General features: G+C 37.9%; 4 protein-coding genes, 1 non-coding gene and 4 pseudogenes across 20 annotated transcripts in view; 4 read left to right on the top strand and 5 right to left on the bottom strand.

Moving 5' to 3' along the window:
• Window positions 1-1,040: 1,040 nt before the first annotated feature.
• LOC123835298 (U1 small nuclear ribonucleoprotein C-like) lies at window positions 1,041-70,807 on the bottom strand (annotated as a pseudogene).
• Window positions 70,808-71,831: 1,024 nt separating this feature from the next.
• Window positions 71,832-584,302, top strand: MCTP1 (multiple C2 and transmembrane domain containing 1). Of its 12 annotated transcripts, none has more exons than XM_054512926.2 (23): window positions 198,171-198,331; window positions 297,503-297,617; window positions 337,677-337,819; window positions 346,208-346,287; window positions 350,262-350,373; window positions 360,237-360,275; window positions 368,937-368,996; window positions 374,385-374,462; window positions 379,492-379,662; window positions 382,649-382,779; window positions 398,217-398,403; window positions 403,391-403,484; window positions 423,016-423,118; window positions 424,860-424,962; window positions 425,301-425,402; window positions 425,762-425,836; window positions 427,889-428,008; window positions 488,344-488,463; window positions 509,737-509,790; window positions 566,616-566,725; window positions 570,823-570,932; window positions 580,531-580,628; window positions 582,235-584,302. In XM_054512926.2, exons 2-23 carry the CDS (start codon window positions 297,557-297,559, stop codon window positions 582,304-582,306), a joined length of 2,223 nt encoding a protein of 740 aa, XP_054368901.1. In that variant the 5' UTR covers window positions 198,171-198,331; window positions 297,503-297,556; the 3' UTR covers window positions 582,307-584,302. The 12 variants fall into 12 exon arrangements, with proteins under 12 accessions (XP_045754668.1, XP_045754674.1, XP_054368901.1 ...); XM_045898726.3 differs by lacking the exon at window positions 198,171-198,331 and adding an exon at window positions 244,233-244,552; XM_045898745.3 differs by lacking the exons at window positions 198,171-198,331; window positions 425,301-425,402 and adding an exon at window positions 244,233-244,552.
• LOC123860111 (small nuclear ribonucleoprotein E-like) lies at window positions 89,684-89,962 on the top strand. The gene has a single exon (XM_045898782.1). The coding sequence runs from the start codon at window positions 89,684-89,686 to the stop codon at window positions 89,960-89,962; it is 279 nt and encodes a 92-aa protein (XP_045754738.1).
• LOC135365463 (small nucleolar RNA SNORA63) lies at window positions 120,961-121,091 on the bottom strand. The gene has a single exon (XR_010413393.1). It is a non-coding gene; the product is annotated as a small nucleolar RNA SNORA63 (small nucleolar RNA).
• A 9,747-nt stretch (window positions 584,303-594,049) lies between the features above and the next one.
• SLF1 (SMC5-SMC6 complex localization factor 1) lies at window positions 594,050-677,136 on the bottom strand. Its single transcript, XM_045898672.3, has 21 exons — window positions 676,943-677,136; window positions 665,478-665,591; window positions 665,247-665,322; window positions 663,843-664,083; window positions 658,714-658,876; window positions 645,848-645,991; window positions 642,984-643,130; window positions 641,960-642,100; window positions 640,970-641,092; window positions 639,523-639,576; window positions 638,397-638,555; window positions 636,631-636,794; window positions 628,175-628,306; window positions 627,220-627,385; window positions 618,987-619,134; window positions 602,486-602,631; window positions 601,334-601,497; window positions 600,433-600,566; window positions 598,434-598,526; window positions 597,839-598,021; window positions 594,050-595,227 (listed from the first exon to the last, which is right to left on the bottom strand). Exons 2-21 carry the CDS (start codon window positions 665,589-665,591, stop codon window positions 594,746-594,748), a joined length of 3,174 nt encoding a protein of 1,057 aa, XP_045754628.1. The 5' UTR covers window positions 676,943-677,136; the 3' UTR covers window positions 594,050-594,745.
• LOC123836133 (U4 spliceosomal RNA) lies at window positions 636,487-636,617 on the top strand (annotated as a pseudogene).
• Window positions 677,110-975,175, top strand: part of KIAA0825 (KIAA0825 ortholog) — a 403,169-nt gene continuing 105,103 nt past the window's right edge. The window contains exons 1-20 of one of the 5 annotated variants that reach the window (XM_064596374.1): window positions 677,110-677,214; window positions 701,349-701,501; window positions 726,797-726,928; window positions 739,480-739,648; window positions 742,636-743,305; window positions 782,956-783,117; window positions 793,045-793,139; window positions 796,583-796,810; window positions 798,481-798,746; window positions 800,153-800,303; window positions 804,548-804,738; window positions 807,287-807,469; window positions 818,259-818,369; window positions 834,021-834,160; window positions 850,929-851,108; window positions 856,736-856,960; window positions 864,773-864,959; window positions 868,949-869,108; window positions 873,392-873,550; window positions 875,336-875,430. In XM_064596374.1, the coding sequence (XP_064452444.1) occupies window positions 726,798-726,928; window positions 739,480-739,648; window positions 742,636-743,305; window positions 782,956-783,117; window positions 793,045-793,139; window positions 796,583-796,810; window positions 798,481-798,746; window positions 800,153-800,303; window positions 804,548-804,738; window positions 807,287-807,469; window positions 818,259-818,369; window positions 834,021-834,160; window positions 850,929-851,108; window positions 856,736-856,960; window positions 864,773-864,959; window positions 868,949-869,108; window positions 873,392-873,550; window positions 875,336-875,430 (3,503 nt within the window). In that variant the 5' untranslated portion in view covers window positions 677,110-677,214; window positions 701,349-701,501; window position 726,797. Of the gene's footprint in view, window positions 677,215-677,271; window positions 678,007-701,348; window positions 701,502-726,796; window positions 726,929-739,479; window positions 739,649-742,635; window positions 743,306-782,955; window positions 783,118-783,379; window positions 783,774-793,044; window positions 793,140-796,582; window positions 796,811-798,480; window positions 798,747-800,152; window positions 800,304-804,547; window positions 804,739-807,286; window positions 807,470-818,258; window positions 818,370-834,020; window positions 834,161-850,928; window positions 851,109-856,735; window positions 856,961-864,550; window positions 864,960-868,948; window positions 869,109-873,391; window positions 873,551-875,335; window positions 875,431-975,175 lie in introns of those variants that run through there. The other 4 variants (XM_064596372.1, XM_064596373.1, XM_045898686.3 and 1 more) reach the window with 4 other exon arrangements.
• Window positions 690,148-691,750, bottom strand: LOC123835292 (MARCKS-related protein-like; annotated as a pseudogene).
• Window positions 725,010-725,653, bottom strand: LOC123860070 (small ribosomal subunit protein uS10-like; annotated as a pseudogene).

The following is a 975,175-nucleotide window of genomic DNA, read 5'->3' as shown; positions in this document are numbered from 1 at the left end:
CCGCCCAACCAACTGAGCCACCCAGGCGCCCCTGTCCGAGTTTCTCTTAAGGCGGTTTTGGGCTAAACTTAATTATGCTTTTTATTCTATTGTTTACTTTAAACCTGGTGATGAATAAACTATACTACAAGAAATGGCTAAAGTACCCTTGGTTAGAAAGTACAATTTAGACTAGGAAATGGACAAAGCAGATTATTTCATTACCCATCCTTGCCAACACTTGGCCTTATTGGACACCGTTGTTGAAGTTGTCTGTTGTCAGGGAGACCCAGCCTTCCATCTGCATCTTGCTTCCTGTTAAATGCTGCAAACCTGGTGGTCACGTGCACTCTTCACTCGTATTACTAAGTCCCACGGAGGGTCTGTTGATTCTGGCTCTAGCCACAGCTGAGGCCAGAGTAGTATTCACTGGGGAGGGGACCGTGTGGGGCTGGGAAATGCGGAAGGTGGTAGAGGGGTGGCAGTGAGAGGTCCGATGCAGAGCTGGCCTGGCCTGGTCAGGCGACGGCATGGGAGTGTCTGGGTGAGCCTGGGACCTGCGTGTGAAAGCACGCTCTCCACCAAAATGTCTCCAGTCCCCTCTGTCTCAACCTTTAAACCATGTTTCATACTTACTTTTTAATATTCGCAAATTCAGTTTAAGAATACAATTTTTGAGAGACAATGCAAATGTAACCTAACATTAGGTTTTTAACAATGAATAAGTGAATCTATGTAAATAACACTGAGTAAAACTTGACTAATTCAAATTCATTGTGTGGAATCTGGGATAGCTTATGAGGGTTGGATTGAAGTCTTTTTTTTTAAATTTAAATAAAACAGTAGACAATTTTATTATCACATTTCACAATACAAATGAAAATTGCTTTTTTTTTTTTGTCCTACTACTCCCCTGCAAAAACTATTCTCTCTTTGCTAGGAAGGGGGAGCAAGTCTTCCTTGTCCTGCTGTGAGAAAACACCCAGAGTCACAGCACTATGATCTCCTGGTGAAGTAGAATAAGTAATGTAAAATGAATATAAAGAGGTTCCTGTCTCTCCTTATCTTTCTGGTCGAGTCATTCCTGGCTGAGTGGGCACCATCATGGGACAGGCAGGAGGTCTCATCATTGGGGGCCCTACCATCATTGGCCTATGGCTTCCTGTAGGAGGCCTCATTCTAGGAGTAGGTCCCATTGGCATCATCCCAGGAGGAGGAGGGCCCATCACTGGCATCATGGGAGGGCCCCCCATATGGGGCGCTGACCTCATACCGGGCAAGGAGGTGGTGGGATCATTGCGCCTGCAGGAGGAGGATCAGAGAATGGAGTAGGAGGTATCTTTCCTTGTTGAAATGCAGCGGTTGTTTTGTCGATCAGACTCTGAGCCTACTCTTCCACCCATTTCTGATAATAGTCTTTCACATTCTCTGTGCTTCCTACCACTGCAGTGTGTCTTTCTCACAGATGGAGAGTCATGGGTGAGGAATGGGTCGCAGTAGTCACAATAAAACTTAGCTGTGTTGCTCTGCAGGCCATTGGCCACTTGTCCCAAGATTGAACTTTTTTGTTTTTTCCCCAAGATTTAATTTATTTATTTGTCAGAGAGAGAGAGAGAGCACGCACAAGCAGGGGGAGCAGGTGGAGTGGCAGGCAGAGGGAGAAGCAGGCTCCCCGCTGAGTAAGGAGCCTGATGCGGGACTAGATCCCAGGACCCTGAGATCATGAATTGAGCCAAAGGCAGATGCTTAACCAACTGAGCCACCCAAGTGCCCCCAGGATTGAAGTTTTAGATAACTTTTTTGTAAACTCTTTTTAAATAGGTTAAGAGCCTAGATAATAATACTAATGGTATAAATAAAGTTGAAGAAGGATATTGAAGATACTTATGAGGAAAAGCCTCACTACTTTGAAGAAAGAAGAATGGATTTATGTATGTATATCTAGTATGTACATATTTACTTATTTATTTTAAAATCTCTTCAAAAAGTCCTTGGGAATTCCACTGGATAGTTCTTTGTTAGCCTAGTTTGTTTAAGTAATAAATGAGTAATACATAACTACAACTGTATGCTTAATAGAATAAAACTACATGTTCAATAAGGTAGAGTTTGAGTGTATTCGAATTGAGAGAAAGAGAACACAAGATGTTCACATTATAACACTTAAAATGTGTAATAGTGGAACTGAATAAATGATGAAAGCTGCAGAAAGTCATCCAAATATCCAATAAGAGTTTGTTCTTAATATCTCTCCAGGTGACACACTGCAGTGGAAGGATTTGGAACCCAATGCCACACTTGGTGGTGGAGTAGAGGATGATATTGTCTCACGCTAGCCCTCAGTCCCTGCAGGGACCCTTCTCCTGGTTGAGTGTGGTGAGTATGCCTCAAGGTTGAGCAAATCACCTTTTAAAGGAAAATGCCTCCATTATCCACTGGGGACCATGCCCACTAGTGCCCTGGCTTTTAGTCCCCTCCCACAGGAGGGGAAAAGCCAGTGAGGGCTGGTTTGTTCCAGAAAGGGAGGAAAATTGCTGGGATGTGTGTGGGAGATTGAGAGAAAATTTAGGGCTTGAGGTGACCTGTCCTTTGCAAATTGTTAGTCCTTGCTAGATTCCTTAAATGCTGGGGGAGAATGGTATTTTCATTTGCTTGTTTGTTTGTTTATTTTTGGAAACCAGTGAATAGTCAGGGTTTTGTGACTGGTTTACACTGGTGGAACAGAGATCCAGGCACAAATATAGGAGCTAGACCTAAGAAGTAAGCCCTGTAGTTTTCACTCGATTCAATTTGTCACAAAAAGTTGGAGGTAAGGACTCCAGTCTTACGACGGAGCAAAACCATGAAAAGTAGGGCAGACAATGAAAACATTAGATCCTGGGTGACTTCACGGAGCACTAAGTCAAGCATCTTTTGAAAACTTCCCTATTTTAGACTTTTCAGTTTTATGAAACAATACAATCCCTTTATTTTATAAATCAGTTGGAATAGGGTTGTCTGCTACTTGCAGTAGAAACATCCTAACTGATATAAGTAATAAAAAGAGTATTACCACCCTGTGTGTAGACCATACTCTTCAGATCTTAGGTCAGGAAGCTGTGAGTCAGCCAAATGGTTCTGGAAGAAACTGTTTCAGACTGGGAGGGGGTTCAACCCCACTGGTCACAAGTAACAACTAGGTAGAAAGAGCCTAAATGTTCCATCATGGAGATGGCTGTGCCTCCCATCCCCAGAGGCCACCTGATTGTGCTGACTCTATGCCTAGTCTCTAGGTTACTCCCCTTATTAGAATGACTTACTAATAAGGCATGATAAGGAAAGTAACAAAGTGGGACATTCTGTGACCAAGACTTGAAGTTCAAAGGGATAGAAAGAGGAGGCTCTGGGGGTTGTTGGGAGGTGCTGAAGGGGAGGAGGGAGGAAGGGGAGGAGCCAGACTCCCACTAGATCATTATCTTGGCCTGGCTCCAGCTGCTTCCTAGCTCCCTAGAGACAAGAGTGGGAATCACTAGAAAGGAGGTTCTGTTATTCTGACTCTGCGCTCTTACCAGGAAAGACTGTGCTCTTACCAGGAAAGGTGCTTTGAGAACAGAATGACCAATCCCAGTTTGTTCAGGACCTTCCCAGCTTTTGTCCTGAAAGTCCTGAGTTTTGGAAAGCTCCTCAGTGGTTGGTTGCCCTAGAGTCCTTTGGAATTTGAGGTGGGGTTAGTGGTTAGGGACCTTGCAGGAACTGGTGCTCTCTAGGACTCAGTATTAGTACCAGGGCAGGTCCAAGGAGGCACAGTGGAAGCAAGTTTGGAAAGTATGTTTTACATAAGACATTGACTTTTCTCTCATTTCAAATTGGATTCCAGGATCCTTAATCCAGAGAAAGGACAGAGCTGTCACTACTAAGGTTCCCGATCCCACCGAGGTATCAGGAGGCCAACAGACATGACTTCTTGTTCTGGGGACAGAGATAAAGGGATTAGAAGTATCAGGTGTAGTGGGGTGGTCGCAGAGGCTTGGCAGGGGAGTAGGTTTCTTCTAACCCCCACCTGCCACAGCAAGAAACTGGCTATCTAACTTGACTTTCCCCTGATAGGAAGCAAAGCACATTCCATAGTTCCTGATGGAAGAGGCCGGAGAGACAATTAAATGTTACAAAAAAAATTCCACTGATTTCAACTCAAAATATGTGTACATGGGGGAAAGACCCCTGGGGAAAGGTATGAAGAGATAAAGTAGCACCGTGGAACACATCAGGAGCAGCGACCTGTCCTCTTGCAGGAATTAGGAAAGAAAGCAGTTACACTCTTTCATTATAGTAAAGGCCTTCCAACACATGGGGTGAATCCCTGCCGATGTAAATTCGGAAAGAATAGAGCTGAAGGGGTAGAAATATCTACAGAATTGTCAGTAAAAGCTGTGGAGGTGATGTTGGAACAGGACATAGAAGAAGGGACGATTGACCTTTGACCTTGGCTTTAAATCTTCATTGGGACATTTAATAGTTTTGTTTTTTTTGAAGGAAGATACGGTCATGGTCAGGTAAGTTTGGGAACCACTGCAACCTTTTCTTCCCCCTCTTCAGCAGGTATTTTAGCATGTCGAACTGCTCACCTTTGCTTAACCATTTCCAAACATTATATAGTTAGGTAATCTTATTTTATTTTAAATTGAAAAACAATTATTATCATCCCAGGGTAATAGTGAACCACTTTCAGAAATACTGCCTCAGAAAGTTTGTTTTTGAGAAGCGTCCCAGTGAAAAGCTCAGAAATTAATTTCCTTGAAATTTTTTAGAGGTAAACGGCATCTTCATTGGTGGACTTGCGTAGTGTAGCTCCCTCCCCCAACCCAGGGATGGGGCCAGGATCAGCACCAACTGCTCAGGAGATGGGTTCTTCCACTAAGACTCAAGATGGACATTGGAATACCTGGCCTTTCAGAAAAGAAGCATCGTCTTATTTCACTGGAGCTCTGCATGACTGAATCTCTGTGAATCTTCTTTTTGAACAGACACTTAAAATCCAAATCTTTAGAAATGCTGCCAAGAGTTAAAAAGGCAAGTGTGAAAATTAAAGTGGCCATTTGAAGATCAGAATATTTCTTTTTTTTTTTTTTAAGGATTTTATTTATTTATTTGACACAGAGAGAGAGAGAGAGAGAGAGAGCACAAGCAGGGAGAGCAGCAGGCAGAGGGAGTGGGAGAAGTAGACTCACCACTGAGCAAGGAGCCTGACAAGGGGCTGGATCCCAGGATGCTGGGATCATGACCTGAGCCAAAGGCCACTTAGCTGACTGAGCTACCCAGGAGCCCCCAGAGTATTTCAATTAAAAAAAAAATGTATCACGCAAAACAGGTGTTGAAATTCTTTCTAAAATTTGGATGGAATTAAGAATAAACATTATCATGTTGAGTAATGACCCATTGGGAAAAGACTGCTATTTGTTTGGGAAAATGGTCAAACTGATAAGATGTAAATGTAGTTCCTACCCAAACACTACACTATGCTTACAACTGCAAACTTGTTGAAAGGGCAAAACGTAGGAAAATTACTTTATAAATATTTTATAACTGGAGAACATTTTAGCTGAGCAACCTAAATATAGCCTTGTAGATTAGAAGCAATATACTCTTTTTCATATGATATAAATAGGTCATCCATCATTATTTGAGAACATTGTTTTAGCGCTGAGTTAAAAAAAAAGGGAATTTTATTCAGATGAGAGGAAACAACAAGCATTGATTAAAAATATTTAGAAAAAGGGTGTATTGCATTTATCTTTGAAGAATTCTTATGAAGATCCGTTTTGATTGAATCACCCTAAGTTAAATGAAGCACTGAAGATGTTTGTTATCACTTGACTGAAGTTCTAGAAAAGTAGCTTCTCAGAGTTATGAGAGACAAAGAGGTGAGGGCATGTGTTAGCCTTGGATGAAGCTATGCGCTCTTTCCGAGGCAGCCACGTCTATACACGGTACAATGCCTGGGAAAATGGTGAATGGTCAGTTTTTCTTGGGGATTTCCACATCTCCCAAAATATTCCTCCTGCCCATCTTAGTATCTCCATAGGGGCCTGGGGGCTTTCAGTTCTCCAGCTGGCGAGGGCCCTTCTTGGGTACCTCTTTCCTATTCCTAGAACAAAATGTTGGAAAATTATAAATGTAAAAAGTAAGAAAAGGTAAAAAATTTAGTCTGATGAAACACAAGTCAATCATTAAAATGGTGATTTTGTTCTCTAAAGAAATGTTAAGTGAAAAAATACATAAATTCTATGTGTTATATACTCCCTATATAGAAATTCTCTCTATATGTATATTCTGTTTTCTCTCTCTCCATATATATATTCAAGTTACTTGTAATTTTATTTATTTATTTTAAAGCTTTTATTTATTTATTTGAGAGAGAGCACGAGTGGGGGTGGGGTGGGGTGGGCTAGAGAGAGAGGGAGAAGCAGACTCCCCACTGAGCAGGGAGCCTGATGCAGGACTTGATCCCAGCACCCCGGGATCATGACCTGAGCGGAAGGCAGATGCTTAACTGACTGAACCACCCAGGGGCCCCACTTTTAATTTTAAAATACACTTATTTGAAAACAATGAAAACATTCCACTGAGCACGTTTAACCTGAATACCACATTTAACCTGGATACCAAGATGATCTCAGGATGTCTCATGCATGTGCAAAAATTTTGTTACAAAATAGTCTTTATACACACATAATGCATATACATGTACACACATTAAAATGTTAATAGCACTTTTCTCTTGGTATAATTATAGTTGATTTTTGTCCTTCTTATGAGTTTTATTAATTCTAAATTCCCTAATACAAAATGTGTATTAGTTTCCCTAGTACAAAAAATAAAAAGCTTAGAAATAATAAAACTATTTTCACTATGGTCCATTTTTTTGAATGTCTGGTTTTTGCTAGAGGAACTAAATATATTTGTGCAATTATGTTAGTATCTGTTGCGCAGACCTTCAATTTTGTGTCAAGAAGTCTGAAGACTAGACCTCGCCCTCTGCTGTGGACGCATTCCTTGGCTTCTCTGGGCCTCAGTGTTCTCATCAACACAAGAAGAGGTTTGGAGGAGCAAGATGCCCCCTGAGGTAATTCTCTGGTGAGTGTGTGGCTGTGACTTCCCCAAGTAAGATATGGTCATTCTAAGGGGCTTGTGCATTAATTCCAAGGAATACATTTAAACGATAAACATTTTCGTAACATAACCAGCAGTCTTGTATAAGCATATTTTTGGGCTTGTGGGCTTTGCCAGGCCCTTAGTTATTCCTCTGGGATAATGGTTCTCAAACTTGAGCCTACATCAGAATCACCTGGAGCCCTGTTAGACTCTGGAAGGCTGGCCCCAGCGTGAGTTTCTGATTTGGTGGGGCTGGGGTGGGGCTGGGGTGGGGCTGGAGAAACTGTGTTTCTAAGAAGTTCCAGGTGCTGCTGGTGGTCTGGAAAAAACCTACCTCAAGGAAATATCCCGGTTAGGAGAAGCAATTTCCAATTTCTGTAAGTGTTTTGAACTTCTTTTTTTCCCCCTTTCCAACATTCTTAGAAAGGCGTTGTGAAGGTTTCTCAAGGATACCTTCGAGTCACTTTCAATTTTAAAACACTTTTCTTTAAAAACAATGAAAACATGATTCCACCAGTTGCTGTAAGTAGGATCAAATGGGGAGATTGACTGGAGGCTTGGGTCAGCCGGAGGACGCCCGGGGAAAGACAAAGTGTATTGTTTCGGTGGGCTGGAGTCCGCTACACAGAGCACGGTTTCTCTGATGAATTAGACAACAAAGTGAGAGGGCTTTTTCTGTGAAGCACGTTTATTTTTTATTTATTTATTTATTTATTTTTTTTTTTTTTTTTTTTTTTTTTTAAGATTTTATTTATTTATTTTTTGAGAGAGAGAGAATGAGAGACAGAGAGCAGGAGAGGGAGGAGGGTCAGAGGGAGAAGCAGACTCCCTGCCGAGCAGGGAGCCCGATGCGGGACTCGATCCCATGACTCCAGGATCATGACCTGAGCCGAAGGCAGTCGCTTAACCAACTGAGCCACCCAGGCGCCCTATTTATTTTTTAAAAGATTTTTTATTTATTTGAGAGAGAGCAAGCGAGCACACAGGTGAGGGGGAGGGGCAAGGGGAGGGTGAGAAGCAGGCTCCCCGTTGAGCAGGGAGCCCGATGTGGGGCTCGATCCCAGGACCCCAGGACCATGACCTGAGCCAAAGGCAGACGCTTAACGACTGAGCCACCCAGGCGTCCCTGTGAAGCACCTTTAACCTGAATACCAAGATAATCTCAGGATGTCTCAGTTACTTGCTTGTCCGTGGTAAGCCCTCACAGATCGTTTCCCTTTTTTGTTACTCAGCTTACCAAATCGATGGCAGCCAGTAGTTGTTTGCCCGAGACTCAAGCAAACCCAGACAGGGATGCTGACAGGGCAGCCTCCTCTGCCTGTGGAACCAGTCCACATCCCAGAAATAAGTCATGAATTGTCACTTCTCATATCCTTTGCACATATCACTCCGTCTGCCCGGAATGCCTCAGACTAAGTGACTTTTTTTCTGTTCTGCCCTCTGTAAGTGGCTTCACTCTAGGACTTAGCGCATCCTACTGTCACTGCCACGCTGTGTTGCTTCCTCCGTGGAACCGGAGATATCTTGGGTACACAGCTGGCCTTGGGTTCATCTCTGCATCTCCAGCACCTACCAAATGTTTTCTGTTGAAAATAGGTCCATGGATATCCACAGGCAAAATTTTATCTTTAATATAAGTGAAAGGATCAATAAAACCAGACCAAACTCAAAAATAATGACTTTAAAACACTGTTCTTGGGCGCCTGGGTGGCTCAGTTGGTTAAGCGACTGCCTTCATCTCAGGTCATGATCCCAGGGTCTTGGGATCGAGCCCTGCATCGGGCTCCTTGCTCAGCGGGAGCCTGCTTCTCCCTCTGCAGCTTCCCCCTGCTCGTTCTCTCTCTCTCTCTCTCCCTCAAACAAACAAACAAAAACCAACCAAACAAACAAAAAACCACTGTTCTTTATTCTGGTCAGTACTAATTCTTAATAATATGAGGCTGTGTTATTTTTACAATTGCTCTCCCCAAATAATTGAAGAATGTTCTGCCTCTGTAAGTATTGAGAAGATCATATGCCTCATCTCATGTCAACCATGGATTTATCTGTCCTGTTACTTAGAAGACACAATTGTAAAGGTGCATTGAGTCAAGTTATCAAACTCCTAGAGTAGAAAAGTGACTTGTATTTATTTATAGTAGTTTTGACTATCGAAGTCCTGCTGAGCTGAACCGTGCCTTTTCAGTCTGCAGTACATGAAGCGTTCTTTGGGGAATGATTCTGACACTATTACAGGTAGATCAAGGAGTGAGTTATTTCAGGCAGCCGAGGTGGTTCTGCCTTTAGTATGAGTTAAAGCAATGATGTTTGCCAAGTTTTCCTAAAAGTGGCATGTAACCTCAGAGATGAAAAATAGAGCACAAGGTGGTCATGACCTGATTGTTCTCCAGGTGAGACATGATGCTGTTCTAAATATGCTTGGCAAAGAATCTTTTAATTTTTTATCCGGATGACTTTACGGGGTTTTGATGCTGCTGTAGGCTAGCTATATTAGTCCTTGCTAAAACAGGAAATTAAAATGGAAGTTGTGGGATGAACCCTTAGGTGATAGGTAACACTCTGTGAGCCATAGCATCCTATAGGAATTTCCAAGTAAGTGTCCCAAAATCAGTTACATATACATGAGTTATAGGATTCTATATCTCATCCACCTCCAGGATAAAAAAGAGTTAGTTGTTTAGGATCAAGGAGAATTTGTGAGGAGGGTGTCCTTAGAGACCTAGCCCCCAAGGGGGAAAAGTTCTATGTGTGTAGGTACTTCCTCTGTAGGCCAAGCCAAGAGAAAGATGCTTCAAGACTTCCATGCTATCTATCACTTGGAGAACTTGGTATGTGTCCCCTAAAGTTAAGAGGACATAGTCGGCTGGTGTCTGACTCCTACCTAGGAAATGTTTAGAGTGAGAGATGGGCTGGCTGTGTGCTACGGTCTGACCGAGACTATGGGATGGGATCAAAGGCACAAGTCAGGATGAGAGGGAGTGAAGATGACCTGAGCTCCCTCCCTTTGGACTGGTGGCAGAATGCACATACCTCAGGAAGTGAAATCCCAGAGCAAACATCCCAAGGCTCAAGGACAATAGTTATCCCAGTACTAGGATTCAGTCTACACCATGGCCTGCTCCAAACCAGGAATGATGGGGCTAAAGGCAGGATCAGAAAGCAGGTCAGTCAGGTCACTAGTTTTTAAGGTATGTTAAGATATAGTTGGGATAAGTCAGAACAGGTTACTTCAGGTTTCCATATGCAGCCTCTTACATAATGACCGAAACATTAATTAGTCCCATTCCTGCTGAAGAAAGCAGTGACCTTGAGTGGAAATTAAAACAACAGCAATCACAGCATGGAACCAAACAACCAATAAACCAAAACTGCATGCGGGCAGATGACACATCACTAAATGTTGAACAAATTTAAGGAGGGTCAATTAGGATAGGGGCCACATGATTACTTTGACCTGTGACACCCACATCCACAGGTTGTGGTTTAGCCTGTGCCTGAGACCCGTCAACTCACATGGTTTGGCTCTAAGCTCATTCCTCCACTCTTCCTAACACCTTATCCAAAAGTCTTATTTGCTTGCTTCACAGGGAAACACAAGATTGGAGTATTTCAACCACAGACCTGTAAAATTAGAAAATTATAATCCTTTATTTAAATCAAGTTTGGTTAAATAAAAAGTATAACTGAATTTGATGGATTTCCAGTTCCAACTAGAAATTATTTATAAAGAGCTGGGAAAGAATGGGAGTCTGTTGATGCATGAGATTTGAGACGACAAGACTTGAATTGTCCATTACATGTTAGATGGATAAGGTGAAGGTGACAAATATTTTCAAGACAGTGACTATAAAATATAAGTTGAATATAAACTTATTCTATATCTTATCATAAAAATGTATATTTGTTTCTCTTTGCTGCGAAGGGCATTCAGCTTTCCTAAAATATTATAATGCTGATTTGAGTAGTTTCAAAGATTATTGATTTGTAGTTCCAGAATCGACTATGTTGTATATAGAAACCCAATTTATTAGAATGTGTGTTGCAGAAAACTGGTTTTTTTTTTCCACTTGGATTTGTAAACTAGTTTTTCATGAGAGGTTGATTCACCATAGGAGGTTAAGTGTCGGTAATAATTAACTGATGCTATAATTAATCTAGCTCAGATTAACCCAAATAGCAAAAAAAAAAAAAAAAGACTGAGTAGATTTTCTTAAAATTAGGAACATAGTTAAAGGCACAACTTTTCTTTTTGATATTTATTTGCAACTAAAATGAAAAGTCTAACATATTAACTATGAAACACTTTGAGAATCTCAATTTCTTTTCTATGGCTTACGGTAACCTTTACCACTTTTGATTCAACCAGGTCTACCTTAAGAGTGGGACAGTAACAGATCTGACCTAGAGGTTTCATTGACTCATTTGGGCTTGACTACTTGTCAATTATTCAGAATTCTTCTTTGTTGCAATTTATAGATAATTCAACTCAAAATGACGCAAGCATAAGAGTTTATTAGCTCCCACCACCATAGTCTAGGCAATATATGAGGTAAGATCCAGTGTTCATAGAATGCCATTAAGATTGGCTCTCTTCATCCGGAGCACCTTCCTCCATGTTGGCTTCATTCTCAGGCTTCTCCCCTCGGGATGGTGGCTAGCACTAGCAGGTCTAGACTTTAATCTTGGCGGTTAAGCAATCTCAGTGGAAAGAAAGCTTCTTTCCCAGTAGTTTCAGTAGAAGTTCTGTATCTGAAGGATTTGAGGTTCAGCCTGGCGCAGTTGGGGTTTCTCAAACCAATCACTTTTCAGAGGGATTCAGTGCTCCAATCGGCAAGGCCTACCTAGGTCACATCTCCCTTCCCCACCAACAGATGGAGGACCACCTCCACTGGTCAAATAGACCTAGAGCGCATATAAGCAGATTTGGGGGTGGAGGGGGTGTTTTGAGTATAGACAAGCTGTCCCTCATATGTGGACAGCCTTGTCAGGTCTGTCCCTCTTTTATTCCTTTCTTCCTGGGAGGGGTTTGTCAGTGCGCACACACTGTGCCTTCACATTGGACGCCTGGCTCCTATCTTCTCCATTCCTTTCTCCTATCTAAACTCTCTAGCTTCACAATCATAGCCCCATGTTGGAAGTTACAGGAGCACTTGGACTTTAAAAAATACTGGTGCTGGAAAGAATATCCAGTGGAAAAAAGACAGTCTCTTCAACAAATGGTGTTGGGAAAACTGGACAGCCACATGCAAAAGAATGAAACTGGACCACTTTCTTACACCATACACAAAAATAAACTCAAAATGAATGAAAGATCTAAATGTGAGACAGGAATCCATCAAAATCCTAAAGGAGAACACAGGTAGCAACCTCTTTGGCCTCATCCACTGAAACGTCTTGCTAGACATGTGTCCAGAGGTAAGGAAAATAAAAAAAAATACTGGTGCCTTAGCCCCACCCCCAGAAATTCTGATTCAGTTGTCTAAAGTAGAACACTTTCAGCTTCCTAGGTGATTTTGATGTATAGTCAGCGTTGAGAGCTGCTCCTTCAAGCTAAACTTGATGCTGGGAAGAATCTGTCTATCCTAAACACAGAGGAAGATGAAGTTTGAATGCTAACCTGCCTCAGGGGTGTTGCATTTTGACCACATCCAACTGCTAAAGGAATGAAGCACTGATGGTGACATGTCTGTCATTTACCAGGACAAAGAAAGCATTTGGAGGAAGGTCAAGGTCTTCTCATGACTCCTGAAACAATATCAGAAGTCATCCCTCATTTTGCCCTCACCCATGGTTCACCCAGTTTATAATTAACCTGGATGAGATGAGCCACCAAACAGATGCTGGTCATTGATTTTTAGAATGAGAGATGTTTCAAAGTGCAGGAGCGTGCACGTGTGCCTGTGTGTATTTCCTTCACCAAAAAATGATTCACTCAGAGAGGAAGAGATCTTCTTTACCTTTGGGTTTTTATACTGATTGTTTTTGCATTTTCTCTGCCATGGGATGGAATTGTCATTGCTTGGCTCTCAAGAATGAAGTTGTATATTTTCTGCTACATGAATCATTATAAACAATAGCTTTGGGAAGGCACTCTAGGGCCAGTAATTATACTGATGAAACAGAAAGACTGTATTCCAAGTGAGGTTAATTTTAGCAGAAGTCAGATACAAATGTTGTCAGCTCACAGCAAACATGCTGGCAAAGGAGCCAAAACCAATGGTGGCAGTGACTGTCCTTGTCTGGGCCGAGCAGTTTCCAGGGTCACCACAGAAGGCAGACTGGACCTCTTGGTAATCCCCACTTGCTTAAATTTTGAGGTAGATATATTAAGCTGATTATGTAATAAACCTTAGAAATCACAAGTGGAAAGTAATCCGGAGTTAGAAATGTAACTAAGAATATAGAATGCTGAAAATTTAAAGAGTGTGTGTGTGTGTGTGTATGTGTGTGTTGGGGTGGGGAGAGGCTCATAGATCTATGTAACTGATAACTGATCCAAACTGAAGACGTTTATTTCTCCATGGAATAAGCTTGTCCGTGAAGAAGACCGCTAAATGGAGAAAAATAATGTTGCACCTTATGATGAAAGTAATTTTGATGTCTCTACACACACACACACACACACACACAAAATCCATGTTAAATTTTGTTGAGAATTCTGTTTTCTACAAAGAATATACAGCTCTTTTAAGAAACCACTTTGGCTCCATGTAGCCAGTATCTCAACCCAGTTTGCAGAAATGAGTGTTAGTGGATGATTAAGCAAATGAGTCCTTCCAGAAAGAAAATTATGGCTAAAAAACCAAAGGTATTTGGTAAAGAAATCTGCCACTGAGGAGAACTGTGGCACAGGAGGAAAGGTGTTGTTATATTCTCATTGGAAAGATGCCACATGAAGCCTTTTCTTTTCCTTTCTTATGTGGAGAAAAGCAGCAGAAATTCTAACCACAAAAAGCTTGAGTGTAAAATAAGGTCTTCCCTATGATTCATTTGAATCATTTAAGTCTGAGTAATACACTGACCTGGCATCTGACCTAGAGATTAGAGATCAGTTGACAGATAAGCAATTTCTGTCTGAAAAAAAAAAATCCCCGTTCAAATTAGCTTAATTAATAAGAGAATGAATTGAATCATGGTACTGAGATGTTCATGGGTGGAGACACTATTTCAGAAGCTTCTAGATAAGGGAATTTTAAGGATATTGCTAGGGGTGTGGCCTTCCCCACTCTCTCCCACACACCTGTCCATTCCTTGCTTCTAATTGTTGCAGACTAATTTGAGTCTGCTTCAATCTCTTTCCATGCGTCAGGCAAGAGGGCCATGCATAGCATTTTTGATAAACAATCGTGGTAGGAAGAGAGAATCTCTCAACATCCACATATCAACCTTAGAAGATTCTCTCATTGTCTCTGATTGGGCTATACGCTCATTCTTCAAAAACCTCTGTGGTCAGGGCTATTGGTATCCTAACTGACCCAGTGTGGTAGGCTGAATTCTGGAATTGGTGAATGTGTTACCATACTAAGCAAAAGGACTTTGTAGATGTGATTAAGGATTTTGTGATGGGAAAGTTATCCAGTGTTAGTCTGCTAGGCCCAATGTAGTCACAAGTTCCCTTATAAGGGGGAGGCAGAAGAGGTAGAGTCAGAGAGAAGGTGATGTGACAATGGAAGCCAAGTTCAGAGTGAGAGTGAGATTGGAAGAGGTTATGCTGCTGGCTTTGAATATGGAGGATGTGGTCATGGGGCAATGAGTTCAGGCAGCCTCAGGAAGCCAGAAGAAGCAGGGAAGTGGATTCTCCTACAGCCTCCAAAGGAATGCAAGCTGGTGACACCTTGACTTTAGAAGTTCTGATCTCTAGCCTTGTAAGAAAATAAATTTGTATCGTGTGAGCCACTAAATTGTAGTCATTTGTTACAACAGCAATAAGAAACTAATATACCTAGTCTGTGACCAACCCACCAGGGTTAAAGGAACATAATGATTGATAGATAGCCCAACTAGGAACACATGAAGGGTAGGGGAGAGATGATTTTCCAGAGGGACACTGGAAGACAAAAACAACATATATATCCCATTAAGCAAGCAAAATTTGATGCTGAGCAATCTGAAAGTTGGAGAAAGAATTCTAGAAGTACAGTCAGTAAAAGAAGGAGGAACTGGTATCTTTTCTAATAAAATTAACAGAAAGAGCTTGTTCTCTCAAGTCTGCCCATCTTTTTCTCCTGTCTTCCCCTGGGAGGGAGGATCTTCTGGAATGGTATGTATTATTTTAGTGGACATCTTAGGAGGAATCAATGATACATATCCTTGCAAGACAGAATCAGTCCATACTATCCTTGTAAAGCAATTCTTTATAAACTAATAGATTAAAATAAATAGCTATTCCTAAAGTATTTGTTTCCTATGCAAAGTGGTTTGGAGAAGTAAATTCATGATTGGCAGATACGTTTATTTAAGGTAGTTTGAAAATGCTAACTGACTTATGAACTAGGGACTAAGATGAGTAACTAACTTATATTTTGAATAAAGCCAAGAAAGGAATCTCTCTCCCATTTCTCTATTTGCCTGTGATCTTTTTTTTATTTCAGATTTTCAAACTTCAGTTATTTGTGAAAGATAGCAATGATTTTTGCCACATCAAAGCACCGGCTTTTCTCTCATTAATGTTTTTCTTTAAATCAACTCATTTTTAAACTTTCCACAAAGAAAAGATAATTGTACAATCAATACATAACTGTTAAAAAAAAAAGTCTGTCACCTCGAATCATTTAATGTACCACCAGTTTTCAATTAAAAATTTTTGAATACTCTTTTAGCTTACAGATCAACTTTAATTAACTTTTACTTTAGCTATACTTGCCATCTAAAAGCATAGATAGACATCAACCTTTGGCTTCTAATAAGGACAGAAAGGGTAATTTGGACTAATACTCCCATTAAGAACAATTAAAATGGGTGGACAGAGTATGAAAGTGGTCTTTTTGAAGGTATCAGAGAACCACTGAGGCTGCAAAGAATTGTGGGACTCAGATCCAGGATAGGTAAACCCAGAGGGTTTACACTCTGAATATTTGGGCTGCATTTTCCACAATGATGCCTGCCACATTCAGAAATGTGGGTTGAGGACCTGAAAAGCTGAGCAAATATTTAACAAACTCATGGGGCTGGGGTGGAAAATGAAAAGAAAAAGGTCTCTGACAAACTCCTAGGCATTGGGTTGGCAGCCCATAGTTGCATGCATTACTCGAGTAAGGGTGTATGGAAATTAGACCAGTGCTCTCGGGGACTGAAGCCCAGATCATTCAAATAATTTTAATCCCTTTTTGTATTAAGCAAATCTAAAATTGCAGTGTTCATGATCTCTACCAGAAGTAAAAGTGAATTCTCTTAGGAAAAAGATAATATTCTAATAAGATTCAAGTTACATTTATTATTTTTAATTTCCAATATCTAGCACTCAGTAAAAAATAAAAGACATATGAGGAAACTAGACAATACAACTAAAAACTACAAACAGATTCACAGAGAATCTAGATAATAGAATTCAGAACAATGTGTATAATTTGATTAAAGAGATTAGGGGTGCCTGGGTGGCTCAGTCAATTAAGCATCTAACTTTGGCTCAGGTCATGATCCTGAGGTCCTGGTATCAAGTCCTGCATCGGCCTTCCTGCTCGGTGGGGAGCCTGCTTCTCTCTCTCTCTCTCTCTCTCTGCCTGCAGCTCCCCCTCCTTGTGCTCTCTGTCTGTCATATAAATAAATAAAATCTAAAAAAAAAAAAAAAAGCGAGAAAGAGAGATAAAAGACAAGATCAAGAACCTTTGCAAAGAATTGAAAGTTAAGTGAAAAGAAATGAGAAATACAATATATAAAATCAATGACACAAAATTGGACGTAGAAGATCAGATACTACTGAATAGAGAATAAACAGTGATAGGTCAGAGAAAACATCTAGAATGAAGGAATAAGAGGTTGGAAATACTGAAAAGAGAGAAAGATTAAAAAAAATATAGAAAAAAGTAATACATGTTTCCTTGACATCCCAGAAGAAAAGAAAAAGATTGATAAGGGCAAAAGAAATATTTGAAGAGATAATGGCTGAAGATTTTTCCAGAACTGGTAAAGAGACATCAAGCCATAGATTTGAGAAGAAATACAAGCAAGTTTAATGCAAAGAAAATCACACCTAGACACATCATGCTATAATTGGTGAAAAGAAATGTCAAAAATAAAAATGTCTTACAAAGTGGGGTGCCTGGGTGGCTAGGTTGGTTAAGCATCCGCCTTCAGCTTGGGTCATGATCCCGGGGTCCTGAGATCGAGCCCCGCATTGGGCTCCCTGCTCAGCAGGAAGCCTGCTTCTCCCTCTCCCATTCCCCCTGCTTGTGTTCCCTCTCTCACTGTGTCTCTCTCTGTCAAATAAATAAATAAAATCTTAAAAAAAAAAAAGTCTTACAAAGTAAGCAGAGTAAAAAGACAAAACTTAAAAAAAGAATAGACTCCAGAACACAGTGGGGTAGCATTTTCCAAATTACTGAGATAAAATAATTTCCAGCCTAAAGAAAATGGGGATAAAATACTTTTTCAGACAAATAAAAACTGGCAGAATTCATCACCAGAAGATCTCCACTAAAGAAAATACTAGGTTTTTGGGTAGAAAAGATCTCAGATGAAATCTTAGAGATGCACGAAAAAATCACAAGCACCAAAAAGGGTAAATCTAAATAAATGTTAACAGTATGAAAGAATAACACTATATAAACATGTAAATAAAATACACATATTTTAAAGTCCTATAAGACAACAACAGTATTTTACGAGAAGAAGTGAATGGAATAAAATTATTTTAAGGTCCTTGCATTGTCTGGAAGAAGATAAAATACTCTTCTAGACTTAGGTCAGTTAAAGATGATTTTGCAAACTGTAGTATAACTACTTTAAGAACATTAAAATACTGTAAGTAAAGCTGAAAACTAAAAATTAATGAGAGTGGAGTTAGAATTTAAAAAATCAATTTGAAATAAGAATGGAAATACAAAAATAGAAACAAACCATTCTACAATACCAACCCAATAGCTACAAGTACTTATAGCTCTCAGATAGTGATTTTAAGGACAATTTCCCACTAAAGGGACAAGAATGTCTTGGAGAAATCTCCAGTCCAAGGAAATATTGAAGATTTGCATTGTCACAACAAGCAGGAGTGTTATCAAAGGCTACTGGGATTGTGGCAAATGAACTCAAGAGCCAACTTGAAATGATTCTCCCTAGTTTAAGGTCATAAAATTTGATAATGAGAATAATAAAAGCAAATATTTTTAAATCCATGTATTTAAGACCATAAAATTAAGAAAGCCTCCAACAAACTCAGAGATTGCCTTTTGAGGACACAAGGACACCAACTCATTATAAATACAGGGAAAGAATCAAGCAGTTCTTCTAATTTTCCTATAGTACTCTATCTCCAAGTAACCAAGTGGTTGACAAAAGTTCCTTCTTATGTATTTTAAGTAATCAAAAAGAAATGATAGAATTAGGAATTCATCATTTTTACAACCCGTAATGAATTAATGGATCTGTGAACCAACCATCAGTGGTTCCTAACATCACATAAAAAGGCACTCAGATATCATGTACTTCTTTATGGAAGTTTACAGTAACCCCAGTAAAATGGTCTTGCAAAAAAGGAAAGAATCAAACCTGAATGTGATCAAGCTTCTAGGTATTACCATCAATTTAAAGGAGAAGAGGAACATGTTGAAAGACATATTGAGAATACAAACAGCAGAAGTCAGACCATGGGGAAAATCCATGAGACAAACAACCTGGTTTCTTTAGCAATAAAATTGCAAGGAAAAATAATTAGATATAGTAGGAACCTATAAATTATTGAAGACTAAAGAGTCATATTAACTAAATATAATTATGGTCTTTGGATCCAAATTCCAATAAAAGAAGCTTTAAAAATAATATGAACACAGAATGAGTATTTGATAATATTAAGGAATTATTGTTAATTTGTTTAGGTTTAATGATGAAATTATAGTTATATTTTAAAAGGAACATCTGTATTTTGGAGATATGCAGTGAAATATTTGTAAATAAAATGGTCTGATGCTTAGGATTTACCTCAAAATAATCTGATGGGGGTGGGGAAGTAGGAAGAAGTTTAGAAGAAACAAAAAACTGTATGATAATTTTTGAAGCTCTGTGATGTGAGTGGGGAAGCCTAGTACATTCTACTTTAGTACGTGTAATGACAAGTCTGACTCCGTATTTTGGTGTTTGCCAACAACCTTTATGTGTCACCTTCCCTCTTCCTGTTGTGCCCCACATCTACGCCAGCTGATAAGAAAGCCTTCCCTCCTTTGGCACTTGCAGGAGATTCAAGCCCCTAACGGCAATAAAAACCCGGGCCAGTCTCCTTTCTTTGCGCTCTCAAGCCACTTCAAACCTGCCCGAGAGACCTGTCCTTCTCTCCCCCAGAGAACTCAAGTATATAGCCAGTTGGTCAGAAAGTGCGCGTGGCCTGGGGACTCCACTTACAGCTGGTGAGTGAAGTGTCTTGTTAGGTACTGGGCTCTTTAACCTGTGGGGTCTGTGCTAACTCTGGGTGGCCAGTGTCAGAATTCACTGCAGTCTGCAGGACACTGGTTGGTGTCAGAATAACTCCTCATTCACTTCTTGCACAGAGACATCATCATATCCATCTTTTTCATTTCTAAATATACCTCATAGAATGACTGGGATGTTTCCTTTATAGAAGAAAAATATGAAAATTTGGGTAGATCAGAAATCTTAAAAGCAATGAAATGATTCTAGAAAGCAAGCCATCTCTGGAGAAACAAGAGGCAGTTTCTCAGAGGAAGAGAGAGTATCATTACACTGACTCAAGTCAAGCACTGATCACTCTTAGAGGTTCCTGCTTTCTCTCTGATGAGCCTAAGCTATTTTATGCACTGAGGATTTCAATTGCTAAAAGTAACTTGTAGCTGAAAGCAAAGAAACATAAATTAATCCAACCATGGAACATGTATGTACATACGTATGTATGTATGTATTTTTTAATTTATTAAAAGGTTTATTTTGGGGAGAGAGAGAAAGCACATGCAAGTGGGGGGAGAGGCAGAGGGGGAGAATCTCAAGCAGACTCCCTGCTTAGTGTGGAGCCTGATGTGGGGCTTTATCTTACCACCCTGAGATCATGACTTGAGACAAAATCAGGAGTCAGATGCTTAACCGACTGAGCCACCCAGGCGCACCACAACATTATTAAGTGTCTACTATGCCAAACACAGTTGTCGGCACTGGAGATCCATGTGGTCAAGGCTAAATGTAGCCTCTGCCCTTATGCAGCTCATAGTGTAAAAGGGGGCTGGGTGGGGGGAGCTAGACCCAAAAAAGTAAGCTAATTATTTAACATCGAAAATTGTGATAAGTGCTATAAAGAAAATAAAAAAGAAACAAAGAGAATAACTAGAAATGATGACCTCAGTGATGATGAGCCAGCTATGTAAAGAGCAGAAGAAAAGTGGGGCCAGTTTTTGTGGGTGTAAGACCTGTTTATTTGCTCAGGTCCCCAAGCTTAGAAGGGTCCCACGCTTGGTGTAAAGCTCTGCTGTCACCATATTGAAATTATTAATGAGTTTTGAATAAGAACACCTGATTTTTAATTTTGCAGTGTGCCCTGAAAGGGTGTAGCTGGTCTGGGGAAAAGCATTTCAATTAGAAAAAAAAAAACAACCAGCGTGTGCTCAGACTTGAGGCAGGGAAGAACAGGTTGTATGAGGAAAACTGAAAGAAGGAGTAAGGAGCAGAGTGGCAGAAAGTGAGGTCAGGGGGAGGCAGAAGATCTGGCAGCTGAGGAAGTAGACTCTGCCCCTGCCATAAACTCAAGTGTTTCCATTGGCCCCAGGACCACTTCCTTGAGAAGTTCTTCTGGAGCAGGGGGTGCTTTTCAGATAACCCATTACCAAACTGTGGCTCAAGCCTTGGGACACAGGTCAACAAGGGATTACAAGGGTTGGAAGACAGCTAGTGACTCAAGGCTTGCTGTTGATGTTCTCCATGTCCAGGCAGAGGGCACCTGGATCCAGAGGTAGAGCTCGCTGGGGACATTGCTGGGATTTAGCCTCCGAAGCCTATCATCAGGGGCTCAGGGAAGTATACAGATCAAGTAGAGGAGTCTGTAAAATGCTTAGGAATTGTTTTTCTCTATGTTCTTGCTTTAATATAATATTTCAAGTCCAGTATTATTTCTTTGTAGAAAACCTGGCATTTTAACAGAGTCTACTCTGGTGTGAAGACTAAGGCATTTATAAAGCTGGTTGGCTATTCCTAAGTTACAAATAGCAAATAGTGCCATTAGGTGATGGGCACCTGAAATCGTTTGTAAATTCCAAGCGTTTTGCATTATATCTCAAGCAGGGCACTCTAGACCTTTTTATTGTGTTAGAAGCAGCTATTTTTATTTCTCGTACTTAATTCTCACAACAAATCAAATACGTAGTTATTATCCTTCTTCTTCTATAGTTGCTAAAAGTGAAGCTCAGAGAGGTTAGGTAAGTTATCTAAGGACTTAAGGTCTTAATGCCAGTGAATAGCAGCCTAGAATTTGTACTCAGGTCCTCCTGACGTCATAGTCCATCCTCTCAATGATTACCCCATTTCTTGTCAAGGTTAAGCCTCTTCTCCCACTTGCCAGAGAGCTGGAGCAGAGCTAGGGCAAGCAGTCAGCATTTTGTCATCTTCAGACTGGCTGATTCCTGATTGGCCCAGTGCTTACAGGAAGCAGATGGAGCAGACACCAGGATCCTGCTGAGACAATCGAACCCTGCTCTTTCCATCTTTTTTTATATGACATTTTGTTAGTTTGAAATGTTATTAAAACCAGGGCGCTCAAAGGCAAAGATGAGTGCAGCCTAATTCAATTGGTATATGCATTTAAAACCTAGATTGGGTGTATTGTATTCTTAAAATACTGGCCAGTTCTGCACAATGGGTTTTGTTTTAAATACCAGATGGCTACAAATACCCAGCCAGATTCTCTCAGGGTATGCAGGATTTCTTGGCAGTAAACCAGATATTTGGGGAGGTCTATTAACTCTTCCTGACCACTGGCGGGGTAGCGGATGCTTTTAATACATTGACTCTCGAAAGGCTTCTCTAGTGGTAAAGACAAACTCCTTCAGAGAATTCACAATGACCTAAATGCATAAGTAAAGTAAGTCATAATTAAAGTTAAGAAGTAAGTGACTTAACCATGAAACTGAAATGGTGCAGTAAATGAAGACAAGAAATAATGTCTCTGAATTGGGTATTTACAGAGATCAGTGAAAATAATGACCTAACCACACCAGTCTCCTTTTTAGCCTGTGACTTTGGGGAACTTTTTCCAGCCTCCAGACTTTTGCATATGTGTTTCCTCTGCCTGGACGTTTGTCCCCACCCACCTTCATAGCATGACTGCCTTTTTCTCATCCTCTGGTCTCAGCTGAGATGTTATGTCCTGAGAGATGACTTCCATAACAGTGTTCTCCATCAGGCACTCTCTAGCTTTTGACCCAGTTTTTCTAACAATTGTGTTGGTGTTTCTTTCCTGCTCCTTCTTTGGGATATCATCTCTGTAAGGGTAGGAGCTAGTGCTTGGTTCTGTGCTGTGTCCTCAGCTCCCAGAGCACACTGACTGACACATTCAGGGAATCAATAAGTATTTGTTAAAAGGATGAGTGATTGGTTATCCCTTGATATATTTTTCAAAGATTTTATTTATTTATTTGTCAGAGAGAGGGAGAGAGCACAAACAGGGTGAGGGCAGGCTGAGGGAGAAGCAGGCTCTCCGCTGAGCAAGGAGCCCGACATGGGACTCGATGCCAGGACTCTGGGATTACGACCTGAGCCGAAGGCAGATGCTTAACTCACTGAGCCACCCAGGCATCCTTATCCCTTGATATTTGACAATACTTTAAAAGTATCAGATCTCTTTAGAAAAAAACTCTAAATTTTTCCATACATTTAATTTTCATCTTAATAATTGTGAATGTTTTCAGAATTTCCAATATTTCAACAACAGAAGTTGACCTCACATGCTACAATACATTAGAAAAAGCAAGTGAATATGTGGGACTATAGATTTTTTCTTCTCGTTGAGGGAAAAAAAAAATGAAAGAGCAGTGTTATGTGGTGATTCAGGGCAGAGATAACCTTGAAGTAATAAAGGCAGAAGTTGGCCTTCACATCTGCCTGAAAGAGATGAATATGGACAGAAAGAACAGAAACAAATCCATTGCTGTGTGGAGAAATCATATCGAAGGGCTCTTGACTGAATTAATGATAGCAGAGATGAAAAGAAAAATACCACATAATGGAGAGTGATATAGTTTTTATCTGTACCAGGTTTGAAAATTCTTCATTGTCCACTTATTTCTGGAGGTATATGCTGGGTTACCTTTTATGAGACTTGGCTAGATTGTTGAAAAATAGGAATATAAATCTAGCCTTCTTGTATAATTAGGATAAAAGGAACTAAAATGATGGCATAGGTCTTTCAAAGGATTTGGAGATACTAAATTCAAAAGAGCTTAGATTGAAAGCCTGGAACTTTGTACTAATCTGGGTAAAGTAAAATTTAATGATACATTTAATGATATGAAGAATCACCCATTTAAGAAGGAGGGGGGCACTAGACTGAGGAGGAAAAAAATGATGTGGCCTTGATGATACTAAGGGCTGAATGTCTTTGAGTCTTGTCTCGCAGATGGACTGATACTAGTAGCATATAAAAATACTATGATAGATGGAGAAACCGAGTTTTTAATTATCCCAAATTTATTTCATTTGTTCTTATGCTCCAAATAAAAACCAAAGCTCACATTTGAAATTAGTAAGCCTGCCTAAGCCCAAGAATTTGGGCATCTACATCTATCTTCATATGGATAATAGCACATTTTGGGAAATATGTGCCTGATTGATTATTATTCATTTACTCTTTGATCTTCAAAGTGCTGCTTTGTAAACTGATTCTTCTACACTTCGTTTTCTTTTAAAAAGATTTATTTATTTTAGAGAGAGCGAGTGAACGAGGGAGGAGGAGGGTCAGAAGGAGAGAGCTAATCTCAAGCAGACTCCGTGCTGAGCACGGAGTCCTGGGCTCCTGTGGGGCTCAATCTCACAACCCTGAGATCATGATCTGAGCTGAAACCAAGAGTCTGACCCTTAACTAACTGGGACACGCAGGCGCCCCCTCCCCCATTTTGTTTTAAATCCCACTGATAAGCTGGGCAGAATCCTTGCTTAAGGTCGTCGGCAGCATTATGGCACCCAGCTGTGAGGAATACCGTAGGCTACTATGAATATTCTGTAAGCTTCTTCAAATCAGATTGCCCCAGTTACAAACAGGATTTCAGTGCTGGAGAGGCATTGGAATTTGCAGTATCTGTTGTTTTGGCCTTGTGGAGCTTATTCTCTTTCCTTTGGGTAATAGAACATGCATATTTTTCCTTGGGGACGCAGCCTTGTATGTGACCCAGGCATGGCCATGTAGCCCATCCCGGCCTCTGGGTTGCAGTGTTTGGTTGGTGGTGGGGACATGATCCACGCTGATCTGAGCAGAACTGATGCTGGGACTTGTCAAGAAACGACAGGAAGCTAGGCTTTGCTCCCCTCTGGACCTGGAACTATGCTCATGTTAGCTTGGAGGAATGAGGCCCACCATGAGAATTTACCCTATTGGAAATGAAGCAACACAGGATGGCAGAGCCAGGAGATGGAGAGAGGCTGCTTCTTGACAACTTTATTTGAGCAGGTGAATTCAGCCTGTTACTTGAGTTCTGATTGAGTGGAAAATCATCTGTCCTAAAGTTCAGTGCTTAGTCAAGGGCCAGTGACTGTCTATAATGAAGTTTTCATACATTCATGGTGAAATGAGAAAAAGCAGGTTCAAGGCAATGAGTTTTTCATGAAGCTAGCTTTTCAATCTGAAGGACTGTTCCAGTTTCTAAGATTGTATGCTTCCTATAATTTTGATGTAAAAATGTCCTTTCTTTGTGATAGGAGATGGTATTTTTTAAATGTCTTTACTTGGTATGTGACTTATGGTAAGTAATGACAGCTGCTATAATCCCCAGATATCCATGGATTAAACCCAATAAAGTTCATGTCTTCCTCAAGTAAAATCTGAATAAAAGAAGCATTACTCACATTCACTCAGGGACCCAGGCTCCTTCCATCTTGTGGCTCTGTTCTCAATTAGATTCCCAAAGTCTCCTTTCTCCAGGAGAAAGAGAAGGAAGATTTCAGGAGCGAGGTTTTTACTGGCCATGCCTGGAATTGGAGCTCATCACTTCTATTCCCATTTCATTGTCCAGAACTCACTATGTGGCCAAACTTCTCAGCAAATTAGGCTGGGAAATACAGGTTAGCTATGTGCTCAGGAGGAAGAAGCAGCAGGATTAGTGACAAATTAACCAATCCCTGCCACATTTGGCAAAATTAAGTTTCAAGCCTTCTTTCATGTCTCTTTTTGTTCTTTGAAATTTTAGTAGTTCACAGAATCTCAAAAAAAACACAAAAATTGTAACCATTGTTCTAATTTAATTTCGTTTTATAAATGAGAAAACGTAATTGCAGAAGGTTAACCGACTTGCTCAAAATAGCACAACAATTGGGGCACCTGGGTGGCTCAGTCGGTTAAGCATCCGACTCTTAATTCAGGCTCAGGTCATGAGATCGAACCCCATGTCAAGCTCTCTGCTAAGTGTGGAGCCTATTCGAGATTCTCTCTCTCCCTCTCCCTCTGCCCCTCCCCACCTCTCTTTCTCTCTCTTTCAAAAAAAAAAAAAGTTAAAATATAAAATGATTTTCCTTGTATCATCTAAAATCTTTTAGTACCTCCAATGTTACCTGGTGCACACTTTGGGAAATACTGCCCCACACTGATAACTCCTGACTGAATATGGTTTATTTTTATTTTAATTAATTAATGAAAAATTTTCTGTTTCCCAAATGTGATTTAGATTTTCCATTCTCCACACCTTCACTCACAATTTCTCCCACCTGGGATGTTCTCACCTCTTCATTCCATTATCCAAATTCTCTAGTACCCAACAGTGTTACTTCCTTCATGAAATCTTTCCAGTCCTTTCAGACCACAGTGACTTCCTCCTCTATGGGCCTCTAGCACCTACTGTTCTCATTCTTTTGACTTTTATGGCAGACTGCACTGCTTCACCTTCATCGTTCTTGTCTGGGATTATTATTTACTCTTCCATTGTCCTATGTCATGTACATCTCTATATCCTTATGCACATTTTCATGATTAAACACTTATTGAGCAGCAAAAGCATGATGGATATAGTAAATGAAATCGAAAGAAAAAAACAAGTGATATCACAATCTATTTTTTTTTTGAAGAACCAACCCTTAAAGATGGGAAGGAACTGAAGAGGCAGGTAATCTGAGAATTGAAATAGAAAAAAACCACCTGAGCTCAAACCTATCTAGCATCTTAGGTCTCCAAAAGAATTCTAAAAATGGTCCATGGAACACAGAGGTCAAAGATGGTAAGTTGTAGGTAATGGCAATTGCTTTAATCATATAGAAAAAGTTAATAAAGTCAAATTACTTTGTCCTCCCAAGTACTTGGGTTATTGAATTTTGAGCTTTGTTGGCATCTTCCCTTTCCTGGAACATTTCCTTCCCCATTGGTGCTTCAATCAGGGAATTTCTTTTTGCTGCTTGAAAGTGGCTGTAAAGGTCAGGTGGGAGAAGAGGCTGAATTCAAAGGATGATGTGGCTCAGGCTCTGCAGGAAGAGAGTTCACCTTGTTCCCTTTGGGGAAAGAGGTACAGAGGTGTTTGAGCTTGTTCTCTCATTTCTAATGTCCTTGAGTCTTGAGTTCACTTTGGGTGTGAGATGGTCCTTTGTGTGTGTTCTTGTTTTTTTTTTAAAGAATCAGAATCTGCTGAAAGAGTGTTCTGTTTCATTTTCTGCAATTGATGTCATAGGGAAATATGGATTTTTTTTTTTTTTTACCTGGCAGACTTACTGTTGATTTTATTTAAACTAAAAAATTGTGGGGCAGCTGGGTGGCTCAGTTGGTTAAGCAGCTGCCTTCAGCTCAGGTCATGATCCCAGAGTTCTGGGATCGAGCCCCGCATCGGGCTCCCTGCTCAGCAGTGAGCCTGCTTCTCCTTCTCCCTCTGTCTGCTGCTCTGCCTACTTATGCTCTCTATCTCTGTTAAATAAATAAATAAAAATCTTAAAAAAAAAATAAAATAAAGAATTGAATTTCTGAAATTATTGGGTGAAATTGGTAAAGGGTTAAAATTTACACATTTAGTTTAAAGATAATTTAGGTAGAGAGGAGCAGGGAATGAAAGCTAAGAATTTTTGAGCATTTATTTTATGCCTGATATTGTGATTCATCCATCCATCCATCCACCCATCCATCCATTCAACTTTATCAAATAGGTGATGTATTTTGTTGGTTCAAAACTTGGAAGGTCCAGAAGGGTATGCAGGGTGCCTCCCCTTCCCTCCCGGGGTCCTCCAGTTGCCCTCCTCAAAAGTCACCAAAGTGATACGATCCTGTGTGTCCTTAGAGAAATATTTCATGCATATTAAACTAATATTTTTTCTTTAAAAAAAAAACACAAATTGTGGTATATTGCATACTTTTCCTTTTGGACCTTGGTTTTTCACTGAACAAGTTATCCTGAAGATGATTCCATATACATATACAAAGAACTTCCTCACTTTTTTTTTTTAACAGTTTTATAATTTTGTATTGTATGGATGTGCATTATTTCTGTGTGTTTAGATTATCTCTAAGCCTCAGTAATTATAATCCTATAATAAACAACCATGCATGTCTTGTCATTTCCTAATTGTATGAGACTGTGACAAACTTGTTGAAGTGGGATTTCTTGTTCAAGGGATATGTCAACTTGATGTGATGGATGTCGCCATGTATCTCTCCTCAGTTGCTATACCAGTTTTCATTCCTACCAGCAGAGTAGTAGAATTTACTGTTATATGTTAATTAATCTTTCCCACAATCCTATAAGCCTAGTATTATTATCCCATTCTACAGGTGAAGAAACAGAAGTTCAAAGGAATAAGTGTACTTGATAAAGATGACACAGCTAATAACAAACAGCCAAGGTTTGAACCCAAGCTTGTCTGGCTATAAATCTACCTTCTTTCTGCCCCACTATGCTCTTCTATCTTTTTAGTTTTGTTGAATTACAGGTACAAATTTCTTTTTTTTTTATATGCATACATTTCTTTATAAATGTTTATTAAATTCACATACTTGTAATAAGAATACTTATAATAGTATTCAACTTTAATATGGCACTTAACTCTTCAAAATGCTTTCATATTTGTAATTATATTTCATAGGTCCAGGGAGATAGGTTATATCTGTGAGTGTTTTGACACTGATAAATTTTTTAAAAACCCCACAAAATATTTAATTACTTGCATAAATTCACACAGTGAGCTAATGTTGGAACTGGGTCTAGAAACTTGCCTTTTGACTATTTAGCATTCTGCGAGACACAAGGTATGCCAGGGGCTGACCCTGCCTTGAGCTCTAGTCGCAGGAAACAGGCAGGAAACAAACAAGAGCACCCACTGCTCTTCTCATTAGACAATGATGATCCTCGGGCCTTTGAACTCAGGATAGGGAAGCACTTTTGAATTCGTAATGCTGTTTAATTAAGGATTTAAAAAAAAATGTTGGTGCATATAGTTTGGGTTTTTTTTCCCCGCTAAAAGATGATGACAGACTCCTAAATATGGAGTGACGGGGGAGACAGGCTATGGTTACAGCACAAGATATGAGAAACAGTCAAGTTCTAGACATTTTTTATTTTTTAAGATTTTTTATTTTTATTTATTTTTATTTTTAAGCTCCTTTTTATTTCTTAAGATTTTATTTATTTATTTATTTAGAGCACATGCAGGGGGAGTGGCAGGCAGAGGGAGGGGGAGAAGTAGGCTCCAGATGCGGGACACGATACCAGGACCCTGGGACCATGACCTGAGCCAAAGGCAGTTGCTTAACCAACTAAGCCACCCAGCCACCCAAGACTAGAAGCTCCTTAAAGTAGAAATCGGCTGTTCCTTTTAAAAATTAGTATTTGATACATCAAAAGAATGTAAGTAAAGTATGTGTATGTTATAAAACACAGAGAATGAACACCTGAGGACCTACCACCCATTCCAGAACTCCGACACACCCACATCAGTGGGAATACCTGTATAATCCTCATCCTTCCCATCTCCTTACCTCCCCTAGAGTGTTACTATTTTGAATTTGGTGGGTTTTAAAATCCATTTAATCACATATATATGTATATTCCTAGACAATACACTATTTAGCTCTTGAGAGAGTTTCTTAATTCCTGGGACATTGTATGAACTTTTTTTTTTTAAAGATTTTATTTGTTTATTTGACAGAGAGGGACAATGAGAGCGAGGGAGGGATCACGAGTAGGGGAAGGGGCAGAGGGAGAGGCAGACTCCCCACTGAGCAGGGAGCCTAAGGCGGGAGCCCAAGGCAGACACTCAACTGACTGAGCCACCCACGTGTCCCATTCTATGAACTTAATAAACCCTTGAACACTTGTTGAAAGAATGAATTAATAACAAACAAGGAAACTCGATCCATTCTTTTTCTTTCACCAACTGTTGAAATTACCAAAGATGTAGTACATCACTAAAACCTTTTGTCCAAACAATGTTCTTTGATACTTTTTATGTATATTTGTCAATGCTAATAAAAAGGGCTCCTGTTAACCATTAAGAGTAGGAGGGTGGGACCCTTCAGACTAAAGCAGGACCCTAATGCAAAACTCTTTTTCATGTCTTGTAAGCATGAAGATGGATGTTGTTGAAGATTGTGTTCTCTTAGGGGATCCCAGAACTTAGTAAAAATAAAAGGACTTTATGTTTTACGTGTATAACAAAACTTACCTCTTGTGAAAATGTAAATTATTTAAGTTAATTAAATACTGCAAACACTTATTACATTTTTCAAATAAAATGGCTGGATGTACTGTAAACACCCTAAATATATCAAGTACAATATACTTCAAAAAGAATTAAGAATTTAGAAACTGCCAAAATCTGTAATGGGTATCAGGTCATTGGCAAGTATGGCTAATTTTATCCCATTGCCATGGTGCAGTCCTAAGGCGACAGGCTAATCAGAGAATGCACTTTCTCTGTGTTGTATCAAGAACTGAAATGACGGTTTATTTCAAGGTCTCGGTTTAAAATGCAAACTCATCAACCAGCAACACTGTAATTAAGTCCTCAAGAAGTAGCAAAGTTCTTTTTAAAAAATGGTGTTAGTACAGCTTGTTCTAGCAAGATAGGAACAAGCCAGATGAGTTAAATGTTCAAAGCTAAAAACAAAACATTCTAAGAAGGTACTCCAGGCAATTTAGGACTTCAAAGGTATTAATCCTTTAGCAGGTATGGGCCTTGTGCTGTTTAAGTGGATCTAGGAAAAACATATTTGGAGTATGGTTCTCAGGTAAAATCTGGTGACAAAAAAAATGAAAGAGAAAGGTAAATACAAAACAACAATGAAATAACAATAGCAACACTTAACATTGAGCACTTATTGTGTGTCTGGCATTACTCTAAATATTGTATGTATTATCTCATCTCATTTCATTAGTCTCATTTTACAGATAAAGAAATGGGAATGGAAAAATTAAGTAACGTTCCCTAAGTCCACCAGAGGTAAATGATAGTCAGGATTTGAATGATGTCGTCACTGTTAGTTTTCTACTGCTGCCATTAACAAATTGTCACAAATTTAGCAGCTCAAACGACACACGATTCTTACCTTATACTTCTGTAGGTCACGAGTCTGACGGAGGTCTCACTGGACTAAAAGCAAGGCCCTAGGGGAGGATGCTTCCGTGCTTTCTCCAGCTTCTAGAGGCTTCCTGCTTTCCTTGGCTCCTGGCCCCCTTCCTCCAACTTCAGAGCCAGCAAAGGCAAGTTGAGTGCTCACACTGCAACACTCTTACCTCCTTCTTTGTCTCCCTCAGATATTTTGAAGGGCCCTTGTGATAACATTGCCTCCCTGTATAAACTAGGATACTCTCCCTATTTTAAGGTCAGCTGATTAGCGATCTTAATTCCATCTACAACTTTAATTTCCCCTTGCTGTGTAAGGTAACACCTTCACCGTTTCCAGCATTAAGACATGGACTGTTATTTTGATATGTGTGCGTCCTCTTCTCTGATTCCAAAGTGCATGCTCTTAACAATTTCACTCTGCTAGTAGAATGCAAAAATGTTGTTCATTTATTATTTTGGGAAAACTGGTTTGCAGATTTTTAGTTATATATAGTCCAAAGTGAATATCTCTTCCGGGAAAACTAATTTGAAATAATTAACTTGGTAATTTTACCTCAATGTTACTTTATTTGGAAATGTTGCTTTGTTGGTAGGTATCTAAGCATTAACTGTTCTCTGAGTATAATCCATTAAGTATATAGAGATGGAGCCCTCACCACTGAATAGAAAAGCCTGGGGCAGGCAAGACCTTCTGTGTGTAAGTGGCCTGTTTGTCCACCTGAGCAAGAGCAACCACACACAGCTGAATAATCGAGGCTCCAACCTTGCAGTTTCTTGTGGTTTGGCTGGACTGAGCGCCCTCTCTACGTCTTGCCTGGGACTTGCACCCAGCCTGTAGGATACATTTAACCGTACACATTTGTCCTCTCCCTGACTCGGCCACTACTTGCCACAAACCCACCTTTACTTTCTGGTGTTGGCAAATAGATTCTGTTTAAATAATAGACCTCCCTCCCCAGCATCCTCTGCCCCACTCCCACATACACGATTGCCTCTGTTCAACCCTTATTAGGTCCTTCCACTAGTTTAGCTCACTACGTGACTGAGCATTCAATGTGAACATGACACGTGCAGACTCTTTTACAAAAAGTTTGGACTAAAAAAGGAGAGCAATAACTTGAAGCTGTAATTAAAGGGATTGGGATCAACCTGGTTGTGTGTACCAAGAAAGGAGCCAGTGGAGAACGACAGTGACAGAATCTGCAGAAAGATTGAAACTTTGAGATGCAGGATGGGATTAAGTTAGGAGGGTAATTCTAAGAAAGACCAGAAAATCAATGTGGCTACAGATATGGGAGGGGAGATTAGGGTTGAAGCCAATGGAAAATATGCTGGAAGGACCAGGATATTTCTGAAATAGGGGTGGGGGAAGATCATCTGCAGAGAGGGAAGGGAATGGGAGAAGAAGTTGACTAATGGCAAGTGGGAAATATTTTTGTCTCAGTTTGTTCTTGCTTGGTAACAAACCATCCCCAACTTAGTGGCTTAAAAAACAGCCATGTATGATTTATGATTCTGAGATCTGGGCTAGGCTCAGTTGGGCAGTTCTTCTTCATACGGTATCAGCTGGACGATCCAAGATGGTTCCCGCACTGCTGTGTCTGGTGCCCCAGCTGGGATGCCTGGAACAGCGTGGGCTTCCTACAGCATAATGGTCTTAGGACAGTCAGACTTCCTACATGGTGGCTGGCCACCAAGAGGGAGAAAGCAAAAAGCTGTTGCAAGGGCAGGCCCAGAACTGGCAGGGTGTCCCTTCCATCTCGCTCTGTTGGTCAACACAAGTGATGAAGCCAGCCCAGATGTAAGGGGCAGGCAAGGAGATGGTGCCTGTTGAAATCATGAGCTGCCGGCACGTACAGGGAGGAAAGGAACTGAGCAGTGGTCTTTGAGGTCTCTCCACCACAATTTCTGAGGGTTTGAAGGGTTTGAAGACTCACCTAAGGTTGGAAACTGTATCCGCTTTCTAGTGCCACCCAAACATATTACTACAAAGTTGGCTTAACGCAACACAATTTATTCATTTACTTTCAAATAATGTATTCATTTCTGACCACAAAATACAGGGAAGCAGCAGGGGCAATATCTGTACCGTGTGTGTGCCCGGTCTACGACTGGGAATGCCTTTGTGCAACCCGAGGCTCCCTCCGCCCCACCAGCATGCTCCCTGACAGCTGCAGAGTGTAGTATCCGACATGTGGGAAGTGGAAACAGATGTCTTGCTCACGACGCCTTGTTCCAATTAGTTTTCCAGCTCACTTGGGCAAATATCAAAACTAAAGTAACTGGTTGTCCCTATTCTCCATCTTCTAAAACTCCCTCATGAACTGGTAGATCGTAGGTGAATTTTGTCTGTGCAACTGTTAGAGCTGTTTAAAGTACATTTAAAGTACATTCGTAGAAGACAGTTCTTTTTAAAACAGGAGCAGCGACCAAGGCCCCTTCTGTGCTTCAGCTAAGTCCCACGCTGTCTTGGCACCTGGATGGCTACCTCCAGATCCCCTCCATCCAGGGCAGGGATGGAAAAGAGCAGGCCAGGCCAAACATGAAGGATAAACAGTTTTATCATGCTCAGGCCTGGCGTCCATGGGTCTTAAAAAATACCTCTGTGTGTGGGGTGCCTGGGTGGCTCAGTCATTAAGCGTCTGCCTTCGGCTCAGGTCATGATCCCGGGGTCCTGGGATGGAGCCCCGCATCGGGCTCCCTGCTCCGCGGGGGGCCTGCTTCTCCCTCTCCCCCTCCCCCTGCTTGTGTTCCCTCTCTCACTGGGTCTCTCTCTGTCAAATAAATAAATAAAATCTTTAAAAAAATACCTCTGTGGATTTATCGATTTTCTCCCCCCCCCCCCCCTTTTTTTTTTGCCTGTTTCCATAGCCTCATGAGCTGGGGGTTTTTTCCTCGCAGTAATGGATCTTGGCTTTCTCCTTCCTCTTCTCTTCCGGGGTGGCTGGCACCCCAGGTACACCCAGCCAGCCTCCTGGCTCCGTATGGCTAGACCTACTTTCACGTAGGCTTCAGAGGCACAGACTCAAGAGTAGCAGGAGCTGCCACCCACTTTTACTTGTCATAAGGTGATGGGGTCTCATCAAACACCTAGTGGTGGCACAGGGCAGCCTGGGCTTCGAGGGTTCTCATGGGGCAGCACACCTCAACGGGTCCCTTGTTTCTGTAGAAGTTGCCAGAAACGTGGATGCCCTCCTAGTGCAGGAGTACCACCTTCCCCCCAACAGTACCTCCTTGGCCACGATGTCTGCAGGGCGGCCAGGAGATGGTATTGGTCACCAAGCACTAGGATCTGCCCCCTGTCATTTTTGGCAGCCACCTGGGAAGGCCACATGTTTATTGCTTTATGGTTCTGATTTCAGAAATCTAAAATGAGTCCTGTGGGACTAGAATCAAGGTGTCTGCAGAGCTGTGTTTCTTCTGGAGGATCCAAGGGAGAACTCGTATCCTTGCCTTTTCCAGCTTTCTAGAGGACTCCTGTATTGTTTGGTTTCATGGCCTCTTCCTCCATCTTCAAAGCTTATCACCCCATCTCTCTAGGTCTGTTGTTCACCTCTTTTCCTTTGATCTTGACCCTTGGGCTCACTTAGATAATCCAGGATAATCTCCCAATACTGAGATCCTTAACTTAATCACATCTGCAAAGTTCCTTTTCCCATGTAAATTCCCATATTCCCAGATTCTGGGGCGGGGGGAGGGACGTGAGCATCTTTGGGGAGGCCATTATTCTGTTTACAGAAACTTAACCTATGAATTACTGCCAGTAGATAAAGTTTTGAGATTTCTCCAATAGTACCCAACTTCATAGCAGCGATGGTAGAGAAAGTAAATTGTTGAATTGATACTAGTTTAGGGATTGGTAGGGTAGGGTTAAGATACAAGGACAAGAAACTAAATGAAAGAAGCTGGTAGGAAGGAAAGTAAACGCAGGAAGCATTTGGTAGCTTAAGAGAAGAGTGAGCATTTTCTTCAACTTCTTAACTCTATTTCCTTTTTGATATGGCTTTTACGTTTTATTAGCTTCCCCCTTGAAGGAGTTTCTGAAAGGCCACAGAGAAAGCACTTTGATTTCCGTTACAGAATCTTTCCTCTTTGTTGGTAACATCCAAAGATTGCTGTATTCAGGTTATAACAGCCAGTGTTTGAACTCATGGGTAATTTCTATGGCAGGTCATATAGGATGAGAGATTATGTACTCTAGTCAGTACAGATCTCACTGTGTCCCAAGAAGAACTGGGAGCATCACACAGGGGAACGTAAATTCTGCTGCTTGATTCACAATTTTTTTCCTGAATAAATAAAATTATTTTTATCACTCTTATGAGGAAATCCAGTGAAACTAGAACACTTTGGCACATGTTTTGTAAATCGTAAAAAATCAATTTGCTGCCATTTTCTCGTAGGTCTTGACCAAGATGGCTTTAAAGTACCCTTTAGCTTGACTAACTTCAGATAGGCTTCTTCCTGACTGTAAGCCCCTGACCTCCCTTTTCCTAGAGCATTTACTTCGAAAACTTGTTATTGTGTATCCTTTACTCTGCCCCTTTGAGATGTAAATCTTTCAAATAGCCTCTTGCCAGTTTTACAACCCAGGAATGTCTTTCTCAAGGATCTGAAAGCCACCCTTTGAAATGCAATTATAGTGCCCCGCCCCTCTGTCCCAGACTCCGTGGAGGGGAGGAGCCTCACTTCCTCCACCTCCCTGCTTCGAGTTGTAAAACTACTTTTGTCATGAAGATGTGAGAAAGTTTACTTTTCTTTTGGGTGAGGACAATTAGCAAACAGAGGTGGCCTGTGATCTGCCATGCTAACTCTTAAATTTAAGTCTTTTCAACCCTTTTCTCTGTGGACCTAGGGATCTTAGACTTGGTCGTTGCTTTTTCCCCTCTTGTTGGCAGAAGTATCAGAATAAAAACAGCTCTGCTCATCTTGTCCAGTTTTTTTAACAGTCTCCCAGGAAAGTCAATTCAACAACTATAAGAGAGGAGGGTATGAAGAGCGCAAGTGGTTGAATTCGCTGTAAGTAACGACGAGGTGGTAAAGAGCTCTGATTGCTAATTGTTGTCATCACTGTTTTCAATATCACCCCTTATAATTTACTTTCACAATCAGCACCTCATTTTAATCTTCAGAGCAACCTCATGATGTAGGGAGGACAGACTATTTTATCCTATTTTACAGATGGGGATCAAGAAGGACCAAGTTTAAGGAACTCATTTTTCCAACTAGAAAGAAGCAGAGAAGAGATTTTAATCTGAATCTTCTAGCTTCAAAAGTCACTGCTATGTCTACCATGCAATATATGCTCCATCTTGACCAGCCCTAGGACTTCAGATGGTAATATATGAAGGAAAAAATTTGAAAGGTCCTGGAGTCAGAACTACTATTCAAAAAGCAATAGAAGAGTGCCCAATATTAAATTGTACAGTGTTTTTTCCTGGCAACTCTGTTCCAACTGATTGTCTGTAATGACTCCAAGAATAATATCATATTGCCCAATAAATGGCTGAAGCTGAAATTACTGCAAATTTTGTGTAAATCATTGCCCCAAATGGTAGGAGGAATGCATACATTTTGTCTTTCGATTGTATTTGTCCATTTAAGTTATCTGGAAATTAAATCTGTTTTTATAGAAACTTAACTGCTCTATTAGATTTGACATACTGAACAATTTTTCTACTTGGTTACCAGTCCCAAAAGGTGAGGATTTACCAAGGCTTGTCCTTCCCTTTGGGCTTGCATAGATTGCAAAGTGTTTTTCATTCCTCACCACTGATGAATAGATTAATAGATAATTGGGGCCCATGGATGAATGTCTGAAATGTAACTTTTAGTGGTGGGATTGGGCTCCAGAATCTCTGTCATGAAGCTTTTCAGGAATATAGATCGTAAATGTTTAAAAATCCTTTTGCTATTTCTCAGGGATGATTATTTACTAAATTGACTTGAATCCGGGACATCTTAACCAATTTGATAAATTTCTCAAAATATTAATGTTACCCAATTCATAGCCACATACTATGTCAATCATTACACTTAGAGTCTTAATAATAAAAAAGGGTACCCAGTTCTTTCACAAAAAAACAGGGTACTTTTTTGTTTTTAACAATTCCAAATAAACATTTATTGCATTAGGATTGGAACACCATTTGTCCTCAAGGCAAGCATCCTTGGATAAATGAGTTATTGAATAAATATGATAGAGCAGTTTTTATGTCATTTCTATAGTCTGTATTTTTTGTTGTGATAAAATGTGCATAACAAAATTTATCATTTTAACTATTTTAAAGTATAAAATTCAGTGGCACTTAGTACGTATACAATCTAGTTCCAGAACATTCTCATAACCCCAAAAGGAAACTCCATCCCCATTAAGCAGTCACTCTCCATTCCCCTACATCCTAGCCCTTGGCAACCACTAATTCCCTATTCTCTCTATGGATTTACCTATTCTGGATATTACATACGATGAAATCACACAATATGTAGCCTTTATATCTGGTTTACTTCACTGAACATAATGTTTTCAAAGTCTATCCATTTAGCATGTATCAAAATTTCATTCCTTCTTAATGCTGAATACTACTCCATCGTATGTATATACCACATTTTGTTTATACATTCATGTATTGATGAACATTTAAATTGTTTCCACCTTTTGGCTATTGTGAATGATGCTGCTATGAATATTGGTGTATACATATCTGTTCGAGTCCCTCCTTTCAATTTTTTTGTATATATACCTAGATGTGGAATTTCTGGGTAATATGGTAGATCTGTATCTAACTGTTTCAAAAACCACCGAACTGTTTCCATGGTAGCTGTACCATTTTACATTCCCTAGCAGTGCATGAGAGTTCCAATTTCTCCACACACTCATCAACACTTGCTATTTTCCACTTTTTTTATTATAGCGCTCCTATAATACAGCCAATCTCATAGTAAGTGTGAAGTGGTATCTCATTGTGGTAAGTTTCTGTTACTTCTTATTGCAGAGAAATTTACTCTCAACTTCTACCCTGAACTAGCAAAGGGTCAGGGCATGTGAGCGGGCCCCTGAGTGGTTTCACTTGACAGGGGGACCATCTAAATGTGAGGGCAAATGGAAGATGAAGCTGAAATATTACATTACAGCCAGGAAGAACAGGGCCTTGAACACTAAGCAGAGGCACATCAGAGGGTGAAAGGTAGTTTTTAAGGAAAGAGATACCATAATGGAAGTTGGGAATTAGACTGGTAGAGAATACCATGATGTAGGCTGAACTGGGAAGAACAAAGGTTGGGAATGAGTACTCCACTGTTGTGGTGGTTCTAGAGCTCTAAATAAATATATTAATCACTCATGTATTATGAGATAGCACCTTATACTTTTTCAAGTTAGCCAAAAATGGTGGAATAAACAATGTCATATTGTCCCCAGTTGGGTGGAGATAGATGTATTTGGAAACATTTTAGGCTGTGAGCAGTTCCAAACTAAGAATTCTTGAATTCTTTGAGTCTAAGTAGAAACCTTCTTTGAGGTGATGGTAAGCTGATGGTCTCACACAGGGAGAATTTTGTGGTGAAAGGCTTGAGACTTGACATTTGACAGACCTTGACTTGAATCCCCTTTATTCACATACTGATCCTGTGACCATGCTCAAGTACCTTACCTTCTCCCAGTATGATTTTCTGTCTTTGAGATGGGTGTACTATCTATCTCATTGTGTTTCTGGGAAGATAATTGAGAGGACACACGTAAAGTGATTATACATGTAAAGTGCATAGCAGAGAGCCTGGCACGTGGCTGGTGCACAGTGCATGCACCACAAACAGCCAAAACTACTTCGACCACACCTCCTTTTTAGACAAGTGCTTGGGTTATGGTTCTGCGAAAGGTCTGTAGGAGTAGGAATCATCTTGGAAATGTAAAAAAGGAAGAGAGACAGGGGGTGAGGGTCTCTTTCCTCAGAGAAGGCCTTGGGTCACTTTGATGTGAGGGTTACCTGGGAACAAGGAGTAGGCTGGTGGGACCTGATTCAAGTCCACCCCCTGGTAGTCACCTTAAATTTGGTTCCTTTTTCACTGACATTAACTCATTTCATTGGCATTAACTGACATTAACTCATCTGTCAGTTTAAATGATTTGCAGATTATCCATAGACCAACTTTGGTTTCATTGGGAAATTAAATCCTTATAAAAGTGTGACTGCAGTTTATTCTCAGAGCAGATACATGATGGCAGGCAGTGGATTGCAGAAGCGTGTAGCACATAGCTGGGCCTCAGTCCAGCTCGGTTCTCCTCTCTGAGAGAAAGAAGTAAACAACATAAGCAAGATAGAACACCATCCCTTGCTGTTGGGGGGTAGTGGTGATATATTTAGCTCTTGGGTGTGATGATTTGCCTAATATTTCTAACTGTGTATTTGCCAGAAAATATAGCATCCAGGGCCTCAGGAAATGCAGTTCCTGGTGCCAGAGTGTGGGACCCTCAGCTTGAGCCTGGCACATCAGCTACTGGCTGTGGGAGTTGGCTCATATACCCAAGTGATGACATTATTAATTATTCTTTCCAATGGAAATTTGTCATGGTTATCTGTTACCTTTTGGCAAGTGTTATGCTGGGCTTTGACATGTAATCTTAATAATAACCACATGAAGTAGATGAGTAAACTGAAGCTCAGATAAACCAATTGGCTTACACACATTCATGCAGCCATTGCCATGGACAGGAAGAATGCAATTCAAAAAGATGACTAGAGTCATTGATTACCATTCTAAGATAGCAATAAAATTAATTTCAGGGGAGAAGAGCTTGTTTTTGGTTATGTGAAGGGACAACACCAGTCTAGAATAGAGTTTAAGAAACTGAACGGCTCTGCATGATAAAGGAACAGAAGTTTTTAGACTGCACACTAGTGATCGGAGAGAAGGACAGGATTTCTGGAAGACAGAGGAATGAATAGAATGGAAAGTGCCCAGTATGTCACCTAGTGCCTAGGTCACTAGTATGTCCAGTCACCTAGTAGCAAGTCAGAACCTGAGGAAGAAAAAGGCCTTCTGGTTGGAAATGGTATTTTTGGGGGACAGGGAGATCTGCTTTTAATTCAAAGCTGTTGTTTATACTGTGTGCAGTTACTCTTAGTGGCAGTAAAAGCTCAGTGAAACCTTGTTACCCTTCAGAGTCTTGCATCGATAGCATTTTGGTTGGGTGGCCCATGTTTAGGGTGAAGTGAGGAAGAGAAAGGAAAGCAGGTACAGGAGAGAAAAATATGAGGAGGGATTGAGAATCAACCTTGGAGCAAGAAGGAATGGAAACCTAAAGGTCCCTCCTCCTAAAATCTTCAGAAATACTGGGGAGGTGCTGAACCTCTCTCTGAGTGTGAATCGTTTTATTTAGATAACAAAAAAAAGGAGAATCCCTGAAAGTAAGAGTCTTGGGGCTCTTTAGTCATATTACTTGGTGACAGAGAAGAATCTTGAGGCCAGGTGTACTTGATCCTAAAGCCCAGCTCCGTCCTAGTTGCTCACTGCCCTTGCCCTGTGCTGATAGCATTAGCACAGGATGAGAGGCAGGTGATTCATTTGTGCCGTCTCATACTTTGCCTTGGTGTCCAGGGTGGGGTGGAACCAACACCAGGGCTTCTCCTTTCCCTCCTGGCTTGTGAGAGCTGTTTTTTCACCCACTACTCCAACATCGATTTTAATTAGAACAACTTTCTGGTGTCAAAGAGTATCTATTGGAGAGCAATGAAAAACCAAAGAAATACTCAGAGCTTAACCGCCACAAAGTTCTCAGAATAGCTAAAGTAGATTTCTTCACTAAATGAGGATTTCCTGTCTGTGAGAAAGTCCTCCTTAAAAGCTAAGTTTTTTCCATTATATTTCTAGCAGAATCCATGTATCTTAGTAAGTACGAAGGAGGGCGCCTGGGTGGCTCAGTTGGTTAGGCGACTGCCTTCGGCTCAGGTCATGATTCTGGAGTCCTGGGATCAAGTCCCGCATCGGGCTCCCTGCTCAGCGGGGAGTCTGCTTCTCCCTTTGACCCTATCCCCGCTCATGTGTTCTCTCTCATTCTCTCTCTCAAATAAATAAATAAAATCTTAAAAAAAAAAAAAGTAAGTACGAAGGAACACAGCCATATGCATGGATGCGCCAAGAGGATGAGGATAACTTGATGATAGTATTGTAAGGATAACAGATAATTTCCTAAGAGTAGGGTTGATGACAAATATGGGAGGGATATTATGAATTAATGGCATATTTTTATGAAGATTTTACTAAAAATCTTGGTAAAAAATTAGCATTCTCTCTGTAAAGGAATATTATGTGGCAATGCCTTTATGGCAATGTCCTATCAAAAATTTAATAGATATCTTTTATATTACATGTTCTCCAAGTGGCTATTGCAGTTATCCCTTACTTATTCCACGTTTATGTAGAAAATATACTTCTTTGAAGCCCAGTTGGGAGACAGAAAATAAAGGAAGCAAGGCATGTGAGTAGCCTAAATCCACATGACTCAATCCTTTCCCCTGAGGGATGGTCCAGAGGAGAAGACAAATATATGTTGGCTCAGTGAAGAAATTCCTGAACAGGCCTATAGATGCACTTATTTTAAAGAGAGTTGTAAATAACTTGCAGATTGATTTTCCCAGTCAGCAGGAAATGAGAAGAAGCAGTTTAGAAGGAACTAAAGGAATTAGAAGACTGTGAGGGACAGGTATACTGAAAGCTGACCAAAAAAAAGGGGGGGAAGCTGAGTTCCGGTACTGAAAGACTACAGCATGAGGACCTAAGAACAAAGAAATAGCAGAACACTGCTATTTGAGATCACCATGAAGTATATATAGGGCATGTTTCTCAAAGTGTGGGCCCTGGACCAGTGTCAAGATCATTTGGAAATGTAAGAAATGCAATACTCAGGCCCCACCCCAGAACTACTCAGTCAGAAATTCTGAGGGTGGAGCTTGGCAATCTAACAAACCCTCCAGTGATTCTGGTGCCCACTACAAGCTGAGGTCCCCTGGTGGTTAGGTCCTCTAAATCCAGAGGGCATCACTGCGTTTCAACACAGTGAAATGGATGTTCATGACTTGGATCATAGTGAAAAAGTTACTTTATATAGACTACCTCACCCAGGGTGCCTTGGTGGCTCAGTCGGTTAAGCGCCTGCCTTCAGCTCAGGCCATGATCCCAAGGTCCTGGGATGAAGCCCTGCATCAGGCTCCCTGCTCAGCGGGGAGCCTGCTTCTCCCTCTCCCACTCCCTGAGCTCCCCTCTGCTTGTGTGTTCTCTCTCTCTCTCTCTGTCAAATAAATAAATAAAATCTTAAAAAAAAAAAAGAATACCTCACCTAAGAAGATAGGAAAGTTACCAAGCGTGGCCATATATCTGGTTTTCGTGGGACAGTCTTGGTATAAATATATTGTCTAGCACTGTTAAAAATATTATTTCCTTTACTCTTGAAAGTATGCCCATTTAGTTGATAAATTATACAGTCACTCTGTTAATAGCTTGGAAAGATAGCAGTCTTGTTAAACTTGTTAAAATCAAGAGATGTATTGGAATTTAAATGAGAGTTGAGTTATTTGGTAAATTCCCACCCCTTATTCCTTGATAGTTGACAAGTTTGTCAATACTTTTCTTGCTCAGACTCATTATCACCTTTCTTTGGTTAAAGGTGGATTCTCACCATTCTCCAAGCTGGATTTTAAGCTGTTCTTGTCCTTTGCTGAACAGGACCTAGAGACCACCATGCCACATGGTGCAGATTTGTTTCTCACCGAAAGTCTGGGTTTCCAGCCAATTTGCCTTTACTTTCACCTTCTTGGTTACTCACTTTTTAACCCCTGATGGGGCAGTACTCTTTTTTTCTCTTTCCTCATCAAAATGTTATCTGCGGGAAAGGGTCTAAAAACTTAAGTGCAGTGAGGAAAAAACTGAATATAGTTTTATCTTGGGATGTTTGCATTTGGATAGAAAAGATTATATTAAATTATTGAAATAACCTGCAAGTGTCATTCAGTGAGTGGAACATTTGCAAGACTCAGGAAGTGATGCAATAGGTGGGGGCACAAAATGGTGGGGGAGCTCCTCGACTGAAGCTCTAAGCCTAACCTTCTAACCTACATAAAGCATCATGGGGCCAGTGATGGGATCTAAACTTGGTCAGGGTCCCACCATTCAAACCCAGTGTCAGTGATGGAGAAGGACCACTAATGAGTGCATCTTGCCAACCTCAATTAGTTCTAGATCCCAATATTAATATACTTTCTTGCAAGTCAACATATTCACTGAATTCTTCTTTTCTCTCAGGTCTCCAGTCTCATACTCTGCCTGATAAATTCTTCCTAATATCCAAACCAGAGATTAACTTGATTGAATCCGTGAATGGAGTTGTTTCACTGACTTGGTTGTCAAAAATTGTTTGCTTTAGAGTTATGGATTTTTATAGCTGTAGGGGTGGCACTTAAGGATCAAGTCCAGTGCTTTCATTTTGCAGAGGTGGAAACTGAGGCACAGAGAGGTCAAGTGACTTGAACACACAGTTGGTTGTTTCAAGAATTAAGATGAAGACCCAGGTTTTCTGATAAAATTTCCTCTCTTTTTGCTCTTACTTGGGTATTCAAAGAAGGGGTAGGGATCGTTTCATAATTAACTCAATTTTGGTTTAGACCTTAAAATGAGGAGTAAAATATTGAAAGTGGAAGCTGTGGGACTGCTTTTATGAGTGAAAATATTGAAGCCTCTTTTGGGGATGATAAAAATGTAGAAACCATTACATAGAATCTTATTTAAAAAAAAAAAAAAAGAAAAACCCAGCTGTTGCTTTACCAGAACACACTCCGTAGTTTAATAAACTTTCATGTTCAAGTGAAACAATAAAATCAGTTTATTTATACACACATTTACATCTCCCTCTACAATAACAGACATCTTATTTTTGTCAAAGCTTTTTTTCAAATGAATGAGCAGCTTCTTCCTACTTCAGGTGAATTAGGAGACTGCCTGGTTCACAGTCAATGCTGAGAGCAGGATGATTTGGTACTTGCGATAGTGATACCACTATGGAGGGGGAGGTCTGGGGAGGGGGAGGGGCAACTACTCCTCGAAAGACTAGTCACTTTGGGTACTTCTCCCCACAGGAGGTACTGGACAATGCATGGGTGTCCCTCTGCACTAATGGAAAAAAGAGAACCAGGAGCAAGGATGATGATAAAACATATCCAAGGTGCAATTTTATATAGCAAAATTTTCTATTTTGTTTTATGAGAAAATACAGATACTGGGTTGAAGTTTAATATATAAAATTTGAACCCTCATTAATGACCAAGAAGTGTTACTATTGTTAAAGTGCTCATACTTCATTCAGCTTTAAAATACCAATAATCTAAAAAAAAAAATGTATGTTTAAATAATCATCTAATATTCAAGGCAAGGAAAGTTTCTTTCAACGAAGTACATTTTTCAGGGGCCCCTGGGTGGTTCAGTCAGTTCTAAGCATCTGATTTCGGCTTGGGCCATGATATCGGGGGTCCTGGGATGGAGCACCCTCCCCCTACCCCTACCACCTCACTGGGCTCCCCACCTGCTTCTCCCTCTCTCTCTGCCCCTGCCCTATTTGTGCTCTCTCTCAAATAAAATATTAAAAAAAAAAAAAGGAAGTAGATTTTTCAGTTAGCTTTTTTTTTTTTTCAACAGAAAGATCACTGGTTAAAGTATATTTTGTTGTTGCATTACTCTGTGCTATGTTTTATAATTTCTTAATACATGCCACAGCAATATAAATGATTGTATTTTGTAGGATGTATTCATCTGAAGACAAATTTTGTATCTGCAGGGAAACTTACAGCTCATTCATTCAATCTCTTCTTACAGAAATAAAACAAAACAAAATAAAGAAAGCCAGGGCCCAGAAAGGTTCAGATTTATGTGCTCAACCTTGGAGAGACCAAGACAGAGCTGGGATCCATGCTAGGACTGTGACACCCAAATATGACATGACTAGATTTCAGTGTAGTCGGGATTGTTAGAATCCTTTTTATTCCTATCATTTCCCCCCCCAAAAGATTAAAAATAAGAATTTATTTAAATTTAATCCAACTTCTCTAAGTTCTGTATAAAATATGATGTAGAGAAGAATATGAAAACGAGTAATAACAACAGGAAGGATAGTGAAAAGCTCAGAATAAAGAATGCCTTAGGTTCTAATTTGCTGGCAACAATATAAACAAATTAGTTATTCCTTCTTATGAAAATATGTTAATTTTTCAAATATAGAGAAAATAGTGAAGATTAGTTATTACTACATATGTTGAAGCAACTCAGAAAACATTAAAAAAATATCAGAAAATAGCTAAAAAGAGGCCAGGATACTGTGAGCATGAGGACAAGGAAACCAGCCCTTATGACCAAATCTAGTAAGGAAAAGGCCAAAGAATGACAAACATTCTCACCACCACCTATAAGATAGTTTCTCATGGAAGTGAATTAAAAAAAAAAAAAGAAAGGAAGAAGAAAAGTAAGATATAATATTTTAAGATATAAAAATACTCTAAAATCTGAATTCAATTTTACTCAAGAGGAGAAAGGCAATTTTAACAGAGGAAACTAAAATAGTCCCAAAGAAATAGAAAATTACTCAAAGTAAAAATAAGAACTTATGATCAGTGTCTTGAGTGTAAACTTTATCTTCCTGACACATCATGCATTATGCAACTATAAAAAATAGTGAAAGAGTAACCAGGGAAGAGTTGCTCAGGTCAGTGTTTTATAGTCCTCAATTTAATGAAGATAAATGAAAAGAGAATTGAACTATATGTACCAAAACCCAGCAGGAAGCAGACTTGAAAATACAACAAATCAGTTAGTATGCTTTGAGGTGTATCTGCAATATCAACCTAGTGACTTTGCAACAAAGGAGATCGAGTAGCCCTATTCAAACCCTTTAAAATAGTCAATGGCCAATATATAATGAGTATTATATTTATTAAACATTTGTTATATAGTTGTCACAGGCATTGTGATAAATGTTTTGTATGGATTATTCCCTTCAGTACATTCAATACAATTCTTTGAGATAGATACTATTATTATTATTCCAATTTTGTTGATGAGGTAACTAAGCCCAAAAGAGCTTCCTTAACTTGTCCAGAAATTATGTGGCTCATAAAATTAGTATTTGCACCAGGCAGCCTTACTCAAGAATCTAAATGTTGAGGCACTGTTCTAGCAAACCTCTGATTCCTATACTATGATCCCTGTCGTCCTAGAGCTTAAAGTCTAACAGTTTTTTTTTTTTTTTTTTCATTGTAAAATTTAGAGCAATAATAGTGAATGAGACCTGCCCTTTAAGACAGGCTAGAAATTAAATCATGGATCTCTCACAAGCGTTTTTCATATTAAGTATGGTGGAAAACTGCATATTTTAAATTTCATGGAAAGGATGTGTGTTAACCCTGATATCAGAGGAAAAACAAAACCACTCAAAAGACAAGGAAAAAGAAAAAGAAGAAAGGAATAGTCTGCAATTGAAAAAGTCAGAGAACTCAAGCAGATATAACCAGTGAACATGTTGGTGTTCGGGGGATGCCTGAGACTGCTGTCAGTGTGGTAGTTTTCCTGCAGTGTTTGCATGATCTGGAAATGAATTGCAAGGGATGCTGGGGAGGGGGGTGGGGAGTTCTGTTGTCAGACACATTGGACCACCTTAAGTGAGGCCACTTGACCTCTGGCTGAAGGAGACCAAACCTGCCCATTGTCTCTCCAGCTGGATTCCTATCTGAAGTCCTTGTTTTTTCTGTTGTTTGGGTGTTGTTTGTTTGTTTTTATTATGTTATGTTAGTCACCATACAGTACGTCATTAGTTTTTGATGTAGTGTTCCATGATTCATTATTTGAAGTCCTTGTTTTGACCTTCAACCACGCTACTGTCCTTTTTCTGTTGTTTCCCTGGTGTCAGAAGGATATATATGGGAGGATGCTGAACTTTCTCACAGGGTTTTGTTCATCTCTCAGGTTTCCAGATGCCAAACTGACTTCTTCAAAGGAAAATGATGCTAATTTATTAAAGGCAAGAAACAAACCCAGGGGGACTTAGTGATCTTGTACACAGTTAAATATATTAGAAGCTTTGAGTCATTTTCTTCTCATACTTAATTTGACGAATATGCAATTAGTATAGAATAAATGCCAAGACTGTAGTGATAGATGTTTTAGTCTCACTTCTCTGGAACCCTTTCCTTGTGTTAAAATACTTTGCTGAGGTATTGAGAATCCTAGTTCTTTTTTGTTTGTTTTTATTATGTTATGTTAATCACCATACATTACATCATTAGTTTTTGATGCAGTGTTCCATGATTCATTGTTTGCATATAACACCCAGTGCTCCATGCAGAACATGCCCTCTTTAATACCCATCACCAGGCTAACCCATCCCCCCACCCCCTGTCCCTCCAGAACCCACAGTTTGTTTCTCAGAGTCCATAGTCTCTCATGGTTCATCTCCCCCTCTGATTTCCCCCCCTTCATTCTTCCCCTCCTGCTAGCTCTTCTTCTTCTTCTTTTTTTTTAAAAACATATAATGTATTATTTGTTTCAGAGGTACAGGTCTGTGATTCAACAGTCTTACACAATTCACAGCGCTCACCATAGCACATACCCTCCCCAAAGAACAAGAGGCAGTACTGACTGCCAGGGACCTAATCAATACGAACATTAGTAAGATGTCAGAACTAGAGAATCCTAGTTCTTAAGAGCTAGAAACATTTATTTCTTCTTAGTTGTTTCAGATTATTCAGATAAATTTAGCACTCAATCCGATTTGCTCAGACAATTGTAATTTCCCTTGAAATGTGCTGTGCTTTGTTGGAATCAGGAAAAGCTAGTTTCAGCAAAGGGGGAATAATAACCCCCAAAGTGTGAAGCAGGCACTAATCATTATTAAGGACATTTTTTATAGAGAGGGAGGTTGAAACAGTTTCTTATATATAATGGGTTCTCATGTTTGCTGGTTTAGATTGGTGGAATTTACATTCCAGAAGAAGGAACCAGAAGCCAAAGAATTGTACTGAGATCAATGTCCTTAGTCTTCTGATGTTCAAATAACGTACCCTAGAGACACTAGTCTTATGAGCTCAGAACCTGTCTCCTGTCTCAGTGAGACAACTTCTTTCATTAAACTATTTTGGGCATTTTCCATGAACTATGGTTGAAAAATATTTCATCATGTACTTGACTTTACAGAACAAACAACTCATGGAACATAAAACTTTTTATTTCACGAAATTAACTTCTGAGTTTTGTCAGTTAGATATAAATGTTTACATAGTTGTACTTTATTTCTTTACTTTTAAAATTTCTTCTAATTTATATCTTCTTGTTATGTGCTAGACAGCCTTCAAAGTGACCAAATATTTTTTTAAAGAAGGCAGAGTTTAAATAAATAAACTATAATAATTTCAAGCAGTATGTGCATTATATTTTGTAGTTGCTTTTAAAATGAAGACCATTTTGTATACAAGTTTATATTTATAATATTAATATAGTTTACATATTTGTAATTTTAATGAAAATACTGTGTGTTTAACCATCTTCCTTCATCCCATGTGAAAGCCCAGCTATAATACACAGGTTTCATGAAAAGAATGATTATTACCATTAAACATATTATCTGGCATATTTAATCTTGAATTATGTGCTTGAATATTTTTTTCCATGATGTGCTAGAAGCAAAGCCACCATGCGTAGATCTTCAGCAAGGGAAGATAAAACGCTTGTATGCTTGTATGTGCTCCTGCAGATGGAATGGTCCTGTTTCCAATTCTAAAACTCAGACATGAAGTGGCTTAATAGTATTGCAGGGGGAAAAAGTGAAAGATAAAAGTAAAATAAGACTCTTGGGATTATTTCTCAAGAGGAAACTACAGATACTTTTCAAACTGAACCAGGGAAACTGAATGTTTTTTTTTTTTAATTTTATTTTATTATGTTATGTTAGTCACCATAAGTCATCATTAGTTTTTGATGTAGTGTTCCATGATTCATTGTTTGTGCATGACACCCAGTGCTCCATGCAGAATGTGCCCTCCTCAATACCCACCACCAGGCTAACCCATCCCCCCACCCCCCTCCCCTCTAGAACCCTCAGTTTGTTTCTCAGAGTCCATAGTCTCTCGTGGTTCGTCTCCCCCTCCGATTCCTCCCCCTTCATTTTTCCCTTCCTACTATCTTCTTTTTTCTTTTATTAATGTATAATGTATTGTTTCAGGGGTACAGGTCTGTGATTCATCAGTCTTACACAATTCACAGCACTCACCATAGCACACACCCTCCCCAATGTCTATCACCCAGACACCCCATCCCTCCCACCTCCCACCACTCTAGCAACCCTCAGTTTGTTTCCTGAGATTAAGAATTCCTCATATCAGTGAGATCATATGATACTTGTCTTTCTCTGATTGACTTATTTTGCTTAGCATAATACCCTGTAGTTCCATCCATGTCATTGCAAATGGCAAGATTTCATTTTTTTTTTTTTGATGGCTGCACTTGGATATTTACCCCAAAGATACAAATGCAGTGATCCAAAGGGATACGTGCACCCCAATGTTTATAGCAGCATTGTCCATAGTAGCCAAACTATGGAAAGACCCAAGATGCCCATCAACAGATGAATGGATAAAGATGTGGTATATATATATACAATGGAATCTGAATGTTTTTGAGTGAAAGTTTGTGGGATGTATATACTCGAGAGAAAAATGATTCTTTTTATCTTCCCTGAAATTTATTTCAAATTTTTTGATGATCTATGATAAATAAACACAGGAAATATTTTAAAGGAGATGAAAATTATTTGAAAAAAATTTTAAGGTTTTTATTTGAATTCCAGTTAGTTAACATACAATGCAACATTAGTTTCAGGTGCACGACATAGCGACTCAGCGCCTCCATACAGCACCGGGTGCTCATCACAACAAATGCCCTCCTGAATCCTCATCACCTATTTTTAACCCATCCCCCATCCACCTCCCCTCAGGTAACCATCAGTTTGTTCTCTATAATTAAAAGTCTTTTTCTTGGTTTGCCTCTCTCTCTCTCTCTTTTTTTCCCCTTTGCTGATTTGTTTTATTTCTTAAATTCCACATATGAGTGAAATCATATGGTAGATGTCTTTCTCTGACTGATTTCGCTTAGCATGATACACTTGAGCTCTATCCATGTCGTTGCAAATGGCAAGATTTCATTCTTTTTTATGGCCGAGTAATATTTCATTATATATATATATATACCACCTCTTCTTTATCCATATTCATCCATTGATGGACACTTGGGCTACTTCCCTACTTTGGCTATTGTAGATAATGCTGCTATAAACATCAGGGTGCATGTATGCCTTCAAATTAGTATTTTTGTATTCTTTGGGCAAATACTTAGTAGTGTAATTGCTGAATCGTAGGGTAGTTCTATTTTTAACTTTCTGGGGAACCTCTGTACTGTTTTCCAGAGTGGTTGCACCAGTTTGCATTCCAACCAACAGTGCAAGAGGGTTCCCCCTTTTCCACTTCCTCGCCAACACCTGTTGTTTCTTGTGTTGCTGATTTTAGCCATTCTGACAAGTGTGAGGTGGTTTTGATTTGTATTTCCCTGATGATGAGTGATGTTGAGCATCTTCTCATGTGTCTATTGGCCATCTGTATATCTTTTTAGAAACATGTCTATTCATGTCTTCTGCCCATTTTTAAATTGGATTATTCATTTTGGGGGGTGTTGATTTTTATCAGTTCTTTATATATTTTGGATACTAACCCTTACCAGATATGCCATTGCAAATATCTTCTCCCACTCAGTAGGTTGCCTTTTAGTTTTGTTGATTTTTTCCTTTGCTGTGCAGAAGGTTTTTATTTTTATCATTGGGAAATACTTCAGTGCAAGGGAGTATGGATTTACTTTTTAATTGTACATGGATTTGTTTCATTAATTGTTTTCATTTTAGCAACCATCAACATTATCTTTGTGTTGCTATATAGAACTACAACATTATTCCAGGTTAATTGTGGGGAAAGTACTGTCCTACACTTAAACAAATGATAAACCTTAATGGCAGGAAGGGGATTTTTGTAGGAAAACAACAATTATTGCCAGGGAAAGTTTCAGCTGTGTGAAATCAATCAGTGAAGGATGAGGATGGCTAAGCTCCTTTCGAACTGAGGCGTTGGGCATCCTATGAATCAAAAGGCTGAGATGCAGTCACAGAGAGATCTGGGAAAGGAGTACCTTTGTGGCCAGTAGGAAAGAATTATTCGCTTGTTTTCATACTGATTATGCGTGTTCATGCCCAGTGATTTTGGCATCAAGAATGGGAAAGGCTAACAATTTGGTATAAAACTATTCCATATCCCATTATATTAATGTGTTCTCAGTGTTCAAGTATCTAGTCCAATTTCAAACTAATAAAATGATCAGTGGTGTTAGTTGTTCACTTTCTGATCAAACTCCTGCAGTTAGATGAAGAGCTTCCAGACCTTTCTTGCCTCCTTGGAGGAAAAACCATCCCTCCCCAGTGAGCATCAAGAGTGAGACCCAGGGGTCAGAATGAGCCCATTCCTTCCCATGCCTCCAGGTCTCTATCAGCAGGAATGAAGAATGGACCTCACCTCCTTTCTACCACACTTTCTACCCTTCTTTTCTATACCTCCTCAGTACTCCCAGTCTTGCCACTCTTTGCCTTATGACAGGTAGACTGTGCAACAGAATTACCTTGGGGGCTTGTTCCAAATGTAGATCCCAGGTCTCTGTAAGATCATTGACTAGGAATTTCTGGGTAGGGGTCTCTGGAATCCACAATGTTACCAAGCTCCCCCATGATTCTTATATACACTGAAGTCTGAGAACTGCTGTTTCAAGAGTCTTAGACACAGAGAAACTGTAGATATTTCCTTGCAACCATATGGCATAAAGTTTGCAAAGTGCTTTTATACAGCAGCTCATTAGATCCCTAGAATGAAATGAGATAACAAGAAAGGTATTGATATTTTATTTTATAAGTGGAGATAATGGGTACCTGTAATGCCCAATTTTTTTTAAAGATTGATTTATTTACTTATTTATTTATTTTAGAGGGGGCAGGGAGGAGCAGAGAGAGAGAGAAACTTAAGCAGACTCTGTACTGAGTGCAGAGCCAGACACGGGGCTCGATCTCATGACCCTGGGATCACAACCTGAGCCAAAACCAAGAATTGGACACTTAACTGCCTGCACAACCCAGGTTCCCCTATAATGCCCAATGTCTTGGTCAAACCATAGCAGAACTCAAAAACTCTTAATACAGCATGCTGCCTATGAATGATATTGGCTGTGGAATGATGAGATTTATAGTTTACTCCTTCTCTTACATTATCTCATTTATTCTTCCCATAAACCTGTGACGTAGATAAGGCAAATAGTATTAAATCTATTTGACAGAGGAGCAAACTGAGACTCAGAGGGTTGAAGTGAATTGCCCAAAGTTGTAAGCTAGAAAGTGGCAGAACCAGGACTCAAACTCAGGTTTTTCAAGTCCAAGTGCTGCCTGCTGTCTACTTTTTACTACTACTGAAATGACCAACAAATGAAGTTTCAATGAAGTATGAATATTTTTTCAATTTTTGATTGCTTACTATTTAATAAATCATGCTTATATCATAACACGTTTCTTATGTTTATCTGGCTTTCTCACTAGTGTAGCAAATAAAATCATTTCTTGATTCCACTGTCCTATTTTTATAACTGAGCATCATAAAACTTCTTATGAGATAGTTTTAAAAAAAATTTTATTTATTTTATTTTAAAGATTTTATTTGAGAGAGAGAGCAAGAGAGAGCACAAGTGGAAGGCTGGGGGAGAGGGATAGGGAGAGATAGACTCCCTGCTAAGCAGGAAGTCCGAAACTAGGCCGATCCCAGGACCCTGGGATCATGACCTGAGCCAAAGGCAGAGGTTTAACTGACTGAGCCACCCAGGTACCCCAAGATTTTATTAATTTGAGAGAGAGAGAGAGAGAGCACACAGGGGAGGGGCAAAGGTATGGGGAGAGAGAGAGAGAGAATCTCAAGCAGACTCCCTGCTGAGCACAGAAAGACTGATGCAGGGCTCAATCTCACAACCCTGAGATCATGACCTGACTGGAAACTAAGAGTCAGATTCTTAACCAATTGAGCCACCCAGGTGCCCCAAGATAGTTGTTTTAAAAGCTGTGGCTTTTAAGGTCATAGTAACTTTTGAAATATAGTAACCCAGTACCATTTCCCCATCCTTCTCCTCCCCTCCTCTTCCCAGCACTTGGCACTGTTGAACACCCCCCTTTCTTCCTGAAAACTTCTTTCTATGAAGTGGCATGCTCATGATTCATCTATGCTTCACTGGGTCCTTTTTATCCTTCCATACCAAAGATTTGTCTGTAGTTGCCTTCTTTTTGCCTTCATGGATTTCTGCTTGGAAATACATACAGTTCCACAATATCAGTTATTAGAATTATTCTGATCACTCTCAAGTGTATCTCTCCAACTTTTCCCCTGACCTCCAGATCTATTCAGAATATTGAACATAGTGAATACTCACTAAATATTTCTTGAATTAAGTTTCCATTTGCTAACCATCTCATTTCCTGGGGAAAGATTTACTGAGTGTACACTAGATATCAGGTAATATTCTTAGGTGCTTGGGTTGTATCAGTGAATAAAACAAATTTACCCTTCCTGATGATACTTACTTTTTAGTGGCAGGAGACAGACAAACCATAAGCATAAAACATATAACATGTAGATTGTATGTGAGAAGCACTATGAAAAAGAAGAGAAAAGGACAGGATAAAGAGAATCGGGAGTGTAGTTAGCCAGGGTGGTAACAGGACTAGTGGTTGCGTTCTTGCATAGGGTGAGGGTGGTCAGGGCTGGCCTGGCTCAGGCAGAAACATTTGTAGAATTCTTAAAGGATGTGAGGGAATTAACTTGGAAAATATCTGGGGGAAATGCATTTTAGGCAGAGGAATAGCCACTGCAAAGACCTTAAAGCACGAATATGTCTGGTATACTCAAAGAATAGTGGTAGGAGAGAGGGTCAGAGAAGAAATGAGAAGTCAGATTGTTTAGGGTTTTGTCAGGCTTTGGCTTTTATCCTTTGTGAAATGGGAAGCCATTGGAGAGTTTTGAGCAGAGGAATGAATGGCGTATTTTACAAGTTAATGGGTTATTCTGGTTACTGTGCTGAAAACAAGGTATAGGGTAGCAAGGATAGCTCTGAGAGACCAACTATAAAGCTATTTTCCAATCTGGGCAAAGTGTGATAGTGGACCAGAATGGTAGGAGTAGAGGTAATGGGAGATGGTCAACTTGTGGGTATATTTTGCATAGAGAGCCATTAGAATTTCCTGATGTATTAGCTATGTTTAGCCTGAACAACTAGAAAAATGGAGTTGCCATCAGTCGAGATTGGAAAGGTTGCAGGTAAAACAGGTTCAATGGGGGAGGATCGGGGGATCACATTTGGACACGATAAATTTGAGGCATCTATTTGATGTTCAGATTGGATAGGATTCTGGGATTCTGGAGTGATATTGGGCTGGAAATATGAACATGACTGTTGGTGCCATACAGATGGTGTTTACAGTCATGACCGGATGAGACCACTATGAGGATGAGCATGGATGGAGAAGACAAAAGGCTTAAGGACTGAATCCCAAGGCACAACAACATTACAAGTTTGAGGAGGAAAGGAAGAACCAAAGAAAGGAGACTAATATGTTTATCTGTGGGGTAGGAGGAAAAGCAAGAGAGTATAAAGTTTTAGAAAGTGAAAAAAAAATTATTAGGGTGGAGAGAGAGCATGGTTGCCTCCAATGCTGTTGTTAATTTAAGATGGTTGACCATTGGATTTAACAATGAGGTGGTCATTGGTGACCCTCACCTGAGCAGTTTTAGTAAAATAGCAGGGATGAAAGCCTGATCTGAGTGAGTGAACAAGCGGGGTGAGAAGAAACAATGCATATTGATTCAAACTCAAAGTGTCTAAAACTTGACTATTATCCTCTTTAAGCTATTCTTTCTCTAGGATATTTTATTTTTATTGGTGGCAACTGCATTCTCTCAATCACTCGTGGTCAAAGCCAAATCTTTTACTCATTTATTTCTCTCTTATCCCCCCACATTAATCAACTAACGAGTAAATTTTACAGAAAAGTACACTAGAAAAAATATGCATTTTAAAATCAAACACACCTAGTTAGCAAATTATTTGATCTCTTAGCCTCAGTTAAGGGGGATAATATTATTTACCACCTGGGATCCTTGTGGTGATTATATATATGTAAAATATATATAAAAAATAAAAATATATGATATAAAATTATATATATATATGCTCACATATAAAGCATCTAGAACAAAACAAGAGCTCAGAATGTGTTGTTTCCCTCCTGTGTGTCACTCAAAGGGTTTTAAGATATCTTCCTTTTTGCTACAACCTTAACCCAAGATGCCAAGGCCATTATTACTTATCTTTTTGTCAATGTAATCTATAATATTTCCCCCAGCTTCCCATTTTGCCCTTGTCCAGTACACTGTCAGACTAATCTCCCTAAACCACTGCTCAAACCATGTCACTTCTACAACTAAAAAAAAATTTTTAGTGACTCTCCATTACTTAGAATAAAGTTCAACATACTATATAAATAATGACAATATTTTGCTTCTGCATAATAGGTAGAGCTCCCCCCATCCCCGCCCCAGAATTTGCCACAGTAGTTGGGCAAATGAGACCATTTGTTGATGCTTGTGCACGATTGTACATTGTGCTTTTGCTTATGTTCTTCCTTCCATTTGGTATTCCTGCTCCTCATCTCTACCTGTCAAACAGAACCTTATCCATTTTTCAAGGTTACCTCAAATGCTATGTTGGTCATGGAAACTTTCTGATCCACATCACCTATCCCATCTGCCAACCAAAAAATCTCTCCTCTACCTATCTATCCCTAAAGCATCTTGTATTTCTTTTAAAGAACACAAATCATTCCTTACTGTTTAATAATCATTTATGAATGTGGCAAAGCTCCCTTTCTAGAATATATGCTCTGCAAGGACAAAGATCAGGTATGATTGATTTTTGTGTTCAGTTAGCACTTAGGACAGACTCTGTACTTTGGAAGTATTCATAATGTGCATGTTGAATTGAATTATTGGGTCCCTTTATTGCATTTTTGGCTTTAAAATTGAAGTTATTGTCTTAAAAGTTACTTACGTCATTTGATCTTTAGTTGTTCATATTACTACCAGAGAGAATAAATCCCAAGAATAATCCAAAACTATAAAAAACAAAAATGCCTTGGCTGAAATTGATGCAACCCCCCTTCAAGCCTACTACAGTAAAATAGCATAGTCTTCTCTAATTCAAGTTGACCAAGTGATTTTGAAACTGAAATGCCTTTTCAGTCATTGTTTATAAAAGTTATATTGACAGAAAACCAGTATGTTTCTATTGTTCTCAATGGGTTCAACATAAGTATTATCTATTCTCTCTTACCCTTTATCTCCTTACTATTTATTTCATCTTTCACTGCCAACTTAATTTAGTTGAAGGAACCAATAAAAAATAGTTGCTCCAAAATTGTTTGCAATTGTATCATAAACAAAAATTGTTAAAATACATTTAAAATAAATATTTTAACACCAAAGTCAGGTTAGTCAATATTTGAGTGAAATTATATGATACCAATTCCATCATCTTTGATTTACAGATTCAAGCTGGGAATGCCAGGATGTGAGTCTGGCAATAACTAGCAAATCCAAACATATCCCAAGAGCTTTTCTTTTTTGATGACATACACTAGTTTGATATATCAAAACTATTGTTTGTTCACAGGACCACTGACTAATTTACTAAAATGAAATATTTACCTATCTTGGCTGATTCTGAGGAGGGAGCAATATGCTCTCATGGACTGAATGTTTGTGTCCTTCCCCAAATTTATACATTGAAAATATGACTCCGGGACGCCTGGGTGGCTCAGTCGGTTAAGCGTCTGCCTTCGGCTCAGGTCATGATCCCAGGGTCCTGGGATTGAGCCCCACATCGGGCTCCTTGCTTGGCGGAAGCCTGCTTCTCTCTCTCTCCTTCTGCCTGCCACTCCTCCTGCTTGTGCTCTCTCTCTCTCTGTCAGATAAATAAAATCTTTAAAAAAAAAAAAGAAAATATGACTCCTACTGTGATGGTACTTAGGGGTGGGCCTTTGCAAGGTGATTAAGTTTGGGTGAAGGCTTGAATGTGAGGTCCTCATGATGGGATTAGTGACCTTCCAAGAAAAGAGACCTGAGTCTTTCCCCACCTTGTGGGGAACAGCAAGAAGGCACCCATGTGCAAACAGGAGAACTCTTGTCAGAAACAGGATCTCCAGGCACCCTGACCTTAGGCTTCCACTATGAGAAATAAATGTCTGCTTTTTAAACTACCCAGTCTGAGATATTTTGTTAAAGCAGTCTGAAGTAAGACAGTATCTATCTGTCATTTGTCTTCCAAACAAAGGCACTCCTATTGTCTTTTTCATTTTCACTAAAAACTCAGGCTAGTGAAGTCATCAGTGACTGCACACCCTTCACATTCAGCCAGTATTTCCTGAGTGCTTATCATGTTCCAGGCACAAGCTAGATGCTTTCACATGCATGAACTCATTTAATTGTCACAGGATTCTGGGAAGTGGGCGTTGCTACTCCCATTTTACAGATGGGAAAACTGTACTGCAGATAGGTTAAGTGATATAACTAGTAGTTGTTGCCTCCATAAAGGAAAGATCTGTTTTGTTTCATTAGTTGCTAGAATTTTAGTAGCTAGCACAGAGGTACTAGTATCTTAGTAAATACGGGTTTGATAAATTACTGATATTTAGTACGGGATAAAGCTGAATTCAAACACAGATCTTCTAATTCCAAGCCTTCTAATGCCCAGTACATTATGTCCTATATTAATATAGTTGATATTAATTAATGTGATAGTAATTAATGTTAATATATTATGTGTCCTATATTAAATTCATTATTTTAGAAATATTAAGGCTTTCCCATATGGTTTTAAAAGCTTAATCAGTTACTAAATGGTTTTATTATAAAGCCAACAAATGGTTGTAAAGATCTGATGGCTCAAAATTGTGTGATGTGAGAAATGCTCTGTGCCCCATATCAGAAGTAACTGCTATTTAGAGTTAGGTATATTTCCAGGGTCTCTGGGTGGCTCAGCTGGTTGAGCGTCTGACTCCTGATCTCAGCTCAGGTGTTGATCTCAGGGTTGTGAGTTCAAGCCTTGTGTTGGCCTCCACGCTGGGCATGGAGCCTACTTTAAAAAAAAAAAAAAGAGGTGTATTTCCTTCTAGACGTCCTAAGTGCACACATGGGGTATATATTTACCTACCTATACATTTTTAAAGATAAAAAAATGACATTCTCATGTTGTTTTGTGATTTTCTTTTAACTTTAAATCTATATTATAGTTATTTTTTATATCTTGCAGTTTATTTTATGACTATGTTGTAGTTCCTTATTTTTAAGCATTGCTATTTAACCAGACCCCTACTGATGAATAGTTAGATTGTTTTAAAATTTCACTATTATAAACATGCTGTAATGAATACACATCTTTGAACATTTGTGACAGTATATCTGTCAGATAAATTATTTAGAAAAACTTACTGTTAGAGGAGGTCATAGGATGTGACTGCTGGTTGACCAGAGAGGTGGTCTGTCCTTGGAATGTATATTCTACCTACTATTGTATGACAGCTCTCTTGTACCTAAAATGTATGTTTTGTCTACTATGCCCATACTAGCAGCAGGCTGTTTCAAGGACGCAGCCTTCAGAGAGTAAGGCGTTGAGACCAGGTGCACTGAATATGTGACTGAGCCCAGTTAAGGCCTCTCTATAAACTTTTGAGACTCTGGCGGGTGGGAATGGAGACTGATTATTCTCGTGGCCACTTAAGACAAGCCACACAGGTTCCTTTGCTTTTTGAATCTGTGTAGGGGGGGGCCGATTTGATATTATCTATAAATAGTAAAAAATTTGAATAATAAATTTCATCCAGGAAACTCCCCAAGGTGATGAACCAACACTGTGTCAAATGGTAAACATTTTTAGCATTTTGATATACATTGCCAAATTACCTTAACAAATGTGTTCCATTTTATATTTCCACTAATAGTGCATGAGAACTCCTTTTTAAATAAGTAACACATGTGAACACTGGGTACAATCCATTTATCTTTTCCAATATTATTGGTTAGAAAATGTGGCATTTAGAAAACTTATATTTAGCTACTTAACGATGAAATTATTGTTGACCGTCTGTATTCCTTTCTCTGTGTATAGCTTATTCTCTATCCACTAATTTCTGCCAAGTTTCCTATGGGGTTGTTGTTTTAGCATTGATTAGGAAATTCATTCTGAATGTTAAGTTTGTCTTTTGCCACTCATATATGTTTTTTATTTATGGGAATTTGGCTGAATGGACAAGTTTAATTTTCATTTGACCAGGTTTATCAATCTTTACTCCCCCCAGTGGTTTCTGGATTTCCTTTTACAATGAAAAAAGACCTTCCTAATTCAAAGATTTTTAAAAAAGATTTATTTATTCATTTGAAGGGGGGAGGGACAGAGGGAGAAATCTCAAGCAGATCCTCACCTCCACCCCACGGAGTGCAGAACCCCACATGGGGCTCATTCTCACAACCCTGAGATCATGACCTGAGCTGGAAGCAAGAGTGGATGCTTAACCAACTAAGCCACAGAGGTACCCCTCTAATTCAAAGATTTTTTTTTTAAGTCATTTATATTTTCTTCTGTAGTTTTTATCTTTATTAATGTTTCAGACTATGATTCATGTATTCATCAAACAAATATTTATCGTATACTAGCTGTGTGTCAGGCATCTTACTTTGGTGGATAAAACAGGCAAAAATGTCTGCATTTATGGAATAATGTTTGATCCACTTAGATATTCTTTTAATATACTCAATTTGCTATGATATTGTTAATTATTTTAGCATTGGATTAGTATTTGAGCTATATGAAATTTACTTTGATAACAGGAATGAGGTAGGAATACATTTTTGTTTTGTTTTTCTTTATAGGATTAGCTATCTCAACTAATTATTTTATCTTTTACTGTTGGTTTTCAAGTAGCACCCTTATGAAAAAGTAAATACCTGTAGGTACTTGGGTTTATTTCTAAACTCCATTCTGAACATTGACCCATAGTGTCTGTTTCTGAGCCAATACCATAATTTTAAAATTACTGTAGTTTATATAATAAATTTTGATTTCTGAAGGAACTAATTTCCCCTTGAAAGTCTTCTTTGACAGATTTATTTTCTGACTCTTACAACATACATAGTCTTCCAAATGAACTTTATAACTATTTCATCATGTTTTAAAAATTCTTGGTATTGTGATTGGGATCACATTGACTTTATGGATTCATTTAAATATAAATGATCACTATTCAATACTGAATCTCTTCACCCAGCTGGTTTTCATTTATTCGAGTCTTCTCTCATGTCCCACAATAAAGTTTTAAAGCTTTCCTCATATAGCTCTTGGGTTTATCTTATTTTGTGCACTCAGTTTTTATATTTTGGGTATTATTTTTAACAATATTATTTTTTCTATTTTATAATCTCTGTAGAAAGAACAACTATTGACTTTTGTAGATTAATTTTGTAACTTACTCCATTACTGTTTTTCCTTATTGTTTTTATGTTTTTTTCTTTAGTTTTTCAAGTACTCAATGATTGTCATCTATAAATAATGGAAAAATTTGCTTTGTTCTTTCCACTATTTACACCTTATTTTATTTTCTTATTTAAATGCACTGGCTCACTCTTGCAGAACACTTATAAATAGTTGTGCCATTATTTGGGATCCTTGTCTGGGTCTTGACTTATACAGAATTGCCTTTATTACTGCTTTGCTATGAATATTATTGCTGGCTTTGGAGTTTATGCATATATTATTATATCATGTTAAAGAATTATCCATCTCTCTTTTTTTTTAAAGATTTATTTATTTATTTGAGAGAGAGAGAGTGTGTGTGTGTGTGACCAAGGGGAGGGGCAGAGGGAAAGAATCTCAAGCAGACTCCCTGATGAGTGTGGAGCCCCACTCGGGGTTGGATGGCATGATCAATGAGATCATGACCTGAGCGAAACCAAGGGTTGGATGCTTAGCCAACTGAGCCATCCAGGTGCTCCTGCATCTCTTTCTATTTCACTAGGGTTTTTAAATTAGTAAAAGATGTCAAATTTTGTTACGTGCTTTGTATTACTTGATCTCATTTGATTAATAGGCATACTATTTTAGTAAATTCCCTAATAGTAAGCTATTATTATTCCACTGTGGAGATGAATCTAACTATGTTATGGTGTATTATTTTTTAATGTACTACTGATTTCTATTTGTGAATTTATTTATTTATAAATGGAAATATGCTATTATAGCATAAATATTTATTTGCGACTTGCTTTTTTTTGGACTCGGCAATGTTTTGGTGATCTTTCTTATGTGAACATATTGATCCACCCCTTTCTTTTTGTCTGCTGCATAAAATTTCATAGCACGGATAAATTGCAATATATGTAATCACTCCTGTGTTGAAGGACATTCAAATTTTTCCTTTTTGGTTTTTATTTGGCTATTACTAACCATTATTGATATTTCTAACAATGCTGCAATGTGATCCTTACACATATAGCCTAATCTATGTGCAGAATTTGGGGGTGTGGGTGGGGAAGATGCTGAGGATTAGAATTCCTGAGTAATGAATTATGTGCATTTAAATACACATTGCCAAATTGACCTCTTCTTTTAAAAGAAGATTTTATTTATTTGAGAGAGAGAGAGAACGAGCCAGAGGGGAGGGGCAGAAGGAGAGGGAGAAGGAGACTCTCAGCTGAGCAGGGAGCCTGATGCAGGACTTGATCCCAGGAGCCTGGGATCATGACCTGACCCGAAGGCAGACGCTTACCTGACTGAGCCACCCAGGAGTCCCCAAATTGACCTCTTAAATGGCTATAATAATTCACACTGTCGTTAGTAATGACTGTGATATCTACTCCCTACACCCATACCAAAGCTGATACCCTCAAGCAATTTTATATTTTACTAATCTCTGTAATAAATTTTTTAAAAGTATCTTCATTGCATTACAATTTGCATTTTTCCTTTTTCTATTTTGTGAATTTCGCATTCATGTTCTTTGCCAATTTTTCTATTGGGTTGTTTGTCTTTTTTGTATCAATTTGAGGAGTTCCTTATAACCTCTGTATTTTAATCTCTTGCCTGTTATATATTTTGCAGTTATTTCCCCTTCCCCATTTTGTTTTTTATCTTTTACTTTATGATGTCCTTTCTTATAAATAGTACATGCTATGTAGTCTTTGGAAAACTCTGCTGTACACTTGTAGGAGACTATGAAAAAGGCACATGACATCTTAGAATTATTGGGAAAATAGCTTTGGCCCGAAAGGATCTCAGGTCTCCAGGTCAGATTCTGAGAGCCACAGCTCTCAACCTTCCCACACCTTTGAAAATAATTATATTTACTAAATTTATATCAAAATCTTCTTACTTGAATGTGGTATCTATTTCCTGCTATAACCCTGAATGATGAACCTATCCTGTCTGGATACCAAAGGACAGTCCAAGGGGATGGAGGGAAGGCAGGGGACATGGGATAGGGATAGGGAAGGAGGGAGGAGTGGGGAGAAGAGAGAGAGAGAGAGAGAGAGAGAGAGAGAGAGAGAGAGAGAGAGAGAGAGAGAGAAAAGAGCAAGTTCTCTTTAGTCCCAGAGGACAGAGCTGTCGCAAACCCATTTAGGGTGCAGACGCACAAACAAAGGCTAGGTGGCGCTCTAGAGCTGGCAGGAGAAGGCCCTGACCTTCAGCTTTTCTGAGCCTAACTCATCTCTTAAGTTATGGATGCCGAGTCAAGTGCCAATGGGCCTAGGTGACCTCACAGTAGAAGCTTAGTATGAGTAATTGGGCCCAGGCTGGATAAGAGAAATGACAGATAGATGTCAGGGGCCCCGGTCAGTGGGAGCCAACGAAATGTTGAGTCATCTGGGAGCTTTTTTTTGGGATCTGATTAGGATGGGAAACACCGGGTCATATGAGTGCAGACTTGCTCATGAATGGTAGCAGGCAAAACAGGTGGACAAGGGACATCTCTCCCAGAGCAGAAGAGGCAGATGACATTGCCCCGGCTGTTTCCTGCTTTCATGGAAGATGTGAAAGACACAGCCTTTCCCCAGTTACCCAGATACCTTCTTAGGGAGAGTAACGAGGGGAGAGAAGCCTACCTGAGAGACATTTTGTTCCAGGAAGACCATAGGCATTTCCTAAAGGGACTGTCTAAATGATTAAATCTTGATGATTGTCAAAGTTGGGTTGGATATTTCATTCTTTTTTTCTCCATTAACTTCTGGTTGAGTGACATTACTCTAAAGGAAGACCATATTAGTTACAGAAAATATAAAGGAGCTATATTTTTCTCTCCATCTGCACAAAAGTTCACCATACTGTGGTTTTTTTTTTATTCCAATACTCTCCTATTTGCAAAGTCAGACTCTCCCTACAGTCCCTAGCCCTCTTGGCATATATCCAATCTCATTAGCGCTCAGAGGTTTTATTTATAGATGACAGCCCCCATAAATGGTGCCTCCATTTTGTTTACTTATGGCAGCAATTTTCTGCCTCAAATTCATTTCTTAACCCCAGGGCAGAGTTTCCAGGTGCTGCCTTCCGGCTTGAGCCAAGACTTTGCAGCACCAGACCTGATGTCTTTGGAGTTTAGGCTATGGTCTGATGCATCCTGACAGAGACAAACAATTCTTGATCTTGGAGTGGTTAAATTGTGCTTGGATCCAATCTGCTGAATCGTAGAACTGAATGAGAAATAGATCCACATACACTGGGAGTGGTGGGAGTAAGGATAGCCCAATAATTACCTCACTATAATTACCTCACTAATCTCAGCACTGACTTTATATGAGACCTGGGCCAAGTCCCCGTATACCTTGGTTTCTTAGGTGTTCTGTCAAAGGTGGAAAACAATACCTGTCCTACCTACGTAATTATATGGACAGAATTTAGAAGTTTAACTGTAATGGTGGCAGATGTCAAGATTAAAAACAAACCAGGCGGATGGACTTCCAGGCTACAAATCAGGGTCTGGGAAATCTATTTTAGCCAACGTAGTTTCATTCGAAGTAATTTTCTTCATAAAATGCATAATACTTGATTTTATTTTTCCAAGGATGATTGTACACATTTAGCTACTCCATCTTTCCTTCCTTTTCCTACTTCCCCTATGGGATTCAGACAGAAGTTCATCTCAGAATAAAACTCCACAAAACTTTTTTCTAACTAGTTCTTGCTCATGTATTCCCTAAACAAGCATTTTTAAGACAGAGCTTGCCAGAAAGGCAGCTCAATTTTTAGGCACCGGTTTGAAATCAATAATGTGTATTTTTTAAATAACCATTTTAGCTCAGAGAAAAACGTGCGAGTTAGGGGATTGGATTTGAAATAAATCCAAAACTGATTGCAACCTGGGAAAGCATGCTGTTAGGTGAAAATAAGGGAGCAGTGTGATTCTCATTAGCAGAATGACCAGATTTGAAATAACACAGCAGAGAGGAAAGATCTACCCTGTTTAGCTGTCTCTCAGTGCTCTTACCATTAGTGAATATTGATGTGTCTCAATTCTTTGTAACACGGAGCCAGTTCCTCTAATGCCCTAGTGTGAATGAGGCAACCTGGGAGATGTATTTTTTCTTCTGGTCTACAAATCTAGATAAATTAATTTCCTGCTTAATAATTAATAAACAGCTAACTACATAAAGACAGGAGCAGAGTTAAGGAAGGCCTCAGGGATTGACTGACTGTGTAGCACAATGACATCCAGAACTGAGGCTGTTTCTCTCTCCTCTGCCAGCGTCAGTGTCCGCTTCATCCTCAGATTCAGAAGGAGATGGGGGCAGCAGTTCCAGACGTCACACCAAACATCGAAACGTGTAGATAAAGAAAAGAGAACATTTATTTTGTGCCCTTTCTTTATGAGTGCAGAAGCCCTCAAATGACTACTCCTCTGTGTCAGAGTCTGCTTGCTGTCCCCCAATATCTGCCTGCCCCTTCTTCCTCAATAATGAAACCCCAGATTTCTTAGCTGGACACATGACTGCCCAGAATAAAGATTTTATGGCTAGACGTGGCCATGTACCTGAGTTCTAAGCCCTGGGATCTGAGAAGAGTTGGGAAGGAACTTTAAAGGTGGGGGCAGACTCTTCTTTACCTTTTTTCCTTTGGCTGGAAGGTGAATGTAATGAGTGCAGCTCGCTGATGATGGTGAAGCGTGAGTGACTTTGAGAATGGTAGGTCTATGCGGCGGAGCAACAAGATAGGAGTGCCCCACTCAATCTGAGCGATGACCTTCCGAGTTCTTGAACATTTTTTTTCTTCTAACCTTTTACTTAAATTCCAGCTAGCTAACATACGAGCTGTATTATTAGTTTTGGGTGTAGAATTTAGTGACTCAATACATCCATACAACAGCCGGTACAACCCTATTGTCTACTCTAGGAGGTAAATCATAGATGAAAACTCTGGTTTTCAAGGGGTCTCACTTTCAGGGGATAGATTGTAGGCTGGGGGGTAAATTTTGTCTTTATAGGCCCCAGGTTCCCTGTAAGAGAATTGTACGGCCCAAAGGAATCTTGCTGGAGAACATTACTTTTATTCTCATTGAATGGTCAAATCGGGAACCTCATTGGCTAAAGACTGAAATGTCCATCCCATGTGTTTTAGTTTGGGTTCCCCCAGAAGCCCACTTAGCGATAAGGACTCAAATACAAGCAGTTTCTTTTTGAGGTGCAGGGCGCAATGTTAGGGAAGGAGGCATGTGAGACAGGAAGGGAAGGAAGCTTAGAAAGGGTGTGTTGTCAACCCAAATGGCACCAAGGGCACTGGAACTAGGAAGAAGATAGAATCCCTCCCTCTGAGTTATCTTACCTGATTCCCTCTCTGAGGGAGAGCAAAATATCTATACATCATCTCCTGGAACTCATTGGTTTAGGACACTTGAGGAAGGTGTAGTAGAGAGATCATATACCCACTGTGAAGTGCTGAGGCCTGAGGGATAGGAGTAGGGCCCTGGGAGCTTCTGTGATGTGGTATATATTCAAAGGGGGTTATTTGCATGCCCATCCAGTAATACCTGCCTTTGTATATACCAGCGAAAGTAGGACATCAGACCAGGAATGAATAGATGGATTATATCCTACACTGGAGAACTGTTTCAGAAGCTTACATAATTTTTAAGCTGAAAGGGGCCTTGGAGGGAAACTAGTTCCATTTCTTCATTTTGCTAGTGAAACACTGAGGCTCTAGGGGCTGCCTGTGGTTACAGAGCACTTAGGTGCAACACCAGGCAAATGCCCACGTCTTCTGACTCTGTGCAATGTAGAATTGGCCTTGAGAGGTGGGCAGCAGAAGACTTTTCTCTCCCCAAATCGCCACTTAACTCCTTCTCCTCTTCTTTTATAAGGACAATTGATTTAAAAAAAATATTATGCAAAGACAGCTTCAAACTCCCCCCTCCCCCATTCAAGCTACATGACAGTCCTATGCCCTTCCAACATAGACATTCCAGAGCATGTCTTGGTCTAGGACCCTAGAATTTTTAACACTCTGGTTGAGAAGAAAATAGGAGGTGGCTTAGGTTAAACAAAGTTAACAGAAAGAGCTTCTCTGAAGTTATTTAAGCATTAAACTGCATTTGAGAACTGTTGAGAAAACTTGCAGGAAAGAAAAAGGCAAAAACTAGTTCACACCTGAGCAGGCGTTTATTCTGTTGAACTGACTATAGTCAGCAGCCGTCTCAACATGTGGAACTGTGATGACCGGGTTCTTGCTTTTAAAAGGTTCACAATGCTGCTTTCCACACAGGCAGGGTTTTTCCATGTAAGTTGGAACAAGTCGGTCTGGTAGTTGTTCTTTTTTTTGATTACAAAGTGATGATAACATCTCTCTTGTAGACAGGCTTTACTCATCAAAACCGCTGCCTCCACTGGCTTTTAATTGGATCCTTGTGAGGTGGGTCAGGCCCATAGACATTCTTATCCCCATTTTAGAGACTGAGAGAGGAAATGAGGGCATGAATGCATCTGGCCCTGGGCTGGGAGCTGGCGGGGACAGCAGCCAGAGCTCCATTGACAAGAGGGCTCTTTAAGGGCCATTTAGTTGGCCTTTAACTCAATTAGTCCCCCAAGTGTTGTTTTTTATGCTTGCATTTATGTCCTTGATCTCACCAAGTGGAAATTGTGGTTCTGTCCAGGACAGTCTTGTTGCTCACCCAACGCAAGGACATGGACCCATGCATCTTTTTGAAGCCTCTTTCAATGATTTTATTCCCTATATTTATGCGTACATCTTAAAACTAAAGAAGGTTTGTGGCTTCAGAATCCCTAGACCTGGGATCTGCTAACTACTCAATGAGTGACCTTGCGAGATCAGGTCACATGCCTCAGACTTGGTTCCCGCATCTATAAAATAGGGTTGCTGTGAGAATTACAGATAGTAAATGATGCAAACCATTTAGCACAATGCTTGAGTACTCCATATCTAGACTATGGCTAGTCCTGTTGCTTCTATCCTCCAAACATCGTGTATCTAGAATTTAACCACTCTCATCACTCCTCAGCTAAAGCTTAAAGCCACCCTTGTCCCTCGGGTATTATAGTGAGTGACAGCGCCTATCTAAACTTTGTTTCTGGGGAGCCTGGTGGCTGAGTCAGTTAAGCATCTGCCTTCGGCTCAGGTCATGATCGCAGGGTCCTAGGATTGAGCCCTACGCCGGGCTCTCTGCTGAGAGCCTGCTTCTCCCTCTCCCTGCTGCATCCTCCTGCTAGTACTCTCTCTCTGTAAAATAAATAAATTAAATCTTAAAAAAAAACACAAAACTATTTCCACCCATTCCCTTCCTCCACTTTATTGTCAAAAAAAGACCAGAGTGAATCTTTTGAAATGCAAATTAGATAATAAGGAAACTCTCCTCAAAGCCCCCTAGTGGCTTCCCATCCACCCAAATCCAATGTCCTCACTGTTGCCTACAGAATCCTACAGGACCTGGCCCTTAGCCATCTCTGCAATGTCTTTCCCTCCCCCTCTCCTCTTGCTTTCTCTGTTCCGGCTACTTTGTCTTCTTTGCCACATCTCAGTCTGAGCAAGTTCCTGCCTCAGCCTCTTCACATTTATTTATTTATTTATTTATTTTTAAAGATTTTTATTTATTTGACAGAGACACAGTGAGAGAGGGAACACAAGCAGGAGTGGGGGAGGGAGAAGCAGGCTTCCGGCAGAGCAGGGAGCCTGATGGGGGTTGGGGGGGGCGGACTTGATCCCAGGACCCTGGGCCCAAGACTGATGCTTAACGACTGAGCCACCCACATGCCCCAGCCTCTTCACATTTAATGTTCCCTCTTCCTGGAAAAAAATTTCCTTCAGATTCACTGCCTGGTTCACTCCCTCACTTCCTTTGGGTTTGTGCTGAAATATTACCTTACCCATCCCCTTCCCAACCTCCTGTATATCAGTGTGTGATGCATCTATTAATTTCCTATTAATTCAAGCAACAGATGCTCTATCAATATTTAAGATGGTTAGTAAATTATAATAAAAAGAACAGCTTACATGCCATGAATTTTGCTTTCCCTGGTGGGTGGCAATCTATCTTCTTGGTATACTCTGTCGCCTGCAATAGATCTTAGCTCAGATGATGCCTCCAGCAAGAAATCTTCCTTGATCAGTCAGGGCAGAAGTGATTCTTCACTTCTCAGTGATCAATTTGTACCATTCCCTTTTGCCTTGCGTTGTCGTTTTTATAAGTATCTTCTCTTAAACATAATAAGACATCGGACATATCATGTACAACTTTATATAATGCAATATTTGTAGGACAACCTCTCTTGTAATCCACTTTAGATATTTAGGAAAAGTTACATACGCAAGTTACATATACATACATATTCAAGTTGTATAAATGAATTCACATTGATGAGTAAGTGTTATTTGGGATGGGTCATAGAGCCCAGAACCCAAAATCTCAGAGTTAGTATTTTCAAGGAAAAATTAGGTGGAGGAGAAAAATGAAAATATTAAACTACAAAAGTCAATTAAATGTATAATAAAAAAAAAGACTATATGAATATAAGGCTGAATTGTATGGAGCTATCTCCATGGGTCCACAGATCTATGTCATATAAATATGACAAACTGACATATTTATAAAGAGTTTTGGTAAGAAGGTCATTTCTTCTTACTTCTTTACAGTAATTCTATGTTTCTTATTTTCTCTATGCTTTTGTTTACTATGTCTTAGAAATATTAGTAACAAAATAATTTTCCTGTGCTATAGAGAAGAAAGACTTGTATATTGCAGTTCTTTTTGGACTATCATGGTAGTTCTATATTGATGTAATTTTTTGTGATCATGGTACTTTAAGTTTGATTGTCTTGTGTGGAAAAGCCTCAGGCACTGACCTAAGTCCTTTTTCACTTAATTCTTAAAACAGCCCTATGGGGCAGGTAGGTATTAGTTAATCACATCATGTTACTCTCATGTTTAAAAACCCTCTAATGGCTCCCCATTTCACTTACAGGAACCTCAAACTCTTACTGTCCTTATGGGACCCACCCGCCAGGACCCTGTCCATTTCTTCTACTCCGTCTCTTATCGACTCTTTCACCTTGCTTCACGCTATATGGCCTGGTCTCCATCTGTCCTTGAACATGCCTAAACAAGCTGCTTCCTGACTTGCCTTGCTGTTCCTTCTGCCTGGAATGCTGTAATCAGACCTTTCTGTGACTATCTCTTTGTCCTTATTAAGTTTCACCTTAAATTTTAGTTTCTCATTAGACTTTTGTTTTAAGAAAAAATAGCAACCAAAAACCCTTTGTATGGGGTTGTCAGATTTAGCAAGTAAAAAATACAAAACCCAGTTAAACTTGAATATCAGATAAGCAACAAATGGCATTTTAGTGTGTGGTGTACAAATTCTGGACATACCTATACTCAAAGAGTATCTGCAATTTAAACTTAACTGGATGTCCTGCAATTTATCTGGCAACCCTACCTCCAGAGCCACTCTGTTATGGTACCCTGTTTAATTTTCTTAACCAACTGAGCCACCCAGGCGCCCCTCCTGTTTAATTTTCTTCATGGGACTTTTCTTTTTAGAAATTCTGTTTACTGTTCGACTCTCCTATCGGAAGATGGGCTCCATGAGAGTGGGGCCCTGTCTGCCCTGTTCACAGCTTCATCCTCACAGCCTCTCATATTGCCTGACACATAGTAGGTGCTCAATAAATATTTGTTAAGTATTTGTTATAAAGATTTAAAAAAAAAAAAGACTAAAAAGCCAGGATGGTAAGATCTCGAGGGCATACTGTTAGCTAGAGGAGACTGGAATCAGACAGTATGGTGCCAAAGCCCAGGGAACTCTTCCGTGTTTTCCACATTTAATGGTGTGGAGGGCAGTGGACGAGGGAAGGGACACGGTGTCACCTGCTTTTCAAGAAGCACTCTTAGTAGAATCGGAAGACCCTTGGATCAGTAGATTTAGGGAGAAGCAAGGTCTGAACGAGGAAAACAAACCCTTTTCCATTTGCCTTGCAACGAAGCAAAGGAAGTAAATGCACTTGGATTTAAACAAGATTCTCTGCGTTTGGAATGGTGTGAGAGGTAGTGGACATCCTCCATATCCTCGTCCACCATAAACTCCCTGCAACTTTAGGGCTGGCTAATTTACGGTCAGACTCCGGAAACCTCTAGACCTGGATCACAAAAGGAACTACCGGTGTACATGCAAATAAAGAGCAAGGAGGCTGGATGGGATGAAGTCAAGACAGAAGAAATCAAACTCTCTTGTTGGATCCAGGACACGAAACGGGGCGGGAGCAGCAGTGTTCAGCCCCAGAATTCGGTCAGGTTCACCTTTCGGTATGGACGCTCTGTGCCCCACAGGACCCACCCAAGGCGCATAATCTTCTCTCTAGCTCACTTCATTGGACCAAGACACTAGCCGGCGCGCGCGTCCAGCCATCGGCCCAAAGAGAGCTACGTGGGGAGCTGTGGCCAGATCCTGGGGAGCAACCTGGCGCTGGTCCCTACCCATCTCCACCCGGCTCTCGCCTGCCCACCCTCCCACCCAGGAGCTGGAGGATGGTCCCGGGGTGCTCCCGCGGGGCTGCTGGTCGCGCCTGTCTTCAGCGCAATCCGCCCTGTTGTGTGAGTGGCGCGCGCGCCCAGTTGGGAGGCAGCCGCCCCCGCCGCTGACAGGTGCTGCCCTGAGGGCGCAGGGTGCGGTCCCTGGCGCAGCTGGACGCGCACGCTCGTGCGCTTGTAGCTTCTCCAGCCCAGAGCCCGCGAGGAGAGGGAGCCAGGGCGCGGCCTGGGGGACTCCAGGGGACTGGAGCTGCGGAGCTCGGAGCTAGAAACTTTGCGGGAGCGGCGGCCGGGATTCGGTGGCAGCGCCAGCCCACCCCGGCAGGTGCAGGAGGAAGAGGCGGCGCCGGAGTCCGGCGGCCGAAGAGCCTTGGAGGCGGCGGCGGCGGCTTTCCCCCGCGCTGTCCTGAAGCCGCCGGGCACTCCCGGCTTCTGCTGCTGCGTCCGTCGCCGCCGCCACCGCGGGGCTCCTGGAGGAGGTGCAGCCGGAGAGGGCGGAGGAGAAGAAGGAAGAGGAGGAGGTGGCGGAGGAGTGGAGAGGAGGAGCAGGGGGTGGAGGATGGAGCCCCGGGCAGCCGCGGCGGGGTCGCCCGAGCCTGCGGCGGCGTCCTCCTCCTTCCAGGCCCGGCTCTGGAAGAACCTGCAGCTGGGGGTGGGCAAGAGCAAGGGCAGCGGGGGCGGGCGCGCAGGGGCCCCAGAGCGCCGCACTGCGGACACCCCATCGCCCTCCCCGCCACTCCCGGGGGGCAGGCGGGACGCACTGGCCGGCGTGGGTGGCGCGGGCAGCAGGTGGAGCGGCTTCAAGAAGCGCAAGCAAGTGCTGGACCGCGTCTTCTCCTCCTCCCAGCCCAACCTGTGCTGCTCCTCGCCGGAGCCTCTCGAGCCCGGCGGCGCCGGCAGAACCGAGCAGGGGTCCACCCTGCGCCGCCGGATCCGTGAGCATTTGCTCCCCGCGGGAAAGGGGCCGGCGACGACCGCGGGAGCAGAGGGAGGGACGCCTCCTGGCGGACGCTCCCCGGACTCGGCTCCCTCTTCGTCCTCCGCCTCATCCTCCCTGTCCTCCTCGCCCCAGCCGCCCGTGAGGGGGGACCGCGCCCGAGATGAGGGTGCACGGCGTCGGGGCCCCGAGGCGCACTTGTGCCATCAAAAGAGTTCATCCCTGCCGGGCACTGCCTGCCTGGAGCAGCTGCTGGACCCGCCGCCGCCTCCCGCGGAGCCACCTCAGAGCCCGGTGCAGCCGCGGACCCCGGAGAAGGGCGAGGAGCTCGGCAGCAGCCAGGTGAGCGACCGGTGCGCGCGGCGGGAGACTGGGTGCGCGGGACACGCCTCCGGCTTCGGGCGGTCGCTACCCGGGGAGACGCGGGGGGAGTGGAGGTGCTACCAAGTAAATCAAATAGTGAAAAGAAAACAGTCCCGGTCCTGCTCAGTAAAGATACAGTTCTGACTTGCACCCTGACGTTACTTTTGGTAGAAATAACCCCTACTACCAGAAGCTCTTTGGGTAGCTCTATGCGTTGCCAATGAAAATGGAGCTATTAATAGTAGCCAAATGAGAGAGGAATAAAGTTAGACATAAGATGGGTACTTTTTGGGGGGGTCTCCTAGAAGGGCTGCCTTAGGTAAGTCTCACCTCTAAAGAAAAACAAATCCAGCAACTTAAAAAAAAAAAAATTACAGCCATGTATGAGGGTGCGGAGGGGCCACCATTGGAAACAACTAGAAACAAATGGCTTGCGGGAAGGAACAGTGATGCGGGGAGGTGAATCGTTGGTAAACGTGAGGCCGTTTATTGGGGAAACCCTTAAAGCAGAAGTCTGCTTGTTTTCTCGCACTCCCTTCTTCAAAGTTCCGGCGGCAAGTCGATCGCTGCCCAACAAGTGGACTGCGTGAGCGTCTCAGCCGAGTTCGTCAGACTCGCTCCTATGGCCTTTTCCAAGTTTCAGTAGTCATCTGAAGCGGTTGCGTCTCAAGTATGCTGCTTTATGTACATCGTGTTGCCTCTTTGTTCAGGCAAGAGTTAAGTTTGGTCCGACGAGAGTCAAGTAAAAATGAACTTGTAGGATTCTTAAGGCGTTCCACGGAGCAGCTGCTTTTACTCCCTCGGTTTTGGAGAGGAGTTGCGCTCCTTTTGTTAATACTTAAAAATTGTGTTAATGCTAGCAAGTATTTTGAAAGTTCCAGTCTGTCAGTGACCTCAAAGAACTCTTTTCCTCCAATACATCTTAGCTTATTTAAATTCTCATTATTTTGACTCTAATTAGTCTTTAATTAATTTAAAGGTTAATCTTTAATTAGATTAAAATTTGAGCTACATAACCTTAAGGCCATGTTTTGAACAGCAAGATACAGGAATAGATGGCCTCTCAATTGAAAATTTTTGTCGTTTGTTAGCTAATTACTGTGGTTTCAGAAAACAAGCCAGAATACAGGTGGGTAACCTGATGTTACTGATGCTCTAGAAGACACCTGATGTTCTAGAAAAAGTTCCTATTCGGAGAAGAGTAGGTAGAGATAACATTGACAAAGAGTCTAAACTCTACTTTTCCTTTTATCTTGAAAGGTAACTGAATAGAACTCCTGTTTCTGGCTTCAAAAGTAAAAAGTGTTTTTAAAAGGATGTTTTAAATTCAGTGTAGAGGAATGCTATATATTTTAATAGAATTTACTTTTGAATGTGTACATAAATCTAAGGTATAAGAACTTCAGAGTTGGGGTACTGTTTACATTTGTTTTTATTAACTTCTATGATCAGGAATAATACAACAACCAATAATTGAATTATTCTGAAGGTAGATATATTACTTAACCCCCCAAATTCTTTGCAGTTCATCGAACCAAGATTCTCAAAGCAAAAGCAGAGAATTCTGAATGAATCTTTGTTAGTTTTTACCAAAAAGTTTTCTGACACTATCAAGCTTTAAAAAATACTGCCATGTAATTATGAATTTTGGAGAGCACATTACACTACCATTGTGTGTGCCCTCACCATATGCCTTACAGCCTTACTGGATTAGAGCCTCCCAGCACCCCTACAGGACAGAAGTTCTTGTTGCCATTTTATGGATTAGGAGACTGATGCTCAAAGACATTAAATAACCTTTCCAGGGTCACATGGTTAATAAATGACCAAGGTTTTACACTAAAATTCTCCAGAGTCTTTTTACATTACTATAACCCTTTGACAACTTTTAGAGCTTGTGTGTTTCTGAGATGACTTCAGTCCTAAGATTAATGCTTGCAAGTTTACATACATTCTGGGGGGTTTCCCCCTTCCTAGAATCAGTTCCATGATGTATTAGCTATATTAATTTGTTCTTTTCTCTGTGATACATTATTTCATAACTATGACATCACATTTACAAGTGACATTATTAATTATACCATCTAAAGAAGCTTTTCCTTATAAGGAACCAGCATTTCAACAAAGACATAAAAGGAATAACAAAGCTAAAACGCCTTTCAAAGAATAGGTGAAAAGTGGGGTGTAGGCAGAACAGTAGCCCCAAGGGGCTTGTTTGAGGCCACAAACAGTCCTAGGAAGAGGCACCATTGCTGGTTTCCTGCATCTGCTTGCTGCTCATGGAGTCTGTTCCTTGAGAAGTGGACAGCCTTCTGTTAGGAGTCACAAATCTGGCTTTGAGCAGCACTCTCTCACCAGTGCAGAAGCAGGATTCCTTGGTCCTCCCATGGCCCCTCTGCCCAATTCCTAGAGCCCGGCTGGCTCACCTTGTGATGAAGAAGAGGAAGAAATAGAGTTGGAAGCTGGAAGTAGAAGAGGACTCCCTGAGGTGTCCAGGAGTAGGTTGAGCTTCATGCACCCTTGCAAGCTTCCTGCATCACTCAGAGATCTTTCCTTGCTCCCCCAGGCCCTGGCCTCACAACATACTTGGGCTGGGGTAGGGAGAGTGTAGCATGTGCAGATCCCTGTGTTGTACACCAAGCCAAATAGGTACACATGAAAGCAAAGGCAATAAGAGCACTGAATACATCTCCAGATTGCCTAGATAAAAAGAACTTTCAAAGAAGAAAGAAAATTCATTGCAAAAATAATGCAAATGTCTCAGTTTTTCTCTGCTTGATCCTGGCATTAGCCCTGTTCTCCAACACCTCCCTACCTCTCCATTTCCCCCCTGCAGCTCAGCATGAGGCCACAACAACATATGTGCATAAACTCTGACTCTGGGTGGAGGTGTTAAGCAAAAGCAAGAAAACAAAACAAAACAAAAAATAAAAAAACAACTACATCAGTTTGAACTGCTGGGGGAAAGGGATTTGGAAATCACTGAACTACAATGATTAACACTGAGCAAACCATGCTGCCTCCCATCTCCCTCTTGCTACTCTGTGGTCTTCAGTCCGATATACCTCTGAAAGGCACTTTAACAGAGTTAATAATGCCTTGTTGTTAGGGCATGTACATTATTTAAAATGTTCTGCTTTGAGAAAAAGAAAAAAAAAACACATTTCTTCCCACTGATTCTAGTTCACGTGCTTGGCCATATTGTCATACCAGATGCATTTCATTTTCTGCAACACAGTTGGGAAAGATGCTTTCTGAATTTGTGTGCATATCAAAAATATGCCAATTTTATGTATTCTGTCTTGATGAGTTACTAAAATTATATTTTGCTAGAATCAGGAAGCCAGTATTTTAAGATAAAGAGTGAAGAATGAATATGTCCCATTTTTTTAGGGCTTTAACAAAAATGTGAAGTTTATGAATGTTAAACTTTTATTGTTTTTTCTTTTAAATTCATGTTGTTAAAACTGCTTCCATAGGGAAGCAAAAAAATTTTTGTAAAAAACGTGGCTACATTATTCAGGGTATGATAGAAATGTTTCAAAACATAGTAAGAGGAATATTCATTCATTGGGATAAAATTCCTAAGATACATCTGTAAGCTCCAACAAAAAGTAGAAAAATATTTTCTAAGATGAAGTCTATACATGAAGTGCAGCTTGGTTCATTAATTATCTGACCTTTTAGAGAAAGCTTATGTTTTCAAAAATGACTTAAAAATGTGATTTGGGTTAATTTTTGCTATTTCCCAGGTGTCCTTAATATTACTTGAAAGGACATAACTTAATCTTGGGGAAGACACAAATGTAAAGAAATGTAATTCCTAATATGAATGGCTTAAAATCACCAAAAAACAAACACTCTCAAAAACAAGCCCTAAAAGCAATGTTAATAACTTTTTCCAAGCTTTTTCAAAGTGAGAGAGGAAGGATGAGATCTTAGGACATTTTGGAACAGGGCATGAAGTTTGATGTGTGATAGCATTCTAAAAAATACTGGGATCATCAGCTTATTGCAGAGGAAGAGAGTAAACAGTGACAGGCTTACTTTGGAGTGGAATTATTTTCCTATGACTTTTATGTTCTATCCTGTGTATCTGGCAGATTTGAGTACAGCTATGCATCTTGGGTATATGGAAATGTTATCAAGTAAATATTATGGGAGCTCAATAAGCCCTAGCAATTGCTAGTGTATTATAGTATAACTGTATTAAAGTTTTGCCACTGCCAAAATTACAAATAAGCGCGTAGCTGAAAAAAAATTAATGGGAACTTTGCTGGTCCTCCTCATTTAAGATGTAAATGATTTTACTTGCATGGGTGGCAAAAGTAGCCTCAGATTAACCAAGGTGGTACTGATGACAGTATAATTTCACAGAGTAATGAAAAACCTTATATTACTTTTGGCAAGTGTGGGCACATTATTCTGGAAAAGTGAAATAAATACTTAGAGAAAATAGGATTACTAGATTCATAAAGATAATAGGATAAGCACTCTCCCTTTTTTCTTTTGCCCCGTCGTTTGGAAATAAGGGATGATTTCACAAAATTAAAGGTTAATAATATATCTTTTGTAACTCAGAAACGTAGTGTGGTTTCTTGGCTCGTGATGGTTATCAAAATGTTGGTCAACTCTAGACTGACGAAGAGTAAATAGTCTGATAATTTTGTAAGCATTGACAAAATCTGCATATTCTGAAGTTAGGTCGTGTGTTTTCTTGTTAATTCATACCATTTGCAGTGTCATAGTCCTATGTTTTAGACAAACAGAAATGACGTTTTTGAATCCTGAAACGTTTTGGTTTGACTTCTTTTTTTTTTTTCCTGGAAAACTCACGAAACATGATATATTTCCTTGCCTCAATAAGCCAAGAGTCCTAAATAAACCTGCTCTTGGTAACTGAGGCTTATTGTTTGAAAACTGGCTTTTTTGTTTGTTTAATGTGAGTGAAGTAAATATTGTGCTAGAACTTGCTTTAGATAAACTTGTTTGTTTTTCATAAAATTATGGTATGGGATCTATAGAGGACAAGTTTATCTTTCTATAAAGTTAATTATTGAAAGGTGTGAGGCACCCTTCCTCATGTCATTTTTTTCTGTTGCCAAATAATCTCTACTGTTTTTATTGGTGATTTTTGATTTGTTGGAACTGTCGACAATCACACTTTCTTTTTCCCTGCAAGATTAGCTTTATGTGCCATTTTGCTTTCTTTGTCACTGTCAACCATTTCTTCCAACTAACATTGCTTTTTATAAATCAGATGTGGAAAGTGATGACTATCCCTCAACAACTGAAGATTTTATGCAAATAGTTTCCCCCTCCAATGTAGACCAGTTTCTTACATGAGAATTTTTTTTTCAGCGGAATATCAGGCCATGATTTTCCTCATGTCTCCAGATATATTTGTCTTTAACATCAATCTGAATGCAAGCAACACAAAAAACCCCTATATTTTCAATACAATGAGATTTAAAAGTCCTGCATACTGTCTTCTTAGAGAACAATAGTCCTGTGAAGTCTTTTGAGATATTTTATACCAGCCTGATTTCTCATCCTTTTGGGAAAAATTATAACACATGATAGACAAATGGACCTCTGGATGTGTTGGGATCAATGCGTCTTCCTAATCTCACAGGTTTTATCAGTGAGGCCCCGTCAGTATGAGCAACTCACCCTATTTTGCTTAAGCCTGGCTCTCTTCACCAGCACTGCTAGAGTAGAATTTGGCAAGCCTTAGTACAATCGACCTGTCTAATCAGCATTGTAGAGGGAAGACTACTCACTAAGTGGTTGCTGAGTGAATGAAGGGATGAATGGAAGGGCTAGAGCTATTCAGAAGTTCTCTGGAAATGTTTCAAAAGCACTTTTAGTTATATAATGATGTTCCTGCCTTCTTGTTTCCAAGTCCTTTTAAGTCTGGCAGATGTATCTGACCTTCTCCTCTTCCCTAGCTGGTGGCTTGGCTTTTCTCAGCCCGTACTTCAGTTCTTGTTCGTGCTGGCGGGTGTGAAGGGAGGACATGACACCTACTAACTGGCCACCATATTGTATTCACGTGGAGGATGGAGGAGTGATTTCTACTTCTGAGGTCTCTGGCTCAGGGATGCATTTCTTGGTGCCAATCTCTGACTCTGGGTACCCTTTTTTGGCACCCAAGTCTCGTTTTCTGACCCCTGATGTTGCACCCCCACATCTGGATTCCAACACCTTGCTGACATAGTCTTACTCACTTATGATCTCTAAGTCTTGATCTCTGCTTGGATCTTAGCTCAAGCTAATGTCCTGCCTGCATCACTGTCACTTCTCCTCAAACCCATCCCCTTGAACCAGATTAAAATCCCAGCCTTGATCCAGAATCCTGTCCTCACTAGCCTGGTCCACTCTGTTGCCTCTTGAATGCCAAGTGTGTGAACTCTGGGTCAGACATTTGGTCAATTGCTTTTCACAGTGACCACATGTCTAATGCTGAGCCTATTTAGGAAATGCTAAAGCCTCCCTCCAGAAAATCTGCATTGCCAGTTAATTACATTTGCCTATAAAGGATGTCTTTATACCTGAAGTGCTAGACTACAGCTGATCTTTTTGGGGAGCACTGTTCATTGTCTCTGTGATCCTGCTTCCTTCCATCCTAATTTGAAGTCCTCACCATGTCTAGTCTTTAACGTAATCACCCTTTTCGTCAGTCCTGCCTGCTTTCCTCTTTCCCCTTAAAATTCTCTCTCCCTCTCTCTACTTGCAAGATCATTTTCATAGTGAATCATTAAGCATCTGGAGCTGTGCTGTCTCAGATGGAGCCACTAGCCACACTTGGCTCTTGAACGCTGGAAATACAGCAAATTTGAATTGAGATGTGCTATAAGTGTTCGATGCACACTGGATTGTGAAGGCTTAGCACAAAGAAAAGAAGGTAAAATATCTCATTATTAATTTTGTATGGTGCTTGTACATTAAAATAATATTTTGGGTATGTTGGATTAAATGGAATATAGTATTAAAGTTCCTTTCCATTTTTTAAAAAAATATGACTACCTGAATATTTAAAATTATGTACGTGGCTCACATTTTTATTTCTAGCAGACCGCACTGATCTAGGACAGGGATTCAAACTTCACTGTGCACAGGGACCATCCAAGAAAAGAAAATGAGCAGAGAGGGTTTGATGGGGTTCGTGGTGAACAAGGGAGCTCTTGCCCCATTGAAGGGCAGCTGCTCTTCAGCTTCAACGGGTTATTGTCATATCGTGAAAGAGGCATTGTTGCCATAATTTCTGGATTCTTTAATACAAGCCAGAAACCTGGATTTTCATGTGAAATCTCCAGGTTCTTGAACTTTTGGCAAATTATTTGAAAAAAATTTTTTAAACTATAGTCCAAATAAAATATATCTCTGGGCTGAGTTTAGCTATCAGTTTGAACTTCTGGCTCAGAGAGCTCAGGTCTGATTTCTCCTTTCCTCTCCCAGTGCCAGGCATATGTTATCTGCGACATAGGAGGTGTCAATGCATTTTACCAAATAATGGAATCAGGAGTGGTGGAATTGAAGCCAGAATGCAGTGGGCTGAGGGGTGTGAGAAAGAGGAGCCGGGGACAGGGAAAGAAGCCAAGCAGTTTGGCTCTTTAGGGGATAAAAGAAAGTGGTAGTAGGAGGGCAGGAACCATGTTGGGATGGGCCCTTTGGAAGATTTTTGGTTTTTTAATGGGTATCACCTGAGTGGGTTAATAAGTAGGAGCCTATGGAGAGGGAGAGGTTGACATTTAAGGAGAACAGGGGGATAAAGGAAGGGGTGAGCTAACTCAGGGCATGGGTCAGAGTGGGCCACAGAGTCTAGGGGATGTGGTAGCCTCAGCCAGAAGAAGGGTTCCTCTTCCATTGCAAACGGAAGGAGACACTGTGGGCATGGATGCAGGTAAGCAGTAGGTTTGGTGTCAGCAATTTAGGGGTGTTCCCACCTGATGGCTTCTGCCTTGTTTTGGAGTGTGGTTAGGATTTGGCCACAGGGAGATGGTGGTGGTGGCAGGGCAGGGTGGGGGGTGGGGGGCAGGGGTGGTTACTGCCACAGCCACGGATGTGAATAAGTGTGCTGTGTATTCAAAACATGGGAGTCAGTGATGGGTCTGAGGCCTGTGCTTCAGGAAGGAGGGTATGGGAAGTAGAGGTGGAGATGAAGCTGTGGCCAGACTGGGGGGCCGAGCAGTGCATCCAGGGCAGCTGTAGGGAACCTTGGGGGCATCTGAGCAGGAGAGACAGAGTCAAGTGAGCATCAGACGGAGAAGTTAGCAGCAGAGACCACAAGAGTCCTAGTGGGAGCCTGAAGCTGGGCAGTCACCTGACCTTGGGGATGGGAAGAGAGGAGATTTGAAAGACCAGGGATTTGGCTGAACCTTCAAGGAAAGGGAGAGTGGAAGGAAGTAATCACACCACGTTTTCCCCTTTACTTATGTCTTTGGTTTTTCTTGGTTATGTTAAAAAAAATGCTTTTATTGAAAAGTCTTTTTCTGGGGAAGGTTGAGTTTTGAATTTGCATTTATGGTGGAGGGTGCCAGGCTCCTGAGCACCAGATTGTCACCTATTTACCGCAATAGCTCATATTCTTTATAGTTATTTTGAATTCTTCCTGAATGAAATAGTTTTCCTTTTCTCTGCAGCATTAGACACTGAAAATAGTGTTGGTGGGGTAAGAGAAAGGGTAAAACAGGTTTAACATGTTTGTTAAAATCAGGTAAAACAAGAAAACCTCCCACATGACTCGGTTTCATAGATTCTTATGGACCTGATTGATGTCAGAGTGGCTAAATATTTGGGGAAATAGTTAAAATGAAAAGTTTTAGAATCCATGGGCTCTGTTGGAAATTTTCATTCTTGAGGCATTTTGTGCCTCAAACATATTAAAATATGCTTTCTTTCTCAGACGAAAGATTGATCTGTGCATGGCAAATGATCAATTTCTGAAAATTGCAAATAGATATCTTCTCAAAATAGAAACCATATTCTATCTAGACCCTTAAGCCATATTTGGCTCCTGTTCTTTTATTGAAATGTAAAATAGCTTTTCATAACAGAAAAATGCAGCATTTCTATAGTTGCTTTTAAATAGTATTTTCACCACACCAAATTAGAAGTCTGAGTGTTTTCCTAAAGTATCTTTTGAGATTGGAATAGATTTTGGAGAGAGGATCTCTGTCACTACAGAGCTGTTGCCAAGCCTCATGCTCCCTAGAGGTGGGAAACCCTGACTCAGCATGCCCCCCCCACCCCCGCACCTTCTCCATCTCCTTTCTTTGTTTCCCTCTGCCTTTTTTTTTTTAAGATTTTATTTATTTATTTGACAGAGAGACAGCAAGAGAGGGAACACAAGCAGGGGGAGTGGGAGAGGGAGAAGCAGGCTTCCTGTGGAGCAGGGAGCCCGGAGCCGGGAGCCCGATGCGGGGCTCGATCCCAGGACACTGGGATCATGACCCGAGCTGAAGGCAGAGACTTAAGTAACTGAGCCACCCGGTGCCCCTTCCCTCTGCTTTTAAAGAGAACCTGGAGCTGAGGGACAGGGATGGAGTCCAGCTGTGATTGTGACTGGCCTTGCATATATGCCAATTCAACTCTGTAGTTTCAAGTGAAAAAACCATTTACCTAACCATTTTGGTTGTCACCCCTCAATCCTTTCCTGCTCCCTTTGTCCCCCCAGACAGCATTCATTTACTCTAGACCCAGCTGGGGCTTTTGTGACTCTCTGGCCTGCTCTGTGGGGATCAGCTGAGTGAGGCCGGGGACCAGGCGGAGAGTCTTTTCCTTTTCCAGTTTCCCAGGCCCCATGCCCTCTGCCTCTTTTCAAGGAAGATACAGCTTTGTTAAGTGATCTTATATTTATTCCTCTCTGCCTGACATTTTCACTTTCTCTGACTTGAACTTTTTTTCTCCCTGGGTATATGCCAGAACAGGAGGAAGAACTATATGGAACTTACTAGGAAGGGATTTTTGTGTATTTTGGATTATCAACCATGGTTAGGCTGTTTACCTCTCACAGGACTTCCCCGGTGGGGTATTACGTGGGTCTTGGCTCTTCATTCTCTGCCCTACTGCTCCCTGCCTTTCAGCTGTTTTACTTTTCTTTCTTTCTGGGAACATGGTCAGGGAAAATAAAAAAGGAACGTCAGGCACTTTTTTATTAGAAGTTTTTATAATTTTTCTTATAGTGAGGTTTAAGTAATTAGCTCCTATGATGTTTTGACATTTTGCACTGCTTTGACATTTGCTGTACACACACCCACACAGTTACGTCTTTACCAGGTATGTTGTATATACATACCTAGTCTTTCACACACATACTATTTTCCCCTGGGGCCAAAGATGACCACAACGCCGATATTCTTCTACTGCTTTATTTTATTTTATTTTTATTTTTATTTTCAGTAGGCTCCATGTCCAACATGGGGCTTGAACCTGATGACCCTGAGATTAAGAGTCATATGCTCTACCGACTGAGCCAGCCAGGCACTCCAATATTCTTCCACTTCTAAATTTAATGTGGCAGTACTACCTTTCAATGATAACTTTGTCTTTACAACTGGCTTAAGTCTATGTAGTCTGAGTAGTTGTATAATAACCAGCTCAGCCAAAGAGAGAGAAGAAAAAAACCAATCAGCAATTTTCATGGTTTACTGTGGGGTGTGTTCTGCAAAGGGAATGTGTAATCTTATTTTGAATTTGAACTAATGTATAAGGAATGCCTTTTCTTCAGCAGAATGATTATTCTTTCCTAAGTAGCTATCTTATTTATAGCCACTATGGAAAAGAATCATTCCCTTAAGCTTTTGAAACCTAGAATTCACAATAATCAGTATCTACCGTTAGTATTTTCAAGCTGGGCCTGGCATTAGCCTCACAAAGACATCCTTAGAGCTAAAACTAGGGAGGTGTTTTGGCGAGCTTCATTATTGATATAGTTCATGTTTTAATTAGAGAAAAAGTGATACCTTTAGGATTGTGAAGATGTATTCTCATCTGAGGATATTCCTGATACGCATGAGGAAGCTCATTTTGTGAAATCACCTCAAAAGACAAGTCAGAGAATAACTGAGTTAGGCCTTTGTTTTTGTTGGCTGCTTAAAAAATGTTCTGTTTTCTGTTAATATTGCTACCGATTCTCATTGACTGTTTTTGAAAATATGTTCTTATGCCATTTTGTTACTTTTTTCATCCTCTTAATTTTATCTGGATAGCATCCCGAGTGGTGTATTTATTTGTGTCCATTTCATATCTTAAAATCTATTCTTTTCTTTTAGGCATATAAATCCAATGTGAGTTTTCAGTAGCTACACAAATTTTGTTTGTAAAATGGTGCTAGAAATTGGTCATGGAAACTAGTTTTGCTTAAGTGCCCATGAACTGCTTTCTAGTGGTACGGCTTGGCTTTATGACCCTGCATTTGAATTAACTTTTGTAAAATCGCAGTACATGTTCCAGCTTCTGAAGTTAGGTCACATGAGGGAGGACATGCTGAGTGTGGTCCTCCCTCACCCACCTGCGCTGGGCTCTCTTTGTAATTGTATCCTTTCACCTCTGACCTTTGGCCCACCAACCACGGGGCCTCTCATCTTGGTGCCATTTTAAAATGACACTTTATACCTGCTCTTAAAAATCACTAAACCTACAGAGTATTTATTATGTATTGGCACTATTCTAGGTGCTTTACATATATTAGCTCATTTATCTACTACAATACTTTCTGAAGTAGGTTTATTACCTTTTGCATTCTCCAGATGAGGAAACTGAGTTATAGGAGATTAAGGGACTGCTCCAGAGTCACACATCAGTATAATTTGGATTCTACAAAGGAAGGCTCTCTGAAGTAGGTTGTGCCCAAGGAGCCCAGCCTAGGGAAATGGAACTCCAGGGGGAAGTTTGGATGAAGTTTTAAAGCCTTGTCTTTGTCCCCATCTCAGTAGTAACATCACAGCTCTTCGGCCATTTCCTTCTTTTCCTTTTCCAGTTTCCCAGGCCCCATGCCCTTTCTTATCTGAAGGTTATCTCTTAACAAGTACAGAATGTAACAGAAGATTTTGGTGTCAGGCATAATCCTAGCTCTCCCACTTACTTCTTACTCTTAAGTCCTCTTAGCTCTCTTTGATTGCTAGATAAAGATATTGCTAGCAACTTTTGAACATCCGTCTTACTTTAAAAAAAATTCTTCCTCATCAGGTAACCCTGCTAGATCATCACCACTATTTCTGTTATTGATATTGTTATTAGGAATGCTTTGTAAGGGCGCCTGGGTGGCTCAGTTGGTTAAGCGACTGCCTTCGGCTCAGGTCATGATCCTCAAGTCCCAGGATCGAGTCCTGCATTGGGCTCCTTGCTCAGCAGGGAGTCTGCTTCTCCCTCTGACCCTCCCCCCCCATGCTCTCTCTCTCTCTATCTCATTCTCTCTCAAATAAATAAATAAAATCTTTAAAAAAAAAAAGGGAATGCTTTGTAAGTTATGAGACCCTTATAATTATGTATTATCTATATTTTACAGCCTCCTCGGCTTCTCTCATTAAGGCTTTCTTATCCTGTGAAAGGCATGATATTAGAGAAAGGCTATGAAATGAAGTAGATTTATTTGCTGGGCATTGTTTACATGGTATCTCAAATAGTTGTTATAGATTATGTGTATTATCTCACTCAAAACCTCACAGCGGTTTTTACAGAGAGGAATTATCAGTGCATTTTATATATGGTAAATGATTAGAGAGGCCAGTTTGTATGCAGTCCAAGTTCTGTCCATAGCTAGTCAGTGGAAGAGCATGGGTAGCAGACATCTGATTTCTGCCGGGCCATAGTTTCTGGAAACCCCCCGCTCCACTGGTTAGCGAGGCCACATCCGTGCACCAGTGCCGGGTACATGACTGGTACCCAAACCACTGATTCGTGGTTGATTCTGACATTCCTTTAACACCAGTCTTACCAAAGGGCCTGAGTCTTAACTTTGTTTTGGAGAGACAACTGGAAGAATGTGCTATTATTGGTTGGAGGAAAGTATCCAGAAAGAGTGAGTGTGAATGGGTTAGTTTGTCTATTTGCACACTCAGTTCTGAGAGCTCATAAGTGAACATTTTTCAGATCATTCTTGTTGTGAGTTCCATACATGTATCTGGACTTCCAATCATGTTGTTAAATGCCTTTGAAGAATAAAGCTATGCATCCTGCAGTTAGTCTATGTGTTAGGATCTCTGGGCAGGAAAACAGCTTGTTGTCTAAGCAACTAGTTGTCCGTGACTATGCCTGGTTAGGGTATATTCCTTTAGCAAGAAAAAGGCGAGATATATCTTCTGAATTTGGTAAGACTTCTAATGTTTCTTGGTAATAATAATAATGGCACTAAAGTCTTAGTCGTGAGTGCTTTGCAGGCATTACTTCTTCTAGGCTTTGAGACAACTCTAGAAGAGGCCAGAATTCCTAGCCTCATTTTATAGATAAATCAGTGGAGGCTCAGAAAGGGCGAGGAAGTTGCTCGGGTCACATAGCTGGTAAGTGGTGGAGCTGGGATTTTTGTACCTGAGTAAGTTAAGTGGTTGAATGCCATGATGCATGGCTTTCCTCCACACTGAAGTTGCTACATCTGCTCACGAGCGCTGGCTTTTCTGGATATCTTGGAATGGTGAAAAGATTTGGTTAAATGTTTTCTATGGTGAACCAGCCCCAGATGTATATATGTAGCTGGAAGATCTCCTTCTGCTACCGTACCAACAATTTTGGGACTAGATCTCTCTTCCTTTCTCTCTCCCTTCCTCACATATTTATGAAATATCCTACACTATGGTAGACATGGTATCTTGTTAATACCTTGATAAAGAAGACACATCAGTTCCTGCTCTCCGAGAGTTTATGGTCTAGTAGGAGAAATTTCCATTACAGTTTTTAAAATACACAAATCATGTTCCATTATAATTGTAATAATGGATTCAGAGGAGTACAGAGAACTACAGCTAATCAATCGTAAGTGGTCCCAGCCTAAGCTTGCAGGAAGGAGAGGGGCAGGGAAGGCTTTCCTGAAGAAGTGACATTTAAGGTGCAAAGAATGAACAGGAGTTGGCCAGATTTGGGGGAGCAGAAGGAAGTAAGGGATGTGGCAGATAGTTCTGGGCACTGGACAGTACAGCAGAAGGCACTTAGAGAAAGTTTGCCCGGGCAGCCAGAGTTCAGTAAGAAGAAAAGTATGGGGGATCAGTCTGGAACTGTTGGCCGGGGCCAGGTTATGCAGGACCTTGTGGGCCATGGGGAGATGTGGACTTTCACAAGTTCTGAAGCCATCTTGAGAGCTCTGATGCTCCTCTGTGAAGAGGAGAACCATCTTCAGGGAGTTCGTGACTTTGGTCTGGGAATAGCTGTTCTTTGCTGCTACCTGTGGAGCCACATTGTGCTCACAGATGTGGTTTGTGAAGACATAGAAATGTTAGTTGGGGCTACTTCCCTCTCCTAAGATGTTGTATTTTAAAAATGTCTGTAAGAAATAGAAATATCTTTCCCCCTGGAAAAACAAGCCATTTCATTCTTCCTATTGCCTTTTTATTGCGCACTGTTGGAAGGTAAATGAAGGCAGGAAATGCAATCTAATCTCCCCTTGTCAGTACTCAGGGGAGAGATTCTCAGAGACAGCACATTTCCCAGCCTAAGTAGAGATGAAAATGAGATAAAGCCCAGTGATTTAGATGTTACAGCGGTAAATTATGGAAGACATCTATTTTGTGAGCTTCCTATTTCTTTCCTGAAGTTAGGATGGGGGAAAAAAATGAAGAACCTTGGGAAGGGATTCTGTAAGGAGGTGTATATTTAAATCTGTATATTTTGTTAACATAATCATGGGTAGTTAGGAAGACTGCTTGTTGAACAGATCTGAAACATGGGCAGAGAGATTTAAGTTTTATGTTTTCCTATGTATTTTCTTAGATATAAAATCTAAGTTTTATATATTCATTTACAGCCAATATTCACCTTTGGGAAACAGATTGGCTGTAGTGCCTAAGCAACAAGGAAAGCTTAAAGGGTATAAAACCTCACCATGGTATTTATTATACAGTGTTGCAGTAGGGAAAAAAAAAAAGGAACTATAACAACTCCTCTATGAGGCTCTAGTCCATCAATCAAACCTGAAGTAGTAGTATCAGCAGCCTATTTGCTACTTTATGAAAGCTCAGGGTATGGATTCTAGCATGTCCAGCAAATGAGGGCTCAGAAATTATACCAAGACCTGCCCAAGTGAGGCCTGCCAATCAAGCTTTGATCTCTCCAGCCAACCACAGTGATGACCTGCATTCTCTTCATAAAGAAATACAAATGTACACAAATCCATTATTACTGATTCACCTTCAAGCAAGGAAATCAGTGACTTCCAACCCATGGACTCCAAAAACCTCCGTTAGTACCCTTGGGTTAAAAGGAAGACTCAGTGATAGCTCTCATGAAATAAGATGGCCCCATTAGCACTACAAAAAAAAATCAAAACCCGAGTCTTTGAATTTTCAACCATGACCTTTTATATTTATTTATCCCAGAAACTTGCAGGGGAAATGGATTGGTTCTCAGAAGGACAGAACTATAGATTGGCTTCCTAGAAAGACAAGCAGATGTGCCCAGAAATAAAAAGCTAGTTGTGGCCTGTAGCATTTACTGAGACCAGTACATAATTGGAACCCTAATTTGGTCACAACTGGAGTTTATTGTTAATATTGGGTTCTGTTGCCTGAAAGTTGATTTCTGTTCCCTTGTATAGAGTCGTCTTTGGGACTGAACCACTGAAAAGCAAGATTTCTTTACTAGAGGATGTGATGTGGAATCCTGTTAGTTCTCCTCCTCAGGAGTCAACATTTGCTGCCTATGGGCTACACTCACATGTCTCTGTTCTAGCTTCTATGGATCCTTGCCCCTGCCCTCCAGAGATTTGTCCTCTTAGTTGGGGAAATAGTAAAAATACACAAAAGATAAATGTCACTATCAGGTACTGTAGACACCCACTGTTAAGTAAATGAAACCATGGGGATTCCTCTTCATAGGAGATACAGAGGCTCAGTTACCTCATGGTAACTGCTGTTGGTCTAGTTTGCACCAGCACTAGTGTGAATGACTTCTATCCCCTCAGCTCTCTCTACTAGTTTTCTCTCAGTGATCCCATGGCCATGGTTTAGAAATAAATGTGCTAGAAAAGGTAAAAGCCCACACTCTGGAGTCATTTGAAGAAAGAGTTTTTGTTTAAGTTAGAAGGCAGTTCTCAAACCTAAGAGGTGGCTAATTCAGAGGGATGTGGACCTGTGCTGTGTGCTCTGGGCCTTGACAAATGGAATCATCCTTAATTCCCTCTAAAAGAAACCAGCCATAGACCTAACCTGGAGCTCCCTGCCTCGAAGCCTGATTCTCTGCTTGGGACAGCAGCCTATGAGAAGAAGGGCAGGTGGAGCTGGGGGTTGGGGGGAGTGTGAGGGCCTGCTGGACAACTGATGCCTGGTGTGCCAGGAGCCAGGAGATACACCTGCTACTGAGGCTGGGCCTGTGGGTTCTGCCAGGTGGGCCAGGCTCAGGAGCACACAGTGGTTCCCATCATAATGGAACATCTGGGGAGAAGTGGGCAGGAATGCAGATGTCTAATGAGATGAATGGAGCCCAGACAGAGATGTCTTATTAAGGACTCTTTCCTTGTAAGTGACAGAAGCTCAACTCTTCCTGGCTATGGCTACAACAGAGGGTATATTGGCTCACCCCTGAAAAGACCCAGAGCAGGCTGGACGCAGAGCTTCAAGCAATACCATCAGCTCTCTCTGTCTCTGCCCCTCCCCTCCTTCTCACCTTCGCTCAGAATTCCTTGACTCTGGGCATCTTCCCTCTCAGGTTGTTTCCTCCGGCAGCCTTTGGTGCACAGTTCTTTGGAGGGAGTCTCACTGGAATGATTGGGCTCTTACTCTACTCCTTGTGGCCAGGGGATGAGGTGCTTGGCCAGGTCATGGGTGTACCTTGGAGCCCCAGAGTGAGGGGAACCCAACCTAAACCATGGGGATTGAAAATGGGAGAGAAGCAGGTCCTTAAAGGCAAATCAGATTGCTGTGGGCATTTTCTGAGATAGCATGTGATCTTTGTCAGCTTCCATCATGGCATACAGTGGCCAGAGCCAGAAAGCACAGAAGGTGATGGCGCAGCCCATCAATCGCATCTTCAGATACTTGCAAAATAGATCTCGGATTGAGGTGTGGCTTTATGAACAAGTGAACATGCAGATAGAGGGCTGTGTCATTGGTTTTGATGAGTACATGAACCTTGTATTGGGTAATGCAGGAGAGATTCATTCTAAAACAAAGTCAAGAAAACAGCTGGGTCGGATCATGCCAAAAGGAGATAATATTACCCTGCTCCAAAGTGTCTCCAACTAGAAATGATCAATGAAGTGAGAAATTCTTGAGAAGGCCATGTAGTTTGTTTTTTTAAATGTTCTTTTTTGGGAGTATAGTTGTAAAACATTTGTTCACATTGTTTTGATTACCTTCATGTTATTACTAGATGACAATAAATGCTATGGGATTGTTTTCATTAAAAAAATATTGCTGTGGGCAAGCAAAAATTTCCCATGTGCACTTGGGGTTGTGTCAATAATCAGCAGTTGGGAAGATGAATGATCAGGCACCTAGAGCATTGATCTGTGAGCTGCTGGATCTAGTTACTGGCCTGGGGCACAGGGCTCACACCAGCCCTGCAGGAGAAGACTGTTTTTCCTGTGTTTTTAATGTAAAATGAGCATAGTGTATAGAATAAAAAAGTATGTCAGATTCCTTTTTTAATGCCTTTCTATACTATTGTAAAGCCATAGTAATGAGATGAGTAGTTTTAAAGTCAGCTTTGGTACAAATGATAACACTTGAGTTAACTTAAAGCCTCTCTCATTAATTGAGGCCTAGAGTGTTGGAAAAGACCCTATAAATCATACTTTCCATAGATAGATACTGATGCTTGGGGATAAATATACTGAGGAAGTTAAAATACTGTCTTCTCGGGGCGCGTGGGTGGCTCAGTCGTTAAGCGTCTGCCTTCGGCTCAGGTCATGATCCCAGGGTCCTGGGATCGAGTCCCACATCGGGCTCCCTGCTCGGAAGGAAGCCTTCTTCTCCCTCTCCCACTCCCCCTGCTTGTGTTCCTGCTCTCGCTATCTCTCTCTCTGTCAAATAAATAAATAAAATCTTTAAAAAAAAATACTGTCTTCTCCTTTTACAGAGTCTAGTATACGAGCAAGTCCTGATTTACATCCCACTTAGAAGCAGTTTCATTTATACAGATATGCTTTAGTAGTATTCATCCATCACTGCCTTAGTTTCTCTATTGTCCTGACTGTCACACTCTGGAAAAAATTTGCCTTTCGAGGATCTCTAGTTTCAGTAAAAAGGAAGAGAAGGAATCGTGCAAAGGAAGAACGGCTGAGGCAAGCTGTCCACCCCTGGGGTGAAGACCCTACTGGTTGACTTCACCATGGCAGAGAGAGGACTGGGCAGAGTGTCTTCCGGAGCTCACTAAGGTGCTAGCCCCTCCAAACCCCACATTTCTCTTCTGTAAAACTGGGAGAATAACGCACTTACCCGATGGTGTTCTTTAGAGTGAGTTCCTGCCACGTGGTAAATGCTCAATACATATTCATTATTCTCCTATGCTGCCTGCCCCCCCCCATCACTGTTAATAGGCTGTTATTCTCCAACATTTGACTTAACAGGTATTAATTTCCTTTAAAAGTTACACCCTTGTCTTCTGGAGCCTTAAGGACTGATCATTCCTACTTTAGCATGAATTAATTCACTTAGATTCTTTCCTCCTCATTCCTGGATAGAAAACTAAATTTTGATGGAGGTGGGTGAAGTTGGCGGGAGTGGGATGAATTAGCTTGATCTGTCGAATTTGGGGCGGTGAGCTGGGCCTGAGGGGCTGCTGCAGAACTTAGTAGTCAGCAGGTGTGCAAAGAGGCTGGAAAATAGTAAAGCTTTGAATGGAGGTGTGCGGGAAGGGAGAATGCTGTCTGAAGACTTTCTTTGATCCCGAGCTTTGCTGCAGAATGACTGGATCTGGCAAAGGAGTGAGCAACCTACCGTGTTCTCCTCCCGTCCCTTATAATTTCTTGCCCCCAGAACTTGGGCTGGAGCTGCTAGGACTGTATTAGGAGGTCTCATCTGGAAACCAGCCCCATTTGTAACATTGCTTCCCTGGGCCGATGAAGTCAGTAAATAGCTTTCTGGAACCTCACCAGTTCAGGAAACCCAGGGGCTGCCTGCACTTTACAGATAATAGTTTTGTAATGAGGCCTTCCTACACTTGAAAATGTTTCTTCACCACAGCCCAAGTGGAGTGTCTCCTCCGAAGGGGCCACTTTTAGTTACTCCCTTTGCTGAATATATGCCTTGCACATAGTAGATACCCCACAAATGTGAAATCAAATTGAATAATTAGTAAATAATTTTTCTATTAATTGAAGAAAAACTTCTAACTTTTATTTTTTTTAAAGATTTTATTTATTTATTTGAGAGAGAGAGCAAGCAAGAGAGAGCACAAGCAGGGTGAAGGGCAGAGGGAGAAGCAGACTCCCCACTGAGCAGGGAGCCTGATGTGGGACTCGATCCCCGGACTTGGGATCATGACCTGAGCTGAAGGTAGATGCTTAACTGACTGAGCCACCCAGGCGCCCCAAGAAAAACTTTTAATTTTTAAAGTATTAGGAGAATAACTAGGATAAATGATATGGTATGACATAAATGAACTTTATCTTTTAGTTTTCTGATATTTATTGAATAGCTTTGGTCATTTATTAAAAGAATATCTCAAGGAGCTGTTTAGCTGCAACTTTTAAAAAAAATATTTACCACATCTTTATCAATTTCTTAATATTATTGCAACAGTGAACTTTTTCAAATAAAACATTGCATAAGTCCAAAGTTCTGTTTTTAAAGAAAGGATTTAGTTTTACCATGTTATAAATTGTCAGACTCAGAACAATTACATAAAGTCTGGAAAAAACAAACAGACAAATAGATGAACCCAACATAAGAAAGTTAAATGCAAACTTTTGTTCACAAAGCCATACGTTTTTGAGTTAGGCTATCTCTTATACTCCTGAGAATATCCCACATTGCTACAACTACTAGAGGGATTTTATTTTTCAAGGTTACATAGACAAAAATCATCAGTTTCTCAAATACAGATTTAGAATGTGATTCCAAATCTTTCTGTGCTCACAGCTCTGCACATAGTCCTCCCTCGGGTTTTTTGCTGAGAACTGATTTAGGCATCTTCATCTCATTGTTGGTCCTTTTATATTATTTATATTTTTATTTTTGTGTGTCACTTCCTTTCCTTCCTAAAAGCGGGTGTAATGCCTAAGAATGGTGGTGCTTTTGGTATCCTCTGAAGGTATTTTCGGAGTGCCTACCTAGGCACTGTGCTAGGAGTAGCATGCAGGGCTGCCCCGCTCTGCTTCACCGTTTCACAACTGGAACGAACTACAAGCTCTCAGAAGTCTCCTTGATTAAAAAAAGTGTCTGTGGATTGTAGACTTCATTTTCAAGAGCTTGATCCTCTTAAGACCTACTGGCAAGAGTAAATGAGCAGGCAAAGACTTAGTGAGAGCAGAGCCATCGTGGAAGCTTCAGTGCTCCAGCCATATCCCCTCCTCTGGTGACGTGCCCTTCCTCCCACCTCTGGGGCTGTAGGTTGTGTGGCTTCACAGCTGTGTCCCTCACTGGGCATTGCCCTAGACGGTGGGAAACTGCCTCTCCCAAGGTTGGCCCCCTCCAAGAGGATGCTCAGAGCCAATGACTGCTTGATGAGAGGTTAAAGGCCCAGCCCTCCTGTCTCCATTTGGGGCATCTCTGCAGTCCAGGCTCCAATGCTCCCAGTGGGATCTATTTCAGCTCCGGTGAAACCACACTGTGGGTCACCTTCTCCCTCCCAACCTTCCCCCCTCACGTCTTTACAGGGGCATCTTAAGGGGCACTGCCTTCACCCCAAAAAACCATCTGCATGCAGCTCTTCATCACAGAGAATGTTTCTAAGAAACTCATTCTAACAGACACCATTGTTGAATTTCTTGAAGTGATCTCTAAGTTTTTGGAAGAAACAATTAGATGTCATGGAAACAATGGCAATGGTTTTGAAGAGTTTGGTGATACATGGACATTCTGAAGACAATCAAGGGAAATTTTGCTGGTGTGGTTACACCCAGGCTTAAAATAACATTTACGGGAGGATGAAGAAACACAAATGTGCCAGAGGGATGGGCATTAGGTGGCACCAGAGGGCAGTGAAGTTAAAAGGAGATAGACAAATACTACAGGAAATCATTTATTATAGAGTAAAAATTTTAAGTTCTTAAGTAAGTATTTTTAAAAATATCACCAAATGCTAATGTTGGAGGAATCTTTTTTAGCTACAGAATCACACTGTGGCCTGGAGATTCAAATGTTGCAAACAATTAGTTGAAAAGCGCCTACCACTTACTATTCCTATACTATCTCACTGCAAAGATCAGGAAATGATCTTTAGCTGTCAAATTAAGAATTCTGTGAATTAGGTGTTTTTTTATTATTTCTAAAATAATAAGGTCTTAAGGTGGTTAAATGTCATTCCTAATAGTACATTTGCCTGGAATATAGCAGCTACTCAAGTGTTTATTGAATGAATGCAAGAATCGGTGGATAAGGCTGGGAGTTGAATACAAATCCTGGATTTTTTTTCACCGTTGAGAGGAATGGAACTTACTTCAGAGAAGCTGCACAATCTAATGGGACTTCCAATACTTTTGGTTATTATTGCAATTAGGTAAATATGTCATCTTGACTTTTTTTAAAAACATAGAATGAACTTCTAGGAATCTTTGCTGGACATAATCAAAGGTATGAACCAAAATCTCCATGTAGATAATTGTTCATCACTCTGTTACTTTTAACAGGGAAAAATTGGAAATGGCTCAAATATTCAACAATAGGGAAATGCTTAAAGAATTTAATAAACTCTGTAGGTTATTATGTGATAATTTAAAATATTTTCAAGACATTTATTAGTATGCATTTTAAATGAACTTTATTTTTAGAACAATTTTGTAATTACAGAAAAATGACAAAGATGGTACAGCAAATTCCCATATATTCAGCACTCAGTTTCCCCTCTTTTTTTTTTTCCAGAATTTATTTACTTATTTATTTGACATAGAGAGCATAAGCAGGTAGAGTAGCAGATAGAGGGAGAGGCAGAAGCAGGCTCCCCGCCGAGCAAGGAGCCTGATGTGGGGCTTGATCCCAGGACCCTGGGATCATGATCTGAGCCAAAGGCAGTCGCTTAGCCAACTGAGCCCCCCAGGTGCCCCTCAGTTTCCCCTCTTGTTAACATTTAGCATCACTATGGTACATTTGTTACAGTTAATGAACTGACAATATTATTAACTTAAAGTCCATACTTCATTCAGATCTCTTTAGATTTTACCTAATGTCATTTGTCTGTTCTGGGATCCATCCAGTATACCAATTATATTTTGTCATGTTTTCTTAAACTCCTATTGACTATGACAGTTTTTCAGACATTCCTTATTTTTGATAACCTTCATAGGCTTGAGGAGTATGGTCAGACATTTTGTAGAATATTTCTCAAATGGGATTTGTCTGATGTTTTTTTTTTTCTCATTATTAGGCTGGGATTATGGGGTTTGGGAGAAAGACCACAGAGGTAGAGTGCCATTCTCATCAGATCTTATCAAGGGTGCATACTATCCACCTGACTTATTACAGTCAATGTGATCCTTGATCATTTGCCAGAGGGGGTGTTTGGCAGGCTTCTGTAAAGTTATCCGCCCACCCCCACACACTTCCCATACTGTATTCCTTGGAAGGAAGTCATTGTGCACAGCTTACACTTAGGGATTGGGAAGTTATGTTCCGCTTCTGTGAGGGTGGAGTATTGACATAAATTGTTTGCAATTCAGCAGGAGCGATTTATCTAGTCTCCCTATTATTTATTTATTCAATCATTGATTTATAGCAGTATGGAGTCATGGATATTCATTTTATGTGGGTTATAATTTTGTGTTATAGCCCAACACTAATTTATTTACTTTTTCACTCAGATTGTTCCCGCTTTGGCTATTGAGAGCTCTTTCAATTGGCTGCTGTGTCCCTTTGGCTTATTCCCATCTTTGTATGTGTATTTATTTACTTCAGTATTTCCTTACTTTCTTACTATAAGATGCTCAAGGCTTATCTGTTGTTTCCTGCCCTAGCCCTAGAAATAACCATTTCCTGAAGAATTCCTAGTTCCTTCTATTGGAGAATGGTATTAGAAACCAAGATTTGGACACTAGGTGTGCTCATTGCTATTGGGAAACATTTTTAGTGGCATAGGACAATGTTTATTATAATGTGAAATTTTAAAAACACATGAAGTTAGATAAACAGTGATATCAATAGTGTAATGTAAAAGCTATAAATATAAGTTCATAGAAAAATAAAGAAAACAATATCAATATAGCAACAGTTCATTTATCAAAAGATTGTAAGATTTTTATATTTTTATACTTTTCTTCCCCCCTCTCCACCCCAGTTCTGGATCATGAATCATACATCTGGCAATTACAAAAAGAAACAACAGCTAGTGTTTTTTTTTAACCTTAAAATTATTTTTTTAAAGTAAAAGGAGGCACAGAGCACCTGGGTGGCTCAGTTGGTTAGGTGTCCACCTCTTGATTTCAGCTTAGGTCATGATCTCAGGGTCGTGAGGTCAAGCCCCATGTCCAGCTCCATGCTGAGCACAGACCCTGCTTAAGATCCTCTCTCTCTCTCTCTCTCTCTCAAATAAATAAATAAATAAATAGTAAAATGAGGGAGATCTTGTTAATGTTACTCATCTCCTCAGACTGTATTTTACCGATCATTAAGCAACATTCTCAGGGTAGATACCATGAATTGAACCAGAAGCTGTTATCAACATCTGTTCTGAGGAGAATTTGAGGACAGTTAATGTAATGAGGGAAATTTTCCAGTGACCACAGTGTGGTGAAATGTCTTACCAGTATTAAAATAATTCAAAAACATTATTCTTATGTCAGGGTTTCTTAAACTTCGTAATTCATAGTTTCTGCCATACCTACCCACCACCTGTACAATATGTATTTAATGGTTTTCTCTAAACTGATTTTTTTTTAAAACTCTAGGTACACTTAAGAAAATTTTTTTCACTACCCAAAATAAAAATCTCCTATCATGAATAGAATGTGAACAGAAAACAGATAACATTGAAACAAAACAATGTTATTAAAGGTAAAAAAGTAAAGTAAAGGATGTGCTGATGTAAAGTCAGCATGTAAAAATATGGCCTAAAATTTCTTTATGGTTTTGGACCCTACTTCAGCACCTCATCTTGGTTTTTCTTGCTCCCTCCAAATAAGCTACATTCTTTTTTTTTTCTTAAAGATTTTATTTATTTATTTGACATAGAGATAGACAGAAGAGCACAAGCAGAGGGAATGGCAGAGGGAGAGGGAGAAGCAGGCTCTGCACTGAGCAGGGAGCCCGATGCAGGACTTGATCCCAGGACCCTGGGATCATGACCTGAGCCAAAGGCAGACGCTTAACCATCTGAGCCACCGAGGCGCCCTACGCTACACTCTTCTTAATTTAGAGCCTTTTATTGGTCACAACCCTCCCCGTTATGCGTTTCTTCTGCCTGGAACATTTAGTTCATGTCTGCTCATTTGCCAGCTATCAGCTCATCCTCAGGGAAGCTGTTCTCTGTCTTCCTGACTTGATCAAATCCCCAGTTACAGTTCTTTCCTTCATATATTCTGCTTTGGAACACTCTTTCCAGTTGGGATGTTATAATAGTGAGATTATTTGAGTGCCCATCTTTTTTAGTTTCCTCCATGAGGCTGTGGATCTGGTCACACTGTTGTATTCCAAGCATGTTGGATTGTGCCTGGCCTATAAAAGGAACTCACTAAATACTAAAATGTATGAATAAATGAACATTAACACTCCCTAAGTGTTTGACATTATGATTGGTGAATTCCAAACATTCCTTGTGAGTGTAGTATTTTTCCTCTCTACTTAATTTGTTTTTTTCCCAGGTCATGTTGAATTTGACTAATAAAGAGGGATAGGAATAGACACCAATTAGCTTTTCGTGTCCCTGAGAAGGATTTTGAGGTTCAAGCCTTGTCCTCCTCCCTACTCATCTCAGACTCCTGCTGGCAAGTTTGGCAGCTTGCACCCATCTGGGTTCAGCAGTGAGAGGTGGGTAGGAAGAGAGAAGCCGGAGTATTTCTCCTGACACCGCTCTGCTTCTTGGAGAGGCTCTGGCCAGGGTAATATGTCTCCTATGCCTCCAGGCCCCACACCCCCAACTCATTCCAGTGTGATACTTGCTTCACTGGGTGACCTCAACCACTGGGCCCCAGTCACCTCCTCCCTCTGTCCATCCTAAGGGCGACAGTCACTGTCTGCTTTTGCCAAACTCTGGGTTGCCTTGTGGTCCCCTGTTTGGCTTCTTGGCTTTTCCACCGTCCGTGCAGCCAATTCCCCATGTTATATACTCCCTTTGCTTCAAATACCCAGAGTGGTGTGTATTTTCCTTACTGGACCCTGACTAATATAACTCTTCAGAAATTGGGCTAAAAAGAGAAGGAGGAAACAAACAAGCCTGTACATCACTGTGATTGTAATGAAAGTGATTTCTTTAGTAAAATAAATACATAAATAAAATCTTTTGCAACAGTCTTTCACTATCAAATCCCAGGAGTCAGTATGGCCCACAGCCTAATATGTAGACCAGTATGGGTGTGCTGGGAATGGTCTGCTGGCGGGCAGGCCCTAGACCAGCCCTGATAGTGTTGCGTGCACTCCAGGATAGTTTCCTAACACCTTGCTAGAAAAGAAACCCTCATTTATTTTCCTTCTTTTTTTAAATTTAATTTTATTTATTTACTAAATTTATTTATTTATTAAAAGTTTTTAAAAATTTTTTTTATTATGTTCAGTTAGCCAGCATATTTTCCTTCTTTATTTCTTTATTCCTTCTTTCTCTTCTTTCCTTCCTCACTCTCTTTCATCCTTCTTCTTTTGAGAAATATCAAAGAGTAGATCAAGGAACAAAGCAAAAGAAGAAAAGTGTAAGGCGACTCAAACTAGGGTTCTGCCCATTTAGGTACCATGTGGCAGAACCTGACGTGGAATTTTACTAGAAGAGTTCCATGAAGTACAGTTTTTAGCCCTTTATTTAAGAGCATCTGATGTTTCCGATTAGCCATCGATGCCCTGAGCTGCAGGTGAACCACCTTCCCTTGCACTGGTTTATGGCTAAACTTCCTGATTTAGTGCTAGTATGCACACATTGCTTAGGGAGGGCAATGACTCACTGATTTTTGGGGAAGAATCGTTGAGAAGTTCTGGAGTCCAATCCTTAAAGGCAGGCTGCATTTTGATGCTAGGGGAATTAGCCTGCCTTTAATTCCTGGTTCTCTCTGACCCTCTGCTTTATATGTAATAACTAACCTTTGTTCTTTGGGTTCCTGTTTAAAATAGGAAGCATAAATCACAACACTCTAATTTTATCTTTTCTGAGAAAAGGGTTAACACCAGCTCTTCTTAGTGTCCTCAGTGTACTTTCTAGCCTCAGGCCCTAGGACCTATAACTTTCCCATTCTTCTTAGGGCTGGGGGTGGGGTCAGTGCACTGCGGGCGGGGAGGGGGGATACTATCCTGGCTCTGCAATGTCATTCAGTTTATTATCTTCCTGCTCTTGAGTAGAAAGCTTTTAGTCTTATTTCCGTCCCAGCCCTAGGATATGGTCAGGAAATGAAAGAAGGAATTCTAGGAAGGACCACTACTCAATTCTTTGTTATTGAAATCCTATCAGTTCTTTAAAATTGAGGGAAATGCTAATATCCTCAACTGTGTCTGGTTATTTCTATTTAGCAGTGTAGCTCTCCATCACATGGTGAAGACTGGCTCTTTGTCAGGCACTGGGCTAGAGCTGAGAGTACAAACAGTAGTGGTGAGATGTGGTTGCCACTCTTGAGTCGACAGCCTGGAAAGTTGTTTGTTCACCTTTGGACAGATCTGTATAGGAACAAGAATGTTTAACTCATATAATCTCCTACAACCTCTGTAAGTTTGGAATACAACATTGGCCTTCAACTGTTCATGATTATGCCCATGTTAAGAAATACATTTTACAGCAGACTCTGTACACACACCCATGTACACACACACGGTTTAAAATTCAAGAAAATTCACAAAGTAACCTCTGATGTTTTCCATTCCAGTCCATTTTTTAATAGAGTTGCCGGTTTGACCATTTTATTGATTTTATGACCCACTGATAGGTTGTAACCCACAATTTGGAAAAAGCTGATGTCAGTATAATTTGGAATTGTTATATAAATTAGTATAACAATGCTCCCAAAAGATGATTAATTGACTTGGCTAGATGGGAACTGAGGAAGCAACATCCTGGAGTTTTCTCTCCTGCCTCTAAATTTCAGTAGCACCTATGTAGATATTTAACTTGGCAATTAATATATGCATTGGGTATTGAAACATATCTTTCTATTGTCTTAAACACTAATTAAATTTTTTTTTGGTTATTACTTTGTTTTTTTTTTCACTATATTTTAAGCATCTGAATATATAGCATCCATGTCTGTTTCATTATAGCCCATGTGACTCACTATAATAACTTACATAGAAGAGTCAATGTTAATTTTATTTGAGATTAGATACTGAAGGGCATCATTTGTAGATGATCAGAAAGGACGACAGGCTTTATTAATTGTTAAACTTGAGGTTAAGGTATAAGCTCTGGATCTAGTCTTCATGGTTGGAATTCTGGCTTCACCATTTACTAACTGTGTGCTCATTCATGAAATGCTTCAATAGTTTATGGTTTGGGAGACTAAGTTATTCACATTTTTATTGACTGAATTTTTAACAGGTGTAGTAAACTTGTCTAGCGAGTTAAAAAATCTAGGGATTTATTGCTGATTCAATACAAAGTTAATATAATAATAGTATTTTATGGCCCAGACTACAAGTATGTTTAGTAATCATGAAAATTGCAAACTAAACAGTAGACTGTCTGATGTTAGGATATTGGATTACCCTTTCAAATGGGCAGACTTACAATTCTCCGTCCCCACCACAGTGTTTCATATGCAATGAAATGAAATGTCTTCTTTTCAGAGCCTTTAATAGTCCTTTGTGTGTTGGTTTAGAGTTACACATTTATTATTTTCTTGGTACATATACCTTTATTTTATTCTAATGATGTGTCCTGTGGTTATAAAAAGGATATATGTCAATTTGGCCCTTTCTTTAGAATTCTTTTCATGAATTTTCATTGGGAAAGAACAAAGACAAAGATTCACTGTGGCAGGTTAATATAAGGTAGGTACTTAATGCATCATCTGTGTTTGGAGTACATTGTTTAATTGCATCTTGGTTCATTTTCTATTAAATTTGAACTGTGTGGGCCATACACTACCCCTTCTGAAAGGAGTTGTTAAACTTACTGTTGTCAGTGGGAACTTCAGAAATTATACCAGGGAAGTACTTATCCCATGCTCTGGCAATGTTCTTGTACTTGCACATAAAAATTCTTGTAGAGTATATGGATACAAAATGGATATTTTAGAAATAAATCTTCATTTCTAAAAAAGGTAATGATGTTTATATAGATGAAATTTTAAAAATCATCTCATGTGTTCTCACCCCTTAGTCTCTTGGATATTCTGCTAGTTGCCTTATAATCTGCCATATTTACTGTACTAGCTGGTGATTTTCATTTTTCCAAACATGCCAAGTATTCTTTCCTTGAATGATTTATATGTTAGTATGGTACTTATAAAAAACTATTTTTAACAACAATCATCTAGAAGGTACACAAAATGACCTTATTTTTCTGTTCTGCCAAGGTTGTTAATGCATTACAAAATGGAAAGATTGCCAAATTATTGATAGAATTGCACTGCGTTTGCTACAGTGTTTAGTCTTTGGGAATTAAGTCCATCCTGTTGACAGTATGGGGTCCAATGTTTATGATGTAGTTGCTCCTCACATCTATTATTTGTCAAACTAGAGGCAGAAACAAGTAAGAATTAGGAATGCAATTTTATATATGGGAAAAATAGGAATGGAATTCCTAAGAAATTAAAAAAAATATAAAAGTACAGATCCTAGACCTAGACTGCGTAGGTTCAGGTCCCAATTACAAAACTTATGAAAGGGTAAGTGCAAATGAAAAATTAGAGGCTTAATTCTCCTTAAAAGTAACAGATGAGACTTCTACCTCCTGCCTTTTCTTAGAATATTTACTTTAGAAAACTTGTAAGTTCTCTGTCCTTTTGAAATGAGTGCAAATCTTTTAAAATGCCACATAAAACTTTGCCCCCTTGAAGACCCAGGAATATCTTTCTTGAGGACCTGTGAAGCATCTCTTTGAAATGTTCATTTCAGGGAGGATAGCACCCCTGCCTCCCAGTTTCTGTGGGAGAGGGGAAGCCTAATTTTGGTAGGTTGTCTAGTCCCGAAACTACCTTCTGTCATAAAGATGTGAGAAGTATATTCTTCCTCTGGGTAAAGCCAGTTAGCTAGCCCAGAGGATCACCTGAATTACCAGGTGAGTTTAGGATGAACGCTCTGTGACAAATGGTACATCAAGTCCTCTAACCTGGGGCCTAGTTATTGTTTATCTTGAGAGTGTGTATGTAACGGGCTGTATCTGTTTGGCTGGATACAAGGGTGAGATTTATTTCTGTATTTGCAGTGTCTTAGGGGAATGACTGTGGTGCACATCACGCTCTGGTGTGATGCTCATTCAGTAATAGAACTGTTTTCTTTCTTTTCTCCCTTTGCAGAAAGGTTTTTCTATGGCTGGCAGGAGATTTTGTTTTTAATTACATTTCCCCGGCACTTACTAGATATGTGATTTGAGGCAAGTTTCTGAATCTCTGTGTTCCTTATCTGTTTCCTTATAGTTTCCTTATCTGTTATTGTAGATAATAGTAGTACTTGTTACTACTGTTTTTACTAGGATTGTTGGGAAGATTAAATATAAAATGACTATGTACATGTAAAGTACTTAGAGCCAGGTAGTAGCAGGTAAAGTATGATGAGTACTAGCTGTTATTATTACTATAAGTAGAGATTTAAAGTGCTCATTAATATTTTAAAAGGAAGTTTTGGCTTTATTTAATTCTGGTTCCTACTCTAATACGCTGTATTTCCAGAAGATTTTCAATGAAAAGGCCGTTAAACTAAGAAATCCATCAGCAAGACATAAAATCTCAGCCCAAATTTCACCATCCACATGGAAATTGTGGGGTTAAATACTTCCCCTAAATTTGAGAAATCTGTGAAATATTACTCTTTCATTGGTAATAATAGCTCATGAAATCAAAATCCTTACCACAAAAGCTTGCATGGCCTTTGTCTACTTCTGCAACCTTAACCTCCTACCATTCTTTCCCTTGGTAACTAGAAGGTAGTCATATTGATATTCTTTAGTTTCCTCTAACAGCCAAACATGTTTCACCTCACGGCCTTTGCACTTGCTTTTCCCTCTGCTTGGAAAGCTCTTCTTTCACTTTTTTGCAACTGCTGGCTCCTTCTCATCATTTTCTCACTTGACCCTGTTGTGTTTTACAGCAATTGTCACTATCCAAAATTCTTGCCTGTATTTGCTAAATCTGTGATTATGAATATAATGGATGGGTCAAAATTCAAACTTATATTGGTCTGACTCAAAATCTTGTTTTCTTTGTATGGCACTGAAAATGAAAACCCCCTCTTCTGTCAAAAACTGTAAAGGGTCTGAGATTTTACTGCTCTTGCTAGTCAACCAGTTAGTTGCCACAGTTTCATGGATGTTGACAGAAGACACTAGAACCCTGGGTGAGAGACAAAGGACTTTATGACTTATGACATAGCAGATGAGCTTTATTATATATCTGTTTTCTTTTGCTATTCACAAGTGTCGCTGATTCTTCATTGCTCACACAATAAAGTCAAAAGACCTTAACAAGAAATATTAGGCCTTTTGTGATGTGACCCCTGCCTACCTCCTCTCTCAACACTTCCTTAGTCAAACTATGCTCCATTCATACTGTAGTTCTCCCTGCTTACTCATTTCAGGTGTTTCAAGTCTCCCTCTGCTTGAGATGTACTTCTCCCTTCCCTTCCATGTTTACCTCTGTCTCTCCTTTAAGTCTTGGTGTACATATCACCTCTTCTAACACAAATAAGCCTTAACCTTCCGTCTATATTTTCTGTACCTATCCCTCTCTCAGTACTTGGTGAGGTTATTCTAGTTTCCTTTTCATTATTTTTAATTCCTGGAGGGCAGAGATTATCTTGTGTTTTTAGGTATATGCCCAGGACCAGGACAGAGCCAGGTCCTGAGTTGACTCTCACAGCGATTTGGTGAAAGAGCAGATGGTTGAGTAAATAATGGAGTAATTCAGGTGTTAGTGACTGAGGACTTCCAGACTGGGGAGAGCAAGGATGACCTAACTGTTATAACATTTCATTTACGTTTGGATAGCTATATGTATTCCAATGGAAGAAATGTAGTAATGTCTTGTAGTATTGTTTTTATTCCTAATTAGTTTTGTTTTAGAAAAAAAAAAAGGGTTATCACACTTCCCCCTATCATATATTCTTAAGTTTAAAAGTATGTATCTGGAAGGTCAAGAGAGCTGAAGTCAAATAGTTATTGTCTACCAAGCATTGTGTTAGGGTTTCTCCACACTTTTATAATTCATTTAATCTTTGTAATAGTCCTAAGAAGGGATGCCTGGGTGGCTCAGTTGGTTAAACATCTGTCTTCAGCTCAGGTCATGATCCCGGGGTCCTGGGAATGAGTCCCACATCAAATTCTGCACTCAGTGGAGAGCCTGCTTCTTCCTCTGCCTGCCACTCCCCCTGCTTGTGTGCTCTCTCTCTCTCTGACAAATAAATAAATTTAATTAAATCAATATAATAGTCCTAAGAAGATAAAGTTAATTTCCTCTTCTTCCTAATGAAGAAATTGAGGCTCAGATATGAACATAAAATGCCCCAAGTCACATGATCAGAGTAAACCTTTACTAAGTGCTTATGACAAGTCAGGCATTATTCTAAGCACTTACATATAATCATGTACTCTGAGGTAGGTATTATTTTTATCTCCATTTTTTAGATGAGGAAACAGAAACACAGAAAAGTATAGTAACTTCCCTGTCAGCTCACTCCTTATTGCCATCTGTTCCTTTAAGTCCTTGAATATATTTATAATAGTTGCTTTACAATCCTTGCTTAATAATTTTAACACCTGAATCATCATTTCATGGTTTGTTTCTCTTGACTGCCTTATTTCTTGGCTGTGGGTTGTGTTTTGCTGTTTCTTCTTATGTCTAGTAATTTTCTTTTCTTTTTTTTTTTTTTAAAGATTTTGTTTATTTATTTGACAGAGAGAGTGAGAGAGCACAAGCAGGGGGAACAGTTGAGGGAGAGGGAGAAGCAGGCTCCCCACCAAGCAGGGAGCCCAATGCGGGGCTCGATCCCAGGACCCTGGGATCATGACCTGAGCTGAAGGCAGACGCTTAACCATCTGAGCCACCCAGGCGCCCCTGTCTAGTAATTTTCTTATTGTATGGTGTACATCATAGATGATATATTGTATGCAGTCTGAATTATCTCCTTGTCTATTCTAGAGCATGCTTTTTAGTCCTAAGGCATGGGGTCTCAACTGAATGCCTAAGGTTTTTAGCAAGATCTCTTCATTCTGGTTTCTCCAGAACTCATATTCCAGCCCTGTGCAAACTTTATACAACCTTGTTCAGCTCTCACCTCTGTATCAGATGATGTCTGCTAGGCTTTCTTATTTGTACCGAAGACTCATTATAAATCCCCATAATGACTTCCAGCCTGCTCTCTTCCCACCCCCTGAAGCTTGGGATTCTGTTCTCCCTGCCTCATTGGCTTACTACAGTCCCAGCCCCTCTTGGTATCTGTTATCCTGCACTGCCCCAGTAAAGGCCAATCCTGGACTAACTCCAGTTTTCTCTTCTTTCCAGAACCACAGTTGTATGCTACCTGTTCTTTTGGGTTCAAAAATAGTGCCCTCTTACATTTTTCCATTTTATAGTTGCCCCTTCCTTTTTCTGTTTTAAACCAGTCCCATCTTTTCTTATCATGAGAGATTTTCTATGAGTTTCATTTATCCATTGCTTTCACAGTCCCTCATTACTACATCATCAAGAGGTGCATGTTTAATAAAACTAAATTTTCCTTGTTCTCATAATTATAAGGGGAATCAAGGTCCTTATGTTATATAGTATATATATTATCTATCTATCTATCTATCTATCTATCTATCTATCTATCTATCTATATCTCCTTCTCAGAGCTGGGATTCATCTTGTTTATTGATTTACACATACTCAATAGCTGTAGTTGTACTTACCTCCATTTCATTAAGGGTTTTTATTTATTTTTATTTTTTTTAGGTTTTATCTTGTCCTTTCATTTGGAACATCTTTCTCTGTTTCTTCATTTTGCCTGACTCTCTGTGTTAGCTTCTATGCATTAGATGAATAGCCACCTCTCTCAGTCTTGAAGGAGTGGCCTCATGTAGGAGATGAACCTTATCATTCAGCCTTGCCCTAGATCTTGGTTGTCTTTTAAACCTTTGTGATGATGATCCAAGCAGCTCATTTTATTTTTCAGAGCTCCCAGTAGTTGAGGATGCCAAGTCCTTCCCCAAAGGGGAAGATTTCAGTCAGCACATAGATTCAGATTGATTGAAAGCCAAACTCTCAAGAAGCAACTTTTAAGTATGCAAATATATACAGTCCTATGGGATGAAAAGCGTAAGCCCCACTGGCCACCAGTGCAAGGCAATCTGGAGCTGTCCCCTGGGTAGCATTCACAAAGACTGCGGCTCCAGATGAGTGTACAAGTAGAGATCGTGCCCGCCAGAGGAGAAAAAAAGAAAGAAAAGGAAAAAAAAAAAGGCTAGAGGTTTTGTTTTGTTTTGTTTTGTTTTGTTTTAAGACGGAGTCCACTGGCTGGAGCAAGACAGAAGGAGAGTGTAAAGGTGGTGCCGACCAGTCTCTATCCCCAGAAAGCACCCCAGAAGGCCCCCCAAATATGTGCAAATCAGATGCTTATCGCTCAGGCTGATGTTCCAAGACATGCAGTTGGGCTGTTCCCACACAAAGTCCAGGCCCTCCTTGATTATGACCATGCTGTGCCCTGAGGTGGGTGAGTCCAAGTGTACAAGCCCCTTAAGAGCCATTTCTCAGTTTGTTATAGCCTTGTATGTCTTGTAGATGTGATCCCTGTTGGGTTTCAGAGTTGATGTTTTGGGGGCTCATCTCCCAGGTACAGGTTTTAAAAATTGGGGTGCCTGATGTGGGGTTTAAACACTTTGCTCCTTGGGGAGGAGTTCGGGGTTTTGAGTTCCCTCTCGATTCTGGCTCGCTGCACTCGAGGTTGTTTATGGTGAGATGTGTGTCAGCCTGTCCTACTGCTTTGTTGTGTGCTTTCTCTGGCTCACCCAGTACATAGGAGTTGTTCAGTTGGTTCTAATTTTTTTTCAGAGAAGTTGTTCTGTATGTAGCTATAGATTCTGTGTATTTGTTGGTGGGGGGAGCAGGTGTATTCAGGATCCTCTTACATTGCCATCTTGACCTGGAACCACTGGAAATTCTAATTTTGACAGGAACTTCAATGACTTCTTTTTGGGAGTAGTATTTCATGACAGATTTTTTTTAAACAGATTTATTGCAGCGTAATTGTCATGTAATAAATTTCACATGTTAAAAGTATATACAGTTTGGTGAGTTTTTGAAATATGTATACATCTGTAAAATCTTCATTATAATAAAGATAAAGAACATTGCCATGGATCCAGAAAGTTTCCTTATGCCACTTTTTAATCCCTCCTTTCCTTCATACCCTTGCCTAGGCTACCACTGATCTGATTTATGTAATCATAGCTTTAGTTTGCATTTTCTAAAATTTTATGTAAGGAAGATCCTATACTATTCATTTTGGAGGGGCCTGGAATTTTTCACTCAGTATAATTTTGAGATCTATCCATGTTGTTTCAAGTATTAGGAGTTAATTCCTTCTTATTGCTGATTATATGGATATATTTCAGTTTGTTCATCATAGTCCATCTGTTAGTGGACATTTGGGTTATGTCCACTTTTGAGCTATTACAAATAAGGCTGGAAATGTAAAATCTATTATTTCTTCCAGTAGAATAGTCTGTGATTGCTTCTCACAATTTAGTAACTTAGGGACTCTTGCTTTAAAAACTAGCTTTTAAAAGATTTCAACCCAAGCTGACCAAGGCCTTCTAGTATTTCTTGCAAGGCCAGGCTACATAGCCTCATCCTGCTTGACTCACCTGTCTCCTGACTCCCTGACCAGTGCAACATCCATTGATGGCAACAGGTCACGTTTTTGCACCCTGGCTCAGAGCAGCAAGTCTGGGACTCTCCCTTCAGGAACCCTGGGGCATACCACAGAAGTCTCCTGTTGAATGACCCTTGTTGCCCTGGTGTAGAACCCAGCCCCTCTTCCCTAGCACTAACCTGGGAGGTACATAGGGCATTGGGCTAGAGTAAGGGAAAGGGGCAGATCATGTGGGGAGAGGACTTTGATCTTGATTGCTCCCCTAACCTTGACCTCTAACTTGTGATTCCCCTCAGCTCTTGGGAGAGAGGTCCTAATATCTCTTAGGGACCCAGACCCCTAAATTATCCCTCTCCCTCATTTTGGCATGAAGGTGGAGAGGGCATGTATCCCTTCTCCCTAATCCAGGGGTCTGTAGATAAGGGATAAGAGGTTGTTGTAATGCCTATGGTGCCTCTACCGGACTCTCTACTTATCCCATTGCAAGGGTAGGGGACTTGGGGCTGGGACTCCATTCACCAAAGCTGGTATGGCCTCTCATTCCTTCAGATCTCTGAAGGGTTTGGGCCTAAATGAATGTGTGTCAAGGGAGGCTTGCTGGTGGGTTAGTGGTCCTCAGGATGTGATAGAAACATCCAGTATGTAAAATGGAACTTGGAATGGAATATAGTAGACAATGAACAGATATGAGGGAAGGATTGGAGCTGGGGCAATAGGAAGGGGCCTGGAGTCATTGGCTGCACTAACTTTCGTAGCTGTCTAGCTACGTCTAGAGTGGAAGGGGGAGGGAGATAAGCTGGGGCAGGCCTGCTTGGGGCTTGGCATGGGGTGGGAAGGCCTATCTTGGGGGGGGCTCTGACTACTGTGTTATGTGTGAAGGGTGCCCTCCTGTGTCCCGCAACTTCTGCTGTAACGATAAACTGTAGAGGAACTGAAAAAAAAAGATGTCAACTATTAGAAAATTCTCAGAGTCCCAATTAAATCTCCAAATGACTGAGTTTACATAGTACTTTTCTTCTTTGCTTTTCCTATCTTTTTTTTTTTTTTTTTATTAGTGCCTCACCAGAGATAAGTGGGAAACAAGGGGAGAGAGAGAGAAAGTAAAGAGTGATATAACAATTTAGAAAAATCTAGTTTTGTTGGCTAAAGATGAACCTCTTCATTTCTTATTCGAAAATAGCCTAGCCCCAGGGCTGTGTTTTAAATGAATAAGGGTCACATCATTTGAGTGAAATGATTTTAAGCATTTCCCTGAGGACTTCTTTTTCTCATTAAGCCTTTTGCATAGGCATTCTGATTCATAAAGGTGTTGATGTTCATTAACCTTATAGTTGACTTACATTTTTATTTTCTCTACCTATTTTCACTCAGTGAGAGACTGTAGTTCAGCATTTCCTTTTTTTGTTAAGTACGTAACTTTCTAGCTCTTCAGTCCATTTTGCTTTGCGTGGTTGTGCTTTAAATCTCCTCCAGAAGAGGAAATGACTCATTTCTATACAGTAGCATGTAGGTGTTTGATGAATGTTGCTGCCAGGTAGAAATAGACTGTAATGCCAGCGTAAATGGAGTTTTACAGCAATGAAAATCTGAAGGATTTAAATTTTCTTAGGAATTTAGATTGAGGGAAAATAACTTCAGACATCGATAAGGCCTTGATGTTCTTTGGGCAAACTAAAAAGTGGTGCGAATATTAAGAAATCGCCAATGGCTTAATGAAAGAATGGCATGTTCTTTGAGATGTTTTGCCCCCTGAAATATTGTTTGGGGACTGTGCAAGTTTGGGCAGGATGATACCCCAGGTGTATTATGGGCCTGATGTGTCAGATCAACCCAGATCAATTTTTTTTAAATTTAAATTCAATTATCCAACATATAATACATCATGTTTCAGATGTAGAGTTCAATAATTCATCAGTTGCGTATAACACCCAGTGCTCATCACATCACATGCCCTCCTTAATGCCAGATCAATTTTTAAGATTTCTGACTGTTGTGAATTCACAGAAATCTCTAAGTCTATGTGTTCTTCAGACTGCTGTGGTATAAGAAATGAGGAAGTGAGTCGTCTAGTATCTTCCTCTGCAGGCTTCTTAATGTTCTAAAAAAAATGACGTTGTCCTCATTTTAGAGACCGTAAGAAGTTGAGTTGCAAATAGTACATTGTCCTACAAAACAGCTACCATACTGAAACACAAGAATGGTCTTTACCCGTGTGGAAAGACTGTTGTGAGTGCTTTTTAGGCACAATTCCCACATGGATAGGGTTTGTTAGATATGAAGCACAATTATATGTAGTAGATCTCTGCTTAATTACATGTTTTCTCAATTTATGGCAGTGCCTAGAATAGCACCTTACATATAATATGTACTTGATAAAGTTTCATGAAAATGGATGAATTCCAAACTGAAAGATGTGTGCAGTAAACTCTAAAATTGTTCTTTGAGGTATGATTGTGAAACTATGTTTTAGACTTTGCAATCCGTGGAAATAAATGTAACCCTTTTGATTTTTTAGCTTGTTATATGTTTATTATTTTGATCACTTAAAAACCGTGCAATATTGCACTGTAACACCTCCTCAGATTGTGAAACTTGATCAGGAATCTGTATTTAAGAACAAAGTGCCAAAAAAGGGGAAAAATGGAATATCTGGTTGATTTAGAATCAAATAAAATAAATAATACTTATAGCATAAAATATCCTAGTAGGATGTTTTCTAACATGTGCTTTAATCAACATGAAGAAAGCAGAGAGTATGTGTTAGACAACAAAGAAGAATATATTTAACTGGTCAGAATAGAAGCTATAAGTATGAAAAGAAAAGTAGATAATAAAAATGATGAGAAATTGTAAAAGTAGAGAATTGTTTTGATTAGATGTAAAATGGTACATTGCCAAGACTTCAATGTCCATGACCAAGTTAGAATCTGCCTAGGTATATGCAGCTAACAAAGATCTTAGAAAAATAAGCCTGCACTGATTTGATAGGCTAGTTTATCGAATATTCAAAAAAGCTTTTTTGAATATTCACTATTTGTCAAACACTATCCTAGATGACTGATGTAGAGCATCTGCCTTCAAAGGGTTCATGCTGTGCTGGGGGAGATAGAGAACCAGACCAAAAATTGCAGTCTAGAGCTTAGGGATCTATCACCATTCAGCCTTGGCCTCACTATTCAGCCAGAACCTGCTGCCAGGTCTGAGCCTCTGTACAACTCAAGAGGAAACGCCCACCCTAATGTTGTTTCTGTCATCCCCGAACTTATGTGTGAACACCAGGTTAGTATCATATCTAATCCGTACAACAATATCTCTTAAGTTATGCGAGGTATGACATCATACTTAAGGTTAATGTCTGAATGTTAACTTTTCAATACAGATAAGTATTGTACATATAACTTAAAATGATAATATCCTTGTGTGCTTTGTTTTTTTAAAGATTTTATTTATTTGAGAGAGAGAATGAGCGAGAGAGAGGGAGAACACAAGCAAGGGGAGCAGCAGAGGCAGAGGGAGAAGCAGGCTCTCCACTGAGCAGGAAGCTGGATGCAGGGCTTGATCCCAGGACCCCGGGATCATGACCTGAGCAGACATTTAACTGACTGAGCCACCCAGGCGCCCCTCCTTATGTGCTTTTTATGTTGAATGTTGAATTTCAAGTAATTAAATAAATAGAAAAATAGATGGACAAATAGCACAAATACTAAGATACTGTGTTAGCTAGATGACTTTATGAAGAACATTATATATTTTAAATAAGTAAGTGTTTATAAAATATAGTTTATATATAAATATATACATTAGGGAAATTTAAATAATACTACATGAAAGAAGAATACAGATTAAGTCACATATTTCTAATCTTTGTAGAATTCTAATATTTGTAGAAAACATTAGGACTCAAAATTTCGTGAGGAAGAAAAATTATACAATAATGTGTAATAACATCCACGAGAAATCTTTAATCAGACATAACAGATATATACAAAGTATGAAATAAAAAGTATTAGAAAGAGTGGTGTACCTTAAAATCTCAGTTGAAAGTGAGCATCTGTTTAGTAAGGCAGATGTGTAGCATGGTAGCATGGTAACTGTAGGGGTAATCTAATGACTGACAGGGCTGAGAAAAAATGTAAAATAATTTTTACATGAAATTATGATAATTATAATGCCAATTACCATATCTGATAAAGTTTCACAGTTATTTTTACTGTCCATAAACTTGTGAGATTGAGGTGAAATTGACTTCAGCCTCAGCTTTGGCTAAATGTGGATTTTGGGACTCAGCCTCCATTGGATGGAGGTGCACACAGGTATTAGTAGAACATAAAAGGAAGATCTTTGACTCAGTTTGGGTCAGGGGAGTTTTCCTGAGTTGTCTTGAAAGATGAGTGGAAGTTCATGAGGTAAAGAAGGGGTGTGGTGACTACAAGGAAGGAGAATGGACCCCCGGATGCTTAGCATTATTGAGGCAGAGCATGAGGCTGGGATTGTGGCTGGTGAGACTGGGGAGGAACTGGGTCATGCAGGATTGCTCCGCCAGGCTTGATGGTTTAGGCTTTCTATTCTGAAAAAAACATAAGGAGAGGAGTGACTTGCTCAAAGTTGTATCACTCTTGATGGTTTGAGTGACAACAATGTGAGGTTGGATTTGACAGAGTTTAGGAAGCTACTGGGATAGTGAAGGGGCAAGGTGAGGAGAACCCAAATGAGACTTTGGCAGAGTTGAGAAATGTTTCAGATGTAAAACCAGTAAATGTGATGCTTATTGGGTTTGGGGAGCCCGAAGGGGTTCTCAGAAACTGCCTCAGCTGTGTAGAGGAGTAACCAACTGAACTGTGGTAGGGTTAGAGATGTGAATGCAGGGGGAGGTGAAGTCTATGGTAAGAGAAGGTGTGATATTGAGCTTTGTGCCAGTGAGTTATCCAGATGGAGGCCAGCAGAAATCTGGATGCATGCATCTAAAGCTCCTAAGAGTGAGGCACACCCTGAGGGAGTTGTAGGTTTGAGACCCATCCCCAGGTGGGTGATGGATAAAATGACGGAAGAGGGTGGGATCACTTGAGGAGAGCAGCAGAGTGTTAAAAGGTGATAAGTGCTGTGATAAAAAGAAAACCAGAACATGGTCAGGAGAATGAAGAGGGCTGGACTTGAGGGAAAGAGTTTGATGTTTAAATTGGGTAGACAGGGTAGGCTTAATTGGGAAGGTGAGACTGGAGCACAGATTTGAAGGATGTGAGGGAGTCAGCCATGCGCATGTCCAGGAGAAGAGAATTGCAGGCCAGAGGGGACAGCCAGGACAAAAGCCCTGACTTTGGAGTGTGTCTGCAGTGTGGTAGGAACATGGAAGAGGCCAGGGTGGCTGGGAGGGGTGTGTGAAGTGTTGCAGGGTTTGAGCAAAGTAATGGCATGACTTGCCTTAGATTTTAAAGGAATCATCATAACTGCTGGGCTAGGAATAGACTGGAGATAGAGACAACAGTGTAAGCAAAGACCATAAGGAGGCTGATGCAGCAACCCACAGAGAGCTAGCCTTATCTCCTGCTGAACCCTGGGCTCATTGCATATATGCCCCTCTCCCACCTCAAGGCCTTTGCCCTTGCCGATCTTCTTATGAACTATCCTTCTCCTTGCTGTTCATTTTTGCCTAACTAACCCTGCCTGCTCTTTCAGATCCTCTTTAAATACCACTTACTCAAAAAAGAGGTCTTCCCTGACCATCTCTGACTATATTAGGTTCCCACTGTTTTTTTTTTTTTTTTTTAAGATTATTTATTTATTTATTTGACAGAGAGAGACAGCAGGAGAGAGAACACAAGCAGGGGGAGTGGGAGAGGGAGAAGCAGGCTTCTCGCGGAGCAGGGAGCCCGATGCGGGGCTCGATCCCAGGGCCCTGGGATCATGACCTGAGCCGAAGGCAGACGCTTAACGACTGAGCCACCCAGGCACCCCTAGAGTCCATTGTTATATATTCTCAAGACTCTTAGTGATTTTCCCTCTTGGAGCTTGTTTGTAAGTGTGTGATTAAATGAGTCTACATAGATTCCTTGGAGTCTTCACTCCATGAAAAATCTATACTTTATGAGGACAGACACTTACGGCACTCAATAAATATTTGCGGGATAAGTTGTGAATGAATAAATGCATGATTGAATGGATGAAATAATGAGATGGAAGGAAGACTCTAAGCCTCTGACCAGCCATCAAAAGCACATGTCCTTTGCCTCTCTCTAGCCCCTTAGTCCTTTAGGAACTAGAAAAGCAAAGCAGAGAGTTGTAAACATGAACCCAACAGTCCATGTAACTCAATGCAGGAAAATACCTATGGTAAGGGAAAATAATTAGCAATTTCATTGAACATCTTTAACTTAAGCCAAATGTTCTCTGAGTTGAAACATTTGATTACAGACCTCTAGCAGTGACTGCTGTTTGCATTTTATGTTTGATTTGCACAGGTGTTGTAATTCAAACCTGGAACAAGACTCACCAGATAGGTCTTGTGACACACCTTTAATTAAACTCTTTATTAAAACCTACAACTGTGAACATAAATAAACCTCAAAGCACAGTAAATAAATGAGAGGCGTTCTGAAAACCTAAAACCCCTAAATTGACTTAATTTTGTCTATTGTCTTTCCCGTTATCTCTGTGAGAGTTCTTTAGGGTGCTTGGATGTGCCTTGTATCATTTTCATAATTTTACCACTGGAGGGCTCAATGGCCCTTTTCATGTCTCTTTTAAGAACCAAATGTTATGTTTGTGCCACAGTAGACTTGGAGACAAAAAATTTTCTCCCTCTTTTGAGAAAATCTGTTTTCTTTAGGGAGGGGGTACCTTTAGGTGCCTGTGTGTGTGTCAATTCGGCCAAAATGCTTTCATAAATGCCCTCAAGGATGGAAAGTCTTGCCATTGCTGTGTGTAAACTGAAGTCAAATAGGCCACACTAACCTCTCTCCCAAAGAATACAAGGGAACCGGGATCACACTGAGCAAGATTTTCAGTGTGTGTGTGTGCCCCGGTGGTGTGCTTGCGTGTGCATGCTGGTGGCAGTGTGGAGGGGAGGTAGGGGGCTGCTGAGAGCTCTGCACGCCCAGGAATCATAGGATTAATGTAGTTGGGGTGGGAGTGGGAATATTTTTAAGGACTGATTGAAAGGATATAGGAGTGAGTGGGAAATAGTGCTCATGGATGGTTCCAGTACTTGTTGGGTGTTTTGTTGTAAAGACTGAGATTGCAGTTCTTTCCCTGGATGTGTTATATGCATATGTGGTCCAGCTTCTCTGAGGCTGATCCTGGAGCGTAGACTGAGCAAAGGAATTCTGACGTGAGTGCTACATCAGTTTGGCATGTGCGTGATTTTTTTGGGCAGTACTTTGGAGACATCCCGGGAGTAACAATGAGGCATTATGTAAATAACCTAGAGACAGTGTTGGCCCCCAAGTGAAAGTATAAAATGAACACAAAGCAGAGAGATGGAAATATCAGAATGGCTCTCCCAGTCTTGGTAAGACTTAACTACAAACTGATTGAAAAATTCACATATTTAAAGAAATAATGTGCCAGTTGGAAGGGAGATGACTTCGCAGCCTGACACCTATACAGGATTGGAGGAGAGTCTGAGAAAGAAACTGGAGCAGGCCTGGCTCAGAACTGCTCAAGAAGGCTGGCATGGCAACTTCAATCCTTTTGACTTCCCCACCACGGCAATGGATGGTTGTGCCCCTATGATTTTGAATTGTCGGTGAATTCTCCTTGTTCTGATGTCATGCTTATTCGACTACATTTGGTCTATGATTTGGCCTTTCATTGCTTTGCCTGTTGCAGAGAATGTACTGGTCATATCAATCTGAGCATTCAGATCCACGTGTCAGGTCTGCTTTTCACAACAGCTCAGCAGCCTCATGTGTGGTGTGCTGAAAACAATCAGGGTCTGAGCCAGCAGAGGTGAGACCAAGGCTCTGGGCCGCGGCAGGTTCACCAAGGTGTATGGCACGTTCTTAGGCCATTTGCAGCTTTCCCATGGGCCTGTCATGGGGATGCTTCTCACCTTTCCTTCCAGTCTCTACACATCTCACTAAATATTTCACAGAGTAAATCAGAAAGAAAGGTTGAGACCCGAAAAAACTAGTCTTAAAAAGGAAATACCAAGCATTGTAAAATTTTAAATTTTCTTAAAGTATTTTATTCATGAATCAAAGAAGGAGTTTAGTGAGCATTTACTATGTGCTTAACATTGTGTATTTTTTGCCCTTGTGTTCCACTGCGGTTTGCCGAGAAAATAAAGTGGAATATCTCTCTTCCTTGGAAACCCGACTTATTTTTCTATGAAACAGCAGCTAGAGCTTCTAGTAGAGGCTTCTTGTGTGGGCAGAGAATAGCCCTCAAGGGGCTTAGCCATCAGGCTCCCTGCCTTGGTCATGCTGAGAGGAACTGAAGCAGTTCCTTTACTCACCGATTTTGAGTCCATCCTAGAATTTACTCTCTTCTGGGTGGAGTCCAAGCTTGCTCCAACTCACTGTGTCCCTAACGGCCTGTTATGAGGCCACCTTCAGCAGGTGTTTCTGGAAACTTCCATCTGGGCTCAGCAGTGGTGCCTGCTGGTTCTGGGGAAAGGTTAAGGGGCAGAGAGGTGGCAGTCATCATCTCCTCTAGACTGCCTGTGTATGGATATCTTGCCTGGCAGAGTGCCACCTTGCCGACCCTTAGAGGATCTTTGGGATTTCTGGAACATGCCAAGAAGAGGGACTAGAGATAATTACTACACACTAAACATTCCTAGGAACTTTCTGGGGATGTTACCTGATATGAAAGTGACTTAGATTGCATAGGTGGTAAGGAAGCATCAGAATAGCCAGCTAAAAATGGCTTCAATAAGAAGGCCATTTTAAATCTCACTTAACGGGGAATTTTGAGACTCCAGGGTCGGTTTGGCAGCTCAACAGAGTCTTCAAGGATGAAGTTGCTCTTCATATTTCCCTCGGGATCATCGGCATGTCACTGAAGTCTTCTCTCATGTCGTAGGATGACTCCAACAGATTTGATTATCTCTTGTTTGTACATGTGTTATATGCAGACGTGGTCTAACCTCTGTGAGGCTGATGCACAGTACGGATTGAGCAAAGGAATTCTGACAAAAGTACCACATCAGTTTGGCACCTGCATACATTTTTGTTTGTTTGTTTTGGTGATTTTTAGGAGGGAAAAAGTGGTGTCTCTCTGCATCTCCCTTTTTACCAGGGAGGAAAATCTTTCCCATGATCCAGCAGGCTACTTGTTAGGTCTTTTGGTCAGAACTGGATTGCATGCCCACCTTTTATCCAGTTACCAGCCCAGGTTATATATAGCTTCAATCTAGACCAATCACTGTTGGCCTCCTAGGAATAGGCACATTGCTACTCACCAGTCTCATAAGAAGTGAAGGTTGTAACATAAAAGGAAGATAGCCGGCTGTTAACTGTCTTTTCCAAGGTTGGAAAAAGGAAAATTGACTTAAAAGACATTAAAGAGAATTTAGAATGCCTCTAAAGGAAGAATGTGCAGACAAGAAAGTGGTATTGGGCACTGGATCATATTATTGGCAGTGAGCATGTTTATCACTAAAGATTTTCTGAAAATAGAATGAATGGATTTTGACTAGAACATAATTTGGCCTTGCTTGGAGTTTGGAAGATGAATTAAGGTATCTTAAGAGTTTTCATCCTGTTGATAAGGAAGAATGTCATCAACAAGGAATGAAATAAGAGCTGTATTCAAACCCTTAAGTGGGTTTGGTCTCTCAAGCTTTGAAAAGCAAGTTCAGAAGTGTAACCTTTTTCATTTCCGTGATCATGTTCTTCTGGTTTGATTGGTCTCAAACTTTACTGTGTACACAAATAAATTGAGAGCTTGTTAAATGCACAAATTCTTGGGCACCACTTTTCAGAGATGTTGACTCAGAAAGCATATTAATTTTCTATTGCTGCACAACCAATGATCAAACTCAGGCACATAAAATGTTACCTACTTACTATTTCACTGTTCTGTAGTCAAAAGTAGTTCTGGTGGGCTCACGTGAATTTTCCACGTAGGGTCTTGCAAGGTTGAAATCAAGGTGTCAGCTGGGCTGGGCTCTTAGCTGAAGGCTCTGGGTAACTCTCTGCTTTCAAGCTCCCTCCTGTTGTTGGTAGAATTGACTTCCTTGTGGTCATACTGAGACCCCTGTGTCTCCCCAGCTGTTGATTGAGGACCCCTCTCAGCCCTTAAAGCCTGCTCTCAAGCCTTGCCACATGGCCCCCTCCATCTCTATGGCACAGAATCTCTCTCATATCCCATCTCTCTCACATTTCAACCTCTGTGACTTTCCCTCCAGCAACTAGCTAGAGAAACCCTCTGCTTTTAAAGGGCTTGTGTGATTAGGTTAAGCCCACCTGGATACCCTCTCCAGTTTAACATAACTGAATAGTAACTTTAATTACATGTGCAAAATCCCTTTCACCCTGTAACATAATATTATTGAGTGTGTGACACCAGGGGATGGATGTCATGGGGGACATCTGAGAGTTCTGCCAACCACAGTATATCTGGTGTGGGACTCCTATATCCTCATATTTAACAAACTCCTCATAAGGTTCTGAGGCAGCTCACAAATTGGGTAACGTGCTCTTGCTGAAACATGGTCACAGCTATTCTTGGGGATTGAATCAAACCCCTTGGAATTAGAAGTCTTAGAAATCAAGGCAAAAAATATGTATAAAAAAAAGTTAATGTGTTGATGCAATTTTGAGTCAAATAGCTATTGTAATGTAAGTGACGAATGATCACTTACATTTCCAGAGTCTGGAGAACGTAGTAGTGGGTCAGTCCTGTGGTAAGAACTGTCTGTATGTTTAACTCTGGGGTAGACTCTGGACTGCTTGATAGCTACGAGGAATCATGTTCTATTTTTACTCTTTTTTTTTTTTTTTCCCCTGTAGGTCAGGGGGGTGTCCTTAGAAAACTGACTGGTTTATTTGGTATGTTTCTATGAAATAAACACAGGGTGTGTGGTGGAAGTGTTTGAATTTGTAGCAAATACCCTGGGATTTTACCTAATAACCATTTTCCTCCTTCTTGGCTGCAATGAGGATAGTTTTCCTTTTCTTTTTTACATTTTTGCTCTTGTTCTGGCTTCTTTCACTGACCATGATTATTTGCGATTCATTCAGGTTGCCTGTATCAGCTGTTCATTTCTTTTTATTGCAAAGAGTATTCTATTGTATGGATGTACAACAATGTTTTTATTCATTCACTTGTTGATGGACACTTGGGTTGTGTCCAGATTTGGGCTATTACAAAGCTACTGTGAGCATTTGGATACACACCTTCGTATGGACAGAGGCTCTCACTTTTCTTGGCTAAATACTTAGGAGTGGCATGACTAGATCGTATGATAAGTATATATTTAAATAAGCTATGAAACTGTTTTCCAGAGTGGTGCAGCATTTTACACTGCCTGCAGCATGAGAATGCAGGAGAGTGCTTCTTCTCCACACCCTCATCAGCAGGTGGTCTGGTCACATCTGACCTTTGAGCTGCTCTGATAGGTATGTAGTGGTATCTTGTGGTTTTAACGTGTATTTCTCTAAAGACTAATTATGTTGGGCATCTTTACATACACATATGTGCCATCCATATATCTTTTTTGCTGAAGTGTCTGTCTTGCCCACTTTTTTAAATACAAGTTTAAAAAAAATTATTATTGAGTTTTGAGGGTTCTTTCTGTGTTCTGGATTCAAGTCCTTGATCACATACATGACTTGCAAATGTTTCCCCCAGTAGTAGTCTTTTCATTCTTTAAACCATGTCTTTCAAAGAATAGGAGTTTTAATTTTGATGCAGTCCAGTTTATCAATTAAAAAATGTTATGTATGATATCTTTATTGTTGTACCTAGGAAGTCTTTGCCTGACACAGGTTCACAAAGATTTTATCCTGAGTTTTCTTCTGGAAGTTTTATAGTTTTAGATTCTACATTTAGGCCTATAATCTATTTCTAGTTAATTTTCGCATGTTGTACATATGTCTATCCAGTTGTTGTAGCACTATTTATTGAAAGATTATGCTTTCTTCACTGAATTAATTACCTTTACACGTGAAATATTAGCCTGGCTTGTAAGTGTGGGCTGTTTCTGGATTTTCTATTTTAATCCATTGATCTTGTTCTCTATTTTTACATCAGTACTCTACTGTCTTGAGTACTATAGATTCATGGAAATCTTGAAATCAGATAGTAGTAGTCCTTTAACTTTATTTCCTTTTCCAAGTTGTTTTGGGTATTCTAGGTCATTTGCATTTTGATATGAATTTTAGATTCAGTTTGTCAAATTCTACAAAAAATTTCCTGCTGGAATTTTGATTGGTTTGTGTTGAATCTCTAGACCAGTTTAGAGAGAACTGGCTTCTTATCAACATTAAGTCTTCCCACACATGAAATCAGTTTGCCTCTCTATTTATTCAGATTTTTAATTTCTCTCAGCAGTGGTTTCCAGCTTTCAGTGTTAAGGTCCTGCTCATCTTTTGCCAGATTTATATCTAAATATTTCATATATTTGAGGCTATTGTTTATAGTATTCTTTTAAAATTTCAATTTCCTTTTGCTTGTTGCTAGTGTATGAAGATCACAATAGATTTGTGTATATTGATGTTGTATCCTGAAGCCTTGCTAAACTCTGATATTCTGTCCAGTAGCTTTTTTGTAGATTCATTGTTTTTTTTTTTTTTTTTTAAAGATTTTATTTATTTATTTGACAGAGAGAGACACAGAGAGAGAGGGAATACAAGCAGGGGGAGTGGGAGAGGGAGAAGTAGACTCCCCGCTGAGCAGGGAGCCCGATGTGGGGCTCGATCCCAGGACCCTGGGATCATGACCTGAGCCGAAGGCAGACGCTTAATGACTGAGCCACCCAGGCGCCCCTCAAGTCAGTGTTTTACTTGGTAAACATGTCTGAGACCATGCATCCCTGGCTGCTAAGCACCATGGCGGACAGGGCTAGAAAGGTAACAGCTTTAGTTTGAGCAGGGGGCAAAGACAAGGCAGCACTTTACAGCTACATTGTAACTAGATCCTGCATTCATTGTTTTTTTTTTTACATAGACAATTATGTCATCTATGAATAAGGACAATTTTACTTCTACTTTATATTCTGATGCCTTTTCTTTCCTTATGCTAGCTTGAACTTCCAGCAAAATACTAACTAAAAGTGATGAGAGTGACCGTCACACTTGTCTTATTTATGATCTTAGGAGGAAAGCACTTAGTGTTTCATCTTTATGATGTTAGCTGTAAGGATTTTTAGTTTAGTTTAGTTTTGTTTTGGAAATGCCCTTTATTAAGTTGAGAGAATTTATTTTTATTCTTAGTTTGGTGAGAGTTTTTATCAGAAATAAATGTTGGGTTTTTGTCAATTGCTGTTTTTGCATCTACTGAAATTACATTTGTAGATTGCCTCAGAAAATAAAGTATGCTTTCTTGATGACCTCAGATAGAAAATGACCTCAAATTAATTTTCTTCTTTGCTTCAAATTCGTCTTAAATTTAGTGTAGTTTAAAATGAGATTGCACTCCAAAAGCAAGTTATTAGGTTTTGGTGGATACTTGGAATTTTTTTGAAAAGCTGCATCTTTTTCCTCAACAATAAGTATTTTCACAATTCACAAGTAAAAATAATCCCAAATTTACAAAACTTAACAATATTCTTTCATGGAAAGTAGGGGAAGGAGTTGAATATGTGTTGAGTTTCGAAAAAGGAGTGTTTTTGAGGGTGTGACAAATGGTGAGGGAGGGATTCGTTAACAGGGGGAATAACTGTGGAAGGTATGTACTATGGACATATAGGCCACTGACAGATCCACTCCAAGCAAGAAAAGGCCTGCATATGTCACACAGAAATTCTTGAGCCTTTGGTGCTGATTTGACAGCCTACAAAATATTTGTTGGTGTTGCTTTGGTGGACTGGAATATTTGTTCAAGGCAGGAGGTGGTAAACTCAAAAGTGGAGGAAAGGTTCTCTTTCAATTAAATAACTATAAAAATGACATAGCTGTGATACTCTACTGGAATATATACAACATACTTTCCTAAAGACAACAATAAGAGCAAACACATTAACAATAAAAATGTCTCAGGTCCAGGTGATGACCAAGTAAAAATGGTGGAGAGAAGAGGGAAGACAAGGGGAGATGGAAGGAAGAGAAGTTGGAGAGGGAAGGACCCATAGATATGGAGAACAACGAAACCAAACCCTAGGAACAGAGCAAGGCAGATTTAGGGGGGAGAGAGAGAACCCTGAGGAAAGAAGAGAAGGCAGTAACAAGCACTGTGGAGTCTCAGTGGAATATAAGGTGGGAGTGAAAGGCTGAAGTGTTCTTTCTCGCTTGAACTTGGAGCATTTACCACTCTTGGAAATGTTAAGAGCTAATTAATGGTGTAGGAAAAATATATGTATATTCATTTGCTCCTGGGGTGTTGAAGTTTATACATGCCTGCTGGCAGCCAATCTCTTTTGGAACTGGTACCTTAAAATTCCTTGTATGCTCTCGCGTCCTAGGTCAGAAGCCATCACCACCTTACGTGGTCACCCAGCGCGTTGTCAGAATTTTTGTTCAGAGGGATATCAGTTGAATTATTCCAACATCGCTAATACCTGTACCACTGAGACTTACATTGGGTAGTGAATAACCTGACCTTTTAACTGCTGTGTTTTCTTATGGGTCTTTTCTTAATTAATTAATTAATTAATTAATTTTTAAAGTAGGCTTCATGCCCAGCATGAAGCCCAATGTGGGGTCTAAACTCATGACCCTGAGACCAAGACCTGAGCTGAGATCAAGAGTCAGCCTGAGCCACCCAGGCGCCCCTATTTGCTACTTTTTAAATAGTAGCAAATAAACAGGCTGTCAGCTGTTATGAACAGTAGGAAGGCTGAGTTCATAGGGAAGGCAGAGGATCCATTCCCATGTAAGAGCTGCATTAGTCTACTGGTGTGAGACGCCATGAGCTGTTTTGGCACATTTATCTGAGAAATGAGGAAAAAGTTCTTTTGGTAAGCTAAAAAAACCTGTAGTTGACTGGCTTAATTTTCAGATTTTAATTTACGTTCTCTTTCTTGCCGAAGCCTTTTGATATGTACACTGCCATTCAGGAGCATGTTCTGATGTATGTTCTCATTTATACGCAGCAAAGAGGAAGTTGAAAGAAGTAATTGCATGTCTTCTCAATTGAAAAGTTAAAGACCTATGTTTTTCTCTTTAAATGTTTGAGTACAGGAGGTGATCAGGAAGAGGACACATGACTTGGGAGTATTACAGAGGCAATTCACATACCAGACAGATGTCCTCAGATGATGCCACTAAGATTCCATCCAATTCTGAGGGTCCGTTTGTACACATTGGCCATTTGACAGTGTCTTTTCTGTATTTGTGATTATTATAAAGTAGTGATTCTCAATTCCATCAGAAAATGCCCTCTTTTTTTAATAACAAGTAACTTGTGAACTCATTTAATATGTTAAAATGTATACTTTCAAAAGATTAATATGGTCTAACTATTATAAAGGAGAAATAAGAGAAAAGCAATTTATGGTAAAGTATATATACTAATATCTAAATACTTAATCACAACTATCCTGTTACCTCCAAATGCACCCTAGGGGGCGATGCTACCCTCCTTAAATTTGGAGCTATTGTAATAAAGTAACATTTCACACAGCTGTGCTTTCCTTGTTGCTTTGTCTTTGGTATCTTTCTTATTTCTGTTATCATTTGTTTCATTGTGTTTCCTTGTAATTGCTAGAAAATGAGTATAGGAATAGGAATAACTAAGTTTATGCCATCTACTTCAGAATGATTTCAGCTGGGGGTTCAGGACATAGATGACTAACCCGACACACACCCCCTTTGTATGCGGTTTAGACCAAAGTCATGCATTTCTGTATCACGAAATTTGCAGTGATGGCATAAGATATTTATGGTGGATCTAGATTCTTTACCTCATGGCATTTTATTACCAATACATTTTCAGAAAAAATAAGTTAATTTTTTTCTCTTAATATGTCACTGATTAACAGAATACAAAACCTCCTCAAAGATACCTTTAAGACAAGGCAACATCCCGGGCGCCTGGGTGGCTCAGTTGGTTAAGCGACTGCCTTCGGCTCAGGTCATGATCCCGGGGTCCTGGGATCGAGTCCCACATCGGGCTCCCGGCTCAGCGGGAGGCCTGCTTCTCCCTCTCCCACTCCCCCTGCTTGTGTTCCTGCTCTCTCTGTCTCTGTCAAATAAATAAATAAATAAAATCTTAAAAAAAAAAAAAAAAAAAAAGACAAGGCAACATCCCTATGATATTTATTGAGGTGAGATCTTCTGACCTAGAATGTCAGAAGTCTTGCCCAGAGTATGTATGAAGTTACAGTATTTTACGGGAAATTAAATTTGGATTAATGCTTTCAAGAATAAATTTAAAAAATAAAGGTTAGGTAGCTTGACTCTAATAGGAAATTAAGGAGCAGATATGTACTTGATAAACAAAAATTAAAAGTTGAGTTGAAAAATTAGGGCCATACAATGAAGGAAAAAGGAAATCATACTCGTGGGCATGTAATTAATTTTAGAATGTAAATTTACAAAGCTGTCATATTAAAATAGAATTGTGGTTTAAATATTCCTGTTAATACGTTTTTCACTTTTGAGATACTACAGATCCTGTGACAAAGCATTAAATGTCATCTATTTTTCATCCTCTGACCAACCACAGCTACTGTAACTTTTCTGTCTATAGAGGCTGTATGGTAGGGAGGTTAAAAGTGAGCACTGTGGAGGTCTGAATCCTTGGTCTTACCGCAGATTAGCAGTGTGAACTTGGACAAGTCACTTCTTTGGCCTACAAAAAAGACATAATGATAATAATATTCACCTCTCATGAAGTTGTTGTGGGGATTAAATGGGTTAATGTGGATAAAGCACTAATAGCCATACCCAGCACGAAGTAAATGCAGGTATGGGTCACTTAGGATTCTTATCACATGTGAGTGAGGACAGTGACCTCTTATTTTTTATCTATGTATGGATTGTTCATATCTGTCTCTGGATAATTATCCCCACGTCCTTGAGTGAATAGGCACAGCCCCTTGTTTTTACCCAGATGTGTCCCAGCATGGATGCCTATCTGAGGCTGTGTTCCCTAGAAGCTGGCCTTGACAGGATTTGTTTCTATGAACATTATTTATTAGGAAGTTTGCTCAGAAAAGCTGGTAGGATGTTGGGAAGGCAGAACCAGAAGGGCAGCGGGCCCAGCAAGGCTGTGACATCAAGCAAAGTCTGGGGGCACCGCTGGCTCAGTCTGGCAGGGGGCCCTGGAGACAAAACAGGCCCCGCTCTGGAGGTTCCTATCAGAGCAGGCAAGCTGGTATGATCATACTCCTCCATTTTTTGGGCATTGGTTAAGTGTCCCTCCTGGGGAGACATGAATTCCCAGGCACTTTTATCTCTGCTTATGGGGCCTGAGCAGGAAGAATTTTTGTTTGCGTTGTTGAAGATACTAGATACTGTTGTTCGAGGCCATGCAAAGTATTAGGTTTCTATATTCATAACGAATGAGTTGACAACTTTCATTTTGCTTCATAACTGCTGGTCACTTCTCAAATGCCTCTGTGGTTTGCTTTTCAAATGGATCCTGAAAAAAAGAAAGGAGCAGATGATTGCATTTAGTTTAACTTAGGCGCCTGGCTCTAGTGAGCCTGGGGCCTGGGTGGGGTGAGCCTGGGGTCTGGGTCAGGTGCGTCCAGGGCAGAGGTCTGGTAAGCCTGGGGCCTGGGTAAACACTCTGTTTAATTTGGCTGCTTAGTCTCTCTGAGCTGGCACAGGAAGTTTCACCCCAGAGGTTCCAGTGGTGCTAAGAATCTTGCTTCACAAGTGATGAGTGGAAAGTTATACCAACTAATATGTGTTCAATCCTGTGTGCTTGGCTCCTGAAAGTGCTACTTCATTTAGTCCTTTTCACATGCATGTGAGTTGGGCATTACCCTAATTTTAAGTCAAAGGAAATGGAAGTTTAGAGAGGTTAAAGCTTTACACCCAACACTGCAGAGCTAGACTTACATTTGAAGTCCAAGTCTGTACCCTTTGCTAGTTCCTATAACATAGGCAGTAGGGGAAAGCTTTATATCCTGATTTCAGTTGGCATCTGGAGACACAGAATTTTCTGTCTTTGAACCGTTATGGCTTTTTAGTGTTACTGAGCCATGAGGGAGTAGGGACTGTGTGTGTGTGTGTAAAAGAGACACAGAGAACTGAGAGATATGGAGAGAGACAGAGATACATATAGCGAAAGAGAATGAACATAATTGATAGTTGTTCATAAATATTATTCCTCTGAGCAGTGAAGACCACAATGGTAAGTTGTATAGAGCATTGTCTGGAGGTCGTCCGCCTTTTTGTTAATTGGGGTATAAGCACACAGATACTGCTTTTCGATTTAAAGGGGTCACACTCTTTGGACATGAGAAACAGTAACTGGGTAAGGGATTAAGAAAAAAATTATTTATCTCATTTTACTTTGTCGAAGGCAAAGTAAAACTTGTGCCTTCCTTTAGACCAATCTGTGTGCACCCGAAATTGTGCTAATTCAGGCTCATTGACTTCCTTGGTCGGTTTAGACAGTTATTTAAATGTAGGGAAATTGGACTGTGGACTGATTCTTTGGATGCCTGAGTGCTGTGCATGATTTACCAATAGCAGAATCTAAATATCCCCGTAGATGATTAGGCAAGAGTGAGTCTTGAAAGTTCTTTTGGTTTTATCAGGAAAATGTCTACAAGACGAATTCCCATCCCTGAGGGGCTTGAAGAGCTGCTGTCCACATAGAAACCTTATTCCAGACAGCAGTGGCTCACTTGTCTCCAGTCCTGCAGGAACTTGGTTACGCTGGAGAATGAAACTTCAGAACACGCTCTTTACAGTAGCTGATGCTTACCTCACCAGAGCCGTTGCATTTCTCGCGTTGCTAAAAATCAGAATTTCCTTTATTTGTCCTGTGTTTCCCAAAGTTTACACATGATTTCCTGCTATTTAGATACATTTCTTAGAAATGTTTTCAAATAGCCTCATTGTTTATTATGAAAAAGACCTAGAAAAACAGAAAAGCATTTCTATTCAAGCTGATCATAAATGTTTGGTATGATCTTTAAAAACATGCAGATGAACAGTTTTTAGGCAGAGTATGCAGAATGGCTTAGAGATTTTAGAAATGAATTTTAGACTTAGACTCAAGCTAACTCAAAAGAGGAACTGTGACACCGGAAGAAAATTCTTTCTGATTGTTGCAGTGTTTGATATTCCTTTCACCTAAGTCCCCTAGTGAATTTTTCTGAATTTAGACTTTCTATTCCTGCACTCATTTTTTTTGTTTGTTTCTAGAAATATGCAAGGGAGGCTTGTGGAATCAATAACTATTAAATAATAACTAATACAATTATTAATGCCCCGATTAACAGTCATAACCAACAATGAGCCAGTTGTTAAGCAGAAAGTACCCGGTTCACTCCCCCCTGAAAGGAGGCTTCAATGAAGAGTTGTTCATATAATGTGATGTGCTATATCTAAAAGAACAGTGAATGTATATGAATTATATACTTATGAAACATAGGAAGATACATAAAACTGTTCAGTGTGATGAAAATATTTAAAATGGACCTAACTAAAATGATTATCTTAACGGGTCCCAGATTCCACCTTAAAAAAAAGGTAAAGGCTGTAGCAGAACAAGGGAAAGCTTAAAGTTTACCTTTTATCATTTTATAAACATTTTTCATTTCCCCTTGCATTTTGTGACAGTTTACATGAAGACATCGCTGCAGGACAGCAACTGTAAACCCATGCAGCAGAGTTCTTTAAAAGTTGTGAAAAAATAAGCAATTTTATTCATTACTAAGCTCAAAGAAACAGTGATGAGTGAAGAGTCGAGAATCAGCGCTTATTTTGTTAACCAAGGACTGATGATGTTAGATGAATCTTTAGCATTACCAGACTTTGAATGTTAAAATATGACTCTTAATTGAAACTCATTCTTCTCTAGAATCCGTTCTCTCGTTCTTACTCAGTAAGAGACATACAAGAACCCCTAATATCTACCTGCTACCTGGGTGCTTGGAATAAAGACCTTATTTTCCAGACAGCTTGCAGCAAGCCATGCTACATGACTAAGTCCTGTTTGGACATGACAGTTAGAACACAAACAGCCCTCTTGGACTGCGGGGGGAAGCGCATGCCCAAGATGACAAAGCAGCAGAGCAGGCAGAACCTGGGTGCTTGACGACATGGGATGCCGTACCAGACCCTGCCCGATGATGGCCTCCAGTCTTTCTCTTTTTTCTTTTTTAAAAGATTTTATTTATTTATTTGAGAAGGAAAGAGAGACAGAGACAGAGAGTGAGAGAGAGCATGAGCAGGGGGAGGGGCAGAGGGAGAAGGAGAAGCAGACTCCCCACTGAGCAGGGAGCCCGATGCTGGGGCTAGATGCTGGGCTTTATCCCAGGACCTGGAGATCATGGCCTGAGCTGGAGGCAGGTACTTAACGACTGAGCCACCCAGGCACCCCGCTTTTTTCAATAGAAATAAACTATTATGTTGAATCTGCTCATTTTCAGTTACTGGATTGAGATCCCTTTTTAGAGTCCCAGTTTACTGAAGTTAACTTTGGAAGATACATCAAATTATTTTTCTTTTTGATCCCTTGTGAGATGATTTTCTGTGCAAACAGATTCCCCAGGTTAATAAAATTCAGTGGCACGTTCCCAGATCAACAACAGCTTTGAAGGCCTGGTGTACAATAAGACTTCACGTGTCAGTCCTCAATGATCAGAAAACTCAGTTGGCTAGAAGAGGTGAATGGGTCTGGCTCCTGTAAAAAGAACCTACAATGAGCTCATCAAGACTTTATATATTCGGCAACTATTGTCTGTCACCTGAACAAATGCAATGACCAACACATGTATAAATATATTTTGATATTAAAATGTTTCCATATTAGAAATGGGTCTAAACTTCCCAGAAGGCACAGGTCAGAGTCTAGAGGATAGAGGCGTGGTGATGGTCATGGTGTCAGCGTCTTTGGTGTCTGCTTTAGTCTGTCATCACTCTTACAGATGGTATTTCTTTTTTTTTTTTTTTTAAAGATTTTATTTACTTGATAGAGAGAGAGCACAAGTAGGCAGAGCGGCAGACAGAGGGGCGGGCAGAGGGAGAGGAGAAGCAGGCTCCCCGTGGAGCAGAGAGCCCGATGTCGGACGTGATCCCAGGACCCTGGGATCATGACCTGAGCTGAAGGCGGACGCTTAACTGACTGAGCCACCCAAGCGCCCACAGATGGTATTTCTAACTGCATGTCTCAGATGTACTCCATTGGTCACCATGGGAAGTAGAGGACAAACTCAAAGCCAAGTGTAACCCTAAGTACAGCTGTCAAGAAGCATTATTTCTGTTTTGGTCCATATGCAAAATCTGTCCAAACAGATGGCTTTGTCTAAATGGGAGACAAATTTAGTCTTATAAAAATGCTTCGGATAAAGCAGATTTACTTCCTAAATGGAATCTTGTATTCTTTCAAAGTTATAAACATACAAACCCGAACTTCTCATTGGCACTTTCTAATGAAATCACCGTTTTTTCCCCCCTGTTTATGATAAGCTTTATATTTATGTGACTGCCAGTCCCCCTGCAAAGTATACTGGCAGGTTAGCTGAGCTTGAGGAGTTGAAAATGGTTCTGGCTTCTATGTTTTTACATGCTGGTTGTAGCATCTCTGACGGACAGTGTATTTTGGGCTCTCTAAAAGAATGTCACTTTCTTTCCCCCATAAAATTAAAAATATCTTGCTTTTATTTAAAGCATGTTAGGTCTCTGTTGCATGATTTTTCCTGCCTTTACTGATGTTTGCAACACTTCTCAATTTAGTACCATCTGTGAATCCATCAGCTTGCTATTTACTGCCTCTTTTAGATCATTAAGGGAGATGTTGTGGCAATAATGCTTTATTTACATGTCACTTTTCCAGGAAGCTCAAAGTATATTTATAAAGTTATTGTATTAAACAATGACACCCATGTGAGGTAAAGAATTTTTACAGTTAGAGAGCATTTCAACACTTGTGTGACTTATTTCAAATAGAAGGAAATATTTCAGGGATGGTAGAGTGTAAGTATGTCTGTTCTTGTATGTAGGTATTCTTGTTGCTTTGAGCTGTGAGGAAGTTGTTGCAGTGCTTCTGCGAGGTTGTATAATGACATGAGAGGTGGGAGTCATTGTCTTAAATTGATGAGTGAGTTTTACTTTTTTCCTGTTCCCTCTTGGCCCCAGAGTCAAAGTCTTAATTACTGTGAAGTGGCAAAAAGCCAATAATGTTAGAGGAAGAAGGAGAAACAAAAGAATCAGATAAAATGAATTCTTAAGGATGATAAAAAGTTTCACCATATTGCCTCTCTTTCTTTCAAATTATGGCATCATCAATGTTAAGACATCCTTCCTGTGGCCTGAAGACCAAGGAGTCCTTTGTGAAAATGCAGAAAATGAGAATCCAGTTCCATTACTGAATGTGTATTATTTTGTTTTATTTAATTTTTTATTTTATTTTAAGTAGTGTTGTACTGTGGCAATCTCGTTGTGCTTGGTTAGCACAAAAAGCTATCTCTTCTGTAGTTCCTTGTACTTTTACTGACTACCCAATGGCCTAGACCATTAGCAGGTACATAAGGAACCTCAGTTCTGGGTTAGCCCCCCCCCCCTTTTTTTTTAAAGATTTTATTTATTTATTTGAGAGAGAGAGAGAATGAGAGAGAGGTAGAGCATGACAGTGGGGAGGGTCAGAGGAAGAAGCAGACTCGCCGCCGAAACAGGGAGCTGGATGTGGGACTCGATCCAGGGACTCCAGGATCATGACCTGAGCCGAAAGCAGTCACTTAACCAAATGAGCCACCCAGGAGCCCAGGGTTAGCCCTTTTTTTATGCCTAGTTTTGAATGTCAGAAATGAAATGTCCTCTGTTAGCAACTCATACCACATCTGCAAGTTAGTTCAAGAACTACAGGCTCCCAATTTAGATGATGCAGGTTTTTGCTGAATTGAGTTTGAGATCTATCAGGTACTTATTATGGAATTAAAGTTAGGATCATCCAAAAGAGTGTATGGTGTTTAACAGAATTCTGGCTGATATTTGACTTCGAAATTTATATTTTCTGTTACTTTTTAAGTTCATTCATTTGTTTAGGATTTATTTATAAATGAGCTTAATAGTGGAGAATCAAATGAATAAAAATGAGGGGGCAGCTACAGGCATCTCTCTCAATAAGAATATAAAGTTTATGGCAAATTTTGGAAAGTGGAGTTTCTGTATTTTCATTTAAGCTGCTCCCCAGGAAGTTGAAGAATACATGTGGATTTGTTTGATGGACTTTTGTCTCAATTTGCTGTCTCTGCTGGGTGAGGCAGAGGCTTCTGGACCTAAGGCTAGTCCAAGTGCACTGAGAGAGGGCTCAGTGAGAGCCACCTAAAGCTGACGTTAAGTTTTTGTTATTAGTGAGCAGTGAGAGCTAAGGCCCACAAGAGGCCCAAGGCCATTAGAATAGAGCTTCCCAAATTTAATTCATTTGAGTATTATCATCTCATTTTTGCCATATGTATTTGCAACCTTCATTCTTAACCTACTCATTCTCCTTTAAATCAACATGGTTTGGGGACTTAAATTATTTTAAAAGGAAATTTTATATTACTACCACAAATCAGAAAAATCCTCTTTGAAAATAGGTGGTAACTATAAAAATAAATAGACTGAAAACCAAAAAAAAAAAAAAAAAAAAAGCATATGGTTCTAGCTAGATGATGTTACCTGGAGGCTCAGTGACTGAGAACTTCTTTCTTCTATTAAGACAAGAATGGAGAGATGTTGAAGACCTGCTAGCACCAGGCTGAGATTTTTCTCCTTGATATTAGAAAATTGAAAGGTGAAAACCTTGTCAATTCCTGAATCAGAGTTTTTGTTGTTTTTTTTTTTTAAGATTTTATTTATTTATTTTGACAGAGAGAGACACAGCGAGAGAGGGAACACAAGCAGGGGGGGTGGGAGAGGGAGAAGCAGGCTTCCCACCAAGCAGGGAGCCCGAGGCGGGGCTCCATCCCAGGACCCTGGGATCATGACCTGAGCTGAAGGCAGACGCTTAACGACTGAGCCACCCAGGCACTCCCCTGAATCAGAGTTTTTAATGTACTGTTACCATCTAAAATGATATCGCAGATCATGCTCTGAGAAATACAGGATTTAAAAAAATCAAATAAAGAACATGGATCTAAAAGCCTAATGAACTCAATAATTCATTTATTCTTTCAACTTATCATGTGCCCCTAAACTGAGATGTAGTTGACCAAAGCACACAAATCCTTGCCTGGGTGGACTTACCACGGAGCCAGATCTTTCCTTTCAACCTCTTCTATCATGCATATAGTCCTATCCACCCCCCCACCCCCACCACGTCCTTTTTTTCTGCCCTAGCTCTTCCTGCTTATTACCCTAGTCCAGTGTAATTTTACTGTGGGGACTAGAAACTCCTTATCTCTTCTGACATCAGTCTGTTCCCTTTGTCTAAGGCTCAACCTTAGACAAAGATCCATGGGCAGCACTTCTCCAAACCTCTAACAAATCTAAATATTTCAAGTTTCTTATGCCATTCCTGCAATTCCTATAGGTCAGAAGAGTGAGAAAGCCAGGAGACACATCTAAGAAATATTGTGAGGTCCAGGTTCCTGGTCATTTTTTTCTTTTTGTGCTACTCTTTGATAGTGAGTTGGTTTTAATCCCAAAATGTGCTCTGGGGCCTAGACTAAACAATTGGGTCACACAAAGTATCTAAACATTGCCTGGTAAAATTACTTCACTGAAGGTGGTTAATATAAAAGACATTTATTTTATTAACATGATTTAGTGTACTAGTAAGTACTTTTCTAGGTTTCCATGTAAAATCTTGCCTTCGGTGTTATTACCAAGCCTGAGAACATCTTCAGAGTCAATATCTGTGATCTCCCCAGTTCACTGTCCATTTTCTCCATAGAAATTAATCTCACTGTAGATAAGCTGATATCATGAGAACTTAATAACAAGGATTATGGCTTCATGTTCCATTTGTCAGAGGAAAACAGTTACGGCCAAGACCAGCTGTGTTAATAGGTCCCCCTCATCTTTATTGGAACAAATATAAAAAGTTGTCTGTAGTTAGAATGTGGAACCTCCAAATTCCCTTTGTTGTTCTGACTAAACTTCAGTGTAATTATAGAAAGTGCTTTGAGAAGGGGGTATGGTATACCTATTCCATTATCCTTCTAAATTTAGATATGATAAATTTTGGCATCCTCTAGGGGAAGAAAAATCTTAAAAACTCTGATGAAAGCAAACCCATGAGCAAATTTAATAAGTAATGGCAATGGTAAATTCCAGGAAAGAAAAGCTATTTACAGTGTATGCTAGAAATATTTGGAAACAATACTAGGAAATATGAATGTGCTAGAATGCATGAGTAATACATATTTTTTTAAAGTTTGCAGTGGCATCAGTGAGCATATATCTGTTGTCTTATTGAAAGCGAACCTGTCTTGTTGCTTTTTGAAAGCTTTACTGTGTGTGCCTTCAATTGTAAACTCCACTAGGGCTGTGTATAACCGTATACATCTGCTCACTAGAGTCATGTACCCCTCAGGGTAGTCAATAAAAATGCTAACTGAGAAGAGTTGAATTGCTCTTTTTATCTTCTCTTTTTCTTCCAGAGATAGCTTCAGGAGAGATGATACAGGCTGCCCTCTTGTACTTTTATTAAATTTGGAGATGAAGTCTTTTCTTGGCATGCAAGACAACAGGGAACAGTCACACAGCTTAGATTGGAAAGACAATAAGTATGTGTTTGTTTGCTGCCAGATTATCCATCAGCTTAATACAACTCTGCAATGTCTCACTTTGCTCTAACAGTGTGTTTAAAACAAGAATTTATAATTCTGCCATCTCACTCCTCAGTGTGTGTGACCTACATTTCTTGCAATGGCTGCTTCTGAGTGGTGGGGTTTTGACATCTGGTGGAATTTCCTCTAAACACCGTAAGAGAAACTCATGTAGGCATTTCTTTTGGGGCATCCCAGCAGGTACCTGTCAGGCTTGGGAGCCTCGTGCTCTTTTGAGCTGGAAAAATGCCAGTAGAACATAGTGTCAGAGGAATACTGCCAAGAAAATATTCTCGCTATGGATAGCTGCAAAAAAAAGGACAATCTGTAAGATGGAGTACTTTCTTAGTAATTCTCTGGAAAGGCAAGGGATGATTTTTCCAGCACTAGTTCTTTGGACTAAAACCCAGGCTTCCTGTGGACATACCATAGCAAGAATTCCTGGCAACATAGCGGGGTCTCCAATTATGCCAGCATACACATAGATGTCAGAGACATCTATGAATAGGAAGGACATTGACACAAGGGCATTGACAAAGTTATGACTATTTTTAGATAACATCTAGTGTGTGTATTTTCTCATTGGAAAAGGATTCTCTATTTACCATAGGCTTTCTTAGACTACAGTGAAAAACGTGTTAACAACAAATGCCAAACAAAGATCAAAAGAGTTAATTTACTGGTGATTTGTTTCCATTTAAATCAAAGAAGGTAAATTCTTGATTTATCAAATTGAGAAGTATGTTAATGTAATTAAATTAATAAACTATTATATTAAATATATTAATCTGAAAATTATTTGAAATATTTAATTTCAAAGACATCAAGAAAATATTGAATTGTTCCAAAAATGTCATCCCTTCGGGTAGTGTAAAAGTTTTTGTTTATGCTTTTTGTTTTGCTTTTTAATTCTTTAGGTCTTAACAGTACGCACAGGCTCCTATTAGTCAAGGTACTGAGGAATTCTCAGTGTATATACTCCTCTTTATTTAAAAATAAATATCATGAGCATGTAAGAATTTAAATTTGGGGTATTGAAGATGGTAGTTGTTGATCAAATGCATCTGGGGCTAATATGCACTGAAAGTGAGGTTGGGTGAGTTCAGGAGAGGTCTTGGCAGCAAATTAACAGTGAATTATCGCTGTCATTTGTCTTAAACATTTTTCAAAGAATCCTTCAGTTGTCCTTGATAAACCATCACCAGTAAGGGAGTTGATTGAAGGATGGGAGAAGTAAGTGAAGTCTGGGGCAATTTTAATTTTTATTATCAACACTGTTCCATTGTATTGGACTTGAAGCCTTGCTTTCCGTATTTCTTTATAATACCTGATATTCCTGGGAGGGTAAATAAGACAACTGAGTTATGAGTTGAGCTACAATTTGAATTCCAAGGTAGAAATCTTACCCTAAAGCAAGTCTGAAGTTAAGATTGGGGAGAAGCTAATTAGCATCTGAGTTGCCCTTTCTCAACTCTCTTAATAGTAAATAACTCTGAAAGTAAAGGAATAGAAAGACTAGCTCCACTAAGTTGGGACATGATCCAGGTAGTTTGTGCTGACTTAGGCCTGTTCTGTCCCAACAGGGATATACATAAGAGGAGCCATGAACCAGTTAGGAATTGTGTTCACATAATAGACCCCTCGAACCCCCTCCACTCCTACCAAACAAAAACCCAGTGGCTTAAAGATTATAGAAATTTTATTTTTCTCACCAAACTAAAAGCTGGGAGTTAGGTAGTTATTAGCTCAAGAATTCCAGAGTCTAGGTCCTGCAAATCTCTTGCGCTTTTCTTTGTGGTCTTATGGTTATAAGACAGCTGCTCCATCTCCAACATCACATCCATTTTGCAGGCAGAAAGAAAGGGAAGGAAAAAGTTAAAGGAAAAAGTTAAAGCTAACTTAGCATGAGTTTACTCCCTCTTTGAGAAACTGCTCAATCTACTTGTATCTCATTGGCCAGAATTGTGTTGCAGGACATCTTCTGCCTCCCAGAGAAACTGATTATTATTTTCTGGATGAGAACATTACTTGTCCTCACTTGCTAAGCTGACGTTCTCTTAGAAAGGAAAATGGAAATGGTAGGAAATTAGTCTGTTATAAAAATCCTATTATTAATGTTACCTCAAATAATGCTCAAATCTATACATATTTCTTTATTTCCCTGTTACCATATTTAACAAATTAGAGAAGATATCCATTAACTGGATTGATCAGAGAGTGAATCATGAGGATGTGAGACTTGAAGATGAGTTTTGGGGTTTAGTTATCATTTGGAGAAGAAAGCGGCATGTGAATTCTAAGCAGAAGGAAAGAAAGAATAAAAGCCCCAGGATGGAAGTGATCATCGTACATATGAGTGTGACTATGGTTATGGGCAAAGAGCCAATTAGATCAGACTTGCATGAGCTGAGATGTTCAGAAAATCTTAGAGGTATTTCTTTAAAAAGTAGATTGGATGGAAAGAACAGTGTAGGATACTCAGATCTGATTGTTATACAGCATTATGGAGAAGCATGAAGCAATCCAAATTATACTCTCAGAGAAGCTCTAATTCTTACGGTCTGAAAAAGAAGGAAACTCATCACTCAGTGTAGCCTCCATCAATAGCTACTTAATATGCATTTTCCACTTCTATACTCATCTTTGAGGCCACCTTGAATTTTCTAAGTTTTTAGGGTAATTTATATTTCATCACCTTCCTGGAACATAGGAAGTACTCGTATATTTACAAAATCAAATTTAACTGAATTTCTGCCTGCTCACCAACGTTCATGGGAATGGCCCATGGCTCTTGCTCAAGGGTCAGGCAGAGGCTGCCATGCTGGTTCCTCCACACAAGTCTTTTTTTCATAGACCACCTGGGTCAAAGGAAACTCATTCACAGTAGATGATGTGAACCAAATATATTTTCTCTTGAGAATTTAAGGATTTCTGAGAGTCTTCATAATTTCACTCTTAGTAGCAAAACTACCTGTCTGGAAATAGGGTCACTGACAAGCAGATTCAAAGGGGAGGGGAGGCCATAAATCAGGAATAAGCAGAGGAAGCAGTTCTGCATGGAGAAAAAGTGCAAAGAGAAGCAAATAGGAAGGTGTCACACCAAAGATGTCAAAGTTTCCAGTTCTTAGAGGTTTGGCTTGACTTCACTTTTCCTTCAATGAAAATCTAGTGTCCTTTCAGTAAGTTTTCTTTTCTTAGACTGGTATGTATGGGTTTCTCTTTCTTGCTATCAGTTATGCTTGACAAAGAGAAACGTATTTTAATAATATTCCTCTTTATCCCTATTAGAGGGATGAGATTACATTTAAAAGAGGAGGCACTATTGATACATTGTATCTTTTTAAATTCCAATAATAAGATTCCAACCATCTTATTCTTGCATGGTAAGCATCATCACTCATGTTTGAAAATTGTAGAATTGATAGTGAAGTCTTTTTAAAAATGAAAGTTCTTGTCATCTCTGAAGTTCATGTAGACTGTCATAATCTATTATTAATTACATATTAGTTTAATTAATTATCACAATTCATCCAATCTTAGAAGCTCTAATAACATAGGATAGGAAGGACATAGTGGATTTCCACATTTTTTATTGGGAAAGTTAGAAGGTTCTTTAGGGACCAATCAGAAGTGTGTTTAGTAAAAAAGACCACAAAACCATGGTTATGAGCTTCCTTCTCTATTGTTCTGAGACTTTTGGTCTTACCACAGATATCGCAATCACTTCCTTGGTCTGTTGGATGAGAATTAACTCATGAGCCAAACCTGACCTTGAGTGGTTCATCAGAGTGAATCCAGAGATGCTGCAAAGCAAGCACTAATCACAACAAAAGGTGTTGCCCCCACTGCTGGGGTTAAGCAGCTGTCTGAGAGAATGAATGAAGGTCAAAAGAACTGCCATCAACAGGGTCGTATAACTTGGTTTGGTGTGGTTTTGCCTTATGGAAGTCCTCTCTGTAATAGTATTACAGATGTTTAGATGAAAAGGACTTTTTTGAACTCTGATTAATTTAGGAAATCCTCCATTGGACAGTTTGAATATTGTCTGTGGTAACCTATACTTGTGACTGAGTCATAGCCCCTTGGAAAAGTGAGGTTTTAAGAAGTAGTGTGAATGGATGCAAACCTCCAGTGTTCTGCCCCTGAACACGGTAGAGCTTTATGTGGGTGGGGCGGGGGTGGAGAGAAAGGACCTAGCACTGTCCTTGGATTGGGTAAGGAGCATCTAGAGGCTTCAACTCAAGGGGATAGGGAAGATGTGAGGACCTGAGATGTATTGAGGAGATGGGAATTTAAGGAACAAGAAGAAATTCTCCTTTCTCACAAAATCCTTTTATCCCCTATCCCCAGGCCCCCCACCCCTGCCACTGTGTTCTGCTTGTTTTACTAAAGAGAGATGAAGAATTGTTGTGTATTGAGCACCTACTACAGCACAGGCTTGGCTTTACGCTATTCCATGTCCAATGCCAGCCAGTCTACCAACAGTCTTGGGAAAACTTAGATGACCCTGTGCAGCAAGGTTGTCCATGGTGGTCTAACTAGTGTGAACTGCCAGTCATTGGTGAAAATTAGCCCACATGATTGTAGAATCAGGAAAGTAATTATCCATTAGAAGGACTTAGAAATAACAAGTAGAAAAGTTGTTATTTCCTGTGGCTGGGCACATTTATTTTTGATAATTTATACTGAATTTAATTTTTTTCTATTCCAAGAAGTTTTTTCAAAAGAGAGGCAGAGAGAGAATGAATTTCTGAAAACCTTAAAAGTTATTTCACTAGTGAACACTAAGAAGTGTCAAATTTGGTTCTCAGATTGGAAGTCCAGCATTTTATACATGAATCTGATCTGTTTTCTGCCTACTAGAGGGCTGAGCTGCTGATAATTAGTCTTACGCTGTAGGAGTTCTAACTCTGCATCAAAATATATGTGTGGTGTTCCTCTGCATGCAGTACAAGTGGGTTATTTGGTTGTAGGAGTTAGCAGTTTAGTCTGTTTGCTGTAAGAAGAGGGGATGGTTATCCTCTCCTGGGAGGGATCAACTTTCACCTATAGTCTATATATATATATATATTTTTTTTTTTTTTAAGATTTTATTTATTTGACAGAGAGAGACACAGCGAGAGAGGGAACACAAGCAGGGGGAGCGGGAGAGGGAGAAGCAGGCTCCCCGCGGAGCAGGGAGCCCGATGTGGGGCTCGATCCCAGGACCCTGGGATCATGACCTGGGCCGAAGGCAGACGCTTAACCGACTGCGCCACCCAGGCGCCCCAGTCTATATTGTTATAAATCTTTTCTTTAGACATAACATATATTGAGTACCCATTTGTATTACAGTGTGCTTGTAGAACTTAAAAGAACTTTACTGCAGAGTTTTAGGTTTCTTATTAAAATTAAAATTTATTATAATTTACTAAGCATAGATTATAGTGTGATAATTATCTGTCTTAGAAGTAATATATGAAAGAAGATATTACCAAAGTTAGCTCTTTATTTACACTTTCTTTTATGGTTTTTATTTTCTTTCATTTATTGAATATTCTGAAATAATCCTTAAAAATTAATATGCTTTGTTGAGAGATTTAAATAAGCACCTAAGAAAATCTATTTTTATATTAGAGAACAGATATTCTGGTTATGTACTTTGCATTCAGAGAATTTATGAAGGATAAGGTTTTAGGCATGTTTAAATTTCTTTTTAATAGGAAAATGAGGTTGATTTCCTATGTGAAGACTTAAAAGTTTTTATACATGAAGAAAATTATGCAACAAGTGGTTTGTTATTTTAAGAATCATGTTATTTGGAAAGTGGACAAATAGATGAATAACATTATCTCTGACAAAAACACTAAAAATAAAGGTAATCATCAAGCCAATGAACTCCTTGTAATTCAAAAGAAAAATCTGCTATGTAATTAATTTATAATAGATAATTTAACATGAATTACTTCATTGGAGTGTTAGTTTTTCTCTGGTGGTGAGTTATTAGTAGAGTTCATTCAAATGGTGATTGATTAAAGGAAATTTATGGAATTTATGCCAGTGATATCTTAGAAATTCATAAATTTATATTTCTTGATGAGAAAATTAACACACTTGGTGAGAGTTTATTCACTTTTTCTGTAGTAATAACTTTATAATATCATTTGATATAGCAGAGGGTTTCAATTCTCCAAATGGCCACAAACTAATGGCAATTAGCTTGCAATTAGTCTTTTCCTTCTTCAAACTGGTACAAATTAAATTTCTTTGAATTTGAGAATCAGACATGTATAGGACAGGATGTTCCTGTTTGATATTTTGTACTTTCTCATTTTCATGCACTGCTAAGATATTTTCTTGTGCTTTTTTGGCAAAGGGAGAAGTTAGCATAGCACAACTATTTTTTTTCTGACCTCATTTTATTCTTTTAAAAACTCAGTCTTTTGCAGCATCAAAGTGGCAAAAATAGAAGGATCTTAATTCACGTTTATAAGGTCTGTAGCAGATCTAGAAAACATCCCTGAGCACACACATCAGAAGTCGCAGGTTATTGAGGGAAATTGAGCAGGGGGAGTCAAGCTTCTAGGACATACTACTGATTATGTAGTTGATGGTTGTGGCTAGAAACTTTGAATAGAAACAGCGTCATAATTGGTCTTCTTTTACTCCCTCAAGCTTGTGTACTCCTTACAGAGCTCATTCTGATGATGCAAGTAGAACAAAGATGGTTACTTCTTTTTTTTCCTTGTAACTTCTACTACAATAGGCAGTTTAGTCAATTCAATGTTATGTAATATCATATGCTGTCAGCTTATTGATTATTTTTAAATTTAAATGCTTCTCACTGGGTGATGCCACAATTCAGTAAACATTTGTGCAACATTTATATGCTAAGAGCTATGTAGAATAAAAAAGGAGATTGTAATTTAGTAGGGGAAATGCCTATATTTGGTGACTGTAGTATGAAAAAGTATGGGTAAAATGAGTAAAAAGGCAAACAAAACAGACATTTAAGAAATATAGCATTAATTTTGACTGAGGCTTTGGGGTACCATTGACATTAAAAGGAGCTTCCCAGAGGGAGTAATTGTTTAAACAGGACCCTGAAAGATAAGTAGGACAGGGGTGGGAGCATTCCAGGTGTAGGTTGGTGGTGAAGTGTGGCTATCGGTGTGTTCTAGGTATATTCGGAAGCATCAAATAATCCGTATATTGGTAAATTGAGGCTAGACTATGCAAGGGGCTGAAGGCTGTGCTGAGGAATCTCAACTTCATTCTGTGACTATTAGGGATTCTCTGAAGGCTTTTGAATAGAGGAATAATCTTTAAGGACAGTAACTCTGATGGCAGTAGGAAAGATGTAGATGAGAATGAGAAAGGAGGGAAGAGGGGCCCAGGCACATGGAAATATTTCTTAGGAGGCTACAGGTAGTTCAGAGAGAAACAGTGGATTAAAATGAGAAGTTCATGGTGATAATGGGTTTTGGAGTATTATAGCTGGGGTTTGTTTGATGGCTGATTGGCCATAAAGGAGAAGGGGAAAGGAGGAAAAGAGAGGAGTCAAAAATTTTCTTCTTAGCATTTATTTGGACTTAGTCCCTGGGAGCTCTTAGCTAAAGGTGTGACTTTTGGAAGACAGTAGCTGAATAAAAAATTCCATTTTGGTCATGCTGTACATGGGAATTAGTGGTATGTCCTTGTTAACAGTCATGCATTGTGATAAAAATAATAGTGATAAAGATCTAGATAAGTTAAATGCCTTCTGACAATTGAAGAAAACACACATATACATAGGAACCAATTACAGCAAAACAAACGCAAAGAGGAGATGACAGAGAACAGGGTCATAAAAACAAGGAACAGTTCACAATGATGAATGCCATAGATCGGAAGAGTGGATTGAATTTTGAGAATTCATTGACTTTTCTGATTAATAGATCATCGGTGCCTTATAAGATAGTAATTTTTAGGTAAGCAAGAACATTCCAATTAAGGATGATAAGTACTTTTAGATTTATTTACTAATTTAGGAAAGTTTCAAGATGAACAGATTTGGTACCTATTCCGTGTCTCCCAGTGGTTCTTTGCTGCTGACATCCATTATAGATACATGGGTTTAGGAGTGGCTAAGTTCCAGATCCTCTACTTGTATGCTCCTGTTCATGATATTTAAACTCTCAAAGCCTAAGTTTCTTCATCTGCTAAATGGAAATAATGTAATGTCTACCTCAGAGAATATTGGGAGTGATTGATACAAGTGAAAGCATTTTATGAATTGTAAAGGAAGTCCTATACAAATGTTGTTGTTACAAAATCTGTATTGGCTTTTGATGAAATGGTGGATACAGAATGACAAACTATTAATCTGTTTCTGGTTATTGTTTCAAGGAGTGATTTTTCATTTTCTTACTTTTGGATGTGTTAGAAAGTGATTCCATATCTTACTTTGTGTAGGAAAATTTCTGGGGTTGTGTTTCTGGTCTCTTCCATCTCCTCAGGTTTTCTAATCATTAAATTTTGTTCTTTCTCTTCTTTTACTTTCATTCTTATTTTTCTCCTTCACTTTCTCTCTCCTCTTCAGTCATATTTTTATTAATGTGTTCGGTAAATATTTGTTGAACATCTATACGCTAGGAATTCTTTTTGGGATCTGAGCATATACTAGTCTGCAGTCTTTAATTTATGTGTGTTTACCAGGCAGTTTTATGAGAATCTGCATTTACCCCTCGTACTTACTCTATCTCCCTCGGACAGAGCTCATTATTCATACTGTAGGGCTTCAGCTTAGTTCAGGTTTACTATTCCTGATCTACTTCATTTTGTCTAAACTCTGATCAATTTAATCAGAATTAGCAGAGATACTTAAATAGCATTCTGAAGAATGTGCAGAAACTTTTTAATATCATCTCTATAGTGATTTTCATTACATCAGGGTACACACAGCTCCGTATATGTGTTGTCAGAATTTGAGGAGAGTAAACTTTCAAAATATATATTTCAGCCTGAAAGTTGTTAAACTTCTATCTCCTTTCCTTATTCCAGAAGCATGTTTTCTACTCCCCACCCTCATTGCCCTGAATTGAGGAATGTTTCTGATGGAAATGGGCCAAATTCTTCAGTGTGTTAGAATTAGTGAAAGGGGCGCCTGGGTGGCTCAGCCGTTAAGCGTCTGCCTTCGGCTCAGGTCATGATCCCAGGGTCCTGGGATCGAGCCCCGCATCGGGCTGCCTGCTCAGCGGGAAGCCTGCTTCTCCCTGTCCCACTCCCCCCGCTTGTGTTCCCACTCTTGCTGTCTCTCTCTGTCAAATAAATAAATAAAATCTTAAAAAAAAAAAAGAATTAATGAAAGAAAAAAGGCAGAGACTCATTGGTCTCTTGGATAGAGATAATATGATGTGCATATGTTAGTGAGTATAAATATGTGATTTGATGTATATAATGAACATATTCCTGAAATCACAATATATTGACCTTTAGTAAATTAAATACTTAAATTGTAAATGTAGATACAATTCAAGTTCTCTGACCTAATGTAAAACCCTCCAAGTATCTTTTTAAAAATAATCATAAAATGAAGGATATAAATGTCCTTTTATCTCTGTAATTCCGTGATTGCTGGTAGTTAGGGATTCTTCCAATTTTTTTTTCTTATAATTTTTTTCTTATACTAACAGCTTCATTGAGATATAATTTACATATTACAAAATTCTTCCATTTTAAACGTAGAATTCAGTGGTTTTAATATACTGATAGAGTTGTCTATCATCATAATTTGGGAACATTTTTATCACCCCCAAAAGAAATCCCATACCCATTATCACTCCTGCTCCATTTTGTTCCAACCTCCTGACCTGTAGGCAACCACTAATCCACATTCTGTCAGTATAGACTTCCCTATTCTGTACTTTCCTGTAAGTGGAATTATACAGTATGTTGTCTTTTGTGTCTGGCATCTTTCATTTATAAATCATTCCAAAATTTATCCATGTTTTAGCATGTATCAGTATTTCATTAATTTTTATTGCCAAATAATATTCCATTGTATGGATATATCACATTTTATTTTTCCATTCATTAAATGATGACCATTTGAGTTGTTTCCACTATTTGGCTATTATGAATAATGTTGTTCTGAACATTTGTGTTCATTTGTACATACATTTTCATTCTCTAGGATATATAACTGGGAGTAGAATTTCTGGGTCATATGGTATATCCATGTGTAAATTTAAAATTCCCATTTTCCCAAAGTTATGCATCATTTTACATTCCCACCAGCAGTGTATGAGGATTCTACTTTCTCTACATCATTGCCAACATTTGTTATTATCTGTCTTCTTGATTATATGGCATCTCATGTGTTTTTGATTTGCATTTCCCTCATGGATAATGATATTATGCATCTTTTCATGTGCTTATTGGTCATTTGTATTCCTTCCTCCCTCCTTCCCTCCCTCCCTCTCTCTATTCTTTCTTCCTTTCTTTCTTCCTTTCTTTCTTTCTTTCTTTCTTTTTTCTTTCTTTCTTTCTTACTTTTTCTTTCCTTCCTTCTTTCCTTTCTTTTTTAACATCTTTCACAAGTGTGACTTTATTTTATTTTATATATATATATATTTTTTAATTTTATTTTATTATGTTAATGTTAATCACCATACATTACATCATTAGTTTTTGATGTAGTGTTCCATGATTCATTGTTTGTGTATAACACCTAGTGCTCCATGCAGTACGTGCCCTCCTTAATACCCATCACCAGGCTAACCCATCCCCCCACACCCCTCCCCTCTAGAACCCTCAGTTTGTTTCTGAGTCCATAGTCTCTCATGGTTCGTCTCCCCCTCCGAATTCCCCCCCCTTCATTTTTCCCTTCCTAATATCTTCTCTCTCTCTTTTTTTTTTTTTAACCTATAATGTATTATTTGTTTCAGAGGTACAGGTCTGTGATTCAACAGTCTTACACAATTCACAGCGCTCACCATAGCACATACCCTCCCCAATGTCTATCACCCAGCCACCCAATCCCTCCCACCCCCCACCACTCCAGCAACCCTCAGTTTATTTCCTGAGATTAGGAATTCCTCATATCAGTGAGATCATATGATACATGTCTTTCTCTGATTGACTTATTTTGCTTAGCATAATACCCTCTAGTTCCATCCACGTTGTTGCAAATGGCAAGATTTCTTTTTTTTTTTAATGGCTGCATAATATTCCATTGTATATATATACCACATCTTCTTTATCCATTCATCTGTTGATGGACATCTTGGCTCTTTCCATAGTATGGCTATTGTGCATATTGCTGCTATAAACATTGGGGTGCACATACCCCTTTGGATCACTACATTTGTATCTTGGGGTAAATACCCAGTAGTGCAATTGCTGGGTCATAAGGTAGCTCTATTTTCAACTTTTTGAGGAACCTCCATACTGTTTTCCAGAGTGGCTGCACCAGCTTGCGTTCCTACCAACAGTGTAGGAGAGTTCCTCTTTCTCCACATCCTCACCAACATCTGTCATTTCCTGACTTGTTAATTTTAGCTATTCTGACTGGTGTGAGGTGGTATCTCATTGAGGTTTTGATTTGGATTTCCCTGATGCCGAGCGATGTTGACCACTTTTTCATGTGTCTGTTGGCCATTTGGATGTTTTCTTTTGAGGGGGCTTCTCTGTGCCTCCTGGATTTTGATGGCTGTTTCCTTCCCCAAATTAGGGAAGTTCTCTGCTATAATTTGCTCCAATATACCTTCTGCTCCTCTCTCTCTTTCTTCTTCTGGGATCCCAATTATTCTAATATTGTTTCATCTTATGGTATCACTTATCTCTCGAATTCTGCCCTCGTGATCCAGTAGTTGTTTATCTCTCTTTTTCTCAGCTTCTTTATTCTCCATCATTTGGTCTTCTATATCACTAATTCTCTCTTCTGCCTCATTTATCCTAGCAGTGAGAGCCTCCATTTTTGATTGCACCTCGTTAAGAGCCTTTTTGATTTCAACTTGGTTAGATTTTAGTTCTTTTATTTCTCCAGAAAGGGTTTCTCTAGTATCTTCCATGCTTTTTTCAAGTCCAGCTAGTATCTTTATAATCGTCATTCTGAACTCTAGTTCTGACATCTTACTAATGTCTGTATTGATTAGGTCCCTGGCAGTCGGTACTGCCTCTTGTTCTTTTTTTTGAGGTGAGTTCTTCTGTGTTGTCATTTTGTCCAGAGGAGAACAGATGAATGAGAGAACAAAATGCTAACAGGGTAACAATGACCCTGGAAAAATATACACTAAACAAATCAGAAGAGACCTGAAACTTCAGGAAAAGAAAGGGAAAGAAAGAAAAAAGAAAAAAAGAAAGAAAGAAAGAAAGAAAAAAAAAAGAACATGATCAAATATGATCAGGCTGGTGAATATATCAGTGCCACACACTAGATTTGGGGCATATTTTGGTCTGTTAGAAGAAACTGCCTCCCAAAATTTTAAAGAAAGAAAAACTTATGTATGTACAAAAATAAGGGTAAATACGATGAGGGTTAGAATATGACTGTAAAGATGAAAATTAGAAAGATTTTATAAAAGGAATTAATAAGAAGTTGGTTGAAAAAAGAAAGAAGAGAAATTTAAAAAAGGGGGTAGAGAATGTGATCAGGCAAGAGACTAGAACAAAGCCATACACTAGAGATTTAGGGTATATTTTGGTCTGTTAGAAGAAACTGTATCCCAAAATTTTAAAGAGAGAACAACTTATATATATACCAAAAATAAGATTAACTACAATGAAGGGATAGAATATGACTCTAAAAATGAAAAATAAAAAAGATTTGTTTAAAAAAAGGATTGATAAGATGTTGGTTGAAAAAGGGAAAAAGAAAAAATTCAAAAACAAAATAGAAAAAGAAAAAAAAGAAAATTAAAAAAATTAAACTTTGAAAGACTAAAGAATCAGGGGGAAAAAAGCCATGAATTCTATGTGCTGTATTCCCCTAGCACTGGAGTTCTGCCATTCTCATTGATCAGTAAACTTGGTCTTGGCTGGCTGTTCTTGCTGATCTTCTGGGGGGGGGGGCCTGTTGCCGTGGTTCACAAATGTCTTTGCCAGGCCCAATTGCCCCGCCCTTGCCGGTCTGGGCTAAGTAATCTGCTCGGGTTTGCTCTCGGGAGCTTTTGTTCCCTGCAAGCTTTCCGTACAGATTTGGGGGCCAAGAGTGAAAAAGGTGGCTTCCCAATCTCTGCCCCAGAGGAGCCGAGAACTCGGGGCCCCACTCCTCAGTGAGCCCCAGAGAAAAGCAATCAATCACTCCCATCTCCCCAGGCTCCAGCCGCACTCTGTACTCACCTGGCCTGTGATGGCCTGTGACCCAGTGTTTCTATCTCTGACTCACGACCCTATGTGGAGTCTCCAAACCCAGCAGATCCCTGCGGTGCCCTCCTGCGCTGCTCCTCCTGGGGGAGGAAGGGGAGTCTCCCCAATCTGCCGCTTGTTGGGTCCCTGCTGGAAGAGCAGTGGCCCGACTGTGCCACGGATCATGGTTTATGGCAACCCTGAGCTAAGAACCCACTCCTCGGCTCTGTCTCTGCAGCCGGCTTCCCCACTCCAATACCTGGGAGCTCTGCTGCACTCAGGCACCCGCAGTCTTTCTGTGACCCTGAGTGTCCTGAGACCACACTGTCCCATGAGGGTTCCACCCCCGCTTAGCCACTGGAGTGACATCCCTCATTAGAGCAGGCTTCTAAAAGTTCCGATTTTGTGCTCCGCAGCTCTATCACTTGCCGGTAGCAGCCGATGGAGGCCCCCTCCCCCGCCGTCTATCTTCCCGAATATCGCCTCGGATTCACTTCTCCGCTCGTCCTACCTTCCAGAAAGTGGTCGTTTTTCTGTTCAGAGAGTTGCTGCTATTCTTTTCTTCCATCTCCTGTTGAGTTTGTAGATGTTCAGAATGGTTTGATCCCTATCCAGCTGAATTCCTGGGACCCCACAAAACTTAGATCTCCTACTCTGCCATCTTGCTCCTCCCCCCTTTCTTTCTTCCTTTCTTTCTTTCTTCCTTTCTTTCTTTCTCTTTCTTTCTTTCTCTCTTTCTTTCTTTCTTTCTTTCTTTCTTTCTTTCTTTCTTTCTCTTTCTTCTTTCTTTCTTTCTTTCTCTCTTTCTTTCTTTTTTTCTTTTTTATTTTTAAGTAATGTCTCCACCCAATGTGGGGCTTGAGCTCACAACCCTGAGATCAAGAGTTGCATGCTCTACTGACTGAGCCTGGCACTCCTTGTATATCTTCTTAGAGAAATCTTTGTTCATAGCCCCTGCCTATTTTTACTTGGCTCATTATCTTTCTGTTATTTAGTTTTTATTATTGAGTTATAAAGTTTATTTCTGTATTCTAGATACAAGTTCCTTATCAAACATATGATTTGTAAATATCTTTTCATCTTCACTTATCTTTTCACTTTCTTGATGTTATCTTTTGAAACACAAAAGATTTTAAGTTTGATGAAGTACACTTATTTTTCTTTTGTTGCTTATGCTTTTGATGTCCTAAGAAACCATTACCTAATCTAAGCTCATGAAGATTTATACCTGTGTTTTTTTCTAAGAGTCTTATGGTTTAGCTCTTACATTTAGGTATGTGATCCATTTTGAGTTGATTTTTGTTATATGGTGTGAGGTAGAGGTACAATTTTATTCTTTTGTCTATAGATATCTGGTTACCCCTGCACCATTTGTTAAGTAGACTGTTTTTGCTCCTGTCAAAAATTAAGTGACCATAAATGTGAGGGTTTATCTCTAGACTCTCAATTCTATCACACTTAACTGTATTTCCATTAGAACAGTAGTACACTATCTTGATTCCTGCATCTTTGTAGTGAGTTTTGAAATTAGGAAGTGTGAATAGTTCACATTTCTTCTTTTTCAAAATCATTTGGATATTTTAATTTATTTGAATTCCCATATGAATTTTAGGATTAGCTTATCAATTTTTGTGAAGAAGCTAACTGGGATTCTGAAAGACATGGTAATGAATCTCTAGACCAATTTGAGGTATATTGCCATCTTAACAATACTAATCTTCTGATTCAGGAACATGAGGTATCTTCCATTTATTTAGGTCTTATTAATTTCTTTCAACAATATTGTATAGTTTTCAGAGTATAAATTTTGCATTTATTTTGTGTATTTATTCCTAAGTATTTTATTGTTTTAGATGCTATTGTAAATGGTACTGTTTTCTTAATTTGATTTTTGATTTATCATTGCTACTGTATAGAAATACAATTGATTTTTATGCATTAATCTTTTATTCCAAAACCTTGCTGAACTTATTAGTTCTAATAGTTTTGTTATGAGTTCCTTAGGATTTTCTATATATAAGTTCATGTCATCTACAAATTAAGATAGTTTCACTACTTCCTTTCTAGTTTGGATGCTTTTTATTTTCTTTTCTTGTTAATTGTTCTGGCAAGAATCCCCAGTGCAAAGCTGAATAGAAGTAAAGAAGAAGACATCCTTGCTTGTTCCTGATCATAGGGGAAAAGTATTCAGCCTTTCACCATTAAGTGAAAAGATCCTAAGAAGGAAACTTCTAGTAATGGTTCTAGCTATGGGTTTTTCATAGATGCCCTCTATCATAGTGAGTTTGTTCCCTTTTAATCCTGGTTTGTTGAGGCTTTCTTTGCTTACTCTGCCTTGAATGCCCTTTCTTCTCTCTTCTACCTCCTGAATTTTCTCAAATTCTCTAAGACCAGCTTAAATCTGGTCTTAGAGATTCATTGAATAATTCAATAAAGCTAATCCTCTCTTCTTTTCTGCTTCTGGCTTATAGGGTTCTAAGTCATAAAGGAATGCAAGAAATTGACTTTGAGGCACTTTTTAAAAGACATTTTTCATTTGGATAATGTCCAATTTTGAATTCAAGTCTTGAAGATCACAGAGTCCTCACAGATAATTCCATTAAACCTGTCATGTGATTTTCAAGCACAAAACTCAGACAGTGAATTTGCATAAGCAGGAATGCATTTGCAAAGTACAAATTGATACACATCTGTTTGTGTAGTTAGTAATCAATGCATTTGCAAAAATCTAATAAAAATGTTTCCTGGACATACAAGATCTAAAATGATAAATATTGAATATCCTTCAGTAGAAAAGAGATTGTGAGCTATCTGATCCAGTGACATAAATTTTTTTAGTAAGATGCATATTAATTGAAACCTGAAGATTAATGATTTTTACATGCCTGCATATTAAGTCACAATTCACTTCTGCCACTTTTCTTCTCAAATAGTAGAAGTGTTGAGTTTTCCTTCACTTGGGCAGGTTAGCTTTTAACATTGTTTTACTTGTTTTCTTTCACTCACTCATTCATTTACTTAGCAATTCATTTGTTCAATTAATTTTTAAAGTGTGCATTTATACTAATTTCTACAGGAGATGTAAATAAAAACAGAAATCCTTATTCTGCAGAAATTTATAATTTATTAGAGAAATTAACATAATATGACTTGCAGTTCAATATGGCAGCCTAAGTACATGTGTCAGCTTCCCTTTGCCCCAACACACACACACACACACACACACACATACACACACATCAGCAGAAAGAGGAGACAAGCTGGGAAAACAAATACAACATAGAATAACTTTAAGTTTGTTACTGATGCTAACCAGTAGATTCTGTGACTCATAAACATAAATGGACACAAAATATTACTGTATTCTTGAAAAGCCAGCAAAATGAAAGATGAATCAGTAGAAATGATTCCAAACCAAAAAAGATAAGTTAGGGGGCGCCTGGGTGGCTCAGTTGGTTAAGCAACTGCCTTCGGCTCAGGTCATGATCCTGGAGCCCCAGGATCGAGTCCCGCATTGGGCTCCCTGCTTGGCAGGGAGTCTGCTTCTCCCTCTGACCCTCCTCCCTCTCATGCTCTCTGTCTCTCATTCTCTCTGTCTCAAATAAATAAATAAAATCTTAAAAAAAAAAAAAAGATAGGGAACAAAATAGAAATGAAGAATATTCAATTAATATCTTCTAATGGTTTTTTAATATCCATAAGGTAAGGCAAATGTGATATGGTAAAATTAAGAAAATAACCTGGGAATTTAAATATATAGAAATAAATTACAATAAAATTTGAATTGAGTAAGTCACAAGTTGCTTATAGTGGAAAATAAAATAAGAATCTGAAAGATAAAGCCAAGGAAACTATATAAATTTCCTAAGAATAAATTACTACAAAGTCAATGCTGAAACAACAGAATTTTATTCCTTCACAGTTCTAGAAACCAGGAGTTTGAAGGCAAGGTGTCAGCAGGGTTGGTTGGTTCCTTCTGGAGGCTTCCATGTGTCTCTCCTAGCTTCTGGTGGCTGCTGGCAATTCTTGGTGTGCGATGGCTTGTAGATCCATCATACCAACCTCTGCCTCTGTCTTCACATGGCCACCCCCTATGTGCCTGTGTATGTGTTTCTCTTCTCTCTCTGAGGATTTGCCATTGAATCAAGGACCCACACTAATCCAGATTAGTCTCATATTCACCTTAATTACATCTTCAAAGACCCTTTGCAAAATAAGGTTATATTCTGAGGTTCCAGGTGGACATATCTTTTCATCCATTACAGAAACATATCACAGAAATGGAAAATATATGAGATCAAAAGTCTTTAAGGAACCAAAGAATAAATCCAGTTGAAGTTACCATTGAAAATATTTAACCCATGGTGTGGCATAGGCATAGATTGATCAAAATGGAAAGCTATCCAGTCAGAATTGATGCTAACTAAACATTAGCCCAGGATTGCAAAGTGGATTATAGGGGCTGTGGAGCAGAGCAAATAATCAAAGAATTAGTAGAAGAAAATTTCTTCAGGTTTAAGAAAGGTTAATTCTTAATTTTGAAGGAGTCCAGTAAATGTCAAACAAGATATATGGAAAACAAAAACAAAACACTTAGGAGAAATTCATTTGGTTACTTCCTAGGAGAAATTCCCTAAACCTGAGAATAAGGGAAAATCTGAAAATCTTCCAATGAAAAAAAATGGTTTACCTACCGAGGAATGTTGGAAATATGAATCAGATTTTTATCCTAATATCAGATGATAGAACTCAAAATAGTAGTATCTTCAATTAACTACCAGAAAAATTAGGGGAAAAAGTAATAACAATAAGGAAGAAACTTCCTATTCACAGTTTCTGCAAAAGGAAACTGGAGTAGGTGGTGGAGAGGAAAACTTTTCATTTTATGCCCCTTTGTATTTTGTTGTTGTTGTTATTGTCATTAAGAACAGTTTTAGATTTACAGCAAAATTGAGAGGCAAGTACAGAGATTTCCCATATACTCCCTATCCCATCTATGCAGAGCCTCCTCCACTTAGCAAAATCTAAAACTCAAAAAATTACAGGCTAGTTAACTTTAATTCGTTGGTAAAAAATGAAATATAGCAAATTAATTTGTGGCAAATTGAAGGTATATTTTTTGTGTAGAATTTTTAAAAACATACTGTTTTCTTTTTAATTATATGAGTAATGTAGAAATTCATTATTTTTGTAGAAATAAGTAAATGGGACAAAGGTTCCTTTGAATACTTCCCTAGCCCCAATCTCTATGGATTACATATGTATGTATATGTGTTATGTATATGTAATATACATGTCAACAGAGAGATCCCTAAGTAAATACATTCGGGGATGCATGTGAGTGTTTGATGTTTCTGTATAACTGGTATCTTACTACACATATTGTGCAACTTGGTTCTTTTCATTAACATGTGTTAGAGATCCTTACTATGTTAGTCCAATAAGATTTGCCTCATTGTTTTTAAATGCTACACAGGATCTCTGCCTGATGGATGATCATTTATTTTGCTCCAGCTTGTGCTCTTAAACCTCTAATCTGCGTTGAACCTTTTTGGGCATGCTCCATTGTGCCCACCTATGTGGAGATTTCTGTAGGGTAACCACTGAGTAATAGAGTATAATAGAGATTGCTCTGTTATAGGTCATACACCTTTTATGTTTTGGTAGACACTTTTACATTGCTAAATTAATTTGCTTGTCCAGATCTAATCCTATTGATATTACAAACTATTAAATCTTCAAAGTGGGCCTTGTGAAAAACATCTTGTTCCTGCTCATTTTAATTTCCTCAGTCACAAACTGTAGCCCTGTAGATAAGGGGGAAGAAAGAAAAGCAATATATTGGAAACGAAGATTTGGATTGGAATTACTTAGTTTTCTTACTAGTGAGCATGGGAAAACTGCTTTGAAATATACAATGATCAGCTACTCAATTAGCTGTGGTACCAAAACAAAAAACCAGTAATCAGTAACAGCATCAATCTAAGAGACTTCTTTGAAGTTCCTCTGGTTTGATACTCTTAATTAAAAAAAAAAAAGTGAATGGAATAGAAAGCAGACTTAATAAAACTGAACATAGTTTAAGAATAATGGGGACGTTGGGCTGTTTTAAAAAAGTCACCACTGTACCTCTGAAACAAATAATACATTATATGTTAAAAAAAAAAAAAAGAAGGTAGCAGGAAGGGAAAAATGAAGGGGAGGAAATCGGAAGGGGAGATGAACCATGAGAGACTATGGACTCTGAGAAACAAACTGAGGGTTCTAGAGGGGAGGGAGTTGGGGGGATGGGTTAGCCTGGTGATGGGTATTAAAGAGGGCACGTACTGAATGGAGAACTGGGTGTTTTATGCAAACAATGAATCATGGAACACTACATCAAAAACTAATGATGTAAAGTATGGTGATTAACAACATAATAAAATAAAAAAATAAATAAAATAATCCATTCTCTTAATAAAAAAAAAAAGAAGTCACCACTAAAATGAGGATCTTCCTCACTGGTGGTACTATCCAATGATGCATTCCAAGGATGTTTAGAATGAATTCAGTCAGCTGGTAATTGGCTCTTCTGGCTGGATACTTTCTACCCCTAGCTCTCCATAGCTTTTTTTACTCACCTATGTCCCAGTTTCCTTATCTGTAAATTGGGGCTGTCTACCTTAAAGGCTCCTTGGGGAGGAATAATTTTAATATTTTTATTCTTAGCACAGTATAAACAGTGAAATGATAACTGCTATTATCATGGTTATTGTTGTTGAAATATAGTTTAAGAAGAAATATGTAAGAAAAACTCTTAAGACTAAATAAAAGGATAATTTATTATAAAAATGTGACCAAAATTTCCCAGTCTTTTTTATTTTCCAATATAGAGAATAGATGTGAGTTACTTCTGTTTTCATCTAGAATAAGCTGCATCTCTCTGCATTTATTCAGCACAGACTTAGAGAGCTCAATGTAAAATATGGTCAGGGGGTGCCTGGGTGGCTCAGTTGGTTAAGCGTCAGCCTTTGGCTTAGATCATGATCCCAGGGTCTTGGGATCTAGTCCCGTATGGGGCTCCCTGCTCAGAGGGCTGTCTGCTTCTCCTTCTCCCTCTGCCTCCACCCCCCATGCTCGCTCTCTCTCTCTCTCTCAAACAAATAAATAAAAATCTTCAAAATATGGTCAGATTACCAAGATATGTGTTTAATCAGTCACTATAAAAATTTGACAGAGGGCACAGCACTTACTCTTAATAGTGATGAAAATACCTAGGAGTGAGCCAACACACTGAGCTCAGTGGTCTCCTCTCTGGCCAAATGCAGAGATTTCAAAAAGATGAGGGATCACATATAAAGGAGACAACTGAACGTTTTTCAGACTGTGATCTCATGGCTAGCATTCTCATCTTCCCACATCTTTAATCTCCCTTTCAGAACTAACTCATATACCCCTCTAACTTTTATAGGCATAAAATATTCTTCCCACCATGAGTCATACTGCTACCATTGAAATCTGGGTCTAGGAATTATTATTTACATCTGAGCGTCGTCATTTTTTGCCTGCTCTTCTCCATGTCATTTATTTCAGAAAGCCACAGTGCTCTGTTAACTAGACATTTGGATCCAAACCTGTAATCTTTATAGTGTCTTCCTGTCAAATTGGTACTTAATGTACTATCTGCTTCTAAACCCTTTTCTGGTCCCTCCTTTTCTTTTCTGATTTTATGTGCATCCTTTAATTCTCTCCTTCCTTCTGGAAAAATACAAGTCACTGGTAGAGAGGCGCTTTCAATGATCATGCTGACCAGGGAGCTCCATTTCCTATGCTCCCCTCCATTGCTGAACATCTACTTTTTATTTCCTTTTGTCTTCTGTCACAAAAGTTTCTCTTTCTCTCTTTCTCCTTCTCTCTCTTCTATTAGAAATAGATATGAAATGTTATCTCATTCTTTTTTTAAGAGGGAATTTTTATTGGGGTGCCTGGGTGGCTCAGTCAGTTAAACATCTAACTATTGATCTCAGCTCAGGTCTCCATCTCAGGGTCGTGAGTTCAAGCCCTGCATCAGCTCCACTCGGGGCATGGAGGCTACTTAAAAAAAAAAAAAAAAGTGATTTTTATTTCCGCATTCCCTCCGAGCTTCCACGGATGGTGGTAAAAGGAAGGCAGATAGTGTGTATTGAAATTGTCTCCTCCAGTCAAGCTGCCTCTGGGGCAAAACTCAAGATTCTGTGAGGCTGCTGTGTCCCAGATCTTTCCTGGAAATGTCATAAGCAAGACCTTCTTCTCTGTCATCTGTCATTCTGAATCCCTGGAGTGTATTCTAGAATGTGCTGTAAATAAGGATGCTCTTGGTGCTACCTTCTGCACTTTGGTAGTCTGCCATCTTTCTAGTCTCAGGATTCAAGGTCTTGTAGGCTTGGCTAGACTCCACTTTGTACTTCTCCTGTTGGTGCCAAATTAACCAATCTGCCTTTCTATTTTGAACCTTCTCTGAAAGCTGTCCAGCAGTTTCTTATTGCCAAGGTCTCTGTCCCCAGTTTTAAAGCCTTAAGGCCCATGTTTTCCCTTTTATGCCTCTGGCCTCATTGACCACCCTTGTGGCCAGGACCCTGTTTCTTTGGATGCTTTTCTACCTGTTTGGAAGTTTCCTCTCCATGCCATTCACCTTCTGCCCTGTTTTCCAGTCCAAATGTAGGACAGGCTATTTTGGTTACTCTTTCCCCTTGATGGGTTCAGGACTAGGTATGACCCTGGACATGTTTTTTTGGGTATTTGGGGTTTTTTTTATGTGGGTGTCATAAGAGTCATTATTAGCTCCATGATATCAGTTGAACATTAGCATGTTGGATAGTGACTGTGCATGTCCCCGAATACCTGCATCAAATAGAGGATTTTTGAAAACAGATCCTAAGAAGGAAACTTCTAATAGTGGAAAGCAAGTGAGGTGAATATTTTAAAGAGGTGTCTTTCTTGTCTTTTTCTCAAATCATGCTTCTGGATACCATCTGATCATAAGATCAGCCCTGTCCTCCCTTTTCCTTCACACAAATTCCTGTTCATAATAATAGATAATTTCTCACGGCAGAAGAGTGGGGTTAGGGGCAAACCTGGGTTTGCATCTCATCCTGGCCACTTCTTAGGTGTGTGATCTTGGCCGATGTTTCTTCATCTCCATTCCCTAGTTTCCCCCATGTATAAAATGGAATGACGATAGTGCCTCCCTCTCAGGGTTCTAGTAGGGATTACATAAGTTAAAGCCTATCTTATTATTATCTTGAACCAAAAACTAAGTGATAAATTATGCTTACCATATTCATCTGAGCTTGAACTGATAAAAGACTAAATTTTTTCCTGAAGTTACATTTATCATGTCTTGATTCTCTACCTGTACACTCCTAGTATGTTTGTCCATGTTAAGGCCTTATAGTTTATCTTAGAGCACAGTGATCTGTTGCAAATATTACTTAATAAAAGCTTTTCAGTGAACTTGATAAACTGTTGGGTTTGCAAAGCTTTCAAAATCCTAAACCCTAGGGTCTTAATCAGCCTGATTTAAGTGTTTGTATATTTGGTCTCCTTATGAACTGCATCCTCTGCTTTTTATGTGAATGTAATCTGTTCTCCCAGAATGGTAAGGCATGAGCGAGGTCATCTATAAATGAAAATCCTTTGTAAACAGAAAAATGGTATGCAAATATAAAATATATTAATAGTAAGTAGTTTTATGGACTCAAAAAATAGTTGTCTTCAGGTGAAAATAAGGCAGTTGTGGTTAGATTCACATAGTTAAAAAAGGCTTGAAGATGATAAAAAAAAAGTGCATGAGATGTTTGCCTCTAATTTGGTGATCAATGACTACAATTACTTACTTGCTTCTTAACTATCTTTAGCTATTTATCAAATTTTAATCATGCTTAACATAATTTTTTAATATATTGAGATTACTAGAGCATAATTTTATTGCCCACTAACTTTGATTAGGGTACAAATTTGTACAACTTTGTACAACTTTGAGGAAAAGCGGTGACCCTTCCTCTCAGGTTCAAGGTAAATCCACTTACATAACAGGTGAAATGTTATATGCTTTACATTTGGTAATTCTTTATTTTCTAGTTTCTCACCTAGCCTACCTTCACCGTCAGAAGATCTCACCAGCAAATAGCAATTCATTCATTCAAGATGTTCCTGCTGATGTGGAAAAATAGGAAAGAAATGTCACTGGAACCCTAATAGGCTTTTGTAAATCTTGGTTTCAGTATTGTACAAACAGACTTTGTGCTCTTAAGTCCTCTGATAGTCTTTAATTAAAGGTCTCCCAGCCCTCCCAGGAGGCCTGAAAATGGCAAATATGTAAGCTAAAATAAAATGTACTATTTTATGGAATGTGGTTTTAAATGCTTTTTCAAGACGTGTAAGAGTATTTGTCAACTGCTGTTAATTTTTACTAAAATCAGAACTTACGCCCTTCATTTTAACATGTGTGTACGTATGTATGCACTTGCATTGTATCCTACCAGTTCCCTAAGAGAGATTTGAAAAAGAATATGATATATAACATAGGCACAGTAAAGCTAATGAATTGTAATAAATATTACTCTAGAACTTGGGAAAGAAAAAGAAGCAAATTTGTTCAAGAGGCTAATATAATTATGTAACGAGTAGCTGATTTATCTCACTTTCAGGTTCCTGGAAGCCAGGGAAAATATGGAAAGAGGCTGAAATATAAATTCTCAGTATCATAAAGGAAAAAATATGTCAAATTCTTAGTGTACTGTATTATGAATGTGTTTATACATACATGATTCATCACACATGGGAAAAGACTTGCCAACACAAAACATATGCCTCTTTTACTATTTATATTTTTAATTACTTCACTTAGGTTGACATAAAAGCTTTTTTCATTCCTTGGGCATATTCTCTCTGTGCACACAGTTTTGGGTAGCAGCAGAATATGGGTGATAGGGAAAATTTTGCTGTAGAGAAAAAAGTGAAAATTTTGAGTTTATCTAATTCTTAGAATATTGGCTGTATAATTAGGAGTCTGACTTGTTGCACAGTGACTAACTATATCAATAATTGGGAAGTAAAGTTAAAAAAAAGAAATTAATTTCAAAGTTTGGAATTTGTCTAGAAAGTGAAGACCTTTATTTTCACTATAGCTACTTGGAGTTTGATTCCCAAAGCACAAATCCCTTTAAAAATCTTAGCCTAGGAAAAATTTGTTAAGCAATAGGAGGGAAAGATGATGGATTTCTCAACTATAATAATGTAACTTGGAACAGGGGTTCGAGTCGGAAACATATATTCTTTTTGGTTGTTAGTGACATACACTGACCATTTGAAAAAGAATAGTAGAGAAAATATTTTCAAGCAAACCAATATACTTATTTTTACCTTTCTAAAAATGTTTGAAAAAATGAAGTAAAGGAAAGCAACTCATAGGGACTCATAATTGAGAGCCATGAATTAAATGAGTAAGTGTAGGGGTAGAAAATAAAAACAAATTTCTCCTCTGGGTAAAAGGATGAAGACTCCAGCAGATGGCTTCTTAGATTAATGGCCTCCTTTGCAGATTCAGATGTAGAATAGAAAGCAATATACAGATTGGCATATACTGTTGTATTTTTGTCAGCATTATTAAACTTCTTTTGGAAACCTAGGGGCATTTAGAAGTTTTAAAAAAGTTTTATTCTGCTTAAATTAGGTTCTAGTCTGAACACAGACATTTTTAATGTGAACCCTTTGTACAGGTATTTAAATAGTGTTCCGTGGCATATTTTAATATATCATGATGAGTAGATTTTATGTTTTCATTATGAAAAGTAGAATAGAAAAAATAGAGAACATTTACTTAACAATTTATATTTATTTCAGTCTATTATGTACTTTGATCTTCAGAGTCAAATAACTTATAATAAAGTTGTGGAAATTCATGAACTAGCTGGAAGCTATTTAACTGTACAAGACTTTGTGTTTCATGCTGGTTTCACACCATTGTCATACTCTATAAAACCAAATATGTAAGTTAATTTTCAACTCTATTGGAATTTTGAAGATTTCCAAATTTTAGTCCCTGGGGGAGTTTTATTTATTTTTGGTTGCTTATGTTGTCAAAACAAAAGTTAATTCTCAAATTTTATCAAGTATCCATATGGTAAATCTATCTCTTCTGTCAAGTTTTTCCCCAAATATGTGTCAAATAGCACTTATACAATACTTAATACATGGAACATGCTTTGCATTTTATTTGTTTGATCCTCCAGTCTTGTTAGGAAAATAGGGAAGTAATTATTTTTATCTCTGTTTTTCCAGTAAGGAAACTGGGGAGCAGATAGCTGGTAAGTGTCATGTATTTCAGGTTTCAATAGCTCAACTCTTTCCTGGGTTCCATATTGGAATGCCCTTAGCAGATTTCCTCCCAATTTTGAATGGGAGGAGATTAGAAAGTCAATATCTGTAGAACATAAATGTCTAAAAAGAAGAGGTTGAGCAGAAAAAAAAAAAATACAAAAAGAGCTTGGTGTATTGCTTTTATGGTGAATAATTGATCCTCTTCACTAACCAACTCCAGAATAACTGAATGCTATCTTTATACTCAGCATCTCAGGTGTCTTTCCCATGTCTGAATTTTTTTTTTAATTAAGATGATGATGTTATTTCCTAGAACTGACTTCTCTGCAGGCCAGTTGCAGATTCCAAATATCTGGGTGTCAGAATTCAATGCCAGTTCCAGAAGATGTAAAAGGTAGAGAGCTATTTGTATCCTTACTAGGTTTCCCTTCTGGGCTGTGGTGTGCTGCTGGTGTATGTGTGTTAGAAACACATCCTGGTGCTTTAAAACCACAGCAAAAATTGAGGCAGTTGTGGCCATTAATAAAAGGCTGATAGCTTCATCTTTAAACTTACTTTTCTCTAACAGGTACTGCAGTGTCTTTGCATAGATGTCACTCCTGCCAGGTATGGATATCAAAGCCACCAATCACTATTGTCCATGTCATTTAGTCTCCCAGTCTATTTGTTGATTCTCTGAAAGTGCTTGGTAATCAAAAGTGCATAGTCAAGGGAGGGCGTGTTAGTTAGATGTGTTCCTGAATTGACAAGTTTATTTAAACCTTGAACATAACACTGGTTAAACGTCTGTGGAAAAATGCAAATCAAAGCCTGTGCAAATTATGTCACCATCAGCAGTCTCTCACGGAACCGTAGGCTTTAGGGTTTCCCATTTCCCCATACGCCCTATGTTGTGGAAAGGTAACAGCAAAGAGGCTTTATCTCTGACTGATTTCCTGCCTTGTTTTTTTCCCCTTCCAAGCTTTATTGAGATGTAATTGAGGTATAACACTGTGTAAATTTAAGGTGTACAGAGTGATGATTTGATACACATATCTATTGCAGTATGTCTACCATAGTAAGGTTAGTTAATACATCCTTTACCTCACATAATTAGCATTTTGTTGTTGTGACAGTGAGAACATTAAAGCTCTACTCTCGTAGCGACTTTCATGGTCTTGTTAACTACGGTCACCGTGCTCTACATTAGATCCCCAGAACTTACTCATTTTATAACTAAAAGTTTGTACCCTTTGACCAACATCTCTCCATTTCCTCAAGCCCTCAGCCCCTGGTAACCAACCACCATTCTGCTTTATGTTTCTATGAGTTTGATATTTTTAGATTACACATATAAGTGGCATCATACAGTATTAGTCTTTCCTTGTCTCACATATTTTATGTGGCATAATGCCCTCAAGATCTATTCATGTTGTCATAGAAGGCAGGATTGTTTCTTTTTTATGGCTGAATAATATGAGTGTGTGTGTGTACGTGTGTGTAACACTCTTTATCCATTCATCCACTGATGGACACTTAGATTGTTTCTGTGTCTTGGCTATTACAAACAATGCACTGGTGTAGCCTGTCCTTTAAGGCCATCTAACCAGCATATAAGATGCCTGCGCCAGGACCTCCCCTAATACTTCATTGCTTCTTTTTTTTTTTAATTTTTTTTTTATATTAACCTATAATGTATTATTTGTTTCAGGGGTACAGGTCTGTGATTCATCAGTCTTGCACAATTCACAGCTCTCACCATAGCACATACCCTCCCCAGTGTCCATCACCCAGCCACCCCATCCCTCCCACCCCCCACCACTCCAGCAACCCTCAGTTTGTTTCCTGTACTTCATTGCTTCTATTCAATTTCCTAACCTCCTTTTCTGTCTGTCCTACAACCTACAACCTACAATACTTATTTTTAAAAATAATTTATTGAGGTATAACTGGCATACAGTAAAGGCTCAGATCTTAAGAGTACGGTTTTGTGGTTTTGACAAATGTGTATACACGTAAGCAGCACACTAATCAAGATGTAAAGTATTTCCATCATCACAGAAGACTCCCTCCTGTCCCTTTGCCATCGCTTTACTCCTCTCTTTCGTTCAGGCGTCCACTGATCTAATTTTGAGCACAATAGACTAGTTCTGTTTGCTCTAGAACTTTATATAAATGAAATGCTGACCTCTTTCATTCAAAATAATGTTTGTGAGCTTATCTATGGTGTTACATGTATAAACAGTTTCTTCCGTTCTATTTCTGAGTGAGATTTCATCATATCACTCTACCATAAGTTGTTTCTCCATTCACCCGTTGAAGGACACTTGGGTTATTCCCAGTTGGAGACTCATATAAACAGTGCTATATGAGATTATGTATACAAGTCTTTTTGTTTTAATAAAACTTTTTATTTTGAGACAATTGTAGATTCACATGCAATTTTAAGAAGGAATATGGAGAGATTCCATCTACCGTGTATTCAGTTTCCTCCAGGGGTAACATCTTGCAAAATTATAGTATGTTATCACTACCGGGGAATTGGCATTGATATAATTCACTGATCTCATTCAGATTTCCCAGTTTTACTGATTTGTGTGTGGGGGGGTGTGTTTGTGCATGTGTGTGTGCATGTTCATGTTGCATTTATTTCTAGGCAATTTTATCCCGAGCGTAGTTTTGTATATCCACCCCGGCAGTCGGATGCAGAACAGTTCTATTACCATGGAGATCTCTCACATTGCCTTTTTATAACCACAGGCATCTCCCCCATCCCTAACCCCTGGAAACCACTGATCTGCTCTCCATCTTTATAATTTTGTCACGTCAAGTATATTATATAAATGGAATCACACAGTATGTAACTTTTGAGATTGGAATGTTTTACTAAACATAATTCCTTTGAGATTTATCTAAGTTTTACCTTTACCAGTGGTTGTTACTTCCTACTGGACGTTGTTTCCAGTTTGGGGCTATTGTAAATAAAGCTGTCATGAACATTAGTGTAGTGGCTTTTGTGTGAAAATAATTTTTCATTTCTGTGGCATAAATGCTTGAGAGCACAATTGCTGGGTCATGTGGTAATAGTAAGTTTAGTTTAAAGAAACTGCTAAACTATTTTCTAGAGTGTCTGTACCATTTTCCATTTCCAGCAGCAGAGTATGAGTGATGCAAAACGTCTACATCCTCATCAGCATTTGATGTTGTTACTTTTTAATTTTAGCCATTCTTTATTTCGTAGTGATATCTCATTGTGGTTTAATTTATGTCTTTAATGGCTAATGATGCTGAACATCTTTTCATGTGCTTATTTGCCATCTGTTTATCTGTTTTGCTGAGGTATCTCTTCATGTCTTTGATCCATTTTCTGTTTGGAGTTTTTGTTTCCTTACTGTTCACTTTTGGGAATTCTTCATATATCTAGGGACTAGTCCTTTATTGGATATTTTCTCCCACCTATAGTTTGTCTTTTCATCCTCTTATAAGGGTCTTTCACAGAGCAAACATTTTTAATTTTAAACAAGTTCATTTTACCAATTTTTCCTTTTGTGGATCATGTGTTTGGTGTCAGGAAACTATTTGCTTAGCTCTAGATCTCACAGATTTTCTCCAATGTTTATTTCTAAAATGTGTTTTTTTTTTTTACATTTAAATCTGTGATCATTTTTGAGTAGATTTTTGTATAAAGATGTGTGTGAACCTTAGTCAAGTCTCATTTTTTTTCTTTTTTTTTTTGACTAAAGATGTCCAATTGCTCCAGCACTGGTGGTGTGTGTGTGTGTGTGTGTGTGTGTAAATGACTCTCCTTCCATTAAATTTCATTTGCCTCTTTGTCAAAAGTCAGTTACATATTTTGTGTGTCTATTTTTGGGTTCTCTATTCTCTGCCATTGAGCCCTTGTCTTTGCCTCCACCAATAGCACACTGACTTGATTATTGTGGGTATACAGTAAGCCTTATTATCAGCTAGAATGATTTTTCTCCTTACTTTATTCTTCTTTACCAAGACTATTTTAGCTACTCTAGGAGCTATAATTTTCCATATAAGTTTTAGAGTAAGATTGTCAATGTCTACAGAGATGGAATTTTGATAGGAATTCTATTAACACTGTACACCAATTTGGGGACAATTAACACCTTTAATATGTTGAGTTTTCCAGTCCATAAGCAGGGTATGTCTATTTATTTATTTATGTTGTTGTTTATTTCATCAGTGTTTTGCAATTTAAAAAAATATATATATATTTTTTAAGATTTTATTTATTTATTTGAGAGAGAGAGAATGAGAGAGAGCAAGCACATGAGAGGGGGGAGGGTCAGAGGGAGAAGCAGACTCCTTGCCGAGCAGGGAGCCCGATGCGGGACTCGATCCAGGGACTCCAGGATCGTGACCTGAGCCGAAGGCAGTCGCTTTAACCAACTGAGCCACCCAGGCGCCCCCCCAAAAAATATATTTTTGAGAGAGAGAGAGAGAAAGAGCACCTGTAGGGAGAGGTAGAGGGAGAGAGAATCTTAAGCAGGCTGCATGCCTGTCATGAAACCTGACGCAGGGCTTGATCTCACAACCCTGAGATTATGACCTGAGCTAAAACCAAGAGTTGGACACTTAACTGACTGAACCACCCAGGCATCGTGTGTTTTGCAATTTTGAGCATGAGATCCCATACATGTTTGTTGATTTTATACTTAAGCATTTAATTTTTTAAAAAGTGATCCTAAATAGTGTTATTTTCTGAAGAAAAAAAAAACTATCAGAAGACTTTTGCACAGTGCTTACCTTCTCACTGTATAACCTATGATACAGAGTGAGCATCTTTTTATATATTGACAAATTGTCATGTTCCTTTCTAAGTTTAGATCAGCTTCCAATGTTTTAATCTGTGTACCTTTAATGTCATAATATATCTCTGAGAGTAATTTTAAGAGGAAGTTTTTGGCAAGGGTGACTTCTGGGACATCATCACCTTTTCCATCAGAACCACTTTTCTCATTTATCTTGAAAGTTCCTCCCTGTGCTTATCTAGTTTCTTGAATGATGGCAGTGTCTACATTCCCACCATTGAGTATTTCTTCTATAACCTCATTTACATTTGATTAAATTTCAATTCCAGTGTTGCCATTTTTTGATCTTTAATACTTTTTCATCTTTTTTGGCCAATTCTCTCTTTCACTTATCCATTTTTATAAAATAGCGCTTGTGTTTATCAGTGGGAGACAAGGAAACATCACAAGTCTATGCTTTGCTTCTCGTGATAAAGATACACCATGACCAATCACTGATTTAAACAGAAGTGATGTGATCAGTTATTGATTGTCATCTGCATCTGTTTTTTATATAGTGATTTGTGGACTGAAGGGCCGACAGCAAAGTTTGTACTTCATGCAATTACTTACAATTCATCTATATGGTAACTAAAATTTGAACTATGTTGTTGAGGGACTGGTGTTTGTAACTAAACCATGACTGAACCCCATGCATACTGGAAGTGTGCATACTGCCTGTGTGTGTGTGTGTGTGTGTAATACCATGCCAAGATGTGTGATAATTGCCATGAAGTAAAATGAAGAATGAATGGGGATATTGAGTGTGCATGAGGAAGTGCTGTTTTATATAATTATGGAAGTCCTCGTGATGAGCTAATGTTTGATCGAAGACATCCAAATGAAGTGAAGAAATAAAGCATTGCTAAGATCAGGATGAAGAAATTTTATGTGGAAGGAATAGCAAAAGCCAAGCCCCAGAGGCAGGAATGAACTTGCAGTGTTCAGAGAACAGAATGTTGGCCAGTGCAGCTAGTGTGAGCGAGAGGAGAGTAATCAGATTAGCTTGGAGAGGTATGCAGAGAACAGATCATACAAGGCCTTACAGGCCATAGTAAGAACTTTGGATTTTATACTTTGTGTGATGGGAATCCACCAAAGTTTTAAGCAGAGGAGTGATATAATTTTATGTGCGTTCTTAAATCATTCTGACAGCTGAACTATAAAAATTGGCTACGGGGCAGCTATAGTGGAAGCAAGGAAACCAGTTGGGAGGCTTTTGCAACAGTTCAGGTGAGGAAAAATTATGGTTTGGGTCAGAGTTTTAGCAAAAGAGAGGGGAGAAGAATCCAGCTCCAGGATATATATACATATAGATAGATAGATAGATAGATAGATAGATAGATAGATAGATAGATAGATATACACACACACACACACATACATATATATCCTAAAGACAGAACTGAGCAGATTTGTTACTAGATTGGGTATGGGCTATGAGGAAAAGACAGGGATTAAGGATCATTCCTAGTTTTTGGCTAGGGCAACTGAGGGTATAATAATATCGTGTACAAAGATGGAGAAACAACAGATGGAAATGGAGGATACAAAGTTCTCTTAGACATGGTAAAGTGAACTGCCTGTCATCACCTATTTAGAGACCAGGGAAGGGATGTGAGCTAGAAGTACAGATGTGGGACTCCTCGATATAGAGATGTTACTTAGAACCCAAACCTGGATGAGGATCCTGTAGGGAGTGACTAGAGAACAAGAGAAGGTGAAAGACTATCTGAGGCCACCAACTACACAGGTGAGATAGAAAGGGAAACTCCAGCTCAAAAGAGATGATCAAGAACTGCCCATGAGGCTGTGGGGAGACCAAGAGGGCACAGTGCCCAGAAACCAAATTTTGATAGTGTTTCAAGAAAGGGGAAGTTAACAGTTTTGTTAAAATGCTCCCAGAAGGTCAAGTAATGTGGGCTAATTAACCATCAAATTTGGCAGTATGAACAGGGGATATTTTGGCAGAGTGATAGGGCGTAAAGACCAGTTGCAGTGGCTGAGGATCGGCCGGGTGGTGAGAAAATGGAGAGAACAAATACTGACCACCTCTTTGAAGAGATTTGTTATAATGGGGAAGAAAGAAAAATGAGATACTATTTGGAGCAAGATATTAGGTCTAAGGAGAAGTTATATATATATTTTTTTCTTTTTTCCTTTTCAGAATATTAGGTTTATAGGCCTGAATTTAGTTACCACAGGTTAGTTAAATAACACTGGACCCTCAACAGCACTGTTCCAATTTCAATATTATTAACTGTGACTAAAGCACAGACTTTGCTGCTACCTTCCCAGTACACAAATTGTGATGTAATTAATCTGTGTGCATCTTGAACAGTGACAGTCATATTGCTTCTTTCAAAGTGTATTAGTGACTGTGAATCTGGTATTTGGCTCATGCACAGACTGCAAAGCATAGAGGTGGGTTGCTTATCTCTCAGTGATATACCCATACACTTGGGTTTTTAAAGCACTCTTCTAAATGAATGATGCTCCAGATAACCCTGATCCTCTTGTGGACTTGAATAAAATGTGAAAGTTTGCTCTTTCAAACACAACTTCATTAATTCAGCCAGTGGACCATAGAACTAGTTCAGTGTCCAAAACCTCTTATCTTACATGGACTTTCAGACAGGGTATTGAATTAAGATCATGCAATTTTTTTTTACTGAGTTTTGGAAAAAATAAGACATAATGCATACAACTGAAAGTATTCAAGTATCATGGGAGGAAGTAACAGTGAATAAAATGCGGGCAGCATGGCAAAATCTTTTAACTTTACAAATAACTCTGCAGTATTTGAATTAAGTGTAAATGTAGTTATAGAAGAAAGGACTGACCTGGAAATGTTAACACTGTTTATAAGTGTTAACGCTATCTAGATTTGAGGGACTCTAGATATGCAGCCATTTAGTGAATGCAGACTTATCCACACAGATGAGAAAAGTGGCTGTCATGTATGAAGATGTCCCATAGGAAGTGATGCTGGCAAAAAACTACATTGAAGCAACTCTGGGGGGCATTTCATGACTTTGGAAAATGCAATGGATAAAATGTTGGAGGCTGATCCAAACTTAGAAACAAGTATGACAATTTACCAAAGCACAGAAAAGATGCTTGCTTTGTATTCTAAGTCATAACAATAGGAAGGAGGCAAGTTTGAAACGCAGTTCGAATTACTCTTGCTAGATATTTTTACAGAGAAATAAAACACTTGAAATTCTCAATATTTCTAACATTTTAAACTAGAGTATACTAAATAAACATTAGTTTTACTATTTTTTTCCTTTCCCTATACATTTATAACTGACAATAGGAGAGTTTTTTTAATGTTTTGATTAAAAAAATTTTAAGTCATGGACAATTGTAATTTTTTCTATTGATTATTAAGATAGTTTCATATGGTTGCAACTTTGCATGTTCCTTTTCATGGTCTCACAGTACCATGCCAAGCAAGGACTGCATATATTTATATAATGTGATGGTTAATTTTGTGTGTCAACGTGGATGGGCCATAGTGCTCAGATACTTGGTCAGTCTTCTGGATGTTTCTATGAGGGTGTCTTTTAGACTGACATCTAAACCACTGAACTTTGAGTAAAGCAGGTTACCTTCCATAATGTGGTAGGCCTCATCTAATCAGTTGAAAGTCTTAATGGAACAGAGACTGACCTCCCCCAAGTCAGAAGGAATTCTGCCTGCAGAATGCTTTTGGACTCGTACTTCAACTCTGCCTTGAGTCTTCAGCAAGCTAGGCTACTTCATCAGATTTTGGACTTGCCAAGCCTTCACAATCACATGAGCCCATTCCTTAGGATAAATCTTTCTCTCCCTCTCTTTCTCTCTCTCTCTGCACACACACACACACACACACACAGAGTCATCTAGTTTGTTGTTTCTCCGGAAAAAAGATAATATATATTTTATGTATAAGTATGTATAATGTATAAGTATGTATTTGTGTCTATATATGTATATGTATATGATGTGTGTGTGTGTGTATGTGTGTCTATATATATATATTTTTTTAATGGAAGCTCATTGGAGACAAAGGCTTTCTATTGGTCATTGTTATGTGATCCAGACCTAGAACAGAGGTGGGCATACTAACAAATATTTGTTTAAAAACACAAATTTTGGGGCACCTGGGTGGCTCAATCAGTTAAGTGGCTGCCTTCGGCTCAGGTCATGATCCCAGGGTCCTGGGATCAACTCCTGAATCCAGCTCCCTGCTCAGCAGGGAGTCTGCTTCTCCTTCTGCCTGCCCGCCACTCCCCCTGCTTGTGCTCTTTCTCTCACTGTCTCTCTCTGTGTCAAATAAAATCTTAAAAAAAAACATAAATTTTATCAATTGGAATAACAAAGACAGTTTCTGAGTCCTTTCACATCAACTAGCTCATTTGGTTTTGTCAAAGATGCAATAAGGTATATAAATAGAAACTACCACTACTTTACAGAGAATAAATGTAGACCTGGAAAATTTAAATCAGATTTTGGTGCTGGAACTAGGTTTCTTGCCTCTTAATCTGTGTTACACGACAAAGGGAGATATAAATGTCAATTTTTCCTGTTTTTGTTTGGTGTTTGAAAAGAACTTCTTTTTATTTTGGGGGCGCCTGGGTGGCTCAGTCGGTAAGCGTCTGCCTTCAGCTCAGGTCATGATCCCAGGGTCCTGGGATCGAGCCCTGCATCAGGCTTCCTGCTCGGCGGGAAGCCTGCTTCTCCCTCTCCCACTCCCCCTGCTTGTGTTCCTTCTCTCGCTGTCAAATAAATAAAATAAAATCTTTAAAAAAAGAGAGAAAGAAAGAAAACTTCTTTTGATTTTTATCTGTCAAATAAATAAAATAAAATCTTTAAAAAAAGAGAGAAAGAAAGAAAACTTCTTTTGATTTTTGTTTCTCTTGGGCTGAAATAAATTTGCCAAAGGTATTGTGTGGTGGATAGGATTGTTGCTGGTCTCCCCCAGCAGCATCCCCTCAGGTAAGAGTGGGTGGGGCCTCTGCAGACTGTCCTGAGGATACCTTGTTTCTGTAAGGGAAATGTGGCTGCAGAAAGCATTTCCCCTTTATCCATTCATCTGTTGAAGGGCATCTTGGCTCCTTCCACAGCTTGGTTATTGTGGACATTGCTGCTATGAACATTGGAGTGCTTGTGCCCCTTCTTTTCACTACATCTGTATCTTTGGGGTAAATACCTAGTAGGGCAATTGCTGGGGCATAGGGTAACTCTATTTTTAATTTTTTGAGGAACCTCCATACTGTTTTCCAAAGTGGCAGCACCAGCTTGCATTCCTACCAACAGTGTAGGAGGGTTCCCCTTTCTCCGCATCCTCACCAACATCTTGTTAATTTTTGCCATTCTAACTGGTGTAAGGTGGTATCTCAATGTGGTTTTGATTTGAATTTCCCTGATGGCTAGTGATGTTGAGCATTTTCTCATGTCTGTTAGCCATTTGTATGTCTTCTTTGGAGAAGTGTCTGTTCATGTCTTCTGCCCATTTCTTGATTGGATTATTTGTTCTTTGAGTGTTGAGTTTGAGAAGTTCTTTATAGACTTTGGATACTAGCCCTTTATCTGATATGTCATTTGCAAATATCTTCTCCCATTCTATCAGTATTCTTTTGGTTTTGTCAACTGTTTCCTTTGCTGTGCAAAAGCTTTTTATCTTGATGAAGTCCCAAAAGTTCATTTTTGCTTTGTTTCCCTTGCCTTTGGAGACGTGTTTTGAAAGAAATTGCTGTGGCCAATGTTGAAGAGGTTACTGCCTATGTTCTCTTCTAGGATTTTGATGGATTCCTGTCTCACATTGAGGTCTTTCATTCATTTTGAGTTTATCTTTGTGTATGGTGTAAGAGAATGTAAGTGAGCAAGTAAGAGAATTTCATTCTTCTGTATGTAGCTGTCCAATTTTCCCAGCACCGTTTATTGAAGAGATTGTCTTTTTTCCATTGGATATTTTTTCCTGATTTGTTGAAGATTAGTTGACCATAGGGTTGAGGGCCCATTTCTGGAGACTGTTCTGTTCCATTGATCTATGTGTCTGTTTTTGTGCCAATACTATGCTGTCTTGGTGATCACAGCTTTGTAATATAGCATGAAGTCAGTGGCCAGGAGGCAAGAGAGAAAAGAAAGTGGAACTGGGACTGGACATGATTGCTGGAATCAGAGTGTAGTGTGCCTTATGTACCCAGATAAACAGTTTAAGCTTTATTCTGTAAACACTGATAATCTAAATGACGTTCATGTCAGGTGAGTCTTTTGCAGTTACTCCCTTTAAAGATATTATTTATTTATTTATTTTAAAGAGATAGTGCATGAGAGAGAGAGAGAGAGAGAGAGAGAATGTGTGCTCACACAAGTCGGGGGGAGGGACAGAAGAAGAGGGAATCCCAAGTAGATTGTGCCACTGGGTGTGGAGTTTGTTTCGGGGCTTGAGCTCAAGCCCCTGAGATGATGACCCTGACATCATGACCTGAGCTGAAATCAAGAGCTCCGTGCTTAACTGACTGAGGCACTTACTCCCTTTAGATGCAAATTTCCGATCTTTGTTCCATTGTCTCATAAACATTTCTTCCTGGCTATGATAATAGTTTAATATTAGTGACTAAATATTAATCTATTGCTCTTAATTGCTATATCTATTGTAATGTAATTCATTCTTGCATTTTGTTTTTGTTTTGGGGTTTTTTTCCCAAGATTTTATTTATTTATTTGACAGAGTGAGCACAAGGAAGGGGAGCGGCAGAGGGAGAAGAAGAAGCAGGCTCTCCACTGAGCAGGGAGCCCCAGCAGGGCTTGATCCCAGGTCTCTGGGATCATGACCCCAGCCGAAGGCAGACACTTACTGACTGAGCCACCCAGGCCCCTCAGTTCTTTCATTTTGAATGCAAATATCAAGTGACAACTTTACCCAGTTTTACTGTTGCTGTCTAGGGAAGTGCTGAGTTCTAATTCACTGAAATCATTTACAGCCTCATTGGCCCCAGTGTCAGTCACTCAACAGTGTGTATTTTCTGGGTATAAGTTTTAGTGACTAATTTAAAAAAGGTAATGTTGTCAGTCTTTGTTCCATAGTACCTAATAACTTTTATTTGTTCAAAGTACAATTGGTTCTTGTACAATATGGGAGTTAGGGGTGCCAACCCCCTGCACAGTCAGAAGTCCACATAGAGCTTCTGACTCCCCAAAAAGTTAACTATGAATAGCCTACTATTGACTGGAAGGCTTACCGATAACAAATAGTCAATTAATACACATATTTTGTATGGTATATGTATTATGTGCTATATTCTTACAATAAAGTAAGGTATAGAAAAGAATATGTTATTAAGAAAATCATAAGAAAGAGAAAATATATTTATAGTACTGTACTTATATTTATTGAAAAAAATCCACATGTAAGTGGACTGTGCAGTTTAAACCTATGTTGTTCAAGGGTCAATTACAATTCCAGGTAAAATAAGTGACAGTGTTCAGTTCAACAATTTATAGAAAGAGAATACCTCAAGACACAATTTATTTTCCTTGAGAAAAAGGGCTGAAAAAATGTTTCAGTACGTGGTATATAATTTGTGTAAATTACCACATGTGAACAATGTAGAAACAAAGTTCCTGTTCGGTGAATATGGACACATTTTATTGTTAGGGTCTGAGGCTGTTTATTGTGGTCTCTCAGAGCCCTTTGCACCCATAAACTTTTGGAGATTTGCCCTCTGGTAATAGTGCCCCAACCAATGGAGCAATAGGGTTAAGCAGTGGGGTCTTCACCCTCAATGTAAGGAGATACACACAGTAGCCCAGAAGGTCCCATACTTCTCTCCATTCACTTCGTTATTCATTCAGCACAGTTACTTTGTGTAGATTATTGATCAGGCACCGCTAACCAAAGGCAAATCTTACGTGTTGGTAAACCTCTGCAGTTCTTCCTATAGAACCAGACAGACATGCACCAAATACATACTGGATGATGAAGGGTGGTGATCCATCCGTGCCTGTGAAGAAGGTCCAGGGGGGCTTTCTAGCACTCTAGCAGTTAAATAGAATAAAATCCTCAGTGAAGCTACCAACACAGGAGAGAGTCTTAAAAGTAACAAGAATTATGAGCTGCTTTTGACAAGAGAGCTAAGAATCTAGCCAAGGGACTGTAGAATGGTGCAAGAGTCTACTTTTTAAGTGTTTTCGTGAAAAACACACTTACTTACATTTTGATTACATTACTATTGGGAGGAATGTTTTGGTCTAAAGAAATGAGTGCTTATAGAGCAGGCTCACCTCTTTGGAACACTTAAAGCTCTTACGAAAAAAGAAAAATGAGAGAGGAATTCCTTTAAGTGGCATAGAGAAAAGAAAACACACTGATTCCATTTTCTCCTTGGGGGAAAAAGTGTAGAAAGCCAGATCTTGAGCAGTCTGAGCAATTTTCACTTCTGTGTTAGACTGGCCCTCATTGTTAGTGGCATAGAGAGCAAGAGATGACCTTCTGTCATTTCTCATATGTCAGGAGAATGCTTTTATAAAGGCTTAATTCAGGGAAAGCGGTTTATCAACAGTGGCTATAGATTGAATATCAGTGTGTACGGGGACGGAAGCTACCAAAAGAAATGGTAAAGAGTGGCGTTATGGACACTTTGAGCAGGAACCCAGTTACAAGGAAAGGGGTGTTACTGTGGTCCTTATGAGTCCTGAAAGGGAGGCAGGTGAAATGCAAAATTCTGGACCAAATGGGGAGGTCAGAGGCAGTGGGTAGAAATCCAGCATGGGCAAAGACACAGGAAATAGCCAGACAGAATCAGAAAGTATAAAACTATGTTGTATATGAGCAAGCAAGTAAGGGACTGAGTCCTCAGAGGTAGAATCACAGAGACTCACAGGTTAGGACACAAAGGCATTGTTAATCCTGTGGTTGAGTTTCTAGCTGCCTTCAAGGGCTAACGGTTGTGTCACAAGCCAGTGAGGGAGGATTTGATGGCTGGTGGTCTTTGCAGCAGAAACCTAGATCCTCTGAGGAGTCTGCAGTTGTAACTTGCGTTTTGATTTTATGTATGAGTGGCATTTGAATTTCTCAAGGCAATTCACACCTATTATCTTGCTGATTCTCATGATAGATCTTTGACATAGATTGGTGTAGATACATAATCATGATTTTTTAGTATCAGGAAAAATGATTCCACACAAAACCATGAGCTTGGCTAGCTTCCTTTCTACTCTTAAATATCATAGATTCTGTGCTACTTATGCAAAGGGGGAAGGCTCCAAACATGTTCAGTGTTTTATCTTTCCAGAGTACAAAGTAGGATGGTCTAGGGTGATTGTTGTGTTTATTTCCTTTGGTTTCAAACTGAGGCACAAGTGACAAACTTTTCACCAAAATGTCATCTCTCTCTTTAATTATGTAGAGTTGTCTCTGGCAAGTCACTACTCAGCAAGAAATTTTATTTCTCAGCCTTTGTTTATCTAGGTGGGGACATATGACTACTTCCCACCAATGTGACCTGTGAGTAGAAACTATGTCATTTCTGGGTCAGGGCAGTTAAGAAGTAGGTGTGCCTTATCTCTCCTTTTCCCTCTTTCTGTCATCTGGATGCAAAGGATTCCCTCTAAGGCCCTCAGGATGGCAGAGCCACCAAATGGGAGTAGCCTGGGTTCTTGAATGACCACCTAGAGAAAAGCCACCTGCCAATTAAGAACATTCACATTAGAAAGTGAGAAACAGATTTATGTTGAATTAGGCCACTTGGGGTTTATGTTCAGCATTTGTCATCACCCTATGTATTTCCTTTTACCAATTGGAATTAAAAAGAGTTGCCAGATTTAGTAAATAAAAATATAGGACATTAAGTGACTAAAGCCACAGGCATGAGCAAGTGAAGATCATTAGCATTCTCTCTCTCTCTCTATATATATATATAGGGTCTTTTAAATATATATTTAGAAACTGTAACTGTAAAAGGCATTAAATCAAGCAGAATACTGAATCATCAAATGGTGATATTCAATATGTAGTATATCAAATTGATAATAGATTTGAGAATTTACAGCATTCAGATATTTAACCATTCTTATTTAGGTAAAATATTCTCAATCTTAAAACAATATCTAGCTGTTATCAATGTAAATTTAAAGTGAAGTATGCAAGTCTTTATATCTTAATGCAGTAACATAGAGTATTTAAAAAAATGGAAATCCAAAATTATTAGATTATGTCAAAAAGTGTATTTATAATAATGTTCCATTTTTTTATAAAGTGAGAAAGTTAAAAAATACTTGATTAATTATTTTAAACAGGGCTTACTGAGCATGAATTCCCAATCTCTTTGATTGGGAATTCATGTTATAAAATAACAATATCTTTTATTATGGTAATCATTTATAAGAATAAATTTAAGTATATTGTAAATGGGAAAATGTTGCTATTATTTTTGTAAACAAAGATTCCATAGTACTGCTGGAAAACAAGAAAGGGTATCAAGAGTAGAAGAGAAATAATGATAAATTTGTAAAAGTTACTGAAGCAGATTGGGTTCACCTCTAATTCTGACTCTCAGGAAAAGGTGAATCAGCATGAGCTACTTACTGGTTTCCCCTCCTGGAATTAGCTCTGTAGAAACTATAAGGAAACAAGGAAACAGAGTAGGATGATATTTGTGTTTCAGTGCATTTTTTTTTAAATTCTAGAGGATATCTTTCAGGGTCACTTGAGTCTGATTCTATGAAGTCTAAATAGTTAGAACTCTTTACGTTACAGATGACTGATAGCAGTGCAGAATAACTACAGGCAGGCACATTCTCTTCTATCCAGGAGAGAATTGGCTTCTCCCCTGTGGAATAGTTTTTTTGCCTATGGCATATTCATTTAAATACTCCTTACTCCTTTCATCTTTAAATGTGTCTCTCAACAGATTCGTTTTTTTTTAACTGAAAACTTTATTTTATTAGAGTGGTTTTAGGTTTAAAGCAAAATTGAGGTGAAAGTAGAGTTCCATCTCCCTGTCCCACTGTACCCCTTTGAGAAACTCTGCTAACATCCCTCACCAGAGTGATACATTTGTTTTAAACAATGAAGGTGCCTTGACATACCACCCTAAGTCCATGGTTTTTATTAGGGTTCACTCTTGGTGTTGTACATTCTATGGATTTTGACAATTGTATAATGACATTTACCTACCACTATTGTAGTATCATACATACCCTAAAAAACCCAAAGTCAAACTATATATATATACATATATATACATAGTATATATACATAGTATATATATATACACACACACACACACACATATATATACACATAGTATATATATATGTATGTAGTATATATATACAAACTATATATACATATATATACATAGTATATATATATACACATAGTATATATATATACAAGCTACATACATATATACATAGTATATATATATATATGTATGTAGCATGTATATATATATGAATGACATCCAGTTAAATTCAGATTTTAGATAAATAGCAATATCTTTTGCTATAGTAATCACTTATAAGAATAAATTTAAGTATATTATAAAAATTGCATGCGTATTATACTGAAACTTTATTCACTGTTCATCTGAAATCCAAATTTAACTAGACATCCTGTTTTTTATCTGATAACCCAAGAATTATGAGTCAACAAATTAAAGAGTTGGTCAAATAATTGTGTTTAGATCATTAAGTATGACTTTGTTGTATGAAACCTTTTCTTTTGGAAGAGATTTGTTTATTAGCTAATGTTTTCTTTAATCCTACCCTCTATAGTGGATTTTGGAGTTTAAAACCCTAAGGCATTTACTGTTGCAGATAATGTGAAGTGAGAATTTGCTAAGGGGCTGCTTGTAAAGCTGTCCTGAAAATGAATAATAAAGGAGAGTGGTAAAAAAAAAAAAAATGGAAATTAAACATGAGTTAAATGTTTTATACAAGTAGATCTTTTTTCTTTTTTTTTGATGGAGACCACTTTAGTTTGATACTTTTTTTTATTTTTTTATTTTTTTTTTAAAGATTTTATTTATTTGACAGAGACATAGCGAGAGAGGGAACACAAGCAGGGGGAGTGGGAGAGGGAGAAGCAGGCTTCCCCGCGGAGCAGGGAGCCCAATGTGGGGCTCGTTCCCAGGGTCCTGGGATCACGACCTGAGCTGAAGGCAGCCGCTTAACGACTGAGCCACCCAGGCGCCCCTAGTTTGATACTCTTTTGATGGAGATAAAGAAAAAAAGCTCACTGTATTTTCAAAGCAAATTATTCAGAGCTCAGGAACACCATCGCTGCATGGTGGGCTGGTTCCTTTTCTGCCTCACTACGAAGTCATGGAAAATAGAATATATGAATTCACATGCAGAAGTAATAAATCATAGATACAAAGAATTTCAAAGAGTTACCAATTAGAGAAAATAAAAATTGATTGACTTTATGGTATCTTAATCAAAACTTCTTAACATAAACTAGAAAAGCTGTAAGAAAAGTGCCTTTTCATAATAAAAGTAGGAGATAATGAATGTGACAGATTTAAATTAAGAGAAAATTAGTGATTCTCTACTATCATTTAATTAAATGCCCCCTTTTTTACAGACAGGGAATGGAGACCCAAAAAGTTATGAATATGCCTCAAGACACACAGCTAATTAGTGCTGCAAAACCCAGCCACGTGCCTTTTTTCTTATGTTCATCTCTTTCTCCTACAGAGAAATTCCTGCAGTGGAAGCAAATGGGAAGTAAAGACCAAATTCTGTTTCATCAAAATTTTATTTTATCATTGAGGACAATACCTACATTTAATTGCCTTAAAGCACAAAAGTACAACTTCTGTGATATGACACATCTCTCCAATAAGAGTGGCAAATCATACAAATTCTAGATGTTTAAATGTCAAGACAAGGGTGCCTGGGTGGCTGTCATTAAGCGTCTGCCTTTGGCTCAGGTCATGATCCCAGGGTCCTGGGATCGAGTCCCACGTCGGGCTCCCTGCTCAGTGGGAAGCCTGCTTCTCTCCCTCCCACTCCCCCTGCTTGTGTTCCTGCTCTCGCTATCTCTCTCTCTGTCAAATAAATAAATAAAATCTTTAAAAAAAAAATGTCAAGACAAGGTTTGTACAGGACTGAATACACAGTATTGCTAAGGAGTACTACTACTCTATATAATGATAACATTTTATACGTCGGTGGTTTTTTTTCCTTTCATTTGAAACAGTGAAGAGATTTGCTCTGCAAGAATGAACCAAAAGAACATTTAGAATATTTCCATAATAAAGGATGGAGATTTACTGTTAGGTTAATGCCAACTAAGAAACATCAATACATGGTGTATATATTGGGACTCTAGCACAGTTAACATACAATATCTGTCTAACCCAAAAGGTCATGTTGTATCTATCACGTTGGCAACTGAGGCCATGTTCATTCAATAGTTATTGATCATCGACTGGGTAACAGGCACCGTGCCAGGCCCTGGCATAAACGTGGGCTTTTCTCATTCTTTCAACTTCACTGTACTAAATCTTTAACTCCTTAAAAATAAACACAAAATTAAGATCTTTTGGGGAAAATAGTAATTAGAAAAGTGTACTTGGGGTAGATTCAAAGACAGAGAAAACAAATTTTGATATATACATTTTTAAAAACACAAGTATATTTTAATAGTCAATAAAATTAAAATTCTGAAGGTCTGGGTAGCATAGCCTTGTTCAAAGAGTAAGAATGATATTGCTAATATTGCTTTCTGGTTTAGGCCATTTTGAAGATGTGACTTAATATTTAACCCTCCTTCCTGCTAATTTTATGCCTTTGCTGAGTGCAGCCAGAAAATGGTCCCAGATGATGCAGTCAGGTTTATATGTAAATCCTCAGGGAAAAGCACGAAGTTAAGTAATGTTCATACTTGACAGCTAAATGATAATAGTGACAAGGAATCTCACTGTTACTGGATGAAGTAAGCTATTATTGAAGCTGGGAGAAATGAAAGTAATCTAAAATTTCCCCTGCTACCAAGATGATGTGGGTACAGCTTTCAGTTTCTGATTGGATCATGGCATTCCATTAATATTTTGGCTGAAGTGTCTCATAGCAATATAATGAGTCTTTTAAAAATAATCCTTTAAAAATATTTTGATAAAATCTTGCTGACATAACAGTCTGTAGACTTAGCCACATGTGTGGTAACCTGACTGTTTCCCTCCTAGCCCATAAATGATCTGAAAGAAGTCATATCGCTTTGTTTTCACTTAACCGTCTTTCCCCTCATGGCTTCCCTCTCCTGTAAATTTAGGCTAACACTAAGTGTTGAAAAACCCTGTCCAGTAATTGTTTCATTTCTTTTCCAAAAATAGAATTTTTATAGGCAGGCTTATCCAAGAAATGAAATTCTGTTTATCATGGAATGTATGGAGAAATAGATATAGATCTATGTGTATCTAAATATAACCTTACATTAGAAACATGGGTTTACCTTCCTCTAAAATATTATTGATGCTCTACATAGGCTACTTCTCTTCTCCTGTCACACATTCTTCCTCGGCACCTCCTTTACACGAGGAATGTCAAACTGCCTACATATGAAATGACTTCCAACTCTAAATGCCTGGAGCCCAACGAACCTCCAGGTGCACATTCTCAGCTGCCCGTCTGACATCTTAACAAGTCTCCCAAATGGACCACAGCACCTTTCCTACAAAACTAATTCTAATTCCTAAATTCCCCTATGCTTCTCTAGATCATCTATATAAGGGAATATAGCAGAATGATTAAGAGCATAGGCTGTGAAATCAGACTGTCTGTCTTAAATTTTGAAGGTGACGGTGACCTTGGGCATTCAACCTTTCTGTCCTCACTTTCCTGATCTTTAAAACAGGTGCAATACCTGTCTCTGGGTGTTAAGTGAGAATTGAATGGACAATCCTAGAACATAGCTTATGTTCTCTAAATGTTAGCTTTTATTACTGTTTCCAATACACACATAATTTAGTCAGTTTCTCAAATTAGAAACTAGTAAATTTCCTCTTTCTCTTTCACAATTTATTTTATCATCTGGATACCTCCCTAAAAATCTATTTTATTTGTCCTTCCTTTTCCCCCTAACATGACCATTTTAGTTCAGGTACTCATCATTTCTCACCTAGAATAACCTGTCTCCCTGCTTCCATTGAATTCTCCTTTACTATTTGCAATTTATCTAATAATGTCACTTCCTCGATTACAAAACTTCAGTAACTCCCTTATGGTCCACAAGATAGAATAAAAATTTTTAGCAGTGTGTACAGGGTCCTTCATAGTCTGGCTTCTTCTGCTTGCTTTTCTAATTTCTTCTCCTGGGCTTTCCCTATGCATGCCCTCCATCCAGCTATTTGCAGTTCCCCAAACATACCATGATGTTCTCATGCTTTCATTTTTTTACACATGGATTATCTCTTTTGCACATGAGCTATGTCTGCCTGCTTATCTGCTTGGTGCATTTCTCATTTATTAAGACTTAGCTTCAAGGCTACTTCTTCACAGAAGAGCTCTCTGATCTCTCCAGGTAGAATTTGCTGCTTTCCTTGTCTCTCCATTTTTATTCCGGATACTTTCCTTATTTCTTTACTCTATGGTGCATCTTCCAGACAAATGGCTCTCAAACTCTTTACGGAGCACAACTAGAACTTGCAGAAATTGGGTCCTATCATCAGAAATTCTGAACCAGTGGATCAGGTTGGAGCCACACCTCTGTATGTGTATGAAATCCCCAGATATGTCTGTGCACATCAATGTTTTAGACCATTCTTCTGTTTTACTCATTACTTTATCCTTAGAATCGAGCATATACATAAGGATATATAATGGTAGTTAACAAATGCTTGTTGGAAGTAAAATACAGCATTCTGTTTCTGTTGAGCTAACATACATAGTGGTAGAGCAGCTAACATATCTGGCACATAGTAGGTCATCAGAAGGCGTGTGATGTTTGGCCATATAAATGATTGAGTGAATGAATGAATGAATGAATGAATGAAAAGAGCTCAGAGAAGCTAGGGAAACTGTTATCAAAGCCCATTGAATCTCTCAAATATTGCAAACGTCAGGTATATTATCTGAACTTTAGTTGAGATTTGAGGTAATGGTTGATCTCTCTGAAGGCATTATTTGGAGACATGGTATTGTGGTTTGGAATTTTTTTTTTACAAGATGAACAGACAGATTCTTTTCTAAAATTGACAACCTATCATAAAAGTCAGGTACTCTGACTTGAATTCTTCTCTAGACATGGTGTCATTCTTCTTTCACATGGTTGTAGACTGGGATGGTCGCATACAGGTAACATCAGATACTTTTTCAAAAAATAATAATTTCAAGGATATGGATAAATACTCATCGGAAACTCAAAAATTCTACACTATAAGAAAAACGATATATTTGAGTTTTAATTATTTGCTTTTGAGTTTAGCCATTTATCTAAAATTACATGTACTGTTTAAATTATACACCTTTTGGAAAATGCTGGGAATAGGTTTGCCATAATTTTTTTTTAAGATTTTATTTATTTATTTGAGAGAGAGAATGAGACAGATCATGAGGATCAGAGGGAGAAGCAGACTCCCTGCTGAGCAGGGAGCCTGATGCGGGACTCGATCCCGGGACTCCAGGATCATGACCTGAGCCGAAGGCAGTAGCTTAACCGACTGAGCCACCCAGGCGCCCCTGCCATAATTTATTTTTCTGGATCCCTGACAATAGTGTCCTTAGAACATACTAGATTTAATATTTATTGCAAAAGTATATCCTATAATGTCAAAAGCTAACATGGGCTTTTTAAATTTCTACTTACACTCTGTTTTTTATTCTCAGCCAGGTTCTAGAATTAATTTGTACACAGAGGGTTATAAAATTTTTATACACAGCTCTATTACACAGAGGTGTGTGGAAAAGTGAAATCCATCAAAAAATGTCTCATGACTAAAATCTCCAGATGAGATTTGCAATAAATAAATGATATGTAATGACCAAAAATACCAATGGGATGTGTTTACTGCTTTACAAATTTTTACCAAAAAAAACAAACAAAAAAACAAGATGTCACAGTTCAGATGGTTTGGGTCTTTGTGGAATCAACAGCTAGGCTCAGTATATAACCTGTTAATTTTGCACACTTACTGTCAGTTCCACTTATTTACTTCACCAAGGACTTTCTTTAAATTGGATCATACATAATTTCTTCTAGGTATCATAGGTATAGAAGATACAGGCTCAGACTAAATGCTAATGTTTGACGAACTAGAAGAGGGGTCCGCATTTTCTATAAAGAGTCAGATAGTAAATATTTTAGGCTCTGCAGGCCACTCAGTCTCTGTCATGACTGCTCAATTTTGTCCCAGTTGCAGGAGAGCAGCCCCAAGCAATGCATCAAGGAAAGGGCATGGCCATGTTTCAGTATGGTTTTATTCTCAAAACCACGCAGCTGGCTGAATTGGCCATGAGCCATAGTTTGCTGATCCCTGCTCTACATAATCATGTTTTTGATTCCAAAAATGAGAAACCAGGATAAGCTGCGGTGGCAGTGGCTTTGTCTGTGCATTGTCTACTTATCATAACTAGAAATGCTTCTTTTTTTCTGGTATTTTTCATGATGTATTATTTAGTTGTTATGTCTTAATTGGAAAAATAGATTAAATGCTAATCACTTGCTTCTTCTAGCCCCATCTGCATCACTGACCATGGTTAAAGGGCTAAAGTTTTTTCTTCCTGGGGTTTCTATATGGGCAGTTGAATTACTTTGATAGGATAATATACACTAGAAAATTAACTTTCAATGTCATATTTATATCTAGAGGCAATGCAAGTAAATTCAGGAAGTATTCAGTTAATCTGCAGGGCACCCTGGGGCCCAGGGCCTTTATCCTGTTTCTTAGCTCTCCAGGGCCTTCTATGGCAGCACCTTCTTCTAGCAAGACAGAAGCTAGTCAATTGGTTAATATATTCTAATACCTATCACCTATTTTGTAATGTATTTGGATTTGCATAGGCTTTCTTAAGGTAATTTTAACTCCAAAAAAGGTAGAACTCTCATTTATTTATATAAGTATTTGTTCTTATTTGGAATTTTCACACATTACTTCAAAAAAGTATTGGGGGCACAGAGTCCATCTTTATGTTAGCAACACTGGGCACCTTACTGAGGTAGTATGAGAGCTTTATGGTTAGCATTTAGTCATTCTTCAGATCAAACTTCCCAGTGAGCTTGGCTGCTCTGGGAAGGCAGAATGCATGAGAAAATATGAATTAATAAAGGACCAGCCATGAATGCATGAGCGTATGTGAATTATTAAAGTTTTGGGAACATATATTTTATTGCCAAATCAGAGTGCTGAAATATTTGGTTTTGTGGCTTTAGCTGACCAGTGACATGGATATAAAAGCCTCAATATTTTTTTGTACAAACATTTATAGGTAATTACAGGAGGAGGCAAAGACGTTGACAATAAATGTACAGATTGTGACAAAAGCCCAAGTTTCTCAAATTGGAATCTCATTGGGAATGTCTTTGTTAGTGAGTCATTTAATCTACCTCTCTTTGTTCTTTATCTTCAGAACCAGTATGAGTGTGGCTGTGAAGAAATCAGATGAGAATTTTAAGGAAATATTGTAAAATATACAATGCCAGGAAAGTAGTGTTTGTGAACAAGTCTGGTTTGAGCCGAGACAGGTGGAGAACAGGAATTGTTGCAGAAACCAAAGCTTACTTATCTACACTACCGTATAACGCATATGCAGTATAATTAAAACCCACAAAAGAGGTTTCCAAACTGGTTCGGGCATGTGATTCAGAATATCTCTAATTCACGTTGCAGTTCATCTCATCATTTAGGAGTTGTGTTTGTTGGCCCTAAAAGGTCTCATGGACAGCCAAGTGTTGATCATTAGGTTTCTTTTGCTATGTAATAAATTATCAACTTAACTTAAAACAATACAAATTTATTACCTCAGTTTCCATGGGTCTGGAGTCAGGCTAGCTCTTCTCAGGGCCCTCTGCTCAGAATCTCACTAGGCTGTATGAAGGTGTCAGCTACACTGTGGTTCTCACCTGGGGTTTGGGGTACTTTTCTGGATCCAGTGAGGTTATTGACAGAATTCGGTTCCTTGTGACTGTAAGACTGAGGTCCCTGCTGCTTTGGTGGCTGTCCCCCGGGGGTTGCTCTCAGCTCCTAAAGACCACCTGAGGGCCTCGCCACAAGGCAGAGCCACAGTCTGGCGGCTTCTGTCTTCCCTGCCAGCCAGGGAAAGCTCTCTGCAATCTGCTACTACCAGCCATGTGTTGTGTAACAAGAGCAAGGAAGGGAATGACTCTCTCCATCCCCTTGGTTGGATAGTGCAACCAAAGCAAGGGCAAGCCTATTCTGTCATAGTCACAGATCTCCCACACTCAAGGGAAAGGCATTATGTGGGGCATGAGCACCAGGGGGCAAGAATTGTGGGGGCCATCTTACAATTCTGCCTACTACAGTTAATGTGCAATTTTGGTCTCCATCCGTGGCTTTGGGGTCTGTGCAGTTTAATGGGTTCTACCCATCTTGTTTGTAGGTTGCGATCTTGGAATATGGTTAAAATCCTAAACTTGATTGCCAGTCTTTACTTTTTGTCTTTGTTACAGGCTCCATTGGGGGTTCAAAGTTAAATATTTTAAGGATTAAGGAGTCAGTTTGCAAAAAATAACTTGTTTCTACCCTAGTTTTCCCTCTTAGCCATTAAAAAGCAAAACAATCATAATCATACACATACAGATTGGTTTCAAATGTTAAATATATACTTTAGCAAATTTTATATGCAAGGTGATTAGGTGAATAAAAGTTCAACAATCTTGCCAAAACTCTTCCTTAGAACATAGGAATGTGCTGAGCCTGATTTTCCATAAATTATATGCTATTTCCTGCCTTCCCCTCCTTATAACATTGACCTCTGCAAAATGCCTTTTTTTTTTTTTAAGATCTTATTTATTTATTTGACAGAGAGAGAGAGAGAGATCACAAGTAGGCAGACAGGCAGGCAGAGGGAGAGGGAGAAGCAGGCTCCCCGCAGAGCACGGAGCCCCATGCCAGCTTGATCCCAGGATGCTGGGATCATGATGTGAGCAGAAGGCAGATGCTTAACCAACTGAGCCATCCAGGCGCCCCTGCAAAATGCCTTTAATTTTAGCTCAACATCTCCTCACCTGTGTCTTTATATTCGAATCATGCAATCCTTGCTTATCTTTCTAATCATTCTTCAATATACACTGCGTATGAGTAGAACTCTAAATAGCTAATATTTTTCTTTAAAGCAAAGGCTTAAAAGGAAAATTTTATTTTATTAATAATTAATGGTGTGTTTATATTCCTAATGCCATCTATTTTGTTTTTATTCATATTCATTGGGTATATTAACTATAAAATTATGCAGGCTTGTACTTTCTATTTACCAAACATAGCTACCCAACATAGTGCCTAAATTGTGATGACCTCTGCCTTCTCTATAAACGCCATTCAACTCATCATATTTACATTTTAGCCAACTTTCCTTTATGTATTGAAAAAGAGAACTCTAAGTAGGATGTCACCATCAAGATTTCCCCTAATAAATGATGGGAAAGACAGAATTTTCACAAAATGTATTCATCATGGTCATACTCTTCATTAAAAACAAAAAAAACAAAACCAATTCTGGTGTTTAACATTATTAGGCAAGGTACATCACAGTTAATTTTTCTAATATTCTGGGTACTCTAAATTTCATTATCTTTCTTTGTTGTTGCACTTATTTTAAAAATTGCTCTGTGTAGGAATTTTGGGCAACATCCTCAGACTTTTAGTTACATGATTGAATCAGTTGTTTGCCATAATTGTGCAGAGTCCAATCTTTTGGTTTTTAAAAAGTTAGGATCCGGCGTAATTTCATTTTGAGGAAGTTAATTTTTGTAAGCCAAAAAATACTTAATTAGTATGTAAATGTAGTGGCAGCTGTCTTATTCTTTGTGTTGGGCGCTAGAATTTTAGAGCTGAAATGGGACTTAACAGTTTGTCTAATTCTATTCCTTTATTTCACAGATGAAGAAACGAATCCCAAGGGAGTTAACATCTAGCAGAAATGCATTCAAAATGGTTCCCGGCCTCAGGTTTCTGTTGGCATAAAAATTTCATTTTGCTGCTTCAGTGTGCTGCACTTTCACTTGTATCACCCCAAACCCTGCAAGCTCCTTTCTGTTCTAAAAGATGCATCATGGTTTAAGTTACTTTTTCCAATATTCCTGGCGCTCTAACTTTCATTAGCTCTAATTTTCATTAGGTGCTCTCATTTTTCTCGCTTCATAAAAAGAAGCTGGAATAATACCTGTTAGCAAGAAACAGCTAAGTCCTAGGCATGCTCCTAGCTCACCTTCGCGGGGGGGACACAGTGTGTCAAATATCTGTTGGTGGCCGAGTGACACAGTATGACAAGATGTGCACAAAAACATCATCAATAAAGCAAAAACAATAGCAACCACACCCATCCACAACTCAAAGGTTTCTGTTGACAGCATCATTGTCAACAATTTGCCAATTGTATTTCTTGCATCATTAAAAATTATTTAGTATTTCTTTCAGGCATGATTTTCAGAGAAGAGAGATAAAAATATAGTCTCTTAATTTTTTTCAAAATACAACAAAAATCTTTGATTTTAGGAAGACGAGCATGGATAATTCAAAGACCTCTAATTACTGATTCTCTTTGGAGAGGGAAAAAAAAATCCTTAAGCACAAAGGCTGCTCCTAATGAGGCTTCACAATCCTGAAGACCATTCTGGCAACTGAGAGCTCCATTTCCTCTTCATGGGAAGGCATTTTGGCTCAGTACCTCCTGATCGCTCCTCAGAGAGAGAACCACGGGGCAGATTTAGGGACACATTTTTCACTGCTTCAAAACTTTATCTATTGCCGGGGCGCCTGGGTGGCTCAGTCGGTTAAGCATTTGCCTTCGGCTCAGGAGATGATCCCGGGGTCCTGGGATCGAGCCCCACATCGGGCTCCCTGCTCCATGGGAAGCCTGCTTCTCCCTCTCTCACTCCTCCTGCTTGTGTTCCCTCTCGCACTCTCTCTCTCTGTCAGATGAATGAATGAAATCTTTAAAAAAACAAAAACAAAACAAAACTTTATCTATTGCCATTACAGAGAGCTTTTCAGACTTATGTGCAAACTTTGATGTTTGGGAGCATTTTCTCTCATTTCATTCTCTCCCTTCATGCCCACCCGCAGGTCCCTGAGGGTCAGGTGGCCAATTGTCAGGACCAAGGTCGCTGAGACTGCTCTGGGGGCTCAGTTCACTGTGTTTGGCCTGCTGGTTAGTTGAACTGGCCAGGATTCAATTTGGGTTCCTTGATCTTCTCCTGTGTTTACAGTGATGACTAATGGCATATTGTTATGTTAACGGATGTGACTAGGTTTTCTTTTCTTTCCCTTCCTTGGAAAGTTATCTTTCCCCAGCTACCCTGCTCTGAAGGACTATTTGTCAAAGGAACAAAACAAAGGAATAGAATTGAATTGCAATTGTCATTAGTGAAGGTGAATAGGTCTAGACTTAGTTTCTGGGTTTAAACTTACCCACTTTGCAAGTTAGTATTTTTTTCCCCGTGTCTGGCAACATTCCCTAGTTTCCAAATGGAGAATTATCCTAGATATTATCTATATATCTTGTGATGAACCTCCAAAAAGAATAGCTGAGAGTTAAGGCCCAGGATATGTGAGAAATTTTGTACCCTTCATATAGAAGGCATTTCTCTGGCTTTTGGCTTTCAGTCTGCTGTGCCTGAGACTTGCTGCCCAAGCTCATTTCCCTTGCATGCCTAATTTGAAGATGCAAAAATAGTGGAATAGAATTTGGAATGATCTTGGTGTTTTGATCAGATTTAAATGAGGAATAAATCCAAATCATCTCTCATTTTTGAATTTCCATTGAATCTCACTAGGGTGGTGGAGGGCAAGTGACATTATCTTTAGGCTTTGTTTCAGTTTTTCTTTCGTTACTCTTTTGACTATATCAAATGATTTTAGATTTTAAAAACTGCTGTAAATTGCATTCATATCCAAAGCTTTTTTTTCCCCATACTGTTTAAAGGAAAGATAAATGGCAAAGTGTTATCTTTGGCTATAACCTAGAATATTCATCAGTAAAGATCTGAACAAGTGCTGGTATTTGAAATTGCTGGTTGTCTAGGGAGGGAGACTAGGGATGTTTTGTGTGTGTGTGTGTGTGTGTGTGTGTAAGTGGTCTGGGGTCGTTCTGGGAGTGCTGGCCTTTCTGGCTGGAGGCGCTGAGTCAAAGGATAGAGCAGAGAGGAAATGTCAGTTAAAAGACCACTGCTGGTGAGCAGAAAGGATTTTGCCTGAACATTAAAATAAGTGGCAAATGGTGGGATGTCTTAATCCTAATAGCTAATCCAGAAGGGAAGGCACGTAGGTGGGAAAATGGGGTGACAGCATTAGGGAAAAACAGCATTAGACAGAGTCCAAGGTGATGTCAGTAATGGGCTATATTTAACTCTTAGATCCTTCTGTAGTGGAGCTGTAAAATAATGGTCCCTTCAGATGCTATCACATGATAATATGTTTGACGCAATAATATTACATTTGAATATATATACATATATATATTCCTCCTATGGCATCATTTTTAGATCCTATAACCTTAGACATATGAAATAGAAATTCAATTAACTTGAGTGGTTTTTTTCTTTTTTTTTTTACTTTCTTAGAAGAAATGCTAAATAATTCTAATACTTTTGTGGTAATCGAAAATGATGTGGTAATCTTATTTCCTAGTAGAATAATATTCAGTTGGGGCGCCTGGGTGACTCAGTTGATTAAGCGACTGCCTTCGGCTCAGGTCAAGATCCTGGAGTCCCGGGATCGAGTCCCGCATCGGGCTCCCTGCTCGGCAGGGTGTCTGCTTCTCCCTCTGACCCTCTTCCCTCTCGTGCTCTCTGTCTCTCATTCTCTCTCTCAAATAAATAAATAAAATCTTTAAAAAAAAAAAAAAGAAGAATATTCAGTTTAGTCATAAATTGGATTTTGTTGTTCTTGTTACCTTTACGTCTGTGTTTTAATCCAAAAATAGTTGGAAGACGGCTAATGAGAAAACCTCTCAGCTAAAATCAAAGTTTCTACTCTTAGGCCTCACATATGATTCATGGATTCTTTTTTTTTTATTATTCTTATGTTAATCCCCTACATTACATCATTAGTTTTAGATGTAGTGTTCCATGATTCGTTGTTTGTGTATAACACCCAGTGCTCCATGCAGAATGTGCCCTCCTCAATACCCACCACCAGGCTAACCCATCCTCCCACCCCTCTCCCCTCTAGAACCCTCAGTTTGTTTTTCAGAGTCCATCGTCTCTCATGGTTCGTCTACCCCTCCCGATTTCCCCCCCTTCATTCTTCCCCTCCTGCTACCTTCTTCTTCTTCTTCTTCTTTTTTTTTTTTCTTAACATATATTGCATTATTTGTTTCAGAGGTACAGATCTGAGATTTCAACAGTCTTGCACAATTCACAGCGCTTACCAGAGCACATACCTTCCCCAGTGTCTATCACCCAGTCACCCCATCCCTCCCACCCCACCCCCAACTCCAGCAACCCTCAGTTTGTTTCCTGCGATTAAGAATTTCTCATATCAGTGAGATCATATGGTTGAAAGACCTCAATGTGATTCATGGATTCTTACTTAGGGATCCGAAGTATAGAATTTAATTACCTCCTTTTCCAAAGCTGATCGGAACCAGCAGTGTAGAGGGAGACCATCCTGCTAGAGGTTGGCTCCTTGACAGCTGAAGGTACAGTCTAATATTGAGGGAAAAGAGAAAGCAGAAAGCAGAGACATCATTGTTGCCTTAATTACGAAAATAAAGAAAACATGAAAATAATAATGCTTACAACATTCCAGCCATCGACAGAAGTTTGAATTATCATCATTAGGTTATATACTGAAAACAAATATTGAGAAGGGATTTTCCATTTTAGGACGCTTTCATCAAAAATGATTAAAACAAAGGGGCGCCTGGGTGGCTTAGTTGGTTAAACTTCCGACTCTTGATCTCAGTTCAGGCCTTGATCTCAGGTTTGTCAGTTCAGGCCCCATGTTGGCTCCCAGCATGGAGCCTACTTAAAAAAAATGGTTAAAATATGAAAATACTCCTTTTTGTGACCTGAGAAGTTGAGGTCCTGTTTCCTAGAACTTTTACTTACTTATGTTGAACAGTTCATTCTAGAAATTTATAGTAAAATGTGTTTTTTGTGTAGAGAATTGGGCCAATTTGGGGCCTGTCAAACAGAAAATTTGTTAAAACCTATGAGCCTGTTGGTGAGGATGGAGCCCGTCACGTGTCCTGAGCTGCCTCTGGTTTCTCTGTGTGTCCTTCTGTCAAGGGTGAGACAGAGTGTCTCAGTGGGTGGACATCTTGAGCAAGAAGGGACTGCCTCTGATACATGGGAGGCCCAGTGGGCAGGGGAAGGAACATTCTAAGTAACCCATGGTTTTGCTGCTTTTTGACATTGGCCCTTATCTTTCCTTTTAGAATTTTAATTTTCTTGTTATTAGGAAATAGACTGCCTTTCATTTGCACAGTGATGTTTGTAGTTTATATTTCTCTCCCACGTTTCATCGCACTTTAAGCACTAGGTTTTTCTTCAGGAGCTTGGGTCACTCCATGACTTGAAGCTGCATAGTTACTATCATTTACCTTACCATTGCTCTTCTTGCTTTTTTAAAGATTTTATTTTATTTATTTATTTGAAAGAGAGAGAATGAGAGAGAGAGAGAGCACATGAGAGGGGGGAGGGTCAGAGGGAGAAGCAGACTCCCTGCTGAGCAGGGAGCCCGATGCGGGACTCGATCCCGGGACTCCAGGATCATGACCTGAGCTGAAGGCAGTCGCTTAACCAACTGAGCCACCCAGGCGCCCCTCTTCTTGCTTTTTTAAATGTTATTTCCTGTTGGTGGATTATCAAGTTTTCATGCTGTACACACTGGGCCCAAGGTCAGTGATCCAGAGCAATCCTGGATCAGGACCCAAAGAGCTCTTTACATTCTCATTGGTTCTATGCAACTAGATGCTGAATTTGGACTGGAAATGGTCATTTGGAAAAATAAAATAAGATAGAAACAGAGAGGGAGGCAAATCATAAGAGACTCTTAACTATAGGGAACAAACTGAGGGTTGCTGGAGGGGAGGTGGGTGGGGGGATGGGGTAATTGGGTGATGGGCATTAAGGAGAGCACTTGGTATAATGAGCACTGGGTGTTATATGTAACTGATAAATCACTAAACTCTACCCTGAACCTAGTAATACACTACATGTGAACTCACTTGAATTTAAATAATATATAAAAAAAATGGAGGGGCGCCTGGGTGGCTCAGTCATTAAGCGTCTGCCTTTGGCTCAGGTCATGATCCCAGGGTCCTGGGATCGAGCCCCACATCGGGCTCCTTGCTCCGTGGGGCGCCTGCTTCTCCCTCTCCCACTCTCCCTGCTTGTGTTTCCTCTCTCGCTGTGTCTCTCTCTGTCAAATAAATAAATAAAATCTTAAAAAAAAAAAAAAAAAGGAAACAGTCCTTTGTTATTTTTTCCTTAAATGGAAGTTAAATTTATAACTTTTAGTGACTGGTGTCCTTGGCCCACAGTCCCTGCTTATATTTATTTTGTTTCTTTACCCATAGTGACTGTAATAATGGAAAAACAATGACAATTTTCAGTTTTCCAGGAACTAAAGGCTTTGATTACATATGTCTGCAAGGAAATGTGACATAGGGTCTAATGTGGAATGAAATTTCCAAGCATGCTGAGGAGTTGTTCCTTGTGTAGAAATCTTATGTTTGATTCCTAATTATAAGCACAAGTTCTATTTTAAAAAGTTATCATTTTTCCTGTTAGCTTTATTTCTTGGCAGGGAGTTCAGATTAGTAGTAACAATAGGGACACATGATAAACCTCGATTCTTGTTAACTGGAGACTTGGCAATTAGGAGAACCATGTGGTGCCTTTCTGGAGACAGTGACCAAGCTAAAGTCTGTGTTATGAAAACCCCTAATAACCAGAGTTAACTCTGTACATGAGATCTGTCTTAGAGATTTTGGACAGTTACCTAATGATAATTAAAAAAAAAAAAAAAGATGAGGATAATTCTAATGACAAATCATTCTGAGTCAATGATGAAGAAAGAAATTTTGAGTATACTTAAATGAAGTTTGGGACACCTGGGTGGCTCAGTCGGTTAAATGTCTGCCTTCGGGGCGCCTGGGTGGCGCAGTCGGTTAAGCGTCTGCCTTCAGCTCAGGTCATGATCCCAGAGTCCTGGGATCGAGCCCCGCATCGGGCTCCCTGCTCAGTGGGAAGCCTGCTTCTCCCTCTCCCACTCCCCCTGCTTGTGTTCCCTCTCTTGCTGTGTCTCTCTCTATCAAATAAATAAAATCTTTAAAAAAATAAAAAAAATTAAAAAAAATAAACGTCTGCCTTCAGCTCAGGTCACGATCCCAGAGTCCTGGGATCGAGTCCCACATCGGGCTCCCTGCTCAGTGGGGAGCCTGCTTCTCCCTCTGCCTGCTGTTCCCCCTGCTTGTGTTCTTCCTCTCTCTCCGATATATAAATAAATAAAATCTTTAAAATAAAATAAATGAAATTTTAGTTCCTTTAGTCACAGTAGCTCTTGTACAAAAACATTTTTTTAAGTGTGCAATAAACAACTGTGGTTATCTATTAGTGTTGAAAATGGAGACTAGCAAATACATAACATCTTACTGTGTTTACTCAGGTAGTTTTTCTTTTTTTTTTTTTTTTTTTAAAGATTTATTTATTTATTTGAGAGAGAGAGAATGAGAGAGAACACATGAGAGGGGGGAGGGTCAGAGGGAGAAGCAGACTCCCTGCCGAGCAGGGAGCCCGATGCGGGACTCGATCCAGGGACTCCGGGATCATGACCTGAGCCGAAGGCAGTCGCTTAACCAACTGAGCCACCCAGGCGCCCCTCAGGTAGTTTTTCTTAAAGTCTTCACCAATAATTTTTTTAAAGAAAAACCTTTTAGCTGGCATCTTACTGCCTCAAATAAGTATGTCTGATCTGGTCTAATCAAAATATTGATTTAAATGAAGGTAAAAGTTAAATTCTAATATGAAAACCAGCACTGGTATCTGTCCCCCGGAACTCTCCCCCCCCCAAAAAAAAACTGAAAGAAAGGAGGAAAGAGGGGAGGGGAGGCGGAATCAGGAGGACAATGAGGATGAGCAGAAGCAATGATTGCCAGATCCTGGGAGGTGAAGAAACTCTCTTGACAATTTGGTATCAGATGGCAAAAAGGAGCAAAACACCAGCCAGATGTATGGGCCTCTGCTCTTTAAAAAAAAAAAAAAAGGCCAAACTCAGTCCTTGCACACTATTAGCTATGATCTAAATTGACCCAGGATCCAAGGGTCCCCCAACCATGTGAATAAGTGCTAGACTGTGGGAGGTGTTATCAAGTAAAACAGGTATCTTTGATTTAATCCATAAAGTAATGTAGGCAATTAGTATGTTTCAAAAGTATTGGGGGAAAAAAAAAAAGACTTGTTCTTTTGAATAACCAGCAAATATCCATTACAGTCCTCTTATACTTTTTATTTGCTTGGTCAGATCCTTTCAAATGTCCATCATGAAAACAAAGGTTAGCTTTCCAATAATAGATTCCAAATTTGTAGGAACCAAACTAATGAGATTTTATTAAAATGTCAAATTGTCAGGTTTTAGTTAGCAGGCCTAAGTCTCTGTGAAAAAAAAGTTTCAACTTGGTACAGTCCCATCTCTAAGGTTTTTAGGAAAGAGAAATTGCAAGGGTAAACAGCTCTGCCTCAGTATGAAGGGCAGCGAGCGACTTCCTTAATAAGCTTAGATAACCTAGGTTATCTTGTGCTTTGTCTCGTGCTTCCTCTGTGGGAAAACACCTCCATTCTGAAATTGCAAGTCATGGGAGGTATCCATAGTTTTTTCTAGCACATTCTCATTAAATTGTTCTTAAAGCAAAATCATAGTCCAGAGGTATATTGTGGCAACTGTTTTTCAGATTTCCCCACTCCAAAAAAAGTTTTTACTTTGTGAAGATTTCAAATCCTCAATATACTAGTTTGCTTTAGAAGTTTGTACATAGAATAATTTCCTGTTTGACGAAAGATTCCTTTTGTCCTCTTAAGGTTTCTTTTGGAGTATAGAGAAATAATAAATGAACCATTTGTGTTCACGTATTTTTTCCTGTTACTTATTGGCCTAGAGTACCTTCCATATCACCTGGCCAGGGCCAGATTGCGGACAAGGACTTGAATATAGCTAGTGCTTTCAAAAAACAGGACTGGAATCAATGGGACGGCTTAGCCAAAACACAGTTTTGGCAAATATCAATTTTTTTTAAGGAATGTGTGATTATCCTCCTGAAGGCAGAAGCCTCTCTGTCCTTTGTAGACATGAGACAGTTTTCTGCCATCTCAAATCATCGGTGCATGTGGGAGCAGAAGGGCTGGAAGACAGCAGAAGGCCAGGCCTAAGTAGAAGGTGATATAGCTCTTGCTGAGGGGACTGCGTTGAAGAGGAGTCTGGGCCAAAAGTCCCTCCAAACATTCAATTTGGTCATTTTAAAATATGTGCCTATTCTTCTCCAGATTATCTGTTTTTTAAGCCAAGTTTCTAGATGTGAAAGTTGATTAATATTCCCTTATACATTTATTATTCAACTACTTTTTTACATTATATTACTTTCAGATATGCAGCATAATGATTTATTAAGCCCTACTATGTGTCAGCTTAGGTGCTAGATAATAACACAAAAGTTAATGATAATTTCACTTCTGAGGAGATCTCAGTTAGTGGGGAGTGTGGCTGATAAGCACTTAACGTTGCCCCGATGGAGACAGCTTCTGTGGATCGGTAGCTGTTTAGTTTTTGGCCTGTGCCCCTGGATAAGGAGCTACAAATAGGAATGTTTTGTCAAGAAACTGATCTGTGGGGGCACCTGGGTGGCTCAGTTGGTTAAGAAACTGATCTGTGAGTAGCAAGAATTCCTCTTATCTGGTATCGGGCTCAAAGTATCTTTAACTTTTTTATATCTTAATAAGGTTCATTTTGAGAGTTCTTTTAAAATTCCTTTGACTTAAACTAGTTTGGGGAAAAAAGAGAAAAATGTAAAAAGAAGCTCTCCTGTCCCCAGGGCAAGAGGCATGGGTCCTGCAACAGGCAAATCACGCTCTCACCAGCACTCGTTGTCATTGGACATGCTGCAATTTCTAGATCTTCTTTTTTCCTTAAGAAATTTGCATTTGCCAGAAAGAACACCATGCAAATATCTCTAAATCTCTAACCGCATTTCTTCATTTTGGGTATATTCTCCAAAGGTTCTGAGGTTACCAAGACTTTAAGAATAATATAGTGTGGTTCTGTTTTCTTTGTTTTGAGCAGCACGTTTCTGGCTATTAGCACACATGAGTTCATTCTTCTATTCTCGGCATTTATATTTTGGGCTTTGACATGAAGAGCTACCTTTTTTGGTGAATGTATTAAATCACAGTTATATTTCTTAATTGATACTCAAATAATATGGATATTGAAAGAAAGAATTCTAAAGGTTTTGAACAAGTGCTTATTTTTTAAATTTTATTTTATGTTAATCACCATATCTTATATCATTAGTTTTTGATGTAGTGTTCCATGATTCATTGTTTGCGTGTAACACCCAGTGCTCCATTCAATGGTGCCCTCTTTAATACCCATCACCAGGCTAACCCATCCCCCCATCCCCCTCCCCTCTAGAACCCTCAGTTTGTTTCTCAGGGTCCATAGTCTCTCATGGTTCATCTCCCCTTCCGATTTCCCCCCCTTCATTTTTCCCTTCCTACTATCAAGTGTGAAATTTTTAAAACTGTAATCTTAAGATCACACTGTAAACATTCTTAAATACACACACACACACACACACACACGAGAAGATATAAATGAAAACTCTGTCAAATTCAACACTCCAGAAAAGGGTCTAGTTGAAAATAACTGACAGTAGAATTGTCATTACAAGATACTAGACAAAATATACTCTATTATGTTGTATATATCGTATAATGTACTCTACATTACTTTGTCCAGATATGTTACAGATGCTAGTCAAAAACTGTCATCCAGATAATAGGCAAGTTCTAAATTTCACACTCTAGAGGCAGTGCTGGTTAAAAACTCAAGTGAGAAATAGAGAAGATAATTATGCGTTGTGATGAGGACTCAGAAGAGTGATAATGATAGGGAACGGCTGGTGGGGTTGAGGGCAGCATGAGGACAGCGGCTTGATGGATTGTCAGAGAAGGTCTCCATGAAGAGGTGATAGTTATTTTGTGAGCCAAGAGGTAAGAAAGCTGACTGACTGTTCATTCTTTTTTTTTTTTTTTAAGATTTTTATTTATTTGACAGAGAGAGATACAGCGAGAGAGGGAACACAAGCAGGGGGAGTGGAGAGGGAGAAGCAGGCCTCCTGCCGAGTGGGGAGCCTGATGCGGGGCTCGATCCCAGGACCCTGGGATCATGACCTGAGCTGAAGGCAGACGCTTAACGACTGAGCCACCGAGGCACCCCTGACTGTTCATTCTGTTAGCAGACCTTTTCCTAAACTTTTCAGAGGCCCTGCCAGACCAATGTACCAGTTCCATGGCATTTCTATTTAAATGGTTTGTTTGTAAAATGAGGCATTTTAGAAAGGAAACTTGAACTGGAAGAACTGATGGTCTTTTCTTTGTCTATGTAACTAATCTAGTGTTCTGTCATAATATTCCTGCTCTTCTAGAAAGTTACAGATGAATCTAGTGAGAAGCTAGTGGATGGGGACTGAGAAACCATTTTCTTGTTCAGCTCTGCTGCTACAATCCTTGTATCATAGAAACTCCCTGGACCTTATCTAAAAGTAATACAGCTGGCTTCGATCCTTTCTCCATTCCTATGCAGCCCCCAGAACATCACCACTATCATGAGGGTATAACAGAAAAGTCTGTGCCCGCGTCATTCAACCATGGTGAGCTCACTAGCAGACATAGCACAGATCTTCTCCTGGGACAATGAGGATGGGATACTAATTGAAATTATTGTGAAAAGTGTCTAAAAAATGGGGAAAATGCTTCTCATTAAAAAATAAATTCGAAGAAATTTGAAAATATTTAAACCTGCATTAGTATTATCTAGAACTGGAGTTTTAATGTTTTCGATAGAACTTTCATTACCATAGTCCCTATAATTCAGTATTCATGTATTAATTCAGTGAACATTTTCTAAGACCGTATTGCATACAGATCATCACATTTAGTCTTCTTGTGGGGGGACCAACACGTTACCAACTTTAGGGGAACAGTCTTTCCCGGTGGTTGACCATACATACAAACAAACAAAATTACTTATTATTTCTGTTTTACCCCACAAACATTTGAAGCAGCTTACAATAATGTGTGTATCAATAGGAACAAACAGTGGATGAAGTGAAACATAGATGGAGGAAAGCGAAGTTCAATGAGGGGTCAGCAAGCAACAGAATTCCACAGAGCTGCCAAGCTTGAGGTGAAATTTCAGCTCTGGACTTAGTAGCGACCAAAGCTAAAAGAGAAGCTCCGTGTCCATGAAAAGAAAAGTGCGTCGTCTCTTCAGAAGAGGCAAAGCCTTCCCTAGAATACACATCTTAAAGTAATTGCATGTTACTTTTGAATTGGGGGATACTGTTTGGTGAGGACATTCATTGAGCACTTTCTATGTGCTAGGCGTCCTAAGTGTTTACAAGCATTTTCTCATATAATCTTCACGACAACTCTGTGAGCTAAGGACTACCAAGGCTTTGAGAATCCAATAAACTTTACATGCCACATAGTTCCTAACAGTTGAGGTAGGGCCGGACAACTGCAGGACCTCTCTTTTTCATCATGTTATACATCCCCTGTGCAGTGATGCCTGCCTTCCCTAGCTGGGAGCAAGGTCGTGACCAACAAGCCGGTGACAAATACAGCACTAGACTTCATAAAGCTGTTGCTTACAACACCTCTGAAGGTAAGTGGGGGGCATCGTGCTGAAGGAATTCAGGAAACATTTCTGCTGCAAACTGAGAATGAGTATCAAACATCTGGCTTAGAAAGTTTTTGTTCACTGAGGTTTAAAATCTAGGCTATTTTGAGAATAGATGGAATGTACTTCACGAGCAATCTTTGCAAAATGTAATCTCTCTCCATGTGGGCTTGATGGAATTGATCAGGAGACGGGTCCAGGCACGAGTCTGGAGTTACCCTGTTGATTCAAGGGCAGATCAATGTGAGGCAGAAGACTTAGTGGCGATTTCTCTGGCTTCAGGGTTCTAGACCTTTATAAATTCTCTTGCCCTGCCTTTTCCTAACCATCAGATTCTGGTACTCAATATCTCAGTTTCTTTATCCATTATATAGGGATAATAATAATATTTACCTTACAAGATTATTATAAACCTTTACAAAACTAATGTATGTAAAAACTAAGAGCTGGGTACATTGTAAGCTCTCTGTGAGCTGATGCTGCTTCTGTTCTTCACTTCTCCTTCTCCCTAACTTCCTTCTTCCTAGACTTTCTTCTTTCCCCACCAACCCCCTTCTTGATCTTCTTTTTCCCTAACTTCCTTCCTCCCCACCCTTTCCCTCTTGTCAACTTCCCATTTTCCATCTTCCCTCACCTCCTTCCTCCCAGTTCATCCTCCCATCTTCGACTGAGCAACTAGCTGACACCTTGTCATGAATCTGAGGTGTCTAAGCTGGGCTCTTCCTGAGTGGACAGAGCCATCCACCCAGGAAAGCAGCCCAGTGGGTAGCAAGAACCATCTGGGAGGACAGAGAACCTACAGCACTGTGGGAGCACACGGAAGTGGGTGAGCATTTATCTCTGCTTGGGGGCATTCACCCAGGAGGTGACATTTCTCTGGGTCGTCAGGAAGAAAAGAATTGATGAGATTGAAAAGAGAGGGAAGGGATGTCAAGGCATAGAAATCAGGCTTATCAATACCTATACATGTGAAAGAATCCAGTGTTTTGGGACAATAAAATAGGTTAGGGACAGATTTTTGAAACCTGCTCCAGTCACCCTGAAATCCACTCTAATTGCAAATTCCAAGTGGATGCTTAAGCCTTGATGCTTAATATGTTTATTTTCTGAAACAGCAAATGTTTAATAAACTGGTTTGAAACAGGCTATAATTTTTTCTTGGTTTATTGAACCAGAATACTATAACGTTCACTGAAACCAATGATATTTCATTTGGCTTGAACTTACTCATTTCACAGGATTTTTTGAACTCAAATTATAAACATTAAGTCATAATTGTCATTAATATTCTCAGCTTACCAATTTAATATATATTTTTCTTTCTTTCTTTGTGATCTTTTGGTATTTATGACCCCTGACTGAAAAGTTGAGAATATATATTATTATTGACTACCTTTTTTCATAGTAATAGAAACCGTTCATATTTGTTCTGCAAACATAATTTTCTCTTCATTTCATTTCTCCACATTGGTATTGGAACTATGCTTGATCTAATGAAATATTGATTTTCAGATCCCTCAGTGTCTGAGTCTAACCTTTTTTCTAACTTGGGGGGAGAAAAAAGGATATTGTCTTTGCCACAGGCAAAAGTGAATTAAGATCCCAGACAAACAATGTAACATAGAGGTTATAATAAATGACAATTGCTGTCTTGGAGAATGCTTGCTATTTAGTCAAAGAATAGCAGCAATGGTATTTTGAAAACTGAGAAGAAAGGTTATTTTAATTCATTTTATTCTGTAGTAAATTGTTACAGTGATAGCTTCCAATTAATCACACCTCCCTTTATCAATGCGCCACTCCAACTTTGAGCTTGACCATGTGATTTGCTTTGATGACTATGGTATTAGCAAGGTGTTGCTAGCAGGGCCTTGAAAGGCACTCGGGGTTGTCTTTTTCTTGCTGCTTTTGGAATCCATCTGCTGTGTGAAGAAACCCTGGCTAGTCTGCTGGAGATCTGTGGCCCAGCTAACAGCCCTCACCAATGTATGTGAGTGAGACCATCTTGGACTATCTAGTCGCAGCTGAAATGCTGTGTAATTGCAGCGGCTTGAATGAGTCCTCCCAAATAACTGCCTAGCTGAATGCAGTCCAAATTGCCAACCCACTAAGTTTTGAGCTAGTAAGGCAATTGTTGCTTTAAATTACAAAGTTGGAAGGGCTTGTTTCACAACCATATTTAAAAACTGCTTGCCACTCTTAGACGTAGTCTCACTTATGCCATGAGAGTATAGATAGACATCAGAGTTGAAACTAGATTAAATCTTTAAGTGCTTTTAGTGGAATAATATTTAATAACTCAAGATATGAAAAACATAGTTTCAAAAAGCATATACTAAAATAATTAAAACACTTGACGTTGGAAAACTTAATTATCTAAAAAATATTTACTTACTATTTATAATCTCACCTATTTACAGAACAGAATTGAAGCATTTTGCTGTACTAAAACTTGCAGACACAGGTAATTAAAAACAAGAATAGAACAAAAATGAATTGGGTAGAAAAAGAAACAGATAAAAAATAAATACCAAGAAGGTACTAATTATTATCAGAAGCTTAACTTCAGCCTGACCCCATGGATAGCCTAGAAAATGTAAAACATTTTCAGTTTATACGGTTCTTATTCAAGTAGGAAGCACACAAATTCACTGAAGAACAAATTTTTGTTTTTTCCCCATAGGAGAAATTTAGTACATGGACCTTAGATGGAGACAGTGGAATTTTTTTTACTTCTATTTTGCAGAAGTTACAAAAATATTATTCTAATGGACATTTCTTTTTTTTTTTTTTAAGATTTTATCCATTTATTCATGAGAGATAGAGAGAGAGAGAGGCAGAGGCAGAGGGGGAAGCAGGCTCCCCGCGGAGCAGGGAGCCCTCTGCGGGACTCGATCCCAGGACCGCAGGACTCGATCCCAGAACCCCGGGATCATGACCTGAGCCAAAGGCAGATGCTTAACCGACTGAGCCACCCAGGCGTCCCTCTAATGGACATTTCTTATGTTGTCTCTTGTAAGAAGTTTAGAATACATGATCAGATCTTAAATCAGCGCATGACTTCCTTAGAGTAATTAAGTGTGATGATTTTCATATAAGTCAGACCTTGATCAGAATGCAGATATGTTTATGTCCTCTTTTCCCAGCAGCTCCCCTGATTTCTGGCAGGCATTCAGCACTTAAGGAGTGTTGCAGAATGAAGGAATGTATTTATGGAGCACCTGCTCCGGCGGGGCTCAGCAGGGAGCCCTGGCGGGACTATGGTGAGCTGAACGGCCTGCCCCTCCCTCCTGTTACTTAGGTAACTGTGGAGACAGGTGTGAATCCAAGTCACCCAGTATATAACCACCCACTGTGACAGTGCTTCAAAGCCAAAACACAAGGGACCTAACCGACCTGGGAGTGACAGAAGGCTCCGTCGTGGAAGCAGTGTTAGAGCTGGGATCTGCTTGCTCAAGGGGTCCCACCAGATGAAGGAAGGGACGATGGGGGAGAGCACACCTGGCAGAAGAGAGAGCCTTTTGCAAAGGTGCTGAGACAGCAGGAGTACAGAGCAGTCGGGAAGAAGGGCAATGTGCCTGGGAAGCAGAGAGCGGGAATGCGGTCTGAGATGAGGCCTGAGTCCATGGTCATCAGGCCTTCCTCACACTTATTTCCTGGACACAGAGAAGTTCCATCAAAACGCTATTCTGTTTTTGTGTGTGTATCTTTTAAGGTTTCTCCATTAAGCGCATCATACTATTTGTATTGGGGAAAAATTGTTTACAAAAGGTAGCCCCATGAAATATCTTGTAAAGAAGTGTCACTTTGCTAATTTTTCATGGCTTTGCTGCTTGTTGTACTTAATGTCCTACCCGCTCAGAGTACTTAATTTAAAAATTCAATTAAATCAGCAAGAGATGACAAAACACATAGATATAAAAGAACAAACACGTTGTCAAATGTGATCATCCAAATGTCTCTTAGGAGCAAGAGTTATGTGTCCTGCCCAAAATGTTTTATGCAGTCTCTGCTGACATTAATAGCATGATAGGGTGTTCCTGGGGTTCTCTTTCTTCAATTCTGCTGATTGTGCCGTGAGAGATGTTGTTGTTGTTAATTCTCTATGGATTTGTCACAAATCTTCATCTTTTCAGGTAGAATTTTACTTGGAGAAAAAAAACGAAGTCATTTAGAATAGGGTTTAATAAAGAAGATAGATGATTACACTGAAAAAGCATAATTATATTGAAAAATAAAATATAATTTTAAGGTAACAATACTAATCTCTTGTGTGGCTCATAAACCACAGCTTAAGAAATTCTAAATGTTTTTTTTGTTTTTTTTTTTTATAAAGATTTTATTTATTATTTGACAGAGAGAGAGAGCACGAGAGGGAAGAGGGTCAGAGGGAGAAGCAGACTCCCCGCCAAGCAGGGAGCCCGATGCGGGACTCGATCCTGGGACTCCAGGATCATGACCTGAGCCGAAGGCAGTCGCTTAACCAACTGAGCCACCCAGGCGCCCCTCTAAATGTTTTTTGAATAATGGCATAGCTGGAAAGAGGATAGAGCCCTGTAGGATATTTCAAGAGACTGTATGCTTATACATAAAATTATGAATTCTGGGATGCATGTTTACAAAATTAACTTTATTTAATGAAACTCATATATATTTATTCATTCATTCATTCAACCATTCTTTTTTTTTTTAAAGATTTATTTATTTGAGAGAGAGAGAGAAAGAGAAAGCATGAGTGGGGGGAGGGGCAGAGGGAAAGGAAGAGAGATAATCTCAAGCAGACTCCCCGCTCAGCACAGAGCCCGACATGGGGCTCAATTTCACAACCCTGAGACCATGACCTGAGCTGAAACCAAGAGTTAGACATTCAACTGACTGAGCCACCCAGGTGCACCATCTATTCTTTATTGAATATATACTATGAGACCAGTTTTATTCTAGTTTTATTCACTGATACATCAGTGATACACAGTTTTATTCACTGATACATCAGTGAATAAAAAAGGCAGAAATCCTTGCTCTAGAGGAATTTACATTTTAGGGTAGTATAGATAGATAATCAAAAGTAAAAGAAATTAAATAAATTGTATAATATGTTAGAAATGATAATTACTATGATAAAAAAGAAAAAGTAGAGCAGAGTAAGGAGATTGGGAATGTACCTAGACCAATGTACCGACAATTATAAAATTGTAAATGAGACCTAAATCATAATAAATAATGAGATTACTTTTTAAATTTATCTTTATCATTAAAAAGCCTGACCCTGCTTGAGGGACTTGCCTTATATTCCATTTCATGATCACAACCTTGGCCACTAATTAGTCAAATTCTGGGGTTATACTAGCAGTTCTCAAAGTTTTTTGATCCAGTGACTGAGGGAAAAGCCTTCAGCATCAAAACTGAGTCACATGAATAGAAATAGATCTCTTGAATCAAACCCATTCCCTAAATCCCATTTTCTGGAGCTCAGTCTGCCTTGTTAATAACCCTGTCTCTCACATGCTGGGCCTTGGCCTTTCCCTCTTCTCCTCCTGATTGCAGTGTCTTAGATTTGAGAGTTAAGCAGAAGTGGTATGAGAAGGGCAGGGTTTCCTTCCTCATTTTTAGAGGCAACTCTGACAACATCAAGATTTGGAAAAGCAACTCTATTTGTTCCTCTGTTATCCCCGGGGAGCACGAGAGCATTTCAGCAGGGGAAAGGGAAATAATTGACACCAGTAGTTTGCCAGAGTGGGTGGAATATAGAGTGAACATTGGAATTAATTACAGTTAAAACTGTAACAACAAGAACAACAAACAAACCCAGAATTTTCCTCAAATTTAAAGATAATAATTTATCTTTTAATTTTTAAAAAAGATTTATATAGTTATTTGAGAGAGAGAGAGAGTGTGGACCGGGGGGAGGGGCAGAGGGAGAGGGAGAATCTCAAGCGGACTCCCCACTGAGTGTAGAGCTTGATCCCAGGACCCCGAGATCATGATCTGAGCTGAAATCAAGAGTTGGACGCTTAACCAACTGAGCCCTAATAATTTATTGAATGAATAATTTGTACCCTTAAATTCTATTTCCTGGTACCTAGCCAAAAAGTCTCTTCCCGGTGGAAACAGGCCACCTATGCTTTGCTTATGGCCCATCCCAGATCAGTTACCTCAAAGTGTCTGAGGGGAAAACACACTTCCCCACAAAAAGATTGGAGATCCCAGTATGCTGTGCCTTTTATTTTGTAGATTAGGTAACTGTTCCTGATAGAGGTTAAGTGAAGAAAATTGTGATGAGCCATCTAGGAGAACACACTGCAGTTAGTGAGTTTATTGAGTTAACAGGAATCTCATGCACTAGATGAGAACTGTGAAACTTGCAAGTTGTGAGCTGAAAAATACAAGCCCAATAACTGGTCCTTTCTGTCCAGTACTCTCTCTCTCTTCTCAGATGTTCCTAAACTAGTAAGGAGGATTTCTTTGATCTTTGGAAGAAAGTGGACACTTTTTTTTTCTTTATAGTGCTTCGTAAGTATGGATATAATTTTGTAATCCCAATAGAATAAACATGAGCCATCATTTTTTTTTAGACATTTTTCACTCTTGACTTCTGATCGTGTTTTCCAGGTGGCCACTGTAGGGCCACCTAACAATGTTTTTGTTGTTGTAGGAGCTCTTACTGTTTCTTTTTAAACAGCTTTATTGAGATACACGTCCTATACCGTACAATTCATGCATTTAAAGGATACAATTCAGTACCTTTAAATGTAATCACAGAATTGTGCATCTGTTACATGATCAATTTCAGAACATTTTAATTAACCCAAAAAGAAATCCTGTGCCCCTTAATCATCACCTCTGGGCTCTCCATCCTTCCTACTTCTCCCCTTCCCAAACATCACCTGCCACCCCCTGGCATAGACAACTGCTAATCCACTTTCTGCCTCTGCAGATTTGCCTACTCTGGATATTTCATATAAATGGAATTATGAAATATGTAGTCCTTCATGACTCACTTGTTTCACTTAGCATAATGCTTTCAAGATTCATCCATGGTGTAACGTGTTAGTTCTTCACTTCCTTTGCTAAATGATATTCCATTCTATGGGTATACCACATTTTATCCATTTACTTGTTGATGGACATGTGAGTTTCCACTACATGGCTATTATGAATAATGCTGCTCTAAACATTCATGTACCAGTTCTTGTATGGATATGTGTTTTCCCTTCCCCTTGGGTGAAATTTCTAGGAGCAGGATTGCTGGGTCATACAGTAACTCTACATTTAACCATTTGACCCATGGTTTGAAGAACTGCCAGCCATGTTTTCCAAAGCACTCATCCACTCTTGTGGTTTGAATCATCATAACTAGCTGTGGGTGATTGTCATGGAGCTTTAGGTAAGTGCAGGGTACTCACTGCTAACCACACTTTTTCCTACCGGGCCAGCCTTTCCCTCCTCAAACCAACCCTTGCATAGGCACCAGAGTGAACTGTCTAAGATATGTCTAAGCATATCTGATTGTGTCATTTCCCTGTTTTAGCCCTCCAGTGCCTTCCTATTATCACCGGGATAAGCCCAAGCCCTCCATAACAAGGTGTACAGGAGTGCCAACCATCTGCCCACTGTCCATATCTCCAGCTTTGTCTTGCTCCACTTTCTGCTTCCCATTTTAGGTTCCAGAAGCACCTGGTGGCTCTGGTTCTCCTCAAATATCATGCTTCAGTCTTTGGACTTAAATCATACATGTCTACTGCCTCTAGGCCCAGTCTGGGTTATTTCTATCCTGGGGTTTTGGATGTTCAGTTTGACTTTAAAGATAAAGAATTGAAGGATACTTACAGTTTTTAGATCTGGAGAGTAGTTGAAGAAGATTTGTTGATATAGAAGATAAAGAAGATTTCTGGATAATTAGACATTTGGTATGCATGAATAGATCGATGCAGAATGAGTGAATTGAATACAGATTTTCCAGGCCTAATAATTTCAAGGCAAGTTTAGTTTATGTATATTGTTTTATTCATTTGTTAATTCATTCACTGAGTTGATTGAGCACCTACTATGTGCCAATTGCTATTTTAAATCCTGGGGATATGCCAGTCAATAACACAATATACCTGTCCTCATGGGGTTTACTTTTTATTAAGAAAAACAATAAACAATGAGTGTGAGGAGTAAAGCAGGACAATCTGATTTCATTGTGTCATTGCATGGTGGTAAGGAAAACTTAGATGGATAGAGAAAACCTTGCTGAATTGGCCAACTTTGAGTTGATATCTAAAAGATGAAGAGACAGCCAGGCAGAGAACTAGAGCTACGGAATTCCAGGGAATCAGGGCAAAGGTACTGAGACTCAGGTGGCAGCTGGGGTTAATTAGTTAATTGCAGAGAGTTAGATTTTGATCATATTATTACTCTGTCTTCAATGTAACAATTTATATGTTTAAAATTGTTTTATAAGAACTCCAACCAGACAGTTGATCTACCTGGAAGTAAACACATATATACTTGTATTAGTCTGCTTGGGCTGCCATAGCCAAATACCACAGGCTGGGTAGCTATAATGACTGAAAATTATTTTGTCACAGTTCAGCAGGCCTGAAGTCCAAGATGAAGATGCCAGCACATTTGGTTTCCAGGAGGAGCTCTCTTTCTGACTTGAGGAAGAGTCTCCTTGCTGTGTTTTCACATGGTCTTTCCTCTGTGCATGCAAAGACAGGGAGCTCTCTGGTGTCTCTTCCCCCGCTAAAAAGGACACCACTACCCTTGAATTAGGGTCCAACCCTTATTACCTCATTTAATCCTAATTACCTACCTAAAGGCCCCATTTCCAAATACCATCATATAGGAGGTTAAGACTTAAACATAGGAATTTTGGGAGAACACAATTCAGCCCATGACAATACTTGAGTCATTTGAACACCCTAAAAAGGTAACTATATCAATTAAGCAAGCAGTTAGATTTGGAGGGACAAAATCCAAAATTGCACGATAGAATAATTTCTTAGTAGTTGATGGACATTACTCCCCTCCCTTCCACACAAAACATACACATCCTAATGTCTAATGTATGTGCAATTCAGTGTTAAAAAGTTCTTTAAAAAAAAAAGATTTTATTTATTTATTTGAGAGAGAGAGCAGAAGCAGGGGGAGGGAGAGGTGGAGGGAGAAGCAGACACCCCGCTGAGCAGGGAGCCTGATGTGGGGCTCGATCCCAGGACCCTGAGATGATGACCTGAGCTGAAGGCAGATGCTTAACTGACTGAGCCACCCAGGTGCCTCTAGTGTTAAAAATTTCTTAACCTTTTAAAACATTTGCTTTCCAAGGATAAAAGTCCAATGCATTCAGATTCTTGATTGCTGACCCCTGAAGGATATTCAAAGAAAGATCTTATGAATTAACTGTAACCTGTTCTAGGTGAAGTGATATCTTTAATATACATATGGAAGCACTTTTAACTTCTAACAAAATAAAATAAAAAGACATGCAAAAGGTGAAAGCAGAGTTGGAAAAAATTGGGATAAATATCTTTATGGTCTCAACTCTTTAGATTTTTATTAAATAGTTTGACTAAGTGGTTTAGTCATCACAAAATCCAGGATAGCAGAATCATATATTTGTGGGAGATAATGCAGTGTGTAAGTTCTACAAATATAGGGATTATGCTCTCGCTTTCTGATAAACACTAGGAAAATACTTTCAGCGTATGCATTGTAATTGATAGCGATGGAATGAGTAAGGATTGCAAACACTGTAGGGTCATTTTAAAGGGAAAGGAAATCAGAATGCAGTTCTGGGATCTCTCGAATTTAAACAAGGAAGTACTGCATTTCAGAACCTAATGCCTAACAGACATTCAGTCACTGCTGGCTTGACATACATTCTTAGTTTGGATATGCCTCTAGTGTTAATTTATTTCAAAAAGTCATCATATTTGGAAATCTCACATTCCAGGATGAAAATAAATGCTCTAACTGAATAATAAACATTTCTATGCAGTAAAGAAATAATCAGATTCTTAAGTCAATATATAAGTTAAATAGTAAATTTTTAACAAATTATATTAAAATGTAACTGTTGAATACATGGAGAATACAGGAGGAATATGTATTTTCTTTTTATGAAGCACTGGAAGTGCTTTTGAAAGGATATTTTGGAATAACACAGACTGGACTGGCTATGGATTTGTAACTACAGATTTGAAATAGATGCTCAGCACTGCCAGGTGATCCTTCTTTCCCTCTCAAATAAAGTCAACTCCTCTGATACAAAGTTTTCACTCTTAGCTCTTTCTCCTCAAATCTTCGGCAACTTCTCTTAGATTGTTTCTCCAAATACTTACAGAGAAAATAAACAGAGTTGGGCAAGGTATACTTCTTCTTCCACTACCAAAATCTATTGACCTTAGCCAGCAGCCTCATAGAATGGCAGTCATATTCCTGCTCCATCTAAGGCCACATCTGCCATCGGGGCCCTGGCTCCCATCCACAGCTCAGATGCTCAGTCCCTGCAGTCATCTCTCTTCTCTCCTGTTTCTGGATTTTTTTTCCTTTTTACTGGCTAATTCCCATTTGGCATGTAAACATGCATTCATATCACACATTTATAATTAAAGAAGCAAAAGCCCCTCTTTCAGCCCTTGTCATCCTCCAAGAACTTTCCCATTCCCTTCACACCTTAAAGTGGTTTTATTTTTTGTTTTGTTTTATGCTTTTCTTCATCTCATCCCTTTTTGATCCATTTTAAGCAGGTTTTCATTCTTACTGCTCCACAAAATGACTTCTATCAAGGTCAACATCTTCCCAGTGCCAAAGGTAATGCTGATGATGGTGGTGATAATAATAAAACACCTCTATAAAGTTTACTATGTGTCAGGTACTATTATAAGTGCTTAATAGATACTAACTTGTTTAATTTTTACAACCACCTGTATAAGGTAGGTACTATTAGAACACCCATTTTACAAATGAGGGCACTTGAAGGTTAAATAACTTGATAAAGGTCTCACTTTCGGTAAATGGTGGAACCAGGATTTGAACCTGAGCAGTCTGGTTCAGGATTTCTTCTCGGAACACTTACACTATTATCTATACCCTACTTCCCATATCAGTGGCACTTAACCTGATTAATAGTATCCTGCATGAACCTCTTCATCTCTAGGCCTCTGAACTCTGCAGAGTTTTAAAGTTTATTTTAATTAATGAATTTTAATTTCTTGCTTTCTTGGCTGTTGTCTCTGAGTTGCATTTGCTGCCTCTTCATCCTCCATCAGCCCTTTAAAAGTTGTAGTTCCCTAGAGTTCGGTCCTCAGCCCTCCTCTTTTCTCACACCTTAGCCTCATCGCATAAAATACCATCTCTACACTGCTGACTTTCACATGAGCATCTCTAGGCTGGCCTTTTCCCCTGAGATCCAGACTTAACAGAGTCAATAGCCTACCCAGCATCTGTACTTTGATTTCTGATAGGGATCTGAAACTTAACATTGGCCAAGACAAAACTATTGAGTCTTCCCACTACCCATTCCTGCAAAACCCCCCATCCTGCAAGTATTTCAAGTCTCAATTAATGACAGAAAGGCCATGGAAAGTACATAACTGTATTCAGTGAAAATTGAACCATATTCTCTTCGGAGTGCTATTTTGGGTTCCTGTGGTCAATCTTCGGATAGATTCTGAAAGCCTATAGAGGTGTCCTGGTAAGAGAGCTAGAGCGTGTAACATAGGAACTGGCTTTCTGTTGTACATACATGTCCCAGCCAGCTACACACGTACATGCTTGGTCACAAGATCACAGCAAACGGTCAGGAGGCGACTGGGAAGCAGAAGCTGAGCATAGTTTTTAAGGTAAAAGGAAAGTTTTAAAGCATCGTTTTTGAGTTTAATCCTTTGTTTAATCCATACATTTTTGAATCAGATTTTCCCATTTTATAAAGTGCCTTTTTCCATTTTATAAAAGTCTGACAGATAGTATGTGCTTTCCCACACAAATCTGTCAGTTCCCTCATCTTTATCTACCACACCCACCCATGGTTCAAATTTGAAAACTTTCTGAAGCAGAGAATGCCAGTCAGCTAGAGGCAGTTGGGTGAAAACTCAAAAGTAAAAGTAAAAATTCATCATAAATCTTCATTTATCTGGGATCCTAGGCTGCACCATATGAATAACTGCTAGGTGGATAAAGCCCAGGGCCTTTGTGGCATCTCTCAGGTTGGGTACACAAACAGGATAGATACACACAAACTCTTAAATTTGTATATGTGACCATTAAAAACCTTTCCTCCTCTATGCATCTAGATATCCAAGAATGTCTCAGAATACCTTTATTTGTATGTTGCTACATGGCTTTATCCTAACAGATGAGATCTTGTTACAATCCGAATGCTTTCTTGGAAAGTAAAAGTACAGTCTTGTCCTGAATGGTAAATTCTGCCTCTCTTAAAGAAGCTCGATGATGTCTTTAGTGAAAGGGGGTGACAAACATTTCACATGCAAAGAAGTGAGTGTTTTTCTTGCAAATCCCAAGATAGATGTCATCTCTTAAAAGAAAAGTATTTTCTCTTCTGAAATACACATTATAGATCCTCACTGATATCTAAACTTTGGCTGAAGCCTACAGTTAGTCTGAGCTCATAAATTTTGTTTAGTTTTTTTTTTTTCTAAACCAGTAAATTAGAAAAATCAAATTCTTTATATGTTACATTCTATTCCTCCAATAGTTCAAAGAGGAAAGCTTATTTTAATGATTTTAGTTATTTTTGAATTGTAATTCCAGTATAGTTAACATACAGTGTTATATTAGTTTCAGGGGTACAATATAGTGATTCAACAATTCTATACATTACTCAGTGCTCATAGGGATAAGTGTACTCTTAATTGCCTTCACATGTTTCACCCATTGCCCCACCTACCTCCACTCTGGTAACCATCAGTTCGTTTTCTATAGTTAATAGTTAAGTCTGTCTTTTGGTTTGTCTCTTTTTCTTTATTCGGTTTTTTTGTTTCTTAAATTCCACATATGAGTGAAATCACATGGTATTTGTCTTTGACTGACTTATTTCACATAGCATTATACTCTCTAGATCCATTCATGTTGTTGCAAATGGCAAGATTTTATTCTTTTTTATGGCTGAGTAATTTATCTATCTATCTATCTATCTATCTATCTATCTATCTATCTATCTATCATCTATCTATCTATCTATCTATCTATCTATGGTAAATACCTAGTACTGGAATTACTGGATCATGTGGCAATTCTTTTTTTTTTTTAAGATTTTGTTTGTTTGTTTGTTTGTTTATGAGAGAGAGAGAGCATGAGCAGGAGGAGGGGCAGAGGGAGAGGGAGAGAGATCTTCCCCAGCAGACTCCTTGCTGTGTGGAGCCCAACCTGGGGCTCAAGTTCACAACCTTGAGATTATGACCTGAGCTGAAATCAAGAGTCGGATGCTTAACTGACTAAGCCACCCAGGCATTCCTGGATCATGTGGTAATTCTACTTTTAATTTTTTGAGGAACCTCTCTACTGTCTTCCACATTGGCTGCAGCAGTTTGCACTCCCACCAACAGTGAATGAGGGTTCCTTTTTCTCCACATCCTTGCCAACATTTGTTTCTTGTGTTGTTGATTTTAGCCATTCCAACAGGTGTGAGGTGATATCTCAGTGTAGTTTTGATTTCCATTTCCCTTATGATGAGTGATGTTGAGCACCTTTGCATATGGCCCTTGGTATGTCTTCTTTGGAGAAATGCCTATTCATGTCTTCTGCCCATTTTTTAATTGGATTATTTGTGTTTTGGGTGTTCAGTTGTATAATTTTTTTTTTTGTTTTGGAGGGGTTGTCTTCTTTTGGGTGTTGAGTTGTATAATTTTTTTTTTTTTTTGAGGGGTTGTCTTCAAGTGCTTTAATAGAACTATGTACTCAATTGCTTTTTGGCAAAGGGATTCTCCAAATGCCTGACTGGATTAATAAATGCACAATCCCTTCTAGATAGCCTCCCAAGAGCTTAATTCCTGAATTCCATGGCAGGGAGGAGGGGGCAGCACACTATTCCTAAAGGAATCCAACGCCATCTGTCAAAGGCAAGTGCTTCCTGGCCCCACAGTGTTGGCAGTGAGGGTCTGACCTCACGGGCAGACCTGGTGGTGCTGGTGACATTGTAGGAAGACACCCATGCTGGACCCCTGCCTGGCCAAAACCTGGATAGACCTAGAGGAAAGTAGTACATCCAGGTGGCATGGTGCCTACCTGTGGCCATCCTCCTACTAAGCCTGGGTCTGGATGGTGGACACCATGGCAGAAAGGCAAAAGAAGCCAGGCTGGGGTCCTTGCTGAGCTTCCAGGGACACGCAGAGGGGTGTACCCATGTAGGTGGACACCTAATCCAAGGGAGGGCTCAGGTTGGCGTGCTCTCTGCTGGGGTAGGGTCGGAATGAGGTGGGGTGATGAAAAGAGTTACAGTAGAGACTCAGATAAATGTGCAGGCAGTGCCAAGACTGTCTTTTTTCCATTGCATATATTTTCCTCCTTTGTTGAAGATTAATTGATCATATAATTATGGGTTTATTTGTGGGCTCTCTATTCTGTTCTATTGATCTGTGTGTCTGTTTTTGTACCAGTACCATACTCTTTTGATTGTTACAGCTTTGTAGTATATTTTGAAATTCAGTATTGTGATACCTCTGGTTTTGGGTTTTATTTTTTTCCCCCAAGATTGCTTTGGCTATTCAAAGTCCTTTGTGGTTCCATACAAATTTTAGGATTGTTTGTTCTAGTTCTGTGAAAAATGCAGTTGGCATTTTGATAAGGATTGCATTAAATCTATAGATAGCTTTAAGTAGTATGGACATTTTAATAATATTTATTCTTCCAATCCATGAGCATGGAACATCTTTCCATTTTTTTGTATGTCATCTTCAATTTCTTTCATCAATGTTTACAGTTTACAGAGTATGGGACTTTCACTTCCTTGGTTAAATTCATTCCTAGGTATTTCATTCTTTTTGTGCAATTGTAAATGAGATTATTTTCTTAATTTCCCTTTCTGTAGCTTCATTATTAGTATATAGAAATGCAATGGATTTCCGCATATTGATTTTTTATCCTGTGAAACTTATTGAATTCATTTGACAATCCTAGTAGATTTTTGGTGGAGTCCTTAGGGTTTTCTATATATAGTATCATATCATCTGCAAATAGTGAAAGTTTTACTTCTTCCTTACCATTTTGGATGCCTCTTATTTCTTTTTCTTGTCTAATTGCTGTGGCTAGAACTTCCAGTACTATGTTGAATAAAAGTGGTGAGAGTGGTCATCCTAGTCTTATTTCTGACCTTAGGGGAAAAGCTCTCAGTTTTTGACCATTAAGTATGATGTTAGCAGTGGGCTTTTCATATATGGCCTTTATTACGTTGAGGTCTGTTCCCTCTAACCCTACTTTGTTGAGGGTTTGTATCATGAATGGATGTTGTATTTTGTCAAATGCTTTTTCTGCGTGTATTGACATGATCATGTGGTTTTCATCCTCTCTCTGGTTGATGTAATGCATCACATTGATTGATTTGTGAATATTGAACCATCCTTGCATATGGGGAATAAATCCCACTTGATTGTGGTGAATGATATTTTTAAAGTATTGTTGGCTTTGGTTTGCTAGTATTTTATTGAGGATTTTTGCATCTATGTTCTTCAGAGATATTGGCCTGTAGTTCTCTTTTTTGTGGTATCTTTATCTGGTTTTGGAACCAGGGTAATGCTGGCCTCATAGAATGAGTTTGGAAATTTTCCTTTCTCTTCTATTTTTTTGAATAGTTTGAGAAGAATAGATATTAACCCCTCTTTAAATGTTTGGTAGAATTTACCTCTGAAGACGTCTGGTCCTGGATGTTTGTTTGTTGGGAGTTTTTTTATTACTGATTCAATTTCATTGCTGGTAATTGATCTGTTCAAATTTTCTATTTCTTCCTGATTCAGTTTCGGGAGATTGTATATTTCTAGGAATTTATCCATTTCTTCTATGTTGTGCAGTTTGTTGGTATATAGTTTTTTCATAGTATTCTCTTATAATTGTATTTTTGTGGTTTTGGTTATTTCTCCTCTTTCATTTCTAATTTTGTTCATTTGAGTCTTTTCTCTCTCTCTCTCTCTCTTTTTATGAGTCTGGATTGAGGTTTATCAACTTTGTTGATCTTTTTAAAGAATCAGCTCCTGGTTTCATCTGTTCTATTGTTGTTTTTTTCTTTTTTCATTTCTTTTTTATTTCTGCTTTAATCTTTGTTATTTCCTTTTTTCTACTGGTTTTGAGCTTTGTTTTTTCTTCTTTTTCTAGCTCCTTTAGGTGTAAGATTGAGTTTTTCCTTTTCTACTTCTTGAGGTAGATCTGTATTAGTACAAACTTCCCTCTTAGAACAGCTTTTGCTGCACCCCAAAGAATTTGGACTGTTGTGTTTTCATTTTCATTTGTCTCCCTGTATTTTTTATTTCTTCTTTGATTTCTTACCCAGTCATTGTTTAGTAGGATGATATTTGCCTTCCATGTATTCGTGTTCTTTCTGGATTTTTACCTGTGGTCTATTTCTAGTTTCATTAGTGTTATGGTCAGAAAAGATGCATGGTATGACTTCATTCTTTTTGAATTTGTTGAGATTTGTTTTGTCACCTAATATGTGATCTGTTTTGGAGGATATTCCATATGTACTTGAAAAGAATGTGTATTCTGCTGTTTTAGGATGAAATGTTCTGAATATATCTGTTAGACTCATCTGGCCCAATGTGTCATTCAAAGCCCCTGTTTCCTTGTTGATTTTCTGTTTGGGTGATCTATCTGTTGCTGTAAATGAGGTGTTAAAGACCCCTACTATTACTGTATTACTATCGATTACATACTTTATCTTAATAGGTACTTTATGTATTTGGGGGTGTTCCCATGTTGGGTGCATAAATATTTACAATTGTTATATCTTCTTGTTCATTTGTTCCCTTTATGATTATATAGTGTCCTTCTTTGTCTCTTGTTACAGTCTTTATTTTAGAGTCTGTTTTGTTCAATAGAAGTATTGCTATCCTGGCTTTCTTTTCACTTCCATTTGCATGATGAATGATTTTCCATTCTTTCACTTTCAGTCTGCATCTGACTTTAGGTCTGAAATGAGTCTTCTGGAGGCAGCATATAGATGGGTCTTGCTTTTTTTTTTTTTTTTATCAATTCTGTTACCCCATATCTTTTGATGGAGAATTTAGCCCATTTACATTCAAAGTCATTGTTGATAGGTGTGTACTTATTGCCATTTTGTTACTTGTCTTATGGTTTTTTTGTAGTTCTACGCTGTTCCTTTCTTCTCTTGCTCTTTTCTCTCACAGTTTGCTGGTTTTCTTTAGTGATGTACTTGGATTCCTTGTACTTTATTTTTTGCCTATCTCTCAGCGGTTTTTGATTTGTTGTTATCATTAGGTTTGTATATAACATCTAATGCAGATAACAGTCTAGGTTAAGTTGATGGTCACTTAAGTATGAACCCATTCATTACCCTCTCCCCTCCCCACATTTTAGGTATATGATATCACAACTTAATCCTTTTATTTTGTGACTCCCTTGACTGATTTTTATAGATATACTTAATTTCACTGCTTTTGTGCTTCCCACTTTTCTTACTCTTACTTAAGGTCTTTCCTTTCCACTCAGAGAGTTCCCTTTAACATTTCTTGTAGGGCTGCTTCAGTGGTCATGAATTTCTTTAACTTTTGTTTGTCTGGGAAACTCTTTATCTCTCCTTCTCTTCTGAGTAGTACCCCTGGTGCAAAGTATTGTTGGCTGCGGGTTTACTTCTTTTAGCATTTTAAATATATCATGTCATCATGCACTGAAATAAAGTTTTCAGACACCAATCTGAGCAGCCATGCAGGACTGCTTTTGCAAGGGAGAGAGCAGCAGCAGCTGGATTCTGCACATAGCTTTTATTTTATTTTTTATCAGAAAAGGAAGGACAGATGCATCAAAGTGTGGGAAAGGAGTACATAGGGATGGTAACTATCTTGAAGCCGAAAAGCAGCCTTACATCCTCCCCTATGCACTGGCAGACAGGGAGGCAGTCATGGGATAAGGGAGGGGTGGGATGTTTGTGCTAGCAATCACTAGCTGCAGGAAGGGGGACTGAAGGTTATATTCTTTCATAGCTCTTAACCTATGCCCTGCCCCAGAAGATCATGGGATCCTGTTTGTACCAGGCTACTGTATTCAGGAATGCTGCTGGCATTTCAGCTGCTTCTACAGTCTCCCCCCACCCCACCCCCGCTCTTAGGGCTTACAATATACTTTCTAAGAATAACTCCACATATCATGCCTCTGTCTTCTGGCCTGCAAAGTTTCTGTTGAAAAATTAGCTGATAGCCTTCAGGGGTTTACCTTGTATGTGACTGTTTTCTTTTTTCTTGCTGCCTTTAAAATTCTCTCTTTATCACTACTTTTTGCCATTTTAATTACTATGTGTCTTGGTGTGGACCTCCTTGGGTTGATTTGGTTGGGAGCTCTCTGTGCCTCCTGGATCTGGATTTCTGTTTCTTTCCTCAGATTCTGGAAGTATTCAGCTATTATTTCTTCAAATAAATTTTGTGCCCCCTTTTTCTCTCTTTTCCTTCTGGGATCCTTATAATGCAAATCTTATGCTTGATGGCATCACCAAGTTCCATAAGTCTATTGTTATTTTTTATTATTTTTTTCTCTCCTTTTCAGCTTTATTGCTTTCCATTACTCTGTCCTCCAAGTCGCCGATTCATTCTGCTTCTTCTAATCTACAATTTATTCCATCGAGTGTATTTCTAATTTCAGTTACTGAGTTCTTCATCTTTGATTGGTTGGGATTTTTTTTAATGTTTTCTTTTTCTTTGTTAAGGGTCTCACTGAGTTCCTTCACTCTTTTCTCAAATCCAGGGAATATCTTTATGACCATTACTTTAAATTCTCTCAGCTGTATTACTTACCTCTGTTTCATTTAGCTCTCTTGCTGTGGATTTTGTGCAGTTTTTCATTTGGGACATATTCCTCTGTCTCCTCATTTTGTCTAATTCTCTGTGTGTGTTTCCATGTGTTAGGAAAGTCAGCTACATCTTCTGCTTTTATAAGTAGTGGCCTTATGAAGAAGAGGTCCTATAGTGTTCTGCAGGGCGATGTCTCCTGTTCACCAGAACCTGGAGCTTCAGGGTACCCCCTGTTTGTGCTGTGTGTACCCTTCTATTGTGGCTGAGCCACTTTTGCCTTCAGTCCAGTCATCTGCAGTGGCTCTCTTTGCCTGTTGTGGGAGGGCTTGGTCCCTATTTTGTTAGTGGGCCAGTCTTGGGACACCTTGAACTTGAGTTGAGTCAGACTTGGCATTTGCCAGAGATGCAGCAACACTAAACTGCAGGATGCTTCCCTTATGTTGTCCCTTGAGAAACTTTTGTCAGTGGGCAGGGCCTGCAATCAGACCAGATGTCTGCCCCCAGGCCACTGCTGGGGCTATTGTTGGACTGGTGTGTATGCTTCACTTCCCCCTCCCCCAGGACAGGAGTCACTTTGGAGTGGTGCTGGCCCCTGTCAGGGCTGTTTCCACACTGGCAGGCTTGTGACACCACTTTGGATGGGCTCCAGCCAAGGGTATATAGGAGGGGTCAGGTCTGCAGGAGAATGCTGAGTCAGGATGCATGGTGTTAGTAAGCTAGGTAATGAACATTTGTGCTACACTGGTTTCCATAGGTGTCCATGTGTCTAGGCTGGGGTGTTGGGAGGGAAAATGGCACCTGCCAGCTCCTTTGTTCCTGGAGGACTCTCCCAATGATCCCTGCCTTTCCAGCACATGCTCTGAGATTAATAAACAAATCTCCCTCTCATGTACCTCAGATATTTTTTCAAACTGCTGTTCCTTTTTTTTTTTTTTAATATTTTATTTCTTTATTTGAGAGATAGAGTGAGAACAAGAGAGAGAACATGAGCAGGGCGGAGGAGCAGAAGGAGAGGGAGAAGCAGACTTTTTTGATTTTAAGATGAACTTTTTATTTCATATCTTAACATTCCAGAAATTAAAATGCTTCTTGTAATTGTCATTTTAGAAATAATTGGCAATGTTTTAATTTCTTAATAGAACAATAAATAATGGTATGACACAAAATAATTATGTTTAGATGGACTATGATATTTTGTCATGTGATTTTTTTTAAATATAAATGACAAATTGGAATTATGATGGGTAAAACAAATGAAGAGGTGGTTGCTAGGCTTTATTTAGACCTCCAAATGAAAATTGAAAACATTTTAAGGTTTATTCCCAGTTATTTATTGTTTTTAGACTTTAGGCTGTGTTGTGATGGAACTAGCATTTTAAAAATACAATATTCTGACTTTCAAATGTCATTGCATGATGTAGACAAGGAAATGCCATGGAGTAGTTTAAGCACAATGTTTAATGAGGTGATTAAATCTATATAGTTTTTAAATACTAGTGTTTGGGCATTTATTCTAGGTATAGTTCCACTGAGGTTAACTTGAGACCTGGCTTTGACATTATTCAGAGAAGAGTTTAGTTATTAAAAAATGTCCAGCAGCACCTCCACTGTAACTGCTTTGTTGTATAAGGTGCAGAAATTATATCCTCACCTGTATTGACATGCGAACATGAGCTTTGTTTCCTTAAGATATTACAGCCAGGAGTCCATGGACAGTGTTCGTGGTGCGTGTGCTTCTTCTTTTTTTTTTTTTTTTTTTATTCATGAGAGACAGAGCGAGAGAGAAAGGCAGAGGGAGAAACAGGCTCCCAAGGAGCAGGGAGCCCGATGCGGGACTCGATCCCAGGACCCTGAGATCATGACCTGAGCCGAAGGCAGACGCTTAACCATCTGAGCCACCCAGGCGCCCCGTGTGCTTCTTTTGAAACATGTTTTGTGTTCTTTTTACATGCCTGGCATTCTGGTAGGTACTGAAGTACAGGAAAGATCAAGGTAAATCAGATGTGGATGCTTCCTCAGAGCTTGAGTCTATTAGCATAAGTAAATAGTGTGTAAAGTGTATAAATAGCTAGAAAAACAAAATAGATAGTAATCGGTGCCATAAAAGGTACATAGATAAGGAAAAAGATACTACACCCATCAGAGAAAGATAAGGAAAGCTTCATGAAGAAGGTGTTCTTATAAAACTGATTAAAAATTAACACAGGAAATTAGTTATTTGGTCTCAATTATTGGAAAAATCCATTTCATTGATTTTTCATGTTCAGCTCAGTTGAAATAGGCCCCTTTCCTCAATAATAATGGTATCTTTAGTATGTATGGTTTTAAGTAAAAAGTTATGTCCAAATCAAAACACTCTCTGGGTAATCTCACCTTGTTATTTGACAAGTATAATACAAAGTTAAAATGTGCGAAATTGCTAAAAGGTTTGATAGTGTGAGCTATGTCAGCAACATCTGAGACTAAGCAACCACAAACTAAGCTGAAAACACAATTTTGGCTTCATACGAAATAAAAGATCTCAAATTTCATCATGTTGTCTGTCCCACAAGCTCTGATAAAAAACTTTGTGGGACTCTGTGCTTCCTGTTTGTTCAAGCCTTTGTTTTTCAGCATGCCACTGAAAAGAACACACCTTCATGATCACATTTCCCCAATTTAGTTCATAATCAATGTGTAGCTCTAGTGCTCTCCTTTTCTTTTAAGAAGGCACCACCATCACCAGTTACTATAAAAACAGGTGCAAAATAGACAGTAAACATTTCCACTGGAATTTAACTCATCATTTGAACAAAGATTTATTGGCCATAGGAGATTTATACCGCATGTATTTTTTGTTTTTTTAATTAAAAAGGAGGTACATCTTTTTAGTCAGAACCTTGGACATTTGAACATGGTTTAGGACCTTTCTTATTGCAGACTGTCAGGTGTCTCCAAAATAATCCTGCACCTTAGGACTAGGAATTGATACTGTCTCCTCCTTAAAAATCATATGTCCTCTCACATAAAGCCTGCGGATGGGGAGTTGTTTTGCTGAGATCTTAAAGAATACCAAGTCCCCTTGGGTTTCAGACACCTCCTGAGACATAAGTGACAGCAGATATCTGAAGTCAGGGGCCATCGCAGTAAATCTTATTACCCACCATATTGGTAGAATAAAAAGTCCTTTTAAATGCTCAGCTTGACCATAGAACTTTTGCTTTTGGGTTGAACTTAGCTTAGCCTAGTCAGCGACTGTGATCTTCGGAGCAGGCTAGACAGAGGGGAAATTTAATCATAAAAATTATATGTTCTGTGCCACATTTATTGGCAGTTACTATCATCTGGATGTCTGTTTTGCTTATGCATCTATCTAGTAAGGTCAGTGTGTTACTGAGGGTTTTGCTAGTGGCTATAAAAAAATAAACTCCAAAATTTCAGTGGCTTAACAAAATAGAATTTTATTTCTCTCTCACACAACATCCATTATATAGTGTGTTTCTGAGCTTTCCTAGAATCCAGGTTCCTTCCATATCGGGACTGTGCTATTTCCTAGGAGTCTTGGAATCCTTTGGGTTCAGGCAGAAAGAATGAGAAAGGATGGAGAAGGGAAGATACAACCTCCTTACATCCACCCTGGCTACTAAATGACGCATGTCTCTTGCATCTACATTCCACTGGTGAAAACCAGTCATACGGTCTCATTTTGATGCAAGGGTTGCTGGGAAATGTCACTGCCAGGGCAACTGCTTTCCAGAAAAACACACAATGAAAGAGTGGGTAAGTTTTGCTGGGTTTACAGGATCTGTATTATGGCAGAGAGCCCATAAATTTTGTGAGAGGGTAAATTCTGTCTACCCAAAGTTGATCACACCAGATTAAAAAAGATGCTGTGACAAGTTCTGTTGTAATTTGTTTTGAAAAGCTGTGCTTCTTTGGGAAAAAATATTTTACACCCATCAGTTGACTGGTTGTAAAAATTCCTTGAAAGTGATACCTAGGTAATGATGGTAATAAACACTAGTCTACCACACAGAAATTACTGATTTACTTGTTATAGGCATAGTCTGTGAATGGTTCTGTTGGGTGATTTTGTGAATCCAGTAAACCTACCTACTTTTTTCTTTTTTAAATTTTGCATATCCCTTCTAAAAGGAAATGGGAATTTATGCAAAAGTACTTTTGACTTGTTTTGCTTGTCTGCAAACATTTGAGCTGATCAAGTATTGATACAAGGAGATTGTCTTCTGCTAAATGTATTAACCAGCAGCAGAATGTAATGAGTAAGAATTGTTGGGTTCAGAGACACAGAGTAGGTTTATAAGAAATAGTTCCCTCATTAAGGTCAGTAGATTTATCTTCTTCTCTCATTTTCTGCCTCTTTGTGACCATAGGCCAGTCCTTATCATCCTCAACTGTAAAATAAGACTTAAATCTGGTGACCCAGCTCTGACTCTTTCTGTACCTAAAACATTTTTTCAATCTATAGTTTGAAGATTCTGGAATCTAAAGAGGACAGAAGTCTTATTCTAGAGTTCATTTTATAGGTAAAAGCCTCAAGAGTTAAGAGTAAAGAGAATATTGCTAGCATATCAAGTACTTCACTTGGTGAGCAAAAAAGTCCCCAACTTCTGAGAATTTATATTCAGAGAAAAAGATATTTAAAATCTAAATGAATGTACTTTGTAATTATCTCTGAGTTTGGAGGACTTTTTAGAATTTTATTGGGCGCCTCAGCATTGTATTGTTCTTACCTTTCCAATGATATCTTGCTTTGCTTTTGCTTAGAGTGCACTCCTATATTGGGAAATAACAGGTGCCCATTTAGGGCAAACCTAAGCGCTCAAGACTGAATTTGCTGAACATGAATATCCCTGAATTCTGGATGGTCCATGTCAGCGGCCCAGCCCCCTGAAGGAAAAATGACATTGCCCTCAGGGTGTGTGTTGATTAGTTCAGACCTTTGTAAACTTACAAATAATGCTGAATTTGCCCTTATCAGGTAACCCTCATGTACCAGGTTTTGATTAGTTTTACAATGAGAATAATTTTACTTCTATTTAATACTACTTTTTTTGGTGACTTCTTTGAATGACATGTTAAATATTATTTTAATTTTTTTTTTTAATGTACTGTCTGTTACGTAGTAGATACTGAATAATAGGTAGCTACCTATTTTTTTCTACTTATTAATATTTTTCCTGGATTTTTATCCTTTAAAGGCTGTCTTGATTCTGGATTCCTTTCACCCCATGCTATGACCCCTTCACAAAAATTTATTAGCACCCACTATGTAAGGAGGACCTAACTACATGTATCAGTGATATTATGACACATAGGGAAGAGTATCAGATGGTACAATAGGGAAAGATGTCTGGATATGGGTGATTTACCGGTTGTTGGCAAAGCCAGCTTTCCTTTATGACAGATGGAATTAATGTTATGAAATTAAATTGATTTGAGGGCCTTATTGGTCTAAAAATTTTATAAGCTAAGCATTTGAGATTTCATTGTACTATTCCTTCCCCTTGCTTTGCTCTTTTAAAATATATTACTGGCTGGTGTTTGAGCCATAACACATTAAGCTTGTTATTAATCATTAACACCTCGCTGTGAATTATTTTTTGAGGTTGCTCTGTGCCGGTTAATAAGGTGTGTCAAGGCCTGGGACCTGGCAGGAGGGACCGGTGCTGACTTTTAGCAAAGGTTCTCGGTTTCCATCTGGTCCTCCTCGTGGGGTCCAGAGTCTGGGGGGCTGTTCTTACAACTGTACCTGGAACAAAGAATACTTGAAGGGAGTCTGAAAAAATCTTTCATGTAGGGCAGGTCGCATAAGGCTTGGTCTTTTAAAGAAATTGTTACCAGGAGACTGTGGAGAAAGGAAAGTAAAGAGCAATGCAGAGTACAGATTTCCTAACCTTCTTTTTTTTTTTATTTTGTTATGTTAATCACCATACATTACATCATTAGTTTTTGATGTGGTGTTCCATGGTTCATTGTTTGCGTATAACACCCAGTGCTCCATTGAGTATGTGCCCTCTTTAATACCCATCACCAGGCTAACACATCCCCCCACCCCCTCCCCTCTAGAACCTTCAGTTTGTTTCTCAGAGTCCATCGTCTCTCATGGTTGGTCCCCCCTCCAATTTCCCCCCTTCATTCTTACCCTCCTGCTTTTATTTTTTTTTAACATATAATGTATTATTTGTTTCAGAGGTACAGATCTGTGATTCAACAGTCTTACACAATTCACAGTGCTCACCACAGCACATACCCTCCCCAATGTCTATCACCCAGCCACCCCATCCCTCCCACCCTCCACCACTCCAGCAACCCTCAGTTTGTTTCCTGAGATTAAGAATTCCTCCTATCAGTGAGGTCATATGATACATGTCTTTCTCTGACTGACTTATTTCCTAACCTTCTTAATGGCATTGCTTGCTCAGATGGGTTTGGCTGATTCCTTGACCTTGACTTCAGTGTGTCATTGGGAGGTGAACCCCAAAATTCCTGTTTGGCACAACTCTGTCATATTGACTCTGAATGGGGAGACCAAATAGACTGAAAATTGACTGAAGTTTTCCTAGCCCTGTCCCACTTCAAGAAAATTGCTTTTCAAGCTCTGTGTGAGCTCATTCTTCCCTGTTGGCACTTGGACAAAAGGAGAGAAGTACCTTTAGAATTTGGAGAACTTCCAGATTAATGGAGGTGAGAGGTATATGGCACCTGAAGAATGGTTTAACACAACCGAGAGCTTAGGAAAGTGAGAAGCCAAAGCTTTACTTACTTCTCAGCTTTACTTAGGGTTTGCTCTACACGACAGCCTTGAGATTCCTACCAGATTTATTTCTATAAAAGTGAAATGCAAATTCTATTTTATCTTTTTGTTATGACCTACTGAAAACACTTGTAACGAAGTGTTACTTTTATTTATAACTGGTGAGTGAGGCCAAGAGGAGATCTTCAGAAAAGGTCACTTTTTTGACTCCTCTTAGGGTTCTCATCTAGTTTTATGAAAGGTGTTGCTATATTCTCCTGAGGAAATGTGACTCTTCACTTGTTAAAAGTAAATGCTCAGCAGCATTTCAATACCGTGTCCTCCAGAATACCTGTGTTGTCATACAATGCACCAAGGAACACTAAATCTGTTAGAGAAGGTAAATTTCTTTCCTCCTGTATTTTTGGGTTGAAAATGAGTATTAATTAATGGTATCAAAGTACATTATTTTAAATACAAAACTATTAGAATGAACTCCTAACTTACCGTGTAGCCATGTTTCATGTTCTTTCTGGGCTCATTTCTTTTATCCCCATCATTGTTAACACTCACCTAAATTTAGCATGAGTTTATTTTTCTACATTGTGATTTTTGGCACAGTAAGCTTTGGATAAAGTATTTACTATTATGTTCTAGAATACTTTTTTTGATGATATTCTGATTCTCATAGAATAGCTTCTCAAGGATCATTTTTTTCTTTGATTATTAGTCTGTAAAAATATACTGCCAATTTTATGGTTTGTTTGTTTTTAAAAAAAGCTTACCAGTTAGGTGTTATTCCCTTCCTTTGTCCTTCCAAATGACTGTTCTGGTCCAGTGAGGCTGTTCTGGTCAGGACAGAGATCCATGGATCTATGGTTTCAAAACAGCACGTGGCCTGCTAACCTGTAGAGAATCACCAGAAGTTAGATTTACTACCCAGCACAGAACGCTCATGAGATTAGCAACTGTGTTTCATTCATATTTATAGCCTAAGCAGGTAGCCCAGTGCCTGGCCCTCAGTAGGTCCTCAGTCAATGTTTGTTGAATCTAAGTAAATAGAAATACGGGCAAGTAAGTCAAGGTTCTCAGGTTTTCAAGTGATAGAAAAGCCAGCTCAGGGGCGCCTGGGTGGCTCAGTCGGTTAAGCACCTGCCTTCTGCTCAGGTCATGATCTCATGGTCCTGGGATGGAGCTACACATTGTGCTCCTTGCTCAGCGGGGAGCCTGCTTCTCCCTCTCCCTTTGCCCCTCCCCCCATGTCGTTCTCTCTCTCTCTCTCTCTCTCTCTCTCAAATAAATAAATAAAACCTTAAAAAAAAAAGAAAGAAAGAAAGAAAAGAAAAGCCAGCACAAGCCAGCCTATACAAGGCAGAAACTTATTGGTTCAAATGTCCGTGATATCCAGGGATGTACATGGCTTCAGGCTTGGCAGGATCCAAGTGGATCCCTAGTATCATCAGAAACACTCTGCTTTTCCCTTTCTCTTTCTGCTCCAGACTCTACTGTCCTCTCTGTTGGCAGACTCCCTGCATATGGAGGCAAAGGAGATTACCAGCAGCTTCAGACTTACGTTGCCCTGACAGCTCACCTTCTCAGGAAGAGACGTGTTCCTGCAGATATCTTCTGCTTAAGTTGTGGGTCTGATCCTCTGAGTCTCAGTGGTGTGGCTTAGGTGGCTTCCCCATCCCTGAATTGACCACTTTGTGCAGGGGAAATAGTGTATTGTGGCCAGATCTGGGACAGGGACAGCCCACCAGTGGTCATTTCCACCCAAATCATATGTTCTAACAATGGGGAGTGGTGGTTCCCCACAAAGATGCCAGCAAATGAGCACCACCCCAGGTAAATGAGGAATGGTAGCACTTGGCAGCAGATCACAAATTCAAAACATACTAGAAGTCTGAAACAAGATTAACCTTCCTTTGGGTTAAATACTTCTGGTAGACTAGGTGTTTTAGGGACTCAGTAGTAGATGTAAGTAAGCCTCCTAGAGCTTCTGGGTCTCTAAACCTACAACATGTAGTAGGAAAAATGTATTCACTCTCCTTGAAATGGTATATATGAAAAGCTTTATATTTGTCCTGGACATAATGCCCCTTGGTGACCGAATTATTTTTCTCTTAAAAATGAATCATGCTGGAATAGACACCACCTGGCACAAGTTTTGTTTAGCCTAATATCTGTTCCTGCTCCTCCTAATGGTAGGTAGCTTGTAGGAGACAATTCTTGGGTTTTCCTCTTAGCCATGCTACCAGGGTCCATCGTAGTGGCAGAAGCTCCCTGCCTGTCCCATTCTTCCCAAGAGGACTCTCCTGGAGTGTTGAGTAGAGATGCCTTCCTTGCCTCCCAGCCCAAGTCTCTAGGGCACTTGGAAAAAGTTCCTAGTATTCTTTTCAAATGTCCTTTTTTGGGTTACTAATAGTCACATTCAAATTGATACCCATGGATGGGTCCCAGAGTTCCCCAAGACAACAGACAAACGAGGCCCTATAATGGAACCCAAGTTTCACAAGAAAATCCATTTCTGAGTTAACACTACACTAAAATCTCCTCGCAAGGTACTGCTGGAGGTTCATGAGGTGAGGCCAAGTAGAGGCTGAAGCTTGCTAGTCATATCAAACCTCTTGTAACCCTAACAATGTACCTTCCTCTTCCCCGCCTTGGTCCGCAAATACAAGATGGCCTTGCAAGCTGTCTGAGGCCCTGTTACTCCCGAGACATTGCTACCCGGTGACTTTGACCTGTATTATGTTTTTGTGAATGTCTAGAGAAATAATACTAATTAAGAACATTGGAAAGTAAGATTCTGCTCTGGCAGAATATAATAAAAATTTCAGTGAATATTTAAAAAAATCATGTTTTCATTATAGTGAAATATTGAGTAAATTGACTTATCAGTATGCTGCTCTTATTTCATTTTATGAATATTTTTATTTATTGGAGAAGAATAATTGATCTTTAAAGAATTTCATATCAATTATTACTTGAATAAGCACTTGAATAAGCACTCACCAACTGTGATGGAATATATATTTATAACCAAATAATATTGTTTTATTTATATTCTCATCTAAAAATTAACTTTCTATATATTCATATCCAAATTAAAGTAGTAATACATTAGGAAAGTTTTCTTTTAGCAAATTAATTCACATGCTAGGCAAGCACCTTCTATGTTCCACAGAACTTTTCCCATAAAATCGATACAGTGAGTCTTCATATTGGTACTTGAATTCATACATGGGTGCATCAAGACCCATCCGAGGATATGGTTGTCAAATGTGTAGGGCTGGGTATGCCTTCTATGAAATAAGGGATTCTTGCTGTTCCTTGATTATCAGTATTATTATTTTTTGTTTGTTTGTTTCCTAGATTTCTTAGAAGGTTACTTGAGCTTCCACAGTATTTCATCTTAACATTCAGCATGATATTCTTCTTTTATTTCTTTGTGGAAGATCTAATTGAGTACTATCACTTTTATACTATTTCATCATGGTTCAAAACTGCTCACTAAAACAAAATAAAGGGCCGTAGTAGATCAAAGAGAACATATGCCAGAAATACAGCTTTTATCTTTTACTTTCTTAATTCACTTGCAATATTTTGTCTCTTTTTTTGTTATTGTTTTCATTTTTTTAATTTTTTTAATTATCGAGGATACTTGTATATGTCACAGATATATAAATCTATCACAGATATATGTGTACATACACACATATATCTATATATTACATATGTATATCTCAAGTCAAACAAAAATAATAATAGCTAACACATACTACTTCACATGTGTTAGGATATCAGCCTCAGTTTCAATGGTAGTGAGGCATATAATGTGGTGGTGAAGAGCACAGACTCTGGAGCTAGACTGGCTGGGTTCAAATCCTAGTTCTGTAACTTACTAACTGGCCAAGAGCTGCTAAAGAGGCTCTCATTCACTGAGAGTATTCAAGTATGAGGATCACACAGAATATATACAGCATATTGGAATAGATTGTTCCAAGTCTATTTTTTAGGAACCGTTTTTAGTACCACTTGGAGTAGCTTTCAGTGGGGCACATGAATATGTAGAAATAAATGTTTTCATGATAGATCATAGTAAAGAAGCTGAGAGGATTTCAGTCATTGAAAAGAATATTATTTTATATTAATCTCATCGATAGTCCTCCCTATCTAAATGTGCATTTGATGAGAGAGACTTTACAAAAGTAAGAAGGGATCAATAGATGTTGAAGGTGATGGTTTAACTTTCCCAACATAGTCATAAATTTGATAACTGCCGAGAAAGTTTTCTTGTGTTATCAGAAAACCCATAGTATCTCTTCTTTAATGTGTACCTGTTCTTGCCGTGGATTTTGGCAGAGCAACTAAATTGAAGGCAATCAACACAATAAAAGTGCACATTGTGGTATAGGTGAACACAGACTGAACACAAATATAAATCTTGAAAATACAGATCTGTTGGTGAGAGTGCCACATATGAAGGGTCACTGTGTGCCGCCATCTGTGGAGGCTGCTTAAGCCTGGGGACTGGTTGCTCTTGCTGAACCGACCATAGAGCCCGTATAATAATAAAAGTTAATCAAAGTTTTTCATGTTGGATTTTGCTTCTTAAAAGTGTTCACTATGGATTTCTATTTTACCAAACCTTCAAATTTTATGGTATAAATCATAATATGGTTTTTAATGTGTAATCTAACATTGAACAAAATCTCAGACTTATGAAATTGAGAGCCACGGGGTTCAAAGTAATCAGCTTGGATTTTTGCTGAATCGTGTGGTTGGTAATAATATGAGTTTTAGAGAGCTATTGTAAGTTTGGGTCCCATTAACAAAAGGGAAGAGTTGCTAACTTTCTCTTCTGGGACTTGGGAATGAGGTAAATCTAAATATGCACTGTTTGTGATTTAATTCTGTTGGGTCCAGTTTATATAATATTATAAATAATTGCATTATTTATTTGATAATTGGTGCCTAAGGTATTCACATGGGTAATGGCAGGCAGCAGATACAGAAATGGAAATGGTACTCCGACATGATGGAGAGGGTTATAGGAAGGGGGTGGCCTGTAGAGAAACTGGAGATCCCAGGAATCAACAGAGACAGGTCATTTTTCATACTGAAATCTTACCTCCAAAAGCTTTGTCCTGAACATTCCTGACGCTCTGCATCTTCCACAATTAGTTGTCCTGACCCATTATACCATAGAACTTGATTCATTTCCCAGTTACAGCCTAGTATATTGAGTTGTATGTAGCCTATGCTTCCGAGGCTGTCTTACCTACTAGCCTGGAGACCCTCTGAGAGCCAGAACTGGATCTTATTATCTGGATTCGCCTATACTGGAGAAGTAGTGATCTTTTTTTTTAAAGATTTTATTTATTTGACAGAGAGAGACACATCGAGAGAGGAACACAAGCAGGGGGAGTGGGGGAGGGAGAAGCAGGCTTCCCGCGGAGCAGGGAGCCTGATGCGGGGCTGGGATCATGACCAGAGCCGAAGGCAGACGCTTAACGACTGAGCCACCCAGGCGCCCCGAAGTAGTGATCTTTAGAAGGCATCCAAAAATTACTGTTGGGGAAAGCTGAATAAGGGAAATGGTGTCATCTTACTCCCACTTAAATAATATTTTGATTGTTTTCTAAGAAGACTGCTGCTTACATCAAGTCTAAATAAGAGGCAGCATGGCTCCCCATTGCCCGCGGCATGAACTCCAAACTCTGCTCTACAGGTGAGGTTCTTCATGACCCAGCTCCTGCTATTCGCTCTGCCTCATCTATCCAACTAATGTTCCTGGCACATCGTATTTTGGTCAGATTTGGCATTTGTCATCCCCCGTATGTGCCAGACAGTTTCACAACACGTTAAATTTATACTTGCTGTTCCTTCTGCCTGGAAAACCTTTTCTTCGCTTTTATTTTATTAATTTGATTTATTACAGAAGCACAGAACAGAAAGATTCAGGTCAAGACTTTGCTTCTTTTCAAGGTTAACATATATATTTATAGTGTTCAGCGATCACTTTATTTTTCAAAGATTAATTTTGTACTTTGTTGAAATGTATGTAAATCCAAAGAAATATGTGCCTACGGTAACAAGACAACAAATGCAATAATAATAGGCTTGATTAGGTAGCTAGTACGTGCTGGCGCTGGGCATGCACTTTACGTAGGTTATCTTATTTATTGCTCAGAACACCTCCACGTGCCTAGCGCAGCTCAGGTCCTACTTTGCGGATGAGGAAACGAAGACTCCGAGGGGAAGTGAGAGCCGAGGGCCACGCCGCTTGTGGCGGAGCCACACTAAGTTCCTCATCTGCCCCTCCCCTTGCTGCGGTCCCCTTTTCCCGAGCAGTTTACTTTGTAGCCTTCTACACTTTTCTGTCTGTTTGTACAGCACGCACGCACAACGCCACTACTTCGTCTGGTCACTTTGCCATTTTTTTAAACGCTTAGCCAACGTCTCACCTCCTCAAGGAGCTCCCGCTGACCCTGCCCCTCCTCGGGGGTCTGGGCATCTCCCGGGTTTTCCTGAACAGACCGCTAGCATACGTTGCTACAGTATCTTGTGTAAATACCACCTAATCGTTAGTCTCTTCCCCTTGCCCGATGACTCTTTGATGGCAGAGAACACGTCCGTTCTCTCTCTGTCCTCCCACAGGAGGACACTCCTGTGTCCTCAACACTGTCCCACAGTGTTGGCACAACACTGACACACTATGGGCATTACAGTCGATGGGTTATTCAACAACACATGTATCCAACTTTTGATGTGTGCCTTCTAAATGCCTGGTACTGCGGTAAACACTAGGAATGGTAGGGTAGCATGTGGCTTTTACTACCTGATAAACCAGCCCTAAACTTTGTGGCTTAAAACAATAGCCTTTTACTTAGCTCATCATTCTGCAAGTTGGCATTTTGGCTGGGCTGGGCTGGGCTTTTCTTCTGGTGCTGACTTGGCCCAGTCATGCATCTGCAGTTAAGACGTTGGGTCCACCGAGCCTGGCTGGACCAGAATGGCCTCCACTGCTAGTCTTTGGTCTAAGTGGTCCGGTCCTCCAGGCAGCTAGCCTGAGCTTAGTCATGTCAGCGAGTTTGTAAGAGCGTGAGCTTGGAACTAGCAAGGCATGGCTTTTGATGCGTTTTATCATTCGAAGCAAGTTCACAGGCCAGCTTGCATTCAAGGGGTGGGCAGATAAATTCCACCTCGCAGCAGGGGGAGCTGCAAAGTCACATTGTTTCCTATGTGAACACAAGGAGGAGTAAAACATGGTAGCAACTGACCACTTGTGGTGAGAACAAAAGCTAGTCTCTGGCCCAAGAGAGCCTACAATCTAATGGATGAAATGCTGTTATTTACTGTTTTTTTGTAAGGTCACACAGAGCAGCTCTGTTTTCCATCAATCTCCTGAAATTAGAAACCACTGAGGCCATTTCTTTAGTCTTTCAAAGGGGTTCCTCAGACTCTGGCTTTAGTCTGCTCACGGGTACTTCAGGTTTTCATTCTCTCCCTTGACACGTATGGCCAGCAGAAGGCATTTCCCATGGGAAACCTGGAAACTGGGGGAAGAATGGCATCACCTCCCGACACAGCTTCCATCTGACTCTCTAGGTTCTTTCTCTCTGCCAAGTGGACTTCTGCCTCCACCACACCCTGCCCTGGGCACACACACTGCCTGCCACACACAGTCAGGACCAAGCTGGTGAATGGACGGGGTCTTGGTGGGGATAGCGGTGAATCAATCATACCCCTGGTCCTGGCTCAGAATCTGCATTAGATTTGTCATACTGACCACAAAACATAAATACAAGAAAATTATTACTTTGGTTAAGGGAGGAGGCTCTGTATCTGTGATGTGCCTTGCTTTTCACTGGACTGAACCGAAAAGATGTTTTCTCCCTATATATATACTGTTTTATATCTTGACAGGAAAAGCTATCTGTTTTTTAAAAAGACAGTTTTGTTTCACAATATAGAGTCTTTTTTCAAAATATGAATTTATCAAGTGTAGACTTTTTGTTTTAATTTTAATTTTAAAAAATTCTAGTTCAGGTGCCTGGGTGGCACATTTGTTTAAGTGACTGACTCTTGATTTTGGCTCAGGACATGATCTCAGGGTCCTGGGATGGAGCCCCATGTTGGGGGCTGGGAAGGGGGGGCTCCCAGATCAGCAGGGAGTCTGCTTCTCCTTCTCCCTCTGCCCCTCCCCTCCACTTGCACCTGCTCGCTCACTCTCTCTCAAATAAATAAATAAATAAATAAATCTTAAAAAATTTCTAATTCTATCATTCCTTCTGTGTTTTTTGGCATTTATCCTGTTTGGTATTCTCTGAGCTTCCTGGAGCTGTGTTTTAGTGTTTGACATTAACTTGGGGGAAATTCTGTCATTATTGCTCCAAATATATCTTCTCTTCCTTTTTCTCTTCTCATTTTGGTATTCCATTTACACCACACACGGGTTATATTTTTTTGTAGTTGCTCCACAGTTATTGGATATTGTTCTTCTTCTTTTTTTTTTCTTTAGTCTTTCTCTCTTTGCTTTTCAGATTTGGAGGTTTTTATTGACATAGACTCAAGCTCAGAAATTCTTTCCTCAACTGTGTCCAGTCTCCTAATGAGCCCATCACAGGCAGTCTTCATTTGTTCTACAGGTTTTGATCTCTGACAATTCTTTTTATTCTGTTTTAGAATTTCTACCTCATTGCATACATTGCCCATCTGTTCTTTGCATGCTGTTTACCTTTTCCATTAGATCCCTTAGCATAGGAATCGTAATTTTAAATTCCCAGTCTAATAATTCCCACAACTCTGCCAGATTGAGTCTGGTTCTGATTCTCTGTATCTTCAAGCTGTGTTTTCACCTTTTAGTATGCTTTGTAATTTTTTTTGTTGAAACGTAGGCATGATTTATTGAGTGAAAGGAACATCAGTAAATGAGACTTCAGTGATGTGGTAGTGAGCTGTGAAGGACTGGGAAGCATTCTACAGTGCCATGATTCAGTTTCAATCTCTTTTTTTTTAAAGATTTTATTATTTATTTATTTGAGATAGAGGGGGTTATGAGCAGGGGTGAGGGACAGAGGGAGAGGGAGAACTAGGCTCCCCGCTGAGCAGAGAGTCCAATGCGGGGCTTGATCCCAGGACCCTGAGATCATGACCTGAGCCGAAGACAGATGCTTAACCGATGGAGCCACCCAGGTGCCCCGCAGTTTCAATCTTCTAATTAGTCTGTGCCCCTAGACTTTGGACTCCTCAAGTGCTTTTCAGTCCTCCTCTAGCCCCTGAGATGGACAGGATGGCTAGAGTGGTCTGGAGCTGGGTATTTCCCTTTCTCCAGGTTGCCTAGGCTCTGGTTAACTAGTTGCCCCTGAGGGCAGGCCTCATTAAGAAGAACAGTGTGCTCTGACGTATTTCAAAATGGTTCCTTTTCCCTTCCCCCTGCTGGAAGCACGTGGGGATTTTTCTTTAATATTCACTGTAAAAAAATACTGGAGGTAAAACTCACAAAACCGTGTGGCCCCCCTATGACTAGACACCCTTGAAATTTTTTAATTCTAAAATTAGTTCACACTGAGCCTCTATTAATTCATCAATTCCAGCTTAGGTGTTCCTATCCTTACAGACGTTCCCACAGAGGTTTCTGCTCATGGGGTTTGCTCTAATAGGTTGTGATTTTCTTTATTTGTCTGTCCATCTCTCTAGTTTTTGAGTCAGTGTTTGGCCCTGTGACCTCACTTCTCTGCCAGATAAGAAGAACTGTTGATTTTTCAGTTTGTTCAGCTTTTTACTTGGAAGGGCATGACTTCCAAGCTCCTTACATGCCAAACCAGAAACCAGAAGTCCCCCATCTGTGTTAATTAGCTGAAAGTCTTTGGCAAAGGAGAGCTTTCTCTTACCTCCTTTCTCTTTCTTAAACACCACTATGGACTCATCTTTTGGGGGAAATTCTTTTCAGCCTGTTCAAGCTGGATCTTTTATTCTTATGGCATGATCTTTCACCACTGAGGCATTGTTGTTTTCTGGCATAAAATGTCCCAAATTATCTTGTCCTTTCCCTGCTTCATACCTGGAGTCAGTCACTCATTTAGGAATCCCTGGTTCCTTTTAGTGGAAATATTTAGAATAAATGTTTGCCCTATGTGGCCATTTGGTCTATTTAATAAACCATTAGTTTGTTTCTATATGTTTTGAATTTTAGTTCTTGCTCTTTTTCATTTCTTGGTAGGTTTTGTTTTGCTTTCACCCCTAATGGATTGATTTGATGTTTTAAATTTATTTATTTATTTATTTTTAAAAGATTTTATTTATTTATTTGAGAGGGAGAGAGAGAGAGTGCGTGCGTGTGTGAGAGAGCACGAGCAGTGGGGAGGGGCAGAGGGAGAGGGAGAAGCAGACTCCCTACAGAGCAGGGAGCCCTGACTGCCAGAGTTGATCCCAGAATCCTGGGGTCATGACCTGAGCCAAAGGGATGCTTCATCTATGGAGCCACCCAGGCGCCCGGTGTTTTAAATTTATTTGATGATTTTATTGATGGGATATGTAGTGATAAAATGACCACATCACTTGTGCTAGGTGCCATGACCTGTTGAGTAAATTGGAGGTGAAATTCCTGTGAGACAGAGCACTCAAAAGTGGAAGTGCTAGGAAAGATGCAGTTATTTAATGAAAGCAGACAATCACATCCCTAAGACCCAAACCCATGAAAACCCATTTCATAAATGATTGACTTAGTTTCAAATAGGTTGAAAAAGTAAGGACAAAAAGTAAATATTGGGATAGCATTATAGTCACAAAAAATCATGAAGGAAAATAGTAATAAATCTGCGTAAAAATAAAACACTTCTTGTATAAGAAAACACCAAAAACAAAATGGAAAGGTAAATGACAAATCAAAATTGCATGCAGACCGAGGGTTATTATTCTTAATATAAAAAGAAGTATGTTTTTTATTTTTATTTTTTTTTAAACTTTATTTAAATTCCAGTTAGTTAACATACAGTGCAATGTTGATTTCAGGAGTAGAATTCAGTGATGTATCACTTACCTATAACACCCTGTGCTCATCCTATGAAGTGCCCCCTTATTGCCCATCCCCCACCTAGCCCACCCCCCACCCACTTCCCTCCATCACCCCTCAGTTTGTTCTCTATCTTTAAGAGTCTCTTTTTTTTAAAAAAAAGATTTTATTTATTTTATTTGAGAGAGAGAGAGCAACAGGAGGGGCAGAGGAAGAGGGAGAGGGAGTATCTCAAGCAGACTCCACAATGAGCATGGAGCCCATCACAGGACTGGATCTCATGACCCTGAGATCATGACCTGAGCAGAAACCAACATTCAGATGCTTAACCAACTGAGCCACCCAGGTGCCCCCTTTTAAGAGTCTCTTATGGTTTATTTCCCTCTCTCTTTTTTCTCTTTTTTTCCCTCCCTCCCATATGTTCCTCTGTTTTGTTTTTAAATTCCACATATGAGTGAAATCATAGGTCTTTCTCTGACTGGCTTATTTTGCTTGCATAATACAATTTAGGTCCAACCACATCGTTGCAAATGGCAAGCTTTCATTTGTTTTGATAGCTGAATAATATTCCATTGTGTATGCATACCATATCTAAGAGAAGTGGGTTTTTAAATTAATGGGGAAAACCACAGATACACACATTTAAAAAAAGGCACAGGAGCCAAGTCAGCCATAACAAAAGAAGAAATAAAAGTGGCCAATGGGTATAAATATTGTTCAGTGTCAGGATCTGGGTTATGTTTTTGATTAGGAACAAACTTACTTTTATTTATAATAAATAACATTACACTATTTTAAAAAAAAGTAAACCTAGCATTGACCTCAAAAATAGGACCCTAAATAAACAATGAAATCAGAAATTATTTAGTTGGATAAAGAAAAATATGTTAGAAATCTCAAATACCAATTACTATAATTTAAAGCTAATTGTGTTTCTGAGCTTTTGATTAGCTAATCAAAAATGGGAACAGTTTTGACAATGTATTCTTACTATGTGATAAAAGCACTTTTATATATATGAAATTTCACTACTCAGTAAATAGAACCAATTTACGAATTGCTTAGACCAAAAGCCTAGGAATCATCTTTGATCCCCTTTTTCTAATCCCTTTCTTTTCTTTATACTCTATTCTATTAGCAATTTATATCCCCTTTACCCAAAACACATCCTGAATCTTATTACACCTTCATCCAAGCCACCTGGATTCTGCAACAACCTCCTGACAGGTATACCCATGTTTACCCTTTTGTCTCCTTGATCTAACCTGCACATAGCAGTAGGAGAGTTCTTTCTAAAAGAGATCATGTGACTCCCATGATGGAAATCACACCAAAATGAAGTCCACATTCCTTTCCATTGCTTCCAAGACCCTACAGGATGAGGCCCCCCACAGCTCTCCAATATTCTCTCCCTCAACTCTGCCCCTCTTTCACTATACTCTAGCCTTCTGTCTCTCCCACACCAGAAGATCGTTTCTATCCCAGGGACTTTGGTTGTGCCAGTCCCTGTTCCCAAAACAATCTTCCCCTGGATCTTGCCACACTTGCTTCCTGATCATCATAACACACAAGTGTTACCTTGTCAAAGTGACCAACCCTTTCCTGCTAGCTTAAGCTCTTCCCTCTTCCTACCTGTCATTTACTCACTATCACATTAGCCTAATTTATTTTCCTTATATTATATTTTAGTGTTTAATATTATTTATTTGTTTATAGGGTTATTTTCTGTCTTTTCTCATTTAGAAGGATGGAAATTCTGTGTCTTTATTCCAAGACAAGGGCCTCGCGCAAAGTAGGTGCTCAAAAAATACTTATTAAGGACATAAGTTAAGAACATATGTTAACATCAATTATTTGTAAGAGTTGGTATTATAGACAGTTTTTTAAATCTATACTTTTTAGAATTTTCCTAATATGTAAAAATAAACATTGATTATCACTATAATCAGAGAGAAACCTTTAAAATAATGATTCACCATCATAGAAGACCCTAAGTCCTACCACATATGTGTGTTTGAACAATTATAATGCATAATGCATTTGAACACCATGAAAAAGCAAAACCATGATGGAATTATGCAAAACTACATACCAGGGGCTCCTATTAGAGCTATTTAGAACAATATTGTATGTAATATATATTTTAGAATGATACTAATATTCATTGATGGGTTGGGAAGTTTTCTGAAGATTCAACTAATTCTTTTTCTGCCCCATTCAGTAGTCATGAAAAGACTTTACAATTAAAATCTTGCCCTTGATAAGAAAAGAAATTTCAGGACTTTTATGGTATTTAGTTTTTGTTCCTGAAGTTTTGCTTCCATTTATCTCCTCTAACTCTGTAAGACACTAAAAGCTTTTGTGCTTCAGCATACTGCAAGAATTAAAGCTTCTTCCATTTATGGAAACTCTTTTAAGCAGACCCATTTTCTCAAGCAGATTTTGAGACAATTCTTTGCTTTTCCCTTTTTTGCTTTTTTTTTTTTCTTGCTTCACATGTGTTCTCTATCTTCCTTTTCCTCGCTACTCTTAAGGCTCTCAGCAAAGCAGAAGCTGAGTGGCCTATAATCACCGCTCTTAGAAGTTTCCAACAGAAGCTATATTGGTTGTAAGAGGTTTATTCCTTTTGTAAATGTATAAATGTATCAAACTGAACATGCACTTAAGAATTTCATTTATGCCTGCCAGAGGATGAAAAGTTCTTTGGTGTTTTGCCTACCAATTCTTATGCGGTCATTAATACCCTCTTAAAGAAGCTGCTGAAATACTTCAAACTGTTGCTGTTGTTGTTGTTGTTCCCTATTGGACATTTCTCTTAGAAAATCACAATCTCCACAGTGGAAATACTGGATAGTTCTTGTGTGGCCCAGATGGACCACTGAGTGTTCTACATTTGTTTTGCGGAATATGTGGCCCTTTTGAAGGAGTCTTTGCCCACAATATCAGTGTGTGATAAATACCACTTTTCTTCACTATCTTTAAAGCAGCCTAGTTCTAACTCTCAGTCCCCATTCAAAAGTGTCTGGGGTCCCACTTTCACAGATGTGACCTGCCAACCTTCCTCTTGGAAACCCACAGAAGTCTCTTCACTGTTTCCTGTGCCTCCTTTTATTTCAAATGCACTGTCACCTCCCCAAGTCATATATCAATTAATTTCTTCAATAAATGTAAATGAAGAGAAAGTCGTTGACTTCAGGCTGCTTCTGCATTTACTTTTGTCCAAATCCAGCATAATTTACAAAGAGCAGGGGCTACTACTCAATTTCTAATCAGTTGTCTTGACACAAACAGAAGAGACAGGCTAAAAGAGGGTAGCCTGGAACTAGGGATCCTGCAGTCAACTTAAAAATGAGAATTTGGGACACCTTCTTTTCCCAAGGGTAGCACTATAAAGTTGACTGTGGTTTGAACCTAATTATTTTCACAATTCCCTGAGATCTCACTATTCTACAAATAAACCAATTCCTATTCACTTTGGGCCTTGCTGCTCAGTCCCCTGCTCTGTGATCTTTTCCCCTAACTTTGCTGTTGTTTTTCTTTGCTGTTTCAAGGTTTGGAAGATGTCATTAAGACAAACAAAATACAAAAAAAAAAAAAAAAATCCTCTGTATGCCAAGCACCTTAAACTCCTTGGAGGAAGTGGGCTTTATAAAAATTTAACATGAACAATAAAAAACAGTTTGCCTTAGGAAGAAGTAATCACTAAGAAAGAAGCAAAAAGAAAAAGAAAAAAGTACAAATACCAAGAATTTGTTACAGAGGGAATTTGGGAGTAGTTGCGTACTAACAGATGGAATAAAGGAATATTCAGAAGAAAGTATATAGTATTTTATGTTAACAGAAAATTTGGAAATTCTCAGAAATGGTAAGAATAAATATTATACTTGGGATCCTAAGAGCAGCTTATAATTTTGTACTTTTATGTGATAAAGCGAAACTGTTTTTGGACTTAGCAAATCAGATTATTAAGGTTTAGGCAAAACAGTCCATCTTCTGCTTATAAAGAAATATGTGTCAATTTTTCACACCATATTTTCTTTGTCATAAGATGTTTTCATCAAGGATGTCTCTCGATTTATAAGTACATACTATTTTAACATTTGAAAGTGAATTCTTTAAATTTTTTCCCCTTATGCTCATTAAAGGGAAATCAGCAGTATTGTTAATTTGGTAATTCAGTTTCACAAAATTTATATGTTACAAGTCAAGACTCCAGTTTAGATCCTATTTAAGTTACAGGAACAAAACATTTTGATAATTGATTTATTCAGTAAATGTTTTGTGTGTGTTTGTGTTTTAAGTATTTTTATTTATTTATTTTTGAGAGAGAGGGAGGGAGAATGAGAACTAGCGGGGGGCTGAGGGAAGGGGCAAAGAGAGAAACAGGCTCCCCGATAAGCAGGGAGAGCCCCATGCAGGACTTGATCCCAGGACTCTGGGATCATGACCTGAGCCGAAGGCAGACACTTAACCGACTGAGCCACCCAGGCACCCTATTCAGTAAATGTTTAATGCTACTATAAAGTTAAGCAATCATTCATGACCTCGGAGTAATTACAGTTTAGTGGCAGAGATCCTAATGGCAAAAATAAAAATAAAAATAAAGGTGGGGGGGATTCTAGGACATAACTTGATCAGTTTTATCTTCTAGAACATTCATGGGCAATGAGGAGAAATAGAAGGCAGCATGCAAGGAAAGCAGTAAGAAGGTACTTCAGTTATATATTGCTGCAGAACAGACCGATCCAAGGTTAGTGGCTTAAGACAGCATCAGTCATTTATATTGTTTATCAGTATGCAATTTGGGCAGGACTTGGCAAGATCAAATTGTTTCTGCTCCCTGCAACATCACTCAGTTGGGGCCTAGAAGGTCCACTTTTCAAGATGGTTTATTCAAAGCTGGTGCTGCCCATTGGCAAGGAGCTTAACTAGGGGTATAGGCCTAGTTTTTCTCCATGTGAGCCTCTCCATGGGCTGCTTGGGCTTTCTTTTTTTTTTTTTTTTAATTTATTTATTAGAGAGAGAGAGAGTGAGAAAGAGAGCGCAAGAGGGGGAAGGGTTAGAGGGAGAAGCAGACTCCCCGCCGAGCCGGGAGCCCGATGTGGGACTCGATCCCGGGACTCCGGGATCATGACCTGAGCCGAAGGCAGTCACTTAACCAACTGAGCCACCCAGGCGCCCCTGCTTGGGCTTTCTTATGGTATGGTGGCTGGATTCTAAGAGCAAGCCCTCCAGGGACCCAGCAGGATTGTGAGCCAGGTTTTATGGCCTATCTCCAGAAGTCCCATAACATCATTTCTGCTATAGTCATAATTCTGTTCAAGGAGAAGGAACCTCCCATCATCTCTTGATGAAAGGAATGTCAGTCGCATTGCAAGAATAGCATGTGGAATAGGAAAGATTTTTTTCCCCTAGTTTTATTGAGGTATAATTGACAAATAGAAATTATATATATTCATGGTGTACAATATGGTACTTTGATACAGGTATACATTGTGAAATGATTACCACAACCAACCTAATTAACATATCTGTCACCTCACCGTTACCACTTTTTGTGTGTGGGGAGAACATTTAGGATATACTCTCTTAGCAGATTCCAGGTATACAACATAGTATTAACTATAGTCACCATGCTATACATTAGATCCCCAGAACTTATTCACCCTGCATAACTGAGACTGTATCCTTTAACCACCATCTCCCCCGCTCCCCACAAAACCCAACTTTCAGTGACAAGACACACATAGGTAAACTGCTGTTGACTCACCCATTTAAAATGGTGGGAGCGGGGAGCAGGAGGCATAAAGTAATCACTGGCCCACTGCAATCAAGAGATCCATCCAGGGCACCTGGGTGGCTCAGTTGGTTAAGCAACTGCCTTCGGCTCAGGTCATGATCCTGGAGTCCCGGGATCGAGTCCCGCATCGGGCTCCCTGCTCGGCAGGGAGTCTGCTTCGTCCTCTGACCCTATCCCCTCTCATGTGTTCTCTCTCTCTCAAATAAATAAATAAAATCTTTTAAAAAAAAGAGAGAGAGATCCATCCAGGCTCATGCTGCCAGTTTCTTCATTAGGGTGTAGTCCTGCTCCTGGGAATTGTCCTTTCTGGCTCTTGCTTTCACCTTATAGGTTCTTGGCTCTGCCCTCTGAGTCAGTCTTTATACTCCACTAAGGACAAAAAAAAGCTTTATTTGCAACCAAATAGCCTCCTCTCTCGGCCTGTGTACTGTCTGTAGTGCTGGGGGTTCAAAGTCCACTTTTCACTCTGTACTGTGTCCAGTTTTTTAATCCAATTTGGTGGTTCCTACTCCAGAACAATTCTCTTAAAAACTTGTGGGTTTCCTATGAGTCCACAAATGCAAGTATACTTTTTCTCTACTTTAGAATCCCTATGAGATCCCTCAAGGTGACATTCTTATGATTCATAGAAGCCCAGTTGTTTAATGGAGAGGATTTGTAAAGCATACTCTTAAGATGCTTAGAGGGCCTTTGTGTATCTAAAAAGTTCTAGGAGCCACTGCCTTAGATTCTTCTGAACTCCTAACGAAGGATTTTATAATTCAGCTCTGGATTATTATTTGCCCTAAAGCCATTTCTCAAGTTGAGAATTGTTTACTCAATTGTTTACTTATTTAAGGAAGGAGGCACTAAAGAAAGGAGGTTTGTGGTGGGAAAGGAGCAAAGGAACAGGAAGCATGGGGTAAGGTGGCAGTGATAAATATAATTTCAAAGAAGCCCAGTTTGAGGGGGGCTGTGTTGAGAATTTTATAAGACGTAAGACTAGGGAGGCATATTGCTAGGGGAGTTAACTGTGTTTGCTTATCGGATTATATAAATTGTATTAAGCAAAGAAGGTTGGATTGTTTGGGAGAATAGATAGCTGAAAGAAAGAAAAGATTATAGGTATTTTTCCTTTTTGTTCAGTGCCATTTTATGAACTGGTTAAGTAGCATGTTCTGTCCTCCTCCAAGATGATGGTCCCTGGAAAGAGTTTATGAACTAAATCAAACAGCAGAGACTTGTAGGGGAAAAAAACAGATCCAGGACTTAAAGAGACTACTAAATTCAGGATGGAGCTAACTTTTTAGACCCTGGCTCAGAAGGCCTAAATTGGATTGTTTAATTGGTATAGGAACCAATGAAAGTCTTTTCTCATTATTTAAATAGAAAAGTTCCCCTCACATTTACAGTATGAGTCAGAGGGTGTTATTTTTACCAAATCAATTCCTAAGTATTATTCTTAATAAAAGTCTATAATTTATGGATCTGAAAGTTCCATTTTAAGTTGAATGGAAAGCTTAGTTTAAAGTAGGAGGTATCTAGAAATAACAAGTGTTGGCGAGGATGTGGAGAAAAGGGAGCCCTCACACATTGTTGGTGGGAAAGTAAATTGGTGTAACTACTATAAAAAATAGTATGGAAGTTCCTCAAAAACTTAAAAATGAAAATATCATATGATCTAGTAATTTGACTTCTGGGTATTTACCTGAAGAAAACAGAAACACTAATTCAAAAAGATTTATACACTCCTATGTTTATTGCAGCATTATTTACAATAGCCAAGATATGGAAGCAACCTAAGTGTCCATTGATAGATGAATGGATAAAGGGGATGTGGTGTGTGTGTGTGTGTGTGTATTTATATATAACGAAGTATTACTCAACCATAAAAAGACTGAAATCTTGCCATTTGTGACAATATAGACTAAAGGTATTATGCTAAGTGAAGTAAGTCAGACAGAGACAACTACTATATAATTTTACTTATATGTGGAATCTAAAAAACAAACAAATAAGCAAACACACAATAATAACAAAAAATGTGGAAACAGACTCATAAATATAGAGAATAAACTGGTGGTTACCAGAGGGGGGGCGTGGGGGATGGACAAAGTAGGCAAAAGGGATTGAGAGGTACAGATTTCTAGTTATAAAATAAATAGGTCATGAAGATGAAAAGTACAGAGTGGGGAATATAGTCAATAATATTGTAGTAACATTGTATAGTGGCAGTAACATTATGATGGTGAGTACTGAGTGATACAGTTATCAAATTACTGTGTGTGTTGTACACCTGAAATCAATATTGAAACCAATATATTATATTATACCTTGTCTTCCTTTCTTTCTTTCTTTCTTTCTTTCTTTCTTTCTTTCTTTCTTTCTTTCTTTCTTTCTTTCTTATCAGAATGAGAGAGAGAGAGAGAAAGAGAGCACAAGGAGGGGGAGCAGCAGGCAGAGGGAGAAGCAGGCTCCTCACTGAACAAGGGACCTGAGCCCAAAGCAGACTCTTAACCGACTAAGCCACCCAGGCGTCCCAATAAATACCTTGTCTTAGAACACTTTTAAAATATTGTATTGTTTGTCAAACTGTAGCCTAGATTCTATATTTAATTTATTTATTAAACAATGTTCATTATTATTATTTTAAAGATTTTATTTATCTGACAGACAGAGACACAGCGAGAGCAGGAACACAAGCAGGGGGAGAGGGAGAGGGAGAACAGGCTTCCCGCAGAGCAGGGGGCCTGATGCGGGGCTCCACCCCAGGGCCCGGGGATCATGACCTGAGCCGAAGGCAGACGCTTAACGACTGAGCCACTCAGGCACCCTGGACAATGTTTATTAAATTCTACTATGTATTCATCACCATGCCAGAGATAGGAGATAAAATATTGACTATGAGGTCTCTGCCCTCAGGTTTCTTATAATATTGTTAGGGACCACAGACTATAAAAAAAGTAAACGAATGAATAAAGGAGAAAATCCCAGGCTGTGGTGAACTATGAGGGAAATAAAAAGCATCAGGAAATGGAAAGTAATTAGGGAAGGTTATCTCAGCTAAGGTGGTAAGGAAAGACCTCTCTGAAGAGAGAATGTTTGCACCGCAAGTTGAGGATGAAGAGTGAACCCCAAACTCTAGACCTATGCTGCCAGCTACAGTAGCCACTAGCCACATGTGGCTATTGAGCATCGATGGTCCTCAGTTTGAATTAAAATGTGCTATAAATGTAAAAGGCACGTTGGATCTCTAAGATCAGTTCAAAAATTGTAAAGTAATAATTTTTACGTTGATTATGTGATGAAATTGTAATATTGCAGATGCGTTGGGGTAAGCAATATTAAAATTAATTTTATGTATTTCTCTTTACTTTTTTAACATGACCACTGAGAGTTTAAAATGACATATGTGGCTTATCTTACGTGTCTATTGCACAGTCCTACCCTATGTGGTTTCAATTTGCTGTAAATGACATGTGCTTTTTCATCTTTTTGTCCTTGATCATGCCAATGGCAATTGAATTTATGTAGTAGATTTTTCTTCGAGGATCTAAATCTATAATATTCATTGACTAAAGTGTATAAATATAATAATTCAATGTGTGATCAAGCCTAACACAGCTCAGAGTTAAGAGGTAGTGGGTGGTAGAGAAAGCACAGAAAATTGCCATTTACTAAAGGAGTTGTGTCATTAGTCATGTTCCTTTAGAAATGTTCACAAAACAGATAAAGGAGGGCTCTGGGTCGGAAAGGTAGGCAGAGCAAGCTTCACAGGTAATGACAGCGTGGGACAGGATTTCTGTGGGAATCAGCAACAGCGAACCACAAAGACCTATTTCCATTCTCTGCTTCGTGAAGAAGATTCTGTTGCGTTGTATAGAACTGCCATTTCTTGCATATTAAAATAGAGCTTTGTTCTACACGTTGTTTTTGAACTGATGGGAATGTTGGTGACTTTCGTGCGCCTCTTTGTTGTCTCTCTGTCAGGGCGATGCTAGCAAGTTCACACACATATAATAACGTTACATTAATTCCCTGCAGAGAGCAAGCGGAAGAGTTTTCTTTGTGCCAGGTTATTCTCATTCCCATTTGTGGCTTGTGCCACGGGGAAGAGGTTAATTACTTTAAAAATGCACGTTTGATTTACGAGCCGAAATGTTTACGTTTTATAGTTTGCAAACAGTTTCGGACCCCAAATGTGATGGTTGTTACATAATCTGACAGTTTTGTGAGGAGAAACTCTACCCTTACTGGTTTGAGAGAGAGTTGAGTCATATCCTGTGAATGTGAAGCCACGGTATTTAAGCATCACGGGTTCCTCTTACTTTCGTTCCGAGGGGCTGCAGTTCAGAGCAGTGAGTGCTCTCTGTGGAGAGGCTGTTATTGGCCCTTGGGGGTGAGCAGCCTCTCTCGTGAGGATTTGGGAAAGAGAGCCGAGTCTGAATATGCAGTTGTCTCACTGGAATGAAAGATGTTCTGTTTATTTCTAATCAACGATGCTAGACACCTGCAAGCTCAAAAGTGCCTGCAATTTGCCATTTGTTTACAATAAGGTGAGTTCCATATTTTGGTTTATTCATTGCATCGGGACAGCCTGGAATGAACGTGGCAGTTTTCGTATCTGATTATGCTTCAGAAAATGCCTTCTCACAAGTATTGAAGGTGGCATTTGAGATTCTAACACAAGTCATTTTAAACTTACAGTACAATCCATTTGCGAGATACTTAATTTAATAGATTGATAGTTCCTTTGTAATAGTTTTTTTATATAAAAAATGCAATACTTGAGAGGCGGAAACATTTTAGTAGTTTTATATTATTTTAGTTTCTTTTTTTTTTTTTTAAAGGATTAAGTAGTACCAGTCTTTCTCTCTCTTTTTTTTTTTTTCCCTTTTTGCTATTTTCTGATCTTGGTTAAAGGTGAAACATGCATAAAATTCATATGATTATGCTTCGATCTTGCTCTAAATAACCATAGCTTGACAACTGTATTTCTCCACTGAAATAAAAAGTGGTATTAATAATTATTAGGAAGTTTGAAGTTGAAAAATAATGAGAGCCTTTCGCCCTTTCATATTTGGCTTCCTATATAAGTGAAAGGCCACCATATTCATAAACTTCTGACTGATGTGTTAGCTTTAAAATGTGTATGAGTTTATCACAAGCCCATCTCCTCAGTTGCTCTTGGAGACACTCATATATAAATTAAATTATATGGATAGAAAAATCTGTGGATAGAAAAGTGAATGAGAGGTCTGTTTCAAATTCTTTAAGCTTGCTGCTGAGAGGTTGGGGTGAATGACAGGAATGCTGTCTTGGTTTTTTATTGATTAAAGAAATGACATCAAATCAGAACTAATGCTGGTACCTGGTGTCACATAACTTTGGACGTTCATATTTAAAGCCTATGAATTCTTTTGAGGTAGAAAAGGTGAATTTGATTTTGAGCTGTGAATAGCTGTGAATTTGTAAGATATTAATGAATCGAGGGGTTTTTGTATGTTTAATGACAGTTGGCATTAGACTACTTTCTTCTTGATCGACCCACTGTCATGCTTATAGATTGTTTCATTTCTATTCAAAATTACACTCATTACAAAACTGCTTAATTCTAACTACGATGCAGAAATTACTTTTTGTTAGGTATATACTGAATAATTTGTTTCCACAAAGGTCAGGAGGTCAATGAGCTAACGGAATGCATGTAGTTTTCCTCTTCTTTGAAGGGGAAATTAAAATTAGTCCAAATTCCAGGGGCGCCTGGGTGGCTCAGTTGGTTGTCTGCCTTCAGGTCAGGTCATGATCCCGGGGTTCTGGGATTGAGTCCTGAATCCTTGGGCTCCCTGCTCAGTGGGGAGCCTGGTTCTCCCTCTCCCTCTGTTCATCCCCCACCCCTGCTCGTGCTCTCATTCTCAAAAAAATAAATAAAATCTTAAATAAATAAAGTTAGTCCAACTTCCACACATCTTTGAAGGCAGTATTCCAAATTGAGAAAATAAAGAACTTTAGGGAAAATGACTTAGCACTGTGAGAGCCTTTGGGAACTTGCATAGTGAAAAAGCACATATCCCAAAAGATTAAAATCCAAACTATTATAAATAGAATATTCTGATACCACATCTGTATCAAACTCTACCTTTTTTTTGGTCTGGGCAGAAAGGGAGCTATTCTGGTTGGTTAGGAATTCTGCTTGAGAATTTTTCCTTATACTGTACGTGAATTACTAAATGTCAACAGAAAGAACAAAATGCATCTACTTCAAGACAGAAACATGTGTTATGACACTTTCCATAGTTTCAGATTCTTAAATATGGATTATAATGGCCACACAAACTGTTGTTATGAATTAAAACTCAGACCGACAAAATGTTGTGAAATTAAGTCTTTACAGTCTGCTCTGTTTCAAATATGGACTTAGTCATTTACGACATTGTACAGCCAGCTGGTAATTACCTGGTTAGATAATTGAGACACCGTGTTTCCCTTCCTTCCTTCCTGTGGTCCCCATTCTTTGGCTATATTCTTTTCACTTCAAGAAGGGGTGTGGGAAATGCATGGAGAGAGAGAAGGAAAGAGAGCAAACACACATAGTGTACTATTTCTATTTCTCACCTCTCTCTCAAAATGGTTTTGATGAGGAAAGAGGTCAGGTAGATAGCTAAAACGAGTCTTTCGATAACCTGTGGATCTTAGTTACTCAGGAAATCCCTTGACCTGTGAAATGAAGAATAACTGGGAGCTTGCTTGAGAAAACCTTTTTGGCCTTACAGGATTGCTTGCAAAGACGAAATAATTTCACACCTGTTGCTGTATTTTATTAACTGTAAAGTGTGAATCATATTTTTTGAGAATTTTGTTCCTTTGTCTTCCTATAGTAAAGGGGCTGACAAGACATCAGAGATATTCAGAATTCCACTCTGGATTCAGAATATTTCTTTTCAGTAATAAAAGGCTCCATTTTCTCCTCTTTGTAAACTATTTTACTGGTTAATTTCCAGTTTATATAAAAATATTTTGCAAGGATGAGCTCCAGAAATAAAACCCCCAAATCCAATTTTACCTCAGTCCTAGTGCTCCTTTAAAATTTCAAATACCTCAAGGAAAATCGTCCTCACTCAAAAGATATTTATCAAGTGGCAACTAAATTTAATTTTCAACCTAAAGCAACATTATGTCCCTCAACTGAGGACTGCATCAGCAGAAGCACAAAGCATGACATTTTTCCTTTGTTTTTAAAGATTCTTCTTTTAAGTAAGGCTTTGACAGTTTCAAAAAATTTTTTTATAGAGTACTTATTCTGACTCCTGAAAACTAAATCTTTCTGGAAGATGCTTTAGATCCTATTGTCTCTAGTGAATCCTGCTGGATATCAAAAGTAACACACTTGCTGGTAAAAAGAAGCAGTGCTAACTCTTCCACCTACCTCTGAAAATCAGTTTTGAGGATCAAATGAGACCGTTGTTGTGAGAGGCCTGGTAAACTCCACAGAGCTTACAAATAACACTATCACAAAGTAAAATATACAAAATTATGTATTTGGAACAGAACTTGATGTCATCTTACAAATTCTCATTTCACAAAGAAGGGAATTAAGAGCCACTAGAGTTAAAATGGTGCTTTGCTTCACTCAAGCTAGTATCTGAGTCAAGACTAAAGCCTGGGTCTTTCTCTCTGCTCAGTTAGCTAGAAATTGATCAGAAGACTAGCTATTTCTTGAGTTTCACTATTAGGGGTTTTTAAAAAAATAAATAATATTTTTCGAATATTGATGAACATCTTTATTGGAAGCTATATCCCTGGAGAATATTTTGCAGAAGACATATGGCCTTGTGTATAGGTTTCGTGGGCTGAGGATTCTCTGTTGGATCTAGTTTAAAGTTTCGGAATGATTATCAAACTATAACATCTGACCCTTGCAATCTCTTAGCTTCTGCCAAAGTGTCCAAGTCTGTGTACTCATAAAAAGTACACATATGTAATGGATAGGGGTAGATTTTGTAGCTTTTAAAATTGTAGGTAGTATGGTAGATGGTTTTGATATGTTTGTTGAAAGTGGTTAGCAAAAAGAGATTTGTCCGGATGCTTACCCTTAAAAAGAGATTAGGAAAATTTAAACAGCCAGTAAGACTTGCAACGATTTCTGTTAGAGTTGACCTGGCTGTTTTACATTTATGAAACTCTTTTCTTTATCAGGGACATGAGATGGGAGAAAGATGACTTTTCAAGTTACAAAAGTTAATGACATATATCTTACTATAGCCAGGAACACAATGAGTTTATAAAGAAAATTTTTCTTTAAAACCTCTTAGTATTAAGATTGAAAGACCTGGTAATTAAAAATTTTGTTTTGTTGTTGGTATTAATAAAAGTTATATTTTACCCCAAAGAACCAACACATGATCATCATTTCTTTTAGTAAAAGTGTAACTTATATGAAAGGTGCATGCTATCTGCATATCTTATACTCCAACTTACAGCTTCAGTAAATAAGTGAAATTTATCATCATGCTATCTTATGAACAAATCCTAGCCCTGCTTGGAATAAAGTTCACTGCTTACTTTGATTCCTAGAACTGTATGAATCTGCTATATAGCTATTAGGAAATAAAGGAAAAGAGATGAGCTAAAGAGGTAAGGGTCTTTAAAAACTTTAAAAAGAAATGCAAGGTGATGGTGTGTGGTTTAAGGGACAGAGCCCTTGGCACTAGGAGTGTAGTGGCAGGAATCAATGCTTCTTTGTGATATTGACCCCTCCCATGGTTTTGGAGGTAACCATCTTCTTTTGGTTTTGTTTTTCTGTCTGCAAAGCTCAGGAAACACAAGAAAGCCAGACAATCATTCCACATACCCTGTAGGTGCTTGGTAAATATTGATTAATGATCCTGTGAACATCAAAGTGAGTGAAACACTTTGAACTCATTTGAAGAGTCTATCGATGTGCCATTGGTATAAATGCCAAGGTTTATAAAACATCCCCTTGGGAGAAGCCCAAGGAAGAAAGCTTTGGAGTTGGTTTGTTGGGTTTTAGTTCCATATTAATTGAGAAGAGATGCTCAAATTAGTCACTTGATCTTCCTTTGCTTGAGTCATTTCACTAGTAGAATGGGATTAGTAATATTTATTCATGGCAATTTATAGCATCCGCAAAAGTAATAAATCAAGTTCTATATTCCTCACTCCACAAGTGATTTTGTCCAAGATGAAAACCACAGTAATGGCTAACATTTAATTCAGCCTATATAATACCTTTTTATGAACTATCTAAATTAATTTCTTAAAACCACCTTATGAAATTTGGACACTATTATTATTCCCATTCTCCATCTATCAAAGATAGAGAAACTGAAGTATTTAAAGTGATTCATCCCTGACATCATACAAATGGTTGTAGAAGGACCAGAACTGAACCAAGGCTGTCAGGCTTCAGAGCCACATTACTTGACTACATTTTAGGCTACCTCCAGTTAGAATCCCTTGATCCCAGTAATAGGAAGTGACTGTTATAAAGTGCCACAGAGAGGAAAAGAAATCTTTTTAATGTTAATGCATTTAATCATTTTGATGACTCTAGCATTCTCATTCTTAGTGAAACCCAGACCTTTTGAACCAGAAATATATTAAATTTACTCAGGAATTCATGTAAGATGAGGCTAGCAATAATGCAAAATGTGTCTGGAATGAGTGGACATAATGGAGAGTTCTCCTAGGTGATCCTAGTCTTGGGCAATATGAAAAGATTCCCTTTTTTTTGAGGTGTAGGGGGAGACAGCTTTCAATGTACACATAATCAACTTATACAGTCCCAGAAAAGCTTGTGGAAATTTTTGTGTTTTGAGGGAAGATTCATGTCATGTCTCCTTTTCTCTGTACACTCCATAGTCATTTCCTTAGGGAAGGTATTACTTGGGGAAGGAGCACGTTGAATGAATAGTAGAAGGAGTTTAGGTCTATTGTGCAACTAGGTACATTTTGATCTGCTTTCTCCAGAGACTCCACAAGTTATGCTTGAAATTCTTGGGTGGTTTTCAAACCTTCATGTTTCTTTAGGTTTTGTAAACAAGGACTTTCTTCACAATGTTGTGTACCCTTAGTGCTAGTATGATGACTAGTACATAGTAGACTGTCAGTAGGGCTTTCTTGCAAGTTAGTTGGATGGATGGATGGATGGATGGATGGATGGATGGATGGATGGATGGATGGTAGGGATGGACTGGGACTTCTCCAGATCTGCTCTGAGTCATGACTCATGTAGCTGAGACTGGATTGGGACCAGACTACCACTGTGCATGTGGACACAAGGGAATGAGTTTATCCCAATTGATCTCATACTTTATCATCTGATAATTTTCAACATGGAACTGGTATAGCCATAATTCATTTCTTGCCACAAGCTTTTCTCACTGTTTCATATTAAAGTTTCTTTAATTACACATAGGAAGCATCATTGCTTTACTCCCTCCCTTCGAAAGCTAAATGTATGCAGATATATACATATACAGAGAGAAATTAGATAAAATCAAAAGATCAAAATAATTTTAATTCCTAAATTAATGGGTATTGTCAAAGTTGGACTATCTTAGGATTTATTGTGAAAAATAAAATGCAGAAGAAACAATTGAGGCAGAGTATTGAAGAAAAGAAAGGTATTTAAAAAATCATTTAAAAATGCTTATTTTCCTATTTCTTTCAATCTTAGAAGAGAAGCTTTGTTTTTCCCACAAAATTTCATTAAAGAGCTCAAACTAAGAAGTCTGGGAACCAAAATTTATTTGGTATCACCAGTCACTTGTGAGGGATGTTTTCCAAAATGAGGATAGTGACTAAGGAGTTGGGTTAGGGAATACTGCAGATTTCGGGAGAGGGTATTAAGGTGGTTATTGTTTCAAGTTTTCCAAGGGGGAAAAACACAGAGAAAACTTTCCTGTAAAAACATTTGATCAAATGCAAAATACATACAAATTTTAGACAATGGGAACAACTCTATTGGGAAAATTACACATTTGGCCTTGGCCCAAAGCAATCATTAAAAATGAAACACACACACACACACACACACAAATCCCAGTCTGCACAAAAAAAGTCATTGGCTGGATTTTCTTTTTCCTGGTCCTAAACACAGCAGCATATGTTCACTATCTGAGGAAATTCTATTCCTTGGTGTACAGGTGCCTTGTGTTACTTGAAATGCATTTGATCCCTATGACTCACAGTTACTGGTGGTGATTTTCCTACCTTAGAAATAGCGTGTTCCAAGTCAACAGTCAATGGAAAGCATTACCTTGACCACAGCTGACCTGAATTCTACCCCATACAGTCTGGGCTTCAGTTTTAACATCCCTCAAATGAGGGATCCTCTAGCCTTTTCTCGTTTCCCAAAGACTAGGAATTATTTTTGGAGAGGATTCTTTTCTTTCTTTTTCATTTTCAAGTCAGTGGTTGCTTTTTATTTTCGGATCAATTCTGAAACAATTACTTCCAACTTTATCTAGCCAAAGTGGCTGAAAAACTTCTGCTATAAGTTCATGCCTAGAGTTTGAGAAATGTTCATGCTATAAATAGATATATGGATGGAGAGATAAATGAATTAATGCCTCATGGCGACTGTGTACTCCGTATGTGTAAATTGCTACAAAAAATCATGAATACAACAGACATAAGAAGATTTGTAGCTTTATTACCTCTTTTAAATATTCGATAAATTACACAATATATTAATGTTCAAAAAGTTTTTGAAAAGTACATTGCAATTCCAAAAGTATGCAGATTACTACCAGGACGCCACTGATGTCGACACGAATATGACTTCTTATAGTTATTTTTAGGAGAAGGAATTAAGGTGATCATTGTTCCAAGCTTTCCCAGGGAGAAAAGAACAGAAAATTTTCCTGTACAAATACTTGGTCACACACAACTTTTAGGGTCAAAATATGCAAATTGTAGACAGTGGAAACAAACCTATTGGAAAAACAGTTCTGTTCTTTGGCTCCTACGTGGCAGGTGCTTTACAACAAAGGGCAGAATCCCCATTTGGATGTTTTTTATATATCAGACACTAATATGTGTATTTCCAAAAATCGACTAAAGTCTGAAAACTATATTTGGTGCTTAAAAATCCTTTTCTCATCATATCTTGAACTCTTTTTCACTACATCTATTATTTTTGTATGTTTTCATAAAAGATTACTATTATATTTTTCTATTCTAATTATATCTTTTAAACAACACATAAGGAGAAAGTTAATTAAAAACTGAACATCAGTTTTATTTAAAAAGTATAGGTAAGTGAGTCAAAGTAGTTCAAAGTATTATACCACCTGTAAAATTTCCACAATTCCTCCCTTTATCCAAGCAACATTATATTCATATTCACAAAATTTTGTAATTGAAAGGTGCCTTAGAGATCAACTAGCTCAACTCTCTCTTTTTGCAAATGAAAAATATTCTGGCACAGGCAAGTTAAATGACTTTTTCAAGGTTATATACATCCAGCTCCTGACAGCCAAGCTGGGCACGGGGTTCCTAACACACAACTCTGCGATCTTTTTACTTCACGAGTCAATGCGAGCATCATGATCTGAATTTAGTATTCAAATAGCACAATGGATTTGTGCCTCTTATTAAAATGTTAGTTGTGCACAGCATAAGTCAATTTAAATTTGGCCTAATTTCCTTTTGACCACTAAGCAGTTTTCTGGGGGCCATATTTTTTTGGAAGGGCATATTTTAAGCACAGAGGCTACACGGAAGCTTTTCCTGACACCTGAGAGTTTATCTCTACTCAGTTGGCATTGCAGATGCACTTGTAATTATGGGGATAGGTCACATTTAACCACCTGTGTGCAGCTAAGTTGTACTTTTCCACACCCTCCAGTGTTCCAGATCTTCAAAATGAATGCCTGCATCAAACTGACAGAAAACTTCATAAATGCAAATTATTGTGTTAGTAAACAACATACATATTTACTTGAATCGTTTTACCAAATAAGTGGCAACAATTACTAAACAATGCTGTGTCCTAATTTCTACACTTTTGTCCTTAAAGTGAGTAAGGCATTGGAAGCCCCAGCCTCCTTGCCTCTCTCTTGGTGGTTGCTGGGGAGCTTCGAGGCCACACCCAGGCAGCAGTGCTCAGGTGGGAGGTCCCTTTAGAAAATAGCCCAGATGCAGGCCCTGCCGGGTAATATGGTCTGACCTCCTTCTTTTTGGATAAGAACCAGAACAATTGTGTCTCATTTGGCTTCTCATTTGCAACTGCAGTGAGGAATGAGGAAGGCCGATTTTTTTTCCAGAGTATTCTTTTGGAATGCTAGCTCTATGAAAATGACATTCTGTAATCAAATAACTTCGGGAAATGTGATATATTGTGTCCTCTTTTTGCATATTCACACTGGAGGCAAAAGGCAAGCACTTTAAATGCTTTAAAAGGGGGATTTGTTTAATATACTCTAACCTGGTATTTCTCAAACAAGCCCGTTTTTAAAATATTACCTACTCCTATCGTGGAACACTCTGGAGAAATACAGATAAACATTCCCCTCAGTGACCGAATGTCCTAAAAAGAGGGTCAATTGGGACATACGAATTTGCTGTTCCCTTGGGGTCTCTGTCTCTACAAGTCCATACCGTGAGCTCACTACTGGTATAACAAGTGTTTAAACAACAGTACTGCGTAGTTATATTCTCTGTGTCTGTGTATACATACATACACATATTACTGTGTTTGTCTAAAGCAAACTGCTTACTTCATGAGTTATTTAAGGAATTTTTAAGGGTAATTTTGACTTTGAGATTTTTACCTTATTGAATGATGTCAGAACCATCTAAAATACTGTATTTCTGAGCTGGTATGTTCAAGAAACAATGGAAGCTCAAGGCAGGGAGTGATGAAACTCTGAAGCAGGAAGTGCGGATGATTTCACAGGAATGCTCCTTAAGCTGGATCTAGAAGGATGGGTTGTCATTTTCCCAGTGGATAAGAGCACAGGTACAGAGGGATGGCAGCATGCCAGTTTAGGAACCTGGTTTAAAAGAACAAAAAACAGTATTTTTGGAGTCTAAGGTGGATAGACGGGAATGGCTGATGAGGCAGGTTAAAGCAGGTCAGTTCATAAAGGTCTTTCAATGCCATGTTACAGAGCTTGGCCTTCACCTGAGAGGGCAGTGATTTTTCAACTGGATGGTGCATCAGATTCACCAGGAACCTTTTCCAAACTATGTGTACCCGGGCCCTATGCCCAAGTGATTCTGATTGTTGAAGTTGTGGGTAGAGCTTAAGAATGTAAATCTGAAAGAAAAGCAAAGCTGGCGGCATCACAATTCCGGACTTCAAGCTCTATTACAAAGCTGTCATCATCAAGACAGTATGGTACTGGCACAAAAACAGATACCTAGATCAATGTGATTGAAAAAATTGAAATTGTCAGAATTGAAAAATTGTCAGAATTGAAAAATTGAAAAAGTCAGAATAGAATGCCCAGAAATGGACCCTCAACTCTATGGTCAACTAATCTTTGACAAAGCAGGAAAGAATGTCCAATGGAAAAAAGACAGTCTCTTCAACAAATGGTGTTGGGAAAATTGGACCATTTCCTTACACCACACACAAAAATAGACTCAAAATGGTTGAAAGGCCTAAATGTGAGACAGGAGTCCACCAAAATCCTAAAGGAGAACACAGGCAGCAACCTCTTCGACCTCAGCCGCAGCAACTTCTTCCTAGAAACATTGCCAAAGGCAAGGGAAGCAAGGGCAAAATGAACTCTTGGGACTTCATCAAGATAAACAGCTTTTGCATAGCAAAAGAAACAGTCAACAAAACCAAAAGACAGCCAACAGAATGGGAGAAGATATTTGCAAATGACATATCAGATAAAGGGCTAGTATCCAAAATCTATAAAGAACTCATCAAACTCAACACCCAAAGAACAAAGAATCCAATCAAGAAATGGGCAGAAGACATGAACAGACATTTTTCCAAAGGAGACATCCAAATGGCCAACAGACACATGAAAAAGTGCTCAATGTCGCTCAGCATCAGGGAAATCCAAATCAAAACCTCAATGAGATACCACCTCACACCAGTCAGAATGGCTAAAATTAACAAGTCAGGAAATGACAGATGTTGGCGGGGATGCGGAGAAAGGGGAACCCTCCTACACTGTTGGTGGGAATGCAAGCTGGTGCAGCCACTCTGGAAAACAGTATGGAGGTTCCTCAAAAAGTTGAAAATAGAGCTACCATACGATCCAGCAATTGCACTACTGGGTATTTACCCCAAAGATACAAATGTAGGGATCCGAAGGGGTACGTGCACCCCAATGTTTATAGCAGCAATGTCCACAATAGCCAAACTGTGGAAAGAGCCAACATGTCCATTGACAGATGAATGGATAAAGAAGAGGTGGTATATATCTACAATGGAATATTATGTAGCCATCAAAAGGAATGAGATCTTGCCATTTGCAATGACGTGGATGGAACTGGAGGGTATTATGCTGAGCGAAATAAGTCAAACAGAGAAAGACATGTATCATATGACCTCACTGATATGAGGAATCCTTAATCGCAGGAAACAAACTGAGGGTTGCTGGAGTGGGGGGTGGGGTGGGAGGGATGGGGTGACTGGGTGATAGACACTGGGGAGGGTATGTGCTCTGGTAAGCGCTGTGAATTGTGCAAGACTATTGAATGTCAGATCTGTACCTCTGAAACAAATAATGCAATATATGTTAAGAAAAAAAAGAAGAAGATAGCAGGAGGGGAAGAATGAAGGGGGGAAATCGGAGGGGGAGACGAACCATGAGAGACGATGGACTCTGAAAAACAAACTGAGGGTTCTAGAGGGGAGGGGGGTGGGAGGATGGGTTAGCCTGGTGATGGGTATTAAAGAGGGCACGTTCTGCATGGAGCACTGGGTGTTATGCACAAACAATGAATCATGGAACATTACATCTAAAACTAATGATGTAATGTATGGTGATTAACATAACAATAAAAATTTTTTAAAAAATGTAAATCTGGTGAAAAGCACCCAAGTGATTGCAATGTTCACTCCAAGCGAAGCAAATCTGAGGCACCAAAAAAGTGTTTCAAGGAGGGAAATATTGTAATTGGAATTTTGAAGGCTTTGAGGAGGAAGGTTTGAGAGGAATGATTTCAAAGTCAGGGAAACCCATTTGGAGGCTCTTACATCAGTCTGGACAAAAAACAACTAGGGAAACAAAGGCAATAATATGGGAGTGGAATGGAGAGGATGGGTGCCCCAGATTGGGTGTAGATCTGCTCTGTCTGGTGTTAGGTGGCTGACCATAAGGGTGAGTGAGAAGAAGTGTCTAGGTTTCTGGCTTGCTGTTGCCGACAGTCATGGCAGGAGATGCTGAAGGGTTGCACGAGAGCTCCTGTTCATTCTTCACTCTTCCTCTTTTACCTCCAGTTTTGCTACCTTGTGTTATGTCTAGCGTGCTCCCAACTCATTGCACTGACAGCTTCTTCCGTAACTTTGCAGTCATCAGACATTCTATGCCACTGAGCACCTCCCCGTTGAGAAAACACCAGAGAGACCCTGATCTACTGGCAGAGCTGTCCTAGGACCAAGAGGGCACCTGGGAAAACCTGAGTATGAGAATAACCATTTGGGGAGACAGAGGTGGATGAAGTATGTTTCGGAGAACTCACAGAATACCCTGCCCTGTGAATCTAGTTAGGGCTGCCGTCAGCCACTTCCCTACTCTATACTCAGGGAGGTTCAGGAGACAGGGCAGTCGGGAGGTGTGAGAGAATAATAATCACAAAATGTAGCCATGAATGGATGCCCTCAGTCCTGAGTCAAAGGGTCCCAACCAAGCCTAAGCAGCAGAGGGAAGTCGAGCCAGGAGTCTGGATGAAGAGAAAATGGATGAGGTGAAGAAGCTGAGATTCTGCTGAGTAACCAAAAATACCAAAAATAACTTTGGCAAGAGCCACAATTCGGGCTTGGCCCTTCTCTGCCAAGGCTAGGAGAGAATTAAGAGGCCCCCTTGTGTGGGGCTTGGGGAACTCCTTAAAAAGGATGATGGCCCAGCTGTACAGCATTGCTGGGCATGATCAAAGAAGGCCTTGTGAACTGTGGCATGACCATGGGGCAGTGGGACAAGCTATAATACTGAGGGGCAGAAAGGGTATGGGGAACAGGACTTGAGAAAGAGTCTCTCAGTACATTCCATGAAAACAGCTGGAGCTAGAAGACCTGGGTTCAAATCCAGACCCCACCACATACAACATGACTTTGAGAACATTATTTGGCATCTCTGGTTTTCCTGCTCCTAAAAAGAGAATGAAAGTACCTTCTTTGGAGCTAGTTAATATAGGTCAGGTGTGGACTGTAACGTGGACCCCCTCGTGCTGCCAATATTCCCACCTCATCAGGGCCCAGGCCCTTTCAAGTTCTTATAATACAAGCATATTCTCGTCTAGTGGTCTGTGGAACAATCAATTCAGATGAGACAATCTTGGGCAGAAATTGAAAAAGGCTCTGCTATGCAGGGTAAATTTAACAGTAGAGTGATTGATGGGACTCTTGTTCACAAGCTCTTGTTTATATTTCCTCAGCCTTAGATAATTTGTTGTGTACAGGATTTCTCCAACTAGGATTCGGAAGATGGGATTTAATGTACTGCAGAGCTGATCAAATGCTTCTTGATACTGGTTTTACCTGAACACAAGAGCAACTTGATAAACTCTGTTCTCTCTGTGGGAATGGGAATGGAGTCCATTGGTACCTCTAGAACCAAATGCTTAGTATCAACATGCCAACCCACACTGACTGTTCCCCGCAACCTGCACACACAGAGGAGAACCTTAATGAATAGTTTCACATTAGTGTAGCTGAGAAGTCCCATAGTAAAGAAACCTGTGTATCAGTTAAACACATTTACTCTAAAGAAAGCCTTATTTTTCTCATGGACCTATTGAAATCTCTCTTAACAGTTTTCCCAACAGAAATAGTGTAAGTGAGTACAGTAGATGGACTCCCACAAGTGCATATTTCTGTCTATTCTTTTTTCTTGGAAGTCCAACAGAGAAGTAAAATAATAAAATTCATCTCTCATATAATTCCCAGTTTTTAGCAAAAACCTAGTCAATGTTAAATTTTGAATTTTATTTAAAACAATCTCAGGATGTCTGGGTGGCTCAGTGGGTTAAATGTCTCCCTTCAGCTCAGGTCATGATCTCAGGGTCCTGGGATCAAGTCCCTCATCAGGCTCCTTGCTCAGTGGGAAGCCTGCTTCTCCCTCTGCCTGCCGTTCCCCCTGCTTGTGCTCTCTCTCTCTCTCTGACAAGCAAATAAATAAAATCTTAAAAAAAAAAAAATCTCATTTACATGAAGATGAATGTCATTCTGACTCTTAGATACATTAGTCCATGCAGTGGCCACAAGTCCATAGAGGGAAACTTTGAACCCACGAGGGCCTCTGGAGCTCACATGAAAGTCACTAGGTGCTTCCGTGCATTCCTTTCCAGGTAGTCAAAGGTGCAAAGATCTTTTCTGAGAGCCTGTGTGCCAGAAACTGTGGGGACACATTTCGCAGAGAAAATGGAACAATGTATGCTAACAAGGAGCTTTAATCACTCTCATGAATAGCAAATTATAAGCTGTGCTGAGTGACATGAGATGAGGAAGAAGGTAATCGAGAGTCTAATGGAGAAAGTTAGTTTAGATAATGGGCTCAAGGAAGTCTACTCTGACAATGTGACTTTTAAGCTGAGACTAGTGAGATGTAGAGTTAATTTTGGTGTCCCCGTTGTGTGAAAGTTTGTGAGGATTAGGGAAAATACATGTCAAGTACCCAGCATAGTATTTGGCGCCATAGTTATTCAGAAGCTTCAGACCGATCCTGTTTCCTGAGCTCTGACTATGCAGGCAGAGGGCCTTAGCGGCCAGCTGCTGTGCTGCCTATGCGGCCTTCGGCCCTGGGTTTGGCCAGTCGTTGGTAAGCCCTGGGTTTGCTGTGCACCCAGCTTGACTCACAGCCTTTCTGGCCTTTACTTCCACCGAGCATGCTCTGTGTCTGAATTCCACACAGATCTGCTTTGTTCAGCATTTCTCTGCAGAGTCGAGCACCCTTCCCTCCCTTACTCCGTGTTCCAGTCCATTCAGCTTTTCTCTGATTCCCTGCCTTCTCTCCTTGGAAGTAGGGCCTTCTCCTGGAACCCCAACCCTGTGGAACTTCCCTGAACTAAGACATTACCATCTTCCCAGTGAGAGAGGTCAGCCTCTTGCCCTCCATCCCCTCAGACCACTTTACCCGGATCACAGCCCTTCAGTACAGTCCATCGTTCAGATCGGAATGAGCTTTATTTGCCCCTTAGACTTTGTGGTTCCTCCTTGTGCATCATTCCTGCCGGGGGTGGGGGGTGGGGGTGGGGGTGGGGAGCGTCCTCTAATGCTGCATGAATTCATAGGCTGCGTGAAGCCACCGCCAACTGCCCTTGAGGACGCTGCCTTGAACATAGAGTCTTGTGCAGTTGGTAAAGACCCAGAGTATTGCTTCCTGGGCCATGGCAATCTGGGTCAACTCCCACTGCGGAGGAACCAACCAGTCGCAGGGCTTAGGGCTTAGATTGGATCATCCCATACTGGGCTTCTCTGGGGAGAATGAAACCATCACCTGCAGTGGGCTGGAAATGGCTCTGGTTGAGTTAGTTGTCAGAGGATCCCAGCGTAATTATGAAACAACCAGAGTTACTGTGGATGCTGGGGGGTTTGGAGCTCCCTGTAGGTATTCCCCAATCTGTACTTAGGATTGGAGTAGGCCCCAGCCCCTCCCCAGCAGAGAGGAAGGGAACTAGAGGAGAGGGAGTGGGCTTTGTGGTCAGCAGGCAGCAGAGAGCGGGGGTGCCTCCATCAGATTGCTCCAGCACCATCCCCCTCTCAGGGAAGAAGCAGAGCTGGGATTCAGAGTGTCGTGTTGTGAGAGCAGAGCTGGCTCACAACTGCAGCCGAGTAGACCTTTCACAGATCTGGTGTTGGCAGATGTGTAAGAAGAGAGCTTAGGTGCCAATCAGACAGTGCCTTGACAGGTGTGAAAATGACAAACGCCACCACGAAGCACAGGAAGACAGTTCTCTCCTCTCTCTGTGGTTTATAAGGTTCTGTCATGGAAGACCACAGAAAGCCAGTGAAAACTGTGATCTGCAACGTTAGTGCATAAGAATGCTTAGACTGTGAGGACTTTAAAATGATTTTATGGTCACTGTCTGTGATCACTGTTCTCGTTCACTGACGTACCAGTAATATAGCAGAGTTCTTGCTGTTGCATGAATACTTCCCATCACATCACCCCTTTCTTTCTGAGCAATCCCAGTGGGCGATGACATAGGACACATTTGAGAGAAAATAGATGACTATACAAAAGACAAGTGCATTTCTTTGGCTGTCAAAATTAGCTATGAAAATTAAGAATGAGAAATCTGTTTTAATTATGTATGTAGCACAGACTGTTCTGTTGTTTCACAGTTTCTCTCGGGGGGGGGAAAAGAAAAAAAAAAAAAAGAAAAGTTACCTGCTAGTCTCTCATGATCTCCTAAGTCTAATTTGCTTTTAGTTATAAAATGCTACTATTGATATTAAATCATGTTCTGACATGCAAATATGTAAAATTTTTATCATTCTTGTTGTAGAGCCTGCATTAGGTAAGATTGGAGAGGACAGACCAAAAACAGTCAACATAAATTTCTGCATAGGAATGACTGCCAAAGTACGTTAGTGCAGTGTGTAATTAGGCATAGAAGCTTTATTTTTTGACCCAGTTGTGAAAACCATAATAACGCAAACTGACACCCAGAAAGCTGCTGGGAACAGCAAAGGAAATGGAAGTGCACTAAGTAAAAAACAGATTCCAGCTGATCGGCCAGTTGAAGGTTTGAAATATTTACCACTCACCAAGTGTCCCCAGAGTGCTGGACGCTATAGGAGATTAACCCGTAAATCCACAAGGGCTAGTGGAACCGCCACCTGCCACTGGGGCTGTTGACATGTTAGACTGGACCCCCTGGTTTTTTTGTTTTGTTTTCTTTGATTTTCACTTCCTTTTAAAAAATCATCATAGCCTAATTCCTGCATTTACTATTCCTGAGAATGAAATGTTTTCCTTCTTCTATCCACATAGTCTCTCTCTCTTTCTCTTTGCTGTACGTTAAATCCATGTTCTCTCACTGGATTTTTTCTTAGGGCGAACCTACCCAAGACCTTCTCTCTCTCTTTGAGAAACTTACAGTCAAGTGTGGCTCAGTTCATTTTCTGCTCTTGTTGACAATATAATTCATTTTAATTTGAGTTAAATAGAATAGTAATGAATTTAATAGAATAATTGCCTTTTTCTCTGTCATAAGAGAACTTATTGAAATATTAATGATTTATTTTTTTAGTCGAAGCTAAGCAATTGTTTAAACTTTATTCTAATAAAACATAGATGTCATATATTTTGTATTTCGTTTTCACCTTTACCCCTGTGGTCAGTACCTCTAGTAAAATGTTGAAGTGATGATAGTGAGCATCCTGTCCTTTTCCTGATCTCAAAGGGGAAGATTTCATGTTTTCCATGAAGTACAATGATATTTGTTAATTACTTTTAGGAGGTTAAGAGAGTTTTCTTCTACTGCTGACTTGCTATCATTGTTTTAAAAATTAATAGATACTGGGGTGCCTGGGTGGCTCAGTCGGTTAAATGTCGGACTCTTGACTTTGGCTCAGGTTGTGATCTCAGGGTTGTGAGATCGAGCCCCATGTCAGTCTCAGTGCTGGGCATGGAGCCTGCTTAAGATTCCCTCTCTTCCTCTCCCTCTGCCCCTTCCCACCAAAAAATAAATAAATCATAGATATTAAATTCTATCAAATGCTTTTTCTATATTTTTTGAGGTGATCAAGTGAATTTTGCCTCTAATACTAACTGGTGAATTATATTGTGATTTTCTGATGGCAACCTGTCTTTGAATTCATGAGATAAACCCATATTGGTCATAATGTTTTATCCTTTATATACACTGCTGTATTTAGTTTGTTAATATTTTGTTTGGAATTTTTGCATGGATGTTTGTGAGTGACATTGACCAGTATTTTTTCCTTTCTTATAATCCTCTTGTTAAATTTTGTTATTAAGGTATTGACCTCCAAAAAATAACTGATTATTTTCTTAGACTCTGGAATAATGTATAACCCTGAAATGATTTCTTAGATATAGGAAGATTTTAACTATTGATAACATTTCTTAAATGGTTTTAGTAATGTCCAAATTTTCTAGTTCTTTTTGAATTCATTTTAACACATAGTATTTCCAGACCTAAGTCCATTTTGTATAAATTTCAAATGAATTGGCAATACTTTGTAGAAAATGAAGAGACATTGAAGATTTTTGAGTAGAAAAAAATGGTACTGTATTCAGAGATGTTATGCAAGATGAATTGGATTAGGACTGGAAAATATAACTCTTCGTTGGTCAGCTATTTAAATGGCAACTGTCAAAATCTTTTCTAAAATGGTCATACTCAGCTTCATCATCTCTACCCATTAACAAAATTATTGAATTTTTTTCTAAACTTTATTAACTCTATAAAATTTCATCTTATAAGATGGTTGCCTGTTGGTTTAAAATGTCTTGTCATATTTTAAAGGAAAGTTCCCTGGGTGGTTCCATATTTCATTGTTATATGTCATATTGGTACACCTATGGGCCTTTGTATATGGCCCTACCTCAGAGTTTCTCCAAGTAGAGTCTATAGAAACCATGATGGACCCCAAAGATTCTCCACATGGACTTAGAACTTATCCAAAATACCAGACCAATGTTTTTATTCTTAGGGTCAAATAACATTCATTTTTATCTACATATATGGGGTATTTACTAGTAACCCACTATGTGAGTTATTAAGGGAAACTAAAATTTGGTATTTGTAAATAAAATTAACATGTTATTATGTTACCAGATTCTGAGTATACAAAATTAGTCTAATCCAAAGAAGTCCAGCTATTAACACCACAGCTGGCAGCATTGCCTGGTTCCTACCGTTTACACACATAGAGTCTTCACAGATTTCTGGAATGAGTATTAGTATTAGTGTATCTTTTTTTTTAAGATTTTATTTATTTATTTTTGAGAGAGAGAGAGCATGAGCACCGCGGGGCGGGGAAGGCAGGAAGAGAGGGAGAAGCAGACTCCCGGCTGAGCAAGGAGCTCGATGAGGGGCTCAGTTCCAGGACTCTGGGATCATGACCTGAGCCGAATGCAGATGCTTAATCGACTAAGCCACCCAGGCACCCCAAGTATTAGTATTAGTGTATAATTAATGTCATTTTTACTTGATTATGTTTGGCTGTTGCAGCTATTCTTACATAAACTGGCATCAGTTTTGCTTCATGTCAATTCCATTTGTAGTGGGTTATCTGGTTAACCCTGTGGTGTGTAAGATGCATGTATAAATAGCTGTTAGGAGGCTTTAACTTTCCAATAGTTAGACCTTAAGACATGTGCGGTAGTTTGAATATGAAGTATGTATGCATTTAGTGTGAAAGTAGATGTTTACACAGTTCAATCCACTGTGATGTTTTTATCAGTCTTCCTTGCACTTCCATCTCCCTGTCTCCCACTGGAAAATGGGAATGGCTGATGTCGGTTGATTTTGGAGCTATTTGCCTTGTTATAATTGGGCCAAGATAACAACCTTTTCTGGATTACAATTTAGAAGACTATAGGGGTACCATCCTATGATAAAAAATGAAGTGGTTACCTGTGAACATCTTTCAGAGGAAATTCTTTTTTATCTTCTCTTAAAAATACAGATTAAATGAATGTTTCCTTGTGTCTTGTCTCCAAAAGTGAGGCTTCTTCTGGAATTAACTTCTGTGCTAATGTTTAATCTTTTGATTTGGACAGAGAAGTTGGGAATCCTGCAGCTTAGACTTTTGTTAAAGGAATGAATGGCCATATCGGCACTACTGATGAGTTTGCTATAATGAAAACAGATTTCACAGGAGAAAGAGAGCTCAATGAAGTGGAAATAGAGACAGAAATGAAAGTGAAAATATCCCTGATCTCTGGTGTTGAGGATGAGAGGGTTGACTTCCCCAATACAGTCATATTCCACAAGATAATGCTGACGCACATCTTTCTTCATTGGCAGGAGAGCTCATTTCTTATAAATGTTGGGGAAACTTGTTTTTTTTTTTTTTTTTTTAAATGAGAGACAGAGAGCATGAGAGGGAGGAAGGTCAGAGGGAGAAGCAGACTCCCTGCCGAGCAGGGAGCCCGATGCGGGACTCGATCCCGGGACTCCAGGATCATGACCTGAGCCGAAGGCAGTCGCCTAACCAACTGAGCCACCCAGGCGCCCTGGGGAAACTTGTTTTAAAATTATGCAAGGGAAGTTCTTTTTAAAAGATCAATTCCTAGACCCAGAAATAATAAGATAACATTGTCAAGACAGTCACCATCATTTACAGTGCATATTAGAATTATTTGCATGTGGGTGGATTTTTCTGGCTTTGAGAAAATTTGTAATTACTGAAATTAAATAATGCAGATGCCAAAAGAATCTGTGGGGGATGTTCAGTTCTTTTGGCCCATCTTATGCTGAGGGGACTCTTGGATGGGATCAAGATACCAGACTATTCTTCATCTTGTTCCTACTACTTGTAGGTTTATCACCTTCTGGAAAGGAAAGTGAGTCTGAGCATGGGGTGGGGTGGTGGGGGGACTATGAAGCTCTTCTTCTTGTAGTTTCAGCTGGCCTGGATGCTGCTCTGAGCCTAAAGACAAATATACTCCCAACCAAGAGATAGCTGCCAACGGAGAGTTGAAGGTCAGGATGACATCAGTGTCATTTTTAGTTGATTGTGTCTGTCAGTTGTAGCTCCTTGTGTATAAACTGCCATCAGTTTTCAGTTCCACTTGAAGTGGGCTCTCTGGTTCGACTACATGAAGACAGTAACTATGATGGGTTTTCTAGTATCTAGGTTTTTTCATCAAAATATATTATCTTCAATAAAAACCATAAAGGCATGGATTCTCTAAAATCTTGCGGCAGTGAAGTTTTAGTCTATAAACACATCAGAGGCCGAACAAAATCAATTATTATGGAGAATTAAATAATACTGAATCAGTGCTGCAACCACACCCCATTCGTTGATCAAACTGGGGGAAATGGTCATTCTTAAATCCAAGTCTCATGGTCATTGATGGCTTTACTTCCCATTTTTAGTCTGAAGTTGCTAACCACTAGCTGGAGTAAGTAAATCTAACCTCTCTGAACCTCATGGTCTTCTTCAGGAAACAGGGTTAGCACAGTGAGGAACTACACAGGCTCTGAAGTCTGCCTGCAGTTGAAGCCCTACTCCCTGCCCCTTACTTGGGGCTGTTCAACCTGAGGCATGTTCGCTTCTGTGTGACTCAGTGTCCTTATGTGTCAAATGATAATTGCCATAAAACTGCCTCCTGGTGCTGTCATGAGTTTCAAATGAAACAGCAGGTGCCAAGCACTAAACACAGTGTCTTCTACAAAGAAAAGCCCTCAGTAAGTGTTATTAAAAACCACCTAGAAGAGGGTTTGTGAAAATGGATATGGAAGTATATTGGACTGCTTTGGAAGGAGAAAGGCCATCTATAAAGAGAGCCCAGGAATCATTTATCAATATGACTTTGAAAACCCATCTCCATTTTTAAAAATTCTCTTTTCAGTTACTATGTTTTTCTTGATTTGTATCTTTCATCAGTAGTTATTCCCTGTTTATGTGCATTCAGCCATGATTTTCTAATCTTTTATTATTCTGAATTTGGCATAAAGGGAAAGACGAAGATGTCAGAGTTCGTTTGGCTATATCCATGTCATCCATCTTTCATGACCAGCATGTACCCATCATTTGCCTAATGAGTTGTGAGACAGTGGGAAGGGGTAACAGCGGCCTGATGACCTTTTGCTGGGAATTAAGAGTGCAGAAGCAAACATAGGTTTAAGGGTAGATTCTTCTTTAAATTCTATTTTAATATGTCATCTGGAATTCTGCATAGAACAAAGTCAATTTAGGTAGAGCCATCAACTACCAACTAAGGGCAATGATTTTTTAATTATTACAAAACAAGAAAAAGATTCATCTTAGTCCTTTCTTTATTCATAAGCTTTGATACACCTGCAGATATGGCCCTTTGTTTTTTAAATTTTTTTCTTTTTTACTTTTTTAGCCTTCGTGAGTTTAGAAGTAAATTATGCTCTGTAAGGTTGTTTATTAGAAGTTAGGGTGCATTTTCCAATAGAAATAATTTTATGAATAATGACCAAATTCCCCAAGTCTGTTTAACCCACCAGTAGTTAACTGGTGAGGTTCTAACAGCTCTGTAGGAGCTGGCCAACCAGAATGCCAGAGATGCCCTGCTAACACAGGAATGGGGTCTTTACTTCACTTCCCTTGAGTAGCAGGCAGATCAGGTGCCCCTCCAGCTTCAGGAACCTGGAGTAGATGTTCCAAAGAGGCAGGGATGAGACAGGGGAGAGGAGTGTGACTGCTGCTCTGACTGGGGTGCTAAGGAAAACAGGGAGCTGGAGAGCGGGGTGAGCATACACAGAGAATAGCCAGGGGCTTCGGACCCAAGGCCTGCAAAACATGCTCCTTATTTCTAAACTACCCCCTCTTTTCTGTTCCACCAGAGATCCTAGGGTTAGGACACCTATTTCCTTTTCCATTGCCCTTAATTTCTTTCTTTTGACCAGGGTTTCCCTCCGTCTTGGGCTCACAGAATAAAACAGTCTCTCAAGTTCCCTCTCCCCTGCCTTTTGAGAAAGAGTAAGAAATTTTATTCCAAGTGATAAAAGAAAGCTGACTAGAAATGAAAAAGTGACCTTGTTATGCTTATCCTCCCCTCTCCCTGTCCCATGACTGCTCTCCCCACCCTGTACATCTCCTCTTTTTCTCCTCTCCTCTCCTCTTCCCTGTAATCTGCTGGAAATAAGTCTCCAATAATAAAACTTCGGGTACAAATTGGACTCAACTGAGATTTCTGCAGGATTTCAGAGAACCATCTGGACAGTCACATGCATATGCCTATCACCGCAATGGCCAGAGTTTCTGAGTCACTGGGTCCTAATGAAGAGGGTGGACCCAGACACAAGGGTCTGGGATGGGAGCTGTCAAGTGGGCTAGCACCGGGATCAAAGAACTATGGGCCTTTCCAGAAGAGAGTGTCAAAGAAACTCCAGAGCATATTGCTCTTCTAGTCCCCCGAAAACCCTGTTTGGAGTTATCCCTGAGGTAAGGTACACAGGAATAAATTGTCCCAAGTAGCAGGATGCAGCATATGGAAAGAAGGGAAAACCCCTCAATCTTCCCTACATGGAAATCTTTTATCCCTACCCTTTCATTTATTTTTATTTAAATTCCTGTCGGAGTAGCTTATTTTAAGTCTGCATAAGGCCTAATAGTTTCTAAAGTACTTCTGTACAGAACCTCATTAACAGTTATAAGGTAGGCAAAAGAGATCTTAGAAGCCTTATTTTATTAAAGACAAAAGGGACCAGAAAGATTGAATTGCCCCAGGTCATACACAGAGGATATGGTATAGACCCAGGCAAAGAATTCAATTATTTGCTTAGTGTTTTCCTTCGCATTAGAGTCTTTCTCTTAGTACTGGCCTTGACTCATGGGATCAACAAAACTACAGGAATGTGAAAATATAGGAAGTTTAGTGTTTTATGTTTCATGAAAATCTTTAAAAGTCAAATCTGAACTATGCACAGCCTAGACTAAAGCAGGAATGTATTTTTCCTTCATTATTTCTTCTTTAACATTGCAACATTACATTAAATTTTACCGTTTTCTAAGAATCAACGTACATAATTTATGTTTTTGAATTATTTGGAAGAGCTTTAATAGAATAAGAGAAAAGAGCTGAAGCCTCAGCTAATTTATTCTATTAGAATATGAATAGTGAACCAAAGGCTATAAAAATTGCTGGGTTGAAAATGATTTCGAACTGAACACTGATCTATCTTGAGAGGTCTGGTTTTTTTTTTCTTGAGACTTAATTAAAAGAAACCCAGTTAACAGAAATAAAGTTACTCTTTTATTGTAAACAAGCTTCTAGTCATTGAACTAAGTCCCGTGAAATGGAGATGTACAATAAATGTTGTTCAGGGGACATTATCTAGGTTTGATTATCTCTGTCCTTGCCTCCCATTCTTCTTCATTTGACATTTCGCTGCTCATTGGTGCTCCAGTGGTTGAGAAGGGGAAAAAAAAAAAAAAAAAAAAAAAACGAGCCCAGGATGAAACAGAGCTCAGAGAGCGGCACTCATCACTGCATTGACTGCTCTCAAGAAGAATTTAGGGGTGGGGGCACCAAGAGCCACCTAAAGGTATATACTAAGATGAAGTTTGGAAGCATTTGTAATTTGAGCCCATCCCTGTCCCAAATTATCAAAAAGTTTGGGAGTTATCTGCTAAACAAAACAGTTATTAACTTCTGAGAGACTGTCTCAATCTCTATTTAAGTATATATATATATGTTTTTTAATTCATTTTTATTGTGTAAATTTCTGTTCAATGCCTCTCTTATTTCTAAATGACTTGTGTGGCCTGCAATCTGATATTAAATTTTTTGGTAAATTATATCTGATAAAGAGGTACTAATTCTAACTCATAACAACTAGATTATTCTCATTGACCTCTACACTGCCAAATGATTCATTTCCACCTTGCATCACAGTGCAGAATCAGTTTTCAAAAAGAAAAGAACTTTTTCTTAAAATAGTTTTTACTACCCAGCTGGACATTTTTAACTTCAACAACACCTGTGACATAACTGTAACTTGCACACAGGTTTATTTTATTCTTTTTTTAAAAGACGTATTCAAAATACAGAAAATGCAAAGAATAACAAGCGCCTATGTTTCCAGTCTTTGTAATTAACAAATGTTAATAATATTTTGTTATATTTCCTTCCGGTCTTGTTTTTCCACAAGAAGTAAAATATTGTAGATACAATCAGAGACCCCTTGTGGCCATGAGTCTAGGATTCTTTCAATCACCTTTTCATCTTTTTATATAAATATATATGTGTTCATAGGTAAAACCTAGTATATAAATGAAATCGTACTACATATTTTCCTGTAACTTGTTTTTCATACTCACTAGTATATCTTTGCAATCAGTCTCTGGAAGGGGGTGGGGAGGGATGAGGGAGTTCACTCCTTTTAATGGAAACCGTAGAGCAGAGCAGGAGTATTTGGGGATTTAGGAACTGTACTTCCTCAGAGAACACTCAAGAGCAAGGCCACTAAGCTAGAAATTATTACCATCAAAGCAGGATACAAGCATACAGACCCCAGTGCTGGAATTGGATTGCTATGTGAGACAGTGTGTCATGACTAACGTAGACGTGCACTCACCAGAGAGACTCAGAGACCCACATTTGTCAAGTGGGTGATACCCAGTCCTCCAAGCTGTAAGTAAGAACTGGAAGGATTTCTGTTTTCTCCCTTTTTATGGCTTCTGCAGGATCAAGTACTCTCTCCTGCACAGAATAGATAATGATTGCTAAATTGAATCATGATTTATTCTTTTTTAAAAATCCCGAGAAGATGATCTTCCTCATGGCAATTCTCTGCTTTAAAATGATTTTATTTAGTTTTATAGTTATGATGTATTGAGTTTGCCTTCTGGAAACACAGAAAAAAGTCCTAGCTCTACTAAAACGAACTGGGTGGTCTTGGACAGGCCCTTAGAGCTGTGGGAGCCTTACTGTTCTCATCTGTTCTATTGTGTCTTATTCCTCGTGCATGTTGGAGCAGAATGAGATTAAGCTTTAAATATTCAAAATTCCTAAAAGCAAAATAAAATAAAAACCCCATATTTTCTGAACTTTGAGAGTAGAAGAATGATCAAAATCAACCTGGGATGATTCAGCAGGTCAGGTAGAGCGTGAGAACTTTACTCTACCAAAGGGCCCAGATGATTTGTGCAGTAGGGCAAATTTGGAGCATATAATCATGGACATAGAAGACAGTTGGTTTTTATCCACTGCGTAATATCTTCTTTAATTTTACATTCAATATTATTATCATTGCATAGTAGTTTCCCTCAGTCTTCTTTTTGAGGTTCTGCTTTTCAGCCTCAAACATTTTGCGAGCAGTTGACAGTCTCCTTGAATTCTCCTGTCTGTTGAGTTGTGGAAGCCACCCTTGGGCATGCCATCAGTCAGAAAGGATTGAGTCAAAGTCCACCACCTGTGCTTGGCACATAGTAGGTACTCACTGAAGGTTGTTTTCCTTCTTTTTGAGTTTCCTTTAGTTTCTCTGCTCCTCCTTTTCTTTCTGACACATAGAAAACAGGTTAGAGCTTTGCTTTTTCAAAATCTAAATGGCATGGGAACTCAGGCCTCAGCCCAGACCATGAAATCCCCAACTGCATTTTGACTAGGTGCCCGAGATTCCTGTGCACAGTAGGATCGGAGAAGCAGGAGACAGAGACTGGATGGTGGTGTTCGCAATTCTCACTCCTACTCCAAAGTGCCCCGAAGCTCTGGATTTATGTGCAGTCATAGATTTATATTCACATGTGAACAGCTCACTCATGAGCTCAACAACGCCTTGAATTAATGTCTACTTTGGAGTGGTTTTATAAGGACTGAGAAGCCTGTCATTCAGATTTAAAGGGGGTGGAGATATGCTTACTTAAACCCATGAAAAGAGCTTATGCTTCATATGCTCTTGTTAATATCTGGAAATAATTCTGTCATTTCAAACTTTGGTCTGCAGGCCTCCTAAGTATCATTTTATTTCCCTGATTTACATGTAAAAATGTGGAGCATTTACAAACATACTCTTTTGTGTCTAAAAATAGATCCATTGCTTTTTGAATAATAAGCAGAATTATTTTAGGATTATAGGTATTTCTTTGTCACATTTTACTTGCTGTAGTAACATTCTGAGGTAAAGAAAGCTGTAAAGTGCTTTTCCCTGTTGAGGCGTTAGCTTCTTTTTATTTAAATGTTGCACGGCCAGAATTGAATTTTAAATGTTCAGGATGTTGTCCTAGTACTAAAACTAGGTTCAACTGGACAGCCACCTTCATAAAACAAGCTTAGTGAAATTTTATGTGTTTAGAAACCACACAGTAAAATGTCTATAGCTCAGTATCATCAGTTTAACCTGGGGCCCCTAAGCAAACACGTGGAATAGCACTTTCTTTGTTCATTATTCACTTGATCCCTGGAAACCATGTCCCACCAAAGCCATAGTCCTTGGGTCTGGAGCCCCCTCAGACCCCTGCTGCCACTAGAAGCAGAGGACTTTTAGAAGAGCTTTAGGTCATAAGATTATAGCTCTTTGGGGACTGGAAAATAAGAATCCAATTTGTAAAAATGTAGAAAAGGAGTGATAGCAGAATGTTTGGAGTTTAAGTCAACCACCGAAACTCTTTAAATTATTTCAAATCTCACATTTAATATGTGGATAAATCCTTGGCTCCCATCCTCCAAGAGTCTGAATGACTCAGTAGCTCTAAGGTAGAACCCGGGACATTGCCATGGTAACAAGCCAATGAAGTCTTCGTGGATCACATTTTGCGAAATACCTGTTTAAAATGTTTGGAAGTAATCTGACTTCATATTAAGACAGATCCAGAGGGCGCCTGGGTGGCTCAGTTGGTTAAGCGACTGCCTTCGGCTCAGGTCATGATCCTGGAGTCCCGGGATCGAGTCCCGCATCAGGCTCCCTGCTCAGCGGGGAGTCTGCTTCTCCCTCTGACCCTCCTCCCTCTCATGCTCTCTGTCTCTCATTCTCTCTCTCTCAAATAAATAAATAAAATCTTTAAAAAAAAAAAAAAAAAGACAGATCCAGAAAGTGCTGAATTGTATTTCAAAACGTCATAGGATTGACTTAGCAAGTAACCCACCTATTTTGGCAAATTTTCAGACAAAATTTAATATTACACGTAAATGCATTGCTTTTAGGTTACTCTCTTGGAGTTCCCCTCTTTATCTTTCAATCTGTGCTTTTTTGATATGTGTAGAAACATGTTTCTCAAATATATATTTTATCATAGGTCTACTTAAAGTAGAATAGGCCACTTGGTCAAGGATAGGAGATGGGTGAGACCAGCTCATAGACAAAACTTCATAGAACAGAGAGCTGGAGAGGTCACATGTCCATTAACCTAAGGAGGAAGTGCTGGTGATTAAGGAAATGCTGGCCGGGAGGTCCTGAGTTAGGCAATGGGTGGTCATCTCAAAAGGTGGAGAGATTCACTGTCACAGGATTGACATAATATAGATATATAGAGTATTTAGATTTATGAGCTGGTCTGTACTTTCTAAGTGATTGGGGATTCAATAGGACCCCACGTTTTGAGAATCTCAAGTACTGAATATATGCAACACTTCAGGCCTGGGATGAGATTGGATAGAACTGGGGTACAAGGCATGCTTTGGCCAAAGCAATTAGCCCAGAATATAGTTCCTTTAGCCAAAGTAAAAATGGAAAAAAAGAAAGAAAGAAAGAGAAAGAACAGAAAGAAAAGAAAGAAAGAGGGAGGGAGGAAGAAAGAAAGAGAGGGAGAGAAGGAGGGAGGGAAGGAGGAAGGAAGGAAGGAAGGAAAAGAATGAAAGGAAAAGAAAGAAGACAATAGAATGCTGATTTTGTATACATGTTAGTTTCCTAGGTCTGCCCTAATAACATACCACAAAATGAGTGCTTTAAACAATAGGAATGTATTGTCTCACAGGGTGGAGGCTGGAAATGCAAGATCAAGGTGTTAGCCGAGCCATGCTCCTTCTGAAGGCACAAGGGAAGGATCTATTTCGGCTTCTCTCACAGCTGCTTGGTAGTTCCTTGGCCTGTGAAGAATAACTCCAGTCTATGCATGGTGTTCCCCCTGTGTGTATGTGTCTGTGTCCAAAATCTCCTTTTTAATGGACACAAGTCATATTGGATTAGGGGTCCATCCTACTCCAAGAAATACGGTTGCCAGATAAAATACAAGAATCCCAGTTAAATTAGAATATCAGATAAACCACAAAATATACATTATTTTACACAAATATACATTACACAAAATATACATCGTTATAAATATAGATTTATATTTCAGTATAAGTATTTTCCAAATATTACACAGAAAATGCTTATACTAGAGAATTATTTATCTGAAATTCCAGTTTAGTTGGGCATCCTATTGTTCTAAATCTGGCACCTGCCATCATGTCATATTACCTATGTCTTCTTCAGTTATAAAAGGAAAATTTAATGCTAGTGCTATGGAACAATGTCCCCCAGATGTTACTTTGGTGGCATAAGGACTGCCACAACATCTGGATGGCTGCCTAACATTTTTGAGGGGTGGGGAAAAGGGTCCTCTGGAGCCCGGCCTGCTCTCCATCTCTCTGAGGGTCTTAAGAGGGAACAGTGATGATGTTTTTCAAATGTTTATTTTGAACTTGAATATTCTTTTTTTTCTACTATATTTATTTGGATTTTGATCTGTGTGACTTAAGACAGAAGACTGGGTGCTAAGGGAGTTTTTTTTAACCTGGCAGTCATGGCTAAGCTATTTTATCCATTTTCAGGTGGGATCAGATGAAGGGAGGTTTATTCTTCTGGATTCTTTTGTTCTATCTGGTCCTAGCATTAGTGTCCATTTGATTAATTTGAAAATAGCATCTTTGTGTGTTATGGTAAAGGACAACATGATTAGATAATTATTAATGAATTGCTGAAAACCATATAGAAGGATGAGAAGTGAGGTAAGAAATTTCTTTTCACCAGGGGAACTATTTAAATACAGTGAAGGGAAGGAAAAAATCTTTTCTAACCTTCAGGGTCTTCAGCTGGACTAAGAATTAGATTTACATGAGACAGAGTAACAGGAGGAAAAAAACCCTAGAGTTTTGTTATATGCACGCAGGGGCCCAATAATAAAATTGAGACCTACAGAAATGACCAAGGCAGGCAGTTTTTATACATACTTTTTAGACAGTAAGACAATAAATCTTTGAGGAACTGACCAAAGAGCACTTAACTTTGGGAGCTTTAAGTAATAAGGAATGCTAGACAGAGTTTGGGCTGGGGTAGTAAATTACTGAAAAGGAGCAAGGCTTGTTTACACAACCTCCTCAGCTCTGCATGTCCCATCTGCGGGATAAGGATGTCTCTTTACCTCCTGCTGCAGGTACCTTTTACAGGGGAGGTTTATTTCCTGCTTTCAGGGAGACAGAGAAGGGTCTCAAGCTATCTGCACAGGCTGTCTCTTAAGTAACTTTTATTTAAAATAATCAATATGACAAAGTGACCCATGTCGGGGTGGCCTGCCCTTGGCCCCTACAACAGAGTAGATCACCATTCTCCTGGGAAGCCAGTCCTTTCCTGACCACTCTTCTGCATTTAGGCTTTTTAGTTTCTGTGTCTCTGGATATAATTTTATTCCTTCTTTCTCTTTCTCATTTGATATCATTTCACTTATTTCAACTACTTTAGAACAATTCTGTAGCCTTTATGCTATTTCAGATTTTGATTCGTTCATCTGAGGTTTCTGCTTCAACAAACTTTGCTCTTATTAGTGGGCAGTAATTCAGACCTCCTCAAAAGAGCCTTGGCATCCAACTGTGAGGTTGTTTTCCTTGAATGAGAATGTTGCTCCATAGGAGGCAAATACTAAGAAACTTAATGGGAAGTGCTAAACTCAGAAGTGCCTTGCTGGCATTTTCTTGTTTTGCAGAGAAATGAGCTAATGTTTAGCCTCAGCATTGTGAGCTCCTCGCACTTGAGTTTGATGAGGAAAATAAGACTCTGGGGATTCAGATGCAACACTGTTTATGCCATTAAAGATTTTAGAGTTGTGAGAACGAAATGGCTAATGCCAACACAGGAAGCTTTGCCACCGATGACTTGTAGAATTCAGTATGTTCCAGTACACAGAAGGATTTTCCATTAGTGCCACTTCCTGACTATACCTATCTCTTTTCCAAAGACTATACTGAGGTTCTTTGGAAGTAGACTCAAGCAGCCACCATCAAGAGCTCTTTACTATAATATTTGACTTCCTCTTTCTGTTTTGCAAGGAGGAAGATGGTAACATTAATCCTTTGTCACTCTTCCTCTCTCCAAATCTCCTGCCCTTTGATAATGGTGGATCTAATTGCAGAATTCTGTTATTATATCTTGTTACAGTTAATACTCTTCTCAACTGAGGAAACTGAATTGGACACTCCAGTCAGTCATTCAGTGAGCACCCCTGTGCTTCAGGTCTTCAGGCCAGGTGATCTAGTATTTGGACTATTCCTAAGTATTTCTTTGGTGTTAACTCAGTTGCTTAGTAAGTGGGATATTAATACGTGTTTTGGGCAATGGTGAACTCTTACTTCTGACAATGATTTATCTATTTTAGTAGCTTCTCATCTTCACTCAGGGGAGGTAAGTGACATTCTGACTAGAATCCTTAACAGTATTTATCATCATTATTTGGTGTTCTCAGCATGACAACAGTGGGCATAAATTCTTTATGAAATTAACCCCAGTGACAAAGAATTTGTCATTATAATGATCTATGTCTTTTCTTCCATAGGGTGCAAATTCTAGCAAATATTAAGTCAGTCAAAATAATGTTTTTCATGTACAAATTTTTATACAAACCATATGTTATGCTTCTTTGCCATCTTTAGTTTGTGGCAGCAGTTACAACTAATGGCAGACAAAGATTAAAAGTACATCAGTACATTACTCATACTCTGCCTCCTAAATAATCTAATTTAAAAAAAGAACGGCAAATTCTATTCCTTTGATGTGTTGGAAAGAGAGGAAAAGCAATTATGCTGCAGTTATGTTAGTCCATTTGTGTAATTCAAGCACAAGTATGAAGAGTTCCCTGTACTTAACATATTTTATATGCAGTCATTATCAGAAAGTTTCCTTTGAATATATTATGCAATTTAATAACTTTCTGCTTAATATCTCATTACATTACAGTAACACCAAATTTATGTGTTCCCTAATGGATGGGAGCCATGTCTTAATCTATTTTTGTGTATCCATTCCCAGATGGATGGATGGATGGATGGACGGACTGATGGATATGAGAGAGAGGTAGGAGATGAGAGAAAAAGGAAGAAAGGGTGGATAGGCTGTTTGGTACTCAGAAGTCCTATTCCTCAGAAATAATTATATGAATTCCTTGATTCAGTGTCAAACTACTAAAATGCCACCATCGTTAATTTTATAGAGGTACAGTGTTTTCACAGGAAGAGAAAACTCAATAGCGATGGCCTTTTATTTTCTTTATTCTTTGAAATTTACATTAAATTATTATTGAATCAAAAGGAACTAGTTTTTATTAAAATGGAAATGTTTCTAAAGTTCCTTATTTTTACTAATGCAATGACATAATACTTTGAGAGTGGTCAACCAGTTATGACATACCATATGCTACCAGTTAGGCACTCAGGGAACCAAATGTCCTCCTAGGACTTGACTTTCAAAGGATATATTTTCCATGTCAAGGAGAAACATTCACTGCTTGTAGGGAACAGTTGAGTCTGTACCATGGTACCCACGTAGTGCCTCATGGACCATTTAACCAGGGTTATATGAGGCACTAGGAGGAACAGATGTCGCTGAGGCCGTGGTGGTACCGGCCCAGGCCTCACTTTGCAGCCATGTTAATGAAAATATCTCTCCAGTTGGTGCCACTTGATACTGATTTTTTGAAGTTCTCTTCACACAATCAATAGGAAAGTAAAAATGTGAAAGAGGTCTCCAACAAAAGGGACATGGTGCGCAAGTTAATTCTGCTTTCAACAAGCAGATCCTGAGTTTTCAACCAAGACAAGTTCGGACAACTGGTGCCAATTACTAACCTACAAAGACAACAACATGGCGGCCTGATGCCAAGCTGGCACTTAGTTTTTTTGAAGGCCTTGGAAATCCAATCTAGTCTTGGGAATAAATAAACCAAGCACTGTACCCGCAACGAAAGTGTTAAACGAAACACTTTGTAAATTTGAATTCTCATAACTTATGCATCTCTGTGCTGGACTGTATTCACGTTCATAGATGATCTACACATTGAAATGGAGATTAGTCCACGAGGAAAATAAATGGTCTCATCATCTACTTCCATATAGTTGTTGTGGCCTCTGGTTAATTCTCAGGCCTGTTCTGATACAGGATCTATAAACCATAAACCATAAACCTACTACTTTAGGTGATAGGTGTCTCCTCTCTTCACTCCCTTAATATATATCGAGGGCCCCACCATGTCATATACTGTTCTAGATACGTAGTGGAGTGAACCAGACAGAAGTTACTGCCCTCGAAGAGCTTCTCTCTCAGTAGGAATGCCATTTGAAAGACTGCGTTAGTGTCAAATATTAAACATGATTATAGTCTTTCGTGAAATTCAGATCACTCTGGTAAACCTTCATCAGGGTACCTGCAAAGATGAATCAGTCTTGGTCATCATACCTAGGAATCCACAGTCTAGTGGGGTAAACAGATATGTAAGAGTTAAAATACAGTGAGCCAGTAACAAAGGGAGACACTGACATTGCGCAGAGTGGAGGGGAACTAGCTTCTGGGAGAGGAGGAATCCAGCAGAGAGGATGTTAGGATAGGGATGGTCAGGAGGACTTCTGCAATGTGACCCTGTCTGCTGAACTCCTAATCATCCTTTAAAACGCTCCTAACTCTGGAGCACTACCACGTGATGGGAGAATCGGCAGAACGTGTAGGATCTTACTGGAAATTGGCAATCTCTATTGTAATTTTGTTCCTGTTTATTTTTACATTTTCTTTTTGTTTCACTGGAAAGGAAAGATGATGTTCAGTTTTAAACGTTAAAAGTGTACAAGTTACTTGGTTAAAATAAAACCAAATGTGGGGGCGCCTGGGTGGCTCAGTCGTTAAGCGTCTGCCTTCGGCTCAGGTCATGATCCCAGGGCCCTGGGATCGAGCCCCACATCCGGCTCCCTGCAGGGCGGGAAGCCTGCTCCTCCCTCTCCTGCTCCCCCTGCTTGTGTTCCCTCTCTCGCTGTGTCTCTCTCTGTCAAATAAATAAATAAAATCTTAAAAAAAATAAAAATAAAAATAAATAAAACCAAATGTGTACACACAATAAAATAAAATAAAAGAAATAGAACAGTCATAACTTGACACTGTAAAGTAAAAGTGGTGAGATAGTATTGATGCTCGTGCTCTTATTCATTCATTCTTTCATCCTTGAATATTTTAGCATTTCTTCCCGAGGCTTGAGAGAAATGAAGAATAGACTTGATCAATAGGGAGACTATTCAGATAATGAAGTAACATCCAAGATAAAAGTTAATAAAATAGGCACATTTATTTTTAAGAGTTCTCTCTCTGGAGGTATCGAGGGGGAGTCAAATTGTGAAATTAGCTGTTACAGCTGATACAGGTTTCACATTCATTTAGTTGGCCGTAGCTTTGTACAAGGTTTCTGTGCATCTTCTAAATTAGCCTTTCAAATGAATTCTTTTCAAGGTAATAATAGCAATGAAATTATAGCATCTCTATCTGTGCAAATTTTCAAGAACTGCTGCATGTGGTTGGATCCACAGAATACTGTATTGCTGGGAGACATGTTCTCAGAGTTCATCCGCTCCAAATACAACCTTTCCTGCTGTTTCTGGAAATATAGCAGTAATAGCTAACATTTCTATAGTGTTTACTGTATACCTGACCCTATCGTAAGCGCGGTGCAATTATTAACTCCCCACATGCTCACAACCCAATGAGGCGTGACCTGTTACTATCTCTATTTCAGAGAAAGGAAAGCTGAGGTATAAAGGGGTTAAGCCACTTGCCCAAGGTCCCACAGCTAGAAAATATCAGAGCCAGGATGCAAATGCAAGCAGTCAGGCCACAGAGTTTTCTTCTGAACCATATGTCATGCTGTTTCAAGCGTTCTTATCATGGTATTATTTTTGAGAACTTTAAATATCAAAAGTGACCATGTACCATGTATCAGATGTTAGGTATGTGTTTGCATATTAAATACAAATTCCATATCCGATGATGAGGCCACTATAGCTTTTGAATCCCATTTGGCTCATATACAACCACTGACTACAAATCCCTTTTACTGATGCTCCTGGTTGACACATGACTCAAGCCTTACTTCCCTAAATCCTGAGACACTTCATCAAATACTGAGGCTTTTGTTTCCTTCTTAAACTATGCTTTCCTCTTGCTGAGGGCTAGTCCTGTGACTTTCACTGCATCTACGAACCATTCTTCATTCATTCATCCATCCATCAGAAGTATATTGAGTACCTCTGTGTGCCAAGTACTCTGCTAAAAGCAGGAGTCATGAGGGTAAAACGCACAGAGATGTAAAATCCACGAAAACCAGGTGAATTCACAAATAAAATATTTCCAAATTACGATGAGTTACTTGAAGGACACAGCTGGTTACCATGGTAAAGAATAGCAAATGGAGGGGGAGCCTGGGTGGCATAGGGGGCTAAGCAGGGTAAGCGTCCGACTCTTGGTTTCTATTCAGGTCATGATCTCAGGGTCCTGAGATCGAGCTGCATGTTGGGCTCCACACTCAGCGCAGAGTCCGCTTGAGATTCTCTCTCCCTCTCCCTCTGTCCCTCCCGCTCATGTTCTCGCTCTCTCTCTCAAATAAATAAATAAATCTTAAAAAAAAAAAAAAAAAGAAAAGAACAGCAGAGAATTCTTTCAGTGGGTGGGTCAGAGAGGGCTTCTCTGAGATGGTAGGAGCTGACACCTCCAGGATGAGAAGGTAGTCATGCAAATAGCCTGGGGAAGAAGTCTCCATGCAAAACTAAAGCCTGTATAAATCTCCTAGTAGACAAGAGCTTAGCCCAGACAAGCACCTCACACAGGGCTGGTGTGGCTAGCAGGTAGTGAAGAGAGAGAGAGTGGCTGGAGATGACTTTGGAGAAACTGGTGTTGAAGATTGTAAAAGATTTTGTAAGCCATGATAAGGACTTTTCAGTGTTTGGAAATCCCCTGAAAAGTTTTAGGCAAGGGAGTAACGTGATCTTTTTTTTTTTTTTAAGATTTTATTTATTTATTTGAGAGACATAGCGAGAGAGGGAACACAAACGGAGAGTGGGAGAGGGAGAAGCAGGCTTCCCGCCGAGCAGGAAGCCTGATGCGGGGCTTGATCCCAGGACCCTGGGATCATGACCTGAGTCGAAGGCAGACGCTTAATGCCTGAGCCACCCAGGCGCCCCAATAACGTGATCATTTTTATGTTTGATGATCACTTCAGCTGCTTTGGCAGACATGAGTGCAACATCACTAGAAGGCTCCTGGGCAAATTCAGGTTAGGGATGATGGGGCATGTACTTGAGGGTGGTGGTGATGGGTTTGGAAAAGAAGACAGAGTTATGACACATCTTGGAAGTGTACTTCATCACTTGCTGATGGGTCTGATGAGGTTGAAGAGAAAAGAGAGGAAAGGATGCTGCTGAGCTGCAGGATGGATGGTGACTGCTTTGCCTGAGTTGAAGGATCGGGACACGTCGAATGGGACAATCAAGAGATGATTTTAGACATGTTAAGTTTGAGTTGCCCATGAGACATTCAAATAGAAATGTCACGTAGGTGGTTGGCTGTGTGGGCCTGAAACCCAGAAGAGTCCACCCCAGGGCATGGGTGTTATCTAAAGCCGTAGAAATTGATGTACTGGCTCAGGGACAGAATGCCAAGATCAGTGTGAAGCAGGCTGAAGATCACAACCTGTGGCACTTTTTACACTGACATTTGGATAGAGATGTGCTTTCCTGAGCACAACTGCTCTTTCTCTGTTGCCTGCTGGAAAGGCAGAAATGGCCAGGCCATCTGTCCTGCTCTTTGCCTATGGCCTCACACAGCAGAACACCAGCTTTCTACACCCCATGTAAACGTACTGGGAATTCTACATGCAACGCTCCCAGCTACGTGTGTGAGCTCGGGTTTCTCTTTCACAACAGGATGGTGTGTGATGCTATTATTTCTTAACTCTGGTGTTTGCTTACCTATCACCATCCATAAACCATGACACCAAGTAGACAGCAAATTTCTGGATCTTCCCACTGTTTTCTGGCCATATGATATAATTTCTATTTGTTTCGTGTTCAGAACTGATAGTTTCATAGGAAGCAGCTTGAATTGCCAAATACCCTTTGTACAGCACTTCTCTGATACACTGAGTGATGCATTTATTGGCTCTGTAAATAGACCTTATACCTATTCGATTTAGTTGTATAAACAAAGTCCTTCAGAGTAGCATTGGAAAACAGATCCCTGGCTGTGAAAATAAGCATAGGTATGCCAATTATCAATAACTGGGAACTTCTCAAAGTACTGCGGTGAACCAACAAAAGCAGCTCATCTAATATCTCATGTGATGAGGCAGTGAGATCCAGAACCCTCACTAATACCTCAGGTCTTCAGACTTTCGCAATTGGAACTAGCACTCCTGTGGCAAGTGAGATGCTGTGCTCACAGGTAGCCTTTTCAAGTACGACAAATGGGACAGATTTAGCTGAAAGCATGGAAACTTATGAGCTTAAAAAAAATGAACAACATTTTTCTGCAAAATGAAGGGGTGCGTTTTCATCTTTGGGATCTAAAAATAATTTTAAAATTGTATATTCTTCTTTGGGGAAGATTCTTTTCTGCACCTTCTGGATAGAGAAAGTTATATATGATTTCTGTACTACATGAATTGGTAGGAAGGTAATATGTGTAATTGTAGTCTCTTTACTAATTATAAATGCCTGAGTTGTATATACATTGAATAAGGATTTTATCCTGAAATAGTAGTATCCAGCTATTTCATCTAGTTAATGACACCAAAGAGGTTTGATTAGAAACTAACAAACAAATGCCCTACAGACTGCTTAAAGTAATAGAAGGCAGAGAAAAATATCTTTTCCATAAGAAAGATTATGAGTCTGTGATTTAGAAACACTTGATATTAAAAATTTAAAGTACAGGGTGCCTGGGTGGCTCAGTCGGTTAAGCGACTGCCTTCGGCTCAGGTCATGATCCCAGGGTGCTGGGATTGAGTCCCATGTCGGGCTCCCTGCTCAGCATGGACCCTGCTTCTCCCTCTGCCCCTCACCCCACTTGTGCTCACTCACTCTCACTCTCTCTCAAATAAATAAAATCTTAAAAAAGAAATTAAAGTACTTTTTCTTTAACCACAACCCACCCTTTCCTTTTGACGTGAAATTTTAGTTAAGGAAACATATAATTAGGGTCTGAGCAGTTAAAATTGCCATGTAGTTTCAGATGTCTTGTTCACTTTCTGAATTTTTTTTTTTTTAATATGGAGGAAATATTTGTGTAGTGTCTGAGGGCATGGGCTTTTGGTATTGATCAAGTTTGAATCCTACTTCTAGCACTTTCTAGCTGAAGCAAGTAATTCATCCTCTCTAATCCTCAGTTTCCATGCTTGTGTTACTAGGGTAATAAGAGTAATTATTCCTTCGGTTTTTGTGCACAATAAATGAGACAATGTTCGTGCTGCATCAGTGTTATAGCTATGTCATCAGTTGAAATACTTTGGTTGCAAGTAACAAAAAGCACAACTCAAATAGACTACAATTTTAAAGGGAATTTATTGGCTCATATAACTAGAAAATCTAGAGGTTAATTCAGTGGTTTAATCAAGTCATGAGAATTTAGTGTATTTCTATCTATCCACCTAGCCTTCCCCATTATTGGCTTCATCCCAGGCTAATTCCTCTCATGAGCCCAACACGGCTGCCAACACTCCCACAATCAGCTACATGTTTTCTCATTCTCATCCAGGTGGAATGATTGAGCCTATTCCATCATTCTCAACCAGGACCAAAGACTTCCCCTGATTGGAAGAGCTTCGGTCACATTCCTAACCCTGAACCAGTCATTTAGTCAGGGTGTTGGATTAGCCTAATCTTAGTGACATTCTCCACCCTCAAGATGAAGAGCAAGTTAGTTTCCCACAACCATAGTGATTACCAAGAGGAAATTGAGGGCTATTAGGAAGAGAAAAGTGGAAACCCCTGCTTGGAAGGTAATCAATACATGTAGCATTGTGATCACTGTTGTCCAGCCACCACAGAGAGGGCTATCCACTGCCCAGGCAGGAAGTTATCTGTGTCCCTGGGTAGGCTCAGGGAATACTTACACCAAAAAACACTTGTTAAAATTTTTATTAGAAGCAGAGTCATTTCAGAAAACATACATGCACACACACACACACTCACAACTGCTTGCCAAGGGGAATAGTATATATTTCTGTAATAAATCAAAGTTTCCCTACACTAGATACCTATTACTGAGAGACATTTGACCATTTTGGATTTTCAACTTAGTGCTAAGCTCTGAGGAAGTTTTAAAAAATCAAAGTGACAGCCAGCATCATTATCTACTCATATGGTATCACTCAAGTTTCGGCAGTTTAGAAGATGTCTTTTTTGCAATTAGTACTGAGGACACCTAAGCTGTTACTCACTTTGTTCTAGCAATGTCTTTGGAACACTTAAAGAATATCAGTTAATTGAATAATTCAAACTAAGCATTTATTTTCATTGCATTTACTTCACTGCTACAGTCAACTCTTGATTTCTAGGATTTACTATTTATAGCGGATCCTGCTTTAATGTTTATTAATCCAATAGATTTTATTTATGTATGGAAAACCCTCATAAAATACCTTTCTCTATGACAGACTATGTGCCAAGTAAATAAAATTAACAGTCCTGTGGTAACATTTCAGAATTTGAAATCTCACAAACAAGTGTAAAAGCATATTGCAAAAGGAAATAGAAATGTATTTTTGATTTCTTGTCTTTCTTATTATTCATACCTCTGCTCATAGCCTTCTCACCCACTGTAAGAATAATTGCAAATACATTTTCATCACAAAATCATGCTCAGATCAGAGCATTTTTATTCATGGATGAAGGATTCTGAAAATCTGTGAAAATTGAGAAATGTCCATATTTATCCCTGACAAATGATTTCCTGCAACTGCTCAGACTTTGCTTCCTTTGTGAATGTGTCTTAAGATCTCAACTAGATACAATCTATCTTTCATACCATTTAGTTTATGTCCTTATCTGTAATCAGACTGTCTTCTTAAGAGTACAAAGGCAGGGTCTAAATATTACATTTTTAGCACAAGATACTGTTTCACACATATTATTTTATTTAATTTTCACAACAACTCTATCAGGTAGGTGCTATTTTTATCCTAATTTTGTAAGGTAAGAACCTAAGCTATTGGATGATGGAAATTAAAAGGAAAAAAAAAATCTGACTAGAATCTGCTCTCGTTCCCTTTGAAAGTGAGCAGGAAATTTGGAATTAACAGTCATACTACAAAATTACTTTGATTAAACATAATTAATATATAACTGTATCCTTTACGCCATCATTCTGTTTTCTCTGTGAAATGTGGGAAGGAAAAGGGATGGTGAGGCAGGTTAGATTAATTTATCACTAATGCCTTCTGGGAAGTATATCATTATACTTACTAAGCAAAAACCAAATTAGAATAGTTGCCCCCTACCAAGGACTATCTTGGGGTTATTTACACAAAAGAATTAGCTGTATAAAAACTTTTTAAAACTTTTCACTTTAGAGTATTTTTAGATGTACAGAAAAGTTATGAAGATGATTCCCATATATCTCACCCTTGATTTCCCCTGATGCTTACTTATTACATTAATTACTATGGTACATTTGTCCTAGCAGATGAACTGGTTTTGATACATTAATATTAACTAAAGTCTAAACTTTATTCAGACCCTTAGTTTTCACTGAGGGTCCATTTCCTGTTCCAGGATCTCATCCAGGATACCACATTTCACTTATAATATTTTCATGTATCCTTAGGCTCCTCATGGCTGTGACCATTTTTCAGACTTCCCCCGTTTTTGATGACCTTGATAGTTTTGAGTTGTACTGGTCAGATATTTTATAGAATATCCTTCAGTTTGGGTTTGTCTGGTGTCTTCCTCATGGTTAGGCAGAGGTTATATGTTTTGGGAAGACCACAGAGGTAAAGTGCCATTCTCATCACAGACTACAAGGGAACATGCTGTCAGCATGACTTCTCTGCATTAATTTTAACCTTGATCCCCTGGCTGAGGTAGTGTGCATCAGGTATCTCCTTCTTCTCCTCTTTGGAAGCCACTCTATGCAGCCCACATTTAAGAGCTGGGGTGTTATGCTCAAACTCCTTGAGGAGCAGTATCTACGTAAATTATTTTGAATTCTTTTGCACCACAGATTTGTCTATTCTCCCCATTTCTTTCTGTCTTTTTTTTTTAAGATTTTGTTTATTTAGGAGAGAGAGAGAGAGAGAGAGCACAAGTTGGGGGAGGGGCAGGGGGAGAGGGAGAAGCAGACTCCCTGCTGAGCAGGGAGCTGGAGGCAGGAGTTGATCCCAGGACCCAAGGATCATGACCTGAGCCAAAGGCAGATGCTTAATCCACTGAGCCACCCAGGTGCCCCTCCCCATTTATTTCTTTATTCAATTATTTATTCAAATCATTTGTTTATATAAGTATGGAATCGTGGATATTTATTTTAAACTTTGCATTATAATCCAGTACTGCATTATTTATTTTGTTGCTTGAAAACTCTTAATAACTTCTTCTGCCAGCGTATGCAAAGAGGGAAAATAATGAAATAAAATCACAGTAATCACTGAGGGCCCCTTTGTGCCAGAATCCACTGAAGTTCCATGTTTGTGCTTTGGTCTTACCTGTGAGGAACGCCTTGCTATTTGCACAGCTGAGCGTAGGAGATCCTGCTTCAACCACACTGGGGCACCTGCAGCCATGAGATTGTTTAAAAGTGATAAAATATACATGAGTTTCATCTTAACTGTAAATGGGAGTGGCACATAGATGTGCTTTACCTCATGTGAAGGCATTTATTAAATCAAAGCAAGTTTATAGAACTCCATTCCGTTATCAAAGGGTAGAAAGAGCAGAAATCAGTATTATTTCTAAGTCTTTGAATTATTAGATCAATAATACTATACATTTGTAGGAAAATTTGAAAACTTTTGAAAAGCAGGAAGAAAGTAAAATTGCCTTTCATATCATTTTCCACAGGAATAACCCCAATTAACATGTCATATTTCCTTCCTGGATCTTTCTCAATGCATAGATATATTTAACCTAATTAATATCATTCTGTATGCATGTTTTTTGTCATACTTTCCCCCTCACAGCTTTTTCCTAAGCATTTGCCCATACCATTAAAAATGTTCCATAAGAATCATTTTAAATGACTCCATGAACAGAAGAAACTAGAGTCTGAGAGCAGAAGGGAAGTTATGGAGGTTGGCCTGTGCAGTAGATAAAACATGGACTGGAGTGGTGGAAAAGGTTGACCAAAGAAACATTTTTAAGAGGTGATAGGATTTCATGATTGTCCCCTGCAGGTCCAGGAGTAATAAGTGCAGGTTTTCTAGCTTAGATGGCTAGGCATTCCATAATGATGCCTCAAACCCAAGGAAAAGTAGTAGGTTGGAGGAGGAGAGGACTTCTCATTTATTGCCATGAAACACCTTGTCTTGTTTTTCCATGGTGGCATTTAAACTTTACATGCAAAACTGTTTCGATGGTAATCTTTGAAAGCAAAGACTATAATCAAACATCTGTGTTCTCCATAACATTAATTCTGCTCTGGGCATCCAGCAGGGGATTAAATAAATAGTAGGTGAGGGAAGAGGGGCGGGGAGGGAGGGGATGAGTGAGGGAGGGAAATGCTGAATGAGGGTGAGACCAACTTTGGGCGTTTGGGGGAGTGTGTGGTTGAAGATTAATTACTAAAATTTGTTAATTTCCCATTCAGAAAAAGTACCATCTCCATGCTTTTCTCCCAAGAAAACTAAGTTTTGAAATAAAGAAAGTAGAGTTCATGTTGCCTAGAGGTTTTTATTATTCTTTGGAAAGACTCCTATATAATTTTACTATAAGGATTGATAGGCTATTCCCACAAAATTGATACCTGATAGAAATACTAAAATATCACTCTGGTTTTTTGGTGTTTTCTGGAGTTAACTTCGAGAGAAATAATAGAGTTCTCAAAAAGAAACCCAAATAAAAAATGCTTGTGAGCCACAGAAAAAAAAGTAAAAACTGTAGGATGGTCCCAAAAGAAGTAGAGATATGCTTCTAAGTCTATAGGAAGTTTTATTCATCCCATAAAAGCTATGAGGCAATGGATCCCTGCACTACCAGTTTTATAGATATGAACAGATAGAAACACTGCAAGTATTTTCTCAAATGTTTAGCATCAAGCATAACATCTGTTACACAAGCTGCTGTCTCTCAGTTTGCTGGAATCTCAGAAATTCAAGTCCTCTGAAACAAAAAGTTTTCCTGTGCACATTGCTCAAATTCTGGAAATCATAGAGCTGGTCTAATTTATTAAAACATTTATTGACAAAAGTATTCATGGCAAGGAAGATAAAATCACTAAACAATTTGTTTATTGATGCCTTTTTCTTTTTTTTAAAGGATTTTTAAATTTTATTTTATTTATTTGTCAGACAGAGGGAGAGAGAGAAGGAGATGATCAGGCTGAGCAAGGAGCCTGAGGTGGGGCATGAATCCAGGACCCTGGGATCATGACCTGAGCCGAAGGCAGACGCTTAACCGAGTGAGCCACCCAGGCATCCCATGATACCTTTTTCTGACAAATCTTTTCTTCTCGGAGCTGGTTTTTTTGCTGGTAGCTCCACACTTTAATGCAGCTTGATTTTCTTTGGGGAGGAAAGAGTATGCTTGGGAACTCACCAAAAGACGAAAGTTCAGAAGAGTTAACACAAATAAAATCTACCATGCTCTCAGGTTTGACAAATATTTCGATGAAATAATAACGATAACGGTCATCCAGTAATAGCACTGAAAGCAGAAGAGTCACCCTAAGCCTGATGTACTTTTTTTTTAACATTTTATTATTTATTTGAGAGAGAGAGAAAAAAAACATGAGTGATGGAGGGGCAGAGGGAGAAGCAGGCTCCCTGCTGAGCACGGAGCCCACTGTGGGACTCGATCCCAGGACCCTGGGATCATCACCTGAGCTGAAGGCAGATGCTTAACCAACTGAGCCATCCAGGCGCCCTTAAGCATGATATACTTTGTAATCGCTGATTAGCCATCAGTTAACACTAAGCAGTAGTACATACACAATATATATTATAATTTTTAAAAAGCAGGAAGAACCCTGCTTTGCTTTTGTAAATCACTTGATTCTTGACAAACACTGTAAATTACATTATTTCCTTTCATTTTCACAAGGTTCTTTTTTTAAAGAAGAAAATGAGGCCCCTAGAGGCCCAAAACCTTTTCCTCTGCCTCAGAGCAGAGTTAATAGTATAATTAGGCCTGTGTACAGGTCTTTGTGTTTTCACTCCTGTAATCTTCCCTCGTTTTATAATAGTTCTCCTCACCTCCTGCCCCCAAATAACTACTTACAGTTAAATAATTTCTTACACTTAACAAAGCACTTTTACATATTTTATCCCATCATTGAAACAGTCCTTTGTAAGGTATATACTGCTCCATGTTAAAGAGAAAACAAAGGTGCAGAGGGGATAAGTATCTGGGGCTCAAGTTAAATAGTAGACCTCACACCCGTCCCTCATCATCAAAGTCTGCATCTGGTTAACAGAAAGGCTGGTTACAGGATCTGATTCCAAAAAGGAGTGGTCCATGTATATAAAGATTGAGAAAAGAGAATTTTATTTGCTTTCCTTTGGCTTAAGTTATTTTATATGCTGTATGTATGGGTGGAAAAAGTTATCTGCAATAATGAAGTGATGCTCCACAGAAGTCAATTTAGCAGACAGGTCAAGGGTGAGTAATCAGTGTTGTGGGAGTCCCAGAAAAGACATTCCGGGAGTACTGAGTTTTGTACTGTTTTCAATAGTGGTTAAATATTGCCATTTTGTGGGCCTGAGTATTTATAGGCCCATTTCGTTTGAATTGGACTGTTGCAAAATCAAAATTCCAGAATTCAACCCAGGGTTGTAGTTCAGTTCTAAAACGAACTGTCGTAAAGCTTTGATGTGACCAGATGATCAGCAGAAAGAAGCTTAGTGTATCTTTCTAGTTAACCCATGGCTAACTTGTTAAGTACTATAACATGCACCGTTCTTTCTCTGAGACAGTTTTCTTAATGCCTGGTTTTGCCTATAATTATTAAAAGCACTCCCTTTGACTCTCGGTTTCGATGATAAATTATATGATTACCTTAACCATAAGACTTTCCCCCCAGTTCTTGCTGCAAATATTAATAAAAACATGACGTTATCCTCACTTTGTAATTGCAGAGCATTGACCTTATTTGGCCCGTGGGTGGAGAGCTAGCATCTCAGGGGCATCAGTTCAAATCAGTTAACACTGCACAGTATGGGGAAGGAAGAAATTGAGGCATGGGGCGATTTCTATCTATCTGCAGCCTCTCTGTGCAGCTCACTTCCTCCTGTATTACTGCATTCTGAGTGTTCATGGATTTCCCATGCTACCTGACTGCTTTCTTATTTCTGTGCTCGTTCTTGTTGCTCTTCTCTTTTCTTTTTCTTTTTTTTTTTAAAGATTTTATTTATTTATTTGACAGAGAGAGGCAAAACGAGAGAAGGAACACAAGCAGGGAGAGTGGGAGAGGGAGAAGCAGGCTCCCCACCGAGCAGGGAGCCCGATGCAGGGCTCCATCCCAGGACCCCGGGACCATGACCAGAGCCGAAGGCAGACGCTTAATGACTGAGCCACCCAGCTGCCCCGCTCTTCTCTTTTCTTGATCTATTGTGCTGTAAGAGCCAAGGGCTTCTTTCACCTGTCTCGTGCAAAGCCAAGGAGACCATAGCCATACAAGAGCACAGAGCCCGGAGCAGCTGGCCCTTAAGTCCCAGAGCCACTCCAGGACTTCAACAGTAGTAACTCATAGATACTCACTCCCCTTTTTAAAAAAATATTATTTAAATTTGATTAGCCAACATAGAATCCATCGTTAGTTTCAGGAGTAGCGTTCAATAATTTTTCAGTTGCGTATAACCCCCAGTGCTCATCACATCATGTGATATTCACTCTCCTGCCCAGCCATTGTCATACTTGACTTTGGTTAGTTGGTCTGTTTATATGTCCTGCTACAAGGTGGCATTCCACTTTCTACTGTATGTACTTTTTCTGCCCTGTACTTCTGCTTAGTTATAGCACCACCTTCTTGGTGTGGAATTATACACGGGTTATCATGGCCTCTCCAGTCACTCTGTCATGACCCTTGCGTTTTAGCAGCCACTTTTAACTTTCTCTTCTCTTCAAACTTGGTACAAACAACCTTTGCTTAATAACTCCTATGTTACAACCTATCATTGACTAGCCTGGCATTGTCTGCCCTTAGCTAAGAGAACCAGCTACAGATCTAATCGGCTAGGAACAAGAGGCAAGGAAATTAAGTTCCCATCAAGCATAAGCTGCTCTTTCAAGGTGGGCTGTGGATTAGTCAGACACTGTGACTGACATGCCTGGTAGGGCATGTCCATTGGTTGCCATGGATTTCCCCATTGTGTGGTTTCGATTTCTAAAATCATTTAATCCACTGACCTCCAACTAATCATAATGTTGCCATGGTAAGTGAATCAGGGAGCTTCACTGAACTGAGAATACCTCAGGGGCTTTTGAGTTCTGTTTTTGAGAATTCAGTTTTTAAAATTTTTGATTTCCATATGACGGAGATTTCCACTGTGCAAATATCTTCAATGTCATAGAAACTAGGAGAGATGACTAAGTAGAAAATGGTAATGACTAAGTAGAAATCCTCAATGATGCCTCTTGATATCCTTGACAAGGTTGTTAAATTTGCAAAGTTGAAAATGTAAAAGCTTTCATGAAGTTCTAACTTTAAGTGGATTTTGTTGAGAGAAAGTTAGAGCTGCACGGAGCATGGCCTGAGTGTATGAAATACATACTGAAAAACCGAGCCAATCTGCCATCCACTGTGCATGGCAGTTCTAGGAGCATTCAAGAAAATCTCCTAGAATACAGACATTCTTCTCCCTCCTTGTACACTGCTACAATATCTCCACTTCCTATTGATGATGATGATCAACCACCCCAGCTGTCAGAGTAACCCCATTTTTTTGCCTCTAATGAAAATCTCAAAAAATCAAAGTGGCACTCTCAAGTTTCAATCCATCAGCACCATTATATCTTCTGGTGGAAGCTTTCTTACCTGGGTAAAAAGGCCTCCTAAGCAGCAGAGCTCCAAGTAAGAGGGACCCTCAGATTGATTCCCCCATGTATTTTGCAAGTGTTTCATGATGTACATTTTAGAAGTCTGGAAATTCTTTGTAGATAAGCCTTCTCAAAGACTTGCTTTTATAATTAGCACAATGGGCCAGGTTAGGCTGCATATTGAAATCATCTAGGACCTGTAAGAGAAAATACTGCTGCCTGGAAATAGTTTCCAGGTGCCCAGCCAAAGCCTTCAAGGTTGAGAACCACTAATCTGTTTAAATGAGGGAAAGAAGGGTTGGGAAATTTGACATTATCATTGATGGTAACTGCCTGGCTTCAGGCGAGCCAGGAAGATGGAGGAAGGGCTTCTGCAAAGATAGTGGCTGGGTGGAGTAGAAGACGGGGGTGCTCTGGACATAATCCCTCCAAATGCTTCCTTTCAAATTCTCAGAGACCCTCTCTTCCACATTCTTTTTCTGACTTTCCCATAAGTGACCTGATAAAGTTCTGACTTTTACTCAAAATGTACAACTTCAAATATTGCATCTACTTTTGGCCTTATCAGTCCCAAAACTTTGACTGTTGTCACAGAAACCTCCCTAATCCTCTACCTGTGGCTAGAAACCTGAATTTCAGACTCTGAGCTAGGCATTTATTTTACATTCCCACCAAAGGTGTACAAGGATTCCATTTCTCCATATTCTCACCAGCATTTGTTATCTTTTATTTTTTTTAATAATAGCCATCCTAAAGGCATGATGTGAAATCTCATTGTGGTTTTGATTAGCTTTTCCTGATAGTGATGTTGAGCGCCATTTCATATATTTGTTGGCCATTTGTATGTTTTCTTTGGAGAAACGTCTATTCAGGTCTTTGCCCAATTCTTAATCAAACTAGTTTGTGTGGGTTTTTTTGCTATCGAGTTGTATGAGTTCCTCATGTACTCTGGATATTAATCCCTTATTGGGCATATGGTTTATAAATATTTTTCCCATTCCATAGGTTATCTTCATTTTGCTGATTGCTTCTTTTGCTCCGCAGAAGCTTTTTTTTTTTTTAAATTTTTTTTAATTTATTTATTCATGAAAGTCAGAGAGAGAGAGAGAGGCAGAGGCAGAGGGAGAGAAGCAGGCTCCCCGCCTAGCAGGGAGCCCGATGCGGGACTTGATCCCAGGACTCTGGGATCACGACCTGAGCCCAAGGCAGACGCTTAACTATCTGAGCCACCCAGGCGCCCTGTCCGCAGAAGCTTTTTAATTTAATGTAGTCCCACTGGTCTATTTCTGGTTTTGTTGCCTGTGCTTTGGTGTCATATCCAAAAACTCATTGCCAAGACCAATATTGAGGAGCTTTTTTCCATGTTTTTTTCTGGGAGTTTTACAGCTTCAGATCTTGTAATTAAGTCTTTAATCCATTTTGAGCTGATTTTCACATATGGTGTAAGATAAGGGTTAATTTCATTCTTTTGCGTGTGGATATCCAGTTTTAACAACACCATGTACTAAAGTGGCTATCCTTTCCCCACTTTCTGTTCTTGGTGCCTTTACAGAAGATTAGTTGACATTGGGTTTCTTCTCTGATGTATGGGTTTCTTTCTGGGCCTTTTATTTTGTTCCATTGGTTTATATATCTGTTTTTTTGCCAGTACTATACTATTTTGATCACTGTAGAAAGTGTCATGCCTCCAGATTTGTTCTTTCTCAAGGTTGTGTTGGTTATTTGGGGTCTTTTGTGATTCCACATGACCCAGCAATCACACTTCTGGAGATTTGTGCAAAGGAATTTAAGTCAAGATTGCGAAGGGATACCTGCATTCCCATGTGTATTGTAGTATTCATAATAGCCAAGATATGGAAATGACCCAAATGCCCATTGATGGATGAATGGATAAAGGAAAATTTATTGTATGTATACAATAGAATAACATTCCATGTTTTAAAAAAAAAAAAAAAGAAGGAAAATCTTCCATTTGTGACAACATGAATAGACCTGAAGAACATTATGCTAAGTGAAATAAGCCAAACATAGAAAGACAAATACTGTATGATCTCACTTACATGTAGAATCTAAAATAGTCAAACTTATAGAAGCAGAGAATGGTGATTGCCAGGGGCAAGGGAGAGGGGAAAATGAGGTGATAATGGTCAAAGGGTACAAAGTTTCACTTACGCAGGATGAATACATTCTGGAGATCTGCTGTAGAGCACAATGCCTCTGGCTAACAATACCGTGTCATATATTTAAAATTCTCTAAGAGGGTAGATCTCTTAGTAAGTATTCTGACCACAAACAAACAAATGATAATAAAACTAAAGGAGGTGGGAGGAAACTCTGGGAGGTGCTGGATATGTTGGCAGCCTTGATGACAGTGATGGTTACACAGATGTATCTTATCCCCAAACTCATCCAATTGTATATTATGTATGTATAGCTTTTTACACATCAGTCGTACCTCAATAAAGTAGTTTAAACAGAGCAACTAAGTGTGGAGCATGACAGTTTGGGGAGAAGAAGGATCTATTTGAAGTTCCCATAATAGTCACTAAATAAGTGTTAAATTTGAAAAAAAAAATGTTTAAAATGACAAAGCTTGTTTTAGAGCTGTATATGTACCTAGCACTTCAAATATCTCTTTCCTAATACATGTTAACATTTGGGGACTTAATAAACATTTTTAGAAAGATACTTTACAATAAAAAAAATGTATTTCTAGTATCTCCCTATAATTAGCCTACCAGTTTTCTTCTGGGAACCACTTCAGTGAGCCTGAGGAGAGATGACTCTCTAGATCTTCTTAAGTTCTTGGCATCCTTCTTTTAGAGAGTTGGAGGTCTCCCTGGAAGTTTTCCCTGTGGTGGCTTGGAGCTTGCTTCTCCTCTCACACTGCTGGCACCACCATTCTCCCAGAGGCTCAGCTCAGACTTCTGTGTGACTCATCCATCCATTGCCCTTTCTCCCACATCTTGTCAGATGACAAATTTAGTTGATTGAATCTCCTCGATATCTCTCAAATTCACTTTTTATTTCCATTACCACTGACCAGATCCGGCCCTTGTGACTTAAACTTGACTGTTATAAAACCTTTAAAAAGGGGCGCCTGGGTGGCTCAGTCGTTAAGCGTCTGCCTTCGGCTCAGGTCATGATCTCAGGGTCCTGGGATCGAGTCCTGCATCGGGCTCCCTGCTCAGTGGGGAGCCTGCTTCTCCCTCTCCCACTCCCCCTGCTTGTGTTCCTGCTCTCACTATCAATCTGTCAAATAAATAAATTTTTAAAAAAATCTTAAGAAAAAAAAAAACTTTAAAAAACTTCTATATCCACAGGATTTCTCTTCTGTCTTCTATCCTGTGGAAAGAAAAGGCCTGGTTTTGATTATTTCTGAAATCTAAGCACGTAGGCCAGAGCAGATAGGCAATAAGTGTTTGTTAAACAAGGCCTGGTTATTACTGCTTCTCTCTTCAAAACCTGGGATGGTTTCATGTTGCCCATGCGTTGAAACTCTCCTCAGCCTGGTGTCACAGTACACGAGTCTTCCTTTCTACCTCATTTCTCACACTATCCAGTGATGCCCCCTCTGGTCCATCCTCCCTTCTTCCAAATCTTCACTTGTCAAACTCCTACCCATATTTCACACCTTGATCCATTGACCTCTCTCTGAGGTCACCTCAGATTCTTCTCACATTATAATTGGTCTTTTTTTCCTGTTCTCTCAATGACTTAATAACTCCACTGCGGCAATCTGTCTTTAATTATAGCTCTTGAGTGGACAGGGTTTCATTTTAAGTGCCAATTTTGACTAATTGGTAATGGCAGCCTATAGCACTATATATTAGAAAAAGATTCTAAGGGTATACTTATGTTCCTCATGACAAAAGGTGCCAAAACAGAAAAAGAGAGGAAACAAACCACCTATGAAACCCAACTTTGTCATTTATCCCCATGTCTGTGTCTGTTCAGCTAGATCATGTGTCCTTAAAGACGTCAAAAAAAAAAAAAAAGACATCTTTCTCTTTTCATTGCCTCTGTCATGATTTGTTTTCAATTTGATTCTCTAACACTCTATTCCCTGATTTTAAAAGTTTACAATCTAAAATGACAAATATGACATTTGAGATGGAATGTGATAATGAACAAGAAAGATATAAGTGCTAATGAAATGAGCCTTGAAGACTGGGAAGGAAGACACGGAGAACAAGAGGAGGAGGGCAGGTATTTATTCAAAGGAAATGAAATCAGTATCTTGGAGAGAGATCTACATTCCCAAGTTCATTATAACATTGTTCACAATAGCCAAGATAAAAAACAACCTAAATGCTTATCATTGGATGAATGGATAAAGAAAATGTGATACACACACACACACACACACACAGAGGAATATTATTCAGGCTTTAAAAAGCCAGTAAATATAAGTCCAGTGAAGTTATCTCTTAACCAAGTATTAAATTCTAAAACAACGAAAGTGAAAAACCTAATATAGGTAAAATTATCTTTGAAAATTCCTTCCTTGCCCACATAGTATAATACACATTTTAAAATATTATACCAGGTACCCTATAAATTATTAACTATAAACTTCAAGAGGCACTGCATAGAACAATGAAAACTACAAAATATGCGGCCATCTGAACATCAAGACAATCATCTCACCTTTGTTGCTCTCTTGTCGAAGGCCGGATCCAAATTAGGGGTAATAGGAATTAAAAGAAAAAGAAGAAGATAGCAGGAGGGGAAGAATGAAGGGGGGGAAATCATTTGAGTGAAGCTATATATGGCCCCCACACAAACCATGAGAGACGATGGACTCTGAAAAACAAACTGAGCGTTCTAGAGGGGAGGGGGGTGGGAGGATGGGTTAGCCTGGTGATGGGTATTAAAGAGGGCACGTTCTGCATGGAGCACTGGGTGTTATGCACAAACAATGAATCATGGAACACTACATCAAAAACTAATGATGTAGTGTATGGTGATTAACATAACAATAAAAATTAAAAAAAACAATTGGGAGATGGAATGGTGGTGGAAAGGGAGTGGATGGGATTTGGCAACTTTGTGCATGTGGTGGAGAGGGAAATGAGGAAGTCAAGGGGAGCTCATTGATTTCTAGCCTGAGCCACTGTGGGAACCACGTAGGAACAGGGGTACCATGAAAAGAAGTGGAATCTTTCTTATTGTTACCAGAGGAGAGATGAGGAGTTTGGGTTATCTGTCAAAGTTGTGCTCCTTCTTATTTTAAATGATAATTGCTCCTATAGGAAAGCTGCTTTCTTGCTCTTGAAGCATGGGGGGGAAAGAGCTGCTTTATAATTGTATTTCATATGAACTGTAGAATTAGAAGAGCCACACCAGCATCTAAATTTTTACCTTATCCATGCATATGATTCCAAAACAAAAGAATATTTCTTTTTGAATTGGAAGAAAAATTATAGGAATTTAAAATCATTTCCATATGTAAAGAAAAGTCAGTTTTCCTGTTGTATTCAAAGTGGCATAAAGTATAAAATGTGACCTATACAATTTTTATTGTTTCTTTTGTGTTGTTTTAATATAGCTATTCCCCTTAAAAGTGTTTATTTAACTTAATGCCTGTAAATTAATAGTATATTGTTACTAAAGATATCCTATAGGGATAGTCTTGCAAAAATGTTTAGTTCTAGAAATAGCTTGTGCACTTTTATTCTACAGAAAGCAGCATTAGAAATTTAGTCCCACTGAGTATTTATTTCTTGCAAATACTGTCAAAATACTGGGTAAATTTATTTCTGTATAATTACATCATATTTTATGCTGGGATTGAAATAGAAATGTGTAATCCATCAGCATGACCCTTTTGCATAGATAAATGAGTCAACACAGTTACCTGAATAAATCACTTTAATTATCAGCTCACTTGTATGGAAATAAACTGTTCTTGCATACCTTTATTCTCCATTCATCACTGATTGTATTTTTACTTCAGACACTATTCCTATGTAGTCTTCCTTAGTTGAATTATGTGGGGCTATCCATGGGGAATGTTTTTCATATTATATTTGTTATCTTAAATCTGAGTTAAAACAAGAATTCCTATAAGTGCCATGTTTTTATTTTGAGTCTAAAGAACTTCATGAATTTAAAAACCTTCAGAGAACTGGGTGATTATGGCATGGTAACGCACAAGATGATTCCTTTTATTGACTACTTCTTCCAGTTTGAGTGAAGCTATATATGGCCCCCACTAGAGGAAATAGGAAAGAGATAATAAATTTAATATTTTGTATATTTCTTGTTTTTCAGAAAATAAATACTGCTGGAACCAGTAATGCAGATGTCCCCTTGGCTGATCCCGGAATGTACCAATTGGACATTACATTAAGAAGGGGTCAAAGTTTAGCTGCCCGAGATCGAGGAGGTAAGAACATAAGAACACAACCACCTAGAAACTTATTTTATGTGTTTTTTGACAAATTTTGTTTTCTTTACGGTTGCTTAAGTGTAAAAAAAAAATCACCTTTAGTATTATAATTTTTAGAAGGTTGGGTTCAGCAATATGGTTTGAAGCTTTATTTACTCCTGTGATCACAGAGAAAGAGGTTATGATGCAAATTCAAAAACTCTGAACTGGTCCTGACCCAAACAGTATGGTCCCTACTAAACTGCTGACATATTAGACTCTGCCTTATATATTATCAGTGACATAGTTGGTTAGTAGATGAGGCACATATTTGGAGTCATATCAGAAGTAACCATTTGGCAGACCTGAAGTTCTTGTTACTGCATAGATTTGCACAGTTGAATCTGCTAACATTGCAGAATCCAGGACAGACATTTCGCCAAAACTTTGGAGATTCCCACCAGTGATTTTTCTGAGGCTTGGTTGGACCTGGCAGTAGTCTCATGGTAGGTCTTTGTAGTCCATGATGAAAGAAGAGACAAGGAAAACACTCTCTCGTTTCTGGTTTCCAAATCTCAAGGCAGTCTCCTGGTGAACTAGCCTGGGCTACATTAGGGATTCCTTGAACCCACATGAGAGGCAGCCCTGGGATGGACGCTAGGTAGACTGTGGAGCATCCTGTTCACAGTTCAAAATACTAGCTATTCAGAATGTGGAGACCTGAGGGGCCTGACAACCCACAATTCCAATTCCATAGGAAGCTGAATTTGAGTGTAACTCCTCCAACAAGGAAGTGGGGAGAGCCCCTAAGCCTCTAACAAGTGTCAGACAACCTGAAAAATGCTTCTGACATCATGCAGTCTTATTTACCTGCTCCCACCCTATTTGACATCCACATTTAGGGTTTGGAAGGAGCCAAATTAGGACTACAGTTTATAATTCTATCTCTTGTCTCTACAAGAATAAAATGGAAAAAATAATTTAGTATAATAGTGGGTTTTTAAAGACTAGAAACTGTACAACTAATAGATTTAATTTTTTAGTAAAAACTAGTGAATGAAGGTATGATTAGAAATGTAGAATTTTAACACACTTAATTTTCAAAATTAGCCATCTGGTTAAGTAGTCAAGGACAAGTTTTTATTGAACTGAACTGCTTGTCTCAAAAGCAGTTACAATTAGATTAGAGAAAGAAAATAATGCTATTGGGCGCCTGGGTGGCTCAGTTGGTTAAGCGACTGCCTTCGGCTCAGGTCATGATCCTGGAGTCCCGGGATCGAGTCCCGCATCGGGCTCCCTGCTCAGCGGGGAGTCTGCTTCTCCCTCTGACCCTCCCCCGTCTCATGTGCTCTCTCTCATTCTCTCTCTCAAATAAATAAATAAAAAAAAAAAAAAAAAAAAAAAAAAAAAAAAAAAAAGAAAATAATGCTATTAATACAGTATTATTTGGTTGTATATATGTATACTACATTTTTTAGTTTGAGGAGTACTCTTAATTACATTCTGTTGCATCATTTGATTTAAAACAGAATTGAATCAGCCATCAGGAGATCAAAATTTTAGTCCTAGATATGCCCTCCCAACAATATTAAATACATATGCACATAATTATTTAATACAACATTGTTTGTAATTATAAAATGCCTATTCATAGGCGAGCTGGTTAAATAAAATATGGTACATCCACATGATGAAATATTGTGCAGCTATAAAATAAAGAATAAGGAAAATCTCTAGGAATTGTTATGAAAAGAGTTACAGGGGGGTGCCTGGGTAGCTCAGTCAGTTAAGCATCTGACTCTTTATTTCGGCTCAGGTCATGATCTCAGGGTCGTGGGATTGAGCCCCTCATCAAGCTCCTCACTCAGCAGGAAGTCTGCTTGAGATTGTCTCTCTCCTTCTCCCTCTGCAACACCCCCCCAAATAAATAAACAAATCTTTAAAAAGAAAAAAGGTAAGAGTTACAGAATATTATTGACAAGGCAAAGTATAAAAGATTATTGACAGTATAGAATGTAAGAAAGGGGGAGTATAAGAAATTCTGCATTATATGTTCATTTATTCAAAAAGAAATATTGGAAGTAAAATCCAGAAACTAATGAGATTAATAACATACATAATATAGGTAAGAACAGGTGTCAAGAATGAGTGATGGGAATGGGGTAAAAAAGATGAGGAAGTGATTTTTCTCTGAGTAAAACTTGTATAGTTCTAACCCTTTGGTTATGGCAATATTTCAGAACCAAGCTAACTAAATAAATAAGTAAATAATGATTAAGATGTAGGAGGAACCCAAAATTAATGGTAACTATAACCATACCTTAGGGGGATGAGGAATAAAACAACTAAACTAAGTGATCATATGAAACAATATTTGGATTATATACCATAAAACTCAAGACAAAAAAGCACTATACTTGAGGTACTCTAGAGCATGACTACCAATTCTGAAACTACTTAATGTGTATACTGGGACTGAACAAATAAGTAAATATATTGTAGATAATGACAGCCAGTTTTTCCATTGTTGGAGAAAGAAGTTACAAAAATAGAAGAAGGAAAAGCTGCAAAGAACCTTCTGGTTTTAGAGGGGCATCAGTATGAACTAATGGTTTTTAATACATATACAGATAGACCGAAATTATAATACATAGAGGTGTGTGTGTGTGCGTGTGCGTGTATGTGTTTCCTACATCTATCTGCTGAGAGGGCCTAGAAACAATTGCAAATGTGTAATGACAGAGTAGCAATCGACACAGGTTGGGCCCAGAGTTTGGTTTCTAAATACAATTTTCCCAAGAAAAGTAAGCAGTGCTCCTGGAGAAATGGTTGATTACAGATCTGGGCCAGGGGAAGTGCAAGCGGAGCCTGGAATATTTTGCAGTCCCAGAAAGTAAGGAAGTAATAAAAAATCGATGGCATGATGTCAAAACAACATAGAAGCCAACTTAAAAGAGCTCCCAGGAATCAAAACTTGGACAGTTTCAGCAACAAAATAAATGATGATAATAATGAATTCTAATCTATTGAATAATACGAGTTCATGCTGGTAAGTAAATAACTGAATAAAATAAATAAGTGGGAGAGAAGGTGCAGCTTTTCCTAATGGTAGAATTCCAATGAACAAATGTAGAAAGGAAAATAAGAATAGAAAACCACCTTTTAACAAACAACACAGTAACATTTTTCAGGCAAAAATCATCAATTGATGCTAAAATTACATGTGCAAAATTATGATGAGAAATGGGATATTTGCATCATTTCAAAGTATTTCCTAACAATATACATATGAATTACAGAGGAGGAAATAGTAACTTTACAATGGAGAGACTTGGAAGATACAGCCTTACCCAAATGTAATGAGAGACAGATATCATGGACCTCCTGATAATGATGCACTGAGCAAGGCACATCATTTCTCTGACATTCTTGTCAAAAAATGCATAGAGTCAGTGTGATCATGAGAAAATATCAGACATACTCTGACAATATACGATGCTAGTTATCTGACCTGAGTAGCAGCTGCCCTGTGGACAGGGGGCCCACAACCTCGTCCCACGGTTCCATGTCTCCAGAGTTGTCAGTCTGGATGGCACTGTCCACACACACTGTCTTTCCTACAGCTGCAAATTTCTCTGTGTGGTTGTCTCAGCCACAAAGAGGAATTTTTTGAAGTAGAACAAGAGGACCATATTCTTTTTTTTTTTAAGATTTTTAAAATTTTATTATGTTAATCACCATACAATACATCATTAGCTTTTGATGTAGTGTTCCATGATTCATTGTTTGCGTATAACACCCAGTGCTCCGTGCAATACGTGCAAGAGGGCCATATTCTTAAGAAAAATGGGGAAAAAATATTTTGTGGAAGTGAAGAATATCCACGTGTGTTTAAAATGCAAACTCCAATCCAGCTTCACCGTTTTACTTACTTGGCCTGACATTTATGACTTTTTTATTGAGTAGATATGAGAGGAGATATTTAAACAAAGGAAACAACTTAAGTATCAGATTGATTAAAATTTACCTTAGACCCACCTCTGAATGGCAGATGTGTTAAGCATATGACTGGATAGGTCGTATTGGGTGACTTTACACTTGTGAATTTATATACATCCAGGACAGTTAAATGGGGATGGGTAGTTCAAAGTGAGAAAACAAGCTAGGAAATGCTGCAGGCATATGGGAGTATAGTTTTGAGGGCCTGAATTGGGATTATGGATGGGGAAATGGAAAAGGAAAGGAAAATATGAGAGGTGCTTCAGGAGAACGTCTGGTAACATCATGAATGACAGAGCTCAAAAGAACTATTGAGATTTAAGGGTCATGGTACCTGGGAACCATATGGCTTTTGGAAAAAGGTGAATGTCAGCAAAAATATTTTTATAATGATTAGACCTAGCAGAAATTGTACTTTTATCATTTATTACATCAATGCCCTCACCTACTGCCCAGCAAAACCAAAATGGCTATGCCCCCTCTATCCCTTATCACCCTTGCACAGAATAGTGGAATGGGAAAACACTTCACCATCACCACCATCGCTAGAATGTTCTTTTCATCTCCAGAATCTTCCTTCATACATAATGGGCATGGAGTTGGGCTCAGCAGTCAAAACTGGCCGTAATTCTTCCCTTTTTTTTTCTTCACAATGAGAACATTTTATTTTATTTATTTATTTTTTAAAAATTTTATTTTATTATGTTAATCACCACACATTACATCATTAGTTTTTTTATGTTATGTTAATCACCATACATTACATCATTCGTTTTTGATATAGTGTTCCATGATTCATTGTTTGCGTGTAACACCCAGTGCTCCATTCAATACGTGCCCTCTTTAATACCCATCACCAGGCTAACCCATCCCCCTTCCCCTCTGTTTTTCAGAGTCCATCATCTCTCATGGTTCGTCTCCCCCTCCGATTTCCCCCCCTCCATTCTTCCCCTCCTGCAGTCGTCTTCTTCTTCTTTTTTTTTTTTTAACATATATTGTATTATTTGTTTCAGAGGTACAGATCTGTGATTCAACAGTCTTGCACAATTCACAGCGCTTCTAACATTGTTATAGATAGAGTCACAATAAACAAGTTCACATGGATCACTTTTTTTTTTCTGCAGATGATCCAATGCCTCATTCAAATGTTATTGCCACAGTTTACTTTAGTTCTAAGATCTTCTTTAGATAACATAAAATATGGATCACTTTTTTGATTATTTAAATTTATTCCTAGTATTTGAAGAGAATCAGTTGTCCTCTGTAGTGGAATGACTTGGGTTCTCCCAAAGATACGTCTAAGTCCTAACTCCATGCCTATGAATGCAACCTTATTTGGAAATAGTGTCTTTGTAGATGTACTTCAGGTATGAATCTTGAGATGAGATCATCCTGGATTCAGGGTGGGCCCTAAATCCAACGACTGGAGGAGTGGGGAGAGACTGGAGACTTGGAGACACGGAGGGAAATGCCCTGTGAGGATGGCAGCAGAGGTCGGAGTGATGCTGCCACAAGCCAAGGAATGTCTGGAATCAACAGAAACTAGAAGAGGCAGGGAAGAACTCTTCCCAAGAGCCTTTGGAGGGAGTGTTCCCCTACCACACCCTTGACTGTTTGACTCCTGGATTCCAGAGCTGTGAGATAATAAATTTCTGTTATTTTAAGCCACCAAATTTGCACTAAATTGTTAAAGCAGCCCTGGAAAATTAATACATCTTCCATGGTACAAATTACAAGAAATCAAATTGTAGGCAATTGCTATCACCAGATGTAAGTACACAGATTGCTCTTACTTTTCTAACAATGCAAATAATCATGTCAAGACATTACATTCAAATGTGATAGATTATAATATGGTCCTGAAAAACCCAATCCAATTAAAATATAAATGGCATTTTTCTAGTAATAACTAGACATGACGATTGTCACAGGGCTGCCAGATAAAATAAGGAACTCAGTTAAATTGAAATTTCAGATAAACAATACATAACATTTAAGTAAAGTATGTCTTAAATATTATATAAAATATATTTATTTGACAAATTTTTATTATTTATTTTTTTATTAAATAAAGTTGACATGTAATATTGTGTAAGTTTGAGGAGTTCGGCATGTTTAAATTTATAAATTGTCACATGTTGTCATTGTAGCAATACCATATTACATAGTTATAGTACAATATTATTATATATATTCATTATACTGTGGATTAGATGAGATATATTTATACTAAAAGTAATGTGTTGTTTATCTGAAATTCACATTTAATGAGGTATCTTGTATTTTTATTTGCTAACTCTGGAACCCTACGATTGCAGCAGAGAGATTATACATATTACTCCAAACCACATAGCTAATAGAATGTGGAGCTTGGCTTTGAAATTATGTGCATCATACTCTTCAAGATCATGTGTTTCTAGTTCATAGACACAATAAAACTTAGCACAATGCAGTAGCATTGCAAGAAGTCATCTACTTGTTCTGTAAAAAAGGTTATAAAAATGGAAGAATGTCTTATTTGTTTCAGAGGTACAGGTCTGTGATTCATCAGTCTTGCACAATTCACAGCACTTACCAGAGCACATACCCTCTCCAGTGTCTATCACCCAGTCACCCCATCTCTCTCTCCCACCCCACCCCCAACTCCAGCAACCCTCAGTTTGTTTCCTGAGATTAACAATTCCTCATAGCAGTGAGATCATATGATACATGTCTTTCTCTGGGGGGAAATCGGAGGGGGAGACAAACCATGAGAGATGATGGACTCTGAAAAACAAACTGAGGGTTCTGGGGGCGGGGGGGATGGGTTAGCCTGGTGATGGGTATTAAAGAGGGCACGTTCTACACGGAGCACTGGGTGTTATACACAAACAATGAATCATGGAACACTTCATCTAAAACTAATGATGTAATGTATGGGGATTAACATAACAATAAATTAAAAAAAAAAGAAAGAAGTCCCTACACTGAGTAGAGTTAGAGAACTCCAGTCACTCTCCTCTGTGAGTCTGATGTGTCACCGCCAAAGAAAGTGTCCAGATGCTCTGAGAACAGTGTTTTCAGGCTGGAGTAAGAATTATAGAAACCTGGGGATGGGAAAGGATCTAGATGGTTTTCCCCTGCAAGCTTCACTCTTCTCACAGTTTAATGAAACCTCTCTAACCAAGACCTTATATCAGTTACAGACAGCCAGATCTGAGGAAATGATTGGAAAGCATTTTTTTCCCAAAATAAATTCAATTTTATAAAACATATTCTGTATTCTAAGTATAAACAAGCCCTTTTCAAGTTGGAGGGCCTGCCAGCAATTTTGTCATTAGATGTAATTTATGAGAACTTTTCAAGAGAGTTATTCTCTGAGTGTGAATTATGCCTCAGGGATGATATTTGGTGTTTACATATATTTCCTCTAATCTTCACAGGGTTGGCTGTAGGGGCAGGTGCCTCCCCAACACATCCACGCATCTTTCAGTGTTAGGATCCTCTTTGGTTTTGACCCTTAGGAATTTCCTCTATGGTAGAATGGCCATATATCCTGGCTTGCCTGGGGGCGGGTTTTTTTTTTTTTTAAACTGTTAATTGGCATAATTGTTAATAGTGGTTCATTTCACTCTCAAAAGGGTCCCCATTCTAAAGACATACTATGTATACTGATGCTTCCTAGAAAAAATTCTAGTCCCATTAAAGTTGATCAGAAAATTAAGTGCTGTAAGCATTCCTTTTTTCCCAGAAGGAGAATGCAATTTGTATCATCAGAGGAAGGTTTATCTGAGCAGGTTTGTTTTTGTTTTTTTTTTTTTAAGATTTTATTTATTTATTTGAGAGAGAGAGAGATAGCGAGAACAGGAACACAAGCAGGGGGAATGGGAGAGAGAGAAGCAGGCTTCCCGCTGGGCAAGGAGCCGGATGCGGGACTCAATCCCAGGACCCTGGGATCATGACCTGAGCTGAAGGCAGACGCTTAACGACGGTGCCCTCTGAGCAGGTTTGAGATGCTTTTTTTTGGCAGCTCCTTCTTTAGATTTACAGGCTTTAATGAGCTACTGTGATCAAGAAAAGGTCTATCATGTTACCTTTTTGGGTTAAGATGGTGAATTGAATATGTTTTTTAGTCAATTGGTTTTTTTTACATTTCTTACAAAAGGTGGAATCAGGTATAGCTTGTTTTACCCAATACAGACACAATCACATATATGCCTGTGAAATGTCATTCCTTTCACCAGTTTCCTACTGTTGGGGAATTAAAAAAAAAAAATCACACTGACTCAGGGTTTTAATAATAGCTATTTCACATAGTCTATGATCTGAAGTAAAGCTATATATATACATACACACACACACATGCACATATATACATATATTTTATACTATATAAGCTTCTGCAGAATACATATATTCTGTTCTGTTTTTCCTATCTTATTTTCAGAGGTGCAAAAAACATCATTCATTGACATACAAAGATTCCCTTGCTATATGTTAATATAACTAAGGCCATACAATTACTAAACCCTGAGAATGAACTTCTACCTGAGATTTTGTAAATGATTCCAAGACTGCACCTTTGTCCTAGAAAGCTTTTTGCACTGGTCTTAACACTTCATTTATTCTGAGCCAGAGCAAAGGGTTTAGTAGCTCTTCTCCAGGCTGTCTGCAGTGCTTCATACACCAGGGTATTCCTTTCTTCAAAATTCCCAAGGTTGGCCAAGAGGTGACATTCTATACCAAATGAAAATCTGAAACTCCTTAAGACACACAGCAACTACTATACCCATCTCCCGAAAAGACTCTGAAGGTGATGTTTCCAATATATGAAATACAGTCCTATCACACCTAACTAAATAGTATTTGCTTTTAAATGTGCTATTTCTTATATTATTATGGCTACAGATTTACTTTGCTTAATTATATTTAGTTAGAAGAAGGACCAACTCTTATTGAACCTTTGCCAATAACTGCATGCCATGAAAAGTAAAAGGACCCAGGAAAGGCAGTGTGTTCAATATCTGATGTTGTTCTCAGGAGTGTATCAACAAGGTCAATCAATATGCATCATATTTCCTTCAGAATCTGCATAGACTTTGCCAGTGGTGGGTTTTTTGGAAATATGATTTTATTTTCTCTAGATGAATTTGATTTAGAATAAACCTAATTTAATTCAGCATCTGTTAACAAAATGATGATTTTAAGCTTAAGTCATTTTAAAACTGCGTCTCTGAGTTCCATTTATTAGACATTGTCCTCAATTCACCAGAGGTTAGTTAGCTTATATTCATGGCTTTCCATATTTAGGCTTCTTACAAATTATGTTCCTTCTCAATATAAGCATAAAGGAAATTTTATGTGTTCTTGCATCTTGATGTATTGTGCCCATTGAGAGAAATATTCTCAGGAATTTAGTTATATACTCCCTGAAATTGGATCATGTGAAATATACAAAATTACCCTTTCCACAAATTTTGAAATGTCAAATTGGCACAGCAGCCCAATTAAGAATGAGTGTACATTTTTGGTACACCTGTTTGGTATAGCCAAACCTTATAAGGTTATAGGCCCATTGATTAAGATTATTTTAAAAGAGGGCATTCCTTCTAATTAGCACTAATTTAATCTTCTAAATGTGGGGTTGAGAGGAGGAGACTAAAGGAGCTTTATCATGTGCTTCTTGTAAAATAAGCCATTAAAAAGAATACCAATATTTATAGCAATATTTAAAGCAGTGTCTGTTCACTTTCCCAAGATCCTATTTCTTCTGCTGATTTTGGTAACCTACTTGGTAATCTACTTTCACAAAATCATCTGTCTTTGGAGCAAAACAGTTCTGTAAATCCCAACTTTTAAGTCCCCTGGGACAGTTGATGAGGTATTTACTCATGGTGGCAGTTTCAGCTTACATTTAGAAACCTGCACCCACGGGCTGATTCTTAGCAGCCTCAGTAGTCATTGCCATCAAGTTCTGGGACTTAATGTGTCATTTTCCAGAAGATGTCTAGTCTTTAGCTTACAGTAGGGACCTTGAGACAAGCATGAGGGGAGAACAGAGGCCACCAGTTGATGACATACTGAATATCACATACTTACGTGGTAAGTTTATTATAGAAACCAATCATGTCAGTATAGAAGACAGTAGAATCCCCTACTGGAAGTGATAACATAAGCAACTGGGGGTAACTATAATTTAGGTGATGATTACCCTGAGGGGAAAAATGTTTTATGGACAACAAAGACATTGGCAAATTTCCAAAGCCTTACTTACAATCAGTACAGTACTGTGTGTGCCAAAATCATCTCCAATTGATAAAAGTATTTAAAACTACAAATAAAATCTTCCTAGAAGTCAATTTATTGACATCCATTGTGTCATGTGCATGACTACGAACAGGCTTCCCCTTACCCCAATAGGGCATGTAATAGCATATTGAAGAATAATACTTTATCATCTAAACAAAATGGGCCTTGGCTAAGTTAAGTTTTCTTTTTGTTTTGAAAACTTTTCCCTATCCCAAAAAACAATATCCCATGCCCAATATGACCTTTAGGTTCAGCTGAACATCAGGCTCACAAGGCTATCCAAGGCCTTACTTGATACCTTTTCAGGAAGATACAGGGAAGGGACCACAACTCAACAACAGGATAGCATCAGCTATCCCTTGTTGCAGTCCCTGTGGCAACCCCCACAGCCATCTGGGAGTTGTCTTCCTTGGCCCGCCAGGTAACACAGGGCAGGTGAAGAAGACAAGATCACACTGAGCAGGCGTGAGAACCACTCTGGTATAAATGCCTCATTTCTCACAGGAGCCAGTATCTCTTATAACTACTTCATAGATGTAGCTTTTTTTTTTTTTTAAGATTTTATTTATTTGAGAGAGAGAGAGCATGAGCCCAGGTGGGGTGCGGGTGGTGGGCAGAGGTAGAAGGACAAGCAGACTTCCCGCTGAGCGGGGAGCCTGACTCAGAGCTCCATCCCAGGACCCTGCGATCATGACCTGAGCTGAAGGCAGACGCTTAACCGACTGAGCCACCCAGGTGCTCCGTAGACGTAGCTTTTTATGGACATGCCCAGTTACAAGAATCGTTACACTCAGGGGAGCCAAAAGATACAGCTTCTGTTCACGTGTTTCTATTTCTCTCACGCCAGATGAAATCCGCCAACTAGGAGATCATTTTTACCATTTGCTGCCTAGCAACATAGTTGACATACTATCTATTCAGTTTAGCAGAGAAAGAGAGTAGCCGAAGGTCATATTCTCAAGAAGAAGGGGCAAGCATTGAGAAAATTAAGAAAGTACAGGGTATTCCCCTTGTGCCTAATTGTACCAGACAGTCCCTCCTTGCTCGTGAGTGCCCAGGAAGGGGTTCAAGGCCAGGTGATTCCAAGCCTTTGGAGCTCCCTAGGAGCTGCTTAGGAAACACCAGAGTCAGTATAAAAACACCTTGTCAGTTTTATTAGTCTGAATTTAGGACCTGACCCTGGAGAACAGCAAAATCAAAAGAATTTTTGCACTGACACACAAGTACTCAGAAAGGTTGAGAAGTAGCTACAGCGTTACCCGTATTATTAACCAAAGTAACAGCACTTTATAGCAACCATAACAACAAAGGTAGAAGAACAAATCATTTAGCTGTATTAAGTTGTCTAGACATGACCACCCCTTACTATTCTTTCTGTTTGCCTTTTTTTTTTTTTTTAAACAAGTGACCATGGTCATAAACTACTCAAAGCAGAATAAAAGCAGACCCTTTTTGAGAGATGTGTTCAGTTTGGGTGAGGCAAACCTTCCATCTATCCAGAAAGTCAATCATGTTTTACTACCTTGTGTTGAGAACAGACTCTATACTAAGTGACCATTTCTCTTTCTGAATTACCAGTCCTCTATTACACAAAGCTTTTTAATGAATAATTGTATTTAGTTTTTTTTTCAAATTATGTTTATTGAGGTATAATTTACATAGAGTACAACTTCCAGTTTGAGGAGTTTGACAGAAAAATACAGTCATAACTAGCACCAGACCAAAAACATAGAACATTTCCATCACCTCAGGAAGTTCCTTTATGATCTTTTGTGGTTAATTTTCTCCTTACACTTCTGGCAACAGTTGATCTGGTATCTGTATAAAACAATTTTAAATTTCCTCAATATGTATGTATCTTAAATGTACATATATATGAAATGATAGGTGATATATTTTAGAGATTGAATATAATTTTGTAAAGCATAAGACATTGTTTATACTGCATTGATGTTATCCTTATAATTTGAATGCTATTTACATTTCAAATATATTTACATGTTGACAAAATATGTAAATAAAAACTACTCAGTGACCCTGATGGAAACTATGGACTCTAAGTGATAATGATGTGTCAGTGTAGATTCACTGATACGAATGTACCACTGTTGTGGAGGATGTTGATAGTGAGGAACGCTAAGCATGTGTTGGGAGCAAAGAGTATAAAGAACTCTCTGTACTTTCCAGTCAACTTTGCTATGAAACTAAAACTTCTCTAAAAATCAAAGTCTATTTTAAAAAAAACAACACTACTTTGTGGAGATAAAGTATCTTTGCTCTGTCTCCATTTTAATTTAGCTTAAGTATATAAAATAATACAGCTATGGTGGATACTAAAAACTTACCGGAACTGTAAAATTTTATTCAAGGAAGAATCCAATGGAATAGCATGCAGCATTGTCTGAAGTTTAAAACAACTATACTTTAATCACTAATTATTAGGGAAATACAAATCAAAACCACAATGAGTTATCACCTTACACCTGTCAGAATGGCTGCAATAAAAAAGATAAGGAATAAATGTTGGCAAGGATGTAGAGAAAAAGGAACCCTTGCACATGGTTGGTGGGAATGTAAATTGGTGCAGCCACTGCGAAAAATAGTATGAAGTTTCCTCAAAAAATGAAAAAATAGAACTACCATATGATGCGATAATTCCACTACTGGATATTTACTTGAAGAAAACCAAAACATAATTGAAAAAGATATATGCACCCGTATGTTTATTGCAGCATTATTTACAATAGCTAAGATATGGAAGTAAATAGATGAATGAATGAATAAACATGTGATATACATCTATAATGAAATACTACTCAGCCATAAAAAAATGGGATCTTGTCATTTGTGACAACATGGATGGACCAAGAGGATATTATGCTAAATCAGACAGAGAAAGACAAATATCGTGTGATTTCACTTATACGTGGAATCTAAAAAACAAAACAAAGAAACAAACAGATGCTTAAATACAGAGAACAACCTGGTGGTTGCCAGAGGGGAAGTGTGTGGGAAAATGGGAGAATATATAAAGGAGATTAAGAAGTATCAACTTCCAGTTATAAAATAAATAAGCCATGGAGATGAAAACTACAGCATAGGGAATTTGTTGATAATATTGTAATAACGTTGTTTGGTGACAGATGGTGACTACACTTATGATGACCCCTGAGCAATAGAATCATTGAATCAATAGGGTGTTATAACTGAGACTAATATAACACTGTATGTTCATTATACTTCAATAAATAACATACATACAAGAACATAATACAAGAAAACAAAGAGATAGAAATTCTGCAACTGGGATTGAGAGATGTGGGAAAAGAACAATAAATCTAATTTAGGAATTTCCATGAGAATAGAGGAGAAGAAATAGTTGCTGAGTTAATGGATGATAATTTTTCAATTCCGACAAAGGATATAAATCCCTAAGTACCCAAAACATGACTTATAGCAAGCTTGATAAATAACAGAACTCTGGATCCAGATACATTATAGTAAAACTCCAGAACACAAAATATTTTAAGAGCAGCTTAAGAGAAGAAAAGATCTACATATGAATGACAGTTTGACTGCAGATTTCACAACAATGACTTGGGTTAGAAAACATAGTTATCAATAATCTCTTTGAAGGGCTGAAGGAACCTATCAATCTGAAATTAGAACATAATTGTCCACTTTGAGTTATCTACCTAGCAAAATAATCTTCCAAGATTGAAGTCAGAATAAAGCTATTTTGTAATTAGTATCTGAGAGAATTTGCCACTGTCGAGCTTCACCGAAAGAGCTTCTGAAAGATTACTTCAGGAAGAAGAACCTCAGATGTGAGATGTAGTGAGTAACAGTGAGCAAAGGAATTGGTAAACCTACAGGTAACATTAAATAAGCATGATTTATATGAAGTAAAAATTGTTATAATGTCTTGTGTGATTTTTAAAGGACTAAATGAAAATACTGGGTAACAACTTATGAGTCAGGAGTGGAGGATTTGGAAATATTCTACAATGGGATGTAATGAGCACTGGGTGTTATATAAGACTGATGAATCACTGAACTCTTCGGCTGAAACTAATAATACACTATATATATGTTCATTAATTTAAATTAAAAAATGAAAAAAAATATTCTACAGACTGTATTACTCAGCAGGGGAACAGGTATGAACTTCAGAATTGTTGATGTATGGAGGCATGTTAAACTTGTCAAGAATAACTAGTAAACAAATGGAAATAGAATGTAGACCTGGGGCACCTGGGTGGCTCAGTCGGTTAAGCGTCTGCCTTCAGCTCAGGTCATAATCCCAGGGTCCTGGGATAGAGCCCCGCATCGGGCTCCCTACTCAGCAGGGAGTCTGCTTCTGCCTCTGCCCCTCCCCGCTGCATGTGCGTTCTCTCTCTCTCCCTCTCTCAAATAAATAAATAAAGTCTTTAGAAAAATGTAGACCTTAAAAATTTGCAGAGGTAAAATGAAATTTAAAAAATACAAGAACAAAAAATCCCGTATTTTTTAAATGAAGATACTACTTATTCTAATTCAGTTTAATTGCATACATATTTATATCCACAGTCTTAAATTTTAGTGATAATCTACCTGTTCTGTAAGACAAGTGTACAGATTTTCCAGTTAATTAGACCTATTATAAAATCAATCTGATTTACATTAATTGTTATGTTATATATCTTGCTCTGATACAAAGAGAACACATTTAGCTGTCTTTTTAGCCAAATTTAACAAACAATTGAAGTCTTTCAACTATTTTTGGTGATCAAGCAAATTAAGAGTCCTCGATTAAGTCAACTTAAAGAACTTTTTTAATCAGATAAAGGGCTAGTATCCAAAATCTATAAAGAACTCATCAAACTCAACACCCAAAGAACAAAGAATCCAATCAAGAAATGGGCAGAAGACATGAACAGACATTTTTCCAAAGGAGACATCCAAATGGCCAACAGACACATGAAAAAGTGCTCAATGTCGCTCAGCATCAGGGAAATCCAAATCAAAACCTCAATGAGATACCACCTCACACCAGTCAGAATGGCTAAAATTAACAAGTCAGGAAATGACAGATGTTGGCGGGGATGCGGAGAAAGGGGAACCCTCCTACACTGTTGGTGGGAATGCAAGCTGGTGCAGCCACTCTGGAAAACAGTATGGAGGTTCCTCAAAAAGTTGAAAATAGAGCTACCATATGATCCAGCAATTGCACTACTGGGTATTTACCCCAAAGATACAGAAGTAGGGATCCGAAAGGGTACATGCACCCCGATGTTTATAGCAGCAATGTCCACAATAGCCAAACTGTGGAAAGAGCCAACATGTCCATCAACAGATGAATGGATAAAGAAGAGGTGGTATATATATACAATGGAATATTATGCAGCCATCAAAAGGAATGAGATCTTGCCATTTGCAACGACATGGATGGAACTGGAGGGTATTATGTTGAGCAAAATAAGTCAAACAGAGAAAGACATGTATCATATCACCTCACTGATATGAGGAATTCTTAATCGCAGGAAACAAACTGAGGGTTGTTGGAGTGGGGGGTGGGGTGGGAGGGACGGGGTGACTGGGTGATAGACACTGGGGAGGGTATGTGCTCTGGTAAGCGCTGTGAATTGTGCAAGACTATTGAATGTCAGATCTGTACCTCTGAAACAAATAATGCAATATATGTTAAGAAAAAAAAGAAGAAGATAGCAGGAGGGGAAGAATGAAGGGGGGGAAATCGGAGGGGTAGACGAACCATGAGAGACGATGGACTCTGAAAAACAAACTGAGGGTTCTAGAGGGGAGGAGGGTGGGAGGATGGGTTAGCCTGGTGATGGGTATTAAAGAGGGCACGTTCTGCATGGAGCACTGGGTATTATGCACAAACAACGAATCATGAAACACTACATCTAAAACTAATGATGTAATGTATGGGGATTAACATAAGAATAAAAAATAAATAAAAACTTAAAAAAAAACTTTTTTATAACTGCTTAATATTTATTTACGAAGTAATACTATCTTTAACTCTTGGTTTAAAATCTTAAAAGACAAAAACTTTTCTTAATTAAGGCTGTGCCATTAGCATAATTTTTGTTCTTTACCTTATCTTAGTGACCAAGACACCATGAACTAAAACTCTGCCATTCCCTTTGAGCACTTTTTTTCTTCCATTTATGTGGAGGGAGGTTTTGAGACTCCTTATTCTAAATTTATGTGCATCTGTTTATCTCAAAGCCAATCAAAATATGAGCTCTATTAAATTTGAGATATTGACGATACAATCTTGTTGATTTCCCTCTGGAGGCAGGCAAAGATACCTTGTCAAAAAAAATATCAAGTGTTAACATTGTTTAGGGGATAGCTCTTTTGCCCTTGGGATAAAGTTATCTTGCTCAATTGTTTGTTTTGTCTTTTTAAAATGAGAACTATTTCTGGGGCACCTGGGTGGCTCAGTCAGCTGAGCACCCGAGTCTTGCTTTCAGCTCAGGTCATGATCTCCTGGTCCTGTGATCAAGCCCTGCAATGGCTCCATTCTTGTTCCCTCCCCTTCTGCTCCTCCCCCTGCTCGCTCTCTCTAAAATAAATAAGATCTTTAAAATTAAAATAATAATAATAGTAATAAAATCAAATTAGAACTATTTCCTTAGTTCATCGTCTGCAAGGAAAGTACACCTTTCTTTTTCAAGTTCTTGTGAAATTAGCAATCAGATTCTCTCTTCTCCTTTCATTTTTTAAGTAGACTTACTCCTTTAGCTGCATGTTCTTAAAATGTGCATAACCACCCTTAATTTTTAGAGATGCTCTTAAAAAATGGGTAGGTGTGGGTATAGAGCAGTGGTTCTCAGTTTGGTCCCCAGAAGAGCAGCACCAATATCACTTTGGAACTTGCAAATCTTTGGGCCCCCACCCCAGACACCCACTGAATCATAAACTCTGAGTGTGGGGCCCATTCATGTGTGTTTTAAGAAAACTAGGTGATTCTGATACATGCTCAAGTTTGAGAACCATTCATATAAATGTCCTAAGAATCTCACTGGCCACACACACACACACACACACACATGCACACACACACGCAATCACTTACAGTCACACTCGGAAAATCACCCCACTAACTGCAATTGTTAAAAAGCCCAACATCAACCAAGTAAATTTGAAGATCTAATCGGCTTTATTCAACAATTCATGAATCAGGCACCATCCTATCTAGCAAGTAGAGAGCTGTTCTGAGGAGTTGTACAAAATAGAAGATTTTTATGGGAAGGAGGGTGGGGCAAGAAGTTATTAGCAAAAGAAACGATCGTTTCACCCAGGACCTCTTTTGGGGGGAAAGAAAACAGCAGGGTTTCTATCATGCCGAGGGCCATACAAGTGCCAAGTGGGAAATTTCAGATTCACTCTTAAAAGGTCACATTCCTGGAGTAGGTTGAAACTATATCACCACCAACCACATTATTATTAGCATGATATTAACTGAAGTGTTATTGGTTAAATTAGTGAATATTTCTGAATGAGAGCTGCAAGAACTTTTTTTCCCATTATTTTTATTTAGTATTATATATTCTAACTGGTTCTGGCATTCAGCTTTAGAGTTTTTGTTTTTTAAGGATTTCTCTTTTATTCAGTTTATGCTGTTGACAGTCTGCTTGTTGTATATTTTTGTACTATTTATTCCAGCACCAACGACCACTGTGCCTCATAGGGAAAGAAAAGCAGGGTTCTTGCTAAGAATCGAAAAAGGCAATTGCTTTTGTGATGCTGAGGATATTTCTCATACTTTTTTTTCTGACTTTTAAAAGCACAAAGCTTGTATTTTCTCCTTAAATACCATGCTCATATTTCCTTAATCATGTTGGGATTGAATTTGGAGATCATTAAAAGGTAATTCTGGAAAGGAATCTATCAGTTTTCAAGATGTCAAGAAAAATAAAGCTAGAGAAAGCAATTCGTACTTCAGAGTATTTAAAGTTATTTGAAATTTATTTTTACTGATTTCAGTTTCACTATTCTGATTCAGTAACCTTGAGAAACAAAAATGTTCTTTACTGTTATGAATAATAGATGTCATAGAGGAAGTCAATAGGTTTTTCTTTTTACTCCATCACATGTATCAAAAAATCAGTAGAGAAAAAGGATAACACATCTCAAATGGATAATTATTACTCTTGAAATATATTGATGGAGAGTATCAGTAATGGAAAAAACTGAACAAGGTTAACATTTTAATTTTTCACAAGAACATAAGGAATTGTTCTTAAAATTTTATTGGCAAAAATAAGAACATTTTAGGTTTACCATTGCTTAATAGTGCATGTAATATCACTTCATAGATTTCACACTTGTGATACATTGATGAGGCTCCTTCTTCCTATGCTTTGATGTATAATTAGGTGTCATGCTTGGGGGTGGATGGTAGGATCTGGTTTATGGCCTTGTGAAGACAAAGCATTGCACACACTGCTTTTAAAAAGTCCAGCATAACTGGTAGGAAGAGTAATAGGGGAAGTCCCTGGGGAAAGCGACCTGGGCCATGCCAAGGAGGGCCTCAGGTTGGTAAAATTCTGTAATTTATCGGTGCTTTGGGTCTTTACCTGGAGAGCCTGTGATGAGATCTGGAAAACAGTAAATTATGCAATGAACCAATGTCTGTTCTAATTTCATGTTTACATTTGTGTACATCTTGATCAGTTCTAGTCCAAGAAACTTGGAATTAAGACATGTGGTGTAAGCAGAATTAAATTGACCTGAAATGATCCATGTCCTTGTATTAATTCTCTCCCTGTTAGCATGGGTGGAATCTGTGGGTATGAGGGGATATCATGCCTGTGATTATGGTATATTATGTTATACAGCAAAAGTGAAGGGATTTTTTGCAAATTTAGTAAATGTTTCCAGTCAATTGACTTTAAGTTAATCAGTTAAGGTTTATGAACTTTAAGTTCATAACTGAACTAAAACTAAAGTTCAACTATAACTAAAGTTCAACTGAACTTTAAGTTCAGTTTAGGATTATGATCTTTGGTGAGCCTGGCCTAATCAGGTGAGTCCTCTAAAAGGAACTGGAGCCCTCCCTGAGATAATGAGACCCTATTGCTGACCTTGAAGAAGCAAACAGCCATGTTGTGAACTAACAATGGAGAGAAATGACTTCTAAGAGCCAAGGGCTTCAGCCTTACAACTGCAAGGAACTGAATTCTACCAACAACCAAAAGATTACAAGGTCCAGATCAGAGCTCAGCCCAGCTGACACCTTGATTGCGCCTTCTGAGGTCCTGAGCAGAGCTCCCAGTTAAGCCAAACCTGACTTACAGAAACCTCAAGACAACAAATGTGTGTTGTTTAAGTCATTATGTTCATGGTAATTTGTTACACTGTAAGAGAAAATTAATACCCGGTCTAAGTTAAAAAGAGACAAAAGGGATCTTCTTTGTCTTTCCACCGAGAGTGTCCATCAGCTTTCCTGGAAAATATTACTAAAAAAAAAAACACTCTCTGAGCCATTGGACTTAATCAAATCTTAAATAGTTTCCCTTAATGAGGTTAGAAGGTAGAGAACCAAATAAATGAACATACAAAATTATCAGATGCCAAGTTGTTTTCAAAAACCTACTTCCAAAAACCATTTTTACAACATCCAATGCACAAAATTGCTAAAGAGCACTTTCATTTTACTAAAGCATTAGTATTTGGAAAATATATTCATTAATTCTTGAGATAGCAATCATTTGAATGCAATAGAAATCAATTGTCACATTTCTAAGAGGAAATGGAGAGGTTAGGGAAGATTGAAATGACTCAGAAGATACGTTGCTATTCTGTGAAGACTTGTAAATCAGCCCAGAAAAAAGCAAAAGGCCTCAATATCTTTTAACATTAAGGTATTTTTAAAAGCTATATCTCTATCTCAAGAATAAATGTTAATATAAACCTTCAGTGCTTTTAATATCTATGAAAAGTAGATTTGCCTTAGCTTGGAAGAAACTACTTTAATAAATTTATATGGAAACAACTTTAACAAAAATAAATAAGTTGAAATATAAAAATAAACACACAGCACTGGCCTAGGAGGACAATACTGCTGGAATTTGAATGGAATTCTTTGGCTTCTGCAGAGCTCGTCACAATGTATAGTGTCTCTGTCAAACAGGATCAATGTCTCTGACAGCAAAAAGAAAATCAAGTTTTTTGGACTTTATAATTTTACTTACTTTCATAATGAGAATGTAATTAAATGGGAGAGGCTTAAGCCAACAGAGCAAGCCCATAAAACTCCCTGTGAAAACTCACACTCAGCATTAAGAAGCTTTCTAGGCAGTCTTACATTTAACAGGGAAAGCTTTTAGGCTTTCAAGGAATCATGAATGTGACTTATCAAAAATAGTGCACTACGTCCTAAACACAAATAATGGCATGTAGCTCTCATTTTCTATGCATACACATTAAGTTATTTGTTCAGTTTATGCAAATGGTCTTGGAGACATCCTGAGGAAGTCCCAAGGTATACCCTGAATTACTCCATCATTAAAAGACTTCTGTTGTGCTCTTTTGCCCCTGAAATATATATATATATTTTTGAGATTCTATTTATTTGTCAGAAAGAGAGAGAGAGCACAAGCAGGGGGAGCGGCAGGCAGAGGGAGAAGCAGGCTCCCCGCCGAGCAGGGAGCCTGATGCGGGGCTTGATCCCAGGACCCCGGGATCACGATCTGAGCTGAAGGCAGACACTTAGCCGACTGAACCACCCAGGCGTCCCTTGCCCCTGAATTATTATTCTCTGTTCCAACCTAAGACAGATTCTATTTTCAGTTTGTACTCCCTTTTGAAACTCTATAAATAATGCCTTTTGCAGAATTTGTCTTCAGCCTAAGTCAGAACTCCTCAGAACACCAGAGATATGAAAAGGAACACAGAAAAGCACAAAGTGCACAAGTGTTAAAAATTCACATCCGTGAACGTTTACTGAGCAGCTAGCCGGCGCAACACCTAGCACGTTGCCAATTCTAGGAAGCCACTGAGTTCTGCAGCTCGGCAGCCCTGCAAAGTCCTGTGTCGGTAGTGATACAGACGACGGTGGTGCTGGTGGTAATTGCAACTATCAGTTAGAGAATATGTAGTATGAAATAATAAGAGAATGTAGTATAAAATTATTTTGAGGATTTGGTGAGTTGAGACATGTAAAGTGACAAGGACAATGCCTGGCCCATAGAAAGCATGCAACGTGTGTTAACTTCTCAAATAAAAATAACAAATACAAATGGACCTAATCACAGTGCTCGGGTGCTCTGAAGTGTGAACTGCTGGTCCTTAGGTATTATATTCTTAGTAAAGCAGATCCTGATCAAAGGACTGAAGTTTGGCCAAGGTTCCGATAAGTCAAACAGAAGTGGATACTTTGATACAAGACATGGAAAACAGAGAAATACTGTACACCCTAAAATGACACAATTATATCTCAGTAAAACGGGGGGGGGGGGGGGCGGGGAGAAGTAGCTGTCTTGGACCAAAGGTCAGAAGCCACACGTTGAGGATGGCAAAACTGTTACACTGGCTTAGAGTTACTTCTTGCTCTATGGTTTTGCAAGAGGGGAACGAATTTCTCTCTAGTTTAATCCACTGTATTTTTCTGATTGCTTTGTTATGCATCTTAGCCTGCTAGCTAATACACTTATACTCTTTTTAATATAAAGAAGGCTTTTATTAGGTTCAAGTAAGTTTCCTTCTGGCTTTTTAATTTTTTTTTTTATTTCTCTGCCTATACCATAAATATATTTTTCAAGGTAGACTCATTAGTTTTCCATTGCTTTGTAACTAATGTCCACAAGTTTAGCAGCTTAAAATAATACCCATTTAGTAGTTCACAGGTTCTGTAGGTCAGGAATCTGGGCTCGGCATGACTGGGTTATCTGCTCAGTCTCACAAGGTTAAAATCAAGGTGTCGGCTGGGCTGAACTCTTATCTGGAGCTCAGGGTCCACTTCCAAGTTTATTCTTGGTACTGGCAGAATTCATTTCTTTGTGGCTACAGGACTAATGCCACTCCCTTCTTGCTCTCTGCCAGTCAGGGTTTTCTTTCAGCTGCTAGAAGCTAGTATCAGGTCATTTCCATGTGGCCCCCTTTATCTTCAATCCAGCAATAGCACATCAATAACCCTCATGCTTCAAATGTGACTTTCTGCTACCAAGTAGAGAAAACCCTGTGCTTTTAAAGGAAATTAGATGAAATTAGGTCCACCCTGACAATCTCCCTTTTGGTGAACTCAGAGTCAACTGATTAGTAACCTTAATTACATCTGCAAAATCCCTTCTGTCCTATAAGCAGCACAATCACAGATATGAGATCTCATCATATTCACAGTCCAGGGATTGGGATGAGAAATCTTGGGGGTACATTTCAGAATTCCTCCTACCCCAGCAGGGAGAACATTTACCACCAATGTCCAGTAATGACTGTCTCATGATGTGCTAAGCAGACCATTAACGTTGAATGAATTCTCATTGTCTTAAATATGATAGTCTAGTGATGAATGTTGGTTGTCAAATCTATTTTATTTTTATACTAATATCAAAATAAGATAATATTGACATCAACAGGAGTCATGACAGAATCTGAATATACTCTATATTCAATTATATTGTATTAGATATAAGTTAGAAATCTAAATTTTAAAGGAGGTAGTGTAGACACGAAGATGAGAAGTATAAAAATTCACATTTGTTTTACATTCATTATTAACCTTTAGGCTGCCTTTGTCAAAATATTTCAGACTGGCTGGCTTAAATTTAAAAATTACTTTGAGTAACTGAAGAAAACAATGTACTTGCCCTTTTATAATTGGCCCTTTGAGTACATCCTATTTTTCAGGTGTTGGTGTATTCTCTAATCAAAGACTGGTCTTTTGACATCAGACAAGGCAATCTTAAATGATTTTAGTGTACTTATTCACTTGCTCTTCTGTTTTAACTCACTTAAAGAAAAACTCCAAGTCCTTACCAAGTTTCTGTAAGGCCCCACAAAGTCTGTTGTTTCAATAAGCTCTGATTTCATCACCTCCCACTCACTTTCTAGGTCACTCACTCCATCCATACTAGAATTCTTCAGAGCCTCCATACTTGCTGCTTCCTTTGCCTGAAATGCTTCCTTGTTGCTTCAGGTTCCTTTTCAAATGTTTCCTTACAGGGCAGGTTTTCTGTTGGCACCCTATCTAAAATAGGAGGCCCCTCTGATCACCATCCCTTTACCCGTGGCTTTATGTTGTTGCATGGACCGATCACCACATAACATATTACCCCCCACCTTCTTAGCATTTTACCTCCCCTAGAATGAAAGCTCCTTGGGAATAGAGACTTAGTTTTCTGTTCTACTGAATTCCCAATGCCTAGCACATAATAGACACACAGTAAATATTACTGAAAGCATGAATGTATTTCAGAAAAGGAAAAGTATACCAGCTGGGGAATTCATTCACTCTGCAAACCAGCTCAAATCTTTTATTAGGAAAAAGCCCTGCCTTCATTTAAAAAGTAACAGAATATTAATGGAAGTGGAAAAAATAGCAAGTTTGGCAGAAAGGCAGAAGGCAGGAAAGAGTGGATCATGGGGAAATGTTTGTGTTTAGGTTGGTTCTACAGTTTTTGTGAAACTTACCAATGCAGACCATGGACTTTTCCACACCCTGACAGAGAACTGAAGGGGAGAGTGTTGAGGATAGGAAAAATGATGCACAACACCTGCTACTGTCCTGTATCTGCCATCTTTGCCTCTGTTGGTGATGACCTGCTTTAGCAGGATAATTGCAAGTTTTGAAGTCACATTAAGCACTTAACTGTTTTTAGCATAAGGGGTGGAGGTTTTTTCATTGTTCCTCAAGTATTTTAGTTATGTTGTAGGTGTTAACATTTTGTTTTGCTTATCTTTTTTACTTGCTTATATAACTTACATAACTATTGACCATATCAAATAATATGATAATTGAAGAAAAGCCTTTAATTGATAATCCAGGGATATGGACACAACTGTAATCATTCCTTTAAAACTTGTACTTTGAAAATAAAAATCTTTCCTTTTCATTGATTACTTGTGGAAGCTTATCCTTCAAAAATTCTCTCACTGAAAAATAATTGATGAGAAGATTAGCTTATTATATCTTTATTTTAATGACCTTAGAGATATAATTGTGCCAATGAAAGAAGTATTAGGGACTGCATATGCTTGGAAGGAGTATTTGTGAAACAGGGACTGGCTATTTTCTTGTAGCTCTAAGGATTCAGAGGAAGCAGGTTAGCTCTGTAACATACATTTTGTAACATTTTATAACCTGGTCAAAATGAAATACTATATCACACAGTGTATGTGTTCCACAAATACTGAATTGCTGAGCTGAAAGTATTCTGACTACGTCTGCATTCCATGACCATCTGTCATCTGTCAGTTTTGTAGCTGGGATTCTTGTTTTCAGGGAAAGACTGGACAAAGTCCCCTCCAATTCTAAGACTTCATTTTCTATAAGACTATTATCATCACTCAGTTTTAAAGGGAAAACAGTGCTGAATGGCAGTGATTTAACATAATAGAATCTTATATCTGGCTCTTATCATAGCCCAATAGGGGTCAGCATTGGAGAGTGGGGCCCCAACTCTGCTCCACACGGTCATTAAGGGACTCAACTTTTTTTCCCATCTAGTATTACTAATTCCCTCTGTAACCAAACCCAAGTTCATCTGCCTGATGCACAGTGAAGCCAATCACTGAGACTTCAGGTACTCAGTAAGGAAGGGGTTTATTCCAGAGGAAGCTAAAGGAAGAGACAGGAGGACAAGCCTCAAATCCACCTCCCTGAAGGGAGAGAGAACAAGATTTTTTATAATCCTAGGGTTTGAGATTACATACATACATACTGATGAAAAGGACCGGGAAACTTATGACTATTCATGAGGACAGATGGAGCATGCCCATTGAGCAAACATATAGGAAATATGTATTCCGTGTTCACTTAGGGTAAAGACAACATCAGAATGAATCCAAATCAGCTTCTGATGTGAGGAAGTTATCTTAGGACAAGGGAAGGGGCTATGGGCATGCTCTGAGAGCTGATATAAACTGGATGGAGTCTTAGGCTCATTATCTCAGGTAAGGAATGCAGGGTCTTGCTTGTTATAGGCTGGAATCATACCAACGCAAGTTGACCTTGGGTCCAGACTTCTGTAGAGACAGCTAGTGGGTTTGCTAGTGGGGTCTGAAAAGACACAATAGCTGATTAGGGAAAAACAAGCTTTATCTTTTCTGTTAGTTCAATCTCATGGGGTGTGGTTTCAATCCCTCCTGAGTCTTGACCATTCCTCAGTCTTAAAGGAATTGAGATGATGACTTCCTTATCTCCTTAGGTGAGGAAGGCTTTGGGTAAAGAGTGGTTTTTGCAAATCTCACCTGTAAGCAAAATTCCTTCCACTAGTTAACATGCCTACATGCAGGGCAAAGCAGAAGTTCCTAAGCTATAGGTCACAGCATCAAGGGGAATAGAAGCAATGTGGATTCAATTGTACTAGATTTCTCCCTTTTACACCTTTTGGTCCTCAAGTCTTTTCAGCCCGTGGATGAGAAAATAGAGAAAGAGTCACACATGGGAGGTTTTTCATATGCCAGGCTTAGAAGTGACACATCATCTTCTTGGCTTATACTCAATTGACCAAAATGCAGATACTTGTCCATTCCCAGTTTTACAGGAGGCTGGGAGCTATAAGGCCAGCTATGTGCTCAGGAAGAAGAAGAAAACATGTAGATAGCTAAGCAGTAGCAGTACTGGCTGCATTCCACTTTTCTGGTCACCAAATATCTGGTCCACTCTTCCTTCCGCACATAGAAGACATTTACCCTGCCCCAAGGGAAACAGCCCAGAGTCCCTTGTGGTCACTGTATCCAGCTCCAAGTCCAGGATCTCTGAATGAAAGGAAATCCTTTATTGGGTCCAAATGGGGTTCTTTGTAGCCCTTTGAAATATAAATCTGCCTACCACTTCCCCATATACATCCAACAGATAATGACCAAAATGAAAAGCATGGGAGACACATAGCAGTTCCTTGTCCATAGCAATTCTGAAATCTCCATGGACAGACTTTATGAAGGCTACTTAGCTGGAGGGTAGGGAAGTTGCTTGAGTAGAATTCTACTATCTGGGGAGAATCCTCTTGCTTATTGTTCTCTGTAACACTGTCTCCACCATCTGAGAAGTTCTTTATTCTCTGTAGCCAAGTCTGAAATGGATAGGAAGTAGACTGATAATCCTGCTTCCTGCTGGTGCAAGATCAGGTATCTCAACCAACTAATGTCTTTCTCTCAAAAACTTAGTTGTCTTCCCAGTGCCAACAACCCTATGTAGTGTTCTTTCATAGACTCCTCAGGCATGATTTATTTCTTTGCTTCTCCGTTTTAACACAATGACAGGTACCTTAAGACTGTGGTGCTTGCATGGGAAGGCCAATGTGACACTTGTCTTTAGGCTGTCTTAATGAGCTTTTGTTGTTCAAAGGTTTTTTTCAGTATTATTTTCTATTATTTGGGGTCTAAAAACAGCCTTTTCAGTTCTTCTCTTCGATTCTACTTGCAAATCAGCCTCTTTTCATCTGAACTCACCTCTTTCTTATGATTATTTACTAAAGCCAATCAATTATGGAAAATATACACCTGTATTCTGGCTCTTCCCAACCATGTCCCCTCAAGCTTAGGTTTGATAGCAGGTAGTTTGCCTTGCAGGTTATCACAGGAACAGTTTTACCAAATGCTGACCGTGGCCTAACAAGACTCTCCAGCCTTTCAGCGTTACCTTGCTGCCCACCACCTAACCACTAAGTCAATGCCACATATTTTAGGGATTTTTTTTTTTTTAATGGCAGCACCCATTCTTGGAATCAATTTTTGTATTAGTTAAGGTAAGTAGTGTTAGAACCTGAAAAAGATGAACGCCCAAATCTCAGTGGTTTAATGAAATAAAAATTTATTTATCACTTCATAGTCCATTGTAGCTGGTGGTAGTGCTGCTGGTTCATTCAGGAACTCCAGACTCTGTCTATCCTGTGGTCCTGCCCTCATCTCTCCTGTGGTCCTGCTCTCTCAGCATTGGGAAAGAAGAGAGAAGATTGCACATGGGAAGATGTCATGGCTAGGCTACAACTTCAGCTCTCATTCCTTTGGCCAGAACCCAGTCCTTAGTCACATGGCCTCACCTAAATAAAAAGAATAGAAAATGTAATTTAGCTACTTACCTGTAAAGAAGAAGAAAATAGAGATGTCAGTGAAAGGTAGCACTGTCAGCCATAAGTTCTCTGTATACAGAAAAAAAATAACCTTTCTTCTAAGTACTTTGCATGAAAATGTGGCACTGCTTACTGTATGTTTATTATATTTATTGGACATTTGACATAATCATAGAAGACATATGTCACAAGCACATCCATCCACATTCATTCTGGTATGATTTCTAGTTGATTGTTCTGAATAAATCCAAATCAGTCTCTCTATCAAATAAACACTCTAAGCAGATTGCTACTAACACAAGATTGTCTAAAAGCACTTTGTAAAACTGGGATAGCCTGACCATCTTTAGGAATTACAGTGACTGTCCATCGCCATAGTTGGGGAAAGTGGCAATGCAGAATGCTTACTGGGGTGGGAGTGGTGGCTCGATGCTGCTTTGATATTAAACTCCTCATAGTTTAGATTCAGTATTTGAGAATAAAATCCAAATGAGATTCTTAGGATGCTAGTGAATAAGGGAGCGGGGAAGAGCAGGAAATAAAGATTAGACAACTTACATACTGGTTCCCTTACTAGTTTCTGTGTTATTTTGACATGAGACAGACATTCCTTTATTCAGGTGTACATGAGTGTTGTCAGTCAGCCAACAGTTCTTGATCACAGATGATGACCCAGGAGTCGTGCCTGAAACCAGCCCTCAGAAGTTAACAAGTCCTCACTGCGACAAGTGCTGTTGCAGAGGATATTTGGGAGCATAAGAGAAGGGCCAGATAGGGGCATCTGGGTGGCTCAGCCCTTCAGCATCTGCCTTCAGCTCAGGTCACAATCCCAGGGTCCTGGGATCAAGCCCCGCATCGGGCTCCCCGCCCAGCGGGAAGCCTGCTTCTCCCTCTCCCACTCCCCCTGCTTGTGTTCCTTCTCTCACTGTCTCTATCTCTGTCAAATGAATAAATAAAATCTTAAAAAAAAAAAAAAAAAGAGAAGGGCCAAGTAGTGTCCACAGGATGGCAGGAAAGATGTCTGCACAGCAGGGAGACTCGCATTTGGTACCAGAAGAGGACTGAGGATGGTGGAGACTGTCAAATTCAAGGCAAAGGGAAAGAGATGAGGAGGGGCACAGGCTTGGGAAAGAAGCTGTGAATTTGAGGCGCTGCAAGTTTTATTCTGGCAAAACAGGAGTCTGGAGAAATTCACGGAGAAACATTTGTATGACCTGCCAAGGCATTTGAACTGTATTCTGAAATCAGTGAGAAAGCAATGAAGAAGTTAAAGCAAGGGAGTAACAGCAGACTTTTGTGTCCAAAAAAAAAAAAATTCTAGGCATAGGATTGTGGAGAATGAGTTGGAGTGAGGAAGACAAGAAGCAGGGAGACACATAGGAGACCACTGACTTCTTTTTTCTCAAATTGAATTTGTGGATATGCCAAGGAACATATAATTCCATGACCATGCATCTGTGATGCATTTTAATCATACTGCAATATAGTTGTCTTGAAATTTGTTCAGTTAATGTTGGTAATCTATCAACAAGGGTCATAAAACTATTTACATTGCTGTTATTTATGGTTTTGATTGATGAAGAAGATTTTGTTTTCTTCTTAGGGTTGTAATAACTTTTGTTTTGTTTTGTTTTAGTGGTTATGTCTTATGGTCTTCAGTTATTTTAATGTCATATTTTATGATACTTCCTTATACTTATGTTTATTCATGGAATGTTTATAATTATTTCTAGGCTAGTTTTTCTTTTTAAAAAAATCCAATAGAGTTGCTATCTCTAACATAACTGGGAAGGAGAAATCCCTGGAAAATCATCGTTACTTTTCTGCTGTGTGTTTAATGTATTCTTAAATGATTAAGGAAAGTAGCTAACTTGTTAACTGTTATCTCAACTGAAATGAATTATTCCACATGGGAATTCAGAGATTTGATATCCATTCTGATATGTTTGTAGTTCTTTATTTCAATTTTGTTATGTTCAAGTTTTCAAATTGTGATGTAATTATGTTACTTTGTCTCCATGTTGAATAAGATTAATTGCTAATTGTTATTGAATGTTTAGTTTGTGCCAGTAACTGTGAAGTACTTTATACGGATTCAGTAATTAAACTGTCACAATGACCTTCATCAGGTTTTATACCACCTTCAGTGTCCTCTGAGTTAGGTGTCTTTTTGCAATTCACACAGCTAGTAGATGTTAGAGCTGACATTAGAACCCAGGCTTTCTAACTTGGAGGTCAAGCTCTCCACCACCACCCTACATGGCACCAAACCACCTCTGCTGTGGATGCAGTGAAAATAAGCTTTCATCCCCTTCAAAATACATTAAAAAATTTTATACTTTTTGATTAGATTTTTCTGCAGAGCACCATTGGACAATTTCCTTCTTTACAGAGAACCCCAGTTTTAGGCCTCTGAATAAGTGCCCAGCTCAGCAAAGCCAGTATATTAATGGTAAGGTATGTTATTCATACAAGTCAACAAATATTTATTGATCAGTTGAGCACCTGGTAGGTTCATGGTAGGTTCTGGGATGCAGAAGAATTCTTGCTCTCGTGAGATTTTCTGTCAGATGGAGGCAAAGGACACTAAATGAATCAGCTCCCCAGTCACATTCACCCATACTTGTCTAACTGCGAGTCAGCCGTGATTATGGTTCGGAATTAAAGATTGCCAAGTTCAGTGAGCTCTGTCACTTCCTATCTCTGATGGGGCTACCATATGGGAGGGCTGAGCTCAAAAATGGTAGTTGAGATAGGTGGGACATATCAGTTGATTGGAAAAGCTTGCGGTAGGTAGGCATGCATCATGGTGTAGTGGAGTACATTTGGAATCTAGAATCAAATAGATCCCATAACCAGGTCAAGCAGCCTAACCTCTCTGAGCCAGTTTACTCATCTGTAAAGTACTAAGAATATCAGTTTATTCAGCAGACATCTTTTGGATGCCTCCTATGTGCTGGTTTAACTCATCTCACAGGGCTAGAGTTAAAACTAAATGAAAAGTCCCAGGCATCTAGTAAGTATTCAGGTAAGTTGGTTCCTTCCCACCTCAACCTTTTTTCTTTTCTTGACTAGATTTTATCTTCCAGTTCTGAAAGTGAGAAGTCCCCAGGCTCAGGAATGGCCAGGCTGTGGGAAATGCAAGTACATATCACCTGATCTTATGAAATGGATGGACTGGACCTCAAACAAGATTGATTAGCTGTATAAAGTCAAATAAATCATTATAATAAGAAACATACTCAGAAAGGTGTCTTAGAGTGCAAGCCAAGCTTCTGGTAAAAAGAGACCCATAGGTACAGAGGCTTCAAAAAGATGTGTTGTCCTACACTGAGTCCAAAAAGGAGAGATCAGGGGCTGATGAAGGGGCTCTGCCTGCATCACCTCATGCTTCCTCCTCTGATTCAAAGCAACTGCTCCAGTTTTCACCGGAAGATCCAGAAGTCGTGTGTCACTTCTGCTCAAATTTACCAGCAAGGACTTATCATGTGGCCAAACCCATTGCTTAGAGGATAAATTCTCTAATGAGGGGATCATATGTGCTGTTAAACTCACAGAGGCTCCATTACTAAAACAAAAATTAAAGAAATGGATGTTAGGGTTCAGTCTGACACAGAAGCCAAATCAGGATCAGAAGGCCCCATAGTAAGAGTATAAAATAATAAAAATATACCCAGTTTATGCCAAATCCCCTGGATAAGAGAAGCTTTGAAAACGAACCCTGAGCCTGAGTGCTGGGGCCTGGGTTTCCCACAGCAGTGCTTGTATGGGGAAGATGGAGTAAAATGGAGTCTCAGATGAATCAAGTGGCCAGATTTGTGTATGACAGAGAGAACTCTGGAGGCACTTGGGGAAGAGATTTGAAGGCAAGCAGGGAGACCAGGCAGAAGGCTCTTAGAAGAATCTAGATAAAGAATGGTGAGGCAATGCTGGCCGAGTTGATTTCTAGAGAGATTTTAAGAATTAGAATCAGAGGGGGGTGCCTGGGTGGCTCAGTCGTTGAGCGTCTGCCTTCGGCTCGGGTCATGACCCCGGGATTCTGGGATCGAGTCCCACATCGGGCTCCCTGGTCGGCGGGGGGCCTGCTTCTCCCTCTCCCACTCCCCCTGCTTGTGTTCCCTCTCTTGCTGTGTCTCTCTCTGTCAAATAAATAAATAAAATCTTTAAAAAAAAAAAAAGAATTAGAATCAGAGGGTTTAGGAGCATTTATCAGGTGGGACAGGCTAAACAGTGGTTGTAAGTCGATTTGTAATAATTAGAATTCACAAGATGTAGGTATCTGTATTGGTTAAGGTAGGCTGAGCTGCTGCTATAAACACACCCTTAAAATATTTAATGGCCCAAATGTAACAGAAGCTTTTTCCTCACCCACATAGTAGTCCAAGGCACATGCTTCTCGTTGGCAGATGGCTCCCCTCCACACAGAGATCCAGGAACTCAGGCTCCTTACACCTCAAGTCACTTTTGTTATATTTTAAGAACCACTTTTTATTCACTGGCATATATAATAACAGAAATATTACTGTCATTGAATTTATAACAACTCTAAATTAAAAGAAATAGAGCAAACTAAGAATATATAGAATATATTACACATTATGGAAATACCCCATGGCAGGGGGAGGGGGGCTTTCTGTGATAAATATCTCTCTGTGAGATATCTTCTGACTTTAAGCAGCATTCCCTTGGGAGTTCAGAAATTGAAAGATTTCTGCCAAGTTTCACCAGTTTTCTACAGAAGATTTAACTTAGTTATCCTAGAACTTTAGTTACAATAAATTTTAGAAATATTTTCTTCAAATGTATTAATAAAACAGGTCTTGGTGTTTGACATGGCAATTTTTAGTTTATGGAAAACTCATTTATGTGGAATGGTTTGTTCTCTGTCAATGACATGTAAGTGAAATCTTGTTAGAGATCCTTTGTTCTCCTCAGAGAAATTTGGGAAATCCTCTCACTTTAAAGATCAAAAAACTATAAACCAGAGAGGTTAAATGACTTTGCTAAGACCACACTGCCTATAAAAAGCAAAACTGACTGTGGCGGATATTCTTCCCACCATAGGACTAATGTGAGTGGAGTCACAGAATCAGAAAGAAAGGAAGGGAAGGGAGGGGGAGGGGAAAGGAGAGGAGGAAGAAATTCCAGTCAGTGGAGTTAACTACATTCAGTGTGACCCACAGATAGAAGACTAAGAAAAGCCCATCGGAATTGGTGGTTAAAAGTTACGGGTGACACTCAAGGAAACAACTTCAGGAGAGTATGGGGATAGCCAGAAGAAAAAAAGATTGAGAATAGCACAGAAACTTTAGGGTCTAATTTTTTAATATTCTGATTTTTTTTAAATAGGAAAGTTAAAGTACTTAAATTTTTTTTAATTTCCTTCTATTTGATTTTTTAGGGAGTTATGATGGCTGAATAAACATAGTAATATATTCTTGTTCAATTCCAGGGAAAACTGTGTCCCTCTGGGGAAAAAAAAATAAAAAGAATTGTGAATGGTGAAGAATATTTATTGTATCTAGACAGTGCATTAATTACTGCTCAGAGAGGGAGCTCCCAGAGGCAGTGGGAGAAAAGCCCATTGAAAAAAATGACGTCTAGGATACTCCTCTATTGTGGTTGCTCTTATATCACAAATTAATGTATAATTTATATTCAAAATTAAAGCATATTTATCTAAAGCAGTGTGAAAAAAAAATGTGAGTACCACCCTTCCATATTTTAGTCTACCTGTACTCCCAGACGTTATCAGGAAATTGCATGTAGATACCCCTGTAATTTACACCACAAGTGAAAGGGAATTGAGCAAGCTGTATTTATCCCAAATATGAATGTAGAGTTTTTTCTCACATACCCTGCTCTGCATTTATAAGAGAAAAACGAGCCAAAAAAAGTACTCATATAAATCAATAGCCTATTCCTGTCACATACACCTTCTCTCTATAGTGTGTCTTGAAGTACCTTCTACTCTTCAAAGGAAGAAATTTACTTAGTTCAGCCCTGTGCTGTGTTTCATCACAGTATTATTTTTAATTCATCTATGGGCCATATCATGTAATTTCATTAGCCATAAATTTCAAAATCATTGGAATATTCATAGTACTTATTATGAAAAAATGTTAGTTTATTCTTACTTTATTACCGTATGCCATATGCTATTAGAAACCTCACACATTTGAATTTTAATAGTTTTAGTTATTTTACCCGATATATGTCAATTGTAGGGCATTCCAAATCTCCAACAAAAAAATGAAGGAATGGGAGAGCCTAAGGAGATAATTTTTTTTTAAGATTTTATTTATTTATTTGAGAGAGAGAGAATGAGAGAGAGCACATGAGAGGGGGGAGGGGCAGAGGGAGAAGCAGACTCCCTGCCGAGCAGGGAGCCCAATGCGGGACTCGATCCCAGGACTCCAGGATCACGACCTGAGCCGAAGGCAGTCGCTTAACCAACTGAGCCACCCAGGTGCCCCTAAGGAGATAATTTTAATATGTAAATAAGATCTCTATTTTGCAGATTTTTAAACTATTAGTGAAAAATAAATGTACATAAAGACTCAACCTATTGCTCTGAGTATGCTTTGAAGATTACTTTTACAGGCATCTTTCAAGTGTGAAGGACATTTTTGTACAATACACACTTTCTTTGTTGCATTTGGGCAGTAAAGATGGCTAGCTAGTACCTTCAGGAAGGTCCAACTTAAATTGTTTTTAACTGTCTACACTCAATATTTATGTTTACCTTTCTCTGTTGTCCTCTTATGCTCTTTTTTCTCTTCCTCCCCCCTTCCTTTTCTTTCCCTACTTCTAATATGAGACTGAGTTTCGATTTGGCGCTGTTTTTGATTAGGGGTGAGCATTATTGAATGACTATAGGTCCCCAAAACAGGAGTAGCTGTTTCTGTTTCTTTACATACTAGGTTTGGGATAAGATTGATTTAAACTTGTTCACCAGGAGGCTCACTTATTCTGAGGAGGAAAATCAATATTTACACTGAAGTATCTTTAATACTGTTTTAAGGGAAGAGAGGCTGCCATCTTGTGTACACTGTGCTTATTGCACACAAAAGTGGACCCATTCAGTTTTCTGTTAGGCTTAAATTACGCTAAAGTCTAAACAATCACACAGAATGTTGAAGGGCTCATCAGTGACCTGTGACTCAAAAAAAAAAAAAAAGAAAAGAAAGTATAGCACTGAGGACATGTGTTCCTTTACTACCTGAGAAAACATTTTACACACCATCTAAATCTTCTTTTTGAAACAATTTGATCCTAAGGTTCAGAAATAATTAATAATCCCTAGATCTAGAATACTCTAGAATTTTTATTTTTATTTATTTATTTTAAGAATTTATTTATTTGACAGAGACACAGTGAGAGAGGGAACACAAGCAGGGGGAGCGGGAGCGGGAGAGGGAGAAGCAGCCTTCCCACTGAGCAGGGAGCCCGGCGCAGGGCTCGATCCCAGGACCCTGGGACCATGACCTGAGCCGAAGGCAGACGCTTAACGACAGCCACCCAGGAGCCCCTAGAATACTCTAGAATTTTTAAAGCATAGAATTTATAATTATAAAATAAAAGGATTAATGTTGAAAAATAAATTCTGGAGTTAATGCTATCTGATAAAGCGCATGTGTGAAGAAGGTTGCTCTTGACTATGACATGAATAACAATAAAACCTGAATTTTATTTTAGGGCTAACACGTCCTAGTTTCTTCTCCCATACTTATTTGCCCTGTTTTCATTTCATCAGTGCCATAGAAAATGTTTTAATGAGGGCCATGGCTCAGTTAACAACAGCAAGCACAGGTGGCTAGAAAATGCCTGAAAACCACAAAGTGTGTATTTAAGAGGCCTTAATTTTTAATAGAACCACAGGCCTCACAACAATTTGATAAGTGTTAGTGCCATCTTGTGGTTGAATGCAATATTGCAACAAAGCAGCACCAGCACAGGAATTTAAGGAATTCTGTGGCCAAGCATATTTAGAATATTTAGCATATTAGAAAATGCTGGTTTAGAACAAAATTAAATAGGTTCATTTTCTATCGCCTTTAAATAAGTGAATGTGCACCATGACTCTCCAATAAGGGGTATGACATGCAGCATTTTCCAGGCTTCTTTGACCATGGGGCTTTTTTTTCTCCAGTGCAACTTTTCTTTTCTTTTCTTTTCTTTTCTTTTCTTTTCTTTTCTTTTCTTTTCTTTTCTTTTCTTTTCTTTTCTTTTCTTTTCTTTTCTTCTTCTTCTTCTTCTTCTTCTTCTTCTTCTTCGAGAGAGAGAGAGAGAGAGAGAGAGAGAGCCTAGTGTAACAATTAATTCAAGCCCCAACATCCTCGCTGTGTGACTTTGGAAAATTTACTCACCTGTTGCATGCTGTGGTTTCTGCAACTGTCACCTCAAGATAGCAGCTGAAGTCTTCTCTCAGGCTTGTTAGGCAGTGTGTTGTATCTGGTGTTCAGCACGTGTTAGCTCGAGTGATCTAGATTTCCTTTTGTGATTTAAGCTCTACCATTGAGCCCTTAGGACCACCCAGCAGGATTCCAGGAACTGGGTGTATCTAACTCTGAGGGAATTTTGACAGTTGACCTATACAGCTGGTGAGGAAAGTGTTTCTGGGAAGGTCAAGAAACAGATTGCTTCCCAAAAGGATTTACTTTTGTGTGTATGGTCTTCTGTGCTGAATCACTGGAAGTTTTGTCCTTTTACAGAATAGCCAAACCAAATGGAGTGAGACACTACTTAGAGATACAAGGCCAAGTTTCTTGAAATCACTTTCCTTGTAGAAGAGTTATTCTTTTTGAACAACAGAAATCAAGCATTGTTGCATCCTGAAATGAGTGTTTCATAATGATGTGCCGGAAAAAGCACTAACCAGACTGGTCTCCAGATGTGAGTTCTCATCTGACTTGGAATAAGCCACTTAACCTGTCCTGGTTTTCTCATCCATAAAATGGAGACAACAGTAGACTCACAGAGACGTAGGGTGGTTAAACAAATAATGAGTGTGAGTGTTCTAGAGACCAGAGGAGGCTACTTGTTAATATTAGTATTATTTACAGTATCTACTGATTATTGAACACCTTTATATGATAATTCTCTGATGGTATTTTAGAGTAAAAGCAGGAAAATATGGATGTCTGGGCTTCCTAAAAGCTAAGTAGAAGGAACATTGCATCTGGAGTCGGAAAGTCTAAGTTTGCTTCTATCCTGTTACTGCCTGCCTTACTTGTCATGTGATTTGGGGCAAGTCACACTGAATTTCAGATTTTTTCTCATCTTCAATATAGGTTGATGAGGTTTAACAGTACTCTGTACACTGTAAACTCTGTAGTCATTCATTGACTCATCCATTTAGCAAATACTTACCCAGTGCCTCCTCCACTCCGGACACTGTGCCATGTGTCGGGGAAGGGGCTTGGCCTTAATGGGGGTCATAGCCAGTGGGAAAATTCACACAATAAACAGGTGGACATACAAATTAACCTATAAGTAACATAATAACTACTGCTACTAAGCAAAGAGCAAATGCCAAGAGAAAGTAATAATGAGACCTAATTCAAATTGGGAGGTTAAGAAAGCATCCCTGAGAAAATTGCATTTAAACCAAGACCAGGAGGATAATAAAATGTCAGCCAGGCAAAAGGGGAAGAGAATGGGAGGGAGGGACTTTTCAAGCAGAGAGGCTAGCTAGAATGTGCAAAAGCTGGAAGCGGAAAATAACTTCCAGTACAGGATACCTGGAACATAGTAAGGGGCCCAAAATGGAGTTGGAGAAATGGCAAGTCCTGTATACCATATTACAGAGTTTGGATTTTCTTTTTTTTTTTTTTTTTTTTTAAGATTTTATTTATTTATTTGACAGAGAGAGACATAGGAGAGAGAGAACACAAGCAGGGGGAGGGGGAGAGGGAGAAGCAGGCTTCCCGTGGAACAGGGTGTCCAATGCGGGGCTCAATCCCAGGACCCTGGGATCACGACCTGAGCCGAAGGCAGACACTTAACAACTGAGCCACCCAGGCGCCCCCAGAGTTTGGATTTTCTTGTAGACGTAGTTGCAAGCTGTTGAGATGTGTTAAGCAAAGAAGAGGGAAGATTAAATTTGCATTTTTAAAAGGTCAATCTGTCTGCCACATAGTGAATTAATGGAGGGGGACACAGAAGATGTGGAGAGCCCAATTAGGAGGCTGTTTTTAGAGTAGAACAGCAAAGAAATCATGGTGGCTTAACTAGATTGGAGGCAGAGAAGATGGATAAGATGTATTTTGGAATTTATTGGACTTAATGGTGTCCTGGGTACAAAGCATGGAGAAGAAGGAGGTATTGAGAACACTTTCCAAAGGTGCCTTGCATGAACAGCTGTCAAATGATGAAGTCATTCATTGACTGACCTGACAAAGCCTGAGGGAGGAGCAGACTTAGCAGGAGAGAGGATCAAGACTTAAGTTTTGGACATTTTGGACACTGGAATGTCTATTAGATATCCAAGTGGAGGGGACAAAAGTCAGGAACAGAGGCTGCCACCCACGCTATTAAGTCATTAACTCATTCATTTATTCACTAAATGTCTATTGAGGACCAACAATATGTCTGATTCTGTACTAAGTGCTGGAGATTTTTAAAAAGGGGGATCCAAATGGCTCTGATATTATGAAGCTTATTATATTTTAGCAGGTGGTAATGGTTACATAGATGAATTTCAAAATCAAAGACAATAACTTGATCTAGGGCGTGACTGAGAAATTTCAAATGGGTACATGGATTTTAATAACCTCCAAATTTGTGCTCTAAAACCCTCAATCCCCAGGGTCCTCAGCCCATAGCTGGGAACTACTGTGTTAAAAATAGCAATTTTTAACATTTCAGTTGCACTGACTCCCCAAAAGAATGCATTCATTATAATGGGTAACCATATAATAGCCTATATTTATATTTATAAATTTTTTTAAGTTTGTACCATTATGATAAAATCACACTGTCAAAATGGGAGTTTCACAATGAGGAATTGGGATCATTATCTTATTATACCCGGGTCTAGGCATACAAAGAGCAAGGTATTATATTTACTTCAAAAGTGTGGAGGGTTTTAAGAAAGCCCACAAATGATTAAATAAGAAAAACAAAGTCCTATGTGGCAGTCCTTATATTTTGCATCAATATTTATGTGTCACTGCAGTGAGTGGAGTGTTGAGAAGTGATACAGAGAGTGAGCTTAAGGATATCAGCATTGTAATTGTAATCCCTAACATTTATATCATACTTTACAGTTTACAGACCCCCACTCACATTCTTCTTTAAATCATATAGACCGTAGTTATCAATTATAGCTTCAGTTTAGGCAAAACAGAAAGAATTAAACAAAATCTTTTTTTTTTAATTTTATTTTTTTTATGAGAGAGAGAGGGAGCATGAGCAGGGGGCAGAAGGACAAGCAGACTCCCCACTGAGCCGGGAGCCCAAGTGGGGCTCTATCCCAGGACCCTGAGATCATGACCTGAGCTGAAGGCAGACGCTTAACCGACTGAGCCATCCAGGCACCCCAACAAAATCTTATAAGGGAGTTGGGCCTCGTACAAAGAATTATTTCCTGGGGATGAAGATTGTCACACTGGGATGATTTACCTGGAGATGTCTCTGATTCACCTTCTCTAGGAATCCTTAGTAATAGCATAGACTCCTTAGATCAATTGGCCTCATTCATTGGTCGCAATGAGAAATGGTATGATATATATAGAAGTATGTCAAAGCCCCTCCCCCTTGCAGGTGTAGTAGAAAAAGCACAGGTGTTAGAGTCAAACAAGCTTGGTTGGAATTTTAACTGCATCTCCTGCTAGCATCTCCAGTGTCGTGAGCAACTTACTCGATAGCTCTGATTTTCTTTATCATCATAAGGAGCTTGGGGGGTGCGAAGGGATAATATGAAGTTTGCAGATTATTTAATAAACAGTTGTACCCTTCCCCCCACGCCTTCCTCTGAGACCTCCATCCTTTCCTCGTGTTCTAAAATTGCAACTTCTGAGCTCGAGAGAATATGGGACCAAGGATGAAATGAAAGCCCAGTTTAAGACTCACCTTTCCTTAAGCCCATCAGACTAGTCTAAAATTTGAGCAGCATATATAAGTCTAAAACTACTTAAATCAGTCAAGATCATGGATCATCTTTTTATAGTTGACTGGGTGATACCAAGAGAAATGTCAGAATAATCTCTTTTGTTTATAATATGAATTAAATTTACATATGCAGTATGAAATAGAGGTTTTTAAATACCAGGATAGGGTTACAGAATTAAGATCAGAAGATACAGTAATAATAATTAGTATTATTATTACTTAGATATAATAATTATTATTAATATTTACTGTCACTTTAAAATTTAAGGAAAAATTTGGGAAAAAACATTTAACTTTTATTTTCCCATGTGATAAGTTTTTTTTTTTAACTTTGATTCCTTTAAATACTTCCTGATGTTTAAATGAGCTAATCTCTTGCTTCCCAGCAAATAGTGTGACTAACATGAATTAATCTCTATCTCTTTAACAGGGACAAGTGATCCATACGTGAAGTTTAAAATTGGAGGAAAAGAAGTTTTTAGAAGTAAAATAATACACAAGAACCTCAATCCTGTGTGGGAGGAGAAAGCTTGCATTCTTGTTGAACATCTGAAGGAACCCTTGTATATCAAGGTAAGCCAGTTATGTTTTCCCCTAATGCAATGACATAAAACTCCCTGTTTAATGGTTTTCTATCATGTCTCCCTGACTGATGAGATTTTTCACCAGAGATAAATTCTGCTCTGCGCAACTTTCATCTGTTGATGGTGTGACTTATGAAGTCAGTCTTCTCCTGTTTGGTGCAGTTAACTGACTCAGTGCACTCTGGGAATTTAGAAAACAAGTCACTGTGAAATCTAGCAAGAAGGAAAACTTACACAAAACCCAGCCTTTCTGTTCAAGAACTCTATCAGGGGATCTGCCATTACAGGTTGCAAAGATATATTTTCCTTGGCAGATGAGAAGGGTAAAGATAAAAAAGGGGGGTGGATTTCCTGTCTCTATCATATTACCAAAAATGGGGGGAAAAAAGAGTCTTTCCTCTCACTTGATGTAGTTTAAAAAAAAAAAAAGAACTTAAGGAGATCTTTGCAACCCTAATTCCTTGTTTTATTTCCCTATCTAAATTATCTTTAATCTGTATCTCTAGACATTTTTTCTGTATCTAATTCATATTTCCACGCTGTTTGTGGCTCCTGTGTTCTGACTATCCCTTCAATGGCCAAACTTTTTTCTACTTTTACCGTAATAACCACACGCCTCCTCCTTTTCTCTGTCTTGTCACAAATGGCGCATGAACCAAAAATCTCACATAATCATTCGTTAAGCAATCTCTAGGCATCCTCCTTCCCATCAACTCTTCATTTATATTGCCTCCAGCTCTTTCTCTTTTCCACAGAAAGAAAAATAATAATCAAGATTTTATTAAAATCATAGCAGAACTGGTTGGTCCAAAGGTGTAGTGAGTTCTCTCAATTGATTGTTCACAGTCAGTTACAGGTTGAACTCCTTATTCTACTCTTTCCCCCTTCTCACTACTGCACTTGACTAGCCTTAAAAAAAAAAATCATAGCAAAACAGTTTATAAGATCAATGAAAAGAAAATTTCCTAAGTACACAGTTGATAAGTTTCTAGAAGACATTATGGAAGAATAGATCTGTATTTGCATAAGAAATAGTCTCAAGTGGACATTGGCTAAAGAAAATCAATTAAATAACATTCCTGAACTATCTTTTAATATACAATGTGTGATGGCATAAGAATTATTAATGTGGGAATATTCGCAGCCAATCCTCCTCCCACCAAAGGGAAGATCTCCAGGTCGGAGGTATTTTTCTTTCCTGCTCCCCACTTCCAGAGAGAAAGAAATATCTGCATGAGAAAAAAGAAAATACCTTCATAATAAAAAACTGAGATAGAAGATGAAAAAGGAATTAAAAAAAAAGACAAGTGGAATGTAAAGGAAATTTTATTTCTGGGGAGGTTTGGAAGAGATGAGTTAGAGCATTTGTAACCACGGGGACAGTGGACAGGAGAGGAAAGAAAGCAGGTGTTAGTAAGGATTGCACTGGACCACTTGCATCTTGTTTAAGGTCCCGTAAGAGAAAAATCATGGAAAGAAAAAGATTTATTTTTAATTACTTTTACTGTGGATCTGTTTCTTTACTGGGCTATTACTCTACAACAGAACCAGGTGGATCTCCAGTCTTTGAAAGGGTTACAAAATGAACTTCCCAAAATTACATTAGATGTTGGTTAGGTCCTTTCGCTATTCTCTTGTGCTCAAGAATGAGTATTCATCTCTGTAGAAACCAAAATGTCAAAATGCATGTTTGAAAAAGAATATCACAGTCGGCTCAAAAACAAACTAAAATCTGACATACACACACACACACACACACACAAAATGGTGGCAAAAACTTTTGTTGTGGTCTGAGAGAGCAAGAATGTGTACGTGCACATCCTTCTGTCATGGAGACAGTGATACAGCGTGCAGGCCAAAGGCCTTGGCTGATGCCACGCTATAAGCTAAGAAGCTAGGAGAGAGACCCCAAAGGTTGTTTTTATTTTTTTGTTTGTTTATCACTTTGAGTTTTCAAAGTATGACATCATATAGCTACAACTTGGTTTTCACCGTACAGAAAAAAACAGTGAATTGTAAAGTATTTGCCACTTTTGTACATTTCTACATAAGAAAAATGATTAAGTAAGAATCACACTGGCTTCCCAAATACTATGTGTACAAACATAAAATGACAATATTTTTATGTACTATTTTATGCTTTTAAATATGCTTTCCTATTTTTCACTTGATTTTCATTTTCTGTAAAATGCTAGGGCTTCTTTTGAGAAAAATCTCTAACTTTTTGCTTTATTTTTCCCATTTTTTATGTTATCTACTTTTTGCCTAACCTTACACACACAGAGACCTAAACAAAATACATTGGCGGAAATATTTTGAGTTACTAGAATTTCATGAACATTGCATTCTTTTCAGTGTCTCTACACAGCCTTGTGTGATTGACTGACTTGATTTTGATATGATGCCTATATCCTCCATGCTGGGAGATTAATCTTGCCTGAAAGATCTCTTAGGGATGAACTGATTCTATAGTGACAGGTGATACGAAAATGCATCCATGTACTGGATGGTTAGAAAATATTGTCTACAACCCTCCCGTCTACAGTTAAAGGAAAAAGAAGTCCGTGTGTACCCTGTAATCTGATTTCTATCAATGTAAGGATTACCAAGGGAAACAAAAGTCAGTTCTGAGCCAAGGTTATAAAATTGCATTAAAGTTGCAGTGCTTTTACCAATTCTAGAAAAAACAGATTTTTTTTCCAAAAAAAATCTTGGAACTGTCATTTTAAAAAAACTAGACACAAAATAAATAATAACATACTTTCCAATTGGTTGGAGTTCATGTAGATTTTAATTTTAATGAGAATATTCCTTCTGCTCCAAATGACTTTATAGTAAGGGCAGGTGAAAACAAGTTTATAGGAATAGACTTGAAATATATTTATAAGGTAGTAGTAGAGGCTGGGGGTTTAAATTCAATGCTATTTTCTTAAAGATTTTATTTGAGAGAGTGAGTGAGAGAGCACAAGTAGGGAGGGGAGGGCAGAGGGAAAGGGAGAAGTAAGCTCCCGCTGAGCAGGGAGCCCAACATGGGGCTTGACCCCAGGACCCTGGGATCATGACCTGAGCCGAAGGCAGAGGCTTAACCGACTGAGCCACCCTAAATGCAATGCTATTAACTGAGGCAAGAGCCACTGGAGCCTGCCAAGGGATGCTCCTGCACACATCTTAGAGAATAGGGTAAATTCAGCGTCCATTTCAGTTGAATTGAATTAAATTCTCGATTTTCATCTCACTGACACAATTATCCAAGGTACACAGTGAACCCCCAGAGTTACAGTAGAAGAGAGAAAAATAATAGAAAGGGGAAATGTTTGTGTAAATTGCTACTTGTTTGGCCTAATCGTAGGCTAGAAATCTGGGTATTAGATTGGAGTCTTTTCTAAATAATAGAAAGTTTTTGGTAATTAGGAAGGTGATTCTGTTTGGGGGTCAGATTACTGTTTCTAAGACTGTTATTTTACCAAAATTGACAATTCCTTAAGTAACTCCTATCTATTCAAGTTTAAGATTTGAAATCGGAAAGTCCTTGAGGTGCCAGGGTGCCTCAGTTGGTTAAGCATATGACTCTTGATTTCAGCTCACGTCACAATCTCAAGGTGGTGAGATCAGTCTTGCATGGCTCTGTGCTCAGCGGGAAGTCTGCTCGAAGATTCTCTCCCTCTCCCTCTGCCCCTGCCCCCATGCTCGCACATACACTTTCTCTCTCTCTCTCAAAAAAAGAAATCCTTAAACATAGTTCAAATTAAAGACCATATTGCTATCTTATACAAAATTATTTCTCACTAGGTCTTAAGGGCCCTAAAAGAATGTCATATACCAATGATCATCAACTCTGACTGTACATCAGAATTATCCATAAAGGGTTTTTTTGTTTGTTTGTTTTATTTTTGTTTGTGGTTCTTTTTTTTTTATTCAAGTGTCTTCCCTAAAGACTTTGATTCAGGACCTCTGAGGTAGAGTCCAATCTTCTGTATTTTTAAAACACAGCAGGTTATTCTGATGCACTGCTTGGGTAGGGAGCCACTTTTCTAGACTTTTAAATGGAAACAACTGAGTAGTTGGAATGAAAATGTTTCTAGCCCTAACCTACACAGCACCCAAACCAAATTATTCCAAAGTTAGATGCTTATATTATCTTAGACATTTTGTCTTGTATGGTTCAATAATACTTCCTAAATGCATGAATCAAGAATCTCAACTGTTTTAGACAACAACAACAAAAATCAATAGCAAAACAAAACAAGGAAATAAACAAGTGTGACCATACTTGCTTTTGGTTTATAGGCAGAGAACATAGGAAGTTATTGAGTCTTGGGAAGATGGAATCTGTGGTCACATCTTCTCATCATAATAATAACTACAATTTCTTAAGCACCATGCTAGGTGCCAGGCCTACTTTATCTCATGTAAACCTCACAATACCTGACAAGTAACTATCCTCATCCCCATTTTATAGGTGAGAGAGACTTAGAGGGACTCAGTGTTTCCTATGTCCACCCAGCAATTATGCAACTTAACTTTTTTCCACTAAAGATGACTAATCGCAATGGCCGCAGTTAGGTTTTATTTTCTTTGTTTTACAATGTCAATACTATAATTCAGAGTTTAATTATTCTTGTATAGTGAAATGAGTATTTTGAAGCTTCCTGGGTATGAAAATGAGTTATGGACATATTTGAGTAGAATCTTATATCTTGGGTCACATTATGTGATCTGGATCCCTTTCCATATCCTATTCTCATTATGCCTCTTTATTCGAATGCCACTCTCTCTGATTGTCCTCCTAAACATCTTCTGTAAATAGCACTTCTCATCACTCCCATACTCTGAGATATTTTTCTCCATGACACTTATTACTACCTAACATGCATTTGTTTATTGTCTATACCCTGCCCATATGTAAGCCCCAAGAAATCAGAGACTTTGTCCCATTCACTGCCATATTTCCAGTGCCTGGAACAACATTTGGCACATTATAGATCCTGACCAAATATTTCTCAAGTAACTGAATGAATAGATATAGGAATCTTTTGAACTGGCAGTTGAAAACTCCCCTGAAGTCATAAGCACCTATGGGCATTTCAGTCATCTGAGCTAACAAATTCCCATTCATGGGAGTTGAGTTTTCTGTTACTTATATCCCAAAAGCATTTTAGCTGGTGTACTCCCTGATGCAATTTTTCTTGGAAGACAATTGAATCGAGATGTTAAATAAATTCATTGATTAGAATAAAACACGTGTTGTTCTAAACTCACGTGAGAATGAAGAGAGGTGTTAACGGAGCCCGAGCAGCTTTTATCTAATGTTACCTAAGGTTTCCACCTCTCCCAGGGGAGGCTCCGTGAAAGCAAGGATCCCATCTAAACTGTTCATGTCTGAATTTGCAGGACTTCACTCACAGTGGGTGGCCAAGTCGTATTTGTTAAATTTCAGTATGTTCTATGCTGAACAGAGCATCCTGTACTATAGAATCTGAATCTGACCTCTTCCAAGCCCTGAATTTTGAGGGGAAGTAACATAAACTTTTCAAGCTTTGGATTTCTCGTCTGAAAAATGGACACAACAATACCCTATTCACTGAGTTGTGTAAGACATAAATTTAAAAATCTCCAAAGCAGGGGTGCCCGGGTGGCTCAGTCAATTAAGTGTCTGCCTTCCGCTCAGGTCATGATCCCAGGGTCCTGTGATGGAGCCCCACGTCGGGCTCCTGGCTCAGTGGGGAGTCTGCTTCTCCTTCTGCCTGCCGCTCCCCCTGCTTGTGCTCTCACACTCTCTCTCTGACAAATAAATAAATAAAATCTTAAAAAAAAAATTCCGTAACATGTTTAATAGATAACAGTGCCTAACGGGTAGCAAATATTGAATAAACATTAATCAGTGTTAACTGTGCATGTTCTTATTGCAGTGGGAGTACGTTTCCCTATTTTCTCTCTTCTCTGTGCTCTGTATTTCTGAAACTCCCCCTATAGCAATGCTCCTTCTGACAAGTAGTTTATAGAGCATAGAACCAAGTAGCATCACTAATAATTTCATTAATGAATGGATTCTGGTGGTTCCATTCTTTCCCATATGGATGCCCTTGCTAAGTAATAGGAGAAGTAAAGTAAGCACCTAGCATTAGGACTGTAGGAAAGACTTTCGCCACGAGAGTAAAGAGAGTTCGAATATTCCATCACCCAGCTGGGATGTTTCTTTTAGCCAGTTCACTGGATTCACAGCTCTCCACTTCACATGTCTGGATGTACCCCAGATGGTCTCATTATCACTAGAGTCCCAAGATTTTAAGCTTTAGGGTGATACAGTTAGAAGAGGTTGCGTAAGAAATTTATTTAATTTTTAGTGTAAATTTTATGTTGTAAAATACCCTATTGCAGCCACCTGCAGACACTGACGTGTCCTTTGCCTGAGATGTTGCAGTATACTCATGTGACATGCCACTGAGCAGATGACTAGAACTCAGAAGTGTAATTGATCAAGGAGAGTATTTATTGCAGGAGCACTGTGCTTTCTATAACAAATGTACTCCTGAAAGGTTGTATGTAAGTCAAATGACTGTAAATTGAATAATTTAGAAGGCATTAAGGGAATTTATCACTTAAATAAATCCCCTTGTGACTCTTCAAATTTAAGAATGCTTTTGTAATGCAAAGTGTTTATCTGTTGGTTTAAATATCAATTTTTTACATAATAAGTTTAACTTGAAGTATACTTAGTCTAGAGAAAAACCAGTAATTCAGGCTGCTGTACATACTGTTCCCTCTCCTTCAAGCTTTCTAACTATTGAGCACAGTTGTGCTGATTTGGGCACCAGAGTACTGGGCTGTGGATTCGCTCAGCCTAATGGATTCTCACATCCTGGAGGGTTCGATGGCCTGGTTCATCCATTCAAGAGCTGGCTTCCTTGTCCATGCTCATTTACTGCAGTGTACAATGCAAAGACTTTCTATTTGAAAAGGTCAGGAAGCACAGCCCCCAACTTTATCTAGGAGCATCTTTCTTCCATCTTAAAAGTTTTCCCTGATCTCTATTGTTATTTTTATTCTTTTCACAATCTGTTCTTTACAACACTTAACACAATTGGTAATTACATATCACCTGTGCACTTCCTTCTCTAGCATCTGTCTCCCTCACTAAACTGTAAGCATTGGCCATGTCAGGTTGCTCACCACTGCTTACACAGCACCTAGCATATTGTCTGATACATAATGAATACTTGATCAATATTGGCAGAGGAGATGAATGAGTAAGAAAATTAATAAATGGTTGGAAGTTAGCCAACTCCCATTTACTTAGAGTTTTTTGGACATGGCCCTAACTGATCTAGCCCTGAGCCGTGTCTCCAGCCTTCTTCCACTGTCCATCTTTCTCAGTCTGCTTCAACCACACTGGCTTCTGGATGACCCTTGCATATGCTAATCACCTGCTGTTTCTCCTGCCTGGGAGTGATCTTCCCAAACTGGCTTAATCCTTCTGATTATTCCGGTCTCTAGGTGGAGACTTCCTCCAAAAGGGCTTCCTGGACCTCCAGTCTAAAATAGCAGCTCCCAACACACCCCCTTAGACATTTGTGTCCACAGCACTCATCACTAAATATATCTATCTATTTGGGTTTTTATGGACCATCTCAGCTCCTAAATGCAGGTCGCAAGAGATCGGGGTGCTGCTTTCTTATTCATCATAGTATGGATAAGAAACATGAAAGGCATAGAGAAGATACTGGATAAATAGTTCTGACAGAAGGAAGACATACATTCTTTTCTTTCCTTTCTGCTTGTTGCTGGTAGTTACGTTAATATTATTTCCTAGCCTTGCTTGTGATGATAGAAACTTGATTTGACTTAACCTTAACATGACTTTACAAAATGCTTTAATAACACCTCAATTTTTACTTATTTGTATATTTAAAACAGAATTTTCCTATAATATCAGAGAATTTATCTTCAGTGACCTGAAAAATGCAAAGAGATTAGAATTATATTATCATCACCAGTAACCCACTGAGGAAGACGTATTTGTTGAATTTCATACCAACTTATTTTCCCTTTCAGTAATGCTAATAATATGGGGGAAATATTCTAAGCTTATGTTCCTCAGATTTTTGATGATTTACTATATTTATTTGATTTTGTTATTCGTCGTCCTTAAAGTTCTATTTGATATAAAATAGAAATTTTAAGTATAAAATTAAAGGTAGTTCCCTTTGAATATTTTGTGAGACCCTAACATTTCAAACAAAGTAATTTTTAAAAATAAATAATAAGTTTCATTGCTTTTGGTGACATAGACAACCAGTATTTTATAATTGAGATATTTTTCACTTAAAGCTTATATTGGAATTATTTCTAATAATGCCTTGTCTCTTTGGCTTCTTAGGTATTTGACTATGATTTTGGACTACAAGATGACTTTATGGGCTCGGCGTTTCTGGATCTCACACAATTGGAGTTAAACAGGTAACTTTTGAACCATTATAATATCACTACGTCTTTTTTTTTTAAGATTTTATTTATTTATTTATTTGACAGAGAGAGACACAGCAAGAGAGGGAACACAAGCAGGGGGAGTGGGAGAGGGAGAAGCAGGCTCCCCATGGAGCAGGGAGCCCTATGCGGGGCTCAGTCCCAGGAGATCATGATCTGAGCTAAAGACAGATGCTTAATGACTGAGCCACCCAGGTGCCCCTCACTATGTCTTGTTGTGAAGCTGGACCTGTGTAATAGAAAGTGTCAGCAGATCTGGGGTCTAGTCACTGTTCTCTCATTTATTGTTGTGAGCCTTCATGCTAGCCAGCCTTTTTCAAGTTCGTCTCTCTTATCTACCCAGTGGAAATAATAGTGTCTTCCTTGACTATCTCATTCAACAACAACTATTCAGCAGAAAACTTCTTAGACACCTGCTTTGTCTTCCAGCACTGTGCTAGGCTCCAGGAATCTAGAGATAAGAGACACATTCCTTACTTTTCACATGTCTGGTATGGTTGTGGTAGGACATAAAGTAGATTATCTATGTTAGTCAAAATTATTAATTTAAGAATCAGGTCACTGTATAGGAAATAAAACGTGTACCTTGCTTCAAAAACAGCCATTCCCTTATCACCTGAGCCCAAGTACAATCTAATTTTGCCATCACTGGTAATCCTATGTTATCGAAGAGTGACTCAAACATGGAGAAAGTTTAGTTGTATTTTCTCAGTTAGATTAGTTCATCATTGCTTGATTATTTGTAAAGTTATATAATTATTACTAATATTAGTCATTCCTCGTACCTAATTATGGGCTTATATTTTTAAAAATGCATTTCAACTGGGAGCTTAGAATTAATTAATACTAGAGAGAGGGAAAATATGTCTTAAAAGGGTCCAGCAATGCTGGGATAGATTGCAAAGGAAGCTGTGAGATCTTTGATGGTTTTAAGATGTTTTAGTTGATTATGTACATCATGTGGCAGGAAAAGTGGAATGCAAGAAAGCAGAGTAATGGGCTGGATCACTACTTTATATTTTAAATACAAATGAAATAGAAATAGTAGAACCCTCCCCTTATGTATTATAGTCAGCTACGTTTGAGCACGTTTGACGGTTTATTGGTCTCTCAATAGTCATTTTTGTCATGGACTGGACAAAAGAGCAGACTTTCCTGTACCTCCTGCATGTCCTCCATTCCAACCTAGAGCTTCGCGCAGGCTGACTAACAGTAGAACGTAGGTGATTGCTGGCTCGCCTCCCTCACCACCGAGGAAGGATGTGTCCTAGATGGTATTTTATGTGGTCCATTATCATGAAAACTGAGCTCCAACCAGAATGGGCTGTGGCGTTCTTTTATAAAGGCCACAGTTATTTTCTCTGTAGATTTCTGTTAAAGGCTATGCAAACTGCTGGATTTAATCACAGAGCATAAATTTCTCTTGTTCTCTATTAAAGATAAATCATTGATGAAAAATAACTTTAAATGGAAAAAATATGAGATGATTAAGAAAATAAAAAGATTATATACAAGCATTTGGTGTTTATTTTGCCACATTACTTATTGTATATATTTAATCATTCCTTCCTCTCAAAACCACATAAACATCCCAAATTACTGCTTTTCAAAATCACTAGCTGGTATATACCATTACATTCTTTTTTTTTTTTAAGATTTTATTTATTTATTTGAGAGAGAGAATGAGAGACAGAGAGCACGAGAGGGAAGAGAGTCAGAGGGAGAAGCAGACCCCCCGCTGAGCAGGGAGCCTGATATGGGACTCGATCCCTGGACTCCAGGATCATAACCCGAGCTGAAGGCAGTTGCTTAACCAACTGAGCCACCCAGGCGCCCTATACCATTACATTCTATGTATAAATCAATAGTCCCTGGGTACAGATAAATGGATAATGATAGTAGCCATATAAATACTTATCCTACTATATAATGCATTAAGATTTTACTTTGAAAGGAAACAATAGGTAATCATCATAAAGCAATCGCAAATGTTCTTAAATCTTTATCATGTAATCATTATAAAAATGTAATGAAGTTTTTTCTATTAATTTTATATGTAATCATTAGAGGAAAATGAACTGAATCAAACTGTAACCCCATGTAAAAACATATATGTATGTATAATATATACATATATTCTATAATGCTTAACATGAATTTCTCAAGACAAAAGGAACCAATTGTCAAACCACAGTGATTAGTTGTAACTAAATTGCTAGTGGAGCAATTTGTATCACAGCTCTTATAACATTGTATCATCAGTCTAGTTTTTTATGTTTCAGTTAAAACCTCTGACATCAGATAACTTCATTTTTTTTTTCATAACATTACTCCTTGACTCAGTAAATGAAGCATCATGTGAAAGAGGCTCCTGGTATTATAACATCTTAGCAATAAAAAGTATCTCCTGTTGTCAATCCTGGTTGTATGGGAAAATCACCCAAGAGCTTTACAAATAATATAAATTTCCACTCCCCACCCTTGATCTATAGAACCGGGGTCATCGTGGGTACAATTAGGGAATGTGCACTTTTTTAAAGCTCCCCAGTGGATTCTGATGTGCAGACAGGATTGAAAATTCTTATTTGGACCAGCTTTCCTCACCAAGCCTTCTCCCTGATACTAGACTCTGACTGTATCATTTACTAATTAAGCTCCCTGAAGATAATGATATTATCTTTGATCTTGACATTTGGTTTTTGCCCAGAATTTAGCACACAGTGTGTAGTATTTCATGTGTGTTTAATATATGTTTTATGAATGAAAAGAATAAGTGACTGAACAAGTAAGGGAACATCCCTAATTTGCCAACATTTAAAGATTTAAGTTCAGTATTGAATATTCCACAGTCCCTTAAGTTTACGGAGGGCATGAACCTGTTTGTTCAGCAAAATGAACCAAATCAAATTATATATAAAATATATTTATGTATATATCATATATACCTATATACAATAAAACTTAACATGCATTTGTTGAAATTAAAATATTTATTTAATTGAAATATGGAAACGAGATATTACCTAACCATTGTCAGTTGAATGTGTGTTTTGTATTATTTGTAGAAGTGAACCTGAGTAATACTGAGTAATTCATAGTCTCTTCCTCAAAACTACGTAATTCTAAAGCTTTCTAATATTCACCAACTCCTTAAGCATTGATTTCCTTGTGTTTCTGAACCTAAAAATTGTTTAGGCATAGGTTTAAACAGCCAAAACATACCGAAGCATTATTTTAAACAATGGGGTCTGTTAAAAATAGTAACACATTGTTTTAAAATTATGTCTATGATATCTATTATATTTTATTTTTTATATTTTATCTTTTCCCTTTTTCCCACTCATCTGTTTACTCTAAATCATGTAGTGGTCTGTAAATGACCCTCATTTACTTGTTAGTCTCAAATTGATAGAAAATAGCTGGCTTTGCTTTCTGTGTGTTTAGAGATCCTAAAAAAAGGACTTAATAGATTTCTCAATACTGTTATAGTTTCTCGGTCTTCTAGAACCCCAGGAAGGACTGAGACTTCTGCAGTGAACCTAAGTATTGCCAGCTGATCCACAATTGATTGGATAACTTAGTACATTAATGATACTTTTTTTTTTTAAAGATTTTATTTATTTATTTGAGAGAAAGAATGAGAGAGAGAGCACATGAGAGGGGGGAGGGTCAGAGGGAGAAGCAGACTCCCTGCCAAGCAGGGAGCCTGATGCGGGACTCGATCCTGGGACTCCAGGATCATGACCTGAGCCGAAGGCAGTCGCCTAACCAACTGAGCCACCCAGGCACCCGTATTAATGATATTTCAATAGCAACAGAATTTGTACCAGAAAAGTAAAGAAGACAAAATTGACTTTCTTCTTAAAAATAATAAATTGTCAATATAGAACATATTTTTGGCTTATCCACTTAACAACTGCTCACAGTCTTAATATTTTATCTCATAGGCCCACAGATGTGACCCTAACATTGAAAGATCCCCATTATCCTGACCATTACCTTGGAGTCATTTTGCTCTCCATCATCCTTACCCCTAAAGAAGGAGAACACAGGGATGTGGTAAGTTGCCCCACAGCCTAGTAGGAGTGCTTTCTTGCTCTCACTTGGTGGAATGTCATGAGCCTTCTTTGAACCCAGACGTGATAATAAAGAGAAGCAGCGTATGAAAATCGGGCCTGTTCTTTGTTTCCGTAAGTATCCTGGGTATCTCTAGTCCCTGCATTTTATATCTTTTTCAATTCAAATTTCCTGTTCTGTGCTCCAGATTGGAACCTCTTGTAGTAAATAAGGGACACGTTTGCATCTTTTATTATAATTTCATTTCCCAATTTCAGAGATGTTATGTTGTAGGCAAATGGCAGTATGCATTCAGGGAATACATTTGCTATTGAAGCGAATATTTGGAATTCCACATTGAGGTATCCAGACTCTACTATTTTGACCGTACTATCAGGCGTACCATAACAAAGAAAAATGAGGTGAAATTATAATAGAGTTTCTGCTTTCTGGTATTTGTTTGCTGAATGAGAAGTGAATACTTTTCATCTTCTTGATGGGCTTCCATATCGATGTTACCCATTTTCCAGCACTGGCTGTCTGTACTTCCTTGCACACCATGCTGTTGTGAGAAACTGACAAGGGATACAGAGGAGCCAATTACTCCAGCATGTTGAAGTGACAATAAAAAATACCAGGTTTGACCTGCATCGGTATGCTTGCCAGTGCACTTCCTGCCACAATTTACCAGAGATTATTTAGTAGACTCAGTGTGCTTTCGTGTACTGGGAGCTGCTCCCACTAGTTTTGATTAGAACACATTTTAGGAGTAAACATAATTTTTTTCGGCAAGTCCAAATACCCTATTTCAGCACTGTGTGTATTGCTGTCTTAAAATAATGCATGACTAAAGTTGGTATATGTTGTCTGCTGGAAAGGTGTTACTGACATTTTCCCCTGGATTGTAGATTAGAATAGTGAATCCCAACTTCAAATTTGGAACCGTTTTAAACTCACTGAAAAATGCACCCTTTTCAACAAATGTTTTTCTCTCTCCTTTCTAAAAATTAAACAATAGGCACATGTATTCATATACTGTATTTACTGAGTATGATTTACTTATCCATACTTAAGTCAGTGAGGAATAACTTTCTCTTTTCTAACAAGTCCTACAAAAACCTACTGTGAGAACTTAGCACCACAAAAAAAAAATGCACGTAAGTGTGCATATGCGTAGGCCCGTGTGTGCGAAGGGAAGGGTAGGTGAGGAAATTTTTTTACAGAGAATATTTAGAAATAGAATCCCATCATTGTAGAAGTCCCCAATTCAGAATACATTATGCAGCACAAGTATGCAGTATAGTACAATACATCACCCAGTACAAGCCAAGGAGTATATCCTAGCTGGCTAATCCACACCTAGGAATAAATTATGTGTCTATTACTTTATCCAAATAATCCTAGTATTGGCCAAAGCCTACTATAAGCCAGGTTCTATGCAAGACCCTTAGGATCCTATAGAACTTCTATCCAGTGGAGAATTCAGGGATCAAATAATTATTGAAGGAAATTTAACATGATGACTGTTTTGAGTTCTGTGAAAGAGAGGGGTGTGTTGCTGTTAAGAGCAAATACAGTAGAATTTGGTCTAGTTAGGGGGACAGGAATTCTCTAAGGAAGTCAAATGGGACCTGAGGTCTAAAGTGTGAATAGGAGTTAATAAGACAAAAACCAGGAAAAGAGAATGTATTGAAGCAGAGGAAACAGCATGTGCAAAGGCCCTGTGACCAGAGAAACAATGCTGCATTCCAGGAATTGAAAACGTCCTGGAGCTGAGAAAAGGTGGAAGCAAAGGAGAGTGTGGGAGATCATGACAAATGATGACAGTGGAAAGGGGATACCCAGACTGTGTAGGGACTGTTGGCCAAGTTAAGGTTTGTGGTCATTCTGCAAAGAGCAAGGGGAAGTCTATAAATCAGAAGTGGCATAATCATTTTTGCCTTTGGAAATAGCTGTGTAGCTACATTGTGGAAAACAGATGGAAGGAAGAGAGTGGGTACTTGGAGACCAGTTAGCACCAATTATGGCAAAAATCCTGGTGGAAGGTGATGGAGGTCTGGATTAGGATTGTCCGAGGTAGAGATGGAAAGAAATCAGCAGATTTACGTATAAGAGGTAAAATCAACAAAACTTAGTGATAGAATCTTGTTTTGAGATTCTTTGTTCTTTTAATGAAGAACAGCACTTCATAAATGAAAATGCCTAAGTGCCTGAGGTCTTACGTATCCCAAACCATCCCTACTGGCAATATGACTGGAAATTAGGATATCGTGGCTGATGTAGTTATTTGGGTGATTTGATGATGGAGAGTCTGCTGAATTTTTGCAGAAAAGGGATATTTACTAAGTGCTCTAACATCAAACTGAGGGCTTGAGAGATCAAGTTGGGAACAAGATGAAGCTGCTGAGTTATCCTAACTTGTACACGAATGTGTGTCAGCACAGGCAGAGTGGTTCCCAACCCTGTTTGTTCTTCAACAATTCTTATAAAAATCTTTCCATCTCCATAGTTGCTCCAAGTTGTTATTTCAGCACAATGTCTTTCTAATTAGAAAAACGTCCTTTAAAAGTATTACAGTCCCTGACTGCTGATTGTCAGTGATTTATCAAACATGAATAGGAAGAAAACAGGTGGGTTGCATGAAACAGTTGCTCATCAAAAATCTGGTATTGGGGCACCTGGGTGGCTCAGTTGGTTAAGCGACTGCCTTCGGCTCAGGTCATGATCCTGGAGTCCCAGGATCGAGTCCCACATCGGGCTCCCTGCTCGGCGGGGAGTCTGCTTCTCCCTCTGACCCTCCCCCTCTCATGTGCTCTCTCATTCTCTCTATCTCTCAAATAAATAAATAAAATCTTAAAAAAAAAAATCTGGTATTGTTCATCTTTTCTTCCTTTTCCATTTTCCTCATTGTCTCTCTCCAGCCCCATTTGCCCTTAAGACAAAGAGTTCTTCCTGAAATCTTCATGCCATTTTCTCAATTCAAATCCCTTTGACTACCCCAGCTTTTTGAAAGAAAATCCTTTACTGCCAAGTGTTTCTTCCTTCACTGCTTTACTCCATGCCCTGCCCTTCAGAGTCCCAAATAGCACTGAATTCATCCCTCTGTGGCAACTGAAAAAGGAAGTCTTCTCCCATCCCACACCAGCATTGACTTTCACCTGGCTTCTCTCTTCTTCACCAGAGAAGTGAGTAGCTTAGCGAAGACTCACTGCCCCAGAAAAGCACGACCGTTGCAGCCTATACTTGAGCCAGTTCTGGCTGGTGACCATCCTGACCTCAGTCACACCTGAGCAGTAGAGAGAAGGGTGTCCAGTATGGTTTCACTTGCTCCTCCTTGTGGGTGTGATCAATAGCTGGGAGCACGGGGTTGGTTGTGGGGAAGTGAACTGACTCAGGCGGAGGGCCGAAAGTAGGATAGATCCCCTATGGGAAATTCTCATGGCATCCCCAGTATCCCGGCGAGTCTGCCCCCCTAGATTTGAATCGGGGTTTCTAAGCCTATGCTTATAGGATGAAAATTTCTAACAAAGACAAATTTGCTTCTCTTTTGTTTGTTTTGTTCTATATAGCAGTTTTATAGCTATTTTATTAAGGTCTCTAAAACTGTGAAGCAATACTAATTATGAGATTTTGAGCCTCTGAACAAGGACCATTTGTTGGCTGAACAAGCATCAAAAAACATTTATTGATCATCTATAAGCATTGTGCCAGGTCCTATAATGTCCTCTTTATTCTCTTCTAAGCGCTCAGTGACCTGTGTTTATTTCTCTAATTAAATGGAAATTTCTGATGAGGGGCTTTAAAGCTCTCCAATGAGCACCGTATATTCCCTCACTGGTAACCTCTGCCCCATTCATACAAACTCCAACAGAGCTCACCTTCTCTCAAGTCTAGGCTTTCTTCACTGTCACTTGCCCTACCTGACATACTTCACCTCACCTCCCTCTTTTATCCTATCACTTCTGGTTAAAAAAAATAAAAATAAAAATAAATAAATAAATATATATTATTTATATATTTATATTATTTATATTTATATATACATAAATATATATATATAAATTATTGCTTCTAATTACCTTTCTTTTGATGACTGCCCTCAAAGCTAGTCCAGTTTTCTGTACCAGTAGTTGTTCAATGAGTTGCGGATGAATGTCTATGAGGATTTGAAGGAATACTTCAAAGGTCCAGGGAAAGGTATTTTAAGGTTTTTTTTCTTTTCCTTACTTCAGTGTTCAAGTTCCTGAGGTTATCACAAACAATATTAAATACTTATTTAGTTTCCTTTTGAGTTCTTAAAATTAGTACATTAATGATCATATGCTTAAAATCAATCTGTATTGCTCTATGAAGGTATTTAACAACGACAATGCATTAGAAGCGTATCACTGTATTTTCTCCATTCTGTAACGTGCCTACTATTAGCTCTGTATGTTTCCCTGGAATATATTTAAAGTTTTTTAGTTAAAAACAATCAGAGATCCAATGTATCTTTAAATTTTTATGTCTGAAATATATAACATATTGCTGCCTTGAAAATGGTATGCCAAACTTTCACAAATTATCCAGGAACAAATCTTATTTAGAAAAATTCAAATGCAGCAGGCCAGAAATCAGTACTAAAGGCTTCAGAATTCCATTTAATATTTAGCATGATGAATAGGGAAGGAATAGAGGATGATTTTTGCATTGATCCTCACACACCAAAATTATAAGAGTTCTATTCTCTTTGATTATTAGCACAGAAATAATCTATTTTAAGCTTTGGGGATTTAAGACTTTAGCCCAAGAACCATGTGTTTATTCTTGTGCTTGTATTTACAAAACTCCGCTAAATATTTTATATGTGTTAAAGTAGAGAATGGAAGACATGAGTTTCAAGAGCTAGTAACAAAGTTTAACAATCAAATAGGAAATAGAACCAACATTAATGTTAAGAAAATGCTATCAAAAGTAGGAATAAATTAACTGGAAATACAGAGTATTTAGCATTACAGAGTTGTAAAGTTTCTTAATCAGTTATCTTGTGAGTTGTGTTTTTTTTTATACACTCTTAATACTGACAGTACATTCCATGAATGATGCAGTTGGGATGATTTCTCCTTGTGTGGATTGCCAGTTCTAGAAATCAGTAAAACTGAAGAATGAATTGAAAATCCTATCAACCTACTGAATCTACTAAAGCCTCTAAAACATGCAATGTCTAATTACAGCAATTTAAGGAGTATAGTATGAGTAATAGCAAAAGTATTTCAAAATTGCTTATACTAAAGTCTTCTCCATTGAGTTCATCATTGAGTCTTTAAAAAAAAAACTCAGATGTGAACGGATATATAGAGATATATATTTTTTAAGTTTCCAGCATTGTGTGTATGAGAAACCACAATCTCCATGGGGGGCAGGGGCATGCTGATGAGCTGCATGACACAGCTGTCATTTCTGTTTTGAATGCATGTCTTGTTTTTGAACCTACAAAATTGTGTAGTGCATACATGTGTGTCCTGTATATGGTATTTTGGTCTGATAGTGTGTTTGAGTTCTTTCTGGCTCTTTTTCTAGCAGAGTTCAATCCACAGCTTTCTTCATTGGAGAATTTGTGAAATAAAAGTGAGTTAATTTGTGTTACACACTCTCTTAGATAAACTAGACCTACAAATTGCTTGGCTAAAGCTAAAAAAATAGAAGAATGTAAGAAACATATGAATTGACCCCAGTTGGCCTTTAGCAAATTAAAAAAATACTTCTTTCATGTTGGTTTATTTTGCAAATTTTTCTGAATTATTTCACAGCTAACATTTTTTTAAAATCTACCTATAAAATTTTAATGTTTTGTAATATGTCTATACTATAATATCTAGTGATTCTGTGATTATTTTTATATCTTTAGTAGCCATGTAATTGCCTTAAAAAATACAATAAAAAATAAAGGTAAAAAATGGATTGAGAATGTGGAATCTCATGAAAACATAATCAGTTCTACAGCTCTATCACAGGCCATATTTTTATACTACTTATTTCTTTCACTGGCTTCAAAGAAAGTTGAGCTGCTAATGAAGTTTGATTATCCTGTAATAATATTAGGTGATGATGCTTTCAAAAACAAATTCATATGTTTCTCAGTTAAAATTAAGATCATAGAGCAAAACGTAAATCTTATTTTTCTATAATTTGCTTTATCTCCTATCTTTAACATTCCCCAAACAATCTTTCTTCTCTAACATCTCACAGATAGCAAAGGTAACAGTAGTAATACTATGTTTGTTAAATTCACCTTTTTTTGAAACTTTTCTACTGTTTGCAGTTTTATTGAATCTAGCTTAACCCAACCATCTAAAAAGAAAAAGAAGCCCGGGAGTGGGATACTTAAACCCATGATTTAGCTAGTTGGCTTAGCTCAAGAAGCAGAAATCGTGCTATAAAATCTAGGGACCACTTTCTTTCACCGTACACTAAAATAAACTCAAAATGGATTTAAGACCTAACTGTGAGACCTGAAACTATAAAAATCCTTGAAGAGAACACAGGCAGTAATGTCTCTGACATCACCTGTAGCAACATTTTTCTAGATATGTCTCCTGAGGCAAAGGAAATAAAAGCAAAATTAAACTCCTAGGACTACATCAAAATAAAAAAGTTTCTGCACAGAGAAGGAAACAATCTACAAAACTAAAAGGCAATCTATGGAATGGGGGAAGATATTTTAAAATGACATATCCTATAAAGGGCTAGTATCCAAAATATATAAAGAACCCAACACCCAAAAACCAAATAATCCCATTAAAAAATGAACAGAAGACATGAACAGATATTTCTCCAAAGAACATATCCAGATGGCGAACAGACACATGAAAATATGGTCAACATCAGTCATCATCGGGGAAATGCAAATCAGAACTACAATGAGATATCACCTCACACCTGTCAGAATGGCTAAAATAAAAAACACAAGAAACAACAAGTGTTGACAAGTATGTGGAGAAAAAGGAACCCTCTTGCACTGTTGGTAGGAATGCAAACTGGTGGAGCCACTGTGGAAAACAGTATGGAGGTTCCTCAGAAAGTTAAAAATAGAACTACCCTATGATCCAGTAATCGCACTACTGGATATTTACCCAAAAAATACAAAACACTCATTCAGAGGGATACATGCACCCCTTGTTTATAGCAGCATTATTTAGAATAGCCAAACTATGGAAGCAGTCCAAATGTCTATTGATTGATGAATGGATAAAGGAGATGTGGTGTATATATACACAGTGGAACATTACTCAGTCATATAAATGAATGAAATCTTGCCATTTGCAACAACAGAGTTAGAGCTAGAGAGTACGGTGCTAAACAAAAGTAAGTCAGTCAGAGAAAGACAAATACCATATGATCTACTCATATGTGGAATTTAAGAAACAACGCAAGTGAGCAAAGAAAAAAAAAGAGAGAGACAAACCAAGAGACAAACTCTTAACTATGGAGAACAAACTGATGGTTACCAGAGGGCAGCTGCGTGGTGGGGGATGGGTGAAATAGGGGATGGGGATTAAAGAATACACTTATCATGATGAAAAAAATAAATAAAATAATTTTTAAAAATCTGGGGACATTTTGAGAGTCAGTGGATCTAATAATAGAATTCTAGAAACCAAATCAGGAAAATAATGAATTTGTCCCCATAACTGCCAGATCTTTCATATTTATACTCAGGGCAATTGTTGACTTTTTGTTTGTGTCAGTGTCTCAATTCTGAAAAATGATACCATGCAGCCTATTTGTAAAGCCAGTTTTGAGAGACAGGAAAAATACCAATCCTATAGTTAGCTTTACATCTTGAAGGGCTATTGTATGCAGTGGCTCTGAGTTAGAGGATGTGGTTTTGAGCAGCAGTAGTGAATGTGTGTTATACTGAGTAGTGTTGCCCTGAGATTGAACTCTTCCTCATGCTCTTAGCCCCTTACAGAATGGAATTTTAGGAGATTCTTAGAAACTAGATGATGATAATAAATGGCCATGAGCTATGAGATTTTACTTTCTGATTTATCTTAGTTCTCACTTGATTTGACTGAAAACGTTATCTCTGGGAATTATCATTCTTTGTTCATTGAAACTCTGCTTTCTGAGAAAGTTGAGCATTTATTGTCTGACTCCTGCTGGTAGAGTTGTTGTGACTATGGCATGCCATGAAAGTACTTGGTTTCCAGTTGCCTTTCAGTGATAAGGGAGAAGGTGGTGGTGGTGATGCTGATGACAGTAACTCACTTAAGATCAACAACAAGTATTTATTACATGGCCACTACATGACCATCTCCACAACCCAGTGGTGGGTTTTGTTGCTTCAAAATAAATGGCACATTAGTACTTAGAAAACATATAAAATATTTCTATAAATAGTGTTTGATAACAATGCTTTGCTTTCCTGGCTCCATTCAAAAAAAAAAAATTAGGAATTATTGTAACCTTAGGAAATCTATCACTCTTCCATATTTTGGTCAATATTTAACACAGAGGATATACAGGGAAAATATAACTTATAAAACCACTATCTACAAAGAAGATAAGTGAATCCTTATCTTTGACAATTTTATGATGTTCTCATTTCCTACCATAGAACTTCTATGTAATTCCATTGTCTTGGTTTAGGCCAAAGGTTGTCTTCTATATGACTTAATCTTATATTAAAATCTCTCCTTTGTTGTATTTTTGTAATTTATGAATAGTTTCTGAAATAGTCCTGCTTTATAGTAAATTCTGCTGAAGGAGATATATTTCTTAAAGGCACCAGTATGCTTCCTTGATGTACAAATATGACTAGCATTTCAATCTCTATATTCTTTTCTCCAAATAATCCCTATTCTCTACTTCATCGGCCTTAAAGATAAGAGAGGTAAAGAGGGTTAATCAGGAAGTTAATACCTCAGTGTTTACTGAGAAAAATGTAAAACTGGAGAGTAAATAAAAGATCTTCGGATTTTTATGACTTACTTTATACAAGAGACCACTGATCTTGGGCACTCATTAAAGATCTCCATTAGCCTTAAATAACTTGTAGCCATAATTACTTCTTACTATGAAACACACAGACAGAAAAAAACTGATTTAAGGGGCACCTGGGTGGCTCAGTCCGTTAAGCATCTGCCTTCGGCTTATGTCATATGATCCCAGGGTCCTGGGATCGAGCCCCGCATTGGGCTCCCTGCTCAGCAGGAAGCCTGCTTCTCCCTCTCCCACTCCCCCTGCTTGTGTTCCCTCTCTTGCTGTCTCTCTCTCTCTGTCAAATAAATAAAATCTTAAAAAAAAAAAAAAAAAGAAAAAGAAAAAACTGATTTAAAGGACATGTTATGGCTGAACATTTAGCAGGAAGATAGACTAATGTAGCATTTTTCACAATTGAAAACATTTGTAGACCCCAATATAGTTAAAGATTAACTGGAAGCAGAGATAATTCTAAGATGCCACCAAAACGACAGACTTTTGAACATGTTTGAAGAGAAAAGTTACCTGGTAAAGTCATCGTACATCCTTAACCTCCATCACCAAAGGGAACAATTGCCAATCATGAGACTCAATAAGAGGTTTTTTTTTTTTTTTTCTTTTCCCCAACCAATAATTAAGATATCTCAAAATTTCCATTCTATTTAAAAATACTGTCTCATTTCTGTCTACAAAAGAATAAAGCAAATGAACTCTCACCAGAAAGACTGCTTGAATGTTAAAGGTGCTTCTTTTAGCTGTGTGTATGTGATAAACAAGTTTTGTCTTGTATACTTGTTGCTGGAAACTGCCGTTTAAATGTTAAGCTTTCTCTAGAAAACCGCTGGCTGCCCTATTCTGTACTTGAGTCATAAGATAATGAAAATGCTTTATTTCATTTACAGACAATGCTAATGAGGAAGAGCTGGAAAAGATCAAGTAAGGTAATGGCTTAGCATGTGATCTTTCAGCTTTTCTTGTTGAGAAGAACTATCAGCTGCATTTCCAAATCTCTCTCACACCTCTTCAAACTGTACTACAGGATTTCATCACTCTTGTTATTTTTTTCCCATAAACTTCAAGCAAATCATGTGATGCTTCTTAAGTAACTAGAAATCACACTGATCACTCACATCCACATCATCCTCTTACTAATGCCTGGTCCCCTTCTCAGCATCATTCTCAGCATCTGGTTTCTGTTGTGTGTGCCACAGGGTCTAGAAAATGTCTTTGCTCCAGATCAGGAATAAAATGGCTGGGTTAGGGTAGAGACCAGTCCAGAGAGAAGGAAGATTCATGTGACTCTCTGTCTTCGTCCACTGAAAATTGAGTCTGAGGTTCTGTAAACTCAAAATCCCTCTAGTACTACGTCTTTGGAGTCTGTAGCAAGAAGAGTTTTCCATCATGGCCTCTTCTCACTTCAAGAAATAAATGGCTCTTGGGAGTGAGAGGAGTTTATGGTTCCTGTAACCTACAAAGACCTGGCTCTTCTTATAACTTGTAAAATATATAAGATCTAAATTAAGCTTCTCATTTGTTCAGTGGTGGTACCACTCTTGGACACAAATAAATACCAAGATGAAACTGACTTTTATATGCAGAGTCCTTGAAATAAAGGGATTTTATTTGTAAAGATCTTCTTTGTTCAAATTTCTGTTTAAAAAGTCAGTATTCATTTTTAATAGTGAGTAATTTTTTTAGACCCTGGAACATGACAATCATTTTTTTTCCCATTCTGGTTGAATCATGCTATTACTTAAATTTTTCTTTAATTTTGTCATTTTTATTACTGTGAATTTAGACAATACATCAAAATGTTTTTGTATGTATGATAATGTCTGAATTTGCTTTAACAAGTATTTCTTACTGTACAGTTTCTTCTCAATTCTTATAGTATTAATGACTGCAAGATAACTTGGCTCACAAAAAGGTCAGGGCCACATTAAAAATCACCTTTATATTTTAATAAAGTGAAAAGCATTTTTAAAGAAAGTTGCTGAGTATTTTGACTTAGTATTCACTGTGTTTTTTTATTGACCAAAATAAAGTTTCAGAAAGTCTTAAAGAAATGTTTGCACTGTTCATGTTTGTATTACATGTTTTTCTTTGTAATTGTACTTCAAAATTAGTATTATATGAAAAGTATGTATTTTTTAAAAGTGATATAATTTGGCTTTCCTCATTCTGTGTCTATATTATGACATACCTGTGTAAAAATGATATAATACATTAATATATATCAATATTTTCTCTTCCAGATGTAGTTAAGACATAATGCTAGAGCAGGATATCGTATTTAGTATTAATTAGTAAGAATGATCTATTTTATTGTAGTATAAAAGAAAGAATAAATATATTCTTCTTTAAATAATTCATATTTAAATTCAATTTTAATGATAAATTAAGTAAGCATAAATCCACATCTTTTCCTTTGGTCTGCAAAAAAATTAAAATGAAAAATAAACATCTGTTCAACACTATTTTTCCATCTAAAATTCTTAAAGTTTTAATTTATTATTAATAAGCCATTTGTACATTCAGACTGGTACATTTTTCTGGCTCACCATTGAAGATACAGAATTCCCTGTGTCTGGCTCTGCACTTATTGGGGTACTTGGCAGATTATTTTTAGCTTGTATGGTAATATGTCTTGGGGGTTTTTAGCCTAAGGGATTTTCAGTTGTATAAAATTTAATAGGGATATTGAATGCTGAGTAAAGGAAAATCAGTTCACTCATTTAGTTTTTTTCTATGAGAACATACTGAACACCTGGCAATTCATTCAAATCATCACCGTCCCCTAAAATATTTGCTGTATTCATCCATATTAGTGTGATAAGAACAGAGTGTCAAATTCAAAATCCGGGCATTATAACTTCAGTGACCACATAGTCCGCCATCCTTCACACACACTGAAACTGCTTCCCCAGTTCCATCCTGCAGGGATAAAATGAAGAAGGGTGATGTTCAAGCAGATTGTGCTTCTGGAGAAACTAAGGGATGAGTGGCTATACTAGGTAGCATTATGTATTACTATGTTACCATTTTGTGGAAATGTATCCCTTTTCTAATTATTTCAACCTTCCCCTTAAAGGTCCTTGTGTCTACATCTTTTTCCTCTTTCTTTTTGGAAAAAGGATATAATTTATTTGCATTACATTTAAACATAGGTATTTTATATTTGATACAACTGTCCTCAAAATCAAAGGTGAATTTTTCATATAAACAGGTCATTTTCATCTTTGGAATCTTGATTCATGAGAATGAGGTCTCCTGCTTTTCTGTAGCAGGGCTTTGATATGAAGCCTATCTGCGAGTACCAATGGTGATTATAAAACCTGAGAATTATGAACTTTGTGGCCAAGACTTAAATATAGTCGGATAACGTTGCTAGATATTCTCTCTAGTACAGTGTTTTTCTTCCTCTTCTTGTTTTCTTCTGTTTTCAGAAGTGACGTAACCATAGAGAGGGAAAACTAAGTTGACATAGTTACTTTTTAAATATGCACATCTCCCTGGTATACAAGCGAATCAGGTCATGGAGTTTCCCATTACTTAAATATCTGTTCATCATTTTCGTCATCTTGCCAATAATCGCCTCTTTCCATGGAAATTATATTATTTGTGGCACTCTTGTAATGCAGGATTGTATATACTATTGAAAACAAGAGCTGAATAGCCAACTTGAGGGCAGGAAATTGTAACTGCTGCTCAGGACTGACCTACATGTTATTTAGAGTAATTGTATTACCATCCAGTGACAAGTAGGAAAAGAAATACACCTGCATTTACCTCTGAGAAGCAAGACTGTATAAAATACATGCTATATTTGAATGGTATGTTAACCAGTAAATAATTATGAATTCCATCATATCTCCTCTTCTGGGGATGATAACATCCTTTAAAACTCTCCTTCTGATTTTCCACAAGCTTACTTTCCATGCTGCACATTTGTAATCCTGCCCCACACTCAGCTGTTAAAGAAAAATGTTATTTTAATAAGAAAGGGATCAATGTCTCCCTAAACTTGGGCAACTGAATAATTATCCTGGTCAAAGAGTTATACTTACATGACAAAATGCATTTGGCAGAGAAATGGTAATGCTTTGAATTATTGCAATATTTTATTCTTTAGAAGAAGCTTATCATTGATAATTTATTCTAAGGTTAAATTATTCAACAAGAAAGTTTCATGAGCTCAGAAGAGAAGATGTATATGTGTTTTGTGAATAAATTTTGTGGGGTCAGTCAAAAAATAGAAAAAAATAATGAAATAATTGCCTCTATCAGACAGAAGCAGAAATGATTTTACACTAAATCGTGTGTGTGTGTATGTGTTTTAATGGAGAATAATTAGTTTATCGATGAGTGTGATAATAAGCTTATGTGCTTTCAATAAATCACTTTAATTACATGAGACATAACCATTGTGATAATATAAAGATATACACACTGCAATTCATATTCTCAACAATAACAGTTTAGAAATGTTTTAAGAAGAGTTCATCCTTTGAATAATATAATATGGACTATGTGATCATGTCTCATTAGCATATCTTCTGTTACTTGATGGCTTATTTTTTTAGTAATATATCTTTTTTATAAAGATTTTATTATAATCACTTAGCATAATTTTAATGAACTATAAAACACTTTATTCACTGGTGAACGAAGCAATTTTTAATAAGACTTTTGGCAAGGATATTGTTAATTTAAACTAGAGAACACTTTCAACTCTAAGTCTGCAGGGCGTAGTTAAACCTGACACCTTGGATGACACATTAAAAATGCATCAGTGAAAACCTCTAAGTGCTTTAATTTAGGAAACGCTAGAGAAACAGATTAACGCATTTTTAAGTATCTCATACAGTCTGACATAGTGAAAAAAAAAAGTCATTATTTAACAATTATCAGGTTCTTTCTCCAAACACCTCATATCCTGATAATAAATAGATGATTTTTTAAAACCTGCAAAACACGCAAACTTTCTTGGTCATTGACTCTCTCAACTGTGAGTCATCCAAATGGCTTTTCAAATTATTATGCATATATCTTTGAAAAAAAATTAGATGGTTTACATATTTTCAAAGGAAATATATAATTCTTTTAGAAATCCCTACCACTGTTTATACTCCCAAATCTGTATTATTTGCTATCAAGTCAACCTCATAACTAAGGCTTCTGAGATTCCAAAATGCAGCAAAGGGCAAATAGCATGAGCATTTCTACTATAAAAGACTATTTTTACCTCAATCAACTAAACTCCTAAAATTTGTAGTAAGTTTATTTAAAATAGAGATAGCATAATGCCAGTAAATATTTGATTATCCCACAAAATACATGGAGCCACAATTAAGTTTTATGTTGAGATTATTTTTTTCCTTGCTGCTTTGACAATATTTTCCCATAGGTATAAAATATCATACATTCTTATATATTATAATTCATAACTACCGGGATTTGCTGTAACAATGGCTTTACATGTATGTGGCCACTCTTGTTGAATTTTTTAAATATTGTGGGTCCTTGAGGGAGCCAATCTGGATGAGTTGGCCCAAAGTGAAAGGACAACATGTAATCTCAAGCAGAGCGTGAATGCCATGACGCCTGCATGCTAGCCCTAAAATGTTTAATTGTGGGGCCATTGATTGGCCTTCACATTGTTAATATGTGTTACCCAGTAAGCTGACAATTTCCCAAGATTCTTTCTGGACTGATCAAAGGGCAGGAACCAATACAACTTGGCTCCAGGATAATGGAGCTAAGGGTTGGTTTGCAAGATTCTATTGCCTCCTAATTCAAAGATATATATTTGTATATATATAATATACGTCAGATATATCTAACATATATATGTATATATGTGGTGTATATATATATATGCATATATATATATATATTTAATTGACTGTGACTGAGAGGAGATTTATTGGTTTGAAAGTCCCCTAAATATCTACAGTGAAAATAAATCATTTTGTGAAGATTCTGCTTTTGAAGCCCTGGTTGACAGCAGTACACACGCACACATGTATGTGTTTCTACACGCACACTAACACACAAATAAAAGATTTAAGTTAAAATTTCTAGGAAAATGAAAGACAAAGCAAGGCCAGCCTTCAGTTACAGGGCATGTCCTCTGGGGAGCTGAGATGGTCTGTCTCTCGTCGGAAATATTTAGGTGGACAGTTGGAGTTGCATATTTGTGTTTAATGAGTATAAATGATATGAATGCCAATCTGAGTAACCAAGAAAACAGGAAAATAGCATTTCAGCGCCATTTCTACTTCATGCCTCTGTTTTCAGTTACATAACGATCAATAGGCATATCCAACTTAGTGGGAGCATCTAAGAGCCGTAGCTTTGATAAACAGTGATTGCAGTCAGACCAGGAAAGCCTACGAAAATTATTTACTTATGGATTTATTTATTTTTCACCTCGTAAATGCCCGAAGAGTGATTGAAACAAGGAAATTGTGCACCTATTGAAATATGCTGTGTAGTGTGAGTGCTACCTGACTTGACCTTCACATTTGAATCTCAGGCTTCAAATCTGTGGTGAGTGTTTGAGAATTGAGGAATTGCTGAGTTATAATAAACATGCAAAGTGTTTAAAGGCCTGTACACATTAAGACCAATAAAAAATATCACTATTAATTGAAGTTTAGTGGCTAATCCTTATTCATCTGATGACAAAGTCCTTAAAGGTTTTTATGATTTATTTAAATAGGAGGCTAAAAAACAGCAACATATTCACTTTGTTAGGAAAGAAATGAACTGTCCTTTAGTTTTATTTCTCTGGGAAAAAAGTATATCTTTTGGATTTTTAAATTTAAAATCTTGTTCCTTTTTAGATTCATAGTAGGATTTTTGATCTTTGAGGATAAATGTTCTTAGTGTATATTGGTGTTTTAGAGGCAAAAAGTAGATTTAAATAAGATTTTATCCATGGATCTTGCTACTTTCATAAATTCAAAGCCTCAGCAGAAATAGTCAGCAATTCATTATTCAGGATAACGTCAGTAATTTTCCTCTATCAATTTGATGCCTCTGTTTTTGTGTTTTGCTTCCTTTTGCTCTTCCTTTATAATTTTAGCACTTTTAAAATGGTACTTTCCTTCCCTTATCAACCTCTTGTCTCAATGGAGACTGAAGTATAACTAAATATCTACAACCATGATTGAAGACCAGTCTTCTCTGAAATTCACAAACAGTTCATTTGGTTTTTCTTGCCCTCCTGATAAAATCACCTTTTTTTTTTCAGAACTCTTTATCATAATGCCAGGTGTCTTATTATTGTTGTTATTATTAGAAATTCTCATGAAAGAAAAGCCTTGCCTCATCTGCTGTGGATTTTATATTCATCAAGGCAATAAATGGCATAAGGGTCCACAGGAAAATTAAGTTGTTCCATTTGAAATAAAGGCCTAAATTTACATGAGAATGTAGGTTGTAAAATGAAATATAAATTTTAGTTGATGAATAATGACAGAAGTAATTAAACATGGCATGAAAAGCACAGCCTAGGGACCTCGGTGGATCCAAATGTGGCTAATATTTTTGTTTCTTAAATTTTAACAGAGAAACCTATATTCTAAATTTTGATCATTAAAACTCCCCCCCCCACACACAAATTTCATCAATCTCATCTTGCTCTTTGCATACTAGTCACATAATTAGATCATTAACCTCTGTATTCATCTGAGGAAGCAATGGGAAGTATGGAGTTGGTACATTTTCAATATTAGTCACTTTAGACCACCTAAACTTTAAATGAATTAACAAGACTTTTAAATGTTTAATGGTCATATTATTTGTTATAACTGCCTTGAGTCTAAAGCCAATACTTTCACATCCATTTAAGTTGCCTTAGTACATTTTACATTAAGATAAAACTCACTCTTAGTTGCATAACTTGTGTTATTGGCTCTGGGGAAATTATTTGTGTAAGGAGACTTCAAGACTTCTGTGTCTTTAATATGATACTTTAAAATTTTTTCCACGTGTTGTTAAACATGCTACTTAATTACAAAAGAGTTGGAAATCAAAGAAGGAGAGAATGGGTAATACAAAAGGAAAAACACGCATCTTTTGTAAAAGCTAGAATGAGATTTTTTCACATTAAACAATGTACAGCATCGAAAAAGACTGCAATCATTCCATCTAAGGTTCATGCCCCAATGTCCAAATGTAAATATGTTTCTTAAGAGACTTGGTGTTTTTTCTTTCTTTCTTTCTTTCTTTTTTTTTTTTTTTTTTTTTGAGGTACTGATATGACAGTGTGCTAAGTGTGACAGATGAGAATCATAGCTGTAAATGTAAATGAATTATAGCTTTGTAGTGCCGATAAAGCGATGTCTTAAACTCCGGACTTTTCCCCAGTCACCTCTGACATTAGCCATGTTGTCTGACCAAACCCTATGCAGGGAACTTGGGAAAGTGATCTTAATCTTGTTGAGAAATAGGTTTCATGTTAAACAAAACAAAACAAAACAAAACAAAACAGGTAGATTGTATAGATGATCTCTGATGTAATTCTAGTTCTAAATTTAAATTATTCAACTTGCTGCCCACCCTAAATATTTTAGTTCACTATTATTTTCTGATATGATTTTTGGTATCATGTTTGGAAGGAATATCTATACCTAACCAAATGAAACTCCAAGTGACTAACAATCAACAAATTATGTATTGAGCACCTACTATGCAATAGGCATCATGTGAGGTGCTGGACTACTATCTTAGCTGCTAACGCAAAATCACGGAGTAATCAAATAAGTTACAAAACTTCATCTTCTCCATCACAGTGTCCATGGTCAATACTGCCCTGTAAGTGTCCCCAGTTTCCCATAATTTTACCATAACTGACACCCAGAGACAGGATGCAAAACATTCAAGTGTAAAGGATGCATGTAATGCAAATGTTCTCTTTAAAAGTGAGCAACTATGGTTTTGATTTCCTAAAGTTGAATTGGTTTCACTTTATGAAAGTCTGAGGATTAGTAATAAAATATCCAACATGAATCTGTGACTTTGTTTTCAGCCCGGTTGCCACCCTGCTCAGTATTCATTTCTTGTCAAAATTATTTTTGTGGAGCTCAAGTTAACTTACATTATCTATATTCTATATTATATCATAAAACTAGGAAGTTTTTAATAAGGCATTAAACCAAATTTGACTAGGTGTGTGTTTATAAATAAGATTTCTATTGTCATTCTTTAAAAATACTCTGAAGGTCTATGGTGTTAACTTGTTTTGTTAAAAGGAAAATATTTTCTGACTTCCTTCAGAATCTTACAGTTTGAACAGTCGTACTTTCTAAAATAAAGTGTTAGACTCTGAGATGTAATAATCAATGATTTAAGAATAAAGAGGTAAGTAGATTCTTAAAAATGACAGAAAGAATCCTTTTTAAACTTACTACCATTGATACCGGATAGGAATAAGACAAAAAACTTCAATTATTCAAGGGAAGAAAACTAAGTTTATAAACATCGGAAGGGTCATTAGGATATATAATTTTGGCTTGTTCATTTTGATTTTGTTGGGCTAATTAAGTATTCTCAAAAACACTTCAAAATGTAGCTAAATATTTGTTTGTTTTTAGGATCTCTCAGAAAATGAAGTGGTTGGATCTTATTTCTCTGTGAAGTCTTTCTTTTGGAGGGTAATGTCTAAATCCTTTATATTAATATTCTTGATTTTGGTTTTGAATAGTAATTTTGAAAGTTAAATATGGAATAAGAAATTCACTTTTTGAAATAGGCTCTCAGAAAAATGTATTCAATTGGCCTTTTTTATTAACTTTTATTCCAAGCCATTTGGGTGACTCTTTCACTTCTTCATTTGTATAAACTAAGAACTTCATATACCGAATATATTTTTTTGAAGTCAGTTCCTTCTGGGACCAAGTTTATCCCAAATTCTTGCCAGCTAGAGGCCCACAGCCCTTCCAGGAAGACGACGGTGCTGTCTAGAGGGTCCATTCAGTTTCTTTTTTTCCTTTCTTGTAAAATCTGCTCCATCTGTTTGAGAAAAATTTACTTCCATTACAGTGATCTTATACTATATACATACTAGATAATCAGTGTTCTTTCTTTGGAAAAAAAAACTTATGAATTAGAAAACAGCAACTCTGCTTTTGATTTAAATAAAGAAAAAAGTGAAAATTCTACAGAGAATTTGTTTTAAATGCCATTGCAATTTAATGTTATTTACTCTTTCATGACTTACACACAGCGAGCTCTGTCATCCTTTTTGCTCTGCTCTAGTTCTGCATTATGCACAGCACGATTTATTACAAATGCACTTACTAGTTTGCTGAGAGTTTCCTTCTTTCTTTGAAAATTCACATTTGGTACATGATTACCTAGCAATAGATATTGCAGAGAAAATGCTATACTTGTCAGGCCTTGCCATTTTCTTTCCTCGGCTCTAAAACTGCTCATGACTGAAAACTACCTTTGCTCTTTAGAACTTTAAGATTTGTTTTGGTGTCTTTTAAGCAGACTGGCCGGCACTAGATTAAGTCATGCATCAAGCCAGTATAAACCACCTCTCTTCATCATAGCTATGCTCCCTCCACGCACACTTTTTTTTTTTTTTTGGCGGGCTTTTATTAATGGGAGCTTATTTTAATTATTATGGAATCTTCATTTCCTTTCAGTCTACTGATGACTGCCTTCACTGATGTTATTCTGTGTCTTTGCTAAAATAATAATAATTTCTTTGATATGTTCATGCATTATCCATGAAAACACAGAGCGACTGCTGTTGAATTGTCACATTATTTAAATGGAGTTTGGCTTTTGGCAAAAATTTAGTCTCTCTTTTCTTGAGACTCACAAGTATGGTAAATTCATACAGTGTACTTCTTTGCCAAGAGAGCAGAATTCAGGAGTATTCTGTGTTGAATCTGTTCTATATGCAGGCAACGTGCAAACTGATCATATGAATGAAGCCTTGCTACAAGGATCAATTGCATAAGTAATCATTTTTAAGGGTTTCCCTTCCAATGATTCTTTCAACAGCTTTCCACTTTGCTACTTCCAAATTAGTATTCCATGTACCAGGACTTTCTATTTGGTTGTGTTCATCTTTAAATATTGTTTTTTTAATCCTTAAATATTCTGTACTAACCTTTCTCAATCTCTTGCTCTGTCTCATTTTAGAATAAGAAATACAAAAATTTAAAATATAACTTTTTTGTATTTGAGGTACAGTGGTCTAAGCATTTGTTGAGTCTTCTGAGCATTTATTGAGTAACTAACAAAGTGAGTCATAAAGGCAGAACCTTTAGGGCTCATTTATTTTATCACCGAGGAAACTAAGGCCCAGAGAAGGGATGCCATTGACCTTATGTACCTAAAAATGGGATGACAGATCAGGAACAATATTTTTCTTTCTATGAATATCATAGATATAATTGTTTAAAGCAACTGAGTTCCTTGCAGGTCAATGATGAATACAGATGTGATGTAGAAATAGAGTCCTTCCCTTAGTTTGTCTTCACTGACCCCCTTTCAGATTCTTCTTGCATTATGTAACACTTCTCCCCCACAGCTCCTTAACCCACTGATAAATGGATGTGTTTAAGGGCTGTGGTGTTGCTATGTTTGAGGTCCCATCTTACAGAATCTGAAAACCCATGATCCAGTCTACTTTGGATGAGTATGATCCTTCATATTCACATTCAAAGGTCCTCTCATAACTGACCTCATTGCTCTTTGCCCAGGTAATATTTATACTGTGATTAACGTTTAGAGGAGATGTGGATGAAGGGAGGTTTTCGTAGACATTTTTAGATATGCAGAAAACCTAAATAGCTCAGATAAAATCTTACATGAGGAGCATGTGTGTGCTTTGTGAGTTTTTATCAGCTTATTTATAAGGATCAATACATGTGTCCTGGAGAGAGCAACTGAATTACACCAAGTGAAACTGAATCCTGGTGAGAACTTGCTTAATAAATGTCAAGGCTACTTGGTAGATCTTACTTTTCTTGAGAGCAAAATAATAGAAAAGACTGAAGTGATACAGAGATATTCTAATTTTCCAAAGGTATGACATTTATAATTCATCAACATGACATCTTAGGACACAAAACATTAAGCAGTGGGTATGGCAATTAACCATGTTTCTCATGAAGGCAACAAACATTATGTGAAGCCACTTGAATTACCCTAAGTCAGAATTCATTGAAGATTTTTAACGTCCCATTAAGAATAATAACAGTGCAATTGCTTCAAATATTTAGTACATTTAAGTTTTTCCCAGTTAACTCCATTGACCAGACATTTAGATTTTCAAGACTGAGAGTTAATTGAACAAACCATGTTATGAGAACACTATAGTAAATTAAAGAGAAAAGATTGTTTAAATGGAGAAGGGTAGGCTATACCAGGATACCACATATAGAAATGGAGAAATGGATCATAATATGAAATGGGCCCAAGAGAGTGCACAGAATACAGAACGGTTAGGAACTTTGTCAAAGCACCATCTTAGGGTAGGGTCAAATCAAAGTGTGGTTGAAGGAAGACCCTGCAGACCAAGGAGAAGTATTGGTTCTATCAAACAAGAATGTTATCCTGTGCTGAAGTGCTTATGTTCTGAACAACTCAACCATGTATGACATACACCCAAGAAAAGTGGAGGTATTATTTATGCCTTTAGGTAGGAAAGTAAGACCCTCAGAAAACAATGTATTTGTAACATTTAATTAAAAGTCTCAAAAGAAAAAGTGTAAGTCAAACCCAGGACTCGTTATTTCTTTACATCATTGGTGGAAACCAATACATTACTTGAGCAAACCAATAAGATTACAACATATATGATGATTTTCTATTACTATATAACTTGATCAAACATCGTAAAAGCTTAAGAACTTGTGTTGGCCACAGTTAAGTTTAGAGATGGTAGTTAAAGCATCTGAAGTAAACATAAATAGCTTCCTGACACCTTAAGTTGTTTCAAGAAGCAACAGAAATAAGAAAGAAAGTTTAAGGATAAAAACCAGGAGAGTTTCTCTAAAGATTATAGTGCTGTGAATCATCTTCTAAGAAAAAAGGGATCGAAGCCTTATTATTACATGAGGCACTTTAAACTAGGCTGGACAAAGCCCTGGAAAGGTTTTCTGTAAAGGCAATCCTGCTTTGAGAGGGTGGATGGACTGTAGAACAAATCTACTTGTTGGACTTCATCACCAAGGAGCAATTCACTAGAATAAACCCGGCAGGCAAAGGAAAAGATAGACCATGCCTGTGCCTGGGATTGAGCTAATAATTGCTCCACACTCCAGGCTTTGCAGCACAAAACAGCCATTCTAGGCTGTCATTATCCCTTCTTTGTAGTGTCTCGTGGATCATTTTATTAAATAAAAGCATGTGCACCTCTGTGCTGAAAATAGAGGTGAGCTGACTCCACACACAGCTATTGTAAAGACACACTGATGTCTTTCACTCCAGTTTCACAGGGTCTGGGTCTCATTTGGAAGGATTAGGTTGTATACAGGTAATAAAATCCAAGATAACAAAAGCCAAGGATTATTTGCACATATCAGGGAGAAGATTAATATGACTGAATAGTTTTTAGCCACATGGTAAATCTAGATAGATTGGTTTGGTTTTGATCTGTTTTTTAATCAGGATCTAGAATAATAGGATACCTCCTTCTATTAGTGATCTGTTTTTTTCAAGGAATTGAATTAATAAGCTTTAATAACCAGAATTGAAATATAGAAGTGTTCTCAATTTACTTATGAAATTCTATAACTTCACCACCTTATTAATAGATGCTAGGCGATAATTCATGATGGAGCACAGTTAACTCTCCTATGCTTTACGGAACAATATATGCTAGAGTTATTATCACCTGCCAACTTTTGCTTCCTCTAAGCCCCTGATTAGACTTCCTCAATAACTGATACCCGTGGATATATTTTATCTAAACAGGAGTAAAAGTATTTCAACAAATCCTGTACACGTTATTTCCCTTTTTGTTTTTGTATTATGAATCTCTTAGGCTTTGTTCTAAACATGAGATATACTGGGGAAAATGATCAATTAGGTATCAGCAACCACAGATTCAAATCTCAGCCTTGCCAATCACTAACCATTTGGCTTTGAGTAGGGTATTTATCATCTCTGTGCCTCAGTTTCTTTACCTTAAAAATGCCTGTTATGAAAAACACTGGAGTATGAAAACCCTAGCACTTAAAAGTTGCTCAATACATGCTTATTTCTTAGTGTATGATCTAACCTATCTTTCAGATTGGCTGAATCTAACCCTCCCTGTTGATGTTCTCATCTCATGATAATTTTATTGTTTGGAAATTATCTAGATGCTCTAGTCATTTGATACAAACTCTTGGCTTATCATGATAATTTCCTTCCAGTATTTCTTGTTCAGCTGCATCTTTCTGAATCCATCTCTTGCTGCTCTTTGTCTTAGCAACAAAGGGACTTTTTTGTTGCTTTCTTAGGCACAAGGGCAACAAAGAGAAAATGGGGTAGATCACATGGGGCAAAATTTCTCTGTTCTTTAGAGATATCTCTTTAATCATTACAGAAGATTCGCATGTGGGATGCAGTTAAGGTGATCATAGTTGTTGCCTATCCATGTAACATGTATTATTCTGGGGCCTTACCACTTTTTTGACATTGGAAACAGTGTCCTAAATATTCTGAAGCAGAGTCTTGGGGAAATGATTCTTTGCATGATTTCTCTTCCTATGTTTCTTTTCGCTACCATGCTTATGAATGAAAACCTGAAACACTCCAGCAGCGGTCCATCACTGTTTAATCTCTGTCCTTTTTTTTGACCACTGTGGTATTATGCTGCTAAAGAAAATGGTGGCCGGAAATTATATTATTGCACTGGCATTTATCTTCATTGTGCTAGAAGACATTTTCTGACAGTGACTTGGGGAGCTGATACTTTTTTTTTTTTCAAATAATGTGTTTTTGAAGAGTAATGCTAAACACTGATTGAAATGAGGTGTTGATAGTGCCCCCAAAGCTTTCCTGTACAGCTCTGATCATTCATCTCCATCCAGACGTGCGGCAGGCCTGCTCTTCCTGTCCTGGGCTTCTGCAGAGCAGAGCTTCAGAGTACTTATGACCAAAATGCACAAGTAAGTTCGATTGTTCAGTTTGTTTATTCCTTCTGAGCTTGCATGGGCTGTGAATTCTCATGGCTAATTTACTGTTCTGAAAACCTATTCCCTATTCTAACTTCTTTTATGCATATGAAGAGGAATTGAATCTTGAATTCCTTGTCAAGGAATAATATGCATAAACGAATATTCTCCTTAAGATGCCATCTCACCCATTCTAAAATCTTACTAATGATACAGGTCATTGACTAATTGCCTCAGAATTTCAAATTGGTATTGATACCTAGTGTCTTGATAGTCTTGATTAAGTTTGAACTTGGATGAATGAATGTTCCTTAGGAGAAGGATCTCAGACTTCAGTGTGCATGAGGATCACGTGGGGCGCACATTGGAAATACTCGAGTAGCTCCGCTGCACGAGAACCGAATCACATCCAGGACGGTCAGGCCCATTGATCTCAACAAACTGCCTGCTAAAATTTGGGAATTAGTCCTTTAAAAGTTCAAAGGTTATTTCCTCCTTTTGCAGTGTTGGTTCTTCACTTCGAAGCTAGGTTGTTTTTCCTTTTTCTTCTTCCTTCCTATTTCTTTCCTCAAACAGAATTCTCTTTCAACAAGGACATAATTGAAAACATCTCAGATAACTAAATCCCAGCTCTAATATGTTAATTTTATTGAGAGATATCTTGGATCTAACACTCTTTCCATTTAGGTGCTCAATAAGCAGTTTTTGATTGACTAATTATCAATACTTCAATTAATATATGTTATTTAAGTACATCCTATGAGAAAAAAAAAAACGCTAAAGGAAGGAAATAATAAATGAACTTAACACAACTTGGCAGCAGGCTCCTGCTTCTCTCTTGAAATTCTCCAAATATCCAGACCAACCTGCTATCCTAATCGGTAAATTTAGAAACAGGACTGAAAGACTTTAATTAGCATATATGGTATCCATGCAAGAGAATGGATAATATTCACAATTATAGTAATTAATAATAGTAATGAGAACATAGGAGAAGGCCAATGCCTATGACCCTTAGAACTTTTAAAGCAGGAGTTCGCACCCTTGAACATGCATCAGAATGACCTTGAGTGAGGGCTGAGTAAACCAGAGCTTCTGATTCTGTTGGTCTGGGGTGCGGCTAAAGAATTTGTATTTCTAGCCAACTCCCCGGTGACATTGATGCCATTGGTCTGTGGCCCACACTTTGAGAACTTTGCTATACAGAGGGAGGAAACTTTAAATAGAGCAGCAAGTGACTCAGCAAGTATCTTGAAGAGCGTTAACACTAGTGGTTTTCAAAGTTTCATTTTTTTTTTATAGTTGTGGAATTCCATTTGTCACCATCCCTTCAACGAGCTTCCCGAAACTTGATTTAAAAAATTAATAAAAGTGATAAATGACTATCTTAAGCAGGTTCAATCTTTTCTGTTTATGGGATATACTGTTTTCTATTCAGGCCCCCCTACCCACAGACACCCTTAACCCCCCTTTACTCCCTCCCCCCACACACACACAGAATAGTGCTCTTAGTACACTTGGAGCTCTGGAGTACAGTCTGGAGAACCACAGGTAAGAAAACTGAGGCGCAGGGATGCCTGGGTGTCTCAGTCAGTTAAGCATCTGCCTTTGGCTCAGGTCGTGATCCCAGGGTCATGGGATCAAGTCCTACGTTGGGCTCCTTGCTCAGTGGGGAACCTCTCCCTCTGCCTGCCGCTCCCCCTGCTGTGGTCTCTCTCTCTCTGACAAATAAATGAATAAAATCTTTAAAAAGGAAGAAAGAAAAAAAAAGAAAACTGAGGCCCAGAGAAGGAGCTACATGCCTAAGTCACATAGTCAGAAATTGCTAGAAAGATGCAAGTGGGTCCTTATGTTAAGTCATTGTCTCTTCTCGTACTGGTGGTGTAGCTTTCTATCTTCCCCCTTTACCTTATAATTTTATTTCAAGTTCCTATTCTTTATACTTAGACTAAATATTTATCCGTTTCATGACTATGCATTAATCAAATCACAAATGAATTATGGAGCTTCTTTTTAAAAAAAATTATTTATTTATTTATTTGAGAGAGAGAGAGCACAAGTTGGGGGGTGCAGAGGCAGAGGGAGAAGCAGGCTTCCTGCTGAGCAGGGAGCCCAACATGAGGCTGGTTCCCAGGACAATGGGATCATGACCTGAGCAGACGTTTAACTGACTGAGCCACCCAGGCACCCCTTATGGAGCTTCATTTTTAACAAATAAAAATATTGAAGATGGAAAAATTCCTTTTAAAATGGTATCTGGTTAGTATGCCTTTGGGACCCCCTCTCCTTTTTCCTTTTAATCTTTCATGCAGTTCACCTTAATTCCCACATTCATTAACCCTGTTTGTGTGAAGCAGTATTCCTCTTCCTCTCCCTTGGCTTTCCAACTCGTTTTAGGAATATTCTTCCAGGTTATAGAAAAGAATTTTGTAATGAATGGCAGTAGGTAGAGCCTCCATGAAGTTCATTTTATTTCTATGAAATCATAAAGGATCCCATGGAAAGCATTCTTTCTCCTTCCCACCCTGTAAGTAAAGTTCCTGTTCTCATGTAAGAAACGAAAGGAGGGGCAAGCTAGGAAGGGTTTCAGACTCAGTACCATTCGAGAAGCTAACTTAGCATTGCTAATTGAAGGTGCTACGTAGCCTAGATTGTACCCACGTTTAATGTGACTGAGTGCCCTGTGAGACTTCTACTTCTAGAGTGCCTAGAAAATGTTATTAAGTATATCCATCAACAAGCTGAAGTCTTGTAAGTATGAATGCATGTGCTCCTACAAGAGAAAAGTAGAAGGTGATTTCACATATTACTGTGGAGGAAAATCTAGACTGGAATGTCATTTCAAATATAACAACTCACCTCCCTGGAACATACAAACATTAGGAACATTATACTTAAATCATGATTACTTTTAAACCTAGGAGAGAGTCTCCACCCCAAAGACCAATATTGGGAGAAGCTCAGGAATAAAGGTCAGAAATACTGGGTTCTAGTCAAACATCCAACATCTATTAGCCCAAACCACACTGAGCCTCAAATTCCTCATCATTAAAATGGAAATAGCAGGCCTTGTCTTCCTACTGCAGAGGGTTTTAGTGGGAATCAAGTGATATAATGCACACCCATGCACTTTGAAATTTTATAGCTCTATGTAAATGGGTTGTTATTAACTCCTTGGCCTTTGCTAAGATAATTATTTCTTCTTACTTATCAAAAATTCATTTTTCCTTCCTTCTTTGCCACTTACATTCCTTAACAAAACGTTCAGACCCAAAGTTTAGAATCTGTTTTTCTAGAGTCGGTAGTTAGAGGCAATCTCAAGAGCGGCAGAAGTGGTTAGATAGATAGATAGATAGATAGATAGATAGATAGATAGATAGATAGAAAGAAAGATAACAAAATAAATGAATAAAAACACACTGTTATCTATTGCTGCATTATATATTAATAAGTAGCATGAAATCTTAGAACCCCTTCAAGGTCACTTGGTGCAATAAACTTTTTAATCTGATAAATCCTTGGTTCAAACAAAAGCCAATGCAGAGAGTCAATGTGTGAAACAGACGAGAGCAGAGGGACTCTAGCTGAAGTGGGGCATGGAGTCCCGTGGAAGTTACAGGTGCTCTGTGAAAGTCCAAAGCACCCCAGAACACACTTGAACGCTGCTCTCGGAGCTCACAGAGGTATGGGCTGTGTAGGTGCAGTCTATGTTGATATTAATAAGGCAGAGCCACCAGGCAATGTTGTTCAAAATTTGGGGATCACCAAGGCAGGGAACCAGGTAATGCAATTTATAAAGATTTCCATTAAAATGTTCAAATATAAAAAGTATTGCCTTTTGAAAAATGTAGTTATCATTTTCCTAATAAAAGCAACCTGAAATGCATTACTTTTCATGATAGATAAAATGGCTATGGCGTTAGTGTGGTAAGGAAAAAAAGCAGGAATTCAAAGTGAGAGAGGGAGTTATACAAAATAGGCTATAACTTTATAATGTTAATGTTGAAGGAATTGGGCTGAAAGCAGAGTTAATCTATAATTTAGAAATGGGGTACTTTGAGGTGGAGAGACATGTTGAATTTCTTCATGAAATGACTGTAAGTGAAAAAAAACATGCTTGACAATATAGTACCGCTTGGTTCTGAATCCAAATCGAAAAGATTTTTAACATCTTAGCTACTTTGATTTGTTGTATGTGCTGTTTAGTTCAAAAAGATTATACAGCCATTTCTGGTAGGCTTCCTAATTTTCAAAAATTGTGACTTTGTTCACTGGCTCGAATATTGTGACTTAGAATTGAGCATAATAAAAATCATGAAGGGACATGTTCAAGAACTAGAGTGAGAAGTAATTTCAGAAACATACCCACCAATGTAAATCACATATGTAACTTTTAAAATTAGTGATGCAAGTTTCAGCATAAGCAAGACACCTCAGATGGGCATATTGATTGCGTTTTCTGTTCTACAGAACCTTCCCTAGTGCACTGGAACTCCGTTGTCTCCTAACGTAGCAACGAAGAAGGTTTTTAATTGTCTGCACAGAACTCGTAACTAACCTTACAACTAAAACTCACTACTAAAACCAACTGGTAACATGAAAAAGAGATCTTCAAAAACCATAACTAATTACAAATTAAATATCGCAGTGTGGATGAGGCCTTTGGTATTTATATTTATTTTTTACATATTTTGACACTGGTGTGTTTGACACACAGGCATATATTCTCTGGCGTTCTTCAAGTATCCACATCTTGTGATTTTAAGAGTTGGAAAACGACTTTATTTTGAGCATTCGCCTCTTTTAAACAGCAACCTTAAGTTTATCATGAGATGATAATTTCACATTTATTGATGGTTTTATAATTAATAAATAATCTGTAAGTTATGTTTATTTTTTTAATTGTTAACTACCTTTTTTTTTTTTTTTTTTTCAAAAAATCGTAACAGGAGAAAGGGTAATGCCAAATGAGGTATTTTGGTTCAAAACTCAAGAGGCTAACTCTGTTTTCCTTTACCAAAAGTTTCAGACCCAAAGTTTACGTCTATCAGACGTACACAGAAAATCACAGCTTTGGAGAGGAATAGTCAGCATCACTTTGATTGAGGGACGAGACCTCAAGGCAATGGATTCAAATGGGTTGAGTGACCCCTATGTGAAGTTCCGGCTTGGGCATCAGAAGTATAAGAGCAAGGTAACCATATCTCTTTTGTGTTCCTGTCAGTATTTGGCAGGCAGTGGTTGGTTAATGGCCATGCTTTGGGAGATGAAAACACTAGATACTTTCTTAAATGCTTAACAGAACTTCTTTCGAACATCGGGTCAGCAAACCTGACCAATAACTCTACTGTGGCATTTCTTACTTAATGTGCTGTGTGACCTTGCGTGAACTACTTTCCTGTCTCAACTTCTTTATCTATAACACAGGAGTTGAACGTATCTTTAAAGAAAAAAAAAAAAAAGCTGGAACAAACCTAAATTGATGACTGGCGCATAACATGCTGAGTGGAGTGTTGGCTACTATTATTATTATAATTATTAACTGGTATCAGTACTACAAATAGCATTATTTTACATACCATGTAAAGATACTAAAAGTCTTTGTACATTACTCTGAAACATTTTATCCCAACTGACTTACACCAATGCAGACTGCAAGTTTTTTCCTTTATTTATTTAGAAAACAAACGGCCAAATTCCTGCTCTCCATACTAGCGGTGTGCCATGGGGCAGGTTACTCTGACTCTCCATGCCCCAGTTTCCCCATCTGTAAAAATGAGAATTAAAATAATGCCTAGGGACGCCTGGGTGGCTCAGTCGGTTAAGCATCTGCCTTCAGCTCAGGTCATGATCCCGGGGTGCTGGGATCGAGCCCCGCGTCGGGCTCCCTGCTCAGTGCAGAGCCTGCTTCTCCCTCTGCCTGCCCTCACCCTGTTTGTGCTCGCTCTCTCTGACAAATAAATAAATCTTTAAAAAAATATAAAAAAAATAATGCCTACCTAATAATGTTATTGAGAAGACTGAATAAATATATGTTATGCATGTCAAGGGCTTGGAATACTGTCTCATCCATAATTAATACTCAATAAATGGTAGTAGCAGAAAGAAGATTAGAAGCAGTAATAAGTATATTGTGTAATAACAATTATATTAGTAGTAATAATATATTATATTAAAGTCATCTTAGTATCATATTATTGAGAGAGGTAATAATAATTAGCAAAGGCCATAGTGGTCATAGTTTATTTGTGGCACATGTCTTATCTGTGTTGTATCCAAATACAACCTTTTTGGGGGGCCTGTCTGGCTCAGATGGAAGAGCATGCAACTCTCAATCTTGGGGTCATGAGTTTGAGCCCCACATTGGGTGTAGAGGTTACTTAAATAAATAAATAAAAACTTTAAAAAAAACGAAAAACCACAACAAAAACAAATACAACCTCTTAAATGGTCAGCTTCTACAGCTAGTATTCATCGCTTGGGACAACTCATCATATCTGTCTTGTCTTAAAAATCACATTCTACTTTGATGGGAATATCTTCACTTTGACATTATCATTTTCAAGAACTTTTGATAAATAGCCTGCCTAGGTTCCTTCTGGCACAGGAAGTTTTCATCAGTAACTAGGTAGTTAGAAATATCACAGAGCTGATTCATTAGTAGGCAGTGAGAACTGCTCACAGGCTGATTGGTTACCTTCTTGAGTGCCCACATGGAGGGGCAAGGCACCACTTCTGACCTGAAGGAAATCATATAGGGAAGACAGCCCTTAAAAAGGAAACTGAAAAATTAGGCTCTTAATGGCCAAATAAGGAAGACAGACCATTCCCCAAAATACCATAGAAGTGCATCTGAACCCAATAATGAGAGGTTTGAATTATCATAGGATCCTCTAGTGCCATCTTTTTTTTTTCTGCCATGGACTTAATAATATATTTTAAAGAAACTACTGATTCCAAAAATAGGTACCTATAGCCACTTCTGTCTTGTCCTTTATCAATTAACATCATTTCCATGTTCTGGTAGACTTAAAACATTACTTATTTTTATAGTTCTGCTCTTTAGGTATGAAATATGAAACTCAGCTATGGACACGTGTCTCTCTTTGCTCTTTTTTTCATGATATATTGCTGATTAATTTCAGATTATGAACTTTAAAAATTGTGATTCATTTGTATTACCTTTGCCCATAACATACTTCATTGCTTTCGAAGTCTTTACATCTGAAGATCTGTCCCTTATACATTCAAAAGAGAAAAGGCCACTGCATGCCCTCCTGCTAAAAAGAAAGAATAGGGAAACAAATATGAATGTTGTTTAACCCAATGGTGAATGAAATTTCAAAGCACATCAATATGGGTCACTCTATTTCCTTGATTCTACCAGATGTCTTATCTGAATACTTAAAGTTACAAAATTGTATTTCGAATAAGATAACTTTTTTGTATTTGCAACATAGAGATTATACACACACACTCATATTAATTCACAAACATTTTTTGGCATGTTGTTTTGGGGAAGAGATCTGAGGCTCTAATCAAAGACCTGAGTTAAAGTCTAGATACTAAAACGTCGGTCACTTCAACTCTAGGTCTCAGTTTCTCCAGATATAAAATGGAGATGAAACATCAGTGCTCTAATTCTAACATAAATGTTTGCCTGACCACCCCAAAGTTACTTGCTGTTTCCTCCTGCTCCCATAGAACTTCATTGTCTGGAGTTTCTTCATGTATTCAGCTCAGAATTCCCATGTGTGCGGGGAGTAAGGGGGGAAAAAAAACCCTGGGAATCCACATCTCCCTCTATTATGAGATGACAGACTGTGAGTTGTGTCTTTGTGCATTAACCAGTTATGTAAAATAAATGCTAGTATCTGAGTGAGCTATTTCACTTATAGACTATTTGCCTTTTCTGTATAATTCATACGTCTCATCTCTTATTCAAGATGACAAAGGGGTGCCCTTTGGTTTTCAGGACATATCCTCAAGGGTTCCTTCAGATGATATGCATTAAAGATACTAGATATCTAATGACTCATTTCCATCATTTCTGGAAGCTTTTGTTCAAATCTCACACATGCTTTTCTAGATAGCACCTTAATTTTGATTTAATGCCTTGAGTTAAATTTTTTTAAAAGACTGATATTTATGTGACAACAATTACTTTTTTTGTTTTCCAGATTATGCCAAAAACCTTGAATCCTCAGTGGAGGGAACAATTTGATTTTCATCTCTATGAAGAGAAAGGTGGGATTATTGATATCACTGCCTGGGACAAAGACGCTGGGAAAAGGGATGATTTTATTGGCAGGTTTGTACGATTTGGCATTTTTGGTTTACCCTAGAGAGGGTGAATGTTGGTAAAAGGATAATTGCTTTATGTCTGGTTATAGTAATTGACCTTTACCATTTTGAAGGAAGGGATCTGACCATGGTGAAGCAAGGCTTGGGCCAAGGGAAAAATAGATTTGAAGACTGACCAGTAGGTGGCAGTTTTGACCAGTTGATGGGCAGGCTATCTGAATTTGATATCTAGAAATTTTCTCCAGGTGTCAGAAAATTGTGTGTAAAAGTTATGGGAATTGAGAAAGAGGAATCTCATTTCAGGCAGGATACTTAAAGAGCACAGTCATCATCTGTAAAGTGATCTGAGATAATATTACTTTTCTTAAAGCATATTGTGAGACAATAAATGCATTGTTTCCTACCCCTCCCTACAAGGTAGAGAAACTTTGTAATCTCTTAGGAGTTCATAAATCTGTAGAGTTCCCAAGTTTTAGTGATGGCAGCATGTAAGGGATGCAGATCCATGTTAACCTAAGTGAAGAAAGAGGTATCGTGAGGCTCAATGACATCTCTCCACAAAGACGAGGTTATTTCAAATGACTGCTTGAATTCTGTGAATTGTTTTCTTGCTTTAAAATCTATTTTTATTTTTTGATATGTGTGTATCTTTGTGGCAAAACACATCAAAACCCGCCAATACTAAAATAAAGCATAATGTACAGAAGAGTTTGTTAGTTTAGAATATTCTTTCCTCATTGCAGTTCACATGAATTCCAAGTCTCTAAACATACAGCCTGAAGAAATGCATACATACCAATAATAATCAAGGGCATTTTATGCTAGAAAAGCAAGAATCCAACCCAATGTGTTTATCTCTTTGTTTGTTTTTTGTTGTTATTTTGTTGTTGTTGTTATTCTGAAAAATATATTTTTTTAATTTTTTAATGAACATATAATGTATTATTAGTTTCAGGGGTACAGGTCTGTGATTCATCAGTCTTACACAATTCACAGCACTCACCATAGCACATACCCTCCCCAATGTCCATCACCCAGCCACCCCATCCTTCCCACCCCCACCACTCCAGCAACCCTCTTTTTGTTTCCTGAGATTAAGTGTCTTTTATGGTTTGTCTCCCTCTCTGGTTTCGTCTTGTTTCATTTTTCCCTCCCTTTCCCTATGACCCTCTGTCTTGTTTCTCAAACTCCTCATATCAGGGGGATCATATGATACTTATCTTTCTCTGATTGACTCATTTCGCTTAGCATAATACCCTTTAGTTCCATCCATGTCATTGCAAATGGCAAGATTTCATTCCTTTTGATTTATCTTTATCCATTCATCTGTCGACGGACATCTTGGCTCTTTCCATAGTTTGGCTATTGCGGATATTGCTGTTATAAACATCGGGGTGCAGGTACCCCTTCAGATCCCTACATTTGTATCTTTGGGGTAAATACCCAGTAGTGCAATTGCTGTGTCATAGGGTAGCTCTATTTTCAACTTTGTGAGGAACCTCCATACTGTTTTCCAGAGTGGCTGCACCAGCTTGCATTCCCACCAACATCTGTCGTTTCCTGACATGTTAATTTTAGCCATTCTGACTGATGTGAGGTGGTATCTCATTGAGGTTTTGATTTGGATTTCCCTGATGCCGAGCTATGTTGAGCACTTTTTCATGTGTCTGTTGGCCATTTGGATGTCTTCTTTGCAGAAATGTCTTTTCCTATCTTCTGCCCATTTCCTGATTGGATTAGTTGTTCTTTGGGTGTTGAGTTTGGGTAAGTTCTTTATAGATTTTGGATACTAGCCCTTTATCTGATATGTCATTTGCAAATATCTTCTCCCATTCTGTCGGTTGTCTTTTGGTTTTGTTAACTGTTTGCTTTGCTGTGCAAAAGCTTTTTATCTTAATGAAATATGGTTTTAAACAATGGTTTTCTTTATGGGATTATAAAGTGAGAGGTTAAAGATTAGCTTCATTTAACCTGTAATGTTTTACTTATAAAATGAAATGGAAAAAAACTATTGTAACCTAATACTGTGTTACATTTCAATCCTTTTAAAAGGACAGGCCTTCATTGTGTATTTTTTCCTTTTAGTAAAACATTATTTTCAGAGTTTTCTTCAAGTTCTCTTGGGATATATCACCAGTTAAAGTAGCTTAAGTATACATCTGTTAATACACTGACTACATTTCATTATGGTTATATGTCTATGTTTCTATCTCCCTCAACATGCTATGAGCTCATTTAAGCATGTGCTGTCTAGCTGTTCCTTAAATAACTAATTCATTTTCATAATTTAGAGCAACATTAGCCGTATTTGGTTACCATAAGATAAGAATGACTGTCATGTGTAACTTGCTACCTCAGTCTCATTACTCTATATTCATACTTTCTTATGTTAGTAAGATAAGGAAATAATTGCTACCATGTACTGTCTTCCTGTACTTCTGGGTCCATATCACATGAAGTATATCTTATCCCTTTTTCTATTTTTTTCCCATAATAACAGATAATCCTTTTATGTATTTTTTCTTACTTTGAAAATAATTTCCAAATTTGGAAATTATGACAGTTTCTCAGCCCATCTGGTACTGACCTTTCCCTTTTCCTCACTTGATAATATTATGAATTCTCCAAGGCCATGGCTAACTATATTACAGAAATGGTTGGCAGAGAGGTGCACCTGTTTATCTCTTCTCACCTTGTTTCTATGGGGTTGTCCATAATTTGGCAAATTTTGAGAGAGCAGTGACAGTTGGCTGATTTGAAGAAAATAGATTGTTCTAGATAACTGGGGGAGCTAAGGAGGTCTTCTGAAATTTGGGAGAGAAGAAAACCGTTTTTGGAGCTTTGTGGTTGGTGAGCATGGGGGTGGTGCTGGGCGAGTGGTGCACCGGAGGGGCCATGGAAGCTCTGGGCATATCCCCATGCCTTGCCGGGGTATCTCACATCTGACTGTTTCTGAATTATCTCCTCTTATAATAAACTAGTAATCTAGTTGGATGTGTATTCCCGCTTTTCATTTTTTCTAGCTCTTGGAGGTGTTACTGCCTATGTATAGTGTCTGGCTTGGGCTTTGCCTGGATTGTTAGATGAGTTGTTTATATTCACAGTTATTACACAGGAGAACCCAGCTAGCTTTGGTCATATGCCAAACATAATAGTCTATAAAAGCAATCTGAGCCAAAAAATTTTAGAGTACACCAGAGTACAGGTGTAGACAAGATGACTCCTAGAACAGCTTCTGAGTATCAGTTAAAGCCCCTTTACACAATAAAGGGAGTTATTGTCCAATTTTGAAGTAATCACAAATGTTCAGTAAAACATTTTTGTACACTCACTCTGCCGATTTAACCAAGATGCCCATTGCAGAAAAAAGGAAATGACTATAGTAAATCATCATTTCAAATCTATTCAGTGTCTAGATAGCACCAGAAATTCTAGGTTCCTAATTTTATGTTTATTAAGTTGTACTTTATTTTTCTATTTATATTCAATTAATTAACATATAGTATATTATTAGTTTCAGAGGTAGAGTTCAGTGATTCATGAATCTTATATAACACCCAGTGTTCATTACATCACGTGCCCTCCTTAATGTCCATCACCCAATTACCCCATTCCCCACCGCCCTCCCCTCCGGCAACCCTCAGTTTGTTTCCTATGATTAAGAGTCTCTTATGGTTTGTCTCCCTCTCTGATTTCATCTTGTTTTATTTTTCCCTCCCTTCCCCTATGATCCTCTGTTGTCTCTTAAAGTCCACGTATGAGGGAGATATATAATTGTCTTTCTCTGATTGACTTCGATTAGCATAATATGTTAAATTGTACTTTCAACACATCCTGCGACTGAAAAGCAAGATATTATTATATCTAAGTGGTAGGCAGAGTAAAGTCACTGTGTTTATGTCAAGGTTGTTTGGTAATGGTGGAACTAATGCAGATTGTAATAGAATTCCTTGGTTCCTAGGGTAGTTTAGATGAGAACTGACTTACCTTCCATTAAGTGAGAGTTCTAGGAGTAAAGTAACAAGAGTAAAATTCATCCTGTTCTGCCTTGTTTTGCAAGCTATCATTGCAACATTTTATGTCCTATTAACTTTTTATTATTTACTTATTTATTTAGAAATATTTTATATGTAACTAATGTAAATTTAAGGTGTATGATAGTTGATTTGAAACATTTATACATTGTAACATGATTATCCTTGTAGCTCTAATTAGCACCTCTAACACATCACCTAATTATTTCATTTTTTTTGACAAGAATAATTAAGATATGTCTGTATTAACTTAAAAATTAGAAACTACTCTGGGAGTTGGCTGGTGGTTGGTGAGTAAATTTAAAGTTGGCCATGAAGGATAACACTGTCCTTTCAACGGCTAATAACTTTTTTTAAGGGTACACTCTTAAGGGTACACTCTAAATTCAATCCTAAACTTGAGAATGCTTATATGGATTGGATTATCTACATAGACTAGTTTATTGTGTTAGATTTTGTTATTGTCCCACTTTATTTTCCAGTTTTGGTCAAATATAATGATTTTTGAAACTGTGTTTTGTAAATGTATGCTCCATAATAGGCTTTTTTTTGGTCATGATAAAGACAAGACTGGCTATGAATAAAAGGGCCACTTGCAAATTTGGAGTGCCGATACAGTGAAAAATATTTAACACTGAACGTTACCCCTGCCATTCCCACTTGAACCCATGCAATCAGGCTTATGCCCCCCAACAATCCACCAAAACTGTTCTTGTCAAGGTCACCTGTGACCATCAATTTATTTATCATTTGTTTCCCACCACTAGAATGTAATCTTCATGAGGGCGGAGATTTTTGAGTGTTTTTGTTTACTGTTGCATCCCCAATGCCTAGAAAAGTATATGGCATACAGGAGGTGTTTTATAAATATTTAAAAAATATTTTATAATTGAAATACCTGAAGTTTGATTTAATACTGGAAATTATGGCTCTTCCTTCTCTAAATACAGTTCACCCTTGATCAACATGAGCTTGAACTGCACACATCCAGTTATACACAGATTTTTTCCAATAAATACAGCACTTTTATCTTCCTTTTGATTTCCTTAATGACATTTTCCTTTCTCTGGCCTTCTTTATTGTAAGAATATGACATATAATACATATAACATACAAAATATGTGCTAATCATCTTTTCATGTTATCAGTACGGCTTCTGGTCAACAGTAGGCTAATAGTAGTTAAATTTGGGGGGAGTCAAAACTTATACACAGAAGTTCAATTGTTCACAGGGTTGGTGTCTCCAGCCCCCATATTGTTCAAAGGTCAACTGTAAATACATAATTTGACAGTGGCTGTTAATGAAAAGGCAATTAGAACAACATGACTTAGTGGTAGGTACAAAATTTCAGTGTATTTGTACATAACTCAAAAAGGGAGAATTAATGAGGGAGAGTGTAAAAGTGTCTGAGTAATACTTATACTTAAAAAATACTGAATTGTTGCATTTTTTAAAGTAGCCTATTCATTTACCAGGATGCTTATAACTTCTTCATCATTATACTATCCAGGGAGTTAATGCCATCTGGTTGGTAAATTTTAACAAAAATAAATTTACCATGAGTAGAAAGAAACAATAATATCAATGCCCTACAATGAATAGGGCACTATTAGGTTATCTCAAAATTAGGGGATAAGCAGAGTGGTTGATATTATGCCCGTTTCGCAGATGCAAAAAGTGAGGTGGAAGGAGATGTAGAGGTTGCTCAGCTAGTATGAATCTGGGGTGATTGATCTGAGATTCAAATCCAGAATTCCTGACTCTTAAAGTCCACACTCCTTTCACTTTGGTCTTATATTCAAAATGGTCTGAAGCCATTAAGTGCTCAATAAAATGCCAAGTAGTCAGTAAACCAACTTAGGTGGTATACACAATAGTGCAAGTTGGAACAACAAGTTTTACCGGTCGCTGAGCTACAACGATCAAGTGAAGGTGAAATAATGTTAATCTGCATGTAATTATTTAACTTTCTGATCACCTGCATTTTGGCAGGCAAGACGGACTGCCACCTTTACGATAATCAGCTAATAAATCCTCATGATGGTTACACTTTTATGCAGAGCAGTAATCTGAACAAATTGGCTGCTGACAGCCACGGTAAATTGTCAAGAATGAGTGCTGTCAGAGAACAAGTTGTTTTTATGAACATGCAGAGTAAGTAAATCCCGTGTCAAGCAATCTTATTCAGTTGGAGTTATTTGCAATCCAATATAGCAAGATTTATAACGTTATTTATTAGTGTGCAAAATGCTTGTTTATCTTTAAAGTGGCATTGACTTGGGGTACATATATTTTAGGTTGGTGAATTGCTACTGACTTTATTTGTTGCATTGTTATAAGGTCTGGAACTGCCCATGAGAGCAGAGTGCTACAGATGTAAGCTTCGCTAGAGAGCTCTAGTTCGACAAAATTTTTATTAATGATGTTTGATAAGAAAAATATATTCCAAATGGGCAAGTTCTGGATAAAGAACAAATGCTTCCAAATTCTACAACCATATAAAATAAATCTGTGGCTCTGTATTTAAGGCAGAAGGAAGGAGAATGTGGGATGTGTTAAGTATAGTGTGGCAAATGGGGAAAACAGCCTTTGACTTTGGATATTAACCAAATTAATGTTCTCTGTAGGTTGAAGGTCATTGCATTTGACACTCTGTAGATTCTGACTTGCAATGTTTCTTATTTGTGATACCAATTTGCCAATGACTCTTTTACTTCCTACATAGAATGGAAACAATCCTCTTGCATTAGTAATTTGAAAGGACAAAGACAGCTAGTCAGAAAATTCTAAACTAAAGAGAGTTTTTTTCATGAAATCATTACATTTCACCCTTTTTCTTTACTAAGGCTTGAGTGAAATATTTCATTAGGGAGATAGACAATATTTAAGGAGAGAATGGAATGTGTCATTGATTCTTGTCTTGGTTTTTCATAAAATCAGCCTAAGCCAAATATATTAAGATTTCAATCTATTTTCTTTCATGGGTTACTATTCTTTTCTTCTGAAGATTTCTTGCAAAAGTTTATACTCAGTGCAGTGTTCCTTACACAGTGGGCAAAGTTTCCAAGGACAGTTTTCATGCACCACCGTGTGTATATTAAACGGTTTACCTTCAAGTCAGTGAATGAAGAATTTCACAAGTTTGTGGAAGTATGCTCTGATAAAGCAAACTTCCCAAAGATAGTTAAACACTGACAACTTCTGATAACAGAAAGTCAAGAACAGTGTTAGCATTTTGTAATGTCAGAGATGGCGTAAAAACTGCATAACTTCTTCTTTTTTAACATAAAATATATTATTTGTTTCAGAGGTACAGGTCTGTGATTCAACAGTCTTACACAATTCACAGTGCTCACCATAGCACATACCCTCCCCAATGTCTATCACCCAGCCACCCCATCCCTCCCACCCCTCTCCACTCCAGCAACTCTCAGTTTGTTTCCTGAGATTAAGAATTCCTCATATCAGTGGAAATCAGAGGGGGAGACGAACCATGAAAGACTGTGGACTCTGAGAAACAAACTGAGCGTTCTAGAGGGGAGGGGGGTTGGGGGATGGGTTAGCCTGGTGATGGGTATTAAGGAGGGCACGTACTGCATGGAGCACTGGGTGTTATGCACAAGCAATGAATCATGGAACACTACATCAAAAACTAATGATGTAATGTATGGTGATTAACATAACATAATAAAAAAAACCCAAAACCAAAAAAAACTGCATAACTGTGAAACTTGAAAACTCTTCAGTGGCTATGTATTGAAATCTTTAAAATGCAGAGATTCTAAAGAATCACATATTATACTGATTTACAATATAAAATTTTATAATATATTATGTATCATGAGTTTTACTAATGTAAATAAGTTCTCATATATTATGAAATCTCGAAAAGCTTCATAATTTTATTGTTAAATTAGGTCAAAATTACATAAAATATGTGTTTTTTTTTTTAATTACCCCCCGCCCAAGAAATCCTGTAGAAGTTTGTCTTCCTGTTCCGAAGGCTTTGTTTTCAAATGTCTTGCTAATCATGATGGCTTCATAATATCATTAGCTAACTTCAAGGCATAGCACACACTTACAAGTTTCTCGTTAACATAGATGTAAATTTCTATTGCAAATATTATTCTTGATACTTTGGCATTGTTTTGGCTGAATTCTTGCAAGATCTGATTATACTATCATTGGTTCGTAAATCAGAACGTGGCTGACTCGGAGCTCAGCTAGGAGAAGTGGTGCTTCTGCATATTCTTGTTTATCATTCTGCTCACTTGTGCTTGTTCAATTAGCATTATCTTCCATCCACAGTTTCTTTACTGGGATCTTTTAAAGCCAATTGTCCATTTTGTGAGGATTAGTTCAGTTAAAACTTTATAAAACGGATTATATAATCCGTAAATCCACTTAACAAGGCATATATGAACTGCAATTCAGTGAAAGCAAGTCAGCAAGTAAGGGGGCCGCTGCCAACCCCTCTATGTTAAGCGGCTCCTACTCTTTTCTAAAATACTTGCAGGCCAGAAGTGACATACCTGGTGCATGGGCCACCTGTGTTAATGCATATACCAAATATTTGTAAAGCTTGATTCCTGTCCTATTTTTAAATTACAAAAAAAAAAAAAATCCAAGTAGTCCTAGCATTTACTTCCTGCACCCCAGTGTACTCACATGTATGTACATGTATATATCCAGGTGCTAAGCACAAGACTATTCCATCTGGGAGGAATATCTTTGGTCACTGGTTCAGAAATGGCAGATAGAAAGGTAAAGGAGAAAGAAGGTGGTAAGAACACTGAAATTTTACTCTTTAACTCTTAGGGAGAAATGTCACCAAATGTGACATATTTCCTTCATGTGGCTAAATAAATGCATACAGTTTTTAGAAAGCACAAAGAACTTGAAGCTTTTGTATAGAAGTCAGGAACATTCCAGTTCTTGCCATCATTTAATTTCTCTGAGTCTCAATTTCCCCATTTGTGGAATGAGAGAAAGTAGCTCTGAAATCTTCAGTTTTGAATCTGTTTTGATTCTTCTATTGATTGATTTTTTATTTAAATCCAATTAGCCAACATATACTGTATCATTAGTTTCAGATGTAGTGTTCAATAATTCATCAGTTGCGTATAACACCCAGTGCTCATCACATCACATGCCCTCCTTAATGCCCATCAGCCAGTTACCCCATCCCCCCCTACCCACCTCCCCTCCAGCAACCCTCAGTTTGTTTCCTAGAGTTAAGTCTCTTATGGTTTTTCTCCCTCTCTGATGATTTCCCATTCAGTTTTCCTTCCCTTCCCCTATGATCTTCTGCCCTGTTTCTTATATTCCATATATGAGTGAAACCATATGATGATTGTCTTTCTCTGACTGACTTACTGATTGATTGACTGACTGATGAGTTGGGTTCAGCAGGGAGAGTAAGTTTTTAAATTTTCCAGTACTGAACCAAGGCCTATGTGATAACAAAATCACACATTATATTTAGTACTTTCAACTTTTCAAAGTACTTTCTCATCTCTTATTCCTGTGTTCTTACAACTCTATGCAAAGAGAAGGCATTTTTTAAAAAGATTTTATTTATTATTTATTTATTTATTTATTTATTTATTTATTTATTTATTTATTTAAGAGAGAGAGAGTGGGGTGAAGGGAAGGGGGGAGGGAGAAGGAAAGAGAATCTTGAGCAGACTCTGTGCTGAGTGCAGAGCCTGACATGAGGCTGGATCTCACGCCCCTGAGCTGAAACCAAGAGTCAGACACTTAATCAACTGAGTCACCCAGGCACCCCAAGAGAAGGTATTTTTTTTAATTTCCATTTGATAAATGAGGAAAGCTGATGTACAAAAGCTTTAAGTGACTTGCATTAATATCAGAATGCTAATGAATAAGCTTTATTAAAACTTCAGTGTTCTAAACCTCTGGCCATGAGCTCTGAAGCCATTTGAACTTTGTTCAAAACAACATGCTGAGTCTGTGGTAGTTCTGGGGAAAAAAAGAAATGAGGAACTAGAAGGCTTAGCAATGACTGAATCCCCCAAATCTAACAGAGTCCTGCCACATAAGGCACTTAAAAAATAACTAATGCATAAATGAGTTAAAGAGTGAGTGAAACAAGTGTTGAGAAGAAATCAAACCACTTTCTAGGAAGACAATATAGGGTGGTAGAAGGAGCACATTACATGCTAGCCCTGGCTCTGTGGCTGTCAGCATGGGTAAATTGTTGGTCTCTCTTGATTTCTATATTGTCCATAAGTACTTCAATACTGTAGAGCACCAACTACATTCCCAGTGCTATGCTAGGTGCCTGCCATTGAGGTGTCTCAGGATACTGGCAGAGAAAGACAACTGCAGGTTATTTCATCGAGCATTAGTAAAAATTTGGCAAGCAAAGATAGATAGACGCATCATCTCAGGCAGAGGGGTTGCCTTGTCCAAACACAAAGAAACAGGTCTAAGCCCTAGCATGGATGGTGGGAGAATCACAAGCTGTCTGGAATGACTTGAGTAGTCAGTGTGAGTCAGCAAGTGACACACAAGCTGATGGTAGGTCAAGAAGGGCCTTGTCTTGCCAAGGAGGTTCCATGGGTGGTGGGAACCGAGGGGGGAGCATGGTCAGGTTTGTGTTGTAGACATCTGTAACTGAGGGGATTGAATTGTATCAATGGTTTTTGCCTTCGCCAGATTCCCTAAGAGCAGAGCCTGAGGCAATGATTAAGTGCTGATACTTCATTGGGAGGTACAATCCCAAGCACTGAAGGGGAGAGAGAAAGAACATAAAGCAGGGAAGACTGGGAGGCAATGCAAGGCAGTATGTTACCGGGAGGGCTCCTGTTTCCTGTGTTTCAGAGATATGGCTGGTTGCTGTGTACCCACTTGGCCACTTGTGGGCAGGCAATATGGAGAATCATACTTTGAAGCACTCTGTGAGAGGGAAGGAGGTGTGCGGAATTACCTTCCCATCTCCTATTCCACCAATCTCAGTTCACCCCATGAGAAGACAACTTCTGCATTGTTTCATCTGGTTTCTTTGACAGGTGACCAGGGAGTCAGACCCCACAACCCACAATGTGACTTTTCATCCAAGTGTAGAAGCAGTCTTAGAAGCCAGAAACTTGGGGCATGTGGCCATTGGGCCTCGATGCACAGTGGCAGCCAAGGGGAGAGCCCAGCTTATTTTGGCAAGTAAACATTGAGCCAGTCCCAGGTGGAAGCCCCATGAGGACCCAAGCACAGTTAATTGGTCATGGTGGTGGGATGAAAAGCAGTGCCTTGGGAAGGCAGAGCCAAAGTCACAGCTGTGGCAAAGCAGGTAGCAGAGGACCCAGGAGGTCATGGCTCTAGGAGAATCTAAGGGGATGATAGATGTATCCAACAAGTTTTCAAACCTACATGTGGAACATCAATATGAAACAGATGTCAGAGGAGCTGTTCTTTGAGCCAGAGAGAAGAGTCCACACCCTATTTTTTTCACCCTTCTCCCCTCCATGGTGACTTTTGAGGTACCCCTTCGTGTTCCTTGGAAGACAATTTAAAATAGATTAGATTATCTGCCTTCTAGCGTCAAATTAAGGCTTTGGAGGGGTAATACATTTGAGGAATAATACTTCATTGCCTATAAGATGAATTCGTTTTCTTAGTTGTTTGGTTTGTGGAATTGTAAAGAAAGGAAGATGTAAACAAGTGTAAACATGGACAGAGTTGTAGCAAAGTGTGAAATTTGGGGTTTTTAGGAATTTGTACGTTCATCTAGTTCAATTACCTCATATCACAGATGCGAAAACTGGAATTCAAGAGGGTAAGTTGTCTTGGAAAAGGTCATACAACTAATTAGTGACAGATGGAGGGCTGAAGCCAAGGGAATCTGACTCCCAATCCTGAGCTCTTCATCCTGTATACATATCTGTGTATGTACCTAATGAATTTGCTTCAGTACTTTTAAAATTTTGCATTTTCATTTTGATAACAAATTGAAACTATTAATTTATGCCGATTCTGACCATCCAGATGACCACCGAGGACTTCTATATCCAAACTGTCATGAGCCGTTTCTTTCTTTAGGTGAGCTCAATACAGGCGAATCTGCCTGTTGGGCTGCTATGGCAGATCACCACAGACTAGGGGGTGTAAACAACAGAAATTTATTTCTCACAGTTCTAGACACTGGTAAATCCAAGATCAGGACACCAGCAGATTCTGTGTCTGGTTCCCTGGTTCATAGACAACTGTGTTTTCTCTGTGTCCTTACATGGCAAAAGGGGTGAGGGCCTCTCTGGGGCCTCTTTTATGAGGGCACGAATCTTATTCATGAAGGCTCCACCCTCATGACCTAATCACCTCCCAAAGGCCCCACCTCCTAATGTCATCACATTGACCAATAGGTTTCAACATATGAATCTTGAAGACAAACATTCAAACCATGGCACTGACCTATAGGGATAAGTACTGGGTTCACTTTGCAATAGACTCTTCTGCAGGAGTTCCATCTTTGTACCTATTTATTCAACAGCAACCAAGGAGTAGCAAAGGCTTTTTTTTTTTCCCACCAAATTCCAGCAATAATTTAATACAAATTTAATGCAGATATCAGTGATGCTATGATGCTAACTTTATTCTCAAGTTAACAAGACAATTTTGCTCAATTATCAGGTGACATTTCATTGAAAATGGCATCTGAGGATTACTCCTGAGCAGAGTTTTTAGATGAATAGGAGAGTTGGATAACCCAAACTAGCAAAAAGAACCTTGGAGTCATTAATACTCTCTTCTAATTCATTTACATAAATAGGCATTTTCTACATTGGAATTGTTAAAGTCAAAATTCTGAAACATTAAATATAGGACAGGATCTGAAACTATTTCTGCAAGAATACCCATTTTGAAACTAGTTGCCGCAGAAAAGCATAATCCTCCCTATAAATGTACAATGTTAAATTTTATTAGATTCATAGTTTTTAAAATTCAATTTGTGTATCTTTCTGAGTTTATCTTCTTATAAGAACAATAACTTACAGTCTTCTTCCATAGCTTATATGTATTTTAAAAGTACAAAAATAACATAATTCCATGCTTGAAAACGGAGATAATTTTTTCTGTTAGAAACAAGTCCAGATTTCACCCAGTTTAAGAACCACTGCAAATAGACACACTTTGTCGTGGGGGTACACAGTTACTTAGTGAAGAGTAGCCCAGGAAAAAGACTGTATCTTGGATTCCATTGTTCCAAGTTCAGGTCCTAGCTCTGCTAACAACTAAACTGTATATCTCCATTAAGTCAGATCACTTCTCTGCTCTTCAGTTTTCTTATTGTTAAATTAAGGAGATTATGAGGATCACAAATACCTATGCTTATTTGAACCAGATACAGAATTAGGTGAAATAGTGTAAATAACAGACAGTATTAGGGACAGTAATTAAGTCAGAGGACATTTACTCTGTCTTACAATGTTTTTAATTCAAAACTTGTATTAGCACTAGAAGGACAAACAACCCTTCCATAGACCTGATGTGATCTGTAAGTTGCCAGTTTGCAACTCTTGGACTAAATCATCTTTAGAGCACCTTCCCCAACTCTAGAGCATCAAACACAATGACTCTAAGATAAATGAAGAGTAAGCCAGCATCCATATGACCTGTGTAAAATGGTAATAGCCATAGAAGGAAACCTTCCAGAAGGCTTCAATGTATTTTAAGAGTGGTGCAGTGTCATATAAAAGAGTAAGGCAAGGACAGGATTGAGAAATGCAGGATCCAAATGAGTGAAGGACCTTTCTTGTTCCCAAAAGTACAGTGCGAATTGTAACCCATGTTTGATTCTCGAGTATCATACTCCCAATCTAATCCAAAGATTCATTCACATTCACCAAACTACAGGCGAGACACTCTGCCAGTTGCTGGAAAGATCTGTAGAAAACCATATTGACGTTTTTCCTTTTTCTTAGAGAATGCATTTGATTGGTGGTTTGTCACCATTGCATCTTTCTTCTCAATTTGGTCCAAGTGTTATCGATAAGAACTTAATTCCGAATAAAATCAGGATATTAGATACAGATTTGGTATATTTATTCAGCTTTCAGAGTTTCAGGAGACTGAGTGAAAGTATTTTGAAATGCATGTTGACACAGAAACAATGAAGTTATTTGATATACGTTCTCACTTTAGGAAGATGTTTTCCAGACTTGGTACAGACTCTGATTTCCTGCTCTCTTTCAACAGTTAGCATCAACACACACACATGGACTTTCTGTCCCTGACCAGGATGTTGCTTTTTCTTTTCATTTCTTGCATCTGTACTCCTCTTCTTCTCCGTTGTTTCAGTCCCAGCTATCTCTCTTGTCATTTTTGATAGGCACAAATAAAAAGAAAATGCAGACTTTGGTTCAATTTCTAAATTTACTCATACTAAAGAGATGTTTGAACCCAACAATAAGCATTGAGGCCCTATTCATAGAAATTTAATTTAAAAGCCAAGCAATAGACAGTAAGTGGAGTAAAGAGCAAGAAAGAGCAAAAATTTAATCAGTCCCTGATAGCTGACTCCTGTTTATGATATGTTACCACATTTATGCTTATAATTGGCTATTTCCTGTTTTAAATGCCTTTTGTTCATTTCTACCCCCTTTCTCTCAGTTTATTGGCTTTGTGATCACCTCAGTATCTTTCTCTTCCAAATCAACTGACATTTTTATGAAAAGAGTTTGCAAGGTGTTTAACTCTGAGAGAAGAGCTCATCAAGCATGGGCTGCCATGTTATGAAACCTCTCTTAGTAAAACGCTGGTACATAACCCTTGAGCTATAATTTTTTGGAGGATTTGTTTTTATTTAGATTTATGTGTGGTGTTCTATGAATAAATTAGCACGGTTTTAAAAGTGTAAAACTTACGGCATCATCAAAGTACATATTTTATTCATTGCTTAATAACATTTATGGATGAAGAACTCCCATTGTTTTAAAACCTACACAAGAACTCAGATTCTCGGTGGTTTGCCTCTCCAGACAGCTCATGTTAATCTTTCTGTAGGCAAAGCGCACTAAACTAGGCCATCCAGGGATTGAAAGTCCCTCCCAATTTATGAATACAGTGACAGTGGATAGTAATAGAATCAGATAAACATGTTTTTTGTATCTTACAGAAATAAGAAACTAGACACTAAAAATAGTCAGGGTCTAAATTTTGTGAAGAAAGTGTGCTGAATGAAAGATATAGTCTTCCAGTAGCTCAAACAGAATTTCTATTGATTTATTTTTCACATAGCTCTGAGCAGCCTGCACTTTCATGTTTGATGTGACAAAAAAGGAAGGAAGGAGAGGAGAGGAGAGGTGTGGAGAGGAGAGGAGAGGAGAGGAGAGGAGAGGAGAGGAGAGGAGAGGAGAAGAAGGGCACTTGCTAATTCACAACATTTGTTTCCAGGTGCCAGGTGGACCTGTCGGCCCTCAGTAGGGAACAGACACACAAGTTGGAGTTGCAGCTGGAAGAGGGTGAGGGTCACCTGGTACTGCTGGTCACCCTGACAGCTTCGGCCACAGTCAGCATCTCTGACCTCTCCGTCAGTTCCCTGGAGGACCAGAAAGAACGGGAGGAAATCTTAAGGAGATATGTACGTATGTAACCCTCCTAATTCAGGGTCATGTGTGACGAGTTGAGGTGGTAAATGATTTACCTCGAGTGACAGGAGTACATCTGAAGGGCTGTGTGACAGTTGAGTCGGCAGAGACAGAGAGCTGGGTAAATGCAGATGCCGTTACCCTGAGCTCTGCACACCTGCTCTTCTCTAGAGTCTCTTCCAAAGCAAGTTCTAGATTCTGAACCTCTCCACAGTGATTTTTCGTGCAGCACAACTATCATGCAAGGCAACTTCTCATAAAGGAAAGTCAAGGATACAGAACATTACCTCAAAATTAATTCTTTGACCCTTTGTAATTGCAATTAAGAGTCCTTTGTCTTTCCAAGTTTGAAATGGAATTAATGACACCTACGTTAATTAGTAGCTTGGTAACGAGAGGATATTCACAGAAAGAATTTTTATTTCAACTGCTTAGAAAGGCCTCGCTTCATTCCTTTACCTTATTTTAATTGAATGTGAAATATAATTAAAAGGAAGCCTCCTTACCTTTTGATCATTTGTGGAGTGAGAGGGCGGAATAGTGAGTCACTACAGTAAGCACCCTTCTCAAATTTCACCAAACCAAAATATTCACACCCCAATCTACCTCTTTCCCAGCATCCTCACGCTGTGCATTTTCCACTGTGTAGTTTTCTTGAATCAACAGAGAGGGGAGCTCTTACTCCACCATTCTCTCTCATTGGAGTCTCAGAAAAAGTGAATGCCTCGGTACCCATGAAGCTGGGAAAAAAAGCTTTTCCACTTAAAATTACAAAGCTTGCATTGTACAATGCTGCCAGGTGTTTAGAAGGCTCCTCTAGACATTCAGCCATGAAACCAAGCTCCGACTAACAAAGAACCGCTTAATTTTTTTTTTTTTTTAGATTCTAAAATATTCCTATTTGCTGACTGACATCCTTCCAATAACTGAATTTAATAAAGATGTACCTTATCAGGCTGCACAGATAACATGAAGTGCTGGTCCTAATGCTCTACAATATTCTTCAAACAGATCAGCAGGATGTGTGCTTCAGCAAATTTATTCTGGCTCTCTCCACCGAATCAGCTGTCTGCTAATGCTTGCACAACTCACCTACCAATGGTGTTACCATAAACAGTTTAATAGAGGTGACTTAGCAAGGCTGATAGTATATATTTTTAAACCACCTAAGAGCCCAACCTATTGTTGGGCATCTTCTAATATGTAATTGCAATTATGAGAATTATTTCACATTTTGGTACCCATGAAAACGTGTTCTCCTGTTACCAGGAGTGAGCCTTGTGAGTCGAGACAATTTTAAAAGAATTAATTGGTATATTAATATAAAAATTCTAGGTATTATGATACCGTGTTTTATGGGTTAATATTTGATACCATCCCATATATTAGAGTGATAGTGGAGCCTAGGTAATTAGGAATAATCCAACTATGATTGATTCTTCTTTTTTTTTCTTTTTGCCGGTTGGGCTTCCTTAAATCGGCCATCTCCATTCAGAATTTGAATATTTTGTTCCCGCACCTTCTTTCAAACGTTAGTTATTATTTGAATAAAATATAAACTGTTATGTGGGTGCCCTGGCTGATTCTCTGATTACATGCTGCTCGACGACATATTAAAAAGTGAACCGTATTTAAATGTTTTGTTTTGTTTTTGTAGCCCTGCATTTCAAGCATAGGCCCGTATCTCCCTCTAGAGACGTCGTTGCTACGGAGCTCCTGTGTGCACTAAAGCACATGTGTTATAATTGCTCATAGTAAGACAAGGACAGAGACCTACGCTTTATGGTTTCGGCGTGTCTTTTTATTACACAGATTAGTAGGAGATGAATGAATGCCGCATCGTGTCTGGGACATCATATGACATCATATGTTTCAGAGAAACATATAGAGGAGGTTATTTGGGGAACTACTTATATGTTTTCCTGGGAGGACATGTGTATTTTTTAAATTTTAGGGGACACTTCAGAATGTGATTTGGCACTGGCCATAGTGAGGAAAGTGAGTTGCCCCTGAAAAGGCTCTCCATTTCTGTCATTCAGTTGTTCATTTTGAAGCATCGGAGCCCCACAAGTTAAACAGACATTACCCTGTGGGCCATTATTTGATCACCTCATTCTGAAAAGATGGCTAATTCCATTTTTCTTTCTTTCTTTTTTTTTTTTTTCCTTTGGGAGGGAGGAAGGCAGGCAAGGTCACTAGGGGGCGGGTAGTAATGGGTAGTAGACCAAGAGCGATTGTATGACCTTTTCAGAACCGGTATGCTGAACCCTTGCTCCCCCTTGTCACAGTTTAAAAACCAGAGGAGCTAGTTTAGAGAAGAAGTTGTTAGCATTCCATTTTTATTATGACATTTCACAGTCATCAGATTTAATGTCCCTTGACCGGATTGTCCAGCATGAGACGATGGGCTTGAAATGTTATTTAGAGCATTGATAAAAGGTGAGCGGTTCTAGGATGACAGCGAGTCATAAGGCTGGTGGTGTGACATTAATTTTCTCCATAACAGAGATGGAATAAGACGTCACGGTGACAAGCTGTCAATCAGCTCTGGCCCCTCAGAGCATCTCGATGCCATAGGATGGGGTATTGCCTCTCCCGTAATAGAGCTGAACTGAGATGCTCTCCCTGACAGCTGCTGCAGCCATAGAGAAAATATATTATACAGCCTTTCATTAAAAAAATAAAGAGGACTCCTCTCCAGAGCATTTCAATCTTTTCCCATCTATTGAGGGCTGAAAGGATTCACAGCAAATCATAGATTCCTCTGCTATGGAAATTTCTGGCTTCAGAAGCCATCCAGGTTTTGAGGCCTTCTAAAATAACCATAAATAACAAGGCAGGAATACCTCTTGATGAAGCATCCCCGAAAGGTCTATTTTTAAACTGATATATTTAAGTTTTTTGCCTTTTTTTTGCAATTCTTATTATAAGCGCTGTGTCACTGCCCTAAACAGTTGAAGTTGGCAATAAATTCCTGAGTGTCAGCTGACTGGAGGAAAGAAACCCTTCAAACAGTAATTACCCCTCCAAATGAGAAGCAGAACATTGGAGCGGAAGCGTCAGAAGCTATATGTCTGTGCAGGGAGGTTACTCGTATGAAACAATTCTCAGCCCGAGGACTGATGAGATTTCTTTTAGACACGGTGAAACTTGGATTGAATTGCTCCCAAAAATTAAAGGACAGAAATCTTTTGATAAAACTCTTCTCTATCATCAGGATAGGAGAGTTACCTGGTTTATAACACTCAGGAAGCTCTGAGATGTTACTACATTAGGAAGACAACATGCTTACACACCTCTGAATTGTAACACTGCTGTCTAAAGTTCCCATTGTTAAACCCTTAACATGAATTTAAGTGGAGAGAGAGGTGCGTTTTTCCTGAGCACTGTCATCTGGGTAGTTTCAATAGATTTTGGGTGATAAACAGCTGTTTTAAAACAATACAAGAATAGGAGCTAATCCTGTGCTCAACTCTCTAAAAAGTTAGGCTCTGATATTACCCATATATCTGCATTTCCTCCTCCCAATATACCAAGGTCATAGCTTCAGGGTACACAATGGCTAGTCATACAGGACTCATAAAGTTAATATCTCAATCTCTCTCTCTGTCAGATAAATAAATAAAATCTTTAAAAAAAAATTATAAAAAAAGGGCGCCTGGGTGGCTCAGTTGTTAAGCGTCTGCCTTCGGCTCAGGTCATGGTCCCAGGGTCCTGGGATCGAGTCCCACATCGGGCTCCCTGCTCAGCTGGGAATCTGCTTCTCCCTCTCCCACTCCCCCTGCTTCTGTTCCTGCTCTCGCTATCTCTCTCTCTGTCAAATAAATAAATAAAATCTTAAAAAAAATTATAAAGTTAATATCTCAGTAAGCTCCTACTTGTCAGTTTTCTCATATCCTTAATACAAGGATGGGAATGTTCTTTAGTAACAGTTTGATAACTTTGTTATGTTATGCTCCCTGGTCTTAAAGCATTTTAGGGATTATAATGCAGAAGTACCTTTGATTTACTGAGTAGAAATGCTGGTCTTTTCATAAGAAAAATGCTAGGATGTGTAAATAAGCAAATGCGTATCAGTGTTCTCTATCAATACTTACTCTTTAAGTATTTGTGCCCATTAATTAGAGTTCTGAATTATTACATTGGTATCTCTCTTTTAATGCCTTCAGGTACTATACTTCCCAAAACACTACCATTATTAATTTATGAAATTAAATAGGTTTTATCCTTTGGATCTGATTCTTCTATTGAAATTTCCCTACTTCTGTACACACTACAATGGCAAATAAAATTGCAAACTTAAGAAAAATTATTCATCACTTTGAATTTATTTTTAGTGATCAATTTGGCTTATTTTAGAAGTTATATATGATTTTTTTCCTAAAAGGTTCATAGAACTTTGCAAATCTTTTGAACCAAATATTAGAAAGCAGCATTTCAGTAATTCAGCCCTCATCTAGCACACGCAATTTCCAAAACTCACCAAGAAGAAAAGAGTAAAGAAAAAAAAAATTAATACTGACTTTCTTAATCCTAAAGGCTGAAGTGTGTTACATGACCAACAACCTAAGACTCAGTGTTAACGATCATTAGTCTCCAAACCATGGTGCCCATAGATGACAGATTATTTGGAGTTCTTCGGTAAAGGAGATTGAAGGAAGAAAGTAGGCATATCCTGTTCTGTAATTTACTGTTCACCATTGTTCACTGATAATTTTTTATGGGGAAGAAATGCGGTATTTTTTATTCTTTCGGAATTCTCATATAGCAACAATTATCTGTCAATTCGTATGTGCGTGCCTGTGTATTGGTGGACATTAGTGATAGTGGAAGGGTAATCTGCACTGAAGAAACACAAACATCCCTTTGAACCACTTAAGCAGCATCGTGAGGTCAATGATAAAACTTAGCGTTTCCTCACACACTCGTTGAGACCCTCTAGGACCTTTCTTTTCTAACACCGATGTTGGGGTCTTTCAGAGTCCACTGCGGATATTTCACAACCTGAAAGATGTGGGATTTCTCCAGGTGAAAGTAATCAGAGCAGAAGGGTTGATGGTCGCTGATGTCACAGGTAAGAAATGAGGAAATTCTATTGTCTATATTTATTTATATACATTATTTCGACTATATATTATAACATATAATGTATATCTATAATATTTATTATATATGATATATACATATCGAGCTGCATGCCACCGGGTCCGTACCGTTTAATGACTAAACTCTTCACTTCACCTGACTGGATCATCAAAGTAAATAATATAAATATAAAGTTTCAGGTTTGATATTACAAGAATTGCCAACCACCCAATTTTTATACTGTTTTTGCTTTTTGAAAGAAGGGTGATGTATTAAAAACAAACAATAAAGGGTAAAGTAACTTTTGAATTGTTGCCTTTTCCAAAGTTTGGCCAACGCAATGGGACTTCCAGGTTTCATCACTTTGGCATCTTGTAGTAATGTTATTATCTTCTCTCAGGCAGGATCAGCTTCCCTCAGACAGTATCATAACATCAACACAAGTCCAACACATGTGAAATCTGTTGCATAGTCTACTGAAAATTTTAGATGCAAATTACTCAATTACTTGGTATGAACTCCTGGCATCCAGGTTGCTGATTCAAGTTTGTTTTTTTTTTTTTTTAGAGATTTTTTTTTTTTTTTTTTTTTTTTGACAGAGAGAGAGGGAACCCAAGCAGGGGCAGAGGGAGAGGGAGAAGCAGGCTTTCCCGCTGAGCAGGGAGCCTGATGCGGGACTCGATCCCAGGAGTCTGGGATCATGACCTGAGCCGAAGGCAGACGCTTAATGACTGAGTCACCCAGGCGTCCTTTTTTTTTTAATTTTCAAGTTTTTTGTTGTTGTTGTTAAAATTCCTTAGCACATCCCAGAGATAATTCTGGATCTAAACTAAGCATCGTACTGAATGGAGCACTGGGTGTTATATGCAAACAACGAATCATGGAACACTACATCAAAAACTAATGATGTAATGTATGGTAATATAACATAATAAAATTTAAAAATAAATAAATAAATAAAAATAAACTAAGCATCTACATTGTTCTAAATTTTTAAACCAAGAAATGGACCTGTAAAAAACACTGAAATCAGTCTTATCTCTTAAAGCTTCCTGATTTGGATATCACTATTTCTATGATGTATTAATTAACTAACAATAATTATTTCATCAATTTCCAGAATGAAATCATTGTTTTAAATTTGCAATTATGTGACCATTCATTTACTCTTTAATTTCATAGGTTTTGGGGCATACTTATACCATTTCTTAAATTGTCTATCTCAAGATAGATAACAAATAGGACTGACTTGGCCAATTTTTGTGTAAATTTTGCTCTTCCTGAAAGAAAGCATCCACTTATTATTTATAGAAATATGCTTACCATTGTGAATGTTCAGCAAGTTGATCCTAATGAGGTAGTGGACTTATCTGAAGGGGAGAAATGTACTTTTCCTACCATCTAAGAGCTTGGAAATCCATTACCTGATGGTTGGTATCCTTTTTTAATTCATCAAATCTAAACAGAACAGAATCAAAACCGAATTAAAAGATGACATGCATTAAAACTAAAATAGCAGATGTCTGTTCCAGAATGGTAATATTTTTAAATTTTTAATATTTGCATAGTATCAAGTGACTGTTTATTGTGTGATAAAAATGTTGAGAGTTTATAGTTTCTTTAAACAAGTGACTATCAACTCATTTGAAACCATGAAGATAGTAACAACCATCAAATGTTCTTTCAAAATAGGTGTACTTGAAAGTACTGAGAGAGAGGGTAGTTTGTAATCTTTTTGCATGTATGCTGACTTGGTTCCTTGTACTGAACAATTAGTGAATGTTAACTTTATTCATCTACTTTTTTACTTCTGATGTGGTTATACTCAAATTAATCTGGACATAATGATTTTTTTTCTTTTATTATGTTGCATTTAGTATTAGAACCAACAGTCGACAATGAATGATTGATTAACTGCTCTTTTTTTGAAAGATTGATTGATTGATTTGAGAGAGAATGTGGGGGAGGAGTAGAGGGAGAGGGAAACTCAAGCAGAGTCCACGCTGAGCACCGAGCCCAACTCGGGGCTTGATTGTATGATTCTGAGGTCACGACCTGAGCTAAAACCAAGAGTCTGATGTTTAACCAACTGTGCCACCCAGGCGCCCCAGTAATTGCTTTTTTTTTTGTTCACTGTGGACATTAACTTAAAGACTAGAATAGGAACTCAGTATTGCTTTCACATACAGAGGTTACACCTAGCCTCTGATTCCCCGCAGCAGGTAAATTCAGAATGTGACATTCACGGTGACATTCACGGTAACATTCACCATCAGGCACCTTCAATTTTCTACAGGATTTTCTGTAGGGGAGCCCCCAGTGTTGAGCTGAAAACCTCTGAAGATGGGGGAGAAAGGCCTAAAATAATATCTCAGTGGGCACCTAAGTGCTAAGAATTATTACTGAACATTTATAGGGGGCACAATAATTTCTTACACAAATATTCAAGTCCCATTTACTTCAAAAGCTTAGATACCTGCCCATGACATAAGTTGAATGCAATTATATAAGTTTGTTTCTCTTAGAGAGAAGCTGTCATTGCTTTTAAAACTTCATGAATATGTAAACTATGTTAACCTACTTGGCCTATATGCCACTATGGAAGTTAAAGTATGTGTTCTTTCAAAGCTGTAAAAAATAGATATATTTCTTTCCTAATGGTTCTATGTAAATTAATGTGAATAGCAATAGTCTTTTCCCTAGGGATTCAATGAGACATAATTTTGATCTGATAAAATGAACTTTAATTTGGGGAATACTAAATAACAGATTGTCCATTTTTTCCCCCCTCCAGTTTTAGGGATATAAATCTCATGATTCCTCATTCCACACTGACCTTATAATCTAATGTGCTCTGAATTGAACAAGAGAGATGTTGAACTATTCAGGGGCAAGAGGATAATTCAGTCTTTGACCTTGCTCACTCTTGTACCTTTTGTGGTCTTTACGACATTTGTGATGGTGACAGAAACTGAGGACCATATATTTAAGTGAGAAATGTCTGAATATACTACTTATTTTTTTTAATAATCTTTACTTCTGGAAAGGATAAATATTTATGTGTAAACTGATCCTTCCTGGTCTTTTCCATTAAATTTGGAGCCCAAATAAGCTCTTTGTATACTTCTTTTTTACTTGTTCAAAGAAGAACTTTAAAGATATGTTGTACGTCTCAGTGGATAATCATAGGCTCTACAAGATTTTCAGCAACAGTTTGAAAAACAGAAATTGAGTCAATGGTGCAGGCTTCAAATCCTCAAATTAGCATCCATTTAGGAGTGTTGTGGATGGAGAGGGGAGATTTTAAATCACTGATAGCTCTCTGAGCTAAGCAGAGTATCTTCTGACCTGCTATAAATGAGGCTATTACTATAAGATACTTAGTTGGGTTCAGAACACTTTTTTCTAGACAAACCTAACAAGACAAACTTATATTTGACCAACGTTGCTCTATTTTTAAACTATTTTTAAGGATCAGAACATAAAGTCAAACTTCCATAGTTTAAGCAAAATATCTTAAATTATAATATTCCATCATTTAACATGAGCACAGGAACAAGAGATTCTATAATCTTTTTAGTAGCCATCAATCTTACTGCAGTTACAAAGAATTTTTTTCCTTTCAAAATGTAAAATTTTTCTTTTGTTACAACACATTCATTGAGAAACATTGTGATACTGTATTAACTCTGTGTGAATAAAGAGCAATTGAGACTCTCTTTGAATGAGTGAGTACAAAGCACAAATTACTTTTTAATGAAACCCTCAATTCTTTCCCTTTCCACAAAAAGCCTATAGCCTTGTTCAGCTGAACACTACTACAGTAGGTCACTTCAGTTAAGCCCCTAATAAACTGTTGATAGTCGAGGGTAGTTTTTTCTTCAGTCTCAATAGCGCAGTGTTGGACAGTGCACTTCAAATCATTAAGGTTAATACAGATTTAAAAAAAGAGATTAACTCTGGTGGTTAAGGCCTCAATTTACAACTCCCACACATACACATGCATTGAGCAAGGCACAAGAGTGGATTGAAATTTCAGTCAAATTGGGGGCAGCCTTTCACAGCCTGAGAAAGTGGCTCTCTGGTTTTCAAAGATGATCAGCTAAATTCTTCGTGAGGGAGAAAAAAGTTTGATTAAGTGAAAAATACTTTGCAGTACAACTTACTTACCTTTCAACTAAGCAGTGAAAAGGTGAATGTCTCTGTACCATCAAAGCAAAACCCAGAGACCGTTTGGCCCTGCGTTCACTGGGGAAAATTCTCTCTACTGCTAAATCAAGTATTCCTTAAAACTGGACAGTTTGTGAGGAGAGAAAGACCGCTGGGGGGGAAATATATATATATATATATATATATATATATATATATATATATTTTTTTTTTTTTTTTTTTTTTTTTTTTAAAGGTGGTGGGAAACAGTTCATGTTGGAATTTGTCTTTTCTAAGCTTCTAATTATCCTCTTCCTTGGATGGGGCCTAATTTCTGCTTTCAGCAGAACATATAATGTCTTCTATATTGAGTGAGGCTTTCTTCGCCGAGTATTTAGACCTGGCCTATTGGTTCTTTCAAGTTCTAAGAGAAGAAAGAGAAAAGGGTTCTTCTCCTCAGCCCCTCCCCTGCATTTTCCCCTGGGTTGTTTTTTTGAGCTCCCGAGGAAGAGGTCACAGCCTCCCCAGGGATACCAGCTACTCGGGTTCAGAAACGGTGATATGGGAGAACTGTGAAAGTCTTTCAAAAGATGCCCTACCTTTTCACTGTATTAAAAGGCACACTAATATAAAACTTCTCCACCCCAGGTGAATTGATCTCTCAAATTAATGCACCATCTCTTTCAGGAAACAATAGAGGGAGAGGGAGAGAAAAAAGGAAGAGGGAGAGAATTTTACAATTAACATAATCTGTCACTGAAACAGTCCCATTAAATGAGCATATCTTTTTCTAAAGCAAGGCTATGCATAAAAACCCATGACTCACCAGCCCCATAGTCTGCAAACCTACTAGTTATTAAGGGATATGTTTACTACCCCTTTATTTGCATAGACTTTTCCCATGTTTTTCTTTAGGAAAACTGTCTTCATTGTTGGAAAATATTTAAGTAACAAAACAGCAGAAAAAGACATGCTACAGTTTTTTTTTTTTTATCAGCTTCCGTGAGAGTCTTATTATCTCAAGAAATAACAGTTAGCAGCTCAGATTCATTAGCAGAGCTAAATTTAAGCCCCATTTGACAGGCTGCCTAGAAAACATTTTGTTTTGCTGTCTGTGGGCTTTAATTAAGATGTGTTCAATTTCAGTCCTCTTCAGTCTAGCGCCGCCCCCCCCCCCCCCAACCTTGCTGTGTCACAGACCAGCGATCAGACACTTTTAGACGGTCCGGCCCATGACTTTGACCTTCTGCGCAGTCCGGCGTTCCCTGGGGAACCGTTCAACTCATGAGGTCTGATTTCACACTTCCAGGATGCCTCAGCTCTCTTAACAATGACAGGGAGACAAAGCCCTTTAGAGCAGGCCGCATGGGGACTTGTTTAAATTGGAAACCAGAGAGGAGTCAAGGAACAAGGTTATGGGCTACAGAATAGTGCTTTTAATAAAGAGCTCACAGCTCTGGCTCAGCTCAAAGAGGTCTACCTCTGTACAATTAATTGAGCCATTTATCTGGAGCATCTTAGGCCTCTACTTTCTCACAGAATTGCGTGGTAAATATCAGCTAAGAAGCAAATGAGATATGCATGAAATGAATTTTAACACTTTGATTACTGTGCTTCCAGTCTTCATTAAAAATAAATTTATTTGTATTTCTGACCTCATTATCAGTAGGCTGCCTGCATTTTTATTGGTTCCTGTGATTTCCAGCTTGAGTATGTCATGAAGGTATATTTTATACAGAGATTTGGATTTATTATTCTTGGTATTTTCCCTGAACATTAGGGGTCTATTCAGAGAAAGAAAATGAAAAGGTGGCTGTACAGAAAAAGGCAAGTCTGTTCTTTGAAAGTTTTATATACAGCTGGAGAAGTGCCAAGCACATATATATATAACATAGATAAGATATTGTTCTTTAAAAAAATTAACTTTTTGTGGGTTACCCAAGCAAACTGCATAAGATATATGCAGTTGTTGCTTGAGTGGCCCTCAGAATACAAGAGCTCTTCTGGAAAAAGTGGGTACGTTGCTTCTTTTATAGAACTGTAGCAGTCTGAATTTTTGATAGCACGTGCCTTTAATTATGTCATCATATTTAATAACATTGATGATATCTGATAAATGCAGCCTTAGATTTTATGATCATTATTTAAAACCTATGTTGGAAGATGAGAAAACATATATCCTTTAAACTCTGCATGGTTCAACTAATGGTATTATATACAAAATATGGTGGAAATCCTTCATATTTGTGAATTATCAAAGGTAAAATAATTTACCAAATAAAAGGGGGTTATGTGTGGATGTCACTTTTAATTATTTTTAACTTTTGCTATCATCAAATCTTAAAATTATATTGCTTGAAACAAAAATATCTAAGTTTTACACAAAATGTATTAAAAATTTCCCAAGCACAGTGCTTTATTTCCATTATATAAACTAATGATGTCCCTATTTGCTTTTTAACAAAAATAGTATAATTTGAGAAGAAATTTCATCCAATTTATAATGCACCAAAAATACCCAAAGCTGACATTCTTGTCACGGTAACATGGCGTAGTTTAGAAAACAACATTATACGTATACATATTAAATGTCTTAACACTATATAAATACGTTCTGTAAGAATGAGACTAAACAAATGAAGGCATCACAAGGAGAAAAAGCAAATCATTGCTCTTCATTCCTCTTTTTTTTTTTTAATTTTTGCTCTTCATTCTTTTATGTCATCATAGTTCACATAGAAATAAAAGTCGCTTCCTTTTAGTATTTGCATCTTTACAAAATTAAATCCTATTCTAATTTTAGAAATGCAAAAGTGTTTTTCTAAAACCAAATAGTTGATATGGGATATTTGTGAAAAGAGGAATTAAAATGATAATTTAACTCAAGGGCTAGTGAGACTGAGTCTGAGCTAGTGTTTTATATGGAATGACAGAACTCATGTGTGATTCATATGCAGGTCACATGGTTAGAAGATACTGCTCTGGAAGAATAGGTGGGATGACAAAAGAGATTAATAATGGGGTTTGATATGCTCTAGAAGTGAAGGACTATAGGCTGAGAAAGTGGTGGTCCCCCTGTCAATGGGAAGTGGCGGGGGAGAGAAATACTATAAAGTAATTAATTGAGTTCTGTAGAAGTAAGATTACAAAATGATCCTTTGAGTCAAGAAATAGAGAACTGCTGATCTGGCTTGGAGGGCTAGCTCCATGATTCTACTCAGTGCTTGAAGAAATGCTTTCCGATGCTAGAATCATTGTTTAAAATTAAACTGTTCATTATTGTTTGTTATGATATAGTCGTGTAAATAAGCAATACATTTCCTAGAATGATGGATTAGGGAACTGGTGCAAACAGAGAGGATCTAGATTTAACCAGACTTTTGAAAAAAAGGAAAAATCTTACCACAGGAATACTTGGGTTATATGACAGTATAGTTAGGTGCATAAATGACTACATGGCCAAGCCCAAAGAGTGATTGTGATAAAGGACTGATGTCAATGGGAATGCCAAATGGAGGAATACAGGGCTCTGTTCTTGGTCTAACCTGTTCAACCTATTTACTAGTGACTTTGAGGAGATAATTGATGGCTTCCTTATCAAACTTGCTAACAGGGATAGTTAACTATATACTACATGCATATATTACATATATGTGTATACTATATGTATATATTATAGATTTACACTTTTAAATATTTACATAGTATTACAGTATTTATATGTAATATATATCCATATCCATATATGTGTGTAATAAGCTTAGTTCAGACTGAAATAATAGGGTTAGTTCAACAAGGTGGACATTAAAGAATATACATAAAAAGACTTACAAGGATACAAAACAGTAATGTCCTGCTTTAAGAGTAGAAAATATAGAAAAAAGTTTAGGGTTTGAATTGAGTTTAAGCTCTGTGGGAATGAATCATGCACATGTCAATTTTGTTACATTGTTTTAGTATGCAAATTACAAATTGGCTACATTGAATAAAAGGGAAATGTTGAGAATGATACCTCTGGACTCATCAAACATACTGGGGAATGAATTCAGTATTGGAAGCGATTCTTTAAACAAGGACATTGACAAAGCAGAATTCATTCTCAATTAGGCTATCTGATGTTTTAAAATCAAGTCAATTGAGAACAGCTCACGGAAAATGATAATAATGCTAATAACACTAGTTATTAGTGGCGGCAGCAACATTTACTGAGACCTCATCACATGTCAGACCCTACCCTGAGTTTAGAACAAGGATTAGCACCATCTCACAACAACCTAATTAGTTACTGTTGTTCTCCCCACTTTACAAATTAGAAAACTGAGATGTGGAGAGGTTAATTAAGCAACCGGCCACATTAGCAGGTTGAGAAGACCCTGAGAACTCCTTACACTACTCCTGTTTGCCATCTACAGCAGCAAAATGGACTCCACAGGCTCTTGGGTAACTGAATACTAATATCAGATCTTAGGCAAGTATACCTGATTGGTGCAACCAAATTCACGTCTCCCACCCTAGCTGCAAGAGAGTCTAAAAATGTGACCTTGGTCTTTGCAGCCTCTCTCGTTCAGGAAGAGACACCAGAAGTTAGAATATATGCTCGGCAAGCCATCCACATTATCCAGCTCAGGGGGGCAGGTAATGAACATTAATCAGATAATCTAAGTGACAGATGCTATGCCCTCACTTCGCACCCATTAATTCATTTAAAGTTAAAAAATGACTACGTAAAATAGGTAAAAGTTACAGAGACATAATTTTGTGTGCCGTATAAAGAAGCACTTCCCCAAAATTATAATTGCCTAAAAATGTATCAGAATAGACCTGTGGAGGTGGCAATTTCCCCATCACTGGCCCTGTTAAACCAGAGCCTGTGAGACTAACTGATAGCAAGAGAGGATTCAAGCCCTAGATCAGCTTTCAAACTTGGCCTCTGAGGCTTTTCTCCCAGCCCTCAGAATCAGAGATCCTGCAGTAGGTGCCAAGATGAATAACAGACTCTTGAATGAGTAGATATTTTGTAGAAGAGAAATAAAAATACAAAGATATTTTAAAGACAAGGCTTGGCAGATGACATTTTTCAGTTCTATTGCCTAAAAATATTTTTTTAAAAAAGGTTTAATCACCTACTGGAGTCCTTAATTTTTTCAGTCTAAAGAATTTTATTCTACTGCAAAGGATCTCTCCAGCTAATTAATTTACTTATAAGGGAGATTATCTGAAACCTCATGCTTTTCTGTGGGGAGTCTAGTTGAATATATATTTACTGTATGTCCTAAAGTAACTATGAGAACTTTCAAAAACAAAGGAGCTTATAATAAATATTTATACTTATATTTTTAGACAAATAACTTTTGTGTTTTCAATCTTGTAACAAGTGATGTGCATATAGTTTCTATATTAAAAATTAGTTGAAGTAAAATCCTTAAATGTTTTTACCATAATTTATCTAAACTCAAAAGCTTGGACATAAATTTTTCATAGTGTCTTCTCATTTTATAGATCCCATAGGCTCCCTTTTCTTTCTTTCCCAGTTTCTTATCTGTCTCATTTTATTTCTTGTTCTTCTCTCATAAATTTCAAGCTTTGCAGCATATACCAAGATGGTTCAATTTTAGGACTCAAGAATGCATGTTGTTATACACAATACTATAAATATTCTTTTGCATCTAGTTCTAGATCGCAAGGGAAATAAATTCATATTTACATTGTGCTTTATTCCCATTGCTCTTAGTCATGGTTCTCAAAGTGTGGCCCAGGGGCTTCCAGCGATCCCCAAAACCCTTTTAAGGATCTTTTAAAGTCAAAACTATTTTCATAATAATACTAGGATGTTATTTTCTTTTCTCACTCTCACTCTCTCTTGAATGTACAATGCAATTTTTCAAAGGCTATATATTTGATTGCTCTGATGTTAACATGTCATGGATTTATTAGGTCATTTTCAAATGAATGATAGTTTTACATGCTGTCATTTTTAAATTCTAAAATGGTCAACTGATAGATATAATTTATATAGACAAAAGCTTTTTGATGTCCTCAAAAATTTTTAAGAGTCCCTAAAGATGAAAATGTTTAAGAACTGTTGCTGTAGGGCAATGATCCTCATTTGGAGGAGGCAGTATTACCCTCTTGAGAATTTGTGGGAGAATTGAGTTGCCACAGTGTTTAGGGGGAGTGCTATTGGAATTTGGTGGGAGTGGGATGGGGATGCTAAATGTCTACAAAGTATTAGACAGTCTTAACTAGTGAAATTGTCCCATGTCCTGCAAGATTAAATATAGACATTAATAAGGTTTTAAATCTATTTCATGATTATCTGAGCCTAGATTGCATTTTTTTATTACTATGTTATGTTAATCACCATACATTACATCATTAGTTTTTGATGTAGTGTTCCATGATTCATTGTTTGTGTATAACACCCAGTGCTCCATGCAGAACGTGCCCTCTTTAATACCCATCACCAGGCCAACCCATCCCTCCACCCCCCTCCCCTCTAGAACCCTCAGTTTGTTTCTCAGAGTCCATATTCTCTCATGGCTCGTCTGCCCCTCTGATTCCCCCCCCCCCTTCATTCTTCCCCTTCTGCTATCTTATTCTTTTTTTTTTTTTTTAATATATGATGTATTATTTGTTTCAGAGGTACAGGTCTGTGATTCAACAGTCTTACACAATTCACATTGCTCACCATAGCACATACCCTCCCCAATGTCTATCACCCAGCCACCCCATCCCTCCCACCCCCCACCACTCCAACAACCCTCAGTTTGTTTCCTGAGATTAAAAATTCCTCATATCAATGAGGTCATATGATACATGTCTTTCTCTGACTTATTTTGCTCAGCATAATACCCTCTAGTTCCATCCACGTCATTGCAAATGGCAAGATCTCATTCCTTTTGATGGGTGCATAATATTCCATTGTAGATATATACCACATCTTCTTTATCCATTCATCTGTCGATGGACATGTTGGCTCTTTCCACAGTTGGCTATTGTGGACATTGCTGCTATAAACATCAGGGTGCACGTGCCCCTTCAGATCCCTACATTTGTATCTTTGGGGCAAATACCCATTAGCGCAATTACTGGGTCATATGATAGCTCTATTTTCAACTTTTTGAGGAACCTCCATACTGTTTTCCAGAGTGGCTGCACCAGCTTGCATTCCCACCAACAGTGTAGGAGTGTTCCCCTTTCTCCGCATCCCTGCCAACATCTGTCATTTCCTGACATGTTAATTTTAGCCATTCTGACTGGTGTGAGGTGGTATCTCATTGAGGTTTTGATTTGTATTTCCCTGATGCCGAGTGATGTTGAGCACATTTTCATGTGTCTGTTGGCCATTTGGATGTCTTCTTTGGAAAAATGTCTGTTCATATCTTCTGCCCATTTCCTGATTGGATCATTTGTTCTTTGGGTGTTGAGTTTGATAAGTTCTTTATAGATTTTGGATACTAGCCCTTTATCTGATATGTCATTTGCGAATATCTTCTCCCATTCTGTTGGTTGTCTTTTGGTTTTGTTGACTGTTTCCTTTGCTGTGCAAAAGCTTTTTATCTTGATGAAGTCCCAAGAGTTCATTTTTGCCCTTGCTTCCCTTGCCTTTGGCGATGTTTCTAGGAAGAAGTTGCTGCGGCTGAGGTCGAAGAGGTTGCTGCCTGTGTTCTCCTTTAGGATTTTGGTGGACTCCTGTCTCACATTTAGGTCTTTCAACCATTTTGAGTCTATTTTTGTGTGTGTATAAGGAAACGGTCCAGTTTCATTCTTCTGCATGTGGCTGTCCAATCTCCCCAACACCATTTGTTGAAGAGACTGTCTTTTTTCCATTGGACATTCTTTCCTGCTTTGTCGAAGATTAGTTGACCATAAAGTTGAGGGTTTTGAAATACATATTATTTACTCAAGCCATGCAAATGGCTGCCATTTTACACAGTGAACACCAAAGACCTTAGGATTGCCTCCATGGCAATCTGGTTCATGATCTGGTTCCCCTTTACTTCTCTGACATGTTCCACCACTGTTCCCAGTGCTCACTGTGCCCCACTATATCAGGGTCCCTGAGCACACCAGGCCTTTGCTCTAGCTCTTGCCCCTTCCTGGGATACTTCTTTCCAGATATCCATTTGAGTACTCCTTCACTTCCTTCAGGTCTTTGCTCACATCTCACCTTCTCCATGAAGCCTACTCCAACCACACTAATTATATTTATAAACTATGCTCCTCCCCCACATTCTTCAAAACCCTTATGCCGCACTGTTTGTTTCCATTTTTCATTAACACGTATCACTCCCTAACATACAATATAATGTATTTCTTAATTGTGTTCAATATTTAGTCTCTTTTTCTTCCCTCCCCACTACAAATAGAATCCAAGAGAGCGGGGACATTTCCCTTTTTTGTTTACATGGCCTGGCATATAGTGGGCACTCAATAAATATTTGTTGAATAAATAAACATATGATTTTATTATAAACAACTTTCAGTTTAGTCCTCCTTTATTATGGCATTAAGGCATTATATGAAATTTTGAAATCATGATTGATTTTTATTTCAAAATTTTAAGGAGGACATTACAAAATCTTCAATATGAAAAAGGATGTATTAGGTCTAATGGGCTGAGAGCCACAACTCATGACTTAGTGAGAAAAGGGAAGCCCAGTTATTATTACTCAGTCCCAGAATCAGACCCAGTGGGAACTTAGTGAGTAGTGGCAGTTAATGTATTTCTACCAATCAGATGTTTAAAATATGTTTAGGTCAGTTGATGAAAAAAAGCAAAGGTCAAAACCCCATCTCCAGTGATAAGGGAAGGATTGGAAGATATATCCAATGCACATAGCTTTTTGTTTTGGTGGACCCTGTGGAATTCCCTCATCTACGTACAACATTGTTATATGTTATGATTGAAATTCCAGTTTGTGGAAAGGACAGATGGCAATCTTGATTATAATTAAAAAAAAAAGATTAAAGTATAGCCATTTCGAACTGTGACACCTGAGGAAATTAAACCAAGGAGCTTAATTTGTGCAAGGTAGGCCCCAAATAAAAGGCCCCAATGGATATGAACTGCTTTCCATGCTATTGAAAGCCTTCTGTGTTTTCAGAGACAGGACAACAAAGAGGTGGTCACTGGGTATCCCCCTACACACACATTTCTATAACACACCACATCCAGCAAAGTGTGCTACTTGTCAGCAGCAAAATGACCCTGGACAAAGCCCACCACTGATGGATCAGGATTAACTTTCTATTCTGGGAGCAAGAATATCATTCAGTATCTTTTGAGTGACTTTAATGCTCAAACCAGTAGTTTGCACAAACTGAAGCCATCCACTTGCCCACGTAACAGGTAACAAGCTAGCAGGGGTGGTGCAGGCTTTCCCACAGTTCTTTATAAACGTGTCAGTGTTGTGACCCCAAAGAGCAAGGGCTAAGAGTGAGAGAGAATTAGCCAGTCAGCACATCCCATTCAGTCCTCTGTGCTGCTTTGAAGACGCCCAGAAAAGGTGCCCATTGGAGACAATTCTGACCTGTTTTTACTGCTGTAGGAATGGCTTTTCACCGTAAGAATTTAAGTGTTAGAGCATGTGCTTTAAAATTTATTATAGATTTACTTTTAAGTTAAGAGAGAAGAAGCTCTAATTTTAACTCCCTTGGGAGATTTTTTCCCCTGTAAAAATCCATAGGGAAAATAAATAGCCCCTGGTATTTAACGAGATTACGGATAAATGCGCATTAGTCCTAACCTAATATTTTTAAGTATCTATTGTATAGTCACTACATAACATAGATCTAAGTTGCTGTGTTATAGAGTCCGTATCAAAGGGATAAAGAAGATAAAGAAACAAATTTAAGCTAAATATTCCTTATCATAAATTGTTAAAGTCTTCTTGTTAGATAATCGTCCTTCTCTCTAAAGCTGTTGGCAGTAGAGATGTGTAATCACCATAGATCACCAGGGTCATCTCACCCACTGAGGAAAAGTCTTTGCCTCCTTTTCCCTTCCTGTTTCTAGAGCTAGAGAATGATATGCTTCCCATTGTACCTTTTACTTACCTTTATTACAGCACTAACAGTCCTGCATTATAATTGTGTATTTACATGCCTATCATGCTCACTAAACTGTGCGTGCCTTGAGTGCTGGACTGTGTCTTAATCATACTTATAATTCCAGGGTGAGAGGAGCAGGCATTCAATAAGTAATGAATGCTTCCAGAGGTATTCCTGTTTCTCTCTAGAAAATTGTCAACAAGGAAAATTGCAGTGTTCTCAAGCAAGGCTAAGACTCTTTCAGCTGTCATGGCGGTTAACACAATCAGCCCCACTGCTCTGATCCTCACCAAGCACTGCAGCAATTTCTATCTTGTATCCAAACCCAAATCTTGCACTTTTTAGCCCAAACGGTGAAAGTTAAGAGAAAGCCAGCTGGTACCCACAGGTCAGCTTTAGTCTTATGACAAGAATGACTAAGAGGGAGATAAGGGATTATATAATCTGTTCCCATACATTGAGGCTGTTTAAATAGCCAAAAATTATCAGAAACAAAATACAGTTCAACTTTGGATGCTGCCTTTAATTCCTTGCACTTCTGCCCATACAGTATTGAGTAAAATCATCACATGGAGCAGCTTTGCATCACTCTTCAGAGCTTTGCAGAACACAGTGTACTTGGTAGACCTCAATACCGCATCCTGTAGTCAATCCCACTCCCCAGACACTCTCAGCAAGCACAGCAGCATATCACGGGGTCCAACTAGAATGATAAAAGGATGAAAGGAAGGAATAATTAAGGAGATAATTAATGGTTAGGTCCATCACTGGTATTTCTGTGATTGTTTTCGGTTGTTTAAGTGGCACATAATCAAGGCTGCAAAATTTAGGAACTGAAAAGCCAGTCATTTAAAGCATCATTTAGCAAGCCAGATAAGCACATTAACTGTGTGTAGCCACTTCTTTAAAATAAAACTATGGTGAATGCTTTTTAGTGGTAAGTTTATAGAATTTGATATTGTACGTTTACTATTATTTTGGTTGAAATTGCTGTTAATTTTTAATTACCCTTGAATCACGCAGTGGCAGAAGGATACTTTCTAAATTAGTTGAAAATAACATAGTGTGTAAAGACCTGATGTTGGCATCCATTACTGATAACTGTAAAAACATAACTTTATAGAAGGAAAAGATGAATAGAAGTTAAATATAAAATTGGCTGCTCTCTCCTTACGTAAATTTTCCTCTTTGCCAGATTCTAGAGAAAACTACCCTGGGTCCTTTGTTGAATGCTTCTTGTCCTTGGGGGAATAAAAGACCGACTTGGCTAAGCTCAGGGAATTGTTTTCCGTCGGCAAATAACAGTATCAGGCATAAGAGACTGTTCACTGTTGGCATCTTCAAACGCTGTTGGTTCTGCCTTCAGAGTATATTCAGAATCCAAGCACTTTCCATCACCTGGATTGTAATATCCTCCTAACTCTTCCCACTTCCTCCTCCACTGGCTTCTCTCCACCTTATTCTCCAAATAGCAGCTGTCAGATCATGTCACGCCGCAGCCCGAATACCTCCAAAAGCTTCTCCTAGAACTTGTAGAGAAAACCGTATCCTGCAGAGACCTGCCACCCTCCCCACACCTCACCCTCTACTCTTCCCCTTCCCTCAATTCATTCCTTCAGTCACACTGGCTTCTTGGATATTCCTAGACACACCAGGCACGGCCATTTCTCTGACCTTTCCACAACCTGTTGTTCTAGGTAGCCCAGAGCCTACTCCCTTGCCTTTCCTATTTCTTTGCCCATATGCTGATTTCTCAGTGAGACCTTCTCTGACGGTCCTTTAAAAAATTGCACATACATACCAGTACTCCTCATTGCTGTTCCTAACTCCTTCTCTATAGTACTTATCACCTTCTACAATACCATAAAATGTGTGTATTCATTGTCTTTTTCCTTAAGGTAAACACCATGAGGTCAGGCTTATCATAATTATTGTTTTATGCACTTATGTCTCCTCAATGCATAGAACACTGCCTGGTACATGGTAATTAGTAATAATTACTTGTTGAGTGAATGAATCTGTGGTCAAAACATTAGCCAGGTCTTCCCATATGTGTGGCCTACTAACTACTAAGATATGGCATAGTTATTGGGAAATTGGGAAAGGTCTTGCCTGGTGCCTTATATTTAAATATAGATATATATAAAATCATAGATATATAATTATATATATCTATGATTTCATTTATTTATTTAGACAGAGAGAGAGTGCAGGGAGGGGCAGAGGGAGAGGGAGAGAGAAAATCTCAAGGAGATTCCACGCCGAGCAGGGAGCCCAAGGCGGGGCTCCATCTCACAACCCTGAGATCATGACCTGAGCTGAAATCAAGAGTCGACCCTCAACCGACTGAGTCACCCAGGCGCCCCACATTTAAATATATTTAATTAAAGCTGTGTTAAGTAGTAATTTGGTCTAAGATAAAAGTTTCTCTCTCTCTCTTTTTTTTTAATGTAAGCACCATTACATTTGGTACAGTGTTTAATATGGTCTCTTAAAATTTACCTTACTTACCCATTTCAAGTTAAAAGCAGGTACATGTAAGAGAATATTTTTGCCAATGATGGAATGCCCCTGGAATTTAATCTAGCAAAATGACTGAGAAGTGGCTTCAGAAGGTGCTTACACTGTTTTTGGTGGGTGTAGCATTGTCTCTAGGGCTTCAATGTCTTCATCCTAATAGAAGAAAGTGAGTGAGAGAATAAGTAATGTGGTGGTCAACGGCAGATAACCAGTTTTCCCTAGGAATGGTCTTGCAAACTAATCAACTACACAGTAAGAAAATATGGATACCCACGGCCTCATGGGCGTAGGTTTTGATAAATGGATTAGTTTCTTACCAAGATATGGGAAGCGTTAATCATTAAGAACAGATTTTGTTTCTTTAAGACTCCAGATCTTTTGTCAGCAAATACGGGTAGAGTAACAAAGAAAGTGGTGATTTAAGAGACTTTCCATGTGGTTGAAAGTCTCTTACACAATTGAATGTAATTCCTGTAGAAAAGAAATCAAGTGAAGATTTGCATTCTCTGCTGGTAGAAGTTTAAAGTAAAAATATTTTCAGGGCACCTCTTGGCTCAGTCGGTTAAGTGTCCGACTCTTGATCTCAGCTCAGGTCTTGATTTCACAGTCATGAGTTCGGTCCCCGTGTCGGGCTCCACACTGGGCAATAAAAATAAAATAAAGTAAAATGTTTTCCCAATAGATTTTGGTCTCTGGAGTTTGTTCTTGTGTTTTGCTGTTGAAGAGGTGGGGCAGTTTTGACTGCATCTGTTACACATTGCTGATCATTTGAGGGCGAGTAAAACCAAGTCAGTTGAAATATAATAGTAATTGAAGTAAAGCAAGTGAAAATGAGGAAACAGAAATGCCCAAAAGTGCTATCTTTATATAGTTTTTTTTAACTAAATTAAGATTTACATGAATGTACACATATATGAGAAAAATTAAAAGAAGGTCCCAGGAAGAGTGTGAATGTTCCACTTGTCTTTTAGGTAGAAGTTCCAACACTAATCAATCTAATGTTCTGTCTAAAGTGATGGCAGAATAGTGATGCTTCTGACATGGAATTCTAATAAATATGGCTTTAATTTTCTCTCTGATCATTATAGGTAGATTTTTTAAATCTCTCCAACCCTTTTATAAATTATTTGAGGTGGTAGTGTGTGTCCTCTTTCTTATGGTATGCATGTTACCCAGTACAAAGCTAGGTGAAAAGACTTTATATGGGCCTTAAGAATAAGTAAGGCTTTTGAAATTGTTTGAATCCACTTTTTATGCTTGTACCTGAATTCCGTGGAAGAAAATAAAATTGTTGATGTGGCAAATAAAACATTTTGCACTGTTTTAATGAACAAAATGTTCTTTTTTGAATTCTGTCTTCCATGGTGTGTATGTGTGTATGACTAAAAAAAAAAAAAAAAAGGAAAATACAGATCCAAAGGCAGAAATAAAAATGTCAACAGACCTCAAAGACTTTCGATTCTCTATTCATTATTCAAAATTGTTCCCAAGACCAAAAATTGAAAAGACTACCATACTGCTAAATTATGCAGTCATCCTGGGGTATATGAGGCCGCTGAACTAACACACATATATTTACTTTTTTTTTTTTTTATTCTATAACTAATAAATTAAATTAAAGGTGAGTCAAAGTTTGTATGGCTCATTTTAAGAATCACAATATGGAAAGTAAATACACTGCTGTGTGGGAATACATGACTTATCTGTCATTGATAGCTAATGAATTCCTTCCTATTAAAATTTAATTGAAAATCTTCAATGATATTTAAGCTTTCACAGAAGTGTAAACTACTGTGACTACAATTCACAATGCATTTAAAACAATTATTCTTTATCATTAAAGTTAATAATATGCACATTAACCTCTTATGTAGTCTAAATCAATATTGTAGTTTAAAAGATATGACCTCTGGACAGCTTTGTCTAAATATTGATTTCATTGTCATTTGTATAAGGTATCAAACAAATTACACGCAGCACTAATATCATTAATGCTGCCCCCATAGAGCCTCTGACTTTATGGGGTCCTTATAATACAGGACATGACATTACAAAATATTGAGGATATCACAAAATATAATTGCCGAACGGACAAGATTTGATTATGGCAGAACAGGCTCGCTGTAAACAGATGATAACTTCCAAATTCTTTACTCTCAGTGGACAGGAAAAAATACTGCTCTTTAACATGCAGATTGGTTGTTGAGCTTAAGTTTCAAATGGCAAAATTTTTTCTGCCTCTGAGGGTTTAATTTACCTTCTTGTGATGCCAGAGACATTTCAGGAGGGAATCTAAAGTCACATTACAATGGTGTCATTCTGTAATATAGCAGTTTTCCCAACATAAATTTGTTCAGTTTTGTTTAGAAATTTCTGTTAAAAGTTACTGATGAGTCGGAGGAGTTGGAAAATATATGCGTAAAAGTGAAGGGGTTGAGCCTTTCAAATGATCTTTATAGAACTAAATAAAAACTGACTGAGGGATGGACATGCATCACAGTTTCTCTCATAATAATTATTACTATTTTTTGTAAAAAAAAAAGAATAAGTACAAATCAAAATACCAGCTCTATAATTTCCTTTCTTTTACTTTTTTCAGGTTCTAATTTGCTAGGAATCACAATTGTTAACACTCTCCAGTTACATCTAACTCTATTTTGATGTTTAAATTTTTTAAACTGTATGTTCCTTTTTGTTTTTCATAAAACTTTTCAGAAAAGCGATGTGGCCATGATCATGACACTGTGAACTGTGGGTGTTATTTATACTAAAAATGTTCCCCCCCAAATCTCTCGTAGGTAAAAGTGACCCATTTTGTGTAGTTGAACTGAACAATGATAGGCTGCTGACACATACCGTCTACAAAAATCTTAATCCCGAGTGGAACAAAATCTTCACATTGTAAGTAATCATTACCTTGAGCTCCTTTCAAAAATGGAGCTAATAATATTTATTTTTGAGATATTTGTGTGTGTGTTTATTCTTAACTGATGAGCAGCTCTGCATCTGGACAGCCGCTGCTCCCAACAGCGAATATCATAATTGTAATACCTTTCCGACAGAGAGACCTGGGGAAAGAATACGCCATTTTTCTTTGTTTTCACAGGTTCTTTTTTTTAAAACTGTGATTTTTATATGGTTTGACTAAGGATTTTGCTTCCATTAACTGAATGGCCATCCTGCTTCTTCCTTTTATACTTTCTATTGAAATTCTCCCCAACTGCATTGACACCAGGGAGGACAAAGCTCTATTTGTTCCATTCCCCAAATCAGCAAACAATCCAGTCTTGAATTCAGAGATGCTTTAGTTTTGCTTTGTTGCATTTTAGTACAATAAGGATATTAAGTATCGTCCCAGTTACCAGAACACCATTCGGGTTAATTTTCCTTTTGTTTTAAAAAAAGTTTATAAATCTTTTGACCACGCACTGAAAGCTGCTGATCTACACCATAGTATCTCCTAAGTCCAGGGTGTGTGTGTGTGTGTGTTTTAAACGGGGCTTTAGAAATGAACTCTGAACAAAGGAAAACTCTCCAAACAGAGTATTTCTTAAAAGTTTTCTAACATAGTTTAATTTTTTTGTATATGAAAACTGCTAAATTCCTCATTAATTTCTTATAATGTCTCTGCTTAAGAGCGAGTAACTAATCAGATTTAATTATCTGACCAACTTATCTTTAAGGAATTCCACATTTTTATAAGAGATGAAAGCCTGGTCAGTAGACTTGCACTCCTAAGAAGATTGTTGAGAGTGTTCTTCTCTGGAATGCATAACTGAATGAATAGGTTTGATTATTATCAAAGCCATTAATTGATTGTGCCCCGATAAAGCCCCTTCTCACACGTGGTTGCAGTCTTTCAGTAATGAATATATTCTTTTTTTTGTTTTGTTTTCTCTTAATTCATGTTTTCTTGGTAAACAGTTTGATCAAAGAAGAGAGGCTGTCAGCAACTGGGGTTTATTTTTCCAGAAACAAAAATGAAGAGCTCGCACAGTTGTTTATTAACATACGTTGTCTTTGGAACGTAATGGGACACTATTTAATTTCTAAATCCTGGGGTGGTACAATAGCTATCAATGTTACATTTTCTCCATTCTGTTTTCTGTGTTGGTTAGTTTTTACTATAAACCTACCAGAAATAAGTCAGTGTTTTGGTAGGAACTGTAAACAAAGGAGATGTCCTACTATTACAGAAAAAGAAAAATTGTATGAGATATACTGTGACTCTTGCTGATATCAAATTTAATGGAGTTTTACATGGGGTTAATAGGAAGCTAGGAATTATTGTGATAATAATGAGAGGGAAAAGTCTCAAAAACATCAGTGCCACTTATTGATTTTTTTTTACGCCAATTCTGTGCCCATCCAGATGGAAAATTGTATTTCATTAAAAATTATAACTTGGAATTACAATAGTGCTCAAAGTTCCAGGTCACAGAACCAGCACTGTAGTCTACGAAGGTGCATCACGGGAAATTCTGTCAGATACGAAGCTACCTTGTGTATGTGTATATGCAAATAGCATACCTAAAAACACATACACACAAAACCAGCTGGAGCCATCTAAATTTTCAAAAGCATTTTTGTTCTCGTTCCCCACTGATGAAGTCTTTTCTTCTTACGTATATTTATCATGCAGCAACATTAAAGATATCCATTCAGTTCTTGAGGTGACAGTTTATGATGAAGATCGGGATCGAAGTGCTGACTTTCTGGGCAAAGTTGCTATACCATTGCTGTCTGTAAGTTTTATTCACCTGACACGCTGCTCTGTGTTGCTTTTGCTCAAGGGGAAAAAAAAAAAAAAAAAACCCTCAGCTCTGTATCTGTCATTTCTCAACCAAGGTCTGTAATAAGAACACTAAAAATTTTAACATACTCGATTCACGGCCATGTTGAATCCCATGATAGTTAATTTTTCCTGACAGACTTGATCCTGGTAATGAACAGGTACTTGTCAGAATTGCCACAGTTGTTTTGGGTTCTCTGTCAGTTTCGGCAGCTGGGGGTCAAAGGTCACTGAGGGAGCGTATTCAGCGGAGACCGCGAGACAGACGGCTGTCATGTCCTTTTCCCGCAGATTCAAAATGGTGAACAGAAAGCCTACGTCTTGAAAAACAAGCAGCTGACAGGGCCAACAAAGGGGGTCATCTATCTTGAAATAGATGTGATTTTTAATGCTGTAAGTCTTAACTTTGGCTTTTTCGTACTGCTAAAGAGTTCAGTTTCGTGAAAGCCTTTGTTCCCGGCTTGTAGAGAATTTCTGTCGTTCCTCGTCTTCGCTAAGCCTTGACGCGGCCCGGACAGGGCGCTTCCGCCACTGCCTGGCACACCCGCCCTTTCTGCGCAGTGGGCGGCGGCCGCTGCCTGCCGGCGTCGGCGGTGCAAGCGCGTGCGAGTGCAACTGTATACGTTTGTGCTTTGTGAGCGCAGCAGCCAGGACTTTGGAACTTTAGGCATTGTTGCAAATTGAACTGCGTGAAAAACTTGTAAACGTTGGTAATATGTGAGTCCCTAACAGACACGTGTGTTGATGTATAGGTGAAAGCCAGCTTACGAACATTAATACCCAAAGAACAGAAGTACATTGAAGAGGAAAACAGACTCTCTAAACAGGTAAAAAGCAAGGAAAGATGAATCCCTCTGGGAAGACCTGACTGTATCTGCAAAACATCTAGGTAAATTCAAATAAACCTTGGAAGTGTGGACGGGGGGAAGACTAGGGAATTTTTGATCATCTACTTATGTGAAATGGCTCTTTCTCTCTTTCTTTCCTTTTTTTTTTTTTTTTCTTTCTTTCTCTCTCTTCCCTTCCTTTCCGTAAGAGATCAAACAAGGACAATACCAAACTAATAAATTGGATGGGGGTGGTCAGAATGGAAAGGGGATACTGTAGGCGCTGCGTAGAACGGATATGTATTCCTGCATTAGCCAAAGAATGATCATTTTGAACATAAAATACTGTCTGATTGCCATGGAATGTGTAAATGAGAACCACCAAAGGCTGAGGTTCAAATATATGTCCAGACCACCCACAGGTATGGTGCAGGTGTGTGTAAAGCGAGCCCTGGGTAAAGCTCTTCCCTCTAATCCACAAGAGAGGGGGCTCCATCTTTTAAGGGAAACCTTCCTGTTAATTAGATTTTGACTATGGTCTTTTAGAAATGAACTTTTATTGGCACTTTTGGCGAAGAAAATAGAAAACCAGCACATCTGATTTTTCTGTCATGAAGAAATTTTAACTAGGGCTCTGCATCTTGTAATTTAGACCTAGATTTAAATTAGGTTTGATACCAAGTTAAGAAAGGGTGATAAGCTACCTCTTTAAAAAAATGTTTACTTCCAATTAACGCAGCTAAAATAAAATGTTTTTGCTATGGCTATAAAGTTTACAGAACTCATTTGTGTGTGTGAAAATATTTAACGATTTTCTGTGCTATTAGAAGACTAAAACTAGTTTTGTTTTTAATCTAATCAATTCACCATAAACAGTGGGATCTTTGATTGTTTAAAGACAGTGCATGAATTACAAATGCAATATCTATCTAAATAGAAATACAGATTACATTTTTTTCACAATTAGAGATAAAAGTAATAAAAGGAGCTCTAAAAGGAAGGTCATCAGGGGAGGAAGGAAAGAAGGAAACAAATAGGGTGACTCTTTTCGCGAAAGAATTCCCATTTTAACAACTTGTTAAAACTGGTATGCTTGTTCAGGCATCTATATTTATACACACACACATACACATATTTTTTGCAAATGACCTCAAGAAGCTTCACTTCTTAAAAATACCAGATCAGTATCGAAGTATATTTGGCATTAGCAAAATATTAACCTGCAGACATAGTAGTCTAATTAGTAACACAGTTGTAGATCATTTTTTGTACCCTCATCTAGTAGAGGGGCTATTCTTTTTATAGTTGTAGTCATGCCTTGTTTTACATGTTAGATTTAAATTATATCAATTCTCATATACCGTTTTAATGAAAGATTTTGTAAAGCATTTGGTTACCATAAATTTTTTCCTAACTCCAAAATTATGAAAAAAGCAATGAGAAAATATAGGTTAAATTGATTGTGGAAAAGAGAGAGAGAGAATAAGAGAGAGAGGGAGAGAGACCGAGAGACAGAGACTGAAAAATTGATAGTAAATAAGGGAGGTTCCTACAAAAATGGTGAAAATTTTGTTTTCTGTAATAAAGCAACACTTGACAGGTTTTCCTCTAAGACGTGAAATTAAAACATTTCACGTTATCCATTTCACTTTGAAATATCTTGAAGTTAAAGCATTTAAAGAATCTTAAAATCACAATGAGATTTAAGAGTAAAAAAATATATATTTAAGGTTCACAGTATATAAATGTTCTTAATCTCTTGGAGATTTTAGATTTTTTTTTTCTTTTGAACAAAAGTAGCCCGACCCACATAATAATATTATTTAAGAAAATATATTTAGCTGAGAAATTGCTCTTGTAATTCAGTTCTTTCTACTTTCTTCAGAGATACTTCTCTTCCTTTAACTCTTGAGCCAAATTGCTTGGTATATTCTTACAACTTTATTAACTTTCTGAATCCTTTTTAAGTCACACTAAGCTTGAAGAATTTTGTACCATATCTGATGGTTTTTAGTCTTGCAAATTCTGATAATATTTTCATCTTCCTTACAGCTGCTACTAAGAAACTTTATCAGAATGAAGCGTTGTGTCATGGTGCTCGTAAATGCTGCATACTACGTTAATAGTTGCTTTGATTGGGATTCACCCCCAAGGAGCCTCGCTGCTTTTGTGGTATGATAATTCTTTATTACTTACATTGTTATTCATTAAATTCAGTAATCATAGCTGCATGTTTCTGTGGCTATAGTAACAGTTATGTTGATGTGGCCATTTTAAAACTCCTATTTTAAGACTTGACTGGACAGATTTGCCGTGGGCAGGAACCTGATGGATCGTTCAAGGTCCGAGTCCAAGAATACACATCCCCCCCCCCCCCCAGATTTCCGGAAAGCAAGATATCTCAGCCAATATATAATTTTCTCCATGACAGTCAAAAAGTAAAATTTTACATATTGCATAATTCCAAATCCCAATAACAGCACCAAGAAAAGTCCTTAGTGTTAAAAAAAATTAATAATCTTGACCATCCTCGTCTTTATTTTATTGTTTTATAGATTTTTTTTTTTCAAAATAGGAAAATCGTTGGCAGTAGGATGCTAGTTGGTAATGTTTGAATATGTGAGTCAATTGGAAGTGGATGTGACCCTATTTAAGAGACATTTTATTGTTTCTGAGATTTTCAGTTTTTAAAAAGGCACAAGTGAGAATTTGATAGATCCAAATAGTTCTCTAACAGTGTTCATCTTGTGGCCTTTTACTTTGGTTATTTAAAAACTGCTGATGAGACCAACTTGCAGAGCTCGAAAATCCGAGAGAACACTTTCCTCTGAGCTTTAGCTGGGATTTTCTGCTCTCACATTAGTTTTGCTTATTCAGGATTTCAGTTTGAAGTTTAAGTGGAGTCCTTCTTTCGAAATCCTTTATTTTATTGTCATATTTGTTAGAATATGAGTACCTTATGCTTCCTTATAGTTTCCAGGTTAGCAAAATCTGACTTTATTATGGAGGCTTACAAGAAGAGCCTTAATTATAGTAACAATTCAACATTTTAGTATTACCATTCAAATGAGTGTATGCACATCTGTTTAGCACTTTGAGCTCTGTCCTTCTCTCAGGCCTTGTATGGGACTTTCATTAATGTCTGAGCACATGGAACAAAGAGTGAGTATGTCCCTTTGTGTTGTAAGTTACCAGAAAGTTAGGCGGCCAGCTTCCCATAGACATGTTGTTGTCTCCTTAAAGAAAGCGATTGCCATCATCATTAGGATTTAGAAAAGAAAATCTGCCTCTTTCAATATTCTTTTATTTAGTGCCTTCACATAATAAATATGTCAGGGTACTGTTAGGCAAACTTTATTATGATTTTTCAGTATCATAGAGGCACTTTGATGTTAATGAGGAAAAGACGATACTGAGTTTCTGTGTGTATTTTATGCCATTACTTCGAGGTTCCACGGGGCCTTATGACAGACACAGTAATATTCTCCTGAAAGGGCCATGATGCCATCTTTGATTCACTCTTTCCAAAGTCATTCCCCACAACTGTTTGCGAAATTTGAAAATAGAGAAATCTCTATAATTATGTCATTCGTTCAGGAACATTCATTTCGAATGCTTTAACATTACAATGTGTTGTGTAAGTTTTCATAAACTCCCTCTGGCTTCCCGAGGTTGCTCATGTGAAATGAATTCAAGATGGCAGACTTTTTTCCCCAATTTTCTTCTGATTAAAAAAAAATCAGGCACTGAAAGTCCAAGAAACTTCAGTACATGTATCTGATAATACTTGAGTGGTTTCACTATAAGGGAATCAGAGTTCGCCAGGAGGAAATATAATAATATCTCTCTTAGCTTGTAGTCAGTTTCCAACAGCCTTGGTCATACAAAACACAAACTGAATGCAAGATGCTTGCAAAAAAGAGGGGGAGGCCACCGTGAAGGAAGGAAAAGGGCCTGCAGACACTGATGGTGAGAAACAAGTCCTCACAAGCTGCATGTGAATATGCAGTGAGAGTACTTTTGAGGAAGAAATGATAATATTAACTGTTCATTGAATAGAAGCACTGAATCACACTCTACTGAATGTGGTTGAAATAACAAATAACAAAACTGAACAGCATTTATCTAGACCTGAGCTGGGCATTCCCTGGGAACGGGGGCCCTGCCTTTTCACCCTAGTACTCCAGCATCACCTGCAGAGTATCTAGCACTTGGTAGGCTCCCAAAATAAATGGCTATCTAAATCAATAGACCAGCCAATAAACCAGTCAATCAGTCTGCAAATTTTTTAAAGAGGAGAAAGTCTTCTTGAATGATGCCACATAAATAGGGCTTTGCTCTAGTAAAGTTGGTTATTAAATGATGATAGACATAGCTTAATGCTCTGCAGCAATTTTCCCTCGACCTTTACTTAAATTCTAATGAATTTAATCCTCTAAATAAGAATATAATAATCCTCTATATAATAACAATATATAATAGTATATTATTACATTATATATGTGCTATATGTATGTTATATATATAATAATATAAATCCTCTAAATAATACAATAATCCTCTATATGTGTTATATATATAACAACTAATATATAATAATATAATAATCCTCTAAATAATAATACAATAATCCTCTATATAAAAATAACAACAACTCATACTTCCTGAGCATTTATGTGACAGGAAACTGTTTTACAGGTACTAAGGCACGAAAGTGCCTTTCATGCATAAATGAATTTAATATTCCCGACAACATAATTATAAGATAGATACTATTATTTTCCTGATATACAGAGGAAAAAACTGAGGCACAGAAAAGAACCTTGCCCAAAGTGCACAACAGATATTATTTTCTTTCTAAAAGAGCTTTCTAATACGCACCTTATAATCTAAGTCTCATAACAATTCAGGAAAAAATACTGTTGTAGGATTTTAATTCCTCTTATAGATATTAAATGATGTATTTAAAAATGAAATGTTTTGGGGTGCCTGGGTGGCTCAGTCATTAAGCATCTGCCTTCGGCTCAGGTCATGATCCCAGGGTCCTGGGATCAAGCCCCGCATCGGGCTCCCTGCTCGGCGGGAAGCCTGCTTTTCCCTCTCCCACTCCCCCTGCTTGTGTTCCCTCTCTCGATGTGTCTCTCTGTCAAATAAATAAATAAAATCTTAAAAAAAAAAAGAAAAGAAATGTTTCAAAGATCTCATTGCATAACCAGAGCCCTTTTAGGCCCGTTTATTGAAAAGAGCTGCTTTCCATTAGGAGAGGAGTATGAGCAGCACCCCATTGTTACAAACATATTGTTCCCATCATTCCCTGTTGATGGATCTTGGGTCTATTATTATAATATTGGTTCCACTTGGCCCACTTTTTCATAAATGCAGCTGCTTCACGGAGCACATTATGTGGCTTGGTTTTAGGCCCAGATCAGTAAACTTCGTAATGTTTAAGTGCCTTTTTTTTCCTATTCCGTTTTATTTTTCTTTGCTAATTTTCTATCCAAAAATAAATGTAGAATAATAAAATCAAAATGGAAAAACAATAATTTTTTTGTCCCAATGTCAATTCAAGTGGAAAGCTAAAGAAATGCAGGGTTAGAGCTGCTCCAGCCCCTTTGGCCCTACCTATGTGTGCTGGGAAAGATGCAGAGCAGGCGGCCGAGATTAGAAGCTTGCAAGCGGCCTGGGAGGTAAGGGATAAAATAGAGGCGAGCTTGTTCCTGGGAATGTCCTTGTTACTGCACGCTATGAATTAGGTTTTTAAATTTTACTATGAATATTGAATGCCTAAGAGCAAACACAGACGTATGTGGCACAGAAGGCCCTGCTCGTCTTTGGAATCATCTATTGTAGACGTGGAAATGTCTCATAAATTGGGTCTAATTTTCATCAGGCTCTTGACCAGACATTTGTGTTCTTGTGGATGTCAGTGGGTGCAACATGGAAAAAAGAAAACAGAGTGCACACTTTCTCTTCAGTACTGTCATTTCTCACTGTAATGAGCACAAAAATAATTGGACAACTGAGCTATCAGTGAAAGGACACACTTCAGTGTGCGTCAAAGAATTATTTTACAGGACAAACTTTAATCTTTAAATGTGATTGTAGATAATTTGTGGTACCATCTGTCCATTTGGAATTGTTTTAGCCTTTTCTGTCGTTACACAGTGAGTGCCGCTGTGTTTAACAGTAACATTTGATATTTTACACATTTAATTTCTGTTCTGCTGTGTGGTCCTTAGGGAATGGAGCGCTAGTGCTACATGAGAGAGACAAAGTATTGATCAGTTAACATTTCAGCTACATTTATGTATGTCGCAAAATTAATGAAAATGCCAGACAAAAATGTCAGAGTGCACAAAAAGGTAGAATTTAAATTTGGTAGTTTAATGAAAAGTTTAAGATGTGCATTATCAAAAATGTCCTCTTGCCTTTAAAGCACAATTCCTAACAGAACAACTACAGGGGGACACATATTTTACTTAGAGGAACAATGAACGTGAATTATGAAGGGATGTCAACCCCTCAGAGTACTTTGTGTTGGAATGGGCATGTTTGAATGCCTAACTGTTACTCATAAAATACATTTGTTTCTGTTCATATCTGGAAGGTTACTGGCTTCAACCCTCTGTACTGACCAGCCTATGAGGCAGGCTTCCTACGGAGATTCTCCCCGCCACCTAGGTCGGCCTTAGTATCCCTATGTTCCTTTTGTGTCAAAATTGAGAATTCCCTCTACAGCAATTCATCCAGGCCACTCTGGTTCATTACTCCTTCCTTTCTGGGTCCTTTTCAAATGCCTGGTTTTCCTTTGCTTCCAGATAATTTGTGCTCCACCTTCATTCACTCCCCATTTTAGTAAAGGATCACACTTGGGACAACAGCTACTCTCAGAAAAGCTGGGCCATTATGCAGGAAAAGAGAAAAAACAGAGATGATGTATGCAAAGAATGACATGAGGCAGCTCTGTGTGGCCAAATGATTTAAAAAAAAAAAAATGGAGGAAGCACAAGCAAGGGAGGAAGGACTGAACTTGCAGAGGCGTTGGGAATATAATACAACGATCTGAGGACAATAGGCTCACGAGGATACTGTATTGAGTATTTTCTGGGGAGAAAGCCTGCTGTTATTAAAGAACATATGGATTTTTCTAAAAGTTGTTACAAACAATAAGGCCATTTTAAGTGGCCTTCACGTTCAAGGACTAAAAAAGGGGGCATTGCTTAAGAAGAAATATCAATGTGAGAACAAAGGCATAGCTACATCTACATGTAGTTCAAGTCTCAACATTCATGTTAGTGAGCATTGTGGGGGGATTGTACTGGACATAGGAAAAGGTAACTTTAAGATTCCAACAGAAATTTCTGTTTTCAACATTTAAGAGATCTCAATAGTACCACACCAACAAAATTATGCTTCGAGTCTATGGCAGTTTTCAAATGATTTTTATAGAAGCTTTTGTTGTTGTTGCTACAATTATTTTTTCAGTGCTAAGCAGAAAAATTGGAAATGTTCCAGACGTAATTGTTGTTATTTTCCCTGCAACAACAAAAACAGAAGGACCCTCGAAAATCAAAGAAACAAGTACTAAAGCAAAATGATCTATAACTCATGGTCCTATCCTTGCATTCTCTCATTTTCCTAAAATTATGTAGATCAAAATTTCCTTTTGTCCACCCTTCTTCATTTATGCTTTCCTCTGAAAACACTTATTAAGTTTACTAAACAATACTTCCAGTCTAATTTATGCAAATTTTAAGGGTACATTAAACATTTCCTTTACAAATGTGTGAGGAAAAAAGAGAGCCTATATAGAATTTCATTGATTTAGAAGATTGTATACCTCCAAAATGACCTAAAATTCCTTTTACAAAGTCAAAGACTATTGACACTTAGAAGATTCCAGTACTACAGTTTCCTTTTCAGTAAATAGATTGTATGTCCAATTCATATGGACATACTGACACTTTAAGTTGATAGTCAAACTCTACATTTTCCCCCCAAATTTATCTGAATTCCAAGGAAGAAAAATTTTTTTCAAACATTGGCCTGTAAAAAATTAGGTTTTCTTAGGTGGTGCCTCTCACAAAGCACCACATATAAATTCTTGCAATTGCATAAAAGCCCCCCAAAGACCACAATTTAGAAGTGAGTTGAGTTTTAGGAATAATCACAGTTAGCTAAAAATCAACCGTGAATCTTAGGAAATGTAGCAAATCAGGTATTAATGGAACAAAGCATTTTGACTAGATTTCTCTAATCCTTCTTGAGGAGTTATGCTCTAGCTCAGTTTATAGATCTATTTAAACGTGTAGTCTTTTTGTTTTGTATTTTAGCTGTTACATCTACAAAGGCAGCACCTCCTCAAATCAGTGCATAGTTCTCTTTAAATGGTGCCAACACCCTTTTTTTGTTGTCTATTTTCAGAGATGTCAGCAAAATGGCCTCCCATTCTTTGGAGGGAGATAATCACCTAAGACACAGAGTCTACTACCCCCTGAAAAGCTTATTCCTCTGAAATTTTATTGTGTACTTACAAGAAGAAGAATTTAATTCTTACAGCATGTCACACACACATTTTCTATTATCTCTACTCTCCCTCCTTTGTCCTGTAAGGTAGGAAGTAGGAAAATGCTATAACCTGGGACATATTCTTCTATGGATGATTGGGGGAAAATTTAAACTACTTCACTTTTTCTCAGGTAGAGTGCTATTGCGCTATATTATAATCAAACATAAACTGCAAATATCAGGAACATAATGGTGATACCTTATTGAATTCAGGAATTAGCCTTCTCGTGAACCTTCATGGTTTGTGTAATGAAAGCTTGGGCGGTTGGGGATACCAGGGGCTCAGTGTGGTCTCCTTCTGGCTGTATGGCTGTCCCACTTCACCACAAGCATTACTTCTCAGGTAGTTTCAGCCTCAGGACCTTTATGACACCCTTTACACATATGTGACTTCGTCCAGATTTTATAACTGAGTTGACTTAAGGATCAACAATTATAAAATAATGAAGTCACGATCTGTCCTCAGATTCCTAAACCAATGTTTTGTCCTCAGAAGAATTTTCTACCTTCCGGCTTCAGTTTAAATTGTTTGTGACAAAAGAGCAAGCCACATTCTATTGTGAAATATTATCGTGTAAAGGGTTTTTGCAATGAAAAACATTTAAATGAATGAGATAATTCTATGATTTATTTTACTAAGATTTTGTAAAGTAAATAATAACTCTTCTGAAAGATTTTAAATTAGCACAGAAATGCAGTTGTTAAAATACTTTAGTCAGTAAGTTTATCCTGTGCATATTTTCATGCCCCCTTGTATCAGGCAAATATTAAGAAATAGGAATAGAATGCTTTCTTTGTCCTGTTTTCCTATTTTGACCAGTCATGAAGATGTACCTTAGAATTATGAATGTATTAGAATTAATTTGCCAAGGGAGAAGCTGACCTGAAATGTTAAGAAAGTTGTTTCTGTTTTTTTGTGGCTCCTTCTCTTGCCCTCATTTCACGACATTGACCATTACAGTCAGAAATGGGGATAGACCCAGTAGCCAGGCTTGCCACAGTATGTCTGGGAGTTATGACTCCACGTTGCGCCTTCTCCTTTACTGTGACGACGGAGGCCCAACACTCAGCAAGTGGTAACATCAGCGATCAGTAAGAGAGGAAAGATGAAGGAGTAACCATTTCTCACATTCACACCAGTCATCAGCTATTGGCTCAAAGGGATGTAATGAAGAGAAAATCAGAGAAAAGCTAACAAGCAAGAAAAGATGGAAATTATATTAAAGTGTCAGTACATATTTGGGTGAAAATGAAAGGCAACCTTGATTTTAAGAATGGAAAAGGAAATGTTAGAGATAAAACTTGGCTTTTATTTTATCTTAAGTCAGTGTTTCTCAGTGGGTTTTTTCCCCCATATTCAAGCACCTAAGAAGAAAATTTTCATTAAATGAGAGAAAATAAATGCTAAGGAATAAGATTTTCTCAGGGAATGTTGGGTTTTAGAAGGTCACAAATCATTGTAATATCTAAGCTTTTTTTTAATTCTCCCCTAAGAACCAATTTTTGCCCCCTCGGGTGCCATATTGCCCCCCATTGAGCATGCATGCTTGTAAATGAGGTTTAATGTGAGCTTAACTATATTCATTTTCATGCTTTCGGTAGTGAAGTCTAGTTTCAATATTCTGTAGTTTGCATACAATAGAAATTATTCCCATAGGTAATCAGTCTGGAGAAAGATAATTTGTGATCTCTACACAAAATTATTGACTACATTAGAGTCCAATTAAAGAAAGGATTTTGTTTGGCTTCATAGAGGTTAACGAATTCAATCTTCCCCTTATGAAAATCCATATGAGAGTTTTCTTCTCTATACCAATTGCAAGGGTGCATTGTTGTGCTTCCCTGAAATGGAGAGTGGGCTGAACATTAATTCTGCCTAAGTAATATAACCTCCATCATTATGAGGGTTTGATGGGTTTTGTCTATACATTGCACTGAATTTATGACTAGTAGATAATCTTTACATTCTTAAACAAATATCATTATGTCAGAGATATAAAAGCATACTTCATTAGGCTCGATTACCTATTAGATCTTCATTGGAAGGGAAGGAAAAAGGTTGTGGAATAGGGAAGTCATTTAAAACAGTGAAGATACATGTTTTACTGGCTGTTCTGCATGTCAAGTTGTCTAATACTCCATAGGATTCAAAAAACTTTTACTCTTGCAATTTATCAATAATATGTAAATATATGTTGTTTTATATTCCACTTAGCTCTGCGCAAATAATTCTAGGGCATTTTCCATTGTTAGCATTCTATACATTTCTTGCCAAGCCAACTTCAGGCAATGCTTAAGTGTTTGAAAGAAGTGTATCATTCAGTTTTGTCATAAAACGTTGGTGAAGTAAATATTATTTTCCTTAGTCAATTACAGAAATCTTTTAGATTTAATTTAAAATAATAGATTGCCGGATGCCTGGGTGGCTCAGTTGGTTAAGCTGAGGTCATAATCCCAGAGTTCTGGGATCAAGTCCTACATCGGGCTCCCTGCTCAGTGGGAAGCCTGCTCCTCCCTTTTCCTCTGCCCCTCCCCCCTGCTTGTTCTCTCTCTCAAATAAATAAAATCTTTTTTAAAAAAATTAAAAAATAAAATAAAATAAAATAATAGATTGCCAATGTTAAAAGTAGTCCATTAATTTTCCACAGCTTAATATACTGAGGTTGTATAAAGGAGGTGTTACATTTTGAAGCAATATTAGTAAAGTGGTGGTTGCTACTCAGAGAAAATTTATTTATAAATGTAGAAGTTCAGATACCAGAGTTCACTTTTCCTGGCTAGGTGGCAATATTGAACATTTTTCTGGTTGTGTTTAAATTATTTTAAATAGAGTTTTTTTTTTTTTTTAAGATTTTATTTATTTATTTGAGAGAGAGAGAATGAGAGAGAGCACATGAGAGGGAGGAGGGTCAGAGGGAGAAGCAGACTCCCCGCCGAGCAGGGAGCCCGATGTGGGACTTGATCCCGGGACTCCAGGATCATGACCTGAGCCGAAGGCAGTCGCTCAACCAACTGAGCCACCCAGGCGCCCTTAAATAGAGTTTTGTTCTTCCATTGCAAGAGCCTCTTGCATGCCTCAACGGGGAGGCTGGTATTTATAAAGAAAACCTTTAACCTAGGTTCTACTAGCTTCTCTAGCAGTGTGCTATTTCTTTCATTTTATTTTAAAATTCTCAGAATATGAGACTCCTACCACACTTTCTAAGTCCTAAATCTCGGTTTATGTAGTTAAAACTAAATATTTTTTTCAAGTAGGTTCCCAACCTTCAAATAAGATGTAAAAGTCTGTTTTGTAAGACAGCTGCTTAGACTTTGGAACACATTTCCCCACAGTAGCAATGTCGTAAGTAATGACTAGAGCCACTAACAAAACCTATCACTTCCTTGATGGAGTCCTAGCTGTAGAGTGGACACATTGCATGTAGGAAGTAGATTCAGTGCAATCATGGCTTGGTGCTCAGGATGCCAGCAACACACCTATTCCAATCCTACCTTCAGCGTGGAGCACCTGCTTCATGGCAAAGGCAAGGGGCCTACAAAGGTGGAGACCGTATGGACTTTGAAGGATGCAGATGAAATCATAGAATGTTACAGTTGGAAGGGAGCTTGGAGACCATTTTACGGTAGAGGAAATGAAAGTACTGTAATGTAAAGGGACTTACTGAGATACTAACTCTCCTTCTCCCCCAGTTGCTGGGAGTGGGTACTTCAAAGACAGCAGACTTGAAAAGATAAGAGGGACAGAGAGAGAAAGAAAGGAAGATAGAAATATCTACCTCTCTATCCTGAAGTTTATGTGTCAAATTGTGCTTAATTAAAGAAAGCCAAGTGTCTGACCTTATCCTGTGGAATTCTAAGTGTACAAAATTGGACTTCCAATTGTTGGTTATTTCCTGTTAAGCAGTACGTTGACCTGAGGGGGCTACCATTGCCTATCGGGAAGATTAAACTTGTGTTCACCTTGCTTAGTATTCTTCCTGAGGTTAATAAGTGTGTATCTTATGTTTTAACGAACTTTTCTGTTAGTTGAGCTCTCATCACACTATAGCTCCCCAACCCACTGCAGAGATGAGTATATAGTAATAAAGAACTCTTAAAGGGTTCACTGTGTGTCTAAGTGAGGCACATTTTAGACAAGTAATGTCATTAGGCCTCCAAGTAGTATAAATTACTTATTCCCAAAAGTAAATGTAGACTCATTAAGAATATATTTTCCAGGTTTCAAACATATATTTTCACGAGTTACTTAAACAGTTTAAACCATCTCTATTGATTCATATTGATTTAATGGTAGCTAAGATGAAGCTGTCCATGGCCTAAATGTTCATTAGACTAAATAAATGCCAGGAAAAAAGTGTATGTATTTTGAATCTTTTGGAAAAATGGGTGATCCAGCTTCACTGTATTGCTCTCCTCCTACATATCCTTCAAAATTCTGTAAATTGAAATTTTTCTAGCTATAATGAAGCAATCTAATAGAATAGTCTAGGCTTTTACCAAGTAGTAGAAGTACTAAAATAATAATCTGGGCATATGTTGAGATACTCTTAGATTTTGTAGGGTGTTGCCCCCTTCATTATATAAATTATGTGCTATAAGCTTGATGCACCAATTTATTGCCATTAAAGCTATTGGGGTGAAGAAAGCCAAATTAAATCCCCTATATGAAATGCTTTGAAGTCCTGAAGTACCAGGGCCTGTGGATCATTTAGGCTTGAATGCTGCACACAATTATAGCACAGGTTTTTTTTTTTGTTTCTGGGAGCGATGTTGCCTTTCAGAATTTGTATCCTTCTTGAAAGCTGATATAACTTAAAATTATTCTTTGAAAACGTCTTCTATCGGATCAAAGAAAGAGAAATAAATCACAAGAAAAACCCTCTCGTCAGTGTTTAGCCAAAAACGCGTGACCCTCCATCCAAAAATATTTAATAATATCTAGACATGTTTAGTAATACCGGGTTCTATTTCTAATTGAGTAGAATGTTTAACCTAAGTTTAAGGAACTAGGAAATAAAATAGATTATAAACCGAAAAATGTCATTTGTCAGTATTTTTAATCCATTACTAGAACCAGTGACAGGAAATAAATCCAGGCAGTTCTGCTTGAGATGCATTTCAGTTGCCATTAACAGATCTTCCCCGTTTTCATACACACTCAATAAAGCTGGGTTGAATGGCCGACTCCGATGACTTCAGCGGGAAAACTTGAAGTTAAAGCTGTAATATTGTAACAGAAGCCCCCAACAGTAGTATCAGATGAAGCTGAGAATAAATGTAGTATATCAGGCATCATAAAAGCGTGAATGTGGGATACATTTATGCCCTCCTCTATCTACTAGGAGATTCATACATAAGATTCACACTCATTAAATTTCTCGTCATCTTAATGAGATCAGTGTGGGAACATTTCTCTCCTTTTCCTCTTGACTGTCAGAAATGGGACACTCCATTATTTCTTCTTCCTCTCTTTACTTTAAGGGACGAGTTATATTTTCTTGGAAGGCCAGAAATGTTAACTGGTTACAGCAGGCAGCCCCAGAGTATTGCATATAAAGGCTTAAGGACTTGAGGTGGAGACCTCAGCAGTAGTCTCACGCATGCTCTTGCTCGCACTCTCTTTTTCACTCCTGTGTGTGCTGTTATTTTCTTTTGGATTTTTATCATCTGCTCTATTTCCCAAGGAGTTGGCTCAGAAAAGAAAGGAAAAGATAATTTCTCGTGGGGAGGAAAATAGGGCACCTGGGTTTTACCTCTAATTGCTATCTCCCTTCTCATTGGACCTACTGCCTTAATTAATTTTGCACCCAGTCTTCTTAAACCAGTTCTGAATGCACTTGGTTCCTATGTCCGAGCCAGACGGTATGTCCGGCCTTGAACGGAAGGAGGTAAAATGGGCAAGGGACCAACTTCTAACGCATCTTATCCTCACATAAATTTTCAGATCTGTCAAGAAACAGCCACTATTTATAATCGAAGTTGCTAGGACAGATTTTTATCATGTTTTTAGATCACAGATTCCCTTCATCCTTAAGGACAAGACAGAAGAACTTACAGAAATATTGTTTAAGCTCTGTGAGCTATTGATTATTAATTTATATTGTAACCACACTGTTTGGGGTGCCGCTTTCCTTTAGAGAAGCTCATGTGTGAGAGAATTCCCTTTAACATGATTGAAGAATTTTAAATAGGCATTTTTAATATTTGCTGCCCTCTTAATATAACTTGTTTAATGCACCACTGTTAGCACAGGGATTATGAGTTAATAAAAATGTCATAGTATTAGTGAATAAAACACTATGTAATTTCCCCCAGGTAATGATTAACAGCATAAGGCTATATTAACAATACTCTTAGTGTACAGTCCCTAAATGTATTTGATCCTCATCTTTTAGAAGGTACTTTTATCCTGGAATTCAGTAATAAAGTATTGGAAGGATTTAGTTAAGCTAGAGAATGTAAACTTCTCAGGTGCATGAATCCCTCGAATGATTTGTATTAAACTGCTATGTAAAATATCACTCTATTTTAAAGCCAATCCGAAAGTTTTAAATGTTAGTTTAACATGCACCTTATTGAGATTCATGAAGAGCTTATTTATCTCATCACAGCATTTGTTTAAACAGTTGAAAAATAAAATTAATAAGCCATTAGGTCATTATTACATAATGTTTCTGCTCCCATAGATAAATGGGTTTCTTTTTCTGTCTCTCTTTTTAAATAATGTCTCTCTGGCTTTGTTCTGTGGCTGCAGCAGGCTGTTAGTATGTATCTTTATACCATCAGAACGAATGAGATATATCTGTATAAATTATTGATTCACTTGAGCCTACCTCTGTAATTCAGAGCTGAAAACTCTGGCAGCTTATCTACTAGAATGATATAGCTCAGAGACTGAAGTTACCTACCACAGCAACAATTGCCATTTGGGGGGTCAAATGCCCTTTTACCTTTATACCCGAACACCTGCAAATTGAGCTGCACCCCATTCAGAATTTCAAGAACAGGTCCATTGTCGCAGGAAGTAGAGTTTGTTTCTTGGAGAAAATTATGCCAGTTCTAGTTCTGAATGAAAGACAAGGCTTTTATTACTCAAGGGATATTAGGGCTGACTGCTTTTTTGAGAAAACAAATTTGCTGTAACTTTATCTGTAATTTAGTCCTGAATGGGTGCAAATAGACTGCACATTGTATGGTGCAGAAAGAAGAAAATAGGGGTTTGTTAAAGCTATACAAGGGCTATGTAACCATTATATTTCCGAGGGAAGTCTTATCAGAGTTGCAGGTTATAAGGAGGAATAATTTGGTTACAGCCTTAGCATCAAACACCTGTTTGGAATTTTAGTTTAGAATGACACTGGAGAAGAAAGTTTTTGTCTAAAACAGTGGGTGATGAAATACCCATCTCTTTCAACTTGCTGTGCTGGCTGTCTTTCACCCAGAGACTGGCCCTCTCCAGAAACTTCCAGAATTATTATAATCACTCCCCCTGAGGTTGAGTGTTAGACTCGGACCTAGTTGGAGGGTGTTGACTTGTTTCACTTTTATGAGAAGATTAGATCCATAGCTTTATAGACCCTTTCCAATTAAAAAGGAAATCCTGTGCAATATTCTTCACGTAAGAGGCTGATTTAAGCTTTGCCAAGGCTGAGAGAAAGATGAATGCTTTGAGTAAGGGACAAGAAAAAGCATGCTTCAGCTGATGAACCTCCAGGTTACAGAGTGTGGGGACTAATGGATCATATATTATTTGGAGAAACTCATCCCTCCAGTTGGTCACCCACTACTTAGTCAGCAAGCTCAGTAGTTGTCATAGAAACAATCATTTTTACAGTGTTAGAGTTGATCACTGACATGGAACCAGACTAGGTAATCAAACATCTTAGCCATATGCTTGTTCTGAGCTCCAACCTAGTCAATTAGCACATTTTCTATTAAAAACTTAGTTGTAATAGGTCTTCATTAGCTAGCAGTTGCCATAATTGAATAGTTACTCAATTATGTCCGTCCCCCAACCTCATTTTCACTTCTTTACAGAGTCCAAGTAGGAATATATCCAAGAACGTCATGAGCCCCACTTCAAGCAAAATTCACGACCCTAACCTCAAACAAGCTGTTAAGAGTTTGATCCAGGGCTTAATACTTAATTTTTCTTACTGTGTGTTGGCATATATAACCAGGCCCTTGGTCTCTTCCTTTTTCTGTTTATTTCAGGATTTCTAGTATTTCTTCACTGAGTAAGGAGTGGGAAGAAGGTCTATGGTAAAAGCCCCTCCTGCAGTAATGTCCCTAGAACGTGAACCCCTTTCTAAACTTAAACCCATCCCTTCCTTTACCATCTTTCAGTTTCCCCACCAGATACCCATCTGAGCATGTCATTATCCTGGGATTGCTCCCCGTTATCTGCATTATGGCCTCTGCTACCTTCTGCCCGTGTCTGCCATATTTTATGTCAGGGAATCTCATCTGTGCCCTGTGTCATCTGATGTAGGGATGGGAATGAGCCACCTTCCTGTTTATGCACATTTTATGATTGGCCTTGTGGACAAAATATTCTGATTTTCTTTGACACCCTGGTCCTTATTTATAAGCATGTATAAAAGGGGGTTGCCTGGGTGGCTCAGTTGGTTGAGCAACTGGGGGTCCTGGGATCGAGCCCCGCATCAGGCTCCTTGCTCAGCGGGGAGCCTGCTTCTCCCTCACCCTCTACCTGCTACCCCACCTACTTGTGCTCTCTCTGTCAAATAAATAAATAAATAAATAATCTTAAAAAAAAAACAAGCATGTATAAAAGGTTGTAATTGGGATATCAGAGAGCAGGTAGAGCATTGAAGTGGTCCTCAGAAAACACCATGTAGGAAATTTCTGGCCCCAGCCACTCACACAGATGCTCTTCTTGATTGGTGAAATTGTACCTCTTTCTTCATTATAAAATCATAAATATGAAAAAATCTGGAAGAGAATTGGTCATAAAGGTTTTCTGAGCTTGGTAGCCTCATTGTGTTTTTCTCTATTGCAAAAAAAGTAAAAGCACTTACCCTCCTAAGAAGTGTAACCACACTTACCTTAAAAAACACAGGGTTTCAACTTCCCTGCATAACAAAGCAGCATAGCTGCAAAGTTTTTGCCATCAGAAGGGCACATGAAAAGGAAAAATAAAATCAAAGTCATAGTAACGATCTTGCTACTGTCCATTCTCTGGAACATGGTAAGGTCCTTTCTAATACATCCATCCTTGCTGACCAGGTCTTTGCAATTTAGATTTGCAGGCTGGATTCAATGTAAGAGTATAAATTGTTTCAAGGATGACAGATTGCACATCTGGTTTCTTCTCCCCCCAACCCCTGTGTTCACCTTTATAACATTTTTTTTCCACAAAGTAATGCGGTTTAAAAATCATTTTAAGTTGCCTAACATAAACCATAAAATCAAATATTGGATTCACAAACAATAGCCTTTATTGGTTTGTGACAAGTGATCCATCTTTTTACATTAGTGCAGCTTTCTGAACCAGATTATTTTTCATAATTGATAATTTGTGAGTCATATATTTGTTATCTGTTCTTTTATGGCTTTGAAAATAGTGAACGATGCCAAAGATCACTGTGCTTTTATAAAGAAAATTATTTTAGTGTCGTTTATTGGCTGGCATTTCTGAAAGTATGTTACCAATAAGTTTTGCAGAGAATGTAACAAAGATAAAAGTAACATCCCCTGCTAGAAAGAGACCTGATGGGTCTCGAATTCATGTTGATAATGTGAATTTAGTCTTAGAATTCATTCATGTTTAGCATGAGAACAATGAATATACACAAATAAGAAAGAAGTGTCAAATAAAGTCCTGTGAGCTGAGAAAAAATGGTTTTGTTGCATGTATGGACAATTTTTCTGATACACAATCGACATTAAAATGACACACAAACACAGTAGGCTACCTTGTTATGAGCATTACAATTATACCAACAGAATAATGATACTATTTCTTATGATCAATAATTTTTGTTGATTTTGATAAATAGCCTTAGGATAACTATCCACCAACCATTATATAATTTTTATGATTCAGCTTTATATTTGGTTCCTAAAGCCTTCTTAAATGCAATAGGAAAATTTTTACCCTTTATTATGGTTTGTAATTATGTTATGGTAGAATTAGAGCTCTACATATGAATTTATTTGCCTCAGGTAAATAATAATAAGGACTTGAAAATCCATTTTGCCTGAGAGGGCAGAGTGAAAAAAAACTTTTTCTTACCCTTAATTAATAATTCTCTCACACATCCTGAACACTTTCACTAATTCCGTTCACAATTATACTGACTGACAAAGTATAAGTCAGTTGGAAAAGTAACAACCCAATTTGTGGAGAACTATATGAGGAAAGATACCGTTAGGTACATTAAATATTAATTTCACAGCAAATTCATTATGAATTTGCTTTTAGAAATTATATGGTTTGTCCTCAATCTTTATTAAAATTTCTCCTGAATAATTTAATTATAGAAAACTATTTCTAATAAAAATCTTATCTACTTAATTGAAATAAAATTGAGATCATTTAATCATTGCATAATTATATTATGATTATATACAATTAAACACCATATATAAAACATTTACTCTTCAGGAGACACTAATAGTAGGGGAAGAAAAAAAAAAACAACAAAACACCTGTAGGTTAATGTGTTCGCCACTTCCACTTCTAAAGTTATAGATTCTATTACATTTGTTACATCATCTAATTGCTTAACATTCATACTTTAGTTGGGGGGAAATGCTGAACAATATACAGTTGGCTATGAATCAGAATAAACTAGCATATTTATTACTAGCGCAATGCCTTTTCTTTGATGAGTCTGTTATATTTGCACTCTTTAATTAATTGAATTTCACCTGATATTATTACTTGTAAATATTTCAAGGATATATTATGGTTAATATTTTATCATTCAAAACCAAAATCCAATTATAAAGAATAGCATTCTTTCCTCCCTCAAACTGAGTATGTTCTAAATTGTGTTTAAAATTAAGGATGTGGGGAACATCTTCATCAGATGGGCAAGCAGAATGTTTGAAGTATATCAATAGCCATATTATAGAAAGATAACTTTCCTTTAGGCATATCTTGGAAAATGTTGACAATGTTATTTAGCGTCTATAACAGTATGAGGAAGAATTTGCTCTACCTTTTCGGATGGCCTCATTTATGGCATTTGCAATGATGGTGGGATATGTTTATTTGTACATATGGTGTGACAGATTGTTGATGTGTTTTAACCATAATATATTATTCAGTTTTGAAACCTACTCTCTTTAGAGTTGGATTTTCTTTATAGTTGAAGGAAAAATGCATTTCTAATAACTTGTCTTATAGTTTCAAAGATCCGTATTTTAAAAACCACCCTCCGTATTTCAGAAAATGTGGCTGTTATATAAATTACTGAGAATTCAGTGTTAATCATATTTTTTTTGTCAGTGAAAATCAGATTCCTTTATTGTGAGATAAACTACCATGTGAGCTTCATAACCGAAGTATTTGGTATTTTCTTAAAGAAGTACAGTTTAAAATACACATAATCTTTAAATTACTCTAAATATGGAAAGTAGAGAGTTTTGAACAAATGAATTTTAAAAGCTGTATAGAGTCAGGGAAAATGTAGAATAAACTGTTCCCTCCTCTAACCACTGCTGCCTTACAAGATTTGCTTGAACCACAGAAGCTTACTCCAAATTTTGTAATTGATTGCTCTACCAAAAACAAAATGATCAATATAGATTCTACGTAGAAAAAATATATATAGGTATATATATCTATGTATTCAATATACATGCAGAGGTATTAGAATACATTATCGAGACAGAATTTTAACGCCCCCAGAAAAGCAATTTACATTTTTCAGAAGATAAAGAACCCTCCAAAAGAAAAAAAAAAAGTGGGAAATAACAGAAACCGCAAAAAGTGCATTGTAGTTTTCAAACAAAATCTGTCAATAAGCATCCCAGTGTGTGTTATGCTATCTTGACATGCTCCTGGGTTTGTCTGCTTATCAGTATATAACTTAGATTGCCGTGATAAAACAGTTTGCCTCTTTTTTCCCTCCCCGCTAATTGCCTTGTATGTCATTCTGCAGTTTGGCCTGTAGGTAGCAATCTTGCACTGTAAAAGCTCTCCACTTTCTCATTTATTTAGGCTGGAAAAGCTTACACCATTACAGATCTGTTCAATGTAAGCAGTGTTATTTGCATAAATTCCAGACTTTGATGATGGTCTGTGGCCTACAGATTATTTATGCAGTTGTTTGGCCTTGAAGTTCATGATTTTGCTCAAAGGTGACTTTTCTTGTCATTGTGACCCCATGTAGGTGGGAGACAGCTGAATGGCTAAGTGCATAACCTGGAATCTTGAAAATCATGAGGCCTCTTGTCCGAAACATAATGCTTTGTTTCTCATACAGCCGTTCAGATAAAAAAGAAATCCACAGGTCTTCTAAAATATAGAAAATTTTAGGACTGTGTAGCAAATATTACCCAAAAAGGTGCTTCTGGACGTCAGGCACCCTCACAAGCAACGAGGCAATTACTGTTAACATCTCCAAACCTTTACCAGGTTAAACCTGTTTAATCTTATTTCTGTTAAGAATAGTTCAAAGCCAGAAGGACCGGCATTCTCATCGTGATTTGTTATTTTTAACTAATAGTACAAAGTGCCATTGAGTATATATTTCTTAAGCGAAAATGAAGATCATTGCCTTCCTTCTCAGCTGTTTTTTGGAATAATTGACAGCAGTGTATTAATTCAAACAGTTGCAGAGCATGTGTTTCATACCAAAATGCACCTTTATTTCTAATTCATGGGTTGAAAATAGTACATGATATTTTTAGAAGTATAACTTCTGATTTATTTCAGAAAGATAATTCTCTTCTCTCAGCAGGGGTATTTTCCGATTTTGATGTACTTGCCTTCGTTCCTTCCTTCCTCACACTGGCCAAGTGCCCACTACCTGTCCAGGTTCTATTCTAGATCAGGAGGCCCAAGTGGTTAGGATCTGAGTGGAAATATTTATATTTTATTAACATCATACTTCACTGAGGAGAGAAATGGATTTAATTACACTGAAATCTTAATATACTTTACTTTTAGGTAATATGTCACACCTGCAAATGGCTAATTCCATGATGTTTTTGTGGAGGTCAAAAAAAAAAATTATAAACCTTCATTCCTCTGTTCCTTTGCTACCAAGGAACTCATTGGATTTTAGAGAATGGAGCTTGGTTTATTTACTTCAGGGATCCTTTGAACAAATTGTTTCTGAATTATTGTATTTCTTAATATGGAAAAATTATATTTAGGTGCGAGAGAAACAAACCTTTGATTGTCACCGCTGCGTCAACGTAACTCAAACCGTCAGCATTTTTAGTTTCAGCTGTTGACCAAATTGGCAATACGCTGCATCTTATTTTGCAAAAAAAAAAAAAAAATGCCCCATAGTCTTAGCAATTGTAGTCATCAGTTACCACCTCTGCTGATAAAACTTCAGCTACTTTTCTGAAGTTTGGAATTAATCCAATCATAAGAAATTGCACTGGGATCCATCATGCCTACTTTTATAATGCTTGCAGAGGTTACAGAGTGCAGTTTCAGGAACAAGAAGAGCTTATTGTTTGTGAGGAGTAGGCTTTGATTCCATGGATCAGTGGTTATTAGAGCTGCAGCTGGTTCACAACAAATATTCACATCTTAAGTGGTTAGAGAAGCCATTTTCTCACAGGGTGACCCCAGGGCTGCAGGGTGGGGGAAGCTCTGAAAGAAGTAACTTGACAAAAAAGTTTTGAACAGACTGGTCAAACTCGGACCTCTAACGTTACTGGGGTAGGGAGGCTTCTTCATTTCTTAATGTTACACATTTGATTTTGAATCTTTCTTAATTTTTTCAAGACTTTCTAAGATTCAATGACATATTCCTTTACTGAGTGTAGTTGATTTACATGTTGGTTTTGATCAGATTTCAGGCAGAATTTAAAATCATTATTTTTTAGTATGCTCTTTTCAACTCTGAAAATGTTCTTTTTACTAGCTGAAAATGTAGATCGCCTGACAGCCCTTTTGTCCACCCGCTCACCATCCCTTCCAAATCAAGGCTTAGGCTAGGATACCAAACAGGGAAGGACCTGCAGTTTCAAGGGATCAGTTCTTATCTGAGCTAAATGGACTGAAGTTGCAGATGAAAGAAGAAGAGTGGAAAAACAGGTGCTTGAGCAGGTGGGTTTGTGACCTTTTGCCATTACTCCGGTTCTCACAAAGTAATGTTTTAGAATAATCACAAGAAGCAACAGAGCTCCCTCTGTTACAGAGAAATCTGGGGCATCCTCACACCAGGGCTTGACCCTTAGGGGTGATGAACTTGACTTGCTGGAGATGACATTTCCCTCTCCTCTAATTTACCCACCCCAGTATATGTGTATACAAATACATTGCTGCCTCTTAATACGTTCAATAAGGTTGGGTGGGTTTTTTGGGGGTTTTGTTTTTTACCCCCAGAGATCCCGTCCTGTGTGTGGGAGTGGACACAAAGCAAAGAATCCATCTTTGTTCTCTGTCAAACCTTAGATCCCATTTCCAGAGGAATAAAATGGATACATCCCAGAACTAAGGAAAACATCAGGGATTTTGACCTTTTCTTTCTTCATTTTTCTCAGGAGATGTGAAAATATCCTTAGAACAAAGACAGAAGCATAGAAAAAGACTTAGACCTGGCACCACATAGGAAAAACCACTTTGTGTTTTAATAGCTGAAGAATAAATGGGTTCCATTTTTTGAGAAATGAATAATTATTACATGTATTAATAAGATCGTAACAGCCAGCTATTTGGCAGAGTCCATGGAATTTTGAGTAAGTTCTTAGAGCAGTGCTTCTCAGCCTTTGATCTACATAACACGTCACCTGGGGATCTTATTAAAAACCTCAGTAAGCCAAGGGTAGAGCTCTTAGGTGATCCTGATGTTGCCGGTCAGAGACCACACTTTAAAGAAGATTTTGCTAAAGGTCTTAACTTAGACAATTAAAATGTCAGTGATCTAGTGCATAGGCTTCAGAATTTTAGCATGATTCAAAATCACCTGGAAGGCTCTTAGAAACACAGAAATCTGAGCCCTGATCTTAAGGTTTCTGATGTATTAGGGTAAGGTCAGGCCCGAGGATTTGCATTTTTAAGTGATGGGTGATGCCAGTCATGCTGGTCCAGAGTCCACACTGTGGGAGCCAGTCATCTACAATCCACTCTACTAGATGCTTGTTAAAATCACCAGGGATGCAATAAGACACGCTCTCACACACCAGTTTCTGCCTTTCATGATTCTGATTTAACTAGTCTTGGAGAAGGCCCAGGTATGATGAGTAAAATCCAACCCTCCTCAGGTTATTTTAATGTGAAGTCAGGTTATAAGATCCTTCCCTGAAAGGATCTATACTACTTTGAGAAAGGAAGCACCATGTCAGGAGAAGAAAGTAGATGGTGTTTCAGAAGACCAAAGAAAGAAGCCAGAACTTGGAGGAGGAGGAGGGGGTTAAAATGGTAAAGATTTTTTTTTTTTTTTATCAATATAAAGTGAAACTTGCGAGTGAAGGAGGTTCAGAAAAACATTGCTACGACTGGTATTTGGGGAGCTGCCAGGATTGCATTGAGACTGACATCCTGCCACTTTTCAATCCATCTTTCTCTTCCCGTGCCTCCTGCATGCTTCTCTGCCACCTTCAATCTGGAAGGAAAACGAGGCTCTGGAAGGAGCATCTGCCGGTCTCTATGCTCTGGGAGTGAGTGAGTGTAGCTGTAGAGGTCAGTTAATGAAATGCATAAAAATGAAATGTCCACATGTTTGCTCAAATATTTTAAAAATTTCCTTATCTTTCTAACTCTTTTTTTAATTTAATTTTATTATGTTAGTCGTCACCATACAGTACATCATTAGTTTTTGATGTAGTGTTCCATGATTCATTGTTTGCGCATAACACCCAGTGCTCCATGCAATATGTGCCCTCCTTAATACCCGTCACCGGGCTAACCCATCCCCCCACCCCCCCTCCCCCCCCCCTCTAGAACCCTCAGTTTGTTTCTGAGTCCACAGTCTCTCATGGTTCGTCTGCCCCTCTGATTTCCGCCCCCCTTCATTTTTCCCTTCTCCTAATGTCCTTCATGCTATTCCTTATGTTCCACAAATAAGTGAAACCATAGGATATTTGACTTTCTCTGCTTGACTTATTTCACTTAGCATAATCTCCTCTAGTCCCATCCATGTTGATGTAAAAGTTGGGTATTCATCCTTTCTGATGGCTGAGTAATATTCCATTGTATATATGGACCACATCTTCTTTATCCATTCGTCTGTTGAAGGGCATCTTACACTGTTGGTGGGAATGCAAGTTGGTACAGCCACCCCTCAAAAAATTAAAAATAGAGCTACCCTAGCTGGTATTTACCTGGGTATTTACCCCAAAGACACAGAGGTAGTGAAAAGAAGGGCCATATGCACCCCAATGTTCATAGCAATGTCCGCAATAGCTAAACTGTGGAAAGAGCCGAGATGCCTTTCCACCTCTTTTAAAGAACGATGAACAAAAGCTTTGTTCCCAACGTTATTTGGTGTTAGTGTTAATGGGGGACTGGTCAAGCAGAATGAAGGGAAATCTAGGAGAAGGGTGATCTCTCCTGGTCCTTTTTGGTACTTAGTATCTGTTCTATATAGAGTAGACCGAGCAGCTGCCTCCAGCTAATGTTTTTTGGCTAACGTTTGGAGACATAGCAAAACAAAAACAAAAACAAAAACCCACAACTCTTTATTTTTGCAAGCACACAATCTTTTTATGTAAAAATCAGTCTGTTTGCCTCATTCAGTCGTGCTGGTCCCAAGTTGCAAATTCCCAGAACCCATGAATTTTTCTCAGGTATTTTGTCCAGTTCAAAGGAGTCTCTTACTTGTGTTCACAGAGCATTTGTTTTTGTTCTTGTTTTTAAGATTTTATTTTTAGGTAATCTCTACACCCAGTGTGGGGCTTGAGCCCACAACCCCAAGATCAAGAGTCACATACTTCTCCAACTGAGCCAGCCAGACTCCCCCATTTATAGAACACTTGTAAACTTGTGGATCTTTAGCTTTAGTATTGAATATTTTGTTAATGCTTTTATTTTATACATAAACCACTCTAAAATTCATATGAAGCACAATCAGTGGTCTCAAAATCATTGTTAATAATTGGTTAGGTTTTTTTTTAAATATATTGAAAATAAAATCTCACCATTCTAACCTTATTTCTTCCATAAAGTCCCATACCACCCTTGCATACCAACTTTAGGCCAGAGCTGACAGAGATGTCATGTCCATTCTACCACCTCTGTTGCCCTTTCTCTTGGTAGACCCTTATTAATTGATCACATCATGTGTGCAAGCACCCACGTGTATCTAAACCAAACACTCTACGTAGCGGCCACCAGTATTTCCCATTTGTGAAGTCTCCGTGATTGTGTCTGCCTTCCATCCTGGCATTAAGCCTCTGAAGGATGGAGGAGAGGTTGCCTTTGTTTCTCTGTTATACTCAAGATGTGGTAAAGGGCTTTGGACGTGGTAGATCCTCGGTGTCAGTGCATTGTTATTGAATTTTTTATTTTGTAGGCTAGTCTAGCCTAATGGAAAGACAGATTTGCAGAATTTTTTGTCATAGTTCTTGTTATCCTTCATAAACTATCTCAACTAAAGGAAAGCAAAATATAGCCAAATAGAATTAGCCTGAATCAAGAAGCTATTTTGGATACAAACAATACAGCTAAAATAAAACGTAGATGGTCAACTCCAGAGTAAACACTCTCCCTGCTGAAATCATTTTTGTTATTATAATTTTCTTTAGTAAACCCAGTATATCAGTGCAAACAATCAATTGCAACTCTCTAAGTTTTCATAAAGCCTGAGATGGTGTTTACACTAATGGCCTTTTCTAGATTATTTCTATTATGTTTCAATAATAAAGAGCAGGTTAGCAAAACCTCATTATTTACTCAGTTGGGATATTTCACTATCATGATTATTAGAGATGTTGTTGATTCCTAAGATAGCCTTCATAACATGGACTTTGAGGAAGAACATTTTAAAGTAGTTGGATTTGTTTTGTCTTTTTCATTTGGCAAAGAAAAAATTATCTGTGGCCCTCTATTCCTGGATGACTTTTCCCAAGACCTATTACTAATTAATAAAGTTGCAGAAAATCTCCATAAATCAGAAAGATAAAGTGAGAAGTAGACATGGAGAGAAAATTTTTGTTTTTTTAGATGAAACAACCCATATGTTAGCATTTAATGAAGAGCTTGTTTGCTTATAAAGTAAAACCTGCCCTTTTTCATAGCCACAATCTATAGACCATGCATCGAGTGTGTGTGTGTGCGTGTGTAATTTTGATGTGGAAAGAAACATAAAATCAAGTAAAAAGCTTTACTGGAATACTAATAGTTTCTCAATAAGTTTCCCTAATGTCTTCAGGGGGGAAAAAAGACCTTAGCACCTTTTAATTTTGCAGCTGTTTTTACACTTTTATTTCCTCTCCTTTCCTCCCACATTTACACAAAAACCTTCTCAAGTCTCTTTTAAGCATTGCAGCAACTAAATCAATCCTAAGTGGCAACCACTTCTAACAGCGTTGTGTATGACTGTGTGTTAATTAGCTCCAGTAGATTATCCCCCGGTGTGCAGCAGGGTGTTGGTGGGAACTTCTCAATGTGCAGAGAGTGCTGAGGATTTCATGTTTATTTTCATGTATTGAGGCAAATTCTCAGTATGTCTTCAAATTATCTCCTTGGGGGTGTTTTTCCTGAGCTAATCCTGACAGAATCTTTCTGTCAGATATGCCCATCATCAAGAACAGGAGAACGGTACACGTACAGGAACCTCTGTGCTCGGGGCTGTATGCAAATTTAATGCCCAGCTCATTTCTGTTTCTCTTACATGGATGACAGACATTTTAAAAATGTGTTCCACATTTCCCTCTGGGAATCCAATTGGATTCCTATATGTATATGAGTGCATATATACATCCATTCGGAATGTGTCTTTGAATACAGCACTGGGAACGTATATGCATACAAATGTGTTTATATATGTACATATAAGCACATTTATTATAAGTAATGTGGATATTGGGATGCATGTGTGAGGATGGGAAAGAGTCAAGCAGCTCTTGATCAGAGATGTGTCTACATCCCAGGGAGACTAATCAGCTGCTGAAAAATGGATAGGGTAGAAGAACTGATAAACAAATCTATACTGAATGTAATTCCACAACATTTGGGGTGGGAGTTGTGCCACTAGGAAATGGTGAGTAGCAACAGCATAGAAAATCAGCTTTGTCTTTCAGCTCTTTTTAATGGAGAAAGTTAGATCCTGAGAGTGTTTCTAGTCTGAGTGCCAATCTTTGTGATTGACCTTAGATTTGTGACCTAAGTTACCTTTTGCCACCGTTTTATCTGTGGTGGTCAGCCTATTAAGTACTTTTTTGGGAACGCCACTGTTTTATGTTTCAGGGGAACTTTCTACCCCAGTGATGTGTCCTTGAGCCCCTGTCTGTTATTCCCTGGTGAACTGGGCTGGCAACCTGGGACAAGGGAAGGACCCATCTGCTTCTCTCCTTGAAGACGAGGATGCATGCCAAACAACAGACTCTGTGCTGTTTTGTCTACTGTGGTACTCCAATACCAAGGATGCTTGCCATATTGAGCACCTACTGTGTGCCAAGTACTTAGCTGTTGTATCTGAAATGACCATACCTGAGGGTGGTACTCTCCATCAACAACCTTCCACACACACCTAAAAATCCACCTCGAATCAACATAGATGCTCTGTAAAGCAGCTTGTTTAATATTCAATTCAATTTCAAAACAAGTCTAGCCACTTTCCACATAACAATACTGCCTTTCTAGAAATCAGGAAGCATAGCTATCTAGATTGTATTACAAATATTAGGCTATTTGGTTTTTACAAGAATACTTAAGTCTTATAATAATATTCTTTATTTCAGAAATGGAAACTGAGTCCAGTGGGGTGAAATCATTTACTCTCAATAGCACAGGGCTAGTAAGCCCAGACCACCCGAGGTGTTTACCTCTCCCAACCCAAAATAAGAAATAGGAAACACAGGGGTTTAAGGGAAAGAATGAGCCATAAGAAATACAGAGCATCCCAGGAGACCAAAAGCCCCAATTACCTGCTTCTAGTAGGGTCAAAATCTCTTCTCACACTGTGAGTTCTTCTCAAAGAAGATCCAGGCAAAATTCTTCTCTCACACTCTTCTTCCCAGGCCCCTAGTGTTCCAACTAATGGGTGAGAAAGGAAAGAAGAGAATGCTATTTGTCATCTCTGTTCCTCTCTGTATACCCCAGGCTTTGCAATTTTGTCCTGTTTTCCTATTAATACCATTTGTAATCTTGAAGGAGGTTCTCAATTGTGTTTTTCCATTCTCAGACTAACTTAGATAGCTTCAAGAATCCCCCTGATGTTGGGGAATGGGTGCTTTTCCCTAGGTACATTGAGTTTAAGATGGGTGTTGCTTTACACCAAACCCAGTTTTAGTGCATGGGATTCATTCATGGTGATACAAGGTTGATTCAAAGGACTTGGCTTTGTATCCCCTGTGGTGGTCAGATGCAGCCATATTTCTAGTGCTTAGCCTGAGGTCATTACTCTAGATCTCTAATTATTACCAGAGGACATAATTAAATACTGAATTGAGGGTATATAAAGTCCTAGAATTTGATGTGTGAATTAGTTTCTTTCAATTAGGGAGAATGAATATTTATTGAGCATATATTATATGCCTGGCAATGTGCAGATGTCATCATGTGATCTTTATAATCGTCTTTTAAGGAAGGTGCTATTATTTTAGCATTTCATGGAAAGGGAAATCAAAGCTCTGAAAGAGAAATTTGCCTGAGATCTTAGAGTTAGGAAGTGCTAGAGCCAGGATTCAAACCCATGGTTTGGATTTGCGCCTCAGTGCTTCTGGGCTCCGCCGTCATCAGTACAACAGCGTGAACATCCATCCCAACGAGGCCTGGGTCTCCCAGCCTGAGAGAGGGACTGTGGTGGGCAAGAATCTTCTATTTTTTTAAGATTTTATTTATTTACTTGAGAGAGCGAGAGCAAGAGAGAGAGCACAGAGGGGGAGGGAGAAGCAGATTCCCCGCTGAGCAGGGAACCCGATGTGGGGCTTGATCCCAGGACCCTGAGATCATGACCTGAGCCAAAGGCAGATGCTTAACTGACTAAGCTACTCAGGCACCCCCTCTTGTATTATTTTCAAATGAATATAACTTAGTCCTTCTATTCTGAAACCTATTCGTGCTTATTTTACACTTCCTTACAATTACTACCAATCAAACAAAAAACGTTTCCTATCTTGTTTAGTCTTATCTCTCCCTGCCCTCAGCAAACTGCTGACCCTAGAGTTTCTTAGTATTGTGAGACATAAAAACCCAGCTACGAGGAAAATACTACATATTGGCTTAATATCTTCCTATTCATAGTCAGCAGGTAAAGCAGATTCTGGTGGGAGTGGATATTTGCCCAGAGGCATGGTTATAGTTGATGATAAAACTTTCTGGATATTTAGGTGTGACGACTTCAATGTGAGGGTGATCGCCAAGTACTAGTACTGGGAGTAAGCTGGGTATGTTCTTAAAGATTGAATTTTTCAGCTCTTGAATTTCACTGTAAGTTTCCTGACTACAGGGATGGCATCTCTGAGAAGTATTCTGTCCTGGCACCCAGCAACTAGCACATGACTTGGCCGGCCCATTTGTTGAAAGGTTATTTGGTTAACGATGAGGGAAGCATAGATCTTCATTGATTCCAGCCTAGATAATTCCAGAGGCATCCAATACCATAGGACTAATTCTAGGCAAAACATTGATGGAGTTTTGTCTTGAGTCACACTACATTACTTAGAGAAGTTAATACGAAGAACTCTGAGGATCCCTTCAGTTCAACCAGTTTATACGTCCCCCAGTCAACCCTGTCATCCTCTTCCTTGTCCAGTGTCCTCTTCCTGCTTTTTCTCTGCCTGTGTCCATCACCTCTACTGTAGATACATACTGTAAAACTTTGTGATGGTTACAATAAGTTATTTATGCATTTAATACATTTATTTATCCACTCGATGTTAATTTATCGGCCACCTGCTATATGTATGGCACGATGGTGGATGCTTTAATGGTGGAGGTCTTTAATCTGATAGAGAATCTCAAGTTCAGGTGGGTAAAGATGTAAGGTGATGCACTGAGTTCTCTTTACTGCCCAGACTTTTCCAGTGCCTTTTGCGGGAGTTTCTGGTCATGACAATCTAGCCATTGTCCTCTGACTGAAATGCAGCAAGTCTAATGACTTAGTTAAGAGTCTATTCAAAGAGCTGGGAAAAAGGTCTTTGTCCTACATGCCTCCCATCTGTCTTCTATATCCTAGGAGTTAACACTGGAGACATTATCAGTTATTAAGAATGCCATCCTGAAACCAGTATGGACTTGAAGAAACTCCTATGTAGCAATTCACCAGGAAACGGAGCCCAAACAAAACATAGCAGTCAAGTGACTATCCTTTTGGAATTAGGGTTAACACCTCTGTCTTAATGGAAGTCTTATAACTTACATAATACTCCGGCAGGCAGGATGCTGGGTAAGTGCCAAGCGTGATGATGGCTGCTGCCGTCGCTTCTGTGACATTTGGACGACTTCAACCATATGGCCTAAGTGTAACTCGAGATAAGTGGGTAATTTTAGGTTGATTTTGTTTCAGAGCACTTGGAGGTCTGTTTGAATTAGGAGCCAGATCAAATCCCAGAAACAGGTGTATTTCCAAAAAAAGGAAAGGATCTGTGTTACAGATGACCCAGTTAACAAATCACTGCCTTAAATCAAATCATGGTATGCAAAGGAATGTTTAAATACCATTGCCAAAAGTCCTGTGCAAGAGCTGTGCCTCAGGATATCTGCCTTTCTGACTCCTCGCGGGCGTAGAATGATGTTAAATACACAGATGAATACTTTACCCTTACTTGAGCGGGGAAGATCTGATTTGGGGGCCCTTATTAAGACTCACTGTACATTAAGAGATGACCAATCAATTAACCAATGCCCCCCATCTGCACCCACAAACCCAAGGGCTTCAAACTTCAGTTACCCCCTTTCTCATCCCTCTAACCTTGGAGAAGCTTAAAGAGAACGTGCAAGCAAACTCAACTCTCTTGACCCCTTTAACCTGTACTCTGTTTTTGCTTACGATGGGCCAGGCTTTGTTGTAAGGGCTTTATAAATAGTAGCTCATCTAACGCTCCTAACAGTCTCATAAGCTGGTTACTCCTATTATCCTTACCCTACATACAGAAGAAGAGACTGAGGGACAGACTGAGAAGTGAAGTGATTTGCCCAGGGACCCATAGCTGCTAAGTGGTGGGTCTCCTACCCAAACAGACTAGCTCCCAGCTCTGTTCCTAAACACTGCTCTGATACTTCTCCAGGGACCATGGGATGCATTTTTGCTTCTGTCGAAACCGTAGAATCTTCCTGGAAAGCAATGAAAAGTCGGGTTTTCAACCAGATTTGCGTTTAGGGAAAAAGCACTCTTAAGCATTATTAATGGTCCTATATACAGAGAGAATATTCCTAATCAAAATCTTTTTGCTTCCTGGCATGCAAATGACCCCATAATTTGTAAGTCCCTGTTTTTTTTAAATGGCAGAGCAGGATCCAATAATGACCTTGCTTATCTTGTCCTTTTGTCTAAAAGAAGCAAAGATGTTCTAAATAGGAAATGGCAAATTTTATCACCTCCAGTTGACAGAAGAAACTGGGGTTGCTGCTTTCGGACAAAACCATGAGCAATCAGGTGGGTCGTTTAAATCTATTCCAAAGACACAGGCTCAGACTGTGAAATTAGAAAATCCGTGGGGAAAGGGAATTTTGGAGTATAAAACTTCCAGCCATAAGTCTCAACCCTGAGTGTCTTTATAAAGAATCTCAGTTGATGCCAGCCACCATGGTAACTAGAAAAGCACAAGAGACTGGAGAAGGTGGAGAGACTCCGTAATGAAAACCCCTCAACTCCTAAAGTGCTTTTTGTCTTGACCGTCCTTCTGTTGCTTAACAGCACGGTATCATGCTTTATGTATTAAATTGGTCCTCTGTGTGTGTTTTCTCTTCCCCGCTGGATAGTAAGCCCTCGAGGGCTGACATTCATATACCTTTGGCACCTCTCAGTGACACAATGCAGATAATACAGATGGGTTTGTTACTTCATTTCTTCCCAGAATCCAGTTGAAAGAACTATATTGAGGGAAGGGCAAGAGCTTTAAAGTAAGACAGCCTGGATGCAGATTATGACTCTGTCATGGTTATGAGAAGGCCACAGGATCACAGCTTGGGCTGAAGCAAGGTTTTCAGTGGCCACATGTGGTGGGTCAGGTACCCACTGAGTTGCCACGCAGAGATAGCATCTCTGCTCTTGACCAAACAACAACCCTATAGATGAGGACGTAAGGCCCAGGGATGGGAGGTCTCTTGCCCAGTGCTGTCGAGCTAGTAGACCAGAACCAGGGTTCATACCCAGGCCCTTGTCATTCCCTTTTTTTCTGTTACATTTTTTGCCTCTCTTACCTTCAGTTAGCTCCTTTGTCAGAAGGGGGAAATTCCTGCCTTCCTGGTAGGGTTTTGTAAGAATAAACTAAGAAAATAGAAGAGGGGCGCCTGGGTGGCTCAGTCGTTAAGCGTCTGCCTTCGGCTCAGGTCATGATCCCAGGGCCTTGGGATCGAGCCCCGCATCAGGCTCCCTGCTCCGTGGGAAGCCTGCTTCTCCCTTTCCCACTCCCCCTGCTTGTGTTCTCTCTCTCGCTGTGTCTCTCTCTGTCAAATAAATAAATAAAATCTTTAAAAAAAAAAAAAGAAGAAAGGGGTGTAGTCACTGAACCACTCCCATAAGAGACGCTAGATAACAGTCCATTTACCTTCTCTTTCAAAATCCCCAGCACTCAAACCCTCAAGCCTCTGCATTCATAACTGCTAAGTACACTAAGTAATAGCCCACCATCATCTAATCCAGTTGGGAGGTGTCCCAATGAGGTTTTATTTGCGATAGGTAATTTTGGGCTAGGTTGTTTCTGGAAAAACTGAAACCTCGCCGAAAGAGTTAGAAGGACATGTGTCTGGCTTAAGGAACTGTCCTGCCAGTCAGAAATAGAGTATTGAGTGAAGCTATGTCCCTGCCATGGGAAGGGGCCCCTTTCATAGGCCCCACCTTCTGGCCTCTGTCAGGGGGCTTGTCCCCTGTGCAACCTGAGATCTCTACACTCAGCTGCCTCTGGACTGCCGTGTGAGGTCTCTTTGTTCTTGGTTATTGCCTCCTGCTCTGAAAATGAATTCATCACAGCTTTGAGATTTCATAAATGAAAATACTTAAAAGCCTTCGTATCTCAAAGCCTTTATAAACCTCAGAGATGAGGTTGACAGCAAGCAAACGGAGCACCAGCAGCCTTGAGAGGTGGATGCCCAATGGTTGGTATCTTTCTGGCGTGTCATAGAATCGGTAGTTTTTTTTGTTTTTTTTTTTTTAAGATTTTATTTATTTATTTGACAGAGATAGCGAGAGCAGGAACACAAGCAGGGGGAGTGGGAGAGGGAGAAGCAGGCTTCCCGCCGAGCAGGGAGCCCGATGCGGGGCTCGATCCCAGGACCCTGGGATCATGACCTGAGCCGAAGGCAGACGCTTAACGACTGAGCCACCCAGGCGCCCCTAGAATCGGTAGTTTTGAAATAATTCTAGAGTAGGCGTGACAACTCACAAAGGACTGCTCATTCTGTGGAGTGCTATACGGGTAGTACTAGATGCCTGTCTTCTTTACCCAGAATGGTTAGCTACCTCTTTCTCTGGAATTGCTCTGTGTGGTTTCTGCAGGGCAGCCTGGACTGGCAAAAAGAGTACCCAGTTAGGCAAGCTTCCTCTTTTGCAGTGGTGAAACTTCACTGCCGTAAAGCCCGCATTTCTGACTTCTACAAACTTGTCACAAACTTTCACCATAATGTCCAAGTCTCTCCTGAAGATTGTGCAAAGCGAAAATCAGAATTCTTGCACAGCTTTAATGATGACATCAGTGGTGAGAAAAAGATTATGCACGCACATACACAAATCCAGCTGGTACATGAGCATAAATAACAGTTTGGTGACAGCAGAAAAGTATTGATGCCTTTCAAATTTGATGTCTTTCCCTGAAGAAATTTGCTGATTTGCTGTGTTGAATTTAGGATAGTTCTCTCTTTTCTTGATAAATCTATTTTTTTTCTCACTTTCTTAAGTTATTATGCATTCGTAAACTGCATCTTGAAAGATCATAGTTGTCATCACCCTCCCCAACTTTTCTTCTGTAGATAATCCAGGGAACTTTTTTAACCTTTATTTTGGCACTTGATGAACAGCAAGATATTAATACATTTAACAGAAATGGGAAAAATACTTGAATAGCCAACATCAGAGCTCCAGAGAAAAAAGTTTTGATAGCACAAACAAAGTAATAATCCTGGTAATAATTTAGGAACATGCATATATTAGTATGCCTCTAATTTAAGAGCCAATTATCTTTGTTTTCATTCTTTAAAACAAATTTGTTTTTTCCATTAAATATAAAAATGGTTCCACCTTCTAGCAACCCCTTCATTAAAACTATACAAATAATTAAAACAAAGAAATTACCACATAATTGGGCCATATTACGCATAATTTATTATGCCTTTTCAGTCTTTAGATAATAGTTTATTTGTATAAATAATTTTTATAGTACTTAGGTGTTGTGTAGGGAGGATACAGTCTCTAGGATAAAAGCAGCCATGTGATTAGTTGATGAGGTGTTGGCGTTGCCTTTATTTTATTATAGCTGCAAAGGTTGATTAGCATCATAACATTAGAATAAATCTGCATACAATTAAAATAAACATTGCCAAAAAAAAAAAAAAGGCACAGAGGACTAATTGGCCTGATTCAGTAAGTTCTCATAGAGCTGAAATTTTGCTTGAAAAAATTGTTCACAACTCTTCTTTTGCTTGTATTTTTCGGGTATGTTTTCTCTGACAGTTTTTCTTTACCTTCTGAAAGATATTTATAACTCCCCGGGGTGCACCGGCCTACTGAGATAACTGTGTTCTTAGATGCTTGAAGACAAAGATGAACAACTCACTGGTGGTGTGTGGTTATCTCATTATCTCTACCCACCCTGTTGTAGGGGATTGCTTGAGCTGCACTGAGCCGTTGGCCCTGCTGGCAAACAAGCCCCTTGCAGCTCGTGACACGTGTTTTAACTGTTATTTAGGCTAGCTCTTCGTGGTGAGCCTGAATATGCCCTTAGGCTCCCAATGAAAAGGGAACTTAATGATGTGTCAAAAATAGCACTACAAGGGCCCCCAGTAAATTCAGACTTTGTAAGTACAGGAGCAAACAGGGCAGCTGAAATTTAAGGTAGTGTTCAGAGTAAGACCACTTGTCATAAAGTCATTCTGAAGGGGCGCGCGCACACACGTGGACAGATAACCCAGAGCCGGTGTCAAAATGACTGAAGGGAAGAAGTCAAAGGATAAATCGTGGACTGTGAGTCAAAGAAGACAAATGTACTTTTTCAAAGCATTTTATAGAGGGAGATCTGAATGTTTTAGCTGTCAGTCAAAGAAATCAGTGGTATATTTCCCCAGTGAAAATCACCTTGTGTAGAAATTAAGCTTTAAAAGTGGGGGAGGATGGGGCGCCTGGGTGGCTCAGTCATTAAGCGTCTGCCTTCGGCTCAGGTCATGATCTCAGGGTCCTGGGATCGAGCCCCGCATCGGGCTCCCCACTCCGCGGGAAGCCTGCTTCTCCTTCTCCCCCTCCCCCTGCCTGTGTTCCCTCTCTCGCTGTGTCTCTCTCTGTTAAATAAATAAAATCTTAAAAAAAAAAAAAAAAGTAAAAGTGGGGGAGGAAATGGCTCTGTCTTCTGAGAGTGTGGGGATTACTTGCAAACTCTCTTCTCTTACAATGAAGAAAGCGGAGATAGAATTGGACAACTTTTCTCACTCCTTTGGCAATGTAAGTAGCTTTTCACTGTATCTCCTCTTAGTCTAGTTTAGAACAGATAGCTTCTGCAAGGAGGGACTATATTATAAAATAACTCCCGAACATTTGCGTAAAGAGATGGAGACCTTATATTTTCCTAAAGCAGTTGTTGAATCATGAACTCAAAGTGGAAACCGAAGAAACCTTAGGATTGCCCTAGCTTTTAGAAATCTTTTAATACCCTCATCAAACATTAGTGGGTTCATTAAAGAAACCGTCCTAGGTTGTTACTCGATCAATAAAAAAGTCCAAAGAAGTATGTGTTCTTTAAAACTTCACTCTGCCCCTGGGATCGAGCCCCGCATCGGGCTCCTGCTCAGCGGGAAGCCTGCTTCTCCCTTTCCCATTCCCCCCTGCTTGTGTTCCCTCTCTCACTCTCTCTCTCTGTCAAATAAATAAAATCTTAAAAAATAAATAAAACTTCACTCTTCCCTTCTCTCTAGCCTAAATATTGACATTAACAAAGTTCTCATCTTTTTGATTATTTGAAGTAACTGAATACTATATATTTTACTCCAGAAAATGGATATATCCTTCCCATGTAATCCTTGTGGACATTTACACTCTTAAACATCTTCAGTATAATTTGAAAAGAACATTTAAAAGAAAAAAGAAAACTCATTAAAGCTTAGGTTAATTACATTACACAATGGATTCTTATTTTAAGCACCTTTGGCTCCCCAAAACAAATCCTATAGACAAGATGGAACACCACGCTCAGTGGCTAAAATGTCCAGTGTCTATCAGCTGTGAAGAAAATTTTAAGTGTATCCTTAAAGGATGTTCCAAGATTCCTGCTGGCATTAAATATGGGAGCTTAAAAACGAAAGGATCTCATAAAAATTCTTGGTAAGTATATTTTTGTGTATGGTTACAAAAGACAAATGTTTTATAATCTGTTGGAAGCACAGCGCAGCAGTTTGGAGGGTCTTACTGGATACCTAGTGATAGAAAATTGAATGAACCAGAAAATAATATGTAGGCCCATTTTTACCTGTTCAGGAATATCCTTGGCTTAATGTCATCAACTCTGAACTACATTATCCTATAATCATAGTGTAGAATTTTTCTTGGCATTCCCATTTGTCAGCGTAATTCTCTGTCTCCAGTCTACTGGCAATGCTGTTTTACTAATACTGGTGTTGAGCTCTTAATATGACCCCACACTTCAATAGCCTCCTCTTTAAAGTCTACAGCACTGTGTTGTGGCATAATCTAACAGCGCTCAATAAATGTTAGCTAATTGGCAGCAGCAGAATGAAAATCCAGAGTCTTTCCTTTATCTATAGCTAGATATGCACCTGGATCTGGATCTAATTTTCTTTAATTTGCTAATGTTTTACCATTTACAAAGCATGTTCACATACGTTATCTTCAAAACAATCTTGCCTGATGCGTTGAGCCACAGTGTACCTACGCTGGCCCCCATCTTGGCTAAACCTGGGAATAAACACAGTGCTTGCTTCACCATTTTATAGCTCCTGTGAGTTTAAGAAGAGTCAAGGCAGCTTTAAAAATGACTCAACTTACCTGTGTTTAGAAATCTCTGCCACAAAAGGAGGAAAGACCAGGGAAAGATGCCCAGGATGTGACCCTCAAGTAGTGCTTCCATGTGGAAATGCAAAGAATGTTCAGCCCCCAAACATATCTTTTCTCCATGAGGAACGATCTTAAGCATTAGATTTGCTCTAGACAATCAACTCAAATTCTCCTGTTTGGAATGTTGAATCCAAACGGGACCTACAGAAATCAGCAATTACATAGCCTAATTCTCTCAAAGCCAATCATTATGACAATAAATTTTAAAGATATTTCCAGCTCATAAAATCACAGACATCTAGCCAGTTCCAATAGAAACTTTTAAAACTCCTATCATTTCTTAATCTATAACAGATCCTTTAAAATTTAATGGGGGAAGAAAACCTTTCATTTTAAAAATAAATCCAAAGGGGCACCTGGGTGGCTCAGTTGGTGGTTGAGCATCTGACTCTTGATTTCAGCTCAGGTCATGATCTCAGGGTCCTGAGATCAAGCCCTGTATTGGGCTCAGTGTGGAGTCTATTTGTCCCTCTCTGTCCCCCAGTTATGTTTTCTGTCTCTCTAAAATAAAATCTTTAAAATTTATTTTTATTTTTCATTTATTTTTTTTTAACTTGAAAGTAAAAACAGGGAAGCAAGCTCTTTTCTAATACAGCAAGGGCTACTTCTAAAGTGTTTTTGGAGAGTTAATTGTAAATTCAAATTCCAGGGATAACTTATTGTGACCTATAGAAATCCATGTAAATAGCTGTACTTCTCAGGGGTTTGGTGGTGGTGGTTATTGTTGTTTTCACATTCACTTTTCATGTCCCCTACTGTGGGAGGAAACCAAAAAGTGATGATTTCTTGGCGTGAGTTGGGGGGGGGTCAGAAAAACAAAGGAGTTTGATTTTGGTTTTGTTCATTTGTGTGCTTAAGTCTTCTTTTTGCTTACTTCTGTGGATGACAATAGAGAGGAATTTATTTGGAATGAAAAAACCACCAGGCTCTTTCCTGGAAACGAACACCGTGAACCCTCACGAATGCTGCCTCTATGGCATCCGATGCTGTAAAGAGGGTGGCCCCATTTTCCATGCATGGGTAGAATCCATTTGGTTGAGAGCAGAAACAGAAGACAGGATCAATAGCAATAAAGAATAGTCGATCCTTTGTGGAAAGGAGTGGCTCAAACAAGAAGAGGTACCAAAGAGTTGGTGTTTGTGTTTTGCTAATACTTGGGGCTGATGATGAAAACCTCATTCTGAGAGTTCAGACAGTTACACACTTTGGAGGCAGAGTTGTGAACATATTCCATCTCTGTCCTGTGCTCTTTGTTTTCTCTTCCTTTTCTCTCCTTTATTTTAACTTGTTCCTTTTCTACCCCCTCAGGGAATTTTTTCCATACCTTTGCTTTGTCCTTTCCCCCATGTCTCCTTTTCTTCCCATCCTGTTATATCCATCTGTTCCCGTTAACTCACCATGATGTGGAGCTGAAGAGACCCAAGCATAGTGGTCAGGAGTTCAGATTCTAGAGTCAGCCAGAAATGGGCCTTTTATTCAGCCTCTCCGAGTCTCCTTTTTCTCATCTGTAAAATGGGGCTAATGATAGAACCTAATTCATAGTTACTGTAGCGTTAAAAAAGAAAATGCTATCCAAGGCCATTTAGCACAGTTCCTGAAACTCAATGCTTAATAAGTGCAGACTTTTGTTTGGGTTTTCATGTATCCTATGTTCTTCCAGAAAAATAATGGAAGTAGATGCAGTATAATGGAATACCCGCAGTATAACAAATGAATATGTAAGTAAAGGGATCCCACCGGTGGCCAGAGAATAGGAGGGTAAGTCGGATACTCGTGGTGAAGGTGTCATGTAAAATGCAGAGCTCAAGTATGAAATAGAGAGAGATCAAAACTTGGGATCTGGGCTTCCCAGAAGATAGATGAAGGGAAACACTATCATGTTTCATAATCTTCTTAATATTTTTATACTAAGCCTATTAGTTGCTCAGTGAAAGCCAAGTAACATCCAGTATTAAGATCACAGAAATTCTTACTCAAGAGCCTCCATAAAGTTGAACAAAGTCTCTAGAGTTAAATATGATTCTGTGCTTCATAGAATTCGCTCTTTTAATTTCCCTCAATAGAGGCTGCTGTAACACCAAAATGCAATTCAGTAAAAGCAACTCTGGTTCTACAAGGTACGAAATTGGGAGCTAGGCCGACTTTGGTTTGGATGGGGACTCTGCCATTGACTTGCTGGGTGGTCCCGAGCAAGCAATTTGATGGTGTTTAGATTGTTTCCTCCCCTGGAAAATGGCTATTCACCCCAACTTCGCATGATTATTTGAAAGATGATTGCTAATGTATAAAAAGCACCTAACTCAGGGCTAGGCACATGACCACAGAAGATAACTATTATTTTGAGGTAGCCTAGACATGGGGTTTAAGTATGTTACTCTCAAATGGTTTGGCTAAATCCAAAAATAAAATTGGAGATCTAAACGGGAACGCGTGTCCTTCAGGCAACCTTCCATAAATACAATTTCTCATGACTGATTTTTGATAGGCACTGGGCAGCGAGCATTCAGTGTTATCCTCTTCTGACAAGTACTTGGAGTGCAAATATTCTGTTGCCAATTAGGGACAGACCATGCTTTAAGCCTCGGCTGAGGTGGGAATAGAGTTGACAACTCTTTTAAAAGTTGAGAAGCCTAACCAAAACATACGTCTGTAAAATGCCACCTCGCCTCCACATGGACATGGGAGGAGAGTGGGACGAGATTTTTCTCACAAACCTCGAAATTCTATGCCAAAGAGCATGACTGTGATTATTTTAGCCTGCAAAAATGTTAGAGTGCTGTGAAACGCCCACTCCCTTAGGCATGAGGAAGGTTCCACCCATTAGAGCGCTCACAGCCTCGCTAACCTTATAACTTCCGGGGAGCCCTCCAACAAAACCTGCTACCGTCAGGTGACAAAGTCCTGTTCTGGGTAGTTCGCTTTGTCAGCAAGTTAGGTGTAATAGAGCATCTGCCAACAATAATTATGTGGGTTTTAAGATGATTGATCTTAACACTATTTTTTTTAATGCTGATTAAATAATCGTAGGTGGTTGTTTCTTCAGCTCACAACTATTTTGTGACAATAAAGCTAAGACATCAATACATTAGGAAATCCTTCTTTTCTCCTATTCTTGTTCTGTGTACAGCTTATTCAAAAATGATGTCATTAACGTACAATTTTAAGAGGAGATGCAGGTTGGTGCAAATATGGGAAGAACGTAGCCCATATCATCTCGATGGAATTCCTATCCACCAAGACGACTTGCCCACAAAACCCAACTCAAGATGACACAAAGCGAGAAGGTTCTGGAGGATCGTTAATGGGTGGAGACTCAGAGAACCTCATGCAGCTTGTTCATAGTCAATTCTTGTCCATTTTGAGATGTCTCAGAATGAACTATCCGAAAGCATAGGGTTTGAGGCCAATTCCCTGAAAGGAACAGTGGTCAGTGGTACAATGCCATGCCTAGAACCTGCCTGCTCCTTAGGTAAAATTATTAAGGGGGAAAACTACCCTAAAATATCTAATATAGAAAGGTTGATAATTTTTTAAAATAATCAATTCTTTTTAGTGGGTTGGTCTCACTAGACCTGTTGCCTACTGTTAGAGTTGACCTAGGTGAACAAACGTGCAGGGCTGGAAACCACCCTTAAGCAGATCTGAGGGCAAGAAATCTCTGAAGATTTTGTTTATCTCAACTTCTCTAAAACAACTGTGCTATGTGAAAGGTGTTGCTGGAAGCCAATTGGAAACAGTAAATTTGGAAAAATTTCTCAGGCTAGGCTTCTTTTCCCCCTTTTTATAAAGCATAGCAGTTGAGATCTCCCTCCATTTACATATCAGGAGATGATGTCTCAAGATGATTCCTTGCCTGAATATTAAGATCTAACAGACAAACTTAGTTCCTTCAATGTGGGTTACCTGAATTTATTAAGACAATGAGAAAAATTGAATTTGGGTGTTGAATTTTGCTTATCCTACTTTCCTAATCAAACAATTACCAGGAAAGTAAGCCCCACATCTTCCAGAACACAGAGGGATTAGAGACTGTTTTTTTACCAGGAGGCTACTGGGAAAGAAGAAAGGAGACCTCCTTCTATTAAAGTCTGTCCCACATGGGGCACCTGGGTGGCTCAGTTGGTTAAGCATCTGACTCTTGGTTTCGGCTCAGGTCATGATCTCAGGGTTGTGAGATGGAGCCCCACATTGGGCTCTGTGATCAGGTGGACACTGCTTGAGATTCTCTGCCTCTCCCTCTCCCTCTCCATCTGCCCCCCCCCCCCCCTAGTGCATGTCCTGGCTCACACTCTCTCTCAAATAATTATGAAATCTTTAAAGTCTCTCCTACATAACTGCAATCTCTTCTCTTTCTTGACTGGAGGAGAAAAGGGGTGGTGGCATCACAGCTACCAGAATGAGAGTAACTGTCACCCTCAGCCTACTTTATTGTCTGATTTCTGGGAAGCCTCTGAGGCATTATATGAATTTCACCTGGCCTGTTGCTGGTGTTAGAAAAAGAGTGAGAACCTTTGATGAATGCCCATAATGCTTCCCTAGGTTAACTGAGCAGTGGAAATGCTGAGGAAATAGTTAATATTACAGATTCCAGGGTCCCACTGCCAGAGATTCTAGGTTAGTCTGGTGGGTGCCAGCAGTAGTGGATGCATTCTAAATTTTTCAAAAGCTACAAGGATTACATTGAAGTGTTTGAATTGTCCTTTTTACCTACTTTGACATGTGTATGTGTGGAAAGCCAAATTCTACTTACAGACCTGTCTGGATCTGGGGGCTCACGTGATTGAATTAGAACTCATTTTCTTGCCATTTCTTAGCTTGGTTTCCATTTGTGCCAACATTGATCCCAAGCAGAGCTGTCCCCTAAGTGGCAATCAACACCCCCAGGCTTACAGTCTTCTAGCTTTTGGTCAGGAAAAAAAGAGATTCTCTTATTCAGTAGGTCCAAAGACCCAGAGTTGAGTCTCACTTATTCTGATCAGCCCATCCTTGAGCCCGCTACTATCACCAGGAGCTGGTAATGCTGTCATTGACCCAGTCCAGCTAAAATGTCCATCTGCAGCCAGAGGCAGAATCTACTCCACCAGAAACGATCAACTGGTAGGGGTGGAGGATTTTCACAAGGAAGCTCACAGTGCTGAATAAAGAGACGAGGGATGTCAATTGTACATTGATGGTGAACGGACCAACAGTTGTTAATGAAGTCGGTAATCATCATATTACCACACATAATAATAAACTGATTAGTAGACTTTTTGGCAGGGCATGGAGTCTTCTGGCCCTGCCTTTTCCTACTCAGTGTCTGGTGTTGCAGATCAAGTCAGACTTCTCCCCCTGGAACTTGACTAAGATTGAGGTGGAAGTATATCAAAAGAATCAAAAATGAAAGCAAGTCCCCCCACCCAAAATGGGGGCCATCACTATACTTTTGTAAGTAACCAGTGCATCAGGACACTAAAATCCTTGTAATTGTCAAAAAGATGGTGGAATTGAAAGGTTATGATGTAGCAAATTTCAACTACTTCTGTATGGGAGGCCAGACACATTTTAGCTGTGCCAAGGTACTGGGTGAGTCTTGGATGTGTGAGAAGATAAGAGGTTTTCAGCAAGGTATAAGATTTCTCTGTTACAGGTTTTTAGTACCAGTTATCAAGTACATTTCTTATCTTTGACACCTTTTATCTTTAACACAGTCTTTAAAATGGATCTTAAAATGGGGAAGGAGAACTTCTTAGGGCAGATTAATAAAATGATGCATTTAAGTCACAATATAGGAATACTCTTTTACATTTAACAAGCTTTAAAAATACATCTTTTTATATGATCTGGAAGAGAGGCTACAAAAATTGTCTTAAAATCCTGTCAAACCTTACCATCTTGTTTCTGGAAATAAGATTGTGAAGCAGAGTTTAAAAATTATGTCAGAAAATGCTTGCTTCACCCTCAACTCAATTTTCCTATCTGCAATATGGGAATAAAAATAATTAAAAATTACAAAGGTGAAAAAAGTTAAGTGGTCTTTTGGGACATAGAATTACTTAGATATGATTACTCCTCCATGGTAATAATTTTATTTAATTAAAATTATTTAAAGCTGACTTCATTTTCAGTTCCTATTGAGGTTTCAAAATAATAAAGTTTCTTAAATATATTAGTAGTATAATATTAATCCCATGTAAAATTATTTCCTAAGAAGTGAGATAAACTGTATCATTAATAGCATTTAATGAACTTTCACATTATAATTGATATTTCCATTCTACAGTTAAGGGGGAAGGGACCATAAATAATCACTTAATAGTTAAGGATACACACTTCTCATGGGATAAATAAATAAAAGTATGGATAGATCTAGATAAAATATAAATTTATATACACACATCTTCTGTTATATCCAGACACACACTTGGTAAATTTATTTGTACATAAGCTATTTTACTCTGAGTACTAAAATGGTACAGCTCTTTGGGGGCTCTCATTATCCATAAAGTTTCTCAATAGAAAAAAAAAAGGCTAAATTGTTATATAGGAGAATTCTTAGAACACATTTTCAGCCCTTCTTAATCTTTTACTGTGTTCCTTTTTAGGTTCTGCCTCTCTATCTGTATGCCAGTTACTCTTTATTTTGCATAGACTAGGCATAAAGAAGAGAAAAACACAGCTATAAACAATCCAGAGGATCCATGATAGTTGGTGTGATATGTATTTTGTTTTCAGTGAGTATATTGCCCCCTCTTTGACACCAGCCTAATCCTTTTACTTTTGCTCTAATTTGCAATGAGGTGCCCTTTCCTGGTTGATATTTAGAAGCCATACACCTCTTCTTGCCTCCTCCAGATCAAGCCATAGCTAGGAAAGAGAAACATTTCGTCTGTCTTTATGACACTAGTAAACACTGAATCCGGAGTTGCCTCTGAGTCAATGTCTTTAGTAGAGCAAGAAACGTGGCGAACACTTCTGAACACAAGTGTGGTCAAACATGTCTGAAAGGCAACCACATAAATGAAAGAAAGGCAGTGTTGCCACAACAGTGAACCTCTGAAAGGTGAGCTGGATTCTGCCCAGCATCGTTCACTTAGAGGACAAAGCCACACCTGTCACCCTGGGAGCTAGAATTGCTCTGTGGCACCAACAGCGGAACAGGGAGCCAGTTTAGATTGCAGGAATTGATAGATGGGCAACATGGCTGTAAAAACAATGGGAAATTTGCCAGGGTTCACCTGCTTGTCCATGCTTGATAGAATTTAGGTAACTTGCAAACACATGGATTAAGCTTTACTCTGGAAAAAAAAAATTAAGAAAAGTATGCAGTGGTTTAGGAAGATAGGATTTTCCTAGAGTTTTAGAAGTGCTTGAATAAAAACAGTTGGAAGTAGTGTTCAGATTTATTTCACTTTTCCTGCTGCGTTCAGCATTTTCATTTCTATTTTCTTGATGTAATATACTGAGAAAAAGAAACCCAACCAACCAAAGGGAGCTGCTGACTATTGCTGACCAGAAAAATAAAGTAAATGCCTCTTAACATTTCCCTGCCATTTTGGTAGATGGGGAAGGGGAAGTGAGAAGTTTTATTTCCTAATAGGTGGCATGGTAGGTAACTTGGCAGTAGAGATCACTGAGGAATCCATATGAAAACCTAAGACTCTGGGTCCAAATTAAAAGAGCTCCCCAGCACGATTACAAAGTAGAAAACATTGTCGTATTTATCCAGTAGTGCTTTCTTCTGGGCAGGGAGGTTGACCTTTTCTGATCTGTCCTCATCCTCCTGTCCGAAGATTTGCTTCTGTTCTGCTTTATTCAACTTATTTTTTTCAGCCTGTTGCTCTCCACTCTCCTTCCTTCCTTTTCTACTTCTTTCCATATCTTCTCTACGTTTTTCTTAGAATCTTTTTCTCATCCTGTCAGCTATCTCTTACCCTCAGAGTAAGGAATTTAACATTTTCTTTCCCCAAATTGATCATATTTTTCATGGGAATTTAGAAATACTGCATAATGGTCTCACCTTAGGGTGGTAGTATCTTATTACCATCTTGGGACCTTGCATTTCCCATTATAATTAATGGTGACTGAGGTTGATGTTTGCTTTAACTATTTTTTAATAGTCTTGCAAAACTCCTCTGAACGCAAAGGAGCAATAAATGTCCAAAGAATCATCATGTAGATAGTCTCATCAACGAGCATGTTAAGCATTTCCAGAGTATGGGCAAGATACATCTAAGATCTATGATCATTCATTGACTTAGCCTAGATGTTCTCAGTTCTTTGTTTTGGAATTCACCTCCCCAGAAGATAAACCATTTTTATTTTTACACAACTGTACTAAAGTGTAATTTCTATACCATAAAATTCACCAGTTTAAATGTATAATTCACTGATTTTTAGTAAATATACAGAGTTGTACAACCATCATCCCAAAAAGATCACTCATGCCAGTTACAGTCACTCCCTGTTTCCACCTCCAGCCCCTAGCAACCACTGGTCCATTTTCTATGTCTAGCGATTTGCTTTTTCTGAACATTTCACATAAATGGAATGGTGCAAAAGTAGTCTTGTACATCTGACTTGTTTCATTTAGCATAATGATTCTGAGTCCATGACACAGAATGTGTCAGTAGTGTCTTCTTTTTATTGTTGTAGCATTCCAGTGTATGGATATGGCACATTTTCATTTTCCACTTGCCAGGTTATAAACAATTGGATTATTTCCATTTGGGAGGTATCACGGATAATGCTGCTATAAATAAGCATTCATGTTACAAGGCTTTAGTGTGGGCGTATGTTTTCATTTCTTTTCCGTGATAACTAGGGAGTAGAAGTGTTGATTCATATGTTAAGTTTAGGTTTGTTTACCTTTTTAAGGAACTACCAAACTGTTTTCCAAACTGACTACATCATTTTACTTCCTCATCAGCATTTTAGGAGTTCTGGTTTCTCTATATCTTGACCATTCAGTACTTCCTGCCTTGATTAAAGCCACTCTAATGGGTATGAAGCAGTATTGCCTTGAAGTTTAATTTATGTCTCTCTAGTGAATGATGATGTTGAGCATCCTTTCATATGCTTATTAGCCATTCATATGTTTTCTTTGGTAAAATGTCTATTCAAATCTTTTGCCCAATTTTTAATTGGGGTTTTGTCTTTGTATTATTTTTAAGTGTTCTTTATATACACTGGATACAAATCCTGTATCGGATACATGATATGCAATTATTTTTTCCCAGTATATGGCTTGTCTTTTCATTTTCTTAATAGTGTCTCTCTCCCTTTTTTTTTGTATTTTTTTATTATGTTAATCACCATACATTACATCATTAGTTTTTGATGTAGTGTTCCATGATTCATTGTTTGCATATAATAGCCAGTGCTCCATTCAGTACATGCCCTCTTTAATACCCATCACCAGGCTAACCTATCCCCCCACCCCTTCCCCTCTAGAACCCTCAGTTGGTTTCTCAGAGTCCATAGTCTCTCATGGTTCATCTCCCCCTCCGAATGCCCCCCCTTGATTTTTCCCTTCCTACTATCTTCTTAAATTTTTTTTAACATATAATGTATTATTTGTTTCAGAGGTATAGGTCTGTGATTCAACAGTCTTACACAATTCACAGCACTCACCATAGCACATACCCTCCCCAATGTCTATCACCCAGCCACCCCATCCCTCCCACCCCCACTACTCCAACAACCCTCAGTTTGTTTCCTGAGATTAAGAATTCCTCGTATCAGTGAGGTCATATGATACATGTCTTTCTCTGTTTGACTTATTTCGCTCAGCATAATACCCTCCAGTTCCATCCACGTCGTTGCAAATGGCAAGATTTCATTCCTTCTGATGGCTGCATAATATTCCGTTGTGTATATATATACCACATCTTCTTTATCCATTCATCTGTCGATGGACATGTTGGCTCTTTCCACAGTTTGGCTATTGTGGACATTGCTGCTATAAACATCGGGGTGCACGTACCCCTTCGGATCCCTACATTTGTATCTTTGGGGCAAATACCCAGTAGCGCAGTTACTGGGTCATATGATAGCTCTATTTTCAACTTTTTGAGGAACCTCCATACTGTTTTCCAGAGTGGCTGCACCAGCTTGCATTCCCACCAACAGTGTAGGAGTGTTCCCCTTTCTCCACATCCCCGCCAACATCTGTCGTTTCCTGACTTGTTAATTTTAGCCATTCTGACTGGTGTGAGGTGGTATCTCATTGAGGTTTTGATTTGGATTTCCCTGATGCCGAGCGATGTTGAGCACTTTTTCATGTGTCTGTTGGCCATTTGGATGTCTTCTTTGGAAAAATGTCTGTTCATGTCTTCTGCCCATTTCTTGATTGGATCATTTGTTCTTTGGGTGTTGAGTTTGATAAGTTCTTTATCGATTTTGGATACTAGCCCTTTATCTGATATGTCATTTGCAAATATCTTCTCCCATTTTGTCGGTTGTCTTTTGGTTTTCTTGACTGTTTCTTTTGCTGTGCAAAAGCTTTTTATCTTGATGAAGTCCCAAGAGTTCATTTTTGCCCTTGCTTCCCTTGCCTTTGGCGATGTTTCTAGGAAGAAGTTGCTGCAGCTGAGGTCGAAGAGGTTGCTGCGAAGAGATCTCCTTTAGGATCTTGATGGACTCCTGTCTCACATTTAGGTCTTTCAACCATTTTGAGTCTATTTTTGTGTGTGGTGTAAGGAAATGGTACAGTTTCATTCTTCTGCATGTGGCTATCCAATTTTCCCAACACCATTTGTTGAAGAGACTGTCTTTTTTCCATTGGACATTCTTTCCTGCTTTGTCGAAGATTAGTTGACCATAGAGTTGAGGGTCCATTTCCAGGGTCTCTATTCTGTTCCATTGATCTGTGTGTCTGTTTTTGTGCCAGTACCATACTGTCTTGATGATTACAGCTTAGTAATAGAGCTTGAAATCTGGAACTGTGATGCCACCAGGCCCAGAGAACCCCCCTCAAAATCAGTAAATATAGGTCAACACCCCGACATCTAATAATAGTATCTCTTGAAGCACAAAAGTTTTTAACTTTTAATGAAGTCTAATTTTTAGATGCATATTTAGATCATGCTTTTGGTGTTGTATCTGTGAATTTTTGCCTAGCCCAAGGCCATAACTACTTTCTCCTTGTTTCCTTCAAGAAGTAGTTTTATAGTTTTCATTCTATGATCAATTTTATATTAAGTTTTGTATATGGTAATTTTATTACTTCTAACGATAGATTCACTTATAGCATCCTGCTAATTTCCATGGAGTATACTTAAAGGTATCTTTGGGAGGGTTCTGAAGGCAAGTAGAAGGGGGTAGTTTTTTGGTATACCTGACCTAATTCCAAGCTGTTGTATCTTTTGGTTAGTATTAAAATTTACTTTTTGAAATAGCCACCTACTATTGGCTATTTCAAAAACTCATATTTTTCCTTGAGAGGACATTAAATTCCAGAGAGCTCAAGAACCCTTCTGATGCTTGTGAAGAATTCAAATATTGAGCAAAGTATTCTCTGAGTCACTGTCCCACTAATGAGTGTCCAAATAAATTGTCTGAAAGAAACTGATGTTCATCACATGAGAGTTTAACATCAGAGTTATCCCATCTGAACCTATGATCGTGCCTCCTTAATGTCCTCTTAAGAGAATGCAACATTTAGTTATTCAGAAAACTGGTAATAATAACACGCTGCTAGAAAAAGTCAGAAAATCTTGATTCAAAAAGTCCTTGAAGAAGTATAAATGTTTGTTGAGAATCCTACATCAGTACCATGTGGCTCAACAAAATGTGTCCACTCCCGACAGGTTATTTTTAGAAATGAGGTTTTACAGGCAATCAAACACAGCAACAAAAATGCCTGAAAGATAATACATGTCAGCATCTCCATGTCAATGAAGTGAAAGCTTTTCTGAAAATGAAATGGCCTTCTTTTAGAACTCTGGAATCCTAAACTACCAGACATTTCAGGAACTATTTTGGCTGAAAATGATATGAGAGATTTTTCTTTTTCATAATTTTTATTACAGTGGAAATGGTTTTTGTATTTCTAACAGTTTGACAAGAGCTAATTACAATGCGCTCATCTGCTTGGCGGACTAATTTGAGCCATCGGGCATCAACACCATAGACATGCAGCAGCATTGCAAATGATACGCATGCTTCCCTTGCTCCAAGAATTTGTACTTGCTATAAAAGAAAACAGATTTGGACAGCCCTGAAAAAGTTGGGTTTGGTTTGAAGAAAACATTTCAGAATTACATTAGAGCTGGCCTACAAGTGAACTAAAAATACCTGCTCATCTCAGTGGTCTTGGCCCAGGGCCTTTCCTTTTACTGTAAAAGTCAGGCTGTTGGAACAGTTGGAGTTCAGCTTGCTTGCTGTCTAAACTAGTGTTCTCTGATAACTTCTGTTACCATTGAAACACAAGCCCTGTTGCATTTAAGAGAATGTTTGGAGGTGTGGAAAATAGCCAAGAGAAATGTCTACTTAGTGTTCAAACCTCTAGGCTTCCCGTGCAGTAACTACACTACTTAGATCTGTTAAGAAACGGGAGAAAGACATTCATCAGTAAACATTACACAGCAAGGGTAAAAGACGGAATGGAGTAAAGAAGGCTGTTAAAATCAGCCTAGGATGATTATTTGAATTGCAAAGAGAAATGTTCAGACATAGCTAGAGCTGCTAAACATAACTCTTGAAGTTTTTCCAGAACAGAGGGATTGGGGGGAATGAGACCAGTGAAGGAGAAAATTAGAAAATTATAAGACAGAATGGGAGATGAAGTTTCAGAAGCTGGTAAGATAGCTGAAATACATGATATTATTAGGTCTTAAATATATTTATAAAGGTGAAAATTTTAAAACATGTTTTCTGACTTTGGCTCTGTGATTTTAAGATTGAAATGAAGATATTAAATCTGGACAAAGAAATCACCAATGGTAACAGCTAGGTTATAGCATGAAGGATTAAACAGAAAGATCAAAAATCAATAGCCCAGGGAAGATATTCATGGTAAGTTGAATAAGTCTGGGTGAGATCATTTGAGTGGCAATGAATCAGAATGGTATCAAACATCCCCAAATTTGGCAGAGGGCAACCCTCTGCACATCAACTACTATATATATATAGTATATATATAAAGCAGTCACTGCAATTGATCATCTGCTTTTTTAAAGGCATTCCTGTTCAGGGACATAGAATAGGGACTATAAAGACGACAGTACGAATTTTTAAAGTAACTTGTGCCGCAGACTTTACTAACATGTGTTTGGCTGGGTATCCTATTTTCTGGCACAGTATAGAGAACAGAGGGAGTTTCCCCCCACGAGCAACTGCAGTACCAGCTGTTGCCCTAAATATTGTACCTGTTCATGACGGAGATGGCTTTAAAGCCAGGTTTCAAGCTTAGGGAAAATTTTACATTTTGTACATCAGCAAACATTGCTATCGGATTTGTAAGTCTAGTTACAGCATTTACACACACAAAGAAAGGATTTGATGAGGAACGTACTTCAAAAGGAGTAATAGTAACAGATTCGTTTCTTTAAAAATGTAAAAGACGGGGCGCCTGGGTGGCTCAGTCCGTGAAGCATCTGACTCTTCGTTTCGGGTCATGATCTCAGGGTTGGGTCTCGGGTCATGATCTCAGGGTTGGGAGATTGAGGCCCACATCAGGCTCAGCGCTGAGACTGCTGGTCCCTCACCCTCTGCTCCTCCCCCCACTCATGCATGCACACGTGTGCTCTCTCTGTCTCTCTCTCTCAAATAAATACATTTTTAAGAAATAAATAAAGATGTAAGAGATGATTATCTTTAATAAGCCTTAACAAACCTACAGCATTTCTAAAGCCCAGAAAACATAAATGGCACATGTGTATGACAATATCCCCAAATAATATTATTTAGAACATACATAGAAATTTGTATGACAGTATTCCCAAATGATATTATTTACACATTTAACCCAATAATTTATTAATAGTTTAAGAATTAAAAAAGAGGAAGAGATATCAGAACATTAGATCATGACTTGAATAATCATGAAGAAAAAAGATGCCTTTTTCATTGGCACTGGCGGTATACATAAAAGACAAAAATAAATGGAGAACCAACATTAAAGTACTTTTTTTTTTTATTAAAACATGGAATGTTCTTTACCTGTAGTAGTGAGACAGTCCTGGGTCCTGTCAGAACCAGCTGCAGCCTAGAGAAATGAGACACTAGAGAAGGATAAGCTTCAGTGAGCTTAACAGCCTTAACACAGTCTTCCATGTTTCTTTGGATAGTCCTTCAGTATTTTTTAAAGCAGTCGTTACTTGATATCAGCAACCTCTTCATGGACCAAACAGTACCAATTCCTCTTAATTATTCATGTTTGGTCATTTAAAACAATACAGTAAATATGTGTTGATCTGTAATCTACAAGAATGACTTGGCATGCAGCCTGATTTTGAACAAGAATTTCTGTGAATAATAAGGCCATTAAAACTAAAAACATAATTGTATTTGATCCTATGGCAGGCATTACAAACTACAGGGTAATGTACTCATTTCTAATGAAGGGGCCTGAGAGAATCAATAGTCTCCAGGCATCTATAAGCATTTGTCAAGTTGATTCTACATTCCAACTTTTACTAACATTAGACTCACAACGTTGCAGGGATTTCTTATCAGTTATTCATGTGTGGTTGTTGTGATGCTCCATTTGGACATACTCTGGGCTTTACATTTTGGAGTTGTCAGTGTTCTCAAAGCAAAGCCAGAACCTTTCATCCCTGACTTTGATAAAAATGACATGAAATACCAGTACAAGTTGTAAGCTGAAAGAGAAAAAAAAATCTAAATAAATAACTTCCAAGCCTCCTGGCTGGCAGGTTCTATTGATAGAATATCTCCATTAAGGAAAGTAGTGTGCATTATGCTATGATTGGGTGATAGCACCATCTTTGAGGTTGTTTGGGTCCATTTTGTTTTGGAGATTCTTCAGGTGTTTCTGGGAGTCGTATGTAAGACATCTTCAAATGAGTTCTATCTCATTGTCCATGTGCTTTAATAGATGGAGTCAAGCTATGCTTTTCAAAAGGGCATGGGTGTACTGAGATTGTGGACTTTAAGTTCAGGAAGGAATTTAAAAACCCAGTGTATGGTTTCACAAAGTAAAGAATTGGAAGTTACTGATCTGTATTTATAAGTAGTCTAAGTAAATTTGAAGAAACAATGACCTTTCAACACTATTAGCAAATAATGACCTAAGTTATAGTATATACATTCAATTCAAAGCTTTACCAACACCCCAACCAGTTTCTCTTTTTTTTGTTTTTCTACTCCTAACCATATATTCCTCCTGTCATCAGAAAAGAGGTAGATGGTTCTCTTGACATACTTTGCCTAGTCAATATAAGGGATCATTTAGTAGAGAGTGTGTTTTGATTTTTTTTTTTTTTTTGGTCTAAGCACACAAGCCACCCCCCCCCCCCAAAGCACAACAAAACACAACATACCAACTATCTTATCAGTTTGGTGTCTGTTTGAAACTACTCAAAAAGAAAGCAGTAGAGGGAGTCGTCAGAATTCTCATTCTAGTTGAGAGAAGGAAAGAGAAGCCATTGTATATGAGCATCTGTATGAGGCTCTTATGGACGTGGGAAGTCTCCTGGTATCATTGTGGAATGACCCCAGGAAACAGCAGAACAAGTTGGAGCAATCCAGTGGGTCTGACGTTGTCACCATTTCCCTGCTGTTTATTTTAGAAAACAGTCCAAACAAAGCAAAACCTCTCTTCAAAAGAGCAACATCTCATACTTTAAAAACCACCTTGAAAAAGCTGTCACTATGCTGGGAATGAATCAGGTTCATTTTGCCTATCTTCTGTTCTCTTTTCACTGGAGGTGGTAGAAAAGGCCTTAGTGGAACCAACCAGAAATAAAGACCTTAGAGCAGGTGGTGATGCCATCTGGTTATTTAAATCAAGGCAAAACCAACCCCTTCCCAGAAGATGAAATTCTAAAAACTGATGATGTGCAGAGTCTGACTTAATCCAAGGGAGAATAAATGGGCAGAGTGGGTTAACCTCCAGTTCTTCGTTAGCCGTATTTTTAAGAAATGTTAAACGTTAATAGATGGTGAGAAAGAGACTAGAGCAGGCGCCTGGGTGGCTCAGATGGTTAAGCATCTGCCTTCGGCTCAGGTCATGATCTCAGGGTCCTGGGATCGAGTCCCACATCGGGTTCCCTGCTCAGTGCAGAGCCTGCTTCTCCCTCTCCCTCTGCCACTCCCTCTGCTTGTGCTCTTCTGTCTATCTCTCTGTCAAATAAATAAAATCTTTAAAAAAAAAAAAAAGAGAGACTAGAGCAAATGCTAAAGATTGAGTGAAATTTTTTTCTATACTACTGTCTCACCCTAACTCCTTAAGTCAGAATTCATGCCATCATCTGGGAAATAGACCTATCCTCCTTCTGCATACACTTTTTTTAAAGGATTTTATTTAGACAGCTGGGGGAAGGGTGGGGAGGGGAGGGAGAGAGGATTCCAAGCAGACTGCCCCCACAAAGTGCAGAGCCCAACATGGGGCTCGATCCCATGACCCTGAGGTCATGACCTGAACCAAAACCAAGAGTCAGGCACCTAACTGACTGAGCCACCCAGGCACCCCATCTGTATACATTTGTTAATATGCATACCATTTCTTCTTTGCTAAGTTGAGGATGATCTATTGTCTATGTGAGAGAATTGGCAATGTTTCTCAAAGAGGAGTGGTGGTAGCATTTGGGACAGGAAAACTTTTCATTGGGCAGCACTCTTCCACATAGTAGAGGGTGTTTCACACCCTGGCTCTACCCACTCAATGCCAGTATCCTCCCTCTCCCACCCCACTGTGGCAATGAAAAATATCCCTGGATATATCCAAATGAACCATGGGGGAGGGACGTGGCCGCACAGTACCCAAGTTTGAAAGTTGACCCTCTTCCCTTCCCTCCTTTCTCTCCCTGTACCTAGAAGGATTTAAAGAAGCATTTGATGGGATTAATTTGCCAAGAGGGCTTTCATTTGCTTTTTACTATACTCTTGAATCATATTTTTAATTCAAGAATTTTATAACCTTGCTGATGGCTTTTTCGCAAAGCCATATTTTTAGGTCCCACTTTACATTCCCTAGCTTTCTTCTTTAAGGCCAGTCTTACTGGTAAAGTTGAAATACTTTTTTTTTTTTAGAGATTTATTTACTTGTCAGAGAGAAAGAAAAAGAGCACAAGCAGGGGGAACGGCAGGCAGAAGGAGAAGCAGGCTCCCTGCTGAGCAAGGAGCTTGATGCAGGACTTGATCCCAGTACCCCCGAATCATGACCTGAGCCAAAGGCAGACACTTGGTTAACTGATTGAGCCACCCAGGCATCATGAAATACTTTCCTTTTAAGGACTGATTACCTTAAACAGTTTTTTTGTGTACTGCTAAGCGCCTTAAAGTTTGTTATTGTTGTTGTTTTGGTTTGTTTTAAAGCACTGCCTAGTTCCTCAACAGGCAAATGCTATATATTTATCATCTTTCTAATTTGAGGCCTCTCTCAGATCAGAGAATATTCCCATACCAGATGCTGTCTGTTAGGTTAAGCATATATGTACTTTTGATACATTTCCTCATTCTCTTTTACCTAAAGTAGGTATTATTAGATGATGAAACAAACAGGAAAATGTCAGAGAGGGAATGCTGGGTGAAAAATGGGTTAATACTGTGAAGGCCAGAGTGTGAATGTGTTAAGTTTAAGAAAAAAATGAATTGAAATTAAGGAGGAAAAGGATTTTCTGAAAGGGCCATGAAATAATTAATTGTTTTGTAGGAGAGGGCCTTTCCATGTAGGCAGAGAATTTTTTCTTCACTTCTTTCTGAAGAGACAGTCAAATAGAGAATCTCATCTCTTAATTAGAAAGAAAAATACTCATCAAACACATCTCATCACTGGAGAGCTAATGATCCACAGCTGTTAGTCTGAAAGGGCAGGCTTTTTTCCTGAACAGTAGGAAGTGTTAATCATTTTGGATGAGATTTCTTTTTAAAATATACTGTAGTTTGCAAAAGAATAGGATATTCAATATTCACACTTAAATGATTTTTTTGAAGTGTTCTCCCCCAGGGATACTGTCATGTGTTGCACTGAATGATCATTGAATGCAGGCATCTTCCACTGCACTTCAATGAGAGCATCAGTTGATGGGATGATGTGAATCGCCCCATCCTGCCTGGGACTCAAAGAAAGAAAAATCATGCATGTCTTGCACCTCCTAAGAAATGGTGTTGCTCTAAAATCTTAATATTTTGAATCATTCACTCTACTTGACATAATTTGCCTTGTTTAAATACGAGTGAAAAGCCTTAGCCCACCTTCACTTAGCTTCTGAGTGAAAAAGGGTTTTTTGTTTGTTGGTTGGTTGGTTTGTTTAATCTTCATGTGAAAAAGTAGGGCTTTTTTTATCTGTAAAAATGTAATTGGCTCATTCATTTTCTAATCTCTGGCTGTACCGGCACCTTGCTAACCTCTTCTAAACATTTTGGACAGAAGAAAACCCCGTTTAATAGAAACGTTGTGAATAGCCAACTTTTGATTATTCAGAGCCATGCAAGATAGTGAGAAAGGGGAGGAATGAATTTGGGCTTCACAAACCTCATTTTGACCATTAGTTGTTGACCTCTCTGCCATGAGAAACCCTTACCAGAACACCTAAGAAGTGGTATTCCATTTCCTTGCACTAATGCAAAAGTAGTTATCCCAGAGCAAGAGGAAGGAAAGATATAGACATACAGAAAATCTACAAATTGAATGATCAGTCTGTAAATAACCGATAACGTTTGAGCATCAATATTCACTGTAAAAATCCTCCTTAGAGGCAGTGGAGTACTGATGCAAAAACACACTGGATTGGGGATCAGAAGACCTGGCTCTGCCACCCAGTAGCAGGTGTCCATAGACAAGTCTCAAATTTGAGCCTCAGTTTACCTATTTGCAAAACAAGCACAGTAGTCTCTGCCTTCCCAGCTTGCCTCTCAGGACTTTTTCCCTAAAGTTTGTTTTTTATGTAATGTGATATAAGACATTTGTTAGGATGAATGATTTTATTTATCTTTCAGTAAATTATAGATTTTCAAAAAAGCCACTCTGAATATTTATGATTAAATTTAGATAGCTTTTAAAGTCTAGCCCAAATAGACACTGAATAATTGCATTCTGTGATGTTGATGCTAATGTCATAGGCAAGATAACATTGATTTAGATGAAAGGCATTTGGATTTAAAAGCAAAAAAAAAAATTATGAACAGGAATTGATAGTCACAAAACAGCTAGTTCAGAACAAGATTCTTTTATATCTAGGGGCAGATATAGAGGTTGTTTAAAATGGTTAACATTTAAATGCCTGATTAAGTCTGGAGTTCACAAAATCTGCAATGTGTGCTAATGCCAATTACTAGAAATAATGAGTTTATGTAAAGACCTGGATTTTTCTTGTTTCAGCTATTAGCAAAAATTTTAACAGCAACCCCTCTAATTGCACACTTATGATTTCCTTCCAACAAAACCCTTTCACACACAAATCCCTCTAAGAAACACCACCCATCTTCTATAACTGCTTAAAGGGGAATTATGATAGTGACCATTCCTGGAGTGTTAGTTTATAAAGTCTCTGAATTTTTCAGAAACAATTTTAAATATGAAAACATCAAATTGATAATACTTGGACTTACTGAGTACTTTGTGATAAAGTGTTTTCACATACTTTACAGGAGTTGTTCCCCACAGCCAACTTGTGAAATAGGCAGGTGTTACCATCTCCATTTGATAAATAATAGACTCAAATAAAAGAGAATAACTGACTTGCTCAAGGTCCTGTGATGATCAAAGAGCAGAAATGGATCTAAAACCACTTCTTCAGTCTTCTGGTCCAGACCATATTTATTATAGACACCACTGTCTCCTTGGAAAAAGAATATGTGTCAGTTAGCTTTTGCTGTATAACAAACCACCCCATAATTTGTAGCTTAAAGCAACTACCACTTATTTAGTGATGATTCTGTGGGCCAGCACTTTGGACCAGGTTCAGTTTGGGTTCTGGAAGTATGGGCAGGATAAATGCTGGGACTTTTATGGTTTGTATTTATATTCTGTGACTGTGTCGGGGATTTTTTTTGAATTGTTCCCTGATTTCTTTTTCTACCCCATTTTAGCCTGTTATGATATCTGACTTTTTTCTCTCAAACTCAGGAGTAAGTGGAGTCAGGACCAAGGATAGATCCTATATTGTCTGGTCTTTCCTGGGGTTTCTCTGAGATATCTTTCATGTGCTGCCCTAGGAGGACACTGAGGACCTGGTCCTGGGTGTTATCTTGGTTTTTTGTAAGAGGAGAGGATCAATCTCAGTGCAGGTGGGCCCTGAGAGAAGGGAAGCTTGAGTGTAGAGACAATAAACTAAAAGGCACCCTCCCTCCTCTGAAGCCTCTCTTTATTGGATAATCCTCTCTTGCTAATAATTATTATAATAATCACTAATACTATAATCCAGAGACCATGTCATATCTTAATTTTGAACATCAACTATTGTGTATCACATAGTAATGTTCAATAAGTATAGTTTATTGTTAATCGGTGTTTATGTTCTTTTTTACTTTGACCTTTTGAAATCTCCAGTTAATTATTTTTTTTTTAAAGATTTTATTTATCTATTCATGAGCGACAGAGAGAGAGAGGCAGAGGGAGAAGCAGGCTCCCAAGGAGCAGGGAGCCCGATGCGGGACTCGATCCCAGGACCCTGGGATCATGGCCTGAGCCGAAGGCAGACGCTTAATCAACTGAGCCACCCAGGCGCCCACTCTCCAGTTAATTATTGAGGAAGAAAAAAAATGAATGCTTTTGTATTTAGAGTTTATTCAAAGCTCTCTTGTTTTTTTTTTTTTTTTTTAAGGTATTCTCAACAGCAGAGGCCCCTTACCTAATTACCTAAATATTAGATTCTTTTTTTTTAAAAGATTTTATTTATTTATTTGAGAGAGAGAGAATGAGAGACAGAGAGCATGAGAGGGAGGAGGGTCAGAGGGAGAAGCAGACTCCCTGCCGAGCAGGGAGCCCGATGCAGGACTCGATCCCAGGACTCCAGGATCATGACCTGAGCCGAAGGCAGTCACTTAACCAACTGAGCCACCCAGGCGCCCTAAATATTAGATTCTTAAAGAAAACAAAATAGGGAAGATTATTTTTCCATTGCCAAGATCCATGAAACTCATGCAATTCTACCCTTTTTTTGGGGGGGGGGGTCTCTTCTGTATCTTTCCCCGTCTTATGTTCTGGTGCTTGTGTTGTTAGGGCATATAAATACCACAGGTATTAATTAGACATGGCGTGTCAGTTCTGAGTGCTGTATTTTAAGAAAGCTATTGCTTTTTTATGGATTTGGATGTGGTGAGAGGATGATGTCCACAATGGAGACGTGCCCAGAAATCATGCCTTGTGGAGTGGTGCTTTAAGCAACTGGTGATGTTGTATCTAGAGAAGAGAAAGGCATGATAGGTGTCTTGATTACTTGGTTATCACCTAGAAAGTGTATTCTGTGCAATACCTGTCCTCCAACTAACACTAACACATAGACATTCCCAGTAACTTTATTCTGGGTGACATCAGAACTCTAATACCAGTGAGTGGACATTACAGGATGGAATGTCTGTGCTTAATAAATTTAAAATTAATACAATTGGTGACATTTAGCTGTGGAATCATCTGAGTCCCATCCATGAGGCCAGAACACATCAAGTCAAGTGAACGTCCTCAGAAGAGGCAAACATAGAGGAAGGTCCAAAAGGAAAGATGGTAGTCAGACCATAATACACGAGACAGTTTATGACTGCATGGCCAGAATGGAAAGAGAATCTTTCTATGCCTCAGGGAGAAATTGGTTAGTGGCATCCCAGGTTGTAATTCTGAATATATTTTCATGAATTTACTTGATGTTACATAGTGGCTATATAGTACTTTTACTGAAACAATAATTAAGTAGATTTATGTTAAAAGAACCCAGTACCCATTTATTCATTAATGCAGCAAATATATATTTATTGAACACCTTCTATTCCTAAGCACTCTTCTGGGCTCTGGGGATAGAATAAGAACAAAAAGAAAAAGTCCTTATCCTTAAAGAGCTTATATTCTAGTAACTGCCTAAATTTTGCAAATAAATGGGTAAAGAATTAATATGGATTCTAGCCAAAAATAATTTTCCCTTTTACATATGTTCGTGTCTGTCAGATTTGCCTTAATTAATTTCCTGAATAAAGAATTATCTTTTAAAAATATATTTAAATAGAATAATCATAACCATCAATTATAATTTGTATCATCTTTATATATATTGCATAAATTTCAAAAATTAAATAGAAATATTTTATTTTTCTGGAAATCCTTCTACTTATGAAAGTAAAGATGAGGCTCATGTCTCATGCATTGATACATTTGAGATTTTTCTTATTCAGGAATTTCAATCTATAGTTTCCATGTAATTCTGTCCAAAAGTCATTTCTTGGGTTACTAAATCATTATTTGTGGGTGTCCATCTGAGTTATGAATATCCCAAGAATTCAGGATTTAATGTCACATTAAAAAAAAACAAAACAGATGTCACAGTAATGCCATGAAGTCATTTTAAATAGAAGGGATATTAAAGGTTATTGGATCTATAGACCCGTGTATTTAGAAATGAAAACATGGAGGCAGAGTGACTTTCTAAGGCCTGGAATCTGTCTTCTGGGTCCTTAAGCCATGGGTTTCTCTACCCCTCCACACAGGCTGATTTTCTTCACCATCTTACTAGGCTGTATAGGCGTGGCTAAACAGTCCGTGCTGCCCTGCCTGACATGAGTGTTCTCAGGGCGCTGCTCCTGACCCTCCTGGCCTGTCAAACGCCTGATATCTGTGTTACCCCAACCAGCTGGCTCAAATTCCCACTTACACTATGGTTCAGCTAAATCTCAGGAGGCAGATGACTTCCAGTTTTCAGTAATGGAATAAGCATCACCTGAGGACCCTAGTCAATATTAGTTAACTTTCTGAATTTCATAAGGTATCGATAAACATGTACACAACAATACAAATGTTTTATGAGCACTTACTGGGTACCACGCAGTGTGTTAACTTCCTAACACATTTCAACTCTTTAGTTCTCACAGTCTGTCAGGTGGATACGCTTCTCAGCCCCATTTTACAGAGGCAGAAACTGAAGGCAAGATGGTGCCAGAAGTGATGGGACTAGTCAGCATTAGGGATGGAATCCAGCTCTTCAGTACCTCCACAAAATCATTTGACTTAATGTTGCCTTGTTTGGCAGCTGGAGCCACAGACTCAGAGAGTTTAGATGATCTCTTCAGGATTATAAGAGTGGGGATGGGTGCGAGGGCAAGTCACACTTCGTACACAGCGCTGCTGATTTTACAGTGCAGATGATCTTAGAATGGGTCCTCCTGCCAGGCTAAGTGAGCTCTTACTCTAATATTTGTCTTACAATTAAAAAATAATTTACATAGAGAGTCGGTAGTTTTCAAAGATAGTAGACAAAGACATTTAAAAATTTCCTTTGACAAAGTTATTCTATTTTTTAAATAGCTGTTTGATTTCTATGGTAATGCTAAATGTTAAGCCACCCTATTTTTACACTTACTGGTAGCAGTGCTTTTATTCATAATGTGAGATCTTTGGCTCACTGGTGCAGATTTGGTGTTTTCATCTGCCTATTATGCATGTTGCATTGTGAGATTCAAAAAAAAAAAAAGTCCGTGATATTAAACAGTGATTCATTCTTTATCATTAAGGCAGATAGACCAGCTATGTCTGACAATGTAGTGAAGCTCATTTGGCAGCCTTTTTTTTTTTTTTAACTCTATTTTGTCCAACCTGACCATAATTTCACTAGATGAGAAAAATTAAAATTACCCTGTTGATAGTGTGATGATACCAGTTTTCCTTCATAGAAATTAAATTAAAAATCCTAACAGTAACTTTCCAGGGGTCAGTTGTGCTTTTAGAAAAATGCCTAACAAGTTCTCAAGGTTTTGTTTTCAAGATAAATCTTTCCATTCTGAAGCATTTAGTTTTGCGTTTTTGAAGTGGGCTATGGATAAGAGAGTCCATTTAATGAAAGTCAGAGTTGACTCATCTTTTTCTCTCTCCTTCTCCTCTAGCTCTTTCTCTTTGTTGTCTGGAACTTTGAGCTCTACATGATACCACTGGTTTTGTTGTTACTGTTGACATGGAACTACTTCTTGATAATATCAGGGAAAGATAACAGGCAACGTGATACAGTAAGTTTCTGCTTTCTTATTTGTATGTGTTTTTGTTCTTATTCCTCGTCCCTCTGACAAGATCAACATTGATTTATTTTTACAAACCAGAAGTTCTATTCATAAATACTCGAGTTTGGAAGAAAGTTTTAATCAGTTCAAAACTAACAACTCTTTGGTCCTAACATAAGATAAAGTATTCACCTGTTTCTAACATGACTCATCTTGGTAGGAACTAAAATCAAGAGCATACCAAAGAATGAGCTATGGCTTTTAATTATAAATGGGTTATTTCAAATGAGTATTTCTTTTACTCTCCTTATTTGTTTATATGTCTTAATCTTGAGTTAAGATATAATATCATAAAATTATTTATGATCAGACCAAATGAATGTATTTTATTTAAGACATTTCTCTGTAGTCTGTCATTGGAAGAAAGGAAAGATTGGTGATTTGTTGGCCTGGAAAAGTGCATAAAGTACCTTAATTCAATGGACATTTACTGAACAACAGCAAATATCTGTGTTTGTGTCCGGAGTGTATCAGGATTACCAGCTGGAGGATAAAGAGCTTTCATTTAACCTAGGGAAAGTTATACTGAACCCACCTGCCCTCTCTGGCATTTTTGAAAGTTTTTTTAGAATCTGTAAGACCACTTCTCTCTCAAAAAGAGTTTTATTTTTTTTTAAGATTTTATTTGTTTATTTGACAGAGAGAGAGCACAAGTAGGCAGAGGGAGAGGGAGAAGCAGGCTGTCTGCCGAGCAGGGAGCCCGACATGGGGCTCGATCCCAGGACTCTGGGATCATGACCTGAGCCGAAGGCAGACGCTTAACCGACTGAGCCACCCAGGCGCCCCTCAAAAAGAGTTTTAAAGCGAGAAGTAGAAATAAACCACATTATAATCATATCTCTTTTTCTCTTGCCAACTTTCATTCCCCTTAGATTATCTCAGTCACTACACCCTTAGTGAACATATGACTTCCAAAAGCTTTCTGATGTATAAATGAATGGGAGGGAGGTGTCTTCTCCAAATAGGATATTTGTAATTTGATAAATTCATAGGTAGCTTTCGAGAAGAATTTAAAGGTTTGTCAAATGTGAGACTCTATTTGGTAGCTCTTTGTCTTCATCAGATTACATAGATTTTCTCTCTCTCTCTCTTTTTTTTTTTTTGGCCACTGAGGGTCTACATTTAATTTATAATCAGGAGTTTCTGCCATCTACCATGTCCATAATGGTGCAGGAACCAAAGTTATCTGATCATCAGTTTAATAATAATATATAATACTTCATTATAATAGCATCATAATGTTTGCACAAACATACCTGTGACATAAAACTTTTCCCTTTTAAGTAACTCAAGCAGGGGTGCCTGAGTGGCTCAGTTAGTTAGGCGTCCGGCTCTTGATTTTGACTCAGGTCATGGTCTCTGTGTCCTGAGATCAAGCCCCGCATGATGCTCCATGCTCAGCGCTCAGTTTGCTGGAGATTCTCTCCCTCGCCCTCTGCCCCTCCCCACCGCTCAGATGCATACACATGGTCTCTAAATACATACATACATACATACATACATACATACATACATACATACATACATAAAATCTTTAATAAATAACTCAAGCAAAATACACTTCAAATGGTAACACAAGCTGAATATACTTCTTCAGAAAAATTTTATCATCAAAATAGACAAATCCTGATGCACAGCCACCAAATACATGGCAAAGTTGCCAACAACATGCTATGTTTATTTTTCTATTTATTTGTATATATTTGTTTCTCTCAGGTGATTATAAATTTGAGGGAGGGGACTCTTAGTTCATCATTGTATTTGCCACTTTAGCAAGTGTCTTGCAAGTCTGAAGTGTTGAGAACCTTTTTTATAAGGTTTATCAAATCCAACATGAGACTGTTAATAGAGATTTTAATGGTTAGGCAGTATCAACAGACAATAAGTTATTATTGGCAAGGATGTTAGGTATATATATTTAAATTGCACACTGAGAGACAAACCCCAAATGCCATAAGCACTGGTGTCATGGGGACTAATAGGTACTTTTTTTTTTTTTTAAAGATTTTATTTATTTATTTGAGAGAGAGAATGAGATAGAGCATGAGAGGAGGGAGGGTCAGAGGGAGAAGCAGACTCCCCGCTGAGCAGGGAGCCCGATGCGGGACCCAATCCTGGAACTCCAGAATCATGACCCGAGCTGAAGGCAGTCATCCAACCAACTGAGCCACCCAGGCGCCCCTAATGGGTACTTTTGTCAATTAATCCAGGATGTTTTCTTTAAGAAAATGGGTCTCTCTCAGACAATTGCTTTTTTCGTCCCATTTATTTCAGGGAGATTGTCGAGAGAGAGGAATATCTACTTTTCATTCAGTTGGCCTGAGACAAATATGCAAATAAGATTATTTGCAAATAGGAAAAAGTGGTAATTTAGTTTCAGCTCCTTAATCCTATGAGGGGGCTTATCGTCAATATTTAGTTATTGGTTTGAGTATTCTTACTGAAAAATTCTGTATCTACAGACTTTGCTTGTTATCTTCTCCAGAATATACCTGCCTTGGCTGGAAAGGTCCACTTATAGAGGGGAAATAGTAACACGTAATAGATCCTCTTGTGCTTACAATTCTCTAAGAATTTTTATGACTATTGAAAAGTTACAGGCTATGGAAATTTCTCTACTGCCCTTTTTCTCTTCAAAATATAATTCCAAAATTATATTTACCAAATCTTTTTTTTAGGCGCATCTCTAACAGAGCTCCCCCTTTAGCCATGGGCATTCGATTCCTCAGCACAGCCCACTGTGGAACAGTCTATAGTCCAAATTTCATGGAACGCCGGCTATACTCCATAACTCTCAGTAACTGCCTTTTATTTGCCACTGTCCACATAGTCTGTTCTTCTGGACACCAGACCAGCAATCACAACACTTCATTCAGTTTTTTATGCAGTGGCTCAGTTGAGACTTTATGTAACTCTTAAATCCATTTTGTCTAATTATGTGTCTTCTCCCATACCTAGCTATGCATTTGAACTTGTTGCTCCTTTTGAAAAAAAGCCTGGATTATACCTTGCTGGTTACAGATCACACACACATACACACACACACACATCTATGCATATACCTATACATTCATACACACATACATACATATATATGTAAATCAAGGGAAAGTATTGGTAGGGGCTGCCATGCTGTATCTATATGACTCTACTCCATAGTGCATAGCACTGGAGGAATGGTATTTTGCCCTGAGTCCTTTTTGCTATCCCCAAAAGCATACAGAATCTTTCAGCATGTGTGAAAACTTTAGGTAATCTCTGAAGTGCATTAATCACACCACTGCGTGATTCCAGAAACTTTCCTGTTTTAAAAGAGAGCAAGAGAAGGAGGGAGGGTGGGCGGGCAGGCAAATTTTCTCTCATGAAAAAAAAAATCATTTGTACATTCAACTGAGAACATTCAATTAGGATGAAAATGATAAAAGAAAAACAAATCAAATTGACCTTGAGGTCAATGACCTTGAGGAGAAAAAAGGAAATAACATTTTCGTGACATAAGAAGGTGAAAGGAAAAAGAAAATACTGTGAAAGATGAAAAGTTCATAGACGGGTAAAAATTCTGTCTTCACCATATGGGTTGAAAGTTGAGATTAATACTAAAATAGGAAAGGATTTCTTTGTGTGTTGGTTGTTTATTACGGAGACCATGTCCTTTCTTGGATACTTGATCTCAGGAGCTAAAACCCGTCTTTTCCCTACCATGGTGCCTTTTCTGGTTTAATGAGAAAAATGAGATGTAATCCTTGCCGAGGAAGTTTTGCTGCATTTAATGAGCTGAACACTTTGAGAACAGGGTGAGGAAACAGCTGGTGCTGAGGCTAATGCTGTCGACTTGGGGGTGCACAGGAGAAAGAGGCGTGGTTCGAAATGGTATCTCACCTCTGCTGTTTCCCAATTGGACTTGTTAAAAATAAGCACTCCTACATCTGAATCTACCTACGCTCACACCATGACATTAAAATTTCTGGCGTGAGAATTGTTAGGCCTGTTTAATAAATACACGCTTCATTGAGAAATGTTTCTGGCATGAAGGGGTTATAGAGACAGCAATGTCATACGTGTCTTGGTTTGAGCTGTCACTCCAAAACCTGAGGGAAACTCCCCCTACCCCCCACCCGCAGTGCCCATTAGGCTTCTACCAACTAACCACATTATAGTTACTGTGGACTGAAATGTTTTAAGTTAAAGAGTAGATGCCGGGGAGTTGCCTTTGCTTTGGGTTTAAAAACCACTGAATCCTCATTACACCCTGGGCTCCCTGTTAGGCATTTTGTTTCATCGGGACCTTCATCTCACCCCCAGGGAGAGAAAAGCTGATTCTGTCAGCCTAGCCAGTGGGTTGGGTCCTCCTAAGTCAAATGCCGCCAGGTCTCTCCCTCTGTGGCAAACAAGGGAACGTGCTCAGGTGGAAAAGGCACAGCCACAAGAGCCCTTCCTTGAGAGGAGAGAATCAAGTCTCAGAGGAGGAAAGACCTGGATTGGCCAAGCAAACCAGGGGTCTCTTGCACCCCCTAGGAGATGGGAGTCATTAGTGCTTTACAAACAGGGAAACTGGCCAGGGAGGTTTAAGAGCTTACCCAAAGGTGCACAGTTAGAAAAGGCATGCAGTTAGAAAGTAGCAGAATGGGTATTAGAGTCTGTCAGTTGGTCTGAAGTGTGTACTCCTAACCACCGGTCAAGTGCATTACTCTTGGGACTGTATTTTGATACAGTCCGATGTCTCCCTGGACACCTTTAGAGCAAGTTTCTCCCTTGAGTTTTAAACAGTTTTTTTTTTTTTTTTTTAAGATTTTATTTATTTATTTGAGAGAGAGAATGAGAAACAGAGAGCACGAGAGGGAAGAGGGTCAGAGGGAGAAGCAGACCCCCCGCTAAGCAGGGAGCCCGATGCGGACTTGATCCCGGGACTCCAGGATCATGACCTGAGCCGAAGGCAGTCGCTTAACTGACTGAGCCACGCAGGCGCCCTCTCCCTTGAGTTTTAGAAGAGCCAGTAGCATTAACTCCACCTTCAAGCACAGATTGATGGAAGACCCTCATTGCCCCCACTCCACTTCTGTCCTCCATATCCTCCTTGTCTTCAGAGAAATGGAATAGATATTTATGAAGCAACTTCTATGGATCAGGTATCCTGCTAATAAGCCTTTTTAGACACATCATCTATTTTAATTCTTTATAATAACCTTATCAAGTAGATTATTCTAAATGGTTTTATCATCATTTTACAAATGAGGAAATTCAAAACCAAAGAAGATAAATAATGAGCTCCATAGAGGAAGTGGGATGTGAACCCAGCTCTTCCCTGTTCTGAAGCCCAGGCTACTTTCATGGCATATGCTTGGCCATGCCTCTCCCGAGGGCTTACTTCCTAAGTGTCGAGAGCCTTACGTGAGATCCCAGGTATCCCCCAAATCCTTACAAGGTTCCCAGTGACCCAGGTGACCTCACTGATTTCAAAATTGTTCATGACCTATAGGATTACCTTCAATCAACCCAGGTGAGCATGGATGGGAAGAGTAAACCAAAGCTGAGAATCCTTCACATTAGTGAAGACAGTCTTTTAATATTTTTGACATACAAAAATTCTTCAAGAGGTGTTTTTAAATTACATTTTAAAAGAACATTCAGTTTTACTGTCATGATATTCCTCCCACATAGCAATCTCACTTGCCTAATCAATGGAGGCATTAAAAGACTGAAGAGTAGGGTAAAGCAATGAAATCATTCTCTGATTCATGATCTGACTGTGACACAAATTGAGCCAATGTCTGCCTTGCTAAAATACTTTAGTAAATACTGAAATGTTTTGTTAGCTTCCTCAAATGGCAAAACCCTCGATTCTGCTTTCCCCCGTTAGAATGGTACTTGAATATTGTTTCTTGTTGGATCTGTTCCATGTCGGCCCAGAGTACTTCTTTCTAGAAAAAAAAGCTTATGAGGAGAGAATGGTCTTTGCTGCTAGAAATGCTAGTGATGGGACAACTTGGGATGGCCCACCACATACGAGCCGGCCAAGAAACATCTGCTTGTTTGACTTGAGTTCCTGTGAATCCAGTAGATTTATCATTTTCTCAGCTAGTTTCAAAGAAGTCCATGGTGCAATATTTGAATAAGTAGGATACTGAACAAGTGAAATATTGCTAACTGAATCTAGAGGCTGGCCAAAGTGGAGCAGAGAAGAGAGGGCTCCATAAGCAAAGCACTTTGAATGTACAGTTAGACCTTCTCTACTTTAATAGTTGATCATTCACGGAAAGTAGCATAGACCACAAGCCTCCTCTGTTTGCATCTCAGTACCAAAAAAGACCACATACTTGCTCTTAACAGAAGCAGCACTGAGTCATACAGCCTGTAAACACATCTAAAAATGGATGATCACTTTTTTCTTCTTCCTGCTTATTTCAACAGCAATTTTCTCAATTTTTTCAGAAGGTCACCAGCTTGCAAAAATCTGAGAAGGACCATGAAAAGAACCAGACCTTTCGTTTTCTAACACCATCTAGCATAAAAAAAAAAAAAAAAAAAAGTAGAAACCAACAGCCAATCAGATGTCAATAGAAAAGTTTATCCCCTATGACTCCTCTCAAAGCTGTTCACCAAGTGCTTAGCTGTGCCAGATAATCACTCACTGTACAGATTGGTGTCCCCAGACATCAATGATCATCACCTCATCAGGCTCTGGACATTGACCAACAGATTTCCACAGATTTTCATGAGCTCCATAGAGGAAGTGGGATGATTTCCACAGATTTTCCACACTGCTCAAATGTCCCCTGCCTGACCGCCATGTTATTTACTATCCCCTCAGTGTTGGTAGGTGACAAGGGCTTCTACTGGCAGATTTCTCTCAAACTCCAGCCCCTAAAGCTTTCTGAATTCACCCCCAATTTAGGGTTGCCAGATTTAGCAAGTAGATACAGATGCCCAGTTAAATTGGAATTTCAATAAACAGAGATGTTTATCCTAAAATAACTCATTATTTACCGAAATTCCAATATAACTAGATGTTCTGTATTTATTTGGCTACTTTATGCCAACTGCACCTTATTTTTTTTTTATCTCAAGAGCTTTAGGAACGTGATCTGTTCTGAAATAAAATTCTGATTTTTCTGGCTACTTTGGTCTTTCTCCAACCTCTTCAAGCACTATGGAGGACAGCCTCATGAGCAGGCCCCACCCAAACCATAGACAGCTACAGCTTTACCTCCCCTGTATTCCAGCAGAATTGTTTGTATGTTTTTTGGTTTTGTTTTCAAGTGCAGAATGTTTATTGAACAATAGGTGAGGGTCCTGGGTAAAAGGCAGGGGGGTAGCGTTGGTGGTATAGTGGTGAGCATAGCTGCCTTCCAAAGGCAGGGGGGTGGGGAGGTGTCACAAAAATGAACCAGACAGTGTCCTGCTCTTTTGTCATCTCTTTTACCTGCAAAACAACTGTTCATCCCTTGGGAGAGCAGAAAACCAAGGTTTTGCCACTTGTAAAGACTCCTACAACAAGGCTGGACCAGAACCCAGTTCTACTTGGTTCCCAGGCCAGCATTCTTTCCCTGTCCTCCCATTCCTCAGGCACCCATTCTGCAGGCCCCAAGAGGGCAAAGTCTTGGTCCGTAAACCACAGTATGAAGCGGGGAAGGAAGGGATGATGCCTTTCTCATCATACAGATGTGGAAACTGAGACCCAGGATAAGTTGGTAACCTCCGCAGAGCCAGTCAGTGTGTGCGGGACAGACACGGGGGCCCAGAGAGGAGCCGCGCGGGCCAGGTCTCCAACTTCATGGAAGCACACGTGCTGCACCAGCCCCGAGTTGTCCTGAAAGGCACGTGCGCTTCCGGGGGACGGACGTGCAGGCGGGCGCCGTAGCGTGGGGGGATGGCGTGGCGGGTGCCTGGAGCTCCTGAAGTCTCGCCCGAGGAGCCGCACACGCAGGGCTTGACGGGCAAGTACGATAGGTACATGGTGGCTCTGCGGCCGCCGAGGCGGCTCTCCCAGGCGCCTCACTCTGGGGCGGCCTCCGAGGCTCCTCCTCAAGCTGCACCTCGAACTCATGAACTCGCGGGGGACCTCACTCGATGGCATTGACGAGGAGAAGGCGGTGTGCTGGCCCTGGAGGGCAAGGTCTCACCACCGCCACCAGGGGGCGGGGCGGGCAGGGGGAGGAGCGGCGGGAGCACCCAGCGCCCCGCTACCAGCTCCCACGTTTGGGAAAAGGGAAACTTTGAGGGATGGTGGATGTAGGAGACGGGGACTGAGGGTGGACAGGATGGTAGCTGAGCTGGAGCAGCAATATCCGGAGCAGAGTGTGTTTGTGGTTTCCCAGATAGTGATACATTCTCTCTATGCCTTCTACTCTTTTCTCAAAAAAGTAAGTTGACTAAAATAAATGTACTATTTTTCGCCAGGCATATTTTGTTTTTTATGAAAATTGGATCACATTAAATGTACTGTTAGTATACCCACTTTTTATATCAACACTATCTAGAAGTCTCCCTTAAGTCACTGGAAAACTGCATGAATTTTTAATGACTGCATAGTTTTCACCACGTGACTACTTAATTTTTTCTTAAGCACTTGTATTAGAAGTGTTTCAAAGATTTTTGCCACCTGAAATAATGCTGTCGATAAATCTTCTGGCCACCTCTTTGGTCAGGTCTCTGGTAACGCCCTTTGAGGCGATCATTGTAGGAGAACTTCTGGGTCAGAGTTTGGGTGCATTTTGAGTATAATACTAATTTGCCACCCAGTAAGATTTTAATATTTTATGTATGTTTCTGGGTAACCACCTAGCATTTTTATCATTTTCCCTGGAGAGCCATCCCTGACTTCCCTCCCACTCTTGCCCCCTACCAGCAGCCTACCCCTGCCGACACATACCCTCAGAGGGTAAATAATCTCGCCCCTCTGACACCCCATATCCCTCTCACTGTATTGTCATAGTCACCTCACTGCAGATCTTCCTTACCAGCCTAAAATTGTTCTCATTGTATCTTGCATTTGTGTATTTAATCCCAGCACAGGGCAAGATGTCTCAGACATAGCAGTGTAATAGTTGCTCAAAAAATGTGTGATGAATGAACAAGTATTTTAGTCTAATCTTTCTTTCCAAGCCAAATGTTGTCTGTTTATGCATTAAGTATTTCTATTCAGCAAAAGTTTATTGAACATCTACAGGCACAATGCTAACTGCTATTCAAAGATGATTAAGACAGCATCTTTGCGCAGGCCAGTTTGTGGTCAGTGAGGGAAACAAACAACTAAATCGAATGCATGAATATAATAGGTGCGCTAATAGAGGTGTGTAGATGATATGCCACGCGTGCAGCCAAAAGACATTTGGATCAGCCCAGATGTCTGTGCATGTGCTGCATACGTAAAGAAAGGGGGTCTGTTTATCTGTGACCACAGCTCTTATTCCACCCTTCAGTCTGTCCCTTTCACTCCGTAACTCCGTGTTTGCCTTTCATACTTCCTCAGTTTATTGGCTATCCTTTAACTCTCTTCTCAGACTGCAGCTAAACTTCAAATTGGAAAGATAAAATTGTAGAATGGTAGAAGATGAGTGTCACCTGTACGTGACATGTCTGTTCATATAGAGAAAGATGTAAAGGAAAACATTTCTATTTTTAAAAGTCAATTTACTAAAGATCCTCCTTACTGGAAGGCATACTTCTTGCTTTGGATCTGTGAGGACTTAGAAGAAAGACAGAATTTAAAGTTAGTGGTAGCTACCATAGAGGATGCTTATAGTTACTCTCTCTCCTATTTTGCCTAAATCCTTCCCAACTTGCTCAGAGTCTCCAAAGATGCATGTGAGAATATAACAAGGTAAAGAGGTGAGTTTCGTTCTTCTAGAGGATATCTGCCCTGAAATCTAGCTCTTTTCCACTAAATGAACTGTCTTGGCAACCTTGAAAGAAACCTGACAGTCTTGCCCCTGTAAATAACTGATTTTCTCTTATTTGGGCCCCAGATGATCCCTGGAGCCCCCAGAAACTCCTTGAAAAACCAACTTTCTAAATTCCCTTCAAAGCCTCCCTTGGATCCAAAGAATTCATCACCTAGATGGCTCTCCAAAGCATTTACCTGTATGTCAACCAAATGGTTTTATTATCTCAATTCTTCCAAAAGGTCTGCCCCCACAATTTTGTCATTTCTGTAATTGAAGAGGGGGATGGAGAAGAGGAGAAAAAAAGGGTACTCACAATTTTGGTCTCAGTTCTCAGGGTGACTGTGTGATTCTTACTCACCCTATTTTTAGTGATAGCCTGTTCTTTCTGAATGATTTAGCATTCTTGTAGCTAGCCAAAACTCCTTCGAATTTCATGGTGAGGAAGGTAGGATATAGGGTCAACAGAAGCACCTTGTGGCTGACTCGTGACCCCCATGACTAGTTTGCATTACTAGTCCTGAGCATTTTGCCCTTTGTAGTGAGTGGTGTTGCCACAGGGTTTCCTATGATATTTGTGGAGATTTGTTGTCTCTGGTTCAGAAGGATGATAAGAAAGAACAAGACCTCAATTAACAAACTAAAAGTGGAAACCATATGGTATGTCTTTATCTGCTTGTGGAAAATGTTTGTAAATCAGAACTCTGATAGGGATCCAATAACTCTGAGAGTTTTGTATTCATTTTTTTTTTTAGTGTTATATGATAAACATTTTTCAAGAGCATGCAACTTTAAACTCTTTCCACCATCTTGTACATAGAACTGCAATGGTCCATGTAGGTAACCAAACTAATATATGCCTTCAAGAGCATTTCCTATCATTTGTTATCATGCAAGGAAAAAATAACTATCATACCATATCATTTATTTTGAAAAATAACCAAATATTCCAGTAGCATGCTTAAATGAGAGAAAGTCAGCTCATCTAAACAAAGTTTCCCACGGGTAGACTCAAAAACATCTTAAAAAGGACTGTCACCACGACTCATTTCCAGTGGGTAGAGTTTAAAAGCCCAAACTTTGAAATTAGGAAGACCTGGGATTTAATTCCAGACCTTCCCCTTGTTAGCCATGCAAATTTATTCACTCCCCTGAGCCTCAGTTTCCTCACCAATAAGACAGGGATAAAACCCACCTTGTTGAGGCTTTGTGACCATTAAAGAGACAACATACTGTGTTAAGCATACAGTGAGAGCTCAGTAAATGACAACTAGGCACTGCCCATGTAGAAAACAGGACAAACCAGTGTGGGTATAATGAGGGCTTAGACATTGTATGTCACTTCCTTTCTTGAAAAGTTCCCTTGTAAGTGCTTTTGAAGAGGATGGTTTTCCATGACCATCAGTCTTGGTTTTAAGCATGTAGATAAAGACAATAGCATTGCCACAGAAAGATTTCTAGGTGTCTATAATCGCCCTGCTATGTGTGTGCAAGTGCCACAAAAATAAAAACTATTTTTATCAGCAAAAAAAAAAAAAAAAAGCAGATGAAGACATGTGACCTGTCCTCTAGAGATGAAAGCTACTTGGTAACTGAATTTTATAGAAATACCATAAATAAATGCCATTTTCCAGATCACATCGATAGATATTTGAAAGAAACATTTTTCTTGTTTATTGTAATACAAACCTCCACCAGGCACTATGAATAAAGACAAAGGCCGGCAGCCCTCTGAGCAAAGAACAGGGCATTTTCCTGAAACCGTCTTTAAGTCCAAAAGCACAATGCTCCTCCCTGACAGCCTCTCTCTGGATGTCGACTAAGAGGAGGAGAAAGGTAAACCTACACTAGCGTACCAGGCCTGGGCACGGGGACTAATTTTAATAAATCAGAATAGAACATGAAAATGTCAACTTAATCAAGCATTTAAATTTTATTAATCAAGCCTAATTTTTATGAGTGCAAATAATCACTGAAGCTGGACAAATTTGTTCTCGATTGCATCAGAAACATAATTTTAATATTTAATGGACTGATGAATTTAAATGGAGAATTATCTTTATGAAACATGCTCTTCATAATTTGCCATTAAATGAGAAATAAAAAAAATCAACATAAATCTTACATAAAGGTTACTTAACTAAATGTTGGTACTATAAATATTATAAATGCATTATGCACTAATTTAGCAATCATACAGTACACTACATAAAGCAGAAATGATAAGTGGACCAGGCAAGCTTTTCCTAGAATATAGAGCTCTTGTGTTATATTGTGGGAAGCTTGTGATAAAACGGTTACGGAGGTTTTGTGTGAGGTTTCGTGAACATTCTTTTCATTCAGGCTTTTATGCTACAATTCACCATTCACCATAGACATTCTTTCCAGTTCAAATGTAGGTCTAAACCCACATGGGCTTTCTTTTGTGAGGTGATTATTCTTTACAAAAAGAGATAAAAAATATTTTTGTCATTATTATTGATAGAAAAGGGATATAAAGAAGAAAACTCAAGTTTTTGGACTGTATGATTTTTTGACATTCAAAACTCAGTCTATTTTTAGATTTTTCTCACATAGTGTTCTCAGGCCTCAAACTATTCTAGGCACGAGAAGAACAAAAGAAAAAATCAAATTAGTGTCAGAATATTTTTCTCTCCAAGTGTCCGCCGATTCCCCTCACCCCTTCCATTATCCCCAACATACCGCTTAACTTATAGGGAGTAGCCGTGAATTTCTGGAAAAAGTGAATCAAACCTAGCAGAGCAGTACGGTCCAAAAGTTTGCTAACGTTAATCTCCAATATAAACGATTTTTTGTTTTGTTTTCAAATTTTGTTGTTCCAAAAGTGTAGCATTTTCCTCTGTTCCATGTGCTAAAAGTATACACTGACCTGAAAAGGAACTTCTTGACTATTGCAGCCTTGATGCTTGCAAGCCTATCTGCAGGGGTTAGAGCAATGCACATTTCTGAGAAGATTGGCGGATGGTACTCTCATAGAGGTCCCACCTCTGGCTTTGCAGAAAGTGTTTTAAATAGATAATGTGGACTCTTCATGACATACTTAAAAGATAAAAATTCCTAAGGTTGTTTTAGAATTTTAAACATTTAAAATTGTGCCTTTTTAAAAAAATAAGAAATTTGTGGTTCTGGAATGGAAATCTGGTTTTATAAGAGCCTTGAGTACGTAATTTTCTTCTTTATTTGAGATCTGTTTACTTTTAATGGACAAAAGTATTTTCCTTTGAAAATACTAAATTTTATAAAATCCCTTAGTGGTAAGTCTAGTTATCTTTTAATTTCACTTTGCAAAACACATTAAACAACTCTGGTTTTGTGTTTGGTTTTTTTTGGGGGGGGGGGGTCGGGGGGCTTTTTGTATACATTTTTCTTCTAACCTGACCAAAAAATAGTTTCAAAAAAGCACTATTATTTAAAAAGCATGTTGTAGGTTAATAGTTGACCTATTTTTCCCTGCTCAGTCAAATTAATATGCACTTATCCTAAAGACGCCAAGCTTAGAATTTTCCCTGCCAGCAAAAATACAATACATTGTAAAGCCTTTAGATGGAGACATAGTTCAAATAAACACTAGAATTCTGTTTCCAGTGCTTTGTGTAAGTGTAAGAATGAACATTTAAGAATACTCAGAAGGAAATATGAGAAGAAATTCATTTAAGATGCTTATACTGATTATAGAATTTATATTATATTTAGTCTTTCATAATGGAAGAGGGTTTCTGCATATTAAGCTGACACTTAAAAAAAATAAAAGGTTACATCTTCTTGGCCAGTAAATTTACTGCCCTTGCACCTTACAGCAAAGCATATTATACTGCAAATAAGAATGTTGTTGTTGATGATGCGGAATACAGGCTGTATGTAATCAGTGGCATGCATCAAAAGTCATCTGATAGCCACATTAAAGCCACATGTCCTATTAATATTATGGACTAAATTACAACATGGCACTTCCCAGAATGAGCCAAGGAAATGCATTCTGCAAGAAGAAATAATTGTATTTGAGTGTTTCTGTAAAAACCAGGAAGTCTTTTAGCAGTAATAATGCTTTTCTTTTTCGTCTGCCTTCTTTTGTATTGCAATATATTCAACCTCACTGGCAAGCCTATCACACTAATTATTATTACATCTAGTGGTTCAGTTATCTTGACTACTGTAGCTGAAATACTCCAAGGTCAAATCTTTAACAGTGTGAATCAAACTAAGCGGCCATCATACATCCAGTTGCTTTTGAGATATTCTGGATGAAACAGTATATCCCAGACCTGTTTATGAGTCTTCTTCTTCTTCCAGACGTGGAGTAAATTATACGTACAGCTTAATTGTGCCATTCATTTTGCAAAAAGGTTCCTTCTCAAAAATTTCGTGGAAGCAGATGTGCTGTTGCAAAATGACAGCACACGTGCACCTATAATGATCTTATTGACCGCAAAAGTCTTTAGCTGACTTTGGTTGACCAGAGGTCAGCTCTGGTACTTTTCAGCAATCTGAAAGAGTCTGAGTGATTATATGCAGCTTCTCAATCCATAGGCTTCCAATAATTTCATATGATATTTACACATGTAATAAATTCATTGGCACACAAATGCATGCTCTGCTTGGTTTATGCACACACAGAATGGTATAAATGAACTCCAGACCATGTTGAAGAATACTGCTCTCTCCAAATTCCTCTGTATCTCTAGGGTGGAAATAGGCATTTAGTTTGTAATGTGTCCAAATATAAGCATCTGTACACATTTGGATGTTCTATGAATATGAAATTAAATATGAAACTTCTTTCTTTTGTGACAATTTTCTTTCTTTAATTTTTTAACATGCAGTTGCACATCTGGACAGCAGTGATTTCTTCTTTAATTTAAATGTGTTGCTTTTTTATAGACCGTGTTTGAGTAAAGCAATTTGAATTGTGCAACTATTCATTCTGAACATAGCAAAACATCTATTTAATTCAAAGATTATTTCCAAGGAAAAAAGTAAACATATGAAAGAAACTGGTTTGTGTCAGCTTTGGCTTGGGGAGTGTTTGGCTTCGTGGTACTCAATACTTATCTTACAAGGGTGACATAATCAAGATGCTTTTGGTTCCTGTTTTTCTTTGAAGAGTAATAAATAATTGGAGGACTTTATTCCTGGGCAAGTGAAAATACAAAGTGTTTTAAGAATTATTGGTGGGCCTTGTAACCCCCTTTGGTCACTCTTGTTTTAAAACACACCCCCTAACCTGGCATTGAAAAGCAGTAATTAGTATTTACTGCCCTATGATGACTTTAACCATGAAGTTTACCTGAATCCACTTCTTCTCATCCCTTCAGGGTCTAGGTCTTCCTTTTCTGCATCCTCTGGTCCCCTCCCTTATATATCATTGTCTGGGGCAGTAATATTAAACATGTCATACTTGAATGCAGATTACCAACACCATTATTAATATTTCCAGCCAAATAAAATTTTATTTCTTGCAAATCATAAGCCTTTTAAGTTGTGTGGAATTATAATTAAAAGTCATAATATGAAAAGAGCTCCTGTGCAACTATATAATATACAGATTCTACAGATGAGTTTGGCTCCATTTGAGCATGGATTTTTTGAAAAGTACAACCACATATTTTATATGTTAATGACAAATGCTCAGCAAATGCGGCATATGAAAGAAGAAATATTATGCTTTTAAAAACAATGTTATCTGCTTATTCTTTAGCTGTAATGTAGCTGGCATGCTGCATTTGGGGCTGTCCACATGTGTTTTTAAAAATGTCATCTTTATTAGTATTACATTCAAGGAATAGTACCAAGAATCAGTTTCGTTCAAGACCTTCCTCCGGTGTGTGGCATATAAGTCTGTGACGAGCGACATTACAGAAGGTCATGTCACTTTTAACTGCTTGCATTACATCTTTCTGATTTCCCTAGTGCCCTTCCTTTGTTTGATTAATACTACTTGCTTTCAAGCAAGATATCAGAAAGCATAATTTGGAAAGAGAATTCTAGAGCCGAACTGAGAGATTCGCCCCTGCCCAAGAAAAGGGAAAGAAAAAGGAAAAAAAAAACTTTGGAAAAATGTATCTTTTCTAACACATGCATTTTTTTCAACACTTATTTTTTTTTTTCAAGGAAATCCTGCATATGTGTTGTTATTAAATTATTGTGGACAAATGTTTGGGCAACTGGACTTCATATACTTGAAAACAAAACTATGTAGTCCTTATGTGGTTTTATTTGAAGAGGAAAGAGTGGAATTTGAGATGAGGACTCCTTTATTTTATTTGTTTTCCTTTGTTAAGTGTTAAACTTCACTCTCTTTCTAAATGGTAGGTGTTTGTCGAGTTCTCTGGGAAAGGTTGCAGTTTTGTGCGGTCATTAAATGTACTTCAGGGATACATACAGTTTGTTTTTAAAACCTCAGTTGCAGTTTCTATATTCATTGCACTTGGCCAGGACTCATGTCTTCAAGCACAGCCCCGCTTCTGAGACGCTCTTGCCCTTATAGCCGTCCATTTCACTGGTCCGTTAAAGCCTGAAAATTAGTGAAAGCATCATTTTAAGGGGTAGTTTTGATCCACGCCTCTGCCTGTGTCCCTTTATGTGTCTCTTAGTATCTGCAAAACATGAATTGGAATTTTATATGTCATAAAGAACACTGAATATTTTGCCCAGGACAAAAAAAAATACATAATTCAGTTTTTAAAAATTAATGTTGAGGGGCACCTGGGTGGCTCCATCAGTTAAGCATCTGCCTTCGGCTCTGGTCATGATCCCAGGGTCCTGGGATCAAGCCCCGCATCGGGCCCCCTGCTTAGCAGGGAACCTGCTGCTCCCTCTCCCGCTCCCGCTGCTTGTGCTCTCTCTCTCTCTCTCTCTCTTCCTCTCTCTCTGACAAATAAATAAATAAAATCTTTTAAAAAAATAATGTTTAAACTATCGTTAAATAGATATTATTTTTCTTTTCACTAATAGCTAACCTCTTTGAACACTTCGATACAGGAACTGTGCTAAGTACTTTAAATACATTATTTCATTGGATCCTTAATCAACACTGTGGGATAGGTGCTATTATCTCCAATTTCCAAGGCACCTTAACCTTCACCTGAGCAAAATGTAGTAGTGGGATGCATTCTGAAGCAGCTTAAAGGCATCCGTAGGAAAGCATCTGTATTATAAATCCTCACTTGTAGGTGTTTATGATGTAACATTAAAAAGACACTGGAGGAGGGGAAAAGCCCTCGCTAGAGTGCTAAAACACAACACAAAGGCCTCTCGCTAACACAACACTTTTCTGCCAAATGTAAGAGCAAATGGTTGTATTGGGTGGTTCTGGCTGCACATTTGTAGAGCAATTGCGCGTAGCCAATTACCCACTTGTGCAGGGTAAGAACAGTTTGGGTTTTGCAAATGAAGAGCCTGATTCTGTAGACCTCTTTGAGTCGTTCTTGAACATAAGATCCGCAGCTGATTTGGAAAATGTGTAAATTAAGCTGTTGGCTTGTTTGATGTTTTGATGATATTTTGAATTTTTGAAAATTATCTTGAAGGCAGTAGAAATCTCCAAATCTTAAAGGTTAAATATGTATGCTTTCTCTTTCTGGGCAGATATTGGAAGGCATTTTGAATATTTGCTTTTATTAATCTGCATCACTGATTAAGTATATAACTTCCCAGGTGAGCTAGTTCAGTTCTGTGAGCTAGTTTAGTTCTTTTATGTAAAAGCCTATTGAAGGCTATGAAGAATAGATGATGCGTTCATCTGTTCATTCTATCAACAAATATTTCTGGAACACCTATTATGCACCTTGCAATCTGCTAGGCAAAATCCAACGCCATTCTTACTACCTAGCACCTGCAGTATGATCATCAGTACTGAAGAGGAGAGGCATGTAATACATTTTTAATAATAACTAGCAAAAACATTGAGTTCATGCACAGGAGTAAAAGTATACTTGTAGTGTTCATTTCTTTTTCCTTGACATATTTGATAAATGACTTTGTGTGGGTAATTTTAGTATTAACCAAATCATCCTGTTTCATACCTCCAATATATACAACTTTTACTGAAAAATAAAATGGATCATAATGACCAACCTAAAAAATTACTTAATCTAAATCAATCGTTTTACTAGAGATATGAAATTATAATCATTTAAGCAAAACTTAGGGGAGTTAGGTGAATTCTTCCCCCCTCCCCGCCCCCACCCAAGAACTGGGCAGGGGTGAGAGCTGGCTCTGTGTTGTCCCACTGTCTGAGTTTGAGTTCTGTTTCAGCTATTTGCTGTGTTAGGTGAATTCTTTTGGAGAAATACAAAGTACTGAACTATTGTGGCTGTTTCTCCCATTTAAACCTCCATCAAAAATAGCCTGTTTTAGAATTGCCTGGCATTTGGCACCGTGATTATACGTTGTTACTATTATTGTCTGTATACTTCTGAATACTTCAAAATTTCAGGAAACTAAAAGCCAACATGAAAGATTAGCTTATAGTCTCCATTTAAATTCTACTGAATTATATTTCTCTTGAGGGCTGACATGAGTATAGATGAAATATCTGTGTTTTTCATCTTTGTATTCCCGCAGTACCTAGCACTGTGTTTCTTGGCCAAAGGACTTTACCATAAGTGCTTACAGAGTTGCTGAATATAGTTAGAATGTAAAGAGTCCTTCTTTCTTGCTGAGGCTGAATTGCTTTATATGTCTTCAAAACAAGTGTAAACTCTCACCAGATACTGGAAACAGCACATTGTGCTGCTCTGGTTCTTTTGAAATGTTGAATGTCCAAAGGAAAGACCACAAAATTCTGCCATGTAATTGAAGATTTAAAGTATGACATTAAATTAGGAACAATCTCACAGGTTGTCAGATGCTTTTGGTTATATATTGGTTTATGAGAAATAGAGGTTTGTGTTTGGGCTATTCTTTTAAATCAGCTAATGCTTTTAGAATATTTGAGAACAATTATTAGATCACCGAGAGTCCTGACATGTTATCTCAGTTTGTGTAGCTCTTTGCATAATACAGTCTTAGCTATTGAAGTTTTCACTCATAACATATTCCTGTCTGTATCATAAGCCACATGAAAGAAGCACTCACTGTCTCTATCTTTTACAGTTATGAGCTTTGGGAGAAGGATTTAAAAATATTTAATAACCATGATTCTATCAAATTTATTCAGCAATAGAGATACAGACTAGATAAAAAAGAAAAGCACCACAAGAATTAGAAATTATATGAAATGGCATGAATGCAATCAGAAGTTGGCACTTAACTGAATAACAACCCTCCCCAAAGTTTTTAAATTTTTGGTTTCCATGGGGAGAGAGAGAGAGAGTGTGTGTGTGTGTAGGTGTATAAAATGATAATAAAACACCTGAAACAGAGTGAAGTCCCATTTGTAATGCCACAGTTCCACATTAATCAAGGAAAGGGTAAATTTATTGAGCAAATCTGAAATGCTATTCCATTATGCTGAAGTAAGTAAACTAGGAGTCATTTAAAAAATACATTCATGCATACCCCCCTTCCTGGGTTGTATATACATATTATATAATTTGATTATTGAATACATTTCTAATTTTCTTTCAGTGTCCATTCTCATAATATAACCCTTGTGTAAAATCAGAGAATTAAAATTAGAGTTTCTGGTAATCCACAAAATAAAAAAGTAATACAGAGATAGTCAAAAGTTGACATTTATACACAAGAATTAAAACTTGAGCCTTGATGGCACCAAAACCACAAACAACCAAAGAAAAAATTAACAAATGGGACTACATCAAACTCAAAAGCTTCTGCACAGCAAAACAAACAACAAAAAAACAACCTACAGAATGGGAAAAAATTTTTGCAAACCATAAATCAGATATGGGGTTAATATCCAAAATATCTAAAGGACTCAGTCAACTCCCTAACAAAAAACCAATCCAATTTAAAAATAAGCAGAAGAACTAAGCAATTTTCTAAAGAGGACATCGAAATGGCCAACAGATAGATGAAAAGATGCTTAACGTCGCTAATACCAAGGAAATGCAAGTCAAAACCACAATGCCATATCACCTCTATATCAATGGACCACTGAGTTAGCTCACATCTATTAGAATGGCTGTCATCAGGACGAGACAGTAAGTGCTGTTGAGAATGGTGAATAGAGAACCCATATACATTGTTGGCAGCAATGTAAATTGGTCCAAACACTATGGAAAACAATATGGAGGTTCCTCAAAAAAATAAAAACAGATCTGCCCTGTGATCGAACAATTACACTTCTGGGTAATTGGAAATGAAAACAGGGTATTGAAAAGTTATCTGCACTCCCATGTTTGCCACAGCATTATTCACAAAAGCCAACGTACGGAAACAACCCGAATGCCCATCAGTGGATGAATGGGTGAAAAGGATGTAGTACATAGACACAGTGGAATGTTACTCAGTTACAAGAAAGGAAGATAGCATCCGTTTTGTGACAACATGGATGGACCTTGAGCACATTAAAAGCAAGATAAATCAGAGTACGTGTAGTACTATATGATATCATTTATTTGTGGATTCTAAAAAAGTTAAACCTATAAGAAAAAAAGTAAAATGGTGGTTACCAAGCGATGGAGGACAGGGATAGCAGTGACAGTGTTTAAGGGTACAAACACATGACAGGTAGTAAATAAGCCATAGTGATCTGATACACAGTATAATGAACATAGACAATAATAGTGTACTGTAATTATGTAATAAGCTAAACATTGCCACATCAGCAATCATATTACAATACATAAATGTATCCAAGTAACACATGGCATACTTTAGACTTAGTCAATGTTACAAATCAAATTTATTCAATAAAAAAAATAAGTAAAACTGGAGCCACGAAAGCTATTAGCTTTATGCCATAAAGCACCAGCATAAATCAATGAACAGGTAGTATACTTTACCTTAGAGTTTGGTAAAAAGTAAATTAGAAATAGCAGAGCTGTTTTCTGCTTAGTTACCTGATTCCAAACGTAAAGTGTCTGATTAATGCAGACAGTGGAGCAGGTAAAAAGGAAGTCTCCTGATTTAAAGCATCTCTCAAATTAATGCTAGTTTACCTGATGCATATTTCAGATTCTTTAAGTTGTCACAGAACATTTCACACAAATAGGGTTCCCCTGACTGGAATTCAGTTCCCTGGTTTTAATCAATTAAAGGCATCACATTTTCCTAATCCCTATCTCTAGATGAAATGTTCCCTCTCTGTGCGTCTGTTTCAAATGTTAATAAAGTTTTCATTTCCAAAAGGTTCAAAATGACAGAACAAAATTCTCTCCTTTAAGAGCACGAGAATGACTTCTGTTTCTGTCTGCAGGTAGTGGAGGACATGCTGGAGGACGAGGAAGAAGAAGATGACAAAGATGACAAGGTAATTATCTTTCCCGGCACTTGGGTACCAGGGGATGGGGAAATGTAGACATGACACTGTTTTTACAGACAGTTAAAAAAGGAGTTGAAGTGTTTGAGTCCAGAAAATTGGACAGTGCTGTTTATCATCCTAACAATGCCACTGCATGTTGCAAAGAAGGAGAGAGGGCTATAAATCCTCTTCGCTTTTGTCCAGAGCTGGGTCAAATATTTTTCTGCCAGGAACAAAAAAAAATAATTCAGCTTGTCTGGAACTTGATAGCTCTCGTGAAGATAACAGCAGTGACAACTGTTTTTGAAGGGCAAAAATTTGTCCTATCTTGAGTATTACAAATCAGGCTACACTTTGGAGGAAGGGAGAAGGGGGCAAAAAAAAGAGCAGCCTGCTTAAGTTGAACATGGATATTGTCATCTGTAATTTTCAAGGAATTGCTCAGCAAAAGAACACACATATGTGGGGAGGGCTCCGGAGGGCATTTAAATAATCCCAGTGCTCACGGCCCTTGCCTAGACTTGACGTGGAATGGCTCTGTGGCTCGTTGGTCAGGAAAGCCTGTTGAGAGGTTATTTTCCGATTGCTGGTTGGCATGGGAATGGTGACCACAGTAAACAAACAAACAAACAAAAATGAACAAAGAAATAGCTAGTTTTGGGGATTTCTTGGAATGGTTGTCCCCTGGGAAGAGGGGACAACTGGAGGGATGAATTAGAGTGATTTTGCACCACTGTAGTGGTGTCTGAGGTCAGAAGAAAGGCTTTTTATGGCAAGGAGGAGAGCGATGCTGGTTTATCAAAATCCTTGGGCATTTCTAGATAAAAAATCTAAAAAGTGCTAGAGTGAGATTGGGAGGGAAGAGAGAATATCATTCATTACTTCCAAATTAGTTAGCATATAAAACCAGATTTTGACCTTCACTGGAATCTGAGTTCTGTTAGAGTAAAGCAGTGAATTTTTTTTTAATAAAGGAGAACAACAGTGTATCTTAATTTATGCCCTTGACCTTTGATTCTAGTAGAGATGTACAGTTATATCCTGGTATAAGAATTTGCATGTTGGAAGCAAGCTTTAGAAATGTAAAAAAAAAAAAAAAAAAAAAATCACAGTGATTAGTCAAACTCCCAAATGATTTTTTTCTTGACTAATATTCAATGCTACAAGGAAAATAAAAACATAGACATACACATACACACCTTCCCCCTTCTAATGCCATTCCAAACATTTTGAAATTGATAGAGCTTTTAGGTGAAATTTTTCTTCTGTACATCATTTAGTCATTAGCGACATCATCAAATATACACTAACAAAATCTCCTTTCTACAAAAACACATATATGCTTGTTTTTAATGTTAAATAACATGAACATACACTTCTGGCAATAAATGATATAATTTATTGTTAAGGTCAGTTTGTAGAGCTGTAGAGAGCTTGTATTTTAACTCAACATGCCAGCTCTGAATCATCATTTTTCTGCTGATAAACACTAAGCTGCCATCCATTTATGGCCATTTTCCCTTGCTTGTTGCTGCTTTATTATTAAAGCAACCATAAAGATTCATTCCAGCAGCAGGCGTTCCCTCCGAGATGTTAATAAATGGAAACCCTTAGTGAAGTCTAGTACTTCAGTGTCCCTGCTTGAAGTCAACCTGTATTTTTTTTTTTTTTTTTTTTTAGCCAGTTTGTTGATACTCCAAACCACTCATCTCCCCTTGATGGTCATTTTTTTAATAGAGAGGATGTTAGGAATGGGAAGCGAATAACACACCTGGTTAACCAGCTCACCAAAACCTAGATGTCAAGTGGAACATGCCAGGTGGAAACAGCACGAAACCTCTGGAGTGGCATCTATTGTAATCTAGTGTTGAGGTGTCTGAAACTGACACCCAGGTTCTAACACATTTTCAGATCTAGTTACCAAAGTTGATTTGAAAGTGAGTGCTTAAATTACTGTGTGAATTCAACTGTATTCTTGTGTGCAGGATGCTGACAAACAGTGTGTTTTCCATATGAAAAGATGGTGAGCTGATTTTCATAAATCCAAGCCTTTATTCAAGTGATATATAAGGAGGCTTCTCTTTTCTACTCATAATGCAATTGATAGCATAAAAATCATATCTGAACAAAAAAGAAAATCTCAAATATAATAATTTACAAAAGACTTTTAGGGGCTTGCATAATAGAAGAATCCTAGAGTGGATGTGTTAAAATCTAAAGTTTTTCCTATAAGAAATGGAAATATGAAAGGATCCTTCGAGTTTCCATTTAGCAGCCGATGTCTCTGGACTGGCTGTCAGAGTGGTAAAGGTTGTAAGTCCTGGCTATCAGTGTGTCTGAGTGGGAGAAGGGTAATTTCCTACTTTAAAAAATTCATTGGTTCCTCTGTTTAAAGTTTGTGTATAGAGTAATGGGTAATGGAATTTCAGGAGAAAACAAATGTGTTTTTTGCCATATGAGCAGGTACTGACCTCTAGCTCTCATTATTTCTCTGTTTTCTCATATGGTATAATAGTGGGGTCAGGTCAGTGAGTCCTCTTATAGGATAAAAGTAAAAAAGATTAATAAATGTGCCAAAGCCTCACTTTAATTGAACCTGAAGCATATGTTGCAAGTATGTAAAATATGTCCCAGATGTTTCACCAGGGCTAGTTTCTTGGCTTTCCCTGATTGCCACAAGGCAGCTATTAGTCCTCTAACCTTTGGACTTGGGGGTAAATGGGGTATTACGTGGCACAGAATGAGAGCACCTGTTTTCCATTCAGCAAAGACCCCTGGCAGGCTTTGCCTAAGCCTCTCCATATGTTTTCACTTAGCAGATTGTTGGGCGATTATGAAAAGTGTCTTTCTTTAGAGCCAGCATTGATATTAGTCACTCACAATGAAAGGGCAAGTCATTGGCTACTTGACAAGGTCCGTGTGGGCATAAACTGACGTCGTTTATTTCATTTCGGCTCGAAGTGCTTTCCCTCCACATCATTATGTAGATGGCAAAGACACAGGTCCAGAAGGGTGAAGCAGACAAAGATTACAATTACTCTGCATAACAGTCGTGTGAGAGCTTTTCCTTAGTGCTGACTTCAGCACCTGGGAAGACTTTGGTTAAAATTGATAAAAGCTAAGTCATGATTCACCTGGATCCCCAGATCTTGAAGCTGTTCCACACCATGGCCTTTTTGTCGTGTATTCTCCCTTTTTATTAAAACAGCTGATCATTATTCAGCTGAGGGCATGTGATGCTCAGACTTTGCCTTCATCCAAGAATCCATTGTCCACATTGGCTTTAATCTAAAATTAGGTGGCTTCTCTCTTCATCCAGTTCCATGGTTTTCACAAAGGCAGAGAATATGGATTTTAAATGGTGGGTCTTAGTTATGATTCATTGGCCTGTTAATATTTTCACTTATCTGCATTATGTAGTATACTGCACTCTGTGAAGGTGTGCTGGAGATGAAATTTCTCCTGAATCCAGTGTTAGGAAGACATCACCCTGGGTTCTCAATTCCCTTTGTTGTAGAGCATTCTCTCCGCCGTCAACCACGAAGTCACAGTTTGATCTGATTTTTGACCTGACATCAAATCCTGCCTTTGTGGTTAATAGAATGTCTTCGTAAATAAGGCTTAGCCAAATGACCCAGGTGGAGCTATCACTAAGCCATATAATAGTGTTTCTGACCATGTTATTTATGGTAATACAGTGGTCAATCTGCATAATCTAGACATCTAATTAATGAAGATCAGCTTTAGTTTTGTAGCTTAGAAAGTTTAGGCATGCTTCTCTTGGTGTGTCCTACCCTTGTAATGGGATCCAGCTGCAGTATCAGGAAGCAGAAGATAGAATGCAGGTTTTCCTCAGGATAAGCATGGATTCAAATGCATGGCATACTACTAATGTTTATTGATAAAAGATATTAAAATGTTCAGGCATTTATGCTTTCATTGGTTCTCCTTTTTCTTCAGCCATTAGGTCAATGTTATTGTGTTTCAAGATAACTAGATGCAATGAGTGAAACATATCTGAGTTAATTCAAAATGTGCAGATTGTTTGCTTTAATTCTCAAAATCCGTGTTATCTGGTTTGATTCTCCAGCCCTAAACATGTATATAATATACCCAAGATGCATACATCTCTGCATCTCAAATCAAGCATGGGGGGAAGGAGATAACTCTAATATGTGATAGGAGAGAAGATTTTAATCTGACAAAATGGCATTTTTTGGTTATATTCAATGAAATAATTACATGGTGGGGCAGCAGATCAAAGCTTTGGAGAAAGGCAGGGAAAGAGGAGTCAAGAAAAAAAATTCTTAAAAAGAAATCTTAACTCACATTTAACTGCAATAGCATTATATTAGTTTATTGGTTTCCTACTACTGCATAACAAATGGCCACAAACTCGGAGGCTTAAAACAAACCATATGTATTAGCTCTCCGTGGGTAGGTCAGAAGTGTGGGCATGGCTCAACTGGATTCTCTGCTCAGAGTCTAACACTTAAGGCATCCGTCAGGCTGAGTTCTCATCTGAGGCTCTGCAGAAGAATCCACTTCCAAGCTCACTTGGGCTGTTGGTAGAATTCAGTTCCTTGTATTGGGAGGACTGAAGCCCTTGTTTTTCTTGTTGGCTTTTCACTACTAGTGGTCACTTTCCATGGTCCCTTCCATCTTTATATCCATCAGTGGAGAATCTCCCTTCTGTCAAATCTGTCTCACACGTGAACTCTCTTTCTTCAGGAAGAGCCTAGTCCCTCTTAAGGGTTCATCTGATTAGGTCAGGCCCACGAAAGGTAATCCTTTCTTAAAGTCCACTGTGCCACGTAACATAACCTAATCGTGGGATGACCATTCCATTGTATTCTTAATTCCCGTCACATACAAGGGGAGGGGATTATATTAACAGGAAGTGGGAATCTTGGCAGTCATCTTAGAATTCTGCCTACTACAATCATCTGGACCCACTAGTTCCAATTTATTTTAAAATGGGGAAATTGTGCTTCAGGCAAACATAGGTGCATTGCCAAAGGTGATATAGACAATAAGTGGTAGAGCCAGGGCTGACAGTCAGGTTTTCCAAGTTTGGCATCTTTACCATTCCTAAAAACTAAGTTTTCTGGGAGAATAAATATCAAAGAACAGATACAAATTACCTTAGACCTGATCTTCAGGTATTCTGGTAGCATAATCAGGGAGTATCATCCATCCCAGCTAGGAGCTCTTTACTTCCAGGTTTCCAGTTCTTCACACTGTTTTCCTGTACTTTCAGCCCTTTCCCACTATCCCAGCTAAGCCGTGATATGGTGGGCAGAATAATAACCCCTCAAAGATGTTCTCATCCTAATCCCTGGAACCTCTATTACACTACATGGCAAAGAGGCGCTGAGGTAGCCCTTGAGGTGAAGGTTGCTAATCAGCTGACCTTATAATAGGAGGATTATGCTGGATTATCTGAGTGCACCCAATATAATAGTAAGTGTCCTTAAAAGTCTAAGGGGCCATCAAAGTGGCCACCACTTGCGCAGCTATGGCCCAGACCAGCACTGGGGACCTTCCTGGCCAGAAGGGAAAGCTGCTGAGACATCTGGAGGGCCTGAAGGTAGAGGTCCTCCAGGTGCAAGTCACCAGCATGATGGGCAGTGCAGGGTCCAAGGTCTCCAAGATCTGAGCTGTCTACAAGGCCCTCACCCTTGTTCTCACGATCATTCACTGGACTCAGAAGGAGAACCTCAGGAAGTTCTGCAGTCCAAGAAAGGGTGCACGCCCTGTACCAAGCACTAGGAGAAGCTAAAGACCAAGAAACAGCAGCAGAAGGAGCAGCTATACAGCACCCAGTGTGGGGCCGGATGGAGTCAAGGCCAGAGCCCTGGCATTAACACAACAAACTGATGGGGAGCAGGGTGGGGTTAGAGGGTTGAGCTGCTATCCGGGCCTTAAAGATGGAGGGAGGTGGCCACAAACCAAGAAATGTGGGTAGCCTTTAGAAGCTGGAAAGAGCAAGGAAATGGATTCTCCCGTAGAGCTTCCAGAAAAAAATACAGCCCTGCCCACATCTTGATTTTAGCCCCCTGAGATGCATTTCTGACTTCTAGACTGCAGAACTGTAAGTTAATAAATTTGTGTTGTTTAAGCCACTAGGTTTATCCATTATAGCAGCAATAGGAACTCATACAGGTGCCTTCCGACTGCATTTTCCACACTTCTAAAATAATAGTACCTTTTAAAGCACAAGATCTGAGCTCCTAATTTTTTCCTTATTAATCCTACTTTTCTGTATGAATATGGCTGCACAGTTTTTCATTCACTATGGAAACTAGGAACAGTATAACAAAGCAAATATTTTTATCCAGATTGCCTTAGTTTTTATTCAGAAAACCTTGTCCAGAAATAAGAGTGGGTTTGTACCTATGTCTGTGCTCTTGATTGCTTTCCTGTTTAGGAGCCTGTATTCTTCATTGGTGAGTGCAGGACCAAGTCATGGTTAACTTGCTTTCTCCACAGAATTTCACTTCTTCAGAACATTCATTCTATTCCTCAAAATATTTCACTCAATAAAGCGCCAGGGCAGAGGGTATTAGCCCTACTCAGGTCACAGACCTTTTGAAAATCTGAAGAAAGCTGTAGACTTTTTCCCAGGAAAAACAAAACAAAACAAAAAAACACATAAACATACAAAAAACTTTTTCATGCCTTTTTGATTGCAATGGAAATAGAATTATTTTACAGAGACTGTAAAGTTTCTTTATTAAGTCATATCTCTGTGGCTCACTACCTTCCTCTTGACATTAATGCCTATTTTCCTCAAACACCTGAGATAAATGCAAATTTTCCAAGTAAAAATAAAGTTTAGTTCAGCTCAGAAGTAAGCTTCTACAAGAAGGCTGATGTTTGGCTTTGATATTGAAATTATGGAGTGGTTTTTGACACAACAATAGGCTTGTTATTTTTGACATCTGTTTGACGATGACTTTTCAGTTGCATGGCAGAGTACTTGCTTAAAACATTGACTTGGCAAGAGAAAACAGTAGCAAACAGAATGGGAGCTGCCGTGGCTTTATTAGGTGAAGGTTAAGCACAGAGGAATTTCTCCAGTTCTCCAAAGTCCTTGTTGAATTCGTATTCTTTTGTGCTGAGGAGATCATCTCTTAACACGTTTGCATCATTAATAAAAAAAAAAAAAAAAAAAAGATGTTCACAGTTCCGTGAGGTCATTGGAGACAGAATTCGCTTTTAAAAAGTTATCTAACGATTCCAACTGTCTGTGGGTTTCTACCTGTAAACAAATGGAAAGATTTGTCACTCCTCATTCCAGTTTCCAGAAGCATTTCTTCAGCCTTGGAATGTGTAGATAAATGCCCCCAACATGCCCGTCCAGCATGGCAGTAGAGCGAAAAGAATTGAAATAGGAAGATGTTGGATAATTTGGCAAGAATAGCCATCAAGTAAAACAAACTATGAATGGACTCTTTCCTGTTGCTTTATTCTAATCATTGGATTTCCTTTGCTTCAGAAAAGCAGAACTTGTATTTGAAAGCCAATCACATGTTTCAAGACAGGACCTCTGGAAAGCTAGTTAATGTCTATATTGCAGCAATGAACTTACTCTTAGACTCCCATTTCTTGACAAAACCTCTTGAAATAGTGTGTCAGTCCTGGCTCTCAAGAGGTTGACAGCATTTGTAGAAATAGACACAATTTTTTCAGGATCCCTGGCAGAATCGTTGACACTGGCTGACACCACTGCATGTTGAGATGAGGAGCATGTTTCTTCACCAAAGCAGCAGAACCAGATGTGTTGCCAAGCATCACAGATGCTCTATCAGAGCCCAGAGTGCCAAGATTTTTATTCTGCCTGAAGATTTATTTGGCAAAGAAATTCTTCACCATGTTAAAGGCATTGACTCTGCAGATTCTAAAAGAAGTTCACAACGGAGGAATTCTTCTTTGATTGTAAGAACTTGCCAACAGGAGTTGGCTAAGCAAATAGAGGTATCGGTTTGTATCGTTACATGCAAAAGGGAGATATTAGAGAAATGTCAGAAATTCTGTAGTGTTGACATCAATTGTTGAGAATACAACTTGAAGAAATGTGTGGCTTCACCAAAATATTTCCAGTGACATGGGTTATTTTGCTTGGTGGTATGATGAACACAAAAAATATTTTAATACAAGTCTTTTTTTTTTTCCCCTTGGGGAAAATCCAAAGCCAGGTAAAGTCCCAATCTTTAATAACCAAAATGTTTTTATATAAAAGAAAAGATCCACAATGTCTAATAGATTTTCAGAATAGGCAGCCTGAGCTACTCCCTTTAATGTTATTGGTTGCATGCTTCCATTGGCCAGAATCCTGCACTTGCTGTGTTCCATCACACTCCAGAATTAATAGAAAATCAATAGATATGAAAACCTCGTGGTACTATTTTTTCCTTTGAAATTTTCCAACTTAAGCTAGACTCAAAGTAAACAAAGATGTATGGCTATAACCATGTTAGCAGGGTGTGTTTTCTCAGATTCCTATCAATAGCAAACTATGCTAGGGGTCTGAACCTGGTGGTAACAATATTACCTGTCTCCTTACCTTTGGTAACAGATTGCTCTTTGTTCAAAATATTCCTCGCTGCCTACCAATCTCAGGCATGGCCGTGTAACTCACTCTGGCTGACCCATGCCACTTCCCAGCCAAAAGCTCAAGAGCTATCCTCGGCTCTGCCATCTCTCTTTTCCTTCTGAAACATAGCTGTAACTATCCACATAGGAGATCCTTCTTTAGCTTGAGTTCTAGAATAAAGATAATGTGGAGCCAACCCAGAAGGGCACATAATATGAACAAAAAATAAACCCAACCCTTGTTCTTAGGAGCCTTTATGATTTTGAGGTCTTTGTTGCTGCAACATAATTTAGTCCAGGCTGATGGATACAACATTCATCCCATATTACTCTGTGTGAATCAAGGTGAATCAATTATAATTTGAAATAAAACAGGAGCTTTTAAATAAAACTAATCAGGGTCTCAGGAAAATCTAAAATACTTTTTTCTTCCTAAAAGCACAGATCTATCTGCAGCCCTTGAGGCCCAATCTCAGATACAGGTTGAACCATTTTGCTGTTAGGGCTCTCTCATTGAAAAAATGATTTCTTTTTCCCATAAGCTTATAGTGAGGACAAGACACTGGGTAGACAAAGATAAATATGGGCCTTTCAGGAGTCACTGCCTGGTGGGACCCTTGATTATGTAAACTAATAATTATAATACGGTGAGAAAAATGTTACAATAAAGTTAAAAAGAGTTTGGGAAAAACAGAAAGATGACCGTCTTCACAGAATTGGCAACAAATGTTGCACAGAGGAGGTGGCATTTAGTTTAGGTCTTGAGGGATGAATGAGAATGTACAAGGAAGTGTGATTTGTAAAGTCAAGGACGATGTGGTACAGTAGGAGCATAATGTGGAGGACAATGACACTGGGGAAGGTAAATTTAAGGTTGTGAAGGCTTTAGCCATCATCTAAGGAATCTGAATTATCTTCAAGCCATGAGGAATCAGAGGCAGTTCTAAAATAGGGACTTGTCATGATGACATTTGTGCTTTTAGAAGAAAACTCTGGCAAGAGGCAGGCGATAGAATAAGAAGGAAATGAGACTTTAAGTAGAGAAATATGCTAGGAGGTGCCATGGTTGCCCCAACAAGAAATAATGGCAGCCTGCGCTAAAACAGCAATCATGATAATAAGAAAGAAACAAATCTGAGAGATAGTTTTAATAGTAAATGTAATAAGATTATTGAAACAATTCATATTGTATAGAATAAGGGAAGACTATAAGATGCCTGGTTGAGATATCCTTATATTTGTGTAGCCTTCACATGTTTCAAAGTACCTCCCCTTCCGTACCTTAATTTAATGTTTGCAATAACTCTGCGTATTGGTTTATCAGGTATCATTCCCAAGCTTCAGTATCAGGAAGATTAACTTGGCTAGTGAGGAAGTAGCTAAGATTAGAAACCAGATAATGTGACTAAAATAGAAAAGTAGTTGAGCCTAAAAACAAGTTAACTTATCTAAGAAGAAGCTAAGTCTAGGAATGAGGTAACTTGCCTAATGATGAAGAAACTGAGATCAGAAAACAAACCCTCTAATTAACTTTCCTTCCTGGTCATGTTGTAGCAAAGCCTGTTGACCCACCTAGAGATGACACCTCGGTCACTTGGTATGCAATTTTGCATAGTCATCACCCGTTCTAGTCAGTATAGACAGAGAGTGTCATCTGTGCCTACCCATCCCTCTCCTCCCTGGGCACTATGTCTTGAGAGAGAGCATTTGGAAAAATGATGGCAACAGGTCCACATTCAGTGCCTTTTCCCCATTCAGTGCGCTTTTACTAAGTAAACACAGATCCAATGTGGAAGCAAGAAGTATCCACGTAAAAGGAGGCAGAATATTTTTGATACCTCAAAAGTTGGTTCAGAGGGAAAGGCATATAGTAACCATGCTGATTCTGGCTTTGATCTAAGAGTCTTAAGGAAAATATGATGCAGGAGGATCATAGGTGAGTTGAGAAGCCCCTTCTCTTGTCACTATTTTTTAAAATGAGAAGACTGGGGGCACCTGGATGGTTCAGTTGTTAAGCGTGTGCCTTTGGCTCAGGTCATGATCCCAGGGACCTGGGATCGAGTCCCGCATCGGGCTCCCTGCTCAGCGGGAGACCTGCTTCTCTGTCTCCCACTCCCCCTGCCTGTGTTCCCTCTCTAGCTGTGTCTCTCTCTGTCAAAATCTTTACATAAATAAATAAATAAATGAACGAATGAAATGAAAAGACTGAAACCTCTGAGACATAAAGTAACTCACTCAAAGTCACAAAAGAAGTGAAACAACCAAACTCCAAACTTTACTCTGCCTCCAAAGTCCACCATTTTTTTTAAAGATTTTATTTATTTACTTGAGAGAGAGAGAATGAGAGAGAGCAGGCACATGAGAGGGGGGAGGGTCAGAGGGAGAAGCAGACTCCCCGCCGAGCAGGGAGCCTGATGCGGGACTCGATCCAGGGACTCCAGGATCATGACCTGAGCCGAAGGTAGTCGCTTAACCAACTGAGCCACCCAGGCGCCCCAAAGTCCACCATTTTTTGTATAACAGCCTCCCCATACACCCCCCCCTCCAAAAAAACACACTTAGTGATCTAAAGCAATAATTTACCATTCCTTATTATTCAATGGGTTGATGGGCTCACCTGGGCAGTTCCTACTTGAATCTCTTTTGTGGGTCTAGCCAGATGTCTGGGGTTTTGGTCCTCTAAGGGTGGATGTAGGCTGGACATTCAAGATGGCTCAGTCAAAAAACTGGAGGTTGTTGCTGGCTTCTCATAACATGGCAGCTCAGTTCTGAGAGGGAGAAGTGATCCAAAAGTGAGTGTTAAGAGACCAAGCAGAACTGCAAGGCTTCTTATGATATAGCCTTGGAAGTCCCAGAATGTCCCTTCTGTCATGTTCTGTTGGTCAAGCAAGTCACTAAGACCAACCCAGATTCCAGGAGAGGATGAATTCAGTTCTACCTCTTAATCAGGAGTGTCAGGGTCCTATTGCATAAGAATCTAAGGGATGGGAGATATGCAGCCATCTTTGGAAAATAAAATCAGCCACCATGTCTAAAGAGGAAAAGCTTCTAATAGATGTCCTGTAGCTTTAAGGAATATGAACCCTGTTGCCTAACTGGAGGATATCTTTTTATCTAAGGTTTATCAGCACATAGTACTCGATTAGGTTATCTCAAAAATCAAACAAGCATAGCACCTTCAAATTGCCAAGTATATCCAAATCTTATCCTATATATGTTTATTTCACTTTTTTGAAAATTTTTTAATGTTATGTTAATCACCATACATTACATCATTCGTTTTTGATGTAGTGTTCCATGATTCATTGTGCATAACACCCAGTGCTCCATGCAGAACGTGCCCTCTTTAATACCCATCACCAGGCTAACCCATCCTCCTACCCCCCTCCCCTCTAGAACCCTCAGTTTGTTTTTCAGAGTCCATCGTCTCTCATGGTTCGTCTCCCCCTCCGATTTCCCCCCCTTCATTCTTCCCCTCCTGCTATCTTCTTCTTCTTTTTTTTTTTCTTAACATACATTGCATTATTTGTTTCAGAGGTACAGATCTGTGATTCAACAGTCTTGCACAATTCACAGCACTCACCATAGCACATACCCTCCCCAGTGTCTATCACCCAGCCACCCCATCCCTCTCACCCCACCCTCCACTCCAGCAACCCTCAGTTTGTTTCCTGAGATTAAGAATTCCTCATATCAGTGAGGTCATATGATACATGTCTTTCTCTTCTTGACTTACTTCGACTCTGCCCAAAACTGCTAGAACTCATACAGGAATTCAGTAAAGTGGCAGGATATAAAATCAGTGCACAGAAATCAGTGGCATTCCTATACACCAACAACAAGATAGAAGAAAGAGAAATTAAGGAGTCGATCCCATTTACAATTGCACCCAAAACCATAAGATACCTAGGAATAAATCTAACCAAAGAGGCAAAGGATCTGTACTCAGAAAACTATAAAATACTCATGAAAGAAATTGAGGAAGACACAAAGAAATGGAAAAACATTCCATGCTCATGGATTGGAAGAACAAATATTGTGAAGATGTCAATGCTACCTAGAGCAAGCTACACATTCAATGCAATCCCCATCAAAATACCATCCACTTTTTTCAAAGAAATGGAACAAATAATCCTAAAATTTGTATGGAACCAGAAAAGACCCCGAATATCCAGAGGAATGTTGAAAAAGAGAAGCAAAGCTGGTGGCATCACAATTCCGGACATCCAGCTCTATCACTTTTTGTTTTGGTTTAAAAGTTGAGAAGCAACAGAGGACCAACTGAATTGTCATTCTCTACTTCACTAAAACTTCAAAGTGCTACCTAAATCTTCCTTCTTCTGCTTTATCCATAGATAAGGATGCAGTCCAGAAATTCCACCATCTAGCTGAACTCTCTATTGAAGCTAGTTGGTGGGTAGCAAGGAGTCATAAAAAATCCTTTTTAAATTCCTCTTCAAACTATAATGGGCATCCATTGTCCTCCACCAATGAAGGAGGACAAGACGCCGCTGTCCTGTGTCCTAGAAGTCAGGCTGTACTTGTTCTGAGTGGCTGTCAGAAAGTCAAGCGAGAAAAGGAGATGGCAGAATGCTTCCTTCTTAAAACATAGGGGTTTCTCCTTTTTAGAAAATGTAATTTGAAATTGCCAACAGTTCACATCTGGTATTTTACTAATTTGTTCAAGGACCTTTCTCAGAGGATTTAAAAGATCACTAATATCTCTAAGACTTTGGATGTACAAACTCTAAGTAGCTCGGTCCACACTCTTTTCCAGGATCGCTGGAGCTGATGTTTTTCTGCTGGAGTGAGGAAGCATTATGTGGATATTAAAATCAATATTCAGCACCTTATGCACATATATGCTATTTCCTGGTTCCGGTATCTTGACCATGTATTCTGATCAGCAATGATTTGGGAATGGGGACAGCATCTGTATTCTCTGCAATTACATACAAAAATATTTTGGAGACGTACAAGGCAGGATAATAAACAAATATACAGCTGTTGCAGCCTGATAATGTAAGATTTTATTGATTATCCAACAGAGTAACCACCCTGGGTATTAGGCTTGCTTGTCACAACCTTCAGTGCCTGGGGTAGTTGAACAAGTTCTTTTTTTCCACTGAGCTGACCTCAAAGTCACATAGTTTCTGAATCAAGGTCCTCAGATTTCATACTTTGGCAATTTCTTTCCTTTCTAATGGGGTATATTAGAGAAAATGTGTCACCTTTTGCACCATGTAATACCAAATCAGATCAGAATTCATGCACAATTATGTCAGTGGAAATCTAATAGTACAGGCTAGCTTATCTCTAGATAACACATGGAAAATAAACTTCCACAACTGACAGATTTACTCGATTTTTTTTTCAGATAGGTTATTTGTAAGTAATCGAGCTAAAGAATGTAACTGGGTTATTTTTCATACTATTAAAAAAAAAAAAAAGACTCTCAACCGTAAAATGGTTGCTAAGTATTCAAGCTCTGTCACTCTGCCTCCCCCCACCCCTTTTTCTTTGAAAAAGTTCCTGGATAATGAATGCAAAGAAAGAACAAAAACAATTTTTTTTTGCATTAGCTATATTTATTAAGAGAACTAACAACTTTAGGAAAACAAAATTTACATAAAACACTTATGTAAACATAACATTCATTGATAGTTAATGGCATTTAAGTAACACAGGTCAGGTGGTAGTCTACCTGGGAATGATATTAGGCTGCCTAAAAAGCATTCATCTGTGTTTCTCTTTTATAATCAGAAAAAGTCAAAGCCCATCACTAATCTGAAGTCATCTTGAAACCAATTAAAATAATTTAAGATAAGTTGTGCTGCAAATGTGCTTTTTAAGTGTTTTAGACTTAGGATGTCTTAGGGATGTTGTAACCCCTTTTTAATGTTACTATTTATATACAACTACCATGTGTATAGTATTACACCTTTAATGCACTGTATTAGCTGTCACTTGAAATTAAGTGCAAGCACGTTCTTTTTTGGCCTTCAGTTTCACCTACATTAAACGTTTAAATGATGGTAACAGTAGTAAAAGGGTGGGTAGCTTTCCCAATGGAAACTCCCTCCTGCATCTGGTTGGGTTGTGTTCAGGTTTCTACACGAAAGATATCGTAATATCAGAATCTCTCTGTGTTTACACACCTGGTATCCAGAACTCTACCTGATGTCTTTTCTCAGGAAATTAATGGAATCAAAGCTTATGGTAGGCATGTTTGATAAATAGACCTTGTCTGTAGAGATCTGGTGATAATTCCATCAAAATTTGTCCCTAGTTGATCATATATCTATGCATTTTTATATCTTTGTGGTTTTCTTCACCAACTCTGTGCTTGCTTCAGTGCCTTCATTAGAAGGTCAGGGTCTGAGGATTTAGTAATTCACCTTGAAAATATACTATAAGTTGAATGTATCAAGCATGAGTTTTCTCCACTCAGCATGAATTTTATAGCATTAAAAAAAGGCAAACCCATAGCTAAAATTTTGATACTTGTTTTTCATTTATATGAAGTAAATAGATGCTTACTGATTTCAGGGTTTTTTTGTTTGTTTCCATAAGTCATGTTTGTTTTTTATTTTATAATGATATTTTACAGACTTTTCTCCATGATGATAAAATTGTGCATTTTCCAAACATACAAAACAATTAGTTTTAATACAAGAGACTATCCAGATGGGAGCTACTTGGAAGGGTTATAGCTTCTACTGAAACAATTGATATGAGAACTAAAATTCCTTGTATTTATTTCTAAATATTTCTTTTCCCACAATTTAAATCATAACGATAGGACTTCCTGTGTGAATCTTTTCCCATAACAAGTGAAAGTAACGTGCTAGAAAGAGATCAGTTTTTATTTTATAAGGGTTGACCAGCGTTGTCACCTGTAAGTGTGTTTGCATCTAGTTACATACTCATAGCACAGAAATGAGGGGGGAAATATTCTGATTAAGAAAAAAAGAACCAAGATATGGTATTTTTCTCATATTCAGGATGAATGATTCATTCAATTAATTCATTTGTTCACATAGTCATGCATGCATGCATGTAATAAATATTTGTGTACCTATGACAAACGTCTGTTCTTGCATCCTATGTGGACACATTTTAAGAAAATAGTGAGATTTCTTTTCCTTCCTTCACCATCAATCTCAGACATGCTCTACATCTGTTGCCTCCATTTACTCCCCTCTGTTGTTCAATCTTAATTCTTCCCTTCGTGGCTTCCATTTATAACACTGTACTAAACTTGTTCCCCGAAGACATTAATAACCTCACTGGATCTTCCACCTTCTCAGTGCATTTAGCTCAATGCTATCTAAACCACCATTTAATATCCTCTTCCGTCTCCCTGTGCGCTCAGGTTGTTTTGTTTTGTTTTGTTTTGTTTTTACTCTAACACTTCAGTTTTCATCTTTTGTGTCCAGTGTTTGGGTATCTCCCAATTTTGTTCTTTTATATATATATATTTTTTTTTTTAAGATTTTATTTATTTATTTGAGAGAGAGAATGAGAGAGAGAGCACATGAGGGGGGGAGGGTCAGAGGGAGAAGCAGACTCCCCGCTGAGCAGGGAGCCCGATGCGGGACTCGATCCTGGGACTCCAGGATCATGACCTGAGCTGAAGGCAGTCGCTTAACCAACTGAGCCACCCAGGCGCCCGATTTTGTTCTTTCTTAAAGAACTAATCTGTGCCCACAATTTTAACTATCCCTTAGTGAGCATAACTCCAAAATCTTTACTTTCATGCAACAAGTATTATGTACTTGTAACGTTCAAAGCACTATGCTATGTGCTCTGAAGGGTACAAAGAGAAATGAGACCTAATTCCTCTACTCAAGGAGCTAAACCTTTGTGGTTATGCCTTTTGTCCCAAGTCTGTTGTGTCTTTCCACCCTTTTGGACATTGAAAGTTGTCTCAACATAAGCCCAAACTCCATATATTTCGATCTGAACTTGTATTCTTCCTCTCAAAATAGCTTCCTTTTGTAGCTAATGGATTTCTACCAGTAGCACAGTATTTTACTCACGAAGGTGCAAAAACTCAAACCATCTTTTGATGGTTCTCTCTAATCTGTAATAAAAATTCCATAGATTGGGCAGGTGTACTATTCCTTACTTTGTACCTTCCTCTTAGATTCTGGATATGCTCTGCCTTGCTATCTACATGAAAGGCCCTTTCTGCTTATTTACGACCCATTTACCCTTTAAAACACAACTGGAATCTGCTCCCCTCCCTGCATCCTGTCAATTAACTCTTTAGCCAATAGTGAACTGTATTTCAAAACATATAATCATGTATTTGTTCTCCTCAGTTGATATTCATCTATTTTTTCCCTTCCATTTTTTTTTTTGAAATTACACACCCTGTGCTGAGTACCTTACATGCATCATCTCATTTCCTGTTCATGACAACCCTATCAAATAGGTTCTATCATCTGTGCTAGGCTAAGGGACTTGTCCAAAGTCACAGATAAAGATTGAAGCTAGAACTCACTTCTATCTAGACTCCAAAGCTCATGATTTAAACCATTGTGGCACATTCTTATGACATTTACATATTAAATATTAATTCATGATCTTATTCCATTTTAATGTGTCCTGTCTCCACAAAAACATTATAAACTCTAGTGACAAAAACTGAAGAGTGTAACACATATTATGCACAATGGTATACAAATAGTGAGCATTTGGTTAAATACTCAGTGAAGAGAAAGTTATGTATGTATGAGTGGAAAACAGCAATTCAGGTATCACAGAGTCCCATAACTACTCCAACTAACCATGTTGTATACTGGATAGTACTTAGTAAAATAAACGTGATTGTCATATCATCTTCACTTTGCCAATATCTTTCTGATCCCTTGTCTAACATTTACACCTCCCATATGGAAACAGAATTGGATCTAACTATGCCAGTATACTAGAAAAAGGAGCTTTCTGTTCCCAATGCACAGAATTTGTTCCTATCCCCATTCACTGTTCTCTGAGACCCAGTCATTGCCTGTGGTGCCTTAGATGATGCAGAGTTGAGTGTGGGCCCCGTCATCACAGAGCTCCAGGGAGTTCCCATCAGTCACTCTCCTTTCCATTCCTAAAATCACCACTTGATTTCAAGTCCCCCATACCTCAAATGAACCACCTTCCAGCCACACTCATCTATACCACATTCTTATGAATGCCTCCAAAAAACCCTTTAGATTTCTGAAGCAGGGTAGCATAATAGTTAAGAGTATTGGTTCTGGAACCAGGTCTTTGTGTGATGTTAGGCAAAGTACTTCACCTCTATCCCTCTGTTTCCTCATCCGTAAAATGGGGTAGTGATAGTTCCTGCCTTATAAGGATTAAATGAATAATATGAATAAATATGTATAAAGCTTAGAATGATGTCTATATCACAGAACAAATTTGATAAGTATAATATTATTAGAGTGGTATTATCATTATTGTTAGCAGCAGCAGTGGTATTGATCAGTCATGGGCACCCAGGAAGGTTGTCATGTTATTAAACGGAACAGAGTCTGAGTAGGGATAGATTTTAGAGGGGAAGAGATTGCTTCTGTTCTAACATGTTGAGTTTGAAATGTCACCAGGCCATCAAATGAGGTATTCCAGTAGACGCTAGAAATATAAATCTGGAATTCAAAGAAGAGGTTATGGCCAGAGAGTTAAATTTGAACAGTACTAATTAGAGATAAAAGTAATTACTGAAATGGAGGCTGTTTAGAGTGTGGGGAAAAGGGCCAAGGACAGCTCTGTGGAGAATGCCTCTATTTAAGGGGCAAGACAGGATGAAGAACAGAGCATATGGCTGAGAAGGAATCATAAGAGTGGTAGGAGGGGAATCAGAAGGGTTGCTGTTATGGGAACCAAGAGTTTTGAGAAACGTAACACTAGAATAAATATGGCAAATGCTCATGGAAGATGAGAACTGAGGAAAAAAGTCATGAACATTGATGATTCAATCAGTCATGACCCTGGTGTTTGTAGTTTCCCTAGAGTGGTGACAGCAGAAAGCACAGGGTACACCAGCGGCAGCTTGCAAGGACTGCCCTTCAGAATGGTCTGACTCTGTAAGGGGAGGGGAGGAAGGACAGGAACTTAGGGCATTGGCAGGAACTTGGGATTTGTTTTCATCATGGGGAGCTCACACTATTTTAGAAGGAACAAGTAGGGGAAGTTGGGTTTACAGAGCTAGAATAGTGCTAGAAGGTCTCAAAAGAGACAGGTGGGTAGAAGAGCACAAAGAAGGGATGGAATTCCATGGTGAGATTCAGGGAGGAAACGTGGGTGTTGAGGAGGCACATGTGGCTTCTTTCTTTCAGCAAAGTTGGAGAAATGGTCACCTGTTGTGAGTTGAAAGTTAGGGTAGGAGACTCTGGAGAAAGGAGGCAGTTTGAAAGAGCACTTGAAAAGAATGTGACAGCCAGTCAACCCCAGAATGACCAGATGGTCAAGTTAATGGTGAAGGCTCAGCTGGGGCTACATGACAGAACATGAGTATGTAACAACAAAAGCACAACAGTTCACAGCTCAACAACTGTGATTTGTACACAAACAGGATAATACAGAAAGGACATAGGACACATTGCAAAGAAAGGTGACAAGTGAAGCTAGAATTGAGTTGATGGGCTGGGGGAATGAAGATATGTTGGAAGGAGGAAGCCTCTTAATCAGTGGGATAAGAAAGGCTGGCCCACCAAATGAAGATGTAAATGACAGAACTAGACTGCTGCATTACTCTAGATACTTTATATTCCCTCCCCTCTTTCTTTTCCTTTCCTTTCCTTTCCTTTCCTTTCCTTTCCTTTCCTTTCCTTTCCTTTCCTTTCCTTTCCTTTCCTTTCCTTCCTAGATACTTTATATTCCCTCCCCTCTTTCCTTTCCTTTCCTTTCCTTTCCTTTCCTTTCCTTTCCTTTCCTTTCCTTTCCTTTCCTTTCCTTTCCTTTCCTTTCCTTTCCTTTCATTCCCTTCCGTTCCCTTCCCTTCCCTTCCCTTCCTTCTTTCCTTCCTTCCTTCCTCCTTTTTTTCCTCCTTTTCCTTTCTTCTTTCCTTACTTTTCTTCCTCCCTTCCTTCCTTCCTTTCTTTCTTTTTCTTTCTTTCCTTCTTTCTTCTTTCTTTCTTTCTTTCTTTCTTTCTTTCTTTCTTTCTTTCTTTCTTTCTTTCTTTTTCTTTTCTTGCTTTTCTTTCTTTCTTTTCTTCTCATTTTGTTTATAATAGAAAACTCTTCCAGGATAATAAAAAAGGATATATTCTTAAGGTAAATGTACTGGGACACTTCTGAAGGCATCAATCAGACTGTTTGGTAAGGAAAGTGGAATTTTGTTCTCCATCTTCTTTAACTTTTCACCTTGGGCTTTAGACAAAGTCTGCTTGAAAAGAAGAAGTTAAAAAAAAAAAGATGTCAAAAAGAGCTGTAAATTATAGAATGACATCTACCATGCAGTTCTTCTGTCACTCTCACTAATATTGCTTAGCATTCTGAGTTTTAAAAATAACACAGTTACTGAGATTTAAAACTCTGTGGATGCAGAATACATTTTTGAAAATAAGACTTTTTGCTATGCATAGCCAATTATAGTCCACTGAGAAAATGATGTATTTTTCCAATACATTTTTATTATGTACTTAACTGACGGACCTTCCCAGCTTCTTCATAGACATTCCACTCCATCAGCCACTGTACATAATATACTTCTTAGGAATCTACTTAAATTTGTATTTACCTGTGAGGCTAGATTGGCTCCAGAGGACACAGTCCTTTTTTCCTTGAGTAAATTATACATATTTTAGAAAACTATCTAAAAACATATTTACCTCATATGGAATTCTGGTCTCAAGGGTAATTAAGACCAGTTTTTAAAAAGCATAGCCAATGCACTTTAACTCTCTCAGGTAAATAAGATATATTTTATAATCATCTAAGAACGATTTCTCTCTTCCTTTCCTTCTCTTTCCCTTCTCCTGTAACTATCACCATGCCTCTTTTATACACATATTTAGTAATTATTTCAATGTTTCCTTAGATACTGCTTTTTCTCTCAGGGGCCAGCACACCAATTACGCTCTCCTTCCATTCCATGCACTGGCAACTCTACACGGAAGAGGCACAGCCTACCCTACATATCATTTCTAGGAGAGAAGTTACTTTTAAGATCCAGATTCTTCATATACAACTTCTTTGTTTTTCACATTTTAACAAGAAGTTCCAGTGTTGGGGCATTTACCCATAGAGCAAGAGTAGAATTTAGAATTTCTTTTGCTAAGAGATGCTTAATAGAATGAACACTGTATTTTTTAAAAGATTGTATTCATTTATTTGAGAGAGAGAGAGAGAGCGCAAGAGTGGGAGGGTCAGAGGGAGAAGCAGACTCCCCGCTGAGCAGGGAGCCCGATGCGGGACTTGATCCCTGGACTCTGGGATCATGACCCGGGCCGAAGGCAGCCATTTAACTGACTGAGCCACCCAGGCGCCCATGAACATTGTATTTTGAGCTTGTCTTAAACATGGATGGAATATCCGGAAGGAAATAGGCAATAACATCCTGGTAATTATTTGCAAAAGCCACTATATACCGCAATCCTTATGAAAGCCAAAGACATAAATGAAATTTCCTAGAAAAAAAAAATGCTTTCTCATTTAGCTCTTCTGTACTTCTGAAACATCCTTTACACACTGATTTCTTTGCACAGATTGAATAATGAAAATGCTCAACCCATTCTTCCTTTGTCCTCCAAGAATATTGCAATAGTTCCCCCAGGAAGAAAGCAGTAGAAAATGCATGTGACAGTAATTGTTAAGCGGTTTGTGCTGACCATGTGAGAGTAAAACTAAAAACTTGGGGGAAAGGTATTTCCTAGAAACTGTAAGATGAATGTAACAAATAGAATAATGCCTGGTTTGTTTCTCCTCCTCTTTGCCTCTGAGGAATAATCCTTTACGTTTTGTGAGACTGGCTTCTGAAGTTGTTGTGGATAAATGTTACCACTGTATGCACTCTTCCACCGGGAGGTCAAGATTTCTACTGGTCTCTTCCTCGTTGGCGTAATTGGGACCTGAGGGTTCATCCAGCCTGTCCAAGGTCGTGCAAGCCTCTGAACCAGATCCTCTAGGTTTAGGGCTCATACAATCCTCCCTATTAAAATATTTGCAGTGATTGCTAAGCTCCCAGACGTGGATAAGGGCTTTCTGTTGGGCTGGTGGCCTAAATCCTAATCAGCTTTCCTGTCAGATTAGTCTTACAACTCAGGTGACCACGAGTCCCAGTTTGCCCAGTGGAGTCCCAGCGTACAGCTGTTATCCTGCTGTGACTAGTAATACCGCCCAGTTTTGCTTTCACAAGTGTCTTGCTTTGGATGAGAAAGGATATGATCTCTCTCCTTGCATAGAGTTCTTTAGATGTATTGGTACTTTTTATGTTCATGAGGGGTTACTTTTTCTTTTTTGCTACTCAGGTAAATTTGAGGAGATGAAAAAAAGACCCTGGTTTGCATCAAGAAACCCTAGGAACCATATTAAAACATAGGTTCCTAAGCTCCACCTCAAAAAATTCCAATTCAGTAAGGATGGGGTGGTTGGCAGGAATTTTTTTTTTTTTTTTACCTAGGTGATTCTTAGGCACTCTGGAGTTTGAGAACTTCGGTGTCAAGCACCGGCAAACTCAGCCTGGCTATTTGACCCCTAAACTCTGAACGCAGTCCATGCAAGGGGACATAACTCCTCGAAGGTACTCAGATGAACATAAGGTCAAGCTGCTCAGCTGAGTCCAGCTGGGTAATGCTGACGGGCTAGAACAGCCACTGTCCCCCAAGCTCGGTACCTTGTCGTGCCTGAAACTCAGGTGGTTGTTTTGGAGGAAATTTCCTCGGGAAACTTCTTTCCTGAGTCTCTCGGGCCAAGTGCACAGACACTGCTTCAGACAGGTGAATTAAGTGACACGCCCGAGGACGCTATTTTAAATATTTTGCAAGGTGAGTGGTGAGTATGGATTGAATCAGTTTCTGGGAGGTGGATCCTAGAACAAAAGGCAAATCATGAAGCGAGGCAGCCCCTCCACCCTCCGTTCCTTCGCAGGCATTGTGCTGTGCGCAGTCAAGGACACATGCCATTCAGCGGTGGCACTGCTGACACTCTCAAAGTCATTCTTCGCTTTCGCAGCTGTCAGGGCCCTGCACACATTATGCATTCCTTCTGGGCACCCAATGCTCACATTCCACCGAGCAGGCAAAGCAGGCACCTACACAAAAGGAAGCAAGGACTCTTGGCCTCCCAAAGATCGGGGCTGTGGGCCTCGCACTTATTAACCGATGGCCGTTTACATTCCCCGGGTCACTTTTATTAGGCTTTCAAGGACACCTGCATTTGAGGGGTCTCAGAATGTTTTCTCGTCACTCTCATCTTTGCCCCCTCCTCCCACCCCACCTTGCCCCTTCTCCCGTACACTATCTTGCATGCCTGGGCTCTGTAGAAGGAAATTAAACTGTGATTTGGTATGCTAAATTACCTGAACTAAAAACTATAATTTGCAATATTATTAAGTCATCACTGTCACGGATTTCAATTTCTTTCTGTTTAAACCTCTAACTCACAGCATCGCTCTTTTCGCTTATTACTGAAAGGAGAAAAGGAGAGAGAAAAGCCCTTGGTTGCACTACTGACTGATCATATCTGTCAGGAAAGTTAAAATAGAGTGCTTCCAAGTGGTTCCTTCAGCCCAGCCAGTTTTTAGTTAAAAACTCCACGTCGCTTTCACCGTGTGCTTGTGCATGCGTGAGGGTACATGGGAAAGATGTGGGGCTCCTTGGGGGCTCCGGACAGTTTGGGTCAGTTGCAGGAATTGGAAATTCCCGTATTTCTATGTCCCAAGAAACCTTGACCAGGTTTCAGTCCTGGATGATGAGGACTTTTTCTTTCTGAACTGCTATCTCCAGTCCTTTTAGCAACACCTGGATATTTTCTGTTAGCTGGCAACATTGGGTATCTTCATGGCAGCCAGGAGCCCAGTCTCCTTCCTCTGCCATATTCTCTATGTTGCTCCTTTGAATTAGGCATGAATATTTTCTGTAAGAGTGGATGAGTCAGGATAGGCGAGGTGTTGCTGCAGTAATGAATCCAAATTTTGGTAGCTTACAATCACAGGCTTTATTGCTTGTTTATAATCTTTGTCCACCTTGGCACACAGGGAACTTTGCTCCGCAGCTTTACCATCAGCCTCACCTTGGGCCCTAGGCTGACAGAGCAGCTGCTATTTGGAATATTGCCAGTTACCAGTTCTCTGAAGGAGAAAGATGGCAAAGCATGCACTGACTCTTAAAGCTTCCTCCTGGAAGCGACACAGACCACTTGTGGTCACCTTTCGTTGGCCAAAGCAAATCACTTCGAGTGACTGGAAAAGTGCAATCCTACTGCAGGCCCAAACGAGAGAGCCAGAATATTTGTGCAGGGACTTAACAATTACTACAAGCATCTAGTAGGTTCATGAGCTTAAAATAATGAAGAAAGAGAATGATCATTAAAAAGTTTGCCTACCCAAACAATGTAAGCTGAACCATTAAGAATTTAGTGCTTGTGCCCTGCACTTCAGTAACATTACAAAAGCAAGGTGCAGACCTTGGTAACTATTAAGAAACAGCAATGTTGAGATCTGATCATGGGGTCCTGTTGCTGGTGTCTCCCTCTCTGACAGCCTGGGCAGGGACCAGAGCACAAGGAGAGATGTTCTCTGTAATATATCAGCAATGATCTCGGGAACAAGGTGACTGGAATAGGTGGTCTACTCTTTTTTATTATTATTATTATGTTAATCATCATACATTACTTCATTAGTTTTTGATGTAGTGTTCCATGATCCATTGTTTGCATCTAACACCCAGTGCTCCATTCAGTACGTGCCCTCCTTAATACCCATCACCAGGCTAACCCATCCCCCCACCCACCTCCCCTCTAGAACCCTCAGTTTGTTTCTCAGAGTCCACAGTCTCTCATGGTTCATCTCCCCCTCTGATTTCCCCCCCTTCATTTTTCCCTCCTGCTATCTTCTTCTTCTTCTTCTTCTTTTTTTTTTTAACATATAATGTATGATTTGTTTCAGAGGTACAGGTCTGTGATTCAACAGTCTTATACAATTCACAGTGCTCTAGGTGGTCTACTCTTTCTGCTCTTCTCTCATTCACCAAGTCTCCACCGAAGATCTAGATTTTACCAGGTGACGGTGCCACTAGAGCAATGGTTTACTCAGGCTCTAAAGTCAGACTTCCTTAATCTAGATCCCAGCTCCATCACTTACTAGCTAAAAGACCTTGGATAGGGGTGCCTGGCTGGCTCAGTCAGTGGAGCGTGCCATTCTTGATTTTGAGTTGTGAGTTCAAGCCCCACGTTGAGTGTAGAGAGTACTTAAAAATAAAATATTAAAAAAAAATACATTTTTTTAAAAAACACCTTGGATAACCTTGGATAAATTGCTTTACCTCTCTATGGCCCCAGTTTCTTCATCTGCATAATGGATATGATAATAGTATTTACTTCATAGCATGGATAAAATATATTTATAGCTCTTGGCCCAAGGCTCTATAAATGTTGTCCCTAACATGAGATCACTTACAATTTTTATATTTATTTTAATATAATATTTAAAGATTCTGAAAATTGTGGAAACTAGCTCTTTTTCCATTGCTTTGATAAAATATTTTAAATATTCCTCATTCTTCAAAATCAGGTTTCAAGGTACATCTTAAGTTCTAGGAGGCGCCAACAAAAAAGACACCCCTATGGGTATCTTTTGACCAGTCATCCACAGTAAATGCTCTGTCATTCAAATTTTTTTTTCTTTAGTCACCTTGATCATAAATTGGACTAGCAAAGAATTATATAGGCTGGTGAGGATTCTGAATTTCTTTCAAGGTTGATCTAAGTATTTTAAATATGATGCGCATAACCTAATAAGACACAGATGTTCAGAATCAAAACATAACCCTAGGTCATGACATAAGTCAAGGACAAGAACACTGTGGGGCCAAAATTATAGCAGAAGCATGAAGGATACCTGTACTTCTTGACCTTGTAGAGTCAGCTCATCTTGCAGCCTTCAGATTGTGTTGAGTGCTCTTGAATAGGCTGGCCAGTCCACTAACGGCTAGCTACTGTGAACAGTCAAGGTAACAGCATCACTTCTCGTATTTACTTTGCTGATAACAGTGCTCGAGAAATAGATGTGCAAGTGGATGTTAACTATATTTTCCATGATATTACAAGGCTATTAATAGAAGGAATAAAAGTCACAGACTAACAGCTTGCCCCACATAAATTTTATTTCCCGTCAAAGATTTGAATCAACAACGCAGAACTAAATTTCTTAGGGCATGGGGCTAAGGAGGTCAGGCAGTCATGGGTTTTGTCGTGTAGCCACAAAGGATATTCCTACCCCTTCTAACCATGTCAGAATGTCCCCTGGCAAAATAGGAAGCCAAATTAAAAAATTGGCAGGGAGCCATGTACATTCAGAACCGCTCTGAGGAATCTTGTCAAAGGACTTCTGTCTTGACAATGTTTCAGTAGTTCCAAACCCACCACACCCTGCTTTTCAGCAAGCACTAAGTCCTAACTCTATATGCAGTTGTGTCATGTGTTTAGCTGGTCTGGAAAATGCTTTCCTCTGCAAGATAAACAAGGAAACTCGTTCTAATACTTCATACACCTTTAGGAGATCTAGAACATAGAATAAAATCCACATCAATTACATGAATCTAATCATCTGGGTCAAAATTATCTAGTTTTTCAGTAGCATCAGATCTGCTTTATAGCTTCCAAAGCTCAATTTATTACAGAATAATTATCCCAATTCATTTAGTATTAAAGACTACTAAACAACCAATCAGAAGACCTGTATTCTAGATCTGCCTCTGGTACTGTCTTGAGCAACTGGCTTTACCTCTCTTGACCTAATATATAAAATGGGTTATTTGGACTAGAGTAGAGGTTAGCAAACAACTGTCCATGCGCCACATCCAGCCTACTGCCTGTTTTTGTAAATAAAGTTTTATTGGAACACAACTACATCCATTCGTGTATTTAGTATCTGTGACTGTTTTCATGCTACAACAGCAGAGTAGTTACAGCAGAGACCATATGGCCTGGAAAGACGAAAATATTTAACTCTACAGCCCTTTACAGAAAAATTTACTAACTCCTAGGTTGGAAGCTATCTATATTCCTCTCTTTCCTTGTCTGCAAAATGGAAATAAAAATAGTACCTCAGAAGATGATAAGACTCAAATGATAGTTCTTAATACAGTTCCTTTTTAGTAAACGTTCACTAACATAATTATATCAGTGCTAATTAAGTGGTGAGAATAATTACTCTCAGAATTCTAGCACTTTCCCATTGCAGAAGAAATAGCGCCTGCTGCAGTGATCTGAGGAAGATACTGCATGGAAAGGAAAGAATGGCAGTTGAGGCCTGTGACTTGGACAGCTGGACTTGTCCCAACAGAGTCAAAGACAGGCCATAGGCAAACTATATTTCTAGCCTAAAGGGTGCTAGAAACACACATTATGTAAATATTTACTTGACACTTAAGCCAACCTTGGAAGGCTATGATTAAGACTAGCCAAGAGAGGAGTTGAAGGTATTCCAGGGCAAGGGGAGCCGAATGCCAAAGAGCATGAGGAGCAATGAGTAGAAAAATCTGGTTGGAACAAAATATTCTGATACAAGAATTTTGAGTGACAGAGCTAGGAAGGTTGGTTGGGGCCAGCTTGTAGAGTTTTGAGCACTGGAGCAAGGAATGTGGAAAGTTTTTTTTTATGTGCGTTGAGATCCACTGAAGGTCTCTGAACCTGAAAGAATTAGTATTTCTAGAATAGTGTATCCTGATGGTATAGAATGCATTAGAGGACAAAGAAATAGGAAATTAACTTCATGTTATAGAGATCAAAGACAGTTTTGTCTGCATTGTTGTCATAATTATAAGAATGTTTTATATTTATTGTTTCTGTTTGTTCTTATAATCCTTTTCTGAAACTTCACTTAAACCTACTTTACATAGTGTGTTTAAAATGAAGTTGTAGCTAATGCACAAATGTAAAAATGAATTCATATTTTTTCTTAAAAAATGCTACTTAAAAAGCCTTTTACATGTACTTCAAAAAAATATTTGCAATGTTTTCAATTTATTCAACAATACTAAAGGCCTACTGTGTAAAAGATAGGGGAAAATGAGTAAAACATGGGTTCTGTCTTCAGTCTAGGAGGGAAATAAGTGACATAAAAAATTAATACAATGCCATAAGTGATTTGAGTATTCAAAAGGAGCAAGAGGCAGGAAGGGCTCTAAAAGTGTGTAGACACTGTTAATTGTCTACCCAATGTCCATGTCCCATTTTTCCTCTGATAGTAGTAGACTGATTATATGTATAACAGCAAAGAATCTGGCTAAATATTCGTTTTCTAAGGTTTCATTACAGCTATGCATGGCTTCCTATAATATAGTTTTGACTAAAGATCTGGAAGAGAACTTTGCTGGAGATTTCTAGAAAACCTTTTTACTGTCTTGATAAATGAGGACAGATACTGCTGGCTCCATTCTTCCTCTTTCCATCTAGTCTTGAATGTGGATGCAATGCCTAGGGCTAGGGCAGCCATCCTACCACCATGAGACGATAAAAAACAGGATGATGGAATGAAGAGATAGAAAGTTCTTGAGGCCCCAATGATATCATTGAACATCTGGAACAACATTTGTAACCACTGACTTCTGCACTTCCTATTATATGAGGAAAATTAGTTCTATGACCTAAACTACTGTTAGTTGAATATTCTGTTGCAGACAGCTGAATGCTAGAAGATTCACTGAGAAAAGTTGATTCTGTGTTTATTCACTTCTACAACTATTTATTTCTTCAACTCTTGTATTTCTTCAAGTATTTTGAAGCACCTACTATGTGTCAGGCACTGTGCTAGAGGCTAGGATTACAAATAGAATGATTCTACCCTTAATTCCCCTGTGCAAGAATGCCTGGTAATTCTGTTGAAGATACTCTGGTGGAGAACAACAGAAGGCCTCTTTTTTCTCCATCTCTTTCTTTCATATCACTCTAACTGCTCTCTGTCTTTACCCTGTAAAAGAAACAAAAAGAGCGCCTGGGTGGCTCAGCCGGTTAAGCATCTGCCTTCGGCTCAGGTCATGATCCTGGGGTGCTGGGATCAAGTCCTGCAGCAGGCTCCCTGTGGGGAGCCTGCTTCTCCCTCTCCCTCTGCCTGCCACTCCCCTCCCCCTGCTTGTGTGTGCGTTCTCTCTCTCTCTGTCAAACAAAATCTTAAAAAAAAAAAAAGACACAAAGTGAAATAAGGCCGGAGAATCTCATATATATAAAACATGCCTTTTCCACATTCCCTCAGAATAGAAATGACCACGTTGTAAGAAGAGGTCAAGAAAGCTAGTACAAATCCTTTATTCTACCTCATATCTTGGCCCAAAGAGCACTCTCTGAGCTCTAGCATGGCTATGGGTTCTTCATCTAGAACATTGTAACAGACCCATTTGGAAAAAGGTTGGTTCTCATGTGGGTATACTACTCCCCAAAATAAAGATGGTCATTAAGTGAGTCCTCAATCCCAAGGCCCTAAACTGCCTCTTGAGCCTTGCCTTGCTCGGGATTGTACAAAAAGAAATCCACAAGCATGAGACATGGCTGGAGAACGTTTTTACTCTACACAGGTGGCATTATATCACAGGAATGCTCTGGAGTCTTCCTTCTCGTCTCGTTTTTCACCATCTTAAAAGCAAAGGTTATCTGACGGTAAATGCTTTGTGTTCAGTCTCTCCTTTTGAAACTGTATTTTGGGAAATGAGCTGAACGTAGTATCAAATGGTGTCAAATCTCTGAATATAATCCAATCAAGAATTAGCTTTTGATAAGAAAACCTAATTGCTTCAGAAAGGATCATGTGGCTAGGATGCTGTAGGGATAAGGCCAGTCGCAGACTAGTGTGCCATTTACCAAAGCTACTAGGATAAACTCAACCCATCCTTCTTGCCAACACACCAGTATCTCCTTTTGCCTTCCTCGTTGCTGCTAATGCCATTATAACTGCCCTGTCACCGCAGCAGCTCAGGACCCTGAGTCCCACCAGCATACATTGCTTCCTTCTCCCTGCCCTCTCTGGACTCCTCTCCTCCCAGATCATGTCACTGCCACTGCCTTAAGTCAGGCCATCATGACCTCCTGCTGGAACTAGCAATGGCCTACCAACTAGTCCTCTCAACCCCAAGCTCTTGAATCCAACCCACATCTGCTTCTTGTGGCCTCTAGTGTGTAAGTTCCATGGAGCAGGGACCTTGTTTGTTTGCCTTGTTCACCACTGCATTCCTAGAACGGAATACAGTGCCTAGCACATAGTTAGCTCTCAGTAAATAGTGGTTGGATGAATGCATCATACAGAACAACCCTGATCTGATTTTGATCCCCTGCTGAGCCTTATTGTCTCCTCCTTTCCCATGCTATAAAGTCCGGCCCTCCATAGGGTGGCATTCAGGAGCTCCAGCACTTGATACACACTCTGACATTCTTGTATTCATCCCTCTACATTCTGTCATCTACTCTCCGTCCCAACCAAACCAGGTGACATTACTTTTCCAAGACAGGATCTTTGTGCCTCCTTCCAGTCTGAGCCTTCGCTCCCTCTCCCTATGGAATACCTGAAAAGCCCTGGAGGCCATCCCTGCCAATCCAAGTCCTAAATCCTACCTCTCCCTTGAGAACTTTCCTATGGGAAGGCTTTACTAAAAATAATAATAAACATGTCAGTTTTTTGTGCTAGCTCACATTTCCTTCTCACAAAAACCCTAGGAGGCAGATGTATTTATCCCCAGTTTAAAGATAGCAATACTGAAACTCAGAGCATTTTTAAGGATTTGCCTGAGTTCGCACAGCACAGGCAGGGTAGGATTTGAATCCAGTGCTAAAGCCTCTCCCTTAAACCTGCCTGCTATTATCCTGTCATCCACTATAATTGCCCCTTGTGCATTTTGGAGGCACAGAACCTACAAACTGGCAGCCAAGGAGATGAACCAGCTATGGACAGAATTTAAAAGTATCTTCAAAAATTAGAAGATCAGAAATTTTGAACTTTGAACTTCTCTTGAAATGAGGAAGTTCTGGCAACACTGGGTGTGGGTTCCCACATGGACATGATCCAGGGGAGCTAGGTCATAAGATGCCCCTCCACATGGGACTTGGACTCTCACCTAGTCTGGCCAAGGCAGGCATTTGAGTTTGTGTCCCTGGTAGCATCTTGTTGGCACCTGTCATCAAGCATTTTTCAAACACTCCCTTAACTCATTCCACCTTTCAGAGGCTACAAGCTTTCCCCTTTATTTCTGTCTTCTTTACTCTGTTTTCTCTCTCTAACGTGAAATCAGTGCTTGGCATGTTGTGGACCCTCAATTATCTTTTTATTAAATTGAATATAGGTAAGTTTGCAGGTTCGCTAATAAGCCCAACTTTGAAGACTTCTCTAAATACAGCTTTTTGGGATACAAATGTAGTGATCCAAAGGGGTACCTGCCCCCCAATGATTATAGCAGCAATGTCCACAATAGCCAATTTATGGAAAGAGCCGAGATATCCATCAACAGATGAATGGATAAAGAAGATGTGGTATATATATTCAATGGAATATTAGTCATCAGAAAGGATGAATACTTACCATTTACATCGACATGGATGGAACTGAAGGGTATATTGAGTGAAATAAGTCAATCAGAGAGAAACAATTATCATATGGTTTTACTCATATGTGGAATTTAAGAAACAGCGCAGAAGATCATAGGGAAAGGGAGGGAAAACCGAATAGGAAGCCATCAGAAAGTGAAAAAAACCATGAGAGACTCTGAACTCTAGGAAACAAACTGAGGGTTATGAAAAGGGATGTGGGTGGGGGGAGGGGGTAACTGGGTGGTGGGCATTAAGGAAGGCACGTGATGTGATGAACACTGGGTGTTATATGCAACTGGATGAATTACTGAACTCTACATCTGAAATGAATGATGTACTATATGTTGGCTAATTGAATTTAAATTTAAAAAAAGAAAAAATAAATACAGCTTTTGGATTAATTTTAGTATAGCCAACTCTCACTTCGTCCCATTTGTAGAAAAGTAGTAGGAGTGAAAAGCCACTGAATAATCTCTGAGGTTTTTTGTTTGTTTTTTACGTTGCATTACCTTGATGTTTTCATTAGATTCTCATTAGATATTTGCTTCTGATTGTGCTCATTGGTAGATGGTGAAATCATTTTGCTTTCCCTGGGAAGTCATCCCTGCTTCCACCAATTAGCCATGTCCTCTCCTTTGTATGCCTCTAGTGTAGAATTTCTCCGATAGAATCCTGAGGATTGTTTACTAGCCTGTTCTCTTCCTGGCGGGGACTGAGTATGATTCATCTTCATACCTCTCATACTCCACACACTGCCTGGTGTATAATAGGTGTTCAATACAGTTTCATTGACTGAATTATCGCCTGAAGTACATGCACAATATATAGATGATCTCAGTTGAAGTTTCTTAAGTCTGACATGAAGAGACACTGGCACGACTTCCTCAGGTTAATCAATGGTATTGATAATTTAATATAGCATTTTCCTTTATACTTCCTTCCAGTTAAAAATTTTAACATGAAGTTCTTTAAACACCAAAGGCATATGTTGTTGTGGAGTTCTTGGTAAAATCAAGAGGCTTCAGAAATGGCTTATTCTTTCTTCTTTTGAAGCAGTTTTAACAGGCAGTAATTGGGTTCATTAGCCTGTGCTTCTGTCTACCACGGCCTTCGGGGGCCAGCCCTGAGACCCCATGGAGGGCCTGTATGTTTGATCTGTCAGCAGATACAGTTCCTGGCCCTGCTCTGACTTCATTGACCAAAACAAATGACAGCATGGTACTCCATTTTCTTAATGTCACCAGGCCCAAGTATAAATATTGGACACTAATAAAAAAAGACATACCGGGGCGCCTGGGTGGCTCAGTCGTTAAGTGTCTGCCTTCGGCTCAGGTCATGATCCCAGAGTCCTGGGATCGAGCCCTGCATCGGGCTCCCTGCTCGGCGGGGAGCCTGCTTCTCCCTCTCACACTCCCCCTGCTTGTGTTCCCTCTCTCGCTGTGTCTCTCTCTGTCAAATAAATAAATAAAATCTTTAAAAAAAAAAAAAAAAAGACATACCTTCTCTTTTCTGCTGTTGGGCTAGAGTAAAAATGTTCCAGAGTCATAGCTTTCCCCTTTCCAGGGGTTTCATTCTGATATTTTACTGCCTTAATGACAAGATTTTGCCTTGAACTCCGCAGCTTACGTGATGTCATTTAAACATTCTAGAAATAAAATACGGGTTAACATTGATGGAATATTGCTGTGTGGGCCAAGCCCGAGGACAAGCATCCTAATTGGATCGTTATATCTGATCCTTATGAGAACCCTAAGGAATGGGTATTTCTATTAACCCAGATCTTGCATTTGAGGAAACTGAGGCTTAAGTGGGTTAAAGAACTCAGACAGAGTCTCACCTGGTAAAACCGCAGTGTGGAATTCCAGTTCAAGCCATGCAAGCATTTACTCTTCTGCTCTCCCAGCATTCTTTTCTCACAGGCAGCTTTGCAGAAATTCCCCAACCAGAAAATGCTGGTGGCTCTCACTAGAGGAAGTTCCTAACTGGGTGACATGGGCTGCTATTAGTCAACTCTTATTGAAGTACATGAGAGGAAGCTAGACACAAGTGAGATTCATTTTTAAATAAGGCACAGAGGAACATTAGCAAAGTCTTCCAGCTTGCATGATTTCCCTTGTTATCATCTAGGATTGCTTTTGTACTGGACTCCATATTGAGTTTGACACCAGAATAATTGATACAAGAAGAGAGTAAAGTGATTTTATTTACTAAAAACAGAGGCAAATATTTGAATGTTGGAAACCAGACTGTCCCATAATGTTTTCTCTCATACTTTGGTTTAAGAAGGAAAGTACAATTAGAAATGCATAAACCAGCATTCCATTTTTATACTTCTGTTCTGAAACTCATTATTTCCTATTTTTAATTTAATAATTTTATTTGCTAGGATATTACGTGACAGTGTCTCCAGAAGCCAAGTATTTTCTGTGAAACTTTAAGTTTGGGCAAGTAAGACCCTAATTAACTTATTTATCAGTGTTCTCTTACCTGATGCACAGATTGGAGATAAATGGTAAACATCTCTTCAGGGAGGGGGCGCCTGGGTGGCTCAGTCGGGTTAAGTGGCTGCCTTCGGCTCAGGTCATGATCCCAGGGTCCTGGGATTGAGTCCCACATGGGCTCCCTGCTCGGCAGGAAGCCTGCTTCTCCCTCTCCTGCTCCCCCTGCTTGTGTTCCCTCTCTTGCTGTCTCTCTCTCTGTCAAATAAATAAATAAAATCTTTAAAAACAAAAAACAAAAAAAATCTCTTCAGAGAGGAAGGAGATGGTACCAAAATGGCTGAACAGGTGCCCTGGGCATCCTCCCCACCACCACCTTCTACCTTCAGTTCTCCTTGATAGAGATTCTTACCTTGGATTCAGCACATTGATGTCTTCTCATCATACAGTAACTTGTATGTTTCCACATTCTGTGTCCTCACCTTCTCCTAGAAGTTTTCTTTGATTAGTCCTACCTACCTGATGAATCACTCCCACTAGAGTTAACGGATTCGGCATTCTAAGTATTTGAGGGCATTTTCATATACAGGCTGTTCAGCTACTCAAAATATAAGTGCAGTATTTATTTAAATGCTGGGCTTGTGACACTACCCACAGTGGATATTCAGGAAATACGGATTGACTGACTGATAAACAGAGGCAAGGCCTCTCTCAGACTGAAGCCCTATGGACTTTGCATAACAATGGCCAAGATATCAGGAATAACCTCTTCATTTATATGAAAACTCTGGAATCCAACAGACAGAATTTCTACCACATGGAGCCATGCCAGATATGCTCGCAAAGGGCCACTTGTTCACTGGGAAAACCTGAGTCAGCAGGTTTAAATTATTCCTTTTGAACCACTTAACTTTTGAATTTCCTCATTCAGTGGCTTAAACTTGACTTTAAAACTGCATGCACTCAAAACATTTGCATTTAATTGCAGCGGTGGTATGTTTTCCTGTTGCCATCTGAAACATATTCATTATCGGTGTCAGGCTTACACTGAGAGAGATTGGTTATTTATATCTAAAAAATCAAATTCAACAAAGATAACTGAAGGCATGTAAGTTGATTTTCCTACTTTTTTATTATAAGAATATGCAGCCTGTAGATACACAAATTCAAATCCTTGGCAAATCATATTTTCAATGACTGTTTGTCTAGAGATAAATGGATATGAGTAGAGAGAGTTATTTTAGGAATGATAAGTCAACATGAATTTTATTTTTTGTAACGTATATATACACATATATTTTCAATACGTGTATGATTCAAGAAAATATTGTGTCTGGCAAGTAATTGCTGTAGCACTTTATGTGATGAAGAGACTTGAGCCTTAGAAAAAATGGATTTAAAACGGTCTTAAACCTTCCTCTAAATTAAAGAACATTAAGATCCTTTTGTACACTTATGACTCAAGGGTTAAGTTGGGGGTTAGAGATGCCAGGGGGCTGGCTGTGCACTCCCTGGATTCGCCATTTGATTAAGACCCACGTCTTCCTATTTGAATGCCATGTCATGTGGCCAAGTGCAATGCCTTTTGCTATTCCTGGACATATTTAAATTAATTTAAGAACAAAGTGTTCCCCTAGATCCGTCAGTTGTTGTTGCAGTACTTTTAATCAGAACCAGAAGTCCGGGCTGCCTCAGGTGATCTCATGTGAATAAATGTTGATTTCATGAATCCTATGCCCTGTTGATCAGACCACATTCTTGTCTAACGTGTTTGTGAAACAGTGAGTTTCTTTCTTCAAAGTGGAAAGTTGCTATTGAAGATTGATGTATTTTAAAGATGGATAGTGACCTTTCAAAGGTATTCATAAATCACTTACAACTGACCTGCAGATACAAAGTGAAATGAACAAATGAGACAAATCCTTGCCGATAAGAGCCCTAACTTTACCTTAACTACCCACATAATCAAAGAAGAGCCGTTCTCTTAGCCGAAATTACTAGGAAACATCGTGCCCGTTCTTCTCCTCACTGAAGATGCAGATATACTGACAGGAGGGTGCCTCTGCCGCTGAAAAGATCACATGTGTTTTAACTAGCACAAGGTGACAGGGTGATCAGAAGCTACACCTGGCAGTCATCTGTAGACTAACAGATCAGAATAATGAAATGCTAGTAAGATGGGTGGACGCAACCTCCAGTATTTATTGAGCTTTGTGTTCTTCACTGAGCTGGGGGCAGTGGGAGAAAGGGGTACTTAAAATCACAAAAGAACAAGCTCTGCTTGCAAGATGTTTCCGGAGTCTGTAGAGAAACTGTCTACTAGCCCACAGATATAATGGACACTAATAGGAGGGCAGCAAAAACCAATCAAAGGGAAATCTCAGGCCACAGATGATCATTCTTAAAATTCATCACGGGAGAGATGAATGGACTGCAGTCACCGAGAAAGGCTTTTTGCCGGCATTGGGCTTTGAGCTAAATCTTGAAAGAACGGGTAGGAATTCTCCAGGTAGAGGGGAGGGAGGGAGGACGCCTCAGGTGGTGAGTTCAGGAAGGGGACAGGCTGGAAGCCTGACGTGTGCTCACGGAGCAGTCACACTTGAACTGCTTGCTGGAATTCACCTTGCTGAGCAAGTTCAAAATCGGGCACTTTGCATCAGACCCAGGTGCTTCTACTGGATGTATTACAGGGGAGTTTGTTCGTATTTCTTAAGCAGAAGAATGCTATAAAGGGCAGTATTTTAAAGGAGTTGGAGAATTTAGTCAGGTGGCTAGTACCATAATGCCGGGATAAGGTGAGCGTTGTCTGGTCTAGACCGCACAGCGGGGATTGAGAAGGAATAAGAAGAGAAGTTATTCTGCGCAACTGCCAGGGGCTAAAACATCATACATGACCTGGAAAATGGAAGTTATTTGTAAAGTTTCTGATGTTATCCATGAATCAATTTAGCAGAAGATACTGTTTTAAGCATAAGGTGCCTGCAGTTTGCTAAAGGTGCCGCTAGGTGGTGAACGTGCATTATCAGTGGCTTTAGATTAGCCATTGGCTTCTCTTCTGGTGAAAGGGGTTTAGCTAGTTTTGAGAATTCAAGTTCTAATTGAGTAGATTTGTGTTAGTGAAATATAACTTTATAACTTATATAACTGGCTATTAATCGATAGGGGAAATTGAAATATTACTCAGTGGTAGTTACATCAAGCATATAACAACCTGTGTACGAAATTGGAGCTATCTAAATAAAACTACAGGATTCTCCATTTTATTTTAATTTTTCTTACTAGTTGCCCACTCGGAAAGCTTCCTCACTTAGCATTCAAATAGCAGCAAGGTTTCTTTGGTAATGAGTGACACCAAACTGTTTGGGTGTTTAGAGATTTGGAAATCGTGCCCCATTCTAATATCTGAGCTGACTGCTCTGGGTTATAACCTATTTCTTCCTACTCAGCTGTTATTGATGTGTTACATAATGGCCTTATCTGGCAGCGTTTCTGCTATTACCAGGAAGCTCAGTGAGAATGTGTCTCACTTCCACTGTTTCCTTCAGGATGTTTTATGACTATAAGCATCAGGAAGGCAAGGGCCATGTTTATTGGACGTAGCACTCATCCCAGTACCCAGTACTGTGTCCCACACAGAGCAGCCCCTCAGGGTCTTAATGAACTTTTTCTGCTAGTCGAAAAAATAATGCAGAGGACTTCTTACCTGATCTCCATAGGTCAAATACAACTGCATAGTATACTGTTGCCAATGAGGCACTCAGAGCTTACCTCTGTTACTTTCGGAGAATGATTCAAAAGAAGTTCACACAAAGATTTTCCTGTATTCTTTGTTTCTTGCAGTGTTTCATTTAAAAAGTTCACGTGGAAATGCATGCGTGTGTGTGTGTGTGTGTGTGTATGTGTTGAAGAGTCCTGGTACTTTGGCATTAATCTGTCTTGATTAACAGATTAACTCAACAAGATTATGATTTTCTTATGCTTAATTCTCAGGGTAACCTGTATTTCTATTGCTTATATTTATCTTTGTAAGTGTGGGAACACATCTCACAATCGGATAGAATATTTGAATTTGGGACTGGGCTTCCACAGCAGTATTCCAAGTGTTAGTAATAGCAATTTCTTGAGTATTTAGTATATGTCATTGAATATTTGCAATAATCCAGTATTATGAGCCATATTTTCTAGCTAAAGGAGCTGAAGCTCAGATGGGATAAATTAGATACCCAGGGACACATAGTTAGCAAACCAGGGTCCAACCCGGGAGCTGTTTGCCAGCACAGCCTATATACTTCACCAGGATGAGATCTGCTTCCTGTTTCTACTGTGTTTAATTTTCCTGCTTGAAAACCCACCCAAAGCAGTCAAGAAGAAACCTGTTTCTTCAAACATACTTCCAGGGTTAAATACCTTGGACATAATATGTAAATAATACTAAAATCTCTTTCAGTTCATCCATTTTGGTGGAAATTGCCGTTTAACAAGAAAATTTATATTTACTAGTAGTTTAGAAATTATTCCTGACCCTCTTCTACTGCAAAATATTCAACTGGTCTGGCCATTTGTATAGCCATAGGGAAACTGTCCTCTTGTCTAATATATCCTATGGATTCAATAATCCTATAAATCAAAGTGATGATCACTTAATTAAAAACATAATGTAGACAAATCCTTGGCTAAAAAGTGTAAAAACTGATACTCTGGGGCCCCCACAGCAACCAGTGTGGGTCCCCAAATAGTCTTGGAAACACAGGGAAGAGAGGAAGCACATCTTTGACACAGGCTGGCAAGGAATCGAGCACGGCTATGTCTTCCTGGTGGGAGTGGAAGGAGTACAATCTCTCTTGGAAGGCAGTTTGGCAGAAGGTATCAAAATTACAAAAAACACAAATCCTTTGCCCAAACAATTCCACTTTTAGAAGTTCATCCTCCAGATACACTTAACACAGGTGTAAAATGATCATGTACACAAGGTATTCTTTGCTTTTACTTCCTTGGAAGAGCAGAATGTTGGTAAAGAACCTAAGCATCACGCATGGAATCACTGAATCATTAAATTGTACACCTGGAACTATATGTTAATTATGCTTCAGTTTAAAAAAACCCCTAAATATTCATTAGAGAAAAACTGATCAAATAGATTATAGTACATCAAAACAATGGGCTATCATGCAGCTGTAAGAATGAGGAAGTTTTTAAGCACTGATAAGGAACAATTATATATATATATATATGTTTATTTTTAAGTAGGAAAAAAGGGCATGGCAGTGTTATAAGAAAGTACTATTATGTCTTAAGAAAAAAGGGAAGCAGGGGTGCCTGGCTGGCTCCGTCAGTAGAGCATACGACTCTTGATCTCAAAGTTGTAAGTTCGAGCCTCACATTGGGTGTAGAGATTACTTAAAAATAGAATCTTAAAAAAGAAGGAAAACAAATAGTACACATGTCTATTCATGACTATATTTGCTTGACTATGCATATAACAATCTCTAGAAGAATATACAAGAAATTGGTAACATCGGTAAATGTCCAGGGACAGGAGCAAACTGGCTGGGAGTCGGGGAGTAAAAGAGAGCCTTTTCTGTATTGAACATGTATTCTCTCTCCTTAAAAACCTTGTGTTTTAATTCTAAAACCTTTTAAAAACATGTATGTCTTTTAATCCTACATTTCAAGTTCTAGGATGTTAGCTTGAGGATACTATAAAAGAGGTACCAAGGACTTATGTCCAAAGATGTTCTGTGCATCATTATTTATAATGGTAAAATAGAGAGGGGATTCAATAAAATGTTTTGCATTTGGAAATTTAAAGCAGGAAATAAAGGCGTAAGTGTGCACACTGCACACCTCCTATGTAAAATGCAACACATTTTTATGTTCATCACCCTGGACTAAGAGCAGTCTGTCTTGTTCATTGGATCCACAACATCTGACACAATGCTTGACATGTAACAATCACGTGGTTAATAATTTTACAGAAAAAGTAATAGAAAAGAAGACTGGCAGGATATATTCTTAAATGTTGACAATGTTTACTGGAGATTTTTACTTCTATGATTTTTATTTTCCAAGTTTTCCGCAATGAACATGTACTATCTTTATGACTGGAAAGAAGTACAATAGGTGTGGTAAGACTGCATCCCAAAAAGAAATTCCTATTTTTCATGCCGTGTCTATCAATGGAGGAACGAACATCTATTTAAATGAGTACTAGTGAGTGTTTGTATTCGCTCAGCAGTGCTTACAGAAATTCTGGAAAGGATGGTAGTGGTGTGTAAGTGGCAGCTGGTACATTTAGTGAGCAGTGGAGGTACATGAGGGGATAATTTGAACACTAATTACAGTATCACTCTGCACTGAGGAGGGATCACAGAACTGGGGCTGGAGTTACTTGACTGAACAGAGTTAAATACGCATTAAGATCTCTTCTGTAACATTAGACCTGATTCTTGTTTTTTCCGTTTTGGACTAGAGGCAGATCTGAGGTCTGGTCCCCACTCAGCTACTTACACACTCCATGATTTTCTAAGATTATCTCCATCTGCAAGAAGAGGCTAAGAGCGTGGTCTTTGCTGGGTTGCTCATGAAGTGGGCTCCTAATGCAAGTGAGCAGGTTAGCTCAGCTAGACTCTCTGGATACCTCCCTCCCCTTTTTGCTTCTCCCACATTTGTCAGGGTGTTTGTGTGTGAATGGAGAGCAAAAAGTTGCTTTGGAAATGGGGAAGGGACTAAATTTTTCAGCAGACATTCTACTTAATCCTACTTTGCCCCTTTAAGATAGGAATCATCCCTTATCACTCATGAAGGAGTGTTCCCAGGAAAGCTGTGACCATTCTAAGATCCTAATGATTAGCACCTATGATATGCTGATACACAGTATACACAGAGCTTTTCTATGACCTCTAGAATTTGTTCTAAGGAAAGAAGATGGAAATCCTCTATTGATCGTATTGCTGTGCCTGAGGACACTGGAGAACTTATTACATTAGTATGGGTTTTGGATGTTTGCCTAAAGCCACAAACCTTTTGATGTCCACCTTCTAGCCCTGAGAAATTCCTCATCACTCATATAATTCCTGCAAATAAAATAAAGCAGGATTTTTAATGGAAAATTCTCTGCTCCTTCTTGCACTCTGACTTCAATTGCCTTAGAAATTGTTTTTTGAAATATTAATTTCACAAAATAGTTTTTTATTGTGTGTTCCAAATAATTTTAACACCCTCTAACACAAGGCACTTGCTTAAATAACGAAGTAGATGAGAATGATCAAAATTTCGTATTTGGAATAGATGAAATTACTCTGTAGGTAATTATGCAAAATTCAACTTTAAATGTAAATGTTATAGGTATAAAATGTTATAGGTATAAAATGTTAATATATAAAAACCATTGTGTAAGCCATACCTGGATGATTTGACTAACTTTTTAATGTTGATTAATTTTCTTAATCAAGCTGATTGTGTACTCAGGAGAAATATATAAAAACTTGTAGATGGATGAATATTTTATGCTGGCAGAAAAAAAATCATAGCCATCAGCAATGTAAAAAATATTCTGTCAGCAAATCCTTTCTGTATTGTGATAACACTACCTTTTACTATTTCTTAAAACCTTGTTTCTCAAATATAGTCACTGGGTACTAATTTCTCTCCCCCACCCCCCGCCCCACCCCTCCCTGCCCTGATGAAGTGAAACACAGGATGCCTGCCACTAGGGGGCTCTTCCACAGAATAACCTTCTGTTGCTACCTGGCAACACTAATCTTACTTTTTAAATTGATATTGTTGGTATCTCTGGTGAGTGAAAAGAAAGAAATGCCCATTCACTTAAAAGAAAATAAAAAGTGTTTTAAAGATTCTCACAAATAGAAAAGCAAGAATGCAGAAATTAGAAGAAAAATTTCAGCATTTGGACTAACCAAGTGAATAATAAATTCTTTTAAAAATCAGGTACTCACTCAGTTGTCTGTTTCCCCCCAGCTCTCTGTCTGTCTGGAGAATGCTCCTTCTATTTGTATTGCTGCATATCAGCAGTTTGGCTCAGATGAAATTTCTAATTCATAATACTGGTAAATGTGCCAAAAAGTCACACAAACCAGAAGGTTAAAAATAATTTCTATCAACTCTGCATAGTGTGTTTGAGGAAGAGCAGATTGTTGTAACTCTCATGCTTACAATTAGAACACATTCATAAACAGAGGCATTTAAATGTGTGTATATATCTGATATCCTAGAAACTTGAAAAATCAGGTAGGAACAGTCAGCATATATTATCCTCTATCTTCCACCACTCAGAGGAATAAAAATGGTGGTAATAATATTAAAATGATAGATCAAGTCACATTCTTGAGAACTCATTGTATCTCAAGCAGCAGGCAAAATGCTTTGCAAATTCAGGATTAGTTTACCATATTAGGGTCAGAACAATTTTATATCCATCGAAGTATGTGGAGATTTATTAAGCTCTGCAAGAAAACATACCCAAAATGATTTTCTTTGTCCTCCTGGAATGTGTACTCAACGAAAAGAGCCAGAAGTCAGGTCACTCCCCGTTGCTTTGCCGCTATGTCCCGATTCCTTCCTATCGGAGGTGTCCTCCTTACATTTGTGACACAGATCCTTGATTTCATGTTGGTCAAGTTCCCCTGCACTTAGGTGTGTATGTGTGGCTGGAGCTGCTAATGTTAACTGCAGTCCAGAACTCAGCATTTCTGACTCTGTGGCTCAGGTTCCCACATGGTGGCAAGCATCGATTTCTAATTCCCTTCTGAAACCTCTGGGGGTGGGGGTTGGCAGGGAAGAGCGGATGTCGCGGGACGACAGGAGAGCTACTTCAGGGCGGGTGGCAGGAGCACGTTTGTGAGCTGCCCAGGGAGCTCCTCCTTCTACAAGGGATGGCGTGGGAACTCGCCTCTGGGTCACCACCTATGTGCGGGGCCTCCTCTGGCCCCAACTCTTGCCAGCTTATAGCGAAAACAATTCTTCCTTACTTGATGCTGGACTCTCTGGCACAAACAAGACTGGGCTGAAAGGTTCTCTCAGAATTTTGACTTGATGGATGTTTGGTTCAAGAGCCTGGACAGGGATAGCACACTTTCCTCAAAGCTGAGCATCTCGTGGTGGCATGATAGTAACCGTTTCTCTTTGTTTGTTCGTTTTTCTTTACTATGAGCAATTGCACGCAAACGGATCTAGAGGTCCACAGAGATCGCTCATGCCAACAGCAAACACCTCCCTGGCGGGCAATATGAGAGACTGGTTTTCTGCCCACATTCCAACATCATGAAACCAACCTCAATTACCTGTGACCTGGCTAAGTTCTAGATTGTTTCTAGGTTGTTTGGTTGCTTAGCCAAGAATGTCTTTGGTGTCCCTTAGAAGCCAAAAGAGCCGGGGAATACGAAGCAGGAATCGGTGAGAAAGAAACCAAAATAGCTTCTTGTCCTCAGGTGCCTGCTTTTGGCACAGGTGCAAGCTGGATCACCAGGTCTGCAGGGGCAGGGCCCGGAGACGTTGTCTTTGTCCAGAAGAAGGGTCTTTTTGTTTTTTGTTTTTTCCTTTTAGGAGCAAATCATGCCTGTTAAACACAATTCTGGTTAAGACGTTTTAACAGTAAGTTATGTGACATCCCTTTAAGCTTTATAAAAAGGAGCTAAATAAAAGACCGGCTAGGCAAGCTGGGAAAATTCTTAATTTTATTAAGGCAGTGAAAGAGAATGAAATGCAAAATCAGTAGCAAGTAGGACCATGCAGAACTCCTATAAATCAGCCTTGCAGGCCCGTGAACAGACCCGAACACTTGGACAACGTCTTTCCCAGCGACAAGACAGTTTCACACCCGCTACGGACTCCATCAGCCCCTGCTCACTGCCAGCCAACGATTTTGCGGCTTGCATCACTGAGAAAACAGAAGCCATTAGGAACTTGCACATCTTCATGGCTCTCCTCTGCCAGATCTAAGACTAATTGCTCTGCCCCGCTCTCCGGCCTTCCCTCTGGCCACCGCGGAAGAGGTGTCCCTGCTACTCCCCTCCACTTCCCAAACTCTGTCCCACCTCTTCCCAAACACGTGGCTCTGACGAGTAGAGCCCCTTTCTGCCCCTCCCTTTCTCCTCTGCCCTCGGATCATTCCAAGAGTAAATACATTGTAGTGTAGCCCTTCTCAAACTGCAACATGCCTATGCCCGGGGATCTTGGTGAATTGCAGATCATTATTGGAGGAGTCAGGTTCTTTTTTCCACGTTTAAATAAACAATCCCCTCTTTTAACTTCCCGTCTCTGCTCTCCACCCTTCCCTTTTTTTTTTTTTTTGCCACCTTTTACAGCAATGCTTAGTGAGAGAGGGGGCTGCAGGCAGTGTGTCCAGTTTTCCCCAAAATTCTCTGCTCAGTCTATCCAAAGCTTCCATCCCCACTATCGCACTGCCCATGTTCTTGTCTGTAAACTCACTTGCCAAATCCGCTGGTACTTCTTGACCTCACAGCAGAGTTTCAGAGAGGTTACCTTTCCCTCCTTCTTAAAACACTTTTCTTTTGACTTCGGTGATGCCTCTTCCTAAGTTTTCTTCCACCTCAGTCTTTTTCAGTATCCTCAGCTGGCTCCTCCTCATCTGTTCAGCTGCTAAGTTTTATTGTGCCTTGGGGCTCGGTTCTGCGCCCCCCCCCCCTTTTTTTTGTATTCTTTCCCCAGGTGACTCCTTCTATTCACCTGCCTTTAAGGACCTTCTAAATGCCAAGGGCTTTCACAGCTGTATCTCCAGCCCTGACTCCTATATCTATCCACCTATCCATATCACCTCCTGGATAGCCAGGAGGCAGCTCATATTTTTTTTCACAGCCCGAAGGCAGCTCTTCATCTACTCTTCGCCCACACTTGTTCTTTTTCTACTCTTCTATAGCTCTGTAAAACCAGCATTCATTTACCTAGTTGTTCAAGCCAAAAATGTAGGCAGATCTTCGTATCTGGGAGGTGAGAAAAAGAGAAATCAGTCTATTCAGTTGTGTACGGTGAATCTCCTTACAGCACATTCTGCATACGTCCAGTGCGATCTAAGTTATCATCCCTTGTCGATTACCACGATAACCTCTTATCTTTTCTTCGACAATATATTTTGCCTAAGTGGTCTTTTAAAAATGTCGACTAGATCATGTTATTGCCCTGGTTGGAACACTCCCCCGGCTTCCCATCACACTTGTAATAAAATCCGCACTCTTGATTCTGGGTTCCAAGACCCTCCGGCCCTGCCTGCTCCTCCCACCTCTTCCTATGCCGCTCTCCCCTCCACCTGGCATCTTTTCTCCCGGAGAGCGTTTGCATTACCTGTACTGGTTCCGCTGATCTTCTCCTGGTTAGCTCCTTCCGGGCGTGCAGACCTTGTTCTAGGTGTTGCCTTTTGGCTTCCAGGCTGAGGCCACCCACCTTTCTCCTGCAAGCCACATTTCCCAGCTCCCTGACGATGGCTTTTGGGGGATTTGCCCAATGGGGGATGGTAGAAGGAGGGAAGAAGGAAAACAAAAATTGGACAATGTCTTTCACTCTGTCTCTTTCCTCTTTCTCCTCCCCTTTGTGCTTGCCTTTCTTCACTCCGCCAACCCCACCTCTGCTTCTGGGGGGGCATCTTCCAGCGGTGACTGGGTGCTCGCTCGCCTCAGTGGTCCAGCTCCCCACCACACAGAGGCAGCCTCCCCTCCACCGTCCCAAATACCGCCAAAGCCCTGTCCTTCGGCTCCACCTCCTGCCCCAGTCGGTCTGTGTGGTCTAGGCTCTGGAAGTGGCTTCCTGCACTGCTAATGTCTGTCACTCTGTCTCTCAGTTCTTCCAACACCACTGTAGCCACTTCATGGTGTTAAATTCATTTGTGTGAAATACCTACAGTAGTTTCTGTTTTTCTGACCAGAACAGTTCTCAGCCACAAAGTTCATCCTCAGAGCACCCCGCCCTGACCCCGTGTCACTTTCCAGCACATGCACCTGTTCTGAGTCTCTTCATTGCACTTTTCATTTTCTGCTACTTTTTTCTTTATTTGTATGTTTGTGTGGTGCTGTCCCCAGAGCCTAGAATAGTGTCTGCTGTGTGGGTGGCATTCAGTGAGTAGTTACTGAATAAATGAATAAGAAGAATGGACTGAGATTTGGCTAAACCGAACATTGCTTAAATGCGGAGGTGATGTGAATGAATGATAATCAGACTTCTAAATACAAGATCCACGAAAAAGAAAGGAATACGAGAGAAAAAATTAGGCAAAAATGGAAAATGTTACCCTTTGGCAAGAGAGACAATTAGTAGGGAAAACAAAGCATATTTATTTTTTATATCTACTAATGTGCCAGTTGCTTTATAAACATGATTTCATTCTGTTCCCACATCAGCACTATCGGGGAGAGACATTATCTCCATTTCACTGTTGGGAAAACTAAGCATCTGAGAGGTTAACGTACACAAAATCACAAGGCTGTAAAATGTACAACAGGATTCAAGCCCACAGTCTGTCTGGGTAGGACCAGCCCAGGAAGGAACATCATAGCTTCAATCCATGCCCATCCTCCTTCTGTTTTAAATGCACAAGGTTTAAATGCAGATACGTAAACTATTTCTGAAGCGCTTATTTTATCTTATTAAAAACCCCGTGGCCATCCCCAGTGAAAGAATTTGAGATATTTTTTTCAAACTGATTCCCAATTTTTTCTTGCCTTTCCTCCTCTCTCCCCCCTCCTCCCTAAATGAATCGAAAGGCAGACCATGATCCACACCACTGAGTAAATAAAAAGATTGCCATCAGCTCGGGAAAGTGGGCCTTTGGCGTTTTCTTCCAGGTTGACCTCAGAATGAGCCTGTGTTAGTGATTTAGTCTGTAGTAAGGAAGGGGTTTAGGGGATAGGCCCACCCCATATATCAGCAGCATCCCATAGAGCATGAAGTTGTTATTCAGGTCTGTGCTACATATGGATTCAATAGAGGAAAACGGCCCCGTTCCCTTCAGATTCACCAGGCCTTTATTTGTGCCATAGCCTCTGTTTTGTCGGATTTCACTGAAAAGCCCCACTATCTTCTTAATGGGGACAAGTGAGTGTCCTTTACTATGCCAAGGTCTGAAAATGGTGGGTGACGTTATACTACGCAGTGTATAAGGAAACTGAGGGAGAAAAGTCCAAAAGGATGGAGCAAATCGTTTTTTCCAAATTACAGTTTCCCTTGTTTGGTTGAACCAAGTATTTTAACACGACTCTGACACTGCTTTTTCCCTGAGCCGTTCTTAAGACTTCTCCCTATCCCCAAACATCATGCTCTCAGAACCCTGAGAACTTACAGCAAACAAACAAATCATGGAAATTAAAGAGCAATAAAACTGTTGTTGGATTCATATAAAAAATATTATCCAGTATTTAAATGGCTATTATTTACAGAAACTTGGCAATTGTACCATACAAATAATGAAATTGATTCCAGTTACAGTCCATCTTTGTTTGGAAAGGAAATACCAGTAGTGTTTGAAAAATGGATTATTAAAGACCTTGGTTTGCTGAAGGTGGTTCATATGTTCTGTTTGCTAACACAGCATCTTGTTGGGGGAAAAAAAAAATAAGTGCAGCTTTTCCCTACCCCAGATTATTTTCACTACAGATCTTTGGAGCAGGAAATAAAAACCAGCTAATGGTTCATGGGGCATGTGGAATTAGTTTAAGCAAAGCCGAGCCCTGGTCTTGCTGACCGCCTCCTCTTTCCTGTGCTGTTTTGTCTACGCTGGCCTTCGAGTATGTCAACAAATCTCTTTTAAGGTCAGATGGGAAAGAAAGGATGGCGATTCTCTCTCTTTCTGTAAGGGTGTAATTTACAACAGATGTGCTTTTTTAGAAAGGTACAAGTTTGTCTTGTAAAATATTTGTAAAGAAAAATAGCCTCCGGATTTCACAAAGTAATCCTTACTTGATTTTGGAGATATCACAAAGAGCCTTGTTTTTATAATACTAATATGATTCTTTTTCTCACACAATTTGATTATAACTCAAGATTAGTGTTTGGGAAGAGCCAAGTTTAAAGATCTAAAACAGTGTTGTGAAGAAATACCATATGTGACTTGATGGCTTTTTGACAGTGACCTGAAAGGAGCCCAATTTCAGCTCGGGAGACATGGGTTAAAGTCCTAGGAACTCTTTTTAACTACTAATGAGATTTTAAGTTCTCCAAGCCTCAGTTTATTTATCTGTAAAATGGGGGATTCACTTGCCACTGCTATCCAAGTGGGAAGATAAATTTAAAAGGCTTACAAAACCATAAACATAAAGGTGAAGGAGTATTTTCATAAGAAATCTCTTCAAGAAAAAAACCTTTGTGGGTTCCACACCTTTATGTATATGCCTTTTTGTATACACAATAAAAGGAAATTTTAAGTAATATATGAAGAGCTGTACTAGTAGGTAGATTAGTAACAGAAGCTTGTGCTGTTTAAGATGAAGTAATAAATTCTGACCCTGATTGAGCCATGAGGCTTGTTGAAGAACCAATCACTGATTCTAACAGAAGTTTTACCTGCATAAACACTGACAGATAAAAATCACATGATGAAAAAGGCATGTGCCCCGCATGGGTATGACCCGCTTTGGCCTTTGGAGGATGCACGACTTTCAGTGGGTGGGAAATACTGTGAACCGGTGAACTTTCTGCTAATATTTCAAATCTACTATCTTCGATGAGAACAGATATGGCTGGAGGCACCAGAGGGGAGTGAGCACAGAATGGGATAGAAGTTTGAGTTGGGATGTTAGGCAACTGGGCTTCAGTTTCCTCATGGAGGGAGTGAGAACAGTAATACCCATCATCTTCGTGGGACCGTTGTAAGGACTTTGCAGGGTGATCCGTTTAAGATAATCTATGGTTATATTAGATGATTTGTACAAACACAGGATTCCTGAAATGTATCATCAATAAGAAGGGAGAAAATCCTGTCATCTTTATTAAGATTTAATACAATTTAACATTTGGAAGTTTTATACTATTTTCTTTGTCAGGTTCTTCAAATTGGTAATAATATTAGTGACTCACATGTATTGAGCACTTCCTGTGTTCCAGACATGAGTGGGAAAGGCTTTAAGTGGCTTAAATTAATTTAATTCTATTACCGTCATGTAAGTAATTTCCATCATTACACCCCCATTTTACAGATGAAGGTCAGTAAATTGCTCACAAGCACATAGCTAAGGAAACATTGGAGGCAGGATTTGAACCAGGCTCAGCAAAGGAGCCAATTAGAAATCTAATCTTCTAAATCAGATTGGGGGTGAGTAGAATAAAAGAGAGCTCACAGCTTCTCTAAATTCTCAGCTTGCCTTCTCATCTCTGTATTTGAATTCCAACCTTATTGAAATACACATTTGAAAATAAACGATTTGAAAGAGATTTTTTTTTTTTTTTTAAACACACACATCCACCCAACTTTTTCATTACAAGTTAGGGTAAAGACAAACTAGCCCAGCATTTGCTGTTTGGATTCAGACACAGGCAGGGTGCTTCTGCTCCTGTTGTCCCTGAAGCCCCCATCACGGGTCCCATACACAGAGCAGGTTGAAATTCCCCCCACCAGCAAGTCCTCACATTAGCTTTCAAAGAGCTCGAGGGGCAGAAGAGATTCCACAGCCCTTATCTTCTCAGAACCAGAAGGGATTTTAGGACACATTTTATTTAACCGTTTTTGTGTGTGTGTGTTTTTGGTTTGTTTTGTGTTTTTGTTTTTCACCAGGTCTAAGGACAGGTCACGGGCCACTGTAATCCTGAGCGTGCTTTCACATTTTTAAAACCTTTCCACAATCCGTTGGTTTTGACTTTACAGGAAAACCCTGTGAGGCCTACAAATTCTTCTCTCAAAACTTGTGATGTACTGTCCTGGGTCAGAGTAGCCTTTGTGGCTTATTTTCCCGTGGGGTTACTTGGGAACAGCAACCTCGAAGCATCTGATGTGGCTCCCATCAAGGTTAGCCTGGAGCCAGGCCTTCTGGCCCCTTCACCACCGGGGACTTGGTCAGAAAGCGGAACTTCCCACGGGACCAGAGCCTGATGGGATAATCTATAAAGCTCCTCTCTGGAAAGTGCACTTCCTGCCTGCTGGCAAGGAGATTAAGTCAAAGGTTTTGATATTGATATATAGTCCTAATCTTTTAAGAGCTTTCAAGCACTAGCAGGACAGTTAAAAGGAGTTTTCTTAAATCGTTAGGGAAGAGGGAGATTTGCAAGTCCCTTGGGGCCTGATGATGAGGGGTTGGAGTAGCAAGCAATTGGGCTCCAGGGAAGTCTCCCTCCTGACCACAGGTATGCGCACATCCCTGGGTGCCTTCTGTAAGGCTTATTTACATTTACATTGAATGGAATTGAAACATGGACGTACAGACTTCGACAAATAATTATTTTTGTTTAATTGGGAGTTAACACAGTCGACAGGCTATGTTTGTGCTTTGGTTTTTGTCATTTTTGCTGATGATCGAAGGTATTTCCCTTTCTTCACTTTCACCCCCGAGCTCTTGGTCCCCACGCGCGGGCCTCCCTTCAGGGCCTTGGTGCACCTCTGAGTCCCTCCTCTTTTCTCTTGCCCTCCGTCTCCTTCTCTTTCTTCTTTTTCTTGCTTTTCTTCCCCCTGCCCCCCCATCTCTCTCTTTCTTTGCTCCTTTTCTTTTCCTTTCCTTCCTGGCTTTCATCATAATTCTTAGGAGTGCCAGTTGCCATTTTTAAAATGCCTATTGTTTACATTGCCTAGCCCAGAGGCCATTTCTCTCCACATTTCTGTTACTTTACAGTCACTTTTATAGGTACATGCAAAATGTAGAACGGTAAACGAACACGGCAAGGCACAACCAAATGCGATTAAAAATTGCTCTGTAGAAAATGAATACTGAAAAGCACAGGGCTACCAAGCAAAAAAATTAAGACCAGGTAAATGCTCATTCGGCAGAAAATCATGTGCAGAGTCAGCAGAAGCGGGGGCGGGAGGGGGGATCTTCTCAGTGTAACATTATAAAGAATCTACCATCATTTTCAAAAATGAAATTTGACAAGTTAACACTAAGTCGTCTGGGGCAAAACTAAACATGCATAAAAAGGCTGCATATTTTGGAGAATTCTATCTAATATTTCAAAGTTTTGTTTTTAATATAAGCAAAAATAGATAAAAATAATTTGAATTCTTTTAATAAGAAGCTATGTCCATAATTTTATTATTACTACTACTAATAATAATTATAGACAGTTTATTTGTACCAGGCATTGTACTAAGAGCTCTACGTGTCTTATTTAATTTGGTCCTCTTTATAACTCTGAAATGTAAATGTTTTAGAGAACTGTTTTACTTTTTAAGAGAAAAATATTGTCTTAAATGGTGTACATCTGTCATCTTAACCTTAAATATTATCTCAGAATTCTTTAAAGTCTCAATGGAGGGTTCTTTTTCTTAAGGTTAATATGAGGAGAAGAACCAAGGCAATAAGTAACCTGGGTAAGATTTGATGTCATAAGAACTGAGTAAGGCACGGAGATACGATTCAGCAGTCAAGGGTCTCTGACTTGCCAAGATGCTGTGAGAATTTCAGTATTCTAGATTTGGGGCAGAGACATAGTTTTACTTGATCTGAAAAAGAAAGGAATATTGGCACAGTGAAAATATTTCACCACTTTGAGTGCCTTTATTCAATCTCTAGCTCATATCTAATATATTTTCCATATGTTAAAAGTATAGCTCTGAGAGGAGTTTGTTTTGCAGGGCCTTTTGCTGAATGAACCAAGCAAGTTTGTGCACCAAAACCATCTTTAGCATAAAAAATAAATCACATGAAACATAAACATATTCCAAACACAACTGTACACTCTGTGCTATGTGAGACTACATTTACTCGCAGAAGAGCTACAGTCAATAGGAAACTATGACAATTATGTCTCATAGCAAATATCAATCTCATCGCTTATGTTTTGCCAGAGGTTACATATCAAGGCTTTAAAGGAAAAGCAAAATTATAATCAAGATTAGCTCTTTGGGGTGGAAAATCTGAATGCTTCCTCCAGGAAATAATAGTTAAAGTGATCATATGCCCTGGTTTGCTGAGTCAGTTCTGCTTTATGCTTCTCCTGGCGTAAAAGTCAAGTCAATATCTGCTTCCTTCCTTCCTTCCTTTTTTTTTTTGCTCCCTCGCATTCTTAAGACATTCTTTCACTCTAGAAAGTTATTGAAATATTAACTCTAGAACAAATATTTTGAGCCAACATATTCTACGTATTTGTGTGCTCAATAGAGCACAGGTGTCCAGCAGAGCCATTTTTCTATCCTGTCAACAGGGCTGACAGTGACTAGTTTGGCAGGGCCCCTAAATAGCATTCGTGACTGGGGCGGGATGCAGCTGGATGCACGAGGAACCCAGCCACACAATACATGTCCCCTGACACCTATCACTCTGGGTTCTTGTTCCCATTCAGAACAGAACCAGTGAATGGGGTACTTGTCATTTGGGTTTGAAAGTCAATGGACAAGATTCTCTAAATATGGAAGGTACTCCTACTGATTCTTTAGATCCTTAGATTTTCCTAAATATTTCAAAGCTAGGCGGTAGATAGTTCTTTGGAAAAATCTAGTTAACTTTCTGTTGTGATATGTGATTGTAAAGTAGGTGAATATGAAAGAACCACTGTATTTCAAGTTTGCAGTTATTGATGTTTTGTGGACTATTTAAAATATAAGATTTTTAAAAATTATATAGAGCCATTAGAAAAAGTTGTACAATATAAATCTCACATGTTCTCAGATTTATAGTTATAGCTCTTTTTTATGGGTAGCTTTTTTTTTTTTTTACATCTTCAAAAGAAACCTTAATAATGCATTAAAAAAGAAAACAAAACAAAACAAAAAAAACCCCAGTGTCACTACCAAGCCTTTGGATGATTACCCACCCTATGATACTTCTTTCATCCAAGCTGGTTTATAAAGGAAAGCAAAAACGACAATAAAAGAAATGTACCAATTTATTCTCTACTAATAAAGTATTGAACATTAGTGAAAAAAGTGTGAAATATTGGAATGCAACACAGAGCAATTCCATTACCCATTGCAGTTTTCGGTCATATACTGTATATAAAGAGTAATTACTTCATTGGTTGGGGACCACAGTGGAGGAATATAGGATTTGATGAAAGAGATTTTAAATAAAAATTTTATCCCAAAGCATTTGCTTTTCAAAACAACATTACAGACCATCTTATTTTGGTTTTGGGTGTTTGGGGGTGAGGGGCTGGGTAGTGGTGTGGAAGTACAAAAGAAATAGAAAATTAAGAGTGAGCAAATTTTTAAAACTCTTTAGCCAGTAATTATGTATCATCAGCACATAAGATTTTAAAGTACTACTAAAAGTAGTTTTTGTAGATGCCTTCAGTGACACATCTTACTAATGAAGCTCCTGTATTTAATATTCACACACTGCCTTATTGACATTACATCTGGTGGTTTCTAACACATCTTTCACTTCCTACTGTTGAGTCAAGTTTCTGGATTTTATTATCTTGCTGATCGTGGTGCCTACAGGGTAAGTTTCTAAATGTTTTCAAGTCTTTTGTTCTTATTTATCACACAGGGATTCTGGGTAGGAACAGAAAGCTTCCTGGGTAGGACGGTAAGGTAACGTGGTATATTATGGAGAGAACAGACCTCGAGTTGGCCTGTCAAAGTCCTGACCTGTCACTTTTCTTGGATCCTTCATTTCTTCTTCTGTAGAGTCCTGAAAAATAACTACATTGTCGGATGGTTGTGAAGACCAAATAAGCCATGTGAAAAGCATGTTAAAATGCTAGTGTCTGTTTATATTCTGCTGCTTTCTAAAAATAATTTTAAATAGGTACAAAAATCCAAAAAATACAAAAATCAAGAAAGAAATAGATAAACCACCTAATATGATCAACGAATACCAATTCCTTTATTTCTTCTACTCAAGTTCCTTCAATAATGATATTGGAGAAAATCAGGGAAATAATCTGGTTACAAAAGTGAAATATGTTAATTGCAAAGAATTATTAATATTATAGGAAGGTATGAAGAAGAAAATAAACTTCCATTACCTTTAATATTTTGACACATTTTCATTTTTTTTCTAGCCCTACCCATTTCAAAAAACAGGAGTATACTCCATCTCACGTTTACCGCCCCCCAACCCCAGTTTCTATTAGATCATAAGCATTTTTGCTGTCATTAATTATTCTCTTTAAATAATATTTTGTAATTTCATAATAGTATATCAGTTGTATATACCATAATTAATTCTACCCAACATGTCAGTGATTTTTTTTGTTATTATAAACAAAACTGCAGTGATAGTTTTTTTCAGATGTTTATTGAATATATTGGAAATCCCATCCCTTGATTTGTCATATGTGTTGCAAATTTTTTCCCATCACCCTTATAAATTAATAAGAATTTTTGACATCATAAGTTTTTATTGTTTTTATTTTTTAAAGATTTTTTATTTATTTGACAGAGAGAAACACAGCAAAAGAGGGAACACAAGCAGGGGGAGTGGGAGAGGGAGAAGCAGGCTTCCCACTGAGCAGGGAGCCTGATGTGGGGCTCGATCCCAGGACCCTGGGATCATGACCTGAGCCGAAGGCAGACGCTTAACAACTGAGCCACCCAGGCGCCCCATAAGTTTTTTATTTTATGTAACTCCTGCTATCGTTTTTTTTTTCCTTTGTGACTTCCTTCACTTTTTGCATGTTTAAAAAGTTATTTCCTATTCCAAGGTCACTAAATAACTTACCTATATTTTCTTCTGTTTTTATAATTCACCTTTAGCTTTTTGCTTTTTAATTAACCTAAAATGTATTTGGGACTATCTATTTAAGGTAGATCTGAGGTAGAATTGGGCTACCTCAAGTAGACTTGAGAGTCTATTTAGGTAGGATTTAACATAGTTTTCTGCAAATAGTTAACACAAGTACCCAGTAACATACTACGTTCATCTGCATGGTGGATTTATGATGGTGCTTTATCATAAAACAATCTCTCTTTTAGTGTTCATCTTTCATATTTTAATTACTTAGATATCTGGTACAATAAATGCTTTCTCATTATTTCTGTTTTGCAAAAATTTCTTGGCTATAGCATTCAATTTATTTTTCCAAACAAATTTATCAAATTCTCCCCATTTCACTGCACTCCAAGCACATTAGGATTTCCTTGAAAATGCATTAAACCTATATGTTCAACAGAAGAAAAGAATAGATTCTTTTAATAATCAGTGTTCCAGTGCAAAAACACTGTATCTCTATTTTCTTAATGTAGATTCTGTACATTTCTTATTAAGGTTATGCCTAAGTGATTATAGATTTTATTGCCATTGTGAAAAATCTTTTTTTCACATGATCATTTCAAACGGGTAAGACATTATTTTCAATGAATTTTGATTGTGTAACCAGCCTTCTTCGATTCCAGCTTGATTTATTCTGTATGCAGAAAAATATTTGTTAAGAGCACTTTACTTCATAAGACATCAATGAATTTAGCCGATGCTCGAGAGAGAAAACACTGAAGGCCATGGAGATGATTAGAACAAACCAGCTTTGTAATTAGGAAACAACAGAAGGAGCCACTGGATATCCTTTTTTTTCCCCTAAAGTGTAAAACTGCATAGGTGGAATTAATACACTTTTTGTTTTATTGCTGGGGAGGGAAAAAAGACAAGCAATTGATGCATTCATGTCAGTAATGACAAGTGAAGGGTGACTTTTGGAGAGAGCGGGGACCCTGAGAGTACGTAATTGTTCCGTATACCTTGAACCTTATGCATCTCAAGTACCTCCTCGTCTGACAGTCCAACTTGGTACAAGCAAGATGAATATTGTAGACAATTGTCTCCCATGGGAATTGTATTTAAAATGAAGGCTCTGAGTAACTTCTACCTAAAGATGCTGTTTAAAACTGGCCTCCGTGTCTTCAGTCCCACTGTACCCTGTTGTTCTGGGATGCTGCACGTACACCGGCCACTCACTTGCCCTCAGTTTCGAAGGTGGCAGGATGCCACGCCCAGCCACGCGCACAGTGCAAAGTGCTTTCGACTTTTCTGAAGTGAAAGGCAGTATGTAAATGTGCAACATGACGACATTATTATTCCAGCTTTCTGGCTGCTTTCAGCAAGCACTGACTGCCACATGAGGTCTCAAGTGTTCTGGCACAGTGTGGAAGTGTTCAAAAGAAGTTAAAGTAATGAAATTGGATCTACATTTCCATAGATCTTCAAGCTGGCATGGAGGAATGGAGTCATGGAATCAGGGTTGGATGGTCTCCACCAAACAGCCTAGGCAAGGGCCTGTGATGCCAGGCTACTAAGCAGAAATTTCAATCGTGAAAGGCCACCACTATTTCTTCCTCTGGGTCTAAAATTACAAAATGTGCACATTTCCCTCAGGCTCGCACCATTCTCTGGGTGCTTTATGCTCAATCCCACCCACCCATTCCCTGGAGTACACCAGCTTTGCTTCAATCCAGGACAAGTTTTAAAATGAAGAACTAAGTACCAAGGGAGAAAAATGTTTAGTTAGAACCCTGAAACAGCATCTGCTATTGTATCAAGTATGGGACTGTTACACTTCAGAGGTGGGCCTGGCTCACCTTGTATCTGATCGTCCTAAGCTACTTACTTAGGAAGTGTCTATTTAGTTGACCTTCTCCCCCCCCCCCCCCCCCCCCCGTTTTCATTGCTCACAGGTCTTCCAGATTTGGACATTCTGAGACCTGCCCTCTCTCCTACACCTTTGCATGCTTCCCCTCCCCCCAACTCTGGCTAAAGTGTCTCTGTTCATCAGGGCAAGATCGACAGAATCTGAGTCTGGTGCTTTGCCACCACCTTTCTATTGGCATAGGTCCACGATGCTGGGTGTCCTTCCTCCTCCATCTCCCTTTATATCCGGAAATTTTCATGGGCTCCAAGCATCCATTTATGTATGTACAAAGATGAAGTTGATTTACGTTTAAAAATGTGAGAGGGACAATTCAAAGAATTCAAGCACTGAAGAATACCTTTACTCACACAGAATCTCTCTTTTTTCTTAATTGTATTTTAGGACAGTGAAAAAAAGGGATTTATAAATAAAATCTATGCCATCCAGGAGGTTTGTATCAGTGTCCAGAACATCCTAGATGAAGTGGCTTCCTTTGGCGAAAGGATAAAGAAGTGAGTGAGTGATACTGACATGTGAGCCCTGGCCTTCTGTGGGACAGAGTGTCCATTTGTTTTTCAGAGGGTGAAATGCCACATTCTTTTTGGCAGGGGAGACTCCTTCTGGGTGATCTATTGCTCAGTTTCTTCATTATTTACTTTGTTTCTGCCAGTCTTTGGTTTTGTGAAAGTTCTGTCAATTTCCTTCCTGAAATTTAGAACATATTGGTTGGAAAGAAGTCCTACTTGTAGCTTTGAAGAAATAACACCGTCCTAAATTTTAGCACATTTTCAAGTGAAAGACTTTGTTCTTAAATGGAATATGAAATCGTGATAGGAAAAAAATAAACCAAGCTAGATGAGAATTTCAGGTAATCAAGACACATCTTCATTTTATTATTGGTTGACTTATACTGTCATTGAGGAACTCTAAAATTTTTTTAAAAATCATATTTTATGTAGCAACCTGCAAAAATATTTTCAAATTTATGTATTTAAATAGTTGAGGTCATAGTTACAGATGAACTAAACTAATGCACTTTTAATAATTAAAAAAAAAGGAATCCCTTTCCTAATTTAAAATATAGCTGCATTGAAAGCTAATATAAATTAAGAATACAAGAATATTCTTAAGAATGTTCTTTTTTTTATTACATAATGTTAATCACCGTACATTACATCATTAGTTTTTGAAGTAGTGTTCCATGATTCATTGTTTGCATATAACACCCAGTGCTCCATGCAGTACGTGCCCTCTTTAATACCCATCACCCTCCCCTCTAGAGTATTCTTAATATAAGAATATTATTATAGTCTTACATTATTTGTATTTTACTTGAAATAATTTTATTTACTAATGAACTTTTAAAAACAACTGTAATTCAATAAGGTGGATTCACAAGTATTGATGATCAGTTAAAAATATACTGAAGCCCCATACTACTAAAGTATGTGAAAATTTGCTACATAATGATTGCTAAGTCGTCTATTCAAGAAGGGGTGCTGTATATCCGGATAAGCCTACACCTTCCTAGTGTCATGTATCAATTCACTGTTTATTATTTATCTTATTATTCACCAAAAGTGTTCCACAGATTTGAATCCTTGGGCATACACATTTGAAAGCAGTAAATTATTTAAACTAAAGGTGTGAGACATTTACCTACTGCTTTTCATGTTTCAGGGAATAATGCATTTTACTTTGTATAATTTTTTAATACATTTCCACATATGCATACATGCTGAGTTTCCTTTTTTTTTTTTTTATATCATATTAGATAGAACAGCCTCCCTCTCACTCCAAATGTATAGCAGCCTTCAGTCTCAGACTTCTGAAGACTGATTCCTACATCTTTTTTCTTCTTCCTCTCCACGTTATTTCCATTTCTAAGAATGTTCCTTTGTTCCACTAGAGCCAAGTGTTTAGTCCTGAACAGGGCATTTCCCTTTTGAGTGTGTCCTTTCTCTGAGGTACACTGTGTGTTGATACCTGATAGAAGTATCTCATTTACACCTTTAAGACGCTGGGTCAGCTCTGAGGTGGGGCAAATTTATGCCTGAGAGGAAGAAGCTTCTTTGTAACTCTGGGTGGTAGGGGACCTCAGGTGCTTGGCCAGAAAACATCATAGCCAGTTGAAGAATATGGCCAGATCCTGGGTGTGGACCAGCCTTGGGAAAAACTGAGTTTTGTAGAACTTTCCACAGTTAAGAGACAGAGGCATAGGTATAGGATGAAGTACAGAAATATGCATAGGTTCCAGTGATTCTTACAGGAGCCATCTTTTCTGCACAATTTTTCTGAATATTAAAATACAGAAAGTCCCCTGGGGTTGCATGAGATAAAATGCATCTATCCAGAAAGCAGATTCAGAAGCAGTCATTAAGTACAAAGTGAAAAGCCTCTATAATTACATCTTGTTACTAAGTAATCATTCCAGAACTTTCTTGAATTGCATCTTTTTTGGGGGAAGATCATAGTCTAGATTTAGTTTTCCTGATGCACTGTGGAAAGAGAAAAGGGCAGTCTTTTTTTCTCTGACATTAGCTACACTGATAAGGATTCCTTGCCACTTATCCTTCCAAGAGGAGAAAGAACACAGGGAGCCCTTCAGGGAGGCTGCCCAAAAAAAGGGTTTTCTGACTGACGAGCCAGTGCCCTTGCACACTGAAGAGTGTTGATGGATGGCTCTGAGCGAAGCCCCAGGAAAGCAAGCAGACAGACCCTCAGCCTTCTGTTCTCTTCACAAGTGTCAGTGAAGGGAGAAAGGCATGATCCTTCCCCAGGTGACAGTTAAACAGGGCGCTCACTCTGGCCATGGGAGGAAAAAGACAAAGAGAAAAGCTAGTTCCCAAGAGTTACTGAAAACAAGACAACGAGACTGATCTAATTTTGGCTCTTTTACTAGGAAAAACAGTTTTAGAAAACACTGGACCTTAAGCAGACACAAAAGGCAAGCTATATGCCCACAGAGCTAAGGATTCACTCCTAGGTGTTATGCTGAAGGGAAAGATAGGAAGAAAATCTTTTAATCCTCCTTTACTGGATCAAAAACGGCCCTGGACAAACCCCACCCCAGGTGTACATAACATACATAACCAGGAAATGAGAGAAAATTTAAAAATCCACATTTCTCCATGTCACGTATAATTTCATATTTTTGGGAGGTGTTTTGGGGGCCCTTGTCACCGTGGTAGGCTCCCCGAGAGTGGACTAGCTCTAAAAATGTCACTTTGATTCACACGTTACCATCACTACCAGTCCACCTCGATACAAGTTGTCCTCATTTTTAAACGGGGAAGTTGAGGTAATGAAAGGTTGATTCCCCCAAAGTCCTACGGCAGAATCTAGGCTTTGAGTGCAGATCGGATACTTTCTTTGCTCTTTTCATTAAACTGCACTCAAGTGTCACTCAACAGTATGTGTTAGGTCCTCCTTGGAGGCTGGTTGTTGAGGCAACTGGATGCCTGTAAACGGTGACATAGTTACATACCCAACGCTGAAGACTCCATGCAACAGTTCGGTCTTACTATTTTGCAATGAGAGTCACTACAGAATTTCCACACAAAAACTCCTAAATTATTACAATCTTTCCATGTTCCATTTCCCTGATTTTCTACATCCTTTTTTTTTACCTTCTTTTTTTTTTCTTTTTGCCCCACTGCATTCCTTCCCATCTTCTTAGTCCTGTCTTTTTTGCAACTTCCCCCACTTCTGTTCATTGATCCTGTTTTTGTTCTTTGTTCTAATGTTACCTCACTGCCAATGTGCAGTCTTGCAGCCTTCCCCGACCCCCAACACTATCCATCAACAGCAGTGTGGGGACACTGCAGTCCCATCGGCCAGGCCCCGCTATAACCCACTTTGCCAGCTTACGCTCCATTTTCACAGTCTTTCCAGCACATTTACCATGTGTTCTCCTTTGCCAGAAATAACACAGGGAGAACAGTAGTCAATACTGACCTTCTTTCCTAATTATCTCTGTATTTCTGGGAAGGGCAATGATGGCAGGTGAATTTTTACAAGGCTGACTACTCTCTTCCCCCTTCCTGACTTCTAGATCCATTGGAAACATAACTGAAGTGAAAAGGGAGTATCCCTCAAAGCAATTCTAACCTAGGGAGGATTTATACAACAGTGTAAGAGTTAAGTCTACAGACAGTTGCTGACATTTTATTTCCAGTGTCTGGAATCCAGTGTGAGTTGACAGAAGAAAGAATGGTAGGCCCAGGGGCATTCTCCTCTATGAAAATTGGGAGAAAACAAGATTGGCTACTAGTTTTAGAGGTAGAAAAACACATTAAAAATAAATTTTTTTTAACCACATTAGGAGTCCCCCAACTAGTGCAACTTCAGACCCTGAAGGCACTCGGGACCATCTGTAAGGGTTGATGGCAAGACTTGTTTGCGTGGGTCCTGCTTTCATGAAACTCAGCACATTGTGACCAACCTGTGTCCTCTGATAGGCTCACTACAATCGCCTTCTGTTCCAGAGAGAAATGCAGTCTTACCAGATCCCTAGTCCAGAGGCTGAGTCAGAATCACATTTATTTGAACCTTTGTTTGAAAAAAGTATGAAGTGCTCAGATTGCTGATGTGTTAATTTCTCATTCAGTACTTTCAACTGGACTGTCCCATTCTTAAGCTGGCTGGCCATTGTAGCCCTCTGTGTGTTCACAGTCATCGTGTACTTCATTCCACTGAGATACATTGTCCTTGTCTGGGGTAAGTAAAGCCTTTTTTTTTTTTTTTTTTAAACTGTCTTAGGTACTAGGAACAAACTATTTCTAAGCGATGAGTTATACTGTCAGAAGTTCCTTGTATTTATGATCATGAAGCTACTCCATGATGAAAAGAGGTCAGTTAAAAATCACAACTGTATAAAGATTTAGGTCTACCTACAAAATACATTTTTCTTATCTGGCACCATAGGCTCCATCATCCTGTAAACATGTAGTTGTGCAGATTCTTCATATATCAAAGTGTAGCTTTGTCCAGATATCATTCTGATTTATTTTCACCACTTATACGTAAACAGAGGCATTTCGATCCATATGGTGCATTTAGGACAATATGCTTTTTTGTGCTATGGTACTTTATCTTGTGGAAACGTCTGTAAACACAGGGCTATCTATGGCCGCCTATTTAAGAGGTCACCTTTGGGATGCAGGAAAGGGCTCCTTGGCCCTGACAGGCTGCTTACGAATAAGAAACCGGCTTCATGTGTACTAAACAAAAGTGCTTCTGCAGAAACCCACTTTAAGGGTGGTATTTTCCAGCCCTTGTTTTTGATGCCGTTATGTTCCATGCCAAGAGTTCCTACGGCCCTAGACTCCACTTAGATGATAGTTTCAGCATTCTTCATTGTTTTAGGGTTTCTCTTCCTTAGCTGAGAGAATTCATGCTCTGAAAAAAACGGTCAGTCTCTACAATGGACTCACATATAAAACTACAGTAATGATATATATAAACAAGACTGGGGAGAAGTAGGATTCTCTACTTGCCCCCCCGAGCCTGCACACACCTAAGATTGCTAAACATATACAAAATGCAAAGAATCAAAATGGGTATGGATTCCAGAAAACACATGTTTACACTAAAAGCAAAAAGATCAAAAGGAATGTTTTATTTTCTTTTTAAAGAAATGCTGGAATAAGTGACAGAGGGGTCTGAGGTCCCCACACCCTCCAGTTTTAAGATTCCTATCTCCCTATTCTTTTTGGTCTGTCTTGTCATATCCTGAGTTAAGCCCTCTTACCCTTTATTGTCACTCTGCTTACCTTTACAGCTTGGGTAGGGAGGAGAGGATGGGGGGAATGATGATGATTTTTTCCCTTGTTATAATTTAAACCAGTTTCAAATAAGATAGTACTTGCACTACACAGGGAGAGAGGCCTTTCTTCCCTCTGTTCAAGCCCTCATCTTTCCTTCCTTCCTTTGATATATAAAACAGATGCTGTTTTCTTGAAGGAATTAGGGTAGGGCATGCGGTGTGGCAGTTTATTATCTTTAACCTTCCTAGGGTCAGATCTGCCATCTCGGTTGTGATAGGTGGTGAACCTCTGGTTTTGCTTCCCCGCGCTCTCAGAAACTGGAGCCCATGGCGGACATCTGGCTCAGTAACCTGGGGCAGCCTCACTGGCTCTGTCTTAAACGTAATTCTTAGAGAATGTGTTTGGGCCTCTTGTTTCATCATATGAAATAAAAGGAGAACAGTATTTCTGTAGTGCTAGGTGATTGCTGAAATATTAACTGGAAATTTAAGACATGGGTCTCACATGGGGAGACGGACCAAAATCAAGAATGCAAAATAAGTTTATTCTGCCGAACTTCCTGAAGAAGAGCCAAGATGCTCTAAGTTATGGCCCAGTTTTTACGAGTTTGTTGATTTCATATAAAGCTGTTAATTTATTTTGTATATGTGAATATGCTTGGTCATTTATTAAGTGCAATATAAATTTCAAAGAGTAGACTTATCCCATTGAAATTCTACCTTATATCACAGAATATATAGAATAGGTACTTGTAGTTTTATACATTGTTTTGACAGTTCTCATTGAAGTTTTTGTTTCTATAATAGCTCCAACTTCACCTAAGTTTACTCCTCAACCACGTTTGCTCTTCAGGTAGTATAGAGGATTAACTGTTGAAAAATTTCGTATGGGTAGATATGGCTCATCTGTAATGGTTCTTGGCTGTTCTATTCCAAAAGTGATCCAAGTAAGTCAATCACAGCATCTTTTGCAAGCATTAAATTTAAATTTTGTGTAATTTGAAAGGAAAATTGCTTCCTGAAAATCTCAATGCCAGAGATGTAGAAACAGAAACATTCCCCCCCTCCCCCGCCATGGTGAGAACTCTTAAGATCTACTCTTTAGCAACTTTCAGATATGCAATGCGGTATTATTAACTATAGTCATCATGCTGTACATTATATCCCCATCACTTATTTTGTAACTGAAAATGTGTAGCCCTTCACCCATTTTACCCATCCTCCCACCTCCAGCCTCTGGTAACTACCAATCTGGATCTATGAGCTTGGCTTATTATTATTTTTTTTAATGCCACACACAGGTAAGGTCTTATAGGATGTTTGTCTTAGACTCATTTCACTTAGCATAATGCTCTCAAGGCCCACCTGTGTTGTTGCAAATGGCAAGATTTCCTTGATTTTTATGGTTAATAGTCTACTGTGTATAATATACATCCTATTTCCTTTATCCACTCATGTGTCAGTGGACGCTGAGGTTGTTTCTGTGTCTTGGCTATTATAAACAGTGCTGCAATAAGCATGTGCCAGGTGGGTGTTATTTATATTTTGAGTTCATGTTTTTGTTTTCTTTGGATAAATATCCATAAGTGGAATTGCAGGAACATAGGGCAGTCCCATTTTTCTTTTTGTCAGGACTACCCATTCTGTTTTTCATAGTGCATCAGCTTACATTTCCACCAACAGTGAATGAGGGTTTCCATTTCTCCACATGCCTGCCAACACTTGTCATTCCTTGTCTTTTTGATAATAGCCATTCTAACAGGTGTGAGGTGATATCTCAAGGTGTTTTTGATTTGCAGTTCCCTGATAATTAGTGATGTTGAGCATCTTTTCACATCCTAGTTGGTCATCTGTAGGTCTTTTTTGGAGAAATGTCTGTTCAGATCCTCTGCCTATTTTTTTTAAGTGGATTGTGTTTTTGTTTTTGCTATTGAGTTGTATTAGTTCTTTAAATATTTTGGATATTAGTCCCATAGCAGAGATAAGATTTGCAAATATCTTCTCCCATTCAGTAGGTTGCTTTTTCATTTTATTGATGGTTTCCTTTGCTGTGCAGAAGCTTTTTAGTATGATGTAGTCTTGTTTATTTTTACTTTAATTGTTTTGCTTTTTGGGGTCAAATCTGAAACATTGCCAAGACCGATGTCAAGGAGCTTACTGCCTTTATTTTCCTCTTGGAGTTTTATGGCTTCTGGTCTTATATTCAAATCTCTAATCCATTTTGAATTAATTTTTGTATATAAGATAGTAGTCCACTTTCATTCTTTTACATGTGGTTATCTAGTCTACCATTTATGAGACTGTCCTTCCTCCATTGTATATTCTTACTTTGTCATAAACTTATTGATTATATACGTGTGGGTTTACTTCCACACTTTCTATTCTGTTCCATTGATCCACGTGTCTATTTTTATGCCAGTATCATACTGTGATATCAGGGAGTGTGATGCCTCCAGCTTTGTAGTTCTTTCTTAAGATTGCTCTGCCTATTTGGGGTCTTTTGTGGTTCCATACAAATTTTAGGTTTGTTTGTTCTACTTCTGTGAAAAATGCCATTGAAATTTTGATAAGGATTTTATTGAATCTATAGATTACTTTTGGGTAATATGAACATTTTAACACTATTCTTCCTATCCATGAATATGGACTATTTTTCCATTTATGTGTGTTGTCTTCAATTTCTTTCATTAATGTCTTAACAGTTTTCAGTGTACAGGCCTTTCACTTCCTTTATTAAATTTATTTGTAGGTATTTTATTCTTTTTGATGTGATTGTGAATGGGATTGTTCTTAATTTCGTTCTGATCATTCATTATTAGTGTATAGAAACCAAACAATTTGTTATTGATTTTGTATTCTTGGTTTGCAAACTGGCCCCCATACACAAAGTGCATAGACTGAAGAAAGAGGGAGACCATTTCAGACTGGTAGGTGGTAGACTTAATATACAGGGGAACTCACTTACAAGGCTTGTCTTGGATGGCTATAGGCAAGTAAATCTCCACCCCTGCCCACCAGAATCTTAAAAGTTTACATGGAGGAATTAACTGGGCTCAGTCCCATATACTGTTCAGATGGTCTTAATAACATCTTACTCTTTCAAGGCTACATCCTTGGAGCAGTTCCCACTGTGGGTACAGTGGGCAGAATGTACATTTCAAAAACCAAAGGGTGAGAAGCTGCCAGAGTTCAGCAACTAGGTCAACCATAGGTCATACCCTCTCCTAGCCTCTCCATTACCTTTTCCCCCAAATCCTGCAGCTTCATTGAATTCACTTATTAGTTCCTTTTTATTTTTTTTTTTGGTGGAATCTTTAGAGTTTTCTATATATAACATGATGTCATTTGCACATATTGCATTTTTTCTTTCCAATTTGGGTGTTTTTATTTCTTTTTCTTGCCTGATTGCTCTGGCTAGGACTTCCAGTACTCTGTTGAATAAAAATGGTGAGAGTGAACATTCTTGTCTTGTTCCTGAACTTATGTTAAAAGCTTTTAGCTTTTCACCATTGAGTATGATGTTAGCTATGGGTTGTCATATATGGCCTTTATTATATTGAGTTACGTTCCCTCTACATCTACTTTGTGGAGAGTTTTTATCATCAATGGATGTTGAATTTTGTCAGATGCTTTTCTGCATCTATTGAGATGATCATCCGATTTTTAATCCTTCATTTTCTTAACATGGTTTATCACACTGATTTGCAGATGTTGTACCAACCTTGCATCCCTGGAATAAATCCAAATTGTGGTGAATGAGATTTTTAATTGTTCAACGCAGTTTACTAATATTTTGTTGAGGATTTTTCATCTCTGTTCATCAGAGATATTGGCCTGTATTTCCTTTTTGTCTGTGTGGTGTCCTTGTCTAGTTTTGGAAACAGAGAAATGCTCATAAAATGAGTTTGGAAGTGTTCCCTCCTCTTCTAGTTTTTGGAAGAGTAAGAAAAATTGCTATTCTTTGAGTGTTTGGTAGAATTCACCAGTGAAGCTCTCTGGTCCTGTTTGTTGGGAGGTTTTTGATTACTGATTCAGCTGCCTTCCTAGTAATCAGTCTGAATAGAAATTTTCTATTTCTTCATGATTCAGTCTTAGAAGACTGTATGTACCTAGTAACTTACCCATTTCTTAGGTTTCCATTTGTTGGTGTGTAATTGTTCATACTAGTCTCAGGATCCTTTACACTTCTGTGGTTTCAGGTTTAACATATTCTCTTTCAGTTCTGATCTTATTTGGATCTTTTTTTCTTGGCAAGTCTAGCTAAAGGTTTGCCATTTTACTCATCTTTTCAAAGAATCAGCTTGAAACTTTATTATTCCCTTTCTTCTATAACTTTTTATATTGAGGTAGGCATTTATTGTTATAAACTTACCTCAGAGAACTGCTTTGGTTGTACCCCATACATTTTGGTATGTTGTATTTCTGTTTTCATTTTTCTCAAGGTATTCTTTTATTTCTTCATTGATGCATTGGTTTAGTAGCATGCTATTTAATCTCCCCATACTAGTGAATTTTCCAGTTTTCTTCTTGTAATTGATTTCTAGATTCCTTCCATTGTGGTTGAAAAAGATGCATGCTATGATTTCAGTCTTCTTTATTAAGACCTGTTTTGTGGCTTAACATATGAGCTGTCCTGGAGAATGTTCCATGTGCACTTGGGAAGAATGTATATTCTCCTGCTTTTGGATGGAATGTTCTGTCGATGTCTGTTAGGTCCATATGGTCTAACATGTCATTTAAGGCTGATGTTTCCTTATTGGTTTTCTGCCTGGATGATCTAGGTGGTGATGTGAGGTATTAAAGTACTCTAGTATTATACTGCTATTTCTCCCTATATGTCTGTTAATATTTGCTTTATAAGCTCAGGTGCTCCTATGTTGGCTGTATAAATATTTTAAAACGCTGTATCCTCTTGCTGGGTTGGCCCCTTTATCATTATGTAACACCCTTCTTAGTTTCTTATTACAGTTTTTGTTTTAAAGTATGTTTTTGTCCAATGTAAGCATAGCTGCTCCAGCTTTCTTTTGGTTTTCATTTGTATGGAGTATGTTTTTCCATTCCTTCACTCTCAGTCTGTGTGTGTCTTTGCATCTGAAATGTGTCTCTTCTAGAGGCAGCATATATATAGATGGGTCTTGTTTTTTTATCCATTCAACCATTTGATACTTTTTTGCTGGAGAATTTATCTTATTTACAGTTAACTAATTATTGATCGGTATGTACCTATTGGCATTTTGTTAATGTTTTCTGTTTTGTGGTTCCTCTGTGTTCCTTATTCTTTTGCTCTCTTCCTTTGTGATTTGATGACTTTCCTTGCTGGTATGCTCTGATTGCTTTATTATCTTTTGTGTGTCTAGTATAGGTTTTTGCCTTGCAGTTACCACGAGGCTTACATATTACAACTTATAACAGTCCATTTTAAATTGGTAACAATGTAAGGTTGGATGCATTCTAAAGCTCTACATTTTAACTCTTCACCCACATGTTCTGCTTTTGATGTTACATTTAACATCTTTTAATCTTGTGTATTCCTTAACTAATTATTGTAGTTATATTTTGGGGGCTCCACATGAGCATGTAAGTTCCTTTCAAGGAGATGCCAGCGTGCTGCAGCGACAGCACAAAGATGGCATTCGGCAGCATACATTTCCTCAGAGCACTTTCCTAAGTCTCTAGATGTATGCCAAACTTGAAGCCTGCCATGCAGGCCTGAAGCTCCAGGACAATGCAATAGGTCTCTTTCACAGATAGACTGTGGATGTGTTTTAGCCTGATGTCTGTGCAGGGCCCTGGGGGTGGTAGCCTGCCAAAAACTCTCTTTAACTGTTACAGTCCTGTGGGACCCAGAAATACAAGCCTCATGGCCACCAGAGCTAGGAGATCAAGGGAGTATTCCCTCAGTGGCAGCTGTAAAAACCAGGGCACGAGTTATATGTAAAACCTCCCCTCTGAGAGAGACTGCTGCTCTGGAGCATGGCACAGAGCCTACTCTCCAAGGTTTCTGGAGAAGTTTACAGTCAGCCCTTACATGTGTGTTTAATTAGAAGCCTGCCCCTTAGGCAGTAACTAGGATGATAAGCTTAGGGGTCTGTGACAAAGACTGAGCATCTGAGTCTGTTAACTCTAGCTATGTCCTCAGGGTCGTTGATGTTTAAAAACTTTTTTTTTTTTTTTTTTTTGGTTACAGTCCTGTGGGACCTGTAAGCATAATCACATTGGCCACCAGAGCCAGGTGATACACAGGTGTTCCTCAGCAGCAGCTACAAAAGTCAGGGGTGTCAAACAAGGATAGAAGCTCCTTACTGGGAGATATTTATAAGCTATAGTGTGGCAGAGACTGCAAAGACTGCATCTAGTGGACTGTTCCCTGAGAACTCTATAAACTCTTGTAAGTGTGCCAGACCTGAGGGTTGACCAGCTCTTCTATAAGCAAATAGGCTTGTTTCTCAGAAAGACTGGGGGTGTCTTACAGTCTACTGTCTGTACAGTGTCCTGGGGATGGTAGTCTGCCAAGAACGGTCTGAGTGTTAGAGTCCCATGCAACTCAGGAATGGAAGCCACCCTGAACTACTGAGCCCAGCAATCAAGGGGTGTCCCCTTGCCAGCAGCCACAAAAACCAAGGCACCAGATGTGTGTAAAAGCTCCACTCCAGGAAATGTTGGTGCTCTGAAGCATGGCAGAGGGAGAGCATGAAGCTGGTGCTTGCCAGTTGGAGGGTAAAAATGGCACCCACCGGCTTTACAAGGCAGATAGAGAGTGCAGAGTATCCCAGCAGGCCCCAGCCCCACCAGCTGAAGCTTTAAGGTTATATGAAAGAGATTCATTTGCTAAAGTCTGGATGCTTTTCTAATGGTTGCTTCTATGCTGCACCCTGGGGCAAGTGAGTATGTACACGAGCCCATTGAGCCATTTCTCAGTTCACAACAGCTCTTTATGTCATGATTTTCAAGGCCAGATGTGTTGGGGGCTCATCTCTCAGTTGTAGGACTTAAAAGCTGGGGTGCCTGATACAGGGTATAACCCGCTGCTCTTCAGAGAGAAGCTCCATGTTTGTGAGTTACGTTGTAATTGTGGGTTGCCTTGCTGGGGTAGGATTTATAATGAGATTTTGTCTCAGCCTCTCCTACCCACTTCCCTTGGCCTTTCTCTTGTTTCCCTGATGTGAAGAAGTCACTCAGCTAGTTTTCAGGTCTTTCTCAGAGGGAACTAAGTGTTCCATATGTAGCTGTAGATTTGGTGTGATCATGGGAAGGGGTGAGTTCAAGATCTTCCTACATTGCCCTATCGAGCCACCTCTTAGATGTAAAACCAGACATAATACTGGGGCACCATACACATGTAAAAGCTTCCCTCGGGGAGATACCCTTTGTGGAGTGTGGCAAAGGGAGAGTGTGGAGATAAGCATCCACCAGCTGGAGCAAGGCAGAAGGAAAGTGCAAAGATGGCACCCCCAGTCTCTGGCTCGAGAGCACCCCAGCAGACCCTTGAATGTTTGTCTAACCAGATGCCCACCCCTTGGGCTGATGCTCCAAGACAAGCAAATGAGGCTCTCCCAAAGTCCAGGTACCCCTCAATTAACTGCTTCCATGTTGGGCTCTGGGGTGACTCCAAGCATGCAAGTCCTTTAAGAACCATTTCTCAGATCACTGTAGCCTGTGGGTCCCGTGGACATGAGCTCCATTGGTTTTCAAAGGTAGATATTTTGGAGAGTCGTCTCATAGATGCACATGTTAAAAGCTGGGGGTGCCTGATGTGGGTGGGCCTCAAACCCTTCACTCCTTAAGGAGAAGCTACAGCTTTTGAGTTCCCTCCTGACCATGGGTTGCCACACTGAGGGCAAGGTTTATGAGGAGTTTATGTCCCAGCCTCTCCTACCTGCTTCATAGTGGGCCTTGGCTCAGCACCCCATATGTGGGAGGAGAGTTCAGGATCCTCTTGCATCACCATCTTTAAAGCTGTTTATTTTTTTTTTTTAAAAAGCTGGCGGTAAAACTTTCACATTTCAGGTCATTTAAAAGGAAAAAAAAAAAAAAGGATAGCTGTCTTCTAAACATTTAGTTTGCATAACATTAACACCTCCCCACTCCAAAAAACAGTAAGGTTTATCTTTTGAAAAAGGGAAAACCAGTAAATCAGACTTTTTGCCTTGAAAAGTTTTACTATAGATGAAATACTAAAGCAAGGCTTCTAAGTAATATGACACTGAGTGGCAAAGCAAGATATAGCATTGTACATCCTTGCCAGGTGCCTTTTGTTTCCCAAATAAAAAGCCTTTCCTGCTGGGAGGAAGCCACTAAAGTAAAAAGAAAAAACAGAGCTGCCTTGATTTGGGATGGAGGGAGGAAGGGAACAAAGGAAAGGAGAGAAAGAAACAGGAATGGGGGAGAGGGAGGGTGGGAGGGAGAAAACAGGGTGTACTGGTTCATTCAGTGGAGACTGAAGAGCAGCTTAGTCTAGATCTTCAAATCACTGTAACATATGGAAATATACGTGATTTTTCTAATTCCTAACTGGAGATTTCAATAATGTTTTATCTATGGCTTTTTCAGGCATCAATAAATTTACAAAAAAGCTTCGGAGTCCATATGCAATTGATAACAATGAACTACTTGACTTCCTTTCCAGAGTCCCTTCAGATGTACAAGTGGTATGTAGGTTTCACTATTACTGCTCTTTACCGTATGGTGGCATTGGGTTTTCACTTTTCATCCTTTTAATTTCAAAGGTTTTAGAAGAACCACTTAAAGTTAAAAGGCCTATAGCAGATTTTCCCTTTCAGGAATTTAGCCCACTTGGGGTGTTACCCAAGAAGAACTTTTATAAAGCATGGGGAATGGAGAACAAGAGGGGGTTGCATCAAGAACCTACCAGGGCTCATAGGGGCAATTTTCCTCCAAGGAAGGTTCACCTGGTTTGTGAAGGGAAGTCACCATTACCTGAAGGGAGGAAACAGGAATATAGATGCTGAAAGCAAGATGTGCCAGTGAAAATTTGAAAAACACTTCTTTGCATAATTTACAGGAATTGAGTTTTAAAAATGCATATTTTGGAGACCAGTGGGGGAAAGGGGTGGAGAGTACCTGCCTTTTCAAGACTGGGGCACATCTCAATCCTTTAAAATTCTTTGAGGTTAACTCATGCCTCTTAATCATCAATTATTTTCAGAATAAATGAGAAATTTTTTTTTTAAAAGATTTATTTATTTGAGAGAGAGAGAATGAGAGAGCACATGAGAGGGGGGAGGGTCAGAGGGAGAAGCAGGCTCCCCACCGAGCAGGGAGCCCGATGCGGGACTCGATCCCGGGACTCCAGGATCATGACCTGAGCCGAAGGCAGTCGCTTAACCAACTGAGCCACCCAGGCGCCCCAGAAATGTTTTTTTTTTTGTTTTTTTTTTTTAAGATTTTATTTATTTATCTGAGAGAGAGAATGAGATATAGAGAGAGAGCATGAGAGGGGGGAGGGCCAGAGGGAGAAGCAGACTCCCTGCCGAGCAGGGAGCCCGATGCGGGACTCGATCCCGGGACTCCAGGATCATGACCTGAGCCGAAGGCAGTCGCTTAACCAACTGAGCCACCCAGGCGCCCCAGAAATGTTTTTTTTTTTTTTTTTTTTTTTTTTTAAGATTTTATTTATTTATCTGAGAGAGAGAATGAGAGACAGAGAGAGAGCATGAGAGGGGGGAGGGTCAGAGGGAGAAGCAGACTCCCCGCTGAGCAGGGAGCCCGATGCGGGACTCAATCCCGGGACTCCAGGATCATGACCTGAGCCGAAGGCAGTCTGAGCCACCCAGGTGCCCGAGAAATGTTTTTATCAAAATCTTGACACTATGTTGCAGCAATACCTTTCTTCCTTTGTTTCAGTTGAGTTTTCGATTTGGTATCCGACATTGAGAGTAGGCTGGAGGGAGATTAAGCCTAAATTAAACAAACAGTAAATTGCAAAGAACCGTTATCCAGCCTTTCAAAATTAAGATAAAGATGGTTTTGCTTTTAATGTAGTGTTACAGTGAAGAGGCAGCCTGTTACCAGAGTTCACAACAGTGCTCTCATGTAATTTCTGGCAGGATTTCCCTTATGATTCTTGCTCTATCATTCTATTGTTTTCTGCATCCCAGCTGCAGATCTCATAGACCTTCCAGGGTGAACACTCTTCCCACCCTGTCTCTAAGCAGTCTCTCATTCCTTTGCTTTTCCTTCCTTTGCCAGAAAGTGACCACCTGACCAGTCTTTCTCTGAACTCTGTTTAAACAGGTGCAATACCAAGAACTGAAACCAGATACTTCTCATAGCCCATGTAAAAGGAAGAAAAACAATCTTGGCTAGCCAGCTCCCAGCACTGAGGAGACCAGCATCTGTTTGGGAAGATAAAAGAAAAAGCCTTCAGCCTCAGCAGCATTTCCTTTCTTCCTGCTTTTTATTTATTTTGCCTTTTTATCATGATCGAGAGAATTTGTAAATAGCGTACAAAGGCATATGTCTTTGAAAATATACTTCCATTGTACAGACTCAATTTGCTAAAGGTTTAGCTGTTGCTGTGTGAAAGCCTTGTTGGCTGTGGATAATAACATAACACACTGGAACAACAAATAGAAGCATGGTAACGTTGGGAGATATACACTTCTCTAATTACAAGTGGAAGCACCAGAATATTACATTAAATGCTCAGCTGTACCCTGATTAAATCTACATAAAACGTAAATGTCAATTTGATTTTTAAAGTTTTTTTTTTAATGTGACTATTTTTTATCTGAAAAGTAATCCATTACAGTTGTTTTCTATGTTTTATACATGTCAAAAGAGAAGGGGGAAATCCCAAAATCTGAATTATGGAACAGATGCATTTCAATTTAACTAAGATTCTGACTTCAGATCCTGACTTTCATTCCTGTGCAAATTACTGAGATATGACTCGGCTTATTTTAAGCTAATGAGTGGAAGGTACATTCACTCTGTCAAGATAATCTTTCACACTCTACAAAGAAAACTTCCAAAGCTTCTATCATTCCATCTAAAACCTTAAAATCTCTACAGGATTACACATAAATACTGCCAGGTTTATAAATGATTGCCTATCTGAATTTTTATACCTACCACTACTTTAATTTGTACCAGGTTAGCAAGTTAGCAACCCAGTTCAGTTGTCAAAAATACTAGCAACCTAAATCCGTGTTGCTTTTGGTGTTTCTGTGCCTCTAAAAATATTTAATACTCAAGTGTTATCACACACACAAAAAGTATCTGCTTTCTCATAGATTACTGAAATGCTTTAATGCATAGTATGATTTTTGTTTGTTAGTGTGAATTTTAATGTATAGAATGCTAATGTGCTAAGTGATATGCCAGTGTTTCATTATATTCATTTATAGAAAAACTAATCAATCGTTCTTGATAATATGAATGCATGAAACCTATTTTGTAAAAAACAAAAAAAAAATCAAAAAACAAAAACAACAAAAAACTGCTTATTGGGAGGGGGGAGTTTGCCTTTAAAAAAATGTTTCACTACTTACCATAGAATCTATACTTAAAAATTTCATTCCCAAGACTTATGGTAGTTTTGTACCTAGCTCCCTGATAAATCAAGGGAGTATACCTCTGGAGAGAGAAATAATTTGGTGAGAATGTTTTACTTCCCTGACTGGGTAGCGGATTAAGCTTGGCTGAAATGCTGTAGAAAATGTTTTGCACTACTTTATTAATAGACTGGGATAGAGTGAAGGGGGGGGGTGGGTTATGATGGAAAAACAGAAAAGCCAGAAGCCAGAAATATATATTTCACTCTAAAGGAAGATTCTTTAAAAATAAATTTAATCTCATCAAAGCTAATTTTTAAAGTATTTTTATTTTAAAGCGACGTTGTTAAATACTATTTCTTATGATAGAACTATTTTGATCTGTTTATACACTATGCTTGAAAGAGAATGTCAATTAAATTCCCTTTCTACAGAAAGGCTTTGACCTCAATATGCTCTATTTAGCTCACCGTGTTTATAATAACATGCTCCTACCCGCATACCATCACTGTTTGTTGCTTAGACATAATACTCCATGAAGCTGATGTTCCCACAGAAAGTTTATTGATGGGATAATTTGTTTGAAATACCTTTTGATTAGACCTTGTGTGAGATTTATGTTCCGTGCTGACAGTGTCTACTCAAATGTCTACAAGCCTGATACTGTACAACTTCAGATGTACCTGCGGCATAGTAACCATTAACAGATGCCTAATTTTTGTTTCATTCTACCAACTTTCAGATGTTAAATTCAATGGTAATGTTGACTATACATTCACTGCATTAAATAAAAAAATCTTTTTTAAGTATAATCAGTACTCCTTTCTGCCTTTTTTTTTGTGGTTGAGAGAGGAGTGCTGGAGGACTGTTTGCATATTCTTATAAATGACACTTAGAGAAACTGGGTTTGGTTTGGACAAAGGCTTCTCTGAAACCTTGACTATTGTATGAAACTCACTACCTTCGAAGGAGTGAGCATGCAATGAAGTTGATAGAAGAGTACGAACTATCATCTTGAGGCATGAAATGATATTCAGAGGCATCTTCATGGCTTACAAAAGTACTACATTCACAGGCTGAAAAGAAGAAACTGTGTCTAATAAAATTTTAACTATTTCTTTCCCCTTCTCACATGGGTACAGTTTTGCCTTTTGAAAGCTGTTTTAGTTTTGAAAGATTTTCCACGTAATTATTTTAAGATATCTTTAAGAGATTAAATGTCACTCCAGATAGGTGTGAGACTGCTAAATCCCGTAATCGTGTCAACTATTAAATATATTCTTCAGTGTCTTTTAGTAGTAAATTCCCTAAAGGTCAGTCACATGATATTGCTATTAACTGTAATTCCTAAGAAATGCGTATTTTAAACATTTTTTTCATTTATGAAAAGAACATAATACTTGCTCATTTTGGTACTGTTCACAGATTCAAACTGACAGATGCTATAGGGATTCCAAATTACATTTGAACCATTCTATGGGCTAGGATAATCTGAATTGAAAGGTTTTTTTAAAAAAGATTTTAAGTGATCTCCATACCCAAAGTGGGGCTCGAACTTAACCCTGAGAACAAGAGTCTCATGCTCCACTGAATGAGCCAGCCAAACTGAAAGATTTTTTAAAATGACTTTGCTTTGTGATACATTTATTGAATACCTCTTACTATTATATGACTTGCCCTGTCACAGGCAATGATCCAACCAATGACAGTATATTAAAATCAAATCTGAAGCTATAGTAAGAACAAAATTTAATTGATAGGTTTCTGAGCGTATCTTTTATAGAATTTTATTCTATATATTTTTTTTGAGTAGCCCAATTTATTAAACTTATTGAATTTATAATTTAATCTTTTTTAATTTAAATTCAATTAGCCAGCATATATAGTATATCATTAGTTTTTGATGTAGTATTCATTGATTCATTAGTTGCGTATAACACCCAGTGCTCATCACATCACGTGCCCTCCTTAATGCCTATCACCGGGTGACCCCATCCCCCCCACCCCCACCCACCTCCCCTTCTGCAACCCTGTTTCCCAGAGTCAAGAGTAGTCTCTCATGGTTTGTCTTCCTCTCTGATTTCTTCCCATTCAGTTTTCCCTCCCTTCCCCTATGATCCTCTGCACTATTTAAGAATTTTAGTCTATATTTAAAAGAGAAAAAAAATTCAGTAGTAATCTCTCTTATTCAGGGACCCTGGGAACTTTTTTCTTCCATTTTGATCTTAATATCCAAATGTCTGTAATGCTGTAAGTGGTGTAATTTTGTATTAACCAGTCTTATTCAGAAGCTTTAATTTCAGTTCATATGCTTGTTAAATGTACCTCAATATTTCTGAGTTTTGTACTCAGCATTAAAAACAAATAAAAAAAATGTATTATTAGGCCATTGATGTTCCAGAAATACAAGTAAAGAGATCAACCGTTATACTTCTTGCAAAAGCTTCAGGTATTATTAAAGGAATGCTTAAATTCTGGGGCTTTAAATGTCAAGTGTGAGTAGGTGTATGTGTACAGATGCCAATTCATTTGTTTGATTAGAGTATCTAGAATTAGCCTTTTCTAATTGTTCAGTCAAGTATGAATTAAAACCACATAAAAAATGTAATGAATACTTACAATAGTGTCATTCCTTGTAGTTATACTTCTCTTCCCCGGGATGACTGGTGTAACTCACTGAAAGAAAAAACACAAAACTTTCTTTTTTGGGGTGAAAATGTTAGGTCTTATGCCTTAGTTTCTACATCTGTACAGTGGTAGTCACATCGTAGAAGTTGTTATCAGCTGAATCTTTGAGATTTAAGAAACACCAAACAAAATATCTCGTTATGTAAGAATACCATGCAAAAAACCCCTAAAACATTAAATGTCCAAAGTGGTCACCTGCTGCAGAAGCTACCACCACCATGAAAGGTTTGCTGGAAGGTCATGATTGTGTATGCACTCTCCCAAGGGGATTTGTGCTAAGAACCAAAAAAAGTGTAACAAGTACACAAATGGTTTCAAATGAGTTTTATATTGAGATCTTCCTTTCTTCATATTCTAAATTAATAACAAAGAAATGGTCCCTCAAATGCACAAGCTATATTTTTGTAGACAGTTTTTTTTTTTTTAATTTACATGACGGTTGTGTCTCCATATGTTACTGAACAATTATAAAACTCCATTAAAAAAAAGTAATGGCACTGCTGTTCTGCTCTAGGCAATTAATAGCATTACTATATTAAGCTGAAAGCTTTATTTGTATTAAGAACAGAAATAGGTAAGTAGCTATGCCAAAGTTTTCTCAGTCTGTAGCAAAAGTAAACATGCAACATAATTCTCCCCTGCTGCAGATTTTTCAGTGTTCCTTCAAGAGAAAAGGAGCGACCAACCTGAGTCAGTGAGGGAACCTGCAAACCACATCTTCTCAGGAGGAATGCATTCGGGATCCTAAGACCTGGCTCATTGCTATTACAATGACAAGATGGTAGGCCAGGCTCAGTCCCACTTCCTATCAAAGACAAGCTTCAGGATGGCATGAGGCAACTTGAGGCAACATTTTATTTTGCTAGAATTCAAATAGTAACAAGTTTAGGGAAAATGCTAACTGCAGAGAGAAAGGTGCACACCTGGCCCCAACCACTCGTAGGTGGCTCTTGATTACAGGAGACCCACCTGGGACAACAGTCAACAGTAATTACAGAGGCAGCTGGGACTACAGAAGGGAGCTGAGAGGAAGGAAGTACCATTGCTTGTCCCAAGTTCACAGATCTTCTAATAAAGCCATCCAGAGAACTGGAAACCTTACAACTCAACTCGACATCACTCCCTCAAAACATCCCTCCTTTGTACAGCAGTGATCATGACAATTATAAGCCCAAATTGTAACCTGATACTGAAATCATGGAGAGTAATTTATTGGTGTCAAGAACTAAGAAACTCTTACAAAAATTTCATCAAGACCGAAGTGTCTATTTTCTATTATACAGAGGGATAACATTTGTGTTTTTGTTGACTTTGTTGTGTAACACGGGAGGTAACTAACCCAAGTTCTGGCCCAATCTTACACGATGGTATTCTTACCCCTTACCTTTGATCTGGAACTCTTACACAGCAGATTCTGTTACCACAGAGAACTCGCAAACTTGCAGGAGGGTCTTTGAAGCACAGAGGAACCACTGGGAAAAGTCAAATACTTCGTATGTTTGAAAAACTAGTTTTAAAATAGATCATTGTGGTGGTCCGTTTTGTTTGTTTGAAGTCGAACATTAAAAATTTCCCTGTAGGATAAAAAAAATGCATTTTCAGCTATAATAGAGAAAACCTTTTTTGGGCGGGTGGTCATCACAAAACACCTGGCACTTGATAACTAAGAGGCAGGCACACCAACTCTTCTGGGGTGGGATAGCAGGTACATACCATTCTTGTGGCATTATGATGTTAATGCAGAGTAATTGATAACCCATGATCTCCCATGACTGTGACAACACCCCTGACAAGCAGGTGAGAAATCTCCCCACCAAAACACATTAATGTGATATTCCCCGGTGCACTGTAATTACATTACTGGTATCCAATGAGTTTATATAAAATCATTGTTAAAATATTCTATTTTGAATTGTACTACTTAAAAGAGTACCTTACAAGAAGCCATTTTCCTGGCCTTCACAGAAGAGGTGCAAAGTAATATGCTCTGGAGAACAGTGGCAAGGCACTTTCACTCAGAATTCTCTCAGTGAAGAGCTGGCTGCCTGTATCTGCATTAGTGTTGTGAATAATACAATCAATAGTAAAAAGTGAATTTTTTTCCAGGTTTGTGATGATATAAGAAAAAAAATTCTCAGTAACACAGTAGTAACCTCCCTTCAAATAATAGACAAATGTAGCCTTCATTTAATCTGAGTGTTCTCCCTGCTTTTTGGTGTTGAATCTGAAAAAAAAAAAAAAAATCAGACAAGTAATTCTTCAGGTTCCATGAATACTTCTAAAATCAGAAAAGGCCAATAGTGAAGCTCTGTTCTCATGACTCCACACGGTAATTACATGAGGAAGTTTCATCTTTGGCAATTTAAAAATCTTCCTAGAGTAATGACCCCAGAACGTGGTGACACACTACTTGAAAGGGGCTTAAAAAGAAGACTGAAGAAGCCTGCCAGTAAAATGATGAGCCAGATTCACTCTTAAAGGAGGGGCATAGAGTGCAAGTATATATTTTTTGAGATCCGTATTAGATACTACGTTTAATTATTACATCGTTGCCCGAAGAAAAATGGCACATTTTATTTTATTTATTTATTTAAAGATTTTATTTATTTGACAGAGAGCGAGAGCAGGAACACAAGCAGGGGGAGCGGGAGAGGGAGAAGCGGGCTTCCCGCCGAGCAGGGAGCCCGATGCGGGGCTCGATCCCAGGACCCTGGGATCATGACCTGAGCCTAAGGCAGATGCTTAACGACTGAGCCACCCAGGCGCTCTGAAAAATGGCACATTTTAAAAATGTACTTTATATTTTAAAAATCCAGCAGATGCCAGTTTAAATAAGAGCTTTAGAAAATTTTCAAGACTAGATTTTCATTTATGTTAGAAGCATTACTTTCAAAAATAAATGAGTTACTGGCATTATAAATATAAATCATGTTACAGAGAAACTTAGAGAAGCAAAGAAAATATTCGAAACTCTATCATAAACACAACCACTAATAGCAACGTATTTGTTTATAATTCCCCTATGTGATTTTACTTGAAGTAACTTTTAATTACATCCTTTTTAAAAAAGAACTAAAATTAGTCAAGAAAAATGGCTCTGAGAAAACCAGCCTCACCACTTTTTATAAATGGCTCTCAACCTCTCCTTAAGCCCATTTCCTCCGATAACATGACTTTGTATGAACTTAAACGTAGTTTGAAAGGAAGAGTAAGGGAACCAAAGCCATGGGGAAGGAAACTAGATTTGCCTAACCTTTGGGAAAGGGCTGAATATGACTAGTCTAATAATCTATTTCTGATAATACAAGTAAAATAGGTATTTTTATTCTTCTTTTTGATGGAGTTTCAACTAAAAGAACCTCCCATAAAACAATTGTATCAACCCTTTGGTTTATTGAACATTATTCAAAATTTTCAAAGATAGTTTAATTTATTCCTGAGAGTAGAAAATCTGCCTATATGCTTTTTGTCTGATTTTTATACCTTCATTAACTTTTCAATCAGTTAATTACCTTTTTGATTTTTTAAACCTAATGACTCCTAACCACTCTTCCCCTCATCCCTTTGCCCAGTTTTATAACTCACTTTTATAATTCTGCTTGTAAGGTTTCATGAAAAGCTCTTTAAAATGCGTATTTTAATTTTACTGAGTATTATTTATTGCTCTGTAATTTCATCTCTATGTAGTAAAAAAAGAAACAATGCAAAACAGAAATGCATCTTTGGGATGAAGTCAGATACCAAAGATACATATTTGTTAAAACAAAAACAAAAAACTATTATAAATCAAACCATTCTGGTCATTAGAAAAATTTATCAGTGTCATGACATAAACCATTGCTGACCTAACCTTTAAGTTGAGAAGTACTGACAACAAACTAAGTTCTTTTTATCTGTCACCACTTTAAGATTAATGATTTTTTCAACATGACTATTTATGTCATTTTGAGGACAGAAAAATGGAGAATCATTGGAAATTTTAGTTCATCTACTATTAAGATAAATGATAGCATAATAGGTGTAAATTCAAAGCTGGATTCCATATTTTCTGTTCAGTGCAATTTATCTGCTGGAATTGCTAAGCAAATTTTTAAAAAAACTTCCTTTCTTCAGTAGAACTAAATCCTATGTTCCAAAGAGTAGTTAGCCATTCTCTATTAATATTTAACACCCATTATGCATAAATGTTCATTTGCTCCAATTCAGATGCTTTTGAGAGGAAGATTCTATTTACCAAATCTGGGTTTACTATTCTAAACTATTTGGGGGCAATAAAACAATTGGTGGAAATGTTTGTTTTAATTCTAATTGGAGATGGCTAATTGTAAATGCTTGAATAAGGAACTTTTATTTTTTGGGCTATGTTAAGGGCATTATTACATATTATAAATTACATATATAAACAATATTATATGCTTGTTTTATTAGAAGTATTGTTTTTATAACAACTGGTAACTGCTGGTTACTTTGCTGATTTAATACTATTGGATCTTAATTCAGCAAGGAGTTTAAAAACCCAGAAAAGTTCACTGTATTTGTTTGTAAAAAGAAATAAATACATATTCAACAGTACAAAGACAGTATTATAAAAAAAAAAATCACTTCTATCTATTACTAAGAGTTATAGTTTAATTTTTTTAAACCTATAGTTTAAGTGTATTCATAACAAAAACTACATATCTACAGTTATAAAAAGGCCTATAGTAATGAATTCAAATGTGTAAGATATTGGGAAATATTAGTATATTAAATATATAAATTATCATTTTGCTTATAACACAAAGTACTCCCAAATAGCAGACTCCCCTAAAAGTGAGTCACTTGGATTTGTGATTGGAAAATGTTAAGAAGCCTCTTTTTCAAGTAATTTAATCTACTTGACCCTCTAACAATTCACATAAATTCATGTTTATGTCTTTGTTGCTTGAGGCTGTCATAAACTGGAAAGCACTATTTGAAGACTAGTGTCTACTTAAGAGGAAAAACTTTTAAAAAAAATCTAGTGATCAATGATGTTAAAATTATCTTTTGTTTCATCAGAAAAGGTCTTCTTTTTATAAAATTTGCAAACCTTGAAAGATATATGCTTTGGAACCAAGCAAAAACAATACCACAACCCCTTCTCGTTGATTTAGTCCAATAATTTCTAATTCTGTATCAGAGCAAATAATTGTCAGAGTATATCCTCCTACCACAATTCATTTCAACTTACAAGGTGAATTTTTTGATAACATAATTTGATTTACAAGAAAGAGTTAACTATTCCATGTTTCCATGGAACTGATGTCTGCAGTTTTGACAACACCAGGCACAGCCTAATTCCAATAATGCCATCGCTGACCTTTCTAACTCAATCCACATTTGTTATAAAAACAATTATCATTCAGAACTTTGCGAGCTCCACGTCAGCAGGAGGTGCGACTGGCCTGGAAGCTACGTGATAAATGCCTGAGGGAAAGAGTGCCTCATGTCACTCAAAGATGACCCCTTCCTACTGCTTCAGGAGCAACAGTGACAGGTTCTCATCAAGTTCATAACTTAACTGAAAGGTGTGTAAAGGCATATGGATTGCACATTCCAGCAATAGTGTTTTCATGTGATGGTATTCATTTAACTTTCTGTAACAGCATAGACAAAAATGGCAAATGTTTCCTGGCATTTAGATAAAGTATCCTAGCATTAATGCATTTGTATTTACCTGGGAATGCGTCTTAGTTCGCGAAGACTGCAAAAGCACACCCCACATTCTACTCTCTCTAAAACATAACTGCTAAAATCATAATGATTGAAGGGTTAAACTATTAGATATATGTAATATTCACATTTAAAAACTAAAATAGAAAACCAATTATTACTGTAAACTTTAGAAACACACAAAACTGAAATTTTTTTCAACAGCCTACAAAGAGGGCAATAAAAGTAACAATATTTCAATCTAATTTACCTTCCTAGACTATAAACTTTTATTGTAGTCAGCCCATTAAGCAATACCACCTGGAACATAGTAGGTGTTCAAGAAACAGTAAAAACACTGATTTCGCATTTGATTTATACAAGGATGAATGTTTTCCTGGTCATCTTGGAATTAAGGAAACGACAGAAAGTGTATATAAATGGACCACTTTTTTCTGCATTGCGAAATTAATAACAAGCTAGAAAACTCTAACTTTGAAAAGACCCTTCCTAAGGAGCTGCCAGTAAACATTCTAAAATCTTTTCTATTCCAAATATTTCTACAGATTACATATGGGGAAAGCTGCATCTTAACAGCTCAGAAATCTTATTCCAGCCTTTATTTACATTTGTAATAAAGGCCTTGATAGGCTTTTTTTTTTTTTTTTACACAAGTCTATTGAATTACAGATATGAAATCTAGCAAAGTACATGAAAGAATAGCATAACTCAGCCTTGCCTTCAGTTGCTGGAACTCTGAGCCATTTACAACTAAAAGCCAGGACTTGAAAAGCCTATGAATTTTATTAATTAATATTTCTATTTCCTCTATCTCTAAGATCAATCTGAAGCAATTATTATATTTTCTAAAATAAAGTTTAAGCAATAATATTAGAAAAAGGTTTCTCATTGAAGGTTTAAATTTCATATACATTTGTTTAAATTCATGTACATATATTGGTATTGTTAACTAGGACACAGAAAACAGTAATCTGTTTGCCAAGTGGTACTTCTGAATAAGTGCAAAACTACAATGACACCTTATTAAAATAGGCAGAGATCTCAATGGCATTTTTTAGTGTTAATACTTCATATCATCATGAGTTGTAGAAGTTGGCAGAAAGAACAGTTATGAAACATTAATTCTAATTGCAACTAGATGAATATTTCTTAAGAACATTTAATTTAAAAAACTACTTTTCTTAGTGCAAAACCCTAACTCATGATGTTGGTTATTTTATTAATTTAGAATTATTACCAACTTGAGCAATTACTATCTTGCTTAAATAATTTGTTATAACTAAAAAGAGAAGGTAAGAATTAGAAAAGAAGCAACATTTATTAAGTGCCATGTAAGGTGATAGGCTAAAAATTCTATCATAACACAGATAATACCTGGTGTTACTTTCATTTGACAAGTAAGAAAGCAATAGCTCAGAAACAAACCTGCCTTATAATTTAGTTAATAAGAAATTAGACATAAGCATGCCTGTTAGATGTCAAAATATGTTTTTAGGTTTATATTAGTTGCACAAGTAAACATTATTCCCGATGCCCTCACAAGTGAAGTAAAGTGGCTATTCTTCGGAATGAAAATGTTCTTATTCATCATGTTGGGAAACACTTTACTAAATCTGAGCATTTTAATATTCCTTAGATAGTCTCTGCTACATCATGGTTTCTCTGACACTCTGGCAGATTAAGTATACATTAACGAGACTTTTAGGTTTTGACATTTGAAGGCTAACAAGAAACAACTAATATTTCTTAAAGTATGTGTAAAAAATTACTGATTTAAAAATATAAGTAAAAAAAAAAACACCTTGATTTTTATTCAGAGCTGATTTACTAATATAGCAGTTTTCAGTTTAGATTATAAACCGAGTAATAAAACACTCAGAATTTGTATCTCGTTAAAAGATCTATTTCTAAGATAAAACTAAAGTGTGCTTCTTTAGCAGATTAATTCCTTGAGATCATCACTTTAGTTACATAAAAGCTAAATGGAAGTTTTAATGTTTCTTTTCCAGCTGTACCACAACGTAACTTATTCCCACTAGGAAAGCAACTCCAATTTCAAAAGTGGTTATTATCCACACCCTTTCTTTTAGTTTTACTATAAATTGCTGTTAGGAAAAAACTGCAAATTGAAGCGTAAATTCATACTACACATTAAGATTTTAGATAATCTCAAATCTATTACTTAGTTACCACTTATAATCTTAATATTTGGCAAAACTTACTATGCAGCAGTATGTTGTCACTTACAGAACAGTGGTTACATGGAGTAGAAATAAACTTTGTACATGAACTGTTAAAGTAGATCAAGAGATCAAACTGTCAAACTTGGCACATTCACTGCATTTAAAAACCAAGAGAATATTATTATTGTAAATTTTAGAAATGTTTATTTTACAAACACAAAACTAAAATGAGTATTTTAGTCCAACAGCCTACGGAGAATAAACAGGGAGCTACATGCTTATAGGTGCACATTTGCATGAATATCCTTGCCATGATTTTAAGACCTTAAATCCCTGGAAGAGAGGATAGAACATTTTGATTTCAAAAAATATTTAAATTAAAATGTTTTACATGTACAATATAAATAAATATCACTTTCAGGTCAGGAAATAATAAAGATTAATGAAAGCAGTATATAACAATGAAACTCTTTTTACTTTTGAGTCAAATTCTACAACATGGAAAAAGAAGCCTACATTACAGGGTTGCAGAAGTTTCTTTAAGTGCTTTTGAAATTTAGCAAAACTGCAAATTCTGTCAATAAATAAATCAAATTAATATTTGTTAATAAGCTATGAAGTCCATACGAAATGACAAAGCAAGCTAAGTATGTTTAGAAAGTTGACTCATATTTTTTGGTATCATCATGACAACTCTGTGACTGAACGGCACATCATTTCCAATGTCACCAATAAGGCCTCAGTGTGCACTCCAGGACACACTTTTAAATTCTCAGGCAGTTCCTTAAGAATATTTGGGAGCGTCTGCAATGTCTTTATATTTCTGGCATAAAGATCCAATAACCAGTCAGTATGAGCACTGGTAGTTTCTTTATAATTCTTACAAGCCACAAGCAGCTCATTTAGATGAGTTAACCCTTTGAAAGCTAAGAGAAACTCTGAAGATAAATCAAAAATTGAACAAAAATTTAGCAACATCCTACTAAGTAAAAATGAGCCAAATTCAAGTTGCTGGTGGTAAAAATGTTTCTCTGCTTGGGCATGAAAGTTCTCCACTGTATCTTCTATTTTTGTAATAGCAAATAGTTCTTCCTTGATTTGAGATGATACCACATAATCCAAAGGCAATTCTCCCTTAGAGTTCCTCTGCTGTAAAAGCACTGGGCCTGTGAAAAAGAAAATGCACAACATCAAAACATTTTTCTTTTGGCAGCTTAACAGTTGTTTTCTCTATTTCCCCAAAGCATCCAGGTCTCCGATTACGATCATATTTCGTAATAATTCATGTTGACAAAATTAACTGGCCATACATACTGACTGCCTAATAAAGGTACATTAAAAAAACCCAGAATTCTAGTCAACGCCTAATTAGGTTTGCCTAAAAACACATGCCTTAGTTCAATAAAAAAATACATAATCACAAATTTTAAAAAGCATATAAAACTTTATAAATTGTCAGGTTGAAATACGAATTTCAGTGTTCCCAGAAGATATTTACGAAATATGTTCTTCTTCAATCTGTGTAACAGTCTTAAAGGGATCTTATAATTTCACCAAGGAGAAAGAAGTACTACCTCCTTCCATTGCTAACAGGTGATTGCAACAGAGTAGACTATAAAACCATGCACAGACATAGATCACATTTTCATTTACCTTTGCTTATGTTCAATTTTTAGTATACGTAACTGATTTACAAAAAATTAAATGTTAACTGCTCTGAGTCAAAAGTCAGATTTCATCTTTCTGTCCTAGCTAAACCTATATATCTACTTACCAAACATTGAAGAGTTTATCCCCTAGGTAGTAAAGGATAATATGGGAGGGGTAAAACAACAATGACTTAGTATTTGGTCACATAGCACTGAGTACTTTGTACCCCTCTGTCTGTCAAGTCCTGTCATTATTTATCCACTCTGCCATAAAAATGTTATAAGAGATATACGGTTTTAGTACTAGAAGACATAATCAGAAGATCCTACATACAACATAAGAACATACTGTCAGAGAACACAGTGTAGCTGCAAAAATTCCTAATGATGAATCTGATGAAACATATGTAATAGCCTAGTTTATAAAATGTGTTTAATATAAAAGATCAACCACTGATAATATATAATTTAATTTTATGGAAAAAATAAAATTCTAAATCAAAATTAGGTCTCTTTTCATAATATAATGAAAAAATTGCACCAAGTAACTCCTCTTATTAAAAAAAAACAAAAAAACAAAAACCCAAATTATGGACAAGATACCAAAAGTAAACAAAGGTTTTAGAGACATAAATAAACTTCTGAAATTACTTCTTTCAAGACTGAGTAACACACAGAAAAGAGATGATGTAGTTACTTTAATGATGGTGTTAAACCATTTGGTAGGTCCAAACTCAGAATACAACTAAGGCAAAGCTTAATCTGTACAATTGCCAAAGGACCTCAGTAAATTCAACTACAAGTAGGTTTCTTCTCTTATGACAATGAACTCATACATGTACCATTCTTCAACAAGAGCCCTGGAAAAATTCACTTTGGTCAGTATAATCCCATTCTCTTTCTAAAGAGTTGGACTTATTACAGTAATGGCTCTTACACTGCTTAGATCATTTGAAGCAAGGCCAAATACTGACTTCGAATGTCACATACATGATTGAGTAGAAAAATAAAACAGAGGAGACAGAACATTATAGTTTAGTAAACATATAATACTAAAAAAGGTGGAAGAACTGAAAAATTTATTGATTATGAAATGGTGTCAGTAAAACAGACACACTAAGGCCTTTAGGGGGCAGGAGAAGACTATAAATAACCAAAATGCTTAAGCTACCAAGCTATACAACCTTTCACATATGTATATATGTGGGGGGAGGGGGGAAGATCTAAAGAAAATATGCATTTTATTTTCATGCAGAATGAAATAGCTTTAATTACAGGAGAAAATAATTTTACATTTCCAGTTAAAATCAGCACAAATAAAAGTAACAGGAAATTTACACAAAATTTTATTTCTGCATTATAAACTAGTCATCACTTTTCCTTTGTTTCTCTTTTAAAACACAAATCAGTTATCAGCAAAATTTAACATAAAATTTATATTATTCAGTTCACGTGTAAGAAGAATGTCACTGAAGAGGGGAGTGGGGGTGCTTTCTGAAATGCAGAGATCAAAAATCAGAAAAAGCAGCAGAAAAATATGAAGCTCAAGTTATCTCCATCACAAAACCCCTGCACAACAGTTACCACCATTTGAAAAAAATCTTCCCACTGTAACTTAATTGACTGCAAAATGTGAATGAAGAAAAGATATTCTAGGCTAGCTTTCTTTTTGTAGTCTGTAAAGAAATGACTCATTAAAAAAAAAAAGATTAATCGAGTTAACAGTTATACACAAGAAATGAAACAGGAATGGAAAACCCAAGTAACCACAATGGAACACTTAAATTCATTTATTAATAAGCTTTCAGAAATGGCTGGTTCACAAAGACATTACACACTTTAAGTAAAAGAATATTTAAAACACACTCAATTCAAAATACACTCACATACACAAATCTAAACAGGCTTTATAATTAATAAAAATAAATAAATATTTACATGTTATGAAAAGGTATCCCTATTAAATAAAAGGTGCTTTTGTTCTCGGAGACCTTTTATTTTTTTCATTAATATGAAATAAAGGCATTTTTCCTTGCAGACCTTAAACATAACATGCTATCTACCTCTGAGGGAATTCATCAAAAAACTGGATAATTTATCAAAACCCGTTTAGCATAAATGCACTCACCCCCATGCTGTAGTAGCAGCCTGCCAATTTCTACATGTCCATTTGACAGTGCATCATGCAAAGGAGTCACCCCGTCCACTTGAGTGAGCAGATCTACCTCTGGACAACGTTGCAAAATTTCCTGGACACACACTGTGTTGCCATAGTTACAGGCTTCATGCAAAGGCGTCCAGCCAGCATTGTCTAAATTAGAAATCAAGGCAAGTTTTAAAACAGCAAAAGTAGGTCTTTTGGTAGTAAAGTATTGATAATCTGCTTCCTTTATCAGTGTGACTTTTAGGTGCTTCATTCATATAGAAATATCATGTTTTGATAAAAACGCCTAAGGTGTAGTCATATTTCTAACTGTAAGAAAAATAAATTAAAACAATTTAAAAATAATGATTTTGAGATCTATCAAAATATGGAGAAAAAATGTTGCTGTGTTATTAGTTATAAATTAATATATGATGAATTTCTTGGTTTTGCAACTGGTAATATTTTGAAGATATGTTAGGTAAATATACTTAAATGATTTTTCTTAATGTTGACATAACACTATTTAATACCACAGACATTAAGACACTGGATCAGACTACAAAAATATAGAACTTACCTTTAACATTGATGTCTATTCCTGGCAAAGAGAGAAGAAGAATCAATTTCTCCACTTGGTTATTTATGCAAGCTCTATGGAGGGCTGTTTCTCCTGCCATAAAAAATTAATAGATTATTCCAGAGAAGACAAGATATCAACTAAAGAAAATAATCAAAGGGCATGAACTAGAAGATCTGGCCCCATGCCAGAAAATTATTTATTGAGTTTTCCTTTTGACTGGTTTAAACATCTCTCACATTAAAAAAAAAAAAAAGAGGGGGGAGGGATACCCACCAATCCATAGAGCTTCTGTTCTATCAGCAATTCAGCAATGAAATTCTACTGCAAAAGGTTTAATACAGGCATTGTCTCCCCCTAGTTCAAGGTTTAAAGCTTCAATCCCGCTATAAAAGCCCCAAATGATCAGAGAACACCAAAAATACTGGGTTTTGCAGCAATAAAAGTTTAGAGTGCAATTGCCCTCTCTTAAATTTATTCATGAACCTACGTTAAATGTATGGCTCTTTTTTATACAGCATTTATAGCTTAATTCAAATGAATGTTTCTGGCTAAGCACGAGTGCCTCTACACACTCAAGTATAATTCAGAACTTCAAATCCATTAACAGATGGTTTGCTGCTTCTCAATAGGCTGTCTGGCTTGGCTACAGCAGCACAGAGAAGGAGAAATGGGGGAATCTTAATATAAACACACACACACACACACACACACGGAAAAAAAAAAACAAAAAACTCTAGTACCATTTAAAGCTGAATAAGAGTGACAAATGAAATGGTAAAGTTTTTTCTAGGAGGGATGCAATTAGTGCTTGCTGGCTATATCCATCTCTGTTGTAACCAAGATTAATAAGATGTAAGTGATAATTTGATGTAAAGGGAATTAAAAAAACTTTTAATAAGCAGTTGCTTAGAAAACAAATGAAATACTGAATCAAACCCTTTCTTGCTATAAAATACTAAGTAACACATTTTTACAGTGTTCAATTTTATAGATTATCTCTGTAACTTCTACCAAAACATTTCTTTTACATGCAAGGAAAAGCTTTTGAAGTTTTTTCTCCACTATTTCTCAGTTCTCTTCCTCCCTCCCAGTTCCCTCTGCTATTCAGACTAAAGTCATTCATATTCATTTTACTTTCTGACACAATAAACAAAGAAAAAGGACATTGTTTGTATAGTTAATACCAGAGTTCTACTTTAATACATTTTTCACATTTTGAGCTAAATGGGCAGCTATTTTGAATTCATCAAATGCAATTATGAACTTTTATCATGTTGAGAGATTATAAGAGCTTCACTCTTACTGTTCACATTGGTGTCCTAATAATTTTTGTATTAAAAGCACAATACAGCTCATTAGCAAGAGACTCAGCAATTTCCTTTGGTCAGGTATAAACTTGTGGAAGGTAACATATTTGTGAGTTAAGAGGTCACTAAGTAAAAGAGGTGCCGAAGTGAATTATTACTGCACTATTCTTGTTACTCCATCCTTTAGGTACTTAGGTTCCAGTATAGTTAGAACCAAAAGCCAAACACATTTCATAGTCTGGGCTCAATGCCTGGGAGAAAAGAGTCCATATGCTTAACACAGCTATGTAACATAGCCTACTCCTCATTCTTTGTTCACAAAATGTCTAGGACTGAAAGAGATGAAGACTGAATTATACTTTCAAATCAAAAGACTCTAATCCCAAGCTGCACAGGTTGAGGTGGAATAGAAAAGTAAGGCGGGCAAGTCTGGAATGAGCTCAATATGAGCTAATATCTGAAGAGGAGGGGGAGAAAGAATGGGGAGGAAATATTCTATTATACTGAATATTAAACAATCACTTTCTCTGCATACATGACAGTTCAAAAAAAAAAAAAATGCTATCTAAGAAGGTATTTTCTGGATCTAGTCAAGTTCAAGGATTCATTGGGGCCAGTGTGTAAAACTTGCAAATACCGACTACAATCAAGAAGTTCCTAGCATAAATTAACTTAGCTACTTGGAATACCTTTTAGATTAGTCTTGTGAAAATTCATCTTTGTAACTAAAGAGGGGCAATTCTCCTTGGAACATGATAGTTCTCCTTCTGACTTCTTTTTCAATCTTTTTAACGATGAGGAACATTTAGCAAGGTTCAGCTCTCTGAAAATAAAGTAAGAAAAAAATGAAAGCTTGTTTTTCATGAAGGCATGGCAGTGTACATTACATAGTGAGTACTTTTTAAAATCTAGCCTCCTGTTCATTTAAACCCCCTATTCATTCAAATCTTTACTGCTTGTTTTTTATATTTATTCCAAATGCGCAGAAACAAATTTTTATGCATTTTTATTAACCTTGTACCCCCAACTGCCCACTGAAAAGTTTATGAATATGGAATGTCATGTAGAGGAAGAGCCCAAGTAAACTACATTTGGCAAAGAGAAAAAAGCAAAATGCTAAGATTCAAATGCAGGCTCCTGTTCCCCATTCTTATTTTCATATTCTGATCCGATTCTTCCTAAAAACATTTTAAGGTTTTCTGAATTTTTTACAGCATACTTTTAGAAAAGGTTTCGCATGTGGGGGAAGCTACTGTAACAATTCAGAGTATCTTACATGCCTATGGATTCTGAAATCCAATCTTTATTATATACAAATAGTAATTTTAAACAGGCAAAACGACTATGAAAGAATTTGAAAAACAGTTGTATTTTTTGGAAAGCACTTGATCTTAACACAGAGAAAACATGTACCTTGAATTAAAGCAATAATGTTGATCATATGTATTGTTTTATACATCTCAAACTCAGTTTTCTGCTATGCAGTATAATTCAGACAACATTAGAGGTAAGTATAAAGTTTAAGGAATGTGTCCAAAAAGGGGCTATCTTAAAAAAAAAAAAAAAAGGTGATCCATAAACATCACTTACGGTAACTCTGGCAGCCCTTCAACTTGTTTCTGTTTCGCACCATTCAGCATTAATAAGGCTCTCTGAGATTCAAGGCAAGGCCGCTGTCCTATTTTCTTTGCTATCTGCATCTTTCCAGTCCCGTGCACACCAGTCTTCCCCAAAGCTGGCAAATAGGAATATACCTGTTGCAAAATAGTATTATATTGCTTTCTCAACTACAAAGACCTGGAAAGCAGTCAAAAGAAATTACTGATTCATTTCACCATTACATTTAGTTATATTTTCTTGGTTTTATCACTATGGTTGCTATCCTTTCTCATTTGAACATGCTAAAATAATAAGAAAGCGTCTAGTTCCAGGTCATTAACATAACAGACACAAAAAGAAAAATGTCTTCTTGAAAATAATTATTTTTTCAAATTCACTTTTGATACTCTTTTAGCAAAGTTCTCATTTGGATTAGTCTAATGCCCAACTTGTTATGGTTCATTTGCATATTTTAAATATCTGTGGTTTATGTACAACCAGTATTTTGTCATTTCCATTTTGGTAATGCCTTCCTTTGACAGAAAAAAAGTCTGGAATAAGTGGAGTAAGAAGAGCAAAAGTCGTTAAGGACAAGGATTGCTGCAAAACAATATTTGCCCAATCCAACCAATAAACAAGCATATTTCTCATTTGTTGAGGAAACTGCTGAAGACAGTAGATATTAATTAAAGATAACCAAGATAAAACCGGAAAACCTCGAATCAAATGCAGCTTACACATGTGTATATATAAGATAAAAAATAATAACCTTTGGCATCATCTACAAATTTTGCTTTTTAAATACCATTAAATACTACATAAAAATTTTTTGGATCTAGATCTTTTCAAAATAATTATGTACTATGGCAAATGATTAGGAAACAAAAGTTTCTGTATTATTTTTCTGTTATCAATCCTTAATTACTCTCAAATAAGTAATTAAAATTTCTATCACTAATTACACTTCATTTTTGAGGTTGAAAAATACCCACTCTTACATAGATTTGAAAGATTACATAGATTTATATAAATTTGAAAGATTTAAGGTTAAGAAGCTCTGTCCAATTATTAGAAATAACAAACATCTTAAAGTTGAATTTATGAATTCACTTCTTGGCGATGAGAAGAATAGAGTGGTCTTACCATTTTCTGAAGAGAGAGTGGCTCAGAAGAAACACTGATGGAACTCTGTAAACACAACTTTTTAAAGACTGCCTCTGCAACAAACATTTGAAGCCAGGAAGAGGAAAAGGAACAAATGAAAATCTCTAATTCCTGTGAAGAAAAGTCTGTACAAAACAAAAGAAGTAAATATAGTTACTGCTATACCCTATAAAAGTTCTGTCTATAGAATATTTTCTGCATAGGTTTTATTCATTCAAATGATGATTCCTACACCAGTAAGATTCATCCACATAATTTTAAACCCCCCAAAACGGTTAATATTCTTATTCCTTGCCTTTCAAGAAAAAAAATTTTTATGGCACATATTCTCACATTTGAAACAATCATTTCTTTTTATTATTTTAAATAAAAATCTTGAAATTAGATAATACATACATGAATAGAGAGATAATATATGAATAGATAGGTATGGGATTTTTATCACTATATTTTCTGATTCATGTTAAAGATCTTTTCCCATAATGGGGTTGTGCCTTTAGTGAACCAGTACTTGTTTTTTTTTAATGGACACATATGTTATTTAATTTGAGTTGAGAGGAAGAAAGAAATTAGACCCCTTCCCCTGACAACATCCATGAAACCTATTACTGTAGAGGAGGAATAAGTATAAAGAAAAGGAAAATTTAAGACAAGAGAATGTATAAGGACTTCCTTAGAAGTTTGTACCTACTCTATTATAGGAAGTGGGGGGAGGGAACTGTAATTTTAAATAACAAAACTGAAAAAACACCCAGAGCCTCAAATCTCTTCTTCCGAAAACCTCAAGTTCTGCAATAACATGGAGATGCATAAATATACAGAAGAACTGAAAGTAATGAAAAACTGTAATGACTATTTGCCACCTAAAATAATCTATTCAACATTATGAATTCTCCACTGATACTCTCTGCATAAGTAACAGAATGGATGATAAAGTGGAATATAAAGAATAAATAAGACCAATCAACAAGACACTATGGGAGCTAAAACTAAAACAGGAGAAAAAAAGTTGTGATATTATACAACACAGCATATTCACTACTGTAGGGGAGAAAAATTTTTTCCTCTATCCTTCTAGGTTCTTTTGGCTGGTCTAGTAAATTGATGTAAGATAGATTAACAGGAGAAAAATAAATTTAATTCCTTTCATACGGGAGCCTCATAGACATGAAAGGTTCAAAGACAGGTAACTGAGGTTTATACGCCATCCTGAGTTAAAGAGAATGGGGATGGAGGTCTGTGGCTTCAAAGGAAAGGAGGACAATTTTCAGGAAGATGGGAAAAGCAAATGTTTGGTAAACAAGTATTTGACATGCTATGCAGAGACAATGGAACACAGACAGGAATCTGAACAAACAGGCTCTGCCAAACTTGGACTTAGCTTACCACATCTATCTTATACACTTTGTAGTTATGGTGGTAGCTCTGGTCGTAGCTCTCTTCCTGGACAAGTCCCTCTATCTACATTCTTTTAGGCAGTTAAGGGAGTAATGAAAAGTTCTTCCTGAGTCTTTTGATTATTGATTGTCTTCAGCTCAAAATAACCCACATGCTAAAGTGGCACATTCTGGGGCAGCATATTCTGCTCCCCTTCATTTCTGTCTTTGAAACTTCCCAAAAAGTTTCACATTCTAGAAGTTGAGTTGGTAGATTGCTCCACCTCACTGAACCAGTATCTTAGCCCTGAGAACTGGTCAGTTCAATTAGAAGAGTTGTGTCTCATTTCAGGAGGTAGTGATACTGGTGGGCTCCCAAAGTTAGGTGTACATTGTACAAAATATCAGGAATTTACTAAGATTATTTCTATGGAAGCAAAACAATAGCAAATGCTAATGGTTGGGGCAGACTATAATCTAAATCTCTAAGTTCCGAAGGCAGCCAGTCAAGATTTCTAGATGTCTGGCTCAAAACATCTTCAGATGTAATGAGAGCAGGCAGTGGCAATCTGAAAGATTTTCATGGTTTGCAGTTTCAATGTCTCTGGTGAGTTTTCTGAGTGGCCACACAGCAATAGGCATAGAGACAGTCCATGCATGAGCTGCTGTGGTAATTTCTCTAAAGTTTATATCAAGTTGTCCAGCTTTTGCTTGCACAGCTTCAGGAAGAGAGCAGTTTCAGTTCTCAGAGTTTCCAAGTCAGAAAGGTGGGAGAAAATTTAGAAGTGTCAGTTTGGACAGTTATAGCCAAATACTGGAGGAAGGAACTAGAAGAATTCAGGATCTAGTCCAGTTTACAGGCAGAAAACAAGACCTCAAAGACAATTAACAGCAACAGAATTTGATATCTATAAAAGTGTATTACTGAAACAATTTTTCTCTCTACAGTCCCCTCCATTTAATCAAATATAAACACAATAAGACTAAGTCATTTAAAAATTAAGTCTAGTTTCAGTAAACTCGGCCTGATTATTTACATAAGTGCAGCAAGAATAGTTCCTGATCATACAGGCTCTTCTAAATCTGCTTTGTTGGAACTTTTCATAAGGAATTTCAGATTGAACTTTCAGTTTTTATTTATTTTTTAAAAGTTTTGTGTATTTTTCTTTGTAATCTCTACACCCAATGTGGGGCTTGAACTCATGACCAAGATCAAGAGTCGCATGATCTTTCAACTGAGCCAAACAGGCACCCCTCAGATTGAATTTTTAGAAGATCTTGAGACTAGGAAGCCAGGCCAAGGTCTTGCCATCAGACTTTGTCTGTTATATCTATAGATGTGTATAAATTCCTCTTTTCTTGAGGTCTCCAAAATATCTAGGTTTCTGAGCCTGCCAGGATGCGACCTTGTTTACCTGGTAAGGCTGTTGGGAACCCTGAAAGCAAGGTACTAGGCTGTTTTTCCAAGGGGATTTAATGACTCCATGAAGTCAGCTTTAGTTCCTTAAAGCTGTCTGGTCATATCTGATTCTATGCACATTCTCAAATATGACATTCCAGCCAAAGTTTTGGCAACACAACCAATGTTTCCAATTGTGTCCTGTTACAAGGAGAACAGATTCTTATTGAACTTATGCAAATAGCTACACTACCATGAAAATAAGAATACTAAGAAGCTTCTGACTTCCAGAGAGATAAGGTAGGGAGAAAAAGTACGCATTTCATCTTTGTTTACAAAGGATAGTATATTTTACCAATTTATTGTAAAGTTTCCTTAAAAGTGGAAAAACATAACATTGACCCAGCAATGCTGCAAACAAAAAGTCATAAAAATAATCATCATCCTCATTAGTTCATTCAGTCCCCAAAATTAGTTCTTGTTGATTTTAATCTTAAGTTTGCAGTTTTATGAAGCTATGTTTCTCCATCAGAGTTCTGCAAATTCTTACCCAGTTAAATGTTATGATCTTAAAATGATCAGAAACACATATTCTAGAGTATTTGTCACAGTCCTTTCCATGAATCTCTCTGGCGATGAAATGTATTTGCAAAGGCAACAGAGAAGAACAATAATTCTCTGTAAATAACAGACTTAAAAATGGCTGTGGTTAAGGGTCTGTAAGAGTTTATTACAATGCAATTAAGAAAATTTGGTTATTTCTGTGGCATACATCTTAAGATTAAAGCTAGAATTACAAGTGATAACATACACCAGGACATATCAGATATCTCAGAATTTCCTATTATTTTTGGAACACTTACATACACCTACACAAATACAACATAAAGAAGGCTTAAGTATTGCTTCTTATTTGACAATGTTTCCCATGTGATTTAAACCTAATTAGTTTAGAATTGCTCATTTGACAAGGAGAGAGAACATATCTTTTATAATATTCCAGACACCCTCTGCAAAATCCCAAATTTATTTCAAAGTCAAAAAAAGACTTCATTTAGAATTTGATTCTGGGGGGCGCCTGGGTGGCTCAGTCATTGAGCGTCTGCCTTCGGCTCAGGTCATGATCCCAGGGTGCTGGGACTGAGCCCCACATCGGGCTCCCTGCTCCGTGGGAAGCCTGCTTCTCCCTCTCTCACTCCCCCTGCTTGTGTTCTCTCTCTTGCTATCTCTGTCAAATAATCTTTTTTTTTTTTTAAATTTTGATTTTGGGAAGTTTGTCAAGAATATCAAAAGATTTTACAACACTTGGTCAAACAGAATCCTAAGCCACTGTGAAATAATTTCACGAAAGTGACAATTAAAACCTTTGCACTCAAATATAGAAATTTAGCTGGGAAAAAAACAAAAAAACAAAACCTTAGCTCTTTTAAGAGGAGACTGTTTTCTTAAGTAATCAAAGAATTCACAAAGACAAAATAAGTATTTAGTTTGATAATACAGAGAATATTTTCTAGACAGATTTAAAAGGCGAAGAAAAACCTTTCACATTATCAAAAGCAAATGGATCTTTCAAGAAAACTTTGTCCTTTTAGCAGATGAAATACTTCCAGTTTTACTTAAACATAAGTATATTACTGATATCAAAGGTTATTTTTAAAAAACAATTATAATGAATTCATTGAATTTTAGCCAACTTGACCACACAAGGTAAAATTCTGTCTCTCCTTCACATTATGAAACAATCAAGATAAAACTGTTTTCCCCTTACCAAAAACACATCTCCATACCTCATACCTTCTCTTAGTCAAAAACTCAACTTATTTTCCTTGCATGCAGTTATTTCCCCTATTATTCCAGTAGTCTTAATTACATACATTAATCAAAATTCTTAAAAACCCTCAGAAAATTTAATTTCTAGTGAAAATGAGGACGTAGACAATTGTGCTATTATCAACAAATTTTGAATGCATTTTAAAATCTCTAGAAGTCTATTATTCCTCATAGTAAACTTGCCAAAGAGACAAAAGACAAGTTTACTAACACACCAAGTATCTTTAGTTCCTCTGTAAAAGGAAACCAGAAGTGGATAAACCTTTATATAGTAATTTATGTTTCACTATTTCATCAGTTTAGAAATGATCTAGGTATTCAATGAATTTCTGTCATTTAACTTGACTTAGCAAAACTCTAAGGGTTTAAGAAGTTACCAAAGAGATTTGGAAAGCTATTTAAGTACACATACCATAAAACATAATTATCGTAGAAAAAAATTAACCTAAAAACTCTTACCCCACTTACATCTAACTAAATCACTTGCTCCCAACAATTATATTCAGATTACCCATGAAAACGTCGTAAGACATTAGACAAAGCCAGCCATCATCCCAATCTATTTTTCTTGCTCACAAATTTTTTTGAGATAACATGAACTAATTTCACTAATAAACTTGGGTAGAGTAAAAGTTATATGTCTATATTATATTCAATGTTGGTAATTTTAAAGACATATTTATTTTAATTAAACCAATGAACTTAAACTAGCTTTAATACTCAATACTTTCCCAGATTATGTGGACCTAAAAGGCATTTGCATTAGCCTGATGTATTTCTGAGAATTTTAAGATTATTTAATCCATTTATACGGACTGTTTGTTTTTAAGCCAATTAAGTAGAGTTCTTTTTATAATTTTAGCAGTACTATCCAGAGGTAGAATATTATACATCTACCCTACACACACACACACACACACACACACACACACACACACACACCTGCAAACAGCCCTCACAGCTTTTGTTTTAAAATTTTAGTCATGAGATGGGTATGATAATGCAAAATTTATAAAAGAGCAGTTGGATCCAAATTTTGTTTTGACAGTGGGAACAAGTTAAATTCACCTGCTCAGATGGCTAAAGCTCTTCAGTATTTATGGAGATGACATTTAAGATTTTTTTTATTAGCTTTATTTCTAAATAGTTCCTTTGTTTACTTCTTCAGATAAAAAAACTTCTCCCTAAAGTTTGCACTTCAAAGAATGGATCTTAGGTCTTAGAGTATGTGGCTGTAGAAAATCTACATCACAAATGCACCTAGTATCCAAGTTTTCTCCAAAATGGAGCTTTTGGGGCATATTTGCCTATGATTTATCAGAAATGTGGTGATTGCTATTTAAATTTTTCTTTCCTTTTCTTAAGTGTAGGACAATTCTATTTTCAATATCCCAATCTTTTACAATCTACCAGCATTTTAAGATTCATAGGGAAGATTTGGGGGATGGTAATTGTTTCTAGGGCTTCATTCCCGGTTTTGCAAAGATCTGTAAGATAAGGTCTTATATCATGGAAAAAATTTCCAACTAAGATAGAAACCTAAAGATTTCCATATCTAAAACTTCAGGGTTTAGTGCAATATACCTTTGTAACGTTTCTGTAATGTTTTAAAACACAAAGGCCTTCTTTCTGATTGCAGAATTCAATCTTGGCCCAATTCATCTTAGGGGAAAAAGCCTCTACTGTTGCTTCTGAGACCCTGAACATCAGCCTTTAGGCCATCAGCTGATCATTTGTAGGCGGGTCTAAGAGATACTCTGGTCATCTGTTTCCTCAGGCGGATTTTTCCTCAGGGATCCATCTGGCTTGTCAGTTAACTGCAGCACAACTATGGGTGGGGAGAATACTCTTTTGCAGCTAATCAAGGTCCCCCCTAGTGGGGTTGTGAATGGCCACTAATCTTTCTGTTCTCTAAATTTGGTAAGTCTTCTGAAAGTAGAGGTAAGAGGGCTTTATCATATAAAAGATTTGCTGGTGTTCATGGGTCATGAATTTTTTGCAGTGGGGGTCCAGTACACACACATCCTCAAGGGACACTGTATAGGAAGGCCGGAACCTAGCAGGGGCTGATTACAGAATCCTGTGAAGTAGGAGGAATTTTAAGAAATAGCAGACGGAGGCCTACTGCCCATTACAGGTGCTTCTGTTTAAATTTACTTCCTAGCCTTCAGCATTTACACTAATAACCAATACACTCTGGGCTTGCAGATGAGGCTAGAAAGCTCTAAGTAAATCTTTCAGCAAAAGGAAATACAAGTAGCTAACTGGGTGTTTGAGGAATTTTGGGGAGAAGACAGGGAAATTTGGGAAGTTAAGGGAATTTGCTGAGGAGATGGGGCTGGAATTTAAGATAGGGAATTTATATGGGATGTGGACTTTAATTTTTGTTCTAATTTCTCTTTTTTAATCTTGTTAAGGGTGTCCTTAAGGCTAGCTATTATATTCCTGTGGGTCCCTCTTTTTAAATCTGGTCTTTCCAGAGGCACTAATAAGATAACTGTTTAAGACAGAGCTCTCTAAAATTTTTCCTTTTATATATAACCAATTATATATTTTTATACTATAAAGTTGTCTGGCCATTGACATGAGGGATCTTATACTAATCGTAATAACAACTCAAACCAGTAAGCCTTTTTATGGAAAGACCCAGAGGCACCTTTCCATGTTAGAATCAATCTTTACCATAGACCCAAGAGACAGGGTACAGAAGATGCAGCCCCTATGATCCAAGAAGATCATTCAAAGAGTCTACAGAAGTTGTTACAGTAAAAATGGTATTGTGAAAATAGTGTCTCTGCTCACAGACATGTTAATCTGCGACAGTGTGCAGACACTACTGGAATGGGACTTTTCTAGCAGTAACAACATAGGATGAGATGACTAAGGCCTCTTATGGACTGGGACCTCTCACGATAAACTCCCCTCACAGCTTGCACAGTCAGACAAAGGGAGTGCTGCTTATGACTTCATGTCTCGGAACTCCAGTCTACTCAACTGGCCACCAATCGGCATGCTGGTATGTGCACCTTCCAGCTGACAGAAACGATGGAAAAATATTCCCAGTGGTCATAAAGCCAAGCTCTCAAGACACAGAACAAGACAAACGTAAAACCTCATCTAGTTTCTCTTATATGTACACTAACTGAGCCTCAGGTCTCTCAGAGCCAGAGTAATACTTAATAGGGATGTTCGTTTTGGGGGATTGTGAGTTTCTTTCTTTCTTTCTTTTTTTTTTTTTTTTACAAAGTATCTCATGGCACAGAAATCGTCTTGAGGTTGGTGGGTGACCTAGTGTCTATCTAACCTGCTCTAGGACCAACTTATCCTAATATGGGAGTCACTGAGTTAGGTGGTGGGCACTCTAATAGCCTTTAAATGCTTGACCCGTGCACCCCAATTTTGCAGGTTTGGCTTCCAAAAGCCTTTACCTTATGTGCATGTTGACCCACAACAAAGTCTGTCTAAACATACACCTGTTTGATGAGAACCATGAACTCACCAGTCTGTGAGGCCACTGGCTCAAAAAAGTAGGTTTATGGGGCTTATGCTTGTGTTATACCCTATGGTTTTCCTCCTTGTGACAAACAACATAAGAGAGACAAAGAAAAACAGTGACTGTCTCTGGGAGGAAAATGATCAATAAAAACCAAGACTACTCATAACAAACCTTTAACAGAGTCACTATATGCAAGGAACTAGTTTCACAAATATTTCCTCCTGCTAATCCAAATTTAGAAAAGCAAAAAGAGGACTCTCACCATTCTTGCTTCCACCGGGCCATGTAGGAAGAGATCTGGGACACTGACATGGTAAGAAGTCTTACTTTCTGCTGGCTTTCTGTCAGTGGTCCCAGGATCTCTCAGTGGGAGCAGCCCCAGAGCGAGCAGTAAAATTACTCTCTATGTGGTCAACTGTAGGGGAGGAAAAATTTTCCCTCAACCGTTCTGGATTCTTTTGGCTGCTCTATTAATTAAATTGACATAAAAAAGATTAACAGAAAAATAACAAATTTAATTCCTTTCATACAGGAGCCTCACACAAACAGAAGAGGTTCAAAGACACAATATACACAAGTATAAAACTTGACCTCTATAGTCAGGCGCTGAGTTTCTTTAGGCTGAAAAGACACCAGACAACCAATTTAAGTCCTTTCCTGTTCAAATGCCTTACCAAAAGGCTAAGGGATGGTATCCTTGCAGTCCTTGATTGTTTGATTTGTTCAATTGGGGGAGGGGGTTAAGAGAGGGGGAGGTGAAAAAGAATGGACTAAGTGGGTGGAGAATTTTACTCCAGGGAACATTTGGCAATGTTTGATTGTCACAACTAGGGTGGGAGGTGTTATTGGCATCCAGTGGTCAAAAGCCTTGGATGCTACTAAATGCCCTACAATTCATAGTTCATAGGAAAGTCCCCAACAATAAAGAATTATCCAGCCCAAAATATAAAAAGTGCCTAGGCTAAGCTAGAAACTCTGCCTTGCCTAAATAGACCTGAAGTTCTTGCCTTAAGGCACACTGCCATATGGGCAAATGGCTCCAGTCAGATGTTAAGTAGATCCACCTAGTCCCACACAAAGAGGAGATTGCGAATTTAAATAATCCTTTCCCAAACTGCAATTTATAAGAACTGGACAATAGAAAGGAGTTATTTATAACCTCTTGTTACAACTGACTACTCACAGCCTACTAGACTATAAGTGTTATAGAAACTGTGCAAGCAGTAAACTGAAGAATGATCATCAGAAGACTTTAATCAACTTGACATGTTACATTTTATAAACTTAAGGTGTACAGCCTATCACTTTGATACATTTATATATTATAATGTGACTGCCATTGAAGTAACATTTATTATATAACATCATTATAGTATAATATTATCTGTATTTATTATACGGTGTATTAGATCTCTATGGCTTATTTACTACTCGTTTCAAGTTTGTACCCTTAAACACAATCAATCTTATCCCCCCACTTCCCATCCTATACTAACCATCATTTTGATGTGGAGAACAAAGGCAAAATAAATGTGTAAGAAAAATAAATTAAATTTCCTTTGTAGCCCATTGACTAGTAGTTGAGACAGGCAGAGTGACCTTCCTCTACCACTCAACTGCCTCAATGTTAATACTTTGCCGGAGGCAAAAGGCAACCTTAGCTAGACATTAGCCCAACTTCCAGGATCCTGTAAGTCTTCTTTAACATACAAAAATCCCTTTGGAAACTTCCTTTATCTCTGCCCCCTCCCCCCAGATATATGTTAGCAATCATCCTCCAAACATATGGCCCACTGACAAACATCTGAAGGGTCTTGTGACTAAAGTTTTACTAATGGCCTTTTCCTATAAACAGCTAGCCTCTCAGGTCCTAAAAAACTTGCTTCCAAATTCCTTAGAGACTTACACCCCATCCTTAACCCCCTCCCAACTTAAAAGTATATAATCAGTCACTCCTCATAACCCCAGTGCAGCTCTTTCTGCCCACGGGTACTGTCCCTGTGCTTAAAAAGAAACATCTTTTTGCACCAAAGACATCTCAAGAATTCTTTCTTGACCCTTCACTCCAGGACCCCAACATCATACCACATCAATTTTACTTTTTTTTTTTTTACAGGTTTGATTTTAAAGATTCCCCATGTAAGTAATATCATACAGTACTTGTCTTTCTCTGTGTGACTTATCTCACTTAGCATAATACACTCATGGTCCATCCATGTTGTTTCAAATGGCAGAATATCCTCCTTTGTCATGGCTGAATAATATTCCAATGTATATGTACACCACATCTTTTTTATCCATTCATCCAATGATAGGCATTTGGGTTTTTTCGTATCTTGGCTAGTGTGAATAATGCTGTGAAAATGGGTGTGCATAACCCTCATCAAAATGCTGTTTTTACTTCCTTTGGGTATGAACCCAAAGATGGTACTGCTGAACTGTATGGTAGATCAATTTTAATTTTTTGAGGAACCTCCACATTATTGTTCATAATATTTGGACTATCCTATATTCCCACTAACAGTGCATAAAGGTCCCCGCCTCAGCCCCCCCGCTTTTTTAAAAACACAACCTTGTCAGCTCTTGTCTCGTCTTCTTGATGATATCCATTCTAACTGGTGAGGTTATCTCACTGTCATTTTGATTTGCATCTCCCTGATGATTAGTGATCCTGAGCATCTTTTCACGTGCCTGTTGGCCATTTTGATGTCCTCTTTGGAAAAATGTCTCTTTAGTTCTTCTGCCCAAATTTTAATAGACTGTTTATCTGCTATTAAGTTTTGTTAGTTCTTTATATCTTTTGAATATTAACCCCTCATCTGATACGTGGTTTACAAAAATTTTCTTCTATTCTGCAAGAATTCTTTTGAATATAAAATCTCTAGTTACACATTAAAAAAAAAAAGCCTATCATCACAGCATTTACTACAATCTCTTAACACATCACCTCTAAGCAGAGGCAAAAACAAAACAGAAATAACTTGCACTGTACAGTTCAAAAGAAATGACCAAATGAAGTTATTCATCCAGAAAGACCATTTGATAGCTTTAAAAAAAATAGAAAATACTAACTATAGTGGATCCACATATTATCAGGTAACACATTTAAAGGGAATAATAAATAACAGATGAACAATAGAACACAAGAAATTAAGCCACGGGACTGTAAGACCTTTAAGGGCAGGATCATTTTTGTATTCCTCACAGGTTATAGGTCACTGACTTGCAGAGAAGAAACATTTAGTATTTGAAAGATAAATGAACAAATGAGTAATTGGCAGAGAGCAATAAACCTAGAAAGCTAAGCCCAGATCATCTTTTAAAAAAAATTTAGCACATCATGCCACTCCTTTATTAAAATGGCTTCTAACTCCTCAACTCTTCCTCCGCCTTTATTCACTCTTCTCCTTGCATCTTGCCAGCAGCCAGCTACCATAAGATTTCAAACAGGTCCCCCTTTTTCCTGTCTCAGTTTTGGTAAATGTTGTGTTTTCTAATGGGAGATGCCTTTCCTGACTCTGCCAAACTCCTGCTTACCCTTTAGGTACCGCTTTCCTCGACTACCTGATATGAAGTGTAAATTCACTCATCTCAACACCTAGTTTTTCTTGTTTGAAGCACTTAGCATTTTTAAATGATGTATTTACATTAATCTAATTGTAGTCTGTTTCTCCCACCAAAAACTCCAAAAAATTAAGAACCATGTTTTGTCCCCCCTGCCCGAACTTCCACTATACATGGCATTTAGATCAATGCCTGATAGAGTGGCAATAAAAATCTGCTGAATAAATGAAAAGAATAGGAACATTTTGATGAGATACTTAGTAAAATCATGAAAACATATTGATGGAAGAGGCCTGAAGCATGCAGAGGGATTATAATAGAGATTTAAAAAATAAAAGTGAATAAAGGTTTGGAAAAAATAGTGATGTAGCCTAAGAAGGGCAAAGGAAGCTTTATTAAAGTTCTCTAAAGATATCAAAAGTATTATTGTAGATTGTGATGACATGTTTTCTTCCCGCCAAGAACAGGAGAAACAAGTTAAAAATTAGGAAACAATGTCTTGCTGTCTATCTTTATAAATAAAGTTTCCTGGAACACAGCCATTCCATTTATATATTGTGTATGGCTTCTCTTCCTACAACTGCAGAGCTGAGGACAGACTGTGAGCTTGTAGAGCCAACAATACTTACTATGTGGTACCACATACAAAAAAATTTGCCAACCCCTAGTTCTAGCCAATTTACCAGGAATTTCAATTAGGCATTAAAAAAAAAAAAAGAAAAAACAAAACAAAACCCTTTTGGATCACTTGATCTTAAAAAACAGAAAAGGAGATAAGGAAACTTTCTGTTCAAAGTGTTCAGAAATAAAAGAGAATGGCATCTATGTGGGTCGATGGACAGGAGATCTGATGGAAAGGATAAAGGATTTTACTTACCTACTGAAAGATCTTTACTTACCTACTGAACTAACAACAGTTTTACTAAACTAAAATTAATAGATTTGAATCTGAGTAGCATCACAATATGAATTTTATACTTTTGCACTAAGAAAAACAAAAATGTACTGTTGGCTATAAATGAGAAAGATGGACCATTATCTTCAACTGGATGTCATATAACAGCCAAACTATAACATTTTTATTAGTGACTTAGGAAAAGCAAAAAATAGTAACTGAACTAAAGAATAATACAAAGAGGGGAGCCTGGGTGGCTCAGTGGGTTAAGTGACCGACTCTTGGTTTCAGCTCAGGTCCTGATCTCAGGGTTGTGGGATTGAGCCCTATGTTAGTCTACCCACCTAGTGCAGAGTCTGCTTGGGACTCTCTCTTCCTCTCAAATAAATAAATAAATCTTAAAAAAAAAAAAAAAAAGAATGCCAAAAAATAGTAAAAAAAAAAGGGGGGGTGGGGATGGCAGGGGTAGCGATAGAGAAAAAGAAATGGTTCTTCAACAAAGTATCAACATGCTGACAAAAAGGACATTATTAGAACACCTGGTCCCCTTGTGCAGATAAAAGTATTATGCTACAAAGTCCATAATAAACACTTTAATTTTACATATTAGCTATAGAAAAGCTACTGCTCTCTTAAAGACAAACTGTTCACCTGATTACTGTCTCTTGACAAAGGTATAAAATCAAGACATACTAACAACAAAAAATTAGGAAGATAGTATTTTAGAAATAATTTTTTTTTAAAGATTTTATTTATTTATTTGAGAGAGAGTGAGAGAGAGAGAAAGAGCACAAGAGGGGGGAGCGGGAGAGGGAGAAGCAGACTCCCTGCCGAGCAGGGAGCCCGATGCGGGACTCGATCCCGGGACTCCAGGATCATGACCTGAGCCGAAGACAGTCGCTTAACCAACTGAACCACCCAGGCGCCCTAGAAATAAATTTTTTTTTTTTTAAAGATTTTATTTGTTTATTTGAGAGAGAGCACATGAGAGGGGGGAGGGTCAGAGGGAGAAGCAGACTCCCTGCCGAGCAGGGAGCCCGATGCGGGACTCGATCCAGGGACTCCAGGATCATGACCTGAGCCGAAGGCAGTCGCTTAACCAACTGAGCCACCCAGGCGCCCTAGAAATAAATTTTTAAAACTGCCTACCTGTAGCCAAATTAAGAAGCCTAAGGGACCAATTTTGTGTGTTTTGAGAAGGGTAAAAAAAAAGAATTTCAAACATGGATATAGTTGTTTTTTTCTTTTAAGATTTCATTTATTTATTTGACCGAGAGAGAAGAGAGAGAGCACAAGCAGGGGGAGCGCCAGGCAGAGGGAGAGGGAGAAGCAGGCTTCCCGTGCAGCAGGGAGCCCGATGCAGGGCTCGATCCTAGGACTCTGGGATCATGACCTGAGCCAAAGGCGGTCGCTTAACCAACTGAGCCACCCAGGTGCCCCAAACATGGATATAGTTTAAATCTCAATTAGAGTTTTAAATATTAGTGATCAAACATTATCTGGGGAAGCAAAGTAATTGCTCAGTATGTTGAAAGAATTGTAATGGTGGGGCGCCTGGGTGGCTCAGGTGGTTAAGCATCTGCCTTCGGCTTGGGTCATGATCCCAGGGTCCTGGGCTCCCTGCTGGGTGGGAGTCTGTTTCTCCCTCTGTCCCTCCTCCCCCCCCACTCGGGCTCATGTGCTCATGTGCGCTCTCTCTCCCTCTCTCTCTCTCTCTCTCTCTCTCTCTCGCAAAAATAAATGAATAAAATCTTAAAAAAAAAAGAACTGTAATGGTAACATTAGGTGTAGATTTAGCTTAAGTCAGTCACAGACTAAAACTTACTGGATTAAAATTTGTCATGTGAAAGGTGGAAATAAGAGTGAATAACAATACCCTGCTTTAAAAGCAAAGGGAAATTCAGAATATGAGAGAAGCAATCACTGAAAGTGATGTATAGAGAACCCTATTAGTACAGGCTTGTATTTCCTGCATTTGGCTAAACTATAAGATAAATTATATTTCCCTAAAGGTGACCAATACATACTGGAAACAACAAATATAACTATACTGACTCCAAAGTCATTGAAGTCTCTAAAGCCACCACTAATCCTGGCCTGGGTCCCCCAACTCAAAGAAGTTTCATTATGGAATAAAAACAGGGGAATCCTTTTAGCTGAATGTTTAGTTCTGATGCTAGCAAATGATGACAGAAATTTGCTTTTCTAAAACAACACCAGTAACAAAAGAACTACCCAGTAGGAATGGTGTGAAAGAAATAATAAAAGATCCTAAAGGAAAATTGAATTTGAGCTAAGAAATGTTAAAAAGTCATGCAACAAAGGACAGCTACTCCACAAAAGGAACAGTAATTACCCCTCAGCTCAATGAAAAAGAAAAAAAAAAAAAAGATAAAATGCTTAAGATAAAAATCTTCTAACTTCAGTAGTATAAAAAGAGACCTCTCTTTAGAGGGCATCATCGAATAAATCCTGAACCTAGTTTTAATCCTGGATTCCTATTCTAGAATGTCTTTTCAAAGCATTAAAGTGATTGACAGCATATTCAAGAACTTTTTCTTTTACATAAAACCTAGATGCACTGAAACACAAGTGTAACAAAAAAGAATAATTTGCAATCTAAAATTTTTAAAGTATATAAAAATTTATATATTGGAGGGCCACAAACTCACTTGTTTTAAACAATACGTTCATTTTAGGAAGTTACAATACAAGAGAGAAATAAAAAGATAGATGCATAGTTCCCTAAACAGACTTTAAAGTTCAGGAATGTACCTCAGGTCTTTTGGAAGCCTTCCTCACTTAGGAGACCAAACCTTTCATAAGGTGAGCATGAGAAAATGAGTTCTGTTACCACATTGCTTAAATAATATTCCTCCCCCCATTTATTTTAGAGGAAATTTTAAAATTAGAAGAGATGATTGGGGAGAGGAGAAAGAGTGAGAAAATTATATATAAATTATTTATTTTTGCTTAATCCTTGCTCGTTTGCTATATCACCAGACTCAATGGGAAAGAAATAGTCGCAGGTTTTTATAATAAGGAAAATTTTACAGCAACAGGTACACGGGGTAAATGTTTTAAATAGTGATATCATATAAATTAATCCAAGTGGCTTTATAACATAAGTATTCTGAGTCAATAAACTTCATTGTCTTTTGTTAAGTATTTTTGCAGGAAGAGACCTGAGGAGTCCTGCATTGGGCTCCCTGCTCCCTGCACAAAAGATAATGCTTTCTATTCAACTTGAATGATTACAAATACTAAAGGGACTAAAAATAGTTCTTACCATGTAAGATTCCAAAACACCATACATAACAAAGCTAATCTATTTCTTCAATGAAAAGAGAATGAACAGATTTAAACTTGTCTAGTTAATAAAAATAAATAAATTTGTCTGGTTAAGTGTTTACTTGCATAGGGTAGTTTACTTATAATTTTTAGTTATATTATTAAGGAAAACAATAGTATTATATGTACATATATAATAATTTATTTGCAGGTACTATTTTCTAGAACATTCAAATTTATGAAATTATCAAAATAATATTTTGAATAATAAATTATGTGTATGGGGTGAAGGCTCATGTAACATTTAGAAGAAAATAAGAATACAAATTACATGAGTTCAACTATGTAAAAATACTTAGAAATTACTGGAAAGAAAAAGATGAAAAGTGTTTATCTGTGTGAGAGCATCCATTATGAGTAATTTTTACCTTCTTTATACTGTTTGTTATGTGTATGCGTGTTCATACATATATCCACATGTATGTGTATCTATGTATATATACGTACACAAGTGAGTGTATATGGAAGTATTTTTAAAAAACTTCATATGAATGTATGTTAAAGATTACAAACTGCCTAAAGGAAAATCACATAATAGGTCTATGAGAAACATAATACAGATCACTTACCATCACATGAAAGGGAAACATAACTTCCTAAGTCATCAGACATGTGTCGCATCACATTTTTACCCCTCTTAAGACCAAGGAAGATCCAATAATCTATTGCTGTTCCAAGAATTCCAGTCAGTAAGTAAGCTAGCTCATGTTTGAAGACCTAACATTAAGATGGGAAAAATATTAGTAAAACATACTAAATTATCTATTTTTTTATCAGTGTTTATTTTGAATACTTGTTGAGGCAAAGCTTAGTTATTTAAGAATACAGGGTATGCTCATACTAATAGGTATTCCTGAGAACCCTAGCAAGTTAACTCCCTCTCTCCATTCTCTTGCTTCTCCTTCCTTCTCTTCTCTTTCCTCCCCCTATCCATATCTATATCTTTATATCCACATGAAAAGAGTTAATACAACAAAACCTCCAGGACTTAATATATGGATAGCTTATAATAAACTTTTAAAATAACATTATTCAATAGTGTCAAGTGCTTTAGTATGGCGATAATTTCATTTAACCAATGAGGAAGTATCTGGCTTCTGTGGATTTCTGTTAACAGGAATATAGGATTACAAAAAAAGATAGACTTAGCCACCCCTAGTATTTATATATAAAATTAACCTTTACATTTACCCAAATGGCATATTCCAGAAAAAGACTTAAACACAATGAATAAAAACTTTAGCAGATAAGATTGTCCTTTTTGTTGTAAATGAAGAAACAGATTAGATCAAATTCTTATTAAATCATATCAAATGTCATTACCTAACTTAGAGATGTATAAAGATTAATTTTTAAAGAATGCTGTTCTCTATCACTTCTATTATAAACATTATTAAATTCCTATAAAAATATAGCAGGCATACAAATTTTTAATTACAGTAAGTGTGCTTTACCCTAATGTGGAAAATATCTTTCTAAACCATAAACTATGAAGGTGAAGAGGTACAAAAGTATTTTTTAAACACCTCTGATAAAGACGTTAAAACTAGTTGACGTTTTCCACAAAGACATTAAAACTAGTTGAAATTCCTTTATTTTTGGCTGTGTTTTAGGCCTGTTGGATATGTGAAGAAAAATCACCAGATTAATAATTGGGTAGAAAACATGTAAAAAGGTTTTAATAAGTAAATATTACAGTACCCGAATAGATTTTGAGTGCCATGTTCTGCAATCATTCTATGCCTAATATGGGATTAGGGACAGAGAAATCTCTAACCATCAGTGACGACTGTATTTATTTCTCCTGCCTTTAGCAGACAAGGTTCTTTTTTTTTTTTTTTTTATTACATATGTTTTGCCACTTTTTTTTTATTCTTATGTTAATCCCCATACATTACATCATTAGTTTTAGATGAAGTGTTCCATGATTCATTGTTTGTGCACAACACCCAGTGCTCCATGCAGAATGTGCCCTCCTCAATACCCACCACCAGGCTAACCCATCCTCCCACCCCCCTCCCCTCTAGAACCCTGTTTTTCAGAGTCCATCGTCTCTCATGGTTCGTCTACCCCTCCGATTTCCCCCGCTTCATTCTTCCCCTCCCGCTACCTTCTTCTTCTTCTTTTTTTTTTCTTAACATATATTGCATTATTTGTTTCAGAGGTACAGATCTGAGATTCAACAGTCTTGCACAATTCACAGCGCTTACCAGAGCACATACCCTCCCCAATGTCTATTACCCAGTCACCCCCTCCCTCCCACCCCACCCCCCACTCCAACAACACTCAGTTTGTTTCCTGCGATTAAGAATTCCTCATATCAGTGAGATCATATGATACATGTCTTTCTCTGTTTGACTTATTTCACTCAACATAATACCCTCCAGGTCCATCCACGTCGTTGCAAATGGCAAGATCTCATTCCTTTTGATGGCTGCATAATATTCCATTGTATATATATACCACATCTTCTTTATCCATTCATCTGTTGATGGACATCTTGGCTCTTTCCACAGTTTGGCTATTGTGGACATTACTAGCAGACAAGGTTCTTATGGTATACAATATTTCATGAGGGCACATCATTCCTTACAATAAGAAGCTCTTAGTTAAGTGATTTCAAAACTGAAGTTCTAGTTCTTTTTTTTTTAAGATTTTATTTATTTGACAGAGAGAGACACAGCGAGAGAGGGAACACAAGCAGGGGGAGTGGGAGAGGGAGAAGCAGGCTTCCCGCAGAGCAGGGAGCCCAATGCGGGGCTCGATCCCAGGACCCTGGGACCATGACCTGAGCCAAAGGCAGACGCTTAACGACTGAGCCACCCAGGCACCCCTGAAGTTCTAGTTCTGTTTTGTTGTCCAAACAAGGGTAAATGGTGAAGGAGCACATACATCAGGCCTGCTGGAATAGTTTTTACCGAGGAAAAACCCAGAGTCTGGATGCTTAGGTAGGTGTACAAGTTCCCTGTTGCTCTATCACACTGTGTGGCAATACATTGCATTAAGGCTGGGCTGGACATTAGAATTTGAGAGAGAGACTATGAAGAATGGGGCTGAGGGGATTTTCAGTTGAATGATTAGGGAAACACAGCCTTTCCTCTAATATCATCAGGGGCTACAATATAGAACCTTGACCACAGCCTGATCCTGCCAGGTCAGGATTCGTCAATGAGCATCAGCAGCACCCTGACTCCCACCCTGACTAGAGAGCTGGGTTTAAGTCTTCCAGTTGCAGCTTCATGACTTGGTAAGCAGCAGCAGGACTGGCTCTATCAGCTGGCTGGGAAAGTATCAACTCCTCCCCTAGTACTCTGGTAGGGGCCCAAGCCATCAACTGACCAGAACTCACTCCCTTAAGCACTGAGTCTTAGCTAGTCTTCAAAGCAGTTTGCAGGAAGCCAAGTTCTTACTTTGTAAAGTTCTTACTTTGTAAAGGAGACAGTCACTGCGAGCAAGTTTTATTTCTTATGGTTCAACTTATCAAGAGAACATAAAACAGGAGAGTGAAAAGCTACATTTAAACTAAAAATTGATCCTATCAAGATCCATACCACAGAATGCTCCTTGCAACAACATGTATATCTGAATATCAGCAATGACACTACTCAGGAAGGATGCAAGAGACTGGTAAATTTTGATTTCTTGAAATGTTCCCCAACCAAGAATAGAGTAAATCAGGATCACTTCAGATCCCTGGTCCCAAGGCTCTGGATAGGGAAAAAAGGAGCTTAGCCCACAGAGCTAAGCCTCATATAAACCACAATCCAACACTTCATCAATTAAAAAAAATCTCAGAAAATCAACCAGCTGGGACCTTTCTTTTTCCTTACACAAATATATGTATACACATCTGATACCACAAATTAATATCAATATTGCCTATTATTCAATTTACCTTGATATCACTGCTATTAAACAGAGATGGGTAGCCCTGATAGTACTCGCAAGGAATGACTACAGCTTCTTTACCATGATAAGAAAGATACTGTCAAAATTATTCTTATCTGTGTGACATTACCTAAACTTCCATACTACCATATATTCATAATGGTAAATTTTTATATAAAAAGACACTTTCAAATTAGGTTCTTGGATCCTTTTATAATATATTCTTATCTATGCCACTCACTATAACCACAGGGCCAAGACACTGCGCTATGGATTGTACTCGCTGCAACTTTAACAGTGTATAAATAATGCTACCATTTCTAGCATAGTGGAGATATATATATATATATATATATATATATATATATATATATATATATATATGGTTTAGAAGCGGATTAGTGAGGAAATGGCAAATAAACCATCAAGGGAGAAAAGCTTTCCTGAAATATTTAAAAGTATGCTAAAGCTGAAAGAACAGAAAACTCAGAATTAACAAAGAAATGGAAGACATGATGCGCACATGACACATTTACGTTAGGACACCTTTCTAATGTATTAAAGTCTATTATCAGACATTCTGTCAATACAGTTCGCTATTAATCTGTCAGTACAAGTAACCTCCATTTAATAAATTTGGTGAGCTTCCAAAAATTGACTAGTATATAATGCAGAACTATGATCTGGGCCTTCTGACTCCCAGGTTAGGGCTTTAAGCAATATCCCTAGCAACAGATGACACAAAGTTCTGCTAGTACCTCTGTAAGAAAGATGCAAACATAATACACATAATGTGCCTCTTCCTATTTAAAACACTGGCATTTGAAAAAAGAGCAAGTATGCTCCAGTGGAGACTTGGCCTCTAATCAAGGCTTTACCCTAACAAGCTGTGACACCTTAAATAAGTTACTTAAACTCTTTAGCCTCAATTTCCTTATCTTTAAATACAAAGTAGCTTCCATTTCTACCTACACTTGTAGGGTTATCATTAAATAGCACTTAAAGACATCACAAAGAAAAGTAGGACTAACCACCAAGCTTAGCAAAATAACCTTGAATAACCTCCTTCATAACCTTGACACAGTTCACCTCTGCTCTTTGCCAAGGAAAGCCCAAAGCTTTCTCAGATTAATGACAATGAAATTCACTGCCTTTGTGTCACTCTGCAACACTTGCTGATTGACATTATGACAAAACAATATTAGCATAAACTGAGGACTTCTGTTTAGCTAATGACTTAAATTGAATGCTTCAACTCAGCAAATCAAGAAACAAATGCTTTACGGTACAGAAAATGATGTCTGTGAACATGCATGGAATTCTTGAAATTGGAAACTGCCAAAAAGATTTAATTAGGTACAAGAATGAATTCTAGCAGATAAGGTAACACATATATACACACACACAAAACAGTTTTTATGAATTTAAACAATTCAATGTTAAATAAAGTATTGATTTGCTAAATTTAAAGCTAGTTCTAATATTACAACTGATGCTACAATTTATTGCAGACTGCTTTACAAAATATGTTTAACTTATTTAAAATCTGAACAAAAACCTTCAAGTTAATCATGGATAAGTCTGTTATTATTTACATCAGTATTTCCTGAATAAATTCTTATCTTTGATAGTCCTTTGGTGATTTAGTAAAATTGTGAAAATGTCAGTTTTATTACTGTTTTCAGTTACAAATGAGCAATTTTATTATATAATCAAATGGATAAAAAAGAAATGCTCCATAATGAGAAAATATTTTCTATCCCCAATGATCTGTGGTCTAAAAAGTACATAAAAAGACATATTAATTAATAAGAATGTTATCAGTTTTATCTTAGAAGTATTATAAAAGTATGAAACTCAATTGGCAATGAAGCATAGATAGTTCTATTATGTTGAGTAATTTCAGTTTACATGTGTGTATAATCTTATTTCTTTTTAAATAAGACATGTACAGGGCGCCTGGGTGGCTCAGTCGTTAAGCGTCTGCCTTCGGCTCAGGTCATAATCCCAGGGTCCTGGGATCGAGCCCCACATTGGGCTCCCTGCTCTGAGGGAAGCCTGCTTCTCCCTCTCCCCTCCCCCTGCTTGTGTCTCTCTCTGTCAAATAAATAAATAAAATCTTAAAAAAAAAAAAAAAAGACATGTACAAAATAATCGCTACTCATGTGGTTACTGCCACATAATACAATTACTTGGTCACAAAAACTAACTATACCCAGAAATAATTCTCCCTTTTTAATGCCAAATTAAAGAAAAATTTTTATAAGCCTCAGGCAACCCTCTAAACAGAATTTTTAAAAACCAGTAATGGCTTCTGTTTCTGATAATGGAGGCATAACTATTTCAAATAGATGACCTTATAAAAGAAAACTGAAAATGTTGAATACAATATATAAAACATCTTCTGGAAAGATAACATAACTTCTGGAAAGTTATAAAGAATTGCTACGCCAAGATCTAGGAGAAGGTAAGGAGCCAAATGAGTCACTCAAAACTAGCTGACTTTGCCCTAAGGACACTTGCTGACCCCAAAGAAAGAGCTGAGAGACTGAAGTGTGGTTTTGTGGAGCCTAGAGGAAAAGGAGTATAAAAGTCATAGTCCAAGGCCTAATACACAATAGAAAAAAACATGTATTTGTAGCTCTGTACTTCACTTGGGACTACCAGGGACCCTCAAACCTAGCAACAGAAATTCTCTCTGGAGAAAGATATTCGGTGCATTTGCCATGTTACCGTTTGTACAAATAATTTTTCAAATGCACTTTATGGCATACAGTAAATGATAACTAGCTTGTAAGAGAATATAAAAAACACAAGAGAAGGAAATAGCAGAAACAACAGTTAGAAACAGATTCACAAAGACTTCAAATATGAAACAGTCATACATAAACTATAAATTAACTATTACTGCCACATTAAAAGACAAAAGAAAACCTTGAAAATTTTGTAGGGAACTAGAAACCATAAAAACATGTATAGTAATTAGGAAGCAAAAAAGTCGAAAACTGCCAAAAATGTAATAATCATGTTTAACAACATATTAGACGCAGCTGAAAAGAGACTAGTGAACTAAAAATTAAATGAAAAGACACTACCCAGAATGCTCCATGTACAGAAGAAAACCTGAAAATCTAGATGAGAATGAAAAAGCAGAGGAAAAAGGAGAAGGTGTAACATAAGTTTAATTGGAACTAAAAAAAGTCAAGCAGAGAAAACAGATCAGAGGAAATATGAGAAGATAAAGTATGTAGGAATTTTCCTTGAGAAAGAATACTTTATGGCCATCTGACACCAGAATTCTCCACCCAAACCACTATGCATCACTATATACAAAGTACAGATGATTTAAAGGGGGGGGGGGATAAATTCATGAAGTAAATTCCGAAGAGTTTGACTAAAGCAATTATTTAACTTGACATAAAAGATGATAAAGAGTAGGGCTCCTGGGTGACTCGGTTGAGCATCCGACTCTTGATTTTGGCTCAGGTCATGATCTCAGTCAGGGTCCTGGGATCAGTCAGGGTGGTGGGAATCCCTGCTCAGCAGGGAGTCTGTTTCTCTCCCTCTCTCTTTCCCTCTGCTCCTCCCTGTACTTGTGCTCTCTCTCTCTCTCAAATCTTTTTTTTTTTTTTAAGATTTTATTTATTTATTTGACAGAGAGAGACACAGAGAGAGGGAACACAAGCAGGGGGAGTGGGAGAGGGAGAAGCAGGCTTCCCGCGGAACAGGGAGCCCGATGCGGGGCTCGATCCCAGGACCCTGGGATCATGACCTGAGCCGAAGGCAGATGCTTAACGAATGAGCCACCCAGGTGCCCTCAAATAAATAAATCTTTAAATAATAAATGATACAGAACAATGTAAAACATAGAAAACACATTGTGTAACCATACATGGAGTCAAAAAGGAAAGTTCAGTTAATTTCAGAAGGCAGAAATCATTATAGGGCTCATTTTTAGACCATTTTACTATTAAAATTTTTAAAAAAGCACAGGCAAACAAAATCTACTAATCATAACAAAAATTCACCCACTTAGAAGTTTTAAAACATCTTAAAGTATTTCTTGAATCAAAGGAGAATTCATAAATGACAATAAAAAACACTGAAAAACACATTAACAGCACAATAGATGTAGGTATCAAAACCTGTACATAAATCTCAATTTGTATTCAAAGGCAATTTATTTTGAGTATATTTATTAGAAATAAAGACTAAAATGAAAAACAGATCCAAATAATCAAGACATAAAAGTAAAAGGGAAGAATTAAAATATTATGAGCAGAAATCAATGCTATAACACAAAAAAGCAGAAAATAAAGTCCCAAAGGTGATTATTTTGAAGAGGAGAAAGGTGACTAATAGTAATTATAAACGCAAAACATGGCACAGTATATTGCTATGCACTTCACATATTTCAGTGCATTTAATCTTCCCAACTACCTTCAGGTAGGTAATACACTAAAATCACTGTACATTAAATTTCTAATGACAAGCAAGATATACTTATGAAGAAATAACTGCTAACAACCACAAAGGCAGTTTTAAAAACAAGTTGAACTTTTTATTTGTATAAAAAAAAATTGTATATACGAACTCAAATTTTAAAATCATAGGTTCCTTATGAATTGAAATATACAAAAGTAAAAAATCTAGAATGCTAAGTGAATACAGATTTCTTAGGATTAATGATCAAATAACTGTCCCTAGCTACTATATCCAAATGTGTGATGATGAAGAAGCCAGCCTCTAAGGATCTTTTACAATAAAACTAAGTAAACTAAATAGAAAACAATGACACATTTGGGTAGATTTTAGTTTTATTCAAATTGTTCAAAGAATAAAGACAAAAGAGGCATAACTCAAAGATCTACTTCTTCATAGGCCATTATTCGTTTGTAAATCAATTCTACTTACATCATTAGACTTGCATTTTTCCTTGTGAGAATATATAGTCCACTCCAGAAGCATATTTACTGGTTTGGTCAAAAGCCCAGAGGCCTCATTTCCTGACCAGAAGATTTCAAGAAGAATTGCCTTTCCTGTTATTTTCAGACTCTGAGAATCTGACCAGTCATACAACCTAATGAAAATATGAATCAAAGTATATCTTTATGCCAATTTGATCACTATAGTTATTAGGCATAATATCTCTTGCCGTAATACAAAAAGATCTAGTGGTTTCTAAATATAGAATAGGCATAAAATATGAAGATTACAACATACAGTTATAATAAAGAACAAAATATAAAAAGAGTCCACAATTCAATATAATGACCAACAAATACACGCACAGAGTAATCTAACTGCATGTTTTAGAGCATACACAAAACTTACCATGAATATTATAGAGTCAATGTTAAAAAAAACCTTAGTGGAACTTTTATTTAAGTATTAAATTACTTAAGAATTGAAAAAAACATAAACCCTGAAAAATAAAACAAAATCTTACCTATCCAAATGTCTAAGTTAGTGAAAAACAAAAATGTGAACTAAAGACACATAAAGAACATAAAAAACTTTATTGCCACTGAAGAACTATGTCTGCAACTATGTTTTAAAAATAAATCTAAACTAGGGGCACCTGAGTGGCTCAGTCGGTTGAGCATCTGCCTTTGGCTCAGGTCATGACCCCAGGGTCCTGGGATCCATGTCAGGCTCCCTGCTTAGCGGGGAGCCTGCTTCTCCCTCTCTCTCTGACGCTCCCCCTGCTTGTGCTCTCTTGCTCTGTCAAATAAATAAAATCTTAAAAAAAAACAAAACATAAATCTAAACTAGAAAACAAGGTGACTCTTTGGATGTACATAAATTAGAAAAATGGTACATAAAACAATATAAATACAGAAAATTTTTTCTTTGTGATTAAACTTACTTTTGGCTCAGATGTCGCACTTCACTTTCCACTAAATTAAAGAAAAATTTGAGCAGGGTCAGGTGGAGCACTTTTGTGCCAATAATATTTTTTGAAATTTGATGGCAAAAATTTTCATTGTAAAGGCAAGACCTGAAAAACATGAACCCAGTAATTTGTGACATACAAACAATTCAATGAATATCCTGCGGACAAAGTCTTTCAGAGTTTTATTAGAATTCTAATGAAATTCCCTTCAAAAAAATATAAAGCTAATCAACAAAATTTTATCAATATATTTTCTTCCTTTAAAAAGAAAACCATGTCAAAGATCTCATGACATTGAATATTTAGTAATACAGATCTAATTTCTCTATTTTTCAATGATTGTAATGTTTAATAGCCTAATGGTACTCTCTTTGTATTCTTTATTTCACTGACAAAGAACAAAAAATTATATATTACATTATGCTTTCAATTCAGGTGAACAGCTATACTCTCAATTTATAAATACTCTCTTAAAGTCCTCTTCTTACTCAAGATTTTTTGTTATTATTTTTTAGTAAAATGAAGGTCATTTAGGGCTCTATTTTTTTTTTTTTTTTTTTTTTTTTAAGAGAGGGAGCAAGCATGGTGGGGTGGGGGCAGAGGGAGAGGGAGACAGAATCCCAAGCAGGCCCCAAACCCAGCACGGACACCAATGTGGGCCTCAATCTCATGACGGAGATCGTGACCTGAGTCTAAATCAAGAGTTGGATGTTTAACCAAATGAGCCATGGAGGCACCCCCACTTGGGCTATTTTCTAAGAGTTTAAAAAATTTAATATCTATTTCTTTCTTTCCATCTACTCTAGCAGTCCTGTCCAATAGAACTTTCGGTGATGATGGATACGTTCTATTGAACACATGAAATGTGAATTGTGCAACTGAGGATTTGAATTTGTAATTTTTTTTTTTTAAGATTTTATTTATTTGAGAGAGAGAATGAGATAGAGAGAGCATGAGAGGGGGGAGAGAGGCAGACTCCCTGATGAGCAGGGAGCCCGACGTGGGACTCGATCCCAGGACTCCAGGATCATGACCTGAGCCGAAGGCAGTCGCTTAACCAACTGAGCCACCCAGGCGCCCTGAATTTGTAATTTTTTAATCTTAAATTTAAACATTGTCAAATGTGGGTACTGGCTACTGGATTGGACAGCAAAATTGTATATTATTTTTTTAAAGAGAACATACAATTACACAGAAGTCTAGGACTAAGAAATTCTAGGTAACAATATGTTTTATAATAATCTTCCAACTTTATTATCATTTATATAAACAATGTACTTGTAACTTTCTACGTCTGTCTCCACCTTTCCCATCTTCTTTTTGAGTGTCACATTGTCAGGTTAGGAGGGTCCTTAATGATTATTAAATCTAACAATATTTAGTATTTGAATCTCTTCTAGAGGACATTCTATGTCTATATAGGTAGATTCTTTGAGAACTGCCAGAGATGGATATCATAATATCTTTCATTTAAAAAATATATATATATGTATATATAACAGGGCGCCTGGGTGGCTCATTTGGTTAAGCGTCTGCCTTCAGCTTGGGTCATGATCTCAGGATCCTGGGATTGATCACCATGTGGAGCTTGCCACTTAGCAGGGAGTCTGCTTCTCCATCTCTCTCTGCCTCCTCCACTCGTGCTCCCTTTCTCTCCCAAATAAATAAAATCTTTTAAAAAACCCCACAATTATGGAATATTTCAAATATGTTTAAAAGTAGACTAATATTATCCAGCTCATCTATATGCTTACCACTCCCCTAGACACCTCTCTGACTCCCAGTGAACCAAATTATTTTGAAATGAAATCTGGTATTTCTATTTATTAAAAAGTCTACTTTTGGGCGCCTGGGTGGCTCAGATGGTTAAGCATATGCCTTCGGCTCAGGTCATGATCCCAGGGTCCTGGGATCGAGTCCTGCATCGGACTCCCTGCTCCTTGGAGCCTGCTTCTCTCTCTCTCTCTGTCTCTCATGAATAAATAAATAAAAATCTAAAAAAAAAAAAAAAAAAAAAAAGATTTAAAAAAAGTCTACTTTTAATTCCACCTCCTGTTGCATCAATTCATCCAAATATATATTAAGCATTTATTATGTTCCAGGTATTGTATTAAGCACTGAGAATAGAGATGCTTAAAACTGAGCATCCATGTGAAGAGATGGAAAAACATTTATCATGCAAATGGAAGTGAAAAGAAAACTGGGTGGTAATACTTCTATCAGACAAAACAGACTTTAAAACAAAGACTATAACAAGAGACAAAGGACATTACATAACCATAAAGGACATAATCCAAGAAAAAGATTTAACAATTACAAGTATTTACACACCCAACATGGGAGCCTCCAAATACACAAACCAACTATTAAACAGACATAAAGCAAGAAATTGAGAGTAATACAATAAGAGTAGGGGACTTTAATACCCCACTTATATCAATGGATAGATCAGACAGAAAATCAACAAGGAAACAGTGTCATTGAATGACACACTGGACCCGATGGATCTAACAGATATATTCAGAACATTCCATCCAAAAACAGTGAAATACACCTTCTTCTCAAAGGTACATAGACATTCTGCAGAACAGATCACACATTAGACTACAAAACAAGTCCCAACAAACTGAGAAAGACTTACATCGTATCATGCATCTTTTCCAACTACACAGTATGAATCTAGAAATCAACCACAAAAAGAAATCTGGAAACAACAAAAATACATGGAGGTTAAATAACATGCTACTAAACAATGAATGGGCCAACCAAAAAATAGAAGAGGAAATAAAAAAATACATGGAGACAAATGAAAATGAAAATACAATGGTCCAAAATCTTTGGGATACAGCAAAAGCTGTTCTAAGAGGGGAGATTATAGCAATACAGGCCTATCTCAAGAAGAAAGAAAGATCTCAAATTAACAGCTTACACCTAAGGAGTTAGAAAAAGAACAATAAAGCCTAAAGCTAGCAGAAGGAAGGAAATAATAAAGATTAGAGCAGCAGTAAATGAAACAGAGACTAAAAAACCAATAGAACAGATCAATGAAATCAGGATCTGGTTCTTTAAAAAGATGAACAAAATTGAAAAACCTTTATCTAGATTCATTAAAGAGAGAGGACTCAATTTCAGAAATGAAGGAGGAGAGAAACAACAATTTATACCATAGAAATATAAAGGATTATAAAAGAATATGAAAAATTACATGCCAACAAATTGGACAACCTTTAAAGAAATGGATAAATTCCTAAAACATATAACTTCGTAAAACTGAATCAGGAAGAAATAGAAAATCTGAATACAATGATTACTAGCAATGAAATTCAATCAGTATTCAAAAATCTCCCAACAAACAAGTCCAGGACCAGATGACTTCCCAGGTGAATTCTACCAAACATTTAAAGAGGATTTAAAACTTACTCTTCTCAAACTGTTCCAAAAAATAGAAGAGGAAGGAAAGCTTCCAAATTCATTCTGAGGCCATTACCTTGATACCAAAACTAGATTAAGACATCACACAAAAATAGAGCGCCTGGGTGGCTCAGTCGGTTAAACGTCTGCATTCAGCTCAGGTCATGATCTCAGGGCCCTGGGATTGAGCCCCGCATCTGGCTCCCTACTCAGCAGGGAGTTTGCTTCTCCTTCTCCCTCTGCCTTCTCCTCCTTGCTCATGCTCTATCTCTCAAATTAATAAATAAAATCTTAAAAAAAAAATACATTACATACAAAAAAGAAAACTACAGGCCAATTAAGTGATGAACACAGATGCAAAAATTCTCAACAAAATATTAGCAAGCTAAATCCAACAGTATATTAAAAAAACAATTCACCACCATCAAGTGGGATTTACCCCCAGGATGCAAGAGTAGGTCAATATTCACAAATCAATCAACATGACACATCACATCAACAAGAGAAAGGATAAAAACCATATGATCATTTCAATAGATACAGAATAAGCATTTCACAAATTACAATATCCATTCATGAAAAAAAAAACCTCAACAAGTAGGTTTAGAGGGAACATACCATAATAAAGGCCATTTATGAAAAACCCACAGCTAACATCATCCTTAAGGGTGAAAAACAGAGCTTTACCTCTATGATCAAGAACAAGACAAGGATGTCCACTCTCACTGCTTTTATTCAACATAGTACTGGAAGTCCTAGTTATAGCAATCAGACAAGAAAAAGAACTAAAAGGCATTTAAATTGGTAAGGAAGAAGTAAAACTTTCACTGTTTAGAGATGACATGATACTATATATAGAAAACCCTAAAAGAGTCCACCAAAAAACTACCAGAAGTGATAAATTCAGTCAAGTTGCAGGATACAAATTCAATATACAAAGATCTGTTGTATTTCTGTACCTTAATAATGAATTAGCAGAAAGAAAAATTAAGAAAACAAATAAATTAAGAAAAAGAATAAAATGCATACGAATAAACTGAACCAAGGAAATGAAAGACCTGTACTTAGAAAACTGTAAGACCTTAATGAAAGATACTGAAGAAGATACAAAGAAATGGAAAGATATTCCATGCTCATGCATTGGGAGAACCAATATTGTTAAAATGTCCATGCAATACAAAGCAATCTACAGATTTAATGCAATCCCTATCAAAATATCAACAGCATTTTCCCTAAAACTAGAACAAACAATACTAAAATTTATACACAACCAAAGAAGGCCCCAAATAGTCAAAGCAATCTTAAGAAGAATAAAAATATGGAGGTATCACAGGATGCCTGGATGCTCAGTTGTCCAACATCAACTCTTGGTTTTGGCTCAGGTCGTGATCTCCCAATCATGAGATTGAGCCCTGTGCAGGGCTTTGTGCTCAGCACAGTCAGCTTGAGAGTCTCTCCCTACCCTTCTGCCCCATCCCGCACTTGCACCCTCTGTCTTCTCTAAAATAAATAAGTAAAATCTTAAAAAAAAAAAAAAAAAAAAAAACACCAAAAAAACTGGAGGTATTACAATCCAACATCTCAAGGTTAATTACAAAGCTGTAGTAATCAAAACAGTATAGTACTGGCACAAAAAGAGACATATCGATCAATGGAACAGAATAGAAAGCTCAGAAATAAACCCACAATTATATCGTTAATTAGTCCATGGCAAAGAAGGTAAGAATATATGAGAAAAAGACCGTCTCTTGAACAGATGGTGCTGGGAAAACTGGACAGCAAAATGAGAAAAAACAAAACTGGACCACTTTCTTACACCATACACAAAAATAAACTCAAGACCTAAATGTGAGACCTGAAACCATAAAATTCCTAGAAGAAAACACAGGCAGTAATCTCTGACGTCAGCTGCAGTAACATGTGTCTAGGTATGTCACCTAAGGAAAACAAAACAAAATTAAACTATTGGAACTGCACCAAAATAAAATCCTTTTTGCCCAGCAAAGAAAGCCATCAACAAAACAAAAAGACAACCTACTGAATGGGAGAAAATATATGAAAATGATGTATCTGATAAGAGGTTAATATCCAAAATTATAAAGAACTTAAGACAACTCAACACCCAAAAAACAAATATTCTAATTAAAAATGGGCAGAAGATATGAACAGACATTTCTCCAAAGAAGACATCCAGATGGCCGAGAGACACATGAAAAGATGCTTGACATCACTTATCATCAGAAAAATGCATTATCAAAACTACAATGAGATTATCACCTCACACTATCAGAATGGCCAAAATCAGAAACACAAGAAAGAAGTTTGACAAGGACGTGGAGAAAAAGGAACCCTCATGCAACTGGTGGTAATGCAAGCTGGTGCAGCGAATGTGGAAAATAGTATGGAGGTTCCTCAAAAAATTAATAAATTAAAAAAAAATTAAATACTAAAAATTATGGTCCAGTAATTCTACTACTGGGTATTTGCCCAAGGGAAATGAAACACTAAATGGAAAAGATATATGCACTGTGTTTACTGCAGCATTATTTACAATACTATGGTATGGAAGCAACAAGTATGCATCCAGACATGAATGAATAAAGAAGATGTGGTTGATATATACAAAGGAATATTATTCAGCCATAAAAAATATAAAATCTTGCCATTCGCAACAACATGGATGAATCTAGAGGGTATAATGCTAAGTGAAATAAGTCAGTCAGAGTAAGCCAAATACCACATAATTTCACTCATATGTGGAATTTAAGAAACAAAAGAAACTAACGAAGAAAAGAAGAGACAAAATAAACCAAACTCTTAAATACAGAGAACAAACTGGGGGCTGCCAGAAGGGAGGTAGATGGGTGGATGGCTGAAACTGGTGATGGGAATTAAAGCGTAACTCATCATGTTGAACAATGAGTAATGTACAGAATTGCTGAATCCTTATATTGCTATATCTGAAACTAAAAGAACACTGTATATTAATTATAATTGAAATAAAAAAAACAGAGCACTTTTCAGAAAGTAAGAAACCGACATGAGTGACAAACTTAACTGAAAGAAAATGTCAAAATTAGGGGCGCCTGGGTGGCTCAGTCGTTAAGCGTCTGACTGCGGCTCAGGTCATGATCTCAGGGTCCTGGGATCGAGCCCCGCATCGGGCTCCCTGCTCCGCGGGAAGCCTGCTTCTCCCTCTCCCCCTCCCCCTCCCCCTGCTTGTGTTCCCTCTCTCGCTGTGTCTCTCTCTGTCAAATAAATAAATAAAATCTTTAAAAAAAAAAAAAAGAAAAGGTCAAAATTATGTAGTGATATGAGTTACAAGTTAAAGTATAATTAGGAGTTGGCCAGGTATTTGTAGGATGCAGGAATGGAGCTATATTTAGGCAGAGAAAATATAAGAGAAAAGGAATAGGCAATGAAAAATAGTTTAGCCACTGGGCACATTTGGGAAAATAATGAAGATGAAAATGGAGACATATACAGCATCTAAACCACAAAAGGTCTTATATGTTTTGCTAAGGAATTTCAATTGTTTTTTATACATGATGTGTAAGTTAATTGAAAACTTTCATCTGGGAAATGATAACATCATTTTGGAAAGAGTATACTGAGGTACTCTGGAAGATAAATTAAAGGGAAAAAACAGAATCAAGATCAATAAAGCAGACATTGCAATAGTTTACATAAGAAGCAATGACAGCTTGATGACAGTAAAGAAAGAAGCAGATTTGGAAATTAGAAAGCATGTCAGCCACATAACCCATATATCCTCACATTCTATACCAATGCTGGGCTAGTATTGTTGTGTTAGAATTGTTTACATCTCAGTCATCTTCAAAAGTAAAGGAACTGTTTTTTATTTATCATTTTATCCCCAGAGTATAGCACAGTACCTGGCTCCCAATAAGTACTCAATAAACATTTGCTGAAGAATGAATAATGCATGCTATCTAGATGATGAGCTCACTTCAAATACATCACAACCAAGACAGAAAATGAATCTTTATGAATCTCAAAGACATAACCAAAGGTCTAGCCTTTACCTGGCTAGTCAAGTATCCTTTCCCTCACTACTATGGAGCCCTAAAACTGAGCACTTGGATAAAAAGGAAGTACTTCCTAGACAAAGGCAGGCTGTATCAGATACAGGGAGTTATCAGAGAAGAAAAACAATTAGTGGATTTGGTAGAAAGAGAAACAGAAAGGATTTCCAGAGAAACATTTTCAAGACAAAGGAAAAATCTAGGAAGATGACATGCAGAGACACAAAAGCAATGACTACCTAGGAAAGTTTCAAAATTCAGATTTCCAGCTGAAAAAAATGTAACAAAAAAACACTAAAAGAGATAATGTATACAGTTACAATGTTTACACTTTTGATGTGTAAACAAAATTTGATGACCATGTTCAATAAATTTTAATTAGATTTTAATATGCACACATATAGTTAACAAAAACAATAAAAAAATAAAAACAAATAATGATTTGGCTTTCCTATTTTGTGTGTTCATTAAACTTTTTTTTGGTAAATAAACTAAATGACAAATATGACCAATCTAGACTTGGCCTTTTCATTTTTTTTGTTTATTTTTTTTAGAGAAAGGGAGAGAACGCACGAGCAGGGGGGAGAGGGAGAGAGAGAATCCCAAGCAGGCTCCACACCCAGAGTGGAGCCCAACATGGGGCTCGATCATGAGATCATGATCTAAGCTGAAATCAAAAGTCAGACGCTTAACTGACTGAGCCACCCAGGTGCCCCTCGACTTGGCCCTTTTTTGAGAGTTTTAAAATAAATATAGCACACATATTGTACACTCACATTTTCTAAAATGAAATTTACTTCTTTCATTTATATCTAAAACATAACACATAGCTTTGTGCAGTGGCAGTATTGTAGCCAATGAGGTTTATCAGAGGCGCGATTATTGCTAATTGAAAACTTTTCCCTATATCTAAAACATACACAGCAGAACTATGAGATGAAATTTAGCATACCCACATGTCAAATTCCTTACCTGATAAGCACTTCTATTAGAGACCATGCTCCTTTCATACAAGTTGGGCACTGAAACAGCTCTAAGTAATATCGTGACATGGCTGGGGACTTCCAAGGAGGATGTAGGTGAAGAAGGGCTGACAATATATGAAAGTATCGGCCAGAAAATGTATCTATGTTATCCTGTTATTTAAAAATAAACAAACAAATAAAACACTATAGCTAAAAGTACACTTTGACCAGTTACTTCAGTCTAAAACTGTAATAACTCTGACCTAAACTTTCTTGCCTAATATATGTGTTTGGACAAAGGAAATCAAATGGAAGTTATCATATTTAGCTAGTGAAATACTACAACTGAGAAGGGCACATTCTAAATACGTATCTATACATTAAGTAATCCCAGCTATTGAGACTTACATGAAATGTCCATTTTAATTTTCATGATTATAGTAAGATAAGAGTTCCCAAATGTGACCTGAAAGGAATTAAAGGTATGAAGCTTTTCATGTAATATGCTTAGTTATCACCAACATTAGTCTGACATAGCTTACACCTGTTATTTCTTCAAATTGGCAGTGTGATGAAGAACATAATTAGAAAGCTACCTTTGAAAAGCTGTTCTTACTAGCTTTCACAGTTTAAGGAATATGCTTATTGTCTGTGTATACTGTGACTAAAAATGATTATTATCAATGTACAAATGGCTTTCTAGATCACTGCTATATTTTGTTAGACACTTTACTGCCACAGAAAAAAAATCAGATAAATTTTTCCCAAGAGAAAATTATCTTGGAGATTCTAAGAAAATAAATCACTCAGAGTAGCACCTAGAAAATAGTTTAAAAATAGAAATGGGCATCTAAAGTCTTGACCTCACTGGGGGCCACCAAAGAAAGCTGATGCCCAGTCCTATAATCCTTACGGGGGGAGATCCACGCTCCCACCTGGACACACACAGGAAAACAGGCTTTCACAAAAGTGCTAGCTCTTAGCTCCACGATGGGATTATTCAGAATGAACCCCTAACGGGGTTAGTATTCCTCTCCCCTCTGCACCTTCTTCTGCATCAACCGTCTTGAAGAGGTACCCTCCTCCTCCAGAGTAGTAGTAGAATATACTTCTCCTACCCCAAACCAGACTCGGAGGGATTGAAGAATGACTCAATTTCCTCAGTGCATTCATAAAACAGTTCACCCAGTGAAGACAAGGAAGATGACTGACAATGCTGTCCTGCTTTTTCTGACATCCTGCACCAGGTAATTGTTGTTTTTTAAGTCTTATGATATAATCAGCATAATTTCACCTCCTGAATTCAGATGAATTCTGGGACATAACCAAGATCAGGCTATAGATGTCTAAAACTGAAGGCCATGGACTAGATCCTGGTGAACTCGCCAAGGTAAAGAGCCCCTGTGAGGTAATCCTATAGCACCCAATCAATCCTTGCTTTTGTGACACCCAGTCCCCAGTGTGTAACTTCAAATTCCTATAAATCCATTAAGGTCCCATTTTGTCTCTCATTGCTGGGTTAGTTGTATTATGACTACTATCTAGTAAACTGAATTTTTAGTAAATGTTCTATAGTAACTCCAAATACAAACACACACACACAAAAAAGTATAAAGAAAGAAAGAAGAAATTGTAATAGGGGGGTACTAGATTTCCTATTAAAACGAGGGAAAAAATACTGAAAAGAGAAATTAACTGTAAATATACAAAAAACGAGAATGTTCATATTTTAACATTCTTTTAAAGACTGTAAACTCTTAAGACTGCTCTTACCTGTAGAATGTTCTCTAGTAGAGCATGAAGAAGGCATACAGGAGGGATATAATGTGCTTGTAAAGAGGAAAGTTCTTCAATTGCTTCTTTAAAAAACTGTCCTTCTATGAGACTTTCAATTAAATTTAATACACCTCTGGGAAATTCAGCATTTTTAACCTAAAAAAAATAAAGATTCTATGACTCAAAGAAGAAAAAAAAATTCTGGGAGCAAATCTTAAATTAGTAAGGAGACTTAAAATTTTCTCATCTGTAAGATGAAGATAATTCCTGTCCTCACGACTTCATAGGATTGTTATGTGGTTTACAAAAAGATTATTTATACAAATGTGTTTTATAGCTATAAGGCACTACAAAAATACACATTATTAATTGATTGATTTTTCTCTGTTGCCTTAAATAGTAAAGGGAAATACTACCACTTAAAGAAAACTTGAAAGGGCATTTGCAAAGTATGGCTGATAATGAGGAGACCTCAGGCAGAGCTACATCTACACATAGTTCTTTAGGGGCAACATTATTTTTTGGTTTTCTTTTAAACGTATAAGCAAACTATATCCATTAAGATATACTAAATATATTAAGATGTCATCAAGCACAATATTTGCTATAGGGTCACAGAATCACTCTGAGGATGCATATTAATATAAACTCTAAGAGTTCCATGAAGTACATTCCCCTTGGTCAAAATATTTTTAACAGCAAAAATAACTACATTGAACTAGCCGAGAATTAAAATACTCTGAAAAGACTACGTGAAATAAACTTTAAAAAATGATACAAAGGAAATAATATACTTTAAAAAATATTATACTGAAAATTTAATCTAGAAGTAGTAATTATGAAAGCTATGGAATGTGATAACAGTGCTACATAACTTATCCATGATGAGCACAAGTTAAGTTTTTAATTCTTGTTATCAGTTTGTACTACCATATACAATTTTTTGGAGCTTTGACAGAATATTATTTTTCTTTTTCATTTCTGATTAGAGAAAGTACATTTCAAATTTGATAGGAGGCTTTGTTATGCAGACAACACATTCCTTTATATCAAAGTAACTAAAAACATCAAAACACAAAGCTTATTTTTTGACTCCATCACCACCCTACTCCAAGCCCCTTACCTCAATATTGTACACTGGTTGTTTATCTATTCTAATGCAGCTGTATCTGATAGCCTACAAAAGAGAAACCATATTACCAAAATTAAGCATCTTTTTAGGTAGAAAATTACATTTCAGTGTACAAAAATAAAACCTTGGGCAAACTTACACAATGGACTCAGGTGCAAATTAATAGCCATAATTGATCTGATACTGATACACATTTACTCAGACTAGTATCTTCCATTATTTTAAAGTAATAGCACACTCGTAAGTGTGAACATTCTCTATTTTCTCTTTCTGAACTAACTTAAAAAATAAAATAATATTCACTTTGAAGACCTGAAGAGGTCTACTGTCCTTAGATTTTAATAATTAGAAATATAAATGAGAGAACATTTTGTATAAAAGTCCACAGAAGAAAAAAATGTGGTCATGTTTTCTATATAATAACATGTAGAATCTTTCTCTATTGTTTTAAAATACCTATAATTGTGTATTTGTTTAAAAGATTATACTGGAAAAATATTTGTAACCAACATAAAGAGAGATAATATTCTGATTATATAAGGAGTTCTAGATACTATGATATAAAATAACCTAATGGAAAACTGAAAAAGAATATAAGCAAGCAGGTGACAAAGACAGAAATACACAAATGGCAAGTAAAGGTATAAAATATGCTCAAATTTACTACTGCCAAAAGAAATACAAATTAGAACAATGATAAAGCTCTGGCTTCCACTTAGGATGTAGAAGTGAACACCCATAACCCTCTGGGTAAGGGAAGAGGAAAACAAAATCTTTACCCTGGAGAAGGGAAAGAAAGGATCATGGTCCCAGATCATTAGCAATCCCCTAACACTGGGGGCAGGGCAAGATCACTGAGAAAGTCCTTCCCCCAAAACGCTAAAGGATTGCCTAAGACTGAGGCTGACCCAGGACATCAGAAAAGGGCCTCGACATCAAATATCAGGCTAGCAAGCATTTTACTTTATTTTTTTCATTTTATTATTATTATTTCTTTTAGAGAGGGAGACAGAGAAAGAAAGAGAGAGGGGAGAGAAGGGTAATGGGTACAGGGAGAGGGGGAGAGGCAGAAAGGGAGAGAGAAAATCTCTCTCTCTGGGCTCGATCTCACAACACTGAGATCATAGTCTGAGCCGAAATCAAGAGTCAGACGCTTAACCGACTGAGCCACCCAGGCACCCCAAGCTGGCAAGCATTTTAGCACCAAGATACAGCGGTCTATAGACACCTAATTTATCTGTAGCTTTACTGAGCTATAAATGGCAGAGAATTCAGCTTATTTATTAAATACAAATACATTACTGTTCATAACAAATTAATGAACAGAAAATTTTAAGGTACATTAAACATAATAATGAGTCATTACTATTATTATTATATTTTGGTTCTACTAGAGAAGGATAGGAAATATAGAAAATTTTAGTATGCCAAGTTCTACCTGAGCTCTATATATGTGCTTCCTTAACTCATTTTTTATTTCAGTAATATCCACATCTGTCCTGATATCCTTGGTTTTTGATTCTTTGGCACGATCAGCAAAAACAGAATTCTTCATTTCTTTCTGCATACATGTAAAAGTACTTTAGACAATGTACTAAAGACAGTATCATCACAAATGTTAAGTATCTTAATAAACAACAGAATACAAAAACACATTCATGCAGCATTAACCTCAACAAAGATCCTTAAAATCATAATTTATAATAATTACACACTGAAATAAAAAGTTTTAAAAAAAAAGCAAATATTTTAATTTGGAAAGTTTTACCTAGGGTAATTTTCCTTCTAACCTGTTCCCAATCTTTCTTGGAATCTCCCCCCTCAACCCCTTTGTTGCCATGGTCACACATAACATGATTCATTATTTATTTACCCTTATCATTTTTCTGAAGATCCTTCTGAATATATGCATATAAACATGCTACAGTTTAGATAAAATCAAGTTATACTTTAGAATAATTAACTCAAGAAGGATCCCATTCAAAAGACAAGCTATCTTATTAAAAATGATCTGTATTATACCAGGGAAGATCAAGACAAAAAGTAAAATTTAGATTACAATGTATTACCCAAACTATATACACATGTAGTCTTAAGGTATTTTTATTTTAGGAATTTTAGCCTCTTTTTTCAGAACCTTTGTTTCTTTTAGTTTTTGTGACATTCAGGCAAAACATATTTGAATATCCTGATTATTAATTCAGATTTCCTTGTGTATGCATGTAAAAAATACTGTCCTTATAAACCAAAGTTAATTACAACATTAGTTATGAATATCACACCAGATCAACTGAAGACCATTTTTTTTTAATAAGACATGAAGATTATATTTAACACAGCGAGCAATTATAAAATAAGATTATATGTCTAGATTATATTGTGGAAGCCAAAGAAAATTAACTGTTTAGCTTAGTTTACAAAGTTTTACCTGATCTCTATATATGTGCTTTCTTGAGGTACTTTTAATTTTGTTATGTTCAATGTCTTTCCTGGAATCTCTTTCATTTTCTTTTTTGCGTTTTTTCCTCAAAGTATAACTCCTTTGAATATCTTCATCCTTAATTTTCTTCTACAAGTATTTAGACCACAATTAAATCTCAACATGAATAATATGTGTCACAAAATCCAAATAAACTCAAGAGTCTGACTTACAACACAAGTATACAACGTTAAAAAATAGTTTTATAGAAGAGGAAATCTCATCCACTGTTAAAGTGGGTCTACATTAGTAAAACATTTTGGAAAACAGTTGGGCATTACCTGTTACAGTTAAACATGCACAGTCCTTATTACAACCCAGCAATCCACCCCAAGGAATATATCCTAAGCTAGAGAAACTCTTGAACATGTGCACCAAGAGTCGTGTAAGAAAATGTTCACACTGTTCATGGCACAAATCTTCATAACTGCAAAAACCAAGCAAGCAGACACAAACCAAGAAAATGAAACCCAAATTTACTTATATCAGTAAGTAAAATGGTTAAAGATAGAGTTGCGAATCAATGGATCAATTAAACATTATATATGCCAGTAAAAAAAAAAAAAAAGCAAGTCACAGAAGACTATCAATACCATCAATTACAAAAAGTTCATTAACAGGGAAACCTAAGCAATATATTGCTAGAGATAAGTACATAGCTGGCAAAACTATAATGAAAAACAAGAAAACAAAACAAATGCCAAGGTAGAGGTCACCCATGGAAAAGAGAGAAAAAGAGGATAGTTTGGAAATGACACACAGTAGGATCTTACAAAACTGGTAATGCTCTATTTCTTAACCTAGCTGGTGGATACATAACACTCTTTGTATTCTTTTTAAAATTGTACACAAATGCCTTATAAACATTTCTGTACACGTAATTCAGAAGAACAATTTTATGAATATCATTACATTTGACAGATTTAGAAAAGAGTTGTAAAATATAAATTATTTTTCATTTGGAAGGTCTTACCTGACTTCCACATGTGTGCCTTCTTAAGGCATCTCTCATTTTAACAAATTTCAAATCTCTGTTGGAATCTCTGTATTTTTCTTTTTTGTGATGTTCAGTCAAAAGAGAACTAACATTAACATCTTCATCATGATTTTGCATTTCTTTCTACATGTAAGAATACTTCATCAGTTAGACTGTGGATGAAACATAGCCTTAACACAACCAGTGCAAGTCACAACAGAAAAACCCACTCAGGAAGGTAGGTTTTCTAAAACATACATACAAGATTAACTACAGGGCGCCTGGGTGGCTCAGTTGGTTAAGCGACTGCCTTCGGCTCAGGTCATGATCCTGGAGTCCCTGGATCGAGTCCCGCATCGGGCTCCCTGCTCGGCAGGGAGTCTGCTTCTCCCTCTGACCCTCCCCCATCTCATGTGCTCTCTCTCATTCTCTCTCTCTCAAATAAATAAATAAAATCTTTAAAAAAAAAAAAAGATTAACTACAGTAAAGATCCTTGTAAATTGTATTACATCTTAGTTACATTAAAATAAAACAGAGAAATGTAGATTTTTAATTCAGAAAGGTTTATATTGTGTTCACATATACATTTCATGTAGGTACTTTTATTAACTTAATCTTCCTTGGAATCTCTTTTTTTCTCCCCTATTTGTCATATGATTAGTCAAAAACAGAATTTGGTTATCTTCATTATTTTATCTTTCCAAGTATTTCTTTTTTAATTTTTAAAGATTTGTATTAATTTACTTGAGAGCAAGAGAGAGAAAGAGAGAGAGAACACAGAGGGAGAGAGAGAAGCAGACTCCCCGCCGAGCAGAGAGCCAGATGCGGGGCTCGATCCCAGGACCCTGAAATCATGACCTGAGCCAAAGGCAGCCGCTCAACCAACTGAGCCACCCAGGTGCTCCTATTTTTCCAAATATTTCCAAAAGTAATTTTAGACTCTAAACCAAATAGAATCTTGCCATTATTAGGCATATCCGATAAAAACATCTCAAAAAATCGTTTTACAGAACATATAGTTACAATAAAAACCAGAGTAAGGAATATTAAAATCATATTGTTTATTCATTATACAAAGTTATATTATATATGCGTTATATATTATATATATTCATTATATTAGTTACAAGTGTACAATATAGTGATACAACAATTCTATACATTACTCAATGCTTATTATGGTAACTGCGCTCTTAATCCCTGTCACCTATCTCATCCATCCTCCCCCCACCTTCCCTCTGGTGACCATTAGTTCTCTATGTTTAGGAGTCTGTTATTTTGTACAAAGAAACTTATTTTTTTTTTATTTTTATTTTTCAAAGATTTTATTTATTTATTTAAGAAAGAGAGAATGAGAGACAGAGAGCACGAGAGGGAAGAGGATCAGAGGGAGAAGCAAACTCCCCACCGAGCAGGGAGCCCGATGTGGGACTCAATCTCGGGACTCCAGGATCATGACCTGAGCCGAAGGCAGTCGCTTAACCAACTGAGCCACCCAGGCGCCCCAAAGAAACTTATTTTTAAAAATAGAAATTTCTACCTGAACTTTAGTGTTATACAATATAAACTGATGTATTCTCATATCCCATATCTTTCATGTAATCTCCATTTGATTTTTTCCATGTTAAAAAAAAAAATTTCAGTAACTCCCATCATTTTACATTCTTTTCCGAATGTCAAAATTTTTATACTGTGGCTTATGATGCATTTTTCTCAGACAGATTAGCTCAAAAAGCCTCTTATTAAGACCATGTATATGTAATTAATCATAGAAAGCAGTCTTATAAGTCACATAAATATCAACTGTACTTCAGAAAAGCCAGAAAAAAATTGCATTAATATTAATCTGTTGTAAAGTTTTATCTAATCTCTCGTATATAATTTAAGGCACTGTTGAGTTTATGAAGTTCCAGTTCTTCAAGCTCTCTCTGTACAATTTTTGACAGTTGCAGTAAAAGCAGAATTTTTCTTTCTACTCACATTTAAAAATATTTTAGTTTAGGGGCGCCTGGGTGGCTCAGTCAGTTGAACGTCCAACTCTTGGTTGTGACTCTTGGTTGAGCTGACTCAGGTGGGGTCAGGTTGTGATCTCAGGGTCACTGTGTGCTGTGCGGGGAATCTACTTTCCCTTTCCCTCTCCCTCTGCCCCTCCCCACCTCACGTGCCCTCTTTCTCTCTCAAATAAATAATCTTAAAAAAAATTTTTAGTTTAGACTAAGTAATAACTAATAGGCCAAGGATTTGGTAAATCAACTACAGAGTCTGTTTTATAAAACACAGTATGATATTTAGCATAATTAAACATTAGCTATTTTAGAGTAGAAGTAGTAATGCCTTTTTTTGGTTGCTATTTGAAAAGTTTTACATGAGAGCCACATATATGCTTTCTTAATCTACTTTTCATTGCTTCAAGTTCAAAGTCCTTCCTGTTTGTTTTCCTTATTAAATCAGAATAGAATTCATTTGTATCATTTAAAATATTTTTGTTTGATATGCAGCATAAATACTAGACTTTAGATCATGAATCATGAATATACATATGGCTGAGAGAGAAGAATCCTTTATAAGAAATATATTAAACATTCACGGGAATTTTAAGTATTTCTCATGTGTTGAAAACACACTACATATTAGGAACTGTGTTTTTCTATATGCACATATGCATTATTTCAATAAGAGTCTCAAAAACAGATACATAGGGCAATATCTTGAACAAGCTCAAATCACAGATGATAAAACACAGAGCTGGGTTCAAATACTAGCTCTGATTTCAAAATTCATGTAATTTCTACCATACAGTGCTTCTCAAACAATTATGTAAGAACCAGAAATGTACATTTTTTGGCCCATAAAGTTTTACCTGGGTTCTATACATGGTCTCTTTTAAGGCACCTTTCATTTCAAGAAATCCCATATCTTTCCAGAAATCTTTGTTTTTTTCCTGATTGCTATGTTTGTTCCAAACAGAATGGTTCTGGGAATCTTCATCATTCTGAATTTCTTTCTGTATGTGTATATAAATGGTTCAGGCAATCAATTAAGTATAATTTCAACAACATATACTTTTTATGTTGTCCAACTTTATCTAACTGCAAAAGAAGGTAAAATCCCTTCTCCTAAATCGAAAGTTATTAAACAGTAGTAGATTCTTTCAAGGAAAATAATTCAAAACAAAGGTCCTCAATAATAAAAGTGATTTCTGTGTATCTTCAAATAATATAATGCTTTGTTGGTCTAGTAACAATCAATCCTTTTCATGAATAATCATGAACAGAAATATTTTATCTAGTTCCTGTCCAAGTTAAAGATACAATATAGATAAAAAAGTTCCAGCTTACAGATTACTTCTGATTATTTTTCAGCTTTTTACTGATAAGACTTCTCATCTACAAGTCTACTACAAAGAGGAAAAGAGGCTTAATGAAGAATTCACAGGTCTTATTTTACTTGAATAGCAATAAACAATTATTTTCACCTAACTTTATCTCAAATATTTAAATTTTTCTTGCCAAGAAATCCAAAATGAATTCATAAACCACCTACCAATGATGTTAAAGACAGTGACATATGTATCTATACATAGAATTCTAAAAGTTCAGCAAAATAAAGAGATGGAAGTAAAAATGAGTTTGTGACATATCTTACAATGTACTTAAGGAAAAGTATTATTCAGAGATTCACTACCCTTACATAGACGTAAGAGAATCACTGTCCTCCTAAGGAACAATTATGATATAAGATGAAATGTGTAAGGCCTATGGTATCATCTTTGGTTCCCTTTCTAAAGATTTTATTTATTTATTTGAGAGAAAGAGAGAGAGACAGAGAAACAGCATGAGAGGGGAGAGGGTCAGAGGGAGAAGCAGGTTCCCCGCTGAGCCGGGAGCCCGATGTGGGACTCGATCCCAGGACTCCGGGATCATGACCTGAGCCGAAGGCAGTTGCCTAACCAACTGAGCCACCCAGGCGCCCGTTCCCTTTCACTTGTACTGGGATTCCTATGTAGATGTGAGGGTCTTTTAGCAGGCTGCAATCCTCTAATCAAAGAACAATTCCTGAGAGTACCTGACAGACTTTCTAGTTACTCAAGAAAGTAAAACTGAAAACTAAGAAAAATGAAGACTTTTCTTCCTTCCTATTCCAGGCATCAAAGAAAGAATTGCTCTGAATGTACAAACAATTTTTGTTAAGGACAACTTGAAGTGGGATAAAAGTGAGTTTCTGGCTTTAAATTTAAACCTGGTTGACAATGGGAGGATAAATTCTTACAGCCCAGAGCATCAAGAAAGGTCTACAATACAGAATGAATTAATCTCCCATATAGATTCCAGTAACCCAGTCTGGATCCAGTAAAGCAAAAGAACATGCCATTAGCATTAACAACTAGGCAAGAACATACTGTTTTCTAATTCTGAATATATTTACTTATGTATCCATTTCAAGATGTTAGATACTGATCTGTGAATTAAGATGTACGACGCAAGTACCTTACATAAATTAACTAATTAAAAACCATAACCTGATGAACTATGACATTTGGAAGCTCTTTAAAATAATTTACTTTTGGGCGCCTGGGTGGCTCAGATGGTTAAGCGTCTGCCTTCGGCTCAGGTCATGGGGTCCTGGGATCGAGTCCCACATCGGACTCCCTGCTCCTTGGGAGCCTGCTTCTCCCTCTGCCTCTCTCTCTCTCTGTGTCTCATGAATAAATAAATAAAATCTTAAAAAAAAAATTTACTTTTTATAGAGTTAAATGATCAATGTATATTTTTCTCCAAATCACCAATACGCTAATTGAATATTATGAAATATATAGGAATTATTTTATCTGTAAATATTCATTTCTTATTCCTTATTTCTAATTTTTTAAAAAAATTTTTTTATAAAGATTTTTATTTATTTATTTCAGAGAGAGAGAGAGAGAATGAGCAGCAAGCATGAGCCGTGGAGGGACAGAGGGAGAAGCAAACTCCCTACTGAGCAGGGAGCTAGAGGTGGAGCTTGATCCCAGGATCCTAGGATCATGACCTGAGCTGAAGGCAGATGCTTAACCGACTGAGCCATCCAGGCACCCTTCTTATTCCTTATTTTATAAATACTCCTGAGGGAGGGGGGAAAGATGGCGGAGGAGTAGGGGACCCTATTTCAACTGGTCCCCGGAATTGAGCTGGATAGCTACCAGACCACTCTGAGCACCCACAAAACCAGCCTGAGATGTAAGAAGATCTGATCTCTACAAACAGAATATCGCAGGCAGTTGGTTTTGAGGTACGAAGCGGAGAGCTGTGATCCTGCGGGCAGATATCGGAGGATAAACGGCAGCGGGAGGGTGCCTGGCCGTGGGGATCCTACACCGCTGGTGAGGGACAGCCTCGCGTGCTGCGGACGGGGCACAGACTCGCAGACCGGTACCGTCGGGAAAGGACTTTAGGGCAGCCCCCCGGGGTGGAAAACCAGACCGGCGGGGTCGCGCGCACACGAACCGCAGGCCCCCCGGACAGAAACCGGAGCAAGAGTCGTGTGCACGGGAACTGCAGCCTCCGCGATGGAAACCCGGTGCGCTGGGGTCGCGCCGGTGAACTGCAACCCCCGGGAGTGGAAACCCCGAGCAGCGGAGTCCCAAGCACGAATTGGGAGCGGCTGGCGGTTTTAGAAGCACAAAGGGCAGAGACGTGCCCGGACCTGGAGGCAGGACTGGGAGCGCTGCGGAGGGGCGCACAACCCAGGACGCTGCAGTTTATAGCAGCACAGACAGAATCGGAGACAGTGTGACCCGGAGAGCTCACTGAAGAACAGACTGAGGTCTCTCTGCTCTGAGGCAGAGGGTTGGAAACGGTCTCTTCTGCTCTGACTGGAGGAAGAGATGCGGAAAGCCGCCAGGGAAAGGCGCCAGAGAACAAAAGCCCCAAAGACTGATTCCCGCTGAGCCCATCCCCCGCCACAGGGGCGCAGGGCAACTCTGCCCAAACAGGGTTGCCTGAGTAACAGCACGGCATACCCCTCCTGCAGAAGACAGGCTGGGAAAACAAGAGGCCAGCAACCCTAAGGTCCCAAGAAAACAGGTGCATCTTGCTTGGGTTCCGGTCAATAATTTGGACTCTATACATTCCCTCAAACACCCATCAACAGAATGACTAGGAGGAGGAGCCCCCAAAACAGAAAAGACTCAGAGATTATGACTTATGCTGCAGATTTACAAATGGATGCAGATATAACCAAGATGTCAGAGATGGAATTGAGGCTAGCAATTGTGAAGACAATGGCTAAAATGGAGAAATCAATTAATGGCAACACAGAGTCTCTAAGGACAGAAATAAAAGGTGAATTGGCAGAACTTAAAAATGCTATCAATGAGATCCAATCCAATCTAGATAATCTAACAGCTAGGGTAACTTAGACAGAAGAGAGAATAAGCGATCTGGAAGACAGTATAATAGATAAAAAGGGAAAAGAGGAGGCCAGGGAAAAACAACTCAGAATCCATGAAAATAGAATCAGAGAAATAAGTGACACCATGAGGCGTGCCAATGTCAGAATAATTGGAATCCGGAGGGAGTGGAGAGAGAGAGAGGGCTAGAAGATGTATTTGAGCACATCGTAGTTGAGAACTTCCCTAATGTGGGGAATGAAACAAACATTCGAGTCCTAGAGGCAGAGAGGACCCCTCCTAAGATCAAGGAAAACAGGCCAACAGCCCGGCATGTACTAGTAAAACTTGCAAATCTTAGAACCAAGGAAACCATCTTAAGGGCAGTTAGGGGGAAGAGATCCCTTACATACAGAGGGAGGAACATCAGAATAACATCAGACCTAACCACAGAGACCTGGCAAGCCAGAAAGGCCTGGCAAGACATATTCAGGGTACTAAATGAGAAGAACATGCAGCCAAGAATACTTTATCCGGCAAGGCTGTCATTTAGAATGGATGGAAAGATGCAGAGCTTCCACGACCGGCAGAAGTTGAAAGAACATGTGACCACTAAGCCGGCCCTGCAAGAAATATTAAGGGGGGTTCTATAAAAGGAGAAAGACCCCAAGAGTGATCTACAACAGAAATTTACAGGGACAATCTATAAAAACAATGTCTTCACAGGCAACATGATGACAATTAATTCATATCTTTCAATAATCACTCTCAATGTGAATGGCCTAAACGCTCCCATAAAATGGCACAGGGTTGCAGATTGGATAAAAAGACAGGACCCATCCATATGCTGTCTACAAGAGACTCATTTTGAACCTAAAGATACATCCAGACTGAAAGTGAAGGGATGCAGATCTATCTCCCATGCCAGCGGACCTCAAAAGAAAGCTGGGGCAGCAATTCTTATATCATACAAATTAGATTTTAAAGCCTGTAATAAGAGACACAGAAGGACACTATATCATTCTTAAAGGGTCTATCCAACAAGAGGATCTAACAATAGTAAATATCTATGCCCCCAACATGGGAGCAGCCATCTACATAAGCCAACTGTTAACCAAAATAAAGAGTCATATTGATAACAATACATTAATTGTAGGAGACCTCAATACTCCACTCTCAGCAACGGACAGATCATCTAAGCAGAAAATCAACAAGGAAACAAGAGCTTTGAATGATACATTGGACCAGATGGACCTCATAGATATTTACAGAACATTCCACCCTAAAACAACAGAATACTCATTCTTCTCGAGCGCACATGGAACTTTCTCCAGAATAGACCATATACTGGGTCACAAATCAGGTCTCAACCGATACCAAAAGACTGAAATTATTCCCTGCATATTCTCAGACCACAATGCTCTAAAACTGGAACTCAATCACAAAAAAAAATTTGGCAGAAATTCAAACACTTGGAAGCTAAAGACCACTCTGCTCAAGAATGTTTGGGTCAACCAAGAAATCAAAGAAGAACTTAAACAATTCATGGAAATCAATGAGAACGAAAACACATCGGTCCAAAACCTATGGGATACTGCAAAGGCGGTCCTAAGGGGGAAGTACATAGCCATCCAAGCCTCACTCAAAAAAATAGAAAAATCCCGAATTCACCAACTAATTCTACACCTTAAAGAACTAGAGAAAAAGCAACAAATGACGCCTAAGCCACACATTAGAAGAGAAATAATTAAAATTAGAGCAGAAATCAATGAATTAGAAACCAGAAACACAGTAGATCAGATCAACAAAACTAGAAGTTGGTTCTTCGAAAGAATTAATAAGATTGATAAACCACTGGCCAGACTTATCCAAAAGAAGAGAGAAAGGACCCAAATTAATACAATTATGAATGAAAGGGGAGAGATTACCACTAACACCAAGGAAATAGAAACAATTATTAGAAATTATTATCAACCCTATATGCCAATAAACTGAGCAATCTGGATGAAATGGAGGCCTTCCTGGAAACCTATAAGCTGCCAAGACTGAAACAGGAAGAAATTGACAACCTGAATAGGCCAATAACCAGTAACGAGATTGAAGCAGTGATCAAAAACCTCCCAAAAAACAAGAGTCCAGGGCCTGATGGATTCCCTGGGGAATTCTACCAAACATTCAAAGAAGAAATAATACCTATTCTACTGAAGCTGTTTCAAAAAATAGAAACAGAAGGAAAACTTCCAAACTCATTCTATGAGGCCAGCATTACCTTAATCCCTAAACCAGGCAAAGACCCCATCAAAAAGGAGAATTCCAAAATCCTCAACAAAATCCTAGCTAATAGGATCCAGCAATACATTAAAAGGATCATCCACCACGACCAAGTGGGATTTATCCCCGGGATGCAAGGGTGGTTCAACATTCACAAATCAATCAATGTGACAGAACACATTAATAAGAGGAGGGAAAAGAACCATATGGTCCTCTCAATTGATGCAGAAAAAGCATTTGACAAAATACAACATCCTTTCCTGATTAAAACTCTTCAGAGTATAGGGATAGAGGGAACATTCCTCAAGCTCATAAAATCCATCTATGAAAATCCCACAGCGAATATCATCCTCAATGGGGAAAAGCTGAGAGCCTTTCCCTTAAGATCAGGAACACGTCAAGGGTGCCCACTCTCACCACTGTTGTTCAATATAGTACTAGAAGTCCTAGCAACAGCAATCAGACAACAAAAAGAAATAAAAGGTATTCAAATTGGCAAAGAAGAAGTCAAACTCTCTCTTTTCGCAGACGATATGGTACTTTATGTGGAAAACCCAAAAGACTCCACCCCCAAATTACTAGAACTCATCCAGCAATTCAGTAATGTGGCAGGATACAAAATCAATACACAGAAATCAGTTGCTTTCCTATACACTAACAACGCAATTGTAGAAAGAGAAATTAAAGAAACGATTCCATTTACAATAGCACCAAAACCCGTAAGATACCTCGGAATAAACCTAACCAAAGAGGTAAAGGATCTATACTCTAGGAACTACAAAACACTCATGAAAGAAATTGAAGAAGACACAAAAAGATGGGAAAATATTCCATGCTCATGGATCGGAAGAATAAACATTGTTAAAATGTCTATGCTACCCAGAGCAATCTATACCTTCAATGCCATCCCAGTCAAAATTCCAATGACATTTTTCAAAGTGCTGGAACAAACAATCCTAAAATTTGTATGGAATCAGAAAAGACCCCGATCACCAAGGAGATGTTGAAAAAGAAAAACAAAGCTGGGGGCATCACGTTGCCCGATTTCAAGCTATACTACAAATCAGTGATCACCAAGACAGCATGGTACTGGCACAAAAACAGACATACAGACCAATGGAACAGAATAGAGAACCCAGATATGGACCCTCAACTCTATGGTCAAATAATCTTTGACAAAGCAGGAAAAAACATGCAATGGAAAAAAGACAGTCTCTTCAATAAATGGTGCTGGGAAAATTGGACAGCCACATGCAGAAGAATGAAACTCGACCATTCTGTAACACCATTCACAAAGATAAACTCAAAGTGGATGAAAGACCTCAATGTGAGACAGGAATCCATCAAAATCCTAGAGGAGAACATAGGCAGTAACCTCTTTGACATCGGCCACAGCAACTTCTTTCAAGATACATCTCCAAAGGCTAGTGAAACAAAAGCAAAAATGAACTTTTGGGACTTCATCAAGATAAAAAGCTTCTGCACAGCAAAGGAAACAGTCAACAAAACAAAGAGGCAACCCACAGAATGGGAGAAGATATTTGCAAATGACACTACAGATAAAGGGCTGGTATCCAGTATCTATAAAGAACTTCTCAAACTCAACACCCAAAAAACAAATAATCAAGTCAAAAAGTGGGCAGAAGAGATGAACAGACACTTCTCTGAAGAAGACATACAAATGGCTAACAGACACATGAAAAAATGTTCATCATCATTAGCCATCAGGGAAATCCAAATCAAAACCACATTGAGATACCACCTTACACCAGTTAGAATGGCCAAAATGGACAGGGAAAGAAACAACAAATGTTGGAGAGGTTGTGGAGAAAGGGGAACCCTCTTACACTGTTGGTGGGAATGCAAGTTGGTACAGCCACTTTGGAAAACAGTGTGGAGGTTCCTCAAAAATTTAAAAATAGAGCTACCCTATGACCCAGCAATTGCACTCCTGGGTATTTACCCCAAAGACACAGATGTAGTGAAAAGAAGGGCCATATGCACCCCAATGTTCATAGCAGCAATGTCCGCAATAGCCAAACTGTGGAAAGAGCCGAGATGCCCTTCAACAGATGAATGGATAAAGAAGATGTTGTCCATATATACAATGGAATATTACTCAGCCATCAGAAAAGATGAATACCCAACTTTTACATCAACATGGATGGGACTGGAGGAGATTATGCTCAGTGAAATAAGTCAAGCAGTGAAAGTCAATTATCATATGGTTTCACTTATTTGTGGAACATAAGGAATAACATGGAGGACATTAGGAGAAGGAAGGGAAAAATGGGCGGGGGGAATTGGAGGGAGAGATGAACCATGAGAGACTATGGACCTGAGAAACAAAGAGGTTTTAGAGGGGAGGGGGGAGGGGGGATTGATTAGCCTGGTGATGGGTATTGAGGAGGGCACGTACTGCATGGAGCACTGGGTGTTATATGAAAACAATGGATCGTGGATCACTACATCAAAAACTAATGATGTATTGTATGGTGACTAACATAATAAAATTAAAAACTACAAGGAAAAAATAAATAAATACTCCTTTGGTACCAACTATGTACTAGGTATTGTGTTAAGTGTTTATCTCCTATATGACCTGTGAAAAAAGGGTCATGTCTAGTCTCTTTTATATAGTATAATTGTATGTTCCAAATAGATGACCAAAGCCTTCTTCTTTAGTAAATTATTCTATTATCTAGGAGTAGAGCAGCACAATGTGGCAATGACAGCTGTCCTGGCTTCTGATTCAGATACTTGATGGGGTTTACTGTTTTATGCTAGGTATAGAGAGACTCTGGTCTCTGGGTCTTTTTTTTTTTTTTTTTTAAGATTTTATTTATTTGAGAGAGAGAGAATGAGAGACAGAGAGCACGAGAGGGAAGAGGGTCAGAGGGAGAAGCAGACCCCCCGCTGAGCAGGGAGCCCGATGTAGGACTCGATCCCGGGACTCCAGGATCATGACCCGAGCCGAAGGCAGTCGCTTAACCAACTGAGCCACCCAGGCGCCCTGGTCTCTGGGTCTTATTCCTTGATTCAGCCATAGCATCTACCACACAACTTGAATGAATTCATGACACAGGATACAGAATCAGAGAGGTCAAGCAACGAGTGCTCTATATGGTCCTTAACTAGTATCTATACCCTGATTGTTAAATGGTTATCTCAAGATCTTATGATTGACTACTAGTTATGGTACTGTTAACAGCATTAGGTATTTTTAACTACCCAGAGAGAGACCAGGTGAATATCAAGGTTACCTAATAATACCCAAACTGAATACAAGAAAGGGGGTTCGAGGAGAGAATACTTAAATTTTACTGAGTGCCTGACCTTAAATTTTTGGTCTGACACATGACAGTTGTAGGAGCATGGGCAAATAATTTAACCTGACTGTTCCTCATTTTGCCAACTATAAAATGAGGCTATAATACATAGACACAGGAATATGATGTTTAAAATAAGGTTAAGGGTATATAAGAGTGGCTGGCTGGCTCCATCAGGAGAGCATGCAACTCTTGATCATGGGTTGTGAGTTTAAGCCCCATGTTGGCTGGAGAAGAGAGAGAGGAAGGACAGAAGGAAGGATGGGATGGAAAGAAAAGGGAAGGGAAAAAAAGGAAAGAGGAAAAGAAAGAAAAGATAGATAAGTAGACAGATAGATTAAGGGTACATAATGCTTAGCAGACAGCCTGGCACATAGTAATCACTCAATAAATATTAGTCCAGAGTAACAGTTGTAATAATTCTCACAACAACCAAAGTAAGATAGTATTAGCTTCTATGTACAAAGGAAGAAATTTAGTCTCAGGATAAATGACTTTCCTGTGCACAAAAAACTAATGAATTATAAATCTGGGTCACAAATCAGTTGATCTGCCACAAAAAATGTATGTTTTCTTCTATGGTTCCTACTGTATTTCTTTAAGACTTTTCTGTGGTTCACTTTTTATTTTCTTTCTTAGGCAGAGAGTCAAAAGAAGTTTTAAGTGGTAAGGCCTTCCTTGGGCCAAACAATTGAGATACATTAGTCTGTTCCTCTACATTCCTGCACCTTGCACTTGATTTTGTCAATGCACAACACACACTAAATGTAATAGTTTCCCGTGTTCTGTTTTCACCACTAAATAGTAAGCACCTTGAAATCTGACATGTGGTCTTACTCATTTTGCCTAGCACACAGCATAGTGCCTGGTACATCAAAAGTCTTCAATACATATCTATAAACCTGAACTAAATAGATTCCTAAATCTGTTACTCGGGAGCTCTCCAAAAAAAGTATAAGTAGGTTGAACAAAACTTTTTTTAAACAATTGCTTGTTACTTTTAACTCCATCATTTTACATGGCAACTCTCAGAGGGTAATTCAGAATCTATCTAATGAGGAATGTGATATGCTATATGCCAAAGTGGTAGAAAAAAGAAAGATATTACCATGAACTTAACTATTTTCTTCTCAGAAGTAATCACAAAATGCCCTCCTTATTTGGAATAGTTATGAACTCCCATCTGCCTAATCCAGAATTTATAAAACAATGTATTCTAAAATAAATACAGAGTATCTGCTACTTTTACTTGATATACTACTGCTGCCCTCCAATATTTCAGCAACTGAATCTGAATGCTGTCAAATTACTGCAGTAAAATCAGACTATGGATAAAGCATATCATATTTTACACTTTATTCACTTCTTTCCATAGAAAAAAGAAAATTCAGATACTTTTACTAATCTAGTTAAGAATGGCTTTCATTCTATTAACAGTTAAATGTTCAGATAACGTAGATCAGATAGGATGCTTTTGGCTGCAAGTAACAGAAAACCAACTCAAAGTCATGTAAATAATATGGACGTGCTACTACCTCACAACATGGTAATGTGGTCCAGTGCTAAGACAGGTTTTAGGGTTGGCTAATCCAGCAACTAAAGGATCTTTGCAAGGATCCACATCATGTCTCTACAGTTTGCTATCTACAGGGCTGGTTTCATCTTAAGGATACTTCCCCTCATGGTCAAAATTGGCTGCTAGTAATAATTTAGATTACATTCTTCCATGTTCACATCTAGCAAGAGCCAGGCTGCCAGTGCTATCTCTTCAGAAGGATGAAGAAACTTCCCAGAAGTTCTTACATACTACTCTTCATGTCCCATGGATCAGAACTGGTTCACATGCCCATTCCAAGACCAATCATTGTCAAAGGCAACGAGATCATCTAGAGTCCAAGCAGATCCATCCCTTGAAATAAGGTCAAATTTCCAATCTACATTGCTGCTACTCAGTAGGGAAAGGTAATTATAGAAATGATGTATTACATCTATTCTTGGAAAACTCAAAGATATTTCATAATTTCTCTATTAATTTAACATAAAATGAGAACTCATGTGCCAGGCTTTCCACAAGATTATTCGGCTATAACTATGGAAAAGAGAGGTATCATCTTGATGACATGATCCTTTTGGTTTAGATGGGGAAAACAGATATTAACCAAGTACTCAGCCAGTTGATTCCCTGAAGAGGCATCATTATAAGTGGAATTTGAACGATGAACAGAAGGCAGGCAGGTACAGAGAGAGTACTGAGGAGGACCTTTTCAGGGAAAAAAAGTAGCTTTTGAGAAGACAATGAGGTAGGAAGTAGCTTAGCCTGTTTAAGAAACTGGGAGAAGGCAGTTTTGTTATAGTTGAGCACAGAAAAAATTGAGCAGGATACAAGAATTCTGTGGGGAACTTTTAAGCCATGTTAGAAGTTTAGGACTTTATCCTAAAGGCAATGGGAAGCCATTGGAGGGTTTAAGTAGGACAGTGACAAGATGAGAATTGTTTTACACAGAGCATTTTGGCTGCTCCTTCTGAATAAAGTAGAATGGACTAGAGAAGTAAAAAAGTAAGAGTAATTAATTAGTATACTACCAAGAGTTAAAAGGTAGAGAGTAATTAAGAGTCTATTTCAGGAGGGCAGGGGAAAGAGAATGAACTCAGGATGATGTTAATATAGGAAGACAGAAGCACTGTAATTTGAGTATTTAAGATGATAAAATCAATAGGACTTGGTGATTGACAAGATGTGGGGAATAAGGGAAAGGAAGGTTTCAAGGGTGATTCCCAGGTCTCTAACACAAATTATTAGATAAAAGGTTATAGCATCTATTGAGAGGGAAACACTTAAGGAGCCAGTTTTTCCTAGAAGATCAAAATGTAGTTTTTAGATATACTGAGGTTTTTCTACCTTGAGTGACCCTTCTTAAAAATTCTTTTCTTATCTTCAGAGAATTTCTTTTAGGACTGTTCCCATTCAAACAACTTAAGAAGTGGTCTTTGCACTAAGTGGGAAGAGGGAGGTTGAGGAACAGGAGAGGAAAATATTTCTAAATCCTTACAAAGAGCTACCTCTTTTTTTTCCCCCATGGGAAAAATATCCACAAATTCTTAAATGATGCCATATGATACCATGGTCCACTGCTATTTTATTTATACTCTGACATTAAAATGCTAAAATTAGTTTGTAGTAAACATCACTAAAGCACAGAAAACTAAAATAGAGACTCAAGATAAATTTTAAATTCATCAAGCTTCTTCCACGTTTATCACAAATATTCTCAAATATTTAAATAATTGAGAACAACTGCCTTTAAAAATATGTCACTTTAATTACAGCTGACCTTTGAACAATGTGGGGATTGGGGCACCAACACCCCCTACAGCCCAAAATCTACATATAACTCTTAGCCCCTCCGAAACTTAATAGCCTGTTGACCAGAAACCTTACCAATAAAAGTTGAATAACATATTTTATATATGGATTACGTACTCTATTCTTATAATAAGGTAAGCTAGAAAAAAGAAAATGTTATTAAGAAAATCATGAAAAGAGAATATTTACAGTACTGTACTGAATTATAAAAAAAAATCTGTTTATAAGTTGATCCATGCAGTTCAAGGGTTAACTATACTTCTAATCACTGTATTTTTAAACTTCAGAACATATTTTAATTTTCTCAGAGCATATTTTAATTTTTAACATATTTCACACTATGAATATTTTATAAAATAAACACTCAAAAATGTTTTTTTATTTATTTTACTTACCTCTAAAAGAAAATCCCCTAGATACTGAATTGGATAAAATGGAGCCTTAAAATGGTCTTTTTCTTGCTCAGCCTTGATTCTTGCATTACTGGCAATCACATGAGTTATTCCACTTGGTGAACTTTTTGGTAAAATAACATTTGCTTTTCCAGCCTCCAGAACTCTAAATAAAAATGTAAATAGTATAAAAAGTATTTTTTTTAAAGCCTATTCAGTCAAATTATCTAAATCAATTACTTCCTAGAGTAGGAGTAGAACTTTCTGAAAGAATTAAGTTCCTCTGGGTTGAGTGCCATGGAGAATAACTACTGCAGTGATTTCTTAAATTCTAATTTGCTCAGAGAAGATATTGAAGAAATCATGCTCTTCTTTCTACTTATCCATTTCTTGATATGGAAAGACTTTTAAGAATCATGAATATTGAATTTATTCCCTACGGAAAAGTCACCTCCATAGCCAAAACAATAATGAAAGAAATTTAGGGAAGTAGCTACCTCAGAAGGCAACATACTTCCAAGGAAATCATTCTAAACCACAAAAAAGGTACTACAGTTGCCAGCATCCTTTTAAAAAATTAGTTTTTGATTAACTTTTAACATCTCAAAAGTTTCATGAAAGTTCTGCTAGTGCTTAGGATTTAGAAAGCCATAAGAGAACACTGTTATTACCTAACAATAAGAAAAAGCCAAATTGGGGTGCCTGGGTGACTCAGTCAGTTAAGCAACTGCCTTTGGCTCAGGTCATGATCTCAGGGTCCTGGGATCGAGCCCTGTATCGGGATCCCTGCTCACTGGGGAGTCTGCTTCTCCCTTTCCCTCTGCTCCTCCTTCCCACTCGTGCTCTCTCTCTCCTCTCAAATAATACATAAAATATTAAAAAAAAGAAAGAAAAAGCCAAATAATCTAAAAAAAATCTTAACTTTTCATGAACCCATCAGAGAACTGAGGTAACAACCAACCAAGAAACTTAATTTCCTGGAGAGTGATAATGATACGGCCCTTTGTGAAGAGACTGGACACTCAAAACTATTTCATTTTGCCAGGGTGCAGGAGAGAAGTAGCTGTCATAAAAGTAGGTAAAAATCAGGTAAAACTCTAACAAATTTAAGGGCCAAGTGCAAGTACCATGACAATTTATAATATCTGGGAGTCACTGACTCAAGGCAAGTCTACCCTCACTTGCAAGCTCTTTGCCTTTGCTTCAGTATTCATGAAAAAGATTATGGGCAGAAAACAGATTCCCTACTAGGTAGCACAAGTAGGCCAGTGAGGACTGGCTGCCCACCAAGAGACAGACATTAAACCTGGTCCACGTCCCTGGATCCTTCTCTCATATGAAGCAAACGTCCTATGTCATTGGGGTAAGGTAAGAAAGTCATATACTTTCAGAATCCAGGAAAAGAAGCACTGCTTCTATTGGGAGAATACATGTAAAATCCATGTGCCCTGAGAAAGGGGCAGGAAAACCTCCTGCTGCATAGCCCAAAAAAGGATCCACTGTTTCTGGACGAGGCAAAAGTCATCTGTCCCTGGACAAGGGGCAGAAGAAATGCCACTCAAATATAGGTTCCTGCGTCAATACAAAGCAGAAATCTAATACTGGAGGAGAGGCTAGAAATTCTCTCTTGCCCAAACCCTGCCCACAGATACAAAGCAGAATTTGGCTGCCATGGGGGACTGAGACACAAATATTGAGAAAGTCCCAACCCCAGAGAACAAGAACACAAAGAATGCTTAAGACTGAAGTCTATCAGCAAAACCAAAAACCCATCTTACTCTTACCTGCAACCTAGAGATGAGTAACAAGCAAAAGAGGAAGAGAATGACAAGAAAGTCCTGTGACCCAGCAGTGCTTCAGGAACTACTGAAAGCTGAGAGTGAAGCAAAAACATCAACTAAAAACCCTCCAGCACCCCAGGACTCAGATCAAGCACAAAGAAACTGTACTCCACTGCAGGAGTAACCAGAAAGAATGCATTGAAGGTAACTATAGCATTAACAAAATCCAAAACCTGCTCAAAAACTGACAAGATTAAGTCAGCTACCCATACTAATTGCCTTACAGAAAAAGTAAGCCCATTTTTGGATCTAAATACTTATCTGAGCCTCTATTGCTTTATATGTGATATCTATACATGCAATAAAAAAATATAAGACATACACAAAAAGGAAGAAAACCAAACCACTGTGAAGAGATAAAGGAATATAAAGCACAGAGAGATGATCCATTTGTTGAAATTATCAGAAAGTGATTTAAAATAACTATGACTGAAATGTTTGAAGATCCAAAGGAAAAACTGAACAAATCGCATTAAGAGATCAGGAACTGAGCACTGAGTACATAAAAATGGTAGAAATAAAAGTTACTATATCAAAGAATAATCTCTTTGACAGGCTTATGAACAGACTGCATGCAACTGAGGATGGAATCACTGAACTTGACAGGTCAATAGAAATTATCCAACTGAAACATAAAAATGGGAAAAAAAGTTAAAAACAAAACAGAACATACAAAAACTGGAAAAGAATTAATTGGTCTAAAACATAGGTAATAGAGCACAAGAAAAAGAAGACAACAGAATTTAAAACATAATGGTTGAGAATTTTCCATAACTAATAAAAGATAAAAAGCCACATGTCCAAGAAGCTCAGAGAACTCCATGCAAATAACATGAATAAATAATAGACAATAAGCAAGATACAACACATCTGGACACATTATCAAACTGCTAAAAACCACAGGTAATACACTGTTTTTAAATGTTTAATTTCCAATTGTTCATTACTAGCATATAAAAACACCATTAATTTTTATGTAGTGACTTACTACTCTGTCATCTTGCTGAATTCAATAATTACTTCCAATAGCTTTTCTGGATAAGTTATTTAGTATACATCCATATCTCCTGGAAATAAAGACAATTACTTTTATTTCTTTCTATCTAACTCTATGTCTCTTAAATTTATTTTCTTTGCCTTATTTCACTGTCTAGTATCTCTGGTAAAATGCTGAACAGAAAAGGTCACAGTGCGGGGCGCCTGGGTGGCTTAGTAGGTTAAGTGTCCAACTCTTGATTTTGGCTCAGGTCATGATCTCAACGTCTTGAGATTGAGCCCCATGTCAGGCTCCAAACTGGGGGTGGGGCCTCCTTAAGATTCCAACCCCCCCACCCCAAGTCCTGGGAGCTCTTTTTCTTAAAAAAAAAAAAAAGAAATGGTCAGAGTGAGCAACCATTTCTTAATTCCTAATTATGGAAGAAAAAAAAGTCCATGATATTAAATTTATGTACTTTTACAGTTGTCAGTTGCTCAGATTGAAGACACTAAAATTCCTAACAAAGTATCTGCAGATAGAATCTGCAATTATTAAAAATGGTAACACACTATGATTAAGTACAGTTTAGTTCAGGAAAACAAGTTTGGTTTAACATTTAAAATCGATCAAAATAATTTACCATATTAACAGAATAAAGGAGAAAAGACAATCATCTCAATAGATGCACATAAAACCTTTCAGAGCAATCAATCCATTTATAATAGCATCCCAAAACAGGAAGTACGTAGGATTAAACTTAGCAAAACATGTACAAGATTTATACAGTGAAAACTGTAATATATTAGTGGCAGAAATTAAAGACCTGGAGAGATAGGGAATCTATAAATAGGACAACTCGATATTGTTAAGATCTCAATTCTTCCCAATTTGACCTATAGATTCATTACAATCCTAGTCAAAATCCTAGCTTGCTTTTTTGTAGAAATTGACAAGGTGGTTAAAAATTCAAGATTCATCAAAACAGTTTTGAATAAGACAAAGTTGGGAGGCTCACCCAACCCGATTTCAAGACTCATTATAGAACTATAGTAACCAAAACTGTGTGCTTTTAGTATAAGGTACACACATACCAATGGAGTAAGAAGCCCAGAAATAGACCACACAAATATAGTCAAGTGACTTTTGGACAATAGTGCCAAAGTAATTGCACAGCAATTGAAATCTCGAACATTGCTAGGAGGAGATGTAAAATAGTACAACTACTTCAGAAAACAGTTTGGCATTTTCTTATAATGTTAAGTATACAACTGCCATCCGAGCCAGAAATTTCATTCTTAGTATTAACCCAAGAGAGAGAAAAACAAATGTACATGAAGACTTGTACTCAAATGTTCATAGAAGCTTTATTTATATTAGCACAAGTGAAGAACAAAACAAAACAAGAACAAAAAACAAATGTCTATCAATGGGTGAATAAACAGATAGTTATACATCCGCAAAACGGAATACTACTTGGCAACAAAAAGGAACGAACTCCTAATACACACAATAACCTGGATGAATCTCAGAAATAATGAGTTAAGCAAATGAAACTACATCAAAGAAGTATATATAGAATAATTCCATTTACATGAACTTAAAAAAAAAAAGACACATCTAATGTACAGTGACACAAAGGAAATCAATGGTTGTCTTGTATTGGTGGGCAGAATTAAATGTGTAATGACAGGAACACTGTTAAGATTATATAAATGTTGCAGATCTTGACTGTGGTGGGGAGGTGATATGGGTGTATAAATTTCCCCAAATTTATCAAAATGTATACTTAATATCTATAAATTATACTTCTATAAAGGTGACAAAGGGCTTTTGCACCCCCCCAAAAGTCATTGCAATCTCGGAATATAGTTTACTCAATAAGAATTATTTTAAAAATATGATGTAAAAGTTAGAAAGAAATGAAATAATGAAGGAAACACGAACCATGAAGACTGTACTATATAAACCCCCCCCAAAAGCCTTTGTGATAAATACTTACAAAATTTAAAATTGCTTCAAAACTGAAAACAAGTATCTTCCAAGTTTTTTTATTTTGCTTGACTTAGCCAAAAGAATTAACATGGAAAGTTAAACAGAAACCCAAAAATAATTTAAAGCAATACTATAAAATAGATTTTATTCTATTAGACACATATGCTTAATTAAGTACAGAATCACTTAACTCGGAGATTAAAGAGTAAATCACCATGGCTCATTTGGACAAAATCAATAATTTCAAAGAAACAAAAAGGTATTCAAGCAAACCAAAATTATTTTTTCATTCATTGCTTAGGTTTTATGAGATCTCATCTTACCTTACAAGAGAATCACTTCGTTTATCAGCTCTAACAAGGAGGACAACTTTCCATCTGTGGAAGGCTCCTGGAGCACCAGTGCGTTTCAGTTCTTCACGCCATCTTTTAGGTGCAGATTGCATTTGAGGAGAATAATGGGAGTCTTTTTCAATTTTGTAGCCCCATTCATAAGTTGTTTCATCAAGCCATCTGCCACTTTTGGCACTATGAATTATGTAGTCCTTAGTTAGTACCCACTTTCCTAGAAAGCAAACCAACTATCAGTTACAAAAGAATTTTGGTTCTAATGAATGGTCAACAATAAAGACCAAATATCAAATAAAATTTGACCTTTTTCATCCCAAGACTCTTAGGCTACAATGCCAACATTATCTCTGAATTATGTTTGTTTTCCCAAATTTTTGGTAGAGGTCTATGATGTCACTGAACATTGTATGTAATCTTTCCCATAATGATTCTAAATCTAAACATTACGAAATTAAATACAAACCTAAGACTTACTAAAATAAATGTGGTATTACTTAAGCTATGTCTACTATTGTTATTCACTGTTTTGGCTGAGATTTGTATTATTCTTCCTATGCTAAAAACTTCTTAAATAATGTTTATGCAATATTACACTTTGTAAAACAAATTTATTGAGTTAGAGAATTTTTCAGAATATCTAATAACATTCTGTAGTTCCTTTATCTGGGCAATGGTAATTTTTCTCAACAGCAGGGACAATATAGGTTTTCATTTGTGGAGATAATAATAAATCCAAGTATATTTCTAGTAAATTACTCTAAAAACTAATAAATTTACTGAGTTAAAAATATTTTTTTTTTGGACGATCAGTGAACTAATGATATGCTAGTTCAATCACAGTAGAAGAAACTATAAAAGAAACAACAAGGGTGACAGAGAGGGGAAGACACTAAGTCCTAAGTTGGGTTTATGGAATTTAAAATCTTAGAAAAACACAATAGGGTGATCATTGCTTCATATCATGGATGGGAGGCGACAGAGTAGAAGAAGAATAAAAACAGATTCTTTCCAATGACAGATCAAAGAAAACAAACTTGACTGAGAAGAGCCGAGACTTTGACTAAAGCATTTTTTTGAAGGGGGGGCATTCTTATGCCCAACTTTTTTGTTAAAAAATTTTTTCTGACATAAAACACACTAAATCTTTGGTTAAGTATTCCTGCCTCTTTAGTACATTTTCATGTATTACAAAGTTTTACTTAGAAAAATCAAAGATATTGTAACAAATATTTTCAGAAAAATATTCAGATAAAGTATTTCAAATAAAACCACATTTACTATGTTTGATATAATAATGATACTATCTATCTTTAGGAGATTAAGTTACTTTTTTTAACACGAAGATTTTTTTTCAAGGAAGAAAAGTAGTTAATTTACCTGCTGCACAAGCTGCTAAAAACTTTTCACTCTTACACAGGCGTTCAGCTATAAGATGTGTACAGTTTTTGTATTTCTGGAAGGAAAAATGCAAATGAAAAAATGTTACTAAAGGCAAGATTGACTTTATAGCACATTCACTTTATTCTTATCAAGAGGGCATTTTATCATTCTTAGACCATTATTATTTTTCAAGTCTATATTGAATATTTTATAAGTTTCTGTACTCACCTCACTCTTAATAAAAGTGCAATCTAGTTTTAAAAGCAATTTGCCTAGAGCTTCCTTTTCTTCCATCTTAAATCCTGTCATTTGGATGATATGCTTTGGAGCACCATCTTCCATCTAACATATATACACATAGAGAAAATAATATATGTTAAAGATAATATTCACAGGATTGATATTATTTTTTCTTACCTATGAGTGCTAAAAATAAAAAAATAAAACAAACATTTAATGAATTAAACATACAAGGCTTTATTGTAAATAACAATGTTAAGACTGCTTATGTGCAATAGAAATTGGTTTATAAAGTTATCTTCCCGGGGTGCCTGGGTGGCTCAGTCAGTTAAGTGGCCAACTCTTGATTTCAGCTCAGGTCATGATCTCAGGGTCCTGGGACTGAGCCCTGAGCTGGGCTCCACACTCAGCGGTGAGTCTGCTTGAGGATTCTCTCTCTCCCTCTGCCCCAACCCCCACTCACGTGCTCTCCTTCTCTAAAATAAATTAATCTTAAAAAAAAAATAAAGTTATGTTCCCAAAATGTGACTGTAAATAGATTTTTTTGGTGGTCTGAACACTGAATGTTTGTGTTTCTACATTACTTGACACTAAAACACACTGATATATGAATACAATTCTTCAGAAAAGATTATTTATATAAATATTATCATAGTAATACTAGCTTTATTTTAAGATTTTTTTATTTGAGAGAGAGAGAGAATGAGAGAGAGAGAGAGCACAAGAGGGGGGAGGGCCAGAGGAAGAAGTAGACTCCCCGCTGAGCAGGGAGCCTGATGTGGGACTTGATCCTGGGATTCCAGGATCATGACCCCGAGCTGAAGGCAGTCGCTTAACCAACTGAGCTACCCAGGCGCCCCTATACTAGCTTTATTTTAAAAGCACTGTTTTTGCTAAGAGCTTCTGAAACAAGTACACTGTGGACAATGAAACCTAATCAAATTTTTTAACAATTTTTAAAATATTTGTGGACAAATATTGAAGAGTACCTAAAAGTCATTACAGAAGTTGATAGAACTCATGTTCCCAAAGCATTTACACCAAATAACTTAGTATACTAGGTACATATTATGAATTGGATTCTATTCCCAGTCTACATTTCTTAACTCTGCTATATGTTCACTTTATCACCTACAAAGTAGACTGAAAAAAATCACACTTTTCAAATTTATGTAAATAGAGACCTTAATCCACATATAAACGTAGTTCATAAAGCATTTGTATTTGAACTGGCACATTTAATAAGCAAGAAAGACAACACCTCACAATATTTTTAATGAGAATACAGGGTTTTGTTTACCTGACATTAGAACTTCAGAACTGATAGCACCTTAGAGAAAATCTAGTTTCTTTTTATAGATGAGGAAAACAGGGACTACAGAAATTGGTTATTTTCCATTTCTCTACCAGTTTTGTCACTACAGCTGTAGATTAGTGTTTAATTAATGCCAAAGAGCAAAAGCAGTTGACCTCTTTAAAGACAATTAAAAGCAAACTAAAAATTATACTTGTTTGAGCCCAGGAATAGTAACAGACAACTGGTGACAAGTATTACATAGAACAAGACAAGTATATAAAGACAAGATTTACAGAAATTCTATTGTCAAAGACAGAATATATATAGATACTAAAAACATATGAAGTACATACATATATGTGTTTATGTAAAACCTCAAAGAAAGTCTCAGGAAGTCTCATTATGACAATTTAAGGCATTACTCAGGGTTAAGATGAACCTTTATTTCCTTTGCTTAAAGTTTCTAAGAGGAGTATAACATCAGCTAACAGTACACCTGGTTTCTCTACCCTTCATCACTGCTTGATTTGGGAGAAGTTACTTGACAGGACTAAATGGATATGCTTTGCTAGACCTATCTGTATACTCGCAAAGACAGTTCATATTAATGCTTTCTGACATGTCCTAAGAAGCTGCCAGTAGTAGTCCAGCAGGCTCATGGGTAAATGAATTCAGAGATTATGTATGAAGAAGCACCCTGGAGTTGCACAAAGCTACCTCCTCCAAACCAATTTTTATTCAGTAAAAAAGCTGTTATTTTGACCCCAAAGCATCAGACTTTCTTATTTCTCTATTGGCTCCAAGAGAGGGAAAGGGATATAATGCATTAACCCTCTAAAATACTAAAATTGAAGATAAAGACACTTTCTTTATGTTCTGTAAGGTTAAGGGTCTTCAGTGAAACATTTTTTAAAAGTTAAAAGGTTCTGGAGCATCTGGGTGGCTCAGTTGGTTTATCAGCCAACTCTTGATTTCGGCTCAGGTCATGATCTCAAGGTCCTGGAATTGAGCCCCAAGTTGGGTTCCATACCGAACAAGGAGTCTGCTTGAGAATTCTCTCTCTTCCTCTCCCTCTGCCCTTTCCCCTGTTTGCACAGTGCATGAGCTCTCTCTTTCTAAATAATAAAATAAATCTTTAAAAAAATAAAAGTTAAAAGGTTCTGGTACAAAATTATAAAATGCACATAACAGAGCTTGGCATCCTATGAAAAATCACTTATGTAAAATACTATCATCAGGACATAAAACGTAAGTGGCTTCTTGCAGAAGGAATTCTTTCCTGTATTAATCATCAAATTTTTTAAACCAATTTTATGGGATATATGACATAGCTCCTGAATTATAATATCCGTTAATAAAGAGACTGGTAATACATAAAAACTTTACAAAGAATATGCTGTTACTTGAAATAATGATTTAGTCTGATGCAGAACACATACTAACACATATACAATAAAGCTGCAAGTGGATTATAAGGCGTATGACCAAAACGAAGGAGAAATGTTGCTTCTATTAATTCTAGGGATGTAAATAAGTCCTTTAAGCAAATTTCCTTTAGAAAATGGTAGGTCCTCCTTGAAAAAGAAAAGCAAAGCTGGAGGCATCACAGTTTCGGACTTCAAGTTATATTACAAATGTGTGGTGATCAAAACATTACGGAATTGGCACAAAAATAGACACATAGATCAGTGGAAGAGAATAGAAAACCCAGAAATGAACCTACAACTATAAGGTCACATCATCTTCAACTAAGCAGGAAAGAATATCCAATGGGAAAAAGATGGTCTCTTCAACAAATGAGAAAACTGGACAGTAACATGCAAAAGAATGAAACTGGACTATTTTCTGATATAATACACAAAAATAAATTCAAAATGGATTAAAGACCTAAATGTGAGATCTGAAACCATAAAATTCCTAGAGGAGAACACAGGCCATAACCTCTTTCTAGATATGTCTCCTGAGGAAAGACAAAGAAAAGCAAAAATGAACTATTGGTACTTCATCAAAATAAGCTTCTGAACAGCTAAGGAAACAATCAACAAAACTAAAAGGCAACCTAGGAACGGGAGAAGACATTTGCAAATGACATATATGATAAAGGGTTAGTATCTAAAATATATAAAGAACTTATCAAACTCAAAACCCCCCCAAAATAATCCAATTTAAAAATGGGCAGAAGACATGAATAGACATTTTTCCAAAGAAGACATCCAGATGGCCAAGAGACACATGAAAAGATGCTCAACATCACTGATCATCAGGGAAATACAAATCAAAACTACAAGGAGATATCACCTCACCCCTGTCAGAATGGCTAAAATAAAGAACACAAGAAACAACTGGTGTTGGCAAGGATGTGGAGAAAGGGGAACCCTCTTGCTCTGTTGGTGGGAATGCAAATGCGTGGAATCACGCTGGAAAACAGTATGGAGGTTTCTCAAGAAGGAAAAAATACAACTACCCTATGATCCAGGAATCGCACTACTAGGTATTTACCTAAAGAATAAAAAAAAATACTAATTCAAAGGGATACATGCACCCTGATGTTTAGAGCAAATATATACATACAAATATATAAATACATACACACACAATGGAATATTACTTGGCCATCAGAGAGAATGAAATCTTGCCATTGGCAACAAGATGAATGGAGCTAGAGAGTATTATGCTGAGTGAAAGAAGTCAGTCAGAGAAAGAAAAGTACCATATGATTTCACTCATAGGTAGAATTTAAGAAACAAAACAAACAAGCCAAGGGAGGGGGTTAGAAAAGAGAGTGAGGCAAACCAAGAAAGAGACTCCTAACTATAGAGAACTGTTGGTTACTAGAAGGAAAAGATTGGGGGGGAATGGGTTAAACAGGTGATGGGGATTAAGGAGTGCACTTGTGAAGAGCACCAGGTGATGCATGGAAGTACTGAATCATTATACTGTATGCCTGAAACCAATATTACACTGTAAGCTAACTGTAATTTAAATAAAAACATTTAAAAAAAAAAGAATTAAAAAACAAACAAAAAAGAAAATGGTAGGTCCATTAAGAAATACTAGATAAGTGAAATTCAACGTATCTATAAATATCATCTTGGTATTCTAATGGAAAGGCAACTAATTGTTTTTATATTTCTTGTAAGCCACTTTTATCAGAGGAACACAAGTGTTTTAACCATATTTAACTTACTACATTTATTTTATGCATATATTCTAAAGTTTTAAAAAGCTATTTCAGGGCGCCTGGGTGGCTCAGATGGTTAAGCGTCTGCCTTCGGCTCAGGTCATGATCCCAGGGTCCTGGGATCGAGTCCCGCATCGGGCTCCCTACTCCTTGGGAGCCTGCTTCTCCCTCTGCCTCTCTCTCTCTCTCTCTGTCTCTCATGAATAAATAAATAAAATCTTTAAAAAAAAAAAGCTATTTCAGAGGCTATTTCAGGAAATGTTGCCAAAAAAAAGGGTAAGTTTAATTAGCTTTGAAAACCTAAAATCGTGGGAAACCTGGGTGGCTCAGTTGGTTAGGTGTCCAACCCTTGAATTTAGCTCAGGTCATGATCTCAGGGTCATGAGATCAAGCCCAGAGTCAGGCTTCAGGCTGGGCGTGGAGCCTGCTTGGGATTCTCTCTCTCTCCCTTTCCCACTGCCCCTACCTGTGCCAACCCCCCGCACTCCAGCGAGCTCTCTCTCAATAAATAAAATCTTAAAAAAAAAAAGTAAAATCTTGCCTATCTGGCTATTCTAAAATACTAACATACAGAAACTACTGTTAAATAATCAGAATATACATACAGAAAGCAATGAAAAAAACTCAAAGGTAATGCTATCATCCAGAAAGTTTTAAAAACTGTCCTTTAAATTTATTCTTCTGCTTCCTGAGAACTAAATGTATGTTATATAGAACTGTAAGGGGAAAAAAGTTATTATACTATATTCCTCTTTTAGATCAAGTTAATTAACAGCTATTTTACAATTTGAATATTATTAGTGACATTTTAATACATTTTGATGTATAAAATATTAAGTGATTTGGATGTGTATCATGTAGTTTTTATCTTAAATCATATTATCTTTATAATGGAACAAAAACACCCACTTTGTATATTTAACAGCATTTTCTGTCAAAGCAAGAGTCCACAATAAAATGAAAGCAGGACCAAATGTGCTTAAATGGTAGAAATCAGGAAAGTTTTTTTTTTTTAAGATTTTATTTATTTGAGAGAGAGAGAATGAGAGACAGAGAGCATGAGAGGGAGGAGGGTCAGAGGGAGAAGCAGACTCCCTGCTGAGCAGGGAGCCTGATGTGGGACTCGATCCCGGGACTCCAGGATCATGACCTGAGCCGAAGGCAGTCGCTTAACCAACTGAGCCAAATGTGCTTAATGGTAGAAATCAGGAAAGCATTTTTAATGCAATTTCTTTCCTCTGAGTAACAAATATGAAACGAAACTAAACAAGCAAGAGGAAAGGTAAGAAATAAAGGTGAAATAAAAGGATGTCCTGATTCAAACATTATGCAAATCAGGGGCGCCTGGGCGGCTCACTAGTTATGCGGCCAACTCTTGGTTTTGGCTCAGGTCATGATCTCGGGGTCCTGAGATCTGCCCTATATTGGGCTCCAAGCTCTGTGAGGAGTCTGCTTGGGATTCTCTCCCTCTCCCTCTGCCCCTCCCCTGCCGTGCACTCAATCTCTCTCTCTCTCTCAAATCAATCAATCAATCAATCTTTTTAAAAAACCACCATATAGGGCATTTACTCCCAAGTTTATCAGAAAAACTGGGCTATTGGCTAAACTTTCACAGAACTGTGAATCGTAGTGATGGCACACAATAACTAGCAAAATTTCTTAAAAACAAATTCCATTAACCTAATCAAATAGTGTCCTATAATCAAATGATCTGCTTGAAATAACAGTTTACAATACATTTAGCAATGCTTTTTAATACCACATCCTACAACAAACTTACAAGCTGGATCACAAATCTAATTCAGAGATATATGAAAAAAATAATAGCTATAAATATAGAAATAGACAGAGATACATGGATAGAGTTATTTATATTTATAAAACTGGCAGTATAATGGTTCTTCTTATGACCCTGCAGGATTAAGAAAACAAGAAACAACAGCCTGATATGCCAATGAATCCAAAGAGAGCACTATATAATATGGTTTAATACCTACTAAAGACTCAAACAATTCAAAGTCCTTAAAAATAGGATCAAGTTTTGTGTGAGTGGTATGTTCTGGGATATGGGGATCAAGGGCTAACTGGAAGAAGTCTTCTAGCACAAGAAAGTAAACACACTGCAATATAATTTTATCATTGGTATTTCTAGGGAAATAACTTTTTCTAGAACTTGTAGGGGGCGTTCCTTCAGGCATTCATCAGAACATACTATCCTAACACAACAAAAAGAAAACAAAAATGATAGCTTTTTTTTTTAAAGTTAAAGGTTTTATCTTTACTGTCAAAAAGTGAAAAATTCTATACTAGAGTCGTCATTACAAGAAAATGCTTCTGTTTTAATTTTTTGAATGTTGTAGTAATTAAAAAAATATTTAGTTACTTACCTCGAACCATATAATACACACAACTAAGGAGATAATGACTGTGAACAGAGCTGGCATTTATGCAGAGAAAGCAACTGTCTCTGTGGTGTGGACTTTCCCAAAATATCTCCCACATGGGCCTATCCCCGATGCCTGAAATTCCTCTGCAGTTGGTGCTAGTTAGAAATGCAAATAAACCTATAGCACTCATCATAATTAAGAACATTTTATTATGTACTAGCTTTTTAGGTCCTATGAATTCTTTACAATATGACACATAGCTGAAACATATTTGAATATGATACACAGAGTATGTTGAAAAGAGAAGTCAGGGAAAAGTAGAGGCAGGAATACAGATGAATGCAAAGGTCTGGTTCAGGAAGGAGGATAAAAGAACAGGGTCTAAGAGTTGACTGAAAGAAGAAAGTGCTGCCAAAAACGGGCAGGGATGCTTAACAAGGTTTGTGGTAGGAAATGCTACTCTGCATTACAAGTGATTTTATCATCAGCCATAGGGTTTCACAGAACTTTGAAAACATAACGTACTCTGTAAGTTGTATGCTGATAACTAAGATAAAGGATTTATTAAAAGGTTTATTTGCAATTAAGAACTAAAAATTCCCCCAAAGTAACTTTTACTGTCAATTGTAATTAATCCATGATTATAGAAAATTTTAAAAATACTAAAGTATATAGAAAGATTAAAATCACCTGTAATCCCTGCATCCATTAATACTACCGTTAACACCTGGGGGCGGGGGTAGGGCTTAAAAGTTTTGTGTGTGAAAAAACATATATATACAACAAAATTGAGATTATCATATAGTTCTGTATCTTAATTTTTATTTAAAATTACATTGTGATCATTTTTCCATTCCAGTGAATATTCTTCGTTTCAAGAACACCAGGTTGAAAACTAATGGTTTCTTAATGTTATTCTAGTGAACTATTTTGATTTTAAATCTAAAGAAAATCATCTTTAAAATTTCCCTTTTCTTGAAAAGATTTATCAACCCTTGAATACAATCAATATTGCTGCTTTGAATTCAAGAATTTTAAGATTTTCATGGTTTCTCTTATCTAAAGTGTTTAACTGGGAAAGTAAATAAGTGAAAAGGGTCAAAGTGTTACATCACTGTTTTAACCAGTATTGCAAAAGGTAGATACAAATCACCATATTCATATTGAGTAAACTACTATTTGGCTCTGAACGCTATAAACATCGAGTGGAGTTTAGGAATTCTGTACCCTCCTGGCCTAGGAGCCAAATTAGCCCTTTGGCTTAATTTCATTCAGCTAGCCTTTGGAAATTTTTCCTTAAAGATGTAGTGTCTCGTTCGGTCTCATCCTTTAAAGATACGGAATATGTGTGTGCATGTATATATGTTATTGTGTGTGTGTACATATATGCATATATACGTAGTTATTTGATTGCAGTCTCCAGTGGCGATTTCTAGATGCTCTTACTTCAATGGCATTATTTGGGAAAGGAGCGGTCATACTCAGTCTCTTTGAGGAGAGGGAGGAAATGGAGCAGTTGCAGCCAAGTGACTGTGGTGAGGAAGAAATGACAGGCTAAGAGGACTTATGGAAGTGTTCAATCTATCCAATAACATTCAGAGAACAGGCTGAACTGGAGATGCTATTTTTATGGATAAAGGGGCCCTTAAGGAAGCGAGATGAAACAAGAGAGACAATGTTCAGGGAAAAAAGAATGGATGGACAGTCTATGTTGGTTAGCCATAGGGGATGAAAGTCAAATCTGCTTTAAGTTTGTATTAGGAACTCTGTATTACTTAACTATTTAGTAGGAGCATAAGATGTAAGGTTAAAAAAGCAGGAGTTCACTTTTATTGAGGACCTACTATGGTCTACGCAGTACATGTTAGCTCGTTTCCATACAGACAATTTAAGCGCTGTTTACCCTGCTCATACAGATGAGGATACTGGGGAATCTTAGCAATTAAGAAACTAGCTCAAAGATACACAGCTAGCAAAATAGTGAAATCAAGGCTCAGTGCAAAGACCTGCCTGTTTCTGCAGAAGTGATATACCTTTTCTATGATACCACTTTGACTTAAATTTCAGAATTTAGTCTAATACTTTTAACCATATTATAATTTTACAAAGTAATCTATTTTTAGCTAGTGCAAGAGAAAAATACACTGCAGGTAAAGGAATCTACTATGAGGGTGAGGAGATATTTAGACAAGCTATATTACTGAAAATATTTAAACATAATTATAAAAATAACTAATGTCTAAAACTTTAAAGCATTTTTTTTTTTAAAGATTTTATTTATTTATTTGAGAGAGAGAGAGAATGAGAGAGAGCACATGAGAGGGGGGGTCAGAGGGAGAAGCAGACTCCCTGCCGAGCAGGGAGCCCGATGCGGGACTCGATCCAGGGACTCCAGGATCATGACCTGAGCCGAAGGCAGTAGCTTAACCAACTGAGCCACCCAGGCGCCCAAACTTTAAAGCATTTCTAAGAACAATCTTAAGAGTGCCATTTTCTTATGAAAAAGGAAATTTTCATTATTTTCCTCTCAAAATGGATCTTGTATGAATTAATCACTAGACTAATTCATATGGACTTCATCAAGAATAACAAAACAGGGCGCCTGGGTGGCTCAGTTGGTTAAGCGACTGCCTTCGGCTCAGGTCATGATCCCAGGGTCCTGGGATCGAGTCCCATATCGGGCTCCCGGCTCAGCGGGGAGCCTGCTTCTCCCTCTGACCGTCTCCTCTCTCATGCTGTTTTTCTCTCGCTCGCTCTCAAATAAATAAATAAAATCTTTAAAAAAAAAAAAAGAATAACAAAACAGCCTATCTAAAGTAATTTCAATATAAAGGAAGTAAAAACTAAGTCAACTTCAAAGTTTCAGGGATATTTTACTTTCAAGCACTAAGATGTCCTTAGGAGATTAGAAATAGTACATACTACATTATGCAGCATACCTTTTCCATTAGCATATTTATGGTGAGTCAATTACAAACGTTACATAATATTCCATTACAGTTATATTATTGAGAAATAGGGTTCTTCACTTTCTTTAGGTTTTATTATTCAGTCTATGAACATGGTCTATGAACAATGGAATTGTTCATTTTAAAAACTGTTTAAGCATAGACTATCTTAGAATAATTCATCAGAAAAACATGGTCTAGTTAATAAGGTTATACTATTGGTTTTCAAAAAAACCAATTGTTTTCGGACATTAGGAATACCGTGGATACTGTTATGAAATAAATCATAAAAGGTTTGAATTTTGATTATGAAAGGTAACCACATTTAACCACTGTTTCAATGACTGTTTCACATGATTTATGCTTTCTACTCTAAAGAAGAAAATATTAAATCATACAATTGAACCCAAGTCAATAAGGTGAAAAAAAATCTGGATTTAGAAAATCTAAATCAGATCTAAAGGAGGCTGATTTGTATTATCGAAGGCTAATTGTCTTCACAGTAATTTATACGAAGTATTTAAAACATCCTGGATCATTTAAATTAAGAATACTCTTTAAGTTAAACAATCAAATTAACTCCCTTATAAAAATCCACCCCCAACATTTACTTATGTACCGAACACCTGCAAAACAGGTCAAATGTTCCTAAAACGGGTACATCTTGCACATCAATAGATACTTCTAGGAGCTGAGGCATAACTTAACGACATAAACCAAAAAGTTCACAAGGCAATCTGTCATACGATACGTATGCTGCAAATTCAGTTTAAGTCTTCATTCCTAAGGTCTCAACGAAAAAAAAATTGGGGAGTAGGGAGAGGATAGTCATTCGTCAAAAAAAAGAGCTTGTCCCTTCCAAAACCAAGCTCCATGTCATTTCTGGGTCAAATCCTGATAGGGAGTATCCGTGACAAACCACTTTTTTTTTTTTTCAATATGTAATAAGAGACTTTGGAAGTGGAAAAAATCTCAGGACAATCACTTAGTCTTGTTCTCTGCCTTCAGGCAGCTGAGACATTATAACACCCAGGAACGTACACCCTTCTTTAGGGAAAAGTGTGTGTGTATGTTTAAAGGCATACAGTAGCCGCAGAGATATAATCATTAGCACCTGGATATGTTAAAAAATTCTACCAGGGAGAAAAGAATGACACCATTTTCCCCGTTCCCGGTAGGTGGGCCTGGGGGATCCCAGCCACCTGCACTGACGCTAAATTACGTAAAGCAGCCCAGAGACTCCGCGAGAGGCGTCCCAGTCGGTTCTATGGAAACGAGAGACGCGGTGGCCTAGCGCGTTCCTGGCAGGGGATCGACCTGCGGCGCTGCGCAAACAGGGGGCGGGGGAAGCCGCTCAAGCCGGCACTGCAGAGACGCTCGGCGGCGGTCCTAGCCGCGGCAAGGGCGGGGCGGGGCGGGGTCTGCAGCCGCAGCCCACCAACGCGGGCGTAGAGCTCAGCGAGTCCGGGCCAGTGGGAACGGATGGTGGCTGCGGAAGGCAGGAGAAGCGGGCACGGCCAGCGCTCAACCCCAGCCCCTTCCCAATCTCAAAGGCAGGAGCCGCAGAAACTTTGGGGGCATGGAGGAAACAACCCCAGAGAGTCAGGGTACACTGTGTCTTCCGAGCTGAGGCCCTTTACCTTCCCTGCCGGAGAGTCTGGGATGCTTCCCTCGGGTGGCGGTGGTGGCTGGGGAGACGACTGCCGCTGCAGCACTCGTTGCCTCACTAATCCGGGCTCTGGGAAATAATTTCCCGCCGCGCGCTAGGCGGCCCCGGAAGCTATTGTATAATTTCCGGGTGGTTGTCAGTGACGCTCTCGAGCCGTCGTCAGGGTGGTCTGAGCGGGTGCCTGGCTGGATTCTGGCGGGCGGGCCAGGCTTCTGCTACGTCTGCGCCAGACTTGGGAGACTGGTAAGTGATTTTTCTATGTTGCCTCCTGGGCCTGATATTTCCGGCCGGTCGGGGAGCCGTGTAGCATCTTGGCAGGACCAAGAAGTGAGCGGGAGAGGGTTGAACCGGGAGGAGTCTTCATCCAACCCCATGGCGCTTGACCCTCTGCTGCTGGAAAAGGCCCTGGGATCCTGGCTTACCTCCTTCTTCACTAGCAATATCCGTCTCCAACTTGGAACTCGACGTCGGATCCCCAAGTGAGGCCGAAGACACTATATACCGCGACTTGTAGTGCCGAGTCTTTTTTCCAATATTCAAGGAGTGTCATTACTCTCCCATTGGCAGGGTTTAGTCACCCTTGATTCCCGAGAGCTACTTTACCATCTTTGTCCAGAGTACTGTTTCCATTGACCTGGGTCGCACCTTTTACAAACATTTTAGACGGGGAATGAGGGAGTCGTTCATGTTTAGAATTAAACGTTCCCGCCGCTGTTGGAATTGGGTAAGAAGGGGCTTTGTTTTCCTGACTACCATGAGCTAATGGGCTTTACGTACACGCTTTAGCTTTTTTCCGGAAACCTGTGATCAAGAAGATGCACTTGAGAACGAGTGCTCGCGCTCTGCTCCAGGTTTCCTAGATAATGAAGGATTCAGGAGAATTTGGGAGGGACGTCTGAGGTAACCACAATAGTTTTAAAGAGAAAATTGCTTCGGACAGAGGAATAATGTGAGAAGATGTGTTCTTTGAAACGAAGATTTGAACGTTGTAGGGAACCGTGGCTTCTTCTCTTTTTTGTAATGCGGTTTCTTCACGTAAGTAGTTTTCCCACTCTACCTTATATTTAAATCATCACTTTCCCCTAAAAGGCAGCTAATTTTGATTCCCCAGCCAGTTCCAAAAGAGTTCTCAAAATTACTGTACCATGAAGAAAAATGGAGTGTGTTCAGTTTAGAGTCCCTGATGCATTAGCCGAATTCCTTGTTACCTTTTGAGTAATGCAACCATAATGAGGACATCACATTGATACTCTAATCTTGTTGGATAATCGTTCAACCAACTTTTATAATCTTCTCATTTGGTCCCAATTTTGCCATGTTTATTTAATCTTGTGTTATTTCTCCAGCTGAAAGGATTGTAAATAATTTATGGGAGGCAGGGATTTTTTTTTTTTTTGTATTCTTGCTCTTGATTTGTGTTCTTTCAAATTAATACAGCCAACTACTAATACAAGTAGCTACAGTTTGCCACGCACTTTACATTCCTTAAAGTTACTACTGTCCTATAAGAAAAATCATATTACCCCTATTTTGCAAACATTTTATACTGAGACTCAAAGACATTGTGACGGAGACTGAAAGACATTCTCACAAATTATATAACTGACACAATTGAGATTTGAACATAGTCGACTGGACTCCAAACTTTGGCTCTTTTTACTGCTCTTTATACTCATAAATATCCCTAACGTGAATCAGTCTTTTCACTCAGGTAAAATTGGATAGGTACTATGTCACATTCAAAAGTCAAATGGATAGCAGAACTTGAGTATAAAGAGATTTTAGGGATGTATTAATGGGTTAAGGAATTCCTTAAGTTAATGTATTAAGGATTAAGGAATGTGTTAAGTATTTAAGATATTACCGTAGAGTAACTTTGACATATGCATAATCCCGTTTCTTTTGTTGGCCAGTTTGATCATCATCACTCAAATATAATCTCAAGACCATCAGTGTATAGGTGACTCTAAGTCCAGAATATCAGACGTCTCTTTAGTCAGCTTTGCACGCACCCGAGCGCGCGCACACACAGACGTGTATAATGTGTATGGAGAAAAAGAAAAAATGAGTGAATGAGCACAAACTTCATAAAATCTAACTTCGTAATGCCTGTGAGGAATTGTTATTTACTGGTTATTAGGAAAACTTATATTTCATTCATGTAACCCTCAGACAGATGGTGCTTATCACACATTTTAAGGGAGTATCCTTAATTAAACATACCCATTCCAGTATTTTATTTTATGTAGAGAAATAGAAATAGCCTAATTGTCAGGGAATTTACTAAAATCTCATTAAAATGACCAGTATTATAAATAATGTAGAACTTAATTATAAAGAATATCTTGTATAGACACAAGTATATATGTACAGCTAGTTTCATACTTAAATGCATTTTTTTTTTTTTTACATTTATCAACTTCACTATCTGAAAGATACTTGCTTTACATATCCCATAGGTAGATTTCAGGGATGTTTTGTTTCCAATCAAATTTCAGTGCTTATGAAGATTGAGATTGTATCTGTTTTGTCCATTATCTCATATCCAGCATTTAGCTCTGTGACTGGCATATAGTAGGGGCTCAATAAACATTTATTGAAGGAATGATTACTTTTTAAAATGTTATTTCGTAGAGAAGTATTTGTACATGTTTTTTTAAAAAAGGTCTTGCCATATAAATAAATGCATACTTATTTATTGTTCCTCACTTTGATGCTGAAATGTAATATCCACTCTACATTCATCCATAAAATGCTGTGTGGTCACCTGCAAAGAAAACTGGACAGTAAGATAGGAGATAAGAGAAACCCTAGCATTTATTGTTGCTTACTCTGCTATGTGGTGTTTCATTTTGTCCTCACAGAACTATAGGGTAAGTAGTAGTATCCTCGTTTTACAGATGAGAAAACTGAAACCGAGATAAGCTTTGTAAATCGTTCTATGTTACCACAGTCATTAAGTGCCAGAGCTGTGATTTGAGGCTGTTATCATAACCACTCTGCTATACTGCCTCCAATTGGATTTTAATCCTGGCTCACATAACTAGGTGTATACTCAGGGAAATTTATTTCTCTGAGGATCATTTCTCAAATATTCAGATTAATACTTGGGAGTCAGCTAAAGTCAGAGGATTTTACAGGTGGAAGGGACCTTATAGATCAGTTAACTGAACCCCAAGGTGTTATAGATTAAAAATTTGAGAATATACAAAGCTAAAAGGAAAAAGAAATGAAAAATTGCCCATGATTTTACTCCAACCACAGCCTAGCACCTGCCTACTAGCCCTCCCCCCAGTCTGTTGATCTGGTTAGGGAGCAATCCTTTCCTTCCTAGTGAATGGACACCTGTGACTTAGGGCCCAGGCCCAGTCAAAGATGGGAGAGGACCCTGAGGGGCCATCCAGCTTCCTATTTCTGGGGCTCCACCCTGAGAGGACATGGATTCACATCGATGGCGTGGGGATTGGTTTATAAATACCTTGTTCTGATAGGGTGGGGGCTGGGCACTGGCACCTAGCTGAGATGGCACTAGGGGTTTTGGTTTGACTGGGGGTGGGGATTCTCTTAGGCTGTGAGGTCTTCTTGTTTTCTCCATGGCTCCTGCCCCTTTCTGTGATTCTGAGCAACCACCTGCCCCTCTCTGGGCACTAGTTTCCCCATTTGAAGTCACACAATGGATTGGTTAAGGGACATTTGGCTCTCTCCCACGAGTGGCTCCAGGACCTCCATGATGGGGTCAGTCATGGGTCTCCTCTTCCTGACCTGCTTGTGCCCAGATCCCCAGTAGTACTCCTTCTGGAAAATCTTCCATATGCCTTATGCACAGAAAAACAAAACAAACACCACCACCAAAACAAACAAACAAAATACAAACACGCCACCTGCCTTTCAGTATTTAAATACACTGCTGAGTTACTTCGACATCCGGCTCTGACATACTGCACACTACTCGTAGGCTATGTCTTTTTAGAGGCTGGGAAACAACCGGGAATTAATCATTAGAAATGATGATTCTGCGGACTTCTGACTCACCTCATCAGGTGACTCTGGTTAAGGAAAGTGTTTGAGTGGTACAGTCAAAAGGCTGCAGTTGAATCAAGAGATTAAAAAAAAAAGGTAAAAATCAGCATAGTAATACTAAAAAGCCTCTGGAAGTGTGAAAAGAACACTGCCTCCCAGCCTCAACTGCTGATATGTTATTGGAGACAGGTTTTTGAAACAGAGCTCCAGCTATTTCTCTCGAAATTTTGGTTAAAGTACAAGTAGATAAGGGGAGAGGTGGCTCAGGAAATTAAGTTGCTAGTAGTGTATCTATAATATGTATGTATATGAAACATACATAGCTGTTTAAATCATTTGGTGGATTCTTTGCCGAATAACACTGTCAAGAAAATTAATTAAAACTAAACAGACAAAAGACATTGTCATTTTGATTAATTAGGGAAAGCAGTATAACGTAAAGCAGATGAATTCAGAGAAGACCTGCATATGAGCTCAAATTCATGAACTTATTATATATGATCTGGAAGGAGTTACATTTGAGCCCCAATTTGTTCATCTGTCAGTGGTAATACCAACTTTACAAATTTATTAGGATTAAGTGTGATAGTGTGTGAAAGCACACAGGTATCAGAAAAATGTTATTGGGGCGCCTGGGTGGCTCAGTTGGTTAAGCGACTGCCTTCGGCTCAGGTCATGATCCTGGAGTTCCGGGATCAAGTCCCTCATCGGGCTCCCTGCTTAGCAGGGAGTCTGCTTCTCCCTCTGACCCTCCTCCCTCTCATGCTCTCTGTCTCTCATTCTCTCTCTCAAATAAATAAATAAATCTTAAAAAAAAAATGTTATTAGGCATTTGTCTAGTTTTGTTGTGGCTTAATGTAATCTAATTGCTTTAAAGTAAGGTGGGGGACACCTGGGTGTCTCAGAGTTGATTAAGCATCTGACTCTTGATTTCAGCTCAGAACTTGATCTTAGGGTAGTGATTTCAAGCCCTGTGTTGCGCATTCAAATCCCAGGTCTGTCTCTAATTGTATGACTCTGGGAACGTTACTTTTCTGCTCTTAGTGTTTGTTTCCTTATTTGTAAAATAGAAATAGTAATAATGTGTTCATAAGCCTTGTGTGAAGATTAAATAATGATGCATACAGTTTAATATGGTGGCTGGACTTCTAAGCGCTTTCTTTGTTGACTCAAATTCCCAGAGAAGCAGATGCTAAGAGGGGATTAGATGTGCTAGAGGCTTATTAGGGAAAAGGCCTATGAAGGATAAAGGAAAGGGAGCAAGAGTAGGAGAGAAGTGCCTTCAGGCCTCAATGCAGGTCAGACAACCTGTGAAGAAGAGAAGGAAAGAAAGTGAGAAGAATGTCCAACTGCCGCACTATTCGAAGAAAGCTTCAGCGGGCCAATGGGGAGTATGTGTTCCAATGTCATCCGTTAGAGGAATCCCGTGTCCCCACAGTGCTCAATATAATGTTCGCTATTTGTAAAAATAACTGATAGTTGTCGCATGCTATAATTTACAAGTGTGTTTAAATTTCACCTCTTGACTTTTACTGTTTGCCCCAACCTCTAAGAAAGGTACAGTCCCAGCCAGACAGTGACGTTATTAACATTTGAGGCACATGTTCTTAGATGAACAACTTCTTATATTTTATAGTATACTTTTGTTAGCCAGAGAGCAGCTAAGAAATCAAAAGTTCCAAATAACAATTGGAAATAAAACATTACCTAAGCAACTGATATTTTGACGTTAGGTAGTTAAACAATATGCTGTTTAAATTTCTAAATTCAGGTAGCCAATAAATGTAACAATCCCCAAAACCTGAGTAATGTTAATATCCATAGTTTGAATATTAGCCCAAACATGAATATCCATTTTTCTTCTTCCCAAAGATACTTCTGTGGTTAAAAAGATCATGATATTTTACTTTTGTAGGTCACCCCTACTCTCTTTTGTTGTGCTTAATAAGCAATTGTAGACATTAGTCAATTCAATGCTTTTCAAATGGCAGGTTATAATCCATCAAGTGAGTACTAGCCTGCATTTTTATTTTAGATATACATGACTTTAGGATTTGGATATAAAATGTGTTTGTTACTGTGCGTTAGAGTCGAATTTTAAAGCAAGAGATTTAGACTAACTTTCATATCTTACATAAGGAAATGAAGACTAAAGAGGTAGTTTAACTTGCCCAGATAACTCAGGAAATATGTGACTTGAGCCAAAAGTTAGGTCTTAAGAATCTAAATTTAGGGCTCTTTTTCATCATACTTCCAAGAAAAGACTTACTGTTTGCTTCTTTTAGGGGACATAATTACTCTATTTTCTAGTTGGTTAATATGGCCATCCTTTTCTGTCACTGGCATTGTTTGCTAAGATTTACTGAAAAGGCTCTTCTCTGACCATTCAGAGAGGTTGTACAGCTGAAGTTGTTCCTAGCAGTTAGCAGCCATGCAACGTCACCTGAAATTACTTTCCATTTTCCCTTTGGGGAACGCAGCTAATCCAACAGTGTAAGTCTGGAGTGTACCTAATTTAAACTGAGGAGTGACAGGAGCTATTTTGAGGAGCATTCTACTGACAAATTATTAATTTTTACTAATATCAGTGAATATTCTGTGCTTCATTGTCATGACATTCTTTACTCATGTTCCTTGCTTTTTTAGACTTCAGCTCACTAAATAATATTTTTTAAATGCAAGTTTGTTGTATAATCCACATGATAATTTATTCCTTTATAATTTCGTAAAGCATCAATTACTTCATTTTCTTTTTTTTTTTTTTAAAGATTTTATTTATTTATTTGAGACAAAGAGAATGAGAGACAGAGAGCATGAGAGGGAGGAGGGTCAGAGGGAGAAGCAGACTCCCTGCTAAGCAGGGAGCCCGATGTGGGACTCGATCCCGGGACTCCAGGATCATGACCTGAGCCGAAGGCAGTCGCTTAACCAACTGAGCCACCCAGGTGCCCCAATTATTTCATTTTCTAGCATACATTCATAACTGCTCTCAAAAATGCCTGTGGCCTATTTAACTGCTCAAGGGTGAACTCCCTCTGCTAATCACAGAATTGACTGGTAAAGAATTTGGGAGTGGGGTTCTCTGTAAATGGAGCCCTCCTTCCATGCCCTGTTCTTACGTTGCCTTCTCTACGCTGGTATCAGTGAGGCTGCCTCAGCTTATTCCTTTGATAAACTTTATCTGATCATGATCTTTCTGGGACTTTCTCATTTATCTTCCTCAGAAGTTCTCAGACTTTTAGTTTAGGAATCCTTTACACTGTTAAAAATTACTGTTGACCTCAAAGAGTTTTTATGTATGTAATTCTATCTACTTATATTTATTATATTATAAATTAAAATTAACTTTTTAAAAGTAGTTAATTCAATAATAAAGCCTTATGTGTTAACATATAGAGCATTTTTAAAAAATGATTATATTTTCCCAAAGAAAGTTTTTGTGGAAGAGTGACATCATTTCATGTTTTTGCAGTGTCTTTAATGTCTGGCTTAAAGAAGAGAGCTGAATTCTCAGATCTGCTTCTCTATTCACACTGTTGTGATATGTGGTTTTGGGTTGAAGTAAGTGAACAAAATCCAACCTTATACAGACATACAGTTGGAAAAGAAAGGAGTATTTTAGTGGCCTTTTCAGATAGTTGTGAATGTTTTTCTTTGATCCTATACCCAAACTTACTAAGTGGTGGTTTTTTAAAGTTTAATTGCAATGTGATATCTGAAACCCTGTCAGTGAACTTTTTGTAATCTGTAACTTTAAAATGTCCTTGGTCCATCTTGCACTTTCAATGACTCTTTTACATTCATGTGATTTTGTTATATAATGCATCGGCCATGTGAAAATATTGATTCATTGAGGTAAGCTGATCTTCCAAATTTTAATACATTTCGTTATGTTATCAAAAATACTATTTGTTAACATCAGCAGTCTCATCAGGAAAATTTAAAAATATTGGGAAGCTGTCCATCTGACGATATGTGAATTTTCCAAAATTCTTATTTTTTCTTTGAAAACTCTAATTTTATCATTGACAACAAATGCTGTCTAAAGGTTTCCTTGAAGCGAGAGCTCAATTTGGTTAATTTTGAAAAAATGTGTGGTGTACTCAGAGGTTGAACTAATAACTACTAATTTTTACTGCCTCATCGAAGACATTGTTAAGTAAACCTGGCTTTACTTTTTATTGTAGCTGTGTGGTGGTGAAAAAATATGACTACAGTAGTAAGCAGGATAATATCCCCCCCTCCCCCAGATGCCTACGTCCTGATTCCTGGAACCTGTGACTATGTTAGGTTATAGCGCAAAGAGGAATTAAAGTTGCTAATCAGTTTACCTTAAAATAGTGAGATTATCCTGGATTATCCAAATTGGTCCAGTGTAATCACAGTGGTTCTCAAAAATGGAAGAAGGAGGCTGAAGAGGAATTCAGAGTAATCCAATATGAAAAGGACTCAACCCACAGAGCTAAATAGAAAATGAGGAAAGTGGGCCATGAGCCAAGGAATGAGAGCAGCTTCTAAAAGCTACAAAATGCAACGAAACAATGCATCCTCTTTAGAGCTTCCCCAAAGGAATGCAACTCTCCTGACCATTTCCTTTTAGCCTGGTGAGACCCATTTTAAGACTTATAACCTAGAGAACTGTAAGATAATATAGTTCTGTGGTTTTATGGCAGTAAATTTGTGGGAAGTAATTACAGCAGCAATAGAAAACTGATACAACTAATACAGTTTGGAGACTACAGTCTGGGTCTGGGCATTATTGCTTTTGCACTATCAGTACAAACATCAAACCTAGTGAATAGCATATGTCTTCTTATTATGAAAATTGTTTTGAACTTTTGAACCCCATGTAAGAATACTGGGACTCCATCAAAAATCTGTGTACCACACTTTGGCATCGCTTTAACTTTTCCTTTGTGCTTCCTGTATGTCAACCACTTGACTAGGTACTAAGATGCAAAAATTAAGAAGGCACAGTCTGATCTTATGAAGATTCAGTTTAAGGGCTCCTGGGTGCCTCAGTCAGTTAAACATCGGACTCTTGGCTTCGGCTCAGGCCATGATCTCACTGGTCATGGGATCCAGTATACCCCCCCCTCCCACCCGGTGGGTATTGGGCTTAAAGATTCTCTCCCTCTGTCCCTGCCCCCACTCATGCATGCACACTCATGCTCTCTCTCAAACAAATAAAATCTTGAAAAGAAAATTCAGTTTAGTGGGTTGAGAGTTGTAAGCAAATCAGTGATTACAGATAGCACAAAATGACTGGTGCCCTAACTAGTATATTTAAGTGAAGTAGAGACCTAAAACCTGTTGTCATGTGCTTTTGGTCTAGTGGGAGATATTACAAAAATAATTACAAGATGCAAAGTGCTATTAAGGAAATACTACGAATGACAGGATGAGGGAGAGATGTTTACATTCCCACTAGCAGATTCTGCGAGTTTTTGTTTCTCCTCATCTTCCCCAATACTTGTTATTGTCTGTCTTTTGATTATAGCCATTCTAGTGACTTATGAAGTGGTATCTTTTGTGGTCTCAATTTGCATTTATCTAATAACAGAGCATCATTTTACTTACTTGTTGGCCATTTGTATATCCTTGGAGAAATGTCTATTCAAATCCTTTGCCATTTTTAAATTGAATTACCTGTCACTTTATTGTTGAGCTGTAATAGTTCTCTAGATTCTGGGATACTATTCCCTTATCAGATACTTGATTCACAAACATTTTCTCCCATTCTGTAGATTGTTGTTTCACTTTATTGATGGTGTGCTTTGAAGCACAGATTTTAATTTTTATGAAATCCAGTTTACCCGTTTTTTTCTTTTGTTGATTCTGCTTTTGGTGTTTTAGGAGACCATTGCCCAACCTACTAAGTTTTACCAGTGATTTCTTTTAAAAATTTTCTATACTTCAGTTCTTATATTTAGGTGTTAGATCAATTTTGAGTTAATTTTTGTGTATCTTGTGATAGAGGAGTCTGACATTTCTTTTGCATGTTGGTATTCAGTTGTCTCACCAACATTTCTTGAAAAGATTTACCTTTCCCTATTGAACTTTCTTGAAATTCTCATCAAAAATCAGCTGGACATGTATGGGTTTATTACTGTACTATAAATTCTATTCCATTGATTATATGTCTATCCTTAAGCCTATCCTATCACACAGTCTTGATTACTGAAGCTCTGTGGTAAGCTTGGAAAAATGGGAAATGTGAGTTCTCTTTGTTCTTTTTCAAGATTGTTTTTGCTATTCTGGGTCCCTTGTATTTCCATATGAATTTTAAGACTATTTTGTTAATTTCTGCAAAATAAGCAGCTGAGATTTTGATAGGGATTGCATTCATTCTGTACATTAATTTGGGAGGTTTACATCCCAAATTAATGTATAGATACAATGTTACTATATCTTTCAGTCCATAAGACATGGACTTTTCATTTATTTAGGTCTAAGTCAGTTTTTTGAAATGAGGTTTTGTACTTTGAAATGAATGTCTTGCACTCCTTTTGTTAAAATTTTCCAAAGTATTTTATTCTACTTGATGCTGTTGTAAATGGAATTGTTTTCCTAACTTTTTCAAATTCATTTCACCTCAGTGCTAGCATACAGAAATACAATTGAGTTTTATTAGTCTGATGTCTTACAAACTTGGTTGAATGTATTTGTTAGCTCCAATAGTTTGGATTTTTTTTTTTTTTTTAAGAATTCCTTAGAATTTTCTACATATGAGATCATGTCATCTATAAGTGAAGATAATTTTATTTCTTCCCTTCAGATCTGGATGCCTTTTATTTACTTTTCTTGCTTAATTGCCCTGACTAGAACTTCCAGTACGGTGTTGAATGGAAGAGTTAAAAATGGACCTTCTTGTCTTGTTCCTGATGTTAAGGGCAAAGCTTTTAGCCTTTTACCATTATGAGGTCAGCTGTGGATTCTATTCCTAGGTTTGTTGATTGGATTTCGACACATTCTTCTCTGCACCTATTCAGAACATCATGTAGTTTTCGTTTTTTATTCTGTTAATAAAGTGTATTACATTGATTCATTTTCTTTTGTTGATTCAACCTTATATTCCTGTGATGAATCCTACTTAGTCGTGGTGTATAATTCTATTCACATGTTGTTGGATTCAGTTGGTTCTATTTTGTTGAGTATTTTTGCCTTTAAATTCATAAGGGCTATTGGTTTATAGTTTTCTTGTAATGTTTTTGTGTAGTTTGGTATCAGGGTAATACTTGCCTGAGAAAATGAGTTGGAAAGTGTTCTCTCCTTCTCTATTTTTTGCAAGAATTTGTGAAGGATCTTAATTCTTCTTTAAATATTTGGTAGGATTCACCAATGAAGCCACCTGGCCCTGGGCTTCTCTTTTTGGTAAGATTCTGATTATTTTCATTCTGTTTGTTATAGGTCTGTGCATAATTTTTTTTTTTTTTTTTAAATTTTCAGTCATTGCAGTACTTGGTGTCTTTCTAGGAGTTTGTCTATTTTGTCTAGATTATATAATTTGATGATATACAGTTTATAGTATCCTCTTATAATCTATTTCTCTAATGTCGGTAATGTCCCCACTTTCATTCCTAATTTTAATAATTTCAGTCATCCCTCTTTTTTTGGGGGGGGGAGTCAGTCTAGCTAAAGATTTGTTAACGTTGTTAAAGACTCAACATTAGTTTCATTGATTTTACTCCGTTGTTTTTCTCTTCTCTTTTTATTTACTTCAAATCTAATCTTTATTGTTTCCTTCTGCTTGCTTTGTGTTTAGCTTGCTCTTCTATTTTCTGAAGGTTGAGGGTTAGGGTATTGATTTTAGATCTTTTTTAATATAGGTTTTAGTCTGCAGTTTTATTTTCTTGTGATGTATCTGTTTGGCTTTGTTAGGGTAATACTGCCATTATAGAATGAGAAAGATTTCTTTCCCTTGTTTTCTGAAAGAGTCTGTGAAATGTAGGAATTATTTCATGTTTTTTATTTAGTAGAATTTACCATTGAAGCCTTTGGGACTTTGCTCTTCCTTGTGGGGAGATTTTGAATGACTGTTTTATCGTCTTTACTTGTTTTAGGTCTATTCAATTTTTACATTACTTCTTAAGTCAGTTTGGTCATTTATGTCTTTCTAAGAATGTGTCTCTTTCATCTGTGTATCTAATTTGTTAGCATAAAGTTGTTCATTTGTTGTCTCACAATCCTTTTGATTTCTGTAGGTCATTAGTGACATCATTTTCATTTGCTATTTTGGTAATTTGTGTCTTTTTTCTTTCTTTAAAACGATTTATTTATTTTAGAGAGAAAGAGAGAGAGTCTGCATGAATGGAGGGAGGGACAGAGGGAGAGGGAGAGAATCTTCAAGCAGACTCCCCGCTGAGTGTGGAGCCTGCATGGGGCTTGATGATCTCACAACCCTGAGTCATGACCTGTGCAGAGATCAAGAGTCAGTTGCTTAACTCACTGGGCTACCCAGGCACCCCTGTGTTTTTGTTGTTGTTGTTGTTGTTTTAATTCTTGATCAGTCTTGTTAACAGTTGGCAGTTTTGTTGATCTTTTCAAAGAACCAACTTTTTTTTCTGTTTTATTTCTGCTCTAATCTTCTGTGTTGCCTTTCTACACTGCTTTTTTTTTGTTTTTTGTTTTTTGGAGGTTTGAACTTGAGTAAGACATTTATAAAAATGTAGACAGGGGCAGTGTCCTCCCCAGCCCAGGTGCCATTAGACATATCACAAGAGACTGAAAACTCAACAGCGGGGGAAGGCTGGACACTCAGGATTTGGGAATGTAGGCACCCCACATTTTGGCTCAGGGATTTGGGGAGTAGAGTAAACAAAACCTACTTGGAAAAGAATTGGGGAAGAAACCCAGTGATTGCTTTCTGCAGGGGTAGGGACAGGAGAGATAGGGCCAGCGGCAGGAGCATTTCACATCACTAATCTAACTTTGGAAACTGCAAGGGACCATCTTTAACTGACCTTAAGAGGAAGGTCAGATGAATGATGGGAGAATCCACAGGAGGGAAAAAGAGAGGGAACATGGCTGGGAAGGGGCAATAGCCCCTTCCTTTCTGGGCACAGGAAGGCAGCCACGGCACCAGGTCCAGGCAGTGACCTCAGTAGGACAGCATAGTCTTTGCAGCTTAGAGATCACCCATTTGCCCTCACCCAGCTACTCATTCTCCTCCCTGGCAGGTGTAGGGCCACTCTTCTGCCCAGAGGGAGTGGACAGCTCTGCAGCCTGGGGCCCTGCCTCTTCTTTGTCCCCTCCCTTGGAGGCAGCACTAACCTCTACCCCCTTGGCCTGGGGCTCCTGGCTTTCAGGGGGGACAACAGCCTTCCCTTCCTGGGCTGTGCCTTCCTCGCTGCAGACACCGATCTCCCCCTGCTCCTGCTCTTCCTCTGTCGGTGAGGGGGCAGATGAATCACCCCTACCCTCCTTCCAATTTCTCCTGAAGGACAGACCACCCAATTTGAAAGGCTTCTTGAAAGAGAATTTATTTTTCTTCTTCTTGGGGTTCTTCTTGGTGGGGGCATCCCCCTTGACTACAGTGCCCTGGCTAGGGGTTGCTGGCTCGATGGCATCGCCAGTGGCCCCTGCTGCCTCATCTGTTCCGTTCACAGGGGGCGACTACCCTTCACCCTTGGGGTAGAAGTCTGCGTTGCTTTTCATCTGGCCATTCTCCTGTCCTTTGGCCTTACCCAGGGAAGCACCTTCTTCCTCCTTGGTGTCCTTCTTGGTGGTCACGTTGCCCCTTGGAGCCTTGGAGCTCTGGCTGCCCCTGGTGGTGGTGGTGGGGGGAGCTGAGGTGCCCGGGGCCACCCTGGGCTCGTGCCACAGGGGATAGTTCTGCCGGGTGGGCCACCAGCGGAGGGCTGGGGCTCACGCCAGAGAGGGAGGGGGATGGGGTCGGGGGAAACGAGCTGCACCCCTCTCCGCTCCGCATGCCAACCTGGCTAGCTGCCTGGCTGCCCCCGCCACCTCTCCGCTCAGTGCCAGAATGCCCTATACACTGCTTTCTGTGTATCCCATAAAACGTGAGATGTTTTGTTTTGACTATCATTCACTAAACATTTTTTTTGAATCCCTTGTGATTTCTTTTTTGACTTATTTAGAAGTATATTCTCTAACTTCCAAATATTGAAGATTTTCCAAGTTTTCTTCCATTTATTGATTTCTCATTCTTTTCTACTCATAGAACATACTTTTTATGATCTTATTTAAAATTTACTGAGACTTGTTTTATGACCTGGTATATGGTCTATTTTAGAAAATATTTTTTGGCATTTGAAAAAAAATGTATTGTGCCATCATATGAGAGTTATGTTGAGTAGGTGAACAATATTTTCTAATACTCTTGCTGATTTTCTGTTCTATTAGTTTTTGCTAGGAGACTATTCAAATATCCAACTCTACTTGTTAAATGGTTTATTTCTTTTTTCAGTTCTGTCATTTTTTGCTCCACTGATTTTGGTGCTTTGTCTTAGGTGCATATACATTTATAAGCATTATTTTTTCTGATGTACCTTTGATCATTTTGAAATATCCCATTTTTCTCAAATATTATTTGGCTTCAGGTCCAACATGGGGCTCAAATTCATGACCCTGAAATCAAGAGTTGCATGTTTTACCAACTGAGCCAGCCAGGTGCCCCTCAAATACTATTTTTTAAAGCCTGTTTTGTTTAATATTAGTGCAGTAACTCCAGCTGTATTATGGTTACTGTTTGCATGGCATACCTTTTACGATCTTTTTGTCTGAATGTAAGGTACATCTTTTTATTTATTTTATTTTATTTTATTTGTTTATTATGTTAATCACCATATATTACATCATTAGTTTTTCATGGAACTCTATATCAAAAGGTACATCTTTTTAGATGATATATAGTAGCATCTTGCTTTTTTATCTACTTTGATAATTTCTTTTTTATTTTAATTTTAATTTTTTAAGGTATTTATTTGAGAGAGAGCATGAGAGAGAATATGAGAGAGAGAGTGCACAAGCAGGGGCGAGGGGTAGAGGGAGAAGCAGACTCCCTACTGAGCAGGGAGCCGGATGCAGGCCTTGATCCCAGGACCCTGGGATCATGACCTGAGCTGAAGGCAGACACTTAATGACTGAGCCACCCAGGCACCCTAATTTTAATTTTTTTTTTTTAAGATTTTTATTTTTTAGTAATGTCTGCATCCAACACGGGGCTCAAACTCCCAACTCTGAGATCAAGAGTCACATGCTCTACTGACCGAACCAGCTAGGCGCCTCTTACTTTGACAATTTCTACCTTTTGATTGAGGTGTTCAGACGATTCACATTTAATGTACTTTTTAGTATGGTTGGGTTTACATTTTCCATTTTGCTGTATTTTTAATATGATTTCTGTCTTTTTTCTTTGAGGCTTATTTTATTTTTTAAAGGTAGATTTATTTATTTTAGAGAGAGAGGGCAAGAGCGAGTGTGTGAGTGCTGAGGGGAGAGGCCGAGGGAAAGGGAGAGAGAATCCTAAGCAGACTCCAGGCTGAGAGCAGAGCTGAATACAGAGCTCAATCCCAGGATCCTGAGATCACGACCTGAGCTGAATACAAGAGTTGGGTACCCAGTGAACTAATCCACCCTGGCACCCTGTAGCTCATTTTATTTTATTTTGCAGTGGAGTATAATTGATACACAGTGCTAGTGTCAGGTGTACAGCATAGTGATTTGACAAGTCTGTACATTATTTTATGCTCCCCCACAAGTGTAGTTACATCTGTCAGCATGCAGTGCTGTTACAGTACCATTGACTATATTTTTTAGGCTGTACCTTTTATTCCCCTGCCTTACCTATAACTGGAAGCCTGTATCTCCCACTCCCTGCCACCCATTTTGCCCACCCCTCCACCCCCTCCTCTCTGGCAGCCATCATTTTGCTCTTTGTATTTATAGGTCTGATTATGTATTCATCTTTTGTTGTCGTTTATCATTCATTTGGGTTTTTGGATTGCACATATAACTGAAATCATATGGTGTATGTCTTTCTCCGTCTGACTTCTTTTACTTAGCATAATAGGTCCATTGATGTCACAAACAGCAACGTCTCATCCTTTTTTATGATAAGTGATATTCCTGTGTGTGTGTGTGTATGTATATGCGTGTGTATGTGTGTATGTATATATATGTGCATACCACATCTTCTTTATCCATTCATCTATTGATGGACAATTGGGCTGCTTCCATGTCTTGGCTATTGTAAATAATGATGCAGTAAACATAGGGGTGCACATATCTTTTCAAATTAGTGTTTTCATTTTCTTTGGATAAATACCCAGGAGTGGAGTTATTGGATCATATTGTATTTCTATTTTAAGTTTTTTGAGGAAACTCCATACTGTTTCCCACAGTGGCTGTATCAATTTACATTCCCACCAACAATGTACAAGATTCCTTTTTCTCCCTATCTTTTCCAATCCTTGTTATTTCTTGTCTTTTTGATTTTAGCCATCCTGAAAGGTGTATAGTGATACCTCATTATGATTTTGTGGTTTTTGATTTGCACGTCTCTGATGATGAATAATGTTGAGCATCTTTTCATGTGTCTGTTAGCCATCTGTATGTCTTTGGAAAAAATATCTTTTCAGAACTTCTGCCCATTTTTAATTGGATTATTTGGCTTTTTTGGTGCTGAGTTATATGAATTCTTTACATATTTTGGATATTAACCTTTTATCAGATATATCATTTGCAAATGTCTTCTCTCATCCAGTAGGTTGCCTTTTTGTTTTGATGTTTTCTTTCACTGTGCAAAAGCTTTTTATTTTGATGTAGTCCCAATAGTTTAATTTTGCTTTTGTTTCCCTTGCCTTAGGAGACATAGCCAGAAAAATGTTGCTATTGCCAATGTCAGAGAAATTACTGCCTATGTTTTCTTTTAGAAGTTTTATGGTTGCATGTCTCACATTTAGTCTTTAATCCATTTGGAGTTTAGTTTGTGTGTGTGGTGTCAGAAAGTGGTCCAGTTTCATTCTTTTGCATGTTGCTGTCCAGTTTTCCCAACACCATTTATTGAAGAGACTGTCATTTCTCCATTGTATGTTCTTGCCTCTTTTGCCATAGATTAATTGGCCATATAATTGTGGGTATATTTCTGGGCTCTCTGTTCTGTTCTACTGATTTATGTGTCTGTTTTTGTGCTAGTACCATACTGTTTTGATTATGGCTTTTGTAGTATATCTTGAAATTTGGAATTGTGATATTTCCAGTTTTTTTGTTCTTTCTCAAGATTGCTTTGGCTACTCAGAGTCATTTGTGTTTAGTATTATTTGTTCTAGTTCTGTGAAAAATGCTGTTAATATTTTGATATGGCTTGCATTAAATCTGTAGATTGTTTTGAAAAGTATGGACATTTTAACAATATTCTTCCAGTCCATGAGCATGGGATATCTTTTTATTTGTGTCATTCTTCAATTTCTTTCTTCATCAGTGTTTTATAATTTTTAGAGTACAGGTCTTTCACCTCCTTGGTTAAATTTATTCCTAGGTTTTGGTTTGTTTGGGGTTTTTTGCTTTGTTTGTTTTGTTTTTGGATTTTGGGTGGAATTGTAAATGGAATTGTAAATGGAATGTAAATGTAATGGGTATGTTTATCTTAAATTTTATTTCTGCTACTTCATTAGTAGTGTATACAAATGCAGCTGATTTCTGGGTATTAATGTTGTAACCTGCAACTTTACTGAATTCATTTATTCTGTTTTAAGATTTTATTTATTTATTTGAGAGAGAGAATGAGAGAGAGAGAGAGCGCACATGAGAGGGGGGAGGGTCAGAGGGAGAAGCAGACTCCCTGCTGAGCAGGGAGCCCAATGTGGGACTCTATCCCGGGACTCCAGGATCATGACCTGAGCTGAAGGCAGTCGCTTAACCAACTGAGCCACCCAGGTGCCCTCATTTATTACTTCTAATAGTTTTTGGTAGTGGCTTCTGTCTTTTTAATTTCTTCTACCTTGGCTGCCTTCTTTTGTATTAAATATTTTTAACATATGCACATTTTTATTTTTAGTATAACTACATTTTAATTAATTTCTTCTAGTTTGCTCTAGCCAATAAAATCTACATCTTAATTTATCACAACGAACTTAATACCAACCAGTTTATACAACTTAATTATGATAAAATATAAAAACTTTGTTCCAATATAGTTATATTCCTTCCTCATCTTGTTTGCTATTATTATCATATGTATTAACATATGTGTTACAAACTAAACAATATATTGTTATAATTATTTTTTTATGCAATTAATGAAAACAAATACAATATTTTTAGTTTTGTGGGTTGGTTTGTTTGGTCTTTTTTTTGGAAACACTCTGTCCAGTGTAGGGCTCGAACTCAAAACCCTGAGATCAAGAGTCACGTGCTCTACCAACTGAGCCTACCAGGCGGTCTTTTATATTAACCCACATATTCACCATTTCTGGACCTCTCTATTTCCTACTCTGCACTTAGATTAACATGTGGTGTCATTTTCTTTAAGCTGAAAGATTTCCTTTAGTATTTAAGACAGGTCTGCAAGCAACAAAGTCTCAGTCTTTATTTCATCTTCAGCTTTAAAAGCGATGGCTTTATTTTGTCTTCAATTTAAAGGATAGTTATTCTTGATATAGAATATACAGTGGGCAATTTTTTTCCGGCCCTTTGAATTTCTTCAGTGATGGACTTCTGGCCTCCATTGTTTCATTGATGCTCTTTTATATGTGATTTAATTTTGTCTTGCTGCTTTGAAGATTTTCTGTTTGTCTTTATAATTCAGTAGTTTGATTATGCTATGTCTAGGTATTAATTTCTCTATATTTGTCCTACTTTGAGTCTCTTGAATTTCTTTGGTAAGTATATTAATATTTTTCATCAAATTGTATGTTTGTGTCCTTTATTTCTTCATGTATTTTTTCTATCCCTCTGTCTTCACTCCTGGGATACTCATTACATGTTTGTTTTTTTTCTAATATTTATTTATTTGAGAGAGAGAGACAGATGGAGGTAGGGACAGAGATCAGGAGCAGGGAAGAGAGGGAGAAGCAGGCTCCCTGCAGGGAGCCCAAAGCAAGGCTTAATCCCAGGACCCTGGATCATGACCTGAGCCAAAGGCCAGGAGCCCCTCATTACATGTTTCTTGATATGGTTTTGATTGTCCCAAATGTCTCCGAGTCTTTGTTCACTTATATATTTATTTTTTATTTTATTATGTTATGTTAATCACCGTCCATCATTAGTTTTGATGTAGTGTTCCATGATTGTTTGCATATAACACCCAGTGCTCCATTCAGTACGTGCCCTCCTTAATACCCATCACTGGGCTAACCCAACCCCCCACCCCCTCCCCTCTAGAACCCTCAGTTTGTTTCTCAGAGTCCATAGTCTCTCATGGTTCATCTCCCCCTCCGATTCCCCCCCTTCATTTTTCCCTTCCTGCTATCTTCCTCTTTTTTTTTTTAACATATAGTATATTATTTGTTTCAGAGGTACAGGTCTGTGATTCAACAGAGTCTTTGTTAATTTAAAAAACATTCTTTTATATCTTTAGATTGGGTAATTTCTATTCATCTCTTTTAGAGTCACTGATTCTTTCATCAGGTTATCTTGAATCTGTTGTCAGTTCCCTCTAGTGAAATTTTTTTTTTAAGATTTATTTATTTATTTTAAAGAGAGAGAGGATGAGTGGGAGAGGGATAACAGAAGAGGGAGAGGGAGAGAATCTCAGGCAGACTCCCCCACTGAGCTTGGAGCCTGATGCCACACAGGGCTTAATCCCACCCCTGAGATCAAGAGTTGGATGCTTAACTGACTGAGCCACCCAAGGCCCCCCATCTCTAGTGAATTTTCTGATTATACTTTTCCACTTCAAAATTTCCATTTGTTTTTTTTTTTTTAATTTCTGTTTCCTTGTTGAGAATCTCTTATTTATTGTTGTCTTACTTTCCTTTCATTCTTAAATAAGGTACCTTTGGTTCTTTGAACATGTTGATAATAACTGCTTTGAAGTCTTTGTTTAAATCTAACATTTACGGACACTCAAATGGTTTCCCCTATTTCTTTGCATGTTTCATAATTTGTTGAAAATGGGATATTTTAGATCAGCTATTGTAGCAACTCTGGATTCTGATTTTTTTCCTCCCTTAAGGTTGTCGTTGCTTTGTTCATTTGCTTGTTTCTTGGTTTAGTAATTTGCCTAAACTAAGTATAGTGACATCTGTCTCCCTTGTGATGTGTGGCACCAATAAATCTGGGTTTTTTTGTTTTTATTTTTGATTTTTAATATTTTTGAGTTTTGCATTTGGCTTTCTAGGACTTGCTCCTGTGTCTGTGTATCTTAAATTATAAACTGATTGTTGGATACTCCTTGTGTTTAAACACAGAGTCAGTAAGTCTTTTTTCATCTACTCATGGATCTTTGTAGTGGTAGAGGAATGCATTTAAAGTTTACACTGTTTTCAGGTGTGTTCTGGCTTTCACTCTCTGCTGGGCTCTTTCACATTTGCTCTATGTATGTGATTATTTGGCCTCAGAAATATGTGACTACCTTTGTTCCCCTCTGGTCTCCATTGCGTATTCTCTCAGCCTTAGCCAAGAATATGTCTGCCCCAATTACGACCATGACCTTGGACTAATGGAGCTGTTTACTCTCCCTGCTTGCCAATTTCTAAGATCATCACTTCCACTGAAACACTGTTGGACGTGGACAAAACCTGCCACTAAAGTTCAAGTTACACCCCCCTTTGACCACAACAAAGATGTTTCCAGTCTTTTTCTTTTTTTTTAAGATTTTATTTATTCATATGACAGAGAGAGAGAAAGAGAGAGCACAAGCAGGGGGAGCGGCAGGCAGAGGGAGAGGGAGAAACAGGCTCCCTGCTGAGCAAGGGAGCCCGATGGCGGGGCTCGATCCCAGCACCCTGGGATCATGACCTGAGCTGAACACAGATGCTTAACCAACGGAGCCACCCAGGGACCCAAGATGTTTCCAGTCTTAATGATCTTCCCCACCCTGGAAGAACCTCTGTACTGACTGAATTGTGTTTTTTTTTTTATTCTTATGTTAATCCCCATACATTACATCATTAGTTTTAGATGAAGTGTTCCATGATTCATTGTTTGCGCATAACACCCAGTGCTCCATGCAGAATGTGCCCTCCTCAATACCCACCACCAGGCTAACCCATCCTCCCAGCCCCCTCCCCTCTAGAACCCTCAGTTTGTTTTTCAGAGTCCATCGTCTCTCATGGTTCTTCTACCCCTCCGATTTCCCCCGCTTCATCCTTTCCCTCCCGCTACCTTCTTCTTCTTCTTCTTTTTTTTTTTCTTAACATATATTGCATTATTTGTTTCAGAGGTACAGATCTGAGATTCAACACTGACTGAGTTGTGTTTGATGGTGATAAGAGGCCAGACCAGAATGTCACAGGGTCCTAATGTTCTTATCCAAAGATTAGCAGTCTTTCAAATAAACATGCCTCTCAAATTGTTATATCCCTCTGGTCAATTTCTAGAGCACTGAAATGATTGTATTTGTCAATTTTGTCTGGCTCTTTAGTTTCTTTTTGGGAGAATATTTACTGATTGCACTCAGCCATAGCTGGAAGTCCTACTTCTGGTTTTGTATTATGTACGCATTTTTTTTTTCTTTACTCTCTTAACAGTGATGGAAAATTTACATGTTCTATTAATTATTTTGTCTCTGTTTTTCTTGGGGTAAATTTTGTTTCATATTGCTTTCAAATGTGGAAAAAGAAAGATTTTCTTCAAATGCCCAGTGGTTCTTGGCTGTGCATTCATACTAGAAAAGAGAAATTCAAGTATGCTGGAAGTCAGCTAAAGGCCGGAATGAGGCCAGCTTTTCTTTGGGGGTATCCATACCCATAGTGCCTTTCCTCGTTTTCTAGACTATTAATTCATTTCTTTCAAGCACAGCTCTTCTCCCATCTATTTATTTTTTTCTTACTCACAGTCAGATATTTAACTATGAACAAGTAAAAGACAAAGTACATTCTTGCTTGTACAAAAAGGTAGGAGAGGGAGATTCAGGATATTTTAGCTTCACTTCTTACTCCACACTTCTGTCAAGGATATCAGGCCATTCCTTTAATTCCAACACTCTGCACACATTCTAGAGTTTGACTTTTCCTGCTATATTTCTTCCATGAATGCTCTTCCGTCTGTCACTTTGTATAAATTTGTAGTGATGACTTTCTCAGTCTCTTCATTGTAATGGTTTACATCCTCTCCCCCAACCAACACATACCTTTATTATCTTTTAAGGGGGCCTCTGGGGGAGGGGGAAATGCATGCTGATTGATCTTCCTAACCAAAAATATTGTCCATATATTTTTTAATTCTTTTAAAGTAAACTCTACCCCAACGTGGAGCTCAAACTCAGGACCCCAAGATTAAGAGTCGCATGCTTCACCGATGGAGCCAGCTAGGCGCTTCTTGCCCCATATTTTTAAACAGTTGCAATAGAATGCGTACATGCTCTCTTGGGTCCTGTTTTCACTTCACCATTTAAGCATTTTCTACATTGCTATAAGTCTTTATAATTATTGTTTGTAATGGTATATGAACACATTTTTAAAGAAGCAGTTTGTTGTGTTTTCATGATTACACTGGTTATTATATTTTAGTTAATACCTCCCCTTTCTTTTACCCTTTTCTCCATCCCACCATCATGCTATTTACCTTTCCTCAGGTAACCAATGATAACAACATTGACAGTTTGTGAAGCAGGAAATTTTAATGTTTTTCCTTTGGTCAAGCTGATTGGCTGAAAGCTATCAAGGAGGGCATTTTGCCCTGGAGCAGGCTGGCATCGTCATCAAAAAGGCAATTTCAATTATTTATGGGTTTTCCAAGAAGTCTTGTGATTTCAGCTATGAAGTGTAGATGACATGTTGTATCACTGTAATGGCATCCTAGCTTGGCATCTTCATCTTAGTTCTTAGATGGAACTGAACAATTTCTCTCTCTCTCTTTAAATTCCTGTTTCCCCTTTTGGTCAAATTCAGTTCCTAGAGTGGCCAAGTTGACTATGAGGGTGTTTGTTTCTGATGAAATAACAACTGGAAGTCAGTTTGGGATAGTGGATGTTAGTAACATTTATGCGCTTGCATATTAACCACCAGAGAAAGGCAAGAAGAATGAGGACAATCAATAAATGTCAAAAGAAACATTTGGAAGCTTCTTCATAGCAGTTTTCTAGTCGATGGAGGCCTCACCAAGAGATCAATTTTGCTGATTAAAGATAACAAAATAGTCTTTTCTATTAAATAATTCATTGATTAACTTTTTTAGTAAGGCAACATAAAGAATAAAAAGCATAGGTTTTGGAAAAAAGTAAAAGTCTATTTGTGTATGATGTAAAACTAAAGAAAAAATATAAGAATAAGAGTTTGGCAAATATCCTGGATAAGAACATCAGTATACAAAAATTATACAAATACATATTTAAACAAAAAATGAAAATGTTTTTGCAAAGAGATACTGTTTACGCTAACGTTGAAAATATGAAGTTCCTAGGAATACATCTAACATAACGAGATATACGAAACTCCCATGGGGAACATAGTAAAGCATTATTGTGTGACAATAAGGACTCATAAGTGGAATGATATATCATACACATGGCTTGCAAAAATCAACGTTTTATAGGTGCTCAATTTAATCAACACAGTCTCAAATTACTGTTTTGTTTTGGTGGGGAAGGGGGAATACTTGACAGTAGATTCTAAAATTATATGGAAAGACAAAGGGCCAGTCGTCAAAAATAGCAACAGTGTACTCTGTTGGAGGGAAAGACAAATAGATTGGCGAAAGAGTGGTCCAGGCTCCGCAGCATTGGGGGCATTACCTGGAGGCTTCTTAGAAATACAGAATCCCAGGCGCCAACCACCGATCAACTGAACCAGAATCTATTTTAACAAGATAATCCAGAGGAGTGAGAAAAAAACTGGTTTTAATAAACTGTTCTGGAAACTAAACAGGAAAAAAGGAATTGTATTGAAAGGCATTGCTTGTTTTATGTGCTGCATCCATCCTTTACTCTCTATAATCTACATTTATTGAGGAACATTTGAAAAATCAGTGATAAGGAAAGGAATGTTTTGAATGTACATTTTCCTAGGTGCCTCTGTTACTCACATGCCTATAACCTATGGATCATCTTGTTAATAAGCTTTTCTTAGGTACCCCAACTTTAGCACGTCTTCTTTATACATTTCCAGCAACTCTCGACTCATGCCTGTATGTCAGAACTTAATGATAATAATGTCACTACCAATGTAGACAAGTAATGTGACTCTACCCTCTCCATAGTGACAGTGATTAAGTTTTATCTCATTATTTTATAGGTGTATTTTGTATATGTTGGGGGGAAAAAAAAACTCAGCTGAGGATAATAAGAAAGGGCAGCTCTTCTACTGACCACCTGGAAGGAAATAATTTTCCACTTATTTGGGATTAGAAGACCAGCTCATTCTTTGAGTCTTCTGAAACAAAATTAGGTAAGAAATGTTTTTCTTCGTATTTTGAATAATTTGTTCTCTGCCTGCTCTGTCTCCTTGAAGGCTTCTATAATTCTATTCCTTTGGCCTCCAAGAGAAATACAGTTAGCATTTTCCTTGAGAAAGTTACTGTGCCAGCCAGCTGTCAGCCTTATGATGTACCTGATCTCCCATGTCAGGGGAAGCACAATTCAATTTTAAACTGAGTCTTCTGCACAACAGTGCAGCAGGGCTGCCAGCCTCTCTTTTTATGTACCTTTCTTTGAAATGCTGCCTTCTACACAAACAGTATAGTTTTATTTTTAAATCCTTTGTGTGAGATAAAACCACCACTAACTGACTTTACTTGTCTTTAGTTAAAAATCAGTGAATTGAATGAAATAATCTGTAAGTACTTCTGCTCCTTTCTCATTTCTAGGAAATAAAGTACCCCTGCTTGTTTAACTTATGACTTGTCTAAACATGTTGAAAGCATTGACTCTAAGACATAACATTCAGACTCTGAAAGGGAACTGTGACAAGTTCAGTCAAAAGGGAAAAGAGGAATAATTTATAAAAGGTGCTGCAGATAATGATGCCAGCCAGTTACTTTAAAATGCATCCATCTCACCTTTTAATGAATTAGATTTGTCAACAGCAAATGTTTTATGCACCACTTCTAATAAAGTGGCATGCTAGGAATGCAGTGCTTTGAGGTTGGCTGCTTCAAAGCTTCAGGAATATCTTCAATTCAAAGATATTTTTTAAATAATAGATATTAAAAAGTATATTTAAATAATATTAAGGTTGTGACACAAACACCAAATGACAAAATTCAGGAGTTTCAAAGCAGACACCGACATGCCATCACTATATTCACATAGAAACTGTTTCTTAAATTAGGAGTGCAACAGACTCATTTGGGGATGGTGTGTCAATTTAACTTTAAATTCTCTTGTTGTTTTGGTTGGTGTCACAACCTTAATGTCAGCTTTTCAAATAGGTTTCTACATTTCCTTTGGTTTGGGGTCATTAAGAAATGCATATGATAAATCTAAGAGGCAGAAATAGGTCACAATGAAGTGGAATTCCTTGCTTCTCTGCTGTTGAAAGACAGGTAGTACCTGCCTCGTAAGTGGAAGGAAAAGTTAGCTCAGGCATTTTAGTAAACTTCTGGGTTTTTTTTTGTTTTTTGTTTTTTTTTTCAGGAATTTGATTCAGACTAGTATAGACCGAAGTAACAAGACATGAGATGTTGATATAATTCTGTTGTTCACAGTCTATTCTTCCCGTCCCTCTCATCCTAACCATTGGATCTTGTTGTTTATCACCTCTCTAGATTTTGAAAATCACAATTCCCACGCTTGATATTTTTTTCACTAAAAGTACAAGTTAAGCATGATGGTTATTTCATTTGAATAATCTTTATTCAGTGTACTTGAGTATATGTAGCCTGCCTTAAAACTTCATGTGGCAGTTCTTTTATAAAACACTTCTATGCAGATTTTCTAGGGGTGGGCCAAAATCTTGGGTTTTTTTTAAATAAACTTGTTATAGAAAGTAAAATCTGAAGTAAAATATGATATGTTGTGTGTTAAAAAATTTTCTAGTACCCCACCGCTCATTAAAGGAGCAACTAGGAGTATTCTGCAGGGAAAGAGCAAAAGGAGAAGGAGGAGGGAAACAGTAATTTTTTCACCCACATTCCTCTCTTTTCCTGGATTCTTAACTGTCATGATCTCACAGCTCAGGTCTGCAATGTCTGTGCTGAATCTAGTTGTTTTTTTTGTTTTTTTTTTTTTAAGATTTTATTTATTTGACAGAGAGCGTGCGTGCGCGCCAGTGAGCATGAGTGGGGAGGAGGGGAGAGGGAGACGCAGGCTCCCCGCTGAGCAGGGAGCCCAATGCGAGGCTCGATTCCAGGACCCTGGGATCATGACTTGTGTCTAAGGCAGACACTTAACCAGCTGAGCCACCCAGGCGCCACTATGCTGAATCTGGTTTTAATTTAGAAAAATAAACATATTAGAATCTGTCCCATAGTTGTCTTTTTCATCACCTCTGTGAGAGATACAAAAGATTAAAAGAGAAGCAAATTACCTATTGATCTTTTCTTGCTGACGTAAAGATACTGACCAACCTAAAATACCACGTAAGTCTCATCTCCTCCTTGATTGAACCACCAGGTTTTACCTTTCCTGGTTTTTATCAGTGACTGAGCAAACATTAATCTTTCTTTTCTAGTGTATTCCACTCCATTCCCTGGTATCTCTATTTTTCAAGCAGTGTTGAATTTTAGAAATTTTTAACAGTTTTCATTTGGGATGATGCTATGAAATTTTATCTTCACTTCTAGTCCTAACTTTACTTTTCCTACCCACTGGACCCTCCCATACCACATCATTTTTAAATCATCACAGTTCCAACAAGTAATATTCTTTTGAAGCCCATCTTCAACAATGAGAGAGAATTATGCTGCATTGTGTAGTGGTTTGAAAATGTGTACGTTTGTGAAGGTTTGGGCTAAATCCTTTAAACTCATTTAAACTATACTGGTGCCGGCTCCTGGGTGGCTCAGTCGTTAAGCGTCTGCCTTCGGCTCAGCTCATGATCCCAGGGTCCTGGGATCGAGCCCCGCATCGGGCTCCCTGCTCAGCGGGGAGCCTGCTTCTCTCTCTCTCCCACTCCCCCTGCTTGTGTTCCCTCTCTCGCTGTGTCTCTCTCTGTCGAAAAAATAAAATCTTAAAAAAAAAAAAACTATACTGGTGCCCTTGTCTGAACAACTTTTTTTCCCCAGAATAACAAATGCCCCCCCCTTTTTTTAAGATTTTATTTTTAAGTAATCTCTATACCCTACTTGGGGCTCAAACTCACAACCCCGAGATCAAGAGTTGCATGCTCCCACCAATTGAGCCAGCCAGCCACCCCGAACAAATTTTTAAAATCATGATTATTATTCATACTAATATTAGTTCTGATTTTGATTTGATAAAAATGAAAAGTTTTAAACAAAAATGGCTGTTTCTAAATTCAGAGGAAGCTATTCAAATAAATGAATTAGAACTCACTGTACACTTGAGATACAAAAAAGTTTCTGGCAGAGAAAATGTTCTTTTTAAATATTATAAGCCAAGCCAGCTTCATGCAAATTCATTTAGAGCAGTTTCAGATTTATGTATTTAATAAAGCTGGGTAGTGGATCTAACATATATTTAACATCCATCGATGTACAGTGATGTTCTAGTGACTGCCTGGGAAAGAATGATGAAATTTTATTTAGTGTTTCTGCTATATCAGTCAGTTCTATAAATGACTTTCTAATGGGTTACAATATATGCTTTTAATAGTTTTCTGTAATATTAAGTGTTAATATTTATTGAGTGCTTTTATATGCCAGCAGCTATTCTACATATTATCTATGGATTATCTCATGTAATCCTCATAACAACACTTTAATGATCTCGCTATTTTACAGATGTGGTAGAGGCTCACAAGAAGGTTGCAAAACTAGTTAGTAATGGAGCTGGAAGTCACACACCAGCAATATGACTCCAAAGCTTGTATACCAAACCCTCACTACTCAAAATGTGGTCCCTGGGCCACAGGGACCCATTACCTGGGAACTTGTTAGAATTGCAAAATCTCAGGCTCCACCCCAGACCTACTGAAAATCTACATTTTTAACAAGATTCCTAGATTATTGATTCATTACATTTGAGAGCATAGTTCTAAACCACTATGCTCTCCTGCCCTTATATACAGAATAAATTTTTTAAAAACTGATTTCTATTTTTTTCTACAGTATAATACTGAATTCTCATCTTTATGCTATTTTAGGGATTCCTATCTAATATAAAGTATATTATAATGAGATCTGATAAGTAAATATGAGCAGGGATCCCATGTAGACCCAAGTTATCTTAAAATCAATTGTGTAAAGAGTAGGAGGAGGGGCGCCTGGGTGGCTCAGTTGGTTAAGCATCCAACTCTTGATTTTGGCTCAGGTCATGATCCCACAGTTGTGCGATCAAGCCCCATGTCAGGCTCCAGCTCCAGCAGGGCATGGAGCCTGCTTAAGATTCTCTTTCTCTTTCTCTTTCTCTTTCTCTTTCTCTTTCTCTCTCTCTCAAAAGAGAGAGAGAGGAAGGAAGGAAGGAAGAAAAGAAAAGAACAGGGTAGGAAACATTCCAGAGTGTAAACAATAGGAAGTCTTTCTCTCCACAAAGCAGCTAACTTCTTCAAGGCCTGAGACTTTCTTACAATCACTATGTAGCACACTGAGTACAAACTCTAGAGACTGGCTGCCTATTTCAGCTTCTATTTCTAGTTTTGTGGGACCTCAGGAAAGTTAAACAGCTCTCTGTACCTCAGCTTCATCACTGGGGAAATTAGGTCTACATGGTACTTCACAGGATTACTGTCAAGATGAAATGCGTAAGCCATGTAGAGGATCTAGAACAGAGCCTGATATGAGGCAAGTGAATAAATGTTAGCTTCTATAGTTTATTGTTGTTAGCTATCATTTCCATCTTAGAATAGAATAGATTCATATCTCATACTTCTTGGTTATCAGTTGGTAATAAATTGATAAAAAGTTTTGTTAGCAGAACTCACCACATAAAGGGATATCTTTGCTATTAAGAGTCCAAGCCATAAACTTCAGTATTTGTATTTTTCAGAAAAATGTCTCACTGAGGCGCTTCCCTGCCTGTGAGTTCTGCTAAATGCCACTTGATTGTGGTGCTTAACCAGTTAATTCCAGTGAAATCAATTCAAAATAAAAATGAAATGTGTTAATATATCGAATATTTAAATATATGTGCTTTTAAATTGAATAAAGATAATGAGGATTATAAGCCCATTTGGCTATCCACTTGCATAAGTAATACAGAAAAATTAAGTGGATAAAGAATGTTTGTTTAAAGACTGAATGCTCCAGTAGCTTATTTGTTTCCTTCTGGGGGAACGTAATTCTGAAATTAATCATTACAGTCTTTAGGGGAAGTACTCACTTAACAACTTTTCAAGAATATATCTAATGTGTGAAGTGAGATTGCATGTTCCTGGAAAGTTAAGTACCATTTTGAAAGCTGATTTGTGAAAGGCATGGAGATAAAAAGAGTTGGTGAAAAGAATGCCCTGGAAAACTTTTAAACTGCCAATTCCAAGACCCACATCTAGAGAGTTCTCTTCACTAGGCCTGGGATGAGGCCCAGGTATTTGAATTTTTAACAGTAGGTGGGGTAATTCTGCTTCAATTAGTCTTTGACTAGACTTTGAGAAACACTGCAGTAAAGGCAAAGACATGAATTTGATGCTATTTGTTTTCCATTTTCTTTATCTTCTTTGGTCTTTCTCCCTGTCCTCTGTTAGTGATCCCATTCCAGTCCTTAATTTTTTTTTTTTTTACCCTTTCTCAAAAAAACATCTCTTCCAGATTTATTAGTCATGTCTTTGCAGATGGTTCTACATAATGATCATAGGGTTCTCTTTTTAATCTAAAAATCTCTAAGCCAAAATGCAGGTACTTAAATCAATTTAGAGGCTGTGGGTGCATTAAAAAATAAGTAAGAAAGAAGAGAGGAAAAGGAATAGAATAGGAAATATCAAAGCAAACATTAAGGGTAAGCAATGTTTCATTAAACTTTTAAGATGGGTGTGTGCACACATATGCATGAGATTAGAATGCACTTTTTAACCTGTGGATCATAGTCCAAAAATTTTGAAAGATACTGTCTGAATCCCAGTCTTTGGAATTTCAGTGTGACATTACGAGCAATATGTTTTTTCATGCATTCCCCTCATGTATTGCCTCCATCTCTATTCTGGACATTTCCATTTGTATAATACACTCAAAATCATCTGTGTGAAATTGCATTTGCAATGCCTTATCACCATTTACCTCCTATATTTTAAAAAAAATCTATTCATAACTGTCATCCAGATTAAAGTTTCAGAATTTCCTTTGTAATAGCTCTTTCTACACAAACTGTCATGTAGCCTCATCTCACTACACAAACTGTCATGTAGCCTCATCTCACAATAAATAGGCCCTAACCAGCAAAAAACTTTATGGGGACCATACTAGTAACGCACTCCTCAGCTAGCTTCTTAAAGGCCAGCATGGACATGCCCTGGATGATATCTAGGCACGTGTGTGTGTGTGTGTGTGTCTGTGTGTGTGTGTGCGTGCGTGCACGTGCGTGTGTGTGTGTGTAGCAAAAGCAAGGTTTATTGAGCCATAGCAAAATGGTAGTACAAAGCTCCTGAGGAGGGTGGGGACCCAAGAGGGTTGCCCTACTGGATGATATCTATAACAGCTTTCGGCAAGACTGTTGGAGCCTCTGACAATAAGCATGCCCTGTTCTGTATGATGCCCATCCTTTTTTCTTAGCCACAAGATGAGTTGGGTTTAAAATCCAAGCTTGTTTATGCCTGGGACATGTAATACCTGCCTGGTTTTCTCTCAGCTATAATTGCCTGCTTCATTCAATAATCCCAAGCTATGTATACTCTGGAAAGTCATTTCAAAAGCCACCTTTCCTTTTCTTGTGGCTCATCCTCTTCCTATTCATCATCACCTTCATGTGGATTAATTCACTGTCCTGATTGATCTTCCTACCTCTGTTACCTCAAACCTTCTTAACACTCTGTTTGAAAAACATTTATACAACATTAGTTAGGTATTGCCTTAGTAAAACAAACACAAAAACAAAAAACTCTGACTCACTGTTTTGTATAGGATAAGATCCAAATATTTTCTTTCTAGAGGAAAAAAAGCCTCAGCATACCTGTCTGGCCATAGCATACCTCTTCAGTTTTTGTTTGTTTTAAGTAAGCTCTAGGCCCAACATTATGCTCAAACTCACAACCTTGAGATCAATAGTTGCATGAATAGTTGCATGAATAGTTGCATGCTGTACTGACTGAGCCAACCAAGTGCCCCATATGTCTTTAGTTTTATCTTCCACTATTTTCATCCATTAGTTTTTTGCTCTGGCTCCCCCAAACAGTTCCATTTATGTTCTAGGCATATTCTCATCATTTTAATTACCAGAGCCAGCTGTTGGTGGTGGTTCAGGAACCTGAAGCAGGTAGCTGTGGCTGGGGTTTAAGAGTGGGATCCCAGTACATACAAAGAAATCTCAAGATGGGGACCTAATTATATACTGGTAATAAGCAAGTTAGTAAGAGCCCAGGTTGTGGAAGAGGATAGAAATAAGCAGGAGCCAAACTCATTATTCACTTCTCAAGTTACTGTCTGAGGCTTCCTATGTCCTCTCTTCACTAGTTGTTGGATCGTTTCCAGAATAGGAGAGGGCTTGAACCTACATATAGTGAGAGATTAAATGTCTTCAACTGTGGGGCCTGTGAGGCTATGGAGTTTGGAAGATCACTTGGCTCCCACCTTTAGGAATACCTTCACTTCCTTTTTCTGGATGGCTTTACTTCTCTACCTCCATCTGCCTCGAAGGAACTTCCCACTGCAGGATTCTAGGTCATTCGTTACTTGTACCACTCAGTTGACACTAAATTAGTTGATGTCTTATAATATTTTTTGTATTTTTAAAATTTGTTTTTGCTTTTTGTGTAAAAAAGACATGCTCATTATAATAAGTTCAAATAAATAAAGGAAGTTATTAAGAGTGAACATTTCCTTTTTCCCTGTCCCATTTTAGTTCCACTGCCCACAGATTAGCACTAATAGTTTGTTGAGTTTCCTTCCTGATAATTTGGGATGGTTTGTTTGTTTCAAAAGTATTTTACTGTATTATGGTATATAGATCTACAATTAATTTTTTTTTTAATGAAATAAGACAGCTCTCTGGAAATCTTTTCGTTATGCCATACAGAACTAGATTACCATTTTTATGCGTACATAAGATCCATTTTATCTATGTTATATTTTTATTTAAAATATCACATATTCTGATAAATAACCAGCTTGCCCAAGATAGTCTCATTTTCTGCCTTTGTCGTATTTCATCTGGCTTAGCATTTGTCTCAGATTTTTCATTTTTTTGATTTTTATTTTTTTAAAGATATGTATTTATTTATTTGAGTGAAAGAGAGAGAGAGCGTGAGCTAGCATCAGTGGGGGGAAGAAAGAGGGAAAAGCAAACTCCCCTCTAAGGAGGGAGCTGGATGCAGGGCTCAATCCCAGGATCCTGGGATCATGACCTGAGTCGAAGGCAGATGCTTAACCAACTGAGCCACCAGGCGCTCCTCAGATTTTTATTTTTGAATGAAGTATTGCTTAATAGTTGCATATCATTAAACCAAGCTTAGGTTAGATTTTGTACTTCTGCATTCTGACATCATGTCATATGTGAGATGCCAGTGTAGTAAACAGAATTCTCACTTTAACATATGGTTAAATTGGCCATTGCCCATTTCCTTTTTCCAGATCCTTTCCAGAAGTAATAATAGCTAACACATCTTCAAGGGCAGCATGAAGGTATTTGTTTATAAAGTGAATGCACTCTGGCATGAGCACTTAGGTACAGCTAACTTTTTCAGGTCTTGGGTGATGCTGGTGGCAGAACTATTTGATGCTGCTACCTCTGCTCATCACTTAATGCGTCAGCCACTTGTGCTGTGCCCATGCCCTTGCCCTTGGCCTGCACATCGCTTCCCAGCCTGTGTTCAGTCTTGCCATAGAATGAATGCAGTCTAAACTCTATTACTACTAAGTCTTTATCATGTATTACACATTTACAACTACTTGTTTATTGTTGGGTAACACACATACACACACACACAGAGCACTGAATATCCTTTGACCTGCTGAAATGAATTAATGTGTAACTCACAATGGGGGCTATAATGACATCACTGATCACATGAAAATAAGACATCTATCTGTTGAAGAATCATCAACATCTCATGCACAGTCATATTTTAAGATTGTGCCTGAAAAAGCTACATATAATACTTAGGTGCAGAAGGTACATTTGTGTACCACTCTGTGAAACTTTACTTTTCACTTAGATCAGGTGGCTGTTATAAATTAATTTCTCTCATTTGCAGTTATGAGTTTTCTTGTTCATATATGAAAGGTGAATCAATAGCTCTTAATGTATTGGCTCCATTAATAGAACTTTATCAACAGTTAAATAATGCCAGTTTTATATCAGTATCCTTGGATACCTCAAATAAAAAAATGAATTAATTCCAGTAATGGTTCAAGTTTCATGTCTAATTCACAGAATCAAAGTAAAGCATTTAGAAGTTCATTCTGTAAAAGATGAAATACTTAGCATTATTGTGAATACTATTATAAATTGAATTCCAAACTGCAACATGATAAAGTTTTTTAGTCTTGGTGATTAAAAACATGTTGTGATGGAGCATAACATCATAAAAATTTTTAAATAGAACCTGTGAAGAGAATTATACTTGAAATATGTTGTGATGACATGGTAATTCGTAATTACACCCCCAAAATTTTCAAAATCTACCAATCTAAATAGGAGATGTTCTTGTCAAAAAGTACAAATATTTATACATACGTAAGATAACCAGCCTTAACTTTTTATGATTAGACTGCTTTTGAAGAAAACAAATAACTTAAGCATGGCAGTATGTACTTTTTCTTTTTGGATATTAGAAATGTTTGAAACCTTGAAGAATTACTGTTTTTTATAAATTGACTTTAAAGTGCCTATTAGGGTATTAAATACTTTTTTTTTTAAGATTTTATTTATTTATTTGAGAGAAAGAGCATGAGACAGTGAGCACAGGCAGAGGAAAAGGGCAGAGGGAGAGGAAGAAGCAGACTCCCCATTGAGCAAAAAGCCCAACATGGGGCTAGATCCCAGGACCCTGGGAACATGACCTGAGCCAAAGGCAGACACTTAACCAACTGAGCCATCCATGTGTCCAGTATTAAATACTCTTGTAAAATTATCCTCTAATTTTTTTGTTGTACTTTCTTCAAAATCGGTTAGAAATCTTTAATGAAAGTGTTCAACAAATGGTGGAGAAAAAAAATCATTTTATGTGAAGCATTTAGGGAACTGAATTATTGAAAACAAAGCTCACATATAGGAAGACCTTGAAATGTATCCCCATGAAATTCAAGGGGAAACTGAACAAATTAAATGATGAGAACTCAAATGGTGTACAAGATTTAGTTGTAGAATTCCATAATTGTGTTTTGAAAGATGTAGACTGGGCGCCTGGGTGGCTCAGTTGGTTAAGCAACTGCCTTCGGCTCAGGTCATGATCCTGGAGTCCCTGGATCGAGTCCCGCATCGGGCTCCCTGCTCAGCAGGGAGTCTGCTTCTCCCTCTGACCCTCCCCCCTCTCATGTGCTCTTTCTCATTCTCTCTCTCTCAAATAAATAAATAAAAAATCTTTAAAATATTTAAAAAAAAAAAGATGTAGACTTATGAGAAAAATCTTTTTATGGAGCTTATATTTTTAAAAATTGTATAAATTGATATTCTAGTTCAGAGTAAAGTTGAACTGGGAAGTCCCATAATTCTGCAGCATCTAAATTTAGCAAAACATTAAAAAATAATCAAATATTGGTGAGTTTTTTTTTAATTTCAGAAATTTAATTTATGGGTATTTGAGGTTTTTTTTTTTAATTATTGGTCCAAAAAGGCACTCTGCACGGAGACAATAAACCAAAAACTACTAAAGAATGTATTTTATTATTAAAAATTAAAATTGAAGATATTCTTCATTTAGCAAAATTTGCTGTGAACTTAATAAATTCACCAGATAACACCTGAGGAAGACAATATAGGTGTTAGCAATTTAAAATTTACTCACCCTTAGAGTGCTTGGGTGGCTCAGTTAAGTGGCCAACTCTTGGTTTTGGCTAGGTCATGATCTCAGGGTCCTGAGATTGAGCCCGTGTGGGGTTCTGCACTCTGTGGGGAGACTGCTTGAGGATTCTCTCTCTCCCTCTGTCCCTCCCCCCCACTTGCTTGCTCATGCTCTCTCTCTCAAATAAAGCTTTTTAAAAAAAGGTCAATGTTACCATAAAAAAATTAAGATTTACTAACCTTAAAATGCAATTTGGAAAAATATAAAAATAATACAATCATAAAAAAATGCTTTCCTCAGAAAAATATCTGTGACATGCAACTAAGAAATTCTTTGAAATATAATGAAAATGAGGGGCACCTTGGGTGGCTCAGTCAGTTAAGCCTCCGATTCTTGATTTCCAGTCAGGTTATGATCTCAGGCTAATGGGATCAAGCCCCCAGTTGGGCTTCTTGCTCAGTTGGGAGTCTGCTTGAGAGTCTCTCTCTCTCTACCCGCCTCTGCCCCTCCCCCCAATGTGTGCTCTTTCTCTTTAAATAAATCTTTAAAAAAGTATATGAAAATCATGTGTATATTTTTGATATTGAAATAATATAGGCTTTTTACTTTAATGAGCACAGATATAAGAATTTTTTGAAAGAATGTTATTTTTGAAAATTGTTTTTGAATATTATGTAGGTCCCCATATAAAATAAAACTGTTTAATTGGTTAATAAAATTTGAAAAATGGTATAATTTTACTTTCACTACCTTTTTTTTTATTATGTTAATCACCATACATTACATCATTAGTTTTTGATGTAGTGTTCCATGATTCGTTGTTTGCATATAACACCCAGTGCTCCATGCAGTACTCTTTAATACCCATCACCAGGCTAACCCATCCTCCCACCCCTCCCCTCTAGAACCCTCAGTTTGTTTTTCAGAGTCCTTTTTTATTCTAAAAAACATCCTGGTTTGGGTGATCCCCTCCTTGCCAAATTTCCCTCTACAAATTAACTCCTTCTTCTGATTTTTCTTTCTCTTAAGAATATGACTTTTCTCCCAGTTCTGTGGATTTAAAATCTTGCTATAAACACTGATTCCTGTCTCTGTTTTAAAAAGATCATTCTGGTGGTAGGATAGAAAATGAAGTAGAAGGAGATGATGGACTTTGAATCTACACAGGAGCAGTAGGAAATGGATGGATATGAGAGATAACAGAAAAAACTGATCATTTGGCTATGAGATTAGTGAGAGAATGTTAGAATGTGGAAGATGACTCCCACTCAGTGACATGGATATCTGAATTGATAGTGGTGCTCTTAACTGTCATAGGGACCTCAAGAAAGGAAGGAAGTTTCAGAGGGGAGATGATAAGATTGTCTGGGGACATGTTGAGTTTGAGGTGCCTGTGGAACATCCATGAGAGTTATCCAGTATGGAGCTGGATAGTTAGAACAAGTGCTCCAACACACATGTTGTAGCAGAAGACATGGATGTGGATTAATCTGTCCAGTCCAATGACCAAGAGGAAGAAAAGGGAAGGAGCTGGTAAGGGCAACAGCTGTGGTGTCCAGGATAGAGTTGGGGGAGAAACAGTGCTCTAATAGTCAGTGGATTGGCCTTTGGAGAAGGGAGAGCCCAGAATTAGTGTCAAGTGTAACAGGTTGGAGAGAAGACTTGCCATTTGTGTCTTTGTGAGGTTCTAATAGCTGTAGAAGGAATTTAGGCTTTGCTGAGACAGGAAATGTTCCCAGAAATAGTTTACCATTTGAAACTTTTAGACTTAAATTTAATAAACTTCGAGATATAATAGTCTTTAATATAGTTGTACACTGTAACTTTTATTCTAATACTTTTCTACAAACTTAGTGTCATCATTTCTCTTTGCTACGATTTTTTTTGAAGTTTTACTTTGTACAAGGGCACATTGATTAGTTTAGAGTGGACTTTTTAATATCTTATCAAGAACATCAGTTTTATTAAATAATGTGATACATAGACCTGTTCTAGAAATTTGACTATTCATTGAGTCAGCCCAAAACAATTTAAAAATCTCATTTTATTCTTAGAACCTGTTTCTCAATGGTATACATGGATAAAATTTTAACTTTCTTACATTTCATTTTTACTTACTAGCTTTTTCTTTTTAAAATTATATCAAGAACATATTCTGGGGGTGCCTGTCTGGCTCAGTCAGTGGAGCACATGATCCTTGATCTCAGGGTCGTGAGTTCAAGCCTCACATTGGGTTAATAAATGGAGCCTACTATTAAAAAAAAAAATGTATTCTGTATTCTGTATGTTTAGCCTTTATTTAGTAATTAAACCATCTAATTTAAGTAGTTTTCCTCCTGTAATGTATGCCTTCACATTATGTCTTACATGTTCATTTTGATACTTCAACTTTGGTATATGATTTATCTTTTGTAGAAAAATGCTGGGTTCTTTCATCACAATTACAGTCATTGGTCTGATAATCCTGTGAGTCAATCTACACAAAACAAGAAGCTCATATCAAACTCCTGGCAGGTTTAGTTAAAATTAAAATGCATGCTCAACTGTAGAGATTGTCAAGTGTGGAAATAATATTTGTCCAGCTGGACAGCTTTCTTTTGTAGTTGCTAAATGAAAGTTGAGATTCTGTCTGCTCTTTGAAAGCTTCTGTGTCATGAAGGTAATTTGGACTGTTTGTGGTTTGACAGGAATTATTAAAATCAGATGAAGTGAAGGGAAGCAAGTGTGAGAAAGCAAAATTGACACTGACACTCTATTATTTGCAGCTTGGATCATGATGACTATGTTGATATGATAGGTTCACTGTTGAGATATGTTAAGCAGCAAATAAAGTAAAAAGCAAGTATAGTGATGGATTTTCAGATTTAACATGAAGAAATCCTATATTTATTTTCACCGATTGCCTTTTATATAGATTTTCAGGTCATTTGATATGAATTTGCTTTAACCAACAACAAATTTTCCTTCTATTAAACTATAGAATTAAAAAATATACTGCAAAGGCAATAAAACAGAAGATTAAATATTAGAGAAATAGATCACATGATTAATAGAATTTTAAAATTAGAAGAGTCCCTAAAGATAATTTTTATCTAATTTCCTTTTTTTGTAAATGGAAACTGGAAAGAGTTTTAAGGTACCACGTTTAAATTTTATTCAATAGCTTAAATGTTAAACCTTGGTATTTCACTAGTATATTTTCTTACCTCTTCACAATTTTTTAAAAAATGGCTTAAGTTCTTAAGAAGCATTTAAAAATGGTTTAAGCTACAATTGTAGATAACTTTTTTGTTTAAAGATCTTAAATTACGTTATATGTGGCCTATAAATAATACTGTGGACACTGATGAAGTAAATAGCTTCCATAAATATGATTTTCTACTGAAAACATCCTTAATAGAGGGAGTTACAGCTAGGATGCTATTTCAAGTTGTTAATTAAGGACCGTTATGGTAAAAAATATAATTAAATATGAAGAACTATATATATATATAAAGCAAAGATAAAAAGCCTGGAGTTGTCCTACGCATTGTGGAAAACCTTCAGTGGTATTTAAGCAGGGTAGCGAATGATCTGATTTCGTTTATAAAAGAAGAAATTTAATGCTAATATGCAAGTTTGATACAAACTCAGTGTCCTACAGTTCAGTTTAATTCAATTCTGACACTACCTATAGTTAGCACAGACTCCACACGTTAATGGCTCAGTCCCACAAGACTGCACCCACGTTAGATGAGAGCCTCAAAAGACATCTCCAGGGGATGTCTACTTGTGCCCAGCTGACTACATATTTGAGGGTTCCCACAACCCCCTAGTCAGGTTCAGTAAGTCATTAGAATGACTCATAGGAAAGTGTTGTAGTTCTGATTACAGCATTTTTAGAAAGGATACAACTCAGGAATGGCCAAATGGAAGAGATTCATAGGACAAAGTAAGGTGGGAGGTAGAGGGAGACAAGGAGGAAGAACCAAAATGTATTTCTTACTAAACCACAAGGTGTGAGTCTTGGAGGCCAGATAGGAGGTTTTTCCATTTTTTTTCAGAAAGATATAATGTCAGATTTAAGACACTGGAAGCACACAGAGGAAGAAGTCAAATTTGAGAGCATTTGGTTACCATTTAATATATTAGGGAAGAGAAAGGGTCAAAGAATTTGGTGATCATTTAAGACAATGGTCAGCAAACTTTCTCTTAAGGGCCGGATAGTAAATATTTTAGAATTTATGGACTACACATGTCCACTGTGGCTTATTCTTTTTGTTTCTTTTTAATTTTACAACTCTTTAGAAATGTAAAGACCATTCATAGTTTGCTGGCCATAGAAAACACAGACTGTGCTATAGTTGACTGACACCTGATTTAAGTTATTAGAGCAAGGAAAGGAGAGAGATTAGGGAGGTGGTGACCCTGTAATATAGGAAGAGAAGCCAGTTTAAGGAAAAGATTTTGAATTAAATTTTGGACATGTTGAGTTCAAGGGACCTTTGAAACAGCAATGTGGAATTGCCTAGTAAATGTTTGGAATTATGTGTTGAGGTTTTGGAGGAAGAACTAGGTTAGAGATACAGACTTGAAGTTTTCATCATAGAGATAATAGATGGATGAGACTAATCATTGAAAAGCATGTAGAATAAGAAGAATTCCAGCCTGAAATGGACTGGAAGAGAAAGGGAGGGAAACTTTCTATATTTCCTTTCCCAAGTCAGGCAAGGGGAGTAGAGAGATATGGAAAGACTACAACCTGAAAACTAATAGGAATAGATTTTTTTGAGATTTGAAGAGGATGAAATCCAAGTGAATAAAAGTAAAACAATTTCTAAAAGTTAAAATACTTTAGAAAAAAACAACAAAATCTAATCTGGTAAAATTATATAAAAAGCAGCAGTAGCTTTGAATGAAGAATGTTTAGGGAAAGTAGTTAAAATGAGAAGCAGATTCTAGAGAGAACTCTCTGAATATCACACAAAACTAGTCTGGTTAATTTAAGCAAAGAAAAAAACAGTGGCTCTTGTTCAGTGGAACAGGGAGAAGATTTATTGTGTGTCTCTGACAAAATCAAACCAAAACAAACCCAAAAACAACTATATGAACTTTTAGTCTCAGAAGGAAGGGAAGTGGGCCTTATAGGGCCTCAGGAAAAAATCCATGCACCTTCTCTTGAATTTAACTGTATTTAACTTGGTTGGTATACCACTAAGTGGTTCCCTATCCCAGCTTTCATTCCAAGTTTCAGGATTTCTTTGCATCTGTTGGTTCAGTTTGGGTGAGATGTCTAATCTTGGATATTTAGTTATGACAGGAAAGCTGGGTCCTCTAGCATAGAAACTGACATTGTCAAGGATTTAAGAATTTAATTCCCTACATTGTCTATCAGATTAAAAAAGAGAAATTAGAGCTGGACAGCTACCTAAATTGGGAACTCCTACCAGGAACCTGTGAATAAATGTGTAAGGGACAAGAAAGGTACTAGGAAGCTGTACTACTTAGGAAGATTGGCAAGAGAGGAGACGTCAAGGAAGGAGTAGCTGTCTGTACCAAATAGTGCAAAGATTAAGTATGATAGGAATTGAAAAATATTTTGTCACTTTCAGTGCAAAAATAGAGGCAGAAACCAGATTGCTCTGAATTCAGAAGTGAATGAGAGAGGAGATAAAAGATGAGGAAATATTGGACTACTGTTTGCAGGTGTTGGGCTATGAATAGAAGGAGGTTCTAGGGAGGGTTTTGTTGGTTTCTAAAAAGCAAGAAACAAACATGTTTATAGTCAGATGAAAGGTATATTAATGATACAGAACTAGTTAGTGATAATATACTATTAATACTATTAACTTAATATTATTAACAGCATTTTAGGAGAAATTCTTAAATCCTTGGAACATACTTTAAGACCCACATTCTTTAGAAGCACCAATTTAGATACAGAGTGCATACTAAGTTTAAATCATTCTTACCTAGTTATTAAAAGAAAATTCCTTAAAAATGTAATCAACACATCTTACAAGCTATGTTTGTTATTCCTAGTTGATAGGCAATACAATTGCCTTTTTAAAGTACTCCATAACTTAAACTTTCTACTGTACTACTTTCCAAATTAATAAGGTATTTACTGTACCTGAAAATTCATTATCCCATGTTAATCCTTAACCCCATGATTTGTGACTATCTTTAGGTCTAATCTAAAAATATATAATAATTTTATGACTTTTAAATCATGTAAAATATAGAGTGCTAAGTTATAAAAGAATATGGAAATTAAAATTTGTTTCCACATTATCTTTGTTTCAGTGTTGTATTAAAGCAAGAGATGGCTAGGATTGCATATTGAAGATTATAGAGTTAATAAAATAAAAATATTTTCTAGAAAGAGAAGTGCATTGAAGAATAAAGCAGCGTCAGATTTGGTGGGTAAAACATATGACAGTTAATTCTGTTTGCTTGTCAAGCTACAATAGTGTATTCTGACTGATCCTGTCAATTTCTACCTCATACATGCACATATTTAAATTACTAATAGAGGAGTTACAAAGGGGATTTTAATAGCCATAACATGTTAATATGCTTACTTATTGGATATATATTAATATTCCCACTCATACCATTAAAATAATCAAAATTTCTGCAATTGTTAATAGAAAGCATAGCAGTCTGTGATAGGAATCCTAATACATACATGAGAGTTGAGAAAATAAAGAATAGAATGTCAAGTTCTATATTTCCTAATATAGGACTTTAATGCATAAGGTATTTTATTTTATTTTATTTTTTTAAAGATTTTATTTATTTATTTGACAGAGAGAGACAGTGAGAGAGGGAACACAAGCGGGGGGAGTGGGAGAGGGAGAAGCAGGCTTCCTGCTGAGCAGAGAGCCCGACGGGGGACTCGATCCCAGGACCCTGGGATCATGACCTGAGCCGAAGGCAGACGCTTAATGACTGAGCCACCCAGGGGCCCCTAATGCATAAGGTATTTTAAATGACTGTCAACAAATTGAGATCCATTTGGGTTGTTTCTCAGTGTTTGGAAAGGCTAAAGCATTGAAATTTCAACTTCAGTGATTGATGAAAAGAAAGAAATTTCTGGTGACTTTGAAATATCACAGGGGGAAGATCTAGCCTTAAAAAAATTTATTTTTGAAAATTGGTTTCATAATGAAGGAAATTTATAATGGTTCTAGGGAAAGCTATCAAATACATATGGTAGTAAATAAGTCAATATGTATAAGACGTAAAATAATGTTTTTTTTGTTTTGCTTTTTTTTAAGTACAAGTCTATACAGGGAGGCAGTTTATAGCATTGGGATTAAGGATAGCCACTGAAGCAGCTGGAATCCCAGCTTTGCCACTTCCTATGCAAGTGATCTTGGGCAACTCAAAAACCTCTCTGTGCCTCAGTTTCTACATCTTTAATGTGGAGAATATAATAGTATCTATCCCATAGGATTATGGTAAGAATTAAAAGAGTTCATGCATATAAAGTACTTAGAATAATCAGTGGTCCATAAAATGCTGTATAAAAGTTAGCTGTAATTATTAAAATTACTATTTAGCCACCATACCTTTAATCCATGTCTGAATAAATGAATACACTGAACTAAATAAAATTTTCAAGATTTGGGGAAAGTTATGATACTGATTTTTAGTAAAGTTATATTTATGATATTGGTAAGACTTTGTGAGTGATCCAGGCGAACTACTTTGTGACTAGGTATGGATGGAAAAGTAAAAATGAGCCAGACTGGGAACAAAAAGCTGGTCAAAATTTATTTTCACTCTGCTTTTTTTTTCAAACCAGTGACTCAAACCAAACCAGCAATACAACAAATAATACAAAGAGGGCGCCTGGGTGGCTCAGTCGGTTAAGCGACTGCCTTCGGCTCAGGTCATGATCCCAGGGTCCTGGGATCAAGTCCCACATCGGGCTCCCTGCTCTGCGGGGAGCCTGCTTCTCCTTCTCCCCCTCCCCCTGCTGGTGTTCCCTCTCTCGCTGTGTCTCTCTCTGTCAAATAAATAAATAAAATCTTTAAAAAAAAATAATACAAAGAATATAAAGAATACAAAGAATAGGGACGCCTGGGTGGCTCAGTCGTTGGGCGTCTGCCTTCGGCTCAGGTCACGATCCCGGGGTCCTGGGATCGAGCCCCGCATCGGGCTCCCAGCTCCGCAGGAAGCCTGCTTCTCCCTCTCCTACTCTCCCTGCTTGTGTTCCCTCTCTCACTGTGTCTCTCTCTGTCAAATAAATAAAATCTTTAAAAAAAAAAAAAAAAAGAATACAAAGAATAATGGGTCAGGGATACATGATGTTTGAGAAGGTATGATTCCCTAATGTCACCCTGTTCCTTGTGGAGGCATAATACCCAAAGTCAGTTGGTTTCATGCATCTTTTGTTGAGTGAAGAGTATGCCAAGTCAGAGGAGCCCAGAAACATGGGCTAGCTGCTTCTTAGAATATTTTAGAAAGCTGGGGGGTTGGGGACGAAACAGTATGGGCATCCACCTATTACCATAAAAGAATATCTTGCTACCTCACATTTCCTCTTTTCACATGTTATTTCTTACTAAGCTATCGATTCAATTTTCATGTAACAGTCCTGGGGAAGGGAAAAGGAAATAATTAAAAATGGCTCTGAGTGTATGATACAGGAAGAATGATGGTATTAATGAGTGAAATAGTCCATTGGAAAAGTTAATTTGGGGGGAGAGCGTTTCAGAAATATGTCCTCCTCCTACCATTCCTTATAGAATACAGCAAATTTATAGCTAGAAGAAACCTCAGAGCCTAATAAATCCATCCATCTTATTTTGTAAATGAGGAATGTGAGCTCTGTCCCTCTTGAGAGATCAAGTGACTTACTCAAAGTCACATTAACAGAACTAGGATCAGAACTCAAATCTATTGATTCTTGATTCAATGGTGTTTAGAGTTAAATGTGTTTTAGTATAGTGGAACATTTTGAAACTTGTTTAGTTAAATGTGAAACATAAATTTTTAATCAGAACATTTCTTTGCCATGCTCATTAAAAGTGTTTATTTTAGGCTAAACAGTAGGACTTCAGGTAAACTAGAGCTGGTGGACACATTAAGTCCACAGTTGTGCGTAGGTCTGAAAAGGCATGGGACCTTCCTCTCTGGGCTTTTCCACAGAGAAGTCACATGGTCCTAATGTTTCCCTTTAACTCATTTGCAGTGTAGATTTTTTCCCAATGGTTGGTCTTTATGTCTTTTTTCACTTTTTAAAAGTATATAGATGATTATGAGAAAGCATGCATTTGGTTGGTTATAAGAAAAATGGCACTCTGGATTTTTATTATTGAAGAAACGGAAAAAAAGATAAAATCAGGATTCTAATCATTATATGTGTTTAAATAATGAAAAAGAGACCCTAGGTTAGAAAGGTATCTTTTTAAAATATGTTAAAAGACAAGTGAGATTCCAAAATTACTTTTGTGGGCTTTCTTTTGATCACATGAGGTTTGACTTTTTTTTACTGCTTTATTTTAGTGTTTCTGGCCGTGCTTATGATATGTACATATTTTATTATAGTCACTGTTCTTAAGAATTTATAACTCAACTCTTACAATTTGCCTGTGGCTGAAATTTGATCTATAAATATTTGGCTTAGATACAATTCTTCAAACATTACTCATTTTTAAAAGGCAATAATTAATATTAGATTGGCTGTTAATACTTGTTTGAAATATTAAGCACTGTTTTTTTAATCTTATACCAAAAATGATCAGAAACATTACAGAGGAATGAATATTTAAAAATAGTACTATGGAATGACAGTTTCAAAAACAAAGTTACTCTACTTTAAAAAGTTTCAACTCCCATTTTTGGTTGATCATAGATTAGGATAAGAGACTTCATTATGTCAAATGATGATTACCTCCCTGGTGACAACAGTTTAATAGGTAGTAGTACAGAAACATAAGCAGAATGTGAAGCTCTATCTTGACACAACTTCACAGCCACCTCCTTTTCCCCCTAAATTTTTTAAAGGTTTTTCTGTGTTTCTGAAATACCACTGAGGTATTTGTCAAATTATGTTAGTCCCTTAATAATTCACTTTTTTGTTGTTAAGGTCATAGTTATTTTTACTTAGAGAATAACAGTGCTCTTTCTATTGGCTCCTTTTCATACTGTCTTATTTTTTTTTTTTACGGTCTCTACTCCTTTAGAGGAAAGACTATCCAATCTCCCTCTTCTTCTCCTTCTCCTTCTCCCTCCCTGTCCTCCTCATGATGCCCAGGCACAGTGTCACACTGTGGGCCCATGGAGTGCATGGAAGGAAGTGAGAGGACTAGTGCCTATCCTCATACCCATTCAATGTGTGCTTCTTTGTCACCACAGTCCTACAGGGATCACTGCCATTCTGTTCTGTCATTCAAGTTTAAACTTTTACATTCAAACTTGAGCATCACTTACCACAGTCTACTCTGTCCTTTTAATTTATTTCTCATGTGGGTCCTATGAATCTCTCTTCATTCTGGTTAATTTCCTCATCCTATTCTATTTTGCCCATGAAGTTTTCTCTTATGCTATCACACAGCATCTTAAACTTGCTGCCTCTTTACCTCTTTATTTTTCTATTGTCCTTCATCATCTTGGAACGGTATCTTAAATACAGAAGCATCACAGATGGATGCTAATCATGTGAAAGCTCTGAACCATCATTATTCTGGTACCCTGTTGTTATCAAATGGCATTCCCTTAATGTATTCTTTGTACTTATTGATTAACTTCTCTACTGAGGTTAGATACAGAAAAATCTCACAACTATATATATTGGATATCCTTCAAAATCATGTCCCGAACCCCATCTGAATGCTTAACATGTTTCAGTCCATTATTGTTTTACTCCACTCATTTCAATGAAAGATACAACACATATTTAATGCCACAATACACAGAACCACAGATTTCTTTTAACAGCACTTGCAAGCACAAAAACCACAAAATAATACAAAAAGTTTGGTGAAATGTTCAGTTAGTCAGGAGATATTTAGGAATTATATCAGTTTTGAGTTAGATTTTGAGAGGAATGATAAACACGAATTGGCAAGAGAGTGTTAAGATTGGAAGATGTTTCAAATGAAGACAGATAGAAAATGTAAAATAAAAGATCAAAAGCTCCTTGAGAGCAGGCATAATTTCTTTTTTAAGTATTTTTCCTAATTACGTATGTTTAAAAAAGAAAACCACAGGCCCAAAAAGGTGTCACTCAGACGAAATTCCCAAACTGGAGTTTAATACCCAATCTAACTGCAATTTCAGCTTCCACCAGAAATGTGTCCTTAACTGGTCAATCAGGAAATTTTTCTTTCCATCAGTGCCAATAAGTCCCGTCACTTGTGTCCTCTCCATCCCCTAAAGAAAGATGAGGTAATCTGCATAATAAGACCCCTTATATTTCCTCTAGAAAACAGCCTTGTCTGGAACAATCCTTTTCTTTTACTAATTACTCTTATGCCCCTACCGTGTTCAATAAAATCCTTTCATATTGTACAACTCCTGGAGTGCTTCTCTATTTGCTGGAGGAGGTGCTGCCGATTCATAAATAGTTTAGCAAAGCCAATTAGATCTTCAAATTTACTTGGTTGAATTTTGCTTTTTAACGTGTAAAAATTAGTACTTACTGGCAAAATATAGGAAAGCACTAAGTACAAAGAAGAAAATAAATATCAACTGTAGTCTAAATATCCAGGGATAACCATTTTAACATTTTGGTTAATATTTCTACAAAACTGTATTTTGTATGCATTAAGTGATTCATTTCTCAGGAGACAGACACCCTTAAATTTTAGAACCAAATAAACCCAGTTCAAATTCTACTCTTAACACCAGGTAGCAGCTATGGAACATGTGCATGTTAGTTAATCTCTGGGCCCACCTTACTTCCACTATAAATGAGGATAATAACTATTTTATAGAGTTATTAGGATTAAGGAAGATGATGTAATTGGTTTGTACATAGTAGATACATAACAAGTCATATTGCTATTTTGCTGTATATTTAAGCTGACTTCTATACCTATTTTCTTATGTTTTGAATATATAGAATCTGAACTAATGAGGCTTTATAGTATTGACAAATTAAGACAAGTCTGAACAGAGTATTGATATAAAACTGGTTTTATTAGACAGGCAAGCTACAAAGTATTTACTAAGTTTGAGCTTTCTTTTTTTATTATTATTATTAAGTTTGAGCTTTCTACAAAACCCTTAGCCAATCAAATTTTTTCATTACGAAAGTGACATTTTATTTTCTTGCAACAATTGTTGAATGGCTCATCATCTGAACTACCCCAAATGATTCAAAAACATGCAAATACAGAAGCTGAATTCATTATTAGTAATACTGACCATTGGATTTAGTATAAAGGAAATACACTGATAATAGCTATAACTAGTTGAGCTGCTAGGGAGACAAGAGGATCTCAAACTCATTGGTTGTGTGGAAGTATTGAAGTTTTGGTGCCCTAAAGATGTATAACTTCTGATGGCTATACAGTGTTCTACCATTTAGCTTATAAGTTTGTGGCTATTTTTTAGCCTGATTTCAAACTAGTATTTATTATGACACATTATAAGTAAATATTTGTTGACAAACGAGAAATTACACCTTTTGCTGCAAAATATTTTGAAAGGATATAAGTGTATGAAAATTTTGGTATTTTAAAATGACATATCTGTGATTATTCTGTATTTGAAATTGAGTTTATAAATGACAAACCTTGTGATGCCATAGACTTTTTTTTTTTTAACAACTGATAATCAATTTATTAAAAAGGTTGATTTAAGCATCTGCAAGGGTAACTTCAACCTCAACTCCTGGCTCAATACTGATGGAAGTAATCTGCTTAACAATCTCAGAAGGACTGTGCAAATCATTGAGTCGCTTGTGGATCCTCATCTGAAAACGATCCCAGGTCTTAGAACCTTCACCACAAGGAGTTTTTCTTTTCTTTTTTTTTTTTTTTTAAGATTTTATTTATTTGACAGAGACATAGCGAGAGAGGGAACACAAGCAGGGGGAGTGGGAGAGGGAGAAGCAGGCTTCCCGCCGAGCAGGGAGCCCGATGCGGGGCTCGATCCCAGGACCCCGGGATCATGACCTGAGCCGAAGGCAGACGCTTCACGACTGAGCCACCCAGGCGCCCCAAGGAGTTTTTCTTGTAGTGATTCTCAGAGTCTTGGTAGGCATCCGAACTGGTCCTTTCACTTGAGATTCTTTTCCTTTGCGCCTCTGATCAAGTCAGCACATACCTTTTCCAAAGCTTTTACGTTGCGGCTGGTGAGAGTAATTCTGATTCGGTGAATCGCCACCTCCGGTTCCACGCGTGTCTTTCCGGTGTCTCTAAAAGCCATGGCTGCGGCGCGGCTTCCTGGCCGACTTGTTCTCGGTGAGAGCGAACGGCGGTGAGTCAGGAGCGGGAGCGGGGCGTCCAAACCTCCGCTGTAGCTACGACCGCGTCTTCCTCAAAGAGCGCCATAGACTTGTATATTAAAATGTTTTAGTTGTCTTCAGCTATTTCGATATAGAAGCGTCTGCAAAACTTTTTGGACAATTTTTCATGTATTTATCCAAACTAAAAGCACATTCCCCAAGCCTTTTTCTTGTTAATATTTATTTCATGTATATTTTTTATAATGTAATGTTTAAATTTCTAATTCATTTATGCCATCAGTCATTACATACTTTATAAGCACTATTTTGTATCCAAAAATAACATACCCCTAAATAAAATGGTTCACATTCTGCCCCATCTCCTTCACTTTCAGTCTGTCCTGTTGCCCTGCTTTACTTGTGCTCATAGCGCTTCTTACCATGTGATCTTTTATAAAGTATACCTGCTTATGTGTTCTTAAAACAGATAAAAACTCCATGAAGGCAGGGACTTTGACTTGTTGCAACTATATCCCCGGCTTCAACAGCAGTGCCTTTTAGATATCAAACATTCAACAGTATATATGGACTGACTGAATGAATGATCTGATAGTAGGAAAATGCGTATCTCTCTATGAAGAGTAGCATATGTAAGTTTTAGTCAGTTATAGGTATGTAGGTTTACAGGGGTGATAGAGGAACTCAAGGAAAATTTTGCCTTCTTCACATATAAATAGGGCTAGCAGATGACACTTAAAATTCAGAGGTTAGGATTTCCAGATCAGTCAGTATTTGACAAGAGTGGAGGGAGGGAGTTTAATTCTTGCTGCCACCACCCTTGTTCACAGTGGTCTAGGAGACTTTGTGATTTCCTTTGGAGCTCTTGGTTACAGGGAGGATGCTTAAGTACTCTGAGGGGTGCTGTTTTGTTGAGCTTTCAAACCATAGAGAGGTGTGAAAATTAGGTCACACCTCATGAAAATTAAATAACAAAACATTCTATCTAGTTTAATAGTACCCTAGTTTTCCTACTGCTATATTTCTTTTTACCTATAAGTGGAAATTTCTATTTTTGGTTTAATATCACAACTGGAGAGTATTTTTCCTTTATTTTGGAGAAACTGACATGTTTTTTATTCTTATTCCTCAGAATGGATTGTGGAGATGAATATTCCCATAATTCTTTTGACCTACATTGTCTGTTAAATTCTTTTCCTGGAGACTTGGAATTTAAGCAGATCTTCAGTGACATTGATGAAAAGTTAGAACAAAATGCTACAAGGTAAATATTGCTAATTACTTAAAATAAGTTGGTTTCATGTTTCATTCACACATACTTTACCTGGTCTAGTTTTAGTGTTAACTCCTGAAAAAAATTGATGAGACCCTTCCCCGTTGAATTTAACATGATTTTGTTTATCTGATTAGTACTTTATTTTTTTTAAAGATTTTATTTATTTGAGAGAGAGAGAGTGCACACACACATGAGGGGGAGGGGCAGAGAGAGAAGCAGACTCCCTGCTGAGCAGGGAGCCCAGCTTGATGATCCAGGACCCTGGGATCACAACCTGAGCCAAAGGCAGACATATGCTTAACCAACTGAACCACCTAGGTGCCCCTGATTAGTACTTTAAATAAGACTCGAAAATTTAGGCACTGCTTTCAAATAGGTAAAAAAGTTTATTGAATTTCTATTAATTTCTTAGTTTGCCAATATTGATGGCCTGAATTTTCATTAATATGCTTAGCATTACACATCCTCACTTGATAGATAAGCATAGAAATTAAAAATTTGAAATTAAGGTAATAAAATGGTATAAGCGTAAGGCCATGGATTGCTTGAGTTGTTGAAAACAGAACATGAAAAATATATTATTTTTATGTAATGTTTGTCATTGTAAGTCTCCTTTACACTTGGAAGGCTGGAGACTCCATAGAGAGTTGCTATGCAAGGTTAGTCTTCATCACCTACTCCAAAATTAGTGCTACCAAACCCTAAGGGTGGCAAGGACAGCTAAGGAGTTTGCCATTAATATGTTTTTTGACAGAAGGGCCTTTGTCTTTATATGTTTGTGGATCTTAGAGTCAATCAGTTCACGTATTTGAATCCTTTTAGTTGAGGGTTCTAATAATTCACCTCATGTAGGTTATAAATATGCAGACTACAGTAAAAATTTCTAATGTAGAATGATACATAGTATTTTCATTTTTAAATTTTAAGGTATAGTTATACTGAATTGTCAAAGAAACCAAACCAAGCAAGTGGGACTTCTTTTCCCTCATGTTTTATATAAGAATGCAGTCAATTTTTTGTCATAACAAAGGGCATAAATAACTTAAATTCAAAAGAAAGCATAATGTTGGGGAATTATAATTAAAAACAAAATCTCCCATCCCCACATTCTCTCCACAAAGGCAGAAGAGAACAAAAACACTTCTATTATTCAACAGGCATTAAACTAGAGTGCAATGCATATCACAGGCATTCTGCTAAGAGAATGCAAAGACAGAGCTAGGAATCTCACCCCTTTATGTAACCTAGTAGATACGACTCATTACAAACATGTTTTCAAGATAAGTGATACCTCCTCTTCACGTGGAGGATTTGGCAGTACATTTCCACGCATAGTTCATCATAACTTCACCTGTGTTAAAGGATACCTGTGTTAGCTAATTGGTTTTATCCTGAGGAGAAACACACTTCTCGTATCTTTGTGACAAGGTGTGATTTTGCAGATTGGAACAAAGTGCATATACTGAAGTTAGGCTCCTAATCTTGGGCAGGAATTCGGAGCCAAGGAGCCATCTTCCTTGCTTGTTTGCATTTTGAAAAGATGGCTTTCAGGTTCTTGAGAAAGATAGTCCTGGCTGAGAAAGCTGACAAAAGGTCTATCTAGTCTTTTAAGGGACACATTTCATGGAGTTGAAAAAATTCTTTTTTTTTTTTTTTAAAGATTTTATTTATTTATTTGAGAGAGAGAGGATGAGAGACAGAGAGCATGAGAGGGAGGAGGGTCAGAGGGAGAAGCAGACTCCCTGCCGAGCAGGGAGCCCGATGCGGAACTTGATCCTGGGATTCCAGGATCATGACCTGAGCCCAAGGCAGTCGCTTAACCAACTGAGCCACCCAGCCGCCCCGAAAAAATTCTTAAAATTACAAATTTCTAAGATACTTTTAAGAAAAAGGAAGAGAGGGAAATCTGTTCCCTTATTTTCAGCAGGGAGAATTAAGTCTCTTATTTTGAATTTGCATTTGCATTGCCCATGTATGTATGCATGCGCACGCACACACGTATATATGTATGCACGCGCATACACACATGCATATACATATACATATGTATATGTGTTTATATGTTTTTTTTTTTTAAAGATTTTATTTATTCATGAGTGATAGAGAGGCAGAGGCAGAGGGAGAAGCAGGCTCCCCGCGGAGCAGGGAGCCCAATGCGGGACTCGATCCCAGGACCCTGGGATCATGACCTGAGCCGAAGGCAGATGCTTAACCGACTGAGCCACCCGGGCGTCCCTATATGTTTTTTTAAAGATAGCATATATAATGTAATTTAACCATACTATAGCCTATGTATTATAATTTATGTGTAAATATAAAATAACCGTATTAAACTTTAGTGTAATTGCATATTTAGATAGTTTATATATTAATATATTTTATGGCGCAATTTTTAACCCAAAGAAACTTATAAATGAAAATAATACTAGCTTAAATATATTTATAAGTCATTTATCTAAATTCCAGAGATGGTTATATTAAAACAAATTTTAAATATTTTTTAAGAGGTAACCTGTCTTCGTAATAGCATTTAGGTTTTTTCAAAACAAAACAAATCACTGAACTCTGATGCTTTTGTTATAGACTGCTTCATTTTTATTTGCTAAACCATCTGTAGTTAATTTCCTGCCCTACCTGATCAATAAGAAATCATGCTTAGAAATAAAATAGTGATTAAAATATTGTATTTTGCATTCATAAGTTGTTTTTTGGGTCAAAACTCAGATGTTATTAAAAAGAAAATATGACCTGGAATATAAGGATATAATTTTTAAATTAAAAATATTTTATTGCCCATATATTAAAACAAACCTAGAACAGAACCACCTCAAGTGACCATTGATCTTCACAAGGGATAAAATAAGGGAGTAGCTATATGTGCTGTATGCTACATTTAGAATAAAGTCTATTTTTCATCAAATTCAATTATGTTTTTATTATACCCTAGAGAATAAATATAATAGTAGAGGGTATATATATTTTTAAGAATAAAATACTGAATAATAACCATGGTTCAGAAGAATGTAAATCATTTATGCACTCATTTATTGCCTTCTAACAGAATAGCTTTTAGAAAATTGTATGTCATGACGAATCAGTTATGCCACACTTACACTGCAGTAGTTGAATTACCCTTGGCATTTTTGTATTCTAACAGTTCTATTTATCTCTCAATGCTGTACATTGAATAAGTAATGAACATCTGTATGATATGGGTTTACCAGATACTTTTTAAAGGAAAGAACATTAGTAATTCATTTTTAAATAGAGTGTTTTTCCTTACCCTTGAATTTTTAAAGTTGTATTTCTAGTAGTGACCCTGGATTCTAAGTGTAAATTCCTTCCCTCTTCTTAATATCATCGGTTTTATGGGCCACAGGCTCTTTTGCTTCCCCAAAGCAGTGATTCACCACAATGGAGTAGAGTGCCCAGAGGTCAGTGAACCTTCCCCTGCCCTTCAACAGAGGCTGTCCTTCTCTCAGACCATTTTCCCTTTAACATCGTCATTTCCATTCAAGTCAGAGCCAGGTGACTCTTAGGTCTGACCATGGAACTCAGTGATGGCGAATCATTTACTTTTAATACTCATAAGAATTGGTAACAGGAAGGTAAATAACCTGTCAAAGAGGAATACTGTGTATGTTGTAGCCACAGACTCAGCTTAGTTCAGTAACTGAAAACTGCACATGGCATTGAAATCTATTTTGAGCTAAATGGAACTTAATTGTTGAACAAGATACTGAGGTGTCTAAGTTTTATGGGGATCACTATATGACATAGGATGATTTTCTCCTCTTAATGTTAGTTAGATAAAATTGTATCATTAAGTTTGTTTTACCTTTCTGTTTTCTAAAGTTTATTTTTTTTTAAGATTTTATTTCTTTATTTGAAAAATAGAAGGAGCACAAGCCAGGGGAGGAGCAGGGACAGAGGCAGAGGGAGAAGCAGCCTCCGCTCTGAGCAGGGAGCCCGGGACCATAACCTGAGCTGAAGGCAGACCCTTAACCAACCGAGCCACCCAGGCACCCCTCTGGTTTCTAAATATAGACAGTCTTTGGGTGTCCCTCAAGACCTAAGTTTTGCTGGTACTGGTACAGGATTACTACTTTTTTTTTTTTTTGTAAACTAAAGGAAGAACAAGAAGTGTTATCATGGATAATATTTTTTTTTAATCCAGGAGATGGGGGCAAGGGTGGGAGGCATTAACTTTAAATTGTCACAGAACATTGGATACGTGGTATCTATAAATTTAATTGTGCTTATTTACAGAAGATACATATTCCATAGATTACATTTACTTTTTACATAATGCTTATTTTTGTGTGTGTTTATATATGAAATTTGGGAGGGGAGTTTTCTACATGATGGCCTAAAGTTGCCAAAAGAAATCTTCAAGTAGGCTATTAACTTAGGGCTTCTCATGGTAGAACCACAAATCTGCCAGTGGACATACACATTCGCATTAATATATTTTATGGCCATAGCAAATTATATAAAATGAAAATTTGTCATTTCAGACTGTACTGAGTATGATTACTTCTGGCAGCATTTTGGCACTTATTTAGTAATAACAAGAGGATGCAAATTAATACTTTTTTAACTTCAGTGTATGTATTTCTCTTTTGTGTTCTCTATTCATGTATATTTCATTTGACAGAATCCCTACCTCTTCTCCTAAATTACTGAACAAGACTAGGCTACATGGTAAGAAACCTGAAAGCTTTCCCCATCTATCCTTGAACCCAGAGTAAGACTTAAATAGGCACTTTCCAGTTTCCTCCACCTGGGCGCTCCTCAGTACTGTTGTCCTCCTCAGAATTGATAACACTTCCAGGCAGATAGACAGCATCCTGGGCCTCAGCAGCTCAGCAGCCGTAAACTTTGCCTGACCCCATTTACATTTTCTACTTTTTAAACGTATGCAGTCCTCTCACTGGAGCTTTCCACCTGCAGCCCCGTGATGCATGCAGGTAGAAGTGGAGGTAAGGGAGAAGGTGACAAGCCACCCTGTGTTTCACAGTGGCCTATGGAGCCACTTTCTTATCATTTTCTGTCACTGTTAGCTCCACTATTTGAATGTCTGTGGTGTTCCTAACTCTTTTCTCCATAGTCCTGTGTTGTGTGCCCTCAATGTCTGCTTTAGGAGGCTAAGTGGTAGGGTAAATTGTGGGACCAGTAGCCCCATTAGATGATTTTTAAATGATTGTTTCAAGCAATACTTGCATTGTGTTTGACATTTTTTACAAGTGTAATTTTTGTTTTTGTATGTGTTAGCTTCACCCATTCTTGTTCAAATATACGTAAGGCAATAACAAATTTTTATTTGAGGATATTTTTAAAGAATATTATTATGATTTTCTTTCCATGGTAAATAAAGGGAAGCAAGTGTCTGCCTGTTTATAAGTTGTTACGATAATAAAGATGTGAATAATAGTATACTAAAAATCCACACCTGATAAGATTGAGCCAATGATAGTTAGGCCACTATTTCCTAGGGAGGATGGTAGTTAATTGGCCCCTGGGAAGGATTCACTCCTGAGGTAAAAACCAGGGGTGCCTGGTGAAGCCCTGGCCCAGCTCTGAGAGGAAGAAGGAGATACTGGGAAGGAAGGAGATACTAAAAGAGAACTGAGTGGTAGTAATGAGGTGTGCATGCTGTGGCTGGGTCATCTTTCTTGTTTTATAGTTGATACCTTGAGATCTAACCCAACCCTGCCAGTTTTCCCTGGAAAAGAGCCTCCTCGGGGATTTAGCAGAGGCAACACTTTGTCTAAAGAGCGTCACCAACAGGAACAACTGGCTGGCTCAGGCAGAGGAGCATGCGACTCTTGATCTCAGGGTCATGAGTTTGGGCCCCACGCTGGGTGTAGAGATGACTTAAATAAACAACAACAACAAAAGATTCACTAACACCATAGCCTTTTCTAATCACAGTCCTAATTCTAGAATGCCACGACTAAGAATATCCTTCTTTGGGATGGTATGGGAGCTGAGGGGTGGGTGGAGGGAATGTGAAAGCTGGGACTATTACTTCCTTCATTTCTACTTTAAAGACTTCAGCTGTTCAACACTGCTTAAACAGTCCTGGCACAGAGTAGGTTAGAAGATAGTCAATAAATGTGTGTTCGGCATGTTTGTTAGGCATCTATTGTGTTTGCTGTATCTTTAGCTAGTGTGAAGTTAGATGAGTAGAATGTGTTAGAAGAAGTTGTCATCAAATGCTAGTTTTCTTTTCCGTTGAGTATTTTTACATTATAAGAGTAATACATACTAATAAAAAATTTCTGACAGTAGAGAAAGGCATATATGAGGAAAAGTTCAGTACAGCAGGGCAGAGATGAGGAACAGTACTCCTCTGACCCTCCTACTTTTATTCTTCAGAGGTAACCTATGTTCATAAATTATTGCATAACTATCCAGAAATAGTCTCTGCATATATATGCATGCACCCAAAAATATACTACTTTTTTTATACAAATGGGAATTAAGTGATGTACTGCAATTAGATATTTTTACTTAATATTTATTTTTTAAATCGCTCCATGTGATTATACCTCATCTTTTAGATTTCACTTGTATGGGTGTACAACAATTTATTAAGCCAATTCCCTCTTGATGAACAATACATTTTTGCAGTCTTTCTGCCATTACTTCACACATGCATGCATGTGTATGTTCTACCTTCCTTATGAGGGTTTATCTATGAGATGATTTCTTAGAATTTATATACTTAGCTGTTGCAAAATTGTTCTTCTGCAATGCTAAAACTGTTTTCTCCCATAGGCAGTGTATGAGAAGGCATGCTGTATGTCCTGCCTCCTCACCATATGACCATCGGTGTTATTAAAACCCTCAGTTTGTAAGATCTAATCAAACCTATTGTCTGGCTTGGAAGTTGGGGGAGTACTTCACAACTGAAATTTTTCGAAAACACTAGACTTTTAGGTTGGCATACCCCCTACACTGGGTCTGAACTTTCTTGAAGCAGTCTGGACCGTTTAAGAGCCTCTCTCAACTGCTGTTGTGAGGTTTGGTGGTATAAAGCAACAAATAACAGAGGGTCCTAACTCAAAAGTTTCTTTCTTACTGTCTTCCTCATAGAATAACTGAACAAGACAGGCATCTTGGGAGGCTATTAATATATTTCATATAAGAGATAAGAACCTGAACCCAATCTTTCACAATAGGAATGGAAAGGGGGGGGGATCTATTTAAGAAAGATTTAAAGAGATAGTGTCAACAGGATTTGGTGTTGAGGATTTTTTTTCCTTGAAAGTATACTTAAAGACCAAAAACTCTTTGAAATAAAAGTTCAGCATAAATGTTGAATTTCTTACTGTGCTTTTTAGCCATTAAAGTAGTTGTTTTATAAGGGCACCTGGGTGGCTCAGATGGTTAAGCGTCTGCCTTCGGCTCAGGTCATGATCCCAGGGTCCTGGGATCGAGTCCTGCATTGGGCTCCCTGCTCAGCGGGGAGCCTGCTTCTCCCTCTGCCTCTCTTCTCTCTCTCTCTCTCTCTCTGTCTCTTATGAATAAATAAATAAAATCTTAAAAAAAATAAAGTAGTTTTATGAATCCTTTTCTCAATCTTTTAAAAAAGACTATCCAAAAATATGTTTGTCTCAGGAAAATGTTTATTTCATGGCCGACTTATACTTTAATTACACACTAATTTTTATACATCAGCCCTCTTCCCTATTATCTGTTAATTCTAAGGAACTTTAGTAATCTAGTTAGATAAGCTGGACTTACCTAGAAACTGGAAAACTATTTATCTCACAACTATTTCTTTGTGCTTTTAAACATGTAATAGTTGATTGCAAAAGCCTTTCCTTATACTGAATTTATGTTGTGGGTAAAACGGTATAAACAAGAGCATCAAAAATAGAAAATTAAATTTTTTCTTAATGTTTAGATTTCCCGTACTGTAAAAATAGTTCTTAATCTCTACCGTGACACCTCTACACTGATTTTTAAAAATAATAATAGAAATTCTAACTTTCCATGACAGCATGTATAAATGTTTTCTACAACCTTCACATCAAACGGTTCTCGTAATTTTTCCCAGTGAACATACTTTTTTTTTCCCTTTGAACTATTTTGTGGTGGAATAATAAAGACTGTGTGTTTTAAATCTTAAAAGAACTTTTACAATGAAGTTTCTAGATTTTATGTCATAAATATTCTCTTCTCTTTTTCTCAGTTCCCTCCCTATCCTCAGCTACACCAGCCTGATAACAATAGACTCTTGTGCTGTTGGTATTTAATGCTGTCTGTTTAACTATAGGACATCTCAGTCCTTTAGAAAGTAAGATATATAGATAAACATATATAGATATACATATATATGTGTGTGTGTGTATATATATATATGAGATATATATATATACACATACACATATCTAATATATATCCATACACATCTACATACATGCATCAGTGTACTTGTGACCATAAAAATAAACTCTTACTTTTTATTATCCAAATAAATACAGTTTTAAAGTACCTGGCAGTAAGATTAAATGATCAGCACTAAATTCTCACAAGTCAGGTGTCAGGGAATTCTAAGTACAGTGATTCCATTAATTTTCTTAAAGCATCAGTATCCTTGCATATAATCTCCTTTTCTACAAGTTTTCTATATGTCCCACAGGCACATTTAGCAGATCCCTTAGCAGATCCCTCCTATGTACTCCCTTAGCACAGTACACACCTCTTACCAAGTCTTAATGTAATGTAGTTTTTTATTTACAGGTCTGTCTCTCATTAGACAGAATTCTATGTCTGAAGACTATGTCTTCACATTTAGTTCCCGAGTATATATCACAGTACGTGCTACATATTCAGCATTCAGTTAATGTTTATTGAACATGCCTTCATTCAATAAGTCATTTTTACACTCAAGGTACCCAGGAGTGAATGTTGAATGAGAAAATTATCACAGATATCCTTTAAAAAAAGCATACTGCATATTGCATTTTAAAAATGGTTTTTATAAATTGATTTACACACAGCCTGTCAGTAGTGCATCTACTTGCACACATCATTAGCTTGGATAATTCAGAGTCATTATAATTAAGCACATTGGGTTCAAATTTATTAAGAAATGTTGAGACATATGAAAAGGTGTAAAGAGTATTATGATAAACATTCATGTACCCACCATCCAGTTTAAGGAATAAAACAATACCAGTAATGCTAAGGCTCATTATGTACCTGTCCCCAATCTCATCCTACTTTCATCTCCACCCTGGATTTCATGATATCATTCTGGTACATTTCCTTACACTTTTACTACCTATGCTTGTAGTTCTGAACAATATGTACTGTTGTATTGCATATTTTCTCTTTTTTTTTAAGATTTTATTTATTTATTTGAGAGAGAGAGAGAGAGAATGAGAGACAGAGAGCATGAGAGGGAAGAGGGCCGAAGGGGAAGCAGACCCCCCGCTGAGCAGGGAGCCTGATGTGGGACTCGATCCCGGGACTCCAGGATCATGACCTGATCCGAAGGCAGTCGCTTAACCAACTGAGCCACCCAGGCGCCCCGTATTGCATATTTTCAAACTATTACAGGGATAGTATCATACTGTGTACTTTTGTATCATTTGTACCTTTGCCCCTCAACAGGTATATTTGTTAGATTTTTTTCATGCTGATAACTGTATTTCTCCTTTATTTTCATGGCTCTATTCCACTCAATGAATTAACTATTTAATAATTTTCCTGTTGATAGACACGTTAGATGTTTTCAGTGGATAAAGCTAACTAGATGCTTTAGAAACGTCTTGCTAAGCTAACTAATGGTGTAAATTTGGGAATTCAAACTATTGAGGGAAGAGAGTCTGTATCTATTTTTAGGCTGTTTACATTTTTAGCCTAATGTTTGGGATCTAATAATAAATGTGTTATTTGGATTTCTATTTGTTGAATTATCTTGGTTATTTTTTTCATGACTGACCTTGCTTCTAAGGAAAATTTGAAGCATCTTACAGTTAATCAGAAGACATTTAAACCAGAATAAAGACAAGTATTAGGTTATTTCAGAAAACCTAGACTAGGTTCTTGTATCATCTACCTCTAAAGTTACATGGACCCCCTCCCACCCAAGATTACCGTGCCCATCAGCAAGCAATATTGCCACTACACATATATGAAAATAATGTTACCTTTTAGATGTTGAATTAATTTTGAACTTAATTTTGACCCCAATTAAGAAAGATAAATTGTCAGATTACATACCAAACTGATTTTCATCTTAAATTTTTTTTTTTAAGATTTTATTTATTTATTTGACAGAGAGATAGCGAGAGCAGGAACACAAGCGGGGGTGGGGGGAGAGGGAGAAGCAGGCTCCCCGCTGAGCGGGGAGCCCAATGTGGGACTCAATCCCAGGACCCTGGGATCATGACTTGAGCCGAAGGCAGATGCTTAGCGACCAAGCCACCAAGGCGCCTCTCATCTTAAATTTTGAAAATAATAGCTTTGTATAGTAATTGGGCAATAAATCTCTAGACTTCAAACTATTGCTCTTTTAGAGCAAGGTGTATAGACAGTGGTGAATGTCAGAGTGACAAGATATGTAGCCAACTAAAAACAAAATCAGGAGTTCTGACATTTAAAATTTTGTGACAAAAATCTGTGATTTTAAAAGCCAGCTCACCAGTCTTAGTTTGTGACAGTGAGGGAGGTTGTCTGAAAAGCAACTGCTCAGTCCCTTTATCAGTGTTTGGACAAATTACTAAAAATATCTGGCCCTCTGAAGGCTTTATCCTATTTATAAGTTGTAGTTATTGGCCTCCACCCAGATTCAGATGTTAGAGATTAGCCTAAAAGCTGAGTCCTGATTGAAACAGATTTAGGTAGACTCAGCACTGAGCCTTTCCAGTTCACATTGCTGTAATCTATTAGGTTTCATTGAATGAGCCACATGAGGATGCTGTAATAAAGACCTTTGATAAAGGGTCCCGAGAGTCAAGGTGTATGCTTCGGGTATCATGTTTCTCGGTCCATAGATGTGCTTACATAAGTTAAAAAATATATGCCAATCTCAAGTCAGACTTAGAACTGGTATTCCTGGATAAGACTGTGCCATCAGGAAATTGCATGTCCTGTGGCCTAAGAAGTGTGTTATTTTTCTTGTAAGTTCTTTGTTTTCATGAAAAGGCTCTTTAATTCTCAGAATGAATTTGTTTCAAGGTAATTCAGTTTGAATTCACTCATGCTCATAAGTCTCCTTGAAAAGCCTTCCTTAAAGTTTGTTTTATAGGCAACTCATACCTGATGAATTTTGAAGAGTCATTCATATGACATCAGTTTTAATAATCAAAACTTGGTTTCCAAAGCTTCAATAATTCTGTCAAATGGAATATATAATTAATAGCAATGATATTTTCGAAAATAGTAGTAAGCTTTTTAGCAACAGATACTTCTTAATACCATTAAGTAGCAAATGCATAGCTGTCAATTTTGGATGAGGGCATTCAGCTTCAAAAGAATTTTCCTGTTTATAAGCTTTCTTGCAGTTTAGATATGCTGCCATCAGGTGGTAGTAATATGTCATATCCATGTGGCTCCACAGATGACATGCTGCTTAAAGTCACCAGTTTACCCCCAAAGATTTATAATCATGAATCCACAGATTTTTATGTGAAAATTAAAGTAACATAATATATCCATTTAGTATCAGAACTGATGGTACTTTGCAAATAATTTTTAAAACATATATTGGAAGATTCAATTGGGCAAGTTTCTTCTGTTCTTATTTATTTATTTTATTTTTTGGTAAGAGTATAATACACTTTCTAAAAATTTGGAAAATTATTGAAGAGTGAAATTTAAAACATCAAATTTCATTACCCAAAGATAATTGCTATTAAGTTTTTGTTTCATTTCCTTCCAGTCTTTTTTTTTTTTTTTAATATGCAATGTTTAGTATGTTTTTGTTTTTGCTTTTTGGAGTGGAGTTCTATAGCAAGAAAATATACTTGGCTGTCATAACAGTGTATATGTAGCATGTATCTGTCTTTTACAATTTTTGAAAATGTAAGGTTTTGTAACTGCTTTGTGACATTTTAATGTTCCATTGATTGAAGTTTTCCATAATTTATATAGTCATTCACCTATTAGTAGACAGTGTATGTTTATGATCATCAATCATCAAGAGCATTTTTAAAGAGTATTTTATCTCTGCCTTCTATCTACCGCCTGTCAAGAGGACCATTATTTCATTGCATCCATGCTTGATTTTTGTTTTAACACAGAATGATTTCTAATTCATCTCAGAGTAGCTAAATATTTTATATTTCCTTCATTGTATTTGAAAGGAAACTGCCAGGAAATCTGAGCATTCTGTTTTCAGTTATGAATGAAAATATGTAGTCTCTTTGTTACTGTTTTTATATTATAAAAATGTTTCATAATTTTGTAAATTGTATGCAACCAGGTAGCACATATAAACATCTCAGGGCCTGTAATGTTATGAGATGGAACCATTATCTATTTCCTACCAAAATAATTTTTTCTTTTCTTTTTTATAGCATAGAATATTGCATTAAAGAAATACAGTATGAAGTTAACAAACAGTGTCCAGATGTGCAGCTGCGAACAACAACTGACTGTCTTGAATGGCTAGATAACTATAGCTATAATCCATCCAAGTCACCGTCCATTCCCCATGGAGATTTGATAAAATTCTTCAAAACACTGGTAAAAAAAAAAAATCTTTGTTTTTTAGCAAAGTGGGGTGGGTGAACAGGAATACAGTTCATTCAGTTCCTCTATGTAAATATTTATTTTAGTGATCATGTTAGCCTGCCACATCTAGGGGTTGGGCTTTTGTTTTGCTTATATATCCCCAGTGGAATCTGGTGAGCTATTGTCTTTACCTTTTACAATGAGTTTTTTCAATAAAATGTAGTTTTATAGAAGAGGAGATTAAATATTATAATTCCAGAATGTGTTGATTGATACGTACCACACACATTGTCTACCAGAAAAGTTCATATTTATTGTGTTTTCTGTCCTTCACAACTACTCCTTTTCTCTGTGCTTATTATTAAGCATAAAAAGATCGCCATTGATTGTATCTTTTAAGTAGCCTTGTCTACCATTCCCTGCCTTCCCAAGCTGCAGGCATACCCAGTTTTTTTTTCAATCAAGGCAGTAATTTCTACAAGACCACTATTAATTGATGGAGAATTATTACATGGGTCATTCTTTGATACTGCCCACTCTGTATGTGAAGGATGGGTTTGTAGCCTTCAGTGAGAATGCTTACTTTATTACACCTGCATCTACAAGGGGTAGCTAGCTTGCAACAACAGTTTCCCAGAGAAACAGCACAATTGTTAGAAAGCAGTAGGTCTCTAGCTATGGTTTTAATTTAATTTGGGGGGGAAAAAGGCACTGTTTTTGTCTAAACATCAAGGCAGATGTGGAAAATATCTTGAGGTTGTAGATGGCTGAGGATGACAGAATCAGATGGAAAGTTCTTGGCTATCATTATTATTGCAGATGTCTCCTTAATGTTTGCAAAGTAATAAAAAGAAGAGAAAGGAAGACTGTACGCCCTGAAGCCTTATTCTTTTAAAAAAATCCTCTCACCCATTATCTCTTGAAGGTGCAGCCCTGAAGAATAAATATGGATATAGTTATTCCTTTAATTTCTATTAAGAGCCATGTGTATTGAATTTCATTAATATTGATGTAATAATGCTTTCTCATTTAATTAAAAGCAAAAGCTTTTAATTATCTTTTAATCTGTCACACATAAGTCATTCTCTATTCACTGCAGGGCAAAGGCCGCTTTAGTTTTGCTCAAATTCATTAGACTGATAGGGTTGTTTCAGACCTAGGTTTTCTTACATAATTGATCGTGTTATTTTGAGGAAAGAACCACATTATTAAAACATTCAGATTAAAACGACCTTATTATCAAGTTTTTACATGCTAAAAATGTCAATCTTCACAGCCATTTTTTCATAGCTCTTTTTTTAAATAGAAAAATTTTTATTTATTAATTATCTAAGTACTTAAATAAGAAACAGAGGTCCTCCTTATGGCAGTTATACTGATGTTATTCTTAAATTTAAGTAGTCATACCAAACACGTGTCTTAAACATTTTGTAACCTATTATTCTTTAAATGTTGCTTGATCAAATATTTACCATTTAGACTGATTAAAAGAAACCCAAGATGGAGACACTGATATGACTTGGTTGTTTCATAGAATTACCATAATGCTGGCTTTCTGAATTCTATCTAAAGACATTTCTTTTCTAGAAGTATCAAAAGAGCTAACTAGAGGGGGATGAGAGAGAGAAAGAGAGAAGTTTCAGAAAGATCAGTGCACTTTGTGGCTCTCTGGAGTCTAGTAGAAAGAACATGGGTGAGAAGAATGAAGCCAGGGATTCATTCTTGGTTTTGTGCTTTATTGTACGTGACGTTTGGAAGGTAACTTAAATGTGTTGCACGTTAGTGTCCTTATCTGTAAATTGGGTTTTTAAATATCTATGTCACAGAGTTTTTATTATGAATAAGCCAGAGACTTGATAGGAAAGTGCTTTTTATAAAATAAAATGCTGTATAGGTATTGGACATTATTTATTACAGATAGAACATTAAATTGGACATGACAATGCTTAGAATGACTTGAGAGCAAATTCCTGGAATTTGCCTACGAGTTGTTTATAATTCTGAATCACAGATAATACCTCTGATATCTCTGTCAGTAAGAAATTTCAAAGCCAGCCTGATTTTATGCCACTTGAATTTTGCTTCCAGTTTTCTTACAATCAGCTTGTTGCTACTCAGAGAATATGAACTAATTTCAGTATTAGCTGAAAGAGACATAATTAGGAAAGTCAGCCTGTAAGGAGAATGTGTTCATGTAATAAAGTCCAAAAAGAAAGTAACTTTTTGTCCCTTTATTCATAATTATACCTACCATTGTTTTCTGTCAGCACAGAAAGAATAAAAGAATAATTTCATATCATCTTTTGGGGAATGATTCTGAGAGTATTTTTTCTCATATTGACTTATTATCTTTTTGGAGAGAACTGAAATAGTCTCAGATTAGTTTCCAAGGTAAAATTTTTCTTAACATGGCTCTCAAAAAGGAATTTAAATGAAAGTTAAACTCTTTAAATGTATTAAATTTTATTTCTCAGGATGACAGCTATTAGTAACCTTCGGGCACATACTGTATTTAAAGGTCTCTGTTTTGTATGTTCATTTGGGGTTCTCTAAGAATAGATGTACTCATTCGGGCATGAAAATTTTCTACCGGGAATTACTTAGGGGCGTGATCTTGAATTTATTTTGTCTGAGGAATACATTTCAATCGATGTTTTGCTACACATTTTTATTTAGAATTTTTAAGCTGCAGCTCAGGTTCTATTGGGAATGGATAACAATGAGGCCTGAAAACTAGATTATGTTTGGAAAGCTAACTGATAATATAGATCATCACCTGGGTTTACAAAATTTAACAGATCATAAAACCAACCTTGTAAAATATCTGAATCGATTCCATTCCAAATGCAAAAACAAAACATAACAAAACTTGAAGAGCATTCGAGTATTGATTCTAAATTGACCTGAATTATTGTGAAATTGTGTGACAGTAGAAATTGTTTTTCATATTACTCTTAACAGTTAATCCCATTTCTAATGTTATAATCTACTTTTATTAGCAAGATTTGTTGAAGAGTGAACTAAATCAAGAAGAAATGATACTGGATTTACTTTGGGACCTCTCCTGCCAGAGCAGCATTTCATTCCCATCACTGCTAAGTGGAGCATCTTTCCATTTCCTCTCTAGGACTTCACTTCATTCTGTCGAAGATTATTCCTCTATGGATGTAAAATCTATATGGGATAATATAAGACTACATCTTCGACGCTTCTTAGTGAACAAATTACAAAGCCATAATGAAATAAGCAATTCACAGCACAAGATTTGGTTGAAAAATCAGTGCATACAACAACTCTTGTTTCTTTATCCAGAATCAGAAGTTATAATCAAGTACCAAAGCATACAGAATAAACTGTTGGCTAAACTTCTGCAGAACTATTTTCCTTCTTATAGCAGAGAATCAAATTTAGATATCATGGTTCATGGATACCAGAGTACAATGCTTAAGTTATACTCAATGATAAAAGAGGATTTTAACATACTATGTGAAATTTTAGCTCCAACCTCAACAGTGAAATTCATTAAAGAGACTTACCTGGATTCTGTTACAGAAGAAATGGCAAAATTTCTTGAGAATTTTTGTGAGCTGCAGTTCCAAGAAAGTGCTGTCCGTGTGATTAAAACAAGCAAGAGCTCAAGCAGGCATAGAGGAGCAGTGCATGCTTTGGGTTAGTGAGATTTTAAATTTGTTTGGTTCAATTTAAGCCTTTTGATATCTTTAATTCTCTAACATTTTTCTTTTTGGTTAAATTTAATTGCAAATTTGAAACTAAATCAGAAAATAAATGTTATGAAATTTTTGCAGCGCATACTTTCTCTTATGCATTTCCCCCTTTTCTGTAAGTACAGTAGTAGAAGTGCTTTTTTACCTGTTATTTGAATTATTAAAGATACTGAAAAATGTAAGCCAAAAATGTTGCCAATAGGACTTTTGGTTTTTTTGATTGCATAAATTACTGGGTGAAACTGTATGTATATATGAATATATGTATATATACCAATATTCATATATATGTAACAGAAAAGTATAATTTTTAATTAATTGTAACTTCCAAAGCTGAAACATTATTCGGGAAAAAGAATTGTCAAAAATTTGTTGAACTTTGCATGAACTAAAATTGGAAGTTTAGAATTATATTCTTTTAGTCAGCGAATTCCAATAAAGAGCTATTATGAAATGGTAACTATATATTAAAATTGGTCACAAAGGCATAACATTTTAACTATAGCTGATTTTAGAGGACCTTCTCCTCTAGTATTATTTCTATGAGAATATACACAAAGAAAAGGTGATTTGAAAATTCCTAATTTTGTTTAAAAGCTAAAGGAAAAAAGAAACTATTGTGATATAATACATTTTTCCTGTCACCATTTTAATTTCCTACTAGAGAAAAATCAAGATAAAAAATATTATTTTTGAAAATTTTTAGTCATGCTTTTATGTAAAAAGTCTGAATAGGTGCATAAGCTATATTTTTTAACTGTTTGAAAATTGTCATTTTTGTGAATTGCTATCTTTGAATTTATGATCACTTTATAAATATTTCCATAGCTCACTATAGTTTTACATACCTTTCGTAATAAAATGCCAGAATATCAAAATACTGTGATATATGAATTTTCAAATAATTTATTATTTTCTCTTATATTTTTTATTTTCCTCTGGAAGCTATATCACATCACAGAACAGACATGCATCAGCCAAGTTTAGGTTATGGCAGAATACAAAGTCAGTTAATTTAGGAACATTACAGTTTTGCTCAAAGCAAATAGATTCTCATTTTAATTGTTACATAAATTTTACATGCATTTCATGAGTATACTTATTTTCTAAAAATTTTTATATTCTCTAAAAGAATTCCTGCTTACTTGTAAAGTGTTTTCAACATGAAAGTTTTATATATGCTAAATATAGTTTATAACAGAAGAAAAGATCCATATGGTTGAAAATATGTGTAAGTTGCTATGGAGTCTTTAGGGCTGATACTGAGGTGTTTTCTCATTTGTGAGAGAAAACTATGTGTGTAGGCTTTAACACCAAAATCTGAAACATTTTCTACAAGTCTAGGTGCACTGATCTTTCTCAAGCTCATTTATCTAAACGTTGGTATGAATCACTTGTTAAATGAATGTTTTCCATATGCCAGGCACTGTGCCATATACATTCTTTTTCTTATTATCCTAATTTCATAAACAAAGAAAGAAGCTTAGAAACACTAACTTGCCCTGGGTCATGTTGTACAGAGTCAGGATTCATATGTAGGTCTTTATGTCTCCAAGACCAATGAATTTAACCATCATGCTATTTATTGGACCTTGTCTTAAGGTGTAGAATAAAGTGCTTTGTCACTTGTAAAAGAAATTTCAAACAGCACTTTTCAGGTGGGCTACCAGAAAAGCAATTCAGTTCAGCTTTATTGAGCACCTACCATAGGCAAGGCATGTAGCAGCTACCATTTTTAAGGTTCTGAGCTAGACACAGTAAGGGAAAGATTTCAAGAACTGCTAAACTAACTCTTAATGGGTCAGCCGTATTTTTCCACTAATATTTGACCCAGTGACCAAATTTTATTTATTAAGGAAATATAGTTTGAGATGAGTGAAATAAAATAATAAAAAATATTAATAACAAATATTAATACGATTATAATAATGTATATTCCTATCATAATGAAATCTATATTGACTTGAATGGGTTGTACATTATGTTATCTTTAGTATATATATTTTTTTAAGATTTTATTTATTTATTTATTTGACAGAGAGAGAGACACAGCGAGAGAGGGAACACAAGCAGGGGGAATGGGAGAGGGAGAAGCAGGCTTCCCGCGGAGCGGGGAGCCCGATGCGGGGCTCGATCTCAGGACCCCGGGATCATGACCTGAGCCGGAGGCAGATGCTTAAGACTGAGCCACCCAGGTGCCCCTATATCTATGTTTTTATGCTCACCAAGTCTTCCAGTATTTTGCCTGAAACTATAGAAAAGATTTTCATTAGGTAACAATAGCTAACATTTATTGCACCAAACAATGATGTGCATTATCTCATTTAATCCTTCTAACCAACCAACAAGGTAGGTGCCATTATTTGTTATCTCTATTATACAGTGAGGAAACTGAGGCATAGAGATAGTAATTTGGTCAAGGTTACAGAGTGAAGCCAGGTTTCAACTGAGGTTTGTCTGATTGCAGATCCTCTATCACTGCGCTCTACTGCCTGAAGGAACAGAATAGAAATAGCTCATTCTATTAAAAACACTGCTCTGAATCCTCTGTATTGCTAACTCTACTTTAGTGTAGTCATTGTTTTACATTTTTCAAAATTATCCCACCCTCTTCTCATCTGATGACTATATAATACCAATTTGAAAGTTTTCTGCTTATAATTCCTGTTTTGTAATCTACTGATGTATCTTTAGCAGTTGGTGTATGTATACTAGTCTTTTTTCTTCCAGCTTTATTGAGATATAACTGGCATAAAACAATGTAAATTTAAAATGTACAGTGTGTTGATCGGATACACATACATTTTTATAAAATTACCACCATAGCATTAGTTAGTATCTCTATCATGTCACATAATTACCATTACTTTCCTGTGTTGCGAACATTTAAGATTTACTCTCTTAACAACTTTCAAGTGTGTAATACACTATTGTTAAGTATATTCACATTGGATCCTTAGAAATGATTAATCTAACTAGAAATCTGTACCCTTTGATCAACATCTTTGTTTCAATGAATTCATTTTTTTTTTAGATTTCACGTGTTATCATAAAGTATTTGTCTTTTCTCTGACTTATTTCACGTAGCATAATACCTTCAGCGTCCATCCATGTTGTTGCAAATTGCAGGATTTCCCTTTTTCTCATAGCTGAATAATATTCCATCATGTATATATATATATATACTTTATCCATTTATTCATAGATGGACACTTGGATTGTTTCTATATCTTGACTATTGTGATTAATGATGCAGTGAACATGGGAACACAGATATCTCTTCGATATCCTTTTTTCATTTCCTTTGGATGTATACTCAGAAGTGGGATTGCCGATGGTAGTTCTATTTTTTTGTTTTTTGTAGAACCTCCATACTATGTTTCACATTGGTGGTACCAATTTACATTCCCACCAATAGTGAACACAGGTTCCTTTTTCTTTATATTCTCACCTTGTTATGTCTTATCTTTTTGATGATAACCATTTTATAGTTGTGGGGTGATGTCATTGCAGTTTTGATTTGAATTTTCTGATGATTACTGATGTTTGCCATCTTTTCATTGAGCTTTTGGCCATTTATATATCTTCTTTGCAAAAATGTCTATTCAGGTCTGCTGGACATTTTTAGAGATTTATTTATTTATTAGCAAGCACATGAGTGTGGGTGGGGAGAAGGGCAGAGGGAGAGAGAGTCATAAGCAGACTCTGCGCTGCGTGTGGATCCCGACATGGGGCTCAGTCCCACAAGCCTGAGATCACAACCTGAACTGAAACCAAGAGTCAGAAGCCTAACCAACTCTGCCACCCTGGCACCCCATGCTGGCCATTTTTAAACTTTGTTGTTGTTGTTATTGAGTTGTATGAGTTCCTTATATATTTTGGATACTAACTCACTATTAGATATATGGTTTGCAAATATTTTCTCCCTGCTGTAGGTTGCCTTTTCATTTTGTTGATTATTTCTTGTGCTATGGAGAAGCTTTTTAGTTGGGTGTAGTCCCACATAATTCTTGCTTTCGTTGCTTGTGCTTCTGGTATCACATCTAAAAAATCATTGCCATGACCAGTGTCAATCCTTTCTTCTAGGGGTTTTACAGTTTCAGAACTTATATTTAAGTCTTTAATCCATTTTGAGTTAATTTTTAAGAGTGTTGTAAGATAGGGTACAGTTTCATTTTCTCTGCATGTGATTATCCAGTTTTCCCAGCACCATTTATTTAATCCTTTCTCCATTGAGTATTCTTGGTTCCCTTGTCAAATAGTAGTTGACCATATACGTGAGAGTTTATTTCTGAGTTCTCTATTTCCTTGGTCTATGTGTCTGGTTTTGTGCCAGTACCATACTGTTTTGATTTATAGGCTTGCAATATAGCTTGAAATCAGGAAGTGTGATGCCTCCGGCTTTGTTGTTCTTTCTCAGGATTGCTTTGGCTGTTTGAGGTCTTTGTAGTTCCATACAAATTTTAGGATTATTTTTTCTGTTTCTGTGAAAAACCACATTGAAATTTATTTTTAATTTTATTTTTTTAAGTAATCTCTATACCCATTATGGGGCTCGAACTCATAAGCCCAAGATCAAGGTTTGCACACTCCACTGATTGAGCAGCCAGGCGCCCCTGCATTGAAATTCTTGTGGAGATTGCATTGAATCTATAGATGGCTTTGGGTAGAACGGATTTTTAGCAGTTTTAATTCTTTCAATCATGAACATCCAGTATTTTCCCATTTATTTGTATCTTCTTCCTTTTCTTTCTTCAAAGTCTTATTTTTTCAAGTCTACAGATCTTTAACTGATCTTTAACTTAATTGGTTTAATGTACTGCTCAATATTTTATTGTTTTTGGTGATATGAGTGGGATTGTTTTCTTTTTCAGATATTTTATTGTTAGTATATAGAAATGCAACTGCTTTCTGTATGTTGATTTTATATCCTGAAACTACCGAGTTCATTGATTAATCCTAACAATTTTTTAGTGAAGTCTTTAGAATTTTCTATTTAAGGTCATATCATCTGCAAACAAAGACAATTTCACTCTTTCTTTTTTTTTTTTTTTTTTCTTTTCTGATTTGAATGCCTCTTATTTCTTTTTCTTCCCTGATTGTCCTGGCTAGGACTTCTAGTATTATGTTGATAAGACTGGTGAGAATGGGCATCCTTGTCTTACTACGGATCTTAGAGGAAAATGTTTTAGCCTTTTACCTTTGAGTATGATGGTAGCTGTGGGCTTATCATAAATGGTCTTTTCTGTGTTGAGGTATGTTCCCTCTATACCAAATTCGCTGCGAGTTTTTATCATGAAAGGATGTTGTATTTCGTCACATTCCTTCTCTATATTTATGGAGATGATCATATGATTTTTGTCTTTTATTAATGTGTATCATGTTGATTGCATATGTTAAACCATCCTTGCATCCTAGAGATAAATCCCACTTGATCATTATGTATGATCCATTTAATACGGTGTTGAATTCGGTTTGCTAATATCTGTTTAGAATTTTTATATCTATATTCATCAGGAATACTGGCCTGTAATTTTATTTTCATGCAGTGTCCTTATCTGGCTTTAGTATCTGTGTAATGTTTGGCCTTGTTAGCTGTATTTGGGAGTGCTCCTTCTCTTCAGTTTTTAATGAACTAATTAACGAACTGATGTCCTGTTTATGCATATACTACTACATACTTGATGAGCTAAGGCAATTTGGACCTACTGAATCCTTAATTGCCTTTGATTTTTCCAGGTAGATTGAGGCTTGATTGTTTTTTACCTGAATGATCTATAAATTATCTATTTACATGTACATATAAACCTATGTATATTTATATCTGTATTTGTAATATAGATATATATAGATAACATTACTTGAGTATCAAAAATAATTACAGCTTTTTATTATGTATAAGGTTTTACATATGTGAATTCATTTAATCTTTGAACCTTATTATTCATACTTTAAATGTGAGAAAACTGAGACTTATAAAGGTAAATATTTTCTAAGGCCATACATAATTATTTTCTAATAATCCATAGAAAGGGAATTTCATTGTTTACAGTTATTTGGTATATTATTTTGATACGCTGCTAAATTAATGGCAAAAACTGTGCAAGGCACTATGGCAATTAGCATAAAAATAATTTACCAGGCACTTTCATATTTCCCTTTTGATTTTAACATTCCTGCATTCTACACTCAAAGCTTTTGCTTTTCTTTTTTAATTAACATGATTCATAACTGACTCATGATTTGCTTGTGCTTATTAACTTAGAAACTGACTAGAGGTGGTTTTTATGCTATTTTATTTGATTTTTATCAGCTGGCCTTTCTGTTGGTGTGGTGTTCACCTGAGCATCCCAGAATGAGTTCCACCTGCAACCATGCAGCTGGGTATTGATTCAAGCTCCCCGGTACATGTATTTAAAATATGGGGACAATCTCTCCAACCATTTTTCAAAGATAAAGTACCAGGCAGACAATTTATTTTCTATAAGTTAATCCCTTGACTTGAATTCCACATCTTGGCATTGCATGGTAACTTTTTTTCTCCTTGATATTCCTATGATTTTGTAATTTTAATTTCCTGGAGACCATGTGCTATTTTAGTATTATAATACATTTAGAAGTATATAACTTGGGGCGCCTGGGTGCCTCAGTCATAAGCATCTGCCTTCTGCTCAGGTCATGATCCCTGGGGTCCTGGGATCAAGCCCTGCCTCGGGCTCCCTGCTCAGCGGGGAATCTTCTTCTCCCTCTGCTGCTCTCCCGCTTGCCCTCTCTCTCTCTCTGTCAAATAAATAAATAAAATTTAAAGAAAAATTAAAAAAAGAAGTATATAGCTTTTGCAATTTGAAGAAAATGATGAAATATTAATATAAATAGAATCTTCGTGATTTGGTGATCTGTCCTAGAAAAGAACCATATTATTTATTTAGATACTCTTTTACAAAGTTTCAAACATGATTTAAGAACCAAGATTTCCTCAGTAATTCTGATTTTGTTCATCTATGTTCTCATAGTTTCTCTGATAATTTTTGGAGAAAATTATCAATTATTTTCTAACAATTTATGCTGTAATAGTGTTTTTTCATTTATACGGCTTTAAATTTTTATTTAAAGTCAAAGTAACTTTCATAAAGCTAGAAAAACACCTTTAGTATTTTGATTATAACCTGATAGCTCATTATCTGGGAAGTCAGATCCTTATTTACACATGTACGGATTAATAGTGCCCTCCTTTTATTGAAGCATTTCTTATATCTACATTTGGAGTGGTTAATTGATCAAATTATTTTTACTTTTTAAAATTGTATTTTCTTTGGATTTAAGGAAAGTTATTGCCATTCTTCTCAATGTTTGAAAAAGAGGATTTGTTTTTGTGTAGTAAATTTCAGGCATATCAATCCTCTGTATTTTATTATGAAATGATGCATTAGAAGATTTTATTCATAGGATAAATTTCCTGGTCCCTGTACATCTTACTCTGAATTTTTTTGAGGTTATTGTTAGCTTGAAAAGGAAAGACATGGAGAATACAATACATGCCTTTGAATATTTGGAAGGTTTCTAAAGAGCTACAGTGGGCGTGAGGTTGAAACTAAGTGGCATCTAAAACCACTTCGCATTCACAGTCCCTTGCTATTTTGTTTAAGGAAGATAGTGGGGAAAACACAATCCTTCAAGGGATGAAAAGATCCTTCAGAGTAAAGAAAACCTTGAAACCAAAATAAAGGTAGAATTCTTGACTAGGGAGGCTCAGATCACAATTGGAAAATAGGCCAGTCTTAAAGTCACCCCAGTTTCTCGCGTGCTCCTCCAGTAGCTCTGACTAGTTGAGTGATGAAGATCACTCAGGAAAGATGAAGTATCTTGAGATCAGCATGCAAAATGTGTACAAAAAAGAAGCATTTGTATGAGTATTATTAGAGAAGATTCCAAGCCTTCTAGAAGGACACCGCATCGTTTCACCCTGTCATGTGCTTCTGAGACAGAAGTGAAGAGCTTTGTTAAATTTCTGATGACAATTATGTCCTCTAACCCCATACTAGTAGAAGCTGAAATTTCAAATAATACAAAACAATAACGGGGAAAAAGAATTTGTAAGAGAAAGTAATACCTTTATTCAGTTATTACAAGTTCCTTTAAAATAATAATGTCTTTTCAGGTTTTGTTAGCATTGTTAAATTCTAGAGAATGATATTGTTGCTCAGCTTTTTTCCCCCACTGCTTTATCATGATTGCCATTTTTTAATGAAATACTGGTGCGTTCCTTATTTACAATGAACTTGGCTCTCAAAAGGTGAAAAGTGCACTTACTGGGAGTCAAGGGTGCTGGTCCTGCATCCCCCGCCCCTTGTTTTGTGACCTTAGGTAAGTTATTTAACCCTTTCAAATTGTTGTAATAGATAAAATTTAAGGGTTGTATTAGGTGGTATCTAAGCTCTACATTTTCTCTGACTGTGTGTCATGGAAATCATTCCACACCCAGATTTTATATCTACAGTTTGTCATTGGAAGTTGCCACATTTATTTCCCCGCTGACAGTACAGATGTGTTAACTGGCTAAGGATGTGGTTTTGTTTGCCACAAAAGCAGATACAAAAACTTCTTTTAGTTATGTATCTATATGATTTTTCTTCCCCAGATGAAACTTGAAAATAACAATATGAAAACTGCCCACCTCCTGTGGTTGTGTTTTTTTGGTCTGGATGGAATGGTGAAGAGGGGAGTAGTGGTTAAGCAAAAACAGGAAATAGAGTCTCTTCTTCCAGCTAACATCTGAAGCTATTCCTAGTAATTATTTGGGGGGTTTCCCCTTTGATCCCACAACCAAGTGTTTTTATTTTGTTTTATTTTTAGTTTCTATTTTTATTTATTTATTTATTGCAGAGGCATTTTTAGTCAGATAATTGAAAATTAAGATCACAGGCAAGAACTGGAAATGCAATTATTATTCTGTACCGTCGATTAAAAAGCAATCCATATGCCTTTTCTCTGGCATGTATTTAAAGCAGACAAGGCAAGGATTTAATAATGACTTGTGTTTTTTTTTCCTGGGGAAGAACCCGTTTATTTCTGCAAGGCTGTAGACAGTAGGCATGGACAATACTTTTTCTCTAAAAACCTCTCTGTTTCCATACAAACCCCGTTATAAGTACAAAATGAAAGCCTCAGAATTAAGCCTAGAAAGCATAGAAGAATGATCTTGTCCTAAAATTCTGTGGGTAAAAATTTGATGAGCCATACTGTAATGAAACAATTACACATGTTAAACTTTTATAAATAATTTTAGTATTTTTTGGTCACATATAAAGAATGTCAAAAGTGATGATTTGGGTTTGGCATCACTGATCCTAGAGCCTTTCCTGCAGCCAATTCTGTTACATGGCATATTCAGTGTCTTCTTGAGGCTTCTAGAATATGCTAGGGCAGCCATGCCATCAGCTGAGAAAAGGGGGCTTGTCTTCCCTTTTTCTGAACCAGGAGGGCATTCTTTCTCCATCGAATCTAATTTCTTTCTGTACTGTTGATCTCTACCTAGTAGAAGTATACAAGGTTATCCATCAGGGTGAGGGTAAAAACTAGAACTGTTTCATTTTTATTTCATCCTTATGTATGAGGCAGAACAGGACATATTCTTCAAGCCATTTAAGATGGTGTTTTGTGTGTTTAAAAGTCATTCTAATTCTTGATTTTGATAAGGTACGTATCACTTAGGATCTGTTTTGCAGGAAATACTTGAATAAAGTATATACTTGGCAAAGGATGCTACTCAGAACATGAATTCAACATTAATTTTCATTAGTATTTCCCCGTTGATCATTTTCACTTTTCCTTGTTATCTGTTTACAAATATATAAAGTCAGTTATAAGTGCTTCTAGTTTATCACGTACTGTGCTAAGTACTTTATATACTGGTATACCATTTATACAATATCTCTGAAAAATTAGTTATCCCTATTTTATAGATAAAGAAATGGAGTTTGGACAAGTTAAGTAACTTGCCCAAAGTCCCACTCTAGGAAGTACTTGAGCTGGTATTCAAGTCCATTTCTGAATCATGACTAAACTCATTCTCTTTTAACTTCGTAATTTCTCTTTTGCTAAATGAATTCCCTTGTAAGATAAATAATCCTTTTATTTTATTATTATTATTATTTTTTTTATAAATAATCCTTTTATGTGTAATTTGAAGTAATTTCCATTTTAACCACAATTCTGATTTCTGTTCTGAACTTTCTGGAATTGCAACACATATATTTATTTCTCTGCATGTAAAATTAAACAAACTTGAATTTTGAAAGGAACAAAGTAGTAGAGTACAAAGCACATCACTGGATTTCTCTTTGGGAAAGATTTGGAAAGAAAAAAATTACCCAAGACTTTACATAATAACACATGAAAAGAAAAGTAATACTGATTTTTGACGATATTTTTTAAAAATGTATCTAGAAGGAGACTCATATTATCCGTAGAGATGCAATTAAGCTGCTTACATTTAAGCTTTTTGTCAAAGTTAAGCTAAAAGTAACTAAGCTACAGAAATAGTTGAAACAGTTATTACCAGGTTTGAGATCCTTTTTAGACTAATTAATAACAATACCATTAGTTAGCATTATGTTTGCAAGATGCTTCCGCAGTTTTGTTTTGTTTTTTTCTTTAAGTTATCTTGGCCACATCACTACTCTGAAATTAGTGCAGTATTTTCAGTTCTTGTGTTTGGGGTGAAAATCTAAATCATTTCGGCTGGTTAGCAAATCAATTCTGAGACAGAACTAAGATTAGAAGAATCTTCCCATCGGCTCTCAATGCCCCATAAGAAAATAAATGCAAACCCCGACACCAGGATGTTTCTTCCCTGAGGAATTGATGTTTTTATTTGCAGTTCTTCGTTCTAAAGGTTGTAGCATCTGTGAAAATTATTTATTTGATTAAAAACTAAGAAAAATGAATGTGTAGGTGTATGAGAGAAGGGTATTTGTTACGTGCTTGGGTAGATGCATGGTATTATGCGTATGAATGCTTTATTTACCTTAAACATGTTTTCTGCTGCCTGGACTCTATTTTTTGACCCGTTATTCACCATTAAATGTTCTAAGACCTCTGAGTCTTTGTTCTAAAGAGAGCAGAGCAACAGAGATGGAAAGTATATTCCCTAAGAGAGAAAGTGGGTGGATTTAGTTTTAGTAATCTTGCTTTCATACAGCAACAATTAGCAACTGCTAAATGGTACTCACTTATTGACTCCCTCCCTCCATTGAACACCTGTGTGTTTTTCCAGAGGATGGAAAGAATATTTCACTTGCTACATCCTCTAATTATGACATTCAAATACTAAGGATGACGGATGAAATGATTCACTGGTTTCTCATGAACGGTCATAGGGCAGTTTGAGGTTTATACGCTTTGTGAACCATTCAGTAACATTTAAAAACTGAAGAAAAAAAACCACAAAGATTAAAATACTGAGATTTTAACACTCATTTTTTTACTTGGAAAAAGAAATTTTCTAATTAAAAGTATAAGTAACCTATTTAGAACAAGGTGAAAATAATTGAAAAAAATCATTGCAAAGTTTAGAATAAAATTATTCTAAAAGTGAACAAATTTATTTTGCAACTGTTTTATATTGAGCAAAGAAATTGAAGTAATATAAAAGTAATATACATGAGGTTGTGGCAAGCCAGAAATTCATATTCTATAGAAAGTAAGTTGCTAAATCACTGCAATCTTCCTAAAACTTTTGTTAACTTCTGGTTTACCCTGCTAAAATTATTTGTTATTCTCGGTCTTGTTTTATGAACATAATAGTAAATGTGAATGCATAATTGTGTTGTTTTATATGAAACATTTGTGGACTTTTACATTTATAGGTCATAAATCCCTACATTTTTGTTTAACAGATGATCATTTTCCAGTGGACTATTATAATGTTGAGTATTGCTTAATTAACATATTTCTTTCTCAGGTTCTCAGAAAATGTAACAGGTGACTTCTGGTTTTTTACACTATTAATAGTCATGAGTATCCAACACATTTTTTTCCACAAATGTTCAAGAAGTTTCATAAGCATACAAACATTGGTAAGATTCCTTTAAGATGTAATCATTTTAACAACTGAAAATTTAAATAGTTGTTCTTTTATCATGACGTTCTTTATTATGAAAATCAATTTGGAAAATGTTCCTTACAATACAACATTTTCATTGTCGTTATTTATACATGCATGTGTGAAAATCTTTGACCATCAGTATCATATCTGTGAAGTCAGGTGTTTCATATAAAATTATCTTCTGTCTCAGAGCTGTTGTTATTTAACATCTCCACCTATTTTTTTGAACAACTCAGGGGCAATCTCTCTTGTACACCTGGGACTGTTAAAATTCTTTGCCTGAAGTAGCATTTTCCGAGGATGGGCTGATCTCCGCGTAGGGATTTATCCAGGAGGAACTGCTAGTAGCTTTGAGAGTCAGACCAATTAATCCCTCATTGTGGAAATGAAAAAACAATCCTTAGCTTTTGGTAAAATGTTTAAAGGCCTAATAGATTTCCAGTCAGAAATTCTTTTGCCTCTGTCATTCTTTAAATTGAATTTCTGTTTCTTTGTTTATACGTATATTTTTAATTTGCTTCTACTGTTACCAAAGCATTCATAAGAACTTTGATGGTTGAGTATCTAAATGGAGATCTAAAATTGTTCATATAAGGAAATGAAAAATTATTTAAAATGAAGCACAGTACAGATTTTGCTTTTGTTTTTGTAATTCTTTTTAACCTTCAGTAAAAACCTCTATGTTTTAGAAAAGTGTAGTTTACCCTATTACTAGTTTAATCTCTTCCATAATAGAACAGTAGGAAGTACTGAGTTAACAGGTAAGTGCTCGTGAGAGATGATAATCTTGGCCTTTGTGTGGGGGTTTTTTTTTTTAAAGGTAAGAAGATAGGTTCGTTGGTTGGTTGGTTTGTTCATTTTGAAGATTTTATTTTTTGGAGTAATCACTACACCCAATGTGGAGCTTGAACTTAAAACCTCAATCAAGTGTTGCGTGCTCAACTGACTGAGCCAGCTAGGTGCTCCAGTACTCTTTGCCTTTGAAATTATGATGCCAGTGAAATATAAAAGACTAAATATTTTGAAGTTTTGATATTTTAGATCTCTATAACATGATCATACTGAATTGATTTTAGAGTAACTAGCATTATATTGTTTGTCCTCCAAGGTAGAAATTAAGTTTAAAACTCATTAATTACTAGCATTTCCATTAGCAAAAGGCACACAGTATTCTTATAGTATTTATTGGAGTGGATATCCAGGTTTGCAAAAAATCTATCCTGAAAAGAGAAATTGCCTCTACATTTTATAATGATCATTGTCAGAGAAAGTTATATTGTAAAACTGTTTGAGTGCCTTTCTATATCTTTTTTCTGAACTGTACTGAAATCACTTCTGATCATCGTTGTTTATGTTCTTTTTGTAGCATAATAAAACAGTGATTCTTCAGCTATTTGAAGAGGACATACTCTTTTTTTTTAAGATTTTATTTATTTGAGAGAGCGCACATGAGTTGGGGGGGAGGGCAGAGGGAGAGGAAGAGCAAGAGGGAGAAGCAGACTCCCCGCTGAGCAGGGAGCCTAATGCGGGGCTTGATCCCAGGACCCTGAGCTGAAGGCAGATGCTTAAACAAGTGAGCCACCCAGGCACCCCTGAAGAGGGTATACTTTTAATGGACATTTTTCTTATAATTTTTCTTAGTGATGGTTACAAAAGCCATAAAGTTCACAGCTATTGGTATGTGATCTAATTAGTAAAGCCTGGACCCTGAAGAGAAATAGGAAGACACAGCAATCACAGTCCCTTTAAGATTTAATGGCCAAGGTCTAATGTGGAATCAGTATGTGAAAGTGAGAAAATCTTTGCCTGACTTTATAGACAAGCTATTACTGCACAGATTTGGCTAAAGCTTTATGTTCAGTGAGTTCCTCTATAAAGAGACTTGTATTGTCTTTATTGAGCTTGAGCAGTTGGCCTTAATATCTCATTATTCAGATTAAACCTGTGTTAATTTATACAAGCTTTCTATGTTTATTGATAAGGGATCATCTCATGTTTGGCCTTGTTTCTGTGACATACTGACAACAAAATAAAAAGCACACGTCCTTTATATTTTTATGAAAGATACTTGTTGGGATTTGAGTTATAGAAAGATGCATACTTTCTTGACATTATGGGTGTATCTAAAAACAGAATCAGTGAATACTAAATTTGGTTAAGATCACTCAGTCATGAACCAAAGCGAGTTTTTTGTTTTGTTTTGTTTTGTTAGATTTTGATCATGTGCCAAGGTTTCTGGGACACCAAAAGGAAACCAGAAATTGGACAGATGTTTAAAAACATTAAATACCCTGATAAGGTTTGCATCCTTGTGGTTTTCTCCACTATCCTGATAGTTCTTTAAGGCTCTGTCATTTTCAATCATCAGAGAGTACATGTGATCAGTATATCTGATAAACTTGTCAATGCCTCTTTAAAGCAGGATTCCCCAACCTATTCAATTCAGACCCCCCTGCTTCATTTCAAGTATCATCTTGATAACACAGCCATGTCACGGGCATCTGTGTATAGCCAGCTCAGTCTACAACTAATTTGTGCAGGAAAAAATTAAATCAGGAGGTAAATTATTTCATGATTGCTCATTCCCAACAGAGTTAGGCATCATTCTGAAGAAAATATCAAATAATTGGTTTCAGGCCGTGTCAGACACATGCAATTCCCTTCTCTAATGGCTGTGTGTGGTAGCACCAGGCCTCAGGGGTCAGCAAAGAACTGGAAATAGCTTAGTGCCAGGCACAGCAAGAGAGAGATGGAGCACATAGGAAATGAAGTGGCAGTAAGTGCAATCCATAGGGGAAATGTACTTCACTTGGAGTTTAATATATCGGTTCACAATCTGGCAGGAAGCCATGCAACAATTGTTTACCTTTTTGTCAGCATCTGCATCTGTTCTGTTTTGTAAACAGCACTTAACTCTCAGTCCGTAAATGCTGGAATCAATAACAACTGTTAAGGGATTTCCTAGCCCCCCCCCCCTTCTTTTTTTTATATTCTATAACAAATGCACACTACAAACAATGTTTGCCTTAGATTAACAAGGAACAGACATTAACAGGGTCAAAGGGATTTGGTTGGGAACATTTTATAGCTTCTTGGGTTTACAGTAATTATATCTGTGTGATTTGAATGTATTTTGTAACCTATCCAAATTAAACTGTTAAAAAAATGCTAGCAAGCAGTAATGAAGATGATTTTTTATAATTATCTTAAGTACTGTGTATAGAAAACTGCTGGCACTGTTTGTAATAATTTAGTTCTGTGCAATATTGTGTATTACAGCTGCTATGCAGAAATATTAAGTTGCCTTTTGCAGTTTTAGGAAATTAGTGATTATATCCAGCAGTACTAATTATTTTAAACATAACAGTTATTTAAAAAAATTACACACCACAGTGAGACATAAAAAAGGGTCTATCTGTGACTAGTGCCTATAAAACTAAGTATATTGTTAGTAAGTGCAAAAGAAAGATTAACTACTTTTAAGTTCACCATCTTCAGGGACTGAGTAGATGAATGTTGTCATAAATGCAGGACTGTTACAATAGTTATGGTATCACTTAAAAGTGAATCTCACCAAGGTCAGAGGAACACATTATTACTAATGGGATTTAGGCATAGATCTCCCCATGCACTACTTCGAAAACTTACTCCTTAAAATTTCCCCCTACACAATTGCTAAGTTGCCTTGTTTTTACTTTATTAAACTACTTCATATCTGATTTAACCCTATTTTTGTTTTCTTCTATTTTTACTTATATAATAAGCATTAAATCTTAGGCTTTTCCATTATTTTTGTCAAACGTGTGACTTCTTTGACTCATTGGTTTACCATAAACCACAAATAAAATTTGGGAATTATTTGATCAGGTCACTTAGTCAAGACTTACATTCCCTTGTCTTTTTTTAATTTTATATGGCTTAAGACTTTGGTGTGAAATTTTCAATTTTTTTGGCAATCATTTTGCTATTTCACTTGTCTAAATTATTTTGGCTAACATTTTTTTAAGGTCTCTTGTGTTTCTTATTAAATCCAATTAGAATTAAGAATTTGGAAATTTGGATAATAATATCTTTCATACTCATAGCTATAAAAAGTGTCTTGACTTCATTTTCCTGACTGCATATTCATGTATTTGGCTTTCTGTCCCTGTGTATGAAATTAATTAATATATGGTAGTATACATACAACCACAAGTTACGTGTACATTGTAAATTCATTGTTATCATCACCTGGAGTATCTAGATTTTGATGCTCTCATCATCATCAGAATTACAATTCAGATTTCATAAATTTGCACTTCATATTCACTTACTTGATTGAAGGTACTGCATGTTTTGAGGCTTAGAAACTAGAGAAGTGTTTTTTAAGTGTATATGGTTTTTTTAAGTATACATTCTATCCAAAGTTAGAGAACTTTATTCATCCATTCCATTATGACACTTATATGATTCGGTAAAAATAAAATAACATTGAACACTAAAAGATATCTTTCAATAGAAAATTTTGTCTCCAGATTAGAATCTGCCATTGAAAACCAAAACTTTAGAAGTCAGCTTTCACCTTTTAAATTACTTCCATTACCTAAGTCACATGTTACCAAATATCGCTACAAATTTAAAGAATGTAAGAATGAAAGGCGTTGGCTTCAGTTGTCTGTGCTTTGCCTCTTTAACCTGTATAGGACAGGAATTAATGTTTCATTCTTGCCCACTCATGTTAAATATTTTAAATCACACCCTAATAATTTAGTATTCAAGTTTAAAACTTACGACTGAAATTTTCATACCAAAAGTCAAAATGTTCAGAGGTTTATTGTTCCTAAAATAATCAAAGCAACTGTTCTGCATTTATGTTAGCATTGAGGTTAACTGTCTCTCAGCAGATCTTGAAAAACTGTAGTGGTTCTATCCTGATGGAATGTGTAAGGCACTCATTGGGGGACGGGTATTGTCTATGGATCATTAGCTAATTTTTTAAAAAAATGATTGTTAAAGGTAGCCCTTGTTGTATTAGGTGAAAGCAATAATCATTACTCCCCAAACAAAGGGAAAATTAAGTGCTAATTAGCAGGTTATGAAGTGTGCAATAGTACTTAGAGTGTAAGCAGTATTTTTCCCCTGGTAGCAAATGCTATCTGGGGACAATAGAGTCAACAAATTGATTGCTGATAACTAATTGTATTTCTCAAATCCCGCAAAGTAATATTAAGTGTCAGGAGGTTACTCAACTCCATAGCAAAGTTTCTGTATTGAAATCTTGTAATAAAATTTAATTTTCTGCTAAATTATTGTTATTTTAGGTTTTTTCCTATGCATGATTTTTACATGTAGTATGTTTATCATTAATTTGGCCTTTTCCTTCAAGATCTTGAAGTCTCTATTCAGTTATAGTTTTATTTCCTTTTATTTAAGATAAATCTTTGAAAAAAAGATATATGTCATCCTCTTTATATTAATTTTAAAACAATTTGAAGGATATTAGCTTTTATAGTCATCAAATGAGAATTGCTAAGTTATTTATGTTTTCACAATTTTTTTAAAACATTTTATTTGTCAGAGAGAGCACAAGCAGGGGAGCAGCAGGCAGAAGGAGAAGCAGGCTCCCCGTTGAGCAAGGAGCCCAATATGGGACTCCATCCCAGGACCCTGGGATCATGACCTGAGCCGAAGGCAGGCGCTTAACCGACTGAGCCACCCAGGCATCCCTTTTTTCACAATTTGAAGCATCTAATCTTTATTGGTGATGTGATGGAGCTGACATATTTTATGCTCTTAGTTATTATGCCGTAATTTATATTTGATCTTGAAAATTAGCATTTAAGATATTTCAAGTTGATGTCTACACAAAGATTTGAATACTGAGACTAACTTTTAAATATCAGGTAGACATAATTCTAAATGCTAATTTGATTTGTAATAAATAGAAGTGAATTCTAAAAAGCCAGCTTCTGCTAATACAGATTTTGATTTCTCAGAGAAAGAACAGATTTGTATTTTTTTCCAATAGTTAGAGTTTACACACACTGAGATAAAATCTGATCTCCATGTTGAATCACTCGCAAAAATAAGATTGTTCATCTAATATCACTTTGAAATCACTCATACCACTTTGTGATAAAAACAAAGGGGCACAGCTGCTTCCCCAATTTATCACAAGCCTTTTGGAGCCTTCTAGCCTCCAAGTGAATTCCAAGCATGTAAGTCTCACTTTGGCAAACTGGAAATCTTGGCTCTCCCAACAACTGTAAATGGCTGCTTTCTGATCCTCTTGCTTGGCATGAGTTAGAGCAAACTCAGCTGAGGATTAACAGAGGGACTTTACAAGTTCCCCTCCAGCTGATTGTCCATTGTCTCTCGACCCATTGGAGACAAAGACCACAGGACAGCCCTGAGCTTACACAGAATTCCCGTTTCTTCAAATTTAAAGTTACTTGTAACCAAAAACCTTGGAGAAATACAATCTTACCAACAAATGCCTTGTGTAAGATATCTAGCGGACTCTGATAATAATTCTCTTTGTTATTTGTTAGAAGGAGGGCGGTTCATAAGCTGATCTGTTTGAGGTCTTTCTTCCTTAGGCCCCTTTGAATTTCAGGTACATGTTCATGATCGTAATCCTTGGTACACAGGCTAGAATTCTAGGCGTCTTCCACATCATGGCCTTGCAGCACCCTGCCACTTTGGTCTAAAGGCCATGAAGTCTGGCTCTGAGATACCTTGCTCCCTGGAAGATGTCAAAGGTTGGAGAAAGCAGAGTAGATGAATACTCATTAGGAAGATACACAGATTTGTTTCTCAAGTGGCAGCACTTTTTTTCTGAACCTTTAGGAGAAATCAGAGAGGTTCTCAAATTGGTCTTCTCTAAGGACAGCTAAGGAGAAGAAGAATGCTTAAGGTCATGAGCAAGAGTTTAGAATCAGGAATGAGACTGTCAGATAATGGAGAAGTAGTGTGAAGGCTATGGGAAGGGCTAGAACAGAGGTGGGATAAGGACATGCATCCTGACTTATAAGGCAGCGGGGTCTCACTAGGGGTCTTGCCAATTAAAGTTCTGTTTTCAGAAAGGGGGTGGGACCAGAGAGGAGCTGGCTCCACATCCAAAATGAACACCAGAACATTTCTGGCCTAGATTTATATTTTAAGAATGGGAGGAAAGAGAGAAACTGAGATTTTGAAAATATATTAAAGTATTTTTACATTTTGTTCAGTCTTTAGTGCACTGTTAAACATGAAAAGCTACACTGAATTGTATATTTCATAAACATGGATCCAGAATTTTTCTAGGATACAGTTGTGCATGTTGTGATACCAAATACTTAAGATCGGAAATAAAGTGGAAATAAAGTGATCCAAATGCTAAAGCTGCATTTTGTTAGGAATGTTCTTAGTACTTAAAAAATATGTATCAGAGTAATGAATTTTCATTATAAAAAATAAAACATAAAATACATATTAAGAAGAAAGTCAAGGTCCTCACATTTCCTTCCCTCCAATCCCAGTCTCCAGGATCACCACTGTTATGCACACTTTGTTGAATAGTCTAGAATTTTTCTTATGCATAAGTAAAAATATACAAATTTGTATTTTTCAAAATGAGATCAAACTAGACATATTGTTCTGCAGTGTGCTTTTTTCAATTAATATTTCATGACCTCCTCCCACGTCAGTGCAGTCTGGTCTGACATTCTTTTCAGCAGCACTATGATACTCCATAATAGGGATGTAGCATAATTTATTTGCATATGGCTAAATTTAAATTGATCTTATCAGGTTGTTGACTCACTGGGTTTAGAAAATCTTAATTTTTGTCTTCCCAGAAGCAACATGTCCACTTTTATATAAAGACATACACATACATACATACACATGGGCTACAACCAACTGTGTTGTATGATTATGTCATTAATTATTTAATTAACTAGTTCCTGTTGATAGATACTAGGGTTTTCCCAGTTTCTTTTCTTTGTATGCTCATATTAGTATCTTTTAAAGTTTTATTCCCAGAAGAGATCCCTGGGCCAAAGAGTAACTAATTAGATTTTGGTATGTGAACTCAAATAGTCCTCCAAAATTAATATACTCACTGGATTTTAACTACCACTATTCAGAATCATGAATATCTAAATTAGTGCGTGAATTCATTTAAACATCATTTCATTATAAACCATTTTTTTTCAAGTGTTAAAATTCCTCTGCTCGCCTGCCTCCTTCTGGATTATCAAGGCTATTGCTGTCTTGTCAGCTCTCCTCTCATTGCTGCCAAAAAAGGCCCTCAGCAAAGGGACAGGGGTGAAGGAGGGGCGCTTAATGCTCAAGGTCTTGTAGGAGCTTTGTAGCTCAACAGACTTGGCTTTGCATTCCAGCTTCACCACTTGGCAGCTATGTGGCCTTGGACAGGTTGCTTATCTTCTATGAGTGTCAGTCATTTAATCTGTAAAATGGAGATGATAAACCTATCTCATAGTGTCTAAGTATTAATATAGATATTATACACAGTGTTTGGCATGAACTAAGCACTTTGTTATGATTTAAAACATATACATATGTACATACATTGCATTAAACTAAAAAGGTGACTTGTCCTATATTAATATGGTGTTCCTAAATACCTGTATATGACAAAGGTCTGCTTATTGTTTTTGTCAATTTCTCATTGAATATTTTATCTTTAGAATCCTTCATATAATATTCTCTGGAAGTGCTATATTAACTTTTTTCAAATTCAAAATAATAATAATGAAATAAGACTAAGTTAAAATAAGAGATGCATGTAGATTCTCTCTTGTTTATCCTTTTGACTCCAGCCATCACTGTGCTTGAATGACTACCCCATGTAGGTCCACCACTGATCCCACCCCGGAACTTTCGTATTTCTGGAGCTAAATGCCTGCTCATTCTGGTCCCAGGGATCTTCCACAGATACTCCAAACACAGCGTGGATAAAACAGAGTTCTTCCTCATTCCCTTGATCCCTGATCCTCTTCCCCAACCCAAGTTAATGTCACTAATCACTCAAGCAGAAACCGTGACTCATTTTCCCCTTCTGCCCACCTCCCCGCCATCAAAAGAATCACCAAGATTGTTTTGCCACACCACCTAAATATTTTCAAGTCTCATTTGGACTCGTAAAATAGTTTTCTTTTTTTTTTCTTTTTTTTTTTTTATTGGATTCCTTACCCTTATTCTTGTATTTTTCTAAAACACCTGGCAAGCACACGCCACTCCCCTTTTTAAGGCTTTTCAGTGGCTCCTCATCACTGTTGGCATAAAGCCCCAGCAACACTCAGTATCAGAAACCAAGCCTTCCCAGACCTGGCACCTGCCTTCTTCAGCCTCATCTCATGCCTCTGCACGCCTCATATTTTTCACTCTCAAGTAACACGGAACTGACAGAAACCCCTGCTCATGCTGTGCTGTCTCTCACCTCCTTACCCTCTTCCTCTCCTTCTTTGCCTAATTCCCATCTATCCTTTATGACAGCTTATGTGTCATTTCTTCCAGGATGCTTTCTGTGAGCTAGATCCCCTAATCCATGCTCCCACAGCATCTCTGTATGCCTTTCTCAAAGCTCTTAGCATATTCTATTAAAATATCTAATTAGGGGTCTGTCTCCCCATATGGACTCTAAGCACCTCAAGGGCAAGTATTTATTTTCCCCAGCACCCAATCTACTGCCTAGCACACAACAGGAGTTCAATGAATATTTTTTTTAACTGCATCATTTTCTCAAAATAAATCCTTATTTGGAAGTATAATGTAGTAGCCCACTTATCAACTTACTAATTGAGCCCCTACGATATTTTAAAAATATTGTTCTAGGATTAATGGGGATTCCAAAAAGTGTAAGAACCTTACTTCCTATGAGATTGAGAAATATGAATGTGTGAAAAGCTGCTGGAAGGTATGCAGACAAGCAGTTCCTGAGTTCTGAGAAAGGGATTCCAGCAGGTGGAAGATGAAATGGAACTGTGTTGGTTGCAGGGTGGGCAGCATCTGGAGAAGCAGAAAGCGGGAAGAATTGAACCACCGTGTTCACTTTCTGGTGCTTTGCTATAATGCACAGTAGGGGATGAATACAGAATAGAGGGTTTATTTGGAAGGCACAACAGTAAAAGCTGGCCTGGTTTCTGGTTTCTCAGGTCTTATGTCTTCTCCCGTCTCATCATTCAATCCCAAAAGTTCCAACAAGATGCCTTACTCTATTCTTACTTTCTATCCACTCACACTCCCAGCTCAACTCTGGAGCAACTAATGGTATTTCTTTTGAGAATAAGTACTTTCCTCGAGGCAAATTTTTCTGAAGTTTGAAATCAATTTAAAATCTAATTTTATTTGGTGTCTTCAAGTACTTTCAAATCTAGGGCTGAAAAAGACTAACCCACAAAGTCATATGAGAGGGAAAAAGCATGTAATACCATATTAAATTAATTACCAACTAATTTGTCTAAGTCTTTAAGTACATTAGGAATTCACGAAAGGGAGATTTTACTGTAAGGGAAAGCAAGCTAGAAAAACTTCATGAAGAATATAGACTTGAATTTGGCCTTGAAGGACGAGAGGACCTTGTATAGGCAGATGGAAAGAAAAAGAGGTCCCCTTGCGTTCGGACAGTACAGAGGTTACTGTTGGAAACAGTAAAGAGAACTGTGACTGGAACATAGGAGATATTCTATATATCTTTGATGAAGGCATTATTAGCCAGACTCTGAACTTGCAAGTGACAGCTTTGTTTTTCCAGTCCTCATCTCTGCTTTTTTTTAAAAAAAATTTTTTGAGAGGTGAGGGGGGAGGGCAGAGGGAGAGGAAGAGAGTGTCTTAAGTAGATTCCCCACTGAGCAGAGAGCCCAAAGCAGGGCTCAATCTCACAATCCTGAGATCATGACCTGAGCCAAAACCTAGTCAGACGCTTAACCAACTGTGCTGCCCAGGCGCCCCCTCATCTCTGTTTCTATTATGCAAAAAAAGGAGAGGAGCATCCATTTAAAAAGAATGTGGTAGTTCACACAAGAGAAGAAAGAGCTAAACATTTAAACCTCTAGAAAGACAGAAACTGGAGGATTTCTGGAAATATGAGCAGCTGGAACTTAGCTTTCTAGCATATTTCATCATCTGTTGTCTCGGTTTCTCCGCACATGGTGACTTTGTTCACAGACCAATGTCTCCACTCAATAAAGTATGTGCACCTTAGGAGTGCTGCTTCCCTCGTACTTCAAAATGTCTGAAGGAGAACCTCTGATTGGCCAAGGAATCATCAGCTTGTTAAGAAGGGGGAAGAGAGTGCTGGACAGATGAAAATTAAGATGCCAAATAAATGGTGGACTGAATGAATGATGAGATGTGTAGCATGAGAACAGACTACAAAGTCTTGAAAAGCAGTCATTGATGTTTAAATTATACATGGTTCTTGTTAAAGGTTTTAGAGCAGAAAAGTAACTGGAGAAAAATTTTGAAGACTTAGACCTTGTGTAGTATTAGGTAAGATTACCTAATGGGGAGAAGGATATAAAGAAACCACCTAGAAGACCATTTTCATCTTGCCTGTCCCTTTCTAACCATGATTTTGCCCTTCTTATATCAACTTGTCTATGACTGTTTCTATCACATTCTTCCTACTTCTCCAGGGCTGAGGTTGTCCCTTTCTGTAAAGGTATAAAGAGTTAATATTTTAGGCTCTGCAGGCTGTACAGCCTGTGTCTCCACTACTCAACTGTGCATTGTAGGTCAGGACAGACATAGATGGTAGGTAAGTGAATCAGTGTGGCTGTGTTCCAGTGAAACTTGATTTGTCGACACTGAAACTTAAATTGCATATAATTTTCACGTGCCGTTAAATACTCTCCTCCTTTTGATTTTTCCCTCATCCATTTACAAAGAAAACGCCAGCTTAGCTCACCGACCATCCAAGATAGGCTATGGGCCAAAGTTGTCCACAAACTATAATGCACCAGCCACTGTTTGAGGAGACGGCCTCCTGCTAATGTCTTACTGTCTCTCTTTCCAACTCCTCTTGTCTTCCTTCTTCATCATAGCTCAGCCGCCAGTAACCCTGGACCCAAAATGCAATGCATGTTGAATTCTATAATACTGTGTTTATTGAACAATTTTGTCTTTTAGTATAATGTCAAAATCAAATACATCTAAGATACGTTTGTATACTCAAAAAAACCCTAAATCTAGGTGTTTAATTATCATATATTTTTAATTTTTTTCAGTTAAAAAATGTTCCCATGAAACAAACACTAACAGAACAACAGAGCCCAGCACTGACCACCTATATCAAAATAGGATGACCATGAACTCTGATAATTTCTTCAATTAGTTTTTTATCCATGGACTTTTTTTTAGCTCTGAATTTTTCTTATATATTGAACTGAATGTTTTTCTTCTTGCCTGAACTTAAGTAAAGGGGGATGAATTTACTCTGACGAGACAGGGAGGGCCACAGGAGCTGATGGTGATGGGTCTGAGGTATGATCCATGTCAGTCACCTCCATCTTGCTTTGGGATCTAAGTCTATTCCTCTGGTATCGGTCACCACGAGTGGTGAGTTACATGGTGCCTTGTGCATGGTAGGCACAAGGCAAATCTTTGGTCGAATTAGCAAGTGAAACCCACTTAAAGGTGGTTTTGTAGTCATTTGTCTTGAGGGAAGACTAAAAGATGGTATCTGCCACCAAGATTCTCCAAAGTCCTATATAAAGTTTGAAGGAAATACGACTTTGCCTTTATGTCTGAATAACTATTTCTTAGGTGAGGAAGGCAGCTGTAAAGGTAAAATTAACCATAAAATTTGCTGTGTGAGGTGTCGTCACACCTGGGAAATGGCTTCCCAAAGTCCAAGGCCTGCCCTAGTCTCTGTAACAATAATGAGCTCATGACTACAGCTTCCTGGGGTTGGTACGAGAGATTGCACTTATCTCCATGGCTTTCTCTTTTCATATTAATTTTAACATACATTCATAGGCATTATAATTTGCCTACCTGATAGAAAGTGTGACGAGAATCTTACTCTCTATTTTTTAGTATAAAAGAGGAGAAGTGTTCAACTCTTTTGAAAGGTTAGGATTTAATTAGAAAATATATTAGGAGGCACACACACTCAGCAGGTGTCTTAACTTATATCCATCTTTTTGATGATGGCATTATTTTTATTCCAGTGTTAAATTTTTAAAATTAATTTCTTTTTTTTTTTTTTTTAGAATTACAGGGTCACATTTTAATTCCTGAATTTTACAGTTCAGCATTAATATCACCACATGTATACAAATGGTGTAAAACAAGTACAGTGGTATTTTTAATACAAAATAAACATCTGTTTTATGGAAAAACTATACTTCATATCTACACAGACAGCCCATCTTTTCCAAACAATAGCCAAAATTAAAATTAACTACAAAATCTCCAAAACAGGGGATATTGCTTCAGTTTAAGCTATTCCAGGAAAAATGGACCCATAACACATTACAAGGGTGATCTGAAGACTGTAGCTGGGATTCCTGTTTTTTAGTTTTTTTTTTTTTTCCCCAATGCATTAAATTGTAGTTTGGAGGATGTTTTTCTCACTTCAGCATGATCTCAGATCACAGATGAGCAAACAAACATTAAAAATATTTACAGTTAACTTGCTGTTCTAAAAATAAAACCTCTTAACTGTTTGCCTCAACTTATTTTAAATTCATTTACGTACATGGAATGTGCTTTTACTCTTTAAAAAAAGCAGCTTTCATATTACACCCTTGTTTGTTTATGGGAAAACTTCATGTAAAATTAATTTCTAACATGTTATATTAAGAGCCAATAATCTAACATCTCTGTCATGGTACTTTCCTTTAAAAATGAAATATCAATTCTCAGATACAACCTTAGACTATAGTAGAAATGAATTGTTAATTTAGTTTAAGTTTTTTCTATTGGTTAATTTTGGTTCATGATAATAGAAAGTAACACATATGATAAGAGATATAATTATCTGAACTTGAGCAAAATTTGAGGCTAAGAAAGGGATATTAGGAAGATACTTCATTAATAATGTGCCATTAGCATTCAGTACTTAGAATTTAAACCTCATTTCATTACACTAGAAATGTCTTTTTACTAAGATGTTCCCTGAAAGGGTCAGCATAGCTAAGTATTTATAACTGGGACGTAAACCAGCATAAAACAGAAGCCAGCTGAGAAAATACTCCGAAATTTTCCCTGGGTACGGTTCTCAATTTTGGCTGGATTCAAATGTAAGCCATTCTTTGATTAGCATCTTCAGCTAACAGTGACCACATCAGGAGTCAGATACTCTCTCTCATGTTCTCAGTCAAAAGAAAACAAAATAAGAAAGGTAGAAAACAGGAGAGGGCTACAATCATTAAGCCCTTGGCAAATGAGCAAGAAGCCTGATCCCTTGTTAATATAATCCTGCTGGCTTCTGCCAGAGAAGATGGAAAGGAGTGTGGGAGAATTTGTTATCATTTAGCAGTACGTTTAGGTAACATCCAGTGGAGCCAGGGTTGGCCTGGGAATCATAAAGGGTAATCATAGAAGCGGTTTCTTTTCAGTTTTTCTCATTGACCCAGAAGAATAGCTTCAACGTGACTCCATCCTCTTTGGTCGGTTAGGTTTTTCTTGTTATGTGAAGCAAGGAGATATTTGTGGTGTGGCCCCCTCCAAAGGGAAGAGTGAACCTCCCTGTCATATGGGGGCTTTTGTTGGGTTCTCAGGATTTATTCCAAATGCAGTAATTCTCTCTTTCCATTTGTCTACCTGCCTTTATTATTTTTTTAAAGATTCTTAAATTTATTTTAGAAAGAGGAGTGGGAGCGAGTAGGAGCGGGAGGGGCAGAGGGAGAGGGAGAGAGAATCTCAAGCTGACTCCACACTGAGCTCGGAGCCGGACACCGGGCACGATCTCACGACCCTGAGATCATGACCTGAGCTGAAACCAAAAGTCAGATGCTCAACCCACTATTCCACCCAGGCGCCCCTGTCTACCTGCCTTTAGATCACGAATACTAATCCTGTCAATGGATACAAAATTAAGTTTAACAACTATCTTGGCCTAAAACACTCAAAGGAAGAAGATTTAAAAAATGCAGATCGGGGCTCCTGGGTGGCTCAGTCGGTTAAGCGTCTGCCTTTGGCTTGGGTCATAGTCTCAGGGTCCTGGGATCGAGCCCCACTTAGGCTCCCCGCTCAGCAGGGAGTCTCCTTCTCCCTCTCCCTCTGCCCCCCCCCCACTTGTGCTTTCTTTCTCTCTCAAATAAATAAATAAAAATCTTTAAAAAAATGCAGATGAAGTATATGCGTAGTAAGTCATTCTTTTACAATAGAATCTATTGGTTGTCATATACCACTATCACACAGTGGTCAGTTAGTACTGATCTGTGCGTTTGTCTAAGTTCCCGAAAGGATGGGGTATTAGTTATTCCTCAGTTTATCTGCTCACCTTACCCAGGGCCTATGTCGTGGTAGGCAAGAGAGTTAATTGTCTGTGTAAATGTTGAGACCTTTTATTTTATCACATGTAAAGTGTGAAGAGGAGACTATAGGGTAGAAGCTGGACTAGACCTACTCTACTTGCAAAGGGAAGTAGAATTTCTAGGGGCTACAGGTCTTCATAGTGGGAGGGAGACCAATGGCACCTACTTCTCATAAAGTCAAGCAGACCAAGGCAGAGGGCTTCAGGTAGAACCCTAAGGCCTCAAAGGATCTGGGAACCTTGTTTCTATGAACACAGATGCGTAACTTAGATTTTTAAAAAGATGACTCACACAAAATCAAAACCAATGCTTTGAAGGATCCACATAGCAAAGGAGCAGTAGAAGGTCTTGGAGTGGTCTACCATGCAACTTTAGGAGTATTTAAGCTTAGAGATGGTTGAGTCCATTAAATATAATAGTAATATTTAAAGTGGCTTATAGTGAAACAAGTTCTCTGATATGTTTATAATTCTTTCTCCCCAAAACATTTCCTGTTCAAATTGGCATACAGTAATTAATGTTAAACTCTTTTAATATTAGTATTTTACTAAAGAAGCATGTTTATGGCAAGGAGAAAAAGCCAAATAAAATGAGTTAAAAGCAGTTGGTTTTGTCTCTGACACTCAACCATATGTATCATTTTGAAATCATTCATTCATGTGGGCATTCTGATGAGTAGTGGGAATGCAGCAATGGGGAAAAAGGATCTCAGCCTTTAGGAGATTAAAGGACACATTTCCCAAACTGATAATTACAGTGTGATCTAGTAAGTGCTAAAATGAAGCTATGTGTGAGGTAAAATAGGAAGGGGCATGTAGAACAGGAAACGAAGTTGGCTTAGGATCCGAGAGCAGGCTTCTCAGAGGAGATGGTAATAATATCTAATAATTATACAGCACTTACTACCTCTCAGTTACTGCTCTAATATGTTAACTCAGTTAAACCTCATGCACTATTGAGTCACAGACTAAGTAACTGTCCAAAGTCACATGGCTAGTAGGGAGTAGTGGCAGGATTTGAACCCAGGCCCTATGGCTAATAATTCTACATGTTAGCTCCTCCACTCTACCACCTCTTGTGCTTCAGGTAATATAACTATAAACAGTATTCCATATAATAAAACATGCGGGAGAAACGGAAGTGGGGAGAGAGAGAGACGCAGAATAGTCTGTGTCCAGTTTCTTCCAGTTTCTAAGAGTTAAATGTTTTCTCATTTCAAATTCAGATTCATTAATCTTTACAAGATTTTAAGATTTTAAGTAATTTTGGGGTGCCTTAGTGGCTCCATCAGTTTTAAGTGTCTGCCTTTGGCTCAGGTCATTATCTCCGGGTCCTGGGATCCAGCCGCATGGAGTCTTCTTCGTCAGGCTCCCTGCTCAGCCGGGAGTCTGCTTCTCCCTCTGCCTCTCCGCTCTGCTTGTGCGCTCATGTGCTTGCTCGCTCTCTCTCTCTCTCTCTCTCTCAAATAAACAAACAAATAAATCTAAAAAGAAAAAAAGATTTTAAGTAATTTCTCAACCGAACATGGGGCTCAAACTTACAGCCCCAAGATCAAGAGTCGAATGCCCACCAACCGAAGCAGCCAGGCACCCCAGATTCCTTAACCTTTATGAGGCTCAGCTTTCCCTGGAGTTCCTTCTCCATTGTTTCACCATATAGAAGAGGGGTCCTGACACTTATCAGTGGGGCATCTAAATGTCCACACATTCAGCTTGTGTTGGGTTGCATTTTCACTTCAAAGATAAACACTTCATCCTTTCAATAACTTATTCAGTCACTCATTCATTTACTCAGCTTACTTTGAAGTTTTACCCTGTTTGGGTGCTACTTATGGAAGCTTCCTGACAAGAGATAAGAAATAATAAATTCAGTTCTGAAAACTAAGGTGGAAATACTGGTTTCACAGTTTCACTTCACATGCTTTCCTAGTTGTATATACTTCAAAAATAACTAAAAATTAGCAAAGATAATGCTGAAGAAAAAGGGGAGGATAGCTTTAATTTCTTCCTTAATGTGACAAGAAAGCAATGCCCAGGGTTGTGCATGATTCTCCGTGTACTTATTAGGCTAAGTTTCTTTACACACTTGGGGACCTAGTGTTTGCCTTCTGTTCCTTCCCCGAGGAAGCTAGCACTCAAGGAGGCTCAGCACTCCTTCAGGCTCTTGGAATGCCGCAGTGTTCTCCAAAGTCCCACCTGCTCTTAGGAAGTGACTTGGGTACCGGGGAAAAGTACTGCTTATTATTTGTTCCTGTGTGGTCCCTGCTGACTTCTGACTGTAATATTGTTAAATAGTTTACTGGAAGAAATATATTCCATTTGGATTATGTCATGAATTTCATCTGGAATAATGAGACTTCCAATAGCTTTTGTGCGTTACCTCTTTTTTAAATCATTTGTCTGGTGGCACCAAGAATACTTCCTCACCGAAAAGGGATCCATTTACAGTCAACAATAGAAGGGCTAGTGTTTTTCCTGGGAAAACTAAAATATGTTTCTTTTATCCTATTTTACTGATCCACCACCTTCAGATTATCTGATTTTCGAGCTTCCCCATTTCTCCTGTATCTTAATGCTATTATTAACAAGAATTCTGTTGCTAATGGTTTTGAAAAATAATATGTGTGCTTTCAGCAACTACTTATACTTTTATGGTTTGTCTGATATAGCTGGACTTTGATAATTATTCCAAATACTGTTTTGTTGTGGATCAAATGTGAGGAGCCCTAATGTCTCTCAAGATTTATTTTCAGTGTCCTTAATTTTGCTCAAGAGAATGGAGTTAATATTATAACTATTAGTCATGAGATGAAAAACACCTTTCAGCATAGAGTCTATAGTCCACCTTCTTTATGAGTGACACATCCATATGGATGTATATTATGATGTATATGGATATATACATATATATTTGGAAGGGAAGAGAAAGGGTTTCATTTAATTTTAGAACAATAGTTCTATGAATATCTGTACATATTATTTCATAGTGAAATATTTTTCTGAAGTGTACTCTTTTTTTTTATTTGAGTATAGTTGACACATGATGTTACCTGAAGTATAACTTTATTTTTTTAAAACACATACAAAAAATCCTATTTTAGAGTCAGTTGTATCATTGTGCTCTATCAAGTTCCCAGCTCATCATTGATTTTATAATTTTTGCACACATTTTCTATTTTAGAAATAATCTTCAAATTTCTTTTGTTTAAATACTAAAAAGAATGTGTATGTAATACTGTATTTATTTATATATGTGTTTGTTTATTCATTGACTTAAATCTATATTTATTATTTTGAAGAATTCATTTCAGGAATAGGCATATAGTCTTTCTTTGTTCTAAGCCAAACCTAGCTATTTCTAGGACATGTGGGATTTCATACATTTATTTCTTTAACCAGTTTTTTTTTGTTGTTGTTGTTTGTTTGTTTTTAGTGCCCACTCTGTGTAAGAAATTATGCTGTGTTCTTGACATACTATTGTGAATACACTGGAAATAATGTCTGGCCTCATGGAAATCTTTCACATTTCTCATGAATGTGCCTATAAAACTACAGCTATTCTTCGGGTGTTTTCCTAGGAGCAGTACTTTTGCCCAGGACAAATGTGTAGGATATGCTCTTAGAAATTTCCTACAGTTGTTCCATATTTCTTAAAGAAATTTTTTTAAAAATTAGAGATCAGAGAAAAAAAAAAAGGAACATTTCTTTTTGAAGTTACTGATGTTTTACACAACAGCACCTCTTTGGTTGACTTGTCAAGACCAAAATGCCTAGATTTTCTGAAGCCCAGAGAGTAATTTCTACCATAACAGTTTTTAACTATAATTCATGGGACCCTTGGGCAGTGGTCTCAAACTACAGTGAGCAGAAAACTCAATTGGGGCACTTGCTTAAAAGGTGTCTGGTGATGGCAAGGATTGTGCATTTTTTTACAATTCAGAAGGTCCTGGACCACAGTGTCCAACGAGAGCCATGATGGATTTCAGGTGGTTCTGGTTAGCGCTGAAACTGACTACGTAGATTTTTTTCAACGAGAAGGTCTATAGGGATTTAGGAGGCTTTAATTAGTTTCTCAAAGGGGTCTGCAGAATACTATGATGCTGTTAGGAGCAGTAGTTTACAAGTGGAAGCAAATACTGTAAAATCAGTCACATAGCCAACAACAAGAACTCCCCACTAAAGGTCTAACAATGGGAGGAAACTACCAGGAGACATAAATACCCAAGTAGTGCTGTAATGTAGAGCAGCGTGCCCTAAACAGCATTGCGATTTGAGAAAATCCCCAAAGTTAATAGATTTATTAGTAAACTGGTGTTCATTGGTCAGAAAAGCTTGATAAACCTTAAGTTTTTAAAAATTTACATTGTTATAAAATTAAAGAGTTTAATATGCTAATTTGCATGAGTCACTGTAAGTAGTATATAGTATGTAGTGATTCCTAAACCTATTTGATCGTAAAATCCTTTTCAAATGAAGTTTGAGAAATTCCCTTTGATGAGGGACAGACATGCATCTTTCAGTGCAGCATATAGAAAGTAACTTTTATCATAACTCTGTCATGAAGAAAAGTTAAATTTTGTTCTAAACACTAAATAAGAAAGCAGGGAATTTTATATTGCATTTTAGAAAAATTTTTATTAAAATAATATAGAGGGGGAAAAAACGCTCAACATGGATTTATTCTTTGTGAGTTGATGGTAAATTAAAGTCTTACCCTAAAATGGCAGTTTAACTTTTATCTATAATATTATTAGGATTTGGGAGAATTTTGTATTTCCCAAGAATTAGAGAGCCCATCCTATAATAGTGTGACAATCATTATTTCAGGTATTTTATAGTGATGATTGGTGGCCAGCTAAACATAGTTGCCTATGTATAAGGCTGTATGTCCAAAATTTCCTGAAGGAAGACACTTGCATGGTGTTTAAGAAAGAACAGATAAAGGCCAGATTAGTTTAGAGGGGAAGGTGAATTGATTGTATCCAGATCAGGGTTTCTGGAGAGGTGAGTTGGAGGAGAGGAATAAACAGAATGGTGAAAGAAGGAAAGAAAGATTAATTGAGTGAAAGCAAAAGTAAAAGGGGAAGCCTTTTCCTAATTTGGTTGACAGTGAAGAGTTTAAGGAACAGAACAATAGATATGTGTAGGCAAAAAGAAATTATGACCCTAAGATGTAATGATTAGAACTCTAGTCTTGGGAGATACTATAGGGAAAATAAGACAAGTTTGGGCTATGCTATTTCAACCTTTGTGTTTAATTTTGCTTTAATTGGACTTTCACAAAGCGAATTTATCACAGAATTATTTTTCCATAAATTAAGAACCTGCACAATAGCCCTTGGAAGAACACTGAGCTAATAGTAGTAGGAACTAAGGATTGCTAATTAATGGACCTCTACCATAATCATTGCTTCTTTGGAACCAAAATGATTAGATTTAGGTCATACATATTATTCTGTCCTCTTTCTTTATTAAGTTATAAAGATACATTGAATTGAAATGGATTTACCATTCAATATTGTTAAACTTCTGGAATACAAGATTATTCTAAATCCAGGTCATGAAGGTAAGACCTCTTCATTTAGAATCCTCAGACCCTCATAATTTTTAAACAAGTAGCACTGTTAGATTATAGTGTTTTGACTCTTAAAGATTTTTTGAGAAGGGGGGTGTTTCTTTGCTTACTTTATAAATACAGTATTTCTAATTAGAATGGAGCTGCACAAAGCCTTCTTTTTTTTTTTTTTTTAAGATTTTATTTATTTATTTGACAGAGAGAGAGATAGCGAGAGCAGGAACACAGCAGGGGGAGTGGGAGAGGGAGAAGCAGGCTCCCCGCAGAGCAGGGAGCCCAATGCGGGGCTCGATCCCTGGACCCTGGGATCATGACCTGAGCCGAAGGCAGACGCTTAACGACTGAGCCACCCAGGTGCCCCTGCACAAAGCCTTCTTAATTTCTAGCTAAGCTATTAAAGAATGAGGAAGAATTCTTTTTTTTTTTTTATGTTCAGTTAGCCAGCATGTAGTACATCGTAAGTTTTTGATGTAGTGTTCAGCGATTCATTAGTTGCGTATAACACCCAATGCTCATCCCAACACGTGCCCTCCTTAATACCCATCACCCAGTTACCCCATCTCCCCACCCCCTCCCTTCTGTAACCCTCGGTTTGTTTCCAGTAGTCCAGAGTCTTTCATGGTAGGTCTCAAGAATGAGGAAGAATTCTTAAAGTCTGAAAATTTGGTTTATAAACATTTAGTTCCAACAAGATATCTTTTTTTTTACATTTTTTAAAATTTATTTTTATTTTATTTTAATTTAATTTAATTTTATTTTATTATGTTAATCACCATACATTACATCATTAGTTTTTGATGTAGTGTTCCATGATTCATTGTTTGCGTATAACACCCAGTGCTCCATGCAGAACGTGCCCTCTTTAATACCCATCATCAGGCTAACCCATCCCCCACCCCCTCCCCTCTAGAACCCTCAGTTTGTTTCTCAGAGTCCATAGTCTCTCATGGTTCGTCTCCCCCTCCGATTCCCCCCCTTCATTTTTCCCTTCCTACTATCTTCTTTTTTTTTTTTTTTAACATATAATGTATTATTTGTTTCAGAGGTACAGGTCTATGATTCAACAGTCTTACACAATTCACAGCGCTCACCATAGCACATACCCTCCCCAATGTCTATCACCCAGCCACCCCATCCCTCCCACCCCCCACCACTCCAACAACCCTCAGTTTGTTTCCTGAGATTAAGAATTCCTCATATCAGTGAGGTCATATGATACATGTCTTTCTCTGACTTATTTCGCTCAGCAAAATACCCTCCAATTCCATACACGTCATTGCAAATGGCAAGATTTCATTCCTTCTGATGGCTGCATAATATTCCATTGTGTATATATATACCACATCTTCTTTATCCATTCATCTGTTGGTGGACATGTTAGCTCTTTCCATAGTTTGGCTATTGTGGGCATTGCTGCTATAAAGATTGGGGTGCACGTACCCCTTCGGATCCCTACATTTGTATCTTTGGGGCAAATACCCATTAGCACAATTACTGGGTCGTATGATAGCTCTATTTTCAACTTTTTGAGGAACCCCCATACTGTTTTCCAGAGTGGCTGCACCAGCTTGCATTCCCACCAACAGAGTAGGAGGGTTCCCCTTTCTCCGCATCCCCGCCAACATCTGTCATTTCCTGACTTGTTAATTTTAGCCATTCTGACTGGTGTGAGGTAGTATCTCCTCACTGAGGTTTTGATTTGGATTTCCCTGATGCCGAGTGATGTTGAGCACATTTTCATGTGCCTGTTGGCCATTTGGATGTCTTCTTTGGGAAAATGTCTGTTCATGTCTTCTGCCCATTTCTTGATTGGATTCTTTGTTCTTTGGGTGTTGAGTTTGATAAGTTCTTTATAGATTTTGGATACTAGCCCTTTATCTGATATGTCATTTGTAAATATCTTCTCCCATTCTGTCGGTTGTCTTTTGGTTTTCTTGACTGTTTCTTTTGCTTTGCAAAAGCTTTTTATCTTGATGAAGTCCCAAGAGTTCATTTTTGCCCTTGCTTCCCTTGCCTTTGGCGATGTTTCTAGGAAGAAGTTGCTGCAGCTGAGGTCGAAGAGGTTGCTGCGAAGAGATCTCCTTTAGGATCTTGATGGACTCCTGTCTCACATTTAGGTCTTTCAACCATTTTGAGTCTATTTTTGTGTGTGGTGAAGGAAATGGTCCAGTTTCATTCTTCCGCATGTGGCTGTCCAATTTTCCCAACACCATTTGTTGAAGAGACTGTCTTTTTTCCATTGGACATTCTTTCCTGCTTTGTCGAAGATTAGTAGACCATAGAGTTGAGGGTCCATTTCTGGGCTCTCTATTCTGTTCCATTGATCTATGTGTCTGTTTTGTGCCAGTACCATACTGTCTTGATGATTACAGCTTTGTAATAGAGCTTGAATTCCGGAATTGTGATGCCTCCAGCTTTGCTTTTCTTTTTTAACATTCTTCTGGCTATTTGGGGTATTTTCTGGTTCCATGAAAATTTTAGGATTTTTTGTTCCATTTCTTTGAAAAAAGTGGATGGTATTTTGATGGGGATTGCATTGAATGTGTAGATTGCTCTAGGTAGCATTGACATCTTCACAATGTTTGTTCTTCCAATCCATGAGCATGGAACGTTGTTCCATTTCTTTGTGTCTTCCTCAGTTTCTTTCATGAGTATTTTATAGTTTTCTGAGTACACATCCTTTGCCTCTTTGGTTTTATTTATTCCTAGGTATCTTATGGTTTTGGGTGCAATTGTAAATGGGATTGACTCCTTAATTTCTCTTTCTTCTGTCTTGTTGTTGGTGTATAGGAATGCCACTGATTTCTGTGCATTGATTTTATATCCTGCCACTTTACTGAATTCCTGTATGAGTTCTAGCAGTTTTGAGGTGGAGTCTTTTGGGTTTTCCACATAAAGTATCATATCATATGCAAAGAGTGAGAGTTTGACGACTTCTTTGCCGATTTGGAAGCCTTTTATTTCTTTTTGTTGTCTGATTGCTATGGCTAGGACTTCTAGAACTATGTTGAATAGCAGTGATGATAGTGGACATCCCTGCCGCATTCCTGACCTTAGGGGGAAAGCTCTCAGTTTTTCCCCATTGAGAATGATATTTGCTGTGGGTTTTTCATAGCTGGCTTTTATGATATTGAGGTATGTACCCTCTATCCCTATACTCTGAAGAGTTTTGATCAAGAAAGGATGCTGTACTTTGTCAAATGCTTTTTCTGCATCTATTAAGAGGATCATATGGTTCTTGTTCTTTCTTCTATTAATGTATTGTATCACATTGATTGATTTGCGGATGTTGAACCAACCTTGCAGCCCAGGGATAAATCCCACTTGGTCGTGGTGAATAATCCTTTTGATGTACTGTTGGATCCTTTTGGCTAATATTTTGGTGAGAATTTTTGCATCCATGTTCATCAAGCATATTGGTCTGTAATTCTCCGTTTTGATGGGGTCTTTGTCTGGTTTTGGGATCAGGTAATGGTGGCCTCATAAAATGAGTTTGGAAGTTTCCCTTCCATTTCTATTTTTTGTAACAGTTTCAGAAGAACAGGTATTAATTCTTCTTTAAATGTTTGGTAGAATTCCCCTGGGAAGCCATCTGGCCCTGGGCTTTTGTTTGTTGGGAGATTTTTGATGACTGCTTCAATTTCCTTAGTGGTTATAGGTCTGTTCAGGTTTCCTATTTCTTCCTGGTTCAGTGTTGGTAGTTTATACATCCTAGGAATGCATCCATTTCTTCCAGATTATCTAATTTGCTCATAACATGTTCTTATAATTGTTTGCATTTCTTTGGTGTTGGTTGTGATCTCTCCTCTTTTTTTTTTTTAAAGATTTTATTTATTTATTCATGAGAGACAGAGAGAGAGAGGCAGAGGGAGAAGCAGGCTCCCCGCCGAGCAGGGAGTCCGATGCGGGACTCGATCCCAGGACCCCGGGATCATGACCTGAGCCGAAGGCAGACGCCTAACCATCTGAGCCACCCAGGCGCCCGTGATCTCTCCTCTTTCATCCATGATTTTATTTATTTGGGTCATTTCTCTTTTCTTTTTGATAAGTCTGGCCAGGGGTTTATCAATCTTATTAATTCTTTCAAAGAACCAGCTCCTAGTTTCATTCCCAAAGAGATATCTTTAAGATTTAGAAGTTTAGTTAAACTATCCCCTCCAACCACATGAGCAGAACTTGAAAGAAATCAAATGGGCAAAATGAGAATCAAGCAACAGCTAAATGATGCACAATATATTTATTCTCTTTTCATTTTTGGGTCATGATTTTCATGGCCACACCTTAGTTATATGCTGATTATGCATGTTTGTGTTCTGTGGCACACCTGTGGAAGAATGTTGAGTGTGAGCAGAGCTACTTAGAGATAGACTTTAATGTATGCGGGCCTTACATCAATTTAGAGATGAAATCGAGTTTTTGTAGGTACTTGTGGATTTTTTTTTTTTTTAAGCCTTGTTTTACTCTTTAAGGACAGGACTCAATTCCATAGTTTAAGTTGGCTGAGAGGTCTCTCTCAGATTATCTGCAAGGATCCCATGATATTTTTGGTCCTCAGTAAAAACCTCTATCATATGGTTACAAGTCTGATGCCAACATTTTAAAGTTTAACTAAAGTGAGGTGGATTACCCATTACATGGTATGTTTTTTGGAAGCTTCTTTTAAATCCATGTGATGAAGTTAATTTTTTTCACATGGAATCACCAGGCCTTACGTTATTTCTAAGTGGCATTCTTGGTATTTTCTCACCAAATGCACTTTATGCTTACTTTATAAGAGTTTACAAATTTTCCAATTTGTCATTAAGCCTCAAGGTAGTTCTTAAATACATGTTTTAAGAAGTGACAATAATAAAGGAAGAATTCCTTAAATTCTTGAAAACTTGGTCCCATGTGCCATTTGGTGAGGTTAGTTCTATTCTTCATATGCTTAGAGTATACGATACTTTTCTACGTTCAGATGATAGTGTGATCTAATTTTAAAAGAAAAAAACCCCATTAATTATAAAAGGGAAAAATCAACCTTTAAGTTCTTTTGTTCTCATGAAAGAAATTGATATCACAATTATTTAGACAGAAATTATTTTTAAACATGATTTCATGAATTATGTAGTCTAGATTCAACAACTAAGTTGTTTCTTTTTAATGCTATCGGAGGAATGCTTCGAAGGTCTTAAAAACTCATATCTGGGGTGCCTGGGTGGCTCAGTCGTTAAGCATCTGCCTTCGGCTCAGGTCATGATCCCAGGGTCCTGGGATTGAGCCCCACATCGGTCTCCCTGCTCAGCGGGAAGCCTGCTTCTCCCTCTCCCCACTCCCCCTGCTTGTGTTCCCTCTCTCGCTGTGTCTCTCTCTGTCAAATAAATAAATAAAATCTTTAAAAAATAAAAAAAAAACATATCCTTTGTCTAGTCATTTTTTCTTTTAAGCTAAATTTTTATTTTTATTTCAGACTTAAAAAAATATCGAGATACCTCAAATGCTAATAAAAATATTGAGATTCCTCAAAAAATTCCTCAAATGCATTCACTGTCTCTAAAAAACCATTTTTTTCATGAACTGAGAATAGATTACATGTATTTTTCCTTATATACTTAAGAGTGTATTTCTTATTTTTTTAAAGATTTTATTTATTTACTTGACCAAGAGCACAAGCAGGGGGAGCAGCAGAGGGAGAGGGAGAAGCAGGCTCCCCACTGAGCAGGGAGCCTACCAGGTCTCCATCCCAGGACCCTGAGATCATGACCTGAGCCGAAGATAGATGCTTAACTGACTGAGCCACCCAGGCTTCCCCAGTGTGTATTTCTTAAAAACAAGGGCATTCTCTTTCATAATCACAGTATAGTTATCCATATCAGAAAATAAATAATCATGAAATAAGAGCATTAGATTATAGATGTTACTCAGATTTCACCAAATTAACTCAATTGTGTTCTTTGTAATAAAGTAAAATAAAATACCAATCATGTATTGATTTCAGTTGTCATGTCTTCTTTGACTCCTTTTGACTAGAAAATTCCCTAGTTTTTGTGTTTTGTGACATACCACTTTTCAAGAGTACAGACCAGCTATTTTGTAGAATTTCTGTCAGTTTGGGTTTGCCTGATGTTTCCTCGTGACTAGATTCAAGTTGTGCCAGACTTTTTAAAATATAGAATTATATAAGATGTGATTTTACAAACAAATCACATTCTAGTTTATAACTCTGAGAATTAATATAATTATTTAAATGTCATATTTTCATCAAACAGAATACTCATCTCCAGCTTCCCAAAAGAAAAGACACTCATAGGACATTTTATATGCATTTCTTAAAGAATAAACTTGGTTTAATTGTTGATCTTATTAGTTTTGATGGTTTATGAAATCACATAGATTGTTTCGGTATTTACTGAGAAAACAAATAAAATGTACAAATGTAGTAGTATTGATCTTCTCTTTTCACAGTAACTCCGGAATGCCCACAGAAAGGAAGAAACCTTTTCCTTTCCTTTGATAAACTCAAATTCTTATCGCAACTCATGAAATCTTTCTTGAAGCTGGAAAAAAATGTTGAAGAATTATTGGAAGAAATATTTGTATCACTCAGGACACCCAGAAATATTTCAGGTAACATGCTCCCTTGTTTAAATTGGTAAATCTATTCTCTCTGTGTTCACGTCCTTCCACTGAATCTATACTATTACTTGGGGGAAAAAAAAGCATGATACAATTCCTTAAATAAATGTTAAATATAATGCACACCATAAAATTACATTTTTATCTTTATATATGGTAAATTCCATAATTCTAATTGACAAAGCATTGTAAGTCAATTCTGGATAATAATCTTCAGATGAAATCAGATTAATTTTTTTTTTTTTTAATTCAGAGAAACACAGCCCGGCTTATGGAAAAAAACAAGCATACTGGATGATCTAGTAGGTCCTCTTCTGCTACTAGCAGCCAGATGACCTTAGGCAAACCTTAGACTCCGTTTTCTCATCTTCAAAATGATGGTGTAGGACTAAACTAACTTTCTTTTTGTTTTCTTTTCCTGTTACATGCTTCAAATTTCAATATGTTATGCAGGGTTGGGAGAATTAAATGATTTAGTGTATGTATTTAAAAGACTATCTAGTAGGTAACAAACAATAAAGGTGAGCTGTTATATAAATAATTCTAATTATGTGTTGTTTTAAGTTTAGTTAGTCTTAACAAAATACTTTCGAAGAAAGCTATGCTGTGTATGTTAAAATAATGTTTCTAACATTAAAGGTGGAATTCAAAGGCATAATAGTTAAAATATGTTCTTTGTGTTCATATCTGTACTTATAAATATTTTCATCTATATCAGAATGAACTACACAGAGTTCTCTTTTACATGATACCATGTGTCATTTTAAGGACAATAGCTGCATTTGCGAAATAAAGTGAGGGAACCAAATGATTAGCAATCAATCAGAAAATTTCAAAATCCGATTTCTTAGTAAGGAATTACATTTACTTTAATATTTTACTTTTTTATTTCCTTATTTATTTTGCCTGGGTAAATAATATTGGAAAAGTTACAGGGCTGAAGTTTCTTTTATATTAAGCATAGCTTATTGGCCTTCTATGTGTCAGATTAAGTAGCACTACTAAATTATCAAGTAGATCATTTTTTCAAACTTGGAGATAATTTGAAGAAAAATGGAGGTGGATTTCAGGTTTCTAAAGCTGATAAAAAGTCCAGTAGGAAAATAATAAAAGTATAAGACAGAAAATATGAAAATTAAAAGACAGAATGAAACAGTAGATTTAATTAGGAGATAACATGAACCCTGGAGGATCTTCTAGATTAAACTGACTGGGTCAAAGAGAGATCTGAGTAGATAAATATGCCATCCTAATTTTTGATTGACATGTTGTTGCCTCAAGCAGTTGACATTTGGTGTTGCTGCTCATCCATCATGCCTGGCTAAGATTTTGAATCTTTCATCCACATCTCTAGCAGATCTTCTCTGAAGTGCGGATCAAGAAATAGAGCAGACTACAACACATCTAGATTCTTACCTCTTGGGACTCATATTGTTTTAGTCCTAGACCAGGCTCTAGAGAAATTAGGTGAATTTTAAGAATTTTATTCCTTTAAAGGCAGCATAGATTCAAAATTAAAATTGTATTAGAGAAGTATTATAAAGCTACAAAACTCAAATGGCCAACAATTGAAGCAAAGGTTTGATATACCGATTTTAGAAAAAGAAAAAGCTGGTTCAACTCATTTAGATTAAGATCAAGCAGTGTTGAGACTTGCAATATATTTGAGGGAAATAGTTACCATTATTGAATAAAATCAACAGAGAAAATATATAATTATGCTACAATATACTTCCTTACTCAAATTTGTTATTATATAAGCAGCATGGCAGATGAAAGTAACTTCAAATTCACATTAATAAGAATGTATTATAGAAATACAGTTGTGGGTTATTGAACAACGTACGTGGAAGGAATTTTAAAGGACAGGTATAAGAAATTTCTTAAGTACTAGACCATCCCCATGTGATATATGTGTTCTTCATTGTTGAAATTCATATTTTTTTATAACAAAGCTAAGATTGATTTAATCTGACATAACTTTATATAATGGCTCCCTGCAAAGAATGATCTTGAGGGGAATTGTCAAGAAAAACTTAAATGTTTTGTTCAGTGTAGCCAACTTAATGAATTCTTATCAAAAGCATTGGTTTCTTAAATCAGGACGGAAAAGATTCCTTGAAATGGATGATTAAAGAAACCAAATGCATCTAAAGTTATCCTGATAGTTAATGTTTTGCTTGGAAATCTTGTGTATGAGGGAATAAGGGAAAAAACATCAAGTCATTTGGTTTCCTGTGTGTTTCTTTTGATTGGAGCATATTTTGCTAATAAAGATCTTGGAAAGAGTTGCCTACTATGTCCATATAACCAAAACAATGTGATGAAAATGAGGGCTTTTTTTTTTCCCTTATTGTCCAGATGTTTTAAAAATATCCAGGTGCTTAACATCACATAGAGAAAATATAAAGATGATTAACTAAATATTTTACTTTTTATTTTGATGTTTACCACTATATTGACAATTTAGCTAAATTGGCAGTGCTCTTAGTAATTTGAATATGATACAGTAGATTCTGTAGAGACATAAGTATTTTCAGAGAAAGATATATAGTTATTATATTTACTTTTTTTTTTTTTTTTTGGTCATGACTTGATGGTTTTCTATTTTGGTCACTTCAGCAAATGTCACGACATTATTTGACTGTTATGGTGCCTTGTGGTATTTCTTTTAGGTGATCATATCTTCTGGAGTGGCCTCGGGTTTGATTTACGGGGCACTTCTAATGCTCCTTTGGAATACAGCTGTTCCTCGGGCAGTTCCTCAAATTTTCCAAAGGTGGCATCTGAGATTTATCTAAACCAGGAGGTTTCTTGGCCCTCATTTTTCTTTAGCCCCAGCAATGACAAAGAGCAATGGCTGCTTCAATTGGATGTAAGAAGAACACTTAGGGTTTGTCTCAGAAGAATCAAAGATTTCAGATCTTCTGAAAGATTGTTTGTACTCTTAGGGGGTCTTAAGAGGGGTCAAATGGCTTCTAAGAGTTCCTTAGCTAGATGGTTAAGGGATTGTATTAGGGAGGCGTATGTAGTTAAGGTAAAGAGGCTCCTAGGGTTTGTAAAGCTCATTACACTAGGACTTTAGCTGTTTCTTGGGCAGAGAGGTCGAAGGCTTCCACATTGGAAATTTGCAAGGTGGCCACCTGGGCTTCTCTTCATACTTTTTCATAGTATTATCTCTTGGATGTAGTCTCTTCCACAGATTCAGCTTTTGGTGGGAGGTTGCTTGTGAGCCAGAAAAGAACAGTGAAGAAAAGAAAGACTTGTAGTTCCCACTTAGAGCTGCCAACAAGGCAAGTTGCTTTGTAGTGCACACAATGGGAGCCTATGAAGACCAATTTGGGTGTGAAAGTGGATGTCACAGGGAAGTACTGCCAAGCTCTACTCTCTATGAAAGAAAGCGGCAGTGTGGAAACTAACCAGAAATGTAAAATGAACCACAGCGAACTCTTTAGGGGGAGCGTGTTTAGCAGCTGGCTTTCCTGTGACCCTTTGCACTCTACTGACGTCCTTAATCTGGGCATGCTCTGAAGGAAACCAGTGTTGACTGCATACAAATACGTATGTTTTAGAGTGATGAGCCAAAAATGGGCTACTTCTCTAGGCAATGCTAGTAAGTGTATAGAGTTTTCAATATATATTTAAATAGATGAAATAATTTGTCACATGTTCACAGAGCTCATAAAGTTGGACAAAGCCAAATTTTGATATTGACCATTTTGAATTCCAAACAAATACAAAAATGCCACAATTCATTAAAACCATAAGGTATCTTATTAGTCTAGAATCAGTCTTACTGATACTGCCTTAAAATGATCCCTTTTGTTCTTTATATAGGATTAGGTTTCTTAATTCTTTTTAATTTGGTGTGGAAAAGATGGTATTCTAAAAGTTATCATAACTGCTTGATAATTCATTTTCGATCTTACTGTAGAATTGCTCACTGGCAAAAGAAGTCTTGGGAAGCTTATCTTTTTTTCTTATTCATCTTGAAGATAGGCAAATGGTTTGTATAAACATCAAAGCATGTTACTTTGAGTGAGTAAGCATAATGTATTTGGAAGTGAAATGATAAATATAAGATAATTAACTTTTTTTTAAAGTCTTAAACCAAAGCTGCACAATGGCAGATAGTTATTTCCAGAAACAGATCTGCAAAGCCTGTAGTTTGAACTAGTGTTATTTTTCCAGAGTTAAATATCTTTTTAAATTAGCTGGTTTTATGAGCTTTCTGTAGGAAAGTAAGATGACATTAAGAATCTAAGCATTGTCCCTTCATGTCATTAACAATTTGATCTTTATTATTTTTTCTCCTTTGATTTGTTTTGAATAGTAGTCGATGCATATAGTAAAACTTTTAACAAGAGAAAAGAGTATATAGTGAAAATTAAGTCTTTTTCCATTCCAGTTGTCTGGTTTTCCTTTCCAGAGACAACTACTTTTGTATATATCCCCATGTTAACATAACATGAAATCTTGTCATACTATGCAGAGCTTCTTTTTTATTAACAGTTGTATAGAAGGATCTCATTCTTTCTAATATGTGAATAATTTTCCAATGGCACATGTACCATAATTTAACCTGTTACTCATTGATGAGCATTTAGGGTTCTGTTTTCCTCTTCATTTGCTACCACAAACAATGATTGCGCAAATTTCCTTGACCTTTGTCTTAAATGTGCACATGCATACCTGGACAGTGAATTTCTAAAGTGAAATGGCCAAGTGAAAAGGTATGGTAGTTAAGAGGATGAAAAGACAAGCCATAGACTGAGAAAAATATTTGCAAAACACATATCTGGTAAAGGACTTGTATCCAAAATATACAAAGAACACTTAAAATTCAACAAGAAAACAACAACAAAAACTCAATTAAAAAATGAGCAAAAGATCTGAACAGACTCTTATCAAAGAAGATATACAGATGGCAAATAAACATATGAAAAGATGCTCAACATCATATGTCATCAGGGAAATGCAAAGCAAAACAGAGATACCACTACACACTTGTTAGAATGGCTAAAATCTGAAACACTAACAACACTAAATTCTTACAAGGATTTTTTTAAATTAGTAGACTCTCAACAGGAACTCTCATTGCTGATGGGAATGGAAAATACTGTATGTAGCCTCTCAAGAAGATGATTTCATTGTATCTTACAAGCTAAAGACTGTCTTATATTATCTAGTAATCACACTCACAGGTATTTACACAAATGAGTTGAAAACTTATGTTCACATAAAAACCAACACATGAATGTTTATAGCAGCTTTATTCATAATTGCCAAAACTTAGAATCTACCAAGACGTCCTTCAGCAGATAAATAGATAAATAAATTGTGGTGCATCCAGACAATGAAATATTATTCAGTGATAAAAATAAATGAGATACCAAACTACAAAAATACATGGAGAAATCTTAAATGCATACTGCTAAATGAAAGAAGCCAATCTGAAAAGACTATATCCTATATGATTCCAATTAAATAACGTTCTGGAAAAAACGAAAAGTATAGGGACAGTAAGAAGATCAGTAGTTGCCAAGGGAAGGGAAGGGAAGGGAAGGGAAGGGAAGGGAAGGGGGGAAAGAGGTGAATAGATGGAGCACACGAGATTTCTAGAGCAGTGAAATAATTTTATAAGAAACAGTAATGGCGGATACATGACATTATGCACTTGGCAAAACCCATAGAATGCACAACACAAAGAATGAATCCTTAATTTCAAAATGAATTAAAGACCTAAATGTGAGACCTGAAACCATAAAAATCCTAGAAGGGAGCATAGGCAATAATTTCTCTGACATCGGCCCTAGCAACATTTTTCTAGCTATGTCTCCTGAGGCAAGGGAAACAAAAGCAAAAATAAACTATTAGGACTCTATCAAAATAAAAACTCTTCACAGCAAAGGAAACAATCAACAAAACTAAAAGGCAACCTGCAGAATGGGAGAAGATAATTTGAAAATGACATATCCAATAAAGGGTTAGTATCCAAAATATAAAGAACTTATAAGACTCGACACCCAAAAAACAAATAATCCAATTAAAAAATGGACAGAAGACATGAACAGACATTTTCCAAAAGAAGACATCCAGATGGCCAACAGACACATGAAAAGATGCTCGACATCACTCATCATCAGGGAAATACAAATCAAAACTATAATGAGATATCACCTCATACCTGTCAGAATGGCTAAAATCAAAAATGCAAGAAACAAGTTTTGGCGAGGATGTGGGGAAAAAGGAACCCTCTTGCACTGTTGGTGGGAATGCAAACTAGTACAGCCCCTCTGGAAAACAGTATGGAGGTTCCTCTAAAAGTTAAACATAGAACTACTCTACAATCCAGTAATCAAACTACTGGGGATTTACCCAAAAAATACAAAACCATTAATTCAAAGGGATATGTGCAAGCCTCTGTTTATTGCAGTGTTATCTACAATAGCAAATTATGGAAGCAGCTCAAGTGTCCATTGATTGACGAATGGGTAAAGAAGATGTGAGATATATAATGGAATATTATTCAACTGTAAAAGAGCATGAAATCTTGCCATTTGCAATGACATGGATGGAGCTAGAGAGTATAATCCTAAATGAAATAAATCAGTCTGAGAAAGACAAATACCATATGATTTCACTCATGTGGAATTTAAGGAACAAACAAAAAAAGAACAAGGAAAAGAAAGAGAGAGACAAACCAAGAAACAGACTCTTAACTGTAAGAGAACAAACTGATAGTTAACCAGAGGGGAGGTGGGTGATAGGGATTAAGAAGTGCTATTGTCCTGATGAGCGCAGAATGATGTATGGACTTGGTGAGTTGCTGTATTGTACACCTGAAACTAATATAACACTGCATGTTAACTCTACTGAAATTAAAATAAAAGCTTAATAAAAAATGAATCCTAATGTAAACTATGGACTTTAGGTAATAATAATCAATGTTGGTTCCTCAGCTGTAAAAAATATACCACACCAGGGGCAGCTGGGTGGCTCAGTTGGTTAAGTGTCTGACTCTGGATCTCAGCCTAGGTCTTGATCTCAGGGTCATGAGTTCAAGCCCCGCAGTGGGCTCCTCACCAGGTGTGGAGTCTACTTTAAATATATATATTTAAGGGCAGAGAGAGAGGAGTATATGGAAACTCCGTACTTTCTGCTCAATATTTCTGTAAGCCTAAAATTGCTCTAAAAAATAAAGTCTACTAATTAAAAAAAAAAAATGGACATTTTGAGAAAGAGTGCCAAGTCAGTTTGTCACATCTATTTTGACTGCTAATGATATTTTTGTTATGCAGAATTTTTTATGCAGAATTATTATGGCTTCTGCTTTTGTGTCCTTCTGAAAAATCTCCTCTACATAAATCTTTTAAAAATATTCTATATTTTCTTTTAATAGCCTTATAGTTTCATTTTTCTTTAAAATCTTTCATTAATCTGGATTTTATTTCAGTATTAGAATTAATTATTTATAGCACCATTTTTTTTAAAGATATAGTAAAATGCAAGCCATAGAGAAGGCATTTTAGGGGCGCCTCAGTGGCTCAGTCAGTTAAGCGTCTGCCTTTGGCCCAGGGCATGATCCTATGGTCCTGGGATCGAGCCCCACATCGGGCTCCCTGCTTCCTCGGGGAGCCTGCTTCTCCCTCTCCCTCTGCCTGGTGCTTGCTCTCCTTGTACTCTCTCTCTGTCAAATAAATAAAATCTTTTGGGCACCTGGGTGGCTCAGATGGTTGGGCGTCTGCCTTTGGCTCGGGTCATGATCTCAGGGTCCTGGGATCGAGTCCCGCATCGGGCTCCCTGCCACTCGGGAGCCTGCTTCTCCCTCTGCCTCTCTCTCTCTCTCTCTGTCATGAATAAATAAATAAAATCTTTGGAAAAAATAAATAAATAAATAAAATCTTTTTTTAAAAAAAAGAGAAGGCATTTTATGTTAAATGGTATAACACTGATCTAAAACCCTCTCTATGTTGTAGTGTGTGTTGAGAAATGAAGCAGGATTCTTAAACTACAGTCAGTAGGCCCTTGGGGTTCATGAATGCACTGTGCAAGAGGGCCTGGGAATCCCCAATACTATGTGTGTTTGTGAGTGTGTGTGTATGCACACCTACCATGCAATCATATTGTACATTTTGGATGGAGTATTCTGTCACTTTTATCAAGTTCTCAGAAGTGTTCACAAATCCAAAATGTTTAAGAATACTGAAGGTGAGGAAAATTTTTCCTCACAATATATAAACTCTGATAAAATTTCCAAAAAGGATATTATCGCTTGCCAAATGGAGTATTTATCTTTCTAGAGAATGCTTTTGTAAATTGTACTACTTAGGAATCATTCATGATTATGCTTATAGAGCCACATTTATTTATTTTTATTTTTTTTATAATGTTATGTTAATCACCATACATTACATCATTAGTTTTTGATGTGGTGTTCCATGATTCCTTGTTTGCATTTAACACCCAGTGTTCCATTCAGTACGTGCCCTCTTTAATACCCATCACCAGGCTAACCCATCCCCCCACGCCGCTCCCCTCTGGAACCCTCAGTTTGTTTCTCAGAGTCCATAGTCTCTCATGGTTTGTCTCCTCCTCCAATTCCCCCCCTTCATTTTTCCCTTCCTACTATCTTCTTCTTCTTCTTCTTTTTTTTTTTTTAACATATAATGTATTATTTGCTTCAGAGGTACAGGTCTGCGATTCATCAGTCTTAAACAATTCACAGCGCATAGAGCCACATTTAGAAAAAACTAAAAGCAAAAACCTCTCACATCTTTGAGATGATTATATCAGTCAAAAGTCCTACTGATAAGAATCGGTAAGATTTTGAAATTTGTTTACTCGGGACATAAGCAGAAACCAATTCTTAAGATTCTAAAATTAAAAAAAAAACACATCAAAGTTTATAATTGATCATCATATATCAAATCTAAGCAAAAACAAAAGGTAAATGCTAACTCATTCATTTCAAATTAACTATAATTAATAGAACCTTACTGGAAAAGTGGGAAGTTTCTTTTTGGCATATTTTTTACTACATTTTTGTAGCTCTATTTTTTCCCCATGGAAAAGACTTCCTTAATTCTAAAATATAAAGGTAAGGAAATATTTCCACTTTAAGAGCTAAAGATCATTTCTTATCCCAGGGTTTGTGTTTTTGCAGTGGATTATTGATATACTTATTAATAGTGTATTTTTTCCTGATGTGCTGATGTTTACCCATGTACTGTTGTTCTTCCTCATTTCAAGAAAAGAAGTATTAATGTGCTAAGGAACATCACCATTTCTTAAATGCACCATTCTTAAGTTTAGAAGTTAAATTTTTAAATGAATAAGGAAATTAATTTTACTTTGTACTCTTGTTTTTAAGATTTTTTTTTTTTTTTAATTTGTCAGAGAGAGAGCACAAGCAGGGGGAGTGGCAGGCAGAGGGAGAAGCAGGTTCCCCACTGAGCAAGGAGCCCAATGCAGGACTCGATCCCAGGACCTCAAACCCAGGATCATGACCTGAACTGAAGGCAGATGCTTAACCGACTGAGCCACCCAGGCGTCCCTTACTTTGTACTCTTATCTTAACGTTATCAGCATGGAAGTATATTAATGACAAAGGGATCTATATTTTACAGATTATATATGAATGTATATCAACTATAAATATAAATAGCATATGCCATCAAGTTGTATGTATGGAAAGTGGCTCTACATATTTTGATCCTGTAGTTACTGTAAATGGTGACATCACCCTATGTCTTGTTGACTGTGTTCTGTGCATCTTGATATATGTATATGTGTGTCTATACTAGGGATAGAGCTTTTCTACATCATTAATTTTAACCTGAGTCTATTAATTCCATCTGGTGTGGTTTGTTTTTCTTAATGTATGTTTGTGTGTTTGTTTTCTTTTCTCTTGCCTAGGAATTTTGGATCCATCCAGTCAAGAAGTTGAAATAGAGAAACCTAGAGCAAGTGAAACCAGAGTTCCTTCAGAGCAATTGCTACCGGTGAAAGAGGTGAATGAGGAAAAAAGTGTGGTAGTTTTTTTACTCATATAAAACAGTATCATATGTCTGTAAATCCATTATGAATCAAAAGGTTTTACCCTTTTGAGTTTTACCCTTTGCCACTAAAGAAAAATATTCCTGGTTGAAAAGCTTATAAGTTTTGGCAAAAATTGAATTTACTTGGGACGCCGCTCTCTTGCACAGTGTATTTCCTGGAAGAAGTAGGGCGCTGCAAGTGAAGAAGTCTGTGTTCTTATCCCAATTCACCGTCTACACTTTGAGAATTTGGGCTGTAGGTAATTGTTGAAAGTGAGAAAATGGACATTAGAAAGGCAAGGAGGGCGCCTGGGTGGCTCAGTTGGTTAAGCGACTGCCTTCGGCTCAGGTCATGATCCTGGAGTCCCTGGATCGAGTCCCGCATCGGGCTCCCTGCTCTGCGAGGAGCCTGCTTCTCCCTCTAACCCTCCCCCCTCTCATGTACTCTCTCTCTCATTCTCGCTCTCTCAAATAAATAAATAAATCTTTAAAAAAAAAAAAAGGCAAGGAAAGAGGGAAGAATAGCTTGAACTGGTCTCTTATTTTAGAGTGCTTATCAATAATCCACTGGTCTCTGCCTGTTCTCAGATCCATTACTACTCTTCCCCTGCTCTGCTTTGTGTTATAGAGAACTAGCCTTCCAGGATTCCAGGAAGTTTGGGCCCATGGAAGGCAGTGATGGAGAACTGGAGGGTGGATAGAGAGAAACCAGAGTATTTCTTTCCCTCTTTCTGTTTTAGGAAACATCTCTAGTAGTAGCTGTGACTCTCATCTCCTCCATGGACCCTGATCTCAACACACAGCTCCACCTGTCATGTCTGCATTACCTTTAACTTAGACTGGTGGCCCCAGGAACCACACTCCCATATACAGTCCCTTTTCTTGTTCCTTCAGCCCTAGAAGTGGCAGTGGCTTCCTACTCTCTTCATATCTGTCTTGCTTCATATCTCATGTTCGGCTCCTCAAAATTCCATCACTTTAGTAACTAACACCCTACATTAAAATTCTTCCTTTTGAAATACCTAGCGTGGTTTCTGTTTTCTGAATGGATCTTGACTGATATAGCAGGTAAACATTTAAAAGGGCAAAAAATGGGCGCCTGGGTGGCTCAGTTGGTTAACCGTCTGCCTTCAGCTCAGGTCATGATCCGAGGGTCCTGGATCCCAGGGTCCTGGGATTGAGCCCCACATGGGGCTCCCTGCTCAGCGGGGAGTCTGCCGGAGCCTGCCTCTCCCTCCCTCTGTTGCTCCCCCTGCTTGTGCTCTCTCACTCTCTCTGTCAAATAAATAAATAAAGTCTTTAAAAAGAAATTTAAAAAAATAAAAGGGCAAAAAACCCCCAGAGTTTTAACAGTTTCAATATAGAATGGAAGGGAAATAATAGGGAAAATGGAAAGTTATATATTATGCCTTAGCCAAAAATCAGCGTAGGTATTAAGAAATTAGCTTTAGGTAATAGAAGAAGGGCATTCAGTAGGTATCTGTTTTGTGCACAGAACAGAAAGCCACATTATTTCCTCTTTCTTCTTGGATCAACTAGTAAACGTTCTCTATTCTAACTGAATATGTATGATGCCAAACATCAGATGGGAAGAGTAGAAGTAGGCAAGTAGTAGTTCATGAAAACAGCCTTCTAGGAGTTGATTTGAGTAGTAAAAGTTTCCAGTTTTCTTTTTAAGAGCACCTGTTAATGTGCTTGGTTTTCTGTATTTTGAAAAGAGAATTCAGATGGGTCAAGATATTGTAATCACATATAAATTACCACAGGCAAAGGTAATCATCATTGCACAAAATACAGAATTGTCACTGAGGTCATGGCAATTAATGGCAATTTTCACCAGAACATATTTCCTTGATTGATTGAATGAATGAATGAATGATTTTAATGAGTAGACATGCCCTGGTGGGGAGAACAAGAAGCAGAGTTTTGTTGTTGTTTTTATTTTTCATGGAGGTAAGTTCCTTTTTACATTTCTATCATAAATGGGTCCCAAGAAAATGCTTTAGGGCAGAGGACTATACCTGTGGCCCTTCTGAAGTTTCATTTATAAGGAAGGAGATTGTATGAGCTGAGTAGTTTCAATTATTAACTAATTTTTATGTAAAAATAAGATGAGAAATGTGTTTTCAGGCCCTATGATGTTAAAGGTCCAAATATACTTTAGAAAGAAATATACATACATAATTACATATGTACATAATTATATACGTAATGAAAATGAGAGCTACTACTTTTTTATTATAGATTTTGATTTTAGATTTGATTATTGATTATAGTCATAGAATTATATAGAATTTCAGCTCTAGAAGATGAATCATCTTTATTACTTCATACAGTATATACAGAAAGCACTAAATAAATGCTGACTGGAATGTATGTATAGGAAAAGTAAGCTAATGATCATAATCTCGGTGATTTTAGACTGAGACAAACCATAGAAATCATTCAAAATCAGCTCTTTTACTTTTCTAACCAAAACGCTGAGATCCAGAAAAATAAGTAATTCAGTCAGGCATATTGAGCCTAGGTTCCTCTGAAGTTGGAGTAGGTGTATTATTACAGTAAGCAAGATTACACTGAAACAGGGAAAATTTAATGTTAAGCCTGTGTTCACCTACTACCTGTAATTTTTTAGTACTTAAGAGAACATTAGAGGACTTGGGGATAATATACATTCATAATTATATTGAGCCCAGAACTCAAGAAAAAAAGAAGACAAAACACCACCAGCCTCCATTCCCTGCAGCCTCTCCCACTCCCCCAACACAGAGCAATGCAGATAATTTTAATTCCTCATCTCTTGGAACAAAAGTAGTGCTGCTTACCAATTTGTGGGTGAAGAAACTGAGTAAAATTCTAAAGAAGTAAAACTCTAGAAAGGTGCCTTGATGTAATTTCTCTGAGGAATTTCTTGTTGCTCTTTTTTGGCTTGTCTGGATTTCTGAGAGTGAAAAAGAAATAAAAAATTGAATATTAAATCCTGTCTTATGTTGCAATGCTTGTTAACAATAAACTACAAAAAAGACTATAAAAATCTAATTTAGGCTTTATTAAATCTATTGAATTTAAAGGTTGCTTTATGTGATAAACAGTAAATGTAACTTTTAACTCTCATAAAGATAGTTTTATTGAACTATATTTAAAAGATTAAATTTTGAAAAAAGTTTTTGATTAAATCCACTGATGAATTAAAATGAAATGCCATTATATTACTTTGTATAAAGAATACACATGTTTTTGTATATTGCTTTATTCACTGGGTAATATTTTTCAGGTTGTAAGAATGATTTTTGCCATTTACCAAAGAATACCTATATTCAAATGCTGAAAGAAAGTAATAATTTTATATCTATAACAATATGAACACTTGTTGCTGAGTTAAGATTAATATAACTTCATATAAATTTATATTTCAGGCTATTTCACTAGATTTTGCTTGGCGAAGTGCATTTAAAGAAGTGTCTCTTCCTGTGGCACAGTGTATAACAACAGCAATTGAAGATTTTTCCACAAAAATTCTCCAACAGGAACAGAATGAAAGGTCTTTGGCTGTAACCTATGCTATGACCCTTGTAAATGTGCAGCAAGTTTGGCAAGACAGTCATGTGGTTCCTGAGGAGGATCAACCAAAGAAAATTGCAAAGGCAAGTGTCAAATGAAATCCTTTCAAACTGTCGACTGGCATAATGAGTTGTTTTGTTTTTTTTTTAAATATAAGACATTGCGGGGCACCTGGGTGGCTCAGTTGATTGAGCATCTGACTCTTGGTTTTGGCTTCAGTCATGATCTCATGGGTGGTGGGATCGAATCCTGTGATGGGCTCTGCACTCAGTGGGGAGTCTGCTTGAAGATTCTCTCCCTCTGTCCCTCCCCCGCCCCCCCACTTATATTCACTCTCTTCCTCTCTCTCAAATAAATAAAATAAATCTTAAAAATATATATATAAGACATTGCAAAGGGAACCTATAGAACAATTGTAGAGTCTCTTGGCAAATACTTGGTATTTAACTCAGTACCAGATTTCTTCTCTGGTGTCCATGGGCCACAGCCACTGCTAGCAAAAAAGACTGAAACCTGTGGCCAACTTGTTGCTCCATGAGTCTGAGGCCTCTAAAGCAGACGCTTCTGTGACTTCATGGGGAGCTGGGAAAACTGCTTGTTTGGGCTATACCTTTGAATGATTTCTCCTGAAAAATTGAGTAGGTTGAAGGAATTACTGTCTTTTATTGGTCTAGGCAACTTTTAAATCTTTATTTACACGCCAATGCACATTCTATTTTGTTAGCATCTGTCTTGCATCTTTATTTGTGCCTTGAGAGTCACAGAGCATACTGAGAAAATAGGAAGTAATTATGCAAATAAATGAATGCAGTTACTCAGTATTAAGCCCACAATGAGTTCAGCAACTTATGACTGGAATGTTTTTAAAAGAGCATTCTTGGGGTGCCTGGGTGGCTCAGTCAGGTAAGCCTTCAGCTCAGGTCATGATCCCAGGGTCGAGATCAAGCCCCACATGGGGTTCCCTGCTCAGCGGAGAGTCTGCCTCTCTTTCTCCATCTGCCTCTCCCCCAGCTCATATTCTCTCTCTCTCAAATAAATAAATAAAATCTTTTTTTTTTTTTTTTTTTTAAAGAGCATTCTTAAAGATGGCCTCCTTATTTGGCTACTGCCAACCTGAGGCTCTAGAACATTCCCCTGGGAAGACTGTTGGCAAATCGGGAGTGCAGGCTAGTATTGCCTTCCCATCCCTCATACTTCCTTTGCCAGTGAGAAAGAGTAGATTGATAATAACGACTGAAAAGCCAAGAACATCACTTCTGAAAGTTGCTGACTCCTTACCAATAAGAAGATGCCATGTGATATTGTTTCTGATGCTTCTAGATTATTTAAAATAAATCAATTGACCTTATGTATAGGTGGTGATTAATAAGATACTTTATGAAAATTCAACAAAGAAACTAGAATAAGTTCAAAAATAATACAGATTAATATCGAGGATACATGTTTTCCAACTTCTGTTAACTACAAATAAAGCATTGTCATGTAAAGCCATTTCATGAGTTTTTCATAATTTCGGTCTGGAAAGCATAAGTTTTGAAGGTTATATATAGAGAAGCATCCTTTTGGTATTTCCTTATTGACATAAAACATTTAACTTTCTACAAGAAACTGAGAAATTGATTATTATAACGTTGTGTCATTTTATTTATGCTTGATGCCAAATTCATTATTTAGGAATTTGGCTCCCCTGTACATAAATTACACGGTGCTGTCAGAGTACAAATAACTCAGTGCTACATTTATTTCTCCCTAGTTTTGTTCTGACATCATGGAAAAACTTGACACAATGCTTCCACTGGCTCTGGCATGCAGAGATGATTCTTTCCAGGAAATTAGAGCAAACTTTGTGGAGGCCTGCTGTAAAGTGGCAACAGCTGTCCTGGCGAGACTGCAAGAGAGAGGCAAGGAGTTTCCTGCCAAAGCACCCCTGACAAACTTACACACGTTGCTCTCCACAGCCGTCTATGTCTTCCAGCATTTTACGCAGTATGATGATTTGATGAAAGAAAATACTAAGAAGTGAGTGCCATTTACATTAAGTTGATGGCCATGCTTAAAGGAACATGTAATCTTTGGATATCACTGGAGTGAAATTTTGATGATAATATTTGAGAAGGAGAAAAGTATAATGAACATGGTGAATTACGTTCATTTGTCTTAACTTGAACATGTCAAAAAGGTGGAGCATGGGATCGATTAAACCAGATACATAGCTTAGGAAGAAAGACAGCTATTCTTTCTAAGGCCTATTCCAGAGAGAAACCCATACATTTTCCATATTCTGATCAGGAGCAGCGATTTTCTGCATGCTATTGATGACCTGACCAAATAGACCCTCCCGTTTTGTAAGGCACACCACACTGACTACCCTGGAAAGGAAAACTAAGCTTGTTTTTGTCCCTTGTATACAAGTTGTGAGATAGGCACTTCTCTCTTTTGTTTCTAAGCAAACAGGATGTTAGGACTTACATAGAGAATAAATGCATTTTCCGTCTGTTCTATTGACCAATGTAAACATATTTCAAAGCATCCGTATAGTAATAAGCTGTCCTTAATATTTGAGCATAAAGCATCTGGCAGTCTTACTTCTCATGTATTTGTAGTCTAAAAAGACTGTATATTTTCTGGAAATAGGATAAAGATGACCACATGGTTTTTCCAGTGACCCTTGTACCCTCTAGGAGACAGCACAGCCTCTTGCAAAGGACCACGTGGATCTGGCTTTCCGGCCCGAGTCCGACAATCTCTGCGGTATTCCTGACGCAGCATTTGTAGTCCCTTGGTTAGGAGAGAAAGCATAAGAAAGTGTGATATAAATAACTAAAGATAAAAGTAAAATAAATTTGGCTTGATGCAGAATATAGCTCTGATATTTCTTTAATTCCCGTAAGTAGTCAGATATGGTGACTCGAATTAATAAACAAAATGTGCCAGGAATCACAGTATTTCTGCAGAATATTTTAAAACAGTTTATGAGATAATTGACATCTACAAAATTACAATTTTTAAAACAAAAAGTGTGTTTGTGGGACGTGTGATAGCTTCATAAAAGTTAGTTCTGACAAATGCATGTTGTTCTCTATAATAACGATACCCTAATGCCTAAATAATGCACTGATCTCTAATAATAGGCTTACAAAGAATACTTTTATTTTTGAATGATGTATTGACAATGCAGTTTGTCTCAAGTTGAAGTGCATATTTGTGGAACAGCAGATGTACGTTTTCAAAGGACTTGCAAAACAAAGACCGGCTTTTTTTTTTTTTTTTTCTTTTTGGAAAGTGAATGTGGATGCAGACTTCAGCATTGGGAGGAAATGAATGATTGATATCTAATAATCAAAACCATTTGTAGTACTGGGGATTGTTACCGTCTACTGCACAGGCCTTAAATCTCTGTCTCTTTGATCATTCCCTCTGAACAGACCCGTATTCCTGGTGCCTGTCCAAAGATATCAGGAATTCATCAACACTCTCCAGTTTCAGGTTACGGACTACTGCGTCAGAGTTTGTGCTACAAGCATTTTACAGGATTCTGAGAGCCACCACTGGGATGACTACAAAGCTTTTTATGAGGTGTGAAGTTAAGTTTACTATCCCTCCTTTTTACACAAATATGTTTTACTGCCTACCTGCTTTCTGGCTAATTAGAAACATGAGCTTGGCATTACTAACACACGAAGGCTGTTAGGATAATATTTTTTAAATATTGAATTTGTACTTAGGAGAAACACTTTTTAAAAACCTGAAAGAGCTAGACATCAGAGCTCTCCTTCTGCTTAAAAGTAAAAATAACTTAATTTGAGCTGCAGCATGTGCTATCTAAGTTGGAATATAACGGGATACAATGAAAAGTCAAAGAGATTATGCCAAAATGCTACAACTTCATATTTTTCTCCAAAGGGACCGGTTCTGGGTATTCCTGCACTTTTTTTTTTTTCTTATTGTATTTGTTTTAGCTAAATGTCTTTTCTTAAGCCACTTTGTTCTTTGTACATATTTTTTTGCCCTCTCGTTGTATGTTCTTATGAAGGTGCTTTAAGACCCATCTGATCATTTATAGCTTCCCTATTTTCATTTAGCCCATGTTTTGAAATCCCAAATTTCCACTAAATTAAAGCCTAATGATTCCCAGTACAACCAAACCCAGGACCAATTAAAATTAGTGATCATCAGGCTTCATCAGTTTTCCTTCCCCTCAAGCCCATTGATTATCCATAAGCCCCAATATTTAAAATTCCTTGAAGTTGATTTCAGGGCAGGGTGAAACATTTATAATATCTTAATAAAACATAATCAGGGTTTTTAAAAAAATTCATCAGTCAAACCCAACTTCATTAGCTTTCCCAATTTGCCCTTTCCTTGGGATCAAAGCTTATGATTCTTGTTTTTCCTGACTGTCCTGATCGCCATGGAGTACTGGGAAAAAGAGTGGAGTATTATTCTGTGGGGTCACTCTTGTCAACTCCCTGACGCCCAAGGTTCCTGTGACTCTGTTTATGCCGAAGTTATTATCATAATAAATGTTGCCATAACAGAGAAAGATAGCTCAGAAGCTCTCTTAAAGGACTTTCCACTTTTTTCTGAGGCCATTTCATCCCTCCTTTAGAGGCCCTTCCCAGATAGTTTTTCTCTTTGCGAGAGCATTCATGTAGGGTTTTCCAAACCTGACGTACTTCAAACAGCACTGAGCAGAACAAGCACAAGGTGGTGGTGGTACCAGGGTACCACAGGCAGACTGAGATAAGAGCAAAAGTACTGGTCTTCCCCTCTTTCGGCAGCAGCCCAGTCTCCTTATTTGCCTTGAGGTAAACAGATTGAAAACGAGTCCACCTCCGGTTTCAAACTATTTCAATATGTCAGTGCACTAATGAGCAATTTTATACGATGTTTTCATTAAGGTACAGGTATCATTTCACTCTGTGTCCAACATCGGGGTATTATGTCTTCTCTCATGCAAATCGGGAGCTGGAAGAGTTGTACAGTATAAATAATAAGTGGATACATTGAGAACCTGTTATTGAAGTTACCAAGTATTAAAAAAAAAAAAATTACCATGTAACATGCAGCTCTTAGAACTTATGACAAAGGTTTAGCTTCAAAGACAGAAATAACGAGATAGTTACCCTGTGATTACATGGTACTGTAGCTTCCGTATACTTACATGGTCAGTGGTTACAGTTTAATTGCAGAGTTAGTGGTTGTTATTTATGCTCAGGAAAATAAAGTGATACTGCTTTCCTATTTACCAAAAATAAGAAACTTCTAAAAATAACACAAATTTTAAACTGTTTTGACAACCAGAGTACTTTACAATGGTTTTATCCCGTTTACTGCACCCTTTTCTTCTCTCCCCATCATTCCAACTGATTTGTGAAACAGGACTAGTATGTTTTTGGCAGGGCCGTTTTGAGAGGAAAGGAGATGAAATCTGCCTGACTGGAAACGAAGGGTGGGATAGAGATCTCAGGGGAGCCTATCGCCATGTGCAGAGGGTAGTAAGGAAATAGTGAAAGAACTTACAAGATATGAAGGAATATTTGCTAGTGTTTTGTGATATCAGCTGAGCCCTAGATACATTATTTCCCTTTTCTAAACTATCAGGTTGAGAGAGTCAGAGAGTTCGTATCTCTCTGATGAGGTGCTGGTCAGATGGCACGTGGGTGTTCAGCTTACATGTTTAAAATTAAGCTTTTAGTATAGTTGACATCTGCTCAATTTTAGCAACTTGTGTTTTCCAATAGTCAAAGAATAAAGAATTGTCTGTTCAAAGATAATATTGAATGGCTTCTATAATAAAGCCCAGCTGCTTGTTTCCTGATATATAATCTAAATAAAAGCTCACATCTGTTTACATTATAGTGGGTCTATAAAAATAACAGATGTTTACTAGCAGAATACTTTTGAAATGACAACAAATAGAGAAACAGGTCAGAAAAATAAATGAATCACATTTAGTTTAATGAAAACCCTTGCATACATTACAGTTACACACACTTCGAAGAGAATTGTGAGGAACGATGACCAATTTGGAATATTTTTAAGTAAACACGAAGTTTATATTTTAAAAAGTCTCAAAATAAGTATTTTTCACATTCAGGGAAAGAAATCTGCATGCCTCGTTACTTTTGTTTTCTCGTTTATTGATAACTATTAAGGAAATTGATTTCTATTTTGAAAAGTATGAGAAATTATGTTGGCCACGTTATTAAAAGCACCCGTCCATTACCATGGAGAGAGTTAGTGTAAATCATTCATACTCGTCATTACATCAGCTGGGGCAATTTTGCTTTAGTTAACATACAACACAAAAAGTATGACGAAGTCAAGCTTTAAAACTCCTTTCTTACTTCAGGAAATTTTAAAAAGCGTTCCTTATCACAGAACACACAGCAAAGAAAGTATAAGAAACTCTAATTTTGTTACTTTCACATGAATTTTGTAATTTTTTTTCTTAAACAGTTTTGATATATGTCTAGTCCAGAACTCAGAAGTGGTCAAAACCCCCCTCCTTTGAACCTGACTCTTGGACATTTTGATGCTCTAGTTTCCCACCCAAGTATACCAGTTCTACTCATTTATAAACTCCATTTGGAAGTCAATAGAAATTGACCATAAATTATTCTTACAGTGACTACCAAAGATTTTAGCAATCAGAGAAACTATCAGAAGAATAGTATGTAAGGAAAATACTGATAGGCATATCTGCATGAGAAACTATCAACTTTTGCTATAAAAAAACAGATTTTTTTAAAATGATGTTTGAGAACTATCAGTAGTGGGCAAAGCAGGGATTTTAAGTCAAAGAGGATTGCTTAGAGATAAAATGCGAAGTTTTGCTCATTGAATTTTTGATATGGTACCTATCGGGGTTAATACTTGAAAAACACATTCTACTCTTCCTATTTCAAGTAGTTTTTTTTTTAAACTGCTTTGAGGAAAACGAGGTTAAATGACTAGCATACCTCCCTGAGAGCCTGTTAACTCATTAATGCTTGTAAATCACTTGAGGCCACCGTCTCATTTCTGCCTGTTCCCACTGGCCTTAGCTGCTCTTGGGTCTTCCTCTGTGGTCAGGGAGAATTTGGTACCCACAGAAGAGGTCTGTAGGGGGTGGAAAGGAAGGAGAACCTGGCCCCTTGCAAGTATGAAGTACTGTAAAAATGCTAAGAAATGATAACATCTGTCTAAGCTTTACAAACTCTTATAAAATCAGACCATTATAGTATCTGTTTCTAGCATGGTTATTAAAACCCCATGAATGAAGTAGCCTAATGTAATAATCTTTAATAGTTACCCATCCCCCCTTGGTTTCATGCATGCTGGTATGTGGTATGTAAGTTTATCTTTATTCCTGTCATTTCATTATAATGTGAAATCTCAAACATAATTTATAAGAATGACCTCCATGATGGTAATAGTCTCAGAAAAATATACATACTTAATTGAAATTATTAAAATTGAATTTTAGAAGAACCAGCCCACTATCTTAAACTAGCATGACTTGTTTGGCAACTGTAGAGCTGATTGCTTAAAATAAATTTTAAACTCCAGGCTAGGAGTAGGTAAATCAAGATATGCTGGGTTAAAAGCCTATGGCCTGGATTTGCACTAGAATATCTGGTCTTGTAATTGAAATAAAACATATGTTCCTTTGTCAATAAGGATGTTTTACATCTTGTCAAAAATCTTTCTTGGTCATTGAGTGTGTCAGACTCTCCAGCTATTTCCTTTCAGCCTGAACTAATTATGTTCATAGGAAGCAAACTGACATTTTGGAAGATGTGAGTCTATTGTTTAATGTGTGGTGGTTTTGCCAGGGGGAAAGATGCTCCTTCTCACTCCAGATGTGGCATTATTTCTTCTGTGCTCTTCATCACGATCTCTGGACCATTCTGCCCCCTAAGTTAGCCCAGGTGATCCTAACAGAAGTGCTGGAGAAATCTTTGGGTCTACTGGCCTCCAGATATGCTCGGGCCCATCCCAGTTACAAGCGAACGCCACAGATCAGGTAATTGAAGTTGTGAAAACCATTGCTTTTCAAGAAAACTTTTTCATCAACTGGTATAAAGCAGAATGTAATTCTGAATCTCATGACATAACTCCTTGTATATTTAACATGTTTCTAACATCTGAAAGGAAATCATATTCAACTCTCCTGAGATACTTAAGTGGAAATGTGGAACTTCAATCAAAATAACTTTGCTTTTTTCTCTTCTTAAAACTGTATGTAGAACCCACTTGTTTCTAAAAAAAAAAAAAAATGATTCAAGATGTATTACAGTCTAAGACATTTATATACAAAGGTTATTAAATAAGATAAAGAGGGAAAATTGAGGCCTGAAATGGAGTAGGAAGCAGCAGTGCTGTGATTGGGCAGTTAATTTGACTTTGAAATTCTAGGCAACCAGGGGATTTTAGTTTTTCTTTTTGTTTTTAAGCTTTTAAATAGTGTAGTTTAGGGGCGCCTGGGTGGCTCAGTCGTTAGGCGTCTGCCTTCGTCTCAGGTCATGGTCCCAGGGTCCTGGGATCGAACCCCGCATCGGGCTCCCTGCTCCGCGGGAAGCCTGCTTCTCCCTCTCCTGCTCCCCCTGCTTGTGTTCCCTCTCTCGCTGTGTCTCTCTCTCTCTGTCAGATAAATAAATAAAATCTTCAAATAAATAAATAAATAAATAGTGTAGTTTATCTTCATAAGGAAGCTCCTTTGTCTAATAATTTTTCTTCTTGATATATTCTAATTACTTCTTTCTTTTTCTCCTTTATTGTTTTGCTTTCTTTCCATCATGTATTACTAAAAACCAGTGCAGTAAAATGGGGACTCACAGACAAAGAGGTGCAGCAGTCACTGGGTGTTAATGACTAAACTGTAGTCCAGGTCTATGAGGCATCTAGGCGATGGCTACAAAAATGTTCGTAAAAGACTACAACAGTCCAGACAAAGAAAAGGCTTTTGTTTTATAAATATTCTCACTGATGTGATTAAGATCTGTCTTTTCTTCAGATATATATTAGGAAGAAACTAAAGACACCAGAGGCTTTTTTTTGGCAGTAGGAATCATTTCCTGATCATGTTCTTGTAAACCATGCTGCATTTGAAGGGTATTTAGGTCCTGCTACGGTGTTTCATAAATATGGTATTTTGCAAAGGCTGTTTTGAATTACTGACCAAGCATTTTTTTTTTTTTTAAATCATTGAACTCAGAAGAATAGATGGAAAGTTTTTTTCTGAGAGCAAAGAGTACCTTCATTCTTTTTCTGTGTAGCTTAAATCTCTTTTGACTATGAGGTGGCAAGTCATTATGAGATGTTTGTGAAATCAGATTTACTGGGTAGTATGTTTAATTAACTGTACTATAGAGACTTTGGTTTATGTTTTCTGGGTGGTTACATAAAAATGCTATGAAAAGCTAGAGTTATTTCTTACAGTTTTTTAAAGAAAAATAAATAATTTTATTTGATTAATACTAAACCACTGTTACTGTGGAAATCAGTGTGTGTGTATGTGTGTGTGTGTGTACATATATCTTGGATTTGTAACTGTTTAATTAACTATTAGAGCAAATGGGTACAAATTGCAGTTAAACCTTCCTAAAGGCAATTATTGATGTTTTTAGTATTCTAGTGGCCTTCAGCGGTCGTATGACCAAAACCATATATATCATATAATATGTGTTGTATGTTAGTAATACATATATAAACTTATTTTATATATATGTATATATATATATGTATATAAAAATAAATTTGAGGCCAAAGTCTCATTTTAAAAGATATTCATACTTATTTGTTTTCTTATCACTTCATGATTTCCATCATCTATTTCTTGAACACTGAATTTAAAAGAAAAAAAAAGAAAAAATTAACTGAGGTTTGTACAATTCAGTCATATACCAAAATAATCTTTAAACAGATCTTTGGGTCTCTGTTAAAACATAGGAAAGATAGAAACAAAGAAATGAGTTTATGAATAAGATTATAAAATACAACAAAGTTTCTACAAATTTATTCAATATTGAAAATTTTGGAAACTATAGTCTTCTCCATTTGTGCTCTGGTCTCATTTTTTCTTCCTCTCCCATTTGCTGGGGAAACATGTTACCCAAACTTGTAACTTTCTTTTGGCAGCCTGTGCTTGGATAAGGAGAATTGTTCTCCTATCAAAATTTTACCTATCATATACATGTGGGTAATAGCAAATTAACTTTTAATCTGGCTCCTCTTTTGCTGGACATAATTTCAAGGAAAATCTCTTGAGCTTCTTGAATAGTATCCTAATAATGCAAAATAAACCTTAAAAAAAAAAAGAAAGAAAAGCACTCCTAAAACACTTCAGTATTATAGATAGACCTCACCATTCCTAAAGATAATGGTATATGAGTCATCTAACACCTGGAAACTCAAATGCTAAGCTTTGAGTCTTTCTGTCTTTGATCTCTGAAGCTCTGGTATCTAACCAAATATTTCTATTCTTACATATGTTTAATATAAAAGATATGAAGGATAGTGTATATACCAAGCAGAAAAACAATTTAACATGATTTTCTTTTTCTTTCCAATAGACTTGATGTCACGACAATTTTAATATGCACTGAGAACATGTTATGGTCAGTTTGTCCATCTGTACAGAAGCTTTTGAATCCTCATGAGTATATAGATGATAAAATTTTTAAAATTCATACCCATTGCAATAATCTGTTCACAACATTAGTTATTTTGACTTCACCCTTAACTGAATTGTATCAGTAAGTATCAAACATATTTTCTTTTTAGCTATTGTGATATGTAAATAACGGGACTTAAAGTTATTTTCATACTACTTATTGAATTGTGCGAAGTAGCAAGTAGAAATATTTTGAAGTGCATTTTTGATATTGTGATTTGCGCCATTTTACAAAACGAGCTAATACTGTGTTATATCTCTTTCGGTCAATCTTACTCAGATGCTAAGGCCCCAGTAGAATCGGGATTACCTTGAGCTTCAGTATTTGAGTTGTTTAAATGATTTTATTAGTGGGTTGGTTATTTTCAATTACAGCTTGATACTTAAGAAGAAAATCCTATCTAATGGCTTTTTACTCTCTTAAAAATATTTTTTAGTTTTAATTTGATATAAAGTGCTTTGCTCTAATAGAAAAATTTTAAAAGTTGATGCCAAAATATTCCCAAATCTGGAAGAAACCTAATGTTTCCACACTGTCAGTTAATCTGCCATACATTTGCATTTTGAGTATTAGGCTGTAGTGTCTGAGCTAGTAATGGCAGGTGGCAATAGGAATAAGTAATTGCATTTTTATTTTCTGTCTATCCATCTATTTACTTATTTATTTTTTAAGTAAACTCTGCGCCCAACATGGGGCTTGAACTGACGACTCCAAGATCAAGAGTCACATGCTCTACTGACTAAATCAGCCCTGTGCCCCAGCAATTGTATTTTTTTGGAAAAGGAGATGGAAGTTTATTGAATTCAGTGAAAGGGAGAAGCAGGCGTAAGAGGAAAGGAGAGACTGTCTGCCAGGAAGCAGTGGTGGGGGGCTATAGTTAAGAGGAAGAGTGAGGAGGTATGGGAATGTATGCAGTTTTCCTTTTTTAGTACCCATGCCAGGTTTTAAATAGCCCATTGGTCAGCTAGGGCCTATGGATATTTTGAGGTGGGTCATTAAAGAGCCTGTTTGCATTCAGCCCAGTGTTCACTGTGGGCCCTTTTACCTTACTCAGGTTTTCATTGCTCAGGCCTGTTGCCTAACAGTGTCCTCCGCATTCCCCTATGACAGATCAACAGTGATGGATCTTTGGCATTTGGGTGGAAGTCTCATCTTCAGTAGCTGCTTCATGCTGGACAGGGGGCACACTGTTTCTACCTAAATTTGTTGGTCCGTCATGGGTTCTGTGCAGGTATAGACCAGAGCATGGTATTATATTAACGTGCATACAGGCGATTTGAGTGAAAATCCCTGGTGGGCAGGTCCATGGGATTTAGGGGGAGGGGATCCTCCGATGGTATGGGCTGGGATCCTTGTTGAACCATCATTCGTACAGAATTGTTGGATTCACTCAGACTCGTGAGAACGTTTTTTGCCTGTAGATCAAGATGGCAGCTGGATCTGAGGGAACAAAGGAAAAAAGGGGAGCCCGAAAGAAGCAAGGTGTCTGAGAGTCAGCCAGTGTCAGCAAAGGGTCCCCACCAAGTTGGTAATGTGTGTGGATTCACCCTGGATGAGCTGCCCCTACCAGTTGCGCCACATGTCGGGAATGGAGGCCTCAGGGGGGTGGAGTGGGAGAGGAGAGGAAAGGGGTCCTTCACCCTCACAGGCACCGGAGTCCAACCTGTTCACCGTCAGACCTTCAGACCACACTGAGGAGCCGCCCTGGCCAGAAATCTGTTGTGTGAGGCGTACTAGGGTTAGACAGCAGAAGAGCCAAAAACAGAAAGGAGAGGGAGAGCAGTGTCCCTCCAAAGGCAAGAGGGGAACTGGCTCCCTCTGGAGCTTCAGATCCTCACAGAGGAGTAATCTCTGCTGGTTACTCAGTTCCCCAAGGTCGTCAGTTCCCCAAGGAGTACTAGAGTCGATCCACTGGGGGAAAAGTCCTGAGAAAGTCCCAGAGAATCCAGGGAAAGTCCCAGGCCAGCAGAGGTTCCGGTGAGGGCTACCAAATGTGGGGTGACCCCATCAGGTGAAAGAACTCACCCAAGGCAGAACAAAGGAGACAGAAGTTTATTAATACACTGGAAGGGAGTAGTAGGCAGGACAGCAAAGGAGAGACTCATCAATTGCATTTTTAAAATGTGGAAAGATTTTATGTAGTAAATAAGATTTAGAGAAATTAAAAATTTTGAACTACTTTTCTGGTTTATTTCCTTCAAATTGGTAATATTGTAGAAGACGTTGAAGTAGATCTTATAATAAAACAATAATACAATTTTGTTTAAACTCTCCTCCAAAATAGTCACTTTATCTTGAAAGACTAGATAATTGCATATTCTTAGTTTCTTGGATAGGAAAAATTATGCATATTTCTATTTCTTAGGATAAATTCAGTAAAGTATTCCTTTCTGGAAGATTCTGGTAAGAGAAATATATAAATCTTGATTTTTCAGTAAATTTTGAGACTTTTGTGTTCGAAATTCTCTGAGTAATTAACAAGTTTGATTTCAATTTCCCTATAATTTTCACCCACTCTGACTTTCAACAAACCCATTGTTTATAGATTGTTTTTCTGGCAACGCTGCCCTTGAGAACTAATTTTAGAAATGGAGAATTCTTTCAGAAAGGGGAAGAAATAGTGAGATCAATTGCCATAAGTTTGGGATTATATGCATAATAGTTCATAATCATAAAAAGCTCAAGGACTGAAGTACATAATAAATCCTAAGAAACTCAACTGATTTACCATAGATGAAAAAATCGCTATGCTCTTAGTTCAATGGGTCATTTCATCTGAGAGGAAGGCCCTGTGAAAATCAGGAACAAAGTTGACAAATTTCATGGATTGGTCATGGTGAGCGATATTGAATTTCATGGTTTGTCACAGATGAATAGAAAAATTTTAACCCCCCCCAATGCATTTGTAAAACAAATAAATTATTATCAAAGATTGCATATTTTAATGATAATAATGTAACATACATTTATTATTGTTAACCCATGACCTTTTGATACATTTTTTAACAACTATGCAAGTACTCAAATCTGTGATTTGTGCATTAGATACTGCACTGTAACCTCATTCAACAAATTTAAATTGCTAATTTCAACCAGGATTACAGAACATTTTACACCAAGCACTGCCTCTGGTTTTTCTTAATATAAAACATAGATGGCTACATTGCTTTGAAGCATGAACAAAAAGTCTAGATACTTTCCTTTTTAATATTTCTCAGTTCATATAAATTTTCACAAATTGTATCCATTCATGTTGATTTAAATTTTATGATTGTTTTTCTAGAATATCAGTGCAGTCTTTGAAATGTATTTTGCTTTGTATTGATAAGCATGTTCTTCACCAAGTAGGAAAAAGTTGTACGTGTGTTACAAGGACCCTATTGATTTATTTAGCGTCCTGTTACAGCCAGGGTATGAGATTCTCATATTATTAGTATTTAGGGGAAAAAAGTGTATCTCTATTTCTCATTTAAAAATTAATAAAGAGGGCATGTACTGAATGGAGCACTGGGTGTTAATACGCAAACAATGAACCATGGAACACTACATCAAAAACTAATGATGTAATGTATGGTGATTAACATAACATAATAAAAAAAAATTAATATGCTTTGAGGAATTGGTGAAAGGTAACAATCAGAAGTTGATAGTATTGAATTTTTTATAAACTGTACCTGACATTTGTCACTACATGCGATATTCCTTTTTTGAAGGTGACTGCCTTTCTTCCAAGTAGTTCTGACAGATGAACTGAATGTATTTTCCTTTCTGAGTTTAGTGTAGGATCACTAAATCCCAGGGCAGGCATACATGATTTTAAAATCTTTTCAGGAAGAATGAAACCTGTTTGCAAAAATGTGTGTTCTCTTTTAACTCTCCTTTGTAGATTTCTGTTAGAATGTTATAAAAGGAGTACATTAAGTTTGTCCTCGAGGGAATGAGACCCGCTGAAACATAAAATATTCACCATGTATTTTCCAAAATGCCTATTGCTTGTAGATCTTCCATCAAGGCAGTTAAAGTGCACATTCAGAAGCGTCCTCGGTGCACATTCACACACATACTCAAACATGGTTTCAGGTGGTGCATTTTGCTTGCGTAGAATGTTAATTTTCGTTTCTATATAGCAAATTAAAATTTAATTCTTCAAATTTTAGGTAAAAGCAGTTTAGTTTCAATTCAATCAATGTTGTTGCCTCTCCAGCCCCTCTGATTAAGTACAGGGATTAAGCACAAGGGTTATAGCAGTGAGCAAGATAAATACCTGCCATCGAGTAAAGTCTAATAAAATTTCTAATGTTCAGGTTAAATTTATTTACACACAGGCCCACTGTCCCCTGTGTCGCAACATTTAATAACATAGAAGAATGAATTTCAGTACAAGTGCCAACACAACAGGCAAGGGCCGGAGTCATCAGGTATGGGCCCGAATACTGACCAGCAGACCTATCTTGAGTTTCACTTGGTATCACTAGTATGGCTTTGAATAACTAGATTCCAAGGTATTTCAAAATATGCTGTGTCTATAGTTTGGTTTCAAACCAACGCTAGGTATTTTGAGGTTATGGTCTTAGCCTGTTTATTTACTTATTTATTTAAAAATATTTCACTGTCCCTCACAAAGCAGAGCATGGACTGAAATTTCACTTTTCATACTTCAAGAATGTCTGGCATGCTTTGAAAATAGGCAGTTCCTCAAAACGTTAAGCATAGAGTATGCTTATGTAAAATATTGAGCATATGGTCCTATAACCCAGCAGTTTTACTCTTAGGTATAGACCTAAATGAAGTAAAAACGTATGTCAGTATAAAGATTTGTATACAAGTGTTCATAGCAGCATTTTAATAGTAGCACAGAGTGAAAAAAACCCAAATGCCTATCAGCTGGTGAATGGATAAACAAAATGTAGCATATCCATGTAGTGGACTATTATTCAGCCATAAAAAAGAATTTGGAGTGCTGACAGATGCTACCTACCTCAACTCAGGACTGAACTTCAAAAGCATCATGTTAAGTTAAAAAAGCCAGACAAAAGAGAGTATATATTGTCCAGTTCACTTTACTAGAAATTTTCAAAATAAATAATAAGAGACAAAAAGTAGATTGATTAGTGGTTGCCAGAGGCTGGGAGGAGAGAGAATGGGTAGTACCTGCTATTGGGTACAGGATCTCTTTGGAGGGTAATGAAAATGTTATAAAATGAGATAGTGGTGAAGGTTCTGCAACTCTGAATATACCGGAAACCATTTGTTGTCAACTTAAAATGAGTACATTTTGTGGTATGTGAATTAGATATCTTAATAAAGCTCTTAAAAAATGAATACATACTGAATAGAAATAAAGATTTAAATAATTAAAATGTAAAAAAGAAATGGCAGAATATAAAATGATTCAGAAAGTAAAGTTAGTTGTTTTAGCCATTTTGTTTAGATTAAATGACTCCCTTTTGTCCCCTTCCTCTACACATTGCTTTTGAGGAAAATATCTATTTTTTTAAAAAACCTAAAATCAAACAGCCTTATATATGATTCTAATAATGTAAAACACTGGTGAAGAGTTAGTCATTGCCTTTGGAGAAGGCTTGTGCCCTGAATCTCTGACTAGCTGTTTCCTGCCCTCTCCTCTGAGATCAAGTCTTGCTTGGCCTGACCACCATATGTCCCATTCTCTGTCTGCCCTTTGGCTGCATACCACCCAAGATTGCTCATCACAGATGGCCCCTGAAATTCATCCTCCTTTCCACTAAGGAAGGTCTGACAAGCTTCTATTCATTCTTTACTCTTTTTTTTAACCAGCATCTGCTATGTACCTACAGTTAGTCCAAGCATTGTGCCAGTTCTTTTCTGTCTTCAAATCATCATTTTCTAACCTCAAAGACTTATTGTCATCATGCTCTCAAGCCAGGGGGCAGGAGAAAAGTGGGGAGCCATATTTCTGAGTGTCTTACCTTAATTTCTCTTACTTAATGACATTCAGGAAATTACCTATAGTCCCAGGGGTGATGCTGGTTTATGAAAGCAAAACAATCACTTAGAATTGTGTTTAAAATGGTGAAGTAGATTGAACTTGGTTCTCTGTACATCTTTATGGTTAATTGTGATCAGAAAGGCTTGCATGTCCTCATTGTCTCAAGTATTCCAGCGCTGTCCCAGGAGTTCAATTTCAAACTAATTCTACTTCTTCTGATGTTGTGGTCTTCTCTTGGTACTTTAGTTTATCGAGCACCTCCAACGGCTTAGGCTCCGTGGTAGACACAGGAGTGAGGCATCTGGCCTGGCCCCTCTGCCCCTTGGAATTTACATCCTTGGGCTTCTTCAACTCCATCCTGGAGGTTTGTTCCATTAGCATCATATTATGAGACACTGTTCTCTTGGGAGGGCAGCCAAAAGCAGGGCAGCACAAGAAAAGCATAAAACCCAGCTAGCTCTTTTTAGCTTATCAGTTGTTATCACTTTTGACGTGTATTGGATTTATTTCTTTCTAGCAGCAGCTGGCTACATAAGCTCAAAAAGTCAATGAGTTTTGTTAATGAAGAAGGGAAGGAAGGCAACATACTTGTACATCAGAGAACCACAAGAGACTGAATCTGGGGCAGAGGGCCCAAGTGGCATGCCGTGATGAGCACAGAGCCTGCATGATGCTAGTGACAGGGAAGGGGCAAGGGGCAGCTGAGGCTGGACGAAGGGCAGGGAATTTCCCCAAATCCCACTTTCCTCCCCTTAAGCAAAATGATCTTTACAGTCTGCTAATTTGGAAATGTGAGGAAATGTATTCTGCTTCAACCTATGGACAATTACTTATTTTTAAAAGAGTATTTAAATTTGCTCTATCAAAATTCTTCTGTCTTGCAGAAAATATAATTCTGTGGCTCTTATGATTGTATTTTATTCTCCACTATGAATTATTTAGAACGCCCTCTCTTTTAAGTGTATACCAAAACATCATTAGAGGTTATCTAATAGCCAGCTCATCATTTCATTCCCCCAGTGAGGCTTGTGGGCCAATTTTCACCCTGTTATACTCTCCAGAATAATGACACTAATTTGGGATCTTGCTGTGGAATTAAATGCTTATACAGATCCCACCCCCTCTGAGACCATAAACATCTGCCATAACATTTCTTATAGCCAAATAACCCTACTATTACCAGGATGACTTAGAAACCATGAGTGGAATAAAAGTTTCAGTACTGGCAGAAATGTTCTGGGAAATACTGTATTGCCGGTAGTTTGTAGTCTTAAATTTTGGCACCATTCCAAATAACCATCCCATTATTAGATTCTCCATTATTTTTTCTAATCTCAAGGATGAAACTGTAATTAGGCAACCATTTAGACTATGAGATAGTTGTAGACCGTCTTAAGAAGTATTTGCAACTGTTGTTATCATACTGATAATATCTTACATATCTTGGTCCCTTATTAGGTGCCTGCACTTTGCTAGGACCTTTATATGCATGATCTCAATCATCACACTGACTATGTAAGGTGATTATTATTATTATTCCCATTTTTCCAAATGAGAAAACTGAAGCTGAATCAATTGTCAAGCAACATTACACATCCAGTGAAGAGCCCACCCAAGCTAAAAACTTAGTCTTTCTGGCTCCAGAGCTCCTGTGTATGCCCACACACTGCCTCTGAATAGTCTTCAGTGACTCTACCCTTGGGTACGGAGCAGGCAGCAAAAAGTAAATGTGAAAGGATCAGAGGGAGATTAAGTCCTCAGAAGAAACAAGGCAAAATAAGGGCATAAAGAGGGATGAGGTGGTGAAATAAGAAATATCTTAGGCTGATCAGGGAAGACATTACAAGGTTTTGAGGTAGAGCAGTCTAGAGAGCCAGCTGAACTTGACAGAGAATACATTCTAGCTAAGGTGTTTATTCTTGGAGAAATGAACTGCCCCCCCTCCCCAGATAACTGGACAATGGGACTTTATGCAAAGGGCTCACAGAAGTATGTGCCAAATTAGGCGGAGGCTAGGATACCACAGCCTCCAGTCTCTATTTGTCTCTCCTGAAGCCCCTTATCTCTTGTCCCATCCTTTTCCCCCAGGCTGATTTCCTTTGAGATCTCCTTTCTTGCCAGACTCCTTGCTACATCTCCTCTCACGTGATACCAGCACCCTCCCTTCCTACCTCCCTTGCTAGTGCATATCCTACTCTCACTCTTTTGGCCTGTCTGTCCAGAGTTTGGAACACTGCTGGTGAGAGTCACTTAGCTGGCCTTTTGTACCTTCTGATAACGCCGCTCTTTGTCCTACTAGTGGGTGGCTTTCTCTCCAAAGCATCCTCCTCCACTTTAGCCAAACCCTCCACTTTGCCCCATCCCACTATTTGTTAGCAGATGGCCTTGCCCTGTACTTTCTGAGAAAACCTAGACCGTCATGAATGTACTTTAACTTCTCATTTCCATTTTAAATAATTATCTTGATCCTTACTCACCTCCAAATCCTTTGATAGTCAATGTGTCTCTTTTTCCAGCCAAAGTAGATCTTTTTCCTGCGCTCTCAATCACATCTACTTTCTACTCCATGGCCATAGTCTTTTAAATAGTCTTTCTTCTCTTCTTATTCTTTTCCCAAAGGCTCTTTTATATTAAAATTTTTTCTTTCTCTATTATTGTATTTCCCTTCTAAAGCAGTTTGTATTCACTATCTCCATTTTGACACCTGTCATTCATTCCATGAACCGCAACTGCCCTCATCAGCTAAACAAACAGCATGGGACAGATCATCCATGCCTATCCAGTCGCTAACTCCAATTTTTGTCCCTCCATGCAATTACCCTCTCTGCAGCTTTTATCACTATTGGCCATTTCTCCTCCCTTGGTTTCCCTAATATCACTTTGTCCTGGCTCTTTGCCTACATCTTAAATTATTCCTTCTTGGTTTCATTTGAGTGCTTCTCTTTCTCACCTCACCCTTTAAATGTTGGTGTGTTCTAGAGCTCTGTTCTTAACCATCTTTTCCTCTTACACTCTTTCTTTGGGTGAATTCACCCATCCCCATGGTTTTGCCATTATGACTTCCACATTAATATCTTCCACCCAGATATCTCTTATATAGGCTACATCAGCAAATCCAAATTTCTTTTGGATGTCTCTCTTTGGATGTACTTCATATGCCTGCAGCTCCCTCAGCCTACTTGAAACTAAGTAAAATACCTGCGAGTCCTCCCAGGTTTCTCTCAACCCTTAACCCTTCTCCTTTCTACCTTCTCCCTTGTGCCATCTCCAACCCCATGTCTTTAGGGAGTTAATTCTATTAATTTTATGTTTACGTTTTATGTATTTGCCTCCTACCTATTTCTCCTTTGCTTCCTACTTAGGTTAGGATGTTGTCCTCTTCTGTCTGGTCTACTGAAATATCATGTCATTATCCCTGTTACCCTAGCCTTGATCCCTCCAGATCACTCCACACTGTTGCACAAGTGCAATATATTTTTCTAAAATATAAAATAGCTGACTGATATAACTCCCGTGCTATAAACTCTTCAGCAATTCCCCATTGCTGGCATGAAGTCCAAACTCCTTATGAAAGCATATCGCGGTATCCTGACCCAGGCTTCTGCGTAGTTCACACAGTGTAATGTAGGGATTGGAAACATGACAGCCTCATTTTGAGGCGTATTTAAGAAATTTTGTTCTTTCTGAAATTTAGTAAGAAAAAAAATGGCTTTCAAAGAAGAGATATATTAAGTCTAAAAAATATTGAAGTATATTTGATTATAGTAGGTGTACTACTTGGCAAGACAAACTGGGGAGGGACAGGTCACATTTGGAAAATGTGAGACTACAAGAAGCAGGATATGGAATGAAAAGATCAGAATGGGTTTTCAAAATGGAATTCTGTTCTACATATATTTAAAAGATGCTGTTGCTCCTGTACTATATATAAAGAGGGATCGTACCACTTCAAACAATTCCATTTCTAAAATGTTCCCAGTTGTTACTCTTAACTCCATGTAGACAAATATAGTCTCCTGTTATGATAAAAATTTTATTAGCCAAGCTGTCTACTAAAGATTTTGTGTAGAAAATTCTTTCTTATTACCTCAAGATTTATTGTTGAATTTGGGCCAACCTAGAAAAATGTTACAGTCACTTCTCCAAAGATAATTGTAGACCAGATATTCTGGCCAAATTGTTCTAATTTTGAAATCGTAGTCATATATTTTACAGTTAAATTCTTCTTTATAAGCCCTCTGTAGGCTCTTAGGAGCATACAAAATTAATCATAAATTCTCATTAATTGTTTAGTATTTATAAATCACTTTAAAGAATAAGGAGAGGTAGCTTTATGCTAAACATTTCTACAGTAATGAAGCAAATATGACAAAATATTGGCATTTATTTGATCCAGGTTGAGGAGATGATATAAATGATATTTACTGTCCTATTCTTTATTCATTTATTTTTGACAAATTTTATAATGGTAGTTTTTACCTAATAATGGTATTGTCATACTTTTCCAAGTGTAAGGGTTACGGTATAGGGGCCTCTGGGTTACCTATTAACATAGATCCCAAGTGGATGGGTGCATTGTCTGTTCTAGTTAGTGCAGTACCATTTTGTGTAAAATCATGAACTTCGAGGGGTGCCAGGGGTGGCTTTGTCGGTTAAGCACCCAACTCTTGATTTCAAGTCAGGTCATGATCTCAGGGTAATGAGATCAAGCCTGGGGCTCCGTGCTGAACGTGGAGTTTGCTTAACATTCTCTCTCTGCCCCTATCCCCAATCACATGTGCTCTCTAAAACAAACAAACAAACAAACATTAACTTCAAATACTCAGTGAAAATAAAAAGTCTGATGGTCTTCATGGTTAATGTTTCCTGTGTATTCTGAAATAATTCTTTTATTTCCCCCAGGACTTTTCAGCATGGCATAGATGATTCTGCTTCAGATTCCATAAAACCATTTTTCAAGCAACCGTTACATTGGTTTTCTTGCATATCACATTTCTACCCTTCTTTACTCAGGTGAGAACCTCTAAATGCCTCACTATGTATAATTCTATGATCCCTTTAAAGTTTAATAGAAACTTTTATCCATGGAGGTAAATGCATCTCACAACAAGAACTTACAATTTTTATAGTATGCAGGTAAGTAAAAAGTATTACTTCTCTTTTTATTAGCTCAGGAATCCAATATACAAGCTTCATAATCATTCTGCTAACTTATAGCTTTAGTGTTGTAATGGAAAATGTGAATTTTTGGAATTTAGTTCTATTTTAGCTAATTGCTTAGTCATTTTAAACTTCTTCCTTCTTGATCTATGATGGAGATTTGACAGTTCTCCAACTAATTATTAAAAAAAAAAAGAGCAAAACTGGGTAATTCATGGAACAAACTAGAGCCTTAGGTAAAAGTTGAGAGAGAGTAAACTTTAAAAAATTATGAATAGGGTCTTTCACTTTTATTATTTAATAAACGGCATTTAAGCATAAGAAAAATCATTTAAAACATGAAATATACTTGCAGAATAATCTGATGACATTTTGTGGCATTATATAGAATGTCAGTTTGATTCTTTGCTGAATATATCATTGGAAAGTACCTTTCCTTGGTATCTGTGAATAAATACATCATGTATAGCTGACGGAGATACTGTCAATTCCCATACATTCTTGATTCATCTTGGAAGTACACTATCAGTGATTTCACTCTCTAAATTGAGTGACTGTCTCTCACTCTTGAGGAACAGGAGTCCTACCCATAAATAGAGGTTGTGTAAACCTCTACACAGAATCTCCATAAACACAAGAAGTAAATCTTGTTTATCTACTAAGTCGCTATCTCCATATAGGAAATGGGGAATCTGAGATCAGTGACACCTAGACCCTACCTTCAAGGACCTTAGTGTATTGTTGTTACTTACAAATAAAACATTTTCACCATCTCTGATAAATTTCTTATGATCGATTCCTAGAAACAGAATACCCTCAATACCCTGTCATCTCAGTACCCAGCAACTTGCATGTAAATAGTCTCATGGCATTGAGAATTAAATAGCTGACTTTTTAATACTCATTGTTGCAAAAATAAGAAATTGAACAACTGAATCTTTTACAGTGTGAATTAAACAAACAAAAAATCTGTATCCCAAACTTCTCAACCTATTTGGTCTCCGTGTTTTCAGAGTTGCTTTAATCTATTAGTATTACTACTTTCATTGTCGTCTATAACCATTAAGATTATCCCCATTCATGGGAATGCAAGCTGGTGCAGCTACTCTGGAAAACAGTGTGGAGGTTCCTCAAAAAGTTGAAAATAGAGCTACCATATGATCCAGCAATTGCACTACTGGGTATTTACCCCGAAGATACAAATGTAGGGATCTGAAGGGGTACATGCACCCCGATGTTTATAGCAGCAATGTCCACAATAGCCAAACTGTGGAAAGAGCCAAGATGTGCATCGACAGATGAATGGATAAAGAAGATGTGGTATATATACACAATGGAATATTATGCAGCCATCAAAAGGAATGAGATCTTGCCATTTGCAACAACGTGGTTGGAACTGGAGGGTATTATGCTGAGCGAAATAAGTCAAACAGAGAAAGTCATGTATCATATGACCTCACTAATATGAGGAATTCTTAATCTCAGGAAACAAACTGAGGGTTGCTGGAGCGGGGGGGTGGGGTGGGAAGGATGGGGTGACTGGGTGATAGACACTGGGGAGGGTATGTGCTCTGGTAAGCGCTGTGAATTGTGCAAGACTGTTGAATCTCAGATCTCTACCTCTGAAACAATGCAATATATGTTAAGAAAAAAAAAAAGAAGAAGAAGAAGATAGCAGGAGGGGAAGAATGAAGGGGGGGAATTGGAGGGGGAGATGAACCATGAGAGATAATGGACTCTGAAAAACAAACTGAGGGTTCTAGAGGGGAGGGGGTGGGAGGATGGGTTAGCCTGGTGATGGGTATTAAAGAGGGCACGTTCTGCATGGAGCACTGGGTGTTATGCACAAACAATGAATCATGGAACACTACATCAAAAACTAATGTTGTAATGTATGGTGATTAACATAACAATTAAAAAAAAGAGTTGTCTTAAAAAAAAAAAGATTATCCCCATTCAGGCGTTGCTCTGTAAGGTTTCTACCTTCAGGCTCATTCAGCCCACCTAGAGCCCTGGAAAGGTAGCATGGAAATGGGTTTATCTTTCACATAGCCACTTCTTGTATTTAACTTCTTTCTTTTATACCCAAAGCAAACATAAATGTAATAAGACTTTTCTTTCTTTCTGCTTCTCCACCATTATCCTAACACAAACATTAGAATATGGGAGTCACTACTCAGCCCATAGTAGAAATGAAGTTTGGTAAGCTTTCCAGAGGAGAGTTTAGGAAGCTGTGTCAAAAACCTTAAAACTATTTATTCCTCTTTATCCAGAAATTTCATTTCTAGGAATTGATCCTAAGGAATTAATCAGAACAGCTGATGAAGCTTTGTATGGAAGGCTATCCATTGAAACATTATTTGTGAAAGAAAAAAATGGAAATAAATGTCCCATAGTATAGCATTAGACAAATCAATGTTGGGATAGTCATATGATACATTACTGTGGAGTCATTAAAAGGGTTGATTTTGAAAATTTTTAAATGACAAATAGTTACGATTTATAGTTAAAGGGAAGCTGCAGTTAGTCATTATGACATCATCAAAACCAGCCCAGTTTTTCCAGTGATAACTGTGTACCACACATTCTAGGTGATTAATGTACATTCTCTTTTAAATATCACCCCAGTCTGTGGGGCACCTATTCCTGTGCTTCTTTCATGGAGAGTAAAGTGATGTGTAGGTGGCAACTTCCTGAAGAGGATTATGCTGGGAGGCAGACTCTGAAGCCAGGCTTGTGTGCTTCCAGAGTTCTCGCCCTTGAGAACTACACCTTCACCTGTCAAGGGCAGAGCAGATGTTCAGAGTGATATTAACAGGTGTGCATAAAAAATCTAGGATGGCTAGTTATTTATTATGTAAAGTCTCTTTTTATGTGCTAATGTATTAGTACTTACGTACTAATCTATAGTGTATATCTCCAAGGGAGGGATCTGGTATATGGATTCCTCAAGCTTGCTGGATGTGAGACCCCTGTTTCCTAGGGGATGAACAGTTTTTGGAAAGTGGGACACAATTGAAAGTGTTGAACTACGCTATACTGCTTTACATAGAGCATTAAAAAAGTATGTCTAGAAAAACAAAATTGAGAGGATATATATACTGGGGAGCTTATTGTTTTTATCTTTGTGTGGTAGGATTGCAAGCAATTTTAATTTTTTTATGTATCAATTTCCATATTTTCTGAATTTCATACGATGAAAACAATTTAATTTTACGGATCTTTCTGGATTCGCAATGGGGTGGCGTCCTGATAAAATCATCGTAAGTTGAAATATTGTTAAGTCGAAATGCATTTAAAGCACCTAACCTACCATACATAGCTTATTAGCCTCACTTACCTTAAACATACTCCAAACACTCACATTAGCCTACAGTTGGGCAAAACCATGTAACACAAAACTTACTTTATAATTAAGTGCTGCATATCTCGTGTAATATCTTGATTACTGTACTGAAAGTGAATAACAATGGCTGTATGGGTACAGAGTGGTTGTAAGGGTTTGGGTTGTTAATCCTTGTGATCGCATGGCTGCCGGAGCTGCCGCTCGCTGCCCCCACCTGGCATCGTGAGAGTATCAGACAGCATATCGTAGCCTGGGAAAAGGTCAAAATCTCAAAATTTGAGGTGCGGTTTCTACTGAATGCATATCGCTTTCACACCATCATAAAGCTGAAAAATCATAAGTAGAACCATCGTTAAGTCGGGACCACCTGTATTAAGATAAAAGTTTCTTAAAAGCAAAAAGAAACCCCATTTTTATTGCTCTTTTATTCACGTGGCTTACCTTCTAATCTCGAGACAGATATTTCTAGCTTTGCATCTCCAATTCTGAGCACTTACCTTTACCCCCACATTGTATGTCCAGCTGCTCATATTTTCGAACAACCTACTGTTATTACTGGAAATCCACTCTGATGTCCTCAACTGATCTTTCCTTCCATTCTTCCCTTGTCCCCCATGCATAGTGTCTTTTGTATTAGGAGTGTCATCATTCTTAGAGACTTCCAGGGTAGAATCTTGATGATAGTTTCTACATTGAGCTCTGCTTTGCCTATCCCTACTGTCTTATCATGTTCAGTTGATTGTTTCTTGACAGTTCTCTTAGAACCATCCTTTCTCTCCAACCTATTACAACAACCCTAGTCCATTTGTCACGTGTTTCAAATACTGTTTTCATTATATCACTCTTCTGCTCAAGAATCTGTTGTAGCTTCTGTGTGGCCCATACTGGTTGGCTTATTACCTGGAGTACTCAACAGCCTTCTCTACTCCAGTTGTTAGTCTCCTTTCTTATCTCTTAAGACACAGTTACTCCATACATTTCACTTTTATTATTGTTTATTCTCAGCATCAGACCTTTATTTATGAAGTTTTCTCTCCCAGAAAACCTTTAATTCTCTTCTTTGCTTTTCTAAATTCTCACGCAAGGCAGAGGATGAGCTCCCCTATTCTGAGGGCAGTACTTTCTGATAATTATTCTCTGACAGGTCCATAGAATATGCTAAGAAAGACATGATCCATGTGACTTAAGATCTAACACTCTCAGAACAGTGGTAGAGTCAGAGGAACCCAGGGTAGTAATAAAAGTAATTTCAGATAACTCAAGGTATTGATTTGCATTTGTGAAACATTGCAGTGTGAATTCCTGGTCCACTGTCATGTGACCTTAAAAATCTCCACCTCTCCATCCATTTTCCTCACATATATCTGCCATTTCTGTGTGTTTGTCACCCTTAAATTATCCTTCAAAACTCCATTCTTCACTTTAGCAACTAAAATGAACTGTTCAGAGAAATACATGGGTTGGATAATGACAAACTAAAAATATATAAAGCTTTTCTTTTTTGGAAAAGGTGAGGTTGAGAGGAGAGATGACTGAAATATCTAATATTATGAAGGATCTTAGTAATTTATTCACCGACTTGCGTATTTATTTGCACCTGTACATTGTTTTAGAAAGGATTTAATGTGGCCTTTAACAAGTATTAAATATATTATGATAATGAATTAAAAGTAGATGACAAGGAAGAAACAGAGCAAGGAAGAAGACATGAAATTAAGACTTAAGAGTTACAGTATACACAGTTGTATGACCCATAAATTTGTCTGTAGGATTACTAACAAAAGCCTATGAAGTATATAAATTGGTAAAAATAGAATTTTTCATGTTCTTCTAGAACCCCTGGAATAGAGTTTAGAAGAGTTTGCTTTAGGGAAAATAAATGTATTTTCAAAGCAGTAAGTAAAATGTACTGTATTCATTATCCCCAGCATTGGTATAGGCTAACAATGTGAGTTGATTTAGAAAGGGTAATCAGTTTCATACTAGATTAAACTAAGGCATGTGGAGGATATATTAATCTCAAGGTTAATACTATGACACCATACTGTGCTTTCATATAAATGTTCAAGGAAGAATACTATCTTAGTCAATTATACTGTTGCATTATAATGTTTTTTTATTATTTTCCAAACTTTCATCTTCTTGTGGTTCTTTAAATATTTTGTAATATTTTTCTGGTCTTCCTTTGCTAAGTAGGTCATAACTGCACACTGAAACCAAGTAGTATAATCAGTGTGAGTAAATAGCCCATTTATTTTACACTGCTCATTTTCTTTTATGATGACAACATGATGTTTTGATTCGTGGCCAGTCCATTCTGAGCTGTAGATATTTCTTTCTACTCTGCTTTTGTTTCTATTTAGTTTTACTCAATGTAATCCTGTTTTAGATATATACATTTTCCCTCCCTAAATATATTAAGCTACCTTTACATTATATTATATATGCTATGTGAGTCTTTCCTTTTATCTAATTCACCAAGAGGTGTTCATTCATTTTTTCTATAAATGCATTTAATTTTTTTTTTTCTCTAAGCAAGGCACTGTGCTAGGTGTTAGTAGTGAGGAAAGAGGTAGGCAATGAAGTTGGAGACAAAGCCCCTTTCCTCAAACAGTTATATATTGTTAAGCAATACAGTCTTAGTGACCTACTTGACAACAGCATATAATACCATTGTCCACTTCCTCCATCTTGAGACACACTCCCGATTCCCTCCTGACATATTCTCCCAATCTTCTTCTTCCTGTTCTGTTGCTGTTTCTCTGTCTCCTTTGCCGGTTCATCTCCTTAGACCTGGCCAATAATATTGAACGCATTTAGTGTTCTATCACAGAACTTTTACAGGTGAAGTGAAATATGCCTATGGCTTTATGTACTCCCTATGTGTCCCCAAATTAGAATCTCTAATTTTTACCTCTCCTGGGACTACAGACCCATATATCCGTGGTTGCCAACCATACATGAATGCCTTCCTGAGGTTTGCACCTAGAGGTCACAAAGACACCTCAAACGCAGCATGACCAAAAGGACTTAGGATATTCCCCTCCAAACTGATCCTCTTCTGTTATTCCCTAGTTTGGCTAATGGCACCTCTGTGCAGTTGTACAAGCCAGAGACACAGGAGGCAATCTGAATGTCTCCCTCTTTCTCGCCTACCGTATCCAGTCCATTGCTAAGTCTCATTAACTTTAACCCCTACAATTTGCTATCCATTGCACCACCTTCACCTTAGTCCAAATAATCATCTTTCTCCTCTAGTGCTGTAATGACCTCTTAGTTTTCTTCCCATATGTATGTTGGCTCCCATTCCCAATTTTTTCTGAAATGCAACCAGAAATTTCTCAAGCCCAAATCTATTTTCAAAACTAAATTTTATCATTTCACATTTATGGCTTAAAAGCCTTCCATGAATTCTCCTTTGTCCCGAAATACAAACAAAACGTTCAGCATCCTATAAGACCTAAGACCTCTGCAGCCTCTTCTGATACCACACTATCCTGTGATTCTGCTCTGCATACACAGCCTTTTTATAGTTCCTTGCTGTGCCATGCTCCTTTCTGCCACAGGATTTTTGCACATGCTTTTTCCCTTTCCCTGAAATGTTTTCATTCTCTTCCACCTAGTTAATAATGCCAGCTTCTCCTCATGTCTCAGCTCCAGTGTGACTTCTGTAGAGAAGCTTTTTATCAGTTCACTTCTTACCACATCTTCTAATAGCATCTTTTGCTTTTCCTTCAGTGAGTTTTTATGGTTGTAATTTAATCTTTATTTGTATGGTCATTTAAACTATATATGTATTCTCCACTAAATTCTGTAATAACAGCGACTGTTTTTGCTCACTGCTGTGTATTCATGGCCTAGCACATAGAAGTCAGTCAAAAAAAATAGTAGTTGAATGAATGAGTGGATGAAGGAACACATGAGCTATTGTAATATTGTTTCAGATATTGCTATGTTAAATGGTACATTTAGCTCTTTTCAAAATTTGATCTGAATGGTAAAGTTCAAGCAGAGGAAGCATGGTCTTGTTGAAGGGGCTTCTGGTATCCTTAGGATAAAACCTCTGGGGAGGAGGATGAAAGAGGTTTTGGTCTCTCCGCTGCTGCTGACAGGCTGTTCTACAGGACTGAGGAGAAGAGCTTAGCGATCTTGTACTCTGATGAGGTGCTAAGCTTTGACACAGAGGCAACAGTCAGGGGAGAAGAAATGAGAGCCTTGTAACACCAAAGTTCTTAAGTAGTTGTTTCAGAGTGTGGGTGGACAAGCAGCTGGATCATTTAGAAGATTTTTAGAGGGGCGCCTGGGTGACTCAGTTGGTTAAGCATCCGACTCTTGGCTTCAGCTGAGGTCATGATCTCAGGGTGGTGAGATTGAGCCCCAGCGTCTGGCTCCATGCTCAGCATGGAGTCTGCTTGAGATTCTCTCCCTCTTCCTGCCCCTCTGCCCCTCCCCCTGCTTGCTCACTCACTCTCTATCTCTCCCTCTAAAATAAATAAATAAAATCTTTAAAAAAAAAAGATTTTTAGAAAGTCACATGTCTGTGGATCAGTTATTAAAAGAAGTTAAAATGTCAGATGAACTAGGTACTTGATATAACTACATATTTATTCATATTGTCCCTTTTCTATTATGGTTTAAAGGTATTATATAAAAAAGAATATAATATTGGAACCAGCAATGAGATAACAGAAAACTATGTGTTTCCACATTAGACAGACCATGATTTGTAGGCTTGTGTAGTTTTGCGATCTTGGAAAGTTAATTACTCTACGTGAGCTTCAGTTTCCCTGTTTATGAAATAGTTTATATTTTGGTGAAAAAGTTAAATATACAATACAATCTTACCGATCTACTTGCACACAGCTTGCCGTACTATTCTTTACTTCTTCCATCTTGAAACATCTTCCTTCCTTAACTTTTGAGATACTCTCCTACCGGAGTCATGAGGATTAAGTTTTTTTTTTTTTATTATGTTATGTTAATCACCATACATTACATCATTAGTTTTTGATGTAGTGTTCCATGATTCATTGTTTGCATATAACACCCAGTGCTCCATTCAATATGTGCCCTCTTTAATACCCATCACCAGGCTAACCCATCCCCCCACCCCCCTCCCCTCTAGAACCCTCAGTTTGTTTCTCAGAGTCCATAGTCTCTCATGGTTCATCTCCTCTTCCGATTTCCCCCCCTTCATTTTTCCCTTCCTACTATCTTCTTCTTTTTTTTTTTTTAACATAAAATGTATTATTTGTTTCAGAGGTACAGGTCTGTGATTCAACAGTCTTTGTTCATTTAAAAAACTTTTTTTTTAAGATTTTATTTATTTATTTATTTGAGAGAGAGAGTGAGAGAGAGCACAAGTGGGTAAAGGGCAGAGGGAGAAGCAGACTCCCTGCTGAGTAGGGAGCCTGATGCGGGACTCCATCCTGGGACTCTGGGATCAAGACCTGAGTGGAAGGCAGATGCCCAACCGACTGAGCCACCCAGATGCCCCTAAAGTGTTTTTTTTTAACAAGTGGCAACAGCATAAACAAAGTTTACCATTCATTTGTACTACCAACTTTGAAATTACTCAATTTTTTAAATTATGTTAATCACCATACATTACATCATTAGTTTTTGATGTAGTGTTCTATGATTCATTGTTCGCGTATATCACCAGTGCTCCATGCAGAATGTGCCCGCTTTAATACCCATCACCAGGCTAACCCATCCTCCCACCCCCTCCCCTCTAGAACCCTCAGTTTGTTTCTCAGAGTCCATAGTCTCTCATGGTTCATCTCCCCCTCCAATTTACCCCCCTTCTTGAGGATTAATTAAATGAGCTAAAGTGCCTCATCACATAAGTACTCACTAAACAGTCATTCAGTACTGCTGTGTTAGTAAAGAGCTATATGTTTCAGAAAGTGGCAGATTATATCAGTTACCCAGACATATTTAAAGGACTTCCCATAAGTGTGATAAAGTGGATAGAATATTGAACCACTTTCCCATTGAGTCTCACTTACCTGAAACATGATGCCAGGGGAGACCTTTCTTGAACTCTCTATAACAGGTATTTATTATCTGGTAGACAGGGACCAATAATAGTTAAAGGCTGCAGAGAACTAACTTCTGCTCCTCAAAAGGAATGGCTGGATGATCACTGAGTCCATTGCCTCAGTGACTCAGGTGCTAGATTAGCACTTCTGGGGGAGTCCAAAAGTGATGGTTGATACGTAATATTATTTTAAAAGTTGAAATTAGATTTTATATATTTTTAGAAATAGGATATGCTGACCTGTGTAACATTTAAGTGTGGAGCTGGTGCTATGAGTTTGAGTACCAATATCTTTGGGTGATTTGGGGGAAATGAAATCATCCCATGTAAAAAGTTTAATTTTGCTAAAATTAGGAAATAACACTGCTCCCCATAGTTTGAACACCTACCCTCTAAGTTGTACACCAGAAAGTGTAGATACAACCAACTCTAAAAAAAAAAAAGAGATCCTTTAAGAATATCAATCTACCCTGGTGGACAGAGATATTAAAAGCCAAGGCAAATCCTGTATGCAAGTGTATGGGTGAACCTTGTCTGATTTCTATTTAATCACCTTTAATTATATAGATCATGGACAGTTGGCTTATACCCATTATCAAGATAAAACATGTGCAAACATTTTCAGTGCTATAACTACATATAATCTGCACACTCTTGGTTAATGTGATGCAGAAAAATATTTGGGGTTGCTTCCCCCCCCTCAAAAGTTTTAAAGTTATTTTCCTAGAGAAAGATGACAAAATTGCTTTAAATATTTGTATTTACTAATTTTCCTAGGAAGATTATGAAGGATCAGTTTTGGAAAGCCCAGAGTAGTACAGCAACGTGGGGCTTCTCCTCTGCTTTCGTTTTCTCACTTTAAGGCTTTTACTCTAAGTTTCTCTTTAGTCGTGCCCTTGCCTTTGTTCTCTGAATCATGTAACTTACGGTCTCTGGTATAAATTTGGCCCTGTAATCCATGACAGGAACCATCTGGTTGAAATCAGTCCCTAGATCCCTTGAATAACATGGCTCCAATTTGGGAATCAGCCTTAGACCACAAACTTGATTTTGGGTCAAAAAGATGGTATCCTCAATCAGGAGGTTGAACAGAGCCAAACATACTCAGTGCTGGAAAATATAACTTACCTACCAAATATCAACCAGGTTGAATGGAAAGCAACATGGAGTAGAGGAATAAACATGGGTTTTAAGGTCAGAAAGACCTGGATTCAAAGTCCAGTAGCCATATTTATTAGCTAAATGACTGTTGACTAGTTTCTCAGTATTCCTGAAACAAAGGTTGAGATGAATATGAAGTGTCTCTATGCATGTCTTATTTTAGATCTCCCCAAGAAGCAGACCCTGAGACAAAGATTTAAGTGACAGTAGTTTATTTTCTAAGTGGAGGGAACACTGGAAGGGGAGTGGGTATGTGAAACAAAGAAAGACGGTGAATCAAGATTCATGTAATGAAGCCAACTACTGAGGGAATAACCAGAACTTAAACCTTCCAGGGAAATTCTTGGAGCCTGTGTGGGAGGCATATATATGAGAGTTATCCCACCAAGGGAGCAAGGATGCTGAGGTATTTACATGGCAACTTCCATTATTCATTGGTTTAAGGCTGCTTCGGGGCTGTGCATTCACTGGCACTTCCCGACTTGTCTGGCCAGAAAGGCAGAGAAATGCAAGCCACGTCAACTGAGTGGTTGAGGGCAAGAGGATGTGGGGACATGGACAGCATCTGCTTCAGTGTACCCCTGACACTATTGAAATCCCCTCATTACCCATGTTAAGTTCTCTGAGTCTTGTCATTGCTTCTTCAAGGTGATGCCTGGTCAAAATGTCTCTTTAAAAAAAGTATTATTGCAATAGAGTTTGTGGGACAAGCTAGAGTATCCCCTACTGCAATTATTCCTCTGCAAGTGATAATCATCATTACATCCCTCTACCACTTATTCCAACTTCTCCTCACCCTTGACCATCACATCTGCTGATTTATGTTGCTTGCCCAGTTGAGTCACTGAGACGTTTGTCCTTGAGGAGTTGAACCCCTGACTACCTTCCCTTATCAGAATGTTGTTACTTCTCTAGCCTGTTTGTTGTTATTAACATTCATGATGGCATCAAGAGATGCCCTGGTGAATCCCTTGAGTCACAGACATGCTCTTTCCTGCTCCCCTTATGCAGTAGCAACTCCAATTCCTCAATGGTAATTAGGGTTCATTACTCTTGCCAGTATAGTAACTTCTTTCTTTGCCTGCTAGACTGCTGGCATTGGAATCCACAAATGAACAGATGGCAGGTGTAACATTACAAGTTTAGTGGAATTCTTGATGGTACCCTGGTAGAGGTGTGCATACTCCCAACTCACCCCACCATGGAAACCAGTACCTCTACTCCTACACGACCTATGGGGAGTTATGGGAATAGAAAACACACATTCCCCAAGTGGATCATCAGGAGCGCTGGTGAGAGGGGCCCCTTGGTACTTTCACTCTTGACACCAAGACTTGTGTAGTGTATCTGTTAGGGACATAGTACTATATAATGGCTATTGGTTCAAAGTAAATATCAAATCCTGAAGAACAGTTCCTAAACATTGTTGGGTATTATCCCCAAGCTGTACATTTTAGAGTCCATTCCGGTGTTTTTCTAGTCTGACAGCATCTGCATGAAACAAATATGGTGGGATCAGTAAATCCCATGGTCGTGCAGCCTGAACCTATTACAGATCCTTCTCTTGCCCTGCGCCTCATGCATAACCATTATTGGAAGTCAGGCCAGTGTATACTGATAGAGCTAAGATTTTTTTTTAACTTTCTACTGCAGTATGATTTCATACTAAAAAATTGCAGTAATTACAAGTGAACTACCTGATGAGTTTCCATAAAGTAAACACACCCAAATACAGCTCAGATTTTGCATGACGATTCTATAAAAATAATTTGTTAGTTTCATAACCAGTAATGATTGAGCTCTATTATTATATCACTCCTTACTCCCAGGACTTGAAAAATTCTTTAGGCTAATTCATGCCCCAGAAATGTAGCACTTATTAGAGTATAAGCCTAATAAAACCCAGCCATAAATTCATTCTGTTTCCCTATACAAGCTTTATGAGTTCCAGTGGATTTATAAATTTTTGTTCTCTTTTTTGTATTATAGTGGAATTCAACATGTACATATTTGAAACATACATATAAAATATATATATGTATAAAATTTCCCTTTCTGTCATTTTTTGTGAGGCTAATCTCACTTTCACAGCTCCACCAGCTCAAAGGATGAGGGAACATATGCTTCTCCATATGCCTAACACAGACTCCTCAATGCATTTATTACTCGGAGCTTAGTGATTGAGGAATGTTTGTAATATTTTATTTTTCCTCATAGTGAGTCATTCTACTGTACATTTCAAAATCTGTGATAAGTTGAAAGATCCAAGAATTGAGGTACGTTTCAACAAACAGCTTCCCATCTGGTAAATGAGAGGTTTTATTTATAACCAGGTATTCAGATGCAGTAGTATGAAATGACCTTCAGTTTATTTTGTTTTATTACATGTCTAAAGGGCTGAGCAAATACACTCACCCCCTCCAATCCACTCTCCACACTGTAGCCAGATCAGGAAACTCGTCTCCATTAAACTCTTCGACTGGCCCCAAATCCCCACTTTGGCTAATGAGGCCCCCATGATCTGGTTCCTGTCTCCTTCTTCAGATTGTCTCTCAACAACCCTCTCCCTTCTTTTCTACACCCCACCAACCTGGATCTTTCAGTTTACTAAATGTACCCCTAAATCAGCACTCAACTCAAGCAAAATATATAGGTAGGAAATGTTTAAAAGTTAAGTTGCTTTTAATATATAACTTACTACCAACTAGCTGCTTTTCATCTCTTGAACCTCAAGCAAGTTTCTAGAAGTCAGCACGTGGGGTTTAGGATGGGATTAGGGACAGCCGTTGTCCAGATCTGCCTCAGTGTTTCAGTCCAAAGGGCTCACCTACTGGAGTCTTCGTGTGGTACTGTGTTTGGAACTTTTGCAAGAGCCAGACCAATCTGGGAGTGCCCAAAGTCATTCAGAACTCTTCAACCGACGGACTTGATTCCTCTGGCATGAGAGTTAAGTTTAACTCGTTGCTTCTCTTTTCACCACCCACCCAGGGCAGGGGTTGGCCTTACTCACACTGACCCACCAATTAGCCAGGAGTTTCTCTGTTTTCAGTTATGCTATCAGAGTCTCACTTGGGAAGTTTGAGTTGGTCCAAAGTTCACGTGAGGCTGAAGGGTTTCGGTTTCGAGCATCATAATGTTGTGAGATGTACCAAATGCCAAGCCAAGCCAAACCAAGGGGAGGTGCTTTGAAATTTCATTTTATATCTTCAGATCCTCTCACTTTTGCCTAAATCAGCCTTTTGACAAAGTATCCTCTTTTTTTTTTTCTTAAAGAGTTTCCCTACCCATCTGTGATCATATGAGTCAATCAGCTAACATTTACAGAGCCCTTAAATGTGCTTAGTTTACCAGGAGGAGCTTTGGGATATAAAACAAGCATCCTGACAAGGCCTGACTCTGAGTGGACAGATAAAGCTTTAATTGATGAAATAATAACGTGCTAAAATGTGTATAATTGCTGAAAGTGCTTCAATTCAGAGTGAGAGAGACTCCTATGCAGAGAAATTTTTAGTGAAGACTACAGAGAGAAGGTGATATTTTTGCTGCAGTTTGAAGGATGGGTAGGATTAAGATAAGTAAAGGGTTGTGGGGAGTTCATTGCATGGGTGGCAGCTAAGGTGGGCCTGTCTGGGCACAAAGGCATAGTGGGAGGAGAAATGATACCAACTAGGTCTGTCCCTACTGCCCATGCTCCAGAAAGCACTGCCCGTAATAGTGGTTCTCACACCTGAATGGGCATCAGATTCTCCTAGAGGGGGCTTTTATTTCTGAAACACACACACACACACACACAGATTTCTGGGATGAGGCCTGGGAATTTGCATTTTTAACAAGTTCTCAAGTGATGCTGATGCTGCTGGTCTAGGGCCCAAACTTTGAAAACCCACTGGCTAGACTATGCTGGTAACTGGATGGTTCACCACTCAGTAAATGTCATCTGGAAATTTTGCTGCAAATCATCTCTCTCAGCGATACCCTTTGTTCTGCTTCTTTCCTCTCCTAAGCATATGGTGTTCTCATTCACACCTTTCCATTTGAGTCACATCATTCCTTCCCACCGCCACCCTATTCCCACAACCCTTATGGTTGCAACCAGATTGAGTTCCATCATTTCCTGCCTTTTCTGTTGTGGTGGTTGTAAGCCCATTTTGGATGTTGTGATCTTTAGCCAATCTAAACTTTGAGATCTTAAAAGGAAAAAGTGAATAATGTTATCAGTTTTCAGTTTCTACTTTTACTTCCTTATCTCTTGCCAATTCATTGGTAAATTAACGTAGTAATGTGGAGACCTGATTTTGATTTTCTACTCAACACTGGTGATCATTTCCTAAGTAGAAGCTTATTTGCCTTGGAATTATTTCTCTTTGATGAAATGATTACCCAAGTAGGTAGCAGTGTGACTGTGAGAGTGGTTCTGATAATTGCATGTTGATTTAAGGCTTTATGTATTAAATAATTAGATTATGGTTGACCCTTGACAGAAGCTTTGAATTCCTTTAGTTTTATCAGCAATCACAGTACATGGCAAATTACAAAGTTGTCAAAACCCACTGTAACTTTCTTCCCATGAATAATGAAAAGAGTTAATAGTACATAGTAGGCACTCATGTATTTGGTGAATGAACAAATAAATGCATTTAAAATAAATGCGTAAATAATTTTAATTTGCTCCATGAAACAAAACCATACATAGTCTTGTGAAATATAGGCATGGTTATTTTGTATCAGTTTTAAATTTGGCAGGCTACCAAACGTTAATTTGCTTTTAGCTAGTTGAGATTAAATGTAATTCCTTCCCAGAGCAACCCTAAAGTAAGCAAGCATGAAAGCATTTTCAGAGTAATCTGGGAGGAATTGACATTTAAAGGAGTTAGCATTACATCTGTACTTTAAGGCTATTAATTTCATAGATAAATTAACTTCATTACTCTATCTTTATCTTACATTTTGAAAGGGCTCCATCATCTGGACGACTGACAGCCGAGGGTCAATTGAAACTGCTCTTATCCCAGCCAGGTTGTAATTGGAACCTGCTTCTGGAAACCCTACTGCATGACGATGGTCTTTTACTGAGAATCTTGCTGAAGAGCTCAAGTAAGTATTTGTAGTTATGTGAATGTCCTCAAAAAACCTAGTCATTGCTCACATTGAATGAAATTTTTTTTTTTTCCTACTTGAACATTGGCAGAGGGATGTAAGCCAACTGCATTGTATCAACCATCAGTGGGGTTAGCAACAAACAAAATACTGAATCAGTTTATACACCTACTGAAAAGATTCTTTTTCAGGACCTCCGAATGAGGAAAAATAATATGTTCTATGTGGTGCTAGTCCATCATAACTATCATTACCTAGAAATATATTAATACCTGGGGTTTGAAATGCCTAAGAAAATTATACAAACATAGTTATATGTCCAAAATGGAAGTCTCAACCAGATCTATGAGAGAGAGATTCCATTAGAACTACACTAGAAATTTCAGTGGATCATGAAGAGGGCTTACTTAATTTATAAACAAGCAAGCTGTGGCTTACAGCCATATCCACTGGGGCATGGAGAAGTAATCATGGGAAAAGTATGAATGGAAACTGAAGAGTAATAGAAGACCACACTTCTCTTAATTAGACTTTCTTTTTTTCCCTGTAAGTGCTATTTTAGAAAACGGTAAGTTAAAGTTATGCCAATCTAATTATATTCCACTGCTCTCCTGATATATCTATGAAGAGTTTTCTAACCATTTTCACACACCCCTACACATTTCTCCTTTTCTATACCACATGGGAGGCCAGATTAACTTTATCAATCACTAGCTTCACTGTAGGTTTCCCGCCTCACAATCTTTTTTTTTTTTCCTAGCTCTCTGTCCACTGCAGGACCAAATTCCCATCCTTCTGCCATTCAAATGTGACCCTCAACTAGTTTTCTTACGTCCCCCCCCATTTGCTTGCATGCGCACACATAGACACACACACACACATACACACTCATTTCAGCCATTGTCTCCAACGTCCCGTGCATGTGTTCCCTTCCATACCTTGGCTCAGCCATTTTTCCTACTTGAAAGACCCTCCGTAGACAACCCAGTCTCCACCAGTATCCAAGGAGTGGTTGATGTTCCAGGTCTTTGAATGCTCTAGTTCACACTGATCTCTTCCTCCCCTGAACTTCACAGTGTTCATTACCTTGGCTGCTTATTTGCCCTTATTATATGCTGCCTTATACTGTTAATTATATTTGCATATAAATGAGGCAAATGTCACCAGGCCCTATCAGCCTGTCAGTATACAAATGACGCTCATAACATTCCCCTGTCCAGATGGCTTCCATCATTTCTGGAAATTTTTGGTTTCTCAGATCTGCTCACAACCAGTGCCTCATATTCTCCTCTCCCATCATCAGCTGAGCCCCTTGTGAGGATATTGCTTCTTCCCAGGTGCTCTCAAATTCATACAATCTTGTGGCACCCAAGGTCATTACAACTCCTCGTCTCGCTGTGTTCCAAGCAGAAGTTCAGAGATGACTCCTCTCCCAAACCCTCAATCTGACTTTATTCCTTTAGCCCCCACACAGTAGTGTTTGGGCCTCAAATCTCACAAAGTTGACCTGAAAGCATTTTCTTTAACTTCAGACTATAAGGCCACTCTCCTAAAGAGAAAAACTGGCACTAGGGAAACTACTTCCTTAAGTAGCCAACTTTTATTGTTTGCTTATTAGGTGTCAGGTGCTGTGCTAAGCACTTCACATTTGATTCTTTTTTTTTCTTTTTTAAAAAAAATTATTAATTTTGAGAGAACATTCATGCATGCACCTGTGCACACAAGCAGGGGGAGGAGGGGCTGAGGGAGAGAGACTCTCATGCAGGCTCCATGCACAGTGCAGAGTCCCTCCCGGGGCTCGATCTCACAGCCCTGAGATCATGACCTGAGCTGAAATCAAGAGTAGGCTGCTGAACCGACTGAACCACCTAGGCACCCCCACAATTGATTCTTATAACCTAATAAAGTATTTATTATTGTTTTTCTCCTGTTAAAAATAATGACATTAGAGTTTAAGATAATCTCACTTGCCGAGGGACACAGAGCTGATAAATGGTGGTTAAACCTAGATTCTGAACCCAGCCAGAGCTTTCTGTCCCCTGCCCTTCCTATACAAATATTCATACAAATTAAATCATGGGGTGGCTAGAGGTATCTGGAAGAACTATAATCTGCCCACTCTCGGGTTGAATCAACCATAACATCCCAATTCACATGTATTTAACAGGCCTCTCTAGTTAGGTAATTAGGCCAATCCCAAGTTTTTATATTCCTCTTCAAGCTAGTGCAGTGCTTTATAGAAAAAGTCTAGTGATTGGACAATCAACGATCAGTTAGCATAGCAAATACTAAGCTTCCCTTAAACTTCATAATCTGGGCTTTCAGGCAAGGGGCTAACATGGATAGTATCTGACATGGCTGCAGAGTTACTCTAATATCAGTAAAACTCAAGGGCATGATCGCAGCAGAGAAATGGTCTCCTATTGATGGAGTTATGTAGAGCAGCCTGGAAAATCAATTGCGTCCAAACCTTTCGACTATGCTGATTACAGCCACTACACATAGCAATTGTAGTTATGAATATCTAACCATGTTTTCTTACAAATGTATTCCACATTTACTTACCCAAAATATTACATCCACCTTCTAGTATGTATAACATGATGTGGTTTTTGAGAAACTTTCGTAATCAAAGGTTACCTATATTGTGTTACTTACAGTGGTGGTTCTTACGGAGTGCGGAAGGGTATTTGCCCAACCCGCTCAAATATCTATAATTTTTCAAAGGCCATTAGGTGTTTGACCATTAGGGTTACATAGCTGTTCTGGTATTGTCTTGTAGGGAATTTTGTTAGCAACTGCAAATACGTAGTCCGTAAGAATGAAGTGACAGAATTTACCAATCAGTTGATTGACTTACTAAGCTCCAGTGGAAGTCTTGTCACTTTAAGTTAGAAACAATATACTTAAGGAATCTTATTAACTAGACTAAGATGGAAACTGTTATGTATAAAAAATAAATTTGTCTTATGATGTACTATATGCTGGCTAACTGAACCTAATAAAAAATAAATTGTAATATTTTTTGTGGAGCTTTTCATTTCATTTGATTAGAAGTCTCAGAGTATTTCAGAACCATTTGGTAATTTAGAAAAGGAAAATTTTGAAATAAGATATGCTGAATTAGATGTTTCAAGCAACATATCTACCAACTTTTTGGGGAGAGTTTTCCGTTATATATAGGGTCTTTTTGGTCTCATTGATAAAACTTAACTCTGTTAAATTGGCTCAGGAAAAAAAATAGATTTTTAGTACGTATTTTCATAATACATATTTTAAAAAACAAAGTTCTCCTTGTCTAATGAGCAATTATTAAATTCTGTTAGGTACAAAATTTTTTGATAAACAATCATATATTATAAAGGTGAGAACACATGCAGTTTATCTCTTTTACGTCTATAACTTTTGGTTTTGCTCTATGAAAATGATTTATCAGAATTTATTTTTTTTTAAATTGGCAGATCATATATGGAAATGATTGTCTTTTATGAGATGCAACCTCACTGAGGGTGGAAAATAGCAAAATTTAATAAAGGAATGGTAAAATTTTAATTTATAATATATGCTTCATAGGCTGCAAACGTCTAAGAAGTGAAATCATGTTTTTGCTATGGATAATAATTCCTCCTATATAAAAATATGTAGCATTTTGAGGGAGTGATTACATTGCTAAAACTTGATGAAAATAAACTGATTTCACATGGGGGTGGTTTCTGACATTCTTTGGGTACAGTTCAGTTGGCATTAGAAGGTAATGTTTGTTGGTTTTAGTTTTAAGAAAGGCCATCTTAAATTTGAGGGAAAAAACTGTCAATTACAGAGGTTTACAGAAGATTTTAAAGTTTTAAGATACTATTTTGGATTATTGCCTTTAAAAACCTAGGGTGATGGTTTGGGTAATTACTTCACTAAGACCACATGGCCAAACCAGTTTCTTACTTGCGGCATCAAAGGAACGAATATTTGGCAATTCCCCATTTGTTAGCAGGTGGCCTTTTCCTGTTAGTGACACTTGAATGAAGTGTGACTAACATTCTTTCCTTTGCCTATTGCCCCAAGAATGATTCCCAGTGAAACTTCTTGGCTTCTGGCGATTTTCACTTGTAATGTAACAACAAGAAGCAAGCAAATACATAATATTTAATATGTTCCAGACATCATTTCTGAGTGCTTTAAATGTGTTTATTCACTGAATCCTCATAACAACTCTGTGTGGTAGGAACAATTTTCATCTCCATTTTAGAGGTGAAGAAACTGAGACACAGAGAAATCAAGTCACATATCCAAGCGACATGTGGTTGGCAAAGCAGGATTTGATCCAGACAGCTGGCTTCCAGGGGCTGTGTTCCCCCCCCACCACCACACCACACGGCATCTAGGCAGAACCAGAGGAAGTTTCCCAAACTGTAGAGTTGCACAATTCATGGGAGTTGTCAGGAACCTGTATAGTGCATAATTTTGATAGTACTGTTGTACTTTTCAACTTTGTAACAAAGTGCTTGAAGATAATCAAGAAGCAGACCTACACAAAATTCTAGAAAAAGAGCTGCTACCACTGAAAAGGGATGGTTGACTTAAAATGAATGAATCCATTCAAACTCTCTTATTTTACAGTTAATATTTTCCTGATTTTTTGGATAATGAGAGGGTTGTTATGGCAGAAACTTGGTGTTTTGTTATATACTGTGTGTGTGTATGTGTGTGTGTTTTGTTTTACTTGATAAGTATGACCAGAGTGTTCTTTTGTAACTGTCTTGAAGGAGATGACCAAAAGTAAAAATATGCTCCCTCTTGATACCCTTAGTGTACCTAACATTGATGGCCTAAGCTGCTTTTGCTAGTGATGACCTCTGCACTCTGACTTGTTCAATCTTTTTTTTCTTCACTGGATTTGTTCCCTACTCGTATTAGGAACAGTAGAACCTTATTTGTGTGTTTTTGTCCCCATCTTTTCAAACCAAGGATCCTGTCCTAGAATGACAATGGACTGACTAGCTTAGAATATCGATGGGCTCCATAGACCTCTTACAGTCCCAGAAACAGTTACCACCTAGGGTCTGCTGAGTCTCCTTGAGTGTGGGGTGCTTGTAGGGTGTTATGTAAAGCAAAGCTTCTTGACTTTAACATGCAAACATGTCACCTGGGGAGCTTGTTAAGACTGCAGATTCTGGGGTTCCCTGGGTGGCTCATTTGGTTAAGCATCTGCCTTCAGCTCATGATCCCGGGATCCTGGGATGGAGCCCGCAATTGGGCTCCCTGCTCAGCGGGGAGCCTGCTTCTCCCTCTGCCTGCAGCTCCCCCTACTTGTGCTCTCTCTCTCTCTGTGTCAAATAAATAAATAAAATCTTTAAAAAAAACAAAAAAACAACCTGCAGATTCTGATTCAGTAGGTCTTGGGATGGGGCCTGAGACTCTGCATTTCTCACAAGCTCCCGTGTGACGCCACTCCTAGTGCTGCTGACCCCTGGACCACATTTTGAGTAGAAGGCTATCCAAAAAGGTATCTGTTGCTACAGAGGGCAAAATAATTTGACTAGGTGGCTCGTCTTTCTGATGTATTCCTGGCTTTTAAAGAGACAGAATTTACTTAAGAATATTTACAAACCATTTTACCAGGAAGTTCACAGCAATCAGAAAGGATGATCTTACTCAAATACAGATCCGATTCTGTCACTCCCCTGCTAAATCCCTTTAGTGGCTTCCCACTACTTACCAGGTAAGCACCCTATCCTGGGGACACGAGCAATGCCCACTGTGCTCTGACTGTGGCTGATGTGTCCAGCATACTGTGCCCTGCTCTCCTCCAGCTTAGCATGCATCTTCTGGTCTAGGTTGTGCATCCTAGGTTTGTATATTTATAACAGCAAAGTCCCTGCAGAAGTGTCTTGAGGAAAGAGGCTGCTGCTCTTCACACCAACAACCTTTCACTTGACCCATATGCCAGGTTCTTTTCTGCTGCAGAACCTTTGAAATGTTGTGGTGTTTTGTGCCTAGAATCTCTTTCCTCTTCATTATCCTGGCAGCTGCTAATCATCTTTTAGCTCAAATATTACTTCCTAGGAAGTCATCTTTGGTCGTTCCATAAGGTCCTACCGTAATTCCTTTTGTAACACTTGTCACAGTTTTAAGTGCATGGTTAATGGACATAACTGTGTATTTAATGTCTGTCTCAGCTGCCACAAGTTCCAGAAGGGCAGGGACGGGTCACCATTGTATACCTGGGGCTTGGCCTAATTCCCCACACTTCGGATTGATACTAAGCATGTAGAACATGCTTCAAAAGCACTGATTGAATGAACGAATGGAAGCCAGTTAAATTTCCATGAAACAATTCTGTATCATTCATTTTTAAATGGAATACTAATACGACCTTATGGGTTCATCTTGAGGCTTAGGAAAGTAAATATATATGAAGTACCATTGTTTGGCACTTTGTAGATACTTAATTTGTATTAGATTCTTTCCTTCTTTTATCCTGAATGCCTGGCAGAATATACCTGATGTATTTTTCTTCTCCGATCACTCCTCCTGTGGCCCCAATGCAGTGGTCTCTCCCTCTGCTTGTCAGTAACTCTCCCCTCTGTCTAAGCATATATTTAAGTGTCTCCTAGGAAGTGGGGCTTCTGCTTTGACACCTGTGTGTCTGAGAAGGTATTGCCCAAGCAGCTGTCAAGATGCTAGGGTGTGAAGATGAGAACTGGGCCAAATAAATATTCCCAGGTCCTAAATATTATAACACTCCTTGAGAACCTTCCCACAGAGCTTGGGAGACTGGTCGCATGAATTTTGCTGTAATGCTTCTCCTACATAGAATCAAATCTAATCTGGCTTGACAGTGGGTGAAATATTTTATGTTCTATCTCTTGATGACACCTAGAAAATGTCTAATATAACTACAGGAACATGTGTCTTCTTTAGTCGTTAATGTGCTTCTAGTGTTAGCGTGCAAAATGATTGGGTATTATATTACAAATGGTAACTCTTATCATGAATTTATGTAGCATCTTTTTCCCCAACAACTCAAAGCAATTTAAAGTATTATTTCATTTATGACCCTTGGATTATTAGGACCATTTTATAAATGACAAAACTTAGATACAGAGAAATTGAATAAATTGCCCACTTGATGTTTAAGAGGTCCTCATTAGAAGGGCCATTATTTTGTGACAGTATTAACTATTGTCTTTAAATGAATTCTAAAATAAAAACATGAGACTTTGTGAAGATATTCATTCTTAGAAATAAGAAACAATATTCTTCTGAATTAATTTCTGAAAATGTTTGGTTACTTGGTTTTATAAATATGTTCTCTATTTGACTAATATTTAATGGGCCTCAACTAGGTATAAGGCACTGTTCTCAGCTGGAGAATACAACGGTAAGCATGACATGCCATATTGCCTTTGTATTTGGGGGAATTAATTGCTGGGGAAGATTGGAGAGGACAGACCTTATAAATTAAAGAAGTAGAAAAAATTAGGTAAGTTCAGCTGCTAATAAGTACCATAGAGTACTTTTCTAAAACAGAGTGGCTGAGGAAAGATTGACAGATTGGGTGATAGAGGCTGTCTCTGAAAAGTAGACCCTGACTTTACTTACAGGCTATTTGGGAGTAGATGGAGGATGTTTGTTAGTATTAGATATTGGAATATATGTACACTTTCTTCCAGTATTCTGGAATAGGAGCCAGCAAACTTTTTTACAGAGGGCCAGATAGTAAATATTTTAGGCTTCGTAGACTGTGGCATCTCTGTCACAACTACCAAACTCTACCACTGGGGCATACAGAAGGCCACAGGCCATCCTAAGCGAATGAGCGTGGCTGTGTGGGGGAGGAAAAGGTTTTCGTCAGCCGTCTTAGGGTTCCTGACTGTGTTTGAAAATTTAACTGACAAAGACACATTAACAGGAGAAAAAGCATACAAATTTATTTAATATAAGTTTTACATGAAACAGGAGCCTTCATAAGGACATGAAGACCCAAAGAAACAGTTTGACTGAAGTATCTTTATGCCAGGTTTGTTTAATGAAGAATGGACAGTCATGGAGAAACATGATAGGTCAAAGAGTGTGAAGTAAGTGTAGTAAGTTGGGGGAAGCTTAGCAAGGCCTCCTTGTTAGGATCCTTCTTAGTGTCCTTTTGACTTGGGAGATAAGGATGCTCCTATCTTCCTGGTATAGAGAGGGCACCTCTCACATGAGGATTTTATGAACCGTTTCAGGAGTGAAGATCAGGGGGAAGGTCAAAGTGACCTTCCTGCTTTTTTTTGTTGTTGTTAAGATTTTATTTATTTATTTGACAGAGAGATAGAGAGCACAAGTAGGGAGTAGGGAGCCTGACGTGGGGCTCGATCCCAGGACCTGGGATCATGACCTGAGCCGAAGGCAGCCACTTAACCGACTGAGCCACCCAGGCACCCCGACCTTCCTGCTTCTGCTGTTTTCTCAAACTCCTTCAGCTTAAAATATTCAGTATGTCAAGGTACCGTATTCAGGGGTAGCATGTCTGAATCCCATCAGCTGTATTCCAATGAAGTTTTATTTATGCACACTGAAATTTGAATTGCACATAATTTTATGTGTCACAAAGGATATCCTGCTTCTGATTTTTTTTCAGCCATTTAAAAATGTAAAAACCATTCTTAGTTTTTGGGCTGTAGAAAAACAGGCATCAGTCTGGATTTGCTCCCTGAGCTTGCCAACCCTTGTTCTAGAATATTGTGCAGCACCCAGGCTCCCACGGTGGCTTTATCACTTCTCTGCATTGTAGTCGTTTGGAGAGGAGACCTGCATATAGCCTTAACATGGCACTTTTAACTTCTTTCCCAAGGTCTGGGTAGATAGACATTTCCACAGTCTAGATAGGCTTGGTATCTGCCTACAGAAGGAATTTCCCCTTGAAATACCTTTAACTCGGTTTGACAATATATGGACATCTAGAGACCTTGTGTATTGGGGAGCACAGATGGAGCTCAAAGCTTATCTCTTACTATCTAGGGCTGCCACCTACAGAATTTGGACCAATTAGTCCACCTATGCTTAGTGGTCATCAGATCCTGCCCAAAGTATCACGGTCTTTTCTTGGTGCAACTTCTTTAAAGGGAGATTGCCCATTTAAGAGTGAAAAGGTAAGACGTGAACCAGGCCATACCTTACTTAAATAAACCGGGTATGTATAAGTTTGAGAAGAAAAGACTAGAGGAGGCAGGAGAGCTATCGGCAGATATTTTAAGTATTCATGTAAGAAGAAAAAAAAAGGCTGTCCAAGTCAGCAAGTAGAAATACTTGGGAATGAGTTAGAAGGAGATGGATTTTGGCTGTCATTCTATCAGAAAACCTGAATTCTCATAAGATAGTTAGAACTTGGTATAAATCTGTGGGTTAAGAATCAGTTTTTGAAGACCTCTTTTGGCTGTGCTTTGTTATCCTTGCCAGTGTCTACTGGTAAAGCAGAATCCTTCTTTGCTCCAAAATGATTCAGTTGAATTAAAATTAAATCCAATTTTGGTGACAGGATTTCTTTTCAAATTGGCAGTCTCCTAATGGAGAGTAACCCTTTGTACTTCTACCTTGCTTCCTTTTTCACTGGAACTGCTCACTTTCATTTGTAAACCTAAAGGGCTTGAAGTTAACTTAAGAGTCTATTTGTAAACATTAGTGCCAGGATTTCTAGATTCAGTTTTATAGAATAGTAGTCCTGCTAGATGTAATACTAAAAAGGGTTTCATGGTAAAAAATGCTTAAAAAACACTATATACTAAAATCCCTTCTTGGAGAGGCACAGGGTTCATGAATAATTAAAGGCACTGAGAAATCCTGCAGAAAACCAAAGTGTTTAATATTGTTGAAGCCAGCACTTCTAGAACATATGCACTCATAGCCATTAAGATCCCATGAAATGCACTTTGGAGAAAATCTTACCTTATGAAAAGCATAGAGAAGAACCCTAGTAGATACAAGCAGATACAGACAAACTGTTTCACAGAGTTTCCCTATCTACATTTACAAATTTGTAGATATTGCAAGATAATTTTTCTAAGATTTAATTTATTTGTCAGAGAGAGAGAGAGCAAGAGCACAAGCAGGGGGAACGGCAGGCAGAGGGAGAAGCAGGCTCCCCGCTGAGCAAGGAGCCGGATGATGCAGGACTCGACCCCAGGACCCTGGGATCATGACCTGAGCCGAAGACAGACACTTAACCGACTGAGCCACCCAGGCATCCCCAAAATAATTTTTAAACAGACAGAATTCAAAAGAGGTAGAAATCTGATGTTTAATTTACTTGGGTACTGAGGAAAACAGCATAGGATAAGTCAGAAAAGCTTTAATTTGTATAGGAGCATTTTAGAACATAATGCAAGAAGATAATTCCCAGGAAAAAGTTGGGAAAGAAGATGTCTGAAAAATAATGATTTTTTTTTTTGTCTTTGTAGTTTAAGACCCATTTCATGAGACTTCTTTAAAATTTAAAATTTTGCCAAAATAAGGACAGTTTGAGGGGGGAAAAGTAATAATCAAGCCATGTTTAATCGAAAACTTGTAAATATATGTGCTGCCGAAGCGAGCACAGAAAACTTGTAAATAAATGGCAGGTCTTTATATCTATTTTTACCTTTTATACAACAGACTCCAAGCTAATTTTCAAGTCAGGTTTCAATTTTATTTTTGTTAATTTTCATAGTGAACTAGGATGTGACATTCAAATTTAGTGCTTCTTTAAAGCAATTTTCATATGATACTCCACCCCCTGTTTCTTGGGTATTAATTTATCAGACAGGTTTTGAGTCCTGGTTTTATATGCTCCATTTTCTATTCCTATACTTTCTCTCTAATACCTATGTCTAAAGTGAGTCTTTCAGCTTCCTCCCTTTGGTTAGGGATGCTCTTTAGAGCCTGGTTAATTCAGCATCCCTCAGCTCATGGCACTCTCTTCAACAACATTGCTGCCAAATCCATTTTAGTGACTCAGCAGGAACTTGTCATTAACAGCATTTTTATAGGAAGTAAAAATTAAGCAGTCTTGGAAAGCAAAGTGCTAGTGTACCATGTATGTGTAAATCTTTGGTAGCAATAAACACAGTCTCCTGGTGGGTTGGTGGTAGAGCTGCTCGCCTGATACCCACCCTTCCTTTGAAGCCCTAACAAGTTCACTTCTCCATCATGTCTGCCATGAAGAGGGCCCTTCAGTGTTACTGAAAAGGCAGTCTGTTTTCAAATCTTATATTTGTTTATAGAATGTATAAGACATTTTATAGATAAAGGAGAAGCAGATGGAATTCAAAATAGCAGCTTTATTATTGGTAAAACCTGGGTCAGAAAATATGGCTTGCCTACACTGATCTCCAGAGTTAAGTTAATCCTTCTGACCCTCCAACTGCCCTCCCTGCCCCCTTACCACCTCCTAAAACCACCAACAGAGCTGAAAGCCCCGGGACTCCCTTGCAATAGCAGAACCAGCCCTAATAGACTTAACAGAGGGTAGAGCAGGCCAGGGAATGCAACTCCCTACGGTCCGGTGGGCCCCAAGCTCACCACTGAGAAGAGTCCCCTCTCCTTCCTTAGCTTGAAGTGTCGAGAAGGACAGGAGTGTGACTCATATTAAAGGGGAGAACAATAAGGGAGTGCAGGCCTGGGTTAGTTGTAGATCTGAAGGGAAAATACCTCTTGGGTAACATTATTGATTGAGCGAGGTGAGGCCAAGTGGATGACATTTATCTGAACAATGGATACTTTACAGAGATCTACAACTCATTGATTTTTATGTCTTTCATGACTGAAGATTCTAGACACACCTGGAGGATTTTACATCAAATAAACAAGTGTCTGGTCCAGAAGGCAGAGAGAAAGGAAAAGGAAAGGGCTAGACCTGCATGTGGAGGAAAAGGGAAGGGACTAACTTAAAAAGAAGAGGCAAAAATAATAGAACTCTAGCTGAATCTTCTTGAAAGGAATGGGAGATAGGAGAATGAAAAAGAACACAGAGGAAAATTCCTGTAGTATAAGAAATTCACAGTCTAAGGAAAACCAAGGTTTGTGCACGAGTGCCTCACAAAGGTATTGGTTTTCACCTGGTTTCTAGGGCACAGACCTTAGAAACATCTAGAATCTGCTGAGCCTCACTTTCCATCCAGACCTTCTTAGATAGTAGGTGAAGTTCGACTTAGAAACTACCTTGGAATATTGGAGGTAATAGGAAATGATAAGTCTGGATTTGTGAGGCATGGTTTATGGAGGACTTTAAAAGGTTGCCGGAGGAGTTAGATTTAATGCATATTCTGGCAAGTGTTTTGATTAAAATAAGAGGTTAAAAAAACCCCCAAAACCTAAAGTGTATTAATGGCATTAGGAAAAGAGAAGGCACACAATTGGAAAAAAAAAAATTCAACACTTGAGCGGCACCTGGCTGGCTCAGTTGGAAGAGCATGCAACTCTTGATCTCAGGGTTGTGAGTTCGAGGCCCACGTAGGGTGTAGAGATTACTTAAATAAATAAATAAATAAAAACTTAAAAAAAAATCAATGATTCATTATGGAGAGGGAGTTGAGGGGAGAGACATTTAATTTATAACATCTAACAATTCAGAGAAGGAGTAAAAATTGCTAAGGCAGTGACCCTGGAGATGAATAGACAATGGTGGGGCGTTAGGCAGAAATAGAGAATACAGCAAGGAACATGAAAAGGACGGCTTAGATTTAGAGGTGATGAATTTGGAAACTTCTTCACAAAAGGGGTCTTTGAAATCAAAAGATAACAGAACTGCTAAGCTAGATGTGAAGCAGCGAGGTTCAAAGAAGGCTAAGGCCAAGGTTCTGGGGGAGCCTCCATGGGCCGATGCCACTTCTCCCTCTCACTACCGTTTCTGTAAACAGTTTTATTTACATCCTTGACCCTGCATTCACATATTGTCTAAGACTGGTTTTATGTTATGACAGCAGAGTTGAGCAGCTGAGACAGAGACCAAATGGCTTGCAAAACCTCAAATATTTACCATCTGGCCCTCTCTAGAAAAAGTTTGCCAACCTGGTTCAAGATGATAAAAGAGAAAGAGCTATAGATAGAAAAGATGGGGCACCATGAAACCAAGAAAGCATGGCCACGAGGAAGTCAAGAGAGAAGAGGGTTTCAAAGGAGAAGGTAACTAGAGAAGATACAGTGGATTATGAGGAGGATGAAACTTGGGGGGAAAAATCTCTGAATATTCTGACTAGGAGATAAATTTCATTCCAGAAAATCCAATTTCTAGATGGACCAAAACCCAACCAAAAATACTCAAGAGATCTCTTTCTCCCCTCTGCCTTTTTTTCTTCCTTCGCTAGTGTTAAAACCTTAGTTAAACACATAGCACTGCTCCAGGTGCTGTGGGAAAATGCCTCCAGATAAGATGCACATCCAGAGAAAGTCTAAAAATAATGACATGTACTGAGATAGCGTATGTGAAATTGTAGAATGTTATCAGAAATTAAAGGATTTTGAATGAAGGCAGCAAATTGCCACATGCCAAACATCTAGTTTGGACTGAGTACTCTGCATTCAGAGGTTACTGTCAAAAAAATGGCAAAACAGGCTTTGAGACGTTTGAGATTCTAGTTTAATGGAAATAGCACAGGCAAATTCTTAGTCCCTTTGTGATCTTGGGGCAAGTTACTTCATTTGTCTCCACTTTACTGTGTTCATCCCTAAAACTGGGATCATCAGCACTCATTCTGTGGAGTATTATGAAGACAAAGTGAGATAGAAAGCAGTTCATGTGATGGTTGGCATACAGTAAGTACTTTGTGAATAGTAACTTTACCTTTATAGAGCTGGTATAAAGCTCAATTCATAAACTCAGATGTAAAAGGCCTATCAGAATCACTCATCATCTGCAGATCAATGTTAGGAAAATTCTGAGCCCCATTCTACCAGGCTGGCAGAACATTTAATGCTATTCTTAGGGCTCCTACCCCGGTCCCAGGGCAGTGCTGAGGTCCCTGTGAGGCTTTATTGGTCATCAGTTACCCGGGCACCTAGTTCCTGCAGAGATACCTTGTATCCCTGTCCAGATGGTGCATTCAGGTGCAGCCATCGGGTGGGGCTTGAAACCTCTATGGTAATAACAATAATAATTATTTTTTATTGTAATTATTCCTCATATCCTACCCCCTTTCTCCAACAGCATTCTCACCGCACGATTTATGGATCCCTAGATTACGCATGCTGTGGTGATTGACTAGCTTCATCTCCCACCTCCCTCACACCTGGCACACTTTGGCTGTGTCACCCTGCCAACAGCTTCCTGCCTTCTTCTCATCCCCCTAACCTTTCTGTGTTGCTGGAAAGTACCAGTACCTCAGGCTTGTCAGGCTGATAAACTTCTCCTCCTCCTTAAAGACTTTCTCTGAAAAAATTTAAAACATCATCTTTATTTGTATTTATTTGTATTGTACTATATTTGACAGTGCCTTATTCTCAAACCACTTAGACTTAAGATGATTGAATAATTTGTCTTCTAAACTCGGACACTTTTAAAAGAGGATGCTAGTAAGTAATTATGATGGAACAACAGATAAACTTCACCCGAGAAAACCAGGGTGTACGGTCATGCTACTTATCCTGACATTGCTGTAGTGATCAGTTACAGACCTCTCATTCCCTCCCCTCACGAACATATATACATATACACAGTCAGTAACTCCCTGGAAGGCATAGGCCTCGGCATCTAGTGTAATATGACCACTGACACATTAACTGATTAATTAAACAATGGGGATTTTGTTGGAGGAGAACATTCTCGACTAGTGCAATAGCATAAACCAACAAAAGGAGATGGGAGGGAACATTTATGAGGTAGGGCGAATACACCAATCTGTGTGGAACAGATATTTGGGGATTGGAATATCATTTGGGAAAAGATGGTGCAAACTCTTCATTGTCAGGCGAAGGAATTTCAGGGGAAGGTTTACACATGGGAGAATGACACGAAGGATAACTGATAGTTGTATGTCAGAGGGATTGGAGAGAGGAAAGGGCAGAGAACTGCCGAAACTATTTGAATAAAAAAGATGAAAATATGAATGCCTAGATTAGGACTCTTTGTCATTTAACCTTTTATGCTTTAGACTGCAAGTGATAAAAACCCCAATTAGCCTGGTTTAAGCATAAAGGAGACTATATCAGCTCAGCTAACATAAATATATAGGCATTGCTGGATCCAAGTTTTCAGGGTTATATCATCAGGAATATTCTATCTCTTGGTTCTGTTTCTTACTGTCTTGGATTCATCCTTAGCCAGGTCCTCCCCAAAATACCCATCAGTAACTTCCAGCCTACTTTCTACCAGCTTTAGCAACGCCGTAGAGAGGGAATGCCACTTTACCAATAGTCCTAGCAAAAATCCCGAGGAGGGGTCTCGAGATCCTGAAAGTCAAATAACAGAGATAAAATTATCCACAGGAAACATAAAAGTCATAAGCTTCCAAATGAGCATGGAGAAGAAATGTACTCATTCCGAAATGATCTAGATTCTATTTATTCAAGATATTTAAAATATAAGACACAAGACATATTTATTTATTCCACTTTATTTTAATTCCAGTGTAGTTAACATACAGTGTTATGTGTTATCTTTAATCCAATAAATATTTTTACATATTATGATACTGGGCATATAATGCTAATTAGTCCAAACAAAATAGAAATTATTATTTCACCTTTCCAGTCCAACCTATCAATACAATAGTGTAGGAGCTTATGATTACTTATCTTTGAGGAAGTCATAACAGAGCCAGACGAGGACTGAAAAGGGCAATTAAAGTGGCTCTGTTTTTGTGGGAATTCCTTAAATAGTTTTCCTGAGGAACCAATTGATAAACCTCTTCAGTCTTAAATGACAGGATCTATGGGTTTAAGAAACATTTGTAAATTTATTTCATTTATGTATTTGTAAATTTATAGCATAATTCTGAGAAGATTATAACTGAATTCCCATGAAATTTATGAAAATTATGAAAATTATGTTCTGAATAAAGGGTACAATAATGTTCAGAACACAAATCCAGAAGAGAGATACAAAGATTCAACTTAGATAACAAAAGAATATGTATAGAATAATTCTATTTGGTGTTTAAGTTATACATATATATATTCATTTATGCATATCTGTATATAATACAAATGAAACACTGCACCAAATATAGGCTATCACTGGTTGGTGGAATTTGGCACAATTTTAATTTTCTCACTTGTCTGTGGTTTTTTGTTCTATAATTTTTAGAATGAATATATATTAATTTTAAATGACAAAAGGAATCCAAAAAAGTTTAAGAGAAAGAGAATTCTGACATAAAGGTAAACTAGCTTTGCCTTTTGAAGTGATGTCATTGTGGCCCTTCTCACAATTTTACCCCCACAGATAGCATAAGAATCTCAGTAACAATATTGGGTTGGGTGGGACATTACTCTGAAAGAATGCGGCATTTCTCTTATTATGTAAATATTAAATACAGTTTTACTGCATTATGTGTGGGTAAGTGATAAGAATTTATTTGTTTGTTTATTTATTTATTTTTGAGAGAGAGACAGAGACAGAGGGAGAGTGAGAGAATCTTAAACAGGCTCCACACCCAGTGCAGAGCCTGATGAGGGGCCCGATCTCACAACCCTGAGATCATGACCTGAGCCAAAATCAAGTTGGACACTTAACCGACTGAGCCACCCAGGCGCCCCAAGTGATAAGAACTTAATCACATTCACTGATACTTACTAAGTCACTTTTATTCTTTCCAAGAACGTACCTTTCAAGAACAAGCTTCTGATACAGACAATAATCTGGACCAAGGATCCAGCTTGATAGAAACCATCTTTAAAGTATTATACCATTGCAGTTTTTCTCCACAAACATTTGGAAACGTTTTTGTGAGCTACATGGAAGAAGAACAATTATGGGACTCTCTATATAACATCCCAGGTATGAGAAATTTACTATTTGTAAAAGAAGTGTTTTATAGATAATTGAATATATCTTTAAAGGTGTTTTGAAAATTTTATTGTTGTCACTTATGCTGAGTCTGTTATCTGTAAAAGTTTATCTTACTTTTTTTTTTTTTCAGTATAAACGTTTCTTTGGGAATCATTAACCATTCGGTCCTATCAAATATAGTATGCTTGCAGAGGTGCCTGGGTGGCTCAGTCGGTTAAGCATCTGCCTTTGGCTCAAGTCATGATCCCAGAGTCCTGGGATCGAGCCCCGCGTCGGGCTCCCTGCTCAGCGGAGAGCCTGCTTCTCTCTCTCTCTCTGCTGCTCCCTCCTTGCTTGTGTGCTTGTTCTCTCTCTCTCTCTTTGTCAGATAAATAAATAAAATCTTTAAAAAACAACAACAACAACAACAAAATATAGTATACTTGCGACAAGGTGAAGGGAATGTTGGGGGGTGGGGGAATTATGTAATGCAGATTTTCTTTTTTTAAATTATTATTAGGAAGTGTCCTCTCATAAAAATTAATTTAATATTTAGCATAGATTATGTTTTGCTATTGAGCATCTAAGACATTAGTAACACGTGAAAAAATATTTTGTAATTCTTTGATGTATTTATTCAACAAACCGATGGACAAAACTACTGGTCAATTTTTTTTAAATGTAGAAGGCATTTATTATTATGACCATAGTGTCTCTGTTTCTACAAGGCAAGCATGTTCTGTTGTTCCTTTGGGGACTATATGTTTTTCCATTTGTGCTGTTCTTCTGCCTACAGCTAGAATGGATGTTAAAGCCAGAACAAGTTGCATATCTGAATAGAAAGTGTTCGTGTGTTGCCCCACCTTCAGGGCCTGGTGAAAAGGTTCTTGCATTATTTTATACTTAATCTCCTGGCTTTAATTCTGCATAATATCTTGGGAAAACAAAGAATGAGAACTTAGTAGTTAGTCCATTAACTATTTACATCATTTACATTTGGCTGTCGACCTATAAACTGTTTTATACACTGTTTTGGAAACTACTTTTGCATAAAATATTTCCTGGGACCCATATAAAAAAATTTAACTTGCTCATATTCATGGTTTTGTTCTTCCTGGACTTTTTGACTATAGCAATAGATAACTTTTTGTAATGATTTTAAAAACCTGAATGTATCACTTAATGGCTGTGTAATAATTATCTCCATTTAAAATTTTATCTCCTAGTTTCCATGTATTTCTTATGGCTACCTCTTCACCCAAAGGAGGGACAGTTTTCCAGTTAAAAAGACTGAATTACTTCTGATGTAGACTTTATGGAACTGAACCTTGAAAAATAACCTTGAAAGCTCCTCCACCCCTTTTGCTTTTAGGTATTCAGGTGAATTGAGAGCTGAATTATCTCACAGGATTATAAAGAATTGGTGACCCACATGCTTCAACCACCATTTATTCTTCAACTCTTAAGTTTTTGAACCATTTTGACTCTTAGCACAAAACTGTACTGAAAATGACCTGGAAGATACCAGTGGCCTTTAGGTGCTGCCACCAGAAAGCAAAAGTGCTACTTGCTCCTAATTAGTCTTCTCTTCACCTACACTTTGACCAAACCCTTCTCCACTAGGTCAGACAAGTCTCTTGAAAAAGGTATTACACTTATTAATACAGCCCGAATTGTGTGGGGTGTTTCAAAGGATCAGAACTTCAAGTTTGTGAAACGTCCTTCGTCTTTGTGTAAATTGTTTCTCTGTAAATATGAAATATTCTCTGGGTCTTGAATATTTTCTAGAACCTGAGACCCTACAGCGGTCATGAGGGACTCAACTTTTGTACACTCAGGTATAAGATATATACATAAGTGAATACTTGTAGGAATTATTTCAGACTTATCTGTTAGATCAATTCTGAAAAAGAAAAATTAAAATTTTTATTTGACCTTCACTTACTCCTTCTTCAATGTCTTTCCTTACTTTATGTGGATCCAAGTTTTCCCTCTATATACTTTCCCTTTTCTTTAAAGAACTTCTTTTAACATTTCTTGTAAGACAGGTCTACTGGAACAAATGTCTTCGATTTTTTTTTGCCTGAGAAAGTCTTTATTTCTCCTTCACTTGTGAAGGATAATTTTGCAGGGTACAGAACTCTAGGTTGTTCAGGTTTTGTTTTTTGTTCTTGTTGTTGTTGCTGTTTTTGCAACACTTTAAATATTTCACTCCACTCTTCTTTGCATGGTTTCTGAAAAGTTGGATGTTAATTCCTACATTCGTTCTTCTATAAATAAGATAAATTTTTTTCCTCTGGCTTTTTTCAGGACTTCTTTGTCTTTGCTTTTTTGTAGTTTGAAAATGATATGTGTATGAGTAGTTTTAAGCATGTACCCTGCTTGGTGTTCTCTGAGCTTTCTAGATTTGTGGTTTGTGTTTGATGGTAAATCGAGGGGAACTTTGCAGTCATTATTGTGTTAAATATTTCTTCTGTTCCTTTCTCTTTCTTCTCCTGGTATTCCCATTACATGTATGCAAGTATGTTACACCTTTTGTAGTTGTCCCACAGTCCTTGGATATTCTGTTCTTTTTTTTTTTTTTTCCCCAGACTTTGACCTCTTCGCTTTTGAGTTTTGGAGATTTCTAATGAGATATCCTCAAGCCCAGAGTTTCTTTTCTCACCTATGTCCAGTCTACTAATAAGCCCAAGAAAGGCATTCTTCATTTTTGTTACACTATTTTTGATGTCTAGTGTTTCCTTTTGGTTCTTTTTCAAGATTTCCATCTCTCTACTTACACTACCCATTTGTTCTTGCATGCTAATTTATCCATTAGAATCCTTAGCATATTAATCATAGTTATTTTAATTCCTCATCTGATAATTCTAATTGCCGTATCTGTTTCTGATGCTTGCTCTGTCTTTTCAAATTGTGTTCTTTGCCTTTTAGTATATCTTGTAATTTTTTTCTTGAGAACTGTACATGATGTATTGGGTAAAAGAAACTGCTATAAAGAGGCTTTTAGTGATGTGGGGGAGAGATTTGGGGGAGGAGAAGCATTCTATAGTTCTGTGATCAGCTCTCAGTCTTTAGTGGGCCTATACCTCTGGATGGTGTACTTCACAAGTGTTTCTCAGGTTTTCTTTCTCCCATTTTATGTAGGAGATTATGGCTAGAGTGGGCTGAAGTTGCATATGTCCCTTCTTCTAGGTCAGTTAGGCTCTGATAATATCCCAGTGGGTAGGCTCTATTTTAGTAGTTTCTCCTGAGGGCAGCCCTTAAGAACAGAGTGCTCTGGCTTATTTCAAAATATTCCTTTTCTTCTCCTCTTGCTAAAAGCTCTTGGAGATTTTTCTTTGACGTTTACTATGGGCACCTAGTTGAACTCATAGAGGTAAAACTCACAGAAGTGTGGCAGCCTCCACATGACAGGCTCCCCCTGGAGTGTTAACTCTAAGACTTGTCCACACTGAGCCTCCAGCAATTCATCAATTACAATTCAGACTTTCTCCCTTGGCACTTGTTCCCATGGTAGGTTGCGCTTATGAGTCTCCACTCCAGTAAGCTGTGACTCCCTATATTTGTTGTCTGTCACTCCAGTCTTGGGGACAGTGGTTTGCCTAGTGTCCCCACCTCTCTACAGATCCAAGAAGAGTTGTTGATTTCTCCATCTGTTTAGCTTTTTACTTGTTGTTAGGACAGAGTGGTGACTTCCAAGCTCTTTATATACAGAGCCAGAAACCAGAAAGGCTTGTCACTTGCTTTATTCTCTCTACTTCTTATTTTTCCTTTTCTTCTTGCCATATCTGTACCTTATCCCTACCATAGGTATCCCATGCTCAACTTGTTTCAGAACCCTGCATCAAGAGAACACTGGGCACCCTATACTATAATATTATAAACTTTACAGAAATTCATCTTAGGTAATAATAATATTAATAATAATAATAATAATAATAATAATAGCATATACTTGCATAGTGTATATAGTGCCTACAAATTAATTCATACAGGTTTTAAATAATTCTTTGAGATAAGACTGTTATTTTCTCTATCATTTGTAATACCTTGATTTTATTTTAAAAGGAATAAACATTCCTTTTTAATAAAAGGAAATAGGGGAATTTCTGGCTTTCTAGAATTTTTAGATACCTGAGATGTATTTAATCCGTAACTCCACAGAGTTCAAGCAAAATAAATATTAATTACAGATACAGGAAGAAGGCTTCTTTATGCCTTTCAATGAATTTAAGTCTTGAAGCATCATTTAAAAAGATAGACTGCTCTATCCTCCACCATTCCCATAAAGAGCATCAGCTCACCCAATGATTGCACTATGTTAAAAGTTAAACTCTCAATATTGGATAGTATCAAGATTCTCTTAAACATGGCGGTTCTTTTTTTTTTTTTTTTAAGATTTATTTATTTATTTTAGAGTGAGGGAGAGAGAGAGAATCCTGAAGCAGACTCCTCACTGAGCACAGAGCTTAGTGCAAGGCTCCACAGGGGGCTCCATGTGGGGCTTGATCCTAGGACTCTAAGGTCGCGACCTGAGCTGAAATCAAGTCACTCAACAGACTGAGCCACTCAGGCATTCCAGTAGCATGGTGGTTTTAACAATGGATTGAGTCATTTGAGAAATATCACCCCAGGGTGCCTGACTGGCTCAGTCAGAAGAGCATGCAACTCTTGACATCAGGGTTGTGAATTTGAGCCCCATGTTGAGTGTAGAGATTACTTAAGTAAATAAAAGTTAAAAAAAAAAAAAGGAACATTACCTCAGAATTTGAGGGGAAAAACATATAGGTACTTTTCTGTATTGATCCAAGTGGTTATCCCAAGACTTCCCTGTCATATTAAAAAACAAGTAAAATTTTATTGCATTTATCAGACAAGTAATACATAGCCATGGTAGGTAATATCTATAATCAGAAAGAAGGCAGGATGGCAAAAAGGAAAGAAGGGACGGAGGATACAAAAGAAACAAAAGTAAAAAGGGGAAAAAGGAAAGGAAGAGGAAAATATCTGAAATCACATCAGTCATTAATAATCACCATCAGTGTTGTAGAGTGCATCTTTTAATTCTTGTGTGTGTGTGTGTGTGTGCATGTGTGTATTTAAAATAAATATCATGTCATGCTTTTCCTAACCTGCCTTTATTTTTCTACTGAATAATATATGGCTTTATTGTATAGATGTGTAGCTATTTAAACAAATAACCAATTATTGGACATTTAGATTATTTTCAATTTTCCTTTATATCCTTTACATGATTGTAATTAATTTCTTAGGATGAAGTCTTAGACACAGAATAAGTGGGTTAGCAGGTAAGTAAAATGTTAAAGTGTTGATATTTTTGCCAAGTTGTCATCTAAGAAGGTCATACCATTTATATTTCTACCTTTAGAATTCCAAACCACAAGCAAATGATGTTATTCACTATTATTTTAATTGCCATTTTCTTTATTACTAAGAAGAAACTTTTTTTCCCAAATGTTTATGGACTGTTTATTAATTATATGATTTCAAAGTTAAAAGCAGCTCTCCTTTTCTATAGCTTTAAATTAGATTACTGACAAACTGAATTCCCAGTTGAATAACACACAGAATATTTCCAGATTCTGCTAACTGTAATATGCTGTCTGATTTTAAAGTCTCAACGTGCATGGAGTCCGAGCTAGAGGTCATCCGATGCTTGAGATTGGCACTGACTGACGCTGTCAAGGACATCATACAGCAGATAATATTTGTGATGAGCTCTGGGAGAAGCTGTGAGAGCAACCTCAACAAGCACAGCGTTCCTGAATGTTTACGTGAGAGCATTCCAAAGGAATGGAATTATATTCCAAAAGAAACTAAAAGGAAAGAATCAAGCAAAGGTATCTTTCTTTCTTTCTTTCCTTTTTTTTTAAAAAACATATCCGCAAAGAAGCAATTTTCCAGGATATGTAATCAAGTAAAATTCTAAAATTGTAAGATTTGTAAACTACATTAGTCCTTTTCCCACCATTTCTGTGTATTTGGGACCTGTAATTTTTTTTTTTACTGTGAGCCTTATGACCAACGAAACTAGAAATGAAAATTACTCCAATGGTCAAAGTCTTTATTTAACTACAGAATTTTCTGTGATATGTTGCATTCATGTTAGTATTCACAGATTAGTCAATGATTGTGACTAACCTTAAATCTACTAAGTAATCTAAAATTCATACTCCCAAGAAGATTGTTCTGAGGTTCAGTTTAATATTTTTCCTTGAAGTTTTTTCCACTGCAACCACCAATTATTACTTTCTTTTCTCTTGTTAACAGACCTACTTGTGTGCCGTTTAGGTAAAAAATAGCACCCCATTTAGTAACCATGTGGTTTTTTAACAGAGTATTTTCCCCCGATATCTATGGTTCTGAATTCAGTGCATTGCTCCTATTAGGGGCCGTGTATCTAAGTGTGTTTTAGAACCATGAGTTACATTATTCGTTTATTTTATTTTATTTTTTAAAGATTTATTTATTGGGACACCTGGGTGGCTCAGTCTCTTAAGCCTCTGCCTTCAGCTCAGGTCATGATCCCAGGGCCTGGGATCAAGTTCCTAATTGGGCTCCCTGCTCAGTGAGGAGCCTGCTCCTCCCTCTCCCTCTGCTGCTCCCCCTGCTGTGCTCTCTCACTCTCTCTGTCAAATAATTTTTTTTAAAAAAAGATTTTATTTATTTATTTTAGAGAGTGGGGAGGGGAGGCAGAGGAGGCAAATCCTCAAGGGGACTCCATGCTGAGCAGGGAGTCCGACTTGGGGCTCGATTTCACAACCCTGAGATCATGACCTGAGCTGAAACCAAGAGTCAGATACTCAACCGACTGAGCCACCCAGGCTCCCCCCATTTATTTTATTAATTAAGACCTCTCTTCTTATCTGGTTTCTTTGTACCTATGTGTTTCTGTGTTAAGATCCCTTTGAATGTATATTATGTAACCATATTAATGAACCTTCTTTAGGATTTTTAAAATAAAACTTTTCCCTTTATATTAATCTTTAAAGAAGAATTTTTTTCATGAACTTAAGGAAACTTTCAATGGTAAAATATTCTAACTGAACCTACCAAAGTCAATTGAAGGGACTAGTCTTTCTTTCATTCTTCTCCATGGAGATCCTAACTAATGTGGCTTTTATCCAGCAACCTTATATTACAAACTCAAATCAATTATCTATCTGTGACCTTTCACAGTAATGCTTTAATTCTGCCCAAGCCCTATTAAACTGCCTTTGAATCTAGTAAAGCCATTTAATTGAAATTGGAAAATGTCAGCTTTTCATTACTTAAGTTCTTCCTTGTCTGAGTTGTTGCCATCTCTCCTTCGTTCTAGCTTTTGGATATTTCATAGATTTTGAGCAATTCAGGAGGCATAATCTATAGCTAACATATGTTGTATGAGTAGCACTATTTTGTTTGTGGCTTTCAAGTCATTCTATTCATGAATAATTTTGCTTTGTACAGGTATTCTGGAATTCTTCCATAATCTTTCAAAGAACCTCAGGTTAAAAAAAAATGCTTACTTTGTTGATACCAGTTCTTGTGATTTTCCATACTAAGTAATATTCTCCATAAAACTATCACTAAGAGTAGATGTATAACCCTTATACAATGGACAGCCATAAATGGTGCCAAGTCACATAAATATATAAAAGAAAATGATGGCGGAAAGTGATTGTATAAACCATTTTGTGCATTCCAGTTGGATATAACAATAGGAGAATACCATGATTCTCCATCTCTCTACCCTCTTTTAGACTGACAGTGCTCAACCTTTATTATCACTACAGTATGCAAGACAGATAATATTTACAGGCCAGACATTAAGTTCCTTATTCGTTCAATTGATAATTACTAAGTGAGTTACTACTACATGCCAAGCGCTTTAGTTGAGGCTAGAGATAAACTATACAGTAGATACCTCCTCTTGGAGGTATCTGGTTCCACATGCGTGCAAATGCCTCTGGGATGTACAAGACAATTCTTTGATATATGAGAAGAAAGGACGAAATGAAACTTTACTAAAATTTCATATGAAGATTGTTACTGTAACTCTCCCTTGGACCTACTCTTTCATTAGCTTTTAGGGTACAATATTGAATCAAGTTTGTCTTTGTATTTCAGAATCTAGTTTTAACAATATTAATCCTCACAAAACACGCAAGTGGCTTTAACATATTCCTGTAAATTAACAAATCAGCTGCAGGTGAAACCTAATACTGACAGTGCAAGGAAGGGCGGACAATAACCAAGTGAAAAAACTCACATTGATGTCTGTTCCTGACATGAGCTCTTTCTCAGCCATATTTATAAGGTAAAATGATGATGATCTGATCAGATTTGGCAAAAAAAAAAAAAGATTTTAAAAAAGGAAATATATGGGAAAACCACTTGAAATATGACTTCCCATACATTATTGTTAAACATGAATCCCTCCTAAGTAGGTATCATGCCTTGAGATACTAGCTAAAGATGGTTGGAAATCATCTTGATTAGCCAAAGATTTCAAAACTAAGCATCCAAAACATGAAGACAAACCCCTATAATTGTTTTCAAGAATGTTAGTAAGTCAAGTGATATAACCAGTACTTTACAGTATTTGTCTAAGTAACGTTAAATATTTAGAGTCCTTTTTGTTGGTGGTGGTGGTGGTGGGTGTTTTTGAGGATTCTAACCTATTAAAAGACAAATAGTCACTAACTTAAGGGAACATTTGTGCTTCCTGAAACGGTGAAAATGAGAGAACACGGACAACACTATGGTGACAAACTGAAATGCTTTTTTCTATTACATTGTCAGTAAATACTGTTACATAGAAAATAGTGACGATTTAAAGAAATAAATATTACAATAAATCATACAATGTAGGAGACTTACCAAAGAGTTGAATGAAAGTTCAGATGCTTCTGATACAGCTCAGCTTAGGTATATGCTCCATTATGTTTCAAAGAACAGATACACAAAGTAGTTGTTTTGTTTCACTGACAGCAATTTTTTTTAAAGATTTTATTTATTTGTCAGAGAGAGAGAGAGCACAAGCAGGGGGAGCGGCAGGCAGAGGGAGAAACAGGCTTCCCACTGAGCAAGGAGCCCGACATGCGGCTTGATCCCAGAACCCTGGGATCACGACCTGAGCCGAAGGCAGACGCTGAACCGACTGAGCCACCCAGGCATCCCTCATTGATAGCAATTAAATTAAAGATATGCCAGAGAAATTTTTGTAGCAGTAAATTACTTTTTATTTATTTTTTGATATTTTATTTTTAAGTAATCTCTATACCCATCATGGGGCTTGATTTAGAACACCAAGATTAAGAGTAATATTGAGTCAGCCCCAATAAATTACTTTTTAAATAAAAAGAATGCTTTATGGGAAAACTGTTGGAGTGATTGTTTTAAATGAATGGATTCTGGCGAGGAATTACAAGAAGAAATGTAACATTACAAGAAGAAATGTATTCATGTTATCGTTCACATGCAGATTTGTTGGGAAAGAAACTGATGGCAGAAATTACAAAATGTTATCAGAAGTTACTAAGATAGTTCATTTTATAAAACCCAGAAATACTAGTTCTATAAAAACCAGTATCACCAGTAAAAATACCCTACCTACACACTTAAGAACTTAGAAATAGAGTTTTCTAACATAATTTAATATATTCCAAATAAGAGTTTCAGTGATTCCTGAATATTTTTCTTGAAAATAGAAAAATGAAATATTTTTCTGTTTTCAAGAATAACTAATTGACATCATGATTAATGAATATTTAGCAGTCAAATGTCAACAACAGCCTTTGCCTATTTGATGGTTGAGATTGAAAAACAAGTGCCATGATTTCACAAGCACAGTTATTAATACGCTTGTTCCAACATGGATCTATGTAGGTTCATGTAGTAGCTTTTTCACCTACGATAGCCATTAAAATCAAGCATTGAAACAAACTGAACTTAGAACCTGCCCTTTGAATCATTCTGTCGAAGTGTTAAGCCCAGATTTTAAAAATAGTAAAGCGTATTAAATCACATTATTCTCAGTCAAGAAATTATTATGGACACCTTATAACATTAATAAATAAAATTTTAAAAATAACTTTAAGATATTATTTTGTCTTTACTTCATTCATTGTAAATTTCCTTTCTGCATGTTTTATAATCACAAAATATATTATTATAGCCAGTGGTCCATGTCTAGGAAGAAAGAAATGATAAATACATAAATATTCATATCACATTGCATCCATTCTAAGACATACATTTTTTCACACTTTGTCAGCTCTGAAGTTGGCCCTTCCAACATGTAACATATATATGGCTGAGATAGAAACCAGAACATTTAAATAAGGGCAGAAAAATGAGTGTGTGGCATTCTTAAAAGATCCCTGCCTGGAGTGTTGTTAACATCATCACAGACTCAGAGTCCCTATGATTAGTAGAATAGATCTATTCATTTGTCAGTAGTCTAAAGGTTCTGATTGGAATTTGCCATAAGCTTTAATAAAGTCGTGGGGATCTGAGCACCCGGAGTCCTCGGATTTTCTAAAATATCAGTAGAAGTGCAGGTGTAAAGAGAATCGGTAATCTTTACCTGATATCTCCTTAGATTGTCAAATGTTTCCTTGGTATCTGCAGTTAAACCCTCTTTTAAATAAGCAGAACACAAGATAGAATCTTTTAAGTCAAACACCTGAGAGTAGAATTGGGAGTATATGATACAAACACGTAAAGAACAACAAACATTTAAAATCATTTGAGGGGCGCCTGGGTGGCTCAGTTGGTTAAGCGACTGCCTTCGGCTCAGGTCATGATCCTGGAGTCCCGGGATCGAGTCCCGCATCGGGCTCTCTGCTCAGCAGGGAGTCTGCTTCTCCCTCTGACCCTCCCCCCTCTCATGCTCTCTCTATCTCATTCTCTCTCTCAAATAAATAAATAAATAAATAAATAAATAAATAAATAAATAAATAAATAAATCTTAAAAATCATTTGAGAACACAGGGAAGAGTGGTCACAAAGGAGTTTCTTAATTTGCTTTATCTATATTTCAAGTTTCATCTACGCATACTCATTTGGACAAAAAGAAAGCATTTATCAAGGAACTATTCGTTACCAAGTACTGAACTAGGTGTTCTCACATTTATTATTTTATTGAACACAATAGTCTTATGAGATCTTTCAAATATATGTTGTGCCCAATTTTACAAACTTATGAAGACTGTTCCAGTTCATTTTTAACATGATTCTTAAGTTGTCATGAATATCTGTGGAGTCACTAGACTAGACATATGTTTTCCAAGAGCTTTGTACTTTTTTAGAGCAGAGTGACTTCTTTAAATGTCACAAATATCTTGAAAAATCTTTCACATTGTTTTATTATTTGTGTTTAGCAAAAGCAGTAAAGAATGTTTTACTGAAGAACTCAAAGCTACCTTCTTTTGACTTGTCACTCAGTTTCAATTTTCAAATTCTATTATGTATGTAGTGGATTAAAACACCGTGCCTGGATTTGTGGGATAGTCAAAGACTGATGAGGTTTTTTTCCATGCTCTTGAGGAGCTTTTCATCTAGTTGTAAAGATAACTCATGAAGACATAAATAACATAAGCAATAATAGATGATAATACAAAAGATGACAGCATGCACATTACAGACCTAATTACCAAACTGGTCATATAGATAGTATGTTCAAATAAAATTCACAGGAGGACAGGACTTTGAACCAAGAGTTGAAAAAGATGGGTGACCCATGGAGAGAGAGGGCATTCCATGTTAGAGTAATGAGATATCTAGAAGCCTAAAAGCAATGAGGATAAAAATAAAGAGGTTTACAGAAACTGTCTGAGGTTGGACTGTGGAGTATTTTGACAGCAACACTTCAGAGACTGATCTCATAACAGTGGGAGCAGCTCAAACAACTGTGGCTGAGAAATTAGAAAACAGATTTTATAGTATGTGAATTTGGCTTCACAACACAGGAGAGTGGCTGAGCGTAGTCCGGAGCAGGGAGATGAGTTATGAAAGTACTGCAGTAGTCCAGGTACCATTTGTAAGGAGGGGCTTTAATAGGTGGGTAGCCATGTTTCACAGTGAGGTGAAACTGGATGTCAGAGATGAGGGGATAGGAGGATTTATCAATGTGGTTTCTGGAATGAAAGATCAACAGGACTACTTAACAGATTTTAAAAGAAGGAAGAATGGAAGGGATGGAGGGAGGAGGGAGGGAGAGTCAGCAAGGCAAAGCTAGTTTGGGAGGAAAACAATTAATTTGGTTTTAATTATAATGAGTTAATCATTACTAGAAAGAGAAGTGAAATGTCCAATAGGGAGCTGTAGTTGTAGGATTGCTACCCTGGAGAAAGGCCAAGACTGAAGATTCTGAGAATCATCTAGAAGAGTGGTTCTCCCCCAGGAAAGGTTTTGCCCCCCAGGGGACATTTGGCAATGCTTGGAGACATTCTTGGTTGTCACACTGAGGAGAACATTACTTGGGATTTAGCGGGTGTAGGCTAGAGATGCTGCTGAAACATCTTGTAGTGCATAGGACAGCTCCTCCCAACAAAGAATTATCCAGCCCAAATGTCATTATTGCCAAAGTTGAGGCACCCTGATCTAGAGAGGGAAGATCAGTACATCCTTCAGAGAAAGGACCCCAAGCAAGGGAGAGTGTGTAGAATCATCATTCAATAGGTAAGGACTTCTTAACAATACCTACATTTAAGAGGTGTTAGTATAAACTAGAACTAGCATGGGACACAGTTTGTTGGCTCATTCATTCACCAAATCTTTATTGAAGAGCTGATATATGAAGTACTCAGTGTTGGGGATACAGTAGTGTCTTCATGGAGCTTATGTTCTAGTGGAGGGTGACAGATAATTAACAATTGGGAAGAGAATTTTTGGTGACAAAATAGCCTCTGATGATAGAGAGGAAGTGGGACCTGGGATGGGAAGAGCATAAAGGGATGCTTTGGATGGGGTGGTGAGTGAAGGCTATCTGAGGAGGTGACATTTGGGCTAAAAAGTAGAAGAAGGGGAGCCAGTCCCGGCAAAATCTGGAATGATTCTGTTATGGATTCCAAGGGAGGAGGAGGTTTAAGAAAATATCAAAGGCCACAGAGAGGTCCAACAGGAGTGCCTTTACATTTGTTAATTAAGAGGGCATCTGAGCCCTTTAAACCTGCAGTCCTAATAGATAAAAGTATAATTAATAATTTTAAATTTTCTAATCTTCATTCATGAGAAAAGAAAAAAAAATGTGTTTGAGATTTGAGGAATTTTAGGCAGCACTGGAGGGGACCCCAGTGAAGTTCTGTCGGAATATGTCAAGCACTTGCTCTTCTCGACAATTTTCTCCACAAAAATTAGACATCCCCACGCAACACTCAAAACAACACAGTGACGGAATGCAAATGCTAATATTAATCATACCTTTTCTTTCCTTTCTTCCCCAGGCTTCACAAGGCTTGCTGCTCAGGCAGTATCTATTGTAATCAGCAAGTTACCTACGGTGATTGCATGTTTGCCTCCCCCAATTAAATACTTCTTTTTTCTGTCTGAGAGAAAAATGTCAAAAAACTTTGTTGAATTGAAGAAAGCTAGCCTCCTTGTCTGGAACTTGATTGTAATTATATGTCGGATATTTGAGGATGGAAACACTGTGGAACTTTTAACAGGTGCCTCCCTTGACAGATGGAGTAAAGAGAAACTTGGTTTAATCTGTGTGTGTTTGGAAAGCATCATGGGAAAGCAGACAAGTGGCCCTAATCAAATGACCCAGAAGGTCATACAGAGCATTGAGCAGGAAAAACCCAACTGGATTGAGAGCCAATTGTTGAAAGCAAGGAAATTGAGCACCAAATGGTAAAGCGATATTTTTCTTTCACTGAATTTCATCAAATATGTTTACAATAACAAAATGACCAATAAACAACAACAAAAGACTGAGATAGGCAACAGTGTTATTTTCTTTAACTTCATGGGAACTTTGATGAATACAGAAAAAGATAAATAGTCCATTAAAAACGGGATTATCGGACGTTCCCTGTTTTATTAAAATTTGAACCCCATTGACACGCTGGAACATTATACCTGTTTAGTCACCATCTTAAGGTTTCTGATAAAAAGGGTGGTAGTTAAACCCGAGAGAATTTGGTTTCATTCCTTTTCAGTGCACAAACAGGTATCCAGTGGATAGCCTGGAGCATTTTGTAAAGGGATTGGGCATGGAGATTAAATTAAGAAGGAATTAATGGATATAAAAGGCTTTTTATTGCTTTCGGTGTACCTGATTGTCAAAAAGGTACACATTTTTCATCTGGTAATGTAAGAATCCCAGAGGGCAATTGGGGCATATCACACTCGAGCTATAAACACACCCAGCTGTTTCTGTATGAAAATGTCAGCCTTCTCATTGGTTTGTCACCAAGAGCTGAGTGATTTGTGGTATTGCTAAGATTTTTAAGGGTCCCTGATGAATTTAAATATGTACATAGAGTACTCCTGTCTTAAAATTAGTCTTCAGTTTAGAACTGCATGATATTGATAAAGGAATTACAGTTCATATGGCCTATAGATCACTAACCAGCCCTTTCTTAGACCACTCACACACTGTCCCCCATTCTTTTAAAATCTACTCATGTTGCTAGCAGATACTATTTTAACTCTCTGCCTGAAACGACTAGAAGTTGTTACTTTCCTTAGTACATGGTAGTGACAAAGAGCTCAGGCTTTGGAATCAGATACAAATCCCTTGTAAGTGGGCCATCTTAGGCAAATTATGGAATCTCTCAAAGCCTCACTGTCAGTGGTGATACCAAGCTGGTGGGAGTGGTTTTGGAAGACTAAATAACATTCATAAAGTTTTTAGCATCAGGCTTAGAACTAGTAAGCATTTGTTATTCATAAACTCTGTTAAATGCACTCACTGGTATCATGATAACGAATACTCTTTACTGGTTTGTATTAATCTGTAAGACTTCATGTTCATCCAAATGGAAAAATGTAGGTAATCGTGATTTTCCTGGTCTTGTCATACTGACTTCTAGAAATTTACTTCTGGGGTGTCCTGCGGGTAGGAATAATGGCAGCAGTCAGGCGAATGCTTAGAGACTGTAAAAGCAGCCTTCTTAATCTTTACATTTTCATTCAATAACAATTTACAGGTATTGAATCCAGTGACTAAAAGATTAAGGCCAGATGTCATATCCACGACAGTGGTTATAAAGAGAGAGGAAAAAAAAAAGAATAAAAATAGTGGATCTGATGATAAAGTTAAATTTGTGATACTTTTGATTTAGGGGTCCCTCTATCAATAAGATCAGTGTGAAGTAATGTCTCAGCTATATACCTGGGGCCACCTACAGAAATCCATTAATAAAATTTTTCCTTTAAAGTTGGTTTAAATTCCTTATAAACAGCACCAACACATCTGATACCTCCTATATAGGGAGTTTTCTAGCTAATATTTGACTGATTAGCTATCTGTTGCAACATGCATCCAAAATGAAATTTGCTGATCTTTAAAAAATGTTGTACAGTCCTCAAAGTTACTGAATGTGTAGTAGTAAGTATGTAATTAGCACATTACACTTTCTCAGTTTCTCAAATATCAATATATAAAAGTTCAGACTTAAAGTTATTATATTTATTTGAAACGGTTAAATTTAACTTCTTAACTCACATTAGGTCACCTCTTACAGGACTTAATGGGCACTATAGGAATGTACTTCTTGACAGTGATTTCAGGTTGATTATTTGTTATACAAGTGAACTTCTACCTCTACATATTTCTCACAAATCGATGATCATTTAGTTTCTAGATCTGTACCGTAAGGAAACGTATATTAAACCCTGGTAACTGTATATAGGTGAAGGGCTGCCTTGGCTTTTACCATAATTGTTTTAAGTTTGGGAATGTAACCATTTAAACTGAAATAGTTCTTCTCTTAAGATAATTGAGATTTTAATTCCCCATGACGATTATCTTAGAACTACACAGTATCATTTAGGTAGATTTCCTTCACTCGCATTCAGATTTAACTTTGATTTTATGGAAATTGTGAAAAGACCTGCAGTGGAAAGGTGGCAGGCAGCTGTAAGCCTTTGCTTGTCTTGCGTACCGCCTGAACATTACTATTCATTAAAATAACCTTCACTTTGTAGTAACACTCAAGCTGTAAACAGTCAGCTTAGATTCTGGAGAACACACAGCCCCAAAAGTAAAGAAATGTCTGTCTTTGCAAAGTAATTTGTCGAGTTGAAGATTATTGTTTTTCATCATGGTGACCCTGACTTGGCTGGCTGGGTGCATATACAGATTAAGATTAATGCAGTTATTCCTTGGCTAAGGTCTGCCTCTTTCAGGGCACATTCTCCCTAATGACATGATTGATAGGCAGTCCCAAATCCAGAGAGGAACTCATTAATCATGGCATTGACTGAATCCAATCATTTGCTTCACCTGCACAGTGATGGACAGGAAAGGATACAATTCAGGGGCTGACACTGAGACACTCTTTTGTCAGAGGGCCTCAACTTTTTCAATGTCAGCGTCTATACAACCTGACAAGAAATTTTGCTTGCAACCTGTACGCAGCTTCGAAAAGATATTTACAAACTTCTTTTATTGCAACAAGGTCTTTTTTGTTTGTTTAAAGATTTACTCTAGGTAATGAGTATGTCTAAGAGTAGGATTTGCTTTATTTTTAGCAAGCTTTATACAATTGTAAAGTTCTTTAAGAGAAGCTACATGTGGAAGCAATATAAAAATTAATGTCCAGCAGCTGGGTATCATTTGGTTCAGTCTTCAGGTCAGCGGCACTGACTCTTAGCAGAACTAATTTTATAATCATGGCAAAATCTCAGTAATGAACTGCAGTATATAGCTGATTACACCACAGTAAATTTCATTTAGTCTGAGGAACAATGGAAAACCATGCATTTTCTTGAGAATACTTAGATTGCAAAGCCTAACATGATCCTAACAGCAACTGTAAGAAGAAAAGTGGTGTGGGATATATATGATGTACGTTGAATACCATGATTTCTTTTGCACTGGTAAAGTTGGAGAATTTTTTTTTTTAATTTATGTCATTCATCGTTACTATCTGAATAATGTTTAAAATCAATAACAAGCAAATGTATTCTTAGAAACGTTTCACAAATAAAAGTTGCATATTCCGGTGTGGTGATGATAACCCTTTTCCTGGAAGAATAATCAGGGTAGTGACTTTTGCTCGGTATCCTTACCAAGAAGAAACAGGACAGGGGCCATATATTTTTAAAAGGCAACAAGTGTCAAAAGGCCAATTTTAAAAAACCCAGTGGTAAGCACGCTGCCAGGAAGCGCCCAGCCTATATTTAGCATAATCGGCTCCCCCTTTTGACACTGTAATTAGTCTTTAATGTGTTCTAAGACAGGTGTAAAGAGGAATCTACAAAAGACAGAATACCAAAGCTATTTCTGGCATCAAAGATACTTTTTATCCTCAAAGAGAAAATACAAATTATTTCTTACATGTTCTTAAAAAGAAATGTTTTGTTTTCATCCCATGATTATAGCAATTTCAACAATTGCAGTAATGGGAAAATGTTTTATAGATAGGAGTACAAATGCAATAAAGAACTGTTTTAAAGAAACGATTCAATTTTTTTAAAGTGCTTTCAGGTGCTTAGTTCTGAGTCACTGTTTCTATGGGCAGGGGCGGTTTGGGAAAGCTTACCTATTTGAGTGGTCTTTATGGTGCTTTGAATATGAGATTTACATCGACTCTCCACACTCAATCTCTTGGATTATTTTCCGTCTTTACAATTCTTCACCACTGATACTTATATGCTTTCTTTGTACTTAGTGCATTTATGACAATAGAGAAAAGCACAGCCTTAGAAGAAGGAGATAGTGCTCTTGAACTGACTGAGCAGAAAATAAACATGATGGTCCTGGATATCTGCCACAAACCAGGTGGCGGCGAGTACCTGCGGCAAATTTATCACATCATGCGGCTCAATGAGGTAGGGAAACGGCCTTTTTACCGAGCAATTAGGTGTGTACTGGCCTGAGGCAGCGTCTGCTGGCAGCTAAGGGTTAGTCAAGGAGGTGATAATACTTCTTAAAGTCAATACCAAACTCAATATTGCATTATTAATAGAATCTATTCAGCCCCGGCTGTTCTGCATTTGTATAGCAGAAGCTTCACTGAAACAATGTAGGTTTTATTTATATGGTTTAAACAATAACACGGCTCATAAACTCCGTTCAGTTCTGAATTGTATAGACTAGACGTGTAGTTTGGGAATTGTGTGTTTGTGACTATTAAGCTGATGTTAAAATCTGCTGTCTGTGAAATGATGAATTTTCCGGAGAGAGACGTACTTCTTCTCCTATAGACGTCATACTTGTCTGGTGAAGTTGTAGATTTCTTCCATAATGAGAAAACTCGAGAAGAATATTGAACCATATTAGGGAGCAGCTAGATTAACCCAAGAAAATGCATTAATGCATGGACACTGGTTAGAGCCGATGTCATGCTTGTCTACGTCTCTGCTGGGTTAAGCCTCTGACCTTGCATGTTTCTGGCTGTTTGAGCAAAAATGTAAAGAGCAGGTATCTCAGCTATGGACTTGGAACAATACAAAGTGTGTTAACTTCATTGGGTTTTTAATTTGAGCATTTGTACATGAATTAGAACGTGACATCTAATGTGAATTAGAATTATGTGTTTGTGCAAATGTGTGAATTTATTTTTCGGAATACTAAAAATTCTATAATATGAATAATGGGAAGCTATAGTGTTTTATCTCAATGAGGTAGGCCTTAAAAACGATAAATTTCCGAGGAGTGAATTAAATTCTACCACAGCATTTTACAACCCAGTTACATAAATGTTCTTTCCGCTACCATCTACCTGAAAGTTACTTCAAGTAAATTTTGTTTCCTGGCTTTCCTAGAGCTAATCAACCAGTCAATAAGCAAGTGATGTAATAGTGCATTCAATGATAGCCTGAAAAGAATGTGAAGGATTTGTGGCTGTGAGAAATGGTCCGGTCCCTGAGGCACCAGAGCTCAGTGTATAATTGTTAGCAAATTACACAACTTATTCCCATTTGCTAATGATCCCTCATCATTTGTTTAGGGTTTTTGTGTGGGGAACTCAGGAGCTCGTGGCCTTGGCTAGCTGTTAGCAAGACCACCATTGCGAAGTCATGGTCTTCATTGGCATGGCCACATGGACACCCAGATGGGCCTAAGTAACCACGGTGATTACTGAGGAACAGATGTTGCAGGAGGCTTACCCTCAGATTGTTAGGCAAGTGGCGTTACAAGAGTTCTGAGAATAGGCATGGCTGGTAGAGATTACCAAACTGATAGACCAGTCCACTTTTCAAAAGCCCTTAACATGAAAAAGATCAGTAATCACCAAGAAGCAAAATTAAGTTGAGTATTTACTGGCTGTCAGCCATCTGTTCTATTCAGGAAATCGAAAGGCTGATCTCCCGTCGTAGAATTTGTGGGCCTCTGAGGCCGCGGCTCTGAACAGGTCTGCTGTGACACCTGATGAGTATAAGACTCTTCACTGGGGCACTGCCACATTTTGATCAATGAAGTTCCAAGTTAGAATTTTTCTTTCCTTACAACTGAATACGCTTACTGTTACGGCAATGTTTATCACATGGGATGTCAAGCGAAGTCCTTGCTGATTGTGCTGAGTGAGAAGCATCACGGCAAGGTAGGAAGAGGCGTACTAGGAGGTGAGACTAGACCAGGGAAAGTAGTGAGCCCTTTGCCTTGTGACTACTAAAACATTTAGACCTGCAACAAACTCAGTAACGGCACACGGCTGACTGCCCAGCGTTGTCCTCACGGCGGCTTTTATGTGGAGGCGTTGTTCTCACGGCGGCTTTTATGTGGAGGCGTTGTTAAGCTGTAGGTGTAATTGCACTGTGAAGTTTGTTCGCCTGCTGAGTAGCAATATGAGTCTTGAACATTTTCAGGTGTACTGCTGAATATGCTTCAAAAAGGGAGCATAGATACAGCGGCATTTACAGGTATGGGCCTGGGCGAGGGGAAGAATGAGTGTGCCATCGAGTCATAATGAAGTTCTGAGAGGAAATGAGTTTAAGAGTGTTCGTCTTTGAGATAAAGGAAAGATGTGGGAGCATAAAAGTCAGTGGGTGGTGGAAGAACGTGGCCACGAACAAAGATGAGGGAGGCCATGACGAGAGATTTTGGTGGCCTCACTGAGGGTGGTAGTTGAGGTCATGGGACTCTTCAGAGAAAAACACAGAAACGGTAGGTAGAGAAATACGTATGTAACTGCACAGGGAGAGTTTTCCAGAAAGGATGTTCAAAGAAGAATGTATCTTTTCTAGAGAAATACATCACATTAGCAATAAGTCCGGTTAAAGCGATACCAAAAAAATCAGGTTTTTGAGAAGGGGTGGTGACGAGTGACAATAGTGAGAAGATAGTGGAGCGGTCAGAGAAATTAACAAGGGAGAAAACACCGTTGTGTTCCCAGCTTGCAACACAGCACTTGATCTCTTTTGAATTGTGGAACAAGGACAACAAAAAAGCCAAATGTAGCGATGTAAGGGGAAATCAGTTGAAACAGATGCTTATTAGCCAACAAAGCAGTTGTTCTTGTTAGAATCTTTTATTCCTTTTCAAAATTTTACATTCAGAAATCATGATGGAGAGAAATTTTATTTCTGTATAAAAACCTAAATCTAGGGCGCCGGGGTGGCTCAGTTGGTTAAGCAACTGCCTTCGGCTCAGGTCATGATCCTGGAGTCCCAGGATCGAGTCCCACGTCGGGCTCCCTGCTCAGCAGGGAGTCTGCTTCTCCCTCTGACCCTCCTCCCTCTCATGCTCTCTGTCTCTCATTCTCTCTCTCGCAAATAAATAAAATGTTAAAAAAAAATTAAAAATCTAAATCTAAGCATAGCACTCTTTTCTGGTGGTTTTATTATCTAATGATACTTAGGAGTCTCTGTAAATGATGCTATAGAATTCATCTAAGGAGATGTCCACAATGAGCAAATTTAAGAAATGATTATCATAGTTAAGTAGCAGTTGCTTTTGATGTTTAGGGTTTTAGGATCTAAAATTTACCTTCCTGGATGAGGACGGTGGGCATTCTCTGTTCAGGAAGTTATATTATAGAGATACAGGAAAAAGCACAATGAACTGAGACCAAAGACGTGGCTTCTCACTCACTCCTATCTAACTTCAGATTCATCCGTGACTTTTCAGAGCCAACTGCCGAATGTGGTGTGGGCTAGAGTTATTCAAAAACTTCCGAGTGCCTGCCAATCTCCTGGGAAATCATGTTAGTAATTAGAGTCCCTTTGGGGTGGGGCCCGATATTCTGTTTTTCTAACAAGTTCCCAGGCTGACTGGGCTGGGCTGGGCACCAGACTTTGAGTAGCAAGGGTTTTCCAGATGACCTCTGAAGTCCTTTTCAGCTCTAATGTTCTCAACCTAGTCCTACTCTTGAAGAAAAAATTATATTTTGACATACTGAAGAACTTTTATATAATTTTATTTCTTAAATGACTTACTAATAGTATTTGATGGTTTACATGGGAACTTTGACATCATTTTAATTGTCATCTTCCAGAAAGAGTCCAATAAAATAGGATCATTCACCTTATTTATTTATGAATGGAAAATGAAATATAAAGCAGTAGATTGACTTTTTTGCCCAGGCTGCCATGGGCAGTTGGGAGATTAGAATTACATATGTTGAGCTTCATTTGAACCTTGATATTTTTCAGTCCACAGCATGGAAATAGAGCTTAGGAGTTTGGATTATAATTAATTCTACATAAAGGAAGATTGCTTGCAGTGAAATATCAGAGTACTTAGCACTCTGCTGAGCATAGAGTAGATAACAACTGCACTTAGTGAATGAATGAGCAATCTTGTACTGTGAGGAATCATGCATCTGAGTTAAGTTTTGGTAACCAGACATGTTAACGCATGAACCAATGACAAAACAATGCCTATTTAAAAGATTCTGATATATCAAGCATACATTCATTATGTGAGAATTTGTTAAATGGTTTTCTAATCTAGCCTATATATTAGGTGAACCTGTTTTTGATGGGTTTATTGCAATGCTGATTGGTATTCTGCTATGTTTCTTCTGAAAATGTATTCTGTCCTGAGGCAAGTAATACACTGTAATCTAGCAAATGTGCTGAAAGGGTAGATTTGGATATTGATCAGTGTATTTTTAAAGAGAATATATGCTTCCCACCATCACGACTTGTAATTTTTTTTCCCCTTGAAGGAATATTTAAAAGAACAGCTGTTTTCTATGAATGGTTCAGAGGAAAAGCCATTACCCATCAGACCTTTAAAGATGACCTTGAGGAGAGTGGAAGATCAGCCTTCTGCCTTTAACCCTTTCCAGGTGTACAAGGCATTTAGTGAAAACATGCTAGATCAGGTATGTGGAAAATAATAAAGTTAACTTAAATGTGTGATTTTTTTTTTTTACATAAAGGAAAAAGGTGCTTTGTGTTTGAATATTTACAAGCTTTTTTTTTTTTTTTTTTCTTTTTTTGGCTGGGAAGCAAAAGGCCTTGTTCTTACTTATGTGGTCTGCATAAATTGACTTTGGAAAAGTTATTTTACCTTCTTTCTATTTGTCAAACTGATTCATATGTTTGGTCTGTATAATTTAACTTTTGACCAGGTCAGTTCGCCATGGGCAGAGGGAACATCTGTTTGGCTGTGTCTACAGAAGGCCTGAAAAACCAGGCATTTTGTAATGGTCTTCTCCCTTGCTGCCCACCCCCATCCCCAATCCACCCACTCGAAGAACACCTTGTAATTTTTATGAATTTATCTAAGTTATAAGGGAAATAATAAAAGAGTTTACAACTAATTATAAATAAAGCCTTGACTTGCTATTTTAAGTGGCATGAGGTAAATTTCCCTTTTTATAACCCTAAACATTTTCAAATGAATTTGCAAATGATCTTAAAGTCCAGATATTTGGAATAAAGGTAATGTGATAAATTCCACACATTTTTAATGTCTAATTATGCCATTGTTTAAGCTACCTGCTTCAGTCATTATATTTAAAAGGTCATATTTAAGCCAAAGTATTTGAAACCTAAAGTTCTTTTGCTTTGGTTGTTCTTTTGGTGAATAAAAAAGGGAAAAGCCTCCTGACAGACTCTTTGAACTAACAGGGAGAAGAGAAGGATTGCTTGACCTAGAGCTCTGAGGAAAATAAGAATTAAAACAATGGCCTAATTTGGGATGCAGATAATATTTTTGCCATGCCTGTTACAACCCTAGTCTACATTCATCAATACCGTAGTAGAATAAGACCTTCAAATGCTGACAACCCGGGGCAGAATTCTCCTGCTCTATGACAGGATTGTGGTGCTCCATTAATCAGCAGGTGACAGGGCATAGTTCTTAGAGGATTTTAAACATTGGCCTGGACTCTTATTATCAAAATTGTTTAGTTTTAAGGAATTTGAAAACCAAATATATTGTGTAAGTTTGAGTGTATTGTCTGCTTTTCTGTGTTGTACATTAGATTGCTCCAAACCATAAATAATCATTGTAGCTGTTAAATTATCCTCACTTCGTTTAAATAAATGGCATGTTTTATTCCGTTCTGAATTATGAGATATCTTTCACAGCAATTTTTCTCCTTACTCTGTTGTGAAATTACCTATTAAATGAGAAAAAGGAATGTTATTTATATTTACAGGTTGTTCTAATTTCCCCTTTAAAGCATTTTCTTAACCAAAAATAACACTATTTCCACACTCTAATTAAGCTGTGTCTTGTAATTTGAGTCATAGCACTTCTCTCTTTTTTTTTTTTTAGTCAAATTTCTGGGTGCTAAAAAATAAAAACTATCAATTGATAGATGAAAAAGTTACCAGTGATTTCACTTTCTTTTCAAATAGTCACCCTCTCAGGGAAACTTGTTGGGCAAATGCCATTAGCACTTGGGAAGAATAACGACTCAAGAAATTGATTTATATTTTTATAAATAATGACTACATCCCCAAATGGATTTATAAATTAATTGCTGTCTTATTGGAATAAACACCTTCTTCTGTGGACATGATTGATGTTATCTGTCTAAGTCCTTGTTCTGGACCCCCCTCCTTCTTAGTTAGTCTATCACAGCTGGAGCTTTAATTTACTGATCATATTAACTCTGATTAATAACTAACAATAGCGTGTTCTCATTTATCAACAGTCAGCCATCACAAAATGGAACTGGAATTGGTCAAACTTGCTGCCAGATTATCTGGGACTGGATAAGATGACCTTCAGCGTACTGCTCAAAAACAGGTAATGAGATTTGTGATTTGGGGGATCTGGTTGGGGGAAAAGGGTATGTATATATATATCCTTTACATATTAGACATATAGAGAGAGACCTATGTGAAAATATACCAAGTATACTTTGTAAATGCTGTTTTTCCATAGTAAGTATTTACAAAAGGCAGTAAAAATTTTTTCTGAGATGAAATTAGTTGGTTTTAGTCTGAATTTTAAATATGTTTGACTTCGTGTGTATAATAGTTTTGCATTGTACACACCAAAATTTATCAACTTGAATGTCATTATAATACTTTGTATTTGTTTATAATCATTTAATGAATGCATACAAAATGCCAAGCCAAATCAACCAGTCTAATCAGGGAAACATATAAGTAAAACTGTCGTGATCAAATTTTTTGCTTTGAAGCCAGTAATTTTGGCACTTTGTTGCTATAGTTTCAGTTACATATTATTTTACACACACACACACACACACACCCGCACACCCGGACAATCTAATAAAATGGTAACGTGGTTTTAGCTGGGAACCTACACATGTAATTTATTTTGCACTAAAGTATAAATATTTCCTTTGTATTTTGGATCAATTAACATGGATTTTAAAATACTTTAAAGCCTTAACTGAAAACCATAAGGTGTAATCTTTAAAAATTGGATTTCTCTATCTAGTATGACATTTTCATCTAAGATAAATATGTGTGCAACTTTTCTCAAGTATCGTTTGTTTGCTTATAGTTCAGTACGAGAAGTATTGTTATATAATCTTTATGATGTAGAATGTATTTCCATATCTTTTTGATACAAAGATTAAATACCATTTTTTCCTGAAAGACAGTAATGACAGTGACATAATATAACTGTCAAATCATCTTTGACAAATCTGGGTGCTTATGAGAAAATATCAAGAGGGGGAGATAGCTAGTGTTTCCCATAATTTCCCAAATGGAGGTTAAAAAAAAAAGGCAGCTTTATTGAGGGTAAAACCTGTCGTTTAAATGTGTGGTCACAATGGTATTCCTAATATTTCACCCCTGAACAAAGCTCTCCTACCCATAATGGACGAAGCTGAACAATCAAGCTGAACAATCTAGCTTTCCCAGCAAGCTTACCACCTGGCAGGCACTAGTTGAGAATGCGCTAGATTTGTGCACAAGTCCCCCAGAGCTGCTCCTATCCTCTCCCAAAGTTGCCTGGGAGATGGGAGGTGGGGGTGGTAGAGGAGAAACCAGGTCTCCTGTTGAATCTATGGTTACATAATGTTTACACGATATTATGTGTCTATCTGGAAACAAACTAGTAATGGTAAGTCAGTTTTTTCCTGCTATTTGTAAAAGTTTGAGTTGATGCAGATTAACTGTATTCCATATTACTAAGTTTTTTCAGCTGTAAATTGCTGCTTCTAATCCACTTAATGGTACTTTAGGGGCAACACATCCTTCAAACCTTTCTGTATTTGCTATCTATAATATTCACTTTGAGGTGAATTTGTGTTTTTACAAAATTGCATGTTGTTGTATTTGTGTAAAAACTTTAATCATTTCAGGTAGGACAATGCCTATTAAAGTCTCTTTCCCTGAGAGAGCACGTGCAAGAGTGAGTGGGAGAAAAGAACTCCCACAAATTTAGCCAGATGTAACAGTTCAAAACACTTCTCTTGGGAAAGGGTCATGAATATTTAATAGAAACAGCTAGACTATCACCTTAATAAGAACCTTGGAACTTTAAAGAATGGTATGAAAAGTATTCCACTCCAAACTATTATATACTACAAGCTGCAATGAACATAACTGATCTACCTTAGAAGGATGAGGGACACTTGAGAGTTTTAATTATTTTTTAGTACTTTCCCATTTATTTTAAGAATGTAATTTATGTGACTTGATTAATTGAACAAGTAAGGAAATTGTTATTTTTTCTAAGAGACTCTTGTTGGAACTTACTTGAAAATGCTGATTTTTTTTTTTAAGTAGTGCATTGAGTTTTTGACAACATGGCTATTTAAAAAAATATATTTGACAGTGAGACCACAGAACATTGAGCTTTAGAATGAGAGTTATGGATGTTACCCTACATCCACAAAGTGATATTTCTTATGTACTGTTGGGATTTTGGGAGGTGGGCAGAGCCAAAGAAGAAAACCTAGAGCCGTTCAGCTGAATATGCTCAGTTCTTTTTCTCAAACTCGGCAATTAAACTTGTTCTCTTTTTCTTTCTTTAATTGGTAAGTATGTTTATACTACTCTATCCCTGCACTGTGGTCAAGCGTACATATGGGGATGCAAATGTTGTCTCAGGACATAATGTTAGAAACAATACTGAACTCAAATACACATATATGAAAAAAGTTGAAGAGAAGGGAATCCTTTCTATTCACCTTCTAAATGCTTTTGTGTATGGTCTTCAAATTTTGTATCATAAGCAGACCAAGTGTGGACTTACTCTCTAAAGACCCCAAGCCTGGAGTGAGCCAGACCTCTCTCACCCCCAGAACAGGATGGAGATGGGAAAGCAGGATTCCTGAGTTCTCAGTCCCTATTGTAGGCTTACCTTAGGAAAGTTACCTAAGCTATTTGAGTTTGATTTCTTCGTCTTTAAAATGAACTTGGGGAGCCTGGGCTCAGGTCATGATCTCACAGGGTCCTGGGATCGAGCTCCGCATGGGGCTCCCTGTTCAGCGAGGGATCTGCTTCTCCCTCTGCCTGCAGCTCCCTCCCCCCACCGCTTGTGCTTTCTCTCTCTCTCTCCCTCCCTCTCTCTCAAATAAATAAAATCTTAAAAATAAATAAAATGAAGTAATGATAATTAATGTATCTACTTCATGGAGACTGTTAACATAATCAAGAATGTTAAAGGATATGGCAGTGTTTTTGAAAGTTGAAAATACAACACATGATTTTAAAAATATGCCCATAGCACATAGCGGTTGTATCATTGTCTCCTGGGGTAAGGAGACAATAAAGGTCATTAAGCATTATCAGGGAGCTAGAGGTGGTAGGTGAAGCAGTCAGATTATACCTGATGTCACAGACACTGAGGTTATGTAGCTTCTAGGCTTAAACCAATAGTGAGAGTCAGAGCAAGTGTCAGGACAGAGACCAGGCAGCAGATGTATGACTCTGGAAGACAAATGGTGAGAAAACAGGCAAGAAGGGGAGGGGGCATCTAATAGCCACTGAGCCACTCAGGAGATGCTCAAGAGATGACCATGGGAAGGACAGTGCAGACACATGAGAAAGGAGACATGTGGTGGTATCAACAGTATCTATATCGGAGATAATACTGCTATTTGTTCTGCAAGCTGGTTCTGTGCTGATTCCAAGGACAGAACAAATCTTTTTTTTTTTTTTAAATTGATTGATTGATTGATTTGAGAGACAGTGAGACAGCAAGCATGAGAGCACGAGTGGGAGGGACAGAGAGAGAGAGAGAGAGGGAGAGAGAATACCAAGCAGACCCCATGCCAAGCTCGGAGCCCATCGCAGGGCTGGGTTCTACGACCCTGAGATCTCGACCTGAGCCAAAACCAAGAGTCTGATGCTTAGCTGGCTGTGCCACCCAAGCGCCCCCAGGACAAATCTTAAAGTGACCACCTGAGTACTTGGCAGGGATGTGCCCTCCGCTCGTTGTCAGGCCTCATCTCAAAACACCTCTCCCCAATTCATGGTGTCCTGAATTCATTGTCTTCTTCCTGTTGTTTGGATTCTCCAAGCTCTTTTTCATTTTAGGGTCTTTGTACCTGCAGTTCCCTTAGCCCTTCACATGGTTGCTGCCATCTCGTCCATCTGGGGTACGTGTTACCTCCTCACCCATCTGAAGTTACCCTCCAGGCCACCCGAGCATTCTACTCTACTGTGTTTTCTTAATTGAGTTATCACCGTCTGAGATCTTTCTGTTTGGTCGTTGTCTTCCAATCCTGCCTCCCAGGGTAGAATATATACTTCATGGGAGTAGCACCCTACCTGTCTTACTCAAACCATGTCTTCAGTACCTAGAACAGCCGTTGGACACACAATAGGTTTTGAGTAATATTTGTTGAATTAATTAACAGGCAAATGAGGAAGAAGAGTACAGAGAAAAAGTCAGCCCCTGACAGATGAGCACAGAGTTGGCATTCTCTAAATGAGAGGTTGGATCAATAGTCCTGTAGATTGGACAAGTATACTGTGGGAAATCTCAAGTAAAAAAAATTATCTAGGTGCATGTTCATTCTCTTCATTTTCCAAATTTAGATGAAAATCTAGTTAAGCTCTGTGTGTTTAAAATGCCTGTTTTTATTATTATATGAAGTTTGGCTCAGATTAAAAGCATGAAACACTGGTCTTTATTTTTAATTAACTGATGCAGTTCAAGTCCTAACCTGTTTAGCAACAAAGTCTGTTCTTTATTCCATGATTCAGAAATCTTTTGACATTTGGGTGATAGGGTTTGTATTCATTAAATGATACTAAAAATACAAGCTGAAAAATTTAAGGTAGAGCTAGGTGACAAAAGTATCTAACCAAGCCTTTGTAAATTTGTGATTTTCAAGGCATTTGGAAAAAAATGTAGTAGCTGAGACCTCAGAGAGAGATCCTGAATATATATTAATGATAGATGTTTTTCAATTTAGAAAGTTTGCCATTGTGGGGAAAAAAGGCTCCTTCGAGGTTCAGAAAATCAACATATATATCAGTTCTACGCCTTTACCTTTAATGCTATGTAAGAGTAAGTACAGTGATTGTACATTGATCTTTTGAATCAGTTTCTTACTATTAGTTTCTTGCTTTCTTTCTCACTCACTTTAAAATAAATCCAGACTAGCGAATGAGACGGTGATTGCATTTGCAGGAGAGTTCACCAGAAGGGACACTGTATATTCCTACATTCGTGGCGAATCTCCAGATTGCCATTTTGATATTGTTTTCTTTGTCACTGGAACAAATTTATGTTGCTTTACCTTATTTATTCCAGACTAATTCCCAAGAATTGTAGTGTTGAAAAGAATCTGTGAATACAGAGGAATGCTATGCTATTTTAACCATCTAAATATACTGCATATGAGTTTGGCTTCGAGTTGAGCAAACACAATTAAATACGATGGCAGGAACAGCAGAAGGGGTGGTGGTGGCAGATTTCAGGCTATCACTTTGGGGCCTTTCCAGGTGGACAATAACCATACATCTGAGAGGAAACAGAGATTAGAAACCATGTTTGAAAAGAGCTGTTGATTTGTGGAGTTGATTGTTTGCTTTTAATAATAATAATTATTAAAGGACCTTTACGCTGTATCAGATGATAATGTGGGTGCCCTGCGGTGTGCAGAGAGTAGAAAATACTGTCTGTGGCCTCTAACTGCACACGCTGCCCTCGGCAACATCTGGCCTCAGGCAGCGCCGACATTAACTCGAGGTTTATGGCTGCGCGTGGCAGTAAATTCTGGATGCAGCAGCGGGCTGCCTGGTTATGGAGAAACCATAGTTTAAGAAAAAAGGGATGCTGATCTTAGAAATACACACCTCTGAGCCATTACATATATTACATATGCAGTGGCATTCAAATCTGGGTATTTGTCATGCTCTGGCTCCCTAAAACTCCCTTTCCTTCCCGCCTCCCCCAAAAGGCAAGGCCTCAGAGACTCAGTGACTCTCTACCCCGCATCAGTGTGTTCTCAAGCAGGAACAGGCTTCCCTCTCATCCTTAACACCCAAAGCAGCATGTCTGAAGTGTATTTAGGATATAAAAATGTAACACGGTGATCCTCAGGATTTCCAGGAATTCGGGCTTCGGTAAGTGAACGGAATAAGTGAATGGAATAATCCAATACCTGTGTATCGTTTTCTATCTGGTAACTTCTATATGTTGTCCTTTATGGTGTGTAAAGTACTTTCCCACAGATCTTCTCTGACCCTCCCAAGAACTAGGTAATAAGAGACAGGTGCCACTGAGGTTGCAAAACATTAAACAACATTCCCAAGGTCAGAGATAATAAGTGGCATCTGGAATTTAAAATGAAGTCTTCTGATTCTGTATCTGGGACTTCATCTACTACACCATATTCCTGGTCAAGATTTTTTTTCCAGTTGCATTGAGATAACGCTTGACACATAACATTGTGTAAGTTTAAGTTGTGCAAGGTGTTGATTTGATACACTTCTGTATTGCAAAAATGATCACCACCATAGTGCTAACTAACACCCTCTATCACAGCACATCGTTGCCATAGCCTTTTTGTGGGAGGAGCATTTAAGATGTACTCTCTTAGCAATTTGCAAGTATATAATACAGTAAGAACTATAATCCCCATGCCATACATTAGATCATCATCTTTTAACTGGGAATTTGTACCTTTGGTCAATTTTGTTAATTAGCTGTATGTTCAGAGTAAAACTACTGATGATAATGAAAAGAGCAAACGTGGAGAGCACTTGCCACCTGGCTGGCATAATTTAAGTGAACTGCATACACATATTTAACTATAGATCCTTAAAGTAACCTTACAAATGGGGTACCCTATTACCCTAGTTTTCCTGATAAGGACACTCAGGCACATAGGCACAGAGCACTAAGTGATGGTGCTTCAATCTGGTTCATGTCCGTGTTCCTCACTTCTCTCTGAATTAGAGGGACAGGGTAGTCACAAAGAAGGAAGGGCAGGTTGGAGACTGTGGCTAGAGGCTGAGAAAGACATTATACATCACAAATATAAAAGATATTCACAAGGAAGCTTGGGGGCTTGTTTAAGTCTGTTCCTACGTTGCATAAAAGTTAGGTACGATATGTTCTCTTTGAAGACAATGTGGCCCAGGTATTCTTTAGGTGGAGAGGAGCAATGCTTACCATTCTTTCAGAGTCAGTGTGTCTTTTCAAATCCTCCAAGCAGATGCCAGATAGGATGAGAGGTGCAAGAAGTTTTTCGGGAGAGCTGCCCATGAAGGATAAAGTGGAGAGGGAAGGGGTAGGAAAGTGAACCTTCAGACCAAGTTGCTGATCTGATAGCTGTGAAAGGAGACGGGGGAGGAGGGTTGGGTAGAAAGAGTTGTGGGAAGCAGGGTAGGTCTAAGAAGGTTTGACAAAGCCAACGAGAACTCCATGACCGAAGGTCACATGCTGGAAGAGTCTCGTGTCCTGCAAGAATGGGCTGGCCCTAGTACCTCCATTGTTCTCAGACACTGGCAAAAGTCTGCTTGGGAGAAGCATGACCTGAGCACACGGTAGATGCAGGGGAATGACAGCTTAGGGACAGTGGTCCCTGTGCTAACCGTAGCAGGAGATGTGGGTGGCGCCTTTCCCCCTGGCTACAGTAGTGGGGATGCAAACGGTGGTACTCTGGTATGTGAGAGGTTATATGTGTATGTGTTGTGTAAGTTAATAGGAATGTGATTTAAATAGAAGTCTCCATTACTTTAGGGAAGTAGAAAACAGACTACCTAAATAAATAGGTTAAATGCTATTGACAGGAATACAGAATTGGCAACATTTTGATGAAAGGAAGGTATAATAATTTTCTCAAAAGCAGCTATGGGAGAATTTTTCACTTGTCAAGTTGAACCAAAATTCACTTTGTAATGAATTTTCGCCTACCTAATTATACATTCACATACTGGCACTTTGGAGTTCTTACAATATATCAGAAGCTATTAAAAACTTTCTTGTATGGAGTACATTCTTTTTTCAATGACTGTTCTTTAAGTCATTCCCCTGTCAAATTCTGTTCAGGCCCCAAAGACTCTGTGATGTTTTTCTACAAAAAGTCTTAGCATAGGTTCAGCCAGGAGTAGCTGTCATAGACCCATTGATTCATTTTGACTGAAGATGAAAATACCACCGACTACTTTTTAGGCTTATTTGTCACCATACAATATTTCTGTTTATGTTACTATATCAACATAAAGACAGGAAATGATCTCTTTGGAAATATTTTCACTAAGACATAATTATGAGAGAAATTTAAATGTTTACTAAATATAATGAAATATAACAAATCTGAACAACTAATGTTCACTTTATATATTATTTCAGTACTTCTGTGATCTGTTGTATATGAAACTAGTTAGGATACCTATAATGCGTTCTTATATTGTAAATGAAATTCTCACCTTTATGTCCCCTGAGGATACAGCTCTAAATTTGATCCCAGCCCCCCCAAATAGGAGATCTGGTAAAAAAAAAAAAAAAAATTAAATCAAGATATTTTTGTATCCAGAATATTTGCATTAATATAACTTTGAAATTTATTTTGTAATAAATTATAAGCAATACATACACATGTACTATTTCAAATGGTAGAGGAAGATAAGAAATAGAAAAGCTCCCCTCACAGAAATCCCATTCGCTTGTAATCATTTGAACCATTTCTGTTTTTATTTCTTTCAGTTGACAAATCTAAGGGATATGCTCTACCACTAATTTTTTAGAAACTAACAACTTAGTATTACTGATTCCTTGTGATGAAAAATACAGAATTTAAGTTACATTACCTCTTCCTATCCCCTCCTCTTCAAGCTCTGCTAATAAAATTTAATTTTAGCTCTTCCATTGGTCACTTTTATGTCATATGTTATAACCTCTATTTTTAAATTGATTTGTTCTTTATATATATATATATATGTATTTTTATTTGACATAAGATAAAATTCACTCCTGGCGTGTAGTTCTGAGTTGAAACATGCATAAAATTGTTTAATAAGCATCACTATCAAAATCACGCAAGAAGATTCCCTTGTAGTCAATTTCTCTCCCATCTCAATCCCTGGCAACCAATGACTTGTTTTCTGTCCTTAAGGTTTTCTTCTTTCAGGAATGTCATAGTAATAGAATTCTATATTATGTCACTTTTTCAATCTGGCTTCTTCTACTCAGCATGATAGATTTGAAATTCCTCCCAGTTGTCTGCTCTTCTTACTGTAGAATATTATAGTCCATTGTAAGATGTTCCATTGTTGGTTGATCCATTTACCTGTTAAAGGACATTTCGGTTGTTTGCAGTATTTGGTGATTGTGAGTAAAGCCTCTGTAACCTCTGTAACCTTCTGTGTGGGTTTTTCATGAACATAGGTTTTTATCTCACTTGGGTAATACATAGAAATGGGAATGCTGGGTTGTGTAGTGCATTTACGTTCAACTTTGTAAAGAAATTGTGTCTTCCTGTGTTTTATGCTGCCTAGGAGAAATTTGATGCCAAAAGGATTCTTTCCCCCTTTTTGTCTCCCTGGATGCTTTTTTTTTTTTTTTTAATTCGTCATCAACCCCACCCTTCCCACCACCCCTGTCATTCTGAAATGAGATCGTGTCTATGTGTGAGTCTTTGGTTTCTCTTGGCATTGAGTAGCCCCTTCAATATTGTGATTTCCTTGATTTTTTTTTCTTGTTTTTGATTATTCCCTCTGCCCCCATCCCCAGTTACATCTATATCCCTTTCTGGCATTCCTCTTAAGACAGGTGTTCTGATTTATTCTTTCCTCGGATATTGCTACAGGCTTCCTGGCCATGGTCCTCCTGTTCTCACACTCTCCATATCCTTTCCACTTTTTTTCCTGCAGCTAACTCATTTGTTTCTGTGGCTTTAAGGAATTATCCTAGGTCTCAACATCAGATGCCTTCAGGCCTGGGCAAATAATATAAATTTGTGAAGGCAAGGTATAATACAATAGGGGGAGGTAAGAGTATACCTAAGGGAAAACATCCAAATTTTATTTTTCAAAAATGTTCTGTTAGCTAAAAAGGGCCAGTCCTCAGAATGGATTAGGCCCACCAACGTGAATCTCTAAAGCTATGCTGTGGAGTCCTCTGTAGCTCCAGTTGTAATTGTTCAGTAAGACTCCAGGTCACATACACTTAGATTGTCACTGTAATAATAATGTAATAACTCTCACCTCCTCTAGAAGGCCTAACATCATAATTACTTTCATCTGAAAACTGTCTCCTCTTGAGAGTTGCGTGATTTCTACTGGTGGCACTAACATTTTTCCAGCCTCAGCCTAGGAATCTTGAATGGCTTTGCAAAGTTTCCATCTCCCATCATCTGTGTTGTTGGACGGCAGAAGCCCGCTAGTCCACCCGTTTCTTACACCGTCACTTTCTATCCCCCAGCGCTGCCACTCTCAAATCCAGAGCCCCACCCGCTGATGGTAGATCACCTGCTTACCCTTGCCTTGACTTCCAGTCCATTGATCTCTGCTGGATTAATGTGTTTTTCTCCTTAACATTTTCCATCATTATCAAAACCAATTGAAAATAGCATTATCATTTTAGGACACAGAAATAGTGTGTTTATAATTTAATGCCACCACCTTGGTTCAGCTCTTTTCTCCCAGTTCCCTTTATATGTACACAGCAAAGACCTCCTTTTGCACCTCGCCACAAGGAATCTACATTTACCATCGCAGGTTCTATGTTTTCACCAGACTATTTTTTGTCATTCATCGATGCAAAGATGTAATTTTTATTTTGAATGACTTAGAGCATTATGCCAAATTATCACAGCACAATTTAGCCACTCCGGATTCTTGGTTGGTTTTGTTTTTCCATGTTACACTGCCATGTAGGTGTAGATTACTTCCTGACGCTGATAGAATAGAGGTGGGAAATAAAAAGACACAAGCAAACTTGTATTACAAATCACCAAATATTCAAAGTGATAAAAGCTAGAGTGAAATATATAGAAATATATTCTGCTTTGAAACTTAATGGTGGCTCCACATTGCCTACTGCACCAAACCCAAACTCCTGAGCCCCGATTTCAGAGCCTCCTTCATCTGGTGTTTCCATTATTTCCTTTATAATCCCACCATCCCTTTGCCCATTCTGGAGCGTGGCAACCTGTGGTTCAAGTCTTTCTCTACTAGTCTCCTTTCTCTTACCTGCATGATAGAGATCATAGCAGCACATTCTTTTTGAATGGGCAGATCAAAAAAACCCCCAGCAAGTTTTTAGCACAAAGCCTGGAACACAGGAGATGCTCTATAAATATTAGTTAAAACTGTTTTTAGCTATTGTTCAGCTCTCTTCTTTGCACAAGCCAGAGTAAGGTAAAGCAAAAACATGTGGCCAGGGATAAAATAGTAAGGCACAACCCAAGCATCCAGATAACTGTAAAATGAGGGAAGGGAGGACCAAGGAGAAAAAACAGAAATGAGAAAAGAGAGGTATAGAACACTATTAGGTGTTGGCTGTGCGATGCATGTTCAAGGCAGAAGGTAAGCTGAGGAAGCTGAAGCCTGGTTATTCATGAATCTGAGGCAGGACAGGTGTGCCCAGAAAGGGCCAATATTTAACGGTCAGTCAATCAGTGAGTCTGTATACCAGTTCCTGTTTTCAGCTGTGGACTTTGAGTTACTCAGAAATCAAGATCTAGACATGGGGTCTGAGTCGAGTGTTCCAGCATCCATGATGAAACTTGATCTGGACATTTGTTCTGAGGGACAGAGACCCCCCCCCATTGCCTGACCAGGACTGAAGTTCACCCCAGATCACTGATAGACTGGAGGCTCTGGATGAGAAGACTGATAGAGCCGGAATAGGAGAATGACTCTTGGGAACTTAAGCACTTCCTGGTATATCTGTGTCACTGATGTCTGCACCTTTTTCTGGGTTTCTCCCTTGTGCTCCCCTTGACCGTCACCCCCACGTCTGCCCTTCACCTGCTGAGGTCCACCATCAAGCCCCTCTCCAGGCTCAGAGATCTCAAAAATCCCCCATTTTCCAAATTCCCAGGGCATTTATAGACCGTTACACATGTTAACATCCAGCATGTGCCACCCTAAATGTTCTCTAATGTTTTTCAGTTTTCTGTCTCCCCGGATGGACAGTCAGCACCCGGAGAGCAGGCCGCTTGGACTCTTCTCGCTTGACGCTTGCACTGTTAGGTTCAGTGTTCGGAGCGTGGGGCTGTGCAGGTCATGCTTTTTGGCTCCTAGTCTCAGTTTACTGTTTTGGAATGACTGTCCTTTGCTTTTAGGCCTTTCTGAGGTAAGGAAGGGATCGGCAATCAGAAAGAGGCTTTGTTAATTCATTTATTAAAAACTTCATTAAACTATTTTAAATTACATATATGCTCAGGAGAAGTGAATAATATGGACATTGTGGAAAGTAAAAGTCACTAATCCTTTGCTCTGCCTCACCATGTACCTTGTAATTCCACTACCTGAGGTAACACATCTGTCCTTTTCTCTCATTTCCATTTAAATCTTAAAATAACCTTCAAGGATTAAGTCATCATTCTGAATAGAATCTTTTTTTTTTTAAAGATTTTATTTATTTATCTGAGAGAGAGAATGGGAGACAGAGAGCATGAGAGGGGGGAGGGGCAGAGGGAGAAGGAGACTCCCCGCTGAGCAGGGAGCCTGATGTGGGACTTGATCCTGGGACTCCAGAATCATGACCTGAGCCGAAGGCAGTTGCTTAACCAACCGAGCCACCCAGGCGCCCCTCTGAATAGATTCTTAAAAGAAAAAAATATCAGGATGAATATTGTGATTTAGAAAAAAGGTAAAAAGAGAGTATTCTAGGTTTCTGTAAAATGAAAGTTTTTAAAGCCACAGAGATATACAGGATTTAGTGATTGACCTGGAAGCTGGTGATTCCCTTACTGTCAAATAGTTGATAACTCCAAATTAATCAATTAAAACCTATAAATAGAGTCCCAGGATGAAAGAATTGGTCTGTCTTTGGAAAGGAGTCAGCAACCTGATTAAGGTTTTGTTGTTTACCTGTCTCACTTGCCCAGTAGGCTCTCTTCATCAGGATTATGTTTTTGCTGCATTTGTGCATCTGATTCAGCCCAAAGCCAGTGATGGACATCTACTTGTCCATTTCAACAATCACATCTCTAAAGGACTTACAGGTAGTCAGGACTCCCTGGAAATAGGTAACTTTGGATACAGGACAACCCAGACTCTTGTTACTTCATTATGCAGACAATACATTTGGCAGCAAATGAAAGTAAGGTATCCTATAACCCACAGACTACACTGGGTTGATTATAAGAACACTTCCATCCCATTATGCAGTCCAGCAAGACTTTGAGTAAATAGACGGATCTGTGACTGTTTGTTCATTCATCCATCCATCAAACATTCTAGGCACAGCAGATAAAGAAATGAGCCAGACACAGCCCCTGCTGTCAGGGAACTCAGAATCGAGTGGAGAAGACAGACTAAAAAACCAGGGGCTAGGGCTATCCTAGAGGTTCATGCAAGTTACCAGAGAACTAGAGTGAAAGATGGCAGAGCTCACTTGAATGCTGGAGCAGTCAGGAAATATACCCAGGACATGGTGATACTTAAGCTGTGTGTTGACAGTTGGACCTGAGTCAGCCAGGTAGCCAAAGTGAGAGGCAGTCTAAAGAGAGGGTTTGAGGTGGATAGTACCACAACAGAGATAGTTTGGCTCAAGTAATGGTCTCTCCACTGCATCTTTCATTTTAAAATCAATTCTGTTCATGACATTTAGGCACAATGAATGGTAGGCTGCTTAGGACAAAGTCAGATGCTGAATTCAGTGAGGGGTGGTACGGGGAGAAAGGGGCACCTGTCCTATTTAGGCTTATCACTGGAGAATACCAAGAGCTGCAGCCTCTTTCTTAGTGAATTCTTGGCCTTGCCCGACCCTGAAGGTTTTCAGGCATGTGTAAGCAATTGCAGGGCCTGTGTAATTCATAGATCAAATGGCCTTGTAGTCTGTCACTAAAATTCTATTTGCCTTCCATTTATATGGCTTGGATGGGACTTACCTTCATGAGGGCACTCTTGGTACATGATTAATGGCTCTTCAGACAAGTTATGCTAGTTTAATAGTGGCCTTGGTCAACTATGAGAGGTGCACCTGATTTGTCTTGCTCTTAATCTCTCCATGTACTTGCAGCTTGTCCTGGGGCTGCATGCTGTTCTTCAGGGCTTCAGTTTCTCCGTGGAGGGTAGAATTGCCTGACAGTGATGGGAACACCCAAGAGAGGTAGTGATGCCTCTGACTCAGCATGTTCAGGTTTGTTGCTGTGAATGGGCTGGTCTGAGATGGCCTCAGCGACATTTCTAGACCCCAAAGGGTTTCTGGAGCAGAAATGAAGTGCAGTTACTTCCCAATTAATTGTTCAGTTTCTCTTCATTTAGCAAATAATCTAACAGATTTTAGGACGGAAATTGGATTGTTAGCGAGTATGTGCATGTCAGCTATGGATATCTGTTCAGAACGACTCTGCGAATGTGGATGATATGTGTGATGTTAATGCATTCGTTGGAAATAATGTTATTTTTCACAAAGTAAAAACATTCGTAATTTTGCTACAAGGGAGAATATTTGCTTCCTCTCACACATTTTATTTAATAATTTTACTTCTTTAAAAGCAAAACAGCACACAATTTGAAAATGAAATTTCCCCAAAGTGTTCAGTTTGCTAATATGTTTTTCATTTTCTTCATTATGCTATAGTGGAATGTTGCCATACTTTGAAATGTGCAACTTATCTCCCTGGAAGCAGCAGATGGTGTGACTAGTGTGTCTTTTGGAACAGATTTATCCTGAGAGATGGCATCTAGCACTGGGTGAGAGATCGCCCTGTCCTCAAAGAGCATTGACTCCCACCCTAATTACCTCATTACAACATTTATGTTAATTATTATTTTTAAATATGAAAAACCTTCAAAAATGAGAAGGCTCTGGCTCTTTTTAAAACTTCCTTCTTCTTAGCTTATGTAAGAAAACACTTTATGTAAAAACTATCTGCGTTTCAATTACATTTGCAAGTGTTTTCTCTCATTGCCTCACTGCTAGAGGACCAGCTGACCTCTTGGGCAGGACTTGATTTTAATGCTATTTCCACCCTAATTTGTGATCTGGTCTTTAGCTTTGGAAGCCTGACCGTTTCATTGCACATAGGAATATTGGCTCACACTAACCAAACTCAACAGAGACTTTTGTAAAATCCAGAGCTCCATTTTACTAATGTACAGTGAAAAATACAACTTCAAGCAGATCTGGTAATTCTCTCCCTCGAGGTGAATTGACATCAGAAGCTGGGTCATGACAAAAAGGTTTATTTGGGGAGTAGAAGTAGGCCATCCCTCCATGAAGCTATGCCTGCCATTAGGGCCTATTCACATGCTTTGAGTCATGGTGTCCTTGCTTCTGCACTGTGCTAACAATTTTTTATTTTTTCTGGACATTTTTAGTAACCTGCTGGACTACTCTGTTACATCATCTCTTTAAAAAGAACAGTGTAGAGGAGGAAAGACTTCCTTCCCCTCTACCCTCCTAGGTTTGATAGTTGGGTCTATGAAATAAACTGACAACAGGTAGGTTAACGGGAGAAAAGATATACACATGTATTAATTTTTAATATTAGTGTTCATGGGGGCATTATGGGGAAAAATGTGAATACCTCAAAAATGGTGAGATTTGCGACCTTACATACCATCTTAATATAGGGGAAGGGAGGAGGGAAATTTAGGCCACTTAGGAAAGATGAATGGGCCCTTACAGGAATAGATGGGAGGTATGATAGTTGGTGACATAGTTTGTCTGGGGATAGTGTCAACTTCTAGTCTCTTTTATGACAAGAATCAATCTTCTCTGGTTGATGAAACTCTCCTGGATGGGATCTATGACAACTGAGTTTCTTTTGGAGGACCCGTCTTTAGACAGAGAAGGGTTGTCCAGGGAAAGCCCCTCCCCACATCTGCTGTTTTTCAAGTGTTTTCAGTTCAAAACAATCAATGTACCAAAGTGGCTTATTTTTGGGTGGCATGTCCTAAAGTCTTAAAAGGGCTAATAAGCACTTAACTCCCAAAGAGAAAATAGTTTTATCTTGAGTCCAGGAGGGTAGCTTTTTGCTTGTTTGTTTGTTCCCTCTAGTGCTGTAATCATTGAGCAATGTCTGCCACAGACAGAGGGGAATGAGAGCTTCGTGACGGAAGTTTGTTCACTTTGACTTAACTCCTACCTTTATTATATAGAATACTCTGATTAGTATTTAAGAACAGCATTCTGCACCCTTGGAAGTTATTTGAAAACATCCTTTTAAAGCTAGATGAAATCTTAATTTTCTCATTTTATAGGTCAAAATGCGTTTGTCTTGAGGGACTTACTGAAGTCTTGGAGCGGGCTGAGCAATGACTCAAGCCCAGGGTTTCTGACTAATGGCCCCGCATGTTTTCTTATAAACCATAATAGGCCTAAGAATCCCAAAGACTGATGATTCCCTTTCTAACTTAATTTGAAAAATCTCTTTTCTCTGGTAGGATTAAATTTTTTTATCCTTTGAAGTCAACAAAATAAACAGGGTTATTATACAGAGCAGTAGTACTTAATCTTGGATACACTTTAGAATTATTTGGGAAGTAATAAAAAGCAAAACAAAACACAATACCAGGCGTCCGCCTGATCAATTAAATTCGAATCCCTGGGGCAGGGCACAGTTACTGATACTCCAAAAAGTTTTCCATGTGATATAACTGTGTAGCTAGGATAATTGAAATAATTGATAGAACTATTTGAAAATTTGTTGAAATAATCAAGCACTTAGTAAATACTTAAAAAGTCATTGTTGACATTAAGTTGTTGAAGGAATCAATATTTTTGCCAGCCAAAATCAGTTTTTCCAAATAAAAATCACAGTTAGAAATTAAGATTAGTAGAGTACTAAATATTTTCCATTCCAAAATTCTAAATACAGGCATCAAATAGGAAATTGGAAAAATAGCTATGACTGTGATGATAATGATGAATTATTCTCAGATTATCCTGTGGTAAAAATAAAGGAAAATATTCCTTTTCGTATTTTGGGTAAGATGCGTAGAAATAGTATTCACTCTTTATTCGATCAGTTTCAATTTCAGTTGAATGGAAACATGGTGGTAGAGATATGAATAAGTGCAATAGAAAATATGCAATTGTGCCCTTCCAGTTCAGAGGACTCTTCACTGATAATGTGTACGGTGATGTAAAAGTAGTTAATACCACGAATCAGAAAATAGTAATTGCTAGAATGGAAACTTTTGGTTCTTCACTGCTCATTTTTTATCAGTTGTACTGGGAGTGTTGTGATTCCATCTGCCACTTAAAGATAGCTAACCCTTTATACTCTGTATGTAGCTACTAGAAGGGAATGCTGGTCCAAAATCCAAAATAAAGAACAGCAGGTATTTAGCTTTAAAATGAAATTTAGTATTTATTTAAGTATTACTGATGTTTGGAACATTCATAGGGCTTCCAAAAAAAAAAAAAAATGAAGCTATAATATGCAACCCTGAAGAGAAAAAGTTTCACATCAGATATGTTTCCTTAATTTCCCACTACTTTACCCTGTGCTAGACTGTTTATGCAGTCGACCTCCGGTTATCTGCTCTTTGAGTTCTGTCATTTTCTCCCTCTCCCTCTCTCCCTACCTCGTCCTCTCTCTCTCTCTCTCCACCACTTCTTCTCTCCTTCCCCTTTCTTCTCTAGTTCACATTTTGTTGGCTTTTCAATCTCTAAAGCAAGATTGCGGAGAAAGCATTTGCCGTGCTGCCTTGCACTCAAGAAGTTGCAAGATTATTACCCACACTTAAAGTGGACCAACCAAAGCTGAAGAACTTAAAACAAGACTCTCAAGTTTCCCAATTAGATTAACCACTTACTGATAATCAGAGTTAAATGGCTGTCCGGTCACGAACTAGAAGCTTCCCAGGTCTGGTGAAAATATATACTGTGTCTTGCATAAGAGGTGGCATTGTAGAGAGCCCTCTTACAGCACAGAGAATTCAGAGTTCTCACTCTAAAAGTTGACACTGAAATGTGTCATTGAGGACAGCTTTTCTTGTGTTACTCTTTGGAGTGGCAGGTTATGACAAAACTATATTCATGTTACTTGAATACATCTTTTGTCTAGTCTTACATGCTTTTTGACTTGTCTAGAAAATGACATATTGTGGTTTTCACTAGCTTTAACCAGGTGTGATTTTCTTATGGAAGATACCTCAGCAGGACTGCAGTTTAAGGCGAATAAACCAGTGAAGCTCAGAAAGGCCATAGCCCTCCTTCAGATGGTAGCAATGAGCTGAAAGACTCATTAATCAACCACGGACTCACAGGTGTGATGGCTTGCCTACCAACTGCCAACAGACTGTGAAAGTCACATCAGACAGGCTAAACTGTCAAAGTAGACCCATCCAGAAACATTTTAACGGAGCAGAAGTCCAACTCTTTTGTCTTAAAGATGTGATTTTGAAATGGTAAATTTCCTCCAAACCTTTTATAAAATGTTTATCTTATTTCATAAAATGCAAATTTCTTGAAAAAGAATCAAATTTGGCATTCTTTTTCTTTCATAAAAATTTGTGTTAGTGCCTTTATTTCTTATCTTATTTTTCTTAATGCTTCTTTACCTTAAAAATCTGTTCTTACAGTACATGAAAGGGTGGAGAGTGGAATTTGCGTGGGTCAAAGCTTTATCAGTAGTGAAAATCCATTTTCAAGCATGAGTGTATGCTTGATCTGTGCCACTCAGAAGGGTTTCATTAATAAGGAAATGTTTGTAGATATTTTTTAATGGAAGAGCTATGTAAAGTACTTTTTTAAGTAAAAGAAATTCTCTTAACAGCTCAAATTTTTTTCTTTCTTTTGATCTCCAAGGAATCATAATTTTTACTTTGTTTTAGGTTATTTCTTAAAAATTGTTACATCATTGGGCGCCTGGGTGGCTCAGTCGGTTGAGCAACTGCCTTCGGCTCAGGTCATGATCCCAGGGTCCTGGGATCGAGTCCCACATCGGGCTCCCTGCTCTGCAGGGAGTCTGCTTCTCCCTCTCCCACTCCCCCTGCTTGTGTTCCCTCTCTCACTGTGTCTCTCTCTGTCAAATAAATAAACAAAATCTTTAAAAAAAAAAAATTGTTACATCACAAAAGAAGTCAAGTTAAACCTTAAGTTTGGTGTGTGCTTTTGTCAGGAGTTTTGCAATGAAATAACAGTAATTTTACAAATGAACATGTAGTTTATATTTTGGGGGCGTGGATTCCAGTGAACTCCAGTAAAATATATGTGATGGCCTTAAGTAAGTCCAATGTTCGTAGATCTATTCTGTAACTCCTCAGTAACTTCTATTTTTGCTTTTTTGTGCAAATGGAATACATAATACCAAAGGATTCATATTTTTTTCCCCTCATTGCAATTTTACTCCATCAATTTTCAAGCATTGGATAGTATGTTGGTGTTCACTGAGCAGAGCAAATAGAGTTAAGCGTGGTGCAGTTAGAACTTGTGTAGGTTCTCTAGAAGCTTGCCCCTCAAAGTTTGTCCCATGAACAGCAGCATTAGAAATACAGAACCTTGGGTCCCGCCCAAGACCCACTGAATGAAAATCTGCATTCTTATAAGATACTAAAGTGCTTCATCTGCACAATTAAAGCTGGAGTAGCATTAGGCTAAGGTGAATTGGACCTTTCTTTCCTCTTACTAGTTTTCACCTATCATTTAAATACCATGCTAGTAAATACCATTATAAATCAGAGTTCTCATATAAAAAACATAATCAGACTCTAATTTTCTGGATGTTAAAAGCAATATCAAATACAATGAATGTTAGGTTAAAAATAGAATTAAAACACACGAATAACATTGTTTGAGGTGGCATTTGATCCTTTAAATATAGCTAGGTGATCATTAAATATACAAAGGCCAATGATAATATACCAAAGCATCTATGTAGTAAGTCTGGATATCTTTCTTTAGTGTAGGAAAGAGCAGAGTGTGCAAAAAAGTGTGAGACCTATCTTGTTCATAAAAACTTATATAAACAATATTTTCATTCACTATAAGGCAGTTCAGTTATGAAGTTCTAACATTATTTCATGGCCTTGTTTTATCTTTTTAAAATGTTTTAATATTGAAAACAGCAGAAGCATTCTTTAAAATAGCTGGGTTGGGGCGCCTGGGTGGCTCAGTCGTTAAGCGTCTGCCTTCGGCTCAGGTCATGATCTCAGGGTCCTGGGATCGAGCCCCGCATCGGGCTCCCTGCTCAGTGGGAAGCCTGCTTCTCCCTCTTCCACTCCCCCTGCTTGTATTCCCTCTCTCGCTGTGTCTCTCTCTGTCAAATAAATAAATAAAATCTTTAAAAAATAAAATAAAATAAAATAAAATAGCTGGGTTTTTACAACATCCCTTATGAAGTTCTTTACCTGAGTTAAATGCTTTCCTCCATTGCCAATTCTGATACAACCTAAGATGAATGAAGTATGTTATTTTTCACTTCTTTGAATTGTTTCTTTGTCCCTTGGAAAAAAAAATATGGATATTTACACTCCATAGGCTGGACTGTCAAAAGAAGATAGAAGTCACAATTTATACGCAGGGAGTCATACTCTAATTCACATTCCTTGTCAATCTCTGTTCTGCCAAAATAGTAGTAGATTATATATAACAAATTCCCATAAAATACTACGATTACTACTCTATGTTGACTTTAAGTTGATATTGAAGAATTACTTTAAAAGAGTTAGGCGGGGGGTGGGGGGTGGGGGTGGGGCAAGGGATGGATTTTTACAACTAGAAATTAATAAGTTACTTTGTGGCCCATTTCATGGTTGCCACAATAAAATTGAGCAAACTTCGATATTTCTACAGTTTGTATACCCAAGTTTCTTCTGGGAATTCTTCATTAGAGAGTTATTCTAGGTGTAAATACTTGCACAGAAGAAGCCCTCAATAACGACTTATTTTGGTTTGAAAATAGTGGGAGGATCGATAGCAATAGAAGAAAGTAATAGGGAATGAAAGAATGAGAATTATGTACTGAGAATTAACTGAAGTACTAAAAATTCTATCTCATCTGTAATCCTTACTTAATTGAGCAAGTGTGATAGAGAACAGGAAATGATAGTATGATACATGGGTAAGTACAGTATATAATAATGATAAAGGTTAAATTTCCAATTAAAAGATATATATGCTTGTAATTTCCATTTGCATACAGTTTTCTATGCTCATATTAGCCTCAAAACATTTGTTCTGGACATCCTCATGAATCTCCCCCCCCACCCCATTTTACGCTCTATGTACGTCCGTACATAACTCCTAGCAACTGTTCTCTTTTTGGCAAATACTGGAAGAGCTGTCACATCATGGTCTTGTCATAGGTGGAATATACAACTGACTGAACTTCATTTTAATGGAACTATGTATGAAAAGATATTGTCATTGGGATCATTGGAAAATATGTCTTGAAGTAAGTCCTCATGACCGTTTATTTTTTTTATCTGCATCGTTAGTGGCTAATAATTTTCTCTTATTATTTTAACTTAGTAATGATACACCCCTCCTTGAATAATACAGCAATGTTCTTTTGTCATACTAACAACTCTGAATTGCATTTAAAGATACATCCACACTCCTACCAGTAAAGTGTTAATGAAATTAATAATAAAAAAGTATAATAAATTCTGGGATAATTACATAGGTAATTTAACAGTGGATTTGGATGAAACTGGAAGCATTTGTACGATATACAGTTAAACCTCCATAAATGGTACAGAAAAAAGTCAAAGACTGTCCCATTGTCTTTTAAACACAAAAGGATTCTTTAAAAATGTTAAGTAGTAGCAATTCTTAAAAGGAAGATTTTTCTCTTTTATTATTCTAATAAATAGCTCTTTAAAATATTTGACTAATTGGGCACCTGGGTGGCTCAGTCCTTACACGTCTGCCTTCGGCTCACGTCATGATCCCAGGGTCCTGGGATCAAGTCCCACATCGGGCTCTCTGCTCAGCGGGAAGCCTGCTTCTCGCTGTCCCACATCGCCTGCTTGTGTTCCCTCTCTTGCTTTGTCTCTCTCTGTCAAATAAATAAATAAAATCTAAAAAAATATAAATATATATTTGACTAATTGTTGTTTCATGACTTTACTGTCTGTTCGCTTTTTAAAAATATAACTTGATACCCTCACAGCGAAGTTATAAATCCAGTCTGCTTGTTTTTTAATTTTATCAATTAAAATGAGAGCGGGAACTACATAACTTTTCTCTCTTTTTTTTTTTTAAAGATTTTATTTATTTATTTGACAGAGAGAGACACAGCGAGAGCAGGAACACAAGCAGGGGGAGTGGGAGAGGGAGAAGCAGGCTTCCCGCTGACCAGGGAGCCCGATGTGGGACTCGATCCCAGGACCCTGGGATCATGACCTGAGCCGAAGGCAGACGCTTAATGACTGAGCCACCCAGGTGCCCCATAACTTTTCTCAAATAACTTAATTTGGGGCAGTTTTCAACTTTATCTGTACTCTTTGGAGCTGGTTTCTACACAAAAAGTATTCTTGACTCTCCAATTATAACAGATTTAAAATGTGAAGAAATTCTCCTAAAGGAAAGAAAACAGAGCCTGATATGTTTAAAGCACTGTTCCCTGACTGGCAATATGCTGTATATTTTTATATATAAACTTTTAATCCTCAAAAAACTTTCTATAAAACACTTGTCAGGTTCTTAATTTTAAAGATATGAAAGTAGGTTCAAAGAAGGAAAGCATTTGTCGAACGTTGCACAGTGTGTACATGGGCAAGCTGGGATTTGAGTCCAAGGCTGGTGGCTAGCTCCAAAGCCCACATCCTTTTCACCTCAGACTGCTGGCAAAAAAATAAAACTTGACATGACATATGATGTGAATATCTTGTTTTCTGTGAACATGCATGTCATATATATGTTATTTTTAAAGATTTTATTGTAGAAGTATAACACACAGAAAATGACATAAAACTTAAATGTGAAGCTCTATAAGTTATCCTAAAGCACACATTCATTTAACCACCACTGATAACCAACACCTAGGAATATAACATTGCCAGTACCCTCGAGGTACCTGCCATGCTCCCTTACAATGTCCTCTCCCTTCTCCCCTAAGATTAACTACTGTCTTCACTTCGAACACAATAGTCCAGGTTTGTGGTTTTTTGTAACTGTGGTAAAATACATAGAATATAAAATGTACCATTTTAGCCACTTTTAAATGTACAGTTGAGCAGCATTAAGTAGATTCACACTATTGTACGGTCATCACTTACCATCCATTTCCAGAACCATCCATTTTCACCTTCTCAAACTCAAACTATACCAGTTAAACAATAGCCCCCCATTTCTCTCTGCTCCTAGCTATTGGCAACTACCATTCTGCTTTCTGTCTCTGTGAATGTGACCATTCTGTGTACCTCATCAGTGGAATTAGACTATATTTGCCCTTCAGTGACTGGCTTATTTCACTAAGCATCATTTCTTCAAGGCTCATCGATGTTGCACCTTGTATCAAGATTTCTATTTCCTTCCTTTTTAAGACTGCATAATATTACTTCTTTGTATAGATCAAATTTTGTTTCTGCACTCTTTTTAAGTTTTTACTTTAATATCAGTCAACATACAGTGTTATATTGGTTTCAGTTGTACAGTATAGTGATTCAGCAATTCCATACATTAGCTGGTGACTCATCAGGTCAGGTATACTGCTTAATCCCCATCCCCTATTTTACCTATCCCCCTACTACCTCTCCTCTGGTAACCAACAGTTTATTCTCTATAATTAGGAGTCTGTTTCTTGATTTGTCTCTCTCTTTTTTTCCTTTGCTCATTTGTTTCTTAAATTCTGCATATGAGTGAAAACATGTGGTATTTGTCTTTCTCTAACTGACTTGTTTCACTTAGCATTATACTCTCTAGCTCCATCCATGTTGCTGCAAATGGCCAAGATTCCATCCTTTTTATAGCTGAATAATATTCCATTATATATGATTACATCTTCTTTACCCATTCATCAATTGATGGACACTTGGACTGCTTCCGTGTCTTGGCTATTGTAAATAATGCTCCTATAAATATAGGGGTGTTTGTATCCCTTTGAATTAGTGTTTTATCCTTTGGGGTAAATACCCAGTAGTGTGATTGCTGGATCGCAGGGTAGTTCTATTTTTAACTTTTTGAGGAACCTCCATACTGTTTTCCAGAGTGGCTGCACCAGTTTGCATTCCCACCAACAGTGCACAAGTGTTATTTTTTCTCTGCATCTTCCCTAATACCTGTTGTTTCTTGTGTTGTTGATTTTAGCCATTCTGACAGGTATGAGGTGATATCTCATTGTGGTTTTGTTTGCATTTCTCTTGGTAAGTGATGATGAGCATCTTTTCACGTGTCTGTTAGCCACTGTTAGGTGTCCAATTTGTTGGCATATAGTTTTTCATAATATTCTCTAATTTGTGATTTTATTTATTTGCGGTCTTTCTGTCTCTTTTTTTTTTCTTGATTAGTTTGACTAGAGGTTTATCGATTTTACTGATTTTATTCCAAGAACCAGCTCCTGGTTTCACTAATCTGTTCTATTGACTTTTTTACTCTGTCATTTATTTCTGCTCTAATCTTAATTGTTTTCTTCCTTCTGCTGGTTTTAGGTTTTGTTATTCTTTTTCTAGCTCTTTTAGGTGTAATTTTAGGTTGTTTATTTGAGATTTCTCTTGCTTCTTGAGGTAAGCCTGTATTGCTATAAACTTCCCTCTTGGAACCACTTCTGCTGCATCTCAAATGCTTTATATCTTTATATTTTCATTTGTTTCCATGTCCTTCTTTATTTCTTCTTGTATTTCCAGGTTGACCCACTCATTGTTTAGTAGCATGTTATTTAATCTCAATGTATTTGTAGTCTTTCCAGATTTTTCTTGTAGTTGACTTCTAGTTTCATTGTGTTACAGTCAGGAAAGAAGCATGGTATGATTTGATTTTCATGAATTTGTTGAGGCTGGTTTTGTGGGCTTATGTGTGATGTATTGTGGAGAATATTCCATGTGCACTTGAAATGAACATGTATTCTGCTGTTTTAGGATGGAATGTTCTGAATATATCTGTTAATTCCATCTGCTCCAGTGTGTTATTCAAAGCCATTGTTTCCTTGTTGATTTTCTGTTAGATGATCTGTCGATTGCTGTAAGTGAGCTGTTGAAGTCCCCTACTATTATGTTATTATTATCAATTAGTTCCTTTTCTCCCCAATTAGTTCCTTCATATTTGTTAATAACTGCTTTATGTATTTGGGTGCTCCTATGTTTGGTGCATAAGTAGTTAAATTTTTTATATCTTTTTGTTGGATTGTTCCCTTTATTATAATATAGTGCCCTTCTTTGCCTCTTCTTAGTCTTTGTTTTGAAGTCTACTTTGTCCAATATAAGCATTACTACTCAAGCTTTGTTTTGACATGCATTTGTGTGATAGGTGTTTCTCTATCCCCTCACTTTCAATCTCCAGGTGTCTTTAGGTCTTAAATTAGTCTCTTGTAGGAAGCATATAGATGGGTCTTGGTTTTTTTATCCATTCTGTCACCCTATGTCTTTTGGTTGGTATATTTAGTCCATTTACATTCAAAATAATTATTGATAGATATTTATTATCACTTTATTATTTGTTTTGTGGATGTTTTTGAAGGTTTTTTTTCTGATCTTTCCTTGTCTGTCTTTCATGTTTTTCTGATTTTCTTTAGTGATGTATTTGGATTTCTTTCTCTTTATTCTTTGCTTATTAGTGTTTTGGGTTTTTTGGGGAAAGGGGCAGAAGGAAAGGGAGAGAGAGAATCCCAAACAGGCTCCACATCCAGCATGGAGCCTGACACGGGGCTCTATCTCATGAACCTGAGATCATGACCTGAGCTGAAATCAAGAGTTGGATGCTCAGCTGACGGAGCCTTCCAGGCGGCCCTAGTGGTTTTTGGTATATGGTTAACATTAGGTTTGTATACAACCTTTTCTGTATATATAACCATCTATATTAAGTTGATGGTCATTTAAGTTTGAAGCCATTCTTTGCTCCTCTCCTCTTCCATATTTTACATATATGTTGTTATATTTTATACCCTTTTATTTTGTGGGTTTCTTGACTAATTTTGTATAGAAATACTCATTTTTACTGCTTTTGTGTTTTTTTTTTTTTAAGATTTTATTTATTTATTTTGACAGAGAGAGATAGCACGAGAGGGAACACAAGCAGGGAGAGTGTGAGAGGGAGAAGCAGGCTTCCCGCCAAGGAGGGAGCCTGATGCAGGGCTCGATCCCGGGACCCTGGGATCATGACCTGAGCTGAAGGCAGATGCTTAATGCAGCTGAGCCACCCAGGCACCCCTGCTTTTGCATTTCTTAATTTTATACTTTTGGTCTCTCTTTTTCACTCGATGTGTCCCCTTTATTTCTTGCAGGGTCAGTTTAGTGGCCATGAACTACTTTAGTTTTTGTCTGGGAAACTCTGTCTCTCCTTCTATTCTGAATGTTAGCCTTGCTGGATAGAGAATTCTTGACTGTAGATTTTTCCCATTCAGCACATTTAATATATAGCATGTCACTTTCTTCTGTCTTGCAAAGTTTCTGTTGAAAAATCTCCTGCTAGCTTTATGAGTTTTCCCTTGTAAGTTACTGTCTTTTATCTTGCTGCTTTAATTTTTTTTTTCCTTTGTCACTATATTTTGACAATGTCATTACAACATGTCTTGGTATGGGTCTGCTTTTGTTGATTTTGATGGGCATTCTCTGTGCCTCCTGGATCTGGATATCTGTTTCCTTCCCCAGATTAGGGAAATTTTCAGCTATTATTTCTTCAAATAATTTTTCTGCCCCCTTTTCTCTCTCTTCTTCTGGGACTCCTGTAATACCAATGCTGTTATGTCTGATGAAGTCACTGAGTTCCCTGAGTCTATTCTCATTTTGCATAATTCTTTTTTTTCTCTTTTGTTCAGCTTGATTACTTTCCATTACTCTGTCCACTAGGTCATTAATTCATTCCTCTGCTTCTTCTAGCTTGTTGTTCATTCTATTAAGCATGCTTCTTATTTCATTTATTGATACCTTTATCTCTGTTATTTCTTTTTTTAAAAAATATTTTATTGATTTGAAAAAGAGAGAGAGAGTGAGCAGAGGGGAGCAGCAGAGGAAGAGAGAGAAGCAGACTCCCCACTGAGCAGAGAGCCCAAGACACAGGATCCCGAGATCATGACCTGAGGTGAAGGCAGATGCTTAACTGACTGCACCACCCAGGCAACCCTCTGCTATGTTATTTCTTATCTCTGTGTTAAGGGTCTCACTCGTGTCTTCCACTGTTTGCTCACGTCCAGTGAGTATCCTTATGATCATTGCTTTAAATTCTCTATCAGGCATGTTACTTATATCTGTTTCACTCAGATCTCTGGCCATGACCCTGTCCTCTTCTTTCATTTGGGATAAATTTCTCTGCTCATTTTGTTGGCCTCTCTGTGTCTGTTTCTCTGTGTTAAGAAGGTCAGCTATGTCTTCTGCCCTTCACAGTAGGGAGTGTATGGGGACACCAGGGTGACTCAGTCAGTTAAAACCCAACTTTCGGTTTTGGCTCATGTCATGATCTCAGGGTCCTGGGATCAAGCCCCACGTTGGGCTCCCTATTCAGTGGGGAGTCTGCTTGAGGGTTCTCTTTCCCCTGCCTCTACCCTTCCCCTGTTCATGCTTGCTCACTCTCTGTCTCTAAGATAAATAATCTTAGGAAGGAAGGAAGGAAGGAAAGAAGGAAGTTTTGATTTTATGAAGAAGAGGTCCTGCAGGGCCCTGCAGTGCAGTGTCCCCTGTTCACCAGAACCTGGCACTTCAGGAGAGTATCCTATGTGTGTTGCTGACACCCTGCTGTTGTGTCTGAGTCACTTTTCCTTTCAGTGCAGTTGTGTGCACTGCCTCCTTCCCTGTTGCGGCCTGTCGTTATTCTCTGTGGTGTTAGTGGGATTCAGGCAACCTTGCTCTGAGGGGGGGAGTGCCCACTAGGGAATTTGGGAGCAGGGTGGTGATGGTAGTACAATTTTTGGGGGCCCCTAGTCTATGCCAGATCCCTTGAAGCACTGTGATTTCTGGGGGTGGTGCACTGGGCCTTCGTGCGGCATGACGCTGGGCATAACACGTGACAGTGGCTGGCCATGGCTGGGCTCTGTGCCCCACAGTGGCGGGGGACACTTAGCTGCTGGGTACTAGGCAGTGGCTGGGTGCTTCATGCTGCGGCAGCTGTGCACCTGTGCATGCAGTGGCTGGGTGCACATGGCTTTAGCAAAATTTGCCCTAAGGTCAGGGCCAAGGCTAGCAGGCTTGGAGGGGGCAAGTCCTCAGGAGAACTTGTGGGCATGGAGCAGTGCTAGCAGTTTAGGTAGCAAGTGTCTGTGGCCCAACCTCCTACAATTGGCCCTGTATTTATATGGGTTGGGGGCAGGGGAGGAAGTGGCACCTGCCAGCTCCCTCATTTTGGGAGAAGTTCCCTGACACACTCTGAAATCAGAATGAACAGATCTGTCTCCTGTTTATCCCTGGCATTCTGTAAGTGGCTGCATTCATTTTGCCTGTCCCTGTAGGCTGTTGTCTGTTTAAGGACAATGACCCAGCTATCACTCACTCTCCACGCTCGCCCTATGCTGAGTCAGCTGACTTTTAAAGCTCCAAGCTTCAAGTCACACTGGTTATATAAACTCGTGGAACTCGGCCCCTCTAGTTTTAAAGGCCAAAGGTTACAGCAATTAGTCTCCCCCATATGAGCTCCCTGGTGTGAGGGCCTGTCTCTCTGCCCCCTCCCTGTGCACAGCTGCCTTTCTCCTGTAGGCAGAAAAAGGCCTCCCTCTGCCTTTTTGACCTTCCTAACCTTTCAGATGCAGCTTCTTCTCTATATTTAGTTCTTCAGTTTGTTCTGTCCGTCTTTGGATTGCTGTCTGGTTTACTTACTTGGATAAGTAAACTTACTTACTTGGATGTTGGATTGGGTGAGCTCCTGGTCCTCCTACTCTTTCATCTTCCCAAGTTCCTCCCCTGTGTATTCTTCTTTTGATGAACACTTGGGTTTCTTCCGCTTCATAGCAGTTGTGAAAAATGTTGCCATAAACATGGGTGTACAGTTTTCTGTTCAAGTCCCTGCTTTCAGTCCTTTTAGATAGTTCCCCTGGAGTTGAATTGCTGTGTCATGTGGTAATTCTATGTTTAATTTTTTGAGGAACTGGTGCCATATTGTTTTCCACAATGACTGCAGCATTTTACATTCCCACCAGCAATGCACAAAGGTTCCAGTTCCTCCATGGCCTTTCTAAAACTTATTATTTTGTTTTTTTCTTATAAATATTCTTTTTAAATGTTACACACATGATTTCATACATTTTTTTTCTTTTCATTCTAGATGCTTTTGCTCAACTTCATGTTTGTGATTCATCCATGTAGTTGAATGTAACTGAAGTTTTCCCTTTTTTTCTGTGTATCATTGTATATGATTATATCCAATTTATTATCCACTTCACTGTTGATGAACATTTGGATTGTTCCCAGTTTTTAGCTATTGTGAATAACGTGGCTGGCACCATTCACCTCTATGAATCTTGGTGTTTGTGTGGGGTATACTGTGTATATGCCTACAAGTAGAATTGCTGGGTCATAGAGTATACATATATTCAGCTTTAGATTATGCCAAGCTATTGTCCAAAATTGTTGTACCAGTTTACATTCCTGCTGAAAGTATATGAGTTCTCATTTCATCTTATCTTCACCAATACAAATGTGGTTTTAGCCATTCTGATAGGTGTGCTTACTAATGATGGTGAATCTTTTGTATATGTATATTAAGCATTTTGATAGCATCTTTGGTAAAATGCCTTTAAGCATCCTACCTATTTTTGTATTGATCTTTTGCCTTTAATTTATTGTTTTGTTTGCAAAAATATAAATTTATGTGTGGAGGGTTTTATGAATGGATGAGAGATACAAATCCTTTGTTGCAAATATCTTCTTTTTTTTTTTTAAAGATTTTATTTATTTATTTGAGAGAGAGAGAATGAGAGAGAACACATGAGAGGGGGGAGGGTCAGAGGGAGAAGCAGACTCCCTGCCGAACAGGGAGCCCGATGCGGGACTCTATCCTGGGACTTCAGGATCATGACCTGAGCCGAAGGCAGTCGCTTAACCAACTGAGCCACCCAGGTGCCCGCAAATATCTTCTTAAAGTCCTTGGCTTGTCTTTTCACTTTTTGAATGATTTTTCAAAAATAGCAGTTAATTTTTATGTGGTAAGATTTATTTTTTAACGATTATTTATTTTAGAGAGAGAAAGAGAGAGTGCAGTGGGGGAGGAGCAGAAGGAGAGGGAGCAAGAGTATCTCAAGCAGAGTCCCCACTGAGCACAGAGTCTGATGCAGGGCTTGATCTCATGACTCTGAGATCATGACCTGAGCCAAAATCAAGAGTTGGATGCTTAACCAACTGAGCCACCCAGGTGCCCCTATTTTTATGTAGTAAGATTTATAAAACAATTTTCCGTTCTGAATATTAGTTATTTTGCCCTTTTAAAGAAATCTCTCCCTATCCCAAAGTCATGAAAATATTTTAAGATTAGCTTTCAATATTTTTTTAAATGAGGTTAGGATTTTGATTGAATTTGCATTATATCTATAGATTAATTTGGAGGTAGTTGTTATTTTCATAATATCAAGTCTCCCAAGACATGAAAATGAACATGGTATATCCTTCCTTGGGTCTTTTATTTTTCTTAATATATTTTCATGTTAGATAATTTGTTTAGGTGTCTTGTTCATCTTCCTTTAGAATTTATTTCTAACTTACTGTGAGTTTTTTTATTTTGTTCATTGGTAAATGTAAATATAAAGTTTGTTGATAGTGAGTCCAGTAATTTTGTTAAACTCACCTATTCTAATAATTTGATCAGAAATTTTTTATCTTCTTTTGAAATAATCATTGAGAGTAACAATATTTTAATTCATTTTTATTTCAATCATTAGAGCTTTTCTTAGATTTTTTTTCTTACCTTATCTTCTTTACGATCTCCAATAAGGTACTGACTTAAAATGGTTTTTGTGTGCACCCTTCCCTCATTCCTTGATCTCAAAGGGGAAAACCTACCTGAGACTCCTAAATTTCTATAAATAATGAAACACGAGCCAATAGTTTTTTACAACTTTAGGTTGTTACCAGTTATATGGTATATGCAGAGATGATATTTTTTCTATAACTGCTCTCTGTTTCAATTCTTTTTTTTTTTTTGTATGACTCGAGCCTCTCCATCACTGATTTCCGAACAGCAAAATTCTTTAAATTTGATGCCCTGAATTTCAGCTTTCACCCCTGATATTTTGATACCAAATCCCCTGAATCTATATCTGTTATATTATTTTTTTCATTGTATAACAACTGGTTTAAAATGTGGCTAGGTCTGTATTTCTGTTGGAATTTTACAAATTCTCACTGACTAGTTTAACAGAACGTTAGTAGAAAGAAAAGGCACACCTGACTTTAGATATATTCAATTGCTTGCCAGTTCTATCTCTATCACTAAAAAATAGTTAATTAATCTTGATGCACATCCCTCAGGTTGTTCTTAATCTGAGATGAAGGGAGTCTTTATTCCCCTCAGTATAACATATTTTTACTGATCACTCAAATATGTCATTATTTCACATTATTAAAATAAGTAATTCAAACTATTGTAATGGTTTTATGTAGCAGTGGAAATAAGTATAAGTGGTCAATCTGCTTTATTTTAGCAGACTGAAAAGGCAGTACATGTGGGGTACCTGGCTGGCTCACTCAGTAGAGTGTGTGACTCTTGACCTCAGGGTCGTGAGTTCAAGCCCCACATTAGGCATAGAGCTTACTTTAAAAAAGAAAATAAGGGCGCCTGGGTGGCTCAGATGGTTAAGCATCTGCCTTCGGCTCAGGTCATGATCCCAGCGTCCTGGGATCGAGTCCCGCATCGGGCTCCCTGCTCCTTGGGAGCCTGCTTCTCCCTCTGCCTCTCTCTCTCTCTCTCTGTCTCTCATGAATAAATAAATAAAATCTTAAAAAAAAAAAAGAAAATAAAAAAGGAAAGTAATACATATGCTTTTCATTGACTTCTCTCCACCTCTCTTAATCAGTGTCTTTCTGCCTGATAGTATTTGGAAAAAGACAAGAACAAAGATAGCTGCATGAAAATGCTAACACATCTTAAGTTCTATTCTTCATTAAGGGTCATGCTTTTTCTGTACTTAAATTCTGCAGACTCAGCCCTCCATTGTACCTAGAACTTTCATATCAGTGGCAAATGATCACTGCCATGATTCAGATTTTTTGAGTTCAGCTAGATGTACTCAATAATGATAATGATGTAATGATGATGATGATGGAGATGGTGGTTTTAATGATGCTAGGGTATCCAGTTTACAGAAGCTTTGAATAGATGTGCTGTACCTATATAAAGCAGTGTATGTGCTGGTTTCATTGGGCATCTACTTTATAAGATGGAGAAGTTTAGCAAGTTAGGAATTTTAACCAGAACTTGACATTTGATGTCAAGAATGATGGAGTCTCTTCACACATTTCCAAACTATGTTTACATAGTATATGAACAAGAACATTTTTTCAGGTAACTTCTATGTACTTATTATGTCTTTTTAATGATTAAAGTATTATTTTCTATTTTTGAAGATAACGGTTTTTGTTTGAAAATTTTATTTTTCAAGCTATCATTATCAAATTTCCCCTCACCACACAAAGAAACATTTTTGAAGGAACATCACACTAAAATTACCAGGAATCTATCAGTAAATTTATGCTTAGAAAGAGTTGAAAAGAAGGGAAAAGAAATATGTAGACCTGTGCAAACTGTGTTCCTCCCTGTACTTAATTAATACATCTTGAGCTTTTCCTAGTATTAGGGTATATAGTGCATTGATGAATAATTGTAGAATTTGAATTTTGCATACTACAAAATTTTACTACATTTTACTTTTTCCTGCTACAGCCTGACTCATCAAGGAGCTTAACTAATGTTTATATTCCATACCCCAAGTTAGGCTAGTATAGCTCCATGTACATTTTTGAGTAGCTGGAGGTCAGTAACACGTATCTATCGTGAACCTTTTCACAGAATGTCAGAGTAATTAATGTATTATATTTTATTGCAACAGAACTGTATTAGTTTCAGAAACTTAATCATTCAGACTGGTTTACTGTCTTCTGTTGCCATGAACTTAAATTGACATAAAGAAAGTATACTCAGGTATCCTGAGTTGTGAAAATATGAAATACATACGAATGTTTATATTAACTAATAATTCATGTTCATAATAACTTTTATATGTGAGCCAAAATTTATCTTTAATAATTTTGTATAAATAACTCAGCTAAAATTACCATTAAAATGTAGAATAAGAATGTATCATAAGTTAATTCAACCATACTTTTTTTTTTTATAATATCAAGGAAAACCTGGATAATACTTTTCATTATCAGAGATTAGGCACATACACACAGACTCCAAAGTGGGAATGAGATTATAGAGCATTTTCAAAACTGAAAGGAAATTTTGTTGTGTCCAAACACTTTATAAAATTAGGGCATGTATTGAATCTCATTTAGTGTGGTAGTCCAGTTTGGTAGCTGAACAAGTCTTGTCCTGTTACAGAATATTTTAACCTCTCAACTGAATTTTTACTATTTTTGAGCTATTTTCTTTTTTTTTTAATTTTTTATTTAAATCAATTTATTAACATATAGTGTATTATTAGTTTCAGGGGTAGAATTCAGTGATTCATCAGTTGCATATAATTGAGCTATTTTTTTAGTGGTTTCTCTAGATATTAAAATATGTGACTTTACAATTTACTTAAGATTAATATTAAATTTTGTTAGAATGTTCAAACTTTGCTCCTATATCATTCCATTTCCTCCCTTCTCTTTTGTACTATTATTGCCATACATATTAAATCTATTTATGTTTTAAACCCAACAATACAGTTTCAATAATTGCTTTATGCAGTCTTATGTCTTTTAGAGAATTGAAAGAAGAGTAAAGAGTGAGAGTATTTATGCGGTCTTTTGTAATTATTGCCCCACATATTTATCTATTATGGTCCTCTACTTCTTCTGTGGATTCTAGGTACTATCCAGTATTATTCCTTTTGAACTTGAGGGACTTCCTTTAGTATTTCCTGTAAAGCAGGCATTTTAGCAACAAATTATATCTTTGTTTATCTGGAAGGCTTTATTTTGTGTTTATTTTTGAAGGGATAATTTTGTTGTATTTAGAATTCTTGGTTGATAGTTTCCTCTTTCAGCACTTTGTCATTTACTTCATTCTGGCTTCTATTTTTTCTGATGAGAACTTTAAAAAAAAAGATGAATGTATCAACAAACTAATAAAAAGGAGGCATGAGTACTAAATCTAATTGAGAAATCAAAGAGAAATTAGAAATCATATTGATTTTGTATTAATTTTGAATGTTTTGATATACTTGGACACTTTTCTGAAATGGAAAAAAATAAAATCAAGATTTACCAAAAATATATATGAACCTGAAAACAATATCATCTAAGCAATTGAAAATATTAGATGTTAATTTTCAGCATACAACTGGACCTAAAGTGTCAAGATATAATAATTGTTAGGTTTTCTGAGCTTTACTGATAATAGAAAAAGAAACCTACCCAATTATTTTATTACACTTGTATAACTTTTTTTTTTTTTTTTTGAGGTAGGTGAGGAGCAGAGGGAGGGAGAGAGAGAAACTTAAGAGGTTCCATGCTGAGGGCGCCTGGGTGGCTCAGTTGGTTAAGCGACTGCCTTTGGCTCAGGTCATGATCCTGGAGTCCCGGGATCGAGTCCCACATCGGGCTCCCTGCTCGGCGGGGAGCCTGCTTCTCCCTCTGACCCTCCCCCATCTCGTGCTCTCTCTCTCTGTCTCATTCTCTCTCTCAAGTAAATAAATAAAATCTTAAAAAAAAAAAAAAGAGGTTCCATGCTGAGTGGAGCCTGATGCAGGGCTCGATCTCATGACCCTCAGATCATGACCTGAGCCAAATTCAAGAATCGGACACTGACTGAGCCACCCAGGCACTTGTATAATGCTTAAACTAAGCACTAATGAAGACAGACTTCCAGAAAATGATGGGCAACTATCAATGATAACTATAAGTGAAAATATACTAAGTAATATATGAACAAATCAAATTCAATGGAACACAAGGGTATAATGCAATACAACTAAGTTGGATTTATTCCAGGAGAGTAATGATTATTTAAAATATTATGACAGCATGACAGGGTTAAATACAAAAAGCCATGTGATAATTTTAGTAAGTGATAATAAGGCATTCAGTAATACACAACATAATTCCTGATGAAAATTCTTGGTTAATGAAAACTGAGTGGGACATTCTTTTAACTTAATCTCAACCCAATAATTATTGTCACAATCAAAAGTATGAGAGACAATCTTATTAAAATGAGAATAGGATGGATACTTTTTTTGGTGTAATATTTTTGTATAAAATTAAACTGAGAAACTGTTAGAATTAATGAGAGATCAGTTATAAAGCCAGTTTTAAACTAAATGTACAAAGTAAAAATTTGAATTAAATGTACAAAATCAAAGGTACAAAATCAATTCCCATATAGTGGTAATAAACTAAAAATATGAAAAAAAGCAGTAACAGTAGCAATAAAAACCTTAAAAAATTCCACCTTAGAATAAGTTCCATGAGAAAAATGCAGAATGTATATTAAGAAAGTATAAAATTTCCCTGAAATATTTAAAAGAGGATGAATAAATGAAGGAATGTAACATACCTACAAATAAGAAAATAGAGTATCATAAACATGTTATTTTTTCAAACATAGCTTATAGTTTGAATACAATTTCTACTCAAACACCTGCAGAATTTTGAGGGACAATGAAATGGGGAACTTGAACTAAAACTAATTCTAAATTTAGGAAGGAATGAAGGAGTAATGGCAGGGAAATTGAACAACCAGGTATTTAAACACATCAAAAATCTGCAGTAGTTACAGAAATCATATGAGAATTGACAAATAAGTGGAACAGAAGAAATTCTGTTTTTATTCAGCTCAATAATGGTAAAAATCCCTTAGGTTTGGAAGTTGTTTGTTACAGCATCATAACCTGCTGTAGTATGATATACTTTCTGTTTTCCTTGAATTAGGATTCAGAAGTACACAGAAGTGCATGCCAAAATTTAGGGGTTGCTCTTCTGAGATTGAAGATTGCACCAAATGGGGAGTGAGTTTCCAATATCATGATTGGAAAAGGTGGGTTTTAAAAAAGTAGGATGTGAAATTTTTGTTTTACTTTTTATTTTTTCATTCTGGGAACAGCAATAGGAAATTTGTTTTCTAGAAGGTGACCTGTTTTTGTAACTGTTTTGGACTTCTCTTGGTAAACTATATGATGTATTTTGCATAGACAATCATGTCATTTAAAAAACAGAGACCATTTCAATTCTTCCTTTGCAATATTTGTAATCTTTTATTTCTTTTACTTGCTTTATTGCATTGGCTAAGACTCCCAAAAACATGTTAAATAGGAGTAGTGAGAGCATACACCCTTCATTATTCCTCTGTAACAAAGAAAGCATTCTTTCACCATTAAGTATATTGTTAACAATAATTTTTTTATAGATACCTTTTATCAGGTTAAGAAAGTCCCCTCTATTTCTGCTTTGCTGTGATTTTATTTTATTTTATTTTTACAGAATACTGAATTTTGTCACATTCTTTGCCTGCATCCATTGATATGATCATGTGGTTTTTCTTTTTTAGCTTGTTAATTTAGTGAGTTATATTAATTTAGTTTCGAATATTGACCCACACTTGTATTCCTGGGACGTTCTTCACTTTTTATTGATTTACTATTCTTTATACAAATCATTTGATTCAATTCGTTAATATTTTTTTTTGAGGATTTTTATCTGTGTTCATGAGAGATATTGGTCTGTTGTTTTCTTATAATGTTTGTCTGTTTTAATAGCCAGCCTGTAAAGCAGGAGTGAGTTGAGAAGTATTTACCCCTTGTAAAATTTCTGGAAGAGATTGTGTAGAATTGGTATTATTTCTTAAATATTTGGTTCAATTTACCAGTGAAACCATCTGGGCTTAGAGTTTTCTTTTTGGAAGAATTATAACTCTGAATTTATTTTTTCTAAGAGATATGTTTATTCTTTTGTTTTTTAGTAATTTATTTGACAGAGAGACAGTGGGAGAACACAAGCAGGGGGTAGTGGTAGAGGGAGAAGCAGGCTTCCTGCTGAGCAGGGAGCCCGATGTAGGGCTCCACCCCAGGACCCTGGGATCATGACCTGAGCCAAAGGCAGACGCTTAATGACCAAGCTACTCAGGTGCCCCAAGATATGTTTATTCTTGTTACTGTTTGTTCTTAAATAGGTTACTGTGGTTGTATTTCAAGGAATTAGTCCCGTTCATAAAAATGATCAAATTGATGTGTTTTAAGTTGTTTGTAGTATTCATTTATTATCCCTTTCCTGCTTGTTGGGTCTGTAGTGATACTTTCATTTCTGATAGTAGTAAATCGTCTTTTCCCTTAGATTTGCATATCTCTCTGTCTCTCTTTTTCTCTCTGCCTCTAAGGTAGGGGGGAATAAGTAGAAGTTGATCAATGTTATTGATTTTTTTAAGAAACCAACTTTTGATTTCACTTACTTTCTCTGTTTTTTGTTTTGTTTTGTTTTCAGTGTTAATGATTTCTACCCTTTTTATTTCATTCCTTTTATTAGGCTTTTTTCTCTAATTTCTTATGGTAGAAGCTTAGATTGTTGGTTAGAGATTTTCAAATGCAAATAATAAAGCTGTAAATATCCCTCTAAGCACTTCAGCTATGTCCCACGAATTTTGATATATTGGATTTTCATCTTCATTTAGCTAAAAATATTTTTAAATTGCCCTTGAGACTTCCTCTTTAAGCCATTGATTATTTGTATTTTAAATTTTTGAATGTTTAGAATGTTTCCAGATATCCTTCCATTACTGATTTCTACATTAATTGTTTGGTCAGAAAACATTTTTTGTATTATTTTGATTCTTCTACATATCTTAACTTTTGATTTATGGCTTAGAATATGGTCTCTTAATGAATGTTTCATATGCATTAGAAAAAAGTATGTGTTCTGCAATTGTTGGGTGAGCTGTTCTATAAATGTGAGTCAGGTCATGTTCAGATTTTTCCAGTCTTCTGTATTTTTGCTTATTTCCTATCTACTACTTCTCTCTTTTTCCTTTTGGTTCTATCAGATTCACTTCAAATATCTTAAAACTCAGTTGGTAGGAGCATTCACATTTAGGATTATTGTTTCTTCTTCGTGAATTGGCCCTTTTATTATTATGTAATGTCCCTCTTGAGCTGCTTCCTTCATCTTCAAAGGGCATCATTGCAATCTCTGCTTCTTTATCACATTGCATTCTCTTTCATCTCCTGCATCCTCCTTGTGAGGGCCTCTAGGATTACATCAGGTTTACCCAGGTAATCCACAATAATCTCCTCATCTTAAAAATACTGCTTTACTCTTACCTGCAGCCTCTTTTGCCATGCAAGGTAAAATTCATAGGTTTGGGAGGTAAGGCTGTGGACACTGGGGAGACCATTATTGAGCTTACCACAACTACCTTCAAGTTTACTCTTGCTTCTGTCATATGTATTTTTCTGTTGAGCCATTTCTGTGACATTTTTATTTCAGATAATGTATTTCTTTGCTGGGAATTTTAATTTTTCCAATTGTTTTAAAAAGTGTTCATACTTCAAGAAGCATTGTTTTAATAGCCACTTTTAAAGTCTGATAATTCTAACATTTTGATCATGTAAGATTTGGCATGTATTGATTGTCTTTTGTTGTTGTTGTTGTGAGTTGATCAGGTTTTTTTTTTGTTATGTCGAATAATTTTGGATTGTATCCTAGATATTAGTATTATGATGAGGTTGTGAGTCCTGTTATAATCCTCTAGAGATTGTTAGTTTGTTTTGTTTTGTTGTTATTTTATCAAGCAATTAAACCAGTTAGGATCAGACTGTAAGTTTTTTTTCACTTTCTGTGGGTGATATTTGCAGTGTCAGTTCAGTTTTCAGGTTCTGCCCCTTGTATGAGCCATTCAGGAATCAGTCTTGTACTTGGGTAGTATTGATATTGTAGGTCAGATCTTGAAGCCTTTGCTGTGCATCTTTGAGTATGTTATGTGCATGCATAGCTTGTGAGTGAGCCTGAGACTTTTATTGATTTATATACAGAATTAGGAATCTCCAATTCATGCTCTTTTCTCTCAAGATTCCCACCCCCCCCCATACTTTCTGGCTTCCAGGGGCTTCTTGTCCTGGTCCTTTGGCCAGAAAAGTTGGGTTCTCTCAGAGTTTAAGCCTCTCTCATTGTAACACAGCTCTCTATTCCTGGCACTGCCCTTAGGGTGAAATGGCAAGAAATAAAGGAAAATACAGAAATTCAGCCAAAACTCTTGCATGATAGGCATCTCTTTCCCTAGTTCCTCTATCCAGAAGACAGATTTTCTCCCTGTCCTAGGTGCTCCTGCTGCTGCTACCATGGCAATGTATATGGGAGACTAAGCTGGCCATGGAACAGACCAGAAGAGAAAAAAACAGGAATATGTTCAATTACCAGGCTCATGGGGAATTTTTTCTCTCTTCTGGTCAGAAGAATGGGTGTCTAGGAGTTTTTGCTGATTGCACCTGCTCACAGAGTTCCTGATTCAGCCTCACTTGGGGTCAAAAAGGAGGGGGAAAGAACCTAAAAAGTTTACTGCCACCATATTGGTCTTTATTCAAGTTTAAACTTTACTCCCTAATCTGCATGCCATTGTTTGCTTTTCATAGTCGTTAAGTAGTGTTGTGTTTGTTCCTTATTTTGTTTATGTCCTTAGTTGTAACAGTGTGAGAGGTCAGCTACAACGAACTTATGCCATTTTTCCCAGACCCAGAACTCTACATTTTAAAATATACTAGGTTTTAAAATAATGTGGACACTGCTAACAAAGCACACCATTGGTTGCTAATATTAAGGTAGTATTGAATGGGCTTCACTTTGTTAACTCCGACTTTTGAAATAATCTGATCACAATGTGACTATTTCTTCATGCTATTCAGATTTCATTAATTCACCAACTATTTATTGTGTGCCTAATATATATCATAAACTGTTCAAGGCCTTAGATGTATAACAAAACTTACTGTATTTTGTTATGTGATTCATAGTGTAGAAAATCATTATGTAGAATCCTATTCAAAGTCATTATTGTATTACCAGGATGAAACTCAGTTGTAATGCATTATCCCCTTAGTATTTTACTGAATTTGATTCAATTACATTTCAGTTTCTCAAAATCTCTTACAGAGAGGTTTTTCCCCTTATAATACCTTTTGTTTGGTGCCCTCTTATTCTACGTGGCTTTCACCAGCTGGCTCCTTCAACTAGCTAAATTTCATTCATTCTCCTGGTCTCAACTATAGTATCACTTCCTATGGGAAACATTAATTTACTCTAGGTTAATTAACTCTGCAATGTACCCTACTTACCCACAATGAAATGTAATCTGGGGCTTACAGGACTGTCCGCATAGCACAGGTATGGGTTGGTGGCAAGAGGAAGCATAGAGCTTTCAAAGAATTGTGAAGGGCCCAACGGGGAAATAATAAAGCAACATGGTGGAGAGCAGTCCTCCATGAGGTCAGAGAGAAACTGCCATAGGTTGTGAAGTGCTCTAAGGTTTTAGAAACTTAAATGAAAAATGCTTTAGTGGGTGAACATGGGATGGGGGAGACCAATATGATCAGATTTGTTTTTTCTTGTTAAGAATCATATCAAAGATATGTGGGATATCTTCAACCTTCAGAAAGTATTTATCTTTCATAAGCCAAGCCATAGATGTAGTGTAAAAATCAAAAGTCACAGATAGATGAATAATGAAAGGTAAGGCCCCCTCCCGTGTCCTCTAGGCAATCCACTTCCCCAGCAAATGGTTGTTTTCTGATGTTAGTTCTTCTAATGACTACCCTTTATAACTATAACTTTGCTTAATATACTTAATCATATTTCTTTGGTCTTACCTATTGACTCCCCATAATGAATAATGGTAAAATTTGTATCTTCAACTGCCTCCTCCTTTTCCTCTCTAACCTCCCCCATTCTTCACCACCTAATTTTAATTGAATATTTTGTCTTGGCTCTTTTATTATTTACAGTCATAACTCTAAATATGCTGGTAATTAATTAAAGGATACTTTTTGTGCTCTCACACAGAAGATAAGGAAATTAAAGTACCCACCATAAGTTCAACCTTTTTGCTAAGTTCTTGTTGAGAAACTTTCGCTTATATTCTTAAATTGTGTTGGTTTTAGCATTTACATTCTGTTTCTTAATTACAATTCTCAGTTATTTTAAACTTTCTTGTATATTTAAATGGATTCAATTCTAATTATTACCTTTTGCGATCATTTCTCCATTTACTTCTCAACTTAAGTTCAGTCTTTAGTAGCTTATTCAAATGAGATCATACCAGTTGTCTTTCTTAAATATTGCATATTTAAATATTTTGTGTTTGTTGCCTTTATTCTTTTTTCCTGTTTTTAAAATTTTTAATTTTAATTCCAGTTAGTTAGCATAGTGTAATATTAGTTTCAGGTATACAGTATAGTAATCCCACCCTTCCACACATCACCCTGTACTCATTACGACAGGTGTTGCCTTTATTCTTGAATGACATTTTGACTGGCTTTGTACCTATGGGGTAATGCTTTGTTTCTCAAAAGACTTGAGAGCCATAGTTCTACTGTTTCTGTAGATAGCTTTTGAGCTAGCCCATCTTTTCCTCCTTTAGTGATTTGATATTTTTACCTGAAAGGCAAAATAGTTATTTTTTTCATCTTTGAAGCTGTGTTCTCTCACCAGCATATGTCTTGGTATTTATCTTTCTGCATCAGTTTTCCCAAGGCAATGTGTTCTTTCAATCTATATATGCACATCTTTATTTCTAGTAAGTTTTCTTAAATTATATCTTCAGATATTTCCCCCATTCCCTGTGTTTGATTCTTTTCTTTAGGGATACCAATTATGCTTATGTTGGACCTCCCTCAATGCCTTCCATAGCTAACATCTTTTATCTTTAGTTGTTTGCTTATTTCCATTTTATTTTCTCACTTTTCCTAATTCTTGTGTGTCTGTTCTCCTTTTTGCTGCTTCCACAATGGCCTTCACAAAACAACATAACTTTAATGAATACTTAGATAATGTGACAAAATTCCCATTTCTTTGTATTGATAGTTGAGGGCAGGATTTATTTTGATAATTCTTGATGTGGCTCTTGGAAGTTACATGGTAAAATTTCTCTATAACATCCTATAATGCTATTTCTAAAAGACGGACTCGACAAAACAATGAAATATACTTTAGGATTATGACTTTCTTTGTATGTGCCATCATATTTGAAACACATTTTGCTAGTTTAGTATCTAAGTATAGATAGAAGGATTGCATATTTGGTATTATCCTTTCTCAAAATTATTGTTTAACATTTGAAAAGATGTGTCATTACTGTAAAGATATGTCTGTGGTCATTTTTTCTAGCTTCCATTGTAATGTTGATTTTATTAAAATGCATTTGGGGCAAAGAAAGGTAATTGATTATTTTGCTCAGTACATCTCATTATAGTTTTTACTTTGTTATTTATCAAGCCATCTGTTGTAATCTACAGTAATAGCAAATAATATAGTAATAATAAGTCACTTTACCTTTTTCATCTTATTATTTATTTTTAATAATAATGCACACTGGCATGTTTAATATCCCATTACTTTCTCAGAAAAGATCCTTTTAAACAATGGCAAGAGAATACAATATCAATTTCTGTTTACTTTATTGTTCTATATGATTCTGCATTGTTAAAATGGGGAATGTGGACTATAGAGGATAAATATCCATATCTGTTTCAAATTTCAATCTACAAATAGGATCAAGGGAACTTACTGCCACCCTAAGAGCTGCATGTAACTAATGGAAGACACACCTGAGAACTTTTAATATACATGAAACTTTTTATAATTGCATGTATACTCAAAGTAATTTCTACAGGGAAAGTTTTTATATGTTCTTTATAAATGAAAATTAATTATGAAATAAAGACATATTTGGATGCAACTCAGTGATGCATGCATAAATAAGATAAATGCTAGTACCATGTCAGGAGAAGTGAATCCACTGTCTTTTATAATGACTATTAATATTTGAAAAAATAAAAAATGAGTTACATAATGAAAATATTACATATTAAATATGAGTTACATGATTAAATATTACATATTAAATATTAAATTTGTTATAAAACAAAAGCTGGAAAACATATTGAAAGTATTAATTTATAGCCAAAGTAATATAGATTGTTCAAACAAATATTTGGAAAGGAAGTTGAAAATATATAATCAACATAGTACACTTGAACTTGGTCTCAGTGCTGTCACGTGTGCTACTTCACCTAGACTCAGAATAAAGGAACAAATCAACTGTATAGCATACACAGTTTTCTCCTACCGAGCAAGGAATTAGAAAAGTGATGATTTCTCAGTGTGGACAACAAATACACCTGTAGAAAGGACAATGAAGAGATGGAAGTGGGTTTTTATTCCCCCTTCCTTATACTGAATTGCCTACAGAACAAGAATAAAAATCCAAAGGGCAGTTTTTTCTTCTGTATCAAGTAATATTTAAGGCCTGTGCTTTGCTGAAAACCTAAATAAAGGCAGAACCATGTACAACAAGCTTCAGCATGGCTGGATTAATCATTTAAAAAGATTGCCTGGAAACACGCATCCTGTGATTCAGCCACTTCTCCCCCGCTTATTAACATGTACTGAGCAGCAACTTATAAAAAACCAGGACTCTTAGGTCATTTAAAGCAATCTTGCTGGAAATCTCCCGGTAGTATTCCGGACGTGTGAGAACTATAGGTACCCTCAAACACCAGTGTTCAGCTTCGGCGTAGAGCACTTAGCATATTTCTTTTTTCTCTATAGTTTTAAATGTGTGGGAACATGTGATCAGGGTCCTTTTTATATTCAAAATGGGTCAGCTTCTGTCTAGAAAGTGTCTTATTGTCATGATGTCACCACATCTCAAGATTTGTGACCTTTTGCACCATATGGATTCATGGTAGTCCACGTCCTAGCTTACAGGCCAGAGTGCTTTTGTGCCCCCGCTAGGGGGTATCAAAGGCTTTTGGACTGGAATTTCAAGTACCGATAGATTTGGAAAAACAAAAAGTAATTTTTATATATCCTAAGGACCGCCAGATGTCGCAAAGGCATCATTGATGAAACGGTTTTTATCCAAAATGTGGCACTTATATAAGGAATACCAGTATTGTGTTTGAGAGTCGTAGAGGCCATAACAGGTCAGTGAAATGTCCTTCAAACATCTGATTTTTACATTCAAGAATGGGCCCAGATGAAAAGATAACCACATATCTGACATTGACGTTACTACCATTTAGACAACCGATTCAATTGCCTTAGTCAGTGGGATCAATCAGGCCTTTATTACTTTGAAAAACCCCAGAAAGATATAGTTTTTCTTTTTATTTAAAAATGATGGTTTGAAACGATATCCCACCACTCTATTTTCACTATAAACCTCAGATGCTATGTAGAAGCACATAGACACTTTCGTAACTTCCACTAACCCCTAAGTTTAAGACATTTTATGAGATGTACAAAATTATAATAATGAAAGAAATGGTGCTGAGTGAAATTCTGCTGAGCCAAAGTGTATGCATAAATTGGCAGTTTAACAAGTAAAACTTGGAAGCAAGCATTTGATGATTGATTTTTTATTGAGACAGAACAAGCATGATAGTGGGTAAAGTGATTTTCCTTATTGAGAGAAAATATAGTGTTTTTCAACATGTCTCTAGTATGAATGGAAACCCTGTCAAAAAAAATGGAGCAACACATAATATCTTTAAAAAGGTGAATTAACATAAGTATATCACTTATTTTATGGATCAAATTTTATACTTGTCAGTTTTATTCAGAATGTCATAAAGTTTATATCATAAAGATGGTATTATTACCTTTGTTATGTCCTGGAAAAAAAAATCTGATATTAACTGCTTTGTAAGTAGGATATAAAATATATTCAGTTTTAGAAATGCGGTGATGAAAATTAAGGCCAAAATATGTATTCACATGTAGATCTTAGGCAACACCCCAGTAATTTTAAGTACTTGAAATACATTATTCAGCAAGTAACCTGCTGTATATTTGTGTGTAATGGGCTCTGCTTGAGAATACAAGAACTGTCAAGATAAAAATAAGAAACATGCATCATTCTAATTTAATTACAATTCATAAAAAATTCCTCTATTGTATGTATTACAGGGAGATGTATACTTATAAAAATAATCACATACTAACGTTAACTGAGATTTGCTGTTTTTGTATATAGTTTTCTCTTGATTAAAGAATATATGCATCCACACATACATCAAACATGTATGTACATATGCTGAGTTTTTGGTTTATGTGTACTCTAACTGCACCTATTTTATGGTTCTATCTATGGGAAAATGTATATGATGAATATGAATTTGTTTATAGAGGGTTCTTTCCAAGTTTGTAAATGTACATTTATTTCCAATTGTGTTTTCTAGCTATATTTTGTAATTCTACTTAGCCATGGATATATTATTCCCATTTGGAATAAAACGTATAATAACATAAGGAGGACATGCTCATGCTGTTTTTCTGGATTTAATTAGTAAGCAATGTGCGAATCCATGGTTCCTATTACGTTTGAGTAGGTATATCATGGGTCCATGTTCTATGTGAAAGATTATCTGTATTTTATTCTAAGACTTTATGTATATTTAACCTTTAATTTGACTAGCAGGTTGTATGATTTACATAAAAAATAGATCAGCTTTGAATTCACTGAATGTTATTGGTATAACATAATTAATCATCTCTAAATGTTAATGGTGTTAAAGAGCAATAAGAGCATATGTCTTATATTTGTAATCCTGTGAATTTATGAAATTATTTAGAATGTCTAAGAGCATTAGATCATGTGGCATTTCTCTGTGGTTAGAGATTGAATTTTTTGAATGGTGGGTATCATTCTACTGAAGTTGGAGAATCAGCCAAATATAAGTACTTTTTTTTTTCTTACCATGAATTACCTAATAGGCGCCTTGATGACTAGAATATTCTTAAGAAGGGGTGTGTGTGTGTGTGTGTGTGTGTGTGTGTATGTATACATGGTCTACAGTAGTGCTTAAAATGCTGTGACTTTGTCTCATTCTCTTTTCACTATCTTTTAATACAATATGACTTTCATTGGTGTTATCCTAATTACATCATGCATGTAATTCCTCAATGAAATAAAAAGTCAATATGTGAATGACAGTAGTAAGGGAAAAAATAAGATTTCAAATGGTAAAAAGCCTGCTCTGGTAACAAAGACTGAATCAATCCCTGTGTTGTATAGCAGCTTGATCATATCTTTAAAACTGATAGTAACAAAGAATATTTATTTGTTGCCATGCTATTGTAGGATCTATTTTTAAACTCCAATCCCAATTATCAAGAAAATTGCATCCTCTTTATCTCACAGAAGGGCATACTGAATCATAGCATATTTGGTTATTGGGACTATAATATTGTTACCTTGCTTGAAACACATGGTCTCTCTTGATATACAAGAAAAAACTGAATCCATTTCAATAAATTAATAGGGATGAGAATCCCAATCCATCCTTCTTTTCAAAGGTTCGCATACATTGTAATGAAATGCATTAGGAGTTTTCTTCACTTGAAATCCAAATGAGACCCATTTTGGCTCACACCCTTGACAGTCTCTTTTATAAGCATTGCTGTCTCCTGTTCTTGTGTGGGCCTAGTAAAATGCTTCCTTTGTAAGATGCACAGAGACAATATAATGCCACGAAAGACGAAGGTGTCAAAACACAAAGTTAGAGGCAATCTAATCAATGCCTCCTGATTTAGCCTTTGAAGGCTCTCTTCATTAAAACTCTTTAATGGTGAGGCTTATCTTGAGGTAGAGCTGTTACTTAATATTTTTCAGTGTCATTCTTTGGACAGTCATTTGTACCTTTTAAATGTATTTTCAGTATTCATTGTTTAGTAAATTGGATGTCTTGTTAGCATGGTGGTGGTATGAATGACTTGCATCAAAATGATTGAAGGTAATAGTGTATAAATTCTTGGTACATTTTTTTTTCCTATCCCCTAATCCCCATCTTTCCTCCATCAACAACAAAAAAAATCTTAATTTATTTTCTTTCTAAATATCAGGTGTAGCATGTCTTTTGATGCTTTCAAAAGAGGACATTTAGACCCTTTTTCATGTCCAAGAATCTGATTGGAAATCTAAAAATAACTGGAAGAAATTGAAATTTTTCTTTCAAAGGAGTTTATTGCCATTGCCATCCTTTTACTAAATACACTTTTCAAATTAATTTTCTTTTTATTAGAGCTTTTGGGCAAAGCAATGTGCATCTCACTGAAGTGGTAGAAAAAATCTAAGATGTCCTATGCTCTCCTGAGTTTTTGTTTCAGTTAAGTACGTTGGGAATGCTGAAGCCTGGAAGGAAAGAGAGATGCCACCTACCCAGCTCCAGATAGGGTTATGAACTTAGGAATTTTGTGTCGATAGAAGACATTCTTTAAAACAGTTTTATTTTCTTAGGTGTGAATGAAAGTGTATAAAATATAAAATGTTTCTGACTCTTCAGTTCACTATTCCCCTCGGCCAGTAATTTGTTCAAATTTAATAAATGAAAAACTTGAATTTTTTTTCTCTTACACATGGACCAGATGGCATCATGATCTGAAAAATTATAGAGAATACTTTGAAGAATATCTCATTAATGACGTGTGTGTCTATATTTAGACTCCTTTTATACACACACGTGTATGGAAAGCTGCATATATACAACAGTAAATATACTTTAGTTTTTTTGTTGTTGTTTATTCCCAGAATATATTCTAATCCTTCTTGTAAGCAGATTTAACAAATACATATGTTTTAGGATCAGCGCACTCACGTGAGCCATTTCGAGAAGCGGAGAAATCAGGAGCATAATTTCTTTTAACATGCCCAACTTAAAAAAGGGCTCACAAGATGTCCTTGCTACCCTTTCCACCCCAATCTACAGTTATCAGTAGAAGTAAATAATTTACAAAATGCAGGAGATAGAAAAAGATAAACACCACAGAATTTATGCACTCTGGTATCTTGAAAATGGAAAAGAATGCAAGCAACTTTGACCTGATTTTTAAATGACTACCATGGTGACTACAGCTGTCTAGCTTAGTAATTATTTGTGCTAGGTTGTGTTTGAGTCCCATATGTATAGGAGCTCCAGGCCCGGCTCCCTCATTTGCTGGCACAAAAACAGATTCTTCCAGGTGCTGAAAATTAAATTTTAATATATTATTTAAATATTAAGAGAATTACAGTTTCAGTAATTTTACTGCTACAGCTGGAGTGCAAAGCATGCCTGTAGAATGCAGAGTATTGGACCATCTAACATATAGGAAGTTTATAGTGATTTTTTTAAATATTAGCTTATATATTTAAAAAATGATGGCTTTCTTTGGCAGTTAGTTTATGTATGGGTAAACTTGATCCATGTCTGGTAGTTTGGGCATGCTTTAGATTAGCGCAAACTATTATTTTGGGGTCTGTTTAGTTACCTACCTAAACAGGAAAATATGTCAATGACAAAGAAATTTAAGATAGTGAAAGGTAAATAAATGACTAAGAAATCCTTGCCTCTTGTGGCTCATTACATATGTATTACTCTGTTTTGAAAGGAATGTTAAAGCCTAGAATATTTTTTTTTAATCTCTGTGGTTCCTCCTTTCTAATGAGAATGATCTCAAAATTGTTAGAAATCAGAGAAAAAGTCAACAGAAATTCTAGTCTCTAAGATCCCAAAAGCAAAATTCATCATTAGCATGGCTCTTGAAATTTTTGTGTGGTTTGACATGTCCAAATTCACTAAAACACCATTTAAAATAATATTTCTGTGTTGATGTCCATAATTTGCTTGGAATTCAGAATGAGAAATCAATTTAATCGTGAAATTTTATATGTTACAATCATTTGTAACTTAATTTATGATGAAATCTCACTTTTCTGGGAATTTCACACAATTGTAAATTTGCTAATTAAAAATTCTTTTCTATCAAACGTTATTTTAACAAATGTACCCTTAAAAAATTAAAGACATCTAGAAGATGTGCAGTGTGTTAAATTGTGTACCATAACCAGCCATCTCAGAGCAAAGGGTGCTTAGTATATAAAGCACTTTCAGAGTATAGTGTCAGGAACAAAGTCCCTATTAGTGATAATCTCTTACACATACAAACTTCTGTCTTATGTTTGCTAACTGAATTACACTTTGCGGGCAGAAATCGTGGAGCAAAGTGCATGTGGTATGACTCCTTGGTAGTTAAATTCACATGCTCTGGATCCAAATAGTTACGGTTCAAATCTCAGTTCTACCACCTTCTCGCTGTGCCAACCTTTCAGTGCCTCAGTTTTTTCATCTGTAAAATGGAGCTACTTTTTTAGTTGGTTACAAGGATTAGGTGAATTCATCAAATAAACGATTTCAAATGGTACATGGTACAAAGTAAGTGCTATAAATATCAGGGTTTTTCTTAGTAGCATTCATGCCGCTAGCTTTGAGTACATGGTAAAAAAAATGAAATGTAGTTTTCACTTTTATAACTCTTGAAGGGCTTTAGCATTTATATAAGATGCTTCTAGAAAGCCAATGACTTGATGATATCTAACCCATTAATATAAATAAACTCTTTACCCTTGGAATTTCTACTTTAGATTATAGTAGTAGGCCATTTATAGTTCTGTTCATAACTCCAGATATAGTGTGAAAAACTGTGACATAGACTGTCAAATAGTAAATTATTTAACAAAATCTCAGTAGGAAGAGTTACATAACTACTGCTTAAATTTCAGAACACATTTTAAAAATATAAGAGTAAAGAATTTGTCAGCCTTTTCGTTTTTCCCTCTCCTACCATGTAAGTGTAGAAAGTACTTATGTTTAAAGGTCTTAATTGATTTTGAAAAATCTAACTGGTTTTGAAAATCACTATAAGAAAAATAATCATGCAAAGTAATATCCTGAAAGATGGATTAAAGGCCATGTAACGTAATATTTTCCTTTTGTAAAACAGGATTTTTATGTGTCAATATGAGTAACTAATATTTTTTCCATTGTAAAACAATTGATTTGCAGTGTCAAAATGAGCAGTTAACATACATAGACTGAGTACCTACTAGGTCTGGACGATTTTAGCTGGACTGGGTGGGCAGTAGAGAGGAATTTGGACAAAATCTTTACCTTCATAAAATTTATGTTCTAATGATAAAGTAGACAATAAACTGATGAATCAATAAATATGAACATAATGTCAGGTAGGAAAAAGGCTATGAAGTAAAATAAACCATATAAGGGTATGGTGGACAGGTGACTCTTCAGGTAAAATAACCAGAGAGGGCATCTGTGGGAAAGTGATGCTTGTACGACCTGAGGGACCAATCTATGGAAATGTCTGGGGAAGAGCACATCAGGCGGAGGGAATAGCACATTTGCCATTCTGCTCAGAGACAGAAACAAGCTCCACATTGTCCAAGGAGAGCAAGAAGACCACTGTGACTGGAGCTAAATGAGAGGAGAGGGAGGAAAGAGAGGAGGCAAAGAGGTGACCAGCGGCCAGATCTCATAGGAAGGCTTTGATTTTGTGTGATAACAAGCCTTTGGAGGGTACTGAGCTTGAAGAGGTATAATCTTATACCTTCGAAACATTGTTCTGATTGCTATGAAAGTAGACCATAAGGGTAAAGAGTAGAAGAGAAAAAGTAGAATGCAGCGACCATAGTCCCAGGTGAAATTAAGTTGATGGAGGTGGCAAGAAGTGATTGGACTTTGGCAGCCATTTTGAAGATGTGGGGTCGAACCATGTGTAAACTAGAACTTGAAGGATTGCTGACGGATTGACTGTGAGGTGTGAGAGGAACAAATCAAGGAGATCTCCCATGTTATTGGCACAAACCACTGTGTGAATGAGGGTGTGATTTACTGAAATGAGGAAACCTAGGAAGAATGGAATTTGGGGGAGAAATCAAGAATTCTGTTCGGTACCTATTACATTGGGGATGCATTTAAGACATCTGGGGAGATGGAGTAGGAGATGGACGTGGTTACATGGAAGTCAAAGCAGAGACCAGGGGTGGAATTACTGTGGTAGTGATGGTAGTTCAGAGGATATTTATAAGCTGTGATGGAGTCGATGAGGGTCATTCTGACTGAGGCCTGAGGCCCCGGGCACTCTGATGTGGAGAAGGCAGGAGGAGGACAATGCTGTTAGGTCACTGAGAGAAGATAGGATGGAGTAGGAAGAGAGCTAGGAGAGCCAAGAGACTGGCTTGGCTTGGAGGTAGGGAGCGATTAAGTGCCCTGTCCGTCTCCCTTGGGTCCTTCTTGCTTTTGTCACGGTCACACGAATGCCTAGACACACTGTAGCCTTGGGTATCCCTCCGCTTTCCAATCCCAGCACGCGGACTTGTGTGCTCTCCCTCTCTCTCTCTCTCGCAGTCCCGGCTCCGGCTCTACCATCTACACAGATGGACCTCCCTCACTCCCAGGCTTCTCCGGGTGCTTCTCACTTCGCTCTTGGGTTGAGGGATGACTGACCCAGGACAACCTCTAGGGGGACCAGAATTGGTGGTACGAGGAGGAAAACATCCCTCCTAAGCCTCCGCCTCTTTTTCCTCCTACCGCTGCCGTAGTGCCAATGCTCCTGATTCCTTTACCTCCTCTCAGCCCCAAATCCCAGCCTGCTTAGTTCTGCTATTGCATGTTATTTTAGCTGTAATTATTAACCTTTTATTATGTACCAGCAGATAGCAGAGGGAGTCTCTGCCACCATCTTTATTCCTGTTCCTGATCTTTTGAGTTTGGTTTTTTTTCCCCCAAAAGTAAATAAATTGGCATCTGCTCCCCATAGTCTGAGCCCAGCCTGTCCTACCACTCAGCCTGTCCAGCTCTCCAGTCACTGGGGAAAGAGCCTGGCCTTGCCAGCAAGGGCAGATGTGTATTTTCTACAAGAAATCCTTGTCCCTGTATGGTTATTAATCTCTGGGGTAAATTATGGGTCAGTTGGATTTTTTTCTGAGGTAGGCTGGGCCCACCACATCATATCAGTGTTGTTTCTGTGAGATGATATTTCCCAAGTTGTTAATAAACAATTTACAATCAACTTTCAGAAATAATCCACTTATAATTGAGGGGCTGCTTTGTGTATTTATAGCCATCTTGCCTAATTTTGTATCTACTATATATACACAGATATAGTGTACATGTTTACCTATCATCTGTAATAGACATAATTCATGATGGATCTAAATTAAATTTTCTGAAATAGGCAAGGTAGAAATTTTATATCAAAATGAATTCTTGAGTATTACCTTAAGCAGTTTTATGTAATTATAATTTACTGAATCAGAACATTTAAATTTTTTTGCCTTTGACTGATTTCTCTTACTTGCTAAATTAATGAATTCAAAAGCATATTCCACTGCAGAAAACAAATGGTACATAGGAATTAGACATTTTTAAGTTAATTATGGTATAAAAACAAACTACTTTTCATAATAAGTAATAGGTTTTAAAGTTAAAAGTATTTTATATTGTAAGGTGATACATTATAAAATTACATTAGTTATCCATGATAAGTGTAAATTTGAGGATTTTATGGAGAAACGTAGCTTACGTGGCAAAACCAATATGCTTCATTTTTTTTTTTTTAAGATTTTATTTATTTATTTGACAGAAACACAGCGAGAGAGGGAACACAAGCAGGGGGAGAGAGAGAGGGAGAAGCAGGCTTCCCGCGGAGCAGGGAGCCCGATGCGGGGCTCGACCCCAGGACCCTGGGATCATGACCTGAGCCGAAGGCAGACGCCTAATGACTGAGCCACCCAGGCGTCTCATATGCTTGATTTTAATTTTTAAAATATAGAGAATGTAAGGTTCAAGTGCAAGCTATATATATTTAAAGCACACTTTAGAACATTCGTATCTGTTATCTCATTTTCCCTGCACAATAACCCTAGGTGGAGGGCTGATATCATGATCCCTATTTCACAGATGAAGATGTTATAACTCAGGAAGGTCACTAAAGGTCTGAGTGCTAGTGAGAAATGTCTGACCCTATCATTCTGATTCCAAATCTAGGTCTCTTTCCACTGCCTGGTGCTGCCTTACATTTTCTGAGGGTTGTGGAATGCAGCAGAGGTTTCAGTAACAACGTGTTTAGCTTTTATTTTGGCTCGCTGGACACCTATGGAGCTGATTTCAGCCTGGAGCGCCAAAGTCAATGAACCACTCTGTACTTGGAGTAGATCTGTGCTGCTGAGCAAAAGAAGGAACTGGCATCATCCTGCTTTGTATTTTCAAAATATTTTAAACACTGAAAGGCAGGGCTTTCCTTCTATAAGCACGGCAGCACGGCAAGGTGGTAAATCCGGTGAGGAGCTCGCACTACCCCTTTGGGATTGTGGATCCCAGGAGGGAGGTGGCTCTCAGACTACGGAAGACTGGGAGGACCCTGAGGATTGGGGCTTTCAGGCTCTCGGAGGGTTGTGACCATGGTGGAGCAGGAACAGAGTTCCCTTCCTCCCTGCTCCAGAGTTGTGGCCGTTGACTGTGCCTGAGAAGTGAAACAGTATTGTTTCTCCAGTCTTACTCCCTAATGAAGACATAGGGGGAAAGAATCAAAAATTTTCCTGCTGTCTTTTCCCTTCCTCATACCACTTGTTACAATGGGTCAGAAGGTAGAAGGTAAATGAAAAGTGGTGCTCGCAAAATGGTTCTTAATATAAAGAGGTCTGAAAGGATGCATAACCAATTACTGATTTTTAAGGCAGTGGTTCTTTTCAGGTGGGGTGGTTAGCTTCGGAGCTGAAGGGACACATGGAAGATATTTTTTTGGCTTTGCATGATGGGTATGAATCACCTTTGAGTTTCAGAAACGAGAAAAGATACTCTTTAAAATGGCTTTAATTGCTCTGAAATAGTGCGAAGACAAATTACTTCCCCAAGTCAGTAAAACAATGAAAGCTTTATTGGGGAAGAAATGGTTTATCCTCTTCATCAGAGCGTACTACTTCTATATGACCATCAGGACAGCCAGGCGGGGTGGGGTGCATGCCTGGACCTCCCCGGTATGTGCCCACCCTCCTGGAGAGCTTCAGGAGGCCACAGCTATCCGTGTGAACTCTTGAGTCAGTTTGGATGTGCTGTCTTCACTGTGGGTTTTTTGATGAAATAGACCAGAATTGAATCAAGGGGAGAAATGTTCGCTTATCAGTGAAGTTGAAATGTTCTTTACTAGTGCCCTGCACTTTTTCATATAGCAGGGCGTTGGTGGGACGGGGGTGTGGGGGGATATTTTGGGAAAGACTACATTTCAATTTTGATGAAAAAGTAATATTTCAGGTGATTTAGTGGAATAACCTAAAATAAAACTTCTAATAGCCCTGTCCTGTTTTGACCATAATAACAAAATTATTATTTAGAAAGTAATAGTGAAAGAATAGAAATTAGTAACTGCTGACATCTTAGGTTTCGCTTTTTTCTATCGTTTGCTTTAAGCACCAACTATTTTATATGTACAGATGTAAAGCCATATTTAACATGGGAACACTCAAGTATTATGGACACTCACTACCTTTCGGATTTAATTTAACCTCACTGTTGGTTATTTTGTGTGCTGATGTTCTAAAGTTTGAGTAAGATCTATTTGCTTCAGGCAAACCCAAGATGTACGTAAGATTTGCTTTGATTTTAATGTGTGACGGTTCTAACTCAAAATTAAAGAATGTACCATTGCCAGTTAGTTAATATCAAAAAGCTAAGTCTGCATTTTGACATATAACACAATTTTGAAAAACAGATACCAAAGAACGGAACAATGTTAAATTGTAGAGTTTAAGGAATAGAAAAATTTGGTTTGTTTTTAATAACCCTCTTTATAATGTGGTTACATATTATGTCAGATTCTTGAAACTGTCCAACTGTAGAGTGGTTTTCATTGTTCTCTAAGGCCCACATTGGGGGGAAATAATTGTTAATATAACTGGAATTGTCTAATCACGAATAAATTGTTTTAAAAAATCACTAGAATTTATAGCATATATCAAAGTATTTGTTTCTTTTTTTTTCTTGTTTCAAATAAAATAGTAGAATTTGAAAACTCCACCATTGGAAGATGATAGTGATCTATAAAACTTATGTTTACCATCCATTCCTTTTTTTCATGCTCAGTAATTAAAAATGGCCACGGGCATTTTTTATCCACTGAGATTTACCAACTGCTATAGCTTTCAACATTTATAGAAGGATTTCTACACCTGCTTTTTTTTTTTTTTTATGAAATAACCAAATATCAGAGCAGCTTGAAGTGTTTTCTTTAAAAAAAATAATAAGTTTACCTCTAGGCCTCTGGTTTTCAGCAGATAGAAAGCGCTATCATTAGCCTACCATCCGTTTTAATTTGAAATCCTAAGAACAAAAGTCATTAATAAGTCCTTTGTCATGGATTTTAAAAAAGAAGACGCCTTTTTAGTATTTGTATGTCATCATGCCAGGCCTAGAAAATTAGGCTAATTTATTATTTAAAACACTGGTGGGATTCCTAATTGCATTCATCATTAGATATGACACGTTTAGAACTGAGAACCATATCCAGTGAGAATTTTCCAGTTTGAATTTTGAAATAAAAATATTTTTCAAGAGATCCCTAGCTATTGCCTGTTACCATGGCAACAGTCCTATTTGTCTGAGAGCTCTGTCCGCTGCCAATGAGGGAGAGAGCAACGTCAACTAAACATACGAATACATCAAAGACAAATTCATATGCTCAATCTGATCAGCTCAATTAATGTAAGAACAGAAGCTGAAGGGGGTTAAAAGAGGGCACCCATTCAGGATAGATGAAGCCCCTTTTAGCAGAATATACACGCCGGCCTTTTGGGGGAGGAATTTAGCACACTGTCAAAAACATTATCGGAAAAAGAAAGTACTAGGCCTCCTACACCTAACAGATATGAAGCTGTCAGACAAAGAATAGCACTATTCATTAAATGACACTTATTTTCTCCCACTTTACAAGAATACAGCGAACAAAACAAGCAGGGGAGCAGCTGAGAAAGACACTTTTTTCTTTTGCTAGTGATGACAGACATGCAGCAATTATGGTGATAACTAAGGAATACTAAACAAGAAGCCAGCCTCCATTCTGTTTATCACCTTAAATTTTATGTTACTAAATTTGCATGCAACTCCTGTTTTGTTTTATTATTTATGTCTGGGAAAAATTAGATGCCTTTGTTTTTAACATGGTGCCTTGAATTTGGTGTAGCATACCTCTAAACTCTATGAATTAGCTCACTTTTCTTGTTAAATAGCCATATCAAGTTGAAATGCTTTTGAAGTAAGACATTTCCAAAGCACAACAAGACTGCTGTTGTCAATGTGAGGTGTATATGGGGCTCAGTGGGAGGGGGTTCATTAGTGTAAAGGGAAATACCATACATCTGCACATTTTTTTTTAGATAGACTGGAAGTTGTATTAATTGCCACCTTTGCTCATGCTTCATTTTACATGGTGAAATGTGTTACAGTGCACGTATATTTAATGGATCCTGTTTTGGTTTTTGGTTTTTGTTTTTTCCTTTGGGGAAGTTGTAGTGGTAGGTAGTAGAAACTGGCATGTGGGGCTTGTAACAGGTGCAGGCAAGTAAGAGTTCCCGTGAGATTGCTGCCTTTTAAGAATCTTATGCTTAAACCATGATGATCTGATTTAAGGCCCATTATCAATAGTCTGCTACTTATATCTGCATGATCGTGGACTGATTGATACTGACTTTGTAGCCATGTGCTCCATAATGCGCTGTCAGGAAATGCTGACAGATGCAATGAAAGAACAATAAATGTGGGGCAGCCGTAATGTAAAGGTCCAGCTAGGCTGTATGAAAACTGATAGCTAGGATATTGGCTCCTATGTTACCATATACACCAGTCCCTTTGAGAATTTAGTGGGTGAGTGAATTAAAATGGTCTCCTGATACCCAGAAGGGGAAAAAAAGATCTTCATTTAAGGAACTTGCCGACTTTGCCAAAACATTGCTTTATAAGAACAGAGCCAAGATTAAAAAAAAAAAAAAAAAAAAAAAAAAACTCTTTTACTCAAAAATCTAGGCATGTCTGTCACATCTGAGAAACTATTTCTTAAAAATCAATACACACAAAAAAGCACTGTATCTACTTTTTAGGATATTTCACCTATTTGTATAAAATTACAAAAGGAGACATTTTATTCGAATTCCTGTTTTAAATATAAGGCATTTAATACTATTTTTTAAAAATTCTTGATCTTCGACTCAGTGCATGAATATAGCTGGCATTTTGCCAGTGCGGATTTTTAACAAATAACTAGGATAATATTAATATGAAGCCATGAAAGTTACCCTCTTCTCCCTAGTCTTAAAATGGTGCTTTGAAAGAAGTTCTATTGGACTATAATTCATGCCTTTTCTTGTTTACATATTTTACAAATACCCTCTGTGTTCTTAAACATCATTTAATAATTTAGTGTTTAAAGATATAATCAACATCCAAGATTGATGTCAGAAGTAAAGTAAAATTCAAATAAATTTTAACAAATTACTTGTTCCAAAAATAAAATCATTTATAATGATATCTTCAAAACTCAATGTAGACTCTGCTATCTGGCCTTAATTCTTCCTCCTTTGATTAGAAAATGTAGAATGTGTTGAATACTGACATATTTTCAACATTAAGCCCCTTGTGGTACCTACCCGTAATGGTGGGCGCTGAGGTCAAAGCTGCATTGATAATTTGATTCATTTCCTTATGGGAGGAAAGTAAGAGTCATCTTCTTTATTTACAACGTTGCCTGAAATGTTCTGGGGGAGCCTGGAGAATCTAATGATTTAAAAGGAGTTTGTGAAAATTATTTGCTCAGGTGAATTTAATTTTCGATCCAAACCTTTTTATGATATTTGCCACATGTAGAATGACATTCAAAAGCAAATTTTTAGGATGAGAGAAAACTTACTCTAGCAAAATTCTTAAAATGCAGTCTTCTGAGAGTACTCAAAAGAATATTCTAAGCAGATCATTGACAAAACACGCCTACGACTGTAATTGTGTACATTCAGGGGAATGACTTTTTTATTCCATATTATTGACATAGTAGATTGAGTCATCATTACTCTCTGATACGCAAAGGCCTGGTTTAAAACTCTTCTGTGGATCCTCTTTAGCACGCAAAGTATTGACACAAGAGATGGTAATGGCTCCTTTGGAGCCATTAGGGTCCATCATGTCAGGGCCCGCTCAGACACTTCTTAGCAGGTAGCACGCAGACTCTTGACATGATAGATCATAACAAGTCCAAAGGAATAATTACCATTTCTTAGATTACACCATACTTGGGAATTTCACAGTTTATTAAAATCAGAGCATATTACCACCAATGTGAATTTTAATTCATTAATTATATTCTATTAGTAATACATGCTTCATGCAACACAACGTATATTATAAATTACGTAAACAAACCAGATTACATGCAGTTATGTTACACTTCTCCCTGTCTAGGAACTTCAAGAAGTCCACCCTGATTGTTATGAATATTCATAAAAAAGCAATTCATTCCCAGCCTTCTACCTTTTATGCCAAGAGTCAGCCTGGAGCAAATCTTTCATGTCCACGGCCTAGACCTTTGAAAGTAGAGATGCCTAATGGAAAGAGTGACAGAGCTTGAGTGACACTGACTGTGACAGGCAGGAGCTCTGGTGGGCACCCATATAATTAGATCTTTGTGTGGTCTGGTTAGCGAAGACAGAACTTGATGTTTTACTAACAAAATGGTTTGAAAAGAAACCGCATCCCCCCAAAGTTTAGGCTGTTTATCAGGTACAGAAATGAAAATAAAAAATTTGCAAAGAAAAAGCTCCTGGTGGTTTTGGATAATAGGTATTATCGCGGTGTAAAAGCGGAAGTGAGTGACGTTGGATTGGCCTGTAAGGAAAGCATCATGCTTTTTCTTTTCATGTGAATAGTTTTTATTGTGTTGAGATTAGAGACAAATATAAATTACATTATACAATGTGGCAAGCCATTAGCTTTTCATAAAAAGAAATTTTATCTACAGTGAAAAGCTTTTGATCTCTAAGACTTCGTGAAAAGCTTTTTAAGTTTGATTTTGGTGGTGTTTGTTATTTGGTGTAAGTGTCAGTATGGGTGTCTAGAAATTATGTCAGGTGGTTTGCCTATTTGCATGGCAGTGTGGTGCATTTAAAGGGTGTCCCTTTTGAATTTCCAGTTCAAAAAATGTAAACTCAACTTATACCTAAGCCTTAATGAATAGGCCCTAATTAGATCATGTATAAGAGAAATAGTTGTCCCACTTTCATTAGTCATAGATTAGGGTTTTCCCATAGTTTAATGCTTGTTGTGTTTTCAGGTTCCAAGCAACATCGCAAGCTTCAAAAAAAGAAAAAAAGAAAGAAAGAAAGAAAGCTAAAACAAAGTAGTTTCCTTGAACTTCCAGACTCATTTGGACACAGAAAATTCCCTTTCCCCTTATCTTTAGCACTCTCAGAGAACTGGTGTAGACCAATGCACACTTTCTGTTACTGGAAAAATGCAGTGGCATAAACCTATTGCACACTGGAGGTCACCCTTGCTATTTACAAATTTTCTACACTTTAACAAAACAAAAGTAGATCCCGCATACTTTTAATATGCACCACAGTTTGCATGATATTTCAGTTTAAATACATGGATACTATGTGTCTTCCATGTATAGTCAGTCATATTAAGTGCAATTAAGGCACCCATTATGAAAATCTTATGGTTGTCTGATTTTTCTGATGAAATAAGCAAATGACAGGAAGCTTTTCAAAATGAAACTAGAAGCTTTCATTATATATTATATATAATGGATTTGGAAAATCTTTCCAAATTGTTATAACAGAAGTCTAGAGTAGAGTTCATATGCATTTCTTATTCAATAATTTGTCAGATTTTTTTTCTTTACCACATCATTTCTGGAGATAACTTTACCGTAGTTAATACTTACAGATTGTTGATAAAAAAAATTACTTCTGAGTAATTTTACTTTGACATAATTTATTGTGGTATGCTAAATAGTTGAGACGGTTCTGTTTTTTCACCATGTTACTTTCACATTTTTATGTCCATTCAACAAAAAATAATAACATTTTAGTATGAATAAAAATTTTTTTTCTTTAACAATCTACTTAAAAGCAATGACGTACAGAAAAATGAACTCATTAAACTCAGTAAGAACTCTGGGGTTTTTTGTGAATAGCTCAATGACAAAACATAAAACAGAAGAAACAACATTTAGCCTACATCTTGAAGCCGTTCAAAATAGGAACCAAAGATAGACTGAGGAGTGTCTGATTCCTTTTCAGTGAGAGTGTTCTGAAAATGGAAGGGTTCATCATCTGGGAGCTGTAACAAGCAAAGTGTGAAGTTTTACAGAGGAAAAAGAAAATAAGCATTTTACCTATTTTCCCTTAAGATATACTGTGAATACCATGAATTTTTCCTGATGTCTATTACCTTAGTATACATAGTCCATTTTCTTTCTCACAATTATTTTATAACACTTTTTAATCTCTCATTAAAAGGATCCTTTATAGTTTCATAAAAGTTCCACATAATTTGTCAGTTATCTGGCATATGGGTCAGAGGTCAGAAGTGAGTTAAGATAAGGGATAATGGCTTGAACAGTTCCTATGAGGTAGCAAGATCAAGAGAGCAGAGGGTACACCATCCCATTCCCTCGTCAAAGACTAAGACGTCCAGGGATATATGTCCGCTAACGGAGCAGCTCAGACACTCTCTGCTGTTTATACTGCATGGGGTGTCATCCACTCTCCTTTTCTCTCCCTCTTCAGGCTTCACTGGAGGGAATTGATGAGCTGTACCTCAGGCTCCAGATGGTTGATTTGTACAAAGAGAAGCAACTGCATAGCATCTCCTCTTTTCAACTTCCTTTTTGAGACATTGCCAGTGTTACGGCCTGTGTCTCAAATCCCTCCTTTTGAATCTAGTCATTCTGCCCCATGTTGAAGGCTTAACAGTGAGCATCTCTCTCCGTGAAGCCTTTCCCAAACGCTCCTGCACCACGGTTAGCTTTGGCAAACAGTCCAAAACTGCCTGTCTCGCCCCTTCTGGGTCCAATATGTATGTCTTCAGGTTTTCATTTGAATGGAAACTGTGTGTTTGTCTGTTTCATTGCACTAGTGAGTTTGTCTATCCAGTTGTGGCAAGTACGGTCTTTTTTGTCCTGTAATCCTCACGGCCCTGAGCAGACACTGGCCACGGAACAGGTGGAAGTCATCTCTGCCTCCTCTGAGCTCTCAGAGCACCTTCTTTGTACCACTTCTGTGACCCTAAGCACTTCATACTTTGATTAGTTATCTGAGAATGTGTTTTCTCTCTCCTCGGCGAAAATGTAAATTCTGCAAGAGCAGAACTATGTCTTAGACATCCTCATATCCCACACTATCATCCCCACAACACCACAGTCCGCACAGTGTTTTCAATTAAAAATTTCAGCCACTTAACTAGCACTTATTGAATACCTGGGTACAGGGCACTATGCTAATTGCTCAGGATGATATGACATAAAATGTTATTGTTGATACTGAAAAGGACCCTATAATACAGTGGGCGAGAGAATAATGAATGTGAATAATAGAAGAACATGACCAGTGCAGAGTGAATGGAGAGAGCGCTGAGTTGTGGCTGAGAATGGAAGTAGCCAGTTTCAAGCTTTCAAGGAAATATTTGGTAATGTGGTGTATGTTGCCTTTATTTTTATTTGTTTTAGAGAGAGTGTGCACATGTGCACCAGCTGGGGAGGAGGGGCACAAGGAGAGAGAGAGAGGGAATCTTAAGCAGGCTCCACGCCCAGTGTGGAGGCCCATACAGAGCCTGGTCTCAGGACCCTGACATCATAACCTGAGCCAAAATCAAGAGTCAAACGCTTAAGCAACTGAGCCACCCGGGTGCCCATATGTTGCCTTTAAATCCAAGTTCAAGGGTGTGGCTTATGGCAAAAACTTCTTCTGGGGATAGGAGAAGAGCCTGGGTGGAAAGGATTTTCATTCCATCCCATCTCACCAAAAGGAGCAATGACCAAAAGGTCATTTAAGTTTGAGCACATGAATCTATCCCTGGACAATGGAAGGAAACATTTTGCAGGAAGCCAGTCCTTACACATTTATTGAATGAAAGAGTGAATGCAGTTACTCACTCTGATATTTACTGATTGAACAAGTCAAAAAATGAATAATCCCATCTTAAAACACAAGAATTCTTTGTTTTTACCAAGGAACTTTGTGCTTCATACGTAGAAAATCTAGACACCCTTAAATTTATGTTTACATTTCTCTGCGTGAATATATAAACCATATGCTTTAAATATCATCATAATATATAATTTTTTCTCCTTCTGGAATTTTACTGACTTCCCTTTATTTTCAACCCAGTAACTGAGTATCAGGCTGCCTGAGTTTTTAAACCAATACTAGATTCAAAGCTCCTTGAGGAAAAGGCTACATCTTACCACTCTTTCTCCCACAAGTTCTTATGTTCTAATTTGAATTAGTTCAAGAATAGAAAAGAAATTCCAAATGTAATAGATAGAAAGCACTGTGTCAGTTTCTGAGAGATCATGGAGTGACTGCCCCTGCAGTTCCTGAGGCCAGAGTGTCTTGCCCTTAGCAGAAACACTCCATAAATGTTGGTTGAATTTAATTTCATTTTGCCATGAATAACACCGCATTTGCCTGAGTGACAGTGGTGCTGAAAGATTTAGTATAGAAAAACCCTTTAAAATCCCCATTCCCTCTACCCGGTATAATTAAAGCCCAGCTGATCTGCAGTAAAAATGACCCAGGCTCTTTGCTCCTTGGCTCTTTGAGTCTACCAGCAGAAATTTGATTCTTGGTATCTTACTAAAGTGACTCTATTATACCAATCAACAAATATTTCCTGAAAGTGAGATTTCCAAACAGCACTAAAAGAAATTAAGATGAAGGAATGGTCCTCCTTTCCATATTGCCATATTTGGCAGAAGAAAAGGTAATGAAATACAAGATATTGTGTGGTAAGTGTCAAATGGAAGGAAAGTCTATGAGGACAGTCTCTCTTTTTGGTTTGGAGTCATTATATAATGTTGGAAGAAGTGGAGCTTGAGCTGGAACTGGAAGATGAAACCGGGTTCAGATGGATGAAAATTTACAGGGATGGTTGTTAGCATAAAGCAAATGATGTGAGCAAAGATCCAAAGGCTGGAAAGTTTATAACCTTTTGTTTGTTTGTTTGTTTGTTTTTTATTTTATTATGTTATGTGAATCACAGACCTGTACCTCTGAAACAAATAATACATTATAAGTTTATAGCCTTTTTTGGAGACCATAAGCAAACCATTTGGCTGGAGTAGAAGAGAAGTAGGCTGGAAAGATAGATTGGAGTGAGACCACAGTGGGACTTACCTGCCACAGGAAGGAATTATCCTTGGATTCCTTGGGTTTGGGGGCACAGTGGCAGGGTAAACAAAATTTTTGATATTTGAGTTATAAAACCATAGTCGTTGAATGAACGTCGTGGATCAGACTGATGGGTGCATTAGTGGTGGGGGTGGGGGCAGCGGGGAGGGTCTACGAACAGGAGCTGAGACTGACGTGAGAAGGGGCATACTGGGAGGAACTAAGTATTTTTCATACTTCATTTTTTTAAATCCAGAGCCCCATATGCTTATCTTTTTTTCTATGAAAAGGAGGAGTTGGCTTAAAGATTATTAGTGATAAATATGTGAATGTAGATTATCTAGAGGTTTTTAGAAATCCACCTAAGATGTGAGTAACAAGATGTCCTGTGAAATATTTTATCAATAATGTGAAAGAATTGTAGCAAGTGTTGGTATTTGTCAGAATCACCTGCAGAGATGGGTATGGATATATAAACCCAAGTGCCATTCATGAGGTACCTTATTCGAATACCCAGGAATGAAACCTGGACCTCTGTATTTGTAACCAGCTCTGTAGATGGTTTGGATGCATACTGAAGTTTGAAAACCATGACTGTGATGTGTTCTTTCCTTTTGTGCTTTTATGTACTATTGCTAAGATGATTAACTAGCTGAAACAATTATAGAAAGGAATGTTTGCTACGACATCCATACTTAAATATTGATAATAGTAATCCATTAAAGATCGTTGAGAAGAGTTTATTAAAGAAACCTTATTATCAAATTAAATTGAGGATTTAGTGAGTACAATGGATAGAACCTACCTACCTGGTCAGGATTCCTAGCATCCTGTGAAAGTAAAATATCTCATCAAAAGTTCTAATGGACTTTTCTTTCATGTGAAAAAAAAAAAAAAATGTGGCTGTTACTTCCATAACCTTTTAACGTGGTTCTGGAATTGCCCAGATGGTCTGTTACACTAAATCATTTTGTTGATTCTTAAATGATGAGGGCATATCAAAACGAAACAAACTCTTTTCCAGTGTATTTATCATCTTCTGAATACAGGATTTTACAGTTATAATGGTATACTTATTCCTCTGGATGACTTTCAAAGGCAATAAAATCTAAATATATTCTTGATTGGGGAATTAGTGATGTAATTAATTTTATAGGAAATAAATTCTCAGATCTCTTTTATCGCTCAGTAAAACCAGTTATATGGTTATATATATATATATATATGTATATGTTATATACATTATTCAAATTGTTATCACTGTTTTGCTTTGTTAATTATTTTAAGTTTCCCCCTTTAGGGATTTGTTTTAAAGCATTAGGATCCTGAGCCATTGGAGAGGTGAGGCACGCCTCATGGTGAAGTAGTAACATGTATATTCTTCCAGTAGGTAGGAGGTCTCTAAGACAGGTTTTAAGTTTAGTAAAATCATTTCCGTTACGACAAGTTTTCTATCACTTAGTAAAATTAAAAGTGATAGCAAGACTTAGACGTTAGTTCTGCTTCTGGCACTATCTGAATCTGTTACTATCTTTGAATTCTTCCATTGGTACTTGCATAATCACCTTTTACATTCACAAATAAGTTACTGAGTTTCTCTGTTGATAGTCATGAAAACACATTTTAATTGAGTTTGGCATGTCAAAACCCTTTCTTGGGTTTTATGTTTGATGTACCATGACACATTTTCAATGAATAAAAAACTGCCTCCTTGCATATTTATTACACATTCTCAGTTAGTGAGATTTTGTTACACAAGCAGTTGCCTTATTATTTTTTACACCTGCACTTTGATATCACAGTGGTTCATTGTCAATCGACGTAATGTATCAGAAGTGGCACAGCTAATGAGCACACTGTTGCCTTTAGTTTGTTTTATATCTTGAAACCCTACTGGGGAATAGGCTATAAAAATTGGGGGAAGGGTTCTGACATTTTATAAATGTCATATGTCAGTCCTGAACCGTGGTGGCTGTGACACACGGCGTTCTGATGGTGTCACAGCCACATGGTAGCTATGTTCACGAGCAAGCAATGAGACTTTGTTTTTATTATAGCCCTCGGGAAAGGTAGGGATGTGTGTGTGTGCGTGAGAGAGAGAGAGAAGTTTTTGCTTTTAAAGTTAACTTTAAGCCTTTAGACTCATGTACATGAATCAGGAAAGTTGGTCATTTTATTAATATAAGTGAGTAGAAGCAGTATTTCGACGGCTTAAAGTAAAAAAAGTGACATGAAAGCTTAGGGATGCCTGGGTGGCTCAGTCGGTTAAGCGTCTGCCTTCGGCTCAGGTCATGATCCCAGGGTCCTGGCATCGAGTCCCGTGTCGGGCTCCTTGCTCAGCAGGGAGCCTGCTTCTCCTTCTGCCTTCTGCTCTGCATTTGTGCTCGCTCTCTCTGACAAATAAATAAATAAAATTAAAAAAAAAACTTAAATTCTACTTTTCTATGGTTAAACACAATATTTTGATCTTAGAACAATAGGAATTGTTCTGTGTTTTCTGGTTCCATAAATTTACATTGAAATTTGTATTGGAGAGAAGTAAAAAGTCAGGGCATATTATTTAAACTTAATCTTTGTTTTAAGGTAGGTTTTTAAAACATTGATGGTATACAAGGTGTTAACAGGTAATTTAGTCAGTTCTTCATCAGTGCAGGAGGGTTTGGATTTTGTGAATGGAGAGAATTATGTTACTAATTGGAAAACAACAAGTGTGTTTTTGTTTTTAGAATTTTTAAGATTTTATGGGCCATCCTTTGTCTTGTGATAACTGTAGAGTTATGAACTCAGAATATGATAGCAAAGGGCAGGCAGAGTATTTTCAGTTCTGAACTGTTTTTATTTTTAAACTGGTTAATATTCAAATATTTTAAAATGGGAAAATTTCTTTCCTTCAAGGCCTGTGTGTGTGTGTGTGTGTGTGTGTGTTTGTCGACCATTGTCAGAGAGATCCTTGAATGGCTCACTTGGGTCACTGACCAACCAGAAAGCAAAGGGAGCACACAAAAGGCAAGTGGGAGCTGTGGTGCCAGGGGAACTAAAAATAGCACAGTTAAATGAGATCCAGCAAGACTGGTCACACCCCCCCACCAGGCTCAAAGTGGGAGCAACACCATCTGCAACTATGGAATGTCTTACCATCATCAGGCACCTTCACTTACCACAATCCCAGGAGTGACTTGTCTTGGTTTCACGTGACTCATACGTAGCAGAGCAGGGTTGTATCATGACTTTCATAACACCTATCCTAGTACTCCTTCCACCACACCGAGTATTTGCTCTGTAAATATATTCATTTCTTCCCACATGATGAATTTTTATGTAAACTTAATCATTTGTAACTTGAAGCAAAGGTGAAATTTATTAGATGTTTTCTAGGCCAAACAGATGTGCATCATCTGGGCCCTGTTTTCTGGGCATGAGCTAATGTTGATGGCAGTATTCAATGATTACCATTCAAAGAATACTGTGAGAAACCAGCTGTTTCCTAAGATCAAGGTGACGTTAGGACACAGCCTGTCTACTTAATCTCTTTGCGGCCAAGCCTCGCTCTGGCAACTTGAGTGTGTCGTACACTCTGGGAACTCCTGTCCCATTTTACCAGGGAAAGTGAGGTAGGAGTGCAGGGAGGCTTGCCATGGACAAATGACCACAGCTTTCCTCCCTTCCTGCCAGGACCCGCTTAGTGCTTTTTGTGACAACATTAGAATAGTGACATCCTAGTAGAAAGGACCCTGGAAATGAGTTGTTTTAGTTGTGACAACTCCTTTCCCTTGCCCAGTTGAATTCGAATGTTCTCTTCGGTAGGACCCCAACTCCTCTTTATGATGAAATACATATTGCCAATTTTTAAAATTCCCTACTGCAAAATTTAAACTTGACCTTTTGTGAAATTTGTATTGAAAAGGCCATTTTGGGGGAAATTTTAGAATCCTATTTACTAAGAAAGGCTGGTTTTTAAAGTAGAAACATTTCAGACTGTTTAAGGGGGAGGTGGTGTGTTTTACTTTGCAACTGAAAATCATTTCTAACATATGGACTGATTGCATGGACCAAACATAGTGTATGTTTTAGTAAACGTGTCTGTTTGTTTCATTTTTAGTGTAATTTGGGTTTAAGATTCCTAATTTCATATTTTAAATTTAGGCTTATACTATAGTTTTGAGATACTGTTGGAAAAAGTCTTAAGATACATGATAACATAAGAAGATGGAGAAAATTCTTTTTTAAGCCCGACATGGAGCTAAGTGGAAACTGTAAGCACTTAGAGCACTGTGTAGTAAAAGTTAGGCCTTGATTGTTTGGCTCTTCTATTACCAAGGTATCTCCCTAGCAAATAAATATATATATGCACCTGTGAGTTTGTGGAACTTACATATAATTTTAACTTTGTCTGTCATTGAGGCTCTTCATGTGAATGTCTTTTTTTCCCCCAGAAAGAGTGGTTGTTAGCTGACTGAGCTCCTTGCTCTTTCAGCATCCGAAAATAACTATAAATTACAATTTTCATTTCCTTTAAATGAAGAAGGCAACAATTTGAAAATACCTCTTTCTTATAGTGAGTTTCTCAAGTTAGGTAGGGCACGCTGAAAATAAGAACTTTTTTTGGCAGTTACTGTTGTAAATAATATGCCTAAATTATTAACTGAGAATACATTGTTAGAGACGTGCCAAGAGTAGACAACCCATTAAATTTTCTTTGTTTAAAACTCTCCAGTTCTGTTGTTGGGTAAGACAATTTATTCATACAATCATATAAAAATCATATTTAATAAAGAACAATCCAAGGCAAAGAGGAAAAAAATGTCTTTATCCATAAGGAACCAGATGAGAAATGGATTTTTATTCAGTCAGATCCTTTTAGTCAATGAAACCGCATTTTCATGCATATTGCACTGAAGTGATAATTAATATAGTCTAATTCAGGACATGAAGCTTGAATTGATGTACTGTCATCAATACTCCACTTTAAAATCAAACCTTGACAGGGGTTTAACACCCTGGAACAGGTCATCATACGATAATACTCTTTGCCTCTCAGTATTTGTCTTCAACCAAGCAAAGTAATACAAGATGGGGTAAGGAAAAAAAAAAGGGAAATAATTACAAATGAAGAGTGACGCGGGCTGTGAATAGAACATATGTTAGGCTAGGCAGAGGCATCAGTGAATTATATCATTTCATGATGAAGCGGCACTGGGGCTGAACGGGCCTATTTTAAACCTTGATGTATTTTATCTCTACTGTATTTGGACTGTCATCTTTGGAGAAAGACTTGGTGTAATTGAGAGTCAACTCCAATCTGCATGACTCGAGCATGAAGTGGGGGCCAGATGAGCACTGCTATGAGGCCAGGGAAGCTTCTAATAAGATAAAATGAACAATCACCTTTTATGCTCTACAGTTACAAATGCATTCCATGAAATACAGCATTCAGAGTTATGGCTTAAAAATGTCATTCACGTTACAAAGTTTGGGAAGTGTTCCAATGATTTGTATCTAAAAAGGAGCCCAGTTCATTTTCACGCTCCCTTTAGGGGAGGTAGAATCAAAACCCGCTTTACGTGAGGCTTTCCTTGTGAAAACGTATTAGATGTAAGCAGCATAATTGGGTCATAATGTGTTTTCATTATGTTTGATTTTATTTGGCTATTGCACTAAAATCCTTGTCGTCTTTGCATATCTTTAGTAAGCCACTCTTTCACACCCACTCACATGCCCTCTTCATGCTTGAAATGCACCTTGATAACTTCTGCCAGAAGAACTCCTTCCCTTCTCTGAATACTTTAAGCACTACGTCTCCCCACTGTCTTCCCTATTTCATAATGCTTTCTGCTTCACCTGTGCGAGTCTGTCCGGTCACCTGGACTGGAAGCGTCTCAAGGGCACAGCCCTAAGTTCATGTGGTGTATCAACCCTGTGTAGCAGGTAGTCAGCAGTCTTTCCTACTTCATGGAAAGTCAGCAGAAGGTAGCAGTAACTTAATCTCAAATCAGGGAGTGGAATGGGCTGTGCAAAATTGTTAGTGATAAAGAGGGTCAGAAAAACTCTGTCATTCAGTGGTAGGTCTAGCCAAGTCATTTCCTAAGCATCCAATTACTCATCCTCAATGAAAGAGTAAAACCTGTCTCTATAGAAGACCGGTCCATTTCCGCTCACTCCATGGCAGCTGAGTTGTATGGACAATCCAGCAGGGTAGGGAGCATCGATGGCTTTCCCTTTGCGTTCCCCTGCCCTCCTCTTTCTTTCTCCCTCCTGCTCCCATGGACTACTTGTCACTTGTCTTCTTGCCCACCTATTACAGAAAAGTGTTGGAAGGACATTGAATAAGTTCCTCTGAAATACGTAGTCATCATTTTGTTCAATAATGGCCTTTGAGCCTCATCCTTTATAAAGGTAAATGAAAGCAGATCTTGCTGTTTGTTTCAGATTTTATAAAGTTTTACATAAACTTTATTATTGATGAATTATTATGGTTTCCTGTTGTAGAGCAGTATATGTCTTAGCAAGATTACATGTTTTCATTGCCCCTGAAATATAACTGAAATATATCAGTTACCATTTCATTTTGACAACTCTGCAAACACCAAATACTTAATTTTCTTAAAACATTGATATTCAATGAATTTAAGTCAATACATTTTAATGTGTATTAGTAATGGGACAATTGACTAAGATCAAATTACAACTTAAAAATCTACATAATTTGGGAGCTATTTCTTATTTCTTAGGAAATGCCTTTTAATATAAAAATGAATAACTAAAGGTATCATTTTAAACCATGGTATGATTTAAACCAAGGTTAAGTATACACACCTTTGCAAATAAATGAAATTTTAATCTTTAGAGAGGAAGACAGGGATTATACTACCTTACTGTAGGGCATCTTTTATCCTAACACTTAAATTATTTTGAAATATGTTATACATAATAAATGATCTCTTCATCTCCTAACATATATATATATATACATGTATATATACATAATAAATGATCTCTTCATCTCCTAACATATTTATATATATGTATATATATATATATAAACCAGTTGAATATTTGGTAAGATCATATTTGTGCCATATTGTGATGCCAGTTTCTAAAAATGTGTTCCCCATTTGTAAAATATAACAAGGAGACTCAGAGGACTTTTTATATATAAATGTGCCCCTATTTGTCTGTTTTTTAATAATTTCATAATTTTGTCCAGGTCAGTTGTTCATAAAAATTAGTTGGTTTTAGGTATGTGCCCTCATTTTCCAGATGAGAAACAGATACAAATATTTCATAATTTTTGCCAAGACAAGCTGAAATAGTTAATGGCTCTAGTAAAGGAACTCATGAATGCTGACACTCTGTTCCTTGTTCTAATACATTTCAAAAATAAATTATCTCCTTTTATTTAAGCTCCCAAAATCCATTTAAACTTTCATAATTATTAGTAGCACTACATCTCTGCCTTCAGTATTAAACTTTTAAGTGTTGAAATAAAATTCACATTAGAAATTCCAAATTGTGAGGGAGAGTAGAATTCACCTTAGCAACTAAATAGGTGTGAGTTTGAGTAACACTGTATATAAACCTAAAACAAGAAGGATTTACATGTATACACACTAAATTGAAGAATGAGTCCATAGTTATCCAGCTTGCGCCCAATCCTTAGGAAATTTGATAATTTAGCTTGTATGGAATTTGATCAATTAAGTAGAAAAAAAAATGAAAATGCTTTTAAAACGGAAGGGAAGCAAACAAAAATAAAGCCTTTTGCTTTGTAAGTGATGTGCAAGATGCTGAAGAGAATGTGGTGAGTTAATACATCTGGGTCACCTGCTTATGACTAAGACCGACACCGTGTGCTTTGGGGTTACCTTACCCTGTTGCCTACCCTCCCAGCTGACAAAAGAGGAAAGCTTGGGTCATACCAAATATTTCTCTGTGTTGAGACATTTTTATATCTTCATAACTAACTTGCCAGCTGATTCTCCAGCTGCTCAAATACAAGATGAGCATATTCAAAGGAATCTCACTGCTGATACTATTTGGAAGAAGGCACAGCATCAATTCAACAACTAAAATACTCAAAGGGATCTGATCTTGGCATCTCTGAGGATTCAGAACCTTCCCATCTTCCTCCCAATGCACACGCAACAGAAATCTACATGAATGCGATGTGAGGGAGGAAGGGGAAAAAGAAAAGCAGTAACAAAGTGAGCAAATAAAGAACCTGGAACCTCAAAAACAAAATACAGAAATTCCCTGTGGTAGTTCAAACGAGTTCTTTCAGTTCCAAAAGGGAAGAGTGCTTCAATCCCACACAAATAAACACTGCCTTCACAATTCTAGGCATTTTTAATCTTGGCTTCCTCTGAGCTGATGATAACTTGAAGAGATCAGCAATTTCTCCCAGTCTCCTAAATTGTGCATTTTTATCATAACTACACTATGGAAGAAAGAAGAAACTAATGACATCAGTAAATTGCATAAAGCTCCTATTTAAGTCAATGACATACTGAGCACATTTGACACCTGGAGCAGATCATTCTTAAAACCCTCATTCTATAGCACAAAATTATTTTCAGCAACAATCATAAAGCAAAATGAATAATAACTGATGATGATGATGATGTCTGGGGGGAGGGACATACATAGAGAAAATTTTCTTTTATTGAACATGGAGCATATAGACATGTCAATAAAAATGATAAGTAATAAAATAAATATTTTGGCACCAAAAAAGAAAAAAAAGTCATGGCTTTATATCTTTTTTTATTTATATCTTTTAATTACATTGATTTTTCTTTTTTGGAAAAAACATTTTAATCTTGAAATTTTAAAAATTTCAATACAAAAACTCTAAGTGTTCATATAGAAGAAGAGATTATAGTAACTTGAGTTCTGTTTCTTTGTCTTCATCCCACTGTGTTACCATCAGTTATTTCAAACCCATTATTTAAGCCCAGGAATATGTCCTAGTGCAGGAGCTGGGGACACCAATTGCACCCGAAGCCAGATGGAACACTTTGGAGTGGTTGTAATCTTACTTGTTTTTTAAAGAGTTATTTATTTATTTGAGAGAGAGAGACAGAGAGAGAGGGGAGGGGCAGAGGGAGAGAATCTTCAAGCAGACTCCCCACCTAGTGCGGAACTCCCCTCAGGGCTCAATCCCATCACCCATGAGACCATGACCTGAGGCGAAACCAAGAGCTGGATGCTTAACCGACTGAGCCACTCAGGTGCCCTGTTGTAATCTTACTTATGAACTTAGTCTTGCAAAGACAATGCAGCTGAGTTTCCATGTGTCTGACCTAACCATATAATATTAAGTTCTCTGAATTATTTTCCATGTATAATAAAATGTTTATTAAAGGATAAGTACGCTCAACTGACTGAGCCACCCAGGCGCTCTGCCTCAAGGGTTTTTAAATACTGTACCAAAAATGTATCCTCTTACTGCCTGATCTTGACGCCAACTTCTCCTACCTCCGTCCCTTGGTATGCCATTGACTTAAGTCATTATTATTATTTTAATCAGTAAAATGATGAAGTCAAATAAGTCCGTGGCTGTTGTCTCACTGTACAGTGTTAAGTTCCAAGACTCTTTAGATAAATAGTGAATAGGGGCGCCTGGGTGGCTCAGTCGGTTAAGCGTCTGCCTTTGGCTCAGGTCATGATCCCAGGGTCCTGGGATCGAGTCCCTCATCAGGCTCCTTGCTCGGCGGGAAGTCTGCTTCTCTCTCTGCCTGCCGCTCCTCCTGCTTGTACTTGCTCTCTCTCTCTCACAAATAAATTAATAAAATCTTTAAGAAAAAAGATAGTGAATATAAAATAACTGTCATTTTGAATATTTTCCAACAAATATTTATATTGCTTCATTTGTTATTTTATTCATTTATATGTGTCAGGGTCACCACCAAAGTTCAAAAGAGAGTCATTCTTCCTTTCTTTAGTGCAGTGGTCTTATCTCTTCCTACAAGCATGTTTATGTTATTAGAGTGGTATAAGAAATAATGAAAATTCTGTTGTCTTCTGTAAGATTGTTTTTAGCAAACAACTGAAAACATCTGAAAGGATAGTTTATAGAGAAGAACTCTGCCATGAGTAATCCTGTTCTCAGCCAATGACCTTCTCAAACATGCTATTACCCAAAAGGGTACAGAACAAGGCAGAAGGATGAGGACATGGGCCTTAAATTCCTTCTGCAACAACAGAAATTCCCGAATATCAGGAGGTCACGCAAGGGCAATGCGGGGTGGTGCGCGTAACACGTGCACACTGGGGCTGCCCCAGTAAGTGTGGTTTGCCGCCAGAGGCACCTCACGTCTGGGGTGGGCCTTTAATTCAGAAGCCTTAAAACAATCTTAGGAAGTAGCTGATAAAGTTGTAATTATTCTTATATTTAAATAGTCTCTGGTGACTGTCAGACAGCCCAGGTTCCACAACTCTTGACAAGCATAAAACCTGTAGCAGCTTTCACAGAATTGGCACATTGTTTGACTTGGCAAACAGGGTGTTTAAAGCTGTTTTTATGAAAGTTTCCATTATTTTTACAAAAGCTGCTACAGAATTTAAGCTTTTTTTCACATTTCAAACGTATGTGTGTCTGTTTATGGGCAGATAAAACCAAAGGGAAAATGGGAAAGCATCCCAGGTTTTGTGCTAAATTTCTACCCAAATAGGTGTGCGTTAAGAAGACTCGCAACTAGACCTGTAGGTAAACATGTCTGCTCAGATTAGCTAAATAGACCCCTGATTTCTCGAACTCAGAAGTTTCTTCCACTGTCTATATTCTTCAGCCTCGATCCCTTTATTGTAGACATCTTGGGAGTACGTCTAAATCTCTATTTGAAATTGAGCTTGGTAAGAGTTCTAACTTTTATAACTTTCCTTAAAAACAGCCCCAACCCTAGTCTTTAACATTTTTACCTCTTATGAGGAAATTAAGGCAAATCAGAGATGAGAAAAAATCCATCTGGATGTCTCGCGTCTGAGGGCTGGTTGATGACCTGGGGCTTAGCCGAGTGCTGGGCGCTGCTGTGAGGTAAGCCGCTACCTGCGGACTCACTGCTTCAGGTCCTGTTCACGGCTGGGGCTCTCTCACCTGCCATCAAGTTAGGTACCTCCTTCTAGAAACTTTGGATGAAAGCAGAGTTGGGCTAACCCAGGGGCAATTAGCCTTTTCCCCCAGAAGACAACCTTTACGAGGGAGCAGGAGGAATAGGCTTGGCCAGGTCCTTCAAACCTTCCTGTGATCCTGGTTAAAGAGGATGAGACTGTGAACTTGTCAGTCAGTAGGACCCTGGGTGGGAGGCTCCATGCTGAGTGCCCTCAAGGACAGAAACGTCTCCAAGATGTCTGAGAGACCCCTGCAGTGGTAACCCTAGGAGCATGATGACAGGCTGAGTTACCATTTGGCCTCATGACACAGCCTAGCACCAGCAGTAAGATAATTTTTTACAATTCACGATCTCATGATGACTACTAGATGTTTAAATTTAGTATACATTTCTAGAAATTCAGTGAGTGGGAAACTTGATTTCACCAATTCTTTTATTAAGATACTGAGTGTGGGACGCCTGGGTGGCTCAGTCGGTTAAGCGTCTGCCTTCGGCTCAGGTCATGATCCCAGGGTCCTGGGATCGAGTCCCGCATCGGGCTCCCTGCTCCACGGGGAGCCTGCTTCTCCCTCTGCCTCTGTCTCTCTCTCTCTGTCTCTCATGAATAAATAAATAAAATCTTTAAAAAAAAAAAAAGATACTGAGTGTGAAGCTGTCCTTAATAAAATAAGTTTCTTTGACTTCTAAATATATTTTTGAGAGGGAAAGAATCTTGTTTTAGTTCATCATTTATCAGGCACTTGAAATTTTAACATGAACAATATAGAGAATTCTTGTGTGAAGATACAGTAAATTTTTTTTTTAAGATTTTTATTTAAAGATTTTATTTTTATTTATTCATGAGAGACAGAGAGAGAGAGGCAGAGGGAGAAGCAGGCTCCCAAGGAGCAGAGAGCCCGATGCGGGACTCGATCCCAGGACCCTGGGATCATGACCTGAGCCGAAGGCAGACGCTTAACCATCTGAGCCACCCAGGTGCCCCTTAAGATTTTTATTTATTTAACAGAGATAGAGAGCACAAGTAGGCAGAGCGGCAGACAGAGGGAGAGGGAGAAGCAGGCTCTCTGCCGAGCAGGGAGCCCAATGCGGGGCTCGATCCCAGGACCCTGGGATCATGACCCAAGCCGAAGGCAGCCGCTTAACCGACTGAGCCACCCAGGTGCCCCAGTAAATTTTTTTTGACATCCTGATTTGACAAAGAAGCTGTTGAGCATATATCTCCATGCCTCAGAATAATTATATTTGTTTTCCAAACAGAAGGAAGATAGAGCAGCTGAATTAGTTGCCCATTTTTATTCATAAAGTGATAATTAGCGAAGGTATAAAATCTGGCACATCAGGGTTCAGGAAAAAAACGCTTGTTTGCTTTTAAGCATCTACTAAAGTGCTGATTGTCTTTAAATTTCCAGATAATGTTACCGACCTTTGTTCAGATATGCCTGCAAAGGCTGGTGTGTATTATATAATTCCAGCCTAAGAGTCATCCAGCCTATGACTCAATTATTATTATTCCCGCTTACTGTATGGGGAAACTGAGGCTCAAAGAAAATAAATTATTTTATAGAGCACACAAGGCTAGAAAAATTGGGTCCTGTGCCACCTTCTCTTCTGGACCAAGGAAAGCCTGGAATTCTGGATATGAGGTATGAGGTAAGCACATGGATGTGTGGGGTTGGCTTTTGGGCCCTCAAGGCCAAGGATGACCCCAGAGGAGAAGCAGAACAGACCGTCGTGGGGCAATTTCCCTGAATATTGGCCCTAGCACCAGGCCACAGGCCTCTGCAGGTCGAGCTAGGATTTCAGCAAGCACTGTCTAGATCCAAAGGCTCTGTTAGTCTCTTTGTGACTTGTGAAGCATCCAGCAGGTGGGTGGTACGAAGGGAAGCAGAGGTTAGTAGAACATGTCCCTGCCTTCAAAGAGCCTGCAGTCCAAAGGCGGAGACTGACACAAAAACAGATCTTAATCATTTATGGTATTTGGTCTCTGTTAGTGCGTATTGATTGTCAAGGAACAAGGATTTTCAGAGGGTGGAGGTGGCAATCAATGAAGACTTATTGAGGAGCTTATCAGAGAGGAATTTTAAAGAGTAAATAATATTTAAATACACACACACAAGCACATACACATGCACACATACACGTATATTTACTCTTCGTGAGCCTTGTTACACCACCTTGTCCGAGTCTGTTAATCAGAAAGAAAGATCCGAAACAGAAGAACGTTGTCCGCACTCACTATTTCGCTTGGTTTGACTCTGTGGCCATGTTGACACTACACTTTATCTACCCTCGTCCTACACAGCGTGCTGACTTCTTGATTAAGGGTTTCTGTTTTGTCGTCAGTGCATTAGGCAATGTGCCGCTCAGGTAGCAGAATTTGATTATAGTTTTCATCTTTGCTTTCTGAATTGCTGTGGGTTTCCTCCGGTATTGACTGTTGACCTTTGCATGTTTTGATTTGGAAAAGTTTCCTTGAGAACTAGCAGGATGGACTCACTCCCATTCAGCCCCAGCTCCTGGTTTTCTTTGCTCTTGCTGGGTATGGCTGTGTGCACTGTGTTTCAATCTAAGCTGATGATCGCAGGGCGGCTTTATTTGAGAGCTGTGAGGAGTGGATCAAAAGTACTCGTATCAGTTCAGGCATAACTAGTCATTACCTAATGGACTCTTCAGTCTTCATAACTTTCTCAGCCCAGTTAAACTCAGGCAAGAGCTAGGGAAGTCTAAACCTGCTGATGGACTTGAGCTAGATCCTTTCTTAAGTTCAACATACAGACCATAGAGCCCTCCATCATCGTCAGCTTGAAACCATGTGAACTGTTCAAGCAAGTTCAGTTGGCTCTCTCTTTGTAATGAAGTATTTGAGTATGCAAGATTCATGTTCAGTATGGGTAGCTTTATATATATATATATATATATATATATATATATATATTTTTTTTTTTTTTTTTTTTAAGATTTCATTTATTTGACAGGGATAGACAGTGAGAGAGGGAACACAAGCAGGGGGAGTGGGAGAAGGAGAAGCAGGCTTCCCGCAGAGCAGGGAGCCCAATGTGGGGCTCGATCCCAGGACCCTGGGACCATGACCTGAGCCGAAGGCAGACGCCTAATGACTGAACCACCCAGGCGCCCCCTATATATATATTTTTATTATCTCTGTTTAGAGACACTACCAGGTATATTTACGAAAATGAGATTTCCTTAACCAGAATGTTAGGAAATTGTGGGTCAGTAAAAATCTAAAAAAAATATGAGAAGTTGGAGCATTTTGTTTTTGTTTTGCTTTGTTTTGTTTTATAGAGGGAGGATGGGAGGGGGAGAGGGAGAGAGAGAATCTTAACAGGCTCCACGCTCAGCACGGTGTCTGACACAGGGCCTGATCTCACGACCCTGAGATCATGACCTGAGCTGAAATCAAGAGTTGGACGCTTAACGGACAGAGCACCCAGGTGCCCCTGGTGCATGTTTTAAAGTAACTATTTTTTGGTACTTATTTGTTCATTCAGTGAGTATTTATTAAATGCCTGCTGTATGCCTGACCTTATTTTAAGCATTTGGAATACATCAGTGAACAAAACAGACAGAACTTCCTGCCTTAAATACATTTATATTCTAGAATTACCTTCTTCTCTTTGGAGAAGTCAATAATTATTTCAATACTCAGGCTGAGCTATAAGTTCATGTAAATTTCATGTGCAGCTTTTGCTTTTATTTCCCTAATTTTACCATAAAATGTAATTCCTCTAATTATTTTCTTCTCCTGCATTCGTTCACTAACAAATAGGTATTGAGCACCTACTGAGTGGGAAATGCCAGCTTATGTGCAGAATAGAGACCTGCCTTCAGGAAGCTCACAGCCCAGTAAGAGAAACTGAGACCTGCACACAAATAGCCATATAGAAATTAATACAGGATACATTTAGTAAAAATCGTGAAATATTTCTACCAAACTAAGGGAGAGCAGGGGCAGGGTAGATGGGAGTGATGAATGGGTTGATTAAGGGATGCTGCACTGAGATGGTAACATTGAAGGTGGACCATTTCGGGTCAGAAGCCATTTTTGGCAGACAGCATTATGAGCAAAAGGTAAAGAAAAAAGGGCAAGATGTATTTAAAGAATAGCACAGCTTCACTGGTGCATATTAGTGCTGGAAAATTGTGTTAAATCCAGATTGTACAGAGAATTGAATGACAAGCTCCAAGTTTGTACTTAGTCAGAAGTGACGGAGGGAGGGCACCCATGAAGTTTTGCTAGACAAATGACGCTAAATATATCATGTCTAAAAGAGTTAATCTAATACGTTGTCTGCAGGACGATTGGTCTGGCTAAGACACCGTGCTGTGGTTGTTTGGATGAAAAGGATTCTGTTCATGGCAGCTTTCTTGCACAGCATAAGGTATAAAGTGTAATTAAGTATTATTTGGACCAATCCACAGGACGATGACATAGGCAAGGATGTCTGTGGACTTTCTCAAGAATACCAGCCTCTTCCTACACTTTCAGAACATGATTTTGCCAAGATGACACCTTTATTACAGAAAAAGCAGTTATAATTAGATATTGGGGAACTATAGGAAATTTGAGAACATGAAAGATCTGAGAAGAGAAGAATCTTAAATGGGAAAGTGACTGGTGATTCATGTCAAATTCATTTATCATAGTTGGGGAATTCAGCCCAAATATATAATTTTTACATAAATTCTATGATGTGACTTTACTTGGGAGAGTATTTTGAATGCCACTTTTTTGTTTATGTCAGATCCAGATGAATAACTATGCATCAATAGGCTATGCAATCAATAAATGATCACTTATTTGTAGTCAGTATGTAATTAAATAACTGGTTGGATTTCTCACTTAAAAATATATCAACACTACATTCCATCAATAAAACACTTAGAAAATCAGTAGATTAGGGTCCTGTTGTGCCAACTTAGGCGTTCAGTAATCATGTTTGTGTTTAACTGGTAATCATTCTCTTCCTAGGAATGCTTAGTACACCAGAAAGATGTGTTGAGCTTGAAAAGTCATAAGCTATACATGAGGTTATTTTTTAGTGTGGAAGTAATTGTTCTAAAAATAATAGTTGGACTTGCTAAGAACTCTTTAAGAAGACAGTTAAATTATTAGGACTTCACAAATTTAAAATTTTTTAAGTTAAAACTTAACCTCCTAATTTGCTGATTGCTGCTGAAATTTCACCCTCTCTGCAGTGGTCTTATTTAAATGACAAGTTAGGTTTTTCTAAAAATATTTAAGGATTTGGTTATTATTTTTTTTTTTGCTTTTAGTAGTGATATAGCATGAGCATGAATCTTAACCAAGGTATGACTTTCATAATTATTCTTTAAGAATCTGTTTTGTTCCTATAGTAAATTAATTAGGGATCATTTAGCATGAGACAGAAAACAGTTCCTCCACTGGATAGTAGAGAAATTTAAATTACGTTTTCAGCATTATCACTGATTAATTGTGACAGTGAACAGGCCACTTAAGCTCTACTTAACCTCAGTTTCTCCATCTGTTAAAAGGAAATAATATCTGTCATGGGATATTTTCAGAGCACTTTGGAATCATTGGCATAAAGATGTTCAATAAATCAGGAGTAGTATTATTACTCATCCAAAATGTAATAAAAGATTTTTTTAATGTAGTAACCATTCAGCTCAGATTTAAAGTCTCTGAATTTAGAATTCCTTCCTACTCCTGTCTTTTAGTCTTGAATGTTTATATTATTCCCTTCAAGCTTCAATCCTCTGAAGGTAATTATTGCATTCTTCTGCTTTGTTGAGAATCATTTTATTTTATGGCTTCCCTTAGCTTCTATTTTAGGTACTTTCTTCTTCATTTTACACGCCCTCTCACCACCCCCAGAATTTTTACACCTTGTGTCTCTTTTCTACTTTGTACTTTTTCTATTTTCATTTGAAAGTATTCCCTGTGATTTTTCTTTCCTTTAAATAGACAATTGCTTACCTTGAAATTGGCTCTCCACATGTTTGAGAATTAAAGTCAGAGTCATTCGCTTGTCGCTGGTCATTCTGACAAACATTTTTTAACTAAAGAGGCTGGTGGCATTTTACTAAAGCAACCAGCTAAAAAGCAACTTGGTTTTGAAGATGAAACTGACAAAACAAAAATTAAGAGTTGAATCTATTTGAGAAAATCAAACAGTAACTGTGAATTTCAGTATTTCATATCAGGAAGATTAGCTGTACCAGAGTGCCTACTTGATTATTCCCCTTACTCTGTTAAAGTTGAGTTGTGATGCTACTTTCCTCATTTGTTAAATTCACGTGTATTTGTGGGTCTGCTTCTGAGCTTTCCATTCTGTTCCATTCGTCAGTTTGTCTTTGTGCCAATTCAACCTGTTTTATTATTATTATTATTATTATTATTATTATCATTATCATTATTATTAGGGCTTCATTGTATGTCTTAATATCTGGTGAGGTCAGTCCTTTTAAAGGTGTACTTAGCTAATATGAGGCCATATTCTTCCCTCTCAATTTTAAAGTGAGTTTGGGTCCCTGAAAAAATCCAACTGGAATTTTAATTGGGAGAACTGGTGTTTAAGTTTTACTGACACTGTTTTTTTTTTTTTTTAAAGATTTATTTATTTATTCTGGGAGGCAGGGCAGAGGGGGAGAATCTCAAGTAGACTCCCCGTTGAGCAAACCTGTCATGATCTCACAACCTTGCGATCGTGATCTGAGCAAAAATCACAAGTCGGACGCCTAATGGACTGAGCCATCCAGGTGCCCCTAGCACTGTCTTAAATATTGCCTGGTGAGGTGAAGAAGTGCAATAGATGATATTTAAAAACCTTATGTTGAAAAAAATGTAGGGGCGCCTGGGTGGCTCAGATGGTTAAGCGTCTGCCTTCGGCTCAGGTCATGATCCCAGGGTCCTGGGATCGAGTCCCTCGTCGGGCTCCCTGCTCAGCAGGAAGCCTGCTTCTCCCACTCGCCCTGCTTGTGTTCCTTCTCTCGCTTTGTCTCTCTCTGTCAAATAAATAAAATCTTTAACAAAAAAAAAAGAAAAGAAAGAAAAAAATGTATAATTCTAACATAAGCAGAAGACAGTTCCTTCATTCCTTCAGTGGGATTACAGTAGAACTGAGAACATCTTCTACCAGGAGAAACAAGAATACTTGTGAAGCAGCCTGCCAACATTCTGGTGACAGGTATGCCGAGATGACAGAAGGAAGAGGAAGTCACAATGGGTGGGATCACTGGGGAAGACTTCTTGGTGGAAAATTTCATTATGTCAGGTTTGACAGGTAGGGAGAGCATAGAACAAGGCAAGGGGTGGGCCATTTTGAAGAGAGAAAAATAGTGCAAATGGAGACCACAGGTAGGCATCCAAACAGCCGAGAGTCAGTTAGTGGAAGGGAATGGGGGATTGTACCCCCTAAAAAATGGTTCTCAATAGGGCTAATTCCTCTCCCCAGCCAGGGACAATTGAGGTTTGGAGGGTTTGGGGTTGTCATAGCTGGGGAAGGGGGAGGGGTTGTTATTAGCATGTAATGCGTAAAGACCAGAAATGCTGGCAAGCATCCTTCAGTGCACAGGGCAGCACCCACAACAAAGATGTCACTTGTGCTGAGGACAAATCCTATCATAGAAGCAAGTTTCAACCCAGGTTGCACATCAGAGTCAACTGGGAAACTTGACAGCTTACCAATACCTACTCTCCCCATCGCTAGAGATTCTGACTTCACTGGTCCTGCATGGGCCTTGAGCACTGGTAGTTTTAATAGGCTCCCAGGTGATTCTAATGAGCAGCCAAAGTTGAGAATCTCTGCTCTGTATCATGGAGTTGAAAGGTGGAGATGATTAGATTGAAGGAATTTTTTGTGTGTGTGCTCTTCATTCATGACACTTTTTAAAAATTCATATTTTTAATATTGAATAGACATAGTCATGTCTATATTTAAATGACACAAAGTGCAAGAAAATGGTTTTGGGTATGCTGTGTGCACGTGTGTGTGTGCAAAATCACTTGAGTTTCTATTGGAATTCAGGAAGATTGTATGTAGTTATCCCCTTCTCTCCTGGCTCCCACCAAAAGACTTCAGGATCATAAAACTGCCGTTTTGCAAAGAAATCCCATAGGTGCATATTTTAAGTCTATTTATGACTCTACTAATGCACACACAGTGTTTTTGTCATTTATGATTTTCTGTATACATTGAGATATTTACAAGTTTAGTGTAAGCACAAACTGAATTATCAATACTTCTGTCAAATAATCCAGCTATTTAGTATGATCTGGGCAATGTCTTCATGCCCCAAACACCGATACAGTTTGGTTTCTCATGTCCTGGAGTTATGTTACTGATTCTGAATGGACTTCCTTTTCCAAAGTCCAAACGTATGGAGCAGCTGGTGGTGGTTAGTGACTGTCTGCACCAGCAGTCTCATCCTTTTAGCATTGAAAATTAATTTTTCTCCTCTTGGCACATAAAGAACCCAAGTGTGCCCCTTACCTCATTACCTGAAATATTACTGTGGCACCAGCAGTTGGAGGTGTGATGGAGCAGCAATTAGGACATGGAAAGTGGCAGCACTGAGAGGTCTCACAAATAGAGACTCTACCAGGAGAAGGCCCGCACCCTCTGCAATGGAAATAAGATGCTTATATTCAGTGGATTCCAATATCTGGTAACAGTGAATATAACACCCAGGGCTCCAGTTGAGTTTTACCTCCCCCTCAAGATGAGTGTGTTGTGCCAAATACCCAGGAATAATGAGTATTGAGTTGCTCCATGTGAAACATGTGGAGCTAAGATCCCAGAGCTCAGTAATTGGGTTATCCCAAAAGCTTTATCCTTCATTGATTTACGTGGAGTTAACAGAGCCTACAACCAAAACATTTCTATTCTGCTGTAGGATAAGAAATTGTATTTCTGGTATGGCAGAGAAAGTTCTGGACTGGGAGTGGAGAAGCCAGGGCTGGATTCTAGACCTGCTAAGCCTGTTGTTGAGTGCTCTTTACTTTATGACCAACAGGCATTAATCATTGCTCATCTGGAACCCAGTAGAAAAATGCTCACAAATGGTTTTTTGAACTCCAGTTTCATTCTTTTTAAACCCACCTTCCATTCTGCTGCCAGCATGACCCTTCTAACATAAAACTACTCCTGTCCCACCTGAGGCTACTAAATGTGGCTATGCAGACTGAGTTTCTTGTGCACACACTGATATTTTCTGTTCCCTGGGTCTTCATTCATGTTATCCTTTCTGCCTGAAACCTCTTTCTCCATTCCTTTTTCCTAGTTAATCATACTCGTGCTCTGAAATGCATCTTAGGAATCACCTCATCCAGTGAGCTGGCTGATTTTAGGTCCCCTTCCTTCGGCTTCTCTCCACTTCCATCATAATTACCACACTGAATGACAATTGCCTGTTTAGGTGTCTGGCCTCCTGTAATGTAATGTAATGTAATGTAACCCTTCGAAGACGGATACCTGATTCTGATTGTCTTCTCTTGGTAGCCAGCATGATGTGTGGCAGAGAGTGGGCATTCAGTAGGGAAGAGGATGGGAAGAAGAAGAAGGAAGGGGAAAAAGAGAAGAGGGAAAGAAGGGATGTGGTAGAGTAAGGAGACATGAATAGAATAGGTAGGAAAAGTGGAAAGGAAAGAGGAACAATGGATGATGTAGTTGGCAAATGGTGGTTTCTAAAATCGATCCCATTTTAAATGTTAGTGACTCTATATTATGACAGTATTCCATGGAAAGCCTACTCTGGCCTTGGAGTTTTATAAACGATGCCACATCCATTCTTCTACAAACCTTTGGTTTTGAACTGATTATCTAGCTATAGATCTCTAGTAGGAGGGCAAAATCAAGATCTAAAAGTAGACTTTCAAACCTCTCTAAATGTTGCTTTTACTCACTAAACTTTGCTGATCTTTGAGGTTTTTTAGTTCATATTAGTCCCTCAGTATCTCCTAAAAAGCTTACTTAAGGTAATATACAATGTAGTGTGTAAATATGACTTATTTAGGAATACATAAGTACCTAGAAAATTGGGTCAATTTTTCTTAGAGCCTATTACTAATTAATACTTAATGGTTATTCATTACTTACAACCTTAGTGTTTTATTGACCCTTTAAGTTGCTTAGGCTTATGTCTAAAATTCTGACATGGTGGAATTTTATATTTTATTTTGATAAAAAATAAAGGAATGTTATTGGAATAGCTAATTTGTATTATGTGACCATTCATTTTCCATCTCAGAGAAAAATTTAGGGTAAGGGATAGGAAAATCTCTAATTGTGTAATGACTTCCCATTGTCATATATGTAGGGACAATATTAAAAATTGAGGAAATTATTCAGATAATTTAAGGAAGAAAGGAATTGTCATTTAACTATGTATTTCTAACTTCAGTATCTAAAAGGATATATTTTAAGTTCATTTGTGATAAAAAAAAATCCCACTGAAGGTAGTGATCATTCAAGATAGAAGTTCTTTTTTTTTTTTTTTAAGATTTTATTTATTTATTTGACAGAGAGAGACACAGCGAGAGAGGGAATATAAGCAGGGAGAGTAGGAGAGGGAGAAGCAGGCTTCCTGCCGAGCGGGGAACCCGATACGGGGCTCGATCCCAGGACCTGGAATCATGACCTGAGCCAAAGGCAGACACTTAACGACTGAGCCACCCAGGCGCCCCCAAGATAGAAGTTCTTTCCACCAATGACAAACTATCATAAATACAAGTTGCCTAAATTCTTGGACCCTTCAGTACTGCAAGAAACATTGATGGAGCTCTAACCTCATGGTCCCTGACTTCAAGAAAAACCTCAACTAAACAACCTAAGTTAGTGTCAATCAATTTTATTTTTAAAAAAACATCCTTGGGATGCCTCAGTGGCTCAGTTGATTAAGTATCTGTCTTCGGCTCAGGTCATGATCCCAAGGTCCTGGGATCGAGTCCCACATCAGGCTCCTTGCTCAGCGGGGAGCCTACTTCTCCCTCTGCCTGCCGCTCCCCCTGCTTGTGCTCTCTTTCTCTTTCTGTCTGACAAATAAATTAATAAAATCTTTAAAAAAAATAAATAAAACATCTTTGATAGAATTATACAACTTTATAGTTAGATATTATCTTTGGCACTTCCTTGAAAAAGGTAGCGAACATTGAATAGTCTAAATAGGTGTTTCTAAATTCAGTTTTTCATACCTAATTTTGTATATGGAATCCTTACAACTCAATGCAAACAAATCATGAAATGATGCAACCAGAAGTGCTTTAATGTACTTATTCCCATTATACTTTAAGATCAATTATTAGAGGCAATTTAACTCATAAACTCAAAGTTTTCTTTTTTCTTTTTTTTTTTTTTTTTACAACTTTAGTTCTTCACTTTTACATATTTGGACTATTATAACATCAATATATCTCATTGTCTTTCTGGCAAGAATAAAGTCAACTTTAACCCTGATTAAATTAGTGGTACATTATTGATTCCTGTTTCAAATTCATTAATATGCTAGGAACCACATTTCAATTCAGTGTCTCACTAGATGGGATCATGAGATAGTTGGAAGCTAATTGTTACATCCTGTACATTTTTATTAGGTGCAATTTAAGTGCCATATCCTCATATGCTGATTTTAAATGCAGTAGTATAGCATAGCAGAACTAAAAAATTTTTCTTGATGAATTTGCTAGAATCAAGCTTTGTAATTCTATTATCTGTTTTGAATAATTGATAGATTGAAGTTTCCTCCTCCAGTTCAGTTCACCTTTTATTTTGTTAGACAACCTTGATCTTTCCTAAAGCATTATATTGTTTAGTGTAAGCACCTAATTTAAATCCAAATGTAAAATTAGATGAGAGTTAAAATTTTAGATAGGCATATGAAAAAGAGAGGAGAATAAAGACCGAATTATAAGCAACAGAAAAGGAAATATGAGAGAAATACAAAGTACAGCAAAATAAAAAGAGGCTTTATTTTCCCCCCAAAATATTTACATATAGTGAAAAAGACCTAGCTTTCATAGATGATTCGTTTATGTAGGATCCCTCAGTCTTTAACACTGGATTGTTAAATAAGAATGGTAGACTGTTGGGATGCCTGGATAGCTCAGTCAGTTAAGCATCAGCCTTCAGCTCAGGTCATGATTCATAGGGTCCTGGGATCGAGCCCCGCATTGGGCTTCCTGCTCTACAGGGAGCCTGCTTCTCCCTCTCCCTCTGCTGCTCCCCCTGCTTGTGCTCTCTCTCTGACAAATAAATAAAATCTTAAAAAAAACAACAACAAACAAAAAAAGAATGCTAGACTGCCTACTCTGTCTTTAGCATCATCTTTCCTCTTAAATTGAAATCTTTCTATTTCTGCTTATATATGTTTGGTATCATTCCAGTGAATCTCCAGTTTACAATGAAGTTGAGAATTATTTTTTGCAAATTAGTTGTTAAACGTTAAGATGCCTTTTTTTTTTTTAAGGCAGCAAAATATTATAATAATGTTAGAGTGAATCAAAGGTTCTCAAACCAACCCACAAAACCCTCCCTGGGCCATATTTTAGTAAAACTACCATGCTACTGTTCTAAGGTAACAAATCCACATTTCTGATATCCTGAATTTCAAAGTCAACAGACGTTCTACCTCTGATCCAACCACAGCCATTGCAGAGGTGAGGAAGCCCTGCTTTCATTGCTGTTTTCTTTCCTGAATGAACAGAATACCTGAACTCTTTCTGTGCTCAGCCCCTCATTTGGCCCAGTGTTTCCCTCCTTTGGTTACATTCCCCAGGTTCTGTCTTCCTGGCTTTACATAAATAATGTGGCTGATCCTTACAAGTGTTCCTGTTGGGTGTAGGATGGTCCCAAACCCCAGAATAAAGGCCAAAAATGATTTCCTCACAGTTGGAGTCTCTGAGGGGGCCCCAAAACACAGCACTCCTCTTTTCCACTTGGGTTGTCAACAATTTGAGAAACCAAACAGTATGAAATGAGACTAAAAATATTGTCTTTGCCCTGAGACGAGGACGAAGGATGTGGGTTTCTGAGTCCCACAGTTAGACTTAGTGAGCTAGTAAGGTACATCGCAAGAGGAAGAGGGTCCAGTCAGCATGATCTGCTTAGTTATTCTCAAATTTATCAATAGGTTAAGCAGGTTCACCTCCCCCTTGAACAGAACAAGTAAAGGAAACAGAGAGAGACCATCGGGATGCTTAGGAAAGTAATTCCCATTAATAGAAAGTAGGAGCAGGGAAAAGGCTGATTTTTTGTAACTTCTGAGCAGACAAAAACAATACCAAGCTGCAGGGCCCACTGACATTGGGGTGCCCTATTCCTCTTTCCTTCCATTTTTCATGACAGCAACAATCCACCCACCTGGTATGCTAATGATCTGCAAGGCCTTTCTTGTGTCTGTGCCAGACATCACCAGTCTTCATCTTATCCTATTTAGCCCTTTCTCTGTAAATAAGAATGAAATTTCCCCTCTCCTTCGCACGGGCGTCCACATTAGTGTAGATTTAGTAGAATCCAGGAATCCTTTCCTGCTGGTCTCCATGTCCAATAGTTTGTCCTTGCGGGACAGGCGAAAGTTTCTCTCTACTCTCTCAGGTCCCTGCCTGGGCCTGAGAATAAATTTGACGTAAGACAGATCAACAGGAAAAAATCATAGAGATTTTTTTTCATGTGCATGGGAGCCCCAGTGAGAAAATGAAGACGCAAAGAGGTGATTAGACCTAAGTGTATCCTGGTTCAACAGAGTAGCGACTCTCCTGGTAGAAGAACATCTTTCACTTGAGAGTATGATCTCCTGCTTTCAGGAAAAAAAGGGGGAGATCAAAGTGACCTTCCTACACCTGGCAGTCTTTCAAGTGTCTTTAAGCTCAAAATAATCCTTATGCTGAAGTGGCATATTTGGGGTGGCATAACCTGCCACCTTTCCCCCCTCTCCTCCATATTCCACACTGCACTTCCAAACACAGACCTGATCCTGTGTTCCCTCGCCCAAAGCCCTCAGACTTTCCCCATTGCCTCCAGGATCAAATCCTGAGTTCTTCACGGTACATTCAGTATCAGTCATTCTGACCTCAGAGTACCTTCCTCTCTTTATCCTCTACTTACTTTGTCTGTAGACTTTGAACTCCTCTCCCAACATAGAAAACAAACTACTTTCCCCATCTTCTCAATGCTCATGCTTTTCTCTTTGCTTCCCTCCCCCGCCCCGCACTGTTTATCTTCTCAAACCCCATTTATCCTCCAGAGCCATTGCACAGGAGGTAGGGGCCCACCCCTGGGCTTCCGGCCCTTCTCCAGGGCTTGCCTCATTATTTGGGCATCTCTCTTTGATAGAAATGTTGTCACATTTTATTGTGATTATTTTTTACTTGTTCCTCTCTCTTCGCCAGGGAAGGGACCATGTCTTATCGACCATTGTGTTTCCAGCTCCAGCACAGTGCCTGGCACAAAATGCTAAACAAATTTATTTTATTAAGATTCATCTATTTTGTATCATCCAACAGTAGTGGCCACATAGACGTTTTCTAAAAACACTACATGGACATTTCCCCAAACCAGTCATTGTCAAGCTGAGAACAGTCTCACTGATTAATAATGTTTGGGTGGTTTTTCTTTTTTTCCAACCTTCTAATCTGATAAGTGGCAGAACAAAAATTTTAATCAAGGCTTGTCAGACCTCACATTTTTCGGGCTTCACCTCTGGCTTCCTGTAACAAATGGCCTTGCCTAGCAAATTGGCTTTTCCATATTCTATGTAGAAAGATCAGCCCTACTCCACTGATTCCCTTTTCTCAGGAAAGAAATTTGTGTCAGTTAAACACACACACACAAACACATACCCCAACCTGGGCAGTTGGGAAGCCCACTAAGTAAATATGAAAGGAAACAGCTATAAAGCCAAATGCAACTTTAAAACAATAAATAACACTAGGCAGGATATTGAGCAATATTTGCCATACCCGTAACCACTCACGTTCTTAGTCTAATTTTCTTTCCTAGTTTATGTTCTTTCATTAGACTCTGAGTTAGACTTCTATACATTACTACACACTTAATAAAGATATTTCATTTTTCCTGGTGTGCTTCCAGAGACCTAGCATGCAGTGAAGGTTTTATAGTCCTGTGTGGTGCAGCAGATGTCATTCCATTTGCCTAAGTCCTGCTGACATTTGGAGATGTGGATTAATTGAGCTACAGAATGAAATTTAATTAAAATTAAATACAGACTTGGCCATTGTATCTGTTCATTTCCTGCACTCTAGTGTGTGTATTTGCAGGCAGCGCCATAGTTAATTTGTTTAATCACGATGCTCTGTGGGGGAAGCTGCACTTTGTTTTATGCTAAAAGACTGGAGGTGTGGTGGATGCCAGGTTGGATTTCATTACACACAATGCGAGCTGTGTAAATGATGCTACTGACGAGCCTCAGAGGGCTAGCGGAGGGAGCAAGGTGCTCCATAGGAACCTGTAGAGAAACAACTTGTTGTAGGCAAGGCTTAGTGATGTCTTTTAAATTGACATTACATGACCACAGGAATCTCATCTATGCCATAGTACTTCTTCATTCAAATATGCATTTGTCCGTTCATTCAACCAAGATGGTTGGAGTACCAGTTCAGTGCTGGGCCCTGAGGTTAAGGTAGGTACATTAGTAATGGTAATCGTATTCTTTCCAGCAGAAACCCCAGTTGGAAAAGTTTGTCATCTCTTGAAGAAAGAGTTTTCAGAACAAGATAATAACGGATATTCAGAGGTCATTCCAGAGTAAGGAGAAACTCTATCACTTGAGGTTTTGGTGAGGTTGTATTCGGTCAAGATGGAACCTACTCTCTAGCTTCCATTTCAAAGGCTACTTCCTTCGGGGGGCTTTCCTCTTTTCTACAATGGGAAATTAACTCTATTCTAACAATTCTCCAAAGTATAGAGGAGTTCTTCCTTTGTGTTTTATCTGTATCTCTTTCTGCCCCCCCTTTCTAGATTATAAGCTTTTTGTCCACCTCTTTCTAATCTTGGAAAATGCTTAGGTCAGTGCGTTATCTCTAGTGTTCTCAAAGACTCTTTCTCGAACATGTTGACAAGCATGTGTATTCCCAGGCAGTGGACGTTTGTTGTTTCAGCAGTCTAGCATCACTCCCTCCTTTGTGAGACAACAGTACCCTGTCTCTGCTTTGGGGAATCACTCCTTCCACAACTGTGTGCCTCAGGGAAAGGTCAGTGAGCTGAGGACAGAGCCAATCAGTGCATTTGATCCCCTAGCTTCCGGGATTGGTTCAGAAATGGGCACATGATCCACACCAGCCTAATCAGGGCCAATAATATTATATTCTAAGGCTCTGATTTCTCTTCAGTTATACAACATATATAACACCTGAGCTCCTTTCTTTCTGCAAGAAAGAAACCCAGAGGAAGCTAAACCAAAATCAAGAGAGTCATTTCTGATTAATCTTTGAGTATTTATTGCTGCTCTCATCTTAGCCATCTTTCAGATGGTTTGAGTTGGGCTTTCTGGACCTAGCATGCAAAGACCATACCTGATCAGCCTCATTGTAATTGTCATATAATACTGGAATCACTTATATGACACTCTATATTCTTTTTTTTTTTTAAAGATTTTTTTTATTTCAAAGGGGGAGAGAGAAAGCAGGGGGAGAAACAGAGGGAGAGGGAAAAGCAGACTCCCCACTGAAGTAGGGAGCCTGAAGCTGGGCTCAATCCCAGGACCTGAGATCATGACCTGAGCCAAAGGCAGACGCTTAACTGACTGAGCCACCCAGGTGCCCCGATGCTCTGTATTCTGTAAGCCCCTAAAAGACAGAGACCCTGACTCTTCATCTAGTGATGTATTAACTAGTTCAGTGCCTGGAACATTACGTACTCAATAATTATTTTGTTGACATGAAAGAATAAATATAAATTCAGGTGATGATATGGCAATATCAATAATTATTCTTCTGGTTTTTTAGTAAAACTGATTAAATTGATATATTGCTCATAAACCCTGTTACATTCTTTTTCACTGATAATCCTATGACTGAAAGGGTCTTGAAGGGTCATCCAACAATTGGTAAGGGTGAGAGAGAGAGTTCAATCATCTCATAATGATAATTAACCTTCTATTTGGAAGAAAAAAACAAAACCTTGAAAAGGAAACTCCACAACCTTATTCTGTTATATATGCCAATGTGAACTAATCTTACCACCTGAAAATTGTTCTTTATAATCCCTTTGTAGTACATGAAGATTGTAAGTTCTTGTAAATAGCAAAGTAGGCTTTTTCTCAGTTGAGCTATGTTGCTTATGGCTGTGGACTCAAATAGGCTCATTAAATGAGCACATCATGTTTCTTGGGCACATCTTTTCTATTCTATACCAACTATAACTATTTCATACAGATAGCATCCTAGTCATCCTTGGAATTATAGCAAAGTAAGCCTAACTTTTTTTTTTCTCCTTGCATATATCTTTTGTGAATTTGATCCTGCTTTTTACCTCTCTTCATTTTCCATAGACATAGTGATGTTGATGGTCAAGAACAACAAAGTGTGCATTATGTCTTTAGTTTTCAGTAAAGAGACTAATTTGGACTATTGAACTATGGAGACTTAGAAATATCCATGTCAATTTCACATTGCCATGGCCAATATCATCTAGCATATTACCTTGCATGTGGTAGGGGCTCAATAAATATTTTTTGGAGGAACAAATAGAAGGAATCAAGATATGATGGGAGGTTTCTGAAAGTTTTGCAATATTAATAAAGCTGCCTAGCTAATTTTAGACCTCATTTATTCAACTTGGATTTATTGAGCACCTACTATGTATATATCACTGTGCTGTGGACTTGAAAGGGTAAATGAGCGGTCTTCAGAAAGTTTCCACTAGATATGGAAGAATCAAATTTGTACAAGTATAACGAGAATGCCAGGCTAAAAAAAGTTTAGGCCATGAGAGGGATAAATAAATAAAATGTAAGGGAGGTCCCAGAAAAAAAGACACTTATTGGGAAATTGTGTGCCATTTATTCCTCAGAGTGCTTCATTTTTCAAGATGGGGCTCCTGACGTCTGTCTGTGCAGGTGTGGCTGAATAGATAGGCAAAGCATGACCAGCAATCCTTTTCTCATAGAATATATTATAAAGATTCTCCTTTGATATGGGGCTGCAGCTGCTATTTGCCTCTTAGTCGCATTTGGCCCAATGCCTTTGCTCAAAAAGAGCCACCCTGTTTCTATTTGTGGCATAGCAGACCAGTCTGTCGGCTGCTGTGAGTTCTTGGCAGTCAACAACTTTGCCACATGTTTTTGACATTGCAATTCAGTGCTCCTTTGAAGTGTTGCTCCTGCCCCCTCCCCTTGTGGTTGCCCCACTTCACTTCAAGCAGCAGCTGCTTGAGTATTCCATCGCCATCCACTCCCCATACCCATCCCGCCCAGAGGAGTTGTGTTGTGACAGGACAGCTTCAATGCTAGTAGACTGGCTACTTGCCAATATTGTGCAGTTGGTGATCCAGCCTCCTAGGAAACAGACCATGTAGTAGTATTCCTAACTCACAATTTCTAAAGCAATTTAAGGGAAGTCCAAGAGTTGTTTTTAAAGACCTCGCCTGACATTTGGAACCATTGCAAGGTGAGGGAGGCATTTACTCTATGAATCCTCTTTTTTATTTGGAGTTTTTAAACAATAATCTTGCTCCATGTAAAACTGAGCTTCAGTTGACTTGTTTCTGCCAGAAAACCTCATTGTTTTCTGAAACTGAGTAGGATTTAATCCTCATTTATTCCTCATTGTGGTGATTGGGTAGGTTAACGGCCAACTCTTTGAGGCTGCCCACAAGAGTAAACCCTTAATCAAAAACTCGGCTTAGATAATCACAACCTTCCTTGTTTCCTTTGTATGGATTCACTAACTTACCAGGCATTTATTGAGCATCTACTGCAAAGTTTCTCACGTTTTTCGTCTCAGGACTCTTTGACATTTCTAAAAATGCCTGAGGACCTAAGAAGCTTTTGCTTATGTGGATTATTTCTGACGATATTTACTTTCTTAGAAATTAAAACTGAGAAGTTTTAAAAGTATTTCTTAGTTTACTTGAAAATAATAAACCGGTTATAGATTAACATAAATAACATGTTTTTGAAAAATAACTATATTTTCAAAACAAAAAAAAATAGCAGTAAGAGTGGCATTGCTTTACATTTTTGCAAATTTCTTTAATGTTTGGCTTAACATAGCTGAATTCTTGTTTCTGCTTCCGCATAGACCCTGTTTTGATATATTGCTTTGGTTGAAGTGTATGGAAAGGAATCTGACCTCACACAGATATGTAGGAATATTTTCATTACTACTTCATTTTGATACTACACCAAAACTCAACAAGTGGTGAGCTTAAAGGTTAGTTGCAACGTGGAATCTGAAACCGTATCTTGTGCTTCAGATAGATCTTTTACTACGTAACATTTAGTAACTTCATGTACTGCTCATGTGGAAAATATTGGCCCACTCAGTTATATAGATCTTCAGATGCTGATACATACCATATATAATATCAAAAAATTATAATTGTTAATATCACCACTGATCTCCTTAGAAAAATCTTTAAATATCGGGAAGCGGTCAAGTATATGGTGCCAAATACAAGTTTTCCAAAATTCTGATTTTGCTTTAATGTTTGAATTTATCATTGGCAGTAATAACTGTCAGTTGCTGTCCTTGAAATGACTGTCCCACTTTGTTCATTCTTGAGAAAATATGTGCCAGATACCTGTCACTTGTTCTTTCAAGAGAAAATGATATTCTCAGACAAAAGTGGCAAGCCTCAACCTGCAACTCAGTTGTACAAGTGCTTTCCTCAAAACAACCATAGTACTATGATTTTGTAGTGGAAGTGCTTTATCTGCACTTCTCATTTCATCATTCAGATTATTAAAAAGATGAACACACAAGAGTCAAGTTTCAATAAAAGTAATTATTTTCACTGCCTCATCAAGGGCATCCACTAAGTTAGACTGACTTTTTTTTTTTTTAATATAGTTGCATGGCAGTGAAGAATGCAATGAGCGCCACTAGAGTTTGAACAAGATCTTGGAAGTTCAGAGGGGTCCACAGACCTCAGTTTGAGAACCTCTTACCTACTATCTGCATAGAATTATGCCCAAGAAAAAAAATAGAAGAAACTTTGACATGGTTAACTGTCTTTAGAAAGTTTTTAATGAGTTGTACCATATGCAACTTACTTTTATAGGTCAAAAATTTGAATATTGGCAATTGCATATCGTTCAATTTCTAAAATAAAATATACATGATGTATGTAAAGAATCACGTATGGTGTACATCTAAGGCAATGCAAAACTAGTACACAGCGAGCATGAAATGCAGAGAGTTCTAGAAAGTTTCTTAGTCGAAGACAGACATGTACTTAGGAACTGTACACAGGTAGAACTTGTCCCAAGCAGGGGAAATAGTATAAGCAAAGGTTCAGAAATCGATATAAATGCAAATAAAGGATATATATGACCTACATGAGGCACAGAGCCCTGTTTCTGAGGCTTGAAACATAAAGAAATGATACTAGGGTGGGAATGAATAATTTCGAAGTTCTTTGATTGTCAGTCTGACAAAGTTAACTTTGATGTAGAAAAACAAAGGCATAGAATTTTATCTATTCATTCATTCAATACGGTCCGCATGTATTACATGATCACCATGTGCCAAACACTGTGCTAGGCACCAGAGGAGTCCAAGAACTCCTAGTATAGGCATTGAACCAGATTTGTGCTTTGCCCATAAACAGCTGGTCCTAACACATGGTTTTATGTGTGTTTAATGTATTACCAGAATGCAGACGAGCAGTCAATTAATTTATCTAGGGGGCAAAGAGAAAAAAATTGCATGTAAGAGATGACTTGTGAGGCTGAATGGAAACAGGAATTGGCCAGCTAGAAATGGGAAAAAGTGCATGCTGGGCTGAGGAAATTGAATTGGCAAAGGGTAGAGATGTGGAAAAACTTGGCACTGTTTAAAATGGAGAGCTGTTCATTATGGTGAGAAGGTAGGAAACGGGGAAAGTGTGGTTGAAAATAAGACCGGAACTGTCATCTGGCTTCAGGTAGCAACACCCTTGTCAGCCTTTGGAGGCTTCTCGTTTATGAGGCTCTGCTGGCAGATCAGAGGATGGTCTAGAGATGGAACAACGGTAGCCTAGAAAACAATTAGACTAAATCAGAGATGCTGAGGACTAGAATCCCTGCAGTGCAGCAGGCATGAAAAAAAGAGCAAACACTTTGGGAAATCTTTTGAAGAAGAATTATTAAAATATATTACATGATTTTGGGAGAAGCAAAAGATCCTTCAGTGCTTTGTAGCTTGCTCCACTCAGAGCAGGGTCATTGCATCCACAAGCTGAGACATCCTGGAGGAAAAGGTCTTTGAAAAAGAAAACAAGTCAGTTTGGGGACATACTGAGTTTCCTACTGGACACTCAGGAGAAAGATCAGAACTAAAACATAAACTGGGGAGGCATGTGTGTACAACTGATGGTTGAAGGAATGGGAGCAAAGAATCACTGATGGAGGGGCGCCTGGGTGGCTCAGTCGGTTAAGTGTCTGCCTTTGGCTCAGGTCATGATCCCAGGGTCCTGGGATGGAGCCCCGCATCGGTCTCCCTGCTCAGCAGGGAGTCTGCCTCTCCCTCTGCCCCTCCTCCTGCTCCTGCTCTCTCTCTCAAATAAATAAATAAAATCTTTAAAAAAAAATCACTAATGGAGAAAACATATGGAGTAGGAAGAGAGAGAGCGCCAAGCACAGGAAACATGGCAGATATGAGGAGAAAATGGATGGTAAGTGGGAAGGAATGAAAGTGAGAAGTCAGGTTCTCCAGAGAAGAAGTGATGGAGGTCGAGATGCAGTCGAAAGTGGTGAAGGTGGAGCAAAGAGGGCAGACATGACCATTTGGTAGCAAAAAGTCTTTGAAGGCTCGAGTACCGCAAGTGAAGGGAAAGAGTGAGCCAATTGTCATTAGTGTTGCTGCAGCTGAATGAGAAAGAGAAGCACTTTTCTCTTTTCTCTGATTGGATATCTCACTTTTTATGTTTCTTTTAAGATTTCTGAAGCACCTAGAGTGGCCTAGAACTCAACAAAATTCTCCTGGAGGTTGTACAGATTTGGGCACAGTGTATGGCTCAGCAACAGTGTTTCTATCCCCAGGGGGTAGCTGGGAAGCTCCTCTACTGTGTCTTACTGTGCCCATTTCTGGAGAGCAGAGAAACTCTAGCCTGAGTCTGAGATGGAGTCATCATAAAGCTGCAGGGAACAGAGAAGGTCAAGTCTCCCTTTGGGCAGAAACAAAGCAGCTTTGTTGGGAAACTACATCTCCACAGCCCCTCTGGTTGCTTACATTCTTGGCCTCCTTTAGCAAGCCCTTCATCCCTATTTCCACCATTGTTATGTCAAGTTAAAGCTTCACATTCACCAAGAAATCTATTATTACTCATGCTGTTCATTCCCATATTCTACACCTTTTTATTTTTTACCCATTGGTCAGTTGTTAAATATTCCTCTGCTGTTATTTCTATGCTTGTCATTATTATGCATGTTAAGAGTGTTTTTGCACCCCCCAAAACCCACTTTCAGCACATTCTTTACCTCCTGTTTTACTCCCAAGATCACTACTAAAGATTGGTCAGACTTAAAAATCAATCAGTCAAATGTCTCAATTTTTTCTGTTCACATATATCCATTTATCCAGACACTATGCTAATCACTGGGGTTATAGTTGAGAACAAGAGAAACATGGTACCGACCCTCATGGAGCTTGGGGTCTAGGTGTAGGAAAAACATAGAGCTAAGCATTAAGTATGGTGAATGCTGTAAGAAAGGGATATGAAGATCAGAGAAGCCTTCCTGGTGGAAGAGATTTTGAATCTGAGTTTTGAAGCATGAGGAGTTGGCCAGGAAAGGGTGAATTGCGCAGAAAAATAATTGTTCCAGGTGTCTTTGAGGAACTGGGAATGGAGAGAGGAAGGGTCACTACAAGGCTGAAGCTGGGTCTTGGATATTACATAAGTTTTGTTAAAGAACTCGAACATTATCCTAGAGGTAGTTAGAAGCCATAAAAATTTTTAAAGGTGAGAATGGCATGATCATATTTGTAATTTTTATGGCTAGCTGTTTTTAATTATTGAAAAAGCAGCACATGTCTCAGTATCAAAGGGCTCCACAAAGGCAATCGTTGTGAACATGTCTTAGGCAGTTTTTCAGAGAATGTCTATCTTTGCATATACATGCGTATATATGTAGTATGTCCGTTTTTTATAGAAATAAGCACATTGTACAACTGTTTTTATCTTTTTCCACTTGATAATATAACATGGAGATTTTTTTCTTATGACCTCATCAAGATCCATCTTACTCTTTTTTACTAGAACCTAATATTCCAGAATATGAGTTTCCATAAATCATTTAACCAAACCCAATTAATATTTATATTATCCTCCATTTTTCTTATTGTAAAAATTTCTGCAACAAGCATCCTTGTTTATTTATCTAATTTACATACCCATCGATAGTGTAAGATAGGACTCATTTTCCCTACATGCTTTCCCTACATGATTTTTTTAATTTTCATATTCTGGTAGGTAGAAAATGATACCTAATTTTGATGTCCATTCCCTTTACAATGAGAGAGGTTAAGCATCTTTTCAGATTCTTAAAACTCATTTTACTTTTATGTAAACTGGATGTTTCTCTCCTCTGCCCCTATTTCTTCTAGATACTGATTTATAAGAGTTCATTATTGATTAGCAACATTAAGTCTTTGCTATATGTGTTGCAAATATTTTTCTGAGTTGTGCTTCATCTTTGATTTTATTTGGATTTTTTTTTTCCTGGGGTGATGTTAAAATTTTTTTATCTTTATATTTATCAGTCATTTCCCCTATCACTTTTTATTTTGGAAGAATCTTCCTTCTGTAACATAGAGAATGCAGCAGGAATAGATGGATATAGACAAGTTTGTGAAATAGGAGGTAAAAGCATGTGAACTAAGAGATTGGTTGGACATGGGAGATGGAAGAGATAGGTTTCTGGGGTGACACACAGGTTTCTGGCTTGGGCAGCTGGCTAGATGGTTCCCTGAGATGGAGAATATACCTGGGACAGAATGTGTGTGATTGCAGGGAGAGAGCGGATGCAAACTCAGTTTGGGACACATGGAGTTTGAGATGCCTACATGGGATGTGTGAAAATAGATGGATACTCCTTAGGTGGATGGTTAAGCGGGGCTGGAGGTCAGGAAAGAGGTTGGAGCCATCAGCATATTCATGCTGCCTGCAGCCATGGGAATGGGTGACACTACCCCAGCGTATAGAGGGAGAGACAAGGCACAGTGCTGAGCTCCAAAAATATACTGGAGACTGAGAAGTGGGGGGGAAACCAGGAGAAGGTGATGTCTTCGAAGTAAAGGGAAAGGAGTATATATTTTAGAGATTAATCGAATGTTGGCTGAGCCTATGTATAAACTACTAACTGACTACTAATTCCTCAATAAAGCCAGCTATAGCCAACTACAGAAGCAAAATGAAACCATAAAAAAAGCAATATTAAGTGTTAATATGGGCAGTGAATGTGGATAGTTTATGAGAAAAGTCTTTTTTAAAGTAATTCCCTTACATGATTGTATTTTATTTCTATCTGCCCTATTAAGGCTGTGTAAAACTTTATTTTACAGGTGGCCGTTCTTTTTTTGTCCTGGCTTTCTTATCCCATCCACCTAATGACATTAATTTGTATGTATGGTTAACCTTTCCCAATTCAGCCAGGTGATTCCACTCCTCTTTACAGATAAATACTTCAGTGAAACATCTCAGATAGGAATTTTGTTTAATATTTCTTAAGGATTATAGCTGCATCCCTATGTATCCAGTCAGTAACATTATGGATATGTTATTTGTTAGTTTGATGCTAAATTAGGCTCTTATCAGATATTCTATTGAGCCTTATTTTAAGATGAGGTAGGAAAAATGGATCATAATTAAGACAAAAATATTACATTTTACTCAACTTGAAAATGGAAGCTTAGATCTTTAGTGTTTTGGTTTTATACTAAAAAATACTTACTGAAATTCTTACTGTTGGCTTCTTTTGCAAAATTGACAATGGAAACTCCTTTTACACAGATGAGTGCCAAA

This window comes from Mirounga angustirostris, unplaced genomic scaffold (assembly GCF_029215605.1).
Source record: "Mirounga angustirostris isolate CCGP_5_RB_7025 unplaced genomic scaffold, mMirAng1.0.hap1 SCAF_7, whole genome shotgun sequence".
In the NCBI taxonomy this organism is placed as follows: Eukaryota; Metazoa; Chordata; class Mammalia; order Carnivora; family Phocidae; genus Mirounga; species Mirounga angustirostris.
This window is presented reverse-complemented; position numbering and strand designations above follow the sequence as displayed.

Bases quoted from the DNA above. Each gene is read 5' to 3' on its own strand.
- MCTP1 (XM_045898712.3), top strand. From the start codon at position 71,832: ATGGAGCCCCGGGCAGCCGCGGCGGGGTCGCCCGAGCCTGCGGCGGCG. The intron at 337,820-346,207 runs GTAAGCCAGTTA...TTGGCTTCTTAG, and splicing joins AGGAACCCTTGTATATCAAG to GTATTTGACTATGATTTTGG. The intron at 379,663-382,648 runs GTAACCATATCT...TTTGTTTTCCAG, and splicing joins ATCAGAAGTATAAGAGCAAG to ATTATGCCAAAAACCTTGAA.
- LOC123860111 (XM_045898782.1), top strand. From the start codon at position 89,684: ATGGCATACAGTGGCCAGAGCCAGAAAGCACAGAAGGTGATGGCGCAG.
- SLF1 (XM_045898672.3), bottom strand. From the start codon at position 665,591: ATGGAAGATGGTGCTCCAAAGCATATCATCCAAATGACAGGATTTAAG. The intron at 645,992-658,713 runs GTAAGTAAAATA...ATACACATACAG, and splicing joins TAGGGGATTTTCTTTTAGAG to AAAGAAATTCAGAATGATGA. The intron at 601,498-602,485 runs GTAAGACCACTC...ATTTTGCAACAG, and splicing joins CACTCTCTCTTCAGAAAATG to GTATATTCCTATTTGCCAGC.